General features: G+C 40.0%; 20 protein-coding genes across 41 annotated transcripts; 11 read left to right on the top strand and 9 right to left on the bottom strand.

The window, feature by feature from the left end:
• Positions 1-16,229: 16,229 nt before the first annotated feature.
• Positions 16,230-28,824, bottom strand: LOC109033609 (uncharacterized). The gene is made up of 7 exons (XM_019046298.2): positions 28,556-28,824; positions 26,890-26,966; positions 26,116-26,197; positions 25,273-25,507; positions 23,670-23,794; positions 21,566-21,971; positions 16,230-20,633 (listed from the first exon to the last, which is right to left on the bottom strand). Exons 1-7 carry the CDS (start codon positions 28,613-28,615, stop codon positions 20,209-20,211), a joined length of 1,410 nt encoding a protein of 469 aa, XP_018901843.1. The 5' UTR covers positions 28,616-28,824; the 3' UTR covers positions 16,230-20,208.
• Positions 28,825-34,795: 5,971 nt separating this feature from the next.
• Positions 34,796-85,551, top strand: LOC109033607 (transforming growth factor-beta-induced protein ig-h3). Its single transcript, XM_019046296.2, has 7 exons — positions 34,796-35,114; positions 69,798-70,013; positions 75,896-76,120; positions 79,827-80,036; positions 80,819-81,103; positions 81,850-82,053; positions 82,873-85,551. The coding sequence occupies exons 1-7, from the start codon at positions 34,880-34,882 to the stop codon at positions 83,166-83,168; spliced, it is 1,671 nt and encodes a 556-aa protein (XP_018901841.2). The 5' UTR covers positions 34,796-34,879; the 3' UTR covers positions 83,169-85,551.
• A 198-nt stretch (positions 85,552-85,749) lies between these two features.
• Positions 85,750-91,294, bottom strand: LOC109033608 (PITH domain-containing protein CG6153). The gene is made up of 5 exons (XM_019046297.2): positions 90,967-91,294; positions 90,081-90,124; positions 88,970-89,047; positions 88,023-88,127; positions 85,750-86,992 (listed from the first exon to the last, which is right to left on the bottom strand). Exons 1-5 carry the CDS (start codon positions 91,147-91,149, stop codon positions 86,782-86,784), a joined length of 621 nt encoding a protein of 206 aa, XP_018901842.1. The 5' UTR covers positions 91,150-91,294; the 3' UTR covers positions 85,750-86,781.
• Positions 91,295-91,423: 129 nt separating this feature from the next.
• Positions 91,424-102,077, top strand: LOC109033615 (uncharacterized). Of its 2 annotated transcripts, none has more exons than XM_019046313.2 (9): positions 91,424-91,588; positions 92,804-92,911; positions 93,245-93,454; positions 93,948-94,204; positions 94,743-94,908; positions 95,499-95,568; positions 96,129-96,291; positions 96,919-97,080; positions 101,815-102,077. In XM_019046313.2, exons 1-9 carry the CDS (start codon positions 91,562-91,564, stop codon positions 101,837-101,839), a joined length of 1,188 nt encoding a protein of 395 aa, XP_018901858.1. In that variant the 5' UTR covers positions 91,424-91,561; the 3' UTR covers positions 101,840-102,077. The 2 variants fall into 2 exon arrangements, with proteins under 2 accessions (XP_018901858.1, XP_018901857.1); XM_019046312.2 differs by having other exon boundaries at positions 98,239-102,077.
• Positions 102,078-103,375: 1,298 nt separating this feature from the next.
• Positions 103,376-147,093, bottom strand: Wdr59 (WD repeat domain 59). Of its 2 annotated transcripts, XM_072299889.1 has the most exons (21): positions 146,782-147,093; positions 144,813-144,862; positions 144,248-144,383; positions 143,530-143,737; positions 142,707-142,840; positions 141,971-142,120; positions 136,460-136,622; positions 136,108-136,184; positions 135,108-135,189; positions 134,137-134,309; positions 133,596-133,760; positions 132,830-132,919; positions 132,348-132,486; positions 131,539-131,696; positions 130,381-130,538; positions 129,307-129,501; positions 128,472-128,589; positions 123,090-123,274; positions 120,675-120,925; positions 118,839-118,982; positions 103,376-110,823 (listed from the first exon to the last, which is right to left on the bottom strand). In XM_072299889.1, exons 1-20 carry the CDS (start codon positions 146,833-146,835, stop codon positions 118,846-118,848), a joined length of 2,823 nt encoding a protein of 940 aa, XP_072155990.1. In that variant the 5' UTR covers positions 146,836-147,093; the 3' UTR covers positions 103,376-110,823; positions 118,839-118,845. The 2 variants fall into 2 exon arrangements, with proteins under 2 accessions (XP_072155990.1, XP_018901839.2); XM_019046294.2 differs by lacking the exon at positions 103,376-110,823 and having other exon boundaries at positions 118,729-118,982.
• Positions 147,094-159,705: 12,612 nt separating this feature from the next.
• LOC109033626 (uncharacterized) lies at positions 159,706-169,319 on the top strand. Of its 2 annotated transcripts, none has more exons than XM_019046326.2 (4): positions 159,706-159,850; positions 161,483-162,007; positions 163,377-164,409; positions 168,531-169,318. In XM_019046326.2, exons 1-4 carry the CDS (start codon positions 159,755-159,757, stop codon positions 168,596-168,598), a joined length of 1,722 nt encoding a protein of 573 aa, XP_018901871.2. In that variant the 5' UTR covers positions 159,706-159,754; the 3' UTR covers positions 168,599-169,318. The 2 variants fall into 2 exon arrangements, with proteins under 2 accessions (XP_018901871.2, XP_018901872.2); XM_019046327.2 differs by lacking the exon at positions 159,706-159,850 and adding an exon at positions 159,858-160,039 and having other exon boundaries at positions 168,531-169,319.
• A 752-nt stretch (positions 169,320-170,071) lies between these two features.
• Positions 170,072-228,113, top strand: LOC109033627 (protein big brother). The gene is made up of 6 exons (XM_019046328.2): positions 170,072-170,287; positions 177,904-177,990; positions 178,472-178,582; positions 205,283-205,399; positions 206,529-206,755; positions 227,274-228,113. The coding sequence occupies exons 1-5, from the start codon at positions 170,114-170,116 to the stop codon at positions 206,706-206,708; spliced, it is 669 nt and encodes a 222-aa protein (XP_018901873.1). The 5' UTR covers positions 170,072-170,113; the 3' UTR covers positions 206,709-206,755; positions 227,274-228,113.
• A 35,819-nt stretch (positions 228,114-263,932) lies between these two features.
• On the top strand, positions 263,933-268,366 carry ND-23 (NADH dehydrogenase (ubiquinone) 23 kDa subunit). Its single transcript, XM_019046325.2, has 5 exons — positions 263,933-264,089; positions 265,081-265,236; positions 265,869-266,041; positions 266,773-266,901; positions 267,856-268,366. Exons 1-5 carry the CDS (start codon positions 264,053-264,055, stop codon positions 267,985-267,987), a joined length of 627 nt encoding a protein of 208 aa, XP_018901870.1. The 5' UTR covers positions 263,933-264,052; the 3' UTR covers positions 267,988-268,366.
• A 1,605-nt stretch (positions 268,367-269,971) lies between these two features.
• On the top strand, positions 269,972-284,614 carry LOC109033604 (nuclear pore complex protein Nup58). 2 transcript variants are annotated; one of them, XM_019046292.2, is made up of 12 exons: positions 269,972-270,131; positions 270,999-271,267; positions 272,014-272,274; positions 273,240-273,572; positions 274,006-274,209; positions 275,217-275,403; positions 275,864-276,038; positions 276,412-276,610; positions 277,684-277,914; positions 279,606-279,698; positions 282,211-282,378; positions 284,258-284,614. In XM_019046292.2, exons 1-11 carry the CDS (start codon positions 270,109-270,111, stop codon positions 282,372-282,374), a joined length of 2,139 nt encoding a protein of 712 aa, XP_018901837.2. In that variant the 5' UTR covers positions 269,972-270,108; the 3' UTR covers positions 282,375-282,378; positions 284,258-284,614. The 2 variants fall into 2 exon arrangements, with proteins under 2 accessions (XP_018901837.2, XP_018901838.2); XM_019046293.2 differs by lacking the exon at positions 282,211-282,378.
• Positions 284,615-294,582: 9,968 nt separating this feature from the next.
• LOC109033619 (uncharacterized) lies at positions 294,583-303,399 on the bottom strand. The gene is made up of 8 exons (XM_019046317.2): positions 301,791-303,399; positions 301,143-301,448; positions 300,339-300,619; positions 299,667-299,772; positions 298,894-299,153; positions 296,252-296,436; positions 295,518-295,629; positions 294,583-294,847 (listed from the first exon to the last, which is right to left on the bottom strand). The coding sequence occupies exons 1-8, from the start codon at positions 302,812-302,814 to the stop codon at positions 294,770-294,772; spliced, it is 2,352 nt and encodes a 783-aa protein (XP_018901862.2). The 5' UTR covers positions 302,815-303,399; the 3' UTR covers positions 294,583-294,769.
• Positions 303,400-306,191: 2,792 nt separating this feature from the next.
• On the top strand, positions 306,192-492,604 carry LOC109033572 (uncharacterized). Of its 3 annotated transcripts, XM_072299885.1 has the most exons (4): positions 306,193-306,652; positions 487,867-488,243; positions 488,274-488,539; positions 491,750-492,604. In XM_072299885.1, exons 1-4 carry the CDS (start codon positions 306,494-306,496, stop codon positions 492,400-492,402), a joined length of 1,455 nt encoding a protein of 484 aa, XP_072155986.1. In that variant the 5' UTR covers positions 306,193-306,493; the 3' UTR covers positions 492,403-492,604. The 3 variants fall into 3 exon arrangements, with proteins under 3 accessions (XP_072155985.1, XP_072155986.1, XP_018901790.2); XM_072299884.1 differs by having other exon boundaries at positions 306,192-306,652; positions 487,867-488,539; XM_019046245.2 differs by lacking the exon at positions 306,193-306,652 and adding an exon at positions 483,290-483,928 and having other exon boundaries at positions 487,867-488,539.
• Positions 356,454-382,383, bottom strand: LOC109033575 (troponin C, isoallergen Bla g 6.0101). Of its 4 annotated transcripts, none has more exons than XM_072299887.1 (6): positions 382,139-382,383; positions 377,159-377,186; positions 375,829-375,969; positions 375,015-375,143; positions 362,763-362,894; positions 356,454-357,481 (listed from the first exon to the last, which is right to left on the bottom strand). In XM_072299887.1, exons 1-6 carry the CDS (start codon positions 382,148-382,150, stop codon positions 357,447-357,449), a joined length of 477 nt encoding a protein of 158 aa, XP_072155988.1. In that variant the 5' UTR covers positions 382,151-382,383; the 3' UTR covers positions 356,454-357,446. The 4 variants fall into 4 exon arrangements, with proteins under 4 accessions (XP_072155988.1, XP_018901794.1, XP_072155987.1 ...); XM_019046249.2 differs by lacking the exon at positions 382,139-382,383 and adding an exon at positions 380,878-380,994; XM_072299886.1 differs by lacking the exon at positions 382,139-382,383 and adding an exon at positions 380,557-380,652.
• Positions 425,060-428,023, top strand: LOC109033576 (uncharacterized). The gene is made up of 2 exons (XM_019046251.2): positions 425,060-425,316; positions 427,392-428,023. Exons 1-2 carry the CDS (start codon positions 425,224-425,226, stop codon positions 427,698-427,700), a joined length of 402 nt encoding a protein of 133 aa, XP_018901796.2. The 5' UTR covers positions 425,060-425,223; the 3' UTR covers positions 427,701-428,023.
• On the top strand, positions 438,596-905,104 carry rg (A kinase anchor protein rugose). Of its 10 annotated transcripts, XM_072299875.1 has the most exons (53): positions 438,596-439,197; positions 440,164-440,830; positions 515,206-516,174; positions 625,128-625,232; positions 678,117-678,243; positions 681,617-681,717; positions 688,609-688,704; positions 689,275-689,396; positions 689,863-689,989; positions 691,871-691,990; positions 692,425-692,571; positions 693,159-693,275; positions 695,730-695,870; positions 696,336-696,472; positions 697,001-697,214; positions 700,142-700,394; positions 701,658-701,792; positions 702,233-702,431; positions 703,474-703,582; positions 704,494-704,575; positions 704,894-705,045; positions 705,789-705,953; positions 706,276-706,437; positions 707,220-708,534; positions 709,030-709,550; positions 710,041-710,268; positions 710,912-711,089; positions 712,522-712,698; positions 715,252-715,346; positions 716,218-716,304; positions 717,457-717,637; positions 718,708-719,022; positions 719,814-719,940; positions 720,456-720,564; positions 721,040-721,209; positions 721,595-721,742; positions 722,369-722,492; positions 722,669-722,805; positions 855,306-855,423; positions 866,666-866,884; positions 874,867-874,979; positions 875,624-875,764; positions 877,015-877,134; positions 877,655-877,807; positions 878,598-878,670; positions 878,810-878,904; positions 879,404-879,493; positions 893,323-893,587; positions 896,577-896,744; positions 897,290-897,553; positions 897,840-898,036; positions 898,912-899,063; positions 899,861-905,104. In XM_072299875.1, the coding sequence occupies exons 3-53, from the start codon at positions 515,944-515,946 to the stop codon at positions 899,949-899,951; spliced, it is 9,213 nt and encodes a 3,070-aa protein (XP_072155976.1). In that variant the 5' UTR covers positions 438,596-439,197; positions 440,164-440,830; positions 515,206-515,943; the 3' UTR covers positions 899,952-905,104. The 10 variants fall into 10 exon arrangements, with proteins under 10 accessions (XP_072155976.1, XP_072155978.1, XP_072155979.1 ...); XM_072299877.1 differs by lacking the exon at positions 438,596-439,197 and having other exon boundaries at positions 439,882-440,830; positions 693,159-693,221; XM_072299878.1 differs by lacking the exon at positions 438,596-439,197 and having other exon boundaries at positions 439,884-440,830; positions 693,159-693,221; positions 700,172-700,394.
• Positions 494,295-497,181, top strand: LOC109033571 (uncharacterized). Its single transcript, XM_019046244.2, has 2 exons — positions 494,295-494,428; positions 495,833-497,181. The coding sequence occupies exons 1-2, from the start codon at positions 494,381-494,383 to the stop codon at positions 497,024-497,026; spliced, it is 1,242 nt and encodes a 413-aa protein (XP_018901789.2). The 5' UTR covers positions 494,295-494,380; the 3' UTR covers positions 497,027-497,181.
• On the bottom strand, positions 839,376-851,605 carry LOC109031959 (uncharacterized). The gene is made up of 6 exons (XM_072299868.1): positions 851,257-851,605; positions 850,103-850,331; positions 848,124-848,233; positions 846,927-847,179; positions 842,913-844,915; positions 839,376-841,912 (listed from the first exon to the last, which is right to left on the bottom strand). The coding sequence occupies exons 2-6, from the start codon at positions 850,329-850,331 to the stop codon at positions 840,977-840,979; spliced, it is 3,531 nt and encodes a 1,176-aa protein (XP_072155969.1). The 5' UTR covers positions 851,257-851,605; the 3' UTR covers positions 839,376-840,976.
• LOC109033573 (protein mab-21) lies at positions 882,574-889,003 on the bottom strand. Its single transcript, XM_072299867.1, has one exon. It carries the CDS (start codon positions 888,158-888,160, stop codon positions 887,063-887,065), a length of 1,098 nt encoding a protein of 365 aa, XP_072155968.1. The 5' UTR covers positions 888,161-889,003; the 3' UTR covers positions 882,574-887,062.
• LOC109033570 (apyrase-like) lies at positions 898,086-931,163 on the bottom strand. 2 transcript variants are annotated; one of them, XR_011899774.1, is made up of 11 exons: positions 930,561-931,163; positions 927,629-927,791; positions 916,708-916,908; positions 914,963-915,161; positions 913,306-913,515; positions 912,579-912,742; positions 911,014-911,104; positions 910,471-910,608; positions 909,655-909,855; positions 906,223-906,425; positions 898,086-898,658 (listed from the first exon to the last, which is right to left on the bottom strand). XR_011899774.1 is itself a non-coding variant. In XM_019046243.2 (10 exons), the coding sequence occupies exons 2-10, from the start codon at positions 927,653-927,655 to the stop codon at positions 906,274-906,276; spliced, it is 1,383 nt and encodes a 460-aa protein (XP_018901788.2). In that variant the 5' UTR covers positions 927,656-927,791; positions 930,561-931,162; the 3' UTR covers positions 906,015-906,273. The 2 variants fall into 2 exon arrangements, 1 of the variants encoding a protein (XP_018901788.2); XM_019046243.2 differs by lacking the exon at positions 898,086-898,658 and having other exon boundaries at positions 906,015-906,425; positions 930,561-931,162.
• Positions 931,164-932,512: 1,349 nt separating this feature from the next.
• On the top strand, positions 932,513-937,639 carry LOC109033568 (methionyl-tRNA formyltransferase, mitochondrial). Its single transcript, XM_072299873.1, has 5 exons — positions 932,513-933,002; positions 934,098-934,298; positions 934,909-935,031; positions 936,250-936,428; positions 936,962-937,639. Exons 1-5 carry the CDS (start codon positions 932,797-932,799, stop codon positions 937,480-937,482), a joined length of 1,230 nt encoding a protein of 409 aa, XP_072155974.1. The 5' UTR covers positions 932,513-932,796; the 3' UTR covers positions 937,483-937,639.
• A 133-nt stretch (positions 937,640-937,772) lies between these two features.
• On the bottom strand, positions 937,773-961,473 carry Amt (Ammonium transporter). 3 transcript variants are annotated; one of them, XM_072299872.1, is made up of 11 exons: positions 959,481-961,473; positions 957,293-957,578; positions 955,978-956,135; positions 955,216-955,357; positions 953,611-953,789; positions 952,090-952,221; positions 951,166-951,261; positions 950,663-950,751; positions 950,081-950,166; positions 942,209-942,389; positions 941,217-941,356 (listed from the first exon to the last, which is right to left on the bottom strand). In XM_072299872.1, exons 1-10 carry the CDS (start codon positions 959,584-959,586, stop codon positions 942,245-942,247), a joined length of 1,419 nt encoding a protein of 472 aa, XP_072155973.1. In that variant the 5' UTR covers positions 959,587-961,473; the 3' UTR covers positions 941,217-941,356; positions 942,209-942,244. The 3 variants fall into 3 exon arrangements, with proteins under 3 accessions (XP_072155972.1, XP_072155971.1, XP_072155973.1); XM_072299871.1 differs by lacking the exons at positions 950,081-950,166; positions 950,663-950,751; positions 951,166-951,261; ... (4 more) ...; positions 957,293-957,578; positions 959,481-961,473 and adding exons at positions 937,773-938,245; positions 938,475-938,660; positions 939,534-939,870; positions 943,303-943,791 and having other exon boundaries at positions 941,162-941,356; positions 942,209-942,480; XM_072299870.1 differs by lacking the exons at positions 950,081-950,166; positions 950,663-950,751; positions 951,166-951,261; ... (4 more) ...; positions 957,293-957,578; positions 959,481-961,473 and adding exons at positions 937,773-938,245; positions 938,475-938,660; positions 939,534-939,870 and having other exon boundaries at positions 941,162-941,356; positions 942,209-943,038.
• Positions 961,474-971,998: the final 10,525 nt, after the last annotated feature.

Below are 971,998 nucleotides of genomic sequence, written 5' to 3'. Positions count from 1 at the left end.
ACTGGGAGAAATTACAAAAAATTTGCCTCTTGCAAGGGGCTTCTTTGTAAGAATTTTGACCTGAAGACAACGGTCGAATAACAGCAGTACTCCATACAATACACGGTGTGCCTGAACGAGTTAAACATTTTTCATACGTCCAAATCGAAAAATCTTTATATTTTTAACTACAATGTTTCTTGAATCGTTTAAGCAAAAAAAAAAAAAAAAAAAAAATTCCGTCGAGATTCTGGAACGCAAAGGCGCTTTAAAAGTATTCTGGGGCTATAATAGCTAAATCACCGGTAGTAAATTCGTTATATTATTAAAAAGAAATTGACTCCATAGTTTAATTCCTTAGTTTCTTGAATACGATTATTTTAAGCACTTAAACATTTATACCACCAATTTTAGCCATGGGGTGATTTCCTGAGAGCCGATAATATCACGAATTTCTCATAGAACCCCTCAACAGTGGCTTGCTTTTTTGGCAGCCGATTCGGCCATCGAACCGGAGTTTAAATGGAAGCTGATAATAACCCAAAGCTCTGAGAAAAATTTTGAGATGAGTATAAGAACGGTTTGTTGTAAGTAGCGAGGAGAGGCGGGCAAAGCGGCTAAAATCCTATCTAATTTTTACAGTTTTTCTGTTGAATTAATGTTGCCGCGGGCTTCTGACTGTCCACACATAGTTCTGTTCAGCATATCGATACATAAGTATTTACATTTTACATACGTAGAATCTAATTTTCACGTCGGGGAGTTGACATATTTTGATTTTTTCGATTTTATACGGAAAATTGATGGTTTTTCGGGATTGAAATTATTATTGTTTCATGAAAAATAAATGCACCCAAAATGACTATAGCATATTGATTCTTACACATTTGCACTCACAAAATTGGTTGGTAAATTCAACGAGTGGGTGCATCGACCTGGTATATCAAGTTTCTGCAATTTTTTACGGCAAATCAGTAGATTTTCGGGATGTAGATTGCTTACTTTCAATTCATGAATGAATAAAGCAACGACATGGTTGAACTTCTTTGCATGGAAAGACGTTTAAAATAACAAAATCAAGACGTATTTAATGCAATTGCATTTATATCGAGTCAATTTCTTTTCAATAATATAACGGGATTTTTACTACCGGTGATTTGGGTATTTTAGCCCCAAAATACCTTTAAATCGACTTTATCTTCTAGGAGTTCGACAGAATTTTTCCTTTCTTCGCTTAAATTATTCCGTAGCACTTTTCTTCAAGAATCTGATAAGATTTTGCTTGAGGCAGATCAAAAAACTTAAATTCGATCGAATAGCTTTCTACTTTCACAATACACGGTCTCGTCAAGGTGCGTCTTTGACCTCGCAGTGTTGGATCGTGAATTCTCTTTTTATGCTGTTTGCCTATTTTGAAATCTCTGTAAATGAAAACTAAAGGGGTTGATATGTGCGAGTTAATGACGCGCCTTATCAACACATTGTGTTGGAGTTCACTGCTTGTTTTTTTTTACTCTCTAAATTTTTGGGAACCCTTAGAATATCTCAATACTTGTGCGATTTTTCGGAACTTTTGCATTAATCTAGAACTGATGCAATTTTCTGAAACCTTTGCAATATTTCGAAATTTTTGCAACTTACCTGAACCGTCACATCATCCTACCACCCTTGCAATGATCCAAGACTAACTTCACAACTTTTATATAGTTCTGGAACTTTTGAAATCCTTAAAATGTCTCGTACCTTACTTCTGCGATTTTATGGAATATTTGTATTAGTTCAGAACCTTTATACATCCTGAAAATTTTGCGTTTTCTTGGAACTTTATAATAACATCCCGGAATTTTTTACCATCCCGGAATTGTTGCAGTTTTACCAAACCCTCACGATTCTCGAGACATTGACCAAATTTCGCAATATGACCCGGAGTTAAGTCATCTCTTAGAATTTTTCCGTAACTTTCAGACGCAAATTTTCCCATAGGTTTGATTTAGTCAGGAAAGTTTTGTCGGGGTTTCTTAAAATTTAGGAGGCTCCCTTGATTTTTTGATTAATTTTGACTTCTAAAACGTTTGACCGTAACTGAAGTGGGATCACTGTGTCCGTATAATAAATCATATTCATTGTGATGGACAGACAATCAAGTAAGGCATGTATCATCTCAAAATTTAAAGATCCCCAAAGTTTTGTACAATATTTACAAATATTCTCAAATTGCAATGATGGCTATCCAAACCACTCGGTAGTTGTTGCGCGTGGAAAGTTGAGTCTCGAATATAATCTCTAAAAAAAATATAATCAGGTTGTGGATGTCAAAAATGCAAATTGTATATTATATTTATGATACATTGAAGATGCAAGAAGGTTCAAGATGAGTCGAAGATGAAATGGACTACATTTTACAAATCGGAAACTAATTGTGCATACGATGTTTCTACACTGAGTTAGATACTGTAGTTCCTTACTGTCCGAATAATGTTTGTATCCCGAATAAATTGAACTTGTTTGAGATGCCACCGTATCGTCGGAACAGGAGAATTCCTCTCGCTGTTAGAGGATTATTATGGATTTTAGCGAACAAATTTTATACTTTTATAAAACTATTATAAATATGAAATTTGTACCAAATAATTAAATTAAATTGTATCTGCATTTGTTATCGAAATAAGAGAAAAATCTCAAGTAAGAAGAAAACTCCAAAGGTTCGATGCAAATCCAATAATACAAATAAGTAGGCTCATTTTATTATTAATCGTTCATTCGTGTAAATTTTTTCTTCTCTCGAAGTTTGCAGTTGCCTACCCAAAATTTATATTAAGAAACAGCAAATAGGTAATAATAATATTAATCTTCCTTCAACTTCTTTAAACTATACCTTTGCATCCTTCGAAAACTTGTAGTTATCACATAACAGAATCCGCATGACTCCTGAGTTTCCTGCATTTTCTCGCCGGAAAACTAAGTCTATTTTTGTCTCTCTTGCTATCTTTTCTATTTTGTATATATATCTTACCTCCCTTTTCTTTGAGGATATGTACATAATTAAATTTGTTGTGTTAAATTATTAGATAATGCTGATGTTATACCTATCTCCTCTTTCTTCCATTCAAATTAACTGTTCTGAAAGACATGCTCTTACTTTGCCTAAAAATGCTCATAGGTAATGCAGTCACCATTTTTCAGACGAATTTCAAATTCTGAAAGTATCAGCAGTGTTTATGGAGCCTTTAAGAATTACGTAAGACACGAGGGGAAGAGAATTTGGCTCCTACTCTTCATCAGCAAAATTGTTAAAAAAATTTCTGCGAAAAAGAAAAAAAGTTTGTAGAAAACCCGATTGAAATATTCATACGTCTACCCACAACTAGGTAATGTCCCTTGTTCGAGGGAGGGGATCTTAAGAGACCCTAACCCCCATAGAGAATATCTGTTTTGAACTATAAACTGGTGGTAACTCTGCCAACTGCACCCGCCAATCGCGAGTTATCAGTTGTCACTTGTTATCACCTCAGCTCTCGTCACCAAAGAGTAGTGAAACGAAGGTATGCTCTCGCCGACACTCATTTACATATACATCTTACATTTTTCAAAAGGGGCCAAGTAGATTTCTTTGAGAAGCAGGCCCATTCCCCTAATCCCACCCCCTGGCTCCATCGCATGACGTAATTTAAGTACAAATATAACCACTGTGCGTATGTCGTCCAATTGTCAGAGCTTTTAAACCTATACCGAATTACCGACGGCTCCCGTTTGCAGCGTGTGGACTCGACATGAGGTTCTTCTTTGTTAAAAATCGAAAGCACCTCGGTAATAGGCAATGCTGTTATAATGCAACGACTGAGATCATGGCAATGACGTAATGGGTAATTGGGTAATTTATGATTTCCCTCCTTTTTCTCAAACAGAATGTGTCCCTCAGACCGTGCTTTTATATTAGTAGAAAAAGCAAAAGCACTGTAATTTAATTTTTAATTCGACAAATCAAACAGGCTGTGAATGAATAGATATTATTAATAAAATATGTGTATCCATGGGATGGATGGATTTATTGTATACTTACCTCCAATAGTCCTTCTTTAATAAAAAAGAAATACCTAATAAAGAGGGTTATTCAAAATCGGCGATTTTACCCAACGCTTGGATTTTGCCCGGAGTTGGATATGTTGTTCCCTATCACAAGACACGCCTTTTTCCGGCATTGGCAAGTTCACCCGAAATTTTTCCCGCGCGCTACAGCGTTGCCAAGTTGAAAACAGGCACATTCCGTAAGTGGCATTAAAATTGAGCTATGAAGTTGCGGTTTTAACGAAAATTCTCCAAAAATTACGCACTTTTAAGAAATGACCATGTTTTTAATGTCGCGTTAATTTTAACATGCATTATTGCCAAATTTCCGATTTTTAAATTCGACAAATGTTACATATCCGCAAATACCCAAAAAAGCTATCTTCAAATTTGAATAAAAAGTTGTCTAATCGATAGTTCGTTCGATTCCGCATCCATCGATATATTATAGCTCGCTGGGAAACTTTTGGTTCGCGAGATATCATCATTTTTGTGAACAGCTTTATGGAGCGACGACGCTTTTTGAGTCCGGGCGGATAGAAATTTTAGCCTCCAAAAACACCGGGTAGCATTAATTCCATGGTTTCCTATGTAATTTTTGGCGCTGAATCCGAATTTGACCATTTCATAAAAAAATTGTCACCAAGATGTTGCCAAATTTGGCAAAAATTGCTTAAAATCGGCCTTTTTGGCGGATTGTAGCCTGTGACTTGCCAGGAGTTGATCAGACGACAAAATTGGTTATTTCCACAGTTAAAACTCGTTAAACTATCTACAAGCTGAGTCAAATTCTTTCTGCTCACGGTAAAATTAAACGCGCGACAAGCAGCAAACTGAAAAAAAGACACCAAAATTGGCGCTTTTTGCGGTTTTTGTCGTAAGTTTCTTGTTTTCCGATTAAGAGAATGTTTCTTGACTATACTAATGAACAACATGAGCAGAATTTAATAAAATTGAACAATAAAATAAGATCGAACATATTCCAATGTTGCCAAGCTTAAACAAAATACTTTAATTTTCGCTGGTTTTTTCGATATTATTGTCCTATATTCTTTGTTCACCTCTTATTTTTAAATTTTATAAATGTATCTCTCTTGCAAAATAATACACTTCTGTAGAATAATTTAATTTTCAACTTAGATATATACTAATAACTAGGGTATTTAGTTCAGAGAGGAAAAATTCATAAAATAGTGAGTTTTATCGAATCGTGTCAATAAACCACATTTTGAAACAATAATGGAAAATTTTCTGTTAAAAATTAATGAATAAAATGTACTCCTCAGACAGACTTCATTAAAACAAGACAAGACGCATTGCAATATTGCCAAAATTACGTACAAATCGTTGAATTTTGGCGGTATTTGACCGTTATTATTCATTACCCTATATTTAGAATACAATTTTATTTTATAATTCTGAGATAATGGAGTTTAATAGAAAAAAGTAACGACACCAAACTGAAGAAGACGCCCAGGAAAGGACAATAAGGGGCTTAAAAAGGAACAAGGGCGCTCTAAATTACTGAGGACCTGTGGGTGGACAAGGGACAATGGCGGTTAGGCGTCGCGGGGCCCGAGAGACCGCTGTTAAAGCGGCTCTTTATCTATATATGTAACAATACAATAGTTTGTCGTTACACTCGGCGTAATTAGGATTTTCCTAAGAAACATTCTCTTAATCGGAAAACAAGAAACTTACGACAAAAACCGCAAAAAGCGCCAATTTTGGTGTCTTTTTTTCAGTTTGCTGCTTGTCGCGCGTTTAATTTTACCGTGAGCAGAAAGAATTTGACTCAGCTTGTAGATAGTTTAACGAGTTTTAACTGTGGAAATAACCAATTTTGTCGTCTGATCAACTCCTGGCAAGTCACAGGCTACAATCCGCCAAAAAGGCCGATTTTAAGCAATTTTTGCCAAATTTGGCAACATCTTGGTGACAATTTTTTTATGAAATGGTCAAATTCGGATTCAGCGCCAAAAATTACATAGGAAACCATGGAATTAATGCTACCCGGTGTTTTTGGAGGCTAAAATTTCTATCCGCCCGGACTCAAAAAGCGTCGTCGCTCCATAAAGCTGTTCACAAAAATGATGATATCTCGCGAACCAAAAGTTTCCCAGCGAGCTATAATATATCGATGGATGCGGAATCGAACGAACTATCGATTAGACAACTTTTTATTCAAATTTGAAGATAGCTTTTTTGGGTATTTGCGAATATGTAACATTTGTCGAATTTAAAAATCGGAAATTTGGCAATAATGCATGTTAAAATTAACGCGACATTAAAAACATGGTCATTTCTTAAAAGTGCGTAATTTTTGGAGAATTTTCGTTAAAACCGCAACTTCATAGCTCAATTTTAATGCCACTTACGGAATGTGCCTGTTTTCAACTTGGCAACGCTGTAGCGCGCGGGAAAAATTTCGGGTGAACTTGCCAATGCCGGAAAAAGGCGTGTCTTGTGATAGGGAACAACATATCCAACTCCGGGCAAAATCCAAGCGTTGGGTAAAATCGCCGATTTTGAATAACCCTCTTTAAGATCGTCAAAAAACGAAATATGAAGTAGTCTTAAGACAGTCTCATCGAGAATTCAGTAGAATTGTGAAACTTTGTACATGTTAATTATATTAAAGTGGACTACGAAGCCACCAGTGGATCAATAATCCAAACGATGCTTGAATATGTATAACTATTCCTATTTGATGTAATTAACAACCTACTCCTAGAGAAATGCATTCCTAGTTAGATTTTAGGTGGAGAGATAAAAACTTTCTCAAGCAACCGTGGAGGGTCTGTTACGGACTTCAATTGCGGCAAGTTTAAGAGTTGATCCTTATGGACAATATTCCTAAAATAAGACTTTGTAAAAACGCATTGTCAAAGCCTGAAATTCATTCTTCACCTCATAATTTTGCACATTTTTCAGCGTCTTGCTTCAAAAAGTATGTCACTGCAAAAAGATTATTAGGAAGTTACGAATCACTTTTTTCTCACAATTTCACGCATGGCCCAAAATGGTCACCGTCATGTGGTGCAGTTTCACAACTAAAAAGATCCAACAGAAGTACTTTTGCTTATTAACTTTATTTGAAAAGTAGGAAAGAAAAAGTTGTATCGAGAGGAATTGGCTTGTTATGTTTGTTTGCCTTCAGTTTCGTAAGCTGAGTAATATAAGTAGCACAATACAACGAAAGTAATGAAAGTATTTTGCAATTGATGCAATACAATTGCATTTTGTTCTGTCGTGAAATTGCAATAATTTTAGATCATTTGGTTAGGAAATACGGATTTTACACGATCAATAAAATGTGTTGTTGTTGTTTCATACGTTTAATAATAGGTGCTTTAACAAAGCTGGGCCATTATCACATGGAGCAGATATCACAAAAAGAGAAGCACAAAAAATTAAAATAAATGACAAAGAGAAAATAAATTAAATTTGGAGATTCAGTCGTTTGAAAAAATGTGTTCTCAAATGTCAATAAGAGGAACCGTTTCAATCAGTGACTAGACAACACACCGATGTAATATCAATAATTTTTACCTTTTGATTGTTATGTATCACAACTTGTGCCATTTAGGAAGGAGTGAATTCCGAATCCGCCAACGCATTCATTGTAATTTTTGAGCCATTCTCCTTTCGTGACAAGTATTGGTGTCCGCTTAGGCTGAATTTCACAGCAGACCCATTAAGACATGTGTATTATTGGCTCAGAGAGCAAAGCTGATCTTCAAAAAAGAACGAACCTTTCATCTCTCTTAGCATTTTTCTGTGCAAGATGTAGGTACCGTTTCTCAGAGTTTTCATTTTGAAAACCTATTTCATGAGTTGCCTGATGAAAAATCATGGAAAGTTTGCCTTCTTCTCCCCTCCTCTCTTTTTAACCTCCTATTAAAATACCTGCGGCAATGGTTTTTTATGTACCTTAAAAAAAAGCTGGCCGCGTATACCAAGCCTCTGTTATTTTCCGAAAGGTGTAGGTAAGATATTTTCCGAGAGTAATCGCATCGAGTGACTCGTGAAAAAAGATTTGCTATTAGGAATACAATGGAATTAGGAACGCAATGCAGTAATGGAAACTCACATTTATGATAAACCACCAAATAGAATGAGAAATGGATCAGTGCAATAGTTTTAAAAGAAGACATTAAGGCACGTGTTTTTCCTTGTGATTCTGAACCTTTCACACTCAAAAAAGTTCAAAGGCACCCTTAAGTATGTTACCAGTGTTTAATACATTCTCATGTCTCCCCGATAAATACTCAGTATCTCTATTATCCTTTGACAATCAAAGTATCTTCATATTTATACATAAATTTAAATTTTATTTACACGTTCCGAAGTTATTTGTGTTATCTTTGTTCATAGTTTATGTTGAGATATAAATACATATAATAACTTTGAATTTCTACGTGGATTTACTTTTCTTTCCTCCCCTAAACTTTAGTTGATAACCTACGTAAGTGGCTGCAGCAGTCCTTGAGCAAATTTCGGATCGCATTTTTCTGAGGCACAACAGTGGCGGTGCGGCGCGGTGTTAAAAGCATCCTAGTGCCTGCAAGACTGTAGGAATACTTCACGCAATGTGCCAAACAGTGCGGTCGGCGTGACACGCATTTTAGCGCCTGCAAGACTGGGCGAATACTTCTCGCATTGCGCTAAACAGTGCGGACGGCGTGACACGTGTATTAGCGCCTGCAAGACTGCATGAATACTTCTTGCATTGCGCCAAACGCAGTGCAGTCGGTCAGTGGGCGTGAAACCCACGCATATTAGAGCTTACAAGACAGTAGGGATACTTCACGCACTGCCCGCACGGCGGTGTGGCGTTTGAGGAATAACAATAATGGAAACGAACGCGACCTATACTTGGCGGACATTGGCGCGAAGCAACTGTTTGACCACTTGAGCGTGGCGCAGTAGGTATCCCTCGAAACTGAAAGCGAACCAGCGTAACGCAACAACTAACTGGAGCAATTCATGTAACGACTTAAGGCGCTAGATTTTAAGGAATAATAGTGAAAACAAACGCGACTTGCGTACACTCAGCGTACAAACGAGCGCAGCAACAAATTTGTCACTTCAGCATGGCACAGTATCACTCGAAATTGAAGGCGAACTTAACGCGCCGACTCAATAGGGCAATATCAGCGACGGCTAGTGAGTCAATACTTTAAGTTTGCCTTCAATTGTGAGTTATACTGTGCCACGCTTAAGAAAAGTTGCCTCGCGCCGATGTCTGTCAAATGTGGGTAGCATTCATTTTTATTCTACTTCTTTTAAACGCTTTCCAACCATTGATGTGCTTGACTTGTCCTTATTCAGAAAATGCACAGAATATTAAACATGGACTGTAGCAGCCAGTTCACACTTTGCGCGATTTTCCGACCATTCTGCGGATTTTTTTTTTTTATTATTATTATTCCTTAAAGACTTTATTGCAAAATAAATTTTACCGAAGAAGGGAACCGTGCAGTGCTCATATCATCTCCCTAGAAAGTACATTACATAAGTCTTATACTAATATGGTCTACAGATACAGAAATTTGGTCACAAAGAATATAAAATCATGAAAATTTAGCATTTAGCGGAATGGCCGGAAGAGTATTAACTGTAGAGAGAGTATGTACAAACCATTTCCAATTGGACTGGCTTGGTTCAAACCCGATCGGAAAACTTTTAATTTTGACCCCGAAACTTTCGTCCATGCAACTTTCCTTTTCGCTAAGTCCGATTTTCCTGTCGGGAAAGCTCCACGGGTGCTGGATCGCACGAGATCGCAGAACTTTTGCAAGAGGGTAGAAAAAAACTCGTTTTTGACATTCTCTCGGTTGAAGGGGCCGTGGGGAGCACGCGCAATCGATTCGACGCCTCCGACTACATAAGCTTCAACACTAATCTCGAAATTTCTTTACCCGTCGAAAATCGAGAAAAATCGACAGGACTTCTTATAGACTAAATCTTCCGAGTCGAAATCAAAAGTTCTGCGATCGGGCTCAAACCGAGCTACTAACGAGCTGCCGCTTGGAAATGACCCGCTGAGTCCCCTATTCCTAATTGAATAGCTTCACGAGTCCGCTGGATCGGAGACAAACGCGAGTGGTCGCATTTTTGCTACAGGGTCAAATTCGTTTTTGACTGTTCCTCGGCTCAGGAGGCCTTGCTGAGCCTCTTAACATGCACAATTGGACGTATTTCTACCTGGAATTAAGCGCCATTGGGGGAGGAAGGGAGAGAGGGGTTTGGATTGGCGGGTGTTGCGGAACGCGATTCCCGTTCCGTCCTGTACTCGCAATGCTTATTATCCATGGCGCTTAGTTCCGTTTGACAGAACGCGCTATCCGGGATTCTGAAATCCTCAAAAGGATCTCAAATTGGCGCTTAGTTCCGTTTAATAGAAATAAGTCCAATCGGCCCTACGCTTAGAGCCACGTAGCTAGGAGTCGACGCAAATCTCGAAATTTTTTTCCCCATCCTAAATGGAAAAAATCGACAGGGGTTAGGTACATGCACTAAAGTTTGAGGCTCGAAATCGGAAGTTCTCCGATAGAGACCAAACCAAGCTAGTCCGCTAGGGTGTGCCTTATTTTTGAGTTTTGCGAAAATCAAGTTGGTCAACCCCTAAAAAGTTTCTATGTAGTCTCTAAATGAACCCCCTAAAAGGAAAAAATTTTAAAAAAATTTTAACCCGTGCCTCAAAGGGCCTAAAGGGCCTAAACCCAAAATTCAAAAATTTTGGCAAGCGACACATCAATTCTGAAGGAAAATGGCAAGTTACGGTCCTTCTAGGGCAGAAATTTTGTCCGTTTTGCCGTATCTTGAAGCGTAAGGTCACAAACGGCCCAATGACGACGTGAGGCTATGGGCTGGCGGGGCGCGCCGCGGCCGGCCCGCCGCTGAGCGTGCGCGCGCGGCAGGGTTGCGCATCGCCGCTTTACACCGGCGTAGAGGAACGAACGGTGGGGTGGGAGGGGGATATCCGGTGGAAAAGCATCCACATTTTCTATCCATAATGAAAATGCATTATACTTTTTCAATATAGATGAGGAAATATGAGCCATACAAGGAAGTGATGAAAAGAGTGACAAATACATATATAGTTTGTACGGTTAGGGGTGTAAGTGGGGAAAATTTGCCGTAACTACAGAACAGCCCTGAAAATCTCCGGGAAATAAAAGCTGCTATTGATGAGAGGTTTGCATGAGAGGTTTAATTAAGGACTAATTAAAAAGATAGGTGCGATGTTGTCGAATCGTAAGCCCTTTACGCGATCAAAAGCGATTAGTGTAAATTTAATTGGAAAAGTTTAAGAAAAATTTGATGAAAGAAAATTGCCCCAAATTCGGGAAGTGCTTAAAGTGTTTTTCTATCATGTGAAGTGTTCGCACATGAATGTAACAGTAATTCCAATATGGAATGAAAAATGTAGAATCCCTGTGATACATAGTGTCCATGTTTTTAAAAATGTTTGCATTTTTATGAGGAGTGGAGGCGCGTATCAAAAAATGCTAGCCGTCGATCGCTGGTTCAAGAGAATTTGGAGACTGATTTTACGGCAAAAATCGACGTGTTATTCGACATTGCTTTATGCAATACTCTAGATATCATGGAAAATGAAGAGGATAAAGCATTTTTAATTCTTCAGCGAAAACCTGAATGAGAATGCATAATATCCACAGTGAAGGATACTATCCTTGCAGCAGAGGTGAGGAGAGCAGACAAGAAGAAAGCTCGCGCCCAGGAGAGAGTTTCTCGACAGGAAAAATTCACGCTCGCTTATGAGTCCCGCCAAACGGAAGAAAATAAGTTTTTTCATTTCCTATGAAATCACTGAAGGTTTGATACATCAATAAGACTTTGTTTACCCTCCTTTTCATTGGTGTATTTGACGCGGCATCAATTAGAAAGTTTTATTCAATCGGTTCAATCTGGCTTCGCCAACTTACAGCTGATGTTGATTGCCTGGCCTCACCCAGGGGGCTAAATGACACATTAGCCTCATTTACTCAAATCTTCCCCAGTAGCCGAGTGGTCAAGGGCATTGCCCACGGTTATAAAGAGTGGGGTTCAAATCCTAAATTAAATCATATTTTTTCGAGAAACTAATATTACATTTTTGATTATAGCAAGTAACTGTGGCGGGGGGGGGGGGGGGTGTTCAGTACCAGAAAATGTAAGTGGGTAAGCCATATTGAACCTCTCGTATAAAACCTTCTAATTGATGTCACGTTAAATGCGCTAATGAAAAGGAGGGTAAACATAGACACTATGTATCACAGGGATTCTACATTTTTCATTCCATATTGGAATTACTGTTACATTCATGTGCGAACACTTCACATGATAGAAAAACACTTTAAGCACTTCCCGAATTTGGGGCAATTTTCTTTCATCAAATTTTTCTTAAACTTTTCCAATTAAATTTACACTAATCGCTTTTGATCGCGTAAAGGGCTTACGATTCGACAACATCGCACCTATCTTTTTAATTAGTCCTTAATTAAACCTCTCATGCAAACCTCTCATCAATAGCAGCTTTTATTTCCCGGAGATTTTCAGGGCTGTTCTGTAGTTACGGCAAATTTTCCCCACTTACACCCCTAACCGTACAAACTATATATGTATTTGTCACTCTTTTCATCACTTCCTTGTATGGCTCATATTTCCTCATCTATATTGAAAAAGTATAATGCATTTTCATTATGGATAGAAAATGTGGATGCTTTTCCACCGGATATCCCCCTCCCACCCCACCGTTCGTTCCTCTACGCCGGTGTAAAGCGGCGATGCGCAACCCTGCCGCGCGCGCACGCTCAGCGGCGGGCCGGCCGCGGCGCGCCCCGCCAGCCCATAGCCTCACGTCGTCATTGGGCCGTTTGTGACCTTACGCTTCAAGATACGGCAAAACGGACAAAATTTCTGCTCTAAAGGACCGTAACTTGCCATTTTCCTTCAGAATTGATGTGTCGCTTGCCAAAATTTTTGAATTTTGGGTTTAGGCCCTTTAGGCCCTTTGAGGCACGGGTTAAAATTTTTTTAAAATTTTTTCCTTTTAGGGGGTTCATTTAGAGACTACATAGAAACTTTTTAGGGGTTGACCAACTTGATTTTCGCAAAACTCAAAAATAAGGCACACCCTATAGTCCGCTCAGAAATGAAAAGCGGCGAAAAGCACGAGATCGCCGCTTTTTGAAACAGGGTAAAACAACTACTCATTCTGGACCGTTTTTCGGCGTAGGAAAGGAAGTTTCCGGGTCAAAATCGAAAGTTTTCCGATCTGGTTCAAACTTAGCCAGACCGTCAAAACCACTAATTGTTTCTGACCGTTATTCGGCTCAAGAAGCCTCGCAGACCCTCGGGAGCATGCGCAATCGATTCAGCCCCTCGAACTACGTAGGATTCCACTAAAATCTCGAAAATATTTAGTTCTCGTCCAAAGTCGAGAAAAATCGACAGAGTTCGTCTCAGTAAAAGTGAATCAGCTTGACGCTAGGCTATGTAACCATAAACCACCCCGAGTCTGACTGATTCAGGCTGACTGAGGGTATCTTAAGGAAGCATAGCCTGACGTCAGGATGATTCACTTTGACTAGGGGTTATGACTAAAATGTTCAGGGGGCGAATTTTTAAAATTAGTCGACAAAGCTATAGACAAAGGAGACAAAGGGGATATGGAGGGCAGGCCCGCCACATCCCACCTCGGGCCCTGGTACCAGTTTTAAGGTCCGGGCCCCAAGCACGGAGGGGGGGGGGGGTTCCGAGGGGCATCCCCCGAGAAATTTTAGAATTTATACGACAAATCGGACGCATTGTGAAGCTTCCATAAAGAATTTTTCCATCAATTTCTGCGGAATAATTATGTTTTTTTTTCCTACTTTCAGCACAAAATACTTGCGAATTGCTGCATTCAAAACATCTGGATTTTCTTTTTTTTTGAAAATCTATTCACCTTTTGCAAAATTTTTAGGGTAAATTTTTCACTTATTCTTACGAAACAAGGGTTGCATGTGAATTCGTAGTGGTTTTTCACGGGTAACACGGGCCGCGGTACCAGGGACCCGGTATCCCCCCCTTGTGGCGGGCCTGCCTTCATGCACGCTGGGCATGTCGATTTCCTTTGACATTTTTGCAGTGGTGAATGCATAGATGAAGTGCGCTCCAGCTAGAATTGTATTTAGCAAATGGGTGGTTTTTCTACGAGGATTAAAAATAAACGAGTGGTACGGAATATAACAAAAGAATATGAACTATGCAAAACGATAATCCAGGTATCGGAACTTGGCTGATTTGAAAACGCCTTTAAATGCGGCGTGATACCTCACACATTCCGGAGAGTTGAAATAGTTGTATCATTCCGCCTTAGAAATGCGACGGAAGATTACAATTGAAATAGCCTTCATGCACGCTGGCCTTTTCGATTTCCGTTAACATTTTTGCAACGATGAATGCGCTTAAGTGCGCTTCAGCTAGAATTGTATTTAGCAAATGGGTGGTTTTTACAGGAGGATTAAAAATAAACGAGTGGTTAGAAATGGAAACAAAAGTATATGAACTATGCAAAACGATTCTTCCGATAACGGAACTTGGCTGTTTTGAAAACGCCTTCAAATGCGGCGTGATACCTCACGCGTTCCGGAGAGTTCAAATAGTTGTATCATTGCGCCGTAAGAATGTGACGGAAGATTTAAATGGAGATAGCATCCATGCACGCTGGGCGTGTCGATTTCCTTTGACATTTTTGCAGTGGTGAATGCATAGCTGAAGTGCGCTCCAGCTAGAATTGTATTTAGCAAATGAGTGGTTTTTTTACGAGGATTAAAAATAAACGAGTGGTACGGAATATAACAAAAGAATATGAACTATGCAAAACGATAATCCAGGTATCGGAACTTGGCTGATTTGAAAACGCCTTTAAATGCGGCGTGATACCTCACACATTCCGGAGAGTTCAAATAGTTGTATCATTGCGCCTTAGAAATGCGACGGAAGATTACAATTGAAATAGCCTTCATGCACGCTGGCCTTTTCGATTTCCGTTAACATTTTTGCAGCGATGAATGCGCTTAAGTGCGCTTCAGCTAGAATTGTATTTAGCAAATGGGTGGTTTTTATAGGAGGATTATAACTAAACAAGTAGTTAGAAATGGAAACAAAATAATATGAACTATCCAAAACGATTATTCCGATAACGAAACTTGGCTGTTTTGAAAACGCCTTCAAATGCGGCGTGATACCTCACGCGTTCCGGAGAGTTAAAATAGTTGTATCATTGCGCCTTAGAAATGTGACGGAAGATAACAATTGAAATAGCCTTCATGTGGAGGGATCCTATTGGTGGAAGCGGGTAGTGGCATTTGACGGAGGAGGTACGTAATGGACTAACTAAAGGCAACTCACGAGAAACCCCACAATTAGTCCATCCTTTTCTCCCTTAGTCTATGGGTACCACACATTTCAACAAATAGGATCGCTCCATACTACCTATGTCTTCTTTGTCTATTGCTTTTTCTATCAATTTCATTAATCAGCCCGCAGCAGATCAAAATCGAATGTTTTTGGATTCGAAATTTTCTTAGCTCTGCTGAAAATCATGATCCACTCTGTATGCCCCTTGGGCCTCTGGGGTCATGGGTTCTGAGGCCGTTTAAATGAACATCTTTGTGTTAAGTGAGTCCATTTTCTTATTGTGATGATGAGTTCACTTTCGTAAGAGAAAATTGAGGTGAGTTCCAAAAGAGGGGTCCATGAAGTTTACTTCTTTCTCAGAGCAGCAGCAGCGAGGCGATTATTGAAATGATATAGACTCTATGTTGCCGCTTTGTCGTGTCGCCCAATCGACTGAATGCCACTCAGTCGATTGCGCGACATGACAAAGCGGCGACAAAGAGTCAATGTCATTTCAATAATCGCCCCACTGTTTGGACAACCGGCTGTGTAGCTGAGACCATTGCTACTGGCTTGATTGGACGAGACAAATGGAAGAAACAAACTCTCTGATCTTTTATAGGCCCTTCCCCCGGAACATCCTGTCCCTCAATTTCTCTCCGGTTGTGAGGATCCTCAAGAGTCAGTCTCAGAGACATAAGTAAACCTCCTAAATTTCTGGATCATTTTTCCCCAATATTTCTGCTAATGAAAATTATAGAAGAACCGCAACAAAAAACCCAAAAACAAACTTGGTTTTCCAGCAATTTGTTTTTAATTTTGACAGAAAACGAATAAACTATTTTATACAAACACAGCTCTAATTACAAAAATGAGTAGTCAAATATACCTCGTTCATCAGACTACAAACAAGAGCCTGAAATCAATAAAGCCATTAACGTTAAAATGTACGTACAAAATAATGGAAAATAATTTACAAATACATGTAGGTAAGTCACTGTCTTTATGCTAGGTTAAAACTAATGTCTTGGGAACATGAACAAAAAATGCTGAGAAAATTACAGTCCTGCAGTAGTCTACTTTCATTCCTTGATGAGGAATGTATCGATAAATATAGACAAACATACTCCCATGGTGCTCCTACCCAGCGAAAATTACATACCTTCTTGCGACTAAAGAAGTTGCCTTTGAGATTAAAGAAAAACAATATCAGCTAATGGTTTTGAAAAAAGAAAGCTTGATATGTTCATATAACTAGCCTTAAGGCTCACTGGCAATTACCTATCAGCTTACATTAGTCAACGATTTTTTAGCTAACACAATTTAGGCTTAGGGAAAAAAAGGGTCTACCAAATATTGTAACTTATATGTAACCATTGAAAACACATAAGCATTAATATATTTTTGTAATTTATCAGTATTGACATGCCAGTCTCTGTTGATCAACAAAATTTGTCCTGGAAGCTTTCGCTGTTTGTTGATATAAAACAAGCAGGGTTTACTTTAGTAGGATCAACTGATGAAACATAAGTTTAGTGAGGATTCTGGAATTGCTTTGTTCCAGTACTTTTCCTAAGTAGTGTATTTCAAAGGAAAAGCTGCAATTTATTGAGATTAAGTTGGGATTTTATTGTCATTATATTGCTATAAATTGTTCGAATCATCAACATTGAAGCATATTTACCCCCAAACTGTAGCCAAAAAGTCGCCAGTTTTTCAACTGATACAATTGTCATTCAATAGCGACTTTCACCAATACTACCCCCAAAAATCGGGATCGACAAAGAGGCAATTGAATGGCGATCAAAAATCGTGAATTTTGGTTCCAATAGTATTTCAGTATGTTGCCATCAATGAAATCTTTCGGTTGAATTTTTATCGGTGCAGTCGTTGCTACTTGGGTTCCTTGAAACCTTATTTGAACTGGTTGATAGAATGGATTCCGATAATTGCAGTCCTGCCTGCTTCTAACTTCTAAGAACGAATGGGAAATCAGTACAACAGGAGTGAGACATAAAATTTCAAGAATCTCCATTTCACAAGCCGTAAAAAATAAAATAGGTAGATGATTCTGAAAGCGAAGGATTGTTAAACAGACGAAAGAAGTACATAGCTAGTTGCCATAAAATTTTGGATGGCTAGCAAATTTTCTAAGTTTCATTCTATGTTTACTAACTGGCAAAATCAACAGCCGGAAGCATATAAAACAATGTATGGTCAAAAAGCGTAAAAATCTTTGGTGACTAATCCACTCCCCAAATTACGAAAATGTTTTTCTCAACATTTTTGTTAACAAATCCTATGTCCTACTGATGCAGTAGATAACGTATATAATTAATTAAATGAAGAGCCTATCTAAGAGCTAGCAATATCAAAACCTACACAGTCATGCTTGTAAAAAAGGAGGAATGTCTCTAATAAATAGAGACCTTCCCTTGATTTAAAAAATTATAAGATACATTTAGTAGCACAATTACTTGTAAGTATAAAATAAGTCACTAACATTCAGGCATTTAATGTTTACATACTAATATCTCCAGCAGTTTTTCAAAAATACCGATTGAAGAGAGTAAAAAGTAAGAAAAAAATAAAACAAGAGAACAACATGATTCAAAAGGACGTAATATTTATGTACAGTCATCCCTCCTTATCTAATAAAGTTGGAGGATTTTGTTAAAAAAGGATCATCTTAGCAAACTGACTTAATCTATCACAAAAAACAAAGATGTATACAATGAGAGTTATCTGACTGAGATACTGAATGTGTGCATAGATAAGGAAAATTCTGGATTTATCAATGGAGAAAAAATTTTCCTAGGCTTAGAATTTTTCATTGAATAAGATATCAGTGTACCGGAGTGAATCAATTCACTTGTTTGATCATCGATTGGACAAAATTCCATCATAAGAGGTGGTACCTCTGTCAAGAGGCTTAGTTCTTACTCCAAGAAGTTTCCAGAGAAATTTCTCTGAAAAATAATGATCTGATTTTAATAATTTTCCAAAACATTTTATCCAATTCTAGTAATATTATATTTAGATCACATATGGGGTCTTGGAAAAAACTAAAAGAAAAGTTGGTAATGGCAATTAATCCTGTCCCTATACATCCACTGATTTTAGAAGTGGGATTGATGTACTTTATCATTTTTATTTTGGAGAATACTCTGGGTTTTTGCACTCTTAACAACGGTTGTTTTGACACACATTCTTTTAACAGCACACTCTAACCTGAAAAATTATTACTTGTCAAGGAAAAAAATGTGGATCATTATTGCACCCATCATTAAAATCAAAACATAAAACATTGAAAAAATGTACAACACTTTTGGAAGTCCTTGACCACAGGTCACCAAGCCGCGCACATGGGTGCATCATTAAAATCCTCGTTCATTTGTATCATTTAACTAAGCAGTGAATGGATAAACTCCTCACTAACACGCGAGTACCTGAATATTGAAGTAGAGGAATTCAGGTTTTTTTCATATATTTATAAACAGAATTAAAAAAAAAAAAAATAAAGAGCTGAATCTGGATTAGACTTTTTGAAAGAGAGCACCAAATTCACACACTTTGGAAGGAAGAACACGCTCCTGAGTATTGGGTTTGCAAAATTTTATTGAAAATCATGTGATTGCATATGGATCTACCCAAAAATACAGAGGAGCGACAGCTTTGAACTCTACCTGAAAGAGTTACCTTCAACTGACAATGAACACGTGCAACCACGTCAGTAGATTTACAGTTTTCAACCTAGAAACAAAAGGCCCTCAGCGATAGAGAAAAACGCAGCAGAAAAATACACTTCTTTTAAACTTCAGTCCCATGAGATAATCTCTAAAAATTTAGAGCAAGTACAAAGAACATCGAGCAAAAGAAATTTCTCAGTGGATCAGAATTTGTAGTATACATGCTAGACAGCAGTGTCGCGCGTGGATACTACCAATTACTTGATGGAAATTTGTAGCTCCTTCAATACAGCTTTATTTCTGACAAGTCACAACACTATACCAAACAAGCAAATCTCAATCCGCAGATTAAGGATTTTGATTGCTCAAAAAAGTCAAACAAGAGTCTAGGGGAGAAAAAAGAAGAACCGCAAGCTACTTTCATTTTGACGAAATGTACATTTGAATCACAGCAGTGAAGTTCGTTCTTTCTCAACAGCTTTTAGCTCCACGAAAGTTGGTAATTACCTGTGTTAATACTGTGAATAGATAAATAGAAACACAATTTTCAGCACAGAGAGAAGATTCTGAAGATGAAAACTAGTATTTCCCTAACATTCAATGATTGTTCTGATAAACAAAGGCAAAAATGATGTTTCTAGAAGAAATTTAAATAAATGTCACTTGAAACTAAAATAAAACAACTGTTTGTGGCTTGGATTTTTGATAAAAAGTTTTCACTGTCAAGTTGTTGGTTGAATTGTTTCAAATTACAGTACCTTCGAGCATAACCAAACGGTCAAAATTAATGCTGAAAAATGCAGCCATCATGTCATTTTCACCTTGAGGATGTGTGTGGTTTATTTTAGTTAGGTTGGTATTTACTCTTATTTTGGCCTCTGATAGTATTAGGCTAATAGTTTTTGTTTCAATTGCTCAATAGAAACTTTCATTTCCAACTCTAGCTTCAATCATATGTTGAATTCAAAAAAATTCTAACTGAGGACTACCATTGAGTTTGCCATTGATTACGAGCAATGCATGAGTGAACTCAACTTTTGTAAAAGTATTCAGATCAAAACGGCTGACTTTTATAGGCAGCTTATTGAGGCGGAGGCTGGTAGACATAGCCTGAATACTGATTTTGTTGAGAAGGTGGCACAGGAGCCTGAGGTCCAGGTGGGCCTGGTGGTCGCGGGTACTGCTGGTAAGGAGGCTGACCAGGTCCTGGCGGATAAGACTGAGGATAACCTTGTTGAGGGTAGCCCTGCGGTGGATACTGAGGCTGGGGTTGGGTGGGCGGGTAGTTTTGTGCGCTGACTGGACCGTAACCGGCGCCCTGAGCATTGGCCGAAGCGGGCTGGAAGTTCGATGGAGCGGGGGATGAGGATGGCGTTGTGCTCGGAGGGTACGTTTGTGCTGGACTGGGGTACGTTTGAGTTGATGCTGACGGAGCCATGGTAGTTTGCGAGTAAGCAGTGTTTTGCGACGATGGTGAGGAAACGCCTGGGGCGGGGTAGTTTTGACCTGGAAAACAAAATATTGGTGTTTTTTATTTAGATTTTACTTGTTAAAACATCTCATGTCTATTTTTTTCCAAAAATATGTTTAAAAAAAACTGTGGACTAATGTTCAAAAACTAATTACTACAGGGATAAATAGTAGACAAAATCTGGATCCTTCCAATTGATAAAAGACTTTTTTTTAGAGCTCCAAAGTGGCTAAGGGAACAATAAGCTGAATTAACCTGGTAACAGTGAATTCAGCAATTTCTCAGGAATTCTGAATAGTTAAATTACAAAAAATTAACAATCTTTTAAGGACTTCTAAGCAACTTTCTAGGTGCTTTCTTAGATGTCTAAAAAAATCTTAAGAAACCTTGAGCTATGCCTTATCAATGAGATATGTCATGTTTTACACAGTTATACTTGAATTCTCTGCTATTTACATATAAAAGGGCAAATATGTGATACAATTTAACAATTTGAAAACTTCGAGGCAAAAGTGAAAAGGATAAATTTCCCCAACAGTCGTCACCGGAATAATGAAACTATGAAAAATTCAAGGGCTTTCAACTTCATCTTGGTACTATCCAAAATATCAAAGATATTCAAGGACTTGAACAAGAAAAAAAGTTCAAATTTGATTGAGGACTTGCCAAAGTTCCACAAACTGTGAGGTTTTGGACCTGCCAAGAGAGGGCGGATGAAGTTCGGGAGCTAAATTTCCCCGAAATCATAATTTTAGGATACGTCTGATAACTTCAGATGGTCGAAGTAAAAATCTGTCAACAAAGGCATTATTGGAATTCTTATTCTGAAATACCCTTAAAGCCAAATCCATTCTTAAAATGCGTAAGTTCTTTTCGAAAAGGTCGAATGTAGACAGGACCATATATGTTTAATAACATTAAATTCAAGGGAACTAGACTACTCTTAAAATCAGAAAACTCTCCTCACCTTGCTGATTGAAGTTCGACGGCTGTTGAGCTTGCGTTGTTGGTGGCGGCGTGTATCCCTGCTGAGGGCCTGGATAGCTTGATGGATAGCTTGCGTTACTGTAACCGCCTCCCTGCGGCTGACCCGGTTGTTGGGCTGCACCATACGGTTGGCTGGGGTAGCCAGGTGTGTAACCAGGCTGTTGAGGGTTAGCCGGAGGATAGCTGCCATATCCGCCGGGCTGTTGTGTAGGGGGTGGAGCGTAAGAGGAGGTGGTCGAGGGTTGATAACCACCCTGTTGGCCTTGTGGTCCATAGCCTGGAGGACCTTGTGCCTGAGCATAGTTGCTTCCCGGCTGATTTGGCGCTGGGTAACTGCCTTGCTGCGCCTGCCCAGGAGGATTTTGGATCGGTGGAGTGTAAGTTTGCTGAAAATATAATTATTTATGCACTTAGTATTTTCTGTTAGGGATTAAACAACTTAATAGAGACCCTTTATAGGAGAAAACACCTTCATTTACAGGGACAAAATTTTCAGTAAAACCGTATTCTCTTGTGAATTAGGTGAAGAATCAAATTTTGAGGTTTAAGAAAAAAACTACATGGTCCCAAAAACTCCGTTGCAAGCTGTATAGCCCATTTACAAGCAAATAGGAGGGGCTAAAAGGATTATCAGCTTTGATTTCTTTGGACCTTCAAGGCGATTCAATCTCAAAATATTTGTAAAACACTCCTGTTTACTCTGGTTTCCATGATTCTACTTCGGTTTTTGGGGACCGAGGTCAGAACTGATTATCATGGGCCTTTTGAGATCTCTTTTCCTCTAGAGGATCACGTGCCTATATTGAATAAGGATAAAGTTTACTTGTTTCCTTGAAAAAAGCTCCATAGCTTAAAAACCATCTTTTATTGTAGATTAGAGATATGATATTCATTGGAAGGCTAAGATGGAATGTTGAGAGATGAACATTTAAAGCGTGTCTCCTAAATGTGCATACCTAAAAAGATATGAAAGTAATTTTTTTCATGCTAGGAAAAACACCCTTTTCAGTGAATTCTTTAACACTAGATCAGGGTTCATAAATGCAAATTTTGGATTAGATTTCTGTTTGGAAGAGGAATAATATATTAACTACAATACGAATTCATCAGATCATGGAAGTCAAAAATGCTAGTCTGGTTTGGTCATGTTAACAGGATAACAAAAGATGCAAAAGATTATGACCGATTGAGTTCCTTCGGGGAAGAGACTATGGACATCCAGTGAAACGATGGTAATAGGGAGTTTTACAAGAAAGGAGGGAGTTCCAACTCGGATTGTGGCGAGTAGGTGTTGCAGAGTGCCATACTATAATTTTCTGAACACTCTGAGAAGGTAAGGAGTGGATGGATACATCTGAGTTTTTTTGAAAAATATGCTACTGAAAAGTGGGAAATCAAAAACAAACTTTTGGAAAAACTCCAAACTTTACTCACTAAGGGGCAGCTGTAAATCAATATTTTGATTTTGTTCCAATAACTTAGGAGATAATTGGTATGTTAATTGATCATCCAAGATACTGAAGTTAAAGTACAGATGTCAAGGGCACAAATCAGGGCATGAGTAGAGTTCCTATGTCTCGACAAAGAGATCATTTCTGTGAACTAAGCGTATGTCGAAACAATGACTTGTACTTGAGCCCCAATTTGTGCAACAGCGGTTCTTCCCTCAAGGAATCTCGGTCTTAAGAGCACAGAAATTAATGGTACAATGCAGAACACAGGTCGAGCTGCTATATTTAACTTATTGACTTGCGCTTAAGCGACAATTTGCGTCGTGGAAATTGCGCCTTCAGTGCTGCACCCTCTGCCGCGTACCTTACCTGAACTACATTTTGTAATTAGGAACTAAAATTTCTGACCCATTGGTAAAAGCACTTATCCATAAAGGAAAACTAATGACAGCTACATCGTTTCTAAAGAGCATGTTCCTGTTTGTAAAATGCAGTTAAATTTTAACTAGTTTTACTGAAACGAACATTTTTTCTCTTATTCCATTTAAAATAAATCCTTAGTTTAAAAACCTCATGAAAGAACAAAAAAAAAAGATTTAAAAATGAGCAAATAGGAATTTTGAAGAAGAATACCTGAGGAGGAACTTGATTCTGAGGTGGATACTGAGATGTAGGATAATTTTGCTGAGGCGGTTGCTGCGGGTACGCTTGTGGTCCTGTGCGGTATTGCTGAGGCCCACCAGCAGTGGCAGTCGGACCTAATCAGACCAACAGAACAAATTATTGGACGGAAATTCAGAGGTTTTATTTCAGAGGTAAACCAGAGCATTTAGAATTTAGCAACAAAATTCCCTGACATTTCCCTGATTTCTCTGCCAAAAACTGCCAAAAAACTGGGGAAAAATTTAAAATTCCCTGACAGACAGGAAACATTTCCCTGACAGATCGGAAAAATAATCCTAATTTTTCAAGACGGTTAAACTGATGAGATGTAAGTAAGAATTTTTTCATATTTCAGGAATATAATGTAATGAACAGAGCAAAATATATGGTGCTTAAACTCATGCGAGATATTTTTGCATCATTTTGAAAATTTAAAAGACAACAGCAGAAATTCTGGTAAAAATGTTGGTAGAAATCTCCGCTGGAGCAAAATTCGCGAAAAACTTTGCAAAAATTCATGTTTATCAATTTCCCGGACATTTCCCCGACACGAAAATCGCTTGCAAAATAAAATTCCCTGACATGCCAAATTTCTGCAGATTTCTTGACATTTTCCAGATTTCCCTGACACAAAAAAAAATCCCCTGACATTTCCCGGTTCTTCAGGTTTTCCCTGTTGCTAGACACCCTGTAAACAGACTTAAGGACAATTTGATGTTAAAACTATAAAAATGCATGTTTCAACTACACCATTTCAAAATGTATTAATTTCTTAGTTATTTTATGAGAATATTACTAAACATTTTTGTACCACATTTTAGAGGAATATCTTTGAAAGAATTTGCTTCTTTTTGATCTCCCTTGCATTTGGTGGTTTTTGACTTGAGCACATTTTGGAGCCTGAAATTCTATCTTCAGCTGTTTGCAACAAACTCAAACTCGAGTTTGCTGGTAACAGCTGAAGTTGGAGCTTCAAGCTCCCAACTAGTTCCAGTTAAAGCTACCAAATGCAAATGGGGCAAACATTTTTATAATTTTCCTCAACACATTCTTGTCCCTGACCCTATCAACATTTTTCAAGAAGAAGTTTGTCTTTCTTTAAAACTCAATTCAAATAAAAAAAAATACCAATTCTTTATAAAGCATATTTTTAAAACAGTGTTTTAAGGCGTTACTCTTTTAATTGTTCAAAGGAACTATTTTTTACTTACATGCAAAATGCTACTTGCAGTTGCTGATCATTGTATTAAATCAACTAACTAACTAATGCTGATTGAATCAATCCACTTTTTGTTGTAGTTAGGCACATTCCAAAAAAAGGAAGAATGAGTTCCCTGCCTCGTCGTAAAATTACTGATTTACAAAAATGAAAGTAAGCGGTCATGAAACAATAAAACAGCCATTTTTGTTATTGTGAAAAAGGAATTTACTTGCTTCCCTTGAGGAACTCCTCCGCCAGAGAGGGCAAGGGGAACTTTTCTAAAGTTCCTTGAAAATTTCTCTTCATTCAGAGATCAGCACCTGAAGCAGTTGGTAGTTAGTAATAAAAGTAGTAATAAAATACAGAACTTACGTTGAGGCATGGTTTGAGGAGAGGGTGGCATAGGAGATCGGTAGTTCATTTGCGGGGGGAAACTGTTGACAGGAGGTCCTTGAGGAGATGGCTGAACATCGCCATTGATGGAAGGACCTGTGTTTGGTCCATGAACACCAGGAGGCTGATGTCCACCAGGACCAGTTGGAACACCCATTGGACTTGGACCACCGGGACCTCCCGGCCCGCCGGGACCAGGAATACCTTGAGGCGGCTAAAACAAGGAAATCATTGGCAGCTTTAGTTGGCCAGACTCTTCAAGCAAGTTCATGCATAATTAGTTTATAAATGTTAAATACAAATAGCTTTCTCAACGAATCACTTAAAGCTTCAAAAAATGGGTCCAACGAAATGTTGGGTTCACCCACGCCGAATAGATAGTATTGTAATTTTGTCTGTTTTATCTTATATTTCTTTTACCTGTCTTCCTACGTCTTCTGATTTGAAACTTAGACTTTAAATTGTGCCATTCTGTGAAGTAAATACTTTAAACTTAGTTTGTACTAAAGATGTTTATTTGACTTTTTACTATATGACTGATCAGCCTTTAAAGTGAAGCCTTAGGAAGAGCCAGCCCCCACTTTCTAATGGTAATTGAAATTTAACTTGTAGAAAATTTGAAATTGTTGTCTATTTTGTTTTTAAATTGAAGCACCCCCAAAACAATCTAGACTTAGCGGTGGTGTCTTCAATGCTTTGGAATTTAAGGGTAAATTAATATAAATAAGTAATAAAATAAATTGAATAAATATACAAATAAAATGTACTGTGCAACCATCAATGGTAATTATGTTATCATAATAATAGTTATGAATTTCTTACCGGTAGAAGAGCTTGGATATTTTGATTAGCATCAGCAATAGACGCTAGATACACAAGGTTTCTATGCAGGATTTGTTGATACCTGAAAAAATGAAGGAAATTTTAAAACTACGTGAGCACAAAATGATGAAATTGGGATTTTAAAAGACCAATTTTACAACTTGATCATCAAAATTATGGTGGGGTCTTTTTTTTCAGAGCTCTTGAATAGAGTTTCTGACTAAAAATTGCCAATCAATGGTAATCTGTGGTCAGTACAACTTTTTAATTAACAGGTAAGAAAATATTAGAAAAAACATAAATGACGTTGAGGCAACTTAAATTGGCCTGACATGGCAGTGACATAGCTCATTTTTCCTCATCCTCATTCACTTACTTTTTGGAACCATTCCATGAACAGGGATTACTGTCCTATAAAATTTATGTCTTATTTTAAAATTTACAGTGAATATTCTATTCTCTGTGCTTCTCATATGGTGAGATGAAGATTTAAAATTGAAATAAGCAGAAATTGAAATTTGCTATCGCACTCAGGGCAAGAAATTTTCTGTACAAAGACAATACAACAATCTTCATTGAGACTCTCTGTGAATGTTTATATGGAATATTAGGCCGCTAAGGAGTCACCACAACGTTTGCAACTAAACCTAGTGGGATTAATCACTTCCAGACATTTGTTGGTACATTTGTAAGGTACTGATACATTTTTATGAGCTGAAAACAGGGTACTTTAGAATTAAGTAGGAGAATAAGAAATGAAAGTTTCCAACTTACTGAACGCATTCCTGAGCTTTTCCTTTGCTTTGATATTCTTGTATAGTTTGTATAAGCTGACTGTTTTCATCCAACATCTGAAAGGAGGAACAACCCAAATTATTTTTCTAGCACACAGTATAAGCTAGGCCATTCGTAAAACTACATTAAGTATCTGGAGGCAAAGTCTACATTCTGACAGATGAACGTCCATGGGAAAAGTTACCTTCGTTTATGAAGGCTTAGGAGAGCAATTTGTGTCAAGTTGAGTAAAAAGTAATAAATTAGAGCTTGAGTTAGGATAAATAATCACCAATATTTTGAATTTAGAGGAATTAGTTGTCAGCTGCGTATTCGTTTTGTGCAAAAAAAGTCGAAAAGTTCCATTGAGGCTCGACACTTAGTCCGAATAAGATAAGCACTTCCAGACTGCAACAGAGGATTGACTGACGTCACTTTTACATGTAAAGTAAATGCAAGAAGGAAGACAGCGGATCTCCTGTTGCAGTTCAAAAGTGCGTAAACTTAAGTATATGGTGTGCCTTCTGTTGCAGTTCAAAAGTGCGTAAACTTATCTTGCGTATCTTCGGTTGCAATTCAAAAGTGCGAAAAATTATTTAGGGTGGACTCTGTAAGGCAGATGCAAACTTATCATGACCGGTACTCAAGATTGCAATTGTTGAACTGCGAACCTTAAATCCCATTATGTATAGATATTTAGGTTTGGTTGGACATTTTCGGTGCCAAAATTTCCCCACAACTCTACCCCAAGAGGGCTCCATTGGTACTAAAACGTGACATTGTTTTGAGGTATGTTTATTTCCATAATGCTGTAAGCGAATGGTTCACAAACCCAAGGTTCACAATGGCTGGCTATATATTCTTATTGAATAGCGGTCTATGTAGCTGGACCATACATATTCCTCACCATTGTTACTTAACTTAAGACATAACATGTTGACTTGATCTTTTACATCACAGACATACACTGTGTAGGGCTAATGCCAAGGACCAAATTTCTTAGATTAAAAGTAGTCAATAAATACTAATGGAAGAAAAGTACCCAAGGGCTGGTCCTCAATGGAATAGATTATCAACCATCTGTGCATCCCCTTTGCTTTTTGTTCTCATCAGGGAGAGCAGACATTTAGGAGCCGAATGATGTTCCTAACCTCACTTTCAGACAGACGTGTTGGAAAATGCAAATGAAGACCTTCTTCAGCAAGCAAAAAAGGACTTGATCCTATTTGACTCAGATTATAAAATGATATTTGTGGGGCTCAAAAAAAAAATAGGCTGAATTTGTTTTTGCAAGACCTGACTACTCCCACAGCAAGGCTGGAGTGGGAACAGGCTGTCAATGCACTTGAGATGGATTGATAACAGCATCTGAAATCTTGATTGTGATGTTAGTACAATGTTGAGAGCTAGCAACTCAACGAAAAGAGGCCAACCTAACTTTAATTAGTTGGTAGAAAGTACTAACGAGCAAATAACTGAGGTCACTGAATGTATACTTTGAGGAGAAAATAATGTCTGTGACCGTTGTTGTTGCTCGACGAAGCATGACTGCTGGGCATTCGTGTGCTGAGAAAACAGATGAGAAGTCAAAAAAACGACGATTACCAACAAAACTCTTTAGAATGTGGAAATGCAACGATAGGTAAAGAATCATCAGAAAACTGACCTTTTGAATTTGAGCCGGATTTGCAGGCGGTCGGCCTCTTTGTGCAAAAGCCACGGACATTTTGATAAAACAATGAGTACTTCTGCGCGACGCTGAAAACAAAGGGCGAGTGCTGTGTTACAAAATAATTATAGAACGAGTCGAGTCACTGATAACGGATACAAAATAATGAACAGCACGTTTTAAAAGGAAATAATCAGGTAATATGCATAGCACCGCTGCGGAGCTTTCCAAAGTTTCGTCGCTAACTTTGAGAAGCGATTTGTTTACGCTTTTCAGTCCGCTTCACCGTTCCATTTGATCGATGAAGATCGTCAACAGAAACGGTGGAATGATCCCGTGACGAAATCGGACCAAGAGTGGAAACGCGCGTAATTTAAATTGACGCTCCGATTTTGCCTACGAGAACATTGTATTATTTGTTTAGTTCCAGAAGATATTAGAATAAAGTAGTTATTTAGTTGGTCATTATTAGACATTTAGCCACTAAGACAATGTCTCTTCAGAATTTTTAAAACGGTGAGTAACATTACGAAAAATGTATATATTTTCACCCTCCACTTCCGGTTTTCTCTCTCTATTTCCGGTTTTCACTTCCTATTTCCACCCTGGTAAAAATTGACGATAGGAGCTGCGTTTCAAAATACCATAGGAGCTCTTATAGTCGACTGAAGAAGGCGATAGAAAATCATATAGCTGGCTGTAGAAAGTGGAAAAATTATACGGCCGGCACGGCCGGGCTACACGAAGCGATAAAAAATTATACAGCCGGGCTATAGTTCCTATCTCCGGGCTTTAGGTACACTTTATCGCCTGGCTATTGCTTTTTCGCCATCGGCTATAAAAGGCTATAAGAAATTGTGTAGCAATTCGTGTGCTTTGTAAATCCTTAAGTTTGTACGGAATCACCTTAATATTTACAAAACGCACATTATATTTTCCTTTACTACATATTTTTTTTCATCAAGTAAAATGAGAATAATCCATACAGAGTGTGCAAACATTTCAAAGTCATGAGTTGAAAAACGCTGACTCCACGAGATTAAATATTAGAGCCTAACACATAGCGGAGCGGCGCGGCGGCGCACTGGCGCCTACAAACCTAACAGGGATACTTCACGCATTGCGCAATGCGTGAAGTATCCCAGTTAGGTTTGTAGGCGCCAATACGCGTTCAGCGTAAGAGTAAACCGGAAATAGGAAGTGAAAACCAAAAGTGAATAGTGAAATCGTTTTCTTCGAAATTAACGAATTTTTGTAGTGAAATAAAAACCTCTCAGGTTTTTTTTTTTTTTTCTTCTTATGAAATTGATGAAGTTGCAAAATCGTATGAACACTGTAAGCGCTGTATAGCTTCTACTAGTTTTATCTATTTACTTGAGCTACAACTTTTGATTTTAATTTTGTATGCGATTTTCTTGTCAGAAATGTTTCCCTTGTATATACTTGAATAGCCTCAGTGGCTGAATGTCTCTAAAAAATGATAACTAGCTTTTATTGCTTTATATATAAAATTTTCCCTGTGAATATACAAGACTTTCCTTGTGAATATACGAGATTTTTCTTGTAAGTATACAAGATTACAGAACAAAGTTTTTTTTTGGACTTGCATAATTTTTTCAAAATTAACAACATGAATTTAAAAGGAAAGACACCGAAATGTCTGAAATTGAGTAAAACGCCCGAGATGCGTCGATAAAAATAAACTAGAAAGAGCTGATTGTGAGGAGTAGGTAAGGTTTAGTTCAGCTCTGTGCCGACCGAGTCGCGTAGACGCACGAATAGTTGCATAGCCGACAAATGAAAGGCGCCGGAGACGAGGCTCAGAGATCTGTGTTTTTGAAACTAAGTGCAAGATGCGTGTTAACATTTTCGTCGTTCCTAAGCTACTTCCCGACTTTTTTCGGCCATAACATCTGAAACGCAGATAAAATTTATCCCCTAGCCCCTATAGTACACATTATTCACCAGACTCGAAATCGACAAAAATGAAGTTGGGTGTTTTTCATCAGTCGCCCAGCGATAAAAGTTTTCTCGACTTACAATTAATTTGTCAAGAGCTTCAAAATATCTGTCATAAACTTTTGATAAAAGTTCAGTCACATTTCCGGAGCATTTGTATAAAGACGACTCAGTAAAATTGGGTTTCTCCTGTTTTCAAATTACACATCTCCACTAGTGTTTTATTTTTTGATAAGGGAACAACAAACAGTCTTATTTGAAACTCTCCGTGAAGTTATTTTACTTCATTCAGAAATATGCACACCCATTTTCAAGGAGGTACATAAGTTCTTTTCATTTAACAAAAGGCATCAGAGTCGGGCATTTTTTAAACGTTGTGGTGGAGACACATATTTTCAGGGTTAGGACCGAAAGCCGACGAAAAATCGATGAGACATCACCGACCGATATAGGCGGATTAATGGCTGAATGCCGAGCGGTGTGCGAGACTGATATCGCCTGGCGGTCAACGTTGTACGCCATGCCGTCTGGATCGATTTACGAAGACAAAACGCGATCTTCAAGGGCCTGCGAGACGCGACAAAATAAAGCTGCCCCCGCACTTCTCTCGTCCGCAACCCGCCACGCCAACTTTTGCAACGGGTGGGTAGGAGAGGGGGTGCGCTCGGATCTGAGTCGTGAAAGTGGGGGTAAAATTCGTCTCTCATTCACTACTCACTCCGGGTTAAATGAAGCCAAGTTGCCACTGTGTGCCTCCGATGCGTAAAAATTTTCTCAGAGATTCTCTAGAGAATTCCCGCCTAAAACTTACTCACTCTCTCTAGTAACTTGGAAGGAAAAACACACACCCACACAAACACGATCTTCATTTTCACTCTGAAGAGTTACCAGGAAGTTTCCGGAAACTTTCTCGGGAACTTTCGTCCCCATGCTAGGCGCTCGACTTTCCCTAGAACATTTGCCGAATGATGGAATTAATGAAAACCATGAATCTTTGGCCAGGGAACAAAATGAATGACCACATTTCAATTTTCCTTTTCAAATTTTTTAGAGGAGTACAGCAAAAACATGGAAAATTTCCAAATTCGACTCAAAAGTAAGAAAATAGCATTTCGCTAAACAAAATATCGATTATTTGTCGAACGGAAAACCCCCGCCTTCAATGGCTAGTTAGACCTACGTTGATTTTGCTGTTTTAGGGAGCAGAACTTTGAATTGGCTGATTTCAATGGAAACAACACACTCCAATTCCTCGCTTACGAGTTGACCTTCTTGGACAACGTATTGTGCGAAAACAAATGTTAAGGAAGTTTAATCATTACCTTGGCTATATTTCAATAACAATTTTCAAAACTTCCGCTCTTGTTTACCTTTTTTGAAAGGTAGCCAAGAGATATTGTTTCATGGCATTTAGAAAAAAAAAATACTTATTTAGATATTTAAAAAAAAACAAAAATTGTGTGAAATTTCACAAAATAAATGATGGTTCCTTTGCGTTAAAATCTGGCAAACATGTGTCGCGCAAGAGCGCCGAGCTCCGCGCCGTGTCTACGATCTCGAGCAACTATTTTAACTCCTCGGAAATCAAATTGCATAAGCAACAATTTGAAGGAGTTTTAGATGGATCAAATAATTCGCGCCTTACCGGTATAACTGAAGGTTGCCATTAGTATATATTACTTACCTCTAATTAAAATTTTTAGAGCCTTGTTTTCTCCGCAAAATAGTGTGGACTACTATTTACCATACCTTGTTACCTACCTCCTAATTCTCCATTGCAACCAACTGTTTCCACCAAAGGATTGCCCCATTTTCACTTTGTCTCCTTTGGTATCACTTTGTCTATCAATCTCAATAATCAGCCCCGAAAGGCAATTCCCGCAAGTTTTTAACACGATTTTCCTCGATTTAAATCCAATATAAAGAATCGATTTCAGAGGATACGCAGCCCACTTTGATATAAATCGATTGTTTCAATGCATTTACATGGACAAACTCCAGTGTGAAATGGTCTCCAGGCTCAAAGACACGATGTGACGCAATGCGTCTGGAAACTCGTGTTTTTCTAGATCGTTCTTTGACGGAATAAAATATATGGATTTTAATCAAAACTCAATTTGGGGCGGATCGAAAGGAACCAGGGCTCGAAGGAGACAGTGTTTCTTCGAATTATGTTCTCTGTTTATGGGGTTCAATTTAAGAGCTCTGAGAACGAATTAGTTCGCATCGTCTTGACTGGCTTCGAAATATATTTCATGCGCACAATAGGTGTATTAAAAATCAATGCTCTTTTTTAAGGTGTAAATAAGGCTCCATACTCCTTAGTCGAAAAACCACTTACGTTTGGATTATGTGAAAAAGTTGAGTGTTCTTCGGAGTTCCAAGAATATTCAGTTTTTTCCAAGGAAACTTTTTTTTATTGCGTTTTTACGTCTAGTTGATTTAATAAAAGTATTCGTTACACGCATGTAGACGACTGCGCTTGAAAAATCGCAGACCTAGATTGTGTTGTTTCAAAATTTCCTCATAAATTTTATAGGTCGGGGTTATTTCATCTCATAGCAATATTACCAGCGAATATTTTTGAAACAAATTGGGGGAAAAATCGCACAAGTTGGTTTTGTAATATTGATGCTGGTTGGTCCTTCGAAAAAAATTTGGCAGGAAATCTGAAACATTTAATTCCTCAATATGTTTTATGCGTTAACAAAGCAGGATAACGGAACAGCAAAGAAATTGCATATAGAATTCAGGCAATCTAATCCACGCGAAGTATATGGAGAGGGCATTTTCACTTCAATGTGGCAGGAAACGTCAATATGCCGGTGGCTTAATTGTCAAGGAATTGCTGCGCTATTTCTTTTGATGAAGGGCAGTATGGCCAGTATTGATGATCGAATAGTTATCTCACAAGTCATACCCGTTCTTAACCACTCGATGCGAAGATGGATTCAGCGATCGTTCGAGTATGTTGCGCCTTCATTTACGGGCGACGGCAATTTGACCAGCATCTGTGCGCGGATAGTTAACCCGTAAAATACCGTGCATTGTCCTAGTTTCTACATTTCATAACAGAAGTATAATTCTTTGAAAAACACTGTCTGCGTGGAGTCATCCTGTGCGCCGGTACATGGCATGCTCTCATCCACCTTGGTTTAATCAGTGATGCATTTAATGCACTCATGGTAGATCCCACTCCCCAATATCCCATTGTGGCAAATGCCATAGGACGATCGGTGCGAAGTATTTTGAGCGTTCACCACGTTAGTAGTGTATGCTCTTTCCCGTCGTTTTTCATCGGGCATGTTACTAATGTATCCATTGGTAAAGGCCCGCACTGCTCCATGGGAATCGGCGCCATTTTTCGTGATGGGAAGCAATACCCAACAATTCTATATTACTTGGTAGAAAGGCCGGCAATTTTGGCGATTCTGGGTGCGCGTGGTGCGAAGCCGGGTGGTTTTTCACCAGGGCTGAGAATCTTGCATTTTTTGTGATCGGGTGTGGGAATAAAGGGGCCTTATCTTCCGGGAGAGAATTTCCTTCAACCTTTAGCTAATGGATGCAGGAAGAAAATTTTGACATTTCGGCGCAAGTTTGGCTCTGAAGACTCAAAAATTGAAGAAGATACTATAGACCTGAAGTTTCAAGACGAAGTCCTACACTTAGATGGTAGAAAAGTTATGTCGTTTTAAGTGTTTGCAAAAAGTTAAGGAAACTTCTCACCTGGAGGTCCCTATACATCCCTTCGCACAGATTTGGTCACATTTCATTATACCTTAATTCTTTCTTGCAAGACACGAGAGGGTACGGTACGCCCCCTGACCACTTCGTGCCTGTAGCGCTTCACGCCTCAGGCGTCATGCGTCATGCGTTATGTGTTATCTTATAATTTTATACTTTTTTTTACCTTGGAGGAGAAATCACCTCCGGAATAAGTACTGCTGACGGGCTATTGAAAAAAAGTCAGCAATACACTTTTCCTTGCTGGAAAATTACAAATTTCAAGGAAAATTAGAACACGTAAAAACCAAAAAAACCAAAACCATGAAAAAAACCAAACATTGCATTCACGAGGAAATGAAACTATATTAAGAAAGAACCTGACGATACTGAGAAATTTATTGAAGAGTATACTTTGAATCTATTATGTTTCTTGTTAATTACTTGATGATTTTCTTCGGAGCGGGTAGTAGAGCCGGCAACTTGGGGGGCTCCGGCTCGGCTCCGGGCGAGCGTGATGGGATGCCGGGTGGTTTTTTACCGTGGCGGAGTCGGAGTGAGGTCTGGGACGGGCGGCGTCGGCGTCGCGTCGCGGCGGCTCGAGTGCGGCAGTGTGTTGTGTGCCTCGCTGGCGTCGAGATGTCCGCGATCGCGCTTGAGTCGTGCTCGTCGGCGTCGTGCCCGTCTTCCCGCGGCCCCGCGAGCTTCGCCTTGCTCCTGCTCCTCGCCGTCGCGGCGGCCCCGGCCCCGACCGGCTCCGTTATCCAGCTCCCCAACACGACCGGCATCGACGGCCAGCTCACCGAAAACCTCGGCGTCGACAAGTTCTTCTCCCTCTGGATCGTCTTCAACAACGATGACGTCCAAATGTCAGGTCAGTCTCCACACCACACTCCCAGTCACGCCACGCGCCCACCACGTGTAAACAAACCGCACAACCCATAAATTCCTCCTCAAAGTCACGGGTGGGAACCGGGAAAGAATTTTGTTGATGTGAGCACTAAGTTCAGTGATATCGGAAGAATTCCTCTACTCGTTTTTGGCCAATTCTTATGAGTAGAGATCCGGCCGATTTCAGGATAGAGTGGACTAAAAGAGATATCCGTGCTAAAGTGCAAAGTCCAGTGATATCGGAAGAATTCCTCCACTCGTGCTTGGCCAATTCTAATGAGTAGAAATCCACCCGATATCAGAACAGAGTAGGCTAGAAGAGATATCCGTGCTGAAAGGAGGAATAGGAACAGGTATAAAATTGTGTTGATGTGAGTGCAAAGGCCAGTGATATCGGAATGAGTTCTCTACTAGTTTTTTACCAATTGATATGAGAAGAGACCCAGCCGATATCAGGACAGAGTGGACTAAAAGAGATATCCTTGCGCTGAAAGTACGGGTGGAAACAGGTATAGAAATTTGTAGATGTGAGGACCGAGGCAGGTGATTTTAGAAGAATGGAGAATTTACGGGTGTCTGAAATTTGATAAATGTCATGTTTACGCGGAAACTACTGAGTGGACTGCAAACGAGGATAGGTATCCTTCGCTCATAATTTCAGCAGTTATCGGAGGAAATATGACAAAATTATCTAATCTGCTAAAATATATATGTTTAAAGGGAAATGCCGCCAGATGATATATGTAGGCGATGCATGTTTCACTTTTATACATATTCTCATACTATTTATCACATCAGAGAAAAAATTATAAAAAGTACTGCAAAATCATCTTATTCACTACTCCCAAGTGAAGCAATAAATTATGTTCGTATCGATTCTCCATTCTTCTACTCATTTTTGGCTAATTCATATGAGTAGAGATCCAGCCAGTATCAGGACCGTTCGAGTCAGAGTACTTCGTGGATATGCGGCGGAGAAGCTAAACTCTTGTCGATTGAGACGTAATCAATTCATTTTTTTTAAAAAAAATATATTTGGTCTGTTGAGCGTCGGCGAGTTAATTTTGCGTTTCTTGAAATCAGATAATGGCCCGGTGCGAAACCGGAATTTTGGTCAAAAATCCCTGTTACATGCAAGGGATTCACGTAGGACAAGAGGGATAGTCTCGTGTTAACTTTGAAAGCACACCACATGACATTTATCGGTGACTCCGACGAAGTTCGGACTCTGTAAGCTCTTGAACTCGCTACATTAACCGGTAGAGTGCAGCGGAAAACTGCATAATTATGCCGAAGCCAGTGCTCAAAATAATTCGGGCCCTTGACTGCATAGTTTCTTCGTAAGGAATTCTACCTAAATTTTGGAATAATCCGAACAGAGACTTTTTTAAATTATGGATTGAGCCTTATATAAAACGCTCAGAAGTGCGGAAAAATGGCACGCTGGACACGATTCAATGATATTATTAAAAAATCTATATCGAGTTGAAAAAACGCAGCTGAAAACCGTATCTACTACTGAAAATAACTGCGACAGGATTTGCAGGAAGTAAGTGCATATATTCCAGCATAGTTATTTCACTTTATGATTCATTAATTTAGATTCAACCATTTCCGAAAAAGAAAGAAATTGTTCGTCTTCTAAAAGAATTTGGCCTCTTCAAATTTCTAAATTTCTATTGAAATGAAAATTTTAAAGATATAGCGTGTGAACTCAGGAGATATTTTCTCTTTCATTTGGATCAAATTTAACGGAGGGGAAACCAAGTTTTTGGCAAACAAAAGGTACGCCGGGCAGAAGCTTAGAAGAACGCCAAAAGCACCACCATATACCTTATTGGTCCCTTTTTCTTGATTCGTCCATAGGGATGTGGCCTGGAACCAACAGTACCTACACTTGGTTCTTTTCTCCGAATTAATATGGTCATGTTTCCATCAGGAGAGAGGCACCATGTTATTTAAAAATTAAACAAAGATTTTTGCTGACAGTATGATTTTTTGGCAGGGATAAAAAAACAAAGCTCTCACAGTTCATTAAAATACCGGCAACTCTTGCTTTTGTGAACTTTTTTTCTCTATGACCCGTAACAGGCTCCGTCCGGAGTTGACTACTCCCACTTACCATCACAATTTTAAATGAAACATTGCGTGAATAAAAAAGTTTTCTGGAACAAGACCCCTATGACCGCCCACACTTTTCCTCGTTCAGTTTTTGCACCGAAATCGCGAGATTTTCGCGGAGACGACACGTATCAGTTATCAAGAGCTGTTAATGGAGGATTTTACGAGCGGTCGACAGGAGAGTCTCTTGGTTGCGATTAAGTGAGCGAGATGATCGTTTATTTATAATCTGTCCATTTACCAACATTATCAAGTGCCGTCAAGCGGGAAATCGCCGTCTCCATCTCATGTTATTATTCGCGAACTCAGTGGCGTTTTGGTCCCCTTTCGCCGGCGGCAACCTACGAGATTGAATGTCAACGTCTCGTCTCAGAGAGCACGGTGATCGACATCACTACTAGAATTTGGTTTCATTTCCTTGCCCAAATGATGTCCCTTCCATGCAAAAAAAAAAAAAAAAACGGTTAAAAGTTTCGAGGACTATTGGAAAAGTATTTTCAGCCTACTGCTGTGTATATCGTGGGCAATTAACAATCACGGGAAATTGAAGAGCATTTTGTGCGTTGCCCACGCAAATTTTAATCAGTGAAATGAATGATCCATTGGTAAAGGGGCTCCTAAACTACGATCTCGGCTTTGAGCGCCTGCAATCGTTTGTGATACTTCACACTTTCCTGTGAAGTTAGTTTAGTTGCCTATTCGACCCTAACCCATTGAAGGACACTGATTTCACGGTTCACATTCACGATTTTGCAAGTGGTAAAATCACTGACTCCCCTGGTAAAAATTGGCGATAGGAGCTGCGTTTCAAAATACCATAGGAATTCTTATAGCCGACAGAAGAAGGCGATAGAAAATCATATAGCTGGCTGTAGGAAGTGGAAAAAATCATACGGCCGGGCTTCACGAAGCGATAAAAAATTATACAGCCGGGCTATAGTTCCTATCGCCGGGCTTTACACTTTATCGCCTGGCTGTTGCTTTTTCGCAATCGGCTATAAAAGGCTCTAAGAAATTGTGTAGAAATTCGTGTGCTTTGTAAATCCTAAGTTTGTACGGAATCATCTTAATATTTACAAAACGAACATTATATTTTCCTTTACTACGTATTTTTTTTCATCAATTAAAATGAGAATAATCCATACAGAGTGTGCAAACATTTCAAAGTCATGAGTTGAAAAACGCTGACTCCACGAGATTAAATATTAGAGCCTAACACAAAGCGGAGCGGTGGCGCACTGGCGCCTACAAACCTAACAGGGATACTTCACGCATTGCGCAATGCGTGAAGTATCCCTGTCAGGTTTGTAGGCGCCAATGCGCGTTTCGCGCTGGCTGCCCGCCCGCCGCGCCGCGCCGCAGCGTACCATGGCGCTTGAAGCGACTATTTCACACCAGAGGTATTGCACAGTATCATACGAAATTCCAGGCGCTTCAACATGTTAGAAATGGCAGGCATCCTTCAAAAGTACGGAGCTTTCCTCGAAAAATAAATCAAGATACTACGGCCCAAAAAGAGAGCGGTAGTCCAAAAACTCACTAAGTCCTAGCATCCGTAATTAGTAACGTTTAGCATACACTTTATCGGCAGGCTGTTGCTAATCGCCATCAGCTATAAAAGGCTATAAGAAATTGTGTTGCCGGCTATAGAAGCTATTGGAAATCTTACAGCCGGCTGTAGGTCTATGGTAATTTGGAACACAGATTCTACTGCCAATTTTTACCAGGGGATCTGTAGGTCGCAAATGATCAGTGTGATAATTTGCCACTTTTTCGCGTGTGATTTTTGACGCGCAACTTTCAAGCTCGTAAAAATAACCAGTTTTTCACTTATTTGGGTAAAGGAAATGTTTTCAACCTCATTGTACAGAAAGAAATAGTGAAAAAAAAAGATTTCTTTCAAGTTTCTAAGCGTTCTAACGTCTTTTGAGCAAAGGAGAAACCAAACTCCAAATATGTTTGTCCGCTTATCCGGCGTCTTCGGCCATAACATTTTATCGTGCAGACACTAAGCGACTAATTACTCAAATTCAATCTAAATTAACAAAGAGGACCAGGACCACGTCCTTTATGATCTCTTAATCCCACTCAAGAATCTTTTACGACTCATTTTACGAGCCATGTTACCAAGGTGTCACAAGCTCTCTTTTACGACCTTTCCTTGAAGGGCCCTCACACTAAATGCCCCCCTCCCAATCCACCGTGAGCGGAAGTCCGAGAGATATTTTGTCTCCGATCACGGCTCCACGAGGAAATTCGTCCGCGGACATGGGGACGGGGGCAGTTTCCGGTGATGACGTCACGTTCCTGGTGAATTAGTACTTTCTCCGCGCGCGAAATCAGTGTCCGAGGCTGGACGCGGCGAGGGAGCCCCCCTGGGAAAAGATTTCCGACGCCCCGGCCCCGGCCCCGGCCCAGGGAGACCCCGAGACAACAAATTAAGACAATTGAGCCGAGGGCCCGAGCGGCCCATTATCCCCGGCGATCTTAAAGGCATTCGGTGATCCGACTCCAAACACTCGACATGACAACAGACCTGTTCCAATGACCGCGCATCTTCGCCCCTGATGCCGCTCCGTGCGCTAACATCGGAGACCAGAGGTAGAAACTTCTGCTTTCGGGCATTCAACACTTCCCTATGAACAATTCTGCCGTGCTGAGGAAAAACGCAGTATGAGCCTTCAAACGTTGCCATATTTCCGTCAATGAAAAACGAAATTACTGGGAAAATTCTGAGTATTTTTTATCCAATTTTTTAGGCAATTTTTTGCACAGCTTAATCTACATATACACTGGCAAAAAAACACATTGGATCTAGAGTCTGGACTCTTAAAAACATCAACAAGAAAAAATACTCTTGATTCAATCGGATTTTAGCTTAAATCAAGAACCAATAAACCTCTTAATTTGAGCGGATTTCCTTTTGATCCAAGCTTAAATCTGATTGAATCAAGAGTATTTTTTCTTGTCAATGTTTTCAAGAGTTTGGACGCTACATCCAATGTGTTTTTTTTTTCCAATGTATATTCAAGAAAAATTTTAAGAAAAAATATGCAGTATAACTTTTCTTAAAACTAAAATTTTTGTCGGGGGGGGGGGGGGGGGGAGGCAACAGCAGAATGCTCTCACGGCGTTCTTTCTTGGAGCGGCAGAATTGTATGGGAGCAACATATTTTCCCAAATTCTGCAGATGAACCAGCCCAAATCAAGTTAGGACCAATCTTAGAAAAAACTTGAACATTATCGCACCTACCGACAAAGGCGTCCAACGTCCAGTGACGTCACCGAGTGACCAAGACCTATCTGTTTTTATTGCCCTCCGACTCAGTTCTCTGTACTGACTTCCGACACTTGACCTCAGTTCATAATTGTTTGAAATGATAAGAAATCTCCTCAAATGTTTATTGAAGGAAGTGTTGGGGAATTTTTTCCTATATAGACGATTGTCGTTTATCCCTGGAAAAATATCTTCGAGATGAGTTTTTTTTTCGATTGGGCCTTAGGTTTAGGAGCCCCATGATGTGCAACTTTCAGAAATGACAATTTACTCTTGGCCATTGGAGGCACTCTACCGCATCCAAGGTAAGTGAAACCGAGAGGATCCTTAAACGGAGAGTACTCCCGTGTCGCTACAGATTTAATAGCTCGATGTCAATAATCGTGGCACGGCTGAGCACGATGTCAATAATTCTGTGCGAAGGAAAAACATCACATGAATACTCGGACGTTGTCAAATTCCGCTCTAAAAATACCCATTTTTTGGGAAACTTACGAATTTTTTTCTGTGAAACGTTCGTAAAATTTTACTGTAAATTTTTTCTAGTGCATACGAAGTATGCTTTTAAGGAAATATAGTAAAATTTCACTCAAAAATAAATATTTTATAGTATTAAATTTGACAGCTATTGAATGACCATACGACGTTCCTCCATAGTACGGTAAAATACCGTAGATACCTTACTCAACTGCAAATTCCATCCGACGAAAATTATTTGACAAGGATACCCACGTTTCACTTCTCTCTGTTGATTGTTGTGGGAAGGCGCATGCAGAGCTGCAGGAGTCAAATCATTACAAGTCGTGAAAGCTGTTTTTGATTAGTGGAGATAAATGAAGGGATATTAACAGTAGCACCTGTAGCAGCCGTTAGTTGATTTTTCTCTATGTATGGAAATGCCTCTCCCCTATAATTTGGGGGTATGCCCGAATACTTCCCTTAATGTACATTTTCGGATATCATTTAAAACAATGATAAACTAAGGTCATGTATGAGAGGTCAGTACGGAGTACTCAGGTAATGATAACTGATAAGTCTTGGTAACTGGGTGGCATTGCTGGATGTGTGACGGTGAAGTACGATAAAAAATCAAATTTTTGGTAAGACGGCACATCCAATGTAGACCAATATTTATGACAAGGCGGGCGCACCGAGTTTATCAATCTCAACTTGATATGGACTGATTCATTAGCGGAATTTGGAAAAAAATCTGTGCAAAATAATTTATACTCAAAATTTGATCGATGGTGACGAACCTGACGATTCTTTTGTATTTTTTCGATCATTCGCCACATGACGGTGATGGGTTAAAAACTCCGTTCTGGGAATTGCCTGTAATTCTTTTTCAGGCATGCAGGATTGCCTTCGGTGGGTTCGAGTTTGATCTGTCTCTTGCATCTTTCTCTTCTCTCAAAATTCGAAATGTCTGAGACCTCGCAGTTTCAAGAAAGAGGCAGGTCAAGACACCCGGACCCACACGGGTGCTCCCTGAAAAATTATGATTATATAACTAGCCGCACGTATAGAAAAAGTCAGAGGTTGGTTTAGAGATCTAAAGAAGAACTGTTGCCAATCCCGAAAAAGAGCAAATTACCCGGGATGCGCCAGCTCCAAAATACGTTTCAAGGAGGCTTTTAAACTTTACCATTAAAAAACTCACGAATGCTCGTACATCAAAATCATGTTCAACTAAACTTCATTAATTTATCGCATCGAAACCGTATAGTTATTCGATTTCAAATAAAAATAATACATACACGTAGATGCATTATGTAGAATCTTATTCATGTTACTTTGTACTATAATCACTCTCCCTTCGGAGAGCTACACTGGAAAAAAAACACATTGGATCTAGAGTCCAGATTCTTAAAAAAAATAGCAAGAAGAAAAAGTACTCTTGATTCAATCAGAATCTAGCTTAAATCAAGAACCAAGCCTCTTAATTTAAGCGGATTTCGTTTTGATTCAAGCAAAAATCCTATTGAATTAAGAGTATTTTTTCTTGTCAATGTTTTCAAGAGTCTGCAGGACATTCAATGTGTTGTTTTTCCAGTGTACCTTAATCGTCCGCGGGTTTTTCGTTCCTGTTCCCGGCACTCTAACTTTCCCGAAGAACTTTGATCCGTAGATTGGTTCCATGAATAAAAAACCAACAATTTTCACGCAGGGACTACTTGATTTGATTAACTTGCGAAATAGAATGTGCTCACATTCATGAAAATGACCGCGAATCCTCGCAAACAGCCACGAGCACTCGATTGCGCGCGAACGCGGACCTCGAAAATTCGACGTGGGGCATGATCGTAGTTTCGTAGATGTCGCGGATTCGTGACAAAGGTTCACGCCCGAAACTTCAAAGCGCAATTCCCTTGTCCATATGAACTGAGAGTGAATGAGTCAATTGACACATTCGAAAAAAAAAGCAAGTGATGTAAGCAGAACCTTAGGTTACGCTCATTTAAAAATCCAGGAAGGCGATCAATTTTTAAGTCAACTTTTTGTCGCTCCTCTGGCGCACAGTGGATCGAGTCGATAGGAGAGGTCGGACAAACTTTAGAAACTTTAAACGCTTATAACTCTGTACATACAAACGTTTGAGGTTCTAAAAGTGGCTCCATTGTTTCTGTCGTAAAATTGTCTTCTGAATGTTCCTCATTGTTTAAAATATGACGAAATGACCATCAAAATTTGCAGTTTTAGACAAAAATTTCATGTCCGGCCTCTCAAATTGACTCGATTCACTGTGTGGCGTAAGGGCGTACCTCGACTTCCGCATGAGCCCCAGAAAGCATGGAGTAATATGGGCAACAGAGCTCACGTGGGAATTGATGTTACACGCCCTTACGTTAGAGGGGCGATGATTTTTCATAGTACTTCAATTTTTCAAAACAGTATGGCCCTATCAAGAACAGTTTCATAGTTTCGATAATATTTTCAAATCATCGCTGATTTGCAGTGCCTACCTTCACATTATAAAACGCAATCCTAACCGACGTGAATGGAATAATATAAAAGACAAGCATGAGGACAGGTCTGCATCAAAGTAAAAGTGACATTTTAACTATCCGCGACATTGCGATTACCTGCAGGTGGTTAGAGGGATCCTGTTCGACGTGCTCGAGTGCAGTCCTCGGGAAGTTCGATATTTTTCTCCGTCTGAGCATCTTGTCTGCAATTATAAGGATAATTACAGGCCGGGGCTTTAGCGACGACGCCGCGGCCACTTGAATCCGTCGACGCCAAAACCTAACAAGTCCATTTTCTCACGAGCCCTACGACCTGTAAGACTGCTTGTAATCCAAAGCTCACCGAATGATGGACATACTCGGTTTTAACATCGACATGTTAGTTTATCCTTGACTTTGAACCGCGGCGGGAAGCTGGCGCAGGCTAAGAGGAGCTAATTTTCAGTTCGGAACTTCCAAGCCGCGCTGCAATTCATTTAGGTACGTCAGCCGGAGCGTGAAAACAGATTTCCCGCGACGGAGAAGGAAAACCCCCCTGCGGGCAAACGTGAATCATGCTAGCTCCGCGCAGGTAAAATCCAGATTTACCTGATCCTTAAGGAAGCGCTGTTGCTTCAGTAAGTCCTCCTATTAAAAGGGTCAAAGTAATTACAAAGGTAAATTGCATGATTATTGATTTTAAATCAAGACCCTGAATCGTAGGTATTAATTTAATTACATGTGACCGTCCAAAACGGCCTTGCTGCCCCTCCCCGCCCCCAAGCCTCCCCCCTCTGGCTACGTGCCTGACTACAGCTTTATCAATCAATTTCAACAATCAGCCCGCTGGGTGGGCATGGGGACCCTGGTAAAAATTGGCAGTAGAATCTGTGTTCCAAAATACCATAGACCTAAAGCCGGCTGTAAGATTTCCAATAGCTTCTGTAGCCGGCTGTACAATTTCTCATAGCCTTTTATAGCCGATGGCGATTAAGCAACAGCCAGACCATAAAGTTTATGCTAAACGTTACTAAATACGGATACTAGGACTTGGTGAGTTTTTGGACTACCACTCTCTTTTTGTGCCGTAGTATCTTGATATATTTTGCGAGGAAAGCTCCGTACTTTTGAAGGATGCCTGTCATTCTTAATATGTTGGAGCGCCTTCAATTTCTTATGATACTGTGCAATACCTCTGGTGTGAAATAGTTGCTTCAGACGCCGTGGCACGCTGCGGCGCGGCGGGCGGGCAGAGAGCGCGAAACGCGCATTGGCGCCTACAAACCCAACAGTGATACTTCACGCATTGCGCAATGCGAGAAGTATCCCTGTTAGGTTTGTAGGCGCCAGTGCGTCGCCGCTCCGCTTTGTGTTAGGCTCTAATACTTATAATCTCGCGGAGTCAGCATTTTTCAACTCATGATTCTGAAATTTTTGCACACTCTGTAGGGATTATTTTCATTTTAATTGAAGACAAAAAATGTGTTTTAAAGGAAAATATAATGTGTGTTTTGTAAACATTAGGGTAGTTCCGTAAAAAACTTAATGATTTCCAAATGAAAAAAAATGTGTTTTAAAGGAAGATATAATGTGAGTTTTGTAAACATTAAGGCAGTTCCGTAAAAAACTTAATGATTTCCAAAGCACACAAATTTCTACACAATTTCTTATAGCCTTTTATAGCCAATGGCGATAAACTGCATAGCCCGGCGATAGAAACTATAGCCCGACTGTACTTTTTTATAGCTTCGTATAGCCCGGCTATATGATTTACTCCGTTTTCTACAGCCAGCTATATGATTTTCTATGGCCTTCTTTAGACGGCTATATAAGAACTCCTATGGTATTTTGAAACGCAGCTCCTATCGCCAATTTTTACCAGGGGACTGTCCCATGGTTCCGAAAACCGACTGTTAAAAATCGTTCAAAAACTTATCAAGGGTCTCGATGTAAAAATATCCCTGCTTGATGGGGCTTTGTCGATCAAGGCCATTCAACAGGAGACCAATAAAGGTTCAATAATGAAAGTGGTAGTGGTAGCGGCAACTATGCTTAACGCAACCAATTGATTAGCATCCTGCTCCTCGTTGATCTTGCCTGCTCCTGCCTCCCCTCCTCCCATCTCCGGCCACCTCTCTACTTAGGTTAGGGTTTCGGCTACCGTCCGTTTCAGGGTCGAGACGGCGGGACCTCTTGACTCCCGACTTGACGCGCCCTAGGTTAGGATCATCGTTGCCCCATCCCATGCAATCACCCAAACAGTGGTGGACCCGGAGAAGGGCTGATAAGAGGGAGGGGTCTTTTTTAAATGAACCGCCGATTATTAAAATTTTTAGAAAATTTAGCTCCAAAACTAAAAATGTTGCCGGTGAAAATTGATAGATTCTACGAAATTCATCGAATATTTCAAGACGCTTCTTTAAAGATAGGCGGAGTACCAAAAACGCGAAAACAATGTAAAGGGACAGTATATCAGTGGCGTGGCGTGAATTGCGATGTATCGATTGTTATGGCATTTAAACCTATGGTAAAGAATCGATTATTAAGGTGTTCGCTACGAACACCCTGTTAATCGATCATTTTCCGTAGGTCTATATGACGCAGATCAATCGATATATCGCAAAGCACGCCACGCCACTGCAGTATATCGACGGTGAGACTGCCAAACCACGAACCTCAGTTTGCGACGTTGTGGACCTCCTGGCATACTTTATTTTTTAAATGGAGAACTTCTCAGCGTCAATTCTTAAAAACTTCCTTGATTTTTCTTCTCAATGGGGGGCAAAATTCTGGAAAAACTCTAAGGAATGAAGTTTCTCTCGTATTTTTTTAAAAAAAATAAAATAGAGACGCGGGGATTTTAAGACACCGCAATTGGTTTAGGAGTTTCACCGTCGATATGTAGTTGAAAAGAGCGATATTTTTGGCCAAGGAAAGAAAATGAAATTGAAAAAATTCAATTTTGTGGTCACGTTTTACGTTAATCTCATCGTGAAGCTATGCAGTGTTCTCATCGTGCTTATTGTCGTTTGCTGTTCCTTTCTCCTGTATGACGATATTTCACATCTATTATTTTGTAACACTTTCTTAGTTTGGGTTGACGTAAAATTAGGATCAATTTTCTGACACTGAATCATAAGTAATCGAGCGATTTTTGCACAGCTTTGGTCCAAATTTTGGAAGCATTGACATCAGTAACATAGAACATATCGAAATTTATCAACATATAAGAATTTTTATATTATTACCATTTAAGAGGTAAAATGAATACATTTTTAAATTTCACATAAAATCATGTTTGAAATATCTAGTTAATTACATTTTAGTGTTATTTATTTAACCTTTAATAATAAAATATGAAAGTTTGAGCTTTTTCAACTAATCATAAAGATATTCATGAAGTTATTCCATCATTGCAGTAACAAAAATAAAATATTTTCTAAGGAAAGCGAGGGGAAGGATCGATGTTTCTGCCGCCAAAAATTAAATGCGTATCAAATTGTTGAAAAAGTTTAGAAGGCCTCTTCTCCTAAACGCAGGTTTTGTCGGGCATTCGAGTGGACAAAGCTGCAACAACCTTTCCAGTCTGTGGCACGAGTTTCCGTGACATGAAAAGTCATGTTGCGGTTTTCCGGCGGTCAAGTGGGGGCGGCGGCGGTTTGCGAGCGCTCAATGACAGATCCGCTGGCATTTGAACCTGTTAGTGGATAGAATCCTTGTACATCCTTTGACATAAGAGCCATAGATTGTTCACTTTCCAACGAGAGTCAATGTTCATCAGAAACGACGCATGTTGAGCTTCGGGTGGGTCGGTTAATTTAGAAATGAACAGCTCGAATGTGGACGATGCAATGCTAACACCGTGAGGTAGGAGGGTCAAAACATTGGTCAGTTTTTTTTATTGCCCGAAGCTCGGCGCAAGCTGTGAATGAAGTCTGACAAACGCAGTCACGCGGTCTGTTTTTGAACACCAATGCTACCTCTACTCCTCACGAAGTGTCAAATTTGTAAATATTAACGAGCATTGAAGTATCTCTATACGAGGAGGATACATGTAAGTCCTATAGAAGGGCTTGGGGACAAAGCGCATAAGTGCAGTTTTTGAAATATTGAGTTATTAATGATTTCAAGTACAACTACCTAGTCTAAATGCATATTCTATGAAATATTCGATCCCAAATTCCAATTTTTAAGCATCAGAACGTCAGTTTGAACTTTCCTTCCGCCATTAGGATCCATGTAATTTCAAAATTTCAAACGCGTATTTCTAGAAGTAACAAAAAGTGATGACGAGGACTTGAGATGAAAAGGAGAGGCCCTCGGTGCGGCGATCAGCATGTGACACATATTAGCGCCTACAAGACTGCATGAATACTTCACGCATAGCGTCAAACATAGCGCGGTCAGCAGCGGTCGCCGTGTAACGCATAGCGCCTACAAGACTGCATGAATACTTCACGCATTGCGTCAAACACAGTGCGTTTAGCAGTGGTCGGCGTGAAAGGCATAGCGCCTAAAAGAGTGTAGGAATACTTCACGCATTGCGCCAAACAAAGTGCGATCAGCACGGCGGCGCGGCGGTGGAAGTTAAAATCATTGATCCACATTTATGATGGTTCCTCCATAATTTTTTCGTTCATTTCTTATTAATGGAAGGCACTATCCACACAGAGACAGTTTTACGGAACTTAACTTTCGCGCCAAGTTCCGTGAATTTTTGCTAATAGTGTTGACAGGGCTTCCGCAAAAAATGTATCCAACACGAGTAAACGCGTCTTGCATCCCTCTTCCTCCGGCACGTTCACTTGACGGTTTTTATTGATGTTTCAAAACGAATGAGAAGGGAGCGGCAAAATACAGGCGGCCCATGGGCGGCAAGTAGGTAAATCCGGCCCTGTACCTAAACTTCCTTTTTAAAATTTACTTTAAAAACTCACCTACTTTACAGTATTAAGAATTCTCATATTCTGTCACAAAACACCATAAGAGTAGGCACGAGGCAACTCAATCATAAGGGCAACTGCATACTGACGTGCAAAGGAAGAATGCCGTATGAACACTTAAAAGTTGCCAAATTTCGATAAAATGCTTAGAATTTAGGAAATTTATTCATATTTTTCCTTAGAATTTTCCAAAACTTTATAGTCCAGTCAATCTAGCATTTTTCTGGGAAAATCTATATATAGAAGGTTTTTTTGCGGAAACATGTTGCATTAGGCTACCAGAACAACATATCAAAAGTTTACCAAAATCGGCCGTCCGCTAAGGCCGCCATCTTGAAAAAAGGGGGGGCGGGGGGCCAAAATACGCCGCCGGCGACCGGTTTTTAGCTTATATCTTGAAAAATATCGATCCTACGGAAAAATGTCACTGAACCTTTTAAAAAGATCATAAAATTTCCTATTAGAAACACTATACATTTATCAAGTTGCGACTTCTGGTTCGTGAGATATGGCGGTAGTTTCCTGCGGCTAGGAAAGTCAAATCTTGCGAGAAATCACGTTTTTTCAACAAAATCTGTAATTATCTTAAAAACGGCGAGTCTGAGGCAAAAAAGTGTTCTCACCGGAATGAAAGAGCATGAAATTTCCATGCTAAAAATGCTTATGAATTCACTAGGGGGTCCGCCCCCGGAGCGCTATGCGGTCCGAACCAACGGCGGCTACTACGCGGTGAGGCTCGGCTTGGCCGCGCCATGAATTGTTGCGGTCCAAGATGAAACGGCTTCACTTTTTTGGTAGATTTACCGCGAGGGTAAGTCATATTATCCATTTAAATATGTGCTAATTTCCTTTCATCATGAACCCCCCCCCCCCCCCTCCCCCTTTAGGTCATGCATGTTGTATAGTTAATAAATGTCAACGGTCGCGCTTGAAGATAATGTTATTATTTTATGCTTTCTTATTCAAATTAAATTTGTCAAACAACAAATCTTCTTTTTTCAAAGTAACTAAAAGGAAATGAATTAATACAAAATATAGAAAGAGGGAGTTTAAATTCATCCTCTGCTTCCTCTTCGATCAGTGTTTCTGCTTGATTGCTGCATCCCAAGCCGGAACAATGTAGACAAATGTCACTGCATGGTAGACCAGCTCTCTTACAAGAGCAGCGGTTACTACAGCCTTTCGAACATGTACATGAGATGATTTGTAAAAGTTCTTGGGGGGGGGGGGGGGTCAGGCGGGTTGAGCATAGGCACAAGGAGAAGCCTGAGTTCCGAAGATTTCCACCCCCATTCCTTGGGATTCCGTTTTCTTCCTCTCCAGAGTTGAACTTGATAATATACACGTAAGAAGTGTTGTTTGCACGCATCTGAAGTTGGAGGCAACGTTTGCAGTTTCACCTCAGTTTTTGCCTTGCCAAAGCACGATTAAAACATTGAAATCTGCATTTGTTCAAAGCAGTAACTGATTTTTCAGCACCATACAGCAAAAGAACGAGTTGCTCACCCGCTTGACAAAGCTCATCTTGAGTGCAGTCGGTTTCATCAAATTTCTCAGCAATACAAGAGACTTCGCCACATTTTTCTAACAGTTTAATAAATTTGCCTTTGCCCTTGCCACGAAATGCTGAAGTAGTATCACATCCACTGACGACATGGATAAACAGAATGCTCTTCTTCAAATTTACATTCGATGTTCGCAATTGATTTGAGCTAAAAATTTGGGCTGCATATTTGCCCTTACCTGGTTTGAGTAATAGGACGTCGCTTGATGCAGGCGTCAAAGCTATCATTAGAACAAGGAGGTCAATGTCTTCACCAACGATTAGAGTACCTATATTGAGAGAGTATGGCCACCGGTGTTACCACCTCTGATTGGCTCAGCCATCTTAGGCTGAATGGAGCCCTTAGGACCCAAAAATGGCGGACGCCATAAATTAATGTGATGCAAAATGACTCAAATTGTAGTTTTCTTTGCTTATCGTAACGAGAAATTTACCCAAATGCACTATTGCGATTCTTTACATATTTTTAAGGCTAATCGTGTGCAATTTTTGAGAAAAATTATCTTAGATGTAGTAAGGTTGGCAGCAAGTGCGGTTGGTGAAAACCGTCAAAAGTTGGCAATGACCCCCCTCCTATCCACAAAAACCAAAACAAAGCACCGCCATTTTTGGGTCCTAAAAGTCTCTCCATGGGGCCCAGTGGCCATACTCTCTCAATATAGGTACTCTACCAACGATAACAACTTGTTTCTTCGTTCCTCTCGGCAGACTGATAGCTTCATTTACGATGAGAGTATCCGCATCGTCCTCTGCTTGAGATACTTTAACTTGACTCCCTGTAGTAAAGTGTTTCGATAGCAAGCAAATCAAACGCGCCTCATTCTTTTCATTATAGATAGAAGCAAGTCCTGGGCCACGGATAGAGGAGTGTCCTCAAAAAAAATTAAGGCAGGACATTTCTTAAAGCTATAACGTCGTCACCTTTCAACGCTTTTTGTAGAATCTGTTGCGCTTTTTGTTCGTATCCATCAAAAACAATTGAACCTTCAAGACCATCATGCTTTTCAACATATAGGTATTAATAAACGATTCCACCGCTTAAGGTAATAAACGAAGAAATGCTTGTCTTATTCCTATTTCTATATTTTGTATTAATTCATTTCCTTTTAGTTACTTTGAAAAAAGAAGATTTGTTGTTTGACAAATTTAATTTGAATAAGAAAGCATAAAATAATAACATTATCTTCAAGCGCGACCGTTGACATTTATTAACTATACAACATGCATGACCTAAAGGGGGAGGGGGGGGGGGGGGTTCATGATGAAAGGAAATTAGCACATATTTAAATGGATAATATGACTTACCCTCGCGGTAAATCTACCAAAAAAGTGAAGCCGTTTCATCTTGGACCGCAACAATTCATGGCGCGGCCAAGCCGAGCCTCACCGCGTAGTAGCCGCCGTTGGTTCGGACCGCATAGCGCTCCGGGGGCGGACCCCCTAGTGAATTCATAAGCATTTTTAGCATGGAAATTTCATGCTCTTTCATTCCGGTGAGAACACTTTTTTGCCTCAGACTCGCCGTTTTTAAGATAATTACAGATTTTGTTGAAAAAACGTGATTTCTCGCAAGATTTGACTTTCCTAGCCGCAGGAAACTACCGCCATATCTCACGAACCAGAAGTCGCAACTTGATAAATGTATAGTGTTTCTAATAGGAAATTTTATGATCTTTTTAAAAGGTTCAGTGACATTTTTCCGTAGGATCGATATTTTTCAAGATATAAGCTAAAAACCGGTCGCCGGCGGCGTATTTTGGCCCCCCGCCCCCCCTTTTTTCAAGATGGCGGCCTTAGCGGACGGCCGATTTTGGTAAACTTTTGATATGTTGTTCTGGTAGCCTAATGCAACATGTTTCCGCAAAAAAACCTTCTATATATGGATTTTCCCAGATGACCCTTATTTAGAGCTAAATTGACTGGACTATTAGATGAAATTGCGAATAAAATTTACCATAAAATTGGAGGAAAATATTCATAAGCTTACCAAGAAATTCGTGTTTTGTCACAGGAAATTTGGCGACGCCTGAAGGCTCATACGGCGTTTTTCCTTACATGGCAGTATAGACCGTCTCGAGACTCTTTTTTACCAGGCAGAGATTGAACCAGCGGTGCCGTCATCGTGTTTCTGCGGCAACATTTTGCACATGAGGAATAGATAATGAAAGCAGAATCCTCGACCTCTTTTCGTCTCTGATGACTAAAAAGTCGGTGACTCAGTTATTTCGGGAAAAGCTGGGAGCACTAATAAGAAACGGTTAAAATCGATGAAGCGCCGTAGGACAGTAAGAGACGGGGGGGGAAAGGGGGCAAGCCCTGTGATCTCGGTCATGCACTTAAAGCTCCAAGTTAATTATGCATAATGCGTCTCGAATTCCGTGCAAACACGCAACGTCCTCAAAAGTTATACCTACCACAAGCAAGGATCGATTCTTTTCGCACGCCCAAGAAGCTTTCAACAACGGCTCTCTCGCGGGCGCTCTAATGAAATAATCCCCATCACCAATTCGCGCTCGAAAGAGGAGTATGATCGTCTATCGAGTAATATGTGACCATTCACAAGGGCGGAATATCGATGACCAAAGTGCAAAACCTGTACCTCTATTGCGATGTTTCAAAATTACCGTTCCTGTTTTCCTTTTCTAGGACGAGAAGCCAACTTTACGGCTGCAGCATATTCTGCTAACTGAGAAAAAAAAACCATGCAAGTTTTCTATAAAATACCAGTTACTGGCTCCCTAAAGAAAAAAGAGGGCATGACATGAAGTCTGCAACGTCGCAAACGGCGATACGAGTTTTTGCTTTATGACTGCGTGAATTACTTCACGCGTTGCGTCCAACACAGTGCGTTCAGCAGCGGTCGGCGTGATACGCACAGCGCCTACAAGACTGTTGGAATACTTCACGCATTGCGCCAAACACGGTGCGGTCTGCGCGGCGCGGCGGCGGCATGGCAGTTAAAATCATTGATCCACATTTATGTTTGTTCTTTCATAATTTTTTCGTTCATTTCTTATTAATGGATGGGATTGTCCATACAGAGACATGTTTACGGAACTTAACTTTCGCGCAAAGTTCCTTGAACTTTTGCTAGTAGTGTTGACAGGGCTTTCCAAAAAAATGTGTTCCACACGAGTAAATGCGTCTTATGCACCCCTCCCCGCTGAAGCGTTCATTTAATGGTTTTTATCGAGTTTCAAAACGAATGAGAAGGGGGCGGCAAAATATAGGCGGCCCATGGGCGGCAAGTAGGTGAATCCGGCAATGTGCAGCATATGAAATTTATTCGCGCAACTTGCTACAACAACTGATTTGTGTAACTTGTTGCTGCAACTGATTTCCATTCGTGTTATTCGTTGCAGCAACTGATTTCCGTTCGCAAAACTTGTGCAGCAACTTATTTCCATTCGCGCAACTCGTTGCATTCACTGATTTTCATTCGCGCAATTCGTTGTAATACAAGATTCCCACGTTCGCCATTCATTTCAGCAACGCATTACTGCTCTTACAACTCGTTTCTGCAGCTAATTTCACTCGCAAGACTCGTCGCAGAAGCTGCTTCCCGTTTCTGCCTCCCTTATTACAGCAAAAATTTTCATCCCCACAATTGACAGAAACTGATTGCCGTTCATGAGACTTGCCGCACCAAAATATTTCGCCTTTCACGCAATTCGAAGATCCTTATTCCCACTACACGTTGCAGCAACTGATCCTTATTCCTGCTACACGTCGCAGCAACTGATCTCCATTTGCTCAACTTGCTGCAGCAACTTATCTCCACTTGCTCAACTCGTTGCAGCAACTGATTTCCATCCGCTTAAATCGTTGCATCAACTGATTTCCATCGGCTTAAATCGTTGCAGCAACTGATCTTCATTCGCTCAACTCGCTGCAGAAATTGATCTCCATATGCTCAACTTGCTGCAGCAACTGATCTTCATTCACTTAATTCGCTGCAGGAACTGATCTCCATTCGCTCACTTTGCTGCAGCAACTGATCTACATTCGCTCAACTCGTTGCAGCAACTGATTTCCATTGGCTTAAATCGTTGCAGCAACTGATCTCCATTCGTTCACTTTGCTGCAGCAACTGATCTTCATCCACTCACTTCGCTGCAGCAACAAATCTTCATCCACGCAATTCTCTGCTGCAAGTAACCGCGCTAAAACGTCTCACGGAGACACAGCCTTAGAAATGGCAATAAGTCGAGAGACTGATGCTGAGCGATCGGATCGGGCTGAAACTGAGATGACTGAATACTCGTCGGAGCGGGGTCGTCGACATCGGCTGCGCTGACAGGCTCGTCAACGCACGGCACGGCACAGCCCACGGCGGCGAGCGTGGCGCGGCAGCTGGCTCATTCATATTTTACGTCTCATCATAGCGTGTCCCCCGCGTTACTCTCATTCATAAATTAAAGACGGACGGTATACTACACCGAGAATGGAAACTTTTTTTCATCGAGAGAGACTCAGTCACCGAGAATCAATATGGTCACAGATCACAAACAATGCAGGAGAATGTTAAATATAGGTGAAAACTCCTATCTATGAACTATCGGTGAGGTGCTTTTTTTTTTACAAATCAACGTTTCAGGAGGAACTTCCCGTCTATTCTGCCGTGCTAAGGAAAAACGCCGTATGAGCCTCCAGGCATTGCCAAATTTCTTTTGATCAAACACGAGCTTCTTGGTAAACTTATGAGTATTTTCTCTCCAATTTTTCAGACGATTTTGCTCGCAATTTCACCTAAAGTTCCTGAAAATTTAAAGGAAAAATATTTATAACTTTCCTCAAAAATGAACATTTTATCAAATGAAATTTGGCAACTCTCGAATGTTCATACGGCGTTCTTCCTTAGCACGGCAGTATTGGTCGGTATATCGAAGGAATTGTGGCTGGAGACGGGGCAGTTTCGGTCATTTCCTAAAAGTGCTCACCTAGAGAGACCATCACCTGCAAATAGCGCAAAAAAATTGAAAATCGGCGCGGTATAGATAGAAGTAAGTATTGCCAGCAATGAAAAAGGAGGCTCGAGAGCTTATAGTATAGATATCAATCCTGAATCCACCAATTTAGCGATAAATATTCTTCGACGAACTTCAAACCAGCAAAATTCTTCGTGGCTCGGGAAAAGTTACTTCTTCGATCAGAGTTTGCGCCATCGTCAAAGCCCCTTTTAGAGAATTATTAAGAAGATGAGGAGGACATGACAAAGTATGACTAACGATCCGTCGCCACTTATTAAGAAAAAAATTCACCGCGGGGAAAAATTTATCGGCGGAGTCGAACATTCCTGCAATTCTTCGGGGATTCCCCGGAATTTTCCGTGTCAGTCAGGAACTCAGGAATGTGATTAATGAACATTAAAATGTTAAATTACAAGCTACATCCTTAATCTTGAAGAAAAATAAATAAATAATTGAAGCTCTGCAAAAAGTATTTATGTACGAAGTCTTTTCATGCTTTTTTTTTTTTTTTTTTTTTTTTTTTTTGGAAAAAATTAACTTTTACCAACACAGACTTATTAACCGTTACTTGAGGAAATTCAGTTATTGGACGCCTTTCTGCGTTAACGCGCAGGATGAAATCATAAGCGGCGCATGGGGTCATAAAGTTGGGGGCCAAAAAATAGAAGACCGTTTTTTTCCTTTTTATTAGTTGCTGTTCTGCCTCCGATTCAGCTCCGTTTTAGCTCTCGCATCTGAAATAAAAGAAAAAGGGGGGCTATATAGCCCTGATTAGCCCCATGCACGCACCGCCTGTGAATGAAACAAACATGTATGCAATGTGCTAACAAGTGCTAAAATGTGACTACTTCATTGCATAAGGTGCTTTTTTGCCTAATCTTCAATATTAAGGCGAAATACAACACATTCTAGATAACTAGTCGCATCCTTGAAGATCAATCATAAAAAAATTACCGCGCAAGATAGTATCTTTAAGAGAGACGAGCGCATTAGGAAAACATTAAAAGGATCGTTCTGTTTTAAGTAAAAAATTGTCTTACTCAGGCTAGGTTTTCCGCGTGAACTTTGCGTATTCTGTAAATGGATCGACTTTAAAAATTGTATGATCTTGCATCAATGGAGAAGTTAAATTGAGCGATTTCAACTTGCAATGACAACAACGTAATGTCGATCATGACAGCACACTAACGTCCTTTGCACCGCTTGTTTGACAAGCTATCTTGAATCCATAAAATTTCGATCATATTCTTTTACAACTGTTTCCGTAATCTCTGTTGAAGCGCACGATACCATGTCCTGTCGTGTTTTCACCGTCGGCTTACTTGAAATTGAATCTTTTCCTCAATGTATTATTCCTACACTAAGACTGGTCGTAAAAATCAGTTACTAACAAAGTATCGTTTCTCCAGCGCTACCGCACCACCGCGGCATCACGTCGATATTAACTTTCTCCGTAATATGTGCTTTAGCCTCAAATGAAACTATGTATTTTGTGTAACTTACTGTGACAACTAATTGCCTCACGAATTATTTTTCTGCTAGAAACAATGGACAAATGTAGTTAGACTAACGGCGCCCTGGGAAAATCCCGCTTTTCCTGCATTTTAAGCTATAAATTGGCAATAGTGGAAAATGTCGGAAAACGCTTGAAACTGAAGAGTCAAGAGAGAATAAAACCGTTCTGCGCCGAAATCGCGGCGTGTTCGTTTCGGGGCCCTAAATTCAGTTTGGGTCTGAATGGGTCGGAAGGATAACTAAAGTAAATACGTGGAAATGCTTAAAGTATCACGTGGAGCTGAAGGCGCTTAAATCAAAAATCAAGTTTCCATCTCAATCCTCAAAATAAAACTTTCATTTCACTTCTGATGACGGACTCACGTTTGATTTGAATCGACTAGGCAACTAAACTAACTGTGTGACAAGGCGTAGAGTATCACGAGATTTGAAGGCGCTCCAGTCCGGACTTGTCGCTTACTTGAAAGTCCTCTATCGTAAACCGCTATTATGATCGTCATTGGGGAATATTCCTATGTTTACTCACATTACTACTATTCCTACCAACAATTAAAGATCATATTGAAAGTTTAGCACTGCACAGTGGTGTTCCAATAGGATAGAATTAGAACCTTTCTACTCAAGCGAAGAGGAAACTTTCATTAAGCAGTTTTCAATCTGACAACTTGAGGCACTAAGAACTATATATCCGTGCTTTTCCCTTAATGGTCTGATACCTTGCTTTGTGTGCAAGGAATTGTGAATGACGAGTCTGCATCATAACTTTTCGATTCAAGCCTTCAAAGAGTGGAAAACTGCTTCCGTTGAAAATCTCCTCCGAAGAACCTTGAAAGAGACTTACGAGTGACTTGAGGCGCCTGCATTTTCGGACGATCCTTTCCGCTTTGTTTCAAAATTAGTTTAGTTGCCCTGCAAATCCGAGACCAACTTAGTTAAACGAATGTAAATTTGGCTCTCTTCCGAAAACTAATAATAACAGCTGGGAACTTCTCGATACCTCGATAGGCCAGATATCGACGGTGAAACTACCAAACCACGTATCTCGGTTTGCGACGTCGCAGACTTCCTGTCACACTTTATTTTTTAAATGAAAAACTACTTATCGTCCAGTCTCGAAAATTTCTGTGATTTTTCCTCTTCGTACGGAAAAAATTCTGTGAAAATTTCAAGGAATGATATTGATTTGGTCTACTTCAAAAAAATAAAATGTGAGCGTAGATTTTAAACACCGCAAACGAGATACGTGGTTTGGTAGTTTCACCGTCGATATGCTTTTGCACGTTGCATGAAAGTACTCTAGCTCTATGGATGAGTCCCCCATCACGCCCTTAACTTTGAGAGCCAACTATGAGCTTTGGAGGTCGCCTTTTGACACGACCAAAAACACATACATTTACATGGAAGACCATTAGGAAAAGGAGCGTACATGCAATTGACGTTGTCAAGATCCTGCAGTTTCCAATGCACTCTAACAATTTACTAAAATCCTCTGGTCAATTATAGACAATTTTCGCTAAAACAGTATATAGTGCATTTTCCCCCTCACATTCATTCTTGGAATTACTATTCTCTTCGATAACGAGGCAGATGTGCTTCATCTTGGGATGGCTCATGATAGATGGCAGGTTTAAGGGCCCGCACATTGCGGGTCGTATACCTCGTAAATTGAAGGTTGTTCAAGTTTCCGAGAAAACAAAGGGCTCCAGATGCTCCCGCTTTGGAGTCCAGGGCATCATGACCCCTGAAATCCTAATTTCAGGACCTCATCAGTACTCCAAAATCTCCAAGACTTCAACGGCCCCTAAAAGATTTGATCTGGCTACTTGCAGAGAAAAGAAGCACTGAAAATAATAACGGAAAACCCGTTCCAGGGGGCTAGTGGGAGTCGTGGGACAAAGGGTCTGGAGTGCATAACCCGGTGCTGCTTTCAGAATACAGGGTGTCCCAGGATTAAGTACGAATATTGAAGGAGTCGATTCTTTGGGTCCAAAGAAGACGTTTTTGTGGTATAACTTTTTTTCGAAGAACGCTTTCCGTGGGGCCGGGGCCCCTTTATCCCCCTATTATCAGCTCCTATTATTCCATATTAGTCTGTATTATCTCGAAAGCGATGAGTTATAGCGAAAAAACGCAGGAGACGACTCAATATTTTTCAACGCTGAATCTTGTGGTGCCGTCAAAAATCAAGGTTCGCTAGGAATATTGATTTTGGCCACTTTTAGATTCGGTAACCCCCCCCCCTCCCTAAAACCCCCTCAAAATAAAATTTACCTTTTTTGGAGGTCAAAAATGAAAAGAACGCTATAAATTACTCCCCATTACCAATTTTCATTAATATTGGTTGATAAATATTGCCGTAGTGTTAAAAAGACGATTTTTTTCCTCCAATGTTGGGGAGTCGTTGCGTCCAAGGAAGGCGTTTTTGGAAAAAAAAAATTATACCACAAAACATCTTTTTTTGACCCAAAGAATTGACTCCTTTAATATTCGTATTTAATCCCGCGACACCCTGTATATCGATGTATATTGCTATCCTGTGACGTGGCACTGATAGCGTCCACGGACTGGAGCTGCAGAACGGTTACGTAAGCGGCGCATCTCGGGCGCACGACAGGTGAAGGTCGGCGTCGCCAGGCGGGCATCCTCGGCAGCCGAAGAGCCGGCGGGAAGGCGGTTTCCAGCGGCGACGCGGCAGCCGGGCCGGGCGGCCGGCGCACGAGGCGCTTCGGAAAGTGTGTCTGTCACAGAAGCGCGCGGCGGCTCGCGGCTCGAAAAAATCAACACGAAAAGGAATAACTGTTCGTGGATGGGAGCAGCCTTGACTCTGGTTCAACAGCCTTCTTCTGCCCCGCGTCTGGCTAACTGTCCGCCGCGCGCCGAGCCAGGGGTCCCCAGGCATGACCGCTGACATCATAGTGATATCTTGATTTCTCCCGCCACGTCCCCCCGCCCCGACCTCGTCCGTTTCCTATGCTGCCGTCCTAAGGAAGAACGTCGTGTGTACCCTCAGACGTTGCCAAATTTCCTCTAGCAAATCATTAATTTTCAGGAAAATTTTTGAATATTTGTCTGTCAACTTCTCAGATGATTTGGTTGGTAATTTGATCTAAAGTGTCTGAAAATTTCAGGAAAAAATATTCATAACTTTCCTCCAAAATGAACATTTTATCGACGGAATTTGGCAACTCTTGAATGTTCATATGGCGTTCTCCCTTAGCACGGCAGAATGCTGCCGTACTGAGGAAAAACGCCGTATGAACCTTTGAGAGTCGCCAAATTTCCCTTAATAAAATATGCATTTTTGAGAACATTCATGCATATTATTTTCCTTGAAATTTCCGATATCTCAGATTAAATTGCGGACAAAATTGTCTGAAAATTTTAGAAAATAATTTTCGCGATTTTCCCAGTAAATTCGGTTTTTATCGGAGGAACTTGGCAACGTCTGAATGCTCATACGGCGTTCTTCCTTAGCACGGCAGTATGGTTCCCACCTTTCGCGCGTTGCTCCGTGGTGACAATTTCTTCGAAGACATTATAATAAAAACAGATATTGTCGTTGACGTGCTTTTGACCCATCTTGAGGACACCACAGTAGGTTTGCATTGATACCAAGTCGACTCGATGGGCCCCCTCAGGAAAGTCTGGGATAGAATACCAAGAAAGAGTATTGCCATCTCAATTCTGGTGTAGTCGATCAGCATGATATCATCATGAAATTGGCCGTTTCTCTCCAGTCCTATGACCTCAATATGTTATCAGGATATCAGTGTGATATCATACTGGTATTTTATTCATACGGGCCTATTTACATTTGGCCCTGAGGACCTTGAAAAAGCCTATCGCGATCGCTGATCGAAAAATCAATCATAGAGCTACTCAAACATGGCAATGATGTCCCTCAATGGGTACACTTACTCTCTTCAGGTTTTCGAAGTTGCAATTTCCGCGAAGAGATTAAAATAAATGGATCTTTAGGATCAGTAGGACTTCTCAGGAGGGTATGAAAGCGCTACTCAAACTGATTCAGCCAAGGAAACATTTTGAAAATTTTACGCAGCCTATAGAACTTATTAGGTAAGTTTTGTTACATTTTCTCTCTGGATGAACTTGACTGCTAGCAATTAAAAAAAAAAAAAAAAAAAAAAAACAGTGCTCGCTGAAGCAGTTAAGTTAAGCAGTAAAGTATACGATACAGCCTGGGCCGGATTTAGGGGTGGTCACATGGGCCGCGGCCCATGGCGGCAAATTTAGGGGCGGCAAAATTGAAGTCGGATTCAGAGAAAAAATTACCAACGAGAAAAGGCGACAAAATCTCTCATTTCTTGAGGGTATAGTAATTTCTAATTTTGTCGTCTTTCGGGGATATAAAAGACGGCTCCTTTAATTAGTCGAGTTAAGAGAAAAACCAAACACGCAATTTGGCCTGAAACGGCGCGGCGCAGAGAGCAATGATGACGAGGACTTGAGATAAAAAGGAGAAGCCCTCGGCGCGGCGGTCGGCATGTAACACATATGAGCGCCTACGAGACCGCATGAATACTTCACGCATTGCGTCAGACACAGCAGCAGCGCAGCGGCGCGGGAGCGGTCGGCGTGAAACGCATAGCGCCTACAAGACTGCATGAATACTTCCCGCATTGCGCCAAATACAGTGCGGTCAGCGCGGCGCGGCGGCGGAAGTTAAAATTATTAAACCAAATTTATGTTTGTTATTTCATAATTTTTTCGTTCAATACTAATAAATGGAAGGCTTTGTCCACACAGAGATAGGTTTTCAGAACTTAACTCTGGCGCAAAGTTCCGTGAACTTTTGCTAGTAGTGATGACTTTCGCAACAAAATGTGTCCAACACGAGTAAACGCGTCTTTGGACCCCACCCCCTCCGGCACGTTCACTTGATGGTTTTCATTGAAGTTCCAGAACGAATGAGAAGGGGGTGGCAAAATACAGGCGTCCCATGGGCGGCAAGTAGGTAAATCCGGCTCTGGATACAGCGTGCGTAAATTTGTCGTGAAAAAGTAAATTTGATCGCCAGACATTTCTGATGTGATCAACGTGATTTTACCTGCTTATTATTTACTCACTGTCAGTTGCCTAAATCTCTTTGTGTGCAACAAATGCATTCAATGATCATTACGAATCGAAGAATAGAAAGACACAAATCCCGATGCAATTTTTCCCTCCCTCTCCTTCCGAACGTTACGCCGACGATTCCAGCTGACTGCTCCCCGGTGTGGAGGATTTCGCGGGTGATTAACTTAGGCGTTAGCGACGCTGTCTCGACTCAACTGCCGAGGACGGAAGTGACTCCTGCTCACTCACGGCACAGCCAGTTACGTGAGTGATGGAGACAACTCCTATGGATGCAGTGCCCCTCCGCAAATTAATTAGCAATTACCGGTCACACTCTTAACAGTTGAGCACTTTTTAATTCGCCTCTCTCTTCGGGACCCTGGCGACCTCTCGTTAAGCTCTTGGCCATCAGCAGAGAGATTTTCGTACCATTAAGTCATGACGGGGGCCCTATGGAAAATCACAGAAAAGAGTAAAGTTGTCGACTAGAAGCCAGGGAAAGGCGAAAAGTCTTTGGGAACGAAACATACTGCTCTGAAGTAGCGCCTGGATCGTTAAATCGTTATGGAATGTCCTTGATCGATAAATAGTATTGCTAAGATATGGATTTATCGATCAACGTCATTCGATAATGATTCAACAATCGACGAGCAGAAACAAAAGTTCTTGTTCAGACCCCGCGCGCACGCGCTGCTTCTTCTCTAAAAGTAGTGATTCGTTTAGTGTTTCGTTAGTTAATTAGTTGGTTCGTTAGTTAGTTAATTAGTTAATAGTTGAGTAGTTAATTTGAAAGTCAACGCTCAGATTCGCCTAATGATGAATGATGACGAACCGGTTGAGAAATTGATCTAGTAACCCAGACCTAATGCAGCAAATTTAAACTAATTTGCAAAAACTCGCCAAACGATAGGCTCATCCTTGCATTCATTAGTCATTACTAGCCGTTCTGGGCGCGCTTCGCGCGCCCGTCACGCCTAGCCGGGGGCTACGCCCCCTGGACCCCCGGTCACTCGCTACGCGAGTGACATTCGGCTCGCTTCGCGAGCCGATTTTGTAGTAGTTGCAAATTTTTTATCACTATATTTTGAAGATTTCATAGAAAACATTATGAAATTCTCACTCCACAATTAACTTGTAGAATAATAATGGCAGGGCAAGAAATAGACTATATCTTAAAATGGACGGTTCCCACTTAGTAAAAACAGCCAACACCACGTGAAGGTGAGGAACCATCGTTAGCCACTTTTTTTTTTTTTTTCTTTACTTTTCTGAAAAAAATTTACTGAAATTTTAGTTGCGTCCCCTAAAAGGAAACACGGAGAAAAAAATTTGTGCATGGAACCCGAAGCTGAGATCATATGGATCTCTGAAGTTTTCGGATCACGCATCCGAAAAGTTAAGGTCCATCTGCCGAAGTTCGGGTCAGACAATTGAAGTAGTTCGGTATATACCGAAGGTTTCAGGTCACACATCTGAAGTACTCGGTGCATACCGAAGTGCTTCAGATTTCTGACTCAGAGATTTAGGAAAAACACAGTAGAGAACCAAGGAAATCACAGTAGAACAGAGAAAAAAATACAGTCGAATAAATAAAGAAAACTATTATCGAAGAAATTCTAATTATTAGAAAGTAATTAGCTGGCGTAATCAATGCGTAGCTGCATAGGAGCATGAGCGAGATTTATCATCAACTGACCGCTGGCCGCTAGGTACCTGGGTGGGCGAGCGACAATACGTAAGCGGTGGCATATGGTTCGATTGACAGAGGAGTGGGGAACGGTCAGACGTAGGGGAAAGGTTCAGGCTGAACCGTTCAGCACAGCGCAGCGTCAGTCACCGGGTGGGGAAGAGAGTCCGGGAGGGGACACTTCCCCTCGAGTGAAATAGAAAAAGGCAGAATCCTTCATTAGGCGAAATATATCCGTACCCCCCCTCGTAACTTTTGAACGGTTAGAGATAGAAAAACGAAACTTTGGGAATGCTTCTATCTTAAAGGGGTCCATCTTCTAGGGGGGTCAAAATTTTTGTCCCCCCCTCAGGGGGGGCGCGGGGGCCCCCAACTTTTTTTTTTCAAATGGTAACCCCTATCTTGTGATACATCATTAGAAAGAGCATAAAAAACTAAGAATTTTGGCGCAAACCGCAAATCAATATCTTAATTTTTGACCGAGTTATGATAGGTCAAAGGTCAAATTTTACCTATTTTCAAAAAATCATATCTCCGGTTCAAATCATCGTAAAGAAAAAAATAAAACGGGAAAATTTACCAAATTGTAAGCACTTTCAAGTAAAAATCACAGAAATTAATTCAAACTAATTTTAAGGGGGGTTTCGGACCCCCAAATACGTCATTTTAAAGGTCATACGATATTCTCGCGAAATGAGCCAATTTCCCCTTACTTTTCCTCAACATTATCTTAGTATGTTCAAAATTAGTTCAACATTGCGTTTTCAAGTCCCCAAATTTCGAGCAAAGTTCAAAAAACGAAATTTAAGGTGATTCAATTCAACCATTTAAATTTCATTTTTTTTAAAAACTTTGTTCGAAATTTGGGGACTTGAAAACGCACTTTTGAACTAATTTTGAACTTACTAAGATAATGTTGAGGAAAAGTAAGGGGAAATTGGCTCATTTCGCGAGAATATCGTATGACCTTTAAAATGACGTATTTGGGGGTCCGAAACCCCCCTTAAAATTAGTTTGAATTAATTTCTGTGATTTTTACTTGAAAGTGCTTACAATTTGGTAAATTTTCCCGTTTTATTTTTTTCTTTACGATGATTTGAACCGGAGATATGATTTTTTGAAAATAGGTAAAATTTGACCTTTGACCTATCATAACTCGGTCAAAAATTAAGATATTGATTTGCGGTTTGCGCCAAAATTCTTAGTTTTTTATGCTCTTTCTAATGATGTATCACAAGATAGGGGTTACCATTTGAAAAAAAAAAGTTGGGGGCCCCCGCGCCCCCCCTGAGGGGGGGACAAAAATTTTGACCCCCCTAGAAGATGGACCCCTTTAAGATAGAAGCATTCCCAAAGTTTCGTTTTTCTATCTCTAACCGTTCAAAAGTTACGAGGGGGGGTACGGACTTTTGGGACACCCTGTATGCTCAAAAAGTTTCTCATCAATCGTCTCTACGCAAAAATTAAAAATACGCAAGCGAAGAACATTAAACGAATTTCGTTTAGACGCTTGGATGCAACTATTCGAGCTCTACGGATGTCCGTGTTGCATATGCACGGATACTAAGGCGTTTTGACTCTACCGGCTTCCTCCGTTTCGACCCGCGGCGGCGAGCTGAACTGCGAGGATTCAAAATGACAGAGCGCCTTCTATTCTTCGTTTATATTACAAATATACCTCTTAGGCACGAATTGTTGCTCGATAAATCATGCTCAGCACATAGCTATATCAAAACTGGAACACAAACGTACTCACATCCTATGCATGTAGGCTATAGATCCTCGCAGATCAGCTCGCCGCCACGGGTGGAACGGAGAAAGCCGGTAGAGCCAAAACGCCTTAATTTCCGTGCGTATGCAATACGGACATCCGTGGAGCTCGAATAGTTGCATCCAGGCGTTGTAATGAAATTCGATTAGTGTTCTTCGCGTGACAAATGTTAAAGGGGATCATGCAAGTCATGTCAAAATCTCCAATCTGAGAGATGCTACATACTCGGATCTCGCTCACTGCAAAAATTATAGTTGAACTCTAAGCTTTACTTCTACTTCGCGTAATTACATTAAGTACCTAGAATTGTATTACAGAATTTTTTTTTTGTATTATCGGATTTTTCGACCCATCTTCACATAATCCACTTTCCTAAACTAAATTCTTCATAAGCCCCTCTTTCTATGGGCGGTCATACGTACTGCTTAATTCGCTCAAACTGCCTTCTTATTCGATTTGACCTCTTACTCCACTTCCTCTCTGTCTACGAAATGAACGGTAACGAATAAATATTCGGCGAGAGGGGTGAGGGGTAAATCTTTTTCGTCCCTTAAGTCATTTAACAGTCCATAAGTTGAAAACCTAAATCTGCCTACAGTTTTAATCACGAAGGTCTACTTTTCGAGAACTTTTCGGCTGCCTTAAATAAACTCAGAACTAGTCTAATGTTATACTCAAGCCTTTTACGTCCCTGGTTACAAACATGACCCCCTTTTCTAGAGGATCTTCACGTTACCCCGAGGGCTTCGGTCCTCTCCTCCTTGCGGAACTTTAATTACAACAAAAGCTTTTCCCCGAGAGCTTGGCGTCTTTTTTGCACTTGGCGGAAGTGGAATTCTCGGGGAGTCCGCATGGCGGCGTTCGGAGCTAAGCCGGCAAACAAGGGATTATTCACGGTCGCCAGATCGGGAAATTCGGCGTGGGTTTTGCGTTTCAGCTCGGGCTAGAATCAACAACCGACATTTGCTTTGAAAACACGAGTCGAAAGCCGGGGATCCGCAGTCGAGATCCGACAGGAACGGCGCGTCGTCAGGATGAAGCGTTTACTTCGCGTTCGTCTTTATCGTCGCATTGCAGTTTGTAGAGAGGAGCCATTGCGAGAACGCTCAAGAGGGAGCTTTGCGGACTGCGGAGGGACTGAAATGTTGTTGTTGTTTTTTTTTTTTTTTTTTTTTTTTTTTTTTTTCGAGGAAAATTACACAAGAAATTAAATTTTACCACCGCTTCCGTATAAATTCAGGAATCGTCTTCATGGGGAGAACCAAGGGGGTGGGAGAGGGAGGGCTGTCCTTGAGACGGCCGGCTCAGTAACTTATTTACCCGCCCTCTGGAAAATGTATCGGATTTTGCAAGATAACATGTGACACTCATGTCATCTTTGAATTTTGTATGTGAATCAATTTTTCAGGAAGACTAGCTATATATTGCTATTTTTATTGTTGTTTTTGTTTGTTATTTTGCCATTAAATTAAATATTTACAAGTGAGTTTTCTTTTTTAAAAAGTTACCGAGAAATGTGAAAAAGAGAACCAATGTTTCATAATAGGGAGACGCTGTGACTGATGCACGCAGAAAAAGGAGACCATATTGCCTCGAAAGGTCGTGCGGCATTGCCAGAATCAGTAAATTGGCATTCATTGACTACTAAATTGCTCCTGTAAGAGGCCTTGTTTTTTAAATGTTTTCAGGGATTGCCGCCCGAGCCTCCATCTACAGCTGAAGAGGTCGTCCATTTTTCCCAGCTGTTTGTGAGATGAGCCTTTTTGGCCCTCCACAAATGAGAACCTTCTCGACCAAACAGCTTATACCCATATCAACGTTCCTAAGATTGTGCATGAATTCAACTGTTTAGAGCTGATAGAGAGTTGTGATCTTTGTTCTGAAATTTGTAAAAAATTTTCTTTCTATCTTTCTGAATATTTCGGCAAAGAAATGTATGATGTGGGTGACTTCGGATACCTCTAAAAAAAGGTGAAGTTTCACAATCTTAGCAACGTTGACAAGGGTAGAGGCTGCTTGATCGAAAAGGTCCTTAAATAGCTCCCCAAAAGAGAAGGGGGTCAAAAATCCTATTTTTGGCGTCACGTATTTCATACCGGGCCCATAACTCAGGTTGCAGGCCCTCGGTGCAGCAGTGCGTCAACTTCATTTTTTTATTTTATTATTCACCCCAAATCATTCGTCTTAACTTAATTTTTTTATTTTTTACCCTAAATCATTAGTTTCAACTTCAGTTTTTTAGTTTCACCCTAAATCAATCATTCATTTCAACTTTATTGTTAAATCATTCACCCTAAATCATTTGTCTCAACTTGATTTTTTTTTTATTATTCCCCCTAAATCATTCATTTCAACTTCATTTTCTTACTATCCACCCTAAATCCTTCCTTTTCCTCGGCAAAGAACAAGAGTTACGGGCCGGTTTCGCAACCCTACCATCACTGGCGCACGACAGACTCGATTGGATTCACATCGGTCGCCGCTCACCAAGCACCAACTCATCGAGCAGCACCGCGTCGCGTCCGTCGCGTCGGTGCCGTCATCGGCGGCGACGTCATTACCGATTCGAGTCATCGAGCAGGAATGTTGGATCACCTGTCCACCGCGTCGATGTCCTACACCTTCCTCCCCCCGCTCTCTCCAACTCCCCCCTCCCACCGCCGTTCCTGACCCCCGACTTCGACGCGACGCCTCACAAGTTTCCGCGCCAACTCCGTGCTTTCCGACACGCAAGAGTTTTGTCGTGTGCGTCACCCGTCGCAACGTGAACTTTGGACAAATTTGGATTACAGTTAATAAACAAAAAATTGTGAATTTTAGGAATGTTGAGGTCAACGTGAAAAAAAATGAAGTTCTTGCATGTGTGAGGGATTTGCGATGTAAATACTTTTTCCTGCGTGTAATTTCGCGAGAAACGCGATGGTGCCACTGAATTTCTCTGAAACAAGCTCCAAAGCTCAGAAAAAGCTTTCACATTTGAGGCAGTAATGGAGCAGGAGATATTCCATGCTATCCCGAGAGTCTGCCTCTACATCAAGTCAAACTCTTCATACAAATGTAAGGAGCGAATACATTAGCAAGGTTGCCGTGTTTTCAGTTTCAGAGTCCCCAAACTAAGTGGCAACCCGGCATTTTCTCCCTACCTTTGCATGGAGAGTTTGACTATAGATATAGAGATGGACTCTCAAAATAGCGTGGGGTATCCCCTCCATTACGGCCTCAACTTTGAGAGCTTTTCTTGAGCTTTGGAGTTGGTGACACCATCGTTTTTACCACAAAATTTTACGTAAATTTCACGTAATTTTACCGTACGTTAAAAAGTAATGAAATCGCAAATTTCCCTCATATGCAAGAGCTCTATTCTCATAATTTTTTTAAAAGCATAGCTCCGCAATCGAGGAATCGGTGGTTCAGGTGCGAAATCATGTATCCTCATTGCAAACTTTCAAAATCTCTCTGCACCCATTCAGGGACGGACTGGTAATCGAAAAGTTAGGAGGCGACCTAAATGTGGGGGCCCCTTCTGTCGTTCGGGGGCTCCTTTAAGAAGGTCCGGGGCCCTCCCCCGGAAAATTTTGAAATTTCACGCTTTTTAAACGCAATTTTAAGCATTATTGGAGTTAAATTCTTCAGTACTTGAACCTCAAAATTACCCATTCTCAGGATTCTTCGGGGCCCCTTCATCACACAAGCTTTAGGCGACCTTTCATGTCTCTTAGAGACAAATTTTCAAGGATTTTGATGCCTTTCAGTGACTGAAAAGGATAGTAAAATTACAACATTACGGGGAAAAAAACGATGACTCAAAAAAAATTCGCCTCGGGGGCACTTTCGGGGCCTCCGCGGCAAATTATTAGGAGGCAATCGCCTCCCCGCCCCTGATTTTAGCAGTCGTAAATGCATAGTTGAAGTGCGCTCCAGCGCTCCATGCACGCTGGCCTTTTCGATTTCCGTTAACATTTTTGCAGTCATGAATGCATAGCTTAAGTGCGCTCCAGCTAGAATTGTATATAGCAAATGGGTAATTTTTATAGGAGGATTATAAATAAACAAGTGGTTAGAAATGAAAACAAAATAATATGAACTATGCAAAACGATTATCTGGATATCGGAGCTCGGCTGTTTTTAAAACGCCTTCAAATGCGCCGTGATACCTCACGCATTCCGGAGAGTTCAAATAGTTGTATCATTGCGCCGTGAGAATGTGACGGGAGATTACAATTGAAATAGCCTTCATGCACGCTGGCCTTTTCGATTTCCGTTAACATTTTTGCAGTCATGAATGCATAGGTAAAGTGCGCTCCAGCTAGAATTGTATTTAGCAAATGGGTGGTTTTTATACGAGAATTAAAAATAAATGAGTGGTATGGAATAAAACAAAAGAATATGAACTATGCAAAACGATTATCTGGATATCGGAACTTGGCTGTTTTGAAAACGCCTTCAAATGCGCCGTGATACCTCACGCATTCCGGAGAGTTCAAATAGTTGTATCATTGCGCCTTAGAAATGCGACGGAAGATTACAATTGAAATAGCGTTCATACACGCTGGCTTTGTCGATTTCCTTTGACATTTTAGCAGTCCCATTTGAGTTTTTCTCGATTTCTTAGCTATGGTTTTCTTGATTGTGGAGGGTTTTTTTTTTTTTAGAGAAATTCATGAGATTTTCTTTTCTTCTTTTTTTGTCACGGCACTTTTTAGCGATTCAAAGTTTTTCTAGGGTTTCAATGTAAAAGAGATCTTTACCGCATCTCAACTTCAATTTTGACTAATTTATTTGAATTTTTGTTTGCAGAAAAGCCATTTACGATCCTGGCGCCGCGAAACAACGCTAGCTTGCAAATTTCACCGGACAAGCTGTCCTCGCACCCGGAGATGGTGAAGAAACTGCTCTTGGATCACGTGGTCCTCGGCCAGCGACTGGACCTCGATCTCCGAGCCGATCTCAGTTTCACAACGCTCGGAGGAAGGACCGTTCAAGTGCGCCGGAAAAAAGGCGACGCCAATGAAGGTAATTGCATTCCTATCAGTTTTCACTGGCGCTTTTAGTGAGTTCTCTACACGAGCAGTGGTGATATGAAAATTAAAAATTAGGTACTATTAACGATAAAGTGGTGTGGTCACAGAAATTTAAAATTGGAACTCTCTGACTTTTCAAGAATTTTGAGAACATTCCTTGACCTCAGATAAAACAAGATGATACAAATTTCGAACTCACCCAGAGGACACGGAAAAACTATAAGTGATTCAATAAGTGTAAAATGTCGCAACTTTCATGGACGAACTTTCTAACTTTTGGGTCATTTTATTTTTTTCTTTTGAGCATTCCCTGGTTTTCCAGGTTTCCCTCGAATGTGATTACCCTATGTTGCATACGCACATACATGGAAGCCGCTTTCACTGCGCTATGGCGATTCGCGCAGCCTATCTGCCATAGTTCCGACCATTCCCTCAAAAGATGAAATTGGCACTCCCACATCATATCGTAACATACCTCCTCGATAATAAAAAGGCATAAGCGCGTAACGCGTAACAACCCAACGCTGGGCGTATCCGCTACCCTTTCCTCTGCAACCCCCGCATTCCGTGGCATCTCAATCCGCTACCTCTGCTCATACATGCAGAGCTTTTACTCCACTCCCGCTTTCCTTTTCGGTTTTTTGCCGCTATCCCTTTCGAATTTTTGCCACATTCTCTTCTAACCATTGAAGTTTTCCACCAGTTCGGGCCACTTTCCTCTGCGACTTTGCGACATTTTCCTTCGTGTTTTGTGTGGTTTACTTCGTTATTTTTTTTTCTTTTTTGGTTCTTGCATTTCTACTTCCTCAGGCGTTGGATCGCGTTGTGGCCAGGGGATGGGGGGCGGGCGTACCCCTTAATTACTTGTAAAACCGCTGGGAACACAAAATGAGTTAGAAGAAAAGCGGAAGCGTGATGGTGCACTTCACTACGATCGACGATCGAAAATGCAAACCGCGGCGGGCGCGCGGGTGCTTTCGCTGTCCAGGCGCCAAATCCGCGGCGAAGCGACGCGACGCGATCGTGGAATGGTCAAATACCACGCTTCTGGCGCGGTGCGACGGACGACGGTCAGCGGCCGCGCCTGCCTCAGCTGGCCTGGTTGGTGGGCTACTGGCTCACGGCTCATTCATAACTAATCGATGCGTTGCGCCGTTACGTGGACTGTCATACCACTCGTCCGTAGCCCGTTACGCACCCCCCCCCCCCCCCTTAGACGGGTTCCCCACGCCGACCACGGTTCCGCGGCTTCACCCACACGGGCACACGCATAGCAAAAGTCTAATGGTTGTTGCCGCACTTTCTTGTGGCGGTAGAATGTGGGAACATCACTGGTAAAAAAAACCTCTTGGACCAATGCCGTATTGCATTGACTTAAGAGTGCAGTTACTCGTCGCCGGATTTAAGAGTCTTGAACTCTTGTTTCAAGCGGATTTTGCATCGATTAAAGCGGATTTTGCATTGAAACAAGAGTCCAGACTCTTAAATCCGGCGACAAGAAACTGCACTCTTGAACCAAGAGGTTCTTTTTTACCAGTGCACGCGGTATTTCCTGATGAAAGTCGAGGGTTCGAGCTACGAAAAATGCCTTATAAGCATCGACTAATCGCCAGCTTTCTTCCGATACAGCACACATTTTCGAAAAAATTTGTTAATTTTTTCTTTAAATTTTCAGAAAACTTAGTTCGCAGTTTTTCCTGGTGCACCAGCAGATTTTATGCAAAAAATATTTATAACTTTCATAAAAATTTAATGTTCTAATGGAAGGAACTGGGCAACGTTCGTATATTTGTGTGACGTTTTAACTTAAAGCTGCAGTTTTGTAACAGACATTCTTCCCAGATTCGCTTCCTAACTAGAAATCTAAGAAACTGATTAAAGTCGCAAAACGCGTACCTAGCTCCCTCGATTTACAAAACTGCGTAATATTTGGCGTATGTATACTTTAATACCTACTCCAAAAGAAAACCACATCTTTTCTTCAACTTTTAACCGGTTTTTCTTCCTCCTGCACAGAGTAGCCTATAAAAATTGCGACAAATAGGTACCTTTTACGAGGATGAAAAAAATTACAATAAACAAAAAACAAAATGAAATTTATGCACCTCACATCTCAATCAAAAGAGTCAAACCGAATTGGGGTAACAGCGGTTTAAAGTTATCAGTTCGAAAGGCGTAGTTTCAAGAAAGAGAAATCTGAAATTCTAGTTCACTACCTATGTTCGATGTACGACACTTCACAACCTCTTTCAGCACAGAAAGGAACTAAACCTGTGGCCGCTACTTGCTCATTAGAACAATAAACAGCGTTTGCTGCAGAAATCACTAGATCTGATTTTCCAAGCGGGCCCGAAAAATTAGTTCGTTTGAAAATTTTGCCCCCATGGACGGAGTTCTATATTTCCCTGTGCACGGTTACACCTGTTAATAAAAAGGCTCAATGTTGTCCTCAAACGTGCGATTCAATTTGTGGAGCTGGCAAGTGATGTTGTGGGCTGCGTATTTCAATTTATTTATTCATTTCCTCCTATGAGATTTGTTTGATTATCCGCGGGATTTCAATTTTTCTTGCCAATGCTTGCTTTATATTCGATGAATCCGCTTGAGGGTGACCCTGAGCATGTAAACAAACTCATTACCATTCTCGTTTCAGGGAATCCACGCGAACCAGCACTATCGCTCATAAGAGTTATGACTCACAGTGCAATGCACTCACCTAGTCATATTATATTTTCACCACTTTTCCAAACTTCAGGGGAGAAACGTCTTAACGCTTTCAGATATTCCCTCATCAAAAGGTCAAATTTCCCCTGACTTTTCCAAGTTTCCCCCGACTAACATAACACTTCACTTGCTCGTTGACTTTTTAATAATTTTCAACAATGCAACAAAAAGAATTGAGGGGCTTGAAGAACAAGGCGCACAGGTTCAGTTTTTTTAAAAAATTGAGATATTAATGATTTCAAGTAAAAATAGTCTTGACGTATATTCAGTGAAAAATTTGCTCTCTCTAATAGAAAAATTCCCTCTTTCATTTCTTCCGGTGAAATGTCCAAAGACTTTACTATCGACACATTCACACGGTACAATGGACAGAGTTCAACGGATGTGCATCAAGTTTAAACCGAGAAAAAAGGTCTGAAGATTTTGTCCTTCATACATCTGGCTGTTCAGTACAAAGTTTAGCGACTTTAAAGTATTTTTCCTCACTTTAGAATTTTGGACAAGAGGAAATTTACGTCTAGTTGAATTCAAAACCACGTCTGAGTCATTTTTCTTTCGATGTGCGATGTTATGCGTTTGGCTAAACTCAGTCGAAATCGAGTCGACTCCTTTCATTTGCAATCCTTATTACACCGGAAAAAAACACATTGGATCTATAGTCCAGACTCTTAAAAACATCGACAAGAAAAAATAATTTTGATTCAATCAGATTTAAGCTTAAATCAAGAACCAAGCCTTTTAATTTGAGCGGATTTCCTTTTGATTTAAGCTTAAATCTGATTGAATCAAGAGTATTTTTTCTTGTCAATGTTTTCAAGAGTCTGGATTCTAGATCCAATGTGTTTTTTTTTTCCAGTGCACGTCTGAGTCATTTTTTCTTCGAGGTGCGATTTTATGAGTTTTGCTAAACTCGGTCGAAATCGTGTCGACTCCTTTCATTTGCTATCTTTACAAATGGGTGGATGCCTTGCCACGTGTCTTCATCGTTGGCCTCTCTGAGGAGTTCATCAAAATAAGAAAAGAATGTCGGGCGATGTTCTTGAACGGGGCTGTCACTCGTTCGGAAAATCCAGTCGCTCTAGAAAAACTAGAGTCTACGCTCTCCTCTTCGGCATTGAGGCGGGCAGTGCAACGAAAACCTTGCCATGAGGAATTTTAGAAAATCCCGAGTGAGGTGAGAGCTCCATTATTTGTTTGTAAATAAACCGATGGTTGAACTCCGAAGTCACACTTCCCAGCTGAGCGCCTCAATAGAGAAGAGCGTTTCAATTCATCGAATAATCATGAGTCACCCGTAGAGAGTTCATTCTCTCACGCAATTAACGACCTATTTTATTCGCAAGAGATCTCACAAGACTTCAAAGAGTCAATGGAAATTGAATCTATCATTCCCAAAAAGACTTGAACGTCAGACAGAACAATACGAAGGCAGCAGTAAACACGAGTTTTTCAAATTAATTAATCACATTATCAATCGCTACAATTGACATAAAATACCTACAGATATATGCACATATCTTGAATATGTCACCTCATTTTATCGGGCTTCTTTACGTAGCTATTTTATTTATTTGTTTATTTATTTATCTATTTATTTTTTTTTTACAACCTATTTATTTTAAAATAACTTCATTAGGTTTATACTTCAATCTCACACACAGAAAGGGGGGGGGGGGTGTCAATTTAATCCTGGCTGTACCTAAACAGGCTAAATTGAGCTGAATTAAAGGGGAAAAAACTGAGTCGCATTTTAGGAGGAAAGCGGACTGCATTTTGCAATTAGGAACAACTATTTTTGGCTCATCCGTAAAACCCCCTATCTGCATGTAGACGCTAATGGCACAAGTGTTGTTCCTCAACTAGCCACACGTATCCTCCAGAGAAAGATTCGAAGATGACAAAAAATAGAACGTGATTAGGGACGGCTGAACGTGCCTCTAACGTTTGGAGGAACAAAACTTCAAATTTTTCTCGCCCGGTTCAATCTTGGTGTTATTTAACTTGGTTTCTTTTCGTAGAACTCAGTCCGATTCCTGAGTGATTATGCCCTCTTGCCCATAGGCAGATATTGAATAGGTAAACTTACTTTCTGGAAGGCCCTCGTAATTAATTTGTGACTTCCGGTTTATGAGATATCGTGGTAGTTCTTCTCGCCAAACATAGTGCGGCCGCTGCGCCCGCCAGTCGGCGCGAAACGCATATTAGCATCTGTTACCTCGATAGAATAATTTACGAATTGCGCCAAACACAGTGCGGTCGCCGGTCGGCGGGAAAAGTATGAGAGCGCCTACAAGGCTGCAAGAATACTTCACGCATTACGCCAAACACCATGCGGTCGCCGGTCGGCACCAAACGCGTATTAGCGCCTACAAGAGTGCAGGAAAACTTCACGCATTGCGCCTAACGCAGTTTCGTTCGATTTTCACTCCAGAAAACTGTACACATCTCGTATGCACAACAGACCCATTACCTGCGGATTCTTTGACTTTAATCAAATCCCTTCGATATCACATAGTTCCCTCGTCTGTTAGCGTGGGTCTTGTGAAAGTAATCTTCAGAAAAAACCCACGTTTTTAAGAATCCGAAATGGAGTGAGAGAAAATGAAAAAACTCTCATAAAAGCATAGCAATATTCGAAATTCAGCAGCACAGTAGTTCAGCAGTACTTATAAAGTTTAACTGAACTCAAATTTTACCCATAACAACGTTAGTTTTATTCGTCTCCTTCCCCATAAAAGTTTTATAGACTAAAAAATTTAAAACACAATCAAAGGCCATCTAAACCTAAATAATACTTTCAAAACATTAATTATTGATTTTAATCAAGCAACGTTGAAATTGTTCGGATTATTCCGATAAAAGCATAGTTTGAGTTAGAGGATCATCTTATTATTATAATAATAGTTACAGTGGCAATCCAGCAAGTCGGCAACGCTGAACGCTGTCAATATTCAATTTACTTAAATCTATTGATGATATAGATTCTAGGTGAGACAGGCTGCCTCCTCGTCTAAAGTCGATTTTTTAAACAAAAATTTAAATGGAGAAAAAACAGGGTTGCCATCTTGCAAAAATCCCCACTGGCACAGTAGATACTCGTTTTATTTCTGTGCGCGACTGATTCGACATTTGCGGACTGTCTGTTTGCAGGGGCGTTGTTCGCGAACGGTGCGCGGGTGGCGAACACGAAGGTGGACGTCAACAACGACACGGGGAGGCTCATCATCATCGAGAACTACCTCTTCTCCGAGGACTTTTCCGAGGACCACAGCTTCCTCCAGGACATGACCGAGGTTCTCTCCTTCCTCCAGAGCGGAGTCCGTGTTTTCCAACACCTCCTTGCACGTTCCAACGTCACCAAGCTCCTCAACCAAGGTAAGCCCCCCCCCCCCCCCCCCCCCGCTCTCGTGGAGCCGCCCCATCGAAATCAGACTTATCAATCCTCATATTCGAGGGGTTACATCGCTGATCAGCGGGTTGATTATTGAAATTGATGGACAAAGCGATAGACAAAGAAGACATAGGGAGTATGGAGTGCTCCGCCCATTGGTTGAAATGGGTGGCTCTTACAGACAAAGGGAGAAAACGATGGACTAACTACAGGGTCTCTCGTGGTTTGCCATTAGTTAGTCTATTACCCACCTCCTTTGTCCATTGCAACCACACCCGCTTTCACCGGCAGGGTCCATATCCCTTTTTTCTCCGTTGTCCATAGCTTTGTCTATCAATTTCAACGATCAGCCCGCAGACCAGACTCCTAAATATCACAGGTCCCTTGGTAAAAATTGGCGATAGGAGCTGCGTTTCAAAATACCATAGGAGTTTTTATAGCCGACTAAAGAAGGCTATAGAAAATCATATAGCTGGCTGTAGAGAGCGGAGCAAATCATATAGCCGGGCTATACGAAGCTATAAAAAAGTATACAGTCGGGCTATAGTTTCTATCGCCGGGCTTTACACTTGATCACCATTGGCTATAAAAGGCTATAAGATATTGTGTAGAAATTAGTGTGCTTTGGAAATCATTAAGTTTTTTACGGAACTACCTTAATGTTTACAGAACACACATTTTTTTCATCAATTAAAATGAGAATAATCTATACAGAGTGTGCAAACATTTCAGAATCATGAGTTGAAAAACGCTAACTCCGCGAGATTAAATATTAGAGCCTAACACAAAGCGGAGCGGCGACGCACTGGCGCCTGCAAACCTAACAGGGATACTTCACGCATTGCGCAATGCGTGAAGTATCACTGTTAGGTTTGTAGGCGCCAAAGCGCGTTCCGCGCTCTCTGCCCGCCCGCCGCGCCGCAGTGTGCCACGGCGTCTGAGGCAACTATTTCACACCAGAGGTATTGCACAGTATCATAAGAAATTGAAGGCGCTCCAACATATTAAGAATAAGGGCATCCTTCAAAAGTACGGAGCTTTCCTCGCAAAATATATCAAGATATACGGCACAAAAAGAGAGCGGTAGTCCAATAACTCACTAAGTCCTAGTATCCGTATTTAGTAACGTTTAGCATAAACTTCATCGTCTGGCTGTTGCTTAATCGCCATCGGCTATACAAGGCTATAAGAAATTGTACAGCCGGCTTTAGAAGCTATTGGAAAACTTACAGTCGGCTTTAGGTCTATGGTATTTTGGAACCCAGATTCTACTGCCAATTTTTACCAGGGACAGCGTTTCGACGGTAAAACTGTAAAAGTGCTTATCTCGGTCGTGGCGTTTTGAAATCTCCGCTCTGATTTTATTTTTTAAATTTTCACAGAATATTCTTCACATAGAGAAGAAAATTCACCGGAGTTTTCAAGAAATGATGTTTAGAATTTTTCGATTAAAAAAGTAGAAAATAAAGCATGACATATAATTTGCAAAGCTGCAAACCGAGATACACATATCTGCGATTTCACCATGCGATTACAGGGTGTAACTGTTACTACAGCATTGCAGAGTTGTGTGTGTTGCCTATCTATTAATTGAAGGAGCTTCTCTCGTTGTAATTTGTTGAGAGTAAAATTGAGAAAAATGGGTCACAATCTTTCTCCATGTTGTGAATAGCCCATTTTACTGAAACACACAACTCATTTCATTTAGAATCAGTGCTTCGATAGCCAAAGTGCGGGGCCTTGTATGTCCGTTTGCAGCGTCGTAGACTTCCTGTCGTGCTTTATTTTTTCCTCGGCAAAATTGTCACTGTAAGTTCTTGAAATTTTCCTTGAATTTTCTTCTCTGTTAGCAGTAGATTTTGTATGAATTTCAAGCTACGATGTTGACTTGTTTCTCTTCGAAAAAATATAATGGGAGCAGAGATTTTGAAACACCGCAATGGAAATACGTGGTTTCGCACTTTTGCCATCGATATTGCGATTACATAGTTAAACATTCAGTCAGTATGTTGCTACAGCATCGCAGTGTTGTGTATGTTGCCTATCTATTAGTTGAAGGGGCTCCTCTCGTCGTAATTTGTTGAAAATAACATTGAAATGAACCGCAATCTTTCTCTGTATTGAGAATTGCCCATCTTACTGATACAGGGAACTCATTTTATTTCAAATCGGTATTTTGTCGACCAAATGATGTAAGACTTGTTGAAATTCATTGTAAAACACAGTCCAACAAAAATATTAAGGTGAATGTTCAATGAAATGTAGTGCAGTGAAATTGCAATTTTTACTGCATAAAATCGAAAATTCACCTCAATTTTTATGTTGAACTGTGCTTACTTACTCATTAAATCATTTTCCGAAACTTTGACGGATTATATTTTCTTCCTTTTCGAATTCTTTCATGGCAAAATAAAAATTTAACATTTTCCCTATGAGAGCTAAAAAGTTTGGCAACAGTAAACAGTGGACGTTAACAAGAGCCGTCTGCGTATTAGGAACAGGAAGTAGAAATACGGTTGTGTAGAACCCATTCACACCGGAGTTCAGACATCATTACAGTTGAGTTTTCAAGATTCGGAATTCTCTGCCAAGTAAAAGAAATTACACTCTTTACTATTTTTTTTTTTTTTTTTTTTTTTTTTTTTTTTAACTTTCTCATGTTAAATTAAGGTAAAAATAAATCAATCTTCTGCTACTTGTAGATCAATGAATTTTGAAGCACTAAGAAAGTTTGGAACAGTCATACTTAAACTAATAATTTTTAGTTTTCGATTGAGAGAACAGCCACCTATTGCTAATCGATCAGTTAGGTATCCTTACAACTTTCTGAAGTGAAGGGTCTTCTTGATAGTATACCTACGCATGGCCGGATTAAGGGGGTGGCCACATGGGCCGCGGCCCATGGCGGCATAATGTAGGGGGCGGCAAATTTTGCAATCTTTATGAATGTAGGAATCAAAAAAAAAGAAGAAAAAATCGGATTCAGAAAATAAATTACAAACGAGAAAATTCGACAATATCTCTCATTTCCTGAGAGTAAAAGTATAAACATCTAATTTTGTCGTCTTTCGGTGTTACCAAAGACAACACCTTTAATTAGTTGAGTTAAGAGAGAAACCAAACACGCAATTTGACCTTGAGCGGAGCGGCGCAGAGAGCAATGATGACGAGGACTGAGATGAAAAGGAGAAGCCTTCGGCGCGGCGGTCGGCATGAAACTCATAGCGCCTACAAGACTGAATGAATACTTCACGCATTGTGTCAAACACACTGCGGTCAGCAGCAGTTGCGTGAAACGCATAGCGCCTACGAGACTTCATGAATACTTCACGCATTGCGCCAAACACAGGGCGGTCGGCGTGGCGCAGCGGCAGGAGTTAAAATTATTAAACCACATTTATGTTTGTTCTTTCATAATTTTTTCGTTCCTTTATTATGAATGGAAGGCCTCGTCCAAACAGGGGTGGGGTTACGGAACTTAACTTTCGCGTAAAGTTCCGTGAACTTTCGTTAGTGTTGACAGGGCTTTCACAAAAAAACGTTCACTTAACGAATTAGAAGGGGGCGGAAAATTACAGGCGGCTCATGGGCGGCAAGTAGGTAAATCCGAACCTGTACCTACGTACAATTTCTAATGTAGGCCGATTGACCTTCAATTCAGTAATCAGTATTTTAATGCTTTTTCTCCAGATGAAACTTATACTGTATTTGTACCAACTGACCGAGCATTCCAGCGGTGGCACCCGATCGACTGGGGTTTCTACCCATTTTCTGTGCCTGAATTCACAGAGAGCGTTCTCATGAACCACTTTGTCAAAGATAACATTCACCAGGATCAAATCAAAGATGAGCAAAAATTCAAGACACTTGGAGGGAAAGAGGTCATATTCCAAAGAAAAGGTTTGTACTTTCCTTATTTTCTTCTGTTTTTTTTTTTCAACATTCTAAGCGTGAAAATTTTTCAACTAAAAACAGCATACTGTCCAAAAAAATGACAATTTGTGCATTTTTCTTCTATTTTCATTAAAAAAAATTCTGCTTTAGAGCACTGTGTCAAGGTGTATTCAACGACAGGTACGATGAAACAAGTCATAAAGGCTACTACATTTCTTCATTGATAGGTATGGATTTCATTACACAAATAATAACTCAGCTTGCTAGATCCAACATTTCTGAGGATCTATATAATTTTGACATAAGAAAATGCAACGTCCAAGTGGCATTGCCTGTTTAAAAAAAAAGTTAGTAAAACTAGTAATGTTCAACGAGAAAACTCTTAAAATATCCTACTTAGAAAACCCTTTTTGTTCTTTTTTACATAAAAAAGCCACCTTGCACTTTGACAAGTCTTTCATCACCTTATGCTGATGTATTTTGAAAAAAAAATTAGGTTTTAAAGTTGCATTTTTACAGTTTATTTCGTGTTTATCATCAATATAAATGATTTTTTAAATTCATAACTTTTTTCAAATGTGAATTTCACGTACTTACAGAGGAAAAACAGGATTTCCCAACTCGTAAATTTAAAAAAAAATGTGACGCTTTTTAAATTCCTTCTTTAACACCCGATGCTACTAGACACTTTGGATGGTAAAACCTACGTCAGACCTTCTTAAAACTGTTCCGCAGCATCATCTAAAAAAAAAATGATGGTATGATTGCTTTATTTATGTTGTTCTCAGGCTCCGGTTTGACTGTAAATGGTGTTGAGGTGATCAAAGGTGACACGCCAATTGAGAAGGGTAATATAATGTTCATCTCAGAGGTGCTGTTTGTCAACGATGGAGTTGTGCAGCGACTTCACGAGAAACATAAAGATAAAGAGACACCACCCCTCCTAGCTTTCCCGTGGTTTGGAGCCCAATTTCTGTCCCATGCATACATGTCAATCGAGCATCACCCTAATTTCACTCACATTGTCAGGTTCCTCAATGTTGCTGAACTTGCTCCACACGTTCCAGGAGCTGGTAAGATGTTCTTTAACCACTGTGTTAGCATTCAAATGTATATAACCACATACTTGTTCCCTTAACCACAATCAATTATTCGCTCTAAGTATCATTTCTCTCAGACCTTTTTCAGAGTAAAACTTATTGGTTATTTTTCTTGAAAATTTTCTGTACCTATTATAAATCTCAGTGTAAGGATAAGTTAAATGAAGGGCACCACAAATAAAGGAGTGAACTGACTTGTTGAACAATTTGAGTCATTAATAATTTTGATGAGGCTTCTCTTTGGATTAGGTGCACTTGAAGAAAATACAGAACATGGAATTCTTCTTTGGTATCTTTATTCAAGTTTGGGTGTTTGTTTGCGTCCCTGTTCCATGCAATATTTCAACTTCAAACAAATTGTTTCCAAAATCACAAAAAAGTCATTTCACTCTTCCATTCACGATACACTTCTAATCTGTAAACATTTCAGGCAGTTACTTGGGTAATTTTCTTTAAATGCAAAAAATTAGTCAGCAAATGTTGAAACATATCAATTCTTTTGTTAAAATAATCATTACTCTATTTTACCAAGAGTTACTATGCTTTAATGAGAGGGCAATAGTGGCGCTTTCTACATTTTAAAATATGATTTTTTAATAATGATCATGAAGCTGTTTTTTTTCCAACTAATGACAAATGAGTTATAAAAAAAATTGTGTGTGATAGGTAATTAATAAAAAAAATAAATGTTTTCTAATAATCCCTCTCTGTTACTGCAGGTTACACATTCTTTGTCCCACTTGATGAGGCCTTTGAACGACAAGGTCTAAAGTATGCACCAGACAACTACCTGTCAACAACTGCAGGAATAGATCTTCTCCTAAGTCACTTTGTAAAAGGTCGACTCTATGAGAAAGATCTCCAGAACAATGCAACATTCACAACTTTAGCAAATAATACACTGACTGTTCACAGAGAAAATGGTGAGTTCCCATGAAAATTGGTGTCTTTGAGGGAAAAATTGGAGGTCCCTGAATTATGAGAGCATATAGTCTGGTCAGAATTTTTTCAGCATCGTTGAAAATACTGATTCTACAGAGGTTGGTGAATAAAACACATTGTGAGTTGCCAATCTCTAATGACAGGGTCTTTTTTTTTCAACAATTTTGCCTGAGGAAGTCGATCTCCTGTTACTTAAGGTTCCAAGGGCATAAAAGACTTCTATTTCATGAGTGTATATTGTATAATGGTATCACTAGAATGAGCAGATCTTCCTGCCAAATAATCAAATAAAACAAAAAAAAATATATAAATAAAAAATACAGCGAGAAGAACTTCCGTTTTAAAATCAGGAGTGTACGAATACTGCCTTCACTATCCACTGCATCTTGAACAGGCGCTTGCTATGTGTAATGTATCAACGGTGAAACTACTAGACCATCTATCTACGTTTGGAACGTCGCAGACTTTCGGCCATACTCAATTTTTTATATGGAAACTACTCAACGTCAATTCTTAAAAACTTCCATGATTTTTCTTCTCTGTGAGAAGAAAACTCTGCGAAAACTTCAAGGAATGTTAATGATTTATTCTCCTTCAAAAAATGAGATGGGAGAGGGAATTTTTAAACACTGCTAACGGGAAACAAGGTCTGGTAGTTTTGCCATTGACATGCCAATGCAGTCTTTTGAGGGCGCAAGACCACGGTCAGTGGTTTGGCAACATGGCACCCAAAGGGGTCCCTTTTTTTTCATGGATAACTTAAAAAGGTTGGAAAATAATTCCTTTCTTTTATTTTACAGGTCAACTCAAAATAGAGAATGCAACAGTTGTCAAAAGCGAAGTTTTTGTCTACAATCTAGGTACGATGTTTTACATTGACCAAGTTCTTTACAGGCACCTCCTTCCGGAGAAGGAGTTCAAGCCAACGCCTAGTACGAGCACGAGTGCTGCAACCATGGTGACAACGTTACCCCCTGATGTTGAAATCATTGATCAAGAGACCACAACCGACTCTGAGTTAGGGACGGAGACAGCATACCCAGATTTGCTTTTAGAGGAGGATACAACAAAAAAAGTTGTCTCAAATCAGGCATGAATAAAATGAAGAAAAAAAACAGGAGACAGTTAAATCTACTTCAGCTACCCAGAACGGTAATATTCAAGCCAAAACTTCACATGAAATGGTGGCAGAGGTGTAGCAAAGATGGCGAAAAAGCCACCTATGCCCTGAAATTTACACACTGAAAGAGTTTTCCTATGATTTTCATGGGTTTTTAATCTTTGAATCCCACCAGATAGAAATTCTAGGAGACAGAAATATTTTCCTTGTTTTGTTGCTCTTGACACAGATAGAGCTTTCATCTCCATCCTAGTCATTGAGAAATCTGAAAAATTGCATTATTGATAGAAATGTTACCGAAAAATATTAAAAAACTAAATCCCTTGCTCCAATAAGAATATAAGGAAGGATCGATTTTTCATTGAAGTATTAGTTCTCAAGTTGTAATGGGTGATAATAACATACTGAAATTCTGCTCGGTATCTGAAAATGCCTAAGTATCTAATTTCAACCTCTTCAAGATAACCTCATTTTATGGCATTACTGTTTTTGATTTTGACTCAGTGATACTTATCGTTCTTTTATTAAAAAAACAAAAGCCCTGGGTTTGAAGAATCTGAAAGTTTAAGATTTCACCATCACTTTCTTAAAACTGACTAAATGAAAATAATTTCTGAAAATTATGAAGAAAGGCACTGATAATCATCATGAGCACTGATATTCAATCTTGATATTTAAATCATGAATATCTTCAATGTTTTTCAGAAAAGAAAGGAAAAAATACCTCATCACCTCTGAAAGTAAATCAAGGTAATTAAATTTGGTGCCTGGCAGAATAATTTTTTAATGAGCTAATTGGTAGAGTTAGATTCTTTTCCGAGACGGGGACATTTTCCAAATTCTCTTTCTCAGTTTTCAATGCTGGGTCTTGCATCCAGTCCAGTTATTCGGACTATTCTATCCCAGCTTTCAAGTAGCAACAATCTATTTACGATCTATTTTTTGTTACCAATGGTGAATTAGAAATTTGTTCAGCTGCCTAGTTCTGAATTTACCTGTAGCCTAATTCCGGAACTCCACCCGAATGGAGCAATCCCAGTGATCAATCACCAGTTTTCCTCATCATTTAAGCTAAGAGCTACAACAAAAGACTATAATCTTCACAGTAGCCCCTGCATACAAGTTCGGTTCGGGCTACTTTTCAAAATTTAACCCAAGCAAAAAATGGTAACAGACCAATGGAATACCTAAGTTGCAAAGAGGGTATACTATCTTTTGTAGCGTAACTGAAATTACGTTGTTTTCATGAAACAACATTGTAATTATAACAGTATTATTTGAAGGTTATTAATTTTTTCCTATTTTTTTCAGTAATTAACTTTAGTCATACGTAGAGCGAATACAAAGCATGACACTTTCACCTCACTATTTGGGCTTTTAAACCAAATAATAATGGCTCAATTATGCAGAAATACTCATTATTCATAACTTACTGTAACTTGAGATTGCAGCTGGCAAAAGCTGCTTCGATATTTTTATATTTTTCTCCCCTTGCAGTAGTGGGTACTTTTATGAACTTTTCTAGTAAGCCTTTTGTGTTTTCTTTTATACTTAAGGTTCATATGGTTGCACTTGGCTCTAAAAAATAGCCTTCTCATTTAAAGTCTAATGAGAAGTCAAATTGTGAACAATTTTGATTCAAGACCGGTGTTTTCAGGCATCTATGTTTCATAAATGTAAAATGAAGGATACTCTTGTGTTGTTATTTCTTCATTTGAGAAAAATATGTTTACCGAATTTGACCGGCTAAAATGTAAATGTATTGATACACAAAGGATTCATCCTCTCACCACTTCCAAAGGGTCCCATTCTCTTTGACATGACATAAATCAAACAGAATGGGATAAATTAAAAAGAACTTATAGGAGTCATCTCACTTGGTAGTCCAAGTCCTCCAATTTTTTTGTTTGTTTGTTCAATGTTTAACATTTCGTTGTAGAATCATCACAATGTATAGTTGTTCGGTGTTTCAATATTTCTATGCGGTAGGTGCTATCAATATAATTAATTTCCTTATAAAATTTCGCATTACTGACAGAATGGGAAAAGAGCATTCACAGCAATGCAGACAAGCTTTATCTCTTGATATCAAACCTGATTTGACACAGAATGTTTCAGCAGGTTCAAAGATAGAGGGGTTTAACTTCGGAGACTGATACTTGTTTTTACTTTAAGAGGAAACAAGGAGACATTGAGTGTAGTCAACTAAAAAAAAATTGTCTGTCTTTGAAATTCTACTCCTCAACTTAAATTATATATGTATAATAGGTAGTTGCAAATACTGTTCGTAAATCTGTGTAATAATTACCATTGCAATGTTTATCTGTAAGAATTTGTAAATAAAAACTTTGAATTTTAAGCCCTCTCATTTTCTTTCTTTCTATACTTCAAAAGTAGTTCCTTCTTGTAAAATGTAGTCCAATTTATCTTGGTTCAACTCGTTTTTTAAAAAAAAAAACAGATTTCAGGGAATTGCAATCGCTCGATTTTAAAGAATTCTACTTTCCTAAAGTTCATAGCTTTTCAAGATAACGAGAAAGGTTATATTTTATGCCTGTTAAGTTACTGAAAAAGTTTAGTTTATTTTTAAAAAGAAAGTAAGATAACCAAATACAATGAGTAAAATCACAAAAAGAGAGTGAGAGAAAAACATACTTGGTTGCTGGATTACATTCGACAAAATTTTCATAGTAAAAAAATCCATAGAAGATGATAAAGTTGACTACAGGACAAAATGAGGCCAGAGTCCTTGATTTTCTCACAATTATTTGGGAAAAAATTAAGTACACTCCTATCATTATTTAAATATTAACTTTGTGAAAAGTACCGAAGGAAAATATAAAAAATATTGATTGCAATGGCTCTTATACTTGATGGAGGATGCTTACTTCAACAGAAAAATGCTCATTAAAATGAGCCACTAGCCTAGGTCAGACCTAGATAAAATGTCCCTTGTTTTTCTCTTTAAAATATAACACGGAAAAGAATTCACACAGCAAGAAACTCTAAATCAACTCTTGGACATGTTAATAACAAGTGTTTTTAACACATCTCAGGTGGAGGTTAGATTATACAAATGATGTTATTTGTATTTTTGCCATTTGACCAATGTTCATTGATAACTTTGATATCTTGTTTAGGAGTTGACTTTCATACTCCTCGTTTTGAGCTTCGTTTTTCTCGGGAAAAGAGAAAACAAGTTACATATTGCTTTAATTTAAACCTTATCTAGAGGCCCACCGTAAGACTGCTATCCTATTACAGTCTGAGGCAACCCTCTATGTTTGTACTTTTAACTTAATTGGTAGAGGATTGGCTGAAGATACACAGACAGTTAAGTGAGCGATTTAATCAATTTAAATCTTCAGAACATCTCCATGGACCTTAAAAATTGAGAAAACACTAGCATTTAAAATGCTAAGATTGCAACGAGCGCAGTAAAAATGCGAATCGTACTTTCAACATTTGCCATTCATTATGAATGAAAATTGTGCTTTTGGCGAACTGTTACTTCAACAAATCTAACAGCAAACATACTCACTCTAACTGAGAAAGCATTTGATGATTAAAGGAAGAATTTTCACTCCGATCACTGGACTTGTCTGGAGAGGAGCGATTCATCCTTGACTTTATGATCAGAGACTTGAGGTCTTGATTCATACATGCAGATGGTTACTCCATGGTTATGTGCCTTTGTGTATTCTCCACGCAAGCCGATGTAGTATATTTTAGTAGTATCAGCTCCGTAATTGGAAGGAAAATGTATTGATAAGTGTGTTACAGAGGAAAATTTGACAACCCTAGAAGGAAACATAAAAAATGGAATAAATAAATATTACATAGATCACATTACTGAGCATCAAGCATGAGAAATGTTTAGAAACCGTTCAAGCCGTATGTAAGATGTTTTGGCTGATATACCATCCCTTCGCCCTTTTAAGACACATGTAAGGCAACATCTAGACACCCTCCCCCCCTCTTGAGTTTCGTTAGACTGACTCTCCTCTCCCAATTACCCAGAAAATAACAATGAAAGTTTAAAATAAAGCTGCAAAAATTATTTTTATTAAAATTTTTTTTTTAAAGTTGGAGGCTTACGTAAAACTGGGTTTGACACCCCTCCCTACCTTGCTGGACTCAATAGGGCAAGCTAAGACCCCCTCTGCCCCTTAAGTAGCTTACATAATACTTGCCCAGCCCTATATAACAAACATTATCTGTGTGCACCTACATTCTCAACTATCTAAAAGAGGAAAAAGAGTCAAAAGATAAAGAAATGATTCCTCAACAGGAACAAAAAATTGTCCTTAAATAACCAAAAGCAATCAGTGAAAATCCTAACTGGAGCTTGGAGCTAGAAGGAGAGTTATTTCTGGGTAAAGTTTTTTAAAGAATGAGTGCTAAAATGTGCTCCTCATCCAATACTTGATGTGGAAAATTTGGCCCTTCTTAAATTCCTGCTTTAGAAGGAATGCTGCAGTACAAAATTAATGATACGCTCGAGTTGTTCGAAGCTTCATCATCTAATTTTCATTGTACCAAAAATAGAATGTTACCACAAAGACAAAAACACAATACACAGCATGGATGTAACACCCCAAATAAGACCCTTCCACCTGAGCAGTGTTCATGGAGTTAAGATCTCTTTTTTTTTGCGATGAGATGAAAATTCAGCAAAAAATTAAGGTCTTCTCTTTTTACTTGTTTCACCAGCCCTCATTATCTTTGAATCGTATTATTACAACCATCGACTTTTCTGAAGAACATGGCTAACCAAGGTCATATCATGCAACACTGCAAAGAAAATTCTCATTTTAATGAGCAACTCACATAGTTGAATATTCTAGCACTCCATTATTGTCATTAGGAAAATCAAATTCTTGATCTGCAGCACAGCCAACATCATCAAAAGTCATATTTGGTCTGTTTTTGAATCTAAAATGGGAATAAAACATTAATAAATTAGGAAAATCCAAGAATCTAACTAACTTCGGGGAAATCTGGGAACAACGCAAAAAGGTTGCAACAATTTGAAAATTTCCTAAAAAAACAGACAAACTTTTAAACAGAGTAGATCGAGATGGTACATTTGCAAGAATATTATTTAGTCAGCTTTCTATTAATTGACCATTGATACATAAAATTTTTTTAAAAAGAATCCAAACCAGATCCTCCAGTAATTTTCTTTTCTTAAAATGAAATTAAACCAAACGTCTTTTAAATCTCTGGTTATGTGCAAAGAACTTGACCTGAAATACTCAATTTCCAGCACAAACACACAATTTCAACTTTCAATGAGAAATGAGAATTGCAGACTTCCAAAATTGAAAATAATTTTTCTCAAAAACACAAACATTTTATTAATCCTCTTATTATTCTGATCTTTTACTAGCTTAATCATAATCTTAAGCATGATCTTTTAGAATGAATTCACTTTATTTTACTAAATACATCTGATTTTCAAACTAGAGATTTGCGACACTCTGACTCTCTGAAGAAAAAATATCTGCCTGACAATGTTTCCAAGCTTAGGGAGCATCAAACTTCAGTAAAAAGCTGGGTACAAAAACTTCATAGATTGTAAAAATACATCATCAATGTCTCCAACAAAGGAATATCGTTATCTCAAACGAATTGATGGAAATTAAAATGTTAAACTTGCACCAAGCAAATGGAGCTGTTGTTCTGGCTCTTTTCCGTTTGCTGTAAACAGCTCTTCTTTGCTATATTACACATCACAATAAAATACGACATTAATAAAAGAATGATGCACTCACAGTCTCATACGAGCGGGTTGATGGCCTCCTTCCCCACCGATGACCAGAACACCTTTCAATTTTATGTTTGCCGTAAACCTAGGCAGAGGCATTATATTATGTTAAAATTTCAAAGACAAAACTAAATAATAGAAATCGTAGAAAGAGAAAAAAGTTACCGCATTGAATAAATTACCATGTACCATGATTCAAATGTTGTTGATTGAAAATAATACAAAATAATACTTAAACTTTGTTCTGCATAATTATTTGACTTTATTATATTTTTTTATTCCAATGCATGATTAAAATAAGAGAAAAAACAACTAATTGTGTAATAGGGACGTAACTGCTACATTACCAAGTAAAAAACAGAAAAACACAGAATCAAGCTGAAATGGGACAAACCCTCCAATTATAAATACTTGAGAGCAAAGACTAAACATAGCATACTAAAATGGCCTATGAAATAATGCTAATAGTTATGTTGTTCCGATTCAACTTGACCGATTGGTGCAGAAGGAGCCCCTCTGCTGCAAAAGTTAAGTAACCAGGGTGAGGGGAAACTCCTTACATCAAATTACAATGCAAAATAAGGAGATAGAAGGTCAGAGAGTGGACCTAAGGAAAAATATCAGCTCTCAACTTTATTTAAAAACTTCTTACATTGTAAACTCGAAATAAGATTAAACTCTTGTTCGTGGACACCCACTACACCCTGATGAGAAACGAAACTGATGAGAAAAGATAGGGGAACAATAGAAGTTTGTCTGTAGATTTTTAGCTCCACTGATTACTGGTGAAAGAACCAGGTAAATAGGAACTTGCAGCTTGTTCTTAACAAGACTAATGAAAAACTGAACTCATGTTCAGTCTATTCTGTTACCACTGACTATTCCTGTAGCTTCTGTAAGTGAGAATCTCTTATCCATTAGTCTCTCTACTATGCGATTGCTTTTGGCAGACCTTCCCAACAAAATGAATAATGGGATTGTTATCTTTCTAAAGTCCCACAAAATCCCCGTTTCCCCCAAAAATACAGGGAAATTGCTTATCTTCTCACACTGCATACTTGCTGATTGTTCAGTACTAATAAAAAATGACAAAAACAAAGATAACTAACTGGACTTACGGTATATTAAATAGTAACTCTGCGTCAGCATCACTTTCAACAAACTGCAAATAAAATTGAAATACATTAAAGTTGTTACTACACTTGTAGGAAACTTTATGCAATATGGAACAGAATTAAGATGCACAATTATACCAAACGCTGGTCTATAATTTGTCAGATGAATCTACTACAAGCTACAACCATGTCTACATTTTTAACGTTGAACAAATAAAAATGATAATTATAGCTATCTGGGAATGATATTGTAATCTTGTCTTCATGTCAGAACGGTAGATATGACAATTTACCAAAGATATGTAGCACTTTGCATTGAGGTTACAGTTTATTTGCATTTATAAGCAAATACACCAGCATATCGACGGCGTAAGTCCGCAATCACATATCTCGTTTGCGGTGTCTGAAAATCTCCACTCCTTCGTTATTTCTTTGGAAGGAGAACAAATTGACATTATTCCTTGAAGTTTACGCAGAATTTTCTTCCAAAGAGAAGAAATATTACAGCGGTTTCAAAGAATTACCGTTGAGTAGTTTTACTTTTAAAAAATAAAAAATGACAGGAAGTCTGCGACACTGCAAACCAAGTTATGTGATTGCCGACTCACACTGTTGATATGTTTGATATCAGGGTCTATGGCCTGGCGGTCGCTGATGGCTTTTAAAAAATTACTCTTGTTACAAATAGACATTGCAGTTTTACCACTATAACCTTCCTTCTACATATGGGAAATTCGTAAGCATTTGCCAGAAATTAGAATAGCATGCAGAAAATAATTGAAATAGGTGAACTAAGATCAAGTGATCGCAGAACGTCAAACCGATTACACGAAGCAAAGTGGTTCGACTGTAAAGGAAAGATTCGTCTGAAACCATGAGAATCATTTACCTTTGATACATCCAGCCGCTCTTCCCAGGGTTTGAAGATAGTTTTACCAGAGCCATCAATCTGCTCATTGAGACACTCAACCGCATCCATATCAATTTTTTCATACAAACTGTATTGAATCCCCATCTCTGGTGTGTCATCATGATCATGATCCCCTTCACAACTGTGGCCTTGGTGAGACATTTTAGTCGATGATTCGGGACAAAAATTGACGAACAGAAAAAGCAGCAACGTTGATCGAAGTAACAAAATATCTAAACTAAGAATTACAACAATATGACAGTGTAAAAAGTTTTAAATTACCGGTTAACGACTTAGACAGACTTATTACATAGGTTATGGTTATGTTTGTTTACTATCGAATGAAGTCTCCGGAAAATCCCTGAAGATCGCAGCACTGCAGTTTTGTTTGGAAACTTAGTTGAGGAAAACCCCTGCAGAGTGCAGCAGTGAAGCACACGTTCGAAGCATCGTCTGGCGGAAGTCGCATAGTGGCGAGAAAGAACCCGCTTAATCTAGGTATTTTTCCGCAATTAAAAAAGTGTAATTTAACTCATTTCGAATTGCCATTGATATGGTCACGCATGTAATATGAATGACGGCTAAAGTTATTTACATTGAGGTACGTATATTCACTGCATTTCTTCGCCGCAAGGTCAGTAAAAGTTCGGTGCGTATCTGTAACAGTGCGTGGAATTTAATCAATACTTACCTCCCATCCGTGATGCGTTTACTGCTGCAGAGGGTTGCGATAAGGGTTGGGTGGACGCCAACCCCCGAATCTACGCAATGGACTGATACACATTATTTCAATCTTCGGCCCATGATATGAGGAACTGCAATTTGGTTTTAGATGCACCTTTATTCATAGGTAAAAGGGTTGAGGGCTGAAAAACGTAATTCACTGCCATTGTGCAATGCTGATCAAATTATTTATTCACCTACTTGAGTAATTGTTTTCCACGATATTACGCATTTGTCTGCATATAAAAAATAAGTTTTTAATTTCAATCTAGATAAGAACTAATAGCTCCACCTAATTTACCCCATTTTGAATAGGTACCTGTACTTTCCCTCCTTTATTTGCCAGCCAAGGTATGTACTAGGGTAGGTAAATTAAGCAAGTAAATTTCAGGTGCTGTCTCAAAAATTATCTGTTGAGGGAAGCTAAAGAAAATTGTTCCTACTCTTGAAATTGAGAAATTAACAAGTAACCCATGGTTGCACTTTTGCAATTGTATGGTGAAATTATTCCTTCTGTATTGGAGTGTTGTGCATGTTGTATATTCACTTATTGAAGGGGCTACTCTTATTGAGATTTTATTGCAAATTTATTTCTTTTACTCTTATTTTTTGCAAATGGCAATTCCATAGTTTAGAAATTTCATGTGCTTTTTCACTGAAAATTTTAGTTTTATTTTGAAAAAAATTCAAGATTTGTAGGTACCTAGACCCTTTTCACGAGCTATTCCTGAATGCAAAAATGCGAACTACCTATTTCATAAATGTGTTGATTTTTCAAAATTTTTTGAGAGTAGGTACAGTTGGTAACTTTTTTTTTTTTTTTTTTTTTTTTTTTTTTTTGAAAAGTATTGATTTTAAGAGCAGGTTCTGTATACAAACTTTTCCTTTACCTGAGTAGGTATACTTTGGGCACAAAAATGCTGCCATTTTTCATTAAAAAAAAGAAGAAAAAACCAGCATTGTTAATGTTAGAATTTAACTACAAGTAGGTACACTCAATAATTTTCAGCCCCTCTGTATCGAAGGGCCCCATTTACCTACTTGTATCGATGTTATTGAATGTTTGATGAGAAATACTTTACTTTCCTTTCAGGTACTTATCCTCGTTATTTTATCGTCAATCCCATGGCCGGGTCCACATATTTTCAAAATTTCTTGCCCAAGAGATAGTGCGTCGATCGTCAGGAAAGTTGTTCAGAAGGTAAGAAAAAAACTCTGCATGAATCCGCTTCTTGGGAGAAATTATATTTTTTAATTAGGCATTGTAGTGCGAGGGGGGTCCCAGGGCAAATAGGGCGACCTTTACCCTGGCCGTCTGTTCTTCAGTGTACCTATTCACTTTTTTTTGGTAGGGAGTCTCAGGTAACTTTTAACGATGCACTTCATCAAACTTTAACTCATAAAACCTACACATTGTATTATTAACGTAATATGCAAAAGTATTGTTCTAATGCATTTTTCCATTTTCCTGCGATTCATGTTGTACCTATTTATTACCATATAAGTGCTATGTAAATCTATTATTTTGTTTCAGAAATGGATTCCGACTTTAGACAAATATCAGGTGAAATTGCCACTAGAATGTCCTTTCCATCCTCAAAGAGATATTTTCTACCCTCAACAAGCTGCGAAGCGGCAATTTCGCACATCACAATGGACATGTGGTTTTTGCGGGAAGTCTTTCTTCGAAGAAAAATACCTAGACTTGCATTTCGATAACAGACATCGAAACCACATTAACATGGTGAGTAAGCATGTATTCTAAAATTTCTTGGAATTATGCAAATGCAAACTGAAAATGCAGAAAAAAAATTGTTTTTCTACAAGAGGGAACTGATCGCAGTTGAAGATTTTTCTCAGTCTTGCTTTGCTAACTTAGGTACGTCCTAGTGTACTTTTCACCCTTTTTTTTGCTGTCTTGAAAGAGGAACAGAGAGGCAGGCGGAGACATTAGGTAGGAAAAAGAACCAGTAAGCTGTCAATATCTACAGTGATCTCCGACCAGTCTGTCTCCCTCAAATGGCAAAAAAAAAACAACCAAAGGCTGGTCAAAGCACTGATACGCCGGTATTTTCAGTTACTTTTCCGGTCCAAGTTTGCTCCTGCTTTCAAAGATTCTCGATTGCAGCCTTTAAAGAAACCATCGATTGAAATATATTTGTAATAGTATCAATATATATTCACATTCGTTTTTATCTTTTTTCACTGATTTTTGTTTTTTCCACCGGCTATCGTAGGCTGAAGACGCAATCTGCCTTGCAGACTATTGTGACATGTTTCGTTGTGAAGTGATAGCAACACAGGAAGATGTCATGGACACCTCCACCAAAATGAACACGGACTTGGAAATCTGGCGAGAGGCGACATCTTATCACACAGCCCTGTCTTTAGTCGGACCACGAGATCTAGCAAAACTCACTACTCTTCGCTCAAATATTTTTACAACTCGCCAAACCCAATCAGCCCATGCATCTTCACACAATCTCTGTCATCGGTAGGAGAAAAGTATTGATCTATTGCTTAGTAGCTGATAAAATAATTAATATTTCTAACGGGCTAGTTCCATGGCCACTCTGCAAAATAACCTTTGGGAAGCTCAAAGCCCTTACTGGAGGTCAAATGATGTTAAACTCAATTGGTCGAATAGATGAAAAATTTTGAATGAAATATTCCAGAAACATCATATGTTTTATGCTTATATATAGATAGCAGCTCTTGCGCATGAGTGCAAAGAGTCATTTGCACCCAAGGAATTAGAAGAAGTACCTAAAAAGAGAAAGGACAGAGTCCGTCCACAATATAAAGTATCCATCTCATTTGAGTGGGAATGGATTACTTTATCAATCGTAAGATTTTTTTTCTTTATTTCTACAGATTACCCCTATTTTTATTTTATTTTTTTCCAATTTAATACTCAAAATCGGCTTGGGTTTTTTTTTAGTTTCATATGCTTATGTAATTTATTGAATGTTAGTTGTACCATGAACACATTACAATATTACATCATGCTCAATTTTGCTCTTCTCTTCCAGATCAGAAGCACCAGTCACTTTCGGTAAACCAGAAAACGCAACTGATTCATGTGGGAACAACTTAGTTGACTCCTCAAGACCTCAGAAGCAAACAGCGAGTGAGCTCCAAAAATTGAAAGCTAACTGTAAACCCGAACAACTCCTTAAATTACGCACAAGATGTGAGGTAAGATCGATTTTTACACAAATTATTTATCCAAAACATGAAATCAATGATGCCTTCTTCCTAAAAAAGCATCACTGCCACACATCCTAAAATGTTGATGGCTAAAGTTGAAAAATACGTAGGTAACTTTGATTATGGCATTGCAGGTTTACACTTATGATTTATTTTTTTTAAAAATACTGACAAACTTCTTTTCTTAGAATTTTCATCACTCACGCAAATAAATTCACAAAAAATTTCAAAGAGACCTTTGGTCAGAATCTATTGCTTCAAAATGATGGACGATATTTTGTATCGATATTGAAAGTAGATCCTAAACACATCTCGATAACAGTATTCCTAAATTTTCAAAATACTTTAAAGGAGAATGAGCTGACCTCTTCACCTGATATTTTTGCAAACTATTCTTCACACATCTAAAAAGAAAGTATCACAACAGTTTTTGCAAAATGATGATTAGTTTTCTTTTAAAAAACTAGGTATGCTAAAGCGACTACAATGTCACAAACCTAGATTAAGGAAGATCAGAAAGCAAAAATCTAACCCTTAGGTACTTACTAATCAAGAGACCAACATTTCTTTTTTGGCAGATGCTTGTTCGAGATTGCATAGCAGGACTGTTCGTGAGTCTATCCGTTCAAGACTTCAAGGATATTGAAGGTAATTTTAAGCAGCAGAAAATTTTCTGCTGTGTCCTTGAACTTAATTACAAAATTCAAAGCAAAATTAAGGTCCTCCTCACCGAGTCTTTGCACAATTGCTGGTTACATATATTAATATTTTATATTTTAATAGAAACGTTCAATTTTTTGGTTTTAAGAATTTTTCTCACGCTGAATTATTGATACGTTAAGTAGGTAATCTTTTATTTGACAATAACTTGTGGGTCTAAAAGTAAATATTTCAATTCATGCGTATTTAATTGAATGTGTAATGAACGAATGAGATGTAAATTATAATTACAGAGGACTGCACAGAAGGAGAGACAGAAAATGTTTAAACAAAATGAACAACCGCAATCAGTTTGTGATAGTGAACAACAGTTAAATATTCTCCATCTCAGAAATGAAAAGGGCGTTAGATGTTTCACCTTTCTCACGAAAAACTTCCTGAGAATTCAATAAGACAAAAAAAATCATTAAAAAATATGTGAAGATTTCATATTGAATTTGAATATTTCAAACGCATGATTGTTCAATTACTGTTCCATGAACCTTCAGAGGAGCTGAACCTTGGAGTGTGTTGGTACTTGACATGCGACCGATATTGGGAAGACAGCCAAAGTTTGTCACGGAAGTTTCCATGGGGTCTCATCACTGTGTGCATCATGGTGCTCTCACTAGCTCTCTGTCTTTGCTATTATGTCATTTGGGTCGTTTTTGAGTAAGTCTATTTCCACTCTAGAGCAATTTTTTGGGTAGACTCAGCTAAATGACCATTTAGAGTACACTAAACCTTTACGTATTACTGCATATCCTTTACTTTCAAAGGAGACTGCCCACGAGAAAAGAAACTTGATCGGTAAATATCCCACAGTAAAATTATAAGTAGAAGACATTGTAAGTAAGAGGGTTCTAAGAACATTCTATCACGGAAAAAGCAGAGAAAAGTCAAATTAAAAGAAATTGGGTGGAATTTTTGTTGGTTTGAAGTTTGCAGAACAAAAAAATTATTGCAGAAAAAGCTGTGGAAAAATTGGATTTAGAGCTTAGAATAGTCGAATCACATTGCAATATGCCCTTTGTTGGCGCAAAAATTAACTAAAGCATTTCCAACTGATTCTACGAGCAACCAGAGAGTATTTTCTGTCAAAAACTAAAATTCTGATTTTTTCCAACAACCTTGACAAAAATTGATTAATTTAACTAATATTTGCCTTCACGCGCTAGAGTTATTTTTATTGGGGACAATCATTTTTTATTTATAGTTTAATTTTAACTGATTTTAAACTTATTTAAAGTTAATTTTGAAATTAAATCTGATAACACTAACTGTTTGTATCTTCAACAGTTCTGATGATATGAGTATTGCGAGCACAAGTGTAACAGCTAGCTCCACACCCTCAAGTCACCCACACTATACCGAGGAATATTACACTCTATCTGATGATGGCCAGGGTGATTATATCTACGTCACTTACCCTCCTGATCTCAAACGTAAACTTCTCGAAAGGTAAGTCTTTCCACCTCTGCCACACTCAAATCTTCTTATAAAATTTTTCTGTCACCCTCATTCAGTCTCGTTTTACAGTTTGTATGAATGAAATATCAAGTTTGATAGAATAAGAACCTAGAGCCTGCAGAATTCTCTTTCTTAGATCTGAATCCTAAGGCTGAATGCCTTGAGTATCCATATAGATTTTGGGGTAGAGACTGATTACCTAGGAAAAAGAGATAGGTACTTTTTCTGTTGTTTAATATTAGCTTAGTTGCATATGCCACTAAATTAGAGTTTAAAGAATGAAGGTTTATCATCAGTGATAAGCTAACAGCCCAAAATTCGAAAATTTATTTGGACAAGACATTTCACATTGAGTATCAAGGGTAACATGCTACATAACGCGCTATGTGCCAGCAGCACTAGATTGGTGCAAATGACGTCCAGCATAGTGCTATGTTCTACGGCGGCTGTCATAGATAAAAATGTGAGTAACTTGAAACTAACTTCATGGCACTTCACCAAAAAAATGATATTAAAGAGCTAAAGGGATAAACATAAGCTAAGAAAAGATCACTTTAGAAAGATCAGATAAGATAAGAAAATATGGCTAAAAATGTAATATATTGATGATAAGTCTTCGAATAATCCTGAATAGTATAGTTCTTGGACTTTCAAGGTATGCATTAGTGATGAAATCATTTTTCAAGAAATTTATAGATTTTGGCATAATTATTAACTAGTTGATTGATAATTACCTTTCCTCTTAGCAGTGGAAAGCCGATATAAAATTTTCTTCACTTTGTTTGCTTGTGCCCTTTTAACGCATTAGGAATAATACCTCTTAAGTGACATTTTAGGAGAGAAAGAGTAAAAACCATAGTGGTTCCCTCTTGAAATTTTTAGTTATGAATCAGTAATGGATCCATTTAATTCTTTGAACAGTAGACGATGGATTTGATGCCAAAACAATTTTTCAGATAGTGCTACAATAGTATTTGGTTTATTGGCTGCCTTTCTGGTTTTCATTCAAAACAGTTTTTTTTTTTCTTCACCACATTGAGACTAGAAAAATAGACTTGCGAGGTACATATAGTTCCAGAAGCAAAAAAATCAAAATTGTCCTTTCCTCAAAGTTTTATGATCCGAATTCTGTTTTTTTCTTTGTTTTAGTTGTTATAATAGAACCACTCGGCTGTGATATCAGAAGAATCTCATTTATTTTTTTCTACATTAATGCACGGATCCCTAATTTTAAGTTCCAACTGTTACCATTACATACTTTATCATGTTTCAAGTAATTTTATGCATGTTGTGTCCATCTTATTTGTTCCAATAAAGTGCCAGGTGAAAGGTCAATTTAAAAAGGCAGTCCTGAACAGCTATGTTGACAGCAAAAACGGTCATTTTTTAAAGCTTTTTAGAGACCGTCTAAAACTCATTTGGAAAGGTTTAAAATACTTAGAATTTAATTCTTTGCATTGAGATAATCTACAAAAATAGCTGCTGTAATGCCTCTGGGTCTAAATTGAAGTTTTGTACAGCTACACACGTTTTCCAAGTATTTTGAGGAGAAATTCTCAAAGACTTGATCCAAACTACTGTCAGAGAGGAAAAAAAAAGGACCTGACACACATGAATCCAAAGTATCTTCTTTTTGCATGGTAGTTTTCATAAAACTAATACATACAGTTATTCGGCTTAATTCCTTTTTCTGAAATACACTTTTCCTATGATTTAGGATAAGTTCTCAGAAGTTGACTAATCCCCTAATACAATGAAAATAAGCACAACCTGTCATATAAATTTGCTAGTAATAAAATGAGAACTTTTGACGATGTGCGATGTGCCAATGAATGAGAATTAAAAAACTGTGAAAATCTCAAATTAGGTTCCAAGACATTAGGTCTGTTGAAAACTTCAGCTAGAACAAATACAAGATTTTGATCTAACAGAAAATGGTTCGAAAATCGCAATGAGCACAAGGGCAGAATTTGAAATTAGTCCCTTACCTTATAATCTGAGTAAGAAATCCGACCACTTTCGAGCGTTTGGCTTCAAAGAGGATACTACCACGAGGGCTCCTTCTACTTCTGGCGCAAACTGTAAGGTAAGGAGTTTATTACAATTTTGGCAAAAGTCCTTATCATAATTTTTAATTGTTGAGCCATTTTCTGTGAGAGACAACTCTTGTTCTACCTTCAGCTGCAGTTTACGATAGAACCACAAGACACCGGCAAGAAAAAAAGGTTCTAGAAACAGATAGAAGATTCATTAGATTGGCTTTCACAACTTTCTGTTCGATCTTAATTGAGTCTTTTTTAGACCAGTCGAGTCTCTCTGCATGTAACCTTTTGATGACAATCCTTTTTTCCTCAGATATATTTAGATAGTAGTATTTTTAATTGTAAGGGCACATGCATAGATATAGAATTGTTAGCATTTTTAATTTGAGTTCCTACAGTGATTGCCTATGTAGCGATCCTATTCAAAGCAGTCGTTAAGAAGCGAGTCTCAATTTATTTAATGTAACGTACATACAGCCACAAAGAATTACTTTTATGAGAGCATATTTCATCTTGGTGGAAACAGTACTTTTTTTTTGCTAAAAAAATGTTACCATATAAGTCCAATCATTTTCATAGCAATATTATAGCTCAGTTCATTTAAGTAGGCGTTGATTTACGTCTTGCGTATGGGTTAGTCTGCAGAGCACCCTGTTTCCATCATTTTCGAGACTTCATAGGTTGATTTTTTTTTGAAGAATTCGTAAGAAAGTGAACATACAAAGCTGACGTTTCAATTTGCAGCACATGATCAAAATTCAGCCTGATCAGCAGAAAAATTATTGTTCCACTTTAATGTTAAATTTTTTGGTCTGGTAAGTTCTGACTAACCGAATAAAAATTTCACATGTGAGGAATTATTATTCGACTAGAAATCGAAGGTTCAGAAAATAAAAACCTATGGGAGTAATCCTCATGTAATGAACACTAGGCAAGAGGTTCTAGCTATCTGGACAAGCATATTACTTTTGTCGTATCAAAACAGACCCAAAGATACGGTATCCTATCACTTTAAATTACTTAAAGAATGATGGAAACTCAACTATTTAAGCAAAGTTAGAACAAATTACAGTCTATGTAGAGAGCAGAAAAAAAAAATTAAATTTCGTTAACATCAATGATAAAATTGACCAAAAAAAACATATTACATAGTTCTGCTCCGCTCTTACCGTTTTATTTTACTTTTTTTTCCTCTAAAGCACATTTAATTTCAACATAATTTATACTCAAAAATAATCTACCAAGCTTGAAAAGTTTTTACTTCCTCTTGCATAATTTTTTTACCAAGGCAACGAACATGTTTATTTTCATTGCCAAAGTCCATAGAAAATGTATCTGCTTAACTTTTTTATGCCCCCTCCCCCATAGATTTACTGTATCCAGTTACTAGAAGTAGTATTACACATGTCTGTAGAAAAATGCTTGTAGGGAATGCCTGTGTATAGCGCTTCTGATAGTCAAAACTTTTGGCGAATGAAAGGAAAGCTAAAATATGATAACTCAATTCCATATTACATTCTATCTATTTGCATTATTTGTAACTTTATTCATATTACTTGAATGGTAGCTTTTTATTTTCTTACTTGGATCGACAACTCAGTTTCCTCTCTCCGGGCATCTCAATCATTTTTCTACAGAAGTAGACATTTCCAGCCGTTTTATATACAGCACAAATTTTGAAAGTAGATTTTTTACCACTCTTCACTCATTAACGTACAAAAAATTTCCGTCAAAATATTCTGAAAGTAAACTCTGAAGATAGAAAAAGGGTTTTTGTTTCTTTATCAAAATTAATTTTCATAGATAAGTTAGGGGATTAATTAGGGGGTAGTTAAGTCGAGGAGGTGAGAGACCTGTGGTTCTTGACACCAAAAATGGCATTTGACTTTTTCAACCGTCTCCATCCCTCTTTCCTAACTTTCCAGTCAAACGGGAAGAGATCGCTCCCTCGGTTCATCATACATATATAAGCCTCAAAATGCAAATGAATTCATGCTTGGCTAGGTTTGTATACATTAACTTAGAAAGGGGTAACTTAATCCCCCTAGAAAGTTTGTGACCATACGCTGAGGCTCAATACCACCGCACTCCTGAAAACAGTAAAGAAGGTGGAGTAAGTTACTGGGAATATGTACAGATTATTTTTGTTGTGTGACATTTGAATGTCGGTAGGATTCAGATAATTAGGACTATAATTTTCCTGATGGGTCCTATTTGAGTTATAGACGAAATGAAACAATGTGATTGGACGTAAACATTAATGCTGCTAACAATGAACCCTTGATTGATTTACCTGAGTATCTCTTTCAGTGAATTTGTGTAAAACTAGGTGAATTTGTATGAACACTTTCAGAATATTCAGACGTCCTAAAAAGAAACCGATCCTTTTGGTGCATTGACCCATTCACATTGTCCTCCTTTTACTTCGCACATGGGAATACTCACGACAGGAAAATAAAATTAAATCAAACGAGAAAGAACTGATTTGGCATAGAGCAGAGAGGAAAAATAGAGTAATGTCAGGATATGGTTTGGCAGAAAATGGAATGAATTTTCAGTTCTGACGGCAGAAAAAGATGACTTCTGTAGTTAAAAGTAAAAAACGCAGTTTAGTGTGAGGCTCAATTGAGTGCTTGGCACGGTTAATTTCTTGCAGTTGAGAAAATCAATTTCTTTTTTGCAGCCTGGAATCAAGCCAGCAACTTTGAAATTATGAAAAAGTTAGAGTTAAGTCAATTGTGTTCTAAGTAGGTAAGTCAATTTCAAGCACAAAAATGTAAAATTGCGCACAATGTAATGCAAAGCAACTAAATACTGATGTTTTTCGAGTTCCTAGGAACTCAAATATTTCTGGACTAGGAATTGATTGTTTTTTATCGATGTATTTGAGTGATTTTGTCATCCTGTCATCACTTGAAAATAAAAGTCAATTGCTCTACTGGGAAAGTTCAGTGTTGTTTGATTTCAATTTACATAGAATGGTACTTCGTGGTAAGGTCTGAGTGAAACTCTTACATGCATCAGGGATTTGTGATTCAAGTACTATTACCAACTTATGTAAAATTTTGCAAGAAACACAATGGTGCCACTAGTCTTTTTCTGAAGCTCAAAAAAAATGTGGAAATTGAAGCCATGATGAAGGTAGTTTCTTACGCTACACTCAGAGTCCACCTCTACATCCAGTCAGACTCTCCATTCACAGATAGGAAGTAAATACATTAGCAGGGTTGCCACTTTGTTCAGAGACTCACAAGCTGGATAATTGACAACTCCGTTAATTTGTTTTTTCCCTATCTGTCCGCATATAGTTGAGCAGATACAAAGGTTGACTTTCAGTGTAGCATCAGCAATCCCCTCCTTAACAGGCTGAACTTTAAGAGCTTTTTTTTATAGCTTGGGAGTTTGTTTCAACAAAAACCAATGGCATCGTTGCGTTTCTCGCGAAATTTTACACAATACTAAAATTCAAATCCCTGGCACATGTAAGAGCTCCATCGTGGCACTAGATATAAAATACATTTTGTTGTGATGAACTGCTATTTCTGGTTCTTTCGAAATAACGTAAGTGCTTATAGTTTTCCTATGCAGATAGGCTCTTTCATAGATGATCCAGAGACTGTAGTTCCTCAGCATAAAATGCAGTTCATTTCTCGATGATATATTTCCATGAAACTTGGAAAATGCAGTGGAATCCAAGAAGTACTCATCATGTAAATGACATTATCTGTTTTTTATTAAGTACATCAAAGAAAATGCAAAGAGTGATCTCTCTTTGACGAGGAGAAGTTTCAGAACTGAGCTTTTGCTGAGAATTTCAATAAAGGAATGAATAGATACTATGGTACCATAATCTATATCTGGTGCACTAGACTATTCTCCCTCTTAAATTTGCAGTGGCGTGGCGTGATTTGCGATAAATCGATTGATTCGCTATTTAAACCTATAAAAAAAGATCGACAGGCAGGGTGTTCGCAGTGAACACATTAATAATCGGTACTTTACTATAGTTTCAAATGGGAAAATTTCGGCAATCGATCATTCACGCTTTGCCACTGCAAACTTGCTAACATATGATTGTTGGTCCGGCGTCAACGGACTTCTTGAGAATGGATATGAGTAGTGCAAGAGTGATGAACGATCCAGTTCTATAATCCCGAAAATGTTAAGTTGAAATATTACGATCCTGCATGAGGAAACTATGAATAAGAGTAATACATACGTATAAGGAAATTGGTAAAAATACCGAATTTTTAAGATTTTTATTTTATTTAATTTGTCACAACAACAAATTTATTCAACTAATTTGATATTAAAAATAAATTAATACTGATTAACTAAAGTCAGAACATGTATGAAAATTCATTTTTATCCATTTGTGGTACATTTATCGAAGTTGAGGAGAAAAGACAATCAGGGAATACTAAAAACTAATTGATCAAAAACGACCCGATAAAACAAAAAATAAATTATTAAATCATTTTAAAAAAGTAATGAATTAAAAAAAAAAAATCGATAGAAGGAAACAAGGAACAATTTGGGTTACATATTTACAATATGATTGCTGCAAATGAAATCAAATATTGCTTGGGATAGGGATAGGTAATGTAAAATTTTAAAAAAATTTCAATTCAGTACTTAGGTTGCGAGTCAGTTTTGCGGAGAGTAATTACAATTATCTAGACAAGCTTCAATAATTGATTTTTTTAAATACCAAAATTGGCGGACTTCGGAGTAGACAGTCCAGTAAAGAACCCCGCACAGAGCATGGGGTCAGCGGCTCTCGATGAAAGTCGATGAAACTTTAATAGATTGATATAAAGTTAATAATTAAGGGAAAGCCAAAAAATTAGCTAATTTTTGCGAGTAGAAGCCGAGCAATTCGCGATTGAATCCGGACTATTTTCTATCATGCCGCAGCATGGCGGAAGCATTCTAATATTTAATGGGCAGCATGTAAATATTGTTAATATTAAATAATATTTAATTATATTTTTTTATTGTTCTAGTCCATAATTTTTGAAGGGATTCAATCCGTGTATACACTCTGCGTAGTGAGGATAAGTCGATTTTGTGTTCCTCATTTATAAAAAAATGTGATTTTCTTATTTTTTCCATTCATACATATGTAGATATACGCTTTGCGCATACCTACTGCATTTGCCAATTTTCATCAATTATTTTTCCTGTGATCATCAATTATTCATCAATTATTTTCGTTTCATCGATTATTTTTCCTGTGTGTGTGTGTGTGTGTGAGAGGGTGAGGGAGGGTGTGTGTGTGTGTGTGTTATTTGTATAATTAGTAATTTTTATCGAGCCATCTCTAGCGGCATCGCTAAATATTAATCATTTATGGCTTACCAAGGTGCTGTGCAGTACCTACGATGCTTTACTTGCAATCGCCAATTAGTCAGAAATGCTGGGGAAGTGAAACTGAATCTGAATAATGACGAGTTCAAACAGCAAATAGCATCTTCTCGACGAGAATAGTTAGGTTTCCCGCCCTTGGAGCCCGACGATACATCTAGAATTTGTTTTAATTGCAATGTCTCAATTCGTGAGGAGATGAGTTCGATTGAGGCAGATCCGCGTTGTCTTCGGCTAAATGTTTTACGGGGCGCTCAAAGAACTCGTTGCGTTTTATGCCCACTTGAACTTGGAGTAACGCGGCTCTCCATTGACGGTCGTGTCAATATTTTTGTAAATAAATATATTTACATACCTGAAGGGGCCAGATCATGCCCTAATCACTTGGACGAATACGGTTTTATTTTAGAAGATTTTGTGCCCCAATTAGTGTACGTAAATCGGCCTTACGTGATCCAAGGAGATCAGTTGCGATCATTTATGCAAGGTCTCCGAAAAGCAGCAAATGCTGCTGCCAAAATAAGCGTCGATGAAAATTCTTATTCTGATGATGACTTTACCGTCCTCACTCGAACTACAAAACAGCAATTTGAGAACTTGTATACTTACGGCGACCCAATCCCAATTCAAGTGAAAAATGCAAATTATGTCAGGAACGTCAGTCAGAAGGATTTGTTAATTTTTCTTTGCAAAATGACCTATGACCTCGCTTTGGCGTTCAGAGTCCTTGGAAGTCATATTTCGGCTCCAGATCTGTCTCAGCTGTTTCAGGTGAGGGAGGTCAACTACTCCCTGAGAGTTGCCCGTCCTTTATTTGACAACCCCGCTAGGACTTCTTACCGTTTCCACTCGGTGGTTGTCAGAGTAAAGAGGCGGTGGAACCTACTGTCGCCTGGGCTAGCTGATGCAAGTCTGGAGACGAACCTGTTTAAGTCTAGGGTCAAGGACTACGTTTTGAAATACTATGTTCCCTATTAGTTATATTCATTGTATTGTACTTTTGTTTGTTTTGTTTTATTTGTCAGTAGAGTCTATCATTTGTTCAGCTGTTTTGCTCTTTTTTGTTAATTACTTTTGTAATTGGGCAACTTGCCCGTTTTGTATAATAAACAAAATGAGACATAGTCTTTCTGATGATTTTTTGCGAGTGATTTTTCGTATTTCAACGCGTCAAGCAGTAAGTGTTATCATTAGTAAAGTTCGTCAATCACTGATGCTGAGATTTGTCCCTGAAAATATAGAATTTTCCTCAATTACCAGGGAAAAATACATAAATTGCCACTTCACCTCCTTCGCAAACGTCTACCAGACCAACCGCGCATGAGAACACATGGGTACACATGATGTTGTGTGCGCATTCATTTTTTATAAAACCAGAATACAGTAACGTTAGCGCAACATGGAAAATTCTTCATCGTGTTCCAGTTTTGACGAAAGTGCGTGTTTAAACGAATTATTCGGGCAAAGAAGTGAAAGTCCATTCAGCGACTATGTCTTCGCAGAAAACCATGGATCAATTTACGAAGCCGAAAGTAGTGAAAAAGAAGAAGGGTCCCTCTTCAGTCTCCTTCAAGGACTCGACGGAGGAGATTATGATTGTGGAAGCGGATGTTCATCAGGAGGAGAAAGAAACGTCCCCCCCGCCGATGCCGAATACCCAAAATTTTCTGGAGGAGGAAGTAGAAGCGGTTCCACCTCCGAAGAAAATCAATCAAGTAAGTTTGGACGATCTTCAAGGATGTCCACTGACTCTACTGATACAAGAAGCATGCGAACTGACAGACATGGGTTTGATGCCGTTACTGCGGACGTTCGAGGAAGTAACAACATATCTGGAAACGAACCCGGACCCAGCCGACGATCAGATGGAATACAAATGGACCGTTATCCATTTGTTAGTGAAGAAAGTGATAAAAGAAAATTATTCGCCGCGTCAATTAAGAACGATTGGCATAGACTCTTTGTTTCCGCACCTCCTAAATCGCGAATTATCCACGATGTTTATTTCTCTGGTAATTGGGAGCGGGATGAAAAGGGCGTTCTTACGTTCTTACACAACCCCTCCCAAAAAACCACCAACAGTATCATCGGTACACACGGACGACACATCCACGTCGTCCATGTGTGCCAATACAAAAAGAGTACATGCAATTGCGGAATCACCAACCGAATCAGACGACGATTCAGAGGAAGCCGTATTCGGCAGGTATACAAAGCGCAAACGTTCAACCCAGCAAGATGGGATAATCTCGCAGAATATCTCATACAAAAAGAAGGGTCGAAGAAGGGGGGGAATTTTATTCTTTATTACGATCTGTCCAAGTTTTGGAACTTTTAATTTTGCATCAGTACGGTGAAAATGCAACAACATTTTTACAAGTTTTACTGGCCATATTAGACAAGGAGTACATGAAAAGGCATGTGGGCATGGGTGTGGGTTCACATGGGTTTATCGCGTCTAATTCAGTTAATCTCATAACCCCACCCCTGACACCCCTAAAGCACTTGTACATGTCGACGGGACATACTGATACATGTGCAAAAGCAGTAATTTCAAAACATTGCGACAATCATACTGCGTCCATAAACATAGTCATCTTGCTAAACCAGTATTAATTGTAGCTCCAGATGGTTATATTCTTTGTATCCAGGGTCCCTACTTCTCTGACAGCAAGAACAACGATGCCAAGTTATTACTCAATGAATTTAATATTGATGAAGAGATGAGAGGTTGGTTTCAGGAAGGTGATATTTTTATTGTAGATCGTGGGTACAGAGATGCTGTCCCTATGCTTAATGAGAGACATATGAAAGTTATTATGCCAAACCTTTTGGACAGAGGCCAGCGACAGTTTTCAATAGAAGAGGCAAATGAATCTCGGCTAGTCACTAAGACTAGATGGGTTGTGGAAACTCGAAATGGCCATATAAAGTCGACTTTTAAATTCCTTGACCAAAAGTTTCAAATGCAGCACAATTCTAATCTCGGAGATTTTTATCGCATTGCAGGGGGTATTGTTAATAAACAAGCAAAGGGCAATCAGATATTGTAATGACCATTGGGGATACAGTTTATATATTTGAATTGAAGATGGATGACAATCTAGAGAATTCACTTTACGAATGCAAAGAAAAATACCTTCCTACATTCCTACACGGGTCGGCAGAAAACGTGGCGTGCTTTGGAATGAAATTCCATCGGACTGGAGATGTTACTAGCTTTGGAGTGGCAATATTTTCAAGAACAGGCAAGGTACAAACAGAGGTCGGTGAAATCAAGTTACCTACTTCATTCAACAAGACAGAAGCGCAAGATATAACTTACCTAGTGAACAAGTTCCGGGAAAACCACGTACATTCTACAATTCAACCTGATGAACTCTTGGAATTTTTCCAACAGATTGCGTGTGAACAAGTAACTGCAATGAAACTTGTCGATAAATTTACAAATGATAAACTGACATTTTGTCTTCTCTTGGACGAAACGAGGAAAATGTTACCTGAATCCTATGATAACTTGAAAGGCGTAATACATCGCCTTCTAAACCAATTAAAATTCTCACCAAAAACGAAGCAAATAATTAATAAAAAAGTTGACTTAAAAAATATTTTAAGAAAGCGATTTTTATTGGAGTTTCTGTAATGGTATTTCATACAAGCAGACCCTGAGTATCGCGGGTTAACCTTTAACTTAGAAACTTATAATCTCCGCAACCTCTTTTGATTTGGGTTCTTCTCCAACAAACATCTATTCAATGCCCTTATCCTACCTCTGCTAGACTTCGGTGTTCAGTTCTGGCTAAATTCAAGAACAGAGAGAGTACTGAACGTAATATCAAACAAAGCAGTTAGGACAACATTTGGACTTCTCAACTCTTCTCCGAACAATACAATATACACTGAAACGGGTATCCTACCACCATTACTAAGAGCCCAAACTGTAACAGACAAATATATTCTCAAAACAAGCAATTTCAACAATACCTCTAAGGCCCTTTCACTCGCCAAGATAGAGAGCCTTAACGATATCCCAGGGATCTGGAACAATAAATTCCCGTCGCTACTAACCAGACAACTAGGAGCTCTATCAACAATCAGAAAGCAAATCTTGGCAACTGAAGAAACAAAATTCGATAAATTCAACCTCCCAGTTCCAGAAATATCAATAAAACTCCCTATTACAAAAAAAGGAGACCTGACAAACCAATCAATATTTGCACAATTCAAAGATGAACATTCTGATAGCCTATTCTTCTACACAGATGGTAGCAAAACTAAAGATTATACCACAGGAGCAGTAATCAGCCAGGACATTGCTGTCAAGAGAACATTCATCCTGAATAAAGACAGAACAATTATGAGTGCGGAACTGAAAGCTATCAGAGAAAGCCTCAACCTAACCTCCCTATACAACGTAAGAAAAGCAGTAATATGCACAGATTCACTAATTTCAATTACACTTCTTTCACAAAAGGATACAATCACGGACAACTTGGAATTAGAAGAAGTTCATCATTTCCTCGCCCAAAATAAAGACTTAATATTGACATGGACCCCAGGTCATGAGAATATCGCAGGCAATGAGTTGGCTGACAAACAAACCAAAGACCTCCGTAACGCCACAGACTACTCAAAAGAATTAATCCATTACTCTAACTACCAACGACTAACCAAAAGTTCAGTATTGCAACTTGCTTTAGTTTGATGAACTGTCATTGCAAAATGGTGAAGTGGTCGTGGACGAAAATGTAAACAAAGCCGAGGAGAATGGAAAAGAGTATCAGCTGACCGAGCCGAAACAGCCAATTAACGGGCGCAGATGAACGCGAAACCATAGCAACGACAACGGAAGATTCCAATAAATTCGAATTTTCCTGCCACTGCCCCACTCCGATTCGCGCCCCCCTAGAATTTTCTTTCCGCCCTTCGCCCTTCCGTCCTTTCGGCTTCTACTCGCAAAAGTGAGCTAATTTTTTGGCTTTCCCTTAGTTATGAACTTTATATCAATCTATTAAAGTTTCATCGACTTTCATTGAGAGCCGCTGACCCCATGCTCTGTGTGGGGGTCTTTCAATTTGACAACTTGTTAACCCCAAACGAATTTCCATTATGCTGGCTCATACAGCAATAATCGTCCAAGTTGAGGAGTGCAGATAAAATAATTCTCTTGTCATATTTTTCGCTCAGAATTAGTAAACACATAAGTCTACATGAGCGAAAGTGACTAGCTAAAACTGAGTCACTGATTTTGGTTGAGTTCAGGTTTGGTTCAATCAGTAGTCAGCCATTTCAATAAAAAAGGATGTTGCTTTTAGAAGGAATCCACAAACGGCAGTGCTACCGTAACATATCGATGGTGAAACTGCCAATGAATTCCCTTAGGGAAAACGACTAAATGTCATTTCTTGGAAACTTTAGTGATTTTCTTCTCTAAGTGAAAATGTTCAAGGAAAAGTTCAAGCCATGATGTTGGTCTAGTCTCCTTAGAAAAAATAAAATTCATTTAGGAATAGAGCTTTTGAAACACCGCAACCGAGATACGAATTTTTGCAGTTTCACCATTGATGTGTCCTTGGATACATGCATGCATATTTTGATTATGATCAGAGTTAACTTTGTATCTTCTCCCCAGGGAGGTACAGGATCCAATCCTTACAAAGTCTATTTGATTTCGTTTAGACTGAGGACTTATGTGATTTCATGGATGTGAGATGCGTTTTAACTGTCATCTTAATTTACGTCAAAGATGAAAAAATGTTGACTTTAAGATTGCACTGTACAGACTGAGTGGCTGATTAGCGTATTCCATTTTGGCTGTTTATACTTATGGCTTGCACATGAGCACGCCCTAATGCAGAAAACATCTAATACAACATGGAAACTTTTCTTGTTTGTGGACATATTGGGTGGTAATGAATTCTTGAATTGAAAAAAGAACCCAACTGAACATTCGATTTACAAACTGTTGCTCAGTATTCGTATTGAATTGAAACACAGTTATGAAAAATTAGGCAATGAATATGGATAGAAACCTCAAAGACGTTGGTCATATTCTTGAAGTTTTCGGTAAAGAACCTTTCAGCAATATCAATTTTCAGAATACAGAGTACCCTGCTACAGGGACTTCGAATTTTGGAGCTTCAATTCACAAAGTTTCTTACACAAAACATGAATCAATGCTTGATGCTCCACCATCTCCAACTTGTTTGGAAGTGCTTATTAATAATTAACCTGTCAAAATAGAGTTAGATACCGGTAGTGCTTGTTCAGTTCAAAATGCAATCAGATCTTTGAGTTGCTTTTGTTTATTTTGTCTCAATTCACCCTGGAATATGCCAAGAAAACATCAAAAGGAGCTGCAAGAGATAAAGTACACAAATAGGAAGGAGAAAATATGTTTTTTGAGCCAAACAAAACAAGGTTGCCCGAAAATTTAGATAATGAAATTCCCTGACCTTTTCCGGAAATATTTTGGTATAATTCTGACAAACGACAATATGTCCGTGTGCACCGATGATTTTGAAATAATAGATCTTTTTTGTGGGTTCCCCCGGTCTTGCCTTGACGCACACATGTGAGCTGAAAGTCCTTTGTGTCAGAGGCTGCAAGAACATCCTGATCAGTTACTCCCCGATAATGTTCATATATTAGGTGACTCTGCTTACCCTGTAACTCCTAGAGTGGTGACACCGTTTAAAAATGATGGGCACTTGACTCCAGAACAGAAGTATTAACTCACTAAAGGCGAAACTATACTAGAAAATCAAGTAAAACTGGTCAAGTAAAGCCAGCAACCTCTGAGACTCTAATACAGCTCCTCGTTTAGTTCAGCTTGCCTCTGCTCTTGCAACGTATTAGCGCAGACGGACCAAGCCACTACTCGATTCTACCTTGCTTCCTTCCATTCACCTTTCACCTTGCCAAGTCGCCGCCTCCGACACCAGTTTGTGCTTGCACACTCCAAGCTAGGAATGGCATTGGCTCCCTAGTCATCCCCCCGGTCGCCGCCTCCGACACCGGTTTGTGCTTTGCACACTCCAAGCTAGGAATGGCACGGGATTGTCCATCCACCATCCTTGTGCAAGGTTAAATTTTTGGAAGGGAGTCCGGTTTCCGGCTCCCACCCCCCTTATTGTCGCCCTCCACTCGCCCATTAGTTTGCCATAGCCCCGCCCGCCATTTTTTGTATTTGTAGTTAAATTCAGTTTGTCATCTTGATTTTGTCAGTTTCAATAAATGCACTCCTTTTGAGAGCTTCCGATGATGGATTTCACGCGCCATTAGATGTTCATCTTTTTCGTGGTCTGAGGAAACTCCAAAAAGCCCATAAGGCGTTTGGTACATCCCCCCTGTTAGAATTTCTGTAATTTCAGACATCGCGCAGCAGCGCAATAGAAGGAGAATATGCAATGTTGCAGTTTTGTGGACGTGGTTGCTAGCGCGCTCCACTTCGTTAGTCGTTTGAATACCGCAGTATGTGACGCCTCGGTCCAACACTTCTTGTTTATTAAAATAAAACCAATGTCCAACTTTACATCGATTCGCCTGCTTCATTGTTTAAAAAACAACAGGTTATGGAAGGCCCAGATACGTGCGTCGGAATTTCGGTTTTTTCGGCTTCAAACCGTGTCGCGTTCGCGTTAGTGCAAGAAGCAAGCTCGTCTCAGTGCTCTGGAAGAAGTGTCATATAGTGTCAAATATGGGAAACTGGTTCGCATCGAGTAACGATATCACGATCGCGAACGACTTTGATATGCACGATTGCATTCACTACTTAATGATCTTCGGTCTGGTGATAATACTCGTAGTCAGATGTTTAGCTGACAAGCGAAGAAAAATTAAAAAAGAACTTCAAATGATTCGTGCCGCGCAACGTGCAAACTTAGTGTGATTCGCGGAAGTGACTTGGATGTGACTGGTGGAATAAAAATAAAATAAAAAGTATAAAAACGAAAAATAAAAAATAAAAAGGTGCGGGAATAGTGAAAGGAAATAAAAAATTAAAAAAAAAAAAATAAAAATAAAAATAAAAGGTGCGGAATAAAATAAAATAAAAAAATAAAACAAGAATAAAAAATGGATCAATTAAAGGAATATTCGCTACTAAACACTGTTGAACGGCTCAAAGGACTTCAAAATTACAACTTGTGGAAATTTCAAATCACAGTGTTGCTAGAATCGAACGGATCTTTGAATGTTGTGACTGGAGCAGCCCGGAAACCGCGTCCTGCAGAAGATACGGATGGAAAGTTACTTGAGGCCTGGCTTAAAAAGGACGCATGCGGTAAGAAGATGTTAATCTTAACAATTGATAGATCGCTGCAGTCCCACATCATGAACTACACCACAGCAAATCAGATGTGGTCGAAAATATGCGAGATGTTTGAAAAGAAGGGGGAACTTAGAAAGAATAAGCTACTCCAAGCTTTCTACAGCGCTCAGTATGAAAAAGGGACATCTATAATTGATCATGTCAGTAAGATTGAAAATCTCTACCATCAATTAAAAGAAGTTGATCCAACAATGAATGAAAGAATGGTGGTAAATAAAATTCTGTGTACGTTGCCAGAAAGACTAAATACGTTCAAAACAATGTGGGAAATGAATGATGCGCTAGAGCAGACTCTCTCGAATTTGACCTCAAGATTGCTGACTGAAGAAGATAGGTCCAAACCAGGGACTAGTGCTGCAGAAGTTGCCTTTTTTGCCGACGATAAAAATAAAAAGAGATGCAAAGGGAGAAATTGAAAGATTCAAAGCGAGACTAGTTGCAAGAGGTTTTTCGCAAGTAGAGGGAGTTGATTACAAGGAAACTTTTTCCCCTGTAATTAGAAATTCGACTTTAAGGTTTTTGTTCGCAATTGCAGCAAAAGAGGGTTTCCACATTGATCATTTAGACGTAACAACTGCTTTTCTACATGGAGAGTTAGAGGAGGAAATATATCTCGAGCAACCTGAAGGTTTAAAAAAACGAGGAGGAGAAAATAAAGTTTATAAGTTGCTCAAAGCAATTTATGGTTTAAAACAAGCAAGTTGTGCATGGAACAAAAAAATTGATGGAACTTTAAAATCGCTTGGTTTTCAGCAATCAAAGTTGGAACCCTGTGTTTATTTCAGACAAGTAAAGGGTTCATGGATCATAATAGGAGTTTATGTCGATGATCTGCCTCTGATATACCAGAATGAAAAAGAGAAAGAAGAAGTAAAAAGGAAATTGATGTCTATTTATGAAATGAAAGACTTAGGTAGACTTAGTTATTTTTTGGGAATAAATGTAGAACAGGATGATAACACGGGAGAGATAAGATTGGATCAAGAAAGGTATATAAAAGATGTCTTAAAGAAATTTAACATGTTTGACTGTAAAGGGATTGCCACACCTCTTGAAATTAAACAAAAAGAGAAAAAAGGGGGAAGTGATACAACATCTCCTGAAAATGAGCATGAGGAAGAAATTTTGCATGATGTACCTTATCAAAGTGTCATTGGGAGCTTAATGTATTTATGTGTGTGGACCAGACCAGACATTGCATATGCCATAAGTTATCTGAGTCAATTTAATAACAAACCGACTGCGAGTAAATGGAAAGAGGTAAAGAGAGTTTTGCGCTATCTACAAGGCAGCGCCGCTAAAAAAATTGTTTTTAAAAATGAGGAAAATAATACAATAATGGCATATGCGGATGCGGACTGGGCAGGGTGCAAACTCGATAGGAAATCCTTCACTGGGTTCATTTTTAAGTTATCTGACGGACCCATTGTATGGGAGAGCCGAAAACAAAGAACAGTTGCGATGTCGAGTACTGAGGCTGAGTACATGGCAATGGCTGAATCCGTAAAGGAAGCGATTTTCCTGACCAATTTGTACTTTGAAATCTTTGGAAAGAAAATTTCAGTTCAGTTGTACAATGATAACCAGGGGGCTATTAAACTGACAAAGAATCCAATACTGCACAATAAAACGAAGCACATAGATTTGCGTCATCATTTTATCAGGGACGCAGTGGCTGAAAAAATGGTGAAATTGGATTACCTACCGACAGAAGAGATGGTCGCAGATGTGCTAACAAAGCCTCTTGGAAAGGAGAAACATTGGTTTTGTGTTGACAATTTACTTAAGTAATTTTCATAATAATTTTTTTTTGTGAAACTAGAATGTAAGACTAGAATTAAGAAACATGTAAGGACGAGGCAGGGGTCCCTCGTAAGGGGACACTTAGGATAGTTATTGAAGTAAACAGAAATCAAAAAAAAAAAAAAAAAAAAAAAAAAAAAAAAAAAAAAAAACGCGATGTCTTCATTAAGGGGGGCTGTTAGAATTTCTGTAATTTCAGACATCGCGCAGCAGCGCAATAGAAGGAGAATATGCAATGTTGCAGTTTTGTGGACGTGGTTGCTAGCGCGCTCCACTTCGTTAGTCGTTTGAATACCGCAGTATGTGACGCCTCGGTCCAACACTTTTTGTTTATTAAAATAAAACCAATGTCCAACTTTACATCGATTCGCCTGCTTCATTGTTTAAAAAACAACACCCCCCAAGTCAGCCCCCTCTCTCTTTTCCTCTATTTTGGAGGTGGTTCCTCGGTTTCCCCCTATCCCACCATATTGACTGAGCCCCTCGGTTTTCCCCCATTCAACCACCGTGACTGAGCCCCTCCCCCCCTCTCAGTCTCGTTCACCCATGTAAATGACCTCCTCGATAAATAGGACGTTGTAACTATTTTACCACACTAGATTTAGCCTCAGGATTCCATCAGATTCAAGTACATCCTAATGCAATAGCACAAACTGCATTTTCAACAGAAAACGGACATTACGAATATGTAAGGATGCCATTTGGCTTAGTGAACGCCCCCTCCACCTTTCATCAAGCCATGGACAACATCCTGAGAGGTATACAGAATAAATTCTGTCTAGTTTATATGGATGACATAATTATATTTAGTAACGGACTTCAAGAGCATATACAACACATTGAACAAGTATTTGATAGGTTAAGGCAATTTAATTTCAAAATTCAACTGGATAAATCCGAATTCCTCCGGAAAGAAGTAGAATATTTAGGACACGTAGTGACCGAAACCGGTGTGAAACCACATCCCAAGAAAATAGAAGCTATAAAAAACTATCCCTTGCCAGACTCGGTCACCAAAATCAAAGGATTCCTCGGACTCCTGGGTTATTATCGTAAATTTATCAAGGATTTTGCGGGTCTCACTAAACCATTTACAATTAGATTAAAAAAGGATGCCCCGATGAATATCAATGATCCTGAATATCTCAAATGTTTCGAAGTATGTAAAAACTTATTATGTAACGACCCTATCCTGCAATACCCTAAATTCGACGAACCCTTTGTCCTAACTTGTGAGGCTAGTAATATCTCATTAGGCGCCGTACTTTCCCAAGGAAAAATAGGTAGTGATCTTCCTATTGCATACGCCTCGAGAACCTTGAATGAGACTGAAAGAAGGTATAGCACAACTGAGAGAGAACTATTCGCTCTCATTTGGGCCACCAAAACATTCAAACCCAATACATGGCCTAAATCCTATAGCCCCAGTTTTAAACCAAACAATAATAACCATCATCCTTTTTACAACAACAACGGTAATAATAACTACAGTGGAATCAACAATTTTAAACCTCATAATCCTTCGAACAATAATGGAAACCAAAACCAACTTTCATTGTTATCTGTGATTCTCATCCTACAAAATCTCTGAACACCATTGTAAAGATCATTCTTCTAACGAATAGTCCGGATCAACTTATTAAAATCTGTAATTTGATTCCGTAATATAAAGTTTCTTCTACCTTAACAAATTGTTTACAGTTTATTTAAAGAGGAAACACTCAACTTCTGCATAATATGTCAAGGTCAGTTAACTTTTCCTGTCAAGTCCTCGTTGAATGTCTCAAGCCTGAATCCTATTGTCAATCTTCCTTCGTCTTATGTCTAACGTACGTGCCTCAATATGGAGAAACACAAGAGGACCTACAAAGCTGTGGAGCATCCTTATCTCAGCAGAGAACCCAAAAGAATTCGATAGAAGAGGAGCTAGATCAGTATCTTGCCAGGCCCCTGACACCAAAAGATGTTAGTCCCTATGATTACTGGGCCAAAGAAGGCAAGCATTCTTTCAAACTTCTGTACAACTGTGCTCGGAAATATTTTCCAATTCCTGCATCAGAAGTAAACAGAGAGCACCAATTTTCAACTGCTGGCCTCATTTTGACAGATCTGGAAGCTTCTTTGTATCCTCAGAATTTAGGAATTTTAACTTTCTTACATGAAAATATGACTTGCTATATATAATTTACATAGCATAGGTATGCATTACATATTTTATGTAAGAAAGTTCTTTTGTATGGTCTTTCATGCAAGTCAATAGAGTTACCTTTTGTTAACTTTTTATCAAGTATTTATTTGTGTTTTTCTTTTAGTCAATACTCTAGTATTTATATGACTTAATGCAAACTCATCATAATTCATTCTTTTCCTAATTTTTCAATGTTTGAGATTGCTCATTTTTGTTGATCTCATTTTTTATTTTCCTTAATGAATTATTATTTTAAAATTTATTTCGGTAATTCTGCATTTTTTCTCTCCACAGTATATCAGAATTTGTGCAAAAACGTTGCCCAATTAAATATCTAATAAATTAATCAATTTATTTCTGATTCTGTTTCTACTGCGATCTTATGCCCAAACCTGGGAAAAATTTAGAAACTATGCTTGAGAGGTTGTTGATTTTAGAAAATCGAACGACCAACCATTCCAAACTTGGCTGCTTGTCAATGGACTGTTTGAAGAAATAGTCACAATACACGACCTACTGATCTGGTCCAATAAAGCTTTCAACATTAAAGCTACGAAGGACATCTCTAGCGGCCTCTCATGTTGAATCTAGTCAGGATACACCCCATTATTCATACCCTAGAACATGTGGCTTACCTACCAAACTGATGAAGCAGGTCTTAATGGTGCTAGGACTTATCACATTTGTAGACCTCTTAAACGATAGAACATACAGCTAACTTTCTTGGCATTTCCATGTAATTGAGACACAAGATAGGCGATGAAATGATCGTTGAATGGATGTAAAACCACCCATAACATGGAAAAGCAACATTGGGCATACAAGAAAAACTATTCGCTACAAAATTTGTACATTTTGGCTACAGAATTTTCTAAAATCATATTTTAAGTACTTGAAAGTATATACATTCGATTTTTGGAGCTACATCTCAAAAAAAAGATCAAGTTGATGTCTCAAAACTTTTTGTAGACAGCTTTGAAAACAAAAGCAGATGCTGGTTTTAGTTGTTGCTTTAAATTAGAAATGAGGAACTGAAAAGATTTGACACAATTTGCCTACATATTGCTTCATTTTATTGCTACACTAACTACTGGTGTTGTTTAAAATTAACTCTGGTTTGACTCAGCAATTAGATATTGAGATCATTTACCAATCAAAGTATGCACTCCCTTGGAAGGGGTTTCTGGGTGACTTACGATTGTACCCATCATCCTAATATTTTTCTTATCAAATAGACAAGCAACCATTCCAGATTCTTAATTCTAAGGTACACGTAAAAATTATAGCTCAGCCTTCTCCCAAAATAATAATGATAAAATTACCTAAAATAAAATTTAATTTACCTACACAGCCAGATCACAGGACCACTAAATTAGTAAAAATTAACTAAAGGGGTTGTTTAGCGACTGATTTGTGGTGAAATCTTTGCTGGCTGCAGCAAATAGAAAACAAACAATTGAGGACTGACTCTTTGCATGGAAAATTCTTGTAAATCTTAAAGTAAAGATTTAGGATTGGGAAAAATAGACGGTTTCCCCAGAAACTGCTTTACCCCTTGAGAATATTCACTGCAGAAAACAGAGATCACTATAATTTTGTTTAAATCGAAATTTGTTACTGACGAAATTGAGGGTCACTTAATCACAAATGTTGAGCTACCATGAATAAAAATGAATTCACGGCAATGAAATTTCTGGTAAGCTTTTGCAGCATTAAAAGTAACAGTTTTTCTTGGACTAACATTGAAGTAACACTGAACAGCATAAATTTTGAATTTCTTAATATTTCTACAGCTTGTTCGCCGCTTTGAAAGCCTAAACAAGGAATTTACAGAAAAAATCAAAGAGAATAATAACAATGACACATTCTTTTCCACAATGCTGGCTAACGAACTTCCGGCAATGCTATTGACAATGTAAAAGTTTACAGTCTTCAAGATGGAACTAAACATTTCGGCATGTAGTTCCAGATTTGATTGAGAACCAGTGAAAAATTTTAAAAAAATGATCAGACTTACAGTAATTTCACTCTAACACATTCGCACTTTCTTTCAGACAGGCACAGCCACAACCTGTGGGACACATTTCTTCCTTCTTGAACCAGTCCAGTAAGTGGTTAGTGTGCCCTCCATGGCCGCAAACAAGACAAAAGTTGGTGGATCCTAGAAGGCCGGACAAAATTTACAAAATAAGAAACAGCAGATAAAATTTGGTTGGATGGATGCAATCATTAATTGGTTCAGTAAAAAATACTTCACTTGAAGCTAATCTAGAGGGAAAATTATGAAAATTCAATCTATAATTAATGACAGGGTTTCAATAATTTCTTCGTGTTTCTATTCCCCCACTTTCACTTGACTTATTTTACTTTCCTCTGGGTCCAAGATCTTCAAGTTCCCCGGCATTCTCAGACCTTTGAACGGAACTTCCACTTAGATTGTTTTTTGTTTTAATTACGCTGACTTTGAATAACCAAGATGGAAATTCTACGTCTAGAGATTTAAATTATGGATAAAGGAACTTGAAAGTTGTATACGCTATCTTGAATGGAACTGGCTGAAGTGGCACGAAATGTAACTCACAAAATTCCTTGACTTTCCCTAAGAATTGCCTGACTTTTCCCAACTTTGCCAGGTTGCTATTAATTTCCTGAATACGTTTTCAAAACAGCCAGAGACTTTGATTGACAGTTCTTGATACAAATCCTTTACCCTCTTTTACTTCAATAAAAAAAACATTATGTACTGAGAAAACAAAAAATTGAAAAGAGACAGGAAATAAGAAAAATTGAAAGGTCAAAAAATTGACTCTGAGGGGAGAGAGAAGTCCCCCCCCCCCTTCCAGATCGTTTTGCAGATTCATTTCTTGTGATGCACACTTCATATCTTCCCTCAAAATGTCACACAAATATGAAATTAAGTATGATCATAAAATACCTGCCGCTAGCTAAAATCACATGGTCTTTTCATCCATGTAATAATTCCTGTGAAAGACAGTCCGACGACAAAGTAAGGACCACAGCACTGCCTTGGGCTTTGATGCCAATACTAATCACACACCACCACGTTTGTTGGGCCATTATGCTCTTGACCCGCAGAGAAACATCACTATCTCACTATCGCTAATGCATGCATTTCTGAGGGATATCTTGCAAAATATTCGATATTTTACATAAATATTCAAAATTGAGACCAATTAGTCAACCAAATTTTGAAATTCGAGGTCTGAGGTTTCAGTTTGGATTGAATATCAGAGAAAATGTTTCAATTCGGATATTCTCCCAGCCGTAATTTTTTCAGTTACCTACAAACAATTCTATGTACATATTTGTTCACACAAACTACTTCTATCTTCTCTTTTCCCCTATTTGCATACAGCTCACCAAGAATTTTGAGCAATCAATACAATAAAACTACTACCACTTCCCCCTCAAAACTAGAAACTCGGATGAATCATCTTCAAGTAAAAACTTGCAGATTAAACAAGAGAAAAGGAAATTACATTAGAAAAATATTAATCTAAGGATATAGATGATGTAGGTCCGCAACCACATATTTCTTTTGCGATGTTTGAAAATCTCGGCCTTTATATTATTTTTTTTAAAGGAGAACAGATTGACATCATTCCTCGAAGTTTTTGCAGGATTTTTTTTCACATAGAGAAGAAAAACTACGGCAGCTTTACAGAATTGCCGTTGAGTAGTTTTCCGTTTAAAAAATAAAGTATGGCAGGAAGTCTGCGACGCCGCAAACCGAGATACGTGGTTGCAGACTTATACTGTCGATATGACTTTCATTCTGAGATGAGGACCAAAGTGTTTTAAGAAAAGAGGAGAGAATCATTGATAACTTTACCTCTTACAGATAAGTGACAAATAACACATTGGAGAGGGAGAGCTTTGCATGTGGAGCAGTACGAATCGCGAATTGACTGTCTACAACTTGGACACTCCGTTACAAACTCAATGCCCTTGTGAGTCTCATTTGGCGAAGAGATATACTTGAGAACCATGCAACGAGCATCTAACAGTTGCCACCGGTGTAAAAGCTCAGCATAAGCTTTTTTATACTCATCATACAGCCTGGAATTACTGTCTTCTAAAATCCTGCAAGAAAAATGTTTCAAATTACCTACACATAATGTCCATTTTTAAATTGAGAGATATTACGAGTATGAATGGTTACATTCTTTACAACATGTGTAAAATAATTCATTATGAGTCTTCTCATTGTAAGGAGCGAAGATACCAATTTCGAATTTAACTTCTCACAGAAGGTACGTTCAACTCTATTGAGAAAAACGAGTGAACTATAGAAACAGATAACATCTGATTTCCTGTGGAAATAAACAGGAAACATTCATCAGAATGTCAAGTTTCTATTAACTTTCATACAACAACCGAGAGGTTCCCTCACCTTTTTTTGGGCAATTGACTACCTACTTTCATGAGTCTCCATTCTTATAAGTCTAACTTTCATGTCATGTGAGTCTTCACCTCTAATGAGGTGAAAAATGTAAAGTAGATGAAAAGTTGACTTTTTTTTATTTACAAATTTATTTTTGTACCAAAGAACTGCACTTGTATGTCCACTTCCTTTACTTGGTAAAAATGACAAGCTATCAAATTAATTATACTTAACTCGAGAAGAACCGATTACATTTAGGGCTGTGCAAATATGGTTTTTTTTAAGTCAAATCGAATCAAATATTTTGAAAAAGTTTCAAAACGAATAGAATATTTTTAGTTTTTGCCTATTTTTGATCAAAACCAACCTCTGTGTTGGTCGAAGTAAAAATCGAAAAAATAATTGTTTTTCTTTCTACTTAACATTCAAATTTTGAATAAAGAAATCACTAAAATAGATAAAAAGACCAAGAATTAATCAATTCATTGAAACATCAAATGGTTTTGCATACATTTTGATGTGCTGGGGCAAGAAAAGAAGGGAGAGAAAATTTTTTCCCTTAATCAAAGACGAGCAATTAATTGAATTGTCGCAGAACTGTAAAACTGCTGCTTTCTGACCAAAAATCCATTTTATTCAGATTTACCTCACATCAGTGCTGATCTTGCAAAGACTGTCTGGCAACATTGTAAAGACCGCGATGCCACGTGGGGCAGAGGAGGATAGGTTATGGAGCTTTGTACGCCCATTTGTACGCCATGGTGATGATGTATTAAGTGGAACTCAAGTGGCACGAATTTTGAATTGACCCGTCTATTGCCAGTGCTGTGCGCTGGATGAGCATATGAAACGTTGGTCTTTGTTTATTTGACCTCGAAACAAGTAGTTTGAACTGCGTGCCAGATCAAGTTCCTACTGGTGGGTCATCAATATGGCCGGATGTACCAATATTGACGAATATTCGGTCTTTTTCTTGGAGATTTGAAATGTTTTCAATGTGGTCGATTAATTCAATTATTCAAGGTATCTAAGTTCGAGTTCGAATAGAATGACGGAAAAATTATTTGATCTCGAATATTCGAGATTTTCGAAAATTCACACATTCCTAATTACATTGATTGGCAATATTTGATACATTAATTAGAATACAGAAAAATTAAGATGCCTGGGCGGATAAGTGCCATAAAATCGTTCAATGGGCCTGTTGCATGCAAGAGATACAGCCGTGCGAATAGACTTTTCAGAGGTTAAATGACATGAAAATTACGATGGTCACATTAACAAAGTCTGAAATACACTCCTTACTGCGCAATTTGCGTAGATAGGAACGCGCTTTTTCAAATTTCCCGTGTCTGAGGGCAGTTTTCTAACGGAAACAATTAACGGCAACTCACGGCTATTTCCAGTCAACTAAAACTGACAACATAACCTAAAAATCGGAGCTCGTGATATCGTGAAATGAAATGTAGAAGGATTGCGTTTAAAGTTGATCGATTTGGTTACCGCATAAAGCGTATATGGACCACTATAAGAGATCACGTTGGGTTTGTAAACAAACTGAAGGAAAAAATAACAACAACGATTCGGCATCTTCCGGAAATCACCAAGCTTGCCGTTTGCTCGTTTCCGGTGATTAGAAAACTGCCCCCAGACGCGGGAAATTTGAAAAAGCGCGTTCCTAACAACGCAAATTGCGCAGTAAGGAGTGTATTTCAGACTTTTTAATGTGACCATCGTAATTTTCGTGTCATTTAACCTCTAAAAAGACTATTCGCGCGGCTGTATCTCTTGCATGCAACAGGCCCATTACACATCAAGCCATTGGAAAAATTATAGCCAGCGAACGATGCCAGCACAACTTACCTGAATTTTTCGCCGCCATCAGTTTCTGATACTTCTCTGTGCTCGACGATATTCTGCAGCATGAGAAGATCATCTAATGATTCTGACCAGGAATTGGAGCGATTTTGTTTTTTAGGATTGCTTGTCCATCCTTCTAAGGTCATATCTGCTTGATGAACAGTGTGATATGAGGACCCTCCTCCAGACTAGAAAAATTAGAAACAAAAAAGATCAGACATACAGCAAGAATAACTTAGTTTCAGACCATTTTTGTCTTAGCCTTTCAACGAAAACTTTTTTCTTCTTTCACGTTCATCATCAGCTAGAATTAAATTGGAAATATGAAAAAACTTGATTACAGGGTGACTCTTTGCAACTTACTATCACCAATTGAGTTTGATAGGTTGAAAAAATATCACTAGCCTACGTTGCCAAACGTTGCTACGATCACACAACTTTTCCATTTCGATTCTTTCCCATAGAATGTACTCATTTTTAATGTAATATTATTCCAAAGAAAATGAGAGACACTAAAAGTATGCTGGAGAGTACAAGACTCTAGTGGTACAGATTGGTATTCAGAAAACACACTCTGGGCTGTTACAAAGTCCAGAAAATGAAATTCCTTAAAAGCATCTTCCACACCTAGACGTGCAACAATAGTTGTTAAAAAAAAAAAACACATTGTAGAAAGCCAATAAAGGTGATTCGACAATTTTTCGCTGATGCTTTCGTCACAGCCCCTGACATTTCCCCGTTTTCACTGACTGTGGCAACCATGCACAATTGTGATATTCTCAGTATTACTGAATTAGAAAAGCACATGTTTTCATGGCAGGACAATAGCTGTTCACAATAAAAATACATTTTCATAAAAAAAGAGAAACCCGATTGGGGTGCAGGTTTGTTGAAGAAGCTTACTCTCAGAGCTGGAAGTAAGAATCGTAGTTTTTCATTGTACAATTTGTGAGTTTTGTTGAATACAGAATTATATTTTGATGGATGAATCTTGTATAAAATTAATAATATTACGATTGGTCCAAACATCAATTCATTACGTTCAGTAAGGACTAATAATGGAGTATTGTTATTTTAAAAACATGTTTTCACTACCTGTATACATTGTTGAATGATGTTCTACACAAGACACGCCTTTGTACCTGCAGAGTTTAACTGAGTTAAGTCAATTATCCTTGCCTTGCAGGAAACACAATGTTTCTTTATCTTTTAAATAGCTTTCAACTGTTGACTTTCACTTAATTCAATAGTGACAGTAATTTCTACTGATTGAGGTTAGAAAAAAGAGAAAAAACTCACAAGGCAATAGGACTAATTACGCTACTCTTAGGAAATTACATCTTTAATGATCCTTCCAGAAGGTTTTCCGAACTAATGCGCACTTCAGAAAGTAAACAACAGAAAAAACTCTCAAGACTGATATCTCAATGACTTATACATCTGCTAAATTATTCCATTTTTTTGGATCAGTCAAACTTGGAGGGAACACATAAACTACAGTGAAACCTCGCTAAGTCGGTTTCCGGATAAGCCGGTAACCCGCTTTAGTCGGTAGAATCGCCCGGTCCCGTTTATCACCCATATAACACAATGCTAAATAAGTCTCGGTATCTCGGTTTGGTCAGATTCTGAACCCGCTTAACTCGGTGAAATTTTTCCATCTCGACCTGTTTTTCTTCGATCGTCACCCGTGATCAAGCGTAGGTAGGTAGTGTTTCCGTGCGCGGTGCGGGTCGGGTCAAGTTACGCCACGAAGGGTGAGCGAATCTCCGAGAAAGCGCAGCGCAGTGCGAGAAACGACATCGGAAATAGAGAGATAAGGAATCAAAAACACTCAATAACGACACGAAAGATGAGAACAGTAGAGAATAGGATATCTGATACCGCGTGTTATCTTATCGCGCGTGTGAAAACACGCATGCATAATTAAGCAATTTCACGCATCGATGAGTTGACAGGTCAAGTCGGCACCGGCCCCTCTCCCCCTACCATCTTGCATTGCCCTTCCCCGCTCCCCCCAGGAATCTTCCGCAGAGTTTTTCGGAGATTTTAGCGAGTTTTGATACGTTGCATTTTCAGTTCAACGACCCGCCATAGCGGGTGGCCGCGGCGCATCACCGCGCGGCATGCCGCGTGGGGTGCGCGGGGGGTGATACGCAATGGGGTGCCGCGGCACCCCAACATACGATTAACCCGATGACTTCATGATGCCCTGACACTTACAACACGCAATTTCAAGCGCATCTCATGAAATTTTACTCTTTAGTACCATTTTCTTCGATCAAATGGCTCTCCTAAACACTCCTACAAGTCACTCTACACGCAATGACTGCGTTTGTCCAATTTAGGGCGCGAAATTTGAAAAAGCGCGGCAGGAAAAGTGGCAGTCCGCGTAAGTCGGTAACCCGCTTAACTCGGTAAATTTCCTCGGTCCCGATGAAAACCGACTTAGCGAGGTTTCACTGTATAAACTAAAATTTAACTTCGATAGAAAGATACATGAGCCCTTGCATAGTTGAAAAACAAACACACAAAAGTTCTTGGTAACCACCGATACATGGTAATTTTGTTAAGTTTACGTGTCTGTGCAAGCGGTGCAAGTTTTCTGCCTTTCAAAGTGAGTATGTACTTTCATGAGTTCAAAAAAGTTATTACATGCAAAGCTATATTGATGCACCCTCTAAAAGCCTAATCATAAGTTGAAATATACATCTAAACAATAAGAAAATAACTCAAAATACATTGTTCATTAAAACCAATTTTGAAGTATATCAAAATTTTTCAAATTTTTTTACTGTAGGCAATCATTTCACTGAATGTGACAAAACCTTTTTTTTTTTAAAAAAAAAATTAAGTACCTGCTGAACATTTTTGAACGACGGACCACAAGACATGGTATGAATTTAAGCTTTCTGGTATACTTATCCTCTTCAAAATTTTACGTAAAACACTATTTTGTGACAAAAATTACTGAAATTAACTCCCGGCTAAGATATAAAGAGTTTCATTTTGGATTGCTTACCAAAGTTTGAACTGTCTCCTCACATGAAAAACCAGGGTCCAATTTTACTCAAGTAGATTATTGTTTTTTTAATGAGCAGAAAGTTTGAATTCATGAATCAAAGAACGTTAATATCTTTGCTGAGGAATACTTTCTGTGATTTTTGCTGTGCAAGTCACATTATACATGGAATTTTGATGAGAAAGTATATGTTAGAATGCTTCCTTTTCAAGTGGTCCATCTCAATGTGCTTTCTGTTGTATTTACTTTACCCACTGCAAAATATAGGCGCTGCCAGTTTAATTTACTTATAGTGTTTAAAATCTGACATCACCTTCCAGTGCAGACAAAAGTTACATATGAAGGAAAATTGTTAAATATCCAGCTGGGAGAGACTTATTTTAGACCTCAAATCTTTGTTGTTATGCTTCGGTAAGAAAGATAGGAATATTCTTAGGGTTGGGAGCCTTTACAAAAACTCAAAAATAGAATCATTGAAGTAGTTCCTTAGTTTCCGATTTGAAAGAATAAAAGGTGATTCAAAAATCAGACCAGCGCTAACACACATTGCATCAAAGTAAAAAGAAAATGCTGGTCAAAACATGTACACAAACAAGGGGCAAGAGAAGAAGGGGAGATACAGAAACGCAGCCAACAATTTTTAACACATTGAAAATTTACGAAAAATCAACACAGAAATGCAAAGGATCAAAAACCAAATTCAGCAGGCTAATTTCATGACAGTTATCTATCTTTTTCTTTCTTTTTTTCCCCCTGAAGGAGCAGAAGGTTTCGACAGATTTCTTATGGAACCTCTTAGATTAAAACAGAGAAGGATTCCAAAAGCAAGGGTGGATCTTGATTCTTGACTTCTTAATAATGCAGCAAGTGAAAAAAAAATTGAATGATTGTGGTCGTAATTAAAAAAAATGAAATGAGCCTAACTGCATTTCATGTTGCCTTATTTTCTCTAATGTTTTATTTTTGTAATGGAGAACAAAACTGCTTAACACCTTCAAACTTTCTGTGGATTTACCCTGAATTATGAGGAATATTCTCACATTTGAAGTTTCGGTGTTACTTAGTTTACTGATATAAAATAAAACATCACAAAAATTAGATAGTGCTTGATGTAGTTAGGTTGTTTCTAGTGAAATATGCCCAATTGTTTTTGAGAAATAGGATATTTAATTGTATTTTGTAACTTGCTGTTTATAGGTACTTCCTTCTTAGGAAAATGAGGTCTGCTCTATGGGTGCAAGTTTTGAATTAAAAACTTTACACGCAGCAAAATGGTATACATAACCTGTTGTTTAGTGATTTAATTTGATCAAGAAACAATGAAATGAACATGGCACATATTCCCTTAAGATTCACTAGATTTTTGAAAGATTTGACCACACTTTACACACCACTGATATCAAGTCACTACAACACTCGATTTTCTTCAGTCCTTGATTTTGCGAGTAGTGAGTGGTGCAAAAGCACTTAAATTAAAAAAGAAATCTCGGAAAAAATGTCATATTTACTGTTGAAAAATGATTTAACAAATTTTAGAAATTCAATTCTCCTCTCATTTAAAGAAAGAAAAAGAAAAAAAATCAAGAATCTCGACCCGTGCTGTTAACAGTAGCATCTAGATCTAAGAACAATGCATGAAATTATTGCTGGTTATTACCTTCAGCCACCATTTTCCCAGCGTAATACGCTAAAAATCAAACAAAAGAGCTGAAGAACTAACCCAAATGAAAAGATCAGATCACACAAAAAAGGTAAATAGATGGGAAGTTGAAGCGATATTTCAAAAATGTAAACTTTCACGTTCATTCTTGTGAAGTACGATTTGTAAATGAAGAGACACAACTTGAGGTTGTTTAAAAGAAACGTTGACTAGAAAAAAGTTCTGTCAAAGAAAATCTTTTCAACCAATTCTTTGACTCATGCCAGTAGCATCTAACCTTCTGATAAGCTTTGTCAGCTTGTAGACCAATCCACACAGATCAGTCACTGTGAAACCTCTTAGAATCCACTCCCTGCCTGATCAACGTTTGACCACAGCCGGTAGGACGTAAAATTAGCATGTTCTGATGTGTAACGCAGTGAAATTTAATAAGGCTCAGATTTCAACTTTAAAAATAGTGTTTCAGCTACTTCAAGCTTTTGCCCTTGTTGAATAATCTTAATTAATATATATTAATTTTATCAGTTAATCATTTAATGATTTCTTTCAATGCCGTATGAATTTTTTTGGCTAATACACCGGTAGGAGGCTGACACGAAAAGGTATAAAATTATCTATTCGAAGGATGCATCTTTAAATTACAATTTAAATAAGAATGAAATTTAAGTTATTCATATTAAAATATTCAAAGCAAGATACTTACATGAGATGACTTATGAGGATGATGAATTTTAGAATCTTGATTTTCTGTTTTGGTTCCAAAAGCACAACACAACATTGCTGCAGTTTGAACATCATGCTGTTGACTATAGTGACTAATCCTGAAAAATAAAATATTTGAGTATTGTAAGAAAAGAGTGAACATTGGTAAGTTTACATGAATACAAGAAAATAATTCACTGACTAAAAAATATTAGCGGAAGCTAGTTTTCAAGATGAAATTCTTCATCAAATAAAGCAATTCATTCACGGCCTTTTTCAATCACCGGTGACTATGGAAGAGTACCTGCGGACATGAGAAAGAACCGAGCATACTAATCGGGGCTTACTGGCCCTATCATGAAGTTTATCATAGGGTCAAAGCCAAAAATCAAGCGGCTTGGTCAGGTAGGAACTGAGATATTCAGGATTAAACAAGCCGATTGTTGTGCCCTCTTGCCTTCACGCGCAGTTAGGTGCTTATAGGCTCTGCTGGTACAAATACTGTTTGCTTCTCTTCCCTCGCATCTCTTGATTCTGTTTCAGATTTGACCAACATGGCAAAAAATTCGTCCAACTTTATGATAGTCTATTATAGTTTCATCAAAATGTACCAAAAGCTAGTAAGCCTCCTGCAGTGTGCAGGGTTCTTTAAAAATGTATGATATGGGCTGCTTTAATTTTATGTGTTAAGTTTATGCGACATTTCTGATACGCTAAATGAGACTCTCATGCATTTCTACTTTGAAAAGTCCTCTTGTGCGACTCTCTTGTCTACGAGAGGCTACTATGAGAAAAAGAATAAATCAACCGTAAGATGAGGAATTTTAATTACTTACAAGGAATGAATCATGTTTCGGGTGAACGGGTGAGCACTCCATGGAGGTTCATCATCCAAGGAGTCATTTGATTGCATAGGGGGCGTTGAGGCTAAAGATGCTAGGGTCCACATTTGGACTAAATCTCTACGACCGACAGATGCAGCCGCTTGGGCATTCCGCTGGCACATTGAAACTATATCATGATTATCCAGACTGTAAAATCAAGAAACTTGGCGTTAGAAGGAAACAAAATAACATCGAGTGACAATGAGTCAACATTGCGGATGTTAAAAAACAAATAACACCAAAGATTCAATTACTGCAACCAGAATAGGAATCAAGATAACAACTGGAACTTCCAGACAACTATGTCAAATCCTAAATTTACTCAAACCCAAATTCCAGATTGGTACCCTTTGTTCCCTCAACAATATATTAACATCACAATATTACAGTAATGCAATTGATCTGAAGTTAATTGGAATAAAGCTTGCACCCAATCTTATAATCCTCAGTAGTAGATAACTTTCCCTTCACTTTTCTCTCAGGTTTAGGACTGATCCTGCTAAGAGTGCAATTAAAGATGGTTTTCAAGTTACATTTCAATCTAAAGTAACGTTATTCATACTCATCCGAGCATGATTCGCATATATACTTAAATGCGCAAAAAAGCAATAAATTGAATGAAAAGAGCAAATAATAAAGCTAATCATCAAAGCATAAAATAAAAAATATAATAATTCAGCCGGTATTATTCTGTTACTAGAATATTTTGTTGCAAAATTTTACGTCTCAAAATCAAAATGTTTCTCACATTATTTTGTGCCCAGCTAAATTATTCTCTAGAAGTTACAACCTCAGACCCTTCGATAAAATAACTATTTACTTAGTACATTCAAAATTCGAGGAAAATTTGCATACAATAAATTTCTTCTCACAGGAAAATTGAAAAAATATTGGCAATGCTCTCCTCATATGAGAAGAATTATTACAGTCCAATCAGCAACAGTCACCAAAAAAATGTCTTTACCAATCGCCAATAGTCATTGACAGGGAACGACGCAACCTGATAAAATTGAAAGTTCCACTTACACGTAACGTTCTGCCAGTTGCCGGTTGGCTAAAAACAGAGCTGAGACATCGTAAACATGCACAGCAAACTTTATCATCTTAACTGGAGAAGTTGTTATTCCAGGGACTCCTCTCCTATTCACATGTAAGTTTCGTAATCTGATGGGAGGTTTTGTCTTCTGCAAAAGAAAACAAGGAATTGTAAAATATTTTAGACTGGTGTGAAATGAGTCAATTCTGCATATTTTTAGCTGTTACTTAGCAGTAGGACTACTGGAATTCAATCACCAACTTAGCCTTATACGCATATCCTTCATGCACTGATTAGTCTTGTGTATTGAGATAATTTGTTAGAGCGATTCAGTTTTGGTTAAACTGAAATTTGAAGTATTAAATTAATTGACTTCAAACTCTGGGCTTACCTTGATATTTCAAATTTCTGCTTGTGACTTTGAAGTTACTATACCAACCAAAATATTTGCAATTTATTTAAAATGAAAATAGAAGGAAACCTCGTGAAAATGTTGTAGGCCTTCGATACACGTGTAAAATGTCACGCCATCTTTCTATGGCCTTTTTCAGTTTTTATTTCATCAAAATAGATTACGTATTGTTATTTATAACTATCCACAGGTTTTTGGAGGCAAATTTCTTTAATACAGCCATTCTTGTCAAATTGGGTAGGGTAATCGGATTTTGAGAAGATGACATAAAATGTTTTCTAGTGTCTTCAAGAACGTGTATCAAGCAGTTCAGTTTTGTGCCAATAAAGAATGTAAAATAATATTAAAGTCTAGCAATTTCATGCCCTGAACCTGGAAATAATAGATGAGAACTTTTAATGGATTGGCCTTGAAATTACAATTTTTCAACTGTAAGCTACAAACCACTGTTGCTCCTGTTTGATCTTGCATTTTTAAGTTTTTTTCAACCCAAAATTCATAGAACGCTCTTCCATGCTCCCGTATCAATTTCAGTTTATGGATTACGGTCCTCTTATCAGGGTGCAGTCCTATTATATTTCATTTTACAGCCCAAAAAACAATGGCAGGCAATGTGTTGATTGTATGTTAATAATTCCTAACTTCCAAGAATAATTGAAATACAAGTAAGACTTTTTATTAGTCTAATGGTTAAATACAAAAATCTAATTATGATCAGAAATTGCATATAACTTACCCTATCCTGAAAATAGTACGCTGACAAAGTATTTCCTGCCTGCAGTAAAGAAGGAGGATTGAAACCACCAAGAGCGGAAAGAGCACGCGGTGTGAGGGACTCTGGTTTGGATGACATTTTCTTAGCAGTGGAAGGTCTACAAAAGCACACTAGAATCCCTAAAAGCAAAAAAAGAAAGACAGCTTTTAGAAAAAAATAATTAGAAACAAACTTGGCTTACTTAGTTGGAACAAATTTGACTCTTTGATATGTTCACCATTAATTAATTTTTAAGACTTCCTTGCTGCTCAACAGTTGTAGATGGCCCTCAATGTCCTAAAAATGATCTGAAAGCAAACTCCAAGCAATTGGCTTCTGCAGAGTTTCTCTAATGAGCACACTGCTGTTGGCAATATTGCAAACTGTTTTGTAATTCTGAGGGTGGATCATTTATTTGAAAGTAGATCACTTAATGCAATTGAATGGCATTAAAAGAAGTGATTTCTAAAAAAGGACCCCGGTTCATTTTCATAAAGTTTTCAAGAGGGTAAAAATAAGATGAAAGGCCAAAATTTAATTTCTAACAGGGTATTAAAAGGATGATAGTTACTTTAAACATAATATTTTGCAGCGAGTATCATTATTGTTGCTTCCTCTTTTGACATTTGATGATCCTTTTTATTATATGCATGTTTATCTTTTGTGCTTGGCCTACCATTCGAGCAGCTGCAAAGGTGAAACAATGTTGCGGTGCGAGTAGCTAGATCTTAAAATAAAAAATACACATTCATCACAACAAATAACCGGAAGCAAAGTTGAGAGGAACTTACCGACATTACAAAATTTAGCACCAGAAGTACGAGGAAAAGGAACAAATGCATCCTGAAAACTGCTAAAAATATTCTGCCGCTCCATTGAAGATATGACAGATTTCATGGTATTCTTATCATTCTCTTCGTTTTGATAGATCTGAAAAATTAATGTGAGTGAGTAGTACCAAAAAACTTCTAAAAAACCCATGTTTTGGCGTAGGTCCATTATTTTTCTTAATTGCTTTCAAACAGGGAAAACTATTTTATGAAAAATAATACTTCACTTCTACAGATTGCATGCAATTTACTAAAAACAACTGACAATCTTTAAGATACTACTTAACTTGAAGCAATTGAAATTTGTAAAACATCAAACTACATTTTTTAAATTACTCTTGTTAAATTACCCTCATACAATCCAACGAATGAATACCTGATTCAAGATTATTGTTTAATGAAGTAAATATAGGGAAATAATTTGGTAAGAGAAAGTAACTTACTGTTTCTAAAGTTGAAACGAGCTGTCGAAGACAGGGTTCTAAACATGTCCTATTCTTCTTCACTCGTTGAATTGCTGTTAATTTTAACACCTGCAGAAAAACCCAATACGGATTAGTTTTCCCAAAGACAAAGACAAAAACGTAAAAAAAAGAGACGGAAAAAATAAATAAAGAAGGAGGGAAAATGAAACCGCATCTGGCCGATGCCCAATTATAGTCTGGCTAACACTACACACTTTGCGACCACTCAAAACTGCTCCTCACCTGCCATTTTAGATTGCCTTGATTATAGTTAAGACTTCTAATTGTCCTGTGAATATACCTCTTTGGTAAGAAACTATTTCCACTGGAGTAATTTTATACAAAACAAATCTTAAGAGTCTTTCCGCATGGAGGTTTTAAGGAAATTTTTTACTTTCCTTGAGGTCAAGCCTATTTTTCAACGTTTTGTCAGCTATTAAAGCGAGCATTTGAACAGAGAGTTGAGCTGAAATAGGGTCAACGATTTTAACTTAAACTGAGCATACAAAGAAAGGTTCATCTCTTTCGACAATGAAATTCAGAGGGTCACATTCTGATGATATAAGTCTTAGGATTAGCAAGAAGATGTTGCAGCTCCTTCAGTTCCATGAACGATGAAGAGAAAAGAGTCATTGATCTCTGCTTTACTTCTGAGAAACTGAGGAGTGCAAATAAACGATTATGCACTTTGCATATGCAACGGTGAGAAAAAGAAGTTTAGTAAATAGTTTTAGGGAGTACTTACTTTTAAAATCTTTGTCTTATTAATATTATCTATATTAGTTGCAGGACCCAGTTGAAAAACAGGAGCAGCATCAAAAGGATACGAGGGAGGAAATGAGATCAATAATTCGACTATGTGACTATAGAAAACGGCTGTGAGAGCACAATACCTATTGATTACGTCCATCTGCAAAATTAAAGACAAATATCCTGATAAAGAAAAGATAAATTATGACTATCTTTGGTAAACATTTTGCAGGGTTAGAAATGTTGAATAGAATCCTGTTTTCAAAAAAATATGGAAAGTAATTTTATCATTTTGCTTATTTAAAAAAAAAAAAAAAAAGTAGTAATTTAGAACACTGCAAAGACTTTGTAGGTATAGTTTCATTAAAGCCACGATTCGAGATAAATTATGCTTCGCAGAAAATTAAATTTCACATTTCTATTTTTCATTTCATTTTTTAAAGAGATTTGCAAACAGCACACTCAAGGTGACGTTTGAATGACTGTCGAAAAGTTTTGTCGAAAGGGCTCTTTGGAATTAAATTCTGAACACTTACCTTTTCGAATTGAATATTATTGCTATTCACACTGACTAGAGAAAATTCTTGTTGCAGAGTTTTCGGCTGATGAGAATATTTAATAGACGGCTCCTGATCATCAGAAAATTTGTCCGACGATACCTCTAAACTTGAGCAATCGCTGCCTGTCAGAACGCCATTCACTTCCTCCACTGTAAATACCAAGAAACAGTAGTACGAAAATGATTTAAATCAGCAGTAGTTAGGATACATATTCAAGATGAATTCAAACACAGTTTTCAATGTTATTCAGCAATTCAGGAGAGAAAGTACTTCGGTGCTAAAAAAACTTTCCTTTAAAGTTGAATTATGGGACAACAGCTAAAGGTGGAGTTGTACTAACATTTAGGGCAAAACATACTAGAAAATCTCAAATCAAACTGATGATAGGGTGATTGAAAATTTGCAGTTTAACAAATGTAGTTCAAAATAATAAGTACTTAGCTGTAATCATTACTCGCCCATTTGACTTTTGACAACAAAGTCTCTGAGCGATTGAAAAAATTATACTCAATTACACTCTCAGAGGCTTTCTCCTCTCTAGCTACGATTGAGAATCAAAGCCAGTGGAGGAAAGGGAAATGATTCGTCATGCACGGGAGAAAAAATTCTACCTCTTCACAAACGTGTGCAGCAAAGTGAAACAGAAAATCTTGCATTTCCATCAAGAAATCAGCAACACCTTTTTTTTTTTTTTTTTTTTTTTTTTTTTTTTTGCTTTATGCTATCTGACAAAAAACTTATTAAGATTCTTGCATGAGAGTAACAAAAAATACAATGGGTGGGCCAAAGATAAACCATTCGAAATTTCACGGTATCAAAACAGTCAGTTTATATTCATTACCATTAAAAGTCACCCACAGATTGGTTTTTTGCAAACCAAGGTATACACTCTTTAGTTTTGCTAAAGAAATTTGGTTTGTCAACAGTCTTAAGCGATTGAAACTTACCGATTGTGGTGCCATTGGACATAATTTCTGATTCATCTGCCGAGCTCAAAGTAGGTTCGGAATCACACTGGTGTCCACACAGCTGCAAGTGAGACCAAAATTAAATTAAAAAATAAATCAGAGATTTACAGCAAAAGAATAAATAATTAAATTAGCTCTCCTCCGTAATTCTTTATGAATTGATGCATAGAGAGTAAATGAGAGTGGTAGCATTTCTGATATCTTGGAGAGAGGTCAATAGCGTAAGAGGATACAGACTTATTCATGATCGTTTTTCTCGAAAATGCTGTGAATCATGGAAGGAAGTCAGCTCAAAGCTGTCTGAAATTATATTTTTAGTCATCTTTTGCTTACGCAACTTCCTAAGTTCAATATTAACTGAGAAATTGCGCTTTGAAAAGTTGGGTTTTTGACGTCATCCACTGCGGTAGTAATACCCTTGGTTTCTTCCTCTTCCGCTCGATCAGTAATGCAGAGGGCGCAACGCGAAACTCCAATGACGTTAAACGTTCATTTTGCACTTTTTGAGCATGTTCCTTGTCTTTTGCATGAAATTTTGTTGAAGAAACGTATTACAGTGCTTTACATTTTGCCCTCTCTAATGATCCCTTACTTCCCATAAAAAATTTCAACAGCTCTATAAAATCCTTCAATGATAAGAAATTTAGAAACCAATCTACCATTCTCATCCAGAAGTTGTCTACCCCCAATTGAAAATTCATTTTTGGGGAGAGAAATGACTGTCAATCCTTTAAATTTTCAGATACATCAGATCAGCGAGCAAATAAACTTCTCTTAAAAATTTGAAGGAAAATGTGCATCGATTCTAAAAAAAATACCGTTTTAAATGTTATGAATCAATGAATGATCTGTATGTCCACCCTCTGACAGAAAACTTTAAGTATGAAAATGGGAAGTCAATTTAACAGAAAAATTTTAACTTTCAGAAATTTTTTAGTCATGAATAGACATTAAATTGAAAGGAATCGAACATAATTACCTCTTGCAAAAAGGGCTCTATTTGCCATATCCTGAGAGTTTGATCCTTCGACCAAGTTATTAACTGATAATCGGTGTCTGAAAAACAACAAAAAAATAATACCATGAAAAAGGATGAAATAACACGGAGACCACTTCTGTCGTTCCTCTAGATTAATTTGACTACGCAGTCGTCATCATATTCAAACTGTACTGAAATATTTTATTTAAAGCACTTCATCATCAAGTAAGCACTTGTATAGAGGAGGCTTAGTTTTTTATATGAAGTTGAAGCATTCCTTGGGTCATCTTTTTTTCTTTCGGTGTAAAAAAATTATCTCCATTCAGAGATGCAATAAAAAGAAACAACTCACTTTCTTTTAGAGTTTTGCGCCATTCAAACTCCAAAATAACATCCGTATGTCCAACGAATGTATGCACAGGTACTGATGGATTATTGAGATTCCACAGAAGAAGACTATTTTCACCTCGACGCATCGGAGGTACAACCACCATCAACAGTCCATGACCAAATGGCTGAAAAAAAAGGGAGAAAAACCAATGAAAATACAATCTAACAGGTAAGAAGCAGGTATTTTCCTTCGTTAAGACCCACCATTACACAAATTTAAAAGAAGTGAAAACCAAAATGAAATAATTCTCACAAGCATTGCTCTGAGCAATAGTGCTGGTAAGTTTTTTTTTTTTTTTTTTTTTTTTTAAAAGAAATTTTATTTAAATATATCGTAACTACTACAAGTGTTTCTTGTATCTATCTACGTGGCTTAAAACTAAAAACTTAACAAACTGCATTAATTTTATATGTTAACGTTAGATAATACTATGATTATCTAAAAGAACAGGAATTGTAAATTCTCTGCCTTCTTTCTTAAATGTATTATAACATAAAGGTTTTTAGTTTAATGGTTTTGCATTCTTCCTTTCACCCTCATTCACACTCCATTCACACTCGCACTCATACCTTACAGACTACTTAAATCTTGATGGGAGTTCAAAGGTCTCCCACCTTTTTAACCTTTTCACAGGTATTGTACTATCTAAAAGGTTTAAAGCCTCTACATTGATATGCTTTTCAATACGACATTCATATCTCTTCGTTGTCTCAGCAATTACTTGTCTAACCGTGGGTACCTCTAATTCTCTCCTTATGTCTTCGTTCCTTACGAACCATGGTACTCCAATAATTTCTCGTAGAACCTTCGACTGGAATCTTTCTACCTTATTTATATTAGATTTGCTTGCACAACCCCATAGTTGTGAAGCATACTGCCATATAGGTTTTAATATTTGATTATACAGCAAAATTTTGTTTTTCTTTGACAATTTTGATCTTTTGCCTAACAACCAATACATTTTTTTATACTTTTTATTTAATTCTTTCACCTTGATTCTGATGTGATCTTTAAAAGTAAGTCTAGAGTCTAAATAAACTCCTAAATATCTAGCGCTTGTAACGTAAGGAACTTGTTCATCTTCTATGAGAACTGGTAATTGTGGTATTTTCCTATTTGTAAAAACAGTATGAGCAGATTTACATGCGTTGAGCGTGGCGCCATTGTCAGAAACCCACTCAACCATTTCATCGATAGCTTTTTGTAATCTATGATTAGAGATAAATATGTCTTTGTCTCTTTCTGCTAAGGCAGTATCATCTGCAAAAGTGCCGATAAAGCCCCTCTTCGGTTTTGGGATGTCGCTAGTGAAGATATTGTATAAATATGGGCCCAGGCATGATCCTTGCGGTACTCCTGCCTTTATTCTTCTATATGTTGAATAACAATTATTAAATCTAACTCTAAATTTTCTGTTCTCCAGGTAAGATTTGATTAGCTTATAATGATTAAATGGTAAAAAAATTCGTATTTTGAAGAGAAGACCCAGATGCCAGACTTTATCAAAAGCTGCTGAAATATCTAAAAAAATCATCGAACATACTTCTTTATTTTCCAATGTTCTCTCTATAAGACTCACAACTCTGTGCACTTGTTCTATGGTAGAATGTGACGCCCTGAAACCGAATTGGTGATTTGGTATTATCTTTCTTTCTTCTAAAATTGGCAATAGTCTTTTTAAGTAAGCCCTTTCAAATAGTTTACTTACCACTGACAATAATGAAATCGGCCTGTAGGAATCTACCTTTTCCATGGGTTTATTTGGTTTCGGGATAACAATTACTTCCGCAGTCTTCCAGGATTCTGGCACATATCCTATTTTAATAATTGCATTAAAAATTTCGGCTAGTTTGGCAATCACTCTCATTGGGAGCTGTTTTAGAATCTCACCAGTGATCCCATCAGCGCCCGGGGCTTTTTTTAATTTAACTTTATATTTAATTAGATCAAATAATTCTGTTTTTGTAATTTTAGGAACTTCCAAATTGTCTCGCTCTTCTATTTCTAGCAATTTGTCAGCAAGATCGCATTCGTCCTTAAGACTTTTCCTAGGAGTGAATATACTTTCCAAATGATCAGCGAAAACTTTAGCTTTCCCTTCATCGTCTTTTACTTTAACATTATGTTTATCTAATATGGGCGGTGAATAAAAAATCTGATTTTTAAGGTACTTTGTCGCCTTCCAGAGGGAATAATCAGTAGGGGCCGTAGGTGTTAAGTGTTTCAGAAAATTTTCAGTTTCTTTATTTTTAAAAAACCAGCTCATTTTTGAGACCTCTCTATTTAGTCTATTTAATTTATTTTTTAGTGCATTAGTTCTTTCTTTCATCCATAATTTCCTAACCTTCCTGGCCTCGCTAATTATTTCCAGAAGTTCATGAGGAACTTTAGGGGCTAATTTCGTTCGTCTAACAATTGGAGTATTTCTTTTTGCTGCTGTAATGATCTGCTCAGTGATAAGTGCGACTTCGTCTTCAATTTGCTGTTGTGTATCTATAGGATTTTTTAACGTAACAATTGAATTTAGTTCTTCTCTAAATGCTTTCCAATCCGTTTTTTTATTTGTTATTGAAGTGGTTACCTCTTTTAAAATAGCTGAATTATACATGTCCATATTAATGGGAGAGTGATCAGAGTCTAATTCCTTAGTTATATCGGTTTCACCACAATCTATTGAGTTCATAGCAATATTTTTAACTACAAAAAAATCTATTACATCTGGTTTTTTTGTTGGGTCAGTCGGCCAATGTGTGGGACTCCCAAAAGAGACATAGTCTCCATTAATGCTTCTTACTGCAGAATTCAACGCTCTTCCTCTTGTTAGGGTGGTTCTAGAACCCCATCTTATATGTTTAGCATTCCAGTCCCCGCCAGCAATGAATCTGTTCCCCAGAGTTTTTAGGAATTCCGAAAAATCATTATGTTTAATCTTAGGTCCAGGAGGACAATAAATGGAAGCAATTGTTATATCCCCTACTTCTGTTTTCATAGTAACTGCTATCGATTGAATCGCTTCAGATTTAGTTTCATTGCATATAAAGTATTGAAATTCTTTTCTGACCATGATAGCGACTCCCCCGCGAGCATTATCAGAAGGGTGATTAACCCAGTGGACATTAAATTCACGCTTCTTAAAGTGACTAGTGTCGGAAAAGTGAGTCTCTGACAACAACACCACATCAATTTGGTAAAAATCTATGTAATTTGATAATTTTAGTTTCCTCTCTGCCGTCAGTCCGTTAGCATTCCATGCTACAATTCTAATCTTATCAAATTTAATTGTTTCAATACAATTTAAATTAGACTCAACGTAAGTGGGGATTTTATCCCTGTCAAAGTGACTACCAGGAATTCTTTTGAAACTATTCGAAGGAGGTCCTGGCCTTCTGCTATGAGGCACCCTATGTGCCATCGTTGCCAAGAAGTATTCCCTCTAGAGCATCAAGCCTAGAAAGAATTTGAGCATTAATAGTTGCTTGTTCATTTAAGAAATTAAGTATTTTCTCCATCAGACTCTCGGAATTTTCTTTATCGTTGGATTTACCATCGCTAGCCATTCTAGCAAAAGATACATTTTTGCTGACTGGTCTCTGACTTAATTTATTTCCTGAATTTTCTTTACCACTATTTTTTTGTTTTTTCTTGTTTAAATCTGCCAGCCTACGTTCTTTGAAAAACTTAGCGATCTCGCAACCGGAATAATTTGCTGTGTGGTTTTGACCACAGTTCACACATTTTGGACTATCCACTTTCTTCTCAGCGCATAAGAAACTCAAATGAGGTCCACTACATTTAACACACTTAGGATCTTTATGACAAAATGCTTGAGTATGCAAAAACCCCTGGCAACGGTGGCACTGAGGAATCCTTGCCGGATTGTGCTTAACATTTTTGATTTCTACTTTCTGATGTGCTATAAATTTAATTTCAAAGATTTTCTTAGTATCATCTTTGTTATCGAATATGATTTGATGTAATGGAAGACCTTTCCTCTTCCCATTTTCGTCTTTTTTGCTTAGCAAATTAACAACTTTAACAATATTAAAACCTTTGGATGTAAGATCCTCTGTAATTTCATCTAGATCAGTGGTAGAATGCATCCCCTTAGCTACAAAAACCTTTGGACGAAGATGTTTGTCTGAAAATGTGTACCATTTAGCATTATGTTTTTCAAGGTTTTCTCTAACTAATCTATAAGTTTCGTGGTCTGCAGTATTAATTTTCCAGACGTTGCCAACTAATGCTGTTAATTTATACTTATCAGAATCGATGTTTTCAACAAATTTTTTAACCTCGCTGATTGATTTTAATTGGGTAACCTTAAATGGAGGAGGAACTAGCTTCTTGCTCACCTCATTTTCCTTTTTATTTTCAGTATTTTTAGTACCTTTGTTTTTATCTTTATCATTAGAGCTATTGAACGAACCATTGGTGTTTTTACTAGATGTGGCGACTTTCTCGGCACCTCCTCTGCTTCCGGACCGCGCTGTATCCGCTTTCCTTCCTTTCTTAGCCTGAGTTGTTTGTGGGGATGAGTCACTTCCTTCGTTTCTCTTCCTCTTCTGCTTGCAAAGTATCCAGTCAGTTTCTTCTTCCACGATTTGATCTTCTGGGTCTTCATCGTCCATTGGATCATCCTCGTTGTTTTCTCCATCATTGCTAAGAATTGCGTACTTCCCTGAGTAGGTTGCTTGAGGCTGGGGGATTTCTCTCCGAGTTTCAGAATGTCTTTGCTCCTTTTTTTCAAGCGCGAGCAATCTATTTTGAAGGTCATCAATTATTTTTTTTTGTTCTTCTTTTTTTTCTTCCTCTTTTTTAACGATGTTAACAAGTCCTTCAATCGTGCTTTTAAGGCCTTGCACCTGATTTATGGCTTTCGTATCATTGTGAGTGATGGAAATACCCTCTTTGATCACCACCTCAGCCTTTTCCAATATTTCCTTGACTGAAATTTCAGGGTGAGTCTGATTCGATGTTTCAACTGATACTGGTGTGGCTATATCATCTGTTTTATCATCGGTATTCGTCCTCGTGGTTGTCCCCTGGGGCGATCTTGAAAGGAGCGAACTCTTCTCAAACGGATTTTTATCCGTCATATTTTTCACTCTTGCTGGACTCGATTTCAGGAAGTCAAGTTTTCCTCTGATGTAGCATTTTTGACAGCCGATGAACTGATCGTCTCTCCAAAAACAATACACACCATGTTTACACTTGTGTGGCAACAGCGACATAGAAGTTTCGGCCGTAACCGCACTTTGTTTACGTTATCTCGCGGTCGCTGCGCGCCGCGATGCCCGGGCCGCGAGCCGAACCAAAAGCTTTACCGTCTCACGAGCGCTCTACAAAACATAAAATTAAAATTTACGGCATGAAGGTCCTTTTCCCTGTGAACGATCTTAGATACTCTATCATCAGCAGAGGCTGGCAAGAATGTGTTAAACAGTTTTGGAAAGAGAAAAAAGTGATACTTACTGTATATCTAGCACGCCAAACCGGTGATGATGCTGTGATAATTGTTTCAGCTCTTCTAGGGCTAGTCGTATCAAAGAATTTGACCGTGCAGTCTTGACTAGAGGTGGCAAGCTGATTTTCAGTACTTGGACTCCAATCGAGGGCATGAATCTAAAACAAACATAAAAATTCCCTTTCAATCACTTGATGGGTTACAATCGTGACACGGTTAACTTTGATATTTCTTGGTTAGAGTAAAATGCTCTGGGCATTTATTAGGGCTGTGCGAGCACTGGAATTCTGAGTCAAGTCGAGCCGAATATTGAGTGTTCAACTCGGCTCGAAAGTTAGGTTAAGTTCGAAGGAGTACTCAATTTTGGCTCGAGTGCCAATGACACAAGTTTTTACGAGTGTTTCAACCTTTTTGGAGCCAGAAACGCTGAGAGAGTTCAACTCTTATATAATTTAATCATACTATTATCATTTTTAGTTACACCATCATATTTCAAATGTCAAATCTCGTGTTGAAAAGTTGCTCAAACTTGACTGGACGATCATTTCCAAAGTTCAAAAAAACTCGAAACAGTGAAAAAATACTCAAACTCAGCTCAAACCAACCGGCTAGTACCAATGAATAGCGTTTTATTAATTGTCACAGTACCAACGAACAGATATCCTCTTATAAATACCCTCAGACTCAATTTTTGTTACGTTGTAAATTAACTAAGTTTTTAATGTAAAAAAGAATCGAAATTACATTTGCAAGATGGGCAGCTATATACTGAACAGGAGCAGTGCCTTTTCTCTGATCCCAAATTTTGACATCTCCATTGTGAGCTGTTGCTAGAAGGTGCCTTGATATTCTATTCCATTTGACTTGCGTTGCTCCAGCTGAAAAATAAAAACAATATTAAGCTTCAAACTTTTAATTTGCAACATAAATAAAAGTTTTAGCAACAATTTGAATTTTAACATTGGCCAATTTGACCGAGCAAAGCAAGAACATTTTGTGAATTTACAGTATGAAAAAGTACCAACTGTTTGATCTGAATCAATTGTGAGGTTAAAAGAACATAGAGAGGTATCTAGCATAATTTCAAAGGAGTCTGAGGCTAAATCAGATTACCACGAGGAGAGATCAATATTAAAGTGTATATTTTTCACTTAGCAAGTAAAAAAACAATGTAATTATTTCAGAACACTTTTATTTTCTCAGGGAAAAACTAATCATTATACTGAAGCAAAAGCGTCATTCAAGAGTGATTTTCAATCAACTTGTTTTCTCATTATTTTTTTGGTGAAAAACTGGACTCCAGCAATTTTTTTTTTGCTAGGAAGATTGAATGTTAGCATTACATTGGACAGAACTAAAAATACTTTGAGCGTTTTTCCTTAAATTTCACTTTGAAATCAAGTTCTACTTGATATATAGCTATGATAGATTTGATCGAGTTAGGGTCTTTTTCATTAAATTAGATAGGTATGTATGAGTAGAAAGTTTAGATTTTATAAACTTCACTGAGAATAAAGCAAATTTAAACAAAGTTGGGTCTTATAATCAACAAAATTTAGGCACTTACAGACTGCTGATAGTGATATAGCCGGTTTTCGGGACTCGCGAATATCCCAGAGATGAGTGAACGTGTCTATGGAACAACTTGCAAGGAGATTAGGATCAGAGTGGTGCCAATTTAAAGCTGTCACCACCCGTGTGTGCCACTGAAGTGTTAAATAGAGACTAAGTTCACCTGTCTGTTGCCATGAGAGGATTTCTATTCTTTGGTTTGTCTGAAAAGTAATTACAAAGTGTAAAAGAAAAATGAAAATGTTGATACCAGATCTTCAATGAATGAATCAAAGCAATATTTTATAAACTGAATAAAAGTTTCTCAGAAATAAATTTTGGGTACAAGATGAATAACACCACAAACTTTTTAGCTCCTCCTGGGATGAGAAATGTTAGAACTGTGGGTTTTGGACAAGAATAGCAATTCATAATTTTGTGCCTGTATTGGATAGTTTGTTTACTGACTTCATATAATTAACAAATCAGTTTTCAGGAAGACAGGTAAGATAGATTTCTGGTCTTTGTTACTTGAACTGATTTGGTTATACCTAGGGCGGGAGATCAATTAGAATGTTTAATGTTTTGATGGAGGAGAGGGTGAGGTCCAAAATCTGAGAAAAATACGGCATAATTTTGGGACAGTCCCCAAGGCCAAACTTGAATATCTATGCCAACACCAATCAATCAATTTTAACAGTGTAAAAAGTCCAAAGACATCAAAGTATACTCACAGAAATAGCACATAAGTGCTTATTTGGTGAAGTGAGGTTCCATTCTGCCGTGCCAACATCAAATTTACTTTGACGAGGGAATTTCCTAAGATTGTCAGTCGGGTCATTTAAATTTTTTATTGCTAAGTAACGACGCCTGAAATAAAAAGATTCAATGATTTTAGTTGAACTCTGGTAAAAAGCTTATTCATTTCTGCTGATAATTCTTTAAGTACTTAAAGACTTATTGCATCATACACATGGTTAGTAAAAACCGTTGAATCAAGTCAAGTGTTAGATCAAATATTTACTTTGATGTTAGAAATGAGACACAAAACAGATTTCAGAGGACAGAAAATTTGAAAATAGTTTCTCTCAACTTCCAAGGATCTAATAGTTTCTAGTTGACTTCTGATGACAGGCTGTTTAGAAAAAAATAAAAAAACTTAAACTTTTTTTTTATTGACATTGCAATCAAAGTCAAGTGTTTGCTCTTGTTGAGTCATCTACTGTCTACAGCATCGAATTAAAATTTTGTTTAGGAATTTACATCTGGTTAAATGACATATTATATAAAGATACCAACCCTGCAAGCAGAACGTATGTACCAGAACTATCCACAGCCATTGCATTTGCCTGGAAACAAGAAAAGACATAAATATAATAAAAATAGAGAAAAACACAGTTCCAAGCCAAAGTTTGCATTATTAATAATTTTGTGAGATTTAAAGTGAATCATTCCTTAGGCCAGTAGTGCCAACAAAATTTAACGGGGGTTTTATCTAATTCCTCGTATTTCTTCCTCCAGCTTCTCAAATTTTTTTCCTTAGGAGTCAATTTTTCGGTGTTCTATGTATCAGCCAGATGATGCAGATGCAGAATTAGCACCTCTGCACTGAGGTATGGCCATCTCAATTGAGATTTCCCCTCGTATTCAGGCACACTTGGATTGCATTTTGCAAAAATGAACCACTAGCATTGCAATGTTGCTAAGATTGTGCAACTTCTTTTGTCTTGGAGGAAAAACCCGATTATCCAATAATAGTTTCTATTTTACTCGCTAAAAACGGTAAATTTAAGACCAAAATTACCATCTAAATTGCATAGTTTTTCATGATTTCCGTAATTTTATTGTAAAGGATGAAGTTGCACAATCTTAGCTTCATTGTAATGCTAGTGGTTCCTTTTTGCAAAATGCAATCCACTTGGCCCTCCTGCGTCATACATTCCAGTACGTTCACCATTAAGCCGGCCTCCTATGGTTTAGTGGCCTAAGCACTGGCCCTACGATCAAGAGGTCCTGGTTTCCATTCCTGGTCAGGTGACCTGAGTTTGATGGTTGCGGCAATGGTCATCTGGGGCTAGGGGATAAAGAGTGGGACTTGCCATATCGATTAACTGAAAATTGGTAAGAAAAAAATTGTCTAAATGCTGTCTCAAGTCAATGAGATCCCTCGTTCTTTCATGCAACCAGGTACTGAATACTTATTACAACACTCATATATTGAGAAACAAACGTAGCTATGGTGTCAAATTGCGGTGCTTGAGGTGATTCGTCAAGCTCAAGTGACGTGGTTGAACTGACATGCGATTTATAGCATCGATTAGGTAAAAAAATCTCAGCAGATTTGGAATTTTAAGTAAAACTAAGAAAAATAGCCCCTGCGCATGAGCCTAAAGAATCATTCTAAACCCAAAAATCGGCTAAATTCAGAGAAATAAAGGCAGAATGGTATTGGGAAAAAAATCTTGCATTCTACACAGAAATCGATAGCTGTATCGAATGCAAGGTTTTCTCCTAACACTATTCCGCTTTCATATCTCTGAATATAGCTGAGTTTAGGGTTTAGATTGATTCTTAAGACTTAGACACAGGGGCTATGGTTATTTTTTTTGCTAAAAATTCAAGATCGGCAGAGATTCTTGACCTAATCGATGCGATATATCACATGTGAGCTCGACCATGTCACCGGAGCTTGACCAATCACCTTCAGAGGAGTGCTCCATTAATTTGCAGTCAGAGTAACAAAGTATATTCAAAGTTTTCGAATACTTGCAAGACATATCACTTGGCAGTATATGATTAGCGCCAGTTACAATGTTTAAATGTAACCTGATTATTGAAACTATGTCGACACTTCTTAACCTTGCAATCTATTACATTACAACGTCTAATTGGGCTGCTTGAAACTTTCAATACTTGGTCTACTGGAATAAGTTCAATTAGAAGCTAACTGCTTTGGAATTTCAGAGAAGTAAATTGCGTATCATATATCCAAGAGCATCCAAATATGTCGCGGATGCACAGCGCTCACTGCCCCACTTATGCAGGAAACGCTGATGAGCTAAAATGAAATTTCGACTACATATATCGGACTTCATCAATTCCCCGACTATCTTTGTATCTTTCTTACTATAATAAAAAACAGGGCATAAGTTTTTCTCGCTGATAAATTTAACTTCATGAAAGTTTGAGGTTGGACGAGGGTGGCATGTAATTAGGGTTGGTGTGAATCTATCGAACAAATATGAAAAAGGATGCGTCTTTATAATACCTGCATATCCTTATGCTCGGCGATAATATATTCGCTACTCCACCTGGTGGCCATGGCTTTTCACAGAACTGGAAACTAATTCTGAGAATCAATGCACGGGCACACATCACTTGACGTGCTCAAAAAGATAGCACTTGAAACGGAGCAGTCTTTCATCGGGATGGATAAACTGGACGGTTACAATGTTACAAATCACTTGAAGGATTCATCTAAAAGGATGATGACAAGACTTCCGACTGAAATTACAACTTGATCGGTTGAAAAAAAGATGAAAATGAGGCAAGGCAATAAGGACGTAAACAATTCAACCGCAAAAAAATTTTCTGCAAGTTGCTGATGTTGTTGTTGTTCGTAGGTTGGTTGTTAATTGGCCTTCAAACGCACTCTGTCGGAATCAGGATGTACTCATGGGATGTACTAACTGAATCCTTTTGACATGTGAGTGTCAGAGTACTTTTCATACTTTTTCTTTAGATTTCCACCTTTTTCCGTGATAAACTGGCGCTTTTCCCCCCAAATCACTCCCAAGGTATGTACCTCTCCCCAAAAGAGCTTTTTAGGACCAGGCGAATGTAGTTATCAAAAAAATTTACTTAACTCGACCTAACTCTCGCCGAAGAACCAATTTTTAGACGTCCGTCTTGAAGGGTGCTTTCAGAGACCTTAGAGCATGTATTATTTTTTTTTACTTTTCAAAATGATTGTTGCGTAGGACACGTCATAATATATTTTGGGCAAACTTTTCTCAAAGTTCAAATTGAAGAGGCGCCTCAACTTGCGTTAACGACGGCGCAGAGATACAACTATTCGTGCTTGATGGATGACCATGTTGCATGAGAAAAATTGAAGGCGCGATGGCGTTAGGCGTGCACTTGCAATTTATGCTCCTTAAACACAGTGTGCGGAACTTGTACGGCGCAATGTTCCTCTCTATGCTGCTGTCGCTCAGATTTGGGAGGAAACTTAAGAGCGAGGCCCGATTACGCTCCTCCTATCTTCGGCTGTGTTGCTCATCACGTAGCCCTTGTAGCACACCATTACCAACACGCCATGACAATATACCAAGGGAAAGGAATCATGTTGATAACGGCGCAGAGATAAGACTATTCGTACTTGATGGATGTCCGTGTTGCATCTAAAAAATTGAAGGCGCTATGGAGCGAAGCGTGAACTCGCAATAATCCGCCACTATGCTGTCTATCATATCAATGATTCGGCTCAGATTCGGAAAGTACCTCCGGCATATACTTTAAATGATGCATGGGAGGCTCTGAAATTTTTTAAAATTTTAGTGGATCCTTCTCTGGATCCTTCTTTAGCGTTAGGGTGTCCCTCAAATCCCCTCTTACGATGCCATTAAATCAATCTCGCCCCGGTCAAAAAAAGTCGTGAGTCCGGCATTGCAAATTGCACCTTGTGTCCTTTTTATTATTCCGTTTACCTCGGAGATAATAAAGTATATCGATGGCTACGCTACAAATGCGTATCTACGATGAACCGTTTCGAAATCTCTGATTATATTCAATTCATTGAAAAGAAAATTGGACAGAAAATCAACTCTATATCGAAAAAATAGTGTTTTTGTTAAACTAAATAATTATTTGTAACCAATAATTGTTTTAAAATTTTTTTTAAATGTCTTAATAGCTTCAGAGATTTTCACAGAAAATAAAGTATTTTCTGTGAACATCTCTGAATAAGGGAAGAAAATTTCAATAAAACATGGGGTTTGATTTTTCTTTAAAACCAATGAAATGTGAACTACGATCGGCAGTGTCGCAGTCGTCAATACCTCCGCATTATCCTACTTCTTAAAAGCCATGTAACTAGAAGTTGCCTCAATGAACTTTTACGATCATTTTTTTAAAGAGATGATATGAATCACCCCCTGAGAGTAAGGAAACTTTAAAATACCGTTTCTAACAAATTTTACGACGTATCCCACTGTCTATCAGTCTCAATAATCAGCCTGCAGACCCAATAACTACCAGAAACATGCTCGATATAGCTCCGTTTGATTCCAGTCAAGGTCTGCGAGGCACATTGCCGACTCGATCAATTCAAGGCGCTAGAATAATTCCCCAAAGTTCATTTCAAGTAAGTTGCAACTTAACAAGAAGATTCAAACTTTTTCTTCTTATCATCATAACCGAGCTAAGCAAATACAAAATCATTCAAACTGCATGGCCCTTTCTTTGGAAATCCTATTTTCGACAAAAATCGTTATCAATAATTTACAAGAGTTCGCAAACTTGCTTTAGCAATTTACCATTGACTGTCTCGACGAGACCCTTTTCCATTATCCACGAGTATACTTTTTCCTTTCACCTTTTTTTTCATTCTATCGGAAATTTTACACGCACGGCAAGAACATTTACTTACAAAGAGTAAAGGAAACCCCAAAGAAACATTTATTCACAATTAACACGATAGCAATTAATTAATTGATTAATTTTACAATTAATTGATAGCGTAAAATAAGAACAGAATCAATAAATTACGGAGGTACATAACTGACTGCGTTAGACCACACGCAAAATTAACTACGATCTTAATAGTCTAAAATCTAGATTACAATGACTATCCACTTACTTATACCTAACTTACTGACTCATCATATGGATTGCATTTTGCAAAAAGGAACCACTAGCATTGCAATATTGCTAAGATTGTGCAACTTCTTTTGTCTTGGAGGAAAACCCCGATTATCCATTAATAGTTTCTATTTTACTCTCTAAAAACTGTGAATTTAAGACAAAAATTACCATCTAAATTTCATAGTTTTTCACGATTTCCGCAATTTTATTGCAAAGGATGAAGTTGCACAATCTTAGCATCATTGCATTGCTAGTGGTTCCTTTTTGCAAAATGCAATCCATATTATCACTTGGTGACCTGTGCGTTCTTGGATAATGCACACGATTAACCGATTCACTAGGCACGTACCTAAATCTTGCAATTAAACCGTATATTAATCTGATCAGTGAGACAAAAATAAAATGAAAGAGCCCAGAATTGAGGTAAAAGGAAGAAGTTGAAATTTGAGACTGCTCGCGTGGAGACGGAGAGTACCGAGACCGCCGACAGAAAAAATCGAAATTTAGGTATAGAGAACGTTGTTACCGGCTTCACTCAAAGCTCCTTCATCTCGCTGAATATGCAATTTGATCTCCGGGGAATTGAAGTAAATGCGCCAGGTTGAAGTGTGTCTTTGGCGGCGGCGAAGCGCCGTAGATTTGACTGCAAATTGCTGGTTCATTCGAGGCTCCAGTGTCTATTCTGTCATTGGATTTAGGAGTTTAAATAAATAGAGAAGTATAAAATAATTTGATAAATACCACGATAAGACATCGAATGGACCACTAGACAAGGTACGAATTGAAGCATTCAGATACATGTTCCTTAATCAGAATTTTACGTAGAACATGATTCGCGCAACGAAAATTACTGAAACCAATGCCTAACGGAGATATTAACGTTTTTATTCCACATTGGTTACGATAAATTTGAACTGCCTGCTCACAAGAAACTCAAAGCTCTACGTGAGTCAAATCGCGCACTACAGCGGTTTCAGCAAGCTTCTCAATCGAGCATTGTTCATTCCCCATACCATGTGTTTTTCAAACGATAAGTAATTTGCTAGAACTGAGCTAAAGCATCAAGATTGAGGTTGCCAGATTTTTTTATCGCAGAGACGTTCATGACAACGTTTAGCGCGCGATGTGAATCACGTAGAGCATTGAGTTGTCATGAGCGGGTGGTTTCAATTCACGCACCAAGAATCATTAAATATCTTCGGAAGTAGTGGATTTCGGTAATTTTCGTTGTGCGCGTCGTATTCTACGTGAAATTTTGGTGAAGAAACATGTATCAGAATGCTGAAATTCGTACCTTGTCTAGTAGGTAGGGCTATAGGTATAGTAGGGCTATAGTTCCTATCGCCGGGCTTTACACTTTATCGCCATTGGCTACAAAAGGTTAAAAAAAATTGTGTAGAAATTCGTGTGCTTGGAAATCATTGAGTTTGATACGGAACTACCTTAATATTTACAGAACACATTTTATATTTTCCTATAAAACATATTTTTTTTTTTTTTCATCAATTAAAATGAGAATAGTCCATACAGGATGTGCAAACGTTTCAAAATCATGAGTTGAAAAACGCTGACTCCGCGAGATTAAATATTAGAGCCTAACACAAAGCGGAGCGGCGACGCACTGGCGCCTACAAACCTAACAGGGATACTTCACGCATTGCGCAATGCGTGAAGTATCCCTGTTAGGTTTGTAGGCGCCAATGCGCGTTTCGCGCTCTCTACCCGCCCGCCGCGCCGCAGCGTGCCACGGCCTGAAGCAACTATTTCACACCAGAGGTATTGCACAGTATCATAAAAAATTGAAGGCGCTCCAACATATTAAGAATGACAGGCATCCTTTAAAAGTACGGAGCTTTGCTCGCACAATGAATCAAGATACTACGGCACGAAAAGAGAACGGTAGTCCAAAAACTAACTAGGTCCTAGTATCTGTTTTTAGTAACGTTTAGCATAAACTTTATCGTCTGGCTGTTGCTTAGTCGCCATCGGCTATAAAAGGCTATAAGAAATTGTACAGCCGGCTACAGAAGCTATTGGAAATCTCACAGCCGGCTTTAGGTCTATAGTATTTTGGAACACACATTCTATTGCCAATTTTTACCAGGGATGCATCGCGATTGTATCAACGTCGATTCATTGAAACTTTATCGGATGAAAAATTGCGATGAATTGCGATTTCATTACATTTTGCAATAAAATCGCAATTTTATTGCCGGCGATGTATCGCAATATTATCGGACAAAAAATCGTGAAAAATTTATATTTATCGAAGGCAGAGATCGGTATCGATCTTATATAGAGATAAAATTGCGACAAGATCGAAGATAATCGCTCAGATGTTGATGATCCTAGCACTTTTATTGTCAAAAAATTTCTAATAAAGTGCTACTATTTCAAAATACCTATGACAATTTTTCCGTTGAAAAATGCTACTTAGGTTAAATCAGTAGGGCTACATCTAGTCTTGTCGTGCTGACATAGTTCAAAGAATCAAGCTGCTAAACTACTGACTCTGCGGGCTGATTGTTGAACTTGGTAGACAAAAGCTATAGACAAAGAAGACAAAAGGGATATGGAGGGATCCTATTGGTGGAAGTGGGTGGTTGCACTGGACAAAGGAGGTAGGTTATACTAACTATCGGCAGCCCACGAGATACCCTATAGTTTTTCCTTTATTTTCTCCCATAGTCTATAGGAACCACCCATTTCAATCAATAACATCGCTCCTTACTCGCTAAGTCTTCTTTGTCTATAGCTCTGTCTACCAATTTCAACAATCGGCCCGCACTGCCGTGCTAAGGAAGAACGCCGTATGAACATCCGAGAGTTGCCAAATTTCTCTCGAAAAAACACGTATTTTTGCCGCAATTTAAGCATATGTTTCTTAGAAATTTTCAGATATTTTAGATTAAATTGCGTACATAATGGAGATGTTACATGTGTGAGGAATTTGCGATTTAACTGTTGATTCTTATGTACAAGTTCGCGAGAAACACGATGGTGCCACTGGTTTTCTCTGAAATCAACTCCGAAGCTCAAAAAAAGCTCTCAAGTTGAGGCCAAAATGGAGAAGATATCCCGCGCTATCCTGAGAGTCCACCTCTAACTCGCCCTCAACTTGAGAGCTTTTTTGAGCTTGGAAGTTGATTTCAGAGAAAACCAGTGGCACCATCGTGTTTCTCGCGAACTTTTACGTAAGTATTGATAGTCAAATCGCAAATTCCTCACACATGCAACATCTCCATTGTCTGAGTATTTTGAAAAAAAAAATGTATACGATTTTCCCAGTAAATTCGGTTTTCATCGAAAGAAATTTGGCAACGCCTGAAGGTTCATACGGCATTTTTCCTTAGCACGGCAGCGCTGCTAATAGGGGGTTTTATGGAAAACATTAAATTCGGGAGGCGACTTCGAGCAAGAATATGAAGAAACTAGCGAGGAGCCCCGCGCCCAAAGCAAAGAGCCCGATCTGCAAATCCCGCATGGAGAATGGCTTCCATCCCTCGGCCGCTTCGAGATCCTCCTGGGTGGGTGTCCTCGCCTGGATCTCGTCCATATGCTCCTTGTGCTTCTCCTTCTCCAGGGCCGGGATCCCGGCCTCGAAGACCCTCGCCAAGAACCGGTTGAACTCCTCGCCGGCGAACAGGTTCCTCGGCATGAAGAACATGAGCGGGAGCCCCAGGACACACTCCGGGACGCGGTGGTACTCGAAGCTCCGGACGTCATCGTACGCGAGCGTCCACTTCTTCCTCTCCATCTGCGACGGCGTGATCGCCAAGAAAGCATCCGTGGACAACGCCGACTGCAGGTTCTTGTGGATGGCCGACTTCACCGGCTCCATCTTGGCGGCTAGCTCCGGGAGCAGGTTCGAATAAATCGTCCAATTGGTAACGGATATATTATGAGTGAAGAGGAACCATTCTTCGAGCGATAAGACCCCGAAGCGGAAGCTCTCGACTAACCTCCCCTCGACCCAGTGGAACTGCCGCTCGCGACTGAAGAACGCGCGGTCCGCGCTCAGTTCGGACGACTGGATGGCCATGCCGGACTCCTCGAGCTCCTGCAGGGTCTCGATGTCGGCGTAACGCACCTGGTTGCTCACGAGCGTTACCATCCCGCTCTGCATGAGCGTCGTCAAGACGAGGGTCGAGAAGAAGAACGTCGCGAAGAGGATCTTCCCCGAAGGGAGTTTCGCCAGAAGCAAGCGGGGCTGCGCCACGCAGAGAAAGTATCTGTATACGGTTAGGACACTCGATACGCTCTCGTAGCGACGGAGTTCTCTCTCCGTGTGTAGATGGGATAGCGCACCCGCCTGGATGGATTTATACCGATGATGAACGATGACGAATAACACGGTCGTGATGAGGACGCCGATCCAGACGGATCGGCTGAAACACTTGCAGACGCTCAGGTACGGCGGCTTGAAGCCCTTCCGCGGGGCGAAGAAGCATAGGGTCCCGTGGTCGATCGATACGGTGAGGTCGTAGTCCTCCATGTTGGGCTTCTTCACCACGCTTTTCGAGTCGATGAGGGTCAGCCCGATGTCGTACTTGACCGCCATCTCGTGCGGGGACAGTCTTTGAGAATCCTTCGGGTCGTAGGAGTTGACGTGCTTGGCCGCGTAGTAGTCCATCGATTCGCAACGGTATTCGGCGAAAATCTCCATTATCTCACCCAGTACGTAGACCCAGAAGGAGTAGCCAGCCTTGTACTCGAGGAGGCCCTCGATCCTCCCGTCTGTGTTGGAGATTATCGACGGTTTGACCCAGGCGGTGTAATCGAAGTACTTTTCACCGCTGGCGCCGCGGTACTCGTGGATCTGCTTCGAGAGAGCGTCGTACCAGGAGCAAAGCCTCCGGGAGCAGATCACAACACGGCGGCCTTTGAAAATCCGCCACATGAATTGGAACGTGAACAACAAGTCGCAGTTATTTCCGGTGCCTGATGAGGTAGAATTTTTCTCCGATGTATGCTGTCCATCAAACTCGATCACGAAAGTAATGAAGTTTCGCGAGTTCCATATTTGATTGTAAGCACCGCGTGTTAGGTTAAATAGCTCTCCTTTCAAGATAGTCCAGTCTTGGATATCCTCCCACGAGACACGAATCATCCTCCGCTTGCTCCGATCTTCTAAAATTATTCCATTCCCGGGATCGGGCGTGATCCTAAAATTCTGATTTGTACCGCGAGTGGTATTATCGGTGATTGAAGGGGTTTTGACTGCGACGCGTGCTACGGTATTGATGATCGCAGGAGTCTCGGCTGAAAATCCGAAAGGAGTCTGTGAAAAATAATCTGGATCACGTGGGAGCTCTGGGCGTTCGGGCATAGTGTCTAAAATTAAGGCCAGGATATCATTGCAGTCCTCCAAGAAGAAGAGAAGACTCTTACTTTCGTAACTTCGGATGAGCTGATTCAAGTCACCTTCACGACCCGTTATCATCGTGGGTATTGCTTTGTCGTGCAAAATTTTGACGAGGCGGGTGCAGTGTCGTCTTTGACTCGCGTTAATTATGTAAAATAATGGTATTTTGTTCGAGCGGTTGAATGTGTTCATGCATACCTTCGTCAGGAAAGAGTCGTCATCCGAGTCGCGTTGGAAGGGTAAGTTGCCGGCGACAATGCCACTTAAAATAAAATAAAATAATGTCGAAAAATACATTCTTCATGGAATCTTACGAGCTCAACTGAGTCGTTGAAAATGTTTGCCGCTCGTTGGTTTTCTTTGAACTAAAGCAATTCATCGATTTTTAGAGGTTCTCCTTACTTTCAGGGTTAAATGTATCGGGCCTGTCAACAGATGTCCTCGTGCTGGTGGGTTTTTCAGAGTGACAAACAAAATAAACTTCTCTTAACATATTAAATGATGCTTGCTGTCAAAACACTTGTTCTGCCGTGCTACACAAAAACGCCGTATGGACTTCCGATAGTTGCCAAATTTCCTCCGATAAAGTGTTTGTTTTTAAGGAGAGTTATGAGTATTCTTCCTTGAAATTTCCAGATAAATTAGATATCATAGCGAATAAAATTCTCTAAAAATGGCAGAAAAAATATTCACAGATTGCCCAAAATTCGTATTCTAACTGAGGAGATTTGGCAGCGATTGAGCACTCATACGGCGTTCTTCCTTAGTACGGCAGTGTCCTCAATTGCACGCGCACCGCACGGCGGAAAATGCATCTTGGACTACGTTTATATTTTTCCTCCTTTTTCTTTTGGCTGATGATAAGTCCAAAAAAAATGCGCAGGGCCGTATAAAGGGGTTGGCCACATGGGCCGCGGCCCGTCAAATCAAGGAGGCGGCAAATTTTGCACTTTTTTTAAAAAAAAATCGAATTTTGGTAAAAAAAAATTACAAACGAGAAAAGGCGACGAAATCTCTCATTTCCTGAGAGTATAGTAATTTCTAATTTTGTCGTCTTTTAGTGATACAAGAGACAGCACCTTTCATTAATCGAGTTAAGAGAGAAACCAAACACGCAATTTGGCCTGGAACGGCGCGACTTAGGGAGAAATGATGACGAGGACTTGAGATGAAAAGGAGAAGCCCTCGGCGCGGCGATCGGCCTGTAACACATATTAGCGCCTACAAGACTGCACGGATACTTCACGCATAGCATCAAACACAGTGCGGTCACTGCGGTCAGCGCGAAACGGATAGCGCCTACAAGAATGCATGAATACTTTACGCATTGCGCCAAAGATAGTGCGGTCAGTGTGAAACGCTTAGCGCCTACAAGACTGCGTGAATACTTCACGCATTGCGTCAAACACAGTGCGTTCAGCAGCGGTCGGCGTGAAACGCATAGCACCTACAAGACTGTCGGAATACTTTACGCATTGTGCCAAACACAGTGCAGTCTACGCAGCGGCGCGGTGGCGGAAGTTAAAATCATTAAACTACATTTATGTTTGTTCTTTCATAATTTGTTCGTTCATTTCTTATGAATGAAAGGCCTTGTCCACACAGAGATAGGTTTGCGGAACTTAACTTTCGCGCGAAGTTCCGTGAAATTTTGCTAGTAGTGTTAACAGGGCTTTCCCAAAAAATATGTCCAACACGAGTAAACGAGTCTTATGCATCCCTCCCCCGCTGGCACGTTTACTTGATAGTTTTTATTGGTATTTCAAAACGAATGAGAAGGGGACGGCAAAATACAGGCGGCCCATGGGCGGCAAGTAGGTAAATCCGACCTTGAATATTCCAGAAAAAACTTCACGTTGACGATGAAACTACAAAACATGAATTTCAATGTTTTTCAAAATATCTGATCCTTCTTCATTTATTCAAGCATCTCTCAACGGACATGTTGAAGAGAAAATTTCAGAAAATGTATACACGGAAGGACGAAGAAATCTCGCACAAAATGTCATGTTTTGACTACGATCAGTCATACTTGTAAAAAGTACTACGCGATGAAAAAGCTGCCACACCGCGAACCGCGATAAGTGAAATAGTTTTTCTATTGTCATTTAAGAGATATTTTTTTTACAGGAAACACTCACAGCGATGGCTGAAGTTGAAAGATGCGTATCTCCGATTGTAATGTTGTAAATCTGCGCCTATGGTATATTTTTTAAAAAAGAAAACAGAACAATAGCTCTCCTTCAAAGTTTCTATGAATTATTTCACTCGCTTAAAAGTAGGTATATCACAGACAATTTGTTAGTATTATGATAGTTGGGTTTCTTTGAAAATAAAGAAGAATGAAGCAGAGACTTTGAGACCCAATAGATTTTTTGACACATTCATATTTAAATGAGATCTATGAACTTACTGAAACTCAATCGACTGCCTGTCAAAAACCGTAAGTTAACGTATTGTTGATTTAGACAATTCTATAGAGGAATGGTAAAGTACCCAAAGTCAATAATCCACTACGTAATATGTTACTTCATTGCCATACGACAAAACGTGTAGCTTGTTTCCGAAATCTACCAGCATTTCCTTAAATTGGATACTATACCCGAATGGAGCTGTTGCATGTGTGAGGAATTTGCGGTTTGACTATTGATTCTTTTGTGAAAGTTCGCGAGAAACACGATGGTACCACTGGTTTTCTCTAAAATCAACACCCAAGTCCAAAGAAAGCTCTCAAGTTGAGGCCAAAATGGAGGGGATATCCCACGCTATCCTGAGAGTCCACGTCTACATCAAGACAAACTCTCCATGCAAAGATAGGGAGCAAATGCATTGACAGGGCTGCCACTTTTCTTGGGGACTCTATAACTGAAAACACGGCAATCCTGCTATTGTGTTTCCTCCTTATCTTTGCACGGCGAGTTTCTCTTGATGTAGAGGTGGACTCTCAGGATAGCGTGGGATATCCCCTCTATTTTTGCCTCATTTTGAGAGGTTTTTTGGGCTTGGGAGTTGCTTTCAGAGAAAATCAGTGGCATCATAGTGTTTCTCGCGAACTTTTACATAATAGTCAAATCGCAAATTCCTCACAAATGCAACATCTCCATTCAAATCTTGAAATTTTTTAAATTTTGAGTGTGAAGAATATCCCGTTAAAATGTCGAAGGATGAAGTTTATTCATTCTCCGCCTGAATTGTGTAGCACACGAGTTCCGTTTCACATGTTTTGAAGATCAAACATCCGCCTAATGTTTCAAGCTGTATTGTCGAAGCAATCATTTAACAACAATATTATATAGTTACAAACAGGAGTTTTATTGTTACTCATGAAACATGCTGTGAAATTGCCAGGCCTAAGATAAATTTAGAGTGATACCCGAACTGTTGAACCTTGCTAACAATAATTGTCAAATAGAGTAAATATGTTAGTTTGAGCTGGAGAACTGTTATGACGCTGTGCTGGCGTCGCTATAGTGCGAAACAGCGTATCTCCATCGCGGTGTTTCAAAATCTCTGCTCCTAATTTATTTTTTCGAAGAGAAACAAATCCAGTATATAACTCGAAATTTCTACGGAATATTCTGCTGCTAGAGAAGAAAAATCAAGGAAGTTTTCAAGAAATGAAGTTAGTAGTTTTCTACAGAAAAAAGTATGACCAGGAGTCTGCAACGTCGCAACTGGAGATGCATGGTTTCACACTTTAGCCATTGATTTGCTTTTATCCTGTAAAATTGAGGGCGATTAAATGAAGATAAGCCGGAAGGAGCCAAGTGTCTTAGATGGGATGGGGTCTGTTGGTCGTAGAATTTCCTTTCACTTCTCATAAAAAAAAGTTTTAACTTCAGATCAGAGTTTCAACTTTCATACACTGCAGGAACTTTGCACGCTCATTTCTGAAAAAGAGAGTCAAATTTGTCACAAGTATTACTTTATTCCAATCATCAGTAACTTGGTCTCTTTATTCTGAATGCTAGTTAATCAAATTAGCTCAATAAAGTCAGCCCTTTGACCTTATTCATTTCAAGTTAGGGAAGACAGCATTATGTGCTATCTCCTGCTTAAATGGTTACGTTTTGGACAAGCGACAAACAAATTTCAGGAAAAATCGATGGAAAAGAGTAGCGAGTTGCATTGGACAGCAAGGGACTCAATAAAGTCAGTCCTTAGACCTTATTCATTTCAAGTTAGGGAAGACAGCAGTATGTGCTATCTCCTGCCTAAATGGTTACATTTTGGATAAGCAACAAACAAATTTCAGGAAAAATCGATAGAAAAGAGTAGCGATTTACATTGGACAGCAAGAGATATTTGGCGAAATAGTATGGACTTACTGCTGTTTCGTCCAAAATGACATCTATTTTTGCGCACTTACTGCTCCCTCGTGAAATTGTTTTAAATAAATGTTATAATTTATAGTGTTTTAACGAAATCTTATTTAAGATCATTAAAGGATGTGAGATTTTAAGTTCATTAAAATTACATTATTCGAGTTTTAAGGGGGACTCGATGTTGAAAATTTGGTCGTTCTCTTCGGTAACACGGCAGCAAAGGTATGACGCAACGCATCAATGACACCGTTTGCCCGTACTTCCGTGCTAAGGAAGAACGCCGTATGAACATTCGAGAGTTGCCAAATTTCATTCGATAAAATGTTTATTTTTGAGGAAAATTATGAACATTTTTCCTTGAAATTTTTGGAAACTTTAGGTGAAATTGCGAACATAAATATCTCAAAAATCGGAGGAAAAATATTTACAAATTTTCCCTAAAATTCGTGATTTATCAAAGGAAATTTGGCAACGCCTGAAGGTTCATACGGCGTTCTTCCTTAGCACGGCAGCGTATCATTAGCCAAGGCGTTAAGGCCTCTTAACGGCATCAAGTACAGCTAAGTCCACAAACTTCGAGCGATTAAAAACGAGCCATTCCACTATTTGTTTTCACGCTAATGTGCTGCAATACGAAGCCGGGTGCTTTTTAAAACAATAATTTAGTCGTGAGAGATGACTCCCCAATGGCGAACCACACCAAGCGTCTCCGAGGTTACCCCGCAGCTAACGTTGCCATCCTGATAGCAGCCCAGCTTGTTTTTTCCCGCAATTTATTCTTGGTGAGCTCCTACTGGTGACATCGATACAAAGTTTTGGAGGTTCTGTTCAAGTACGCTCCATCACCGAAAACTGTGCTCGTCGAAAATGAGAAATTGCCCCATTCGAACTGAAAGTTAATCGATTGTTGGTACTATCATTTTATTTTTCTATTTAGTCCAGCGAACAGTAATTCAGGTTTCTGGTGCTAGGTGAGTTACACTTGATCACTACGTATAGGGTGAGAGGTACACTGAAAAAAATTCTCAGCGTTTTTACCACGGTCCGTTGGTACCTTTACCATCTCACTTTTTTACCAATTATTGGTAATTTTACCAAGACAGACTGGTAAGCTTACCTAAAAACCGGTATTTATACTTTTTTTCAGGTAAGAATGCCGCTTTTATTGATAATCAATTCCCGGTAATTTTGCCATTTTATCTCGGTAATTCTACCGATAAAAAATATTGGCATTTTTATCAAGGTCCAGTAAAATTACCGAGAAAGTTCAATAATTTTACCGAGATCCAATTCCATAAATGGTAATTTTACCAAGAAAAAACTGGGATCAAATAGAACCCTGAATTCTTTGTAATTTTACCCTTTTCTTATTAAATACACCGAGATTTTTTTTTTCAGTGTACGAAGCGTCAAAAATTGGCAAGTATAGATGAATTACTCAGCCTTGATTTGAGATATTCCTCGCACAATCCAGAATACCTGACATCGTGTACGTGTACGGGTACGGGTACCTAAGGCATGCGTGTTAAAGACTCTGGAAATTAAAACGATCAACAATTCGAGTATGTTCGTGCCGTTAAATTTGACTGGGATGAAATTAATTCAGGGGAAATAAAGCAAATAAGGTGGGAATTGTCCCTCGCGTGTTAGAGATCGCGTATCCGTGACATGGCGTCACCGTATCGCGGAACTAACTCAACCGCACCCGAGCGACAAATCGATCATTTGGAATTTTCCCTCTTCAAGGCGCTTCATAGTAGTCGAAAATTTGGACGTTAGGTTTGATCAGGTCATGTAGCTCTTGGGGCCTAAAAGGGCAGCCAACCTATGAACTCGAATTATCCAGTGGTACTAATTTTCTCATTTCAACTATTTACCCTGATTAAAAATTATAAAAGCACGTCCAAAACTTTAATTTCTCATTAATTTTCTCCGTTTCGATGTCTTGATCCTTTATAACGCTTGTTTAGAATGCACTGTCGGTCCTATTGATTCTTCTTTATAGGTTCTTATGCATAGGTCGGCGGCGGCACTTTTCTAGTGATTTCCGTTTTTCGCGTTGTCACCCTTTTGGGCCCTAAGAGCTACATGTATCGAGTTGTCCATACTCTCCCTATACCTTTATTCAACCTCTATATTTTTACATTTACATTCCTATTTTTGTACACTTTATTCTTGGTATTATTTACTTAAGACTATGATTATAGTATTACATACTATATATCTATTGCACGTTTACTGAATTTGTAACTTGATCTAATTATTTTAAACTATGTCAATAGATACTAGAGAATATTTTTAGTAGTAGTGACATGTATATTGCCTATTCATCAATAAAAACCTTTAAAAAAAGAAAACTCTCTCTATAAAGGTACTCTAGCCAACATTAATTCGATACCCCTCATTTGGTACAGGTTCTGATACGCGCTGAATCTTCCGCATCGCAACAAATTGGACTCTCCTTCGAGACGAACCGGGAGCGAGCCACAGAATATTTCCAGAAATTAATAACCTGGTCATCCGGGCAATACGTAATGCAGTGGCGAAAACCAAGCTACGCAGAAACCCCGAACTTGGAAGTCCAAGGCCCCGGAACCAGGTTGCAAATCAGATCCGAAGACGAAGACAAAGATCCCACAGTGCCACCGCCACCCCCGAAGACGGTGGATTTCGAGCCAGACGGGGATCCGATGTACGGGAAGCCGGTGGCCTATGTGATGGACCCGCACGAGGACGAGCTCAACGAGCGGATCGAAGCCAACGGGGTGGAGATCTGGGAGAGCAACCCTTGCCAATGGTACAACGCCGGCTCGGATTCGCACCCGAACAAAAAGCGGATGAAGCACTGTAACGACGCCAAGGAGCATCTCGAAAGAGCCGGCTTCAAGGACGGCGACAGCTCCCTCTGCCCCAAGATAGATGGCGCCGACTGCTTCCAGGTCAGTCTTGTAAATAGAGACAGTATACTCTAGAGACTTGTCCTAGAATTACCATTTCTAGAAGAATTCACCCCTCGCTGGAAAAAAAAAAAAAAAAAACACATTGGAACTAGAGTCCATACTCTTAAAAACATCGACAAGAAAAAGTACTCTTGATTCAATCAGAATCTAACTTAAATCAAGCCCCAAGCCTCTTAATTTAAGCAGATTTCGTTTTGATTCAAGCAAAAATCCGATTGAATCAAGAGTATTTTTTCTTGTCAATGTTTTCAAGAGTCTGGGCTCTAGATCCAATGTATTGTTTTTTTCCAGTGCTCGGGTTTATGTAAAATAGACTGAAGGAAATTTTTTGGCCAAAAACTGTACATATGTCGCAGGCAATTATCAACCGTCGGCAATTTGCAAGCCAGTGGTGAATAAATATACAAAGTCATATAAATCAAAAATAAATAAGCAAGATTAGAGTGCTGATTATGTTGCCATAGACACTTTTCCATCCTTGAAAACATGGTAGAAATATGCACTCAGGAGACCGTGCAGTGAACTCCGTGACATTAGTCGGGTTAAGATCGGACAGGCAACTTAACTAACATCGTGACAAAGCGTAGAGTATCACAAAAAATGAAGGCGCTTCAAGCCGAGCTCATACTTTTGAAGGCCATAACCCTTAAAAATTGCATTATGCCGATGCGCATTATTGCGATTTATTGGAACAACATGTGAAACCCTTGCATATTGCCGGCAATTGCTAAGTGCCTGCGACACATAAAAGAAAAATGTAACTACGAGTATATCACATTTGCTTTCGCCGATTCGGGCATTAACCCATCTTCAGAGCATAATTATGAAGAGATACTGTAATACAGTTACATTCTCATTATTTGTGCAGTGTTTAGATCAAATTGTTCCCTTTGCTCTATATTATGGCACTGATAAATGCAAAAACTTTCAATTAAAAATAGACTATTGGAAGATCCATGTTGAATAGGAATAAATGAAATGGTGAAATAACAGACTTTTAGATCTTGATAAACATTCCGAATGAGTGCGCGGGTAAATACCCAGTAAGCATTAGGTTAAAAATCGATATGTACCCGGGGGGTGTACACGGTCCAAAAAGGAAAAGTTCAGTTCACGTTGAAACCGAAATATTTCGGCCGAGTAAATTTTCGATCACAGGAACCAGACTTTGGTTCAGCTTGCCGAAATTCAATTCGCGTGACCGAGAACTTCCTTTGTTTGAACCGCGAAAGTTCGGTGTTCGATACGATCTGAGGATCAGTCCCCGCAACCGAGCTTTTTTTCTCTGCGTGTACCTGGGTATTCGTAGATTCTTGAGATACTTACTCGGCCATTATCCCTGTTCCAGGTTAAAGACCACTTCATGTCCGGGCGCTGCTACGCACGGGTCATCTCCGGTGACAACCTGCACCACTACGTTCTCATGAACAACTGCGTCCGGGACTGGATGAAGACCAAACACATCCGCGGGACGGAATGGCCGACGGCCAACGCGAACAGCACCCTGCCTGCCACTCCCGAGGTACCCCACGAGCCGACGGACATAATCCCCGACGGAGACCCGAAGTACCGGCAACCGGAAGAACGCTCCGACGACCCACCCGACGATGTCCTCAACCGCGAGATGAAGGTCAACGGACACAGACTCTGGTGGAGCAACCCCTGCCACGAGTACGGTAAAGACACGCACTCCGACGAAAACCACGATCGGCGACAAGGCTGCCACAAGTACGCACAGGCCATACACGACGCCGGCTTCAAGAACGGCCAGTCGAAGCTGTGTCCGCAGATCGACGGCGCTGATTGCTTCCAGTTCTTCGAGAAGGAGAAAGACAGCCGGTGCTACGCCAAGGTCAAGGCACCGGACGGTCTTAAGTACGTCCTATTCTACAGTTGCGTCCGCGACTGGCAGAAGCAAAATAACCTCACACACGAGACGAAACTGATCCCCGAAGGCGCGGGCTTCTACGATCAACCCGAATTGAAGCCAACTGATCCGTCCGACGAAGAGATGGACGAGAATCTCAAGGTGGGGCACACGACGATCTGGGAGACGAACCCTTGTCGCTACTTCGCGCATGTCGATTGGGATGATGATTACAAAGATATCGAGGACGCCCGACGCTTGGACGATTGTCGCAATGCGGTGCGGTTCATGAAGGAGGCCGGTTTCGCGAATGGGAAGTCTAAGTTGTGCCCGCAGATCGACGGAGCGAATTGTTTCCAGTTCAAAGATTTCGTCAAGTCGGGACGATGCTATGCTAAGGTCAACACGGGGAAGGAGAGGAAGTATATTTTGTTGTACGACTGCGTGAAGGACTGGCAGAAGGGAACCAGTGGAAGTGGCGGAAGCAACGGAGGTGACGGAAATAATGGAACAAGTGAGTAAAGGGTTGGCTAATGAGGAGCCTCTGGTCTCTGGTGTTGACGTTTAAACGCCGAGTCTTGCCTCATACGTACATAGGAACAGCTCTCAGAAAGCTCTCTGGCGCTCTGCGGCATCCAACCGCCGTATAATTCAAATCTTTGAAGTAGTTGGATCAAAATATCATTACCAATTTTTTTTATACCTTCAAAAGTTCTACTCGTTTTCATGTAAATGACTCGATGTAACCGAAAGTATGAGATACGACCCTTTTGATCTGAGCCACTGATGAGTGCAAAGGATTTCAATGCATTTTTATCAGAAAATCTTTTAAATTTTCCTTTAAATTATCTTTTAAAATGCTCATATACCTCAGGGCCGGATTTACCTACTTGCCGCTCATGGACCGCCTGTACTTTACCGCCCCCTTCTCATTCGTTTTGAAACATCGATAAAAAAAAACATCAAATGAACATGCCGGAGGGGGAGGGGTGCATGAAGACGCGTTTACTCGTGTTGGACACATTTTTTGCGAAAGCCCTGTCAGCACTACTAGCTAAATTTCACGGAACTTTCCGCGAAAGTCAAGTTCCGTAAACCTATCTCTGTGTGGACAAGGCCTTCCATTTATAAAACATGCACGAATAAATTATGAAAGAACAAACAAAAATGTGGTTTAATACTTTTAACTTTCGCCGCCGCGCCGCGCTGACCACACTGTCTTTGGTGCAATGCGTGAAGTATTCATGTAGTCTTGCAGGCGCCATGCGTTTCGCGCTGACCGAACTGTGTTTGACGCAATGCGTGAGGTATTCAAGCACTCTTGAAGGCGCTAATCTGTTTTACATGCCGACCGCCGCGCCGGGGCTTCTCCTTTTCATCTCAAGTCCTCGTCATCATTGCTCTCTGCGCCGCGCTGCTCCAGGCCAAATTGCATGTTAACTCTGCACGTTGACTGCTCTCTGAACTCGACTTATTGAAGGTGCTGTCTCATGTATCACCGAATGACGACAAAATTATACATTACTATACTCTCAGGAAATGAGAGATTTTGTCGCCCTCTCTCGTCTGTAATTTTTTTTTTCTGAATCCGATTTTTTATACCTTAATTTAAAGAAATGACAAAATTTACCGCCCCCTAAATTTGCTGACATGGGCCGCGGCCCATGTGGCCACCCCCTACATCCGGCCCTGGTATACCTAATAACTATCGCCAATTGCTATATGAAGTTGTGAGCCCCTTCCTATCAGAGTCGACTTCTTTGCCTCTCCACATGGCTTGCTTTCATTACAGTGTTAGTGCATGTACCGTTGTGCTAAAGAAAAAAACATATGAGCAGTTGAACCTTTCCAATTTCCTCCGAATAAAATATTAAATTTTGGAACAAGTAACGAGTATTTTTCATAATAATGTTTGTATTCAGAAGCACCAGGAAAACTTGGGAATAAAATTTTCTGCAAAATATTGAGCGTAGTTCACAAGTTTTATTAAAAATTCATATTGTATCAAAAAGAGAGGGCAAAGTCTGGCTCAGTGGCGATTTTGCAAATTGGCAAAAATGTTTATCCTTTATATAAATCCATTGAAAATATAGATTTTTGATAAGGCAAGCTGCTTCACCAAGAATCGATTGTTTTATATAGATTTGAATGGAGTAAAAACGGTGTTGCCAAGTTTCAAGAATCGCCACTGGTCCGACTGTTCATATGACCTTTTTTCCTTCCCATGACAGCATAGTCCTTGGCTGATTACTCTTCGGCCTGGATTCTCCAAAAAGGGGATTTTCTAAAAATCATACTCAATGCTCCTCTCTTTTGTATCCCCTAAATTCGTATTTTTTTAGCCAGCGTATTATTTTGAAACTTCAGTGCCTCAGTTTACTCGTAGTTACATACAAATAATAAAATTTCATGGAATCGGTTGCTTTGTTTTAAGCAACTTTCGCTTCATGCTATTTCTACCTATTTTTTTAAAATACCTGTATATCAATAGCTTTAAAAAAACCACAATTTACTGTGAACCATAGACAGTATATTTCAGAGACCTCTTACTGCTTTCCTCTCTATGTAAAGTGTAAGAGTTACTTCCAGAAATCAGCGCTCAGATTCGCCAAATGATGATTGATGAACAAAGAGTTAAGCAATTAGTGTGACGATCCTACCCTAATAATTTGCGAAGATTTGTTCACCTCAGAGTGCTCAACCCGACATTCATCAATCATCATTATGGGTGTTTTATTTGAATTATTGCTGAATAAGTGCTCTTCAATCATCGGTAAAATTCCGAACAAAAGCGCAAACCCCATAAACGCGGATGAAGAGTTGTCCTTTCGAGGTGGTTGAAGCGAGGGTTCGTTTGCACGAATAACTGCCCTTGAAGCTTGATGAAAGGAGACAAGAACAATTTTATCTACTTTAGGAAGATGATAGCAATGTTATATTATTTTTTAATGTCGTGTTATTAAATAGTATCTGTCCAAACCAAGACAAACGATATAGCTTGAAAGTTTAGTGATATATTTGTGACGGTTGTTTCATCAAAGCCCAAGAATACAAATGAAGAAAAGCTCGAGAAGAAATATGTACTTAATTATTGACAACGCCTTACCTAGAATTTTATGTGAGGAACTTTAAGCCAGCCGAATTTTAGCACCGCTAAAGTTAAATTGGGGAGTGAGAGAAACGAACAGAGCACCCACAGCTAGTATCGTATGCAGCGAACTTTGCGAATTTCATTCTAACGCATGGATGCAATTATTCGAGCTCCACGGATGTCCGTGTTGCATACGCATGAAAGTGAAGGCGTTTCAACTTTTCCTCCACAGCATGACGGCGCAGCGGGTTATACTGCGAGGATCCGAATGCAGAAATGACCAGGGACTTGTAAATGACAGGGATGATTCTTCGTTTGCAATACAAAGACATTTACTAAGCACGCATAGTTGCACAAATTCGTAGGATGTGAGTATCTTTAGTGCTTCAGTTTTTGATAGAGCAATGTGCTGAGCATGATTTTTAGCGCACTTATTCGTGGTTAAGAGATATCTTTGTGATATAAAGAAGACTTTAAAGCACTCTGTCATTTTTGATCCCCGTAAATTCGTAATACAGTCCACTGCCGCACCTTGCCCCGATTGAAGCGGTAAGTGCCTGCAGCTAAAAGCGCCCTCTCTTTCGTGCGTATGCAACACGCACATTCGTGGGGCTCGAATAGTTGCATCCAGTCGTTGAAATGAGATTCGCTCAGTGTTTGTTGCATATGATACTCCTTAATTCCACGCCGATTGTGCCGATGTAGTTAACTTATACTTACAAGTTTTATCGCAACATTGTCAATTTTCCGAAAAATGCATTGATTGTTTAAATATATCTCAACGTTGCCAACCCATAAAATAGCAAAACATTTAAGTATCTGAACAAGATTTGTAGGGTTTTCTTTAACTTACATTCACGAGCCGTCCTTTGCTTGGATTATTTCGTTCTTCTGAAAAATAATTTTGGCGTTTTAGTGCGAAATTTTTAGAGAACAATTCTCGAAGCCGCCCTAAAGTTCCTCCCCTAAAATCCTGGTTCAGGCGCATACGTTTCTTCTTGAGGTGATTCGTCACGGTTTTTGGCGTGGTCGAACTGGCATACACATATGCGATACAGAAATCGATAGCTGTGTCGAATGCGAAGTTTACTTTCAAAACAGATCCTGTTTTCATTTTTCGGAATTTTGCAAATTTTTTGGTTTAGAATGGCTCTTTAGGCTCATGCCCACTGCGCAGGGTTTATTGTCAAAAATTCACAATCTGCCGAGAATTTTCACTGAATCGATGCAATACATCGCACACCAGTTCGACCACGCCAGAATCCATGACGAATCACGTACCTTAAGTTTTCCTTTATCTAGGTATTTTTGGCTGTGGGGCGAGTCTCAAAACTCTCTTTTTATCCTCATTTGGCGTCCGTCACTTGGGGTTTGCGCTTTTGAGTCCCGACCCAATCATCATCAACGTTGACCTCCGGACTTAACTTTTGACCAACCTGATGACATTTCTCAGATTTTAGGTGCGGGGTCTCTGAAATATATACTGTCTCTGATTGTGACATTTTTCTTGATATCAGTGTAAAAAGTTGGTCATGTTGTTGTAGGTACAGATGACGACAACTACTACGACTACCTGGCTGAACAGTCCGGAACGTCATCAACAGGAAGTTGAATAAAATGTAAAACAAGACCGAAGGGGGGATCAAAAAGAATACATTAAATTGAAATTCAACTCTACATACATTTATCAATTGTATTGCCTAAAATTTATCAGGACTCTTCGATCGAAATTAAGAAATTCCCATAAACATAGGCAAAATTAAAAACTGAAAAATTTGGAGCCAAATCACTTGAACTAATAAATGAGAAAAAATTTGAGAATTACCTCTACAGGTATTTTTCTGTAAATATGAGTTCTCAAGTCTTATGCCAAAACAATAATTTGAACGTACAGTAAATAGTGTCAAGCGTCAAAATTTTAAGGGACAATATTCTATGAGGTTTCCTCGCTGTCAAGAGGTGATTTATACATCATCCCTAAGAGAAATAAAAAATATTGTAAATGATCGGTGATCTCACGTCTACCTGTAGATGGCTACAAAGTCGAAGGAAACGTATCGACAACTGCGTCGAGCTGCTTATTGCCTGTGTTTTCTCAGTTTTAAAAGAAAAAACAAAACCAACCACTGTTTCCTTGACATTGTATTCACTCATACATTCAGAAATATCCACAGAATATTCCAGGGAAATTTCTTTTCAAGTTTCCTTTTCAATGTTACAACCTAATTGTGGATAGGAATTGCAGCGTTGTACTATTTAAGTTACATTCCTTCGTCTTACAAACGATGAATTTTGCCATCCCGGCTAAGACAAGCGCTTACTACAATTTTTTTTTTTTCTACCGGGAAAAACGCATCTTGCATGTTATTATCAAATGAGAGGTTATACCCAAACACGCATTTTATATGTTATAATTTATTATACGTACTTTTTAAATTACGTAATTTACAATCTTTTTGTACTTTACAAATCCGTTTCACCGTTTTCATGTAATAAATTAAAGTGCTCAGCTAAATTTGGCAATAGCTAATGTGGCCTGGTTCCTTTTTGCTTAACGCGGTCCATTTGCACCTTAAGCAATTCATTCTGCCCAGTATGAATAATTTAACGCGATGATTATTTTCTAAAAAAAGAAAAAATCCACAATTTTTTTTCCTTTTTTTCAAGAAATTGTGCGCTCTACTTCAGTGTAAATTTCACGGATCCGAGTGTTGCTGCTCCTTTTAATAAGATTTATGAGCGGGTAAAAAAGAACGTAAAAAAGAAGCGGATCGCGGATTGAAATCGTCCGGTGTCGAATTCGAAGTTCGAGGGGTCCACAATTTTTTTTTTTTCAGATATTTTTTGCTCTACTTTAGTGTAAATTTCACGAATCCGAATGTTAATGCCCCTTTCAACAAGGTTTTATGAGCGGGTAAAGGTGAACGTAAAAAAGCAGCGGATCGCGGATTGAAATCGTCCGGCGTCGAATTCGAAGTTCGAGGGGTCGCTCCCTCGGGAGAGGGGTATCCCTGGGACCAATGCGGAGCGTTGCAGAGCGGCGGGCCCCGCCCCGGGGGGCGGGTCCTCCGGTTCGGCGGTGTCGCGGCGGCCTGGCGCGGCCCGGGGCGGGTCAGTTTGGTTCAGGATGCTCTCAGTGAACGATCCGAGTGCGTTGCCGGGCATGTTGCCGTTCGACTCCATCGGGCTCTACGAGCAGCCCAAGCCGCGCTTCTTCTTCAAAATGCCCCGCGTCGTCCCCGACCAGAAGGCCAAGTTCGAGTCCGACGAGCTCTTCAGGCGACTCAGCAGGGAGAGTGAGGTACGTCCCAGAAAGTGTTGTTTTCCCAGGGGTGATGGTGGGGGTCGGAGTTTTCCGGGGGAGTCAAGTGCCGAGGATGGAAGCGGGAACGGAGAACTTGCAGGTGTCTGAAATTTGACGAATTTCGTGTTCAATTGGAAACTGCCAAGTGAACTGAACACAACGATTCGTTGAAGAAAGTGTTACTTTCGAGGGGTAGGTGTCGAAGTTTTCCGGGGGTGTCAAGTGTTGAGGACGGAATCGGGAGGTACGTCCCAGGAAGTGTTGTTTCCCCACGGGTGGGGGTCGGAGTTTTCCAGGGAAGTCAAGTGCCGAGGATGGAAGCGGGAACGGAGAACTTGCAGGTGTCTGAAATTTGACGAATTTTGTGTTCAATTGGAAACGTCCAAGAAAGTGTTGTTTTCCGAGGGGTGTGGGTCGGAGTTTTCCGGGGGCAAAAGTCGAGGGTGGTAACAGGAATGGAGAATTTGCAGGTGTCTGAAATTTGACGAATTTCGTGTTCAATTGGAAACGTCCAAGAAAGTGTTGTTTTCCGAGGGGTGGGGGTCGGAGTTTTCCGGGGGCAAAAGTCGAGGGTGGTAACAGGAATGGAGAATTTGCAGGTGTCTGAAATTTGACGAATTTCGTGTTCTTGGAAACGTCCAAGAAAGTGTTGTTTTCCGAGGGGTGGGGGTCGGAGTTTTCCGGGGGCAAAAGTCGAGGGTGGTAACAGGAATGGAGAATTTGCAGGTGTCTGAAATTTGACGAATTTCGTGTTCAATTGGAAACGTCCAAGAAAGTGTTGTTTTCCGAAGGGTGGGGGTCGGAGTTTTCCGGGGGCAAAAGTCGAGGGTGGTAACAGGAATGGAGAATTTGCAGGTGTCTGAAATTTGACGAATTTCGTGTTCAATTGGAAACGTCCAAGAAAGTGTTGTTTTCCGAGGGGTGGGGGTCGGAGTTTTCCGGGGGCAAAAGCCGAGGATGGTAACAGGAATGGAGAATTTGCAGGTGTCTGAAATTTGACGAATTTCGTGTTCAATTGGAAACGTCCAAGAAAGTGTTGTTTTCCGAGGGGTGGGGGTCGGAGTTTTCCGGGGGCAAAAGTCGAGGGTGGTAACAGGAATGGAGAATTTGCAGGTGTCTGAAATTTGACGAATTTCGTGTTCTTGGAAACGTCCAAGAAAGTGTTGTTTTCCGAGGGGTGGGGGTCGGAGTTTTCCGGGGGCAAAAGTCGAGGGTGGTAACAGGAATGGAGAATTTGCAGGTGTCTGAAATTTGACGAATTTCGTGTTCAATTGGAAACGTCCAAGAAAGTGTTGTTTTCCGAAGGGTGGGGGTCGGAGTTTTCCGGGGCAAAAGCCGAGGATGGTAACAGGAATGGAGAATTTGCAGGTGTCTGAAATTTGACGAATTTTGTGTTCAATTGGAAACTACTAAGTGAACTGAACGCAACGGAACGTCCAAGAAAGTGTTATTTTCGAGGGTTAGGTGTCGAAGTTTTCCGGGGTAGTCAAGTGTCGAGGATGGTAACGGGAATGGAGAATTTGCAGGTGTCTGAAATTTGACGAATTTCGTGTTCAATTGGAAACTACTGATGAGTGAACTGAACACAACGATACGTCCAAGAAAGTGTTACTTTCGAGGGGTAGGCGTCGAAGTTTTCCGGGGGAGTCGAGTGTCGCGGATGAAAACGGGAGCGGAGAATTTACAGGTGTCTGAAATTTGACGAATTTTGTGTTTACGAGGAAACTACTGAGTGAAGGATAGCCTTGGTTTCTAAATGGACCGCGTTCAGTGGAGAACCAAGCCGCATCAGCGACTCCTAAATTTAATTGTGCAGTTTAATTTTTTACGTGAAAACCGATGTGCAGATTTTTGTACAAAGTTCCGTGAATTTTCTGCATTGTGCGAAGCAATTTCCTCCAAATTTTCAAAGAAATTCGCACTAACGTTCTCTTGTAAAAAATTAAATTGCCCAGTTACTTTTGGCAATACCCTATCTTGGTTCCATTCTGCTAAACACATGACTCCATGGGTCTGCTAAGATTTCTAAGGGTGCAAATTATCCCAGGAGGGTATCTTGGAAATCAGCGGGGGAACTGTAACATTTCTCTGAGAAAAAATTTCATGTAAATCAGAAAGAACTTCAATCGAATCTTTCTTGTAAGTTATTCCGATTAGTTTGTAAAGAATTGCCGTTGATTTTAAAAGGAGGAGCATGGTACGTTCTAGCTAAAGATCAAAAATGTTTTGGGAAGTTTAGTGCTGCCGGGAGTGGAACCGAGAATTTCCACGTAAGATCCAAAAAACTCTCCCTACGGCTCTCCAAAATGTCAACTTGGATCGTATTTAGCAAAAAGGAACCACCGTGATTACAGTGTTGTAAAAACGTTGCCACTTCATAAGTATCTAAAAAAAACCTTCCAGAATAGCAAATCTTTGTTTTCTTCCCTCCAAAACATTGTTAATTTTAAAGAAAAATAATTGTGTAAAGACTACTGTGCATATTAGGTATTTTTAAAAGAAAAGAAGAAGTTGCACGATTTTGAAAACACTGTAATCGCGCTAGTTCCTTTTTATTAAATGCGATCCACTTGTGCATTTGTTTATGCTCGTTTGTCAACGTCTACCGGGAAAATATGCTGTAACTGGGAATTCTCTGAACTGTGAGAGTATTTCTACTCAGATTCTTTGTAAGGAGTTCGCAGAGGGGAACTCAAAAATTGTCAGTGAAACTATATTATTTCGAGAAAATGTTATCCTCCAAATAAAGAAATCACCTCTAGGGAATCTTTTCCGCAGAATAATTCCAGTATCTTTCTCAAAAATTTCATTTACTTTTAAAGTTACATTGAGGCACGGGTGAGCTCTCATCAACGGATCGAGGGTTTCAGTTTTCCGGGAAATCTCAGTGCCGGCAAAAGGGAAATTGCAGGAAATTATCCATCATTCAAAGCTGTATAGCTTGTGTACTCCCCGCATTGTTCATTTTAGTCGAGAAGTGAGGCAAGACCTTTTTTTGAGGAGGAACACAGGATTAATTAGATCGCGGAAAAGCGTCTTCCCGATTGCCCTGCAAAGTCGAGTGTTTTTCTTAAACCATGGATCGATACACAGACTGCGCGCGCGCTCGCGTTTATGCGTGAAGTACGGCGCGCGTGGATAAAGAACAAAAATAACATGCACTTTACCGTTGAGTTAGGAAACAGGAATAAATAACTACTTTTGAAAAAAGGAAATTCATTTTATTGCGGAAAAACCTATTTTCCTCGTTGCTGTCATGCCCCACGGAGTATCTTGGGTGCGTGTTTGTATACAGATTGCGCGCATGTGTGGGCGGAGAGAAAAATATAAAATTTAGAATAGAAGTATTTTTGAGTGGGGTGCAAAAAAAAAAAAAAAATTCGTGAGGAAAACGTTCGCACAAACATGTACCCCGGAAACAATTTCATCGCTAGAGGAAAATTTTTTCGTCTCGCCTCGTACCTAACGCAATTCGCTATCACAACAAAGCCGATGCAAAGCATATACAGTAACGTAGCAAATAATTCAGTCTCTGCCCAAGGTGATCTTTGATGATCGTTTCCTTGCAACAATCGTTCCGATTTTTCTCCCTAAATATGTATACGTATTCAGAACTATGTTTATATTTCTTGAAAAAGTGAAATCTAAAGTAAGAAAAATCGAGGAAATTTTACAATATATGATGTGGCTTCATTTGATCAAATTGAAGAAGGTGTTTGTAAAAATTTCACCATTTATGTACCTAAACACGCCGCGCGCGCATTCGACCAGGATATAATATTTGCTACCACTATTTCAGCTTCTGGGATTTTTCATTTGCCTACCCTATAAAATGAAGGCAAATCCATTTGCATCAAAAATTGAGGGTCTAGATATCAGTAATTTTCGGAGAATTTTTTTCCTATCGCTTGTTATTCTTTTTTCTCCGTTGATCTATTTAGATTAGTTGGGATGAAAGTGGGAAACGGCTGATTTTCTCTCGACTTTGAAGATAGAAGTTTCGAAGGACGCAAATCAAGACAGCGCTTCTCGCGGGGTGCCACGCGTTTACCACGCGCATACCTTTTTCGGCGTGGGAATGGGAAGGCTCAATTCTTCGATCCGATCCGCTCGTATTTAAATCCACTCCCGATCCAATTTACTCCTCCTCGATTCCATCAACTTGTTTCTCATTTTGTCGCACTGTGGGCATGAGGAGAATGAATATGTAGACGTTTTTTTCTGAAGAATTTAGGTTAGCCTCCGTCCGAAAGCCATTTTCCCTGATCCCACGGACGGTCTCAGTTTTACGGAATCAAATTGAATTTGTATTGAAAGCAAAGCTCCATCTAACATTGTGTGCGATTTCCGTTAACTTTTGCTCGCACCGCGCCCATACATCACTGGATAAAAGCCTCTCGGGTCAGAGACTCAGAGTTCAGACTCTTAAATTTGACCCAAAAAAATCACTCAAGATTCAATCGGATTTTTGTTTGAATTAAAAGAAATTCCGTTTAAATTAAGAGATTTGGTTCTTGATCCGAGCAAAAATCTGATTGCATCAAGAGTATTGTTTTTGTCAAATTCTAAGAGTTTGAGCTCTAGATTCAAGAGACTTTTTTCAAGTATACAACATTTGACATTGCCGTACAACGAAAAGAAGGCGTTGTGAATTTATCAAATTTTTCACTGCTGGACGAAGTTTTTCAGCGTTTTCGCTATCATTCGGGTGTATGCGTCATAAACACTGATTGAACATGTGTCGAAAAAGTTTAAGATCTTATTTTAGCATGTACTCAAGTAGTCAATGTGACTTACAAGCAGGCCTAAAATTCCTTCGTATTCCTTACGCTAATTTGCGAGCGATTTCAATCCTTTTCTTACCATCGAAGGACATTAAAATATGTTTCACTACGATGATTTCGTGCTCTGAACATGACGGATAAAGATTTTAATAGTTAAAACCTATCTTTTCTCAAAATTGCATCTTTTTTTCAAACCATCCGAGCTCGGGTTAGCTTTAACAATGTTAAGCGCATTTTTCCGAGGATGTTCGCATAACTCTCCCCAGTGCTGCGGTTTCAATGAATCAATTTGGAAGTTTTCATGACTTAAGATTTATTTTCTCGTAGAAGTTCACATTTTTCCCAGCGTTGTCTAAAAACTGAAATGGAAAGTTCTATGTTTAGAACTTGGCCTGAAAATTCGCCGGGTACCTCTCTGTGCGACGGGACGCCTATCTCCCGGGCGCAGGCCGGTGGCGTCGCATCCTGCTCACCCTTTGGCTTTGGCGCGGGCGCGACGCCGCACAAAAAAGGGCCGCATTTTCACGGTGATGGTCGATAATCGTAATTGCACCTCGTAACTCACCCGATTGACACCGGCGCGTTGTAATCGTTGTGTCGCGTTGTCGTCGTTGTGTCGCGTCTTGTCGACGTGTCACTTCCCGAGGCAAATGAGCCGTGACGAATCCCAGCCCGCCGGAGCCAAATAACCCTTTGAGATCCGTTCGGCGTCCATCGTCACGGGTATCTGTATCATGCATGCAGAGATGAAATCGGGGACGTTTAGTCAAGCGAAAGCAAATTTCTCGGGAAAGATATCTAGCTCATAAGGCTTTGTCTCCACGGGACGTTTTCATGGGATTTGTCCCAAGTTCGAATCGCAGGAATGAAACTTCTGGGATTTTTCCCAGTTACCGTCTCCACGGGACGGGGCTCATACAGTCCTGCGACTAGTTTGCGCGGGAAGATAAATTAGTTAAAGTCGAGTATTTAACCGGGATTAAAATAATAATTGCACTCAATTGACAATTAGACACATTATTTTAACTAAACAAACATGAACAATGTAGTAATGAATAAAATATCGCACAATTCGTTTTCACTTCTTCTTCTTCTCTCAGTGGGTCCTAGGGGTACAAGTACCATACTTGGTACTGGGAAAAATATTGATTAACTCAATGTTTTTCCCAACTTAGTAAGTGGGATTTTTCCCTGGGACAAATCTCGTGAAACGGCTCGTGGAGACAAAGCCTGAGTACTGCCGTGATAGCGAAGAGAGCCGTAAGTGCAAAAATGAAGTTCTGAGCAAACGGGCTCAGAAGCTTCTGACCGGAACATTTTGTTGAGAGAAGCCTCCGTTCTTTGTCAAATTGCTACTAATCGTCCCAAAGACTCCTAGAAATCGTATGGATGATTAAAAATCGACTGATTTTATTTCCATTTCATAAAAAGGGTATTTTTCATTTTCATGCTAGGTTATTGTTAGGCAAGACAGCCGTAAGTGCTATCTTCTGCATGCTTCCGTGGTTGCGTTTTGGACGCACAACAAACACATTTTCAGGGTAGAAATTGGCAGAAGAGGGCGGCACTTTACTGGAAAGCACTGTTTTCATTGGCTCTCGCATACACCTGCGGCAGTCTTGAAAAAAACTATGTCATTTTTTGTGCCCTTACGGTTTTCTCATTTGTCTCGTTTTCATTAAATTAGGATGAATTTTGCTGTTTTAGCTGTCTCAGTAATTTCATCTTAAAGAGTTTAGACGAATTTTGAAGAAAACTCGATTTCGAAAATTTTGCACTTACGGTTCTCTTCGTTATCGCGGCAGAGTAGAAGCGATCCTTACAGCACAAGACGTAAAATAAAACAATAAAAAGTAAAATCGTAAAACAAAGGTAGTTGAATGGACCATAGGTAGGAACCGAATTTACGAGAAATGCCAAGCTCATCAAGTTTGAATCGAGAGAAAAAGGTTTGAAGCTTTATCCTCCCTAAAATCCATGTTTAGGCAGGGCCGGATTAAGGGGGTGGCCACATGGGCCGCGGCCCATGGCGGCAAATCTAGGGGGCGGAAAATTTTGAAATTTTTTTTAAATGTAAGTATAAAAAAAGTCGGATTTAGAAAAAAAAAATACAAACGAAAAAAGGAGACAAAATCTCTCATTTCCTGAGAGTATGGTAATTTCTAATTTTGTCGTCTTTCAGTGATACGAGTGACAGCACCTTTAATTAGTCGAGTTAAGGGAGAAACAAAACACGCAATTTGGCCTGGAACGGCGCGACTTGGAGAGAAATGATGACGAGGACTTGAGATGAAAAGGAGAAGCCCTCGGCGCCGCGCCGCGATCGATCGGCATGTAACACATATTAGCGCCTACAAGACTGCACGAATACTTCACGCATTGCATCAAACACAGTGCGGTCACTGCGGTCAGCGTGAAACGGATAGCGCCTGCAAGAATATCTGAATACTGCACGCATTGCGTCAAACACAGTGCGTTCAGCAGCGGTCGGCGCGGCGTGAAAATCATAGTATCTTCAAGACTGTCGGAATACTTCACGCATTGCGCCAAACTTGTAAAACTCTTTTATTCAAAATAAATTACTGAAAAAAAATGAATTAATAAATTTTACTGAGAGTTTGGTTCGTTTCCTTTTGTAAAAAGGAATTTTAGGAGAAATAGAGATATATGTTTAAAGAAACGCGATAGGTAGTTTGTTATATCGACTTTTACCGCCTGTATGACGTACATTAAGTTACCAAGTAAAACTTTACCGTGAAGCCATCCCTTCAAACCGTCCAGTTTTTTGATACTTGTGCTCTGATTAATTTTGAATTTTCTCTGTTACAGGTACGATACACCGGATACAGGGATAGACCTGCTGAAGAAAGACAAGTGAGATTCCAAAATGGGTGCAGAGAAGGACATACAGAAATAGTAAGTAATTTTTAACCAATGTTGGTCTCAAGTTTTTGAATTAAGTGAAGGTGACAATTGTCATCTTCTGAACAGGACAGTCTTCCTGATCACGGAATCGTGCCTCAATGATCGAAAGGTTGCAATTGTAAAATTAACGAAGACTAGAAAGCCTATAAATTTCCACGACCTCTTTGATTGAAGATTGTTGAGTATATACAAAAGAGAAATGGAAATTCGCTTCAGAACTTTACCGGCTTAAAATGATAAAATGTGCTTTTCTATCTAAATGTCAAGGTATATATTATATGAATATTTACAAATAAATAGTAGTAGTAGTATTTTAGTTAATAAATATGTATTGTGGTATCTTCATATGATATTTTATGATATGTCATATCATACGATATCAGCATCATATATCATTTGATATCATCATCATATATCATATGATATCCTCTTTATATGACATCTTACGTTCTTCCTTTGCTCATCCCAACAGGCTTTTGTGGCGACTGGTACGAACCTTCAACTAGTGTTTAATATTGGAGCCAATGGCTACCATCTGGGTGCTGCAAATAGAGAATGCGATTTCGACAAAGAAAGAGGAAAGGTAAGAGTCAAAAAATTTTACATTACTTACAGCGCTATTGTTGTTGGTGCAGTAGTCCTCTGTTTCTTTTCCCTCGGTCTTCTTCTCTTCGCACCCTCGCTTTCTCTATCTCTCTTTTGTATTTTTAACTCATTAGTTATTGAACATTTGATTTATTGTTAAGAGGCTGGAAACCTTTCCAGAACATCATGATTATTCGCAACTTATTGTCAAAATATCGCAATTTTTCCATTGAAAAACGCTGCTCGGGACAGTTCGATTTGATGCACTGAAAAAAAATTCTCGGCGTTTTTACCACGGTCCGTTGGTACGTTTACCATCTCACTTTTTTTACCAATTATTGGTAATTTTACCAAGACAGACTGGTAGGCTTACCTAAAAACTGGTATTTTTACTGTTTTTTCAAGTAAGAATACCACTTTTATTGGTAATCAATTCCCGGTAACTTTGCCATTTTATCTCGGTAATTCTACCACAGTCGATAAAAACATCGGCGTTTTTACCAAGGTCCAGTAAAATTACCGAGAAAGTTCAATAATTTTACCGAGAATTCTCGGTAAAATTACCAATTCTATAAAAGGTAATTTTACCAAAAAAAAACTGGGATTAAATAGAACCCTGAATTCTTGATAATTTTACCCTTTTCTTAGTAAATACACCGAGATTTTTTTTCAGCGTTTAATGAATATATTTGATTTATTGTTAAAAGGCTAGAAACCTTTTCAAGAACATCATGATCATTCGCAACTGAATGTCAAAATATCGCAATTTTTCCGTTGAAAAATGCTACTTCGGGCAGTTCAATATGATCAGAGTTGCATCGATCTACCATAAGCTGAGTCCAATTCGGACTGAAAATCTCTCCGTGCTTTTGACGCGACTATTGGCGATGACAGTCGGCCATTTGTAATAACTTAGAATTGGGATGAAGCTTTCCCCAAGCTGGAGACCCCACGTAGCAAATAATGGGGCAAGTTGCCGAGCCAACGCGTTTGTAAAATCTATTTAATTAGTCACCCTCGTGCGCACCCCCTTACATCCCTCCCCTTCTTGCAGAGCACCCTGGATTCCTAACCCTGTCTCCGCGGGGATCCCTGCGAGTTGCCAGACCATGAAACTTCGAAACAAATCCATGGCTAGAGGATTTATTTCGTTAACCAACAGGGTAGCTCTGCTGAACTAAATAGAAACATCGTATGAGATTTCAAATGTTGCCAAATTTCATCTCAGAAAATATGTATCTTTGAAGAACTTTAAAAATGTTTTTTTCTTGAAATTTTCAAAATTTTTAGAACAAATTATGAACGATGTCCTGTGGAAAAATCGAATGAAAATACTCTCGAATTTTGCTGAAAATTCGTGATTTTTCGGTAGAAATTTGGCAACGCGTTATGACTTACATTGAATTCTTCCATAAAATTGCAGCGCTCAAGCTGATTCGAACAATTTTAGTCTTGAGTTTTTGTAAAATTAAGTTTTACATTTTCAATATTTTCCACTGAAACAGCACAAGAATCGGATGAAAGTTAAGATGAAGGGGGATGACAAATAAAACTAAGTTTTTTCTTTCTTTTTAGCGTCGTTTGGTATCGCACGATGGCTCGTCTTTGTAAAATGATTAAAATTATATAAATTAAAAGGCAGAAATAAATCCCGTGCAGCAACGACTGTTAAATGAAGCTTAAGAAACCCTGTAAGATTTAAAGAGGTAATGAAAGTGCAAAAAGGAATTATATTTTTGGATTTTTTTTAAGAAACATTTACGGAGAGGTGAAACTTAAGTTTAAAAAAAAAATGTTTTTTAAACAGCAAGATCTAATGTAGTTTTGCAACACGTAAATGTTAAGAAAAAGTGTTTTCAACAGGATCTACTGTAGTTATTCAAAGCCTTTTTAGGCCAAATTACTGAAATATTACTCGAAAATTGTAGTGCTGTAAAACGGTTTGCTGTAAAATTTTACCTGTTTCGTAAGTGCTTATTATTCCCCTTACTTGAAAGGTATTTTTTCTAGTTTTGCCCCGAAGTTAATTCAAGCTTAAAACCTCCTCAACAGAAAATACGCCCAATTTGCGCGCATTTGTTCATAGAGATGATTTTATCATTTTGCAAAAGAAGGACCGATTCCTCAATGTACTCTTGTGTATTGTATCATGTTTTTCCTACCAATCTTTCTGAGAGGCATTGCTTCTCACTACTGAAGTTTCATTCGTCTCGAAATCCGAAAATATTGCATCATGTTTCCTCCCTATCTTATTGAGCGGCATTTCCTCCAACCACTGAAGTTTCAGTCAGTCTGAAATCCGAAAATTTGAGATCAACCCCGAAAAAACGCTCAAAAATTCATCATCAACCCGACATCCGCGGGAACTCGCAGCTCGCGGACCGGAGCCGCGTTTGCAATGGCGAGTCGAGGGGAGGGCAAAGCGCGAGCAAAATGGCGGAGCACCCTTTGAGCGTCGATCAAAGGGCGATATGAGTTATTTCCCCGCCACTGACGCCCCTTCGCCGAGAGGGGTCGCGCTCCGAAGTATCACTTTACCCCCGCCCTCCCCGGGGCTCGCTTGTATCATTGTCGTGACATTTTTTCCCGGGGCCCGCTTTTAAGTGACATGAATGGTAATTTTTTGTTCAGCTTTCCGGTGGGCCTCCGTTTTCGATTGCCTAATCGGCTCCGCGAGGTATAAACATTGTCCGAAGAGCTTATTGTGTATCTCTGTGTACACTCCCTTAAGTGCTCCCCTCGAAATGCTATGATTTAGGGGGCGCAGCCCTCCAAACAGCCCTTTATCCGCTATATAATAACACGCTTCTCGTTTTTCGGGGCCGTGAACCAGTTGTGCTCCGTCGAGGGTTGGTCCTCGGTTAACGAATCCTTCGATCCGTGTATCAGATTTCTCATGTTGTGCTCGCTGAATCTAAAATGGCGTCAAAGGGAATTTTAGCACAAGTTTTGGCTTCCTAAGCCATCAGTTGACGTTTTTTTCTCGCGGATCAGAAACAATTAATTTGATGGGGGTAGTTGCAATAATATCGTGACGATCATAACAATGTATCTTCTATCTTTAAAGCATTTCAATGCGAGACAAAAATTCAATTTTTTCGTGAGTAGGTATGCTCAGGTCATTATAACTAGTAGCTTTTTTTTTTTACTAAAAAGTCAAAGTGGAACCAGTATTTTAGGAAAGAGGGGGTATCGATAAAGGGCCGCTTTTGAGCCTACCTTGAATTTCCCCAATTCTGTTCATGTTTTGCTCATTTAGAGTCCATATTTTACGGAATGCGACATAATTTAATGTTTTCGGTCTCTTTTCAGGTGTAATACTGACCTGAACACGGTACTGACAGGCGATTTTTGGCGAAAATCGCGGATTTTTCGGCATTTGACTGCAAATCCACCAAATCCGTATTTTTCGCCAAAATCTGCCTTCAGACTTATGTTCAAGCCAGTATAAGACTATTAGAGCGACCGAAAATGACCAAATCATGATGCATCTCGTGAAATACGGACCTTCAGTGAGCAAAAAAATCATACTGTTGAGAGCATTCATGGTGGCCTCAAAAACGGCCCTTATCATACCCCTCCACTACCCCATTTATCATACAGTCTTTATAGATACATCTTCAGATGCGACCTCACCAAAATTTTGTTTCTTGTATTCCAAGCAAGACAATTTCTTTTCGCTGTAGTGAGTCGACGTTGCAGCTCTCGCCTCGAAAAACGATAGCATGACTCATGATCCTCGGCTCAGATGCGACCTCACCAAATTTTTGTTTCTTGTGTTCCAAGCAAGACAATTTCTTTTCGCTGTAGTGAGTCGACGTTGCAGCTCTCGCCTCGAAAAAAGATAGCATGACTCATGATCCTCGGCTCAGATGCGACCTCACCAAAATTTTGTTTCTTGTATTCCAAGCAAGACAATTTCTTTTCGCTGTAGTGAGTCGACGTTGCAGCTCTCGCCTCGAAAAACGATAGCATGACTCATGATCCTCGGCTCAGATGCGACCTCACCAAATTTTTGTTTCTTGTGTTCCAAGCAAGACAATTTCTTTTCGCTGTAGTGAGTCGACGTTGCAGCTCTCGCCTCGAAAAAAGATAGCATGACTCATGATCCTCGGCTCAGATGCGACCTCACCAAAATTTTGTTTCTTGTATTCCAAGCAAGACAATTTCTTTTCGCTGTAGTGAGTCGACGTTGCAGCTCTCGCCTCGAAAAACGATAGCATGACTCATGATCCTGGGCTCAGGTGCGCCCGAACGAAGCGGGTTGGTCGAAGTCGGAGAGGCTGAAAAATTGAGCCCGACCGCAGTTTCCTCGGCTCGCGGTGTTTCGATCTTGGGGTATAATAATTACGATACCGGTCGCGGTAATTGGCCTCGATCCTTACCGGCCTGCGGTTTCCTCTGCGGCTTGGCCCGGCCCCGGCCCGTTTCGACATTACCGTAGGCACCACCGCACCATTGCGGCTCCGACTCCAGCGACGCGACGTGACGTACCCCGTCCTTTTCTCCCGTTGCCGAATCAGGAGCCAGCGAACGAGCCGAAGTAAGGGAGGTTTGCTCTCGCCACGCTGAGAAAAAAAAAGTTTGGTCTTATGAACCGAGTGTACGGTGATCAATATCGGCCGTATTGTTCGGTTCGTGCGACCGCACTGGGAAAAAAACACATTGGATCTAGAGTCCAGACTCTTAAAAACATCTACAAGGAAAAGGACTCTTGATCCAATCAGAATCTAGTTTAAATCAAGAACCAAGCCTCTTAATTTAAGCGGATTTCGTTTTGATTCAAGCAAAAATCCGATTGAATCAAGAGTATTTTTTCTTGTCAATGTTTTCAAGAGTCTGGATTCTAGATCCAATGTGATGTTTTTTCCGGTGATAGGTTGCATGAACCGGGGGCACGGTTTCCAGAACCGAAAGAGCGGTTACATGAACCGAACAATACCGCCGATATTCATGAACACCGTGCTTTCGGTTCATATAACCGAAGTTTTTTTCCCAGTGTATGAAGTCTATTTCAACGAGAGTGGCCCCCAAAATGCATCCAAGGGAGGTGGATCAATTCGTTGCCATCCTGACATAGGGAAGTAACTACACTTGGCAATGAACCCTGTGTTCCATGTAACTCTATGCTTTCTCTGGCTCATCTTTAAATGTAGTTACGCCTTTTTGTCAGCCAGCGACGAATTTTCCAAAATTGTCCTGGAGAGACCCTCCGTAATCTTTATTTGCATTGACCGCATGACCCATAGCCGTTCTGGAATAGTGATGATCAAACCACATCCAGAAAATTGCACGAGCTACGTCTATGAGGAGGAGTGTCTGAATGTCTGAAATTGACGTCTGAAGTGGGTGACCTCTCAAATCAAGAAGAAACTAGAATTTAGGGGAGGAAGGAAGTACATTTTATAGCTTGAGTGTGCTCACGTAAAAAAATACATACATTACGTAAAAGTCACTCGATAGTCTACTAATGGGCAATTTTTCATGGTAAAAGTATGTAGGAATGATTTTTCTCTCATAATGAAATGCAGTCCTCTCGACAATTGTATAAAGCTCACTCGCTTTGTGTGCTTTTTTATACTAAAATAATACAGAATATGTCAAAGTTACGCTTTCACCCCTTAAAACTTTACCATCCTATTGCACTAAGCTGTTAATTTGTCAACTCCAACACCTTCCTTCCGGAAATCGTGACAACCATGCCCCTTTTCCAATCTATTTTTTTAAGTTTGCGGTCGAAGCTCGTAGGTGAGGAGCCGCGCGGTATGCGAGAGGCGAGACACTCTTGCGGGGAGAGAAAAGAAACTCCAAGTTGAGTTTATGCGCTCGACCACCAAACCGCAGGCCAGGTTCTCCGTATCGTATTTGCATCATGCTCTTGTCCCTCAGCATTTCCTTCTTTCATACTTGATGCGCTCTTGTCTCGTTGATGAACCTCGCAGCTAGCGAGTCATCGTCGGCTATCCAAGTGTGAAAGGCTTGCATCAACGCACCGCATGCATGGACTTCGAAATCAGCGCAGTGGCATATCATGACCGAAAAGTGAGCGTACTTATGCTGAAAGGATGTATGTACTTATGAAAATTGTATTCTAATGAACTACATGCACGTGGGATTTCCTTGTTTCACAGTTATTTTTGATTAAAATCACATAGATTCGTTTTTTACCGAAACATCCAACTCCAAAACAACAAGTAAAATCAAGATAAGGGTAGATAGAATCGGAGGCTATGAAAAATGGGATTTCGCCTTCAATTTTCGGGGTAGGCCAGAGAGCATCCTGCGCTTGGCAATATTTATCTAATCGAGGGTTTAAGGCGTGCAATATCTACTCATGAAGTAAAGAAGCATTTTGCTGAACTCCAACTTCCGATGGTGCGATGTGTTGGTGCAGTCTCAACCTGGGAGCTTTACGATGAGCCTCGGGATTGATATCGGATAATACCATCCTTTCTCGGCAAAATTGTCGACAGGAGAAGTTTGTTGAATCGCAAAACTCGCACCTCTACTCATACAGCAAGTGAAGACTTGGCGTCTGACAATGAGTTCATTTTCATGACTGTAATAACGTTGACCAGGGCGCTTCTCGATATTTGGCAACTTGCGTTTCGTACAGTCAAGTTCATGTGGAACAATCGACGGATATCGATGTAAAAGCCGGCTCGCGCACAGAATCCACTATTGACAAAATCCCTTAATGGAGGAAAAAACAGTGTTGCCACCTTGAAAGAATCGCCACCGACGTTGACCATGAGCGATTATACCTATAAATATCGGCGCCCTCCTGAGTCCTGACAAAAAGGTGTAACCATACTCTACTACGAGCCCAGTCGCGCATGGAATTCAATGCTTTTCCGGGGTCATCTCAGTGTAGAGTTACGCCGTTTTGTCAGCCGGGTTACGACGTATCAGTATCAAGAAATTAACAGTTAAAAACATCAAAGGGGATCAAAATCAAATCCCCGTAAATGACGAGTCCAGGCCACCAGCATCGGATACTCCCGAATTCGGGGGTTGGAGGAGGGCGGAGGGGGTTGCGCGAACCGGACCGACGGATTGACCAGATGCAAACTCGGTCCCGCTCCTCTGTGAAAACGACCTGATTCCTTTTTATCCCGTTGCGGGATCTTGTGGTTTTTAAGTTGTGCACGGGCACCAGAGATGGCCGAGGGCCTCAAATCGTTGCTCCTCTGACGTAAGGGCGTATCTCGATTTTCTCATGAAACCCAGAAAGCATGGATTTATATGTAAAACAGGGCTCACGTGGGAATCAAGACACGCCCTTACGTCAGAGGGGCGACGAAATAAACCCGATTTGTCTAAAAGGAAGCACGGCCGAGTTCAGACGAGCCTTGATGTTAAAGAGTTCAGGTATATTCCAGGGTTCACCTGGAAGAAGACATGTTCATGTTTCGGAATATTCGGGTTTATATTTTGATCAGTGTCTGGGATGAAATTTGGGAAAGAGATACTCCCCCGTCTAGATGGGCTGCTTAGCCTCCTCGGTTCAGTTGAAATCCCATCATTGTAAATCGTGCCGTGTATAGCCGGATTTTGCTTAAATCTGTCAATAGTAGATGCAAGTCGTATCTTGAGCACGTGCCAGTTTCACAAAATGTCTCTCGGGCATGGAAAGAGTGATGCAATGTCTGGCACTCTACTGCCGCTCTTTGGGCAGTTTTTAGGTTTTAATTGAAGAATAAAAATCATCGGTTCTCATAGCACACCTAAGACTTCGGTAAAGGTAATCAAATATTTTGTTCTCAGAATTCAAAACTCGGATGACGTATTCATGTTTTTTTCGTCACAGCAAGACTTGGAATTGGTATAAGAAATCTCGATTTTTTGAACCGATGCTAGATTTTATAACCGAAAACTTTACTCGCCCAAGTTGATAACTTTGGTGTACCGCATGAATTGAAGTTTGGTCTTTGCAACTGAAGTTTTTTTTTTTCATTTTTTTCTCTCTTTATAGTTTAGATTTTGACATTATAGGATGAATTTGGTTTTTCAATGAATATTTTCTATAGATTTTTTGCTTGAATCAATGAAAATACACCTAAACAATTTCTGAAGTAGCCAAAAAAGCGCCGCATTTCCCCTTTTTACAGCATGAGGAGCCTCAGTAAAATTTATCTTAAATTTTCTCGAGGTTTTAATTTACCTGCACGTGGTTCATAAAATTTAAACAAGAAAAACCATATTTACTTTTTTCCAGTTTTGGGAAACTAAAGTTTTTTTTACATTATTATTAACTGAGGCATGGCGTGAAGATGGAGGTTCTGGAGGGTTACGACTGCCTTCCCGCGCGAAAATATCTTCTGTGAAAAGGTAATTTAAAAAGAAGAAGAAGAAAAAGAAGAATATGCGACTTTTTGCCTTTGAATCCCCTGCTCCCATCCATCGACAAAAAATCTTCTTTCCTCGACTTGTAAATAAAAACGCACTAACTTTATTTTTGCATTAAAGGGTGAAACTAATATCGGATTGGGTTCATAAATTTAAAATTAATGAAAACTTGATCTCATAGACCTGCAAAAGCCCTCCAATCAACACGGTGCCGATGAAAACACCAGTCCAGGCGCGATGAGCAAATTCAGAGAGTGGGTGGTCCGTGTTTTGCCTACCCTCCATGCCCCAGTTCATTAGCCACGTACAATATGCCCAAGCTCGCCTCCACCCGGGGGTGCGCTCAGCCCTCGTATTGATCTTCCCTTCATCCCCCCTCTACCTCCTCCCGACACTCAGCATTCTACCCCCTTCTCCTCATCATCCCCCCCCCCGTCCGTAACAAAGCTCTCGGCGCAGGAATGTGGCCCTCCTCTACATTTGCAGCTTTCTCGGAGCTTTGAGGGATTTTGCGAAATGGGGATGAGATTCAGGGTGAGCTGCTGCGTCCGCCTTATGCGACTAAAATAAATTCGAACAGATTTCCGCCAAGGCTAGTGGACTGCGTTTCACTTGCAGATATGCATCTTTTATTTCAGAGACAATAAAAGTTGCTTTTTGTACCTCTTCATCTTGATGAAATTAAATTTTAAATAATTCATATATATAAAGCGATTACTTACAATAAATGTGGCGAAAACTAAATTGAATTTGACTACTTCACTGCTCTAAAAAATAGAAACAAAGTGACAAGTAAAAATTCAATGTTTCAAAAAAATATAAACGTTAAACCTCAGAACTTCATTTTTACACGCACAGCTCTCTTCGACAGCTCGGCAGCATTGCGGAGAAGAAAACTTCGGCTAGAATTTCTTAACTTTACTTTAAACTCATATGGAACACTGAAGTTTCTGGCCTAGGAAACCAAATAGTCGTCAGTTTGACCAGCTCTTCTAGAAAAACACTTATGTGCATAGGGAAACTAATGGCACATACCTCGTTTTTAAACCGGGCTAGAAGTTATAATTCCAAATTGAAAAAAGTAGTCCATATATCGTCGCTGCTCTAACATGAAGGCGTATCTCAATTTCCATGTGAGCCCTGTTTTACATATAAATTCATGCTCATTGGGGATCGTGCGGAATCGCGCCGCGCTAACCGCACCGTGATTGGCGCAATGCGTCAAGCATTCCCGACAGTCTTGTAGGCGCTGTGACTTTCACGCTAACTGCACTGTGTTCGGCGCAATGCGTGAAGTATTCACGCAGTCTTGTAGGCGCTATCCGTTTCACGCTGACCGCGATGACCGCACTGTGTTTGATGCAATGCGTGAAGTATTCGTGCAGTCTTGTGGGCGCTAATATGTGTTACATGCCGATCGATCGCCGCGCCGAGGACTTCTCCTTCGCATCTCAAGTCCTCGTCCATCATTTCTCTCTAAGTCGCGCCGTTCCGGGCCAAATTGCGTGTTTAACTATTTGGTTTCTCTCTTAACTTGAATAATTAAAGGTGCTGTCACTTGTATCACTAAAAGACGACAAAATAAGAAATTAGTATACTCTCAGAAAATGAGAGATTTTGTCGCCTTTTTCGTTTGTAATTTTTTTTTCTAAATCCGATTTTTTTTATACCTACATTTAAAAAAAATTGCAAAATTTGCCGCCCCCTAGATTTGCCGCCATGGGTCGCGGCCCATGTGGCCACACCCTTAATCCGGCCCTGATGAAGTCCGTATGAACCAAAAGTTTTTCTCTCCGTGGCGTGGGTTGATCTCCATCTGCGGTTGAAGCTTCTTGGCCGAGTGCCGAATGACATGCGAATCGGTGACATTTCACCGTAATCAGGATAATAAGCCCGAAATCCTTATCTGATTGCGAGGAGATCATTAGCGAAAGCTCCGAGGGCCCTGAGGGGGCTTTTATGCGCGGCGGCCCGTCTTTTGTTTCAGTGCGTCGTCGTTGCACCGGGCACCACGCACTCGCACCCTTTGACGCCCCCGCCCCTCGCCCGTCCCCGTGCCACAGGGCCCGTGCCGGGTTAAAGAGCGCGCACGCTTGTTTATTTGTTTGGCATTTAAAGGAGCGCAAGACAGCTAGTCGCTAATAACGAGCCACTCGGCAGGCATTGTTTTTGAACCCCCCCCCCCCCTCCCTGGGGGTCCCTGTGTCACTCGTAGCGCCGTTCTATTTTTGAGCGAAACGAGAGAAATCGTTACCCCTTTGATGTAATGACGTATCTCAATTTCCGAGTGAGCCCTGCTTTACATGTAAGTCCACGTCTCTGAGGCTCTTGCGAAAATCGGAATACGCGCTTACGTCACTGGAGCGACGAAACGTCCTCCGATTACTTCTGTTCCCGTGTCGACCGTGTGAATCAGGAATATTTTCTAGGTATTCTTTAGATAGTGATCCTAGGAGCATTGTCTGTTTAAGATAAAGCTAAAAAAACTCGTGAATTGCGAGGAGAAAACGCTTAAAATTTGACCGATACGAATTAGGAACCCATTTAGTTCTTTTTTACGAAAAATTTCTCCTTGCACTTTTAAAAGTTTTTAATCATTTTATTTCAGTACATTTTAATGCATCTTCTCAGAAAACTCAGTATTTTATGTTGCACATTTTGCACTTAATTTTAAGTAGAGCGAACATTTGAGTAATTTTTAGAATTATACCAAATTTTGATACCAACTTTTTCATATATTTTTAAAGTAAATTTGACACAAATCGTGTTCAAGATGAGCAACAAAAGTCTCCAAACTAGTAAATTTCAACACTCTTGTTGCGTTTTTTTAAAAATTGAATTTCAACATTCAGTGATACTATGCGATTCATTCAGCGACTAAAATGATAAGTGTGTACGTGTCTGTACATGCATACGTGAAATTCTCTCTAAGGAGGTGCCATTTCCTCCGATAGGGACTACGACTGACTTTTTGGACACCTATTCTGCCGTGCTAAGGAAGAACGCCGTATGAGCCTTCAGACATTGCCAAGTTTCCTCCGATAAAAACCGAATTAACTGGGAAAATTGCGAATATTATTTTCCAAAATTTTCAGATAATTTTGTACGCAATTTAATCTAAAACATCCGAAAATTTCAAGGGAAAATATGTATGAATGTTGTCAAAAATACATGTTTTATTGAGAGAAATTTGGCAACTCTCAAATGTTCATACGGCGTTCTTCCTTAGCACGGCAGTATTGGTATCCAGGTCCCAGTCCGTATCGAAGTTTGATAAGCGAGTCGAAATTCTATCGGTGTAAGTTGGCAGGAATTGGATTATGAGCCCTCATCTCGAGCAGAGCCTCAAAGGTGGTATGTTTTGGAAACACTGATTGACATTATTTTTTCAACCCTTCTCTCGATCGATTACGACCGCCGATGCGATGACCCTCTCCGAGATGAGAACCGACAAATTTAAACGCCACATATGCCGAATCCTACCCCTTTCAACCTTTTTCTCACCACACTTTCCACCTGAATGCTCTCCTTTACTCTATCATTGTTCCGGCTCTCTGGTTTGTGTTCTTTAATTTGGTTATCAACGCAATTTTCGGGATTCCAGCGTGTAACGATCTGATCACGTTAGTTTTGGGCCCTTGACATGGTAATTAATTTGTTCCGTCAGTTTTTTTTCCTTTAATTCAATGTGCTTGCGTTTCTCCAGCACAGTTTGTTTTACGATCCTCGGGTTCCCTCATAGAAAAAAAAATCTTAGGTAGCTGCGGACGTTGCGATATTTATTTTAATATAAATTGATATTTCGTTGAAGATCTTGGGAATTATTCGTATTTGTGTGTTTCCTATGTTATTTTATTTTATTTTTTTAAATTTTAGCTCATGCCATATTATACAAACATGCCGAACGAAACCGGAGCGAGTTCAAAAAACGTAGTTTCGAAGGAAAACTACCTAATTGCATTTTTATTCCTCCTTCCTAATGCGAAATTGTCAGGCCATGCAATGTTACGCCTTTTTATTTGACAAAAATGAAAGAAACCGCTTTCATCTCATTCATCAGGACTGAGGAGTGAGAATTATCCGTCAAAGCCTCCAAATTCAATTTTTCGACCGATCTCGGCAAAAATCGTCCTGCCTACTGAAAATTTTGCCACCGCAGACCGAAGCCCCTCTTTCGTGACCGGTCACGACTGAAATTGACTTTTCGGAGATGGGAGTCCACAAATGAATGATGTCCACACGGAGAAAAAAATCTCGTGCGTGGGACCCGAAGTTTAGGTCATATGGATCTCTGAAGTTTTCAGATTGAGCATCTGAACACTTAAGGTCTAGCTGTCGAGATTCGGAACACACATCTGAAACTACAGTTCTTACATCTGAAGTACTTCGGTTTTCACATCCGAAAAACTTCGGTTCTCACATCTGAAGTACTTCAGATGTAAGAACTGAAGTTTCAGATGTCAGACCTGAACTTCGGCAGCTAGACTTTAAGTGTTCAGATGCTTAATCCGAAAATTTCAGAGATCCATATGACCTAAACTTCGGGTCCCACGCACGAAGTTTTTTTCTCCGTGCAGAATAGTCCGTCTCCCCGTAGACTACGTCGGCAAAAAATTCTGAAATTTAAACAAATTGATGAGGCGTCAAATTCTGGAAGTTAAACAAGTTAATGAGGCGTCAAATTTAAAAACAGCGACGTCAGATCGAACGGGATATCCCGCAATTTTCACCCAAAACACGGGAATTCGCCGGAAAACGTCCAACCCCGAGAGATCCGCCCGAAGGCGTGAGGGCGGAAGTTAATAAATCGCTGATCGGCGTCAGGCGTCAAGGGAGCACAGCGTGGCCGGCAACAATTGGCCGAAAATCGGAATCGCGAAGGAGGGGGGTTCGGGGGTGTTTAGACAAATAGACTCGCTAATATTCCTAATAAACAAAGATGAGGGGTCCGCGGAAACAAAGGGCGCATGCGTGACGAGCCGTGTGTGGTGTCGCGACGGGTGGCGGCCCCGCGTCATTTCCAACAGCTTCCGCGGCCGGCGCCCCCGCGCCCACCGCGCCTCTTTTGCCTTGTCACTCAACGCCACGGGCGCCCCCTCCCTTCCACCGGGTCCCGGTTGCATTCCCGTGGAGCGCCTACGGAGCCGACTCTCCGAGCGCTTTCAGCAGCGCAAAAAGTAATGTGATAGTGAAAAAATTTGCCAGGGTAAATTCGGTGTTCACTGCGGAAAATAAACACATTGGATCTAGAGTCCAGACTCTTGAAAACATCGACAAGAAAAAATACTCTCGATTCCATCGGATTTTTGCCTGAATCAAAACGAGATCCGCTTAAATTAAAAGGCTTGGTTCTTGATTTAAGCTAGACTCTGATTGAATCAAGAGTACTTTTTCTTGTCGATTTTTTAAGAGTCTGGACTCTAGATCCAATGTGTTTTTTCCCAGTGTTGGATACGCGTAAAAACTGACTGCAATCAAAATGAGATCATTTTGGCAAAAAATTGGTCTGACTGTATAGTTTTGAGCTTAACTACTAAGAGAAATTCCTCTTCTTATTTTTTTACTTCCTCTTCTCCTCTATTTTCCTCTTTCCTAGTTTTCTGCCCCCTCTTGTTATTATTATTTGTCTTTCTCCTAATATTCCCCTCATCATTTTGCCTCCCTCCGCTTCTTCTACTTCCTCCTTTTTCTTCTTGTTACTCGCGTCGTCTACTCCCTTTCCCCCTTCTTTCCACTCTGCATCTTTTTCCTCCTATTATCTTCCTTCGACATGTAATACATCCTCATTAAGTCTATCGATCAACTACTAGGATAACAAAAAGGAGCGAAAATGTAATATAGTCATGCTCTCCCGTGGTAACGCGACCTAAAAACCGCATATTTTTTCGTAATTCCAGCCAGGGATCGAATAAAAGTTGCGTCAACCGCAAGAACACAGCAGGTCAGCAAAGCTCTCATTTCCCGGTGAACAAAATCAGTTCTCTTCCTCTCCAGGGCGTGTGAAGCTCTGCGCAGTGCATAAAAAATTGCCACAACCATACACGCGCAAATCGGAGGAGGCTAAAAAATCGCGAGAAACAATAGGGAGCGAAAACGCATCAGCAACGAGGGAAGTCGCGAAAACCACAGGTTCTCGTCCAGCATCTCATCGCCGAAACCGCTAACTCACTGAAATTCCAGGGGCTCGATTTTCAGTCGCCCCCCTCGGTATCATGACCGAATTCGGATCACACACAGTCACACGCCCGAACGGACTTGTGGTCGCACGACCGGGGCCGAAAAAAACGGTGTCGCCGTGAAATCGAATCGGGGGTTCTCGACCCCCTCGCCGAGAGGTCCCTCGTGTGGCTACGGGGGAGCGGTCAGCTGGAAGGGAATCCCGAGTTGAGGGGCTCGACCACCCCGGAGGACGGTGTTGGCGTGGTGTGATATCTTGCGTATCATCATCGCTCGATCTGGAGGTCCAGGGCCCAGCATCTCCTGCGCGTGTAACTATACGCGGTTCCGTGTACAGGTCAGTGCGCATGCCCGCTCGCCCTGGAGTCCGTGCTTCGAGTCCGAGAGGAACTTGTGGGTTTTCTCGGAATGCGCGCAGTCGATCCGGGTAAAGATGAGATATCTCAACAAGTGCACAGTAACAGAACGAACACGGAAAAAAAGGGGTAGGGTTTATGTCCGAGCTACTGGATGATATGGACATATCCAATTAATTGTGGTATTACCTCAATTTATTGTGATATTACCCCAATATTTAATTGTGATACTATCCCCATAAATTGGGTTAAATGTTGCGATACCACCCCAACTTGAGTTGCGATACTACCAAAATTAATGGGAAATATCCATATCATCCAACAAGTTGGGGTAGTACCAAAATTTTAGGGTGTAACCCCGGACTTTTTTTATGCGTGAAGATGAAAAAAATTAAGTGCGAGGTCATTTTATCGTAATTTGATGACTCGCTAAAATTTAATTAAACATTGGTTATGAATTTAAGTTCAGAGAAGAAACACTTTGGTTCAAAGGGGCTGAGCTTGGTTCTTATGAAACACCGAAGTTTTCGGTCCAGTGCGACTACTACTATTTTTTGTTATTTGGACCGAAGTTTAGTTACTAATGACCATAAATTTAGGATTGAAGTTTTTGTCTCTGCGTTTACATATTTTAAAATTGAAAAAAAAGGTGCTCTCACAGTGTTCGACCCACAAGTCTGCGGAGAACAGGGTATTGTGGCGGTTGTGTGTCGTGGAGCGCCTGAGAGCGCTATTGTGACAGTTCTTATCCAAATCTATCATACTCTTTGATAAAAATTCATGAGAGTATAACGCGTAACGCATGAAGCATTACACCTGAGGTGCGAAACGCTTCGGGGGTCGGACTGAGAAGCGGTCAGGGGGCGCACCCCCAGTGCATGTAAATAAAGGGCTTGGATCAAAATGTAACTAAATTAAACTGAAAAACTGATTCTCAACGAGGAAAAAACTTGGTCTCACGTTTTCCTGGTCATCTAATGACTAAAATATCAACTGCATAACAATTTCACACGGTCCGGCGTCTGCGGAAGCTGCAATCTAATCGAAGCCCGACTTGATAGCTGCTACCTAATTCTCTTGCACAGAATCATTCCACCAGCTATATTTACCACATTATGATAAAAACCTATAACCGAAAGTAAAAATAATATATTTAATATCATAACTCCTCATAAAAATGAGGAAAAATATCTGCACAGCTTAAAGGATTCTATCATCGTGTAAACAATTCTGCCAATATTTGAACCTGCTTTGAGGGGCTTTGAGGACAAGGCGCTTGAGTGCAGTTTTTGCTACTTCGAGAAATACCTGTTTCAAGTTTTGAAATTATATGGAACTTTATGGCGGAACGAAAGCTCAAACTGACTTTTTGATGCTTAAAAATTGGAATTGGGGAGTAAGTTTTCACAGAATATGCATAGAGGTCTATATTTATGCACATTTTTTCGCTGATTCATGCAATTCCGTAGGCGTTCCTGAGTCCACGCAATTGTATGGGTGCTTTTTCATTTTTCTGCGCTTCCTTTCAAAGTATTGTGCCATTGCGATTTGAACTGACCAGTGTCCAAATTAGGGTTCAAAGTATCGCCATAGGGCTAATACGAACGTCCACCTCACGCTAACCTTACTCGAGCCCGCCTCCGTCAAAGTAAACAAAAAAAATTCCGACGAAAAACCACGTATCTACATAGCATTGCCGTACGAGTTACGAGGTTCTCTGCAAGAAGGGATGAGGCCCGTTAGTTCGCACCTTACCGCTTGCGGGGCCGGCGCGAAACCGTGTTGGCTGGAACACCCCTTTAATTATCGCAATAATGCTCAGCGTGAGTTCATCAACACAACGGCTCAACCCTTGCCACCCCGAGACCCGATTTGTGCTCAATGGAAAAGAACAAATTAAATAATTGAATTTAACAGTTTCGTCGCGACGAGTGGGAACCTGAGGGGGCGCCGCGCCACCGTGTGGAGTTGATGAGACGATGCTGGAAAGGTCGATCGCTTTGAAAAAGGTTTTTATTTTAGGCTACTGAAATCGTGTTCTTTGGATGTTTTTGGAGGTCGGAACACATAAGAGAGGGAGAAAAAAAAAGGAAGCAAAAGCTTGTCTGTTCGATTTGCGGGGCTGTTAGTTATTGCATTTGGACGAATGGTAACTTTTGGATCGCATTTAACTAAAAGGAAACAGCGCGATTGCAGTGTTTTCAAAATCGTGCAACTTCTTCTTTCCTTTTAAAAATATTCAATTTGTGTACAGTATGAAAATTTACAGAAATGTTTTTCTTTACAATTAACAATTGTTTGGTCGGAAGCAAAAAAAATTGCTATTCTGAGAGATTTTTCAAATAATTATGAAAAAGCAACATTTTAATAACACTATAATTGCGCTGGTTATGTTTTGCCAAATGCGATCCTTTTCATCTAGTGAGTGTTTGTGCAAGGCGTTGGGTAGATAACTATTTCAACTCAACGGAAAGTTTGTTGCATAATCCGTCACATGAAGGCGAAACGGACCAATTTCATGCAAATCTACGATGAATTAAAGACTTGGACTATGAATGTAAGCTATTGGCCATTCATTCATCAATCTATGACGGGATCTATCAGGAATAATGAAGACAAATAAAAAAGGCAGTAAATTAAAAAAACTAAAAAAATTAATAAAAAAATAAATCAGAGTACGCATCACACATCCTAATTTAAGAAAAAATTATCCCATAAATCATTTTTTTAATGTAACAGACTTAAAAGAGTAGCTATTTCTTGTCGGCTCTGATAAGGAGAAACGCCATACGCGAATTCCAACCTAGCCAAATTTCCCAATATAATTCACTTATTTCGGAGAAGAGTTATGGATATTTTTTCTTGAAATCATCAGACAGCCTGGTTTAAAGTACAGATCAGATTCTCATAAAAATTTGTCAGGAAATATCTGTAGGTTTCCCCCAAAAAATATTCATTTATCACCAGAAAAAAATTCGACAACGTCAAGATGTCCTTACGTCGTTATTTCTTTACACGATAGAACTGCCGGGAGGAAGCTTGACAAGTACTTACTTCAACGTGACTTATCCCATTGAGGCTCAAACAAACCTACCGAGTCGAGAACGACTCTTCATGCACTCACCTCCCGGCTCACCCCTTTCCGAAAAAAGGCTCCGGCCCTGGATGACGAGGGTCGCGGACACCGAATTAGCGACAACGTTTTACTTTTTATTAACGCAGCATGGAGTTGCACTTCTGTTATTATTTTAATTTCGCCTAGTTTGATTTTTTCGCCTTTTTTTTCGCCCCGATTTCCCGCGCCGTCACAATTAAAACTGCTGAGCAACGTTTACGCGTCCGCCGGGGCTGGAGCTCGCCTGGAGCCATCTGTTCGCTCCGTATTTATACTTTTATTGACCACCCAGAGCGCCGGGGCGGTATGTTTGATTTTTTATTTGTTGTAGTCTGTTCAAAGCTCTTTCGCTCCTGGCCCTGACTTCCAAGCCCCGGAAGGGTTCTGTGAGTTTGGTGCCTCGCGATCAGCGGGCTGATTATTGAAATTGGTAGACAAAGCTATAGACAAAAAAGACAAAAGGAAAACAGAGCGATCCTTTTCGTTGGAACGGATGGTTGTTGTAGACCTAGTGGGAAAACATGGACTAAATAAAGGGTCTTTCACGGATTGCTGTTAGTTTGTCTATTGCAGCACCGAAAATATAGCTTCCTTTTTCATTTGTCTTCTTTGCCTATCACATTGTCTGTCAATTTCAATAATCAACCCCCCGAACTCTCTTCGAGATGGCTTTGGTAGGTGAAATTTTAAGTCCTTTATCGAGAAATCTGGGGAATAGTAGATGCTTTTTAGCGTATTTATGTTAAAAGGAACCATGCAAAAACAATCAAAAGGAACCGAGTATGCAGTATTTGCGTACTATAGAGTTCCTTTCTATTTAAATAATTTGCGCTCAGTTTTTTTAAAGTTACAATCCGTCCTGTTACATTAGTCAAAATAATAAGGTCTGATAGTAAAGTCCAAATAGGGAATTTTTCTGTGTTTAAAGTGCTATACACCATGGTAATTAATGAAAATGTTTAAAATTAGACAGTTGTGCACGATAAATGATTGAATCCTGTTGGATAGAAAAATATAACGAAATCCGTATAAAATTTTATATTTTTATGGCAAATTCAGAGATAAAATCACCTTTGATTCGATGATGTCGTAAGTTATCGAGAGAATTTTCCTTTGCGAAGGTTTCTGCGCAGTGGCAGTAGACTTCCATAGCACGATCTCAGCGTGGCGCGCCTTCATTTTTTGTGATACTTCACGCTTCGTCAAGCAGTTAGTTTAGTTGCCTATCCGGTCCAAACTTAACTGAGCGCACACTGCTTTCCTTCCTCACTCATTTTTCCACACCGACCCCGTCTCCTGTTTTGTACGCGGCATTTATACCACACCTATAATATTCAATGTCAGATTCCCACGAAAGAATGGATACACAATAAACCTTGGAAAAAACATTAAAAAAATCCTGGAAAAGGAATGAGCATGAATATTTAGCACCTTCATCATTTCATCCCGTTTGAGAAATCGACACCTTCGCATGGGTCATTGAAAGGACATCTCTAGGGATCCGCGCATGACAAATTTGTCACTATTTTCTTCTTTTTTCATTGCCTTTATTAATAAAATCGGAAAGTACCCCATAAAATTAGCAACCCTGATCTGAGCAGGTGGAACGGGGGAGATCGATACGACTCCTCTTTTGACTCCTTGTGACAAGGGGCGCAGGAATGAGGCACCGTATATTTATAAATTACTCAGATTTTCGGACCGTGTTAGGAGGGAGAGGGCGAGGGGTCAGGGGTCGCATCCGAGATCAGGGGTGTAAAATACCTCTCGAAAAAGAATCGAAAGGTACTAGGGACCCCTGACTCGGAAACTGAGATGTCAAACAACTCCTAAATATTTGCTGACAGCCCGATTAGGGATCTGGCTCCTCTTTCCGCCCTGTTGTCGCTGATTGCAAGGATGGAATTCTCTTTTTCTTATAACACATTGTGAGCTTTCAGAATACACAGAATTTTACGCATTGTTTGTTAAATATTAATTCAGGAGAATTAAACGAACAACCGAGTACAAGTATCTCAAAGACAATGAACAAAGAAAAGGACAAGCAGGATGGATGTTTCAAAAACTCAAGTTGCTGTTCTTGCCTAGTGAAAAAAAAAGAAGTTTTTCTGGCAGAAACCAGGCAGTTGAGGCTCGTTTCTGCTAATTTTTCCACAAACATAATTTATTTATGGGCCGCTAGGTAATTTTATTGTCCTTTAACATCAATAATTGATCTTAGACGTAATTTTTCTCAATTGAGAGTCTTGGAGGATAAGCGCGTAAGTGCAGTTTTTGCTATTTCGAGAAATACCTGTTTGAAGTTTCGAAATTACATGGATCCTTATGGCGGAAAGAAAGTTCAAACTGACTCTTTGATGCTTAAAAATTGGAATTTGGGAGCGATTTTTTGACGGAATAATCATCAAGATTTGTTTTATTCGTAGAATCATTCACACCTCAATTTTTTCAAAAACTGCTTTTATGCGCTTTGTCCTTCAAGCCCCTCAATTTGAGAGTTCAATTGAATCGGCTCGTGCGAAAACCGCTAATGTCCATTTTTTTCAATTTTGAGATTTTTGGGTTAAAATACTCTCGGAGGTCAGACACACTCATTAATGTGGTGAAAATGTTTGTTCCTTGGGTTTGAACCCCTTTTCAGGGGGGGCCGTGGTCCGAATCATGCGAAAACCGCTAATGTCCATCCTCCGATATATGCCTCATAAAACAGTACAACACACCAAAAGAAAAAAGTGTCTCCTGGACGACATAAGGTGATCTTAATGTATTTTGAGGCGCTGAATCCGAATATGACCTCTGTTTTATTCCATCACCCTCCGATTTTCCGGAAAACCGATTTTACTCGGAAAAGTGGCCATTTTTGGGCATTTTCGGTGTATTTCCTACTGTTATCCCCTGCAGAATGTAGGTAAAACTTTTCGTAGCTACGAGATTCACGTTTGCCGATGTCTTTTTGACTGACAAATCCGGAAATGACCTTAATTTTTTCCGTTCATCTCTCAGTTTTCCGGGAAAGCAACTTTTTCCCGGGAAAATGAGCAAATTCCAAGTATATATGTCGTGCATGAAATTTATTTTTATAAATTTTCCTGGACCCGTGATAGTATATTGCCTCTGTATTTTGAGCTGCTGAATCCGAATATGACCTCGGTTTCTTTCTATCACACTTCAGATTTCCGGTAAAGCCGATTTTTCCGAGCCTAAAATTGTGTATCGTAAAAGCTTCGCCGGACTCAAAGAGTGTTCGAAATTCATTTTAAAAATGTCTCCGATGTGTGATACATCGATTCCTTTGTGTATTGAACTGTTGAATTCAAAAATGATCTCAGATTTTTCCGATCACCCATCATTTTTCCGGAGAAGTCGCTTTTCCTAAGAAAACGCTCTTTTCGGGTACTTTTGCGGGATGATTTTCCTGCTCTGAGGAGTTTCAGAAATTTTCCGAGATCCTTTTTTTGGTCTCTCTTGCTGTATTAAAAAGCACTGAACTCGAACTTGACCTTCACTCATCTTTGACAAGCCCCCGTTTTCGAGAAGGTCCGATTTTTCCGGACTCTTGGCCCGGTTTTTCCCGGCCAAAAGCCTTTCCGGACTGTTCGCTCTTCCAGGGAAATTCAAAACATTTTCCGCATGTGTGATACATCGTTTTACATGTAACGTGAGCTGAAAACCCCAAATATGACCTTAGAAATTCAATAGCACCCACCGGAGAATTTCTGAAACTCCTCAGAGCAGGAAAATCATCCCGCAAAAGTACCCGAAAAGAGCGTTTTCTTAGGAAAAGCGACTTTTCCGGAAAAATGATGGGTGATCGGAAAAATCTGAGATCATTTTTGAATTCAACAGTTCAATACACAAAGGAATCGATGTATCACACATCGGAGACATTTTTAAAATGAATTTCGAACACTCTTTGAGTCCGGCGAAGCTTTTACGATACACAATTTTAGGCTCGGAAAAATCGGCTTTACCGGAAATCTGAAGTGTGATAGAAAGAAACCGAGGTCATATTCGGATTCAGCAGCTCAAAATACAGAGGCAATATACTATCACGGGTCCAGGAAAATTTATAAAAATAAATTTCATGCACGACATATATACTTGGAATTTGCTCATTTTCCCGGGAAAAAGTTGCTTTCCCGGAAAACTGAGAGATGAACGGGAAAAATTAAGGTCATTTCCGGATTTGTCAGTCAAAAAGACATCGGCAAACGTGAATCTCGTAGATACGAAAAGTTTTACCTACATTCTGCAGGGGATAACAGTAGGAAATACACCGAAAATGCCCAAAAATGGCCACTTTTCCGAGTAAAATCGGTTTTCCGGAAAATCGGAGGGTAATGGAATAAAACAGAGGTCATATTCGGATTCAGCGCCTCAAAATACGTTAGGATGACCTTATTTAGCCCGGTAGGCATACTTAAACATTTGCGTTCTCGATGATTTAGAACCGACCATGCACGAATCATGCGAAAACCGCTAATGTCCAGTTTATTGCTGGTAGTCCCGTGATGAAACTTGCTTGAAGTGCCGCAAGTGTGAAGAATTTTAGTTTTTCAACTTTATTTGAATGATAATCTACCGTTTTAATATCTTTAGAATGAATTTCGAAAGTATCAAACGGCTCCAAAACTCGGCGATTTTTACGAATCATGCGAAAACCGCTAATGTCCAGAGTCCTTTTTCTTTAATTACTCCATCCCAGACTGAAGAGGAGCTGGAAACTGTTAGGGATCCTTTTCTACAATCCACTTTGTAATAGTCAACCTCTGAACATTTTTTAATCCCGCATTTAAAAGGCTTCTACAGTTTTTTGCAGTTTACTCAAAATAAGAGAAAATGGACATTAGCGGTTTTCGCACGAGCCGATTCAATTCTGCTCGAATCTTTGTTCATCGACGAATTTTTCAAAAAATGTTCCTTTTACAAGCATCTGCTCCACGCGGCATCAGCGCGAGCGAAGAAAATGAATCATAGAGGGCAAGGAAGTGTTTTCTAAGTTAGAAAGAGCCGAATGGGTCGTTTGAGAAAATGTTTACGTTTTTGTGCAGCGAGGCCTGAAAATACGAGCGGAACGCGCCGCGCCGAAAGAGACAGGGCCAAGACCCGGGGCCCTCGACAATATCTTTATTTGAGCATAGCTAATTCCTTCATAATACCTTCTTCCGTCGACTTTCTAACTCCGGCACAATGTGCCAAAGGGCCCTTGTTGACATTTACCCTGTGTTCCGAATGTAAATGCCTGTCACCGGCCTCCACGGTGAAATTTACGCACCTCTATATGTTTACAGTCCGGAGGACCATTTATTTGTCTGGACGCAGATATGTGCCCCGATACAAATAAAACTGAGTCCTTGTGTCTGTCCTAGTTTTGACTTTTGTTTGCGCCACGTTTTGACGGCTTCACACTGACCGGTTCGGGACAATACGGCCCTTTCGGCCCGTCTCCCGTCCGAAAATTCCGGCCATTCGCTTTCGGAATTCGGCGCTTTTTTCACTTTCCAGGCCCCTTTTATTGAGTCGTAGTTTCACTTTTTTTGGACCTTTTGAATTCAGGTGCATCGTTAGGAGTTAGGACGGTTATAAATCAAAGGACTGATGGATTCTACGAAAGTCATGAAAGAAATATCATTTTTAGTACTTAGCCTATCATTATAAACTATATAATTCAGTCCTTCCTAATATTTTTCCTTTTTAAAAAAAAAATCAATAAAATTGAAAAAACCAACAACATGAATTAGCGCTCATTATACGGAGGTTGGACGCATCGAACCAGAATGTGGCCGACTACATTTTATGCAATGGCTTAATTTTCTTCCATGTTTTCTTCTTTTTTCCCAAAAAGTAATGACTGCTCTAGCTTCTAATTGAATATCTGCCTGTTTTTACAGTAAATTCTCACAAAAATTTCCAGCAAGAGTACCTATGGCTTAGTTTTTTGTTGAAAAAATTAGAGATGAGAGAAAACAAGTTAACATCTGACGTAGCTGGTTTCTCCAGGAAACCATGGGACGGAACCAGAACACCCTGTGATCGATTGAATTGTCTCTGCATAGCAACACGTGTTGTAGGGTCTCAGACCCTGATCACCTTTTTTCAAAAAACTGGATCACCGCTATTCCTGGTATTGGCCCGGGCCTGCTGACCAGCCGGATTTTGAAACGAATGCCGCCCCATAAAATGGAGACGTAAACATAATTTACGACACCATATTGTCTACGTGATCTCTGCTACATTGTTGCTCGGTAATTTTCGAAAGCAATGAAATTAGTTTTATTGAGCCGGAACACGTCTCTCAAAATATGAAAGGTCGTTCTGGCCTAATGTGAATAGCATTTATACAGAAGGAATCGAGCGCATAATACAATTTTTGAAGACACCTATCTACGCGAGGAAATAATAGCAATTCCCGTTTTTTTTTTAATAGACCAAAAAGCGTTGGTTCACTTATAATAGATACCAGCCGTTTATTGTGGCTCTATTCCTATCTCCGTTCATAGCCTCGACAACAGAAGTATAGAAATTCTATAGCATAAAAAAATGAAACATTTATAATGACTGCGAATTTGTTTTTATTTCCTCAAAAGATAATAATAAAAAAAATGGATTATTTTCTTTGAAAAATGAAACATTTGACGAATTGCGAGAAAAATCATACATAGTAAAACACTAAAGCTTCCATACTTTGTGAATGAATAATGAATATATTTTCAAATATAGAAATTAGAATATTGTCGAAAAAATGAGTAAAAATGAACAGAATTTCGAAAACGAAAATTATTTTAGGAAAGGCGTTTGGCTCATCATTTGACATTAGGACGTCATCGCACAAGAATTACTGAGATTTCCTTACTCTCCTATAAATATCTTCTCAGAATTTTGCTAAAAAATGCTCATTATTATTTTTTTGAAAAAAATAGAGTAAGAGTGGAAAGTTTGAGACGCTACAAAGGCGATGCGCACCCATGGTTTCACCGTCGCCATGATATCTGTTATGTTGCATGAGAAAACCTTCCGAATAAGCTATAACATGATCGATCGTTCTCATACATTTCAAATTACAATAAAAACAAAATTTACCTCTCGGATCGTCCGACTTACGCATAACCGAAACTAAATCCAGTCAAGATGTTGCTGATAACGACCTTACCTGGGGTGGGCAACTGAGACGAACATCCGAACTGTCATGCTAAAGAAAAACGACGTAAGTGCCTCCAGACGCTGCCAATTTTCGTTTAATTAAGCAATAGTTCCTTTACAAAGTTCTAGATATATGTATTTTTCTTCCAACCCTCGAGAGAAATTAATTTGCAATTTGATTTAAAGTATCTAAAAATGTTAAAGGTATAAATATTCACAATGCTCTTCCGAAATTAATATATTTTATCACGTGATATTTGGATACAATTTTAACAGAGACGCACCGAATGCATCAAATTTGAAGCGAGAAAAAGAGGTTTAGGTAAAGCTTTATCTTTCCTTCTTAAAGCATATTAGGAACCATACTTCCAGTAATTTTTTTCACATTCAAAATACCTTTCCTCGGGTTTGAATTTTTAACAAGGAAAAATTACGACTTAGTAAACTCAAAACTACTTCTAAATCATTTCTTTTTTTTTCAAAATGCGACTTGATGCGTTCTTGTTCAATTCGGTCCATTTGGCAACAACCGGATGTTCATACGACGTTTTTCTTTGTGCAAGAGGGCGGGGCGAAGGTATAATTGGTTATGAAAGATTTTTGAAGTGCAAGACGTAAGATCCTTTACGGAGGCATTGCAACAGGATTAGGGTTGTAACTGGAGCCTCATGACACAAGACACAAACACCCCCGCCCTCGGCTACTTACCTCGTGACGCGTTAACAATATCTATGTTATTATCCCCGGATTAGCTTGATATGCTTATATTGTCGTTTCCGCCACCTTGGCAAACAAAACCTTCCCTTTTGTTCGCTAAGGTATGAGATTTATCCCTGTTGCCGTGTGGCTTTGGGAATTTTATTGAAAAAACCGCCAATGTTCTAAAAAACCGTTAATTTCCACATGGACTAGATTCTGCATTTAGGAACTACAATTTCTGGCTCAGTTTAGAAACAACATGTGTATCATGAATTTCCCTATGCTTATAAGTGTTTTTGCGGATGAGGCAGCAGCAGTAACTGTTCAAAATTGTTTTGAACTTCTTTCATTATAAAGGGGCAACTCTTAAACAAATGATAAAACCAGAAAGAAAATACTACGGTATTCAAAGCAAAATTTACTAAAGGCGCAATTTAAGTGAGGAACAATTGTGAAATGATCTCCCATAGTTTTTGACACTAAAAATGCCCGAGTGACACTTCTATTCACCAATCTCCGATAGTTCCCGTATCGTGTTTCACCAAAAACCTTCTATTTCTTCACTTAAATTACGTTAAAATCTCCATCATCGTATAACACCCTACCATCCGAGTTCTGTATCCTTTTCCGAGATTATTATTTTGTAAAAATATTAACAACTTTTGCAGCTGAAAGTCATAACTGAATAATCAATGGTTTTAGCGAACTTGATCGCACTCCGTAACATATCCTCATCTGAAGACGGAGAGATTCAGGGACCAGCTAATTGTCTCTGAACGCTTCACTTGTTTGTTTCCTTCATCATTAATGATTATCTAATTATTTAATCAAACTAATTTCATGGTGTCTCTTTATGTTTCAGGTTCACATACGATCACATTTTATAATGAATGGTGTTTGCGTTAGATGGAAAGGCTGGGTCGATTTAGAGAGACTGGATGGCGTTGGTTGCCTGGAATTCGACGAGGAGAAGGCGATGGTAAGTTAAGTCGAATTTTCCCTTCTTAACGTCAGAGGTCCTTTCCAAAATCCTCAAAATTGTCGACGTATCAGAACCTAAAATATGACCAGGGCCGGATTTACCTACCTGCCGCAAATGGGCCGCCTGTATTTTGCCGCCCCCTTCTCATTCGTATTGAAATATCAATAAAAACCATCAAGTAAACGTGCCAGCGGGGGAGGGTTGCATAAGACGCGTTTACTCGTGTTGAACACATTTTTTGGGGATGCCCTTTCAACACTACTAGCAAAAGTTAAGTTTTGTAAACTTATCTTTGTGTGAAAATGAACGAAATGAACGAAAAAATTATGAAAGAACAAACATGAATGTGGTTTAATGACTTTAACTTCCGCCGCCGCGCCGCGCAGACCGCACCATGTTTTGCGCGATGCGTGAAGTATTCACGCAGTCTTGTAGGCGCCATGCGTTTCATGCTGACCGCACTGTGTTTGGCGCAATGCGTGAAGTATTCATGCATTCTTGTATACGCTATCCGTTTCACGCTGACCGCAATGACCGCACTAGGTTTGATGCAATGCGTGAAGTATTCGTGCAGTCTTGTAGGCGCTGATATGAGTTACATGCCGATCGCTGCGCCGAAGCGCCGATGGCTTCTCCTTTCCATCCATCTCAAGTCCTCGTGATCATTGCTCTCTGCGCCGCGCCGTTCCAGGCCAAATTGCGTGTTTGGTTTCTCTCTTAACTCGACTAATTAAAGGTGCTGTCTCTTGTATCACTGGAAGAGGACAATATTAAAAATTACTACTCTCTCAGGAAATGAGAGATTTTGTCGCCTTTTCTCGTTTGTAATTTTGTTTTTCTAGATCCGATATTTTTTTATACAGACCTACATTTAAAAAAATTGCAAAATTTGCGACCCTCTAGATTTGCCGCCATGGGCCGCGGCCCGCGGCCCATGTAGCCACCCCCTTAATCCGGCCCTGAATATGACCATTCACAATGGTCACAAATACAGATTGTTTTAGCCTTTCAAGTGTTTTTTAAGCCAATTTGAAAAAATATTTTGGAATAGACCAAAGGCGGTTAAATTGAACTCTGTTTATTTTTCATAAATTTAAAAAAAAATGTATTTTATTCTATGTTGCAGATAGAAAACTCTTTGTTACACGATCAAATGGAGAGGTATAATCAAAAACTACGAGACTTCGAGGAGAACCGGCGGGCATACAGGGCACAGTCAGACCGATCGCACAAATTTTTGAACACCCACGCCCCCACCGAGGCAGCCGATTCGATAATGGGCGCGCACCGACTCGGAAATTGTTAAACGTCTCCCACCATTCCCTTCGTGTTGTTCCGGCGTTTCTTTCAATGGTGAGCAAAAAAATCATTACATTTAATTTACGTTGTGTAAAATTTCAATTATGTGTGGCCAATCTCCAGAAACTTGGCGTTTGGGTTGATTTTCTTTTCTGTCATGGAATCAAACAAAATAATCTTCTAGGTGGGAAAAATGGAGAATGAATTACCTCTCTTGTAGCCCAGAAGGGTTAATTCTGCATTATTCGACGCCAAGAACGCGCGAAAGTTTCAAAAATTGACCCTTTGAGAGTTAGATATCGATAAACCACGACTCTGAGAAAAACGTAAGTGCAGTTAGCAATAAGTTCAAACGCTTAAAAAACCGTAAAAAAAATATCAGGGCTTGAAAATTTGACTATTTTTTTTTTTTTTTTTTCCCCAATTCAATACGCGATCAACATGACACAATTATTTTACTCTCGCTAATGCCTCTCTCTTAAATCAAAAATAAAGACTAAAGATTGAAAATGTAAACCCTCCAATAGGTTTTATCATGTTTTGGTGAATTTGCGGAATTGCATCTCTTAATTAATGGGAATCTAGTGACTTTCGAACAGGAAGTCTTTTTATGAAAATACTTCAATATCAAAATTTGGAAAGAATTTCTAAACGAATAGCCCATGAAGCGAAGGCATTTTGATCGTTTAACAGTGAGGAATGCCATGTATACCTCTACAACATCTGATGGCGCTTACCGGGTTTTGAATTTCAATCTTCAACTATCGACCCTGACAAGATCCCAGACAGACGAGTCGATGACGTAATTGGGTTCGACAGGGTGAAATATTGAGAAAAATACCTGCACCGGTGAGCGCGCAGCGACAGCCGAGGAAACCATATTTTGAGCGAGGTGTGTAATTTGTTGCCTCGGATGACAGGTTCGTCGGGTCGTAATGACGTCTCGTTCTGAGCAATCTCAACTTCCACCTGCATCGGTTATCATTTAAAATAATGCCGCCGGGTTAATCGCCGGGTAAATGGCCCTTTTTCCCCCAAAGAGACTCGAGTTGGACTCTAAATGTTCCTGTCCATCCCTTCAAAATGACTAGTGCATTACCATGTTTATAGAAATACCGATGCGCTGAAGGGAAAAAGCATCCGGTTGTCCCAGAGACAAGTAGAGAGTCTTGGTGGCACAGATAAAAATCACTATTTTCGGAGCTTCACTGAAAGAATACGGTTTTTTTTTTTTTAAAGTTAAAGCCATGCGGAAACACTGGAAAAAAAACACATTGGATCTAAAGTCCAGACTCTTGAAAACATTGGCAAGAAAAAATACTCTTGATTCAATCGGATTTTTGCTTTGAATCAAAACGAAATCCGTTTAAATTAAGAGGCTTGGTTCTTGATTTGAGCTAGATTCTGATTGAATCAAGAGTACTTTTTCTTGTCGATGTCTTCAAGAGTCTGGACTCTAGATCCAATGTGTTTTTTTTCCAGTGTATAATTTACAGTCAGTTTTTTGCATTAAAAAAACGTTGTTTTGCTATCGTTATGTATTTATGTTTAAAAAAGATGACAAAACAACGTTTCTTTAACTCAAAAAACTGGCTTTAAATTAAGTCCGCATGGATTTTACTCAAAAAAATCAAATTTTGTTGACAAGAAACGACGCTGTAAGTTAAAATAATATCTCATGAAAAAAAAAATTTAATGTGCTCCACCCAGAGACTATATATTTTTGAGACCCCGCACTGCGTTAAGTCACATTTGAAAGTCGACGCTCAGATTCGTCAAGTATTACGTAACTCACTAAGGAGACTTTAGTGTCAAGCTTAAAAAACTTAGGACCCTATTTTTTCGAGGACGTGACTTCCATACTCAAAGAAAATTCTGCTGCCGAAAGAAATTAAATATTTCAGTAGAAGAGTAACATCCCCACAATGCACCTAAAATCAGCCCGTGAATTTCATCGAATTGTTACCGCTCTTATCGACAAAGATGTTATTTCTTCTGTGAGGAAGACATATTGACATAATCGACATAGGGACATAATCAACAGTGAAATAATCGACATAGGGACATAATCGACATAGTGAAATAATCGACATAGAGAAATAATCGACTTAGTGAAATAATCGGCATAGTGAAATAATCGACATAGTGAAATAATCGACATAGTGAAATAATCGACATAGTGAAATAATCGACACAGTGAAATAATCGACACAGTGAAATAATCGACGTAGTGAAATAATCGACGTAGTGAAATAATCGACATAGTGAAATAATCGACATGGTGAAATAATCGACATAGTGAAAGAATCGACAAAGTGAAATAATCGACATAGTCAAATAATCGACATAGTGAAATAATCGACATAGTGAAATAATCGACAAAGTGAAATAATCGACATAGTGAAATAATCGACTTAGTGAAATAATCGACAAAGTGAAATAATCGACATAGTGAAATAATCGACTTAGTGAAATAATCGACATAGTGAAATAATCGGCATAGTGAAATAATCGACGTAGTGAAATAATCGACGTAGTGAAATAATCGACGTAGTGAAATAATCGACTTAAAGTGAAATAATCGACTTAAAGTGAAATAATCGACATAGTGAAATAATCGACATAGTGAAATAATCGACATAGTGAAATAATCGACATGGTGAAACAATCGACATAGTGAAATAATCGACAAAGTGAAATAATCGACATAGTGAAATAATCGACATAGTGGAATAATCCCCTAAACGGGGAATATTTTTCACTTTTTGCTCTCTTTTTCTCCTCGCTGACCCTACCTCTCACATGAGTGCGTTCACATCCACACGTGAAGTAATTGACAGATGAGGCCTCTGACAAAAACGTTATTTGCCGATTGATCTGGCAGAAAAACTATGACGAATTGACCTCCACGCTTTTTCTCAGCCGTTGAGTGATCACTCACTCACTTCTCAAGACCCCGCGCGATTTCAATAAGGAAATTTGCCCGGTTGTTCTGATCCTCAAAACACCAGCGTTCCTAAGTGTCTCGTGGCTCAACGAGAAACGCACATATTCCCTTTCAGAGAGTGACCCTTCCACAGGAGGCCTGTCAGTCATCCGCTTTTTAAAACTCTTAAAAACAGCTGGTGCCTGCACCCTCGTGCCCAGACGCACTCGTGTCGCCCGCCTAACTCCTGCTAAAGTATCGAAATATATCGAATTGATTCCGCGGCGGAACGTCTGGAAGTCGGTAATAGCCCTCCTTTGAAATGTATCCGTTTTCCTGTTCTGACCCCTCCACCCCCGGATCAGTTTCACTCGGCATCCAAACAATCGTCTTATCCCTCGATAAAGTGTCTGGAATGAGATGTTGCAATGTGTTGCATCCGACAGACTCGCCGGTCAATAATCAGCTCCTGTCGACGTTTCAGACCGTTCTCCTTTGCTCGATTGGCTAATCGAAATTAAACAACCTTGTGAATGCGCTCTTTTAGAACCCTCGCTGATGAAGATGTCAATATTTGCTTGTATTCATACTCCGCAGTGGGTCACTTTTGCCTGTTAGAAAATCGTATTTTAATAGTGGTGTGAAGTAAGTTATCAGAAAATAATGGCATTGTGTTTAAATGCCGAGATCGTACGACCATCGGAAACGGAAAAGATGTGCTATTTCAGAATAATTGCGCTATTGAAGAAGTCAGTGTCTTTATTCTCTGCAATAGGTCAGATTAATTTGTCGGAGGATTGCGCTTAATAGTGGTATGAACCACACCAGAGGAAAGTAATGAGATCAGGTCCGAATGCGAAAATTTCATGACTGTAATTAACAAAAATATTGCCCCTTTGAAGGCACTTTCGATCTAGTTTTCCAACGCGTCAGTCCAAATTAGTTTTTTTGACTTTCTTTGTACAGTCTACGTTATTTATTTTTTATTTTGTTTTCTCCAATTTGTCACCGTTAATAATGAATATGAAGCACCTTTCGGGTGAAAAATATAACAAAATCTCGTGATTAAATCAAGCTTCCAGAATTATCAAAAACTTCAATAATTATTGTAATTTTTTCTTTTTTGTTGTGATGGAAATTCGTTAAAATTACAAGCTTTAGTGCGGGTTGAGATCTTGTAAAATTTTCACAATGTGCTTGATTCCCATCCTGATGTCCTTGTGGACCTAACCTAACCTTACTTAACTTACGGTGACCACACCAATCACTTCTCATCACTTTATGAGGGCTAAATTAAGCTTGAGATCATGGTTTACTTTGTTTACTCAGCGTTCAAGTCTCTGAGATTAGTTGCTGATTCTTGGCTGTCCCTTGTAGTTGGGGCAGGTTTACGCTGTTTTGTCGGCGAGAGATGATAAACACACAAGGGTGACGACTCAACTATGTCCTGACATCCAATTTTCTTGAAGATGAAAGTGGGTCCACGAAATGGGTTGAGGGAAATGGGACCATCGTGAATAACATTTCGGGTTCGTTGAGGCAGGTTTGGGGCAGGCGACCTTATTGTTGAGATTGAAAGTATTAAGCGCATTCGCTTACTCGGCGACAGATATAAATTACTGCAGCGCCTTTGTTTAATGAGACAAGAAAAGGGGCTCTGTATTCCTGGGACAGATAATAAACGTTAAACACATAATTTAAAATATATATTTCTTTGAATTCGGGCCTACAGTCAGTGTGGCCCTAGGGGTGCTCCAGAATACGAGGTAGTCTCGGGGCGACAGTTTATATCATCTAGTGACCCCCATTTTTCAGTGCCCCAGTCGTATGAAAATGTAGACATTGATACCTGTGATGGTGAATAGATAGGTGGTTATGTGTTCTATCACTTAAGTGGATCTGAGACGGGATTCACTACAGCGACGATCATTTTCAATTTATCGATGATTTTTGATGTAGCGCCAAATTTTGATTGCAGAAGTTTTAAATGTACTTCATTTTGCAATAAGGGACCTCGATCTACGACTTATATGGATCCATGGGAACTCCTGTTCCCATGGGAAAAGTAACGTCACCTAGGATGTTTCTAATATAAGCCAATGCATCAAACCTTTAAAAGAATAATAGACAATACTTTGCAATTAGAAGAACTATTTTTAGCTAATTGCAAACAACATAGGTGCCACTAGTCTCTACATGCAGATAGGTGTTTTTGCAGGTGAACTAGGTCTTAATTGCAAAACGTGGTCCAATTCGTAGGCTCCCTCAAAAAATAACGTAATTTTCCAATTTTGTCAAATTTCCCCTAATATTGAATTTTTACAAGGAGAATTCAGGGCATTTCTAATCAAAAGGTTCCTTGATATTTTCTTTGATTTCGTGTAAAAATCAGAAACATTTTGGACAAAATTGCATTATTACATTTTTGTTAAAACTTGAATTGTTCGAGTCAATTTTGCAACCTTGGAATAGAGTTATGTTCCTTTGTCCTAGCCAATATGAGTTGTGATGGATTTTTACGGCAAAGCGTTCTAAATGCGATAAAATAAAGTAACTAAACCGCTTGAAAATTATTCAGCACGACCTTTAGAATTTTTCGTTTAAATCTTAAAATCCAACTTTCTAACGCAACCCAACCAAAATCGCTCTCCCTTAAATTTTAACGACGATTATGAAATAATGATGTCTGAAAAGAGGAACTCAATTTTTTTTTTGCTTCACGTGAGTTTAATCGTTCGCAAGCTCGCCATTGTTCCAGGGACTCCACATGCTGTTTAATCAAGGATCGTTTGACATTCCTCTTAGCACGCGCCCTCACGTATCAATACGCAAAAATTTGATTACAGAGTTTGAGAGGGTCAGCAGAGATAAAACGACGAGGGGAGTTCGAGGAGTTTTATTTTATACGTTGAATCCTTCATACAACTCGAGTGATGACACGGGGCTTCAACCTTTATTATCTAACCCTCCCTTTGTGCGAGGACACAACTGAGTTATGCATACTAAATATTAAAGACAAATATAATTTTTATTTTTTGTATATTACTCCACTGCTGTCGTTATCTTCATATTTTAAGCGAATATAGTATCTCAAGAAAAAAATTAAATATTGCTCTGGCCACTCGCTTGCTCTGATGATTTGCTCGTTTGGATGTGTGATCCCTAAAAAACGAAAGACATACCTACCGTGTTTTTGGAATTATTCTAAAGTGTTCTCAAGCCAAATCTTGTGTATGAATACCGTGCGTTCTTTAGAAAATAACCGACAATCCCGATATCATTAATTGGACGTATTTCTATCAAACGGAACTATGTGCATTACGACGTGAGCCCTGTTATGCATGTATTCTTAGGAGTCTCAGGGTTCATGTCTTAATGCACATAGTTCCGTTTGGCAGAATTGCGTCCAATTGATCAATCGACCATCGATTTGTTTCATAAAGTGCTTAATATCCATTTGAACAATAGCAACTGGAGCTCCCGATAGCTCCTTCTTGGAGTTTAGCCATCGCGCTGCATTCTCGATCAGTCAAAGGCGCGCGTTGCATTTCAACAGGGAACAAATCCCGATGGGAGAGAATCCTCTCAAGTCTCAGCGAGAACGGCGTGGAGGAACTCAGGAGAGGGCACGAGGGAACAAGCCAGGGGAAGGGGAAAGGGCATTTTAAACTTGACAAATTGTTTTAACCCTGCCTGTCCCGGCTTATTTATGTAAAGACGGAGTGTTTGTCAGTTGGCACTACATCAACACCGCGCCTTAATGATGCTTCGAGCTAGCCTCCCCGAAAACTGCGAGGAAATAAGTGCGCAGTGCGCACGCGCGCCTTTCAGTTTAAAATTAGCTACAACTTTTCAAAATGGCGCGAATACCTTGCCGTTGAGGAGTGAGCCGTATGAATCAATTAAATCTCGTTCTAAACTCTGCCGTGCTAAGTAGAAACGCCGTAAATCCATCAATATTTTCCCTCGTTTTTTGGAACTTAAGACTTTATAAAATAAAAACTGTTTCACCCATGCGCTGCAAATTTTCAGGTTAAACTCTCGCAATTATTTGTAAAAGAATTCTGTAAAAACATTGTCCCAAGGTACACAAGATTTTCTGTTATGATACATTGTTTCCAAAAAATGTAAAACGGCGTTTTTGCGTTGCACGGCAGAACTGCAGTGGAGGTTTATACTGCCGTGCTAAGGAAAAACGGCGTATGAACCTTCAGGCGTTGTCAACTTTCCTATGGTAAATCACGAATTCTAGGGAAAATGTTTAAATATTTTTCTTCTAATTTTTCATATAATTTTGTTCGCAATTTCACCTGGAGTTCTTGTAACTTTCGAGCAAAATTCCTCAAAAATGAACATTTTATCGAAGGAAATCTGGCAACACTCGAATGTTCATACGACGTTTTTCCTTAGCACGGAAGCATGGACGACGATATTCCGTCATCATGTATTTTATATCAAAATGTGCAGTGCAGCAGCCAGCTTTCCCTCAAAATTGTATCAAAAGCGTTTTGAATGTCAGTTAATGTTGCGTGGCTGCAATACTAAACAGCGCAGGTCTCACTGAGCGACTGTTTTTATTGATATGAAGTTTTAACTGAATTACTTTAGGATGACCCTATAATTTCGTATTTAACCAGTTATTGGATACTGGTCGCGTGACTTCACAACAAAACACGCATCTTTATCCTCAGAAAACGTTCAATTAGGGCGTTTGAGACCCGACTTCTCAATGGTCTGCCGCGCAATCCACACACGATCGCTTGGCACATGACTTCATGAAAGCTATGACCGACAGCTGTTGATGCATGCATTTAGAGACGAGAGACGTTTTGTGAGGTTAATGCAGTTTTAAATTGCTCAAATTTTCACCCCGTTGATGTGACGAGTACTTAAAACTTCATCTTTCACAAAGGGGTTGATTTTTTCCTGTCTAATATAATTTTATTCTCCCTTAAAAAGTCTCCAGTCTCCCAGGGGCAAAATGGACCGCGTTCACTAGAAAGGAGCCAAGCCAAATCAACTGTCACTGATTTTAATTGGGCAATTCAATTTTTTACAAGAGGACGTTTGTGCGGAAACTTGAAGGAACTTTGTTGAGGAATTTGCTCAGCGCTATCCAGAAAATTCACTGAAATTTGCACGAAAATTTGCAACCGTTTTCGTGTAAGAAATTAAATGTCCCGATTGAATTTGGCAATAGCTGATGTGTCTTCGTTCCAGTGTTCGAAACTCACAGGCGCCAACGCGCCAAATGCGCTTAAGAAATCGGTCATGGCGCCTAAAAAATAAAGGCTCTGCGCCAACGTGGCCCCTCAAAATTGCCTTCCTCCCGCCCCCTCAGAAAAAAATCCCAATTTTTTGGTCTGGTGATTTTCAACATTTCCACAAGTCCTTGCTACTAGTTCTGTAACTAAAGCATCTTGCGACTAACTTTTCACTAAATGCGCTTCGATATATGGGCAAAAAGTCAACTTGACTCCTAAAAAATCTTGAATGGCCCCTAAAAATCGAGCTTGATGCGCCACATGGCTCCTAAAACTCAAAGGTGAGTTTCGAACACTGCTCGGTTCCTTTCTGCTTAACGTGGTCCGAATAGGCTCCGGAATCAATTATTATTGTATTTTTTTCTTTTTTGTCGTACTAAAATTTCGTTAAAATTACAAACTTTAGTGCAAGTTGAAGATCTTGTAAAATTTTCACATTGTGCTTGATTCCCATCCAACAAATGCGTCCCAGAGATTTCTCTCTTCGTAGGGTTCGAGAATACGCGGCAACGCGGCGAAGCGTTTAACGGGAGAAAATAACTCTGCCGAAATTACAATTCAAAACGAATTAAAGGATGAGAGGGCGACAATGGCAAACGTGCCGGGTGAAAAGAGGCCGAGGATGGAGAGCGGGAATGGAAATGGAGTCATCATCGCTCCTCGTCCGAGTGTCGCGTCGTCGCGTCGCGCCCGGATGACAGGGACAGGGATAGTGGGACAGGGACCCCCGAAGGAGCCGAGCACCGAGCAGGGACGAGAACGAGGGCTGCCGCCGTGCGGACCTCCGACTGTGAGCAACAGACAGACAATCGAAAGGCTCCGGAGTCAACACTTACACAATAATTTGGAGCTGCTTCGCTTTTTTCACCGGATAACCTCGCGCCCTCTCTCCCTTCTCCCGCCCCCCCTCCCTGCCGACCCTCTTTCTTGGGATTCAGTCCACGCTCTTAAATGTAACTTTATGGCTCCGTCTCAGGGCTGCCGATTTTTAGAATAATTAGAGTCTCCGATTGAAAAGGGATGTACAAGGATTCTTTTTCCTTTATTTTTTCGGGGGAAAAAATATTTAATTTTAAACAAGACCTGCATGCGGGCCGATTACAGAAATTGATGGAAAAAGCTATACTCAAAGAGGACGCAGGGAGTATGGAGCGATCCTATCGATTGAAGTGGGTGGTTCCTGTAGACTAAGGGAGAAAATTATGTACCAACTGCAGGGTCTCTCTTGGGTTGCCGTTAGTTTAACTAACGGCAACCCAAGAGCCGGATTAAGGGGGTAGCAACATGGGCCGCGGTCCATGGCGGCAAATTTAGGGGGCGGCAAATGTTGTAATTTTTTCAAATGCAGGTATCAAGAAAAAAATCTGATTCAGAAAAAAAAATTACAAATGAGAAAAGGCGAAAAAATCTCTCATTTTCTGAGAGTTAAAGTATAGTAATTTCTAATTTGTTCATCTTTCGCGGATACAAGAGACGGCGCCTTTCATTAGTCTAGTTGAGAGAGAAACCAAACACGCAATTGAGCCTGGAGAGGCGCGGCTTGGCGCAGAGAGCAATGATGACGAGAACTTGAGATGGAAAGGAGAAGCCCTATTGGCGCATCGGTCAGCCTGAAACACATATTAGTGTCTACAAGACTCCATGAATACTTCACGCATTGCGTCAAACGTAGTTCAGTCAGCAGCGGTTGGCGTGAAACTCATAGTGCCTACAAGACTGCATGAATACTTCACGCATTGCGTCAAAAACAGTGCGGTCACTCGGTCAGCAGCGGTCAGCGTGAAACGCATAGCGCCTACAAGACTGTAGGGATACTTCACGCATTGCGCCAAACACAGTATCATAAAAATTAAACACACTAATTTTCGCCTTCAACTTTCAAGATAGGCCAGAAAACGACCTCCGAGTAGCAATAGTTATCTCGCGATCCTACTTTTACGTAACTTTAGAACCTTTGGTATTAAGTCATAAACAATCGAAAATCGCACGTGAATTGCTCGATCAGGAACACATTCATGAAGTTGTATTAATCAAGTCGGCAGCCTCAACACCTTCAGTGACATAAATCTACCTTATCAAAAATTCATAATTATTGAACTCAAGTATGACAAATCTGTAGGAGGAGGAATTCGGGCGTATTATCCCTTGTTTTTGTTACTGTTTCTTTTTTGTGTATTTTTTTGTTCGAGAGACAAAATTGTATCACCTCATACTGCCGTGCTAAGGAAGAACGCCGTAAGAACATTCGAGAGTTGCCAAATTTCCCCGGATAAAACAGGTATTTTTGACGAAATTTAAGCATATTTTTCCTTGAAATTTTCAGATATTTTAGATTGAATTGCGAACAAAATAGTCTGAAAAATTGGAAGAAAAATATTTACAATTTCCCCAATAAATTCGTATTTTAATAGAGGAAATTTGGCAACGTCTGAAGGTTCATACGGCGTTCTTCCTTAGCACGGCAGTATACGTGTAAAAACAAACAAAAAAACAAACGTAAAAAAGTAATTTTTGCATGCAGTCCAAACAAAAAACGGGTCTAGGAGCGTAGAAAAAAGGGCCGGATCCGTGGGCCCTAGGGTGTGGCTGAGGACGGCGCTTGACGGAGGCCCCGGGGCCTTGGCCCCGTGAGCACTCGACTCCCTTCGACAGGAGTGCTCGAGAACGGGCGAGCGAGCGTCCCTTTGTCCGACCTTAATGATAGGCCTCTTCAAGGCGATCCTTTCATGCTCCCATTCCGCATTTAATTGGGCATAATATTTACACGACTGTATATTCGCCGCCCGAAAACACTCCACTTCTCCCCGTCCGACTTTTGAGTCGGGATCAATGCAGTCGTATCGCCGCTGTCACGGACTCGTTTTGTCTCCGCGGCAAGTGGTGAGGCGTGACTGTTTTTCCGTGGTTTTGATTTTGATTAAGAGCGCTCTCATTGTGAGTGGGAGTTCACTGCACTTGTCCTCTTGTGCTGTGTTGTGTGCACGTGTGTCCGCACTCCCGAGTTGCATATGAGTTCGATGAGGCATTAGTCGAGGTACGAACGGGAACGCTGCTTTGCATGTTATTCCTTCAAAATTGTTCGTGGAAAATGATTCACGAGACGGACAATAATTTTGGAATCAGTTTCTAAACAGGATAAATGGTACATTTTGCAATAAGGGACCACTATCTCTGGCTCTTCTTTAGAGGCACCTCTCTGCAGAGGGAAACCAATGACACATTTGATGTTTCTAAAATGAGCTAGAAATAGTGGTTCCTTATTGCAAAAGATTGTCCAAATGTATCTGGCGTGCTTCGCGATGTATCGATTGATCTGTCATTTAAATGCATGAAAAAGGATCGCTTATCAGGGTGTGTGTAACGAAGATTTTAATAATCGATTTGTAACCACTGCTTCAAATGAGAAAATATCGATGATCAATGATTCGCACCTCATCATTGTTCTACATGTTTTAAATAATCTCTCCAGGGTTCTGTCCCCATCACATTTGTAAATCGCTATATCCATAAGATTGGAAGTATGAAGGTATGGCAGTATAGAGGAAGTTATTGGGTGGATTTCATATACAAGAAAAAAATAATAATAAATAAAAAAACCACCTTTTGCAGCTCTGCAACAGGGAATCTCTCAATTTCGATCGAAAGAAAAAAAAGGGATGAAATTCCATGCAAAATTGGTTCTCGGCCCCACATACAGCTGCATTTGGAAATTCAAAATCATTACACACTGATGAAAAAGTTTAACGTTACTGAATGCTTACCGTGCTGATTCTGAGCCGAGTAGAACGAGACAACTTTGAGCACGCCCGGTCGAATTTGAATCAATTGTTTCAGGAAGGAAAACAAGATGGACTCTAGCTCGTATTTATCTGTATACAATTCAGGGCTCTCTCAAAAACGGACTTGTTCCCTTTTCGAAACAACTGATTCATTTAGGGGTGGTCGTGGCACGGTGTCGGCGCGTTCGCTAAAAATGCACGGCCTCAGATTTGCATAACTTGGCCCACTGCGCTCCGTTTAAACATAGAGCCGCGCTTAAGCGCATAATTAGGGACCGCCAGAACATTAACCTAACTCGTGCGGCGTATCAAATCTTATAGACAAGTGAATGAATTATAATCAGGCTCCGTAACAAGAAACACCGTTGCCAAATAGGTCGAAAAACAGGCTCGATCCTGACACGTAAACCCTTTCCATTTTCTATGAGGATGCCGATTTCCAGACTTCCGCACAATTGTAAGTTCTGCCCATGTAAAAAAATCTGTTAACCCTCTACAATATAATCAATTACTGAGCGGAAGAAGTCATTTTTTTTGTGCCGCGTGAGTCGTTAAGTTGTTCATCAATTTGCTCAGTTTATCTGGTTTATGAATTAAGTCTCTTCGTTTTAAAACTTAAAATATTGTGCCGTGAGTGCAAAAAGGGTACTACTGTTTCATAATATGCACTGCATTAGCTATAAATTGAAGAGAGTAGACCTATCCGAAAGGAACTCTACGCATAAGAGTGCTGTTCTCATGTTATACCTACAATATTTTACAGAGAGAACTACTATGTGCGAGGTGCAATGACTGAGTTATACGGTATACGCGTTACAGACGTTTTTTCTCTCTTCTTCTTCTTATTTTAAAGTTAAATCCTTCAGGTTGACGTATTGCAGTAAATCCATACAAATGCCAACAATAAAAAAAAATCCGATGCAACTATATCAACGCTCCGGAGCTGTTTTTGCCTATCTCGGGTTTTGAAGGAATTTCATGAGGCGGGGTCAGCTTTCCATTTCCTACACGGATACCCATGCTCCCCTTCGACAGAATGGAGACATTCGACCTATACTTTCAAAACGGCATGGTTTTTTCTCAATTCACCCTCGTCTAATGTACATTCCTCGAAGTAGCAGTGTATCTCAATGTTCAATGCATCATATAATGCCCTAATGTCAGCCAACTCAATACCTATCAAGACTGATGATTTCCGCTTGTTGGCAACACCAGATTTTTCCATTTAAATCCTCTAAAAATATCGATTCTATGTGAGACAGTGCCTACTAACTTGCAAGAATCTCCACAGAGTATTGTTGACTCCATTATTGGTAATGTGGTGAATTTTATCATTCGGAATAGAACCAAGAGCTCCCCTTCGAATATCATCCACATTCATTTATTTGAGGATCCTTTTCCTTCCCCCGCCACCCCCAAGAAAATCGGCAGAAAATTGACACGAGCCCTCGATCAGATAAAGATCCGGAGGGAAATAATCGGAATATTCCGGGCATTATCCGGATATTTAATGTCAACAGTGATATCTTGATTACTGACTTCTGCGAGAAGGAATTATCAGTCGTGTTTTAATAATAATAAAATAGAAAACAGAAGGGGTTGAATCGGGACTGCATTTTTTATCTCGTACTTATAATAGGCGGAGGGACCGAGGGGAGCGATTCGGGAAGGGTGCAAAGGTAATATGGAATCGGAGAGAGCGCGAAGGGGTTGTTTTTTTCGGGCCGAGGCAATAAACCCCTCGCGCTGTTTATACCCCTTTAAATCGGATTGTTGTACAATTTAATCATTTTTTGTTCTCCGGGCGGGAGGGAGGGGGTGTGCGCTGTTCGCGGGCGATGGGGTGAAGGGTTGAAGTCTTCATTGGGCTCGAAAGCAATTGGTTGCACCTGTTTCGCTCCTTGGCGGAACAGCAAGTTGTTTATCACCCGACCGGACGTTTCTCAATTATTTCTCATTCTCAACGCTCCGCTCCCATTGTACTCTTCGCCTCGAATCCTGTTGTTCTTTTTTTCCGCTGCCTCTCTCTATTTTAATAATCAGAGACAATCAATTATCGGGATAATTTGCGAGCAACTTGCGTGATCGCCTGCAGGTTGAGTCAGTTTCGCCGGGACCATCCCCTCCCGCCCTTTCTGCAACTGTGCTCCGCTCGCGCACCCTTTGATGGGTGATCTTCGTTGTTATTGATAGTCGAGCAATTTGGTGGCTAATTTATGACGCAGACATGAAATGTACTCGGATTTGTTCCATACGGGAATGTGCAATAATTTTTTGCGTGATTAAGTGCAGTATGAAGGGTTGTTTCACTGCTGTGCGTCCTTCGGAAACGTACACGAATGCAATTTTTACTGGAAAATTTTGCTGGACGAATGAAAAAAATTAAGTGTGGAGCTAGTTGACACCTGACCAAATATTGATGTGACGTAGCTCCGATTTTTGTCAAAATTTGCCAAGATTTTTAACGTTACTTCACGAGAATATGTAAACATTTAAGGAACATTTTTAAAAATTGGATGAAAATTCAATTGAAAGCTTTTTAATAAAAAATATATTGAAATGAAAATTTGTTAAAAATTCTCCTATAAAAATTAACTCGCAGCAACAATAAGTAAAATAACGTTGTTGATCGTGGTGCAACAAGGACTTTAAAATAATTATTCCCCCCATTATTTTATTTTTAATGAAATATTTAATCTCCGATAAAACCCGACGTTAATTATCTCTCTGTCAAAAGCTTGGGGATGATGCCATTAACATCCCTGTATTTGAAAGAGCGGCGTGGTGTATCCACTAGAATTGCGCACTTTGAGTTCTGAGCAGATTTTATCAATTATCCATTGCTTATTCGTCGCATCATTACAACTCAATCCTCGCCTTGTGCGACACGATTAGCACTACATAGGAAAGTTGATATTGAGGACAGTTCCTTGCCCAAAGGCTAATCGTTCCAATCTCACTTTTTGATGCTGCTTCCACTACGTCCCGAGACTGACCATACGCCCGAATTTATAAGGATACCCCCGAAAATTAGTATGCTTTAATATTGAAGAGTCCCCTCTAATTGTAAGACGTCCACCGATCTTCAAAGCATCTAAAAGCCGAATGATAAAAATCTGCTAATGGAATCCATACTCGTTTAAGTGATTGAAACGAATACCTAAAAAAAAACCGAAGAAAGGAAAAAACTCGGAGACCGAGCCATATGTCCGGGTCATCGCGTATTGCGAGGGAGGGGACAGCGAAAAAGCATAGGTCAAGCCGAGGGCCCCTGTACGGGCATTCTTCAGGTGTAACAATGCGTATCCATCGACAAGGTATCGGATTGACGCTGAGTCTGCAGCAGGTGGATTCTGGTGCATCGGAGGGTTTTTACCAGGCGGGAGCGATGGAGGAGGAATCGGGGGGAGAGGGGGGATGTTGCCTTGAGCCGCGTGGGAATGACCCCTTGTGTCACCAATAGCCCCGTGTAATGTCACCCTCACACCCTCGCCTCGCTCGCTTTGGCGTCGCGTTGTGCCCTTGCGCGTGACGTAGTGGCGATTCTTGTGTTTTGCCCTTTAAATCTGTATAAAACAATCGATTTTCAATGGAACATACTCAGGGTTGTACGCTTGAAATAAAAAATATGAAAGATTGGAAATTTACGTGAAAAATTTCATATTTTTCAGGGGTTAGAGTATGCAAACCGCGCTCAAATACACAAAAATAGAAGACAGTCACAATTTTTATATTTTGCGAAACATGAAAAGAGACTGGTATTTTTCAATATTTTTCACAAATTTCTGAAATTTCATGATATATTTCATGTGAAATTTCAAAATTTTATTTTTCATGAAAAATTGCAACCCTGGACATACTCTCTCGCTCACAATCGATTGCTTGTCACAGATCGTCGTTTCCATCACGAAAGCACGTAACCATAATTCGATGTTGCCAAATTTTCCCTCGCAAGTTGTACTTCATCACGAACATCTTAAGCATTTCTACCCACAAATTTTATTTCTACCAGGGATTTGTTTGGTTTGTCTGATTGAAATTTCACCGATTGTTCTTCTCATTCAACGCAAAACTCAGAAAAGTTATGCTTGGAAATGACAGATATCTTTTAAAAAATATTGATTGTTCAGGTATATTTCACAGCTATGGAACTCAGTTGTGTTTTTTTGTGTAGAATATGGCGAATTGAGGAGTTTTAATCAAATTTTTAAATTTTCATCGAATGCGGGAAGTTTGATCGGTGAGAGTTGCGAGCATCAACAATGGCGAGGCGTGAACCATCGAGTATCGATATTTCTCCATTTGTAGCTTTGGTAAAGATTATGAAGGTGTTCGTTGCGGACACCCTGTTCATCGATATTTTTCCTCAGGTTTAAATGGCAGATCGATCGATGTATCGCAAAGCACGCCACGCCAATGAGCATCAGGTTCCAAGATGAGAGAAGCTCACTTTACTTTCGCTGATATGCATCGGGACTTGTCGCCTCTCGGAACCTGAGGCATTGTTCGGCTTTTTTCCCCTCTGAAAGGTCGCCTTTGTTGAGTTGACTCGGGTTGTTTGTCGCCGGAGGTGAGGAAGGGAGGTAGGATTGATGGTACTTTTTTATTCCTTATCATTCGCCTTCCTTCTTTGCTCTTTTTCTGCTTTCCTCGAAATGCTGGAAGGATGTACCCTGATACTCGATCTTTCGGTTGTGGGTCGAATTTTCATTGATCGCTCCGTCATACGATTCATTCATTTTTCATTTAAATGACTAGGTAATGGGACGCTTTCAGCTGAAGAGAGACGCCTCAATTTTCGTCACTGAGAGTCAACTTAGCCGTCATTTTAACTATGCGACTGGTTTTGAAAAAGATATGTATTTTTATAGAGTTCTTAAAGGTGAAAAACTATTTATACGTGTTATTCCCCGTTGGATCAATTCAAATGGCACAAATAGGAAATCGAGTTCAAAATGTTCAAATGTTTCTTGATTTCTTTAAGAATTGTTGATAAAAACTTACGAGCTTTATTCTACAAACCCGGTATCCAAGGAAACAAAACCGACCAATAGAATCCGTTATATTCACGGAGAGATGAATTATTAATCTAAGAGAAAAATGAATTTTCAGCAGAAACATCCATCAATTTTTCAGAAATTATTTCAAAAATTGGAAACCAGAAAATCCACGAAAACCTGATTTTCTTTGACCAATCAGAGTGCAGCACTTTTATTTGTGGTAAAAGGTTGGAAATGACAATAATAGCTCTACATAGATACTGTGTTATTCGAATGCTACAATTAACGACTACTCCCTTGCATTTCTGAAGAGGTGAGAAAAGCGAAAGGGCCTTCAATTTTAAACATGCAACACGCACATCCCCGGGACACGAATAGTTGCATCAAGGCGCCACAATCAACTCAGGTCGAGATTATCACCGATTCGAATTGGTCGTTACTTCACGTAATCTCCTTTTCTTGGGGTCGATCGTTTTTTCTACATTTTGCATTTAAGAACCGCCAATTTTGGCTCATCTACAAAAGCACCTATCTGCATAAGGAAAGAAAAATTGTAGTTCCCCTATGTAAGAGGTAGTTTAATAATAAAGGCTTTGAATGGAAGTAGACAGTGTTGCTAAATTGATAAGATCGTCCTCTGTTTGAAAGCGGCTCCACTCGTTTACCATTTGATTTTTCACGTAACTATTTGCTCTTTTATGATGCACAAATCTCTTCTTCTAAGTGCTGGAGACAGATTTCGCCCTGGGCTTGGTTCCTGACCCAGAGATGACGATGATTTGTCGCATCTCGGCGTCCCCCAGTTCCAACCTCGTCGTGTCGCCCCTGAGAGTTCCGACACGTGCCCGGAAGTGCCCCACGCAACCTCCGACCCCGAGCAGTGCCCCACGGCACTATCATCGAGTGTCGCCCACTCGAAAATAATTTCTGCTCTCTGTCTTGATTCTTGATGATCTCTGTTATTCTCGCACTGCGCCTTCCAACGTGGGAAAAATCTCTTTTGAGCAGACGGTTCAATCTCCAAAGTAGCCCAAGAGCCCCCATAAACAGAGGACAGAGCGGTAACTCAGCCTGCGGGCTAATTATTAAAATTGATAGACAGAGCTATAGACATAGAAGGCACAGAGAAACTTATTCTGTTTGAATGCTTCCAAGAGAGAAATTGGGCGCAGAAAGGACATTTCTTGGTTGCGGTGTTTTAGGACTTCCACTCCTAATTTATACTTAGAGAGGAAACTATTGAGTGAATTTTCTGAAAATTCTAGAAATCAGAATCATAAAATGATAAAGAAAATTCAGTAACAGTCTTAACGAATTCCATGCATTTGCTGTAATCACAGTGTATGAAACGTTAACGGAGATCCTAAAACACCGCATCCAAGAAATGCCATTTCTGCACCCAGCGCTTCAATTTCTCTCCACTACTTCCTGGTCATCCTGTAAAAATTTCGAGTCGTGGCATGTTTTCCCTACACTGACAAATAAAGAAAGGAAATTTTGAAATGTCTCAATCGAGATACGAGGATTTAGGGTCAAGCCTCCGGTTCGGTACCGTATCGACGTTGAATTCAATCCCAGGCATGACCCAAATTACATGATAAATCCACTTTTAACAAAACTGATGTCTCTTAAGGTATCTTATCTTCGCCCGAGGGCAGAAGGTCGAGGGTGGCACCCTTGTCGCCTCCGCGCCTTCAAATCCGACGAGTAGACAAACTACAATCGAGAGCCTTTTCTGGATGGGATCCTCTCTTTGACGGCGTCTCGAGACGCGACAATCGCACAGGTCTGCGACCTCTCAAAGGCACCTTAATCGGCTGAGCGGGCGACAAAAGGAGATCCTAGTGTTTACTAATCAGCCATCTCGGCGGAACCTCTTTGATACGTGATCGTTGGGACCTTTGGGTGAGAATCGCGAATCTCAAGCTGATTTCTGTTGGAGATGAGCGGTTGTTGTTTAGGAGGGCGGATCCATCGGGAAAAAAACTGTTGCGGCATTGTCTTTCTTTGTTGCTACTGGTTCTTACACTTAATTGCAAGCATATCAATGACATTATTAGTCACTTTGGTCCGCCTCTCGATGTTTCTGGTCCACAATTGCCAAATCTAGGTGTTTTACTTTGCGCTAAAGGGAATGTGGATGCCTAAATGGAGGTATCACGCAAAAAAAATCGTTGGTGCTGACGACAGAACTTTCTGTTGGCATGGCTCCTGCACTATCTTTGTTATACTTACAGGATTCTTCAGTTGTGAGAACAGAACTTCGGTCGTGAGCACAGAGTACTCTGTTTTCATAACGGAAACTTCTGTAAGCTGTAACGAAAAAAGTGCAGTGAGCCCTGTGACCAGAAGTATTTCTTTGGTGTATAGAACCTTTTTAGAGGGATTAACAGTTTGGCCGCTGGGCCCCATGGAGATCCTTATGATCCTTTTTCTTGGTAGTTTCCCATTGCGCTGAGGAAAACTTAAGTTCAGTAAACGAGTTTTTTCAGCCGGAAAATTTTTAGTTACCACAACAGCTATAGTTTTTGGGATTAAATAATTCTTAGTGTGATAGAATCTTTTGATTCCATTGAGCATTTGCATCGGCAGGGCAACCCATAATATTGTATTTCTTTCAGCATATCCTAATAACAAAGCAACTTAGATAACTAACATAGATTGCTTAACATGTAATTTAAACAATCAACAGACTTTTTGATGACATCTCTCTACCTTATAATGCACTACAAGTTATTGCTTCGTCTATCAAAATCATTGGACACAGTAGTGATGAAATTTTTATTCTCCCCCAACTGCATAGAAATATCGTATGAAGACAGGAACATCCTTGAATGTCGTCGACCAGGATGACAACATTGGGCCCCTGGGCCGCCCCAGGTAGCCTTTGTCACACTAATCTGTTCCGCTTTTCGGCGTTTTTAGCTTCCCTTTCAAATATGTTTTCATAATGAAATGAATATTGTCATTCTTTAATTGAGCCACTCCTGGAGTATGTTTTTAAATAGATACTTTTTCGATTCGCCTTTGTAAACGCCGACCGTTCTGCGCCTCCTTTATCATCTGATATAAAGAGGACTTTTTAAGAGGTAGATTAGAGTGTTTTGCTTTACTTTTTTCTGCCACTCTTTTTTATCGATGAACGGATGCGTCGCTAAGAAACTACTCAGCGACATGTCCCCTCCCACCTCTTTGAAATGAGCATTTGAATCATTAAAAAAATTGACCTACCGTTTAAGCTGTCGTTTCATTCAAAACCAGTATTTTTCCGAAGCGCACGAATGTGTGATTCGAAACGGATACAGATCAGAGAAATTGATACGGAATTTTTCCTAACGCTGTCCTGAGTTCGGAAAATTTGCATAGTATTTTATGTTAAAAAATATACTTCATTTAAAATATTTTATGACATACCTCGAAAAATGAACGCACTGTGAATCTCGCGTGATCGGGATGAATTTTTTTTAATTTTCGAATAAAAAACGCATGTGATTACTTTTGAGGAATAAATTAAAAAAGTTCAATTATGCCAATTAAAATTTTCTGTCACTGAATATCAACTTGACCTGTTTTTAAAGACAAAACTATTTTTTCCTGTTTCAGAACCTAAGGAGAGAACTCTGCATTGTCCGCTTGACTCCAAACTTCCGCAGTCATGCTGATAACTACGTAGAGGTACAGTAGTGACAGAGGCAGAAACCATCCATTCTCATAGTGGCACGATCTGAGTGAATATTTTAGGACCCACATCCTTCATTTTTTTGAAGCCATTCTTTGAAAAAAGCAGGGATTTTGGAAAGTCTGAATTTTTCAGGCATGTTTCTGTAACGATTAGAGTTTATGGAATGACGTCGTTCAATATTTGCTCTGCGTCAATATTTTGCTTTTAATTTAATGATGGATAAATTTCGCAGGTCTCCTCGCAATTTAAATATTTTAAGTTAAACTGGAAATGTAGGTATTTCTGTCATAGAATACCTAACAGCTGTCCCTAAATGATTTTGATGTTTAATGGTTTTAATGATTTTCGATGTTTTCCGAAGTCATCAAGTGAAATTTTACAAACCAATATCTACCGTCAACTAGTATTGAACAGGACCAATTAGAATGTGGCCCGTAGTTTTCGGCTATAATGAGGAACTCTGGTCTGAATTATGTTCAACAAAAACATTATCTCTTTTTGCTTTTGATGGCAGACTCCTCGCCTAAACATTGTACTGAAACGCCCCCTTCCTTCCTTCCTTTTTGCAATATTTCTTTTTCTTGTAAGTATTTTTATTTGTTTTAAGTTTAGTCACTAGAATATACTTTTATAAAGTTTAAGTATTTTTGTGAAAAGTTCAATCTTTAGGTGTACCTTTCAATGTAATGTGTAAACCTTTGTTTAGTACTTATTTCTGTTATTTTAATTTCTTGGTGAGTAAAATTTCTGTTAAAATAATACACAATCGTAGTTCATTTTTTTAAAAACTTTTTACAATCAAATGGTCCCGTCGAAGTTCTTGATACATTTTTCTATATCAGAGCAATAATTGTTATCCGTCAAGATTCTGCTGACGGCTGATAGTGTGAATGGTGTGAAAAACTACTTGACCTAGTATGGTATGAGGAAATAATAACCAAATAGGTAATATCCTAGTCATGATATATTTCCTGAATACTTACTGATCATTTGATGGTTAAAATCGAAAAATTTGTAAGGCAAGTTGCGACGTTGTAAGTTTCCGCTCGTATTTTAGTTTTTAAATGGAAACTAACCTATAGATTCTAATAAAAGATTTCCCGGGATTTCCCTAGCTAATTCTAAATTAATCGCATAAAATTGCAAGGGAACATTCTGATAGCTTTCTTTGCAGATTAAAGCATAGTTTGTATAAGTAGTATAATTTTATACGTTGCAATCGAGAAACGTATTTTCCGCACTCAGCCATCTTTGAATTATTAAAGTTCTAAAAGAGAACTCCCCCGTAAGAGCGTGGGAATGTTGTCAATTTCTCCCCTATTTCCCAAGTTTCTCTTAAAATTTCCAGAAATATTGAACTTACAATTAGTTGTTATTTAAAATTCTCTGAAAATTTCTAAGGGCATAATTGAGACAATTTGTAGTTTTTCATGAGAAGCCCAACGTTCTATAGTTAAAACGGCATCTTATTCCCTTGGCCTGGGTCATAGCATAGCAAATCCTCGATAAAAAATCGTATTACGTGATGACGTCATCTATTTCTTCATGGATGAGCTCATTAACACAGATGTTTTCAGCATCCTCCTCCGAGCATTCATTTCGCGACTTTTTATACCGTTTAAAATAACTTTGCTTCGAATTGGACGTCTTTATGCTGAAAGGAACTATGTGCGTAGGGTTATCATGCGACATAGTTCCTTTTGGCATAAAGACGTTCAATTAATTTTAAGTTGCCGCACGAGAGGTGCGGTTGGGAGGTGGTTTGGCGGATGATTCCGTCGCAGGAAGCTCCCATGTGAAGACGCCGAGCAAAACCTGCAAAAAAAAAAAAAAGTCTCCGGAAACTGAATCACACTTCTTGCGGGCAGAATTATGAGTAGGGTGACAAACGGCATGGCGATCAAACCCTTTAGGTTGAGGTCGCGTTAATTTTGAGACTTGGTGAGCCTTGGGATTCTAACCGACCTCGATTTTCACGGCTCATGAGATTTTGTCTGCCACGTGTCTAGAAAACAGATCGGCTCATTTCAAAAAGAGGAGGACGAAAATGGAATTATTTTTTTTTATTTTTTTTTTCCAGCTTTTGTCGAATGGTGCAGATCAACAGTACCGGTTACGTTGGTGATCGACACAAATCTCGATTTCAAATCTTCTCTCGAATGCTCTTATACTGCACTATACTACTTATTTTTGAAACGAAGAATAATTATATCTTACACAAAAATAAAAAGGCGGCATTTGTTTATACAATAATATTGGCTATGATAAACTTTCACGGGAGTTCAACATAAACCCTCGCAAAATTAAATATAGGTTCTTTCACGAAGCAACTTAAAATTGACGAAAAATTTTGGAACTCGTACCTACCTGTAATGGAATTTAGGGAAAGGGGATTCAGATGATTTGCTAACAATGCTCAGCACGACCGCGAAAGAGTGATACATACGCGCCAAAACTTTTGACTTTTCATCCTTTCCTTGTGACAAAAATGTAATAATCATGGCTTAAAGAACCAATAAATGTGATCCGAGTCAGACAATTCACCTTACCGCGGGAAATTGAGGTAAGTTGCTTTTTGCTCCTTTCCAGCGGGTCGATTGTTGACTCGTAAAGATTGTGATCGATTTCAAAAAAGAAGAAGGAAAAGAAAACCTTTTAAGCGTGATTTTTTTAAGCCCACGACTTGGCTAATTGTCATATCTTGCCCTTCAAAGCTTGGGCTTTAAACCATATTTTTTTATAAAAATATACTCGCTTTTCACAATTTTTTACGACGCCCCATAGCTGCATCGCTCATCACAAATGTAGATCAATGGAGAGGCTTTAAGGACAAGGCGCGTGAGTGCAGTTTTTGATATTTCGAGAAATACATGCTTGAAGTTTCGAAATTACATGGATCCTTATGGCCGAAAGAAAGTTAAAACTGACTTTTTGATGCAAAAAAATTGAAATTTGGGAGCGAATTTTTCATAGAATATGCATCATGACTAGTTTTACTTGAAATCATTAAAATCTCCCTTTTTCAAAAACTGGTGAAGGTGAAATTGCGAGCAAAAGTATCCGAAATATTGGAAAGAAAATATTCATAAGTTTACCAGGAAATTCGTGTTTTATCAAAGGAAATTTGGCAACGCCTTGAGGTTCATACGACGTTTTTCCTTAGCACGGCAGCATAAGTGCAGTTTTTGCTATTTCGAGAAGTATGTGTTTGAGGTTTCGAAATTCCTTGGATCTTTGTGGCAGGTAAAAAGTTCAAACTGACTTTTTGATGCTTAAAAATTGGAATTTGGGAGTGATTTTTTTTAACAGAATATGCATAAAGACTAGTTTTACTTGAAATCATTAAAATCTCAATTTTTCCAAAATCTGCTCGTATGCGCCTTGTCCTCTAAGCCCCTCCATACTTCTCAATATTTAGAACGATGATTCCTTGTCGATCTGTCGCATCCATTTCCTGTTCCTGTTTGGCGACTCCCGAGTCCTGTCCCGCGAACCCTCGGATAATCCCTGTGAGTACGGTGCATGTGCACCGGTTGACTGCGATGACACAATACGTGTCGAATTTATCAGTGGAACGGTTCCTTGTCCTCCCGTTTTACCCTCCCCTCGCCGCCCTCTCCCGCTCCCCCATCCACTTTAACGAACCAATTAACCTCGGATTAGTGCGCGTGCCAGCCGCGTGGTGGGTGGCCTAACGCACACGGCGCGGATCACCAGCGTCCATCCACACCTCGCCTCCTGTATTGCCTCGATCATCGGTAGTTAATTTCGTCGTGATGTTTATTACGAGGAAACGATGAGGCGACTCGTGGATTAGTCTTTCATAGCTGTTGGTTTTATTATCGAGGTTTAGAAATATGTCATAAACGTCAAAATCATCGAATAATCAATTTGATTTGATTTTTAGAGATCGTCTACTTAGGTCACCTTTGTTAAATTGATTACAATTTAAAGATGATCTAGGAGGTGAGCCCCCTAGCCGCTTCGCGCCTCCAAACTGTAAGAAAAATAAAGTTAATCAAACATTTCTGGCCAAACTTCATTATAAATCACATTATTTCATCATTTCCTCCACTTTCTGAATTTTTATACCAAGTTTTGATTTAGATCTTAAAATGCAAATTTGACCCTCGGATTTATTAATCGTCATTGCAAATGCAAGAGCAAGAGGAAATTGCATGGGTTAGATGGAGTGCAAAAGCAAACCGGTACCTTCACTAGTATCTAATTGTGAAATAAAATAAATAGGGGAAATGAGCACGGAGGGTGAGGATTGGAGGAAAATCCGGCTTATGACATGATTAGCGAGACATGCTACCCTTATGATTTTATGTTTTAGGGTATGGTATGATTGGTCTTCAGTGATTCAAAACTCAGCGAGTACACTGCATTCTCCCATAGGCGGATTCAGACGAAGGGGGCGGATTTTTTTTAAAACCCCACATCCACTGTGGGGTCTAGGGGGCGTTAATACTCCTCATGAGTATTTTCGAATTTTTTTCGAAAGAACAGGGGTCGCACACCCCCTACCCCTCGTACGCCCTGGATCTGCTATGTAGGTATCCTTCAGGATAAAAATCCAAATCCGACGAATAATTTGTAGCACTCCATACACGAGTGCTCAAGGTTCACTTTTTACTGAGAGTTGCGGACACAGATAACTTCAAGCCTTTTTTCCCTATTATAATTTAATATGGCGTGGCTCCGCTTAGTTAAATTCAGTTCATATCGACCGTGCTCCATGCCAACGGGTAACGGAAATAAGATGTGAACGAAATGGTAATTCGAAGTGACGCGAAAACTGATTGCCGGTAACTCACCGAGCGGCGTTTTATTGAATGCTCGCATTTGAAGCGTTCGGTCGGTTGCCTACCTCTTAATCTGCAGGCGTGCACCCGCTCATTCGAGCTCCGCGATTCACCCCTCGGATTCGCCGAGCCACCTACGTCGTGTCTCTCTCTCTCTGTTTACATCAAGCTCACGCTTCGTTAGGCAGCCTGGATTGTTTGTGTTAGTTTGTTTGATATCGAGCGCGTGCGTGGTGTCGCTCTGCTCTGATATTTCGCCGCTGTCATGTAATACTCGGTTTTGATTGTCCGACACGGAACAGCGTGGAAAAAACATGGAAATTCAGCCGCTCCAAATACATTAGCAGAAGAGCCCTGTCAGGCGTGCAAGACATCGATGGCTAAAGTGAGAAACCACGTATCTTCATTGCAGTGTTTCAAAATCTTTGCTCCTATTTAATTTTTTCGCAGAGAAAAAAGGCTGTTGTATGACTTGAAATTTATACTGACTGTTATGCTGATAGAGAAAGAAAATCAAGGAAGTTTTTGAGAAATTAAGGTGACTAGTTTTCGGAAGAAAAAATAAAGTAGGCAGGAAGTCTGCAACGTTGGAAATGGAGATACGAGGGGTTTCGCACTTTAGCCATCGACGTTTAGTTCATCTGTTTCCTAATGGAGGGCTTGGAGGACAAGGCGCATAAGTGCAGGTTTTGGAAAAAATGAGTTATTAATGATTTTAAGTAAAACTAGTCTTCATGCAAATTCTGCGAAAAATTTGCTTCCAATTTTTAATTTTTAAGCATCAAAAAGTCAGTTTGAACTTTTTCTCTGCCATGAAGATCCATGTAATTTTGAAACTTCAAACGCACATTGCTCGAAATAGCAAAAACTGCACTCATGCGCCTTGTCCTCCAAGCCCCTCAATCATTTTATTTTAAAACTTCTTCTTCTTCTTCTTCTTCTTCTTCTTCTTCTTCGTCTTCTTCTTCTTCTTCTTCTTCTTCTTCTTCTTTTAACTTCTGACTAGGGCCGTGACCCTTTTTGTCTAGCCTCTAAATTAATAAAATAGGCGATGAGAGAGATCACTTAATACTCGGGGATGAAAGGTATTGAAAGGTGCTCTGTGCCCATCTCTTGGGCTTTATTTTAAAACCCTGTGGAAAAACGAGGTTCCGCTGGATTCAACTTCAAATCTTATGTAGAAAATAGGTAAAACTTTTACACTCATAAAAAAATCTTGCTACTCTTTCCATACAAATGTCTAAACCCAAATTCATATAATGAATGCAGTCGATAATTTCCTTGATTGACTGAGCATTCTGTTCTGGAAACGCAAGTGCACAGAGGGTTGTCAGGCAAATTAATAAACTAAAATAAACGATGGAATAATACGGCACCTCGCTGCACGTGATAACAGATTGCGACGATTCGCCGCCGATGTCAAAACCTCGCTCCTCTGACGAAACGGCGTATCTCTATCTCCACGTGAGCCTCAAACAGCATAGATTCATATGTAAAAACGGGCTCAATTGGAAATTAAGGTACGCCTTTTCGTCAGAGGAGCGACGAAAAGTAATGTCTCGCTTACAACTGCCCCGGCAGCGAAACGCAGTGCGAAACAAAATGAGACACATTAATTAATTTGACGCAACGAGGAAGCGAAAAAAAACATTTAGAGCAAGGCAACCCGTTCGCCGAAGAGAGACGGAAACACCATGCGGTGTTGCCAACTTGGAAGTTTCCATGGATTGTCAAATATCTCCGTTAGAGGCCGCGGTACGCCCGCAGCGTATAAACATTGCAGGCTGCAGGGGTGGATACAACTATTTTAACCTCTGGGAGCGCACATTGCATACCCAGGAATTTGAAGGCTAATGAGAATGATTGATATGCAAAATGGACCCAGATTTTTCCGTCTTTTTCTTGATGAATGGGCAGTGATAATGGTAAATTTTTGTCTCTCTCCTTTTTTCGTGAGTTTTAGTAGGATTGTACATGGATAGCGAGTGGGATCTACAGGTAAGTGGAGTCAACGAATTCAACGGTAAATTCTTGTTTTAATTAAACAGGAGGAATAAATTAGCATTTTTGTAAACATGTTTTATTTTCATTATTTGAATAATGTAACCTTTAAGCCACGTATTAAAGTTTTAAATATATCGAATTTGATTGAAAGTTTCAGGCACTGGAATATCCATTCGTAGCAGAAATATATTTAGTTTTGAAAAAAGAATTCTAAGTTTTTGCATCAGTTCCCATTTATTGTCCATACCTCCTCATTTTCATCGAAGATTTCCTAGTTACGTATGCATGGCCTTAGCCACATTGTGAAGCTACAAGGATAAATTTTAAACCTATTTGATGACAAACTAAGGAATAGTATTATAAGAGTTTTGGCAATCGAAGAAATTACATCAAAAATTAAAATACTGAAATGAAAAATTAACCATAAGTTGTAGACAAAATCTAAATTTCGAGCCAAAAAATTGCAGACGGATTCAGGCAAAATCAGCTTAACTACATCAACCAACAACCAATCAGCATTCTAACTTAACATGTTGGAAGTATACATGTAGACTCTTCTCATAATTCTAGAACATTCACGGAAAGTTTCAAGGAGTTGTTTATAAGAGAGAGAGAGAGAGAGAAAAAAACACGTATAGAAAGAGGCGACGTAAAATACTTTCAGGCTGATTCTCATTAAATCTATCAATTTGTCGAAGCACATTTATTTTTTTTTTAATTAATTACTTAAGTCACAAAATGAAAACTGAATACTAAGGTATGAAAATTACTAAAGCTAGATGATGAGGGGAATAGCTCAATTGGCAACGTTGCAAGGGCACAGAGACCGAGGAGGGGAGGGATCGCTATTTTGCATAGGGACAATAAACATCTGTTAGCGCCCTAGTGCGGATATTAGTCACAGCAGTTAAAACTATGACTCCGGCCGGACCTTTGTTTCAGGCATTTAACACCCAATAGCCCGTAATACGCCTCGGAGCCCTTTCTAATATCTGGGCCAGCGCATTAAAGAAAGGGTCAATTTTTTCGCGTCCCTTCGATCTCGGCATCGGATAATTAATTAGCGGCTTGCCCCGTTTTGCCTTTTAATTAATGGCCATTCGCCTCTCGGCCTTTGAGCGAGGATGCGCGGGCATTGTTTGTCTAAACGGCCCAAATTGACTTCGGACATGACCGGAGGCGGGGCGCCCGTAAAAAAGTTGTACGAGGCATTGTGTCCAGAGCAAACATTTACGGTGACGGAATGAATGTAACCAGTTTGGGACCTTTCAACCCCTGTAACTGTCGTGTCGTATCGGCGGATCCTGCCTGGGAACATGTGGGATCTTATTCAGTCCGAATCGCTCTAGAGATTTATCATGTTACATGGTGCTCATTTTGATGATAAAATTAAATATAAAAATAAAAAAAATGGTAAAATTACTAAGAGTTAAAACCATTGAAACCCCAACAAAAATTACTTTGTAAGTAACAAGTCGGTTAAAAGTGCTGAGTCCACACTATTTCCCTGGTAAAAATTGGCGATACGAGCTGCGTTTCAAAATACCATAGAAGTTCTTATAGCCGACTAAAGAAGGCTATTGAAAATCATATAGCTGGCTGTAGAAAGCAGAGCAAATCATATAGCCGGGCTATACAAAGCTATAAAAAAGTATACAGTCGGGCTACAGTTCCTATCGCCGGGCTTTACACTTTATCGTCATTGGCTATAAAAGGCTATAAGAAATTGTGTAGAAATTCGTGTGCTTTGGAAATCATTAAGTTTGATACGGAACTACCTTAATATTTACAAAACACACATTATATTTTCCTTTAAAACATTTTTTTTTTCATCAATTAAAATGAGATGGTCCATACAGAGTGTGCAAACATTTCAAAATCATGAGTTGAAAAACGCTGACTCCGCGAGATTAAATATTAGAGCTTAACACAAGGCGGAGCGGCGACGCATTGGCGCCTACAAACCTAACAGGGATACTTCACGCATTGCGCGGCGACGCATTGCGCGGCGACGCACTGGCGCCTACAAACCTAACAGGGATACTTCACGCATTGCGCAATGCGTGAAGTATGCCGGCTATAGGTCTATAGTATTTTGGAACACACATTCTACTGCCAATTTTTACCAGGGTTACGGGGGAAGCAAGGACTGCAGAAAGTCTAAAAATGTCGATTAGAGTCTAAAATTTTCAGCTCTAATGAATATTAGTACAAGACTAAGGAGGATAATTTTCAGCTAAGGCAGATGCATCGGAATATTAGGCTGAGGTCACGTCGAGGGATTGGTAACGTTTTGGGTCTTTTTAAACTTTGCTTCGTAAGCATATCAATGGTGAAACTATGCAAAAATGCGTTTGTTAGTGGATGACTGAAGAGGCCTTTCACAAAAAATATAACGCTAAAAATTGGATTTTATCACTCTCCTCCCATTCATAACGTATTCGTAAACAAGTCTGCATTCATATAAAAAGATCATGCAACTATCGGTTCGACTTCCAACGCGCCCTTAACGCAGAACGCAACCCAAACCCCCCCTCCTAAATCGTTGCGTATTTTGTGATGTACATTTTACCAGTGGCGTGGCGTGAATAATTGATTATCGATATCTCGCCATTTGAAACTATGGTGAAGAATCGATTACAAAGATGTTCGCTGCGAACACCCTGATAATCGATCTTTTTTCATAGGTTTAAATGCCGTAACAATCGATATATCGCAATTCACACCACGCCACTGCATTTTACCTTATTAGAGTCAGATGTTTTGACGATCTACCCAAACTCCAAATCACCAAATCCAATCAAATTTCCTTCAATTCGTAGGATATGCAATATGACTTCCGGGAGTTAAAATAGTTGCTCGACGTCAAAAAGAACTGCCGGCAATGCCAGCAAAGGCGAGACATGCTTGTTATCACTTTAAATCACTTATTACACTCAAGGTGCGATCATTCTATGGCACATCGTTAATTTCTAGAGAACCATGTACAAGTCAATCCGCAAATTTCCGCATTCCACGTTATATTTTACATTTTTGAATTATGATCAATTATTTTTATCGCAAGAGATTTTGTATGATTGTTCTCCTCCCCTTACAAGGATGCTTTTTGTAAATACGAGGAAAAAAATATCGATATTATTTGCTCGAACAAAGTTATATGAGCTGGTCTTAAGCCCTGCCATTGAAATTTTTTTTTAAATTTATTGTCTCTCTACTGTTACCTTTCAGTGCAGTGCCTCACTTTTCGTATGAAATTAATCAGTCTCTGCAGATCCTCTGTATCAAGTGGGGCATAAACATGATAATTTCGCATAGCAAAATACGTCTCACGAAAGTTTTCAATTCCATTAACTTGAATCATTTATCTATGAAAGTCTAAAATTTTGTCTACGAAAAGGATACGTAATAGTTGAATACGTCCATAGGTAATTGTGTTGCTCGAAAACCAAAATGCCTTAACGAGATAACTGGGAAATCTTCCTTTTTCTTTCATAGAAGGCATCGTTTTTGCGGCCAATAACAAGTTTTCATGATGAAAATACTTCTTGAGGAGGAGAAGAATGTCTGCCAAGATAAGAAGCCCTACAGCATCGCTGTTTATAAAACTTAAGCATGAAGGCATTAAAGCGTCTTATTGCCCACGTGGTGGGCCCTCAGATATGGATACACACAGTGGCGTGGCTGCTTTACGATATATCGATTGATCTGCCATTTGAACCTATGTAAAAAAATCGATATTCAGGGTGTTCGCAACAAACGCCTTAATAATGGATTCTTCACCGTACCTTCAAATGGGGAAATATCGATAATCGAACATTCACGCCACGCCTCTGGATACACAGCAGCGAACGAGGCTGCGTCGGCAGAGATTTCGTCGCTTGGCTGATATAAGGGCGTAACTTTACACATTGGGATGAGCCCGGAAAAGCATTAAGTTGTATGGGCGACAGGACTCATTGCTGAGTATAGTTACGCCCTCTTGATGCTAAGCTCTCCCGACATGCATCTAATCTGCTCTGTATGCGCAACTGCACCTACATGCAAAAAACAGACAGCCATAAAACTCATTTTTCAGATAATCACTGTGCATACTTTAAATAATGGCATTGTGCGGTTTGACGAGTTTCAATAGCGTGCATGTCAGATTTTTAAGCTCTGTTAGACCTTGAGATTTGAAGCATAAGTTCGGAAAACAGACTGCGCAATTTCTTAAACTCGCTGCCGAGCTGAAGGCCTAGATACACACGGCGATTAATCGCCGCGAGTGAAAGACGAAAGCCAATAGAGAGCCTTGATTTCGATCCATTGACGTCGATATATCGAAATCAAGGCTCTCCATTGGCTTTCGTCTTTCACTCGCGGCGATTAATTGTCGTGGGTACCTAGGCCTTAACGCGCGCGTTATAATCGCGCCAAACATAGTGCGGCCGGCGTTAAACGCATATTAGCACCTGCAAGACTGTAGGAATACTTCACGCATTGCGCCAAACAGTGCGGTTGGCATAAAGCCCATATTGGCGCCTACAAGACTGCATGAATACTTCTCGCATTGCGTCTAACGCAAAGCAGTTAGTCTGTCAGTGAAATAAAGACTGTACGAATGCTGTAGGACTGCGTGTCATGATTCTTGATTTTCTACTCTAGTTTTTACTTTATTATGAAAGGGAAAATATGTATCTTCATTGTAACTATTCAGAAACTCGGATTATATTTACTTTTTTTTGGTTACATTAAAAGAAACTAGAACGAACTTTCAGGGGTTGCCAAATTCCGTAGGATGAACCACGAATTTTTGGGAAAATTTGACTGTATTTTTCCTCTGAGTTTTCGGGGATTTCTGTACGTAATTTGATCTAAAGTTTTGAAACTGTCATGAAAATTTCTTTCAAATGAATATTTTCTGAGAGTTTTGGCATCATTCTAAACCTCTTACGGAATTTTTCCTTTGCACGGCAGCAGAGTCGTGTTGCAGGGGCGAAGGCGGAGGGAATAACTTTCCAGAATTCAACGCGGCTCTTATCAGAAAGTAAAGGGACAATGCAAAATAACCGGGTAGCGTTTTTGTCACTTTTAAAGTTATATTCCAGTAAATTATTACGAATTTAACAGTTCTGACATCTTAATTCTCTAACTGTTTCTCCGGAGCTGCCTCTAGAGGCACGGAATGCCCCTAAAATCTCCATCATTGGCTCCTCTTCTATCTGCCTCTGATTTTCCATCATGAGTTTGCTTTAGGAAGAACTGAACACAGCCTGATGAAGTGATGAGGCTTAAATTTGGAAGTTGCGGAAGATGTTCGAGCTGTGCGTGGCGCGTGCTGTGGAGATTAGGGTTGGATGGTGGCGCGAAATCGATGAGAATTGAAACAGATTCAGCAAACATTGCGCGCCGAGCAGTGAGCATCCGAGCGAGGCGGGGAAGCGGAAAATCGTTTCCCCCCCCCCCCCATCCACACCCCTCATCCCTGCCGACGGCTGCCCCTTCGAGGAACGTTGTCAACTTAGGGCCGTATTTTTAGTCGCTTCTTAAACATGCCCCATTCCTTAGGACACCCCTTTTGTTGTTAAAACTGCAGAAATGCGCATCTCGGTTTGCGGCGTTGCAGACTCCCTGTCTACTCTGCCGTGCTAAAAGGAAAAAACGCCGCATGAACATTCGAGAGTTGCCAAGTTTCCCGCTTTCCCCGGATAAAACATGTATTTTCGCGGAAAGTTATTCATAATGAATGCCCCCTGCTTGGGTAAAACTAAAGCTCTCTCGGATAAGTAGGTAGAGGGAAAGGCAAAACATTTCCATTTTTGCAAAACTTTGTACACAGAGGCGATCAAAATCCTAACCATGGATCACCTCCTAACCGTGGTAATAACATGTTTTAAAAATAAATTCAAATTTTCCGCTCATGGAAGAAAGAATAATTTATTTATGTTGGATATCTCGCTAAACGCCTCTATGACAGTCTCAGCAAAATGAAAATATGGTAACATCGATCTTTACGCTTCGGTTCAGCTATGGCAAATTCTTTATAGTTCGAACAACTCATGGTGGGAAAGGTACATTGCTTGATTGAGCAGTCTGCTAAAGCCGATGTAGTGCGCGATTTGACTCTCGCAGGATATTGTTTTTCTTTATTCAAATTTCCCGTAACCAATGTGTAATAACAACGTTAATATCTACTTAGCTAGGAGTTGACTTCAGTAGTTTTCGTTGCACGAATCGTTTTCTTTGTGAAATTGTGGCGAAGAAACATGTATCGGGGAACTTAGGTTCGTGCCTTGTTGAATGGTCCATTCAATCTAAATAAGTGAACATAGAGAACTTTCCTAGCTTTTCTCGGAAAAAAATATTTTATCGGACGAACGCGCCAACGTTGGAAAATTCATACGACGTCGAAACACAACATGGGCCTTTTAACCCCTATTCCATGCCGCGATTATTCTAACACGAGTCCGAATAATCGCGCCAAACACAGTGCGACGGTGTTAAACGCATTTTAGCGCCTGCAAGACTGCAGAAATACTTCAAGCATTGCGCCAAATAGTGCGATCGCCGTGGCACGCATATTAGCGCCTACAAGACTGCATGAATACCTCTCGCATTGCGCCAAATGCAGCGCGGTCGGTCGGCATGAGACGCACATTAGCGCATACTCGGAATACTTCAGGCATTGCGCGCACAGCACGGTGCGCGCTTAAATCGTTGTTTTTCCTTGAAATTTTCAGATATTTTACACGAAATTGAGAATAAAATTGTCTAAAAATGTTGAAAAATAAATATTCAATATGTTCTCAGTACATTCGGTTTTCATGAAGGAAATCTGGCAACGTCTGGAGGCTCATTACAGCGTTTTTCCTCAGCACGGCAGTACTACTGTGCGTCATTCCTTTAAGTTTTCAGTGATTTTTCAACTCCTCATGAAGAATAGTGTATAATCATAGTGTAAACCATATCGATGGCCAAAAAACGAGACCACGCATCTCCAATGCGGTGTTTCAAAATTTACGCTCCTAGTTCATTGCTTGGAAGAAAAAGAAGTCAACTTTATGGTCTGAACTTTTTACAGAATATTCTGCGTGCAGAGAAGAAGAATGAAGGGAGTTCTGAGGAAATTTCGTTGACTAGTTTTCCATAGAAAACCGGACTTTAAGAAAGACAGGAAGCTGCAACGTTGCAAACGGAGATACACGGTTTCGCACTTCAGCCATCGAAATGATGCACGTGAGACATTTTCCCATAGCATGGCAGTATTATGCTTCTATGAAGGGTAAATGGACCTTTGCCTCCCCCTCCCCTCCCCCGGACACACATTTCTAGCTACGCTTTTTCAAATGACAGTCTAATACTTACTCGTTTTTATGATTGTATAGAGGACATTCTATGACACCTAGAATAAGAATCTCAATCCGTTTATGAAGCCATATCCTCGCCATCAGGTTTCAATGCATCAGGAAGCTACTTTGAGACACACTGCCGGGCGAAGGAGAAACGCCGTATGAACATGCAAGAGTTGCCAAATTTTCCCGAATAAAACAGGTATTTTTGAGGTAAGTTATGCTTATTTTGCTTAGAAATTATTAGATATTTTAGATTAAATTGTGTAAACAAATTTCTGAAGGATTAGAGGGAAAATACCCAACAGTTTCCATGAAAATTCGTATTTTATCGGAGGAAATTCGGCAACACCTGAAGGCTCATACGGTAGTTTTCCTTAGCAGGGCAGCACGGAGCTCATCCTCGTCGACAGTGATATCGTCGCCCCTCTGATGTAAGGGCGCGGCGTACATAGCTTTCCACATGAGCCCTAGAAAGTATGGATTTATAAGTAAAACAAGGCTCACGTGGAAAATTGAGCTACGCCCCTACGACAGAGGGCGACGATATGATGCAATCGGACATGATTCGGTGAGCCCTTTGATTCTGTGCCGATGAACATGCTAATGAGCGGATAAAACGCGTCTCTCAAAGCTGGACGTCGCGTCTTGCGACATGACAAGCAGTGCCTCAACCCCCTTTTCGAGTTACCACCGCCCCCTCACTCTGAATCACGGCGAAAGGGCAATTACCTGATTTTCCAGGTGCCACCTCTAGAGCGGAGCCAGTTCTGGTCCGGTGACTTCAGCGTGCTTAGGTCCCACCGGGGTAACCGGTGGAGAAGCAGAAGCACGAAGAGTGGACGATCGCACACAGTTAAAGAGTATGGAAATTCGAGACTGGGTAAGCAACATCAGATGCTTCTAAGATTAGGGAACTGTTTCTCTTATTTAACGGGATTCCAGAGGCTGGAGATTCCCTCTCGTCATGAAAATAATACCAAAATTTTGAGAAAATTCTCGCGTCAAAATTCAAGGAAGTGTAGAGACATTGAGACTCTTTTACAGTGAGAAGGAAGATGCTCACCTTATCAGTCACAAATGGACTGAAAAAAAAACCAGGAAATAGCCAACTTCTATTTTTGAAAAGGTTATAAGTCAGGATGACGTTATTCTTTGGTATCGCACGTACCGTCTAGAACGTTATTTGTCGGTACCGTGCCTGTAAATCGAACGTTATTCGTCAGTACCATATCCCTCAGCAGAAAATCTTAGGATCGCTGAGGTAACCTCACCGGATGACTTTTTTACCGCTAATCGTAACCATTTCTACCGTTAGGGTGACTATCGGAAAACTTTTTCACACCGCTAGCTGTAAAACTTACTATCGCTGAGGTGAATGAAACGGATGACTGTCGGAATCGGTACCTGAAAAAGGTTCTTATCAACACCCGATAACACTTACCATGTCTTTAATTTCCACTCCATTTGTCGTGTTATGTATGCTCTCGATCCATATCGGAAAATTGGCAACCCTCCAGAAGTATAGTAATTGAGCCCAATCAGTTGATTAGGGCTCCGAGGAACCTGGAGGAGGGGAGGGCGTTACGGAGGGACCAGCGGAGCGCAGGGATGATCGCCGTTCATTCTGGCAGGGATTAGGATTATCCCTCGGTAATAGAGCTACTCTTCGAGTCGTATCCCCGGATAATCCCTCCTAACTGCGCTTAACTGAGCTGGTTACGTGAGAATCATTCATTACCTTCGGATTTTTTTCATTCATAAGAAGCCGGAAGAGCCGTGCGCTAACGTGTGTGTCACCTCTTCCCCTCCACCCCTTCTCTCCCTCACTCTCTTGCTCGGTCATTGAAAAGGTAGCTCGACGTGGCAGCCACGTCGAAATTAATTTGACATTAAGGATATCGGTGACGTATGCTGACACTTTTTCCGGTGATTTAAACCCCTTCACCCCTCTTTTTATAACGCACCTGTGTTCCTTCAACTTTTACAAGCCGTTTGCAATGATTAGCCGTTCGCACACGGTCAAAATGAGATCCTCAATATAGCTAACAGAGGTCTACAAAATATTTTTTATATTGAAAGGCTGAGCATATGATCGACAATTCATGGTTGTAATTTTTCGTTCTGAGCTGTGAAAATGACCGTGGTGTTTCTCCTGCACCCGTCGGTGGGATTTTCCGGCGGGAATGGGACTTGATATTCCAAAAGATTGGTACATATCGTCGCTCTTCTAGCGCAAGAGTATGTCTCGATCTTCGCATGGGCCTCATAAAGCATGTATGATATGTAAAACAGGGCTCACATGGAGATTTAGATACGCCCTATAGTCAGAGGGGCAGCAATATGATTGATAAAAACCAAGCCCATTTCCGGATTTGGCAAGGAAGCATAAGTTTTGAATGCCTCATAGGCAACAAATTAGCACAAGAATACGCTATTTTCAGGTTCAAAGTTTATTGATCGCACAGAGTAAAAATTGCAAAATTGAACGTGAAGCAGAGCATTGTGAGCACACGCTTCGCGTCATCGCACCTTCAATTTTTCAGATGCAGCACGGACGTCCATCAAGTACGAATAGTTGTATCTCTGCGCCGTCGTAAACGCGCATCCTTTCCCTCCCTCTTTTTCCATACTGTGTTTGTTTCCGTTTGTCTTATTCGTAATGGTGCTTCAAGCACTACTTGAGAAATACAGCCGAAGGTAGGAGAGATGTGTTCGGACCTCTTTTTTAACTTTTCTCCCGAATCTGAGCGATACTTCATTGATAGCATAAAGCAGAGCATCGAGAGCTCACGCTTCGCGTCATCGCGCCTTCAATTTTTCAGATGCAGCACAGACGTCCATCAAGTGCGAATAGTTGTATCTCTGCGCCGTCGTAAACGCGCATCCTTACCCTCGCTTTATATCCATATTGTGTTTGTTTGCGTTTGTCTTATTTGTAATGTTGCTTCAAACTAGAGCAGAACATTGCGTGTTCACGACTCACGCCATCGCGTCTTACATTTTCATATGCAATGTGGACATCCATCTTGCGCAAATAATTTTATCGCGTTTACATTTTAGATGTCTCTTATTTTTGAGTTTTGAGATAAATTAAGGTCAAGTTTGCCCGAGATTTGCTATGGTATGTCCGAATCAATAGTCTTTTTGAAAAGGAGGAAATATATTTAAAGGTCTCTCAAGAGGTCTATAAAGGGTGCGTATATCTAAACATCGAACCGACCATCGCTTCTAAGTGAGTTACACATAGCGAATGAAGGAGGGGGATGATAAAGCGTCTGTATGTCAACAAGAAGGTGAAAATTTCACAGAAAATTGTTTACGCTTCAGAAAGTAGTTCTTGGACCTCTGTTCACCACTATCATGCGTAAAAGTATCTCTCTTTACTCCTAACTCTCTCTTCTTCCGTTCATTTAAAAAATTTTCCTTACATATTCTCGGTCGTAATTTTTTTTCATCTGTCTGTAAGAGGGGTGCGTTTTCGGCGCGGCAAGGGGGCGTATCTGCCAATGGCAGATTGGCCTTATGGCCAGTCCGAGCCTGCTTTTGCCGCACTCGGGACAAAAGTTGACAAAATAGCGTTCAAAGGATACCTTTACTCTCTGCCGAAAACATTCCATACATTCTTGTAACGTGCTCGCGGATCACCCGTGACAAACACCCAAGCGTTTCAAATTAAAACGAGCTAAGGCGAATTATTGTGGTGCGAAATTACTAAATCTCACTCTTTGTGCGGTTCTGCACCGCTGTTGCGACTTTTAGCCCGCGAAAACCCTCCAAATTCTCACACATGTACTCGCGCGAAGTCTGTCTCTTTTCAAATCGAACCAGCAACACCGCTCGCGTCCTTTGGATGGAGCGCGAGCTCCGGGATTTCATCAAATTAATTTATTATTAAACGGAGCCGGTCGCCATGGCAACGCGCGAAGGGGTGAGGCGTCGCGACGCGACGGGGCTGGGAAGATACAAGATGGCCGATTTCGACGCCCCCCATCGTTCGACGCGCTCTCCCTAACACGCGCCAAATTGGAGGGGAAGCGAACGAGAGAGGAATTTTGGCGGGGGTTCAATCCGCATGCCGTGTGGAGAGGACCGGGACTTCCTCTTGCTGCAATTATTGTGATGTTGTCTTTTTTGAACCCCTTCCGCCCTGAAAGCCTAACCACGCGGAAAGATATGTTAATGAATTTGTACTACTATCGATGCGTTTTATTACTGAGAGAGATCATCCATAGATTATGTAAGATGGTAGTCAACTTGAAACGCAAGTTCAGCGTGGTCGAACTGTGAAAGGGAGGGGGGGTGTTGGGCTACTGAAGTACTGAAGGCAGAGCCTTCCATAAGACCCCACCTATTCCCCTGCTCACTCTCAAAGGTAGGACTAATTTTACAGACAAAAATAAAAATAATAAAAAGAAGATTCGTTACAACCATTATGTTGCCATTTTTTGTTGCTTTATTTACATTACCCTGAGGCCCTACGACTTACACCTCATTATTTTACAGAGAATTTCAATATTGCTCACATAATTGATAACAGCATTCGAATTTTATTTTAAAAATTATCGTCTTTTTAAAATGCGATCTGTTAGTTAACTTGGACTAACAGAGATCTATCTTGAAACTTTGGGAGAGGGGGATAAAGGGAGTCAATTCACCCATATCTGAAGATCATTCTTATAGATGGGGCTAGAATCGCCTTACGAATGCCTTACGAAAAGGGAAAGTTCATAAAATTTAAAAAAAAAGTCTTGCGCACTTGATGGACTTAGTGACCATGAGTACTCGTATTTTAGGCGGGTTTTCGGGGATCGCAAGGCCCTCTAAAAAAAATCTTCCTCTGCATGTCATCTCTCGAAGAAAATGACTCGAGACAGAGAAAAACGATCATCAGACGATGAGTCTGAAAATTCAACTACGGAATATGCTGACTGTTTTAGTGTCCCTATTAGGTAAGATATTACTTGTTGCGTCGAGAAAGATATTTATTATGGCAAGTAAAGATTTAGTTCTGACAAGGATGGGTGTCTCGCTACAATTGCATTTTTACTTTCTTGCACTCCTTGCGAGTACAGGAACGGTTGCTTTTCTTTATGGTAGGTGCAATTGTGCATTGCGATATATTTACGAAATGAGAAATTCTCCTAGCTTAACAGATTTATTTTTATGACTGTGGAAGATTGCAATTATAAAGAGATCTTCCCTGTAAGAGGGCCTAAATGTCTTCGCCTCTTGGATTTTTTATCGAGAAAATTTCTCTCAATTCTGGTCTTATATTCATGACCAGAATTATTACCCTCATGCCTCTGCTGATTTCCGTTTGATGCGAGGGATGCTACCGTGCTGAGGAAAAATGCGTCTGAATCTTCAGACGTTACCATATTTCCTTTGATAAAATACGGATTTTCAAGGAAATCTGTAAATAATATTCCTTCAGATTTTCAGAGAATTTCATTCGCGTTCAGCTCTAAATTATTTGAACATTTCAAGGAAAAATAAGCGATAAAAAATTATGCAGCCGAGCTTATAGTTCCTATCGCCTGGCTGTTGCTTTTTCGCCGTCGATTATAAACGGCTATAAGAAATTGTGTAGAAATTCTTGTGCTTTGGAAATCATTAAGTTTGATACGGAACCACCTTAATATTTACAAAACACACATTATATTTTTCTTTCATACATATTTTTTTTATCAATTAAAATGAGAATAATCCATACAGGATGTGCAAACATTTCAAAATCATGAGTTGAATAACGCTGACTCCGCCAGATTAAATATTAAGCTACGGAACCTTAGGCGCGTCTGGACGCGGCGTCCTGGACGCCGGCGGAAAATGCTGCTACCGAGTCGAGGGCGAGAAGACGCTCACATTTTTCAGAGCCTAACGCAAAGCGGAGCGGCGACGTACTGGCGCCTACAAACCTAACAGGGATACTTCACGCATTGCGCAACGCGTGAAGTATCCCTGTTAGGTTTGTAGGCGCCAATGCGTGTTTCGCGCTGGCTGCCCGCCTGCCACGGCCCTTGAAGCAACTATTTCACACCAGAGGTATTGCACAGTATCATATGAAACTGAAGGCGCTATAATATATTAGTAATGGCAGGCATCCATCAAAAGTACGGAGCTTTCCTTGCAAAATAAATCAAGATACTACGGCCCAAAAAGAGAGCAGTACTCCAAAAACTCACTAAGTCCTAGCATCCGTAATTAGTAACGTTTAGCATACACTTTATCGCCTGGCTGTTGCTTAATCGCCATCGGCTATAAAAGGCTATAAGAAATTGTGTAGCCGGCTATAGGAGCTATTGGAAATCTTACAGCCGGCTGTAGGTCTATGGCATTTTGGAACACAGATTCTACTGCCAATTTTTACCAGGGGATTCGGCAACTCTCTAATGTTTACACGGCGTTTTTCCCTAGCACAGCAGAGTACTTGTAAAATCCTAGCACGACCAAGTTTACCAAGTTTAAATGAATCAAATTTTAAACAATTTTGAAATTATTTTACTTTGAAGAAGCGCGGTAGCACAATAAGCAAATCCCCAAAATTCCAGTGAGAGTTAAAATCAGTGAACACTTTTTCAAAGATGCCGGAAAAAAAGTTCCATGAATATTAAACGCGTCAATGAGCGTCAATCAAGCAGCGACTCTTAAAGCGAGCCCTCGCATTGTGGCCAAATTTCCCCATATTGTATCGAATATTAGTACTGAATAATCTATCCTTATTACCGTGTGTGCCATTCAAATATGCAGAAAGAAGTGTAACTTTCAGGCTTGTGTCCCACAGTTGGTCTTTTCAATTTCCAATCCAAGTCATTATCTGAGACGATCAAATACCAAATGGCTGAATAATTTGAAACACTCGATGCTGACCGAAACTTCGAAACTTTAGAAGGAGCAGAATTCACAAAAAGGGAAAAACTACATAGTACCACTTCTCCTTCAATTTTCGAGGTAGGCCAGAGAACGTATTCTGTGCCGCAATGTTTATCTACTAAGAGAATGTGTGTCTTTGTGAGAATTGTCTAAAAATTTTGCCTCGCAATAAATTAAGTTAAACCCTTCCTATGATTCTGGAGCCAGCTTTGTTTTTTCTGACCGAGTCTCAGTATTCTAATATCTCTCTTAAATGTAATAATTCACATCCAAATTTCTTTTGGAAAGTAGTACCCTCCTAAACGTTCTTGTGTGCATCCATGAAAACTTGTCATCAGGCCCGCCATAAGGGGGGGGATACTGGGTCCCTGGCCCGGCCCTGGAGGGGCCCTGACGCAGGTGACAAACCACTACGAATTCATGTGTAACCCTTGTTTCGTAGGGAAAAGTGAAAAAATTACCCTAAAAATTCCGCAGAAGGTGAATACAGTTTCAAAAACACGCTAGGGCACTATAAAATTTTTCTTACTTTTTTAGAGATTTTCAAGATTTTGAGTATATGTAGAATGATATTTTTAGTAACGGTGTTCATTTTCTTCCGTTGTTGGATGCTAAGAGGCTCCTTTCTGGGCATCCTCGACTTCAATGGCTTAACTCCCTTGCCATAGACGTACGAAAGGGGAGTCCAGGGGGGCCGGCTCCCCATAGAATTGAAAATTATCATCTGCCCCCTCAAAAAAAATTTATAGATGTTTTGAATGCAACAATTCGAAAGTTTTTGGTGCTGAAAGTAAACAAAAAGGCGTAATTATTCTGCAGAAATTGATGGAAAATCTCCATCATAAGAGCTTCATAATGCGTCCAAATAGATTAAAATTTCAACAATTTCTCCTGTGCTAGGCCCGGGCCAGAAAATTGGTACCAGGCCCGAGATGGGATGTGGCGGGCCTGCTTGTCATGCATTGTTTCTCCACAAAAATTCGATGTAAATTGTTTTACATGTATTTTATTATCATAAATATGCAGTAGACTTGAATAAAAGAACATAGCTAGAATTAAAATATGCTGTTTGGTGTTCGAGACGATTTCCTTCGAGGTAAGGTAGGTAGATGGCTCCTCCGTAAAAACACTTATGTATATGAGGAAACTAATGGTACATACGTTGTTTCTCAACTGAGCCTGAAATTTTAGCTTCGAATTGCAAAATGTAATCCAATTTTACCATGTGAAATTCATTTGTTGCAATTTGTGCGTTTTGTGTTTAAATGCTCCAGAAGCCACAGAGACGAATTTTTTATTTTTTCCTTCGTTTCAATTTCGGGGTGAATCTAGCAACAGTCGGGAGGGTGCGGGCCATGTGAGAGCTCACACGGGTTTTATTTGCATGAGAAAGAGGTGTTGGCTTTCATGGCGCATGAAACCCCTGCGCCGTAACTCGATAGATGCAGATATTTTAATTTGTCCCGGCGCTCGCGCTGGCTCCCATTGTCCGCCTGTCCATTGAGTTTTTGTTTGGACAACTCTCTAAATGTTAACATTATGATGTACGTCTATTGACACACGATATTATAATTCGAGGGCTCTTTAGTTTTACTCTCGCCCTCGCCAAGTATCTAAGTTTATCACTTCTCGGCTCCAGCGATTTTACTTCCTCGTGACATTAAAAATGAGTACAACTTTATCAATGAAACTATAAATTTTCATTTTATTATTGTAACACTATATATATACATAGTAACATTGTATATATTTTTCCCCATTGCCCCCATCCTGGGGACAACATTGTATCATAATAGTCTTAGGTTTAGGTCTTAGTTAAGTCTTAGTATTAGGTCTAGGATATATTGTAAATATTCCAATTTCTAAGTACAGAAGGCGAATGATTTTAAAAAAAATTAAATTAAATTAAATTAAATAAAAAAATTAATGAATTGAAAAGTTGAGCGATGTGTACGGAGTCCAAGATTTTAGTCGAGATGAGAAGGCAATCATATCAAAGGTAAGCTCTGAATCCAATAATGCACAAGTCGTTGTTTCCATCACGAAATAACGTAAAAAAAATTCGATGCTACCAAATTTCCCTCGTAAATTTTATTTTTACCAGGAGAATTTTGGGCATTTCTAACTGAAAATTTCACTTATTTTTCCTCTGATTTCATTCAAAAAGCGGGAAAATTTTGGAGGGAAAAAATGACACAGATATATTCTTGAAAAAATAAAATTGTTTGTGTCAACTTGGCAACCTTGAAATGGAGTTACGTTTCTTCGAGCGAGCAACGACGAAATTGGCAACCTCCGCGTATACTTACGGCGTTTTCCCATTAAACGGTACAGCTCCTGACCGCCGATCGGCATGTCCTCTGGAATCAGCAGGTCGATTTTTGAGTCGTTACCGAATGATCCTGATCGATAGATTCCTATCTTAGCAATGCTTTCTATCGATCAAGGTGATTCGATATAGATTCAACAATCGAGCCGCAGGAGACGGTCCAAGGGGACACTCGGGTAGTTCGGTTTCAAAGTGGGCAACTGAGTCAACTGTCAGAGGTCGGGGTCGGGCAGAGCATTTCGATGATCACGAAGCATTGCAATGCTCAGGCTTGAGTGATGCTTCCGTTGAGTTTACTCCGTTTCTGATAATTTGTATCGCTCCTGCTCCAACTTCCTCTCTGGCTCCTTCCGTTTCAGACACAGCCCACCCATCTGTTGCCCGCCCCAACTCCCCCGCCCTGCCGGACCAAAACGCGACGCGATGCGACGTGGCCGGTGGCGTAAATGTAGGCCCCGCAGGGCCTGCAATGCCAGCAGGGCCGCGGTTCTGAGGGGCCCAGTCGCCTGCTGAAATTTTTGAATTTGTTTTTAAAAATTCCTTAATCGATCCTAGGTGCGGGGGTTGGAGTAGGGGTATCGAGGAGGCCCAAAAATACAGTCTGCGGCGGGCCTGCACGTGGTGAGTTGCGCTACTGAACGTGGCTGGGGCATGACTCGCCCACCCTTCAATGTTCGCGCGATTTTATAGTAATGAAATTGCGACTAAATTGAGGATAATCGCTCAGATTTTGCTGATCCTAGTGATTTTATCACCAATAAATCGCAACTTAATTTCAAAATATCGCGATTTTCCGTTGAAAAATGCTACTCGGGAAAGTCTACTGATTTTGCGTGTAGAAGAAACGGGAAGAAAAATCAGTAAAATCAGACGGAAACTCTCGACGGTTAATTAGTAAAAATACGATTCCCGAGCGAAAACTTCGCAACGGTGAAAAGTAGTCTTTTCCCCTAAACTCCAAAAAAACGAACCAGGAAATGAACCCCGCAGGAGAGCGCGTATCAAAGGAGCCGCTGAAGAAACTAAATAGCTGACCGAAGAAGGGATTTGATTATCGGTGAATATGATCATGTAAACAAGCCTATTAGGGCACTTAATCTGCTTAGCGCCCGATCTGTTTGCCACTCGGCGCATCTCGAGCCCGATTATTGCACAAAACACTTTTTTATAGTTTTTTTTTTCGCTCATTTCGGTCCTTTTTTTAACCTCTCCGAATCGCAGACGGATCCTCCCTCGTCTCATCTTTCAGTTACGTTAGGTTCATTCATAAGGCAAGGAGGAACGGAGGATAAACTACTTATCTTTTTCGTGTCACTTGCGTAGTTTCTGTCCAAAAACGGGGCGGAGAGAGGATAAAGCCACGAAAAGAATGAAGAAGTGCTGCAAGGAGCCTGCATTTTTAATGGACGAAGTAATATTCAAGTTGATAGTAATTTGAGTCCATTAAAATGTTCAGACGGATATTTTTAGGGTCACAATTTTCAAATAGACAGTAGGTGAGAGGACCAAACAAAAATGAGGAGCCAAATGTCACCTCTCTTTTATCATCGAATTTTCTTTCTCATATTCTGCGTCGATCATGTATTTTATCGCAGTGGCGAGACATGCTTTGCAATATATCGATTGATCTGCCGCATATAAATCCACAGGAAAGGATTGACAAACAAGATGTTCGCAACGAAAACCATAATAATCGATTCTTTACCACAACCTCAAATGAGGAAATATCGATAATTGGACTGCATTTTGCAATTTGGACCTATAAATTCTGGCTCATCCGAAAAACCACCTACGTGCACAGGGAAACTAATGGCACATACGTTGTTTTAAAACCGGGCCGGAATTTATAGTTCCAAACTGCAAAATGTAGTCCAATTGATCATTAATGCCTCGCCACTGTTTTATCGTTGTGTTGATAGCGGAGTGGTGACATTTCAGTTTCAGTGTAATTCAACTGTGTAATTCAACAGTTCAACTGGAGGAGGCAAAAGTAGTCGCAGAGGAGGGAGAGTAGAACTGTAAAAAACACAAAGAAGACAACTTCTTATAAGATTAACCATATTATTTTATCAGAATTCAGGTTCGAGCCCCACTCTCCTTTCGCTCATTTTGAGGAGAGGAAAAACAGAAGAAAGAGTGCCAAAAATTCGCACCATAGTCCACGGTTTTTACAATCCTTATTACTTCAGAAAGGAGGCTACCGGATAATTTCCCTGAAATGTTCCGTAAGTGGGCCAGAAATAGCTGTTCCGCCGTCCGCGTTGTAAATGTAGAGCAAATTTAAAGTGGATCCCTGTCAGACAGCTTAGTCGGAAACGTTGCGCAAAATTCTACTCTATCTCCAGTCCTTCCTCGTAAGGTTAGTCTTCGACACCCCCCTCCCCTGACCCATTAAGGTCACATACATTTTATGGACCTAGACTATTACAACAAGTCACCATAGAATGTTGATAGCCCTGGGAGCCGGCGAACCCCTGGGTCTGAACCAATAGGTATAAGATAAAACAAAACAAAACATTATAAATGATAAAATGATGTAAACTTCTCTGTTGTTTGCAATGTCCACTTTATTTTTTAAATTTAGATACAATGTGTAAAATTCTAATGTGTAGAAGTTCACAATAAATGCATTTAAAAAAAATAAAAAAAAAATTAAAAAAATAGAATCTTGATGGAATTTGGTGGTTCAAAAAATCAGAGCATGGAATGTCTACAGAGAAGACGCCCTGAGGGGCGGAGGGCTCGTGCTGAAATTACAAAGGACGAGTGTCGTGTTTACAATATATTCGCGGGAGGTAAGAACACGGGGGGCGCCCGGGCACCCGAGACCCTTCGGCGCCACCCGCAGGACGCGCCGACGAAACAGAGAAAACAGATGTCAAAAATGACGTTTCTCGCGACTGACGCGGATACCCTCAATTCTGCCGTGATAGCGAAGAGAGCAGTAAGTGCACGCTGGGATGGTCATCGAGACCCGTAAAAGCATGTGCTAACCGTGGCTCATGGAGAAATCCACTTACCGCTCTCTTCGCTATCATGGCAGAATTCAGTGGCGTGGCGTAAATGATAGATTATCGATATCTCGCCATTTGAAGCTATGGTAAAGAATCGATTACTAAGGTGTTCGCTGCAAACACCCTGATAATCGATCTTTTTCATAGGTTTGAGTGGCGCATCAATCGATTTATCGCAAAGCACGCCACGCCACTGGCAGGATTGGGCTATCGCATGCGCGGTGCGGCCCCAGCTCGATTCCCATCCCTCGGGATCGGGGTGCGGAAAAAACTGTTGAATCACGGAATAAATCAACGGCAATCGGCCCGAGATCGAGAGCCTTTTTTATGCTGTTTTACCCTCTTTGTTATGATTATTTAGTTTATTGGAGTCTGGGTGATCGCGTGTTTTTTTCCGGAAAATCGCGGTATCAGCGACACGGTGTCGATGCTCTTTGAACGGGCGCGGTCTTTGCCGAGGGAGGTTGGTCGAAAGGGTTGGTTCAGGGGTTCTCAAAGCTGATTCGCGCAATCTTGTAAGTTGGCAAAAAAAGGTGAAAGAGATAAATTCAAGGAAATAGAGTAAAATAAAATGGAAAAAATTATGAAAGTTACGAGAGATGGAGTAATACGAGAAAAAAGTAAAAATGGGAAAGAGTTAATGGGGTAAAAGAGTAAAACAAAATAAGTTAAGAGAGAGAGGGGGAGAAAAATGGAAAAAAGTAAGTAAAAAAAGAAAAGTGGTATAGTAAAGGAGTGAACAAAAAAAAACATAATTGAAAAGGAGTGAAAAAGAAAATGTAGTAGAAAAGAACTATGCAAAGGAAAAATATATAAAAAGAAGAAAAAGGAAGAAAAAATTAGCAGCAAAGAAATGAAAAAAATACAATAAACTTAACAAAAAGAAATAGATTAAGAATTGTGAGGGAAGATACAAAGTAAAATAAATAAATGGTAAAGTAGAAAAAAAGAGTATGAAGAAAGTATGAGTGAGAGTTAGTAAAAGAAAAAAAAATGACGTGAATACCAGGCAAAAAAGTAAAAAAAAAAAAAAAAAAAAAAAAAAAACTTGTTACAGTAATTTAGTAAGAGAAGAGATAAACTATTGGTGAAATTAATGCTTGAAACGACATCGGTGTCAAATAAGCAAACCTGAGAATTTGGAACCCTTGAATTTAGTAGTGCAAAGTAAGGTTCCGATTGTTGAGCTACTAACACGTTATCGTGTATCAGAGCAGGCGCGCAAGGGTAGAGGGGAAGGGTGGCCGCGTGCTGGCCTCTGGATTCGTCATGATTGATGTGTTAGACACGTCCTATTTATGATTTCATTTTTGCCGGAGGATGAAGGGTTACTCGACTATTTCACGCTCAATATAAAAAACGCCTCGGCGCTTCATATCTGTATCCATCTAGCTCAGTTTTTATCCCTCATTTTCGTCGGATTAACTCCATGTTTACACGGCGCGAGCGTAGGCCGAGGTTAGGGATCGCTTTCAGAGTGGTGCATTCTCATGGCAACTTTTGAAGGAGAGGGGTTCGGCAGTTTATTGATCAATCGTAGCTGGAAGGGTACTTTTTCGTCTGAGATCGAAGGTGAAGAAAGCCTTCTCGTGCTGAAAACTTCAAAATTCAGTTTTTGAGACTATTAAATGATTCGTCTGAGTGGCAACTTCTTTTGGATCATTGGATTCCTTACTATTACTCGTGGCAGATGAGGACATGTATTAGAAACTGGAAGTAAGAGAAGATGAAAGGGGAGAGGTAAGAGGGAAATAAGAGGGAATAGAAGAAGAAAATGGACAAAAGGAAGAAAAAGGAAAATAGGAGGCGAAAGAGGAGAGGAAGAAGAAGGGGTGAAGAGAAAAGTAGAAGGAAAAGAAGAGGAGAAAGGGGAATGAACAGCAACCCACGAGAGACCCGATGGTTATAGTTCATCATTTTCTCTTTGGTCTACAGGAACCACCCTTTTCAACCAATCGGATCGCTCCATACGCCCTATGTCTTCTTTATCCATCACTTTGTCTATCAATTTTAATAATCAGTTCGCTGGTAAGAATCTCCGCTGTGCGCAGAGGTGCATAGGGCCCAGAAGGCACGATAAACAGACTCTGCCCCCAAAAGAGAGCGCGTTTCCCTCTACACCCCCGCCCCCTACAGTTCACCACCCTCGCGACCCTTCAACTGCGGAAGTCGCTTGATTGCTATTAATTACCGTTCAAATTATACGGATCACTCATTTGTCCAGGCCTGGCGCACCAGAATCAACGCATTGTCGTTTATCTCGTGCGTGTCTATGAAGCCGGGCACAGGCGTTCCACCATTGGAAATTCTAAAGACTCGTTAATAGATATTGCTGATCCTCCCCTGCCCCCGCCTCCACAGATGTTGTCGGATTTTCGACTTTAATTTTTTTTTTTTTTTTTAAGGAGTTTATTTATTGTAACCTTCCTAGAAGGAAATATATTCAATTATCTTAATGTATGTACACAAGAGTATTTAAAAGTAACAACTGGATAATCACTTATTTCTATAATGATTATAGTTAAACTTGTGGTTTAGTTTTAAGATTAATAATCGAATTTAATTCAGAAATAAATAATGAGCCTTAGGGGGAGTCGAACATTGATTTTCGAAGGAGTTTGAACATTTCGTATTTTGGGCTCATTTTTTTCTGCATATCCTCACGAGCAAAACAAGACCAAGAACACTTGGACCTTTTCCTAGGTTCTAGTGGGTCTTTTTTTATGCCTCCCATATTCCTGCACACTAAACACGAGGGTTTTCAAAAATATTGATTTTTAAAATTTTCAGATTTCTTTGAATGTCAATTGGATTGTATTTTGCAAAAAGGAACCACTAGTATTGCAATGATGCTAAGATTCTGCAACTTCATCTTTTGCAATAAAATTGCGGAAATCGTGAAAAACTATGAAATTTAGATGGTAATTTTTGTCTTAAATTTACAGTTTTTAGCGAGTAAAATAGAGACTATTAATGGGTAATCGGGTTTTTCCTCCAAGACAAAAGAAGTTGCACAATCTTAGCAACATTGCAATGCTAGTGGTTCCTTTTTGCAAAATGCAATCAAATTTGTCATATTGCATTTTCATGTTGGAATGTTGAAAATTTGTCAGAAATCAAATTTTCAAGATAAACAAAAAAAAACCTGTGTAAAAGTGTCCAGGAAAATATGAGACGAGATATGTGAAGACGCAAGATCATAAATAGCGTAAATAAAATTTACTTTCCTCGAGATAGTGTCATTATCTTTGTGCTCGTCAAAATTTACGGGCAACGTATTTTTTCATACGAACACTTTTCAACATTACGGGGTAAACTTCCTTGGTCCGACAACAAACGCCAAACCAGAGACTATGCCACTACAATCAGAGTGGTAATTTAGACTGCAGCCTCAGGTTGCGTCGTGCAGTTTTTGTTTGTGAGTGGAACGCTGGAAAAGCGAGAAAAGGCAAAACGCCTTCAGTTTTTGCATGGGTAACATTGGCAGCTCCGGAACACGAATTGTTGCATCAAGGGGCTACAGTCAAAACGGTGAGTGAGATTGTAGCCTCAGGTTGTATAGTATGCTGTTTCCGTTCCTAAGTGGAACGCTGTGGTGCAAGAAAAGACAAAACGCCTTCAGTTTTTTGCGCAAGCAACAGCAACACGAGCTGGCTCTGGAACACGAATAGTTTCATCAAGACGCTACAGTCAAAGAGGTAATTTATATTGTATACTTACCGTGCCAAGAAATAACACCGTATGAGCCCTTAGACGATGCCAAATTTCCTCAATAAAATATGGCTTTTCCAGGAAACCTGTGAATATTTTTTTTATCAATTTTTCAGAGAATTTAACTTGCGATAAGATCTAAATTATTTGAACATTTCTAGAGAAAATATTCATAACTCTCCTCAAAAATAAACATTTATAGTAGGATATTTGGTAACTTTCGAATGTTCATACGGGGTTTTTCCTTGGTACGGAGCCTGAGATTGTGTAGTGCTGTTTTTGTTTGTAAGTGAGACATTGTAGCGCAAGAGAAGGCAAAACGCCTTCAGTTATTTTGTAGGCAACATAGACAGCTCGGAGACACGAGTAGCTGCATCAGGAAGTACAATCCTCCGTTCTCTGCGCCGAACAGGCAAAATAGAGAATAGACAAACTAGAGGGTATAGTATGACAACCGCGCCCTTAACTCAAATCGGCATGGCCATTGTGCCGTCCAAGGGTCCGGTCACATCATTGTCCCGGCTGCAAACAAAACCCTCGCCTGAGCATTTGTGCATTTTGGGCTCGATTATTTTGTTCGTCCATCGACAGGTTCGACGTGTCCTTGACTTCGGCATTCGGGACTCATTCTTGTCGATGATGGAATATCGATTTTTCAAATGCAGGGAAAGTAGACATTGTCACCTTGTCGGAGGAATTTCGCGAGCGGTGTTGCCACGGATAAAGGCGCTTATCTAACTAAGATGACCTGCCATGCTGCTTGAGCTAAAAACCTTGTACAGCAATTCTACATTTTCCCCTTTTTTCTAAGAAAAAAAAATATATGTCTTGTTACAAAAACCGACTAGCATTCCTCCAGCAGTTTACCTCTCTTCCCTCTTTAATAAATAATTCTAGGCGAGTAAAAAAAGGTCCACCAGTGGTTTCCACCGCTGAGTGGAAAATTTCTTTGAATTTTCCTTGTCGCTCGTCAATTTCTCTGAAAATTGAGATTTTCCCCGAAAAATGGAGTTTTGGGGGTGGAGGTCCTACATGTTTTCCATTAGAAGACTGAGAAAAACCGATTTCATTTTTGGATTCATAAGCTAAAAATAAAGAGCAACTCATCTACGAGAAAACGCATAATATTAGCAAACTCGATTTCCTTGAAAATTTGTAGGTACTTATCTATGGGGGAAAATTTGTTATTGAAGTGTCCGATCAGTTCTTAAAACGGCTCGTGTTAGTGCGGCCTCGAAATGAAAGTAATATACATATTAATGAATCCTATGAACTAGAGTCAGCCGAAGGGAATTAGAGTTTAAAAGTGACCTCCATGTTTCTATCTTTGCGTTAAAGTCTCCTCGGAAGTCCCTCTCATACTGCCGATAAATATTCAGAATACAGCCAATCGGAGGATGCAGCTTAATTAACTTCGGTGTGGGGTTGGGTTGCAACGCCAAATTTGAAGGCAAACTGGCAGCGATTTTGTCTCCAAGTAATGCGGCGCTCCAACCGCTACGCTGTATGTACCACCATCATCCTCCTTTCGCGATGAAGAAGGATTTTTAGTTCGGGAATGTAAACTATGCTGCCTTGCTTCGGAAAAACGTCGTATGAACACTTGGCTGTTGCCAAATTTCTGTTGATAAATCACAGATTTCCTGAGAACTTTTGAAATGTTTTCTTCCAATTTTTCAGAGAAGTTTGTTCACAATTCGTTTTATATCACCTGAAACTTTAAAAGAAAAACATTTATAACAGTCTTCAAAAATTGTGATTTTTCTGGAGGTATTTGGCAACATTCGCATGTATGTCAGACAGTCTTGTAGGCACTATGCGTTTCACGCCGACCGCTGCTGAACGCACTGTGTTTGACGCAATGCGTGAAGCATTCACGCAGTCTTGTGTAGGCGTGTTCTCTAAGCGTTTCACGCTGACCGCACTGTCTTTGGCGCAATGCGTGAAGTATTCATGCCTTCTTGTAGGCGCTATCCGTTTCACGCTGACCGCAGTGACCGTACTGTGTTTGATGCAATGCGTGAAGTATTCGTGCAGTCTTGTAGGCGCTAATATGAGTTACATGCCGACCGCCGCGCCGAGGAGGGCTCCTCCTTTTCATCTCAAGTCCTCGTCATCATTTCTCTCTAAGTCGCGCCGTTCCAGGCCAAATTGCATGTTTGTTTGGTTTCTCTCTTGACTCGATTAATGAAAGTTGCTGTCTCTTGTATCATTAAAAGACGATAAAATTAGAAATTACTATACTCTCAGGAAATGAGAGATTTTGTCGCCTTTTCTCGTTTGTAATTATTTTTCAAAATTCGATTTTTTAAAAGAAAAATTGCAAACTTTGCCGCCCCCTTGATTTGCCGTCATGGGCCGCGGCCCATGTGACCATCCCCTTAATCCGACCCTGCCGTGTTCTGATTCTTTTCTTTTTTGTAGACCCATGTTATTTTTATGATCAGTGAATTTCGACTGCCTTCTATTCCTTAAATGGACATATTTATACCAAAAGGAACTATGTAGGTTTTGCGTGCAACATAGTTCCTTTTAGCATAAATACGTCAAAATATACAACAAACTCAGCTAACATGGGCAATTATTAATGTTTTAGGGTCTTAGCTAAACGATCACAATGTTAGAACCCTTAAATCTAAGAAAAAAAAAAAAAAAAGAAAAAAAGAAAAAAAAACACTTAATGAGACAATTCCTTTTTAGTGTAATTTATTCGCTATTTTTTCTGGTGTGGCTGAAAATTACAAAGGAAAAAATTAATATTCATAGCTTTTCTCATATTAAAACATTTAATTGGGGGAAATTTGGTAACATTCGAATGCTCATACAACATTTTCTCAACAATATAGTCGAGTAATCCGACTTCTACTAACAGGGCGCAGAATGAGCCATACGAGTCAGATTTAAATCAAGGGTAATTTTCAATCCTATACCATTTGATTTATATCCATCCAAATCCACGACTCCAAAAACAACGCCCGCCGACAAACATCGGAGCATTCATTTGAATACCGTAGAAACTATCGATAGAGATGACGTCCCAACAAAGCATTTAGAAAAGAGAAAGAGTTGAAACTTCGAGCTGTGTGCACAGTCAAAATATTCATATTCGGCTGACGCGATGTTAATCTGGGCCTCGAGCCCCTCTTCCACTAACACCCTCTTGTTTACCCGTGCCCGTCTACTGCCCTTAAATGCTCTAAGTCAACAGATTAGTCCGGCTTAATGCCATATAATATCTCAACGAATGAAACGCATTTTAAACTGATTTCAGGGCGTATCTTGCCGCAGGCGTCTGCGTACCCCCGAAAATGTTCAGGCACATACTGCCGTGCTGAGAAAGAACGCCGTATGAACCTTCAAGCGTTGTCAAGTTTCCTTTTATAAAACACGAATTTCCCGGTAAACTATAATGGATATTTTTCTTCCAATTTTTCAGATAATTTTGTTCGCAATTTCACCCTATGTTCCTGAAAATTTCAGAGAAAAATATTTATACATTTCCTTAAAAACAAACATTTTATTGAGGAAAATTTGGCAACTCTTGCCAAAGAGTTGCCAAATTTAATAATTCTTGAGGTTAGCAAGAATAATATGTTTTTTCAGACTCTATCAGCATTTGGAATAACTTCTCGATGTTAGAAAATACGGCAGAAATGCCGAGATTCGCGATTTCGGCTATAGAATTCGACACTTCAACACGAGATACGCATATTGGCAATTAGTGCTATAAACCTGTTGTTGACGGATTTGGATCATTTAAAGCCTGAAAAAAAGAGTTTCGCGCTTACAATTCCTTATCAGATAAGATTTAGTTTGATCTCATAAGGCCAGATCAAACAATGTATGATTGGAAAATGACATTTGATCACGAGGTACGCATTTCTGCAATTATTAGCGTTTTGAACCTGCTCTTGATCATTAAGTTAAAAAATATAATTTATTTAAAATTAAAACTTGTTTAGAAGCTTTAGTTGATCTGATACAGTGGTTCATCGATAAGTGAATCAGAGAATTGGTTTCTTGAGTAACTTTTATACCATAGGTAGGTAAGAAGACAGCGTGGAGTCTCTAGAATATAGGTATTGTCTCTGCATGGACCCTCAAAAAATTATATAGGTAATACTTTTTTTTCTATTTTTCCTCCAACACTATGGCATATATACCGTTAAAAACTTACAGCCATCCATACGTATACATTATATCGACGGTGAAACTACCAAACCACGTATCTCGGTTTGCGACGTCGCAGACGTCCTGTCATACTTTATTTTTTAAATGAAAAACTACTTAATGTCCAGTCTTAAAAATTTCTATGATTTTTCCTCTTCGTGCGGAGAAAATTCTGTGAAAATTTCAAGGAATGATATTGATTTTGTCTATACTTCAAAAAAATAAAATGTGAGCGTAGATTTTTAAACACCGCAAACGAGATACGTGGTTTGGTAGTTTCACCGTCGATATGTAGCAAGGTGTGTTTTTTCTCTCATTCGTATACATTATATATAGTGCCCGTAGATACCCGGAGGACATCCATGCTCCATCCATCCACGCCTTACGCCTCTCAAATGGACCAATGGACACAGTACCTTTTCTTCAATTTTGATTATTCACAGTTCATCGACGAAAGCTCATTTTATCCGTGCGAAACTTATTGAATTCACATCCGCTTTTGAGTAAGTTGCAATTTTGTACACGGCGACTCTCAGTTTTGCATGAGAATATGATAACCAAAGCTGAAGGACTTAAAAACCACAATCTGAACCGAGCGTTTGGACTCTTTACTTTGGAAAAAGACTTACAGACAACAAAAAATATAATTAAAATATAATCTAAATAATATTCTACTGGCATTGTTCAAAATTACGGCTCGATTGGAGACTCCAAAATTATGAACATTTTTCGTCAACGTCATTGCACAGGACCACTCACATAGGATACAGAGGAGCGCCTTCAACCAACTCCGTAATCTTAATGCAAAATTATGATACCACTATTCGTGCGTTACGACAGTCATTTTGCATAGCCGGCTAATTGAAGGAAAATCATTGGCCCGGGCAACAGGGTATGAATTTCAGCAATATGATACGTAATTTCTAAGGAGGAACACCTCCGGAGGTGCCCCCAATGGCATCCAAGGAGCCCAACCCACTGGGGGCTGCCCCACTTGACATCCAAACAACCCAACTCTGGGGCTGCCCCCCTGGTACCCAAGAAGCCCAACCCCTAAGAGCTGCCCCCCTTGGCATCCAAAAAGCACAACTCCCTGGGGCTGTCGTCGGGGGCCCCTTCATTACCTCTGAGGCTCCAGGAATTACCTGGGTATCCCTGTTTATTTGAATTTAAGGCTTAAGAGTCCCTTTGAAATCTCTAAGATACACATTTCGACGGTGTGAGTCGGCAATCACATAACTCGTTTGCGGTGTCTGAAAATCTCCGTCCCCATGTTATTTTTTTAAAGGAGAACAAATTGGCATCATTCCTTGAAGTTTTTACAGAATTTTCTTCGTACGGAGAGGAAAAATCACGGCAGTTGTAAAAAATTGTCGTTGAATAGTTTTCCGTTTAAAAAATAAAGTATGACAGGAAGTCTGCGACGCGACGTCGCAAACCGAGTTATGTGATTGCCGACCCACACCGATTTAAAGAATTTTGAGGCCTCGATGGAACTAAAGAGAGTTCAAACTGATAAAATTACGGAGAAATAAGTAATACTTAATTTGAGGGGAAAATCGCCGAAGTGATTCGGCCATACCAACAAGTGATATACATAGGTAATCGTTTTATCAACTACATTTGAAAATTTCTGGCTGTTTTTTTTTTCTTTAAAGAAAATTCTTTAAAATGTTTCCTCGTAATATTTGTAGAATGATGAAAATGAAATGTTAGTAAAAACATGGGTTGGTTCTCCTTAAAAAAATAATACAACGTTGCAATATTTCAGGAGCACGGAATAAATGAAGAAATCGATGAAATGATGATCAGCATTAGGTATAAAATGGAATTGAAAAAGAAGTGATTAGCGGATCCTTAAAAAATATCGATTGACAATACCCAGGTGCAAAATCACGCAGGTCCATTCCGATGTTTTAAAATATTTGCTCCTATAATATTTTTGCGGAGAGATACAGGTCATTTTTACAGCTTGAAACTTACACAAAATCATCTGCTGACAGAGAAGAAAAATCAAGGAAGTTTTTAAGAAATTACGTTTGCGAAATTTTTTTTATTTAAAAAAAGGAAGTAATAAATAAAGTATGACAAGAAGTTTGCAACGTCGCAAACGGAGCTACGCAGTTTTGCCCAATTGGCCACCTACTTTAAAGGGAATGAAAGCGTCCCTACCCTACAGGCCGTAATAATGGAGCTGTGCTGTGCGCTGTTAAGAGCGCAACAATCCCGTGTCAATCAGCGAAAAAGCGCCTTCAAATTTAAGGATAGACCAGAAATCATACAAAATTGCGTTGTTTGGTTACCTTACGAGTGCTGCTATAAGTGGTGCAAGTCAGAAGCTTCAATGATAAGAGGGACGAGAAGGGAGAAGAAGAAATTTTAATTGTTGACATCTGAAGTTCGAACTTTTATCAAGCTGTAAAGAAATTCAAAGCTTTCAGACATTTTGTCAGGTTTAAAATGGCTTGTTTAAAAATATTTTCTCTCGCAAGGCAAGGTGAGTCTCAATAGGTGTAATTATTTCCCTAAATTACTTATGCCCAATAATTTCTTTAATCCTTGTTTAAGGTGGTCCAAAGCTAACCTTAATTCGTTGCAGACCTGACTATATTCCTCTGCAAGTTCACATTGCCGAAAAACATTCGTTTTTCTCGTATGAATCCTGGTTAGACAACGCTCTTATTTCCGTGCGAATGTGTCCCAGTAAATTCAAACCATTTTCTATCATTCCTTGGAATGGGTTTCCGAGGATTGATTCCGTTCTTTACCAGGTAACGAACCTCTTTTCGCAATATACTTGCCCTAACGAGAAGACTCATTTGCTGTCTATCTACATGGGAATATTAATTACAAAGCCTGTAATTAATTTTTCAGACCAATCACCGGATTTGCTTTGTAACACATGTACTCTATTTTGTTATGGATGAAACGAAGCTGAAGGGTATCGCTGGAATGTAAAATTAAATCCATTCAACTCAGTCTTCTGTAAAATTGAATCTTCCCAAGTATTTAGACTGTAAAATGCCCACTGATCATTATTATACGCTAATAAATAATTCTCTCAAACTAGTTCATAGTGCTAGCATAGCATTAGAATCGTCAGCACACTTGCCCTGCTTGTCAGCAAGCGTCCAACTACGCCTATTTGGAGAGCCCCATTGTATTTTTCTGACAAACCTAAATGTTGCCGAAACTTGTGAAAATCCTTGCATTGCATTTACACTGAATATATGGTTTTGGCATCACTCCTGACTAGAGTGGAAGTTTCATAACATTCTGCAATGTTTCATTTCATCCCGCTAGCCTCAGGCTGCATGTGACAACTAATTTTTACTGACACCGAGGCGTCATTAGCAGCATCCTAGAAACTTCCAACCTTTTTTTTTTTAAATAGCCCTCAAAAGCTAATCCCATCTGTCTGCATCATTATGAGCCATAACAATCCTCCTGTGAAAATTATCTGTAATTTAAGTACTATCTTTTCACAGGTGCCACACACAGAATTTTGCAACAGGCAGCAACCAATAATTTGGTTCAAAAGCGTAGCAAGTACGTCCATGTTGGACTGAAGACGACCAGTGATGATTTAAAGAATTCTCTTGAAGAAGGAATGCATGAAATTTACTTAACAGAAATAATGAGAGGTGAGTATAATGAATTTTTCCAGGCATTCTAAAGGCTCGATCATTTGCAAGAATAAACAGTTCAGCTAAAAAGTTCACTTCATTACATAAATTCATTTTACAGGTCAGCAAGAAATAAAAATTGCCGAACATATAATTTGTGATTCCTCCTCTTTCCTTTAGAACTGAGCCCATTAATGGCATTTGTAAGGGTGCTCAAAATGTGATCAGGTTCTAATTTTGTGGGAAGGGGTAGAATAGTTTAAAGGATAAACAATTTTGTTTGTTTTGGCTGAGGCTGCACTAAGTTTCGTAATATTGAGTTTGCAGTACGAATTGAAATTTCCCTTACCCAAACATTTCAGTTCCAAATGCAGCAACCGAATTACCAATAAGTATTACACGAACATGATACCTTCCAATTACTGAAGAAAACATTAAGTTTGTATTACTTGCACAAAATTATTTCAATCTCAGCCTAGTCTCTGCCTTTGGGTCTGCTTCATATAGGTTGAATCGTTTTCATCCCAGACATTAACTGCTCGTTGACATCTAAGTTTATTAAAATCTTCAGCAAATTTCTATGTACTTGGTGTCATTGTTTTGCATTCAGCGAAAAATTTTCATAACTCAAATGTAATATCTCTTTCCAGGTCTGGGTGTCACACTGGCTCAAATTTTTAAGGAGCCAGCCACTATTAACTATCCCTTTGAAAAGGGGCCATTGAGTCCACGGTTCCGAGGGGAACATGCTTTAAGGAGGTACCCATCAGGCGAAGAGAGATGCATTGCTTGCAAGTTGTGCGAAGCAATTTGTCCTGCACAGGTATGTCTCGCAATTATGATTTAGATTGTTCCTCAGTGCAATGGGTCTGTTAAGCTGGTCATGAAATCGTGTTTTTGATGGTTCAAGTTTTCAGATCAGCTAAAAATAATAAGATCTGTTCAAAAGCCAAGTTTTTATATCGAATTTCAGTGGAGATATCACCCTGCAGAAAATTAGCATATGATGTCACCCACCACAGTAGTGTGTTCCATGGTTTCTCCTAGGCTTTAGTTTTATCAATCAGTGGTACGCTTGCTCAAACTGTTTGCTTAATGTAAAACATGGATAAGACCAAGGGGAGGGAAACCAAAGTATGCACCACCAAGGTGTATGATATCATATGCGTTGTTTTTTTGTGCACTTGGTTTAACCTTAATTTGACTGAAATCAGGAAAAACCACCTCGGAACCTCCATTCACGGTCCATGAATCTTAAAGTAAATTGTTTGCCACAAATTAGCAAAACATCGATCTTGGTTTTTTTGTCACATTCCCTGACAGTTGGAATTATTTTAAGAAATGTTTGCAGGCGTCAAAGAGCATGTTATAATGTTCAAGAATCAGTACCACTCTATTATCATGGCTCAGAAATGCAGACAGTTTTTTCTCACCAAAAAAGTTGGTTTTTCACAGATACTTGACTTGCTTATTTCACTATTCATGAATCACATATCAAACTATTAATGTAGCTAATGTAAACCTCATAAAGAAAGCAACATTCTCTCATTTTAGGCCATCACAATTGAAGCAGAGGAACGATCAGATGGAAGCAGGCGCACAACTCGATACGATATTGACATGACAAAATGTATATACTGTGGGTTCTGTCAAGAAGCCTGCCCTGTTGATGCTATTGTTGAAGTAAGTTTATTATCTAGTTATAGAAACAATAAAAAAATTAAATACGATTTAAGTTGTGATTTGGTTTGAAGAAATGAAAATATTTTGGTAGGAGACACTCTGGTTGTTGGTGACATGAGTTCTACTGTTCATTACGTTAATAATGTAATCCTGTATAAACAAAGTGATTTTTAAAATTTGGTAACTCTGGGTGTAGTTGTGCAAAACAAGTGATATAAAAGGAGGCAGTTTGCTTAACCTTAAGTCTATCATTTACATTAAATTTAAATAGAGGAAATATATTGTTGCCAACTTATTAGAATCCTCACTAAAAACTGAAAAATTCAACAAAATTATTTTCAATTTTCGTCCCCCCAAATAACTCTACCATATTAATAGAAGGAAATGCTGTAGGAATAATCAGCAGATCTTGCTGTTTCCTTTTGAAATTAAATTTTTTGAAGGAAATTTTATTATTTAAATTGCTAAAAAATTAACTTTTTTAAAAGATGAAGTTGTAGGCAGGCATTCAAAATTAAAATTTTAAATCCTGAATTTCCATGGAGGGCCCAAATTTAGGGAAAACATAAAAAATTAATCAAGATGAAAAATTGAAATAAAATTCTGTCATCAGATTTAAAAAAAAATAAATGAATTCCAAGAATTGTGCCAGAAAGCTTGACGCAGAAAAAAAATTTAGCATGGCTTGCAGCTGCATTAATAGATCTGACTTTGATTAATGGGATTTCTGTGATGTTGAATGATTTTATCTCAGGAAGAAACTTTTAATGGCCATTTTATAGATTGCATCACTTGTGATAGGTAGTGGGGTAAACCTCAATTCTAAGGATGTAAGTTGGCAAATAACAATTGTCTTGTTTGGAATAAAAATATACTTTATTGCATGAACTGTCCCTTGAGGATAAAGAATGTCTCATTTCTAATCGAACGCACGTTTTTCTTCTTTTTTTCAAGGGTCCAAACTTTGAATTTTCCACTGAAACTCATGAAGAACTCCTATACAACAAGGAAAAGCTGTTGAACAATGGTGACAAGTGGGAATCTGAGATCGCCTCTAATATTCATGCTGATCATTTGTACCGATAAATTACTAGAGAATCTAATGAGAAGGCTTCTTTGTAAAGTTTTGTAGTTTTGAAGCTTTCTACTCAATAATTAAAACTTAGCACTATCGAAAATTGAAGATCTTCCTGTCAGAGTGGCTACTGCGTGTTCCTGGAGGGGAAAAAAATGTGGGTTCCCATAGCTGAAAAAGGATTTACCTGATTGTTGAACCATCAGATGTGTGTAGCTTGTATGTTAAAATCAATTCCTGTAAAAACTGCTGCTCTTGTTCAATAAACTTCCATCCGTAATAGCAGCAGTGTGAGTAAATATTATTACGATGTAAAGTCACCAGTTTTGAACAAACTGAAAATGAATCGTTTTGTGATAATTATTAAAATCTACTTGTTTGTTTCATGAACACATGTTTTTTCTTATTTTTCGTCCTTGTGTCAGTCGGCTGTTTCTTTCATTACGAAGTGGTAGATCCAGTTTCTTCATAGGTTACCTGCAGAGCCTATCTAAGACATTCTCTTTATTTTACATTATAGTCCAAGAGCCAGACAACATTTAGTGACAAACTCGTGGTACAGGTTTTGGCCTCTTAACTCGATAGCCTAACATACACTGACACTGAAAATGGTCATCTGTCGCATTATAGCGTCTGCCAATATGTGGCAGACAACCATTTTCCTTGTCAGTGCAGATTTAAGTGCTCAAAATTTGGGTCACGATTTTGTCACTGAATGTCGTCTGGCTCTCGGACTATTAGCTTCACCTGTGAGGAATATGGTTCAATATTACCATGTTTTAGTAATGTATATTTTTATAATAAATTTATCATTACATCAGGTGTTAAGTATTGAGGAGAATAAATTCGATCATTGATTTATCAATCGATACTTTTTATAATCTTTCTAAAAATTTTGGAAAATCTAATCACTCAGTTCAATATCCGATACCAGTACAAAATTTCATGGGAAATTGTCGGAAACAACACTAGTGATACAACCTGGTTAAACTTCAGAAATAGTCTTGTTTTTGGATTTCCCATCGTTACTTACTAGTCTTAGTTTCAAGGTTGTCATTAAGTATTTCTAGACAAATCTTTTTCTTTGTTTCTTTTTGAACTTATTGGCCTTTTACTAAACTCTTTGATTTGTTATGATTTATTTGAAAATTCCTAGAGCGTCCAAAGTTTGGAGGGCATTTCAAATATTTTGAAGATGTGCAATCATGGTAAATTTTTTCCTCCTTCTTATCTGCCCAAGGACTATAGTGTCACTGTCTTGTAAAAAATCTTCACATAAGTAAAATTTTTTACTTTAATAATTGGAGAAGGCCCATTCCATAGTCAAGTCAATAAGTCCACGTTTAGGTGTGCATTGTTCATTTGAGTCTAATATGTCACTTTAACAATCAAAATATCATTTCTCAGAATTTTGGAGTATATTTGATCATAATTGTTTCAAAACGTTGGAAAGATATGACACCTGAATCCAGATGTTTCTTTGGATCTCAGTGAACCGCTTTTTCGTTACTTTAACAGAGAATGATTTCTTTAAAAAATTTAGCATACAATAAGCACTTCAGTGTGTACTGTTTGAAATTTTATTATTTTCTTTTTTATCACATACACCTTTTATGTGGGTAGAGTCATAGAGTGTCTGTTTCTTCCACACAGAACCCAACATGAAAACAAGAATTTTTATTTTTGAAATTTCCCGCCCGTAAGTTCACCTAAGGCGCGTTTCAAGACTGCCAAATTTGACAGTTCTAATTCAAGTGAAACAATATCCGTTTATATCTGATTTTATGAGTTAATGGCGTAACCTATCAGTAAGACGTTGGAGAACTCTAACAAGTATCGTTTTCTTAGATAAAAAATTCATTTTTTTTTACATTTCAGAAGTTTTAATTATCACATTATTTACTTACCGTCAAGATGGCAAACATGTTCCATCGAGCAAGAGCCAATGAGCAGCTTTTTCCTCGATAGATCGCACTAAAGTTCGACGACGCAACACGTCAAACACGCCGAGCTCTGCTCTGCTGAAAAGCAAGTCAAGTGTAGTGCAAAATCCGCAAAATCCAACCAAATCCAAACGTTACCCATTTGAATGTGTCCAAATTGTTTTGAATTTATGTAATTATCTTTTCACAATGGCATTCTCCGGTTTCAATACGTGAGTTGACTCTTTTTAATTCTACTCGAGCTGTTTTAGTAACGGATTCGATCAGATATTTTTCCTGTTATCAGTATTGACAGTTTAGATTTTGATAACCTCCAACTCCTCTCAGCATGGTTGGAGGGAAATTCATTACTTCTAGCTGTAGATAATACCATCATTTTACGTCTATTAAATAAAATCACTGCAAATTTTCAAGAGAATACATTTCTTAGAGTCTCAGAGATCATAACCACATGCTGAGTGAATATCTTGATCCCATCGATTTGAATGGACAGCGCCAATATGATTGTGAGACTTGTTCCTCATTGTGCTATCCGTTACATTCTAATTCAACTTGACCAGCTTGTGAGAGAGCCATCGATTATTACGACTATTCGATATTACGAGAGCCAACGATTATTAATGTCTGGAGCACGGGTAGGAAGGTTGATAGTCATCCATCCATCCATGGTTGTACTGCTGCCATTAGTCACTGGAAAATGGAAGCATCAGATTCTTTGGAGGCAGTGAGATTATCCCCCAGACCTAGCTTGACTGCAACAAGACGAATCTACACAGGTCAGTCATTCCCGAGGACAAGTTTCGGTTTGCTACTACTGCGCAGTGACGTAGTATTGAGTACCTGCAATGTATTTCCTATGAGAGCACCCATTGTGACCTAGCATTGAGTGCTGCCGGGTTAGGGCCGGGCGGGGAAGTGGCTTTCAAAAAGATGCGCAATGACTGACCTGTGTGGATTGGTCTTGTTACTGCAAATTTAGCTTAATTAATTTCAGTAAGACCACACCAAAAATTTTATTTTGGCTCAGCCACTAAAATATGTACTTTGACAATGATCTGTAAACTGTTTCTATGTTCTAGCGGTTCTCCGTTTGGCACCCCTAATACAACTGCTGCAACGCCAGCTTTTGGCTCTCCTGCTACAACTCTCTTCGGTGGCACAGGATCTCCAGCTCAGTCATCTCCGTTTAATTTGTCAAGCAATCAGCCGAAACTCAGTTTTGGTGGCCTTGCAGGGGCGCCCAGCACACAACCAAATTTCCAGTTTGCATCCTCAACACCTGCTGCTCAACCAGCACAAACAGGGTTTTCTTTCGGAAGCACCCCTGCATCTCAGCCAGCACAAACTGGTATGGTGGCTTCTTTAATATTCTAAGCCATCTATCAATACAGAGGCAGTTCCTATTACTTATCTGTCACCGTCACCTCACTATTCTGAGTAAAAGTTGGCCTGGTATATTAGTATTATTTCTGCATTCCAAAATGTAAAAGCCATCTTTTCGGCTGGCAGCATGTCTCACTACTAGGGCTTGTGTTCCTCATTTTGTTGGTGTTGAAAAGCTTCTTTATTTTCTGAGATCTAAACACTCACTGAGAAGAATGATACAGAATGTTTACCTCTCAAAATAATAATGTAAGTGTGCTTGACATGGAGATTTGAAAGTATTTAAATTGAGTTTAACAATGACTGAACTCTGAAAGAACGAATAGCATAAAATAATGAAAATTAATAGATCCAGGGTTCCTCAGTGTTTTGAAATTGTTTCTGATGCATGTTGGTGTTTTATTGTCAAGTAACAAGTCGTCCTACTTAAGTGGCAGCAGTATTTAAGCCTGACTTTTTTTTATTTCTACAACATAGGCAATGTGAGACTTGAGAGACCGATTGTTTCAAAGTTATTGGTATCCACTTTCGAAAACGTTTTGAAAGGCTTTAAAAATTTTTTCGAATACCCAAAACTTTTTTTAAAAAAAAAAAAAATTATCTGACAGGTAATCGAAACTTATTTCCGCTATGTAACCAATTTCTTGAACCAAATCATTTTTCAACTTATCAGATGATTATTCTGCAGTAATTTTCTCTCTTTGCCACCAGGTTTTAATTTTGGAGCAACTCCAGCTCCAGCTCAACAGACCCAAGCTGCTCAACCAGGACAGCTAGGACAACCAGCCCAATCAGGCTTCTCATTTGGTGCTACCTCTCTAGCGCAACCAACACTTGGAGCTACTGCACCTGCATCTGCTCAAGCAGCTGCACCAGCGTTCTCCTTTGGGGCAACAACAACTGCAGCTCAGCCAGCCCAAAGTGGCTTCAATTTTTCCGCCCCCGCCTCTGCTGCTCCAACTCAGCCTGCAGGTTTGTTTTCAGCATGTTTCGAAGGCTACGAATCGTTGAGAGTCTTAATGTCAATTTTTAAGTCAAGAAGGCATATCTTGCAACTCTCTAAAAAATTTCAAGAAATTTAGCGAGAACTTACTTCAAGTCAATAAGACCACGATCAAATTTAGCGAGAACTTACTTTAAGTCAATAAGACCATGATCATGATTGGCAAAAAGGCTCTACCACTAGCGCAATTCATGTCACGAAGTATGCACATGGAAGATGTTTAAAAATAAAACTGGCGCATCATAGCACCTAGGCACAGAAACCTTTTGGTTTAATCCTGCTTCCATTTTCAATGAGACTTAGTTGAAAAAAAAAAAAATATAAACAAATCAACTTAAAATCAGGATCACCAGGAATCAAAGGAATATGAAATTGGTATCAAGTAAAAGAGAAGAAGAGTATTATCGTTGAGAAAAAGACAAGCAGCAGAGAAATTATTAGTTACTTCAATTATTTGTCAAAATTTCAACGAATTCCTGAGAGGAAGGGGGAAAGAAAAAAAAATGTGACAGGAGTCTGAATCATTACCCAGTGGTGCAGAAAATCCCTTACCCACAACTAGGTGGATTGCGATTGGTCGCAAGTGAAACTCGCAAGGTTTTGCAAAAGTATGGTAAAAATAATTTGTTTTTTGCTCAAATTCGGCAGTTTTTACATATTTTCCCATCATAAGGTCATCACCGTGAAATTTCTGAGGAAGAAAGAGTTGCATAATGGAAAGGACAATTTGAAAATTATGAAAGCCAAGAACTTACCGCATCCCTGCCATAATCATAAAAAAATTGAAGTTTTCCTATTCATTCGTAGAAATTTTCCATCAAACTTTTTGCACTATGACCTTTTCTCACAAGCCTGCAAACTAAAAGATTATTCATCCTCTCTCTTTTAGGCTGCTTTACGTTTTTAAGTAAGTAATTATTCTCCTATTTTTCAGCACAAACTGGCTTCAACTTTAGTGCTCCGACCCAACAGACGCAGCCTGCTCAGTCCACCCAGCCAACACAAGCTCCTACCCTTGGTCTTGGAGCCCCTGCTTCAACAGGCTTTTCTTTCGGTGCTACAACCACTGCGGCAGCAACATCGGCCCCAACTCTCAGCTTCGGTGCTCCAAGCGCAACAACCACGCAACCGACCCAACCAGCGCAGACTGGCTTTTCGTTTGGCGCCACTACAAGTGCACCAGCAACAGGTTTATCCTTTGGTACCCCAGCAACATCAGCCCAGGCTACCACAGGGCTCGGCCAAGCAACAACTACTGCATCCACCGGTAGGGGTAACTGTATTCATGCACAATTTAAACTGGGGTAAAATGACATGAAAATCATTAATGGTCATATTTTAAAAAATTCTGAAATCGACTTTTTGAAGTGCACTTTGCGTAGTTTGGAGCAGCTTTCTCAAATTTTCTACATTTAGAGGTAGTTTCCTAGTCATCAGAAACGAGCAAATGGCAATTTTAGACTGCCTTGGCAGTTGCTTGACGATTGATATAGACACCTTGATATAGTAAAAAAGGAATCAATTTTAACTCTCAAGTAGAAGTTTATTCTGGATTCTGGGTTTTTTGTGAAGCACTTAAGCACTAGAGAAAGCGATCTGTATTACATTTATAAATTTCCGTAAAATAGATTTTCTATCTTAACTCTACCTACATCCCAAAATTGATAACAGTATATTTTGATCAAATAATGTTCCAACAGGTCTAAATTTTGGACTTGGGTCAACACTGGGTGCAACAAAACCAACTCTGAGCTTTGGCACACCTACCTCAACAACTACGGCTGCTCCAACATTGGGCAAATTACCAGGACTCAGTTTTCCGAGCGCAACATCGACAGCCACTGCAGCAACATCTGCTCCAACAGGACTAACTTTCAGCTTCTCCACTCCTGCCTCAACCCAAGGTATGTTTTTTTCCCAATAAAATAGTGGACAGTAATATTAATAATTGTCATTAGTTTGTTATTGATGACTGCACAAGGGTCCTTCTACCTACAAATCTTTCAAGGAAGTGGAATAACAAAGTCCGAGTCAGAAATATCGAATTTACACTAATATTTAGCTGGGAGCAATGTGAACATATTCAAGATGTTCGTTTAATAAAATGTGAGAAGCGCAAAGAGAAAGGCGGAAGGAAAGTAGATTAAAGTAAATAGAAGTCAGATTTAAATTTTCACAGTAAACTGCTAACCATTCATTCCTTGTTTCGGAACCCTAACTTGGTTTTTTTTCTTTCAATATTGTGTTTTTTATTTTGGTTGCAATATCTAGATACATTGATTCATGTAATTTTGAGTTTATAATGTCAACCGTAACAGGCTATTCTTTTCACCAGAGAATTCTTTTAAATATGCAATTGTCTACAGAAACAGGAATCATACCCGACATTAACACCAAATCGAATATTGACACTTCAACACAAAGGAACGTTCTACAAACATTTGTGGGGGAGGGGAGACAACAAAAAATGTCAAATCTAACCTGACTCAAGGAGATTTGAAGGTAGCAATTCTGAAAATGTAGTCTCAGTGGAAAGCTATAAAAAATTATAATTTGCCTTACTTAGGGCTGAAAATTGCTGGATTTTACTGCAATTAGATACCCTACTACTAAACTAAACATGAAGTAAATGGCCTATTTTTCTCTCCCACTTCTCAGAACTCATCACCAAAATCTCCAAATATTTCGACCCAACTTAATAAAATTTGCTCCACTGAAAATTGTACCTCTGTGGACTTAGATCCCTTTCCCTGTGACCAGTTCCATATTTTTATTTTTTTTTTTCGAACTTGATCACACTTCTCAAAAATGACCAAAAAAAGAGAACATTCCGCAGAGTATAAAATTACAAAAGTAGTACTCAATTCTTTACCTAAACTTACCTCATCAGTATAGATCTCTTTTTTTTCAGCTGGGAAGACTACAGGATCCACACCCGCAACCACCACAACTACAACAACAACATTCAAAGGTCTTGGCGGAGTTGATCCTGGGCAAATCACATCAGGCACCTCCACGTCCGCTGGACCCACGGACAAAGTTGCACTGAAAGATAATCCTATACCTAATGAACTCATGCAGACTGTGGAGCAATTCAAGTGTGTTTTTTTCTTTTGATTTATTTCATTTTCTCAATGAGTCTCTGAAGTAACTTTTTATTATTTATTGCATTTTTGAAAAGTAAAGAGTGCACTTAAATCATAGTAATTGTCCAGAACTTATTTTCACTCTATTGAGCACAAAAGATGAATTCAAAATTGCTTAATTATTAATTAATAAATCCCAATTAATTTTCCTCCTAAAATTTCAATTTTATTCATTCAGTAGTAATGAAATTAATAGTTTGCCTTTAACTTAAAATGTTTACAAATTGGAAATATGTTACAATTTTAGCAGCCATAATAATAATAATTGGGCTACTTGGCATAAAATTGTCTTTTGGCTGTAGTACAATTTGTCAATTAGTGTGTAATAGTTGTTGCTGGACACTGTAACAAATACCTTATTTTTATGTCTGAGATGTTGGATCACTTATCAAAATGCCTTGCTTTTTTTCAGGTCTTTTGTAAAAACTCAGAAAAGTATCAGCAGTGAAGTTGCACGTGCCTCTGTCAAGCCAATGGATAAAATATCCGAAAATGTAGACTCGATGAGAACTTTGGTAACGACTCTAGCCACTAGTTTGCAGAAAAACAAGTCCATGGCAGATAAAATCAAGGCAGAAACAATGAAGGTAAGGTAGTCTTGTGATGTTTTTCGGAAAACATAGTCCCAATATTATCTTCCTAACTCAAAATGCAGAGAATGGATGTAATAAAAGAAACATTTTTGTGTTTTAAACATTTATCAGAGTTTACTAAAAATGTGTACCTAAGTCCTCTAAAACCCTTTTGGAAGTCTATTGCTATGCCGCGCTAAAATCTTTGGAAGTCTCTATTTTTAGTTTTGAAGGAGGCTCTCATTGCATGACAAGTTATTTCATCCAAGATGAAATTAAACTCTAACAATAGGCAGTTTATTTTTTCCACCAGTTAATGCAGTGAACATGCCCTCCTCAGTTGTCAAGTTTATATTGAATCTTGTTAACCAATTGTTTCGTGTTTTAGTGTTTCCAAAATTGTGAAATGGCGCAGAGAACACAAGACACACCTAGCGGACTACAGAATCAAAATTTAGCACCATTAGACTTTTTCAATAATCTAGTATCACAATTCGATCACGACTTGAATGTTCTGAGGCTAGAGATTGAAAACGCTGAAAGACATGTGAAGAGTTTAACATCCTCCTCTGAACTCAATCCGCAAGGTAAGGCACAGCATTCATGACCATATTTTTATCAGAGACTCTTAATTATCAAATTATGTTTCAAAACGTGTTTAGCCATGTCTCTCTTTATCTTTATTCTGCATTAGAATGCCAGTTGAGGATATTAAAGTTTGAAAACACTGAATTAACCAAATCTCAGAAACGATTAACTATTATGATTTACAATAAGTGTGGGGGAAAAGGAGTTTAGTTTGGGTCCCAACTTCAACGCACTACGAGGAAAGGAGATGGGTTGAAGCCCAACATTATGTAATAGTTTAAATTTATTCAATTCCATAATTTTTTGAGAACAAGAAGATCTCTAGCAAAATTTTATGCTGCAAATACCTACGAAAATCAAGAAGCGGCACAGTCCATCGTCACACAATTTGTAAAAGGTCAGTAGGACTGCACTACAAGTACATTACAAGATTGAATGAGTAAAATATCATATTTTCCTAGTACTTGAAAGCTACCCTATCTGAATTAAAAAAGCAGGCAGTTAGTTCAGGTGTGAAAAAGTATGTGTAACACAGGAATCACCATAGACACACTCTAGAACCATCTTGAAGAATCATCCTCCAATAGTTTAACTCAAAGGAAGTGTTGAAAAGTCGCTACATGTACTTAACTAATATTTTACCTATGATTCTGTGTAGTAATGATTTTTCCCAGGAAGTGTTATTTGTTAGTCTTTATTTACAAATTCATAGAGTCTCTGGCTATTAAACCATGGAAAACCTAGCAAATTATCTGTTCACTTCTTTTGTTAACTTTATCGGCCATTCTTCATCAAATTTTGTGGAAACTTTATCTTACCAATTTTTCTAAAATTGTTGATACTTTTTACACTACGGCCGTTTCAAGCAACCGCTCATCGTCAGGTGTTAAGTTACCACAAAATTTGGAATCGTCTGTTAACGTATGAATAAACTTTCTTATAAAAATATGAAAATAAATCGTGTTCCAAAACTACCTCTCGCCCCCTCCTTCCCCACAAAGGCTAACATGAGGCTTCTAAAACCAGAAACCTTCAGAAATGTTTAATTATGTATCTCTTATTTTTTTTGCAGAGCTCTCTCTTGCTCTCAGGAAGTTGCACGATAGTTTCGTAGCTCTCGCTGGAAGACTTCAAGGTGTTCACTCCTCCGTTCAAACCCTGAAAAATCAACACTTGTCACTTAGGAGACAGTATTTAAAAGATACCACTAACATCTTCGAAAAAAAACCAGGATTAGTCAAGAAAAATACTAACCCTGTCAATAATATTGTAACTTTCTCTCCTGGACCGACACCTTTTTCAGGTTAGTAAATAAATTGAAAATAATTTCGAACATGGGAAGGTGTTTCTCATGAATCGTCTGTTGTTATGTTCTTAGTTGTTGGTGATTTAATTTTGTAATTGTTCAAATTGAGATGTAGGCATCTCTAAAAATGCCATTTTGTTGTCCAAAGTAAAATTCAGTGATCAGGAAACAGTATGAAGACTTTTTGACCTAAGTGCACTTAATTATATCAACTTTGCCACATGTATGCAACTATCTCTTTTGCTTACAGGCAACCATACCTACCATGTGTATCTATTTCCCAAAATACCTAGAACATTACATAAAGAATTTGAGACAAATTCATAAAAGGAAGTGTATCCGTGGTGGAACTGCAAAGACGCGTATCTTGTTTGAAGTGTTCCAAAATATCTGCTCTTTCATACTATGAAAAAATGAATTAACACTATTGTCTAAAATTTTCACTGACTCTTTTTTACACGGAAGAGAAAAATTAAGAAAGTTTTTAAGAAATGATGTTACGTAATTTCTCATTTAAAAATTGAGAAAATCTACAGCATTGCAAACTGAGATTCGCGTTTTTGCAGTTTTACTGTTAAGTTATTTCCCTTCATCATTACCTCTATATAATTTCCCTTCAAGTTAAGTACATAGTTAATAAGTTCCCCATTTTAAGCAATGTTGACTTACAGTTCTTTTATTTTTTGCCGTGAGAGGTATTCATAATCACAAACATAACACTCAACCTTTATTTTCTATTCATGAGAAAAACTGAAACTTTTAGCCCTTTACTTGAAATGTCTCAAAGATTAGAAATAGCATCAACTCAATACTCAGATCTGGTTCTATCATTTCTGGTTAAACTGTTGGCTACGTTTGTCAATAGGTGATAAACAAAAGTTGTGTTCTATCTTCTCTTGTCACCTTAAACTACTATTTAAATTAAGTTAAATTCGAAGGTAAAAAAAAGAAAAAACCGGACAGTCCTTTTAGCACTTTGCAGAAGTTTTAACCAAAAGTCAAAGGTTTAATGATAATTCTGCAACTTCTCATTGCGTCTTTTGTCAGAGCTGGTCAGCACCTGACTCTTCTTCTGACGCTTCTCTGAGTTTTAGAAGGAGTGTGCTCATACTGCCGTCAAAAGCAAGAACGTCGTGACTTTATTCCAGCATTTTCCATTTTTTATCTCACGAAATTTCCTCTTTTAAGACAACCAAAAAGCACCCAGCCTTCTTATTCACTAAATGGCTGTGATATTCAATGTAGAATTTAAACAGAAAAAACGATGCGTGACAGTGACCAGATTTTTTTGAAACATAAAATTTTGTGTGGAAGAAACTTGTAAAATCTGGAAAGGAGTTACTGCGTTTTTGTTTTGGACAGCAGCATAGCTGATAGCAACTTAAAACAATATTTTTCAAAGCAATAGTGCAAATTAAACCGAAGGTTGAATGCGACTGACAACTGGTGATAGAACACATCTTTTCATTGAGAGGATAAAGGCACCACCTCCAGTCATGTATTGAGCAAAGTTTACGAGAGACGACAGAACTGGGATTTCATACCCTCATAATTCAATACTCTTCATAACCCCTGTCTAAAAAGTGTCTGTTATTGGTTATAATAAGCTTGTTGAATTATGTAAACCAAATTATACGAAATACATAAATTGTTTATATCAATTTTGATTGGATTATTTTTTTGTCCAGCTGATGGCAATCTCAACAATCTTGTGACTTTGTCCTCATTGGGGATGACCAAGTCCGCTTATACTCCTTTACAACCTCAGCCTTCACTATCAAGTGAGTCTTACATTTTTTTCTACTCTAATATTTTCCTTGTCATGTAACTTTGAGTAGACGAGGTAAAGAGGAATATTATCAGCAGCCTGATCGTTGAAATTTTTTATTTGTTGACCGGATGAGACAAGATTAAGAAGAATGGAGTCATGTAATCGGTTATCTTCATCCTTTGTCTTAATTGTTGTGCCGATGAAGGATGGATTAAACCAAAATTTGACGATATAGTATCGAAATCTCAAGAGGTTCCATTAGCTTCTTGTTAATTATATCCTTAACCAGCACAACAAAGAGGACAAAAGATGAAGCTTACCCATCATGTAACACAATTCTCCTTACTCATGTCCTCTCCGGTCGACAAACACAAAATTTCAACAATCAGGCTGCTGTTAGTCATTTTAAGTCAAAGGAGAGCGATGTGAGAATAGGACTCCATACAAGGTCGGAACAAAATGAAGTTTGGAAATCAGATTTTATGGGAGATATCAATGAATATTTTTAACACAAACCAAATAGAAGATAGGTTAATCAAATCGCATCTTTTTTATTTCTGATTTTTAACCAGTGCAAATTGTTAAAACTTATATTTCATCAAAGAGTTGATTTCCAGATTTCTTGTTGTGCGATTCGTTTTTCTCTTGAAATTTTGAAAAGAAAACATGCTGTATAGTACTTAAATTCATACCTTGTCTAGCCGCCAGTCATACTTTTTAGCTAGACTCAGCCGCTCAAATTTTTTAGCCAATAAGATACATCCCATGAAATTTCATAACGTTAGTTGAGCATGTCGCAGAATTGCTTTTTGATGTTGAACGCAACATATTAGTATAAATAAATACATTGGTTCTGATACTGAATGAATAATAACTGTTAGTAAATAAAAATGAATGTATTATCCCTTGAAAAATATTGAGAATAACTTCGTGTACTCAATAGCGTACATTATTGTTTTTTTTTTTATTTGAGTCTCATCATCGTTAGTGAGATGAAGCTGGATAATACTAAGATATGAATAAGCGTACAGAATGATATCATCAAAGAGCCATATTACCTACCTATTATGTATGTATTTAGAAACTTACCACTCTAAGTTGTTGAAGCTCTCTTGTTGAAGTTACGGTTGGGTAAATTCTTTTGAAAATTTCAAAACATTTCCCCTACATGAAGCAAATTCTCTGCAATTTTCAAAAGAATCTGCATTACAGTTCTCTTGTAAAAAAGTAAAGTGTTCGATGAAATTTTGCAATGGCTGATGTGACTTGGTTCCTGTCTGCTTGATGCAGACCATTTATAACCTCGTTTTTCCTTGGCCATCTGAAATTTGCATTTTTTTCTTACTTTGGTATCTTCATTTTTGCTTCATAGCTTTGAAATGTGCATAAAGACTATTTTTACTGCTTTTGATGCAGCTTTCTTCTATTTTTCAGTTGCAAACATTTTCTAGTCCATAACTTTTGTCAAAATGATAAGAGATTCTCTTTTAATATTTCACTCACTCAACAATAGAAGATGTTCAATATCATGTACATGGTTTTTTTTATTTTTTAAATGGCAGAGAGTTGTCTTAGCGTATTCTTATAGGTCTTTGAGTGAGGTACTCAAAAGAATATCCTCCTGAAAAATCCCTTCTCCGCCATATTTTATACGGCAGACATGCTATGTGCAAGATGTACATACAAGCAAAGTTTTCAAGATCGGTCAATGAGATTATTTTTGAATTTTTTCATTAGTCGATTGGACACAGTTAGGCAAAGCTGAGTTATGTTATTGGCTAGCTATGATCACTCAAGCCTTTCAAAATTGGTTTAAGTTGTTTTTTTGCAATCTAAACCTTGAGATGTACATTGAAAACTTTGTTATGAATGTTGTCGCAACATGCGTATTCAACTCAAAATGGATTAGATATAATCCTGATCAAAAAAATGCATTGTATTGTTAGATTTGTAAAAAATTAATGACGTGTAAATGCTGAATCCCAATTCAAATGTGAATTGAAGTAAATTCACCTCCTCCAAACAGCTTTTATCCGTGTATCCAAAACAAAAGCTTTGCATCCAATCAGGTATGGCATGAACGTGCGCTTGTTCATTCTCATCCAGAATTGAAGAGGTATTTATGAGAATCCAGAGTTTGCATGTGTCCTCTTTTTTCCATGCAAGTTGAATCCATATTCCGCAGCTCATGTTTTTAAGAATTGCGCATTGAAAGTGCTCGAATGAACATAGCAATTCGTCAGATTTTGTGATTCCTTTAAGTATTGATTCCCCCATTGAGTTAGACTGATAGCAAACTTTTGGCTCCTTAGTGGGACCTAAAAACCAATGAAGAGTCAGTCATGGTGTCGGATGAATGTTATAAATTATTATTGAGATCTAAAGATTAGAACACAAAAACTTTCCCCAGCTTTCTAGCTGTTGAGCTCATTTCGCAACGGCTGAAAAGTTCGCAACCTCTTTTCTCATGTCTCAGAGGTGTATTTTCATTTGATTAATGCAAGTTCCAAACATTTTCGCAGCATGGAATAACCCCTCGGGTCTTAACCTACCTTCGCTAATCTCTAATACCTCCATGATTAACCAGTCTACTTCAACTCTGCCTGCCGGTGGTGTATTTGCCGCTAACACCCCTACTTTCCAGCTTCAAAAACCACCTCTAAGCAACAAAAGAGGAAAACGATAGACAGGTGAGTTGACACCTCATACTTAATTCAAATGATAGTATCCACTTAGGTTGGGTAATGTTTGCTTGTGCTATATCATTCATGAGCTTTGTCCAGGCAATGGGTCTGTTTCAAACTTCAGCCTGAGCAAGAAGAAGAGATGTTTCTCATGGAATATTAATCCAGTCCTGAATTAAATTCACTTTCAACTCTTGAATCTGTAAATTAAGTTTGCGCTTTTTTGAGCTTTCCTCTTCAAAAAGTAGAGTATGGAAAACATGCAATTTGATACAAATGATCTGGCTTGAAACTAGAAATGGTTGCTGTCCTATAATACAGTTCCTCAAATGAACCAAACCGTGAAAGTACTTCTACCTACTTATTATTCACAACTTGGAAAGGAGAAAAATGAAGTTGTTGTATGATAAATGTCATCTACTATGTTGTCTGTTTCTGATTGAAAAATTGCGACACATGACAGCAACCATTTTGCATTTTGTAAATGGAGTCGTGAAACTGGGTTAATTTATCTGTATCAAATTGTATCTCTGCTGTAGTATTCTTTTTAAAGCAGGAAACTCTAAAAGTGGCGAATTTCTCAATCAGATTGCAAGGTAAAGAATGCATTTCAGACTCTAAGAATGTCCTAATCAAAATTTTCAAGCCATTTTCTTCGAGAGCCATTTCTTCTTTTTGCTCCTGTGTAAGTTTGCAACAGACCCATTGAAATTGCTTCTCCGAGCACGTCCTGATAGAAGCATGGCATGATTAAGAAAGTGTGTAAAAGTTTTCTTCGCTACTCTTTACTAAGGACGAGTCTCGTAAAACATGTAACTTGTGTGGGATACCTGAAAGCGATTGGACAATAAGACTTTTAGAGCGTTCTAAAGTCAGATTCAATTGCATTTTTTACATTGAAGGAATGCAGGATCTTATGTCAGGCAGTAAAATAGATCACTCACACTTTTTCCCTTTAGAGTAGATATGGAGGCCTGTGTTCCATAAAACTCGTCCTCATAACTTAAGCAACAAAAGTTGCATGTGGCTCTCAGGATATTATTTTAATTTTAATGCAGTTTTTAGTCTTCTTTTAAGTCTTCAATGAATTGGATGGATTAGAATATCTCAGTTATATGTAATGGTATGATATTTTGATGGAGTCCTAAGAACAAATCAAAAGAAATTACATAATTTTTGGCTGGGTATCTAATTAGTAACCTGTCAACATAATTATCAAAAAGTAAGTTTGCTTTTGTTGAGATGAATAAATTCCGGCCCAGCGATTCTGCTGGACTCGGTCTACTTTCTAAAAAATGTTGGAGCCCCCAATCAACTAATTATTTTTGTCTCCTTAATAGTCAATTTTCTGAATTGCTGCACATGAGTAGATACCCAGAACAAACTAGACGACCTTTGCCCTGACTATCTGTTTCTGAGTAGTGACGTCTCCTTTTGAGAAAGTTTCAAGTAGCTCTCAATGATGCTTTATGCCAAATCTCAGCGGATAATAAGAATCCCTAAAAAGGAGGAGTCAATACTCTGAAACAGACGGCCAGTGCAAAGGTCGTCCATATTGTTCTGAGTCTCCCCCCCCCCCTCATACTTCCACACCTCAGTTTCCTCAGATCTAATAACTACAATATTTGTCGGTAAAAATCCTCCCACTGTCTTTATTTTGTATCAACAGTATTTAAAAGGAGTTATTCAGGGAAGTCACTGAAAATCAATAGGACATCTTTTCTATCAGCTATACTTGTTAATTTCCTTTGAAAAAAGAAATACCAAATTTCGAAATGTGGTATTCATGCTCTGTAGTGGACAGCTCGTTATTATGACTACCTTTTCACAATAAAATATTTTTCATGAGTCTGACTGTAACTCTTTTTTTTTCTTTGTTTTTCAGAGGTCGGCGTCTAGTTGTTCCATTGTTCTCAACCGTCACTTTACACTCTTCTGTGATATATTTTTAATATCTTGTATCTTGATTTTAGTTATTTTTAAGGTTTTAATCATATGATCGATTTTTAATTTTTGAATAAGGAATCCAGTAAAACTTGACTATGGCGTAGACATTTAAATTAAACTAGAATTTTATTTTATTACAATGTATGAATATCAAGATGTGTGACATTCTCTTTCAATCCAATCATTTGCTAAAATTTACAGGAAATTAAATTGAAGAGAGAAGAAATTAATTCTATTTGCCACACTTTTAATGTAATGTTTTATTTTTTCATTAATAAAACGATTGTCAATTCTACCACCATGTGTCTTTAAATTTCTATATCCTTCAAGCTGAATCGAGAATTTTAGTCCTTAAATGAATTGAGAAATGTAAATTTTGCTTTTAGCTATCAAAAGTGTATGAATTGTCAGAAGTTCATAAAGTTATAAGCGCAAAATGGAATTTTACTTCCTCAACCGGAAGTGTTTTTTGCAAAAAAGTTGATCTTCATTGTGAGCTCTAAAAAAAGTAGCTTAAGAAAGACATATTACAAGAATAAATTATATTCTAAGGTAGGAGTTTAGATGTTGTTTTGGGCTGAATGTAATGGTCAAGTTTTGCCACAATAAGAAGACTGCTAAGCTGTGAACAGACATGACTTATCCCTGAGCAGATGAAGGGGTTTTCCTAAAAATTTCATGCAGATAGATTTGTTTCAAATAATTTAAATTGCAAAAATTGCATTACGCTAAAGAGGTCTATTTCCAGAAGATTTACATGCCTTCAATCTTTAATTCCAGACCACATTGAAGATAATTTACTAGTCATTAAGTGTCACCCTTCTGCCTCTTTTCAATACTCTCATTGTGCATAGACATCAATGTACGTGCTCCCAAGTAACCTTCATGTTTGCAAGAAATTTACGCATTCAATTTTCAAATAATATCTGAGATGATAGAAATATAAACACGTATTAAAATTTATCAATCATGGTTTGAAAAAAGTTTGCTGTCACTGGGAGTAAAATGTGTATTCAAGACTCAAAGGGAACTCCTCTTGGGAATGATAACAAGGCACTGTTTAAAACTCAAATAAAACAACCAATATAATTAACATATCAAAATAGACTTTATCCACATCAAACGAAAATTTCATAAATTAATTAGGCTTTGAAAATAATATGTAATTTTAAAAAACATAAATAAATAAATAGATGAATAAATAGGTAAATAAATAGTTAGGAAAATCATTAGATCATCACGGACCGTAGAAAATGGATCAATTGTACAAGTCACAAAATTTGATTTTGATTTAATATCTAATCATTATGATAAAAATAATATCTAAAAAAATAGAGACATGGGTTCAAAATCAACAAAGACAATGTTCTATGAATGAGTTGACAGGTTACAGCCGGAAAACCAATGTCAACATCTAAAAACAAAATGTTCTTAATGCTGATTAGCACTAAGACCAATGTTTCCATTTTAAGTCTTCCTTTAACAGTAAACTGATTAATCACTTGATACCAGAGTGGCTACTTCATATTGCTTTCTGTAGATATTTTTTCCTCACACAAAGTAAACGTTTACCAAGAGCAGATGATAAATTACACATGATTATGATAGCTATTTGCTTTTTTTTTCCAACTTAATTTATTGTGTTAGTCCATAAATGGTGAAACAAAGAGAAAAGTAACATGTACAACAAGTATTAGCAGAAAATTTTCAGCAAATACTCTCAGAAAGGGAATTTTTAGGCACTGCATTCTTTAAAAAAGTTAAGTGTGATGGGCAGTTTGCACCTCTGCATCAAAGTTGTATGTTTCTCTCATTATTACTCCAATATGCTATTTGCGATGATAACAGATTTACTTTGAAAAAGCCTTTGAATCATTAGGATTCAAGAGTGTGAACATATTTCGAATTTAATGTAAAAAATGTATACAGCATTATGGGGCAGTGGCAAGGAATTTTTACAGGGTTGTGGTACATTTTATCCTATGTAAAATTTTTACAAAAAATCAGAAGGTTCATCATAAAGTTCAAAAAAGCACTTCCAAGGGGAGAAAAACTTATCAAAATCCAACCAATCAAAAGCCGACAGTCGAATTGAATTGCAAGGCGAAGCCTAAGGCTAAGTTTAGCCAAACAATAAATGCTGTTTCCTGTGTTCCTAGCGAATTTCTAAGATTATTATAATTGCACGTTATTCACATCGATATCGTGCCTTACACGCGAATTTCTGACTCAAATAAGACTACGCAATGTGCGCATAAAACTCATAAACATCTGTTACTAGGGATGGGCGAAAAAATATGATTTTCCTTCAATTTTGAATGATACCACATACCCACTCCGCAGTTCAAATAGTTGCTCGCTTCATTTCTGCTTGTTAAAAGTGACGGATTGGAAGAATCCAATCTCAATTTCACGAGAACTATGGTATGTAACCATCGGTTTCTTTATTTAAGATTTAGTGTTTTGAAATTTATTTTTTTTTAAAAAAAAAAAAAAAAAAAAAAAAAAAAAAAAAAAAAAAAAAAGGATTAGCGATGATCTAAAATTTTGCAAGTATGACTCATGTGTTTCGGTAAACTATGATAGAAACAGAAAGCAGACGAAAAATGTCGAAGCGATGTTCTAGTTTTGCTCCGTTGTCAGCACCAGGCACCCAGCATCAGCCAAAGGCAGACGGATTCAAGAGGAGGCAGTCAAAGGTCGGGTCACGGCTACCGGCGCGAGTCACGATCAGGATCCCCGATGCGGGGATCAGGCGCCCATCGCCAAAGGCAAACGGATTCAAGAGGAGGCAGTCAAAGGTCGGGCCACGGCTACCGGCGCGAGTCACGATCAAGATCCCCGATGCGGGGATCAGGCGCCCTTCGCCAAAGGCAGACGGATTCAAGAGGAGGCAGTCAAAGGTCGGGTCACGGCTACCGGCGCGAGTCACGATCGAGATCCCCGATGCGGGGATCAGGCGCCCATCGCCAAAGGCAGACGGATTCAAGAGGAGGCAATCAAAGGTCGGGTCACGGCTACCGGCGCGAGTCACGATCGAGATCCCCGATGCGGGGATCAGGCGCCCATCGCCAAAGGCAGACGGATTCAAGAGGAGGCAGTCAAAGGTCGGGTCACGGCTACCGGCGCGAGTCACGATCAAGATCCCCGATGCGGGGATCAGGCGCCCATCGCCAAAGGCAGACGGATTCAAGAGGAGGCAGTCAAAGGTCGGGCCCCAGCTACCGGCACGAGTCACGATCAAGATCCCCGATGCGGGGATCAGGCGCCCATCGACAAAGGCAGACGGATTCAAGAGGAGGCAATCAAAGGTCGGGTCACGGCTACCGGCGCGAGTCACGATCAAGATCCCCGATGCGGGGATCAGGCGCCCATCGCCAAAGGCAGACGGATTCAAGAGGAGGCAGTCAAAGGTCGGGTCACGGCTACCGGCGCGAGTCACGATCGAGATCCCCGATGCGGGGATCAGGCGCCCATCGCCAAAGGCAGACGGATTCAAGAGGAGGCAATCAAATTTCGGGTCATGGCTACCGCGAGTCACGATGGAGATCCCCGCATCGGGGATCAGGCGCCCATCGCCAAGGGCAGACAGATTCAAGAGGAGGCAATCAAAGGTCGGGTCCACATCCAGAACACGACGAAGACAACAATGCAGAAAACGACGAGCAGCAGGATTCAAGAGAAGACAATAAAGCAACTCGGGATCAACACGGCTATCGCGTCGAGTCACGATCGAGATCCCCGATGCGGGGATCAGGCGCTTATCGCCAAAGGCAGACGGATTCAAGAGGAGGCAATCAAAGGTCGGGTCATGGCTACCGGCGCGAGTCACGATCAAGATCCCTGATGCGGGGATCAGGCGCCCATCGACAAAGGCAGACGGATTCAAGAGGAGGCAATCAAAGGTCGGGTCACGGCTACCGGCGCGAGTCACGATCGAGATCCCTGATGCGGGGATCAGGCGCCCATCGACAAAGGCAGACGGATTCAAGAGGAGGCAATCAAAGGTCGGGTCACGGCTACCGGCGCGAGTCACGATCGAGATCCCCGATGCGGGGATCAGGCGCCCATCGCCAAAGGCAGACGGATTCAAGAGGAGGCAATCAAAGGTCGGGTCACGGCTACCGGCGCGAGTCACGATCAAGATCCCCGATGCGGGGATCAGGCGCCCATCGCAAAAGGCAGACGGATTCAAGAGGAGGCAGTCAAAGGTCGGGTCACGGCTACCGGCGCGAGTCACGATCAAGATCACAGATGCGGGGATCAGGCGCCCATCGCCAAAGGCAGACGGATTCAGGAGGAGGCAATCAAATTTCGGGTCATGGCTACCGCGAGTCACGATGGAGATCCCCGCATCGGGGATCAGGCGCCCATCGCCAAGGGCAGACGGATTCAAGAGGAGGCAATCAAAGGTCGGGTCCACATCCAGAACACGACGAAGACAACAATGCAGAAAACGACGAGCAGCAGGATTCAAGAGAAGACAATAAAGCAACTCGGGATCAACACGGCTATCGCGTCGAGTCACGATCGCGCGCGAGATCCCCGATGCGGGGATCAGGCGCTTATCGCCAAAGCAGACGGATTCAAGAGGAGGCAGTCAAAGGTCGGGTCACGGCTACCGGCGCGAGTCACGATCAAGATCCCCGATGCGGGGATCAGGCGCCCATCGCCAAAGGCAGACGAATTCAAGAGGAGGCAGTCAAAGGTCGGGCCCCGGCTACCGGCGCGAGTCACGATCAAGATCCCCGATGCAGGGATCAGGCGCCCATCGACAAAGGCAGACGGATTCAAGAGGAGGCAATCAAAGGTCGGGTCACGGCTACCGGCGCGAGTCACGATCGAGATCCCCGATGCGGGGATCAGGCGCCCATCGCCAAAGGCAGACGGATTCAAGAGGAAGCAGTCAAAGGTCGGGTCACGGCTACCGGCGCGAGTCACGATCAAGATCCCCGATGCGGGGATCAGGCGCCCATCGCCAAAGGCAGACGGATTCAAGAGGAGGCAGTCAAAGGTCGGGTCACGGCTACCGGCGCGAGTCACGATCGAGATCCCCGATGCGGGGATCAGGCGCCCATCGCCAAAGGCAGACGGATTCAAGAGGAGGCAATCAAAGGTCGGGTCACGGCTACCGGCGCGAGTCACGATCAAGATCCCCGATGCGAGATCAGGCGCCCATCGCCAAAGGCAGACGGATTCAAGAGGAGGCAATCAAATTTCGGGTCATGGCTACCGCGAGTCACGATGGAGATCCCCGCATCGGGGATCAGGCGCCCATCGCCAAGGGCAGACGGATTCAAGAGGAGGCAATCAAAGGTCGGGTCCACATCCAGAACACGACGAAGACAACAATGCAGAAAACGACGAGCAGCAGGATTCAAGAGAAGACAATAAAGCAACTCGGGATCAACACGGCTATCGCGTCGAGTCACGATCGAGATCCCGATGCGGGGATCAGGCGCTTATCGCCAAAGGCAGACGGATTCAAGAGGAGGCAATCAAAGGTCGGGTCATGGCTACCGGCGCGAGTCACGATCAAGATCCCTGATGCGGGGATCAGGCGCCCATCGACAAAGGCAGACGGATTCAAGAGGAGGCAATCAAAGGTCGGGTCACGGCTACCGGCGCGAGTCACGATCGAGATCCCCGCATCGGGGATCAGGCGCCCATCGCCAAGGGCAGACGGATTCAAGAGGAGGCAATCAAACGTCGGGTCCACATCCAGAACACGACGAAGACAACAATGCAGGAAACGACGAGCAGCAGGATTCAAGAGAAGACAATAAAGCAACTCGGGATCAACACGGCTATCGCGTCGAGTCACGATCGAGATCCTGACGGCATCGGGGATCAGCTTGGCGCCCATTGCCGAAGGCAGAAGGATCCAAACGACTTGCCAGAAAATGCTCTAACTGGGGAGGTAAAAGAAAACGAAAAAGACGACGAGCGAAAAAATCCACCAACTATAGAAGGCGCCCATCGCCAAAGGCAGACGGTTTCAAGAGGAGGCAATCAAAGGTCAGGTCAGGGCTTCCAGCGCGAGTCACGATTGAGATCCCCGATGCGGGGATCAGGCGCCCATCGCCAAAGGCAGACGGATTCAAGAGGAGGCAGTCAAAAGTCAGGTCAGGGCTTCCAGCGCGAGTCACGATTGAGATCCCCGATGCGGGGATCAGGCGCCCATCGCCAAAGGCAGACGGATTCAAGAGGAGGCAGTCAAAGGTCGGGTCACGGCTACCGGCGCGAGTCACGATCAAGATCCCCGATACTGGGATCAAGCGCCCATCGCCAAAGGCAGACGGATTCAAGAGGAGGCAGTCAAAGGTCGGGTCATGGCTACCGCGAGTCACGATGGAGATCCCCGCATCGGGGATCAGGCGCCCATCGCCAAGGGCAGACGGATTCAAGAGGAGGCAATCAAAGGTCGGGTCCACATCCAGAACACGACGAAGACAACAATGCAGAAAACGACGAGCAGCAGGATTCAAGAGAAGACAATAAAGCAACTCGGGATCAACACGGCTATCGCGTCGAGTCACGATCGAGATCCCCGATGCGGGGATCAGGCGCTTATCGCCAAAGGCAGACGGATTCAAGAGGAGGCAATCAAAGGTCGGGTCATGGCTACCGGCGCGAGTCACGATGAAGATCCCCGATGCGGGGATCAGGCGCCCATCGCCAAAGGCAGACGGATTCAAGAGGAGGCAGTCAAAGGTCGGGTCACGGCTACCGGCGCGAGTCACGATCGAAGATCCCCGATGCGGGGATCAGGCGCCCATCGCCAAAGGCAGACGGATTCAAGAGGAGGCAGTCAAAAGTCAGGTCAGGGCTTCCAGCGCGAGTCACGATTGAGATCCCCGATGCGGGGATCAGGCGCCCATCGCCAAAGGCAGACGGATTCAAGAGGAGGCAGTCAAAGGTCGGGTCACGGCTACCGGCGCGAGTCACGATCGAGATCCCCGATGCGGGGATCAAGCGCCCATCGCCAAAGGCAGACGGATTCAAGAGGAGGCAGTCAAAGGTCGGGTCATGGCTACCGCGAGTCACGATGGAGATCCCCGCATCGGGGATCAGGCGCCCATCGCCAAGGGCAGACGGATTCAAGAGGAGGCAATCAAAGGTCGGGTCCACATCCAGAACACGACGAAGACAACAATGCAGAAAACGACGAGCAGCAGGATTCAAGAGAAGACAATAAAGCAACTCGGGATCAACACGGCTATCGCGTCGAGTCACGATCGAGATCCCCGATGCGGGGATCAGGCGCTTATCGCCAAAGGCAGACGGATTCAAGAGGAGGCAATCAAAGGTCGGGTCATGGCTACCGGCGCGAGTCACGATGAAGATCCCCGATGCGGGGATCAGGCGCCCATCGCCAAAGGCAGACGGATTCAAGAGGAGGCAGTCAAAGGTCGGGTCACGGCTACCGGCGCGAGTCACGATGAAGATCCCCGATGCGGGGATCAGGCGCCCATCGCCAAAGGCAGACGGATTCAAGAGGAGGCAGTCAAAGGTCGGGTCACGGCTACCGGCGCGAGTCACGATCAAGATCACCGATGCGGGGATCAGGCGCCCATCGCCAAAGGCAGACGGATTCAAGAGGAGGCAGTCAAAGGTCGGGCCCCGGCTACCGGCGCGAGTCACGATCAAGATCCCCGATGCAGGGATCAGGCGCCCATCGCCAAGGGCAGACGGATTCAAGAGGAGGCAATCAAAGGTCGGGTCATGGCTACCGCGAGTCACGATCGAGATCCCCGCATCGGGGATCAGGCGCCCATCGCCAAGGGCAGACGGATTCAAGAGGAGGCAATCAAAGGTCGGGTCCACATCCAGAACACGACGAAGACAACAATGCAGGAAACGACGAGCAGCAGGATTCAAGAGAAGACAATAAAGCAACTCGGGATCAACACGGCTATCGCGTCGAGTCACGATCGAGATCCTGGCGGCATCGGGGATCAGCTAGGCGCCCATTGCCGAAGGCAGAAGGATCCAAACGACTTGCCAGAAAATGCTCTAACTGGGGAAGTAAAAGAAAACGAAAAAGACGACGAGCGAAAAACTCCACCAACTATAGAAGGCGACCAGGCAGAAAATTCAATTCTAGAAAACGACGATGAAGAAAATGAAGAAAGTAAGTGAAGAAAGTAAGGTTCGTAATCTCACTATTGTTATCATTACTTCGTAATTTCCAAAATTTCCGAAATTTTCTTACAGTCTTCACTTTGGGTTACTTGGCCTGTTTACCACTAAACACATTCCATAGTTCTCTTTGCCTTAATGCTCCTAATTCTTTTTGACTTCTTATTCATTTAATTCTGTCTTCCCTGTTCTAATAACTTTGTTGTTATTTATTTTAATTATGTAAAAGCAGAAGTTTATTTATAACTAGTATGTAAGTTAAATTTAAGATTTAAAAGACCCTGCAGGTCTATAGTCATACTTTGTATATTGCTAATCTGATTACAAAAATAAATAAATAAAAAAAAAACTATTGTTATCATATACTATCATTAGGGAACTGTTAAAAAAGGACCATTTGGCGAATTAATGCTTGAACTTAGATACCCTGAATGACCAAAAGTGATGAAGTAACATGTTACGTTGTTCATGAAATGAAATATTTCTTTCTTGGTTCTTACAGGGAATCAGGAATTAACGTTCCATAAGCAGCAGATCCGATAGGTTGAATTCATGATGGCTCCCAAAGAAAATATTAAAACGATCCCCTGAGGAAAAACACTTCGCTGTTAGGATATTTTTGAACCTGTACAAGACTCAAATGTCACTAACATGATGAAAGTAGACAAGGATTGGATTGTAAGTGGCAAATGCATCCTTGGGGGGGGGGGGGGGGGGAGAGATACGGGAACATCTTCTCCATTTGCTTGACGTTTAGCATAAAGTCTCGGTAGGTAATTTTTGTTTTTTACTCACTTTCATTGATGGGTCTTTCTCGTGGACCACGGAAAAGTTACGGTTTTAATTACTAATTGTTAAAATTGCAACAATGCTAGGCAAGGACGAGAAGGCTATGATGGCTGTCACATCATACACACGTGTCTTACTGTCCCTGGCATTAAATGACCATTCAATAGGTCTCTCACTTTTTGTACTGTTTCCTTTAAACAATTTGAGACTTTTTGAGATAGTGGAGTTGAGGAAAATAAGGGGTGATACGCAAAATTTGAAATTCTCAACAATGAAAAATTGGTGAAATTCAAATGTTTCATAACCTGGAGAGGGCAAAGCGGTATCATGGGAGTTGGTTAAGCCGCGTAGCGACCAGAGGGCATAGTTTTCTTATTATTGTAATTTGTCAAAGATGGGGGAATACAGCACACCGATCAAGCAATGCTAGTCAACGGGCCGTCCAAATATTTTTTTCCTCGGACCCGTTTTTTTGTCGTTGAATCGTTAAACTATCAAGCCCTGATGGTATTTTGCCAAAGAACCGAATGAACTGCTAATTGGAAACCCATGAGAACCTTTTCCTGTCAAAACCGTTTTATTTCGTTTTACAGTAACTTCAAAAAACCTTTTTTACGCTAGAAGGAGTTAAATCTAGAATGTTTTTTCCGCCGCACTTGAGTGGGTACTTCGGACTCATTATCTATACAGGGTGTCTCACGCTTGGCTGTGTTATCAAAACCTGCCTTGAATATTGTTTCAATCTTTGTCGTTATTCGTATCATTTTTGGCATTTTCAAAACGAGGGTTTTTTGGCCATTGAAAATTTGACAAATCCGCCCAATTGTTTCTGTACTTTCAAAAAAAGAGTTTAAAAATAGGTGTCACTGACCTATTGTGGAAGATATTCTCTTTTTTTTTATAAAAAAATTAACTTCCCAATGCCGAAGAGACGAGAGCTAAAGCTCCAAAGAATAACGACGGTGTAAGTCGGCAATCACATAACTCGTTGGCCGTGTTTGAAAATCTCCGCCTCTATGTTATTTTTTTAAAGGAGAACATTTTGACATCATTCCTTGAAGTTTTTGCAGAATTTTCCTCTCACAGAGAAGAAAAATCATGGCAGTTTTAAAGAATTACCTTTGAGTAGTTTTCCGTTAAAAAAATCAAGTATAACAAGAAGTCTGCGACGTCGCAAACCGAGTTATGTGATTGCCGACTAACACCGTCGATAAATAGAAAAGGCCTGATAGGTCCCTGAAATGCAAATTCTTAACTGTATACTATTTGGAATGCAAAAGATTGAGAGATAATTCTTCAATCAATGGGAGGAGTAAAAATATAGGAGTCATCTGATGATAAACTGAAAGTGTATGATCTAGCACATACATTATTGCTGCAAAATTACAGAATCACTTAGTAATTCGCCATACGGCGATGTAAAGGCAACTTTTTTACATGTAATAGTCCTGCGATACTCCAGAAGAGCAAGATCACAGCTACTTAAATGACTGGCAGCAAGCGTTCAGGAAATCCTTGACTAGACAACAGCTCCATATTGAAGTATAGGAACTAGTAACTGGCATGCCGTTTTGGTGTAGGTGACACTATTGGAAGTCTGCGGAGGAAAGAGACGAAAATCATTAATGTTTCAGTAACACTAGGTTCTGAAAATTGGACAAAAACATTGTAAAACCTTTTAAGGGCCCGCAAATAATTAAATATCCAGGCCTTGATAAATTTAAAGGAGTGAGGCAAATTTTTAAATGCATGTGGTTAAAATCATTTATTTCTGCGTGCAGTCGCATCAGTGAATCTTCATTTGCTCTAGATAAAACCCATCCATTCTGAACTTATTTCTTTTATATGAATTTATTATTATTTTTATACTACTATTTTATACAATTCATAAATTGAAAATACATAAATTTTTTTTCAAGTTGAAGGTCTTTTCCACAAAATACATAATTTCAAAGGTACAATTAATTTTGTTTGGCCTTCATGATTGATGATGATTTTAAGAGGCATCAATAAAAGAGAAAAACTGCTTCAAAACTTCACCAAAAAATCCAATGTTAATAGATGAGGAATCCACAAAATGTACTGTTGAATAAGCAGGAATTCAGAAAATGTACGGCAAATGAGTGGGAGTTTCGAAAGATAAATAAAAAAAGGGGTGAATAAAAGAGCTCAAGGCAGTAAAAAATCAATCTCTACACCTGTATTGCATCTTATACGAGATAAAATAATTTTTTTGGAGTAATTCTATGGAGGGATAGATTGCTCACCTCTTTTGATATGTGAGATGTTTTTGCTGTGTCAGAGGGGTCAATTTGACGTAGCTTCAGCGAAAATTGTTCAGCTGTGATCTCAAGTTTGGAACAAATGCATTTTCCAAAACTGAAACAAGATAGAGAACAAAGTGAGATAAGTTAAAGACTTGGCTAGTTCAACACCTAAAAATCGTAAAATATTGCAAAAAAAGGATTTATGTTCTTGTCTACATATTTCTGTCATTCATGGCGACAGTTTCATCAAATTGAACTATACTGTTGTTGATGGGCGTTCACTGCTTGGCTATTTTCTCACCATGCCAACACTACTTGGCGAACAGTGAGACATGAACACTCTAGTTTATGGTCACACATAGTAAGAGCCATCTCCAAAAATTAAAGTGGGTAAAAAATGTCCGGTCTTGCAATCTTCAGATTATATGCTTGTTGAAGAAACTGTTCGGCAGAAATAAGACAAGATTTCTTGGCCCATTAAATGCCACTTTATTGAATTTTCAAGATGCAGTTTAAGCACACCCAATCTTGTAAAACATAAGGACACGTGTAAATTGAGGAATATTTTGGGAAGTAAAAAACAAAAATGATCATCTCTTTGAAAGAGTTACAAAAACATAATCTTCCAGAGATCGTGATAAGAGGAAAAATTCTGACAGAGTAAAATTCTCAGTGATTCTTACACTCTTAAAAAACCTGAAAATAGTAGCAGAGAACAAGCAAAAACAACAAACCTCATGAGTGACTCTGTCTCAGAGACAGTGCTGTGTTTTTGCTTGATAACCAACATTTCTGCTGCTCGGTGGAAAATCAGCATAGCTGCAGCACAGATTTCGGCTAAGGAAGATATAATAATTTGGTGCAGCTCCAAGGGGTTTGTGAAGTCTTTGTTTAATCGATTTTCTACAGAATCACTGGCCTGAAATCATTTAGAGATTAAAATTTATTAAGTTAGGATCTTCCCTTTTATACATGAAAAAAAAAAAATTAAATCATAAAATGACCAGTTGGTATGAATAATTTTAACACAATAATAGAAGTGACATAATTTTTGGGGAAAAAACTCTTCATGGGAAGAAAAAGATTTAAAGATTAACTTCTCAGTAAGATGCACTTTTGAATACTTGACACTGATTAAATAGTGGATGGAGAACGTAGCAATTTGCAAAGGGCCCGTTGCAAACTTTTGCTAAAGCAAAAATAAGAGTTGCTACTCCAAAAAAGTGTCTCAAATATCACAATTGCATCGGCAAAGTCTGAAATGCACTCCTTACTTCACAATTTGCGTAAGAAATTTGCGTTTTTTCCAGCTTCCCGCTTCAAAATGATACCACGGCATAGGTGAACATTTCGTTAGAGGAGTTCTTCTTTCCAACCCTTGCTCACAAGAATAATACGCAATATTCAACATAGCCGACGCCAATCCGCCGAAACACATTTGACGGGACGATGATTCTAACCACGTGATAACAATCGGTGTGTTTACATTCACATTTTTCTCTGTTGTTAGATATCCACCTTGATTGACCTCGTGCTCTCCTCCACTTCCGGGCGGAAGCGTCGACCATGTTGAGCAGGGATTGAATGGAACAACTCCTCTAATGAAATGTTCACCTTTGCCGTAGTATCCTTTTGGAAGCGGAAAGCTTAAAAAAACGCAAATTTCTTACGCAGATAGTGAAGTTAGGAGTGCATTTCAGAGTTTGTCAATGCACTCATCATTTTTGAGACATTATCTGTAAGGAACAACTCTTATTTCTGCAAAAATTTGCAACAGGCCCATTATTTAAAGTTAATGGACGCTGGGCAAGGTACGAACAAGAGAACTCATATTCTTTTCAAAATTTTACATAAAAATTCACACAGTGGAAAGTTTGAAGATCAACTTCGTCAGAATATTTAGGTATTTGGAATTAACATTACTTAAATGTTGCAGAGGTAAATGACATCACTTATGAAATTTTTAATCCATTTACTCAATAGTACGTTTGAAATGAATTCAGGAGTTGAATGCTCAGGAGTTAATTCCAAACTTACCATTGCGTTACGTGTTCCTTACAAAAAAATTTATAGATGAAGCCTGACATGTGCTTTAGTTCATAACTTGTCTATCTACTGGCTAATCAGTTGTTCAGACTTAAATCTAATAAATCAATTTCAAAATTATCTGTTGTGTGCACCATTTCTACAGGAAAGCCTTCCTCTGTGGTTGGAATTGTCGATTTATCGAATCGATGGTTTCTTTATCTCCTTGCAACGGCACTGGTGCCCGACAATAACGAGATATCGAAATTTAAGCCCACAAATCACTCAATCGGTCCGATGAGTAGTTTTGGCAGGGGACCTAGATCCATTGCTCTTGATCTCTATACAATATCGATATCTCGTTACTGTCGGGCACCACCGCCGTTGCAGAGAGATAGCAGAAACCATCGATTCGATAAATAAACAATTCCAACTACAGAATAACGCTGAACGTGATTAAATAAGTAATACATTTTTTTTTGTGATTGCGGTGGCGGTTTCCATGAAAACTGGCAACCCCGCCTCTACGCGAATTCCGACGGAAATTAGGCAATGTTGTGAACACCATGTCGCAAATGGTCAGTTTAGGTTAGCTGAACGTGATTAAATGAGTACTACTTTAAATTGTGATCGCAGCGGTGGTTTTCATTGAAAACCGGCAACACTGCCGCTACTTGAATTCTTAAAAATCGTGTAAAAGTTTCAAAAAAGTGCAAATCATGGGCTGACTTTTCGAATTTTGCTTGGTCTAGGCGTTTTGCTTTAACACGGAGTCGCGAAACGTACCGAAACGAGCGTCAATATCGGGCGTCGGGCGTGTTGCCGAATTTTCAAATCGCTATAACTCGTGTTCCCTAAGTCTCTCAGAAAAGTATAATATATCAATGGATGCGGAATCGAACGAACAATAATTCCGACAGGTTTTTATTCAATCCCCACCAACCGCAAACACTTTTTTAGGCGGTAACGTGATTTTAAATAATTACGAAAATTAAAAAAATGACCGAAACGTGGCAACAGTGGAGTCAAATTAAAATTTCTTTTGCATAGGTCGATAGAACGTAATTTTTTGCGTTTTTTGGTATAAATACGAGCTCTGTAACTGCATTTTTGCGAAAGTTATGGATGTTTGAAGGTTACGACTTTAGAAAATGGCAACGCTGTTTCCCTGGGGTTCCTGCAAAAACGGAGCTAGGGATAAGCCTCTCTCAACTAGTACTATCAGCCTACAAAGTTTCGTACTTTTGGAATGAATAAAATGAGTGACCTAAAACTTACAATACCGACCAAACTTTTCAATCTTAAAAACAAATGGGTTTAGAATTTTGAGTAGATGTAAATAAATGCATACCTCTAGTAACTTGCTGTATTGAATTTCCACATCTAATTGAGTTAGAACTTCTTTAATTTTGAGTTTAAATTGAGCATTATCAGCCATCGCCTCCTTTGAGATACTTTCGTCATCTTCAGGTAACTCACAAAATTCTTCAATCTCCAGAAGTGTTTCTTTGAAATTTGTAGCTTCTTTGCCAGAGAATGTCAGTGCAAGAGAATCTAATTTTATTTGACACTGTTTGGATATCATTTCCAAAGCTTCCAAATGAACAAGCCCTGAAAAAATACATGTGAGCGTAAAATACACATAACGCAACAGTCTTCAGAGTAATAAGATGGAATAAGGAAAAAAACTACAATGCTGGAGGAATATGAGAGGCACATTTAAAAATCGATTTTTCTCTCTCCAAATAATTTTTCCAATAACTCATCATCATTGAAAAGAGTTGGGGTAGTATTCCAATTCAAAGGAAGTTTGTGGTGACAGAAACTTAGCTGTTTTTGTTTCATCTGCAAATTATCTTCTCGGACGCTTATGATCCTTGAGTTGCACTTACCAAAATTAATCTAACTAGCAGTTTGGCTGTCATGCTTTAAGCATTTTCTACAGGTTAACGTAGCCTCTATCAAACGGACACGATTGATATTTGGTACTCAGTTTCATTTTTTGTTTCTGCTTCATGCATTATAGATTTTTTTAATAATTGTATTCTACGAGGGAACAAATGAATGCTCGCAAGAGGCTATTCTAATGCGTAAAATTACTTTCTGAAGAAAATAAAGTCTCACCTTCAAAGTCATCGAATAAGATTTCAAAATTAGCTTTGCTTTCAATTAGTGCTGATTCATTCTTCCGACTTGATGTCTCTGCTTTTTCTTTTGCCTCTCGTAACACCTAAACCAATGGATAGGACGTTATGTTTATTTTTAGACATTACATCTACTTAATTTACAAACATATAATTATAGTGGTGTAGAAAAAGTTCCATTCACACTCTTCTTTTACTGTGAGGCTGTCTAATAACATCGTTTTAAATTTTTTGAGCATACACTGCATAAGAGGAGAAAAATTGAAATAAATTTTCAATTTTTTTTGCAGTATAACAGTACCGACTGGGTATTTTTTACCTTGAGAGCCATAAGAAAAATAATTGTAGTGTATGCAGCGTGAGTAGAACTTCAAAATGTTCCTGATTTTCTATCATAATTTACTTTCTGAATGGAGAAATATTAAACTTCATTTCTTGAAAACTTTCATTCTTTGTGCTAAGAATATGCTGTGATAATTTCATGCGATAGTGTTGGTTCGTTCTTAGATAAAATAAAAGTGGAGTGGATATTTTGAAACACCGCAAATGAGATTCTAGTTTTTGCAGTTTTACTTTCAAGATGTTAATTTACTTCATTCAATGTAAAAAAACCTAAGAGATTATAGAGACAAACAAGTGCCTGATTACATACCTGAGATAAAACTGGCTTTCCAGGTTCAGCAACAAACTCTCGAAGCTTAGCTCGTTTTTTTTTCAGCCCCGGGTCTCCTTCTTGTAGGACTTCCATCGTCTTCTTTCCTATTGTCTCAAGAGTGTCCAAACCAGTGGTGAGAACTTTATTGCCTGTTGACTCCACAAACTTTGTCCAACTGCTGACAGAAAACAAATTACCACCAAAGCTGACACTATCCTCTTCTTTCGGTATTTCTGTTGGTTCTTTACTGGTACTTTTTTCTGGAGCATTTGAATCACCTAAAAAACAAAAATTTCTGATTTAAGACTGTCCACAGGAAAAGTATGACCGGTTTTCCCTCCAAATTTTTACACAAAGAGTATAAGCGTCTAATTTATTCTGACTTGCAATTTCAGGAAAAATACCAAATTGGGAAACGCTCAAAAATTTAAAACAATCCACCTTGTTTATTTTAAACAAAGGCTGAGACGATCTTACACTTCCTAAATCCTTGGAAACTATACCCTACAGTCTGACTAAAGGTAGAAAACTTGCAGATTATTGCTGTGCACTATTCCTTCAAGACAACTCCATTAATAAGTACCTACAGTTCCTATGTTCTCGAGAGAATAGGCTGTGAATCATTCTCTCTTTAAACCAAAGCTTACTTTGCAAAAGACCATCTTCAGTGTCTACATCTTACATTTATGATTTCCAAATTGTTCTATGAACTTTTGTGAATAATTTTATTAGGAATGCAATTTGATACATTAGAGTCTCCATAACTTCTGTGAAATAATCAAAGAGTGAAAAAAAACTGACCGAGCTCTTTCTGAGCTAGGAGGATCTCTGATGGATCTGGTGCACCGATAGTTGACTCAAATGCGGAGGTAACATTGCTTGTGATTGACGATAGGCCCTCGGTAGCAGAGGAGAGTATGTTGGTTACTCCCCAACCGAACCATCCATCTTGGTTTCCTTGTTGTTGATTGGCTGCATATTTCTCTGGTACAGCCGCTTTTGAGGTTGTCATGGGAAGAGTGGAACGCCCAGAAACATTTTTACTTTCTGCTTCATCGACTAAGATGCTATCTTTTGTAGGTTGTGATGTCTTTGAAGGCTCCAGACCTGTGAATCAAATTAGACTTTACAATAAGGACCAAAAAAATAATTTACTGCTACCTATGTAATTTTTTAAACTTCATGAACAGTGATCACAAGAACCTCATAATTGAATTCACCTTAGTTTCTTTTAGATTTAAGTATACAGCACTAAAAATTGAAAAAAGGCAATACGTGCCAAAACCCTCAAAATCTGCTACGCTGAGTAGCTTCATTTGAAATTGAAAATATTTTTTACAGAATGCGTTGCAACAGAGAATCAATACTTGAGGTTAAACCTATTCAATAGTTAAGGAGAAATGTAATACTTACATGGAATTTCTTTGGCAAAATTACTCAATAAATTACCTTTTTTTGATTTTTCAGTTTCTGATCGTTCAGGGGAAAAAGTCACCTCTTCTGTGTCCCATCCATCATTCCACCCTTCATCGTCTTCAAGGTTTGCCGTAATTCCTGCGTCCGATGGGGCTACAGTTTCTCCTGATGATAACTTGGCTTCAATCAAATCATCTTCAATTTCAAAATCATCATCCCATCCATCATTCTGTGAGCTTTCAGGTACATTTCTATCGTTATTTGGGAGAGAGAGCTCAGAATTTTTCAGGGAAGAACTCTTCAAAGATGTCTGAGAAGGAAGTTGATCAGAATTTCCACTGCTTGTGGACTCTGAACCTTTCCTGACATTATGTACCTGTTCTTCTGATTGTTTGACTTTTACCACATCAGAGTTGACGACAGTAGTGGCTATTTTAGTTTGGAGAACACACTTTGGAGTTTCAGAACTTAAATCGTTGTCTGACAAGGGCTCTACGTCCCAACCCTCATCTTCAAAATTTTCATTGTCTTCTGGACAATGAAGCACATCTACCTCCTGTTGCTCTAAATAGGAAGAATTATCTGATTCAAGTTTTGAGATCTTCTCATTCTGAGGAATTGGCTCTGTGGTAGAAGTTTTTGAGGTGGTTACTTCAGGAGCTGATGAAGCAACTTTCTTAGCATGACTGTCTGATGCCTCATCTTCAAATTTGTCAGCAGCTATATTCGAAATTGGCTTTACAACAGCTTCTTCACGCGTGCCTGAAACCTTCGTTGCTGGCACAGATGAGGCAGAAGGTATTTCCTCATTCTTTTGGTTAAGCTTTCTAGCAAGAGATTCTTCTGCATTTGTTGCGCTTTCATGCAGACTCAATTTTTGAAGACCAGCGTTGATATTTATCTTCTTGCTTTGAGGCTGAACAATTTCAGGAGCGACATCTGATGTCGCCTTGTTTGAATACGCTGCACTACTCAGAGTAAGAGGTGTCTTAGGCTCTTCATTATCGGAGAGTTCTTCATCTGCACTTTCAAACTGGTCACTATCAGAATCAGCCATGATAGTGGATCTGCACTTTTCGTGATGTAGCAGTCACTATTTATTTTATTATTATAAAGGCAATGTTTCATACATTACCTGGAACCACCATTCGCAAAAATTTGGCAAAACACACAAGCACTGATATAAGATAAAAGATTTAGGGACGATATGTCACTGATGCTGGAGGAAAGAAGGGAGACAAGAATTAGGTCTTTTTGTCTCTTATCACTATCAGAGGATAAAACATCAAGCTTCCTCATAAAAAACGCTACGACACTGTTTAAAAACGTGCATAAGTCGTCATCATCATAATTTAATAAAAATAAAGCCTCTATTTTGCTGACAAGAGGAAATTAACCTCAAATGAAATTCGTTTGTTTCCAATTGCTACGTTGTCACTCGCGAACCATCGCTCAACGCTCACTGACTCAAATTCAGAAAAATTGCTCGAAAAACCAACATTGTTAATCAGACGCTAAAATTAGAGCCATAAATGTGATAAAGAATGCAGTAATATCTTTAAATTAACACAATTTAACTACAGAATGCTGAGATATCCGTGTTTTCATACGAAGCACTGATAACACCCCAAAACAAAACAACTACCCCTTTTTGGAGAGAACTTTCCTTTCACTCTGGGCTATTTAATCAATGTAAAATCTCGAAAAATCTCGATCGCTAGTGAGATTCTCCTCTGTTCTCTTGTAAAAAATCGCTTGAAAAAGCGATTTTTTGTATGTGTGAGTGCGCTCCCATAAGATCTGATGTAACCGCTTATTGTATTAGTGTGTATTTTACAGGGGTTTTTCGAGACTACCGATAGTCGCTGTTCGATACGTCGATACGTCGATTCAATTCTAAACCTACCAACCCTTTCCTACAAAATACCCTGTTCCTTCTGAGTTTCCTTAACTTTGCCTTCTTTAACTCCGTTTCTAAATAAACTGTATTAATTATCTGAAGTTCTTTATATCTTAAAGCTTCAATTTCCAATATGAATTTCCTAACTTTTTCACCATTTTCCTTATAAAACAAAATCAATTTACGTATGTACTTTTTACCCTTGTGTTTAGCGCTTGTTTCATTTGTGCGTCAGCTTTGATACAATGGCGGATTGTTTACGTTCATTTTATAGTTGAGCATTTTCCAATTTTTTCCTTTAAATCTCTTCGAAAAAGTCCCAAAATGACTTAGCACTCTTTAAATAAGTAATTCACCCCTTCAACTTAACATTGATGGTACTTTGGATGGTTCCACCTTTTGCAGTGAGAGAAACTGAATTGCCGAGTTTCTGAGCTGGCTATGGCTGGCTCCTTGGTTTGTCCGTGTCCTTCGGTTTGATTTGTGATTTGTGCAACTTCCTTAATGGATAATCTTACTTATCAAAATACTCTTTGACTGTGCGTGGAGTGTAATTTTGTCTTGAGTCTTGACAGCATTAGCACCATGTGAATCAAAATTTCAATCAACTCCATTTTTGCCGCAGGGTAGGGATCCTTTAGCTATCCTACCGCTATCAGAGTGCTGTCGAGAAACTAATCACAACTGTCGGTATGTTCTGTTGAGCAGTTATGTAAATATAAAACGGTTGTATTTGTTAGTCAATTTCTTTTGTATGTGAACAATAACTGAATGTCCAGAATTCCAAACATCTGACTGTATCTCAAGTATATGTCGGAAATATTTATCAAGGTCAGAGTTTGTGAATCCTTGGCAGCAGTTAATGAATTTCCCCTAAGTAACAACTTCGCTCAACAAAGTTTGGTAAGTAAGTACAGCTCAGATCCACCATCGTACACATATAATTACATATTAGTTTAAACTCAGTGCGAGTAATGTTTTGAGGGTAAAGTGTTCTCTATTCTCCAACATTTATTAGCAGGGGTGCGAATTGCGCGGAGGCTGAGAGGTACTTGTTATTTTTCTAGATTTTTCAGATTTGCAATTTTTGTGGAATACTTACTGTGACTTTGGCACACATTCTAAAATTAACAAGAAATTCCACAAAAGTTTGATCAGCGCGTTGTGCTGACCTTCTTGCGAGAACCTAGCCCGAAGCTGAAAATTGCAGAGGCATGAAACAATGTTCACTTTGGTTTGTGAGATTTTCTTATAAACTTGGCATCCTCATATTTGTCCGACTTTTACCAAAATAATCTTGAAATTATCTCTCCCATCACCACATAGCAACAAAATTAGCATAAACATTCTTGATAAGAGGTGGCATAGTATCCAGAGACCCCTGAGAGTTTTGTATTAAATACTAATGATGCTCCTCTGGCAGAATTAAAAATTGACCATTCTAAACTACATACTCATATCAACAGCTCTTGCTGACAACAACCTGCTACCTTCATCAACTTAATCTGAAGTTTAGAATAATAGATAAGCCGCCAACTAATGTACTATCATTTCCATGCAAACAGTCAACCTTGTATTTATTGAGGAATGATAAATACAGTTTTTACTATGCCTTAGAGTTCTTACCATAATTCTTACCATTTGGAGTCAGGAAATAAAAATAATTGCTTCATTGTTTGCATTTTTATTGGCCAACTAAGTTCACAGTGGAACTTTCGTCTACTTGGTGTTAATGAAGGTAAATATTTATTCTTCTCTTATTTGGATGAGAATTACCTAGGTACATCAAATAGGTATGACATACTGTGACACTGGGTGCCGCTACTAGGTACTCTACTTATATTTCAACGATACTGGAAAAATTCATAACTCAGGTAAGGGCGTTATCTTGCAAGCTACAGAGCTAGTAATTAGTCATATTTCGATCCTTTGAGATTCTTTCATCATTCAGAAATAAAAAACTAAATTCAGCTGGAACAGGCACATTTCTAGGAAGGAATGTGACGGATCATTTATATCTAATTTATATCTCATCGTCATCTCATTTATCAAACAATGCTTCTCGTCCTCATCTTGTTCTAATCTTGTTGAGAGCAGGCGAAGATTTGAAATGCGCGCTACAGATTCGGTAGTCGCCTGGCAAAAGTGGTACCCGCCTGACGTCACAAAACTTCAAGATGGCAACAAAAATCAAACTGGGACAATAATCAAAGAAAAGGACTGTGGTGGTTACAAAGGAATACCTAAATGATCATTCATTTTTTCGAACCCTTATAATTTAAAAAAATTAATTTGAAGTGAAGTACGTATTTGGAGACTTTACACTTTACTGGGAGAACATCCAATGCCCAGCATGAGCATTGGAAACGTCATTCGTGAACTCAAAATGACCGACTTTTTTTTATCACCTCACTGGTATCCCCCACCATTACTTCCCGCCACCTTACATTTTAAGGTTGCCAAATTAGTGGAATGAATCATGTAAATTACTAACTGCTTAAAAAACGATTCAGAATGAGAAAAAAGTTTACCATTCTAGCCATTTTTCAGGAAAAAATTCCAGATAAGTATAAAAATCCAAAGATTTAACTGCATCTCGTGTTGAATTTGATCTAGATTAATATATATACTGGTATTTGACTTGGCAACGTAAATTTTCCTACCGATGAGTATTGAGTCTCCGAAAAGTATCAGTAGTTGAGGCACGTAGTGGCGACGAACTAATGGCAGATTCGTCGCGTCGGGGTTATTCGTGTGTTTATACGGTGATAATGTGCGAGTTTTCCCGATATTTTTAGTGCTTCTGTTCTGTGTTTGTGAGATTTTTGTGTGAATTATGGCGGACTTAACAGCGCCACCGTTCAGTGACATAAAGCGTCCTGAGGACGTAGTGACAATGGCTATGAAAGACAACTTAAAGTTCGGTGTTCTTATCGGCTTGATCGAAGTTGGACAGGTGTCAAATAAAGAAGTCGTCAATACTGTACTTCATTTGGTAAGTTTTCCATCCTCAGACACTTTTCTTGATTTTTGATCACTGCAAAGGATAAGCAACTCTACCTCCCCCCCATTCGAAAAGCTTCCCAAGTTTTGGATCCTTAATCACCATCCCTAGTGTATGCATTTCCACTAGCTTTTTCTCAGACTAAGAGAAAGCTGTAGGAAAGTTTTGAAACTTTACATAACTCTTCAGCAGACCTCAATGTGATGTTGAGTGCATCGTGTGTCATTCCAACAAATCACACTGACAGTAAACTTTGATGTTAATGGATCTTGTTAACGATGATTATAGTTTCCATTCTTATTCTGGTTTTCTGAGAATGAGTATGTAACAAGTATTTTCACACAAACTCCTCCGAGAGCACTGATAAAGAGTAAAACAAAATCATGTGAAATTTGATGAGCCAAAACCAGTCACTCTAGTCCGAAATCAAAATAACAAATGATGAAAAAATTTTCAAACGGAGCTCAGTTCATAGTCTCCCTCTTATCCGGTACATGTTTCAGTTTACATGAGACACCATCAAATTTCAGGGAATCTTGTCCAACGATAATCCACTGCGCAGATTTTTATGACCCTCTTTGCCTCTGAATAATGAGCAAATCATGTCAAAGGGTCACATATACTTACATACCTAATGTCTGGGTCTAGAAGCTTAAGTACTTAGCTGCAGGGTAGGAAAAAAATGTTGAATCTCAGGATTCTTGATCGAGAGATGTCACACTAGAAATTGCAGGGGCAAATAGGGAAGCCGGCTCTGTCAGCTTGCACTTTTTCTGTCTCGCAAAGTCTTGGCACCCTGGATAATTAGTTTGTATTAAGTCTGTGACTTTTTACTATTTTGCAAAATTTCTTGAAAGTCAAGGATGCAAACTTGAGAATTTCAGTCGCTAAAGTGAGGATTTGAATGCTTCTTTTTTCTGGAATTTTAATTTCTGCAGCTATTGTAGATGTTGGATTGAGCCCTCTCCTCTGAACCTACATCTCTAGCTGTCTATCTCAAGAAGAAAGGGAAAAAGCCTCCTTCTTAGTATATCCTTAATGACTCCAGACAACCCAAGGATTAAAAAAAACCGGACGGAATTAGCAGGATTTTTTACGCTCTAACCACACAGTTGTCATTTACCTTTGATGTGACAATGATCAGGAGATCGCATATTGCCGAAGGTAATTTGATGACAAGCGCAGCCAAGATTTTATTGCAGTCTTGATGAATTTCTATTTGTGAGCAACAAACTCAGGTGTGCAGAGATAATTTTCCCTCTTGATTCATCTTTCATCTTAGGATTCGTTTTCCTAAGTAGGGGGCCATTCATTCGCAAATGATGGCAGGTAGGTACTCTGGGGGGTAAATAAAGGGGGTTCTAGGTTTGCCCGACAAACCCTTTTAAAGGAGGGTGGAAGGGGGTGAGGGTACTTCACAGTCGGGGAGGGAGGGGCAGGGTTACAGTGAATGCCGGAATGTGCTTGAGGAATTTTTCTCTAATTTTTTTGTTTTCTTTGTGGGAAAAATGAGAAAAAGAGAAGCGCGTTGATACTGATACTTGAAATATACTTGAAATATTTCGGCTCATCGAATACTTTTGTTGCACCGAGAGTGAGAAAATGTTTCAAAATTAAGTAAATTTTGAACTTGAGACTAAGTAAGGCTATTAGAGAATTTTTAGGAGAAAATTTTAATGCTGCACATAAAAGTGCTCGATGAGGTTAGTATAACTGCTTCTCTAATTTTTGTATGTTCTGAAAAATTTGAGAAAAATGGATTTGAAAGTGAGAAACGTTACTGCTTTGTGTCGTCATAGGGCGGCAATTCACCTATCATATCCTATCCTATCCTATTCTATTCACCATTCCTATTTTCACCCTTGTATTTTAGCAGATTAGGTAGTTCCATTCTGTCGTAGCCCCTCCAATGACTGCACTTTTTAAAAATGAGAAAACTCTCCCGTTTTTAGCTCTGAGCACTGAGCAATGACATAAATTGAAATGATATTTTCAATGAAATTTCAACGATTTTTCAAGGGCTGCGCACTTGCAACTAGCAACAATTACTTATCCGAGAATTCGATAAAAAACACTTCAAAATTTGACCCACAATTGTTTTTTTTTTTTTCAAAGTCAAGATTTTATACTGTTTTTATGCGTTTCATGGCATACTGAGAAAATGCATGAAATTTTTCATAAAAGTTCATGACCTCACCATGAAATTTTGCCTTATCGCCGGAATCGCACGCTGGATTTGGCGGCTGAATATGGAAGTCAACAGTCATCGCTCAACGGCTGAAATTTCGCAAATTCGAATTATTTTCATCCAGATCTGTATCAAATCCATTCGAATAGTTCAGATAAATCCGACACTATCCGATGGTCGCTGAGCCTCGGTGCTGAATTTTGAGGTCCAGTTACACGATCAAATTGAGCCATCAAATTGGGCCTCTCATTGGTCGCATCCTCACCTCAGGTCTTTTACCACCAATCAGAGCTTCAATTTGATGGCTCAATTTGATCGTGTAACTGGATCATTGCGCATCGGGCAGCACCAACTAACAACCATCGGGCCGCTGACTCCCGCATTCAAGCCACGTTCAGCTCCCACATTCAGCGTGTGATTCCGGCTTCTAGCTCTGAGTTCATCCAGTGGTTGTTTCCATTCATGAATAAAATCGATCAAATCACAAACACCTGCAGATTCTGCATTTTTGTTCCGAAAAATTCTCCACACCTCTCGCGCACGGGAGGGAGAGCAACCGAGAGGCACTCACCCTAGAGATACCCCCCCCCCCCCCCCGGACGATGTTCTCTCCAGGTTCACCGAGGCGAAGACGCGAGGAAAATTCAAATTAGCGCCCGTCAACGCTGGGCAGCGGGGCACCATGGAAGAGGTCAGCTCTGCATCTGCCCGAGGCATCATCCTCCGGGCTCGTCCCTTTTGTGAAACATCGCTAAACAAGGAGTACAAGGAGTTGCCGGGCCGCTGACCTGTCCGGGAATTTTTTCCGGAAGTACAACCCCCCCCCCCCCCTGCCCCGCGGCCCCCCTCTCCCCCGGTGAACCGCGGACCGCGGCGGCGAAGTCACCCACCTGTCCCCTGACGTGTCCTCGCCGGGCGTGATGCAACATTTACTAGATTACCTGCCGCGTCGGAAGTGGGTTGTCACATCGGCTCGTCCCGGGTGTTTTCAACGGGGTTGAAGTGCACGATTTGGCAACGCGGCCGGGAAATTATCCCCAGAAAGTTACCCCCTGACGGAAGTTATTCCACTTCGCTCATCGTCGCGGAAGGATTTCTCGGAACTCCGCGCGCCGAGTCGCGTTGCCGCTTGTACACGGTTTTCCCGACGGGTGTAACGTGTTTTTTACCTACCTGCAGCCGGATTGTTGAAACTTTAACTGGGTATGTCGGCACGATAATACAAGACAAATCCCTATCTGCGCCGTGTAATATACACTGGAAAAAAAAAGAAAAAAAAAACACATTGGATCTAGAGTCCAGACTCTTAAAAACGTCCACAAGAAAAAGTACTCTTGATTCAATCAGAATCTAACTTAAATCAAGAACCAAGCCTCTTAATTTAAGCGGATTTCGTTTTGATTCAAGCAAAAATCCGATTGAATCAAGAGTATTTTTTCTTGTCAATATTTTCAAGAGTCTGGACTCTGGATCCAATGTGGTTTTTTTTCCAGTGTATGAATTTTCGACTCTTGTCATGCCGACATTAATTTCAACAATCAGGCTGCTGAATGGTGAAGGGGCAGATTCGAGGGATGGTGATTATGGTATTCTGGTATTCTGGCGTCCTTGAGCAAACACCGAATGAGCGCTCGAACATTTTCATATTTCCCGCGATAGAATATTAATTTTTTTAGTGAAACTATGTACAGTGACAAGTTCTTGAAAAATCAATGGAAACTTTTGAAGTTGATGAATTACTTAATGATTTTTTTTTATTTCAAGAAGCTCCGTACTTAAAATTCTCAGTGAAAAAAATGTTTTTGAGAAATCGCACTGCTATCTTCTATCTTCTGCAGCCTTTACTCATTTAACGAGAGAAGATATAGGCTTCCAGAATTCAGACGAGCTCTTAACTATTCTTGGCGGAATTTCTTTGAAAATTTTACCTAATTCCCTCTCTCTGAACGCTGCCCAATTGAATTTTGAACGCATGCACCATTGCATACCCTGGTAAAAATTGGCAGTAGAATCTGTGTTCCAAAATACCATAGACCTACAGCCGGCTGTAAGATTTCCAATAGCTTTCATAGCCGGCAACACAATTTTTTATGGCCTTTTATAGCCGATGGTGACTAAGCAACGGCCTGGCGATAAAATGTATGCTAAATGTTACTAATTACGGATGCTAGGACTCAGTGAGTTTTTGGACTACCGCTCTCTTTTTGGGCCGTAGTATCTTGATTTATTTTGCGAGGAAAGCTCCGTACTTTTGAAGGATGCCTGCCATTCCTAACATCTTGGAGCGCCTGCGATTTCGTATGATACTGTGCAATACCTCTGGTGTGAAATAGTTGCTTTAAGCGCCGTGGTACGTTGCGGCGCGGCGCGGCGGGCGGGCAACCAGCGCGAAACGCGCATTGGCGCCTTCAAACCTAACAGGGATACTTCACGCATTGCGCAATGCGTGAAGTATCCCTGTTAGGTTTGTAGGCGTCAGTGCGCCGCCGCGCGCCGCTCCGCTTTGTGTTAGGCTCTAATATGTAATCTCGTGGAGTCAGTGTTTTTCAACTCATGACTTTGAAATGTTTGCACACTCTGTATGGATTATTCTCATTCTAATTGATGAAAAAAAATATGTAGTAAAGGAAAACATAATGTGCATTTTGTAAATATTAAGGTGATTCCGTACAAACTTATAGATTTACAAAGCACACGAATTTCTACACAATTTTTTATAGCCTTTTATAGCCGATGGCGAAAAAGCAACTGCCAGGCGATAAAGTGTAAAGCCCGGCGATAGGAACTATAGCCCGGCTGTATAATTTTTTATCGCTTCGTGTAGCCCGGCCGTATGATTTTTTCCACTTTCTACAGCCAGCTATATGATTTTCTATCACCTTCTTCAGTCGGTTATAAGAACTCCTATGGTATTTTGAAACGCAGCTCCTATCGCCAATTTTTACCAAGGTAGAACTCAAATATTGCGGTTTCATGTCAGAGCTCTAACGTGACAAGAAAAACGTTATCTATAGTGTTCTTAGCAAGCAAGTCGTGAGTTTGAGGGCAATTTGGTGTTTTAGTTGCTTCTCAGTCAAAATTTTATGACAAGCCCTTAAAATTAGGAAAGAGAGTAGGTGAAAATAACTGGCGAGAAAAATGCACGTTTTCTTTCAGAACCTTTTTTAAGTCCCCAGAAAAACTGAAACTTAAAATTGATTCACGATTCTCTTGCTAAGAAGAACGGCAGCCATTGTGACCAAATTATTATTTATTCCAATTTATATTCAATTGAAGAATTTACGATGAAAAGACATGACCTATAAAAAGTTTTCGTGACTGGTGTATTGACGAGCTCACGTTTTGGGTTTCCAATTCACAGTTTGAGTTTTCCATGAGAATCCAATGCCTGTGGATAAGAAAAAATTGAAGAAACGCAAATGAATGCTAAACGGGTGCTTGTTAAGTGGATGCATTTAGATGACAAAAAATACACTCAATAAACGATGTGTAATCATCCATACTTCATACCATAAACCAGGAGGTAACACTCGCATTGTGTTACCACTCCAAGTGTGAGATAAGTTATGCTCGCCCACTTCAGCCATTGAGTGTGATAGATTAAGGCAGGACCGAAGAGTTTACTTGAAATGGTTGCGAACCGAGGAAAAAACTTCGGTTGCAAGGACCGAACTTCGGTTAGTATGGTAGACCAAAGCTTTCGGTCCGAATAACTGAAGATTTTTCTCTGAGAGGGATCGAATTCTGTTTAGGTAGGTAACGTAAGTTTTTGGTACACTGAAAAAAAATTCTCGGCGTTTTTACCAGGGTCCATTGGTACCTTTACCATCTCACTTTCTTTACCAATTATTGGTAATTTTACTAAGACAGACTGGTAATCTTACCTAAAAACCGGTATTTTTACTGTTTTTCAGGTAAGAATACCATTTTTATTGATAATCAATTCCCGGTAACTTTCCCATTTTATCTCGGTAATTCTACCACAGTCGATAAAATATATTGGCGTTTTTACCAAGATCCAGTAAAATTACCGAGAAAGTTCAATTATTTTACTGAGATTCTCGGTAAAATTACCAATTTCATAAATGGTAATTTTACCAAGAAAAAACTGGGATCAAATAGAACCCTGAATTCTTGGTAATTTTACCCTTTTCTTAGTATATACATCGAGATTTTTTTTTCAGTGTAAGGGATGCGGTTGGGATCAAGGAGTTTGAGCTTTGAACGGAGTTTGATATGAGCATCGATTCATATGATTCACCAAATTTTTCTCTTCAGATAACTGAAATTTTTGGTCACCAAAACCGAACTTCGATCACAGTAGTCTAAGTTTTAGGTTGCCGTACCAAAATCGACTCTCCAAACATTTTGTTTTTTTAACAAAGACTTCGTTTACCTAAATCGAAGCTCAGTATCTACCTACGATCAAATATGAATTTTATCTGAACCTGAAACTTTGTTAGGCTGTATGAATTGAAGTGCAGTTGGCCGAACCGAAGTTTTTTCCCTTCATGTGGTAACCTAAATCAAAAGACTGAGTATGTTTTATTTTTTTCTCTTTAACATTGTACAAAGATTGTATTCTTGACATAGCGTCCCTCGCAAATATAAATAAAAAACGGCCCTAACCCGATTTTTCCCAAAAATTTCACTAAACAAGTTCATACACTGGACCCTCCAGTTTAGATTTAGGTTTTTACTCTCTCCAGCAGGCCGATCATTGAAATTGATGGACAAAGAAGATGTAGGGATACGGAGGGATCCTATCAGTGGAAGCGGGCGGTTGCAATGAACTGAAAAGGTAACAGACCAACTGACGGCAACCCAAAAGAAACTCTTCAGCTATACTAGTCCCTTATTTGCCCCCTCAGTCTATTTAGGAACCACACATTTCAACCAACAGGATCGCTCCATACTCCCTGTGTCTTCCTTGTCTATCGCTTTGCCTATCAATTTCAATAATCAGCCCGCAGCGGCTTAACGTCCACGTCAACTTTCAAAATGCAAATGCCACCAAGGATATTTGCCCGAGAGCCAAACCGTATTTTCGTGTACGCAACGGTAGGTAAGCACAGAGTGAGTGAACGCTAAAGGAAAACAAACATTTAGCCGAAAATTATACAAAAAAGGGAAAAAATCAATAGATGGGCGCGACCGACGTGGTGGCCGAAAATAGTGCCGGTAATTGAGAGCCGATACGCGAGAAAATACTGGGAATCACGCCATGAGCATGTTAATGGAATCGGTTTCAGAGTGGCATGCATACATAAATTAACTTAAGCGCACCTCTGAAGCGGTGCGAATTTTTGTTGCCATGTAGATTTCTCTTTTTTACTTATTTACACAGGATAACCGATGGAGAAATTTGGGAACGCCTCTAAAAATTTTCCCCTTTCTTTGGAAACTTCGAACTTTTCTCTTCGCATTTAAGCCACATTTCCCCTCTTAAAAAGTGTTATAAAATTGAAATGTTAAAGCTATGCATCTTGAACATTTTTAGTTTTTAGGACTTCCTCAATGACCTTAAGTTTTTTTTGTGTGTCCTTGGAAGTCCATAAATTTTTTCAAGAGTGCGAAAAATCTGCGTAAGTCCTTAATTTTGCTAGGTAATTAAAACTTCTGGAAAATTTTCAGAAAGTCCTTAATTTTGTAGTTTCGAAAACTGTCACAAACCCCAGGTGTTTTTTGTTTTCGGAATTTGGCGCTTGGATTTTTTTTTTTTTAAATCAATATTATGATTTTACCTTTTAAACGTGATTTCATGTCCCGCGCAACTGATAAGTCTGAAGTCCGTCCAACATTGAGAAAAATATTTGAACGTGTACAAGAAAAAACGAAAATTGAAGTACCCTTCCTCGTGGAGGGTCAAATAAACCCGAGTCCAGTACCAGCACTGAACCCGATTTCAAAATTTTCCATTTTCGACTTACGGGAGTATCAATCTCGACCTCGTCGTAAGCGTGCATTTGTATTCGAGGCCAGAACATTAAGTAATCAAAACTGACGAGTCTGGAGCCCCATCTGGTGGCATTTGAATGAACGACCTGGAAATGCACGTGTTTCATTAATGAATGAGCTTTTGGTCGCCGCGGCTCCGGCTTGCGGCTATAAACGAGCCTGTCCAGCGACTGATTTAATCAACTCCAGAACTACCCCAGTTTTCTCGTGGTCGCCTCTGTTCGCTTATTCACTTTCCACCCTCTACGCCTCCCTCTCTTCGGATGAATTTCGGTGGCGGCGCCGTTGTGGAATGTACTGTGTACCCAGGGATGCAAGAACAGGGATACAAGTTCTTGAAAAGTCAGGGAATTTTTCAGGGTGTCTACATGTCCATATTTTCCGGAAAGTCCGGAAATAGTACTGATTTTTCAAGGGCGGTCCGGAAGTACTAAAAAAGTGCGGACATTTTGCAAGGAAATCCGGAATTGTTTTCGTTTTTGTCGCAATTTGAGCGAGAAATTCAAATTTTTGAAATTTTTCGAATTTTGCCAGTTGAAGGTATTGAAAAAGTACTGAATTTCTTGGGAATGTACTGAAAAAGTACTGTTAAAGTACTGATTTTTGGCCAGCCTGTTTTAGTAGACACCCTGGCCTTGAATTCAGGGTGTCTATTGTACGGAAAAAGTACGTATACACTGAAAAAGCATGGATCTCGGAAGGAAGTAAGGCAGAGGGACGGATTTTTGAAAAGGCACGGAAAATCGAGATTTTCGTGGTTAACTCTAAGAATTAGCCTCGGGGGTATGCAAGTTCGTAACACAATCCATTTATGAAGGTCCTGGCACAATTCTTCGTGTTTTTCGGTTTATTCCTTTGTCATTCCATCATTCCGATTTCCCAACCCGAATACTGTTAAAAATGCCTTATTCATAACGTTTTTCAAAATATAATATTTTCTCAGAGGAAATTTGGCATTATTCGAATGATCATACGGCGCTTTTACTTAACACGCACTGGTAAAAAAAATAGCTTGGATCTAGAGTCCAGACTTTTAAAAACATTGACAAGAAAAAATACTCTTGATTAAAATGGAAATCCGCTTTAATCGAGAGGCTTGGCTCTTCGATTCAAGGAAAAATCCGATTGAATCAAGAGTTTTTTTTCCTGTCAATGCTTTTAAGATTCTGGACTCTTGATCCAAGCTACTTTTTTTACCAGTGCGGCGGAATACCGTACCCGATTCTCGCACCCACCAATTTTTTCCAGTAATGTTTTTCTCGTAGTCTTATTAATATCTTGTAGATCATTGAAAAGAAGAGTAGGGGAGAGGGCAATCTCCCATTTAAACCCATTTTCTCCTTTGTCGTCCTATTGTTTATTTTTTTCCCGTTAACAATCCTCCCTGGTGCATCGCAGTGGAGTTTCGCTATCCTGATCTAGCGTGTCGCGTACTATGTCCTCAATAACAGCTAAATCTTCAAAACCACTTGAATTCATCCGTCACATATCTCAAATGAAAATAACACACAGCCGGCCCGATAACAGCTATCTCACTTCCACTTTTCCCCCCTTCGTTTTCGGCGAAAAATATCTCATCGCTGTTGAAATAAAAACGATTTGTTCTTGTTTCTGACCATGCACTATTTCCGCTAGTATTCAGAAATCAAATAGAGTGCCTTTTAACAAGATGTATTTATAACCTCAAAAACTACCGGATCACTCAAAGTTACTCCACTCGTTCATTCGCATAACCTCCTTTAAACGTCATCTAAACCATTAATGTTAAGCCACCGCTGAAGAGCATAATAGCTTGAAAGTTTCCGTGCCTTTTTTTATATCGTGGAGATAATACTCGAATAGTTATGAGATACTGTTATGTTTATTTATCATATCATACTCAAGAGTGATGCGTAACGCATAACACCTGAGGTGCCAAGCACTTCGGAGAGTAGGACTGAGCAGCGGTCAGGGGGGCAGCTCCCTATCTGTTATAAAATGAAGCATCAGATGATTTTAGCTAACATGAATTCAGTCGATGCATGTAAAGATGTCAACTGAGGTCCTCTGTAATATTTAATGAATTATTGTCAAGTCCGGCTTTTAGAATCAGATGAATTACGTTTACACTGATTTTTTACAGGGTGTCTAGCATCAGGATATTGCCGATTCTATCAGGATTTGAGGTCAATCAGGATTTAATCCCGATTTCATCAGGATTTGAGGAAAAATCGGTCGTAAAACTAGGATTTGAGAAAAGTCGGCCGACTGATCAGATTTTTTTATCGAGCTATTTTTGTGAGGTTACATTAGCCTCTTTCTCTCCGCCAAAAATCAGGATTAGATCAGGATTTGGAAAAATTATGAAATCAGGATTTAGCAGTCAAAAATCAGGAAAAATTGGAATTTCATCAGGATTTCCCAAAATGAAAAAAAAAATTAGACACCCTTTTTTAGCTCCAGAGAAAATGTGGTATCTTCAAGATGATTTAAAGGAAAATGAGCCTGGGTTTTCATCAAGAAATTTCTCTCCGGAAATCCAGGGACACTCAGGGAAATATCCGTAAATGAAAATAAAAATATCAAGAATTCTAGACACCACGCCGCCGTCCAGCTCCCTTTCATCCACTCTCCCTCTCTCTCTTTCTCTTTCTACTTGGTGACGGGGAGTCGGGAACTGCACTGACCAGTGGCCATAGTCGCATTTTTGACGTCGGCTCTAATACTGCATCTCTCGTAGGTTTTCTCTCTCTTCCTTCTATTCTTTTTCTTCTCGTTTTAATGCGACGAAGGACGCTCATAGTGTAAATTTTGTCACGTCCCCGATTAGCCGGCCGGCCGGCACGCGCGTCGCAACGCGGCAAGCCCCGGTTTCACAGGCGGAGTGCGACACGACGTTAGCTGCGCGACAGGTCCACGCTACCCTATGCAATTATTTTAAAGCTGAGAATGCGATACCTGTCGTATTCGCCTACATTTGTAGCAATGGTCAGGTCTAAAATTTTTGCAGCCGATCGCGCGAATCTGCAGCGCGGTTGACTTTGCGCGGCCAACTTCTCGTCGCGATATTACAGTGGAACCGTGGCTTCCAGCGACGACTGATTCGCTTCGTCTATTGTCGGGCACGACCGGTCGCGGCCGGCTCGCGTTGAAAATTTTCCTCGCCGTCATTCTTTCAACAGAGGCAGACCTTGCAACTTGGAGTGCTCAGCCACCAGACAGTTGTAGAAAAGTACGAAACCATTTTTATTCTGTCTTGAATGAATGAATGAAAAATAATGAGCATTGAGCTCTATACCGCAGGTATTAGATAACCCTTAGATAACGTCCTCATTAGATAGCCCCTTAGCGGTTAGAGGGGGCTTAAAGGAAACATTGCTAATTTTTTTAATGTTAAGTATCAGCTTTATTAAAGAAGGCGCCATGTGTGGAACTGGGGTTGGAGGAGAGGACCTGACCCCCTCTAAAAAATGTAAGGGATTCTGTATATCGATGGTGAAACTACCAGGCCGTGTATCTAGGCTTTGAACGTTGAAGACTTTCTGTCATATTTCATTTTTTAAATGAGAAACCTCTCAACGTCAATTCTTAAAAACTTCCGTGTTTTTCCTCTTTGTGCGAAGAAAACGTCGTGAAAATTGCAAATAATGATATTGATTTGCTCTCCTTTAAACAAAAATGAAGAAGGAGCGAAGATTTTTAAACGCCGCAAACGATATTATACGTCTGGTAGTTTCACCGGACGGTGAAACTTCTTCGTTTAAAGGACCCTCTAAACGAAGATCGTGTCTTTCGTATTATCTCGCCGATAAATTTGTTAATTCCGATTTGAGTCCCCTCCTTCATGCACGCTGGGCTTGTCGATTTCCGTTAACATTTTTGCAGTCATGAATGCATAGGTGAAGTGCGCTTCAGCTAGAATTGTATTTAGCAAATGAGTGGTTTTTATAGGAGGATTAAAATTAAACAAGTCGTTAGAAACGGAAACAAAATGATATGAACTATGCAAAACGATTATTCCGATAACGGAACTTGGCTGTTTTGAAAACGCCTTCAAATGCAGCGCGATACCTCACGTCCTCACGCATTCCGGAGAGTTCAAATAGTTGTATCATTGCGCCGTAAGAATGTGACGGAAGATTTAAACGGAGATAGCCTCCATGAACGCTGGGCTTGTCGATTTCCTTTGACATTTTTGCAGTGGTGAATGTATAGCTGAAGTGCGCTCCAGCTAGAATTGTATTTGGCAAATGGGTGGTTTTTATAGGAGGATTAAAAATAAACGAGTGGTACGGAATATAACAAAAGAATATGAACTATTCAAAACGATAATCCGGGTATCGGAACTTGGCTGATTTGAAAAAGCCTTCAAATGCGGCGTGATACCTCACGCATTCGGGAGAGTTCTAATAGTTGTATCATTGCGCCGTAAGAATGTGACGGAAGATTTAAATGGAAAAAGCCTTAGTGCAGGATCGCCACATCCCATCTCGGGCCCTGGTACCAGTTTTAAGGTCCGTGCCCCAAGCAGGGGGGGGGGGGGGTCCGAGGGGCATCCCCCGAGAAATTTTAGAATTTACACGACTAAATGGACGCATTTTGAAGCTTCCATAAAGAATTTTTTCATCAATTTCTGCGGAATAATTATGTTTTTTTTTTTTTTTTTTCATACTTTCAGCACAAAATACTTGCGAATTGTTGTTGCATTCAAAACATCTGGAAAATTTTTATTTTTTTTTGGGGGGGGGGGGCAGCATATGATACTATTATCGGTTCTATGAGGGCCAGGCCCCCCTGGACTCCCCCTTTGTTTGTCTAAGGCAAGGGGGTTGAGCCATGAGCCATTGAAGTCGAGGATGCCCAGACTGGAGACTCTTAGCATCTAACGACGGAAGAAAATGAAACGCAGTTACTAAAATTATCCCTCTGCACTGAAAATTTTGAAAATAGATAGAAATTTTCCAAAAAGTATACTTTTTTGAAAATTTATTATAAATTCTACAGTGCCCCAGCGTGTTTCTAAAAATCTATTCACCTTTTGCGAAATTTTTAGGGTAATTTTTTCACTTTTTCTTACGAAACAAGGGTTGCATGTGAATTCGTAGTGGTTTTTCACGTGTAACACGGACCCCCTCCGGGGCCCGGGCCCCGGTACCAGGGAGCCAGTATCCCCCCTCCCCCCCCCCCCCTTGTGGCGGGCCTGGTCTCTTTATACTGAGAGTTACGACAATACCCCCTCATAGAGTCACAAACGGGAATAAAGATTACACAAATTGAACGTTTTTCGTAATCTTGGATCGGCGCATTCTCAGATTCCTTTCTCCGTTCTTTCTCTCATTCTGTTTGTTCCTTGTCGAACCCGTAATTCCTCGATCCACTCTAGATTATAATCCTTGCAATTGGTGAAAATGTAATATTTATTCCCGTTTGTGACACTGTGGAGGCCTAAAATATGGTAATCAATCAGAAATGGATTCATGTCGTCTTAACTCTCATTATAAAGGGACTCTAATTTCGATGTTCTATGGTTGACCTGGGTCAACGAGGCAACTAAACTATCTTTACGACAATGCGGAATGTATTCTGTAAAATTGAAGGCGGTTCGAGCTGTTTTTCATATTTCGAAGAATCCGATGTTCGGAAGCATAACCGTTGTGCGTCAACGTCAATACGAAACTTACTTGTCTGTCCAGGTTTGAGAAATCGAAAATCGTTAGTTTGCACCATCATTTTTCTTTATAAAATTATTCCTAGAATAGGAGAAGGCCTCGTCGAGGTTCAGCCGTCCGTCAATATTCACAGAGACACGATTACGGCTTTAGAACGCTTTCATTTCCAAGAAATACTCGACGCTTTGCCACGCAATGAATTAAGTTGCACTATTGACCCGATTTTAACTTAGCTGACCAAAATATAGAGCATCAGGGTTCGGGACGACTCAAAATTTCTTGAACATACTTGAATTTGTTTTGGAATTTTAAAGTCCCCTCATGATTAGTAGCACAAGAGCCTTGGATGTGTGAAAGTCTTATTATTATATTTAATCCACGTATATTTTATTGTATAAAGTTCCTCCGGAATCTCGGTCATATTCCGTGTGTTCTAGCTCAAGACTGCAGCAGCGATACATTCTTTCCTCTAAATAAAAATTTCCTTTTCTTTTGCGAGAATCGGCTGTTTACGATAAGATGAACGTGAGCAAATGCAATGAAATAGCAATTAAGGGTTTCAAGAATCCTCTAAAACGAGGAATGGCAGTGGTCTGAGGAGTAAGGAAAACGTACGGGATTGTGATGTTAATTCAAGGATTCTAGATGATGAAGTACCAGTAGATGCACTGATAAAGGTATCGGAAAAGGAAACTTCTATTTTTAAGGTTTCTCCACATTGGCGGATCAAGACACTTCGAACGGGGGGGAGGGGGGCGGATAGAGGTTCAATCTCCCTTGAAGTTTTGAAGCATCTATTATGCAGTTTAAGCCAATTTCGTAACCTTTCCCCTTATTTTTACTGATTGATTTCCATGTAAACACGCAGAGGTGTAAAAGGCCTTAGATGCTAAAGCACCGCTTTAAAATAAACTTAAGTTACTACTACTACTACTTTCTTTCTCTTTTTCCACTATAAACTCAAAATTTAACCTTCCCCCTCAACCCTTTTGTATTTTTACTGATGTAACCTTGATTTCCATGTAAACACACAGAGCTGTAAATGGCCTTAGATGCTAAAGCACCGCTTTTAAATAAACTTATCTTACTACTACTACTACTTTCTTTCTTTCTTCGCTTTTTCTTCCTCTCTTTTTTAAGGCGAACGGGGGGGGGGGGGGTGCACGCACTTCCCCTACGCCTCCTCATGCTTTTTCAATTCTGGAAACTGTTTCTTTTATCCTTGAAATATTTTCTCGATTTTCCTCAAACAGTCCTTAAAAGTCCTTGATTTTTCGAATCAGAAATCCTTAAAGTCTTTGAAAATCCGCGAATTTACCTATTTATCGGAGTTTAAAGTGCCCTGCATGTGATTTGGGGCGCGAAGTGACAACGACGAACGACGCGGAATCCATGCGATGGTCATAGTGCACGGTGCACGCTGTCCAATAATTAGCCATTCACATCCCTGGCATTCACTCGTAAATCGCTCTCGACCCGATCATCCATGCGTACCGAGCCATTTTTCCCTGGCGTGAATAATCGATTATCAATATCTTGCCATTTGAAGCTATGGTAAAGAATCGATTACTAAGGTGTTCGCTGCGAACACCCTGATAATCGATCTTTTTTCATAGGTTTGAGTGGCGTATCAATCGATATATCGCAAAGCACGCCACGCCACTGCGAGCCACCGTTGTTGGCGTCCCGACGCCCGTCGCTCGTCGCGTCGCGACGCCGTGACGTCAGTTATATCCTCTCCAATTCAGCGCCTCTTACATCCGTCTTGTTAAGGAATAACGCCGTATGACCTCTCAAGCGTCGGTAAATTTCCTGCGAAAAACACGAATTTTCAGGATCAGTGGCGTGACGTTCTTTGCGATGTATCGATTGATTCGTCTTTTAAACCTATGGAGAGGAATCGATGAATCGGGTATTTGCAACGAACGCCTTAATAATCGATTCTTTACCTTAACTTCAAATGGGGAAGGATCGATCATCTTACGATTACGATCCTCTCAGGACGATTTGTGAATATTGCAGTTGTGCAAGGTTCCGGCTCATTTTTTAGCTCTTTTATGAGGTAAAAATGTCAGAAATTCATCAAACTCTGCTGTTTTTGGAGACGTATAAAAAATCCTTAGCCCGATCCTCAGGTGATTTTTGATTTCGTAAACTACTGTTCTGAAAGCCCATGTGAGAGCATTAACTGCCCCAAAATGTTACTGTCACCAGTGAACACTACTGCGATGTGCGTTAAAAGTGTCATGTGAACACATTAACATTCTTGCCGTGTTTTTTTTTCTCTGGAACGAGGACAGAAAAGAAAACCTCGACTTCAATGCTAGAAATCATGTTGCTTTCCAGCTAATCAAAAACCACCTACTTCACGCACTGGGAAAAAAAACATTGGATCTAGAGTTCAGACTCTTAAAAACATCGACAAGAAAAAGTATTCTTGATTCAATCAGAATCCAGCTTAAATCAAGAACTAAGCCTCTTGATTTAAGCGGATTTCGTTTTGATTCAAGCAAAAATCCGATTGAATCAAGAGTATTTTTTCTCGTCAATGTTTTCAACAGTCTAGACTCTAGATCAAATGTGTTTTTTTTTTTTTTTCCCAGTGTGTCACTAATTTACTTAGGAAAAAGTTTTTCCCGCCACTATCTGTTAACTCCTGGCACTCGTGAACTTGACTTACCATGCAATTCATTGAAAGTCGCAGTCATTGTTTTCTCTGGTCAAACAAAAGGAGAAGAAAAGGAAAGCGTTTTTCTCCCCCTCGTTTCCGGTTTAGAGGAGCCGTAAAATGTGTTTATTCGTCGATTTTGTTTGTTTTTTCTCGCAGCTCGCGGTTCGCAGAGCGAAACAATTTTCAAATTAGATCACCGCGGAATTCAAACCCTCGTAAACGCATCGTATCTTGCTCGAGTACGCTGCGGCCGTATGTGTAAATACTCCCGCTGGAATTTGCGGGGTTTTTTTTCCTGCTCAAGAGGGAGACAAAGCAATAGTACCATGTGCCTCTCATCGTTGCCGAGCCGAGCCGAAACACTCGAAACGCGAAACGTTTACTCAGCATAATATTTACTCCGACGGTTAAATTTTGCATTCATCGGTAATAAAATGTTAAAAGCGAATAAATTTATACTTGTAAAGTTAAATTATGAATTTTCCTCTGTACATGTTGTAAGGGTGTCTACAGGACTGAACAACTCCGAAAACTATAGGAAGGGAATAACCCTCCATAATTCGTTTTTTCTCTCACGAAAGAACGTAACTCCATTTTTATGTCGCCAAATCCTTCGAGAATCGTATATTAATCCGGATAATTTTTGACATTTCGAACTAAAATTATACTGATTTTTCCTCGATTTCATGTAAGAATATAAAATATTTTGATTAAAATTGCACGGGTATAGTTTTGTAAAATCAATTAATTGTTAGAGTTAATTTGGGAGCCTTGGAATGGAGGTACGTTCCTTCGTCTGGGGGGCGACGCGAATTATAGCTTGAAAAATGTGTCAGGAGCTCAGAGCAGAGGGGTCGTAATGACATTTCGCCGTTTTGAGTTTTGATGTCGTGTTGCGAGAATGCTTGGCAGCTCCGTTGCTTACGATGTAATTCCTCATGTTCCTTTGCTTCCTCTTTCTGGTATTAGATATCAGCATCGAATTTCTCCACATACATAGTCTTTTCGAAGCATTTAGAGAGTGTAAATCACTTCGATTTTTGCCAAAAATGTTAGCTACAATCCTCTTGCCCGGAGCAACTGATATTGAGATGCTATAAGTCAAGCTTTTGATGTCAGATAGGGGGAGAAATTCTGGAGAAATGTATTTTTGTAATTCTGGTTGGTGGGAAGCTCCCCTGAAATGACCGATTTGATTTTCGTCGATTTTTTTTTCTTTGTATTCCAAAGAGAGCCTTGGTTAAAAATGGGTCGAAAATTCGCCCCTTTTTAGGCCCTCGATTTTGCAAACGGGAATTGTGCCAAATTGTTGCATATGATGCCTAAGTCTCTGGTAAAAATTTCAGCTTGAGTTGAAAGTGGTTTCGGAGATACGGGGGGGTGAAGTGGGGGAGTTGAGCGGCTGGCGTGCGCTATTTCCGCGGCTGTTCTCGCCAAATCTTCGTTTTGATGTCAACCGTTACATGTTTTTTCTATGTAATTTTTTGCGTACTTTCCATTTCTGGCCTTAAAAATTACTTACAACCACTTTTCGAGGCGCTAGGGGGTGAAAATAGAGGTTGAACGGCCAGCGGCGCGCTCTTTCCTTGGCTGTTTCCTCGCCAAATCTTCGTTTTGATGTCACCCATCACATGTTTTCCTATGTAAACTTTCGTCGCGTACTTTCCGTTTATGACCTTAAAAATTACTTACAACCAGTTTTTAAGGCGCTAGGGGGTGAAAGTGGGGGTTGAGCGGTTGGCGGCGCGCTCTTTCCGCGGGTTGTTCCTCGCCAAATCTTCGTTTCGTGTGTCATCCATTACATGATTTCCTATGTAATTTTTCGCGCGTACTTTCCATTTCTGGCATTAAAAATTACTTAAAACCACTTTTCAAGGGGCTACGGATTTTTTTCGCAGTTTTTTTTTTTATTTTTTTAGTTCTTTTAATTTATTTTGTATAATTTCCTGAGATCTATTCGTGCCGTATATTTTTCACGTTTTCTCAGTGTACCTCACACGTCGTACGAGAATATACGCATGATTTTATCCGTACATAAATGTTACACGCCTAAAGATATGCATAGACGAGCGTTCGTAGAAGGGAGATGGTAGAATATGGCAAGAATCATGAAGTAAAGTTTCATGAGGGGGGGGGGGAGGCACATTTTTAAATCGATTAACTTGCTATAGCTCTTAATTTTTCATACTTCCCTTGACTTAATAAGGGTTGACAATTGGTCTTCAGCGTGAACGTGTAAATGTATCTGTGGTCATGAATATCCTTAAATACGGCGGTAGGCTGGTTAATGGCTGCTTTTAAATAAATAAGTAACGAGTAAAGGACAGATTTTTTATTAATCAGATTAGTGTACTGCCCGGGGCATATCTCAGATTTTTCCCCATATTTGCCATGTCATTTTGGCGTGTAAACATTTAGTACGGATGAAATCATGCGTATATTCTCGTACGACGTGTGAGGTACACTGAGAAGACGTGAAAATAATACGGCACGAATTAGATCTCAGGAAATAATACAAAATAAATTAAAAGAACTAAAAATATAAAAAAACTGCGAAAAAATCCGTAGCCCCTTGAAAAGTGGTTTTAAGTAATTTTTAATGCCAGAAATGGAAAGTACGCGAAAAATTTACATAGGAAATCATGTAATGGATGACAACGAAACGAAGATTTGGCGAGGAACAACCGCGGAAAGAGCGCGCCGCCAACCGCTCAACCCCACTTTCACCCCCTAGCGCCTTAAAAACTGGTTGTAAGTAATTTTTAAGGTCAGAAACGGAAAGTACGCGAAAAGTTACATAGGAAAACATGTGATGGGGATGACATCAAAACGAAGATTGGCGAGAACAGCCAAGGAAAGAGCGCGCCGCTGGCCGTTCAACCTCTATTTTCACCCCCTAGCGCCTCGAAAAGTGGTTGTAAGTAATTTTTAAGGCCAGGAAGATGGAAAGTACGCAAAAAATTACATAGAAAAAATGTAACGGGGTGACATCAAAACGAAAGATTTGGCGAGGAACAGCGCGCGAAATAGCGCACGCCAGCCGCTCAACTCCCCCACTTCACCCCCCCGTATCTCCGAAACCACTTTTCACTCAAGCTGAAATTTTTACCAGAGACTTTAGGGCATCATATGCAACAATTTGGCACAATTCCCGTTTGCAAATCGAGGGCCTAAAAAGGGCGATTTCGACCCATTTTTAACAAGGCTCTTTGGATCGTCGAATAATATCGTCATCGTCGCTCTTCTGACGTAAGGACGTATTTCCGTTTCCACGTGAACCTTGTTTGACATATGAATTTTATTATTATGTCTTCTGTGGCTCATGCGGGAATCGAGATACACGCCTTCACTTCAAAGAAAGCGATGATTTCTCGTTTTCACGTTCATTTTTGTAATTTAAGTACAGGATGTCTTAAGAACGCATTTTTTCGAAATTGAAATAGCTTTAAAAAAGTACACTCACTCTTGCCGATCTTAATTTGTTCCCTATCTTTTATTATATTGTATTTTTCATCTGTGTTTCAGGTAAGCTGATTCTTTCGTTTTTCCTCTTCTCTCCATTGTGTATACACACCGTAAGTCAAGAATACTTAATTTTTTATTACCTCTAAGAGTTCATTTGAACCGACTGCTACCGTAATTCTTGATCTGCAGGATGCGTTATCTACAGAAAGTACTTTTACAAACGTCAAGATAGACCACGGGACAAATTGGCGAGCCAGCAACTGCTCTGAGATTATACCTAGAGCCTTCCCAATCTAGAGTCTTATTTGGAAAGAGCACGGACTTGGCGAAATCTGGAGCTCTTAGGGCCCGAAAGAGCAGCCAACCTTTTAACACAAAAAACACCAAAAATGCCGATGCCAATCCTCAGACTCAAGTATCAAACCAAGATTGCCAAAAATGTACGTAAATGAGCGTCCTTCCGCAAGAATCAGTAAATTAAAGCAATATAAACGACGAGTCGTAACAATCGTTACAACAATAATGGAGATGTTGCATGTGTGAGGAATTTGCGATTTGACTATTGATTCTTATGTAAAAGTTCGCGAGAAACACAATGGTGCCCCTGGTTTTCTCTGAAATCAACTCCCAAGCTCAAAAAAGAAGCTCTCAAGTTGAAGCCAAAATGGAGGGGATATCCCACGCTATCCTGAGAGTCCACCTCTACATCAAGACAAACTCTCCATGCAAAGATAGGTAGCAAATACATTAGCAGTGATGCCGTGTTTTCAGTTTTAGAGTCCTCAAATAAAGTAGCAGCCCTGTCAATGTATTCGCTCCTATCTTTGCATGGAGAGTTTGTCTTGGTGGAGAGGTGGACTCTCAGGATAGCGTGAGATATCCCCTCCATTTTGCCTCAACTTGAGAGCTTTTTTTGAGCTTGGGAGTTGATTTCAGAGAAAACCAGTGGCTCCATCGTGCTTCTCGCGAACTTTTACATAAGAATCAACAGTCAAATCGCAAATTCCTCACACATGCAACATCTCCATTCTGGATACTTTGATTTCACAGGTTGGTTGGCCTTTTTGGCCTCAAAAGCTCCACGACGTAACCTCAAAAATACCGACTTTTCCGTTATCTCCCCATGTAGGCACTCTATAATAGTATAATATTCCACCTTGGCAGCAGGATAAAGTTGACTACGATTGCCACGTGTTCTATTCGCGGTCTCGCCGTGTTGAGGCGGAAGAAAACCTTCGGTTTTTGCATGATCCTGGTAAAAAGTGTCTGGGATGATGGAAGAAAAATTCGCTCGAAGGGACTGTATATCCGGGGAATTTGATGGACGGTCGCCGGTGGCCGGAACGAGCAACAATCGGCCACCTCCCACTCGCGCTCCGCTCGCCACTTGGAGTTTGCACAGCGGCCCGCGTTGCCAAGCACCCGAGCCGCGACCCTATCCGACGCGACGCTGGCTATTTTTCCAAGTCGGCAAACACTTTTCTCGTACTTTTAAATATGTATATTGCAAATACTCGATCCCAGGCGAGGCAGCCTGCTTCCATGCAACGTCGATCGAATTATTCACAGGGTTGCCACTGTCAAGGACATGGGCGGAAATAGAGGGGGGGGGGGGGGGGGGGGGCATAAGTCTGCTCGGCCCCTTCCAAAAAATGTCAAGGACCCAAGCCACTAATTAGTTTTAATGTGAAAGGCGTAGGGAATGTAATAAATATTAGCTTAATCCTAATATAATCCATTAAAGATGTCAGAAGATGAAAATTTCTCGCAATTTTAATTGCATTTACTTAGTCATTGAGAATGGCTCAAAATTGCTCTCGAGAGGTTCCAATTTTCAAAATTGGTCCCCAGACCCCCCTCCCCCTCAGTCCAAGTTATATATCCTCACTTGCCTCCCTACCCCCATAGAAAATTCCTAGTTCCAGGGAATACCGGAAAAGGAGACTTTGTAAGTATTTGAAGTTTGATGAATTTCGTGTTTAAGTGGAAGTTTCTGAGTGAACTGAACTCGAGGATACCCTTGATTCACAAATTGGACATTTATTCGATGAGATATAAGAAAATGATGTAATCCGCTAATATACTTGTGTTCAAGTGGGAAATGCCGCCGCCAAATGACGTCACTGTAGGCGGCGCATTTTCTCCCTTCAATCTATTTTTATGCTATTTTGTAAAAAAACTTCTAAAAAATACTGCAAAATCTGCTCTTTAAGCGCTCTCAGGTGAAGCAATGAAACATTTGTGTGCAAATTCTCCGTTGTCAGGGAATTTTAAAAAGTCAAGAAAATCCAGGAAATTTCAGGGAAAACGATGAAAGAGTCAGAAAAAATTGTTTAGACACCTACATTTTCTTTCTAGAATGGGTTTCAAACCACAGATTTTGCTTCAAAACTTTTTCCAATTATGTCTTTTTGGCCGGCTCGTCTATCTTCGTTTGTCACGTTTACCAAAATGTGACAGGGAAATCAGGAAAATGTCAGGTAATTTTTAATTTTCTAAATTCTGCGGCAACTCTGTGTACTCTTACGAAGATTACAGGGGGTCTAGAAAGCCTGCAATATCTGGAAATTTACAGTGACATGGAGAGGTCAGAGAAATTCGGGGAATTTAGCGAATGACGCATCAGCCTTGCAACTTAAGTTGGTGCCACTCGAGAGGGCACTAACAAGTGTCGAGTCTTTTCCCGCAATTTGAATATCTAGAAATAGAAATTCTGTCCAAAGTCCAGTACAAGTCAGCGTAATTGAAAGGGGGAAAATCTGAGTAGAAATTTTGTTCAAACGTCAGGAAAAGTCTGGATGGAAATTCGTAAATTTTGGAGTCAGAGAAAATTTAAGATCATTGAAAAATGAAAAAATTGTGGGAAACTCGGATTGTGAATCCATACGAAGAATGGGAAGTATGGAGATATACGAAATAATTAGGGATGCAGAAATTGGTCGCGATCGGTTGAGTGCTAAAATGTAAAAGCACCGAAAACGGTTTAAAAATGGAAAGGCCGGCGCGCTACGGCCAAAATGGCATATTTACTGCAAAATCGAGGTTTAAGTTGCGCGATTTTCGCTAAATCGTGACAGCTCGTACGTACGGGGAATAGAAAAGGTTATCACCCAGAAATTCCAGAGGATAAAGAAGGTTGAAAAATGGAAAGAACTCTCTGCATCCCGGTAACACATTTTTCGAAAACACTTGTTTTATTTCAGATTTTTAGCAAAAAATGGATCTAAGTATTTGCTCAAAGCATATTCTAGTTGTCTCTTCCCATAAAATCTAATTTATGAAACCTAAGTAAAGCTGAAGACATCCAAACAAGCAACATTACATTGCACTCGGTGAGTCTAATACCGTCGAATTTAGCGAATTTTAGGGTTTACGAATTACATTTTTGGGGAAGAAATAGCTGAAATGTGCTTTTCGGCGTATTGGATCCGTTTTTTGCAAGAAAAATAGAAGGTGAAACCCGTATTTATATCTCGACGTTTGCTTATGTGCTCCCTCTGAAGATTCGCTTTAAGTTGGCAACCCTGCCTCTCCTCCGGATGACTCCATCGAATATAATCGATCCCAGATGAGGCAGCTTGCTTCGATTTATATCGATTGTATTACACGCCCTCAAATGGGCGAATCCCAGCATTGCCACCTCCCGCAAATGGGTACGGGCGGCAACCCCGGGCTGCAAACGAGGCAACTGGAGCGTTATCGAGCTCGCGCCATTGATAAAAGAAGAGATACGAACCACGCCAACGAGCCATCGATTGTTTACCCGACCCCCCGCCCCCGCGTCCCCCCCCCCGCCTCGGGGCACGGCTAACCGCGGGTTCTTCTGCCCAACGACTAATTGTTTGTTTTTTAATTAATTTTCGCTCGGCGGACCGACTGGAAGTTTTTTTTTTTTTTTTTCTGCGGAAGGAGCGGTGGATACCGGAGGTTTCAGGTTGATTACTTTATTCGCGATAATTCTGCCCACCTAAGCATCTAAGTTGCGCCCGACACTGGGATGTTGTCGCGACGCTTCGGAATGGAGAAATATACTGCCGTGCTAAGGAAAAACGGCGTATGAATATTCGAGAGTCGCCAAATTTCCCCGCATAAAATACGTATTCTCTAGAAAAATTATTCATAATTTTCGTTGAAATTTTCAGATATTTCAGAGAAAATTACTGACGAAATCCTCCACAAAATTGGAGAGGAAATATTTACAAATTTTCCTGAGAATTCGTGATTTGTCAAGGGAAATTTGGCAACACCTGATAGTTCATACGGCGTTCTTCCTCACCAAGGCAGTATAGCGGCTACATTCGATAAACGTAATTTCCAGAAAGGCTATTCTGCCGTGCTAAGGAAGAACACCGTATCAGCATTCGAATGTTGCTAGATTTCCTTTGGGATAATATCAATTTTTGAAAAAATTTATCAATATTTCTCCTTAAAATTACCAGATGTTTTAAATTAAATTGCAAACAAAATGATCTAAGAAATTAGAAGAAAAATAATAAACAATTCCTCTGAAAATTTGTGTTGTATCCAACAAAATTTGGCAGCATTCAAATGTTCATACGACGTTTTTCCTTAGCATGGCAGTATTGAAGTATCTACTCTGCAACGTTAGGGATTTATGAAGCCCCTGTATCTCCCGTTATTACACCTTTTTCTCAAAATTGTCAAAGTGATGACTTCTCCTCACAAATTACTGCAGAGGGAAAGTTTGGCCATGAAAAACTTGTTGAAGTCTTCAGAGCATTGACGGAAATTGATCAAGGAAACAGGGATAAGACAGGAAATTTTTTTCGTTTTCCAAGGAAAATGCTTGAACAGTTTGGGATGTTTCGTTAACAAGAATAATGTCGCGTACCCCAACTTTTGCGGCGGTTTTAGCGGCGCGCTAGCCAGGGTGGGAAGCGCCGTCAAGTCATCGTCGCGGTGTGACGCGCCTTCAATCCAGCTAGCGGCAATATGCTTACACCCGTGGTCGAATAGTTATCTCGTTACGCCTGGCGTGAATGATTTCACATATCCATGGCTGCACGCGAAAAAAAGAGTAACTGTCTCCGGTTGCAACATTGCACACCTTTACTCACGTTTTTATTTTTAATCATTTTTCTTTAGACAGGTGCCCACAGTTTTTCTGAAAAGTTTCCGGGAATTTTCCGAAATGATTTCAAATTAAATTATAGAGAATTTCGATGCGATATTTTCACAGGTAGTCTACCGTTAGAAAAAGCGAAAAATATCAGGAGAATGATGTCACAGTAAAAGTTGGAAAATCAGCAGGGAAATCGGTCATGGATCAGGAAATTCAGAGTGCGTCAAGTATTTTTTTAATCACATGCAGTTTCGCACATTAAAAAGTAAAATATTTCATTTAATTAACTCACGAAACCCGTTGGCTTGTAAAGTCAATACAAGTGCCAATTTATTTGCGCCAAAAATCAGGAAATTTCAGGAAGAATCAGGAAAGTATCAAGAAAATCTGCAACGAAATTTACGTCAACACCCTCTAGAATTTTCCTAATTTTGGTCAGGGAAATAGCCAGCCTTTTCTTTGGAAGTCTGCAATAGCCTGTAAATGTACGGTATTGAAGTCTATTGCGTTTGATGGAAGCTATCTAATAGTGAGATATTACGAGGATCCGTTGGGATAACTACTCCTATTTCAGAAAACACCCTGTCCTTTTAATCAAGTTATATCAGGTTTCACCCTTGTAATTGACTGCTTTGCTTCGGCGTTGGAAGTTTTGCGGAAGTTTCTGACAAGCACTTGAGGAGAAGAGGAAGAAGAAGATTGTTCGATGGATCTTCAACTCATTTTAACCGCCAGAACTTGCAAAAGCATTAGCGCCGAACAGATGTTCCTCAGTGGCGTGGCGTGGATTGCGATGTATCGATTGTCCTGTCATTTAAACCCACGGTAAAGAATCGATTATTAAGGTGCTCGCTGCGAACACCCTATTTATCGATCCTTTTCCATAGGTTTAAATAGCATAACAATCGATAAATCGCAGAGCACGCCACGCCACTGATGTTCCCTCCTCCTTGACACGAACTGAGGTCGAGAGGAAACTATTAATATCATTGAAACAGACAACAAAGGAGCAGCCCGAAACATATCACTAATTAATTTGGGAATTTAATCATATTATAATGTAATTGCTACGGTTTTTAAACGTATTTTTGATTTTTTTAGTTTAAATATATTTTCTATTCTTTCAGAATTGTATAATGATACCGTAAGGCGCCGGAACGTCCTGCATTTGTTTTCTATTTTAGTCGCTAGCCTTGTTTCCGCGTTTTTCCTTGTTTCTCATTTAATATCATCGTCGCGTTACAATCAGACTTTCTGCAGCCGCAAAAAGACTCGAAACCGTCGATTTCTTCTCAGAATTTCAAGTTTTTGAAAGCATTTGATTTCATTGGAAAAGTCTAAGAAAAACTTGAAGATCTTTGAATTGGACCGAGTTTAGCAGAAACGAACCAGGTCAGATTTTGAGTCGAGTAAATTTTTTCCTGTCAAAATTTCTAAGTTGAGAAAAAATATTTTGAATGTGAAAACAGTCGTTAAACTTTGTTCTTAACGTTGAGGCTCTCACGGAGGGGTAAAACTTCAAACCTCTTAATTTCCTGAAATTTGCATTACTCAACAAGAAACCGCGTGAAAAAATTGTTTTTAGTGTATGAAACTTTGCGACGTTGCCTTAAAAGTTACTCTGGCTCTTACCGCTTCTGATAGCCTACATTTTACAATCAGCAAGTACTACGTATTTCTTGCTCATTGTAGAAACACCGTATACGCCAGTGGCTTTGTAAATAGGTACCTCTATAGATGAGCTTGAAGTGGTAGTTCCGTATTGTAAAATATAGTCCGAATGTGCTTTGCTTGTTTCCCCGATGATCCTATCGTCAATTCGAAGAAGGTCGTAAGTATACTTATGAACTTATCGGATGATAAACTCTTTCGCTAAAGAATCCTCAGCTAACGTCCGTTAAAAACCCTTGAAAATCCACGATATTCGTTTCGTTTTGGTTGCTTAGATGCTTAACGGCTTAAACTCAAGTGACGTTCAATTTTTACGCATCAGGCCTTTTCCTATTCCCTTTTCTGAACGCTTCCATTCAATCAACTAAACAAAGAAGCATCTTAGAGTGATACTTTTGCTCATTTGAGCTCAAATTCAACTGAAATCGCCCGCAAAAGAGTGCGCATCGATCATCTAATATAAGTGGGGGAGGAAAGCACAAAAAAGCAAAGGCCAGTCTTCCAGTTTTGTCTATCCTCAATCTGTTGCACAAACGAACACTACGTGACAACTCCATTGTAGAGATAATGCGACTTAAGCGTGGTCACGCGATGGATGTGTAATGACATTCAGTGAAATTCAACAATGGCTTCCAAGACCGCTTGGTGGAAGTTTGATACTTATCAGTGCCATCGGAACACTTTCATAAACGTAAGGCCGTGCCAAGTTATTCATAAGACGTTCGAGTCATTATTCCAGCTCCATGTTCCTCGAGGGCAAGGGTGGAGAGGGAGGATAAGGGCGCCCTTTTCCAACTCACCTGGGACCCCAGGTTCAGCTTTCCGAATTAACCTTCTTTTTTAGGGTTTTTGCCTGAAGGCGAATAATATGTATTGACCAAAAATCTATGAATATATAGGTGGCTTGAGACTCTGTTAATATAACTTCTTAGCGTGGCGGCAGTCAGGGAAAAACTGGAAGGTCGAAGTATTTTCCTGGAGGCCAGGATTTTTTTTTTCTCGTTTTGAAAGGACAATGCTCTGGGCGATTGCAGTGATTGACGGTAGATTTCTTTTGTTTAAAATTAGAAAAAAGTCCAGAAATTTTACGGAATTCAGTCAAGGTTTTTTTAACTTAGGTAATTTCGATGTATAAGTCTTGAGATGTAGTGACTAAATAAGAATTTTGCCTTCAATAAAAATTCATTTATCAGCGTCATTACTCTGTAGGTACTTTTTCTCGGCGAGTAAGTAGTTTTCAACTCTTCAAAATACATGAAATCGCATTACTTAAAGTTTTAAGAAATTTCAACTCTTTTCACTTTTTCTTCGTCTCTCATTTTTTGGAATAATACGAAGTTTAATTCTTTCAAAACTCACAACTTTATCTCTTGAAAATTCACCTAATTCTTATCTGTCCTATTGGTTGAAGCGGATGGTTGCAATCGACAAAGGCGAGGTAGGTAATAGACTAACTAACGACAACCCACGAGAGATCAGATACAGTTAATTCATTATTTACTCCTTTGGTCCATAAGAACCACCCATTTCAACCAAAAGTATCAATCCAAACTCCTTATGTCTTCTTTGTCTATAGCTTTGTCTATCAATGTCAACAATCAGCCCGCAGGAAATAGCTAAATTTTTTTACAGGAATTACACAACTATTTTCCTGCAGAGAATCGAATTGTTGTAGTGAATTTTGCAACCTTAACATTAATTTACGTTTCTGCGTCGGGGAAACGACAAAATCTACGAGGCCGGTTCATCTCGGAAATCCGGCAGGAACATGGAACTAGGCCTCGTCCCCCGGTAGCCTGCTACCGTGCTAAGGAAGAACGCCGTATGAACATTCGAGAGTTGCCAAATTTCCTCCGATAAAATGTTCATTTCCGAGTGATGTTATAAATATTCCTCCTCGAAATTTTCAGGATTAGAAGAAATTGCAAACAAAATTGTCTAAAAAACTTGAGGGAAAATGTTCATAAGTTTACCGGGAAATGGAGATGTTGCATGTGTGAGAAATTTGCGATTTGACTATTGATTCTTACGTAAAAGTTCGCGAGAAACACGATGGTGCCACTGGTTTTCTCTGAAATCAACTCCCAAGCTCAAAAAAAGCTCTCAAGTTGAGGCCAAAATGGAGGGGATATCCCACGCTATCCCTGAGAGTCCACCTCTACATCAAGACAAATTCTCCATGCAAAGATAGGGAGCAAATACATTGACAGGGCTGCCACTTTATTTGGGGACTCTAAAACTGAAAACACGGCATCACTGCTAATGTATTTGCTCCCTATCTTTGCATGGAGAGTTTGTCTTGATGTAGAGGTGGACTCTCAGGGTAGCGTGGGATATCCCCTCCATTTTGGCTCAACTTGAGAGCTTTTTTGAGCTTGGGAGTGATTTCAGAGAAAACCAGTGGCACCATCGTGTTTCTCGCGAACTTTTACATAAGAATCAACAGTCAAATCGCAAATTCCTCACACATGCAACATCTCCATTGGCTGAAAAATTTGAGGGAAAATGTTCATAAGTTTACCGGAAAGTTCGTTTTCTATAAAAAGGAAATTTGGCAACGCCTGATGGTTCATACGGCGTTTTACCTTAGCGCGGGAGCACGGGGAAGCGGCGATAAGGCCGACGACGACAACGCACGTCTCTTGCGAAAAATGTCGCGAAGTCGGGAGGGCTCTTAAGTGGGCTCCGTTTTCGCCGTTTTCGGAGCCGGTTCCGGGTTCCGGGTTCCCCGTCGCCGGTTCCAGCGTCCGGGCGCCGGGCCCGAGTCTCCCGGGTGCTGCCTGCAAATGAGCCGCGTATCGATTTCAGACTCCGCGCCGATGTTCCACAATTCCACCGTTTACTGCCGACCGCCGCTCCCGATTTTTCCTCCTCCTGGATCCCCTTTCCCGACTTTCCCTCTCGCCTCGTTCTCTCTCTCCGCCTCTTCTGCGACTTTTCACGCGGAAGAACCATTATCCCAATGTTTCTCTTCGCCGAGACTGTTCCCCGCAGAGAAAGAAATGTCGCTTCGTACGGCACAAGTGGGTTTCGGTCGTAGTAGACTGGTTTAGCAGGGTGTCTGGCATCAGAATTTTCCAGATTTTCTCGATTCCATCAGGTTTTGAGGTCAATCGGGATTTAATCCCGATTTCATCAGGATTTGAGAAAAGTCGGCCGTCCGATCAGACAGCTTTCGCATACACTGGAAAAAAAACACATTGGATCTAGAGTCCAGACTCTTGAAAACATTGACAAGAAGAAGGGCCCTTGATTCAATCAGATTTAAGCTTAAATCAAAAGGAAATCCGCTCAAATTAAGAGGCTTCGTTCTTGATTTAAGCAAAAATCCGATTGAATCAAGAGTACTTTTTCTTATCGATGTTTTTTAGAGTCTGGACTCTCGATCCTGTGTGTTTTTTTCCAGTGTTATGCAGAAATTTTACTTTTTGTCCGCAAAAAATCAGGATTCGAAAAAATCATGAAATCAAGTTTTAGCAGTCAAAAATCAGGAAAAATCAGAATTTCATCAGGATTTCCCGAAATGAAAAAAAAAAAAAAAAAAAACTAGACACCCTGTTTAGTGGCTTCGTCATGGTTCAATGGGTCGGTTGTATTGGTCACTGAATCGTTTTTTGATGCTTGATTTTTGTAGATTAGCTAAAATATTAAGATCCGTCCTAACATCAACTTTCTACGTTTAATATTAGCAGAAATATCGCCCTTTAAAAAGTCGGGTTTATGACGTCATCCACCGCGGTTGTGACACCCTCGGTTTCCTCCTCCTTGCTTTCATCCGAGTTTCACATTGATCAACCAGTGCAAATGTGTGTCTCACTGATTAATGAAAGCAAGGTGGAAGAAACCAAGGGTGTCACTATCGCGGTGGATGACGTCAAAGGCTCGACTTTTCAAGCGGCGATATCTTGGTTAGTATTGAACGTAGAATGTTGCTGTTTGTACAGATCTTATTATGTTTAACTGATCTGTCAGAATCTAGCATCAAAATACGATTCTGTGACCAGCGCAACTAACTATTTTCCATGTCAGATTACGATTGGTAATGAAGAGACAAGACGTTAAAGAAGGGAATGAAGGGCAAGAGTCCATTAGGGTAACTGTTGTAAGCCTCCAACGCAACGACGGGAGGACACCGATCAATAAGCATGCATGAAAGATTATCGGTGCGGACAATTAGACCTCTCAAGGCTTACGAGTCGAGTTATTGACATTCTATACCTCCTAAAACCCTGAGCGGCAGAACTGGGCGAGTTGAGGGAGCCACGCTCATTTCCAACGTCTCTCCTTCAAGAACCCGGGTAGGCAGAATAAGCTGCTTGGAAGCCGCATTAGTTAATAAAAGGTGGTTTTCCAGGAACTCCAATAATGTGCACTTTAACTCACTTTCAAAAACTTGAATAGCTACTCTGAGCGGCTTGTAAACCGTAGTAAATGGTTGATCGTGGCAATTTTGGGCATGACCTTTTGTGACGTGTTGATTTTCAACAGTTTAAAATCATCCGAGGCCGGCCAAAAAATGAATGGGATCATAATGGTAGATACTCGTAGCTGGATACTTTTTCTTCCATTTTCATTATTTATTTAATTAATAATTTATGTAATAATAATTTAATTTTGTCTCAGCAAAAAAGTAAAAAACAGACATAATCTTGGACATTGTCGAACATTAAAAGCACCGTGGCACGGACGCAAAATAGAGGAAATATCATGAAATTTAGCGTTTTAAAACGCAATATTCCATCAATTATCCGGAAGAGGCCCCCCGGAACATGCCCCCCCCTCCCCGTAGTGAGAGAGTCCCTACCCTTCAACGGGAAATCTCTCATAACCCCAAAGGAGCCGGTAAATCAGGGAGGATCCCGTAAAGGATTAAGTCCTGGGCCATTTTTTCTGGCCAGTTCAAGGTTTTCCGCGATCCGCAGAGATATGGCATTATCGATGACTTAAGTGCAAAACCACGTATCTTCGTTTGCAACGTTGCAGATCTCTCGTCATACTTAATTTTGTCTCCGGGAAAATAGTAAGAGCATTTTCTTGAAGATTTCCTTGATTTTTCTTCTCTGTCAGCAGAATATTCAGCGTATAAATTTCAAGCTGAAAAGTTGGCTTGTTTCTCCTCGAAAAAATATGAACAGGAGCGGAAATTTTGAAACACTTGCAATGAAGATACGTGGTTTCGCAATTTAGCCATCGATATTTTGTACCCCTGCTTCAACGAGGATAATGTATGATAAGCTCCTTTCAAGCAACCTCAAAAGGGTGAGCAATTTTCTCGGAGGGATATTCGATCGCTCAACGGGGCCTTTGAAGGCTCGAAATGTCGGTCATCAGTGGCGTGGCGTGAATTGCGATGTATCGATTGTTATGCCATTTAAACCTATGGTAAAGAATCGATTATTAAGGTGTTCGCTGCGAACACCCTGTCTATCGATTATTTTCCATAGGTTTAAATGGCATAACAATCGATACATCGCAAAGCACGCCACGCCACTGTCGGTCATGCCCCACACGGAGACCCAAGCGAGCCCGCGCACACACCGAGGGAATAAAGTGTGAAACCCGGCGTTTTATTTCGAAATCCAGGAGCGGTGAATTGCGGTCACACTATAAACCTTGTTTGCACAAGCGTGTCTCGGTACATCTTGTTTGCCGAGCGTTGGAGAGTCGCTGCCAGCAAGCTTTTCACGCTGATGCCCGGATCATATCAATGTTTTTCAACCAGCTAAACCCCCCGGGAAAGAGGGGATGATGGCTGCTCATCCACTTAAGTAGGAGAGAGGTTCGACGAAAGGGTGTAGAGGGTTCATGATTAAGAAGCTTATTCATTGAGCAACGGGGGGTTGAATCGTGTATGGATCAGAATTATTTTCAAATAAAATGAAATAACTTTGAAGAGTCATAACCTTGCAAATAATATAATGAACCACTAGACAAGGTACAAATTTAAGCATTCTGATACATGTTTCCCAGTCAGAATTTCACGTAGAGCACGATTCGCACAACGAAAATTACATAAACCAACCCCTAACGAAGATATCAAAGTTTTTATTTCACATTGGTTACGAGGAATTTAAACTGCTCGCTCACAAGAAACTCAAAGCTCTACGTGAATCAAATCGCGCACTACAACGGTTTCAGCAAGCTTCTCAGTCGAGCAAAGTCCATGTTCCACCATGCGTTGTTCAAACCATGAGCAATTTGCTACAGCTGAGCCAAAGCGTCAAGATTGAGGTTGCCAGATTTTTACATCGCAGGGACTGTCATGATAACGTTTAGCGCGCGATGTGAATAACAAAGAGCATTGAGTTTTCATGAGCGGGTGGTTTGAATTCACGCACCAAGAATCATTGAATATCTTCGTAAAGAGTTGATTCCGGTAATTTTCGTTGTGCGTATCGTGTTTTACGTGAAATTTTGGTCAAGAAACATGTATCAGAATGCTGAAATTCGTACCTTATCTAGTGTCCCATTAACAAAGACTTACATTACAGCCAAAGACGTCTTTCGGGCATAGCCCATCCTCAGTAGCTTACAAAAATTCAGTAGCTCAAGTTAAAGAATTATTTTAAAAAAATTGAGGTATGTGTGACCCCCACGAATTGGGAAAACCAAGCTGTAAGCCTGTACACCCGTCCTAAGTAAGAACGGCGTACGCGCCACTAGATAGAATTTTGCCAAATTTTTTCGAGAAATCACGAATTTCCAAGAAATTTTTTGAATATTTCTCCTCCGACTTTTCGCAGGATTTCATTCGTAATTTGATCTGAAAGTCTAAAAATTTCAAGAAAAAATATGCACAACTTTCTTTAAAAATTAATATTATCTAATAAAAAGTTGGCAACATTCGAAATCTTATTAGGCGTTTTTACTTAGCACGGCAGTTTTTTTTTTTTATTATTATTATTAAGTGTTTTTATTGTCATTTGTATACATACATACATATAAGTCGCTTTACAGCATTCCCTCGCGCTCTACGACTCCTAACCTCCACTGCTCTCTTTCAAACCACAAATCTTGGGGGATTGAGCACCTTAACATTTCCGCTTCAATCCCTTCCCTCCAACCTTTCATTGGGCGCCCTCTGCGTCTTCTCCCAGGAGGAACCCAGTCAAGGACCTTCTTCGGCAACCTGTCTCCTGCCAGTCTCTGGACATGACCATACCAGATGAGTTGTTTCGTCATAATGTCATGCACGATGGTCTGCTTGGCATCCATGATTTCCCGTACCGTCTCATTCCTGACGCGATCCTTTCTGGAAATACCAGCGGATCTACGCCAGAAGTCCATCTCCGTTGCCTCTAAAACCTCCCGGGTCCGGGTATTTGTATACATATGATAATATATAACAATGTGTGCTAAGAATAAATATATACAAAGTCTAAATACATAATAGCACGGCAGTATATTATTCGATTTATTTTCAATTTAGTTTTTTTAGTGGCGTAATAAATTCTGAGACGAAACTAGGCAACATCTATTATAGTTAGGCGGATTCCGATCAAATACTTCCAATTAGACTACATTCGCAATTAGGGACCACAATTTCTGGCTCATTCGTAAAAACATTCATATGCTTAAGGAAATTAAGAGTACATACATTGTTTCTAAATTAAACCAGAAATTGTAGTTCCTAATTGCAAAATGTGGTCCGATTAATGTCTTTCTACTAAAACAGACCATTGTTGCATTAATTGGATTTAATTTTGCAATCAGGTAGAATCTGCAATTTCTGGCTCATCCATAAAAACACTAATGGGCGTAGGGAAACTAGTGGTACGAGCGTTGTTTCTAAACTAAGCCAGAAATTGTAGTTCCTCATTGCAAAATGTGGTCTGATTAATGTCTCTCTATACTTAAACAGACCATTGTTGCGTTAATTGGATTTAATTTTGCAATCAAGTAGACTCTGCAGTTTCTGGCTCATCCGTAAAAACACTAATGGGCGTAGGGAAACTAGTGGTAACGAGCGTTGTTTCTAAACTGAGCCAGAGATTGTAGTTCCTAATTGCAAAATGCGGTCCGATTAATGTCTCTCTACTATAAAACAGACCATTGTCGCTTTAATTGGATTTAATTTTGCAGTCAAGTAGACTCTGCAGTTTCTGGCTCATCCGTAAAAACACTAATGGGCGTAGGGAAACTAGTGGTAACGAGCGTTGTTTCTAAACTTAGCCAGAGATTGTAGTTCCTAATTGCAAAATGTAGTCAAATTAATCGTCGCCAATTCGACATGGATCCGGTAACTCGGACGTAGAAACCAAAACAGGAGGAAATCGAGGGGGATTGACTTGATAGCGCCTCGAAACACCGGTCGAGAAGCGAAGTTGAAGTTGGCGATGAATTTTTCACGAAGGCAACTTGGCCGAGAGGGACCAGAACCGGGAACTGCGAGTAAACAGCTCACCCCGGGGTCGACGCTCCGCTGAAACTTTAAGACACAGAGCGGAATATCACGGTGCATCCAGATTCACGACCCTCGACTTTTTCAAAACACGTTACCTCGGTTTTTTTTTTAACTCGCACTTGAAACTTTCCAAACTCTTCGTTCCTCCGAAGTTATGGCGTAACTTTATTTCGACTCGAACCCCGGGAATCGTGGAGCTATACGGATGATAGAGATCGTCTCGACGAAGAGTTTTGCCTACGTGTTAGGAGAGCGTCGAACTGCGACAAGACAGTGAGTAAAATACGGACTTAGGAAGAGATCTCGAATTGTAAGGAATGAAGTACCCCATTGAAGTGAATGCAATTTTTCAAGAACGCATGACTTTTTACATCTAAACGAGCTTGTTTCGTAATTTTTGATTGTGACATTTTTGAAAAAAAGAGACTTCGTTGAGTTGAATGTAGTTATTCATGAATGCAGGACTTCTCTTTTTATCCAAATGATCTTAATCTGTAATTTTTAATCGTGTAGTAACAATAGAAACCATGAAACATCTTCTGAATTGCAAAATTCAAATAGTCAAATTTCCGGGTTAGGTTTTACATGTTCAGTATTGTTTCCCTCCCCCCCCCCCCCCGGAATTTTCAATGATTAAAGCGCGCACCGTGGTGTACGAGTATACGCAATGCGTGAAGTATTCTTACAGTCTTGTAGGCGCCCATATTGGCCAGGCGCGCACCGTGGTTTACGCGCAATGCGTGAAGTATTTTCGCAGTCTTGTAGGCGCTGAGAAGCGTCGAGCGTGCACCGTGCTGTACGCGCAATGCGTGAAGTATTCCTTCAGTCTCGTAGGCGCTAATATGCTTTCCGTGCCGATCGCACTGATCGTGAGATAGGCGGGATTAGTTTCTCGCCGAGTCAGCGTTTTTCGACTTGGCACCGCCTTTAAGTTATTGCACACTCTGTAAGGGTTACCATCATTTAAATGATGAAACAATGACAATATCTAGGTAACTAATATTCCTTTGTTTATTTATATGGGTAGGTATTTATTAAAAGTCTTAAACGAAATAATTGAAAGTGTTCATTGTCGCGTGCTGTTAAAAAAATAATATAAGCCCGCTTAGTAACTTTTGGTGAAAATTACTGCGATTGAATTTAATTTTAATCGAGATAACTGCAAGCATTTTAATTTTTTTTAGGGGGGGGGGGGGGCGCACAACGCGACCGCAATTTAAACAGTGGTTGTACAGAGTTGTAATTTGGTTCACAAAAATTCTCGGACTCCGTCCATAGTGCGACGCGACGTGTCATAGTAATTGTAATTATAGTAATCACTCCGGATTACTTGAATTAATCTCCACGACCTAACCTCAAAATCACCGACATGTCCGTACTCTCTCTATGTAACCTTAAACACTATTTTGCTGGGCAGAGATAGAACGTAGGAATGCATTTGAATCCAACAATCTGATGACTCGAACGCGGGAAATCAAGAGCTCAAAAAGCTCTCTCTGTAAACTAGATTCTCCGGAGCCGACAAAATACGGTTGATACCCGTGAAAAGGACGTTTTAAGCGGGTCTTGAGCGATTCACGACTCGCGTCTCGGCCGGGCAATCGGTAATGGAGACAGTTGCAACCGCTTTGAGGTGGAAGGAGTGACGGTGGTGAGGCGGGAGCTTCGAGGGCGGCGGGGGGTGGGGAGGGGGCGCAGAGTGCAAAAGGGTGAAAGCTGAAGAGGCGTTAGGGTGAAATGCAGGGAGTGAAATTTTAATATAAGTGGTCGTCCGCTGTGACACGTGAAATAAATTACTCTCAGCGAGCAGCGCGAGTCCCAGCAGACACTGACGCCAAGCCTCGTCGCTGAGGAAGATGACTTATTTTGAACCCTGAAGACAGCCCAATTGGGCGTATCTATGCTGGAAAAAACCGCGTACAGACGGATTAAATACAAATTCAATCTGTATTTTATAGATAAATTAAATCGAAAGATAGCCAATCCATAAATGATTGCGTGCTTCGAAGTTTTAGTTGATGTAACTCATGTTTTTTAAATAGTTGACTTTCGTGCAAAATAATTTTTGATTGGATCAGTTTTTACCATTAGGTATTCATTGTTTTTTTTTTAAATTTTGCACTGTAACGTCAAAATTATTTTTTAAAAATTGGGGAAAAGAAATAAAAATCCGAACTATGACTCTTCAAATTAGGTTTAAGGAAACTCTACAAATCATGCTCAACTCCCATTTTTACCTTGCGATTTCGAGGATTGTTTGTTATGCAATACAACAATCAATATAGCATACAATCATACATTTTGCGGAAAATTGACGATGTCGCGAAAAAAAATCAGAAATACTTTACTTCACCGGTACCTACAATAGGCAACGCTGGAATGAAGTTAAGGTGTAATCGAAAGAAGAAAAGTTACGCTCTCAGTCAGTATAGCATGCGATAGATACTTCACGATTTTCATCATAACGCCTGGATGCAACTATTCGAACTCTATGGATGTCCGTGTTGCATACGCACGGAATTGAAGGCGCTTTGACTGTCTGAGCGTACACCGCATCATCTGCGATTTAGGGAGCAGTACTGTGAGGGTCCAAACAGACAGATCGCTTTCAATTCGTCGTTTATACAGCAAAGCAGTGACGTGGCGTGCTTGCGATATATATTGATTGGATCTGTTATTAAATCTATGGAAAAATTAAATTTATGTCTCTTAATTTCCTACGTGGCAATAATTTTTACCTGTTTTTTATTGTTGCAGGTAAGCGCCAAGAAGGATTCTTATTTTTCCCTTATCCTCGCTGATCATGCAAGTATTATGTGTGGCTCTATTAATTAATTAGTTAATTAAATTATAGTGTGTAAGTAAAATTCATCGCAAATGTCCGTAAAAAAAAACCTTGGTCCACGTAGGAACAATGTTCAGTGGAGCGATGTTTGTCAGGTTGATTAAAACATCAGGTTTTTAGGTTTCGACGGGTAGTGCACTCAAACCCTCTTACAATTTTGCGAGCGACTTACTTAAAATTCGTGCCAACAGAAGGCGGGAAGGGTTATTATAATTCGGCAATTTCGTTCCCGGAATATGACAAAATAGAATTTCAAGTAGTGTCTTCTTGAAATTGCGCCATTGAATCGCAAACTTTAAACCGCCCTAACTCCGGTTCAGTTATACATCAGTTTTACGTTTTATATCTCAGAATATTCACAAAATGCTTCTTGCATACCTCGATACCCAAATCAATTTTGCGAGATATCTTTGTACCGAGGACTAAATTTTTTTTTCCTATGGACGGTCAAATCGATCATTCAATACATCTATTCACTGACCTGGATCATTAACGTAGGTCAAATAGATCATTCAATACATCTATTCACTGACCTGTATCATTCACATGCGGCCTCGCACCCCCTCTTTTATTTTTTAAGCATAATTCGGCACTCAAGCGCAGAACAGTAACTCAACTTCATTTTTAAGGTATTTCCAGTTATCAGGGGCATATTTTAGAGATCCCAAAGCAGCAATCTTAAGCGATGTAATCGAGTTAGGCAAAAGTCAAGTTCGGAGTTCAACGCTACTTTTCGCCCAATGATGATTGATATGAGCAAGTTGTCGATCAAAATTTCAAATAAAATCGACCTAATGATAGCAGATGAACATCGGGCTGAACACTTCGCTAAGCGGGCTTTTGCAAATTCAGTCGGGAACGTGAAACCGATCGCTCAGTTCCTTGGTTATATAGTCATACTTAGGAAGGAGATATCAGTGTGAGGTCTCTAAAATATATTGCTTTTAGTTACCTCTATATTTAGATTCTAATTTGAATTGTCTCCCTACGGAGCTAGTGCAAGACAGGGCCACTAAATTCCTTTCAAACACGTGCACAACCATCATTGAAGATCTCTCACACGCCAATAACTCAATTTTTTCTGATGGAATGTAGGTTACCTACGTAACTTTTTGCGTTAGGATATTGAATGTCTTAAGGAGAAGCTACATGAGTTGCTCTGTACTCCGTTCAGGATATCTGAACTCGCTGCTTGAGGATATATGTCGACATTTATTCGAAACCCTCTGAAGTGGGAATTGCGATCTCAAACCGAACATCCGCCGAAGTTATAAAGAAAAGTTACCTCTGAGAGAATTCCCGATTTGACCGATACCTCGATACCTCGTTGAAAAATTAAGTAAAACTCTCGTAAAAAGGTTATGGCATTCGACCATAAAACTTCTTTTACTGCCTCGTTGCATGTGGTAGGTTATTATGTCGAACTGGATGCATCGATCTCTGCCCCAGGAGATTCTGCTCTAGCTTGAATTAGAGGAATGTATTTTCCGCCGTATGTTGCCATCAAAATTGCACGTTCCTCCCGAAATAATAAATAGATTACTTGTCTTTCCTCGAAGAACTACAACCCATTGTCAGGTACAGAATAGCTTTGAATTTACTATGTTTCTTTCAAGGGAAGTGAAAGAGAAAGAAGATACTCGGGGTTACTACCTTCATAGCGTATACACCGAACCCATAAGGATTACTAATTTTAGGTCCATAGATTAGTCGAAATTACGATCAACTGAAAAAATGTCTATCAAACGGAACTATGTGCATTATGGCGTGAGCCCTGTTATGCACGTACTCTTATGGGTCTCAGGGTTTATGTCTCAATGCACATAGTTCCGTTTGGCAGAAATACGTCCATACTTTGTGTATTCATCGGATAGGTCGATTTATTGAAATTCGACACGTGCCTGTGCTGTGCATGCGGTACATGCAATGGAAGGTTTAAAAATCTAAATATATTTGAGTTCGTCAAAGTCGAAAAGCATGTACGGAAGTGATAAAAGAGGAGAAGACTGTTTGAAATGTCCTTCAATCAATCGATTTCCTGACCAATCCTTGACGCCTTAACTCTCTTCCCAGGATCCCAGCGATCCTATAATTTCCGAATTTTCTTGATCTGGCGCACCCCCCCCCCCCAAAAAAAAAAAAATCTCCGCGCACGCTTAAGCTGCCGTGCTAAGGAAGAACGCCGTATGAACGTTCGAGAGTTGCCAAATTTCCTTCAATAAAATGTTCATTTTTGAGGAAAGATAGAATATTTTTCCTTGAAATTTTCCGGAATTTCGGATGAAATAGCGAACAACATTATCTGTAAATTTGGGAGAAAAATAATCATGAGTTAACCAGAAAATTCGTGTTTTATAAATGGACATTTGGCAACGCATGAAGGTTCATACGGCGTTTCTTTTTATCGCGGCAATATGCTGCCGCACTGAGGAAGAACGCCGTATGAACATTCGAGAGTAGCCGAATTTCCTTCGACAAAATGTTTATTTTTTGGATAAAGTTATGTATATTTTCCTCCCAATTTTTCAGATAATTTTGTTCTCAATTACACTTAAAGTTCCTGAAAGTTTCAGGGGAAAATATACATATCTTCACCCAAAAATAAACATTTTATCGAAGGAAATTTGGCTACTCTCGAATGTTCATACGGCGTTCTTCCTTAGCACGGCAGTATGGACCTACGGAGTAACCAACCCCACGATCGTGCAAACGCTACACGTATGTGTTTCAACAAGAGCGCGTAACGAGATGATTCAATTTAAAATGTAAAATCCGTTGGTAAGATCATAAACAACTCGAGTGGGTGAAAGCACCGCACACCGGTTTGAGAGGGCGGGTTTTCTGTCGTCTATATCGCTGTTCCGGAGAGGGTCGAGTGCTACCCCTGCCGCCGCGCCGCTTTGATAGCGGGAGAGGAAGAAGTGTCCTCGACAAAGGAAGTTCAGAGGACCGGTCGCCGTTTTGACGTCGGAGGGCCTGGCTCTCGTCTCTCGAGCAGGTCGAGAGAAGCCTCGAAGATATCGCGATGTATTACTCTTTATGAAGGAGCCGTCCTCGCTTAAGAATGGGGGGGGGGGGGGTGGAGGATGAGGAAAAAATTACCTCGAGCAATAATTTCCTTAAAACTCGGCGAGAGAGAAGTTGGGATCATTCCGGGCCACTTTCAAACTTTTGCTCGGGTGAAAAAATAGTGTTCTGATCTGCCGGAAGGATCTTTAGGCACAGGGGCACAGAGAGGGGGCAAATCTATGAAACTTTTTCTAGCAAGAAGAGGTTGAATCATGCTTCGTTGTCGCAGAAACAACGTCCAAGCTTTGCATTGCTGCTCTTATTGTGGATAGAGTTTCAATCTTACAAGCCCCCATGGCAAATGCTCCTAAATAATTGGACTGCATTTTGCAATTTGGACCTATAAATTCTGGCTCATCTGAATAAACACTTATGTGCATAGGGAAACTAATGGCACATACGTTGTTTTTAAACCGGCCCGGTATTTATAGTTCCTAATTGCAAAATGTAGTCAAATTGGTCATATTGGATATTGCCTCTACAAAATCACCGCAGCCCTGATTTTTCCGATTGGCGATTTTCCGTCAATAGGCATGGAACTGGACTTGTGAAAAAAACGGTTGCAATCTCGGCTTAACTATACAGAATGAAAAACAACTTAATCGGCCAAAATACACATAATAGAAGAACAACTTGATTTGGGGAGAAGGCTGCAAAAAAACAACAAAGGATAAACAAAACCCGGATCTCCCCCGAATCTATCTGTTGGAAAAATATTGAATTTCTTGGAAATTTACCGGAAAAGTACCGGTTTTTTGCCAGCCTATTTTAGCAGACACCCTGGTTCTGCTAAAAATTCCGCGCAAAATCGCAAAGTCTGAGCAGCTTTGCGAAGCCTACACATCGCTCCCGCAAAACAAGCTGAAAAGTCTCAATTTCTTCCGGTGAAATTTTATTTCGCACCTCCGGTAATGATTCAAGTTCCGCAGCAGGTCAATCGAAGTTTTTCCGTATTCGGATCGTATTCCTGAAAGTGAGACGCTAATGAACTCCCCCGCCCTTTATCCTCCCCTCGCCCCCTCCACCCCCCTCACTCCCCTCACCCCTCGTCTCGCCGTTCTTACCCAGAGCAAAACCCGCGAATCTTGGCGATCGCGTATTTCCCGAGACGGATGGAAATCCGCGCCGTTTCCTCGGGACTCGGAGTGGAGGAGGGGAGGGGGCTGGAGGGTGAAGGTGTTGGGGGTGGGGGGATAAATGAGCTGTGTAAAGGGAGCCCTCTGGCAGTCGTTAGCGACTGGAGAGCGCGGGATTTATTCAAAGCCCGGCGAAAGGAGGGCAAACGCTACTCTTGACCCGCATCCGAGCTGTTAAAAATTGATGAAGCGAAATAAGTTTTCATAACATTTCCCGCTCCTGCTTTTCGCTGCCGGCTCGGATTCCTAATCTCGGCGCGCCGTCTCCGGTGGGGCCTCTTCGTCTTCAGTGGCGTGGCGTGTTTTGCGATATATCGATTGATCTGCCATTTAAACCTACGGAAAAGTATCGATAAACAGGGTGTTCGCAACGAACACCGTAATAATCGATTCTTAACCATACCTTCAAATAAGGAAATATCGATAATCGGTCATTCACGCCTCACCACTACTGTTCGTCTAATGTTCGGGGGCGTATCGATGGGGAGCCGAGGTTTTGTTCCCCTCGTGTTGTAAGTTTAACATCCGCCAGCGTGTTGGATTAGTCTACATCGGAGTTTCCAACAGCGTGGAAAACCTGGAGAAGTCGGGGGATTTCCTCGAAAAGGGCGAAAAGTTGGGTCTTATGTAGATTGACATAAACACCGGAAAAAGAATCTTTGCCGTCCAATCTTACAATTTTTGTACTTATGAATTTGTCAGGAAACGATGGGGCTATCTATCGTGGTGAAAAATTTATAATGGCCGACCGCATCTGATTTTGGGGGAAATATAAGAGATTTTTTCGGGGAAGATGTGCGGGAAACATTTCAATTTGGCCCGGGATACCCAGAAAAGTTGGAGAGTTGTTCTTCCAAAGTTTACTGAGAATCCTGTACCTATGTAGCTAGCCGTAATTTTAGTCTCTAGCATATAAATCGAATTTGTAACATTAGAAATAGGCTTTCTAAGAATAATTGATTCTCAGAGTAAAAGATCATCTCTGAGATAATTAGAATGATTAATTTGCCATCACAGAAAATACCTGAGAAAAACTATTGCCGTTTTGCAAAAGTTCGATGTAAGATTAGTCCTTAAAATCTTGGAATTTGTGACTGCTAACAAGTGTGCGTTTAAATTATGGAATTTTGTCCTTTAAATATTGTATTTTTTGCATTCGTAAATCATTGTCACCCTCGCGGAAGGAACCATTTCCAAAAGTCAACTCATAACTTTTAAAAACTCTCCATTTTATGATAATATACTAAAAACCTCCATGTACCTCCAATAATCACAGAAATCATGTGGGACTTCAACATGGAAATAAACTGATCAAGCCAGCTATAAATATGGTCTTAAAGGTGAGAGAGAGGCTCCGTCAGATCGCTTTTCCGCCGACAGACGTAGCCAGTTGATAGCAGCGCCTGAATACAACTATTCCAGCTCTGTGGATGACCGTGTTGCCTAAGATAAAATTGAAGGCGCAACAGTTCCCCGAGTACGTGCACTGATGCCGAGCTCTGGACGGCCAGACGTCGCGCGTCACCGCTAGAGGAGGAAGTTTCGTCTTATCGCCCGTCCTCCGGCGTATGGGCGTATCTCGATATTCGCATGAGCTCCAGGAAGCATAGATTTATATGTATAACAGGGTTTACGTGGAAATTGAGGTATGCCCTTTTACACGCTGAGAGGGGTGACGATATTAGCGGTAGGTATTTCAGGCGTTCGACGGACGTTGACCGCACTATTTAGCTCGACAACCCGAAATCTCGGTTTCTGCAACCATACGCTTTCTTCAATTCGGTTTATTTAAAAGTTCGGCCAGCGAATCGAATAGTGCGGCCGATGTAGAACAGCGCACACACATTCTTTTAACTGCTTCGTAAGCTTTCTTTTCTTTTTTTTTTTCAATGTGCGCAATATTCCAATTGATTACACAGACTTGTAAATTTTAGGTCATGCTTCTTTTTCAGAGATAAGGTAATTGATTCGAATGTATTATTCAGCACTAAGTTTGCAAACAAATTTCAAAAAAATGCCATCATGTCAAAATCGTTTGAAAATTAAAAATGTTGGTTTCCTATGGGAGGAACTTTAAACCGTGAATTAAAAAAAAAAAATCCTTATGTATCATTTTCTCGATTTCAGCTCTGATAGACGTATGATCTTCGTTTTGTAATAAGGATCCACTATTTCCGGCTGATTTTAGAAGCACCTTATACGACATCGGTTTTCCTGTGCAGATGAGTGCCTTTATGGAAGAGCAAGAGATAGTGGTTCCTTATTGCAAGATGTAATCCACATATGCATGCACCACTCACTTTATCACGAAACGACGAATCATGACCTGAAAGTCATAGGCTTATGTTCGTCTCATTTCTCAAAGGCACGCTGAATCTCAGTCCAGTATTCGGGAAAGAAATGCAATCATGAGGAACACAACCGAGGGATTGGAAGCTTATTAGCTTTGAGAAAAAATTTAACTCTAAAAGGATGAATGCCGCGGCGATGCGACTCATCTCCCGCGGTGGTGTATACGCGAGTTCTATGCTCGCGAGGAGCATATTTTTATACGAACAAAGGAAATTAGAGGAAAAGAAAAAGTCGTAATTGGAAGGTTATAACTCTCGGAAAAACCGAGGTTCATCTGCACTCTTTCCAGGAAAATTTCCTTTGACCACGCGGAAATAGACTCCGACGGCGAACGGATGTTAATCCCGTGCTCTCCCTCCGAGTGAAACCAAATCGCTTTCCCATCACAGACTCCGCCGTCCTGAAGAAAAACCCCGTATGATCATTCGGATGTTGCCACATCTGATAAAGTGTAAATTTTCGGGAAACTTGTGATTTTTCTTTCATCGAGTTATTGAGAGAAGTTTCTTTGCAATTACATGCAGTTGCCGAGTCGAGTTGTACATCTGCAACTGTACTGAGAGTTTTGAAAAAAAAACCGTATGTGCAATTATGTTGGACTTCTATCTAATTTGTCAGATGGAGATACGGTAGGAATTTTAAAAGGGGGATTAAAGAGGAGAAGGAGGAGGAGAAGAGGTAAAGGAAGCACAATACTGCAAAGAAAAATTAGAAGATGAAATTGATGAAGGAAAAAAAAGAAGAAGATGAAAGAGATGGAGAGAAAAAGAAGGAAAAAGAAAGGAAGAAGACTAAGGAAGAGAATAATCTTTTCTTCGTTCTCTTCCTTTTTTTATTCATTTTTTCCCTTCATTTACCTAATCATCTTCATTTTTTTTCATCTTCTTTTTCTTTTTCCTCTTGTTTATCTTGGTTGCTTTCTTCATCTCTTTCTTCTTTCTCTTCTTGTTCTACTTCTTCTCCTTCTTCCCCTTCCTCCTTCTCTTTTGTTTTCTCTTTCTTCCACTTGTTCCCTTTTCCATCCTTCCCTTCTTATGTATCCTTCTCCTCCCCTTACTCTTCTTTTTACACCTCTTCTTCATCTCCTTCTTTTATTTCATCCTAATTCTTTCCATCCCTGTGACGTTAATTAGGAGTCCTAAACTGTTGCAAATAGGTAGTTTTTCAAAACTCTTACTGTAGAATGACGCTTGTGCCTGGCTGTATCTAATTTAATCCAAAGTAAGTGTATAAAACTGTCAATTGGTATTTGGAGTGTAGCCGAGTGCTAGAAATAATGTAAAATTTTCTTTAAAAAACTTACATTTTATTAACAAACTTAGACCTTTTTGAAGAAAATTTTACATTATTTCTAGCACTCGGCCACACTCCAAATACCAATATATTCAGTGCTACTACCTTTCAGACATTATATTACAACGTTCGCTGATTTTGAAAACTGTCAACAAAGAGGAAAAAGGGGGGAAAAGTCACATGAGTTAAGGAAGAAAATAACAATTTATTTGAGTAAAATTGGCAATAAAATGTTCGTACGGTGTTCCTCCTTAGGACGGTATCCTTTATCCGTTCGCTTATCGTCAGAGGTCAGCGCATTTTCCTCCGGACAGAGCCGCCAAGGCGATTTTCACCTCGCAACACAGTTCTTTTCAGCGGACGGACAAGGGGATGGTGGAGGAGACGCGAGGAGATAAAAGTGGGGGAGCTTACGGTCGAGGTTTTCGCGTTAAAAAACCACCACCACTTCCCTCATCCTCCTCTCTCGATGATCGGCAAATCCGATTCGAGGGTGAATCAACAAATTCTGCGCATTTGCATTCTGAATGCATTTTGAACCTGAACCTGGATATCAAGCTCCTTTTAATGCGCTAACCGAGCGGGTTCGTTCTGGAAAATAGACTCCCACGACTGGGCAGATTAAATGAATATCGAATGACCGTGATCGGTGAAAAGCCTCCTGCCAAGATAGGGATTTTAATAATAAGTGCTGCCATCTGTGAGTGGATCGCGAACTAGCGTGTCGATCATTTTCAGTCAACGGTGCTGGCATCGATGTGCCTTGTTTGTTATCAATTTTCTCTTTTTCTCAGATCCCGGCCACCACCGTGTAGGGCTCAGGTTTTTCATCGGTTTTTTTTTTTTAAATTTTTATTGTTTCCGACTGAAAATGACACAGTTTTGAGTTAAAACGTCTCGGGTTTTATTAATTGTGTATTTTTAGCCTTGTTTCCCGTTTTTACTCCTTGTTTTTTTCACTGTTATCATTGTCTCGGGCTACTCTTAAAAATTTGTATCTACGATACGGATTTAGCCATCAGGTTCATTCGATAACGATTTAATAATCGACCCGCCGGGAAGATTAAATCGATCAATTCGGAACGGTTCTGAAATTTTTGAGAAATGTTTATAGTTGCAGAAAAATAGTTTTATAAGGTTTCCAAAGGAAATCTTTTGACGTGCCATGAAGTTAACATTGACAAAGGTCTTCCAGTTCGAGAATAACCCATCTCTAGAGTTTTCAATCATTTATAGTTTTGTAAGATCTAAAAGAATGAAAACTTATTGGTACACCTACTGCTGTCTATTAGCCTTCTGAGATATCCTTTCATCAGCAAAATGCACCGAAAATTTATTAGAGCGTCGTAAAAGGCAGTTTGCTTCAATTTGTGTTTTGCATTTTCGTTTTTATCCAATTTTTTCTCTTTTGAGTTGGAATGTTTCCGAATTAAACGATCCAGTTGTCTTTTTCGCAAAGAAAACGCAAATTACACAAGTACGTATTTGACTGACCATGGGAAAAAGAGCCTTACTCAACAATAGTTCAAGATTGCGCCATGGTTCCTCGCAAGCTTAAACAAGTCTTTTACGCACATTTTAGGACAAACAAGTCCATCAATGTCAATATGTACAGATTTTTATTTGGACTAATCTTTTGCATTTTCATTCCCTGTCTGATAAGGCATACCTTCCAATTGAAAATGTAAATTAGGGTATGTGCCCTCTTCAGGGTGATTCCTGTCAAATTTTTGGGGGCCCCTAACGTATAGTTTCCTTTGACATAGAAGCAGCTTAAGCGTATAATTTTTAAGTATATCCGTAAAAAACTTAGCAGCGGGGAAACACGTTTACAACACCCTGTTGGTATAATTCATCATTCATGATGGAAGTTAATGGAGAATAGATAATATTGCTCATTCTCGAGAATCGCCGTTAATTTGTCATGTTAATTACACATAATTTCCAAATTACAAATTACTTTGACGCTTTCTATTGTCAAAAATGAAGGACTTCAACTGCTCGAAACTTATTATATATTGATGCTGAACCAGGTTTTCTGTCAGAATCTCAAAATCCTATTTCTGAGTCTTGAAAGATGTGTGTTGGTTTACGATTATTTTTTCCGAAACTTTTGTTAAGTCCAGAGAGTCGTTTAATTTCGTATATTTTTTTGTCAAAAGTTTTGGAAAATCCCTTCATTATGTACGAGTAAATCTAGGATATTTTATTTTTCTGTCACATCGGACTACCAAGTTTTTTCTATCTTCTTTTCTCTTCCTTTCTTTGACGTAGAGACATGATCCACTTCTAAGAAGGATAAATGACGCGAATCCAACCGAGATTTACCTAGAGTCCCTTTATACTGAGAGTCAAGACAATTTGAATCCATTTCTGATTGGTTACCGTATTTTAGGCCTCCACAGTGTCACAAACGGGAATAAAGATTACATTTTTACCAATTGCAAAGATTATAGCCTGGAATGGACCAGGGAATTACGGGTTCGGCAAGGAACAAACGGAATGAGAGGAGGAACGGAGAAAGGCATTTGAGAATGGGCCGATCAAAGATTACGAAAAACGTTCAATTTCTGTAATCTTTATTCCCGTTTGTGACATCCATGAGCCGAATTGTCTTGACTCTCAGTATAAAGGGACTCTAGATTTACCAAGTTAGACTTTTATTTGAAATCAAGATTGAATTCCGCGGGTACTCGCTGCGAGCGGCGAGGAGAGTGTTTTCTCTTTTAGACGCCAGATAGCGATCAAATGCAATCGCGGTGCTTGACTTGCTGGTACGGCGCCACGATCTGTGTTTGCGGCGTGGGACCTCAGATGCCGCTAGTTGTTCCTTTGGCGACTCCATGGCTCAGACTAGAGTACCTGTATAGGGAGAGTAGCGACAGATCGGTTCATGGAGGGCTTAGGGCCCAAAAGTGCAGCCACCCTTCTGAGCAACTTCTAACACACAAAATTTCACTGCCAGCCTACAGATTTCAATTCTAACCAAGATGGCTAAGAATGTATATAAATGAGCGTTCTTTCGCAAAAATAAGTAAATTTATGCAAAAAGTAAACCAAATACATGCTTTCTAAACGACGGTTCGTAACAATTGTATTTGTAAATCGCTCTGGACATTCGAAATTCATAGGTTGGCTGCCCTTTTGGGCCCTAACTTTATTCGCGGAGGCATCGGTGAAGGCCTGATGGACTTTCGGAGTTTCAGATCTGTCGCTACTCTCCCTATACAGGTACTCTAGCTCAGACACACCGCACCACACGACGCCAGTCCTCGATCGAAACGTTTGTTTCCTTACTTTATCCAACAGAGGTGGGAAGACAACTTCCAGGTCAAATTTTGTTAAAAATTGTGATAATCTGCTACTACATTGATGTTAAGATCAAGTCAACTTTGGCTCTACCTCCGGTTTAATTCGGTTTTTTAATCAATTTGTTTTGTCCCTGATGACTTGAAAGTTAATCGAAAATGCTGTATCCGTCAACAAATGATTACATCAGTGAAGAGAATATTCAGATTTTTCCATGACCGTAAATAATAAATAGCGATGAATCTAAAAAAGAGTATTAGTGTCAAATAACCTTTCATTTCATTTGAGAAGATGGCAAGCAGGTTTTTCTTTCGGAAGAATTTATATGGGCTTGAAATTCCCCAAATATCTATTACATTTTCCTTGCGTTCCATGTCCTGCGGTCTTTGCAAACCTTTGATACGTGGAAGCAGTTGTAAAAGTAGTTCAAAAGTCTTCGTGTTTTGCAATCTTTTAACGATGAATCACGAATTGATAGTTTTTAGTAAAACCTCTTTCCGACGAAATTTAATTTTTTTTTAAAAAAAATGCTCGAATGAAAGCCGAGAAGCTCCATCTTGTTATAATTTTGCATACAAGGATTCTACTTCAGAATGGTAAAAAAAGGAAATTTTACGAATAGTATTACATTCGAATTAGATAAACAGGAAAAACAAAGTCATCCCTCTTCGTATTCACTCGAATAACAAATAAAGCACTGTGAGTATAAAAATATGGTTTTAATATAAATTAGAATGGAAATATCAGTTATTCACAAAGGACGAAAAAATATGAGACGAAAGCCACAAACCAACATGAATCCCTCTCCATCGCGGAAAAGAGGAAAAGTACTTCCTCCACCAACAGAGGAACGAGAGGGTAAAACATAAATATAGCATAGTATGACGAAGAACTTCTTAAGGGCAAAATTATGACTAGAATAACAATAACTTTTGATCGCGCACCGATATCAATTGAATTTTCCCATCCATTGCAATTTATGAGGGAATTTGTGGGAAATAATATTTGCGGGCAGGGAGCAGTAAAGTTTGAATGTTCGGCAACTTTTACTTGTCCAATTGATCACCATCTCCGGCGGCTGTCAGTAATTTCTACGGGACTTTTGTGGTGGTAGGAAATACCCAAAGTATTGTCATAACTTTATCAAAAATTGAATTAATCCTTGATGGACGTATCTAATTTAGCAGCAGACATATTTGAAACTATTGCGTCTGGCTCCTGCAAAAAGAGACTAGAATTGAGCCGTGCAATAGATTGATTTGACCATTGGTGGAACAAGTTTATGATTTCAGGTCATTACAGTCCAACTTCGACCAACAAATAATCTGTAATTTGCTTTAAAGGTAATATTGAACACAGCCGACCTCAGATCTTATAATTCTATAGAGGAAAATCAAAATTCAGTCCTTAAAATGTTGGACAGGTTCATGTTGAAATCCTAAAACGTGGCTCAGGCGCGTCTATTTGTTTAAGTTGGGGAAATATAGATTGTGTTTTGCGCATGGCTTTTTAATCTCTCTTCATTTTCCCCTGCTTGTCACTTCGATGTACTGTGTGATACATTTTAGTTGTAGGGAGGATAGATTTTTGGTCCCCAGCTTGGCGGGTTTTGCGTGAACATTTCTTATGGTGGTCCTCTTCTTCCTCTTGACATCTTAGGCACCAACCATTGACGTTATCCGGTAACTGCTTTCTAGTCGTCTCCACCAGTCATCACCTCCATGAACTCTGGAAAACAAGCACACTCGGATTATTCAACATCATGCAGACAGATCTTTTCGCAGAGCTTGTGATAAATAATTGAGTAGCATTGTGAATTTTTTAGCGGTTTAAAATCAAAAGAAAAGGTAGCCACACCGGGAAAAAAACACATTGGATCTAGAGTCCAGACTCCTAAAAACATCAACAAGAAAAAGTACTCTTGATTCAATCAGAATCTAGCTTGAATCAAGATACAAGCCTCTTAATTTAAGCGGATTTCGTTTTGATTCAAGCAAAAATCCGATTGAATCAAGAGTATTTGTTCTTGTCAATGTTTTCAAAAGTCTGGATTTTAGATCCAATGTGTTTTTTTTTCCAGTGCAGTAGCTATAATCAGGAAATACTCGAAAAACTAAATCACCAATCAGTGATACATTCATATTTGCACTGGCAGCTCTTCTTGGATAAGAATTTGCATTCAATTTCCTGAAGTGGAAGGAACCATGGTATAAGTGATGAGCGATGTCATTCTCTTTGTTTTTCAAAGGCGCAGTTCTCCTTTAATATTGGATGCGGAAACTTGGTGTTTGGACAGATCTTATCATTTTTTGCTGATCTGTAATCTGAAATCATCTAAATAAAATTCTGTGACCAGCGCAACTGATCCAGTTGCTCCCAAATCAGTTAGAGACCCCCTTGAAAAGTGTCGGGTTTCGTTCGGAAATCCTGCGTTAAACTCGCGTCTGTCGGAGTTTGATAAGGACTGTTTTCCTGTGGCGAGGCGTGAATGATGGATTATCGATATTTTTCCATTTGAAGCTATGGTAAAAAATCGATTATTAACTTGTTCGTTGCGAACACCCTGATTATCGATCTTTTTCCACAGGATTAAATGGCAGATCAATTGATACATCGCAAAGCACGCCACGCCACTGCTGTTTTCACGAGGATTTCAGGTCGAGGGATGTAAGTTTTTGTCGAAAGACGCACAATAAATACATATTAAAGTACACCTTATCGAGCTTTTTTTTTTGTCGTATGTCTTCGGACGGAGCAGTTTCTGGAGTCGTGAACTAAGCCACTGCGGCAAAACTTTTTTCGAGGCACGCGGCGCACGACGATTATCGGCATAAATACTGTTAATGGCTGCGATTAGAAGTCCACCCTACGATGGAAACGGGAATTGAGTACAGATTTCAAGCTCCGTTGCCAACAGTTAGAATTTCGTCCCTTTTTCCACGTCAGTCTGAACTCGTCGAGCTATTTGAAAGCCGGATATCCTCTCTGTCTCAAGAGTACATTCAATCGGATCGCATTTATCAAACAGGAACGAGCGCGCACTGGAAAAAAAACACATTGGATCTAGAGTCCAGACTCTTAAAAACATCGACAAGAAAAAATACTCTTGATTCAATCAGAATCTAGCTTAAATCAAGAACCAAGCCTCTTAATTTGAGTGGATTTTCTTTTGATTTAAGCTTAAATCTGATTGAATCAAGAGTTCTTTTTCTTGTCAATGTTATCAAGAGTCCGGACTCTAGATCCAATGTGGTTTTTTTTCCTGTGCGATTACGGTGTTTTCAAATTGGTGCAACCTCTCCTTTTCTCTTAAAAATACTTGTTATAAGTACGGTATTAAAATGTACACAATTATTTTCCTTTAAAGTTAAACATTTTTCAGTGGGAAGCCAAAACTATTTGCTACTCTGGGAGATTTTTTTAGATAATCATGAAGAAGCAACGTTTTTACAACATCGTAATCGCGCCGGTTCCTTTTTGCTAAATGCGGTCCAATTTATCCTTGAAGGAAAGAGAAAGAAATAATATTGGGCTTTCAAGTAGATAAACCCATTTAAATCGGTGTAAAAAAATTGGGATAAAATTCGAAACGAATTTCCAATTGTTTAATTCGGTTTAACTGACTCCATCTGCCCATTATGCTTCTTTCTTCATGTTACCTTTTAATTTACCCTTGAAAGAAGAAGGAAGTATACATATACTGGGCTTCGAAGTAATCAGCTGCCATTTACAGGAAATAAGTGTATCTGAATGGACTATATTTTGCATTCAGGACCTACAATTTCTGGCTCATCCGTGAAAACGTTTATGTGCATAGAGAATTTAATGGTACATACGTTGTTTCGCAATTGAGCCTGAGAGAATTAGCAGTTCTTAATCGCCAAGTGTAATCCAATTGGCCAATATACAAGGTTTGAACGAGAAAAAAAGTCACGTGTTTTCCCCTCTGAGTCGCACTTAGAAAGTGGTTCATAACGGGATATTCGGAAATCAACTGTTGTTGCAACGAATATTTTTAACACAGATCGAATGTAAGATAGAATATACAAATGCCGTCGTTTTTGTATTTCTGTCATTTAATCAACGTTATTTATTAACACCTAAACCTTCTTTAGGTGTTGATTTCTGAACTTCTCGTTTCATTATCCGGTTCCCTCTTGAAAGTTTGAGGAGAAAATGTTGGATTGGAGTGCATACCTTGTTTAGGCCCATCGGTGAGCAGACTGATTTTTTTCTTTCTCTAAAAAATATCCGGACGGAGGGGATTTGCAACGTCGCGAATGCTGTTACGTGTTTTTGGAGCGAATCCATCGGTATCATTGGTCGCGCCCGCTGAGAACTTTGATAACTTTCAGGGGAACAACTGAAACGATCCTGTACAACTCTCCACAAAAAAGGGGGAAAATGGCTTGCTGAAGTTTCATGCTGAATCCGTGGAGAAACATAAATTTCTCACGTTCGAAACCTCGGAGGGTCGACAATTCCTTGCACCTCCAGCTAAATCCAATATTGAGAGGTGGTAGCACAGCGTTGTCTACTGGACCTCAAAAAATAGTAATAATATTAAAAAGTCCTCCCCCCCTCCAAAAAAAAAAAATTAATTCAAATGAATAATTTTTTTAAAAACATCCTAAAACACACCGAGAAAAAAGAATCGTTTTTTTATAATGCTCCTGCGGCCGAGAAGGACACCATGCTGTTGCGCTGAAGAAACCCGCCCAACGAAAGTTCAAATGTTGCCCAATATCTCTCTGATCAAGTATTCATTTTTTAGCAAAATTATACATATTTCGCCTTAAAATTTTCAGATTCTTCGATGAAATTGCAAATAAATTTTTTCTGAAAATCGAGAAGAGACGTATTTACCAGTTCTTCAAAAAGTTTATATTCATTTAAAGGATCTTTGGCAAGACTCTGAAGATCTTCCGGGCCGACTTTTATATGGACGTATTTCTGTCAAACGGAACTATGTGCATTATGACGTGAGCCCTGTCATGCATATATTCTCATGGGTCTCAGGGTTCATGTCTTAATGCACATAGTTTCGTTTGGCAGAAATACATCCGTATGATTTTTGCACCGCTCGATTGCGATAATCTTTAGATGAGCCTGCTTTTTTTAGATTAACAAGGTGGTGAACTGGTACTAGGTCCACACCATTTCGCAGGGAAAACAAAGCCCAAAAGTTCAGTTTAGATTAACCCAAGGGGGCCCGCAAAGCATGCAACAGAGAGCGCGAAGCACCCTCCGAGGGTAGGATCGACTCATCATGGTTTCATTCCAGTCATGTAGATATGACCCGTAGGTTCCACGAAAAGAGGAAACATGCCTTTTTTTCGGGAGGCTCTCTATTTGTGTTGTTCGTAATTCCCGGAAATTCCCTCTGAACTTTCCGGAAAAAAATCGGAACTCGTGCCTTCCCGGGTATACACCGGGCGCATTAAAACGGGAATGTTGGCACCTGCGTTTGACCCCACGACTGCAGCCTGCCGTGCTATGGAAGAACGCCGTATGAACATTCGAGAGTTGCCAAATTTCCTCTGATAAAATGTTTATTTTTGAGGAAAATTATGAATATTCATCCTTGAAATTTTCAGGAGCTTTAGATCAAAACACGAACAAAATGCTCTGAAAAATTGGAAGAAAAATACTAATAAGTTTACCAGGGAATTCATGTTTTATCAAAGACAATTTGGCAACGCCTGAAGGTTCATACGGCGTTTTTCCTTAGCACGGCAGTGCAGCGTCCATCCCGGGTGGGGGTGGGGGGCTGAGTGCGACCGACTCGGAGTCCACTCTTTTCGTTTTGAAGACACGAAACAAAAAAACAAGGGAGCACAAAATGAGATTTAATTTATGACCACCCGGCCGCCGCCTCCTCGCGGCGCTCGCGTCCTCCGGGCTCAAAAAAGTTCGAGCCCGTCCAAAGTTTTCTGCGACTCCCCCCCCCCCCTTTACCTTCCGTTTACGTCACCCTTCCCCCGCACTCTACTTCGGCATTCCTCGCGGACTTTTTTGTTTCCGTCTTTTTTCATCTCGTCCCGTCGGTGTGCGAGCGGGATTGCATGGAGTCTGTCAAGAAGCGCCGCCGTACGAAAGAGGAGGTAGACATTCTGGTAGTGTAGAGAATTTACCTTTTTGTGTAATCTAATTCCGAGCGAAGGTGGTTTCAGTTAGAGCGGATAATCTATTGGATGAGGGAAGTTAGAGAATGTCCGGGGGAAAAACAGTCGCGTAGAATTGACCATACAACTATTCCTGATTTTCTTTATCGATCATATATTGAACGTTTGATATACTACAGTAACTTTTACCCGAACTTGTGTCACTGTAGCGAGTGCCTACAGTCGTAACTACTCCGTAAGTGTAAAAGCACACACTGGAAAAAAAACACATTGGATCTAGATTCCAGACTCTTAAAAACATCGACAAGCAAGAGTATTCTTGATTCAATCAGAATCTAGCTTAAATCAAGAACCAAGCCTCTTAATTTAAGCGGATTTCGTTTTGATTCAAGCAAAAATTTGATTGAATCAAGAGTATTTTTTCTTGTCAATGACTCTAGATCCAATGTGTTTTTTTTCCAGTGTACGATTACGGCCCAAATGCTGTCCATATATTATTGCGTCCCAACTGCGTCCATATTATTTTAAGGAGAAAAACCAAAAATTAAATTTAGAGTTTTAAAAAAGATAGGTATGCAAAATTTTTCAGCTCAAAACTGAAAGATAGTGCATAGCAGAGTTTTTATGCAATCTCAAATTCTAATTTTTTTATTTTTCTCGATTTTGTTTCCACCTCAGAATACCAGCACTATTCTATCAGCACCTAGTTTTAAGTACCCAACTCATCAATCGCTAATTCATGGTATCCGCTTTTTTTAGTAAATTGTCATTACCGTGACTTCAGTCGGGGTGGAAGTTAATGCTGGCACTCAATATGTGAGCTCAAATGACTCCTAAGTTAGAATTCCCTAAAATAAAAATGTTTGATGTTGAAAGACATTTACCGTCAAAATCAACTGTGCCGGATCCATCAGAGTCAATTTCTTGAATCATCATGTCCAGATCTTCCGTCGTGATTTTGTCATCGAGTTCCTTGAGAATCTCACGAAGCACATCCGTTGTGATGTAGCCATTTCCTGAAATCAGAGTGCAAACATTAATTCGAAAAACTATCGACCGACGAAAAGAATAAAGTCGTAAAGTCTGTTATAAAAGACTTTCAAAGGCGCATCATTAAGACATGATGTTATAGATCGTTTTCGATACATCAAATAGGTGAGATTGTATCGATATCGATTGGTCCAACATGTAAACATATAGCCTCATAAGTCAATCGAGTAATCTGAGGAAACGTGGTTTTTCTGATAGATTTTGTATTCTTATGAGTATTAAATAGCATCGCAAGGTGAAATAGTCAGGCATTTTCTCATTTTCAGCTTTTCCGACTGAAATCCTGAAAGTTTTGTTTGAGCTTATGTTCTATTGTTTTGAACCAAACGATACATCGAACCACTATCGAAAACGATCTATGACGAGCGCAACCGACCAGTAGAACCGAACGGTCAGCCATAGCAGGAACTTAAACTGAAATAGGTGCGCCTTCAACTCGATGGATAGGCAAGAGCGGGTACTCAGGAGCCCCAATAGTGGTATCGATTCAAAAGTGATACCGAGCTGTGGTATAAGTACGAGTCGCGGCTACGTTCCGTTTTTAAGTCAAGGCTTTTGCCGCCTTCGTTTCCAGCGATGCGATATTTCCATTAACATCCGTCGTAAAAACTCGAAGTTCAAACGGATGTCACACGGGACGGGAATTAAGAACCTCACTACATGTGTTAACTCGTAAAAATGTCATGCAGAACACGCTGCAGACACATTAAGAATCGCAGAATTTAATTCACGAGAGGAAAATCAGCGTTTGCCTCACTCGTGAATTCAAACCGTCAGAAACCGAAATCTACATGGGTCAAACTAGTCACTAAATTACTTTCATGCATTTTGCGATTTTTAGTAATGTTTTCAGCGTGCTAAAATGCCTGCATGCCAATTTTTTCACGGTAGAGCTCTACTTGTTTTTGGTTTTTTTTTTGAAAACTTCAAACGCCCGAAAATATACGCCCCACGCGAAACAGGCGACGTGGAAAGTTAATCGTATTTCACATTACACTCATTCCAGTGCACCAAAGGTGCGGTAATTGTACTCTATTAATATTCGTCGGATCTCGGTCCGTTTTTCCGTTTTGGTGTTTCTGTTTATTTTGCTCCTCTTTTTTTTTCTTTTTCTTTTTTGCTCAAATGAGCTGAAATTATTATTCACGGCGCTTCTGACTCTCATTTCCACGTGTTACTCTTCTTCTTTTGGCAGCCGCTCACGGCGCGACATGTGGCCCGACCCAGACCTCTTACCGCTCCCTCACCCCCTCTTCCCTCCCCACGACCCCTCCCCGCTGTCGGCGGCAGCCACGCTTCGGACATTCTCGCTAAAGAGTTCGCGCCGCGCCGGCTTAGTTAGCCTCATAATTAGTCACTTATCCAAAGCTTGCATTCCGTCCCGATCGGTTTTCAGCCGAATGGATTAAGTTATAAGATCGCGGAAATATTTATGTTCTTAGTGTCGAGCATCTCGACTAGAGTACCAACGAAGGGAGGGTATCCTCATGTCTCTGCCGCTCTCTGATTGGCTCATCAGTTTTATGCTTCTCGTGGGGTTCTGAAAGACCAATGTAAACGAACCCATCAAGAGGAATGGAGATGTTGCATGTGTGAGGAATTTGCGATAAACTGGTGGTTCTTATATAAAAGTTCACGAGAAACACGATGGTGCCACTGGTTTTCTCTGAAATCAACTCCCAAGCTCAAAAAAGCTCTCAAGTTGAGGCCAAAATGGAAGGGATATCCCACGCTATCCTGAGAGTCCACCTCTACATGAAGACTAACTCTCCATGCAAAGATAGGGAGTAAATACATTAGCAGGGTTGCCGTGTTTTCAGTTTTATAGTCCCCAAATAAAGTGGCAGCCCTGTCAATGTATTTGCTCCCTATCTTTGCATAGAGAGTTTTTCTTGATGTAGAGGTGGATTCTCAGGATAGCGTGGGATATCCCCTCCATTTTGGCCTCAAAATGAGAGCTTTTTTTGAGCTTGGGAGTTGATTTCAGAAAAAACCAGTGGCACCATCGTGTTTCTCGCAAACTTTTACATAAAAGCCAGTAGTCGAATCGCAAATTCCTCACACATGCAACATCACCATTGAACCGCGTTTAGCAAAATTGCACAAAGTCGTATTTTGGAAAAAAAAAATGAGTCATGAGTAGTTTTGAATCAAACGGTAGTTAATTTCATTTAGTCGAAAATTCAAAGTTTGAATAAAAAAATATTCGTTAAACTTTGCTAATTCTTACTATCGTGTCTTGTGGAAGAAAAAAACTTCATACCTCCTTTTCTCGGTTTAAATTTGATGCGACTTAGTAAGTTTCTGTCAAACGCGATCCATAGTATTATGTAAATAGTGATGAATAATACTACAGAAGAAGTGTAATAATAATTGTAATCTTCCGTCGCATTTCTAAGGCGCAATGATACAACTATTTGAACTCTCCGGAATGCGTGAGGTATCACGTCGCATTTGAAGGCGTTTTCAAAACAGCAAAGAACCGATATCCGGATAATCGTCTTTCAGAGTTCATATTATTTTTTTTTTTTTTTATTTCTAACCACTTGTTTATTTATAATCCTCCTATAAAAATTACTCACGTGCTATATACAATTCTAGCTGAAGCGCACTTAAGCTATGCATTCATGACTGCAAAAATGTTACCGGAAATCGAAAAGGCCAGCGTGCATAAAGGCAATTTCAATTGTAATCTTCCGTCGCATTTCTAAGGCGCGATGATACAACTATTTGAACTCTCCGGAATGCGTAAGGTATCACGCTGCATTTGAAGGCGTTTTCAAAACAGCCAAGTTCCGATACCCGGATAATCGTTTTGCATACTTCATATTCTCTTGTTATATTCCGTACCACTTGTTTATTTATAATCCTCCTAAAAAAATTACCCACTTGCTATGTACAATTCTAGCTGGAGCGCACTTAAGCTATGCATTCATGACTGCAAAAATGTAACGGAAATCGACAAACCCGCGTGTATGAAGGATATTTCAATTGTGATCTTCCGTCGCATTTGTAAGGCGCAATGATACAACTATTTGAACTCTCCGGAATGCGTGAGGTGTCACGCCGCGTTTGAAGGCGTTTTCAAAACAGCCAAGTTCCGATACCTTGATTATCGTAGGCGATCAATTATTCTAGGCGAAAATTTGGCCACCACAAAGTCGGATGTGACCCCTTGTGCAGCGCGGGACGACGCAGTGCAATGTGGGTTCAGGGTTCCGTGAAAAGGAGCGAGCACAGGCTTTTAGAGTCCCTGCTCTTCACCAGCGTCCCCTCCCCCCCCCCCCCCCGCCACCCTCGACATGTCCCGATCCAAGCCCGGGACTATTGTCGTGATTCGCTCGCGAGAACTTTAGCTGCCAGAGTGGATTTCCTGATACGTCCCCGGAAAGATGGTCAGAAGAGAATGAACAAATTGTAAAGGAATCTTCTGATTTATCTCTGCGGTTGATAACGCGCTCGGGTAACGAGTTTAGGTTAAGTCGTCGAGATGCGTGTCATGTCAAGACTTTATTGTTTGTTGCTGATTTAAAGGCATTTAATATTTCAAGCCCAAATGAATAAACGACCTATCTCCTCTCGTGAAAATACCGGAACATTAGCTTTGCTCACAAAAACAGCCTTACCATACCTTTTTTTTTCGGGGTGATTACTCGATGATTGAATATAGTTTGTATTTTTGTTTCAACGATAAAATGTCTGTTACTATAAATAGAGAGGATGAACAATGACATGACTGTAGCATTAGTTTAGTAAAGATTTAACCAGAAGATACACACGCGATCTCAGTTCGGAGCGAAGATTTAACGATTTGATAGACGTGATTTTTGTTTCAAGGGAGGTTTTAACGATAAAATAAACGTGTTTTTTGTTCGTTGAGGATTTAAAGAAAAAACCGTATTTGGAATTTTTATAAGGGGTAAAGATATAAATATTAGCCCAACGAAATTTTTGTTCAGGGCGAGGATTTGGCGATACAGTTTTGTAATTTTTGTTGAACCAACACGGAAAAAACAACTTAGCGCCAATTCCTAACACTAGGTAAAATAGCGCCAATTACAGGCAGTAGGGCTGAATTCTGAAGCTTTAGGGCTAGACCCTAAAGATGTAGAACTAAGAACTACTGCCTATAGTTGGCGCTATTTTACCGAAAGTATTGAGGCTCAGTGCTAAGTTGTTTTTTCCGTGAATAATTTCATAATGAAATAAGGGTCACTGTTCAAAGAGAGCATCGCTGAAGAATCGAATATCACTTTCGTTTGGCAAGGATTAAACGGCGGTATATCCGCAATTTCAGGCCAGAGCAAGGATCTGACAGATCCAATTAACGTAATTTCTGTTCGGGGCGAAGATCCAACGATAAGGCGTACATATTTTTTTCAGGGCGAGGGTGTAACGATCGTCACGGAATGACAACCCCGCTTGGCGTAAATTGAAAAGCGACGACGCTTATATAAGGTGTCTAACCCGCTCCTCCGCCCGTCCCCCTGTGCTCGTTCCACTCAAAGACGTTCAGGGAAGCGCAAATTCATCACTCAGTTTTTTGTATTTCCCACTCCCATGTACATCTATGCGCTCCATCCTTCTGCAGGAGCAGCAGCCTCCCCCGCCCGCAGCCGCCCGCAAGGTACCTCTCAGAAGAAATATGAAATTCGTCGGAAAGCTCCACTTCTCGCTGAAAAATTGAGGTCCTCGGGGGAGATGAGGGTTGCTGCCCTATCATCCATTCCTATCTCATGTCCTCCTACCGCATTAACACATGCTCGAGGGAAGTGTCCTGTGTTCTCTTGATTTTTGGAATTGGTATCGGAGGAATTCGATTAAATTCGAACGTCTCGTCTCCCTCTCCAACTGCATCATGGAAAATGTGTTCTTTTTTACACGATCAGTCGCAAAAAAATAGATCCTTGCAGTTTAAAAAAAATGACTCCAAGGACCAAAATTGTGAAGTTGTGTCGTAACAAGTTTAAAAGGGGCCTGTTGCAAACTTCAACTAGAGCTATAAGAGTTGTTTCTTATAGAAAATGCTGCAAAAATCACAATGAGCACAACGGAAAAGTCTGAAAAATACTGCACAATCTCCGTTAGGAATATGCGTTTTTTAAAGCTTTCCGCTTTAAAAACGATACTACGACACAGGTGAACGTTTGGTAAGAAAATTATTTCTATCTAACCCTCGCGCACTTGGATGCTACGCAATATTCAACATATGTGACGCTTCCGCGCGTTAATCGTGAGGAAGCATCATGGTCTTTATCAACGAAGGAAAACGTAAATATAAACACAACGATTGCGAGGTAGCCGATTTTTTTTGCGATCATGGTAATAGCAAATTGGCAATGAGGAATCAGATAAGTTACGAACTATAGCACTCGCCATTTCATGTTTTGTCTTCAAAATTCTACATCGGCGCGTGTCATTTACGTCCTCGAGAAAGTCATCAAGGTCTGAATTTGAAATCAAAATTTTAAATATTTTTTAATTGAAATCAAGTTGTATTGAGGATAAAATCATCAAACAAGACACGTCGGCAGCAAATTCAGCAATTCGCTATGATATCCTGACTGATGTACGCGTACGTAGTCGTTTCTGTTTCTATCGTTGAGACTCTTTTGCCTCGATAAAATAGGCTAGCCGAAAGGAATTTTATCCCCGGAAAGGCCGCGGAAACGGGAAAAAATCATGACAAAAAAAGGGGAAACGGGCGATCTCTCTTTGACTCCAAAATACGCTGCCGTCGGACAGTGCCTCGTTGTCCCGCGCTGTGTTACATTTAGAAATTAACAGATATTATTAATGTCTGCCCGTGCCGATAGCCGCACGGACTGCGCTAGTCCCCCGCCGCGTCGTCGCCAAAGTTCATTTGAACTGCATTTTGCAAATCGGAACCGCAGTTTCTAGCTCATCCGTAAAAACAATTATCCGCATGAGGAAATTGATGATGCATACTTGGTTTCTAAACTGAGCCAGAAATTGTACCTCCTAACAGAACCGGGCCGTGCGAAAACCGCCAATGTCCATTTTTCCAGTCTTAAGTTTTTTTTTGTTTTTTTTTTTTTTTTGAGTTTATAGTACTTTTCGGAGTTGGTTGCAATCACAAAAGTGGGGTTAAAACTCGTCTTCGGGTTTTCTTAATCCCAAAACGAGTCCTCTCATCACTTTCATGGTTGTACCAACTCGCATCGGTCGGTTGCATTTTTTCGTAATGCTTTCCTCACCACTCTATATTCATCCTTTAAAAACATAAATCCTGAAACCCGATTCGTTTCTCTTTGAAGGAGAGAAAGAAGTCCCCGAACTTCAGAAACCTTTCAGTTGAGATACGTGGTTCTAGGTCGGGACCAAACGCATACCCTCAATTTTTTAGATTTTCTAGCAGAGTGTCTACAAGCCCGGAAATAGTACTAATTTTTTAAGGGCGGTCCGGAAGTACTGATAAATTGTGGAAACTCCGCAAAAAGGTTCGGAATTTTTGTCATTTTTGTCGCAATTTGAGCGAGAAATTCTAATTTTTGAAATTTTTCGAATTTTGTCAAATGGAGGTACTGAAAAAGTACCACATTTCTTGGGAATGTACCTAAAAACTACTGTAAAAGTACTACATTTCTTGGGAATGTACCAAAAAAGCACTGTAAAAGCACTAAAGTTATTGGGAATGTACCAAAAAGTACTGTAAAAGTACTGAGTTTTGGCCAGCCTATTTTAGTAGACACCCTGCCTGTGGATTTTCTGCTCCTTCAAATGAATTTTTTGGAAATTTTGATGTTTAAGAAAATTGATAGTCGTCAGTGGATAGCAACTAATAGTGAGGGAGAAGTCAATGAATTTGAAGATAAAGGAATTATTGCAACCGTGTAAAAGCGGCATCAGAACTGCGTAAACAATGCCCCGCGTTATTTACCTTAAAATATGTATCATACGGAGCACCTCATCTTCTAGCTCGAGTAAGACTTTGCAACATCCCGACTCCCCGACTCTTGCTCCGGCGGCCGTAAAGACCCATGTGCGCTTGGGTGGAAAAATGTCGGGGCGCGGGAAAACTCGCGAGTTTAATTATGCTCGGCGAGTTTTAATTACCGTCCGAGCCCGGAAGCAGTAAAGTCCGATTTCCGCGTCTCGCGCTACCACTCTCCCCGCCCGTAATTTGTATTTAGTGACTTTTTTCCCGACGGACAAATGCCGCCTCCCCGGAAACCGACTCGTAACTCGTGAGCACCCAACTTACGACCCCGGTAATAACGGGACTCGTGTCCGTCCACAAATAAACCGGGACAGAGCCGCTACCGGCCCGGAAAATCCGGAAAATTGAGGCCTCCAGCTTGGCAAATTCTTGAAACCTCATTTAAAAGCTAGAAAAGTCAGGGTATTCTGCCTAACCTTGAAAATTCAGAGAATGCCACTGTGGGACCCGGAAAATCCAGCGTCACAAATTCTCGAAGCCTCCATGAAAATCTGGAAAAATCAGGAGATGTTGCCCAACCTTGAAATTTCAGAGAATGACGTCTTGGAACCTAGAAAATTAAGGATTCCAGCGTGACAAATTCTCGAAACCTCATTCAAAATCTTGTAAAGTCAGGGGATTCTGCCCAACCTTGAAATTGCAGAGAATGGCGCCATGAAACCTGGAATATTAAGGCTTCCAGGGTCACAAATTCTCGAAACCGCAATGAAAATCTGGAAAAGTCAGGAAATGTTGCTCAACTTAGAAAATTCATATAGAGTGCCGCTGTGAAACCAGAGAAAGTGTGTCTTCCAGCGTGACAAATTCTCGAAACCCCAATGAAAATCTGGAAAAGTCAGGAGATGTTACCCAACCTTGAAAGTTCATAGAATGCTATCGTGGAACCTGGGAAATTGTGGCCTCCGGCCAAAAAAATTTATTTTTTTCTACCAAACTGACAAGTTCCGTCCGCGAAATGCAGGACCTCTGCTTTTTAAGTTCTTGACTATTGGTTTTTTTCAATTTCAAGCAACTTTCCGTTACTTAATGTATTTATTAAAAGCTTAGATTATAAGACTAGAAACTCATGACCAAAAGAAATAATTAAAACAAGTTGGATTTTGCAATCGCTAGCGATAGCAATATTCGTCATGGGAACGTTAGCTTCTGGGATATGAAAATGTTAAGGTACAGTTCGTTTGTAGTATCTTCTGAATTGAAGGGGCTATGTAATTTTGTGTTGACATCTCTTTTTTAACATTTTTAATTATTTTCTTTGCATACAAGAAAGCTGTTATGTACCAATTATTTATTTTCGTTGGATTATATATGGTTTTCGGAAGTTAACGCATTTAAGTTTCAGGTTCGCTTTTTCGGCGTAAAGTATACATAAGGTGTCCCAAAAGCACCGGGATTTGTTCTGTAACTTCGAAAGTAAGATAGATACAGACATGATCTTGATCTCATTTTAAAGATCAACTCAATACCCATCGATTAAAACCAAGATCAGCTCAATCGGATAAAAATTGACCGAGTTATGGCAATTTGAAATCAGCGAGGAAAGTTTACGCCTACGGTTTTTAAGGAAGATTCTTCATCGCCGTAAATCGAAAAGTCGGCCTATAAAGTGATGCTTATTGTGTTTTTTTATTTTCGAGGTGTCATTTATCAACATTTTGTACCATCAAACACAACAGTTGACAGTGCGTTTTATTGCATAGTACTAAAGGAGTTGAAAATGCACATTTCCCGGAAACGGTCGGACTTGAAAGCTTCGTGGATACTCCATGAAGACAATGCGCGGCCTCACACATCGAGCTTATAACACGTGAATTTATGAGTAAAAATGGAGTTGAAACAATCCCTCATCCCCCTTATAGCCCTGACTTGGCTCCATGTGATTTTTGGATGTTTCCTACGCTTAAAAAGGAGCTTCGCGGACGAAGATTCGTATCGAAGACAAAAATCCAGAATGCAATTCAAAACTTCTTCAACTCCATCCCAGAGGAAGAATTCAGGAAAACAATGTTGGATAAGTGGCAAGAGCGCATGAAAAAGTGCATCCGGTTTGATGGACGGTACTTTGAAAAGCAAAAGGAAGTTATGGAAGATTCGGAGGAAAGTGGATACGAATATTAACTTTTTGAATCCTGGTAAGCGAAAAATCTTCCTAAAAACCGTAGGGGTAAACTTTCCTCACTAATTTCAAATTGTCATAACTCTGTCAATTTTTATCCGATTGAGCTGATCTTGGTTTTAATCGATAGGTATTGAGTTGATCTTTAAAATGAGACCAAAATCATGTCTGTATCTATCTTACTTTTGAAGTTACAGAACCAGTCCCGGTACTTTTGGGACACCCTACGTATGATATTTTTACTCTACACATATGCCCGAATACGCATCATAAGGGACCTATGTGCTTCCTAAGTTGCCAAGTATTAATTATTGTTAGATAATTGGTCTAAAACATTCAATACAACCAGTAAAAATTAACTGTCGTCTACGAGATTCGAACCCCCGCTCGCAACAAAAAGGATATGAGTGAGGCGCTAACTTGGCGTCTCAAACATCCGAGCTATCTCGACGCTCATTCTCGATTGGAGAAAAGATAACAGTTAAGTGATCTCGGACGCTGAGCGGGGCTTCACAAAAGACGACCTTGACATCCGGCCACTGCTGTTAACAGACAGCGAATTAAGCGCATTTCTCTGTGAGACATTGTTTGCCTATGCTTTCATGTGTCACAAGGTTCATCTCAACATGCATTTGCTATCGCGGCAGTAAACTGAGGCAATATTTCTGTATTCATGGATTAAATCCATCAATCGAGTTCTGATTTTGGCTCATATATCCGTAACGGGTCCTCCAGAACAATTTTCCGCCTTGTACGATGGTTATTATTTCTTTATATCTATGTTTAAAATTTGAGGTGGGATAATGGCGGCTTCTCAAGAGCAACGAGGTAGGCGATCTTTTGCACCAACGAACAGAAAACTGATGGCGAAAAATAGCCAATGAAAACCTCCCAAAAAAAGAATTTGCCTAAAAACGGAACTTCGTGGTTCTGCGCAGATTTACCAGTCAGACACGACATCTCAAGGTGGAAAAAAACTCGCTGAAAGCGAAGTTTAGAAATCAACACAACTTGACGTAGAGACATGATTGGCTAAAAAATACAACGGTTTTTGATACATCGGAAAATCAACCAAAAATCGGAGACTGGGCGAAACGCTCAAGGTCGCAGAGGTATAGGGAATCCCATAGCGAAAGCAACGGAACGATTGTAATATCATGGGAACTCCGTTCCCATGACAATAATCTTTTCCTGCTCTCACAAGTCGTCTCGAGGAAAATCAAAACTTAATTGTTTTATTTGAGTCCTCGAATTGTAGATTTTTCAATTTTCGAAAGATTCCGCGAAATTTTTTCTTTTTTCTTCCTTACTCCCTATTAGAGGTAAGAACAATGAAAAGTTATGGGATAATTTGGGGGATTTTATATTCAAGAACAGTGAAAAATCATGAAAGTCAAGGAAGTCCAAGAAATCTTATTACCCGGGGTCTCAAATACATGGTTTTTGGCGCCTAAGAAAATTATGAAAGTCAGGAAATTTTCGGCGACCTGAAAAAGTCAAGGAAAGTAAGGCAATTTATCAGTAAAATCAGGGAAAGTCTCAAGAAGTTTGTTGGCTCAATTAGTCGGAGAAGTGTAAATTAAAACCAGTTTTCAAAGGGAACTGCCGGAAGTAAGAGAGAACGACAGCTAAGACAAACGCAACCGATCCAACGGACACTCATGCTACAGAAATGAATCGAAATTTATTCGCCTTCATCTCATGAGGTAGGCAAAAGCGGGTACCTAGGAGCTCGAATAGTGGTATCAGATGAATGTTGATAAATGCACTGCGTTTTGTTTGCGGCACGGTTCTTTTTAAGTTTCAACTCTAGGTAGGTTCTGTATTTTGAAGGGAGGAACATTATATGCTCATTCTAGAAAACAACTTATGTGTCATCACATTCCTGATGCACATAGGTGCTTCTAACAATGAGCTAATAATAGAGGTTCCTTATTGCAAAATATTATCCAACTGATACCTTCATTATCGTAGTTCATTGGCACTACATTTAAGCCAAAATGAATTATAAACTCTATTATAGTTTAGAAACAACGTATGTACTATTAATTTCCCCTTGCACACAAGCGTTTTTACGGATAAGCCAGAAATTATTGTTCCTTTTTGCCAAACGTAGTCCATTTATGACCGTCCACGGGGGTTCGGCTTCTTTCTGACTATGCCTAGTGGTCTATTCGCTTTTACGAGCTAACAGATTTTTTTCCTTTCCATTTCCAAGGAAAGAATACTACACCTTTCAAGAATGCAAGGAGGCGTTACCGTTCTAACGTTGGTAAATCCGAGACAATGTGATTCGTTTTAATTAAGACGTCAAACCCAGCGTTAATTAATATTGAATTATATCTTCTTGGCTCTGTTAATTTAAATCTTCATATTTTACTTAGCCGTCTGCACTGCTCCGCTGAGGAAAAGCACCGTATGAAAATTCGATTGTTGTCAAACTTCTCCCGATCAAATATTTATTTCGAAAGAAAATTATGTCCAATTTATCCCAGGATTTTCAAATTCGTTTAATCAAATTGGGAATAACATATGTATTATCTGAATAAGTAAAAGCAATCGATCTGAAGATACTCCAAAAATTCGCATTTTATCAGATGAGATTCGGCAATATTCGAATGCGTATACGGCGTTGTTCTATATCACGGCAGTATATTGCCGTGCTAAGGAAAAACGCCGTATGAACCTTCAGAAGTTGACAAATTTCCTTTGATAAAACACAAATTCCCTGGTGAACTTACAAATATTTTTCTTCTGATTTTTCAGAGAATTTATTTCGTATTTTAATCTAAAGCTCCTGAAAATTTCAAGGAAATACATGCATGATTTTCCTAAAAAGTAAACATGTCATCAAAGGAAATTTGGCGACGCTCGAATGTTCATACGGCGTTCTTCCTTAGCACGGTAGGTACAGGGGGAGCTCGGAAGAGCTTAGAGATGACTCGAGCGCAAGACAGTTACGAGGAAAAGTCATGGCTCCTACGGTCTATTAAAAAGCGATTAAGTTACCCTCTTTGTCGTAAAGTCGGAAAGCTTCCTTTAATTCCGCTTGCATTGCTTCCGCATCCTCAGCTTCTTCCTCCGTCAAAAATCCGGCAGCAAGTGTCACGAACTCTTCGAATTCCAGCTCCCCGGAACCTGAAATCCGATCCAATAAATTATGCTCACAACTGAATCCGTAACGTTATCGCTAGATCTCTAACTGCTAAGGTGGATTGATGAACGTGCCAAATATCGCTTGACAAAACAATATCAAGTTGCTGTCATAAAAGTAAACGCCATTTACAAAAAAATCAGTTCAAATACGTCATACATTCCCTAATTTTCCCTCGTGTTTCATTTTTTCCAAGCGACGTAATGCATTGGAACTCCCCGTGAAATACTTCTATGGTAACACATATTCCAAGTTAGAAGAACGTTACTCAGCTTTCTGTTGCAAAAACAATGCATTGTAAGGAATTAAGCAACGCAAAAATATAGTTCGGCTGATTTTTGTTAAAGCTACCCAAGTAGCAGTCAATTTTTTTAGTCGCAAATATTTATCAGCCGAATTTTTGAGATCGATCATGACTGATAACACAAACTCGTGTCGTTGCAAAGCGAAATCCCTTCCACTGGAGGTTTTCGAAAGCTTATCAATCCATCCTGTCGGCCATTATTTCTGTTATTTTGGAACTACAATTTCTGGCTCAATTTAGAAACAACTTATGTACCTTTAATTTCCCCATGCACTTAAGTGTTTTTATGAACGAGCCAGAAATTTTAGTTCCTGATTGCATAATTCGGTCCAAATTTAGATCGAAATATTCCTGCATCAACTCACCATCAGCATCGACTTCTGCGATAATTTCCTTGAGCCTCTCCTCGGAGACCTCATGACCCAACATCTGCAGGATTGTGCCCACTGTGTTGGCCTCGATGTAGCCCTTGCCCTGGGCGAACGCATCGAACGCCCTTTTGAGCACTAAATGTGAAAGAGAGGAAAAATGAACGAATATCATTAATTTTCACTGATTAAATGAAGGGAATTCTAATGATTACTGACGGCGTTAATTTCTGGGACAGGTTTTAAACTTTTTGCGTCATTTTTTTAAAAAAAAATTCACCACTGTCACACGTAGCTACAAGTTTACGGTTAGCTACAAGTGAAAGTGGTGAGTTTTTCAAAAAAATAACGCGAAAAGTTAAATTGTACTTCCACTGTTAGTCGAAATTTGCATCACAGAGTTTAAAACCTGCATATTTTCATATCGCCGTATTTATTTAGGCAAAGCATAAGTATAATTGATGCAAGATAGCTTCAGTTCACGAATTAAATTGGAATTTATACTGAGCAGAAGTTGGCGAAAACAAAAACAAGACAATTGTTGAACGAGGCCAAATCGAACTTAAAAATGCCTTGAACGTTTCGGGGTGAAACTAGCCCCCTTGTAAACTAGCTAAAAATGTAAAAATTATGCAAAGAATCTGGATTATCATGTTGGTGTTAACACCCTTTGGGTTAATTTTATGTTTCGCTTCTTTGCTCCTAGTTGACAAGGGGGACACAACCGTTGAATGTCCTAGGCATTTTGATGTTTTTTAAGCCCTGTTTATGCATTATTGTGTCTGTTTTTGTTAAATTATTCGGGCTATTTTTGTGTATTGTAGTGTCTAAAAAGTTGATAATCACCGTCCATGAAATGAAAAGGTAGTTTTGTAGACGAAATAAAGACCTAAATCACATGATTCTATGAGCCATGATCTACCCGGGAGTATACTTACTTTATAAATAATTTAATTATTCTTTCATTTTTTTCAATTTTGCTTTTCATTCCTAATCTTGGGTTTCATTTGTCTGTTTCAGGTAAGTGCTGAAATTCTACGATTGTGTGTTGCCGGCACAATTCCTGTCATGAGTTGACTTTCAAACGTAAAAAAGTTAAGATTTTTAACTTTTCTATTTTTCTTCGAATCATTTCATTTCAGTCAGTATTTCACGTTTTCTCCATTTCAAGGAAACGGCTTTTCTCAACTTGGGTGAATTTATAGAACTTAAACACTTTCTGGCCCATTTAACTATTCCACACGGTCATTAATCGATGGTTCCCATGTAATTTATTAAGGCACGCATCATTTAATCGCACTTAAAAGTAGCATACGTGAATACTTACATGCTATTTGATCCTTGTCCAAATCTTCCTGCAACAAAAAAAGAGTCGTACCTTCACATTAGAATGAGTTTTTATCAACGTATGCCCGTAAAGCTTTCAGAGGAGATCGCTGAATGTGGCATCTATTTAGAAATATACATCGCTAATCTTCATTTATCAAAGCAGGTGTTCTCACTCAGAATCGATTTTTTAAAATGAATTGAAATGAAGGATATAATACTGTTGCCATCTTTCAAAAAACGCCTTTGAAGGCATCATATTCTCGATGCATGTAATCGAGTCATGAGCCTCCTTTGACTCCAGTTTATCACCTTGTAAGATTGAAGCGCTGCGGATGGGTTCTGTCATAAAAAACTACGATACAATGTTAATGGTGGACCGTAGATTCTTTTAGAAGTATGTAAATATAACATTGTTTTTAACATAAATGAAGTTAATCAATTCCTTGTCGAGAATCGAGACTGGTCGACGTGACTAGTTCTCAGTTTTTTCTTGCTTAAAAATAAAAGGAACGACGTATTTGTGCTGAAAGGAACTTTGTGTTCTTGTTTTAAATCCAAAGATAATATAAATCACGCAAATCCTAAACTCACATAGTTCATTTTGATTATATTACTTTATTCGTAGATCCGTTGAGCGTAGCGTCCAAACATGAGTCCACAATAGCATAAGTTCTGTTTAACCATCGGTGGTTAAATTTTAAAAAGAAAAAAGTATTTCAATTACGTCGTTTTAACATGTTCGATAATGGTTTATTTGTTGTTGTTTTAAAGGGAGCCACCCAAATATCTTCCAAAAAAAATTTCATGAATACCCAATTTTTACCCAATTACCCAAAACCTAACCTAAACTAACCTAGCCTAACCTAACCTATTAGTTAAAGAAATGTCATACTAAATTCCGAGAAAAATCTTAAGTACGAGTAACTTTTAATTTTTTAATTTTTGGAAAGTAATGATGCAGGAGCGGAATTTTCGGAGGTACATGTATTGAATAATTGATTACATCCCGAGAAAGACAAGCCTCGAGTTTGCTCCTCTCTGGGTAGTTGGGTTCATTTAACAAAGTGCCAATTCAAAAGATGCGCATAAAACCGTATCGAAGCCACCGCAAGTAATTCCGCTAATAGTCGGAGGAAACTGCAAATCTCTCCGTGGACCGGGGCATTTCCGCATTCCAGTATCCCAAAAAGCTGCCCTGACCTCCGCCCGATCCTCGGAAATCCCCCCGGAATTAACCGGGATACAATTGAAATTTGGCGCTCACGAACGCTCGGACCAGCGAAAGCTCGAGTGCTGTTAACACTTCACGTTGATCGCGGGAACATAAAAGCTCCAACCATTCCCGATCCGCAGGAAAAAACAATTACCGTTACCTTGGTCCGCGTTTCAACTTCACAAAAATTGCTAATTCCCCGTTGTTAATCCCGTTTCCTCTCTAATGGGTTCCGCAATCCCTGAGCCTTAAAAGCAGCCGGTTACAATAGCTTAAGTCTTCCGTTGATGGATCGGTTAAAACCGAAAGCAGGTCGGTGTTCCCTGACGATCCTCTCAGGAACAGTCCGTCAGTGTCGAAAGGGGATTTTAAAAATGAATTAAAGTAAATTAATTTAAGGACGCGCAATACCCTCTTCAAGTTTATTGTTAGACAATCATAACGATTCATACATTTATGAATAACACAATATTTGTTATCGATATTTCATATCGAAATCTTGGTTTCTCTTCCTTGGAATTTAAAGGAAAATGCAGGTAACTAGTTTTTTTAAATTATTTTTGCAAACATATAAACAGTTGAAGATCGAAAATGCGCACCTCCAATAATTAAGACTTAGGACTTATTCTTCCAGGTTTGGTTTTTTCGGTGAAAATACCATGTCAATAGTTCTAGGTTTTTTATGAAGTGTTTTTACTTATCCAACCACATTCCCAGAAATTTCGAGGATGTATTTCAGTTTGTTTTCTCTTAAAAATGAGCATAACTGGTGACTTTTTAACATTCCAACGGAGATATACATTTTCGACTCTACCGTCTAGCCATCGATTTATGGATATTGACCGTCAACGGGGAAATGAACCTCAGTCTAGGAGGCAAAGTGTTCATCAGAGCAATTTGTACTAACTGGATTAAAAAAATCAGAATTTGACTTTTGGATAGAAAAAGGTCAATAGTATCGTACAGAAAATTTTGCGAGTATGTAATAATTCCTTTTTGTGCCTACGGAAGTCGTAAAGATACATTTCTGGTGAGTGTTTATTCTGCTCTTTTCTTTATCCCCAAAAATGCGTAGAGTAAAATAGTTCTTGTTTATTTACCAAAACTATGCTCAACTTGAAGTAAAACGATCGGGTAAATTTTATGTCTGCACACATATTCGGTATTTTTTCAAGCAACAAAGAATTTTCTCAACTTTAAAAACATTGTGACCACGTTGGTTCCCTTCACTGGGAAGTGAACCTCACTCAATTTTGAGTTCTTGCAAACTTAGGTATCATTTCCCGCGGACGGCCACTAACATAATTTCTACCATCCGCAGAAACCAGATATCGTCAGAGAATTCCATATTGTTTGGAAAAATCAAGAAAATAAGAGAAAAATTGGGTTAGAAAATTAAACAAGTGTCAATTTTTTCGCGCAAAAGATCAAGAGATCTCGTCCAAAGTATCAGGAAAAGTCAGGATTATCCCACATTCCATTTTAATAGACACCCTGATAAATGGAGTAGGAAAAATTCGTTTCTTCGAAGGAGAGGAGGAATCGTTTGGTATGGAAGCGGAAGTCTCCATAGCAATTATTTTGGCGGGAAAAGGGTTAAATCCGGCGGCGACAAGAAAAGGTTATGGATCAGGAAATTCTTTCGATCAGGAAAGTGTTTCGAGCATTTTTCAACCATTTTGATTGTTAATTTTTTTAAGCGAACGGATGCCAATTTTTTCACGCAAGCAATCAGGAAATCTCGACTTAAATGTCAGGAAAAATCAGGAAAATTTAGAATTCAATTTTAGTTGATACCCTGACGAATGAAGATGGAAAATCCCAATTTTTTCAAAGGAGAGGAGGGATTGTTCGGTATGAAAGCGGAACTCACCATGGCAACCATTTTGGTGGGAAAATTGTTAAATCTGGAGGCGAGAAAAATCAGTCATGGATCAGGAAATAGTGCTTCAAGCACTTCTAAAAATTTTGTCCAATAACTATGTTGATTTTTTAATTGAGACGAAGGTCAATTTTTTCGCGCAAAAAATCAAGTGATCTCGTCCAAAATATTAGGGAAAATCAGGAAAACATCAGAAAAATCCAAGATTTAACTTTAGTAGACACCCTGACAAAGGACGTTAGAAAAATCCCAATTTTTCCGAAGGAGAGGAGGAATTGTTTAGTATCCAATCGGAACTCACCATGGCAACCATTTTGGCGGGAAAAGGGTTAAATCCGGAGGTGAGAAAAAAGGGCCGTGGATCATGAAATTCTGAGTGCATTCTTTTAGCATATTTCAAAGATTTTGATTAATTTAATTGAATATGTTGGTTTTTAAATGTTACAAGTGTCAATTTTTCTGCGCAAAAAAATCAGGAAATCTCGCCTAAAATACGAGGAAAAATCAGGATTATCCAAAATTCAATTTCACTAGGCACCTTGACGAATGAAGAGGGTAAAATCCCAATTTTTCGAAGGAGAGGAGGAATCGTTTGGTATACAAATTGTTTGGCGGAACTCACCATGGCAACCATTTTGGCGGGAAAAGTGTTAAATCTGGCGGCGAGAAAAATCGGTCATGGATCAGGAAATAGTGCTTCAAGCATTTTCTAAAAATGTTGTCCAATAACTATGTTGCTTTTTTAATTGAGGCAAAGGTCAATTTTTTCGCGCAAAAAATCAAGTGATCTCGTCCAAAATATTAGGGAAAATCAGGAAAACATCAGAAAAATCCAAGATTTAACTTTAGTAGACACCCTGACAAAGGACGTTAGAAAAATCCCAATTTTTCCGAAGGAGAGGAGGAATTGTTTAGTATCCAATCGGAACTCACCATGGCAACCATTTTGGCGGGAAAAGGGTTAAATCCGGAGGTGAGAAAAAAGGGCCGTGGATCATGAAATTCTGAGTGCATTCTTCTAGCATATTTCAAAGATTTTGATTAATTTAATTGAATATGTTGGTTTTTTAAATGTTACAAGTGTCAATTTTTCTGCGCAAAAAATCAGGAAATCTCGCCTAAATTACGAGGAAAAATCAGGATTATCCAAAATTCAATTTCACTAGGCACCCTGACGAATCAAGAGGGTAATCCCAATTTTTCGAAGGAGAGGAGGAATCGTTTGGTATACAAATTGTTTGGCGGAACTCACCATGGCAACCATTTTGGCGGGAAAAGTGTTAAATCTGGCGGCGAGAAAAATCGGTCATGGATCAGGAAATAGTGCTTCAAGCATTTTCTAAAAATGTTGTCCAATAACTATGTTGCTTTTTTAATTGAGGCAAAGGTCAATTTTTTCGCGCCAAAAATCAGGAGATCTCGTCCAAAATATCAGATAAAATCAGGAAAATATCAGAAAAATCCAAAATCTAACTTTAGCAAACACCCTGACAAATGACGTTAGAAAAATCCCAATTTTTCCGAAGGAGAGGAGGAATTGTTTAGTATCCAATGGGAACTCACCATGGCAACCATTTTGGAGGGAAAGGGGTTAAATCCGGAGGTGAGAAAAAAGGGCCATGGATTATGAAATTCCGAGTGCATTCTTCTAGCATATTTCAAACATTTTGATTAATTTAATTAAATATGTTGGTCTTTTAAATGCATAAAGTGTTAATTTTTCTGCGCAAAAAATCAGGAAAATCTAGCCTAAAATATCAGGAAAACTCAGAATCATCCAAAATTCAATTTTACTCGGCACCCTGACGAATGAAGAGGGTAATCCCAATTTTTCGAAGGAGAGGAGGAATCGTTTGGTCTACAAATTGTTTGGCGGAACTCACCATGGCAACCATTTTGGCGGGAAAAGTGTTAAATCCGGTGGCGAGAAGAACACAGAAAAACGCGAGCGGGACGCACTCAAGGGCCACGGCGATGGGGGCACGGGACTCGATTTCGGATTCGGGACTCGCGGCTCGGCGGGCTGCGGCGCGGGCGACAAGCTAAAATTACTCCCCCCGCCGCGCCGCCCGCCCCCGACGCGGCGCATCGCGCCTCTTGCACCGACGAATTTTAATCAACTACACTCCAACAGCTGTTACCTGCGCTACGGGCTCCCGCTTCCAATTCTTCCCCGGTCCCCGAGTGTAGTTATTTTCAATTTCAATGTTTGCCAACTTATCATTTCCCTTTTCCGATAACCGACTAGACAAATATTTCCCCCGACGCCACGCCACGCGGCTCCGGTCTTTTGTCGCCAGCCGAGCTCGTTTCCTCCGCGCTTAACTCGACTCCTTCCGCCGCCCCCCCCCCCCCCCGGCGAAAGCCACCCCCCGAGAGGGCGCATCGCCGCATCGTCTCCTGTTTGGTTTTGGGTCCTTGCGTTGGGGATTTAAACACTGCGTTATACCTTCGTAAGTTGCAAAAATTAAGAAATACTAGAGAAATCTGCAGGCTGATTATTAAAATTGATAGACAATAGCAAAAGTTTACCGAAATCGGCTGTCCGCTATGGCCAGACATATATTAGCGCCTACAAGAGTGCAGGAATACTTCACGCATTGCGCTTAATACAGCGCGGTCGCTAGTCGGCGCGAAAAGCACATTATCGCCTGCAAGAGAGCAGGAATACTTCACGCATTGCGCCTAACACAATGCGGTCGCTGGTCGGTTCCAAAAGCATATTGGCGCCTACAAGACTGTAGTAATATTTCACGTATTGCGCATTTACTACAGTGAACGCTTGAATTAATTGTGTAATTAATTCTTCTAAATTGACCTAAACTGCGCAGCAGATGCCTAAAATATTGAAAATTTCTAGGGAAGCCCCCTGAACCCCTCTTCTTGACCTTCATTCGAAGTATTCATTAGGATCCATTTATGTAACGAGTGGTTGTCATAGATTGAGGGAGAAAATTATGACTAACTTTACACGGTGAGGAAAAGTAACGCACATTTTGCGTCAATAAAAGTAACCTAAACGTGTGGTAATGGTACTACAAATGGTTGAATGCGCCAGCCATTCACAAGTCACAACCTGGGAGTGACGTCCGTTGAGAGAAAGAGTACAAGAGTACATTCAATGATAAATATCTTTTCATCCTGAGGACCTCACATTTCTGCAGTCAAATCGCTGTTTTCTCGTCCAGTTTACTTATAAAATTTACTTTCTTTCCTTTTTCATTAAATTTTAACGACACCCTCTCCGTAGATTTCTTTACGCGTGAAGAAAAAGTTCTTACATGAACTTAAAGAACCTCGTAAGTTTGAGCACGAGTGAGTCGCAAGATCTCAAGTCGTCGTTGCCAGATAGTGCTGAAAAATCAGCACTTTCCCCCACTCAGGCCCTTGTAAAATATTCACATTTTATCGCATGACCCCGCAACTTTGTCCACAACGTAGCGGGGGACGAGAATTTTTCAACTTTTAATTTTCCTTCAGAAAAAGTTGTAATGAATTTAAAGGTGTCGAAAAACATCATTTCCTTGAGGGTGCTTAACGATATAAAATCAGGCAGGAAAATCTGTCCATTCCAGCAAACGCTTTTAACTGATCCGCTCGTCTTTAAGATGTAAGTAAACTAAATAACTCGATGATAAGTAACTCGAAGGAGTCGTATAAAAGCTGTTAGGAAAGGCGAAGTATTTTATCTGCAGTCCTCACAACCCTTAAGCTTTTCATTTGAACGTACATAGATGCAGACGTTCAGAACACCAGCGCTTGTAAATTCATTTCTGACGACAAATTTTTACAGGAGAGGCTCCTATGAAAACATTTCAGCCAATAATCAGATTCTTAACGATTCATCTTCTCAAGGCAGCCTTGAGCAACTTATTGGAAATTCCTTCAAAGTGTGAAAACGCGTGAATTCTTAACAACCATCAAAGGTGAACACATTTCCTCCTCCCGGAAGTGAAGTGCATTATTGGGAGTGCATCAAAGGAAATGCGAATTTTTCTAGTTCTCAGATTTCATGATTGGTTCTCCCGTGCCGTCACGCGTTTTATTATTTTCTTCGGTTCTTTCATCATACAGGAGCACGTCTGGAACCCGAGGAAGAATGTTTGATGAATTCGTCATCCCACGAGCAGATTTCCTGGAAATCAAACGTGGCGGAGTCTTCGTAAAAAACTTAGGCTCCTAAACCCATCCGACGGAAAATGCGATTTCTCTCTCGTGAAATCTCTCAGGAAAGCTTTTTCCTCTCGAAAATTTTTCCGCTCTGTATGGCTCGTTCGGTTAGGCTCTTGAAATTCTCCTTTCACTTCAACGAGAGGTTGGCCCAGCCAAAAGCGATTCGTATAATCACTCGGAAATGATCATCATTGTAGCTTGATTAATTGTAAGATGATAACAGCGGTAATGATAACATGTTGAATTTCTAATGATAACAAGCTCAGATTTTATTGACTTTGAATCTCATTTTTAAGAGAACGATCGCAATAGGAAAATGAGGGGCTGCGATTTGGGCCGGAATCAGCCCCTATATGGAATTGAGAAATTTTTGGATCTTTGGTAATTGACGATGCATGTTTAACAGGAATAGTCGGGTTTTGCCAATACTCACATTTATCGGCTCCAAAACAGGGGCCTGAACATGGCTCTAGAACCCAGAATAGCTTAAAATTTATCTTTTTCGCGGTTCTACCTGAGATTTTGCATCTAGCATCGACCCCAGGGACCTCCTCTCTATAGATCCAAACTTTCAACACGATTTTCTCGATGCTTTCGTGTGTGAGAACCGTGAACAAATTATTTTCCAAACGTCAAGTTTGCCCCCTTGTCGAATGTTACAAAACTCCAAAGCTCATAACAAACATTAAAATCTCTTACGAATACAACTGACAATCTCTCTAAAGTAGAGTAAAACCTAGAATAGTCAGGAAATTTCATTAAAGATCAAATCCTCTTTTTTTCTCTCTAAATGTTGACCGTTTCTAATCGAATCCTTGTCTATAAGTAGAGCTTAATATTGTTGCATCAGATATGCCTTGTAGAAGACATTTTTCAGCTCTAAATCCTGAAGATCTCAGGGAGAAGTAAGGATATTCTTTGGTCGGAAAGTTAGGAAGAAATCGGGAATTTTTAAAACCCACCTCATAGAATATGCCAAAAACTCCATTTTCCAAATTTTGATCTCTTGCATATGGCATCCCGCATTTCCAGAACGATTTTTCACGACTGCTCCCTGTCTGCCTTCTTCTAGGTCAAGTAATGTCTCTCATCGGAACTATTTTGTTAATATTTGTTTTCATTTGGTCGCGCCCGGTTTTCTTTCATCCGATCCCCACCGCTCCCGCCCACGGTGTAGCTTCTTCTTCTTCCTCTCTCCCTTATTTGTTTTGGTTTTCTGCCACTCAAGACCCCCGTCTGTTTGCGCTCCCTCCCACTCCCACCCGGTTCCTCCGCGTCTCACCTTCCCGCTTTCGCCGAGTCCCGGAATTATCATTCTTGGCAGAAATCCCTCCTCGCCAAATTCTTCACTTCAATGCGGAGGGCCGCCCGCGCTTATATTGTCTACCGGCGATGGTGCCAAGTCGCCGGGAATTCCTCGGATTTTTCCGCGAAATTTTCGTTGCCGCACGCACGATTTGGTTGGTTGGTCAGAATAATATTGATTTTTTTCTTGTTTTTCGCGGGATTCGCTTTCCGTTTCACTTTTATTTCGGCCGTTTGTGTGTTGCGTCACGCACTGCAGGGGATGGGGTTTTGACGGGTGTGTGACGGCGAGGAGTTTGACGCCGCATGACGTCTCTCGCCTCCTCAATTTTTTTTCTTATTTATTCCTGAAATCACGTAACGCACTTTTTCGGCATTTTGGACCCCCCTTCCTCCCTAATAACGCTTTGTGACATAGGTCTCTATCCAACACTTAAAAACGAAATGGAGTTCAAAATAATTTTGCATTGATTCAAAACTGCCAAAGTACCTAGTTTTTCAATGAAAATAAAAATTATTTTGATGAAATTTAGGGAGGATAAACTTTTTTCAGGGATGTTATGTATACTTGATTGTTTGTAGCAATAATAATTTTGACGTCGACATTTTAGCGGATGCCGTCTTTTCCCCCGGTGAATTATCAGTGTGCTTTCTGGATACAATTTTTAGAATAAATGTTCTTGCTCTAGTTCCCTTTCAATTCTTTGATAAACTTTGCTGGAAAAAAGATACTCTTAAATCCATAGTCAAGATTCTTAAAAAATTTGAAAATAAAAAAAAATGTTGATTCAATCGGATTTATCCTTAAATCATAAGGAAGTCCGCTTAAACTAAGAGGCTTGGCTCTCGACTCAAGCAAAAATCCGACTGAATCATTAGTATTTTTTATTGTCAAAAGAGTCTGGATTCTGAATCCAAGAGACTTTTTTCCAGTGTTTCCAAAAATCAGAAAAAATTCGTAAATATATCTCAGAAAACTTTCGGACGTCCTAAAAGCTAACTTATCTTGACGCCGTGCAATTCCTCGTGATTAAAATCCAGCGAAAGAATACTCGTCACCTCCTCCCAAGACAGACCTCCTCCACCGGCCCGCGTCTGCTACTCCATCCCATCGACGCGCATTTTTTGCGAAAAGTGTCGGGGAAAGTTGGCGGAGCCGAAAACTTTTAATTGTCGAAAGACACGGAGGGAACACGTCCCCGAACACGGAGCTCGCCCCTGCGGATTAGTTACGTCCCCTCGCGCCGAGTTTCCCGGGACGAACTATCCGGGAGCGAAGTTTCAACGAACCGAGATTGTATCAGGGAATAAAAAGGATTCTGTAAAGCCTCGCCGGGACCCCCCTCCCCCACGCACACTTCGAGACTCCCGTAGTGGCCGTCCCTTACATTTATATGTATATATTTTTTTAAAAAAACAGGTTGAGTCCGACTGTATCTTGCCTCTCGCGGGTCTGGATCTTTTATTTACCGACGGAATACCCCGACCCGTTCGGTTTTTCGCCCCGAAGTAGGGTCGTGTTTTCTATAGCCTGGTTATTTTTTGCGCGTTTTATATGTAGCCCCCGTAGTACCAATTTTCGAAGCTGTGTGGAGAGAAAGTACTGTACGTATTTCAGATAGAGATAGCGTATCGACGGTGAATCTCCCGAACCACGTATCTCGTTCGCCGTGTTTCAGAATCTCCGCTTGCTTTTTGATTGTTTGAAGGACAACAAATTAACATTATTCTTTGAAATTCCTACAAAATTTTCTTTGCTTAAAGGAGAAAAATCGAGGAAGTTTCAAGAAATTGACGTTGAGTAGTTCTCCAGTAAATAATCAAGTATTATAGGAAGTCTGCAACGCCGCAAACCGAGATACGTGGTTTGAGAGTTTCACCGTCGATATTCTAGAGATCCCGCACTGCCACTTCTCCCATTGAGTAAAAGTAGAGTGAAAATAGAGCTGTCTTATTGGTTGAGGCGAGTAGTTTAAACTGATTAAGGAGGAAAATTATTGACTAACTAAAGGGTCTCTCATGGGTTCCCGTTAATTAGTCACTGGAAAAAAAAAACACATTGGATCTAGAGTCCAGACTCTTGAAAACATTGACAAGAAAAAGGACTCTTGATTCAACCAGATTTAAGCTTAAATCAAAAGGAAATCCGCTCAAATTAAGAGGCTTGCTTCTTGATTTAAGCTTAAATCTGATTGAATCAAGAGTCCTTTTTCTTGTCAATGTTTTCAAGAGTCTGGACTCTAGATCCAGTGTGTGTGTTTTTTTTTTTTTTTTTTTTTTTTTTTTTTTTTTTTTTTTTTTTCCAGTGGTCTGTATTACTTACCTGCTTAGTCTATTTCAACCACTGGCTTCCACAAATCGAATCTTTACATTTACTTTGTCTTTGTCTATCAATGCCAATAATCAGCCCGCTGATCTTTAAAAACTCGCCTACCCAAGTGCTCACCCCGACTGTCATCAACCTTCATTAGGCGAATTTTATTTGATTCTATTTCCCAGCAATTTTTCATCGATCACCATTGTATGTAAAGTATGAAAAGCCTCACCTGATCACAATGGTCAGATCGTTAGTGGTGATTCTCAAAAGTACGTTGTCTCCGTCCCCGAGGTCCCTGCTCAAGGGACAAACTCCCCGCAGAAGTGGCAGAAGCAGGGGTTAACGGCGACTCGTCCGTTCGGGGTTGCGGTGTGGGAGGGGGGCACGTATATGAAAGGACGCCGAGCACATGTAGCCAGCGACGGAAACAAAGCATCGCGCGACGAAAGTTCAGAAATTTGAATGTAAAAGCTCCAAGTGCAGCGGGCATCGGATCCTGACGGACGGCCCCCGCCCGCAACTCCGCCCCTCGAGTGGGTAAAACAGCGTATCTCGCGTGACTTTTAGGCAGCGGTTGCGCGGTTCTCGTCGCGCTCTCCCCTGGGCAGGTGCAGGGTTGCTTATGCACAATTCATACTCGTCGCGAATAAATGAATAGCTAAGCAGCGGGTCGCGTCAGTTTTGACTAGCAAATGCCGCCTCCAGGCCACTCCGACGAATCGTTTCTGAAAGGGCCTACGTCCGTTTTTGCATGAGCCCTGGGCTACGTAAGGATACTAACATTCCGCGGCTCTTCTGAGGAATAGACGATTCTCTTTTAGAAACAATTTGCTAGTCCGGCGTTGCCGCCTCGCTGGTTTGCGGCTTTTCCGGGCGCTGTGGCCGTGGGTTCCGGGTGTGCGGACCGGCGACGTCGGCCCGCGCTTCGAGGACACTAAAAATGCTGTTTGGAAAACACCGTGAAATGATTTGCATCGCGGTGGGGCTTTTTTGAGCGCTGTCGAGGGATCATCCCCTCCGTTGCCCCGGCCGGAAGCTAACCTCGCCTCGGGGATGAAACACGGTGCACCATGCACTGTGCGTTGACGATCTTTGAATGGACAGTGTTTAGCAAGTGACATTGTCGGGGGAGAAATTGAGTTGTTACCTTTCGCGCAATTCGAGGGGTACACGGACTTTATGTCCACTTATTTTACGTCTACAGACTTTTCGTTCACAATTTTTACGCCCATAGTTCTAAAGCCCACACTATTGTTAAGTCCATTACTTAAACGTCCACTAAGGTAAGTCCACAAATGTAAAGTTCACTAAAATCAAATTCAAGCGTCATATTTTAGTCCGTGTGTAAAATTATATATTGACAATATCGAAATGAAAATGCTTTGGAAATCATTAAATTTGACACGGAACCACTATTATATTTACAAAAAACACATTATATTTTCCAGTAGTACATTTTTCTTTTTCATCAGTTCAAAAGGGAATAATCAAAGCAGAGAGTGTAAACATTTCAAAATCATGAGTTGAAAAACGCTGACTCCGCGAGTTTAAATATCAGAGCCTAATACAGAGCGGAGCGGCGTGTTAGCAGCGCAGCACGCGCACTGGCGCCTACAAACCTAACGGGATACTTCACGCATTGCGCAACGCGTGAAGTATCCCGTTAGGGTTGTAGGCGCCTATGCGCGTGTCACGCTGGTTGCCTGCCGCGCCGCGCCGCTTTAAGCAACTATTTCGCGTCAGAGGCCTTGCACAGTATCCTACAAGATTGAAGGCACACGAAATAACGAGTTAAAGAGAACTTTCAATTTTGACTGCATCTGTTACTGAAAAATATTTAATTTGGCATTGCAGCGTTTCCTAGGCTCCCGCTTTGGTTTTCATCTTATCATATCCGTACAGTGTACACATGAACACATGTTTTTATCTGATCTTAGAGTCTGTTCTCTTTCATGACTTGATTCATGAATGAAATCTTTTTAAGAATGAAGGTAGTAGTAGTAGTATGCATTTATTTTTGAGGTGGTTCCTGTCATTTAAATGAGAAAAAAAATGTGGACATAACATGTCCACAATTTGGACAATTTTGGACGTATTCATGGTTGGACATTAAATCATGTGGACCTAATAAATACTGCGGACTTAACGTTTAGTGGACATAAATAGCGGTGGACATTTATTTAATGGACGAAAGGTAGGTGGACATTAAGTCCTGGAAGCTTCGAGGCACTAGTCTACAGTCTCCACAGGTACTTACAGGTACAGGTGACATCTGTAAAAGTACACTGGAAAAAAAACACATTGGATCTAGAGTCCAGACTCTTGAAAACATCGACAAGAAAAAATACTCTTGATTCAATCAGATCTAAGCTTAAATCAAAAGAAAATCCGCTCAAATTAAGAGGCTTGGTTCTTGATTTAAACCAAATTGATTGACCAATTGATTTTTTAATCAAGAACCAAGCCTCTCAATTTGAGCGGATTTCCTTTTGATTTAAGCTTAAATCTGATTGAATCAAGAGTATTTTTTCTTGTCGATGTTTTTAAGAGTCTGGACTCTAGACGCAATGTGTTTTTTTTTCCAGTGTACCAGTTAGTGCGAGGTAAGAATTAGCAGACACTTTGCTCCTGAAATAAACCCATGAAAGGGTGCCTTTCGGATAAACGACTTTGGCTGATTCCGCACGACTTCTTCACAACTTTTCTGCCGGCTCGGCCCCTCCCCCCTCCCCCCCCCCTCGCCCACGGGCCGAGAGACCCGCTAAAAAAGGAGTTCCGCTCGAGTTGAAAGTTTCAAAGGCATTCGGATGTGCGGAACGGTGGAACCATTTTTCACGTCACTCAATGAGAATCCAATTTAACTGTCGTCTTTGAGACGAGTCGCAAAGGTCCCCGCATGCAGAGCGGGGCGCGCGATGACGTCATTACTGCTCCAACGGGACAGGAAGACGCTCGACTAAGCCCGTCGGCGCGGCGCTGTCTTCCGGTGTGTCGTCCCCTAATCACGGCTCCAAAGACGCCGCCACCTGTGGAAAAATAGTCTCGAGGACCATTTTGAATTTGACTCGAGAATCTAGTTTTCGCGCGCTCATATCGTTCAGCCTGAGAAAAATCGTCCGATACAATCCGAGCAAGCAATGGATCGTATTCGATAGTGGTTCGATGTATCATTTGGTTCAAAACAAAAGAACATAACCTCGATCAATTTTTTTTTTTTGACAAGAAAAAATACTCTCAATTCAATCGGATTTTTGCTCGAATCAAAAGGAAATCCGCTTAAATTAAGAGGTGCGATTTCCGATTCAAGCAAGAATCCGATTGAATCAAGAGTTTTTTGCCATGTCAAAGTTTTTAAGATTCTTGATTCTGGATCTTAGAGACTTCTTTTTTAGTGATTCCTTGAAAGTTCTTCACATTGGTTTTGAAAACTGCGGTGAACGTAGATCACTGGGAAAAAAAGTCTCTTGGATCTAGAGTTCAGAATCTTCAAAAAATTGACAACATAAAATACTTTTGATTCAATCCGATTGAATCAAGAATAATTTTTTGCCCTGTCAAATTTTTCAAGAGTCTGGACTCCGGATCCAAGAGACTTTTTTTCAGTGCCTGAAAAGTCCTTGGTTTTTGTTCTTGTAAAGCTGTCATGTACCCTGTCTTGACATGAGGAATCGTTCGAATACGATTCGAACGTGGCAGCTGGGCAAAATAGGAATCCTCCTCGTTCCTTTATTGTCGGAGGACATGAGTGTGTGGATCGTGGCGATGCATAGAAATCCTTTTAGTCGCACACGACATCAAAAGGCGTGACCACGGAAGTGCCGGTGTGGCTCATAAGTGCTCCGAGCACTATCACAAGGATTATCGGATGAAAAGTCGCAGTCGTTGAACTTAAAGAGCCGTCGCAAACGGCTCGCATCATAATCCGAGAGAATCGAGCCCTTCGTTTCCTTCAACACCGGTTCTGTACTCTGCAGTGCTAAAGAGAAACGTCGTATGAAAATCTGGACGTTGCCAAATTTTATCTGATAAAAAATCGAAAAAAGTCAGGAAAATTTGAAAAAAAGCGACCAGGATAACCACGGAGAAAGGAGGAAATTAAATTGAATTTCTACATTTCTGCTGCAACGATGTATTCAATCTTGAAAGTGACCAGGTAAATAAATTAGAAAAACTAAAAAAATTAGTTGTTTTTTTTTTTTTTTTTTTTTTTTTTTTTTTTTTTTTTAGCGAGCCGGAAAAACATGGAGAGATGAGGGACTGAAATTGAATTTCTACATTTCTGCGGCCTCAATAGATTCAATCCCCGTGAGAGAATCAGAATGAAAGCACCTCGACGCTCGGTTGTAACATGTCTTCACAGCACAGGATTTTTCCTCGCGCGGGTTAATTCGCTTCCTTGTCCGCGGCGAAGTCAGTAATGGGATCCAGAACTTGGTCCGGCGTCGGGCGTCCCTAGGCTCTTGATTCCGAGTTGGACGTATTTATGCTAAAATGAACTATGTTCGTAGGGTCTGCGTGTAACATAGTTCCTTTTAGCATAAATATGTCCAGTTCGGGGATGGTAAAGTCATGGTGTCTCGGGCATCCTTTATCATGTGCCTCAGTGGCTCGTGAAATTATTCTCGCCGTCGGCCATCAAGGAAAAATGTCGTATGAACATTCGCACGTTGCTAAACTGCCCCTCTTCAAATATAAATCTACAAGGAAAATTAAGAAGATTTCTACTTGAACAGGTCTGTGTCTAGCATGAGGATTTCTCAATTTTCCCCGATTCTATCAGGATTTAAGGAAAAATCGGTCGTAAAATCAGGATTTGAGAAAAGTCGGCCGTCCAATTGGTCACTTTTCGCATACGCTTATGCAGAAATTTTAATTTTTCTCCGCAGACAATCAGGATTTGGAAAAAATATGAAATTAGGATCTAGCAGTCAAAATCAGGATTTCCCGAAATGAAAAAAAAACTAGACATTTTATTGAAATTGCAATTACTTAAGATCGCACTGTAAAGGAAATTCCATGAGCAATTGGTCGGAAAATATTTACAAGGTTTCCTGATATTATTTTCTTTCATCCAAGGAATCTCGGCAACGTTCGAAGGTTCCTCAGCCAGCGCGGCAGAGCACCTGTCTGTTGCGGAGAGTCTCTTAAGGTGGTTCGCGGGCTGATTATTTGAAAATAATAGACAAAACGATAGACAAAGAAGCCAAAGGGAATATGGAGTGGTCCCATTGGTTGAAACGGGTGGTTGTTATAATGATGGACTAACTGCGGGGTCTCTCGCAGGTTGCCGTTAGTTAGTTTTTTACTTACCTCCTTTGTTCATTTCAATCGCTTGCTTCCTTCAATAGAGTCGCTCTATTTTTCCTCTATCTACCTTGTCTATCGATTTCAGTAATCATCCTGCATAACAGATTTCACTCTCCGACTCTTTAAGATTTATGATCCGTATACTTTTTCCCTTAATCTGAGTCTTAATTGGTTTCTCGTTTTTTCTGATCTTATTTTTGGGAATTACAGAATTTTTGTGTTTGAAGTCTTCTTTCGTTTCGGTTTTCTCACTTGTTTGTGATCTTTAACGAAGGAATTTACCTATTTTTATCACTATAAAATCATAAAAAGTATACAAAAATTATAAAACCTTACTGCGACTGACGCCGCCTAATTTTCACTACCGTTTTATTTTCTAACTGCAAACCAAGAAAAATAAAAGTTTTAAGACTACCTGGAAATTCCTCTTGGTTTAAAGGAATGTGCTTCTTTGGACCAGAATTTTGTTTTGTTCGTTGCTAATACAATACGGGGATAAACAAGGCAACGTCTGGTTTAGTCAGACTGATTGAAGGCAGATCCGTTCGACCGCGCTCGCGATAGTTGTGTAAGGATGAAGGAGATAACTATTCGAGCACCCGTGTCGTAATTTGCCTATCCGAAAAATTGAAGGCGAAACGGGCAGCCGTAGCCGCTGCTGATCCGCATCCGTATGAACCCATGGTTAAACGCGCAAGCCGTTCATCCGCCAACTCCTTCTCGTATATTCGATTTCACCGCTACCATTCTCTAAAATCCACACACGCAACTATGATTTATCTCATTTCAGATTAAATTCGCGAAATATGCAATTTAAAAGTGTAGTTGAACCCCCCGAAGACAAATATTTTTATGAAAAAATTCGAGGTATCAATCATTTTACCTTTTTTATATTTTATTTAATGTAAAGAGCTGTAAAAGCTGTTAATAGTTCAAGTTAAAGCTTAAAGTTTAATACAAAAGAGTACTAAAAGTTTATCCGAGTAATACTTTAATTACTTAAGGTATATGAAGTACAACCGAGTAGGAGAGAGCCGGGCAAAGTGGAACACTTTTTTTAACGCGCTACAGAAAATTTGTCTCAACTACCTAAAACATTCTGTTTATTTATAAGTGAAGTTTCATCGCTTTTTTATCAAAAAAAGGTAAAAGAAGCCGGAAAAGTCTTCAAAATGCGCCAAGAAAATTAGATACAAAAAAAGAGGCCAAATTCCATTTTCACTGCAGCAAAATTTGTCATTTTATGATGACATGGATGAAAGTAAAAACATGAGTAAGCAAGGCTTACATTTTAAAAACCCTAAAAAGGTAGGACGTTTCAAGCTGTCACAGATAATTTCCAAATGCAAAAATAAGGAAAAGAAACTAAAAACTGAGTTGCGAACAAATCTGAATTGTTCATCACGCGACCACTTAACCTGTCGCAGCACTCATGAGCCTGTGACAGCAGTAGCTGTCCTACTGTTCAGCGTTTTCTAAATTTTAGCTTTGTGCGCCAATGTATTTATATTATTTTCCTTCTCATGTTACATTTTCGGGCTGTGTAATTTTTGCACACTTTAAATTTTTTAATTTTATCACTTCCTTTGTTAACTTTATTGGCCATACTTTATCAAATTTTGTAGAACTTTTTCTTACCGATTTTCTGTAGTGTAAGAAGTATCACCAACAATTTTAGGAAAATCGGTAAGAAAAAATTCTAAAAAAATTGGTTTTTTATTTTAATCATTGTAGGTATAAATCGGAACGATACTCCTCTATTCATATCAGGGCGTGGCGTGGCATGCGATATATCGAGTGACCTGCCTTTTAAATCTATGGAAAACGACCGAGAATCAATATGTTCGCAACGAACACCTTAATAATCGATTTTTTACCATAGATTTAACTGGAGGAAATATTGACAATCGATCGTTCACGCTTCGCCACCGATTCATATGAATGTTTCAGAAATTGTTGAATTGAATATTCAAATTGTTGAAACAAAGTCTTGCACTTTTAATTATTGAAACAAGTGATTTTTACAAACATTTCCCGGATCAATATTTGACCATCAAATTCGGAAATATTTATTTTCTGGTTTCTATGAGACATCAATATTCGAACGAAAGGCAGGTCAAGAACCTGCATCACGTCTTTGAAATTATCTGCGAGCAATGACGATATAACTCAAAGAAGCTATGCTGTCTGTAATGAGATAAAGGGGAACAGACGGGAGTATTTTACTGCCTCTTAATCACTTGCCCTGTCCCCTTTAACGATGAAATCGAGCGCTTAAATTAATTGGACAGCTTTAATTGCAAATCATCCTTACTATGTTTCGCGTTGCGAAATTTCCTATCGTGTCTCTTTGACGCAGACCTACCCGTTCTTTATGGTCGCTTCAATTTGAATGTCTTTGATTGTTAGAAGAGTCTAAAAACACATGACAAAAAATTTGCAACGTCGCAAATCGAAAAGCATGTTCTGCAACTTTTACCACCAATGTGACTGATTGCCTGCGACACGGTCGATAGTCATAATCTCATAAATTGAAGTTTCCGTGTTTATGTTTGTCACCGTTCACGGGAAAAAGAACCCGACCCCTCAAAATTAAGTCATTAACAGTACCATAGGCACCATAGCGTAGTGAAGTGATCTACGAACATTTTAAGATGAAAGACGACTTAAAATGTCAAACCAAACTGGAAACGCATAGCGGTTTAAGGGTTGCAGTTAAAAACTTATAGTTCCAAGAAAAAGTCTTGTAGAAAACCACATTTTGCAATAAGGACTACTATTTGTTTCTCATCCATAGAAGCACCCATCTGCATAGCCTTAGGGCTGAAATAAGTTCAAAAATAGTAGTTTCTCATTTGCAAAATGAAGATCGATTGACGGGCTTGGAGGACAAGACGCATCAGTTCAGTTTTTGAAAAACTTGCGATACTTATGATTTCAAGTAAAACTAGTCTTAATGCATATTCTGTGAAAAATCCCCGCCCAAATTCCAATTTTTAAGCATCAGAATGTCAGTTTGAACTTTCTTTCCCCCACAAAGATCCATGTAATTTCGAAAATTTGAACACATATTTCTCGAAATAGCAAAAACTGCGCTTATGCGCCTTGTCCTCCAAGCACCTCAATTCTAACTGTCATGTTCAGGGTATACGAACTCGCCAGATCATAATGAAACTAGTTGCCCTTAATCTGCACAAGAATGAACTAAAACTGACCCGCTCGTAGGTTATCATTTTGGATATCAGAGGGAGTTTTCGTCGAAATTTCCGTATCAAATATTTTGATCAAGCTTGGGAAAAATTGCATCACAGAAAATGTTGCCACCGTGTACTGAGGAAATGTATTCGAATAGTCCAAAAAAAAATGTCAGCAGTTGCGTCTCCTGATCTCAATCGATTGCAGAAAAGAAGGTAACTCTCGTGTAAATATCAGAGGCCCCTCTCACGACGCCAACTCCCAATTCGAGCCCCCATTGGCCCATTCTCGTTGAGCGAATCTGGCAACAGATGGAATTGCACAACACGAAATGCTGCTAGGCCAATTGGACGTATTTCTATCAAACGGAACTATGTGCATTAAGACATGAGCCCTGAGACCCATAAGAATACATGCAAAACAGGGCTCACGTCATAATGCACATGGTTCCGTTTGACAGAAATACGTCCAATTTGGGTTCGAGCCGTCCAATCCATCGGCTCACACCTTTGTTCGCCGCGTTTTATTCTTGACCTAACCTCGGAAGACGTGATAGGTTTATTAGATTCCCGCGCATTCTCCGTCCGAAGGGAAAACGCCGTAAGAACATTCTGACGTTGCCAAATGTCTCCTGATGAAATACTTATTTTCGGGGAAAGTCACAGATATTTCTCCTTGAAATTTTCAGATTCTTTTGATTGAGTTGGGGATCGAATTCTCCGATGAACTGGGAGAAAAATATCCACAAGTTACCCCAAAAATTCGTATTATATCGGTGAAAAGTTGCCCACATCTAAAGTTTCATACGGCGTTCTTCCTTAGCACGGCAGTACTGGTGCACTACTCCGCTGAGCTAAGGAAAAACGCCGTATCACCCCTCAGACGTTGCCATATTTCCTTTCATAAAAACCGAATTTACCAGCGAAATCGTGGAATTATTTCTTCAAATTCTTCAGACAATTTTGTTCTCAATTGGATCTAAATAATCTGAAAATTCCATGACAAAATATGCATAATTTTCCTTAAAAATGCATGTTTTATCCGGGGAAATGTAGCAAAATTCGAATGATCATACGGTGTTCTTCCTCAACACGGCAGTACTGCGCTAGGGCGATTTATTCGCGCTAATGTCCTCTGATCGTGCAGCTCCGTTTGGCCCGAGTCGAAGCATGACCCGCCGAATATCCCTTGAATCAAGAACCGCCTAACTCCATCCGAGACACCGTGTATTTACGCGGTTTTCGATTAAGACGGTATCCGAACGCGCGATTCTCCCCCCCCCCTCATCAATAAATAACCACCGTCGCTCCCCCCGCAATTACCGCTGAATTACCGTGGTCATGGCTCCTAGTTTGTGCGCAGCTTCTAGACGCGGAAGCTTTGGATTCAAGGTTCTCGTTGTGTCGCTCAGACCCGCCTTTGGTTTTAACTGTCGCCTTTGAGTTCGTCGATTTTGATCGAGTTCCCACAGGAAGTCATTTCAGCCAAATCTTATGGGAGGTAAAATGTTTCGGGCAAGAAAGGGAGGGATGAAACTGCATAGAATCTTGCACAATGCCCCTCCGTTAGAAAGGTTAATGTTTAAATTCAGGGGTATACACGCTGCTTATGGCGGACAAACTTTGGTTTTGCCTATCATATATTCCAGACGAAGGAACGTAACTTTATTCTAAGGTTACAAAATGTAATTAACTAAACTTTTAACTGAAATGCGACCATACAACTTCCAAAATTCTGCTAACTGGTGCGTGTAATAAGGTGAAAAATCAATGAAATTTTCTGCTAGAAATGCCCAAAAGTTTTCTAGTACAAATGAAAGTTACAAGTGGGAATTTTGCAACGTTGGGGGTCCGTCCGGAAATCCGTTCACGTAAGCCATTCAGAGGGATGGAACCTAAGCTTGACTTACGGTCTCTTACAAGGATTGGGAGGGGGAAGCTTAGGCTTATTCAACCCTCCCTTGTTATCTTCTTTTTTTTAAAAGAGAAACAGTTTCTGATGAAAAAATTATTTTTTACAATTTCTCAAGTTTTTTTCGTTATTTTTTGCATAAAGCCGGGAGTCCAAGCCAGACTTCCGTAATTCAAAAGGGGGGACGAGGTGAGAGGTTGGCAGGCTAACGGTGGCGGGGGTCTAAATTTCGACCAAAATGATATACGAAATAATTGAACGACCCCTGAGAGAAATGAGATTCTTCGATTCGTTCGATAAAAAGTGAGCTTCTCTTATCTACGGTGCAGACCTCGAAGTAGTTAGGGCTAGAGTCCCTTTATACTGAGAGTCAAAACAACACTCCCTCATGGAGTCACAAAACGGGGATGAAGATTACACAAATTGAACGTTTTTCGTAATCTTTGATCGGCCCATTCTCAAATTCCTCTCTCCGTTCCTTCTCTCATTCCGTTTGTTCCTTGTCGAACCCGTAATTCCTCGGTCCATTCCAGATTATAATCTTTGCGATTGGTGAAAATGTAATCTTTATTCCCGTTTGTGACACCGTGGAGGCCTAAAATACGGGAACCAATCAGAAATGGATTCACATTGTCTTGACTCTCATTATAAATGGACTCTAGTGTGGCCTCCCCGATGCCATTTCTTGTTTTCTTGATTTCTTATAATCTTTGCAAGTGGTGAAAATGTAATCTTTATTCCCGTTCGTGACACCGTGGAGGCCTAAAATATAACGGGAACCAATTCAAAATTGATTCACATTGTCTTGACTCTCAGAATAAAGGGACTCTAGTCGCCCCGATGCCATTTCTCACGGTGGACGCGTTCTACTATTAGACGGACAGGAGCATCGCGAAGTGACATCGCGAGTGTGGGCGCACTCAGAGCGATCTCAGCCGCGGTTAAAAAATCGATTTATTTCGGCCCGTCGGCGTCCATCTGACGGCTGCATTGTCTTTCGGAAAGGACGGCTGACGTTTTATATATCCGCGGTGACGCCGCCAACGTGTTAATTCCCGCCCGCTAATGCGCCACTGCACGCCTCGATTGAGACGCCGCACAGTGGATCGAGTCGACAGAAGAGGTTGGACAGAATTTGGAAACTTTGAACGCTGATAACTCAATTTATACAAAACATTGAGGTTCTAAAAGTGGTTCCATTGTTTTCCTCGTGAAATTTTCTTGCTAAAGCATCCCTTAAAATTTAAAATGTGACGAAATAAACATTATAATTTGCAATTTTAGTCAAAAATTTGATGTCGGACCTCTCCGATTGACTCGGTCCACTGTGCGCCGATGGCACCCGCTCAAATCCGCGCTCCTCCCGCATAACGGAGTGACTCCATTCGAAGTTGAGCCCTGTCGGCCGTGTAACTTGATGGTTTCTAGGGTTCAAGTGGGGATGGAGTAATGTTCTTGTGGTGGTGGAGTGACGGATTTCAACGGATCCTCGCCCGACTGCGATGCTTGAAAAATTAATCCGGGATAGGTTCATAGGCAGGGCTGCGAGGGTCAGGGAAAATTCATAGCAGTGGACAGACAAAACCGGCAAAAGTCGGGGGATACTAACTAAGGGCCAGCGATAATCGAATAAGTAAAAGAGGGAGGTGTTCTGTGAATGAGGTTGAAGTAGTAGTTCCTCATAGCAAAATGTGCCATGATAAAGATCTCGGAGTTTAATCCAATGTGTATTTTACAACGGAGCACATTTTGCCTCCAAGAAAACCGAGAGATATGAGTAGGACGTATTTATGCCAAAAAACTATGTTGCATTCACTTGGTTCCTTGTAGCATGAATACGTCCAATAAGGAGTGAAACCAGCTTCACACTTGAATCAAGCGGGTTTTCTGCGCGGAGAAAAAAACTTCGTGCATGGGACCCGAAGTTGAGGTCATATGGATCTCTGAAGTTTTCTGATCACGCATCCGAAAACTTGAGGCCGAGCTGCCGAAGTTCGGGTCAGACAACGAGGCTCTTCGGTATGTACCAGAGTACTTCAGATGTGTGACCCGAACTCTACAGTATATATCGAAGTACTTCAGATGTCTGACCTGAACTTCGGCAGCTGGACCACAAGTTTTTAGACACGTGATCCGAAAACTTCAGAGATCCATATGACCTCAACTTCGGGTGCCACGCACGAAGTTTTTCTCTCCGTGTGGAGGCAAAATAGGCTCCTTCGTGAAACGCACTTCTTAACTCTGAGATGTTTAACAATGCACATTTCGCAATAAGGAACCACTAATAGAACCACTAAATGTATCATCCGCACAATACAAGCAACTATCTACCTGGGAAAATTAATCGCACACATGAACGTACTTCGTCGTTTCCCTCACGAAAGAACGTAACTAAATTTTAATGGTGCCAAATCTCCCTTCTCAAATTGCATTTTTACGAGGAGAATCTTGAGTATTTCAAACTGAAAATTCAACTGATGTTTCTTCTGATCCCATGCAAAAATCAGACAAATTTTGTAAAATAATTGGATTACATTCAGCAACAAGGAACCACTATCTCCGGTTCTCCCATGAAAGCAAATATCTGCGCAGGGAAATCAATGGCATCTCTGTTGTTTCCTCGCTGTGTACTCGTCGGAGTGTCACATTTCAACGTTGCAAAATTTCCGCTCTTAAATTACATTTTTCTTTGAGAACTGTGTGTTCCTTCTAATTATTGAAAAAGTAGATTTTCATCTTGATTGTGCACTGGAAAGAAAAGTCTCTTGGATCCAGATTCCAGAAATTTTAACGAGAATAAATGGATTACATTTTGCAATATGGAACTACTATCTCTGGCTCTCCCATGAAAGCAAATATTTGCGTAGGGGAATCAACAGCATGTATGTTGTTTCTAAAATGGGCCTGAAATAGTGGTGAAAAATGTAACGCAATCGCACAAGTACCATCTTGTAAAAAATTGAATTGTTTGAGTCAGTAATGATTCATGCTCCGACGTTTTTAACGCTGCCGTCCAGTTTACTCCCAACAAAATGCGAGTTATTATCTACAGACAACAGTCTCCTTGTCAGGAGTATCGATTCAGCATCCACCCGAACGAACCCCGCATTTTTTTTCATGGTGTGTGTGAATTTATCGTCCGTATGAATGAGGCCGCTAACGACGTCACAGCCGTACCGTCCGGCCGAAACAATCGGGTAAACCAGCGCCGCGACGCATCGCGATGCCGACGACTAACGTGCAACCGCAATTTCCCCCGTGACAAATGTCATCGCTACCCCCCCCCCCCCTCGCCACTCCCCACCACACATACACTTGCACAGCGGAAACGTCGAACGCCCAGTCCTGACGCGAATTTCGTTTTTTTTGCGTGTTTTTATTTACGTGCATCCCCCTCCCCCCCCCCCCCACGGTGGCTCTGTTTGATTTCCCTTAAACGCCGGCTCAACAACTTCTGTCATCGAATCGACTGTCGGATAGCAGATTCGAATCCGCCGGGATCAAGGTTTTTTCCAGTTTTTACCCCCCCCCCCCCTCCCCTGGTGCCCCCCTTTTTTACTATCACGTATAATTGTGATCGAATGGAGTTGGAAATATTTGCACTGCGGGACTGCCGAGCTATAGCCTCCCGCGCGGGAAACAGTGAATTTAAATAAGGCCCGCCGAATGGTTTCCTCCCCTCCCCTCTCTCCTGCCTTATCATATTCTCACAGTCTGACCAGTTAGTTTTCATATATTTCTTTTTTTTTTAAGGCGAGAGGAGGAGGGCTAAATGCGGTGCGAGGGGCTTCTCGCTGTAATGTAGATCTCAAGCGTTTGCACAAGCCAATGCCAGCACAAACACACATAATGTACATCCGTGAAATGGAAGTTATTACCCAGTTCCCTTCGGACTTCATATTTGGACGTATTAAAATTAAAAGGAACTTTATCCGTTCTGACGTGAGCCCTAAGATCTAAAGGGGTACATACATGGCAGGGCTCATTGCACTATGGATATTGTTCTTTTTTATATCAAGGCGTTTATTTTTATAACCTGAAGCGGCGCAGTCCGTGCGAACGAAATATCATATATTTGAACACATCTGTATGAAATGAATCTATCTTCACATTTAAGAAAGATCTCGGTGTCCAATAAAGAGGGTGTTTGCAACGAATACCGTAATAATCGATTCTTTACTTTAGCTACAAATTGGGAAATATCTACAGTCGATCATTCACGCCTCGTCACTAGACTCATCCTGGAGCAGATAGAGTCAAGGAAAAGCCAGGGAATCGCAAAATGAAGAAACTGTCGAAACCCTGAGATCGTTTTGACGAAATTTCTGAACAATAAAAAATTGTTGGGCCCGTCGCCTATCGATGGTGAAACTTCCAAACCACGTATCTCGTTTGCGGTATTTAAAAATCTCTGCTCTCGTTTGGGGTTTTCAGGAGGGAACAAATCAGCATCATTCCCTGAAGTTTTCTCAGAGATTGCTTTGCACAGAATGGGCGTTCCATTCCTGAAATAAAGTATGACAGAAATGGACCACTAGACAAGGTACGAATTTCAGCATTCTGATACATGCTTTTTAACCAAAATTTCACGTAGAACACGATGCGCACAACGAATATTATCGAAATCAACTCCTTACGAAGATATTCAATAATTCTTGATGCGTGAATTCAAACCACCCGCTCATGAAAACTCAATGCTCTACATGATTCATATCACATCGCGCGCTAAACGTGATCATGACAGTCTCTGCGATATAAAAATCTTGCAACCTCGATCTTGACGCTTTGGCTCAGCTATAGCAAATTGCGTATAGTTTAAACAACACATGGTGGAAAATGAACATTGCTCGATCGAGAAGCTTGCTGAAACCGTTCCTGTGGGCGATTTGTTTCACGTAGAGCTTTGAGTTTCTTGTGAGCGGGCAGTTCAGATTCCTCGCAACCACTGTAAAATAAAAACGTTAATATCTTCGTCGGGAGTTGGTTTCAGTAATTTTTATTGCGCGAATCGTGTTCTACGTGAAATTCTGGTTAAGAAACATGTATCAGAATGCTTAAATTCGTACCTTGTCTAGTGGTCCATTGACGTTCCATTCCTGAAATAAGGTATGACAGAAATTCTGCAACGTCGCAAATTGAGATATGTCGTTCTGGAGTTTTACCATCATTACTTATTTCTGTTGAGAAGTACTGTAAATTCTTAAAATTATTTGTACGTACCTATTTTTGAATGAGTCAAGAAAATTCTCAAGCAAGGTGAAAAAAAAGCAATGGAGCGGACATTTGCATTTTCCCGTGGGTGTTTTTCTAGTTTCACTATCGCTTTGTCTTTGGCCGAGATCCCTGGGATCGCGGGAAGTGGAGTGGGTGGCGACGTCCCCCCGCGCACGTGATTTTTCCCACTTTTAATTGAGAATTCTGGAAATTTGGCGCGGGCTCACGGTTGGTGTTTTTTCTGCTGCCCCCGCGGGACGGACCCCATGCCCGATGTCCCCGTGCAACTGTAAATAATGCGAGATTAGAGATGCTCCCAAGTGCGAGACATCGTAACCTACGAGTTAAGCTCTTGCGTAACCTCGTAAAGCATCCGCCGCAACGTGCAGGGGAGGGCATCGCCAAAACCGAAAAATCCTCCCGCTCGTAAAACAAGAGGGCGGTTCCCACACGAAGAAACGTAACTCCTCCCCAAGATTGTAAAGTTGACTCGGAAAATCCAGTTTTTGACGGAAGAATGAGTTTGCAATTTTTGTTCCAAATTTTGATATTTTTGGCGCGTAATTCTAATAGAAACAGGGTGTCTAGCGTCAGGAAAAACCGGAAAATATCAGGAATTTTGGCCGATCAGGAAAAAATCAGGAAAATATCATGAAAATCGGAAAAATCGGACGTTTTATCAGGAATTTTTCTTACGCGAATCTCCTCAGCGGAGAAGTCTCACTGCTTTTTGCCTACCGTGCCAGGAGTCGTCGCGCCGTCTTTGTTTCCGATAATTTCTCAAAGAGAAATCAGGAATTTTCAAAATGAAAAATCAGGAATTTTTTATAAAATATCAGGAAAAATCAGGAAAATATCAGGATTTTTTAAAATTAAAAAATACTAGACACCCTGAGAAAACAGTGAGATTTGCAGTTAAAAACGCCCATCAGTGCTCTAGTAATGGTCAATTTTGCGAACGGAAATGTTGCTACATAGAAATTTCTTATGTCTTTCCGTCTGGGAGACGACGATTCATGCGAAAAAGAATCATGCATGAAAGATGTAAATCAGAAGCAACAATGTACGTAGGATTTGTGTGTGCTTCACAGTTCCTTGTGATTTAATGTATTTTGACTTAGATCTTTTTAGCATGAATGAAATATATCCGATTTACTGGGCAGTAGAGAGGGAATCTTGGTTTTGCTACATTATCCTCTCTTATTATCAGAGAGCGAGGCCATTTCTTTGCGGAACGTGCGGTGAGTGCATCGAAAAAACCACATGTTTGTAAAAAACCACATGTTTGTAAAAAACCCACTGGTTTAAAAAAAAATATGAAATATTTGAACGCATTTTGATTGTTCTGCCATTATCAATTACTCGAACATTTGTAAATCTGGTGGTAAATTTTAAATTTTTGAGGATATTTCATAAAATTTGTCTTCAAATCCGCGAAAGGATGCGTCCCATTAAGGAGGGTATTTTAGCCCTAACTTTGTTCGAAAATTGAAACAGCTTAGAGCAATGCCATGTATGGTCAAATTGAATCTTAATCATCGACCCTACAATGTAATTTAGGACCGAAAATGAGCAATTATTCGAGAAAACTGCAAAACTTCACTACTTTGGGCTGGTAAATCAGGCAAAAACCTTTCAAAAACACCTTAAATAAGGACAAGTTCTCTGAAGGTAGATGATTAAGAGTCGATTTGACCATATATGGCATTATTCTAAGCTGTTTCAATTTTCGACCAAAGTTAGGGCCAAAATACCTTCCTTAATGCGGCACATCCTTTACCAAGGGTCTCCGAAATTTGAGATCCCTCGATTTGAGCGCCCCAATGAGAATTGGAATTCGAGAGGAAACTAGGAAAGACGCGTCGAGGTATCCGCGGGTAAGGAGACGATCCCGACGAAACAGGTGCAAAACATATTTTATAAATAGACGGTCTCGTCTAGGCAGGGCGGTGGGGGTAAGCCGGCGGCTGCAGCGATAGATGAATAAGTGGCGCATTGTAATGGCTCTCCCCGAGATCGAAGCGAACGATTGCCTATCCATATCGGTGCCGAGTGCTCCATTGACGATATGCTATATTTACGACGCACCGCGGTCCGCGCACCCGTGCTTCGGAAAAACGCCGTACGGGTCTGGAAACGTTGCTAAATTTTCTATCGATATGAATCGAATTTTTTTGTCGCTTGTGTGTACTTTCTGTCCGCATTTTCACAGAACGCGCAGGGTTGCCACAGTCAGGGAATACCGGGAAAACCGGGAGATGTCAGGGAATTTAGAAATGTCAGGAAAAATGACGAAAATGTCAGGGAATTTGGAAATGTCAGGGAATTTGGAAATGTCAGGGAAAATGACGAAAATGCCAGGGAATTTGGAAATGCCGGGGAAAATGACGAAAATGCCAGGGAATTTGGAAATGTCAGGGAAAATGACGAAAATGTCAGAGAATTTGGAAATGTTAGGGAAAATGACGAACATGTCAGGGAATTTGGAAATGTCAGGGAAAATTACGAAAGTGTCTGGGAAAAGTTGTCAAGTCACCTTTATTGCCTTTTTAGAATGGGTTCGACGTTTCGAACGACAAACTTCGCCCTAAAATTATTTCCAATCGTGTCTTATTAAGCATCTGGCATATCCTCAACCGTCAGGAAATTTTACCAAAACGTGCCAGAGAAATCAGGGAAATGTCAGGGAATTTCATTTTCTGAATTCTGCGGCAACCCTAAACATTGTTGTCAATGTAATGCGATTTGTCTGAAAGTTTTGAAGAGGATACGAAAGTATAACTTCTTTTAATTATTCGTATTTCGTCGCAAGGCATCTGGCAACGTCTGGATGCTCTTAAGATGTTTTCCCCGAGCAAGGTAGACCCGTGAATAGGCACGGAATGCTTCACCTAATTAAGGCCCACACTTCCGTCGCATGGGTCAGTGGCATCCATTTTTGTTTAAAATTCATTATCTGAAAGTGCGGAGTGAGCTAATGCCCTCGTCCCACGATCAAATGAACCTATCAAATACTCATCAAATGCAAGATGGCGGGTTCATCAACATTTGACGGCCCGCTAACATTTGATAGCGGACTTGCGCGGAAACCATTACGCATCTCCGCCATCTTGCATTTGATTGCAATTTGAGTTCATTTGTTCGTGGGACGAGGGCTTATGCCGCTAGGAATTTTTCAGATTTTTTTTAACCTCATAAGACAAGGAACCCCGTTTTAAAAATGTCAAAATGGAACTCGTCTGAGACGATATTTTTGGTGGGCTCTAATAACGTAGCCAAGTGAAGGGAACGGCATGCGGCAGTGGTAAATTCCTTGAAATTTTCAAAGGGATCGACACAAATGTTCTCTTGTAAAACATTAAATTGCTGAATTTTCGGCAATTGCTGATGTGGCTCGGTTCTTTTCTGCTTAACGCGGTTCATTTATGATCGGGTAATAGAGAGGACCTTGTAGGTGCGCGTGAGATGAGTGAAACGCATCGATCGTCGGGGAGGAGATACGACTTGGCTCGGATCTCGGAACGCCACGCATTCACAACCGCGTGTCACCGGAATCCAAAACATCCGTGCGGACAGTTGGACACCGCGCCGAACCCGTGCCAAATATTGATTCACAATCGAATTCGAGCCCGCACTTCGTTTCGGGAAAACGAGCTTATTTAAAGAAATCTGACAGGAGTCACGACTCCACTCAAGTTCGCCTCAGCGTTCCGCCATGCTAAGGAAAAACGCCAAATAAGCAGTCGAAAGTTGCCAAATTTCTTCTATGAAAATATCCATTCTTGAAGAAATTTATGAATATTTTTCCTTGCAATTTTCCAGACTTATAGATTAAATTACGAACGAAATCCTGTGTAAAATTGGCGGAGAAATTTTCACAAGTTTTCCTGAAAATTCTTGATTTGTCGAAGGAAATTTGGCAACGCCTGATGGCGCATACGGCGTTCTTACCTAGAGCGGCAGCTTTGTCGAATGGTATGCGCGGTGCGGTGATTGTTCAACGACGGGGGCCCGCATTCCGAAAATTTCTAGATCCAATACTTGGTACTAATCGTCGACCATAAAATAAGCGTATCTCTGCCAAACGGAACTATGTGAATTGCGACGTGAGCCCTATAATGCATATTTTCTTATATGTCTCAGGGCTCACGTCTCAATGCGCATAGTTCTTTTTGGCAGAAATACGTCCATATATAGCGAGAGATACGTACTCTAATCTAATTTCGCCCAGTCGTGAAAATTGGAAACTGCTTACGCGAAATTTTTCGTTCGGCCTCCTAGTGTGAACATTGGTGGTAAAAGAAAAAGAAACAAGGGGGGAGAGCATTAAAAAAATTGTGGGAAAAGGGGAAAAGGAAAGTACGGAAAAAAGGCGAAAAGAAAAGGGCGATAGCGGCGGGCATCGGTATGCAAGTGGGAGCTCGCACTTGGCAATTTGACGTCGTAACGATCGAACGGGAGGCCTGATAAAGACGAGACGTCCAGTCCGTTCAACCTCGTCGCCATGTTGCCCGTTTGAACCCTTTAAAGGCCACGTTTCTCTGCGCTCAAGACGTCAAGGAACGTCACTTACAAATCAACTCCTCATTACTCTTTCGAATTCCCGAAAGTTTCGTACGTTTCGGCAATGGGTCTCTTGCCTATTGGAAATTCAAGCTGCTGAGTAGACTTATTGCAATATGAAAATCGCACGAAAATCACGTTCAGGGTGCGTCTACAAGTCCGGAAATAGTACCGATATTTCAAGGGCGGTCCGGAAGTACTGAAAATGTGCGGTAATTTTGCCCGGAAGTCCGGAATTTTTTTCATTTTTGTCACAATTTCAGCGGGAAATTCACATTTTTGAAAATTCGTCTGTTGAAAGTACTAAAAAAGTACTGAATTTTTCTGTCAAGTAGGTACTGAATTTTTTGGGAATATACTGAAAAAGTACTGTAAAGGCACTGATTTTTGGCCAGCCTGTTTTAGTAGACACCCTGACGTTGAATGCGTCAGAAATGTTTAAAATACACTTCCAAGCGCATTGTGCGTCAGTATCGCTAGACGCAGAATGAGGCAGTTGCACTAGTCAAAAATCCTATTTTGATGCTTGATTCTTGTAGGTAGGCTAAAAATCATACAATCCATCTTAACGGCAACTTCCCTTGTTTAATATTAATCGCGATATCGGGCTTTGAAAAATTCCGTTTATGACGTCATCCACCGCGGTAGAGACACCCTTGATTTTTTCCGCCTTGCTTTCATCAGTTATAGAGACACACGTTTGCACTGGTTTCCTCAACGTAAAACCTTGATAAAAGCAAGGTGGAAGAAACCAAGGGTGTCACAACCGTGGTTGATGACGTCATGAACCGAATTTTTCAAAGCGCATATCTGACCCATTTGACCCAACCGACCCATTTGACCAAGAACGGAGGCTCCTTTCAATGAACGTTTCCGCTCCGACGCTAGCTAATGAGCCCATTCTCCCAAAACTACATATTTGCACTTACGGCTCTTTTCGGTAGCACGGCAGGAGTATACTGCCGTGTTCAGGAAAAACACCGTATGAGCCTTTAGACGTTGACGGATTGCCTTTACCAAAAATCGAATTTATTAGAAACGTTTTGAATATTTTTTTTCGAATTTTTCAGATAATTTTGTTCGTAACTCGGTCTAACAAATCCGAAAATTTCACGGAAAAATTTCCATAACTTTCCTCGAAAATACACACTGAAAATAAAGTAGCTTGAATCTGGAGCCCAGACGTTTAAAAACATTGACAAGAAAAAATACTCTTGATTCAATCGGAGTTTTACTTAAATCAAGGACCAAGCCTCTTAATCAAAGCTGATTTCCTATTGATTCAAGCAAAAATCCGATTGAATCAACAGTATTTTTTCTTGTCATTGTTTTCAAGAGTCTGGACTGTAGATCCAAGGTACTTTTTTCCAGTGCATGATTCGGAGAAATCTGGCAACTCTCGAATGCTCATACGGCGTTTTTCCTAAGCACGGCAGTATACTCCGAATGCCAGCGCAGAATACTCGAATCCCTCGGCAACCGCGGAAGTTGACGGAGCGCGAATGACGGTTTGTGGGATTGCGGCGGGGGCGGTGACGGACTAGGGGAGGGGAGGGGGAGGGCCGGACGGCATCGATTTTTCTTTCAATAAAATATGATGGACGATAAATTGATAAAATTAAATTGAACCCGGTTAGGTGGGCAAAGTGCGAGTGACTAATTCAAACAAAAACGGCGGCCGTCAGGACCCAGACCCGGATTCAGATGCGATTTCCACCAATTCGTTGCAGACGTTCAGCGCCATTGCCGGACCGCTCGCAAGGGAATAGTATTTTGATGGTTGAATCTCACCCGACACCGGAAAAAAAAACACATTGGGTCTAGATTCCAGACTCTTAAAAACATCGACAAGAAAAAATACTTTTGATTCAATCGGATTTTTGCTTAAATCAAGAACCAAGCCTCTTAATTTGAGCGGATTTTCTTTTGATTTAAGCTTAAATCTGATTGAATCAAGAGTATTTTTTCTTGTCAATGTTTTCAAGAGTCTGGACTTTAGATCCAATGTGTTTTTTTTTTCCAGTGCACCTGTCAACGCAAAGCATAGACGCTCGTCGGAGTTTCTAAGTCACACTTCAACGTTACAAAATATCCGCTCTTTAATTATATTTTTCCGTGAGAACTGTGTGTTCTTTCTAATTAATGAAAATTTAGTAGATTTTCATCTTGATCGTGCACTGGAAAGAAAAGTCTCTCGGATCCAGATTCCAGACTCCTAAAAATTTTAACGAGGATAAATAGATTACATTTTGCAATAAGGAACCACTATCTCTGGCTCTCCCATGAAAGCACATATCTGCATAGAGAAACCAATGGCACGTATGGCGTTTCTAAAATGGACCAGAAATAGTGGTTCCTATTTCAAAATGTAATCCGAATACCCTTGATTCAGTTGGATTTTCACTTGAACCGAGAGCCAAGTCTCATAATTTAAGCGGATTTTCTTTTGATTCCAGCAAAAATCCGATTGACTCGATGGTAATTTTTCTTGCCAATTTTTTTATGAATCTGGAGAGGTGAGATATTTAGATAAGGAGCTTAACTCTCTATCTAAATTGCGCTCATTAACTTTTTTTGATAAACTTCACTTTTTATCGAATTGATCTTCGGGGCTTGGAAGGAGCCTCAGCTCAGCGAGAACGAGGACTGGTCGAGAGCCTCGGCTCGACCACACCTCTCTCTCTTGTTTCTGGACTTTGCTGGACTTACGATTATTGGAACATGGAACCCCGGACAACTCGGTGAATCGTCGAAAGACCCTTCTTTATTCTTTCTGATATCTTGTCATGTTAGACGACTTCAATATTAATTTTCAAAATTCGTTAATTTCACTTTATTTTTCAAAATTTTCTTAAAATTTTCTCATCAATAAATTTGTAAAACGCCAAGCTTCTTGTCTTCTTTAACTTGAAATAATCCCGATCGTACAAAGCGTAAAAAGCATGAATTTTTTAAATTTTTAAATTTCATTTTTCTTCAGTTTTCTGATTCTGCTCTCTCGCTACATTTCAGCAGGTATAATTGTCCAAATACTTGGATTTTCACTTTAAGGGTGAATTTCAGAGTATTTCGTCAATTATATCTCACTACCGCTCCTCCAGTGATAATACTTGATTCCATGTAAGAGTATAAGTCGTAAAGTTATAAAATTACGCCTTATATGGAATCGAGTTTATCTCTGAAGGAAGGATGACCATCCCAATAAGCCTTCTGCTTTATTTCTCCGATTGTAAACGGTGGTCATCACAGAGGATCCAGCTAATAACCAGAAATTTTAGTAGTATTTTTCTGAAAGCTTGGACTGTCTAAGTCATTTTCACACCCTTGGATTGAATCTACGTTCCTTCGTCTGAGAGTGACAAATGATATCACCTGCTCTTTCAAAGGTTAATTTGGCAAAACTGGGGCTTAAGCAACACATCAATAATTTAATACGTCAGCGACCAGACAGCTTGACAATCGACGATCAACGTGCTTTGTCATTTGGATATTCGACCTTTTGCTTTCGAATTCACAAAATTTAAATTGAAAACCACGGTTTTCATGAGAAATTTTTGGCATTTGGTTCATTTAGGTATTTGCAAGTAGTGGTAGTGTATTTTTCTCAAAATTGATAGTTGAAATTTCGGTGAGAGAGTTCTTTCATCCTAACGATATTCATCGTCCTCGGGGAACTTAAAAACGTGCCTACAGAGAAAACAGCCGAGGGCTTCTCTATATAATACGAACGTATTAGAGCTTTCTAGAGTCCCTGTATACTGAGAATAAAGACAATACGGATCCATTTCTGATTGGTTCCCGTATTTTAGGCCTCCACTGTGTCCCAAACGGGAACAAAGATTAAATTTTCACCGATTGCAAAGATTATAAACTGGAATGGACCGGAAAATTTGGGGTACGGCAGGGAACAAACGGAATGAGAGAAGGAACCGAGCAGGGCCGGATTAAGGGGGTGGCCACATGGGCCGCGGCCCTTGGCGGCAAATTTTGCAATTTTTTTAAATGCTGGTACAAAAAAATCGGATTTAGAATAAAATTACAAACAAGAAAAGGTGACAAAATCTCTCATTTCCTGAGAGTTCATTAATTTCTAATTTTGTCGTATTTCGGTGATACAAAAGCCTGCGCACCTTTAATTAGTTGAGCTAAGAGAGAAACCAAACACGTAATTTGGTCTGGAGCGGCGCGGCGCAGAGAGAAATGATGACGAGGACTTGAGATGTAAAGGAGAAGCCCTCAGCGCGGCGCGGCGGTCGGCTTGTAACACATATTAGCGCCTACGAGACTGCATGAATACTTCACCCATTGCGTCAAACACAGTACGGTCAACAGCGGTCGGCGCGGCGTGAAACGCACAGTGCCTACAAGACTACATGAATACTTCACGCATTGCGCCAAACACAATGTGGTCAGCGCGGCGGCACGGCGGCGGAAGTTAAAATTATTAAACCGCATTTATGTTTGTTCGTTCTCAATTTTTTAGTTCATTTCTTACAAATGAAAGACCTTGTCCACACAAAGATAGGTTTATGGAACTTAACTTTCTCGTCAAGTTCCGTGAACTTTTGCTAGTAGTGTTGACAGAGCTTACGCAAAAAATGTGTCCGACACGAGTGAACGCGTCTTATGCACCCTTCTCCCTCCGGCACGTTCACTTGATGGTTTTTATTGATGTTTTAAAATGAATGAGAAGAGGGCGGCAAAATACAGGCGGCCCATGGGCGGCAAGTAGGAAAATCCGGCCATGGCACCGAGTTAGGAATTCGGAAATGAGTCGATCAAAGATTACGAAAAACGTTCAATTTGTGTAATCTGTATTCCCGTTTGTGATATCCATGAGCCACGTCGTCTTAACTCTCTCTAAGGGACTCTAGAGCTTTCCCGCTTGTTTTAGTCTATAACATCTCCTTCCTTGTGGACGGTCGCAAATGCACATAAACGGCGTGCAGTAGGCTCAGAAATCAAGTGGATAACATACTGGGGATTATCCTCCGTTTTCGCTATCCGAGACTTGGTCGGCCTCTAATGGTCGGATAATCAATCGGATAATCAATCCGAAAACTTCAGAGATCCGTATGACCTATACTGTGGGTCCCACGCACGAAGATTTTTTCTCCGTGTATAAAGGAACTCTAGAAAGCTCTACCAGCTTTCCCGCTTGTTTTAGTCTATAACATCTCTTTCCTTGTTCCCTGTGGATTCTCTTTCCTTTTTTTCTCCGTGTATAAAGGGACTCTAGGAAGCTCTAATAGTTTTCCCGTTTGTTTTGGTCTATAATATCTCTTTCCTTGTGGACGGTCGCAAATGCACATAACCGGTGTGCAGTACTGCAGTAGGCTCAGAAATCAAGTGGATAAGATACTGGGGATTATCCTGCGTTTTCGCTATCCGACACTCGGTCGGCCTCTAATGGTCGGATAATGGAGGTTCCAGCGCAACACGAAAACGAAAGGGTGCTGAGCTGGCGGTAAAACGGGCGAGGCCCTTGAATCTCGGGACCAGCATCCGTCAAATGCGTAATCGTGGAGGAGCGCGAGGAATAATCGCCCTGCGAGTCCCTGAGAGTGCTTCGCCACCGCGCGGCTGCGTTCCGTCATGTTCGCCGATGGGATTTACGAGTCGCTCCCGGTATCCCTTCCTGCGCCAAGTATTTCAGCTCCGAATTTCACCACTAATTGAGTCGTTCTCCGCACTCCACGCCACCGATTTCCACGCCGCCGCTTTTCCGCCGAACGAAATTCCTGCCGCGGAGGAGGATTTGCGATTACCGCACTCTTGAATATGTCAGTCCTCGAGGCTCAGTACTGCCGTGCTAAGGAAGAACGTCGTATGAGCCTTCAGACGTTGCCAAATTCCTTCCAATAAAATACTGATCACTGGGGAAAAAAACACATTGTGTCTAGAGTCCAGACTCTTAAAAACATCGACTAGAAAAAAATACTCTTGATTCAATCGGATTTTTGCTTAAATCAAGAACCAAGCCTCTTAATTTGAGCGGATTTTCTTTTGATTTAAGCAAAAATCTGATTGAATCAAGGGTTTTACTTGTCAATGTTTTCAAGAGTCTGGACTCTAGATACAATGTGTTTTTTCCCCCCAGTGATTATATATCAGGGTTCGTGAATATTTTCCTTCAAGTTTTTAGGGAATTTTATCTGTAATCAGATCTAAATTACTTAAAAATTTTAAGAAGAAATGTTCCTAATGAGTTGGAATGTTCAGCCAACGTGCGTTAAAAATCAGCCTAAAGCTGAAAATCTCGATACAGAGGGAAAAAGCTCATTTGAGCACACTTTACCCTAAAGAAGATACGCTGTTTGGTATGAAGAGACACACTGTTGTAAAAAATGTTCATAACACTCACTGGAAAAAAAGTATTGGATCTAGAGTTCAGACTCTTGATTCAGGCAGATTTAAGCTCAAATCAAAAAGAAATCCGATCAAATTAAGAGGCTTGGTTCTTGATGTAAGCTTACATCTGATTGAAACAAGACTATTTTTTCTTGTCGATGTTTTTAAGAGTCTGGACTCTAGATCCAATGTTTTTTTTCCAGTGCTCCTCAAAACTGAGCGTTTTAATGGAAGAAATTTAGCAACTCTCGAACATTCATACAGCGTTCTTCCGTAGCACGGCAGAACAGGCGATCAACACTCGAACCTATTTCGATCGAAATGGGCCATTTGATGACTGTTCTGATGACTGACTGGTCACTATGCAACATTTATCGTTGGTCAACATGAAGTGTCACTGTTCATAATTTCTTGCCGCACAGAACATTTCTGCCAATTTTTCTTTTGAAATCGCGAAAGTGCGAAGTAATGATCATAAAACACGATAGCGTTGTAATGTGGTAGTGCCGATAAAGTCAATTCTAGACCGATGAATTCCTAGCGTCGTGACCGCCAAAAAGTGGGAGCCATGCGGTATTTCTCAACACGGCGGCCTAAAGACGAATCGCGGGCTGCGAGTGGTTTTCGGGATTTATTCATTTAAATCGATAATTATTTTCGCAAATTTTGGCAAAATATGCTCGCCTTTGATGAATTTCTTAAGAAGAAATCCTGGGTCATGAAGATGAAAAAAGTCTGCGATCACTACAGTTATTCACCGCAAAATGTCCTACTGAATCAATTGATTATTTCCATCACATTAAGAGGTGCTTTCGTTCTGAAGGTCTTCACGCAGTTCTGTTCGTATCAAGTGGGGGCCGCAAAGATTGACGGCGGCTGACAGGTGCGTGACGGGAAACAAACGCTTGATCCCGCCGTAGAAGTTGGCACATCAAGATGAATAGCGCCACGCGCGCCGAACCACTGCTTAACAGCTAAGAGATTCTCGTGCGAAATGAAATCATTCAGCGCAGCACGAGATTCGTCTTGTCCTTCAATGTAGGAAAATTCCGATTTTTTCAAAATGAAATCTGTGTCTCTCTCCAGAAAGGTTTTTTTGAGGAAAAAGGAAGAATAAAACGAAGAACGTTTCGCAAAAACGAAGTGTTAACGGCGTGAATAGGGCTCTGCAAGGGTTTGAGTTGGATTGCATCCGGCAAACTAGCTTTAGTCACATTGATTCTTTTGAAAAAAAGATCTTAGCACAGTTGTGTAAGACTGGTAACATGAGCATGTTAGATAGGGACGCCTGCTTATTGTGAAGTTTGTAGAGAGAGACGGGTACGATGAGAGGAGCGTCTACTAAAACAACTCAGGGTTCTGTCAAACCACATGAGTGATTTCAATTCTCTTGTAGATATGACCCATTTGCTCATTTAAATTTCCAGTAGAACATAATTTGAAGGTACGGTCAAATGTGCAAAAAGTGACGAAGGAAAAACGTTCTATCTGCCCAAGGTGATCGTCCAGGCCAGGTCAATTTCAATCTCTTTTTTTTAGGATTTTCAAGTTTTCAGGGTTAAAAATTGAAGAAATCTGCTTCAGCAGACCCATTCGTCAATTTCGTGGAAATTTTTTGCCTCCCCCTGGCTTCGATCCTGAGATCTATCGACTTAATGCCAGATGTTTAACTACTAGAACAACCTGGCCGGCTCGATCCCTCTCAATACAGGGCTTATTGCATAGAGTTGTCGCAAACTCAAACTCCTTACAACTATCAATCAAAATGTGTCAAAGTTGATTATTTTCTGTGTGTTCTTCATTCGCTAAATAATTATTATCTATATTATCTATATTATACAGCTACAAGCAAAATCTTGGAAGCACTATTTCTGACGAACTGCCGGGCCGATAAGGATGATCTTTACATGTATGTCATCTGTAGTAGATGTAGATATGCAAAAAATTATGAAACCCCGAACTTTCAATGTTGTAGAGCTTTTAAAGCTCATGTCACTTAAGTCCAATGTTAATAGCGTGAGAGATATGTCGTTTCCGCTAGAAACGTCAAGGTGTGGGATTCTACCTGAGTGACTCGAATAAACAATAAAACAATGGAAAAGCTCGTGAAGGGCTCCTCATTCGAAGAGTTGAGGAACGGTGCATCGCTCAGAGTTCAAGGTTCAAGGTCCAAGGTATAAGGTTTAACTCAATTTTTCCTGCATTCTTCCGGGTTCGATTTGTGGCATTGGTCAATTTACTTGATCGCTGAATTTCTATTAATATTTACAGCAGATAAACAGCAGATACAAAGTGAGAAGGCAGGCGCTGCGTCGTGTCGGGACGGACCAAATATTATTAACTCTCAGCGGTCGAAATCCGATTTTTTTTTTTTAAATTAAGTATTTAAAAATAACATAATAAATGGAAATTTCTCCAGTAAGTGGACTGTGAAATTATGTACATCCAGCTATTCCTCGTCCTTTACAAATCTGAGTGTTCCGTCAAAAATTTTGAAATCGATGCAGCTCGAACACAAAATGGTGTATTAAAATGGAAGAACATTTTTGCCTATACATATGCGTATAGGGCCCGCGAAGCGGGCCTGAGGGCGCGAGGCGCCCTCCCGGGGGTTGGGCCGCCTAGTTTATAATATAATAATTTTGGTAAATTTTTTTTGTTTCAGGTGAGTACTTTACTCAAGTATTGCCGTATTTTACAACTGAAGATGTCGCAGCATCCGTAAGTTAGATGACAGCCAAGTGCGTAAATTAATTATTTTAATTCAGGAAGTGGCATTCGATCGATCAATCGACTATCACATAGTTATCCAAAATACTAATAGTCCGTTTTAAAAAAAATGAATCTGAGCTCGTCGATGACTTATCATCTTGACGTACTCCACGGACGACGTCAAGCTCCGAGCGTGACGTCACCTGCTCAGCTGAGCGTAACGGACCGATAGGGATTGAGTGACAGGGACGGCCGCGCCGAAACGACTACAAAGCGTCAGCGAATTCCGCAGACAAACGAAAACAATGAAATAAATTACAATAATTTACAAGCCTAAGCAGACACAACGGTTGCCAAAACTATTAGACGGGGCCAATGGAGGGAATGAGTTATGCCCCCCGGTTAAAAATATGGAGGCTGCACGGTCCGCGGTGCGCTTCGGGATTTTTAATTGCGCGGTTTTTGCATAAATCTGCGGGCGGGAGAGAGAAGGGAAACGGTGGGGGTGGGGGAGGGAGTGAGAAGGGTGCGTGGGGGGTGGAGGGGAGTGGGAGAGTGATGAGGGACGAGTGTCCGAAGAGGTGGGTTCCGAGACCCGAAGAACAATCCCAATGCCAAATTGGCGCGCATTTTGTTTGTACGTGTAACTTTGTTGCATTTCACTCGGAAATTGTTGGTTTCCTAATCTGCCGTGCCAAGGAAAAACGCCGTATGAACCTTCAGACGTTGCCAAATTTCCTCCAATAAAAACCGAATTTACTGAGAAAATTGTGAATATTTGTTTTCAAAATTTTCACACAATGTCCTACGTAATTTAATCTAGAATAGCTGAAAGTTTCAAGGAAAAATATGCACAAATTTCGTCAAAAGTACACGTTTTATCGAAGGAAATTTGGCAACTCTCGAATGCTCATACGGCGTTCTTCTTTAGCACGGCAGTAATCCCGTGGGTCGTTATATTCGTGCCGAGTTGATTCGGTTTGTCACTTTTCGCGAGGGATCCGTGAGGATCTAGTGCTTTTTCGTTCGGCGTGTTACCGCGAATTCCCCCCGTTTTTTTGGTTTATTGTCACATATGATTGGGAAAGTATGTAGAGAACTACCCCGCACAATGAAGTAAATTAATGTAGAGGCAACACAATAACTTAGAGCTGAGTATACAATGTAACTGACTCGGTGGAATTTATAAAACTGAGAAAGCTGGTTGCTGGGTAGCTATACTGAAGCTTTGCAATACGCAGCATGGAATGTAGCATGTTTTACCTTCTCGTGGGAAAGGAGAGAGAAGGCGATAAGAACTACAGCTAACATTCTATTTCAAGAGGAAAAAGACACCAAGAATATTTAGGCCTGCAATCGTCAGTATAGATAAAAATACATAATACTGCGTACAAAATGTACATTTCAACCATATTTTTGATTAGGCGCTGGACTAGAGGAAGCGAATTGGAAAATACCGTAGTCCAGCACCAACCTAAATTTGTATGGTCGCAGCCTTTTATTTTCTCTATTATTTCATGTGTTATCCCCCGACTGATAATGGCTAGGTGACAAACCAAAGCGTTGTGTATTTGTCTTTTCCTCTGTGTTCCTTTAAAATTTTACAGCCGTGTTTCTTAGTATTTTGTATCCCTTGTATCTTATCCTGTAGGCATGGGTAAGAGTGGCGGATTTAAGTTCAATTCAAAAAACGATACACCTCTGGATCTACCGATAACTTAAATTTCCATTTTCCAAGACCAAAAGAGCAAAACGGTCCCTTTGTTTATCAATTTCCATAATATAGCTCATCACGCACCAAAGGCAATTTTACGTCATAAAAACCATCGGCTCTAATTAGGGTTTTTTTTTTTTTTTTTTTTTTTTTTTCATTTTTTGCACTCTTTTTTTTCTCTCTGTAAGTCGACTGGTTTTAGAACTGAGTGATTCAATTGACGCAAGGCAATTTTTTCAGATTAATAATTTTGCCCTCCTCTCACCACATGTCATGCGTCTCTTTGATTTTCAGAACTTGTCAGGTAGCCGATATCGGTTGGTCCAGTGGTTAGCGCAACTGATCACAGACCTAGATGTCCCGGGTTCGAATCCCGGCCTCGGTGGCAAGATTTGATGGTCTCAGATCTTGTCACCATGGAGTGGCATGGATGTTTCTCTTCGTTTCTTCCTTCGTTTCTTCCTTTGTACTTCCGTTTCTACTGTTGTTGTAATCTTCCCATCATTTAGCGGTGGCTGTTTGTCTACACGACTAAGGCCAATGAACTATACCTAGAGTGCGCAAGCTCTCTCTCAAAAAAAAAAAAAAAAAAAAAAAAAAAAAAAAAAAAAAAAAAAAAAAAAAAAAACTTGTCAGGTACCTGTAGATCTATCTCTCCTCACAAGGTGTCAGACGTCATTTGAACTACAATACGCTAAAATAGCTTTTATTTCTGGCTCATTTTAGAAACATCGTATTCAGATAGTTTCCCCATGGAGATAAGTGATTTTATGAATGAGTCAGTAATAGGTCCCTTTTTCGCATTGTGTGTCAGTTGAAGAATAGCAATTCAAAACCAGATAAGCGCCATAACGTGTTGGTAGGATAGTGCGGAGTTCTTGGACCCTGTAACAGAACTGAATCTCTGTTTTTAAAGGACTGTTTGCTCGAAAATTTTCTTTAAAATTTATTTTCATGATACGAGTTGTCATTCTCAGGCCACTGAATTTGTGTTAAATGATAGAAATAGTAGTGGCGTGTCGTATTTTGCGATACATCAATTGATCTGTCATTTAAACCTATGGAAAAGGACCCATAAACAGATAATTAATAATCGATTCTGTATGATAGCTATAAATGAGGAAATATCGGTAATCGATCATTCGACCCTCGCCTCTGAGAAACAGTTGCACTGTTTTCCCAGGTTGCTTACCATGTTTTGAATTTTCACTTTTCATTTATGGACGCCCCCCTCCCCCCGGAAAAGGAATTTGAACCTGAAATTTTAAGACTGATTAAAATCTGATTCTATCGTTAAGATCGAAAATCCCTGCACTTATCTCTCTCTCTCTCTCATTATGAGGGTATTCATTTTTCCAAGGTTTTCATTCCATGAAAACAGTCTCGTGTCGTAATTTTTGGAAATTACGTTTTATTTAATATAGAGCATGGTGGGTCACGGAAGGCTATGGCGTGAAGACGAAACCTTGGAAGCACTCATCAGCGTAGTGGCGCCCCAATGTGCTCCGTCGCATTAATTCAACGCCGCTCAACTGACTCAAATTCCATAATCAGTGTTGCCGTATTTTATTTTGAATTCAATCTCCTATTCTCGCAAAATGATGCCACCGGGGTACTAAAATTCCGGCCTCGAAATGTTTTCAAGCGTCCCCTGCAGTGTGATATAGAAAGCCCTGCCTGAACTTGTGTAATTCATGGAAAATGTTAAAAAATTTAGATTCAAGGACCGGAAATTCTAATTTCGTTACCACAGTTAAATAGCAAGCACATCTTACTGCATTACCTGTCTAAAAAAATTGCACTCATAATCATTATTTTAAATATTTTACTCCCAATTATTATGGTTTACTGTGAAATCAAGAGATGAGCCCTAAGTAGAATATGTGAGAAACATTTTTACGAAAGTATCATGTTATATTTTTTAAAAAACTAATCAATATACAGAAATGTTGAAGCACCGCAATAGTTTTACGGAATGGTTTTTTTTAGTTCTACGTGGCGAACGCTGAGCTGTTCATGAAATTCTAGCCCTTCGAGGAAAACATTCAAGCTCTTACTTTCCTATTTAGAATTTGTCTGTTGATTCAATGTAACATTTTCTGAATTTTATAATTTTTACGTGCGACGGGCGTCGCCCATTACCGCGTAGTGTTAATTAACTGTCAGAAATAAATTAGTGAGAGAAATTCAAAACACTTGTTGAAGATGAAAAAAGCCATCAGTTCTGTAAAAAAGAAGAAAAAAACAGGATGGGATTTTTACACAAATTTTTTGTTCCTAATTATTAATGGAACAGCGTGGTCTGAGAGTTTCCCCTTTAATTTTGAAATCACCTATGGCTGTTATCCTGTTCTTTCAGTCAAAAAGGACCTCCACTCTTTCGTTCACCCTGCGCTTATAGGACTGTATTTCTCCGTTGCTAGTGAAAAATAAATTAATTTTGATTAAAGAATTTTACATGCAAACCAAAAATAATTACATTAGTCAGAAATGATGGTATCAGTAGAAATTGAAGTTTTTACCACTGATATTGACGGATATTTCGTCCATTGTAAAACACGGTAGATGGCGATTTTCATCGTGAATAGCTCTTGTTTTTTCTCCATATAAAAATCGATCGCTCGTTTCAAAAGTTAATTCTCGTTGGAACACATGCCTGTCCGAGGATCGATTCATTGCCTCAGGTGTAAATGGAGAGAAATAAATGTATCCAACGTCTTGGATCGGCCAACGAGGACACAGTTAATGTAGAAGGAGATAAATTACAAAAGCATCATTGAGGGCCTATCAGTGAATCCATTTTTTTAAAGTCTTATTCCATAATTTCAAAATTTTGGCGTGATGATTCCCCTCCTGGACAACGAAAATTTTATTTTTTCCAATTTATTTTTAATTATCTCGATGCTGCCTAAGATTTACCATTTAATGGTGATACTGTCTTAGTTTTGTCGAAAAGAGTCCTCTTGCCTCTTGTTCCTATATGTTTCAACGGGTCAGTTGCGCTGGTCACAGAATCGTATGTTTTGGTGATTGATTATTGTGGATTAGCTAAAAATGAAAAGATCTGTCCGAACAACAACTTTCTACGTTTAATTTTAACCGAGATATCGCCCTTTGAAATGTTGGGTTTTTGACGTCATCCACCAAGGTAGTGACACCCTTGGTTTCTTCCAGCTTACTTCAATCTGAGTTTCACGTTGAATAACCAACGCAAATGTGCATCACACCGACTGATGAACGCAGGGTGGAACAAACCAAGGGTGTCACTACCGCGGTGGGTGACGTCAAAAACTTGACTATTCAAAGGGCGAGATCTTGGTTAATATTAAATGTAGAAAGTTGCTGTTTGGACAGATCTTATTAATTTTAGCTAATCTACAAGAATTCAGAATGAATGCACGATTCCGTGACCAGCGCAACTGACCCATTGCAAATGAAAGTCATTGAAAAATTAACAATAGAATGTCCTCGAGTCCCTCTGAAAATGCATATTTTATCAAAGAAAATCTGGCTCCGTCTTAAGGCTCATACGGCGTTTTTGCTCAGCATGGTAGCGAAGCTCATCTCTTTCAAAATACGCCGATCTTTAGCCAACGATTCCGTTCGCTTGATCATTTCGGCACAAAAAGTGTTTTGCCAATAAAGCGTGGCAACTTGCAGCACCACGCTGCGACGCGACGTGACGGGGTCTCTTCTCTCATCTCTCTCCAACTTTCTCTGTCATGCTGAACGCTGACCCAAATTTTTCGCCTTTGTTTGGTTTTTTCACACTTCTGCTTCCTGCTGCCCTCTCTCCGAGCCTGACTTTTCAAAATGAACCGCTGTAGCCGCACAGTCAACATCAATGCGAAACCGTAATAATAGTTCATTCCGTCATGTGGCATGGTTGGATTCCATTTGGCAACGAGGAACCACTATCTCTAGCTCTTCCATAAAATTACCGTTCTGCATAGGGAAACCAATGGCATATATGTTGTTTCTAAATGAGCCAGAAATAGTGGTTCCTTATTGCAAAATCTGGCCCAGTTATCGTGCGAACGTATTATCGATAAGAAAACATGCTTGAACATAGAACATAAAAATCATTGATTTTGGATTTGAAAAGTTGTAAGGCGCGTGCGCCTTTCTTGTTTGTCTAGTCTTTAGGGCACAGCTATCGCCAAACGGATTCTAGGAACACCACATTTTAACTATCGATATTCATCCATTTGAAGCTATGGTGAAGAATCGATTAATAAGGTATGCCCCGATAATCGATCCTTTTTCATGGTTTAAATGACAGATTGATCGTTTCATCGCAAAGCATGACACGCAGTAGCGAAGGGTAAATAATCGGCTATTGATATTCCTCCATTTGAAGTTATGGTAAAGAATTGACTATTAAGGTATGTATCGATATCGATTGGTTCAACGTGTAAACCCAGCCTCAAAAGTCAATCGAGTGATCTGAGGGAATGGGTTTTTTGGGATAGATTTTTTATATTTATGAGTAAAAAATGGGGATGAAAAGTGAAATTGTTAGAAATTCTCTCATTTTCAGCTTTTCCAACGTAAATCCTAAAATTTTGTCAGAGGATATGATCTATATGTTTTGAACCATACGGTACATCGAACCACTCAATCGAATACGATCTATTTAGGTATACCCTGATAATCGATCCTTTTCCAAAGGTTTAAATGACAGATCGATCGATCCCTGGCAAAACGCGCCGCACCACCACTGCTGAAAATGGGCATTTACCGTCGACGTTGGGAGGCGGAGGAACCGCACACACGCACCCCCTTGCCTGAAAAATGAGTTAAAGCTCACCTCAAAATTTCCAGCACAAAGGGCGCATTGTCGCTGAAATATTGATGTCGGTACTCGCTGAAATCAAATTAAAAATAGCGATGGGTTCGCCGGACACTCCGTCAATACGGAATTAGAGGGGGCGTTGCACAGTCGTCACAAAGTCGAAGGGACGTTGTCGAATGGTTCTGAAACTTCGATTGTAATTTATGGATGCTGAAGGGTTGATAAAACTGGAAAACGGAGGAAAGTCGGGGTGAAATTTGCCCCCAAATTTCAAGGAAAATTAAGGAAAATCGGAGAAATGATTCCGCCCTAAATTGCGTGGAAAAGTAGACTAAAGTCGTGAAAGTCTTGGGGGAAGACCCCAAAAATTAAAGGGGAAAATCGGGAAATGGCAGAATATAGTTCAAACTAAAAAATGCACCCTTAAATAGCTTGCCAATACTTTTTATCAAAGTCCAGTGTCGCGGTGTGCTCATCGATGTATCGATCGGTCTGTCATTTAAACCTATTGAAAGGAATCGATAAACAGGGTGTTCGTAACGAACGCCTTATTAATCGATTCTTTACCATAGCTTCAAATGAGGAAATATCGACCATTCACGCTTCGCTACTGGAAGTCAGGTCATTTTTATCAAACTTTTATTTTTAGAAAGCCCCTCTCCCCCCTTATCAATTTTAATGTTCAAATCCACGTTATTTTTGTCACGTCGTCGCTCCTCTAATGTGCTGGTTACACGCTCAAATTCCCATCAATTTCCGATCAAATGGTGACTGGTGCGCACCATCTACCATCAAATTTCTGCGGCCTGCAAAAATTCAACCCAAAACTTTTGCAGGCCGCAGAAATTTGATGGTAGATGATGGAGCTGTGGGGCTCATCCTTCATCTGATTTCCACACAACCGTGCTTATTTCGTACTTATTTCAATCAACTCGCTGTTTTAATTAATTTTACTCATCAGGCTAGATAACTCTCGACCGCCATCTTGGTCATCATTTTTTGATTGGAATTTGACAGAAATTTGAGCCTTTAACCAGGCCATAACGTAATGATGTAACTCAATTTTCACGTGAGCTCTGTTCTCTGTGTAACTCTATGGAGGCTCACGTGTAAACTGTACGCCCGCACGTCAGAAGGGCGACGGCCTGTGGTAGGGTGAAAAAATGACGCAAGTAACAAAAAAACGGAACACGCAGATGTTAACTCAATGTACATGAGACGACGATAAAAGGCTACAAACTGCGTAATGATGCTGGAAAGTCTACGAATTATTGGTTTAAATCAAGCTCTAAGCCAAAAATAAAACTCATTTCTAGAGTCTACAGAAAATGACGCAGAAGGATCACTGCGTAAATTTGCGGGGAAAAAAGTGACGTGACTTGATTTTTGAGCGCAGTCTGATACGAGAGTCATGAGGTGTACGGTCGAGTTTGTTAGAAATGTGACAGTTTACCTTTTGTTTATGTCGCTGCAGGAAGCTCGTGCACTCACAAATATCAATCAGGTTCGTGGTGCACATTTCGAATTTTCATCATCGAGGATTTTAATGTCATTCAAATTCGCGCGAGATCACAGAAAAATTATCGTTTTGTAGCGTCGCACGGTTGATCGAGTCAATGGGAGAGAGCGGACAAAATTCTGAAACTTTAAAAGCTCATAACTCCGTTTTTACAGAAATTTTGAGGTCTTCAAAATGGTCCCCATTGGCTTTCTCGTACAATTTCCTCATGGATCAACCCTCAAAATTTAAAATTTGACGAATTAAACTTCTAAATTTGCAGTTTTAGTGAAAAAAATGTAATGTAAGACCTCTCCCATTGATCCGGTCCACTGTGCGTCGAGCCAAATGCCAAGTCACAGGATTGAAATGTACGAATAAACTTCCATCAAAATGAGTGGCAGGTCTGTAGATATAGAAGTTGGCTGCTGTATAAAGTCTTTCAACATTATTTTGAGGTGTCTGCCGAAAGTGTTCCTGGGAGTCACCGCTCACGTCAAATTTCATTGAAAATTCGAAAAAAATCTGTGGAAAAATGTAAGAAACATTCGCACGTAACACAGATCACAGACGGCAATTTTTGAGGTATTTGAATGGTCTTCAGGATAAAGTCCGTATTTTCCTATCCATGAATTTTGGGACCATAGCTCTGAATTTTTGAGAAGACGGAGTCTCGTTTTCCCTAATTGTGATTGGAAAATATGGATGGCGAGAAAATAAATATAGAGAAATTGAAATCTCTATGCTCATACTAGCAACGGTAGAAGTGACCACAGTTCGAAAAAACAGAGAATAGTCCAGATAGAAGAATGAACGAATGGTTCATGAGTCGGGGAAACTTTCGTCGACGAAAATGATAAATTCCCACATAACTTTTTTTGAGCGCTTCTTCTTTTCGTTTTGCCACTTGAGTTCATCTATAGTAGAGAGCTCATAAGCGATTGAATGGCTCACCAATTCAACAAAACATGACCGACGAGATTCTCAGAATTTTCTTTTTACTAGCTGATATTACCCCCTTCGGCGTTATGAAATATAAATTAGCGGATGAAGTAAATAAAATTTCCAAAATTTTCTGAAGGCTTATACGGCATTCTTTCTTTGCACCGGAGATCACACACATTGTCTGCCTAAAAACTCGGTTATTTTTTGTTGAACTCAAAAGCTAATATCACTTGATTAAACCGTACCATCAATATATGAAGGTCAAGTGCTATGATTGGTCCAAGACATCGAATAAGCCAATCACAACACTTGACCTTGATATTTCGATAGCTAGGTTTGACCGTGTGAGCTCATACAACCGCTTTATCGGAATAGGTCAGTTGCGCTGGTCACAGAATCATGTTTTAATGCTTGATTCTTCTAGATTAGCTGAAAATAATAAGATCTGTCCAAACCGCAACTTACTACGTTCAATATTAACCGAGATATTGCCCTTTGAAAAGTTGGGTTTTTGACGTCATCCACCGCGGCAGTGACATCCGTGGTTTCTTTCCGTCTGTTTCTTGAGTTTGTTCACGTTTAACGTCGTTGAAGGGCCGCGTTGCACCCTCTGGATCGAACAAAAGATGAAGAAACCAAGGGTGTCACTGCCGCGGTGGATGACGTCAAAAACCTGACTTTTCAAAGGGCGATATCTCGGTCAACATTGAACGTAGAAAGTTGCAGATTCGGACCGATCTTATTATTTTTCGCTAATCTACAAGAATCAGGCATCAAAATACGATTTTGTGACCAGCGTAACTAACCAGGGTGTCTACAAGTCCAATTTCCGGAAATAGTATTGATTTTTTAAGGGCGGTCCGAAAGTACTGAAGAAGTGCAGATATTACGCAAGAGGGTCCGGAATTTTTTTCATTTTCTTGTCATTTTTGTCGCTATTTGAGCCAGAAATACAAATATTTGAAATTTTTCAAATTTCGTCAAATGGAGGTACTGAAGAAGTACTGAATTTTTCTGTCGGAGGAGGTACTGAATTTCTTGAGAATGTGCTGAACAAGTACTGTAAAAGTATTTATTTTTGACCAGCCTGTTTTAGTAGCCACCCTGCTGACCCATTATGTTGAATTGTTCACTAGCCGCCTCCGCACCTCGATAGAATGTACTTCTGGACTCAAGCGAAGCGGGATCCTTGCGGCGGGTTCATGGGGTGCTGGAGAGACGGGTTCAAAGAGGAAGCGAACAGAATGTGCGCACGGGCCCAAGAGAGCTACCATCACATCGCGGCAGCGGTCAGGAGTCGATCACGGTGTCGGGTCGCGGAAAAAGCCGAGTGCCAACCCAAGTACTGCGGGTCCATCGGCGTTTGCATGTTCTACTGCATCACCGACAGTCAGGGCGGCCGTCAATGGATGTCCATCCGGAAGGTCGCCGGCTTCGGACATTGAAAATAACGCCACTTTTTGGAAGTATCTTCAACCGTTCGTCAGATGTTGTCTCCCGTGTGTGTGAAACAGCTCCTATAAAATATTAATCACCAAATGAGTGGCGTATTGCAGTGAAGAGAAAATGAAATGAAATGAAACGAAACGTCAAGACCCAAGAACGCAAACCAAGCACGCTAAAACCGCCTTCATTTCGGGACGATACAGCACGCGCACACCGATGCTCGAATAGTTGCTCGTTGCGTTTTTGTCAGAGCCGTGTTATTATTTTCGAGCACGCAACGTACTTTCTCTGGATTCTTATAAATATTAATTTCCCGAACATTGGTTTTTGCGTGTTATTTGATTCTCGACTTCAATACTGTGTGTTATGTTTTTCGTCATGACGAAATAAACGAAGACGTGATTTTTACGTACAATACTTTTTTATGAGAAATAAAATAGAGGTAGTTGCCGCAGCAATCAGGTCTGCTTGGAGGGAGATATACAAGGAAGCGAATGTAAATAAACTGGAACAATCTCGCAAACTGTAGCATACTTTATTCAAATTGTTTTAAAGCATTTGACTTTGCAACGTAAAGAAATAAGGAGACAGCAAACGTGTAAAAGCTCTTGGAATCATACTTGCGAAACAGTTTGGTTACAGAACTACTGAAGTTACAGTTACTGAAACAGATATTTGGTTCATTTAGGTCAGGTTTTCTTACATCTCATCAAGCAACCTGATTGCCAGTTGCCAAAAAGGAGCTTAATAAGATGTCGCGTTTCAACCCCCTTTTTCTATATATTCAGAATATTAAAGATGTTGCCAAAGAATTATTAAATGAAGTTAATTAGTTTAATGTCAACCTTATAGGTATTTAAAAATAACCATTTTGTATAATTTGAAAAATGCGTAGTAAGGAGCACGCAAAGTCTGCATCAACGAGAAGATTTCAGACATGCTCGATACGCTCCGAGTGTTTTTTTTGGAATTTTACCTTTTAAAAGTTTACTCAGTCTGTATTATCTCTCGTGCACAATAGACCTTTTGCGTTTGCACCACTCAAAAGCCCTTCCCTTCCCCCCTTGAAGTCGCCCCGCAGAAAATGTCGACCGGTAGGTGGCACAAGAAAGCGGGGGGTGGGCGGGAGGAAGGCCGCAGAGAGTTTAATTAAACCTTGAGGATGTATTAAATAAATCAGGGGAGAAAACTTGAACACGTGTTCTGCGTTTCCGCCCGGTCAAACAATGGACAATCGACTATCGATCTGTCCCTATTCGAAGCTATGGTAAAGAATCGATTTTTTGAGTAGACCTAGATTATCGACCCTTTTCCGTAGGTTTAAGAGGCAGATCGTCGATTTATCGAAAAGCACGACCCGCTACGGCCGGTTGAAGCAGTTTCCTTCCCGGAAACCGCTCGTAAAAAACAGGGATCCCAAGCGACAGGTGAGTCGGCAGCGGCGGGCATTTCGCTAATCAGGGATCCACCCCCACCCCTCTTCTCATCGTAAACTCCCTCTAATTGCTCCTATGCCTGCGGTTCGATTGTTGAATCGTTATCGAATGAATTCAATCGATAATTGGACGTATTTCTATCAAACGGAACTATGTGCATTATGACATGAGCCCTGTTACGCACATATTCTTATGGGCCTTAGGGCTCATGTCTTAGTGCGCATAGTTCCGTTTTGTAGAAATACATCCAAATAGCATTTCTTAGAAACGGATTCACCTGATCGATATCAGGTTCATTCGATCATGATTCAACAATCGACTCGCTGGCTATTCAAGTGCCACGAACTCAGAGTCGCTCTTTTTCTAACGAGGAACCTTAAAATGTTCGCTTGGCTTCACCATCAAACTTATCATTAAAGCAATAGAGACTTCCACACAAACCCCTAAGAAGAACATATTACTTAACAGGAGGCACAAGCCTTATTGGCTGCTACGGGCCCAACTCCCAGAGGACGCACCCTCAGAGAGCCGCTTTTTGGACTATTTTTTACAAATTTAGACTAAGCGGGCCTATTTAAATGGTATTGACATCGTTGGTATGACATCAGTCAAGCGGAATCTTGCATTTTCTCTCAGACAATACTCTGAAATTAAAACAAACAAATGATTAGAATGCAACTTACTCACCCGAGATTTAATGCGAACTGAAAACGGAGTACAGATAGGCTCTTTTGGAAAGCAGGGCTCCATGAACCGAGAACTGTCATTCGGGAAATAAAGAATGTGTTCGGAAGTTTTCATGTCGAGCATCTTAGAAAAAGGTTTATGACATTAGCGACAGTATCGGTCAGGCTCGAAAATTCTTGGGGGAGCTGATACGTTCTCAGGGCCCCTTCTCTCGAGTGGGGTCCCCCTAACAAAAAAAGTTCTCCTTTTTGTGGGTTTTTCAAGTATTTGGAACCCCTATAGGAGTCCTGCCGAGGTCCCTTGGGCCACCCGTTAGAATTTCTGGGAGTGCTGAAGCGCCCTACCAGTTACCACCCCTGGCCAGACCGTCCTTGCTTAGCGAGCAGACATTATCGCTGTTGATATTTTCGAAAATCGTGTGTTTCGAAAAAACTGAATTGTTGAAATACGCATAGATAGCTCACATTAAGTACATTTGGATTGCATTTTCCAAAAAGGAACCAGGAGTATTGCCATGTTGCTGAGATTGTGCAACTCCACTCATAGCACTGAAAGTACTGTAATCATACAAATATATGGAATTTACATTGTAATTTTTGTCTTTTTACAGTTTTAGCATGTAAAATAGAAAGTGCTAATAGAAAATCAGGTGTTTTTTTTTTGCAAGACCAAAGAAGTGGCACTATTTCAGCAGCATTGCAATGCTCTTGATTCCTTTTCGCAAAATACAATCCATTTCCTGTACTTCGAATTCCAGATTGTACCCACCTACTTTACAGAATGAAAGAACTTGAAATTACCACCACCATATTTTTCTCCTCCTTCCGGTTCCATAAACCGAACAAGACGACCAGCAGCACTGAGAAAAAAATCTCGGTGTATTTACGAAGAAAAGGATAAAATTACCAAGAATTCAGGGTTCTATTTGATCCCAGTTTTTTCTTGGTAAAATTGCCATTTATGGAATTGGTAATTTTACCGAGAAATCTCGGTAATATCATTGACTTTCTCGGTAATTTCAATGATCCTCGGTAAAAACGCCAATATTTTTTATCGACTGTGGTAGAATTACCGAGATAAAATGGCAAAGTTAGCGGGAATTGATTACCAATAAAAGTGGTATTCTTACCTGAAAGAAACAGTAAAAATACCGGTTTTTAGTTAAGCTTACCAGTCTGTCTTGGTAAAATTACCAATAATTGGTAAAAAAGGTGAGATGGTAAAGGTACCAACGGACCTTGGTAACAACGCCGAGAATTTTTTTTTCAGTGAGGTACGGAACATATAGTATGGAACTACGAACCATACTACCAAAATTTTCCTCTTTGTGTGAATTCGCGTTTTGGCCGTAAACATGTTGAGCTCGAATACAGTTTTCGGGGCGAAGCGAATCCCGCACGAGGAACGGGAGGAGCGAGACGGAAAGCGTTACAAGAGTCGGAATCGACAGGAATCACGTCCTGGAAAGCGTCTCGTAAGTTTAAGCCGGAGGCTCCGCGGGTCCAGGATCGTGATTTGAATAAATCCCACCTGCGGAAACCCACAAAATGATGACGTTCTGGCATTTGAACAGTCGCCAAATCTGGAGAAAAATCACGACCGGATAACCCTTTGATCACTCGAGAAGATAAAATAAGCAACGACACCAGGAAAATAATGATAAGGCATCCCCTACGCTGGAAAAAAAAAACACATTGGATCTAGAGTCCAGGCTCTTAAAAACATCGACAAGAAAAAGTACTCTTGATTCAATCGGATTTTTGCTCAAATCAAGAACAAAGCCTCTTAATTTGATCGGATTTCCTTTTGATTTAAGCAAAAATCTGATTGAATCAAGAATATTTTTTCTTGTCAATGTCTTCAAGAGTCTGGACACCAGATCCAATGTGTCTTTTTTTTCCAGCCGTGCAGTTTCTACCATGCTCAGGAAAAACGCCGTATGAGGATTTAGACGTTTCCAGATTTACTTCGATGAAAACCGAATTTTCTTGGAACATTGCCAACATTTTTCCTCAAATCTTTCAGATAAGTTTTTTTAACCTCTCCAACACCATTCAAATTAAATTCTATTCACCGAGTGGATGAAACGATTTGACGCTGATTATTGATCCCCCTGAAAGTATCAGTCAATACCCTAATAAGAATCATCCCTTAAATGCATTACTTAACTGAGATTATTTTTGATTTTCATGTTTACAGTCTGTGGATTTTCTTTCTGATCTGACGACGACGCCAATACCTGCGTCGGGAACGAAAGATATTACACGCGACTCTCTACGTGGTCGGAGTGTGAAATTTTCCCCCCTTGCTTCCAAGAAGTGAGGTTCTAATGATTCGCAGCCTGTAGCAATATGCCAGGCTTCGTCTTATCCAATTTTGAGTTTCGATGACACTTCTGCTGCCGGGAAATGAATTTACTTTCATACGTAAATATTTCTCGGTCTGAACAATCATCTTATTACATGTTTCGTGTAGTTTTTCCTAGTTCTTTTAAGAGTATTCTCCGTTCTCCGTATAGGAATCTTTCACATTAAATGTCCTTGTGAATAAAGGAAGTATATGAGCGAATCATTTTAACTACTTAATATGAGTGTAAAAACTAACCTGTTTTCCTAATTTCACCGTCGATAAATTTAATGCTCTGTAAATCATCCGATCATGTTACGTACATGTTTGAATCTATGAGTAGAAAGTTAGTATTGGACCTTAGACTTCATCTTGCAACTAGGAACAACATTATCTGCCTCATTATAGAAACAACATATGTGCCGTTAACATCGATTTGCAAATAGGTGTTTTTAGGTTAACCAAAAATTGTAGTTCTTTATTGTAAAATGCAGTCCATTTATTTTCGGATTCAAACGAGAGCGTTGAGCAATAGGACCAGATTTTGCAATCAGGAACTGTGTTTTCTGGTTGAGTTTGAAAACAACGTCCTCACTATTATAATCCCATGCACATAAGTGTTTTTACGAATGAGCCAGAAATTGCAGCTTCTAATAACAAAATACAGTCCAATTATGATTGACAATCGTGCCTACGATTTTACTGGTATGGGATATCAAGATAGGTTGTTTTTAAAATATCCTGGTCACATCCGCAACAGCTGGAATATTTGTTTTTGGAACAAATATGCTGTAAATTTTTCAGCGTTGGATGTTGGTGTCGAACGGTATGAATGTCGGGCAACGAAGAAAAGTGACACAGAAAGTTGCGTCTAGAAACCGCCCGCGGCAAGACAATGACATCGATTCACAACGTTAATAGCGTTGGTTTTTCAAGTTTCGAAACTCCGAGAATCAACTCGTGGTGGAATCAACTACTTCCGTCTTAATCCTCCCCCACTAGGAGGAACGCCGTAAGAGCCCTCGGGCATTATCATATTTTGTTCGATAAAATACGCATTCCCGGGGAAACTTGGAATATTTTTCTGCCAGTTATTCAGAGAATTTAAACCAAAATTTACCTCGAAACATCAAAAAAGCTAGAGGAAGAATCGTCACAACGTTTCTTGAAAGTAAATAATTTATCGGGGAAAATTTGGCAAAATTCAAATTTTCGTAAGGTCTTTTTCCGTAGCACAGTAGTATCTGTCTTGATGTACGCACAGTTATATCTTCTACTTTGAAAGGAGCGGATACCTAGAAATTTTACAAAGACATTTAAAAACCCGGACTTTCAACATTTGTTTAAAATAAAGTTGAAAACTTCATTTCAACCCAAAATGTCATTTTAGGCTCTTCGTAACACTGATAAGAGAAAATTACTCATCATTTTGCATTCGACGTTTGCAGCGCAAACAGCACTCCAAGTCAACTCATCAAGACTCATCTCTTCGTAGGTCGCGGTTGGACTCGTATAAAACGCCTTCAAATGCGTGTGATACTGTGCAACACACCGAAGTTAAAATAGTTGTATTCTTAGGTTTGAACCTAACTCAAGTTCATTGCTCTACCGAGCGCGGTCTGTTTACCAATTAACTGCAGTTATTTCATGATACCTCGCATATTTTATGCCCATTATTTTACCCGTCATGAGAATTCAAGTTCCAATTGATTTATAAAAAATGAATCGGTACTTAGATTTAAGAAGAATTACCCATCATTATTAACGTGGCCAAAAAAAGAGGCTCACCTCAAGGAAACTCCGTTATTGATAAAGTTTTGAGCGCGCCTGTGATTTACCAAGGGTGGGGGTGGGAGGGAGTATTTTCTGAGTGGAAACTCGAATTTCTAGTCAAAGTTTCAGATTTGAAAATTCAAGATTGCGGATTTTACCGAATATGCTATCTCGCTCCTGTTCGATCGATTTTTGTGAAATTCGGCATCGATGGATGTTTTTTGACGGGTAACTCGATTTCTTAGTCGAATTTTCATAAGTCTGAAATCCAAGATGACGGTCGTGGCCTAAAATACGAGGGGCGTTCAATAAGTAAGTATCCCCCCTCTCTAAAATCCATTAAAATGGACCAATTTTAAAAAACTTGGGCTCAAAATCTTCCTTAGGATATTTTGAGTTCAACGAAACAAACCGCAACAAAATCGGACCATGTGCGGCCGAACGCGAGCCGTTTGAACGCGCCGAGGTGCTCGACGCTCCCGCCGAATCCGCGAGGATTTGAAGTCCGCTACAGGAGAAGAGCTTCTCTGCCAAAGCCTTAGTCGTTCATCACTGACGAAAAATCAAAGAAATTTTTGTAGAATAAGGGGCTTACCTCACTTCTCCACATAACCAGCTCGATCCAAGCAAGTCTGATACTGAGACTAAGACTAAGAGAACAGCTTTTGGATGCCTCGTGCGTGGAAGTCTTTCAGCTGACCGCGGATGAAAGAGTGGACGGCTTGTTTGACCTCTTCCACTGATTCAAAATTAACTCCTCCGAGTTCAGATTTCAGGAACGGGAATAAATGGTGGTCTGGTTTGCTATTTATTATCGTATCTGAAATCTGAACTCGGAGGAGTTAATTTTGAATCAGTGGAAGAGGTCAAACAAGCCGTCCACTCTTTCATCCGCGGTCAGCTGAAAGACTTCCACGCACGAGGCATCCAAAAGCTGTTCTCTTAGTCTTAGTCTCAGTATCAGACTTGCTTGGATCGAGCTGGTTATGTGGAGAAGTGAGGTAAGCCCCTTATTCTACAAAAATTTCTTTGATTTTTCGTCAGTGATGAACGACTAAGGCTTTGGCAGAGAAGCTCTTCTCCTGTAGCGGACTTCAAATCCTCGCGGATTCGGCGGGAGCGTCGAGCACCTCGGCGCGTTCAAACGGCTCGCGTTCGGCCGCACATGGTCCGATTTTGTTGCGGTTTGTTTTGTTGAACTCAAAATATCCTAAGGAAGATTTTGAGCCCAAGTTTTTTAAAATTGGTCCATTTTAATGGATTTTAGAGAGGGGGGATACTTACTTATTGAACGCCCCTCGTACTATATTGACTTTTTAAGAAGTATCTATCTTTGCAATCAAGATATGTATTTATTCCCTATTCATTTTCAAAATCACTTTAAACCTCAGCTAATATATGGGTGCGCTCCTTAATACTGATGTGTTGAAACTGCTCGTCTTAAAGATTCTCGACACTTCTAGTAGTATAATAACTAACAATATTCATAGTTTGTTTTTGAATTATCATATCTATTAATTTTTAGTACGTGTATATGAAAGTTTTGTGAGTGACATCGTAGTCAAAAGTTTCAACGATGTAGGAATTGGCGAGATATTTTTTTTCACCGACCCGAAATCAGCGGTTGATTCTTATTTGAGGTCATCAACTCAGTCATCGATTTACGGTAATTTACTATCTCTAACGGTTTAACTTTGTCAAAATAAATCTTGCACAGTTTTGTCAAAGATAAAATTGAACGCCTTGTAATTAATGGATGAACTTTCTCTGTTGCAGGTACGTACTGAACTTCCCTTTTATATGTGCTACTTTTTTTTTTCTCCTCCATCCGAAGTCATCGTGGCCGCACGGTAAACATTCCGTTTTTTTTCAAACTTTATTTTTTCTCCTTTCAGACGACATTATCAGCTTTTGTGAACTCCGCTGATTCTTTTTGAACGCGCGAATCATGTGACCGAACTTTACGTTCATCTAACTTGAGTTTTTCTTTTCAATTCGATTTTGTCCGAAAGTTCGATTACATTTATAACCGAACATTTGATCCGACAAAACGGAATGCCTTTTTGACAAGCCCAATAGCTCGATCGATATCGAACACCGAACAGCGGTTCATATGATCATTTTTTTCTCTTCTTTTTTCCTGTGTAATATAAAAAACTGAAAATCGACATCTCTGTCCTCCAATAAGAAAAATTTTCTTTTTGCCCTCAGAAAATTCTCCTGCAGTCAGACAGTTTCGCTCTGGAACATCCTGTCTGAGCATTCTAACGAATGCTGCTCCAAACGCACCAAACTTTTTTCAGCGTTTCGTAAATCTGCCACTCCAAGGGACCCGATTTCCCCGCTAAAACTTCGGGAAGGAAACAGATAACAATATGTTTTGAAGACCCTGTACGAAGAATATGAGCATTGTAATCGAGTAAGGCAACAGTTAAATTCGATGTTGACGCTATTTTTCGCATAATGATGGTTGATGGCCAACATTCGTTGTCCGAAAATTACACTGGATTTTTTTGGTTCTGCCGATAAAATTCGGTGTTTTCAAACAGATTCAACCAACAATTTCTCTGAAAAAAATAAAATGGCGTCGAGAATTTTTAAATGTCGCATGGCGCTTGTAGTACTTTGGCCGAACGGTGACGTAATATCGTCTGGCTCTGGGACTAAAATTACACCAATTTGAGTGTTGACTCCCAAAAGTAGCTTTTACAGCGTAGCAAAGATAGCAGTGCGCAGTGCGGGGTGTATGAAATATCGTCACCTTATCCGGCTGAAGTATCACAAGCGCCATGCGTCGTTAAAAAATCTCCGCCGCAATTTTATTAGCGGCTCTGGTGCTTGCACTAGAGCTGCTATTCCGGACGGTCCCAGCTGGGGAGTATCATTGGACCATGTTACATTGGAGAGACCGCGCGTTGGTTAATGGGAATCGGCGCCATTTTCGGCTATGTTCCTTGTCATGACTTTATTTTATTGCATATTGTTTTATTGTTAGCCAATGCTATGTTGTGTAGTGTATTTTTGGAATCATGGTGATACAGTCAATAATTCAAAACTTGTCTGTGCTTTAATCTCGTGATGGAAAAAATGTACTTTACGTTCAAAATTTGAAAATTTGAATTTTAAAGTTTTCGCGGTTAAGGAAGCTCCAACCACTGGGTTGGAGCTTCCTAGTCATATTACTCGATATCAGCTGATAGCAAACAAAGGTTACCAAGGAAACCGTAAACGTCTAATGCCGTCTGCCCACGTAGCAAATGGGAGGCGAAAATGGAAGTCATCAGTGCATCGTTGAGTGTTGACGCCCGATCCCATTTTCAGACATGTTCACACGTTTTGCTTGCAAAGAAAAAAGGCGGCAAATCAATTTTTATTATTGGACCAATGAGTGTTCTCCAATTTGAGTTTGTAAACATCGTGGTTTCTAGGTTAGGTTTTTGGCTGTGTGATAAATGATATTATGCCGTCTTTGATTTTGTTAAAATGACTCGATATATGTTATTTGATAAACGATTGGAGTTTTGATAAAGTAAGTTGATTTGAATTAAAAATTGTGTCCTTAAAAAATGGATGATGAGGTGATTTGGTTAACATGGGCATTTGTGGTACTTGCGGCGTATTGGGAGTTTGTATGGAAACGACGTGGCAGTAGTCCACACTTTTTACAAGAAACTATTTTGTACAAAGTTCTGTACAAATTTTACACTATTTATACAGTAATATAATACAAAAAAATTATGTACTTTATCACAACTCACATAGCTTCAAAACAAGATAGAAAATGATGGATGCTCAGCCCCGACACATCGATGATCGCGAAATTTGCGCGGCCCGCGCAATTTTCACGTTCAACACTCACCGATGCACTGATGACTTCCATTTTCGCCTCCCATTTGCTACGTGGGCAGACGGCACACAACTACCGTGGCCATCGGGGCGATTATTGAAATGACATCGACTCTATGTCGCCGCTTACGACAAGACATATAGCCCTATCTTAACCGTGTAATATATCGCAATTCGATATTCAAAACCATTACCTACAATTTCAGATATAAAAATGCAAATTTTTTGCAGCCTCGCTAAACGACTTATCAACCATGCATTCCAAAGTTTCTTATCACAGGGCTGTGAAAATATACAATCTAATAAATACAAAATAACCAAATATCTAAAAAGACAAAATTTCAGTTACAGTCAGTTTCAGTCTTATTGTTGCACAAACTAGTTATTTGACAAAAAAAGAAGATGATCACTCAATTGAAAGAAATTGGCGCCCAATCACAACGACAAGTTAAAAAAAATACTGTGGGAGAAATTTTTTAGGATGCGGACCTCCAAAGAGCCTTCAAAATTAAAAGTATACAACAAGTGATAGTGCCATGCATTCTGCATATCAAGGGCCAATACACATTTATACACCGGCTACGTAAATCTGCTAAGTTACAAAACATGAATCGACAGTTGTCGGATTGTACATCAGTGACAAAATGTGTCTAGGCCCTCATTCTTGACTACAACTACTGTCGCCAGAGCCGCTCTCCGACGCGAATGCGTTGGAGCTTCCTGCTTGTTTTTTTTTACAGAGAAACTGTTCCACGAAGCCGTCCAAAAATTTCACTGAATTTTCTTCGTACTGCCATAAAATTCAGTGAAATTTCCGAACTGATCCAAGCAACAATTTCTCTGTAAACAAATAAACTGGCGCCGGCGGAAATTTTGAAACGTCGCATGGCGCTTGTGATACTTTGGCCGGATGGTGACGGTGTAACGCTTTTGTCACTAATTATCATCTGGCTCTCGGACTAAAATTCGACTAATTTGAGCGTTGACTCCCGAAAGTAGCTTTTACAGCATAGCAAAGATGGCAGTGCGGGGTCTGTGAAATATATTGTCTTTGGGCGGAGCAGTAGGATCGGGTCCAGGGAAAGCGGACGGGCGGGCGCGGGCCGCAATCCGAGCCGGTGCCGGTGGTCACTCGGCGAGTCGCAAATAAACCCGCCCGGATACTCGGTGAGCCGTGCCGTCGAGTTCATCCACCGCCGGGCGGGGGGCGACCGGGGGCAGGGGCGCCCGTTCGGGGGCGCTCGGGCGCCTTCGAGACGTCCCGGCGAGCCGGGGGTAGCATCCACCCGGCCGCCTCAGTCTACCCGTTCGCGGCGCGACGCGTTCACGTCCCCCGCCACGCGCCCAGTTCGCCGACCCGTCCGGAGTGCGTCTCGCCCCTCTTCTACGCTTCTTGCGAGTTTTTCGAGTGAGTTTCGTCCGGTGGAGGATTTCAAGTGTGGGGTTTTGGTATCGTCGAATGGGAGCAGGGTGGCCGCAAGTAGGAGACCCGGGGAAATGATGTGGCCGTAGACACCGGCAAGAGACGGAGTAAATGAGTGGATCGAGAATTTCTCCGAGGCCATAGGTACAGGGTGTACATTTTTCGTAGAAGAAAATCTTGAAATTTCAAGTGAAATATATTTCATCAGGCATTTATGATAGGTTTTGAAAAAAATGTCACAAATGGAGATTTTTAACCCCCAGTTGAAGGAGATTTAAACCACAGCTGACACTGTTCGGATGTATGCATGCATGTTGTTTGCTCTTCATATTTCGCGAGTGCAAAAATTGTCACTGTTTTGCGCAATGGGTTTGCTATATGACTGCGAGTTACATACCCTCCTGAAATATAGTAAATATTTCCTAGCCTTGTGAATTCCAAAAAATGATTTCACAGCCTTGTGAATTTCAAAAAATATTTCACTAAAACTTCAAATTTTTCATATTTTTTATTCCATTGCCTTCCACCCTGTACCGAAAATCGAAGAAGACTAAGGACAATGCCTCCGTGACACTAGAGAAGAGAAGCGAAAACGAGAAAGACCAATTCCCAGGAATGATCCAGAAACTAGGGGGGGGGGGGGGGATTTAATCACAATTGTTCGAAAATATATGGTATAATGCGACTTATTTTTCCATAACATTTTACCGGAATGAAGACTTCCTACATGGCGCATCACCCTGTATATCAAGATTATATGGGGGAGGGGCATTCTTAGGCTTACCACCCACACAAAAATTAAGCAGTATTATGGAAATTAACTTGATTAATTAATTATAACTTGATTTATCGTGTAATAGTCAGGAGTGTTGTATATTATTGCGGCCACCTTGCTAAATTTTGATGTAAACCAACAGAGATATCTCAGTTTCGTTATTGTCCCTGGTGTAGCTAAGTTGAGTAGTGGTCGTAAGACGATACCTTTTCAGTGCTGTTCATATTGCACTTTTGGAATGTATTTATAACAATATTTTTGAATATTTTTGTGCGCGTGAGATATTTGGCTACAATTTCTCATAATTGGTCCCATCGGCGCTAAAGGAAAAGTGTCGATTGAAAACATTTTGATCCCAGGATTAAATCTAAACTCAAAGGGTACTTTCTGACTTCTTCCCACCCTCATATTTATGCAATTTGTCTCAAGTGTATCGGACAGTTCCTTTCAGTTTCGGAATTCGCTATTCATAATCACTTCTTATTCTTGATTCAGATCGAGATATCTTTTATTTCAATAAGTTGTCCCCACCACGGCAATCAGTCGGATACCTTCGATGCTGATTTTTTGGAGCAGTGAACTCACCGTGCATCTTGGCAGCATTCTGAAAATGTTAGCCAGTGAAAAGTGATAATTAATCGTATTTTTTGCCTGTATTTGTAATTTTTAAGCCCGACGGTTTTTCTCACAATAATCGAAACAACATAGTGATAAAGTATTGTTTATCGCGAAGTGTTCGCAATTAATCGGTTTTATCGGTGTGATTATGTGCGTTGGAGTACGACATCGTGTCAGAACAACGACTTGCTAAGGATTTCTCCAACGGCAGAGCGTATTTAACAGGTTTTCCTCCCTTCCCTATTAGAGTTGGAGAATTGCATTTGAATGATCAATCAATCTATATAATGACTTTTAATATCTTGAGTTACTATATTTTAAAATGTGTTAATCCTCTGTCAAGGTATCTTGATGCCAGGATTGATAAGCACACGTTTTGAGGTTTATGTTCGATTTTGACAGGAGAGTAGGTAATGGAAGGCACGTCAATAAATTATTATCATTTTTCAACAAGGACTCTCTTCAAAAACAAAATTCAGAATGGAACGTTTTCTAAAATGTTTGCGTTGTTAGGCACAAGAAGTAGTTGGTGTACATCAAAACGAGAATTTTCTGTTTCTTTTCGGTTTATTTCCTCTGGAGTTTTCATTCGGCGGGATGTTTGATTCGACTGAAGACTGAATGATACTCGTCGAAGTATAATATTAACTCATAAGAGTAACGCATAACGCCTGAGACGCGAAGTTTGTATTTTTTGATATCTAACTTTTAAGTAGAAAAAGAAATATTGAGTATTTTAAGCAGGTACGGGTGAGGTATGTTTCTTCAGAAATGAAAAGGTGATTGCCAAACTTCTTTATGAAATTCCGCGGTGTCGTTCGGGGAGGCCGGAGAAGGGGCACTCGCCCCTCTCTCTGCATTTTTAAGTTGCCCCTTCTTAAAGATTGGGTACATTTATTGAAAGATGTAAGGGCATTTTAGGAGATTCGTTGAAGTCCCTCCCCCAAAATAAAGTGTGCTTCCACGGAACAACTTTTGCCTCTCCATTTCTCCTTGAGATTCAGCCGAAAGACACCTCTAAGAAAGGCGGAGTCAGAGATTCTCCACCCAGTAGCCCCACGAATCCCGAAACGTTAACATTGAAAAGTCAGGCACTTGAATAGTTTCGTAGTTTCAGCATCCTTCAACGGGACCAACAGCTTTCCACGATCAAATCTAAGCTGGAGCACAGTGGACCGAGTCAATAGGAGAGGTCGGACAAAATTTGGAAACTTCAAAAGCTTATACCTCCGTGTATACAAAACTTCGAAGTTCTAAAAGTGGTTTTATTGATTTCCTCGTGAAATGGAGATGTTGCATGTGTGAGGAATTTGCGATTTGACTATTGATACTCAGGTAAAAGTTCGCGAGAAACACGATGGTGCCACTGGTTTTCTCTGAAATCAACTCCCAAGCTCATGAAAAGCTCTCAAGTTGAGGCCAAAATGGAGGGGATATCCCACGCTATCCTGAGAGTCCACCTCTACATCAAGACAAACTCTCCATGCAAAGATAGGGAGCAAATGCATTAGCAGTGATGCCGTGTTTTCAGTTTTAGAGTCTCCAAATCAAGTGGCAGCCCTGTCAATGTATTTGCTCCCTATCTTTGCATGGAGAGTTGGTCTTGATGTAGAGGTGGACTCTCAGGATAGCGTGGGATATCCCCTCCATTTCGGCCTCAACTGGAGAGCTTTTTGAGCTTGGGAGTTAATTTCAGAGAAAACCAGTGGCACCATTGTGTTTCTCGCGAACTTTTACAAAAGAATCAATAGTCAAATCGCGAATTCCTCACACATGCAACATCTCCATTTCACGAGGAAACCAGTAAAACCACTTTTAGAACCTCGAAGTTTTGTATAAACGGAGTGATAAGCTTTTGAAGTTTCCACATTTTGTCCGACCTCTCCTTATTGACTCGGTCGACTGTGCTCCAGCTTAGATTAGATCGCGAACTTTTACATAAGAATCAACAGTCAAATCGCAAATTCCTCACACATGTAACATCTCCACTTTCTTCTAGAAGCGACCCCTAAAATTTAAAACGTGACAAAAGAAACATCAAAATTCGCAGATTTAGTGAAAATTTTTATGTCCGACCTCTCCGATTGACCCGATTTACTGTGCGGCGTGCCGAAAATTTTCACTTTCCAAGCTTTGGGTCCAACTTATGACGGGCTACCCGCATGGGGCGACGAGACCGTGCTTGCGGCGAATCCACATGCCCGGAACGTGGGAAAGGATTTCGGGTCGTCCCCCCCCTAAGACGGATAATCTACTCCGAGTCACGTGCCACCCTCATTAATTCAAATTGCTCCCCGGAAGCTTAACGGTGAAAGCTCATCGGTAGACTCCACTCAACCCTCCTTTCTCCGCGCCCGCCGATGAAGTGTCCTAACCGATCGATTAAAATAATCGTGCATTGTGTTTATAAACTCCTCCGTGCAGCCAGCTGGAACACATTCCACAGAGTGGCTTTGTATGCAGGGAGTGTGGTCAGGAGGACCCGTTCTTATGGACTCGTTGCATGATTCCGGGGTTTCTGGTAGTATGGAAAATCGGAAAAGTTAGGGAGTACCGGGACCAGGAGAAGTCGAGGAGAGTTTGATATTTCGATTGAAAAGACGGTTAATTTTCGAGGAACACGTATTTTTGACAATTTTGCCGTTGCGTAACAGCCAAAACAGGAATGTTTACATGCAAAAAAAAATGAAAATTATAAAAAAACCCGAGTTGGGTCGTTTTAGAACTGAGGGATAAACTGATAAAAATGAATTAATTAAAATTTAGAGGTAAATTAAATTCCTTCGACCTTTCCTTCCTCACCCCACTCTAATATTCACTACGAACACTCTAAGATTTTAAAATACCATGAAATTCCCGGGCATTTTCCAGACTATTCGCAGGGAATTCCTGTTTGCCGCCGTATGAGCCATTGTGCGTTGCCGTATTTTCTTCGATAAAAAACGATTACACTGGAAAAATTGAGAATATTTTTTCTGAAATATTTCGGACAATTTTATCAATTTTTTTCTAAAATACCCAAGAATTTCAAGGAAAAATATGCACAACTTTCCACAAAAATACATATTTTACTCGGGGATTGTGGCAACTCTCGAATTTTCATACGGCGTTCTTCCTTAGCAAGGTATTTTTGCAGTCAGTGTCATTCGAGAGCATGAGCGGCTTCTAAAAGTGCCTCTCTCCTTGATTTTAATCGCCAGGAGTCAAGGAATTCCCTACGAACAGTCAGGGAAATGCCCGGGAATTTCTTGGTATTTTAAAATCTTAGAATGTTTGTCGTGTCGTAGAGTGGGGTGAGGAAGGAAAGGTTGGAGGAATTTAATTTATCTCCAAGTTTTAATTAATTCTTTTTTATCAGTTGATCCGTCCATCGCGGAACGCGCACGGGCGCCTCCAAACCTAAAGGGATACATCACGCATTGCGCAATGCTTGCAGTATCCCTTTAGGTTTGTAGGCGCTAGCCGACCGCCTGCCGCGCAGCTGCGCCGCGCGTCATTTCTAAAAGGACCCAACCCGGGTTTTTTCTATAATTTTCATTTTTTTTTTTCATATAAACACTCCTTTTTCGGCTGTTACGCAATTCTTATCGTCTCCTGAAAAATTTCATTTTTCCGAGTTGGGTCGTTTTCGAACTAAGAGATTTAACGATCAGTCATTTTATGGAATTTCAAGCCGATATGCTCATACTCTTTTTCCCTAGGGAAGTCCGTCGTCGGCTGACAGCCAGCGGCGGAAGCTATGGTAAAGAATCAATTATTAATGTGCGCAATTCGAAATCTTTGTTTACCGATCCTTTTCCATAGGTTTAAATGCCAGATCAATCGATGTATCGCAAAAAACGCCACGCCACTGCTGACAGCTCTACCAACTTGCCAAACCCTCACCAAACGGCACGGTTGTGCACTTGAGACTTTATTCGACGGTTGAAATACGTCTCAGAATGATAGGAGGGGAATCGAGTGGAAAGGACGTGAGTCGCATTCCGAAACCTGTAATCCTATTATTTTCCGCGGCATTGTATCCGTTTTTAGATAGATCACTGACGTATAAAGGCTTTAAGGAGAACCGTGATTCGCGGTCCAGCGAGGTGATGACTGTTGGTTGGTGTCTTAATAGAGAGCGGTCAACCCTCACCTGTGAGACTCACCAAGTCACCACTGTCACCTCTTTGCTAAACGTCCTCCGTGGCGTAGCGTGGATTGCGATGTATCGATTGTCCTGTCATTAAACCCACGGTAAAGAATCGATTATTAAGGTGTTCGCTGCGAACACCCTGTTTATCGATCCTTTTCCATACGTTTAAATGGCATAACAATCGACACATCGCAAAGCACGTCACGCCATACTGATGTCCATCTCTCGAAAACTCCAGCCAAAAGAGCGTGTATTGGCTTTCAAGCTTTGAACTTTCACTTCATGTATGGATCTTGAACATAAGAGCGTTCTTTTACGCAAAATATACAATCAAGTGATGATAAGTAGATTTTGTATGTGTTGAATGGACCACTAGATAAGGTACGAATTTCAGCATTCTGATACATGATTCTTAACCAAAATTTTACGTAAAACACGATGCACACAACGAAAATTACCGAATTCAACTCCTTACGAAGATATTTAATGATTCTTAATGCGTGAATTCAAACCACCCGCTCATGAAAACACAATGCTCTACGTGATTCACATCGCGCGCTAAACGTTATCATGACAGTCTCTGCGATATAAAAATCTGGCAACCTTAATCTTGACGCTTTGGCTCAGTTATAGCAAATTGCTAATAGTTTGAACAACACATGATGGGAAATGAACATTGCTCGATTGAGAAGCTTGCTGAAACCGTTGTAGTGGGCGATTTGACTCACGTAGAGCTTTGAGTTTCTTGTGAGCGGGCAGTTCAAATTCCTCGTAACCAATGTGAAATAAAAACGTTAATATCTTCGTTAGGAGTTGGTTTCCGTAATTTTCGTTGTGTGAATCGTTTTCCACGTGAAATTCTGGTTAAGAAACATGTATCAGATCGCTTAAATTCGTACCTTGTCTAGTGGTCCATTATGTTGAGCATATTCGAAGTGTCTGAAATACTTGCCAGGACGCACGATTTGAGTGGTTCGTATTTGGCATTTTTATATTTCCCGCGTCAATGGGCTTTTTTCACTCTTCTGCCGTCCTCAGCAAAAACTCCGTAACTCCAAATAAGGATTCGCATTTTCTATCCGTACGTGCTGCTCTTTTACACGATTACCTTATCAACATCATGCTTCATTTTGTCAGTTAGAGTTCTCAGTGGTATGACACAGTTGTTCTAGAGTTATGAGAGATAAATAATCGTAGGGTTATTTATGCAATAAACCCTCTGGTCAGAAAAAAATTGAAAAACACGTAGAACGGAGTCGCTGCGATTTTGCTACGGTTGGCAGCACGATAGCGATAGCTGAACATCAACTTCGCCCCGAAACAATTATGGTTACCTAACCAAATTGAACATTACCTATCTCGTAAGTTAGCTGTAAGATTTCAGTGGTCTTTAGGCGTTTATTTTTACATTTTTAATAACAAAGAACTATGAGATAACAAATACATTACAAGGAATGAAATCGATTTTCGCGATTGCGTGTTTATTTAGGTTGGGTTTTCTTATGCCGCAATCAGACGCTGAATTTAGCAGCTGAATGTGGAAGTCAACAGTCATCGCCCAACGGCTGAAATTTAGCAAATTCGAGTTATTTTCAACCAGATGTGTATTAAATCTACTCGAGTGGTTCAGACAAATTCAAAATTGGTCCGATGGTTGCTGAGAATCGTTGCTGAATTTTGCGCGTCACGCGCAAAATTCAGGCATCGGGCCGATGACTTCCGCATTCAAGCCACATTCAGCGTGTGATCGCGGTATTACAACCTGAATCGCAAACCTGGTCCTAGCAGAGTCGACTAAGAGAAGAATATCCAAAATAATTTTAAAAATGCACTAAATATACAATTTGTGTATTTCAGGAATCTTTTCCGTTTTATCTACTACCCAAAGTGATTTTTGTTTGATTTTATCCGCGTAGGAAGAAAACTCAGGTGGTAATATCTCTTGTCCACAACACTTCCATTTTTCAACAACGCTGGTCGTTTGAAAGAACTTGTTTGTGACAATGCTCACATTAACTATTGCAAAATGCGAGTACGAGTATATCCTTTTAAAAGGAGACAATGCGCTCGAAATTGACGGCGTCACGATTGAGTTATTCGATGCTGAGAAAACTTCACGTCTTTGGATTCCGTTTCAGACACCGGATTTAAAATTCGTAGAGTTTACGATATCGAGGACTCTTTCGTTGTCATTTCACGTCATCCGCCATTTCTCTTGTCTCTTCTATCGAAATTGCATTAACTTCTCTCACGGCGCTTAGCTCGGAATTTTTTAAATTTAATCTCTCCGCGTTCTTTTCTTGTGCAATCGTCGAAAGTTTTCAGTATCGGGTGTTTTAAAAGTATTATTGTCTTATCAGAGCGTGTTAACCCTCAGGCCCGCGGGTTTATTGTTGAATGGTTATTGGGCAACCTTGGTCGATAAATATCATTCCTGAGATCCCTATCTATTTTTAAAAACCTTAATGTTTTCATATTTTAGAGAAAGTATTGTAATAATATCTCAAGTACGATATTTTCTAAGAGAGTATGTATCATCAAATCGTCATAGCGCTATCAAAAGAAGATTTCTCCTCCCACAGCTACTATTTACAATACACTCAAAGTCATCATATTAGCGTAGCATTAATCCGTATCAAATAAAATCTTCGTCATGGCTGGTTTTTTTTTTCAATTTTTTTATGTTTTTAGCTCCAGATTTTATGTAGTGGTCTCAATATGCACCAAGATACTTGATCACACACCTGAACAGGCAAATACCCGTAGCTAGATTAACGTATCAATGGAGAACGTAGTATGAACCTACGGGCCTTGCCTAATTTTGTCAGATGGTGTACAAATTTTCTGCGAAATCGGTGAATTTTTTCCTGAAAAATTTTCAGCGAATTCTATTCTCGATACAATCTAGTGAGCCTGAAAATTTCAATGAGAACCATGCTTAAGTTCTCTTAAAAATATAATGTTTACCGTGGGGAGAAATGTACACCGAAAAAAAGAGGTGCTGTAGTAACATCCTGAATGTTAAAAAACATGTGCGACAACTCTTGGATGTTGTCATTACCACTCTGGCTGTTGAAGTAGCATCTTAGGATGTTACTTTTACATCCTATCATGCTGCGTTAACTGCCAGAGTGTTAATAGCAATATCCAAGAATTGTCGCACATTTCTTTAGAAACCGTAACATCCGGCATCTTTTCTTTTTCGGTGTATTAACCTCCGAATGCTCTTACGACGTTCTTTCACGGGAAACTCAAACCACTCAAAGAGAAGGGAAGAAACTGCGGGTCCGAAAGGAAAACCGAAGGGAGGGATGTCGAATCCGGAGCTGTCGGGATTACCGCTATCGAGTCGGTTTTTTTTACCCCCTCCCCCCTCCCCCCTCCCCCTCCCCCTCCCCCCGAACTCGCCTTCGCGGTCCCATCAGAGCTTCGGCGCGATATCCTTCGCCCGGATGAATCTTTAATTAACTTTCGAAAGTCTCAACGAGACGAGTGCACTCGGATCCGCGCTTCTTGTCCGCGGTACCGCTCTCCGTAGAAACAGCGTAACTGCACCTCGATATGAGCCCTGCCGCCCGAGTAACTCAATGATTTTCAAGGAGCGAGTGAGAATCGAGTTATGAGCTTTGATCCACGCAGTCGCGATTTTTTGCCGTTTACGTAACCGCGTAACTGCGCCTTAGATGAGCAATGCTGTCTGTGTGATTCAGTGCTTTTCAGGTTCGAGTGGGAATCGAGTTATGTTGTTTGATCGACGGAGCCGCGATTTTTCGCCTTCCTGCGCTCGATCCCGAGTTGTTCGGGTAGGGTATCGTCTCGTCCGTGCGTTAGGGTGAATGTAAGTCGGACTGGGTTTAGTAGAAAGGAGCCAAATACAGACGTGTTTATTGAAGCACTTATGTACAAAGGGAAATTCATGTTTGATACGTCGTTTTAGAAATTTGAAAAATTTGAATGATGCTTCTTGAAATAGAGCCAGGCCTGCCGGACGGTGTGGGTGGAGCCAGAAGTGTATTTCAGACTTTTCCGATGTGCTCGTCGTGATTTTTGCGCCATTTTCTACAAGTGACGAATAGTGGCGTGGCGTGCTTTGCGATATATCGATTGTTATGCCATTTAAACCCATGGAAAAGAATCGATGAACAAGGTGTTCGCAGCGAACACCTTAATAATCGATTCTTTACCGTAGGGTTAAATGGCATAACAATCGATATATCGCAATTCACGCCTCGCCACTGGTGAGGAATTACTCTTCTTTTTGCTCTAGCTGAAGTTTGCAACATGTCCATCGTCCCAACGTAGATGGACTTCTTTCGGATGAATGCGTGAAATTATTGAGAAATTTCAAAATACCTCCAAAGTATGCAACGCATTAATATAAATTTTGAAAATGTATTCATTCAATAGCCTTTTGACTCCCCACGATACTTTAACGGCTAGGAGATTTCAATTCTGTAAACCTAAAACAGTATATTTGTGAGGTCGGATCCGAACATCGACTTTCGAGGTAGGATGAAGCGATAGAACTAACTCTCGGCTCGGGGATAATTCAAGCGCGCACGAATTTAAAACCGTGCGAGGCGAAAAAGGAGGCCTCGGAAATCCGTCGCGATGCATGACATTCTCGCGCACGGGAGGAGACAATCACGAATGAGAGCACGGCTGAATTAACTCCTTCAATCACCAGAGTCAGCAGCCTGCAGCACACGCGTCACACGTGATCCGAAGCTCTTCCAAGTCTCTCGCTTTAGAACGTTTCCCCCACACTGCCGAGCCAAGGAAGAAAGTCGTATGAACATTTGGAAGTTGCGAAATTTCTACTGATAACATTCAAAGTTCCTGGAAAACTTTAGTATTTTTAGAGAATGTTATCCACAATTTCAATCTGACGGATCTATAATTTTCAAAGTAAAATAGCCATTTTTTTTTCTTAAAATTAAATTTGTTTAATGGGAAAGTTTGGAAAATTTTGAATGTTTATCCGGCATTTCGCCTCGTCAAGACAGCATAGTATCGCCGTGCATTCAGTAAGAAAGAACAGATAAAAATCGAGGAAAAAATTTTGATGATGGAAATCAGCGTTGGACGAGAATGTATGTACTCCGGAATTTGTGGTAATTTCACAGTATTTTTACAGGAAAGCTATCGGCTTTATATGATTAAAGTGTAGTTCTTGCATATTCTGAATAATCACGTAACTAATCGCTTATGCTGCCATGCTGAGAGAAAACGCCGTATGTCCATTCGAATGTTGCCAAAATTTCCCTGATAAAAAAAGAATATTTTTTATCATAAATGGATTTTTTTTTTTTTTTCTATTTTGAATTTTCATGTTCTAGGTTCAATTTGAGATGATAATTCTATGAACAATTTGCAAAGGAAAATGCCCAAGATTTCCTGAAAAATCGTATTTTTATCTGAAGAAATTTGGCAATGTCCAAATGTGCTTACGGCGTTTTTCCTTTATTCGGCAGAGCAGGGACGAGAAACAGACGGAAAGTTGAGGAGCAGGAGGTGGTTCGTGGGTAGAGGGAACCCGTGTCCGCGAATTCCACAAATTGATCGCGGTGAAAGGTGTAAGAGATTTGCATGTTAAGGTGCGAGTGCTCATGAAGTTGGTCTGCCGCACGCTCAACAGCGCTGACACAATGCCTGAAACTTTACCCTCAAATCCAGCGATGAAATTAGCGATCCCTCCCCTCCCACCTCACTTCGTGTCTACCGCATCCTTCTAGGGTTCGCTCTTGCGTCTATTCGACGGGAAAATTTAGTCCATGCTCAGAAAGCTGCAAGTTTAGGAGTGCATATCGATAGTTTTTCGATTAGCGAATAACTAATCGATAAATCGAAAGTCTGTCGAGTCAAATAATTTTTCGGTGTTTTGGATGTTTTATGAATCGATTGATTGACGGATTGTTAAAATTTCGATTAACTGTCCAATCCATCTTATACTACCGGTAGAAACTACCCAGTTTCCAGGTCAAATTTCTAAAATTCAGCTCAAAACTTCTAAAAATTCTATAGCTCTAATTTCAAAAGTGCTACTGCCCGATTTTTGAAACTTTAACTGGCTACTTCGGCAAGATAAGGCACAGCCCTATCTGCGCCGTTTCATTCACCGATGTTTGATTCTTGTCGCGCCTACATAAATTTCAACAATCAGACTGCTGGTATTTTATGGAGAAATAGGATTTCAGGAAAAAATATGGAAACGATTGTGCCGAAATGAGCTAAATCATCATCGTAAATGTTCAGCATACATGATTTTTGATTTTCATAATCAGCACAACTGCTGATTCACACCTAGGAACCCTACTAGACATACCAGGGCACTGGTGGTTTTTTTGAAAATGTATCATTTCAAAATATGTACATTATTCGATTAAAATAGCCAGCTCTACGTCGCAGCGCAGTAGAGTTCCAAAACTCATCTTCGGGAACGACTGATCTTTGTAGATTGGGCTTGATTATACGAACTAAATATTGCAGCTGATATGCGGCACACCACTGTGGTACATGTTCAAATGCATACGTGATCAAACCTCTTTTCATTTCGAACAAGTAAAATTTGTGACGTGACAACTAAACTTTCTATGTTACATCCAAAATTTTTCTCGTCTCAACACAAGTTTCTCAGTCGTGATGATATTGTGGATTCATACTTTATCAGACGTTTTCTTTGAAAAGAGGACAGGTTTCCCCGCAGTTGGATCGTTCCTCCGTATAGTTGCAAGGAAAACACGATTCGGAAAACTCCACGAACACTGAGACACTCGCATGAAGGGAAAATATCCCTCTCTCTTTCAGTCACCACCGTTCACGCACACTCCCTTTGATCTCAATTGAAAATTTCCAGTGTCTCTGTTCTTGGATGCTCGTTACAACGTTTCACACGAGGCCGCATAAGATTATAACCACGATGAGCCTTGATGTCCATGTGACTCCATGTTTTTCAGGGCTCATGTTGGAAGTGAGATACGACGTTACGTCCGCGAGACAGCGCCACGCTCGCTTTCTTCCGGCGCATCCGGGGTTCGGATCTCGCCGCGGACGCCGAGTCCCCTACGGATGCTAGTTTGATGAATAGTCGGGTCTCGTAACCCATTAGCAGCGCCCCCAACGGTAAATAGCCCACACTCAACGGAGCAGAACTTTAAATAGCCCCCAACTTGGTCGCGAGTTTCGGGAGTTCGGCCGACTTGGAGGCGACCGCGCTGCGTTACGTTTCGGACGGAGCCTTTTAAAAGGCCCGAAAATCGGCGTTCTCAGACGTTGATTCGTGCATTCATTGAGCGAGAAATTCAAATTTTTCGAATTTCGTCAAATGGACGTACTGAAAAAGTACTGAATTTTTATATTAAGGAGGTACTGAATTTTTGGAAATGTACTGAAAAAGTACTGTAAAAGTACTGATTTTTGGCCTGCCTGTTTTAGTAGACACCCTGGCGTTGGTTTTCGTCACTTCTTTGATTATTTTGAGGCGTTATTTCCAGATTCAAGGGAAATTCTGGAAAATCGATGAGAGTCACAACAAGAAACTAAATATATTCGTCCAAATTCTTAAAAATCCAAACATTAAATCCTGGTCTTAAATGACAATTGAGTGTTTTGACTGGCACAATGCTCCGTATAGGAAGATGCATTGGATTATCACGGAAAAAAAGAGATACGGGTTGTTGGATGATGTAAGCATTTCCAATTAATGTTTGGTAGTGACCAAAAGAATGGGTCTGTTGCAAGCAAGAGATACAGCCAACTGAAAAGTTGCGCGGCGTGCTTTGCGATATATCGATTGATTTGCCATTTAAACCTATGGGAAGGGATAGATAGACAGGTTTTTCGCAGCGAACACCTTAATAATCGATTCTTAACCATAGCTTCAAATGGAGAAATATCGATAATCGATCATTCACGCCTCGCCACTGCATTTGAATACACTTTTAAAGTGAATTCGCTGGAAAATCACGTTGGGCACATAAAAAAAGTCTGAAATCCACTCCTCAACACGCACGAAAAAAATTTAAACAGCAAACTTAAAATTAGTTGGCTGCATCCCTGGGGTGTACGAGACCCGTCCTCAACATTTTGGCTCCAGAGATAACCAATAGAAGCCGAACATTTTTTTTTGCCAATAGGCAACCTGTTTTCACTTTCCACGTCCCCCGCCGTTTTTCATTTCTCCAACCTCATAACATTATCTCACCGAGTCCCTCCTCTCCTCTCCCCCCCTCACCCCCCGGGGGTCAATATTTCATTTACCGACAGTAGAATGGACCGTCGAAGCGGCTCCGGGGGTCGGCAGATATACAATCGAGGCGGGTTGTGATGTCAACGTTAAGTGCACGGCAATTGAATTATCCTCAGATTAAATTCAAACGAGACCCGGTCTCCAGGGGCTATTATGGAGAGGCTCACCAGGAACAGCTGCACACTCCACCCGCAGGAATCGAAAGTGAGCCTCTTCGATCGTCCTCCAGAGCGCGCGCTAGTCGCTGTTTACTCCTTGACGCGGCGCACACTGTGGTGTTTGATTCGAAACGCAGACGAAATCGTTCAGTATCGTGTCGGGAGCGTAAGGAAAATTGTAAAACCGAGGAAATCAGGAATATGTCTGGAAGTTATGAGTGTCGATCAACTTGTAATCGTGTTATGAATTTATGAATGAGACCTTTCACAGAAAACGGGGTCTAAGTCCTCAAAAACGTATGATTGAGTTATCTATATAAAAACGCAGGGAAGAGGCTTACAAACATTTTAACGGACCAAAACACTCAGAATTATCTGACCAAGCCAGAGTTAGGAGAGAGTCTGAAGTTATAGAAAGTTACGGTTTCGAAAAGAGCTATACGTTTAGAAGTCTGTCACGTGAAAGACATGAAACTGTTGAATTTCACCACAACTCTCTCCCTCTTTTGGCATAAAACAAACTGATTCGCGCGCGACTTTTTCCTCAAAAAACGAAGAGGTTTTCCTTTGAACTTTCCAAATCCGACTTTTTGACTTCATGGTACGAAAATTGCTGGCCAATAAATGTTGCCTCCGCGCAGTCTAAGATCTATTTTGCCTCCAACGGTCATGTACCAATTTTTCTCACTAAATCAGCGTTCAAGGGGATAAAACCATACACAACCCTAATGATTCTAAACTAGAAATCCGGGTTTTTGTTTTTTTTGTTAGTTTTATTTTCTACTCTTGGTTTCCTGGTTGACGCAGAGAGGTCAACTTATACCACCCCTAAAACGTCTCAGGCGTTCAGATTATTGTTCAGACTTTTTTGCCCACTTTTTGGTGGTTTCTTTCTTTGAATCACTCAGGTTATTTTTGTGTCTTGTTCTTTCCAGTCATCAAATTGTCGGGTCATCAGTTTTCTGGTTAAGAAATTCTTCAATTCGGATTCTTGGCCAAATTTTGAGGTCCGACACCACCGTGCGCAGCGGCCTCGCTTTCGATTCGATTTTCCAACCCCGAACGCAAACACGAGTGCCGATTCCGACCGAAACTACCCTAATTTACGAGCGCCCGAACGGCCACGTGTGCTTGTAGCCTCCTCCAGCGGATTAGCATTTTCGTAAACGTTTACGAGTCCTACAAACTTGCGTCAGCGGCGGATACGTCGCTTGACAATCTGTATCGCACGGCGAATGGAATTTTAAGTGCGCGATACGCCCGAATATGGATTCGCTGCTTCCGGGAGCTAAGGGTTGGGTAGGGCGGGAGGCTAACGATAAGTGAATTGAAGCGCGCCCTTGGTGGAGCTTAGCTGGGGGGGGGGGGGGGGGGTCTGCAAATTTGTGGTTCATCCTCCTCACGTAAAATTTCGTGAGGAACAGGATGGCTCAATTGAATCGAGTTTAGGAAACCGCCGAGCCACGTCCAGCTGGAAACCAGGATAAAGCGACTTGTCCCAAGTTTTATTACTTATTATAAATTATATTTTTGGCACGTTTCAAAATCTAATGTAAAAAACGATCGAAAGATCGTCGAAATTTGAGGTTTATCCTGCTCACGAGTTTAGGAAACCGCCAAGCCACGTCCAGCTGGAAACCAGGATATAGTGACTTGTCCCAAGTTTTATGACTTATTATACATTATATTTTTGGCACGTCTAAAAATCTAATGTAAAAAACGATTTGCACAAGGGAGGCCAAAAATCAACTCTTGAGCTAGATATTGACGCGTAATTTTGCCGCAGATCCAATGGAAGTTATATCATACAAATGACGTCATTTTGACGGCGTAGTTCCGCAATCACATATCTCGATTGCGGTGTCTGAAACTCTCCGTCTCCATGTGATTTTTTTAAAGGAGAACAAATTGACATCATTCCTTGAAGTTTATGCAGAATTTTCTTCGCACAATGTTCAGTCTTAAAGAATTGCCGTTGAGTAGTTTTCCGTTCAAAAAATAAAATATGACAGGAAGTTTGCGACTTCGCAAACCGAGTTATGTGATTGCCGACTCACACCGTCGATTTGTATTTTTGCCATTAAACCAGCAATTTAAACTTGAACACTCCTACCTTCTTCAGACATTAATTTCCAGTCCTCCCTGTGTGCGTTTATTTTGAAGAGAGTTTATGTTGCGTAGTGCTGTAATTCATACCTTGTCCAAAAGCCGTTTGTTGAAAATTGTGAAAAAGTGAGCTGTTGGAAGATAACTTGTTTCAAAATAAATGTTGCAAAAACTTCGACCTCAAAAATTCAATATTCAACCCTGAAACATCAGATCAAATATTCTATGAGCCACGAGACCTAATGTAATTTTCCGAGTTTTAATTCGTTTCGCTCTAAATTTTGGAAGTAGCTCTCACCTCACTCGTTTACCGGTGGCTCGGAACGCAAGCGAAATCGAGAAGTGAATCGAAAATCGACGACACGAACTCAACGAGATGCTGAGGAAGAGACAATTCTTCGTCTCCAAAACGAAGAAACATATCTCCGTTCCAAGTATACAAAACTGACTCGAACATTACATTCATTTTCGCTAGCAGATGAGTGTGCAACATGTGTCCAAAATTTTACCCATTACTGTCGGTGATTAGGAAGAGATCACTGAAATTTCCCGATAGAGACGTCCCATGGTCTCCCTGAAAATACAAATCAAGAAGGAAAATCTAGCAACGATTAATGCAGTTACGCTCTTTCGTCTTGGGAACGACGAATTCTGCCGCGACAGCTCCCTACCGGAAGCATCGCCTCTCGAAGCGCGTCAATCTACTCATCCCGCAAGGTTGCTAGATTGTGCAGTTTAAGTAAGGTGGATATTTTACGTGGGTTTAAATTGAGAAAAGTGCCGATTTTCAGCACTATCTGGCAACAGTGTCATCCCGTATCCGTGTTTTTATGCTGATGCGTTTTTTATTCCTCGTCATGAAGCTAATACTTCCGGCTCAGGTTCGATTGATACCTTATTTTCCGCGTCTACATCCCCTCCTCCATCCCCCCTACACCTATGCCTCTTCCATCTTCCCTCGACCCTCATACGCGATATTTCATATTTTTGTCGAAGTATCATTTTTTTGCAGTGCCACTTCGAGAGGGTGAACATCGAAGAGGGATATTTGGCCAATCTGCACGTGAATTGTCGTTTTCCGGAGGAAGTAACGTAACTACGTTCCGACTTTCCAAAACTTTCCACTCGAAAGTCATGTTTTTGCCAGAAACCCTTCGACAAACTTACCTAAATTGCACTCGTTCTCGCTCTGATCACACGCGAAAAGCAGCACAGACTTAGAGACAAATTATTATGCAGTCATATTTCTGTAAAAAAAAATTGAATTGTTTGAATCAATTTTGCAACCTTGGCATGGATTTACGTCCTTTCGTCTGGGAAATGACACCAAGTGACGCGGTGGAAACCTGGAATACTTATATCCAAAATTGTATGAGGAACAGAAAAATATCACGGAATTAGGTACATGAAAAGACTTGGATAGGGAATTGGCTCTTTGCGTACAAGAGAAAGAGAGGCAACCTGAAAAATCGGGAACGCTGGTTTTCAGCGGGGACTTATTTCGGCATCAGGAATCCTAGAAAAGTGTCACGGAGTTTACAAATAATAGTTTTTTTTCAGAATTTTTTCGTGGACAATCAAGTTTTTTACTTTCGTGTTATGGAAATCGGGGATCTCTTGAGCTTTTCGGCATTGACGGATCCAGCGAATTGGCAACACTGTCGTTTCTCCATTTAAACCTATAGAAATGTATCGATTCTCAGAGGGGCCAGGTGCTCCGACAAGAATAGATTATTCAGCATAGGTTTAAATGGAGGAAATTCGGTGTTGCCCAATTGCTGGATCCGCCTCCGCTTCACGCTGAACCCCGACTTTTCAAGGTTTTCCTTGATCCATGTTGAGAGAATTCCCTGCCGTCGTAATTTACGGGAAAGAAACCACTTATCCCTGAACCCCAACAATTTAGGTAAAGTAGCAACAATTAAATTCAATAGGGCTGAGTCGTACACTCCCACAGGCTCTGGAGCTGGACCCCAAAGTTGTAGGGCTCAGCACTTGGCCTTGGCGTTAGTTTACCTTAAGTCTTAGGGCTCAGCGCTAAATTGATTTTTCCGTTTTTATAATTTCAAGTTTTTCGATCTTGCGAAGAGAAGAGCTGAAACTCTATGACGTCATCCGTGAACAATTCGCCGTTCCCGTGGATGCAATTTTTCCCCGACTTTTCCAGGTCTCCATCGACCCTCTCCCCTTCGCTCGTCCCGGTTTCAGAGGTTTCCCCGAGCGGCGCCGACGGTGAAATATTGAAACAACTACAGGACCGCAGCTGGCATTTCGCGGGCAAAACACGGGCGGGCGACAAACGCTGAAGCACCCTCGAAATCAACTGTTCATCAACCGCCGGCGCGGCCGATCCGGCATAACCGCGCTCGTCCACGGACCGCGGGACCGCAAACCTCGCGTGTCCAATAAAACTAATCGCCCCAATTATCGCCACCGCCGTCGCACCTGAAATCCCGGAAGCCCGAGCCGCGACCGCCGACTCTACTATCCTTCCACGAAGCGTTATTAGCAATCGTTGCGCGGGAAAACGCCGCGTCTAAAATCAACCACACTGTTAAAAAATAATTTTCTGAGCTTACATTGAAGATGTGGAGAATGCACTCAGATTTTGTATTTCTTCATCTGACAGTGCTTACAGAGCTGATTTCGCAGTATTTTTTGTAATTTTCCCGAAATGAGAAATAGTATTAAAAAAAACAAATTAAATAAACTGCATTAAATTATTTTGAAAGGCGTATTAGTTGAGGCGTTAAGTGCGAAAACAGCTCCTCGGAGTCAATGTGTTTCAGAACTTTGTCTGAGGGCCCACTGCTTATTTCAGGGTTGCTACAAATAGAGAATACCGGGATACGTCAGAGGATTTTTAAAAGTTAGGGAAAACCGGGAAATGTCAGGGAAAATGTCTTAAGTAAATCACCTTTATTTAATTTCTAGAATGGGTTTGAGGTTTCGAACAACAAATTTTTTCCTGAATTTTTTTTCAATTATGTCCTCTTAACCACCTGTCGTATCTTCAATTGTCGAGGAATTTCACCAAAATGTGTCAGGGAAATCAGGGAAATGGCAGGGAATTTAATTTTCTTAATTCTCTGGCAACCCTGTTATTTTCACTTGCCAAATTCTCCGCTTCCACAAAATTTCCGTCATGTATGACCGAGAAATCTCCACGCTCATTTAATCACCGTTACTATTAAAAATCGATAGCGTTACCATTTCAGTGTCACCGCTACGCAGCCCTCGGAGGTGGGACGGCGAAAGGGCGCCATAATTGGATGACGAGTGGGGGAGCCCGGGAACACTCCCGGGCGAATCATGCTACTCCACAGTAATCACTCTTCATTAATCGCGGTTCGGGGGAGGGGGGAGAGGGGGTGCAGCCGATCCACTCATTAGTGTTCCTTGCTGCAAAAATAAAAGCCGCCGTTATAATAAACGTGGGGCCCACGGGGAAAGGGGGCGGAGGGGGGCTCCTTGATCGCGGGGTCGGGGATGTCGGGATTCCGGGGTTTTGTTATCGGTAACAGCGCTAATATCGACCTCTCATCGTGAGAGCCGAGCTGCTTCAACCGAGGGCTCTGAGAGCAAGAGAAAGCGGTCGGGGACTCGGGCGCAGTGGCAGACTGTGATATGGCTCCGGAGAAGACGTTCTCCGGTTTTTTTTTTTTTTTTTTTTTTTTTTTTTTTTTTTTTTTTCTTTTTTAAAGGTGATTCTATGTGATTCCTGCAACGGAAAATGCAAAAGTCAACTCCGAAGCCAGATATTAACACATGTCGCAGGCAAATAGTCAAATCGGGCATATCACACTGGAAAAAAAAACACATTGTATCTAGAGTCCAGACTCTTGAAAACGTTGACAAGAAAAAGGACTCTTGATTCGATCAGATTTAAGCTTAAATCAAAAGGAAATCCGCTCAAATTAGGAGGCTTGGTTCTTGATTTAAGCTTAAATCTGATTGAATCAAGAGTATTTTTTCTTGTCGATGTTTTTGAGAGTCTGGACTCTAGATCCAATGTGTTTTTTTTCCAGTGTGTGATTCTTGCAACGAAAAGTGCAAAAATCAACTCCGAGGCCAGATATTAACACATGTCGCAGGCAAATGGTCAAATCGGGCATATCATCAGTGCATAGAATCACCTTTAAAAAAAAAGCCGGAGCTTGTTTTTAAGAGGCTGGACTTCAGATCCAATGTGTTTTTTTCCAGTGTGTGATTCTTGCAACGAAAAGTGCAAAAATCAACTCCGAAGCCAGATATTAACACATGTCGCAGGCAAATGGTCAAATCGGGCATATCATCAAATGCCTAGTTAGATAGTTACATTTTGATTGTTTACAAAGACTTGTATGTTTTTGACGAGGAACTATTAAGTTTCCATCGTTTTGGAAGTAATGATTCATCAAAACTACCAACTTATCTTGTATTTTGCCCTCAAAATGCTTCTCATATGTTTTAACTTCCAGAATTTTAATAAGTCGGTATCGTATGACATGCTGAAAATCCCGAGATGAAAGCTCGTTTAAGGACAAGATTTATAATTTATTTACAATTGTATGATGCCATTTTTTACAGAAACTCCTTATCAACTAGAGAGAATAAGTATTTTGTCTAAAATTAGCAAAAGAATCAAAATTTCAATCCAAGTTAGATTATTTGACTATGTGACTATAGGCATTTGACAAAATGCCCGATTTGACTAATTGCCTGCTACACTTACAATACAACGTGTAACCGTACAGACAGACTAACGTGAGGATGTTATGTTCACCCACCTTTATTTTAAACTTCCAAGCCAATGCGGCATATGATAGTTTAAGCCCCTAGCAGGTCAGCCCAGACCAAAAGAAAAAAAAAAAAAAAAAAAAAAAAAAATACAACATCGATTATCTGAAACACAAATCATGCAGAAGCCACTGTTTTTCACCTTAATTTTTTTCCAGAAAGAGAAAACGTTCCACAGATACTTTTAATCTAAAATGCCCTTCCCGTTCCCGCACCTCATCATTGAGCGTCTTCTCGAAGGGCCGCGTTAATGTATTTGTTTATCTTTGTTTTCAATTGAGATGAAAAACAAAACAAAAAACCGTGAAAGCGTGTTTGTGTTGGAGCATAAGGGCATGTGTGTGTGGTGCTCCGCGGGAAACCGTCGCACAATGGAACGAGTCAACGGGAGAAGTTGGACAAAACTTGGAAACTTTAAAAGCTCACGATTCCAGTATTACAGAACTTGGAAGTCTTAGAAGTGGTCTCATTGGTTTTCTCGTAAAATTTACTTCAGACAGCACCCCTCAAACTTTAAAATTTTACGATATTAACATCTGAATTTGCAGTTTTAGCCCAAAAATTCACGTCCGATCTCTTGCATTGACTCGATTCCCTGTGCGTTGTATCAGGCACTTTAAGCCTCATCTTCCCGGTGAGATCGCTTTTGGTCGATCGTTGAATCGGTATCGATCGACCTCCCTATCTTAGCAATGCTTTGTATCGATCAAGCTCATTCGATATTGATTTAAGACGGGGAGGGAGAGTCGAGCCTGCCTCGTGGAAAAAGGAGACAAACATTTTTTAAGACGGATTAAGGGGGAGAGAAAAGGGGGGCGCCGAAAAATAATTTAACTTCGGCAGAAGAATACGCGGGACGGGGCAGGCCCGGATCATCCATCTTCCCGGAGCATTCCATCCGTTGAATAAACATTCGGATAAATATCTGCTTAAACGAAAGCAAAGTTATTTTAGTCCGACCGTCCGTATTTGCATTCGAATTTTCTCCGTTTCACGTGTCCATTCTCGTAGGGATTTTAATAAATTACTCCGTTGTCTCCGAGTGCCGTGAGATGAGGGGGGGGCAGAGGGGAGGGGGGGCAGAGGGGAGGGGGGGCAGAGGGGAGGGGGGGGGCGCTTTCTTTTCCCCGTGTTTGCTTATGTTTATCCGGCGGAGAAACGAGTCGGAAATTCAATTTCACCTTCCGGTGATCGATTTAAACTGACAATAGATAAACGCGCGACTTGAAAATTTTGAGCTTGTAATCCCTCCTTCCTTTTTCCGTCGGAGGATGAACTCTCTCACGGTTTGCAGCGCTGTATTGTTCGCGACGTAAACAGATGTCTGAATCTAAGCCGCTTGAACGTCGGAATCAGGAATAGTGTAGATTACAACTGAATTTCATCAACATCTTTGTTTTTTGCATACTTCTTTTTGAACGAGAGGAGCTTTTCTTTATTAATCTCCTGCACGGAGAAAAAAACTTCGTGCATGAGACCCGAAGTTGAGGTCATATGGATCTCTGAAGTTTTCTGATCACGCATCCGAAAACTTGTGGTTGAGCTGCCGAAGTTCGGGTCAGACATCGGAGCACTTCGGTATGTACCGGAGTACTTCAGATGTGTGACCCGAATCCTTCGGTATATATCGGAGTATTTCAGATTTCTGATCCGCAATTCAGCATCTGGACCTCAAGTTTTTAGATACGTGTTCTGAAATCTTCACAGATCCCTATGACCTCAACTTCGGGTCCCACGCACGAAGTTTTTTTCTCCGTGTGGAATTGTCTTCTTTAAAAGAAGTCAAGATACAAGGCTAGTTTGCATGTTGTTTGAGATACCTAGTATAATATTCTAACTGATTTATCCTAGAATGGTAGTAGTCACTCTGTCTCTCTGTTTCAATGCATGATGGAGAAGCCATGTCGGTAAGAATTGAAAATGCAAGAAGAAAAATTTTCTCAAAGAAAGTATCAGTAATTAACCTTTAGATGCTCAGCCCAAGCTAGGTCTTTTTACCCGAGACTTGCTTAAAACACGTACTTCGCGGGTTTGTATGGGGCTGGTATATTCGAGCCGGTCCGGATACACAAATACATTAAAAGAATGATGAAACTTTAAATTGAAAACAAGGATTAAATCGAGCGTCAACACAGCTGAAGATAGGAGAGACGTAATCGGCCCTAGTTTTTCAACTTTTCTCCCGAATCTGAGTGACACCTCATCGGCAGCATAGAGTGGAGTATTCCAAGTGAAAGCTTCAGACCGCGCGCCTTCAATTTCGCAGACGCAACACGGACATCCATCAAGTACGAATAGTTGTATCTCTGCGCCGTCATCTAGCGCAACTCCAACTGACCTATTCTGCCGTGCTAAGGAAGAACGCCGCATGAGCATTCGAGAGTTGCCAAATTTCCATTGATGAAACCTGTATTTTTGGCGACATTTATGCATATTCGCCCTTGAAATTTTCAGACATTTTAGCTTAAATTTGCGTACATAATTGTCTGAAAATTTTAAAAAGTAATATTTGCAATTTTCCCAGTAAATTCGGTTTTTATTGGAGGAAACTCGACAACGTCTGAGGGCTCATACGGCGTTTTTCCTTAGCACGGCAGCATTGCACGAGAACTTCCCATTGAATTTTTTTTCGGGCGTCAAAGAGCTTCGACGCGGTAACGCCTTTCGTTCGAAGAACGACCGACACATTGTCGCCGGATGGTGCTGAGAATCATTACTTTCCCCAATGTAAACCCGTGTTTAATATCCACACTTGATGGCACAATCTGTCAACGTTGGACGGGCGGGAGCTCCTTTTTGATGTGGGCCCCGCGCCTGACGTGGGCCGAAACGCGGCGGCGGCGGCGGCGGTGGCGAAATGAGACGGCGAAGGGAGGGGGGAGGGGGCTTCCGCCGTCCGGAGCGTAATTTGGTGTGTAAACATCAAACTTTTGTCATAATTTTCTCCCCTAACTAAGTTAATTTACGTTGCCGCGCCGCGGACGCCGGAGTTTATCGCCCGCCTCCCCCTCCCGCCCCCCGCCCCCGCCTGCGCGACGCCAATTTTCCACGCTCCAGATGTCCACGGCTCGTCAGCGCACGCTTCGAGGGGTCTTGGAGGAGTTCGTCACTCCTCCGACGGAAGGACGTGACTCGAGTTTCTCGTGAACCCTGGAAAGTATGGAGGTATAAGGACAGTGGGGCTCATGTGAAATTGGATTACGCCTTTTGGCCTGAGGAGAGAGGAGTTGAGGGACTTCGTCAGGGACCAGCGCCGCGCGGCGTCAAGTCTTTGGGTAATGACCTGAAATCATATGCTTACGCCGCCCTGCCGCACAGAGGCCCACGAAGGGTGTCAATTTCTAACCTTGGTCTGACCGGACCCAAGATTAGAAATGTGGGTCTTTTTGAAAAAAACACACATTGGAAGAAACAACACATTGGATCTAGAGTCCAGACTCTTAAAAACATCGACAAAAAAATACTCTTTATTCAATCGGATTTTTACTTACATCAAGAACCAAGCCTCTTAATTTGAGCGGATTTCCTTTTGATTTAAACAAAAATCTGATTGAATCAAGAGTATTTTTTCTTGTCAATGTTTTCAAGAGTCTGGACTCTGGATTCAATGTGTGTTTTTTTTTCCACTGCATATTTGCGATATTGTAAGACTCTTGACATACAGTCGGTGCGAACGTATTAGAAAACGGAAGACGGCGCCGATGAATTGAGGAATGAGACTGAAAATAAGGAGAAAGACAAGACAAAGTATTAGAATAATCAGAGAAAGGAGAAGAGAATGAAAAAGATCAGAAAAAGGGGAAGAAAAAAAGATTGACATGAAGGAGAAGAGAAAGAAAATAAACCAAGGAAAAGAGGAAGGAGATGAGGATGTGAAATGAAAAAAAGGGAAAAGAAATTCTTCTTGTTCCTCTTCTTTTCTCTTCTCTCTTCCGACTCTTCACCTTCTCATTTTTTTCTATCTCTCATTCTTTTATCTTCGCTTCCTTTTTTTTTAGTTCAAAATTCTCTTCCTTCATTCCCTCATCATATTCTTCCTCCTTCGCGGGTGAGCTCTCAACTTCAGGAAAATAACTTTAGGAAAATATTGCGCACCCTGAATTTAAAATCACCCCTGAAAGAGACTGCTCTAATTTAATAACGAACCCCTCCAGGGAGCAACAAGTTGAATTTATTCTCGTTGGAGACCGATTCCTACTTTTACATAAGTTTATGACATCAGGCCTGGGACCTCGGCGACCATTTTCTCTAACGGTCATATGACGTTGTAAGGCTACCTATAGGTTAAGAAGCAAATGTGGCACTCTCGCACGTAAAATTTGCTTGATTATTCGCAGAATTTTTGCCGTTTCGTGTAAAAAAAAAACTTGAGGAATACTGAGAAAAATAGAACTTATTATTTCAAGGAAGTAGCGCTTCCTTTAAATTGCGTCCGGGAAAATGTTTGATGCGTCAAGTTGTTGCGACTAATTGTGAGTATTGTTAGTTGAATTTTAATCACATGGAATTGAAAGTTTCCAAAAATATTCAGCAAGACATCTACCGTCATCACAATTAAAATTTTACTGTCTACTATCAATCGCTCTTCTGTCGCAGGGCATATTCGCCACGGTGTAGTTCGCAGATATTGCAAAGACAAACTGTTTCTTTTCGATTATAAACTCCATATTTCTAACTGAAATAAAATCCAGTCGTCCACAAATGAACTACTTCATAGCCTCGTTCCAACTATCAGTAGTATTTAACTTTTATTTTTCGTTGAATTTTTGTCCAAACCCGATGGTGGACCATTGTGCGCTGCGTGGTGAGCAGGGTGGGCAATCAGAGTGTTTACAAGCCTGGAAAATCCTCAGAAAGGAAGGGATTTTCTTTTAAATTTTTTCTCCACGAGACTCCCTTTCGGGGTTTATTTTTAGGGTATTTGAGGAATTCTCGCTCTAAACTTCGAAATTCGGGTCCCCGATCAATATGTTTTAATTAGTGCTAGCAAATAAATGATAACTCCTGTGATCAACAGTGGCGTGGCATGCTTTGCAATGTATCGATTGATCTGCCATATAAACCGATAGAAAGGATCGATAAACAGGGTGTTCGCTACGAACGCCTTAATAATCGATTATTTATCATAGCTTCAAATGAGGAACTATCGCTTAATTCCGAGAAAATTTTTTTGGATTTCGTATCTGCCATGTTAAGGGCTCATTCCAGCATTAAAGCGCAATTTAATGCCCTAATTTGGCGCATAAATTGACTAACCTTCCAGCAACACCGCAGCAAGTTTCTGTTGAAATCTAGTTCAATTTTCCAGCCTAACTCCTTTAAACTCGTTCTTCTGAAAATATCACCTCATCGACCCAGGTCCTTGGACTGTCACGTTATCCAAAAAGCCAGGAGAAAAATTGAGTTTCTAATCATATTGAAATTTTTCCCACCACTCGAGTGTTCTGAGGCCAAACAAGTTTCAAAATTAGCAACGAAAGTCCTCTCCTTCCGAAAAGCGAGCCATCATACCAAGTAAGAACATCGTGTGGGCATCAGAATATTGCCAAATTTATTTTGATAAAATATGGGTTTCTTAGGAAACCTGTAAAAAATGTCTGACTGGAAAAAAAACACATTGGATCTAGACTCCAGACTCGTAAAAACATCGACAAGAAAAAATACTCTTGATTCAATCAGATTTAAGCTTAAATCAAGAACCAAGCCTCTTAATTTGAGCGGATTTCCTTTTGATTTAAGCTTAAATCTGATTGAATCAAGAGTCCTTTTTCTTATTGTCAACGTTTTCAAGAGTCTGGACTCTAGATCCAATGTGTTTTTTTTTTTCGCAGTGCTTCCTGTTTTTCAGATAATTTGACTCTAGATTTAATTTGAAGTAGCCGAAAATTTCAAGGAGGAACGTGGATTACTTGCCTCTAAAATAATTTTTTTTTTTTTTTTGCGAGGAAAATTAAGCAGCTTTCGAGTGTTCAAACGACGTTCTATCCTAGCGAGGTAGAGGAGGAAGCACACACTCGATCACTCTTTGATTTAATAAAGTACTGATTCGATGATAGCGGGAGATAAAACCGCCCCTGCTCGCCTTTTCCGAGGGAAGAATCTCCTACGGGGCCGAAATGAGAGCCGTGACAACGGGCGCACTGTTGCCAAGCCGTGCCTGAGGGATATCGAAACTTTTCCCCTCAGGATTTCCTGAGGTTATTGGCCGTCTTGGCAACGTGATACTTTTCAAGGGTTATGATCAAGCTGCCACTTCACGATTCTTAAGCGAGTTCAGCTGTTGCTTCGGAGGCGCGTCATTTTTTCTCTAATGACACGGTGCTCTTCTTTTTCTATTTTCTCTGTCGAGGTGTCGATGCACCGTTCGCCGATGGGTCCCATGAAACGTGTTTTCGTTTCCTACGGTTTCTCGACCGAAAGCTGATATTGTAAATAACAGAATATACCTACATACTCCGCATTCATCAGTATTTGATCGATTTGCGGGAATATTCTCTGAGAAATTAGAAGAAAGATATTCGCAAGTTCTCCAGAAAATTCGAGTTTTCTTGAAGAAGATTTCGCAACGCCTGAAGGCTTATACGGGGCTTCTACTTATTGTCAGTAGGCTAGCACGGCCGAGTACCCCACGGCGCTTGGATGCGACTCTTCATGCTCTAAGGATATCCATGTTGCCTTGAAGGAATTGAAGGCGCTCTGAATGTTTGTAAAAGTATTCGGTTTCTTATTCTACAATCGAAAGTTCTGTTTTTTTCTTTTTAAATTCAACTGAATATAAATTTCAAAAAAAAAGAAGAGGGAAAATGACGTCAATCGATTTTCATCTTTAGAAGGTTGCTAAGAGACTCGATTACAATTATTACGGTGTCGAATATAGGTTACGTCCTCGGAAATTCTAGCGAAAATGCAACCAACAATAATTCGAGCACTCGTTTATGCTTACGGTATCCTTGCTATTTGAAGGCGATTTTTGAAAATGCGGAATACGGTCTACTCGAAGTGCACGTTTTTTTAGTGTAAATTGGACCGAGTTCAACCGAAAGGAATCAACCCACATCAAGCTGAAACTGAGAAAAAGAGGTTTGAAGTTTTATTCCTCTATAAGACTTCATGTAGAGAGTAAACTTTAACCCCTCTTTTTACAAACTAATGTGTTTTTTTCGACTTAGAGTTTTTGGCAGAAGAAAATATACATATAGACGAACTCAAAAACATTCTTAACTCAATTTTTCTTGAAAATGTGGGTTGGTTCTTTTTTGATAAACTCGGTCAAAATATATATTCTAGATGTGCTCAATGGTTTTTTTTGCGCTTTAAAAAGTGTACCCATTCGATTTCATCTGAGGCGTGCAACATTCCCTCCGCTGAGGAATTTAAGCCGCCCTGGTGGAGGCCGTTTCGGAGATTTAGCTGGCTCCGGGCGTCTATCGCTAATGGGCCGGAGCTTCCCGTCCTTGCCGGTCCTGAGGCCCGGCGGCCATAAGTGCGTTCGGATCCGCGCCCGGATTTGGAACTCGTCTTCGGCTCACGCGCCCCCATTGCTCCAGCAATTATCCACCCCCCATCCCCTTCTAGAAACTTCCCTCCGAGTTTATCGGGGCTTCTTCCCCTGATCTGGATTCAACTGCACTCTCGGAGGCTGTTGTCAAGTCTCCTGGGATTTTTTTTGGTCGTTTTTTCGACTTTTTTCAATGAAACCTTCAGGTTTCGTCCATGAGTCATGCAGCTATCACACGCTGAATTTGGCAGCTGAATGTGGCAGTCAGCAGTAAGCGCTCAACAGCTGAAATTTCACTAATTCGAGTCATTTCTCATCCAAATGTGTATCAAATCTATTCGAATAGTTCAGACAAATCCGACATTATCCGATGGTCGCTGAGAATCGTTGCTGAATTTTGCGCGTCACGCGCAAAATTCAGGCATCGTGCCGATGACTTCCACATTCAAGCCACATTCAGCTCCCACATTCAACGTGTGAATGCGGCATTACGCGATGCCCTGAAGAAAACGGTTTGGAATGGTTGAAAATGGGACCCTCTTTGTTTTGACCAAAAAGTTGGTTCAATAAATTCGTTGGAAGGAATGATGTTTTTTTCGTCAGGAAAATGGAGAACTTGATGCAACGTAAATTTTACTTACACATAGACTAATGATCTTGAGATTTTCTCTTTTTTTTAGTGAAGATATGTTTAGATTTCAAATGGGTTTTTTTCTAGTTCAAAGACAATCTAAGTTTCTACCGATGAAACAGTTACATATCCATCAATCGAAACTAAATGTATTAAAATTAAAAGAAAGGTCCTTTCATTTCTTGTTTTTCGTGGAAAAACTATGGAAGTATGAAAAATTTTAAACCGTACCTTTAAAGAAATCTGAAATTCTTTTAAAATTTTCGTATCAAGATCTTGCAGCATTAATAAGTACTTGTCATCCAAAAAATAATTGCAAACAGCCAAATTTTCATTTTAGGGTTGCGTTTCGCAGTAATTTTCATCTCCTGGCTCCTCGGCTCTAGAGTCCATTTAAACTGAGAGTCAAGACAACACCCCCTCATGGAGTCCTAAACGGGAATGAAGGTTACACAAATTGAACGTTTTTCTTAATCTTTGATCGGCTCATCCTCAAATTCCTCTCTCCGTTCCCTCTCTCATTCCGTTTGTTCCTTGTCGAACCCGTAATTCCTCGGTCCATTCCAGCTTTTAATCTTATGCAATTTTTAAAAACGTAATCATTATTCCCGTTTGTGACATTGTGGAGGCCTAAAACACGGGAACCAATCAGAAATGGATTCACATTGTCTTGACTCTCAGTATAAAGAGACTCTAATACAGACTAAGGAGGAGAATGATGACCTAACTACACACATTTTGACGACCACCTTACGAAATACCTAAATAAATCGGCTGAGGGATAATGGTGCACTCTAAATCAAGATTGTCAATTCTCCAACAAAAGAAAACTTCATTTTTTGCACAATCTTGCGGAGAAAAGTGTCAGATTACGGAAGAAAAATTCACTTCGTGTGCAATCGGTATAGTTCTCATTAACTTATGACGGCGCAAGGATGCAACTATTCGTGTTCTAGAGATGTCCGTGTTGCATATCCCAACAGTTGAAGGCGTTTTGGATTTCTTATCATACCGCAAACCGCGACACCGCGAGCCGCGCTGACGAATGTATGGGGGAAACTAATGGCACATTGGCACATGCGACATTTCTAAAATAAAGGGACTCTACTCGGCTCCATCGGCTCCTCTGAAATGATATCACCTGGTATAGAGAACACTGAAAAAAAAATCTCAGTGTATTTACTAAGAAAAGGGTAAAATTACCAAGAATTCAGGGTTCTATTTGATCCCAGTTTTTTCTTGGTAAAATTACCATTTATGGAATTGGTAATTATACTGAGAAATCTCGGTAAAATTATTGAACTTTCTCGGTAATTTTACTGGACCTTGGTAAAAACGCCAATATTTTTTCTAGACTGTGGTAGAATTACCGAGATAAAATGGCAAAGTTACCGGGAATTGATTACCAATAAAAGTGGTATTCTTACCTGAAAAAAAACAGTAAAAATACCGGTTTTTAGGTAAGCTTACCAGTCTGTCTTGGTAAAATTACTAATAATCGGTCAAAAAGTGAGATGGTAAAGGTACCAACGGACCTTGGTAAAAACGCCGAGAATTTTTTTTTTCAGTGAAAAGTCGAGAAGGGACAATCCAAACTCCACAGGTAACTTCATCACCTCGGGTGATTTTTGGAATTGCGAAGGATTTCACCTGCTCAAGTAAGTGCACCTATGCTTTGGCGTGCGCATCTGGATGTGGCGGGAAAATCCGGTCTCGGCTCTTTACATTTTCTCTCGTTCGAGTCCCGAGCCAAAGCTCGGCGAGTCTTCGCGGGTGAGTGCTTCTTTACAGGCTCCTCGCGCGCCTCCCAGTGCGAAGTGTAACTTCCGGCCATTCCGCGCTCTGTCTCCTACTTCCGTTCATCCCTCCGCCCATCTCTCTCACACGATGTTGCCGGCTCGCGAACGTTTCACTCACGTCCTCGTCGAGGATATTGAAAACTAGGGTGGAGCGTTTTTGGGCTTTTTTTTCATTTTGAAAATGGACATAGCAGAGTAGTTGTGAAATGGTCTAAAAGTAACGCCTGAATTTTCCTGAATTTTTTCGTCAACGTTTAGGCCTCCCGGATTGACGTTGACGTCAAAATTAGCGGAAAATCCGGGTTTTTTGACGATAACTTGGCAACAATGGCAAATACGACAAAAATGCATAGAATCAGAGTTGTTGGAAATTAAATTTCCGACAAATCACTTTCTTATCATTTTTTCTGTAAGTGCAACCGTTTTAGTGTAAAATTCGAAAACCCGTATTTTTCCGGATATTCGGCACAAATTCTCGTTCAGTCCGGGAGAAATACGGTAGAAATACGGGAGAAAGAGGGCTAACTCGGAACAAATTGCGTGATGGACTTTTCCTACAAGAATACCATCATCGGATTGGCCTGAATAACACAAAACATACAAAATGTTTTCCACGGCTCCACCGCGGAACACCCCTTAAAATTCCTAAAATTCAAAAAGGCGGCCGTGTTTAGATTATCAAGCATCAAGGTAATTTAAAATGTGCATCTCGTGTGGTATGAGGTGTCGTTTCCTATGTCTTTTTAGTCGTAAATTTCAAATATAGTGTTAAAAAAAGCCCCTGGTCAAACGGGGTGCATCAAATCCAGGATGGCGGCCAACTTTGAACGGCGGGAGGGTATGTTTGTCCCATATGCCCTCACATTCCCCCCTCATAGTTCGTCCTGGTACCACTTCTTCGCGTGATAAGTCAAGTGAGGTATTAGTTCCTTAAAGAATATCGACGGCGAAATTCCCAAACCAGGTATCTCGTTTGCAATGTTTGAAAATTCCAAGAATTCTGCAGCATCGCAAACCGATACATGCTTTGGTTGTTTCATCGTAATTTTCGTCGTAGATTTCCAGTATGACGTGATGAATACCACCTGGTCAATCGGGCTGCACAAAACTCAAAAAAGACTGATAAGTTTGAAGGGTGGGAGGACTTAAGCAAGTTAAATAATGACGCAATGAGTGAAGTGAAGTATTATTCCCTGTGTAATTTTGGTAAAATGTGAAGTAAAAAATTAAGTGGAAAATGAATGGTCAAACAGGGTGTCTCAAATCCACGACGACTGCCTGTAAAAGGCAGTAGTGTTAACCAGAGGTGTAGGTATAATGCTGGAAGGCAATATCTGAACGGTGTTTGCGTGCAACATAGTTCCTTTTAGCATTACGTCTTATTTTAAAATATGTCTTATTATACATCTTCGAAGATAAGGTACCGATTTCCGTGTAAGTAATATCCGCGTTTAAAATCCTTTTATTCCCCCCGAGAACCAAGACTCTTTTTATTCGAAATGTGAATAAAGCAAATTAGGTCACGTGAGAATCATGACGAAATAAAAGAAAAAATCAATTTTATCTAAAATCTAAAGTTGACGACATCACTCCTCAAAAATATACTGAGGAACATCATCCGGTGGTATGAATCATCAATGTTTTCATTTTTCATTCGTTTTCTTTTAGTAATAGGTAACTCAATTGCATGTAAATATCGCTTATTCAGCAGTCTCTCTTTGAATTGTACATTTATTTTGTAGTGCCATTTTATTGATTCTTCATATGGAGATAGTCACCATCCTCGATTTCAGCTCTTACTGAGGAGTAATATTAATTGTGAACATTTAAGAAAACTGTTAGATTTATTTAAAAGATTTTTTACTATCACACTTTGAAATTTTCTGTTCTGTCCTTCACATTTAGAAGTCATCCACTTATCCCATAATCGGGAGACCCCGCACGATTTTGGGGCATTTTCTGTTGTAAATTTAAAATTTACGAACAAAATTATCTAAATTCACGCAAAAATTGTGTCAATCTTAAACCCTAGTAACCTGCGGATTCGGCCTGGATTGCCAGTTTTACGCCTCCTGACCAGATGTCATTCATCGGATCATAGATGAGGTCTTATAAAAGACAATTTAATTTTGAACCTCTAATCAAAATGCTAAACCAATATTATCCAGAGATTGTTACCTAACTTTCAATTTAAAATGTAATACACTAATCTAACTTTATAAGGTACCCTCCCGCCGTTCAAAGTTGGCCGCCATCCTGGATTTGATGCACCCCGTTTGACCAGGGGCTTTTTTTAACACTATATTTGAAATTTACGACTAAAAAGACATAGGAAACGACACCTCATACCACACGAGATGCACATTTTAAATTACCTTGATGCTTGATAATCTAAACACGGCCGCCTTTTTGAATTTTAGGAATTTTAAGGGGTGTTCCGCGGTGGAGCCGTGGAAAACATTTTGTATGTTTTGTGTTATTCAGGCCAATCCGATGATGGTATTCTTGTAGGAAAAGTCCATCACGCAATTTGTTCCGAGTTAGCCCTCTTTCTCCCGTATTTCTACCGTATTTCTCCCGGACTGAACGAGAATTTGTGCCGAATATCCGGAAAAATACGGGTTTTCGAATTTTACACTAAAACGGTTGCACTTACAGAAAAAATGATAAGAAAGTGATTTGTCGGAAATTTAATTTCCAACAACTCTGATTCTATGCATTTTTGTCGTATTTGCCATTGTTGCCAAGTTATCGTCAAAAAACCCGGATTTTCCGCTAATTTTGACGTCAACGTCAATCCGGGAGGCCTAAACGTTGACGAAAAAATTCAGGAAAATTCAGGCGTTACTTTTAGACCATTTCACAACTACTGTGCTATGTCCATTTTCAAAATAAAAAAAAAGCCCAAAAACGCTCCACCCTATTGAAAACGTGATTCTTTTGACGAATCTTTACAGATAATTATTATATTTTTAATATTTTGTGCTCGGCTTTCGAAGGCTTGACAAACAGGGCCTTGCCCTAGTCGTTAGTAGAAGAAGAGAAGAAGAAGAAGAAGAAGAAGAAGAAGAAGAAGAAGATTCTTTTGGGAATCGCGGGCCGTTGCGGCCGTTCCAAAACCTCACTCGATCAGTTCTGTTGGACCGCGTTTAGCAGAAAGGAACCAAGCTACATCAGCTATCAGGGTGTCTACAAGTCCGGAATTTTCGGAAAGTCCGAAAATAGTACTGATATTTCAAGGGCGGTCCAGAAGCACTGAGAAAGTGCGGAAGATCCGCAAAAAGGTCCGGAATTTTCTTAAATTTTCCGTCATTTTTGTCGCAATTTCAAATTTTTGAAATTTTTCGAATTTCGTCATGTAGAGGTACTGAAAAAGTACGGAATTTGTCCGATGGAGGAAGTACTGAATTTCTTGATAAGGTACTGAAAAAGTACTGTAAAAGTACTTACTTTTGATCAGCCTGTTTTAGTAGACACCCTGGCTATTGAAAAAAAGTGGACAATTTCATTTTGTACACGGAGACGGCTGTGCCGATTTTTGTGCGAAGTTCAGTTGATTTTCCGCATAGTACGATGCAAATTCCTTAAAATTTTCTAAGGAATCCGTTCCAAGGTTTTTTTTGTAAAATATAAAATTGTCCAGTCAAATTCAGCAATAGCTGATGTAGCTTGGTTCTTTTCTACTAAACGCGATCCATTTGAGCTGATCGTAGACTTGCTCGGATGGTGATAGCTAAAAAAAACCCTGGGAAAGAGAGGGAATTAGAAACACAGAAATTCATGGAAAATTAAAGGGAATTCTGCGGAAGCCGGAGAATTTTCATTTCGGGAAATTACCGCTTCGACGGCAGGTCGACCGTGCACAGTTAAAAATGTCCGTGTTTGATGTTACTCTGTTCTACTTTTTTGTGTGTCAGATCAACCCAAAGGACGAAAAAAAAAACGTGCCTTGATCTACAACGTCGTATCCAAGAAAGAAATTCCGGTCTCGAAGGGCGAGTTTCGGTTTTCATAAAACTCTGAAGTTGGTGTGTCAGGAAATCGAAGTTTTTGGTCACAAAACCCGAAGCTCGGTTCAGGTAAAAGAATTCTTCCGTTTGAAGTACGAAGCTAGTGGCGTGGGTTACTTTGCGATGTATCGATTGATTGACCATTTAAACCTACGGAAAAGGATCGATAAACAGGGTATTCGCAGCAAACACCTTAATAATCGATTCTTTACCATGGGTTTGAATGGCATAAAAATCGATATATCGCAATTCGCGCCACGCCACTGTACGAATCAGTAGGTATGACCGGTCTAAAGTTTGGTCGTCTGCATCGAGGTGCGCTTCCTATAACCAAAAACTTAGATTACCCACTTCTGTGTTCCATATGAAGTGGAGTTTTTCTTGCCTTCACAGACGAAATGAGTGGCAACATGGGGAGTGGGCGTCGTATTTTTCGCATAATTTCACGTATTATCGTCAAATAAATTGCTAAATCCTTCTTTAGCAGAAGTTCCACATCTTCCCGATATGTTGGTTCGAAAGTGACGTCTGCTCGCTCCATTACATTGCGAATCGACGCTTTCAATGCGGTGAACGCACTTTCACGACCAATGGAATCCCGTCTCTCTACCATCTCCAACTGTAACGTTAAACCTTTAACACACACACATATAACTAGGGGTTTTTTAAATCTGTGCATGTCGGATGAGGACGCACTCGGAAGGAAGAGAAGGAGTTGAGGAGATGTAGGGGAAGAAGAGAAGAAAAGCAAGAAAAAGAGGACGAAGGAAGGCTGGAGGAGAAAAGAAATGAATGTTTCCTCGTATCGTTCCTCTTCTTCTCTGTTTTTCTTTCTTTTTCCTTCTCTTCTTCCTCTTCCTTTTCATCTTCTTCTTTCCTTACTTCTTCTTCATCCTACTTTTTCCCATTATTTAACACTCCATTATTATGCTCTTTTCCTCTATTTTCCATCCAGTCCTTATATTTTACGTTCTTATTTTTTACTACTATCTACCAAATGTGCTTCCTTTTCTGTAACAAACCCTTCAACCTAACTACAGAGGTGTTAGTGACCCTAGCTGCTAGGCACTGCTTTCAAATAAACGTATACTACTACTACTACTACTACTACTACTACTACTACACTACTACTACTACTACTACTACTACTACTACTACTACTACTACTACTACTACTACTACTACTACTACTACTACCACTACTACTACTACTACCACTACTACTACTACTACTACCACTACTACTACTACTACTACCACTATTACCACTACTACCACTACTACTACCACTACTACTACTACTACTACTACTACTACTACACTACTACTACTACTACTACTACTACTACTACTACTACTACAACCACTACTACTCCTTTCTTCTATTCTTCCATAACCCTTTTCATATTAGCCTCCTGAAGGCTAATCTGACGTAATGTACGATAGAAATCCATGCCAATGACACTTGCGTGCCTTGAAAACTTTCCGTGAAGGTATGACCCAACCCCTATCGCTCATTCCTATTCATTGATATCGAATTCGGTTCCGACAAGCCGACTGGAGCCAAGATAATCCGAGTTATCTTATTCGGTGAGACGACCGACGACCTGTCAAAGCCTTCATGAAGTCCCGAACTCAAGATTCAAACCCCATCGCGATTCCCCGTCTCGTAATATAGAGCTCCCCGGGACCCGGGATGAGAGCGGAATCTCGATAACCAATACGCCCCCGCGTCGGGGTCGGGGGCTGCAATGAAACTTGCGGTTAATTAGAAGACGGCTTTGTTATGCTAATCACGACACGACGTGCGATTCTTTGGCCCCGGTTCCGACTCCGGCGGATCCAACACTCTCGCCAGAGTTTCGCATTCAGACGAGGAGCTATTGTCAACCCCGAGTTTCGTCTTCGCCATAACGAACCGTCCGCGACTTCCGACAGAAATGAGCTTGTTCAGCAATTCGTAATTCTTGCATTTTTGGAAACTAGAGAGTGCACAGAGTTCACAGGAATTTTCCCCGATTTTTTTGAGCAATATTAACCCACGAAATACGAGTCCAAAAGTCCGTATTTTGGGCTCCCATTTAAACGCGCGCCGCTTGGCCCATCTCAAAATGGCGCCCATTTTCTCCGTCCGGCGGTGGCCACACTTTTGACCCGGCGTGCCGGCGAGGTACCTCTGCATGCCTCTGCCGTGTGTGGGTCGTATAAACAAACGAAGATTGATAACACAAATGATCCAAACAACTCGAAATCTCTTAATTTTAATTAATTTAAACCCATTTTCGACTTCAACCAAGCATTTGGCAATAATATTCATCGTATTTTACAGCCAGGAGCCACGGCCTATCGGCTCATTTTAAGGTGCATTCTGAAAATCAGTCTTACAAGTCCAGTGTCCAAACCCAGACTTTCTTCTTTTACTTTTTTTGACCATTCTCTTTTCATTTTCGCCTCAAATCAAATGTTTTGCAGTTTCTTTGTCTTAAGTATGTGGTCCTGAATTCATTCAAGAGTTAAAAGTTCACCATTCATTTAGTATTATAGCCTTTTAACCTCTCAAGCTTTACCGATATGATCTCATGCAGTTCGAGGTTTCTTTGGCCCAAACCAAGTGATTACACATCTGATGTGTGTCTTATGGCTCTTCAAATTCGCAGTTTAGAACTAAATCAGAGACTACAGTTACTTAATCCAGTTCTGCTCTCTTGCTCAATGTTTGTCATAAGTGTTTGTTCGTGTCTGTTCTTTATAAGTGACCACTGTAGTGCATATACACAGTTATGCTATCGGTACAGGTATTATTTCTTGTTTTCTACAGTCAGGACTTTCTCTTAAGCGCAATAATTTACCAAAGAAATTCACCTAGTTGCGTAAATAATTTGGTGTATAGATATTCTGTTAATGTCTCCTTGCGGTGATTCAAAGTTTCTGAGATCTATCACAAGTGGATTCTGCATTTAGACGGTCACTCTTGTCTGATAAAATTACTGCTCTAGAAGCTTCAAATTTATACTTTGATCTCTGATTCATCACTAAATGACACTCATGCGGTGTCATTTATCTTTAATCAGTTCAAAGCTATTTCGACAATGAATCATCAAAGGTCCGATCGAAGAAGGAATTTTCTGGTGAGTGCTGCGACTGAACCGACATCACAACTCTACTATCGAAAGCATCAACCAAGACATGATCATTCGTCTGGAAGTGGAAATATTTTGCAACTAATCAGCAGGCCGATTATTGAAGGCTTAGAGCAACCTGACAAGACATCAAATTCGAATATATTGCATGGATATGATAGGGCTATGTCTTTTCATGTCGGGCTGACATAGTTTCAATAATCGGGCAGCTGGTAGTTTAACAGGTAAGATTTGTAAAGTCACTTAGGTATCACAAGTTACATTCGCATCTCTTGTGGTACAGTTTTTGTAAGTATGCTTACCTTTGTGGAGATTAATTGATAACAAAACGAGCATATCAATGTCATAGCCTAACTAGAAAACCACTAACGTAGATTTACAAAGTTTCAGACTTTCTGTTTCTCTTCGATTATAAAATCATGCAACGAAATGTTACAAATGTCATCCCCAGATAACCTTAACCATGTTCCTGACTTATTCTTATGGGAGGATGTAATTCTATGTCTTTTCAAAATCCTTCCATCCATCTGTACCTGAGAAATTCAGTAAACCAGCCGACTTTCGGACTTTTAACAAGAATCGTTGGCAACTTTACCATTGAAATGATTCTTAGGTGTTTTTGAACAAAGGGATTTTATTAAAATGTTTGTTGGACAGGTTTGATTCACCCTGAATTCTTAAATAGAGAGAAAAAAAAAATATTTTCTTCACTCTAGGAAGACATGAAACTGACCAAGCTGTAGGTAAGTAAGTAGTTTTTGATTACTTCATTCCATGAAATATGATGAGCCTTGTTTCTGCAGGAAACACAACATACTAGCAGGAATCCTCAAATAAATTTTCTGTCTTGTACAATATCTGTTGATACTTAAGTATTTGATGATACCTATGAAGTACAAAATTTCTGAAAAAACCCTGGGAATACCAGCAGAGTCGTCTCCAAATTTTCTCTCAGGAACAAAACTAAAAATTGTGGAAGTTTCCTAAGAATGCTCTCAAGACAAATTTACGTATTATTCATAGATGAAGTGTAGCCTGCTACATATCATGTCGTATTCCTCTTCAAATATACATGCAGGTGAGTAGATTTTGAAATTTTGAGCGCACAATTTGCTCATGAAAGAAGCGAGCACTACCATGATTTCCACTTACCATTACCACTTCCTGATAAATTTTTATAAGTTGATGCTTTCGATAGTAGAGTTGTGATGTCGGTTCAGCCGCAGCACTCACCAGAAAATTCCTTCTTCGATCGGACCTTTGATGATTCATTGTCGAAATAGCTTTGAACTGATTAAAGATAAATGACACCGCATGAGTGTCATTTAGTGATGAATCAGAGATCAAAGTATAAATTTGAAGCTGCTAGAGCAGTAATTTTATCAGACAAGAGTGACCGTCTAAATGCAAAATCCACTTGTGATAGATCTCAGAAACTTTGAATCACCGCAAGGAGACATTAACAGAATATCTATACACCAAATTATTTACGCAACTAGGTGAATTTCTTTGGTAAATTATTGCGCTTAAGAGAAAGTCCTGACTGTAGAAAACAAGAAATAATACCTGTACCGATAGCATAACTGTGTATATGCACTACAGTGGTCACTTATAAAGAACAGACACGAACAAACACTTATGACAAACATTGAACAAGAGAGCAGAACTGGATTAAGTAACTGTAGTCTCTGATTTAGTTCTAAACTGCGAATTTGAAGAGCCATAAGACACACATCAGATGTGTAATCACTTGGTTTGGGCCAAAGAAACCTCGAACTACATGAGATCATATCGGTAAAGCTTGAGAGGTTAAAAGGCTATAATACTAAATAAATGGTGAACTTCTAACTCTTGAATGAATTCAGGACCACATACTTAAGACAAAGAAACTGCAAAACATTTGATTTGAGGCGAAAATGAAAAGAGAATGGTCAAAAAAAGTAAAAGAAGAAAGTCTGGGTTTGGACACTGGACTTGTAAGACTGATTTTCAGAATGCACCTTAAAATGAGCCGATAGGCCGTGGCTCCTGGTTGTAAAATACGATGAATATTATTGCCAAATGCTTGGTTGAAGTCGAAAATGGATTTAAATTAATTAAAATTAAGAGATTTCGAGTTGTTTGGATCATTTGTGTTATCAATCTTCGTTTGTTTATACGACCCACACACGGCAGAGGCATGCAGAGGTACCTCGCCGGCACGCCGGGTCAAAAGTGTGGCCACCGCCGGACGGAGAAAATGGGCGCCATTTTGAGATGGGCCAAGCGGCGCGCGTTTAAATGGGAGCCCAAAATACGGACTTTTGGACTCGTATTTCGTGGGTTAATATTGCTCAAAAAAATCGGGGAAAATTCCTGTGAACTCTGTGCACTCTCTAGTTTCCAAAAATGCAAGAATTACGAATTGCTGAACAAGCTCATTGGGTTGTTTTTCGGGAAAAAGGCGTATGAGACTTCCGATGCTGTTGAGATCGTGCAATTTTTTACAGCGTCTCCCTGGTAAAAATTGGCGATAAGAGCAGCGTTTCAAAATACCATAGGAATTCTTATAGCCGGCTAAAGAAGGTTACAGAAACTAATATAGCTGGCTGTAGAATGCGGAGAAAATCATACGGCCGGGCTATACGAAGCGATAAAAAATTATGCAGCTGGGCTATATTTCCTATCGCCGGGTTTTACACTTTATCGCCTGGCTGTTGCTTTTTCGCCATCGATTATAAAAGTCTATAAGAAATTGTGTAGAAATCGTGTGATTTGGAAATCATTAAGTTTGATACGGAACCACCTTAATATTTACGAAACACACATTATATTTTCTTTTAATACATATTTTTTTTCATCAATTAAAATGAGAATGTTCCATACAGGATGTGCAAAAATTTCAAAATCATGAGTTGAATAACGCTGACTCCGCCAGATTAAATATTAGAGCCTAACACAAAGCGGAGCGGCGCGGCGACGCACTGGCGCCTACAAACCTAACAGGGATACTTCACGCATTGCGCAACGCGTGAAGTATCCCTGTTAGGTTTGTAGGCGCCAATGCGCGTTTCGCGCTGGCTGCCCGCCTGCCGCACCGCAGCGTGTCACGGCGCTTGAAGCAACTATTTCACACCAGAGGTATTGCACGGTATCATGCGAAACTGAAGGCGCTCTAGTATATTAGGAATGGCAGGCATCCATCAAAAGTACGGAGCTTTCATGGCAAAATAAATCAAGATACTACGGCCCAAAAAGAGAGCAGTATTCCAAAAAGTCATCAAGTCTTAGCATCCGTAATTAGTGACGTTTAGCATACACTATAGTGCCGGGCTATTGCTTAGTCGCCATCGGCTATAAAAGGCTATAAGAAATTGTGTAGCCGGCTATAGAAGCTATTGGAAATCTTACAGCCGGCTGTAGGTCTGTGGTATTTTGGAACACAGATTCTACTGCCAATTTCTACCAGGGTTGCAGCAGATGATTTGATTCTTAGTTGACTTACTTCCACATAATAGTGAGGGAAAACTCGGAGCGGATTCAGGGGAAAAAATGGCAGAACTAGTGGATGAGTTTTACTTACAACTGGAGAACTACGCTGCACAATCTTAACAACATCTCAAGTCACATATACCCTTTTACCGAAAATTGCCTCAGTCGTAGAATTAAGATGCTATTTCTCGCGTACAGACTGTTTTAGAGTCATATTCATATCTGTTTCCTAAACAGCTTCTTTCCCTAAAGGAGGCCCAGGTTTTTTGAGGTTTACATCGTAATTAAGGTAGATTTGAGGAGATTCTCAGTATAGCATCATTAAAAGGACAATTTTAACGAATCTAAATTAAAATTCAATAGTGTAACTTCAGAAGTAGGACCTTGCTAGGAATTGCGATGATTTAATCTGCACCAAAAAATGTGAAATACGGAAGGAAAAAGTCTACGCTTTTGACATACTTTTAGGTAGATACGAACCTACCTTAAAATGTTCCAAACCTTAAAAATTGTTTCTTTTGTATTTATATTTTTGGTGGGAGTAAATCATTGAGGGAAATTTTGACAGCATCGGAATGTAGTTGCGTTTTTTCGTGAGGGAGAAGACGAATTGGACTGCATTTTGCAATTTGGAACCATAAATTCTGGCTCCTCTGGAAAAACATTTATATGTGCATAGGAAAACTAATGGCACGTACGTTGTTTTTAAACCGGGCTAGAATTTATAGTTCCAAATTGCAAAACGTAGTCCAATTGTGTTCTCCCAAAAAGCGCAGCGAAGCGATCGATATCGAATCAGTCCACTAGCTCCAGATGGAACCATCGAATGTACCGAATATCGAATGACGGAGTCACTAAATCAGTCCATCGTGATGACTAATTTATGACCGAACCCATTGGTCCATTCCGATGCCCGAGCATATGCACGGATGCAGTTGATCACCTAACCTCGGACACGTGTGGGCACGGCACGGCACGGCACCTCAATCGTCGCTCCTTAAACGTAAGGGCGTTCCTCAGTTTCAACGTGAGCCCTGCTCTCCGTTTACCTCTATGCTTTACGGGGCTCAATTAATAACCAAGACTCGCCGTTACGTCGGTGGAGCGACGAAATGAACCGGGGTCTCATCAAACGGAGACGGGAGCGTGAAGGCTGAAGGGACGGTAATTTGCAGTGCCGAGTCGTGAACATCGATTATCGATATTATCCCATTTGAAGCTACGGGGAAGAGTCGATTATTATGATTTTCCTTTCGAGCACCCTGATAATCGATCTTTTTACATAGGTTTGAATGGTGCGAATCAATCGATATATCGCCAAGCACGCCTCGCCCCTGGTAATTTGGATGCCTGGCGTCGTCATCAGAGCTCTGCCCGTTACACCATCGAGATGCTATGATTGATCGAGTAAACTGTGAAGACAAATTCACTCCTCCACCGATACCGCAATTGATCCCCTCCCCGCGGCCCCTCGCCCTTCCCGCCCCCCTTCAACCCCCTCGTTCCGCGCAGCGACGTTTGCTCGGCTCCGAAATCAAATATAACGTCCTGACACCACTTCGCGACCCCGACCCCCCGATGTATCCCGTTTCTCGCTCCGTGTGGGATCCTGGGGGACGGGAAGGGGGGTCTTTTTCCGAAATTTCCGAGCTGCTGTCGGACTCTCGCGTATTTTTGTTTCAGGCGGAAATCTGGAAATGCACTGATGAGTTGTTCCAGTTAGAGTGCTGTGTATAAGGAGAGTATGGACTTGTCGGCAATTTTGAGGTTAGGACATGGAGCTTGTAGAACCCAAAAGGGCAGCCAACCTATGAAGTCAAAGTATACAATTATTTTATTATCACAATTGTTACGGCTCGTTGTGTGGAAAGCACGTATTTGACTTAGTTCTTGCATAAATTAACTCATTTTTGCGGAATAACGTTGATTTATGAACATTCTTGCTCTTCTTGGTTTGGAATCTGCAGATTTGCAGCGACATTTTTCGTTATTGAAAGATTGCCCTTCTGGGCCCTAAGAGCTCCATATTTCGATATGTCCGTTGTCCGTATTCTAGCCATATAGGTACCCTAATACTAGTCGCAGGCTCGCATTTCGATGGTTTAAGTTTGTAGGATAGCTTAAAAATATCCAGATCCGTCCAAACGCCTAGTTCCTATGTCCAATATCATCAAAGATATACCGCGGAAAAGTATCGCGCATAACGTCATCCATTGCGGTATAGTATATCATGGTTTTTTCTACCTTCGGCTCATCAGTTTTTGATGTATTTTAATTGGTTGTTCCACTTCGATACGATTGGAACAAGTTGGAAGAAACCGCGGTATGCACGATTACGGTAGATGACGTCATACACCGTAATCTTTGAAGGGCAATATCTCATTTAAAACTGGACGTAGGAACTTACAATCAGTGTTTGAATAGAACTTATTATTTTTGCTGATCTGAAATCATTAAAGCATACCCATTGATAGCCTTGCGGTTAAGAGAAATTGAAAAATAATAATAAGTGAGGACTGTGAGGGAAAAGTCACCAAGGCAAGAAACATCTCCTCTAGCATACGAATTAACAAGTTCAGCAGATAGATTGATTGACATTGTAGGCTTCTATCACAAGAGCTTTTTTTGAAAAGGCCAGGAAAAAATACTGTCGGTACTTATTTAAATTTTACCGTCCTTGCGGTTCAGTTGAAAGCATAGGGTGTTGATAGAACTGGAAAACCAGGAAAAATAACTGAAAAACAGCATGCGGAGTTGCAAAGTCAGCGGCTCTTTTGTATCTTTCAGATTGGCGGATTATTATTTGATGTCTGAAGCAGTGGCGTGGTGTGATGATCGATCATCGATATTTCCCCATTTGAATCCGTGGTAAAGAATCGATTATTAAGGTGTTCGCTGCGAACACCCTGTTCATCGATCCTCTACCACAGGTTTCAATGGCAGATCAATCGATATATCGCAAAGCACGCCACGCCACTGGTCTAAAGCTCTAACCCGCGAAAATTCCATGCGGAAATCCCGTGTATTCTCAACTTCTCAAATACGCTCAAAGTGGAAAATACGCATCAGGAAACTCTTTATTTTTAATCTCTGCAAAAGAATGCAACATCTGTATTGCTCACCGCTAAAAGTCCCAGACGATTAAAGTGATGAACTGTAATTTTTTATCGGTTTTTTTGCTTGAGAAAAAACCCACCTACGTTCGTAGTGAGCGCATAGGCTCACCGCGTGGTAAATTGACTTCTCTCAAGTTGCAGGCTGACAGGCCCGTAAATGCAGTGAGTCAGGAGCATGGTGATTGCGAAAGTCTGCTCCGTGTTCGCCGCGTTTTTCGTGTGTGTTAATTTGGTGAGTTTTCGTTTAATTTCCTTGCGGCGCCGGAACGTCACGTTATAATTTCCAATATTTGAGGCCTAACATTTTTTTTTTTTTTTTTTTTTTTTTTGCGAGAGGATCTAATCAGTAGTGTAAATCCATACTTTTACGCTCTCCTTTAATTAAAAACGCGAATTCCCTATCTTGTTCAAAACTATAAATAGAGCACTAATAGATGTGCGGCAGATATGGATGAGATGGTGGATGTACGCGGTTTACGATTTTTTTTTTTTTTTTTTTTTTTTTTTTTTTTTTTTTTTTTTTTTTTTTTTTGAAAATAAGATTTCTTGATAATCAAGAGTCTTGAGATTATGAGCAATATTGTCAGTCCATTTTTTTATGCCGTAGCCTAAATCAGATTACAAGTCTCTCATTCAACACTATGAAAAAATCATTGAAAGTTACACAAGGGGTGTAGTACTCAAACGATAGGCTGAAATAGATGTAACGACGAATAAATTCTGGATAGTTCCGTTTATTTAAGACATTCCTTTAGAAATAAGAATACTTTATCTCTAAGAGTTTAGTATTTTTTCTCGTCCGTTTTTTTAAGAATCATTTAAAAGCCACAATCGTGCCGAATTCCTGGAATGAGCTTTTTAATTAAGTGCATTAAATACACACTCTTACTTGTATTTTTCGGTGCAGATAAGATGTGTAACTTGAATACCTGCGAATACATATTTTAATAATAATCAGGCACGCCATCTTTACTATCTTCCTCGAGCTTGGCTTCAAAGGAAGAATTGTAACCTGTTAAAAATCAATATGACGACCGAACCTCAAAGTTTTGTTTCTTGTATTGCCACCGCTTCTACTTATTGTGAACTTTAGCATATTGAGTATTCTTTTAAGAAAACGAAGGTTGATAGGCTAATCGCTAAGTTCATCATGACGATATTTGTTTGCGTGTAAGAAGGAAATCGTCATGCAAGTTTCGTCAAAGTAAATTCGAAAGCACCGTTTTTAACTTCTATGTGTCGCAGGCAAATAGTAAAATCTGGCATTTTGTCAAATGCCTAGACAAATAGTCAAATATTCTAATTTAGATTGAAATTCTGATTCTTTTCCTAATTTCAGACAGAATAATTCATTGCTCCTACAAGAAAAAATGCTCGGTAAAAATTTGCACACACAATAGTATTTCAAAAAATTTCTAGATCCTGAAGAGACACTGATCTTGAAATTTTCAGCATGTCGTAAAATACAGAGTTCTTAGAATTTCAACATTTAAAAATATGAGTAGCAATTGCAGAGGAAGGGACAAAAAGAGTTCGTAGGTTGATGAGTTATTTTTCCAAAAATAGCGAAAAAGTGTCAGCTCTTCGCCATAAATTCACAAAATTTTATAGACCGTCAAAATTGGTCTATCTGCCAAGGCATTTGACAAAATGCCTGATTTCATTATTGGTCTGCGACACTATATAAAAGAAGTTTCAGTATCGATGGTAAAATGAACTTGGAACTTTTGACTTCATTCGAAAGACAATTATATCTCGAAAATTCCATAATCATGATCCAGAGGCGAATGTTTTGAATGTTTCCGAGTAATCCTAGCAGTAACTGAAACGTAGAAAACGTGGAATTTATCGATTTGACCTAGAACCCATTTTCCCTATTTTAAGGAACACCCCGTGAAGTGAATTTTATTTGGAGGTTCGGAAAATGTCTTCACACCCGGCCCTCACGGTCTAGCACTTTATTTGAGTGTCGAAACTCGGTTACGGTGACGGATGAATCTGGTGTCGATGATTGATGGAACAGAACCGGACAGAACATCTGGAGAAGTTCCGAACGTCTAAATAAAATTCTGTCGAGGTTTTTATCTCCAGCTACGCGTCGCGTCGTGAGGAGTTCCCCACACTGGAAAAAAAAAACACATTGGATCTAGAGTCCAGACTCTTAAAAACATCGACAAGAAGAAGTTCTCTTGATTCAATCAGATTTAAGCTTAAATCAAGAACCAAGCCTCTTAATTTAAGCGGATTTCGTTTTGATTCAAGCAAAAATCCGATAGAATCAAGAGTATTTTTTCTTGTCAATGTTTTCAAGAGTCCAAATGTGTTTTTGTTTCCAGTGCATGCACGGTTCGTCGTTTCCCACATGAAAGATCATAACTACATTTCAATATTTCCAAATTACCTCTCGCAAATTGCATTTTTACCACGAGAACCTTGGGCGGTTTTAGCTGAAAATTTCACTGATTTTTTCTCTGATCTCTCGCAAAAATCAGACAAATTTTCAACGAGAACTGCGCAGGTACGTTCTTATAAAAAATTGAGTTGCTTGAGTCAATTTCGCAATCTTGGAATGGAGTTACGTTTCTTCGTCAAAGAAACGACGAATCAAGAGCTCTCCCAGCTGGCCGTGAATCCTTGAGCCAGTGAAAAAATCATGGAGCTTTATCAAAATCTACAAGTTATAAGTTGTGGCTAGAAAATTTTACATTCTTTCGACAACACTTTTTTTTAAGCTCAGGGTGTCTACAAGTCCGGAATTTCCGGAAAGTCCGGTTCCGGTAAAAGAAATAGTTCTGATTTTTAAGGGTGGTCCGGAAGTACTGAAAAAGTGCGGAAATTCCGCAAAAAGGTCCGGATTTTTTTAAAATTTTTTGTCTTTTTTGTCGCAATTTCAAATTTTTGAAATTTTTCTAGTTTCGTGAGAGGTACTGAAAAAGTACGGAATTTTTCCGTTGGAGGAGGTACTGAATTTCTTGAGAATGTACTGAAAAAGTACTCTAAAAGTACTTATTTTTGACCAGTCTTTTTTGGTAGACACCCTGAAGCTAGACAAAACGGAGTTAGGAGGAAAAAGGAGAATCAAATTGAACTGATTAATCCCGAGGTGTCTTTCTTAGTAGATATAGCTAGCTCTTTTAGCACTGTGCAGCTATTCCACTCGCTTTCTCAGAGTCCCACGAACTGAATCCAATTAAATTTTTAAAATTAAATTCAAAGCTCATTTTTGGTTTTATACGATCAAGGGACACACGGTGAAACATCGAGCAAAGTCACAGTTAAATCGAGTATATTTCACACCGGAGGATATATAGCTTCCATTGCGACAATTTTTTCCAATATTTCCAACTGTGCTACAATTTATGAGCGTCAGAATTCGCTGTCTCTCTAACAAAAGGCTGTGATTACATTTCAACGTCGCAAAACCTGCAACGTGTACTTTCACTAGGTAACTGCTACGCATTTCCATCCTATAATTTCACCAATTCTTACTCTGTTAAAAAAAATGAAAATTCGCAATATTTTGGACCGAAATTGTACTTTATATTTTTAAATTTTAATAAAAAAAAAGAAAAATTACCGAGCGAGTCTATTGCAGCAAATTCGAATGGAGTTTCGTTCCTTCGTCTGAAAAATGACGATTTTAAAACGTTTATCGTAATGTTAAAATAATTCCTCATATCGGAGTCAGAGGTATTGTAGGTTTCGGCCACCGGCACACACGCAAGAGATAATATGGATTACATTTTACAATATTGAACCGCTATCTCTGGTTCTTCTTTAAAACCACCTTTCTACACTGGAAAAAAAAACAAATTGGATCTAGAGTCCAGACTTTTGAAAACATTGACAAGAAAAAATACTCTTGATTCAATCGGATTTTTTCTAGAATCAAAACGAAATCCGCTTAAATTAAGAGGCTTGGTTCTTGATTTAAGCTAGATTCTGATTGAATCAAGAGCACTTTTTCTTGTCGATGTTTTTAAGAGTCCGGACTCTAGATCCAATGTGTTTTTTTTCCGGTGTATGTCGGGAAACCAATGGCATATGTGTCGTTTCTAAAATGAGCCATTATAGTGGTTCCTCATCGAAAAATGTAATCCATATTATTCTTGGGCAATGGAAACGGTAAAAATGCTCCATCTCGACCTCAAACGTTCTCAAATTTTCTAGGTGTCCCCGAATTCAGCGCTTCCAATCAGCGGTCCCGCCAGAACCGCAAATATCAACGAAATAGCCCTCTTTGGAACTGATCCTCCCAAGGAAGCCGCAGATCAGGATGACGAAAATATCGACGCGAACCTCCAGAAAAGAGGCTGGGACAAACTCTTCGACGGCATAGACAGCCTGGCCGACGGCGACGTTTCGATCAACAACTCCGGTATCATGGAGGGCAACGGGAACGGGTCGGTCTTCCTCAGCGGCAACAGACGCCGAACCTCGCCGATGAGGAATGTCGAAGTCTTCAACACCGGCAAAATGAGCGGAGACTACAACGGCTCCGTCTTCGAAGGCGATTTTGATGCGTCGTCCCCGAAAAGGACCCCCCCCCCCCCCCCGAGGAGCGGCCGGGGGTCCCCGAGGCTTCAGAAGAGCCCCTCCAAGGGCTCCAGGTCGTCCAACGGATTGGCCAGGTCTAACTCGAATGTGGGACAGGGCTCCAGGTCGTCTAACGGATTGGCCAGGTCTAACTCGAATGTGGGACAGGGCTCCAGGTCGTCTAACGGATTGGCCAGGTCTAACTCGAATGTGGGACAGGGCTCCAGGTCGTCTAATGGATTGGCCAGGTCGAACTCGAATGTGGGACGAAACGTTAGGATCAATAACAACTGGAAGTCAGCTAAGGGTAATTATAAAGATAGTATATTCTTGAGACTCTATATTTAAAGTACCCTTACGACGGAGTACGGGCACGTCGCTAATTTTGAGGTTAGGTCATGGAGCTAGTATATTCTTGAGACTCTATATTTAGAGTACCCTTACGACGGAGTACGGACACGTCGCTAAATTTGAGGTTAGGTCATGAAGCTTGCAGGGCCCTACCAAAAGGGCAGCCTACCTATGAATTCGAATTATCCAGAATGATTTATTATTACAATTGTTACGACCCGTAATCAGTGAAGCAAGTATTTTTGCATAAATTTACTATTTTTTGCGAAAGAACGCTCATTTATAATGACTCTTAGTCATTTTAGTTCGATTTCGGTCCTGGAATCTCGGAAACTTGGGTCAATCACTGACATTTGTCGGCGTCCAAGAGAAAACCTTAAAAGAAATTAAAATTTCTAGCAAAAGCTCGAAAAACAAAGGATATTGAAGGGCTGGGTGCAGAAGGGTGGAGAAGGATATCTCAGGATATCCGTTAACGTTTCATCCACTATAATTAAAGTAAATGCATGGAATTTGTCAAAACTTTCACGGAATTTTCTTTATTATTTTCAATTCTGAAAATTAAAAATTTCAGAAAATTTGCCGAATAGTCTCTTCTCTAAAATATAAATGAGCGTTGGAGATTCTGAACCACCGCAACCAAGAAATGCCCTTTTTTGCACCTAACGCCTCAATGGGCCTGTTGCATGGAAGAGATACAACCTTGCAAATAGACTTTATAGAGGTTAAGTGACACGAAAATTACGATGGTCACATTAAAAAAGTCTGAAATACACTCCTTACTGCGCAATTTGCGTTGTTAGGAACGCGCTTTTTCAAATTTCCCGCGTCTGGGGGCAGTTTTCCAACAGAAACAATTAACGGCAATTCGCGGCTATTTCCGGTCAACTAAAACTGACAACATAGGTAACCTAAAAATCGGAGCTCTTGATATCGTGAAATGAAATGTAGAAGGATTGCGTTGGATATTTAAAAGTTGATCGATTTGGTTACCGCATAAACAGCGCATAAAGCGTATATGGACCACTATAAGAGATCACGTTGGGTTTGTAAACAAACTGAAGGAAAAAATAACAACAACAACAACAACAACGACTCGGCATCTTCCGGAAATCACCGAGCCCGCCGTTTGCTCGTTTCCGGTGATTAGAAAAGTGCCCCCAGACGCGGGAAATTTGAAAAAGCGCGTTCCTAACAACGCAAATTGCGCGGTAAGGAATGTATTTCAGACTTTTTTAATGCACAGATTAGTCCAGATCGCTAACATCGGCGGAGGAGCATGAGTAGTTTTGTGAGCGCCATTGGCGGGAAAATCCATGGGCATTTAAAACTAGGAACCAAAACTGAAATTTTGGCTATTTTCAGCAGATTTTCGGCGGGAGAATACTTCTTTTTCAGATTTTTGTGGGATGAAACGTTCCGAAGAATTCAAGAATTAGTTTCTCAGTAGAATTTATGTGGTTCAATATTTCCAGATTAAATAATTAAGGTGGAAATAAATAAAGAAGGAGAATTAATTAAAATGCGAGTAAACAAGGCTAAAAATTATTGAAACACTAAAAGGTAAGACGTTTCGAGCTGCTTCCAGCTCATTTTCAGCTGCAAAAACACATAAAAACAAGTAAAAAATTGAGTGGCGACCTGGCCTCAGCCGTTATCACGTAACCACTCATAATAACGACTGGGGTCAGGTCGCCACTCAATTTTTTACTTGTTTTTATGTGTTTTTGCAGCTGAAAATGAGCTGGTAGCAGCTCGAAACGTCCTGCCTTTAAGTGTTTCAATAATTTTTAGCCTTGTTTACCCGTATTTTAATTAATTCTCCTCCTTTATTCGTATAATCGGGCTATGTTTTTGTGCTTTATCGGTGGAAATAAACAAATCAGAGTTCATCAGTATACTGAGTAGATAACATTATTGAAAAAATTTGCAGATTATAATATATCATATTTTTGAAGTTTAAAGCCTTAGAAACCGAAAATTAAAGCAAAATCCTGCCAAAATGAGACTTTTGGTTCCTAGTTTTGAATTCTCGCCAGGCCCCCACGAGAGCAGTTAATTGCTACCAACTGTTATAAGAATATTGAAACAGAATACTTAGCATAACAGTACTTGATAAAATCTTATTTGATCAAAAACCATTATTACACATTACTATTTATACTTTTTTCAAGCTTTATAATCAGATTCAATAGGAAATTTCTCTCGATCCGGTCAAGTTCTTTCACTACTGGTAGTGCCATCAATTTTCTAAAGTTGCCTAACCTGTAGCAAAATTACTCACGCTTCTGAAGCATCGGCTAGATTGGATGTTAGCGATCTGGACTAATCTGTGTTTTAATGTTACCATCGTAATTTTCGTGGCATTTAACCTCTCAAAAGTCTATTCGCGCGGCTGTATCTCTTGCATGCAACAGGCCCATTATGGAATTGATGTTCAAAGAATTCCAAGTCTTGACTGCCTGAATAATGTTATCGCTAAATTCTGTGTCTTCTCATCCCTGGGAAACAAAGAGAAAACTAAGTGGAAAAACAGGCGATTTGTAGATTTGAAAATACTATGAAATCTGTCACACTGGAAAAAAAAAAACACATTGGATCTCGCGTCCAGACTCTTGAAAACATTGACAAGAAAGAATACTGTTGATTCAATCAGATTCTTGCTTAAATCAAAAGGAAATCCGCTCAAATTAAGAGGCTTGGTTCTTGATCTAAGCAAAAATCCGATTGAATCAAGAGTATTTTTTCTTGTCGATGTTTTTAAGAGTCTGGACTCTAGATCCAATTAGAATCCCTTTATACTGAGAGTCAAGACAATGTGAATCCATTTCTGATTGGTTCCCGTATTTTAGGCCTTCGCAGTGTCACAAACGGGAATAAAGATTACATTTTCACCGATTGCAAAGATTATAATCTGGAACGGACCAGGGAATTACGGGTTCGGCAAGGAACAAACGGAATGAGAGAAGGAACGGAGAAAGGAGTTTGAGAATGGGCCGATCAAAGATGACGAAAAACGTTCAATTTCTGTAATCTTTATTCCCGTTTGTGACTCCATGAGAGGTGTTGTCTTGACTCTCAGTATAAAGGGACTCTAGATCCAATGTGTTTTTTTTTTCCAGTGTATGTATACCTCTTGCTAATACGCAATTTGAAAATAACGCAGGCAAAGGCAACGGTCGAGTGTACTCCTCCCAGCCAAACGGCTCCTCGAGTTCGCTGTATAGCAATACAATCGACTATACTGGGCAGTACATCACCTACGATGAGGACGACCTCTACTTCACGGTAGTGAGCCCGCGGAACCTCAACATCCAGGTCCAGGACTGGGCGGTCTACGTCAACGGAGAGTGTGTCTGCGGTGACATCAGAAGGCTGGGCGATGAGGCGCGCCACCAGATCTGGAAGTACGGTTCCGCCTGGCACACGAATTTATACCTTGGCCGGGAGATGACCGCGAAGGAGAAGAATGCCTTCGAGACCAAGGTGAAGAGACTCGAGGCGGAGAAGCAGGAAGCGAAGGAGGAGGTCAGGCAAGCGAAGGAGGAGGGCAGGAGGGCGGTGGAGGCGGCCAGGAGGGTGAGGGAGGCGACACGTGAGCGAAAGAAGCTCCAGAGGCGTCGTACCATGGACTGGAACGCGGACGATGACTTCTGGGACATGTTTGAAAGAGAAATGGAGGATAATGTTGGGAAACCTCTGGAGAGAATGGGCCGGAAGATGGATGCTGCTGTGCGGAGGAGGCAAGCTGCTACGGATCGTAGAGTAGCCGCCAGGAGGGGATGGAGCATAGTCGATGATGATGATGATGATGATTGAGCCGAATTTTCCAAAAGCAATCAAGTTCCTGCAAAAACGGAGGATGAGGGCATACCGGGAAATATCAGGGAATTTCAAAAGTCAGGGAAAACCTGGAAATGTCAGGGAGAATGACGAAAATGTCGGCGAAAAATTGTTATGCCACCTTCATTTGCTGTCTAGAACGGATTTGTCGTTTTGAACAATAAATTTTGCCTGAAAACTGTTGCTAATTATGTCTTACCTACCATCCGGCTTATCTTCAATGGAGATGTTGCATGTGTGAGGAATTTGCGATTTGACCATCGATTCTTGTGTAAAAGTTCGCGAGAAACACGATAGTGCCACTGGTTTTCGCTGAAATCAACTCCAAAGCCCAAAAAAAGCTCTCAAAATTGAGGCAAAATGGAGGGGATATCCCACGCTATCCTGAGAGTCCACCTCTACATCAAGACAAACTCTCCATGCAAAGATAGGGAGCAAATGCATTAGCAGGGAGGCCAAGTTTTCAGTTTTAGAGTCCCCAAATAAAGTGGCAGCCCTAGCCCTGTCAATGTATTTGCACCCTATCTTTGCATGGAGAGTTCGTCTTGATGTGGAGGTGGAATCTCAGGGTAGGGTGGGATATCCCCTCCATTTTGCCTCAACTTTGAGAGCTTTTTATAAGCTTGGGAGTTAATTTCAGCGAAAACCAGTGGCACTATCGTGTTTCTCGCGAACGTTTACATGAGAATCAATAGTCAAATCGCAAATTCCTCACACATGCAACATCTCCATTGTCAGGGAACCATCCATAGGTTGGTGGGAACCAAGATATGCTAGGAAAATCAAGGAAGCGTTGGGGAATTTCTTTCTGTAAGTTCTGTGGGAACTCTGGATCGGGATTCGTTGAAGTTCCACTGAAGTTTCTGTAATTCATGAGTGAATGTGGATCTTTGAATGACAGTACAAGGGAATTTACGTCATCTCGATCAAGCAAAAGGACGGGGAAAATCAGGACTTATTCTTTTTCGAAGTTAGTTAACTGCGATTTCCGAAATGATTGAATAAACTTTTTTTTCTCCTTCTTTCGTTTTGGAACACACCTATTACACATTATTCAGACAAATAATTGCTCATTTTTCTCTAGTATTCTATTTTTAAAAAAAGAAAGAAAAAAAATAAATCACTGTACAACAAACCAATGTGAAGAAAATCATCCAAAATTTGAATAGGATATCGCAATGAAGTGCTACATCGAGTTCATGGATACGGCTTTCAGATATTTCATTTTAACTGTACCCATGTGAAATGGAAAGTTTTGCAATTTATCTGTCAGGATCGGTTTCTCGCGTGACTTTTATTTTTTAATCTTTGTAAAATGAGGGGGAGACGATTTGCGCAAGCCTTGGTGCTCCGACGCATAGACCACGTAACTGACTACAACGAGATTCCACGGGTGCCGCATGAATTAGAAAAACGGTGCATGCATGAGGTATTGATAAAGTTATGAAGTCCATCCGTAAAAGATCAATTTGGCAACTTGAAATATCTTATGGTTAACTAATTGCGTTGATGCGTTTTTGTGAAAAAGGCAAAACTATCTGGCGTCATCACGCAAAAAAGTAATCAGTCTGCTTTCAGAGGTTTGATTAAAAAAGACGTAACTCCCCACGCACTCCAGAACGGACTTACGATGTTCTTCAAAACTTTTGATGCAGACAGATCACTTCTTACCCGGTGCAATCTAGTTTTAACTGTTTTCCTGCTTATGGGCGAGATCAATAGGTTAAAAGCCTCCATGTGGTTTTTCTGCGATGCGTTGGCGTAAATGAAGCCTGTTCCTGGAATTTCCAGTACATGAGTACATCAATCATAACTTCATCGATGAAAGTAAAAAATCGGAAGAGAGACAGAGAGAAAGAGGGAAAAGGGGATAAAAGGTTCATCTCATGAGCTGTATATATACAGGCGTACTCACCTCTTTTCTTTCTATCTGTGTGCAACTCGTGTTTGAAAGATGTCGCTGCTCACGCGGCGTGTGTCTTTATCGTGTTGTGTTTTTTTGGTACGTGATTTTTTTTACAATTTCATCGATATTTGTTCACCATACCTTTCGCAAGAAACCACTTAACTGTAATATACAGAAGGATTTTAATTCGGGTGTTTTGGTTTTTTTCGCTGAATTTGTAATCCTGTTAATTTTTGTTTTATCCTTTTAAGGGCTGGTTAGCTTCAGAATTGAAAATTGATGAGATAAAAGCTTAAATCTGCAGTGTAGGATCTTTGTAATATTTTGTCCGTGAGGAAGAGGATGAAATTTATCATGTCACGCCCTCAAATCGTATATATGGCGGTGTTAGATTTCAATATTTTTTGATAATAATTCTGACAAACATGGAGTGCTTAAAATGTTTAGCTCCTCAGATTTTTTCGAGTTTTCACGACCACAAATAGGAAAATCCCTTTTAATTGACGCGTGAAATATTTCCTGCACAAAAATTGTCTTCTGAGCGTATAGAATACTAGGTTTCCTGTCCATTTCAACAAGTACTTCGGCCGCCATGAAGACAATTTTGGTGCGGAATGTATCACGGAACGTTCGTCTCGATCCCAATTCAAAATTCTTTCACGTGTGTAGTAACGGAGATTTCGGGAAAGTGAGGCTTTGATTTACGTCAAAAAAAAGTGAAAACAGCTAGGTCGATGTTTAAACAACTCGAGGAATTTCTGAGCTGAATTACTCTTGGATTTTGAAATATTTATCTTCGATCTCAAAATCGTTATCTTAAATCTATCGTAGGTGTTAAAATATTTCAAGAAAGTGCTCGTTATCATTTTGATGGCAAAAAATTGGAAAACTTGAGATCTATTTCAGCAGTTCTGTATTTTTGCAGTCTGTAAAAACGCCTAAAAAAAGTATCGTAAGAACAGAAATTTTCAATTTTCATCAATGATTTCAGGAACCCTCTGTCCTAAAATAATGTTATAAGTTCTCATGCCCCCAAAAAACCTCGAAAAGTCAGAGAATTGTTCTAGGGGAAAAAACACTTGTCATCCGAGAAAAGAAAATGAAAATCCCTCTGTAGGGTGTCTACAAGTCCGGAATTTCCGGAAAGTCCGGATGTAGTACTGATTTTTTTAAGGGCGGTCCGGAAGTACTGAAAAAGTGCAGAATTTCGTAAGAAGGTTTGGAATTTTTGTCATTTTTGTTGCAATTTGAGCGAGAAATTCAAATTTTTGAAAATTTTCAAATTTCCTCAACTGGAGGTACTGAAAAAGTACGGAAATTTCCATTAAAGAGGTAGTGAATTTTTCCGAAATGCACTGAAAAATTACTGTAAAAGTACTGATTTTTGGCCAGCCTGTTGGAGTAGACACCCTGCTCTGTCCATCGGCTTTTTCCGCCACAAAGAACTGAATTCCACTCTGCTTCAGTTTAATGTACTGCCGTCATTCTCATGGTTTCCAGGCTGTCGCAATTTCTGCTTCCGAGACCGGCAGCCGGAATGACGACGATGCCAGGTCCATCTCCCTGGCCATGAACCCGTCAACAACGGGCACCATCCCCGGTGGGGAAACGGACCAGGCCCTCCACACGCGCGATTGGGGCGACTGGGGCTTCCTGGTCGACGCCCTGCATTCCCTCGACGACCTGACAGTCAACAACGACGGCGTGGTCAACGGCGATGGCAACGGATCAATCTTCTTCTCCGGTTCCCCGACCCGCAACGGACGGCCCTCCCCCGGGTCCCTCAATCTCGACGGCCTCGTTGTCAACAACAACGCCGAGTTCAACGGTGATGGTAACGGCTCGGTCATTCTCACCGGTTCCCCGAGCAGTAACGGCCGGGCCTCTCCCGGTAAAGGCGGTTCTGGGGTCGTCAACAACTCCGGAATCTTCAACGGCAATCACAACGGCTCTGTCATCGTCGGTGACTTCAACGCCAGCGAAACCAAGATCAACCGCCAACCCACCCGCACGGAATCCTTCTCCAAATCGCCCCCTAGGCGACGACGTGCCCCGTCAAGCACCTGGTCCGTCGTTAATAGCAATGATGTCAATGGCAGCGGCTCCGTGACACCCAATGATGATTTCCAGGTATGGGGAACGGTCAACTGGTCCGGCCAGTACCTGGACGTCAACGGCAGTAGAGTCCGTGCCATAGCTATTGGTGCGGTAACTCTGAAAATTTCGGTGATCAACGGCAAGGAGGTGACGGTAAACGGAAAGAAGGTCTGCCAGGACGTGAAGACCCTCAGCCAGGAGAGCACGTACCAGGTCATGCCGGACGGGTCTCTATGGTTCACGAACTTGAAGGTGGGACGCGCTATGACGAAGGACGAGGAGGCGGAGTTCAAAGAGAAGGTCAAGGAAAAGGAGGAAGAAACGAAGGCTGCGCTTGAGGCTGCGGAGAAGCAGAGAGAGGCTGCGCAAGCGGCTGCGGCAAGACAGAGAGAGCAGGCGGCGAGACAGAGAGAGATTGCACTTGCAGCTGCGGCGAGACAGAGAGAGATTGCACTTGCATCTGCGGCAAAACAGAGAGCGGCTGCGGCGAGACAAAGGGAGGCTGCGGCAAGACAGAGAGAGGCTGCTTCTGCTGCACGGGAATGGGGTGGGCCGTGGAATAGGTCCAACAGCTGGAACAGTTGGTTTTGGTCTTAGATTTTTGCTCCAAGTCAATCTTCCTTGATCGCTGTTTGTTTCGTGGTTACAGACTATCATTATCTTGGAGAGAAGTCAAAAGAGCAGTACTGTTTTTAAAAAAAGAAATGAAAATAGAATAAATATCTAAACACCTAAAGCATATGAAATCATAATCCATGGCCTCCTTATTTTTAAGTGTGTCCCGAAAGGTTTCCTTAGTATTAAGTTTTACCATATTCACACAGTTCATTATCATATTAGCACATTCAGCAGATAATCCGTTTATTACATGACTAGAGTGTCGTCGAAAAATAGCGCCAGGTATTTTTTCCAACCCCTTTTTTATGTTCTTTTGATTTTGTTTGAAACATCGCGAATTGGTATGTCGAATGCAGTGGCGAGGCGTGAACGATCGATTATCGATATCTCTCCATCAGGAGCTGCGAGAAACAATCGATTATTACGCTGTTCGTTGGGAACACCCTGTTCATCGATCCTTTCCCATAGGTTTGAATGGCAGAACAATCGATTTGTCGTAAAGCACGCCACGCCACCGGTCGAATATCGTTAAAATGACGTAGTCACTCAATCAGTCTCTCGCGGCGGAGAGTCGGGACGCACGGACGATTGAACGGCGCAGCCCTTCGCGTCACGGCGCACAGTGGATCGAGTCAATCAGAGAGGTCGAACATGACGTATTTGTCTAACACTGCAAATTTTGATGTTAGTTTCGTCGAATTTTAAGTTTTAAGGAGTGTTTCTTGAAGAAAAGAAACCACTTTGTGAACCTCAAAGTTTTGTGTTATCAGCGTTTAAACTTTCCAAATTGTGTCCGACCTCTCCAATTAAGTCGACCCACTGCGCGGCGCGGCGAGAGTGCGAAACAAAGGTGACTGTCGATGGCGTCGCGACGGTGAAAAATCCCCGCCGAGCTCGGAGGGAGCGCCCCGACGCCGGACGCGACGTCCGCTTTCATCTTAGCTCGCTGTGGGTCCGGCATTCAACCCCTTCGGCTCCGTCCACCCCCTCCGCCACCCCTACCTCCGACCACCCCCCCCCCCCGCTCCGCGCGTGGACCCGATCCAATTTCATCGACGAGCAGTTTCGCAAATTACGTCGTCGCCGACGCGGAAACGTCACGACGTCACGCGGAGCTCTCTTTTCCGGCGTCCGGTCCCGATCGCCACTCCGTCCGTTGCCGCCCCGAGAAAAAGATTGTCTCGCAGACATGATAGATAGAGGTTAACTTCTAAAATGGCCACATTTATGCGGAAAAAGTTGTCGAATTTGGATGATTTTTAACATGCGACGTTTCAAAACACTTAGGACAGATAGACGTCGATCACTTGAATGTGTCCAAAGTCCGCTTCAAATGTTGCACTTCTCGCAAATATTTCAGACAATCATAACGTCTTGAAAGATATCTTCCTGCAAGTTTACCTATGAATAGTCCACTTAGTGAGAACTTAAATTAAAAACTTTTGCCATGGACTTGGTATATTATGATACGCATTGAAACGGTAAATCGTTCATTTTGAAATTAAAGAGAAAAAAACGATCATGAATCATATTTCAAAATGTTTTATTGAATTATCGTACATTTGTTGCGGGTTGCTTACGCAGCCCCTGAAAGACCGTTAAACTTTCATAGAAAATGAAATTTATTTTTTCAGCAAAATGAATTTTTGTGAATTTTGAAATAAATTCGATCTCGCATCCATCGTCGTATCCCCTGCGAACACCAAACCCATTCCTACTTTTAAACTAAAAAACACTAATTTTTGGAACTTCTGGGCTTTGATTTCCCCGCGGAATGGCGTGGACTAAGCACCGTTTCTCCATACCTCGTGAAAACCTTGTTGACTTAGAAATACTCTTTTAATTCGTACGTACTAGAGTCCCTTTATACCCAGAGTTAAGACAACTCACGTTTGGTTGGGCTGAAAGTGGCCTAAAAAAGAATCCAATTCTGATTGGTTCTCGCTCATGGAGGCCGAAACGAGTGCACCAAGATGACGGTACCTCGAATGTGAACAAGAATAATGAAAATATTACCTAATTGTGGTTTATCAAGAGTAAATTGTTATTTCCATCGGTCCAAAATGAAAATAGATTAAGAATCCCATTTTATTTTTAATTGATCAATTTGTTGATGTTGTTGTTTTTGTGTGACAGACATCACAGGATTCCTGATCCTTATCCCTCAATTTCGTTCGTTTGGGTGCACTCGTTTCGGCCTCCATGGCCAGCCAAGGCCGGCTGCCAGTCAGCTGATAATCGAGTTGTCTTAACTCTGGGTATAAAGGGACTCTCGTACGTACCAGAGCTTCTCACTAGTATTCATGTTCGCTGAATATCTGAAACGAGCTCTCATACCTTTCAGAGTTCTTACTAGATCATGTTTCACCTTACAATTTTCTTTGAAAAAGGAGGATTCTTCGAAATTAGGTGTGGTTTCGTCTGGAAACGCGGGCGGGGACCGGGGATTTCCCAATGAGCTCATTAATGCTCGAACGAGTTTTCCTATTAATTATCCCGGCCACTCGGCGCGGGGGCGGGGGCGGGCTCGGCGAATTTTATCAGAGCGCACGGTTAGAGTGATAAATCCGGCTTAAACAAAGTTTACCGTTCCAAAGTTCCCGTTGTATTTAATTTCCCTCGTCATGGAAAGATAAGTTCAATATTTGATTTTCTCATCCTGCAATTCCTCGCTGCTCCTTTCTTTTTTTTTAATTTTTACCGTCAATCTTGCGTTCGAAACTTTGTTTCGGAAAGTTTCCGTTTCTTTGTGGGGCCCCGATCCGATCCGGGCTCCCTATTGAAATTTTTCGAAACAAAATGAACAAAAGTTAGCGTTATTAGAATATCGAATCAATTGCTCCGATTAGTTCGTTCAGTTCTCTGTTTGTTTTCCGGTCACCAACCACGGCAGAACTGCCGTTTTACGGAAGAGAACAGTAAGTCCCGTAGTTAGCACTCGCTCTCATGCGCCTCGAGTCTCACTCTGAAATGGCGTTACTGCTTTCTTCCGTAGTACGGCGTGGAAGTTCAGTTTTGCATGGCCATTAATCTTTCTGAATATACCCCACGGAGTCATTTTTTTACGTTCTATGCAGTTTTTTTCTCCTGCCTTTTCTGATCCGTAAAATATTTTTAGATTTATGAATTGCGCGCAGTATGGTTTGATTTTGTTCACTCTTTAAAGTTTACAATATCCAACCAATTACAGCAAACGCTCGTTGAGAAATCAACGCCAGATTCGAATTACTACCATTAAAATTCGGTCGAACACAAGTCTACTACCGGTCATTTAGTGCAGCCTAGCATGGATAGGTTTAATGAAAATGTTTTAAAATGTCAGTAAGAAGTGAAATTCATTTCATGAAAGCGAAGTTGACTCCGAGAAAAGGATGGATTCCCCTTCGCTTTCTTATCTCTGTGGGTATTTGGGAGCAACATAGGGTACGGAGTGAAATGCACTCCAGATTTTACTAATAAATTGACAGACAAAGGCACCAAATAGTCAGTAAATGTCATTCGAAAAGGGAAAGATCAAGTTTGATAGTCGGCCCGCTGAAAGAGTCCCATATCTCAAGAGACCATCCAAGATACAACTATTCGCGCTCTCATGGAGGCAAGTTGTATCGATGCAAAATGAAGGCGTTTTGAGAGGCGCTGTCTCAGTGTTCCAAGTCTTACTATCCAGACGCTGCTGTTATGTTTGAGTTGAAACATTCTCCTTCAAAAACAAGAGGTGATTGAAGTTTCGATTTTTTGGAAGAAGATCCGTGACGTTAGTGGATACAGACACGTTCGTTGTAGATTTGCTCAAAAATGCTGTCCAGTGTATCCACTTCCTTTACAGTGGTCATGCTGCATTTAGGCGACCGAATCTCGGCATTACTCCAGCGGGCATATTATTTGAATTGAAGTAAACTGATAGAGAAAGCTATGGACAAAGACGACAATGAGAAAATAGAACGATTTTGCTGGTGGATACTAGGTGGTTACAATGAACAACGGAGGTATGGCAACCTATAACAGAGACCGCATGGTTAGTCCATCACATTCCATTTAATCCGTCACAACCACCAATTTTAACGAATAAAATCGCTGTTTTTTCCACTCGTCCTCTTCTTCTATTGTTTCATCTATCAAGTTTAGTAATCAGCCCGCAAGCGAATATTCCCTCGGAAAAAAAGAAAAAAAAAAGAAAAAAAAAATCTGATTTTTCCCGAATTATCATGCTCTCTTTTTTCTCATTTTCCCTTGCTAAATCAACTCCTTCCTATCGGTGGGAGCCGTTGTATCGTCGTGATCGATAAGTCTAACAGTGTACGCTGGATTTAGTCAGTGGCGTGGCGTGAATGATCGATTATCGATATTTCTCCATTTGAAGCTATGGTAATAAAGAATCGATCATAAAGGTGTTCGCTGCGAACACTTTCTTTATCGATCCTTTTCCATAGGTTTGAATTACAGATCAATCGATATCTCGCAAAGCACGCCACGCCACTGGATTTAGCGCAGTAGCAACGCCTCGTAAGTCGTAAGCTACAAGCATGGCAAAAAACAGCGCGAATCAATGGACGCTTCTAATTTCAGGACGACGCGAAATAAAAAGAACGCGGAACACCAGTAAACACGACGGAGCGTTAAGTTCATTGACGACCGCATTATTCAGCGTAAATCGACGAACAAATGGGCACGACGGGGGGGAGGAGATGGTGGGGGGAAGGGGGGGGGGGGGGCTTGTGCACCCGGGAGCCGAGCGCATTCATCCACGGGCCCTCCGAGTAGATATTAGAGATTCTCCTCCGGGACGGGAGTGCATTCCTGGATTTACGGATTACGGAGCCCGGAATTCCAGGAATTAGCGGGACGACTGACGTAATTACGGATAGCTTCCGATCGCCGGAAACAGAGAGACACAATTAGCAAGACGGGCCAGGGAGGGAGGAGGAGCGACTCAATTAATTGCGCGCCTTCGCAAGTGCGCGGAAAATTCGGATTCGCGCTCCCGACGCGACGCGCGCCCGGAAAAATGCCACACTCTGAAATCTCCGAGTCCGTTTCGCGCTGTTTGAGCCCTACACTGCCGTGCTAAGGAAGAATGCCGTATGAGCCTTCAGGCGTTGCAAAATTTCCCTTGATGAAACATGAATTTCTTGGTCAACTTGTGAATATTTTTCTTCCAATTTTTCAGATAATTTTTCTCGCAATTTCACCGAAAAGTCCTTAAAATTTCAAGGGAAAATATTCATAAGTTTCCTCGGAAATGAACATTTTATCGAAGGAAATTTGGCAACTCTCGAATGTTCATACGGCGTTCTTCCTTAGCACGGCAGTACAAACCTGAGTCATATGGATTAGGAGCCGTTCATGAAAAGAGGGGTAGCTTGGTCTTAGGAGAGCCCTAAGACTAAGAAAATGTCGTGAGGAAAACGTTAAATTTACTCCCATGTATATAATATATAAAATAAAATTGAGAAATGAAATTATAATTATTCAGAGTTAATCCTAAGATCAAATGAAATCAATAGATAAATCCAACCATAATAGCAAAAATAATTCCTATAGACAATACGTAATGAAAATGTTGGTCGATAACGGGCCATTTAGTAATCATTAGTATTAGAGAAGTAGAGATAGAATAATATAATACATGTAGTAAGCATCAGTAATAGAGAAGTAAAGAGAGGCGATTACTAGGCCGTTTTAAGGCCCTCTCCAGCTGAATTTCCTCAATGCTAAGATTTTTGCTCATTCAAGCTTGTTTTATGGAATTTCTCATGATTGGGTTATTTTCGGTCTCTCTTCGGTCTAATACTATGGCCTAAACATGGGTTTGAAGGTCGATCCTGACGAAAAGTGCGGATTTTTTGGCATTCGATCGCAAACCTGCTAAACTCGCATTTTTTGCTAAACTCGACCTGCAGACCCAATTTTAGACCAGGATCAGACCCGGAAAATGAGGTAAAACGACGAAATAATTATATACTCCGTAAAATATAGATCTTCATTGAGCAAAAAATCGCTAAGTTGAGGAAATTCAGGGTGGACCCAAGACATGGACCTTATCGATACCGCTCTCTTGGCGGACCTTTTAGAAAGGACGTCGTCTGGCAGGCGAAAATGGTCCTTAATTTTTTGCAAATGCATGACGGAAGGCAATTTGCAAATGTTGGCGCAAGTTTGACTCAGGAACCTAAAAAACGAAGCAGAGATTAGTCCTGAAATTCAAAAGCACTCATAAAATCAAAACACGATTCTCTGACCAGCGCAAATGGCGAATTTTAATCCCTCGTCAAAAGCCTGCCACCGACATCGATAATCGGACCTTTTTTTCTAAAATGAGCTTTGTTGTATGCAAGCCCTATGCACTTAGTTCCTTTTGAAACTTCGGAATCCGAAGCTGAGCGTTTATCGCGCATTGAGTCGTGTTCATTTAGCCGCCTTTGATTCGGATTTCTGTCGGGCTAATTGGGTGTTGAGACTGAGAGGGAGGGGCGAGGAGGGGGTCATTAATTTGGAACAAAGTGAGGTTGTTACTCGGCGAGAAAGAATACGGGCGGAGCGACGGGAGGAGTCGGTCGCTGTCCGAAGTGTCCGGGTGATGCCCGAGCTCTGCCATGCTAAGTAAGAACACCGTATGAGCCATCAGACGTTGCCAAATTACCTTCAACTAATCACGTATTTTCAGGAAAGTTTGTGAATGTTTCTCTTCCGATTTTTTACAGGATTTTGCTCGTAGTTAGATCTAAAAAATCCGAAAATTTCAAGGAAAAATATTCATAACTTTCTTCAAAAATAAAGATTTTCAAAGAAGAAATTTGGCAACATTCGAATGCTTCTACGGTGTTTTTACTGTGCACGGTAGATGTCCGAGCTTTCGGGAGCCTGGACAGACAAGTGCCAGGCGCTCAGTGAGCTTCCGAGTACTTCTTGTCGCCAAATGCCACCGTTTAGTTTGCTCATGGAACTCGCCTCCACTTTCAGAAAAACACAATTTTCTTAAATCTTCAACGCTGCTGTGTAAGTGCGGTGCGTATACCTATTGAATAACAATGAGCCACGAGACAATGCACGTCGCAGGCAATCAGTCAAATTAGGCATTCTATCAAATGCCTAGGCAGATGGAGATAGGAAAATACTCAGAGTTTACGAGGTTTGTTATGTTTTCACAAATACCTCTCAAATTCTCGGTATTTAGAGAGTAAAAATCCATCAAAGTACAAACTTTCATTGTATTTACCGTTCAATAATGCTCCTCGTATTTCTTCAACCGTCCAACGTGTGAAAACTATTCATCGTAAAGTGAGCTTATAGAAATACATGAATATCACTTTCTATGAAAGTCCTTTGATGGAACGGGAATATTATTACTTAAAAAACAGTATTTTCCACTAAAATTGAAAACTTTCAATCTATTTCGGGAAAAAAAATCCGGTAAATTATTTTCGGGATCAGCGCTAAAATCACCTATTTTGATGAGATTTTTTTCCACGCATATTTTCCAAATCCGCACTTCACTTCTCATCCTTTCTTCATACCGAGCATACAGAACTTTCTTTAAAATGCGTTTTAAGAAATTCGATTCGTTTTAGCTCGTTTGAAGGATTACCGATTATCGTTTTCTGACAATATTTTGGGTAATTTCTATTTGCCTTCTCAAGCAGTTACTCTGAAAATTTCTTTTAATAATTTTCTTATAAAAAAGTTATAAGATCGGAGTTTTGAAACACCGCAGTCAAGATTCGTGGTTATTGTTTCACCATCAATTACGTTACACAAACATTACGTTTCGGTGACATTTCCATGCGTCCCAATGCATGGCGTTTGGATACTTCTCCGCCATGAGTACTTTTCCCACTGTGCGACGAAGAGATCGGGGGACAGACAGTTGGACTGCATTTTGCAATTTGGAACTATAAATTCTGGCTCATCTGAATAAACACTTATGTGCGTAGGGAAACTAATGGCACATACGTTGTTTTTAAACCTGGCCAGAATTTATAGTTCCAAATTGCGAAATGCAGTCCAGTTGAGCTTGGAGCACCGGAAGCGGGTGCAATTAATTCGTCGTTTGAAAGCGAAAAGAGATTAAGCGAATGCTCGCCGTCTCAGCGCAGTTCGCCCGATGAGGATGAGATTCGCAGAGGTGGTTAGGAATCTTGCTCATTTTTTCCTCCTTTTCTACTCAATCTTTTTCTCCTTGTTTAATTCCGTCTCCAAATGTTCAATGCAAAGTTTTACCACACCAACGAGGTACACAGAGAGAAATATTAACACAAAAGTTTGGTTAATACGGGAAGTAAAACACAAAATAACCCTAGCCTTCGGTTGACAATTTCAAGAGGAAATGTCAGCTAGTTTTCTTGAAGAAATTTCGTAAAAAACGAGTGAATACCAACGTCGGAATCGGAGGAATGCATTTCCTCAGTCTTTCCATTGTTTTCTGCGCTGAATTCACCGCAAACTGTACCAAAATCAACACATAATTAATGTTGGTTTGTGTTTCACTTCTTATTGTAACCAAAAGTAGCACAAGAACACAACTATTTTTATTAATGTAAGTAAAACATAGGTATCTTCTTGGGAGGGGTCGTCCCTAAATTACGTAACGCTCTAAGGGGGTGGGGTCTTTGACAGCGTTACGCAGCGTAACAGGGGGTAGGTCCGGTAGGTGGGTACACAGCGAGGCGTTACCCGTTACGTAACGAGTTTAAATAATTTTTTTTCGACTTTCTGTAGAATTTTTCGTTGGTCGTCTTTAGAAATTTTAAAGAATCTCGAAAACATTATCGACGATACTTTCGCTTTTCCTCACTAAATAGAAACGCCAACCCGATCAGTTAATGTAAGGTGATATTTAGATTATTTAGTGCGGGCAAATGTCACGTAATTTTTTGGGGAGGGGGGTTCTAGCATAGCGTTGCGAAGCCCCACAGGGGGGTGGGGGCAAGCATGGAAAACCGCAAATTTATAGCGTTACGTAATTTAGGGGCGGTCCCCAAGTTACTGACATGGTTCATGACGCCTTAAAAAGTCCTTGAATTGCCTTGACGTAAATGCACCTTTTCTCCGGGTCGTATCGGAATATCTAAAAGTATTATTTTTCATATCGCATCTTCTGTAAATTCAAAGAATTTCCCCTTACGTAAGCGGGCGGGAAAAACTTGAAATTGCCATGATTGCCAAATTCTATTTCCGTGGCCATCCTTTTCGCTGAAACCGATAACGTATGTCCGTCGTCCGACCCGCGCGAAGAGTAATTTCAAAGGGTTGGATGCATTATGAAGTCAATTTTCCCATGCAAATAGGTTCGGCTCTGTCATCGTATTACAAAACTCGCCCCGCCCCCCTCCGCGCCTGCATTTGTTCGCCAATTCGGGCGAATCTCGAGCGACCTGACCCTGTTGGCGGGTTCTGATAAAGTTTCTTCTCTCATCTACTCGTATCGTTGGAGGAGACGCCTGGAAAATTCTAGGAAATCCCATTCTGATCACGGAGGGAAAGTACAAGAAGAGTCTGGAACGAAAAGAGTGGGCCGACCGCGGCGCTGGATTATTCCGCCTCCGTGGGAAAGTGGTGTGTGCGAAATTGCGGTCGGATTCAGGCCCACGAAATTTCGAGGTGAGAAGAAATAATTTGAATGTGTCCTTGGATGAATGAAGATGTTGCATGTGTGAGGAATTTGCGATTTTACTGTTGATTCTCATGTAAAAGTTTGCGAGAAACACGATGGTGCCACTGGTTTTCTCTGAAATCAACTCCCAAGCTCAAAAAAAGCTCTCAAGTTGAGGCCAAAATGGAGGAGATATCCCACTCTACCCTGAGAGTCCACCTCTACACCAAGACAAACTCTCCATGCAAAAGATAGGGAGCAAATACATTGACAGGGTTGCCGTTATTTCAGTTTTGGAGTCCCCAAATAAAGTGGCAGCCCTGTCAATGCATTTGCTCCCTATCTTTTGCATGGAGAGTTTATCTTGATGTAGAGGTTGACTCTCAGGTGAGCGTGGGATATCCCCTCATTTTGGCCTCAATTTGAGAGCTTTTTTTGAGCTTGGGAGTTGATTTCAGAGAAAACCAGTGGCATCATCGTGTTTCTCGCGAACTTTTACATAAGAATCAGTGATCACATCGCAAATTCCTCACACACGCAACATCTCCATTTCGTCGAGTCATGCCGACCGCGGAACACATTTTCTTCGGAGAAAAAGATCCCAGGTAGAGTATCAAGTATTCGGACAGTATAAACACTGCGAGGAGCGGTGAAGAAAAAACCGTTGGCCCTGAAGTGCACCAGCGATCGAACTTTTATCGATAGCGAATAATCTAAATCCGCTGGAGACGTGAGCCGAATCGTGCGAAGCTCAATCCGAGGTTCGGACCGTAGTGCGCCGTCGACTCACAGGGGCGGACCGCAAGCCCCCCTCGCCATCCCCCTAGATCTCCCTTCGTCCCCCTTCACCCCCTTTGCCTGAGTCACAGGGGAGTCCACGAACGCTCGCCTGTCACAAGTCTCCTGAATTGATTAGACGCTGGGGTGAAATTAACTCCGCTCCGGATGTCCCTACCGACTGCCGGACAGTTTCCACAGTGAGGATGGGGGGATGGAAGGCGAAAATAAGACAAAAATGGAACCGCGAAGAGATGGGGCGAGCTTATTACCGACGCAGCGATCTGCCCGAGAAATGTTCCGAAGGGAATTTTCATTGCTGGGACGCTACTCTCGCGAGCTCTGCACTGAAAAAAAAATCTCGGTGTATTTACTTAAAAAAGGGTAAAATTACCAAGAATTCAGGGTTCTAATTGATCCCAGTTTTTTCTTGGTAAAATTACCATTTATGGAATTGGTAATTTTACCGAGAAATCTCAGTAAAATTATTGAACTTTCTCGGTGATTTTACTAGACCTTGGTAAAAACGCCAAAATTTCTTATCAACTGTGGTAGAATTACCAACGTAAAATGGCAAAGTTACCGGGAATCGATTACCAATATAAGTGGTATTCTTACCTGAAAAAACAGTAAAAATACCGGTTTTTAGGTAAGCTTACAAGTCTGTCTTGGTAAAATTACCAATAATTGGTAAATAAAAAGTGAGATGGTAAAGGTACCAATGGACCTTGGTAAAAACGCCGAGAATGTTTTTTCAGTGTGCTGCCTTGCTGAGGAAATACGCCGTATGTGAATTTGAATGTTGTCAAACTTCTCTTTATAAAATATTTACTGATGAAGAAACTTATGAGTATTTTATAATGAAAATTTTGAATGAAATTCCCTGAAAAATTTAAAGAAAAATGTTCAAATGTTTCCCTGAAAATTAGCGTTTCGTCAAAGGAAAATTAGAAACTTTCGAGGGCTCTTACGGCCTTCTTTCTCTGGACGGCAGTTTGAATGTTTTATTCAGGGCGTCTGCGGGGCTGAGCAACCGGGCCAAATTAAGGGAAAGAATTCAGAAAGGATTTGTCATTTTTTCCTAGTGCTACAGTAGTTGAGCTTTTTCATTTTTTCACAATATTGATCATAAATGATTGTGAGTAAAAGGGAGGCACCTACCTTCGCGAAGAAACTTGCGGCAACAAATTAACTCATGGCAAATTAAAATATTTACGATCGTTACAGCACGACCGCGGTTCAGTTGTAAAGGGATGTTAGTGGAATGGTGGGTGTCTTAAATTGGAACTATCCCGTTCTCAGGGAAAATGGATATTTTATATATATTTGCCATATTTCAAAGTTAGTTATTGACAGTTGATTTTGATGTGTGCTATTTTGCAAATGTTAGTCCTATCCTATAGCAATTGCTGTGAAAAATTAGCTATTTTTTGCCTGCATCCAGCTCAAGCCGTAGAAAACTCAATTTTGGACAACCGATGCTACCTTTGTCACTGTGTGGGTGGTGTTTGCCAAGATTAACCTCAGTTGGTGCCGTATCAACTAGCTAGTGCTTTACACCATACTTCAAATCATAGTGGGTTTAAAGCACCGATTTGGTTGGTGCGTAGCACTAACTAACCTAACTAACTAGGTCAAAATCAGTTCAACAATTTTTTTCTCCTTGCTTAACAGTGCATGCGATAGAACTTCAGAACATTATCCGTGAGAGCCAATAAAGTCCCTTACGGGTATCTGTCCTTACTAGTCTTAGCTTCGTCTAGTCGCCCTCGGGATCTCATAGACTCTATGTTCTCACCCGGAGGGCTGCGTAAATATTTGCCTGCGGTGGCGGATCGCAGGTCGCGGCGATAGCGAAAGGCGCAGCGTAGGCAACCCGCATAGCCACGCCGGCGCACACTGAAACGAGTCCACGGGAAAATTCGGACAAAATTCGAAAAATTCGAAAGCTCATGTCCTCTACAGTACGAAGCAGAGGAGATTGAAAGTGGCTCTTTTTCATAAAATTTCCGCTCTAAACCACTCCTTAAAGTTGGAATTTCGATGAAATTAACATCAAAATTTGCAATTTCCGCCAAATATTTCATGTCCGACCTCTCTTATCGTCTCTTGTCACTGTGCGGTGGGACCAGCCGAGCACAAAGGAGCCAAGCCGGGCCCCGGCCCCGAAAGAGTCGGCCGTTAATGCGGAGTGGGGGTTGATTGCGAAACGCGGGCTTACAATTGATTTCACCTGATCCCACTACCCCCCGCCCCCTCCGTTCGGAATCCTTTCAACCCCGCTCTCAGCCGGTGCCGCGACACCGGTGTTTGATCCTGCTTTTCATTTCGTCGCCCCCCTGACACAAGAGCGTATCTTCATTTTCATCTGAGCCCTGAAACACACCAAGTCGTTTAGAAAGGAGGGCTCGACTCAAGAGGCAGTTACGCTTTTACGTCGTCAGAGCGACGATTTGAGGGGGGCGGGGGCGGAAAACCAACACGGTATGACACTATCCACCGTAGTTGCTATTCGAGTGGCCCGAGTTGTGGGGAAAACGTCGTATGAACATTCGATCGTTGCCATAATTTGTCCGATTAAATATATATATTTTCGAGAAATTTTTGTGAATTGTACACGTGCTTTGGACTAGATTGCCAAGAAACTCCTTCTAAAAAAAGAGAGAGAAAAAACGCAGCGTGAAAATTCGCAAGTTTTCCTGAAAATTCGTGTTATATCAGGGAAAATTTGGCAATGTGCGAATGTCAATACGGTGTTTTTCCTAAGCACGGCAGAATGGCGATGGAGCTTTTTATCGCGTGGGGCTAGCAAACTAACGAAACGACCAGGTTTAAACCGATGGTTGGGGAAGACCTAGTGAACCATCTGGAACAGCATCCTGGCAAGAAGGAGTCTGTTGCAAACGAGAGATGCTGAGAAAACGAAGTGAACTTGCCAAAGGTAAAATTTCCAAAAAAAGAAAACACGGTTAGTACATCAAAAATGTCTCAAAGACAAGCCGGAATGCACCGGCGCACTAATTTGCGCAGTCAGAATTGTAAATTTTAAAATTTACCGCGTCCGGAGGAATGTATTTTTCTCGCGTTTGACTTCAATCGTTTAAAGCATTCGAATTGTACTTTTGTAGGTACAAAGGCCAAATCAATGCCTTAGATTGATTTCAGTCATATATGAGACGGATTTTTAGCAGTTTGCGAGAATGCTCGTTAATTTAAGTACTATCTGGTGACTAAGACAAAAAGAAAGTCTTAAATTAATTTCTGTTTAAACGTCTTGTGTTCTGTGTTCATGTCTTACATTATTCCTGTTCATTATATCAGGATCAAAGTATGAATACTTCATATTTATGTAATGAATGTCGATCGGTGAGGGTTGGCGAGGAACGTTTGTCACAAGAGGATTAGCGTTTTGTCAGACAAGTTTCATTCTTGCGCTCTCAAAACGCCTTCAATTAGTGAAGATACGAAAAGCGTACACCCGTGCTCGAATAGTTGCATGTCGCGTTTTCGCCAGAATCTCCCAGTGATTGACGGCGCTTTAATGGGATTACCTCTCACAAGTCCGATACACTTTAGTGGGGGAAATCTAAAAAAGTGAGCCATGATTAGGGATGGGGTTGTTGTGCTAGCAATCGTATCAACTAATCGAACCGGGTTGAGAAAATATAGCGCAAGTTGGAATAAAAACAACAAGGCAGCGTTTCAGTCTCTCGACAGTTGACTCGACCACAATGATGCTCTCCGTTTCTCCGGGGATACCCTTGCTTTTTCGCTCTTGTTAGCCCTGCTCCCTCGACAAACGCCCCCCGGCTACGGTTCCCCTCCTCCCCCCCTCCCCTGACGCATTAACCCTTCCGTGCGTCCGTCACTCTGCCGGGTCGCTTTCTCTTCCCGCGTAATTCTCTCCTGATTTTTAAATCAAATATTTAAGCGTTAAAAACACTCGACGTAACGAAGCCAGACTCAAGTCTCCCCCCTACCCCAGCCTTTACCCTCTTTTTCCCCGTGGCGCAGCTCCGTTCTCCGTAGTGTGTTACGTCACGGCGTCCCAATTCCCCCATACTTTACTTATTCCGATACTGAAACTCGGAAAACCTGCATCTCAGCCCCCGTGTTGCCGAATTGCTCACGGAAGATTTATAATTCCTGAAGTTTTCGATATTTAACGTGAAATAAACTGAGTTTAACAGACAGGAATAGTCACAGTAAAGTGCGCCGAAGTGAGAAACAAGGTTCGGAGTTTTATTCCATCATAAGGTTTAATGTTGATGATAACATTAGCGCATGTTTTTTTTTTACTGGAAGTATTTTTTCTCCGCATTTTCAATTTTTCACTTGCGATAATGTTCCGTCAAATATGCTGGAAAAAACCCTTAACTCGTTTATTCCCCTAAATGTTTCTTGGTTCCGTTTTTTATTTCAGTCCCTTCCGGAAGATCGCACGCACGAGAGTTGATGAGATGAAAATTATTGAAGCTTTTTGGAGGAATGATGCATACCATTCCTTTACTTTTTCGTTCCAATACAAAGTTTACAACCTGGTCAAGCCTAGATTGTTTTAAGGTTTTTAAAAGGGTTTTTAGATTAATATCTGTGGTTGATCACAGGAAGAGGGACCTTATTAGGCGCAAGTGCAAAATTTCTATAACCGTATTTTTCAAATTCACCGTAACCTAACTCAACCGAAGAAAGATAAAGCTAGAAAACATACATTGTAAAGACCCTTCACCAAGTATCCAAATTTCGGATATCAACGATATTTTTCCACCAAAAATGATTGATGCACCAGAAAAAAGTCTTTTGATTTTAGAGTCAGAACTCCATACTCTTGAAACCTTTGACGAGAAAAAGTACTCCTGATCCAATCGGATGTTTGCTTGAATCGAGAGCTAAGAACCTAAATCTAAGCGGATTTCTTCTTGATTCAAGCCAAAACCTGATTGAATCAAGAGCATTTTTTCTTATCAAATTTTTCAAGAGTCTGAACTCTACATCCAAGATACTTTTTTCTAGTGTGAGGAACTGATAGAGCACAATAACTCGCTCAATGTTAAACGATAAATGTCTCGAATTGAGTCCTCAGCTACGAGAATATTTCACATTAGATTTAGGTTTGCGAAACCAATAGATTATATTCGATACATCAAACAGGTGAGATTGTATCGATATCGATTGGTTCAACTTGTAAATGTAACCTGAAAAGTCAATTTAGAAATCTGAGGTAACGGGTCTTTTATGATTGAATTTCTATTCTTTCGAGCACCAAATGGATTACATTTTGCAAAAAGGAACCACTATTTCTGGTCCATTTTAGAAACAACCTAGGCCTTGTCTCCACGAGCCGTTTCACGAGATTTGTCCCAGGGAAAAATCCCACTTACGAAGTTGGGAAAAATATTGAGTTAATCAATATTTTTCCCAGTACCAATTATGGTACTTGTACCCCTAGGACCCACTGAGAGAAGAAGAAGAAGTGAAAACGAATCGTGCGATATTTTATTCATTACTACATTGTTAATGTTTGTTTAGTTAAAAGAATGTGTCTAATTGTCAATTGAGTGCAATTATTATTTTAATCCCGGTTAAATACTCGACTTTAACCTATTTATCTTCCCGCGAAAACTAGTCGCAGGACTGTATGAGCCCCGTCCCGTGGAGACGGTAACTGGGAAAAATCCCAGAAGTTTCATTCCTGCGATTCGAACTTGGGACAAATCCAATGAAAACGTCCCGTGGAGACAAGGCCATACATGCCATTGGTTTCCCTATGCAGATATGTGTTTTTATGGGAGAGCCAGAGATGGTGGTTCCCTATTGCAAAATGTAATTCAAATGGTAATGAACAGGAAAATGGTCAGGAATTTTCTCATTTTCAGCTTTTCCAACTTAAATCCTAATATTTTGTGTAGGGTTATGTTCTCTTTTTTTTAACCAAACGATACATCGAACTACTATCGAATACAATCCATTGCTCGACTCTTCAATCAGTAGCCATGACTCGGGGAATCCAAGCGCGTTGACTTTTAGATCCCGAACGAAATGAGCACGCGTGTATTCCAGTGATGATCGAGGAGTCCATACATTTCGGACGCAATTCCACATAATCTCCCAGTGCCACCGACCACGCGAGCATTCACCTACATCTTTCATTTTCCTTTTCATCATTCAAAGCACAGAAATCCCCCGACCCCCGTTCGCCCGCCCAGGCGGAGGATCAAATTCGATTTTCATCGTAACTCAGATTCGAAAACGTCGGGCTCCTCGCACAGTTTTACTAAATGAGTTCAATCCCTCTCAAGCTCGTTCCCCCCGCCAAGTACCCCGGATCCCGTATCCCCGTCTTTTCGTCGCTGCTCTGACGTAAGGACGTATGTTTATTTCCACATGAGCCCCAGAAAGAATGGTGTCATATGGTGAACAGGGCTCGAGCTAGAATCGAGATACGTCCTTGCGTGAGAGGAGCGACGTTTTGAGTGCGCCTTACTGTGCTCGTATCGGCAATTTCAATACGCCCGCGTAATGGAAGAAGCCGAGATCCGGGCGCAAGATGCTGATTGCTAAATCTGGAACGAGCTCCACGTTTTCATATTCGCAGATGGCACGCTCGATTTTGAAATGAGCGTGTGTGTCGGAAAGAGCGTATCTGCGCGCGGGGGCTGGGTGGAGATAGGCGGTTTTTGTAGGGGTGCATGTTCGGATGTTTGTTCGCCCGACTCGTCCATTTTGCTGACAATAAGTTGGATTTAATCAGCGTTTCTTGTGAGCGCCGCGAATGTCTGAGAAAGAGGATGCAGTTCATTAAGGGCGCGTGTATGCGAGCGTTGTTTTCCCTTTGTTGTTCTACGCTCTCATAACTTCTTGAATGGAGGTTTGTTGAGTTCTGTAATTTTTCGGAAAATATTTGAAAAATGATGTCCGCTAATTATTTTTTTAGTAAATATATCATTTTTGTTAGAAAATATTAGCCTGAAACAGTTTTGGTAAATGCTTGAATAAAAACATACCGGTCAAATTCCTTTTAATAGTTTCACGGACGATGTTTAGTAAAACATTTTCACTTTTACATTTCTCGTGTGTTTGTTTGACACCTTCGTTCAGCAGAGTTTCTTATAACGTTGAAGAATTTTTTTTCGTCTTTTTTTTCTCTGCCCCCCCCCCCCCCCTGTCATTTTTCTTCTGCAAGAACATATGGATATTTTTGTCTGTATTGTAGAACGGATGTACTACTCTTATGCTTAATAACGAAATAAACAAAACAACAAAACAAACAAAACAAAACAACAACAAACACAAACAAAACATTAACAAAATAAACTTCTTAACGTAACCTGCAGTGTAACTTAAATTATTGAACAAACTTAAAGAAAAAAGTCACGAACAAGATCATTCAAATGCCTCTCCATCCATGATAGTGATTCTGTGAGATACAATTTTAATCTTTCTTAACTCTAGCGCTACGGATGGAAACAGCCGAAAGGGAAGCCTTTATCCGCAACACGAAATAAATTTTAATTTTTCGGAATTAAAATCCGGTGGACTTTCAACTTCGAAAATAAGGCAATGAACGGCAGTGGGTAAAAATTGGTGTGTCAGTCGACTCACGCTGATAACATTCTCAAGTTTTCCGAAGACTTTCTCCACCGTATCCTAAATTTTAAAAAACCAAGACTCCATTCCAAATCTTCCAGATGTCAGAAAGAGCTCCTATCGTCTTTTTTCCATCCAGTGTGCTTTTAAACAAGAAAGGTAAAAGTTTTATCTCTCCGACTCAGATTTGATATTATTTTTTCAGATTCTACAATGTGCTGTGTGAATTGAATATTTTCAAAGAACTTATGCCATTGCAGTAACGAAATGACTAATTCTTTTTAAAATCTGATACAATGGCCAGAACTTAAAAATGTTGTGCTTCGTGAAAATAGCTGTATCCTCAAAAAATACATCCTTCTTCTGACGGGATATTTACAGCCTCCGTCCCTTTTCTCCACAACTCAACAGTAATCGCAACACACAAGTTCTTCAGATACCTTGCTACAAACTAACGAGCAGTGAGAAAAAATGGATTAACCATATGGGTCTAGACATGTTTAGAACTTAATTTTAACTCAGTGAAATCCTTTAAAACCAGGCCACGCCTTATGTGCGTCGTCCATCGGAAACTACATCGAACGATCTATGATTTTAAAATCAGTGTCATTAGGAATCCGGTCAGTTTAACTTTGAAACACCTTCGCGATGATTGAAACCAATCAAATTTATGAACTTTTATTCGCGACGAAGGTATGTTTTTGAATTCTAAGTTGTCCGAAACCACTTTGTCGCATATTGTGCTGATCCTTCAGAAATGCAATCTTTCCTGAACGATGCGTTGAATTTATCCTAGTGCAACTTTAATCTCGCGGTTTTAATCGAGGAATTCAAAGTCAGAGTGACTGGTGATACCGAGTTCAGTATGTAGTTACTACCAATTTAAAAAAAAAGTTCTGTTCGACCGAAGACCCCGGTTCGGGAACCGAGGACGGGCGTCAAGATGGACTCCCTGGAGCGGCTGATGGACATGTCGGCGGCTCACAACCGGAACCGCCCTCTGGTGGAGAACAATAACAACAACAACAACAACGGCAACAAGGCCGGGAACCTGGCTCACAGCCTGGCTTCCATAGTTGCGCGCAAGGGTAGACACCTAACCGGCACGTTCTGCCTCACCGGCGATGCCATGGAGGCCATCATCCAGTGCTTGGTCTTCCTCAAAGCTTTCTCGGTAAGTCCGCACGAGCCTTTCACAGCGATTTGTATTTTCGAATCGGAAATATATGTCTTTTCCTGAAGATGATTAATTGTTGTTTGATGTTTTTTGTTTAATTATTTCACGAATCTTTTTGATGATATATGTGTCACGCACGTAATTGTACCCGGTGGTTAGGCGAATGCATGGTTATTTGTACGTTGGAAAGACTTCAAGTGTATTTGAATTTTGACGTTTCAAGAGTGGAGTTCTTGCTAAGGTCAAGGATTTTTGATTCCTAATCACATATGTGTAAAATATTGAAAAAATTATCATCTAAAATTAACCCTTAGGCCCAAAAAAGCTCCTAAATGGAAGGCCATAATGCCGGATTATTACACCAAAGTAGCAGGTAAGAAAGTGCACGCCTATGTTCAGTCAAATTCTCTAATTCTCAGAAGGCACGAAGAGGCTATTTTTCCAACGAAGCGCTGGTGAAGTCTTAGCAGAGTGGAACCTTGCCTACAATCCTACATATTCAGCCGTCTCTCCGCATTGATAATTTGACCATACATGGGAGTGACATTGAACTCACCTGATATTTTCATCATGCACGAAGAAAAAAACCTCGTGCGTGGGACCCGCAGTTTAGGTCATATGGATCTCTGAAGTTTTCAGATTGAGCATCTGAACACTTTAGGTCTAGCTGTCGAGGTTCGGATCACATATCTGAAACTTCAGTTCTTACATCTGAGGTACTTCAGATGTGAGAACCGAAGTTTTTCGGATGTGAGAACCGAAGTACTTCAGATGTAAGAACTGAAGTTTCAGATGTGTGATCCGAAACTCGTCAGCTAGACCTAAAGTGTTCAGATGCTCAATCTGAAAACTTCAGAGATCCATATGACCTAAACTTCGGGTCCCACGCACGAGGTTTTTTTCTCCGTGTGGCCCAAGTTGAACTCTGGAGCAGATTGTAGACAACAACAACGCCTCCTCGGAAAGTTTTCCACGAGATATTTTCAATTTCAATATACTCCCAGCCTGAATTAAAAAATCCTCATCGCTCTCCACGCTTCAGTTAATTATGGAAACGAATCATATTTTACCCTCGTCTTCAACATGTATACTGTGTCGGCTCCACTCAAGCTCGGGAATGCTCCATTTTTGCCGGCAGAAGGGTAGGGCCTATCCCCTCGCTTTTTTACTGTCTTTTAAAAGCGCCGCCGGTTACAGAGTTTCAATAAGTTCAACTTTATCACCGCGGAGCCCGTATTTGGCTGGCTTCACGCTGTTTGGCTTGACGCACATTGTTTAGGGATGCCGCTAACATTTGATTATTCGCTGTTTTGAATCTGAGTTCTCCCCCCTCCCGCTCCCCGCTCCTCGGTTTTGTACCCTTTTATTACTTTCTCTTCATTACTCGCGAAAGGGTCCAGAAAGAGAGGATTGAAATTGAGATAAATGTGCTGCTCTCAGTTAGTCGGCTCATTTATCTCTTTTTTGATGGCATTTTGGCGGGACGGTCGCCGTGCTGTCGGTTTTGGCCAGGACTTTTTCTGCCGAATGAAAATTTTTCGAACTGGGAGGAAAAAACCTCTTTAAAATCCCCTGGCATTCAAAGTATACCAACGATCTAGAAACTTTAGGTAGGGGGTCCCTATGCTACGCCAACAGTGAAATTCGTAACACACCAGGAGCAACAATTAGGTCAGGACGATGATAGTCGGTTTCTATGGCTTCTTATGGGACTGTTGCTGTATACGGATTTATATTAAATTTAGACCCAAGTGTTTGAAAATCTGTGTCCAGATATGGAACTTAGACATTCATCAAGTGCGTTTACGATGAACATTTACTTATTATTCATGAGGGAATAGAAGAATCTGAAAATCCCGTCTCTGCTTAATTTGTTATGACGATAGTAATCGGCAAAATGGGAGTTCAAAATTGAAAATTTCCGGATAATTTCAGGTCCAAAAAAAAAGAAAAAATCCGGAAAATCGGAGCACGGTGTGATTCTGAGATATTTTGTGAGACTGTTGGTGGAAGTTATTCCGGGTTCTCTTAGTCCCGAATAAGAGTAGTCAAAATGTTAGTATTCCGGAGGAAGGGGACTGAATTTAAGTAAAGCTCCAGACGAAAACACTCTGACTAATCAGAATTGCGGAGGAAGAAATTCCGGATAATACGAGTTCCCGACGAGAAATATTGAACAAATTAGAATTTTTGGTTTTATAATTTCATCTCGGGGAAAATACCCCGTTTTTCAGTTGATCCGGCAATCTCGCGAGAAATGGCCGAGAGGAAAAATCGGACTCTGGAAAAGGACGAAACAAGAATTAATGAATTGAATACAGAGCATCGGAGTAAAAAAGCTGCAGGGATTCTGTCTCGGGGGAGGGAGGGAGGGGGTACTCGGCGAGCGCCCCTGCCGTGAAGGAGGCAGCAACCCTTCACACGTCTCCGTCGCGAAAAACCGCGCAAGTGCGAGGGGTTTTCGTGGGAGTTGAGCGGTTTGGAGCGGGCTCGGGAGGCCTAATCCCCCCTCATGCAACGGGATGGTTGTTGGATCGTGTGAATGACAATAATAAGCCCGGATACACTCCTGCAAAAGCGTGAACCTCGTCCCTCGAGTGTGAATGCGAGTGGAATTTTAGCGACAACACGTTGTCGTCGCTGTGAAAATTTAATCACCGCTCACGACGGTCTCGATTTTTCAAAAATGTTTCGTGTTAGTAATCAACATGTTTTAATTTAAGTCATAACGTTCGGTGGGATGCTCGTTGAAATTGATATAGGCAAAGCGATAGACAAAGGAGGTAGAAAGAAATTGGAGGGATTCTATCAGGGGAAGCGGATGTTTCGATTGGGCAAAAGAGGTAAATAATAAACTATCTAAGGGCAACCCACGAAAGTAGGTTTCTCCGTTAGTCTCACTGGAAAAAAAAACTCATTGGATCTAGAGTCCAGACTCTTGAAAACATGGACAAGAACAAATATTCTTGATTCAATCAGATTTAAGCTTAAATCAAAAGGAAATCCGCTCAAATTAAGAGGCCTGGTTCTTGATTTAAGAAAAAATCCGATTGAATCAAGAGTATTTTTTCTTGTCGATGTTTTTAAGAGTCTGGACTGTAGATCCAATGTATTTTTTTTCTAGTCTATAACAACTACCCCTTTCAACCAATAGGATCGCTCCCTTTCGAGTGGTCTTCTTTGTTGATAGCTTTGTCCAATAATTTTAAGGATCAGTCCGCTTGACTGAGAATCTACTGGATTCACCAAGAGCTCTTCATGTCCTCTGGAAAACCAGGGATTTTGGAGGAGTCCACTCAACGGAGGAATTATAGATGAACTGGGAAAGCACTGATTTTGAAATATGGGTAAGAAAGTACGGGCATCCCATGGATTTTTCATGAAAACATACGGACAGTAGTGATTTTTGTAATAGCCCTAACGAAAGAGCCGTGGAGATAATTTTGTGTAAATCGTTAATTTTTAGTGTGGTTCAGAAGTATGTGTCTATTTCAATAATTGTGTACCATTAGCATCATTGTATACTTTAGTGAACCATTGATAGTACCGTGAAGTAGTCAATTTCATCACGTTCCCGCGAAATCTTTGGCAGTACAGTCAGGACAGTAGTGATTTTTGTAATAACCCTAACGGAAGAGCCGCGGAGATAATTTTGTGTAAGTCGTGAATTTTTAATGTGGTGCAGAAGTATGTGTGTTTTTCAACAATAATTGTGTACCATTAGCATCATTGTATACTTTAGTGTACCATTAGTAGTACCGTGAAGAAGTAGTTAATTTTATCACGTCCCCGCGAAATCTTTGCTACATTTTACGTTTTTTATTTTCTTATTCTTATTTTCCTTTGCTTTTTCTTTTATTACCACACACTACATAAAAGTCGCTTCCACAACGCTCTCTGGCGTTCTGCGACATCCAAACGCCACATGTGACTATCTTCCCAGAGGTTGTCGGGCAACTGACACCGCAGCATTTCTTCGCCATCACCCTGCCGTAATCCCTTCACGGGACGTCCTCTTCGCCTTTTTCAAGATGTACCCAATCCAAAACTTGTTCGGGCAACCTCTCCTCCAACATTCTTTGCAAATGTCCATACCACACCAACTACCTAGACATGATGTCGTGCACAATATTACTTTTAACCTTCATCACTTGGCAAATTCTTTAAATACGGACCCGTCTCGAGATGCCGGCAGATCGCCACCAAAAATCCACTTCAGTTGCCTTCAACAAGTTTGAAGTTTTGCGTTCAATTTTATTATTAAATATTCATAATTCATTTTTTTATTTTTTCCTCTTTCGTAGAGGTGGTACCATTTAGCAACACTGTCCGGGAGACATCAGCTCGAACAGCGCTAATGATCGAAGTCGCATTAAAATTTGATTCCCCAATGAATGTGTTTGATTCATCAAACATCATTTGTTGCGCGAACAAACGAGATAATCCTCTCCCCCATTTTTTTCCTCGGTCATTTTTTCCCCGAGCCGCGCAATCAATTCGCCCCTTGCGCCTTTGCATTTGAATGAACCTGAGAATCGGCGCTCAAAATTCATCAGAATCACAAAAGAAGCGCGACATTACCCGACTTTCATTCATGATTTTGTGCTGCCTGTCAGATCGTGGCTTGATAAATAAGTCAAAAGCATTCATGCTGAAAGGAACGATGAACTGATTTTTTTTAAATCTAACTGCAGTCGACGAGCCTTAAGGCACGCAAACTATGTGTAGGTAGTTCTTAAGGTGATTCGATGGACGCCATATTTTGTGTCAGAACGGCAAGCGATATATCGCATCAATTGGTTCCATATTTTCAGCTACTCGTCATTTTTCTCCTATTTTGAGATCGCAATTTTGTTGTCAGGAGTCTAAAGCACTCACTTACCAATTTTAACAAAGAAATTCAACGTAATAAAGGCGTGGTTTTTTTCAGAGAGAAAACATCGCATTCGATACTGATATCGAAACTGCACTCGAATGCGATATTTTCTCTCTGAAAAAACCACGCCTTTATTACGTTGAATTTCTTTGTTAAAATTGGTAAGTGAGTGCTTTAGACTCCTGACAACAAAATTGCGATCTCAAAATAGGAGAAAAATGACGAGTAGCTGAAAATATGGAACCAATTGATGCGATATATCGCATGCCGTTCTGACACAAAATATGGCGTCCATCGAATCACCTTAATACGGGGTGGTTCAAAAATTTAGACCCTTACAGTTAACTTTTGAACCGTTGCATTCACTGATATAAAATTTTGAGTGTTTTCTGCGATCAAAAAAGTAGTGAAAGGTTACTCTTATTAATTGCAGAATGTGCCCAAAATGTCAAACCTCTAAATGCTACCACTCAAAAGTTAACAGGAGGTGTCCACCTTTAATACACATGATTTTTCCACAAATCTATTCCTGAAAGAATGAACTCAACGAAAAGGAAGTAAGTACGTAGGATTTGCGTTAGTTATCGTATTGCGTTGGTAACTCAAATGTTTCTCAGTGTGCAAATGTGTTTCTTGTATCTAATCACCTCGCGAATCGAATGTATTGTCTCGTAATGCCACATGTGGACCTCAAGATATTTTTGCGTTGGCCAGTTATGACCGTTTTCCTTTAACGTTATAATAATCATGTACTCTCATTTTGTTTGTTGCAGGTAAGATTTCCTTGCTTTTCCCATTTTTTTCGAGCGTACGCAACTTATGCTACAAAACTTCACTTTCCCGTAAGTAAAAAGTAAACTTAATTCTCTTTCATTTGCAACCTAGCAAACCGAGCTACATAGTTTGGTGCTTTACTCCGTCAATTTTTAGTTATTCATCAGTGGCGTGACGTGTTTTGTGATGAATCGATTGATCTGTCTTTGAACCTATGGACAAGGATCGATTAACAATGTGTTCGCAAAGAACACTTAAATAATCGATTCTTAACCGTATCCTCAAATGGGGAAATATCGATGATTTACGCATCGCCTTTGTTATTCACCCATTGACGGCCATCGATGAAATTGGAGCGGAGTACCTAGAAAAAAATAACAAAATACTCTCGTTCATGAGTCTGAAGAACCACCCAAATCCATCGCTCCAGAAAGTCGGATTCTGAAGACCGTCTTCAGAAGTCTGAGAGCTGTGGAAACAACCCCTGAGCCAACTGAGCCAAGCATTGAATTCACGAAACTATCCTCAATAAAACACCCCCGTTGAGTGCCCCCTCAGATCCCCCCTCGGAGGGAATCGGGAGCCCCCGCCCCCGGAAAAGATGACTGAGAATTGATTTGCATGAAATATTTATTCAAATTAAAAGCTATTTAATGAAGCAATTTATCATACAAATCGGTGTTCAATACGGGCGTCCCCTCGCCCCCGTCCCTGCGCGCGCCGTAATCCCCGTCTCAAGCGGGAGCTATTACGAAAGGATCCCCCTGTAATCCGGTCCCGAAGCCTTTATCCGCCAACAAAAGGATGTTTTCAGTCAGGGAAATGAGTTATTCGCCGGCCGCCGTCGCCTCGGGGAAGGTTGCGGAAAGGGTGAGTGCCTCAGACTTTTCCCGCTGATCCGATGAAGGAGTCCTCAAAAGGAGCTCCTGTTGAGCTCCAGCCATCTCCACTTCGGGTTGTAGTGAGGGACTTCTCCGCGCAGGGGGCGCCACCTCTGTTTTTTTTTCATTTTCTTGGTAATGTCTTGGGGGGAAAAATAAATGAGAACTAATGTGAAAAATTAATGATCGAACTTGCGGAAATCAACGAAATAATATTTAATTACTGCGTACTTTCGTTAGGGTGGCGACGTTCAGCGAAACCTGAAAAACTTAGGGAATTTTTAAATAAAATGCTAGAAAGTTGGATAATTTGTTTTCATTTGGAGGGATGTGAAATTTAACAGCGAGGTTCCCTTTCTAAAAGCAATCAATGATGTTTTTTTTTTTAAAAAAAATTTAAATCTGATAAAAATATTCCTTAGCAATGTCAATTTTAATTTAGGCGTTTGTTTTGTGCAACAATGTGAGGAAATACCGGGAAAAGCCAGCAAAAAATCCCAAAATCACCCATTAGCGAAAGAATAAGTTGGATCTACAGAATATTGATTGTTTACCTGACCCATTAGTTACAGGAAAAAAATGTTAGGAGCTATCCCTTAAAATTGTGGCACGCCCCGAATTTTTCGGATCATATGGACATTTCCAATTAATCGTGGTAGCACCGCAATTCTGGTTAGGGCAGTACCCTAATTAATTGGGCTACCACCACAACTAATTGGAGTACTACCCCAATTAATCAGAAATGTCCATATCATCCAACAACCGCTACCTCTTTTTCCCGTGTGGTTCCAGATCGTCGCTACAGTACAAGCTATACTCGGAAAGTTACTCCGTAGAACCCTCGAACCCTTGTGGTTGATCAGATTGTATTGCAGCCGGTTGTTACCACCGTAGTGAGACAATGAAAGGCAATGCAAGCTCTAAAGGCCCAGGGAATCACAGGTAGACTCATGTAGCTAATGCAAACACTATCCGGTTCAAATAGTACGTTTGTGAACTTTTAATAAAAAGAAAGAAGTTTTCTCGCTTTTAACAAGGTCGGAATCATTTGGACTCCACCCCACCGTCCGCCGCACCTTTCCAGGAAGGCACTACTTTGTACGCTCCCAATTAAATGAAGTGCTGCTAGACAAGGTACGATCTTCAGCATTTCGTTCCACGTTGTCTTTTTTTTTTCGTTGAATCAACATACCCGGGAAGTTATACCTATAAACAATGGAAACGGGAATGGACTCCTAAAAAAACACAAGCATTTATTTAATGTAATTAACTTTAATTCAGTGACGAAACTACATGTGTTTTCCGTCTCATGTATGATTTAGGTTGGATTCGATTAGTATCAAGAGGACGTGGTGTTGTATTGTTAAGGAGTAGATTTTCAAACCTCTCTTTGCGTTAATAGTTTCCAATAGAAAATACTGAGAGAGAAACACACGACTTGGTGGTTTAGTTCATATCCGGGTCAGTCCAAATGAGATTTCGTTTTCTGAGTTAGAATTCTTCAGAAATTAATAGTCAGCGACTTATTTTTATAATATTTTTGGAGATCTCAGAGTCCCTCAGAGTCATGATTACTATAAGGCATGATGTTTCTTCATTCATGGTATTTTATACTTGTGTCAGATTTGCTTTTTTTCCCCGTGACATTTGAGGGTTTTCAAAGAAACCTATTATTGCTATGATAATATCCTTTTTGCAACGCAGCGCCCCGGATGAAGTGAAAACTGAACCGCATTATTCATTTTTTTGGTCAGTTTAAAGTCTGATGAGCTAAAAACATGGACTTGGGGGTTTAAGGTCTGTATACATACATACGAGTCGCTGTTATAGCGCTCTTTGGCGCTTTGCGACACCTAATCGCCACAAAGCTCGGTCTTCCCACAGGTTATCAGGGAGTTGACACTCCCTCATCTCACTTAACACCCCCTGTCGCCAACCTCTCACTGGGCGTCCCCTACGCCTCCTCCCAGGAGGAACCCAATCAAGCATCTTTTTTGGCAGCCTCTCTTCCGTCATCCTATTGACATGACCATACCAAACAAGTTGTTTGGTCATGACGTCGAACACGATGTCATTTTCGACTTCCATTATCTGACGCACTCTATCATTACGGACCCGATCTCTCCTAGAAATTCCTGCCGACCTTCTCCAGAAATCCATCTCCGTTGCTCTTAGCATATCCTGTGTCCGTTTCTTCAGCTGCCAAACTTCACATCCGTATGTTAATATACTTTTTACTACAGCGTTGTATATCCTCCTCTTGTTATCTTTGGAAATCCGCTGATCCCAGAGGATTCCATTTAACATCGCTATAGCCTTCCTTGCTAAGGTGTTCCTTTCCCTGATAGCTTGATCCGTCCTTCCATCCTGGGTCAACCGCACTCCCAAGTACTTGAAGTGCTCGCAGCATTTGATCTGCTGCCCATCCTCCAACTCAATGCTTTGCTGATCACCACCAAAAGTCATCTTCTCAGATTTGGATATGCTGACTTCCAAACCCCACTTCCGATATTCTTCTACTAACTTGCGCATCATGTACTCCGCGTCTTCTTGATCTTGAGCAACCACCACCTGGTCATCAGCAAAGCACAGAGTGAACAGAGTTTCAAGATCACCCAAGGGGACACCCATACCAGAACACTTCCTTTTCCATTCCTTTAGCACACATTCGAGGTAAATTTTAAATAATGTTGGCGACAAACAACATCCCTGTTTTAAACCCTTAGTCACATAAAATCCCGCTGACAACCCCCCATAATACTTAATTTTGGTAAAACTCCCTTTATAAAATCGCTTGACAGCATCAATCAACCCCCCGTTAAAATTCGATTTTTCCAAGGCCTCCCAAAGTTTCACCAACGGCACACTGTCATACGCTTTCTGGAGATCCACGAAAATTAAATGCAGCTCCTGAGCTACGGCCATTTTCTTCTCAATGACCTGGACAATAACAAAGAGGTGATCTATCGTAGACCTGCCAGCTCTAAAACCAGCCTGCTCCTCTGCTTCGTGATCCTGCCATTCGTCCTCGATCTTCGCTTTCAGTATCTTCCCGTACACTTTGCTTATTGTCCCGGTCACTGAGAGCCCCCGGTAGTTGTTACAGTCGTCCTTCCTTCCCTTCTTTTTGTAGATGGCCTTGATCCAGGACTCCTTCCACTCCCTTGGTACCTCGTCACCCCTGATGCATTGCTGCATCAGTTTCCTGAGGCACTCAAAGAGCTTGGCAGTCCCGTACTTGACCAACTCAACAGGAATCCCGCCAGGACCCGGCGCTTTATCATTAATTAGCTCTTTAACCGCTTTAATTATGTCACAAGTGTGAATCCCCAAGTTGTTCATTCTTCCGTTGTCCGTGCTGCTGTCTCGAAACTCTGGGCGCCTTTCCGTCAAAAGATCTTTAAAATGATCCTCCAGTTTTTTAAGTGATATCGGAGAAACGATGTCGCGCTTCATGTCTCTACGTAAACCTTTAATTAACTTCCAGCTCTCAGCACTTTTTCTCCCCCCTAGGTAGGTGTTAATTCTAGAACAGTTGCTTTCCCAAGCTTCATTCTTCTTCCGTGTTATGAGGCTCCTAACTTTAGACTGAGCTTTCCTGTAAGCAACTTTATCTTCAGCCTTTTTAGACGACAGAAATATAAGATGTTTTTGCCTCTTGAGATTTATCTTGTCTTCAATTTCTTCATCCCACCAGTAAGGATGCTGCTTTTTATTACTGGTTTTGCAAATACCTAGGGCTTCTTTAGCTGCAGAGTGGATACAATCTTTAATGAAATGATATTGCTCTTCAGTGGTACCCGAAAGCCCATCCCCCAACTTCTCATCCAAGCGTTTCCGATACAGAGCCTTGACACTAGGGTGCTGCAAACTTTCGATGTTGTATCTTACCTCACGCTCTTGCATCCCCTGTCCCTGCTGTTTTTCAGGCACTGGCTCTACATCCTTAGTTCCTTTAACGGGAAACGCTATATCTGCTCGGAGGAAATGATGGTCACTGCCGCAGGAGAGTCCCCTGCACACTCTAACTTGCTGCAATTTCAGATTAGTAGAGTGCTTAACAATCACATAATCGATGATGGATTTCAATCCTCGCGTTGGCTGGACCCAGGTATACTTATGGATGTCTTTGTGTTGAAAAAAGCCATTCAAAATTCTCATCTCAGTTTGAGAACAAATTGAGATGAGCCGATCACCGTTATCATTAACAGCATCCTCCCCAAACGGTCCAACAACTTTACAGTTTACTCGTCGTCCCGTTCTGCTGTTCAAATCACCCATAAGTATGACTTCCCTGCCAGCACCAACGTTCAGAATTTCATCATTCAGATCTTCAAAAAATTGGTCCTTACACGCGACAGTGGCATCATCATTTACACCGTACACTCCAAGCAGCGTGATCTTATGTCCGTATAGGTTGAGGTTCATTCTGATAAGTCGCTGGTTGACGGCCTCCCAGGTGCCCACAAACTTACGTAGGCTTTTCCGCATGAGTATTGCTACTCCTTGCTGAGCACGCTGATCTTTGGCCACGCCGCTGTAGAATAGATCATAGTCACCGTAATTCTCTGACCCGTGCCCTTTCTTCTTGGTTTCAGTAAGAACAGCGACATCCACTTCAAGCTTCTGGATCTCCGATATCACTTCCGGTAGCTTATTCGAAATGCCTTGGACATTCCACGTCCCAAATATCAATGTCCGTTTTCTTAATTTTTGTCGACGTGTCCGTTTGTTTCCAGTGGTACCGAGGCTTGTTACGTTAGGTCTTTTGACAGTGAAACCTTTTACAAGTACCGGGGAGTCAGCCCGATGACTCAACCCCCAACCTGGAGGACCAGGGTTTGATTTTGGAGTTGCCTCTCCTAGACAGGTTGCTTTCACTTCAGCTCAGAGCCCTGTCTGCCCTTCTAGCAAGTGGTTCATACGCCCAGAGGCCGGTGACCATCTCCACTATCCCCTTTAAGGCAGGGGCTACCAGCTGGGGTCCGCAGGATTGCTATACCTGTGACAACAGTCCCCCATACGGTTAAGGTCTGTATTCAAAGAGTAAAACTCGAGTAGGTAAACAGTTTGTCAGGCACTTTACCAAATGTTTACCTTACATCATGCACTGGAAAAAAACACATTGGATCTTGAGTCCAGACTCTTGAAAATATTGGCAAGAAAAATACTCTTGATTCAATCAGATTTGAGCTTAAATCCAAAGGAAATCCGCTCAAATTAAGAGGCTGGGTTCTTGATTTAAGCTTAGATCCGATTGAATCAAGAGTATTTTTTCTTGTCGATGTTTTCAAGAGTTTGGACTCTAGATCCAATGTTTTTTTTTTTCCAGTGTGGGTAGAGACCAATTCAACGTCTAAGAGAAATATACTAGAATAACTCGAAAAACAACGTTAAGTGTGGCAACGAATCGGAGCAGCTTTATTCATATCATATTTTATTAATGTACAAAGAGAACAAAACCCCTGAATTTCTGACTTAATCAAACAACCCGAGAAAAAAAATGGGTCCTTTATTAAGAACCTTCCAATAATAAAAATATTCACCGGCGTCTCCTTTTCCCTCCCGCGCGCTACTTATATATTCTGTTTCTTTGCTCTCTGGCTTAATTGAAAACCCGGAAATCTCGCTCAAGCAAATGAAAGGCTCCCTCTCTCCGCTCGAAATTCCTCTCCTTAATTCCCTCCGTCGAATTTTCACCTAAAACCAGAAGTTGCGAAGCGGAAAGAGGAAGGGAAAAAAACGGAGGGCGCTAAGTGAGACGGATTCGAGGAGAATAAAAAAATCATAAATCTATTAAGGCGAAGCCGCCGCGAAAGGGGTGCGTCAATACGGGAGGCGTAATTTTCCGGGCGGGAAATATCATCATCGACTCCGCGGCGGGTTGCGTTCGGGGCACAGACAGGCGCGATATCTCTTGGCCTCATCTCGACGATAATTGAATGTAATTCCGCTGGAAGTATTCCAGTCGAAAAATAAACTGAGATTTAGGGGACGGAGCGAGGGGTGTGTGGTTGAGGCGAGGGGGGGGGGGGGGAGTCGTTTATTCCCATGAATGAGTAATGCTCTGTCCAGGAAGAGCGTTTTGCCCGACTCGAGTTTTGCCCGTTTTAACGCGCAATTAATGACCGTCTTCCGGATCGGACGAGTAGTTACGAACTTTTTCGCGCCGCGCTGAACGATCCGTCTCGACCGCTTTTCATACTCATTCATTTTTTAATTTTAAATGTTCACCGTCCAGAGACAACATAATTTGGACGTATTTCTGCCAAACGGAACTGCATGTACATCAGGGCCGGATTCACCTACTTGCCACCCATGGGCCGCCTGTATTTTGCTACCCCCTTCTCATTCGTATTGAAACATCAAAAACCATCAAGTGAACGTGCCAGCGGGGGAGGGGTGCATAAGACGCGTTTACTCGTGTTGAACACATTTTTGGGGATGCCCTGTCAACACTACTAGCAAAAGTTAAGTTTTGTAAACATATGTATGTGTGGACAAGGCCTTCCATTCATAAGAAATGAACGAAAAAATTATGATAGAACAAACATGAATGTGGTTTAATGATTTTAACTTCCGCCGCCGCGCCGCGCAGACCGCGCCGTGTTTGGCGCAATGCGTGAAGTATTCACGCAGTCTTGTAGGCGCTATCCGTTTCACGCAGACCGCAATGACCGCTCTGTGTTTGATGCAATGCGTGAAGTATTCGTGCAGTCTTGTAGGCGCTGATGTGTGTTACATGCCGATCGCCGCGTCGATGGCTTCTCCTTTTCATCTTAAGTCTTCGTCATCATTGCTTTTTGCACCGCGCCGTTCCAGGCCAAATTGCGTGTTTGGTTTCTCTCTTAAATCGACTAATTAAAGGTGCTATCTCTTGCATCATTGAAAGACAACAAAATTAAAAATTACTACACTCTTAGGAAATGAGAGATTTGGTCGCCTTTTCTCGTTTGTAATTTTTTTTTTTTTCTAAATCCGATATTTTTTTATACCTACATTTAAAAAAATTGCAAAATTTCCCGCCCTCTAGATTTGGTGCATATTTTTGTGTGCAGGAGAATATTTTTGAAATTCTGCTGTGAATTTTTTCAAGATCATGGAATCGCTGGATCATCAAAAATTGAACTTTCGACGACTGAGGTCCTCCTCTCTATAGATGGTCCAAAAAGTTTACTCGAATATTTAGAGAAGTAGTACTCAAAAACTTTCGAATTTTTGTCTTCGTGGATCCGTGAACCACGCCAAAATATCAGCTTCTCATTTCACAAAGAGAGCTGGCAAAGTTTAAAGTGAAACGCAAGGGTTTTCGGGAAGTAAGTTTGAAGAAGTGCTTCTTCTGGAAAGTTATACGACGCCAGAAAGTCGCCGGAAATATGTATTGGAATCAGGGAAAGCTCTTGGCTTGGAAGCCGGGTGGGCGGGGCAGTCTGAAAACTGCGCTGAATAATAGGAGAGCTTCAAAACGCAGTTTCAGCAATACCTCTATTTATCCCTACGATTCCGGGGAGAGATTCAAGTCACTTCGTCGTGCGGTCTGCTCACGGCGCACTTTATTACCAGCGACCAACTAAACAGTAGCGTAGCATGCTCAGCGATGAATCGATTCATCTGCCATTTAAATCCCCATACAATTTGATGGATGTTCTCAAAGAAACCACGTTACACTACACGTTTTGCTGCCTTTTATGAGAATTTAATCACATGAAAAAAGTCTATGTGCAGGCAAGTTAAGAAACCATAATTGCCTCCGGACTTTAATGGAGGGGCGTGGAGTGGAAACCAATGCGCATACGTGCAGTTTTTGCTATTTCGAGAAATACTTGTTTGAAGTGTCGGAATTACACGGAAATAAAAACCTCGTCTGTGGGCCCCGAAGTTTAGGTCATATGGATCTCTAAAGTTTTCGGATTGAGCATCTGAACACTTTAGGTCTAGCTGTCGAGGTTCGGATCACACATCTGAAACTCCAGTTCTTACATCTGAAGCACTTCAGATGTGAGAACCGACGTTTTTGGATGTGAAAACCGAAGTACTTCAGATTTAAGAACTGAAGTTTCAGATGTGTGATCCAAACCTCAGCAGCTGGACCTGAAGTGTTCAGATGCTCAGTCCGAAAACTTCAGAGATCCATATGACCTAAACTTCGGGTCCCACGCACGAGGTTTTTTTCTCCGTGTATATGGATCCTTATGCCGGAAAGAAAGTTCAAATTGACTTTTTGATGCTTAAAAATTGGAATTTAGGAGCGAATTTTTGACAGAGTATGCATTAACCCTAGTTTTACTTGAAATTATCAATATCTCAATTTTTTCAAAAACTACACTTATGCGCCTCGTCCTCCAAGCCTCCTATTTTTGCAAGTGCCTCTTCCTGTGTGTGGGTCTAATTTCGTAATCTTCCCCATCGATCATGTATCGATCCTAAACTATTCCATGCATCTATATTTTTCTAGAGCTATCAATGCAGATAGACTTTCTCTGTCCAAATGCGTTCATATCCCATGGGTGGAGCGTGGAGCTGATTCATTTTAATTTACTAATTTTACTGCGTTTTTCTTCACGCTATCAGATTTCTATTCTCGTAGTTCTAAAGGAAGATAAAACAACCCCCGCAATACTGTCGCAGTACACAGCGGCTGGTACCAGCTTCCCGGAGTCTCCCCCTATTAACTTTAAAACGTAGGTTTAGAGCTCTGCCTCACTAAGGAAGAACAACGTATGAGCACTCGAATATTGCCAAATTCTGTTTGATAAAATATAAATTTTCCTAACGACTCGCGAAATTTTATCTGTCTTGTTTTTACAAAGAGTTTTATTTTTAATCGGCAACATAGTATCATAAAATGGGCAAGTTATGCAAATCCCAAGCAAAATTCAGTATTGAAACGATGGAAATTGACCCCAAAGAGGGATTACAATTATTTGATTTGTCATCGCAAAAAGTTCAAAATACAGCTAGAGGCAAAAATTCTGTAATTTTGAAAATCTTTAAGGTTAAGTACCAACCTACCTTTACATTTTCAAAACTCGGAGAGTACTTTTTCTGATGTATTTTGTACTTTTTAAAAGCTTCAAATAATTTAAATCGGTTGTAAGGATCCATTTCCAGAATTTCACAACCAAATTTTCCGTAATGTTTACGAAAACTATATCCTTTTTATGATACCGTGTGGAAGATCTTACATAAACTGATCAACTGTCCTGCAGGACAAGCGTCGAACTTTGTTTCAGTTGCAGGCTGATTGTTGAAATTAATAGACAAAGCAATAGACAAAGAAGACAAAAAGGATTTGGAGGGATCCTATTAGTAGAAGCGGGTGGTTACAATGGACAAAGGAGGTATGTAATAGACTAGTAACGGCAACCCACAAGAGACCCGACAATTAGTCCATCATCCCCCCCCCCCCCCTAGTCTATGAGAGCCACCCATTTCAACCAATAGAATTGCTTTATACCCCCTATGTCTTCTTTGTCTATAGCTTTGTCTATCAATTTCAATAATCGGCCCGCTGAGATTTTCCGAAAATTTTTGATTTATTAAAGGGAATTCGGCAACGTCCGAAAGCTCATACGTCGTTCTTCCTTAGTGAGGCAGAGCTTACGAGACTCGCCGGAGCTTTTCCGGTGTCATCGTCGTTTATCCGCCGGGTGCCAGCCCCGGTCGGGCAACAGGGGGTGACCGGGGGGAGGGAGGGAGCGGCGGTGCTCCGGGGGCATTTGTCGGTGTCGAGTAAACAAGTTTCATTTTTCACTTTGTTCTGCCGTTGTTTCGCCGTGTCGAGTCAATTTGCATCGCCTCGTTTTCCTGTCGTCCTCGCCCCACGTCACAATTACCCCCGCCACTTTATTAACGAGTCTGTTCCCGGACCACCCCCGCGGAGGCCGGTGGGAGGGGTGGAGGGTTCGGGGTCCCCCGCTCCCCGTCTCGCTCCCGGGTTTGTTTTTAGGGTCATTCGCGGAAGTTCGCAACGACGACGCGACGCCATGCGGCGCCCTATATTAACGCCAGAACTAACTGTTCGTTGCCCCCCGAGCGGTGGAATTTACTTTCAACCCCCTTTTTTTAATATTCGGGTGCATCCCCCTCGACCTCCAGCTATTTTTTAATATACATATCGACGGGGAAACCACCATACCACGTATCTCGATTTGCGACTTTGTAGACTTCCTGTCACTCTTTATTTTTTAATGATATCTGTGGAGGAGCATGAAGATATCGACGGTGAAACTAACATAGCAGATATCCCGATTTACGACTTTACAGACCTCTTGCATCTTTTTATTTTTTGAATGAAAAACTTCTCGAAGTTAATTCTTGAATACTTCCATGGTTTTCTCTCGATATGCCAAGGAATCTCGATGAAAACACCAGAGAATGATATTGATTTGTGTTTTGTTCTCCTTCAAAAAAATAAAAAAGGAGCAGAGATGTTAAAATTTTAAATTAGTTTGAAGATAAATTAGTAAAAGTTTAAAGTTTAAAATTAAAAATTGAATTGCCCGATTAAATTTGGCAACAGCTGATGTGGCTTGGTTCCTTTCTGTTTAACGCGTCCCACATTGCTTTGCCCACGCTCATCTGATGATTTGATCATCGAGTAATAACTTTTTTCTTCCCCGATAAAATTTGACCTCTTGGATTTGTCAAGTTTAAACATCGGCTGATGCACACGCACTGCCAACTTTCAGCGCCAAATGAAACCAGTGCCACTTCCGCGCAGCGGCAACTGTGAGGTACCCCGGCTTGAGGTTGCCATGTTGTGACTTAAACTGAGATATTTTACATGGGTTTAAATGGGGGATAGTGCTAATTTTTCAGCACAATTTGGCAACAACGCTCCGGCTGCATCTTTGATTCAGTGCAAGCGTCTTGCCTCGCATTCAACTCTTCGCTCCCCGTGAAACCTGTACCGTACCCCCGACCTTCCCACTCAACTGCAGTCCACCCCCGCCCCCAGCCCGACCCCCAGCACCCCCCCCCCCCCCCACGGAAGCTGGTCCGAAGATGAGGAATCGTGGCGCCGTCGTGTCCGTCCCGTATTGATGCAGACCTACGTTTCAACCCCTAACCCTCCCTCCTCCCTCCAGCCCGTGTTCCAGCTTACACTCGTGACGTCAGTTAACCCAGGTTTCCCGTTCCGGGGGTTGCCAAGTTGCCTCGTTAGCATGATGAAAATAATCAGACTCTTGATTGAAGTGGACTTGGTGAAAAGAGTTCCTGTGATTACAATTAACATTACTTGGGAAACATATAATGATGTCGTATTTCGAAATTACTGAACCAAAAATATGGAAAATATTGTATTTATACGTACTACCACTGATTGTGGTTTCTGACCCATTAAAGCCTATTAATTAAATGAATTTAAAACAATTTTTGAATACAAAATGGTAGCGACTTTACAATTTTTACAATGGATTTTATATTGTCTAACAGTAAAATACGTATCTGTAAACTTTAAAAATACTTTCGGTTTACTACGAAGGTTCCAATTTTAGGTAAATTATTTGATCCTGCATTTCGTCGCTCTTCTGACGGAAGGGCGTATCTCGATTCCCACATGAACCCTGTTTTACATGAAGTCCATATGCTTTCAAGGGTTCATGAGGAAATTGAGGTACGTCCTTATGTCAGAGGAGCGACGATTTGTCCCATGAGTCGTGCATTCCTGCTAGGAGAGAAGAATCATTTCAAGGGTAGCAACTATTCGCGCTTTGATGTTGTGGTTTTGCCTATGTCGCTAATAGAAGGCGATCTATGGACTCCACGCTCCATCAACTTATTTTTATCTGTGTATCACGGCTTCCGGTTTCGAGGGCTTTTGTTGACGTTGTCAGTCGGTTTAGACTACTTTCAGTGTAGTAGAAAGCAGTAATAACTGAATTTTCCGAATCGAGTTTCCTTCTAAATTCCACTATTCCAATTGAAATGAACCAATGAAACCGCTAATATCAATGTTAGTTGTAAAAAAACGAGTCTTGAAGAATCAGTGAGTACGCAACGATTGTTAAAATTTCCGACCGAATAGAAGCTGTGAGTGTTTTTTTCCAGGTGTAGTATATTCTTTGCCAGACACTTAGTTACTTTTATCGATTTGTTTAGTCTCCCACATTAACAGAATTATCGAAGTTTTCTTTCTACCCATGCTGAGGCCATTTTCTGAAAACCATCTTTCAGGGATAACTACGGCTCTCTTCGGTGTTACGGAAGTGCGACATTTCCCGCGAACTTTTACACGAGAACGGTGGGTTAAAACGGGAATCCCTAGCTCGGGCAGGAAGGGCATGCTGCTGTGCTAAGGAAAAACGCCGGTTGAAAATTCGGACGTTGCCAAATTTCTCCCGACAAAATTTTGAGTTTTGAAAAAAGTTAAAAATATTTCACCTTGAAATAAGATACTTTAGATTAAAACGCGAATAAACTCCGCTGGAAAAATGGATGAAGAATATTCACACAGTTTGCTGAAACTTTTGGTTTTAACGAAGGAAATTTGGCAACGTATGCAGGTTCATACGGTGTTCTTTTTCAGCGAGACAGCATAGAATAAATTTTTACAAGACCGCGACGCTCGGTGCTGCACTGTCGCGCCAAGTAAGAACACCGTACGAGCCATCAGTTACTGCCAAATTTCCTTCGACGAATCACGAATTTCCAGGAAATTTGTTAATATTTCTCCTCCGACTTTTCACAAGATTTCCTTCCTAACTCGATCTGAAAGGTCTGAGAATTTCCAGGAAAAATATGCATGCCTTTCTCCGAAAATAAATATTTTCCAAGAAGAAATCTGGCAACATTGGAATGCTCGTAGGGTGTTTTACTGAGGACGGCGGATCTGCCCCTCTCGGCTGATACGGCGCCTCGCTAAGCCCCGCTGCAACCGTGCAAGACTCGTTCCGCAAACTCCCTTCCCTCGTTTCGCGAGAACAAATAAAAGCTAATTTATCCAATAACCGCGATTGTGCCCAAGGTGCGCTTCCTCCCGCGCATCCGCTCCACCAGGCTTTATCCCTCGAATCTCCGACTCGTTCCTTCCCCCTCTGCCCCCCCACCCCCCCCCCTCCCCCCCTCCACCAGTCCAGCCCGGCATCTATCAGATTACTCCGTCGTGTTCGCTCCGTTGCCACGCGGGATCGAGGAAAATGCTCGTCTGTGGAAAAAGTACAGACGGTTAGAGTGCCGTGCTAAGGAAAAACACCGTATAAACATTCGAATGTTGCCAAATTTACTCTCAGGGGCTGTTCTTAAATGAATCAGTTAGTTCGAAAACACACGAACTCGGTAACTCGAAATTACTCAATTTTCATAAGAGACGGTCAATTTTTATAAGTCATTGAAGTTAGCGCATCTGTTCCAACATGGACCTTTAAAATGCCCTAAAGTGCTTGTAGCTCGGCACCAAAAATCTCTTTCTTAGACTAATTTTTTCATTTACTGTTCGGTTCCGTGTGTGTCTTGATTCTTTTCATTTTTCCGAGTTGGTGTGTTTTCGTTCTCACTGATTCAAAGGGAAAACCCCCCCTCTCTGCAAGGGAAAACCTCTAACTGAAATCTTTAAAGTTAGAATCACACCCAACCCCTAAAATAATTCAATACAAACTTTTTTGTGTTCATTTATTTTCCATGGTTCCGAATTGATCGATATCGTTACACATTTGATCGACCACCAACACTTCGAAATAGGCCTTAGTCGATTATGATCATTAGATATGGCATCGTATTAGTTAAAATAATCAATTCCTACGACCACTGCTATGATCGGAATTCACCGGTAGGACAGTCCATAGTGCGGGTTCGGAGAAGGGAGGGGGGTGGGCGGTGGGGTTGTCCCGTTACGCTTTTGAGTTTCCCCGAAGTGTCATAAACTTTCAAGCGGTCATCAGGGAGCGTGGCTCGTTCTTCGGAAGTCGCCTCCTTTCGAAGAACTTCTCGGTGCATCGTAAATCAGGTCAAGAGACAAAAGGCGACGACAACGCCAAGAGCTGAAATTAAAAATGAAATATCGCGCGGAAGGCAACGTCTGGCTGTTCGAATTTTATCACAGAGAAAGAAACTTCGGTTGTAGGAACTGAACTTTGGTTTTCTGGCACGTCAAAGTTTTTGGCTGATACAACTGAAGTTTCTGGTCATAGAAACCGAAGTTTGGTTCAAATAATTAATGCTCACAAGGTAAATTTTCTTGTAATATTAATAGACTGCGGAGTCGTAAAACCGATCCGCGAGAAAACAGGGAAGCGCCTTCACTTTCGCTTGATACCATAAGCTCCACCGCGGAGTTAGTTTAGTTGCTTAACCCAACCAAACCTAACGTGGCTTGATACCTTTCACCGGCCGCTGTTTGGGCCGAGAAAAAGGACAACAATGAAACGGAAAAAAGTATGTTATATCTCGGTTACACATAAAGTAAGGGAGTAAAGAGGCTCAAACAAAGATCATTTATCATTTGTTCAAATATATCACCCAATGTTGTTCAGAGACTTTAACTGACACGACTACAATCATTTTGAATAGTTCAATGGATAGTTTGAATAGAAGTTTTACGCTTTGTAATTAAAGTCTGCGAGAAACGTGATTTTGCCTAAAAGCCACTCTCAAGCTGAAAAAAACTCTCAAATTTGAGGCTGTAATGACTTTATGGTATGATCGAATGTTACGAAAGTCGTTCGCAAATGAATCTCCCTTATTTTTATCCTGGAAATCATATGAAGGTCGACAAATGTATGTAGTCTTGGAAAAGTCTTTTTTTTGGGCCTTTACAGGCGTCATGATGATTTTGATTGACACTGACATTTTCCTGTGGCCACCGTACAGAATTTCCCGAAATAAAAAATCAATCAAATTCCCTGAATAGCTGTTGAGATTTTACTGTTTTGTATCATCTTGATTATTTTCAACGTGTTTAACAACAGGCTCTTTAAATTTTTTAAGTCAGTAAAGAGGCAGTACTTTCAATGACCGTGGTCTTAAGTTGGTAAAAAGGCAGTCTTTTCAATGGTCGTGGTGTTAAGTCAGTAGAAAGGCAGTCTCTTTAATGGCCGTAGTGTCAAGTCGGTAAAAAGTCCATAAAATGTGGAGAGACGGTCACTGCCACTCTTAAGATTGTATTTTGTCGTCTTCTCCTGAAAAGTGCATCATTAAAGTCACTAATCGAGTCACCAATATCGATTGGAATATGGCTCGGTAAAAGTTCGTAGAAGAGTTGCAAGAGGATTGTGGAAAGTTTGTATTCCTCATTTCAAAATCCTATTGATCTCTTGTTCTGCGAAATTAGACTTAGTCGATGGTTCCACTTAAAAATAATTAAATAAATTTGACTAATTTGGGAATACTCCTTCGGTACTTGTGCGGATTCGCAATTAAAAGTTTCACCAACCAAGTCTCAGAGAGACTGAGTGTTGTGATTTCCCCAGTTCTTGTTTCTCGGGAAAAAATAACCGGAATCCTTTATCCAGACAAGCTTTGATCTGGATTCAACTACCATCTTCACCATCACTTCATCTCGTAAGGAGTGCTCCCCCCCCCCCCCCTCTCAAAAGTAGCCGCAGTCTAAGGGCTCCTCGGGATTTACGCTCCACCTCTTAATCGAAATAGATTAATGAACTACCTCCTTGTTGGGAGTGCAAAGAAGTTTTAGCCAAGCCTATGTTCACAATGCAATACTCAATTTCAGGCTCTGCATTGCGTCAGCTCGATCGATTCTTTAGAATGAAAAGTTACTGTTGTTACTTACTGTTTGCTCTTCCTGGAAGAAACACTGTGTTGAAAGCCAAATACAGCTATTTCTGCAGCGAAAACAAGACTTACAGCAGGAATCAGTAAGTTTTTGCCGCGATGTCAGCCAAGACATAATTAAATGCACCTTTATTAGTAAGCGAGGTGGACAGGACACATTGTTGATTCACGCCAAGTGGCGTCTTTCACTGCCGACTTGCCAACTTATTGGGTTTTTTTAAAGTTATTTTTTGGCACTTAAAAGGTAGAGTCCCTTTATAGAGAGAGTTGAGACAACGCGGCTTATGGATGTCACAAACGGGAATTAAGATTACACAAATCGGACGTTCTTTCTAAGCTGTGATCCCCAAATTCCATCGACCCATTCCCGAATTCCTATCTCCGCTCCCTCTCTCATTCTATTTGTTCCTTGCCGTACTCTCAGTTCCCCGGTCTAGTCCAGTTTTTAATGTTTGCAATTGATGAAAATGTAATCTTTACTCCCGTTTGTGACACTGTGAAGGCCTAAAATACGGGAACCAATCAGAAATGGATTCGTATTGCCTTTACTCTCAGTATAAAGGGACTCTATTGTCTATTCTGCCGTGCTAAGGAAGAAAGCCGTATGAACCTTGAGGCGTTGGCGAATTTCCTTTGATAAAAAACAAATTCATTGGTTAACCTATGAATATTTTGCTTTCGATTTGTAATATAATTTTGTTCACAATGTCACCTAAAGTTCCTGAAAATTTCAAGGAAGAGTATTCATAACTTTCCTCAAAAATGAACATTTTATCGAAGAAAATTTGACAACTCTCGAATGTTCATACGGCGTCCCTCCTTAGCACGGCAGTATTGAAGGGTAATTGTAAGCGTAACTTGACTCGTATTTTCTCGTATCAAAATTTTAAAAATAAGAAGAAGTGTTTTGAATGTGAAGATAGGCCTTCAAATACGCGACACGTGCTGTCCATTATACCTTCAAATTATATTCCCGTGAACTTGGTTCGGAAATCCCGGAATTTTCCCGAGCATGAAGAGATCGCGACCGGTGGTGTCGGGAGTCGGGAGCCGGCTGGAGATTGTGCGTCGAAGCGGGCCCCCCTGGTTCAGCGATTCCCTACCCGGTGATCTCGGACGGAAAGCCGAGAGCCTCACTCCGACTCCGGTCAAACCCCGTTTTTTCCACCCCGCCCTCCCGTTTTTCACGGTGACGTCACCCGAGCCCGGTGTCTCATTTTTCCGCTCTGCCTCTTCCCGCTTCTCTTGTTTTTGCTCGTTTGTGTCCCGTTCCCCATTTTTCGCAGGGAACATAATATCCCCGAGATTCCCCACTAATGACTTCCTTCAGCACAACAGTCACTTTCGACAATCGTCCCTGTTCTTTGCTTAATGATTCCTGGTGAATTTCGTGTTCAGCATCCTTTTCGACGAACATAGGGCGTGTTTACGTATTCGCTAGATGGACATGCACGGAAAAAAAGTTTTAGGAATTATCCCCTAAAATTGTGTTATTATTCCAATTGAGGTGTCAGGTGCAGAAAGGGTGTTTCTCGATTCCGGTATTTTAGAATCGTCAGCGCTAATTTATACTTTAGAGTGGGAACTACTGGGTGAATTTCCTGAAATCTTACGTTTTCAGAATTTTCAAATCATAAAGAATACTCAGTAAAAGTTACAACTCATGACGTCCATTTGCTGTCATCATAGTGGATGATATGTTTGTGGAGATTTTGAGACACCGCATTCAAGAAATGCCCTTTTTGCTCCCATTACTTCAATTTGTCCGATGATATGGGCATTGCCAATTGAATATGGTAGTATTGCAACCCAAGTTGGGGGTGGTAATTCTACGTTTGGGTTAGCAACCTAAATTATTGGGGTTCCACCACAATAAGTTGGAAATGTTCGTATCATCCAATAACCCCTACCTCTTTTTCCCGTAGACCTGAGCTAAACCGATTGACTATTTTGTGTTAGTCTATACATTTTAAGGTTGTCGCTTTTTCTTGGAATCATAAGTTGCCACTTACTCTATCACGAGGAGGAAGCAAAGTTGACAGCTAACAGCATGCGGTGTTTTTAAAGCGCCTTCAATTTAAAGAATTGGCAAAATCATGACCGGAAAGTGCGAATAGTTGCTTCTCTCTAAATGAGCCTCTAGACAGGGTAAGAACTGGAGGCTCTAAGCACATGAATCTGCATCAGAATTTCGCGTAGAATTCAATGGTACAAACGGGAATTCATGAAACCAACTAATAAGCGAGATATTTGCGTAAATAGACTGCGCATTTTTGTAAATCCCGCTCGCCTAATATACGAATGACGTCACATTTGTAGCCAATAGGATTGTCGCAGCGCTGCGCAGCGCCGACTGAGCATCGGCCATCGAAAACGTCCAACGCTCCCAACGCCGGGATCGTAAACAAACGAAAATTGATAACAGGAAGTACCCAAGCACCCAAGCAACTCGAAATCTTTTAATTTTCATTAATTACAGTCCATGTTCGACTTCAAGAAAGCGTTTGACAACCATTTTCCTCGTATTTTATAACCTGGAGCCACAGCCTATCGGCTCATTGTAATGTGCACTCTGAGAATCAGTTCCACAAGTCCAAACCCTGACATTCTTTTCTTTAACCATTCTCTTTTCATTCTCGCCACAATTTAAGTGTTATGCAGTTTCTTTATCTAAAATATGTGGTCTTGAATTCATTCAGGAGTCAGAAGTTTACCTTTCTTTTAGTATTACAGCCCTTTGACCCCTCAAACTTCACCGATATGACCTCATGTAGTTCAAGGTTTCTCTGGCCCGAACCGAGTGATTACACATCTGAGGTGTGTCTCATGGTTCTTCAAATTAGCAGTTTAGAACTAAATTAGGGACTACAGTGACTCAATCCAGTTCTGCTTTCTTGTTCAATGTTTGTTATCAGTGTCTGTCCTTTGACGTGACCAATCTAGTGCATGCACTGTTACGCTATAAGTACAGGTATTATTGCTTTTTTCCTGCTGTCAGACCTTTTTCTTAAGCCTGCTGATTCACCACAGAATCTGCCCTAGTTGTGTAAATAATTTGGTGTGTAGTTATTGAGTTAATACCTCCTTGCGGTGATGCAAACTTTCTCAGATCCGTCATAAGTAGGTATTGCATTTAGACGATCACTCGGACCAGATGAAATCACTGCTCTAGCTGCTTCAAATTTATACTTTGATCTCTGATTCACTAATAAATAACACTTTATGGTGTAATTTATATTTAATCAGTTCAAAGCTAATTCGACAATGAATCATCAATGGTCCGATCGAAAAAGGAATTTTCTGGTGCGTGCTATGGCTGAATCGACACTACATTCAATTTTCGAAAGCTTCAATCAGGACATGACCATCCGTCTTGAAGTGAAAATATTTTTCAACCATTCAAGTAGTTCAAAAGGTAAGATATCTGAAGTTACTAAGGTATCACCAGGGTACATACGGATCTGTTGTTGGACAGTTAGTGTGAGTATGCTTACGTTTGTGGATAATCATTCATGGCAAAAAGAGGATGTTAATGACAAGGCTAAACTGGGAAACCACTTGCCTAAATTCACAAAGTTTCAGACTTCCTGTTCCTCTTAATTTCTCAATTAAAAAATCATTCAACAAAATCTCTGAAATGTGATATTTTTCCTCTACATGGGCAGAAAATTCAGTAATTAATTCAAACAATATGCTGACTTGCTTCCCTTTGAAAATCTGAACTGGAAGTAGAAAGAATCTGCCCTAGTTGTGTAAATAATTTGGTGTGTAGTTATTGAGTTAATACCTCCTTGCGGTGATGCAAACTTTCTCAGATCCGTCATAAGTAGGTATTGCATTTAGACGATCACTCGGACCAGATGAAATCACTGCTCTAGCTGCTTCAAATTTATACTTTGATCTCTGATTCACTAATAAATAACACTTTATGGTGTCATTTATATTTAATCAGTTCAAAGCTAATTCGACAATGAATCATCAATGGTCCGATCGAAAAAGGAATTTTCTGGTGCGTGCTACGGCTGAATCGACATTACCTACAACTCAACTTTCGAAAGCATGAACCTTAAAAAAATTCATCAGGAACTGGTACTTGGTAAGTAATAATTATGTTAGCACTCTCCTATTTCTGAAGAGATGTGTGTCCTGTAAATTTCAGAATATACTCTCCTGCCATATATCTAAAGAGGAATACAACATCTCAAGTGGGTGAAGTTATAAAATTGTGGAAATTGGTCATTTAAAGGGCTTTTCTGCTCGAAGACATGACTGAACCAATCTGAAAGCTGTGAGTTACGAATGATGGAGGGTCCAAGGTGTCTTCCCTGCTTTAAAAGATAAGGAATTGTGCCTCAGGCCTTAAATGCTATTCGAAATTCCAAACATTGTGAATTCAAATGCACGCTACACTTCATCAATGAATATGGAAATTTGTCTCAGAGAAAATCTGATAAGACCATTCTGGTAGTTATTTATTCCTGGTTTCTTAATTTCAGAATTTTTGTATTCTAGTTATCATCAAATGCTAATCAACAGATATTGCACAAAACAGTTGCTAATTATTTGAGGATTCATTTCTTAATCAGTATGTTTTATGTGTTTCATGCAGCGACGAGCCTTACTGAATTTCATGAAATGAAGTGATCACACCTACTTACAGCAACATAGTTAGGTCATCCTCCAAGCGTTAAGAAAATATTTTTCCTCTCTTTTAAGAATTCAGGGCGAGTAAAACCTGCTCAAAAAAAGTTTGTGTAAGATTGTTCCATTCAAAATCACCTAAGAATCATTTCAATGGTAAAGTTGCCAACGATTCTTATTGAAAGTCGTTTGGTTCACTGAATTTTTCAGGTACCGAAAGATGAAAGGATCTTGAAAAGTAATAGAATTACATCCCACCATGAAAACAAGTTGGGAAAAACAGTTCAGATTGACCAGGGATGACATTTGTAACATTTACTTCTCAAACCAATCTAATGGCCAAACATAGGTATCATTTGCAAAACGTGTAAATTACATATCCTGAATACGTTGCTCAAACTTTCTACATCCAGTTCAGATTTTCAAAGGGAAGCAAGTCAGCATATTGTTTGAATTAATTACTGAATTTTCTGCCCATGTAGAGGAAAAATATCACATTTCAGAGATTTTGTTGAATGATTTTTTAATTGAGAAATTAAGAGGAACAGGAAGTCTGAAACTTTGTGAATTTAGGCAAGTGGTTTCCCAGTTTAGCCTTGTCATTAACATCCTCTTTTTGCCATGAATGATTATCCACAAACGTAAGCATACTCACACTAACTGTCCAACAACAGATCCGTATGTACCCTGGTGATACCTTAGTAACTTCAGATATCTTACCTTTTGAACTACTTGAATGGTTGAAAAATATTTTCACTTCAAGACGGATGGTCATGTCCTGATTGAAGCTTTCGAAAATTGAATGTAGTGTCGATTCAGCCATAGCACGCACCAGAAAATTCCTTTTTCGATCGGACCATTGATGATTCATTGTCGAATTAGCTTTGAACTGATTAAATATAAATGACACCATAAAGTGTTATTTATTAGTGAATCAGAGATCAAAGTATAAATTTGAAGCTGCTAGAGCAGTGATTTCATCTGGTCCGAGTGATCGTCTAAATGCAATACCTACTTATGACGGATCTGAGAAAGTTTGCATCACCGCAAGGAGGTATTAACTCAATAACTACACACCAAATTATTTACACAACTAGGGCAGATTCTGTGGTGAATCAGCAGGCTTAAGAAAAAGGTCTGACAGCAGGAAAAAAGCAATAATACCTGTACTTATAGCGTAACAGTGCATGCACTAGATTGGTCACGTCAAAGGACAGACACTGATAACAAACATTGAACAAGAAAGCAGAACTGGATTGAGTCACTGTAGTCCCTAATTTAGTTCTAAACTGCTAATTTGAAGAACCATGAGACACACCTCAGATGTGTAATCACTCGGTTCGGGCCAGAGAAACCTTGAACTACATGAGGTCATATCGGTGAAGTTTGAGGGGTCAAAGGGCTGTAATACTAAAAGAAAGGTAAACTTCTGACTCCTGAATGAATTCAAGACCACATATTTTAGATAAAGAAACTGCATAACACTTAAATTGTGGCGAGAATGAAAAGAGAATGGTCAAAGAAAAGAATGTCAGGGTTTGGACTTGTGGAACTGATTCTCAGAGTGCACATTACAATGAGCCGATAGGCTGTGGCTCCAGGTTATAAAATACGAGGAAAATGGTTGTCAAATGCTTTCTTGAAGTCGAACATGGACTGTAATTAATGAAAATTAAAAGATTTCGAGTTGCTTGGGTGCTTGGGTCCTTCCTGTTATCAATTTTCGTTTGTTTACGATCCCGGCGTTGGGAGCGTTGGACGTTTTCGATGGCCGATGCTCAGTCGGCGCTGCGCAGCGCTGCGACAATCCTATTGGCTACAAATGTGACGTCATTCGTATATTAGGCGAGCGGGATTTACAAAAATGCGCAGTCTATTTACGCAAATATCTCGCTTATTAGTTGGTTTCATGAATTCCCGTTTGTACCATTGAATTCTACGCGAAATTCTGATGCAGATTCATGTGCTTAGAGCCTCCAGTTCTTACCCTGTCTAGAGGCTCATTGGTCTCTCTTTCGGAGAGATTGATTTATTAAGCGGTCGCGTGTGATTTACCTCAAGATTGGGGTAAACTACTCACTTATGAGTTTGTCTCGGAAGTTTTTGATACGTTTTACATACTCTACGCCACAGGTCCCTGGCACGATAATCGATAATGACTAAAGGTCCGCCGGCCTTTTGTCATTACAAACATTACATACTAACGTAACGTATGAGAAGCTTTTCCACTTGTTTACCTCGTGAAGTAATCCCTTCCTAGACAAATCCTGAGCGTAGTCTTGCTAACCTGCTGGCTCGGCTCCATTTTGTGTTTTTTTAATGAAGCGAATTGTGGTAAGAAGTCTTGGGTCTTTGGCCTTGAGCCACCACCACCACCAGTACCAGAGCGTGAAGGGAAACGGTATGACGCACTGTGGATCGAGTCGATGTAAGAGGTTGGAATAAATTTGGAAACTTTAAAAGCTCATAACTCCGTTTACACAAAAATTTTAGGTTCTAAAAGTGTTTCCATTGGTTTCCTCCCGGAATTTTCTTCCAGAGGCGCCCCTTGAAATTTAAAATGTGACGCAACAAACATCAAAACTAACCATCAAACCATCAGCCAACCATCCCTTCAACTAACCATCAAAAAACCTCAATACAAGACAACCTTTATCATCTCATATAACCTCACTACTTTTATCTCTTACTGCACTGAAAAAAAAACTCCGCCCGTGGGAGCCGCAATTGGCTGTATAGACATACCGTCCGTTCCGGGCTCAAAGGCCAAAAATTCCGGCTGCTGGAGCCGTAGCTTCGGCCTCTGAACCCGGAGCAATTGAAGCTAAGCCTCCAGCAGCTGGAATTTTCGGCCTTTGAGCCCGAAACGGACGGTATGTCTATATAGCCCGTAATTGCGGCTTCCCCGGCCGGAGTTTTTTTTTCAGTGTGAATACTGACCTAAATCCCTAGACGTACTATGATGCCTCCACCCTATCATCCCAGCGATAACTAAAATTCCGTTCCATTTTTCAGATCCCTTCCAATGTCGCAGTATCCCCCGGATATAAAGCCTAAAACAACATATAAAAATAAAAAATAATAAAAAAATAAAAAAACATCAAAATTCGCAGTTTTAGTCAAAAATTTCATGTCCGATTTCTCCGGTTGACTCGATCTACTGTGTGGCGTCGGAGCGGTGGCGGTCCGGCGAGCGGGGGTAAATAGGGCAAGGCAGTGGGTTTCCGTCGCAGACAAGATGTTAATAAAGCCCTGGCAGGGCCCTCTCGGAAGCTCCGTTTGTACGGCCGTTGTCGAGATAAATTTAAATGCATTATTATGCTATACTCCTTTTTCCCCCGGCCCGGCCGAGCCCTTTCATCCCGTCCCATCTTTTGTTCCTCGCATCATTTTAATTGCTCATTTCCGTCCCTACTGTTACAATTCTTCGTCCTGGCGTCCTTTCACATCCTTTTAAATAATTTTTCACTTTTTTCCCTCCGCCCCGGTGAAGGGCTTTGCGCCGCTCCGCTGCCTCCGTCGTCCTTGACTTTTTTACCTCTCCCGCTCCTTTCAGCGCGATCCCGTTTAATTATCCCGGGGTCGTTTCATTAGTTTTCGAGACTTGTTGGGCAAATTGCGGGCGCGGAATCGCCAATGAGTTTATGTAATTATAACCCCTTCTCCCGAGGCTTTTGTTTCCTCCTCCAACTTTTCGCGGGAAAGACGTGACGGAGGCTTTGAGCGCGGCGCCCCGGAGGAAGTGTGGGGACGGCGGAATGACGTTCGTGCTGGATGGCACTTCAGCCCTAGCGCCTCGCCGAAAGTCGGGTTTTTAGTGGTGGGGAACCGTGAAAGCTCGTCGCTTCTCTGAGGAGCGTATCGCCATTTCCATATGAGCCTCGGGAAGCATGGAGGTATACGGAGAACAAGGCTCACGTGGAAATTGAGGTACGTCCTTACGTCGGAGGAGAGTTGAGGAGTGGACGGCGACCTGGAAAGTCAGGGAATTCTGCGGAAAACGTCGGCCGGTGCCATTTGAGGATAATGAACAGTTTTCGAGTGCCTTTTTCTAGAATTTAAATATTCTTAAGCGGAAACTACGTCTGAAGTTTAGCGAAAGTCAGCTCAGTTAGAAGAAGCATAAGTGCAAGTGAAAATTTTGTTTGGAGATCAGGGAAAGTAAAAAAAAAGTCGGGGAATTCGAAAATTTTGTAGGCAAGGTAAAGTCAGAAAACTGGAAAATTAAGACACAAGACTTCGAAAAAGGATAGTATTCACAAAAAGGAATCAGAGTTAGTTGAGATCATGAATGGAAATCAGGGTGGAAGAGATCGTGATTTTTAGACTACTGCTGATGTGTATGAAGTCCTTCGCAATTTTTTGGAGGGCGATATTTTCCTAAACATTGGACGTAGAAACTACACCTCCAAATAGACTTTATTATCTTGGGTCATTCTTTTCTCTCTGATCCTAAGACAGTTCTGTGACGAGCACAACGGTATGGTCTTATGCAAAAAGGAATCACAGTTTGTCGGTAAATATAAGGTAGGTACGTTTGCTTTAAAGAGGCCGCGTATGGGAAACTGGGCGTAGGAAATCATTTTAGCAGAAACCAGCTTGAGGTTCCTTTTTGCCAAAAGTTTAACTTCGATTAATTGTTCAGCAAAAATGAGCTACAGCATCACCGCGTGGTTATAAAAGTGATCTGCAAGAGCGCGTAGAAGCGCCTTCACTTTCGCTTGATACCCCAAGCTTCACCGCAGAGCTAGTTTAGTTGCTTAACCCAACCAAACCTAACTTGGCGCAATACTCTTCACCGCCCGCCGTTTAGGGCGCTGAAAAGGATAACAGCCAAACGGCAAAACCTCTGTTATTTATTGTTCACACACCATAGGCTCAATATCTCATAACGGAAATCAAAAGGGCATCGACACATACGCCGTATTAGTCCCTTCAAGGTGATTTGAGGGTCCAATTCGGGAGGACAAAAGGAGGAAGATCCAGATATTAGGGATATTCTAAAATAATATGATTTATATTTGGTCTAAATTTCGGAATAAGGAACTATTATTTCTAACTCACTCAGGGGAGCATTTCTCTGCGTGGGGAAACCTATGGCAAAAACGACGTTTCAAAGTAGTAGTTCCTTATTGCAAAATGTAATGCATTTACGGTTCTCATCGGAGGTATTATGCTTAAATAGCGGTGAAATAGTGACGTGCGGAGCAAAGATGTACGCCTAGAGATCGACGATGATGATGCTGACACGTCAAGTAAAAACCGCGTACTCGGGTATAGGGTCACCCGTGCAGTTAGGTCGTTACTGACAGCGGTGTCGAAGGAGGCAGAAGGAAATAGGTCAACTGTGAGCATTAGCTATGCCAACTATTCCCTTCGCGCCCGACTTTTCCGCCCTTGTTTTCATACGCCCGTCGAATCCGCGATTTCGCCCCCCGGCGGAGCAACCGCCGCCTCCACCTTTCCCCACCCCCCGCGCACTCCCCCTCCCCGCAGCTCCGATTCCCGTTTTAATTTCAGTTAAAGCCGGGGAGCGGCGCAGATGTCTCGGATGGAACCGAGGATTCTCACGATGTTCGATTCGCCGTGAACGGCAGCGCAGTGAGCCATCCCGGCGAAATGCTGCAGTGCCACGAAAAAAACGCCTTGCGAGCCTGTAGACGTTGCCAATTTTTCTGATAAAATCCAATTTTCTCTGGTGAAATTTGTGCGTTTTTCTCCTCGACTTTTTCTGAGGGAATGCGAAAATTTCAAGAAGGAACCTTAATCGGCAGGGTGTCTACGAGTCCGGAATTTCCGAAAAGTACGGAAATAGTACTGCCTCCTCCACTTTTTCTGTAGGAATGCGAAAATTTCAAGAAGGAACCTTAATCGGCAGGGTGTCTGCAAGTCCGGAATTTCCGGAAAGTACAGAAATAGTGCTGATTTTTTAAGGGCGGTCCGGAAGTACTGAAAAAGTGCGGAATTCCGCAAGAAGGTCTGGAATTTTTTCCTTTTTTTGGGTCATTTTTGTCGCAATTTGAGCGGGAAATCCAAATTTTCAAAATTTGCCGAATTTCGTCAATTCGACGTACTGAAAGAGTACTGAGTTTTTCTGTTGAGGAGGCACTGAATTTCTTGGGAATGGACTGAAAAAGTACTGTAAAAGTACTGATTTCCGGTCAGCCTGTTATAGCAGACATCTTGATCGGAGATGGGGTCCAGCTGAAAGGTGGATAGAAGGCATCCGAGAAGAGATGGCAAATTGCCAGTTTCCGGAATATCTCTACCAGGACAAATTTTTATGACGGTTAGGCGGTTTTGTTCTCGCAAACTAGAATTCGGTTCCAATACCCGTGGTACTCGGCAAAGGATTATAAGGCACCACGCAGATGTAACTGGTTCCCTTTAAACTATCAAAATGGCCGCACTGTCCCTGCACAGGCACCTTACCCTGCGTCACCGATGGAGGCTAATCATCGTAAGTGTGGAGAATGGGGCCTCTCTCGATCACTGCAGCGCGTATCTGGAACAGGAAAGCAAAGCCCGCGGTTGTTCTGCCAGGGATTAAACGCGAAATTAATTGCTGATATTCCCTGTGCATGCGTAGCTTTTACAGAATTACGCCATTAACGACTTGTTACATCTGCGAGACACGCACGTTCCTGTTAAACCCCTTCGAACCGATGTTTCAGTGTGTAAGCTGAGCGAGACGACTAAATTTGCTTTCGTGAGCTCGACTGTACATATAATTGATCAAAGCCGAGTGTGCAGCAGACGTGTATTATGCATTCGTTTCAGGATCTAGTCAAGTGATTGTATTTGTAATAAACTGCGTTCACAACCTGAAAAAATATCGCGCGGTATCTTAAATACAAAAAAACTCGAAAATTGAAAAATTGAGACGCAATGAAAACTTCTAGGAAAATCAGAAAATTTAACTTAGAATCGGTGTTAAAAATCAGGCGTTTAAGTGTAGTTGAATCGACCATAAAGTCCCCCATTTTTGCCACCTATTTTTTTCTTCTTTTTCTTCGCAATTAAGACTTAGTTTGGTTGAAACAACGTAAAATTTTTGCAGTGATGCTCAGATTATGCAATTTTGTGCATCATTATCTATGTATCGGAACGATTCAGCGGCCCCATTGGAATTGCTCCCCAAAGATGCTCTGTATTTTTAGTAGCTTTCCCGTGAGAATAATTAGGGCGTGAGTACATTCGATTTGCTAAAATTACGCTTGAATTTGCTGAATGTGAATATCACTACAATGCTCACAAGTCGTTTCTATGAAGAACGAATCAATTGATTCTTATTGCATGCGCAAGTAATGGTTAAAAAATGGCCATTCCTGGAAACCGTTCCACGTTGCGTTTTTTCAATCGTCTACGTTTGAACATCAAAGTTACAATACATACCAAACCTTCATACTTCAGCTTGGTCGAGAGCTTTTTCCACTTATCCATGAATTGACCTCTGAAGCATCACTCACTCCGCCAATATAAAAAATCAACCTAATTTTTCTCGTTACACGCGGCTCGAGGCGCCTCTCCATGAACTTTTTCAAACCTATTTCGCACTCCCGGAAAGGCTAAGGGTTCAAAAGGCTCAAGCCCGCAATTGACCAGGATGTTCGCAAATCACTTAGCGCCTCGTTAATGTGCTCGATATCCTTTCGAAGGGTCTTCTTTGAATCCTTTCCCCGTCTCGCTCGCCGCACGGTGGACCGAGGCACCGGAAGAGGTCGGACAAAATCTGGGAACTTTGAAAGCTTACATTTTTGAAAATATGAAACGAATAAATTTAAGAGTCGTTCCTCTGGTTTTTTCGTAAAATTTTCTCGCAGAAACACTCTTTGAACAGGGTGTATAGCATCAGGATTTTCCCGATTTTCCCGATTATATCAGAATTTGAAGTCAGTTAGGATATAATCCCGATTTCATCGAGATTAGAGGAAAAATCGGTCGAAAAATCAGGATTTGAGAAAAATTGGCCGTCTTATCGGATATTGTCATCGAGCTATGTTTGTGAAGGTACATTCGCCTTGCGTGAAGTCAGGATTTGATCTGGATTTGGGAAAATTATGAAATGAGGATCTAGCAGTCAAAAATCAGGAAAAATCGGGATTTAAGAAAAATTGGCCGTCTTATCGGATTATTCTCATCGAGCTATGTTTGTGAAGGTACATTCGCCTTGCGTGAAGTCAGGATTTGAGAAAATTATGAAATCAGAATCTAGCTGTCAAAAATCAGGATTTCGTCAGGATTTCCCAAAATGAAGAAAAATTAGACACCCTGTTGAAATTGAATTTGTGACGAAATAAGCATTAAAATTTGAAATAGCCACAAATTTCATGTCCGACTTCTCTGATCGAGTCGATCCACCGTGCGCCAGAGCAGCCCGCCTCCTCGGGATCCCTTTCTTTTCACTTTGAGTCGACGTAAAATAATTATTCTCCGCCTCGGAGATTCATTTAAGCTTTTTCTAATCGAGGATGTTTACGTCTGTCGCCTGAGTAAGCGTTATCTCAAAGCTCACCTCCCCCCGTTGATCGGTCCGCGAGCTGATTAATGGAACCTCGAAAGTCTTCATCCTCTCCTTTTTTATGTAGATCGTCCCGAGTTTTTTCCTCGCTTCGATTTTGTGCTGAGCAAGAGCCAATTCCGCAAAACTCCCAGACGCCTCCGAGTTGGCGGGTTCTTTTGTGGTCCCTCTCAAAGCATGCAATCAGCCTCCGATCTTTACGAAGAGGTTAATCAAACGGAAGTTTCGAAGGCCGCTGCCGTTGGCGGGATTTGGTAAAATAATGTGAAATAATTTTAATTTTGTTTTAAAGTAAATTCGAAACACTAACGATTGAAATAGTATTATAAGTTAACGATTTAAAACTTCTAAAACGACCATGCATCCAGCAAAGGCACCGTTGCATGGTGGTATAACGATCATGGTGTCAAGAAACCCAAGATCTGATCGTCAAATCGTACGCCCTGTTTTACATCTGTGTTATTTACCCTTACCTAACTTAACCTAACCTTAGCCAACCGTACCTTGCCTGACCTGACTCAACTTCAATAAACCAAATACAGTGTTCGAAACTCACCTTTGAGTTTCAGGAGCCATGTGGCGCATCAAACTCGATTTTTAGGGGCCATTGAAGATTTTTTAGGGGTCAAATTGACTTTTTGCCGATAAACCACGCGTGAATTCAGTGAAAAGTTAGACGCAACATGTTTTAGTTACAGAACTAATAACTGTAACTTGGGGGAGATTTCGAAAAATCACCAAACAGAAAAATTAGGAATTTTTTTGGAGGGGGAGGGGCAATTTTTGGAGGCCACGTCGGCGCAGAGCCTTCTTTTTTTAGGCGCATTTGGCGCATTGGCGCATGTGAGTTTCGAACACAGTCCTCGACCTGTCTGAACCTCACCAGGATGTCTACCGTCAGTAATAACCGGAAGACCCGGAAAATATCAGGAAATTTGATGTTATCAGGCTAACTGTTTGTTGATACCATATTACCATTCTACCTCGAGGTGTTTCAAATTCGCACCCCCGGCACATCCGGCTCGGAATCCGCGTGTTCTTCGAAGTTGATCTCGCGTGCGACACGCGACACGCACACGCGGAGCGGAGAGGAGGAGCGTCAAGCGGCTCGTCGAGCGTCGCTTTGGGTCGGCGCGGCGGCCGGGAACTCGGCTCCGGGAACCGCGTTAGCCCGAACTCAATTTCCTGTATCAAGACGCCAACTTGTTGAATCTAATCACATCCACTCAAAGCCGGCGCGTCATCCCCGAATCTGGATACTTTTCGCCGAGGACCCGCCACTTTTTCCGGTCCCGGCCCCCGGAGGCGAGGGGAGGGGAGGGGGGGTCTGTTTTGAAACTGAAATTAGCGACATGAAAGTCTGCGCCGGGGAAGTTCTCGAAACTCGGCGGCGGTTGCGGTTTTCGGTTGAAAGTTGCGTCGCGTCGCCGACGCCGCGACGGAAAGCGACGGGCGAGGAGCGAAGGCGCTTGATTCGGCGCTGATCAAAACGCACCGCAGACGCTGCCGCCTCCGCCTGTCCTCGAGGTTTCCTCGGTAAACGTTTGACGAATTTTGACGCATTTAAATCGAAAGGAACTGTATCCGTTCTGATATGAGACCTGAGATCCGTGAAAATACATGCATGACAGGGATCATGCCACACTTCTGCCGTGCTGAGCAAGAACGCCGTAAATTCATCAAGATTTTCCCGCAGTTTTTGAAATTTAACACTTTATAAAATAAAAACTGTTTTACCAATGCACCTCAAATTTTCAGGTGAAGTTCTTGATAGTATTTGCAAAAGAATTCTATAAAAAACATCGTCTCAAGGTGCACAAGTTTTTCTGCTATGATACATTGTTTAAAAAAAAAAAAAAAAAATTAATATGGCGTTTACGGCGTTTTTGCGTTGCACGGCAGAATTGATGTAGTTCCTTTTGATTTACATGCGTCAATTTCAAAGATAACCTCGTGTAGTTTTGAGGTGCCGATCTTGCTGCTGTTGACTTGGAAAGAAGAAAAAAAAAAAACCCTCAATTTTGATGAATGGGTCTGATATTGCCGTCAAGAGGTTTAAGCAACTACTTGCTGATTGTATTTAAATTGATAGATAAAGGGGAAAAAAAAGCGGGCTTATCGGTAAAATTTGGTGGTTGCAGGAGATAACATACTCACTAACAGCAACCCAAGAAGAACCCCACAGATGGACCGCACTCTGCAATTAGGAACTTCAATTTCTAGCTCAGTTCAAAAACAACGCATGTTATTCTGATTAGTAGTGTTTCAACGGATGAGCAAGAAATCGTAGTTCCCAGTTGCAAAATGTAGTCTAGCTAGTCCATCATTCTCTCCCTTCGTCTATAAAAACCACCTGTTTCAACCAATAGGTTTGCTCCACTCTCCTTTTGTCTTCTATGTTTATCGTTTTGTCCGTCAATTACAATATTCAGCCCTCTGATCGCCTTTTAAAGGTGAAATTAAACGAAAATCACGTCGAGCATATCAGCTGGCTCTATCGTTTCTGTACAATAGGCCCACTCTAAAACATCTAATTCGTGCGTTTTGTTCCAATTAATTCAATATTTGTATACAATTTTCCTGACTGTGGCTTCAAAGACTGGTCATTACTGCTATCGGCGATGAAAGGAGCTGCGGCTTCATCTGCAGAGGCGGCGTACTTGTAAAAGGCCAACCACTTGTTCTAAACGTGGTTTTTTGTCGTAAACAATCTCGCTATCCCTCTTGATATAATGGCGTGAGAGCCAAGTGGCTCTCGAGTATACTTATATCAAGAGGAGACCGCTCCCGCATAGCCGATATCTCTTACGGACTTTTCCCCGGTGTAGCTAGACCTCATTACTGCTCCGATGAGTCTTCCGTACACGGAGGGCAGAGCCGAACAGATCGTGGAGATTATAATGTGACTCTCCATGAGAAATGAAAACTCAGAGATGATTACTCAAAGTTTAGATCTTTTCATTAGATCATAGAAGACTGTTCTTCGAAATTGTTAAGATAAAAAACTGGACCGCACTGGAAAAAAAACACATTGGACCTAGAGTCCAGACTCTTGAAAACATTGACAAGAAAATGGGCTCCTGATTCAATCAGATTCAAGCTTAAATCAAAAGGGAATCCGCTCAAATTAAGAGGCATGGTTCTTGATTTAAGCTTAAATCTGATTGAATCAAGAGTATTTTTTCTTGTCGATGTTTTTAAGAGTCTGGACTCTAGATCCAATGTGTTTTTTTTCCAGTGCGGAGTGATAGACATCATAAATTTAAAGTATAATAAAGGGAATTCCAATAAACCACTTTCAAAAATTTTACCATGTCATGATTGAGCAGTCTGCAACATTGCAGGCTTATTTGGAATATTTCTGTCAAACGGAACTATGTGCATTAAGACATGGGCCCTGAGACCCATTAGAGTGTATGCATAACAGGGCTCACGTCATAATGCACATAGTTCCGTTTAACAGAAATACCTACGTCCATTTATGGAACGTGTTTTCTACAAGTGAGGAAATGAACTTCACCGCTCGCAATTTTAGTGTTTTTCCGAAGGAAATACACTATTTCTTCTAAGACTCAAAATTAAGTTCTCCGTAAAAATATCAAATTCTAATTTTTCCACACATTTCGGTAAAAATAGTTTTTCTAAAAATGTTACCATCGTTCGTAGTCTGTGACACTCATTTTTCAAAATCAAATTTTCGGACTCATTTTTCGCAGTCGCTGGCAATCAGGTCCTCCCAAGGGAAAATGTAGAAATCTAATGGAAAGGAACAAACAAGTCTCGCTAACTGTTATCAATCTTTCTTACTAATGATTAAAATCGTTTTAAATCATTGTTGCCCCGCCATTTGCCCCAAATGGGTTCCTCGAAAACAATTCCATTTCGGATTCATGTCACTCGGACCGCACGGCTGCTATATTGGAACGTTTTACCTTCGAGGGTTCAAAATTTCCAAAGGCCTTTGTCCACACAAGCGTGGTTCAAGGAACTTCGGCTTGACTTGTTCCTGGAACTTGTTATAACTCAGCTATAACTTGTTCCGAGAACTAGAAGTTTGTGGGACAAATGTATCCAAACTGCGCTCGTGTGAACAGGGCCATTTGAGCAGCAAAGTTATGTTTCCACGCTCAGAATGGAGCAACTCATTGGAATTGGTCAGTTGAGCCGGTCACACAATCGTGTTTTGGTGCTTGATTCTTGTAGATTAGCTTAAAATAATACTATCTGTCCAAACTGCAACTTTCTACGTTCAATAATAAACGAGGTATCGCCCTTTGGAAAGTCTGGTTTTTGACGTCATGCACCGCGGTAGTTACACCCTTGGTTTCCTCCCTCTTAATTTGTGCTATGGACAGACCTTATTATTTTTAGCTAATCTACAAGAATCAAGTATCAAAACACGATTCTGGGACCAGCGCCACAAAAAATTTCCACATATCGTCGCGAGAGATGGAGAGATTCCTGTGAAGAGAAGGCGTCGCAGAGCGCCCTAGCGCGCCGTATAAGCGGCTTACCTATACATACATACATCGTCACGACGGCGACGTGACGTAGGCGTATCAGAACACTTCGAATACAGGGGCGGAAGGAAGGTCCGGGGGACCCATTCCCCCCAAAAAACAAAAATTCCCGCAATTTTAAAGCATCTACAATGCACTTTTAGCCGATCCCGTCATGAATAGTCACCAAATCTAAGCATCCTTCCTCTTTATTTCCTTCCTTCCTTCCTTCTTTCTTTCTCCCCTTCTTTTTCCTTTTTTTTCGTGCTAACAAAGAAAGGGGGCTCACGATCCTTACGCTCCCATCCTTGGATCCGCCTCACAGTGGATCGAGTCATTTAGAGAAGTCGGACATAAAATTTTTGACAAAAACTGCAATTTTTTATGGTGATTTCATAAAATGTTAAACTTTAAGGGATGGTTCTTGAAGGAAATTTCACGAAAAAACCAGTAAAACCACTTTTAGAACCTCAAAATTTGTATAAACTGAGTTTTAAGCGTTTAAAGTTTTCAAATTTTGTCTGACCTTTCTTCTTGGCTCCATCCACTGTGCGCCTTTGCGATGTGATTGGCCAGATTGCGCTGTATCCCTCCATTTTGAGCTTCCAGTTTGATCTTGGAGACTGGAGACAGCGCTCAACAGTCATTCCACCCTCTCGTTCACTTTTAAGCCTCGGGTCACATCGTACGCCACTGATGTAGAAGCGGCAACCCAGTGGAGACTTTCCACTTGGGTCTACGCTAATTCTTGGCGGGTTAATTTCCTGCGCGGGACGAGCTGTACGAGCACCCATCCTCTCCCTCGCTGGCCCTCGTCCACCCCCTCCCCTTTTTTGCGGCGGATTTAATTTCATCGCGCGTCCGCTCATTAAGTGAAGCACACCTGGCTGAGGGACCGTTCTCCGGTTTTTTCTCCGCGGGCACTTAAAGGAAAGTCATTAACCCTCGCCATGAAGGGAAATTTCATGGAGTAGAGCCTCCACTCACGCACACGGAGCGGCGGGTTCGGTGGGTTGTCGCGCGGCCATGGAATACCGGACACTTCTAGAAGTTCCAGGGCCGTAGGTGAATTATGAAATTTCATTTTCTATAACATTATATTTCAACGATTTTTCACAGGCAGTGCATGCAACCCGCTCACCCGGTAATGAAGATGTTGCATGTGTGAGGAATTTGTGATTTGACCGATGATTCTTATGTAAAAGTTCGCGAGAAACACGATGGTGCCACTGGTTTTCTCTGACATCAAATCCCAATATCAAAAAAAGCTCGTAAGTTGAGGCCAAAATGGAGGGGATATCCCACCCTACTCTGAGAGTCCACCTCCACATCAAGACAAACTCTCCATGCAAAGATAGGGAGCAAATACATTGACAGGGCTGCCACTTTATTTGGGGACTCCAAAACTGAAAACACGGCAGCCCTGCCAATGTATTTGCTCCCTATCTTTGCATGGAGAGTTTTTCTTGACGTAGACATGGACTCTCTAGATTGCGTGGGAGATCCCCTCCATTTTGGCCTCAACTTAAAGACCTTCTTTTGAGCTTGGGAGTTGATTTCAGAGAAAACCAGTGGCACCATCGTGTTTTTCGCGAACTTTTACATAAGAATCAACAGTCAAATCGCAAATTTCTCACATATGCAACATCTCCATTCCACGATCCCTTCAAAAAATTTGAGATCCTTCTAAGTTGGTTCTGAAGGCTGATTATTGAAATTGATCGATGAAGGAAAAATAAAGCGATCCTATTTGTGGAAGCGGGTGGTTGAAATTAACAAAAGAGGAAAGTAATACCGGCAACCCAAGAGAGAGCCCATAGTTAATCTATCATTTCCCCCCTGAGTCTACAAGAACTACCAATTTTAACCTCAGGTTTTGTTCCATTTTCCCTTTGTCAATCGCTCTATCACTTTCAATAATCAGTCCTCTGATCCGCGACGAAAATCCGCTTCTTGGTCCCACGGGAGCCCGTCTTGATTCCTGGGCGCCCTCGAATTTGTCGGATCGATCGACGCGGAATAATCGGCGACTCGGCCTGAGTCGCTACGCGCGGGACTCGGGGAATTAAGTTTGCCCGCCTTTGAAAGGAGCCCGGAAGAATTCCGCCCTTCGCGGAGACCAGGAAACCCGGGCAGACTCGGGCGCCGATACGTGTTTCCTCCGACATCGATTGCATTCTTCCCGCTCCTTTCATGTCCCTCCACAATGCGCCCGGCTGTTCGACACGTATTTTTATAGATTTCCCGCCGCACGGCCCCGAGTTCCCTTTGTCTTGCGCCCCGACGTTTATTTCGCGTTTTAGCGAATCGACGGGAGCAAAGGAACCCCGCCCCGCCCGCCCCCCGGCATGACCGGAATCTAATTTCGAACGTCGACTCCTCGGGGCGCAAAACCGCGGATCTCCGTAAAGGATTCGTGGGAGTTGGGTGGTTTTTGCCTCGGCCCTCGACTCGGCGCCGCCGTTAACTGATTCCTGTCGCGGCTGCTGCAGCGAAATTATACCTCTCCGTCATCGAATCAACCGTTTATTCAACGCTCCCTCCACCTCGTCGATCGAACCTCTCGATAAGTCCTTTTCCGAGCCAGTGGGCTCATTATTTAACCTCTAGAGCACCTGTATACGGAGGGTATTGTTGTGTTTGCGCCGTCGTGTGATTGGCTCACCAGTTTCGGACCTCTAATCGAATCCTTGGAACCGAAGGAAATTGGTGACCGAGTTTATGATGTGATGAAATGCTTCTACTTTCCAATGGCCGATAGACTTCTCAAAAAACTTAGATGGATGATTTTAGGAGTTTTGCACTTCTCTTGTAGATTTTCTTTTTTTCTCTGTTTGGAAAATACAAATTACTCTGGTAGGGTTTCTTTTCATTGGGTTCCCGGAGGCTACGACGCGGCGCACAGTGAATCGAGTAAAGAGGAGAAATTGGACAAAATGTGGAAATTGTAAACGCTTGTAACTCCGTTCATACAAAAATTAGTGGTTCCATTAGTTCTCTCGTGAAATTTTTTGTGAGTATAACCCCTTGAACTTTAAAATATGACGAAATAAACATCGGAAGTCAGAGTTTTTGTCAAAAATTTCATGTCCGACCTCTCTAATTGACTCGATCCACCGTGCGGCGTCATATTTGCGCCTCTCTGTGATTGGTTCAACTTCAATCCTTCACAACTCCAGAAGCGCTTTCGGCAGCCGGAAAACCGCTCAGCACGTCGTACGTCAACGTGAGACGAAAGCTGCCATGGTCACGGAAGTTGCTGACGGCTGAGTGAGGGTGGCGGTGGGGCGGTGCGGTCTAGGGGTTGAGGTCAGGAGTGAGTGATTCATGACGTTGAAAACATGCGCGTGGTAACCTACTGCCCATTCTATCACATAACTTGCCAGTGTAACGTATGCATTGCGAATACTAAGTAAGAGGAGGGTACAAGCGCTCGGGTACCCATCGGGAATAAACTCTTTGCCTCTTAACAACTTGTACACAGGGGTTTAAAAGGGAATCTCAGAGCCTGTAACGCAAATGGACATCATCATGACTGTAAGTGTATGATTTACTTCATTTCAGCTTGAATTCATACTTATTTAGAGGTATGCATGGCTGACTCCTACGAAAGGTCAGTGCTATGCTGCCACGCTAAGGAAGAACGCCGTATGAACATTCGGGAGTTGCCAAATTTTCTCGGATAAAATGTTTATTTTTAAGGAAAATTGTCGATATTTTTCCTTGACATTTTCAGACTTTTTAGGTCAAATTAAAAGCAAAATTACCCAAGAAATTGGAAGAGAAATATTGAAATTTTTTTTTGAAAATTAGTGATTTGCCAAAGGAAATTTGGCAACGCCTGAAGGCTCATACGGCGATTTTCCTTAGCACGGCAGTATGGTGGTGCCTGACATCTCATAAAATTTTATTTTATATTGTATGAATTTCATTGGAAGACTAATCGCCTGAATTTAGCCCGAAAAGTTTGAAGGAAATGCTCTACTGCTCCGCTTTGAAATTTCAAACCTCCTGATCCTTTCATGTTACTTTTTTTTTTATTTAACACTTATGTGTGCAAACAAACGTTTTTACTGGATGCTCTGTTTTTTTCTGTTCGCAGGTATGTAATTTCCATAGCCTTGTTTTTATTCAGCCCTCCTCGAGCCTGGGTGGTACGTAGATGTTTTATCTCTCGGTGAAAGTCTGATATTTTTATGGTGTATCAATATGTTATCGAAATACAGTACGATTATCAAAATTGATAGACGAAGCTATAGACAAAAGGGATTTGGAGGTATCCTATTGGTGGAAGTGGGTAGTTGTAATTGACGAAGGAGGTAGGTAATAGACTAACTAACGGCAACCCACGAGAGACCCTGTAGTCAGTCCATCATTTTCTCCTTAAGTCTATGGTACTACCCATTTGAACCAACTAGATCGCTCCACACTCATTTTGTCTTCGTTGTCTATAGCTTTGTCTACAAATTACAGTAATCGGCCCGCAGCACGACGTCCAGAGCTAACGAACGGCGAGGCATTTTCGTTAATAACCGTCTCAATCGCCGGTCAAGTCAATATCACGAACGTGTCTTCCGGTAAATCGCTTACGATAGTAACTGGATTTTCGGAGCCTCTCGCCCCGCCGAACGAAAGTTGCCCGGGGCCTAGTCGTATCGTGAGCCCGAAGACTCCGGGAAAGCGTGCCGATTGACGCTCAAACATGGGCTGTAATTACATCAAACAGAGCTTCCGGCGCTGGAGGAAGGTGGTGAGCGCACACATCCAAGGCACCGGAAACAATAGGTGCTCGCTCTGGACGCTCCGATAGGTTGCCACGTTGAGAAAAGGTTCGTTCCATCCCCTAGATCCACCTGCGGGCCGATCGGTGAAATTGATGGACAAAACGATAGACGAAAAAACTTAGGGAGTATGGAGCTATCCTTTTGGTTAAAATGAGTGGTTCCTATTAGAGTACCTGTATAGCGAGAGTATAGACAGATGTGAAACTCCGAAAATCCATCAGGCCTTCACCGATGCCTCCGCGAATAAAGTTAGGGCCCAGAAATGCAGCCAACCTATGAATTTCAATTATCCATAGCCGTTTATAAAGCACGTATGTGACTTAGTTTTTGCATAAATTTACTCATTTTTGCGGAAGAGCGCTCATTTATGTACATCCTTAGCCATCTTGGTTAGAATTGGAATTTGCAGACTGGCAGTGAAATTTTGTGCGTTGGAAGTTAGTTAGAAGGGTGCCTGCACTTTTGGACCCTAAGCCCTCCATGAAGCGATCTGTCCATACTCTCGCTATACAGGTACTCTAGCTCCTATAGACCAGGAAAGAAAATGATGAACTAACTACAGGTTTTCTCGTGGGTTGCCCTTAGACATTCTATTATCAACCCTCTTCTTCCATTGCAACCACCCGCTTTCACCAATAGGATCTCTCCGTATCTCTTTGGTGTTCCTTCTCTATAGCTTTGTTTATCATTTCAACAATCAGCCCGCCGGTTCGATTACGGTTTACTCCGGTCAAAGTGTGGTGCCTAAGTGTATTCTGTGTGGAGAAAGCTTGGTAATACTGAATGAGTATGAATTAAGTCCGTACGGAAATACGGAAAAGAAGCGGTTTCCATCACTTTTTCTGGAAAGTACGTGTTTTGGACTAGAACTTTTAAACCGCCATACATCCGATTTGGGTTGACATTTTTTCGCTATTTATCCGAAAATTTGCATAAGTCTCACATGTGTTGTGGCAGCGGGAATTCAATTTTAAATTCTATCGGACCAAGGCTTCTCCATTCACTTATTTCGATGGACAGAATTCAAACACGAAGACGCAATAAATCTCGCGGTCGAATGCGGCGAAATTTCGCAGCAGTGTCGCAATTGATGGTCCATTGTCCGGGTCGGCTCTCTGACCTAGGCGTTTCCGAACAGAATTAAGGTTGATAGGTGGCTCCGACGAACGGGGGCGGTGGACGAAGGGGGTTGAATAGGGGCCGAGATAGCCGTCGCTAGATACATTAGTTAATTACGAATGGACAAAAAGGACCGAACTGGCACAAGACGCGACGGCCTGACGCGTTAATCAACAACGCAACGGCCCGTTATTGTCCCACCGTTCACCATTCACCGATGCCGTCCACCCGTTTGATGTTTGATGTGCTGCCAGTTTTCGGACGAGAGGCCTTCCGCGAATTTTCGCCATCGGAGGCGATCACAGACAAAATATTGTAGAGACCTCACATTAATCATCGAAGCAGGATATTCGAGTAATGCAGAAGTTAAATTTGGAGATCATCACTTTTTATTTCATTTTCATATTAAGCTCTTTGTAACCCAGATACATGGATGAAAATGACTCATCATTTTGCATTCGACGTATGCAGAGCAGACACCGCTCAGAGTCAACACATCACATCAAGTCCCTATTTTCCGTAGCTCGCGGTCGGACCAATATAAAACGCCTTCAAATGCGAATGATACCGTGCAATACACCCAAGTTAATATAGTTGTATTCTTAGGTTGGAACCTAAACGTAACTCGAGTAGACTGCTTAAGCAAATTGGGCATGTCAACCTGTTAACTGCCGTGTTTCAAGTTATGGCCTATTATTGCCTGAGACAATAATGTTAGCATAGCTTCAAAAAGGAAGAATTATCATTATTGATATGGCCAACGAAAGAGGCTCATTTGAAGGGAAATTGGTTTTTAAACCTTTACACGGTTTTTAAGTGGGCCCGTTATGAGCGTTACGTACCGGGGAGGGGGAGGGGGGTTATTTTGTGACAGAAATCTCGAATTTCGAGTCAAACCTTAAAATCCAGCATGGTGGACTTGGCTTGAAGTGCTATATTGGCTTCTCAAAAAGTATCTATCCCTGCAATAAAGACACACATTTATTTTCTGTTCATTTTCAACAATTCGCCCTCAGGTAATAAAGACCTTAATATGGGCCTGCTTTTCATCGTAGATGTGTTGAAACTGCTTATTTGCAGTTTTTTCTTCTTATTCTTCTTCTTCTTCTACACTCTGACTTGGGCCGTGACCCTGTTTGTCTAGCCTCTAAAATAGTACATAAATATGACAAATAAAATATGATGGCGATGAGAGGGGATTAATTCTCTGGGGATGAAAGACAGCTCTGTGCTGTGCCTATCTCTTGGGCGGTCGTCCGGTTTATTATTATTATCCGGTTATTTGCAGTTTATTAGTATTATTATTTTGTAATGATTTAAACCCTGCCGTTTTCCTATTCTGGCCCTTCCAAAGCGGAATTCCGGATTCCATAGATTCCGCAATTCAGCCATCTCTGTAGCCCCGTCCGGGATGAAAGTGTTTTCAAGTTTAATCGTTTTCGTGGGAAATGGGTTTGTCGGGAAAGTTATTTTTGCGGACGGAAACGATGACAGCGGTCGCTGATTCGATTCCGACGATCGCGCAACCGAAACTGCATTTAGCGAATTGGAATTGGCAAATTCCAATCATGGCCCTCTCTTTAGCCGCATTGTTTGCAGATCGGGGAAAAAGACCGCCGACTAAAACTCCGCCGGGGCACGCATCAATTATTCAAACGATGCGGACTCGCATTCTTGGGTAAACTACTGCCGTGCTGAGCAAGAACCCCGTATGAACCATCAGGCGTTGCCAAATTTCCTTCGACAAAGCGAGAATTTTCTGGAAAATTTGTGAATATTTCTCCTCCAACTTCTCACAGGCTTTCGTCTGTAATTTGATCTAAAAACTCTGCAAATTTCATGGAAGAACATTTATAACTTTCTTATAAGAAAACATTTTTTAAGGAAGAAATCTGGCAACATTTGAATACTTATACGGCGTTTCTACTCAGCACGGCAGACTACTGTCGTTGCAGGGGAGGGGAAGGGGTTTTCGATGTATGTTGTGTACGCACCTGAAATCAACAAAACTCGTGGTAAGCAGACAGAGGGTCTACAGCAAAAATGTCCGCAAGCAGAAAGTCTACATTTTTTGATCTACATTTACAGTGTCTAGAATTAAAAAGTCCACTGCAGAAATGTCTACAAATAATATTGTCTTCTAAAAAACATTCCGTACTCAGAAAGTTCACTTCTGAATGGAATAGATCGAGTGAACTCACATCAGTTTCTTCCTTAGTTGTATCTATGGAGAAGAATCATCGTTTCCTTTAATAGACGCGTTATACATACGTAGACATTTATTTTCTTAGGCATTTTAAAAGGAGACTTCTAAATTGTAGACATTTTGGCTGTAGACCAAAAAATTTAGACATTTTTTGAGTAGACCTTTTTTTCGCAGACCTACCGTCCGTGATTCAAACTCGTAATTTTTGAACTAAGCTCTTGGAATTCGTGCAAGTTCATCGCGATTACCAACATATCTTTAAAAACAATTTGGCGAATTTTAAAAGGGACATTATAGTTTTATCCAGTAGGCTCACATTTTTTAGACCCGTTTTATGAATGGAGAATTTGCACAAACATGTTTTACTGCTGCATCCGAGAGTGTTTCATGAACTGCGCTCGCAGTATTGTTTTGTACGCAGTATTGTACCTCTGATATCGTACTTCATACTTTTTTCTTAGTGCGACTCACTGTTTTTGCCGTAATCCAACGCAAGAATAGTTAGTTTAATAGAGATTCCATCGCTCTCTCAGGAATCACGTTCCTTAAAGTACAAAAGATCCCGAAGGTAAACTTGCGACGGGCAAGGCACGGGGCCGGTTCCAAGTCCGAATCCAGAATCCCGTGGGGGTCGAATTCAGGTTGTGGACGCCCAGCCTCCACCTCAAGAGTCAGCAGAACCCCCGGAGACAGGCTCTGTTTGACTTGCCCAGCGACCACTGGGAATCGGTCTCGGAACAGGAGGTCCATTGCAAATCCACCGAATTGTTTGGGAGAAACAACAAGACCGGGATTGCTCTTCCCACTCTGCTGTGATAGCGGAGAGAGCAGAAAGTGCATGCTGAGAAAACCTCGAGACGCATTAAAGCATCCGCTAATTATGGCTCATACAGAAATGCACTTACTGCTCTCTTCGCTATTACGGCAGCACAGGAGAGAGTTCGGGAATAGTCAAAGACGGTGAGACAAAGTACATGCAGCGAGTTGATAATGGGCCTGTTGCAAACTTTTGCTAGAGCAGAATTAAGAGTTGTTTCCCATAGATAATGCCTCAAAAATCACGATGAGCGCATCGGCAAAATCTGAAATGCACTCATAAATTCACAATCTGCGTAAGAAATTTGCGTTTTTGAGCTTCCCGCTTCAAAAACGATACTACTGCACAGGTGAACATTTTGTTAGAGGAGTCGCTCCATCGTCGACAATATTCATCATGGCCGACGCTTGCGCAGTTCCTCGCGTAATTTAAGGAGAGTTCAAGGTCAATCAAGACGGGCGAGGAAAATATGAACGTAAACACGCCGATTGTTATCTGGTTTAATCCTGTTCAGGTGTTATCTCGTCCCATCACACGTGTTTTGGCGGATTGGCGTCGGCCATGATGAGTTTTGCCGCCAATGGAACGATTCCTCTAAGAAAATGTTCACCTGTGCTGTAGTATCATTTTTGAAGCGGGAAGCTCAAAAAACCGCAAATTTCTTACGCAGATTGTGAAGTTATGAGTGCATTTCAGACTTTGCCGATGCGCTCATCGTGATTTGTGAGGCATTGTCTGTAAAAAACAACTCTTAGTTTCGCTCTAGCAAAAGTTTGCAACAGACCCATTGAAGGTATCTTTGGTTTCAGGACATTCTGTCAACGATTTTTTGTCCGCACACTTGCTTTGTCCAGTAGGTTACGTCCACGCGTAAAATAAGCAACAGTGACTCGGTCTAAGTGTTATATTTTTGTCCATGTAATATTATAGTGACAGTATCAAAATGAGAAAATGGAGATGTTGCAGGTGTGAGGAATTGCGATTTGACTACTGATTCTTATGTCAAAGTTCGCGGTAGACATGATGGTGCCGCTATGGTTTTCTCTGAAATCAACTTTATAGCTCAAAAAAAGCTCTCAAGTTGAGGCCAAAATGGAGGGGATATCCCACGCTATCCTGAGAGTCCGCCTCTACATCAAGACAAACTCTCCATGCAAAGATAGGGAGCAAATACATTAGCAGGGTTGCCGTGTTTTCAGTTGTGGAGTCCCCAAATAAAGTGGCAGCCCTGTCAATGTACAAAATATAAAAGAAAAAATCAAAGTGCTTTGGAAATCATTAAATTCGACGCGAAACCACCTTAATATTTACAAAACACACGTTTATATTTTCCTCTTTTACTTATTTTTTCCATCAATTTAAATGAGAATAACCCATGCAGAGGGTGAAAATATTTCAAAATCATGAGTTGAAAATCGCTGACTTCGCGAGTTTGATCATTAAAGCCTAACTCCGCCGCGGCGTGTTGCCAGCGCGAAACGCGCATATGCGCCTACAAACCTAAGGGGATACTTCACGCATTGCGCAATGCTTGAAGTATCCCCTTAGGTTTGTAGGCGCCAATGCGCGCTGGCCGGCTGCCCGCCGCGCCGCAGCGTGCCACGGCGCCGCAAACAACTATTTCACAACAGAGGTGTTGCGCATTATCATACGAAATTGAAGGCGCTCCAATATATCAAGAATGACAGGCATCCTTTAAGAATTCGGAGCTTCCCTCGCAAAATAAATCAAGATATTGTGGCACAAAAGGAGAGCGGTAGTCCAAAAACTTCCTAAGTCCTAGCATCCGCGTTTAATAACGTTTATCATAATTTGCCGTAAAAACGCATGGACGTAAACTACTAGAAAGAACAGGTGCGCGGACAAAAAATCGTTTACGAACTGTCCTATAATCGTATTTTTTCAGTTATATCGAATTCGATCCGAGCAGTAACGGTATAACAATGACGTAACCTATTTCAGTGCTGCAGATAAGAGAAAGTCGATAAATATACTGCCGTGCTAAGGAAGAACGCCGTATGAACATTCGAGCGTTGCCAAATTTCCCTTGATAAAACATGCATTTTTGACGTCATTCATGCACATTTTTCTTTGAAATTTTCAGTTATTTTAGATGAAATTGCGTACGACATTGTCTGAAAATTATGGAAAAAAATATTCACAATTTTTCCTGCAAATTCGGTATTCATCGAGGGAAATTCGGCAACGTCTGATGGCTCATACGGCGTTATTCCTTAGCACAGCAGTATTGCATTTCTGTGACGTAAAATTAATAGCGTCTATTGGATCGCAGTATTTCAGAACTGAATGTGAGTGCGCCGTTATTTTTCTCTCGCGGATAGAAGAACAATTGAGTCCACTTCATTTCCTTCGAATTCGAGGTCGTTGATGGTGACCCCGACTCCCCCCACGCTCTATTTTGAAAATTCGATGAAAATTAACGTGACTTGGAGCACGAAGTGACAAAGATTAAATGCCTTGGAACTGAATTTGTGTGCTGCGTTCCTTGAATTTAGTCTTCTGTTTATTCTCTTTCCCGCACTCCTGGAAACCGGCCAAAGTCATTGAACACACCGAGCTTCTTAGTTTTCTATTTTTCTTTGCCACCCCTTTCTCTCCTTTCTAGTGTTTGCTCTCCGTCTTCAGAATTTCCCTCGCCACTTTCCTCCTGACGTTCCTATCGTTGCGGTTCGAGCATATCGTGGTCTGTTTTCCAGCTCCAATAGTGGCTATGGAACCTTGCCCGAAAAATTTATTTGTAATCCAGATAGCGCCAGGGAAACTACATAACTCTACGCTTAGCCTATTTAAAAAGAGGTTGTCTGTATCGTTAAAGAATTTAGGTTGATTTTTGTTGTATGGAGGCTATGTTTTGGGTAATTCCATGCAAGAAGTCTATACACTGAAACTTTTCCAGTTAAAAAATCCCGGACGAGATTTTTCGTTGAGTCTCTTTATATTGACAAGACGTCTCTTTTCTCGTTGACCCAACAAAGATTCTCATCCGGGATATATTAATTGGAATTGCTACTGATTCAACAGATTTTTTTTACATGTCAGAGAAGATTAAGTTACAAGTTGGTTTTTGAGTGACGCGCGCTGAGTAGATGGGACTTCTACCCAGACTAAAAAGTTGATTTTTTTTCATCGAGTTCACAAAAAAAAAAAAAAAAAAAAAAAAAGAAAAAAAAAAAAAATGCTGAGATTCGAGAGGAAAATGAGAGGAACTCCCATGTTTTCATCAGGAAATGAAAAAAATTCCAGAATTTGAGACACCAAGATCTCTCTTATTTTTCTTAGTTTTTTCTTTTTTAATTTTTGGGGTTAAAAATGTAATTGTCATATTCCGCAACGCACTGGTTTTTAATTTAATAACCACTGGTTTTTACTTAACTTTATCTGTTTAATCTTGGTGTTGGTTTTATTTATTTTAAATTTTTCATTAGTTTCAATTATAATTGTTCTAATTAAAATTATAATTACCGGAATTAGCTTTTCTGTAATTGATAGATAAATTACATCTCAGTGTTTTACGTCTTCAGTGTCTTGTTTTCCACATTTTTTTTTTTTGATCAAGTTATTCAAATATTCCTCACCCTGTGTAGTCGCCCTCTCCGCCTACGATTCAGTTTTCGCGAGGAGGGCGCGAACTTGGGGAAATCTAGAATTTTCCGCCCACCCGAAAAAGACGTTGCGCGAAACCGGTATTTTATCCTCCGTCTCTTCATCTCGATGGAGTATTTAAGGAACGACTCCGAATGAGGCCCTTAATCCCGCTTTCGTCGGCTTCCAAACTTTTGCACGCGCCCGGCTCCGGCCCCGGCGCTTATTAAAAGTTGCGGGAGGATTAAATTATCGTGAAAATTGAGATGATTTCTCGCTGATAGTTTGTTTTCAACTTTCCGTCGACGACGGCTAAGCACTTTCTTCCCAACTGTTATCCCCGCTTGCCAAGTCGGAGTCGGGACCAATCCCGAACGCTCGTTCCCCGTCGCACAGTTGAACGAGCTTATACTGATGTGCTAAGGAAAAACGTCGTATGAACATTCGAATGTTGTCGAATTTCCTCTCAGAAAATATTAGTTTTTGAAGAAAGTTATGAATATTTTTCTTTGAAACGTTCAGAGTTTTTAAATCAAATCACAAACGAAATCCTGTGAAGAGTCGGAGTAGAAATATTCACAAATTTTCCTGAAAATTCTTGATTAATCAAAGGAAATTTGGCAATGTCTGATGCGTCATACGTTGTCCCTTCTTAGCAAGTGAGTAGTTTACCACAAATATCGAAATACGAACAAAATTCTCTGAAAAGTTAGAGGAAATTTCTTTACAATCTTCCTGAAATTATCTGATTTTCAAAGGAGATTTGGCAACGTCTGAAAACTTATACTGCGTTTTTCCTTAGCACAGCAGAATGACAGAGGAGAGACACCAAATTTTTGGCTAAAATTTTAAATTTTGATGTAAGTTCCGTCACCAATTCAATTTCAATACATGTTTCTGAAAGGAGATTTCACGAAAAAACCAATGAAACCACTTTTAAACTCTTTTGTTCCATATTTTAAAGAGTATAAGCTTTCAAAGTTTCTAGACGTTGTCCGACTTTTTCTATTGACTCGATCCAGCGTGCGCCTTCGCGAAATCGAAGACGTCGCTGACGTTTGATTGTTCTCTCCTGTGTCTTTTCCTCTTGTTCTCCGAGTGTTTTCCAAGGGATTCCTCGTTATTTTTCATCCCTGTGCCGAATGCTCTTCGCGACCGGAAAAGCGCATCATTACCTGGGATCATTCGCAGAAGTACGTGATTTGCCTCGTGTAATCAGGGTGGCGACAGTCAGGGAAATCTGGAAAACCGGGTGAAGTGAGGGAATCTTAAGGAACTTGAATAGTCGGCGAAAGTCTGAGAAGCTGAAGGTTAATTTTCAGAAATTTTTCATTTATTTTGAAGTAAACACTGCTTTTCGCGCGAGGTGTATTTCACTCTGAGGAACAACTATTTCCAGCTCATGTATGAAAGCGCTTATCTATGTAGGAAACTAATGGCACGTCTGATGTTTCTCAAACTAACCAGAAATAGTAGTTCCTAATTTCAAAATGTACCCCAATTAATTAGATTAATTTTTGACGATACCTGCCGACAACATTTTACAATCGCGTTTCTCGGCATACTGCACGTTTGAAAAATTGCTTTTATTTATAATTTCCCCTAAAATACAAAAAAAAAGAAAGAAAAAAAACAAAAACAAAAAAACAAGCAATTGTTTCTCTGAATCCAACCGAAGTTTTCCATGGTAAAAGGAAAACAAGTATGGACATTAAACCGTCTCTCCTCTGATTGGCTCATCCGACTCATACATTAGAGGTCTGTATGAGCAGCTTGTATAGTTCTGTCAGTTTGTTAGCGGGAGACGGTTAGATTCATCGTTCTTGTATTTGAGCTCTTTTAATGTGTTCGTGATAGAAAATCCGAATGCTGCATCACAGCTCGAGTATTTACTCCTTCGTGATACTGTACTGCAGAAGCTACCTTCATACCTGTTTTCTTCCACCATGGAAGTATTTTGTGAAAGCATAAACTAGTCGACACTTTTTTTTTTCAAAATTCTCCTTTTCTGTTAGTTCCGTGTGTTCCCTTTTTCAACTTTATTTTCAATTTTTTTTTTTTTTTTTTTTTTTTTTTTTTTTTTTTTTTTTTTAAACCAAAAGACATGTGTGCCTGATAAAAAATGAAAATAACAGCATGATAAGTCCACACGCAAATTGTCTTCTTTCTCATTTTTCAAAATTTAAATTACAATGGGAACAGCATTTTTTTTTGGTGCATGATGAAGAAAAACCCCTCCATTTCAATTGGTGCAACCTTTTCTCAGTACCCGTGGGTAGAGTATTCAATGCCCACAATACTTTCCGCGCTCCACAACACTCGGGCCCCACAATCCCCCGCAGAAAGGCACTCTAGATCCAGGACGACGACGGAGATAATAATCAAAATCAGGTCCAACGCAACGCAAAGGCAGACGGGGAACCGGCGAGACGGAGGGAGACGAGTGTGGTTGGAAGCTTTAATGAAGAAGAAAGCATCCCTGCTGCGGCGCGGGACGGGGGCGGAGGGGGTGACAGGAGATTCGTGAAAAGGAAGTTTCACAGTTGATCGGCGCCGTGTAATGGGCTGTACCCGGTGAAAAATGAAGTCTGACTGCGGGTTTCGCATTAGCCTCCCGGCGCATTTGTCGGTTTTCCGTCGGGGCACCGCGCGGCGCGTCGTGCGGGAAGTATGCCGAGCCTCGAACGGCGCCACCGGAGCCCCGATGCACCAACGACATGCACACTCTATCGGGTATTAGGAGGACCCAGTTTTTTGGCTTAGTTCAGCAACGACGTATCGCCCGTGCGTTCCCTCCAATAGGAAGGTGTTTGTGTAGACCTCGTTTCTTCGGGCCCTCCGTAAATTACGTCACGCTCCTGGGAGGCGTGGAAGGGGGGGGGGGGTCTTCGCTTTTCACTACGAGATAATTTTGTTTTTAAATCTATCGATCTGCGTGTTTTTGGCGCTACAGAATTGGATGACTAAAATTGTAAAATTTGATTTCGAAGCCTGAGAAAAACTAGTTCCTTCCCGAGGAGCCAACGAGAAGTGGGATGATTCATCAGAGTGTAAAAAATCTCAAGGGGAATGAGGGATATCACCAGAAATTCAAATTTGGCACCTCTCGAATGTTTGTACGGTGTTCTTCCTTAGCACGGCAGTATACTTCATACTTTTTCTCCTTTTGAAAATAAACTCAGGATTTTCACCGGAGATATCGTTGCTCTTTTGACGTAAGGACGTATCTTAATTTCCACGTGAGCCTTGTGCTCCATATATATCCATGCTGTTCGGGGCTCATGTGAACATAAAGATACGCCCTTACGTCAGTGGAGTGACGATATGCTTCCACTAACAAAGAAATCGAGGAAGTATCCGAGAGTGAAAAAGATTTAAGAACCCTAGACACAATTAGTGGAGCACATAGTAAAGGAAACCAAGAAAATGAATGAATCAGGCCTGCACGATTCCTATGATTCCTAGCGTTCATTGTGCGTTGCACTGCCGTCCTACGAAAGAAAACAGTAACTCCACGGGAACAAAAGCCACAATCAGGGCGTGCTCTCGTGGGCTTCAAAGCTCACGTCCGAATGGCGCCGAGGCCCCTCATCCCTGGGACGGCAGTGAAGTCTGAGTTCTCCCGAGACGCGGGGCCCGGGAGCTTCAATCAAGGGGATTCTCACCTGTTTTGACTTGCCTTCAATTACATGAAATTCACACGACAGCCGAGAGGAGCGTAATATGAGGCGAAGGCAGAATACCTACCGTCTCGTGCCGCGCCGCACAGTGGATCCAGCCAATAGGAGAAGTCGGACAAAATGTTTAAATCAGTGGCGCTTGGGTGTCACACATCGCACGGATGCGCCATGAGAGTAGCTTCGTAGTGGTTTGAAACAAAAAAGTTTACAGGGTTTCCATAGAATTAAGAAAATGAAATTCCGGGACATTTCCGCGATTTTCCTGACACATCTTGGTAAATTTCCTTAGAATTATGGACACGCCAGATGATTTAAAAGACGTTCACTGGGAAAAAAACACATTGCATCTAGAGTCTAGACTCTCAAAAACATCGACAAGAAAAAAACTCTTGATTCAATCAGATTAAAGCTTAAATCAAGAACCAAGCCTCTTAATTTGTGCAGGTTTCCTTTTGATTTAAGCTTAAATCTGATTGAATCAAGAGTCCTTTTTCTTGTCAATGTTTTCAAGAGTCTGGACTCTAGCTCCGATGTGTTTTTTTTCCAGTGTTATACGAGATGGTTTCCACGCAAAATCTGTAATTCAAATCGTCAAACCCATTCTAGAGAGCAAATAAAGGTGACTAACAATTATCCCTTAAAACTTACGTCATTTTTCCTGAAATTTCCAGGTTTTCTCTGACTTTTTAAAAATTACCAGACATTTTCCGGTTTTCCCTGATCGTGGTAACCTTGAGTTTAAGTGTAGTTTTATCGGTTTCTTTGTGAAACTGTCCTCTAGTTGCACCTCTTAAACCTCAAAATGTGCCGAAATAAACATCAAAATTTGCAGTTTTTGTCAGAAGTTTCATGGCCGACCTCCATGACAGACTCGATCCACTGTGTGACGTAGGGGTGCGGCGGGGGTGGGTTTTCTGCTCGCTCCACTCGAAACCAAGCCTTGTTGTTGCGGTGAGTCGAGAGGCAGTCGTGACGTGTTCCCGACGTCCTCGGTTGCCGCACGTAAGGAAAATCGGAAAATTTGTCGTTTCCTTCACGAAAAGGCGTAACTAAATTTCTATTTTGTCAAATTTCTCCTTGCGAATCGAATTTTCACTGGAAAAAAACACATTGGATCTAGAGTCCAGACTCTTAAAAACATCGACAAAAAAAAATACTCTTGATTCAATCGGATTTAAGTTTAAATGAAGAACCAAGCCTCTTAATTTGAGCGGATTTCTTTTTGATTTAAGCTTAAATCTGATTGAATCAAGAGTCCTTTTTCTTGGCAATGTTTTCAAGAGTCTGGACTCCAGATCCAATGTGTTTTTTTCCAGTGTTTAGGAGAATTTTGGGCATTTCTGAGCATTTTTTTTCATTTCGCTGATTTTTTCCCCGATCTCATGCAAAAATCAGACAAATTTTGGATAAAAATTGGACCCTGTTTAACAGAAAGGAACCAAGCCACATCAGCTATTGCCAAATTTAACCGGCAATCTAATTTTTTACGAGAGAGTGTTTGTGCGTATTCCTTTGAAAATTTTAAGGAAGTTGCTTCGTACTAAAAAGAGGAACCTCCCTGAAATTTGCACGTAAATCCAAACAACTGTTTACTTGTAAAAGATGAAATCGCCCAATTAATTTCGGCAATAGCTAATGTGGCTTGGTTCCTCTCTGTTTAACTTGGTCCAATCGCACAAGAACATTCTCGCAACAAAGCGAATCTTTTGAGTCAATTTTGCAACCTTGGAATGTAGTTTCGTTCCTTCGTCCGAAAAATGACGAATCCGGGGAACACTGATAAAAATATTTTTGTTCTTACTTTACTTTTGGTTAATATAGGAAGTGAAACACCAACTAACACACTTCTTGTGCTGATTTTGATACAGTTTCAACCGCTCCTCTTCGAAGCGCAAAAAGAGCCAAATCGATTCGGAGTAAGGAACCAAGTGCGCAGTTAGTTTCCTCTCAGATTTCCTATCAGTGAAATCAATTCAAATAAGGGACTCGCTTTCAAAGTGGTGTTTACGGAGTTCTCCCAAGCAATTACAGAGCAGATCCTTTGTTTCCCAAAAAACTTGGCCCCTTTCTATTAAGTTCGATGCATATTGGCAGTGTTCTTCGAAAGGAAAGTGAGTAGATGCTGTTGCGAAACGGGGCCATGCATTATTCTTTTGAAGATCAAGAGTACCAATTAATTTACAATCTCAGGAAATTCGTTCGACGCAGATGAAATGCCTCGAATGAAACCTCAAAGTGAATCCATGTAACCGATCGCTTGTAAACAAGTAAATTGATTGCAGTAATTAAGACGTCACTTCTTCTTTTTGGCGCGTATACGTAGTATACCGCCTTTGCGATCGTTTCGACCCCCCACTCGATACAATAACCGAGTCCCTTAGTTCCTTACCGAAAAGTGACTACCGCGAACTTCTGAGATTTTCCAAAGCGTGTAAAAAGTTTATTTATCCCTCAATAATTTTGATTTAAAGTTGTTTCTCATTCTGGGGTCCTCTAGTTTATGTGCAGTGAATACCAAGAGTCTACGTTACTTGGTTTTTTTTAAAAAAAAAAGCCTAAGAATGCGACGCGCTGATTTAAAATATGCATATATAAGCAGAAGCAAGCTAACTGATTCGAGGATGGCTCAGCAGACCGGCACTCTGCGAATGAGAATTTTACTGATCCGTTTTGTTCAAAACGTTGCTTTGACAGATATCCACACCCCTGTTAATATTTTCAAAATTTGGTACGACTGCTCTGATTGCCATGGAGCCGTAAGTGCAATCTGTGATGAGCCTCGAGACTCTTTAGACCATTTGCTAAACGTGGCTCATACAGGAATCCGCCTAGCCCTCTCCTCCCCACGCTCTTGATCACTGCGTCTCGTCTCGAAGAACAGTGGTCTTGGGCCGCCTTAGGTTTCGACCGCGCCGAGACCCTTTCCTGATTACTTACGCTTGATTAACCATTTCACCGTCACGCTAGGATTCATCCAATTTTCAAAAAAAATTGTCTCGCGTGTATTTAGCAATTTTTTCCTTACTCTCCGTTAAAGCACGAATTAAAAGAGGTCTCATTCATAAAAATCGGCCGAATAGAACAGAAGTTACAGTATTCGAAATCTGAAGAAATCAACAAAACCTCGAATTATCCAAACAAAAAATAAAATGAAGGTGAAGAAAAAGAAATGTATAAATTACAATTAGATAAAATTGACCTCAGAATTTGACAAGCATTTCCATTATATAACGGAGAAAAAATTGGGAGTAATTACAAAAAATTCGCCTCTTGCAAGGGGCTTCCTTGTAAGAATTTTGACCTGAAGACAAGGGTCGAATAGCAACAGTACTCCATACAATACACAGTGTGCCTCAACGAGTTAAACATGTTTTATATATACAAATCGAAAATTTTTTATATTTTTAACTACAGTGTCTCTTGAGTCGTTTAAGCCAAAAAAAAAAAAATCCGTCGAGATTCGGGAACGTAGAGGCGCTTTAAAAGTATTCTGGGGCTATAATAGCTAAATTACCGGTAGTAAATCCCGTTATTTTATTAAAAAGAAATTGACTCCATAGTTTAATGCCTTAGTTTCTTAAATACGATTATTATAAGCACTCAAACATTTATACCACCAGTTTTAGCCATGAGGTGCTTTCCTGAGAGCCGATAATCTCACGAATTTCTCATAGAACCCTTCAAAAATGGCTTGCTTTTTGGGCAGCCGATTCGACCATCGAACCGGGGTTTAAAGGGAAGCTGATAATAACACAAACCTTTGAGAAAAAATTTGAGATAGACATGGATTCTGTTCAGCATATCGATGCATAAGCATTTTCACACGTAGAATCTAATTTTCACGTCAGGGAGTGGACATATTTTGATTTTTTCGATTTTATACGGAAAATTGATGGTTCTTCGGGATTGAAATTACTTGTAATTGTTTCTTGAAAAATAAAGGCACCCAAAATGACTATAGCATATTAAGTTTTACATATGTGCACTCACGAAATTGATTCGTAAATTCAACGAGTGGGTACATCGACCTGGTATATCAACTTTCTGCGATATTTTACGGAAAATCGGTAGATTTTCGGGATGTAGATTTCTTACTTTCAATTCAGGAATGAATAAAGCACAGACATGGTTGAACTTCTTTCCATGGAAAGACGTTTAAAGTAACAAAATCGAGATATATTTAAAGCAATTGCATTTATATCGAGTCAATTTCTTTTCAATAAAATAACGGGATTTATACTACCATTGATTTGGGTATTTTAGACCCAAAATACCTTTAAATCGACTTTATCTTCTAGGAGTTCAACAGAATTTTTCCTTTCTTCGCTTAAATTATTCCGCAGCACTTTTCTTCAAGAATCTGATAAGATTTAGCTTCAGGCAGATCAAAAAACTTAAATTCGTTCGAATAGCTTTCTACATTCACAATACGCGGTCTCGTCAAAGTGTGTCGTTGAAGTGTTCGATCGTATGAATTCTCTTCTTGTGCTGCTTGCCTATTTTGAAATCTCTGTAAATGAAAACTAAAGGGGTTGATATGTGCGAGTTAATGACGCGCCTTATCAACACATTGTGTTGGAGTTCACTGCTTGTTTTTCTAATGTGACTCGGTGACTATCTGCTTAACTCGGTCTATTTGACAGTCATCACAAGAAGCGCTTCTGATCATCGAGAACAAGGGAATAATCAAAACAATTTACGTGAATCGTCAACAAAAATTGAGGAAATTCAGCTTGTCTTTTTCCGTGGCAACCTCGAACATGCCTCAACCGCTGCACTACCTCAATTTATTGACGGGTATGCTTCTTGTAGAGTTTGCTCTTTTTAGTAACTCCCTTGCAAAAACATTCGCGATGCGGGTTTTCTCAGAAGCCTGGAAAAATGCCTGTATGGCTCCTGAATCGTTACCTTCCGAGACTAGCCGAACGAACTTTAGAGAATAGACCACCAGCTCAATAGGGAAGAAAAATTTACATTTTAATACAGATTTTCTGTTTGAAATTCTCAGCAGAACAGTGCGGACATATTAAGAGTTTCAAAATTTAGTCACTACGTGAGGAAACGTTGATTTCCGTGCATGTCAATCCAAACTTTCCACTCAGCAAAAATTGCAAAAGCCTACCCTAGTAAAATTGTTTATTCAACCGATTTCAGTTTCGTAATGAAATAATTTTTTCTGTGTGCTGAATTTGTAACGAAATTTTGCTTTGCTCTTTCTGTGAATCGGAAGAAAAGGAAATTCGTTCTCAGCCAAAAATGGTCCATTCAGTTGGCAGTCCATTGAAAATTTATCGGGCGAAAAAGAAAGTAAGTAAGTCAATCTTTGAATACCCTTGATTGCCTCGTGATTTTCAAACCTTGAGATTGCCGTTGGCCAAGGAACTCATAATTCATCGTTTTTCCTGCTTGTCAAATAATTTTACATCTCTAAAGTCATAAATCGGCGCATCTTTTATCAATCCGCCCTTATTGTATTCTCTTCAGTTCAGTAAAGAATTACAGAAGATTGCTTATTAATTGAAATTCAAAGTTTGAAACCGGCTGACTTTGATCGTCTCCCAAGTCAAAAAATAAAATTGCACGAAACAATTTATAGCTTAATAAAACCCCTTTTATAATAGGCTCAAATTAGATGAGTGATGCAGCTGAGCTTTTCATCCCTGGACTTCTCAGGTTTTGGAAACTTACAGAAAAAATATGCCCGACGTCTTTGGAATTTTATTTGTTTCTCGATATTGATGATATTCAGCTGGCAACAACGTTTTACAGCGAAGTTGATTGCTTCTAATTATTGTTTGCCTAAAATCAAAGCAAATCGGTGTGATATTGCTCAGCTCGTAGCCTGTCTTTGATGTCGAGCGCTTTGATCTTCCGTTGAACTTTTCACGCTTTGTAAAATTATGATTGCGTAATTCAATGAATAATCTTTATCGGTCAGCCATTGGCTGTTGAAATATTTTGGAGTTATGCCCTGCAATATTACATAGCTTTGATCGCAATTGATTTTTTTTCTTTGGGGGGGGGAGGGGGAGGGGGTCAACAAAGTAATTGTCTTTTTGTGCCTGCAGCATCTGTGAAGTTTCAATTATTTCGTGACATCTAATTCGGTTTTCACGTTCATACCTAATTATCAGTTATGGTGAGGTACAAAATTATGATTTCATTTCATCCAAAGGTGTTAAAGGTTCTACCGCACGCATCTCTCTAGGACAAATTTTCGCAAATCCACTAATAATATGTGACATTCCATAAATAAATGTGTAAAAAGTTGAATTCCGGTTGGGGCTTGCTCAGGGCTTCTAGTTTGGAAAGATTCTTTTAATTATAAATCAGACTTGTCCTTTGCAAATTACCGTTTCCCTAATTGAACTACATTTTGCAATTAGAAACTACAATTTTTGGCTCAATTTAGGAGCAGCGTATGTACCGTACCCTTAGTTTTCCAATGCACATACGTGTTTTTAAGGATGAGCCAGGAATTGTAATTTTTAATGAAAAATTTGTAGTTGTCGGAAATTTTGTAAATTTCATGTTTGAGAAGAAACTACTGAGTGAACTGAGCATAATAATATTCTTTGTTTCTAAAATTAACAATTATCAGAGGAGATATGATCAAATTACCTAATCTCGTAAAGTACAAACGTGTCACAATAAAAAAGCCGCCTGATGACGTCAAAAAGTGGCAGATTTTCGCATTTTTAAATCTGTCTCTCTGACACAGTTTTATACGTGATTTTTGACGTTACACAATGTTTTTCTTTTTTTTATCCAACTTCTGAATTGAGTTCGGATCGAACTTTGATGGATATTTTTGCCGAAAATTAATCTTTGAGTTTGATTATCATTCATTTCTCAGCCGATAATACGTGTTCCTCCGAGTGGGGTTTGTTTACATTGGACCAACTTTGGAGCTCTATGATAGCTGAAAACTGATGAACCAATCAAAGAGCGGCACAGAGATGGCAATACTCTCCCGTATAGGCACTCTGGAGGAAAACACAATCACAATGCTTCACAGTGCTTAAATTCAGACCTCGCCTAGACCAGTCTCAAATCGTCATCGCCGCTGAACTTTCCGAGTTTTCAGCGCCCGGATCCTGAAGTGTATTTTAGAGTCACCGAACGTATGGAGCCGACATTCTCTCCGCGGAATACGTATGAATACGTGTTTAATCGCGGATGCGTTCCGCATGAGAGCCCTATTGTTATGAAAATCTAATATTATCCGCTTAAATCGGCAATTCCTACGAGGCACGGCCCAGGAAGCAATTACTTCCACCACGATTAAAACTCTGCCCCATCGGGACGGATCGGGGGCCCGGGGGAGGGGGAGGGCGAGGGGGGGGGGGGCGAGACGCGCAGGGATAATGATGAAATTCTTGGCGTGTTTATCAAACGGTGTTTGCACCAAGTTTTCCAATCGCTCCGCAACTGCGGCTAATTATTCAGGTGGAATTAGGTTACCAACTTTTCGGCATCGAGGACTGACATTTGCACGGATCGCTGATTCGGCGTCTCATCGATGCAGTAAGGAAGGCCCCCGTGGATTGTCTCCAGTCGGGTTCGCCCGATGTGATGAGACCTGCCGGTTTGGGTCGTGGAAAAACACGACAATGCGGTTCTAAACCAAGTCTGACGAACTCGGGTTTCAGGATTCCTATCGCACAACATATCGTCAGTTTCCGGCCAAAGTATCACAAGCGCCACGCGACGTGTCAAAATGTCCGCCGCCATTTTACTTTGTAATAGAGAAATTTTTCAACGAAGCTGTCCGAAAATGTCACAGGGTGTCTACAAGTTCGGAATTTCTAGAAAGCTGGAAATAGTACTGATTTTTTAAGGGCGGTCCGGAAGTACTGAAAAAGTGCGGAAATTCCGCCAAAAGGACCGGAATTTTTGAAATTTTGCATTTTTGTCGCATTTTCAAATTTTAGACATTTTTCTAATTTCGTCAAATGGAGGCACTGAAAAGGTACGGAGTTTTTCTATAGGAGGAGGTACTGAATTTCTTGAGAATGTACTGCAAAAACACTGTAAAAGTACTTATTTTTGACCAGCCTGTTTTAGTAGACACCCTGTGCCACTATATTTATTTTATAAAAATTTAAAAAGCGGGTAACAAGGCTAAAATTTAACGAGTAAAATCAAAACGGCTGTAGTTTTCAGCTGTTTTAAATTGTTTTTTATTGTATCTCATGAATTCACCAACTTGTCCGAGAGCAGAAGCTCAACGGAACCCTGAAACAGCGGAGCCAATCAGCTTCAAAAACCCGAATATCCTTCGGATCCAATAATTTATAAAGGCACAGTGGTCTGACCGGAGCACGTCTTGAGGGCTCAGCGAGGAGGCCAGTGGCGTGGCGTGAATTGCGATACATCGATTGATATGTAATTTAAACCTACGGTAAAGAATCGATTATTAAGGTGCTCGCTGCGAACGCCCAGTTTATCGATCCTTTTCCGTAAGTTTAAATGGCAGATCATTCGATAGGTCGCAAAGCACGCCACGCCACTGGAGGAGGCGGTGGAGGCCGCGTCGCTAATGATCCCAGCCGCGGTTTTTAATTTTCCTTCAAGTGCTTTCGGATTATCAGGCAAATCCCCTTCCGCCTCCTCCGCCCCCTCTCTCCGCCTACTCCGCCCCCTCTCTCCGCCTACTCCCCCCCCAATCGCCGCAGCCACCCGCGAAAACCCGATTCCCGGCCGCAGGGTTGCAGGGCTCGGCGAGGAATTTCGATCCAATCGACGAAGAAGGCGGTTATTCGTTCGGAGCTGGCAACATTGCCAAGCTGTCAGTATTAATCGCCGCTTGGCGCCTTGCCGCGGCCCCCGCCTGTTGCGCGGGGCCCCGGCAGGGATGTGAAATCGCCGCGGAAAAATATATTATTATTTGGAAAAAGGGACCTCAGTCCACGAAAGTTGACAGTGGGTCTGTTGCACGCTATAGATACAGTCAAATTAACACACTTGTATCTTGTAAAATTGCACCAAAATCACGTTAGGCACATCAAGAAAGTTTGGAATCCATTTCTCAACGCGCTATCTGCGTAGTTTAAAAGACTTTTTTTCAAGTTTCCCTTGTCTGTGGGCAGTTTTTCTCAGTCACCGCCGACCAGATTTGCATGTGCAGAAGAGTAAGAAAAACTAACTTGAGTAAACAAATGATTTTACTAACTTTTCTATTCTGTGATTTCAATCGTTTTCAAGCGGTTTTTACCTTTTTCTTTCTTTATTTTACAAAACAAAATATGTGAATCAACTGAGATCTTACGTTCAGAGCATCAGTTCCCAAAATTGCTTGTTTACTTAAGTCAGGTCGCCCACCGGGCTTACCCGACTTCTAGCCACCGAGAAAAATTGCCTGCGTACGCGGTTTTGAAAGAGCATGTCAGCATGTTACAAACTACGGAGATTGTGCGCTAAGGAGTAGATTTCTGATTTCAGGAGAAGGAAGAACACGGAAGGGAACATGTTTACCCAAAAACGAGTCCTGTGGGATGGAATGTTCAAATGAAGCTCTTTTTTTCTCTGTCAGTGTAATAAGGTATTAATGCGAGCTTAATTTGAATAATATGTGTATTGCTTTTCCGGTCCAAAAAAACCTGTTCTCTTCATAAAACAGCAATGAACGAATGCAATTCAGTGGTTTATCAATATTAGCAATATTTGACCCCACGTACGTATTAGTCCATCGAGTGCGATTCTAAAAATATGGCCGTGTAATTGACGAAGTATCAAGGTTTCTTGATTCAGTTATCAAACATCTGTCAATCTCGTTCACAGTCGATCGATTAATTTTCGTTGTGGTATCAAATTGTTTCATGTGTTACCGCAAGGTAAATAATTGAGGAGGGTTCCGGAAAAAGGGCCCATACCGAAAAATCGCGTTGTGAGAAAAACGTCATTTAAGTTTTCATTACTGTGTTTTGACCGCGAAGAGACGTCAAAATTAAAAATGAATGTTTCATACAAGGATTCATACATCCTAGAATGAAATCAGAGATTGGCAAAAGTTACAAATCATAATTGGACTGCGAGAGGAATTTTTAAAAAAATTCGATTATGGGCCCTTTTTCCGGAGATCCACTGATGGTAATCGGTTCTTGTGACTAAACTAGTTAAAAGCACAATTGAAACAAAAAGAAAAAGTATTATCTCTTCTTAATAACATAAAATAAATAAATGACATCTTTGGTGGTCTGAAAACTGAAGCACTTTCCACCACAACATTCTGTCATTGACTTGAAAATTTTCCCCGAGACGGTTTTACCGGATAAAGTTTGGTAGACGTGACCATGCAGTCTTTTTAATTTGGCAGATTTACCTGTTACCTGTGTTTACCTGTTTATTTTTTTACTTTTATGCCGCTTTAATCTATCATTATTTACAATGTTACTACCACTCGCGGACATTGCGAAAATATCATCAACGAATATAGACGAACAACACGAACTAACTTCGCGAAAAAGAGAGAAAAATCCTCTGACACACACTAATATTATTAATATTATTCTGCGTGTTATTATTTGTAGGTGCCACTGTTGACATCTTGATTAACACGGAAATATGCATTTACTGATTGCAGCTAGTGATCAGTGCATTCGATGTACAAAGAGGGGCTGTTATCAGTCGGATCGCCATCTGCTGGCCGGGGCTGCTCGGGTCTCGCGTCATCTTCTAGATCACGATGATACCCCGCTCATAGAGGTATTCAGTGGAAATCCCGCGCCCGGAAAAATGGTCGTGTGGCTTTAAAAATTGGCGAATCGATACGAAACTTTAGGCACATATAGTTTAGGGTACGGGCAATCCATTAATGCGTTCTCCGGAAAAAGGGCCCATACGCCCATGGGCCTTTTTTCCGGAACCCTCCTCAATTACGTCAATTAAGGCCGAAAACTGCCATTAATATCGAACATGTTGCGTGAGTATTTCAGCACTAAAGCCAGGACTCTGCGGGCAATTGGATTACCTAATATCCACCCCAACCGTAGGCCCTAGGCCATTTAATACGAAAGGAATTCTGTCGATTAACCCCCTACACGCGCACACAGGAACACCCCCCCCCCCCAAGCATATACATACATGTGCACACAAACATTTTAAGCCTAACCGTACCGCAGGCTCTCTTTTCCAAATTTCATATTTTTGGTGATCCTTTGTCATGTCTACCCTCAGGCTCAAATGCATAATCAGTGTTTGTCGATGGCGAGCTTTGGAATCACAATCGCGATGTTTCAAAAGGACCCTACAACAAAACGGCCAAATCGGCCTAAACACGGAATCGCACGATTTTCTCAGGGATGATAGAGGGTCTTCCCAGACACTCAAAACTGGTCATATTTTTTGCCTAACCCCCAGGGAAAAGGGGGGAGAGGGGGTCAAAGTCAAAACCTTTAAATTAGCATAACTTCTCAACGGTTTGTCGTAGAAAGATGATCTTGGTGTCAAAATTTCCAGAAAAATGAGAGCTTTCAGAATATATGTATGAAATTAATTAAATTTTAAAATTTGACCCACTTTTGGGGCATTTTACAAGGTCCCCCTTTCGTAAATTTTCGTTTTTTGAGATTTTCGGTTGTTCGGTTCGCACGGATCAAAACAAAAACAATTTCAAATGAAAGTAGAGCGTTTAAGCTTTAAAACAAGCCCAAGATGATCTTGGGGAAACGATTAGAAGCGGAGTTATGAGTCTTCAAAGTTGACGCGGCGCGCGGGAACCTTGTATGTTCCGAGTCTCAAGGTCACCTGCGCGCCCCGGATTGCCTGCAGGTTGCAAGTTTTTGTGTTTTTATGCTTCTGTAGGTCATTTTTAATGTAAATCATTCAATGAAGATAGAATAATCGAAATTTTTTAATTTTACGGGAGGAGCGAGAGGGGGCTTAGAGTATCAACCATTATGTCCATCATACCTCATTAAACATTTGCTGACGATGACGATTCTGCTCTTATAATTTAGAAGAAACCATGGACCCTCAGTTCAAATATACATATGCTCCATACAGAACTGAACCATTTAGAAATTATAACCCATTGATGCCAAATTTTGGGGTACCCCTAATTTTAAATTTTTTTAATTGAGCTATAAGCTACAGCGCTTGACGGAACTCACTTGGTAAAGCCAAATAGTTTCTCGTAGAAGCAGACGAGCTTTGAGCTTCAAAACAAGTCTCAGTTATTCTTGAGGGGGCTATTTGAAACGCAGTTAAAATTTTTTGACGTTAATGTGGTGTACCTCGCCGAAGGCCCATTGTGTAAAATTAAAAAATTCTGATTAAACTATCTTCATTGAATGATTTACATTAAAAATGACCTACAGAAGCATAAAAACACAAAAACTTGCAACCTGCAGGCAATCCGGGGCGCGCAGGTGACCTTGAGACTCGGAACATACAAGGTTCCCGCGCGCCGCGTCAACTTTGAAGACTCATAACTCCGCTTCTAATCGTTTCCCCAAGATCATCTTGGGCTTGTTTTAAAGCTTAAACGCTCTACTTTCATTTGAAATTGTTTTTGTTTTGATCCGTGCGAACCGAACAACCGAAAATCTCAAAAAACGAAAATTTACGAAAGGGGGACCTTGTAAAATGCCCCAAAAGTGGGTCAAATTTTAAAATTTAATTAATTTCATACATATATTCTGAAAGCTCTCATTTTTCTGGAAATTTTGACACCAAGATCATCTTTCTACGACAAACCGTTGAGAAGTTATGCTAATTTAAAGGTTTTGACTTTGACCCCCTCTCCCCCCTTTTCCCTGGGGGTTAGGCAAAAAATATGACCAGTTTTGAGTGTCTGGGAAGACCCTCTATCATCCCTGAGAAAATCGTACGATTCCGTGTTTAGGCCGATTTGGCCGTTTTTTGTTGTAGGGTCCTTTCCGTCTGTACATCAATCTCCTCACAAACTAAATTTCGTTTTGCATTGGAGCGAAGTGAACAAACTATATTTTTAAATTAACCCTAGTTTTTTTTTTTTTTCTTTTTTTCTTTTTTCTTTTCTTTTTTTCCCCCGCTTAAATAAAGATAACATATAATTTCTTCCTTTCTTCTTAATAATTCCTTATCGGATTTCTACATATTTGAGACAACCGGAATTCATGTTGTCCCAGTACGCATTGGAATTGAACCTACTTTTGCAATCTGGAACTGAAGTATCCAGCTCAATTTAGAATTAACTTATGTACCATTAGATTCCCTATGCACATACTTTTTTTTTACGTATGAGCCAGAAATGGTAGTCCCTAATTGCAAAATAAAGTCCAATTATTGTTCCGACAACCAGAATCCCAACCGGACAATAAAAATCCCGATTGTTCGAGATGGAAATTCAATGAGGAAATTATTCACAGGACGTTCGTACAGGCACTGCGAGAAATTTTTTCTCGTACAAATTCTACGTGGACTGAATAGAAAGATACAAAAATCCATTCAGGAAACACTCTTGCGGAACCTTGAAAGTTTTCCCTCTGTTGAAAAATTCACAGTTTTTCATTTTCCAAAGACTTCGCGCTCAAATTTTTTCGCATAAACAATTTCCCGGCTTGTAACGTGTCCCTATACTTCCCAAAAAATTCAAAAGGCAGGGAATTTTAAATTCCATAATCCCGACGGGTCAGGGAATTTTGAAATTCAAGAAAACTTGACTCCTCAAATTTAAACATTTTAATCCCGAGGGATGCTCATGTTCAATATCTCGAGTCTTGTTGCGGGTCCTAATGGCAGTTCCTCGTTCCCCGCACGAAGGAACGTAACTCCATTCCAAGGTTGCAAAATTGACTAAACAATTCAATTTTTTACAAGAAAATACCCGTGCCATTTTTTTCCAAAATGTCTCTGATTATTGCATGAGATTAGAGGTAGAATCAGTGAAATTTTCAGTCATAAATGCCCAAGATTCTCCTGGTAAAAATACAAATTACGAGGGGAAATTTGTCAACATCGAAATGTAGTTACGTTCTTTCGCGAGGGGAACGACGAGTTCGCTCTTCTTCGACTCCTGACAGAAAACCGCGCGCGGCACTCGATTCACGAAAGCCCTTCACGTAAAAACGGCATAAATCACTCACACCGCTCTCCCTCCGTCCTGGCCGTGTTTCCTTTCATTATACGAAGCGGTAAACTTTCCTGAATGTGCATTGCGGGTTGCATTCTGGCGCCTTCCGGCTCTCGTCAACCCGGGTCGTCTCTTTTGTTCCCGTCTCGGCGAGCGTACGCTGTAAATCTGGAACCGCCGGGAAACGTCCGCTTTCGGGGCCATCGGTCTTCGTCCGGACTCAGCGGGTCGCCGAGTCCGGAACTTCGCGCGGTGATTTGAAATTTTAAAAGCCACGTCGTTCAGTCGGACTGTGCATTTTGCAGCGAGAGACCGCGCTATTTCGTGCTTCTATTGGAAACAACACATGTGCCCTTAGTTTCCCTATGCAGATAGATGATTTGGACGTATTTCTATCAAACGGAACTATGTGCATCAAGACATGAGCCCTGAGACCCATAATAATATATGCATTACAGGGCTCAGTCCACAATGCACATAGTTCCGTTTGATAGAAATACGTCCATTTCATGAACGATCAAGCAATAGTGACGAGTTCTTGCGAAATTTAATCCTGTTCTATTCACAACAATAACAGCACACAACAACATTAATGCCTTCAGTTTCCTTATGCAGATATGATTTGGATTGCATCTAGGAAAAAGGAACCAGCGCAATTACAGTGCCTGAAAAATGTTGCTTCTTCGTAGTTATCTAAAACAAATCTCCCAGAATAGACAGATCTGACAGTTTTTATTCATACAGTGTAATACTCATGTTTTTCTCCCTCTGTGTTGCAGGTAAGATAACCCTGGTTTTCCTGTTTTTCTCGATCGTATTTGATCAGTAATATTGTAGAGCGCCATGTTAACGTAAGTAAAAATTGAACTATTTTAATGCTATAGGATTCCGTGAAGATTATTGTCATCCAAATCTCACCAACGTCATAATGTTTGATTAAACAGTCAGAGGAAGTGTCGAAATATAAGTCGGGGGGAACATTGAAAACTGAGAACATGTTATTACTTATTGTGGACACTTAGTTATCTGTGCCAAAATAGTAGAATGTACGTATGAATTTTATAAAAAGAACTAAAAAAACACACATTTTTTGCATCTGTAGCTCCTTTTACTTCAATTTAGTTGCACACAATGCCGTTCAGCGTAAAAGCATTCACTTGTGAAACAGCGCAAAAAAAAAAAAAAGAAAAAAAAAAAAAAAAGAAAAAAATCACGTGCGTTAGAGTTTCCTATTGAAATCAGAGTCCTCAGACTAATGTTAATTTGTTCCAGTCGAGTACACAATGCTTCAACTTTTCAATAAACACGTTTAGTGATTGCGTCTTCCGATAATCAATATTTCCAGCAGGAACGAAAGCAATTACCGAATCTGAAGTTTCAATGTTTTATCTCGGAAACATTCATGGAAATCTAAATTAATGCAACGCACTCAGTAAATGGACAAATAACACGAATCTGCAACTAAATTCTGATCACGAGATACGCTCGATTCTGGAATCCTCGGCAATACTTTACCCTGGCTTTATTTGCGAGAATTAATTTTTGTTTGTAGAAGAACAATTGAGAAGCAAGTCACCTCGGAACTGATAAATATTAGTTCGCAAGTATAGGTACCCAAAGTTTAAAGTCAAAGGTCTTGCAATTATTCGCATCCTGGCTGGAGGGGCTGGGCATCCGACTTAAGGCGCTGGACGATAACTATTCAGGCACCTGAGTAGTTAAAAAAGTATAGCTTATGCAATGAAGGCGCTCAGACTGAGATGCATTGATATATGTAAACAGCGTGCCGCGTTTCATTCGCAAAGTTGATGTGGTTTAGGAACACGCTGGCTTTTGAATATTTTATTTATTGATTTATTTTTTTAATGTCTTAATAGAGAGAAAATAGGATAATATTATTTTTCATTTTGTATTGTCTTTAAATGTAGGGCATTTTCTCAAAATTGGGCAAATGGAACTTTTACTATGGGAATCAAAATTACAAATTTTGTAGTCTCTTAGTTGATTTTTTCTCGAAAAACCAAAGAAGCAGAAACTTTTCGACTACTCGACTGGCGATTGAAGGCGTCAGTGTCTTCATATGAGAAGTTATACTTTTTTAAGTACTCGGGCGCCCGGTGCTTGAATAGTTATCGTCAAGCACTCAAGCGCCTTGAGTGGGACGTTCAGTTTCACAGCCAGGATTAAAATAATTGCAAAATTCTTGATTCCTTTTTTGTTTTTAAACCAATTTTTTTGGTTTCGAATGAATTATTTTCTAATTGTTCTTCTACAAAGAGTAGTCAATTTCCTCATAGAAAGATACCGCTGTCTTTTGCCGGATCTTCCACAGTCAGGTGATTTGTGTGATCAAAAATTGAAAGTTCTTCGCAAAATCTTTCAAATTCTTGTAGAAACATTGAGCTAAGAAAAGGAGAGAAAAATTTATTCCGCCTAGTAGAATTTCAAGATGGACGGAGACAAATGAGCTATTTACAGTCAATTTACTGTCTATTTTTTGGTATGCAACTTTTACTAAATAGCACTATACAGGGTGGGCCAGAAGTTCCAGGACGGTCGGCTAACTTTTGAACGGTTCGAGATAGGAAAATGAAACTTTGGGAATGTTCCTATCGCAAAGGGGACCATCTTATGGGGGAGTCAAAATTTTGGTCCCCCCCTAAGGGAGGGGGCGGGGGGCCCCCAACTTTTTTTTTTCAAATGGCAACCCCTATCATGTGATACCTCATTCGAAAGAGCATAAAAAACTAAGAATTTTGGCGAAAACCGCAGATCAATATCTTAATTTTTGACCGAGTTATGATGGGATCAAAGGTCAAATTTGACCTATTTTCAAAAAATCACAACTCCGGTTCAAATTATCGTAAAGAAAAAAATAAAACGGGAAAATTTACTAAATTGTGTTCGCTTTTTTGTAAAAATGGCAGAAATCACTTCGAACTAATTTTAAGGGGGGGTTCGGACCCCCAAATACGTCAATCAAAGGTCATTCAATTTTCCCGCGAAATAAGCCAATTTCCCCTAGATTTGCCTCCACATTATCTCAGTAAGATCAAAATCAGTTCAACATTACGTTGGGCAAGTCCTCAAATTTCAGGAAAAGTTAAAAAAAAAAAAACGCAATTTAAACGGTCAAATTTAATTACCTTAAATTGCGTTTTTTTTAACTTTTCCTGAAATTTGGGGACTTGCCCAACGTAATGTTGAACTGATTTTGACCTTACTGAGATAATGTGGAGGCAAATCTAGGGGAAATTGGCTTATTTCGCGGGAAAATTGAATGACCTTTGAATTGACGTATTTGGGGGTCCGAACCCCCCCTTAAAATTAGTTCGAAGTGATTTCTGCAATTTTTACAAAAAAGCGAACACAATGGGCCTGTTGCATGCAAGAGATACAGCCGTGCGAATAGACTTTTTAGAGGTTAAATGACATGAAAATTACGATGGTCACATTAAAAAAGTCTGAAATACACTCCTTACTGCGCAATTTGCGTTGTTAGGAGCGCGCTTTTTCAAATTTCCCGCGTCGGGGGGCAGTTTTCTTACGGAAACAATTAACGGCAACTCGCGGCTATTTCCGGTCAACTAAAACTGACAACATAACCTAAAAATCGGAGCTCGTGATATCGTGAAATGAAATGTAGAAGGATTGCGTTGGATATTTAAAAGTTGATCGATTTGGTGACCGCATAAAGCGTATATGGACCACTATAAGAGATCACGTTGGGTTTGTGAACAAACTGAAGGAAAAAATAACAACAACAACAACAACGACGACGACTCGGCATCTTCCGGAAATCACCGAGCCCGCCGTTTGCTCGTTTCCGGTGATTAGAAAACTGCCCCCAGACGCGGGAAATTTGAAAAAGCGCGCTCCTAACAACGCAAATTGCGCAGTAAGGAGTGTATTTCAGACTTTTTTAATGTGACCATCGTAATTTTCGTGTCATTTAACCTCTATAAAGTCTATTCGCGCGGCTGTATCTCTTGCATGCAACAGGCCCATTTAGTAAATTTTCCCGTTTTATTTTTTTCTTTACGATAATTTGAACCGGAGTTGTGATTTTTTGAAAATAGGTCAAATTTGACCTTTGATCCCATCATAACTCGGTCAAAAATTAAGATATTGATCTGCGGTTTGCGCCAAAATTCTTAGTTTTTTATGGTCTTTCTAATGAGGTATCACAAGATAGGGGTTGCCATTTGAAAAAAAAGTGGGGGGGCCCCCCGCCCCCTCCCTTAGGGGGGACCAACATTTTGATTCCCCCATAAGATGGTCCCCTTTGAGATAGGAACATTCCCAAAGTTTAATTTTTCTATCTCGAACCGTTCAAAAGTTAGCCGACCGTCCTGGAACTTCTGGCCCACCCTGTATATCTACATGTGAAATGCAAACTTGCTATGAATAGTTATGTTCGATTTTTGAAGAAGAAAAATCGATTTAATTGCTATTTATCACTATGAGAACGCTATTTTTAACTATTTTAATCGCTTGGTTTTAAGCGCTCAGCCGATAGGCGGCGCTTTTTGATTTCGATTTGCCACTAGAGCTCTAGTATAGTAGGGCGCTCAAGCGATCAAATGGCGCACCAACTCATCGATGCACGAAACGCCATTTTTACTTTTTTTTTTTTTGATTACCTCATTATGCCTCTGTGAATACGATTAAATGCAAATTAGCGTAAGAAATAAATAACAGTCCTAAAACTCTCTTTGCTATGCGGTTTATAGTTATCCTATAATTACTTCTGAAAGTTCAAGATTCGCGTTCTGTTTTCCGAAAACTTTTCCACCGGTGATAACCTTATTCGGAGACCTTAGTAGAATTCGCCTACATCTAGGTTATGTGTCTTTGACCTAGGTACTGGAGAGTATTGCCATCCTTTTGCCCTTCTCTGATTGGTTCATGAGTTTTGGCGTCTTTGGCCCTCTTCTGGCTTAATAAGATCAATGTTCATTTTCTGTAGGTACATAGCCGCGATTCAGATTCAGATGACACTACTCTCCCGTATTTGCTTCTCGCGTCTCGCTTACTCCTTTGTGTTTTCATATTTCGTCCATCTCCCTCCATCCATAATTAATTCCATAATCCATCCGCCTCGTTTAAGATTGTGTTGTGAAATTTAAGATTGTGAAATTGTCTGAAATTTGAAGCATAATATTTTGGAATTATTCAACGTATGTCGTGTCTTGTCTTCAGACTCGTTCTGCCCACCTCGTGAAGTTTGTGAAAGTTTCTGAAGTATAATGCTGTGAAATTATTTGACCAATTATCATGCTACCTCAGAGACTGTTTTAGTGTTTTTGGGTTAATTAAAGTATGTCAGGTAGGAGATCTGCCATTTGCGATACATGCAAAATGCTTCATTATACTAGTGTACCACAGTTGTTCTCAAGCACCAATTACAACACGGTTTGCATTTTTATGCTGAATAGCATAGATAAACGACTGGAGCATTTTGCGCAGCTCAAGCGCAGGGATTTGTACCTTCGTAATTGTCACCACCTCATCGCTGCAAATTATGAAAAGGACCGCTCGAGTGTATCCTTGATCATAGAATATCTGTTATTCTCAAAGCGATGTCGTCATCACATCCCTGTCAGTTCACAACTTCTAATTATTGAGTTTAACTAGGTGTCAAAAAATCTGAGATATCTGAAGTAGCAGAAAATTGTGTACTTTCAAAGTCTAAGATTTTTTGCGGCACCGACAGTTTCATAAATCTTCCTTATAACACTCTACTCTGAAACCGCTACATTCTACCTCTCACATTGCTCCATAACAAAGGTATGTGTTAGCCTCTTATTTGTACTAAAAATTCTAGGTTTCATGACTCATTTACTCATTCACTCTCTGGTGAATTTGGTTCCGTCAGATTCATTGCAAGACACCTTATGTGTTATCTCCGCAGACCTAACACAGGCATTTGAACGCTCAATGAGAGCAAAATTTCAACTGGCCTGTTGTCTACTTTTCAGTAAAGAAGGTAAATAACCTTCCTTAAGGACTCGCTTTGAGACGATAAAACAAGGTTTCTCCATTACTTACCGTAAGACGATAATAAGTGTTCCACCAGACTATGTAGGAGATGAGGTTGAAAGTTACATCACCTCCATGTGTGAGGAAGTTTTCTTACCTACAACCTGATTTTATGACTTACAATAACAAAAGATACTGCTTTCGCCTGGCATTTTTTCATGCGTCGCATCGTCTAATAAACGGGGACCTACATTTACTTGATTCCATGAATAGGTAAAATGGCTCAGAGAGAATTTCGTCGAATGATCACTACGGCCATCTCTCATCCAGTTGGAGAACTTTTACTTACCTTTGATTAAAAAATTCATGAACCATAGAGTTTTTGGAAATTGAGTACACAATATTATTGTGAAAGATTTTTGAGGTTGAGTCTTTGTTTACATTCTCAAAGTATCAAAAGTTCTACAGTTTCATCGTGTTTCCTCCTAACTTTATCAGCTTATGAGCAATGGCTCCTAATTTACTCAACTCCTCAGCAGGCCAAAACTCTATACCTCTACAGATACATATGAGAATCATGCGTTTCAACGAAACCTACGAGTCCTCTTATCATCACTCAGGAACCACCGATCTTTTCTGCAGGTGTCATGGACCATTCATGACAAATACTGTTGCAACCACCCTTATCCTAGGTACATATCTATGCATAGTAATTCTAGTGATCAGCTCCATACTCACAATGTAATTTCTGTAAAATACAGTTGGACGGTGGAATTACCAGACCCCGTATCTCGGTTTGCGACGTTGTAGACTTCCTTTCATACTTTCTTCTTTACACGGAAAACCAACCAACATCAATTTATAAAAACTTCTGCAATTTTTCTTCTCTGTGCAAAGAAAACTCTGTGAAAACCAAGGAGGAAAAATGATTTGTTCTCTGTCAAAAGAATAAAATGGGAGCGGAGATTTTTAAGCACCGCAAACGAGATACATGGTCTGCTAGTTTCACTGTTGACTTGTTACGATATACCTATACCTACAATATCCCTATAGATTACATTGAAGATATTACTGTCCCTGTAACAGTGACTGATTCGAATGTTATCACAGTAGAGGGTTTCAGATATTTGGGCCAGCATGGTTTATTAATTACACAGAACGTAAGTTACCTTTATAAATTAAGGCGTAGAGGCAACTTCTGCCTTTGGTTGGCCAGAAATTTCTGTAAACGCATTTAAATTCCTAAAATTTATGAGAAATTCCGAATCTACTAAATGAAAGCAAGGATTTCAGGAGAACATGATTAACAATTTGCTGTCAGAAGGAAAACTGCGGAAGGAAAGTGGGAAAGATTTTTCACTAAGGCTCAACATAATATGAGGAGGAAAAAATGAATGTAATTTCCGTTTACCCTGGTTATAATTCTGGTATTGCAAGAATTCTCTTTCTCTATTTACGTAATTACGTATTAGATTATTGTATTGTATGAAATCCTGTTATCACGAAGACAGAGTATCATAGAGCATAAACAATAAACATAGGAAAGGTTGTGTCTGATCATGAGTCATTAGAAGGTTTTAGCGTAGTGTGCTGCAACCTAGCGGACACATGGTGCCTTCGATTCGCGAAAAGTTACCTTCAGTACTCACAATCAGTTGCAGTTGATTGATTTCGTTTATTGTCTCATCATTTACCTATTAATATTTATATTTCGTTCATTTATTTACCTATAATATTTTTTACGTGTCCAATTAGGGCATCATTAAAACAATTAATTTGGCCTCGTTAAGTGATACGTTCATCTTTGATACATTTTCTTCAAATGATCTAGAAAAGTTATTTTTTTGGAGCCGTAATAGTTTTCTCTGTTTTTATGAGAAATCGAGGATTTTTTATGTATTAATATTTCGGTACTTAAGTAATGGATCATTATTTTTCTTATGGATCTTGGATTTTTTTTCGGGGGGGTGGGGGAGGAAGCACAATTTTAGATGTTTTAATTATTGCAAATTTTAACATACTCAGTTAATAGGTAGTAAATTAAATCTGGGACTCATTAAAATTGCGCTCACCGCTGAGCGCTTCTCTAATACCCACGTATTAGAGCTTTCCCGCTTGTTTGAATTTTCAATCGCTACTTAATGACCATTTATGACCATCGAATTCCTATTTTGAAAATTCTGCTACATAGGATCACGTCAAAACATTTTTGTGGAAAAAGAGATGTTGAAAAAAACTATTTTATCGCAATGTATCTCTGTGAGATCGCTATTATTAACTATTTTCATCGCTTAGTTTTTGAAGTTTTAATAGCTACTTAACGGCCATTTATGATTATTGCACTCCTATTTTTGAAACTTCTGCTTTGAAACTTTTGCTGCAAAGGATCGCACACTGGAAAAAAAAAAAACATTGTATCTAGAGTCCAGACTTTTGAAAACATTGACAAGAAAAAATACTCCTGATTCAATCGGATTTTTGCTTGAATCAAAAGGAAATCCGCTTAAATTAAGAGGCTTGGTTCTTGATTTAAGCTAGATTCTGATTGAATCAAGAGTATTTTTTCTTGTCGATGTTTTTAAGAGTCTGGACTCTAGATCCAATGTGTTTTTTTTTCCAGTGCAGTAAACATTTCGGAGGAAGAAAAATGTTGAAACCTAAGAATGCCAATCTGGAAAATAGGCAGGCGAAGAACTCTATTTATCCGCGCTATAAACACCGTCCATTTTGTCCCTATAGATTTCCCGTCGGGCGTTCTCTTCATTCTTCCCTTTCACAATTCCCCCTCTCCGAGGCTACTTGACCGACGAAACCCTGGAGAGGCTGGTGGCCGGATCCGGCGCATGGCGGGCAGTTAATCTGGCAAAATTCTCACGTTTTATATTCAATTAAGGCGCGGGGTTTATTTATCGTCGGCGCGGCGCACGGTGGATCGAGTCAGTAGGAGAGGTCGGACAAAATTCGGAAACTTTAAACGCTTATAACTCCGTTTATACAAACCTTCGAGGTTCTAAAAGTGGTTCCATTGGTTTCCTCGTGAAATTTTCTTCTAGAAGCACCCCTTGAAATTTTAAATGTGATGAAACAAACATTAAAATTTTCAATTTAGTTAAAAATTTCATGTCCGGCCTCTCTAATTGACTCGATCCATTGTGCGGCGCGAAGCTGAGGCCGGCCGTTCCCGTTCCCGTTCGGGGCGCGGCGCATGGGACCGCGGGTTCCTCCCGGTGAAATACGTCCGGCAAATGAACCGCTGTTAATCAAGGCTCCGTTCAATTCAAATCCCTCCTCCACTTATTATTCCTCCGCCGAGGAGGAAAACCGCCTCTTGCTCCCCGCCAACTTTTTTTTATTTCTCCGTCGAGGCTGTCCGGTCGCTCCCAACTTATGAAGCTCTGCCTCTCAGTGGACTCCCTTTATATCGAGAGTAAAGACAACGCGAATCCATTTCTGATTGGTTCCCTTATTCAGGGTTGCCACAGTGAAGGAATACCGGGAAATGTCAGGGAATTTTAAAGAGTCAGGGAAAACCGGAAATGTCAGGGAATTTCAAAGAGTCAGGGAAAACCGAGAAATGTCAGGGAATTTAAAGAGTCAGGAAAAATGACGAAAATATTAAGGAACTCTGGGAAAAAAAACCACATTGGATCTAGAGTCCAGGCTCTTTAAAACATCGACAAGAAAAAATACTCTTGATTCAATCAGATTTAAGCTTAAATCAACAACCAAGCCTCTTAATTTGAGCGGATTTCCTTTTGATTTAAGTTTAAATCTGATTGAATTAAGAGTTCTTTCTCTTGTTAATGTTTTTAAGAGTCTGAACTCTAGATCCAATGTGTTTTTTTTTCCCAGTGAAAATTTGTTAAATCACCTTTATTTGTTCTCAAGAACGAGTTTGAGGTCTCAAACAACAAATTTTGCCTGAAAACTATTTTCCATCATGCCCTCTATCCTGGCATATCTGCAATGGTCAGGGAATTTCACCAAAATGTGTCAGGGAAATGTCAGGGAATTTCATTTCTAAATTCTGTGGCAACCCTGTTATTGTAGGCCTCCGCACTGTCACAAACGGGGATGAAGATTACATTTTCAACAATCGCAAAGTTCAAAACACCGTTTATGCATCCGAAAGTGCCAAATATTCCCCAATAAAATGTTCATTCTAAGAAAAATTTTGTTGCATTATTCTCTCAAATTTTCAGATATGTCAGAGCGAACGGAAGAAAAATCCTTCGCGTGAGATTCGATTGTTTTCCTGCATAGAATTCCTGATTCAGCACAGAAATTAGGCAACGGAGGAATGTTCTTTGGTAGAACAGTATACGTCTTTATAAATGAATCAGTTGTTTTCAAACGGGAACAGGTCTATTCCTCACAGTGGCGAGGCGTGAATGATCGATTATCGATATGTCCCCATTGAAGCTATGGTAAAATATCGATTATTAAGGTGTTCGCTGCGAATACCCTGTTTATCGATCCTTCTCCATAGGTTCAAATGGCAGATCAATTGATATATCGCAAAGCACGCCACGCCACTGATTCCTCGATGAGTCTTAGTTAGCATGTCCTTTTATGTAAGCCAAGGCTCACGCAACAACGGACTTGTTCCCTCTTGAAAGCAACCTATTCAAATGCGGACAACACGAACCTCTTAGTTTCATAATAAAGCTACCTTATTGTTAACGGGTATTTTTAGCGGGCGAGATGTATTTAAAATGTATTATTTGAGATTGTTTAAAAGACGTCTTTTTTTAAATTGTGTCGAGGAGAGAAAGAAGCGCTCGAATGCTGTCTCCGGCAGCGGCGAAAAGAAGCCCCGAGGCTTAACGAGTGTAATTATTCCAGAAGGACCTGAGAGAAAACGACAGAGACCACCAACTTCAGCTGAGACCGGGAAGAATCATCGTCAGAAATTAAATTAAAGTCGCATTAATTCTCAGAACATACTTTTTTAATCAGATGGAAGTGGAGGTAATTTTGTCGCGTCCATCCACCGCCCCACTCCCCCCTTTAACCGCCTTTCATAAAGTGACGAGTAGAAGGAGGCATCTTTCAGTCACTTTTTGACACCGTGCTTGTCTCCTTTTTCTCGATAGCGTTTTGTCCGTCCCCTAATTTTAAGGAGCCTTGAGACCCTTAATTTATTCTGAGGTCAGAATGTTTTCATTATGAAACTGTCGCTCTTAACGCAAGTCAAGTTTCATTCAGTAGGATCGATTTTTGTTTGTGGGAGAACAATTGGAAAGAAATTCAACTCCGAGTTGAAAGATATTAGTTCACTATGAGAGGTGCTCTAGGGCATGTAAAGTCTAGAGGCTTGCGACTTTTAATTATTTGCAACCTAGCCGAGAAACTGAACGTCCTACGGCGCTTGACGGTAACTATTCGGGCACCTGAGTAGTTAAAAAAGTATAACTAATGAAATGAAGGCGCTTAGGCAGAGATGCATTGATAAGAACAGTGTGCCGCGTTTGAATAGCAAAGTTGGTACGGTTTAGAAAAATGCTGGCTTTCGATTTTTTTTGTTTTCCTCCAGCTTTTCATACTGAAAAAAATTGATAGAGAAAGCTTGTTGGTCGGTGAATTCTAAGTTTCCAGGTGCTTTATTTTTTTGAATCGAAAACAAACTAACAATGAGTCTTAAAACTCACATTATTTTCAGGGATGTCGGCAGATGTAAACTCAATATTATTTTATTGTTAACACATAGTATTGATTTACCTTGACATGTATAGGTGGAAAACACGGAAATGGTAGGGAGAAAAAACAGAATGGCCGGTAAGTCGAAGCAAGTGAAAAAAAATGGGCGGAGCGACAGACCAGAAATTCTTGGTCTTACTGCTTAATAACTTTTTCTCTGACAAGCATTGTTATGAATGAATAAATACATAAATATTGCTAAAACTCTTTCTTCAAACCATCGAATATTCAGGTTCATTAATTCTTGTTGTATTCGGAAGCCAAATATATTACTGGAGAATTTTCAGAAGATTTATTCAGTAGTATTGGTTGTTCAAGATTGTTGATACAATATTGGGCGAATTTAATTTCTTAATTTACAAATTTAATTCAAAACAGACAAAAGTTGATGAAAACTAGATCACTATAATGTCCACAAATAATTTCTAAATTTCTGTTGAAAGAAAAAATGCAGTTAGAATGTAAACAAGTCTACCGGACTTTCTTCCAAAAAAACTACCCTTAGCGATAGCGGTCGTTTTTATGAAAATAAATTGTATTACTCGCCGTTTTATAATGTTCTCCAAAACTTTTACCGTAAAATTACTGATATCAGGCATTTTCATAATGATAATTATTGAATCACTCGCCGCTATATTATTCTCTCCATACGAATATTATTGTTTGGAGGCAGCAGTTTACGCTTTACACTCCCTAACAAGTTTTACAGGCTGTGCAACAGGTGGTCCTTTCCTCCCGATATTGTAAGCGGTGCTCCCGCTATAGTTTTCCTTCATGGGTGCTCCAAAATCTGCTCGCTCCCTACAAAATTCAATTTCAACTTTACAAACACCGTGAAACTTAATAATCAAGAGTAAACAGGAATCTGCATAGAATCAACGTGCCAATCTCCAACACCCAATCTCCAGTCTTTGTTAACCGGGGATGCACGGAGAAACGTCAGCTTGAATTTCACCCGAGGAAATCAAGAAACCAAGTTTCATCAAGTTATGGGGGAAGTGTGTCGGTAGTTTTTGGTTTCCTGTAGTAATTAGTTTGAAAAATAGACTTTGAATTTGTACTAACAAATGTATTGTATGCGGGCTTTGATTTCGGGCAGGAGAAATGAATTGATTTTACCTCGGTTATCTGGGTCGATTATGCTCCGAAGTGAAATTCACTCCTTTCACTCCGAGACACAGATGGATCGCATTTAGCTAAAAGGAACCAGCGCCTTTACAGTGTTTTCAAAATCGTGCAATTTCTCGTCCTCTTTTAAAAATAGGAAATATATGTACAGTATTAAAATTTCCTTTAAAATTAATGATTTTTGGTGGGAGGCCAAAACTATTTACTATTCTGGGAATTTTTTTAGATAATTATGAAAAGCAATATTTTTACAACACTGTATTCGCGCTGGTCCTTTTTGGTAAATGCGATCCACATATACGTTAGCCAAATATATATTTTACAATATTCTGTAATCCATCCTACGATGTATATTTGCTCATACTATCCTCATGGCATGCCTCGTTCTGATTGCACAAGATAATTTTCAAATATTTAGTGTAGGGTCTCGAGGATCTTACATTCTCTACAGGATCGCGCTTAATCAGACTACATTTTGCAATAAGGAACTACTATTTCTGGCTATTCCATAAAAATACCTATGTGCATCGAGAACCTAATGTTATATATGTTTTTTCTAAAATGAGCCAAATATGAGAAGAGTTCTTCGTGAAAAAATTTAGTCTAGCTCTTGCTCGCTCTTTTCCGGCGAGACCAACAAGTGGGAGCGTAATTTAAATTATCCCTTGACTTAAAATTAATAAGCTGCTTTTTTCTCCTTGGCGGAGCGATCCATTCTTTCATATTTTCCCTTAATGAACAGCGCTGCTCTCCGGGACGATGCTCCCGGCCCGCTTTGCCGCGCTAAGGGAAAATGCCGTACGAATATTCCAAGGTTGCCAAATTTCTACCGGCAGATATTTGCTTTCGAGAAAAATTATGTATATCTCCTCGTGAAATTTGAGAAATACTTGTCTAAATGTTGAATTACCCTGCGACAAATCTCAAAAATATTATGTGTAAATTATCTAGCAAATTAGTTTTTTTTCCTTGGAGAAAATTTGGCAACTTGGAGGAAATTGGGCAACATTCGAATGTTCGTCATTTATGAGCCTGTGTCACAGTATCAAAATACTCCATCAAAATGTCAAGGTCAAGAGCTGTGATTGGTCCAAGTCATCGAATAAGCCAATCACAACACCTGACCATGATATTTTGATGGCTAGTTTTGATAGTGTGACACAGACTTATGGGATCTTTGATTTAGAATCGCCAAGCTCAAGATTTCATTCAAAATATACGTTTTAATAAACTTCTGAGCCTTCTTGGTGACCGTGACTTGATGTAAACCCATCTTCTTTGGAGCGAATTTCGACCCTCTCAAGCATATCTCTGCTCCTCAAGAAATCAATCTCTGGGCCGATCGTTTGAATCGCTATCGAATGAGCTAGATCGATAAATGGATTCCATTTTGTAATTCGGAACCACAATTCCTGGCTCAACTGTAAAAGCACTTACGTGCATAATTGTAAATGCGTTGTTAAAAAAAAAAAAAAAAAAAAAAAAAAAAAAAAAAAAAAAAACCAGTTTACGAAGCAGCCCGAGACAGTGGTAACAGGAGAAAAACAAAGGGCAAAAACGGGAAACAAGGCTAAAATACATCTGTAAAAAACCCGAAACGTTTCGACTCAAAACTGAGTCATTTTCAGTCGGGAAATAAATTAAGAATTAAAAATTATCGATGAAAAAACCTGAGACCTATATGTTGGTCCGACTGAAAATGACTCAGTTTTGAGTCGAAACGTCTCGCACTGGAAAATAAACACATTGGATTTAGAGTTCAGACTCTTAAAAACATCGACAAGAAAAAGTACTTTTGATTCAATCAGAATCTAGCTTAAATCAAGAACCAAGCCTCTTAATTTAAGCGTATTTCGTTTTGATTCAAGCAAAAATCCGATTGAATCAAGAGTATTTTTTCTTGTCAATGTTTTCAAGAGTCTGGACTCTAGATCCAATGTGTTTTTTTTTTTTTTTTTTTTTTTTTTTTCCAGTGCGGGTAATATTGTATTTTAGCCTTGTGGTTCTCCTGTTGTTTCTAAACTTAGCCAGAAATTTTAGTTCCTGATTGCAAAATGGAGCCCGAATAGCATTGCTATGATATATATTTACCAAGGTCATTCGATAAGGATTCAACAGTCGAGTCGCTGATCGTGAAATGAAATCGTTGTGGCGTTCACGGTAATTTCACCGCCTCTTTTTCCCTCCCCCGTAATCGTGGGCCGATGAGTTCGGCGCGAACACCGACCCGCGGTGGGGTGGGGTGGGGTGAAGCGGGGTTCGTGGCACCCCGGCCAGGGTTTCCGCAGGGCGCAAATCGAAGCCGACAAGAAGCGACGGAGGGGAGGTGGGGTCCGGGGACGAGGCGCGTTTTCCGCATCCCCCGTAAACGGAGGACGGAGGAAAGAGTCGAGTATAAATTAATTGTTGTGACTCGGGGTTTGATCGGATGCAACAACAAAAACCACTCTCTCGGACGGTTTTTTGAGCGTGTTCGCGGTGTTTGAACCCGCCCGCGTTGCCACGATCCAGCCTACAAGCCCCGGAAAGTCGGATTCGCTCGGCGGACGAATTGAGTGCAGTCGCTGATTTAAATCTAATTTAATTTAATTTAAATTTGTTTATATCTAAATTAAATTGATTTCCCCATTCGTCGAAATTACATTCAGAAAGAAAAACACGCTCCAAAAAGTCCTGTAGACGGTTTTCGGTTCAGGTAACTGAGTTTTCTGTCGTGCGAACCAACTTCGTCCGTAAGCGGCATCGAACCTCAAATCGTATCCTGGTTGCTGCGTTGGCATAATGAGAGTTGAAAAACCCGCAAACTTCAAAGAAAAAATTCTGAAACATTTGTTAAAACATTCGAGTTACGAAGCCCTTTTTGTTTTTGTTTATTTTAAATGTGAATGCCAGCTGGGGTTTTTACAAATGTTTCATCTCTTTATTTTAGCACATTTCCAGAATAATTTACGAACATATTTTAGTTCCTTAAATTGCACATTCTGAAGTTCATTTTATAATTGCACCGACATGAGTGATTTCTAGACTCTAACGCAATTTCGATGCGAATTTTTGTTTTCAAGACTTTCCTTCAGTACGTAAATTTCACTTAAATGTCACCGAAAAAAGAATGTAGCCGGCTTCTGGCTCACACTCGTTAGCCATTTGTTCGCGTTTTTTAAAAGTCAAAATCTATTTTAAATTGGCTACTTGTATGTTCTTGGTTTTTGGTTTTCTTATCTAGTGTCATCCCCACAAGGAAATCAAGCAAATTATAACAGAGCTATATGAAGTAAGAAAAACATTGGATCAATATGCCTGAATATGAAAGCAATGTAACCGAAGCATGATAAACGTCAGGTTTTGTAGCAATCCAAGGTTGAAGGATTTGCAGATAGCAAATACTTAATATTTTAGAGTAGTAAATGTTCTCCGTCATTTTAAAGGGAAACAAACACCAATTTTATAACAAAGTTGTCGAAAAACCTGACGACCTGGCTGAGTTTGACGAAAATACAATTAGAATTGGTTGGTTTAAGTCAGATAAAAAAAAAAAAAATTTTAAAGTAACTTTTTATCTTTCTCAATCCTTGACAAGATTATGTGTAACCAGTAAGGTATTTAATCTGTGCATGAAACTTCTCATTTTTATTTTTGTTTTTAGTCGTTTTTCTCTTCACTTCTTTTTTTTACTTTTCCCGCTCAATTTCAGCGAAAAATTTGAATAACCCGTAGACTCTAAGAAACGTGTCTAGCGTAAAAGCGTCGTAAAGATGGCGAGAGGAAGGCAAAGAAATGTAAGTTGAACCGTGCTGGTCATTATTTTGGAAATCATGAAAAAATAAAAGCATTTATCACAGTTAAAAATTTTCATAGACATACCAACTTATGGTTAAGATTACTTTTCTTTCCCTTCATATCCCCCTTTGGAACACGCAATGCAGGGAAGACAATGTGAATTAAATAGAATTGCGTGCGTAGTTTGGCAACGCTGTTGTCGGTATTTGTTTTTATCGTCGCATCCTTGTGTATTCGAAATTGTCGGAACTTGGTCTGAATTTCGAGGTTTTTGTTCGAAATCACGATAAAAACCCTGTAAAAACGGCTGTGTCGGTTCTGCATCGCCGCAGTTAATTTCGGTAGAGCGCGTATTAAAATTATGAGTCAGTTTTGCGCGCCGGGTTTATTAGCCGGCTCAGAGGTCACAAAACGCGGCTCTGCGTTTATTGCAGTCGGATCCGTTTGAAATGGACCGAAGTTGGTCGGAAAAGAACGGACTTATTTCAGAAACGGCGAATCCGCCACTGATTTTCCATTACAAATAGGCGTCTGAATAAACGTGTCGGGGTCGTGGTTCCGTGCTCGGTACAATTTTATTTCAAGCATGCGCGAAAACCTCGCACGTTCCGCAAATTATTGAAAATGCTTTACTGAAATAATTGAAGTCGGAACGAATGCGTATAACAGCCGATAACCGATCTGGAGTACTAAAATTTTCTTCCCTGACGGTGCCAGATAATTTTTTCAAAACTTTATTTTTAGATCTACTACACACGGAAAATCGTGGATTGCTGATTAAACAATTCAGTCGTTAAAAATAGTGACTGACATGTTTCAAATGTACATTTTACAATCAGGGCCAGATTTACCTACTTGCCGCCCATGGGCCGCCTGTATTTTTCCGCCCCCTTCTCATTTGTTTTGAAACATCAATAGATCGTATTCGACAGTGGTTCGATTTATCGTTTGGTTCAAAACAATAGAACATAACCTCAAACAAAAATTTTAGGATTTAATTTAGAAAAGCTGAAAATAGAAAATTCCTGACAATTTCACTTTTCATTGCCATTTGGTACTCGAGAGAATAAAAAGTCGATCACATAAGACCCGTTACCTCAGATTTCTAAATTGACTTTTGAGGCTGTGGTTACATATTGAACCAATCGATATCATTATAATCTCACCTGAGTGATCTGTCGAATACGATTTATAAAAACCATCAAGTGAACGTGCCGATGGGGGAAGGGTGTATGAGACGCGTTTACTCGTGTTGGGCACATTTTTTGTGAAAGCCCCGCCAACACTAACAAGAGTTCAGTTCCGTAAACCCATCCTTGTTTGGACAAGGCCTTCCACTTACAAAAAACAAACGAAAAAATTATGAAAGAACAAACATAAATGTGGTTAAAAGTTTTAACTTCCACTGCCGCGCCGACCGCACTGTATTGGCGCAATGCGTGAAGTATTCATGCAGTCTTGTAGGCGCTATGCGTTTCACGCCGACCGCTACTGACCTTACTGTTTGGCGCAATGCGTGAAGTATTCATGCAGTCTCGTAGGCGCTATGCGTTTCAAGCCGACTACTGCTGACCGCAGTGTATTTGACGCAATGCGTGAAGTATTCATGCAGTCTTGTAGGCGCTATGCGTTTTATGCCGACCACCGCTCCGTTCCAGGTCATATTGCGTGTTTGGTTTCTCTCTTAACTCGACTAATTAAATGTGTTGTCTCTTGTATCACCGAAAGACGACAAAATTAGAAATTACTGTACTTTTACTCTCAGGAAATGAGAGATTTTGTCGCCTTTTCTCGTTTGTAATTCATTTTCTGAATCCGATTTTTTTCTCTTTTTTTGATACGGGTGGTTAAATTAGCATTTTTTCATCGTTGAAACATGTCAGTCACTTTTTATAAACTACAAAATTGTTAAATAAGCAATTTAATTTTCTCCGTGCAGCTCTGATCGGTAACGTTGCGAAGTGGATAACCGCGGGTAGTAATCTCTACACTTAGCACTCAGGTCGACAGGGTAGAATAGTGGCTCGCCTTCAATTCGTGAGATAGGCAGAAGCAGTCACACAAGAGTTGAAATCGTGGTAAAACATCCGAGAACGCGGAAAGAAGATGCTTCGGCGCGGAAAAGGGCATGAGATATTGATAACACTCTATGGAGAAGTGTCTCATGAATAAGTCGGTCCAAAATACCCAAAAATAAACTGATCTGGAGTAACGAAAGTTTCCGCTCGAACAGTGCTACGTTCATTTTCATTACACTTTCCTCTCAGACGTACCGTTCTATTCTGCTGTGCTAAGAAAGAACGACATATGATCATTCGAGAGTTGCCAAATTTCCCTTGATAAAACATGTATTTTTGACAACGTGCATGCATATTTTTCCTTGAAATCTTCAGATATTTTAGATTAACAAGGTGGAAAAATGATGCTGGGTAATCTAATGCGTATGTAACTCTAATGTAATTTTGACTCAAATTATAATTTGTGGAACTTCTTGGCTTTGTTTTCCCTGCGAAATGGTGTGGATCCAGCACCATTTCTCCACCTTGTTACATACAGTTCGAGCCACTTCTTAGTGTTTAGATTAAATTGCGTACAAAATTGTCTGAAAATTTTGGGAAATAATAATCATAATTTTCCTAGCAGATCCGGTTTTTATCGGAGTAAACTTGGCAACGTCTGAAAGCTCGTACGGCGTTCTTCCATAGCACGGAAGTATTAGGTAATGTGACAGATTTGGCAGCCGTGGGTGGTAATCCGGGGGCTCAAAGTGCGGATGAGGACGAGCCCCGGTGTCGGGGGGCATTAGAAAATTCATCGATTTCAGCGCACGCGATGACGACACAAGGGAAAGTGTTGACACCGCGATGACAGCTGTACTCTGTATCCCGCCCGCTGGAAACCAACGCCACTCCGCGGATCACTGATCGTGCCCCACATCTCGATTTCCACCAAATTATTGCTCTCGCCGCAGCCACATTCCATTTAGTTTTTTAATCTGCAAAAAATCGAGCCCACAATGACGCCCTTTACCCCCACCCGCAGCCTTGTTCGGACGTGCATCGACTTGATTTGTTGCGCGCTGTGTGGTATTTTTCGCTTTTCCGGGGTAATTGCGTTTTTTCTCTTTTTATTGTCGATGTCGGTGGTTTTTGGAGGCGGCCTCCATCTCTGTTCAACTAAAAATCTCGTAATTCGGGATGTACATTCTAATTTCTTAGTTAGAAGGGGAATAAACTCACAGTAAAAAGGAAAAAAATCGAGATAAGTATTGGTAAAAACTTTAAGCCGTCGGAGAATGGAGTCTCTGGTAGAGCGGCTTTGCGATTTCAGGAACAACTCTGTTGCAGACAAGAAATACAGCTAATTAGACTACATTTTGAAACTCGGCGCTACAATATCTGGCTTAGTTAAGAATAATCGTGCTTGCCATTAGTTTCCCTGTGCACTTAATAGTTTTTACGGATGAGCTAGAAATTGTAGTTCCAAATTGCAAAATGTAGTCCAATTGGATTACATTTTGCAATAAGGAACCACTATTTCTGGCTCTCCCATAAAAGCACATATCTGCACAGGGAAACCAGTGGCATGTACGTTGTTTCTAAAATGGGCCAGAAATAGTGGTTCCTTATTGCAAAATGTAATCCAATTGATGATGAGTAATTTATCCTACACAAAATGGCATGGAAATTACTTAGAGCATTATAAATGTCTAAAACATAAGTATTGGAACTTGCATTATTCGCTCTACGCATTTGTAAACTCGCCGAAGTGGGCACTTTCTTTGCGGTCGCCGGTAGAGTTAGGTTTAGTAGTTGAGTTGGAATAGGTTTGTTGAGAGAATTTCAAGGAAATCTAACCTAAGCAAAAAAACAGACTCGCAAAGTGTCATCATTACTTCTAACGAATATTAAATCACTCTAAAGCATTTGTGTTTGTATTTCCATTTTGATAAGGAATAAGTATTGGCGATAAGTATTTGTTATGTAATACAAAACGGTCTCGACTGGGATTGTTAGATCAAGGTTGCATCACTGGCCAATGAGAAAAATGCATCGATTCCTCACTGTGAAGACCTCAATTTAATCGTTTAAAGAGGACGACATTACGGACAAAAAATAAATGGGTACCCACATGTTCACATTCCGCACCCTGTTATTCGCTCAGAAGTCGAGTCCTGTTGGCTAAGATTAAAAAGCACATTTTTTTCCCTCGGGAACGCGAGTGTTTTTCCGCGAGAGGAAGAGAAATCCTCAAGCGGTGGAAGAGAGAGGCGTCAGACACGAGGCATGAAGAGCAAGTTGGGAGTTGTGTCTGGAGCGATTAATTATTGTTCACTCGTGACTGAGCCATTCAGGATTGACAAGGAAGTCATTTCTCTTCCCGAAACCATTCCCGCACAAGAGTTATGGGACTCGGAGATGTGTATGTCTCCCGTGCAAGTGCAATAAGATCGGACGCTTTCCGCGCTGCCGGATCCTCGGAAATAACACGAAAACTCTCAGACGTTAAGTACCGCTTAAGCTTTATCGAGGATGAAACTATCAAACCACGTATCTTGGTTTGCGCTATTGTTGACTTCCTTTAAATTCTTGAAAACTGCCCTGTTTTTTCTTTTCTGTGCGAATGGAACTCTGTGAAAATTTCAAGAAATGATATTGATTTGTTCTCCTTCAAAAAATAAAATGAGAGCGAAGATTTTCAAACACCGCAAGCGAGGTACGCGGTCTGGTAGTTTCACCGTCGATACGAAAAGTGGGGGGGACAAAAATGTATGCAAATTTTTTGGACTGAATAAAAATATAGCGAATTTAACGGGTTGTTTAGATGTTTAATCCTTTTTTAACCAAAACTTGTTTATACTGTCCCCATCCAACCCTTGGAGCACGTGTTTTTAGCAAGCTTCTGGTCAATTCGACCTGGCTTGGGTACCTAAGGGTAAAGAAATATGTACTCATCCCTGCAAAGCGCCTCAAATTTCGTCGTACCTATTTTTAGCAGATTTTCGTGCAGTTTCGAAATTCTGCTCTCAGTTTTCTGTATCCTGTGTAGGTGTTTTTATGCCGAAAGACACCATGTGAAAAATAATTAAATCGAATGGAACTATGTACATATACAGTAAGATAAAGTAACCAAAATAGTGTGTTAATATGGGAAGTAAAACACGAAGAAACACACGCTGTTGGTTAATTTTTGTGTGTTTTAGTTTACTTTGTGTCAAATAAACCATATCTTTGTGTTGAACCGACCAAATTTTTGTGTGTCAAATCTGCGACCTCGTTACATCGTGGGAGGCGCCAGCCCGCATGATCGAACTTGGATTGCACCGGTGAGATAATCTAATGCGTCAGCCACTCACAAGTCACAACACGATCTCTGAGTAACGAAGAGGAAAACTAGAGTACATGAGTTCCACAGGAAGCTTTTCATAGCCAATGTTTCAGAATTCGCACGGTTTGGGTCGCTTTAACACAAAATTGGGTAGAGCAACCAAGTCCTTTGCGTTGATCTGACCCAAAGAAAAGAAGCACAGAGTAACACCGAAAACGGAAAGTTTTAACTTCGTATGCTTCGCGTGTGACGTAGTTCCTTTTGCTTTAATACATTTTCACGTTGTTTCTTTCAGCTGGAGTCCCTTTATAGAGAGATTTAAGACAACGCGACTTATGGATGTCACAAACGGGAATAAAGATTACACAAATTGAACGTTTTTCGTAATCTTTGATCAACCCATCCTCGAATTCCTGTCTCCGTTCCCTCTCTCATTCCATTTGTTCCTCGACATACCCTCAATTCTCCGGTCCATTCCAGTTAATAATCTTTGCAATGGGTGAAAATGTAATCTTTATTCTCGTTTGTGACACTGGAGAGGCCTGAAATACAGGAACCAATCAGAAGTGGATTCGCACTGACTTTACTCTCATATGATGGGACTTTACTTTTAGCGTAAAACCGTCCGATGCTTGGAACAGACCCATTGTCGCCCATCTACGTCAACAGCGTAACTTCCAAACTCGAGCGCGCAACTCAAGAGAAGAGTCCACCACAAAGCGATAAAAAGTTCTCCAAAGCCGCGCCCGCTGTCCGGGAGCACTCGCGGACTAAATGAATCGCACAATTATCAGATATCGCCGATATATCATCTAGATTCGCGTTCCCTCATTTTCGACGGCTTTATCGCGCCCGAGCATTTCTATATCCGCGCCAATATCGAGAGGGACGACCCGTCGCCGAGACATCCGTCCCTTTCCCGCTCCGCCGCCAGAAGTTTTCTTTTCATTTTCTCCGAATCGGAAATTAACTTTTTCCGCGCTCGCCACCGCCGCACAGTGGATCCAGTCAATTAGAGAGTTCAAATATGAACTATCTAACTAAAACTGCGAATTTTAATGTTTAATGGAGATGTTGCATGTGTGAGGAATTTGCGATTTGACTGTTGATTCTTATGTGAAAGTTCGCGAGAAACACGATGGTGCCATTGGTTTTTTCTGAAATCAACTCCCAAGCTCAAAAAAATCTCTCAAGTTGAGGCCAAAATGGAGGGGATATCCCACGCTATCCTGACAGTCCACATCTACATCAAGACAAACTCTCCATGCAAAGATAGGGAGCAAATACATTGACAGGGCTGCCACTTTATTTGGGGACTCTAAAACTGAAAACACGGCATCACTGCTAATGTATTTGCTCCCTATCTTTGCGTGGAGAGTTTGTCTTGATGGAGAGGTAGACTCTCAGGATAGCATGGGATATTCCCTCCATTTTGGCCTCAACTTGAGAGCTTTTTTTGAGCTTGGGAGTTGATTTCAGAGAAAACCAGTGGCACCATCGTGTTTCTCGCGAACTTTTACATAAGAATCAACAGTCAAATCGCAAATTCCTCACACATGCAACATTTCCATTCGTCGCATTTTAAATTACAAGGGATGCTTCTAGCAGAGAGTACCACGAGAAAACCAATGGAACCACTTTTAGAACCTCAAAATTTTGTATAAACGGAGTTAAAAGCTTCCAAAGTTTCCAAATTTTATCCGACCTCTCTAATTGACACGATCCACTGTGCGCCGCCGCCACCGCCCCCGCCGCGAGATTTGCTTGATTTACCGAAAAGAATATGATCAGTTTTCCCCGTCCGTACTTTCATTCGCTTTTATTATTTTTATTTTCTTACCCGCGACGCGACGTCCAACTTGTCTTCCATAACTGGGTAATTGGTTTCGAACTTGGCGTTTGGATTTTACGTCCCGAGTTGGATTTACCGTTGTTCTCGGCCGCCATACTTATTCAGAACTTTTACGTTTCGATCGCTTCGAATTCAATCCGCTGAGCCCGAAGAATTGACCCCGCTCCCTCCCTTGTCCCCCGCGCTTCTGGATTCAGGGATGAGGGTTCGAGGGTTTTCAGTCTTATAATTAGGTGGGCGTTCGCGGCACAAATTCTAAGCTCATTGATCTATCTATGGTCCTGTGAAACGTGTCAAATCAAGGTCCTTCTCTGCGAAAATAATTTTCAGGGGTCACCTCGATTCATCTAGATTGGGTGAGTTATTTGAGAACAGGAAATCCGTTCCTTGGCTCTTTCTGATTGGTTCCGCTAATTCCAGGCCATCTTACAGAACTATAAGACCCTTGGAAGCTAACAAGGAGCCGGCTGACCTGTTAATGAAAATCACGTGTTGTCATGAATCACGTGAAGATTTCTGGTAAGAAAAGAGAGAAAAAGAGAAAACATTTTTCACCATAATTTTCAAATTCTGCACGGTTGCGATTGTTTCTGTGAGTTTGCAAGATCCCCTGATAGGTTGTACGTGATGAAAGCAATCGGAGTTTGGCCATTCTTTGGACTCTCTGGATTCTTTTCAGATATCTTCGATCTTCAACCAATTTTGTGCATCATTCTCGAAAAAAAATTTTCATTGTTTCAGTGTTGAAGAGTGCGCACTCTTCAACACTGATATGTTCAAACTGCTTATTCAGTATTTAACACGGAACATTAGAGGAAAACCAAGGAATCGCGGTCTAAAAAGTGTGATGAAGGAGCGGTAACGCGTTGCTCCTTTTCCGTTATTGCGGCTAAGATCATCTAATACCTACTTCGAAATGAATTAAGGGGATTGCGGCACAATTCCTTGGGGAGCAACCCGGTTCTCCGACTGAACTCCGGGATCAAAGATACACTCGGGAAAGAAGAACGGGGGACAGAAGGGGGGACTTTGGAGAAGGGAAATGAGAAAAGCAAAGGTTGCGGAGCTCGGTTTAATTGTTTGACAATCCGAAGAAGCTCGGCATGGAAATGGCATCCCGTCAGGCTCCTGCTTGTGCAAGCGGTCGCTTCAATTAAATACAGGAATCTCCGCCTTGGACGTTGGTGTATTCAAAGGAAAAGTGGGATTGCCCCAAACTGTAAACGAACGCACAACGTTATGAAGTCCTGCAAAATTAAGTATACTTTTACAAAGGGAGCAAGGACAATCAGCCCTGTCGAGACTCTCACGACACACAAATGGACTGCAATTTGCAATACTGCCTTGCTAAGGAAAGACGCCGTATGAACCACCAGGCGTTGCGAAATTTCCTTTGATAAAACACGAATTTCCTGGTAAACTTATCAATTTTTGTCTTCCAATTTTTTAGTCCGCCATCGTTGATTTTCAAAATTTAAAAATTTGACTACAAATTCGAGTTTCCTGTCACAAAATACCTTCCGGTGCAGTACGATCATAATGAGCGCGCTCAAAAACTATAAAAGCTGCAAGAAGAGGTTCTTTTTCAGGCGAGCCTTTTTCGTTGGCCACATCAAGAACGATAGTCCTTTTTTTTTTAAAAAAAAAAAAAAAAAAATTAAGGCCTAAATTTTTGTGATTCGGTGTTGATCTTTCGAACTGTGCAGACGTGTTTTGTAGAGCGCTCGTGAGACGGTAAAGCTTTTGGTTCGGCTCGCGGCCCGGGCATCGCGGCGCGCAGCGACCGCGAGATAACGTAAACAAAGTGCGGTTACGGCCGAAACTTCTATGTCGCTGTTGCCACACAAGTGTAAACATGGTGTGTATTGTTTTTGGAGAGACGATCAGTTCATCGGCTGTCAAAAATGCTACATCAGAGGAAAACTTGACTTCCTGAAATCGAGTCCAGCAAGAGTGAAAAATATGACGGATAAAAATCCGTTTGAGAAGAGTTCGCTCCTTTCAAGATCGCCCCAGGGGACAACCACGAGGACGAATACCGATGATAAAACAGATGATATAGCCACACCAGTATCAGTTGAAACATCGAATCAGACTCACCCTGAAATTTCAGTCAAGGAAATATTGGAAAAGGCTGAGGTGGTGATCAAAGAGGGTATTTCCATCACTCACAATGATACGAAAGCCATAAATCAGGTGCAAGGCCTTAAAAGCACGATTGAAGGACTTGTTAACATCGTTAAAAAAGAGGAAGAAAAAAAAGAAGAACAAAAAAAAATAATTGATGACCTTCAAAATAGATTGCTCGCGCTTGAAAAAAAGGAGCAAAGACATTCTGAAACTCGGAGAGAAATCCCCCAGCCTCAAGCAACCTACTCAGGGAAGTACGCAATTCTTAGCAATGATGGAGAAAACAACGAGGATGATCCAATGGACGATGAAGACCCAGAAGATCAAATCGTGGAAGAAGAAACTGACTGGATACTTTGCAAGCAGAAGAGGAAGAGAAACGAAGGAAGTGACTCATCCCCACAAACAACTCAGGCTAAGAAAGGAAGGAAAGCGGATACAGCGCGGTCCGGAAGCAGAGGAGGTGCCGAGAAAGTCGCCACATCTAGTAAAAACACCAATGGTTCGTTCAATAGCTCTAATGATAAAGATAAAAACAAAGGTACTAAAAATACTGAAAATAAAAAGGAAAATGAGGTGAGCAAGAAGCTAGTTCCTCCTCCATTTAAGGTTACCCAATTAAAATCAATCAGCGAGGTTAAAAAATTTGTTGAAAACATCGATTCTGATAAGTATAAATTAACAGCATTAGTTGGCAACGTCTGGAAAATTAATACTGCAGACCACGAAACTTATAGATTAGTTAGAGAAAACCTTGAAAAACATAATGCTAAATGGTACACATTTTCAGACAAACATCTTCGTCCAAAGGTTTTTGTAGCTAAGGGGATGCATTCTACCACTGATCTAGATGAAATTACAGAGGATCTTACATCCAAAGGTTTTAATATTGTTAAAGTTGTTAATTTGCTAAGCAAAAAAGACGAAAATGGGAAGAGGAAAGGTCTTCCATTACATCAAATCATATTCGATAACAAAGATGATACTAAGAAAATCTTTGAAATTAAATTTATAGCACATCAGAAAGTAGAAATCAAAAATGTTAAGCACAATCCGGCAAGGATTCCTCAGTGCCACCGTTGCCAGGGGTTTTTGCATACTCAAGCATTTTGTCATAAAGATCCTAAGTGTGTTAAATGTAGTGGACCTCATTTGAGTTTCTTATGCGCTGAGAAGAAAGTGGATAGTCCAAAATGTGTGAACTGTGGTCAAAAACACACAGCAAATTATTCCGGTTGCGAGATCGCTAAGTTTTTCAAAGAACGTAGGCTGGCAGATTTAAACAAGAAAAAACAAAAAAATAGTGGTAAAGAAAATTCAGGAAATAAATTAAGTCAGAGACCAGTCAGCAAAAATGTATCTTTTGCTAGAATGGCTAGCGATGGTAAATCCAACGATAAAGAAAATTCCGAGAGTCTGATGGAGAAAATACTTAATTTCTTAAATGAACAAGCAACTATTAATGCTCAAATTCTTTCTAGGCTTGATGCTCTAGAGGGAATACTTCTTGGCAACGATGGCACATAGGGTGCCTCATAGCAGAAGGCCAGGACCTCCTTCGAATAGTTTCAAAAGAATTCCTGGTAGTCACTTTGACAGGGATAAAATCCCCACTTACGTTGAGTCTAATTTAAATTGTATTGAAACAATTAAATTTGATAAGATTAGAATTGTAGCATGGAATGCTAACGGACTGACGGCAGAGAGGAAACTAAAATTATCAAATTACATAGATTTTTACCAAATTGATGTGGTGTTGTTGTCAGAGACTCACTTTTCCGACACTAGTCACTTTAAGAAGCGTGAATTTAATGTCCACTGGGTTAATCACCCTTCTGATAATGCTCGCGGGGGAGTCGCTATCATGGTCAGAAAAGAATTTCAATACTTTATATGCAATGAAACTAAATCTGAAGCGATTCAATCGATAGCAGTTACTATGAAAACAGAAGTAGGGGATATAACAATTGCTTCCATTTATTGTCCTCCTGGACCTAAGATTAAACATAATGATTTTTCGGAATTCCTAAAAACTCTGGGGAACAGATTCATTGCTGGCGGGGACTGGAATGCTAAACATATAAGATGGGGTTCTAGAACCACCCTAACAAGAGGAAGAGCGTTGAATTCTGCAGTAAGAAGCATTAATGGAGACTATGTCTCTTTTGGGAGTCCCACACATTGGCCGACTGACCCAACAAAAAAACCAGATGTAATAGATTTTTTTGTAGTTAAAAATATTGCTATGAACTCAATAGATTGTGGTGAAACCGATATAACTAAGGAATTAGACTCTGATCACTCTCCCATTAATATGGACATGTATAATTCAGCTATTTTAAAAGAGGTAACCACTTCAATAACAAATAAAAAAACGGATTGGAAAGCATTTAGAGAAGAACTAAATTCAATTGTTACGTTAAAAAATCCTATAGATACACAACAGCAAATTGAAGACGAAGTCGCACTTATCACTGAGCAGATCATTACAGCAGCAAAAAGAAATACTCCAATTGTTAGACGAACGAAATTAGCCCCTAAAGTTCCTCATGAACTTCTGGAAATAATTAGCGAGGCCAGGAAGGTTAGGAAATTATGGATGAAAGAAAGAACTAATGCACTAAAAAATAAATTAAATAGACTAAATAGAGAGGTCTCAAAAATGAGCTGGTTTTTTAAAAATAAAGAAACTGAAAATTTTCTGAAACACTTAACACCTACGGCCCCTACTGATTATTCCCTCTGGAAGGCGACAAAGTACCTTAAAAATCAGATTTTTTATTCACCGCCCATATTAGATAAACATAATGTTAAAGTAAAAGACGATGAAGGGAAAGCTAAAGTTTTCGCTGATCATTTGGAAAGTATATTCACTCCTAGGAAAAGTCTTAAGGACGAATGCGATCTTGCTGACAAATTGCTAGAAATAGAAGAGCGAGACAATTTGGAAGTTCCTAAAATTACAAAAACAGAATTATTTGATCTAATTAAATATAAAGTTAAATTAAAAAAAGCCCCGGGCGCTGATGGGATCACTGGTGAGATTCTAAAACAGCTCCCAATGAGAGTGATTGCCAAACTAGCCGAAATTTTTAATGCAATTATTAAAATAGGATATGTGCCAGAATCCTGGAAGACTGCGGAAGTAATTGTTATCCCGAAACCAAATAAACCCATGGAAAAGGTAGATTCCTACAGGCCGATTTCATTATTGTCAGTGGTAAGTAAACTATTTGAAAGGGCTTACTTAAAAAGACTATTGCCAATTTTAGAAGAAAGAAAGATAATACCAAATCACCAATTCGGTTTCAGGGCGTCACATTCTACCATAGAACAAGTGCACAGAGTTGTGAGTCTTATAGAGAGAACATTGGAAAATAAAGAAGTATGTTCGATGATTTTTTTAGATATTTCAGCAGCTTTTGATAAAGTCTGGCATCTGGGTCTTCTCTTCAAAATACGAATTTTTTTACCATTTAATCATTATAAGCTAATCAAATCTTACCTGGAGAACAGAAAATTTAGAGTTAGATTTAATAATTGTTATTCAACATATAGAAGAATAAAGGCAGGAGTACCGCAAGGATCATGCCTGGGCCCATATTTATACAATATCTTCACTAGCGACATCCCAAAACCGAAGAGGGGCTTTATCGGCACTTTTGCAGATGATACTGCCTTAGCAGAAAGAGACAAAGACATATTTATCTCTAATCATAGATTACAAAAAGCTATCGATGAAATGGTTGAGTGGGTTTCTGACAATGGCGCCACGCTCAACGCATGTAAATCTGCTCATACTGTTTTTACAAATAGGAAAATACCACAATTACCAGTTCTCATAGAAGATGAACAAGTTCCTTACGTTACAAGCGCTAGATATTTAGGAGTTTATTTAGACTCTAGACTTACTTTTAAAGATCACATCAGAATCAAGGTGAAAGAATTAAATAAAAAGTATAAAAAAATGTATTGGTTGTTAGGCAAAAGATCAAAATTGTCAAAGAAAAACAAAATTTTGCTGTATAATCAAATATTAAAACCTATATGGCAGTATGCTTCACAACTATGGGGTTGTGCAAGCAAATCTAATATAAATAAGGTAGAAAGATTCCAGTCGAAGGTTCTACGAGAAATTATTGGAGTACCATGGTTCGTAAGGAACGAAGACATAAGGAGAGAATTAGAGGTACCCACGGTTAGACAAGTAATTGCTGAGACAACGAAGAGATATGAATGTCGTATTGAAAAGCATATCAATGTAGAGGCTTTAAACCTTTTAGATAGTACAATACCTGTGAAAAGGTTAAAAAGGTGGGAGACCTTTGAACTCCCATCAAGATTTAAGTAGTCTGTAAGGTATGAGTGAGAGTGTGAATGGAGTGTGAATGAGGGTGAAAGGAAGAATGCAAAACCATTAAACTAAAAACCTTTATGTTATAATACATTTAAGAAAGAAGGCAGAGAATTTACAATTCCTGTTCTTTTAGATAATCATAGTATTATCTAACGTTAACATATAAAATTAATGCAGTTTGTTAAGTTTTAGTTTTAAGCCACGTAGATAGATACAAGAAACACTTGTAGTAGTTACGATATATTTAAATAAAATTTCTTTAAAAAAAAAAAAAAAAAAAAAAAAAAAAAAAAAAATTTTTGTCTCGGGTAATAATGGACATAAAATGTAATGTACGAGGTAACTTGAAATACAGCATTCAACAGGTTGGCATGCCTTATTTAGGTTGAGTTAGGTTCCAACCTAAGAATACAACTATTTTAACTCTGGTGTATTGCACAGTATCACACGCATTTGAAGGCGTTTTATATTGGCCCGACCGCGACCTACGGAGAGCGGCGTCTTGATGTGTTGACTTTGCGTGCTGTTTGCGCTGCATACGTCGAATGCAAAGTGATGAGTAATTTTCTTATATCAGTGTCACGAAGAGCCTAAAATGACATTTCGGGTTAAAAAAAAGTAACGTTAATAATAATATTACTCCCTTTCTGTGTTGAAAATGAAAACAAGTCAAAGTTGACCATACTTTGATCCGTATGGCTCTAATTGGACTAGATTTTGCAACGAGGGACTACTATTCCGGACTAATTGTAGAAAAAGCATATAAGCTTTTAGTTTCTCTATGCAGATAGGAGCTTTTTTGGATGAGCTAGAAATAGTTGTTCCATGTCACAAAATGACTCAAAAGTACTTTGATTACTTCCAAAATGAAGCTAAAGTTGGACTTCATCACGAGTGAACTAACTCGCAGCATGGAAACCAGAGTATTGAGTTTTTTATTAGTGAATAATATCCCAAGTGAAATGAAGTGAATAAGTCTTCAAAAAACCAATGAAAATAGCCGGGTCCCGTGCATTTTCAGCTGATTTCTATGAATGTCTCTGTCGCGACTGAATTTAACAGATGGGCTGATCTATGAGACTTCTGAAAACCAGCGATTCTGGCGTCAAGGAATCGGGAACTCAGTAGAACTTCCGAGGTGGAGAGAACAAGGCATCGACAAGGGAATTGTCTTGTTGGCAGGGTTTCGTGCCAAACTAGGAAAGCGCGTGTAATCGAAGTGTTGCACCAAGCTATCAGCAATCGTAAACACGGTGCGGCCGCCAGTGTCGTGACCTGGTGCCGGTTGTGGCGCGTTGTCTATTGCCCCGGCTCTCCATCGCTATGCCACTGCCAATCATGGTCTTTGAAATTTTAGCTGGAGGCAGCTGAGAGATTCATAATCGTCTATGAAACAGATCCTTAAAGATCCTTAACGTAGTCTCGATCATATCAGTCCCTCAGATGCAAAAATTCATATAATCGAAAACATCGATTTAGTGGCGTAATCCCAAATACCGCTTTCGTGTGTGGAAAAAATTTGGTAGCCTTATCTTACGGAGTTAAAAATTTGAAGGTTAGCTTGGAACCTGTTTTGCTGTGCTAAGGAAAAACGCCGAATGATGTTCGGGCCTCTTCTTAAAACATAAACTATGCGCGGAGATTTTGAAAAATTGAAACCAAGGTATCCATTTTTGCAGTTTCACCGTCAATATGTATTTTTGTAGTCATCGGGGTCGCCACAGTCAGGGAAAACCGAAAAATATCCGGGAATTTAAAAAAGGCAGGGAAAACATGGACATTTGTCAGGGAAAAATTATTTTGCTTTCTCGAGTGGGTTTGACGTTTCGAACAACTAATTTTGCCCGAAAACTATTTCTAACTATGTCTCTCTAACAATCTGGCATTTGTTCAATTGTCAGAAAATTTCACGGAAATGTGTCAGGGAATTCAAGGAAGTGTTAGGGAATTTAAGTTTCCGAATTCTGTGGCAACTCTGAGTCATAATCATTCATTCCTCGAAAGGATCTGTCTCCAAATTTCTACCGCTGAATTCCGATGAAAAATCACAACAATTTTCCCAAGGAAATATCCGGAGGATAATAAAAGGAAACTTTCCTTCCTTTCCTTTCGCAAAGGAAATAAAGTTTCCTTTCACACATGGCAACACCGTTGACAATCGAGTTGGTCACGGGGCGGCCCGTAGCTTGCTGACAAAGAGGTCGCGTGGTCCGTCGTCCACGCCTTGGAGACTTCAATAAGAAGGGGACTGTCCCCGGCGGCGGCGGCGGCGGGGGGGAGGTTGACAACGACAAAGCACTTGGCGCTGGCAAGTGGTTAGCACGCTGCCAATAGCACCCCCTCCCACCCCCTCTGTATATCCATCCGAGCGTCGTCGCCGTGCGTCGCGACGCCCAACGCGTCGCTTCCAATAACTTCAGCAACCGCAATGTCACCCGAGATATCTTTCGAGGTGCGAGGATCAACGTATTTTTGACATCTCCACCCCTCCTCCTCCCCCGTGCGCTTTTGAAGCCCGTGAGCCGTGAAGTTGCATGTTGAGACCAGGGGCCTAATTTTGTTGGTCCTTCCTCCGTACTTACTTATACTTGGGATGAGTCACGACTGCACTCATGTCCAGCCTAGCGCCTCTGATTGGCCGGTATTGCGGTTTGGACTCATCGATAGATGCTGCGCATCCATGTGAAGGAGCCGACAAAATTCGGCCTCTGAGACATTATTTTCGAGAATCAAAGTTATATAGTCTGCAAGGTTGGCACAGTCAGCGGGAAATGTCAGAAAATTTTATTAAATCAGCAAAAACCGGAAAATGTCAGGGAAAAATTGTCAATTTACCTTTATTCGTTTAGAATGGATTTGACGTCTAAAATAACAAATTTTGCCCGGAAACTATTTCAAATCATGCATTTTTTGTCAAATGGCATATCCCCAATTGTCAGGGAATTTCACTCAAATGCGTCAATGAAATCAGTGAAGTGTCAGGAAATTCCATTTTCTTTTTGTGGCAACCCTGTTGGTGAGGCGAAACTTGAATGCGGGGGTCAACGCTATCCTCCGTCTAATGATGACTGATGAGTAACTTGAAACATTGACTGGTGAATATTGAAGTGTGCATCTCGTCAATTAGGTTAGGATTGTTGAACCAATGGACACTAAACAAGGTACAAATTCAAGATGTCTGATGTTTCTCTTCTTTTCTTTTCAAAATGTCACGCAGAACTTGACTCGCGCAGCGGAATATCGACTCACAACCAAGATTTTAACGTTTTTGTGTAGCACTGGCTACGAAAAAGTTTGAATTTCCAGCTCACAAGAAAAACCATCATCAGGAGAATATGCTCGTTCATTCCCGAAAGCAACTCGTTTTATAGTATAAGAAAAATTGTAGTGCGCGGGTCCCTGAAATATCTTGCCTCTGGTGAACACAGGGAATGTGGTGCCTTGAAAAACCCTTAATGACATGGAGAATTTGCAAGGGTCTGAAATTTGATGAATTTCCTGTTTAAGTGGAATCCTCTGAGTGAACTGAACACGAAGATACCCTTGATTCATAAATTGAGCAATTATTAGAGGAGATATGACAAAATAACCGATTCTGCTTAAATACATGTGTTCAAATGGGAAATGCCGCCAGATGACGTCACAAGGCGGCACATTTTCTCACTTTTAAATCAATTTTTCTCCAATTTCCCATGTCAGAAAAAAATTATGAAAAATATTGCGAACTTAGCTCATTAGGCACTTTCAGATGAAGCAATAAAAAAATTGCGTGCAAATTCTCCATTCCGGAGTGTCTTTTTTTGCTCTTTCCCATCATGAAATTCTCTGTGCTGTGCTGTCTCAAAACGTTTTTTCGCAAAGCGATTTCCTTTTTACAACTTTTTCAGTCGAATTCGCAACGGTCTCGACGCCTCTCTCTTCCTCTAAACTTCGGATTTACAAGACGACGCGACTCCCGGCTAGTTTTTAACAAGTTTGTAGCGTGTTTTGGTTCATCGGACAATTTCATTCGCATCCCCAGACCCCTTTAACATTGTCGTCTAAACAAGGGTATTGCTGTCCAGCCAAGTTGAACTAGAAAATAAACGTTTTCATGCCAGAAGACTTCTCTAACACAGCACAGTGACGCTTAAAATATGTTTTTAAAGTGTTGCTGAAAACCATAGAGAAAAAAAAGGAGGTGTTTGCATCTCGGGCATCTTGGAATTTTTTTCATGACGTAGGTCGGTACGCCGACTTTTATCATCGGTTTTCTTGGAAATGGTGTAGTTTATGAAAAAGATGCTTTCTACAAAGTGTTTGAAATTATATCATGAATTGATTTAAGCAAAAAAAAATCAGACGTTATGGTCCGTTTCTCATCCTTCGAATTCCGGATTTTGCTGACCAGGTTGTACCAACCTACGTCACACGTGGCCCTAGCTATATAAAGAGGAGGCTCCTGTATAGTGCGGCTATGTCGGCATTTCTTTATTATGGGGCTCCAGTATGGGGTGCTCATGGAATAAGACCTGGCTGCCGCGCTATGATTACTAAGTGTGTCAGACCTCTCAAACCATAATAATAAAAAAACCGGCGGCGTGCTCCTATGTTTCTGTCCCGAACAATACCCTCAATGTGATCTTGGGTACCCCTCCAGTTCACCTGGTTCTCGAGGAGAGGATCAGCTTAGATAGTGGTACGCCTCGCCCTGAAGCGAGAGCCTTAACTAGAGCTAAATGGCAGGAAGAGTGGGACGCTGCTGAGGATGGATTGTGGACGAAGCGCCTTGTTCCCAACTTGGAAGCTTGGTTGCTGAGGAAGCACGGGGACATTGATTTCTACATCTGCCAGTTCTTGTCCGGACACGGATGTTTTAAAAGATACCTGTTGCGTAGAGGTATTGTTCGGAACAGCTCCTGCCCGTTTTGCTCGGAAGAGGACACTGCTGAGCACACATTCTTTGAATGTGGTGCCTTTCAGAAGGAACGTAATATGTTATTTGGTCGCCTTGGAATGCTTACTCCGGAAAACGTGGTGGAGAGTATGTTAGAGTCTTCGGGTAATTGGAATTTGGTATCAGGTTATTGTAGGGAGGTTCTGATGAAAAAAGACAGGGCAATCAATCCACCCGTAGAATTGCCATACGGCAGAGCCGGGTCGCCTCAAGCCAGCATGAGCACCTAGTAATTAAATAAATGAATTCTTCTCTTGTTTTTCACCGTCATAGGTAATCTTGTAATTTTATTTGTATTGGCACGAAACCTGTATGTACCTAGGCTCGGATGTAATACTGTAACTTTATTCTCTGTCAGTTTTTCTTTCTTTCTTATGTTACAAATATTATAATCAAAATGTATGTGCTTTGAAGAGGTAATAAATAAATAAAAAAAACCTACGTCACAGGGTACACAATCCTCAAGATGCAAACTCCTCTTTTTTTTCTCTATGGCTGAAAACAATAAAATGTTTCGGGGTCGTTGCCTCAAGAAGTTTAAAAATATTTTACAGGGATCATCTGATCATTTCACTAACATTTTTAAATTTCACTGAAAACATCTGAAGTTTTGAGGTCGTTTTTTGAATCATTTTAAGAAAATCTCTAGTAGATTTTATAAGAAAATGTGTGAAATATGTATAGGAATAAGTATTGAATTTTTTTCATGTTTTAAACTTGTTATTGAAAATTAATTTTTTATAAATGTTTCGAATCAAATATCTTTACACTTACAGTCTGGTTTTTTGCAAATAAGAGGAAATTCACAGTTTTTGCCAAATTCTTCTGATCATTTAAATTAGATTAGTGACGTTTTGAAGAAAATTCCCGGCTCTGCTCTCTTCGGGAACGCGGCAGCACTGTTCAGCGACACTGGAATGAAAAGTTTCGCGAAAATGTAGAGCTTTTCGTTATTGAGCGCATGCCACCCGAGGGGCCAGGTCTTTTGTAAGCCCAGCTGCGAGGTTGCCGAATTTTTCCATGATGAAATTTGCATACTCAGCATTGAGTTATTCGGGTGAAATTTCGTGATTCTAAGCACAACCTGGCTCCTATGCCCGGCTGTAAGCTTGTAAACTTCACAAATGGTCCTGACCTAGTGTTTACACAGCCTGCATTCACTCGCGCTAAACACAACACAACCATTGTCCGCATGATATTCGATCGAAGTTTGACCGAATTTTGCGGAACGAATTTTGCACAACGAGAGCGTTGTAAAATCATATTCATAACCTGAAGGGAACATAGACAATCAGTGCAAATTATACTGTAACATACTTTGAACAAAAGAACGTCCAAAGATTTTCTTTGAACTCTCTATCTTTTGGAATATTGCTAAAAAAGCACAATTAGCGCAACGAGGGAGTTCGAAATTCACTCCTAAACCTTCGTCAGCAATTTACTCATTATTGTGTAACTTTACATTTCAGAAGTTCTTAGTATCTCGTTCGCGGTTTCAAAAAGTCTCCGCTCCCATTTCATAGCTTTGAAGGAGAACAAATCAATATTATTTCTTGAAATTTTCACTGATTTTTCCTCGCATAGAGAAGAATAATCACGGAACTTTTCCAGAATTGACGTCGAGTTGATATCCATTTCCAAAATAATGAATGACCAGAAGTTTGCAACGTCACAAACCGAGATATGTGGTCTAGTTGTTTCGCTGTCGAACTGAATCAGACTTCATCTTTGCTGTTGTAGTTGAAGATTTTTTGAATTGGGAATTTAAGCTCAGAAATTCTCAAATTTTAAAATTTTTTTTTTGAAAGAAAAAAAATTTAAAATCAGGAGTGCAATCCAGACCCTTCCTTCCTTATCTATCGTTTAAGCTCTTTACCGTAAGAAACACTTTTGGATTGCATTTTGCAAAAAGGAACCAGAACTGCGATTTCAACCTTTGCAATAAAATCACTGAAATCATGAAAAAATGTGAAATTTACGCGGTAATTTTTGTCTTGAATTTACAGTTTTTAGCGAGTGAAACAGAAACTGTTAATTGATAATCAGGTTTCACTGGTAAAGAAAAACCTCTTGGACCAATGCCGCATTGCATTGACTTACGAGTGCAGTTTCTTGTCGCCGGATTTAAGAGTCTTGAACTCTTGTTTCAAGCGGATTTTGCATTGAAACAAGAGTCCAGACTCTTAAATCCGGCGACAAGAAACTTCACTCTTGAACCAAGAGGTTTTTTTTTACCAGTGATTGCTTCCAAGACAAAAGAAATTGTACAATCTTAGCAACATTGCAATGCTCCTGGTTCCTTTTTGCAAAATGCAATCCATTTATTTTTTTGCCATGGCAAAAGTTCGCAGCAAACCCATTCGCCTGAAGATTGATCCATCAAAGTGACGCGCGCAACAGACCAATATGTTTACAATGCGATTATTTTCGTTCAATAGTTGCCTCTCTCACCTACTACCGACCGCGCGAGCCACTCGAAATGCATTCAAATTGTTTTGTTTCTTCGCCCCATTTCCATCGCGTAATGATCGACCTGTACTGATTGACGTTCCGTGAGAAAAATCCACGTCCTCATGTTCCTCGTCAAATATTCAGTCCCTTTAATATTGGATTAGGAAAACGTGAAAGCCGGGAGCTCGCAGCTTGGAGAAGTTCCACCAAGACCAGTGCCGTGAGAATTTTCTACAAGTTTGTCATATTTTTGAGGCAGACGGGCTACAAGTAGTTTACCGTCACTCGTTTCGCAAGGTTACCGATATGTTCTCGATGACTTTTTGTGGTCTTTATAAGTCGAGGATCCAGGTGCATACGATTGATTTCTTTTATGCAAAGTTCTGAACGCTCCTTTATATGATGTACGAAGATTATTTCTCCCCGATTTCGCGCGCTGTTCGCAACTTGTGAAGTTTTTACTGCCTGCTTGGCCGGTGAAATTCGGTTCATTAAGGGAGGGAAATAGTCCAAGAGTTGATAGAAATTTGAAGTAACTGTTTCCTTCTCTCTCCTTGTTTTCGCCCTCCGAACAAAGGGATCCTGTGACTGGTGAAAGGAATTGTTCCCAAACGCCTGGAATTTCCGACTGTTCTAAAAAATTCGAGTTGATTAATTTTTATAATTTTCATCCTAATTGGCTGGTGAAATTCGATTCAGAGTTGATTGAAATTTGCAGTAACTGTTTACTTCTCTCTCCTTGTTTTTTTTCCCTCCGAACAAAGGGATCCTGTGGCTGGTAAAAGGCATTGTTTCCAAACGCCCAGAATGTCCGACTGTTCTGAAAAATTCGAGTTGATTAATTTTTATACTTTTCATCTTAATTAAGTTTTTGAACGGTTCCTAACCGACTTTTCAAATCGTAAAAAGAATAAAACTGAATTTTCAACGTGTATACTTTAAGCCTAGTGTGTCCACTTAGCAGTCTGAATTTGGTTCTCGTCAGGGAAATCACCCTCTGTAAAAAGGACGTGAGCTGATCGTTGTTGTCTTAAAAGTATTTCTTCGGTTCTGCCTTTTCATCAATCCATGTACCTACTATAGTTCTATAATTTAATCCCGTTTTTATGTGTGTTTTCAGCTGGTCGGCGGCGAGTTTGATATGGAACTTAATTTCGTTATTCAAGATGCCCAAAATATCCGGCATATGTTGGAGCTGCTCGATCACTGTCCTGCCAATCTTCAGGTAAATTTTCACCTACTTTGTTGTTTCTTCTTCAACCAAATAATCGTGTGCGTCGCATAGTAAATAACTCACAATTCAAAAGTTCGTCGTAAAAGTGTATCAGCTAGGCTTTCACGTCAAAATTGAAAATCCGTCATAAAGATTCACAAGTTCTCAAGATGATGCGTATTTCATCTGAAGAAGCGTGACAACAGTTGTATATGCTCATAAAGTGTTTTCCCTTAGCCCTACACTATACTGCCGTGATGAGGAAAAACGCAGTATGAGCTCTCGAGTGTTGCCAAATTGCCCCTCGGAAAATAATTATTCTTGAAGAACGTTATAATTATTTTCTCTTGAATTTTCAAACACTTAAAAATCGATTTCGAACAAAATCCTCCGAAAAATCGGAATAAAAATATGAACCAATTTTCCCGCAAATTCATGATTTGTCAAAGACAGTTTAGCATTGTCTAAAGGTCCATACTGTGCTTTTCCTTAGCCCTACACCGTCGTGCTATGAAAAAACGCCGTATGAGCCTTCAGGCGTTGCCAAATTTCCATTTATAAAACACGAATTTCCTGGTAAACTTGTGAATATTTTTCTCCCAATTTTTCAGATAATGTTGTTCGCAATTTCACCTTAAGTTCCTGAAAATTTCAAGGAAAAATATTCATAACTTTCTTGCCTTAACATAAACATTCTAGAGTTGCCAAATTTCCTTCAATAAAATGTTTATTTTTGAGGAAAGTTATGAATATTTTTCTCCCAATTTCTCAGATAATGTTGTTTGCAATTTCACCTAAAGTTCTTGAAAATTTCAAGAAAAAATATTCATAACTTTCGTCAAAAATAAACATTTTATTGAAGGAAATTTGGCAACTCTCCAACGTTCATACGGCGTTTTTCCTTAGCGCGGCAGTAAAGTACAGCGCGAGTCGAGGCGGACCGAAACGGCATAAATTATTGAAGCGAGGTCTGTCTATTAATTCATAACATCCAAAACTCGCAAAGCCTTTTATCGGTCGTTACGGGAGAACGTGATGAATTTATATAGCAGCGGCACCGGCCCGGTTGTTTTCCCACTCGGAGCCGTTGGCCGAGGGCCATCCCGCTGAAAGGTCAGCCTTTTCGTGGCTCGTTTCCCGGAGTGCCCGCCGGCCGCGCCGTTTCCTTTGCCATGAATTCTGCAACCGGGGGGGGGGGGGGGGCATGGGAGGCTTACTGCCCACCACTCACTCTCGCTTGGGCTTTGTCCCGCTCCCACTGCCTGAAACTGGCCCGGCACACGGTGGACCGAGTCAACTAGAGAGGTCGGACATGAAATTTTTGACAAAAATTGCAAAATTTTGATGTTTATTTCGTCTTATTTTAAAGTTCAAGGGGTGCCACTAGAAGGAAATTTTACGAAAAAACCGATGTAGCCGCTTTTAGAACCTCAAAGTTTGTAAAAACTGAGATATGAGCGTTTAAAGTTTCCAAATTTTGTCCGACCTCTCGAATTGAGTCGATCCATTGTGCGACATTTCTGAAGGGACAATGTTCGCAAAGGAGGAATCGAGTGCATGGACACATTTGGACTGCATTTTGCAATTCATTGCATTTTGCAAGAGACGGCCATTTCTGACGCATTCCAGGAATAACATATGAAGAGCTTTTCAGAAAAGCGGCATTTATATGTACGTCCCGAAAATTACAGAAATAGATTCTTGTTATCCTAATGTACGTACAAACCGAGTTTTAGCTTAATTAATCAACTATTTGAGCCAAGACTCCGAGTTTTGTACGTTTATTTTGTGGCTGTTCTATGCAATTTTGTGCGATTTATTATTTTATAATGAATGAGGACAATTCACAGACAATATCAAAACGATCAAAACATTAACAGAAACTTAAAACATCGTAGTTAAGGCACACATTATTCGACTTTAACCATCGGTATGGTGCTGCGTTCTCATCAACTTGAGACGGCGCTTGCATGCAACTATTCGTGCTCTGTGGATGTCCGTGTTGCATAACCAAACAGTTGAAGGCGCTTGGTCTTTCAGGTGTTCATACTGCGAGCCGCGCCGCGCACCGGCACCGCCTTTTTTCAATCCGATGATGACGGGGTTTTCTCCCACTCCTCTTTCTTTTTCTCTTCTTTTTCTCTTCTTTTTCTCTTCTTTTCTCTTCTTTTTCTCTTCTTTTTCTTCTCTTTCCCTTTTTTCTTTCTTTCAATTTTTACTCGTATTTTTCTTTCCAAAACAATTTTTTTCTTAGACAAATCATGTCGTGGCAGATATTCTGTTACACGGAAAAAATTAAATTGCTGATTTACAAATCTTGCAGTTAAAAAAAGAGTGACTGCAATGTTTCAATGTAGATTTTACAATGCCAAAATGCTAATAAAACCACCCCGTGGTCAAATTAGCTTCGATTCGCTAAGCGGTTTTCTAACTGCAATTTTTCGAATGCACATTTGAAAAATCGCAGTGACTTTTTTAAGCAATTGAATTTTTAAAACATCAATCCACTTTTTCCGTGTAGCTGTGCACATGCCATGCAATATTTCGTTGAGGGTATACTCACTAAGATTCTTGGCGCGAGAGAGAGCTACAGAGCACAGAATAACGGTTTGACCGGTTAGAATGCGGGAGACATGACTAAAGGATCCAAGAATCAGCGATTTCTGTTGCTGACAGCTCGCTTGGCGCTTCTCGAACTCCCGCGCGTATGACAATAAGTCTCATCTTCGAAATTGGACCAACGTTCGGACGAGATCTGAGGTATCGGGAGTGCTTCGGAACTCGAGCGGAAGATAAGGGGCGAGATACTCGCATGCTGAAGTGGGCCAATTAGCTTGCTCTGGATTTCAGCACAGCCTTAAAGGTTTAGGCTGTTATATTTTATACTTTTATCGAGCATTCGATACGATATTGTATTGGTACCGAGGATATAAATAGACTGCATTTTGCAATGAGGCACCGCTATTTGTGGTTTATATTAGAAATAACATTCCGACTCTCAGTTTTAATGAGCACATAAGTGCCATCTCCCAAAACTAAGTCGCTTTGAAGCTGAGGCCAATCGTTTTGTTCAACATCATTCTTTTGCATAACGTCATCTAGTTTTCCCATTTTATCCACGCACATGGGTGATTCTGATCATGAGCCAGAAAGAGTGGGTCTCATTGCAAATTTTTCCCAAATTATTTGATTTCTGAATCCGGAGCTAAAAACCAGTAGCTAAGGCACAAATTTAAGCATTGTGACACATGTTCTCTAAGAACACTCACGCAAAACACGATTCTCCCAACGAAAATCATTGAAATTAAATCCTAACTAAGATGTCTAATCTTTCCTGACGTGTGTATTTAAACCTCCCGCTTGTGAAAAAAACAAAAGTCTACGTGAGTCAATTTGCGCCTTACGAGTTACCGTAGCAGTCTCGGCGGTACAAAAATATGACAACCTCAACTTTTGCTCAGCTGTTGCTCTTTGTTAACACTTACAACAACACAAGGCGAGAAGGAATAATTTCTCGATTGAGAAACTTACCAAAACAATTGTAGGGTGCGATTAAATTCAAGTTGACCATCGTCTTTCTCGTGAGCCGGGAATTCAAAATGCCCGTAACCAATGTAAAATAAAATCGTTAATATCTTACGATTTGATTTCAGTATAGTTTTCGTTATACGAATCGTGTTTTACGTGAAAATTTGATTTAAAAAACATGTATCAGAATGCTTAAATGCGTGCTATGTCTACTGGTTAATAACTCACGATGCTAAACTGAAAGACAAATCCTATGAGAATCTTCAATCATTTCCTACACGGTTTCTCTCGGATTATACTGAAGACTAAAAATGATACTGTAAGGCACAGCACAACATTTTACTAGTGTGGGAGGTCATAGCCTTGTGGCTTCGTGACTTAAGTTCTCGCGGGTGTTGATAGGACAGTGCGTCGGAAAAGGCAACACCAGAGTCACCTTCGGGGAAAACGGAGAAAGAAAGGAAATTAAATGGCAGAAGTGAGAAAGAGCTCTGAAACAGCAAGAAGGGCATAGTGAGAGAGGTTTTCTTTTCCGTAATTGCGTTGATGTTGTCATCACTTTCTCAGCATTAATTTACTCTTCCATTAAGTCCTTTATAATGACTGTAATTACGGTGTTGACATTCATTCGTTGTGTTCCGCGGCCGGCATCATCAGGTTAACTGCAGCTGCCGACGGTTAATTTCACCGAGGCTGCTATGGGTCAAGCGCGCGAGGTACGGAATCGTGCTCTGATGGTCAAAAGTTCAGATCAGTTTCTTTCAGGCGGTCCGCAAGAAAAGAGACCCCCGTTCACTAAAACTCAAAATCGAGTTATTCACACCAACGTATCAAAGAGCATTTGGGGAGAAAAGATTCGAAATCGTGTCGTGGTGTTTGAATCTCATGGATCAGGAAAAAATGCGATGTACCTCAACATTTGTGATCTCTCGCGAAAAAAAATTCACCAAAAACTCGAAGTTCAGTTATTAATAGGACGAATTTTTGCCAAACGGAACTGTGCATTATGACGTGAGTCCTGTCATGCATATATTCTTATTATGGGTCTCAGGGGTCATGTCTTGATGCGCATAGTTCCGTTTGGCAGAAATACGACCAATAGAAGAACACAGAGAAATGCTCCTAACATTTCCAAACAAAAATGCCAAGTATTTCAAACTGAACTGGAGTGGTGATGTTTTGAAGTTTCCATTTCGTGAAATATTTCGGGAAAAAGTTCTTTCAATTTCTAATATCTGCCGAGTTCTGGACCAGCAATTACCGGACGGTAATGCAGATCTGCCGTGATAGAGGAGAGAGTAGTAAGTGCATGCTGGAATGAACCTCGAGACACATAAAAGCATGTACTAATCAATCACGGCTCGTACAGAAATGCACTTACTGCTTTCCTCGCTATCACGGCAGAGCGGTTACCCTCTGTTGACACAAAAATGAACTGTCCTAATTGTATCGTACCTCTATCAAAAAGAGTTTAGTTAAGATCATAAATCAGATTTTTCGTCGCGTCTTGATAATAATCACTCTACTGGCAATTTTACCCCTGGATTAAGGTTCTCTTCCTGTGGACAATAATATATATTTCGCTGAAGCAGAGGAGAGATTTGCTGATCTTTCATCTAAAAAACTCCGATTTTGAGGTTCTTTTGCCTTTACGAAGTAGTTTTTATGTGGGTTGTATATCGGAGATTTGTAACTTGTGTAACCAAGCCATTTAAGGACGATTTGGCAACTCCGACTTTTCTTCTAGTTGTCGATAGGGGTTTGGGCGGGGCTGCCGTACGCCGCACATAGGTTGGAAATTACACTTTGCCAGCTTCGAGTACTTGTAAGTAAATAATCGTTTATTGGGGGTAAAGATAAAAGTTGTTCAGATATTCAGTTTATAACAGGATCGCATTTAACAAAAAGGAACCAGCGTGATTGCAATGTTGTAAACATGTTGCTTCCTCGAAATTATGTAAAAAATTTCTTATAGAGGAGCAAATAATTTTGGCCTACCAAATAAATTTTAAATTTAAAGGAAAATAATCGTGTAAATTTTAATACTGTAAATGTATTAAGTATTTTTTAAAAAAAGGAGAAGTTGCACGATTTTGGAAACTTTGTAATCGCGCTGGTTCCTTTTTGCTAGGTGCAATCCAATTGCAAGGTAAATAAAGTTGCACAATCTTAGCGATATCGGAATGCTCTCGATTCCTTTTTGCGGAATGCAATCCACCTCTTAATTCGCTCACTGGAAAAAAAAAAAAACACATTGGATCTAGAGTCCAGACTCTTGAAAACATCGACAAGAAAAAATACTCTTGATTCATCAAATTTAAGCTTAAATCAAGAACCAAGCATTTTAATTTGAGCGGATTTCCTTTTGATTTAAGCTTAAATCTGATTGAATCAAGAGTCCATTTTCTTGTCAACGTTTTCAAGAGTCTGGACTCTAGATCCAATGCGTTCTTTTTCCAGTGCTCTTCGCCGTGATCCCTTAAAAAATATTATTTCCCAAAATTTGGCAAGGAGTCAAGCGCAAGCATCCCTAATTTTCCCGAGAATGAAACCGGTGTGCGCCAGCGCGGCGCCGCAACTGGAGCTAAGTTGCTTTTAATTGAGAGTAGTTACTCTCTCCCCCGCCCCGCCCGCCGCGGCCGTCCCCAGGGGTTTTGCCTCCATTCTCAACCTTTCCGGGCTCGAGGAAACCCCAATCATTTCCTTGAGCGTCATTTTTTCCTCATCTTCCCGGGCTCCCGGTCCCGGTCTGGTTGCCCGTCTCGCGAGCCCCGTGATTTACTCGCGGCAATTTTTTACCCCGGACGCGGGACGGATGCGAAAAGCACCGCAGGAGAGAACGTTGGCGTCGGACCGCGCTGCAAAATTATCCGCCCGCGTCCGTACGAGGAAGAACGATGTACTGCGAGATAGAGTTGGAACTAGAGCGTGTTACATCATTTTCACTGTCACGTCATGCAGTTTACTCGGGAAAAAATGTTTTGACGTATGGATTACATTTTGCAATAAGCCACTATCTCTGGCTCTTTCGTAAAACCGCCTCTCTGCATAGGGAAACCAATGGCATACATGTTGTTTCTAAAATGAGCCAGGAACAATGGTTCCTTATTGCAGAATGTGGTCCATACAAACCGTAAATGAGGCCTTATATGTAACAATGGCGGATGTAAAAAATTACCTTCTCGAAACACGCTTAAAAAAACTGTTTTGGTCACACAGAAATGTATTATGTTTGGTTCTGGCATAATGTACATATCTCGAAGATCACATCTCAAGTATTTTCTCAAAGTTTTCTCGATGCCAAAACTGTTTTTTAATGTGTTTCGAAAAGGTAATTTTTCACATCCACCATTGTTACATGTAAGTTCTGAAATACGGTGTTCTATATCGACCGTAGCACTCCTTCCAAATGAAACTGAATCATACACATTTTTAGAATCGATTCCGTGAGATTAAAGTATGAATTTTTTGTTCTGTAACGGTTTTCGAAAATAATTCCCATCTTTAGAGTTACAGCCGCCCCCCCCCCCCCCTCCTACCCCTATTAAAGTATGAGTTTGGTCATTTGAGGTCAGAAAGATGTTCAGCGTGTAAAAAATAAATACGAGTGTCAATTTGTATGGATTTTCAGTCATAGCTGTCGTTTCAATCAAGAAATAACGCGGTTCACCCTAAACTTTGAGGGGCTGTATTTCTGAAGACATAGGTGGATCCAGGAGGGCGTTGGGCTGTGGGGGTGTACGGCCCTCCGTTCGCCCCAAAGTAGAAGGGAAAAAGGGTAGACAGAATGAAGTTGGAAGGAAAAACGCTCATATTTAGTAATTATTCATGAAGAAATTGACTCAAACTGCAAATTAGATGCTTTCATATTGTAAAAATTTTCTGGAGGAAGCCTTGCAGACCCCCTCATGCGCGCGCCCCCCCCCCCCCCCCCCCGTTCGAAGTGTCTGATCTTCTTATGTCTGAAGAGAGGGATTTTCTGAGAAGACTTCATCGATAAGAAAAAAATGTAAAAATGCAAAACCGAAAATTTTAGACGATAAAATACCCTTAGAATCCCTGTTCTGGAAGAAACTCAAGCTTTTTTCGGAACAAAAACTATGTACCCTGAGAATAATAATGAGTATTTACGAAGGGTATAAAGCAAACCTACACTTTTCCAGAAAAAACCATGTTTCGAAGTAGTCGAATACCTATAAATTTTCGTTTCTAAGCTCCGTGCGAAACTTTCCTCGGAACTCGTCGAGAAGGGGACAATTCCAAGAACGGGAGGTAACGAACTCTGATTGAAGGAGAGAATGCCCCGAAATCAAGAGCGTTAACTCTTTCGCCTAAACTAATTGTAGCGCCGCGCCTAAATTTCAACTTATCGGAAAGTCATCACAAAGCGAGCTCGGAAAGGAATCGCTGACGCGGAAGTAACGCATCAGACGCCACGGAGAGGATCCGAGCTAACGAGGGGGCCCGGGGGAGGTGTAGGGGGAGGAAAAGAAGGGGGCACCCGGGCCCCCGTAACATAACTGACACGAATGTAACGGCGTTGAGCAATTAGCGAGTCGTCGACTCGAGTCTTATGATCGTCAATCAAACAAGTGCAAACTAAATAAAATTGATGGGGGGAACGCCCCCCGCCGAGGACGGGGGGCTGCGACGGATTGGGAGAAAGAGACGTCGCCATGCTGTTGTGCTAAGGAAAAACGCCGTATGAGCCCTTGAATGTTGCCAAATTCTTCGAAAAAGTACAAATTTTTAAGGTAAACTTGTGGATATGTTTTTCCCAATTTTTCAGAGAATTTCATTTTAGTGTTGTCAGCAACCCTAAAAAACGGGGGTAAGTCGGGGAATTTTTTATAACATGGAAAAGTCTTGGAATAGGCAGGGGATTTGATGAAGAAACAAAAACAAGCGGGAAAGCAGGCTCTAATACGTGGGTATTAGAGAAGCGCTCAGCGGTGAGCGCAATTTTAATGAGTCCCAGATTTAATTTACTACCTATTAACTGAGTATGTTAAAATTTGCAATAATTAAAACATCTAAAATTGTGCTTCCTCCCCCCCCCCCGAAAAAAAAATCCAAGATCCATAAGAAAAATAATGATCCATTACTTAAGTACCGAAATATTAATACATAAAAAATCCTCGATTTCTCATAAAAACAGAGAAAACTATTACGGCTCCAAAAAAATAACTTTTCTAGATCATTTGAAGAAAATGTATCAAAGATGAACGTATCACTTAACGAGGCCAAATTAATTGTTTTAATGATGCCCTAATTGGACACGTAAAAAATATTATAGGTAAATAAATGAACGAAATATAAATATTAATAGGTAAATGATGAGACAATAAACGAAATCAATCAACTGCAACTGATTGTGAGTACTGAAGGTAACTTTTCGCGAATCGAAGGCACCATGTGTCCGCTAGGTTGCAGCACACTACGCTAAAACCTTCTAATGACTCATGATCAGACACAACCTTTCCTATGTTTATTGTTTATGCTCTATGATACTCTGTCTTCGTGATAACAGGATTTCATACAATACAATAATCTAATACGTAATTACGTAAATAGAGAAAGAGAATTCTTACAATACCAGAATTATAACCAGGGTAAACGGAAATTACATTCATTTTTTCCTCCTCATATTATGTTGAGCCTTAGTGAAAAATCTTTCCCACTTTCCTTCCGCAGTTTTCCTTCTGACAGCAAATTGTTAATCATGTTCTCCTGAAATCCTTGCTTTCATTTAGTAGATTCGGAATTTCTCATAAATTTTAGGAATTTAAATGCGTTTACAGAAATTTCTGGCCAACCAAAGGCAGAAGTTGCCTCTACGCCTTAATTTATAAAGGTAACTTACGTTCTGTGTAATTAATAAACCATGCTGGCCCAAATATCTGAAACCCTCTACTGTGATAACATTCGAATCAGTCACTGTTACAGGGACAGTAATATCTTCAATGTAATCTGTAGGGATATTGTAGGTATAGGTATATCGTAACAAGTCAACAGTGAAACTAGCAGACCATGTATCTCGTTTGCGGTGCTTAAAAATCTCCGCTCCCATTTTATTCTTTTGACAGAGAACAAATCATTTTTCCTCCTTGGTTTTCACAGAGTTTTCTTTGCACAGAGAAGAAAAATTGCAGAAGTTTTTATAAATTGATGTTGGTTGGTTTTCCGTGTAAAGAAGAAAGTATGAAAGGAAGTCTACAACGTCGCAAACCGAGATACGGGGTCTGGTAATTCCACCGTCCAACTGTATTTTACAGAAATTACATTGTGAGTATGGAGCTGATCACTAGAATTACTATGCATAGATATGTACCTAGGATAAGGGTGGTTGCAACAGTATTTGTCATGAATGGTCCATGACACCTGCAGAAAAGATCGGTGGTTCCTGAGTGATGATAAGCAGGACTCGTAGGTTTCGTTGAAACGCATGATTCTCATATGTATCTGTAGAGGTATAGATTTTTGGCCTGCTGAGGAGTTGAGTAAATTAGGAGCCATTGCTCATAAGCTGATAAAGTTAGGAGGAAACACGATGAAACTGTAGAACTTTTGATACTTTGAGAATGTAAACAAAGACTCAACCTCAAAAATCTTTCACAATAATATTGTGTACTCAATTTCCAAAAACTCTATGGTTCATGAATTTTTTAATCAAAGGTAAGTAAAAGTTCTCCAACTGGATGAGAGATGGCCGTAGTGATCATTCGACGAAATTCTCTCTGAGCCATTTTACCTATTCATGGAATCAAGTAAATGTAGGTCCCCGTTTATTAGACGATGCGACGCATGAAAAAATGTCAGGCGAAGCAGTATCTTTTGTTATTGTAAGTCATAAAATCAGGTTGTAGGTAAGAAAACTTCCTCACACATGGAGGTGATGTAACTCAATAATTAGAAGTTGTGAACTGACAGGGATGTGATGACGACATCGCTTTGAGAATAACAGATATTCTATGATCAAGGATACACTCGAGCGGTCCTTTTCATAATTTGCAGCGATGAGGTGGTGACAATTACGAAGGTACAAATCCCTGCGCTTGAGCTGCGCAAAATGCTCCAGTCGTTTATCTATGCTATTCAGCATAAAAATGCAAACCGTGTTGTAATTGGTGCTTGAGAACAACTGTGGTACACTAGTACAATGAAGCATTTTGCATGTATCGCAAATGGCAGATCTCCTACCTGACATACTTTAATTAACCCAAAAACACTAAAACAGTCTCTGAGGTAGCATGATAATTGGTCAAATAATTTCACAGCATTATACTTCAGAAACTTTCACAAACTTCACGAGGTGGGCAGAACGAGTCTGAAGACAAGACACGACATACGTTGAATAATTCCAAAATATTATGCTTCAAATTTCAGACAATTTCACAATCTTAAATTTCACAACACAATCTTAAACGAGGCGGATTATGGAATTAATTATGGATGGAGGGAGATGGACGAAATATGAAAACACAAAGGGGTAAGCGAGACGCGAGAAGCAAATACGGGAGAGTAGTGTCATCTGAATCTGAATCGCGGCTATGTACCTACAGAAAATGAACATTGATCTTATTAAGCCAGAAAAGGGCCAAAGACGCCAAAACTCATGAACCAATCAGAGAAGGGCAAAAGGATGGCAATACTCTCCAGTACCTAGGTCAAAGACACATAACCTAGATGTAGGCGAATTCTACTAAGGTCTCCAAATAAGGTTATCACCGGTGGAAAAGTTTTCGGAAAACAGAACGCGAATCTTGAACTTTCAGAAGTAATTATAGGATAACTATAAACCGCATAGCAAAGAGAGTTTTAGGACTGTTATTTATTTCTTACGCTAATTTGCATTTAATCGTATTCACAGAGGCATAATGAGGTAATCAAAAAAAAAAAAAAGTAAAAATGGTGTTTCGTGCATCGATGAGTTGGTGCGCCATTTGATCGCTTGAGCGCACTAGTATACTAGAGCTCTAGTGGCAGGTCGAAATCAAAAAGCGCCGCCTATCGGCTGAGCGCTTAAAAGTCAGGGTATTGCCTAACTTTAACATCAACAATAACAACAGCAGCAGCAGCAGAAACAACAACAACAGCGACGACGACGACGACGACGACTACTGACGAAGACAACGATAGCAACAACACCAGAATTGCAAAAACAAGAACCAATAATTTTTAACAAAATGCTTCCCATTGTAGAGATTTTTCATCAGAGTTAGGTATTTTATTAAAAAAATTCTGGGATATTTAGAGAAATTCGTCCAGATTCTCTCATCTAGCCATTACTTTTGTAATTCGCGCTTTAATGGACAGAACCGGACAATTCTGAGGTGTAACATCCATAAACCTCAAAATTGAATGCTCCAGGGGGAAAGGAATTTGGCAATATTCGGATGTGTATATGGCGTTTCGCCCTAGCATAGCTGTCAGACGGTGAGCTGGGAGGGTTGCAGGGTGACACGGCGCGAACGTGATGGACCCGATCGGGCGTTAAATGTCATTTTCGGTGGAGCGTCGCTCGACGTGTTTGTCGTAAATCGGGCTGGAACTTTCTTGGAAACTCGGGAAATTTGGCTTTTGAACCCTTAATCGAGGAGAATCGGATTCGCAATAGTAAAGGAAAACGGTCGCTTGGAAGTTTTCCTGTGCTCTGACACAAATATTTGTTTCGTCGAGGAGGTTTTTCAGTGCTCTGAAGCAACATTCTATCTGCGATGATGAAAATTTACTTGTTATCTCTGGTTAATAACACTAATTATGTTCCCTCATGACAAGCAATAATTGCGTAATTAATCGCTTGCTAGACGGAGGGATTTTTTCCCTCAACACATAGAGGGAAGCCGAGGAGTTGGCTGTTGTGAGAAATCCAATTTTTCACCGATAATATGCAAATTGCCTGAAATTGCTGACCGTTTGCGACATATACTGCCGTGCCTTAGCATACGGCTCGTTTTTACTTAGAAAAACGCCGTATAAACATTCGAAGGTTGCCAGATTTCTTGTCGGAAAATAATCATTTTTGAGGAAAGTTATGAACGTTCATCGTTAAATTTTCAGACTTTGTAGTTCAAACTACAAACGAAATCCTCCTAAAAATCGGAGGACAAATATTGACAAATTTTCCTGAAAACTTGTGATTTTTCGAAGAAAATTTAGCGACGCTTGATGGCTCATGTGGCGTTTTTCTTCAGAACGGCAGTAAAGCTGTCAAACAACCCGAGTTTCATGAAACAAGGCGTTCAGCAGCCATATACCACCTCGTCTCCACGGGACGTTTCACGGGATTTTTCCCAAGTTCGAATCGCAGGAATGAAACCTCCGGTCTTTTTCCCGTTAAATAACGCAGCCAAATTTCTTCTTCGTTTTAAGTCGTTCTTGGGAATCTACAATGACTCTCAGTTGGAACTGTGATTAGTATTGACTAACTCAATATTTTTCCCAACTTCGCAAGTGATATTTTTCCGCGGAACAAATCCCATGAAATGTCCCGTGGAGACGAGGCCTTCGTTTCGGAGTGAAATACGTTCCGGATCTCGCTACGATATTTCTACTTAACGCCTAAGGATCTATCGAAAGAACAACCACTTTGGCCCCTAACCGCAACGTAAACCGTATGAGCCTCCCTCAGGAACAGCGCCGTGTGAAAAACGACTGTGATTACGGTCTCTCAAGTTCGATCCCGGCGAAGGTTTAATTTTCCCCGGGAGGGGTCGAAGGAAAGGCCAAAACTATCGGAGAAGTCCCGTCGGTCGGGCCGTCCCGCGGGTGGGAAGTCTGCGGTCGTTTTTCAGTCGACGCGATGTTAATCAAAGTCACCGTATTCAACGCGCTTGAGACAACTTGTCGCGGAGACTCGCGGCTCCCGGTACGCAGGGAGATACCGGCGGATTTTATTTCGAAGTTTAAACTTCTGTAGAGGTTATTTTCGGCTCATTCTTGTCAATCATCAACTTTGATTTAGTCATAAAATTGATGAAAGAAAAGCATCTTTAGCGAGGTATCAGCATGGAGAAAAAAACTTCGTGCGTGAAACCCGAAGTTTAGGCCATATGGATCTCTGAAGTTTTCGGATTGAGCATCTGAACACTTTAGGTCCAGCTGCTGAGGTTTGGATCACACATCTGAAACCCCAGTTCTTACATCTGAAGTACTTCGGTTCCCACATCCGAAGTACTTCATTTCTCACGTCTGAAGTACTTCAGATTTAAGAACTGAAGTTTCAGATGTGTGATCCGAACCTTGACATCTAGACCTAAAGTGTTCAGATACTCAATAAGATCCATAAGACCTAAACTTCCGGTCCCACGCACGAGGTTTTTTTCTCCGTGAGGGACCTAAGTGGGGAACTTCGATGCATCCATCATGACTTTCGAATACGAGTTCAGTTCTCTCGAATCGGAAGGAAGGAGTTCCTCTCACTTAATTTTAAGTCACAGAATCGAGGCCTTTTGACGCAATGTCGATTATTTACGATATCTTTAGTTGGAAGAAAATCGTCGTTCCAAACTTGTAAGAATTTCCACTTGGATAGCGCAATGGACCTATCAAGAAGGCTTTACTTCTCAACTCCAGATCGAACAACGAAAATTCAGCAACAAGGTCTATACTGTCATGCTAAGGAAGAACGCCGTATGACATTTCAGATTTTGCCAAACTTCTTTCGACGAATCACAACTTTTCAAGACAATCTGTATTTATTTTCCCTCCAATTTTGCAGAGAAATTTGTTCGTACCTAATTTCATCTGAAGTGTCTGAAAATTTCAAGGAAAAATACACTGGAAAAGAAAACACATTGGATAAAGTCCGGACTCTTAAAAACATCGATAGAAAAAGTAATCTTGATCCAATCAGAATCTAGCTTAAAGCAAGAACCAAGCCTTTTAATTTAAGCGGATTTTGTTTTGATTCAAGCAAAAATCCAATTGGATCATGAGAATTTTTTCTCGTCAATGTTTTCAAGAGTCTGGACTCTAGATCCAATGTGTTTTTTTTCCAGTGTATTCATACATACATACAAGTCGCTTTACAGCACTCCCTCGCGCTCTACGACTCCTAACCTCCACTGCTCTCTTTCAAACCACAAATCTTGGGGGATTGAGCACCTCAACATTTCTGCTTCAATCCCGTCCCTCCAACCTTTCATTGGGCGCCCTCTGCGTCTTCTCCCAGGAGGAACCCAGTCAAGGACCTTCTTCGGCAACCTGTCTCCTGCCATTCTCTGGACATGACCATACCAGATGAGTTGTTTTGTCATAATGTCATGCACGATGGTCTGCTTGGCATCCATGATATCCCGTACCGTCTCATTCCTGACGCGATCCTTTCTGGAAATACCAGCGGATCTACGCCAGAAGTCCATCTCTGTTGCCTCTAAAACCTCCCGGGTCCGCTGTTTCATCGGCCATACTTCACACCCGTAGGTTACTATGCTCTTGACAATCGCGTTGTAAATCCTCCTTTTGTTCTCTTTGGAGATCCTTTGGTCCCAAAGGACTCCATTTAACATAGCGATTGCCCTCCTACCCAGCATATTCCTCTTCTTGATGGCCTGGTCCAAGGTCTGGTCCTGGTCCTGGTTCCAGTGTATTCATAACATTCCTAAACAATCGACATTTTCTGAGAGGAGATTTGGCAACATTCGAATACTCATACGGCTTTTTTACTCAGCGTGGCAGTATATTAAGGCCTTAATTTGACAATTTATTCAGAAACAGCTTCCTCCCGGCGAGGGATGAGCATACATAAAGGCGTTGCTCCCAAGGGCCGAATTCGTGTCATTAACAGGAGCGCTCGAACTCTTGTAAATGCTTTATACTGTTTGCACTGTCGTGACACTCTCGAGGGCTCATGGCACCGAATTCGAGTCGGCTCGGCGAGCACCCACCCACGCTGTCACGAGCAGGACTTACGACAATGTCCGTTGTTGCACGTCGCCGATCGCACTCGGTTCAGGGATCTGTGAATTTAGAATAGGATGTGTGTGTTACAATATGCTTTTGAGTATTTGTGACCAACTCGTGGTGAACAGCGAAACACATGAATGTTGGCAAAATTGGATTTCCGGGTCAAAGCCCAATTTGAGCGCAAACGCACCGCATGCACTGAGAAAAATCTATGGCTTTGTAAACCAATTAGTGGTACTGTATAGAACACCACTAATCGTCGTAAATGAACTAATGATTCTCAGTCTGTGAACCATACTAACGTATCTCGAAGCACAGGAAAAAAAACCCATTGGATCTAGAGTACAGACCCTTAAAAACATCGACAAGAAAAAATACTCTTGATTCAATCGGATTTTTGCTTAAATCAAGAACCAAGCCTCTTAATTTGAGCGGATTTCCTTTTGATTTAAACAAAAATCTGATTGAATCAAGAATATTTTTTCTTGTCAATGTTTTCAAGAGTCTGGACTCTAGATCCAATGTGGTTTTTTTTCCCAGTGATGGTATATACCATCCCTAAGGTATATTTGCATCTTGCATTTTCTTTGGAAAGACTTTAATAGCCTGAGATGCTGAATGTCTATGAATAAATTAAGTAAGTATGACATATTGCCTTCTCTACTATTAGTGGTGTTCCATATGAACCATTAATTGGTTTATGAGCCATAGCTTTTTCTCAGTGTGATGAAGAGAAATCGATGGCAATCATGTTATTAATACATTAATGCCGGGATATACTCGCTTAATTTGGGAGCTGAATGCCGTTGCTTTAACAGTTGAATTTTTGTAATTTTAAGTATTTTTCATCCAACCGATGACAGGAGTCATCAATGTTCATTCAGGGTTCAATTATTGGTGTTGACCTTATGTCATCATATCTTTATTACTTACTCCACGCATTTGAGAGAACAATATTGTGTCCAAGTTGCTTTTAAAAAAAAACGCAATAGTGCATTCCCTTTTGATAATACACTAATTAAATATAATCGTGTGAATAACGATGTGAATATGACACCAATCCATCAATCATCATGTAATTGAGCCGTGGTTGAACACCATTTTCCCTGAAATCTTGTCCCTTCTTTGTACCTAGTTTTACCGAGGCAGGGCATAAGTGCAGTCAGCTTGATTCAGGTCAAATCCGTCCAGTGCTTTCTCAAATTCCCCGAGGGGGTGCACTTCTTTTGCATAAAAGTGTCCATTTCACCGTCGTTTCTTATTGCGAAGGCAAACGCTTCAAAACACGATTGCACGACCATTCTGCCGTGCTAAGGAAGAACGCCGTATGAACACCCGAGAGTTGCCAAGTTTCTTCTCTTAAAACATTAATATTTGAGGCAAATAATGAATATTTATACCTGAAAGGCTTTGATTCAGGGTGTCTGCAAGTCCGGAAAGTCCGAAAATAGTACTGATTTTTTAAGAGCAATCCGGAAGTACTGAAAAAGCGCGGGAATTCCGGGGGAGTCCAGGAGGTCCGGAATCCTTGTAATTTTTGTCGCAATTTGAGCTAGAAATTCAAATTGTTGAACTTTTTCGGATTTCGTCAAAGGGAGGTACCGAAAAAGTACGGAATTTTCCTCTGGAGGAGGTACTGAATTTTCCGAGAATGTACTGAAAAACTACTTTAAAAGTACTTATTTTTGACCAGCCTGTTTTAGTAGACACCCTGCTGATACTTCAAATCACATTGCAAAAAAAAATTCCTCGAGAAATCAGACGGAAAATCGTCACAAATTTTCCCGAAAAGTTGTATTTTACCAAAAGAAATTTGGCAACGCATGAAGGTTTATACGGCGTTCTTCCTCAGCACGACAGGATTTCGAGACGCGCTTTCTTCAAACCGAGTCGGAGTCTCTGATTTCAGCCGGGGGCGCTCAAAAAAAGAGGCGTCAAGGGCGGGGAGGTGGTGTGTCAAGGCAGGGGAGGCTCGAGGGGGGGGGGGCGCTAAATTATCAACGTCTTGGAGGATCCAGCTCGGGCGCCCGAGTCAAGTGTCGAGTGCTCTCATCCTCGCATCGTTCTCCAGGGGCGAAGTTATCCCTTCCGCCGCCCCCGCTCGCAACCCTTTGTTCTCCGTCGGCGGGCGGGGGGCGGAGGAGAGGGACACTTCGGTAATCTATTTAGCGCACGGCGCCTTATTTTGATTGTTGCCGAGGTGAAACTACAAATACTTAGCCGAACGCTCTCCAAAGCTGGAGCACCCGGGCACAAAGCTTTTGTTGAATGCTAAACGGGTCGCGGATCGCTATTTGGAATCGTGCCGAAGCTCCGGCCGGCGTTGCCGGATCGTCGCTCGAGTTTTTGACGCGGAACGACGCGGCTTAAAAATTGACCGAGTGACGTCAGTCGAATGACTTTATCGGTGAATCTTACTAAAGTAATTATGTAAATAAAGATTAAGTGTTTGCAGGGTGTCTACTAGTCCCGAATTTTCGGAAAGTTCGGAAATAGCACCGATTTTTTAAGGCCGGTCCGGAAGTACTGAGAAAGTACGGAAATTCCGCAAAAAGGTCCGGAATTTTTTTTAAATTTTTGTCGCAATTTCAAATTTTTGAAATTTTTCTAATTTCGTCAACTGGGAGGTACTGAAAAAGTACCGAATTTTTCTGTTGGAAGAGGGACTGAATTTCCTGAGAATGTACTGAAAAAGTATTGTAAAAGTACTTATTTTTGACCAGCCTGTTTTAGTACACTGGAAAAAAACACATTGGATCTAGAGTCCAGACTCTTAAAAACATCGACAAGAAAGAATACTCTTGATTCAATCAGATTTAAGCTTAAATCAAGAACCAAGCCTCTTAACTTGAAAGGATTTCCTTTTGATTTAAGCTTAAATCTGATTGAATCAAGAGCCCTTTTTCTTGTCAATGTTTTCAAGAGTCTGGACTCTAGATCCAATGTGTTTTTTTCCCCAGTGTATGTATAAGAGAAGGGACCTGATCCTCCAATTCGATAGATCAGAAGGGAGGAGATCTTACGCTAAGCATCGCACTTAGAATCAGAGAAATGGTTGCTGGATCAAAGAAACTTGTCCTTGGAGAAAACGCACGCAGCCTGGATGAGCTTTGGTTTCAGGACGAAGAGTCTCCTATTTTAATTTTTTATACTCGGTATGAGCCTAGTGTAGCTTGCACTTTAGATCGTTGGAAGATGCAGAACCGTTGAGAACAAGTACTCGCGGAGCAGGAGGATTTATGCAGGCATCATTTTCTATTATCGGGGCAGGAAACATCTCACAAAAGATTTTTTACGAGGACGCCGCGGTCGTTCAGGGCGATAACATTTTACGACTCACCATGATCGCTCACCCCCTGTCATGCCCCCCTCCCTCTTTAGTGAGCTCATTTCCCCCTTTTAGTGTAGTCGCGCCGTTGTCAGTTCGGGCTATAAGAGGAAAAGTTGGATTTGGTTGAAGAACGAAATGATGAGAATCATCAGAGTGCTCCAAAAATGGAGAATTTGCACACAAAGATTGTATTGCTTCATATGGGCAAGTGCCTAATGAGGAGTTCGCAGTATTTTTCATAATTTTTTTCTGACTTGGGAAATTGGAGCAAAATTTATTTAAAAGTGAGAAAATGTGACGCCTTATGACGTCATCTGGCGTCATTTCCCATTTAAACATATGTATTTTAGCAGAATCAAGTATTTTGTCATATCTCCTCTAATAGTTGCTCAATTTATGAATCAAGGGTATCTTCGTGTTCAGTTTGCTCAGTAGGTTAAACTTGAACACGAAATTCATCAAATTTCAGACCCTTGCAAATTCTCAATTGAATGATTTAAGCACCGAACTATCAGAATCCAAACACGGTACTAAACTTTTAAACGGAACCACTTCGAAAGTCATTCCTGCCTTAGTTTGATCCTTCCGTGAAGACTACAAGGTATCACCGAAGTATGTCACGGCTGACAATGGCCATGTTGTACAAGTTTTCAATTGTCTAGGGTTTTTTTTATTATTATTATTTTATTAGTTTTTTATTAGACACAATATTCCGCAAATGGCAGATTCAGAACGAGAAAAAATCTGCCTGGGACTATAGATACAACAATAATCTGGCATCACTCCAAAGTGTGTTCAATACATCGGAACTATGTAAGAAAACTCAATTTTCTTTACATGTAGCTGCCAGCACTATTATTTTTTGCACCTCATTTGGCAAGTTGTCAATTGAACCGTTTGGTTTTCTTATTTTGATTGCTCGGGCACATCGAAAGCAATTCTTAGAGGTTCAATTTTCAATTTCAAAAATCAATCTTACAATAGATATTTTTGTCGCACTAGTCGGGAAAACTAAAACTTTCAGAAAATGCGTGTCCTTTTTTGGTCAAAACGTCGTGTTTTTGTTTCAGGCAGTTAAAATTTATTAACATACATAATTGTAAGGAGCAAATAGTGATGTTTAAATAGAAAAATTAACCTCCGCGTAATGAATCAGAGTCGTATCCCGTTACAATGTCATCGAAGGGATTTAGCTGTTTAGCAGAAAAGAACCAAGACACGTTAAGATTTTTTACAAGGGAACGTCTATGGGGACTCTTTCGAAAATGCTAAGGCATTTGCTTCGCTTTCCGCAGAAAATTCACTGAAATTCTCAGAACCGTCTTTGCGCAAAAAATTAAATTGCCCAATTACATTTGGCAATAGCTGCCGTGGCTTGGCTCTTTTCTGCTGAACGCTGTTTTAGTAACAATAGAACGTTGTTTTCGGAAAAACGTCAATTCGAGAAATGCTCTTAGGAGAAATGACCGGCCGATACTTGAAAAATGAACGTTGCCTCTAAAAGAACGTTATTCCGAGAAACGTTACAGCGAGATACGACTGTAATGTACCCATTACCTTTCATTAAGAAAATAAGACACTTTCGCTTAAATGCGTAAATACAATTTTATGATTATGAGGGCAATGATCGAATTATCCATTTAATCATTTATTTATCTCCGTGTCAATTCGATCAAACCGGTTTAATGTTTCCCGGTATTTTCAATTCCCCTTCCCCGCCTGCGCGTCGGCCTATTTCCTTGGGAGCCTTTGATCCTTTTCCGGGAAGGCGTCTCATCAAGGAGCAGGCGTCAGGAGGGCGGCGCCGCCGATGAAGGTTTCAGCGCTGAAATCGGCGAGCGGCAATGAAAAAATGATTATCCGAAGCGTTTGGAGCGCCACCCGAGACCCCCCGCCGGGCGCCTAATGAGAATGATTGCTTTCGCGAGGGAGTGTAATTAGGAGTATAGATGGCACAAAGTTGCAGATTAATTGCATTTCCTCGCTAATTTTCGCGGTAATTGTTCATTTTAATGAGTCCTCAGAGCCCGACTCGTCTCCGCCTGCCGCGACGCACGGTGGGCGGCTAGGAAGGGGAATCTTGGAAAGAAGGTGAATTTACATAAAGGTGCAGTTCCATAACGTGCATTTCCATAATTTTCCTCGTAGGATCCTTGCGAATAAAAACTTAAATGTATTACACGGAGGAATAAAAACCGCGATTATTCCATGGTCGCCACGGTAGTTATATAACACGGATAAAAAAGTGTTAGAGGTTATCTCCTAAAATTGTGGTACTACCACAATTCGTCGGATAATACGGACATCTCTAATTAATTGTGGTAGAATTGCAACTCAAGTTAGGGTAGCACCGCGACATTTGGGTTAGTAACCTAAATTGTTGGGGTAGGACCACGATTAATTCGTGTACTACCACAATTAATTCGTGTACTACCACAATTAATTCGTGTACTACCACAATTAATTGGAAATGTCCATATCACACGATAAACTCGTGCTTTTTTTATCCGTGTATAAGGCATTCCACGGTATTAGAACCCGTGTCCCCCCCCCCCCCCCCCTGTGCATGAAATACGTAAATCCAAGTTAAATTGAATAAATACATTTATTGTAGATCTAGGTTTACCTTCTAATATTTCTCATTTTTTGGGGGGTCCTTATTGGGGTGAATAATGCAAATCCAGTTTAGCATTGGATTGTTTTTAACTTTTCATCACGCAGCTAATGTAAGAGTCTTGTTTGATAGAGAAATTCATATTATGCGTGACGTTAATAGTGGGCGATGACTTCGTTAGATTTCAAATCAAGCTGCATTGGAATGTCCCATTAGAAATCTGTGTATAATCGTCTCGGGTAAATAAGACCATGAAAAAAAGCCGCCTAATGATAAGTAACCAAGGCTGAAAAATTTAAGATCATGCAATTGCTCCTCACATTTAAGTGGAATTTAGGGGATACAAATGTCAATTCTTGTCGCAGAATTAAGATCCAGATTTGAAAAAAACGTCCCATAAAATGTTCATGGAGGTATCGTGCAATACGGGGGCAACAAATATTGACGATTACCAACTTTTGAATTTCCACTCTCCGTATGACATTTTTCAAAACTGTAGTCCAAATCAATCTCGTGTAACACACACTGGACTGAGTCCAGACTCTTGAAAACATTGACAAGAAAAAGGACTCTTGGTTCAAGCAGATTTAAGCTTAAATCAAAAGGAAATCCGCTCAAATTAAGAGGCTTGGTTCTTGATTCAAGCTTAAATCTGATTGAATCAAGAGTATTTTTTCTTGTCGATGTTTTTAAGAGTCTGGAATCTAGATCCAATGTGCTTTTTTTTCCAGTGCATCAATTATTCGCGTGAACTTTCAAATTTAAGATTCCCATGTTGAAAAAAGGAAAAAAGAAAGGGGGAAAAAATAGCTTTGTACTCCATAAACTTATCCCGCCTTTTTCTGGTATTACACTTACTCGTGATCATAAACATAATTTACGTTTTTTATGTACGTTTGCACTGAGTGAACTACTAACTAATTGCCTCGCGCTTATTTTCACCGCTCTCCTGCAAATCCTTTCAAATGCCGGCGAGAACAGCGGGTTGAAAAAACGCACTCTCTGAAGCGATGTAACGTGTTGAAAATCCCTAAATCCTCAAGTTTTTCGTGATCCTTTGTTCCTGTTCGCTCTCGTCGGGACAGAGATGGCTGTTACACGGAGTTTTTCTTTTCTCGCCGAAAACAAAACCTTCCTCACAGTGGTGGAGAAGCGAAGTTTTGTCGCAGTGCAGACCAATGCCGGAGGAAAAACAATCTCCCGTGAATGAAATTAAGTTTTATCTCGCCCCGCCTCATGGGAGCCACCTCGGTACCGAAGACGACGCGCTCGGAATGCAATCTCTCCTCACTACTTGTTGAGTTTGTTTTGATCAAGGGTTTGTGACACTTCGAGTACAAGCTAATTTTTTTTATGCTCCCTTATATTTTATTCTGTTTATCTGTGTCTTTTGTCGGTGCGTGTTCGTTGGGCCCAACGTCTCCGGCACACAGCGGGCTGATTATTGAAATTGACGGATGGAGAAAGAGGACGACGGGAAAATGGAGCGATCGCATTGGTTGAAACGGGGTTTTCTCATAGATTTAGAGGGTAAATGTTGGACGAACAATCGGGTCTGATCAGGGTTGCTTTTAGTTATTATTTGTGCAGATATAGGATCCGATATTTATATTAAGTCCCTTTAATTTTGTAATTTTTTGTCCCCCCCTCTTGCAGGAAGTGAAAAAAATTATCAGAACATTTCAATAGAAACTGCTGGTTGGTTTTCTTTCACAAGAATATTATGGCGAGCAGAGATATGCAATGTCGCAATCTGAGAAACGCATTTTTCCACCTCAGTCATCGGTATGGTGTCTTTGCCAACTTACGACGGCGCTTGCATGCAACTTTTCGTGTTCGTGGGATGCCCGTGTTGCATATCCAAACAGTTGAAGGCGCCTGGGCTTTCTTTCGTCTATACTGCGAGCCGCACCGCGCCGGCACTATTCTAGTTAATGCGCTGTTCTCTCGATGGGTCAGAGACGGGTTTTTTATCTCTCTCTTCTCCTTTTTCTCCTTCTTCTTTTCCTTCCCCTTCTTAATTTTCTTCTTCTTTTGCTTTCATTCATCGCTTCCTTTTTATTTATTTTTTCGCCTAAAATCAGTTATTTGCTAGACAAATTGTGCTCTGACAGGCATTTAGCTGGCATCAACTGCTTAACTGATCTAGAATTATGATCATATGAAAACTTGTATCTCAATGCTTAAAGTCGCACCGTTGCAAGTGGTCCATTGCTAACTACTTTATCTTAAGGAAACTGAGGAGATATTTCCATCAAAATCACAAAATTCGAATTTCCACTTCAGTTTAATAAAAATCGTTTAGTTCTATGTGGATCACATTTTGCAAAAAGGAAATACTATAGCTACTATGCGATATCCGCTACCCTACTATATCTGACACATCTTTGAAAAAACATGTATGTCATTCGTTTTTTGAAGCACATAGGTGATTTTACGGATGGGGCAGAAATAGTAGCCCCTTATTGAAAAATGTAGTTCGTATGAACCGTGTTTCGAGTGATTCCAAGCGGATAATTTCGTTACGCGGTTCAAAAATCGTTTCTCCTCCGGGGTGGGAGCGTAACTGCATATCGACTGCACCTTGTCGTCCCTGTAAATCCCTGCTTTCTAGGGCTCACGTGGAAATCGAGTTGAGTCGTTACGTAGCAGGAGCGACGAAATGGGCCATTCTCACGAGGCAAAGACGCGTGAATGCAAGGAATATTTACAGGAGCGCAGAATGAAAATTTCGACGTAACAAATAGGAGATACCGAGAAGAGGGACTACGTGCGGTAAGGAAAAAACTCACGGAGAGAAACGCGTGATAAAGGGGGATAAATATTTCGGTCGTAAATAAATTCAACCTATGTAACAAGACAGGCCCCGTTACCATGCGCTCGTCCGTATTTTTCGCTCAACGTCTTCCGCGACGTTGCCAAAACGTGCTCGGGCGATTTACTCGGTGGTCACTGATAGCTCGTAAACCAATGGGCTATTGGTTTAATTAGGAGTCGAACTTTTAAACCAAGGGGGATAATAAAACAATTATCAACTTCTAATAGTCGCATCAGATTAAAAACTGTATGAATCAAATTCAAAGCTGTTAAAATCTCTATATTTATATCTTCAAAATGATTGATGTCCCAAAACTTTACATGCTAAAATAGGATTCTTTATTTCATCCATTAAGTATAAAATTCGGATAGAAGGAAAGGCCAAGAAAACTAAAATTACCAGAGGTAAAATTGTCCAAAAGGACTCCATTATTTGATTATCTAGATCATTACGTTTCATCAAGAACGTTAAACGTTAAATCTACAACGTTTAAACTGATAGAACTGAAATTAAAATTATTAATCTTACCAAAAACTTTAAACCAATATATCAAAGATAATTGATCACTAATCGTTTAATTAAAAATCCAAGAAAAGGTGCAAATCCAGAAATTCTTGGAATTTCATGAGTATTTTCGGTTGGCCATACTTAAAAAGAATGTCGTATGAGATTTCGGACTTCTTAAGCGCTCAGCGGATAGGGAGCGCTTTTGATTAATATTCTTTTAGGAGAAGTTTCGCAACATGCGGATATTTATATGGAGTTTTTTCATAGTTATGTAGTATCGTCGCGTTACCATGAAGGAGCAGTAAAAAATAAGTTTTACTTGAGAAAGTTAACCTAGTAATGTCTGAACGGAAACTTTCATTAAACGAGTATCCCTCTTTTTGTGAAATTGTTAATAACCGATAAATTAATCAATCCAAAAGGCTCAAATAAGTTAGGCTTCGTTTAAGTGATCAAGAATTGATGGAATTCACCTTTAAAAATAATAAATGGGCTTATATATTCCAAGGATTTACAGTGCTTGTGTAGGGTTCATCTAACCTACCGGAGTGAGGTTCAGCGCCTTGAAAAGATCACTCAGGAAATTCTGAGGGCAAAAATATTCAAGAAAAAAATACTTCCTCTACCCTAGGGGAGCGAGAAAGTAAAAATAGTTCGTGTCAAATTGTGGCCGGAAGAATGCAGACTGTTCATGTCGTATTAATTTTTAATTGACACCCTGTTTTTCGTTTATTAGAATTGCTGTTTTACTGCTGGGACCTAATTTTTTGATCGAGATTGGCTTATTAGAGCCTCAAATCACCCAATAAGCTTGCTGAAAAAGTATAACCGTTGGGAATTTTGAGACGTGTAATTTTTTTTTAATTTTTCGAGAAAGATAGATAGCTGAATGTGCATTGCATAGCTTTAAATGGGCGTTTATTAATCGCTGTCGGCGTAAATATTCAAAAGTCAGCTTTTTCCTCTGGTTATATCGTGTTCTTTAATAATCCAGGTAGAAACAAACGAATTATGCACGTGCGGCAATTTTGCACGTACTGCACTCCTCTGTAGCGCGGGGGTAGAGCAGACCAACGCAAGGTCCCTATTAGTCTCGGACGTGCTGCAATGTAAAATTTAAAATTTAATTCCTCGCTTTTAGGAATCGTTCCCCGACTGTGTCACATACACCGTTTCCTGCGTAAAATTTTGATGTTGAAGTGTTTCGGCAGGGAGAGCTAATCCGCACCTTGTCTACTAATCCATCGCCTGTGTTGTATCATCTCCCTGCCTAATCCCATATCACCCAATAAAGCAATTTCAAAACTGTATATCCGTATTTTTCTGCGTGAATTTTGCAACGTTGCCCGGGAGTTTAGCGGCGCCTAATTTTCCGTAGCGTGGATCGGTACGACGTTGCGCTAACCGAACACATGCAGAGCGCCGGGACGTAATTCGTGCTGATTTACGGGCGTAATGCGGGCTGCGTCGTCGTCGCTTCGAAGGCGCCCGCCGCGCTGCAGGCGCAGAGAAAAAAATAGGCAGGAACTGAGGCAAAAAGTAGTTGCTTTCCGCTTTTATTTTTCGTCCGTATCTAACCCTACCGTAGCAAACCCGCATTGAAGTATTGTAATGCTTGAATATTTTCAATTGAATATTGACTTTTTATATCTTTCGACCTGCCAATTTACAAACTACGTTGCCTTGGGAAGTTCCAAGTTCGTATCGTAAGTGCGTTACCAAACATGAATTACCGTAGAGTCGTAAGTATCGAACCAAATTTGATCTTTTACGATACTGAAAATCTTTCATCCGTATCTAATGCTGCCTTAGCAAACCCGCATTGAAATATTGTAATGCTTGAATATTTTCAATTTAAAATTGATCTTTCAACCTGATAACTTACCTACTGCGTTGTTATGGGAAGTTCTAAGTTTAAGTCGTGAGTGCGTTAGGAAAACAAACAGGAGTTACTGTAAAGTCTTACGTATCGAATCGAACATATTTTACAATATCGAACTTTGTTCTGCTTTTTCAAGAAATTTCATGTGAAATAATTTTCATTTTCAATATCATTGAAACGTGCCTAAGTCTTTCTGGTGCGATCTCACTGTTTTCCTGAAGTCAACCCGAGAGAAATCGAGTTCTGTAAAATAGAGAAACCCGTTTTCCAGGTAGTTTTTCCTTTCGGTGAAGATAGTACTCGTTTCCTCAAAGAAGCGTTTCACTAAGCCAAGTATTTAAGTTTTGATAGTGAAAATATTTCAGTCGCCATAATTTATATTCATTGTTAAGAAGCCGTTATCGTAGTTGTGACGTCCAAGAAACTTTCACAATCACAAGTAAAATTATGGTCGGCGCAAATTATCGTTTTTCATCGTTCAACGAGCATTTCCTTGGCGTAACGAGAGACTGCGTTGTGAATGCTCAGGTGAACCTAGCTTCATGTGTTTTTTGTCCTTACGAATTCCTCGGTGCAGAAGTTCAAAGTCATGAAAAGTGGGTCAAAAGTCGTTCTTAATTGGCGGTAGAACAGCCGAAACACGAGTGAAATATAGGACTGATACTCGCCGAGCATTTAATGGCCCACGTGTAAAACCAAGGAAGCAAAACTAGACGCCCTACTGATAAAAAAGCATAAGTAAACTCTTAACTTTAGCCCTACTATCCGTATTACTTCACGCTTTCCAAGGCTCATGTCAAAATGGAGTTACGCTTTTACGTTCTAGAGATTTGATGGGAGGCGGATCGGCAATCCGTCGGCGGCCAAAGTAAACACGGAACAGCCTCACGAGGAGAACCCTCCGCTGTCAATTTTCGGGCAAACTTTTACTTCGTTGGGACAAAATCAATTTTTTTGAAAGAAATTCGGACTTTTACTGCCAACTGGCAACCGTGAGCGGTTTCGCCCCCTTCTCCTGAGCTTTTATGTAACTAAACGGTGGATACGGGGAGGTTTCGTCGATTAATAGCACGATATTTGAACTGCTTGTTCTGAAAGTTGACTGTGAGTGCCTTTGTCATTAGCCGCGAGGATTGATCTAGGAGAAGCGAGTATCACACAGGTGAATTTTATGATATTGTGCTCTTTACGGCCGGAAAGAGTCGATCCGTATGGGTCTAGAATAAAAATAAATAAATAAGTAAATAAAATAAAATAAAACCGATACACACCAGGAAACGGATGACATCTGTAAAACATTGAAAATTCGCCAGGAAAACTGTGTTAAAAATTCAGATTTTGTTCACTTTTCGCCTAGGGACTTTCTTCAGAAATTCTGTCTTCATAAATTCGTCGTTTTTCCGATGAAAGAACGTAGCTATATTCGTGAACTTGCCAACCGCAGAATCATTTTTTCTAGAAAAATATTTTCTTCCAGAAACTTTCACTGCGATTTGATGAAAAATTCAGCAAAGTTTTGATCTGAACTGCACAGCGGTATACTTTTAAATAATTCAATTGTTTAATTAAAAGCAGCTTTGGAATGAAATTACGTTTCTCCATTTGAGGAGCGAGGTATTATAGGTGGTTGGCGTTGACTCAGCGGTGTAAAATTACCAAGAAGATGAACACGTTTATTATTTTTCAATCGTAAGGAAAATGTATTATTTCCCTCAGAAAATCTGAGAGAAAGTGATAGGAAACCTCGAATTACCATTGGCGATATAGTCCGCCAAAAATGGAGGAGGCACCCAGAAATGAGGAAATTCGAGAATTCTAAAAACTGTAACACATATACTTATCAATACGAGTTCTTGATGCTTAAAAATTTCCCCAAATATATTTCACCAGAAATTTCAATCTGCTCTGCTAATCTGTTTTTTCATACCAGCCTTTGCTCTCTTTGAAAAATTTCAATCCTTGCATTTTTGAATCTCTAAGAAATTTCTGGCATCGTGTAGTTAAACAAGTCAAGTGGGGATCCGATAGATCTGAGCGAATTTGTAATCATCAAGACATGGCAATTTGAAAAAATAGACTTTCTCGGAAATCAATTTGATTGAAAAAGGAGGGTGACTCCCTATTCTCGGATTCTATTCCTGAACAAAAAACTCCTTTCCAATCTTCACGGAGAAGAGGGTTTTTTAAAGCTCCGATTCGTGGCTATCTATTGAAACAGTATTCGCTTTAATTTTTAATCCATCCCTGTGCCATGAAACAAGAATTCCATTGGATCCGACTGCGATAAATCTGATTCATGGAATGCGTGCTACTTCGGGCTATTACTTCCAGAGCGGGAGCATGGAACAACTTAGAGGAACGTCTAAAGAATTTGATAGTGGCACATACTCACATACATATTGCATTTAGGAAAGGCCTCGGTTCATGTTTCTGGCGGCAGTAAATAAATTCGACGGAGGCGTCCAGAGGCGCCGAATAGGATCTTATAAATATCGCGTCGCACAGTGGAGCTATCTCAAAAACACGCGGCTATATAATAACATAGCTACAAATTTTTACATAGCATCCCGTGAAAACTAATGATAACATGAAACCACAAGCAGGACAACGGGAAACAAGGTTAAAAGCGCGCAATAAAACACCAAGACGTTTCGTCTCAGAGCTGAGCCACTTTCAGTCGGAGAAACAAGTAAAAAATAGAAAAAAGTTTCGAAAAACGCCTGAAACCTATATGATGGTGGCCGAAATTCGAGAATAACAATATAATGACATCGGAGGTCAAAAATGAAGTATAGTCAATTTTTGAAAATTACATACATCTCCCAGTTTTTATTTATTTATGGCTGTCTGCTGGAAAAGGGAGCTTCTACAGAAACTCAAAATTGAGTTTTTGATATACTCGTAAATAGTGGATACGAACATTTTTAGTTTGAGCTTGGTATAGTTCTAGAAAAAAAATGTTTAAAATTTGATTTGAATTATCGTGTTCAGGGCACAAGATTGCTGGATTGAAATAGACCTTGATGCCCTTTTTTGATAATATTTACTCGTCTCACAGAAAACTAAGAAAAACCGAGGAAATGCTCGATGCTACGCAATAGCTGTACGTAAAATTTCACAACAACCATGATGGTGTTGACGGCGTTATTTTCGTGGAAAATCAACTCTTAAGTTGACAAAAATCGAAGGAGCCTGATGCCTCGTTAACTTTTACGATAATGCACGGGAAAGACGAGGTCGTAAGTGCGGAACCGTTGTCAAAAAAGGCAAACACTTCTCTTTTCATAGCGAAAGTTTAGCTCGTTGCATGAACACTCCCGAGAGACCTGATCTGATTTGACGTCGATTCGACGAGTCTTCCAACAGACTTTTATTAGGAAAATGTAAGTATAAACACGGTTGATAAAATCCCGTCTCGTTTTGTAGGTTGTGGCGGGTTGGCGTCAGCCATGTTGAATATTGCGTAGCATCCCAGTGCGCAAGGGTTGGATGAAACGATTCCTCTTCCAAAGTACACTGGAAAAAAAACATTGGATCTAGAGTCCAGACTCTTAAAAACATCGACAAGAAAAAATACTCTTGATTCAATCAGATTTAAGCTTAAATCAAGAACTAAGCCTCTTAATTTGAGCGAATTTCCTTTTGATTTAAGCTTACTGATTGAATCAAGAGTCCTTTTTCTTGTCAATGTTTTCAAGAGTCTGGACTCTAGATCCAAGGTGTTTTTTTTTTCCAATGTGTTCACTTGTGCCGCAGTATCGTTTTTGAAGCGGAAAGCTTAAAAAACCCATATTTCTTACGGAAATTGTGAAATTAGGAGTGTATTTCAGCCTTTCTCGATGCAGTCATTATGATTTTTGAACCATTTTCTATAAAAATTAACTTATCCTTCTGCTCTAGCTGAAGTTTTCAACGAGCCCATTAGCCTATTCGTCTGTTGTCTCCGCCACAAACCGTTTTTTCTGTGTATCCACCGTTCAAAATCATAATCCTTCTCTTTCCGCGCCACCGTGCGAAGCGGAGAAGTAGCTATGAACCCTCTCGCCTCTTCAGTGCATCCCTTAGCCGCTCACTGACAATCGGAACTATACATCGTTTATATCCGACCCCTTCCGCTCCCGCCCAAATCCCCGCCGTTAGAGTGAATAAAAAATTGAATGTTTTCTTTCTTTTTATTCTCATCGCAGAGCGTTTTCGGTATTTTATACACTTGAAAGCCGGATATCACCGGTGGAACGGCGGCTTCTTAGAGGTATTTTGCCGTTCTAAGGAAAAACGCAGTATGAACATCCGAACATCGCCAAATTTCACCGGATGAAGTATAAATTTTCTGGTAAACTCGCAGAATTTTTCCGTCATAAATGTCCAAGAATTTTCTCTATAATTTACTTTACTGAATTGAAACATACTTAGACTGCGTTTTCTTAAGCTATATTTTAAAAAAAATTAATTTATCGGGGAGAATTTGGCAATATTCGAATTTTCTAACGGCGTTTTTCTGAAGAATATCGGTACAAACTGCTAAAGCGGGAGTGAGGGCACGGCCCATCCGATTGATATACTGATATAGTATTGTGCCAAGAAAAAACCGACGCCGTATCAAACTTTTACCGAATTTGCACAGACAAAATATGCATTTTTTTGGCAAACTTCATTTTTCCCCTGGTGGAGGAACGCAACTTCATCACTTCATGGTCAAACTTTCGTTCGTAATGCGTATTATTACTCGAGAACTATTCGACTTTTTTTACCGTGAATTTTACAGACTTTTCTAGGGAATTTTGTATGAAAGCAGCCAGATTTTGATTTTGATGTTTTTTTTTTTTTTTTTGTGTGAGAAAGAGAATTTGGTAAGTAGAGGTTACAAACTTGAAATGGAGATGCGTTCCTTCGCTTGGAAAACGACGAATTTTGACTTTTCTTTTTCGAATTTTCCAGGGATTTTATTTTTAAAATCTACTTTAGTGAATGTAAAAGTTTCAAGAAAATATGTATCCCTAAGCCCTTCCGAAGGACCAACATTTTTCCGGAGAAATTCGGCAATATTCTAATACTTATAAGGCGTTTTCCCTTGGCAAGGCAGTATTGCTGAAGTGCGGGCGAAGGACTGGCCTATTGAAATGGCCCTTTGAAATCCTCTCCGGGTGAAATGCCGACTCCCGCGAGAGAGAACAAATAACAAATTATGAAGAGAGCATCCGCGGGTTCTTGACGAGGTATTAACTTCGACAGCTCGGCGGATAATTAAATAAAGAAGGAATGTAAACATTGAATCTGTAATTTAATTATTGATTATGATCGACTCGAAAGGCTTTCGGATACTCCAATAAACTTTTGTTCCAACGATGTATTGTATGAGGGGTGATTCTGAATCGAGTTCTTGGAAGTTGGAGTATTTTGCCATCGTCGTTTGTTTCTGTAGAAAGCACAAAGCGATGGTGGTATTGCCATGGTCTGAATTCACCTGACAAGCTCGTCAAAAACTTTCAAAGTAAAATCCGCAATGTACTGAGACAAGCAGGCCAATTATTGGAATTGATAGACAGAGTTATAGACAAAGAAGACATTGGGAGTATGGAGCGGTCCTATTGGTTCTAATAGGTAGTTCCCATGGACTAAGGGAGAAAATGATGGACTAACTATAGGGTCTCTCGTGGGTCGCCGTTAGTTAGTCAATAATCTTTCTCCTTCGTCCATTGCAAACACATGCTCCTACCATTAGGTTCCCTCCATATCACTTTATTTTTGATGACATGATCAATTGACCCTTTAAGTGACGTCCTCAGCGGAGTGATTCTTGGAAATTATAGACAAAAGAGACAAAGGAAAAATAGACCAATCTTATTGGTTGAAACAGGTGGCTGTAATAGATGTCTCTGATGACGTCACTACCAGTCGCCTCATGGCATCATCAACGGTCCACGTCGTGGACCTTTGAAACAGTGGCGTGGCGTGAATGATCGATTATCGATTTTTTCCCATTTGAATTCGTGGTAAAGAATCGATTATTAAGGTGTTCGCTGCGAACACCCTGTTAATCGATCCTTTCCCACAGGTTAAAATGACAGGTCAATCGATATATTGCAAAGCTTGCCAGAGTTTTTAGCTGGTGGGCACTGATTACCGCCAAGCAACCTGGAGCACAGCATGACCTCATACCCAGCAGGGCTGCTAGTCTTGCAACTTCGTACGATGGATATATCCCGGTTTCAAAAAGATCTATGAAAAAAAAAAAAAAAAAAAATCAATTTTCGCTCTCTCTTATCTCTTCCATCTCTCTTTTCTTGCTGTCTCTCGTACCTCGCTGTGGGGCGGGTTTCAGAATCCGATGGATTGGGGTTTGAGCGAACTCATTTTTAGATACCGTTATGGATGAGACAACCCACAGGTGCTTTGAAAAGAGGCTTTTCGGCTAGTTTTGCGAAGACCTCCAGAGGTAGAGAGGGAGATAGAAATTTGACGGGCAGAAAGGGGAATTAAACTTGGGTGAAAAAGCGAGAGGAAAAGAAAAGAAAGCTTAAGGGTGAAGCTCGGGGTGTATCCTCGTCTAGGACAACTCTTGGAGCCTCAGTGGCGGCGGCGGGGACTAAGCTGTCCATGTTAATGAAAGTCGCGGCCAATGAGCCAACGCTCGGCTGCACGAGAATTCGAATTTGCATTTCCCATTTAAAAACATCAGACAGAAGCAGGGACGGCCGCCGCCCCGGAGAAACGGAGGGATCGCCGAGCGCGGATTATTGAATAAACAAAGGGCTTCAATTAAAATTCTTCCCTCCGAGCTCACATCTCACTCGCGGAATGTAGTGCTGTGCCCGGGAAGAACAGCCTATGACCCGTCAGACGTTGCTAAATTCCCTTGGATAAAATACCAATTTCGAGGAAACTTGTGAATATTTCCCTTCGGGTTCTGTAGAATGGAGATGTTGCATGTGTGAGGACTTTGCGATTTGACTGTTGATTCTCATGTCAAAGTTCGCGAGAAACACGATGGTGCCTCTGGTTTTATCTGAAATCAACTCCCAAGCTAAAAAAAAGCTCTCAAGTTGAGGCCAAAATAGAGGGGATATCCCACGCTATCCTGAGAGTCCACCTCTCCATCAAGACAAACTCTCCATGCAAAGATAGGGAGTAAATACATTGACAGGGCTGCTACCCTAATTGGGGACTCTAAAACTGTCGATATGTCTGATATTTTACGAGAGAAAATTTGGCAAGATCTGAATTTTCATATGGCGTTTTTCCCATGGATGGCGGTGTAGGATCCCAACAAGACGCCTCCATCAAGCCCGAAAATAACCCCGCGAGGTTTTCGGTTCCGGCCCCGGTAAACTTATTTTCTCCCACGCTTTGAAAGACGAAATTGGATGGAATTCAACAGGGATGAACCCCTAATTTTCAAAAAATTTGGGTTGAAGTGGTTTACTATGAAGCCTCGTTATCTTTCATCCCCATACTGAAAAAATGAAGTGCTGGGTGCAGATGCAGAAAGGGCATTTCTTGGTTGTCGTGTCTCAGGGTCTCCGTTAACGTTCCATCCGATATAATTTAAGCAAATTAATGGAATTCGTTAAAACTTGTACTTAATTTTTTTTTTGTGTGATTTTTCAGTGCTGAAAACGTAAATCTTCGGAAATTCACCCATAAATTTTCTCTCTAAAATATAATTTAACAGTGGGAATTCTGAAACACCGCACACAGCTAGTCTTAACGACTTTAAATTTTTTGACGAGTCACAAGCAAAAACTCTTCAGATTCTTGAAGTAGAGTGTCTACTGAGTCATTTAAGCCAAAAAGAAAAAAATTCTGTCGAGCTCCTGGAAAATAAAGTCGATTTAAAGGTATTTTTGGGCTAAAATAGCCAAATTACCCATAGCAAGGCCCGTCATATTATTTAAAAACTTGTTTTCTTCCTGGGTATAATGCCCAAGTTTCTTAAACATGCATATTTTAAGCCTCCGATTACTTAAACTACCAATTTTAACCATATGGTAAATTTTGGGGGCCTAAAATGAGCCCTCAGAGCCAAAAATTGCAAACATTTTTGAAAACTTCGGATTTTCAGGGGGGTGTTTTTTTTTTCAACGTTGTTTTTTCTACAGTCGTCAATGAGTAATTCTGAAGGGCATTTTCGATTACATAATTGAAATTTTGACTGTTCAGGTGAAGGGGGAAGGGGGCACCAGGCTTTGCTTTGCCATTCTCACAGTTTCTGAAAACGCTTGAAAATGCCCTATTACATTGGAAGTCCAAAATATCCCTTTTTATTCATTAATTACTGTATCTGATATTATAAAATATGCAGCAGGAGTTACTGCCCCCCCCCCTCCTCCTCACTACGCGATGCATGTAAACCTTGATCTTACTGCGCGCGCTACCGGATCCTTGCTTTTCGCATCCGGGCATTTGCAGGATAAACTTGTAGCATAAACATGTCCATTTATATGTAATGCTAAAGACCGCCAAATGTTTTATTGCAAATGCCCGGATCTACTGTACAACGGACTGCCATCACGCGAAAAGCAAGGATCCGTTAGCGCGCGCAGTAAGATCAAGGTTTCCATGCATCTCGTAGTGAGGAGGAGGGGGGGGGCAGTAACTCCTGCTGCATATTTCATAATATCAGAAGCAGTAATTAATGAATTAAAAAGGGATATTTTGGACTTCCAATGTATTAGGGAACTTTCAAGCGTTTTCGTAGCGCGCGCAGTGAGATCAAGGTTTCCATGCATCGCGTAGTGAGGAGGAGGGGGGGGGGCAGTAACTCCTGCTGCATATTTTATAATATCAGATACAGTAATTAATGAATAAAAAGGGATATTTTGGACTTCCAATGTAATAGGGCATTTTCAAGCGTTTTCAGAAACTGTGAGAATGGCAAAGCAAAGCCTGGTGCCCCCTTCCCCCTTCACCTGAACAGTCAAAATTTCAATTATGTAATCGAAAATGCCCTTCAGAATTACTCATTGACGACTGTAGAAAAAACAACGTTAAAAAAAAAACACCCCCCTGAAAATCCGAAGTTTTCAAAAATGTTTGCAATTTTTGGCTCTGAGGGCTCATTTTAGGCCCCCAAAATTTACCATATGGTTAAAATTGGTAGTTTAAGTAATCGGAGGCTTAAAATATGCATGTTTAAGAAACTTGGGCATTATACCCAGGAAGAAAACAAGTTTTTAAATAATATGACGGGCCTTGCTATGGGTAATTTGGCTATTTTAGCCCAAAAATACCTTTAAATCGACTTTATTTTCCAGGAGCTCGACAGAATTTTTTTCTTTTTGGCTTAAATGACTCAGTAGACACTCTACTTCAAGAATCTGAAGAGTTTTTGCTTGTGACTTGTCAAAAAATTTAAAGTCGTTAAGACCAGCTGTGCGCAGCCAAGAAATGCCCTTTTTGCAGCCAACGCTTTGAATGTCCCTTGAGGTTAAAATGATCTATCAAAATCACGGTATAGTAATTACGAAAAAAGTAATTCTCTTATAATTTGGCTAAATGACATTTGGATTGCACCTAGCAAAAAAGAACCAGCGCGATTACAGTGTATTCAGAACTGTGCAACTTCTTCTTTTCTTTTAAAAATACTCAATAAATGTACAGTACTGAAGTTTACACAATTCTTTCCATTAAAATTAACAATTTTTTGGTGGAAGAGAACGAAATTCGTTGTTCTGGGAAATTTTTAAGATGATCATGGAGAAGCAACATTTTTACAATACTGTACTCGCTCTGGTTCCTTTTTGCTAAATGCGATCAATTTAATTATGTACCTCATATACCCAGAAAATCCAACTTTATAATTTTGCACCCTTGAGAGAAATTCCCAAGTATTAAGAGTGAGGGTTGATACATTTTCTGACCACTCAATACGTGCCACTATTACCACTTCAATAAGGTTGGAAAACGTGTTTAACATTATCGACTCGGGACGAAGCGTGACAAAATAAAACTCGGGAAAAATAACAGATTCCTTTATCTTGGCGTGATCAAACCGAATCACGAACTTTGATTGCATTGCCCCGAGAAGGCGACAAAATCTCGACGATAACTTGCCAAGAAGGTGCCGAGGGTGGTAACCCGCTCCTTATCGAATAACTCCCCGGTACAAAATTATCCCCTAAATTCCTTTCCGCCCTTCGTTCAGCCACCGACGCGACGCTCGTCATATTACTTTGACCGACCCCTCTCTGAAATAGCAGATCGTAAACGAAGGGTTGAAATGGTGAGGTTCCTCCTGCAATTTATTGAATACTTAAAATTCATCAAATTATAAGTCGAGTGCCGTTCCGCGAAGCAATAAAAGCGCTCGAAAAATGGGATATAATAAACAGAGCCACCGCCGGATAAAGTTTTAATGAAAACCGCAAGTTCGGGGAGCCGCTCCGTGAAAAACTGATTTTGGGAGGTGGCCACGGTGAATTTTGTAATTTGCCTGGTAAGTGCTCCACTTTGAGCCTGCGGTGCTGGGCCGGCTTTGACAGAGTCAGTTCCAGTTTCGTGTTTTAATTAGCCGGAGGGAGTGCACCAGCGTTGTCATTTTTCAACGCTTCCCATTTTTGTCTTATATTCTGCATCTAGTTAGAATATCAGTTCGAGCGTAAATGTTGAAATCTTGCAGATGTATGTCGAGTGTTTACATTATTAGTAATCACGGATTAGTCATTATTAGGTCATAAAATAATTTATGACTCATCAAACACGGGGATCCCATTCTGAAAAAAATTTGGACCCGCTTGACCACCTCGGTATTAAAACTGTGAATATGACGAGGTTATGCTTTTATTTACATCTAACCCTCGAATTGCGATTTATGTCAAATTGCATAGCAGCCACTAATGGTGCTTATTCTACATTTTTCTTCCATACTTAGAGAAGAATATAACTCGGTTGTAAGTATCGATGAGTTCAGAAAGCCCTTTTTTGTCCAGAATAATTAATAGGCCCTCAATTGTGTGAACTAACCTGGTTAGTTGACAAAACCAACTTTAGTTAAGTGAAACGAAGGCTTCTGTATGAACCAAAGATTCAGTTCCATGAAACGGAAAACTTTCGCTCATACCGTTATTCCCTTCACAAAAGAACGTAACTATTTTCCATTGTTGCCAAATTTCCCCTCAGAAATTGAATTTTTAACAGGAGAATTTGAGGGATTTCGAACTCAAATTTTCACAGATTTTTCTCCCGATTTCACGGAAAAATCAGAAAAAATTTTTGGACAAAAGTTGTACATTCCTGAAAAAAATTATCGAATTGTTTAAGTCAGTTTTGCAACCTTGAGATTAAGTTACGTTCCTTCGTTTGGGGAACGACGGTATGGAACATGGTTCGTATTGACCAGGTTTTTCGGTTCGATGGACTGAGATTTCGGTTTGTCGAGCTGAGTACTTGGTTCTCCGAACTGGAGTGCATTTTCCTTAAAGATTTTAAAAACGTGAAAGCTGAAAAGCGCCCACATAACTGATCGATGTACTAGAGTTTTTCTCCATTTGCGGCCCTGGCCACTCTAATTGGTGGAGACGCCCTTTTTTATTTTAAGAATAAATCAGCGATGACCGCCCTCGGGATCCCATCACTCAAGTCTTCCCTTCAGATCCGCGCACGTGAAATTTGTCTCGGCTTAGGCACTCTTCCGAGCGGAACACAATACCTCAAGCGCCCCTCGCCCCTTCCTTGTCAGGATCCCTTCCGTACCCCTCTTCGCGACTCCTCGCACCCCGCGCCGGTGTCATCCATGGAGCGAATCCCGCGCCGCGACGTGTCATTATCGGTGTCAGCAAGGCGGAAATCTGGCCGTGTAAAAATACGCCCGTTAATGGTCCAGGCGGAGCCCCGGTTGCTAGCTTGGAGTGTTAAATTCTTCTCCGGCCGAAAGTAGAGTATACTTCTACACAAAACTTACGATTTCGGATACGGTGGCGTTCAGCATTGGGATAAGCTGGATCGATTTGGCAGAAGCGCACGGCCCATGATTGATCAGAGCAGGCAGATTTTGGTTTTTTGAGGTACTATTGTCGCTTTCAATTTTCAGTACACTCTGCTTTTTGACGATCTTGAAAAACCAAGAAATTACCGTCATTTTGATTAGCATAATATTGATGTTGTTGGCCTCATGTGGTGTAGTGATCGCAATGCTGGCTCTAATTAGGTTTCGGGTTTGATTCCCGGCCAGGCGACCCGAGTTCGAGTACCATTTACTAGTTCCATTTTAAGTGGGGAAACTAGACGATGAAAACAGGGAAGTTTGTCATTTTTTTGGCGGAGACCCGGCTAAGCAAAATTTTCCTAGGAATTAATTTCATCTGGAGGGGGAAAATTGGAAAAGTCAAGGGAAGTCTTTCGCTTTGTGCAGGAAATACCTGAAAAAAGCGGGGATTTTTTTTATCTGTGTAAACCAAAACCTTGGGTTAAAAGTTAGTTGATTTGTTCCCACTGGAAAAAAAGTCTCCTGGATCCAGAGTCCAGACTATAAAAAATATTGGCAAGAAAAAAATCTCTTGATATAATCGGATTTTCACTTTAATCGAAAGGTAGCAAGCGGATTTCCTTTCGATTCAAGCAAAAATCCGATTGAATCAAGCATATTTCCGCTTGACAAATTTTTTAAGAGTCTCGACTCTGGATCCAAGAAACTTTTTCTCCAGTGCCTGGTGCTGGCGCAGTTCGCGATATGAGCGAAAAAAGCCGAAGCGCCTTCAACTGTTTGGATATGCAACACGGACATCCTTAGAACACGAATAGTTGCATCCAAGCGCCGTCATGAGTTGATGAGTACTTTACTCACACGGACAGCGAATTTTTCCTCCGTGATCCGTGATTTTTTTCTGAAGGATTGTGCAAAACTTCAATTTTTTTTTTCTTGGACTATGGATGATCTTGATTTAGAGTGCGCCATATTGTCTCTAGCTGATTTATTTAGGTATTCTGTAAGATGTCCGTCAAGGTGGGTTGGGCAGGCTTGAAGCAAGGACGAATGAGATGAGGAAGAGACTAGCTAACGGCAACCCAAGAGAGATCCTATTGTTAGTGCATTATTTTCCTCCTTAGTCTCCGTTAACCATCCGTTTCAACCAGTAGGGTCGCTCCATTTTCATTTTGTCTCCTTAATCCATCGCTTTTTCCAACAGTTTCGGATTTTCATCTTAATCGAAAGCTACTAAGCGGATTTCCTTTTGATTCAAGCAAAAATCTGACCGAATCAATAGTATTTTTTTTTGTCAAATTTTGTAAGAGTCCCAACCCTGCATCCAAGAGATTTTTTTTTCCAGCGTTCGAGTGAAACAGCAAGTGGTTAAGTCAGGGCGGTCTATGCGATGTTCGTCAGCAAAAAAACTACGTACGGAAAATTTCCAAGAAAATTCGTTTCACTTCGAGAAGGGAAAACTTTGAAAAGTCAGCGAGTTTTCCTCTGAAGTCTGCAGTTATCCCGGGTGCCGGTGGAAAGTCATGACGGCAACGCAGTGAGGCCGGAGCCTGAAGGTGATGTGCAGAATCAGGCGGGGGCCCCAGCCCCGGGCGGAAGACGAGGGGGGGGGGGGACCTATTAGGAGGAAGGATCCGAGCAAAAACGGTCCAAGGCACAGCGCCCCGATCAATCACACGGATAGACAGACGTTGATTGTGGTTTCACACCTAATAGCCCGCCACCCCCGCACCACCCCCGGCCTGCGACGAGGAAACAGACACCCGGAAAAAGATGCTGCACCCACGACGACGCCACGCGGGTTGAATCCAGCGGAAAATCAGGGGATCCGCCCCTAACCCTGGTGTCCTCCTTGGTGCCGTGCTGAGAAAAGCCGATTCTCGAGGCTTTGAATGTTGCCAGATTTGTCGGAATAAAACGACGGTTTTTTGAGGCAAATTGAGGCGTTGGGTGCAGAAAGGGCATTTCTTTGGTTGCGGTGTTTCAGAATCGCCACTGCCAATTTATATTTTAGAGAGGAAACTATTCGAAGAATTTTCTGAAATTTTTAGCTCTCATCATTGTAAACTCATGAAGGAAATTCAGTAAGAGATTCAACGAATTCCATACAATTTGCTTTAATTATAATAGATGATACGTTAGCGCAGGTTCTAATACACTGTAATCAAAAAGTGCCTTTTTCGCACCCAACACATCAATTGAATCGGGACGTGCGAAAACCGCTAATGTCCATTTTTCCTGTCTCAGTTTTTTTTAGTTGATACTACTTTTAAAGAGTTGATATAACCATAAAAGTGATGAAAGGACTCGTTTTGGGTTAAGGTAAACCGGAGACGAGTATTAACGCCACTTCCGTGGTTGCATCCAACTTCGAAAAGTATTATCAACTCAACAAAACTGAATTCTGGAAAAATGGACATTATTCAGACGCGTACACGAAATTTGGACACAGAAATAGACTACGTTCTGCAATGGGAATACTATTTCTTGCTTATTTTAGAAATGTTGTAATGTGCCATTAGTTTTCCCTATGCATGTCCCGGCGCGGCTCGCGGTGTCGCGGTATTATAAAAAGAATCCAAAACGCCTTCAACTATTTGGATATGCAACACGGACATCCATAGAACACGAATAGTTGCATCCTCGCGCCGTCGTGAGTTAATGAGAACTGCACCGATTGCCCACGAAGTGAATTTTTCTTCCGCAATCCGACACTTTTCTCCGCAAGATTGTGCGAAAATTGAAGTTTTCTTTTGTTGGAGAATTGACAATCTTGATTTAGAGTGCACCATTGTCCCTTAACCGATTTATTAATAGGTATTTTTCAAAGTGTCCGTCGAAACGTGTGGAGTTTGGTCATTATTCTGCCGTGCTAAGGAAGAACGCCGTATGAGCCTTCAGGCATTGCCGAATCTCCTCCAAGAAATCTCGAATTTCCAGGAATATTTGTAAACTTTTGTCCTCCAATTTTTTGAAGAATTTTATCCAAGATTTGATCTAAAGTTTCGGAAAATTTCAAGGAAAAATATGTATAACTGTCCAAAGAAATTAATAATTTTTGAGAGGCAATTCGGCAACATTCGAATGCTCTTATGGCGTTTTTCCGTAGCACGGCAGTATTCTCCTCCTTAGTCTATATCAACCAACCTTTCGACCAATAAGGTCGCTCCATTTGTCTTAAGTCTCCTTTATCTATCGCTTGTTCTAACTGCGGGCCGATTATTGAAATTGATAGACAAAGCCATAGACAAAGGGGGTATGGAAGGATCCTATTGGTGGAAGTGGGTATTTGCAATGGATAAAGGAGGTAAGTAATGGACTAACTAACGGCAACCGACGAGGGACCCTTTAGTTAGTCCATCATTTTCTCCCACAGTCTATAAGAACCACCCATCTCAACCAATAGGAGTGCTGTATACTCCCTATGTCTTCTTTGTCCATCACTTTGTCTATCAATTTCAATAATCAGCTCGCAGTTTCGATAATGAGCCGGCAGATCCTCGTGAAACTCGTCGAAGGTTTTCGTAACCATGACAACGGATGTGCTCCCGCGCGGGTGTTGGCGAGTGGCGCGCCTCTTTCCAGCCCGGAAGCAACACGACCGCGACACGAGGCGTCGCGACGCGAGGCATTTCACAACTTTATATTAAAATAGTTTCCCGGGCAAAGATTAGAATATAAATTATTCGCGTGCTTGATTTATGTTCGGGAACCGACACTTCACACGTCCTGTTTGCTCAGCCGCCCAATCGATAAACGTCCGCGGCTTTCGGATCCCCGACAGGCCGACACCGAACATCACACGCGCTGAGGATCGGAATCCGCGTAGACGTTGCCAGTTCTTTAGATAAAAATTTGATCTACAAAAATTAATTATTGTGGAATATGTGACCCTCATTAACGGAATGGAGGATTTGCACATAAAAATTGTATTTCTTCATCTGAAAGTACTTAGTGAGCTGAGATCGCAGTATTTTTTATCAGTTTTTTTCTGAAATGGGAAATTGTAGAAAAATAGATTTAAATGCGCCGCCTTGTGACATCATCTGGCGGCATTTCCTATTTAAACACGCACATTTCAGAAAATTAGGTTACATTTGCATATTTCCTCCAAGAATTGTTCAATTTAGAAACCAAGAATATCCTCGTGCTCAGTTCTTTCAGCAGTTTCATTTAAAATATGAAATTTACAAAATTTCAGAAACCTGCAAATTCTCTATTATGATGAAACAACTTATATGGCAGATTTTGCGTGGCAAATTTCTCAAGTTATGTCTTTTTCATCGTCTGGCATATCTTCAACTGTCAGGAAATCTTACCAAATTGTGACAGGGGAATGTCAAGAAATTTAATTCTTTAAATTCCTTGGCAACAATTAAATTGCGTGTTAGGTTGCTTCTATGAACATTCTTCCGAACAGAAAACGATCCCCGGTTAAAAAATAAAACTTCCCCGCCAGTCGTTGTTTTTTCACCCCAGACCCCGGCAAAATTCCAGGAGGTAGGCGGATTTTTCCGTTCGAAGCCCGAAACACGCGGCGCGAACCTTCTTTTTATGCACGTCGCAGCGAAAGCTTTTAAAGCCGTGAATTGGCAATCCGTTTACGGCGGCAACGCGAATAAATCGAATTTTAAACCGGGGTAATGCCGCCCAGCCCGAGGCCACGGAGGGAGCAGGATTCGGTAAAATTGACGCCTCATCGTCGTAACAGCGTAACGCCATTTCCGCGTGAGCCACGAGAAGCATGGAGTCATACCGACAGTCGGGCTTATCTCGGATTGCAGTTACGCCCTTACGAGCTCGTAAACGGCCCGCGATAAGCTTGCGGAAAATATTGTTTACTTACGTTGGAAGATTGGTAAATGATTTGATTGGTGGGCGGGAGCTGGTAAGAAGGGGGCGAAAGAGGGGGTGGGGGCGCGGTATCGAGCCGACAATCCAATTTGAAGAGCGTCATTACCAGCCGGAAGTACATCGTAACGCAATTTTTAGCCGCCTCGTGATAATGATACCGGTAATGCACGCCTTTTTTCAGCGGGAAAAGTGCATCGAGCCACCCTCTGCTCAACGTTGCCATTAGGATTCAAAGAGTCGTTACATGGTTGAGAAAGCTGCGGTTTATATGGAGCAATAATTCCCAGAAAAAAAGTGTTAAGGGTTATATCCTAAAATTGTGGTACACGGAGAAAAAAATTTCGTGCATGGGACCCGAAGTTAAGGTCATATGGATCTCTGAAGTTTTCGGATTGAGCATCTGAAAACTTAAGGTCTAGCTGCCGAAGTTCAGGTCTGACATCTGAAACTTCAGTTCTTACATCTGAAGTACTTCAGATGTGAGAACCGAAGTTTTTCGGATGTGAAAACCGAAGTACTTCAGATGCAAGAACTGAAGTTTCAGATGTCAGACTTGAACTTCGGCAGCTACACCTTAAGTGTTCAGATGCTCAATCCGAAAACTTCAGAGACCCATATGACCTAAACTTCGGGTCCCACGCACGAGGTTTTTTTCCCTGTATACTACCCTAATTTGTTGGATGATATACACATTTCCAAATAATTTTGAAGGCACCGCAACTCAAGCTGAGATAATACCGCAACATTTGGGTTAGTGACCTAATTTATTGAGTTCCTACCACAATTAATTTGAATTTTACTACAATTAATTGGAAATGTCCAAGTTGCAACTTCAGCTTGTAGGGTTGGACCCTAAGTTGTAGGGCTCAGCTTACTGCCATATTATCTGGCTCCATTTGATCTAAACAGTTAGGGTTCAGCACTAAGTTGTTTTTTTCCGTGTGGGACGTAACCCCTACCTCTTTTTTTCCGTGAAGTTTTCGATCCAAGGAACCGAAGCTTTCAGTCATGGGAAACAAACTTCAGTCCAAGTATTCAACGACTGTAATTGAATCAGTGAGAACGAAAATACACCAACTCGGTAACTCGGAAACACTCAATTTCCATTAAAGACAGTTAATTTACATAAAGGTCATTGAAGTTAGCGCATCTGTTCCAACTTGGACCTGTAAAGTGACCATAAGTACTTGTCTTTCGGCAGCAAAAATCTTTTTCTTAAACTAACTTCTTCACCTACTGTGCAGTTTTGTGTGTGTCTTAATTATTTTCATTTTTCCGAGTTGGTGTGTTTTCGTTCTCACCGATTCAATTTATTACGCAGAACTTCATTTTTCTATTTAAACATCACTACTCGCAGTTATGTTCAAATTGATTATAATGTGTAATAGACACCGCATTTTCTGGTTCAAATTTGGCAATAGCAGATGTGGCTTGGTTCCTTTCTGGTAAACAAGGACCATTTTATCTAGGTATATAGCAAAAGTTTGCGACAGCTTTATTCGCGGTGGGCGAGTCGGCAACTTTGACCCGACCGAAGCCCGACGCGGAACAGCTTGCCTTGAAGAAGGAAGAGATTACGGAGGTAAATAGCGATCCGGCGTCATAAAACGCGGGGAGGTGCATCCGAACGCCACCCCCACCCCCCTCCTCAGCCCTCAACTCGGCTCACTTCTTATACATTACGCCTGTTTGCGAGCAACAAGGTTAGCGTCTGTCGCGATGCGAGGGAAGTGCCGCCATATTCAGACCCCGAGGCGTCTTCAACGTTGGTTTTTCTGAAATATTCCCCGAACCGGATGGGACTGTTCTTGACGTTGGACGTGGAAGAGAGACAGGCAACTGTTGTTCCTAGGACGCCCGCTGGAGCAGAGCGTTGTATACAGGGTGTTTTAGGGATAGATTTGTCGCAGGCAAATGGTAAAATCAGGCATTTTGTTAAATGCCTAGGCATAGTCAAATACTCTCACTCAGATTGAAATTTTTATTCTCATCATAATTTTAGGCAAAATAACTCATGTCTCCTGCAAGTAAGAATTCTCTGTAAAAGTGTGTATTTTACAATAGTCTTTTACACGGTTTTTAGCTCCTGAAAGAATATTTATCTTGAAATATTCAGCATATCATAAAATACAGAAATTTTTAAAATTTTACTATTCAAATATATGAGCATCATGTGAAAAGGAAAGAACAAGGGGAGTTCGTAGATTTGATGAGCTATTTTCCCGAAAATATCGTCCGAAATTTGTGAGCTCTTCGCTATAAATTTACAAAATTCCGTTAACTTTCAAAATTTGGCTATCTGCCTAGCTGTTTGATAAAATGCCTTATGTTTTACTGATTGCCTGTGACAGATTCTAATGATTCACAGGTTTCTAAGGCTAAAAAAGGGAACATAATCACAACCGGGACGTTTCGGGCCAATGGTTGTGTTTATATTCTGCTTTTTAGCCTTGTAAACCCATTTGTTGTTTCTTTATTGTATAATATTATGGTTATGGACTCGGACTATTGTGTTGTGCCGTTTAGGGGGTTTGTGTGTTTAGGGATGTATGAAGTGGTTTTAAGCGTCGAGTCCTCTGGTCAAAATATAACTTTTTCAATGTAACATGTTTTCCTGAGAATCGCGTACTTTAAAAGTGGCAGTTTCCAAACTTTGAGATGGTGAATATGCTGCCTCTAGTGTTAGATACAAGGTGTTTTAGTGTTACAATGGTCAGGTACAGGTGTTCTTCTGGTCGAAATAGTATTCTCTGTAACATTTTTCACTAGAATTTCTTACTTTTGAAGCTATAGGTCCCGAAGTTAATGACAGTAAATCTGTTTTCCTCATTTCGCCATTGTTAACATTATGACAACGCTTAACGAATTGAAATGCGTATATTTTTAAAATCGGGGACACTTTCTCATTTTTGGGATCTGAAGAGTGGGGAAACTTCTTTTTGGGGGAGTTTTAGGTGGCATTTATTCAAAAACATTAACAGCTGCAGACCTTCAAACACCCTACTACGTAAAAATAAATTTCCCCTATTTTCTAGGAGTGAATTATAGTTATAATTTTTCTCAGTGTTCTCGAAATCTTGAATCACCCTGTATACCGTGTGAGAAATTACGCCGGTAGGGAAGTCTCGATTTGTGGCGCGTTCTGACATGAGCCAACACTGTGTCGTCTCAAATACTTCATTCGAAAATTTGCTCCTCCGCGTTGCAGACTTTCCAAGATGACGTTCTGATGACTTGAACCCTTCAAACGTCTGCTTATCAAAGTAAGAAACTACCCGATACGTACTCCGATGTTTAATAAGTCAGCTGCACGTGTCGGAAAATCTAGTTTTGACGTCTGGTGTTTTTAGATAAGTCGAAAAAGTCGAACATACGAACTTTCATTTTACAGTCCAAAGTAATAACGTCGGAAGAGATGTGAACGTTGCCGATTTGTTATGATAAAGTAAGAATTCTTTAGAAAATTCCTGAATTTCCCGAAGAATATTATTCGTTGTTTACTTCATAGGATCGCATAACAAGTTTCACATCAATCATCATCAAGCATGCAAAAAGTCGTGTCGAATTTCAAAATAAATTCTTGACTCGGTCTTTTACATTCCATGGATAGCTTAAGCGAAGTTCTTAAAACGCTTTTGCATAGCATCTGTGTATGACTTTTGTCCCTGGTCACCAATTTTTTTTGCGTTTAAATTCTCCTCGTTACACTGGAAAAAAACACATTGGATCTGGAGTCCAGACTCTTGAAAACATTGACAAGAAACTGGACTCTTGATTGAATCAGATTTAAGCTTAAATCAAAAGGAAATCCGCTCAAATTAAGAGGCTTGGTTCTTGATTTAAGCTTAAATCTGATTGAATCAATAGTATTTTTTCTTGTTGATGTTTTTTTAAGAGTCTGGACTCTAGATACAATGTATTTTTTTCCTGTGCACATTTCGGGTTATCGTCCCCCTCCCCCTTGGCAACCTATGAGATATATTTATTTTAAGACCTGTAAAATTGTGAGTTCTCTGCTAGCACGGACAATGTCACTAAACGTACAGATGACTTATGAAAGTCCCGATGACAGTTGGGAGTGCAACTCCGTTCTAGAAAATATTAGTTCGATCCAAGTTCCAATGAACTAATTGAAGAGACCAACTTGGGAAGTGCGGATAGTTATGGAAGAGCGCGGTGTGGACACCTCAATTATTGCTTTGACGTCGAACGGCACAGAAGGAACGTGACGTGAATTAAAAATCCATGCAAACTGCTGCCGCGCTTCGTAGAAAAGAACATATATCCACGAGGAGCTCTCTGGAGTTAGGCTTTTTTTCCACAGCTCGACAGGCTCGGTGCAAGGCTCTCTGTGTAGAAAACGCACTCTGCTATGTAGAAAATTGAACTACTTAGCGTATATATCCATCATAAAGTTCTCTACGGCTTACGTCAACATGTAATCAAGTCAATTTTCTGGGTATATCTGCCGTACAAGTATCAGAATTATTTTCTGGTTCAAATGACCTCGCTTAAAATCCATAAGATCTGATTTACACGTCCTGTGCTCTGTGGCGTTTTCTGATTAAAAACTCCAAGGAAGCAGAATGGAGAATTTCCACAAAAATGTCTTAGTTCTTCATCTGAGAATGCCTACTGAACTAAGTTTGCGGTATTTTTCATCATTTTTTCCTGCAATGGGAAATTTTAGGTAAATGGATCTAGAAGAGAGAAAATCTGCCGCCTTGTCATCTAGCCGCATTTTCCTCTGAACGCATGTATTTTAGCTGATTAGATTATTTTGTCATATTTCCTCCAATAATCGTTCGATTTAGAAACCAAGGATATCCTCGTGCTCAGTTCTATCAGTAATTTCAAATGTTAACACATGTTTAAACATGTTTGCAGGATGTCAGACACCTGTAAATTATTTACTGAAACAAAGAGGGTATAGAGCTGGTCGCGCAATTTGCCTTGCTTCAGTTATCAGGGTGAACCAGAAAACATCTCCCGCATAGCAATACTTATCAATTGGACTGCATTTTGCAATTTGGAGCTATAAATTCTGGCTCATCTGAAAAATCACTTCTGTGCATAGGAAAACTAATGGCACATACGTTGTTTTTATACCGCGCCGGAATTTATAGTTCCTAATTGCAAAAATGTAGTCCAATGCGAGAATATCGACGGTGTGAGTCCGCAACCACGTATCTCGGTTTGCGACGTAACAGACTTCCTGTCATACTTCATGTTTTAACTGAAAAATTTCTCAACGGCAATTCTTAAAAGCTGCCGTGATTTTTCTTCTTAGTGCGAACAAAATTCTGCGGAAACTTCAAGGAATGATGTCGATTTGTTCTCCTTTCCAAAAATGAAAAATGAGAACACCACAAACGAGATGGATTGCATTTTGCAAAAAGGAACCACTAGCATTGCAATGATGCTAAGATTGTGCAACTTCATCGTTTGCAATAAAATTGTGGAAATTGTGAAAAACTATGTTTAGATGGTAATTTTTGTCTTAAATTTACAGTTTTTAGCGAGTAAAATAGAGACTATTAAGGGATAATCGGGTTTTTCCTCCAAGACAAAAGAAGTTGCACAATCTTAGCAACATTGCAATGCTAGTGGTTCCTTTTTGCAAAATGCAATCCAGATACGTGGTGGCGGACTCACACCGTCGATATGTGCATTGTGCGTCCTGCGGTATCGACAACTCTTGCCTCGCAGCAGATGCAGTTTTCTCAACTTCTTGATAACTCGAGCGATGACCTCCAAAAATACATACTTTTATACTGCAAGAAAGGTGCGGGCTCACTGAAATACATCGTTTCCTAGTGGAGCTAGAGCGTAAGGTCAAAACCAGGCATTACTGTTTAACGGCCCGGCGATTACGGGCGACTCCTTGAGGAACTCGACGCATCCGGGACTCCCCGCGATGATACACCACACGCTGAAATTATTCAGGGCTCTGTTATTCCAAGCCCTCCGCCGGAGTACGTCCCTTCCCAGCCCCGCGGCTCCTCGCTGTCCCGCGTTCCGGCCCTCCATGTCAAAACCCAACAAGTTCATTCTATGATGAACCCTAAGTACCGTAAGAATACTAACGTTCCAGGGTCCATCAAGTAATCGACATTTCGGTTTCGAGGCGGACCTAGTCAGTAATTCAGCGTCTTTTCGCCGGCATCTGCCCGTGTTTATCTTCCGCGTCTTCCCTTTAATCCTCGGCCGTCCGAATAAAGGCGCCCGTAAGCCCGAGCCGTTTTTTGTCAAAGCTCCTCATTTCGTAAAAATTCGACTCCCGAGGGGGTGGGGGGAGGGGTGGGTCGTCTGGTTCAAAAGCTCAAAAGGCGGAACGCGACGAAGACGACGCTGTTAAGTCACTTAGCGAATGTTAAGAGCTCCCGGGCCGGAGCTCATTGTGCCACATTGTGCTCGAAATGCAGCCTATTTCTCCATTTAAGTCGATGTTAAATATCCGAATATTTTTAGGCAATCTGGCAACCTTGGTTTCCTTCGTCTTTTGTGCTGTCTTTGCCGGTACGTCTCGCCGGAGCGCGCCACTGTCGCCGGTTCGAGCATACTTAGTGTTCGAATTTTGTGCTCCTTGCTCGTCGCACTGAGTGGCTACAGTCAGAGAACTTTTGAAACGGAACTAGTATTTTTGAAATACTTGTCCTATGTATCCAGTTGCGATGTTTCTTTACTATCAATTGAATTCAAAAATTTTATCCTGAAGTGTAAAACTGGCACCATTCAATTCGAATTATAAAACAGCTCACCTTTGTAGATGATATCTTCTACGAGAGTTCTTGAAATATACTCCGAGTTAAATTATTTCAGCGTATTCTACTTTAAGATAACTCTTAATTCAGCGGTAGATTAAATGCGGACAATACGGAAGTTTTTCTCGTGATACACAGATTCGGGAAATTACTTCTGCTGGTTTTTCAGTTAAATATGAACGTAGTCACAGAAGTCCGTACCGTGCAAATAACGTTCCTTTTTGTCAAATGCGTGTATGAAATAGGGGACCGTTCAAGTTTTACGCACTTTTTCCGATTTTGGACCCCCCCCCCCTTATAACGCATCTGTAACGCAGCCCCACAACCTACACCCTCCCCTTTTGAATTACATAACGCTGGCCTAACCCTCCCCCCACCCATTTCAAAAAATCAAGAAAACGCTGAGAAAACAGCTTGAAAAGATTCAGGTTTTTTCGAGATAATTCGCTGAAACACGACGGGAAGGGATCAACAAGGGCGTGGAGAGATTCATTCGGGTAGGGTTGGATTTTCAATTTTTTGCGTGTTTTTTTTCTAAGCCCCTCCCCCCCTCCCCCCGGCTTGGATTTTTTACGTGACGTTGGGCTTGGCCCCCCTCCCTCCCTCTTGTAACGCACCGTAACGCTTGCTCAAACCCCCCATACCCTTAAGTGCGTTACGTAATATTTGAACGGCCCCATAGATGTTGTAAAGTTCCATTACAGAGAGCTTAATATTAGAGGGTAATTAACTGTAACGCACTAATGAGAGTCGGAATTTTTTGATTGAGGCAAGGGCAAATCTCGGAAAGTATGCCTGAGAGTGAAGGAACACACGAACCAAACGTGAAAGTATGAACCGCGTCGTTGCAGCTTTTATTCTAAGAAACACTTTTAAAAAAATAAGCTCTTCTGAGAACTACTCGGAAGACCCTAGAACCGCTTCAACATGCAACACTTCCACGATTTTCGAGGATCGTTAAAACAGCACCGAAGAAGAAACGCCTATTTTCTCGTACTGTATTTCAATGCTAAGGGTTGCCGGCAAATTCTGATGAGTGTAGTTCTGAATATGAATTGAAGATCTCTTCGAAATAAGCGAGCAACTACGACAAATGTCGGCTACGCGACCCTGTTACTCGTTGCACGGAAAGCTCCAACGTTTAACCGACATTTGACAGGTTATGCTTTTCAAGACTCGGTATGCATTATTAATCTGAAAAAAGGAAAAAAATGGAAATAAAGAAGAAGAAGAAGAAGAAGAAGAAGAAGGAAAAGAGCGAAACAAGAACATGGTAAATTAGAATTGGAGATAGCTTTTAATCAAACTTATGTTGTTTTTTTTTTAACCGCGGAAATTCAATCCGCCGTAACGGATTGATTTCACAATTTAGGTGATAAGAATTATTGAATCGGTATAAATAATCCTTATATTTTGGTTTCACAATGTTTTGGATTATTTGCTCCCTGAAATTCGCAAATCTCATCTCTGTGCTCTGGTATCAATAATTAAATTTTGAGTTTTTATCAACAAAGGTTCGTTTTCCCGTGGGTGGTACACTGGAGAAAAAAACACATTGGATATAGAGTCCAGACTCTTGAAAACATTGACAAGAAAAAATACTCTTGATTCAATAGGATTTTTGCTTGAATCAAAACGAAATCCGCTTAAATTAAGAGGCTTGGTTCTTGATTTAAGCTAGATTCTGATTGAATCAAGAGTACTTTTTCTTGTCGATGTTTTTAAGAGTCTGGACTCTAGATCCAATGTGTTTCTTCTTCCAGTGTACAATTTTTTGAATTTTCCATAAATATTTTATCGGGGTAAATTTTACCTAGTCCAAATGTTGATGTAGCGTTTTCCCCTAGCAGGGCAGCATAATTCACGAGACAATTTTCTCTCCGAGTCCAGATTCGCTTTTGAAAGTAGGACGTATCGAGTCCTAACAACATCAACACGCTTTTTCATTTCACCGTGGAACGCGACTTTGATTAAATGCGCCGAAACGCTCCCCAAATGACTCGAAGCAGCCCGTTTTTTTACAGCGGGGCTTCCTTTTCTTCAGGCCGGAAATCAATTTCAATTTCCTCCTCTGAAAGGATGCTTCGGAATTTCTCGTATAGTAAAACCCGTGCATCTTGCGCCACGATTTATGTTTCTACTTTAACCCCTCGTATGAAGTATAGCTCCAAGGCTCACAATTTTAGACATTCTTCAAAGCTTAGTGCTTAATAAAACCTCCGTAACCAGAAACTGCCGTAGGTTTTCTAATATTCGTTAGGTGTTACATTAATTTACTGAGGGCAATTTTGAAAATGATTAAAAATTATAAGTCTTCGAGGCATCGAGAAAGTAATTATTTTTGACCACTCGCGAGATAAGGACCTTAAACTACAAGAACTCAAACTTGAATAATTGATACCAGAACATAATTGAGTGCTAAAATACAGCATTAAAAATCCGAGACGTTTCGCCTCAAAACTGAGTCATTTTCAGTAGGAAAATAAATTGAAAATTAAATAATGCGTTTTTTCTCGAATCTCGGCCACCAACATGTAGGTTTCTGGTTTTTCTTCGATATTTTTAAGTTTTTAGTTTATTTTCCCATTGAAATTGAGTCCTCAAATGAGTCTATTGAAATTAGTCCCCAGTTTTAAGTCGAAAAATTTCGGGGTTTTCATTGCTGTATTCCAGCCTTGTTTCCCGTTTTCTTTTCTTGTTTTTCTCCTATTTTCCATTCTTTGACACCCATCGTCAGTTTTTTAACCTTTGATTTTTTTTGTTTGTTTCAGGCTGAAATTTGGAGTGTTTTCATAGCCATCCTAAGGAAATCCGTCCGTAACCTTCAGGCATGCACCGATGTTGGCCTCATCGAGCATGTGTTGAATAGGCTAAGCCACGCTGATAATATAGTTGCTGGTAAGAATATATTAACTTCAATTTTATCTACAGCGGGCTGATTTTTGAAATTAATAGACAAAGAAATAGACAATGAAGATAAAAAGGATATGGAGGGTTCCTATTGGTGGAAGTGGATGGTTGCATGGGACAAAGGACGTAGGTAATAGACTAACTAACGGCAACTCACGAGAGACCCGATAGTTAGTCCATCATTTACCCCCTAGTCCATGAGAACCAACCATGTCAACAATAGGATCGCTCCATACTCTTTATGTCTTCTTTGTTTATAGCTTTGTCTATACATTTCAATAATCGGCCCGCAGCTGGGAACATATTCAAAGTTAAGATTGTCCTTTACGAGTCCTTCTTTGTTTTTACGTTGGTCGTCTTTTTTAAGAGTCTCATTTACTTGACTCACAAAAAAACTTCTCAAGCCTCATTAAGGAATTTGGAGAGACAGCGCTGTGGTTCCTCTTATTTTTAACTGAAAGTATAACATTAAAAGCTCTTCAAAGCTACATCAAGGGTCAGTCTGTTCAACAATAAATGAAAAACCTTTGCGCCTCCCGAAATACTTTCAATTATGAAGCCTTTAAAAGGCAGACTCTTCGTTTCGAGAGTGCCCTGAGAGAAGCGAAATCATTAACGGAGGAAAACTCCGCCTTTAAGATTTGTTGCTATAAATCTTAACAATATTTCTACAAGCTTTGCAGAGCTTTCTCAGATCAGAAATTAGGACAGACAGGGTGTCTCGAAATATTTTCTTAATAATTTTCTAGCGTTTTTCTTTTCGTGGAAAGGAGAGAATTTAAGTGTCCTGTCTCTTAAATAGTTTTTTCCGAAGCTTTCGTCGAAACAAAGGGCAATTAAGGTAACTCATGAGGTGTTCCTCTAATTCGATCAATGAGTCTTCGTCGTAAATCACTCTACATGTTGATATCTTAGAGAAAACGCCGGAGATGAAATATCTTTAAGATTCGGTAGCCTCAAATTGCCTTCAACCAGGAGGATAGGCAAAATCACGACTGCGAAGCTCGAATAGTTGTATTTCTGACAATGGTATCGCTATCGCTCAGCCATCAAGAAAACGCTAATTCGTGTTGGTTTTAATCAACTGATCTTGATGTGTATTTTGCAAATAAGTCCAAGTAGTTTCTTCTAATTCCGGAAACAAATCGATGCGTACATTTCTCAGAAATTTTTCAGTAATTTTCTTGAAGATGCAAGCCACTGCAACGTGATGTGGTGGGTATAAGCCAGAAATATTCAAACATTGAGATACTAAACACATTACGCTGAAATACTGTCTTTATACTGGTTCATTTTTAATTAAAAATGGGACCGTTAAGTCTAGAAGCATATTTCAGCTTTCTATTTTTGACAAATATCTTTACAAACCCCTTTAAGGAAGTTATCATTACGAAGTTTCATTTTAACCATATTTCAATTAACTGACATTTCTAGCTTATTCATAAAAGCACATATTTGCAAAGGAAAACTTATGGCACACATTTTTTTTCCGACATTAGCCAGAAGTTTTAGTTTCCTCTTTCAAAATTTACTCCAATTGATAGTTAACCCCTTAAATTTCATAAAAATCAATCGGACTTTAGCAATAAAAACGTGCTATATCAAGCTCATTCTAGGGACAGCGTTTCAACGGCTAAAGCGCGAAGCCACGTATCTCCATTGCTGAATTTCAAAATCTCTGATCCTATTTTATTTTTTCAAGGCGAAACAGGTCAACCCTATGGCTTTAAATTCTCGCAGAACATTCTGCTATATAGAGAAGAAAAATCAGGGAAGTTTTCAACAAATTAAGTTAACTAGTTTTTCAAAGAAAAATAAATTATGAGAGGAAGTCTGCAACGTCGCAAACAAAGATACGTGGTTTCGTACCTTGACTATCGATATGTGCCACAATAGCCAGATATACTGACTCCGTATTGCAGGATAAAGTCCAGTTTATGATTAATGGTGAGCTCAAAACGCATCGACCCTCGCGTCAAAACACTCTGAACCGCAATATTTTATCAATCCAACAACGGTCAACCGCTGCATCGATTACCGATGTTGAAAACCTCATTCTGACCGTGTGCGGACAGCTGTACTGCTGTCTGCTCTGGAAAAACGCCGTATGAACTTTCAGGAGTTGCCAAATTTCTCTAGAGAAAACACGAATTTTTGAGGGAGTCATGCATATTTTTCCTTGAAATTTTCAGATTTTTTAGATGAAGTCGCAAACAAAATTTTCTGTCAAATTTGAAGAAAAATATTCAAAATTTTCCCAGTAAATTAGTTTTTCATCGAAGGAAATATGTCAACGTCTGAAGGCTCATACGGCGTTCTTCCTTACCACGGCAGTGTAAGTATACATATGCGGGCGCAATTAGATCAACAATCAGATGAACCGAATCCTTACTACCAACAATCGCGCTCGTGTTTGGACGATTTCATCGTTGATCCGGTTGGGTTAAAGCGTGCTCCCGTGTAAGTATAGGGCGGAGCTGATGCGCAAACAAAGAAAATTAATCAGGATTCCACTTGCTCAGCGGCTAATGGCCGTGTTAACGGCGTCCGTGGTTAGTGCGCCTGGTCGGCGACAGATGCAACCCGCATCACAATTGAGAGTGGGGTATCGCAGAGGGTTAAGCATCGTACCGTACGTCAAACCTTCATAATTTTATGCAAATGGATCAATGAATCTCTCCGAGGAGTTTTGAGATTTTACAACTATTGCTTTAAAATGGGTCAGTTGCGCTGGCCATAGAATTGTATTTTAATGCTTGATTCTTGTAGATAAGCTAACAATAATAAGACCGCAAACCGCAACTTTCTACGTTCAATATTGACCGAGATATCGCCCTTTGAAAAGTCCGGTTTTTGACGTCATCCGCCGCAGTAGTGACACCCTTAGTTTGGTTTCTTCTATTTTGTTTTCGTCCAGGTTTCGCGTTGAATAACCAGTGCTAATGTGCGTCACACTGACTGATGACAGCAAGGTGTAAGAAACCATGGGTGTCACTACCACGGTGGATGACGAACAAAAAACCCGACTTTTCAAGCGCCGATATTTTGGTTTATATTGAACGTAGAAAGTTGCGGTTTGGACAGATCCGATTATTTTCAGCCAATCTACAAAAATCAAGCATCAGAACACGATTCTGTGATCAGTGCAGCTGACCCATATATCGTGGGAAACACGATGTTAATATTGTTTTTATTTGTCTAAAATGAACTTCATAGTTCATTAAAGGCTCTCTAAGTTGAGGCTATAATGATGCCTTAGTCAGATGCCTTAGCCGTATTCGGAATCATCTTCCGAGTTCACAGACTCTCCAACTTTCTTGATTTTGAAGAAAATAATTACGTTTGTTTTATTCTGTTTCAGATTTGCTCATTGATATGTTAGGAGTTCTAGCCAGTTATAGTATAACAGTCAAAGAATTAAAGTTACTATTCGGTGCAATGAAAGCTGTGAATGGAAAATGGGTAAGTTATATTCGCTCGTTCTCTTTTGAGGGCTACCTCATTATTTTCAGCCGTCGCGCACTGGACAATGGAAGTCGGTAGGAGAAGTCGGAAAATTTCTAGAAACTTTGAAAGCTTATATTTTCGAAAATCTGAAAGAAAAAGGTGTAATATTCGTTTTATTGGGTTCTTCGTGAAATTTCCCTTTAAAAACACCCCTTGAAATTGAATTTGTGACGAAATAAACATCAAAATTTGAAATTTTAGGCCAAAAAATTCATGTCCGACCGCTTCTACTGGCTCGCTCCATTGTGCGTCGCCACAGTGGCGAAGCGTGCCGCGTGAATGATCGATGATCGATATTTTCCCATTTAAAGCTATGGTAAAGAATCGATAATTATGGTGTTCCCCCACCCTGTTTATCGATCCTTTTCCATGAGTTTAAATGGCAGGTCAATCGATATATCGCAAAGCACGCCACGCCACTGCGTCGCCAGCAACATACATTAATGATACAATCTTCATCCAATCAAGTCAATTTATAGCATGCTTCCATAATTGTAACTTAATCGACGTACATCAATCCGAACGAAATTTCCGTCACTGTGTAATAATATCTACCCTTTTAATATCAAAAATATTTAGTTTCTCATTTTTCCTTTCATTCCTGCTTTAAATTAAAAAGCAATTAATTAGGCTACCTTTTTACGGTTAATTTACTGCATCCAATCATGTCAATTTATATCTTGTTTCCATAACTGTAACTTCACGTACATCAATCTGAACAAAATTTCCGCCACTGTGTAATAATATCTACCCTTTTAGTATCGTAAATAGTAAGTTTCTCATTTTTCCTTTTATTCCTACTTTAAATTAAAAATCAATTTATTATGCCACCAAAGTACAGTCAATGTACTGCAGCTATTTAATTTTGTCGTTGAGCAGGACTTATTTGAGATATTGTATGTTCATACTTTGGAATTTAAACAACTTTATGCATAAGATTTCGTGTTTTGAAAGTTTTTCCATTTTTATCAGGACTCATGTTGCTGTTTTCTTAAAAAAAAACTGTTTTCACCATTTCTTCCTGATCTCCTGATTATTTCACTGGAAAAAAGAAGCTTGGATCTAGAGCCCAGACTCTTGAAAACAATGACAAGAAAAAATACTCATGATTCAATCGGATTTTTGCTTAAATGGAGAACCAAAGCCTCTTAATTCAAGCGGATTTCTTTTCTATTCGAGCAAAAATCTGGTTGATTCAAGTGTATTTTTTCTTGTCTTCGTTTTCAAGAGTCTGGACTCTAGATCCAGCGACTTTTTCCCCCGCAGTATTCCCTTCTTTTAAATAGGTTGTTTTCCTTTTTTATGAGTTTCCGGTTTGACTGTCGGAAAGTGCCGTTTCGAAAGCTTTTATGAGCTTTCTTAGGAAGCAAAAAATTTCCTATAAAAGGCATGGAACATCGAAGGGGAATCTGGTAGGATCAAAATTTCTCTACAGTCTGGTTTATATCGGGGAAAAATACGGAATTTTCAATATCATCGGAGCTACCCATCGCTCGGCGGGAAGAAGTCTAATTATCGGACGAGGAGGGCAATCAGAATATTAGAGTCGAGAGCTGCAAAGGCTTTCGTGAGAGCATTTCGAGGCGAACAATGAAGCATCCGAAAAGTCACAAGATGAGCGGACGTTACGCGAACCGCGACGCGACGCAAAGGCGATTGGTTTTATTTCCCCGTCAGAGTCGCTCCTAACGAGTGAAAGGCAAAGTCGCTTCTGATGAAAAGTGCGTTCCGATGAACCAAAGCTCTTCCCGTAGGCCCTCTACGGGACAACGTTGCCAACTTCAGCATATATTTAAAATATCTTCGCACACTGGAAAAAAAACGCATTGGATTTAGAGTCCAGACTCTGGAAAATATTGACAATAAGAAAAAAGACTCTTGATTCAATCAGATTTAAGCTTAAATCAAAAGGAAATCCGCTCAAATTAAGAGGCTTGGTTCTGATTTAAGCAAAAATCCGATTGAATAAAGAGTGTTTTTTCTTGTCGGTGTTTTCAAGAGTCTGGACTCTAGATCCAATGTGTTTTTTTTTTTTTCCAGTGTAGGAATAATCCGGAGTACCTTGTTTGGGAAAGTGTGGAGTGTCGTTTGATGGAGGCCTTAGGGCACCAAAAGTCATGTAGTCAGCCCTTCCAAAGTTACATCATGAGTCATGAGATCGTAGAAAAGTGATTTGAATAAAGCATTCAAACTCGTGCTTTACATATTTTTTCTAGGTTCTCACGAACGAGTAATGTTGCTTCAAACAGTGAAATTAAATTCTAATAGTATTTTTTCGACAAACACGTCTACGTTTTTCAGCACGTTGAAAAGAAAAGTTGTCATAGACACAAAGTTTCCCGGGTAAAAATTGGCGATAGGAGCTGCGTTTCAAAATACCATAGGAGTTCTTATAGCTGACTAAAGAAGGCTATAGAAAATCATATAGCTGGCTGTAGAAAGCGGAGAAAATCATACGGCCGGGCTATACGAAGCGATACAAAATTATACAGCCGGGCTATCGTTCCTATCGCCGGGCTATACAGTTTATCGCCATCGGCTATAAAAGGCTATAAAAAATTGTCTAGAAGTTTGTGTGCTTCGGAAATCATTAAGTTTGATACGGAACCACCTTAATATTAACAAAACACACATTATATTTTCCTTTAATACATTTTTTTTTTTATGAATTAAAATGAGAACAATTCATACAGGATGTGCAAACATTTCTAAATCATGAGTTGAAGAACGCTGACTCCGCAAGATTAAATATTAGAGCCAAACACAAAGCGGAGCGGCGGCGCACTGGCGACTACAAACCTAACAGGGATACTTCACACATTGCGCAATGCGTGAAGTATCCTTGTTAGGTTTGTAGGCGCCAATGCGCGTTTCGCGCTTGCCGCCCGCCCGCCGCGCCGCAGCGTGCCACGGCGCCTGAAGCAACTATTTCACACTAGCGGTATTGCACAGTATCATACGAAATTGAAGGCTCTCCAACAAATTAGGAATAACAGGCATCCTTCAAAGCATGGAGCTTTCCTCGCAAAATAAATCAAGATACTACGGCACAAAAAGAGAGCGGTAGTTCAAAAACTCACTGAGTCCTAGCATCCGTAATTAGTAAAGTTTAGCATACACTTTATCGCCTGGCTGTTGCTTAATCGCCATCGGCTATAAAAGGCTGTAAGATATTGTATAGCCGGCTGTAGAAGCTGTTGGAAATCATACAGCCGGCTGTAGGTCTATGGTATTTTGGCACACAGATTCTACGGCCAATTTTTACCAGGGTTCCCTTCCGACTATCCAACATTTTTCTTATTATTTTTTCCATGAAAATTTGTAAAAATATTATTATTTCGAATTATGTTTTTATTCTAATAGTATTCTAAAAGTGAATAAAAAATTACATTCCTTAAATAGGAAAAAGCACATTCATATCGAATAATATTTATATACCTGGATTTTATTCCAAACACATTTTGAGAAATGACTCATCTAGATGTTTCTATGCAGTAAATATTATGGAAATCGGCCCAATAGATCTCTAGAACGAACTTAGACAAAAAATGTCTTTTCGAGGTGTCGTATTTTAAGGTGTACGTACTCACTGTTAACAATGAAAGTGTTCTGCTCCAGTTTTAGAAATAAGTCGAGTCACTGTTATCTGAGGTCGAGTCAAATGAGGTCACTATTTGAGTAAATAATTAAGGCAATAATTTAAGTAATTTAGAGTTAATTAGTGTGTTCTTAGAGGTGTTATGGTCAGATCCATCGAAATAACTTAATACTTTCATTTAACTCGAAAGTAGAATAAAAATTGACTTGATTTCATTCACAACGTGTGGACAAAATATCATTTGGACTATACTTCGTAATTAGAAACTACATTTGGTACCTCAGTTTAGAAACAACGTATGTATCATTAGTTTTCCCGTGCTCACAGGTGTTTTCACGGATGAGCCAGAACTCGTAGTTCCTTATTGCAAAGTGCAGTCCATTCTTGTGTTTCATAATAGTGCACTCGAGAAAAAAAAAAAAAAAAAAAAAAAAAAACACATTGGATCTAGAGTCCAGACTCTTGAAAACATCGACAAGAAAAAATACTCTTGATTCAATCGGATTTTTGCTTAAATCAAGAACCAAGCCTCTTAATTTGAGCGGATTTCTTTTTGATTTAAGCTTAAATCTGATTGAATCAAGAGTATTTTTTCTTGTCATTGTTTTCAAGAGTCTGAACTCTAGATCCAATGTGTTTTTTTTCCAGTGTGGTCCTGCATCAGGATGTTCCGATGGTAGGGAATTCTTCACAATTCCCGGAAATCCGGCAACGGTGGGCAGAATTTTCCGGAGATTTCAGCGTCATTTAGCCGTGCATCGGCGTTTTCATTTTGCTGAGTGCGTTTTCTCCGTCGAGTTGAGCCTGAGCGAGAAGAGAATCGCCGGTCGCGGCCGCTCTCTTCCGGGGAAACATTTCCGAAATGGACCTCGAATCCTCTCAATCCACTCGAGTCGCCTGACAATTAGGCATCCATTGTTACGCCCCTCCTCCGCCCAAGAGCGAATGATCTTATCAATTTTCGCTTCCGTTCGTTTGGGAGCGCTAAGGCCGATGAGGAGTTCTTCCGTTCGTGGGAAAAGAGGCCTTATCGACGGTGAAACTCCCAAACCACGTATTTACATTTCACGGGCGGATCCAGCAGCAATTTGGCAACACAGGATTTCCTCCATTTAAGGTGAGGTTGGGTAACTGGGCGGTGGGGTAACTGGGCAGTACCCTCTGTATTTCTACCAGATTAGTGCAAAAATTGTTTTCACTGTTGGCATACCTTCATTATGACGTAAACCATCTAGAACATGTAAACATAACTTCAAAAAAAAATTTTATGGTGAATGGTGAAGTGCCGAAAATTGGACAGCTTTTTTTTCAAAACAACGCCGGAGGTGGTCCCGAAAAGAGCCTCATATCTCACTCCCAGCAAGTATTTTATTCAACTTTGACAATTCTTCTTCATGTATGATGTATTTGTGTAATGCGTGAGTAATTACAACGTAATTGGATGAAAATACTGGCTGCAAAGGGTTGATGCCCAGTTACCTTGAAAATTTTCCCTTTGTGGGGTAACTGGGCACCCACCCCAAGGTAACTGGGCAGGTGGCAGTGGTGGCACCTGCCCAGTTACCCATTGCAAGGTTGCTGTGCTTCGGTGTTTGTTTACTTCTGAAAATGTCAAAACTAATTGACTATTGTGGACTTTTAAGTGCCAAAGACCAATAATCAGGGTTCCCAGCACACTAAACTTCTAACTTAAGTCAATTATAGCATAACTTAAGCATTACTTAATTACATTTTTGCCGCTAACTGTTATGACATCACTTTTAACGACTTAAACATGGTTATATAAATTCAAATGAAATTCTCTGAAACCCTCATGAGAAGGACATTCTTTTCTGGCCAATGAGAATTACAAATAATGCCCCCCTTAAAAATTAAGGGAACTTTTTGGCGCCTGACTCTATCCCAGATCAGCCTTGCGGCTTAATTTTTTTTCATTTTTTAAAAATGTATCATGCTTAATCTCACTAAAAGTGGCCAAACAGTGTCCTGGTATACAATACTACTTTATAAGTAGTAATACAGAAAGTTCTAAGCATTTATCTACAAGGAAACAATTTTTTTTTACCGTTATTCAATTCTCAGATTTGAGGGTTTTTTTGCCGCTAACTGTTACGACATCATTCTTAACCACTTAAACATGTTTATATACATTCAAATGACATTTTCTTAAACCTTCATGAGCAGGACATCACTTTCTGGCCAATGAGAATTAAAAATAATGCCCCCCTCAAAAATTAAGGGGGGGTAGTCCAGTTACCCCACGACGTTGGGTAACTGGGTGAAAAAAACGGGAAATTTTTGAAAATTTGTGGGAAAAAATTGAAAGATGAAATTCGACTTTTGACTCTTCCTACATTTAGACAAGGTGTTGTACTTACTAAAAAAAATTTAAAAGTAGCCTCCACTGTCAATATAATGATGGGAAAAAAATCATGAAGTTGAAATTTTGACATTTTTCTCCGAACTCCTGCCCAGTTACCCAACCTTACCTTAAACCTACGTTAAATAATCGATTCTTGTCGGAGCACCTGGCCCCTTCAAGACTCGATACATTTCCGTAGGTTTAAATGGAGATGAAACAACAATGATGCCAATTTTCTGGATCTGCCAATACTCTATTTGCGACGTTGCAGACTTCCTGCCGTACTTTGTTCCTTGAATGGAAAACCACTCAACGGCAATTCCCTCAAAACTGCCGTGATTTGTGTCTCCTTTGCAAGGAAAATTCGATGGAAACTTCGAGGAATGCTGTTCATTTTTTCTCGTTTAATCAATAAAATTGTAGCAGGGATTTTAAAATACCGCAAACGAGTTACGACGTTTGGGAGTTTCACTGTCGTTATATTATCCCGTGGGGGAATTTTTCAGGAGGATGATTTTTGTCGAGTTTTTCGAGTTCGAGAGAAAATTCTCTGCACTTCCCTGAGTAAAGGACGCAAATGAAATGTTCCACAGAAAGCTCTCAGGAAATTTCGGCTAGAACTGTAGCGTTCCTGGAAAACTTATATAGAAAAAAAAAAAAAAATTAAGAAACTTACAGTCACATGCACTCACCCTAATCACTCTACACTTTGAAAAACCACCAAGAACGTTCCCAGGAAACCACATTCGGGCTTTTAACTTTCCAAGGAAAATTTACGATCCTTAGTCCCGGTAATTTGTAGTTTTTGTTGTCTTTTTCCCCTTGGATCGTCACATTTTATGTATTTTCAGCATCTAATCTCCTTGCTTTTTTTTTCTGTTTGCAGCCCAGACATTCCGCCAAACTCCTCAACGTCCTAAAACAAATGCCTCAGAGGAATGGTCCGGATGTTTTTTTTAGTTTCCCTGGCCGAAAAGGATCGGTAAGTCAAAATTACCCTCACTATCACAATGTTTTTGGCTCATGGAACTTGAAAGATTAATAAATCAATAAAAATGAGATGACCCCTCAGAATTGACACTTAAAATCGCAGTATGTCTGATGAATAAGATCTAGTTTAACTTACTCTCTTTGAAACAGTCAACTCTTTACTCACCAAGCCTCATTAAGCAGAGAATTTTGTCAGAGAAATAAGTGTTTATTCCATATGTAACCTGCTTACATTGCTTTGGCTGTCAAACATAGCGAAATGTATGTCGTATGTCCATACACAGCGTATGTGATGTGTGTGTGAGCGTGAGCAGCAGCTAACATGAAACGTGCAAAGCGCCTTCATTTTTCCGTGTATACTACAAACTTACACCAATGCGCGTTAAGTTATCTACTTGCAATTTTGCGATGAGTTTGTTTCGGTAACCTTGTAATGTAGAAACTAGTGCCCCTCCATGTCTACTGGTTTGTCTATTGTAAGACGAGAGCACACTTTTTCCCTAGGTATTTTACCGTGCTGATTTAAGTATCTGATGGGTCTAATTCCTTACTCTTGTTCCAGGCCATTGTGTTACCACCTTTAGCGAAATGGCCCTACGAAAACGGGTTCACATTCACAACGTGGTTTCGACTAGATCCTATCAATTCTGTGAATATAGAAAGGGAAAAACCGTATTTATATTGGTATGTATACTTTTCTCCTATGGTTCATTTGAGGAAAATGTCATTCATTTTAAAATATCCAAAGCAGAAAAATAATAATTCATTTTGTTTCTAGAATGCCTGCTCTTCAACTAGTTTACATGAAATTAAAGATAAACTCCTCTCCTGAAAAATTTTAGTATTTTTTTTTTCTTTAGTGAAGAGACTAATTTTTTTAGCCGAGTACTTTTGATTTTTTTAATGTACTGTTTTCATTGAAATATTACCCTTCTCCTGTCATAGAGTACTGCACAGGATGCAAAACAATACACTTTTAATAATCATGAATAGAAATTTTTGTAAAAGGGTTTCCTCCATTTTTCCCCCATTTATTTTTTAAAGAATCAGCACGGCTATCGTTGCAAAACCATAATGTTTTGAAAGCATCTAAAATATTTCAAAAAGACATTTCGAGTGTAATTCATTTTTTATTCTTGATCTGTTTCAGTTTTAAGACTAGTAAAGGTGTTGGTTACTCAGCTCATTTTGTTGGAAATTGTTTAGTTTTAACTTCTATGAAAATTAAGGGGAAAGGCTTTCAGCACTGTGTCAAGTATGAATTCCAACCTCGAAAGGTAAAAATTTTACCTTTTTCACAACTTTTTTCAGTCTGATCCCGTCCCTACTCATACTTTATCAACTTTTCAGATGAGTCAGTGAAATTTTTAATTTTTTACTCCCTCCTCTTCAAAACATTTTCCGAAAAGAATAAATTCATCAAAAATACTTCTAAAATGTGAAGAGATTATCATCAAATTTCATTTCATGACAGTTTATTTAATATTAAATATCTTTTAGCCCTATGCTCAATCAGTGAACCAGTGGCGTGGCGTGGCATGAATGATCGACTATCGACATTTCTCCATTTGAAGCTATGATAAAGAATCAATTATTGAGATGTTTGCTGCAAACACCATGTTTATCGATTCTTTTCCATAAGTTTAAATGACAGATCTGTCAATATATCGCAAAGCATGCCACGCCACTGCAGTGAACATATTCTTCATTGAAGATAGAAAATCAATATTTAAATTTTAGATATTGGGTTTTGAAGATCTCTTGCTTGAAAAATAGGGACTCTCCTAAATGAATATTTCGATTAGCTTTTGTTAAATCTACAAAATATTCCTTGAGTCAATTTCTTTCGTAATGAATTTTTGTCCACAATTTTGAAGACACGCCACTCGTAAATCTGATGTGTTCAAATTGACCAATGTACCTATGCGAGCAAGTTCTGGTTTTAATATGACCAAAATTCAGGAAAATGGAGTAAAAAATTAAATTTGTTTTTTATCAACCAATATAATTTGAAGTATTTCTACCTTGGTGCAGAAAGGAAAATTTTTCATAGCAACAATTTTTGTTGATTGAAAGAATGGACCACTAGACAAGGTACGAGTTAAAGGATTGTGATACATGTTTCTTACCCAGAATTCCACGTAGAACACAATTCGTGCAACGAAAATTACTGAAGCCAACTCCTGACGAAGATATGAACGTTTTTATTTCACATTGGTTACGAGGAATTTGAACTGCCCGCTCACAAGAAACTCAAAGCTCAACGTGAGTCAAATCGCGCACTACAACGGTTTCGGCAAGCTTCTCAATCGAGCAATGTTCATTTCCCACCATGTGTTGTTCAAGCTATTAGCAATTTGCTATAGCTGAGCCAAAGCGTCAAGATTGAGGTTGCCAGATTTTTATATCGCAGAGACTGTCATGATAAACGTTTAGTGCGCGATGTGAATCGCGTAGAGCATTGAGTTTTCATGAGCAGGTGGTTTGAATTCACGCATCAAGAATCATTAAATATCTTCGTAATGAGTTGTTTTCGGTAATTTTCGTTGTGTGCATCGTGTTCTACGTGAAATTTTGGTTAAGTAACATGTATCAGAATGCTGAAATTCGTGCCTTGTCTAGTGGTCCATTAGAATTTCAGTTCGTGACGGAAAGCGCTTTTTAGGATCATATGGAATAAGATGCGACTGATTCAATTTATTTTTGTTATAATAGAGGGCATGAAGATGTCTTATTTTCTGATGGATAACTACTAATTTGAATTTTGAATGTAATGGATTAAAATTTTAAATAGCTTATTTTTAAGGGTACGTTTTTTAAGTGTGAACTTCAAATTATCATAACCCTGGTCTTGTTAGATATCCTCCTTTTGGCTTCTATCGTGGCAAGATACTCCTAAAAGCTAAGCATTCTTCTAAGCGCTGGTACTAATTTCTCAAGTTTTAATTTTTTGATCCTGGGGTTATTTCTGTCTGGAGGCAATTCAGTGAGAATGCGTAGTAACTGCAATGAAAAAATGCCGAAGTATTTGGTTTTTTTCAAAACTCAAAATTTTCAAATTTCAAATCGATTTTCTTTATTGATTTTAATTCTTATCTTTAAGCCATTTTGCTTCCTGACCCATTGTTTAATACTGATTTTTTTGTTATTCTCCTCAGTGGTACATGTTAGCTGTGATTTATATTTATAATCGGTGGACGAAGAGTGAAATCAAGTGTCTTGTCAATGGGCAACTAGCCTCAAGTACAGAGATGGCCTGGTTTGTCTCAACAAACGATGTGAGTACCTCTTTTTACCATTTGTCTTAGATGGAATATTTATTTTGGCCTCAAAATTCAAAATTAAATTGTTAATCTTTGGGATTCAAGGGAAGGTTAAGAGACCAGCTCAATAAAATTTTGGAACAAAAACTTAGTTTTATAAGTATCCTACACTAACAAATTTTAAGTTGATGGTTTAATTTTAAATTGAGAATATTTTGGGTGATTTTGAACCAAAGTAACCCGTCAACTCTAGTTAAAGAGACAAAGTTGTCAGATAGTGTAATAAAATGTGGATATTTTACGTGGGGTTAGATGGCTTTATCTGGCAACAATGTAATGAATCAATTTCTTGTCTAATTTTTACGTGATTTTATCATAATTATTATTTATTTACTTCTTTTTTTTTGGTATTGCAACTTAAAAAGTAAATTTCTAATGTGTGTTTTCAGCCTTTTGAAAAGTGCTATATTGGTGCTATGCCTGAATTAGATGAAGAACGGGTTTTCTGTGGTCAAATGGCTGCTATTTATCTATTCAATGAAGCTCTTACGACGCATCAAATTTGTGCCATGCACAGACTAGGACCTGGTTATAAAGTAAGTGGAATTGTTTTTACAGCAACACACATTTTGATTCTCCTTCATTACGATCTTTCCTCAATGATATTACCTGAAAAATTTTAAATGGGTGGTGTTTTGCTTTACCAAGACTATTTCATCCTATTTATCCAATACATTGGAATGAAATGAGCTTTTTGACCAACATCACCATAATTCAGGCATTTTTACAGACTCTAGTTCCCGCTGCATCTCAAATTATATCTTTGTTTTTATCTTTTAAATTCAGTCTGCTGTTCAATTTGAACCGGAACGAAAGAATATGTTTTTCAGACGTTCCAAGGAAGTACAGGATGATAGTCTTTAGCCCTACTTCCACCCACTCTCTTCCTATTGTTTGAACAAAGTAAAGCATAAATTATTTTTTATGCCATAAAAGAGGAACATTTTCAAATTTTGACTATTACGCAGTAAATGTGATTTTGGCCCTCCTACCCCATTTCTCTCAGTAGTCCACTCTCGTAGTTCTACCTCACTTATTTTTTTACATTTCACTTGAATGCTCCTTTACTTGCATTTGTGAAGTCATAATTTTCAATTATAAATGGGTTGCCTTTTTGTTCCAGAGCCAGTTTAAGCCAGTTTGTGATAATGAGTGCCATCTAAATTTGCCCGAGAATCATCGTAGGGTGAGTGAGGAAGTGGATGACCCTTTAAGCATGACTCTGCCTAAAGTCAAATCTGTAAGAATTGGTGCTTTTTATCTTTTTTAATTTTATTATTTTTTATTTTATAGTTTTTCCCAAACTCTCCTCACACCTTCAACCCCTCTTCCTCCTCCAGCAATGAGCTGAAATCACAACAGCTCACGGTGCTGTGTAAAACAAACTACTGTAGGTAACTTCCTCTACATTCGTTTCTAATGCGATGTATTTCATCACAAGAAAACGATCTTGATTCGTTTTTCTGGTGAGGTATAATAATTTTGAATTGTAAAGGATGAATTTTCTCTAATTTCCTCGGGAAGGAAAATTTTGTCTGAGATACAATTCGAAAATTTAGAATGGTGTTATAATATTCTCACTTTAGACGGCAATAAGATGGGGACACCATAACAAGACATTAAATACCTCTTTGTTTGAATCCAGAAGGAAAACTATAAAAAAAATGAAAATACTGAGTGTTACTTTAACAGAACACAGAATGAAATGAATATTTGAAGAAGAAAAAAATGAAAATTTTAACGAAATAATTTATTTGCTAACAAAAATACTTGTCCGGAATACTTTTTCAAAGTTTCCGAAAGAAGTGTTTTCAACAGGAATTATTTTGGAAATTGAAAGAACATATGAAGCGTATTTTCGTTGATGATCGGACGAACCAAAATGGGTGGATCAAGCGGTTTCGTATTTTATGTTGACACAATCATAAGTTTTGGGAACAACATCGGGACTCACCAGACAGATAGAAGTTGGAATTCTTGCAAACGTTGGAGCCAAAATATCATCCTACAAAAAGTAGGGTTTAGAAATAACCTGATGAAGATAATGGCATCCGACCAGCATCAATTTTGAAAGTCTGTTTACAATCCCGATTATGATCTCGCTGCCATCATCGCAGTATTTTGGCTCGACCGATCATCTACAGAAATACGCTTACAGTCTCCAATTTTAATTCTGATAAATTAGGTGAGGAAAATCCTCTCAAAGCACCACTTTCTTTCAATCATAATTTCTCACAAAACTGAAAATTATTAATTAAGAGAGTCATAGGACGTAATGAAGATTTTAAATGTCACCACACTTTGTTGAATATGTAAATTCCATTAATCATTCCGATTTTTATTTTATAATTACGTTTGGAAGCATTTCATGTTCAAATTACAGTTTTACATTCCATAATAATTTCCTTTCCAACCTGTAAAGCAACAACTTCTCTGGATAGATCAGATAAGTTGTTTAAGTTTTTTGCATTTGTTTGCTTAGTTATCCTCACCAGTTTTCTTCAAAGGTTGTCGTAACTGTTGTGGTGATCAACGACCTAGTTGTTACACGCTGTGACTAACAACTATCATCATGGTTGCTGTAACTGATATTTGTTATTGTCATAGTTGAAGTAACAACAGAGTTGTTGAAAGTGGATTTATATTGATTTCTTTATAAAATTTGCAACATATTTTGGCGCTTCCTTCCTACCTACCTTTAGATTGAGTTGCTGATTGATCTTATGATTGATTTAAAGAGAGTAAAATAAGGCAAGATCGATCAGAGAGATCTTTGCCAGGGTTTTAGCGGGGTTTTCTTCTTTGTGTGGAGTTTTGAAAGAATTGATGTATGCTTTTTTTATTATTATTATTCAATAATTTTTTCTCAATTCATGGTAGTTCATTTTATCAGTGTATTTGTCGTACTTCATCTGCTGAATTCTTGAAATTCTTAAATCCTTGTATTGCAATCCAGTATTATTTTGCTCTACTTTTCATTCCATATTTTTCTGTGTTACATTTGTTTGCGTTTACTTGTGGTAAAAAGTTTTTTTACGATGATTACGAGAATGGTTAAGCTGCTTGCGAAGTATTTAAATTTTATGTAGCTCAATGATGATTCTATATTTGTTTTTTGCTTTCATCACTCTTTAATTATCCTGGGGTTTAACTTCTTTTGTTTTTTGTTTTTGGAGTGTATTAGATAGGTATTTTGTTGTGCAATTTTCTCCTAAATTTTGAACCTATCTTATTTATCCATGGAATTCATATATCAGTGTGCCTCTAGAACATTTAATATTGCTGTGCAAATCTATTGTTTAATGCCTTTTTGACTTCATAAGTGCCTATATTTTCTTTTCACGTATTAAAAGCATGGATGACAATAAATGAATCATGGATCTCATACATGATCCTGAATGAATAAGTGTCCATTCTAATTCATTTATTTTCAAGAAAAATTACTCAAATATCCTCTTTTTAAGCAATATTATTTTTCAGATTATAAACACAAATAAAAATTACGAGTCTTCAAATGAAGGAAAGGGCTTTTTCTTTCTAGCAGAATTCATAAATGTTAGACTAATTAGCTAACAACACAAAGAGAATTTTCTAAGTAAATTTTCCCAAACTCTCGCAAAAAACTAACTGTACTTGTTTATGGTTGACCTGATTATCGGTGTGAAATCATTAATTTATTTTCTGATTCTTCCAGGTTTTATATGATGGCAAACTTTCAAATGCCATTGTTTTTATGTACAATCCAGTTGCCACTGATAGCCAGCTCTGTCTTCAGTCTGCTCCCAAAGGCAACCAATCATATTTCGTCCATAATCCTCATGCGCAAATGCTACAGGTGAGTTGACTGTTTATACTCAGTTGAACTTATTTACGCTAAAAGGAACTATGTACACAGGAACTGCGTGCAACATAGTTCATTTTAGCATAACTAAGTCCAGTTTCAAACTTGATTATCACAAATTATTTATTCATTTTTGTTTTTAATCCATGCGTTTCATCTTTTAATGTTTTTTGATGTGTAGAGAAGTTTGAATCTCCATTAATCAGAACATCTGTCAATAAATTGAAGAGACCTGAACAAAATCTTTTGGATTATGGAGAGAGGGTAAAAGAAAATGGTTAAAACAGCAGTTCCTTGCCGAGAACCCTAGCTTGTGCTGTTCACAAGAGATGACTGAATCAAATTGCTCCACCTGAGTGTCCTTCATCATGATTTAGAAAATTGAAATTAGTGCATGTTTTTGTCGTTTTACTTTCATGAAAATATTGCTGAGTATTCATTGTTTTTAAAACTTTTCAGGATGTTAAAGCTGTGATAACTAATTCAATTTATAGTACTCTCAACTCGGTCGGCGGAATCCAAGTCCTATTCCCTCTTTTTTCTCAGCTTGATTTGCTCACGGATTCTAATGATTCAAAGAAAGATCCAACTCTATGGTAAGAAAATCTATCGTACATGTTGTAACCATTGATATAAACACTTGCCAAGGACTAGTACATAGAAGCCTAAGAAATTTGCCTTATAATCAGTAAAAATTTAGGAGAAAGAAAAAAATTGGCTAAATAGTCGATAGAATTAAACAGGAGACAAAATTTGTGTGTGCAAAGTGATCAGGTGATTTTATTAATTTGTGTTTCATCCCTTTTTCAAAACAATGTACCCTCTTTCTTTAAATTTTGAAAGCTTAAAGGCATAGGCATAATGTGACATCCAGTTATCATAATGTTTACTCAAGTACAAAGCCTCCTTTTCTTGAATACTGCACCGTATGTTTTCAACAAGAAAAGGAAAAAAATTACTAAATAACTGCAACACCAATATTTTTACTATGCAAATTGCTTGGATGAAAAAACTGACGCATAATTTTTATCTTTTAATTTTTATTTTATGAAAACATGATGACAATATGAGATGCTTTCTTCTCTTTTTCACTAATACTATTTTGTATTAATGTCTTATTACAGTTCAAAGTTATTGGGGTTTATCTGCGAATTAGTTGAAAGTTCGCAGACAGTTCAGCAACACATGATCCAAAACCGTGGCTTCCTAGTTATTAGCTATATGTTACAACGTTCATCCAGGGAACACTTAACGATAGATGTTTTAAATTCATTCCTGGGCCTTACAAAGTACCTTGTCACATGCCTCAATTCAAATTGTGAACTCCTACTCAAGCAGGTGAGCACTTGTAATAATCATTCCTCGTTTACAATTTTTATACAATTTTTCTCTATTTTTATATCAGTCCTTTTTGTGCTTTTACTTACGACAGTAAAGCGGTAACTTTGTGAAAGAAATGAAATTAATGCAAAAGGATAGGCATGTTTCAGGCCCAAGTAATTGATGAATCATGAATTAAAAATTAATTTTGAAACAGATATAATATTTTTCCAAGTATGAATGAAAATATAGACATTAAAGCCTTGCAGATCTTTTGAACATGTTTTGAAATGAAGCAAAAAGCATAAGTATCAAAGAATTACACCATTTGTCTGTGCATCATTGGTTTCCCTGTGCAAAATTTGTCTCTAGCAAGACCAATGTAATCCAGATTTTGAGCAAATTATGTTCAACCATGCTGTACAGCGGTACAGCAGCATGAGGTACAGCCTGTACCTCATGTGGCATTTTTGTTGTCAAGTGTCTACCCGATGAGATAAAATTTGAGGCAAGGTTGAGCTCTGCCTTGAGTCACCCACATGGCTTTCTAAGAAATGCTCAATGCACTTTGGGTGAAAATAAAAAACATAACAAGTCAGAGTTTATTTAAATCAGTCAGTAGGCGTATTTTGTTCGACGCAACAACGGAGATGTTGCATGTGTGAGGAATTTGCGTTTTGACTATTGATGCTTATGTAAAAGTTCAAGAGAAACACGATTGTGGCACTTGTTTTCTCTGAAATCAACTCCCAAGCTCAAAAAAAGCTCTCAAGTTGAGGCCAAAATGGAGGGGATATCCCACGCTACCCTGAGAGTCCACATCTACATCAAGACAAACTCTCCATGCAAAGATAGGGAGCAAATACATAAGCAGTGATGCCATGTTTTCAGTTTTGGAGTCCCAAAATAAAGTGGCAGCCCTGTCAATGTATTTGCTCCCTATCTTTGCATGGAGAGTTTGTCTTGATGTAGAGGTGGACTCTCAGGATAATGTGGGATATCCCCTCCATTACGCCCTCAACTTGAGAGTTTTTTTTGAGCTTGGGAGTTGATTTCAGAGAAAACCAGTGGCACCATCATGTTTCTTGCAAACTGTCACGTAAAAATCAATCGTCAAGTCGCAAATCCCTCACACATGCCACATCTCCATTGTTTCCTGTTACCGATTTTGTGTTATTTGCATCACTTTTTCACAACCAATGAGAGCAAAGCAGCTAGATGTGAGGTTAGAAATCCTGTTAACAAATGCACACAACAGTCGTAACAAGCTCTGAGGACGTTCCAATTGTTTCGAAACAATGTTGCAAAAATGTTGCCAAATTGTGCAAAAAAATAAGTGAATAAAAATAGGCCACACCTCTTAACAGAAAGAACATCCGAACAAAATACAATTGTTACCAGATGTCCCAAGTTGTTGCGTCGAACAAAATACAACTAGTGACTTACAACTTTCAGTTCCGTTATTTTAACTAATCCTCTGTTTCTTATCATATGATTTATTTTTTAATAGTTTCATGACATTACTCATACGTCTATGTTTTATATGTTTTATCATCCTATCGCTTCTTCTATCTATAAAACTTTTATACTTTTAAACTCTTTTTAACTTGATTCACAATATCCTTTGAAGTGTCCCCTGTTGCACAAATATGCTCACTAAGCTTAGCATGAAGTCAGGTTTTTCAGGTCTTTTTTCTTCCATTCTCTTTCGCTTATAATCAGAAAAATGTTAATGATCCTTTCAAATCATACAAATTATTACTCACAGCTTAACTTTACATATTTATGATTGACTTTGTTCACATTTTTATCAAAAATCTGTTTTTTTCCTGCCTCTTGCCTCTTTCGTACAAAGTTTTTCCTGGTTGTTAGAGAAGAAGAATTTGGTCCCAAAGAATTCTGAAAATAACAATTCTAAATCAGGCCATACCTACCTCTGTTTTTCAAAATCGAATGAAAAATGGATAAAACTAAGACCAGGAAAAAATCAGGTTAGAATAATGAACACAATGATTTAAAAAAAAAAAAAAAAATTATTTGTCCACACTCGCTGAATGCATCATAGTAAAAATTGTAAAAAACTGCGTGCAAAATGGATTATCATAAAATGCGCTAGAGAGAGTTTTCTACTTGGTAAATACAATCAGTTTTCTCCCTCTTCCTTGCTCTCTTAATATTCACACTTTTTGTTTTTCACCCTTCAAGAGTTCAACTCAATTTTTTAGAATAATTAGTCAGATATTTTTTTATATTCATGCAGCGTGTTTTTCTTCTAAGCCAGAGGAAATTTATAGAAAATTCAAGAAATTTTGACACAATGGGCCCCTAGACAAAGTATGAATTAAACACTACCCAACATGTTTTCTCCTCATAATATCATGAGGAAAATTTATCTCACAACGGAAAGTCTGGAAATCAACTCTTAAACAAGACATTGGTGTTTAAAATATAAAGTATCATTGGTTAAATGGAAAAAATAAGAGGGATGTCATTTGTAAAATCTAATTTCCATTCAATGTGTGTCCAAAAAACTTGTCATATCTTGATCAGGAGTTAATATTCAAACTTCCCGTCATGTGAATTGTTTTCCTAGTAAAATTTTGAAGACACATCATGTGATTATTGTTTTAGTTCAGAACTTGTCTAGAAACTCACCGTCAGGAATAGGCTGGAAATTTTGTGATATTCTGTCAGGAATTTTTATTAACAATGCTAGGAAAATTTAGGGAACGCTTCCAGAATTTTAACATTAATAGTCTGGGAGAGTTGGGAAATTTCACTGCACTTGTACTGCACCAAACCTGTATATTAACACTGAATGCACAAAAGGGGCGCTTGCAATTAATCAGTCAATATTCTGGCTTGTTGCTTTTTCTGCTGTTTCTCTGCTTTGGGTTGAGAGCTTGCTTTGGTGTCGGGATAAAATCTAACTAATTGAATTACAGTTATTTTGTTATTCATTCCTGACGTGGCAGTTGCTGGATCACGTTCTCTTCAACCCTGCCTTGTGGATTTACACGCCGGCCCAAGTACAAATCCGACTCTACTCTTACTTAGCCAAGGAATTCCTGTCCGATACGCAAATTTATTCAAACGTTCGGCGAGTCTCCACCGTTCTTCAAACCGTCCATACTTTAAAGTATTATTATTGGGTTGTCAATCCCCGTGATAAAAGTGGCATTACGCCCAAGGGGCTAGGTAAGTTATAAACTAAACCTATTGTTTTATTTTACGATTTTTAAAATCTACAGAGGTCTGTGAGATACATTCTACACTGCTAGAATGCATTCTATACTGCTCTATATAATGCTAAAATAATTTGAAAAACCTGCTGTAGATTTTTTTATTCATATTGTATTATACAAATTTTAGATGGGAAGCAAAAAATTGGAATTGTTTTCTCCACTTAAATATTTTATAGACCTTAGGTTTCTCCTGAGACTTAAAACAATGTCTCGTGTCCAAGGAAATGAACAGAAGAAACAATTTCTTGAAGTAAAAATTTTACATAACTCTAAGAGACATGAAGGAGATCGAGTCACAATTATTTAAAATGGTAGCATCTAATTCATCCTCAAACAAAGCTAATTAAGAGTCTGGCATAGACCAATGCATTTTTATCAATATTTTCTCAGTATCAATATTTCAGTTTTTCATTTCAATTACTGATTTTAAGTAAATATTTGTAGTATAAATGATATAATACATAGGCTGTCCAAAAAGTACCGAGACTGGTTCCATAACTCAAAAACCAAGATAGCTAGAGGCTTGATCTTGGTCTCATTTGAAAGATCAACTCAACATCTATCGATTGAGACCAAAATCAAAACTTTCGGTCAAGTATTTCAAAAGTTACGACACTGTTTGTAAAAAAAATATCTGGACCCCCTACCGTTTTTAATGACTATTTTCTTTTGCCGGGAACACTCTCTAAATTATTAATTATCAGTGCACGGTTCTTTTGCAACTAATCATGGCAAAACCTAATTGATTTGGAAACACTGTCAAGCCGTCGTCGTCCGACTACGGGTATAAGGGTTCAAAGTCCACAGGGAAAGAATCAACCGTCGGTCAGCCACCCCTAAAAAACCCGGGAAATTTTCGGCAGTTGTTGACAGTTCACAGTGCGTGCGTGGTCCACGCTGCAGATAGTGAGTGATTTTGTTTCTGTGTTCGAAATTTTTGATACCACTTGGTATCAAAAATTTTGTAACTTTTGAAATACTTGACCGAAAGTTTTGATTTTGGTTTCAATCGATAGATATTGAGTTGATCTTTCAAATGAGACCAAGATCAAGCCTCCAGCTATCTTGGTTTTTGAGTTATGGAACCAGTCTCGGTACTTTTTGGACAGCCTATGTAATAGTGCACTTTAAATTTTTTAAACTGTTTCTTATAAATCAATTCTGTAATAATCATGAAGTTGTTTTCATACAAATATATTTGCATCTCTTTTTCTAGACGGCCCTCGACCTGCTCAAAAAGACATATTAGCGATAAGAAGTCACATCCTCGAATTCTTGAAGCAACTCATGATGCTCACAAATGGTGTTAAAGAAGATGAATTGCAAAGCATTCTTAATTTTTTAACAACAGGTTAGTGTTTAATTTTTTCCCCTTGAATATGTAATAGTTAGTGGCATTTTGCAACTATGAACGTTTTCTCCTGAGAATGTATTTGTTTTCTTGAGGTTTTTAAAGTTGCAAGGTACTTCTCGAGTAACAGCTTTTTGAGTTTTTTTTTTTTTCATAGAATCAAGTGAGAAAAACTTTGCATTTGATTTTTCACGGATACCTTCGAACAATTTGAAATGTGAACCTAGATCAAGAGGATCAGCTACAAGATGAGATGAATCAAAATTTTTTTTCTTTTTTTTTCTTTAGCTATAATAATGACTGAAAAATTTCTTTAAAAAATAAAGAAACGTTATACTTGTAGAGGTGGCTTCATGAATTGAGTGCTTTCATGACCTGTCTGGCTAATTTTGAAACCTGAACCATCCCTCCACTTACAATTGTCTCTCTTTTATTCACAGTTCGAGAAGATGAAAATCTGCACGATGTGGTTCAAACTTTAATTTCTCTCATGTGTGAATTTCCCGCCGCAATGGTACCTGCTTTCGATGCTAAACAAGGAGTGAGATGTATATTCAAGCTTCTTGTTTCCTCTAGTCAACTCATTAGATTACAGGCATTGAAACTTCTGGGATTTTTCCTTTCTAGAAGCACGCACAAGTAAGAAACCTGATACAGAGTTTTATTTTTTGAACTATTGTTTCTACTAGTACGGTACATACAGAATGTGTACGCAAGCATATAAGTTTGTATGGCCAAAAGGAATATTTGAATATCCTTGCTCTTTTTCTCTAATTTTTGATCCAAGCCATTGCGCGATAAATCACATCAGGCAATGATAAGACTGCATGTTGATAGTCAAAGTGCGAAACCACGCATATATCTACGTCTGCGATTTTTCAGATTTCTTATCATACTTTATTTTTTCTTTGGAAAACTAGTCAACGTAATTTCTTGAAAACTTCCTTGATTTTTCTTCTCTGTAAGCAGAACATGCTGTATAAATTTCAAGCTAAAAGTTCCCTTGTTCCTCTTTGAAGAAATTAAATTGGAGTGGAAATTTTGAAATAGGTACCTTAGTGGAGATAAGTGGTTTTATAAGTTAGTTATTGATGTACTATTTTCTGACAATGTAAGGCCTAATAACTTCATACCTACTCAGAGGACGCAGCAGTATTTTTTTCCGACTTTTTTCGTAATTTCAGCTGTGCATTGATTATAATAAATTTATCGATCCATAGCAGAGGGAAATATTCTGTCCTGAGGAGCAAAAAATTAAGTTTTTAACAATTCGAAAGGAACTGATCTTATACAAGGTACTTACGCCTGTTCTGTGTCTTTCCGCTTTTTTTTTTCTGTCAATGTGAATCAATTTTGTTTATACAAATTTATTACAACTTGGCAGGGGCATGGCCATGCTCCAAAAGTCCGCACTCTGCAGTATCTGTCACAGTCGTTACTACATCCTACTGCTGGCTTATAAGATTGCGTCTGAGCCTTGAAAAAAAATGTGATAAGTATTATGAGATTTAGTTCTGGAGCTTGGTCAAACCTCTGGATGCACGGTGGTAGATGCTAACTGCCGTGGTCCCTATAAGGCGCCTTAGCCCAGCCCTCACTTACTAATTTATTTACTTACTTTTAAAAATTTAAAATTTTATTGAGAGTCATGGCACATTTTAATGTTCATTGACCATTGCAGGCGCAAATATGACGTCATGAGCCCGTACAATTTATACACTCTGCTAGCTGAGCGATTACTATTGAATGAAGAAACTTTAACTCTACCAACCTACAATGTCTTATATGAGGTAAGTAATTTTTTTTCTGTTATTGTTTACACATTTAAAGTAATCGAAAATGTTTTTCATTAGGTCAAAACTAACCCTTTGAACTTGTGAAATGGACATATACTTCACGTGCTATTTGCTGGCTTGATGAAGGACCCCCAACATTTGTTTATTTCTTTTTATTTATGACTGTGCAACCAAAAAGTAAATTACCATAGAGGTCTAAACAAGTATCATATTTTGTTGTATTCTTAGGGTCTCCAGGGGTCTGGAAAACCTGGAAAGTCAGGGAATTTTCAGTGACTGCGAATAGTTAGGAAACTCATGGGAAAATTCTGGGACTCTTGTGAGTAGTGTGTCAGTTCAGCAGCTTCAACTGGTACTATTTGAGAGAACGCAATCAACTATCGGATGCTTTTGTCTTGTATTAAAACCCTGGAAGTGGAGGTTTTGTCCATAGTTGAACAAAAGTCAGTGTGCCTAATCAAAAGAAAGAAAATCTGAATGAAGGTTTTGATCGTAAGTCAGAGAAAGTCAGGGACTTCAAAAATTTTCAAGTCGGAGAAAAGCGAAAAAAAATCAGGAAGAAGTCAGGGATTGGAAAATGAAGAAATTGTGGAAACTTTGTATTCCTCTATGTGTTATCATCAATAATGCGTGTGTTGCTTTGCTCTGACTTGATTTCTTTGTTTTTTTCTTTTATATGAATCAATGCAATTTCAATTAATTGGCGTTTCTTGGTACCTAAATAACCGACTAAAAGAAAATTTTCCTCTCAATTATAAAAGAAATGTTAAATAAAATAAATCAATCAATACCTAATTAACGAATCTCTGGAAAATTTGAGCTATGTTCATGAGTTTTACCTTTTGCTAGTAAGTAATATTAGGTATTTGAATTGGGAGTAAATAATTTTTATTTCTCTGTTACAGATTATGACAGAGCACATTAGTCAACAAATCTTATACACTCGGCATCCAGAACCTGAACCTCATTTTAGGCTAGAAAATCCAAGTAAGTCTGATTCTTAAAGAAATTACAACTCCGTCACAGACTAGGCAGATGCTAGACTTATTTGATACAAGTTTTCAATGCGAAGAGAACATTTTTCATCTCATGCCTAAATTTGTAAATGAGAGGGAAGAACTTCATTGTCTCACACTTTAGCTGAATAGTTCCTTCTTATTTTCCTATTTTAGTCTGTAAGAAGTGCAAAGCTAGTCATATGACACCTCAATTCTAAGCTTAAAAATGTAAACAATCTGAAAAATGTACTTTATTATCATATTTTATGTACTTTTGTTCCAATACATTTTCTCTTTGTTGTTCTAGTGATTTTAAAAGTTGTTGCAACCTTAATCAGACAATCAAAACAATCAGATCAATTACTGGAAGTGAAAAAGTTATTTTTATCGGACATGACGCTTTTGTGCAATAATAATCGTGAGAACCGTCGGACGGTGCTTCAGATGTCTGTTTGGCAGGTGAGTAGATATTAGTCATCAAAATGAGGACAATTTTATTCGGGCAGAAAAATCTTTGGAATCGCAGAAAATCTGAATTTATTTTCAAAGTTTGATATAATTTTTGTTGGTCATTACTAAAACATTTTAGGCCAAAAATCAGGCTCCCAATTCTCACCTTGTTATCTTTTGTCACAAGAAATTAGAGTCTTACGCTTGAGCGTGACAAAGATCACATCTCAAGCTGAAAATTATCGTAGAAAATTTATTCATCACCTTTTTTTCAGTTGGAAGTATGAAGTTTCTGGAGAAATCGATTGAGGTTTAATATCCGATAGCATCTAAGATACTCTAAGTTTGAGAGATCTCTGGTCCGAGACTATTAAAGATTTATTGCCTTGATAGCATACTGTTCTTGGTCTTGTAGTTCCTTGTGTTTTTAAGTCGTCAATGAAATTCGTTCTTTTGCTAATAGACATACAAATGAGTTCGAAGCTATGCTTTTTTTGGTAGAATACTCGAATCAAGGGGGCTGAAAAACTTTACTTACCCCGGTTTGCTACATGAATAAAATTTCCTATCATCAAGTTTCTATGATTAGCGTGAACTAAAATATTATTTGTCTGAAAAAAGGAGGATGATATTTTTAACTGGGTCAGTGCCATCTAAGTTTTTGTGCAAAAAAAGCATGGATTTTTTTGACTTGCACAACTGATCAGTTGCTACTCAATCTAATTACTAATCCTGATGAACTGTCTTAACAGGAATGGCTCATTGCAATGGCCTACATTCATCCCAAAAATTCTGAAGAACAAAAGACATCAGAAATGGTTTACAGTCTTTTTCGAATGCTCCTTCATCACGCTATCAAGTATGAGTATGGTGGTTGGAGAGTTTGGGTAGATACTCTTGCGATAGTTCACTCAAAGGTAAGTTATTTGTTTGTTTGGTCTACGTCCAGAAGTTTTTCAGTGCAAGAGACAGTTATGTCACCAGTCATAAACCATTAAAATATTACATTTCATCATAAATCTCAAAACTTGAAGCTGGCTGAAATTCGAATGCAGAGAAATTTTCTGCAGGATCCTAATCTTGAGTAAGCAATTTTTCATAAGATAATTTATTTTTGATGAAAATCTAGCGTAGTGATCAAACACTTTGAAATGCTCCAGTTGAACCGAAGATGATGAAAAAGTGAGCTTAAACTTCATTAGTACTGATCTTTACCTCACTTCTTTTCTTAACTTTCAGGTCTCCTACGAAGAGTTTAAGTTGCAGTTTGCTCAGATGTATGAACATTATGAGAGGCATCGTAGTGATAACATAACAGACCCTCATGTGAGACAGCAGCGACCCATCAGCACAATATCTGGTTGGGAACGCCAAGCGGCAGCGGTGCAACACTGTAATCAGGTGTGTTTGCTAACTCTTTGGCATTTCAATCTTGTTTTGGCAAGCAGAGCCCGTTTTCATTGTTTTTATGGATGAATTAAGGAGCTATCTAGTAAAAGGGGCCCGTATAAAAAAATTATGATAAAATTATGATTTGAGATAAATGTAGTCAAAGTTTTCTTTTGATCGTTGAAAGTGATTCAGTTCGAAAATTCATAATATAGATCAATTTTCTTATCTTAAAATGAAACTCAACCATTGTCAAAGCTTAAACATCATCTCGTGCTTTTTTCTAAAAATCAAAATTATTCAAGCTGTCAGTATTCTGGAATCTTTCTCTGCGGATGGTGGATAATACACTTTGAAGAAAGTGTATTTTCTAGCGTTGTTGTAAAATCTGCTTCTTGGTATTTTACGCATGAAATTTTGAAGCTGATGCATTTCATATTATACCTTAAATTTTACGTTTCTATCGTTGCAAAAGTTCTGTCTTGAATTAAGCTCTTTTTTCAAGCAAATCAAAGGATGTAAATTTACACTAACAACATCATTCATTTTTGCCTAAAAGAGCTTGTATCTCAATTTATATATCTTGAAGTAGTTACAGTATCGACGTGTTTTTTTACTTTGAAAAATTTACTCAGTGTGCCTTTTGAATGTGCTTGAATGAAATGAAAATGTGTTTCGAATGAAAATGTGCTTGTCACAATTATTGTCATATTCTTACCTCCATATAATTGCTATTGATATTCTTTTGCTGTAATGCTTTGCTCGGAGTAATAAATCAATGCGCTTGGTTTCAGGACTCCGATTCAGAGAGGGAGGATGATGAAACTTCGGAAGGAAAAGAAACTGAAAGGCCCGTAGCAAAGTACATTGAAATGGAGGAAGATAGTTCTGTACCTGCAAAAATTCGAACCAAATCAATTGAAGAAGAATCGAATATCACCATACCCCCGGTCCGAAGTGCCAGTCCATTATTTGCCAACATTATCCACGACTCAGAAGAAATGGATACTCAGATGGACGATCAATCCACAGATGAAGTAGAAAACACAAAGAATAGTTCAGACAATAATTTAAACTCTAGCAAAAGTGATTTAACTGAAACACTAGAAAAGTCCGAAACGCCTGTAACACTAGATAATCTCAGCTCAAACGAAGCTGTTGTTGATGATGACTTACCAGTCGCAACAACAGAGTCGAGTCCAATCCCAGGTGAGATTCTAGCCGACGAAAATCAAAATGACATGGAATCCAGTGCCAAAGTACCCGAAAATATCTCATCAACTGACACTCTCAAGCCAGTCACTATCCAAGTAATTGAGCGAGAGATCATTGATAGTGATAATTCAGAGATATTTCTGACGCCCACTGAAAATGCGGAGAAAGATAGCTCCATGAAAATTATTGACTCTGCCGTTCAGAAATTATCCTTGCAGAATTTTGAGTCTACAGAGGATCAGTTGCTCACGACTGACGAAAGAAGTGGAAAAGCCTCTGGAGATGAGGATGAAAACGAAAGCGAAGAACAAACTGATCAACCTGCTATTTTAATGGCTGAAGTCTCAATGGAATCTGCAGAGGATGATAGAGAGTCTGACGAGAAAGCGACCGACTCTAAAGATGAAGATCATGAGTCTGCAGATGAGAACAAAGAAGCCGCAGAATCCAGTAAGAAAGATGAGTTGTCTACCGATAAAAATGAACCGTCCGGAGAAAAAGTTTCGGAAGCAGAAGAAAAGCCCTCAAATGAGGAAGAAAGTGAAGCACCTCAAGAAAATGATGAGGAAGAAAATAATTTTAATTCAAGTGCCAAAAGTTCTGAGGTTGAACTTAGCTCAGAAAAAATTGCAGAAAGTGAAGAAAATATTGAAACCTGCTCAACAATTGTAAATAGTGAAGAAACCAAACCTGTGTCTTCTCCGTCCCCTGATAGTAATATTGAAACGTCCAATGATGGTTGTGAAAAGAGAGATGTGATAGAAAATGAAGCAAGTGAAATTGCTCCTGCTAGTAGTGAATCTGTTGCTCAAGAAGAAGCACCCAGCATTCCGGAAGAAAATGTAAAATCGGTGTTCAACAGCTCCACGCAAGTTGATCCTCAGCAATTTAGTGGTAAGTTTGATTTCATCCATCTTTTTTAGTCTCTGTAGAGAACTTATTCTTGCATCTTTTCAGACTTTGAAATCAAGCAAGTTGAACAATAAAGCATCAAGTTTGAACGCAGAAAAAGAGGTTTGAGGTTTTATCCCGTCGTAACACAAAATTTAACCATTGTTTTTACGTTAAAAATACTTTATCTGGACTCTTAATGTTTGACAGAGCCCAGTGTACAACCAGTTGAATTCAAAACTACTTGAAATTCAATATTTTTCTAAAATGTGACATAGTTGCGTTTCTGTTCAAATAAATAAAAAAATGTCCCTTCGGAAATTAGAAACTGAACTGAAATTAGTGGAGGTAATCTTTTCTTTCCTTAAAGCGCCACAGACATTGGTTCCCTCTTGATGAATGCTGTTTAAATCACAGTTTAAGTTCTGGTTTACTAGGATATAAGGGCAATCAAACTTTTTTGATATTCTTCTTTATAATTGACTTTATCTTTTCCAGATACAAAGTCATCAAAAAGTCCAGAGAACAGCTTTGGCAGTGGAGAAAGTGCAGACCGCCCAATGTTCAGCCCTGGGCCCTCACGACCTCCGTTCAGAATTCCGGAATTCAAGTGGTCATACATCCATCAACGCTTACTTTCAGACGTCCTATTCTCACTTGAAACTGACATTCAAGTTTGGAGAAGTCACTCCACAAAATCCGTCCTAGACTTTGTTAACAATGCTGAAAACGCAATATTTGTTGTGAATACCGTCCATTTGATATCACAACTTGCAGATAATTTGATCATCGCCTGCGGAGGCTTGCTGCCGCTGTTGGCAAGCGCTACGTCTCCTAGCAGTGAGTTAGATGTAATGGACCCAACTCAAGGCATGCCTATTGAAATTGCCGTGTCCTTTTTGCAGCGGCTCGTCAATTTGGCAGACGTTCTTGTTTTTGCAAGTTCATTGAATTTCAGCGAGCTAGAAATAGAAAAGAATATGTCCAATGGTGGCATACTCAGACAGTGCCTTCGTTTGGTAAGTTATTAACAATTTTTTGAAAGGAAATGAATTATTTTTAAGGGCAGACATAGTTATTTGTACGTAGGAGATGAAGTGACTTTTTTCATATTACTACTTTTCTGCCTTTATACCAAAGATGAAGTGATGAATTTTGTGAAAGGTTTGGTAATTTATCCAGATGAGTCGGTTAGATCTGAAAAATTTGTTCCAAAATTTTTTTTTGTACAATTATCATAGGCATTTTTAATATTTTGTGTTTGTACGATGATCTTGGATATTATTCAAAATTTTTCAATATTATCGAAGACTTGTAAGCAAAAGGGATGAATTATTAAATTAGGATTGATAGGACCCCTGTAATTTTTACCCGTAGGACTTCAAATATCCAATCCTTGTTTCTATCCACACATCTTTGGAAGTGGAGTATGCTTGAGAAGTATTTGTAAATTCTTAATATTCCATAACTTTTTTTCTAATGACTACTTTATTTTGTTTCTACAACTAGGTTTGCACTTGCGCTGTGCGGAATTGCCTTGAATGTAAAGAGCGTCTCCGAGCTCAGAACAATGGCAGTCGATCAGGATTAGTGCATTCTCTAATTAGAGGAGTTCAGGTTTCACCAAAAAGTGCCATAGATAATGGCACAAGTCCAACTGGCCCAGTCAAAGATCCAGAAAAACTACTTCAAGATATGGATGTCAATCGCCTAAGAGCTGTTGTCTACAGAGATGTCGTAAGTCAAACTTTCTTATTGTAATTTTCCATGAATTTGTGTATCTCAAAATGATTAATTTTCCTTCAGATTCAAAGAAAACAGTCAGTTAGCTATGATAGTGCTATTATTGAACGCATATTTTTAGTTTGCTTTATTCAATTTATTAGGGTGGCATGAGTTAAAGCAAACAGAAAAACAAGAAAATTTAGGATACCAGTCGTTCAGACATTTCCTTTCTCTCAAGCAAGAATCTGGAATTGAACAGGGATTCTTTTCATCACCCTCCAGGTTTGAAGAAAGGTCATTTTTTAGTAGATAATGGTTGAAACAGAATCGGATTGTATAACTTTCACAATACAAAAACTGAAGCAGCAAACATACTCACCCCTCTTACTCTTTATCTGCTGAAAGCACTCGTACCCTGTATAGCGATACAGGTTATAGCGTGTGCACCAAGTTTTTTTCTAGATAAATAAGTCTACAACATTTATATTGTGCTCTCAAAACAGTTTTTGTTCAAAACAATTGTTTCTCCAAATTTTTCTCATCCCAATTTTTGAAATCTTCTTTCTAAAATGCTCGTACCCTCGCACCTTTTATTCGAACTATGTCTCTGTAATTTCTTTTTTTTTATCATGAATTTTGTTTTTTATATTTACAGGAAGAAACGAAGCAAGCTCAATTTTTGTCCTTAGCAATTGTGTACTTTATATCAGTGCTGATGGTTTCTAAGTACAGAGACATACTGGAACCACCTGTCATAACGAGGACACCAACGCCGCCTTTACCATCAAATATTAGACATAATGGCACACATCATGTCGGAGATAGTCCACCAGGTGAGATTACAGCATGTTGATTCAAGAGTGCTTTTCAAAAGCTGAATTGAGCAATTCCACCATAACTTTTTATTATTTGATGCATTTTTGTGTCTAACTCATGTCATCAATTCAAATATGGAGCATTCATTTCTAAAATTGTCAACACCATTTCTTCACGACAGAAGGGCCGTAAATTACGTAATGCTAGATCCACAGTTTTTTCACACTCATCCTCTTTCTTTAATGCGCTACTATACTAACTCTGACACTTTTAGTTTTCCTAAGATGTCATTAGAAGTGTTTAAAATAGTTGAATCAGCCTGACCTGCCGTTAGGAATGGAATAAATGAGTGATTTAGTTGAGAAATAAGACACTGAGTAGTAATCTGTAGCTCCTCCTCAAATTACTCAAAAAATACATGATATTATGTAAAAATTTTATGAATTAATGCTTTTCTGAGCACTCTTCCATGTATTAATAATGGAGGCATCCATTCACCCTCATAAGTGTCACGTAATTTATGGACAGTCTTGGGGCTCAAAATAATTTTCTGTCGGTCACGGGATGTTCGTTTGATCTTGTCGCACTTTTATCATACCAGTTGCTGTGTAAAAAATGATCATTCAGGTTAAGAAAAATATTGGAGTGAAACTGAGGCAGAGAGCAAGTTAAGATTTTGGAAATAACTTAAAAGTCTAGATAATTGCTGTTTTTTCATTGAAAAATATAAATTTATTACTCTTAGGGAGGTACAAATTTACACTTCATTAAAAAGTTGAATGTTGGCCCAGTTGCACCCTTGCCCTAAATATTTTGTACCTCTGTGACACTTTATCAGTCAGAATGATCAAAAAAATTGTTTGGCGCTAACATAGTTTGTACCTCACTCTATTTACGTGAGGAATTGCATTACTAAGGTTTGAGTTTGTGACTTAAGTATTTCTTTACTTGAAAATGAGAACTGAGAATATTTTCCCAACTATTCACTCCGTAAGTTGCAATTTTTTCAAACCAAAGGAGCTGCTCCCCAGTTTTCTTTGTAACGTTTTTTCCCTGTTTGCTTACTAATAATGTTTTTGTATTGACACTCATCCAGGCCCTGCTACAATTCTATGTTGCTTCTTGTCAATACCCAATTCATCGTTCATTTTGTTGTACCTTTTCTGTAGATTTTCTACCGGAAGGTTGAAAATTTGTTTCATGCCATGAATGAATATGGAGTAACTGCTTGTCAAAAACAATGGTTTTCCATCCCATAGCTGAAATATCTTAGAGAGCGTGGTTGGAGTGAGTGTGAAAAATTGGGAGCTGAAAATATTCACGATATTCGTCTTGCTGTCTGAATAGAAATGAAATAAAATTTTTCTTTGAAATTGTACAGTGTCAAAATATGTATGGTAGAACATAATTTTTTGTTTCTTTTCCTCTCTGCTTCCTTGTGCAACGAAGACATGATCTCTGGTGGTGGAGGAGGGAGGCCCCTATTTCCTCAGTGGTCGCACCACGTTTACCCACAGTTCCTCCCAAATTCTCACCCAAACTCGTTGCCTCACCCCAATACTCATCACCATTTGTATCAAAGAAATATTATTAATAAGCATCCATACTCTCGATTTCCCAAACAAGGTACCTTGGAATCAATTTTTCGTGTTGTCCTGTTTGGATTTGCCGTGTTAGTTATGATATGATCCTAGTAGTGTTTTTTGTCGAATCACATTTTATCATTGGCTTTTCCTTAGTTATCTTCCAGTTTTTTTTGTTTTTTTTTTTGCTGAAAGAGTGTAGTCCTAAAAATTCAGATTAGGTATAGTGTGTTCCCTCCAAGTTAATAATATAGAGAACCCTAACTATCCAGATCTTTTGGAACGAAACTCATTTTATTTATGATAGACAAGAACTTGCTAGTTTCGCTCCCTTTTTCCGGGAATTTTAAAACCCTAAAATAAATTGAATAATTTTAAAAAGGTAATCACACGAGAAAGCTTTATTTTATGTGAATTAAAGCTTCTGGTAAAAATTCCTAAAATCATTACGGGATTTAAACCAGATAACTCTCTTCTGAGAGGAATTTTCATAATCACACTGTTTTTTTTCGTTTGATTTGGATAACTAGAATTCTTAAACATCTGTCGAACCTCTTTCAATGCTATCTCTTCAATAAGGCTGTGTAATTATTCTCTATCAGTAGACTTTTTATAATGTTTGAATTCTATATTTGAGATATTAGGAAAGGTTTTTATCAACGAAAAGTTGTAACTTCCATGTTTCAAAAAAGAAATTAATGCAGCCTGAATCTCTTTGTATCTTTCAAGTGATTCTTGCTGTCACATTTTATTGACATAGAAAGAAAATTACAATTATGAATTGCCAGTCGGTAGATTATTCTAATTTTGAATTTTTTCTTCTTCTATCAATCCAATTATTCTCTTTCTTTTTCTTTGTCCCTGCATCTTGTTGTATCAGCATCACTCCTGCATGCAACCATAAATTGTTCAGTTTGGATGATGGACCAATCGACAAGATTAGAAATTATGCATTAAAATATGTGTATCAAAATTCCACCTAGAACAAGGTGGACTTGTTCGCCAAGTCAAGCCTCAATCCCGCCAATATTCTAAGACTACTGAAGTAAAATTGGGGTTGAAAATAATTCTAATAAGCTCCACAGTAAAATAGCTAAAGTTTTTTTAAAATGATCTTAAGTACATACCTACCACGCAGTGAAGAAAAATGAATTTGTGAAGACCAACTTTTTTTTTAATCAAGGAAAATTGCCACAGTACATATTGCAAACAGCAGTCCATATTTTGGAACACCAACTCGCATCAACTTGGTGGAAAAAGCCTGCAGCTAAAAGGACACCTGCCTGTGCTACAAATGTAGCTTTCAAAAATTGAAAACAAGTGAGGTTAACGTCTCTCATCTTGAGAGAACACTTGGAGACTAGTCTCAGGCTGATTGCCTATCCTCAATCCGATGCATCTCTCTTTGAAATATAGGTAGAAGCACCTGCTAGGCTATCACTCTGATGCAAAAGACTCTTCAGTAGAAACCTGGCAAAAAACTTGCAAACAGCAACTCTGAAGTGGAACTATTTGTTTGTTGTATGATATGATAGTTTTAGTTTTTTGGGCGAGCAAGACACTCGGAAGGATTGATCTAAATGTCAAAGAAAAACACTGATCGCTGTATGACGTTGATTATCAAAATTTTTCAATACGTCCAACATATTCTGCATGAAACATTGATGTGGAAACATGTTCAGAGCTGTTTAATGTTTATTTCACAGTAGAAGTATCTGGTGGAAAGAGTAATTCACAATGACTTTATTTTTCATTTTTTTCTCTGTCTTTTTGCACTGTGATCACAAATATGTTCACCTAGACTTTCACCATTTTGATGTCACGTATTAAGATTTGTGATGATTTTTGTTTGTGCTGTAGTTTTAGGACAGGTTTTTTTTCATTTTAGTCCTTGTTTAGCTAATACAAAGAACAAGTAGAATATAAATTCGGAGCACCAGTTGTTTATACAGATGTCGGTGACTTTGCTAACAAGTGTTCAAATTCGGTCAAAAAAAGAAAAGAATGTCAGTGATTTTGCCAACAAGCATTCAAATTCAGTCCAAAACTGATGCCTCAATGAAAGAAAAAGCCCCAAGCCATCAGAGAATTTGGAGTATCAAGCATGATCTAGTTCTTTAAAGGAACCCTAAGCAGCAATGGGGGCATGATCTTGAAATATGTCGCAATTCTATCAAGTCCATGTATAACATGGTTGCAGCAGCTGTGCTTGCCAGCATTTACTGAATATTTTTTTACTCTAATTTTATAGAAATTGTATAATTTTGTCCCCCTTTTTCTTTGTCTGAATTTACTTCAGTAACAGAACATGATGCATGATGAACATGACAATATAGAAACGTAGATTTCAAACCACCGCAACCAAGATACACATTTTTGCGGTTTCCAGGTCGATATTCTTATTACTCCACAAAGTACAATATTCATTTTGCTTAGTATGAAAATATCTTTTATCAATAAGTGTCATGCATTTTATGACAGAGCGGTGCTGTAGAACTCATGTCCAATCGCTATTAGCTTTCACTTCTTACTTTTGAGTGCTGTCATAAATTATCTTTTTCTCATCTGTGTATTGTTTTCCTTTGTTCTTTTCTAGAAGATGGAGACTATGATGTGATTGTTGTTGATGAAAATCATTCATCAGTTTTAACCGAGAACCAAATTAGTGGCCTTGCCTCACCCTCATTGAAGGTATTTTTTCTCTCTCATGGTACAAGTTTCTTTTTTTCCTCTATTCGTAGTGGTGGTAGGGGTGGATAGTGTCTGTTTTCATTTTTCTCCAAAAAATTGAATGCGTAATTATCTGCTCAGTCACATTGTTGACTTTTTCTGCTCCATCAATCTTCTCTCGTCAATTTCTATCTATGTACTTTAATTGCATTCTTTACTATTTTAAAAGTAAGATTAAGCAGTAATTTTCCTGCTAGGTAGGTATTTTATTATGACTGAGAATTCTATTAACGGGTGCATGTACATGGGTTGTTAGGTTTTGACCCTTGAAATATTAAGAACCGTATGCAGCAGTTTCAATGGGCTTGTAAGTAATTTGTGTAACAGCGTAATGATATTTTTGATGTTGAGGTGGTAAATTGACGCTAAAATTTGAAAGCACCAATTTTAATCGCCTGCCTCAAAATTTCTGCCTTTTTAATTTTCCTCAAAGGCCACTAACTAATTCATTTGCTCAGTATGTCAACATAATATTTTTTACCAAAGAAAGATACTTTGAAGAGGTTTCATAAGAAGATGGTGATTATTTTCCTGCATGAAAACGCAGAGTTTAAAAATGTATTCAAATTGCAGGACGTATTTTAAGGTTTTAGCCATCAAAAAGTTACCTAGAAGAATGCAAGCATGAACTATCACCTCAGGATATCAGAGTAAGAAGTAATGCTTGGAAGGTACATTTTGGAGGGTCATACACTTATGGACTCATAATTCTTCAAAAAACTGTCCTCGATCTCAAGGAGCTCTAATGCTTTTCTTGCTCAAAATCTCTCTCGCTTGCATGCATGATTTAATATAAACCTAGGCACTAACACTTCACTTAACTTTGGTGCAGAATGGTACTCATACTTATGAATTGGATGATCACAATGCTAATACGCAGGGATATCCTCACAACCACAGGCATGTCTTAACAAACAAGGTAATACTCTTACTGTCTCTTTCACATAAGCATGACCATCTTACTAATTTTGAAAAGTGATTTGGTGTATCATTGTCCTTCCAAAATCATTATTCCTATGTATCAGTTGTATTTGGCTATTCTTTCTCTTAGAATAATGTTTCTCTGGAAATAGTGTTCCCTTTTCAAGTCCTCTCTAGATGTTTCATGTCATAGCAAATATCAAAGTTTTGTTTTTCCCACAAAGAATGATCTACTTTTTTTCTCCCTTCAAAATTGTCATAATATTTGACTGAATTTTGTTAGTACAATACTTATAAATCTGTAAAAAAAATCAGTAATAATATCTGCCACAGTTTTAAGTTTTCACATGCAATTATATGTCGAGAATACTGCCCTTTCACAATCAAGTTTTATGATGTAATCTAGCCATTACTGTGCATACCATGGTCTCTTTCCCCTTTATTTCTTTTCTAATATTGAAAAGCATTGAATTTTTCGGTATTTTTGAATTTGGTTTTGTTTATCAGAGATGCACAGATTTTCACTGATTGCCTCACGCACATGATGAGTTTAAGGTGAAAGGAGTCACAATGCGCTCTGCTAAGATGGATAACGGCAACCACTATATTTTCATCAGGGCAATTGTCCGTTGTTGTCGAATCAATAAAATTAGTGTTTGACTGTTCTCACTATTAGCAGCTGACTTACAAATATGATCATGAAAATAAAATTCCGCAAGACCATCGCAAATAACCTATTTAGTTTGCATATTGTCCTTCAATCTTTCCATTTTTTCCTTTTTTCCTCCTTTTTTCTCGTTAAATTTTTGGAAGTTTTTAATTCCTTCTCGCATTTTTCTTACATTTAGTTTGATTGGGGACATAGAAACTTCTGCTCAGAAAATGTCTGAAAGAAAAAATACCTAAAGGAGTATCTTTCTTCCAGGATTAATTGGGTATTTTTGTTTATATCTTCCCATAAAAGTTTGGTAGTCTTACTTCATCGCAACTTTAGAGGCTATTTCTTTTTCTACCCCAAAGATTTTTTTTAAATTCTGAACAACCAAAAACTTCTACAAAGGCCACAATTAAAATCAGATGAAAGAAAAAGTCCAAATCAAAAGTTAAATTCCATTCAAATAACTTTTCTTTTTTTCCTCACTTTTAATAGAGTGCCGCTTCAGAGGAGGTTCTGTCCGTTGCCTCCCAACCCACAAGTGAAACAGATAGTAATGCTACGAATGAGAATGATGTCAAACCGGTTCACATACCGCCTGCCAATGATTCAGCCTGGACGAATGTCAATCTCAATGAAGATAGTGTCAGTTTAAATGGAAACATCAACAATACAAGTATGTTCATAATTTAGCCCAATCTAAATCGTTGAAAAAAATAAAATCCTGCTGAATCTGTAACCATGCAACATTTGTTAAGCACACTCAGTTGAATGTATTTATGCTGAAAGGAACTATGTGAAAATCAACAAAATAAAAAGAAACTACATAACATGCGAACTACTTGCACGTAGTCAGTTCTATTTCATTTGATTCATTTTCACACATTTTGTTTTAGCATTATTACATCCAATCTATCTCTACGAGCACATGAAAAAACAGCTTTACTTACTTATAAAATTGAATTTCTTAAAGAATGATCTCTAATTCTTATCAAAATATTCATAACCATCGTCTAAGATTGTCCATTCTTATCCTGGAATATCGGTTCTTTTAAAAGGAGACCAGAACGCTTTTCTGTGTGGTATTTTCTGTGTAATTACTCATTGATTGTGAGATTCCCAAACCATGTATCTCGGTTTGCAAAGTTGCAGACTTCCTATTAAACCATTTTTTTTTCTAAATGGAGAACTGCTCAACACCCATTCTGGAAAACGTCCTTAAGTTTTCCTCTCAGTGCAAAGTAAATTCTATAAAAATTTAAGGAATGATGTTGATTTGTTCTCCTCCAAAAAAATAAGATTGGAGTAGAGAGTTTTAAACACTTCAAATGAGATACGTGCTTTGGGAGTTTCACAATCGATAAGTCAGAATTCAAAAAATTCAAGCATTGCGTAAAGTTTTCTTCAGTAGAATACAAAGCTTAAGAGAAAAATGAAACATCTGAAATAAATTTCTTGTGGAACTCAGTTTCTGCCAAAAAAAATAAAATACCTAAGAAAGAGACGTAGTCAAACATAGCACATTAACATTCACCATAAAATTACCCAGATTGAGGTTTTTTTTTTTTATTACTTTACATTCTCAAGTTTTTCATGCTGTTTTAAAAGTGAAATTTAATCTTTAAAATTATTTTTCCTTGCTGAATAAATGTAACAACTAGAATCTTATCTTAGCTCGAATCAAATTTAATTTTTTTTTTCCTATACTCAGCCTATAACTTAACTTTGTTGGTTTTTTTTTTGTAGGTAACTCACCCGATGGTGACCTTAACGAGCGAGGAGAAAAACCCTCTGCTGAAATATCTGTTGTCCGAGTGCCTCAAAACGAAGTGTCATCCAAGTCTGCTCCTCCCGTCTCACGGGCGGATGATCTCCCGATGAAATCGTTGTCTCTCCCTGCAGCACCCACTCCATCAAGAGAAGCCTCTCTAACACAAAAATTAGAGACTGCCCTTGGTTCTGTGTGTCCTCTCCTTAGAGAAATAATGGTTGACTTTGCTCCTTTTTTATCTAAGACTTTAGTTGGATCTCATGGCCAGGAACTTCTCATGGAAGGCAAAGGTATTTTTCTCATTTCTCCTCTAAATTATCGAATATATTTTTGCTGTAGGCCTGTGTTAGGACTACTGAACAATAATGTACGGCTCTACTTCAAAAGTAGACTTTTGGAACTTATTACAAATCATTGAATGTATGGAGTTGTCGGAGTCTACCTCATTGTTCGGCAGCGTTTCAGCGAGTGGGAGATGTTTAGAGCGTCACACCAAACAAATTTTTGAAATACTTTTTAGTAAACCATGTTATGAATACGTGTTACTTTGTTCCCTTTTCAGCTGCCATATTCAAATTTTTTTGTTTTGAGCAGTAATTCTAGAATCTACATTCACGCAAATATTACGCTATCCAAATAAATCTCAAAGGAAAGTAAGACATTCGAAAGCGTTGATTTTGGCGGGAGAAAGAGGAGGCAGGTGTGTTGTGGTAGAAGAGGTTTGTTTGTGTTAAAAAAATATTCACATGTTCAGTGCCATGCAGTTTTGTGAGGGGCTCTTTACGTAAAAGTAAACTATCATATTTTGTCTGGACCTGAAGAATTTTGCTCATCCCATTTCATCTAAAACTTCAATAATCAATAATTGGATGTAACCTTTAAAGATTTACCAATGTTTCAATTTCATAATTATTAGTTTATCTCTTTGTTATCCAAATTAACGTATTTATTGAATTTCTAAAATCTAATAATTGTCGAGCCAATATTTTCATCTGCTCTGCCATTGTGTGTTCCATGCCTATAAAACGTCCCTATCAATCTACATTCTCTGCTAACTTAATTTTTTTCTCTTTTTTTGAAGGTTTGACTACTTTTAAGAATAGCCAATCTGTAGTGGAGCTTGTTATGTTGTTATGCTCCCAAGAATGGCAAAATTCACTCCAAAAGCATGCTGGTCTAGCGTTTATTGAACTCATTAACGAAGGACGGTAAGTGTATTTTTCTGCACTTTCACCAGTTTCTTTGTGGTCATTACCCATAAAGTAATGGAGTGCTGTGATAGATTTAAAAGCAAGAAAGTCAAGCTAAAGTATACTTTTAGCCGTTCAATTTTGTCTATAAATTTGGTCCTTAGAGATCAAAAGATTATGCGAAAGAACTAGAAGCTATTTATTCGAAGCTTTTTTCCCCTTTTTCCCAAACTTTTTAAGGTCTTCCTTTCAAATTTCCAATTAGTTTTATCTCAACATTTTGATCAAGATCTGATTTTATATGAAGAGAAAGTAGAAAATAGAACCAAATTCTGTTTTGTGATTAAATTTACTTCTCAAGGTTTTCATTCAACCTTTTTCCCTCTGGTTAGAAAGAAATATTTTTCAAGGAAGCTTCTTTCTCTCCATAAAATAAAATTTACCTCATCCTTTTTTCGTCACAAGAATAATGAATTTTTATGTAAGTGACTGACTTTCTCATTGATTTTTTTTGCTCTTTGTATTTTCTACAGATTACTCTCACATGCAATGAAAGATCACATCGTTCGGGTTGCTAATGAAGCTGAATTCATCCTGAATCGAATGAGAGCAGATGATGTTTTGAAACATGCAGATTTTGAGGTAACTAATTTATCTACATCTTCCTACTAATAAAACATAAAAAAGAATCTTTGATAAAGTAAATGCTAAAAGTTAGTGAAAACTTTACAGAGTGACTTCGTTGCACAAGTCAAGTTCGACCCATGACACACTTTCACTGTGCGTGTCAACTTTTTATGAGGAGCTTTAAGTCTGTAAGGATTTTAGAAAACACTTTTTAAGTGTAGTTCTCTTTTTTATGACTGAGTTGCACTGCAATATATTTTTGCATGTCTTAAAGTTTGCGATTTCTAATGATTCTCTTGTTTCTTTTTTCTGTCAGCAACAGAAGTTTCAAAGCAATTACTTAATGAATGACTTTTTACAATTCATATTAACTTTCAACACATGCTCTTGCATTTTTAATGAGTTTACTTTCGATTTGTCTTCATTTCTCTTTTTCCTTCCAAATGTGTATATTTCTAACCAGGCTCGTGCATTTTTTGTCTTTTTTCAGTCTTCATGCGCTCAATCATTACTCGATCGCAGAGAAGAGGAAAGAATGTGCGATCACTTAATTACTGCTGCAAGGAGACGTGACAATGTAATTGCAAATAGACTGCTTGAAAAAGTATGCAATATCCTATCCAATAAACATGGTGCCTGGGGTTACTCAGATCAAGCTAGGTATGTTCACCCTTTTACATTTCTCTTCTTCAATTCGCATTTTTGCTAATTTTTTGCTGAGAGCCTCTCATCCTCACCCACAGAATGAAATGGGCCTTTAAGGATCTAAAAGTATGGACTGCATAGATGATGTAGGTTTTTACGATTTCAGTAAAAACTTTTAATTTTCAGAATAATATTCAAACATTATTTGGTCTATTGATAATTTTACACTCCAAAAGTTGAATTTCATAATTGGTCAAATCTGAAATTTGATGACAAACCAGCAGTTAATCAATGCTTTGTAGAGTAGTTTTGCTTAAGAATTTAGGATGTCTTTTTCACTTACCGCTTGTTTTTTATTGCTAGAATTTTTGATCATTCATTTTTGTTTTTTTAATCGCAGAAAACAAGAATTTTGGAAACTTGATACATGGGAGGATGATGCAAGGCGGAGGAAAAGATATGTTCATAATCCACGTGGAACTTCACATCCTGAAGCAACATTAAACGCTGCCCTTGAGCATGGAGGTCCTGAGGACGCCATCATACAGGTGAGCTTTGGTTAAAAAAGTCATAATTTGAGCATTACCTTCCAGCCGAAACTTCTTTTCTCAGTAAATCTGTGCATTTTAGCAGGCTTTACTTTCAGTTTGCAAGAATTTTTAGCAACAGGTCCCAGGGGAAATTACGATAGTACTAAAAATTTCAAAATTAAGTTATTGGTACCATTATGTATGGGGTGTCTTGCAGACATTTTGGCACAAAAAGAAAATTTCTGAAAAAGTCAAACCAAACTGGTGTTAAAGTAGTGTGAAATGTGCAGTTCTGAAACGGAAGCTATGAGGTGAAGTGTTCTTAATTTTTAATTTTATTAAATGCAATAGACTACTCTCTATTGGCACAAAAACGTACACAATTGCTTGCATTGCATGCTTTGGTACTGAAAAGCGTTCTCCGTTAAATGAATGAATGAAAAAAAAAAACTCATCCACCACTTTTTTTCCTTAACTTTCTAAAAGTGTCTCTACCAACTGATTTGCAGTTTGATTGACTTAATGGGATCCCCTCTAATGCAAGGTTTAATTTCTTGAATTTTTGTGATCTCCTCTCAAAAATCACCATTACATAGAATTATCAGTGGTTCCGCCTCTCAATTTCTTTTTTGTGTCCATTTCAGGCGAGACAAGAATTACATGCTCAACTAGCGGCAACAAACCCTCAACAGTCAGCCCAATCCAACGATCTCCTCGATGACGCAGAGCTAATGCTTGACGATCGAGAGATTGATGTCGATTTAACCGGTAAGTTTCATCCTCAAGTTTAATTTGAAATTTTTTTTCCCATTATTCCATCCTTTGAAAGGATATATTTCGTCAAACTTTCAGCTATCAAATGTTTGAAAGTTGTCTATCAACTATGTTTCGTTGGTTCCTGTAACTTTATAATAATAGACATTTTTCGTTTGCTGTGTCCGCAGGTCCCGTTAATATTAGTACTCGCGCGCGAATCATTGCCCCAGGTCTCGTCGCACCTGGGACAGTCTCAATCACCTCCAATGAACTCTATTTTGAAGTTGATGAAGATGATGCAGAGTTTGCCAAAATCGACTCAGAGGTAAGAACGTAACTGCATGCTTCATTCTCTTATTTTTCTCTCACCCTTGTCTCATTAATTTGTGTTGCTTCCTCATCGTCATTTACCCTTACATTTCTCATTTCGCACTGCAACATGATTACTACAGAATTTTTCCCACACATACAGTGAGACGATTTTTCACAATAATATGAAGCGCTGGTTGCGTTATGAGAAATTGAAGGAACTTTTAATGTCTATCGTGAACCTGTAGCTATTTTTTTGCATAGAATGATGAGAAACCCCACATATAGTCGCTCTTATTAAATTGGAAATGAAATGGACTGTGCAAATTGAGCCTCTAATTTTAATTTAAAAAAAAGAATATTTAAGGGAAATAGAAAAATGCCAGAGGAAACATAAAAATTTTAGAGAACCTCAGCCTACGTAGGCCTAATATCTTTCTTGAAGTCGGAAACTTTTAGGAAAGCTTGACTCTCATAATGGAAGAATTTTCCCTAAAACAAGCAAATAAAAAATTTGCATAAGAGAGACAAATTTACAGTCTTGTGACGTCACATGGCGGTATTTTCCATTTAAACCAATGTATTTTAGTAGATTAGAGCATTCTATCCCAACTCCTCCGATAATTGCCCAATTTAAAAACTGCTGATATTCTTGTGCTCTGTTCACTCGTTTGTGTCCATTTATATTTGAAATTCATCAAATTACGGAAACCAGCAAATTCTCCATCCAGAGAATTCTGCAATATGAAGAATTCAAAGATACAAAGTTAGGAAGTCTGTTGAAGTCAAGAAACGCGCAGAAAAAAAATTGAGAATTTTGAATTTTATGGAACCTGCAAATCTGACTGCTTGTCGGCAAATCATTATCAACGACTGATTAAGTCAGAAAATTTGCGAATTTTAGTCAAGCCGGAGATCATCCCCTTCCCCTGTAATGTATATACTTCCGTCCTAAGTAAAAACGCCGTTGAGCATTCAAATGTTGCCAAATTTCCTCTCAGAAAATATTCATTTCAGAAGAAAATTAAGAATACCTACTTTCCGACCTACAGATCAAATCATAAACAAAATCATCTGAAAAATCGGAAGAGAAATATTCACAAATTTTCCTGAAAATTCGTGATTTGTCGAAGGAAATTCGGCATCTCCTGATGGCTCATACGGCGTTTTTCCCTAGCATGGCCGTAAACTGCCCTGCTACGGAAAAACGCCGTATGAACTTTCAAGAGTTGCCAAATTTCCTCCAATAAATTGTTTGTTTTCGGGGAGAGCTATGAATATTTTCTCTCGAAATTTTCAGATAGTTTAGATTTAATTGGGAAAAAAATTCTCCAAAAAATTGAGCGAAAAATGTTTAGGAGTCTTCCTGAAAATTCGTATTTAATAAAAGGAGATTTGGCAACTGAAAAGGTTTATACGGCGTTTTTCCTTAGCATGGCAGTATACTTGAAGAATAATGATTGAAGATGAGTGAAAGAGTATGAAGCAGGGAAAAAGGACTAGTTGGACGTATTTCTATCTAACGGAACTATGTGCATTGTGACGTGAGCCCTGTAATGCATATATTCTTACGGGTATCAGGGTCCGTGTCTTAATGCACATAATTCCGTCCGGCAGAAATGCGTCCAGTTAAAAATGACAGAACGCGATTGGGTATGATTAGTCGAGCGACGAGCTCCGGCTACCGGAATAAGTCGGCTCCGAAGGGGCGGTGGGCGTCGAGTGAGTCATCACTCACCACTCATCGGAGACCGTTGATTGATGGTGCAGAGACGTCATTCACGCGAGGGGAACCAGGTGAGAGAGACCACCGGCGCCGCCATGTCTTCAATCCAGGATCGGGAAGTCGGGTTCAAAAATGAAGAAGTCAAACTTCGGGGAAGGATCATAGCTAATCGACGAACGGATAGGACTTGGCTATTAGAGGCGCTGTCAGCGAGGAGACGAGTCGGGAATATTTAGGTGGTGTGCGCGGTCGGTCTCTTTGAGACCTCTGCCAAAAATTAACGAACGTTTCGGACCACGTCAAGCAGAAAGGATCCAAAGTACATCAGCTAATTGCAAATTTAACTGGGTACTTTAATTTTTTATAAGCACTGGGAAAAAAACACATTGGATCTTGAGTCCAGACTCTTGAAAACATTGACCAAAAAAAGGACTCATGATTCAATCAGATTTAAGCTAAAATCAAGAACCAAGCCTCTTAATTTGAGCGGATTTCCTTCTAATTTAAGCTTAAATCTTATTGAATCAAGAGTACTTTTTCTTGTCAATGTTTTCAAGAGTCTGGATTCTAGATCCAATGTTTTATTTTTTCCAGTGAGAGAACGTTTGTGCGGATTCCTTTGAAAATTTTGAGGGATTTGCATTCGTACTGTGCGAAAAATTCACTGAGATTCGCTCAGAAATCCGCAAGACCATTTTCATGTAAAATATTAAAGTGCCCAGTTAAATTTGGTAATTGTTGATGTGGCCGGGTTCCTTCCTGCTTATCGCGGTCCATTTTTCCTTTATAGTTTCTGTGGATCTTTTTTACCAATGGACCACTAGACGAGGTGCGAATTTCAACATTCTGATACATGTTTTGTAACTAAAATTTCACGTAGAACACGATGCGCACAACAAAAATTACCAAAATTAACTCCTTACGAAGATATTCAATTTTTCCTGATGCGTGAATTCAAACCACCCGCTCATGAAAACTCAATGCTCTACGTGATTTACATCGCGCGCTAAACGTTATCATGACAGTCTCTGCGATATAAAAATCTGGCAACCTCGATCAAGATCGAGGTCACGATCGTCACGACGTTAAGACGTCACAAACGTCAAGACGTTTTGGCTCAGCTGTAGCAAATTGCTAATAGTTTGAACATCACATGGTGGGGAATGAACATTGCTCGATTGAGGAGCTTGCTGAAACCATTGTAGTGCGCGATTTGACTCAAGTAGAGCTTTGAGTTTCTTGTGAGCGGGCAGGTCAAATTCCTCGTAACCAATGTGAAATAAAAACGTTAATATCTTCCTTAGGAGTTGGTTTCAGTAATTTTCGTTGTGTGAGTCGTGTTTTATGTGAAATTCTGGTTAAGAAACATGTATCAGATTGCTTAAATTCGTACCTTGTCTAGTGGTCCATTGAAAATATTCTCGGAAAATTTACGGACGTGTTAGTTAGTTCTTAAAAAAAATAATCAAACGTAATCGAATTTTTTTGTACGCTGTAATTGTTGTAACATTGTTGTAATGTTGTAATTACAAAGTTTAAAAATCTCCATTAACGTTTCATTTTTTTATATGAGCACTCACCAAAATAGTGCGTAGCAATGTACATCTGAGAATGATACCACTATTCGACCGCGAGGGAGCTCGTGTTGCCTACACTGAAAAGTGAAGGCAAACCGACAATGAGGTAAAGTCAGCTCTCCACGCCACGCCTGGTGAATTATTCCTACTTTCTCAAGCTATCGTGACATCTGAGGGTGATACCAATGTTTGACCAGGTGGTAGTTCGTGTGACAACATTTGACCAAAAAATGCTTCGAATCGGCTTTGAAAGTATACGCCTAGGGTGAAAATCGCATATCGATGGTGAAACTGCAGGAATGCGTGATCGGTTTGCGGCGTTCCAGACTTCCTGTCATATTTTATTTTTCATATGGAAAACCACTTAACATCATTTATTGAGCACTTCGGATATTTTTCTTCTCTATGGGAAGAATATTCTGTGAAAATTTCAAGCCACAATGTTGCTTCGGTTTCCTTTTAAAAAATAAAATAGGAGCGAAGATTTTCCAACACCGCAACCGATATACGCACTTTTGCAGTTTCACCATCGATATCGTGTTGCCTTCCGATTTGCAGTATGTATGATTTGCAATATGTACACTCGGGCCTTATTTTCGGAGTGTTTCTTGGTCACATTTTGTGTACAAATGACATGTTGCAGCATCATGATGTGACGCTCGAAAATTCTGAAAAAATGTCTTAAAAACCCGACATAATTATCAATCAATTGATCGACCATCGAACCGCTCTCCAAAGTACTGAAGATCACATTAACGTCATCCAGTTTCCTCTCTGCACTTGCTGGTAGGTCTCAGCAAAAATTCAAACAAACTTGAAACAGGTTAGAAAAACAGACAAGTCCCGATTTGACACCGGCCATTAGGGAGGAGAAGAGGTCGACGGGTGGATTTTAGTCCATCCGTGCCGGATCGTCCAAGCCGAAATTTTTCCCATCAGCCTCGGAGACGAGAATGGGTGGATTTCGGGGCGACGGGACAACGCGGCGAAATTCTTTTCGTCAAATAAATTATACGGCGGGTAAATACGAGCTGATCCGGCGACTGAGATGGAAAATTTCATGAAAAATAAGGTATTTGAAATTTCACTTGAAATTTCACTTGAAATTTCATGAAATTTCAATGAAACCGTGAAAAATTAAAATCTAAGCTTGATTTTCAGTAATTTTTTGATTCCAGTAATTTTTTCTGCCCGACTGCTTGCCACAACAAGACGAATATGCATAGGGAGTATTAGGGAGTCGTATCTCGTGCCCTATTGCCGTCACGCAACAAAATGGCGGCTAAAATCGAAATGATTCAACCGTCGTTGTTTGTTTCGTCCGCATTCGTGCCATAGATTTTTGGTACTGTAGATTTTTGCCGGTCAGCTAAGACAAAATGATCATAAAATTCCTACCTTTACTTTTCGTTGTTCGTATTCTTTTGGCTCTAAACTTCATGTATTCACTGCGAAGAAAATGATTTTCAGTAAAAAAAAATAAATAAATAAAATAAAAAAAAAACCAAAAAAATAAAAAACAGCAGAGATATGTACTCCAACGTTACATACAATGCACTGAGTACTGGGTTCTTCATCTATAATTCTTGAAATTTATCATTTAAATGCAAATAAAGTTTAGAGCAATAGAAAAGAAAGGTACTTAGGTACATACTATTTATTCTAATCTTAGAGAAGAATTTTACCTACTGAAAGGAATAGCACAATCATGACTATTTTTTGAGGGACACAATTGTTTTACGATGCCATATTATTTATAGGAGAGTAACAAGACTAGCTACTCGGAAAGAAAGAAAAAACAGGCGTGAGGAACAGTAAGACAATGTATTATTATTAAATTTAGGAACATCAGTGAAGAAAAGGAATTAAGGGGCAAATAAATCAATTTTTCAAAAAAATTGAAATTTATGAGGCCTTTTGAAATTTCACTGAAATTTCACGTGAAATTTCACATGAAATTTCACATGAAATTTCAAGGGCGAACTCAGTCCGGCGATGATTTACGGCTTTCTAGTGAGTTTGTTTTTTGCGGACGTTTCGCACGCTCGCATCCTCTCGTGGCGGACTCGCGAAATGAGTTATTGCGTGTTTATGGTCCCGCGACCGGGGCCGGGGCTGCTCCCTCGACGAGGAAGTTTCTTGCCAAGATTTCCTCGCGGTCCCGTTATCGCGCCCGCGTCCTTTGCCTTTGCCTAAGAGCGAGAGCTTATCAACCCCATCGTTGGGATTGTCTCTCGGTCCCAGTGAGCAATTTTTCATCGAATCTTGATCGCGCCTACTAGGTCTTGTCTCCACGGGCCGTTTTACGGGGTTTGTCCTAGGGAGAAATCCCCTCTTACGAAGTCGGGAAAAATATTGAGTTAATCAATATTTTTCCCAAAAGTGGACCAAGTGTGGTCCTTGTACCCTTAACAGGGTGGCATGAAACGTAAGAAAGAAATGAAAGATTGGCAATTCCAGTGAAGTATTTCATGAAATTTCACGAGGCTTTGAAATATTTCATATTTTTCAGGGGCCAGGGTATGCCACCCGCACTTAAACACACAAAAATACAAGAAAGTCGAAATTTTTACATTTTGTGAAACATGATAAGGAACCGGTATTTTTCAGTATCTTTCACGAAGTTCTGAAATTTCATGAAATTTTGCCATCCTGACCCCTAAGACCAACTGAGAGAGGAAGACGAAGTGAAAGCGAATTGTGAGATATTCTGTTGTTCACTCAGTTGTTTGTGTTCGTTTCATTAAAATGATTTGTCTAATAGTTGATCGTGTTCAATTATTATCTTAATGCCGGTTATATACTCGATTTTTACCAATTTACCTTCCCGCGCCACTTTGGCTATCGATATCTGCAATTTTTACAACCTTTTAAGCAGGCGTGTTCGAACTTTCTTTAAAATATGCAAAACCCGTTAACTGTTTTTTTCGATTTTTCTCATTTATATCAGAAATTATAATAATTTCTGAATTTTATTCGAAGTTCCCATATTCCCTCCTATCACGCAATTTTAGATGTTTCCTTAAACTTTCCTTCATTCCGATATTAATCACGAGGTATTTCCAAGAAAAGAAGTCAACAGAACGGCCTCAAGTATGGATTTTTTTCTTGAGACACTTAAATTATTTCATTTTAAGAAGCTAATCGGCTGATAATACATTTTTAGCCTTATCTTCAAAGAATAAAACAATTGCTTTCTTTGAAATTGAGATCAAAATGGAATCCTACACAAAACTAGATCAGCAATATTAAATCTCATGTTTGTTACTATTCACTTTTTATCAGGCCTTGAAATCTCCCGTGAGTGCGGTGCATTGCTCATTGAAATAAATGTTCATTCAGTCGTTAAAAATGCTCCTACAAATTCATTCAGTTATAATATTGGATAAATCTCTCGGTAATTTTTCGAAGCAGTATCTTTTAATCTGAGCAAGGATGAATTCTTTCTCGATAAATGACGTTGGAGCGATAGGATCTCTCGGGTAATTTTTCCCGGGTCCAGCCGAGCGCGAGGCAAGCGAACTGATTGTGAGTGAGGAGTGGGTATCGGGCTATCAACAGGGACAGCGAGTAAGGTGCACAAGCGTAGCTGTTGAGCTCGTTACCATAAGCGATTAATTGCTTTTGTGCGCCTCGCGGCGCGGCTCCAAGTTCCGTGGCGTCAAAGTTGGCGCCACTGTTGCCTTTCCCAGAGAAAAAATCGCCCCGCGAACAACTAGATAGGGAAGAAGTATCTGTAGCACCACATGATTTGATTTCTTATTTTCTTATTGAGCCTGCTACATACTTTAGCTGCAGCCAAAAGAAGAGCTGTTTCTTACAGATAATGGAGAATTTGCAGGTGTCTGAATTTTGATGAATTCCATGTTTGAATGGACGCTACCAAGTGAGCTGAACACGAGGATACCCTTGGTTCATAAATTGAACAATTATTGAGGGAGATATGACAAAATGATCTAGTCTGCTGAAATACATGCGTTTAAATGGGAAATGCCGCCAGATGACGTCACTAGGCGGCGCATTTTCTCACTTTCAAATCTATTTTTATACCATTTCCCATGGCCGAAAAAAATTATAAAAAATACTGCAAACTCAGCTCTTTAGGCACTTTCAGACGAAGCAATAAAAAATTTGCGTGCAAATTCTCCATTGCTCAAAAATCACGATGAGCGCATTGTGAAAATTCGACATGCACTTTTTACTTCACAATATGCGTAAGAAACCTGCGTTTTTTTTAGATTGCATACAAAGAAGTCGCTTTATAGCATTCCTTGACGCTCAACGACACCTAACCGCCACTGCCCTCCGTCGAACCACAACCCTTCGGGCATTGAGCACCTCAACATTTCCGCTTCAATCCCATCCCTCCGTTTTTTTTGAGATTCCCGTTTCAAAAACGATACTACGGCATAGATGAACATTTCGTCAAAGGAATCATTCCATTCAACCTTTGCGCACTAGGATTTTATACAAGTACACAATTTGACATGTATGACACTTAAGCGCGCAAATTGTAAGGAAAAACCATGGTCTTTATCTACGGAAGAAAAATTTAAAAGTAAACAGCACGGTTAATAAAATCCCGTTTTGTCTCGTGTTTTTTGGTGGGTTGACGTCGTGTCGGTCATGATGAATATTGAAAGTAGCATCTTAATGAGCAGGGGTTGGATGGAACGACTCCTCTTACGAAATTTTCACCTGTGCTTAAAGTGTGCCGTAGTATCGTTTTTGAAGCAGGAAGCTTAAAAAACGCATCATTCTGAGGTAGATTGTGATGTTAGGAGATAAGAGTGCATTTCAGATTTTCCCTATGCGCTCATCGTAATTTTTGAACCATTTTTAATTTCTGTACGAAGCGACTCTTCTTTTTCTTTAGCTGAAATTAGCAACAGGCCCGTCGTTCAGAATGAAAACTTCGGTGCTCCCAATGGATCGTAGTTTAAGTCCCCTGTGTTGATATTTCAATTTATGTTTTGTGAATATCGGCGCCAGATTTCGACTCGAAGACGAGCTAACTCGGCAGCAGTGTGAGGATCAGAAGCAGACGAGGGTGGGGGAGGGGGGCTGGAAAAGTGCCCCCGGGATCCCCCCTTTCCGACGGCGGATTAAAGGGGGGGAGCGCGGATGGAGAGGGCGCCGGCACCCCGCTCGGGCCCGGTTTCGCGGTGATGGGGGGGCGGTGGGGGTAGGAAGGGGGGTGGTGGCGGAAAATGCGAGTGAGAGTGTGCTCATCGGGGGACTTGTGGGCCGCAACATGGTCCGCCGACAGACCTAGCGTCGTGCATCCTCGCGCGTAGGACTCGCACGCATAGTTGTCAAACAGCCCCCCTTTTTCGAAAAATGGGGCTGTTTTATCCCTAATATTATCGAATCATAACTTGATTCAGGGTGTCTAGCATCAGGATTTTTCCGATTACCTCGAATCTACCAGGATTTGAGGAAAAATCGGTCGTAAAATCAGGATTTGAGAAAAGTCGGCCGTCCGATCGCATTTTTTATCGAGCTATTTTTGTGGAGTTACATTACATTAATTTTTCTCTGCAAAAAATCAGGATTTGATAAAATTATGAAGTAAGGATTTAGCAGTAAAAAATCAGGATTTTATAAAATGAAAAAAAAAAAAAACAACTAGACACCCTTTTCACAATTTCTCTACAAAGCCCCAAGTGGCAGTTATCGCGATAAGTTGCGATTTGATCGGGAAATGTATCGTAATTTTTGTCGACGTCGATTTATTGCAATTTTATCGGATGAAAAATTTCGAGAATGACAGTTTCATCGCATACATTTGCAATAAAATTGCGATTTTATCGACAGCAATTTATCGCAATGTTCATCGAACTAACAACCGTGATAAATTAAGGTAAAATTTTGATTTAATTGCACGCGATTAAAAATTGAGATGCGACAAGATTAAGGCTTATCACTCAGATTTGGATTTTCATAGCAATTTTATCACCTAAAAATCGTAAAAATTCGTAATTATATTTCACTCAAGTGTCACTTGGGAAGCGGATATTTTCTTCCTTTGTCACCGAAGAGCAGTCTCGCTCACAGAGAAATCTTAAACCAAAGAATCAAAGAAGCCTACAAACTGTTATCAATCATTCAGTAATCACAACCACCATCAGTTAATCTTTCCCATATTACAGAACTTTCAATTATCCGCATCCGAAAAGCGTGCAAAACCACTTGGCGCCGCCGCTGGGGGGAGCGCAATGCTACCATTACCCTAGCCGGGGAGCCCCTCGACCCCCCCCCGTCCCTGTCCACCCCCAAGGAAGGGGGACTGCCCACCGCGGCCGAGGGAGGGAGAGGGGGCAGCGGCCCGGCCGTCGCGCTCGGAACCTCCTATGCCAGCATGTCGTGACTGTTTACTTTTCGTATAATTGATTTTTAAATGTTGTTTCCATGTTTTGATTTATACAATTTCACCCTCGGGCCGGCCACTCGTCGACTCGGCGTCCTTCTCGCTCTCGCGCGTTCGTCGGCGCAGTCTCTCTCGCTCTTGCTTTTGTACCGCGGACTAGCACGCGCGCACTTTCGACGGTTCATCGCGAGTGATTTTTTTCTCACTCGTAGGGGCCGCTCTTTTGCCCTCGTATCCATTTTTTTAACCTTATTTAATCCACGAATTGGTGTTTCCGCCGGATGCCTGATGGGTGGTGACAGTTAGAGTAAATTTGGGAAAGTCAGGACATTTTTTCGTCGGTAGGAAAGACCGCACACTAGAAAAAAAACACATTGGATCTAGAGTCCAGACTCTTAAAAACATCGACAAGAAAAAATACTCTTGATTCAATCGGGTTTTTGCTTGAATCAAGAACGCAACCGCTTAATTAGAGCGGTTCCTTGATTTAAGCTAGACTCTGATTGAATCAAGAGTTCCTTTTCTTGTCGATGTTTTTAAGAGTCTGGACTCTAGATCCAATGTGTTTTTTTCGTCACTGAGCAGTGGCTTCCAAAATGGCCAGGCTTTATTTTTTTATTTTTCTAAGTCAGGGAATATTTCCGCCTGGAGGGCGTTTGCAAGCTCCGTTTCTCTTAAAGTGGTCGAGGACGTCCCATGAAGGGATGGCGGCAGGGCATTGACGAAGAGATGTTGCTTGTCGGTGTCAGTTGCCCAATAACCTTGGGAAGATAGGCACATGTGGAGTTTGGGTGCAGAACGCCAGAGTGTATTGTATTTTAAGAGCGACTTTCATTTATGCAGTCGAGGGATTCATTTTTCCGGCGTCAGAGAATTTTTCTAGCCGGAAAAATTCTCAGTTGGGAGTTTTCTTTTTTATTATTTTCTTTTGACTCCCGGATAATTCAGCGAATTCGCTGAAACCAGTTGGGGATTTCCTCTAAGGAAACTTAAGGGAAGTTATAGAGGAATCATGAAATACTGATGTTTGCGATTAGACGTCATCCTCTTCTATGGTCCTTTTGAGTGTTGAATGGGAAGTATTTGTAATCGACTGTACGAATAGATATCTTAGCCCTAAGTAACTCAAAATTGAGTTACTGATACAAAAACACACTCATCTAAGTCTTTGCTGAACATTTTGGGATCAAGAGCTCTAAAAATGTCGGGCCAAAGCGGAGCATCAGCGGTTTGATGTTTACGTTTCAAAGAATGTGTTCCAATCTGCATGTTCAGGGCACGAAATTGCCGCCGAACGAAGACGTTCTTCCCTGTGGACAGCCACTTTTAATATTGAAGAAGCAAACTAATAATACTTATCGAAACAGTGCGCATTACCAGGACAAGTCCAAAATCTATGGTCATTTTTTGTGTCCTTGCGTTGAAGTCTCCTCGAAAGCGCGTTAGAATAAGAAATCCGAGCATCCAATCCCGTTCTTTGCCTCTGCAGTTAGTGACAGTATATGTCAGTCAGCGCGTACTACACGAATAAGTCCAAAATCTGCGGTAATTTTTTCTATCCTTGCGTTGAAGTCTCCTCAAACAGATCGCGTTCAATCCCGTTTTTCCTTGCCCCTGTAGTCGCCACTGCAATGTCCGCACTTTAATTTATTTTGACACTACCCCCACGGCTTCGAAGTACGAATCGTTTACTTTTCAGAAATCTTTCAGTTTTTTCCTGTGAGACACGAGCTTCATGAAAATTCTCACACACCAGTCACGCCTTGATAGTTGGTCGGACTGCACGCGGCTCGAAAATTCGGTAATCGAACGTCACACGACCGATAAAAATTAAATAGAATAAACAAGTCAGAGAATAAAAATTAAAAACTTGGAAAAAGATACATGAAGAGCGACGGGTGGTAACGGTTAGTGCTTCGCGTGCGCTGTTGTGACATTCTTCATTTTAATTACTATTTTCACCTCGATTTAGCGAAAAAGCTAAGGGATTCTCGATCGATCTTCCTTCGGGGCCCGCTCAACTTCCAGCTCGAATCTCCATATTTTAATCTCTCGTCAGGGAATATCAGAGGATGAGCCTTGATATGCATAAAAGGAGCCGGACCCAAGACTGAACCGGTCGAGAACCCGTAGCGTCCATCCTTGCCAAACGGGCGGAAAATCAACTATTTATCTTTAAGTACTTTGGCGTTGTAAAGCATAATGGCGCAACGTTGCCTCGCGATATAGCCACATCTTTCGAATGCTGCATTAAAACTGTGTGAAATTAGGCCTTTTAGGGTTCATTACGGCAACTCTGTGGAACTCCATGAGGCGCCAACGGGATCGTAATCCGCGAGTGGTCGTGGCCCTCGAAAAATGAGTTATTTTATTTGAAATTAATAGCCATCCGTCTTTTGTTTCATCGAGCTCTTCCTCGCTTTTGACCAAGATCGACGTAACTCCAATAGACACTCTGTGTGAATTCGAGGTTTTTAGCTTATTATTGCAGGACGCCAGTGTCCTCAGCCTCGGTGCCTGACGTCAGAGGTGTGAAATTCAAGACGGTCCTTGCATTTCTGGATGTCTAGAGTACCTATACAAGGAGCGTATTCCTCTCCCAATCGTTTTTGTGCTGGAAGTTTGAGTCGTTTTGTAATTAATCTGCGAGTTTTAGGCTTTCATGGAGCCCGTAAGGCCCAATAAAAGCATACAAAACGGTGATGAGCTTCGAGACGAGATGATACTTTTGAACCGAGTTTAACGGAAACGCACCAAGTCGCATCAAGTGTGAATTAGATGCTTTTAAATCTAAAGGAGCTATATCCATTGTGATATGAGCTTTGTCATGCATGTATTCTTATGGATCTCAGGGCTCATGTCAGAATTGATATAGTTCCTTTTCATTTGAATTCGTCCAACGGAGAAGAAGAGGCTTGAAGTTGTAACATTTACTCCGAATTGCCTGGGTTGTGGTTGTGGTTCAAGTAACTTTGAGGGCGATGCGCAAAACCTTAAGTCATGAATACCGAGGGCCTCCAAAACAACCGACATGTCCATTTTTTTCCTATCCAATGGGCTGATCATTGAAATTGATGGACAAAGCGATAGACAAAGAAGACTCAGGGGTAACACTGGAAAAAAAACACGTTGGATCTAGAGTCCAGACTCCTGAAAACATTGACAAGAAAAAATACTCTTGATTCAATCAGATTTAAGCTTAAATCAAGAGGAAATCCGTTCGAATTAAGAGGTTTGGCTCTTGATTTAAGCAAAACTCCGATTGAAGCAAAAGTATTTTTTCTTGTCGATGTTTTTAAGAGTCTGGACTCTAGATCCAATGTGTTTTTTTTTTCCAACGAACGGAGCGATCTTACATGTTAGAGAAGGTATCTTGTAGGTCGCCGTTAGTCAGTGTATTACTTGCCTTCTTTGTCCATATCCATTGCAACTACCTACTTCCACCAATATAGGATCGCTCTATTTTTCCTGTGTCTTCTTTTTCTATCGCTTTGTCCATCACTTTAAATAATCAGCCCGCTGGCACTCCAGAACCAACGAGAAAATCTCCAGCGTGGCCCTGCGTGAGATACGGTCGTTGGCCGCCCCGGGGGAAGAGTCACGAGCGTTGGCAGTACTTAATTGTTAATTACCAGAATCGTAGCCCGAAACCCGAATAAAGTATAAAAAGCAGAGGCGGTGGCGAGGAAAAACCACGTATCCACCCATACGTTTCCGATGGGAGTTAGGTGGTTTAGGCCCGGCGGGGCGGAGGCAAGGTCGAGGGAGCATTTAAGCGCTAAGCGCTGTAATCACGAGGACGAGGCGCTTGCGAATCGGGATGGCCCCCGAGGGGGGGGGGGGGGGGGGGGGCTGTGAGCCCCGGACCGGGCGCCCGGTAATGAGCCCCGAGTGTCACAACAAGCGAATAACGTTAATTGATTACCATGTAGGTACCCCGCGATGCTCCGATCCTAGTCCAATTACTTAGCACCCCCACTGATTCCAGCTTCTCATCTTATTCCAGCCAGTGCTCCCCGCGGTTGCCGTGAGCACTGGGAAAAATCTTAATATCTAATTTGAAAAATAGAATGAAATTGTGAATCAACCACTGTACTAATTGCGAGGGGCGTTGGTTCATTTGAAAGGTGTTGTTCTCAATGCTTCGGGAAAACTATAAATTATTTTCTGGGGTTCGTCCCCGATTTTTAAATCCCTAAAAACTCATAAATTGGATGAGGGGAAGTGGGGGTTTTTTGTTTTTTGTTTTTCGGAAAAGTTTTGTTGCTACGCATCTTACTTTACTGTTTGCTGTCTTTTTATCAGCTGTTTTCATTCAACAATCATCATTAAGTGAGGTTACTTCCAACACTCAACTGCCATCAACTTACATTTTTCTTTTCCCGCGTTTTTTTTTTTTTTTTTTTACGGTTTTTCATGATTGGTTCCATCTTTTTTCCTATTGCCAATTTTTCCTCATTAAGTCAATAACCTCCAAGTTTTTTTTCTCATTTCCGATCAGAACTTTTCACGCTGTTTCTTTTCAATGTGTATAAATATGTTTATTATTAATTTCCATTTTCATTTCATCCTTTTTCTTCTGATTTATTTTTTTTAATTTAAAAATTGAACTTTTCAGTTATGATTTTGTTAAAATAATAATAATTTTTACTAATTTTAATTTTAAATTTAACAGTTGTTATGAGTGAAATTTTCAATGACCGAGGCGGTCGTCCTCCAAAACGTGGTCGCGTTTTCCAGAATTCTTCGCATGTTCGTTTAGTGAAGCAAGAACTTAACTCTGTTATTAGTATAGAAAATCAAAGTTTCATTTCTTTATTTCGGAAGTATAAAATTGATGATCAGAACTTTGATGAAAATTTTGTTACCAAATTTTCAGTCGGTTCAATGAATATAATTTGTCATCATTGTGATGCTCGCCATTTTCAAGGTGAAATGTCCAATGGTCATTTTAATAACTGCTGCCAAAATGGCTTAATTTCTTTACCGAGTTTTCGGACAAATACCGATTTGAAATCATTATTTTTATATTCTCCAAATTTCATAAAGCATATCAGAAATTATAATAGTGCTGTTGCTTTTGCCTCTTTCTCTACAAATCGAATTGATATTCCGGGTGATGGACCTTATTACTTGAAAGTTCAAGGATCCATATATAGGTAAGTTTATTTAATATTTACCGTGACGTAACGTACTTTTTTTCAGTTTCTCAGTCCGTCCCTCCCTCCTTCCCACCCCTTAACGCATCCGGAATGCAGCTGCATTCCGGATTTTTATCAAACAAGTTAAGCTAGGAACATACATGGGTAATAAACAACTGACTTATATGTGGAATAGTAAGATAACGAAACAAGAAAAAGATAACATACCAGCAAATGCGGAAACCAGAAAGCAGACTGAACATGGAAAAAACGAAGAAGAAAAAGCGGAAAAATTAGATGAAGTTAAAACAGGAGCAGAAAAAGAAGAAGAACCAGAAGGAACAGCTACTGAAGAAGAAAAAGAAGAAGCAAAAAAGAAAAGACAAAAGGAGGAAAGAAGAAGAGCAAAGTTGTAGGAAATATAGGAAGAAAAGCAGGACAGAAATGGCAAAAGAAGAATCAACAATTTAATCGAAAAAAAGCAAAGTATTTAAAAAATAAAAAAAGATCTTCTTTAAAATTAGTTTGAAAACAAATGTAAAACCTAAAAAATAATTTTGTATGAAGATTAAAACAAAATTTTAGTTTAAAGTTTACTAAATAAAATTACAATTTTTGAAAACATTTGTTATATTTATTCACTCAAAGAAATAATTAGACCCGATTCAAAGACAAAACAGAAAATTATATGAAAATAAATAAAAAAAAAAAAAAAAAAAAAAAAAAAAAAAAAAAAAAAAAAAAAATACATGTGAAAGTGAAAAGTGTAGAGGAAAAATAAGGGGCTGCAAAGCAGCCCCATAAGCCCCTAGTTTTCTTTAAATCCATTCGGAAAAAAAAAAGAAAAAAAGAAAGAAAAAAAAATTGGTCGTTTGTACTATACTTCCGCCTTATCAAAGACACCCGTTACAGAATGAATTTTTGAGTCAATGGGCTAATTATCATTATAAGTGGTGTCTGAGCGAAAATTTTTATTGAATGCACCTTTCCTCTTTGTAAAATTTCCAGCAATCATCTGAAAGACTCGCAGAAATTTTTCGGATGGTTATAAATCGACAAATTTAACTTTTAACCATATGAAAAGGGCATTCTTCATTTTCATGTCAGGCAAAGTAGCTTTGGGCATACACAACAAACACATTTCATGACTGGAAATTGGCAGGAATAAGTGCCATTTACTTAACATGCAAGCCGTCAGATGAGACTCTTTACTTTTCTTACGTTGCGTTGAAGTCTCCAGAGGCAGCAAGTCGAGAATCGAATTTTCATCGCTCCCTCACCCTCATAGATTGATCGAACCTTGATCGACGAAACTCCGTATTATGATTTCATTTATTATGATCAAACATTTTCACACGCTGGTCACATAATTCCACATTTAATAGTTTTGAGGCGAACTTGTACAATGTCACGAATATAGGAATATTTTTTTTAAAATTGGAAATCCCAAATTTTAGTTTTGAAAAATTGCCGTGAACCCCTCAAACGAAAAGTCTGATATTTGAGACTCGTTCCTGAATTTGCCGATCTTCACACCTTATTTCGGAACTATTATGGAATTCATACTGACTGTCATGGGTTTTCATTTTCCTGGCGAGCCGTCTGGAAAACAAACTTTGAATGAGCTATTCAAAATTCATTTAAAGACAGACACACTTAGGCCGGAATTTTAAGACGTTACTCGAAACTTCCTCGACTCGAGATTTCCTTAAGTACGCTTTTCGAGTGTCCTCGAGAATTGGCGGTATTTTAAGACGCGACTCGAAATTTCCTCGACTCGAAACGCGCTTCGAGTCACCTCCAAATTTCCTCAAGTGAATTTCGTTGAGTCAATCTCGAGATTTTCGTGAGTGAGGTACTGAGGTCCCTCAAGGGAGTTCTGAGGAAACTTGGTTGAAAGTGATTTGTTTTGTTATGAAAGTGAATTTGAATGAAGTGAATTTTTTTATGAATTTTATTGCTAAAATTTAATTTTACCCACTTTCCCTTGTTTATTTTAGATATGTAAGCTATTTTTCCCTTCAAAGAAAAAAGTATACTGTTTTTCCTCTAGAACTTCTCCTTCTCAGTTGCAACTACCTTACAACTTCGGTGTTTTGAAACGGTAGCTGAAGGGCGATTTTTGGGGGTCACGGACATTGAATTTCAACATTTTATATTGTCATAGAGGGTTAATTTTTCAGAGTAAAAAAATCCTTAAATCCACCCCCGTGCGAAGAGCATCCCCTCCTTTCCCTCAAAGCTTCATCAAAGAAAGTGAACCTCAGAAAGAGCCACTGAAGAGTACAGCGCCACGGGTACTACGCATCCCAAGTAGCACAGTGCAACGAAAATATTGAAATTAAATTGCAGTTTGATTTCAATACAATTGTAATTTTTTTACCATTAAATTGCAACATTTTTACATCATTTAGTCGATTTATGCTGATTTTAAACAATCAACAAAATGAGTTCCATGTGTCAGAAAGATAGGCAATATGCGATGCATTGAAAAATTGCAACAAGTTTCAATAAACGGGACCCCTTCAAATAGGAGCTAGGCAACATACACAACACTCAGTGGAATTGCAATATTGTTACAATGTAATTGCTACTTATGGCAATCTGTGCACTTGGGATTTTGGTCATGCACTTTACGAAGCTACTTTCAAATTCAAAGTCCTCATCAAATAGTGATCCTAATGCAATTCCAAGGGCATTAATGGGTTTCATTTGACGTGGAGTTGATGTAATTGATGTTCAAAAAAATATTTTTATGATAGTTTTAAAAGTTATTCCCGTTTTTTGTCATCTAAGACATTACATCGTTTGTTTCGGTGAAAAAACATTTGGTTCCCTAAGGTATTGTTTTTAATCAAAAATAATAACTTGCAAAAGTCTATCTTGGTTTTTAACCTAATTTACTTTAATTTAAACATGAATTTTCCACGAAATAAAGAAATAGCTTTCATCCTGAATTCATCTTCGTCCCCCGCCCTCCCTCCTACTCCTCCAAAAAAAACCTGAAGAACCTGACACTGAATTTTCAGTTTTTCAGGGAGAAAAATGTTCGAGCAACTCATTATTCCCCCATTCTTTGCTAACACTCCTGTAGGTAACTCCCTAGAAAATCAACATAAAAATTGACAGATTGGATTAAAAATGGCCTCATTTACTTCTTCAGTAAAGTGAAGAAAAATAATGATAAATTTGGGGCCTCAGATTTCTAACAACTGAGCGCCGAGTCTCAGAGAAACATACAAACAATTTCCACTGGTTAGGCTTCCCGAGCAATGAATTCCTTAAAAAATAGAATTTATCAGGGCGATTTCTAGTGACGCCATGGGTGCCAGGTATTGCAAAAATAGTGAGAGCATAATTAAAAACATACAAAAGAACACGAGAAAACACATGAACATGCTCACTCTAACTTTTTGCACCTTGGCCTCTCCCTCCTTCCCCCCAAAAAATCATCATAAGAACTAGAGGAGAAATGAAGCACTGAGAAAAGATCAAGTTTGTCCCATCAACAAAAATAAAGCAATATTTGAGTGAGGAATTCCAATGTTTCTGAGAAGAGAGAATCAAATCAGTTAATTTATGAGCAGCTTCACCACTTCACTACAAATGTGGACACTTGGTGACGAAGTAATTTTAGCTAAGCATGTAGTCAAAACAAAATGGGCATTTCAGGTCAAGGTTAATAGCCGAACTTAACAGAAAAATACTGTGTGCTGAAGGAATGAAAGTTATAGAACATGATGTCATGAATACTCACAGAAAATCAAACTCTCTGCACTATATGGTAGAAGATTTGAAGGATGAGAGGGTACGTGGATGAGTGAATTCAGAGGCTGATGAGTTGCGTTGAAATTGACAGCTGTGGACAATCAATCCATGGTCTCCGCAAATTGTTGAATATCAAATCAGCGGAGAACCATGATCTTTGAATGAGACAGCCACTAGATACACAAACTGCTGAGGTAGGTTGCTCTCTTAAATGCTGGGCAATGGCCATCTTGGAAACTCTTGAGTCTGACACTTTGATGAGAATAGCATTCGAGCTGCCCATGTGCTGCAGTGTGTCGGGATAAGTGAATATTATGACTCAGTAGAGATTCCTTTGGTTCAGGATTAACTTAGGTAAATACCTGAGGGCCAGGAGACCGCACACATTGTAATTTCAAAGAATTATGAGCACTTGACATACCAACCCAAAGAAAAGCATCATGATAGCAAAGTCCTCTAGATTGGACAATCAGTTGCGCATCGCTGTTAGAGCTTGCTCATCGCATGTTGAGACGAATGTCATTATCTGATCAGCTCCAAGTCAGCAGCAATATAACAGGTTGATACATGCTTTCAGACAGCACCATTGGTGAGCAGTGACAAGAAAATACTAGACTTTTGTCTCAACATACACTCAGTGAGCTCTAAAACGCTTATTAGGTAGAATAAGATTGATAATCATGAGAGATACGAATCGCGTAATGTGGCCTATGCTTGTGCTTTCAGAGGCCAAGTAGAAAACTTCTATTAAATCATGTTCAGAAACTGGAAAATGAGGAAAAACCTGATCTCTAAAGTCACAAATCTGCTTCATAGGTACAGTGTTTAATGTTCAATGTTGACTCGATAGAACTTGTGTTTGTGAAAACCAGCTGACAACTTGACGAATCACAATCTTAACCAAAGGGCTTTGAAAGAAGATGCTTTTGAGTGAGGGTATGGTTTGTAATTTTTGATAAGTTACCTGAGAGAAACGGATATTCCTTTGCTATAAATCACATGTAGACAATATAAATGAAATAATAAAGCACAGGGTTTCATAATTGGTACGTATTTGAGACGCTGACGCTTGGATAAGGGCTACACTATCAACTTTTCTCCGGAGAATAAATCACGCATTTCCGAGAAATTTCACAGAGAATTCATGATGGAATACATGTATGATGAAAATAAGTACTGAGGAGAAAAGAAAGGTTCAATCACCGAGAAATTCACTTCCATTCAATCGCATGAATGTTAAGCATCTGTGGTGTGGGTTTAGCCGTGTTCTCAAAGACGATTAGGATCCATTGAACGCTTGAACTATGACACAAAGGGCTATATCACATAAAGAAACACAAAAACCACTAAGAAATCGAATTATTAACTTTGAAACAATTAATTAAAAGGATTACTGGTCTGGCACTGATAAACAAACAAACAAATACAATGAATGGCCGGGGCCGCCTTCTCACCAGTCACCATCTCACGAATGCATACTCAAGCGGATGAATCAGAAATTAACTCATGGCCCGGGAATTTATGAAAGTAGCCGCTAAAGTTTAATTTGACGCACTTTTCCATGATTATTATTCCAAATAAATTCCTAATCTGTTCTTTAATTGACGCTGAACGTCATTCTCTCACCTGGAAGCCATTTTTTTTTTTTTGGACGACGGAGTTTCGAGTCGAGTAGATTTTCGAGTGGAGTAGATTTTCAAGTCGAGGAGTTTTTTCTCGAGTCGAGTGAGTTTCGAGTCGAGGCCGTTTTGGAGGTTCCTCGAGTCGAGTAAATCTCGAGTCGAGGAAGTTTCGAGTAACGTCTTAAAATTCCGGCCTTAGAGTCCCTTTATACTGCGAGTCAAGACAATGTGAATCCATTTCTGATTGGTTCCCGTATTTTTAGGCCTTCACAGTGTCCTAAACGGGAATAAAGATTACATTTCCACCGATTGCAAAGATTATAATCTGGAATGGACCAGGAAAATACGGGTTCGGCAAGGAACAAACGGAATTAGAGAAGTAAAGGAGAAAGGAATTTGAGAATGGACCGATCAAAGATTACGAATAACGTTCAATTTCTGTAATCTTTATTCCCGTTTGTAACTCCATGAGGGAGTGTTGTCTTGACTCTCAGTATAAAGGGACTCTAGACATACTTACATACTCGGCCCTCTTAAGGTGGATATCTACAATCAAAATCAGACGCAGCGCACTCGATGAGTCTGGCTACCTCGCAAGCTCTCTCATGGGTTTTACATCCCTTTCCCGCCCCAGGAGGGCTATCTTTGTTTCATGCCCCCTCCCTCGATTTTTATTCTCTTCCTCAATCGTTTAGTTCTCCGTTTACCGTACGTGAGTGACTTGATTTGTTGTTTGGTTTGTTTGTTTTGATCAAAATTATTGATAAACATAGTTCTTTACGATCTTGCCCTTATCCTGTCGTGGCGAATTTTACGTTCGAGCGTCGCCAAATGGTGGTTATGTTTCACTTAGCCCTCACATCATTACTTAGCAATTATTAATCGTTGGTTTGTATCGTAGAAACTAAGTGTTGACGTTCGTCAGGCAGGGCCGGATTAAGAGGGTGGCCACATGGGCCGCGGCCCATGGCGGCAAAATTAGGGGGCGGCAATTTTTGCAATTTTTTTAAATGTAGGTATAAAAAAATATTGGATGTAGAAAAAAAAAAATTACAAACGAGAAAAGGCGACAAAATCTCTCATTTCGTGAGAGTATAGTAAGTTTTAATTTTGTCGTCTTTCAGTGATACAAAAGACAGCACCTTTAAGTAGTCGAGTTAAGAGAGAAACCAAACACGCAATTTGGCCTGGAACGGCGCGGCGCGGAGAGCAATGATGACGAGGACTTGAGATAAAAAGGAGAAGCTCTCGGCGCGGCGATCGGCATGTAACACATATTAGCGCCTACAAGACTGCACGAATACTTCACGCATTGCGTCAAAGACAGTGCGGTCATTGCGGTCAGTGTAAAACGGATAGCGCCTACAAGAATGCATGAATACTTCACGCATTGCGCCAACACAGTGCGGTCAGCGTGAAACGCATGGCGCCTACAAGACTGCGTGAATACTTCACGCATTGCGCATCGCGCAAATAATGCATTCACAGTCAATAATTACGATAATACATTATTTTCATCGCGATTTCATACTGTATGTCAAGTACTTTTAATAATACTGCAATAATTTGACGAGTTCAAATGGAATTGGAAAAATTCCGATCGATATGATCGCTTCTCACCGAAATCGATACCTCTTCAGTCGATGGATTGTTATCAGGAGTCTCGCACTAACCATTTGATGTCCTGACGATCATTTATATTCTTGGGAGGAACTAGGAATTTTTAGAGAAGGGACATCTTGAGGGCATGGAAATCATTCTCTCGAAGTATGTATAGAGACTTCTTAGCTTCATGAGGGCCATCGGAGAAATGTTGAGAATTTAGACACCTCCCTCATTCTGCCCTTACTGAAAAATGTACATAATTGTTCTATGTTGAAAGAAATGTCACGTAGTTATCACCCGAAATCCTTCATATTTTCCGAAGGGAATCAAGCAGAATCCTGGTTACGTATAATGTGGCCCATATTGTCTGCCCAAGGGACCCCTTTTTATAACCAATGTAAATATTGTAATATCTCACGTGTTAAGGACAATAAATATCAAATTCAAAGAAAAAATAATTAAAAAATAAAAGAAAACCAACATATTGGGAGAGGGGAAGAACTTTTTCCCTAGTTTTGCCTATTTTCAGAGTCAGATAAACAGTATCGGATATAGTGGCCATATCACCAGGCATTTCTCCCCCTTGCGTGACCAGACAACTGTGTCCCTGGTTGGAGCCCTCCCTGGCAGGCTGCCGTTGTCCTGCTCATCTTCCGTACAAATCCATATTTCGATACAGAGACCACATATATTTTTTCCTGAGCCGTGAGGTACATGTATCCTTACGGAGTGTACGGTTCATGAGTTACTGGACTTGCTCTCTTCTTAACGGTATGAAGTCGCAGGCGGCATCCCGCGGCGTTGAGCGATAGCCAGGTCCCGGACTTCGTCGCTCCGTGGACATAAACCCGTAACTGCTTTTTGAGATTAACCCTGAGTTCCATATAATCCTGTGACTTCCAGGGCTCATGTCATAATTCAGTTATGGCTGGGGCTGGACTTCTGGACGACCCGGAGGAGCTGAGGTCGCGGCGGAAGCCGTGGCCAGCGCCGAGTCCACTTTTTTACGAGCCCCGATTATCGTTATTGTTATTCCGAGTTATTGTTTGTTTATTACGTGAAAATGTCTCGCTGACGCTTCCACCGTGATTGAGGGCAGTCGCCCTGTCGCCTCCTGCCCGCCGCGCATCCAATAGTCGTCGATCTTGCTCCGTTGCCGATCCCGTGCCAAATATTCCGAGATGCGTCCGCAAAATTCTGACACATGTCCGCAAAAGTTCGATATTTGGCGGCATAGTATCTGTAAAGTATTTTTGCCCAAATTGTAGAAATGGTTAACACAATATAAAAATGAATCAGTGAGTTCTGAAACACACCAACTCGGAAAGAAAAAGTTGTTCAGGAAACACCTAAAACTGCGCAGCGAGCGAAGAAGTTGGTTTAAGAAAAACCTTTTTTGTGCCAAAGGACAAGTACTTAGAGACTTCGTAAAGCACCAAGTTGAAATCGATACACCATGTTAGATGACAAGAGAACTAAGCGTTTAACAATGTCCGAGTTGGTGTGCTTTCGTTCTCACCGACTTTCAGATACTGGTTTTTCATAGTCAGCCCTGAAAAATTTATATTTTTCGACCTGAATAACGCTTGAATATTTATATAACTTGTTGGTACAAGGTATACTGAACCGAAAAAAGAAAGCCGCAAAATCGGATGGTCACCCGTTCCCTTTGAAATGGCCAAAAATTGGTATTTCCAATGAAATACTTCGATTTTTCCCTTTTCCCGTCGCTGTTTCGAGCACTTTCGATTGCAATTTCGAAATTTCCTTTTGCGTGCAGATGCTTCTATCCATAAGTGTTACTAAATCGTAAAAAAGTGAAAATCGAAAAAAACCCGAGTTGGTGTGTTTTCGAACTCACTGATTCAAATGTCGATACGACATCGGCCACCCATCCTACAGAATTTGTCGACGCCCCGTTCGTTGTCAATCCCAAGTCAATAATTCACAAGACCGTCAGCAACATTCTGGATTCCGTCCGCAAAAATTTGATATTTGGACCGAGTTAAGCAAAAAGTAACCAAGCCACATCAGCTATCGCCAACTTTTATCGGGCAATTTATTTTTTTATCCAGCCATACGTTCTCCGGAAAAACAACGGAACCGCAGTCATGTTGTGTTTCTACCCATCTACATGAGAATCAGGGAAATGAGGAAGGGGGTAGGGGACGTTATAATCACAACACAATTCAGGGTGACGCGCCCGATTTATTTTTCTGCAGACAACGTGCGAGAGATAACGGAAGTGCGGAAGTGCTGTTGGACCGTAAATCATAGAATCTTCCCCCGGTGCTGAGGTAGGCACATCTCCTCGGTGTGAAATTGACGTTGAGGACCCCACCGGTGAACCAATGGATTTGGAGACGCCCGAATAAGATGTAAAAACACGAGGGCAAAAGCCACCCTGATGACGTATGCCGTTGCCACGTTTTGATTATGTTGCATTTAGCGTGAGTTTGGATTAGTAGAGCCTGGATGATTTTGTGTCATTTTGACCAAAGATTAAGATTTGCTGATAAGGTTTCTAGGATGAACGATGCAGGAAACCCGATAAGTGAAATGATATTATGTGAAAAATCCGTGAAAAAAACGTCATGAGACAAATATTACCATGAAAATTTTGTCGGATTCTAAAAGTCATGTATATTGATGCAAAATGCAAAGTAAACTATTAGTTATAGCACATTATAAGAAGTTTTAAAATTTACGTAAAATTGTTGTTAATAGCAACAACAAATGAAATTATTAATATCGCCTAAAGAAAGAAGGTGACAGTTTTATGTAAAAAAAGAAGGAAGGTCTCCTAATTTGCGTGTCTTAGCAGTTTTGTTTTCCTTCTTGCGTAAAACTATTTTTCCTCCTTGAAATTCACATGGTTTTGAACTTGAAAGTTTTTTTCTGAACATGTAATGCTACCAGGCCTGCGACACGACGATCTTTTCAAACTTTTTTAAAAGTCGGAGTGGCTCCAAATGGATATAAGTAGGCAACACAGGAAGGCTTTAATTGAGGAGGAGTGAGGAACTTCGGAACTTGTGCTCGATCGGGCTAATGACGGAAGTTGTAAAGTGTGACGCGGGGGATGCGAGCGGCTTCCTCTCACTTTTTTGCACCCCCATCCCTTACCGTCGCGTCGTGGCGCCACCAAGCCGCAAGTTAGCGCCGCGCCAAGGAGCAAAATTACTCGTCATGCGTTGATGCCCTCTGAGACGTTTTTGACCCGTATCGCACCACTACTCACTCCACATCGACACTGAAACATCCTAACCGCGTATCTCGATTTGCAACAGTGTAGATATCCTACCACACTTTATTTTGTTACTGAAAAACTACTCAACGTATTTTTCAAAAATTCTGTGATTTTCCCTCTGTGTGCGCAAAAAATTCCATGAAAATTTTAAGGAATGATGTTGACTTGTTCGCCTTCAAAAAAAAATCAAATGGGAGTCGAGAACCTAAACTCCGCAAACGAGATACGTGGTTTAGGAGTTTCATCGTCAATATGCTGAGGTGTTACCCCACAAAATTTCATGACTACATCTCCATTTTTGAGTGATATATGTACGTTTAAAACAAAAGGAACTATAGCCATTGCCTCGTCATGGATGTACTCATATCAGAATAATGTAGTTATAGTTTCTTTTGATTTACATGTGTCCATTTATGAAACACGTGGGATTATTTTCCGAGAAATTGTATAGTCTTTGTGCCACGGCATGGGACAATCAAAAATTATGAACGTGAACCTTGGTAAACCATTTTGCCATCCTTGTTTCCTAAGTTTTTTCAACCATCTTAGAACGTAATAGATGGTGAAGTTTTGTATTTTGAAGATCGCGTTTGATTAGGCTGACAACTTGCCTCCTTCTCTTTTATTGATAATCCATTAATCAAATTTGTGGTCAAAAGTTTTTTTTTAAAGCTTATCGATTAACGTAATTTTGTTTCTGTCTGTTTCAGGTACGTAGTTTTCCAGTTTTTTATACTCATATTTTTTCAGTTCGGATCGTATTGTAAGTAATTTTTACCATTTTTTTATTTGTGTGCTGTAAATTCAAAGTATAACGTGCCTTATTATTGTCCAGCCCACTCTTAGAGAATTAGGCAGTTTTTCATAAATGAATAAGAGCAATTTTTAGCCGTCTACGTTCAGGTTCTGATAATTTTGTTTTCCGTAAAAGCTCCTTTCCATATAGTCATCATGAATATTTGATCGAGTCTTTGAACTCCTACTTGAGACATGTATGGTCATTCACATAAACCCCTCAGAAATTTTCATCAAGACCTTAGCTCTTTGGACACTGAGTAATTGCATCACTCCGCCTAAGAGAAAAAAATCTGTTGAAAATGCAGTTTTCCCGTCTGAATCAGTCCGATCCAGACGCGCAGACGTTAAAAAATTAGCGAAGGTGTTAACATTCCAAAGCAAGTTTATCCGTAGCCTATAGGGTATGTAAAATAATCTCCAATTATACATTTACATACGAAGTTATTCTCAAAGTGTTGAAAAAAAGTTATGCATACATCAGCCATCGTTCGGGAAAGGGAAACACAGTCAACGAACCATCATAACCTAACGCATATTGATGGTAAAATTCTCAAACCACGTATCTCTATTAGCGGCATTGCAGACTTCGCGTCATAATTTATATTTGCAGTGGAAAACTGTTGGATTGGGAAAGTAAAACGCCTCGAACGTTGCCATTTTTCCCCGATAGAATTCAGATTTTCGAAAAATAACTTTTGAATATTCTTCCTTGAAATCTACAAAGAATTTTGCACGCAATTCAATTTACCAGAATTTAAAAATTTGAATAGAAGAAGCTCATAACTTCTCTGAAAATTAAATACTTTATCACGGACATTTGACAACCTTTGGATTTTCCTACGGAGCTTTTTCTGAGCTCGGCGGTATCGAACGACGCTTTTCGAAAAATTGCGTAGTTTTTCTCTCCATGATGAATATTTTTTGAAAAAGCGAGGTGCAATATTGGATACGTCCTTCAAATGTGTAAAAACATAAAACAGGAGAGGAGATTTTGAGACACTGGAATTGAGATGAATCACCTGACGCAAGGCAGTAAGTCGACCAATCGGCGTCGCGCAAAATCCGTTGATCGATCTGATGACAGAAGGTGACCAAGACGAGGGGAAAACGACGCGATTGCGAAAAATTCTTCTCGTGTAAAAAATCGAAACGTGTTTTTTTGCGATAAAAATTTTAATCTGAGTAAAAGTATCGGGAAATGGAAATGAAGCAGCTTGGATTCAGGGCATTTCAGATGATTGATGATGTTCACACACACGGAGAATTTCGACAAAATCTGTGGAATTCCGGTCGTTGGTCGGATCGTAAAAATTCTGAGCGCGCTGAACGTCAATTTAAGGAGACATCGTTGTCGTATTTGGACTCTAACTGTCCCAAAGAGATTTTAATGACTTCATCAATGGGCCGGTAAAAGGTAGCCAAGATGGAGACGTAGAAATGCCAGCGATTTCGCGCATGGAGAGCGAAATGAGGCGAAATCCGAACCGTAAATATACTTCCCGCTGACAGCGTGGGTTTTAGACGGAAAGCATATCATAGCCTAGCGAAGAACATCAAGAAAGTTATTTTTAAACGTCGGGCTGGACATTTTTGGAATTTTGCCACCTTGAAGAAATGATACATAAATGAAAATAGGAGAACATGAGAAAAAATAATGCTATCCGAGAAAAGGAACCTGACGCCAATTTCTCCTTAAAAGTCGTTTCTTGCATTATTTTATTAATGAAATTCTAACGTTTAAGCCCAAATTTGTAGAAATGTGCAAGTTTGGGCAAATGATTACCATCTCATTGAACATTTCACTGATTTTTCTTCTGATCTCATAGAATAATCAGAAAAAAATTGTACACAAATTCCACAAGCACAACCTTGTACAAAATTGAACTGTGTGAGTCAATTTTGCATAACTTTTGAATGGATTTACGTTCATTCCTCCGGGAGACGACGATTTTAACCAAATCTCAGTAGAGAGATATAACAGTCGTTGGTGAAACATGACCGAAAAAAGAAGTGAAGTTGATTTAACATTCTGGATGTAAAACAAGTGTGCGAGAACTTATAAACTGCTGAATTACCAGCCACAGCGGTTAGTTTTACATCTTCACATTGCTGAAGTAACTGCTGTAGTGGGTAATTCAGCAGTTATAAGTTTATAAGTAAGTCGCACATTTCTTTTACATCCTGAATGTTAAATCAACTTCACTTTTTTTTCGGTGATTCTTTCATTGTGGATGGAGACTCGAGAAAAAAAGTCAATCAATACTTTAAAGTTACCCTAAACTTTCTTCTTCCAGTAATAGATAAGGAAATCGCAAGGGGGAGGAGAGATAGTAGCCCTCTCTACCCTTATTATGACACCCCCGCATGAAGTCTCTCGGGCGCCGGCGCCCATCAAGTCAAATACTCCGACGCAAGTGCAAGAATTTCACGATGGCAAACCCGGTGAAAACCCCGGTGTTGCGGCTCCAGCGAGGCAGGCGTGCCCCAAAGGGCGGGGGGGGGGGGGGTTGGACAGGAACGGCGCTTATAAATGTATGGGAGGGGCGATCGGGGTGGACATCGGAGTCGCCGGGTTGTTAGGCTGAATGACGCGATAACAAACCTAATCCAAAGTAATGGTGTAATAAGGACGGTGTGGGAATGATCCTGTGATTAATTTCCAGCCCGGCCTCATCATGATTACGTCTCCGATGGTTAACGCGACCCGCCCCCTGTACGTGCCCGAGCCCCCACCCCTCCCTCCCCCCCGTTCCGCCCTCTGGTTCATGAGCTAGATGCGCGTACGACTTTGATATTTTCCCCGTATCTCGCGGCTTAACTTCCGTTTAGCTCGCGATCGAAGATAGGTCCCTGTCGGAGCGGATCTCTTCCGTTGCTGTGTGGTTACGCAGATGAAGAGTGGAAATTATTTAGTCGGTATATTTTAGAGACTCCGCTAAGTTACTTGAAACTTTAGACGTGCTGAAAAGAGTTTCAGTGTCAAAATCTAAAATTTCGATCTTCTGACCCTGCTTTCCTAATAACTTTCCCGCAAAGAAATTTTTCCGCAAACGAGTCCTCCTTGCTGTGGACAGCCACGTTTAACGTAGACTGAAGAATAATTACAACAGTGCGCATCTCTCGAACGATCAAAAATCCATGGTCATTTTTTCTATCCTTGCGTTGAAGTCTCTCGAGAAAGCGTTGGAGTAAGAGATCTATTGCACCATTCATTCCTCTTTGCCACTTAACTGTAGTCGGAGACAGTATATTTCAGCGCGCATTGTCCAAACAATTCGTAAATATATGTCATTTTTTCTATCCTTGCGTTGGAGTCTCCAGAAAAATCGTTATAATAAGAGATCTGTTCAACTTTGTTCTTCTTTGCCCCTGCAGTCGGATGATACATATTCCAGCGCGCACTACTTACACGAACCAGTCCAAAATCTATGGTCCTTCTGTCTATCTTTGCGTTTAAGTCTCCTCGAAAAAGCGTTGAATATAGGACCTGTCCAACACTGTTCTTCTTCGCCCCTGCAGTTAGTGACAGTATATTTCAGCCCGCATTACACGAACAAATGCAAAATCTATGGTAATTTTTCCTATCCGTGCGTTGAAGTCTCCGTGAAAACGTCAGAATGAACTGCTGTAATTGACAGTCTAACAATCTTATGACACGGCATTTCTTTTTTCTACTTTTTCCAATCTTACGGAAATATAATGCTAATAGTTCGATTTTAAGGTTTTAAAAATTCATTTAAAAAAAGAAAAGAAAAATCCTCTGAAGCTTTGACACTTTTTTCCGGAAACGGTTTTTTTCCTGAAATTGGATATTGCTAAATGTTCCGAAAATTCATCAGAAACAATAATAGAACTGCAATTATTAGCATTTTGACTTCTAATTTCGTATGACTCTTTTCACCAAACCTAGGAAAGTAATTAATACAACGTTGCAGGGATGTGTGAAGGGAAGGCAACAGACCTGTCATGTCTTTAAACGGACCGCCGTCAAGCAAAACGAGATCCGGACCCGACACTAATGAGAACCATATTTCATCGATGATCCAACCCACATCAACGGGTCAACGGTCCGAGAGAGGACACGAAGACCGGCCGGCGCCAAGCGGAAGGCGATAGCCTTGCGGTCACGGAGGCCGACCCGGAAGACTTTTCCGGAAAAAAAGAAGAAAAAAACCAACAACGCGGAACGACGAGAATCCGCCCCAGCGGCCGAAGGGGGCCCTCCCCGGGAAGGGCGAGGGCGGACAACGGCGAGGGGCCCTAATTCACGGAGCGGTAGGCGAATGAAATTTGACTTAATGGATAAGCGGGCCATAGATCGGAGACTCGAACCCCGGACCTCCCACTCGGGGGGCTACCTATGCCGTAGGTAGCCTGTCATCGACGTTATCAACTTACAGTTAGTTTACATAGGGTCGAGAGTCGATAATTAGAGGCCTCGGCGGATGAGTGGGTGTACGGGGCCCTCGGGGAGCCGGGGGGCGGGCCCCGGCACGCCGGGTGGGCCCCCATTAATCACCCGCCCGTCCGGCCCCGCTCGATATCTGCTCGGATTAAGCGAGCCATATCTCGTGTTTATTATATTGATTTTGTTTGTCTACCGGGCGCAATCCATTCTCGAAATTGCTCTTCGCGCGATTAATCATATGCGCGATTCGAGTCGCCCCCTCTGCCCCGCCCCCCGACCCCCTCCGGCCCGCGCCGGGCATGTAAATTGAAATGGCACCGGGCGCCGCCGCTCCGCGCATGCGCAGTCCCCACTTTCTCCCGCGCTAACATTCCCGAGGATTCGGTTTCATGTCACTCTTTCAGTTTGATTATTTTGAAAGGGATCTCCTTCCTGATCTCTACCCAAAGGAAAAGCAAGGAAGGGGGGGGGGAGCAGAGGTGCATTTAATGGAAAAAATAGCCATGGGGTTGCCCTCCAAATAAGTTCTAGTTTGATGTCGCTATTAAACTGTACATTACGTACTGTTAAGAGGACCAGAAGACACTCCACCAAGGTGGATCATGGGACTCCTTCATGCTTCAATGAAGGGTTCGGGGGATGATGGCCCTAGCTTCAAATGGGTTGCCGGGGGGTCTCTTCGAGACAAAATTAGATTTCCGGAGAGGGAGAGCAGGCCTCCCGGTCCCTGTAGTTACACTCATGAAAAGATTGATTCCTACGCCCAGTAACAACTTTAACTCATTCTTCGAATACTCTAACTTTTGCGGATGAAATCCCTTCAATTCGCCTGTCTTGTAGTTTTATGGACATCTTACCTTTACGCACAACATTCGGTAAGGCGGGAGAGTTGAACCTGCTTTCTTCCCTGGTTGGCGTTACCTTAATTCGTCGCTTGACTGCAAAGGCGTATCTACATTTGAGTATCCAGAAGCTTGAGTTACACGGACTACAGGGCTCATCGTCGAGTGTAGTTACGCCCTTATGTAGGAAGGCGACGAATTGTCTCTTTTTCATGCTTTTCCTATTAAATTATTTTATTTTTTTTTGTAAATTTAAACTCGTCACAGGGCCTTAACCTCTCTTTAAAAAAGTCAAACATTTTTTTATTCATTGTGGTTTCTTTTGTACCCTCGAGCATCCGTTTTTTTTATCCGGCAACTGCGTCTCCGTTGACCGGAGCACGTCAGAAACCGGTAATTATTCGCGAAGCCCACTCACCACTCACCACTCGCAGTCGTCAACGGTGCCAGTGATGAGTGGCAGAGGTTCAGCGTTTCAGCTGGCGCCTCCCGCCCGCCGCACAACTCACAAAAATAATACCTCTGCCGGCCAAAACTCAACTTTGGATCAATGTACATATTTTTCTGGTATGCACATTGATTCGGCATGCTGCCAAGGTTAAATAAGTCAGGAAATTTTGGTGCAAAACCTTAAGAGTCAAGTCCTAAAAAAATTTAAAAAACAGGGCAAAGTCAGAGAATTTTATGTTCAAACATTTTGTAAAGTCAGAGACTTTTGAATTACGAGAAAAGGTGTCATTCTCTTGGGTTACTCGAAGATTAAATCGAATGAGGCTTTTTGTCAAATGCTTCGGCAGTTGGTCAAAAATTATTTGAATTCAATTAATTTCCCCTCTAAAAATTCACCGTGAAAATTTGAACCTAAAATGACTGAATATCCTGTCTCTAGAACTAATTTTGAAGGAATCATTCTGTGAATTTCAGAATCTATAATAAGTACTAACGCATAGCCTGATAACTGTTCCTTTGTTTGATCTTATCTCCGCACAGAGCGAATGACCAATTACGGAGGTGGTCCTCTCTATAGTCTAATCAATGAACGTTATTATAGTTCCAACTTCAAATGCCTTCGGCAAATGTTCTGGTGGATAAATGTAACCAAATCGTATCGATGAATAGAGATATTTTGCATGAGACTGATGTGTTTTGATTTTTGTATATTTTAGGTAAATGAAAAAGTTACATCGAATGACTAATGCAAATAGGCGTCATCCAAGACTGGCAGTTCGTTAAACTCTCCAGTTTTGTTTTATTTTACGTATACCTCACTTTTAAACCACCGTAAGTTCATTTTTGCCGACTGTGCGTCGCCATCGTCAGTATAGCGCCAGCAACTCGATATCAACCCCACATCAACGCAACAACGTCTTGTTACCAGTGTTAAGATCCAGGCTGGTGGTTTTAACTGCCCCCCTCCCCCATCAATTTTGCCTCTTCAATGAGATGGTTGCACGTGCCACGGAATTGGATTCTGATGGTTGAAACTTGCGAGGATTTGCAGCAATCAAGTCGAGAAAAAATCAACACACTGATGTTGGAAAAAGCATGTCCGAAGCCATTGAGCCGTGGCTCATAGTTACATTCAACCAGAGACGTCAGTTCTTGTAACTGAAGGTTCTGTGTTCTGAGTCAGAAAACGGCTTTAGAACGTAATCGGTTCTTACGATTGCGATTGTTTTTCCAGAAAGGCTCTTTCACAAAATCTATCCGAAAATAACTTAAAATTGACAGGATTTGAGGAAACCATGCTGTCTATCGAAAAATGGTTTGTTGCAGGAGGGATCGTCAGCCTCAAAACGACACTTTTTCTAGTTTGATCGATCAAACATTCACGGAGTTACAACGAATTTACTTGGCACGCTAAATAAATCCCACAAGATTTCGGACCTTTATCTACCAGTCACACACGACTCTACGTATGAGATTTGTTTTGATTGGAAGCACGTATTGATGCAGGTCTCGGATGAAGAATTAGACAAAGCTTTAGATAAAGAACAAGCTCATTACCTCCGATCATAATACTGTAGAAAACTCGTGCTCGCATCTGATTGGTGCCGGATGACATTATTCGGTTCGGCGGGAAACCGGGGCGTTTGAAATTTGCGAGAAAGTTGCGCATTTTGAACTGCGTATTTCTCGGTTTCTAAGTTAATTTTTGGCGTTTTTAATATGTGTGCATCGTGTTCTACACGGAAAAAATTAAATTGCTGATTTAACAATTCAATTGTTAAAAAAAGTGACTGCAACGTTTGAACGTAGATTTTACAACAAAAAAATGCTACATTAACCACTATTGTAAGCTAATTTAACCACGAGGGTGGTTAAAGTAGCATTTTTTTGTTGTAAAATCTACATTGAAACATCGCAGTTACTTTTTTTTAGCAATTGAATTGTTAAATCAGCAATTTAATTTTTTCCGTTGTACGCATCATTTACCTTCAGATAAATTTATTTGCAAGTCAAAATTTGTTCACGGTTGTACATTTTTTTGGTCACCCTAAAAGAATCTCTCGAGTTCGGGAAATTTCGGAAATCTTACGAGTACAACCGAAGGCCCCTCAAACGAATCGCGGCAACAGGCGGTGTGACTGAAAGTCCTTCCCGCGCGGAAGAACGTTGCAAGCTCAACGGAACGAAGACGGCTATAATCATCGTTATTTATTGAGTTATTTTGCATAATTGCCCTCCTCATGGAGATGGAGATGGTGCCCCAAGTGAAGAAATCCCCTCACCCCCACCCCCCCTTACTAAGGAAAAACGCCGTATGAACCACCAGGCGTTGCCAAATCTCCTTTTACAAAATACGATTTTTTTAAGAAAGTTGTGAATATTTTCCCTCCAATTTTCAAGCAATGTTGTTCGCAATTGAATCTGAAGTATCTGAAAAGTTTGAGGAAAAATTTGCATAACTTTTTTCTTTAAAAAAAAAAGAATTATCAGGGAAAACTTGGCAACATTCTAATGTTTATATGGCGTTTTTTCTTACCACGGCAGTACACCCATTCATTCTTCTCCATCTTTTATATTTCTATTGTCCACGGGTCGAGTACATATCTGTTTCACCGTATCAGGATCCGATTTCACCCTTCTCGCCATCTTGGCGGTGTTCAGAAAAGGAATTATTTAAAATGTATGTTTTTCCATTGAATCGTCGCTGAGCCGCCTTTAATGCGTTTTTTTTTCCTATACAGAATGCCGAAAAACACCTATTTTTAACTTATCTTTAGGTGTATTATTGCCGTGCCAAGGGAAGAACGACGTAAAAGGATTCGAATGTTGTCAAATTTCTTCTTTCGCTAATATATTTATTTTCTAGGAAAGTTTTGAAAATTTTGCCTTGAATTTTTAGACGCGCGTTCGATTAAATCTCTGCTAAATGTTCCTGAAAAATGCAAAGCAAAGAAATTCGTTATTTGCATACGTTGCAGGTAGTCAGCAATTGCCAAAAATTTGCAAACGGCATGCGTGTTAACTCGTCAAACTAAAATAATTCGCATGGTTAAAAGGTTTCTTTGACAAAAAACTTCAAAATCGCGGACTCGGCTCGGAGCGCCTTCCAATTCTGTGATACTCTCTGCGTTGCCTGGCAGTTATGTTTAGTTGCTCAACCAAACCAAACCCAACTAAAGTCTCTGATTTCACTACAGACACCCTCGATTATACTGACTGGTGCCATGCATTCCAGAAAAAAAGTCTACTTGAATACTAAGCATAATAATCAGCGCCTGCTTTCAAATTTTTTTCTTTAATTTCAAATTTCTAAATTTTGTTATTCAACAGAAATAGATTTTCATGTCTCATGTGCCGTCGATTGCTAATTTCCTGCAACATGTAGAACATGTCTATATTTTTAGGTGAAATTTGGCGTCGTAAAAATATCCTTTAAGCCTTTTTCCTTAGCGAGGCAGTACAAGCAACTTTCATAGCGTGGCTTTTTTACGTACAGGGTTATTCAAAAGTCACGCACCACTGGCCATACTTCAGTTCCAATTATAATATCGATTTGCGGTTCAAAATGTTTTTCCTCATATCGAGCGGGAAACTTTTTTAGGTACTTTCCAGTTTTTGATCCCCTCGGGGAAAGGGGGGTGAGAGGCAACTCAAAAATTTCAAATGGCCACCCCGCCCTCACCTCATGAAATAAATACACGTGATTTTGGGCTTTCATCATCTTGTTCAAACCCGGCTAGATCAAAATGTGTGATACAACTATATCAACTCCTGAGCCGCTCAAATTGTATCCACCGAGTTGAAGGCGAACTTGATTTCTCACTCACGTTTCCAGTTTCTCTGTTATTTACAAGTCAGCGCGATGGCGGTGCTGGTTTCCGGCTTTTGCTACTATCATATTGTCAAACTCAAAATATTTTACACACGAGAGAATTGAGAAAAAGTTACTAAACGTTTCGCCACGACGGTAATTGAAAACACAGCAACAATTCCAACCCCTGGACATCGCGCTAAACTAAATTGCGTGATACAACTATATCAGCTCCTGAGCCGCTCAAATTGTATCCACCGAGTTGAGGGCGAACTTGACTCCTCACTATCGTCTTCAGTTAACACGTGGTTCAACGTGGAATCGTTCGTTGCTTGTTCACTACAGCAGCGGACATGAATGAGATTCGATTCTTTGATTTTGAAGATACATATGTGTATTCCTTCTCGGGTGGTTTTCAAGAGGAACCCCGGAAGAACTTGTATTTTACCAGGCAATTTCTAACCACATGCTAATGTTACACACAGCGTTTCGCCCTTTCAGATCAATATGGTAGGTAATTATGACGTTTTTCACATATTCTCTCTCCGGTCGATTTTCAAGAGGAATTTCCAGCGGTAACGAAACGGCAACGCATTTCCGTCGTGAAAACGAAAGGGTTGGGGCTGACGGTGGCTGCCGGACGCATGCGCCTCGTCAAATCAGCGAAGACCACTGATTCCGAGCGAGAACCCCACAATCAGCATAATCGCCCGTTGAGACCGATGGGAGGTCCGCATCTGCGCTCAGTTTACTTTTCACAAATTAAAATATAAACGCATCCGATTGCTGGTTTTCGTGTGCCCTCCGCCACCCTCATCCCCCGGGTTCCGGCCGTCCGGTAATTGATTTAGACGTGGTTCTGAGGTGGATTTCCGTTTAGCCGCGAGATTATCCTTCCACCGGAAACGAAGGAAGTTCGTCCGACGTTTCATTGACTCTGTTGCAGGATAATCAAATCAGCGGGCTGATTATTGAAATTGATAGACAAAGTGATAGACAAAGAAGACAAAAACGAAAATTGATTGACCCTGTTGGTTGAAACGGGTAGTTCTTATAGACTAAGGTGGAACATGATGGACTAATAACTATAAGATCTCTTGTGGGTTGCCGTCAGTTAGTCTATTATTTACCTCCTTTCCTTGGTGCAATAACCAGTAACCATCCACTTCCACCAATAGGATCGCTCCATTTTCTCATCGTCTCCTTATCGCTTTTTCTTCCAATTTTAGTAATCGGCCCTCAGGCTGCAATGGCTTGTTCTGAAAATTCAGAAGATGCAGAATAACACGGGGTTTAGTATGTATTTATTGATACGTAACAAGGTGGAGAAATGGTGCTGGGTCCACGCCATTTCGCGGGGAAACAAGGCCAAGAAATTCCAAAAATTAGAGGTTAATTTTTGGAATTTCTTGGCCTTGTTTCCCCGCGAAATGGTGTGGACCCAGCACCATTCCTCCACCTTGTTACATACAGTTCGGGCCACTTCTTAGTGTTTTTTTTTTCATTTATTGATACGTATAATATGGAAAAGAAAACAGTTCTCCCTCAGACTTTGGGGAAGCCTCCCCAACGAGCATTCAGGAAATGCAACAGGCCATTCACCTTATCAAAGGGTGTATTCGACGTATTCGTTGTTCGATTGCGTTGTATGACAGAATTGTGGTTTTATCAGGTCTTATCATCCACTGTGATTTGAAGTGTTGCATAAAACTGCGAAAATGACAAAATATTGGCGAAACAATTTGTTAGATAACGCAGTTATTGATTAACAGACGTTTCACCTCCTGAAGGTGAAGGGGCACGATCTCTTTGCTCCGAAACGCTGAGTCGGAGGAAGTGGCACCCCGGCATGAATTTTGTTTCTGAGATCGAGACATTTTTAATGGGTATGGAACTGGTTTCCCGTGTAGATGTTGGTCGGTGGTTGTTCGATTTTTTAACCGGGGGAAAATGAACGATTTATTTTAACACTGCGCTCGCAGCCTACACGGCCCAGCGTAGGCAGCCAACACTCGTACATGCATTTTTGTTTTTCTGGCTCCTCCCAACGTCGCCAAGTCAATTTACCTGTGGAGCTAACGGGGTGTGAACAAATGCATGAGCAAGCTTAGAAGAAAATCAATTAATACATAACAAAATAATCTGAAATTTTGCAACTTTTCATTTTTTTTCTGCCCCCTTCGTGTTTCAGCAGTAGATGTAAACTTTTTATATTCATGGCAGTCCATGAATAAAGGGACATCACTCCTGGAAAACTTAAAGTTTACTCATTTTTTTAATTTCCCCTTAGGAACTAGATAAATCCTCCGAACCTCTCTTTAAAGCTTGGGAAGCCCCACAGATCTTTCTTGGTGAAATCTATTTTAGTGTTACCCAGACCGCCTTGCATAAAGTTCCCCTCTGCCTCCCACCCCCCAAAAGTTCTTAGCTCCACCCATGTCTGTATTCCAGTGGACGAGAAGGGGTGATGGGGGAACAGATTCTGGTCATTGGAGCAAACAGCTACCGCTCTGCTAGTTGAGGTACTAAAATGGCGCACTTTATTTCTACCAATGCGTGCACGTGGCCGCGTTTTGTAGCATCTATAACCAGCTCTTGAAGTAGTGCTTCATCATGAATACTTTGACTTTAGTAAACACCCAAAAAAATGAATCAAAGGGAAGCAATCGAAGTTTGTCGTTCGAAGTTCAAACAAGATAGTTTTGAGAAAAAACCATTTGGAAGTTTCAAGGCACTCTATTTGTCGCTCAATTTTGTAGAATGATGTCGAACTTACACCTTGTTTTTGTGCAAAAGTGAATATTCCACTGCTTCCAACCTATTTTTTGTAATCTTAGAAAGTTTTTCGTCTAAAAATCTTAGTTTGAACTATCAATCCAGTATGGGCAACATTCGCGTGGAAAAGTTGCTTTCATTGACGGTTGTGGAAGGAATTAGAAACCAATACGCTAGTGTCACACGATCAAATCGTGCCATCAATATATCAAGGTCAATCCTGTGATTGGTCCAAGTCCTCGAATAAGCCAATCAGAACACCTGACCTTGTTATTTTGATAACTAGGTTTGATCGTTGGCCCCTAGTTGTTTCCTCCGTGGTACACCGAAGGCCATTTTAATCACGGAAACTCCGGGGGAAAATTCGGAAAAACGGGAAGGATTTGAGATTTTGAAAATACCGCGAGCCTGGCTGAAATTCTTCCTCGGCAAACCGGCAACCGGTGGTCTGAATGATGGGTGCGAGTACGGCTCCGAACAAGATAAACACGGCGTGATCCAGCCCTGATGAGCTTGGTGATAGAACCAGTTCTCCACATTCGACACTTGTCTCTGCTAGTGATAGCCCTCTAAATAATGGCCGGCCACGATAAGGTGCTCGATCCTGTGTTTAGTGCGGGATAACCTTACACATCGCATCGCCCAGCTCGCCTTTTCTCGGTCCTCCCGCTCCCGCTCTGATGCACAAATCCAGTTCGATGGATAGATCGATTTGCCGTTTGAACCTATGGAAAAGGATCGATAAGCAGGGTGTCCGCAACGAACACCTTAATAATCGATTCTTTACCATTTTTCAAATAGGGAAATGTCGATTATCGATCATTCACGCCTCGCCACAGCACTAATCCCGCTCTCCGGGTCAGGATTCGGATTTCTTCTTCTTGAAGACTTTTCTCGAGTCGCTCTAAGCTCGCCGTGGCTTTCGGTCGTGGGCTTTATTTCAATTAGAGACTGTCCCGAGAGGTTCGTCGACGTTGACCTGTGTAGTTGCCGTTTTTATGTAATTCATCGTTTCCATCTTGAAAGAACGTAACTGCATTTCAATGTCGCCAAATGGAGATGTTGCATCTGTGAGGGATTTGCGATTTGACCATTGGTTCTTACGTAAAAGTTCGCGAGAAACACGATGGTGCCACTGGTTTTCACTGAAATCATCTCCCAAGCTCAAAAAAAGCTCTCAAAGTGAGGCCAAAATGGAGGAGATATCCCGCACGCTATCCTGAGAGTCCACCTCTGCATCAATACAAACTCTCCTTGCAAAGATAGGGAGCAAATACATTAGCAAGGTTGTCGTGTTTTCAGTCTTGGAGTCCCCAAATAAAGTGGCAACCCTGCTAATGTATTTGCTCCCTATCTTTGCATGGAGAGTTTGTTTTGATGTAAAGGTGGACTCTCAGGATAGCGTGGGATATCCCCCTCATTTTGGCCTCACTTTGAGAGCTTTTTTGAGCTTGGGAGTTGATTTCAGAGAACATCAGTGGCACCATTGTGTTTCTCGCGAACTTTTACATAAGAAACAACAGTCAAATCGCAAATCCCTCACACATGCAAAATCTCCATTGGACGTATTTCTATCAAACATCTTACTATGTGCAGAGGGAAAGGTGGGGTGTGCTCGTTCGTGCTCGGGCCTTAAGAATGAATGGAAAATATAAAGCGCCAGTGACGTCAGCGGCAACAACGAGAGCAACGACGATCGGGGCGGTCTTTAACTCATGAGCCCTATCCACAAGGCTCTAGATACATGCCCACGGCTCATGGGTTCCGCACTTAAAGTTGGCTCATAGTTCCGTTTGCTGAATTGGAGAAGCGGGATTTCACGCCCTGTCCAACGGAACTATGTGCACAGTGTATGAGCCGTGGGCATGTATCTAGAGCCGTATGGATAGGGTTCTTGAGTTAAAGACCGCCTTCCCAATCGTCGTTTCTCTCGTCGTTGCCGCTGACGTCACTGGCGCTGTATAGTTCCCATTCATTCTTATGGCCTGAGCACAAACGAGCACACCCCATCTTTCCCTCTGCACATAGTACTGTTTGATAGAAATTCGTCCAATTGTTCCTCGCAAATTGTATTTTGACCAGGAGAATCATGGGCATCTCTAAGTTCAAATTTTACATAGTTTTCCGCGGATCTCCGGCACATATCTAACAAAATTTGGAGGATATTGAACGGGCACATTCTTGTGGAAAATTGAATTGTTTGAGTCAATTTTGCAACCTTGGAATGGAATTACGTTCCCTCGTCCTGGAAACGACGAATTAATTGAGGGCCAGTGCACCACAGTGGTGTTTTGTGACCTATATCGAGAAAAGATAGAAATGAACGGTTTGTTGAAGAAGGACGAAACCGCCACAGGTCAAATTTCGAAAAAAACGTATAAAACTTGATTTCTTCGTCAATCTTTTCCATTTTCATCTGGAAAAATTAACCAGTGTTCTATATACTATCTTCAATAAGACCACGGTAACATGGAAAATGTCGGAATTTGGCAAGAAATAAAAAAAAATGGAAATTTTGGCGGTTATTCCCTGTTAGAGAAACTCCCTTTATTTCCAAAATAATTTTAGTAGTCATACAAAAATGAAAAAGTTTCTTTATAGTGGTCTAATCAAAAGTCCGATCGATTGAAAAGGAATGCTTTCCCAAGGAATGTTAAACGGGACATTTTTCTCAGTGTTACCAAGATAACACAAACCGGTCGACTTGACAAGGATGGGTGAGGTGTTGCGGTTGGTCCGTAGTAATGCGCGCTTGATTAAATACGGAGAATGTCGTAGTGAGTACTCGATCTCGTCTTGTCATGTCCAGTCAAGCAACTGAGGGGTTGAGAGGAGAGGGGTGGTGGTGTTGGAAGAGAAGGAAGGAATGAGATTGGTCCATCGGCAAGTGCGTTGACCGCCTGAAAGTCGATCGGCTCGACAAACAAGGTGCGGTTTGCCGCTCTGACCTTGTCTCAACGAAGTGCTAGTCACTGTCCCTTCGAGATATTAGCGGATCTGTTGGAAGTTTTTACATTGCAGAAGCAGAAGAAGAAAAAAGAGAACAGTGAGAGTCGTTGTGACGAATTGTGTGGAACGATCGGCGGAATGACCAATTTAGGGCCCTTTGGAAGCTCCAAAATCACGTAAAGCACAACTTCCTAGCAAGGAGTCGTTTTAAAGTCACAAAACGAATTATGTGATTTAAAAGTCTCAAAACGAATTGTGCGGAATGATGGGCGGAATGATCGATTCTGGGCCCTCAGGAGGCTCCAAAATCACGTAAAACACATTTTCCCAGCGTGGAGTCGTTTTGAAGTCACAAGCAGAATTGAGTGATTTAAAACTCACAAGTAGAATTGTGTGATTTAAAACTCACAAAACGAATTGTGCGAAACGATCGGCGGAATGACTGATTCTGGGCCCTTTGGAAGCTCCAACTGACGTAAAGCACACCTTCCTGGCATGGAGTCGTTTTAAAGTCACAAGCGGAATTGTGTAATTTAAAACTCACAAAACGAATTGTGCGGAATGATGGGCGAAATGACCGATTCTGAGCCCTCAGGAGGCTCCAAAATCACGTGAAGCACATTTTCCCAGCGTGGAGTCGTTTTAAAGTGACAAGCAGAATTGTGTGATTTAAAACTCACAAGTAGAATTGTGTGACTTAAAACTCACAAATCGAACTGTGCGAAACGATCGGCGGAATGACCGATTCTGGGCTCTTAGGATGCATGAAAATGACGTGAAGCACATCCTCTTATCGTTGAGTCGTTTGAAAGTCACAAGCAGAATTGAGTGATTTAAAACTCACAAGTAGAATTGTGTGATTTAAAACTCACAAAACGAATTGTGCGAAACGATCGGCGGAATGACTGATTCTGGGCCCTTTGGAAGCTCCAACTGACGTAAAGCACACCTTCCTGGCATGGAGTCGTTTTAAAGTCACAAGCGGAATTGTGTGATTTAAAACTCACAAAACGAATTGTGCGGAATGATGGGCGAAATGACCGATTCTGGGCCCTCAGGAGGCTCCAAAATCACGTGAAGCACATTTTCCCAGCGTGGAGTCGTTTTAAAGTCACAAGCAGAATTGTGTGATTTAAAACTCACAAGTAGAATTGTGTGACTTAAAACTCACAAATCGAATTGTGCGAAACGATCTGCGGAATGACCGATTCTGGGCTCTTAGGATGCATGAAAATGACGTGAAGCACATCCTCTTATCGTTGAGTCGTTTGAAAGTCACAAGCAGAATTGTGTGATTTAAAACTCACAAGTAGAATTGTGTGATTTAAAACTCACAAAACGAATTGTGCGAAACGATCGGCGGAATGACTGATTCTGGGCCCTTTGGAAGCTCCAACTGACGTAAAGCACACCTTCCTGGCATAGAGTCGTTTTAAAGTCACAAGCGGAATTGTGTGATTTAAAACTCACAAACGAATTGTGCGGAATGATGGGCGAAATGACCAATTCTGGGCCCTCAGGAGGCTCCAAAATCACGTAAAGCACATTTTCCCAGCGTGGAGTCGTTTTAGAGTCACGAACAGAATTGTGTGATATGAAACTCACAAGTATAGAATTGTGTGATTTAAAACTCACAAAACGAATTGTGCGGAACGATCGGCGGAATAACCGATTCTGGGCCATTTGAAAGCTTCTAATGATGTAAAGCACACCTTCCTGGCATGGAATCGTTTTAAAGTCACAAGCATAATTGGACGTATTTCTATCAAACGGAACTAAGCGCCAATTTGAGTTCCTTTTGATGAATTTAGAATGCCGGATAGTGCGTTCTGTCAAACGGACCTAAGCCTAAGCGCCATGGAAAAGCATTGCGAGTATAGGACGGAATAAGCAGGACGCCCGATTCCGCCGCCAATCCAAGCCCCCCGCTACCTTCCTCACCCTATGGCGCTTAGGTCCGTTTGATAGAAATATGTCCAATTGTGTGATTTAAAACTCACAAAACGAATTGTGCGAAACGATCGGCGGAATGACCGATTCTGGGCTCTTAGGATCATGAAATTGACGTGAAGCACATCCTCTTAGCGTTGAGTCGTTTTAAAGTCACAAGCAGAATTGTGTGATTTAAACTCACAAAACGAATTGTGCGGAACGATCGGCGGAATGACCAATTTGGGGCCCTTTGAAAGCTCCAAAATCACGTAAAGCACATCTTCCTAGCAAGGAGTCGTTTTAAAGTCACAAAACGAATTATGTGATTTAAAAGTCACAATACGAATTGTGCGGACCGATGCGCGGAATGACCAATTCTGGTCCCCTAGGAGCGTCTAAAATCACGTGAAGCACACCTTCCTGGCATGGAGTTGTTTTAACGTCACAAAAGAATCGCATGGAACGATCAAGCGAATCGGTCAAAGTAGAATCGAATCTTACTTTTTTCGTGTCAACAGCAACTGCGGTCTAGTGGAATGATTCGAATCGCAGGTTCGGGGAATAGCTGTATACACTTGCGAGTTCAAAAAGCGCTCGCTTTAAGCGCTTTACACGGGCAAGCTCCTTGCAGGTGTATCTGCCCTTGCAAGCTACTTTGGGGGACCAGAGGTTTCGGAAAAGAGGAGTCGAGTGAAAAGTGAAAGGGGTGTGAGCGAAGAGGCATATCCTGGAGGATGCGAGCCGGAGGTGGAGGTAGATCACAAAAGGTGAATGAAAAAGGAGCTTGCGGAAAGATGAGATGATCTGATTCGCTGGACTATTGTTCTGCGTTGGGATCACGGGTTCATTCATTAAAATGCTGCCTCGTTAATGGCGATCAAACCCCGGCCCCGGGCCAACATAAATAAAGTCCGCTCACCCTAAACGGCTTTGCCATCACATCAGCGCGTCGTCGGCTTGCCCGCACGTGTTGCCGTTTTGTGCTTTATTGAGGTTTAACCAAGATTCTCAAAAAACAGCCTGATTAATTGAACTAAAAAACATACGGGGACGGGTAACCAAGGCTATTTCAACCAAGCACAAAGCCTATGACCTTACAGGGTGGTTTCAACCCCCTTCTCGAACAGGAAATAAAAATTTATAAAGAATTATAAAAATCAAAATGTACTTCCATGGGGGGGGGGGGGGGGGCGGTTAATAATATCACATGTGACGATTTGTTGTGACTCTATGGATTAGGAACCTCAGCACAAGAAGGCGGGATTCAAGCAGAGAAGAGTCGAAAAATCGAATCTGGAAATTTTTAAAGAAACCTCTCTAGTATCCCAAAGAATAAAATGCAAATAAGTATCCGGAACAGATTGCCATGTGAAGAAGGAAGGTCTGCTTCCAAACGTCTCGAAACCAATTTTTAGTCAAGAGTTGAAAGCTTAAACCACGTAGGCGTCTATCAAGTACTTTCCTATCCCCGCGTTCAAGTCTCCAAGACTATTTGACACATTAAGACAGATTTTCATGTTAACAAGGGAGTTTAGTCACGAAAATTCTTGAAATCAATTTCTCAGTCAAGAATTAAAAGCATAAACCGCCAACTCGTTGGCGTCCGTCAAATACTTTCCTATCCCTGCGTTCAAGTCTCCGAGACTATCCAGAACTGAGGCGCCCAAGTATTTGATGCTAATTTTCCATTTCTTTTTTTAAACCTCCTCCTTCGTAGCGTTCAAAGCAAACCTCTAACCCCTTTTCACGAACTATGTAACACCGAGCAGGGCACACACTCCCCCCCCCCCCCCCCCCGGTTTCATTTCATTGGATTCTTAGGTTCTCCTATTCCGGCAAATTGTACCATATTAATGATGAAGGTCGCTTGAAACTCCATCTCGATTTACCACTTCGCAGATATCCTTGATCCTTTCAAAAGAAAATCGACGAGCATTATTTCGACGGCTTTCACTGAAGTCACCTAACTACATCAGACCTTTATTAATTTGCTCTCATGTTTCGGTTTTCCAAAAGAAAACTTTTTTTTTGGTGTAAATTTCTTTCTAAAATTTAAAATACATTTAGTCTGATTCAGTGGCGATTCTTGCAGGTTGGCTTATTATTTCTCCCTTGATTTAAATGTATGTTAAACAATCGATTCCAGGTGAGGCAGCCTGTCTCAGCCGTAATCGATTTATTCAACGGATTTAAAAGGAGTGTTAGCGGTGTTGCCAACTTGCTGAAATCGCCACCGGACTGATTCCGGTTGGATTCATCCATTTCTAAAATTCTGGATATTCCTTGAATTTCCTCCATTCTGCGAAAATTCCAAAGAAAAACGCTGATTAATTTTCTTTAGAAAACTAAAACAAGAGCAGAGATGCTGCAACATTGCAAATGGAGATACGTGTTTTACGACTTTCATAATCGATATCCTCATTCGAAGCAGGGGTTTCCATAGTCGATTATCATTCCGTTTCTAAATTTAATTCTTCCTCCTCCGCTTTTTGCTCGTTGTAGTGGAAGCATCTCGCTTGGTTGACGTCCAGACCTGTCAAAAACTCGCCTCTTCCGTTTATGGCCATAGACTTTCCAGCGGGTGCTAATAAATTTCGTCGCCAGTCTCAACTCGAAGAATGTTGGGATCGTGTCACAGCGCAACCGGGATCACTAAATTTCGAGCAATCGAACTTCGATTATCGGTTTGACTTTTTTTTTTATATAATTTCTTAGAGGATGGAAAAAGCAATTAAGTAAAAACCATAGTAGAATCTAAAAAATACAAAGAATATTAGGGACACTCGATTATACACCAAGCCAGTGCTTTTGGTCACAATGTACCGTGGCACGGCACTTCATATCAATCGTTACTATATTCTGTTTATAGTAACCGTTCTCTCAATTCTATTAACGGTATCCGTTCATAAAGTTGAGTTTTTTCTGCGGTTTAGTTCTTTCTATTAAACTATATATACAATTGTTCGGTTTGGTTTAAAGTTCAGTCACATTGACTGAGAAGCACAGCACTTGAACAGAAAAGAACGGCCGGTATGGAACCCCGAACAACGATTTGTATGAGCAAAAGTTCGGTTGAACTGAAAAGTTTGATCTACACGGAATCATGAATTTCCGTCATTGCGATCAAAATATTTTCTTCAGCATAAATAAAGCGAGGTCTCCGGGAAATGTTTATTTGTCGGAGCAGAAATGGACATATTTATGCTAAAAGGAACTATGTCGCTTACAAGCCCTATGCACATAGTTCCTTTCATCATAAATGCGTCCAAATGTCCTCTTCATCCGCGAAAACATTCGCTCATGTTGGTGTAGTCATTGGATTTTGATCGATACATCGATGAGCGTATCGATAGTCTCAACAATCACAGCAAGAAGCGGGCTGGTCTCAATAAATTTCCGACGTCCGAGTCAGTGAGCCACAAAACAAAAGAGCCATCAATTATCTATTCCCGAAGCTGTTGGAATGCCACGAAAAAATCCCGTCGAATGAGATGTGTGCCTGGTGCCCATCTCCGCATTTGATTCCTCGCGAAGGAAGATTTTCCACCCGGGGGGGGGGGGGGGGGGGGCTGCGTGCATCGGACTCGATTCATTCATCTCTATGTCATTTGTTTGACCGCAGGATGAAGGTGAATGACAACATGAGAAGTTGCCGATTTTTCCGGTTCGCGAGAAGGGTTTACAAAGTTGGGCAGGTGGATTTCGCAATCGCGGAAGTGAGGGATTTTTAAGGAATATAGAGATATTGCTAAATTTTGCAATTTTTTTAAATGCTGGAATTTAGGATACGTTTTTGGGATTTACTAGGAACTTTTTAACTATGGGTGTGAATTGGTTTGGAACTCGTGCAGTAATATTTGGGAACTCATGCAAAATTTCAGAATTTTTTAGGACATCAGGATTGACCTTAATTTTGAGTTCACGCACACATCATGATATATTTCGAATCAATGATTCGCTCAACACTCAAACACTTGCAATGTCACAACTAAACTTTTATTATTCTGACAAATAATGTATCGCGTTCTTGACGCATAACAAATGTTCATCGAAAAATTGCTTCAGGAAAATATTTTTTTTGTTTTAATAAATCTAGTTTTGCACACGTGCATGATATGTGAATTTATATGAAATGGACAGCGTCTGGCGTGAATGAATGGAGTGAAATTTCCAAATAAATTATGTACAGGGGAGTTTCACCTTGTCTGAAAACGATATCCTTCCGCAAAAATCTAAAATTTGTAAAATAAGGATGAAGAATAAAATGGTACGTAATAAGTTGACTTAGGGTTTTTTCTAAGGATCAGAACTCTCCAAGGGATGGAATTGCAAGTCCATCTTCCCCCATAATCTCTCGTCACTTTGTCCCTTTCGCCAATGACCTCTTAGCTTTCCTCAGCGATTTCATCTCCAAGTGAAAAAAAATTAAAATTTTGGTCGGTCGCAAGAACTGTATCTCGGGATCGGAAGTTCCTTGGATGGCAGTGATTATTATTCAGACTTGGAGTTTTTTCTAAGGATCAAAGCTCTCCAAGGGATGGAATTGCAAGTCCATCTTCCCCCATTTTAATCTCTCGTCACTTTGTCCCTTTCGCCAATGACCTCTTAGTTTTCCTCAGAGGTTTCATCTCCAGGTGAAAAAAATTAAAATTTCGGTCGGTCGCAAGAGTTGTGTCTTGGGATCGGAAGTTCCTCGGATGGCAGTGATTATTATTCCGTAAACGAGGGGTGGGGGCTAAGGGCGGGGGTGGTGGTGGGGTGGGGGTCGCGGACGTCATGGAGCCGGGCCCGGAGCCGCGGTGCCCCCGTCGCGCCTGTGTCCTCGTGTCGTTCGCGAGACATCGCCCAGACGCTTTATTAATTCACCGGATTATTAATGATTGAATCTATCATATTTACAATTTAGAACTATAAAACAACCGAGTCGGCCACAGTGACGGGCGCCCGGCGCCTACGTTGCCGCTTCCGTCCCTCTTTCTCGTTTTTTGTCACCATACGCGCCACCCTTAGGGTCGCATATGCTCCCTCGCTTTATTTTGAAATCTTCACTTCTCTAAAGGTACCAAATGATTCATTTTCGTTCTCTCGTTTCTTTATAAGGTAGGATGTCCACAATCAGGGGAAACCTAAAAATTGGAGATAAGTTAGGAATGGGCCACTTTTTGCAATCAGGAACTAAAATTTCTGGCTCATTTTAGAAACAACATACGCGCCATCAGTCTCCCCACGCAGATTGGTGTTTTTGAAACATGATTATGAAATTAATTACACTGGAAAAAAAAACACATTGGATCCAGAGTCCAGACTCTTAAAAACATCGACAAGAAAAAGTACTCTTGATTCAATAATCAGAATCTAGCTTAAATCAAGAACCAAGCCTCTTAATTTAAGTGGATGTCATTTTGATTCAAGCAAAAGTCCGATTGAATCAAGAGTATTTTTTCTTGTCAATGTTTTCAAGAGTCTGGACTCTAGATCCAATGTGTTTTTCCTCCAGTGTATAAGAAATTGATCCCCGAGGGATTGTAATGACTAGTTCCCAAAAGAAATGAGCCTTAGAGTACCCATATGGAGAGAGTAGACACGTCGAAATATGAAGCTCCTATGGCCCAAGAGGGCAGCCAACCTTTTAACACCAAAAAATGTTACTGCCAATCTTCAGACTCCAATCTCAAACCACGATGGCCAAAAATGGCCAATGTTCATAAATTATCGTTCCTCCGCAAAATGAGTAAATGAATGCAAAAACTTAACAACGGGTCACAACAATTTTAACAATAAATCACTCTGGATAAATTTACTTCATAGGTTGGCCACCCTTTTGGGTCCTAGCGCTTCATGACCTAACCCTAAAATTACCAACATGTCCATACTGTCCCTACATAGGTACTCCAATGGAGATGTTGCATCTGTGAGGGATTTGCGATTTGACCATTTATTCTTACGTAAAAGTTCGCGAGAAGCACGATGGTGCCACTGGTTTTCTCTGAAATCATCTACCAAGCTCAAAAAAAGTTCTCAAAGTGAGGCCAAAATGGAGGGGATGTCCCACCCTACCCTTAGAGTCCACGTCTACATCAAGACAAACTCTCCATGCAAAGATAGGGAGCAAATACATTAGCAGGGTTGCCGTGTTTTCAGTTTTGGAGTCCCCAAATAAAGTGGCAGCCCAGTCAATGTATTTGCTCCCTATCTTTGCATGGAGAGTTTGTTTTGATGTAGAGGTGGACTCTCAGGGTAGGGTGGGATATCCCCTCCATTTTAGCCTCAACCTGAGAGCTTTTTTTGAGCTTGGGAGATGATTTCAGAGAAAACCATTGGCAACATCGTGTTTCTCGCGAACTTTTACATAAGGATCAATGGTCAAATCGCAAATCCCTCACACATGCAACATCTCCATTAGCACTGCCAAAAATTTAAGTCCTTTTCGCATTCATTTCGCGGCTATTCAAAGGAGCCAAATTCGCAACGTCGCAAATGTCGTGCTTTACCAACGAAAATCACGGGTATGTGTTCGAGTATTACCCACTCCTCATGAGTGAAAGCGACGGTGCACTTAGCTAGGCATCCACCGGGTCGGCCGAGGTTCCGTCGCCGTGGAAGACGCGATAAATCGGATTCTCAAGCGGATCAGATAATGATCTGATGCTGGGAACGAAATAAAAGAAAAGGGGAAAAGAGCCGGAGCGAGGTAAAAAAAACCAGCGAGGACCGAATTCTCCGGTGGGGACACTTAATTTATGACGAGCAGAGACATCTGATACTGATACTCGGGGATCTTTGTCTTAAAAAAGGAGGAAAAGGAATAAAAAGCTCTATCTCCGTTTTCCATCTCCTGCGCCTGCGCGGGATCCGATCTTGGCGCCCGCGCCCGCACCCTCCGACCCTGTTGCAACGTGGCCACAGCTCTGGTCATTACCCACCGTGCGCACCGCGTTTGGGATCAACCTTTATTGGTCCTTTATTGGTTGGAAATATAGGTTAACCTACATTAGAGTACCTTTATGGACAGAGTATGGCCATTTGCATCCTTTTACTACTTTTTACTACTGTACTGCTTTTTGATTGGTCAACGAGTTTTTACACGGAAAAAAATGTTGTCTAGTTCAGTCATGAAGATGGTCGATTCGACCATCTTCGGAAGCTGAAAACCGCGCCAACCAACTTGTTGGGCAGATCGACAACCAGCAAGCAGGTAGTGACGCTGGCTTCATGCGCGATTAAGCTAATTAAGAAACGTATAGTCATTTTGGAAAACCTCGAAAATTTGTTGCGGCACAGTTTTTTTTTTTTTTTTTTTTGGGGGGGGGGGGGTGGTAGTGAACAGGACCGTTTTTTTTTAAAGCTGTAAGTGCAGCAACAGTTATGGGTCCTTCGAACAGCTTTTATATTCTGCGTCTGTTGTAAACATGCAAGTGATCATTTTAGTCGATGATGAAAATGCTCTACTCTTGAACCGGAATAATTAATTGAATCATTGTTGAATAATTAAATAAATAGCCCGCTATTAGCGGTTTGGCTCCGCTTCGGTCAAAGTGCTTAATTTGTTCTCATTTCCCGGATCCTTCAGATTTTAATGTGGTAATTATTTTTCTGCAAGACATCGCGCTTGAAACCCTTGTTTGCGTGGCCTGGACCTCTCTTAAGTGGCATGTAATGTGATATCCAAGAAAGTGTCCAGCAGGTAATGCAGTCAAGCAAGTTCTATATTTTATGAAATAGCGAGGATGTCTGTGTCTCTGTGGCCATAGGAGAACTTATGTGCACAGATGAAACTCTCCTCTGACACTTACTCTGTTTCATAAAGTGTTGCCAAATGGGCCACTAAAACTTACGTTTTTCAGTTAATGTCCTGGAAGTGCCAGGCAAGTAGATTGTGTTCTAATTCATCGTGTATATTTGGAGCCAAACTGAAAAAAAAACCGCTTTTGACAAGTCTAAAAACCTAAAGGTGTTTCAAACGCGCGCAAATGGCGGGGAAATTATGCCAGTGAAGTTGCTCATAGTGGGCCGTTAAAAACGTATGAATGTAACGTATGAAACGTGTTTCAATATGAAATTGCTATTCGTTGACTACAGATCACATAAATGCACGATATTCGATTCGATTATTTTGATTCTGAAGACACAGTATCGACTTTTTCTATTGTTTTTATTAACAAGGAGTAAAAAGACACTCAACGGAAGTCGGAGAGGCCTGTGCTCGCTTCCGATCGGTACGAGATGACATCATCAAGTTCGGCGGGAATCTGCGGAAAGGATACGTATTTCAAAATGTGACCAGGTCTCAGAGTTTCTTTCTCGCGTTTTTGCTGCGCGCACCGTTTTTTACGCGTTATTTACTTCAGGAAAAGCGTATACTCGCAAGTCGAAATTCGCTCAAGATTTAGTGACCCATCCGTGGGCAAAACCAGGAATCCTTCGCGTCAGAAAAAAACCGTTCGTTGGTCACGACGGCTTCTTCCCTGATGGAGATGTTGCATGTGTGAGGGATTAGCGATTTGGCCATTGATTCTCATGTAAAAGTTCGCGAAAAACACGATGGTGCCACTGTTTTTCTCTGAAATCATCTCCCAAGCTCAAAAAAAGCTCTCAAAGTGCGGCCAAAATGGAGGGGATATCCCACCCTACCCTGAGAGTCCACCTCTACATCAAAACAAACTCTCCATGCAAAGATAGGGAGCAAATACATTAGCAAGGTTGTCGTGTTTTCAGTCTTGGAGTCCCCACATGAAGTGGAAACCCTGCTAATGTATTTGCTCCCTATCTTTGCATGGAGAGTTCGTCTTGATGTAGAGGTGGATTCTCAGGGTAGGGTGGGATATCCCCTCCATTTTGGCCTCACTTAGAGAGCTTTTTTTGAGCTTGGGAGATGATTTCAGAGAAAACCAGTGGCACCATCGTGTTTCTCGCGAACTTTTACATTAGAATCAATGGTCAAATCGCAAATCCCTCACACATGCAACATCTCCATTGTTGACTTCCTTACCCCCTCTATTAAGAAACTGACAGGCAATTCTGGACTGCGTGGTCCGTATTACGCATTTTCACATTTTCCGGGTCCACGGACACTTTTTTTCTTCGTCATGGGCAACCATATTTGCTCGGGAAAAATGCTAAATATTTTTGTCAGAGCTATCCAGGGAAATATTTCCCCTGTAATCATAATAGAAACAAATAAGTACAAATTATACATTAATCATCTCTTTTTTTCTGTTACAGGTGAGTGTTCGTTTGATTTTCACTATCGTATGCAATAACAGTCGTGTTCGTGAGTAAATATTTTTTCTACATTGTTCCGTTTCAGTTCATTACACTGTGAACAGAGCTGGTATTATAGCTTAAAATATTATGTTTTCGCTTTTGCATGGCAGTCTAACACTCGTCCAAACAACGGATGTGTGTTTCATCATGAATCGATCAAAATTTCGCACCCTGAATGTGGTCACAGATAAGTTTTTTACAAACGGGGAAAAAACGCTAAAAAATGACTCGAACTGTATGGTACATGGTGGAGAAATGGTGCTGGGTCCACACCATTTCGCGGGGAAAACAAAGCCAAGAAGTTCCAAAATTTTCCCCGCGAGGTGGTGTGGACATAGCACCATTTCCACAGTTCTACACCCTGATAGATAAGTTTCTTATGCAGCAGAATTTTTAATGGATTTTCCTGAAGCAACGTTTTCGACCTGCGAACTCCAAACCGCCATAACGCTGGTTTGGTTTGACCTTTTTAGGCGTTTTTTGTTTCAAAATCTTCTTAAGATTCCCTCGCAGCTCCTCTCAGCCAAAGTTTCGCAAAACAGTCTCATGTAGTTGTGGTGTTTTAATATCTCACTTCCTAGTTTAAGTTTTTGGAAGAATGTCAACTGACATCCCCTCTCGAAAATTGTCGCAATTTGTTTTTCGCCCGCAAGAAGGATATTTTTCACAAAGTTTCGAACAAACATCTGGTTGGTTTCTTGTCAAAAAATGAAAATATAAGGTACGATTTTGAAAACACTGCAATGTAGAAGTGACTGTTTTGCTCAGCTTTATCCAAATTATAACCGTTTTTTCAAAATTTACGATTTTCATATAGTTTTTTTAAAAGCCGTTTTTACCTGGACTGTTGAATGTTGCTATGATATAGTATGTTGATGTTTACCATACTCATACCACTCGCTGAAAGCACTTTTCTCAGTATAATACGAAATGTAATTCTTCTTGGGAGGGCAGAATACTCTCCTTTAATCGGTGATCACACCAAACATCGGGTGCGAAAAATTCTCATAGTGAGTCACGGCCTATGGCAAAAATTCGTTCATTTCTCGAGGAAGCCTCTAAGACCAGAGACTCGTGAAAACCCAGGAATTGCCGAGTTTCATTGACTGGTGAGGTGCTTGGAGAGCCGTTGGTGAAATTTGAAGAATGTCGGGTCACGAGACGAGTGTTAAACTGTCATGAAACCCGAGTGGAAGAGCCGATTATCACGAAACGAAATCTATCTCAATTCACGACCAGCCGGGAGATTGTGAAATTAATTATTAGTTTTCTTCAGCGCCAGCCTGTGCTCGCCGCGCTCTTGCCAAACCATCCGCACCATCCCTTGTTCCCCTCGAAACGTCCACGTTAAATCCTAGAGCCTCCGTGATCCGCAGAGATAGAGCATTGCCTCATTATTCCCATACTTTGATTGGTCAAGCCACGCGTAAGCTTTTGAAGGGAATTCTAAGGGATCATTTTAAACAAACTCGTCAGGAAAGTTCATGTGCGTTATGTTGATTTAACACAATTTATACATTTTCACGTCGGGCAAGACGGCCAATCATGCCCTGTATACTTTCGCGGTTCCGTTCTCTAGAAAAAAAAGTATCTTGGATCCGGAGTCCAGACTCTGAAAAAATTGAACAAGGAAAAATACTCTTCATCCAGTCGGATTTTTTCTTGGATCGAGAGGCGAGCTTCTTAATTTAAGCGGATTTCCTTTAGATTCAAACAAACATCCGATATGATCAAGAGTATTTTTTCTTGTCAAATTTTTTACGAGTCTGGACTCTCAATCCATGAGACGTTTTTCCCCAGTGTTTTGGACACACAAACAACAAAATTTAAGGTTAGAAATTGGCAGAAAAGGGCACAATTTTACTCAGAAAGTATACACCTCTTCGGCACAAAATTACTCCTTTACGGCTGTCAGGTCTTATAATGTAAATTTTTGCGCGTTTGCAACTTTCTCATAGGATTTTTTTTATACTAGTAATACGAATTTTGCTCTTCTAGTTGAATCAGTGAAATTTGATTCGGCGAATTGCGAGAATTTAAACGTTACGGCTATCGTTGGTATACGGCATAACTGTGTACTTTGTTGAAACGAATCGACTTTTTCAATTTGGACTTGGGAGCCTCAAAACTAGGATCCGGAGTGCCCGAAGACGCAACCCGGCTACAATGGCCGGAGCTTTAATCCCCGTCTTCTTTATCAAACTGCTGACTGGTTGCTTCCGGTGTTGTTGGCTTGTTGAGTTGGATATAATTAATTCCAACTAAATTCAACTGTTTACACATGCCAGTTTGTCAGTGCCCGCGCGGGCAGCCGTGGTTCTTCCTCGCCATTCCCGCTCCGCCCCATCATTTGTTTTTCCCTTCTTCTTCTTCCCTTTTTTTATCCGTTCCCCGGCTCCTTCCCTCCCGGCTCGGCGCGTTCTTTTCACCCAGCCCCGGATCCTTGGCTTTCTTTTCTAGGCGGTCGTAGGAATCGCCGTAGAATCGTGATTTGATGGTTGAATCTTGAAAGTCACCAAAAATAAGATCCTTCAAAATGCTAAGTTTCTATGTTCAATATAACCGCACACTGGGAAAAAAAAAAAAAAAAAAAACACATTGGATCTAGAGTCCAGACTCTTAAAAACATCGACAAGAAAAAATACTCTTGATTCAATCGGATTTCAGCTTAAATCAAGAACCAAGCCTCTTAATTTGAGTGAATTTCCTTTTGATTTAAGCGTAAATCTGATTGAATCAAGAGTCCTTTTTCTTGTCAATGTTTTCAAGAGTCTGAACTCTAGATCCAATGTGTTTTTTTCCAGTGCAAATCGACGGAATCGTCCTCCTTCGCGGCAGGTATCGCCCATTCTGGCGTGCTAAGGAAAAACGCCATATGACCCTTCAGGCGTTGCCAAATTTCCGTCATTAAATCACGAATTTTTTAGAATATTTGCAAATATTTTTCCTCCAATTTTTCAGATAATTTTGTTCGCGATTTCACACAAAGTTCCTGAAAATTTCAAAGAAAAATATCTACAGCTTTCTTTAAAAATGAACATTTTGTCGAAGGAAATTTGCAACTCTGGAATATTCATAAGACGTTTTTCTTCAGCACGGTAGCATATTGATTCAAAGGTCATTGAACCTGTATATAAGATAAAAAAACAGAGCGATCACAGTTAGAGAAAAGCTGGAAAACCGGGAAACATGTGGATACAAATATGTATAAAAGAGGTGGCGAAATGACCTCATACAATCGCTCGTTCAGAAAATGGCGAATTTGCGATTCCGAGACTATTCACCCACAGATTCAAGAACCATGGTATAATTCAACCAGACCTTGTCACCCACAACTCTTGCCCCACAGTATTTATACCGCCATGCACTTTTGTAAACATTAATATTTGCAAAGAAGAAGTTCTCGCCAATATATTTTGTACACCACGACCCGTGGAAGTCGTAGGGGAGGTCGAGTTGAAAGCGAATTTGATTTCTAACTCCAGTTCCTAGTTATTCAGACGTGTCCGTTAGATCATTGCTCAATCCTAACTTTTGGAACTTTTCTCAATGTCAATATCAAAATGTTTTTCGGTGGGGAGAATCGAGGAAAAGATATTGGACGTTTCGCTGCGGTGTTTATTGAAAACAAAAAGATTGCAACGAAAGTCACTCGTCCCTGGACATTACACTTAGATGCCAAGGTGCTTGATACAACTATTTTAACTCCTTAGTCGCTCAAATTGCATCCATCGAGTTGAAGGCGAACTTGATTTCTAACTCCAGATTCCAGTTATGTAGACATGACCGCGAGAACGGTGCTCTATTCTAACTTTTGCGACTTGTAACTTGATGGAAACGCCTGTAGGAAAACAAAAGTTGTGAATGAGTACCTAGTCCCTTAAGCGGAAAGACTGTGGGTGGGTGAGTAGTCCTGCCACCGAATTTGCACGTATTGTGTCTGAGAGCTTTCACTTTTATCGCAGCCGGATCGGAAAACCAATAAATTTTTATAATTTATCCCGTTGCTTCTCTAAAAGTCAGGGAATTTTCTCAACAGTATTCAGGGAAAACCTGGAAAAAGTAGGAATCTTTAAGAATTATTTTTTGTGGCCACTCTGAGGAGAGTTAATAGGTCACTTGAGTTATGTCCCGAAATTTCTTTTTAGTGGTTCAATATTACAGATCAACAGAAAATAATCATTATTATCCCAGTAATTAACACAGATTTCCCTCGTGCACGATGTTACTTTTCATCTACATGGAGAGAAAACTTAACACCAAAGTTAGGTTAGTACGGGAAGTGAAACACAAAATAACCCAAGCCTTCGGTTAACCCCAGGATTTCCCAGTCCCTCCATTGTTTTCTGCGCATAATTCACTGCGAACTTTACCAAAATCAACACACAATTTCGGTTGGTTTGTGTTTCTTTGCCTGCATTAACCAAAAGTAGTAACACAAGAACTTAAGTATTTTTATCAATGTGGAAACGGTCACATTTAACCATCTTAAAATTTGAAAAAATTCAGTTCGTAAATCCTTGAATTTCTTCCGAAAATTCCTGGGACGGGAGATACCTATTTTACAAAAATTAGGCAAGACAATGTTTGAAGCTGTGACGGAGTGCAAATTCCTGTATCCTCATTTTCCTCGTACTCCTAAATAATACGATCCCGAGTTTGACCCGAAGAGCCGTTAAAACAGCAGGCCGCTAACTTGTTACAGCTTTATGCGCTCGATGAGTCACAAGTGTTGTTTCATAAGATTGAAATCTCAACTATTTATCCGAGCGACGAGCAACCGTTGGAATCGATGAGGCCGCTCAGCAGGACCGATGCACCCACTGTGGCCACAGGAGCCCAAAACTAATCTCCAAATCGAAACCACAACGCCAACGGCTCTGGGCACTGCCGGACGCGCGCGAGTCCAATCGATTCTAGTTGCCAAATGGGTGTATTGCTAAGCAAACCAATCATATTTCCGTTCACTGGAAAAAAAATACATTGAATCTAGAGTCTAGACTCTTAAAAACATCGACAAGAAAAAATACTCTTGATTCAATCAGATTTAAGCTTAAATCTGATTGAATCCTTTCCTTATTCAGTCCTTTTCCTTGTCACTGTTTTCAAGAGCCTGGGCTCTAGATCCAATGTGTTTTCTTTCCAGTGTTGGACCATTCCAAAAGAGTCTATCTTCACGGGGGAAGAAATGTTAGGGATTGTCCCCTAAAATTAAGGTACTGCCTCAATTTGTTGGATGGTATGGACCAGGGCCGGATTAAGGGGGCGGCCACATGGGCCGCGGCCCATGGCGGCAAATCTAAGGGGCGGCAAAAATTTGAAATTTTTTAAATGTAGGTATAAAAAAAAATCGGATTTATAAAAAAAAAAATTACAAACGAGAAAATGCGACAAAATCTCTCATTTCCTGAGAGTATAGTAATTTCTAATTTTGTCGTCTGTGAGTGATACAAGAGACAGCATCTTTAATTAGTCGAGTTAAGAGAGAAACCAAACACGCAATTTGGCCCGGAACGACGCGACTTAGAGAGAAATGATGACGAGGACTTGAGATGAAAAGGAGAAGCCCTCGGCGCGGCGATCGGCATGTAACACATATTAGCGCCTAAAAGACTGCACGAATACTTCTCGCATTGCACTAAACACAGTGTGGTCATTGCGGTCAGCGTGAAACGGATAGTGCCTACAAGAATGCACGAATACTTCACGCATTGCGCCAAACACAGTGCGGTCAGCGTGGAACGCATAGCGCCTACAAGACTGTCGGAATACTTGACGCATTGCGCCAAACACAGTTTGGTCTGCGCGGCGCGGCGGCGGAAGTTAAAATCATTAAACCACATAAATGTTTGTTCTTTCATAATTTTTTTGTTCATTTCTTATGAATGGAAGGCCTTGTCCACACAGAGATAGGTTTACGAAACTTAACTTTCGCGCAAAGTTCCATGAACTTTTGCTAGTAGTGTTGACAGGGCTTTCCCAAAAAATGTGTTCAACACGAGTAAATGCGTCTTATGCACCCCTCCCCCGCTGGCACGTTCACTTGATGGTTTTAATCGAGTTTCAAAAAGAATGAGAAGGGGACGGCAAAATACAGGCGGCCCATGGGCCGCAAGTAGGTGAATCCGGCCCTGGTATGGACATGTAAAGTCGATTTTGGCAATACCGCAGCTCAAATTGGGGTAGTACCGCAACATTTGAGATAGTAACTTAATTTATCGGGTCAATACTAAAATTAATTGCAAATGTCTACGTTGGGACCTAACCCCTACCTCTTTTTTTTTTAATTGCATTATAGAAGGCGATCTGAAGAATTTTTCCGGTGTTAAAAGATAGGTTTTTTCTCTCTAAACTCTAACAGTTCTCTCAAACGTCCCCATTTTACTATATTAAAATAGAATCAATTGAGTTTGTGGATATCAACATCAATGGTATATGACCGCACTTCTCATCTTAGCATCAGTGCGTTTTTCCTCCCAGCTTTATGAACATAACCTCTTGAACCCCTTTATCCTTTGAAGGTCGTTGGCCTGATAATAGGCCGATGCATGCATCTATATCCATTGCTTTCAGTTCGTTTGCATTTGGAAAGCTATCCTCCGATCAGTTAGGTCGCGAAGTTTTCCCTATTCTCGTTCCAGATTAAACAATTTACCGTTAACGATAATGCAACTTATAGATGCAGTTTGAGTGTCATGCTAGCAAATAGATTCAATTTTGATGAGTTAGTATTGACCGATTTTCTTGGAAGTTTTCCTTATTCTCTGGATGCGTATGTAGGACGCAAAGAGTGCGTCGAACATAACGTCACACATTCTTCATCCTAGAGGGAAGCATAAATCGTTCACCCCCAAAATGAGCTTAACGGGTTAGTCACGGGAATGATGAGATGGAATTTCCAACAGTTGAGTACTTCAGCGAAACATAGTAAAACCTAGTCCAGAGTGGAGAACATTTTCCTGGAACCGTAAAAGCCGCCTTTCTATGACTATAAACTTTCAGAGTCTGCATCAACGTTCCTTACCACGGTGTTAAGTAATGGTAGACAACATAATATGTGACAGCTGTAGTGTCCGAATCTTTCTGAGTTACATTTGCACAGTACCTTGAATATTTTATTACGTGTAAACCCGCACTCTATGACAGCTCTGAAAGTTTATAGAATTATATTACTGTCGTATATATTTTCGAGGCTCCAATGAAATGCTACGGCTTAATCGAAACGTGTTTTTCTTCGGGGACTAAACGCATGGCTTCTTCTTACGATTGACTCTTTTTGTGGCTACGCCGATGAAAACCCAGCTCATATATTTTTCGGTTCCGAATTAAGATAAGCAATCTGTCTCTTTCTCGCTTAACTCATATATGTTTTAATTTCTCTCCGATTCCAATATTTGCGATTAAAACATTTTTTCTCAAATTTTATGGAAGGTATCATGCCCTTCTTTTGCAGTTTTACGCTTGTTCTAAGAAAAGTATTCAGACCGAAGTATACCAATTACAGTTGATCGGATACTAGAAAAATATACACAGCATCAAATAATGAGAGGAAGCTAACTAGACCACTCGCGGAAGGAACTAGCGGTTACTAATATTGCCATCCATAGATACATTAGCGGGTTCCGTTAAGTTCTAGTATACGCTTGATTCTGTCAACTTTCATAAACCACCGGTGAATGACGCAATCCGTTGTCGATGGCGCATCCTCGATCCTCCACCCAGTGCAAGGGGTGGTGCACAGTTCGCAATGGTTTCACCATGTCCAGGGATGAAAGTTCTCAGTTTCCAAGGGATTCCTGGTGTCTCCTCAGATTCTGACTGACCACCATGTACAAGTGCAAGTGTGCGTACACTGGAAAAAAAAAAGAAAAAAAAAACACATTGGATCTAGAGTCCAGATTCTTGAAAACATTGACAAGAAAAAATACTCTGGATTCAATTGCTAATGGATTTTTGCTTGAATCAAAACGAAAGCCGCTTAAATTAAGAGGCTTGGTTCTTGATTTAACCTAGATTCTGATTGAATCAAGAGCACTTTTTTTTGTCGATGTTTTTAAGAGTCTGGACTCTAGATCCAATGTGTTTTTTTTTCCCAGTGTAAGTGTTTCTCCGTCAAAGTTTTCCGATAAAGCATACTTTAGCTTGAAATCCCTGGATCTTTCTAATTACAAGTGAGCTCCATTTTATATCCTTGACCATGCCTATTATTGATAACGCACCAACGTAGAAGAAACCATGGTTTGCGCCACCGCCATGAATTATGTCGATGAACCTATTTTTTTCAAGACTATTTTTCGGACATAGGGAATCGCCATTCGAACTCATCTCTATATTTGTGACCAATTTATAAGTTTAAACAATCAAAATAATATTCCACGATCCGCGGAACTGATCCATTGACCAGTGTAGATCCGGCACCAGGGCCAGTCCGCTCAGCTCCGGGGCTCGGAGCCCATGAGAGCCCGCGGTCAGCGATGTCCCAGAACGAGGGATAAATGACGTCACACCACCCATCGCCCCGTCCGCGTCGTCTGGCGCCACTAGAAGGGGGGTCACCTCCCGCGGACTCGGGACCGAGGCCCCCAACCGCCCCCTCCCCCTCCCCCTCCCCCCCGCGCTGGAGCCCCGGGCCAGCCGTGCTCACTGTTTTATTATTTATACATTAATTATTCCCATCATTATTGTTACGATTATGAGACCCCGCGACGCGAGGCCCGCTACAATAAAAATGTGGCATTAAACCCCCCCCTCTCCCCCCTGTCGTCCCCCCGGCCCCGGTTATCGTGTAAATAAAGCCCACGATGCGATTTTAACGGGCTTTTCCACGAACCGGGCGTATTTTATGGGCGTGGGGGCTTTGTTTTGACTCTAGGTGGCATTCGAGCTGTCCTTGCGGTTTGATTGGCGCATCACGGAGTTTAATGCAGTCTGTGACGTTTGCAGAAAATTTTCAGGGGGGTGGGACGGCTCTGCAGGTTTAAGATTCCTGATACGCACAAAATATGGCTTTTTGTGGGTGGTGAGGATTTTGGTGGACTGTTTTTGCAGTTGCACTGCAGTTTTTAGATTAGTCCCTTGCAGTTTGCAGTTATGTGAGATCTTGAAGAAAAAACATGTAACGTTTTCTTCTATTTTAGACCTTCTTTAGTCGCCCATTATAATCTATATTTTTCTCCTCTGTGTTCAGAGTTTGTTTCTTGTCATCGGACAACAAAACTGAAGCTTTTCAATCCTAGAGAAAAGGCTAGGCCATCCGCCAAAGCAGCTGATAAAATTTATTGCTGAGCTTTAATTTGTGGTTTTCTATCAAAGCTTTTCCTTCAGGCGTCGATAAACGATCAAATTCCGAACCAATTTCAACCAAAGTAGACCATTTGATAACTGTTAGTCACTATGCAACATTCATCTTTGATCAAAATCGGACGGCTTGTGCAATTTCGATTGAAATGGAGTGCCACCTTTTATCATAATTGCCGGACGGAACATTTCTGTCAAGTTTTTATTTGAAAATAATACAAAATGACGATTTTAGGACTGATGAGTCCCGACACTAGGATGGGAACTGGTTCAGGACTTTGATCGTCTATCGAGGCCTTTTTGGATGTATTTCTTCGATTTGACCTAATTTTTTAAATGAGCTTATCACTCTTCTCTTTACATGAGCATAATGTTTCCTTTTTCATAGTCATGTATCTGTACTATTCGCAAATTTTTGTATTTTGAGGCACAACTAGTAATGAGCACTTGTAATGTCCTACACTGGAAAAAAAAAAAACACATGTAGGATCTAGAGTCCAGACTCTGGAAAACATTGACAAGAAAAAATGGACCGCGTTAAACAGAAAGGAACCAAGCCACATCAGCTATTGCCAAATTTAGTCGGGCTGTTTAATTTTTTACATAAAAACGGTTGGGCGGATTTTCATGCAAGTTTCAGCGAATTTTCTCCATATTCTAAAGCAAATTCCTTAAAATTTTCAAAAGAATCTGCACAAAAGTTCTCTTGTAAAAAATTAAATTGACCAGTAAAAATTGGCAATAGCTGATGTGGCTTGGTTCCTTTCTGTTAAACGCGGTCCAAATACTCTTGATTCAATCGGATTTTTGCTTGAATCAAAACGAAATCCGCTTAAATTTAGAGGCTTGGTTCTTGATTTAAGCTAGATTCTGATTGAATCAAGAGTACTTTTTCTTGTCGATGTTTTTAAGAGTCTGGACTCTAGATCCAATGTGTTTTTTTTTCCAGTGTATGGTTAATTTTATCAATCTCTTAAAATTATTTTTCTTTCGCGCAGCGTGTTTGTTATAGGGCATTTTTTCATTAATTATGATCGTAGAAAGTAGGCAATTGGGTTCATGCATCGATTTTAGCATCCCAAAAGTCTGAAGCATGAAAAGGCGTTTCCACGACCAGCGCAACGGTGCAAGCTCAAGCTTTGTTTCGCTGGAACGTGTTGAGTGGAGGAAAGCTGGATGATTTATTGGCGATTTCCATGTTTATATTATTTCTGCACCCGAGTGGGAGCCTGCAATCTTCGTGTAGGGATTACATACTTGCATATGATATTGATTGCGCCATGGCGCGGCAAGTGCGGCACAGATGAAAGAAGAGCACACGCAGGCGTTGTGTGCTTGCGTGCCAATCGCCCGCACCGCTAGTCCCACGCTGCCGTCCGCATGCATTTTCGCGTATGTATATGCGGATTTTCTGGAAATTTAGTCAATTTTGTATTTCAGAGAGAGTAACATTGCACCTCGCAAATATTTTCCCTCTAGGAACTTTTTGTGTGGTGCGCAATTAGTTACGACCAGAGGTTTTTCATCTAAAAAAACCCCTGCCTTTATTACGTTGAATTTCTTGGTCGAATTTGGTGCACAAATTCTTAAGTCCCATGACAACACAAGTGCGATCTCAAAATTCGAAAAAAATGACAAGTAGCTGAAATTACGAAACCAATTGCTGCGATTTATCGCACGTCGCTCTTACACAAAAAATGGCAACCGTCGAATCACCTTAAGACAACTGCAGGTGCGTTTTGGGTGTAATTTGACCCATTACCAGCGCAGCCTTTCTTTGTATCTACGGGGTGTTGTGTCGAATTTGTCTCAGAGAAAAATCTCTCTTGTAATGTTGGAAAAAAATATTGAGTTAATCAATATTTTGAATAGTTATTAATCACAGTACCATGTAGAGTTCTTGTGGATTCTTGAGAGCGACTCAAAGAACGAGAATAATTTTTTTCGTTGTTTTTTTAAACTTGGAAAGAGCCCGGAAGTTTCATTCGATTCGAACTTGGGACGAGTCCCCTGAAACGTCCCGTGGAGACAAGACTCTAGTTTTGGAGCAGCGGCCCGATCGTTGAATCTATGTTGAATGATTATGATCAATAAAAAGCATTGCTGAGATAGGGATTTACCGATCAGAACCATTCGATAACGATTCAACACTCGACCCGCTGTTATGAGAACCAAACCGAGACTGGGCAATAGGCATGCTTCAGGACTTATCACCTTCTGATGAGGAACTATCCAAGCAGCTTTGCTGAAGTTGAGCAATTAGTTTCCAAAATATTTTGTTTCAGAGGCGATGAATTTCCCGATCTTTTGGGGAAAATTTAACGAATCGATTCGTGGAGATTGAATCGGCACCAATTTTTTAATAATTTTTCGATAATTTTTCGATCGATTCTCGTTTTTATTTTTCAATCGATTAGTGTCTATCGAATCGACACAAATTTTCTAACAATTTGTCTATTGATGCACGGTTGTCGGTCAAGCCACTGGCCGATCAATTCACGGTTGTCGATCGATTCCGCTTTTATTTTTCGATTGATTCATGTCAATCGAATCGACACTAATTTTTTAGTAATTTGTCGATCGATTCACGGTTGTCGATCGGTTCACGCCGATCGATTCACGTTTTTACTTCTCGATGGATTCATGTCGATCGAATGCACAGCCTCGGACGTTGAGACTTGGCGGCGCGGACGCGGCTCTCATCGGTCGGTCGGTCGGTCCATCGGGTCCATTGATGAAGATTCGTTATTTATTATATAAATATTTATTTACCCGGTTCGGCGTCGGGCGTTGAGGGCTTGGCGGCTCCGGAGGGGAGCGGCGCCCGTTTGAATCGGGGACCGGGGCTCAGCTTTTCCCTTCACGAATATCATAAATTACTGCGCCTCTCCGGTCCGCGCGCATCTGAATATCCCCGATGCACCGACCATGCAAGCAAGCGCCCCCGACCACATTGTACGGTCCCTTATTTGCAACTATTATAATTGAGAATACCTTAATGGACTCCGCTTCTTTCCTCTCTTCATACTTCATCTTTCCGCTTTCCCGTCCACGGCCCTTTCCTGCTCGTTCCACTTTCCACGCCATCCATCTCATTGCCGGATCCAGCAAATTGGCAACATTGTCTTTTCTCTGTTTAAACGTATGGAAATTTATCGATTCCAGGCGCTTCGATAAGGATCGATTATTTAGCATAGGTTTAAATGGAGGTAATCTGATGTTGCCAAACTGATGGATTTGCCTCTGATCCATCTTTTTTTCCGTCTCTTGTTGGACGTTCCGCGGACCCGAAGGAATCTTTCAGGGACAAATGGACTGCGCTTAGCAGAAAGGATATAAGCCACATCAGGTTTTGCGAAATTTAACTGTGCCGTTTCATTTTTTACGAGAGAACGCTTGTGCGGATCTCTATGAGACCTATGAGGGATTTGCTTCGTATTATGCAGAAAATTCACTGAAATTTGCAGAAAAATCCGTATACAATCGTGGAACTTACGAGAATGATTCACTTGAAGATTGTGGGCTGTTTACGAAGCTGGAAAACTCGGGAAACAAGGAAACTATAATTTGTAATTAAATGTACAGTAGGACGATTCCTATTTTGATCATTTTAGTATACGGTACTACTCAACCAACAATGTTTGAAAATTTGAAGGAAACTTAAGAGGTAGAAATCGCATTCATATTTTTTCCGAGGAGAAACAGAAAAACTCCCAGAGAGTTTGAAACTTCATCAACAACCCTTCATTGCAACCGTGATACAATTAGTTTTTTGGCTCCAGTCTTCAGTAGTATTAAATTAAATCAGAGCAACGAAAGGTTTTTTGGACTCTGATTTCCGAACTTTCACAAAAAAATTAAAATTTTTAATCCCTGCTGTCCTTATAACTGGAAAATACCGTGAATTTAGATTTTTCTCTGAAATTGGTGATAAGCTCTTATAGAAATTAAGGGCTAATCAGTAAAATTTTCGTCACTTTATTTTGCAAAAAATCGCAAAATGGCTTTGTATCGTTGACTCTCTTGGAAGCCCATCTCCGTGATTCCTGTTTTTTCTACATCTCTACCTCGTCGCCCTCAAACCGTCGCAAAAATTCCAAATCTAAATCTAATCCAATCTCCAAATCTAACGGAAGGACGTATCTCAATTTCCACGTAAGCCCTCTTCTCCATAAGACTTTATGCTTTCCAGGGCTCATGTGGAAATATGATACTCCCTTACGACGGAGGAGCGACGAAACGTGCCCCGCAATCGGGAGCCCCACAACCTAGCGTTTTCCGGGCGTCTCGGCGGCAGCTCATCCGTGCGAGCACATCCGTTTCCGGCTCGGGCTGGACGGGCGAATGCGAACTGCGAAGCGGGGCGAAATGGCGGAATGGCGAAATTTATTGGGCGCATAAAGGTTAATTACGAGCGTGATAAGTGGGAAGCAAGTAGCTGTCGGGGTGCGCCGCGCCGCGTCGACGCGAGATCGCGGCGAGGCGGGGGCGGACCCGGAGCCGCCCCTCGCGCCCGACGCGCTCCGCCCCCAGCCGCCCCCACCCCCACCCTCGCTCGCCGACACCGCGCACCCCCGAATCCCCGCGCCGGACCCTGGGCTGGGGTGCCTCGACCTCGATCGATAACCTCCCGAATTTCCCGGTTTCGTGTTAAGCCGTCCTGGTGAGGCCCGCGTGAGGGTGAGTTCGTCGTCCTCTAGACGAGGGAACGTAACTCCATTCTAAGGTCACCAAATCGGCTTTTAGAAATAATTTGTTTAACAAAATGCCCCTCAGCAATTTGTATCCAAAATTCGTCTGATTTTTGCATGGAGTCTGAGAAGAAATCAGTGAAATTTTCAGTCAGAATTGCCCAAGATTCTCCTGGTAACTATAGACGGAGAAAAAAAAAATGCATGCGTGGGACCCGAAGTTTAGGTCATATGGATCTCTGAAGTTTTCAGATTGAGTATCTGAATACTTTAGGTCTAGCTGTCGAGGTTCGGATCACACATCTGAAACTTCAGTTCATACATCTGAAGTACTTCAGATGTGACAACCGAAGTAATTCAGATGTAAGAACTGAAGTTTCAGATGAGTGATCGAAACCTCAACAGATGGACCATAAGTGTTCGGATGCTCAATCCGAAAACTTCAGAGATCCATATGACCTAAACTTCGGGTCCCACGCACGAAGTTTTTTTTCTCCGTGTACCATTAGCGAGGAGGACTTTAGCAACATTGAAATAGAGTTCTGTTTTTTCGTGAGGAAATCAATGAATTGGACTGTTTCGTCCCTTCGTCCCTTCCTTGACTTGTCTGCCCTGCCTTGATTTTTGATGTTTGTTTTTTTATGGGGATTTTTCCTCCTGGGACAGGCCAGGAAATCTACACTGAGGGAAAAAATTCTGTCCCGTGAGCCGAGAGACAAAATATTTAGAATCCTTACCCTAACACGCCACGCGATGTAATCTGGCGAGGTTTATCAGTCGACACTGTGTCCGTATATTCTTTTTGCTGTGTAACATGGATCGAACTGTATAAATAGCTCGATTTTTCGCATGGACCAAGGTTACGATTACCAGAGTGAAGAGTACACACAATTTTAAGAAATCAACAGCACAAACGACATGGAGCATCAGGCCCATACTACCGAGTTTTTTTTTTCTCAGAAAGTTGGGAATGCAATGAACCTGCGTGGCAATTTAGTATGAAATTGTTTTTTTCCCTCAGTTCACCCATCTACAAAACCAATCAACATCGATTTGTGTAAGCGCAGATTAATTTTCTCTATAAATTGCTGCGTATTATGAAGAATCCTCGAATACTTCCTGGAGTAGGGAAAGCATAGCTTGTTGTCAATTCCATTTCTCACGAGTATTTTCCCCAAAGCTCTAAACATAGATATGATCATGATGCCTAGTCAGGATCACTGGTAAAAAAAAACCTCTTATACCGATGCCGCGGTGCATTGACTTAAGAGTGCAGTTTCTTGTCGCCGGATTTAAGAGTCTTGAACTCTTGTTTCAAGCGGATTTTGCATTGATTCAAGCGGATTTTGCATTGATTCAAGCAAATTTTGCATTGAAACACGAGTCCAGACTCTTAAATCCGGCGACAAGAAACTGCACTCTTGAACCAAGAGGTTTTTTTTACCAGTGATTGCTAGGATCAAGAAACACGTGGAAAGTTGAGGAATCGAAAAAACGGGAATTAAAGGGAATTTCTCGCCTCTTAGATAGAGTCCCAGCTGGAATCCAACTAAACCGGTGAGTGCTGATTAAGGTAACGTTACTTGTATTCTCTGTGCGATGCCACGTCTGAAAAATCGAGGAAAAATCAGGAAAATTCGGGTTTTACCATAACTTACTCCAGCTTTACCAAACTTGCAACCCTGTTAATTGATTCCATTCAAACTCGTTGGCCCCGATTTGGCAACACGCAGAGAATCTTGGGATGATTTTTTTCCTCGCGTGGACCGGTCAAAGCCGCATTCCCTCAATTCTCGGAGCAGCGATTTCCCGCACCAGTCAAATCGGAACTCCTATAAATACCGAGGTGTCCCAACATCTCGCGGGGGAATTCGAAATCCACCCTGAAATTTTGATTCCTCTCGCGACGTCATAATTTATCCCGCGCTCCGTCGGCGACAGGTATTTTTATAAATATTTATCGTCCGTCCTCTCATAATTGGCCAGAGCCGTAAATGTGTTACTCCTCTCCGATGACGGTATTTATGTGAGTGACAGATGTCCACTCCATTCCGTGCGAGTTTCTTTCGTTTTCTGCTCCCCTGATCATCCTTCCCTTCGAAGGCTTCAGATTCCAGGGAGGTGCGAAATTAATTTCCGATGCATTGTGACAGAACGCAATCACGGTATAATTTCGGAAATCGGGAGAGCCTCGTAAAAAAATTCCAATTTTTTTATTGAGATGGCCACCAGTACTTTGTGGATTTCATGACTCCATCTATTCGATTAAAATGACCGTGATTGCGTTCTGTCACAATGCATCAGAAATTAATTTCGCACCTCCCTGGAATGTGAAGCCGTCGAAGGGGGAGGATGATCACGGAGGTGCGAAATTAATTTCCGATGCATTGTGACAGAGCGCAATCACGGTCATTTTAATCGAATAGATGGAGTCATGAACTTCATATAATATTGGTAGCCATTCTTAATAAAAAATTTGGATTTTTTTTTTTACGAGGCTCTCCCGATTTCTGGACGGGTTTTGGATTTAAATGGAAACCTTCCGTTATTTCTCGACTGAAATCTTCTTCCCTTGAATCTCACTCATTTCTTGAAGGTCCTCTGAAGTAGCTCCCGGTAATCTTCCCGAGGACTTCCTTGTTTTCGGCATTCAACTTCAATGGTAGATCCATAAATGGACTGCATTTTGCAATTTTGAACCATAAATTCTGGCCCGGTTTGAAAACAACGTATGTGCAATTAGTTTCCCTATGCACATAAGTGTTTTTTCAGATGTGCCAGAATTTATAGTTCCAAATTGCCAAATGCAGTCTAAATGGACGTATTTCTGTCAAACGGAAAATTGTGCATTATAACGTAAACCTTGTTGTACATATATTCTTATGGGTCTCATGGCTCATATCCTAATGTACACAGTTCCGTTTGGCAGAAATACGTCCAATTGAATCGGTCATTCTTAAAAAGACTTATGCGTAAAAAATGGAAACGCGAGGAAAATATCAGGAACCGTAGTAATCGACTCCCTTTAATTCGTGAATTATATAATAATGTGATTAATCAATTCGTCGCTTTAATATTTCAAAGCTTTGAAATTTCGAACGGGTCAACTAAAATGTTTTCACTGTTTTTCTTGTATTACAATTTCTCGCGCTTAAGTCTTTTTTAGAATGACCCATTGAAATCGGCAATCATCTCGTATTCTCGACCCACGCGCACTATACTGATTGAATGTTGGTTGTGCGGCGCCTTGACGCAACTATTCGTGTCCTGCGGATGCGCGTGTTGCGTGTTCAAAATCGAAGGCGCTTTCGCTTTTCTCACCGCAGAAATGAATGGGACTATGGGAGTTGTCGTCGGTTGGAACACCCGAATAACAGAGTGCCTATGTAGAGAAACTAGCAATTGCGACACTGGATGCGAAAAGGCCTTTTCTCGATTGCAGTGTTTCAGAATCTCTGTTGATAATTAATCTCTTGGAGAAGAATTTAATGGGTGATTTTACCGGAAATCTTTCCATAGAAAATTGTAGAATGATAAGGAATATTCAGTGAAATTGTTAGTGAAATGGATGCATTTACTTTCCTCACAATGAATGAAATATTAGAGGAGACTCTGAAACACTGCAACCGAGAAGTGCCCTTTTCGTATCCAGTGCCTCAATTGCATCTCCATCCTTTGACCACAAAAAAAAGTGCCGCTCTCTACTTGGTCAACGAATTACAGGCTTTCATAAACTTTCTGATTTCTATCGTCAACGGCTTTTGTAGCTCACGCACTGAAAAAAAATTATCGGCGTTTTTACCAACGTCCGTTGGTATACCTTTACCATCTCACTTTTTTTTACCAATCATTGGTAATTCTACCAAGACAGACTGGTAAGCTTACCCAAAAATCGGTATTTTTACGGTTTTTTCCAGGTAAGAACACCACTTTTATTGGTAATCAATTCCCGGTAACTTTGCCATTTTATCTCGGTAATGCTACTACAGTCGATAAAAATGATTTGCGTTTTTACCGGGGTCCAGTAAAATTACCGATTAACGAAGAATTTTAGCGAGATTTCTCGGTAAAATTACCAATTCCATAAATGGTAATTTTACCAAGAAAAAACTGGGATCAAATAGAACCCTGAATTCTTAGTAATTTTACCCTTTTCTTAGTAAATACACGGATATTTTTTTTTCAGTGCGGATCCCGAGGTATTTCTGGGGCTCGCAGAGAAATAAACTGCCATCCTTTGACATTTTTCATCACTTCCGTTTATTTAGTTATTAGCCCTCCCCCGTTGAATTGTCTTACGAAGCGAGTTAGCGCGGGGTGCACCCTCATTTGCGGAGTCAGTTGCTCGGAAAAAATGTCGTCATCGTTGATCCGGAGTCTGGTACTCCATTTCAAGGGAATTATGAAGTCATCTGGAGGCCTGGCCGCACGCGTCCGGAATCACCCTCCTTACGCCCCAACCCGAATCCCACTAAAACTCGAGACATTCTGCGGAGTGGAATCCTCGCTGTTGCCGTACAGGGAATGAATCAGCAAATTACTGAAGTACAAATGAAAAAATAAAACACTAAGAAGTGGCCCGAATCTGTATGTAACAAGGTGGAGAAATGGTGCTGAGTCCACACCATTTCGCGGGTAAACAAAGCCAAAATTGGAACTTTTGGACTAATTTTTGAACTTTTTGGCTTTGGTCTCCCCGCGAAATGGTGTGAACCCAGCACCATTTCTCCAACTTGTTACTGAAGTACTCGGTAGATATTGGTCATCGGAAAGTTAGTGGAATTTTTTCCTTCTCACAGTCATGGAAAAAATGAATTTCTATTCGATATTTTTATGGAAAATTCTAGCCAGTGTCCCACCGAATAAAAGTGGTTCAGGTTCTTACTGAAAAAACGAAAAAAAGTCTCTTCGATCTAAAGTCCAGACTTATAAAAAATTTGACAAGAAAGAATACTCATGACTCTGCTTGAATTGAGCCAAGCCTCTTAATTCAAGCGAATTTCCTTATGATTCAAGCAAAAATCCGTTTCAATCAGGGGTATTTTTTTTTAAATTGTGTAAGTGCCTAGTCTTTGGGTTCAAAATAATTTTTTCCAGTGCTTTTCGCGTCAAAAGAGTCATCAAGTTGCAGGCGTAATCTGGCAGTTTTGTACCGTGAACGTGGAAGAGTATGAGTGGAATTTTAAGTTTTTTTAAATTGCGAATTCTGAACCGTTGCAACTCCGGTTTGGTTTGACATCTCCGGGCGTTAAAAAATTCCACTAATAGACTCCCTTTAATCGTTGTTCTAGTAGCTCAATTTTGAGTTTTTTCAGTAAATACTTTATTTGGTCACATTTGGTCACATTTGAGTCTAAGAAATCGATTTTTCGAATGGCAATGATCCAGCATTGCCATCCGGAAATCTTCTTATCACATCCAGTGTTAAGATCAGTGAATCATCTCGCTCTGCAGTCCTATACTGCCGTGCTAAAGAAAAACACCGTATGAACATTCGAGAGCTGCCAACTTTTCTTCAATGAAACGTTCATTTTTAAGGAAAGTAATGTATTATGAAAGTAATTATTTCTTGGGGATTTTCAGGAGCTTTAGGTGAAATTGCGTACAAAATTATCCGAAAAATTAAAAGAAAAACATTCGTAAGTTTACCAGGAAATTAGTGTTTTATTAAATGAAATTTGGCAACGCCTGAAGGCTCATACGGCGTTTTTCCGTAGCACGGCAGTATAGTTCCTGTACCCTCGACGAAGCGGCGGCGCGGCGCGCAGCATCGGGACGGTGCATAAATTAAGATGCGCCTATTAAACGGCGTCGGCGACGCGCGTCGCGACGCTCTCGGCCCCAATTTAACGCGGTGACGCGGAAAATTACTTCTCGCGAATCTACCGCGACCATCGGCTACCACCTGCCACGCTTCCTTTTCTAGACCACTCGAACCATCTCATGGTAATCTTTTTCCAATACTCACGGGAATCTAGAAAAAAAGAAGAAAACAGTGGTCAACTTCATTGTCATTCATCGTAAGGATCTAAAGGGTGTCTACAAGTCCGGAATTTCCGGGAATAATACTGATTTTTTAAGAGCGGACCGGAAGTACTGAAAAAAAGCGGAAATTCTGCAAATCGGTCCGGAATTTTTTCATTTTTTGTCATATTTGTCGCAATCTGAGCGGGAAATTCAAAGTTCTGAAATTTTTCAAATTTTGTCAATCGGAGGGACTGAAAAAGCACTGGAAAAAAACCACATTGGATCACATCGGAAAAACATTGACAAGAAAAAATACTGTTGATTCAATCGGATTTTTGCTCGAATCAAAACGAAATCCGCTTAAATTAAGAGGCTTGGTTCTTGATTCAAGCTAGATTTTGATTGAATCAAGAGTACTTTTTCTTGTCGATGTTTTTAAGAGTCTCGACTCTAGATCCAATGTGTTTTTTTTTTTTTTTTTCCAGTGTGACAGTGTGACACCTCCCGAAGGAGAGGAGTTGTTTTAGGAACCACTCTTATTTGGATTACATTTTGCAATAAGGGACCACTATCTCTGACTCTGCCATGAAAGCACATCTCTGTATAGGGAAACCAATGACATATATGCTGTTTGTGAAATGAGTCAGAAATTTTGGTTCCTTATTGCAAAATGTGGTCCATTTAAATGAACCTCTTACAGGTTGTCAATAAGCACGTCCAATAATACTTACTATAAGAGTGCTGAAGCGCCACTTGAATCTAATGTAAACACGAGGGGTATAAATTGACTCGTACACTGATTCGTGAAGTGGATTCCGTGGAGGGCCCTGAAGGACAAACTCGAAACATGCGGTGTGAATAGGCGACAAGGGCTCGCGGTGTAATCTCAACCCCATTTCGGCCGCGGAGGGCGCCACCGCGAGCGGAGGCCCGAACAGCGGGAGGCCATCCCCGATTCCCCGGCCCGCCTTTGGCCCTGGGGTCCTAATGTGATTTAAACATGACTCGGTCACCAGGGTGCCGCCCTTGCCTCTTACTCATCGCATGATTTTTGCCATCTCGGAATTTCGGCACTGGCAGAAATTTGTAGAGACAATGGACCGCTAGACAATGAACGAATATAAGCATTCTGATACGTGTTTCTTGACCATTTCACGTAGAACACGATTCAAGCAACAGAAATTACTGAAACTAACTCCTAACGAAGATATTAACATTTTCAATTTACATTGGTTACGAGTTTGAAGTGCCCGCTCACTAGAAACTCAAAGCTCTACGTGAGTCAAATCGAGCACTATAACGGTGTCGCGGTGTGTTTCTCAATCGATCAGTGTTCATTTTTCCCATCCTGTGTTGTTTAAGCTGTAAACGACTTTCTGTAGCTAACGAAAAGATTGAGGTCTCCAGATTTTCATATTGCAGAGACCGTCATGCACTGAGAAAAAACTATGGTTTATAAACCTATTAGAGGTAAATATGGAACACCTATAATAGTCGTAAATAAACTAATGATTCTCGGTCTGTGAACCATACTAAGGTCTCTGTACCTAATTAAGGTACCCCGTACCATAACTAAGGTATATGTGCTATTATTATATTTAGAGGTACTACTATTAGTGGTGTTCCATATTTACCTCTAATAGGTTTATAAGCCATAGTTTTTTCTCAGTGTGGTAACGTTTAGTGCGCGATTTGACTCAGGTAGAGCATTGAGTTTTCATGAGCGGGAGGTTTGAAATCACGCATCAAGAAACATTAAATAGCTTCGTTAGGAGTTGATTTCAGTGATTTTCATTTCACGCATCGTGTTTTACGTGAAATTCTGGTCAAGAAACATGTATCAGAATGCCTAAATACGTACCTTGTCTAATAGTCCATTGGACTACATTTTAGGGGCTTGGAGGACAAGACGCATAAGTGCAGTTTTTGAAAATTTGAGATATTAATGATTTCAAGTAAAACTCGTCTTATGAACTCGTCTGTGAAAAATTTGCTCCCGAAGTCCAATTTTTAAGCATCAAAAAGTCAGTTTGAACTTTCTTTCTGCCGTAAGGATCTATGTAATTTCGAAACTTCAAATACATATTTCTAGAAGTAGATAAAACTGCACTTATGCGCCTTGTCCTCCAAGCCTCTCATTTTACAATCAAGAACTACAATGCCTGGATCATTCTTAAAAACACGTACGTCTACAGAATAACTAATGGTGCACGCGTTGTTTTTAAACCCAGCCAAAAATTGTAGTAATTTCAAAATGAGGTTCAATTATTTCGGAGGATTTCAAACCATGAAAATTGTTTGGAAAGTAAATTAATCGAAACTTTCTTAGTATGGTAAAATTGAATGTGTTTTCTTGAAATGTGCAAAGAGAAAAAACGAAAAATACTAATTTACGCAAGATTGCTCCATACCATGATTTGGGAATGTTTTTGGTGCATGATGTCTATCTATCGAATGCGTAGAGGCTAACTTGCAAGAATAGGCACTTATGTTTTGGCTTCTTACGTCCTGGAAGTATGAGGATTGTAAAACCCTCTTGGACCTAGTCTTTTGAAAAATTGAAAACTCCCGATAACGTAAAAAACCCTCTTGGACCTAGTCTTTTGAAAAATTGAAAACTCCCAATAACGTAAACGAGATAAAAAGTTCAAATATTATCTTTGGAATGAAAAACATCAGAAGTTGAGGTTTGCCCTAGAATGATTTCACTGCAAGAGAACAAATGCTTGCCATTTTCCAGATAAGACCCTTTTGAAGCGTGACTTTTATATTTTCTGTCGTTTGGTTTTTTTCATAAAAGAAAGATGCAACTTGCCCGCGAAGTATGGATTCCATTGGAGGATTGCAGGCCTTCGAGACATGCTAACGGCTGTAACAAGTATACGTTGAAAATAAAAGATTGGTAGAATTTACCATTCCTTCACGCTGTATTTCACACAAAGTCAATTTAGAGTCAATTCTGCCAGAAGAAAGGTAAAAGTTACTATATACTGGCACAGGTAACCATTCCTCTGGCAGAATCGACTTGAAGATAGTAGAACTTACCATTCCTTCGCGCTGTGTGAAGTACAGCGTAGAGGAATGTTAAATTCTACCAAAGTGTATTAGCTTCCTATTTTTATGATTTTTTTTACTCGTTATGCTGATAACTTTTGAATTGTTTTGTTCAATTCTTAATCGTCTGGTATTCGGTCGTGATGTCTGATCTGAGCTTAAAACAGGGGACGCGGAACGGATCAAGAAACGGACCCAGTTGGGTGACCCTATGAATCAGTGCATCGTGCCGTAAGGATCCATCTTCCAGTGTCGCAAGTTCTCGTTCAAATTTGTTTAGTTTCTCAACCAAACGAATTTCATTCTCAGAATGGAGATGTTGCATGTGTGAGGAATTTGCGATTTGAGTACAGAATCGTATGTAAAAGTTTGCGAAAAACACGATGGTCCCACTGGTTTTCTCTGAAATCATCTCCCAAGCTCAAAAAAAGCTCTCAAGTTGAGGCCAAAATGAAGGGGATATCTCACGCTATCCTGAGAGTCCACCTCTACATCAAGACAAACTCTCCATGCAAAGATAGGGAGCAAATACATTGACAGAGCTGCCACTTTATTTGGGGACTCTAAAACTGAAAACACGGCATCCCTGCTAATGTATTTGCTCCCTATCTTTGCACGGAGAGTTTGTCTTGATGTAGAGGTGGACTCTCAGGATAGCGTGGGATGTCCCCTCCATTTTGGCCTCAACTTGAGAGCTTTTTTTGAGCTTGGGAGTGGATTTCAGAGAAAACCAGTGGCACCATCGTGTTTCTCGCGAACTTTCACAGAAGAATTTACAGTCAAACCGCAAATTCCTCACACATGCAACATCTCCATTGGCCAAATCCTCGCATTCTTTTTGCACGTGGTTTGGCAACGAAGGCGGGGTTGCTGTCGGGGAATTAGGAGATGGGATCGGAGGAGATGAAGAGATCATGTTGCCGGGGACGCCATGCAGCAGCGCCGCGCGCGGGGTCCGACGGCGGTGGCGTCGGGTGGACGCGGAACCCGTTGGCGAGGCTCGTTTGTCGGGTCGCGTTAGGGCAGCCAGCCGTTAAATTGGGAAAAAGAACCACGGCATCCCTACACGGCCCCGACCCACCCGCCCTCCCGCAGGAGAGCCAGAGGTGGTTGTGCTCCGACAAATTTCTCATCCACCGACATGGATTTCAGGCACTGATAACCCGCGCCGAGGGTCCAACTGTGACGTCATCCATCGGCAGAAGCGTAGTCCGATGCAACAGTGCCGCGAAGTTATGCTTTCCGATTTTTCCTCTACCGAGTGCGAGTGGACTGCATTTTGCAGAGGGTAATCAGCTCGATTACAGTGTTTTAGAAATCGTGTAACTTCTGTTTTGCTTTAAAAATGTTATGGAAACACAAAATTGAACCAACTTATCACGATTGTTTAACTTTACAGTTTTTTGGTGGACAAATAATTGCTATGCTGGGAAATTTTTTCTAAGATAAAGATAAAGATACTTGATTTTTACCACACTGTGGAAATCGAGTTGATTCACTTCTCTTTAATACGATCCCAATGTTTTATGACGAAGAATTCGGGTGAAATTCGTGTATGTGACCTTCCACGGCCTTTTCTCTACGGGACGTTTCATGGGATTTTTCCCAAGTTTGAATCGCAGGAATGAAACTTGTGTGACGGATCTACGAGATGTTGGTTCGCTCTCTGAATACCGATCAAAGCTATTCAATGGTGATACACGAGGTCCTTATTCACATTTAGTCATTAATATTTCATCCGTAATTTGTAGTGTAATCCCTAGCAAGTGCGTGCTCTAATTTTCGAAAACTAGTTCGTGCCGGATACTGAGTGATCATCATAGACATCGCCACTTATGATAACCTTCTTCGGGTAGCTTCCAAATCATTTATCATCTGTGATTTCATTAGTAATTATATCTCACATCCTCAGGTACCATGTGTCAAAGATTTTATAATATCACTTCTCCATTTAAGGAATTCACTTCCAAATTCCTCTGGTTGCGCATAACATCACAACTGTAATTCATCGGATCATTGGTTGCGATTAGGTTAGCGTAGCTAACCAGTACTAGCGTATTGGTCCAACAGTGCAAAAACACATGTAGTATTAAAATACCATAAACTATTTGAGAAGAAAGTTTTACCATTCCTTACTGATTAAATGAATCGTCATTGATTTTCATCTTTGTCCCTAAGAGTTTCCATGATGGGCCCGAGTGATGATTGACAATGAACCCATAGGAGAGCCTTATAGAGAAATATCTACATGACTGCATGCCTAACCAGAGGTTTATTTATCTTGATATGCTGCCCCTTTATGGATTGATTTATCAAGCAATAATAACTGTGCAATCATGAGGGGGCTCTGAGAGTCCTGATAGTTACTAAAGTCCAGGATAATCAGCTTTTAACAAGCTCAACTAGTCCAATCTCACAGCAGCAAGCGGTCAGTTTATCCTCAGTTGTTCTCAGTTATGTGTTCAACTCAAAATGTTTTAAAACACTTGCTAGCCAGAGCAGCAAGTCACCATGGACTTCACCAATTCTAAATAGCTGTGTCACTCAGAATTATGGCTTCCGCTTGTTCTATCGTACATTTTAAGGATTTGCGGAGACTATAACTTGATTGTAAACAGCCATTAATTCCACCAAGTTTCATCAACTCCCTTTTCATCACTTGAATCTACTAGAATGTCGCAAAGAGCAACAAAATTTTCTGTAAGTACCTATCTAGCTGTAGTTTTATACGTTTCATACAATTTTTATTTTGAACCTTGGACATCTCCATAACCATCCATGCACAGTGAACTCAATTTTCAAATGATACATCTCATTTCAGCACTGTTTGCTAGGTTTAACAATTCTGTCTTCAAGAGATCTCATATTTTAAATCTTAATAGTGGTGTCAAAATAATCTTTACTCTTCCATTCAGTTTTATGCTGCATGCAAATTTTTCTTTGTATACCTGCACTTTCATCCCAATTAAAATATCTAAGTCGGTGTTTCAGTTACAAATTTTCATGCGCCTTTTCCTGTTTCTTTGTGTAAAGTTCTTATTCTCTCAGATTCATTTCCCTAGATACCGCAGTCTTGCTGGGTATGTATTTTTACATGTTAGAGCTGAGGCGGTTGAAATCAAGAACATTTCCCATCATATTTTTCCCCTCTTAAAAGCAAATCATGAAAAATCTCCGTGTTGCTTTCTACTCAACAGCCCATTGTTTCAGTAGAGCCAGCCTCAATGAAGCTAAAATCCTTCTCATATTATACTCTTCGGGGTTCTTCTTTCCCCTATAATATTTGTGCAAACTTCCTTCATAGTCTTGCGAAAAAATAAGTGGCAAATTAATTAATTCTTAAGTGTAAGTAGTTGAAATCAGAATTTAAAATTCTTTATTGGATAGTGAGCAGGCCAAAGTTCAAACTGCTGTCATGGAGAAATCTTCTCTGTTCTTATGGGGCTCATAGACAATTTATCGTTAGATGGAAGTAGGTATATGTTGTTTTAAAATTATTTCTTAACTTATTTAACTTCATTCACAATTTTACATATTTTGTATGCTCCATTTTAGAAATTTTTAAATTTTATCACGGCAATTTAATTATGAATTTTAAATTTTATCACGGTAATATCCTCAATATTCTTCTCTCCTCAATTCGTATTCGCTCCTCTATCTCTTCATTTACAACATCTTCGTAGTTCTCAATGACTAGCACGAGATTCGCCATCTTTAAAACTATCCCGTGAAGCGTGACCCAAATCGATGGAAAACTCGGTTTTTCACGAAATCGATGGAAATCCAAATCGATGGGTCCGGACCCATCGATTTGGATTTCCATCGATTTCGGGATTCTGATCGATTTAGGGCCGTATTTCTGCATTTTTGCATCGATTTGTGTCCTATCGATTTGACCGGCCCATAAGCGCAATGCTTTTCTAAATCGATAGCGTCCCCAAATCGATCAGAATTTCCGTCTGAATTCGCTGAGCTTCTTTCAAACAAAACAACATAATTTATTCTCCTTCTCTGAGTCGCTCATAGGGCTCCACAATGACTCTGCTTGGTACTCGTAATTAGCATTGACTAACTCAAAATTGCTCCGCAAGTGCGATTTATCCCTAGAACAATCCCATGAAACGTCTCGCGGAGACAAGTGCCACGGATGAAGGGACTTTAGTAGTTCATACTGAGAAAATTTGTTTATCCTCGGTAACTTAAGGCGGTATTCTATGCCGGTCATACTATTCGGTTACGGTAATATTATGTATCCTCGATTCATGTAACCGAGTTTCTTCTACATTACGACGCATGGTATCGATTTTTACAGCCCGGTTTGTTTTGCAAGTTTAGTGACATGAACTGACGGCGGATGTAGAACATTGCACTGCGGCGCGTATGATCGAACTTTTTTTTCCAGTGCAGGAGGACGAACTTTCAATAGAGTGATTTTTGTCGATTACTGCCGTCATCGTATGTAATCTACCGTCATCTGTCACAAAAACAGTAAAAAATAATTTCCCCTTTCTCCGAAATATTTTTCCGGGCACACGCTTAATGTTTTTATCGGATGCTGAGAGGTGCCTGACTTGCGGGTGAACGACTCCGGAAAAACACGAAGTACTGTAAATCTGTATTTTGCACTTTTTCTCATTAATTTTCCGATCCCTTTTTTTTGTCGTTGCGTTTATCTCTACGAAATATTTTTCCGGAGGCACGCCTGAGGTTTTGAATGGGACTGAGAGGTGCATGACCCAATGCCAAATGGAAGAATGGGTCAATGAATCCAGAAAAGTGTGAATTATCGTCAATCTGTATTTTTCATTTTTTCTCTTTAATTTTTTGATCCCCTTTTTCTTCGTTGCGTTTATTCCTCCGGAATATTTTTCTGGGGGCACGCCAGAGGTTTTTGAAGAGGGCTGAGAGGTGCATGACTTGAGGGATGGGTCAATGAATCCAGAAAAGAGTGAATCATCGTCAATCTGTATTTTTCACTTTTTCTCCTTAACTTTTCCGTTCCCTTTTTTCTTCGTCTTGTTTTTCCTCCCTTTCTTGCAAAACTCAAGGATACGGTTTGCGCGACAATACGGGGTCACAAAAGTGTTAATCGATTGAGGGTTTTATTCGTTGCACAATGAAAGAGAGAGAGAGGAGAGTCATTGGAGGAGACGCACGCACGTCCTGTATTCTCTTCCTGCTAAATTATTTTATTTTTTATCATAAAGGTGCACAGAAAGTCTCTGTTTTGCACCCCTTTCGTAGGGATTAAAGCTGGCCCAAGTTGGGAGAGAAGCTTCGTTTTTCCCCCTTATACCTCGGAGAGTATGATAGTACGGAAGCTCACCGCTGTCATATTTGGAGGCCAGCTTTCTTATGATGTTACCTATTTTTAATGTGTGATTTCTTTGTTTGTTGCAGGTAAGATATTCTGAAAATCCCGATCGCTCGCGCCAACTACACTTCCGAGTTCGTATGTATCACTATCATTTATCGTCTTGATTAAGTTATAGAGAGGCCACAGTCAGGAAAAACTGAGAAAAGTCAGGGAATGATAATTGGATTAAGGAAAACAGGGAAATGAGAGGAAAAAAGAACAAAATGGTCCAAAAGTCGTGGGAGAATTACGTTTACGGTACTGGCACTTTTTGACGCGTAAATTGCATAGTTTTATATATAGGCACAAAAGTGAGTTGAACTACTCTCAGGGCCACTCTTATTGGCCAGAGAGAGAGAGCTCGTCGGTATCTCAAAATTTGAAAATTTGACCTGCACTGGAATAAAAAAAAAACAAAAAAAAAAAAAAAAAACAAAAAAAACACATTGGATCTAGAGTCCAGACTCTTGAAAACATTGACAAGAAAAAATACTCTTGATTCAATCGGATTTTTGCTTGAATCAAAAGGAAATCCGCTTAAATTAAGAGGCTTGGTTCTTGATTTAAGCTAGATTCTGATTGAATCAAGAGTACTTTTTCTTGTCGATGTTTTTAAAAGTCCGGACTCCAGATCCAATGTGTTTTTTTTCCAGTGTGACTCAGGAAAAATGGCTTCCAATGAAATGTTGCTTTTAAAAAAGTTAAACAAAAAGTTTCAGTGAATGCTGAACGCCCGCAAGCGCAAACCTCTAAATCAGTCGATCTTGGGAAGGAAACCGATGTCAACGGCATCCCATCTCTGCGCATCATAACACCTTAATCAAACGAAAATTACACCAACTCGCATGCAGCAGCGTAATGGGTTAGGAACAGCTGCTTTGCCCTGAGAAGCATAAACCATCTAACTCTAACGGGCAATCCGCATATAGATGAGTGGTTTTCGTTAAGTACATCAGCGCTCGACAAGTACAGCCGAGGGAATATACGCGACCCCGAGGACACGACATTGTTTTGTCTCAGCAGCTTCCTTTTCGTGTTATTATATTCGGCAAACCCACCACCCTCCCCCTTCTAAGTGGTTCGGGGCGACGCACAGTGGAACCTGCAGGGATCGGACATGACATTTTGGGCCAAACTCTGAATTTGCATGTTGAGTTCGTCCCAATGGACTTTCAGACACGGTGTGAATTTAAGCCTAACGTAACAGGTTTGTTTGGATAGGGGTTGTTTTTTCTTTGGTTTCTCTTGTAAAATCAATCATGTCGGATTCCAAAATATTCTCATAAAAGAACATACATTTTTTGGAATTCGAAGTTTGTCAACAAAACGAAGGAAACTGTTTTTCTTGTTTTTCTCGCATTCGAAATTTTGACAATTACATGATTTGGAAAATAATCGGTTCAATTAAGATATCAATTAAGAATAAAACTGCTAAAAATTTAAAAACTTAAAATTTTCGTTACTTAATTATTTGTCCGGACGACGTTTCGGAGGGTTCGCTGCCCTTTCTCTTCGTCAGCGGCGATCGTGCGACAATTTTTTAAAAAAATTTCAGTGATTTTATTCTTAATTTAAGTGTAATTTCCTCGTTTTTTAGCCTTATTTTCATTATCATTTTAGATATCAATGTCTACGTCATTTAAGACTTCTCCCGTCGACTTGCTCCTCTGTGCGCCAGTGGCGGGAAGGAAAACGGGGGAAGGGGAGGGGGTGCATTATGACTAGATTGAAGAGGAGCCAGGGCCAAGGCGAGCTCACCGGAGCGGAGCGCGAACGAGAGGGATGCGCGACGCGCGTCGAGTTCACCATAAATCTCCGCGCGGACGAGGGAGGTGAGGGGAGGGGGGGGGGCTGCCCTAATCAAATTTGGATTTCAGTCCGCGCTCGGGGTTCGCCCTCTTCGGCCTAATGGAAAACTAATCCAGCTTTTTCGAGTGGGGCGACGCAAGACCGCGCTATGGCACTTCGCGGCCTCGTGCCTCGGATTTTTCGCCGTCGTTACACGGAGAAAAATAACTTCAGTTACAAGGAATGACCTTTCATGCTTATACGGCACATATGTACTTGGTTCAGTAATGGTTCAGGTAACCGAAGTTTTCAATCGTAAAAACCAAAGCTAGGCTCTGATAACTGAACTTATCGACGATAAAAATTTGAGCTCCAGTACGCTCGACAAAGTCGTATTTACTCACCTGAAATAAATGTTTGGCCTCGTGGTCGAAAACTTTAGTTACCCGGACTGAAAACTTTACTTTCTTACCGACGTTTTTATCTTCGTGTAGGTTCGCCTAATCAGGCTTAGTATAGTTGGACGGCAGGACACAATACAGGTATGGAAATAGCAGCTACAGCATAGCATGCACAAACAACTTTCGCTAGCACATCTCTGTAGAAAATTTTTCAGTGTGGGACGTAGAAACTCAGCATGCAAACTGACCTTACTTAAATTTTTCTATTTTTTAGGACATTACCCTTGAAATACGCGTTTTCTTGACCAATACAGTTGATTCGATTAAAGAATCCTCGGTTGTGAGACTAGGCCAAATATGCATGATCAGTTTCTTCCGCTGTATGCTCCATTTTTGACACTAACACGTGCTACATCAAAAAGAACTATATCCATTCTGATATGAGCCCTGAGACCCACAAGAATAAATGCATGACAGGGCTCAAGTCACAATTAATACAATTCCTTTTGATTCAAATACGTCCACCTAAAGGTCCGTTCGTTTTTTCTGATTTTCATCGGGTTTTTCGTTTTTAGGAAAAACATGGAAGAATCAATCGCTCACTGGAAAAAAAAGTAGCTTGGATCTACAGTTCAAACTCTTGAAAACATTGACAAGAAAGAATACTCTTGATTCAATCGGATTTTTGCTTGAAACAAAAGGAAATCCGCTTAAATTAAGAGGCTTGGCTCTCGATTTAAGCGAAAACCCGATTGAATCAAGAGTAATTTTTCTTGTCAATGTTTTCAAGAGTCTAGACTCTAGATCCAAACGACTTCTTTTTCCAGTGATAGTCCCAAAGCGCTTGTGCCCACTTCATTTACATGACGGAGATTCCAGAATATTCCACTTCTGTTGTAGAAGAGTTAGCATCTTTACGTCTTAAATCCACATTAAAATACACGTTGACTCGCATTATTTTATTCCGGTATCTGACCAACCTGGCTCGAGAAAAAGTAAGTTGCATCGTTGAAAAATGGACCACTTACAGATTGAGCTTGTGGGACACTTACGACGGTAATTCGAGGCTGCCGGAAGCAATTTGTTCAAATAATGCATAAACGCTCTCCCGAGCTCATCTTCGGGCAATCATAAATTCCGTGAAAAAAACTTAAAGTTGCATTGCGTCCCGCGCCGAAACGAAAGTGTCGTTCATTACGGTGAAAAACTGTTGCGAGCACTTAAGGAAATTGCACCTAGAAAGCCCCAGGGACGCGTTCGAGGACCCTCCCGCCCTTGACAAATGATCCCTGCCGCGCCGAGCCGCGTCGCGATGTCTCCCCTTTTACCCCTTTCATTAAATAACTCCACGTGCCCCCATCTAATTCCGGCTTAATTGCTCCCGCGATTAACTCTTTCGCTGAATCGGCCCGTGGATCAAACGGCGTTGCGCGGGTTATCAATTAGCCGGCACAAACGCGTTTATTAATAATTTCACAAGGCTAATCGAAGTTTATGTTGAAATGCTTTTAAAAGCCACGGAGAGGGGTTGTTATTATCAGCTCCTGTATTGAGGGTTGAATTCTTCAGTTTATGTTTAACTACACACAGGTGAATATATGCCGTATGTCGTCTCTGACGTGGATATTGGAATTGAAAGAAGGCGTTTTTGCTGTAATAGAATTAAATTAGAAGAAAAGACTGTCTTATCAGCGACGCATGAAATTGCCACTTCCGAAATGAAATCTTGGTTTATTAAAAAAGGCGCGGGCATAAGCCTCCTTCGAAACGCAAAAATTTCCCTGCAACAATCTTACTTTTTGGATATAAAGGAGGATTCAAACCTTTGAATCATGTGCAGAGAATGTTTAGATTAAATCACCCTTCAGAGAATGTGTGGCTGCACCACTGAGTATTATATAAATTCCAGGTGAAACTTAAAAAACCGGACATCTTAATTACTCCCGTTCAAAGCAACCACGCTTACGTCCTAGATTTTTGCATTTTTTTTATTCTGAATTTTTTTACTGCAGAAAAACCGATGAAAATTCATAGTTCGTATTTATTGAATTACATGCGGTGTACTACTGGGACCTGAACTGAAACCAAGAAAATGAAGCATTATCGTATTTATAACTCCTATCAGAGAGCATTTTGCAAGAAAGAAAAACGCGAAATCTTGAATGAAGTTACTACACGGCATTTTTTTGTGAATGGCAGCATAATTACACTTCAACTGAATCCATTCGTACTACAGGGATGAGACCCGGAGTGGGAATGGAGGTTGTGAGAGAGTAATGACGGAGGGTGTACGTTTAATGAAAACAAACGACGAACAACGTCTGCCGATCATTCGTATCCTGAGGGTGCCTCTAGTTCTTCTCTACGGCACGGGCTGAGTTTTTTATGCCCTAACTTTTTTTTATGTAAAAAAAAAAAAAAACCTTGAAGCTTACAAGTCATCATTCACCCGAGGAGGCCAACCGCTGAAATTTTGTCTCTGAAGCTGTCGTATTTTCCTAACGAGAAAATGATGTTGAATGGATTGAATTTCCATTGAAGTTGCACAAGAGAGCTTTTTTAGGCGAATAAATAGGTGATGCATGGTCGAAGTTTTTCTCCTGATAGAATTGGAAAATCTTACAATTATTATTTTTTTATTCCGTACAGAGAAAAAAACTTCGCGCGTGGGACCCGAAGTTTAGGTCATATGGATCTCTGAAGTTTTCGGATTGAGCATCTGAACACTTTAGGTCCAGCTGCTGAGGTTTGGATCACACATCTGAAACTTCAGTTCTTACTTCTGAAGTACTTCGGTTTTCACATCCGAACAACTTCGGTTCTCACATCTGAAGTACTTCAGATGTAAGAACTTAAGTTTCAGATGTGTGATCCGAACCTCGACAGCTAGATCTAAAGTGTTCAGATGCTCAATCCGAAAACTTCAGAGATCCATATGACCTAAACTTCGGGTCCCACGCACGAGGTTTTTTTCTCCGTGTAGCGTAAGTTGGGGAATTACGACAAAATTGATCCGGAAAAAACACCGGAAAAGTCAAAGAATTCCAACTGTAATTTTTTTAGGTCACTTCGGTAGAAATCTCGCTTCCAAACAGCCAAGAACTTACTAATCAATTTCAAGAGAGTAACAGCACATGACCATCATTTTAATGCATTATCCGTCGAAAGAGTAATAAAGACGGAGGCTTAAGATAAACACAGTAGCGAGAGTGCAAGCAATAAATCACCCGTATCCTCCTCATTTTTTCCTTCTCGTCCTCCCGATCATGCATCTCATCGGCTGAAACCACGTATCTGTATTGAATCTACATTGCTTTTACGCGGTTTCGGTACGGCCGGGCAGCGCTACCCTGAAGCTATCGACAAAATGAATGAGTGACCCAGGTATTAGTGGGAGCACCTGTACCCATGACAGTGGCGAGGCGTGAATGATCGATTATCGACTTTTCCCCATTTGAAGCTACGGTACAGGATCGATTAAGGTGTTCGTCGCGAACATCGATCCTTTTCTATAGAATTAAATGACGGACCAATCGATACATCGCAAAGCACGACACGCCACTGCCATCTGAGAGGAAGATAAACCGTACAGCCCCAGGCGCCCATCGTCATTTTACCAATCAAAATATTGACAGCTAATAAATACGCAATCGCCGGTAACTCTGGAATGGCGGGGCGCGGGGTAATTTTTAGTACCCGCTCGAAAAATTTGGCAGCCAATAAATAAGTAATCACGGAGCAGTATTGACGCGCATTAAAGATATTAGGAATTTCGCGATGAAACCGCGTATGGGACGTCATTCGTTTACCTGCGGTTTCAAAGTGACTTGAAATCGTGCGGAAGGGCGTGAGTTCAATGAGCTATTCAGGGTGATGCAAGATTCAGTGATTTTCGTTTAAGATATTTTCAGCAGTCGATTCTTTGGGTTATAATGAGGATGCTGGATTGCTGGGTCTAATTTTTTCCCCCAGAACTGACTACTCTCAGACGTGCAGTTTAGAAAGTTCGAGGAAATAAACCTTTTTTTACATGGCGGTGACGTTAATGGATAAAACTACTGAGTGATCTACATTCAGGGATAAATTAATGTATTTTTTCAGTGTCGATCCTCAAGGAAAGGAGAAAAACAATTTTCTGAGAATTTTTCAAGGGAGAGAGAGGGAGAAGAATTTTTTTTACTTACAGGCTCTAATTTCGGTTACTTAAAAGTGTGATGTTCCCATAATAAGTTCTCACATTTTTCCGGGCTCGAAAAGATACGTAATTTTTTAAAATTATTCCCGAACATTTAGTTTTTTGTAATTTAATTAATGATTGTTGTTAAATGATGAATAGGCGATTTATTCTCTTGAAATTCGGATGTTCAGCTCCAGCCTCGGTGGTAAGTAGTCCGTGGAATTTGACCATTTCTGAATTTGCAATTAATTCTATATCACCTGCATACTAAACTTACGTTCCTCTGCCAGAAATCGATTTAATTCCATGAGATGCGGCAATACCCGCGCCTTGTGGCGTTTAAGATGTGTTGGGCTTTTACTTGACCTTCGAAGATGTAACGTCTGAAGAAAGTTTCCCCTCCTAGTCCGAACCTGTGGCGTGGCGTGCTTTGCGATATATCGATTGATCTGCCATTTACACCCATGGAAAAGAATCGATAGACAGAATGCTCTCACCGAACACCTTAATAATCGATTTTTTACCATAGCTGCAAATGAGAAAATATCGATGATCGATCATTCACGCCGCGCCACTGACATGCACATGTGCTGTATTGCAAGGAAGAAAGAAAGAAAAAGAAGAAGAAACAGGTTTAAATGTTTGTTTTGGAGGAGTCCGCAGCTGATCACGATGATTTATCGGCACAGGAGGCAACCGATATTAAAGCAAGTCAACTCATCCACCGGAGGAAATTCTAATGAAAGAACATCGTTCCAAGACTTAATGGATTAATATGCTTTTATCAGCACCGTAAATTGAATTTCTAAGTGTTATCACGCTGTTAAATTCACGTCATATATTTCAATTTTCGGATGCAAACGGGTTTGGCTCCGCTGGCTCATTTTTACATGTTGCCCTTTATGAAGATACCTGTACACAGGTTTGCCAGGTTTGATCATGCAGCCCGAGTCTTCAGCTCCTCACTGAAAAAATAAAATCCGGCGCATTCGTGCAGGATGTTGCGGGGCTTTGAGGTACTCCACCTTTGCCAACAGAGTGCCAACCTACAAATATTTAAAACATGACTTTATATTGAATCTAAAAATTTATTTATTTTAACTCTTAAACGTTAATAATATAAAAAATTTGTCTATGTTAATGAAGTTCGAGATAGTATACTCTTTTTCATGATGAGTCAGTTGTGCCTGTCTGAAGCAATTGCAAAAGCTTTAGGTGTTGCAGTTTTTCATCTTTTTTATACTGTGTAGGAGGTGGGTATAATTAAGGCGTCAGCATTCCTGCAGGATGAAAAACTTTAGACTTGAAATGTAAGGGTAAAAATTCATCCTTCGTCAAACACTTTGAGGAGTCAAAAATAGCTTTTTTCAGGTTTTCCCCATTAGAGTCGTGTAAAAGTTACAATCAGATGTTTCTTAACCTCAAAACGAATTAGGGCAGTGTTCGAAACTCTCTTTGGAGTTTTAGGAGCCATGTGGCGCATCAAGCTCGATTTTAAGGGGTCATTGAAGATTTTAAGGGGCCAAATTGACTTTTTGCCGATGTATCACGGCTCATTTACTGACAAGTTAGACGCATGATGTTTTAGTTACAGAACTAGTAACTGTTACTTGGGGGAAATTTCGAAAAATTACCAAACAGAAAAACAAGGATTTTTTTTTTGAGGGGAGGGGCAATTTTTAGAGGCCACGAGGGCGCAGAGCCCTCATTTTTTATGCGCCACGACCGATTTTTAAGACGCATTTGCCGCGGTGGCGCTTGTGAGTTTCGAACACTGAATCTAGGGGGTATTGGTTTTTCTAAAAGCCTTGTGATATAGATATCGCATCCGACGAAAAAATATAATTGCAACAAGGTGGTTTACCTCAGCAACGAGAAAAGAGGATGGGGGCGGGGGGTGACGCGGATTTGAAGCGCATCAGAGTCTCCGCAACGAAGTGGGGACCGTGATGGGGGGAGGGTGGGGAGAGGGGGTTGCAGTCTGCAGCGTCGAGGCCCGGCGTTGGGCGTGGAAAAAAGCCCCCTCGCGATGCCGAGGCGAGAAGCACCCGCCCACGATTCGCGTCTTCGCGAGGGGACCGCGGCGGACCGCCAAGCCGCACCGCCGCGCAGCGCGCCGGCCCCGACTTACGATACTCCGAGTCTTGCGGTCGAATAATATGCTTCAGAGTATCTATATTCTATATGGGGAGAGTGCGGACATGTCGGTAATTTGGAAGTTGAATCATGGAGCTTTTGGGGTCCAAAAGTGCAGATTACCTATGAACCTGAATGGGGAATGTGCATGCAATTTTTTTTTTGCTTCGTCCATGAGTGCTTAAAGAGCTGATTGTGCAATATTTATCATTATTTTATTCTGATACGGAATGTAATATAAAAAGAGATTTAAAAGTGAGAAAATGCACCGCCTAGTGCGACGTCATCTGACGGCATTTCCCATTTGGACGTATTTCTATCAAACGGAACTATGTGCATTATGACGTGAGCCCTTTTATGCACATATTCTTATGGGTCTCAGGGCTCATGTCTTTATGCACATAGTTCCTTTTGACAGAAATACGTCCATTTGAAGACTTGTATTTTAGCATATATGATCATTTTGTCATATTTCCTCCGATGATTGTTCAATTTATGAACCAAGGGCATCCTCGTGATCAGTTCACTCAGTAGTTTTCACTTAAACACGAAATTCATCAAATTTCAGACACCTGCAATTTTTCTTCTGGTCATGCAGGGTTTTGGAGCCCATAGAGGCAGCCAGCATGAATTCAAATCATCCAGAATGATTTATTGTTACAATTAGTACGACCCTTTGTTTGTAAAGCATGTATTTAACTTAGTTTTTGTATAAATTTACTAATTTTTGAGAGGGACGATCACCAATGAACATTTTTGGCCATCTCGGTTTGACATCGGAATCTGAAGATTGGCAGCGACATTTTTGTAGCGTGTTTCGTCGCGTTAGACGGTTGACTCCCCTAATATAAGCTCCATATTTCGACATGTCCGCACTTGCCATCATAATTCCAAAATCTGATTTATGGAGGGTCATTGACAAATCCGTCATAAACTGACACGCAATAAATATTTAACACAGAATCTGGATTTGAGGTTTTTGGACATCGATACATGGAAAATCGCAAGAATGACGTAGCCTCTTAAATCAGTCTATTGATGAGGTAGAACTGGACAGTGTCTCCTGATAACTTTTCGAACTTGAAATAAAATGCGCTTTATATGTTGGATCTCTTTCTCTCCTTGCATCATCGAGAGAATCTCAAATCTCGTCTGAAACGAACTACGATGCCTTCTTACTCATAAACTCACCGACGAGCCTTGTTCGTCGAGAACACAAACGCACTGCCCTGCTAAACATAAACGACGTATGAGCCTGCAGCTGACGTCAAAGTTCTTCTCATAAAACATGAATTTTCAGGAAAACTTGCGGCTGTTTTGCCTCAGATATTTCAGAAAATATACCCCCTGCGATGTATCCCAGTATACCTGACAATTTGATGGGAAAATATTCATTATTTTTTTTGCCAAGAAATATTTTATCTAAGGGATTTTGGCACCGTTTGAATGTTCAAATGACGTTTCTTTCTCAACACGACCTTATGCGCCGCCAGAGTGAAAGAACATTGGAACGAAAAATAATTTCTTGGGGACTGATCCTCGGGCCGATACTGTCTACAACTCTGGAAGCGTCGCTTATCGGCCCCGGGACATCTCGTCTCACCTCTCGCGACATCCCGGGTCTTCCGAGGCCCTCTGCTTGGGCTATTGCCGGATCACAAGAAAGCAACCCAGCGGATAAGAATTAGGGTCCTCGAGGTAAATGACACCATCCATGGGAAAAGGGATCTCAGTCTCCGGAGGCAATATTTTGAGCACAGTGATTCTCGTTTAATGATTTGGGTCGAAAAATCGAATTTTGAGTTTTCCTAGGGGTGCCGATGGAACTGTACAGTGTACCGGCAAATATCACGGATTTAAAGCTCGAGATTTGCATTGAAACCACGGGTTGTTTGGACTGTTAGTTATTAAAATGGTGATGGGATTGCCAGGAGGAACCACCAAGAGAGTTGCCTGAGAATGCACTTCTTGGCAGCAGAACGGAAGCGGTCATTGATGTGTCTGCATTTTTCATGGAAACCACGCGATTCCTAGACTTTTAGCAGCAGTGAATTGATTCACCAACAAACTGAGCGCTTGTTGGACCTTCAAGACGGGAAAATTAACTAAAATTTGTATCGAAGAATTACTACTCCATGCTCATTTTAGAAACAACGTATGAGCCTATGGTTTCCATCTACACATTAGTTCCTGTTTGGATGAGCCAAAATATAGAAATGGTGATGGATTTACCGGCAGAAACCACTTATCCGATCTGCTTGAGACTTGCATTGGTGAAACGGGCTTGTTCCTTAGTTCATAAAATGGCAACGGGGTTACCAACAATAACTATTTAGGCTTATCTGCATTGGATTTGCATCGGGGACTCGCGCCTCTTAGCCTGCAAGGCAGTTATACGCCAACGAATCTTCTGGCAGGAACTTTTGGAATCGCACAAGGTTCGTACGGAGACTATGTGGTTCTCATAGTCGAGGGCAGTAAAATGGCAACGGGTCCTCGGAGGGGCACAAGCACAAAGGCCAGGAAAAGGCAGCGGAGTTACGACACCTGGTTCGCTCGGTGCGGCGCGCACCGGGGCGGGGCCGCCTTTTATTGGCCAGACAATCCTTCACGCATGCAATTACAAATAAGCATACCGCTTCATTCGTTTCTTGCGCCTCGCCGTCGGTGACAAAGAGAGCGGGCCCCGGTCGCGGCTTCGGCCATTTTCGAGCCGGGAGACAGCGCGACACCGCGACACCGCGACCGATCCGATTTTCAAGGTCCGCAACTGCCGCACTAAGGAAGAACGCCGTACGAACCTCGAGGCGTTGCCAAATTGCCTTTGGTAAATCACGAATTTTCCCGGGATAATTCGTAAAGATTTTTCTTCCAATTTTTCTGATATTTTGGTTCGCAATTTTACCTTTAAACCATTTTTACAATTAAATTCCTCGTGAAAATATTCATAGCTTTCCTCAGAAATGAACATTTTATCTAAGAGAATTTGACAACTCTCGAATGTTCATATGGCGTTCTTCCTTAACATGGCGGAATGGGCCGGGCGGGTCAGGAGTCATCCAGGGTCCCGTCCCCGCTTCCACCGCCAATCGGGGGATAATGGAGACGCCGTGAGGTGAGAGATATCCTCGGGGCAGTTGAAAAATAACCGATCGGATAGGTAACTGTCGCTTTCTACTGTAAAATCGTGGGCGTTCTCGTTATTAAAGTAAATTTGAGACAGTTTCCGCGGGAAATTTGAAACAGCAACGTTCCCGTTTGACATTTTGCATGATTATTCGGTATAGACCACAGAAAGTTTCAAGGCGTGACGATATTCAGTTGGACTTCATTTTGAAATCAGAAACTGTAATTTCTGGCTCATCCTCAAGAACTCGTATGTTTACAGGAAGTACATACGTTGTTTCTTAACTATGCCAGAGACTGTAGTTCCTAATTGCAAAGAAAAGTCCAGTTTGCTCATTTGATAACATGAGCTGAGTAGACAGCATTTTGCATTAAGGAACTACAATATTTGTTTCAGCTGTGCCATTGTTGATACCATTTGTTTCCTTAAGCACTTAAGAGTTTTTACTGATGAGTCAGAAATTGTAGTTTCTAAGTGCAAAAGGAATTCCAAGTGGGCCGCATCAACCGGAATCAGCCTAACTACATATTTTTATCGTTGCCTTCCTGACATAAGGGCGTATAGTTTTACTCCGCAATGAACTGTGTCCTCTTAAAATCCAATGCTTTTCCAAGCTCATCTTAATGTGTAGTTATGCCCTTTTGTCAGCCGAGCGACGATATGTTTCCTGTTTTCTTGCAATGTTCAATTTTTTCACAACAGAACAATGAAACTCTTTGCTTCGAATTTGTGTGGTTATATTTTTATAACGTAGAGAGAAAAAAAGCATTAAAAGTTTCAAAGGCCTGTTTATTACGTACATAATTTCCCCCGTTAAAAATCAGAACAAGAGTCGAAATTTGGAAACGTGATCAGGTCCAATCGATACAATCAATTAATTGTTCAATCAAGGAAATAATGTCGATTTAAAAAACTGCACTTTATTGAACTATGCTTTGACAGAACGAAAAAGGAGATGAAAGGTTATAAACTATATATTTTTCAAAGATTTTAGAATCGAGCAAAAATGTTTAGTTAAATCGATCAAGTGCTGGGTACAGTTTTTGAGCTATAAATCAACAATTTCTGAACACTAGACAATTTATTCCAAAATCGGCTTTGAGTGCTTTTGCTCAAATCTCTCATTCGTTTTTATGTGTATCAGTAACGATATTTTGATGTAATGCTGCACAGTAAAGTAGAGAATTACTGGAACACAAGAGGAGTCTTTCCACACCAATGAATGAACAGTAAAATGTAGAGAATAATGCTAACATGCCATGAAATAATGAGCTTTGAGCTGGCGAGGCCGGTAGGGTGGAGTCCCTCATTGGGATTATAAACATCCCGAGAAACGTGTCTTATCTGCCCTGTGATTCGCCCAACTAGTAACCGCGCTCTTATCCCGTTTGCCATTGCCAACGCAACACTCCAAATCTACACATCACAGCTGAAGGTTCCGCGAGTATATGTGCGTTGGATAAAGTAAACATTTTGGAGGAAAATTAAGCTTTATACGGACCTCATCGTAATCGTTGACCACCAAATTTTGCTTCTGCCTCTAGCAACTGTTTAAACTGCCCGGAGGTCAAATTGCCTTTCCAAGAATATGAAAGAACTTCGAGTGGGTTTATGCTGATTCGTAACTGTGCAACCTAAATAAGACCGCTGAGCGCCGAAAGCCATGAAGACTAGTTCGCTTCGGCCTCGAGCAACAATTGTAACTCCCCGGAAATCAAATTGCATGCCCATTGAAATGAAGGAAATTCCGCCGATTTATAGCCGACAGTTTCGCCAAAAGCGCCGGATGCTAGCCAACGCCGTGATCTCGAGCAACTATATCACCTTCCTGGAGCTCAAATTGCATACCCGACGAAATGAAGGAGTTTTCGCCGAATCGTAGTTAACACTTTCAACGAGAGTGTCACGCGCCAATTTCACAGTTTTCTCTGACCTAAAGTAACTATTTCCATTCCCGGAGGACAAGTTTAATAATCTTCAAAGGTAGCAAACCTTAAAAGAATCCAGGATCAATTAAATTGGAGTAAATGAAGGAAATTTCGCGGATTTATAGCCGACAGTTTCACCAAGAGCGCTGGATGCTAGCCAACGCCGTGATCTCGTACAACTATATCAACTTCCTGGAGCTCAAATTGCACACCCGACGAAAATGAAGGAGTTTTTGCCGAATCGTAGTTTACAGTTTCAATGAAAGTGACACGCGCCGATTTCACAGTTTTTTCTGACCTTGAGTAACTATTTCCATTCCCTGGAGGACAAGTTGAATAATCTTCAAAGGAAGCAAACCTTGAGAGAATCCAGGATCAATTAATTTGGAGTAATTAACGAAATAACGGAAAAAGTTGGTGGAAAAGAATCACTTCTTTTTTCCTGTGTTTCTGGTTGGAGGAAATCATTGGCTTTTTCAGAAAACTATTTTTGGGGAGTAAACTTTCGGATCTCCTTCGCCATCTTTTTAAATAGATCTGAAGGGACTCAACGATTTGAACACTTTCGGCCCAAACGAGCAAAATTCAAGTTACTGATTGGCAAAATTCCATTAGAAATATTTTTAAAGAAACATTTGAAAAATGTTTTGAAAACATTTTGAATTCCAATTTTGGAAATTCAAGAGGGTTATATCCTATAACTGCTTTTGCAATATTTCCATAAAAATCAAACTCATTTAAGATATTTTAAAAATACTTTGACAGAACCGAAACTCATATTGTAAAGAAAAAAAAGCTAAAAATATTTTGAAAGCATTTCTTGGACATTCAGACAAGGTTTGGACATCATTAAGTAAGGAACAGATACGCCTCTCGAAAATATCTTTAAAACATTTACAAAGTGCCGTGAATAACATTTTTAATCTGTTTTAAAATATCTCAATACCTATCGAGCGTTACTGTAACATTAACAACCATCAGTGGCGTGGCGTGCTTTGCGATATATCGATTGATATGCCGTTTAAACCTATGGGAAAAGATCGATAAACAGGGTGCTCGCAGCAAACAACTTAATAATCGATTCTTTACTATAAGTTTAAATGGCATAACAATCGATACATCGCAATTCACGCCACGCCACTGTCAACCATCATCGAGTCACTCTCCCGCGAGTCGAAAACAAAAACGAGAGGGAGGGCAGCGATTCATAAGCTCGCGAACAATATTCAGATGAAGTGTCAACAGTCGCCTAACTCGCGGCGAAAGATATTTTTAGCGACGGGGGTTGGAGATGAGCTCTTATCTCGCGTCGAGGCATTAGCGCCACTCGAGACGAGTAAACAAGGGTGTCGGGTGTTGCCCAAACGATACACCATCCACCACCCACACCGCGCCCCCAAGTAAGAACCGCCTATCTCAAATGCAAAGTGTATATCAATACGCGGTTTTTGCGAGCGCAGCACACTCTCTATCAGCCACCAGACCGGCCCCATTAGCGCGCCCGCACCCTCTCGCGCAGCCCTGAGCAATAACAACGTAACTGAAATAGGAACCGCGTTATAGATGAGTGGTTCTCGCTGAGCGCGGTTGCAGCATCCCTCCTCCGCGTGATTAATGTCGGTCAATTATCATCCCGTAATAACTTCTGCTTTCATTCACAGCTTCGTCAGGTGTGAGCTCCGTGAGATGCGCACATCAATCCTGCATGTGTATTTTAAAACGACATAACTTCGATGGTATGCGCGTGTGTGTATAGGTGGTTTTGGCTTAGGGAGGTCGGATGCTCGGCTGATTCATTCGGTGCTTTTTCACACGTGTTTCGCTTGCGGCCATTCATCATCTGCAAGTTGTCGTGACCCTATCTGTGCATTGTCATATTTTTTGTGATGATCTATGTTTACGGTTCGTCCGGCCGAATTTTTCGGCTGAAGATCCTTCGAAAATACACGGGTTTTCCCTGAATTTTAAAGCCTTTAAAAATTCTAGACCGACAGGTAAATCTTTTAGGCTTTCTTGCAATCCTTGACCTGTATAGAGATAGTGCATCTTCACCTCTGGCATTACGTATTTTGTCTCCAATCGAATGTCCCAAAAGAATCCCACACTCAAAAAAAGGTATGACTCTGAGACCCATAATTTCCAACCAAAGTGACTTACCGTCTACAGTCTGGCTTTTTGAGCCATACTTTATTATTGGTCGTGAACCTATAAGCATGGCTCCACGAACTATATTTCATGGCTCCATGATCGATAACTTGGCCGGCAAGTCACTCTTCCCATACTTCTTTTTTGAGTGCAATCAATAGATTTTCTTGAAATTTCCTGTAAATTTTTCCACTCAATTTAAAAATATCTCTAAAAAATATTTTGGCCAGTGTTTTTTTTTTTTTTTTTTTTTTTTTTTTTTTTTTTTTAAATAAATCGTAATTGAAATTTGTTACTTGCAGTGGAGACGCACATTTTTCCAATATAAGGTCGTGTTTATAGTAGTTCCTTAAACATTACACCCCTAAAGCTTATAAGAATTTCATTGGTTGAGGAAGGAGTGCACTAACTCTCAAGGAACGACCACGTATACGACCCTTGGTCATCGATATCATCCATAGAGATTTTATTCACAACCGCTCAAATTCGATTTTCTTTTTGTGGTAGAGACCTCCGAAATTTCGAATGCCCTACACCTACTTACATTTCGATGCTGAAGCGTAAAATCTCTCCAAAGGTAAAAAGTAAGTAAACATCATGGCCTTTCAATTTTCTTTTACTATGCCATGGTCATCCTGTAAGAATTTGAAATTGTAATTTCGATTCGTTCCCCCAAAAAGAGTGAATAGAGAGAAATTCCGCTGGTTATGACCGAGATACATGGTTTCCGAGGTAAGCCACCGATTCTCAATCCCTTCAAAATCGAGTACCCAGCGATGAAACAAAAATTACCGGAGCCTCATTCCCCCAGTCGTGTAACTATCATGCGACAAGGCTATGAGGTCGGAAGGGGAAGGAAGTGGCAGGGCCGGCCGCGGGGCCGCGAGATTTTATCCGAGCCGAAAGAGAAAAACCTTAATACATCGTGTTCCATTAGGAATTGAAATTCAATGAGAAATAGCCTGCCTCACAACAGCTTTATTCCGGAGTGAGGTATCAAGGGATGTAACACGAGTAATTTGTTGATGAACTTACCCTCCAGGGACTGATCCGCCGGAACAACCCCCCTGATTAGCCCCGAATCCAACGCCCCCGCCCCTCCGCTCTAGACCCATCGCGCGGTTGCCTGGTCGCGGGTAGTAAGTCGATGCATTGTAAATCAGGAATTGCTCTTCCATGAAGTTTCCTGAGAGGTGTTTGTCGAACTATTGAATCTTGAAGGACTTGTTAAATTATTTCAGGTTTTCAAATGAACATTTATTTTCAGTATTTGAACAAAATTTTAAGTGTTTGCAATTTCGTCGGTAAATATTTATCATTCAAGTACCGAAATATATAAGATGAGAAGAATTACTGAAATTAGGAACTCAAAAATCTAAAACTTTTTGTCAAAACTACAGAAGCTTCAAAGCTTCTCATTTGACTGGTTGTCTGTAATACCTAACGTATCTCGATTTCTGTACATTCAAAGGCTATCCAATATTTATTGTTACAGCAAGTTTCATGCCTGTGTAGAAACTAGAATATTTTGTTTTAAGCAAAACTTAAAAATTGTACACAAAATCTTTAGAATTACCTATTATGATTCTATGAGAGAAAATGTTGATCCCTCTCAATCTTCTACAAACCGAAATTTTTTAGATAAGTTCTTCCAGAGGTTAGCCATCCAGGATGCTGAGGTATTAATTGGTCTACTTTTTGAGTTTCATTCCCTCGGTCATGTTCATCCTCTCAGGTTCCATCAACTAAGCATGTACAACGAAGAGTTTTAAGAAGGTTGATGAACTGGGGCCGTATAGAAAAATAGGGAAGCTCATCAAAAAACGTCTTGCTTTTTGTAGGAGAAATTCACTGTGTAAATTATTCTATGATTGGGAATATATGTTATTTTTGGCAAAAGCGCGTTCGTTTTCTTTGTCGTCGCTCATCGCATTGTACCATATTGACGTTTTGATTGACATGACGCGGGTGTCATCATAGCGCACACGCATAGAACGCTTTCCCGAACTCTTGCATTACTTGTCAACAACCTACAAAAAAACATATTTTTTAGTCGAGTCTCCAATTCATCTGTGGTAATGAGATTTTTGACGGATTATCAACAATTGGTTAGTTTTTCTTTCCTCGACCGTTTTTCCTCCTTATTTTCCTCATTTTTTTTACAAACTCCGCAGTTTATACCTTCAGAGTTTTACGCAACATAACGTTCCCGGTTTTTGACCCTATCTTTTTGTATCGCAATCGAATCTCAAAGCGAGACGCCATTCATGAAATGCGTAATGAAAAGCATGATCTTCGTCATAATTTTCGTAGAATTTTTGACAAAATGATGCCCGAAAGTCGTTGCCCTCCGCTGGCACAAAAAGGAACTAGATTGATTTTAAATTGTTAGTTAAGGTGCCCTTTAAGGCATTTTTCATTGAAAAATGATCTATCCATGCTAAGCAGAATCCTCTCATAATTTATCTAGATTTTTCAACAAAATATGCCCAAAAACGATACTCTTGGTTGGAACAAAAATGAATCGGACAAGTTTCAAATTATTCTTCGGGCCCCCGTAAGTTTCGAAAGTTCGAATCGTGTTTTACGTGAAATTCTGGTTAAGAAATATGTATCAGAATGATTAAATTCGTGCCTTGTTAGTGGTCCATTGAAGAAACGGCTTCTGAATCCGGAACTTGCGGCTTTTGAACTCGGAATGGATGGTATGAATAAAAAGCCCTATTTTTCTACTAGTTACAGCCGTCGTGAAATAACGGAGATAATTAAAGAATCCCTCCGCTCTGAGGTGGTACTTTCGTCGCTTCCTTTTTCAGTGACGAGCGCAAATGAATAATGGCAAGGGCAGGCGCCAATGATCCGTCATCACTGAAAACGAGTTACCTGTAAAACACATGTGCTCAGAATCACACGGCTCGTGGGTGAAGAACCAGGGGTGGTCTTCTGCGCCTCGTCGCGACCCAAGAGCGTGGAACAGCCCCCTTTCCTCCCCTTCCAACCCTTAAAAAACCCCTCTGACACAGGTGAGTTGCGAACTCACGAGATACGTCTGACCAGGAGCCATTCAGTCCGGGATGCTGATGAATTCATAGGAACTGACGTTGCCAAGTGTGCAATTTTTTTTTTTTTAATTTAGTACGTGATCAGTCAAAACATTTTGGTACAATTTGGTCAATATACATTATTCTACAATACATCACAGCACCTACATCCTGTATGACTTTTTATTTCAATCCCTCGGATCCAAAAGGTAGGAACCAATATAATGGAACATCAAACAGGGTAAAAGTACCCACGACGACAGTTAACACCGTATCAAAATTTTCCAAATTCAACTCATGATGATTCCCTCGTGATGAAAATCCTAAGTTTGCTCGTAACATTTTGGTCGTGAAACTAGGATCAGCGCTCTTTGATGCGATGGAATAATTTTCTCAGTGGATTGAATTTATTTCAAAAGCGTTTACAGATGCATATATTGTACGTTGTCGGAGGTAAACACCTTGCAGAATCAAGTACAAGTTATTTTTCGAATGATGTTTGAGCTCGTTTTTGATGAGTGCTGTTAGCTTTTGATAACTGCTACAATGTGCTTTTATTTAGGTACTTTTGTAAGCGGGAAGCTGGCATTTCCTGATTCCAATGCAAAACATAAACACTAATTTCTCATTATTATCAGTTAATTCTTGGCACAATTTTTATTGCGCTTTTTGATAATTTCGATAAGTTTACTTATCTTTAGATGAGTTCAAACAGAGATACAATATGAAACGTTAGGCTGAACTTTCATCAAGCACGGTTATATCGGATGATTTTGGTTATCACCTATACCGGCATACTCCTCGGATTCTCTCCAAAATCGATTGAAACTATCAAAATCGTACAATTTTTTCCACGTTAGACCCCAAATTTTTTCCAAGCTTGCTGAACAACAACCCTGTGCCTCGACACGATTCTTGTTTAATAAATGGATTCTGCCATAGCTATGGGGCTCATCTCGCCACTGATTTGTGCGCGGAGCTGATACCTGCTCCAATTTGTCAATCCGGTCTAGTTGAGTACCCTCTCGGGTGCCCCGAGGGAGGGTACCTATCTTCGGCTCTCTTGAGTCGTGTTTGTTTGGGCTCCGAGCCTTCCATTATTTTGACCTTTTTCATCTATTGTTGCCCGCTTCTCCTGATCAAGACGCTCAAAGAAACAACTCAATCGCCACGCGCGAAAAGAACAACCGTCGGTGATCAATGCAGCTTCTTCCTTCTTCCGCGTTCTCCTTAGTACCAACAGAGTTTCCAGGAATTTGAAATAAACAGAAAAGTAAATAAATGTGTGGAGGCCACAGTGCAGTGTTAGGAACTGAATGTAAAAAACCCGGAGAAATGCCAGTTTGAAGTTGTAAATAATAAAAAACACCAGTTTCGAAAAAAAATCTGTTTAACAATTTTCTAATTTGCCTTGTTTAGGGCACGAGCTTGCCGGCCTATAATGCAAACTTACGATCTCTACCGTGGCACAAAAATAAATGCAACACTCTTTTCCTATACGACGACTCAGGGATTCTTTCGTGGAAATTTCAAAATTCGATTCTTCGATGCAGCTTGACAAAAATCACTTCGTTAAAAATTTTCTCCCCGTGGACTAAGAATCCCTTCCTCGCGAACCGTCAAAATTCTAAAAACTTGGCCATTACCTCCTTTTATGTTATACTTTTTTTCACCATCGCATAAACTTATCGACAGGTCCGTCGCAAGGGGCACTGAAGGCCCATAATTGAATCATACTGCGTCTTTTTTTAACCATAAATTCCAACACTCCAAAAAAAACTGCAATTCTAATCAGGGCCGGATTCACCTACTTGCCGCCCATGGGCCGCCTGTATTTTGCCGCCCCCTTCTCATTCGTTTTGAAGCTCAATAAAAACCATCAAGTGAACGTGCCAGCGGGGGAGGGGTGCATAAGACGCATTTACTCGTGTTGAACACATTTTTTGGGAAAGCCCTGTCAACACTACTAGCAAAAGTTCACGGAACTTTGCGCGAAAGTTAAGTTTCGTAAACCTATCTCTGTGTAGACAAGGCCTTCCATGTTTGGCGCAAAGCGTGAAGTATTCAGGCAGTCTTGTAGGCGCTATGTATTTCACGCCGACCGCTGCTGAACGCACTGTGTTGGACGCAATGTGTGAAGTATTCACGCAGTCTTGTAGGCGCTATGCGTTTCACGCTGACCGCAATGACCGCACTGTGTTTGATGCAATGCGAGAAGTATTCGTGCGGTCTTGTAGGCGCTAATAAGTGTTACATGCCGATCGCTGCGCCGAGGGCTTCTCCTTTTCATCTCAGGTCCTCGTTATCATTTCTCTTTAAGTCGCGCCGTTCCAGGCCAAATTGCGTGTTTGGTTTCTCTCTTAACTCGACTAATAAGGTACCGTCTCTTGGATCACTAAGAGACGACAAAATTAGAAATTACTATACTCTCAGTAAATGAGAGATTTTGTCGCCTTTTCTCGTTTGTAATTTTTTTTGTCTAAATCCGATTTTTTTTTATACCTACACTTAAAGAAATTGCAAATTTTTGCCGCCCCTTGGATTTGCCGCCATGAGCCGCGGCCCATGTGGCCACCCCCTTAATCCGGCCCTGATTCTAATCATTTGGTTCCAACGGTAGAAGATTATACCTTCACCTTCTGTGCTTTTCCTCCCTCCTTTTATCGACCTGAGGGAAAGTAGCACCGACTTTGCTGCTTACGTGGATGACAATGGCACGTATTTAATTCAAATGGAACTATATCCATTCTGATATCAGCCGTGAGATTCACAATAATACGTGCACGGCAGTGTTCATGGCACAACGGATATAGCTCCTTTTGATTGAAATACGTCCAACTTTTCCTCGCGACGGCCCTTGCTGAACAAGAAGGAACAACTTCGTCTACCGCTGAAATCGGACATAAAAGCTGTCGAACGAACGATCGCGATGTGAGGAGCCAAGAGAACGAGATGTTGGCGATGAGGACGATGGGTCGTAAACAAGTCGGGTGCCGTTCGCGTCGTCATGAGAGATGACTGAGGCGCGAAGAATGGATGCCGAGCTATGTTAACACGCCTCGTTATTTCTCTTATGAAACTGGAATCTGTAGCAGGGCATCCAGCATCACGACTCACTCGTTCAACGTCTCAACCAGCCAACTGTCATAACTTATTTCTCCCATCTTTTATCCATTCACAACAAACAACATTTATTTATGAATATATTGTGCCTCCCACCCTCTTTCCTTCAGTGGCGTCGTCGGACATTTTCTTGTGGGAAGGGGAGGGAGGAGAACGACGGTAAAATCATTCTGAAATTTTTCGTTTCCCTAACGAAAGAACGTAACTTCATTGCAACTTGGCCGAATTTCCACACACGAGTGCATTTTTAACCAGAGAATCCTGTGTAAATCTAATTCAAAATTTTATCTATTTTTCCTCTGATCTGATGCAACGATCGGACAGATATTGCACAAATATTGCACGGATACATTCATGTAAAAAATTAAATGGTTTGATTCGGTTTTGCAACCTTGGAATGGAGTTACGTTCCTTCGTCCGAGGAACGACGAATTATATGAAATAACCTTTTTGGAGGATGGTAATATAAATTATGTCGGATCATGAAGTCATGTGGTAGGATACCCAGACTTTGCGGACTTTCTTTGGCTGTCATGGGTGCATCTTTACCCAGAGAATTTTGGGCCTCTCCAACTCAAAATTTTACTTAGTTTTCCTAATCAATCTCATGCAACAATTGGACAAATTTTAGACCAAAATAGCACGGATTCATTTATGTAAAAAATTAAACGGTTTAAGCCCGGGTTACTTCATATCGCGGCCGTTCGTTCGACAGCTTTCATGTCGGATTTCAACAGCTGCCGAAACTGTTTCTACTCGTCGAGGAAGGGCCATTGCGATGGTAAATTCCATCTTCGCATGGAAGAAGAAAATTTGATGCCCTTTTCTTTGGTCAATGAGTTTAGAGGGTGATCAGGATGCGAATACTCATGGCCCCTCGAGAAAATTTGTGATCGTGTTTAGCTGCTCAATACCAATGAGTCAGTTGCGCTAGACGTAGAACCGTGCTCAATGAAGGCTGTAAAAAATACCATCGTTGTGAAGGGGCTGTCCCTAAATTACGTAACGCTTAGCAAAAAATTCCATGTCTGACCGCTTCTAACATCTCGTGCCTCTGTGCGCCATTTTGTTTTTACGTGTTCAAGGATAGAAACCTACGTCTCAATAGCTATATAGGGGGGAGAAGAGAGGGGTCAAAAATGTCGAAAAAGTATGAGCAGAAATAATAAAAAAATGAAAATTCCAGTACGGCCTTCAGAGCGCTCAAATGCAAATCATCAAATCTACACAACCTCAGCTACACTGCAAAAGATTTTTATACGTCATTTCTGTAAAGGTTATACTTCATTTCTGCAAAGAATGACTCAACTCTGATCGCATTTCGTCAAAATCTGATAGCGCGAGGGCCCGGCGACTTGAAAGCAGCCCTCGCGCCGCGAAAGAAGGGAGTACCTGGACAATAGCGGGGATTCCTCGGTAATGTACCCTCTAATATCGTAAACCCATAAGGCATGAAATGGAGACAACGAAGATCAATGTTCTCGCAGAGTGCTCCGAGAGTGTTTATCCTTTGAAACATACACACACGCAAGCGGACAAAGGAGGGATTATCCCGGGGCCTCTGCAAAAAGGCTCCAGCTCTTGTGTGTCGGCTCGAGGGACTCCGGCCCGCGACCTTTGTCCCACGACGGAGGGTATCTTGGAGGTTGGGATTTCGGCACATTCATTCCAAAACCACGGATTCTCGTGGGTTTCCAACTGCAGTTGCGTCGTTCCTCCCGGCAGGGTAGATATAGATCAGTGCAGTCTGGAGTTTTCGGAAGAAAGCCGTATGTGTACTCGAATAATGCCAAATTTTCGTTCGATAAAATAAGTATTTTTAATAGATGGTCAGAATATTTTTCCTTACAAGATTCAAAATCTTTACATCAAATTGTAAATCCTATTTTGGGACAAAATTACGAGAGAAAAATTCAAAAAATTTCCGGAAAACCCGCACCGGAAAAAAAACACACATTGGATCTAGAGTCCAGACTCTTGAAAACATTGACAAGAAAAAATACTCTTGATTCAATCAGATTTTTGCTTAAATCGAAAGGAAATCCGCTCAAATCAAGAGGCTGGGTTCTTGATTTAAGCTTAAATCTGATCGAATCAAGAGTATTTTTTCTCGTCGATGTTTTTAAGAGTCTGGACTCTAGATCCAATGTGTTTTTTTTTTCCAGAGCGTGTTTTTCGGAAGAAATTTGGCAATGTTGGGTGGTTCATACTACGTTTCTCTTCGGCATGGAAGTGCAGTTCGGAGTGGTGTAGTTTACCGGGGGTACAAAGAGTCTTCGAGTGTATCATTAGGGGTTTAGTTTGTCAGGCTTCCTCTTGAAGGGCATCCGACCCTGAGACTCGCGTGCGGCGCTGATCCAAATTCGCGCCGTCTCGACAGCTGAAAGACCACCCAACTTTTTCAGTGGCGTGGCGTGAATTGCGATGTATCGATTGCTATTCCATTTGAACCCATGGTAAAGAATCGATTATGAAGGTGTTCGCTGCGAACACCCTGTTTATATCGATCCATTTTCATAGTTTTATATGGCATAACCATCGATGTAATCGCAATTCACGCCACGCCACTGAACTTTTTGTCACCAGGTCCGTGCAGTGATGGAATTCGAATCGCTTTTGAGGCAAAACTTACCGGTGGAAAACTCAAGGACTTCCAAGAACTTTCGTCGAGACTTTTGGCATGTTTTTCAGGGGTATGATTTCCTGGAACTGGGGGTCACTCCCTGAATTCGTATCTCACCGGACCTCTGAGCTGGGTGCGTCCACGATAAAAAGTAAGTGGACCGCGTTAAGCAAAAAAGAACAAAGCCGCATCAGCCATTGCCAAATTTGCCCACAGTGGGGAAAAAAACACATTGGATCTAGAGTCCACACTCTAAAAAACATCGACAAGAAAAAAATACTCTTGATTCAATCGGATTTTTGCTTAAATCAAGAACCAAGCCTCTTAATTTGAGCGGATTGAATCAAGAGTCCTTTTTCTTGTCAATGTTTTCAAGAGTCTGGGCTCTAGATCCAATGTGTTTTTTTGCCAGTGCAGTCAATTTAATTTTTTACATAAAAACGGATGTGCCGATTTTTGTGCAAATTTCAGTGAATTTTCTGCACAGTACGAAGCAAATTCCTTAATATTTTCAAAATAATCCGCAAAAACGTTCTCTTGTAAAAAATTACAAGCAGGAAGCTCCAACGCATTCGCGTCGGAAAGCGGCTCTGGCGACGGTAGTTGTTACGCGTTTACGGTTTCCTTGGTAACCTTTGTTTGCTATCAGCTGATGTCGAGTAGTATGACTCGGAAGCTCCACCACGGCATTCTTCGAAAAAAGCGCGAAAACTTATAGATTTGAATTTTCAAATTTTAAACGTAAAGTACATTTTTTCCAGTGCGAGATTAAAGCACAGACCCGTTTTGAATTATTGACAGTATCACCATGATTCCAAAAATTCACTACACAACATAGCATTCGCTCACAGGAAAAAGATATCAATTAAAATAAAATCACAGTCCCCCCTAAACAGCAGAAAATGGCGCCGATTCCCATTAACCAACGCGCGGTCTCTCCAATGTAACATGGTCCAATGATACTCCCCAGCTGGGACCGTCCGGAATAGCAGCTCTAGTGCAAGCACCAGAGCCGCTAAAACTGCTTACTTAAATTTAACAAGAGCTGATGTGGCTTGGTTCCTTTCTGCTTAACGCATGGTCCAAGTCTCACAATCAGTCATTCTCACTCTTACGGCGCTTTTGCTGCGGACGGCAGTACAGATTAGAGTCCCTTCATACTAAGAGTCAAGACAACACCCCCTCATGGAGTCACAAACGGGAATAAAGATTACACAAATTGAACGTTTTTCGTAATCTTTGATCGGCCCATTCTCAAATTCCGTTCTCTGTTCCTTCTCTCATTCCGTTTGTTCCTTGTCGCACCCGTAATACCTCGGTCCATTCCAGATTATAATCTTTGCAATTGGTGAAAATGCAATTTTTATTCCCGTTTGTGACACCGTGGAGGCCTAAAATACGGGAACCAATCAGAGATGGATTCACGTTGTCTCGACTCTCAGTATAAAGGTACGCTAGTACAGATCTCAGACCCGGAAGGTTTTCTTGAAGGTGAAGAGGTGAACTTTGACAACCTCCTAGCCTTTCCTCATTTATGATCTTACGAATTAACGATGATGCACCACATTTTAATTAGCAGCAACTTGCGATTGGGGGGGGGGGGGGGGGGGGGGGGGTGGGTGAGGAACCAGGGTGGCGGAAGCGTCGTAAAACGGGGCGCACGCCCGGTCCAGGTATGATGAGTATGGCGCGTGATAATTTGACGAGGCCCGAAGAATCGCCGCTTCTTCGACGCCAGGTCGTATTTCGATCTCCACATGAGCCCCGGGAAGCGTAGTGTTAAACGGACGATAGGGCTCACGTGGAAATCATGTTACGTCCTTGCGTCGGAGGAACGACGGAATGTCCGCCGGTGTCGGAAGTGTCGAGCGCCTCGCGGTCGGAATAACTCAAAAAAATGAAGCGCTCCAGCACGTGTTTCCAATTTTTCATGCAGCACACACCGCGTCGCCACCGACACTGGAGCCCTTAATGCGCGGTACGTCCAAATATCCACTCACTTACGAGGCTCTTTTCTCGGCCTTTTTCACTTTGGGGGCCGTTTCTAAAATACGTAACGCATGTCTCTTTGAGAATAACCGGAATTTGTCTTTAGCAGCATTGTAAAACGAGAATAGCTTTATGAAAAACCGTTCGAAATTCCAATCTGTCTCAGCCTCAGAGCCCAAAATTGAAGAAGAGTATATATTTCCTATATTAATGCAAAAATGAACTAAACCGTCTGTAACTTGTTCACCTTGAGAGATGAAAGTGCATCTCTCTGAGAGTACTCGTATCCATAATTTTTGAACCAACATATCAAAATGGCTCTCTTGAAAAAGTTGCGTCTGTGGGCTGCTAAGATCCCTAAATCCGTAGATAATTACACATTGATTTTTCCGTTTATGCGGCAATTTCTGTTAGACAAGAGAAAGAGATCTGGTTTCTTTCGATAAAAGAAAACAGGAAATGCACCAATCCCCTCCCCCCTCCCTTGGTCAACAGATTGATTAGCCTAGTATTTCACCGATACATTTTTTCAAACTACTACGCACTTACAGGCCATAAACGCATGGATGTGAATGACAATGAGGGAGGAAGAGAAATAATGTCAGACGATCAGACGCAATATTTCTGGTTGACGTTCGTCGCTCGACGGTTCGACGCATGAAGATGCGTCGAACCCCGAACGAAGCCACCGCCGCCGTGGGAAATGATGTATCAATTCTAGGAATTCATGCATAATTCACGGAAACCCAGTCGGTGAGATGAAATATGCGTCGTAGAAACCGTGGGTGCAGGCGTGGAAGATCCTTAAAATTCACAATCTTCTTAATTTTCCACCTAATCTGTGTTTTAATGTTCTAATTTAGTATTCTAAATCGAGCAGTGCAGACAGTTCTCTGATTGAAAAAAAATGACGTAAATTTTTCAAACGAAATGTGACGATGGCAATACAATGACACCTATGTTTGTCGCGTGACCGCTCTTGACTCTAAATTTGAAGGACGACCTCGGTAGGTTGAAATTAAAGGGGGCAGTGGGGGGTGAACTCTCCTACAGGAAAAAAATGAACTGCGTTTCTGCCTATATCGTGCTCTAGATTAAATCTATTTCGTATGCGTTTCCTGCATCAAAATTCTGGAGTTTTTCTCTCTCGTCTCGATGGCTGTGGTATCTGGATATTCTCGGGCAGGTTTACGTAAATTTTACGTCAAGGACTGCGGGCCGATTGTTGAAATTGATGGACTAAGCTATAGACAAAGAGACAACAGGAAAATGGAGGGATCCTATCTGTGGAAGCGGGTGGTTGCCATAGACAAAGGATGTAGGTATAGACTATAACTAACGGCAACCCACGAGAGACCCTATAGTTAGCCCATAATTTACCCCCTTAGTCTATAAGAACCACCCATTTCAACCAACAGCAACAGGATTGCTCCGTACTCCATATGTCTTTTTTGTCTATAGATTTGTCCGTCAATTTCAACGATCAGCCCGCGTCAGACTTTTTCAGTTCGTTCAACATGACTTTCGCACGATTCTGAAGAAGTCTACATCCTGTCAGTTGATTAATTTTGTAATGTGCATCAGATTCTTCCATAGGAATAGCTAGTCTGAAACGAAGATTTTGCTCTTCTTGAAAAGATACGTGCGTGACAGCAATGCACCTGACAGAGTCTTTGACAGCAAAGATTACATAATAATAAATAATAATAATATTATATCTTTATTTGTTTTTTGGCTTGCACATGGCTTCTACAAATGCGTCGAATTTTTCTAAACAAGAAACAAGAATAAATATATGTATATTAAAAAAAAAAAAAGACAATGATATCAACCTGTCCCCTTTAAAAAATCGTTGATTGAATAGGGACATTCCTCAATTAGATAATGTCTGACCAGGGCATTGTGGCTTCGGGGCTCATCTTTAATTTTTTCCTTATGTTTGGTGGTAATTTACAGAAAAAGTTATGGCCTCGAGCCGCTGTTTTATTAATTTTTATGATTAGACTTTCTGTTCTGTTTCTGGTGTTGTGGTTGTGCACCACTCTCGATTCCTGTAGTTTCTTGTTGTTGTATAACATGTTGTGTAACATGGCCCGAGCCTGAGCTGGCTGCCTTTTCATTTTGTGTTCACTATATTATTTTTTTCGTATAGACACAAGGATGAGGAAGGATATCTCTCATAAAAGAGAAAATAGAAACAAGAGACAAAAACAAAAGATCTCTCTCGTCTGATATAGGGAAATTCAAATGCGACTGTTTACGGCAGCAAAGAGTCCAGAACTAAATCAATGCACGTTTTTTTTGCTCCAAAATAATCAGCCTTTGTCTCCACTTTTCTTTCCTCCGTAGGCTCAAAAGAAGGTTGCTGGGGGGAGTTCATTATACCACGCGTTCGCCGGCTGAAAATCCGAGGGGCAGTATTCAAATGAACCGCGGTGGCCAAAAAACAAAAGAACCTTCCATCATCGAACGTGGGTTCTTTACAGCGCCTCGTAGAGCTCTCGGAAAGGGCGAGTCATAAAACCCGCAGGAACATCTTTTATCCCTGGATCCAGCTTCCAGGACTCTGTAGAATTCAAGGTGTGATAAAACTACACGTCGGATTTTTTAAGTAACCCCTACGCGTTCTTTTTTTACGATTAAAATTAGAGAGCTATTCTGTCCAACTGAAAAACCGAGTAACTTCAATAAAATACCTATGCAGGGCCGCGTTTTTCGCTTTATCTCGGTTTTTATTACCCAGAATCGGGCTGCTATCATTGTCTGGATGAATGAGGGGTCAGGAGATCCTCGTAGGTCACTGGCTTTGACTGATTGCACCCAATAAATCAATCAGAACGCCTCCTTTTTTGCGTCTCCGTTTGACCGGTAGGGATTCAGAGATCGTCTGGGTGTCATGCTGGCTGATCTCTTGGGCTTTGTTTCCGCATCGTTCGATTGTAAGAATTGTTTAGTTTGGAAATTTATCCCGGCGAGGTAATAATAAACCTTAAAAGAGCCTCCAGTTGGTGATCTCCTTTTTGGGGAGCAAAACATGAATGAGGCGTGCAGTAGATGTGCTTTTCCGATGAGACTCGAGGCTCTGCAAAGTGTGACTAGAATTCGTGGATCTTCTCATTGCCTGCCTCTCGTATTTCGAGGGCTGAGGAACACTACCGCCTGACTGAGAATTTTGGCGAAAAAGTGTTAGCAACTTTGCCGTAGTCTGAAGTTTAAAAAATTAAAGCTGACGATCTTAGTTTTTTTCCGATTCTGAATGATGGGAGCGCTGTAATCAGGGTGGCATGAAGCGTAAAAAAGAAATGAAAGATCGGAATCAGTGAAATATTTCATGAAATTTCACGAGGCTGTGAAACGCTTCATATTTTCCAGGGGCTAGACTATGCAACCCGCACTCAAACACACAAAAATAGAAAAGAGTCGACATTTTTTACATTTTGCGGAACATGGAAAGGAACCGATATTTTTCAATTTTTTCCGGAAATTTCTGAAATTTCACGAAATATTTCTCGCATGGCCTCTTAATTTGAGCGGATTTCCTTTTGATTTAAGCTTAAATCTGATTGAATCAAGAGTCCGTTTTCTTGTCAATGTTTTCAAGCGTCTGGACTCTAGATCCAATGTGTTTTTTTTCCAGTGAATGCACTCTATTGTTCCCTAGCCATCGAAATCTTCTTCGGAGAGGAGCAATGTGTACATTTTTCACATGCCCGGTAAGTATCGCAACCACAGACTCGCCGCAAAACACGAGGCGGAGTGGCGATGGGTGGGTGGATGGGGGGGGGGGGGGCGTCTAGCCGGAAACGGAAACGGCTCGGCGCAAACTCGCGAGTTGCATCGATCGATCCCTCGGCGCGGTTCCCACTTCCCACTTTCGTTCCACGTCGCGCATCGTCGGGCCGAAGCCGCTAAGCTCCTCCTTTGGACGCGAGACGACGCCATCTTGTCTCGCCGAAGACGACGTCTCCTTCTCCTAGATCCCGCTCTCGACTAGACTATTGATTCCGCAACCAACCATCGGCCAACTTTCAGGCAGACCCCCGCACCAGCCGTATGAGTTATTTTTCAGTGTCACGAGCACCAACGAACTCTGAATTTCAGCGCACTGAAAACATAAGTTACGGGTTAATAGTATCAGGGTGTCTACAAGTCCGGAAACAGTACTGATTTTTTAAGGGCGGTCCGGAATTACTGAAAAAGTGCGGAAATTCCGCAAAAAAGTCCGAATTTCTTTCAATTTTTTGTCATTTTGGTCGCAATTTCAAATTTTTGAAATTTTATTATTTCGTCAAATGGAGGTATTGTAAAAATACTGAATTTTTCTGATGAAGGAGGCACTGAATTTCTTGAGAATGCACTAAATAAGTACTGTAAAAGTACTTATTTTTGACCAGCTTGTTTTAGTAGACACCCTGATTATAAACATGCCGTCCGTTCTGGGTTTAGAGGCCGAAAATGATGGAATCGTAGCTTCTATTTCTCCGGGTGCTACGTCCGGAACTTTCGGCCTCTGAGCCCGGAACACGGACGGAATGTCTATATAGCAATGTAAGTACGGCTCCCAAGACCGGAATTTTTTTCCAGTGCGGCTGATCTTTGAAATTGATAGACAAAGCGATAGACAAAGAGGACAAGGGAAAATGAAGCGATCATATCGATTGAAACGGGCGGCTGTTATAGACCAGGGGGAAAACGATGGACTAATTAGAGTCTGTCATGGGTAGCCGTCGGCCAGTCTTTTTTTTACCCCTTTTTCCATTGCGACCCCTCATTGTGTCTTCAATTTCAGACATCAGAAGAAGTTTCATAAATGGGTGAGCTTAGCTTATGAAGCACTTTGATGTAGACCACATTTCACTAAAAGGAATCGCTACTTGCAAGCTATCCATTAACGCACCATCTGCGTGAGGAACCCAATTTCAGGTGAATCGTTTTTAAAATGACGCAGGTATAGTTCTCTATTAAAAAATGACGTCCATACGAATCGGAAACTTTTATTCTGCAAATTCTCCGTTTCCTCGAAAGGTGCACGTCGGATATTATAGATATCAAACACTTTTGCACCAGTGCGAGGATCTGTTGGCGGTGAAACGCGCAATTGGACGTCATCTCGCGGAGAAAAAAAACCGCGAGAGTGTGAGTTGTGAGTCACGGACACTGAGCTCGGAGGTGACACGATGGCAGGCACCTGAGGAGGACAGTGACGGGTGCGTCAAGCAATTAAAAGAAAAATTTCGCCCGAAGATTTATCGCGGCCACGAAACATCCGAAAAAAAAGAAGAAAAAATGACGAGGGATGCGAAGACGAGGACGATAAATAAAAAAAAACGTTGTTAAGCCGTAAGCGTATACTGCAGGTGGAAAACGTGAGACAATGGAATCGAGGGAGGCTGTAGGGGGTGGAAGGGGGGGGGGGGGAGGGTTAAGAACCAGATTTCGTGGCTTCGGTAGCCTGGCAGGACCGTGGAATGTCAGGGGACTAGGTCTTGTCCTTGTAAGGAGTTCAATTCTTCCAAGCTCGCGTCTCCATCAGGAGCGTGCATGCAACCCATCTCTCCTGCACTGCGGAAGAACGTCGAATGGGCATCGCGACGTTGCTAAAATTTCTCCGGTAACGTATTTCATTTTGGAAAAAATTATGAATAAGTTTCCTTGATTTTTCCGTAATTTAGATCGAAATACGAATGAAAGTCCTCAAACGTTGGAAGAAAAATCTGCACAAGTTTTTCAGAAAATTTTTGATCTCTCTAAGAAAATTTGGCAGCGCCGGGTGGCTTATACGGCGTTCTTTGTTAGCATGTCTAAGCGTGCATGCAACCCATCGCTGCCGTACTGAGGGAGAACATAGTATGAGCTTTTGAACGTTACGAAATGTCCCTCGAGACAATAAAGGATAATGTTTAGTTAAGTAGTTAATTATTTCCTTGAAATTCTTAGTTTTATTAAATTCAGTTGCGAATACAATGCTGTGGAAAATTCTAATGAAATAACTTAGAAATATTTTTTCAAAAATGTGTATTTTCGTCGTCTTCCTAGCATAAGGGCGTACTACACTTCGAGATGAACCCTGTTGTCCATATAACTTAATGCTTTCCCAGGCTCATCTCTAAATGTAATTACGCCCTTATGTCAGCCAAGCGACGTTTTATCAGAGGAAATGTGGGAGCGTCCGAAGGTCCATGCAGTGTTTTTACTCGGCAAGACGGTATTTTCTTGGTCATGAAGAATATTTTTGACTCGCCCTCATAGGATCGTTGCAATTGTAAATCGTTGGCAGTTTGAATAATACGCCGAAGAAATGGAGGAAAAGTCTGAAATCTGTAAAATCAATAATCGTCATTCCCGATGAAGCTGTAATGTGTCAACGATGACTGTTAAAGAAATTGGAGGTGTCGATTTAAGTAGGAACCTTGTTTTGAAAAATTAATTATCTACGATTAAAACAGCCTAAAAGCGCGTGAAGGAAAGAGCTTGTCTAATGAAAATCTTTACTACAAGCCAGTTACGTTTTGTTTATCGGACCCAACTTCAGTCTCCAATTCAGACGGAGCACCGATCAATGTTTTAATGATGCGTTTGCAATGAAGGAGTTACATGCGTCTGATGTTGTGGCCGGAAACTTATTTTTGAAACTAATTTTTAATTATTATCCAGGGCCGGATTTACCTACTTGCCGCCCATGGGCCGCCTGTATTTTGCCACCCCCTTTCATTCGTTTTGAAACATCAATAAAAACCATCAAATGAACGTGCCAGCGGGGGGAGGGGGAGCAATAAGACGCGTTTACTCGTGTTGGACACATTTTTTTGCGAAAGCCCTGTCAACACTCAAGGTAAGTGAAACGAAGGTATGCTCGTCCCGACCCTTTCGGCCAAAACTCGGGTTTCGGCTCTCGCCGGCAGAGCTGTGGCGCGCGATTTGAATGTCAACATTTTTGCATCCTGGCCGAAAACAAACATGGCAGCTGCTCTGCTGTGAGGTCGGTGTCTCGACGTAAACAAACATTGTATGAAAACTGAAAAGCTTTTGTGTTATTTATCAAAATTGATTTCTCCTCTCTTCTGATTTCTTTTTGTTTCTGTTCTACCCTTATTCGCGAACATCTCGAATTTCATTTCAAGTTTAATTCGGCTTCTATTACGTTTAACTCTCCTATAAATCGCTCTGTTCCGAAGTGCAAGTGAGTGATACCTCAAAGATTGTTGCCTCTGTCTACCCGGCAATAACATCCAAGAATCATTTTGTTCTAAATTATTCTTCGCGTATTTTACTTCGGGATACAGATTTATTGTCACTCAAGATCGGAAATAATGATTAGCTCCAATATTTTTGAATATCAGTCAGTATCGAATATTTCTGTCAAAGAAGTCCAGGATGTAATCAGCAGTCGAGAAACACCCTGGGACAAAAATGTTTTGGCTTTGATATGTACTTATAATTCTATACCTTTACTTTGCATTTACAATTCTCAGTACCTTCTTCATCATCAGGTAAATTTAAGTGATCACAGACATACGCCAAGATGAAAAGAGAGCTACCTCCAAAGAGAGGCACTTTTAAGTTTTAGTACCTACTTAAAGGCAGTAGTTTTAAGTGTTGAAAATTAGAAACTGAGTTTTGCTTTTTATTATTTCTCAGTTACTTACAGGAGTTTTTCACATCATCTTCAAGTCATTTCTGCTTTGCACGATCAATCCTGGCGATTGATCAAAGTGGCCCAGTGAAATTGTAGGGTCAGTTTGTTCTTTCCTTGAGAAATATCAACATTCGTATCTGCAATCTGAGCTAAGGACTGGATTAAAGTACCTTCCTATTATCAGCTGCTTAATGTCATGTACCCATGAAAGCGTTTATTCTAGATGTTCTCTGGTTTTTCTAAAGATCAGAATGTGTCCAAAAAGCTAATGAATGACAGTCATCTCTTAGCTAACAACAATCTGACTTTGGAAAGACTTGCTGATAATCTGTACGTTCATCTGGAAGAATTCTAGGTACATAACCACAGATGTATCAAAAGTGGATTTCTATAACTGAAAATGGGTAAGTACATAAGAAATAAACCAAATTATTCCATCGCTATTCCCATGATTTTCTCATTTCCCAGTCAACACGTTCCAATATGACACCCGTTGCGATTAAAGATTCCGACTTTGGCACATTAAAATACCAAGATATAATGTTTTAGCATAATAATGCATACATGGGGTCAAAAAAAATTCAATCCCATAAATGCGGTTTGCTCCACAAGGAAGTGAACTTCGGCAGAGAACAGATTTCATTATGTTCTTCTGGTGCCAATGCCCTAGAAAGATCAAGACCCTGTTACCCCCATAAGATTAACTCAGAATTTTGGGAGCGAATCTGATCAAATTTCAAAGAAATTTACTAGGATAAGTAAGGATTCCAATTTTTTTTCCTACCAGTTATAAAAACATATCCAACTTCAGAGTCTCGCCCTAGGTTCAACAGTTCGATGAAACCTTTTAATATTCAACATTTTCTTCTATCTAATTTAACTTTGAACTGGACGATAAAGAAATGTCTTTACTTCCAGAAAAGTTATTTAAAATTCCATGCAAGTCCTATATATTACAAAAGGCCATCCTGTACTTACTACAAAATCTCATTTTCTGAGAGCACATTACTTACTCAAGTTCTTAACAACTTTTTTGGGTGGAAAAAATGGTTACGTATATTTTTAATTGGACGTATTTCTACTAAGCGGAACTAAATGCCATCGGGTGAAGAAGGTAGAGGGGGAGTTGGATTGGCGGTGGAACCGGGCATCAAGCTTATTCCGTCCTATGCTCCCAATGCTTTTCCATGGCGCTCAGCTCCATTTAGCAGAACACGCTATCCGGGATTCTAAAATCCTCAAAAGGAACTGAAATTGGCGTTTAGTTCCGTTTCGTAGAAATACGTCCAATTTAAATTGATAATTTTTGCATAATCTTATTGCTTCAGTATGCACTGAAGTCTATAAAAAACATAATGAAGAGCAAATTCTATTTAGCACTCTTTCTATTACAGGACTATTTTGTCAAATATTTCAGCTGTAAAAAATCAAATTTCAGCTTGAATTTTAACTTGAAGATAATGAGCAAAAATATCTTACTGCATGACCACTTTTGAGGAAAGAAATTTCAAATTACTTTACTACTGGTGCTACAGCACAAATGGACTTCAGTCTCCAAGACCCAAGGCTTTAGCTGGGTTTTCATGGCAAAGGTTTTTTTACATGGTAGATTTCTACACCTACAACAACCGTCTCCCTTTTTTTGAGCTTGGGAACAATGGCATCAAAAATTCATTTTATAAGATTGTGACTGTTACATCTATAACACTGAAATGAACAGAGCTTACAAATTTTTTAATTTATTATTTTGTTAGGAAAGAAAAATTATGATTTCTATCAATGGTACGATGGGTAAGAATAATAATAAAAAGAAAAGAAGTGAAATAAAGAAAAATGGCATTTTTAATTCAGCTTCATGTAAACCACCAAATGACAAAAACAATTACAAAATTCAAGGCAAATTGGTGTAATGCTTGGACACACACACTGATCTGTTAAGGCCGGAATCATCAACAACAACAACAACAACCAAAAAAAAAAAAAAAAAACACAGGAAATTTGCACATTTTATGAGTTTAAATTTCTTGAATTTTCAGTATTTCATCGCAAGATTTCGTTTGTGAAAAAAAAAAGAGAATTGGTCTGATATTGGAATGTTACAATAAATTTGCTGCGGGTGACTATTTTTTGTATTTTATGTTTGACATATCCCTACAGATTTAAAGATGTCCTGGCAATTATGAAAATTCACTAGCACTGTGTTCAATTTTGATGAGAGTGGATGAAGTTGTGGGTCAGTCCTCTATCATGAATAGATAACAAAACTTAATCATAATAAAAAGTAACATACAAGGTAAAAATATAAAACTCCACCAACAATTTTACGGTAACTAAATTAATTGAGTCCCACAGACCGATGAATCATGATAGACATACATTTATGTTTTGGGAAGGCAGTGAACCTTTCCTAGGCTTTGCAATGAGCTGATGGGACATTCTACGGTTCTCAGGGAAAAATTTACTATCACGAAAAGTAACTCAATAACAACTGAAGAAATTGCCCGTGGAAGGAAGTCTGTACAAAGCTATTCACAATTTATTGGATAGTTGAGCTAAACAGTCATATCTGCACTGTAATGTTTCGAAATCTTATCTCCTATTTCAACTTCCTGGAAGGAAACAAACCATCATTTTTGCTTAAAATTTTGTGAAAAAAACCTTCAAAGAGGCAAGACAAATTGCAACAATTTTCAATTAGGGATGTTGGTTAAAAATTAATTTTCTAAAAATCCACAAAAGTAAGCTCTTAGATAGTTTAATCTGGTCTGACAAATAAAATAAAAAAATAATGAAAGCACAAAATGAGAAACCAAATGAGTAGACAGTAAAAACGAGAGCAGTTTTATCCTACATTAGAGAGCAGTTAGTCCTGCATTTGCAGAATAAATGTTACACATGTCGTACAGCTTAATTCTGAACAGATGATAGCAAACTCATAAGAAGTCAATCTAGTGGAAGGGAAACAAATTTGTTGGGAGACAAAAGGTTTGTAATTCCAGTTGTCAGCGCAGGGTTCTTCACAAGGGGATGAACGACTTGATCAGCCAAATAACACGGTAAAATAACAACTAAAGCCGGAGTAAAGCTATTGCAGAATACAAAAGACAAGGGGCAACAAATTACACCAAAAACTAAGACGTCTTAAGATACAACTTATTCAGTTTCAACAGGAAGCAAAAATAAAGGATCGTATCTCCTATTTCAACTTTCTGGAAGGAAACGAATCACCATTTTTGTTTAAAATTTTGTGGAAAAAACCTTCATAGAGGCAAGACAAATTGCAACAATTTTCGATTAGGAATGTTGGTTTAAAATTAATTTCCTAAAAATTCACAAAAGTAAGCTCTTAGATAGTTTAATCTATTCCGACAAATAAAATAAAAAATTAATGAAAGCACAAAATGAGAGACCAACAATAGCCTACTTTACAATTTTCCGCATTTTCCGGACTGTTTTCCTATCTGTAGAATACTTTCTCTTCTGACCTGTTTCAGGAGTGCTTTCAGTAGCCTGTTTGTCAGCAGTTTTCTGCCTTTTTCTGCTATTGCTTCTGTTTACAGTAGACTTCCTCTTTTCACCTAGTTTGGGAACACTTTCGGAGGTCTGCGTTTTAGCACTGGCAGCACTTTCCGAGGCTTTTTTTTCCTCAAGGATCTTCTGCGCTCTCTTTGCTTCTAACATTTGCTGTCTCCTAAAATTTAAAAATCTAATCCTTACAACGACTCGAGTAGAGCAGAAAATTTTCACAAGAGCTGGGTCAATGTTCAGAGATGAAACCTTTCTTGAAACGTAAGAAATAGTATTTTTCACAACGTTTTTCCGGAATTTAAAAGTTTCCTTATGTAATTTCCTAAAATACTTTTCCATTTTTAGTACTTGAGAGAACCACTTAGAAGATGGTTCAATTAAGCCGCCATAGGATAAGTGGCTTATCCACGTTGGTAGACAATAATTATGTTCATGAAATTCAACTTCACTGCCATCTTTTGTGTACTGTCCTAAGTATGGAAACCTATTTTTAAGTCTCCTGGCAAGAGCACCGGCTATGTAGGTTAATCCATCCTTTTCCATGTTAGTCAACTTATCTGATAACGATACAGAGGTAGAGCTGGCTTTGGAGGAGACATCCTCTGCTACGGCAATTTCTTCTTCTGGCCTTGGAATACGCTTGTCTGATGTCAATTCAGCCTGCTGGAAAGTATCCCTTACCAAAAAGTCGCATTCCTCTTCAGGAGGTACAACAGTATTCGTTTTTTCCTGAATCATGCCGGGGTTTTTACATAACAACAAGCCTCTCAGCCGATAAATAAGAGTGAGAGGTGAAGGGTGGTCGTTCAATCCTCCATCGAGCCTTAACTGAAATGAAAACGAAAAAACAATAGAATTAATGTTACACGAAAGAAAAAAAAAAAAAAAAAAAAAAAACCCACACAAAACAGATTTTTGAATTCTTCAGTTATAGAACAACTGATGATTATTATATCAATATTTTGAAATATCAATATTTTGACGCCATTTGGTCAATAAATGTTGGTTTTAAACGATCTATAGAATATGTTCCATGTGTGAGAAAGGTGGGCAATTTGCAATCCAAAAAAACAAAAAGATGCAACTTATTTCAATTTTGTTGCAAAGAAATTTCAATTAGAAGAGCCCCTTCAATCGACGAATAGACAACAAACTTGACACTCCGGTACAAAAGTAAACACTTTACCATGTGATTGCAATTTATAGCATTTCCTCACGAAATGTATTCCCTGGGCGTCTACAATGCTATGTTATAGGCCCTCACAGACTTTGGCTGCTGCTTATTTGATGGCAAATGCAAGTCCATGCATCTTTCATTGAGCTCAACTTAATATATAAAATTGAGGCAATGTTACATATTACATGATACATTATAATCGAGATAAAAGTTGAGACCAAAAATATTTTTTGGAAATCAAATAAGGGGCTTGAAATGCTTGGTGGTCAATATTTTGGTTCGATCATATTCTTAAGTTTAAGTTAACAAATGGCCTGATTTGGCGTTTAATTGGGGTTATTTTGGGGTTATTAAAAGAATTTATTTCTTTAGAAGATTTAAGGATTAAAAATTAAGTTCCCTTTGATGAGCTAGAGCTGGCTTGAGAACTTCTGTCACAAAAAAAAAACCCCAAAAAAACCAAAAAAAAAAAAATTTATGTTACTAAATGTTATGTTATGTTACTTATGTTAATAAATATTTATACTGATCGAAAGAAAATGAATTATCTAGAGCCCACAAATCATCATAATAACTGCACAGGTACATATCTGCAACTTCTGATATTTAACAAAGTACTTCATTTATTTATATGATAGAAAAATAATATACCTGCATGAAGAAGTTTTCTAACAAATCTTGGTTGAGCCGATGAGTGATGATGAAGATAGCTCCAAATTTTTTCTTTAACTCTTCGAAAAGTCCCTTAAGGGACTCAATGGACAATAGGATCATTTTTTGAAACAACTGCAGGGTTTTTTTTCCGACACACAACATATTTTTGATGACCTTGCTCATTTCCTCAAGAGTGGACATCTGATGCTCCAACCCTTCAAAAGGCTTTTTTGTGGGCACTTTTGCTTTCAACAAATAAGAATTGAAGAGGTCGAACCATCGATTGACCAACCCAAAAAATTCTCCGAGGAGTCTTGCCAACTCTTTGTCATCACCAGGGAGGTAATGTTTTAAAGCCTTCGAAACAGTATGCGAGAACAATTCTGCAGCAATGGCTACATTTTGTCTTTTGGTTTTAACACATTTGACATGAATTTCGGCAAGTTTAAACAGTGAACTAATCTCGGTTAAATTTTTATTGATTAGTTCCAGTAAAGGGCCTTTATGCAATTTTTTTTCGTTGATCAAAAATCCAGTATCGAGAAACCAATTTCTTAGCAATTTTAGGAGGTGCGGAGCATCAGCAAAAACGAAAATTTTTTCTTTTGTGATGGGATGTAAGAAATAGGGTTTTTTCAAGGTTACTTGTAGTTCATTCCATAATTTTTGATTGCCCCCGCCACAATCGCTGGTCACACCTACGACCTTATAATTAATTTTTTCGAGTTCAGAAATTACTTTGAGAAGTAATTTCTTACTCATGGGTTTATCAAAATCGAGAAATACTGGCTGTTTCCACTTATCAAAGAGTCCTCTAGCCATTATCGCTTGGGCATAGTTATGAGGACCCACAACCTCGTCTTCTTTCTTGCAATATTCAAACATACGTGAAACTTTCATCTCATCAAACGTGAGAACTGTAACCTTTTCCTTAGGAGTTTTATCATTGCCATGAATTTTCATGATTGCCAGGACATCTGAAAGGACACCTGACCTGAGTTTAAGGGTGGATGCCCATTTCCTTAGAGTGCTGACTCCAGGAAGTGGATATTTCAGCGTTTTTCTTAAGAAAGTATAGCATCTGCGACTAAGGTATCTTATTGTCAATGCAGTTGAGTACTCTTCCATTGTCCAATTCTTTCTTGACTTTTTGTTTAAAATGACATCTAGCTGATTATCAGTCAAAACACCTTTGAGAGCTGTTCTCACTACCGATTCTAGATTCTTTTTTCCAGGATTCTTCTGTTTTTTCTTGATTTTCTTAAGATCTGAATTTAACTTTTTTAAGCGCTGCTTAAGGTCACTGGTTTTCATCCTCAATTTTTGAGCATTGATTTTGAGCATGTTTAATTGCTCTGACTTTTTACTTGACGCTTCTTTGAGGTTCTGGTTCTTTTTGGCCTCTTTTCCCATGCGGATTTTCAGCTTCTGATTTGCCTTTCTCAATGATGCTACCTCTCTTTGAAGCTTCTCGTTTTCTTCTTCTAATTGAAGTTGTTTCTGCTTCTTAGAAGCAATCTCGAGAATAGTGCTTCCAGATTGGTGACTTCCTAAGTTCGTTAATCGAGTTTCACATACCGACTGAGAGACAGTACATAATGAAAATTCTTCATGATAGAGTATTCCAGATGAATCATCCACCAAGATGGGCGAGAGCACAGGCAATTCTTCTTGTGCCCTTGATATGCCAGAGGTTAGTTCCGTTACTTGCTCAACTAATGACATTCCAGAAGTTACTTCCGTTACTTGCTCAACTAATGACATTCCAGAAGTTACTTCCGTTATTCGCTCTACCGTTGAAATTCCAGAAGTTAGTTGTCTCATTTGCTCATGTTGAGGGACTTCGAAGTCTGGTACAAGAAAATGCCTTCTTTCAAAAGGACAAGGAGAGACTTCAGGTATAACTGCAGGAGCCAAGTCTAGTGATGCCAAAGAAGCTTCATTTCCAGGGGTTTCTAATTCGCGTGCATCATTCGGTCCGTTGAAAAGATGAGGAATGGCTGAAAACATTAAAATATCTTCATTAGTTGTAAACACTTGATTTGCTTCGAATTTTACATCATTAATGGTGGCACTTTCTGCCTTAAGCACGTAATACCTATCTATCGACATGATCACCCTGAGAACCTATGCAGACCTCTATTGTCAGTTGCCATTTTTAAGATGTTGTCGAAAGTATGTATAAATGAAAGTATGTCATCATGAAAGTATGTATAAATGAAAACTGTGAACAATGCAAGAAATCCTGATCTCGGTTTCTCTCTTTGTCAACTTAGTGGGAGTGAGAGGGTCTCCATTCAAATATGTTGGTAGAGGCATTTGAAACATTTTAAAACTTCTTATTGAATCAAACTCAAATTTCTTTATTCAAGTGGTTTAGGGGCGAAATAATGAAACGCTACAGTAATAATACAAATTATCATTGAATCTTTTACGTTTATTAAAAAATGAAAATTTTAACTCTTACCTCGGATGAAAATGTTATTATGATAATCTTAAAAATGGCAACTGACAATAGAGGTCTGCATAGGTTCTCAGGGTGATCATGTCGATAGATAGGTATTACGTGCTTAAGGCAGAAAGTGCCACCATTAATGATGTAAAATTCGAAGCAAATCAAGTGTTTACAACTAATGAAGATATTTTAATGTTTTCAGCCATTCCTCATCTTTTCAACGGACCGAATGATGCACGCGTTGTGGGTCCTCATAACTATGCCCAAGCGATAATGGCTAGAGGACTCTTTGATAAGTGGAAACAGCCATTATTTCTCGATTTTGATAAACCCATGAGTAAGAAATTACTTCTCAAAGTAATTTCTAAACTCGAAAAAATTAATTATAAGGTCGTAGGTGTGACCAGCGATTGTGGCACAAACAAGAGGTATATTATTGTTAATAATAAAAGTGAATATAATTCTAACTAACTAACTAGTTAAACCAATATAATAATTTAATCAATATTAATTACATTTAATAATATATTTAACAATATAAAATATTAATAAATTTTGATTAAAAACTAATAATTTAAACTTTATTTAGATTAAATTAAATAAATTATTATGATTTAGCCATGAAAATGTTAATATCTTGCTAAAGAGTTAATTATTTATGCAATTTTTGTTGTGCTAATCAAGTCCTGAATATTAAGAGATATGAAACATTGATGCATGAATTTAAACACTCAGTAATGGGTCCATTGGGTAAATGGAGGGCTTCTGCTTTAAATTTTCTAATATTATTCAAGTTTAAAACTTGATTTTTCTTAGATCAAGTCTCGAAGCATTTGCCATGCTCCAAGCAGTTCATTTTTTCTTTCATTCGTTTTCTGAAAAATACCTAGTTTACATTTACTGGACAATTTTTAAGTGATCAAATTAGGATGAATATTGTGATGAATCACTCAGTACAGTTGATTTTTGAGAGTTCGAAACTTTCATCAGTACGAAGTGGACTGTTGTCCCTTTAGGAACATCTTGATAATTCGAAAAAAATCAATGCATTTTTCTCATCTTGATAATTCAAATTTTTTAGAAACCAGCGTAACCAAACTACCTCGATAATTCGAAATTTTAGAAAGAGACTCTCATTACTTCAAAACTTCTAGCAAGTCAACAACAAAAAGATACGAAAAAACCTCTCTGTCAACTGAAAACTCATTAATTTCCCAGAGTGACAAACACATGACATCCAGCATTTTTTATCCATTGTAAAGATGCGAATAAGGTGACAAAATTTGTTAATCCGTCTTCATTCTCACGATCTCTTTAGATTCTCTTTAATTCGAATTTTTTTAGCCCAAACCTCCTAATTTGAACACTTAATTGATTCAAAGACGTCACTAATTCAAAACTCTCGTTGCTACGAATTTTTCTCCAGTCCCTTGAAATTCGAATTATCGAGAGTTGACTGTAGTAGATAGGTGAAAATATCTTGATAAATGATTTTTGACTATGTTGAGTATCAGTAAAGTATAGCATGGGCAGCAAGCTGACAAAATGTTTCTCACCATTCTTTTTTAGTTTTGTTTTCATAGTTTGTTCTCCTCGGACTACATATTGAACAAGCTGCTCTTGACTAAAATGTCTGCTGCAAATCTTACTTTTGTAAGAATTAAATCTAGATTCTCTCCTGCAAAAATTAATCCAGAGTTGCCTTCTTTGTTTGTCCCTGGGAAAGGGAAAGAAACATAACTCATGCTTTTCACTACGTTGCAGGGATGCATTTTCACAACCGGCAACACAACAGGTTTCACGAGATACCTGTAAAAAAGAAATGGAACATGAGATAAAGCAAATAAAAAGTACAAATTTTCTTGTTTATTACTTGAACGCGTGTTTGAAAATACAAACATAAGAGTCGCTTTCACAGCACTCTCTGGCACTCTACGACATATAACCGCCACAGTACCCTGTCCTCCCACAACAGCCCTTTTGGGAGGTTAAACTTCCTTATTTCCTTTTAAACCCCTGTCGCCATCCTTTCTTTGGGCATCCCTTTCATCTCCTCCCAGGAGGAACCAAATCAAGCATGCTCTTTAGGAGCCTTTCTTCCATCATCCTATTAATATAACCATGGAAGACAAGCTCTTTGATAATGTGGTCAAATACAATGTCATTTTCAACTCCCATGATCTGACACTCTTTATCATTACGGACCCGACCTCTTCAAAAAATCCATCTACATTGTTCTGAGCACACACTGTATGCAATTCATCAGCTGTCAAACTTCAAATCCACATTTTAAAATACTTTTCACAACAGCGTTGTAAATTCTCCTCTGTTAGAAGATCTATTTAAGTTTCTGAATGTTTCGTAAAATATGGATACAGCGTGTCAATATTGGAATTTTCTGTAGTTCAGCAGCTGCACATGATGATTAGAATAATGATAATAGTGATAGAAAATTACTCACTTCAAATTTGAGCAACACGAATTGCAAGTATATCAGATATACTTCAGGGGCAAACACGAACTTCTTAAAGACTATAGATATCTTCAGACAGAGAGATCTTTCCCTCTCCCTTTGTCTTTACGATAGAACTCATAAAATATTTGAAGTGCAAAATTTGAGGGGAGTCTTCATTCTCTCTGTGCCAACAATTTGAAGATTCTGTTTCTAATAATCACCATAAAATTCCTCTCTCTTTAATTTTAAATTAAATTTTTGGAATGAACATTGTAGTTGAAATAAATTATTGTGTTACCTCAATATTATTATCATCTTCCTCTTGAGATGCAATCGCTTCTGATGTTGAGAGTAGTGAATTCGGACATGCATTTGTTTCACAGGTGGAGAGAAGTAAATTTGGAATAGCTGCAAAAGGAAATTCATGAGAGATTAATCACTTAATCCAGAGAGGTGGAAAAATAGCACTCATCCAATTCAGAGGACTTCAACAAACTTTCTGTTCAAGGTCTCTGAGTGGGAAATATTACCTTTTTCCTTGGCAAATGAGGCTGTTCGTTCATGATACAACTTGATATTAGTATAATTGTTTGGTTGTATCGCTTAGTGAAGATTACCGATATCGTAAAAACTTTATTGATCGGCTTACTTTGCTGAAACTTTGCTTCTGGTTTTGGTTGAAGGCAGGCATCAGTTACAAAAGATTCTGATCAGTTTTTTTCAAATCAAACAGTTGTTTTGATTACATGTATCGTATAAAACCTTACAATTAAGGAAAGATAATACAGGAAATATTTACATCAAGAGAGAAAAAGTCCTGCTTTAAATATATGAGCATTAACTTTGAAGAAAAAGTAACTTTTAAATTTTTCCTTCTGAATTGAATTCTCATAAACTTTCTCAAGTGAGCATACAATAACCTAAAATGAAATGATAATCAGCTTTACTAAAAAATGCTTCTTTACGGACTGCTTTAATTTGATTTCACATGTATGTACTTATTTAAGTTCTGACAAATTAGTTGGCTCACTATTAGGGAGAAAAAAGACCCATCATATTGATCCTCACATTTAGTTCATAGCAAGAAGGCAAAATTGCTGGTGTAAGTTCAGAGAACGTATCTCGGATTGCGACATGGCGGATTTGTTGACAAGTTTTATTCTTTAAGGGAAAAATGAAAAGGATTTTTTTCTTTAAACTTCTCCTGATTTTTCTTCTTGGCACAAAGAATACTCCCTCAAAATTTCAGACAGTAATATTAGTATGTTATTTTGCACGAAAATAAAGAGGGTACGTAACTAAATTGCAAATTTCCATAATTGAGATACATTTTCCTGAACTTATGCCAGAGATACGGTAGATTTTCTTGCCTACACTCTAGAACTCAGCCGACTATTTTGGCGACACATCCGGCATTTTAATCATATCTGATTGGATCTTGGCCCATCTTCATAAAATTTAGGGAAATTAGATTCCTACATTTTCTTTACTTTGTCTGCCTCATTGAAAAGAGAAAAAAATATGTAGCCGGTGCCTGGCTGAAAGAAAAATAAAAAGTTATAAAAAAAAGTCGAGTCCACGCCAAATAAGTTTCCGCACTTTTAGACTGCGAGAGAGGATTCACTATCTTGCTTTTTGCATTTACTTTACATGAAAAAGCGACGTTAGATGATCTTCTATCGCAGTCTAGAAGTGCGAGAATTTATTTGATGAGGTCTCTAAAAATGTTTCTTACGAGAGAAATAAGAAACTCTCTCTCATTCACACCAGCAGTGACTGAAGAAGGTTATCATCTTTGAAAGCAAACTGTATTAATTAATAAACGACTCAATAAAGAATCCTACCTCCATTGTTCATGACTAGAACTATCTATGTTCTGTACACAGTTAGTAAAATAAGTTGATTTCAGTTTGGGAGAAGTGAGATTCCACTGAAAACTGGCCTACAAGGGATTCAACAAGACCTGTCATGGCCATTAAGACATTGATCAATTCTTCCAGAATAAAGGTCTGGTGAATTATTTTGCTTTGATAAAATAAACATTTTTATGGTTTCAAAAAGCTATGACCTTTTTGCGACCAAAAAAAAAAAAAAAAAAAATGAAGGTTTCTACAACTCATTAGAAAGATAAGGAACAGAAAAACAGAGACCATGTCCAACTCTCTTGATAACTTCATGATACTTAGGTAGGTACCTATCTAACTTCCCAGGAAGTTACTAAAGGTGATGTATAGACCAATCCAAAATGTAATAAAAATACTTTAAGATAAACCTTACCATTCTTGCGCAATCTTTTACGTCTTGTTGTTTTGAAGATTTGTGGGGCCTCGAAATCTTCGGGAGAAAAATGCACCTGGCAAATCCTTCCATTCGAGACATTCGTGTTCTGTTTGCATGCCGACAGCCATACTTGGCAAAGAGAGTGGTCCTTGGGAAAACGGAAGAATGACAATGCACCACCAGTGTCATAATTTTTGCAATTTGCAAACGAGCATTGTTTCGGCATCTGCAAATAAAGTAGATGGAAAATGTGAGATGATTCGGAAGAGTAAGTACCTAAACCAATCGGAGGATTTGCAGAGGAGACAGCATGTGTTTACTTAAGGCTTATTAAACTGGTTGTTCAAACTGATCTCTGCACTCAGAGTACGCATGCTTAGATGGAAGGATCAATTTAATAATTGTGCTTAGAAATATTTAGAACAAACTGATATTCCTTTCAATAATTTTGGGTGAATATCTAGTATACATAAGATTTGCCGATCAAGTACCTGCAAGCAAAGTTTTGATAGCAAGAATTACAGATAAATAATCTTTTGGTGAAATAACTAGATTCCAGATGCTTTCATCGAAATATGCCATGCACGATTCTCTCTATTTCTTTGTGTGACTTTCTGATGCAATGCACACTTAAGTAGAGATGTACGATGTACCTACGATAACACTCAGGCAAGGAGTAATGCTCAAAAAATACACTGTGTTTATACTTCTAAACACATGATAAACTTTCAGTGGCAAATTTGGGCACGGATATGCATCAACAAGTATGCTCCAAAGATTTATGAATCCTGTTGTGAGTTATAATTGATGCAGGAGTATTTATGGTAAAAGTTGGCCGTCTGTAAGAGCAGTTATTGGTCGGCAAATCGAGAACTGTACCACAGGCAAATACTAATGATGAAAATGTTTGCGAGGGTGTCATTATGACACCAATATCCATATCTATTCGGCAAGTTTAGAGACTCTTCTTAGCATACTCTCGAATTAATGATATCCAATCTTTGGTAGTAATGCTGCATTTTTCAATTATTCCCGTTGAAGAAATACTTTGCAAATGACAACAAAGTGAAGACAATTCTTGTCCTTTAAGCACGTCAAAGCTGCGCAGCAGTAAATTCTCATAATCAATTGCAATAGTCTACACAACTTACCTTCTACAGCTTTTGTCCGATCAGCAAAAAACTCAAACCAAACTCGAACACACGGGAAATCATTCAGTCAAATCACATTTTCACAAGTTCACAAGGCACATTATTATTATTTCAATGTACAAGACGAGAAAAAAGAACAGAGAAATTTCCTTGGCAGAACTCTCAGAAGCCGGAATTGATAACACGCGGAAAGCGGAAACACGAGAATGACGCGGCCGCCATGTTTGTTTTCGGCCAGGATGCAAAAATGTTGACATTCAAATCGCGCGCCACAGCTCTGCCGGCGAGAGCCGAAACCCGAGTTTTGGCCGAAAGGGTCGGGACGAGCATACCTTCGTTTCACTTACCTTGGTCAACACTACTAGCAAAAGTTCACGGAACTTTGTGCGAAAGTTAAGTTTCGTAAACCTATCTCTGTGTGGACAAGGCCTTCCATTCATAAGAAATGAACGAAAAAATTATGAAAGAACAAACATAAATTTGGATTAATGATTTTAATTTCCGCCGCCGCACCCGCGCTGACCGCACCGTGTTTGGCGCAATGCGTGAAGTATTCACGCAGTCTCGTAGGCGCTATCCGTTTTACGCTGACCGCAATGACCGCACTCTGTTTGATGCAATGCGTGAAGTATTCGTGCAGTCTTGTAGGCGCTAATGTGTGTTACATGTCGATTGCCGCGCCGAGGGCTTCTCCTTTTCATCTCAAGTCCTCGTCATCATTTTTCTCTAAGTCGCGCCGTTCCGGGCCAAATTGCGTGTTTTAACTATTTGGTTTCTCTCTTAACTCGAATAATTAAATGTGCTATCTCTTGTATCTTTGAAAGACGATAAAATTGGAAATTATTATACTCTCAGGAAATGAGAGATTTTGTCGCCTTCTCTCGTTTGTAATTTTCTCACTAAGTTCATCAAGCCTTTTCAGATGAAGCACTAACATTTTCTCGTGCAATTTCACCAATGTGTTGATTATTGAAAATAACTTTTATTCTGAGGGAAGTGTTCAACGCAGATGAGTCTCCAAAATTCTTCTTCTCAGTTATTGGCTATGAATTGTATCATTCTTCGTCTTCCTCCCACCAACCCTAAATATTTAATCACCCGTCCGAATCGACCATTAGTCCAATCGAGTTGCAATTAAAACCGGTGAGACAACGGTGACTTTTATTCCCGGGAGAAAATAAGGATCTCGAGTTTGTCTTTTTAATGTTTGTGTTTGTTTTTACTCATTTGTTTTTCATTCCCTTTTTTTATCTACGGACAGGAGAGTGGTATAAAATTCAAATATTTCTATCTTCCATTTACATATTCTCACGACGACGTTGCGTTCATACATAGGTATAAATTAATGTCAAACGCAGGGTTGCCACGTCGAGCCGATAAAACTCGAGATAGGTACTGAACTTCCTCATTTTGAGAGACGTAAAAAAGTAGGTTTATTTTTATTTTTTTTATTTAAGAACCGAGAGTTGTCCTCATTGGTCTTTACTAATTTTTATTTTGATTACACTGGAAAAAAAAAAAACACATTGGATCTAGAGTCCAGACTCTTGAAATATTGACAAGAAAAAGGATTCTTGATTCAATCAGATTTAAGCTGAAATCAAAAGGAAATCCGCTCAAATTAAGAGGCTTGGTTCTTGATTTAAGCTTAAATCTGATTGAATCAAGAGTATTTTTCTTGTCGATGTTTTTAAGAGTCTGGACTCTAGATCCAATGTGTTTTTTTTTCCAGTGTATAATGAATAAGTGGCGTGACAGCTTTTCGTATAGAAAACGAGACTTTCAAGAAACTTGCTTTGCAAACTGTTCGGCTTTCCATTCTTTACACTGAAATAACGGCTAAAGAGCTTTTTCAATTAAGAAGATCGCCTAAAGAAATTAAAGAAAGAAACAAGAATTTAGAAAAATGGGAAGCAAAAAAGATGACTTGAATCGTGAAAAAAGACAACATAAGACGCCGATCCTCCATAAGATTAATGTTGCCACAAAAAGGATTTTTTGCGGCCTACCTCGAAAATTTAAGGCAAAATAGCAATGTTACGTTATATAATATTCTCTTTGTAATTACTTGCACTTCCTCTCAATTCTCAGTTACATAACGATACCACTTCACCCCCTCAACTCAGGAAAATATCCTCATCTCGGCAAATCCGAAAATATCTTTAAAATAATTTAAAAACATTTGAAAATATATTGCGAGGTTGCTGTTACGTTTAATTTAAGACAATTTAAATTGAACAAAGCTTTGGAGCAATCCTATGATATAGTCGAACGAAGGGAAAGTGTGTAAAAAGTATGTTTGTCACAATATTGTCATAAAAACTATTCGAAACATTTTTCGCCGCAATATATATCTCAAAATCAAGAACATCCTGCAAATTTTAAAAAACGTTTAAAGATATTTCCGAAGTCGAACCGATTTTCAGCTGAGATTCAAACACTCTCCCCGTGACTGTGCATCACTGAAAAAAAAATTTCGGTGTATTTACTGAGAAAATGGTAAAATTGCCAAGAATTCAGGGTTCTATTTGATCCCAGTTTTTTCTTGGTAAAATTATCATTTATGGAATTGGTAATCTTACCGAGAAATCTCGGTAATTTTACTGGACCCCGGTAAAAACACCAATATTTTCCATCGACTGTGGTAGAATTACCGAGATAAAATAGCAAAGTCACCGGGAATTGATTACCAACAAAAGTGGTATTCTTACCTGAAAAAAAAACCCAGTAAAAATACCGGTTTTTAGGCAAGCTTTACCAGTCTGTCTTGATAAAATTACCAATAATTGGTAAAAAAAGTGAGATAAAGGGAAAGGTACCAACGGACCTTGGTAAAAAGGCCGAGAATTTATTTTCAGTGACGAGCGTGGCAACCGTGCGTCAGGTGTGGCTATAAACAAGGAAAGTCTTTTTAAGAGATCCAAGATAACATCTCTTTACGCGCGTTTTTAGTGGTTTTCGTCTTTTTTCTCCCTCCCCCCTCCCCCCGTTCACCATTTCCCCGTCCATCGGAGATCTCGGTGGACCCGTCTCGTTATTTCTCGGGTCACATTCGTTTCCCAGCCGGGCCGCGCAGGCGGGGCGCTTTCCTTGCCGTCGCATCGCGGCTCAGGGATCATTTTCACTCATCGTCCGACGTTAACGAAGTGTTTCCAGGGCGCGGATTTTTTAATGGTCTGGTGTCATGCGCGCCACAGATCGCCGCCAGGGATTCGCACGGGTCCGCGACGGACCGGGGGCCCACATTTTACAATCAGACGGGTCGCCGACACTTCACAGGGTCGGTGTTTGCCGACTGTCGACGTCTTGGACAACGTCAAAGGATCTAAGTGGGAACCAGTGACGTGGCGTCAATTGCGATGTATCGATTGTTCTGCCATTTAAACCTATGGTAAAGAATCGATTATTAAGGTGTTCGCTGCGAACACCTGTTCAGCGATCCTTTTCCACAGGTTTAAATGGTATAACAATTGATACATCGCAAAGCCCGCCACGCCACTGGATGGAACGTCCCTATTCTGCCGTGCTAAGGAAAAACGCCGTATGAACCCTCAGGCGTTGCCGAATTTCCTTTGATGAAACACAAATTTCCTGGTAAATTTATGAATGTTTTCCTTTCAATTTTTTGGATAATTTTGTTCGAAATTTCACCTTAAGTTCCTGGAAATTTCGAAGGAAAACATTTATAACTTTCCTCCAAAATAAATATTTTATCGAAGGAAATTTGGCAACTCTCGAATTTTCATACGGCGTTCGTCCTTACCACGGCAGTATTCCTGACGGTTGTGGATAGGGCGGATCGGATGGGTGGTCCGGGGGGGTCCCCTCCCCCTAAGTGGAGAGGGGGTCCAAGGAATTGTCTACGGGAACACATCTTGAAAAAATTTGTGAAACATAGACGGATCCAGACACTTCGAACGAAGGGAGCTGAAGAGGGGGCGTCCGGGGGGAAGGGGGCTTCCTTCAGAAAATTTTTCGAAAATTTTCGACTTTTGAGGCATCAAATATGCATATTTCTTATACTAATCTGTTCTATTTTATGTTCCCAGGTCCTGAAATACTGCGATCACTTGCACGGCAAATGGTACTTTTCAGAAATCCGTGCCGTCTTCTCCAGACGCTACCTCCTCCAGAATGTGGCTATCGAAATTTTCCTCGCCAGTCGAAGTAAGTGTCCTTTAAAATCATAAATGAGTATTCGCGCGTAAAATTACGCCTTCAAATCCGGGTGATACTCTCCGCTTTGCCAGGAAGTTAGTTTAGTTGCGTGACCCAACCAAACCCAACTAAAGTCGCTGATTTCCCTAAAAGCAATCGTGAGTAGGCTAGCTGGTACTCATTCCAGAAAGAGGAAACGTCTATTTAAATTCCAAACATGATAATCAGTACCTTTTTGTTCATTTACTTATGGATTTTTACATTTTTTCATTCACCACCTATAGATTGCAATTTGCCAGCGATTTATATTTGAGGGGCGCGGAAAACAAGGTACTTAAGTGCAGTTTTGGCTATTTCAAGAAATACGTGATTAAAGTTTCAGAATTATATGGAGCCTTATGGCAGATAGGAAGTTTAAACTACTTTTTGATGGTTGAAGTCAGATTTTAGCTGTGAATTTTTAACAGCATATACTCTTAAACTAGTTTTAGTTGAGTTCATTAATGTCTCAATTTCTTCAAAAACTGTACTTATGCGCCTTATCCTCCAAGTCTCTCAATTATTGCCCTCGTCATATTTTGACTGCATTTTGCAATTTGGAACTATAAATTCTGGCTCCTCTTGAAAAACATTCATGTGCATAGGGAAAGTAATGGCACATACGTTGTTTTTAAACCGGGCCAGAATGTATAGTTCCAAATTGCAAAATGTAGTCGATTTAAGAGTAGCTCTTCTTGATTGGGATAGAAATTATATTTAGTGCTCTTAGTTTTTTTCGGGAACGTTTCAAAACGAGCCGAAGCCTTTAAGTGCAGCAGTGGAGATACCCGGCTCCGTAGTTGCATCGTATAAATGCATCTGCTAATCCGGCAAGACAGTGAAACATTCCGTCAAAACAGTCACGAACAGCCTCTAAACGATGAGCCTGGATCAATCAAACTACAACGACAAGAACCCGGAAAACTTGAGTCCTCGAAACCAATGGAACATTTTCATTTCATGAGATTTATTACTCGACCGACCTGTTATTGAAATTGGACTGCATGGGTGCGCATAGAAAGACGAAAAGGCTTTCTGCATTTTGACTTTCTGCCTCGGAAGCGCCGCACTCTCATTCGTTCGAGGGCTTAAGGTCGATGCAGATAAGTCCTTTTTGCTATTATCTGTAATTCATAAGGTCGTCCTTGCTACCTTCGCTGATGGGTCAGTAAACTAGTGCTACATTCTAGCTTCAAAATTTTGGAGCCCAACTGCATTGACTTTCTCTTCAAATAAGCTTTGGCATTTACGAACAAAATATGTGTCTTGCAGCCGAGCGGTTGACGAGTACAATTCCGAGGATAATTAGAAGTGTATGTTACCGTATGTGAAGTATCACAAGAAGCTAGTCCTCCCTTCGCAATAGAGGGAAGGAAAAAACAAAACACTAAAGTTGTGTAAATCGGGCATATTTATCTTAGGGCTGCACAGTTAAGTAATTTTAACGTTCTTTGCTCTTTGCAACGAAAGTTTCGAAAATTTCAATTGAAATTATAAGATTTTGTTTCTCATTTTGTTCACACTGAGAAAAAAAGTTCCTGTTGATAGAACTGAAATTATGAGTCACATAGCCCTAAAAATGTCTGCCAGGTAACCACAGTTTTCGGTCACCGTACTGATTTTCACCTGAAACTTAAGGCACCAGAACCGTAAATCTGTTTCTCTATAACCAAGATTTTCGTTAACTGAAGCGGAAACGTCGATGGATAATATGAATCAAAGTTCAACTTATTCAGCCAAAGTTTTTCTCTTCGTACAGGATAGGTACACACGGTAAAAAACGTGTTATGAAAAATCTGAGATCAATATGTATTGAATGCACAGGAAATGCTTTGTGATTTGTTTTTATCTGACACGGACTTTTTATCCCCTTTCTCGTCGTTTTTTATATTTTTTCCTCGCCATCTATGATAACTAGTGTGATGTTACTGGAGCTATCCTGTCATGCTAAGGAAGAACGCAACATGTGCTTTTAGATGTTGCCAAAATTCTTTCGATGAAATTTGAATTCCGAGGGAGACTGGTGAATATTTTTCTCTCAATTTTCCTGAGAATTTCATTCATAATTCAATTCATTATGTCCAAAAATTTAAAAGGAAAATATTCCAAATTTGCCGCTGAATTACATTTTTCGTTACAAAAACTTTGACAAATTCTGGATGTTTACATGACGTTTTTTCTTAGCACCACAGTGCTCACAATCAGAACGAGGTCTGTTTAGGTCTTGATTTGTAGGAGGCTCACGTTCCTCAATGGAGAGCACATACGGTTGAGTTTTCCGAGGCGGCGAATCACAGTGACCAAGCGCTAGCTCAGGATTCTTGAATGAGGAAATTAAAATGATAAGCAGTATGGCCACGACTTGAAATCAATGGAAAAGCCAACGACAGGAGGACGGCAACCGGTTTACGTTGCGTCCACGATGGCATCGATTTATTGTTGAATCAATCAACGTCCGTCATTGCCGGTTTGCCTTTTCACCGATGCCATAAAATCGCGGATCAGGGAAAGTACTCACAGGCGCCCCCGTTTCCAGTGCATAGTTCCGTTCAGTGCGGCGTACTTTGCGATACATCGATTCTTCTGCCATACAAACCTATGGAAAGGATCGATGAACAGGGTGTTCGCAACAAACACCTTAATAATCCTAAATAATAATAGATTCCTCGCCATAGCTTCAAATGGGAAAATATCGATAAATAAATCATTCACGCCTCGCCACTGGTTCCGTTCCTGTCATAGCGAGAGGATTGCCGTATATTTTTGATCGTCCATGGGAAAATACACATCGTCGATCTCAAAAACTTCAAAATTGAGTGATTAGGTAATACCAGTTGATGAAAGTATGTCTACGTACATTTTGGGACGAAGAATGCGCCCAAAAATGCCAAAACTAAACTGGAATTGAAGCGGTTTGAAGATTCCGATTTAGAATATGTAGTTTTGAGAAAAAGCTACTTCCTTAAAATGTATTTTTAATTCGCCATGTTTAGAGATCAAAGAGTGCCGGACTACAAAACGAGCTATTAGCCTTTGTGGCCATGGGACCCAGTGGCAAAAAACTGCTCGCAGCTCATTCTTCGCAACTAATTTCGGTGATGTCCGTGATTTTTGTCTCGGAGAATTCGTCGCTTCCCTGACGAAGGAACGTAACTTCATTCCAAGTTTGCAAAATTGACCCAAGAAATTCAATTTTTTATAAGAATGTACCTAAGCAAATTTTCGTCCAAAATTTTCTGATTTTTACATGGAATCAAAAGAGAAAATCAGTAAAATTTTCAGTTAGAAATGCCCAAAATTCCCCTCGTATAATTACGATTTGCGAAGGAAAATTTGGCAACGCTGAAATTTAGTTACGTTTTTTCGTGGGGGAAACGACGAATTGTCATGAACTCTTTTACAAAGAGCGGCACAGTTTATCCACACCAATCAGATTCAAAGTGCAATACTCTATCCGTAAAGAGGCACCACTTGGCATCCGGCCTGGATCAGATGGTGATTAAAAGTGGAGGGATGATGGTATTGAACAACATGTCAAACGCCGCGCGCAGCGCTCCGGGAGCCACTGCAGGGCCGTCATCCAGTCGGATCGACGTGAATCATTTCGATGACAACCCGAGAGACCCAGAGGGCAACCACTCTTTAGGAACACTGCTCCTGCAACTGCAGAATCAGCTGCGAAAAAAGTCTTGCGAGTTGCTAGCCTCCGCATCATCCAGTCCACTTTGCAAGTTTCTCCTCTGTGTTGCTCCACCATACCTCTTTCAAAAGCGGGCGTCACCCGTCGGCAGAAATAGGGAGGCCGAGCAACACGGATACGATGAAACTCTTCTTGTGTTGAAAAAACTGTACACCTCACAAGTCACGAGCAACCATTTCCCCTACCAGTGTAAATTCATGTCATAGGCGATTAGCAATCGCCGGCAAATCTGCAAGCGGTTCACATGTTGTTTCGATAAATTGCAATACTACGCATCGGCATAATGCAACTTTTTTTAAGGGTAATGGTCCTCAAAAGCATGAGCTCGGCTTGGATCACCTTCAATTTTTTGTGATACTCTACGCTTTGTCACGAAGTTGGTTTAGTTGCCTGTCTGATCCCACCCAACTAATGTCTCGGAGTTCACTGCAAGCTTTTCTGAGTGTGCCTATTTCTACCATACTTTTTCGGAGGAAAAAGTGTCTTATTCACATAATAGGCAACACAATCAACACCCTAATTTTCGGTTCTTCTATTTTTGAATTTTTTACTTTCTTATATTTATTCACCACTGGCTCGCGAATTGCCGGCGATTGTTAATTGCCCGCGACATTCACGCATTCACAACAACACCAAGAGGCGGTCACACTCTTCCTCCAGTTCTTTCCTCCACCTGCATCTGGAGTCCTTTCGTCTTCCCGACCGGCAAAATTCAGTCGTCCTCGTCGTTAAGCCATCGCCGTCGCTTCGAGTCGCGGATGCAGTTGGCGGAGCTCAGAGTGAGAAACAATGAAATCGATCCGACTAAATGATCCCTCGGTGGAGCATCCGATGACGTGATGGACCGGCGGCGGTGGGTTCGGAAAGAGGCTCATGGATATGCAGACGCGGTGATGCTGCTCAGGACCGGGGGCCTCTGTGCCCCTCTCCGGGGGGTGGGGGCGAAGCGACGCAGGACAGACAGGCCGGAGTCGGTCTCCAGTGCCCAACTGTCACTGCCCAATAACAATGCGCCATTCCAGGCCGCGACCGTGCTGACGAAAGAGATCCGGACCGCAGCCTTTCCCGGGTCTGCACGCTGCCAAATCAATGAGCAAATGCGACCGTCCTTAGAAACAGCGCCTTCTGGTGCTAATAGATGCAGTTGCATTGAACAGTGGTTTCTTCACAGAGAAAAAAAAACATCGTGCGTGGGACCCAAAGTTTAGGTCATATGGATCTCTGAAGTTTTCGGATTGAGCATCCGAACACCTAAGGTCCAGCTGCTGAGGTTTGGATCACACATCTGAGACTTCAGTGCTTATATCTGAAGTACTTCGGTTTTCACATCCGAAAAACTTCGGTTCTCACATTTGAAGTACTTCAGATATAAGAACTGAAGTTTCAGATGTGTGATCCGAACCTCGACAGCTAGACCTAAAGTGTTCAGATGCTGAATCTGAAAACTTCAGAGATCCATATGACCTAAATTTCGGGTCCCATGCACGAGGTTTTTTTCTCCGTGTTGACATTTTAGCTCTGAGGAGCCCAAAAATATCCAACCTAGAGCCTGATCATGGTGAGCTAAGACAAGTCGGCTCATTTTCTCACTTCTAAATCTATTTTCATAATTTTTCCCCAATCCGAAACAAAATTTTAAAAGAAAACTGTAAAATCTGCTCTCCAAGCACTCTCAGATGAAACGGTGAAAAATTTGCGTGCAAATTATCAAGTTCTTCTAGAGGGAATTTGGTCTGGAGTCGCCATTTTGTTTACTTACTCACATCAGTAAGCGCACTGTTGAGCCCTGTGTCCACTCGTCAAAATGGCGTCAAAATGGAAGCTCAAAATGAATCGATTAGTACGATCTGTTCGCGATTGTTGATCAAAATAGAGTCGCGCCGCTCTATTTTGAGTTGCAACACTCACCCATCGCATCAAGTCCCGACTTAGAGCCGCTTTTCGTTGAAATCGATTCATTTTGAGCTTCCATTTTGACGAGTGGAGACAGCGCTTATCAGCCTATATTTCGCGACCAATGGAAAACGGCACACAACACCGGCCATACTCTGTCTATATAGGTACTCCAAGGTTCTCTACCCTGGAGCGCGAGATATTTCGAGCGACGATTTGGTAACATGTTTTGGCGACTTGTGATATGCAAGAGCGAGAGCGGGATACGAGTCGCGGATCACGGCAGCTGTTGGAATAAGCAAAGCGTCATAAATCTTGATTGAGAACACGTGAGTGCTCCAGCCCCCGCCTCCCCCCGGACGCCCCCTGTTTTACCGCCCCCCCCCTCTCACGGGTCCCTTTTTTCAGCCGATTAAAATTTGACTCAATGATATAAGAAACGAAGAACAAATGAAAATAAAGCAAAAAGAAAATCCACCGGATACTATACGACAGGAAGGTCGTGTTGCCTGGTGAAGGAATTACGTGCTTGCCAGTTTGTATGTTTTTCTTAAGACGTTGCGAGAAAGGGGGAATATTTTCTCTGCCTGCAATGGGAACGAGGAAGTAAATATTGCCGATCGAATGCGGCCCCCTTATGGCAATACTTTCTCTATCAAGTTACTCTAAACGAAGGGGGCGCTCAGTGATAGGATGGCGACAGGGGGTTTTATAAGTGCCCACGCACAGAAAGACTATGGCCACAGCACCCTATATTCATAGGGTGCTGTGGCGGTTAGATGTCGCAGAGCATCAGTGAACGATGCAAAAGCGGCTCTTAAGTTAGTGAGGTATAACTTACGGAAATGGTAAAAAAAATCGCAAAATTGTATGATTATTAATAGGACTGAGTTAAGCAGAAAGGAACCAACCCACATTTCGGAAAAAATTGAGTTATGAGTGGTTTTGAACTCAACCACTGCTCTACTAATCGCCAAAAATTCAAAGTTTTTGTTGGAGCAAATTTTGCAGAAATTGAACTTGAAGTTTATCTTTTACATTGAGTCTTATGCAGGAGCCAAACTTTAAACCTCTTTTTCTCGGTTCGATCCTTATGTGGCTTGGTTCCTTTTTGTTTAACTCCGTCCAAAATTTATTAGTGCATTTAGGGATGCAGAGAGGTCCAAGTCACTGTCTATTTGCAGCAATCCCGTGGTTTTGCCTCACAGCCGAAACTCCGTTTTTCCCTTCAACCGAATGTCTAATTTCAAGGCAGAATGCCTTATTCCACGGTAAAATATGCGAATTTCCCCTCTAGTAAAGTCTTAAGCGGGAGAAAGAACATAAGGGTTCCGCCGATTCGAGGATCAAATAGAATCGGCCCGTAAATCGGGGTTGAAAGTTCGATTCGATTTCATCGATTTTTCCGGTTAAAAAGCGACTTTGCGATCGAATCCTTCACGAAAACGTACCCCAATAAGTATAAGTACCAGTGGTGGGGCGTGAATAATCGATTTTCGATATATTTTCATTTGAAGCTATGATAAAGAATCGATTATTGAGGTGTTTGTTGCAAATCCCCTATCTATAGATCCTTTTCCATAGGTTTAAATGGCTAATCAATCGATACGTCGCAAAGCACGCGACGCCACTGCTAAGTACGTGTCTCTAACAATAAGAGAAAGTCTTGCAAAGCTACTGCACTGCATAGAGAAAAAAAAGGAGGTGTTTGCATCTTGAGATTTCTTTACCCTGTGACGTAGGTCGGTACAACCTGGCCAGCGAAATCTGGAATTCGAAGTATGAAAAACGAACCATAATGTCCCATTTTTTGGCTTAAATTAACTCATGATATGATTTCAAGCACTTTTTACGGAATGACTTTTTTCCATAAATTACACCATTTCCGAGAAAATTGATGATAAAAGTCGCTGTACCGACCTACGTCACCAAAAAAATCCAAGATGCCCGAAATGCAAACACCTCCTTTTTTTTCTCTATGCTGCACTGCCCCGGTTTTTCTCTCCAGGTACGACAACGGCGGGAGCAGACTCGCGAGTTTTCCATTTCCCTCTCGGCCGGGGCGGCGGAGTTCTCATGGCCGACCGGGACCGGTGGCGCGGCGACCGTCCATCCGAGATCTGTCACATCACGTGGCCCCGGCGCAGCGCGGCGCGGCACGGCGACCTGCCCAAGTCGGGAGTCCGTCTTCGTCGTCTTGGGCCCCCTCCGCCACCCCCCGTCCCCCCGGGTGGGGGCGCGGCGGACGAACAATGCAACTCACGTAGCGAATGTTGACTTACGATCAACAGGTGTTCCGCGCGACACATTCCCAACGACCCTCTCAGCGCCAACTAATCACTCTCGTCACACTCTCGGCCGAGCCGCCGTCCGCTCAGCCTCCTCGCTGGAAGCGCGCTTTCTATTGGCCTCCGATGGAATCGCGCCGCTGAGGAAGTGGCTTCTTTTTGCTACCGCGTGGATGGACGGAGGGGTTGGGCGGCTAATGATAGCGGGTGTGGTGATGCCGTATATCCAAACGAGGGATTCGGAGGGAGGGGGGAGTAACGGGTCCCTACATGGATACTCGTATTACCGTTTGAAAACGGTAAAAGAACGAAAAAGAACGTTTGAGGCACTGGCAAAGTGTGAAATGGATGTAGTGATTTTAAGAGGAACTAGAGATGGCAGGAAAGATGGGGTGTGCTCGTTTGAGCTGCTTAGAAACAATGTACAAATGGGCGTGGTTCCTTGTTACTTGTAGCAAAATGGAAATATGGAAATTTACATTAAATCAAACGGAACTAAGCGCCAATGTGCTAAATCGTAAGCCGTGGGCATGTGACAACAGCCTTGCGGACAGGGCTCCTGAGTTTGAGTTCCCCACCGTTAATGTCCTCGGTGTTCCCGGACCCGGTCGTCGAAGCTGACGTCACTGGTGCTCTATGATTCCCATTCATTCTTACGACCTTCTAGTATCTTTCACACCCGTCTACGGTTCCAAATGTGCTCCTCAGAGTGGTTTTCAATTCTTTTTTCAATGTGCCCAACATGAATCTCGTGCAAGTCCACTTATGGAAATACACTTTACTTTTCATATGACTGTATACTTAGCATGCATCAGGCCCATTCTTGCCTTAGCTTGAGTTTGCAACAATCCCATTATTAAACGACGGAGCTCTCCAGTGGCGTGGCGTGAATGGAGATGTTGCATGTGTGAGGAATTTGCGATTTGACTGTTGATTCTTATGTAAAAGTTCGCAAGAAACACGATGGTGCCACTGGTTTTCTCTGAAATCAACTCCCAAGCTCAAAAAAAGCTCTCAAGTTGAGGCCAAAATGGAGGGGATATCCCACCCTACCCTGAGAGTCCACGTCTACATCAAGACAAACTCTCCATGCAAAGATAGGGAGCAAATATACATTGACAGGGCTGCCAATTTATTTGGGGACTCCAAAACTGAAAACACGGCAACCCTGCTAATGTATTTGCTCCCTATCTTTGGATGGAGAGTTTGTTTTGATCTGTAGACGTGAACTCTCAGGGTAGGGTGGGATATCCCCTCCATTTTGGCCTCAACTTGAGAGCTCTTTTTGAGCTTGGGAGTTGATTTCAGAGAAAACCAGTGGCACCATCGTGTTTCTCGCGAACTTTTACATCAGATTCAATAGTCAAATCGCAAATTCCTCATGCACACATGCAACATCTCCATTGCGATACATCCATTGTTATGCCATTTAAAGCCATGGTAAAGAATCGATTATTAAGGTGTCCGCTGCAAACACCCTGTTAATCGATCCTTTTCCATCGATTTAAATGGCCGATCAGTCGATATATCGCAAAGCATGCCTCGCCACTGGAGCTTTCCCGCATCAAGAAGACAGAGATGACCACGCTCTGCCCATAGATGCAGTTCCGCAATCACCACAGGTTATCCGGAACCATCTCCAAGGGTCAACCGCGACTCGGACGAGGACCAAATCGTCGCGGGGTAAGAGTCTCGACTCTCGAGAGCTGAGTGCTCCGCGACGCGGAAAAGCAATTACGCGGACGTTATGACATAAATTTGACGGCATGAATAAACAAATGAAACGGAACAGTCGGGAAGGGCCCTGATTTATGGGCCTGGGGCCGGTGCCGGCGGAGTGCGAAGCGTGACCCGAGGGAGGGGCGGCGGCGAGGGGGAGGGGCGCGCGGATCGATTCTAATCTGATTTGCGACAGGGATGTTGATGTCTGCATGCTGACTCACACTCGGGCCCGGCTCCGGCTGCAGGGATTCGATTAAAAGACGGTGGGGGAGGGAGGGAGGAAGGGAGGGAGGCGGCGAGGCGCTAACCGAGTTACCCGCGCGGCACTGAGCTTAATCAACTTTAAACAACTTTATAAACGCTCGCTCGACCGCCGTGCTCCCGGGGTCGCGGGCCTTCCGGCCCTGTCGCCATGAGGATGTGTACCAGATTCGGACCGCGTTCAGCAGGAAGTAGCCAAGCCACATCAGATACTGTCAAATTTAATTGAGCAATTTGATTTTTTGCAACAGAACGAGTTATTTTGAAATTTTTTGGGAATTTGCTTCGTACTATGCTGATGATAATTCCTCGAGATTTGCATAAAATCTTTAATTGAGCAATTTGATTTTTTGCAAGGAAACGAGTTTTTTTTTTAAATTTTTAGGGAATCTGCTTCGTGCTATGCTGATAATTCCTCGAGATTTGCATAAACGTCCGTACAACTGTTTTCCAGGGCCGGATTAAGGGGTTGGCCACATGGACCGAGGCCCATGGCGGCAAAATTTGAGGAGCGGCAAATTTTGCAATATTTTTGAATGTCGGTAATCTAAAAATGAGAGAAAACAATCGGATTCAGAAAATAAAGTACAAACGAGAAAAGGTGACAAAATCTCTCATTTCCTGAGAGAAAAAGTATAGTAATTTCTAATTTTGTCGTCTTTCGGTGATACAAGAGACAACACCTTTAATTAGTCGAGTTATGAGAGAAACCAAACACGCAATTTGACCTCGAACGGAGCGGCGCGGCGATCGGCATGAAATACATAGCGCCCACAAGACTGCATGAATACCTCACGCATTGCGCCAACACAGTGCGGTCGGCGCGGCGATGGAAGTTTAAATTTTTAACCACATTTATGTTTTATCAAACATGTAACAGTGTAATGATGTAAACAAAGATGTTACGAATTATTAATCACATCGTTGTACATCGTTATTTTTGATTGAAAATGTGTCGAAAAAGTGACCGGGCAGAATATCTTTTCCGCACAAAGTATGTTTGTGGTAATTTTTCCGATTATCATTGCCGCACAAAATCATTTTCGTTCGTTCACCTTTCTTAAATACGCTACACATTTTCCTCAACGTTGCCACATACTACAGAAAATTATCTATGCAAAAATGATTTTGTGCGGCAACGATGATCGAAAAAATACCACAAATATACTTCGTGCGGAAAAGATAGTCAGCCAGTGACCGAATCTCGGCGCGCACCAGGCTTGGACGAATTCGTCGACCAGAACATGATCCCAGCTCACTTCAGTATATTAAGACTCTATGTAATCGAGAGTGTATCTCTATGTGTGTATCTCGTGGTTTAATAGGTGATTTTATTCTTGTGTTTCAGCGTCGGTCATGCTGGCGTTCCCGGACCAGGCGACAGTGCGTCGGGTGATCAAGGCCCTGCCGCGGGTCGGTGTGGGTATCAAGTACGGGATCCCGCAAACCCGCCGGGCCTCGATGATGTCCCCGAGGCAGCTCATGCGCTCCTCCAACATGACCCGCAAGTGGCAGCAGAGGGAGATCTCTACCTTCGAGTATCTCATGTTCCTCAACACCATTGCAGGTAAGTCACTCGTTTCTCATTTCACTACATGGTTAAGGGAGAAACAGGAACGAAAAGATTGAGTCACTAAAAAATGCGGGAATTTTGACTTGTGAATACATTTTACAGAGGGTAAATGACGTGTACAACACGGTGCACATAGTGAAAACATGAAAAAGTAACTCAGAAACTGAGAAATATACAGTTCAAAACGCGCAACTTCTCCGATAATTCAAAATGACTCGGGTTTCACTTCAAACTGAATTATGTCATCCGGCACTAATCAGAAGCGGGCTTCTACGGCTTCCAAACGGAGAAAAAAACCTCGTGCGTGGGACCCGAAGTTTAGGTCATATGGATCTCTGAAGTTTTCGGATTGAGCATCTGAACACTTCAGATCTAGCTGTCGAGGTTCGGATCACACATCTGAAACTTCAGTTCTTACATCTGAAGTACTTCGGTTTTCACATCCGAAAAACTTCGGTTCTCACTTCTGAAGTACTTCAGCTGTAAGAACTGAAGTTTCAGATGTGTGATCCGAGCCTGACAGCTAGACCTAAAGTGTTCAGTTGCTCAATCCGAAAACTTGAGAGATCCATATGACCTAAACTTCGGATCCCACGTACGAGGTTTTTTTCTCCGTGCATAAAAGTCTTTCTACTCCTCGTATTTGATGACAATAGGAAAGTCGGAACTATATCTTCAGAATCAAATGATCGAATCTCATTCATGTCCGCTGCTGTAGTGAACAAGCAACAAACGATTCCACGTTGAATCACGTGATGACTGAAGACGAAAGTGAGAAATCAAGTTCGCCTTCAACTTGGTGGATACAATTTGAGCGGCCCAGGAGTTGATATAGTTGTATCACACAATTTAGTTTAGCGCAATGTCCAGGGACGAGTTACTTTCGTTGGAATTGTTATTGTGTTTTCAATGACCGTCGCAGCGAAACGTTCAGTAACTTTTTCTCGATTCTCTCGTGTGTAAAATATTTTGATTTTGACATTAAGATAGTAGCAAAAGTTGGAAATCAGCACCACCATCGCGCTGACTCGTAAATAACAGAAAAGCTGTAAAAGAGAGTGAGAAACCAAGTTCGCCTTCAACTCGGTGGATACAATTTGAGCGGCCCAGGAGTTGATATAGTTGTATCACACATTTTAGTCGAGCCGGGTTTGAACAAGATGATGAAAACCCAAAATCACGTGTATTTATCTCACCATTTTTGAGCTGTTCTCCTTCTAGGAAGAAAATAAAGCAATATCATGGCTTGACCACATCTTAGATTTTTCCCTGCCATTACATGGTCATTCGGTAAAAATGTTAAGCCAAAATGTTGACATTTGTTTCTCCCTAAAAATAAAGTTGCCGTGGATCGCGCATGTACGCATTGCAACTGAAATACATAGTAAAAATCTAAATTTTTGTGTATACACCTACCTTCCAAATTCTCTGTATAGACGTTAATAGCCTAGAATGCTGAATGTCTATAAATAAAATAACTAACGATAGATGGTGAGAACATCCGATCTCACAAGGGCCGTATCTAAGTTACGTAACGCACTTTTTCGGCATTTTTGCCCCCCCCCCCTTCCCTCCTGGAAACGCTCTTGTGACGTGGACCTCTATCTTTTAACACGTAAAAACGAAATAGTGTAAAGTCTTCTCGACCCTCCTCCTCCCCCCCCCCAAGCATTGCGTAATTTAGGGACGGTCCCATACTATTCGGTGGGTTTTCAGTGCATCTTGAAGGTACGCTACGAAGAATCGGGATGTCAAGGAAAAGTTGAAAGTGAGTTTCGTCATTCTCCAGCGCTTTGCCCCTCCCCCCTTCCTTCTTCGTGACGACTCGGGGAAAGAATAATTCGGATAGGGGCCGAAGAACCCCAGGACTGAAAGCGCACGCAACTGCGATGACTTTTCGAGGAGCGGAGTTGATAAATCGGGCGGAATTCAATTGGGCTCTCGGCCGGGGGCGGCGGGGAGGGCGGGCAGTGGGCACACGAATTAGCGGGACCGAAAATCATCGGATCTGTTTATGTTTCGTGTTAACAACTTCCGCGTCCGGAACTCCCCGGAGCCCGCAGCGGAGGGTGGCGCGGTGCCGCCGCCGTGGCCGGCCAACGGGAGGGGTGGGCCCCGGCCGCGGGCCGCGGGCCGCGACGCTCGCTGTCGGCCCGGCCGCCGCTCACCGGGTCAGGATTCGCCTGAATTTGGACCGCGCTCTAGGCTGATGAGAGCCGAGTTCATTTTCGTTCCTTGAACTGTACTTTTTTCCTTGGGAGGCCCTGTACTGGTTTACAAGGTGTTTAAGGGAGGTCTAGAGTGCCTGTGTAGGAATAGCACGGACATGTCAGTAATTTTGAGGTTATGTGGATTACATTTTGCAACAAGGAACCAAGAGCATTCCAATGTTGCTAGGATTGTGCAACATACATTCTATGCAACAAAATTACTCAAATAATGAAAAAAATCATTTTTACAAGGATAATTTTCCTCTTGAATACATTGTATCGTCACCTTCCCGGCAAAGTATCACAAGCGCCACTTTGCCAACTTTTCAAGAGACACAAAAAACTGAATTGCGACCGTAAAAGACGGATGTTTGGCTTGAAACTTGAAATATAGATCCAGCACACCTCCCTGCTTCGAATTTTAATAAAATTTCTTTAAAAAAACGGGTTTTTCTTTGAAAATTGGCGCTTGTGATATCGGCTTCTCGGGGCACTCTGAGAATCTATTGGCGCTTGTGATACGAAAGCCCATCAAATTTAACGGAGTTTTTTCCATATTTCTTCATTTTTAATCTAAAAAAAATATTATTTTCGTATGTAAATGCATCTTATTAATTCAAAACTACCCATAACTCAACTTTAATAAAAATAGCGCTTGTGATACTTCGGCCGAAAAGTGACGAATCGCTCCAAGTCATTCCAAAAGTTGTTGATACTAATATCGAAAATCAATCTCAAAGATGAGCGATTATTCCCAACTTGGCGCTTGTGATACTTTTCTCTTACATGGCGCTTGTGATACGAAAGTTCGTCAACTTCAATGGAGTATTTTAAATATTTATTTATATTTAGTCTAAAAAAATATTATATTCGAAATAACGAGATGTAATTACATGCGAAAATAATTTAGTTTCAAGTCATTCCGAAGACTGCCGTGACAAAAATTGTAAAACAATCAGAAAGGTAGGCGGTTGCCGAACTTGGCGCTTGTGATACTTTTCTCCCAAATGGCGCTTGTGATACGAAAGTACATCAACTTTAATCGACTTTTATTCATATTTCTACATATTTGTTGTAAAAAAAATGATTATTTTCGTATGTAAATGCATCTCGTTATTTCGGAACTATTCATAACTCAATTTCGGTAAAAATGGCGCTTGTGATACTTTGCCGGGAAGGTGACGGTATATTGAGAGTAAAGATAAAATGTGTATAGATGATCAGTTTAGATTTGGAGGGTAAGGAAAGTTGCACAATATTAGCGACATTGGAATGCGCCTGGTTCCTTTTTGCAAAATGTAATCCACGTCATGGAGCTTTCAGGGCCTCAAAGGGCAGCAAACCTATGAATTCAAATTATCGACAGGAGTTACGCAAGAAAGAAGAAACGACTGTGTGAATACGGCCCCGAGCATTGAATCAGATTGTTAGGATTGAAATATACTCGTCCTTACATCATAAACATTTTCATCTTCTTTCATCCTTGTGAAAGGAGATTAGTATGTTTAAAATTGATATGTTGAAGTTTCATGTATTGCATGAGGATAACAATGATAGAATGTTAGGATAATCCAAAAAATGTTGAACGGTAGAAATGTCTCCCAAAATGTCACGGAAATTGGAGAATTTTATGAGGAAAAAATCAGTCCATCAATATCCGTTCGTACATAAATACCAATGTTTTCGAAATAATGTTTTCAATTCCTAATTTTAAGGGAGAGCAATGCCTCTGTAATGCAAACACATAAAACGCCATTTAAGTTTTCACAAATTCTCACCTGCAATTTTAGTACTCGCCAGTTAGGGTACCCGCAGTATTGGGCCCTCTGTGCGGGGGCCCACGCTCGGTGCTGGGGCCCACAACCGGTGTTTAAGCTTGTCATCGGAGCTCATTAACCAGAGGCCCTCCTCCGAACCTCTGATGAGTAATGGATACCCATCTGAAAACTGTGAGTAGCTCAAAGGCACAGGGTTGCCGACCTTAAGCGCCCCCCCTTCTCATGCCTTTTTCTCCTCTTTATGCCAGCGACTGATCCTATGACGTCCGAAAAAGCATAAGAATAAAAAGTCAGTGGCTCACTGTGCAAAGAGATCGGGGGTCGCAAGTCCCCCAACGTTTTTGGTTCAGTAAAGAATTAAGTGAAATAAAATATTAAAACAATTTCCTGGCCACATTTTTACCAAACGGTTTTTGCATTTTTGCCTCTCGCCTGCTCAGTTTAATACGCCCTTTATACTTGACATTTTCAAATTTTATGTCAAAACTTTCTATTGGTGCCCTATAGCCATCAGATGCTTTGGAGCCTAGAAAATTTTATGCATCAGTGCAAATTGGTCCGAATTTATTTACGAATAGAAGAAAACAAAATTAGCTAATTATTAATTATCAAGAAGAAAACAAAATAAAATGATTGAAAGTGTACGTTAACTTTTTTTTTAAATTTCTTTTTAATAAAAAAATGATCTCTTCTCTTTTTTAGATTCGGCAACATTCAAGATAAGGGAGCCCTCTCGTTTGTTTTGGTTTTCATTTGTGCTCTCGCGTATATATTTTACTTGTTAGCCCCATCCCGGAACGGATGCCGATTCAATTCTAAATTTCAGTCTTGCGTTCGGCCGGCGCTCGGGAGTGAGCGACAAGACGCCGTGGCGCTCCGCTGTCACATCTCGTTCCTCCTCCTTCTTCTTCCTCATCATCTTCTTTTTTCGGTTTCCCGTTGCAGTAATTAGTTGCTTCCGTCATGTCGGCAATTGCTCTTAATAAGCTGCTAATCGCGCCACGTCAATCTCGCCTCGGGTGGCGTCTATTTCGTCACTATTCCCTAGACAAGACCCAGACGAAAAATCAACGCTCTTTTGGCAGAACTGCATCAAGAAATAAACCCTTCAGTCCATATAACTCTCTGCTCTGCAGAGCTCGTGTGGAAATGGGGACTGTTGGTGGATTCAGAGGGATATGTAGGGGGCCTTTGCCCCCCTGCCCCCCCTACGTTTGCCCGAAAAAAAGGAGAAAAAAAGGGACAAAAGAAAAAAGGAAGGAACAGAGGAACGAGGAAGGAAGGACCTTTATATTTGGTGATTTTTCATGACGAAATTTACTCAAATTGCACGTTGGGTGCTTTAAAATTTTGAAAACTCTCCGGAGAAGCCCCCAACACTCTTTTCTGCCCTCCGTTTGAAGTGTCTGGATCCGCCTTTGATGCGGATACACTCTTTGAACAAGAGGAAGATGAAGAAGGAGAGGAAGAATTTGTGCGTTAATAGCACATATGTTGTTCGTAACATGGGTCTAAAATATTACTTTTTGATTGCAAAATTTCGTCTTGTCAGCGTGTTCATTTACCCCATAAGCGGACCTAGAAACTTCGAGCGGGAAAAGAAGGGGCCTAAAGGGGGTCTGGGATGCTCCCCCCGCCCCCAAAAAAGCAAATGATTAGAAATTAGAAAAATTATTTAGCTTGAGCAGTTTGAGTCAATTTTTTCATGAATAATTACCAAGTATAATTCGCATCCTTCCTTCTTCTTTCCGCCGTTCCTTCCTCCTTTCTTTCTTCCCTTTTTCCATTCCTTTTTTCGGGCCAACGAAGGAGGGGATGGGCGCACTCCCCCTAACCCCCCCCCCCCCGATCCGCCTATGATTTACCCGTTCACGGTCACTTTGACTAATTTTTAAACAGTTTATTATGTTTTCTTGCTAGGTTTTGTTTATTTTTGTTCTCTCCTAAACTTCCTGGATCTCCGTGCTCTCTTAATTGAGACTGAGTGGACTTAATGTTCCGGACAATGCAATCACCACGGGTCACCTAGGCTATCAATCCTGGGAAGCTCTTATATTTAGCCGGGGCCTTCCACGGGCTTTTTCGCCTCCCCCTCCCCCCGGCGCTATTTTTACGCGCCGGCCTGTGAGCGCCGCGCCGCGCACCACCGGAGCTGTAGATCAGCGTCAAGTCGAATTAGGCTAACCTCAACTCAGCGCTCAAGAATATTTTCACGAAATTGAATTATTTCATTCTCTTTGATTCCCGGCGCAGTTGTCACGTCGCTCCTGGAATCCAACGGGATGGTTTCAGTGACTTCTTTGTTTTCCTCTTGAATCACTGGAGTGCTCTGATTCGGGGATATGATAGGACGTAACGTTTGATGGAGGGCATACAATATGATACGCTCTTGAAACATCTGGGGTGGACCCGGGAAAGTCGAGGAATTTTGTTGAATTCATTTTTATATAAACTTTATAACATTTTATATAATTCTTATATAAACAAAATTTATATAAAAATCAAGCCCCCCTTCAAAAAAAAAAAAAAAAAAAAAAAACCCACAGTTTGCTGCAACAGAGATATGGTGTTTACCGTCAGTAGAATCCGGAAAAACCGGTATTCACAAGGAAATTCGATGTTTTTTTGATAAATCAGGTAAATATTAAGAAAATTGGTCATGGATTTGGAAATTTCGAGTGTTTTAAGCATTTCAAAAATTCGATACAATTTATCAAATATGTTGATCGTTTAAATCAAACGAGTGTCAATTTAGTCGCGCGGAAAATCAACAAATCTCGTATAAAATGTCAGAAAAATATAAAATTAAATTATTTCTAGAAAAATATCGGGAAGATCCAAATTTAAATTTTAGTAGATACCGTGTATGCTTTTTTTTTTTTTTCATCCAACGAAACTGAAAATGTGGGGTCCGGCGGAGTCCGGCCGGCAGTGGTATCTCTCCCATTATTCGTGAATTGCGCACAATCTAGCAGCAGGGTCTCTCTCTGAAGGGGCAAGGGGGTGCTAAGCAAACTCGAGTGAATTGCGTTGGAAATGAAAGTGGTTTTAATTTAAAGTGCCGAGACGCTGGCGCGAGGGGGGTGAACGGGGGCCGGGGGGGGGGAGGAGGGGACTCTGCCCCCTTGGCAAGAGCGGATTCGGGATTGTCTCTGAAAATACCGCGACGGACCGTCAACAGAGCCACCGTCGCGGAACGATATTATTATACAATTAATTTAACGTTTCCGTGGAGTCCCTCGGGAGACCACTCAGGCGCCCCACCCCCCGCGCCCCTCACGCTCTAGCTTTGATAATTTTTTTGTCGCCTCGAGTTTGCGGCGAGGAGGCTTAAGAGAAAAAATGCACCTCGAAATCCGATTGCCAAAAAAAAGCGACAGCTAAGACCGCAACATGTACTTAGTGCTGTTCGTGTGTACATCAAGTTTGTTTGTATGTCACCGAGAGCTTTCTTAATAAGAAGAAAGAGGAATTGAACAATGTTTTCTCGGTGTAGTTCATTAACACCGGCACCTTGGAACGTCCAAGTCGGATTCATTCAACACGACGAAAAGAAAGGGGTGTGAATTTGGTCACTGCGGTGACAATCAGACCCACCAAACGCGTTTAAGCTGACGGGAGTTGAACACTGGGCACCATGACTTTTTTGGAGGCACCCATAACACATGAACTGACTAATAACCACTACCGTTATTTTCCACCATCGAGCACTCACCTGTGTGCGACGTGGTTAATTTTTTAGTCCAAAAATGGGCTTAAATTGCATTCTAATACAATAGTCTTCAACACATAGCTTGACAAATTAAAATTTAGTTAGTTTTTCTCTTCAAGAGATTGCGTAATTTTTTGGGAAGAGAAGCTTTGGGTGAAATCTTGTCGAAAATCAATGTCACAACATTCCTGTGCAGAAATCTTGGGTTTTTTTTTTCATTTATTTATTATTGTAGACTCATCTTGTTAAACTTGTGAATACCCTCTTTGTTTGCAGGAAGAACCTACAATGATTTGAATCAATATCCTGTGTTTCCCTGGGTGCTCACCAACTACGAAGCAGACGAAATTGACTTGAGTTTGCCCACCAATTACAGAGATCTTTCAAAGGTAAGGACTGCCACCTGTTTAACGCAGTTAGTTTATGGGACAGGGATGTTCACAAAGTTGAAAAGTTGAGAAGACAGATGTTTTCCCCCGCCCGCTTGATGTTTCTCTATTTTCTGTCATTTAAGGTCTCAAAATCTTCGTAACGAAAATTGCAGACAATTTTGGAGAAAATATCTTAATTTGACTTATTGCATGAAAATGACAAAAAGAATAATCACATCCAAACCTCAGAATATGATTGAAAAGAAGAAAAATCCGGCTGATGGACGCTATGTGGAAAAACTAGAAGAACGTGGCTGGTTTTCAATCGAATTTGAAAATAGATGAATTGCTTAAGTGTCAACATTTATGCGAGATTAAATTAGTTCAACGATGATGGCCATGTAACTGAATGATATGCTCTCATAATTCAAAAATAATCGGATTAATTCGCAAAGTCAATTCTTAAAGAATCAGTAATAGGTACAAACGTCGGTCACTAAACTCCCCTTAAGGTAGCTCAATGATATGTCATCAATGAGCATCAAGCAGCCGCATTTTTACGGGGTTTTCGCTGTATTTTGGTAATTGTCCAAAAGTACTTTCAATGCCGACGTGTGTTTTATGATGATTAAGATGCTAGAATAATTGAATTTTTTTTCCAGCCAATCGGAGCGCTGAATCCAAGCAGACGCGCTTACTTCGAGGAGCGATATTCCAGCTGGGAACATGACACCATCCCCCCGTTTCATTACGGGACTCATTACTCAACCTCTGCCTTTACTCTCAACTGGCTCATTCGAGTGGTAAGCTTCAACTTTTTTCAGAATTAGCTCACTTGTGAGGCGTTAGGTCCAAAAAAGGCATTTCCCAAGAAATGTCCTTTTTCGTAAAACATCTCTACGTATCCCTCATATCCTCAATTATCATCGCACCACATATGAATTCAATCGGATACTAATTGAGCACGAGATGAAATATTTTGCAGGAGTGGGTCGCGACGTACTGCCAGTGGCGTGGCGTGAATGATCGATTATCGATATTTCCTCATTTGTAGCTGTGGTACAGAATCGATTATTAAGGTGGACGTATTTATGCGAAAAGGAGATATGTGCAAGTGGAAAGATGGGGTGTGCTCGTTAGTGGTCGGGCCATAAGAATGAATGGGGAATATTGTGCGCCAGTGACGTCAGCGGCAATGAGTGCGCACTCTAACGACGGGGAGATGGTCGTCGGGGCGCTGTAACTCGTGAGCCCTGTGCACAAGGCTCTCTTGCCATGCCCGCGGCTCATGAGTTAGCATATTTTGCCGCTTAGCTCCTTTTGATTTAATGTCAAATCCCGCTTCTCAATTTTCTCAAAAGGAGCTATATCCACTTTTACATTGTTTCTTATGACCCAACTAACGAGCACACCCCATCTTTCCACTTGCACATATCTCCTTTTAGCATAAATACGTCCAGGTGTTCGCTGCGAACACCCTGTTTATCGATCCTTTTCCATAGGTTTACATGGCAGATCAATCGATTTATCGCAAAGCACGCCACGCCACTGCGTACTGGGTAGATAAGCGCGTCAACATATCGGCGCGCAGCGCGAGTCGGACCCAGTGTTTCATACATTCAATGTAATCAGTATAGGTCTAAAGAAAACGTGAATTGAAGGAAGTACTTTGCATACTCGAGGGGTGGTAAAGTTGCAATGAAAAAGAAAGTCATCGTTTTTTCAATACCTGAAGTATTGAATGGTAATTTTAAATTCATCTTTACCATGAAAATATTTACTTATTATATTAAAACCAGCACCTAACTTTCTATTGTGGTTGAATTTTCTGAGACAAAAAAATGATGATGGAGCGATACAGAAGGATTCAAAATCTAGAAATTTACCAGAATAATTTCAGGGTAGAAAAAAAAAATTTCAAAACGGCGTACAAATTGAAATTTCTTCCAGGTTTAAGTGGTTTGCTTTTTTTTCTCGAGGGAACAATATCGTGATCCTCAGGGCAACAATTCAAAGTGCTCTCAATGTTTCATGTTCGACATTTTCTTTCCAGGAGCCGTTCACTACCATGTTTTTAGCCTTACAAGGAGGAAAATTCGATCACCCGAATCGACTTTTCTCCTCACTTGCTCTGTCCTGGAAGAACTGTCAACGAGACACCTCCGATGTGAAGGTAAGAACGAAATTCACGGGCGGTTATGAATTGCTTTTATCCTATTCGCATGGTACTACTCAACTTTTAAATAGTAGAATTAAATGCGAAAGACACACGTGGAAAACTCTTTTCCAATCTTTTCCTATCATATTTACATTTATGTGTTGGTACATCTCAGTAACTTACCACTCATAATTTTGACGAAAATACTTCACCCTAAATTTTTTTTGAGTATTGACACAAATAGTCTTTATGCTGACCAGACCATTATAAGCCGTCAAACACACTGATCTTTACATTGGTGTTTTTTTGAGGAGCTGGTGTATATTTATTTATTTATTTATTTATTTATTTATCTATCTATTAATTTATTTATATATTTGTTTTTGTAATTTTTTTAACTTTAAAAGTAACTATGAGTTACACATAAGTAACTTAGGAACGTATCTTTTCACTCTCTCAAAATTAGTCATAATTAATTTTTTTGAGGGAGAAAAGAAATGAAATAATATTTTATATTCACTTTTCGTTTGACCAGGAACTCATACCGGAACTGTTCTTCCTACCCGAAATGTTAGTAAACGTAAACGGTTACCGGCTTGGCAATGGCGAAGACGGGAAACCAATCGGCAATGTTGCCTTACCGCCTTGGGCTTCTACACCAGAAGAATTCATCAGAATCAACAGAATGGTACGTTCATTATTTTCATATAGTGCTTTTCATTCCCTCCCTCCTTTCAGGAGGAGAACCTTGGAGCGCAGCTTTAACCTCAACAACTTTCTAAATGCAACCAACTCAGTTTTCAGGCTTATCTGGTGTATTTTTAGCACCTTGAAGCGAGAAATTTTTTCGTGCATGTATTTTATCAGGATGTCTAGCATCAGGAAAAACCGGAAAATATCAGGAATTTTGGCCGATCAGGAAAAAATCAGGAAAATATCAGGAAAATCGGAAAAATCGGACGTTTTATCAACTTTTTCTTAAGCGAATCTCCTCAACGGAGAAAGTCTTACTGATTTTTGCCTACCGTGTCAGGAGTCGCGAAAAATCAGGAAAATATCAGGAATTTTCAAAATGAAAAAATCAGGAATTTTTTATAAAGTATCAGGAAAAATCAGGAAAATATCAGGATTTTTCAAAATTAAAAAATACTAGACACCCTGTTTTTATTGAAAAATTAGGATGAAGCGGATAATCAGAAAAAACGCCTCCACATTATAGTATAGGCATGAAACCACACCGTTAAGCTCGAATAGTTATCTACCCCGTTTTTTGTTTCTTTTTTAAATTTTTCCATCGATTTGACTCCCTGAATTCAGTAAATGTGAACTGAAAGCCCATCGCAAAGGCCGCAACCCTGAAGAATAGTTTATCAGTCAAAGTGCTTGATTTTTCTTTGTTTATGTTTTATTATTTCTCCTGTCCTTGAAGGGAGTCTGTTCTTTTCAAACGGCATTGACGATCTCTTTTATGTTCGCAGGCTTTAGAATCCGAATTTGTATCGTGTCAGCTGCACCAATGGATCGATCTCATCTTCGGATATAAACAGAAAGGTACGATATTTCCATTTCGCTACTTTTCTATGTTAAAAGTCTTTTTTTTTTCTTTTCTTTTTTTTCAAATTCCACTTTCTTAAAGTATTATATTTATGTTGTCTCGTTTTTGTTTTATCATTTAATCTCTTTTTTATAGGACCCGAAGCTGTTCGAGCGTGTAATGTCTTCTACTACCTAACGTACGAGGGTAGTGTGGACCTAGAAACAATTCAAGATCCCGTCCTGAAAGAAGTAAGTGCCTCAGTAGTTTTATAATTTCCTTTCAATAAAGTATACATAAGTATACGATTGTGATGACGATTATTGAGAGTTGGCAACACTGATTTTCTTCTATTTGAATTTAAGTAAAACAATCGATTCGCTGTGAAACAGCTCGCCTCGCTTTAAATCGATATTTTCAATGGATTCGCATGCAGGAAAAAAACAATGTTGCCAACTTGCAAAATCGCCTCCGGTTGCATTATTTTCTCGTTTTTAGTTAACCTTTTTCTTTAGAAGTGTAATTTAAAGTGCTCAAAAGGGGTAGCATTTTTAACAAACTCCTGTCCTCAGACACCGTTGCTTTCTTTTCATTCATGACCTCCTTCCCCCCCCCCCTTACTCGCCCTTTCAATTTTAATATGCATGATGTTAGGCTATTGGAATAAAAAGATAAGTTCCCGTAAAAACGGAATAAATCACCAATTCTGCCTCGATTCTAAATTGCACAATTTTTTTTTTAAAATTTCAGGCAATCGAGAATCAAGTCCGAAGTTTTGGACAAACGCCATCTCAGTTACTGATGGAGCCACACCCCCCGCGCAGTTCAGCCATGCATTTGGTGAGTCCTGTCATTATGTCTCTGTTCTGCTTGGTATCTGTTCTGCCGTGCTAAGGAAAAACGCCGTATGAGCACTCGAGAGTTGCCAAATTTCCTCCCATAATTTTTTTTTTTTTTTTTTTTTTTTTTTTTTTTTTTTTTTTAAAATATGAATTTTTCTCCTTGACATTTTCAGGAACTTTAGAAGAAATTGCAAACGAAAAATTTAAACAAAAGTATTAATATATTTACCAAGAAATTCTTGTTTTACCAAAGAAAATTTGGCAACACCTGAAGGTTCATACGTCGTTTTCCGTTAGTACGGCAGTTTACATTATTCTCTCTTCTGTCCTGGTATTCTTCCTAGCTCTCACTTTTTCTCCATTTTCTTTAAACATTTCCGCTTTCTTTTCAGCTATTAAACTACCCAGTTTGCAACATACATGTATTAGGCTTAATTTATAAAACCCTTCAGGGTAAAAATCCGAATCAGCATTCTGCCGTGCTAAGGAAAAACGCCGTATGAGCCTCCAGACGCTGCCAAATTTCCTCCGTTAAAATACGCCATTTCAAGGAAATCTGTAAATATTTCCTCCCCAATTTTTCAGAGATTCTTATTCGCAGTTAGACTTAAATTATCTGAAAATTTCAACAGAAAATATTTACAACCCTTCTTAAAAATGAACATTCGAGGGGAAGAAATTTAGCTACTCTCTAATGTTCATATAGTGTTTTTAGCTTATCAGCCTGAAATTGTAGTTCCTCATAGCAAAATGCATTCCACTTGAAGAACTAGCGTAATCATAAACTTTTCTGGGAGAAAGGGGGGAGGGGCTTAGTCAACATTTCCCCACGAGAGAATTAACCACTTCCTGAAAAACGAGGTAAATTATTTTTTTTTTTTTGGGGGGGGGGGATTATTTTGCGTCATCGGGAGACTTCCAGTTTCAGAATACCTGCCCCCCTGCCCTGCCTCATCTACGCCTTCAACTTTATTACTGCCAGTTTATTTTTCCGTTGAAAGTTCAATAAATGTAAAAACCCGATAACTGTTCATTTTTCGTGTAAAATGTTGTAAAAAATTGATTCGCTGAATGAACGCTTAAAGTATCGTTTCCTCGTATTATAATTTGTAATTTTACTAAACGCCTCTTTTCCCGCAATAAAGGAAGAAAAAATTGCACGCCAGTCACTTACCGCATGTGTCATGCCAAATCGTTGATCGTACTACAGCTACGGAGATCGCCGTCATGCCACGGAAAGAGCTTAACTCATTTTGAGATGAGCTTCGCGGGTTTAAGCTAGCTAAGAAAGAAGCACCCATCACTTCTTAAGTTCTTGTCGGAGTTACTTTGTTTTTGTTTAGCAAGGCAGTTTAACTGGACTGCATTTTGTAATAAATTAGGATCTATAATTTTTGGCTCATCCTAAAGAAACACTTATGTGCATAGGGAAAGTAATGGTACATAGGTCGTTTCTAAATTAAGCCAGAAATTTGTAGTTCCAAATTGCAAAATGAATACAATTGCTCCCGTACTGTAACTGGCCTCCGTAGAAACGAGGTTACTTTGTTTTACCGACAGCAAACAGCGTAATAGATGTTTGCTCAAAAATCTCATTCTGACTGAAGTTCTCTTCCATTAAAATTCAGTGAAATGTCCGTCTTTTGTCGTAATATGGAAAAAGATCGGCACACTAGGATTTTTTTTAAATTATCAGTTATTTGATTAGTATTGTAGAAAAATACCTTGAAAAACTAATTAATTTTGGGACTATTGTCTATTCTTCTGAAACGAGGTATTTACCGGTATAATTTCATTTCATTTCATTAATGGTTTGTCAACCTTTAAAGCCATCGAAGATATAAGGGCATTTTCAGAAGTCGTGTAATGACGGGGTTTTCTAAAACCATAGGTTATCTTCCCCAGAGAACTCTGCTAAATAAAAATTACCACATCTCGATGATGCTCAATAAATGGTCCTACAATTATGAATTTCATGACAACACACAAGAGTGCGTTTATAGTATATATCTAAGATTAGAGATAGTGATGTTAATAACACGTAAAAGTCATCAGCGTCATGAAGCGTGGATCTAAAACGCTTAGCTAAAAACTAAAAAGGTAGAAAAAAGGAAAACCTGACGCTAAGTAAAGAGGGGGGCGGGGGGGGGGGGGGGTCGTAATGAGAATTTCAGGTTTACAGAAACAAGTTCGTATATACGACTATGACGTAATTTCAACATCACTGATGACTCCATTACGCTAATAGCAATCGATTACTTTGGTTCATCCCCATGCATAAAAGCACCTATATGCACAGAGATTTTAAGCGCAAAAATATGTTGTTACTAAATTGAACCGTAAAGTTAGTTTTTCCTCGTGCAATGGAGTTTCATACCGATGGTGAAATTAGAATTTAAAAAAAAAAAAAAAAAAAAAAAAAAACTGTTTTCCGATCGCATCATTTCAACATTTTAACTCGGATTTAATTTTTGAAAATAACCTCATATTGCTTGAAATTTTCACTCTGGAACACCTATTATGCTCCAGAGAAAAAAGTGCGGAAATCTTTAAAAAACTGAATGTTTCCATTTAATAAGCGAAATACATATATTGTGTTGCAACGTTGCACAGAAAGGTGCGCATTTTTTTAAAATTGACGGTACTATAAATCGTTACTAAGTAAAACTATCAGCTCAAATTTATATTGCTGAGTGACTAGAAAATTTTCCTATTTTTATTGATTGGAAATTTCACTGAAATGGACCACTAGACAGGGTAAGAATTGAATACCACAACGCAAGTTTTCTCATCAAAACTTCATACAAAAATTGTACGCTAAATCATGGGTGGAAGTGGGATCCATTCGCGGGAAGGCACACGGGGACATCTCATCAAGGAGAACCAAGGGGCGCAAAAATGCACTCAACTAAAAGGTCCAAAGAGACAGACCTCCTTGAGATATCCTTTAAGAAATTTCGATATTTTTTCGTCGAAAAAATTGCTGAGATAATATTGCGAACGTTATACGTAATGTCACGTTCTTTTTTTTTTTAAAGTTTCTTTTTAAAATAAAATTATTTTACTACTACTACTTTAAACTTCTGAAGAGGTATACAAGTGGAGTTCCTCATCCTCCTCAAGAATATTCCATGGAGTAGTTTACTTTCGATTCGTTAATTCATAATTTCCGCTTCCAAAAAACCTAAATTAACGTTTGTCAACTTGACCACTAAAAATAATCTCATGCGTTCTATGAGTAATTGGCGTCCAGTTTGATAGAGATTACGTCTCTCATCTGATATTTGACACTTATTAAAGCACCTAAGAAAAATTCAGCACTCTGAAAATAATGTTTTCATTGGGAAGTACTCAGATATCATTTCAGTGCTGGATTTGCTCCAAGTAGCCTTGGGTCTTCAGACAAGTGATAAATGCAAAATTGCAAGTTGGATTTTGAAACTTTTAATTTTTACAGCGTTTCTTGCGTGAAGTTTTGATAAAAAAACGAAAGTTTTGGTTCTTCATTTTTCGCTCCTAGTATTGGTCCATTCGTCATTCGAATGAATAAAACTGATGTTTCTAAGGAACGTGGTAGGACAGTTTTCATTTAAAGTTAGACGAGAAATTTACAGTATCGCGAATTGAGGTATTCTTTTCTAGTTGGTAATGGTATCGTATATCTTGGTGCAGAAATGGAAGGATCTTCACCGATAAATTCTTCTAGCGCATTGTTAACCAAGGCAGCACAGAAGTATGCTGAGGACGTTCACATAGCATGTACGGGCAAATTTGTATATTTCATGATAATATTTTATGGATATTTTTAGAGCACGCAGTAGGAACACCTCTTGAGAATCTTGAAAAGAAACGCTTTTCTGGATCTTTTCAAAATGTTTCACTCTCTGGTCTCTTTCATATTTATTTCAGGCATTGTCTTAAAAATGTTGTGCTATTTGAGAAAGTAGTCGCTTATTAACTTTTTAAACAAATTTTTATACAGGCATTATTTAAAGAGACTTTAAACCACTGGATTTTTCTATCAAATTATATTTTAAAAATGCCCTAGGTGTAGCATGTATTAATCAAGGTTTTATCTTGAAATGTTGATGAAACTTAAGTATTTGACGATTTTTAAATAATGAAAATGGGTCGGTATCAAGCACCTAACAAGAAAAGATATCTGGATCGGTCGTATAAACCTATTTGACTATGATCAGTAATGAATTAAAATAATTTCTTCTCCATTGTTAAATTTGCAATTATGTTCTTCACCTCGAATGGCAAAAATCGAATTTCAAAAGATATTTTTGTCATTACCGAAATTTGTAACCTTTGTACGCAAGTAAATTAAAAATGTATGGTAAATTCCTGGTCTTTGACGTAAATAGTCTATTGTTGCTGATCGTCATAATACATTAACTAACTAACTAATTTATATCGCACATGTACAATCATCATATTTTCAACATATTTTAAGATTTCAGCGACAAAGAAAAAAGGTAGAAAAATACATTGTAACGAGGAAGAAAGAGACTTTCGGCTTCTTTTGAATTTCGATTTTTGCAAAATAAAAAGTTAACGTAAGATCACAGTTTGCTATTTGGCATTCAGCTTTTTAGTTAGGATGCATTGGATGTATAATTTCAAATGAGAAAATCGAAATTTTTTGTCTTTGAATTTTTTTAAAAGATTTATTTCGTTAAACGAAAGAGAACTAAAAATCTATGAGTTTTTGACTAAATATGTAACAACAAAATTCGAAGCTTTTTGGCCTAACGTTTGGCCATATTGGTATACATCATGAAAAAATATTTACACATAATCACAAATAAATTACAGTAAAAAAATCAGTTCTTTTCTTACATTATGTAAACAATAAATAACTAATATTAGGTATGTAAAAAAATCATGAAATCCGTCGCGATTAACTTGAGACAAGCAGCCTCTCAGAAAATGCGTCAGTTGAAGAACATTATTAGTTACAGAAGAAAAGAAAACAATCAACTAATTCTCAAGTTGGTATTTAAAAGATAAAAACTCGGTCTTTTCTAGGAAATTGACTCTTTAAAGAAAGTCGTTGATTTTAAATTCTGGAGGAATCTTTCACTTGATTTGCAACTCTCTATTTCGTCGTGTTTTGAAGTGTATTCTATAAATTATCTTATACCAGAGGCTTGCTTCTTTTTTAAACGCAAGTTGTTTTAAATGAAAGTAAGCGAAACTATTAAATACTTTTTGTGTTAGAAAATATAGATGCTCCCTTTTTTTTAATCGGTTGCAAAGTTGTTTAGGTAAACGTTTTTGAATGTTACTCTGTATAATTTTAAGTTAATAATTATTTTTCATCAATAATAGTTTAATTTCCTTTTTCCTAACAATTTTAGGATTGAATCACATCTTCATGCTTTATTTGAATAAAATACTGTAAACTTGCTTTTAAATAAACGCCACCAAAATTGATCTAACTTCGCTGAAACAGTGCAGATTTCTAACACATCTATTTTTTCCCCCAGAGAGTAGTTTAATAATTTATTTGACTTGACGACTTGATTTTTTGCATAATTTTGCGAACTAAAAACCAGTAGAAAACATTCAGTGACATAAAAGCATTCAAATATAATAAAATAAACGAATCGGTGGATTCAGGAAACGGGAACGAAATGAAGGAAGAGTGAGAGAATAATGTTTAAGGAAGGTTTGAAGTTTTAAATTAAAAATCGTCATAACAAAACAAATCTTTGGATTTAATACAATTGGCTTCTCGTCGGTTGTGTCTTATTTTCAAAATTAAAACGAGGCAGATCTGATTAAATGTTCGTCACTTTTTGAACTGAACGAATTTCTCAAATTGTTGTACAATTTTTTCCTACAAAAAGTAGGCTGAAAATTTAGTGACTCCAGACTTTTAAGAAAACCATATCAGTTTCCGTTTCTTTATTTTCAATTTGTGCAGCTTTTTTTCCTCTTCTAAATACATACTAATTTACCTCTGCAAAATTTGAGTTCGAAAACGACAATACTCTGTCTTCATGCATCTTACACGAATGTTGAGAATTTTACATCCCGATTCTCCTACAAAAATGGACCAGTCAAGAAGATGCAAATAAACTAAATTCACACAATCAGTCACAATTTCAAGAGGGAGTTTCAATAAATTAGCGCGTGAAAAACTATGAATGTAGGAGAAATTCCAAAAAGCATCTTCCAAGCAAGATATTGAAGTTTGTATAATTTCTTAAAATCCTTCGATTCCAAGTACCTGACATGTGTGATGAAATGAAAGCTTGCACGAGTCAAACGGAAAGCTCCCCGACAAAGGGTTAGATTTTGAAAAAAAAAAAAATGTTCAATAGCTCGTAACACTCATGTAGTATTTAATATTAATCATCAGCAAAAATTGATATTTTCACGCTTAATTTTTTCTTTAAAAAAAGTGCCGTGTGAGTCAGGAGTAACGCACGGTTGTTATTTTTTCAGTGAGCCGTGCGTTTGGATCAACGAACTTGAAAAAGTTAATTTTTTGCCGGGAAGTTGATTTCCAAAATTTTCGCCAGCTTTGTTTTTTACGCGGTGGTTTGACGAGGAAACGCGCAAACACGATTAAAATTTACTTCTTCAATTTGCCGGCGCATATTTTCCCTTTTGACTCTAGAGACATATTACTGAGCCAACATTTAAAGAAAAAAAGTCTCATTGTTAATGAATTCACGTGTTTAATTAAGTTTAAGATTCAAGTCAGACAATTTTTCCTTAATTATTAGGGTTTAAATTTCGCGAATTTGACTTACGTACTCTATTTTCCTCTTTTTCATTGAATACGCAGTGACTAACCAATATTCTGAGTGAGGTTGACTTCTTTTATTGTCGACCGTTGAAATTTAATTTAATTATTTGCTGATCAATAATCCAATCAGCCTTAAGTAAGCCGAATGGTTAGGGCTGAATACAAAATATCTGAGGTTGATTTCTTAATTTGTTTGTCGACCGTTGAACTTTAATTGTTTGCTAATCAATAATCTAACCAGTCTAAACTAAACAGAATAACGAGGGCAACACAAAATATTTCCCGTCGGCAAATTTATGAATTATCATACTCATGTTGAGCTTCTTCCCCTTCAAGCGACGATTTTCACATTTCCCGCCTGGTCCATTGCCTAAGTTCTTGAAACCAGTGGCGTGGCGTGCTTCGCGATATATCGATTGATCTGCCATTTAAATATATGAAGACTTATCTGTAACAGTAGCGGATGTGAAAAATTACCTTTTCAACACACATTCAAAAAACTGTTTTGGCATCGAGAAAATTTTGAGAAAATACTTGAGATGCGATCTTCGAGATCTGTACATTATGCCAGAGCCAAACATATTAAATTTTTGTTCGAACAAAACAGTTTTTTAAGCGTGTTTCGAAAAGGTAATTTTTCACACCCGCTATTGTTACAGATAAGTCCTCGTATGGAAAAGGATCGATGAGCAGGGTGTTCGCAGCGAACACTTTAATAATCGATTCTTCACCATATCTTCGAATGGGCAAATATCGGAAATCGATCATTCACGCCTCGCCACTGTTTAAAACCGCGATTACTTACAGTTTATCGAGTGCCCTAGAATTCGTCAACAGCTCCCTCGTGAGTCGCCAGACCTGCTTCGCCGCATTTTCGAGGGCCGTCGGGGACTTGCCCTTGAAGAGATCCAAGTGCGGGAGGAAGTAGTGCGGACACCGCCGGCACTGGAGACACGAGATGAGCTGCAGGAAAATCCCGTTGATCCTGTCCCCGAGGCAAGACTCGTCCCACTCCACCTCCCTGGCGTGCTTCTCGCACTCGTACAGGAGCAAAGTCTTCATGATGCAGTTGGTCACCGGGTTCCCGGGGAGATCCAGATGCCGATCCCGAAGTGTCTTCAGGATCGAGAGGCAGCGCTTCCGGCAGCCCCCGAAGAGGAGCCTGCTCTCAACCTCGGAGAAGCTCATGACCCACGCGTCGCCCTCCATGGCCGATTGCTTGCCCTGCATGGACACCGACTCTTTAGACAGCAAGTCGAACCCTTCAGTCTTGGCTTCGACGACTAGGTTAGGATGCGGCCATGGGATGTGTGGGATCGGCCAATGGGCGGCAGAGCGTGGCCACACACCCGCGCACTTGAAACTCGGCGTGATTTGAACAACGTAGCGCTCCCGGATGCGCAGTTTGACTTCGGTGGTGTCGGCGATCATCTTGACGGAGTCCCGGTATGTACACTTGTCGCAGGCTTGTGCGACTAGGGTTTGGAACCGCGAGCGGATCTTCCGGGCGGAGAGGTAGCCGGAGGCTGTGATGAACTCGACCCACAAGCTCATGGATCTCTTGCGGCCGTCGGAGAGTTTCAAGACCGCGCAGCCGGGGAGGCTCCCATCGTCGACGAAGTTGAACTCGCCCATTTGGTTCAGATACAGCACCACTTCGAACTCGGTCGGGGTCACGACTTCGAGCCCCTCGTAGCGCCCGTTGCACTCGGTTAAAGAAGAGATAAACCGTGGTTCCTGGACCTCCACCTCGCGGAGGACATCCTGCACCACCTTGCAGACCTCGCGGATAGTCTTCGCGATCCCGGATTTCCTAAGTTGAACGCGCTCGCCGTAGTACTTGTTGAGCTGGTACAGCATCTTGGACTGCGCCGCTATCATGTCCGGCGGCACCAACATCTTGATCGAGGAGCACTAAGCGACTAAACCGATTCGCATATCCTGGGCGCGCGGAGTAGTTTAATCCTCAGGTGTGAACACTACGCACTCATAATTGCTTTTCAATTCGGTGAACTTTAGACGAGCGGCGAACTTTATTGTTCCGGTGATTGCGCACAGTTTCCGCGGAACTACTCGCGCGTCGCGGAATCGTTCGCGGCACTGTTCGGGTTCGTCCGATCATCACGCGAGCTTCGAGGGAATCCCGTTCCGAGTCGGGGTCCGCCCGAAATCATGATTGGTTTTTTCGGAACGCGCGCGCGGGTTATATAGAATTAAACGCGCGTTTTCCTCGACGTTGAGGGAAAAAAATCCGCACAACACGGCGCGGGGTTTTCCGAGAAGAGCCTCGATTTAATTTTCAATTACGCTGATTTTTTTTTCGCCGACGACAGCGGGCACAATACTGACTTTCAAGACGTCAGCCACAACACTAATTTTTTTCCTTTTCGACGTGGTGAACGATGCTGGCTAATCTCGAACTGTATCCTTTCGCACAACCGGGTAACTTTTTCACAAAGGGTATCCTCATGAATGACGTCACACTTCCCGGGAGACTTCGGGAGGTAATCCTCTTGAGCTTGGGCACGTGAGGGGGTGTCGTTTGAGAGTGAGCGGGTTCTCGCGTTGGAGATGCTGGTGGCGCGAGTTGTACTGAGGCGCCGGTGACCGTGGATCTTGCGAAGGCGCAGAGAGAGGTGTTGGGACGACTCGTTTGGTGCGGGGTCCGGGGTTCGGGCCGCGGCCGGTTCGCGCAGCCTCCCACCAGGGCTTTCGGTCCGCCCCTTTGTCTCCTCCCCCATGGAGGACGCGCCCCTTGGCTCCCTCGCCCGCCGTTGGGACACGGTGTTGCGGGCTCTGTATTCACGCTCGACTCGGGATATTTTTGGGCCCTGTATTATTCGCGGTTTTGATCGCGCTCTGAAGCACCGTTTTTCTTCCTACCCCTTACTGCCGTGTTAAGGAACAACGCCGTATAAACATACAGGAGTTACCAAATTTCCCCTGATAGAACTTGTATTTTTGACAGCATTCATGAATATTTTTGCTTGAAATTCTCAGATATTTTAGATTTAAGTGCGTAAAAAAATTTCTGAAAATTTTGGAAAATAATATTCACAATTCTCCCAGTAATTTCGGTTGTATCGGAGGAACCTGGCAACGTCTGAAGGCTCATCGGTGTTTTTGCTTAACACGGCAGTATATCTCATTGAATTGCATCTTATTTGCAACGGACGAGCAATTGATAATGTACTGAAAATAATTTTTATTCCTCATGAAAAAAAGGGCCACAAATAACCTTCATTTAAGTCTAAAGCTGGTGCCTTTTCATGATAATACCGTATTTTTTCCTCGATTCAAAGTACAAAAAGTGTTTTATTTGGACGCATACGCTTTAAGAAATAATAACACTGGCGAATTTGGCTTTTTTTTCTCCAGTGTTCCAGTACAATACAGTTGTGTTCAGTTTGTACATGCCAGTGTTATTATCTCTTCAAGGAAGAAAACAGGAATTAAGTATAATTACACGGAGTTCACATTCTTCGTAGTTTCTTTTGCTATGATTCATTTGTTCATGGTATTTTTTCTTAGCATAACTTCATCCAATTCAATTAGTTGAACACTAATAATTTGTTACTTAATAATAATAGGACAACATTTTTAGCGTTTTTCTTTTTTTATGTTTGTATTTTAACGCCGTGCGCGTTATTAATCAATTAGGTTTAATAGCCGTTTAAAGCTTTCCATGTCTAATTTTTTAGTTTCAAGCAACGGCTACGCATTTTCCCTGTTGTTCGATGAAAGAAGGAATGCGCAAACGAAGTGAGGTATTTTTTAAAAATACCATGGTAGTTAACGTATTTAATTATATTAAGTCTAGACGTATTCTGTTTAGATGACATTTAAAATAATTAAGCGGATTACGGGTTCATTAGGTAGGTCTATAGTCGTCGTAGTATTGCACGTTTATTTTAAAGCGGTGCATTAGCTACTATGGTCTTTAAAACCTCTCGGTAGTAGTTAGGTTACAGAGTTTTTTTTTAAAAAAAACAAAATTGGAACACATGCATTTGGAAGGCAGTAGTAAGAAGGAAGTACTATAAATCAGCTGCAACAGGACACATTCGAATTGCTTTGAGAGTCAGCGCCCTGTCATAGGGCTAAATTGCGAGACGCTCTTCAAAATTCCCTCGAATTTCGATGCACCTTGCTAGGATACAACTATTCGATCACGTGGGAGCTCGTGTTGCCTACACGGCGAATCGCAGGCGAACTACTAGTGCGTTAAAATCACATCTTAATGTTTGGTATAGGTGGATATTTTTTGTGTGTTCGAGCTATAAGATCAGGTTAATTTATCCATCTGTAAACCATGCTCATCCTCGGGCTGATACAAGCTGAATTTTCAAGTCTTTTTTCCCCCTTTCACTCATTTTTACACTATTTTTCCATCCATTCAATTTAACATTCGCCCAGTGTAAAGTAGTTATTGAATTTGATCTTCAAGTTACATCCGTATCCGTCATTTTCTTTTCCGTCGATTATTTTATTATCTATCGCTAGACAGCGAGATTGAAGGAGTAAGTCATACCTGCCATTTTATTTTCACTCTTTATATGGGCGCTCTCAGAAGTCGAAATAGTTGTATCAAAAAGACAGCGTCTAAAGCTTTTTTCTGTCAGTTTTGACAGATATCTTTCACTGTCCGTCGGTCAGCAGCACTGGGGCTAATTCCAAAACGCAGATAGCACCCTTCTCATCTTTTCTTCTCAAATACAATCAACAATTAAGAGTTTTTTATTTGTCGTTCCGACTCTTTTTTCCCCTATCTTTCCAAAAATCTGAAAGAAATGTAAATTCTCTGGATGTGTTCACGACGGTTTGTACGTTTTCTGATCATTGAGTTTCATAATAATTTCATGGTAAACTGGAGGTTTCCTCCTCTTAGACTTCGCCAACGATATTCAGAGATATTTACACCACAAGTGTGTAACGCGATGTTAATTTTGAAAACGTTTTCACGAGAGCTACCAGAGACAGTAGATTTAAGCTATTTGGAACTCAGGAAAATATTTTGGAGCTATGTGTGTACGGAAAAAGAGAAGAAGCTCAGTTTCCAACCTAAACGGCTTTCCACTCAAATTAAACTAAAGAAGAGGCAAGTGAGACAACTCCAAAAATACTGCTGAGGGACATTGGTAAGTTTCCCCCTCGAAAACGCAAATTTCAAGTTTTCTTTCTATTTAACAAGACAAATAGTAATCTGACGAAAAATTTAGGTTCGTGCACTTTAAGGTTAAATTTACCGTCTTTTTTCGTGTGAACTGTCACTCAGAACATTACTATCATCAAAGAACGAGCTCAACTTTGATTTCACTTTTACAGGGTGCTTGCCTTCAGAGTTTAAAAGCAAAAAATAATCAGGGAAATCGTATTTTCCGCATCATAGACTTTGAGTACATGGAAATTCCAATGAATTTTCGATAAATATGACATTTTCCCCCTTGCTAAATTTTACTCACTTAGTTTTTCCCAACAATTATGGCACGGATTCGTCGAGTTTCTCAATCAAAGATGTTATATTACTAAAGGAGGCCGTATTAGGAGGCCGCTCATAATACTCGAGGCTAAATTTCGGATTGTCAGATCTTCAACCCTCCTCAACGCTTTTGCGGTGTAAAGTCCCTATCCTTTAGCAGGTGAAAACGAAATAGCGATAACGCCTTCCTCGACCCCGCCCTTCCCCTAGAGCGTTATTTATTTTCTTCTTCTTCTTCTTCTTCTTCTGCCTTCTGAGATGCCTTCTAGAGCGTTATTTATTTTGTGAACGTTAATCTCGCTGTTCTCAGTTTTTTAATGAAGTAGTGAGTCCATAAAAGTCTTCAAAAGTAATGAGATCGCCAGTGTTGTGAACACTTCAAATACAAACAAAATTTCATGCTATTTCGCCCTCCCCTTAAAAATCATGGGAAAGTCAAAGGATTTTTCTCATTGTCGTTACGGACGAGACAAGCTGGAGACATCTGGACATATTAGTCCAGAAAAACCTGAAAGAACTTGAAGGTTTTTGCTTTCTGTCTTTTCCCATGAAGTTTTCAGACGCTAATAAAAATTAAAATTTTCGAACAGGATTTGGCCAGCGTGGAAGAATTCAATTTTAGGTTGTTTGCGCCATAAAGCTCTAGAATTTTACTCGGAGTCCGTCCGTACTCATCCACAAATAACGGGGGGCGTTAAGGAAAGTTTTATTTGGAAGAGGCGTCTGATGCCGCATTCGCCGCGACACGCGAGAGTCGAGTTCCATCACCACGCCCTACCTTACTCTCCTAGTGCAATTCTCTCCCGCTAGTCCACGCCACGAGCCAAGTCGCCTTCGCGTATTGAGCGCCTTCTATTTCTCGGCTAGCTTCCCGCTCTACGGCAGTCCAACGACTTGCAACCGTGTCCTATCTAAGCTGAAAGGTCGGGAATCCGCGCGTTTATGTCTATGAGTTTATTACTATATACTATTTTCATGATTCATTAGCCTGGAAATGTGTTTTTTAACCTGAAATCTCGAAGTAGAGGTCTGCCGTCTAAGGACCATACATCACTGGAAAAAAAGTCTCTTGGATCTAGACTTTTGATCCAAGAGACTTTTTTTCCAGTGATGTATGGTCCTAGAGTCAAGACTCTTCAAAAATTGTACAAGATGAAACACCCTTGATTCCATCGGATTTTTGCTTGAATCGAAAGGAAGTACGCTTATATTAAGAGTCTTGGCTCTCTGTTCAAGTAAAAATTCGATTGAATCATGACTAAACTTTTTTTTCTTTTTTTCTATTTTTTTCTCTTTTTTTCTATTTTTTCCTATTTTCTTCTTTTCTTCCTTTCTTTCTCTTTGCTTTCCACTACAAATGTCGACCTTCTACAATGAGAAATATATACTTTGTTACTGAGATTTGAATGAAGATGAATATACACACCGAGAGTACATTTTCTCGTCCAATTTTTTAAGAGTCTGGACTCTGGATCGAAGAGACCCTTTTTATACTATTTCCCTGAAAGTTCTTGATTTAGGTTTTGAAAAGCTGCGATAAATCCGTAGGTATTTGACGAATTGTTCCGATTAAATGTTTCAGAGCCCGATGATGTTCACGACGGTGGCGGACGACGTGTGCATGACGATGAAGTTCCAGTCGCACTCGGGGATCTGCCACCTCTCGGCCAACACCTACCCGCAGCTCCCGCTTCCCTCGGTCGTGTCCGTCTCGGCGAGCCTCCAGTTCGCCGTCAACAAGTGGAACTCCAACTACTCCCTCCTCGTCCAGTCTCCCAGCTACGCCGAGACCCCCGGGCCCCACACCGCCAACACAAACCTACCCCTCTTCATGGACCCCCTCCTCTGTAAGTATCAAACCTCGAGGTTCACCCACCGAGCTGGACAGATTACATTAAATTTTAATCGTCAAATTCAGAGACGACCCTCCATTATTATCTTGGCAAGGGTGAAAGCTTTCGATTTCGGGACTCTAGCATTCAACTGCTGACTTAACTAAGGAACAAAACACATGCACAATGCACACTGCACATGCACATGTGCACTGGAAAAAAACACATTAGATCTAGAGTCCAGACTCTTAAAAATATCGACAAGAAAAAGTACTCTTGATTCAATCAGAATCTAGCTTAAATTAAGAACCAAGCCTCTTAATTTAAGCGGATTTCGTTTTGATTCAAGCAAAAATCCGATTGAATCAAGAGTATTTTTTCTTGTCAATGTTTTTAAGAGTCTGGACTCTAGATCCAATGTGTTTTTTTTTTCCCAGTGTGGATACACAAACTGATAGGAGTGGACGCAAGGGGCGTAAGACAGTCTGTTGGAGTATTTTAGCCAACGTGCGTTAAACATTCAGCATAAAGCTGAAAATCTCAATACAGAGGGAAAAAACTCATATGAGCACAATTTTTCCTCAAAGAGATATGCTGTTTGGTGCAACGCTAGTTACGACCACTGCGCTGCACTGAGGATTGCCCCAACAAGGCCGAAACGCGCACCGAAAAAAAAAGGGAAGTTAAATTAACATTCTGAATGTAAAAAAAGTGTGCGAGAACTTATAAATGCTGAATTACCCGCCACAGCACTTAATTTTACATCTTGGCATTGCTGAAGTAACTGCTGTGGCAGGTATTTTAGCATTTTGTAAGTTCTCGCACACTTTTTTTACATCCAGAATGTTAAATTAACTTCAATTTTTTTTTCGGTGCGTCTGCAGTTGCCTTCCTGAATGGTCGTAACTAGTGTTGCACCAAACAGCATATCTCTTTGAGGGAAAATTGTGCTCATTTGAGTTTTTCCCTCTGTGTTAAGATTTTCAGCTTAATGCTGAATTTTTAACGCACGTTGGCTAAAAAACTCCAACATACTGTCAGGGCCGGATTGAGGGGGTGGCCACATGGGCCGCGGCCATGGCGGCAAAATTAGAGGGCGGCAAATTTTGCAATTCTTTTAAATGCTGGTACAAAAACATCGGATTCAGAAAAAAATTACAAACAAGAAAAGGTGACAAAATCTCTCATTTCCTAAGAGTTCATTAATTTCTAATTTTGGCGTATTTCGGCGATACAAAAGACTGCGCACCTTTAATTAGTTGAGTCAAGAGAGAAACCAAACACGTAATTTGGCCTGGAGCGGTGCGGCGCAAAGAGAAATGATGACGAGGACTTGAGATGAAAAGGAGAATCTCTCGACGCGGCGGTCGGCACGTAACACATATTAGCGCCTACAAGACTGCATGAATACTTCTCGCATTGCGTCAAACACAGGACGGTCAACAGCGGTCGGCGCGGCGTGAGACGCACAGTGCCTACAAGACTACATGAATACTTCACGCATTGCGCCAAACACAGTGTGGTCAGCGCGGCACGGCGGCGGCGGAAGTTAAAATTATTAAACCACATTTATGTTTGTTCTTTCTTAATTTTTTAGTTCATTTCTTACAAATGAAAGGCCTTGTCCCCACAGAGATAGGTTTACGGAACTGAACTTTTGCTAGTAGTGTTGACAGGGCTTACGCAAAAAATGTGTCCAACACGAGTGAACGCGTCTTATGCACCCTTCTCCCTCCGGCACGTTCACTTGATGGTTTTTATTGATGTTTCAAAATGAATGAGAAGAGGGCGGCATGTAGGTAAATCCGGCCATGCATACTGTACTATGTGCAGTGTTCCCGGGTGCTCCGTGTGCGAGATCCGTACGCTCTACCGCTCTCCGTGCTGCTATTGGCCGAGCGTCATTCTGTGACGTCACGCGTACGGATATTTTAAGATAGGGAAGCGTTTTCCCATAAGGTTTTTGTCCGTACGCGGTCCGTGTCGGTATAGGGAATGTCCGCGCGGCATGGATAAATCCGTACGCTTGGGATCACTGACTATGTGGGTGTTGAAAAACGTGGTCAATGGTTGGTCATGACGTCGAACATGACGTCATTTTCGACTTCTACGATTTTATACTCTCTGTTATTACATCGCCTCATTTTTTCAGCATAAAACATTTATTTCTGGAGATTTTAAAAAAGCACCTGTGTACACTGAGAAACTAGAGGCATGTATGTTGGTTCTAAAATGAGCCGAAGGATTATGGCTCCTCACTGCAAATCAATATTGTCGACTGGCTGTTTTCGCGTCTGAGTGATGCGTAAGATGCCTTTCTACTAATTGATGGAGCTCCTATTTTTGACATTTATACAGCAAGAAAATTGAAATAATTCCCAATATCACTTTACATTAAAAACTGTCCATCTTCGATGCCTTGTAACCTGTAACGGTCATTGCCTGTAGAAGTTTACTTCTTTATTTCGTTCGTTCTCTTTGATTTTCTTGTCCCTAAAGGGACGAAACTTAACTGGCACTAATTCCTGCACTGGATTAGTTTTATTAACCGCATAAAATCGGCAATTATTTACTTCAGGTTGTGAATTTGTTGTAATTGCATTACATTGAATTGCAACTTTATTTCAATACTTTCTTTGTATAATGCTAATTTGGGCCCGAGGTAATATCCAAAGAATTTACTACCTATGCGACTAGTTCTTCAGAATGATAATAAGTTAGAGAAAACTTCGCAAATTTAGGAAAGGGTACTTAACTTTGGTAATTAAGGGGAAAATCAGAAAATGTTACCGCATCAAAAAAAAAGAAATCAATTCAAATTTTCAAAACGATTTGCAAATTTTTCATCGCAGCACGTGAATTGTAAGCTGGATTAGGTAGAACCAAAATGTATGTTAAATTTTGCGACACTGTATTGCCGTGTACCTACCCTAAAACAAGTTATAAAGAGAGTCTTTTCATGGATTGATTTTGCTAACGCAAGTTTTATTGTTTTTTATTTCAGCTCAATCAAACAACAGTAACATTATAGCCCAAAAACGACACCTAGGAGATAATTTCAGTCAAAAATTGAAGATTCGATCAAACTGTTTCGTCACAACAGTGGACAGTAGATTTTTAATTGCCTGTGGATTCTGGGATAATAGTTTCCGAGTATTTTCTACTGAATCAGGTAAGATCTATTTTCGCCTGCTCCCAATTAAAGGGTACCATCGCAAAAAAGTTTGGCTTTTTGTGGTCAATGAATGCTCGGCCAGCATCAATTCTGAAAAAGGAAGTCAAAGTACTTTTTTTTTATCATTATTCATTTAACTGAAAATTCACTTTTATTTTTTTATTACTGGTATTTTATCTATTAGAAGCTGTTCAAAGAATGTGCTTTCAGCGAAGAAAGCTCATTAAGAGTTGAAAGGTGAGCGTTGAATAAGTTACTTATTATTGATGAAAGATGCATTTAGGTCAATTTCATGGATTCAAAATAAATGTACCTGGTGTGCATTCAACGTTTAGTGCGAAATTAATGCCAAAATCATACTCTCTGGAATATTTCCAAATAGTGCACCAAAAAAAGAGAAAAAGAAACGAAAAATAGATTACGTATTCCAAGAGGCATTTTAATTGATATCTGTCAGTCCAGCTCTATGTAAAAATGTATATCCTACTTAAAAACCAAGATCAAGTAAGAGTACTTCTTAACTCATTTTTTTTTCATTTCAGCAAAAATTGTCCAAATCGTTTTTGGACACTACGGTGTTGTGACTTGCCTCAGTCGCTCAGAATGTAACATCACCTCTGACTGCTACATTGCATCTGGCTCTGCAGACTGCACTGTGCTGTTGTGGCATTGGAATGCACGCTCTCAAACTATAGTTGGTGAAGGTGACATCCCAACCCCACGTGCTACACTGACAGGGCATGATAATCCTGTTGTCACTGTTGTCATCTCAGCTGAACTAGGACTCGTTATATCGGCCTCTCAAAGTAAGATTTTTTATTAGCATCCTTAATGTAATAGAATGAATCAATGAACTGCCATAGTAACACTATTTCACACTTTAAACACTCTTTTGTTTCTTCCTGCTCTCTTAAATCTGATGAATAATACTTAGTCAAGTTGTTGCTAAGGCCCTCAAGAAACTTTTGAAAAACTTTAGTGACAAAGGAAAGGAGAAAATACCCGTGGTTTTAAAGCCTCTCAATTTTGCACTCCCCTCCCCCTCTTTTCCTGTAACCTCATATTAATGCTTTCCACTTTATCTCAAAACAGATGGACCTGTATTGGTGCACACAACGTTTGGTGATTTGTTGCGTTCACTCGAAGCACCAGTTGGATTCAACAGCCCTGAATGTATTGCCATGTCTCGCGAAGGCATCATTGTTGTCACATACGAACGTGGTCACATTGCTACCTTCACAATCAATGGGAACAGAATGCGACATGAAACTCACGCTGATAATTTACATGTGAGTCGTAATTACACTATTATCTATTTTTAATCAGCAGCCTCAGCAGGTTTTGATATCCAACTTGAGCAACCTTGACCAAATTGCACTTGCTCAGGAAAGTACGTCATGTTTAATTGTAATTTGAAATTGGTGATTGAGGTAACTGAAAAAGCAAAGGATAATGATACTCGTAATTAGGTTTATTATTTAATAAAATGAAACAAACGAAGCAAATACAAAATGAAGCTTGGTTGGATAGTACTTGGAAACAAACCTAATTCTTTGACTTCTAGCCCTTGTGTTCTGTGTTCTTTTTAACTAAATTAAAAAGATAATCTGTAAGTATAAAATTTGATGTAAATAGAGAAAAAAGTAGTGTATATTCTGAAGGAAATATACTAAAAGGGGAAAAAAACTGAAAATGCATCATAACAAATAGATAATTCAAGGGAGTATTTCGATGCTGACAGTGGCAAAGACGAGTTGCGGTTTAGGTAAATTGTTTTGCTACTTAAAAGTTTTGAAGATAAAAACAAATGAAGAGTAACTGGTCGAATACTCAAAGACTTGAACTCAATACCTACAACTGCCTTAAAATTGACTGCTTCAGTGCAACTTTCATGTAAAATGAAACATAATCCTGTAAAAATATAAACATGTCGGATTAGTTTAACTTTCAGAGAAACCACAATAAAATACCCTCATCAGTTTTCTTTTAGTTTAGAGACTGATTAGCATTCAAATGAGCACTGTGGCTGAGTTATAAATTTTGTAAAAATCAATGGGTTGTTCGAATCAGGACACCTTTTTAATGAAACTTTTTTTAATTCCATAAAATTTTTACATACATGTACTCCTTTGTAGTTATAATATGATGATCTTTGTTTTCACAGTGCATGTTACTCAGCCGTGATGGAGAATATTTGATCACTGGTGGTGAAAAAGGAATCGTGGAAGTATGGAGAGCTTTCAATCTAGCTTTACTATATGCCTTTCCTGCTTGTGATACTGCCATTCGTTCCATAGCTCTGACTCCCGATCAGAAGTAAGTACTTTATTTTGTAACAACTTGTTTTCATAAAAAAAATCCATCATAATTTTATAATCTGGGAACTAAGATATAAAAAAAAAACCAACTATACTTTCTCCACACACCAAACTCCACGCGCCTAGTATTACAGATTACCAGACTTGACCTAAAATTTTTAAAGGTGAATTTTTTTAGTGTACCCTGTACCTATTGCTACTGATTTTACTAGCTGTATAAAATTTTAGATTCAATCCAGCAGACATGGCACATGTGAGGTTTCTTGACAGTAACCATCCTCTGATTATTTCAACTCAAAAAGCATTTCCCCTTCAAGTGTATAAAGACATTCCAATAAGCAATAGAGAAAGAGAGGTAGAATAATATATACATAAAGTAATATAGTTAGTAATATTTAAGTGCTGACATAAAACAGCACTTAAATATATTAAATTAATAGATGAAAAGAAGATATTTATTAATCATTAGGTGCTCATTGTTGATAGGTTACTTTACTCCCAGTTTAGTCTGTTTTGATGTTTATTCACATCATTCTGTACTTTTATTTGGGAAAAAAAACTCTTAGGTAAGGAATAATGAAACCTCTCTCTGCTACTGCTTATATGTATTTACCTTTAATGAATAATAATTTCAATAATTTTGATAAATAAGAAAACTTTTTGAAATCTCTAAGAGAAAAATTACGGTCCGCCCAAGATTTTGTCTACCTCTATTTTTCACCAGAAACTCATCAATTTTAGCCTCTCTACAAAATTCTCCAAGTTTCATCTCTAATTTTCTCCCTTTATTTTCAGATTTTTACTGGCTGGTCTATCATCAGGCATGATTGTAGTGTTCCATATTGATTTCAACCGGTGGCATCATGAATTTCAACAGCGCTATTAAATATTGGGGGCAAAAAAGCTTCTTTGAAAATGAGTGAACTTATTACGTAACAAAATCAGTGATTACCTGTCACCAGAGTATTTTAATGAAACATGAACCTTTTCTTGAAGAAAAAAAGCTCATGCTTGTAATTTTTATAGCACATTCCATAAACTCAATGCCTTTAAAATTTTGAGATGATTTTTATTATTTATCTTGTAAGATTAGTTTTTAAACTACTTTATCTTGATACATTCCCATGAAGTTTTAATTGATTAATTTTGTACCTCAATAGTACAAAATTCACTTAGGTCTGCAACTAGACACCGATTGCAGACTTTATTCTCTCCTGATCAGACAAAGTTTTGTAAAGTCACCCCTTCTAGTGGAGGGCTTTCCTGCATTCCGAAAGATTTGAATCTTTTTGCCAATGTTTGTGCTGTATCGACTGTGAAACTGCAAGAATGCGTATCTTGGTGGCGATGTTGCAGACTTCTTGTCTGTCATTCTATATTTTTGAAATGTAAAAATACTGAAATTTATTTCTTAAAATTTTTTCTCTCTGAGTGAAAAATAATCTATAAAAATTTCAAGAAATGGGTTGGTTTGTCTCTCCTCCATAAGGTAGAATGAGAAGGAATATTTTGAAGCACTACAAATGACATCTGCATTCCTACAGTTTCACTGTTGATACCTATGGGGCGCCAGTCATCCTGCCCCATGGCTTTAGGTTTTGGTGAATCAAAACACAACACCTAAATTTTAATCAGTAACCAATTGCGTGATCTCCAATTTGTACCTCGCATGCTAATAATCTAGTAACCTATATCATGTGAAAAACATTTTCCTAAACTGAATTTTTGAAAATGAATGTTACTAAAGACATTAATTTGATGAGTTTTGGCTGTCATTTGTTATTCTTAGTTCTATTTTCTAGAGGAAGAAGTACTTTTGAATAAATTCGGCAAAACTATTGTGAAGAGAGAGTAAAATTTTTAAGGCTACAGTATTATTGAACTCTGGGAAAAGATGCTGAAATAGTGCATTTAAAACTAAGGGAGCAAATATCAAAATACCAACTGATCACTTTTGCCATGAGTATAGCTAGATTTTTCTCAGGGGACCTTGTTTTCAAAACCTTTTTTTTTGAGGTTCATATGCGATGTACCCTGAAACAGCAGGTTCGCAGTTGAAATAGTTTTGAGTGGATTAATTTTAAGGAAAATACTAAGAATTGTATTGTTACTATGTGATGAAAGATAAAAATGAAGTTGAACGGATTTTTAAGTCGCTTCAATGAAGGCTAATTATGATTAAGCTGTTTTAGTTGAATCTAGTGCAATAGTTTTACGTGCTCTTAAAATATATGCCTGCTATTTTTAGAATGAGCTGTTCAGTAATCAGTAGGTTTATCAAGGCAGAGCATGAAAATGAAAAAAAAATGTTGTGTTTTTGTGTCTATGCCAAGCTTGGCTGTAATTTTATTGCTTGAAATTCGCTCAAAGCGCAAAAGTAGAGCTGTAGTGCCTCTTAATTTATCCAAGTCAAACGGATGCTTTCGTATTTTATGCTAAACTCTAGTGCTGACGCTAGTTCTTTGCACAGAAGCTGTTTACTCATTCAAACAGCGCTCATTGGATTCAGTTGTGATTTCAGGCGCTCATTTTGATTTCAAATTAATTCAATGCATAACTTCTGTCTTTAAAAGTAAAAGCTCATATTTTTTATGTGGACGGAGGAAGAATCAATCTTTATTTTTGAACTTGAAAATATCGGAGCATTTCCAGAAACCAGAGTTCAAAGTTTCCTCTGTCACTTTCCATAGAGAATTTGTTTACATTTTGTCGTAGATCTGCAGTGGCAGGAAAAAATTCCTATCACTGGTAGTAAAATTTCCTTATCTTCAGTCAGATTAAAATTGAAGGCAGTCGAAAAATGTACGCGCAGTTTTGACCATTGTTAAAGTTAGATGACGGCAGGATCGTCCATGTCTCCGGATTTTTCTGAATGAATAAACTTTCTCATAATATCTGTGCTACATTCCTTGGTGAGCACTGGAGCTTAAATTAGTGCAATGTATCTTCATAAGTAGTTTTTGTTAATGTACATAAAATTATTTATTACTTAGTCTCTGGTACTTTCTCCTTTTAGTTTCTTTTTACAATTGTTCATGCTTGTAGTTTCTTAGATGGTATTTTTGTAAAATTTCATTTCTACATGTATGAAATTGTATGTATGTATTTATGTACTTTTAATTTTTACGGATTTGTCGTAGAAATTGTGGCTATTTCTAGTGATCGTATTCCATACCGAAACAAAGTAACGCTTCTGCAAAATATTTCTTTGAAGAGAGGTGCTAGTTCGGTGAGGAATCATAGTTACTAATTTAGATAATTCTTCTTTCTAAGCTTTGCTTTTAAGGGTTTTGAGGTGTAATGTGGCTTCAAAATATTGTTGTCAAATTATATTTTATATCGCATGTGCCAATACGTGATTCATTCTTGCACTAGTTTTTTGGTTACTCCTCTCACCCCTCAATTGAGACCCTCCTATCCTTAATTGTAAATAAAATCTCGAAAATGAATATTTTGCGCTGGTCAAAAGTCGGCTCTCAAACATGATGTGGCAAAAATGCACCTATGAGAGGTTTTCCTCATTTTGGAGTTTTTCAAAATCCAAAATAAGGTAACTCGAAAAAACTTTTCATAAATGGTAATAATGAGTCTTGTTTTTGAACAATTTAAACCCTTAAATTTTATTTTGCCTCTCACCAGACGTTTTCTGTCATCCATTTTAATTATTGTGTCTGTAGTGTATTGAATACTGAGTAGACATTCGGTTTCAAAGGAGAAGATCTCCGTTGAATCCAATAAAACTTTCCTCAATGCTGTACTTACGCCGTATTGTTTTTTGGTGATACCTTTTTAATTGATCTGCCTCGGTGGCAGTTATTTTATGTATCTAATCTAACTATAATTTTTAATCAATCAGATTGAAGTTGCATTAGGATTCTCAACAGCACTTGTCAAAATGTTGTAGTTAATGATAACTTTCAATCTAGTAGAACTTTTCTTGAAAGGGTAACCAAGCTGTGATGCCAGCATTATCATTAAATCATTATCATTAAATTGATGGAAAATCTGTACTTAAAATTTTATGGTAGAACTGTGACTATTTAAAGTTTCTTTTTCATATGCCCCCGCAATTAATTGAGAAATCGTAAAGTCCTTTGTTTTTCCCTTAATATTGATTAAAAATGAATTAAAATGATTTAAGAGGAGATTAGTATGTGCTTAAGGATTAGGGAAAGGAATCGTCCCCCTTCCCTCCCCGTCCAAATAACATGAGAACTTTACCCAGGCTGAATTTTTACTTTTTGGAAATATGATAAAAAAGGCAACGTGAAGTTGCGATATTCGATTCTAGGAAGGTCACTCATGTTGTCAGATTTTCTATTCTTATTTTTTTGTTGTTAGTTGTCTGCTTTGAGCAGTAGGAATTATCTCTAAAGAATTTCAGTATTTGATTACAATCCAAATTCATCCCTCCCTCCCAGCAATAAAGCCATCCCTAAAAGTTTTAAAGTAGTTTTAAATAGTGTTAGTTATTTATATTTTAAATTGTTTTTGTCTTGTTATTTTAATGATTTTATTTCCTCTTTTAAGTATGAGTGTGCTAGTAAATGTACTTAAAGAGCAGAGTCATTTTATATTTTATCTGTGTTTCCACTGTTTCTGTAATTAGTTTGTCCTAAACTTTTAATTTATTCATGCATACATACTAATTGTTTAAGTAGCCAATTTTATCCTTGAGTCTTTTGTTTTTTAATCACTGTGAATTTAAACTTTAGAATGTTTGTTATTGCAGTCCTGTCATTCGTCCAAGAAAGTTTCCTATTTTATTGTACAGAAATGAATTTTTAAACTTTATCAAACCGATCTCTTGCTTTAATCCTAAGCATTTGAAATTAGAGGCCCTTTTCAGAAATCAGTTCTCATGTTCCAAACTTCGGTAAATTTCTCTCCAAGAGGTGTATATGGCAAAATCAATTCTTGTGAATATACATTTTTTTTTATTAATTGTATCGCATAAATCAGCATTTTTATCAGAATAAAATAGAATGGATTTCTTGTTGTGGAAATAGGATGTTGGTTTCTAATGATCGAATTCGGCTCTGCCAGAATATATATTTTCATCCATCCTTGTCCATCTGTTGGCTTCTCTATTTCTTATTGAGATACCTCGTTTCATGCCCTCAAACATGAAAAATACGTAAAAAATGGTTGCTTTAAAATACAATAAAAAAGTACACTTTTCTACATTTAATATTTATTCAACTGTTGCATTATGATAATTTTTGCAAATCTTTTTAATCATATTTTGGCAGGAAAACAAAGTAAATTGTAAACAACATTATAGAACTGTAATGACATAGGAGATTCAAATATAATTTGTGTCTGCACTGTTTCACTGATGTTACTTGACAACATTTAGTTTGTATACCACATACAAAAATATAGTCACTCAAAGTGAATCATAAGTAATAAAAGAGAAATTTTTTCAATTCCTCGTCTTATCATAAACTTTATATCAAAAGGTTTCAGCGTATTGACAGATGCCAATTTTTACAAAGTGCTCTGTGTTGGTTACACCAGAAGTTAACAAAAAAATAAATGCAACCCTAGGTCAACAATTTTTTTTTCTTTTGTCCCTTTTCTATTCGTGATTCAAGCAAATCATGTTTTCTATAAAAAAAGCAATACTTATCCCTATTCCTCGTAGGACTGCCCTTTTGTCTTTTGTTGACCATTGTACCCATAAATTTTGATTTTGTTTAAAATTTTCACTTCTCTTTCAACCAACAATGAGAGCCTGTGCAAAATTGAACCATACTTAGTTAAATGTAAAGTGAATAATTGAAAATTAATTTGAATTATTGTTGATAAGAAATCTGTAGATTGTTTTTTTTAAGAGCTTTCAGCCATATTTTTATTTGTTAGCGCAACATTTACACCAACAAATCCATTGCGTGGATACCATTTGATTTTTGACTCGTTCCAAAAAATTCTGGAGAGTCCAAAGTTAACTGTATGACACATGCTTTCGAAATTTATGTTTGTATGTATTTATGTAATTACAAGAGTAAAATATAATTTCGGTTTTTGAAATAGTTATTTCTGCTGATTTCCATCACTCCTCCCTCCCCCTCATTACAAGTAAGAACTGACAAAACTAGGATAGAGAAAACCAGGGTGCTTTGCATGTTATGTGTATGTTTCAAAGTGGAAGTTGCAAATCGGTAGCCAAAGTGTGAAACCACGTATGTCCGTTGTCTGGCGGACTTTCTCTTATACTTTATTTTTGTTTTGGAAAACCAGCCAACGTAATTTCTTGATTTTTTTTCTCTGTGAGCAGACTACTCTTGTATAGTTTAAGCTATAAAGTTGGCTTTTTTTTATTCAAAGAAAAAAAATAGGAGCGAAAATTTTGAAACACCACAATGGAGAAAGGTACGTGGTTTCGCTCTTTGGCTATCAATATATCCTATACTTAAAATAAATGTACCATAATATTAATAGATTTCATAGCCTTGTGAAAGCTCATGAAACATTCCGTTGTAATTTCCTTTCTCTCAGACAATTCTTTTGTTTCATACCACCCTGAAAGAGAGTGAACAAAATGTCTGTTGATGGAATGTATGTGTATTTATCATTTCTCCAATCTCTGTCTAAACTCCGAAAATTTCCCATGCCTGAGTGAATTTGAATATCTTTTTTTGAGAGAAAAAAAAATCTTAATGGAAGAGAATAATCCAAAAGAAGATTGTAATTAACCTCTCAGCAAGCAGTCAGAGTTGGCATTATTACTACGTGCTGCATTCTGCATTTTAAATCCTGTGATCTACCAGCCTTTTGTCCTGTGAGCTCAGCCTAGGAAAATCGTTTATTTTATCCTTGAATTTTATAACATTATTCTTGAAGCGTTAAACTCAACTCAAACTTTTTCGATTCTATATTGCCTCCCAAAAAATTAGGTGGTTACAGCAGGATCATGATCCTGGATTTAAAAACATGATGAGTTACAGACATGTCTGTAACCCATTTTTGACTTTGCTGTAACTCACTTAGTACAACTGTCAAAATGAAGGAGCTCCAATTCTCAGTTTTCAAGGTTCAGTCCTTCTGCTTAAACTAGTCCCTATAAAAAATGGTGGATAATGAGGTAAAAATTAACATTATAACAGGAAAAATACAACACTTTATACTGGTCAGAGTTTATTGAAGGATCGTACCATTTGTAACAGAGAATATATCATACCCTTCATGTCCAATCATACCCTTAATCAGGGATATACTTCTAGATCAAATCCTTTTGCTCTTTTCATGCGCTGTACATACTCAGGTGTCAGTTTTACAGAGACATTTTCATCCAGTTCAAAGATCAAGGGGCTAAAAGTTTTTATATAGTTCATAAAAACCTCTACATCCAAGTTTCCTGTAAAATGAGCAACGTTAAAAGTAATTAAAAACCTCTATTGATGAAGTATTGGAACAAAAATAAATATGAGAGATATCTAAATTGAGGAGCTTTCTGGAAAAAGGGCACATAGCAAAAAATCGCATAAGAGAAAAATGCATTTGAAGTTTCCATCATTATTCTATGGCCACTGACCGTGACTTACGTTCGAAATCGGGAGTCCAAGATGCGATGTAAGTTATCATCAGTGACCGGAATCATCAGTGACCGGAAAGTAATGAAGGAAACTTAAGATGCATTTTTCTCATACGCGCTTTTTTGCTATGTGCCCTCTTTCGGAAAGCTCCTCAATTATTCTGCGAGGAGAACACTTGTAAAGCACGGCGAAACGAGTCCTAGAGTTTCCGTAACAAAAAACGAGAAATGAAACTTTTCATTGACGTACCAAAGACGTATAGGATTCTGGAACGGTTAAATTGACTAACTTTTCGGAGTCAAAATTGAAAGTTCTCCATTGGGCTGAAAAGTAACAAGCCCCAGGGCCGGATGTACCTACATGTCGCCCATGGGCCGCCTGTATTTTGCCGCCCCCTTCTTATTCGTTTTAAAACATCAATAAAAACCATCAAATGTACAAGCCGGAGGGGGAGGGGTGCATAAGACACGTTTACTCATGTTGGATACATTTTTTGCGAAAGCCCCATCAACACTACCAGCAAAATTTGCGCGAAATTTAAGTTCCGTAAACCTATCTCTGTGTGGACAAGGCCTTCCATTTATAAGAAATGAACGAAAAAATTATGAAAGAACAAACAAAAATGTGGTTGAATAATTTTAATGTGCGCCGCCGCGCCGCGTTGACCGCACTGTGTTTGACGCAATGCGTGAAGTATTCGTGCAGTCTTGTAGGCGCTTTGCGTTTCGTGCTGACCACATTGTGTTAGACGCAATGCGTGAAGTATTCATGCAGTCTTGTAGGCGCTAATATGTGTTACATGCCGACCGCCGCCGCGCCGAGGGCTCCTCCTTCACATCTCAAGTCCTCGTGGTCATCATGCCTCTCTGCAGGCCAAATCGCGTGTTTGGTTTCTCTCTTAACTTGACTAATTAAAGGTGCAGTCTCTTGTATCACCGAAAGACGACAAAATTAGCAATTACTATACTCTCACGAAAAAGAGATTTCGTCGCCTTTTCTCGTTGGTATTTTTTTTTCTGAATCCGATTTTTTTCATACCTGCTTTTAAAAAAATTGCAAAATTCGCCGCCCCTTAAATTTGCCGCCATGGGCCGCGGCCCATGTGGCCACCCTCTTAATCCGGGGCTTGTCAAGCCCCCTTGGAAATATCCCGCTGAGTCCGATTTTCTGGTTGAAAATACTCCCCAAGCTCACTGGAGCTCACAATCAACAGAGAATGGGATGCGTGAGAAACGGTCAAAAGCAGTCGGAAACGGTCGGAAACACTCGTTTCTCGGCTCGGGGGTCTCCAGCGAGTCTCGGGACCATGCGCAATCGATTCTACACCTTGAACTACGTAGGATTTGACTCTAATCTCGAAATTTTTTTCCCCGACCAAAATCGTGAAAAATCGACAGGGGTACCATGGACTAACTTTTCAGGGCCAGAATCGAAAGTTCTTCGAAAGAGTTGAAACCAAGCTGTTTCCCTTGGAAATAACCCGCTAAGTCCGATTTTTTCCAAAAAGCTCCACGAGCCCGCTGGAATGCGTCAGCGACGGAAAACGCGCATTCGGTGAACTTTCAAGAACTATCGAAAACGTTCGATTTCGAGCTTTTCTCGGCTCAGGGAGCCGCTGGGAGACTCGGGACCATGCGCAATAGATTCTACACCTCGAACTGCGTGGGATTTGACACTAATCTCGAAATTTTTTCCCCCGACCAAAATCGTAAAAAATCGACAGGGGTATCATGGACTAACTTTTCAGGGCCAGAATCGAAAGTTCTCCGATTGTGTTGAAATTAAGTTATTTCACTTTGGAATGAACAACTGAGTCCGTTTTTTTTTTTTATCTAAAGTGCCCCTGGTCTAAAATGACTAGGATGCGTGCGAAACAGTCAAAATTATCTCTCCGCGGGAACCTTGCGATGACGCGGGAAGCCTCGAACTACTAATCGCGAAATTACGCACGTGGCCACATTAAAAGTTAATTAATGTCGATGGTATTTATGTGAATATCATAATATTATAGGCATATACCTGTACCAAATCCATGTTGATCACTCCACCATGACGCTCGAAAATGTACTCGTATAGTACCCAGGGCCGGATTTACCTACTTGCCGCCCATGGGCTGCCTGTATCTTGCCGCCCCCTTCTCATTCGTTTTGAAACATCAATAAAAACCATCAAGTGAACGTGCCAGCGGGGGAGGGGTGCATAAGACGCGTTTACTCGTGTTGGACACATTTTTTGGGAAAGCCCTGTTAACACTACTAGCAAAAGTTCACGGAACTTTGCGCGAAATTTAAGTTTGGTAAACCTATCTCTTTGTGGACAAGACCTTCTATTCATAAGAAATGAACGAAAAAATTATGAAAGAACAAACATAAATGTGGTTTAATGATTTTAATTTCCGCCGCGCCGCGCAGACCGCACCGTGTTTGGCGCAATGCGTGAAGTATTCCGACAGTCTTGTAGGTACTATGATTTTCACGCTGACCGCTGCTGAACGCACTGTGTTTGACGCAATGCGTGAAGTATTCACGCATTCTTGAAGGCGCTATCCGTTTCACGCTGTCCGCAATGACCGAACTGTGTTTGATGCAATGCGTGAAGTATTCGTGCAGTCTTGTAGGCGCTAATATGTGTTACATGCCGATCGATCGCCGCGCCGAGGGCTTCTCTTTTTCATCTCAAGTCCTCGTCATCATTTCTCTCCAAGTCGCACCGTTGCGCCAAATTGCGTGTTGGTTTCACTCTTAACTCGACTAATTAAAGGTGCTGTCACTTGTATCACTGAAAGACGACAAAATTAGAAATTACTATACTCTCAGGAAATGAGAGATTTTGTCGCCTTTTTTCGTTTGAAATTTTTTTTTCCTAAATCCAATTTTTTTTATACCTACATTTAAAAAAATTGCAAAATTTGCCGCCCCCTAGATTTGCCGCCATGGGCCGCGGCCCATGTGGCCACCCCCTTAATCCGGCCCTGATAGTACCTACATTTTGATAATGATCGAGGATTTTATCGACCAACAATTTGACTCTTACCTACAACTGTAAACATACCTGGAGTCCAGAATCTAGCTCGTTTTTTGATGAGATCGTATCCATCTCCTCCATTGTACATGTACGCAGCCATGATTATTCGATAGTATTTGTGAGTAAGAAGTGGCTCGTATGTGGGCACTGAGCACGTCGAGCATCGCACAAAAATATCCGACACTCGTTCTCCTACTGGCTTTGTGAAGTCAAACTTCGCTTTCACGCCTGTCAGAAGAGGAAATTTTCAAAAGGGGCACTTGGGTAATTAATTGCAGCACGGGTATAAAAATAATAGAATGCATGTAGGCACGCGTCTAGGGTGCCACCACGCCCTTGATTTCAAGGGACTTTGATGAGTTGTTGTGTTGATCTAGACGTTTATATGCGAATGTGATCTATGTGGGAAGGAATAATATCGAAAGAAATTACCTTAGTTGCATGCAAATCCTATGCTTATAATTACGATTAATCCAATTCCTTTGTACATAATTCCTTTCAGCAGAAAACTGTCACTGTTGGATCCCTTACAAAATTTTAGAAAGAAGAATGACTGAATATCATTTTGCTATTAGGAACTATTATTTCTGGCCCGTCCTTGAAAGCACCTTTGTGCATACAGAAACTAATTGCATATAGGTTGTTTCTGAAATGAGCCGAAGTAGTATAGTCTCAAATTGTAAAATGTACCAACCCCTATTAGTTGTTTCGTAAAGCTTCAGCTCACAACTCCACTCCACTGGGCTCCACTCTACTGAGCAAGAGGTGGTCATTTTTAATGATACCATAGGTAGGTAGTTTGTCAGCAAAAAAGTAGGTGAGTAAAACATTTTCTCAAATTACCTGACATTTGCAAAAACGGTGAATTTTCATGTTGCACTGAGAATTCTAACATTTCTTTGAAGTGCTGCCCGTTAAGTTCTACCATGCCGTAAGAATCCTCAAAGGGCAAGATATTCCAGAGGTCAGCGTAGCTGATGTCTGAAAGCAAGAATGTATTGTATAAGTATGTGGGGAATTTGTATACATCATTTTAGCACGAATTCTCTATTTACGTATGATAAAGCCTGTTAAGGCAGGCATACTGATATTAATATAATATCGTTAACGCGCGGTCAGAGACTCAGGGGTGTTAACGAGGGTTAAAGCGCCTTCATTCTATTGTATATGCAACACTCGCGGTTGAACAGCAAGAACTATTGTATCTGCGAGCATCATGAGCGCTCGGTTGCTTTTTTCTTCACAAGCAAACTTATTACAGTAAGGCACTTCGTTAAAAGCATTTTAACTGTTCCTTTGAGGAGGAAAACGACAGAGTTTGCCGTCACTAACCAAACAATTACATTTGCTTAGGGATATGCACATAGTAAAAAAAAAAAACCTTACTTCCGTGCATGATCGATGATCGTATCCCTCCACATTGAAGAACAGCCACACCAGCTTTTGTCCAACTGCGACCCTCTCTTTGTTGGACGTACTGCAAGGATAAAATGCGCAAAAATTAGGAAACTCAGGCATCGGGTTGTAGCGTTCTTAAGGACGAAGGCGAAAAGACGGCCACTTACGCATTACATTACGCTTTAAGGAGACAGGGAAGGGGATCTAAATTAGCGCGAGGAGTGCGCTCAGGGAAGAGAGTAAGACCGCTGCTGACCACACTGTTTGGTGCAATGCGTGGAGTATTCATGCAGTCTTGTAGGCGCTATGCCTTTCAAGCCGACGACTGCTGCTGACCGCAGTGTGTTTGGCGCAATGCGTGAAGTATCCATGCAGTCTCGTAGGCACTATGCGTTTCATGCCGACCGCCGCCGCCCCGCTCCATTCCAGGTCAAATTGCGTGTTTGGTTTCTCTCTTAACTCGACTATTGAAAGGTTGTCTCTTGTATCACCGAAAGACGACAAAATTAGAAATTACTATACTTTTATACATGCGCGACTTCATTACAACAATCGGTATGCTCAGTGAGATTTTGTGGATTTTTTTCGATTGGTTTTGGCAAATTGACATGAAATGCCAATCACACACGAAAAAAAAGGAATCAAACAAAGCAAGACGTAGTTTTCCGAGGAAGAGGGACTTGAGAGGTCCGCGATGAGAGGTAGGGGGGAGGAGGTCTAAGTTTCCAAATTTTATATCAGCGTTCCGTAATTTATGGACTGCCTCAAGATAATTTCAACCATAGCTAGTGAAAACCTACGTTCCGCGCGAATGAATTTTCACACAGAGACGGCTAAAAATGCTAATTGCTGGGAGGTTAAGAAAAAAAAGTTCGTTAAATTAATCTGATAACTACCTTAAGGTTAAATTAATAATGGTTCATAAAATTATGGTTTCGGAACTAAGAGTTGAGTTACGTGATGGATAATTTTGCATTTAAAAGTAATTTCGAGATTTTTCCCATCTATGATATTTTGTATGCAAAAGGTAAAAAAGGATATTATTATTCTCCAACAATACTCTGCTTGCTCGGTGGGGATCCATCCAGGGCGCACCACAAGCCAGTAGTAGTAGCCTTGATGCTCAATTTCCTGGCAGCCAGGGGTTTTTCGGGTGGTATGTTCACCGACGCCTTTGCATACCCGCGAGAGGAACGATCGGGCCTGCCTCGTCTGGTCGGGATATCTCGCCGGGAGAACCGCCAGTCCTTGTGACTGGTGGGGGTGTAGAGGTTTGTAGTCGGGGTCCGAACCCACTCGCGCGCTGCTGACCATCGAGCATGCCTCAATCTCGTGTGTGCGGGGTGCGGGTGGCTCTCTCGAACCCCCTGTCAGCTGATTGCAACTGTCGAGGGGTGGGGTTGGCCGCCCGTCCCTGGCACATGCGAGCAGTAGTTGCCGGAAAGCAAAAAAAAAAAAAAAAACAATACTCTGCATACAGCAATGTAAAAATTGACAGAAAATGAGTTTTTTTTAACGTATTTTCGGAATTTAGCCATGGATATCGTTATTACCTCGTAAATCATTGCGTCGGTGATGAGTCTGCCGATCATACACGGACCGATGTGACAGGCCCAAAGAGATTTCTCAAAATCAACAAAAGTTCGGCCAATCTCCTTCGATCCAATTATATTTACTTCATCGCGCCACGGAGTCAGTTTCGCCTCAATCCCAGGATCTAGGAAATGACCATCAAAATGTACGATGAAAAATATAGTAGCTAATTTTAGAAAAAAGTTTAAAATTTCCTACCAAAGGAAATCAAGTCCTACCCGATTAAGTCCAATGAGAATCTTAGAAATTTACTGCCGTGTTGAGTAAAAGCGCTGTATAAGCGTTCAAATATTGCCAAATTTTCTTTTAGAAAATATTTATTTTTGAAAGAGTTATGAATATTTTTTCTTGAAATTTTCAGACTTTTCAGATCAAATTACGAACAAAATCCTCTGAAAAATCTGAAGAGAAATATTAACAAATTTTCCTGAAAATTAGTGATTTGTCCAAGGAAAGGCAAAGCTTGATCGCTTAAACGGCGTTTTTCATTAGCATGGCAGTAGTGAAGGCTCGATTATTTTCGGTCAATGGGACCGAACATACCACGGAAAATCGTGGATTGTTCGAAACTACTAACGATTGAGGCGCGGATAATCGGGGCCATTAAAAAAAAAAAAAAAAAAAAAAAAAAAAAAAAAATTCCGACAGAAACTGCAAAAAATAGAATGCAAATGTGTGATACCGTACCTGTGCTCACAGTTTCGTCCAATAAAATAGGGTTCCCTTCCCATGATTTTACTTGCATCCTTCCGTTCTTTTTCTCGAATTGTACTTTTAAGTAACCCAAATATTTGGAGTAAGCCGATGCTTGAACGATTAGAGTTTGCCGACCGCTTTCCTGCGTTATGACTGTCGGATACAGACCTTGAGGTTTGTCTCCCGGCAATGGAGGAGTTCCTGGAAAGAACTAAGAGTTAAATACGATGAATATAATAACGTTTCATTTTTTAAATTGTCCAGGGAATGAAAAAATGGGACCACTGATGACCTTAAGGTGGGTTTGGATCTTGTGGGTAACTAGACTAATTGCAGGGCTAATCGTGTAGTATCGCTGAAAATTGAAGGCGCTGCGGCTGCAAGTCGGAATCATGTCTTCCTATGTCGTCGGTTCCCCAGGATAGATGCCTCATGCCTCAACGATAGTTAGTTTTGGGAGATAATACTTAAGTACAAATATTGTACCTCAGATTCTCAGCTTCAATTCCTCTTACATCAACCATAGTTTAAATAAAGTTGAGCGAAGTTTCATAACGTGAATGCTCAACGTTCAGTGTTTGAAATCGTGGGATTAAAATATGAGCCATTGAAAATCTTGGGCCCTTATTATTTCAAGTAGTTTATTGTACTCACAATTAGTTGAGATATCACCTCAATTGGGCGTATTTAAATCATAAAAAAACTATCAATTGGACTACCTTTTGCAATTTGGAGCTATAAATTCTGACTCATCTGAAAAAACTCTTATGTGCATAGGGAAGCTAATGGCATATATCGACGGTGTAAGTCGGCAATCACATAACTCGGTTTGCGACGTCGCAGACTTCCTATCATACTTTATTTTTTAAACGGAAAACTACTCAACGACAATTCTTTAAAACTGTCGTAATTTTTCTTCTCTGTAAGAAGAAAATTCTGCAAAAACTTCAAGGAATGATGTCCATTTGTTCTCCTTCAAAAAAATATTATAGAGGCGGAGATTTTCAGACACCGCAAACGAGTTATGTGATTGCCGACTTACACCGTCGATATGCTGTTTTTAAACCGGGCCGGAATTTATAGTTCCTAATTGCAAAATGTAGTCCAATTATGACGTGAGCTGAGCCCTGTCATGCATGTAGTACCTATTAAAAATAGTATGGCCCAGGTCACAAAACAGGTAGTTCGAGTTGTTTCTGGGGGTAGTATCTTTTGATTTAAATTGGCCGAATTTGATCATGAGGATTTTTAAAGAGATGCAATGCAGTGACGTAAAAAGAGAAACAAAAGTTTTTAAGATAATGAAAGTAGTTATAGTTTAGTTGCCTGTATAGCCAACCCGAACTCCACTTAGGTTTTGAGAATGAAGATTTTATTTGAAGGTCTTATCTTAAGAGGGACATTGTAATATTTTTGGTTTTTTAACGAGGGCAGCAATGCTGAGGTTTGAATGGACGAGCACAAAAAACACTCCCTATTTTGGATTTTCAAAGGTGCTTAAGGAATTTTATGTTAAATTTTATGAAAAATCTTCTACCGTGGTGTTAAGGCTCTAACTTTAGTTCATTTAAAGAGCGAAAACTGCTGCTTCACCAAAGTTACTAGCTACAAGAAATGGGATTGCATAAACAGTAAAATTTGAATTTACCAGTATATAGTAAAGTATGAGAGTGACCACCAACGATGATATCAGCATCGAGGGACTCCGCGATAACCTTATCTTTCTCATAGCCAGTATGAGAAACCGCAACAACGAGATCGACATTCTGTTTTCGCAATTCTATGATGACTTTACTTGTCTCTTCTAATTCATCTTCAAATACTAAGTCACCCGTATTTTCTGTCGTCTATAAAAAACAAATAACAAAATTGCTGAACGAGAGAAAATCTAAAATTGCAATCCTGAAAGTAATTACCTAACAGAGGGTGCCACACAGTCAGGCCCGCCACAAGGGGGAGGGGGGGGGGGATACTGGGTCCCTGGTACCGGGGCCCGGGCCCTGGAGGGGCCCGTGACGCAGGTGACAAACCACTACGAATTCATGTGTAACCCTTGTCTCGTAGGGAAAAGTGAAAAAATTACCCTAAAAATTCCGCAAAAGGTGAATAAAGTTTCAAAAACACGCTAGGGCACTATAAAATTTTTCTTACTTTTTTAGAGATTTTCAAGATTTTGAGTATATGTAGAATGATATTTTTAGTAACTGTGTTTCATTTTCTTCCGTTGTCGGATGCTAAGAGGCTCCTTTCTGGGCATCCTCGACTTCAATGGCTTAACTCCCTTGCCATAGACGTACGAAAGGGGAGTCCAGGGGGGCCCGGCTCCCCATAGAATTGAAAATTATCATCTGCCCCCTTAAAAAAAATTTATAGATGTTTTGAATGCAACAATTCGAAAGTTTTTGGTGCTGAAAGTAAACAAAAAGGCGTAATTATTCTGCAGAAATTTAAGGAAAATCTCCATCATAAGAGCTTCATAATGCGTCCAAATAGATTTAAAATTTCAAAAATTTCCCGGGAGAGGCCCCCCGGACCCCCCCCCCCCCCTGTGCTAGGGGCCCGGGCCAGAAAATTGGTACCAGGGCCCGAGATGGAATGTGGCGGGCCTGCACACAGTTAATATTCTAAAGTTTATTTCTTATGGTTTAACAGGGTTCTATAGTTTCTTTTCTTGTCTTTTGATCACGAATACGAAAATCAATATCCTTCAAGTAATGTGGATAAATAATTACAGCGAAAAGAGAAGCACTCCTTCAGATCAATCAACTTTTTTATTTATGGTATAACACATTTTATTAAAAAAAAATTCCCCTTCCGGTTAGCATTATAATACTGAAGTTAGAAAATACTATTTTGCGATTGCCAACTTCGAAAGTTTCTCATGAAATCTCATCAATTTCGCAAGGAGGAAAACAATGGATCATTCATTTTCTGTCGCGTGATTTTGTTATCGGAAACATAAAAGCATTATATAACGACCAGGTAGTCACGTACTATATCTTAATGGTCACTTCACATTTTTCTTCTCTCTTCTTTCTTTGTTAAGTGATGTTTTTAACTGATTTTAGATAATTTTTACGTATTTTGATAAGTGATATTATTTTATCTATAACAGTTTTAACTGAGATTTTGCTTGGCCTCATTATCTCTGTTATTGAAAAACAAATTAATGGTGAAATTCCTCGGGGTTACTTTCTGTTGCAGCTTAGGAGCTGCAACAGCTCACATCTTCACTTTGCAAGAATCGGAGTAGGATTGTTTTGTCATTTTTTATTTATTTTGTTGTTTGTAGGGGTGGCAGGAGGCATAGGCCATGATAAGGAGGTGACAGAAAAATTGAAAATTTACATCCATCATGGTTTAGATAAGTCATGAAATATTTTCATCGCAAACCGGGTATTCAGTTGTGACGTATCCAACCACGCCTATTTTAAGACCATTTTTCTCGATAATTATGAATTTCTGCAGGAATGGCCGCAATCCAGGTTCTTCGATGGCATCCACGTTGGAGAGCACTGTAGGAGTGTGCAGAAGTTTCAGATAATTTATTGCACCATAAGGTCCACCCACATCAAACTCGTGATTTCCGAGAGTCTGAAAAAATTGAAAATTAGTTCATAGCACGTGAAAATCTCACCAATATTCCTATTTTTGAATTGAAGTTGGCAAATTGGACGTATTTCTATCAAACGGACCTAAGCGCCATAGGGCGAGGAAGGTAGAGGAGGGGGGGGGGGGGGGGGCTTTGATTGACGGCGGAATCGGGCGTCCGGCTTATTAGTCCAGGCATTATAGGAAAAATAGAAAAAAAAAATTATATATAAGGTTTTATGTGCCCAAGTTGTTCATTGGGGTGCCAGGGACTCCCAGCAAAAAGTCCCCAAGAATCCCCTGTACGCTCGACCCCCCGCCCCCCCAAAACCCCCAAAAAATCGACCTTTCCTCGGTTTTTCGTAAATATCTCAAAAAGAATTGGTTTTAGCGAAAAATGAGTTATGTAGTGAATAAAAGTTCATAAAATTTCCAATAAAAATAACTTCTATAAATTTTTTTGTAAAACGACTTTGAACCCCTCAAAATGGCCGCCGAAAAAACGGGCATTTACGGAAATGTCAGTTTTTTCCCGAAAATGCCCATTTTTCTTTGAAACGGCTGCTCTCATGTAAAAGTTATAATGGCGGATTCTGAAAGGGCGTTGAATTTCACATCAGAAACGATTAAAATCGATCATTTTAGACTCACAGTCGATCTACGGAAACACGATATATCGAAGCTCTTCCGCCCGGGCCTAACAAATCAAGTACTGGGTAGTTACTCATTTAAGTTTACGGTTCTGCTGGAGCAAAGAAGCGTTCAATTATCGCGTAATGCATCTGAAGAGGGAGGAGAGTCGGGATTCTCCCATCCAGAAAACAGAAATTGTGCATTGAGAGTTGGGGGGGGGGGGGGGGGGCTGAAAAATAGAAATAGAGCATTACTTTATAATTAAATGATTCCTCTTTTTCACTTCGATTTGTCTCTAGTAAAGCAATAAAACACATTTTTAAATGTTCACTTTTTCACTTCGATACCTCCAGCTCCAGTACAGATGGTTGTAAGCGGGGGGGGGGGGGACTCAGATTTTTTGAATGATTATCTTTTTAAGCGTAAGGTGTTCATGTACTACTTTGAGCTTGAATAGAGTCAATTATAAAACCGTGCTAAAGAACAAATGATTAGTATATTAATCACAAATAATATTTTCGATTTGTTTCACTTAATAATCATTGTAAAGCAGTGTATTCTAATTAATTACAATTACTTGTTCGAGAGCAAGTGGTTGCCCAATAACTTTTTTGAAGGAATGTCCAGCTGTAAAACTTAGAGAAAAGTCTTAGAATAATCGTCGTCTTTTGGCCTAAGTGCGTAATTGCTTACAACTTTTTCTCTCTTCTTTTCCATCTCTTTTTCTTGTTTATCTTCTTCTCCTTCTTCTTCCGCCTTATTGCCGCTCAATTCTAGTGTTGCCCTCGCGTCATCCATATTGGCCTTTTCTTCTTCTTCTTACTCGTCTGTATTAAGCACAAGCGAGTTATCACACGAGATGCCGTTGCAATCAGAGACAAGAGACCCTCCACTGGCCTCCTAGCGACAGGTGGAAGCTTTTACTTTCGGGGTTTCAACAATTCCTTATGGACAATTATTAGGGAGCAACAGTCATCACCCTATTTTCGGCTGTTGACTTACCTACATGGTCGATGATGAGCTTCGGGTGACGTCATGAGCCAAACAAGTTTCCTAAACTTCGGCCATTTTCGGCTTGTTTGCAAAACGAAACTGCCAACACGTTGTTAAACATCAACCATGTAGATAAGTCCAGGTAGAATGCTGAAGTCCCGAAAGTAAAAGCTTCCACCATGACAAAGATACTAGTGGAGGGTCTCTTGTCTCTGGTTGCAATGCAAGAAAACGTTTGAACATTTCAGGCCTGTTTTTCTACAACCGCACGATTTTCTGCAACCCTTAACACAGCCACAGAAAATTGCGTGCAAAACTTGTTTAGGTGCAGGCAGGCCCTTAAGTGGTTCGTACAGGAGTAAGCTGCGGATCCAATTTCCACCCCCAATTTAAAGGCGAGAGTGCATTACCGAGCCACGTTTGAATTTGAAGGAATGCTCTAAAACCGTGCAATTTGGCGGCATCTTCTGTCGGCGGTAGAATTTCGAGACTACTTGTTTTAGCCGTAACTGCACCTTTTTTAAACCTGATGAAACGATGTTCGTTCAAACTTTCGATATTTCTATTTGCATGATAAAGTCCGATATATATTAATCGGACGCTGCCTATTAATAATATGATAATAAATATGCAGATATATAATATGCTTGGAATAAGAATGACACAGCCACAACGCGGATCGAGGGTGGAAGTCCGTGCAACCGCTAGAGATCAGTTCTCGAACTAATCGCAAATCGCAAAACAAAGGAAGGAGCCGGGAGCCCGACGATATAAATTCGATGGGGGGCAACGAGAGGCGAAAGGGGAATTTTTATGAAACCGAAGCCCCTGAACGAGCTACATATAAGCCCCCCGAGTTCTAGATAAGAAGGGCTCGTCCAGTGTTGCTAGGTATAATGTCCCTCCACTCCTCGGGCCATGTATTTCAGCATTAATCATTTTTCTGTCATTTGGCAGTTACGATTCCTCCAAAATGCGACAATGCGAAGATAAAACAAAAAACGTGGCCTCATCTTTTCACATCGACGTCTTCGCAGGCTTGGACCATGCTTATCGTTCCTGTATGTTAACCGTTGCGCGGCTAAGCGGAGGAAGGGTAATGGGGACACCCCCCCCCCCCCCCCCCCCACAATCACTACTCCCTTCCCTCCGATAATGGCCTTAAAAATGAGTAAAAGGCTAATACAAACGACCCCCGAGTGAAAAAAGTATGACTCTAGTGTCATTAGAACCCCGGCCGCAAATGTTTAACTACCTAGTACTTGATTTGTTAGGCCCGGGCGGAAGAGCTTCGATATATCGTATTTCCGTCAGGGCCGGATCTAGGGGGGGGGCAAGTGGGTGCACGTGCCCCGGGCGCCACTTCAGGGGGGGGGCGCCAAAATGGCAATGACTTTTTTTAGAAAGGAGGTGAGAGGGAGGGAGGGTGAGAAGGGGGGAAGAGGAGAGGGAGGTTACGAACATCGAAACAGGAATACATACATATGAGTCGCTTTTATAGCGATCTTTGGCGCTTTACCACGCCTAATCGCCACAAAGCTCGAAACAGGAATAACATTAGAAAAAAGGGACGAAATTTGTCAGTTTTCATATCTTCTGAAGAGCACCTGAAAGCTGAAGTCAAAGTCAGCACTGAGCATAAGGCGTCAAGATTAAAGGTATGGATTGAAAATTCCAATATTTTTAATGCACACGGAATCGTTAAATGCATTCCGATGGGTTAACGAGGCTAACTCGGGGGTGAAAAAGGCGCTAGATTTAAGGAAAGAACGAAATTTAAATAACAATGAGTGATGACTGTAAACTTAAACTATGAAAGAAGACGAGGCGCTACTTTAGGGGGGGGGGCGCCAAAATGGCGATGACTTTTTTTGGAGAGAGTGAGAGAGGGAGGGGAGGGAGGGAGAGGAAGAAAAGATGTAGGTTCCGAAACAGGAATAACATTATAGAAAAAAGGGGCGAAATTTGTCAGTTTTCATATCTTCTAAGGAGCATGATTCTGTGACCAGCAGAACTAACCTATTGCAAGATTCCAGCGTTTAAAATTTTAGAATTTCTTTCGTGTAAGATTGACGGGAAAATTGAATCTATTTTTGGGAAAAGGGCTTTTTAAACGGCGAAGAGATGAATAAGTTGAATGATGACGATTTAAAAAGCATGCGAAAGATTTCGCCATGAAGTACGCGATGGACGTAGATCCCTATGAATTTGTCGAGGAAACAGAAGTCTTTCGGGTACAAGCCAGAGAGCTCTCTGGCAATCTTCAAAAATTAAGCCCTCTTAACCTTCTGAATTTAATTGCAAAAAATGACCAGAAAGATACGTTCCCAAATGTCGCGATCGCTTTGCGTATGTATTGCACTTTGCCGACAACCTCCGCTAGCTGTGAACGCAGTTTTAGTAAGTTAAAGCTCATCAAAAATTATTTGCGGTCGACCATGTCGCGGGAAAGATTGACAAATCCGGCCATTTTGTCAATCGAAAGTGTGGTTGCCTACACGGTTAATTTTGATTCCTTAATTGACATTTTTTCAGAAAAAAAACCCTGGTAAAAATTGGCGATAGGAGCTGCGTTTCAAAATACCATAGGAGTTCTTATAGCCGACTAGAGAAGGCTATTGAAAATTATATGGCTGGCTGTAGAAAGCGGAGCAAATCATATAGCCGGGCAATACGAAGCTATAAAAAAGTATACAGTTGGGCTATAGTTCCTATCACCGGGCTTTACACTTTATCGCCTGGCTGTTGCTTCTTCGCCATCGATTATAAAAGGCTATAAGAAATTGTGTAGAAATTCGTGTGCTTTGGAAATCATTAAGTTTGATACGGAAGTACCTTTATATTTACGAAACACATACATATTATATTTTCCAGTGGCGTGGCGTGAAGGATCGATTATCGATATATCGCCATTTGAGGCTATGGTAAAGAATCGATTACTAAGGTGTTCGCTGCGAACGCCCTAATAATCGATCTTTTTTCATAGGTTTGGATGGCGAATCAATCGATATATCGCAAAGCACGCCACGCCTCTGATATTTTCCTTTAAAACATATTTTTTTTTCATCAATTAAAATGAGAATAGTCCATACAGAGTGTCCAAACATTTCAAAATCATGAGTTGAAAAACGCTGACTCCGCCAGATCAAATATTAGAGCCTAACACAAAGCGGAGCGGCGGCGACGCACTGGCGCCTACAAACCTAATAGGGATATTTCACGCATTGCGCAATGCGTGAGGTATCCCTGTTAGGTTTGTAGCCGCCAATGCGCGTTTTGCGCTCTCTGCCCGCCCGCCGGGCCGCAGCGTGCCACGGCGTCTGAAGCAACTATTTCACACCAGAGGTATTGCCCAGTATCACAGGAAATTGAAGGTTCTCCAACATATTAAGAATGACGGGCATCCTTCAAAAGTACGAAGCTTTCCTCGCAAAATAAATCAAGATACTACGGCACAAAAAGAGAGCGGTATAGTCCAAAAACTAACTAAGTCCTATAGTATCCGTATTTAGTAACGTTTAGCATAAACTTTATCGTCTGGCTGTTGCTTAATCGCCATCGGCTATAAAAGGCTATCAGAAATTGTACAGCCGGCTACAGAAGCTATTGGAAATCTTACAGCCGGCTTTAGGTCTATAGTATTTTGGAACACACATTCTACTGCCAATTTTTACCAGGGAAGGCACGAAAAGTACAATTTTAAAACATGTTATTGGCACGTTCCACTAATGGGATTGATTAAAACCTACTTATCCTTTTCTTTCTCTTGTTTTTGTTGTACTCTGTTTAACAACTAACCCTCAAAAAAGCCTTTCCCTACGATACAATTTCACAGTTGAAAAAGCTTCCAGTGAATGAAGGGAGTAAGTGAGATTACTGAAAAATCAAAATACCTGTAGCGGTGATTTTGAACAAATCTCATCTCAAAATACCATTTTAAATAATTTTTTTTTTGCTGCAAGACCCCACGTAACTTTTCAACATTAAAATCGTCTTTCTAAAAATCACAAAAATGTTACTTATACTTACCTCCTTCATTCGCTGGAGCTTCAACCTACCCTTTGGTACACCCAATATTCATTCATAAAATGTGAAGTGTAAGTACGTATCTGTCAGTGCTTTATAGAAAGCACACATGAAGAATGAATTGAGGAATGCGACTTCAAGTATTTTTACATGCGCGTATACCGCTCTTTGAGACCTCAAAAATCAAACTTAAAAAAATCAATTTTTCGCTAAAAACTACGGAAAACGGCCTTCTGGTACGCTGTAATTTTCAAAAATTTTCCGGGGGGGACCCCCAAACCCCCCGCCTTCCTGGGGGGTATTCCATACCCCCCAGACCCCCCGGCGTGGGGGGCGCCAAAATCTGGGTTTGCACCCCCCTACGTGAAACGTAGATCCGGCCCTGATTTCCGTAGATCGACTGTGAGTCTAAAATGATCGATTTTAATCGTTTCTGATGTGAAATTCAACGCTCTTTCAGAATCCGCCATTAACTTTTACATGAGAGCAGCCGTTTCAAAGAAAAATGGGCATTTTCGGGAAAAAACTGACATTTCCGTAAATGCCCGTTTTTTCGGCGGCCATTTTGAGGGGTTCAAAGTCGTTTTACAAAAAAATTTATAGAAGTTATTTTTATTGGAAATTTTATGAACTTTTATTCACTACATAACTCATTTTTCGCTAAAACCAATTCTTTTTGAGATATTTACGAAAAACCGAGGAAAGGTCGATTTTTTGGGGGTTTTGGGGGGGCGGGGGGTCGAGCGTACAGGGGATTCTTGGGGACTTTTTGCTGGGAGTCCCTGGCACCCCAATGAACAACTTGGGCACATAAAACCTTATATATAAATTTTTTTTCTAATCGCCGATTTTTGATCTAATATACCTGGACTATATTCCGTCCTATACTCGCAATGCTTTTCCATGGCGCTTAGGTCCGTTTGACAGAACGCGCTATCCGGGATTCTAAATTTCTCAAAAGGAACTCAAATTGGCGCTTAGTTCCGTTTGATAGTAATACGTCCAATTATCAGTCAAAGAGTAAGGTTACATCGATAATTTGCGCAATTTTCTGAAATGGAATCGTTCTTACAGAGGTAAAATAGTCCGCACTTGCTTTTAATTTCGGACACGTACCAAATATGCATGACCATCAAGATTTTCCAAACGTTACTAAAAGCTCTTATTCGTCCCCACATTTTCAAGTTTTGTCCTTGTCATTTGAATAGTGAAAATTCAAAATCTGGAATGTGCCTCCAGATGTTGCTCAGATTGTGAATATATCTCTCTCATTTCATGGCTTGGAAGTAACACGGGTTGTTCATAAAAACAAGTTCAAAATTTAGAGAATATTTCCGAATAAAAAGTACTTGCATTAAGTTAGGAAATTTTTGCTCTAATAATAAAGCGAGCTGAAGAAAGCTATACACAGATTTCAGAAGGTTTCAGGACATTCCGTCAACGCTTTTTTGTCCGGGCACCTGTTTAGTCCACGCTTAAAATAAGAAACAGTGACCTGGTCCAACGGTTATATTCCAGTCCGTATGTAAAATTATATTGCCAATATCGAATTAGAAAATTGAGAGAGAAGAGGGTGTTATTATGGTAACTCATTTTTTAAATGAAATGTTACTTTTTTCTTCTTATTCATCTTTCAAATTTTCATTGGTGAATATTTGGTTTTATTTCTATGTATAAAATTGTCGATTTAATATATACCGTATTTACATACCTTTTTTAAATGATAATATTACTTTATTTTAAAACCTTAAATTTTTAAAACGTGGCAAATATTTGTAAAACCTTTTCTAAGCAATGACATCGATATTAATCTCAATGAGCCGTACTTGTGTTGAAAGGAACTATACAAAAATGAAAAAGAGAGAAAAAACCGAGGAGGACGCGATCTTTGGTTTTAACCCAAATTTAAATCCATCTTTTCCAGTCAAACATGTCCAATTTTGAGCGTTTGGTTGCGAATACACCACGCTGCAGCACAGTAAAAGCACAAAATATAAAGGAAAAATCAAACAGCTTTGGAAATCATTAAATCAGACAAGGAACCACCTTAATATTTTCAAAACACACGTTATATTTTCCTTTAATTTGTACATATTTTTTTTCATCAATTTAAATGAAAATAATCCGTGCAGAGCGTGCTAACATTCCAAAATCATGAGTTGAAAACGCTGACTCGGCGAGTTTAAATATTATAGCCTAACACAAAGCGAAATGCGCACTGGCGCCTACAAACCTAACTGGATACTTCACGCGTTGCGCATTGGCGCCTACAAACCTAACTGGATACTTCACGCGTTGCGCAATGCGTGAAGTATCCCTGTTAGGTTTGTAGGCGCCTATGCGCGTGTCACGCTGGTCGCCCGCCGCGCCGCGGAGTGCTACGGCGTTTTAAGCAACCATTTTGCGACATAGGTGCTGAGCACGTCTTTAACTGACAAAAAGTTGAAGTGTTGCCACTCTTCATAATACCTTGAGATCTTTGGGATGATTCCCACATAAAATTCTCGGATAACAGATGGTTTAGTTTTCTCTGGAAGGGTCTGGTAACTTTAAATTTTCAACTGATATCCCAGACTACAATTTTAGCGAAAAGCGGCCCTTTGAAAGCCCGAAGCTCTGTCAGGGGATGGTCCGCATAACGCCCTTCGAGGAACCGCTGGGGCTCCTATGGCCTAACTTCTTCCTATTCATCAATATTTCATAATTAAATCGGTTATGTATGCTATCGACAATTCGACATACTTTTTAAGATATGTTACCGGCAAACCCCGTTTTTCAGCAGACCTAGGTCTGCCTAGGCAAACCTAGGTCTGCCTAGGTAGACCTAGGTCTGCCAAGCACCTCGTTTGGCAAACCTAGGATTGCCTGAAAATTTTAGGCAGACCTAGGTTTGCCAAAAGTGATTTTAGGCAAACTAGGTTTGCCAAACGATTTTTTTGGCAAACCCCGTTTCTGATTTCTACCGCTAAAGTGACTTTACGGAAAACTTTTTCTACCGCTAAAGTGACTTTACCGGAAAACTTTTTCTACCGCTAAAGTGACTTTACCGGAAAACTTTTTCTACCGCTAAAGTGACTTTACCGGAAAACTTTTCTACCGCTAAAGTGACTTTACCGGAAAACTTTTTCTACCGCTAAAGTGACTTTACGGAAAACTTTTTCTACGCTAAAGTGACTTTACCGGAAAACTTTTTCTACCGCTAAAGTGACTTTACCGGAAAACTTTTTCACCGCTTACTTGGCAACAAGGGAAGCACTCGTGAGAAAAATTCGGCGGCGTTATCAGTGGACATTCCAATTAGATGACAGGGAAGACAAATTCTTGTGGATTAGGTGCGAACGGTAGCGCACCAAACACGCTTCGCGGAACGCGGCGTCCACGGAGGACAGTGATCAGTGTTTTGTTTTTGTGCAACGGAGTAATCATGGCTACCGCGAACGTTAATTTTGAACTTTTTTTTACGTAGTTTTATAAATGAAGATAGTGAAAAAAAACCAATTGCATGTTATTCCCAGAGAACAGTTACAGTGATCTGATAAATGAAGTGAAAGCCGCGAGAAGTGCTCGGAATAAAACCCCCCAACAGAAGAGACGTGTTAGGCGGTTTAATGTTATTGAAATCGGGGGTATAGAAAAGTTGGTGAAAGCAACGGGAACCGATGACATTGTGTATTTTGTTCCATTGGAGGAAGTATACGGAACAATTGAAGCGACTCATGCTGCTATTGGACTCGGAGGTCGAGACCGGTTGAAAGCAGAGCTTGGTAAGTTTCGTAGTTAACCATTATTTTTATCAATTTTTTTTTTTCTGTTTATTTTCTGTTTTTATAGCACGAGCCTTGACGTATTCTATATGGTAATTTTTAAAAAAATAATGAACTATGTTGGTCTCAGATTTATTTTAATTTTATTATGTCACTTAATATTATTGATTATCTCACTAATTTGTTCGGTAAATTTTTTGTTTTTTTTTTTTAAATTCGATGTAAAAATTAAGCGCCGCCAGTCACACTCGAACCGTGGACCTTTCATTTCGCAGTCGAGAATCCTACCTCCGAGCTGTCGCTGCTTATCTTACCGATCCACGATTTTCACTGTACTTAGCGGCACATGCAGCGGACAGCTTGTCTCAAGGCGCGAAAATAGGAGAGCGACTGGGTCAAGTATTTTCCCATCTATCTGTCGCGGGAAAAATACTCGGCACTGGCTGACTTGTTTGAAATTACTTGTCCTTGTTTTTCTGCTTTCAGGTCGCAAATATGCTAACATTACGAGACCTCGACGAGTACTTTTCCTCTAAAAAATAAAAAAGTGACAAAAAATCTATAATGATTTCGAATTGCATCAATTGTGTAACGTTTTCCCTCATGCCCTTTTTTAAGCACTTGTGATATTATGATATTATGTTAAAAAGTGACAAGGAATCTGTAACGATTTCAAATTGTATCTTTTTTCAAATTGTAATTGTAAATTTTGCATTTTTTTTCCAATTTTTTTGCTACTCAGATTTCTCGTGCCCTGTTTTAAGCACTTGTGATATTATGTTACACTGTTATTCAGCCTCACCTGTGATTCTTTTATAATAAACCACCGCTCGCCCCGGTCTGCGTGGGGATAAATAGTTGTTTCTCATTGAATTCGTACTGTCACTTTAGCGGTAGAAAAAGTTTTCCGGTAAAGTCACTTTAGCGGTAGAAAAAGTTTTCCGGTAAAGTCACTTTAGCGGTAGAAAAAGTTTTCCGGTAAGGCCACTTTAGCGGTAGAAAAGTTTTCCGGTAAAGTCACTTTAGCGGTAGAAAAAGTTTTCCGGTAAAGTCACTTTAGCGGTAGAAATCAGAAACGGGGTTTGCCAAAAAAATCGTTTGGCAAACCTAGTTTGCCTAAAATCACTTTTGGCAAACCTAGGTCTGCCTAAAATTTTTCAGGCAATCCTAGGTTTGCCAAACGAGGTGCTTGGCAGACCTAGGTCTACCTAGGCAGACCTAGGTTTGCCTAGGCAGACCTAGGTCTGCCTGAAAAAACGGGGTTTGCCGGTAACAGATATAGAACTCTCGGAGGTTACGCTACTCACTTGGACGTCAACCGGTAGGAGATTCATGAATTCGGCAGTGAGATTCCATTTGAAGAGATTGAACCACAACGTCCCGAAAAGACGTCACCAGCGTTCACAACCAGTGCATTTGGTTCGTTCCTTTTCAGTTCGAGCATCTTCGAATACAGGCGAGCATACCCACCTGTCAGAATACAATTTTGGGCCCTTTGTTATTAATGCGGGCTATTGGAGGCGAGCTTGACAGCATGAGGGACACGATGTACTGTCATGATAAGGGAAAACGCCGTATGAGCCTTCAAACTTTGCCAGATTTCCTTCAAAAATACCCAAATTTACTGGGGAAATTTTTAATTTTTTCTCGAAAATTTTCAGGTAATTTTGTTTGTATTTTGATCTAAAATATCCGAAAATTTCAAGGGAAAATATGAATAAATCTCCTGAAAAAGACATGTTTTATCCGGGGAAATTTGGCAACCCTCAAATGTTCATACGGCGTTTCCTTAGCATGGCAGTATAAGGGGAAGAACTGACGTGTTTTCCTCGCCGGGACTGTGCGGAAGTGGCAAAACTGTTGCGCGCAACTATTCACACTCCTAAGCCGCCCATATTGCCGTCACATGTATTGAAGGCGAACTTTGTGGAATGAGAGTTATGGAATAATGAGAACAATTAACGTGTGTTCTTTACCGGGGCTGAGTAAAATATGTAACAAGAATATATTTCTTCTCGGAGCAACGCTTAGAACTAAGTAAAATATATGAGCAAAATTAAGAACAAAACCTTCTTTACAATATATCTCATGCTGATTAAACATAAATATTTTGACTTGGTCCTGATGATGGGGCATTATGTGAATTCTTTCTCTTAATGGGTCAATTTCGCAAGTCAAAGAATCGTGTTTTAGTGGTTCAAGGTAATTGATTAGCAAAATTGAATAGTAAGAGCTGTTCAAACGCCTAAGTCAAAACGACGTATGACGTCATACCGTGCATACCGTGATTTCTTCCTCCTTGATCTCATCCAAGTTTTATGTCGAGCAACCAGTGCAAATCTTCGTGTCCATGATTGGTACAACCGAGGTGGAAGAAACCACGGTATCTTTGCACTATCACAGTGGAGGACGTCACACAACATCCTTTTTGATGAGCGATATCGCCATAGTAATATCGGACGTAAAAACTTGGCGTTTGGACAAGTCACATTATTTTTCGCTAATCCATAAGCTTAAGCCATCATATAGGACAAATCTATGACTAGCTCAACTTACGCATTTGCATTTATTTGCCATTAAACCAATTTCAGTGCTAGGCTGGCCTAGGGCTTCTAATCCATCACGAGTATCCGAATTCGGCACATCAACTTCAGCTTAGTTTCGGTGAAAAATTATCGAAAGAATACAGGCGTTTGATGCTGGCGTATATCATTCTGCACTACTTGAGAAGCTCTCCAAAACAAATTGAACATACAATGGGGAACAAGTATGTCTCCTCATATTCTGAGATTACTTTTTCTTGACAATGGTTCGAGTGAATGAAAGCCTATAGCATCCTTGAGTAGAAGAGTGGAAAGACGCGACCTCACATGCTTTTTGACAGAGTTGTGCGTCAGTATTCTGAAGTTTACAGTGAGCATAGAATGATGTAACTGCAGTTTAAATTTCGCATTTTTTTCCATGTATTGGGTACGTTTGCTTAAATAAATTTCTCTGACAAACATTTTGCCTGAAAAAACCCTCCAAAATTTCGAAACCAAATCGAAATAATAAAGTTTTAAGTTCGTGAGATAAGTCAGGGGAAAAAGTTACTTAAACGACAATTCGCCAATTTCCGGCCAAAGTATCACAAACGCCATCCGATGTTTCAAAATTTCCGCCGCCATTTTTTATTTATTTACAGAGAAATTGTTCAACGAAGCTGTCCGAATATTTCACTGAATTTTCTTTGTGCTGCAGAAATATTCAGTGAAATTTTCGAACGGATTCAAGATTCAATCAACAATTTCTCGGAAAAATTGTAAAATGGCGGCGGAAATTTTGGAACGTCACATGGCGCTTGTGCTACTTTGGCCGGGAGGTGACGCATTTGACTCTAAGATGATCCCTCGATTCCACGATTTTGATCCTTGAAATTGCTAGACTGATTTGGAAAATTTCCCTTCGATTCCTGTTAATCATGCTTCATTATATGTTGTGAGGTTCGCAACCTAAGTATTAAAAAGAAAAAAGTTCCAAAATCTTGGCTGGGTTGCCACTCTTTTCCTCTTTCATGGGTAACGGTCGATGAGAGGAGGGAAATTTTATTTTTTCAAGGTTTTATGAAGCGTTATATTTAGTGGACTAGGAGGGACTTTAGTAGCGGATGACTTAAAATCGATTCAGCGATACTATCAACAGGAGTGTTTTAAAACCCTTCTGGCTTAAATGTCAAAAAATGACGCACCAAACCGGAAACATTTCAAATTTATTCGAAAAGCGTATATTTCTCGTAACTGTCATGTTTCGGAGGCGTGAAACTTACAGGATCACCCTTTAATACTTCTCTTAATGTCATAAAAGTTAACGAAACCATTCAAAGACTTTCTTTAAGATAGATATTTGCATATCCTCAATCAAGAACTACAATTAGGTACGGTGTTTTGACCCAACTTGACCAAAACAGATTTTCTTGAAATATTTGCCTCCGTGCACTCCTGCCGTCCCTTTTTCTAAAGGCGAGCGATTTCCTTCATCAAGTTTCAAGCCCTATAAATTCCTCTCTGCCTAGTTAATATTTTTCGCTAGGGGGATCGGTCTCAGCAAACAACAACAAAATATAAGATAGGTTACAACGATACTTCGGGATCTGCAATAAAAAATTACTCCGAATTTAATTGATTTCCTATTTTTACTATTTTTGTATTTTAATAATTTTTTAATTCTAAAATTTAATTTTAGTTACTATAGAAAACTCACCCACGCAGGTATCCCCCTCATGACAGACACCAGAAGTTTTGGCATTTACCGGTTCATAGCGAGCGTGAAAGTCATTGAAATGGATGATGGTTAGTTCGGGGTCACCAGTAGCGCCTTCAGCAGAGGCCAGAAACCACCCGCAGAACACCAATCTCACAACAGCGAAAAACATCACGCCGGGAATATTATCTCTTCCGAAGAGAAAAATTACGTATGAACCGTAATTAAAAACCACGAGAGAAACTCACGCACACGCGGTAGAGGCGTTTAAGTTAAAATTAGGAAGAGCATCGAAAATTCTCACGTTTCTATTAAAAATAGAAAAATTACGGTAACTTTAATTAATTAATTTAAGGAATAATATCGGAGGCTGTGAACATGTCGAGTGCGGCTCCCGAAACTTATCGTCGCACTGAAATTTTATTTTCAGAGTGAAAAAAAATATGCGAGCGTCTTTTCATGATAACGATTTAATCTGTATCGCTCCATTGAGGTGTTATTCGAAATTTTGAGTGGCACTTTTCTGTCAATTTATATTTAGCCAATATTTGATTGTCGGAGGTACTTGAATTCTTCGCAGATGTAAGTAGTTTTGTGTAGCTTAATCTGATTTGAGCTTTCCAAATACTTATTCCAAAATGGTATTATTTGGGTATAAAAATTAAATTTCGAGAAGACATTTGCGGGGCTTGGAGGACGAGGCGCATAAGTGCAGTTTTTGCTATTTCAAGAACTCGTGTTTAAAGTTTCAAAGTTACATGGAGTCTTAAAGGGGAAAGGAAGTTTAAACTTACTTTTTGATGCTTCAAAGTTGGATTTTAGATTTAAATTTTTCACAGAATATTCTTTAAAACTAGTTTCAGTTGAATTCATGAATATCTAAATTTTTTCAAAAACTGCACTTATGCACCTTGTCTTCCAAGCCCCTCATTTGAAGTGTCTCTACGTTGCATAGGATTTACTTTTATTGCCGGCACTAGCATCCCATGAACTTTTCAACCGTGTAGGTTCTGCTCGATTGATCCGTTGGACATATATAGACGGGGGTCTAAATAAAAACGCAAATCGCTTATTTTTTTTTATCAAAAAGAATAGGTAAACACAGCGGAGGGAGGGGGATTTGCAGCTTGCAAGGAACCTAATAAGTGATATTCATTTAACGTCAAATGAGGGGCTTGGAGGACAAAGTGCATAAATATGCAGTTATTGCTACTTCAAGAAATACGTGTTTAAAGTTTTAAAAGTACACGGAGCCTTATGGCGGAAAGGAAGTTTGAACTCACTTTTTGATGCTTTAAAGTTGGATTTTAGTTGTGAATTTTTCACAGAAAATACTTTCAAACTAGTTTTAGTTGATTTTATGAGTATCTCCAATTTTTAAAAAAACTGCACTTATACGCCTTGTCTTCCGCGAGCCCTTCAAATGTGATGAAGGTTTTTCTCAAAAATTGAAAATCACCTTTCCCCTCTCAAAAGCGCGATTTAGGCATTTCTTACGCGGACCGGGGTCAGCTGAGGGTACAAAACTTCAAATAAAAAATCAAGTAAGTAAATTCTAAGGATGAGCGGTGCCCTTTCTTTCCTCTTTACACTACCCCCCCCCCCCCCCCCCCCCCCGAGCAATGATAACTTTGCAAAATTTGTGCCGCCAAAAATTTTGAATTATCCATCGAGTTACCCCTACCACAGAGTGCCAATCTGTCGACCACGGTATCGTAATCACGAAACAATCAATTTTAGTATTTCCGCGTTTTTCATAGTTTTTCCAGTAACAGTCTGATTCTCATGATGTTTGTTTTTTCAAATATAACTCATTAATATCAGTATGAACATTGCTTATCGGAAAAATCAATGCCCTTTGAATCGACGATGATAAAATTTTGACTTAGGTGCGTGGCATTACTGTAAGTTCCACTCTCTTCTCTGATTGGTCTAGAAATTTAAAGATTTCCCTGTTTAGAATGAGGTTATGTTTTGATCTGTTATCAATAAACAAAACACGGCAATTCTGTGAACTTTTAATTTTTCCCCCAAAAAATCAGTGTTATTTAGCAGTTTGCACTGAGGACAGACTTGTTTACATCCATTAACGTTTACCTCTCTAAGTTTTGGAATTATTTAGCCATCCAGTTGTTGTGCCATCGTTTCTGAAGTCAAAGTCGTAAGGTGTTCGTGATATGATTCAAGGATTTACAACATTAATTTGTTACTATTGTACTATAAATAGTACATTGTCATGGCAATCCTCAAGTTTTGTTCCACCATTTTAAAACCACAATTCACCCAAGTGTCACTTCTGTGCGTTGCACAATTGAGCAATCCTTTGGGGATTAGTTATGTCCGTCGCTTTGCTTGCAAAAGTAGCGGGCCCCCATGGCGAATTCTATTTTTTGGCTCTGATGACTTTGCCTTAAAAAGTCTTCAAGCTTTGTGCTCAAAATAGTAAGTTTTTAGACTTAATTTATTATAAGTGTTGACTTTATTGTTGTGTTTCAGCAAACACATGAAATTAGTTTCAAGTTTTCATTCAATCTCTGATTTACTCCGATATATTTCCAGTGAGCATCGCTATCACACTTGCTTATTATTGAGTGCATTATTTTTTCATGGTAAGGATCAATCTCTTGGAGTTCCAGGTAGTTGCATCCATATCGACGTTGAAACTAACCAGAATCTTATTTGCGGTGTTCAAAAATATTTGCTGTCATTTTACTTTTTTTGAAGGAGAACAAATCAATATCATTTCTCGAAGTTTTCACAGAGTTTTTTTTCGCAAAGAGAAGAAGAATAACAGAGGTTTTCCAAAGTTGACGTCGAGTAGTTTTCCATTAAAAATATAAAGTGTGACAGGAAGTCTGCGACGTCGAAAACCGAGATACGTGGTCTGGTAGTTTCACCGTCAATACGCACTCTCTGATGAAATGCAGATCTAGAAGTGCAAGGTCACCCATATGAGGCCAATAATGGTTGTCTATTATGTTGCTTCTGTCTTTTTGATAGAATTTACGTGCATGGTTATTCGCAAATGTAACTCTGTCCGCAGGTTAGGTAAATACTATCAGTGCGACCAGTGCGTGCCAGGAAGGCAAAAAACATGGAAGTGAATTCTTCTCTTCTAAATAGCTTTCTTCCTTGTTGTAAAGTAGACTGCAAGATCTGCTTCAAACTGGGGCTTGTATGATGAATGCACACTTTTAGATCAAAATTTAACCAAAATTGAATGAGTATTGATAAGAATGGAGAGTTCAGTGTGTTTTGAATAACCAAACTTTGAATTGTATTGAGAGATATTCATTGAAAGTGATCTTCTAAAAGTAGTTGTTTTGGGGTTATCATGGATGCATTTCAACAGAAATTATATGTTTGACATAACCATAACTTAATTGACACTCAGAATTCACCAATTCATCAACGTTTTTAGTACTAATTCTTCCTAATTTCAATCTCCATTCAATCATTTTGAAATGTTATTAATGCTTTTTGCAGTACATCCAAATCCAGATAAACTGACTAAATAAATTCTTCTTTTTTTTCCAGTCGAACTGAAACATTGATCAGCAGACTAGGCGTTGTAACGGGCAACGAGAACAACATGGTTGGAAAATTTATACAAGATGAGAAATTGGATTTTTCACTTTGGCCAATTGAAGAGAGTGCGGTGAAGGGAAATTATGATTTGGGAATTGTGGTTTCATTTGGTCATCTCATACCCGAAGAAATAATCAACTCTTTTCCTTTGTAAGGAATATTCATTTTAGCTAACTTATTGCTCACAAATTTTTTTTTATCATGAGTTTGGAAACATTGTCTAAGTTTCAGTAATTTTTGAAGAGATTTTTGCTCACTTGTAATTTTTCATTGGTCGGTTTAACTTTGTTTATTGCACCATTTGATGAAGACCATTTAATGCAAATTAAAGCCTCCAAGAGCAAATAATACTGCCTGAAGTGTGGCAAATTTGACTCAGTTACAATTGAGTTACACAAGTTAAATGAGGCATAGAACATCCTGGATGTGTTAGCAGCCTATGAGCTGCATTTTCAAATGTATTGCCTGTTGGGGAGATGATATTATACTTGTTTAATTTTTATTCTTAATATAAGATAAAGGGAAAGAAGAAGAAAACGTTTGAAGCAGGAAATTAGGGTCGTTCTTATTGAGTCTTTTTTGCTCCAGATACAAGTAGCAATCAAGTAAAAAAGTATTTAAGTAAAACAGTAAGAGAGCATAACATTGCCCACAAGAAAAAAGAAAGAAAAAAAAATTGTCTTCCTTTTGTAAGACTTTCAGTAACTATTTAAATAGAACAATTTTATATTTTCTTGAGTATACTTAAATTCTGTTGCAGAGGAATGATAAACGCTCATGCAAGTTTGCTGCCTAGATGGAGAGGCTCATCGCCAATCACGTATGCCTTAATGAACGGTGATTCAGAAACAGGCGTCACTATAATGAAAGTCAGTCCAAGGAAGTGAGTACCTGTTTAATGTGTTTTGGCTCGAATATAACAGTTTTTTTGCTCTAAATAAAAATAAACCCTGCCGATGCACCCGACAGCGCTCACTGGAGCTAAAGTGACTAAGGTCAGGGCCCTGATCTTCTGAGGTTTGACTACTCTCTTGGGATAAAGGGTCCTCATTATTTATATTTTCATATGATGTGGCATTATTGTGTAGCTATAACATCATCAGATATACAAACAAACTTAACAGTAACAAACTGAATTTAAATCAGCATTCTGCCTCATAGTAATTACTTTCTCTGGAATATTGCTCCAAGGAATATTGTCGTTAGTAACAATTTTCTTTTCCTGTTGTAAAGTGGAAACAGAAACTAAGTATCTGCTTAAACTGTGAAAGATAAAGGAGTGGCATAGTTAAGCATGTTTTAACAGGATAGATCTAATTCTTTTCCAGCTATTAACTTTCCTTAAAATATAGCTTTTAGTTTGGTTCAATCTCATTTTCACTTCCCGGAAAAATGTTTGAAGATATTGTAATAGGACTTTTTAAAAAAACTGTTGTAAATAATAGGTACCCGTTTTTTTGCAAGGAAGAAGAAAAAACAGCATACTCTAAAATAAAATAAACAGAAAAACGATTCAACTATCACAAATAAACATTTATAAAATTATATTTGTCAAAAAAGTTTTTGAATTTGAATGGTAAAGTGACTCACACATTTAAACATGAATACATACAAAAATTTCTTGAAATGTTTGAAGGAAAAGCTCATTCCAAAATTTTACAACTCAAAAGAATAATTTTCCATCAGCCTTAATTTATCGATCATATCTTACACGTAATTTGAGATGCATTATCTTTTTTGCACTGTAGCATGTTGTATGGAGAAATAGAAAAGATGTGAAAATTGCTTCTTGCGCAAAATCCTGGCAACTCGTAAGTATGTATAAGAAAATGAAGAAATAAAATTTATTTAAGTTGTTTCTTACAAAAAAGTGTTTTCTAAATGGAAGGCCAACTCGAAAACTGAGAAAGCTAGGAAAGCTGTTCACCCCTGCTTATGTTTAGCAAAAATGAAAAAAAACTTTAAAGTCAACCATTATTTCACAACTAAATGCTCTCATGCTTATTACAGACAAGCTGTATAATGTATATCCTCTCCTTGATTTCACCTTCTTGAAACTTGCCTTTTTAATACTCAATTTTTTCTCTCCCTGACTGCATAGGTTTGATAGAGGCGATATAGTTCGACAGTACCGTTGTTCAATTGCTGCCGATGAAACCAACCCAAAACTTCGAGAGCGTCTAGCCCAACATAGTGCTGACCTTCTGATAGAGTGTGTACGGGACTTGCCAAAATGTTTAGATCATTGTCACCCGCAACCCAAGGATGGTGTTACCTATGGTAAATAATTTAATTTCATTCAGCATGTCATACGTCTTATGTCACAGCTCTAACATCCTGTTCAGATTTAGACCCTAAAATGGTTACGCTGCCCTTTTTAGTCTCGAAAAGCATCCCTTGCGATCACTTACTTTCCGATGAAATCATGTGGCTCATAAATTTTTTTTGTTACCCGTGTAAAATTGTATAAAAATTTATCAACAAGTTGATTTAGGGATCATCTTTGGAAACAACCTATTCTAGGACTTAAATGCTTATTTTTAGGGGAAATCTCACCTCTAAGATGTAGGTAAAATTCTGATGAACCAGTAATTTTTTAAAATCGGAGACCCGCCAGTGCTCTTAAATTCTCTGTTATCTCAAAAATTATCTGATTGTATCTGCAGGCGGTATATATTATACCTTTTATATCAGATAATTTCCGATAAAGTCATTTTTTAATATTGAGCCAAGTGGCCTCCTAATATTTCAGTGTATTTACTTGTATTTAAAGGCCTGTATGTTTTAATTATTTTTCACATCTTCTTTCACAGCTCCAAAATTTGATAAAAGTATATCAAGGATTGATTGGTCATCCATGACATCCCGTGATATTCTTAACCTGCATCGAGCTTTGGGACACATGTATCCCCTTACTACGCATTGGAAGGACTACCCTGTCAAGTTCCTCAGTTTCTCAATCAACCCAAGTGACCCTACTAGCGAAAGAATTGTATCTTGTGATTCTGAGTCAATCAAAACAGCATCAGCTCTTTCATTTTTAAGTGTAAGTAAGAAAAAAGATCATAGCGTTGGAGTTGGAAAGTCAGCTGTATCCTTCTTAAACTCAGATGAATCGAGAAAACGGGAAGTGGCAGCAAACAGTTCAGTTAAACCTGGTCTAGTCAGTTACAATAAAAAACGGAAAGTCTTATTTGTGGAGTGCTGTGATGGCAGAAAAATTGTCGTAGATGCTTTAAAAGTTCCAGGTAAGAAACAGTTATCTGCAGCTGATTTTTATAATGGGTTTCTGTCCAAGGAGTCTGATGAATCAAAGTGGTATTTTAGTGATTAAAGGCATCTCAATGTTGCCATAAATTTTAGATAAAAGAACTTGGCTGTGACTGTATCTTTTTTTGTTCAAGTTATTTGCAATGAGTTTTTATTTGTTGAATGAAAACTAAGGAATGGTAAATTTATCAAAATAAAATCATGATTTTGTCCATCTCTCATTAGTATGTCGTAGGTCAAACTTCCCTTCTCAAATTTAAGTCTGAAAACTCAGTGCAATATTGTTTCCTTCTCCTGGATAGTGGAGAACCTTTTCTGTGGAAAACTTAAATGCCTTTTTTATTTTTTCAACCGAATGCGATAAAAATTGTTTCTCCAAAAATTCAATCTTGAGAATGAAGGGCCCTATTTCCACAGATGGTCACATTTTTTTTTTGCAAAATTGCTTAAACCAACAGAAGGGTTGCCCAGTTTCTCTTTAATTTTGCTTACAAAAGAGCTTTTCATGGGTAATGAGAGCTACTTCCCTTTCTTGTCGAGACATGTCTTCATCGTTCCAGCCCCAGATGACCTTGTCCTGGCTCAGGGGATGCGTCCCATCACCTGTTTTTTTCACCCGCTCGGCCACCATCTTGTGTGATACAGTCTTGAGATTGTATGCCCAGCCAATCTTGGCACAGATATCTACCAGTAATGCTGATAGGTTGAGCTTGTAATCCCACAGCTCGGAGTTTTTATAGTCCCACGGGAAGACATGGTGGTAATTGTGCCAGCCATCGCCCATTGATGCGAATGATACAAACATGTTTTCTGTCGGCAAAATTCTCCTAAGGGTTGAACAGTGATTAAGACTTTTAGTATGACATTATTGAAAGCTTGCTGTCATACCTGAAAAAGAAACTTTCCGATGTCTCGGAATATTTATTTCATTTTATTGTGTCATTAGCTACCTATTTATCAGACACCTGAAGAAAGGTTTTTTAAAACAAAATGAATGTATTGCTATAGCCAAGCACTGACAAGAATTATAGTTATGAAAGTGGATATTTTTCTCACCTGTCGTATGGCCTTGTGCCCCACTTGTGAGCAATGCTGTTAATCGTAAAAGTCCCGTGTAGAAAGATCACTTGACGCAGATGGCCTGCCACAAAATGAGCTGCCCAGAAGTTCTCATTCCAAAAATACCAAGGAACAACGGTAGGGATGATATAACAAAGCAGTATGTTCAAGTACCAATAGTATCTTTGTGAAAAAAAGAGAAAAAAAGGATTAAAAATTAAGAAAGTGGGGAACTCTGAGTATGTAGCGAAATAAAATATCTACTGCTTTTAGCAAGAGATGAAAAAAAATTGAATTCCACTCATTTAATTCAGTTCTACTTTTTCTTCCTAATGTAATCAAACTTGTGAGCATTTATAAATTACGAAACATTTCTTTTGGCTTTTTTGAACCCCCCTCCCCTTCTGTAACACTCTGGTGACGGTACGTGACGCCCTATCTTTTAACATGTAAAAAAAATGACGTAAGGCTCTCCTCGACCCTCTCCCCCTCTAGAGCAATTTTTGAACGGCTCCTTTGTCACAGTTATTGTTTCCTTGCTAGGACGTAAAAGATACATTTCTTTGCTTGCCGACACCTGCTGTATTGCAGGGTGGTTACCATCAGTAAAAATTGGAAAACTGCCAAGAAACTCTGTCATGGATCAAGAAATTCTGTGTGCTGCAAGCACTATTCAAACATTTGATTCAACCTATCAAACATGCTGATTTTTTAAATCGAACGAGTGTCAAATTACTCCTGCGGAAAATCAAAAAATCTCGTCTCAAACATCACGAAGATATCAGGAAAATGCAGAATTAAACTTTAGGAGACACCCTGTTTCTCTACGATCTACAGGGTGATCCAAAAGTTCCGCACCACCGGCATCGGGTCTTTAGGTAACTCTCGAACAAACTAAGACAGAGGTTAACAATTTTGTGAGTGCTCCTAGGTCAAAGGAAACGAATTTGGGGAACCATACAAATTTTAAAGGGACCCCCTGAAAACGGGCAAGAACCTTCACAGGGGTTCTGGGCTTTGGGGGTGGTGGACTTTTGGATCACCCTGTGCACTGACCTGGCCTGAAAGGTGACGACCCAGTCCCTCTGGACGTCGTCGACGTAGACGCGTTTGCGGGCGGCGAGGAAGGCGGGGTGGGGGGCGACGAGGACCCAGCCGACGTGGGAGAAGAAGAAGCCGCGGCGGGCGTTGTGCGGGTCGGCGTCAGTGTCGACGAACTTGTGGTGGACCCGGTGGTTGCGGACCCAGTCCAGGATGCTGAACTCGAGGGCCATCGTCTGGAACACCATGAGCGGGAGCCGGAGCTGCCACGTGGCCTTGAAGGAGTGGTGCGACCACAACCGGTGCGCCCCTGCCGTCACCGCCGTCGAGGAGGCCACCCCCAACATCACGGCTGCCAACACACCGCAGACACTATTTCAACATCATACTCAGTACATTTTTGGAAATATGATAGGCGGAAAAAAATGGATTGCTGATTTAACAATTAAATTATTAGAAAATATGTCCGAAATGGAGATGTTGCATGTATGAGGGATTTGCGATTTGACCATTGATTCTTATGTAAAAGTTCGCGAGAAACACGATGGTGCCACTGGTTTTCTCTGAAATCATCTCCCAAGCTCAAAAAAAGCTCTCAAAGTGAGGCCAAAACGGAGGGGATATCCCACCCCACCCTGAGAATCCACATCAACAGAAAAACAAACTCTCCATGCACAGATAGGGAGCAAATACATTGACAGGGCTGCCACTTTATTTGCGGACTCCAAAACTGAAAACACGGCAACCCTGCTAATGTATTTGCTCCCTATCTTTGGCATGGAGAGTTTGTTATGATGTAGAGGTGGACTCTCAGGGTAGGGTGGGATATCCCCTCCATTTTGGTCTCACTTTGAGATTTTTTTTGAGCTTGGGAGATGATTTCAGAGAAAACCAGTGGCACCATCGTGTTTCCCGCGAACTTTTACATAAGAATCAATGTTCAAATCGCAAATCCCTCACACATGCAACATCTCCATTTTGAATTTAACCACGGGAGTGGTTAAAAGAACATTTTCTTATTGTGAAATCTACATTGAAATATGTCAGACACTTTTTTTAACTACCTACAAAATTGTTAAATCATCAATTTCATTTTTGAACTGAATAATGAGAACTGAAGAGAAGGTTGAACAACGTTTTCTGTGATCTGAAACAATTCCTGTGGCTCCAAGAAAACGTTTTTTGATTACAGGAAATTAATTTGACCTACCCTGAGAATTTTTTTTTTAAAATTAAAATGAGGTAAAATTTAATGGCCGGAAGAAGGCGGCGTGGACGTCCAGTAAAAGGTTGGCGGCAGGGAGTGGAGAAGGAGATTAGTAGGTGTCACTTGCCTGATGATCTGCGGAAGGATCGATTCCAATGGCGATTGGGATCGATATGCAAAAGATAAGCACGCCCCAAAAATTGATCGAGTTAACCAAATTGCCCTCGAGCCTGAAGCAGGTCATCTTTAAAATGCTAAGACTGCTAAGATACACTATTGTTCATCAGGAATTTTCATTGGCTCTCGTGATAAAAGTTACCTATCAAGAGTTACATATTTTGATGGTGCTACTTTTTTTGCTGAAAATACGGCCCTGAACTTGTTTTTCTTGATCTAATAGCACTTCGAAAGACGCCGAAATAAATTACTCACTTACCCCACAATACGGTGTAGACCTTAACTTGGCCCGTGATGCAGTAATAAAAGCCCACAACAGCCAAAACGTGGACGAGTAGAGTGAAGAATCTTCTTCGCCTTACTATGGAGATCTGCCTTCTGGATATCTTCACTTCATCTTTCGGAGGCGGGGACCATGGGCTGAGCCGAACTCTTGGATCCATCGACAACTCATCTGTAACAGAACATGGCGAAATTTTAAAATATTGATTTATAATCTGATTACCTCCCCTACCCGACATCAATGCGATCATCGATCCGTCCTCGCGTACTTGAACAATTTTTCAGTTGTCTATACTTCCTTTAAAAATGCCCCCAAACCCCTCCGAAACTATGACACTCTCCCCGACGTCTTGAAAAAGGTGTACGTACACAGTTTATTAATTTTTGACTGCACATTAGTGCCTCTCTGACACTTCTCTTACGCATTCTTCATCAAAAGTATCCTTCGAGAATTCAAAGATTCAACTTCATAATTCAAGCAACAATGGAGCGCCTTCAATTCAGGAAAACACCACAAGTTATGCAGTAAACACCTGTCGCTACGGTTGGAAGTGGGACAGACACAGAATGTACTTACATTGTACTTCCTGTAGACAAGTACTTGTTTGTACATTTACAACGAAACAGAAGCCTTTCAAGGAGCAGCGACTCATCAATTTAAGGTGTAAAATATGGTTTTTGAATATAATCAAGGGTTAAAATCAGGTGTCAAATCGGATGATAGATTTTGACCATTTTCACATGAAGCCCGGCTGATCTTGATCCTCGCTTTCTGATAGGTCAATTTTTTCGAAAACAAAAACAGGTCTTTAGATCATCGTTAAACTTGAACCCGATTTTGGAAGAAAAATTTACATATACTCGCAATTTCATATCGATGAATCTAATAACTGGCAATTTTTGGCTCCAATAAAATTGCATTACAAATGAAGTTGTATCAAACAGCCGAGTGAATCGCAATTTTTCGTGATAGTTGTAACCATGGTATAACTACACGTCAAGAACAATAAAGTCAAATACTTACGCCAAAAAATAATGTACGGCCGCAGAATGGAGTATTTCAGAAGACCGAAGAGGGTGTAAAAACCACTTGTTGCCAAATTGACGAGCGATGAAAAATATACTTTTGAGAGGTCGCCGCCGCTTTTGTACGACGATGGCCCAGGAGGCGGAAACTGCTCATCGATCTCAAGATCAGGATCTGCATAGTTGATCGACGTCGGTAATACTGAAATATTTTCGTTGGATTCTCTCTGATCTGACGATTTTGGAGCCATTTTACTGATTTTGTTATCTCTGCAACGAAATGAAACAACGAGATACATTGTAACCATTGCAAGAGATCAAAGATGAGATGGATTCAACTCAGAGGGAAATAAAAATTGTATGATATTTCCTATCATACATGAATAGTATAATGGGAATGTTTCCTGCGGACCTTAAAAACGCGGTTACTTTCATGCCCCCGCGTTAAAGTCTCCTAAAACGTAGAATATCAACATGCTCTTGCTTTCTTCATCATTCTGCTAAAAATAAATAGAATTCGTAATATCAAGAAATTTATTAACTTGTGGGTAGAAAATTGGAGTTTGCGTTGTAGCTAAAACCAACGGGAATTTTAATTTCTTAAAGACAACGTTCAAGCTCCTATATCCTATCTTTGCCGCTGCCTTGTAATGAATAATCCCTGAAAGAATAGAACTTACGTTTCGATACCCCACGGTTTTTTTCTTTCTTAAATTTGATTAAATGCAAATAATTATCCAGTAGTGCAAAGTGACAGAATAGAGGCATGTGGCATTTTAAAGGTGTGGAAAAAAATCGCTGGACATTCAGCCAAAAATCAGTAAAATTACGCATTTCACCTGACATGAAAAGGACATGACTCTTACAAGAAATTATTCTCTAAATTTTTCAAAATTTCACGAGTATGTCTCCTTCTTCATAAAATCATCAATTACATAGTCTAAGGAATTAGTGTACGTTAAGAAATAAACATACAAAGAATAACAATCTCCCGACTTAAATGTTAAAACTCTTGGCCTACACACAAACGGAATAGTGGCTGAACAGGATTTTGGTTAAGATGGGTGAAAAAATGAACGCAAAAGTACTTACATAGATGTAGTGGGGGTAAGGAGGGGGAGGAGAGTAAACTCTGTTAGTTTTAAAATTTATAGGTTCCACAGAAAAGAACTCCGCGTGAACACCACCAACTTAAATGAACAGTTAATAGTAAATTAATAGTTTTAAAGGAATATCGAAGATGAACAGATTGGTATGCCGAGTTGACCCGCGTTGATGGAGAATGATAGTGTGATAGGAAAAGTGGTTTGCTGAAAAATCTCGCAGCCAAATATGATAGGGCACGGGGGTGGAGGAAATTCGTATGTCGAGGGGGGCGTCCCCCTGAGAGTGCGTGTCCCCACCGCGGTTGCGTATTCACGCATGATTAACTCTCTGGAGGCATCTCATTCATGAAAATTGTGAAGTCAGTTAGGTGGGGCCAGCGCTCCTCGTGGATTGTAAGAAAAGAGGAGAGTAGTGTAGGCAGAGTTGCCGTGATTCCGTTGTTTGCAATTCATTCATAACGTGCTAGATCCAGGGTCTTTGGTGTATATATTGATGGCTAAAATCTAAAAATACGTTACTTCGATTTTAACCCTACAACTGTACGCTTATGTATGACTTTATTGACGCTCTTTTTAGCTCGCTTTAAAACAACATTCGTGCCATTGCCTTACAGATAAGTGATTTCGTGGATGCGTTAAAAGTTGTAGTTCCTTTTTGCAAAATGCAGTGAGTAGTAGCGAGCGGTTTCGTCTATTCTCGTGCCAAATACAGCAAATCAACTATTTCAAGCCCTGAACATGGCAAATTTAAATTTCAGTTGCTTTCAGTAGCATTTAAATTTCAGTGGTCTGAAAAAACGTTTTCAAAATTGCAAAATTTAATCCAACATAGCTCTGGTCAAGCTTCCTTCCCCCCCCCTTCCGTCCATAATGTTTTTAAAATGCCCCTTTCTGCTCTGATATTTTTAACTTCGATACCGCCTTTTTATGGATGTAGTCCGTTGCCCTTCCGGGTGATCACATTTAATGGCTGAAGTCAGAAAATGCGTACCTGCATTGGAGCGTTTCAAAATCTTCGATTATGTTTTCCATTTACTCCTGGAAAAGTACACTGAAAAAAAAGCTCCGGCCGGGGAAGCTGTACGCACGGGTTATACAGACCGTCGCGTCCTGGGCGTAGCACCTGCAGAAATGGGCCTGTTGCATGCAAGAGATACAGCCGCGCGAATAGACTTTTTAGAGGTTAAATGACACGAAAATTACGATGGTCACATTAAAAAAGTCTGAAATACACTCCTTATTGCGCAATTTGCGTTGTTAGGGACGCGCTTTTTCAAATTTCCCGCGTCTGGGGGCAGTTTTCTAATCACCGGAAACGAGCAAACGGCGGGCTCGGTGATTTCCGGAAGATGCCGAGTCGTCGTTGTTGTTGTTGTTGTTGTTATTTTTTCCTTCAGTTTGTTTACAAACCCAATGTGATCTCCTATAGTGGTCCATATACGCTTTATGCGGTAACCAAATCGATCAACTTTTAAATATCCAACGCAATCCTTCTACATTTCATTTCACGATGTCACGAGCTCCGATTATTGTCAGTTTTAGTTGACCGGAAATAGCCGCGAGTTGCCGTTAATTGTTTCCGTTAGAAAACTGCCCCCAGACGCGGGAAATTTGAAAAAGCGCGTTCTTAACAACACAAATTGCGCAGTAAGGAGTGTATTTCAGACTTTTTTAATGTGACCATCGTAATTTTCGTGTCATTTAACCTCTAAAAAGTCTATTCGCACGGCTGTATCTCTTGCATGCAACAGGCCCATTGAAGCTACGGCTCCAGTACCCGGAACTTTCGGCCTCCGAGCCCAGAACGGACGGTACGTTTATGAAGCCCGTAACTTTTTTTCCAGTGTGAACTAAAATTCATAGAATATTTTAAGAAAAACTGTTAGTTGTTTGCTTTTCCCCCTTTTATTTAAAAATAATTAAAACAAGAACGAAGATGTATCAAACGGCGATACACTGGGAAAAAAACACATTGGATCTAGAGTCCTAGAGTATCCAGAGACTCTTGAAAACATTGAAAAGAAAAAGGACTCTTGATTCAATCAGATTTTAGCTTAAATCAAAAGGAAATCCGTTCAAATTAAGAGGCTTGGTTCATGATTTAAGCTTAAATCTGATTGAATTAAAAGTATTTTTTCTTGTCGATGTTTTTATGAGTCTGGACTCTAGATCCAATGTGTTTTTTTTCCCAGTGTACATATTTTTTTTCTTAAACTGTAGCCATTAAAATACTTCTTCTGTCGCATGAATTATTGTACATTTGTCACCTATTCGGTACAAGTACTCGCCGCTCTCAATCGAACAGCATATTCCCCTAACTGGAACACGAGCCAAATATTCGACTCCAAAATCTTCCTAATCATCGGAGTTCCTCCAAGCTGTATTCAAACATTATGGGAATAGCGGCGTTTTCCTTATTTTTTCAAACGAACGTGCGCGCATCTGAACTCGGAGATGATGACATGCACTGCCGAAATATTGACCCACCGGCACGAAAATCAGTCAGGATAATGGATTCAAAATAAGACTCGTCGACAATACTGTTTTTTCTCGCTGCGTCTCCTGGGCGTAGAATTGGTTCCGCGTCAGCTATCTTCATCATCTCCGAGAGCCCACATGCATCAGAATATGTTGCCTATCGATCGTCGATGTTTCTGTCCGATTGTTTGTGAAAAAAAAAATTAGGCCATTTTTCGGGCCTATTGCCTGATTCACTGGCTATACACTGGAAATAAAAAACACATTGGATCTAGAGTCCAGACTCTTGAAAACATTGACAAGAAAAAATACTCTTGATTCAATCAGATTTAAGCTTAAATCAAGAACCAAGCCTCTTAATTTGAGCGGATTTCTTTTTGATTTAAGCTTAAATCTGATTGAATCAAGAGTCCGTTTTCTTGTCAATGTTTTCAAGAGTCTGGACTCTAGATCCAATGTGTGTTTTTTTTTTCTTTTTTCCAGTGTGCGTCGACGTCCGATTCATCGATGTTCAATTATCAGATCCCCAACAACGGCTCATTTGCACTTTGCAGCTTTTAAAAAGCTAGTGAACACTAAAACAGGCCTACAGTAGGATAGTCGCGGTTGAGAAAATTGGAAAAAGTCAAGGTCGAGCGTGTCAGCAAAATCGAGAAGAGAAAAAAAGTGTGACAAAATGTTCAAAAGTTAAGGGAAAACTGTGTTTACGGAATTAGCAAACACTGAAAAACTGGTTTAAAAGCATTTTTTTAAAAATCTAAATACATTTTTTTTAATTTTGAGGAAAGCTTTCACGCTAAAGAATTTTTTCACGCAAAAGGTAATTTTTTATGAATTGGTTTTTTAATAACTTCTGATGACTAAGTTACGCTTTACTGAAAAAATCCATTTTCATTCATTTAAAGAAAATCTTTTTATCTGAGAAAAGTTTGTTTTAATTTTTTAAAAAAATGTTTTAATCATTTTTCTCAGTAAATTTGTTTAGTCTTACTTTTTTCCTAGCCGGGAATGAAAATCTTAAAATTATAATTTTTAATATTGCATGGCTTCCAAAGTCAAGGCATATTATAAAAAAAAGAAGAAAAAAAAATTGGTCGGGAAAAATCTAGGACAGCCAGTGCATTCCAGTTCTAAATTTTCGTGACAACTCTGCTGTAGAAATAGGTAATTTAATTCCAGACGCACATCGTGTTCTTGTTTAAATCGGAAATAGCAGATAACATCAAATGATTTGGCTTTAATTTTAGTTAAAGGAGCTTTAAAAGAACTACACCTTAGAGATTCAATGAATTATTCCCTTGTAAAATTCTGCAAGAAAAGCGATAATGATACTAATAGTGTCATAAATTAACTTCCGAGTTTATAGAAGCTCTTAAAGTTAAGACCGTAGCGAAATACCCGCGCAACATATAATCATCGATGCGTTTATCTCCATGTTGTCAAATTCACTTTAGGCACAGCTCAGAACTCGGTAATATACTGCACTGAGTCCTCAAGCGTCAAGTTGATTATTACACGCCCATAGTCATTGCAACCCTACCAATTTCACATTGCGCCCATTTTTGAACAGAGAATGTGACTTAAAATGGAGGCACATTATCTTATTACAATATTTCATGCATCGGATTAAACTTTTATGAGTTTGTGAGTTGGTTTAAATCGGACGGATAACACCACTTTATACTTTTACCACTGCACACGGGAGAAACGAGAAACTTTTTGTGCAGGGAGCAAATATCCATAGGGGCCTCAGAGAACGCAACCAGCCTTTGGAGGCAGATATGTATAGACTAGCGAAATGCCCGTGACTGGAGTCACGGGTCTAGAGGCCGCTAAAATATCTATAACCCCGAAAAAATGATGGTAGGAGAGCAAGACATGCCATAAAAAAATGATAAAATCGATAGTAAAATGAGTTGAGGGAGAGGGTGATGGAGGTAGAAAAATGAGTTGGGGGGGGGGGGTAGAATAAATGCTGGCAAAAAAATTAAAACTAACCTAGCAATGATTTATTAACTTTAAAAAAAAATGAAAAAATGAAAAAAAGAAATTGAAATAAAGCATCAGCTGATAGTAAACAAAGGTTACCAAGGAAACCAAGGAATGGAACTTTCATAAAAACAGATTTGTGGAAAACAGCGTAAGTAGGGCACTTACGTTAATTACCGTTTATAAGTAAACGGTAAGTGCGATTTAACTATAAATCTATACAGTTCTTTATAAGACCAAAATGGACAAAATTACAAATTTTGAATAGGCTAACGTAAATCTAACGATAGTTATCGTGAACGAAAGAATTGCTGACATAGATCCGGTAACTATTATAGGTGGGATGGGATATGTATACGCATATCGACGGTGTAAGTCCGCAATCACGTATCTCGGTTTCCGACGTTGTAGACTTCGTATCACACTTTATTTTTGAAATGGAAAAGTACTCAACGGCTATTCTTAAAAACCGCCGTGATTTTTCTTCTCTGCACGAAGAATGGAGATGTTGCATGTGTGAGGAATTTGCGATTTGACTGTTGATTCTTTTGTAACAGTTTGCGAGAAACACGATGGTGCCACTGGTTTTCTCTGAAATCAACACCCAAGCTTAAAAAAAGCTCTCAAGTTGAGGTCAAAATGGAGGGGATATCCCACGTTATCCTGAGAGTCCACCTCTACTTCAAGACAAACTCTCCATGCAAAGATAAGGAGCAAATACAATATTGACAGGACTGCCACTTTATTTGAGGATTCCAAAACTGAAAACACGGCAACCCTGCTAATTTGCTCCCTATCTTTGCATGGAGAGTTTGTCTTGATGTAGAAGTGGACTCTCAGGATAGCGTGAGATATCCCCTCCATTTTGGCCTCAACTTGAGAGCTTTTTTTGAGCTTGGGTGTTGATTTCAGAGAAAACCAGTGGCACCATCGTGTTTCTTGCAAACTTTTACATAAGACTCAACAGTCAAATCGCAAATTCCTCACACATGCAACATCTCCATTTTCTGCGAAAACTTCAAGGAACGACGTTGATTTGTATTCTCTTTTAAAAAAATAAAATGCGAGCGGAGATTTTCAAACACCGCAAACGAGACACGTGGTTTCGGGCTTACACCGTCGATATGTATTTATGTGTCCACGGGACTATCATTCATATTCTGGTAATAACTTTTGAATGAATCCATCAATTGCCAATGAATGAATTAAACCAACTAATTACGTAAAGTATAGGGAGTAAATCTTGTTATTCTGTTCTGTACTTAAAAACTATTTGTGTTTCGTAAGATATCAGAATCATGATGACTGTTTAGACGATGAGTCGTACTTACATGCTAACAAAGCGTTAAAGTTAATTTAGCTAGTTTATCCAAGCGATGGGTGTGTTGAAATTGAAGTCGTTCCCGTAAGGATCAATCGGGGGCGCATCCGTTCCATTCACTATTTTTCGTCTGAATTTTGACCTAAAAAATTTGTTATTCGAGCTTATCTTCCTCTGATTTTTCGGATCTCCCGATTTTTGAGGAGTCACTCTTAGATTACCACCTGAAATGAAGCACAATTTTAGTATTCCCAGTTAATGTTGCATCGAACGTTATTCATGCCAACAGACAATGAAAACTGACCGTAAATGTCTATTCCAGAAGCAAGTATTCACGTTAAATATTAACACTATTTGGAGAACATTGTGGATGGCGTCATCCACAGTAGTGCATACCACACTGGAAAAAAGTACTCTTGATTAAATCAGAATCTAGCTTAAATCAAGAACCAAGCCTCTTAATTTAAGCGGATTTCGTTTTGATTCAAGCAAAAATCCGATTGAATCAAGAGTTTTTTTTCTTGTCAATGTTTTCAAGAGTCTACACTCTAGATCCAATGTGTTTTTTTTTTTCTAGTGCAAGATTTCTCCTACAATACAACTGAGATTCATCAGTAGGTGATGCCACTCCACCACAGGCCATTTCCACTGTCTATCCTACATACGAGATACATTATCAGTGTAAAAAGGGGGGGGGGGGAGAAGGCCATGGTACATATGAGGTACCACTGTGGCTAAACTTGGTCATTTGACAGATTTTATTTTTGTGTGCTATATCGGCTGGATACACCCCCCCCCCCCCCAAAAAAAATGAAAAATTCTATGTCCATTACAATTGATCTATTCAACTCTTTTCACATAGGAAAAAGAGAGCTATTTGAACTTACCGAATTTAAGATCCTTCGTTCTTTTCAGCAAAAAGTCCAGCTCTTCCAAGTATATACGACCTTTACTCTTGGCAGTTTTTTCGGTGGATGAATCTTCTATCCCATGCTCGTAGTAATCTGCACCTCTTATCTCTTGATAGGCCTCTAGCCGCAGAGGGAATATCTTATTCACTACCTACATGATGCGAGTTAAATAGACGAAGAACAGTTTTAATTGAAAACATTGACATGTGTGTTCATACAGTAGTGAACTATAGTGTTGGATTAAATATACCAAATATTTCAATAAACACAACTTGTTGTTAAGATTTTTAATAGTCTTGTGAACGGGTATATTTGCAACTCAAATCGTGATCAAGCTGCAAAATTCACGTTGCAAAATTTTCTCTGATATTTTATATTTTTAAAGAACAACTCTTAATTCTAGTTTTTTGCAATATAATTTACTTGTATTGCAACTTTTCTTTGCATTGCACGTTTCATCTTAAGAAATTGCAACTCTATTTTAATATTTTTAATAAAAATTGCTATTCCAGTGCTAGTCAACTGACTCGACAAATCACTATGGGAGCAGAATTTTATAACGTCAACGGCGCACCAACCCGAGAAAAATATTTTTCAAGTGCGATACGATACTAAAGTACAATCAGTCGATGACAAGTTATAGTTACCCATAGTAAAACAATTGTTGAGAAGAAGCTCCATACTGCGATCGAAATGACAGTCAGGGATTGGACGAAGAATAACGTCCATCCTCCGCCTGTAAAATTAAATAATACGTATTAGACCCTACGAAATATCCTTTGAAAAGCTGTACTACGAGGGAAAATTTCTATTTTTTGAGAAAGAAATTACGTTTGCACGTTTTGTATTTAGGATTCGCGAAACTTAGATGCCCTATGATTCGAAAAGTTTTCGAGTTCACCGTCGTTGACCACACTGTAATTTGGGAGGCCCGATTTTGAATTTTACTGGAGGCGACAGTTTACTGCATTTTAATTTAGAAAATTGTAATGTAGGGTGACAAAGTGTGTTGTTTTCAATGTTTCCTTTGAAATACTTAGTCTTTTCCGTTGGGGTTTTATGTCGAGTATTTTTTTAACTTTTCTTAACATGTTATTTTACATTGGTTCTACCACTTCTGTCTTTTGAGCTTCAGTTTTGAATTTTGTACCTCGAAATAACCCGCTCCTTCCATAGGTAGTTGTTAGAGGGAGTGGATTTTCAGCGAACAGTCCAACCGCCAATGTGCCCCACATACCGCATACTCCTGAAAATTGTGATTCATTGGATAAATCATCGAAAAAAAAGTATTTAAGAAATCCATTTAGCTCCACAATATTGTTGAGATAATTTCATAATGTTTCAGAATAACAAATCAGTTTGATGACTGGTTCGACAGAGCATCAGATCAGTTCAATCGTTGTTTCAGGATTTAATGGTAAAAAAATAATTAACTGATCTACATTAAAAGAAGATGGAGTCAGGGCCGGATTCTCCTACTTGCCGCCCATGGGCCGCCTATATTTTGCCACCCCCTTCTCATTTGTTTTGAAACTCGATAAAAACCGTGCCAGCGGGGGAGAGGTGCATAAGACGCATTTACTCGTGTTGAACACATTTTTTGGGAAAGCCCTGTCAACACTACTAGCAAGAGTTCACGAAACTTTGCGCGAAAGTTAAGTTCCGTAAACCTATCTCTGTTTGGACAAGACCTTCCATTCATAAGAAATGAACGAAAAAAATATGAAAGAACAAACATAAATGTGGTTCAATGATTTTAACTTCCGCCGCCGCGCCGCGCAGACTGCACCGTGTTTGACACAATGCGTAAAGTATTCACGCAGTCTTGTAGGCGCTATGCGTTTCACGCTGGCGTGAAGTATTCATGCTTTCTTGTAGGCGCTAATATGTGTTACATGCCGATCGCCGCGGCGCGACTTAGAGAAAAATGATAACGAGGACTAAAGATGAAAAGGAGAAGCCCTCGGCGCGGCGCACTGTGCGGTGAAAGTCTGTTCATTTAAATCATCGCTTTCTTTACATCATTGTTTTTTTTTTTTTTTTTCAAAATGCACTGTATAAACCAAAAACTCACCATGAACTGATGAAGCCCCAACTGGATCATCTATGTTTAATCGGTCGAAGAAAGGCACACTGTAGGCAACAAGAAGTCCTCCAATAGCACCAACAAGTAATGCTTCCCACGATTGGTACAAGAAACACCCAGCTTGTGAGGGAAAAATAAATGAAACCATTTTTTCAAACCAAGCACAGGAATTTCAACTCTTCGATCGAACAAGCTAGATCGTCTACTGCATCTTCTTATTTTGTGAATACACGTAATTAAATATTGGCGGTGTAAGTCCGCAACCACGTAACTCGGTTTGCGACGTTGCACACTTCCTGTCATACTTTATTTTTTAGACAAAACACTACTCAACGGAATTTCTCGAAAACTGCCGTAATTTTTCTTCTCCGTGTGAAAAATTTGTTGCGAAAAATTCGAGGAACAATTTCATTTGTTTCTCCTTTAAAAAATAAATTTTGGGGGAAGACTCTCGAACGCCGCAAACGAGATGTACGTATTTGCGGACTTACACCATCCATTTATAATAATTTAGGCTAATTTTGCCGTGCTAAGGAAGAACGCCGTATGAACATTCGAGAGTTGCCAAATTTCCCTCCATGAAGTTTTTATTTTTGAGGAAAATTATGAATATTTCTCCGAGAAATTTTCAAAAACTTTAGGTAAAATTGCAAGCAAAATTATCCGAGAATTTGGTAGCCACATATTAAAAAATTTTCCTGAAAACTAGTGATTTTTCGGGGGAAATTTGGCAACGCCTGAAGGTTCATACGGCGTTCTTCCTTAGCACGGCAGAATTGAACTTAGTATCCGCAGAAATTGTGAGAACGCGAAAAGATAGAGTATAAAATTGGCATCATTGGTATGCTCTCATTGTATTGTAAATTGAATACAGGTACTCAGTTCGGACCGAAAAGAAATTCGGCGAAAGATACTACCTTTCTTTTTAAGTTGGTAGGAAACTGATTCTGTCTGTAAGTTAACGCCTGTTTGAACGAAACTATTCTTGAACAGATGCACAATGCGCAGCGTAGCAAAACGAAAGAAAAAGTGTGAGAAAGTTTACGGGTCTTAAACTTCCGATCAACAGTCGCGAATAGTGATCGCTCCATCTTGATCCCGTATTTCTCGCTAAAATATCCAGGTACACCTGCTTGCTAGACGCGCGTCTAGACGCGAAAAGTAGGATCCGATCCCACTTTGAGCGAGTTACGGGCGGCGAGTTGCAATCTGATTGGCTACGGACATTGCCGAACACGCGCGGCCAAAGGCATATTCGCATCTTAAGACGCGCGTCTAGCTCGCAAGTGTATCCGGCACTTAAAAAGTTTCAATGGTGGACGGTGAGAATATTCACCGGTGGCGTGGCGTGCTTTGCGATACATGGATTGTTATGCCATTTAAACCTATGGGAAAGGATCGATAAACAGGGTGTTCGCAGCGAACACCGTAATAATCGATTCTTTACCATAGGTTTAAATGGCATAACAATCGATACCTCGCAATCCACGCTACGCCACTGATATTCACCGGTGACTGCGACCAATGCTCCGAGGACGGAGTTGACGACGTCCATCATGGAACAGCGCCCGTTTTGAGTGTGGAAGGAGTAGAGAAGGCCGACCGTGCCTCCACCGAAAGAAGAGATCATCGTCATCGCAGCTGCTTTTGCTGCGTAGTCTATCTTTCCATTTGTCACCCCGTAAGTACTGAAAACAGCGGAAGAAAGGGTATTGCCAATAAGGACCGCTTTTGCGCTCAGACCGGCTGAATTTCCTCAACTCTATGCTATTTTGCTCATTAAAGATCTACGCAATAACATTGCATTATGATTGGATCATTTTCTGTCTCTTTTTGGATCTAATTACCGTCTTAAACATGGTCATAAGTCTCAAGTCCGCGAAAGTTTTGGCGAAATATGCGAATTTTTCGAATTTCGGCTGCAAATCCGCTAAACTCCCATTTTTCTCCAAAATCGGCATTCAGACCCATGTTCAGGCCAGTATTAGGCCCAAAAAGAGACAGAAAATGACCAATTCAAGTCATGATTGAAATTGGAGAGCTGAGGAAATCCAGCTATAGGGTGGGTCAAAAAACTGCCTATATCGATATTCCTCTTTTTGAGAATTTTGATATTCAAATAAAATTCTTGACATTCGGCAAACAAGTGAATTTTACCCTGATCTAAAAATTGGAGGAAGTTTCAGACATAAGTCACTGTTTTGTCAGTAAACACGCAAGTCACAGTTTTGTCTAAGTTAATATAGTTAAAAATAGGTTGTGCGGATGCTAAAAATTGTGTAGGGGCTAAAGTCCCTTCAATTAGTCAGTTATGCAAAGAGCGTACTTCGAAGTTTAAATAGTGGTATCATTCAGTACCTCGTTCATACAATAATTTTTTACTTCTATAATCAAATCTCGATCAGTGTAAGTGATTGAAGAGACGTCGTTAAAAAGAAAAATTGATAAGAGCGAATCAATTACCCAGGGCTAGTGTTTCATCTAACTTTTTTTCATATACGTTAGCAAATTTTGAAAAGTAAAGATTCACTTTGAATGTGTTATCATCTTGAACGGTCTTTACCTCCTCTAAACCAACTTTCAAAAATTATTAGTGTGCACCAAAGGGCCCAGAACGTTTTTCCCCGTGATAATTATTGTTCTAAGGGTTAGTTCACTCGTTCCCTTCCCTTTCATATCATTTCTCGAAAGATTATGTCTCGAAAGTACGTCCTTCCTCTTTGAGACGTATTGCTTACTTTTCTAGCCTTGCGTTAGAGTCTCCGCGGCTATTGATGAAATATGTACGCTTTTTATGAGCTGTGGCTTGACGCGTTTTGCGATATAGTGATTGATCTGCCATTTAAAATTAAGGAAAAGGATCGATAAACAGGTGTTTACAACATGCATCTTAATAATCGACTCTTTACCTCAGCTTCAAATGGGGAGATATCGATAATTGATCGTTTATCGCATAGAACAAGTGCAATTTTTTTTCGTATATCTAATTTCAAAAATTCCCAAAGCATTTTGTTAGTTTTTTGTTTGTTTTTTTTTTTTTTTTTTTTTTGTTTTTTTTTTTAAAGAACATAATACATTGAATTGAATTTTCCTTTAAGGGTCCGGTGAACTTACCTGCCAGAGTTGAATGCAAGCCATCCCCACCAGAGAACGAACAATCCTTGAGCACAGCTGCTTGGTTTACCCAAAGGCAGAGGCTCAATTCCGAGCTCGTATCTTCCGATTCGAGGGCCCAACATTATGACAGCGGCCAACGCTGTAACGAAAAATTCATACCAGAGCCTTACCACGTTATCGAAGAAAGCGGTTAAGACCAACTTTTCCGAATCGAGTTTCCTCTGAGATTTGACTGACCTTTGAATGACAGATCTCTGCACGAGAAACTTAAAGCCCCTTCATTTTGTCAAATATGCAATTTATTACGCGCACTGCTCATGGAATCTCGTTAAGATCCTTAACACTCATAGGCCAGTGGAAAATAATGCGATTTGTCTAAGCACCAACTGCACCAAGTTTTTATGCCCAACAATACTGGAGCCACCATCCTTTTTAAAACATGGTGACTAGCGTCATCCGCCTAGTCCGTACATAACCAGCAAATAAACAATATTTAATATTTATAAATTTGTCAAGATTCTGAGGGTGTTTTTGATGGAAATATTATTACAAAATTATTTTAAGAAGACTCATTTCCAAACATATTCATGAAGATTGGTTGCACTGAGGCATCAATGGTCATAAGTCATCATCAGGCGAATCTGAGCGTTCACTTCCAAAAATAACTGAAACACGATAGAGAACACAGCAATGTAGGATCTCTAGAATATATTGTCTCTGCTGTGTGATTGATGGACAGATGTTTACATTAGAGATTACCAGTAACGCCGCCAGTCAAATGAACCACAGAGGAACCGGCGATGTCTACAGCACCCATTTTGCTCAAAAATCCGTGCTCACCCCAGACCCACCCAGCCGGCAAACAGTACACAATGTTGTTGATCAAAGAGAAGAGACAATAAGCCTTGAAGCCACACCTAAAATTTTAACCAAAAAGTACGAGTATTATGTTATCGCTTCTATAAGCACAAAAATGAACTAAATCGATCGCTACGATTTTGAGGCGCATTTGGTTCGGAAATATTTGTAAAAACTCCTGTATATACTGGTAAAATGTTTTTGAGTTGTTTGAGGTGGTAGATGTTAGCACCGTCACACCCCAAAATTTGTTCGAAAACTTCTCTACTAGTTACAATATCTTAATTTTTTTAGGCATATTACATTGCCCGCTGACTGATAAAACCTTACTACGTTTCTTCCTGCAAGAGGCAGTCGAGGCGCCTTCAATTTTTTGTGCGTGCAACACGGACATCCCTTGATTACTAATAGTTGCATCCTAGCGTTGTCATCAACGTCGCCACTCCTTCGATAGTTTAATTGGACGTATATTTTTCTATCGTGTGTTCTTATTTACAGGAGATGCAAGTATTGCCTCTCTTAAATATGAGCAGCTAATATCGAAATTTCAAATCACACTCGAACAGGCATGACACAACTGCACTCACAAATGGACGTATTTCTGCTAAACGGAACTATAGGCGAGTAGGAAAGATGGAGTGTGCTCTAGAAAGCTGCATAAGTGCATGAAAAACAATAAAAAAGCGGGCATGATTGGGAAAATGGAAAAGCAAGATTTTACATTTTACCAACACTGGAAAAAAAAACACATTGGATCTAGAGTCTAGACTCTTGGAAACATTGACAAGAAAATGGATTCTTGATTCAATCAGATTTAAGCTTAAATCAAAAGGAAATCCGCTCAAATTAAGAGGCTTGGTTCTTGATTTAAGCTGAAATCTGATTGAATCATGAGTATTTTTTCTTGTCAATGTTTTCAAGAGTCTGGACTCTAGATCCACTGTGTATTTTTCCAGTGAAACGGAAGAAAGTGCCAACTGTTTGTGGCACTCGTGAGCCGTGGCATAGCAAAAAGGCAATGTGAACAGGGCTCATGAGCTGAAGATCCCCGTTGCGTCGTCGCCACTGACGTCACTAGCGCTTTCTAATTCCCATTCATTTTTACGGCCCTCAACTAACGAGCACACCCCTTCTTCCCCACCTGTCTCTGGCTCAGTTTAGCAGAAATACGTCCGAATGGACTGCATCCACACTGTGAGAAAAAGAGACGACATACCTCTCCGCAACAGCTCCAGACACAATAGTTGTGGCGGTGGTGGCAAAGGATAGTTGGAAGACGAAGAAGGTGTAAATTGCCCCCTTTTGGGGATCGGCGTTGTCGATGTTGAGTGCAAAGTCTCCGAGGGCCACGAACGGAGTGTTGAGCTCGCTCCTGCCGAAGCTCAGCGCGTAACCGAAGAGCCAGTAAGTGATGCCGCCCAGGAAGATGTCCACCAAGTTCTTCATCATTATGTTCACTTCGTTCTTCGGCGCGACGCAGCCTAGCTCCAGCAAACCGAACCCTGCAATCGTAACTTCTTTGCATGTCCTTCAATTGTACTGCATTTTGAAATTAGAAACTACAATTTCTGACTCAGATGAGGAACAACGTACACTGGAAAAAAAACACATTGGATCTAGAGTCCAGACTCTTAAAAACATCGACAAGAAAAAATACTGTTGATTCAATCAGAGCCTAAATCTGATTGAACCAAGAGTCCTTTTTCTTGTCAATGTTTTCAAGAGTCTGGACTCTAGATCAAATGTGTTTTTTTCCCCAATGTATGTACAATTAGTTTCCCTGTGTACATAAGTAGGTATTGAGCAGTGATGTATGTACGAGCAGTAGAATGATTGAAGATTTTATGATGTTTTAATAGATTCGAAGAGACCTTTATTTTTAGTGATTTTTAGATTTTTAATATTTATATAGTTTATTGTGCTCGACTCTGGAGGGCTTGACAAACAGGGTTAAGCCCTAGTCGTTGGTGGAAGAAGAGAAGACGAATGTACATAAGTGTTTTCCGGATGAGCCAGATATTGTAGTTTCTAATCGCAAAATGTAGCCTAAATAAACGAAGTGTTCAAGCCATGAAGGCGATTAGTGGCATTAGTGTAATTTTCCACGAAGCAGAACTTCCTAAGCGGAAGGGTCGTCTAGAAAGAGCTAGTGTCACACGATCAAATCGAGTCATCAAACCTTCAAGGTCAGACATTTTTCAAATAACAGCGACTTGCAGGTATTTGATAGGATGGGTGAGCTCTGATTAGCAAACTTATCCAAAAGATCCGATGAATCGATTTGATCACGTGGCCTTGGCTAAAGACGTTAGGTACTTCAGGGAAGTAGGATCCTATAACTGCCTGACAAATATCTTCAAAAACGGCTTGAGAGAGAGGATCTGACATGAAGTCAATTTTTCGGAATAAGTGACTGATGTCATTTAAACCACATTTTGCGATGAGGAATAGCTCATTTGTGAAAGCACCTATTTGTATTCGATAAATCTTAGCAAATGTGCTGTCTCTAAACTGAGACCGAAATAGAAGTTCCCAATGGACCACTAGACAAGGTACGAATTTAAGCGATCTGATACGTGTTTCTTAACCAGAATTTCACGTAGAAAACGATTCACACACGAAAATTACTGAAACCAACTCCTAACGAAGATATTAACGTTTTTATTTTACATTGGTTACGAGGAATTTGAACTGCCCGCTCACAAGAAACTCAAGTCGAATCGCCCACTACAACGGTTTCAGCAAGCTTCTCAATCGAGCAATGTTCAATTCCCACCATGTGTTGTTCAAACTATTAGCAATTTGCTATAACTGAGCCAAAGCGTCAAGATTGAGGTTGCCAGATTTTTATATCGCAGAGACTGTCATGATCATGTTTAGCGCGCGATGTGAATCACGTAGAGCATTGAGTTTTCATGAGCGGTTGGTTTGAATTCACGCATCAAGAATCATTAAATATCTTCGTAAGGAGTTAATTTCGGTAATTTTCGTTGTGTGCATCGTGTTTTACGTAAAATTTTGGTTAAGAAACATGAATCAGAATGCTGAAATCCGTACCTTATCTAGTGGTCCATTGCAAAATTTAGTCCCCTCATACACGGCTGCAAGAATAAATTAAGAAATAATGTCTTCTATTATATTGATGTAAAAAAATCCATGCATCAATCCATCCATCGGGTTGTTTGAATGTATTTTGACGTTCCGGCCCAGATATGGTCTAGACTAGTCCTTACAGGTTTACATTATAGGCAGATATCGTCCAAACCTTCATCCAAAAATAAAAATTCAATTAAGTTATAATTGTTTTCATTTACTATATTTTTTAAACTGGATCCTTCGATGATTTTACCGTGAAGTATTTCAACCATATCTCGTAGGCAAAGAATCATTGCGGATAGACTAACCTGTTTGCATCGTGAAGATTATGAATGCGGACGTCAAAATCCATGCAGCATCTTCGGAGGAAAAATCGTAGATTCCACCAGACTCTGACGTAGATGATTCGTTCATTTGGGGATTTATATTGTAACTTCATTTAAAAATTCAAGCAGAACTCCTCTTTTCCAGACTTCCAAAGCAGCCGCACTTCTGCCGCAGGGTCACTCTAACCTTAAGGGATAACTTTTTATCTGAACTTAGTTCTCTCACCGTGAAGCCGGCACCCAACCTTACATTTAAAACTCCAACAGGTCCTTGACATTCGTTTGGAATGGATACTTTTCCCGACTGAAACCCTCAAGCTTTTAAGTCCCCTCAATCTTAATTCACCAGTTTCGCAATGCGCTATTTACCTTGCCCTCTTTTCATCAGATCAAAGTAAGCTATTTAGCATTATTTATTCAATTGTATTTTGCTAATTTATTTCCTCTTTAATTTAGTTGACTAGCAAGTTCCTTTACTTTTGAGCTATCAGCCTCATGGAGACACGAACACACCCCAGAGTTGTCCGTAGTTGCTTTAAATTTCGCCATCTTGCGAGGGTTGAAGTAGAAATAATCATACATTTTGCAGCGGTCTTGCAACTGTGCATCCACCTTTTTCAATTCACAATCGGAGTTTTTTTTTTTTTTTTTTTTTTTTTTTTTTTTTTTTTTTGCAATTAGGAACGACTATTTTTGGCTCAACCATAAAAGCTTTCATCTGTAAAGGAAAACTAATTGCACAAGTTGTTTCTAGGTATAAACAGCCAGAATTAGTAGTTCCTTATAGCAAAGAGTAGTCCCATAGGATGAAGCTGTATTTGAGGTTTAATCAATTTAATGCTCAAAGATACGATATTTAATCCTGTGAAATAAACTACATTTTTTGCCGTAACGAACCTGAAGCGTTTTTTTCTCCCATTTTTGAAAATATTACTTCGTTTTAAAAACATTTACATTTTTAAAAAGTGGTAAATATTTGTAAAACCTTTCCCAAGCGAGGTAACACAATAAAAGCACAAAATATGATAGAAAAAATTAAAATGCTTTGGAAATCATTAAATTTGCCCCGGAATTACCTTAATATTCAAGAAAACAAACGGTATATTTTCCTTTAACACAAAAATGTTTCATTAATTTAATTGAGAATAATCCACGAAGATTGTGCAAACATTTCAAAATCATGAGTCGAAAAACGCTGACTCTGTGAGTTTAGATATTAGAGCCGAACACAGAGCGACGCGGCGTGCTGCCAGCGGAAAACGTGCACCGACGCCTACAAACCTAACTGGATACTTCACGCATTGCGCAATGCTGGAAGTATCCCTCTAGGTTTGTAGGCACTAATGCGCGCTCCGCGCTGGCTGTCCGCCGCGCCGCGGCGTGCCACGCTACTGCGCCTCAAGAAACTATTTCGCAAGAGAGGTGTTGTACAGTATCTTACCAAATTGAAGGCGCTTTAACTTATTAAGAACAGGCATCCTTTAAGAGCGCAGAACTTTCCTCGCAAAATAAATCAAGATACTACGACACAAAAAGAGCTAGCGGTAGTCCAAAAACTCACCAAGTTCTGGCATTCGTACCTAATAACGTTTAGCATAATTTTTGAATTTCATTAGAGAAAAAAGTGACTAAATTTAAACATACCTAAGTATGCCGTCCAGGAGATTTTATTTTGAATCAAGAATAAAATCGCTGAATGAAAGCGGGTTTCTACTTCAATCTCGTATGATACTGTGCACCACCTACGTGGCGAAATAATGGCTCGAAGCGCCGCGAGACGCCAGCGCCGTGCGCCGTCGCGAATTTATCGCACACAGGAAAAATCGAGTTTATCAGGTTCAGGTATAACAAGATGGGGTTTTCTTGAAAGATAATTAAGTCTTGTTGCACCAAATAGGTGTAGAGAGTTTTAGTGAATCTTCCCTCATAGAATTCACGCTCCCCCATTTTTACCGAAAATTACAATTCTATATTTATCTCCGTTGGACCCCCCCCCCCCAAAAAAAAAAAAAAACCTCTCATTCTTCCAAAACATTTTACATTTTCATCCAAAAATTTCGTGAGCAAAAATATGAAAGATTATGACATGATTGCCCCCCCCCCTCTCTCTCTCTCCGCCGTCACAAGCCGTGCCAATCGCGCTCATTAACGCACGTGGTGGGGAAGTTATGCGCTTTTGCCCTAAGTTTTTCAAATTTAAGAAAACTTGTTTTAATGTAAGTAGTCTTAGAATGCAAAGCACACACTCAATTCTCTACTAAACATTCGAGGTGAGTCAGGTAACCTCAAGCCATAGGTCCGCTTGAGGAAGTGACAGGTATATGCATGCATGTTCAATGTTAGCAAGTAACGAATGATACGAGAGTGCGGACAAGAGGTGTCATCGATGTTGCATACGCTTGTATTGGAAGGCGACTCGTCTAGCGGGAAAAGGACATTTGCCTTTTTTATTAGAAGTTTTAGGATAATCATTTACGAAGGTAACCTGCTACGTATACTTTACAACGGGTCACCTTATTTGTCATGCCGTTTAAAAGTATAATAATTAATAAAGACATGGTGACTGGTCTAGCTATAGGAACAACATATGCGTCTACGGCATTAATTTAAGCACACAGTTCAATAGGATTCTTCGCTATAAACAATAAATCGAGCAAAATCTTCAAATACAAATAACAGGCTCAAAACTTTAATTCAAAATTCACTTTTCGCGAGGTAAAAGTGTTGGTTCCTAATTTGCAAAACACATAACTCGGTTTTTCCTCCGTATTTCCCAACTGGTAGGGCTTTGTTCAAAAACGCTCAAGGCGTGATGAAAAGCATCTCATCATTTCTATCTCCAAGAATCATAACCTTTTAATCTTCAAAAATAAGGTCCGGAAACGATTTTTTTCTCTCCTGAAAAATTGTGTTTTCCGAGATATGTGGTATGTTAGTTTCACCATCAATATGCGGAATCAAAATCGGGTACGGGCAATCGTTGAAAAATCCGCTGAATAACCTCTTTTTACATACATATCAAGCCGCTAACTCAGCGCACTTAGAGCGCTCTGCTCCTATACTACCCCTAATAATACCCTACCTATAATAACCTCTTTTTTCATACGTTATTTTGACTGGAATGAAAAGCACACTGTACTGAGCTATGCGCCGCGCGCCATACATAAAATTCTAGCTCTAAAACGCCTTCATTATAGCGTGCAAGCAATTCTAACTACAGCGAGCGTCCATTCACCTCACCAAGTGCTTTGCTTACGTAAGGAACATTGCTGTCCGTTTTGTGTGGAATTCTCTTGTGATATTTTGTTGTTTTTCTTTTTTTTTCATGGATTTATTTAATTACTACCAAGAATACACGAAGAAAGAGGGCAGAAAAAAACACATATACAAAAGTGAAATATGATCACCTGTCAAAAAAAGAGACCTTAATTCAAGGAGAGAAAATTTTCAGAGGAGCAATTTTTGGCCATATGGGTCAGAATTAGGTTATATGAATCCGACGGGAAGCTTCCTTATTAGTCTTAAAGAATAAGTTGCGAGAGATTTTGTTCTTTTTTGTTTTAAATTGTAAGAAAATTATTGAAATTTTCATAACGCTCGGCAGTTTTCTAAAAAAAAGAATACAATTTGCTAGCGAAAATTTTGCAACAATGAAATGTAGTAACGTTCATCTGGAAAACGGTAATTTGTGTCTAATTAGAGGAATTATTGGTTTTCAATCAGAAATGTCTGTCAGTTCGATTGTAAAAATACAAAGTGAACATTCTGCAACGTTGAAATATTGTTCGTCATCTTTTGGCTAAAGTATCACAAGCGCCATGCGACGCTTAAAAATTTCCGCCGCCGTTCCATTTTTTTACAGAGAAATTGTTCAGTGAAACTGTCCGAAAATTTCACTGAATTTTTTTTGCGCTGCCGATAAAATTCAGTGAAATTTTCAAGCAGATTCAGCCAACAGTTTATCTGTAAAAAAATAAAATGGCGGCGGAAATTTTGAAACGTTGCATGGCGCTTGTGATACTTTGGCCGGAAGGCGACGAACAATATTTCAACGTTGCAGAATGTTCACTGTGTATTTTTGCAAGAGAGGTGTTAGGCATTTCTGATTGAAAACTAATAATTCCTCTAACTACACACCAATTGATGTATTCCAGACAAACGTACCTGCATTTCATTGTTGCATATTGTATTCTTTTTTAGAAAATTAACGGGCGTTTCTTGCTGAAAATTAGAATGATTTTCTCATAATTTGAAAAAAGAAGAACAAAATCTCTCGCAACTTATTCTTTCGGACTAATAAGAAAGTTTTTCGTCGGAATCATAGAACCTAATTTTGACCCAACTTGCCAAAAATTGTTTTTCCGAAAAATTTCTCTCTTTGAACCAAAATCAAGGTCTTTTCTGCTTGGTGATGGAATCTTATTTTTTACTGTATTTATTTTTTTCTGCCCTCTCTCTTTGTATATTCTTGGCCGGAAGGCGGCTTTTTTATTTTTATTTATTTTTTTATTAGTACTTTAATAATAGCACACGGAACACTTTAGATATGTATACAATATCTTTAAAAGCTAAGTTTAGCTGTTAATTAATTATTAACATAGGTTTAGACACATTTTAACTGTACAAATGGATTACATTTTGCAATAAGGAACCACTATCTCTGGCTCTCCCATAAAAGCACATATCTGCGTAGGGAAACCAATAGCATGTATGTTGTTTCTAAAATGGGTCAGAAATAGTGGTTCCTTATTGCAAAATGTAATCCAAATAAACTACCCCTAACAAATGAGGAGAAAAAGTAAGACATGATCATTACTAAATAAAAAATATCTTTTCTCTTTAGTTTAGAAAAGTGGACCCCCCTGTGGAACCCCCGCCCTTATCGGTCTGAAACCTTCGGTTCATACCGAACTCGGAATGGTCTGCCTTTACGAAAGGAAGACAGGACTCCTGTCTACATGGTTACATGGGAGCATTACATAAAGGGAAGGCGGCTAGTTAGGCTCTTCCGCCTGAGAAACTACGAAAAGCGGGAAAGAAAAGGCGAGCGTCGCGTCTCGTCGCGGGGGCTGAAAGTTTCAGCTTGTTTCAGCCTGAAACAAGCTGGACGCGCTCCGCCTTAGGTCGGCCAAGATCCCGGCTTGGCCCCGGAGGCCGGTTGCGGAAATGAAAACACGGCGTTGGGAATGTATTAATGTTTGATCTCTGTTTCGCATGTCACGGGCTGATATCCCGACAGCGATCCCGTTGCCCGCGTCGTTTCCGACCTCTTCGCCAGGGCTTTGAAGTGGAAAGCTGTAATTTCTTACTTTGCGCTCGGGCCCTAATTACGGGGTACCGTCTCGGGTATTCTAATCCCCGTCGAGGGCCGCTCGCCCTCGCCCTCGTCCGGGAGGTAATCATTGCGTTCCGATTCCGATCCGACCCGTGCGTCGAGTCACAAGTCACCGACGATACAATGCCAGCAAAGCCTTGTTCCTTTAAGAAAAGAACAACCCCTCATCGCTGTTGTGTGGCAATACACTGAGAAAAAAAGTTCGGTTGCAGGAATGGAGATTTTGCATGTGTGAGAAATTTGCGATTTGACTATTGATTCTTACGTAAAAGTTCGCGAGAAACACGATGGTGCCACTGGTTTTTTTCTGAAATCAACTCCCAAGCTCAAAAAAGCTCTCAAGTTGAGGCCAAAATGGAGGGGATATCCCAGGCTATCCTGAGAGTCCACCTCTACATCAAGACAAAAACTCCCCATGCAAAGATAGGGAGGAAATACATTAGCAATGATGCCTTGTTTTCAGTTTTGGAATCCCCAAATAAAGTGGCAGTCCTGTCAATGTATTTGCTCCCCATCTTCGCATGGAGGGTTTGTCTTGATGTAGAGGTGGACTCACAGGGTAGCGTGGGATATCCCCTCCATTTCGGCCTCAACTTGAGAGCTTTTTTTGAGCTTGGGAGTTAATTTCAGAGAAAACCAGTGGCACCATCGTGTTTCTCGCGAACTTTTACGTAAGAATCAACAATCAAATCACAAATTCCTTACACATGCAACATCTCCATTGAACTTCAATTCATTGATGCTATTATTGTAATGTCACAGGCAAAGCAAGGTAAAGCAATACAGACAAAAGAACGGAACCACTGTCATAAATGGACCGAGTTTATCAGAAAAGAACCAACCCACTATGTACTTATCTGAGTTGGTTCAACTCAATTTCATATTAATAGTTGAAACTGAAAAAAAGAGGTTTGAAGTTGTATTTCTCCGTAAGACTCGATGTAAGAAATAAACTTTAGTCCCCCTTTTCACAGACTAATTTTTGTTTTCCACTTTTAAGTTTTTGGCAGGAGAAAATATACGACTAACGGAACTCAAAAACATTCTTAACTTTTTTTTCGTAGTTTGAAGTTCGAACGTACGAGATTGAAGGCACCCTAACGTATCATAATTGATGGCATCTTCCAATAGCACGAAGTTGCCTCACAAATTAAATCGAGTGACGGCAACAAAAAAGTACGGTAGTTATTAAGTCCTAGGATCTGTATTCAATAACGTTTAACATGGTCTTTTTTACTTCATTAGCGGTAAAAGTGACTTGATTCTACAGAGAGCTCAAATTTACCATAGAGAAGATTTCCTTATGAATTAATAAAGAAAATAATGCTTGTTTAAAGAGGAAGAGATACTTATATATAAAGAAAAGTCACTTACATCAACCAATTTCATTCAGCGATTTTATTGTTGGTTCAAAATAAAATCTTCGTGACGGCATACTCAAGAATGTTTCTGCCTGAATTAAGTCTTTTTTCTTTTTAACGAAATTCAAAAATTATGCTAAAAGTTACTAAATACGGATGGTATGACTTGGTGAGTTTTTGGACAACCGCTCTCTTTTTGTACCGTAGTATCTTGATTTATTTTTGGAGGAAAGCTCCGCACTATTAAAGTATGGCTGTCATATTTAATATGTTGGACCGCCTTCAATTTCGTATAACACTGTGCAAAACCTTGGTTGCGAAACAGTTGCTTGAAGCGCTACGCCGCGGCGCGGCGGGCGAGGGTCCAGCGCGACACGTGCATTGGCGCCTACAAACCCAGCAGAGATACCTCACGCATTGCGCAATGCGTGAAGTATCCCTGTTAGGTTTGTAGGCGCCAATGCGCGTTTCGTGCTGGCAGCACGCCGCTCCGCTTTGTTTGGCTCTAATATTTAAACTCAAGGAGTCAGCGTTTTTCGACTCATGATTTTGAAATGTTTGCACACTCTGCATGGATTATTCTCATCAAAATTGATGGGGAAAAAAAATTGTACAAAGGAAAACCCAATGTGTGTTTTGTAAATATTTAGGTTGTTTCGTGTCAAATTTAATGATTTCCAAAGTACTTTTATTTTTTCTTTTACATTTTGTGCTTTTAATGTGCTGCAGCGTGGTGTGCGCGCAACCAAATGCTCAAATTGGACGTATTTGACTCTTACACAGCGATTTACAAATGGGCTAAATTAAAAGATTCCGTGCTTCTTGGTTTTTTCCTCTTTTATTCATTTTTGTGTGATTTCTTTCACGACAACAACGGTTCATTGAGATAAATATCAGTACCATCGCTTGGAAAAGGTTTTACGAATATTTTTCGAATTAATTTTACGAATAAGTTTTAAAAGAGTAAATGTTTTTAAAATGAAGTAATACCCCATCCCCCCCCCAAAAAAAAAAATTAAAAAGAAAATAAGTAAAATAAACATAAGGTAAGTGTTATCGATCAATTTAAAGGATATAAATAAAACCAAATATTCACCGATGATAATTAGAAAAGATTAAACAAAGGAAGAACGCAACATTTCATTTAAAAAATGAGTTACCATAACAATACCTCCTCCTCTCTCAATTTTCTCATTTCGATATTATCAATATAATTTTACATGCGGACTAAAATATAACGCTTGAACCAAGTCACTGTTGCTTATTTCACGCGTGGACGGAAACTACTGAACAAGACAGGTGCACGGACAAAAAATCGTTGACGGAATATCCTGAAACCTAAAAGTGCAATTATCGAGGGGAAATGAGGCAACATTGAAATGGAGTTACGTTCTTTCGTCCAGGAGACGACGAGTTGTCCGATATCACGTGGGAGGAAAAATAATGTGGCGCTTGAGTGTCACAGAGCACCAAAATGCGCTTTAAAAAAAAATGCGCGAAGTCTATGCTACCGTGCAAAGGGAAACGCCGTATGAACCTTTGTAAGTTGCCAAATTTCCTTTGATTAAGCAAGAATTTTCAGGAAAACTCGTGAATATTTTCCGTTTAATTTTTCAGAGAATTTCCTTTGTGATTATATCTTTACCGAAAAATTTCAAGAGGAAATATTCATTACCCTCCTCAAAGATACACATTTCATCGGAGGAAATTTGGCAAACTTTGAATGTTCATACGGTGTTTTTCCTCAGTATGGCAGTATGTATGCATGTGAAGATTCAGTTCAGACCCTGTCCATCGATCGATTCAAAAAGGGGCCTGTGAGGTAACGGCCGGCCAAAGTAGGCTCTTTGCGAGGTGTTAGCGCTGAATTTATAATCGGATCCAGTAGAGAGAGCAGAGGCATTCTTATTGTGCGGCCGGCGTATGTGACGAGGTGGTATGAATATTGCAGGCCGATTCCACGACGCCATGATCGAAGTTCTTTCTCATCCCGCAAATGTGAATGTCTAATGTAACACATGTGCACTTAATGGAGCGCACATTAGTCCCCGAACAGCCCCCGGTCCATTTCGACTGCCCGGCTCCGACCGAATCGCGCAGTAACCGAAACCTTACATTTCATGTTTGATGATCCTTGCTCTGCGAGCTCTTCCGTCAGGCTCGAGGGTTATCAGTTGGACTACATTTTGCAAAAAGGAACCACTCCAGTCGGCTCATTTTAGAAACAACATGTGTGCCATATGTTTCCTCAAGAGAATAGAAGCTTTTTAGATGAGCTAGAAATTGTGGCTCCTTATTGCAAAATGTAGTCCAGTTTATGGATGCGAGCCATTTGTTTTGACACATTTTCGCATTTCGCTCACCCGGCTTGATTTTTCAAGGTTGATTTCAGGTCGCATACATGGATTGCATTTTGCAAAGAGGAACCAAGAACGTTTCCAATTCGCTGAGATTGTGCAACTTTTTTAGCTTACAAATATAAACTGATAATATATAAACATGTTTCATCTCTACTCCCAATAAACTATAAATTCAAGACGAAAATTACCTTTGTAGATTTAATGTATCGCACGATTCAGAATTTTTATTACAAAGAGTGTGAGTTGCACAAGTCGAGTAACATTGGACTTCTCATGGTTCCTTTTTGCAAAATTCATTCCACATACTATCGCCCCTAGGGATTAAAACGGACTTCAAATTGCGATAAAATTCACGATTTCTGGCTCATTTAAGAAACAAATTATGCGCCATTAGTTTTCCTGAGCATTTAATAGGGGTAGTTATGGATGAGCAATAATTATTGATTTTTTTGGTACAATGCATCGACTTCAAACATTCTTATTGTGTTAATATATTTTAATGTCTTTATTCGCGCAACTTTTTGATTGAAAAGACAAATGAGTAAAATGATTACGACGAGTGCAAGGGAAAATACAAGAATGTAAAGAACTTCTTTTCGGTGACCACGCTCCCTCTTAATTCATCACTTGGTTGACATAAGGGCTTAACTACATTTAGAGATGAGTCAGGGAAAGTATTGAGTTATACGGACTACAAGGTTCATCGCTAAGTTTAGTTACGTCCTTATGTCTGAAAGGCGACGAATTATTATAGAACGAATTACAGGGGTGTAGTTATACACCGTTATGAGATGAATATTTAAGGGTAGGGCGTTTATAGGTCCTCTGCTGAATTTGCTGGAAAACAAAGACTACTTAACTACTTGTGCGCCTTCTAAAAGAAAGAGAAGAGGGATAAAACAAATTGTTTCTGCCCTTCTATTCTTGCGTTTTGATCGGCAAATGGCCTCCACGCATCAACAGACTCACTCAAAGTTTTTGCATGGTATTGCTTAGACAATTTCATCTCCGAAGGGTTAAAATAGCTTTTTTAAGGAGGAATTGAATTTATGACAATAGCGTGCCTAGAAGCAGTCTCAAAGAAATGAATTGAATACTGAGTCTACTCAAGACTCCTTCATTTCATTGGATATGCAATTTGATCTCCTGAGAGTTGGAATAGTTGCATCACAAAGTTATATCATTCCGCCTGTACCGACCCGCGCCTCCAGTGCTCTTAATTTCTCGTTTAATTTTTTTAACGGCACAGTAAGTAACATTTTGCCATGAGACCTTGTGTGAATTCTCTAAATTGTGAATGCACCCCTTTCGCCTACACTTTTCATAGACCAACACAATTTCAAGGCGGAATATTTTTTAGTTTTCTATTAAAACAATAAAACACGAGAGAGAGATGAGCAATATTATTTTAGTTACGCTTTTTCTAATTTCCTCTCAGGTCTTGGAGAGTTTTGAGGAAAAGATTCGAACAAGTATATGTTTTTGAATCCTCAATTAAAAATATAACATGTCAGAAAGCATAATTTCCTTATTGTGGATAGGTTTATTCAAGTTAATTCCGTCCAATTTTCTCTCCGTCGGACCGTACATCAGCAGATTCCCTTTAGCATAGGATGATCTGAGGGGGGTGGGGGTGTAGGAGGCGTAGGAGCCGCAGTATCTCTCAGATAAAACGCCCAAAAACCATGTAAGAAGAAGGGAGGACGCTCATATTTGGTACTTATTCATGACGAAATTGACTGCAAGTGCATAATTGATCCATTGATTTTTTCGAAAATTTTCTGGGGGATGCTCCCGAATCGCCCCCGATCGAAGTGTTTGGGTTTTCCTATGCCTTTAACATTGTTTTACATCGTCGGGTATGCAATTTTACTGTTTATTTAGAAAGGCAAGAAAATGGGGTGGTAAAAATAAATGAGGAATTCTTTAAAAAAATCAGCAGAGACGTAGAAATGTTTCTCGGCTCGCACGGTTTGGCAGCACAGCACACATGACTAGGGCCATCGAAGGAAGGAGGGTGTCGATGAGTTAGGCGGTTATTTATGAGGCTATCAATCAGTGAGCACTAATAGATTTAATGTAAATTTGCTGAAATCAATACTCTCCCTTACGGTGTTATTTTTTACACGCCCCCTTCCGTCTTCTCAGTTTCTCAGTTTCCGATTTTTCAGCTTGCGATGAAACTGAGGCCGAGGAAAAGTAGGCGTGCTTTCCCAAGAGCACCTACACAAATCGGAGATCGGTGAAAGTTTCCCAAGTAGAGCATTCGTGAGCAGACAAAAGGTGCCTTCTGGTAGTAAATAAGTATAAGTACTTAATGTAGCGAAACGACTGTGAATACGACCCAAAACTTTCAAGGAATATTCGTCATGATTTTGCGACGCTTTTAATAAATATTTTCAGAAAGCTCACTGAATGGTTTCCTCTCTAAAATATAATCAATAATACACAAAAACAGCTGAAATAATTCAACTAAAAACCCCCAAAAACGGGTAATCAAAGATAAAGAACATTTGAGGAGCTTTCCTAAAAAGGGCACATGGCAAAAAATTGCGTTTGAGAGAAATGCATTTGAAGTTTTGGTCATTACTCTATGGCCACTGACAGTGACTTTTGTTCGAAATCGGGAGTCCAAGCTGCGATGAAAGGTACCGTCAGTGGCCAGAAATCAATGATGGAAACTTAAAATGCATTTTTCTCAAACGCTATTTTTTACTATGTGCCCTTTTTACGGAAAGCTCCTCATTTATTTTTGTTTTGTGTTTCAGTAGTTGTGCGCTTGTTTATTAGCTTTGATTACCCGTTTTCTCGTGTTTTTTAGTCTAAAATATAAATTAACAGTGGCATTTCTGAAAAACAGCAATCGAGAAGTGCCTTTTTTGCTCGCAACGGTTCAGTTAGGCTGTTCCTGGCAAAATCCGTGAAACTAATGAGCAGATCTCTCACTTCCCAAAAAACTTGTATCTTTACAGCTGTGCACGGCCGAAACACCCTCGAGCGCTACGAGACGCCACTCGGCGGGACCTCCATTAGGACATTAGACTATCCGCCTCGAGTCTTCCTCAAACCGCGGGAGCCGGGAATCCTGGAAACTTTTCCAACGGCGGCGCGGCGCCCACAACCCGCGCCCACCGCACCCGCCGAATCCGCCGCCGCCACTTAATATTCAAACACCGCGCGCCCTGCAATAAAATCACTAAACCGTCGCGACGAGACATCAGAAGCAATTAGCGCGCACACACGCGACAAAGGTCGAGAGTAATTAATGAATCCGTTTGAATTATTAATCGACAAAACAGAAAACAAGCGGCGCACCGGGGCGGGGGGTAGCGGGGGGAATTAGAATCCCCGCACACCGGTGACAGGAGCGGGGGGCGGGGGCTGAGGGGGGGGAGGGTTTTGTCTACGGAAAGTCATCTATTATGAAAAGTTTCATTAAGTTTT

Source organism: Bemisia tabaci, chromosome 4 (assembly GCF_918797505.1).
Source record: "Bemisia tabaci chromosome 4, PGI_BMITA_v3".
Classification (NCBI taxonomy): Eukaryota; Metazoa; Arthropoda; class Insecta; order Hemiptera; family Aleyrodidae; genus Bemisia; species Bemisia tabaci.
This window is presented reverse-complemented; position numbering and strand designations above follow the sequence as displayed.

Excerpts from the sequence above, each read along its gene's own strand:
- LOC109033576 (XM_019046251.2), top strand. The coding sequence starts at position 425,224 with ATGAGGTGTACGGTCGAGTTTGTTAGAAATGTGACAGTTTACCTTTTG. Across the intron at positions 425,317-427,391 it reads CACTCACAAATATCAATCAG|CCGCCTCCGCACCTCGATAG; the intron begins GTTCGTGGTGCA and ends ATTGTTCACTAG.
- LOC109033573 (XM_072299867.1), bottom strand. The coding sequence starts at position 888,160 with ATGTTGGTGCCGCCGGACATGATAGCGGCGCAGTCCAAGATGCTGTAC.
- LOC109033626 (XM_019046326.2), top strand. The coding sequence starts at position 159,755 with ATGGCGAACCACACCAAGCGTCTCCGAGGTTACCCCGCAGCTAACGTT. Across the intron at positions 159,851-161,482 it reads TTTCCCGCAATTTATTCTTG|GTTCTGATACGCGCTGAATC; the intron begins GTGAGCTCCTAC and ends CATTTGGTACAG. Across the intron at positions 162,008-163,376 it reads ATGGCGCCGACTGCTTCCAG|GTTAAAGACCACTTCATGTC; the intron begins GTCAGTCTTGTA and ends TCCCTGTTCCAG.
- LOC109033572 (XM_072299884.1), top strand. The coding sequence starts at position 306,494 with ATGGCGGACTTAACAGCGCCACCGTTCAGTGACATAAAGCGTCCTGAG. Across the intron at positions 306,653-487,866 it reads TCAATACTGTACTTCATTTG|GTGTCCCCGAATTCAGCGCT; the intron begins GTAAGTTTTCCA and ends CAAATTTTCTAG. Across the intron at positions 488,540-491,749 it reads CAACTGGAAGTCAGCTAAGG|GCAAAGGCAACGGTCGAGTG; the intron begins GTAATTATAAAG and ends AAAATAACGCAG.
- rg (XM_072299875.1), top strand. The coding sequence starts at position 515,944 with ATGGACTCCCTGGAGCGGCTGATGGACATGTCGGCGGCTCACAACCGG. Across the intron at positions 625,233-678,116 it reads ACTGTCCTGCCAATCTTCAG|GCTGAAATTTGGAGTGTTTT; the intron begins GTAAATTTTCAC and ends TGTTTGTTTCAG. Across the intron at positions 678,244-681,616 it reads CGCTGATAATATAGTTGCTG|ATTTGCTCATTGATATGTTA; the intron begins GTAAGAATATAT and ends ATTCTGTTTCAG.
- LOC109033604 (XM_019046292.2), top strand. The coding sequence starts at position 270,109 with ATGGCATTCTCCGGTTTCAATAC. Across the intron at positions 273,573-274,005 it reads AACAACTACTGCATCCACCG|GTCTAAATTTTGGACTTGGG; the intron begins GTAGGGGTAACT and ends ATGTTCCAACAG. Across the intron at positions 277,915-279,605 it reads TGGACCGACACCTTTTTCAG|CTGATGGCAATCTCAACAAT; the intron begins GTTAGTAAATAA and ends TTTTTTGTCCAG.
- LOC109031959 (XM_072299868.1), bottom strand. The coding sequence starts at position 850,331 with ATGCCGAAACAATGCTCGTTTGCAAATTGCAAAAATTATGACACTGGT. Across the intron at positions 844,916-846,926 it reads AACAAAACTAAAAAAGAATG|CCATTCCTCATCTTTTCAAC; the intron begins GTGAGAAACATT and ends TAATGTTTTCAG. Across the intron at positions 841,913-842,912 it reads TAGAAAACTTCTTCATGCAG|TTAAGGCTCGATGGAGGATT; the intron begins GTATATTATTTT and ends TTTTCATTTCAG.
- LOC109033609 (XM_019046298.2), bottom strand. The coding sequence starts at position 28,615 with ATGTCCGTGGCTTTTGCACAAAGAGGCCGACCGCCTGCAAATCCGGCT. Across the intron at positions 25,508-26,115 it reads ATATCCAAGCTCTTCTACCG|CCGCCTCAAGGTATTCCTGG; the intron begins GTAAGAAATTCA and ends TCCTTGTTTTAG. Across the intron at positions 21,972-23,669 it reads AGAATCAAGTTCCTCCTCAG|CAAACTTACACTCCACCGAT; the intron begins GTATTCTTCTTC and ends TTATATTTTCAG.
- LOC109033570 (XM_019046243.2), bottom strand. The coding sequence starts at position 927,655 with ATGAATCTCCTACCGGTTGACGTCCAA. Across the intron at positions 910,609-911,013 it reads ATCATCGATCATGCACGGAA|ACATCAGCTACGCTGACCTC; the intron begins GTAAGGTTTTTT and ends TCTTGCTTTCAG. Across the intron at positions 906,426-909,654 it reads AGCTAGATTCTGGACTCCAG|GAAACTTGGATGTAGAGGTT; the intron begins GTATGTTTACAG and ends CTCATTTTACAG.
- LOC109033568 (XM_072299873.1), top strand. The coding sequence starts at position 932,797 with ATGGCAATCCTCAAGTTTTGTTCCACCATTTTAAAACCACAATTCACC. Across the intron at positions 934,299-934,908 it reads ATAATCAACTCTTTTCCTTT|AGGAATGATAAACGCTCATG; the intron begins GTAAGGAATATT and ends ATTCTGTTGCAG. Across the intron at positions 935,032-936,249 it reads ATGAAAGTCAGTCCAAGGAA|GTTTGATAGAGGCGATATAG; the intron begins GTGAGTACCTGT and ends CTGACTGCATAG.
- LOC109033571 (XM_019046244.2), top strand. The coding sequence starts at position 494,381 with ATGTCGCTGCTCACGCGGCGTGTGTCTTTATCGTGTTGTGTTTTTTTG. Across the intron at positions 494,429-495,832 it reads TATCGTGTTGTGTTTTTTTG|GCTGTCGCAATTTCTGCTTC; the intron begins GTACGTGATTTT and ends CATGGTTTCCAG.
- LOC109033619 (XM_019046317.2), bottom strand. The coding sequence starts at position 302,814 with ATGGCTGATTCTGATAGTGACCAGTTTGAAAGTGCAGATGAAGAACTC. Across the intron at positions 301,449-301,790 it reads AACTGAAAAATCAAAAAAAG|GTCTGGAGCCTTCAAAGACA; the intron begins GTAATTTATTGA and ends TTTGATTCACAG. Across the intron at positions 296,437-298,893 it reads AATACAGCAAGTTACTAGAG|GCCAGTGATTCTGTAGAAAA; the intron begins GTATGCATTTAT and ends AAATGATTTCAG.
- LOC109033615 (XM_019046312.2), top strand. The coding sequence starts at position 91,562 with ATGACGGCTAAAGTTATTTACATTGAG. Across the intron at positions 94,909-95,498 it reads AATTACGCACAAGATGTGAG|ATGCTTGTTCGAGATTGCAT; the intron begins GTAAGATCGATT and ends CTTTTTTGGCAG. Across the intron at positions 96,292-96,918 it reads GTCATTTGGGTCGTTTTTGA|TTCTGATGATATGAGTATTG; the intron begins GTAAGTCTATTT and ends TATCTTCAACAG.
- LOC109033607 (XM_019046296.2), top strand. The coding sequence starts at position 34,880 with ATGTCCGCGATCGCGCTTGAGTCGTGCTCGTCGGCGTCGTGCCCGTCT. Across the intron at positions 70,014-75,895 it reads AAAAGGCGACGCCAATGAAG|GGGCGTTGTTCGCGAACGGT; the intron begins GTAATTGCATTC and ends GTCTGTTTGCAG. Across the intron at positions 82,054-82,872 it reads GACTGTTCACAGAGAAAATG|GTCAACTCAAAATAGAGAAT; the intron begins GTGAGTTCCCAT and ends TTTATTTTACAG.
- LOC109033627 (XM_019046328.2), top strand. The coding sequence starts at position 170,114 with ATGCTCTCAGTGAACGATCCGAGTGCGTTGCCGGGCATGTTGCCGTTC. Across the intron at positions 177,991-178,471 it reads GAGAAGGACATACAGAAATA|GCTTTTGTGGCGACTGGTAC; the intron begins GTAAGTAATTTT and ends TCATCCCAACAG. Across the intron at positions 178,583-205,282 it reads TCGACAAAGAAAGAGGAAAG|GTTCACATACGATCACATTT; the intron begins GTAAGAGTCAAA and ends TTTATGTTTCAG.
- Wdr59 (XM_072299889.1), bottom strand. The coding sequence starts at position 146,835 with ATGGCCACCAGGTGGAGTAGCGAATATATTATCGCCGAGCATAAGGAT. Across the intron at positions 144,384-144,812 it reads ACATACGTTCTGCTTGCAGG|GCGTCGTTACTTAGCAATAA; the intron begins GTTGGTATCTTT and ends TTTTTATTTCAG. Across the intron at positions 118,983-120,674 it reads TTGTCACTTATCTGTAAGAG|GATCCACCAACTTTTGTCTT; the intron begins GTAAAGTTATCA and ends CCGGCCTTCTAG.
- LOC109033608 (XM_019046297.2), bottom strand. The coding sequence starts at position 91,149 with ATGTCTCACCAAGGCCACAGTTGTGAAGGGGATCATGATCATGATGAC. Across the intron at positions 89,048-90,080 it reads GAGTTACTATTTAATATACC|GTTTACGGCAAACATAAAAT; the intron begins GTAAGTCCAGTT and ends GCCTCTGCCTAG. Across the intron at positions 86,993-88,022 it reads GTGCTAGAATATTCAACTAT|GGTTGTCAAATTTTCCTCTG; the intron begins GTGAGTTGCTCA and ends GTTTCCTTCTAG.
- LOC109033575 (XM_072299886.1), bottom strand. The coding sequence starts at position 380,637 with ATGCACTCAGAATTTCATGATCCACGGCCCTTTTTTCTCACCTCCGGA. Across the intron at positions 375,970-377,158 it reads GGACAAGGATCAAATAGCAT|TGCTCAAAAGGGCGTTCGAT; the intron begins GTAAGTATTCAC and ends TTTCACATTTAG. Across the intron at positions 375,144-375,828 it reads CGCAGAAGTCGATGCTGATG|GTTCCGGGGAGCTGGAATTC; the intron begins GTGAGTTGATGC and ends ATCGGATTTCAG.
- Amt (XM_072299872.1), bottom strand. The coding sequence starts at position 959,586 with ATGAACGAATCATCTACGTCAGAGTCTGGTGGAATCTACGATTTTTCC. Across the intron at positions 951,262-952,089 it reads TGGGGCTTCATCAGTTCATG|GAGTATGCGGTATGTGGGGC; the intron begins GTGAGTTTTTGG and ends CACAATTTTCAG. Across the intron at positions 942,390-950,080 it reads GAGCATGGGATAGAAGATTC|GCAGATCCTGATCTTGAGAT; the intron begins ATCCACCGAAAA and ends TCGATCAACTAT.
- ND-23 (XM_019046325.2), top strand. The coding sequence starts at position 264,053 with ATGGCTTGTTTAAAAATATTTTCTCTCGCAAGGCAAG. Across the intron at positions 265,237-265,868 it reads CTTAACAGAAATAATGAGAG|GTCTGGGTGTCACACTGGCT; the intron begins GTGAGTATAATG and ends ATCTCTTTCCAG. Across the intron at positions 266,902-267,855 it reads CTGTTGATGCTATTGTTGAA|GGTCCAAACTTTGAATTTTC; the intron begins GTAAGTTTATTA and ends CTTTTTTTCAAG.